This window comes from Pteronotus mesoamericanus, unplaced genomic scaffold, assembly GCF_021234165.1.
Source record: "Pteronotus mesoamericanus isolate MK-2021 breed Mesoamerican mustached bat unplaced genomic scaffold, CSHL_Meso_final contig_169, whole genome shotgun sequence".
NCBI lineage: Eukaryota > Metazoa > Chordata > Mammalia > Chiroptera > Mormoopidae > Pteronotus > Pteronotus mesoamericanus.
In genome coordinates this window covers 27,963,853-29,072,166 of record NW_026555068.1, presented here as the reverse complement: position 1 = coordinate 29,072,166, position 1,108,314 = coordinate 27,963,853, and the positions used below count along the sequence as shown (strand labels likewise).

At 57.2% G+C, this 1,108,314-nt stretch overlaps 5 protein-coding genes and 1 long non-coding RNA gene across 8 annotated transcripts; 5 read left to right on the top strand and 1 right to left on the bottom strand.

Annotated features, from left to right (window-relative positions):
* The first annotated feature begins 2,156 nt into the window (after nucleotides 1-2,156).
* Nucleotides 2,157-11,552, top strand: CLN8 (CLN8 transmembrane ER and ERGIC protein). 3 transcript variants are annotated; one of them, XM_054565837.1, is made up of 3 exons: nucleotides 2,157-2,207; nucleotides 9,229-9,898; nucleotides 11,040-11,552. In XM_054565837.1, the coding sequence occupies exons 2-3, from the start codon at nucleotides 9,356-9,358 to the stop codon at nucleotides 11,337-11,339; spliced, it is 843 nt and encodes a 280-aa protein (XP_054421812.1). In that variant the 5' UTR covers nucleotides 2,157-2,207; nucleotides 9,229-9,355; the 3' UTR covers nucleotides 11,340-11,552. The 3 variants fall into 3 exon arrangements, with proteins under 3 accessions (XP_054421812.1, XP_054421810.1, XP_054421811.1); XM_054565835.1 differs by lacking the exon at nucleotides 2,157-2,207 and adding an exon at nucleotides 5,796-5,862; XM_054565836.1 differs by lacking the exon at nucleotides 2,157-2,207 and adding an exon at nucleotides 6,712-6,808.
* A 14,621-nt stretch (nucleotides 11,553-26,173) lies between these two features.
* On the top strand, nucleotides 26,174-68,264 carry ARHGEF10 (Rho guanine nucleotide exchange factor 10). The gene is made up of 28 exons (XM_054565853.1): nucleotides 26,174-26,288; nucleotides 30,013-30,080; nucleotides 32,733-32,885; nucleotides 33,390-33,680; nucleotides 34,811-34,877; nucleotides 35,681-35,757; nucleotides 37,304-37,360; nucleotides 40,581-40,750; nucleotides 44,805-44,919; nucleotides 45,504-45,610; nucleotides 47,131-47,208; nucleotides 47,799-47,978; nucleotides 48,364-48,480; nucleotides 49,127-49,219; nucleotides 50,125-50,295; nucleotides 51,479-51,624; nucleotides 53,292-53,452; nucleotides 56,157-56,272; nucleotides 56,490-56,617; nucleotides 56,738-56,838; nucleotides 57,918-58,039; nucleotides 58,600-58,686; nucleotides 59,750-59,937; nucleotides 60,339-60,496; nucleotides 61,019-61,161; nucleotides 65,223-65,397; nucleotides 67,146-67,268; nucleotides 67,786-68,264. The coding sequence occupies exons 1-28, from the start codon at nucleotides 26,212-26,214 to the stop codon at nucleotides 68,262-68,264; spliced, it is 3,948 nt and encodes a 1,315-aa protein (XP_054421828.1). The 5' UTR covers nucleotides 26,174-26,211.
* Nucleotides 68,265-86,312: 18,048 nt separating this feature from the next.
* On the top strand, nucleotides 86,313-88,259 carry KBTBD11 (kelch repeat and BTB domain containing 11). Its single transcript, XM_054565833.1, has one exon. The coding sequence runs from the start codon at nucleotides 86,313-86,315 to the stop codon at nucleotides 88,257-88,259; it is 1,947 nt and encodes a 648-aa protein (XP_054421808.1).
* A 17,337-nt stretch (nucleotides 88,260-105,596) lies between these two features.
* MYOM2 (myomesin 2) lies at nucleotides 105,597-151,695 on the top strand. Its single transcript, XM_054566208.1, has 37 exons — nucleotides 105,597-105,656; nucleotides 110,190-110,314; nucleotides 111,559-111,753; nucleotides 112,438-112,576; nucleotides 112,728-112,891; nucleotides 113,608-113,700; nucleotides 117,869-117,957; nucleotides 118,056-118,106; nucleotides 118,774-118,938; nucleotides 121,913-122,074; nucleotides 122,870-123,011; nucleotides 124,657-124,856; nucleotides 125,447-125,500; nucleotides 128,540-128,673; nucleotides 129,677-129,860; nucleotides 130,648-130,822; nucleotides 131,503-131,624; nucleotides 133,279-133,466; nucleotides 134,793-134,919; nucleotides 135,343-135,521; nucleotides 136,519-136,633; nucleotides 137,497-137,653; nucleotides 137,740-137,846; nucleotides 139,666-139,710; nucleotides 140,181-140,317; nucleotides 141,530-141,674; nucleotides 141,795-141,854; nucleotides 143,569-143,636; nucleotides 145,248-145,361; nucleotides 145,578-145,665; nucleotides 146,188-146,226; nucleotides 146,638-146,743; nucleotides 147,689-147,852; nucleotides 148,056-148,092; nucleotides 149,378-149,400; nucleotides 150,023-150,078; nucleotides 151,149-151,695. The coding sequence occupies exons 2-37, from the start codon at nucleotides 110,208-110,210 to the stop codon at nucleotides 151,479-151,481; spliced, it is 4,464 nt and encodes a 1,487-aa protein (XP_054422183.1). The 5' UTR covers nucleotides 105,597-105,656; nucleotides 110,190-110,207; the 3' UTR covers nucleotides 151,482-151,695.
* A 166,343-nt stretch (nucleotides 151,696-318,038) lies between these two features.
* Nucleotides 318,039-321,079, top strand: LOC129064717 (uncharacterized). Its single transcript, XR_008528515.1, has 3 exons — nucleotides 318,039-318,111; nucleotides 318,527-318,696; nucleotides 320,768-321,079. It is a non-coding gene; the product is annotated as an uncharacterized LOC129064717 (long non-coding RNA).
* Nucleotides 321,080-335,039: 13,960 nt separating this feature from the next.
* On the bottom strand, nucleotides 335,040-1,055,721 carry CSMD1 (CUB and Sushi multiple domains 1). Its single transcript, XM_054565852.1, has 70 exons — nucleotides 1,055,703-1,055,721; nucleotides 1,055,236-1,055,452; nucleotides 944,140-944,252; nucleotides 763,146-763,340; nucleotides 749,430-749,637; nucleotides 638,065-638,177; nucleotides 611,394-611,471; nucleotides 564,405-564,492; nucleotides 551,429-551,553; nucleotides 544,511-544,632; nucleotides 526,810-526,913; nucleotides 515,636-515,748; nucleotides 495,783-495,965; nucleotides 495,214-495,540; nucleotides 493,671-493,865; nucleotides 491,728-491,866; nucleotides 489,229-489,416; nucleotides 488,472-488,660; nucleotides 487,385-487,501; nucleotides 485,615-485,830; nucleotides 481,082-481,270; nucleotides 477,773-477,942; nucleotides 475,381-475,537; nucleotides 460,955-461,146; nucleotides 460,459-460,585; nucleotides 453,062-453,264; nucleotides 449,277-449,468; nucleotides 445,792-445,930; nucleotides 443,090-443,277; nucleotides 439,087-439,281; nucleotides 436,362-436,478; nucleotides 433,827-433,940; nucleotides 432,364-432,459; nucleotides 428,270-428,473; nucleotides 427,243-427,367; nucleotides 426,816-426,912; nucleotides 423,781-423,885; nucleotides 417,665-417,783; nucleotides 413,860-413,929; nucleotides 412,652-412,768; nucleotides 406,618-406,827; nucleotides 399,144-399,332; nucleotides 395,700-395,877; nucleotides 394,044-394,189; nucleotides 393,223-393,303; nucleotides 392,217-392,330; nucleotides 390,530-390,718; nucleotides 386,161-386,307; nucleotides 384,925-385,113; nucleotides 376,225-376,410; nucleotides 375,425-375,619; nucleotides 371,074-371,247; nucleotides 365,226-365,399; nucleotides 363,798-363,971; nucleotides 363,058-363,246; nucleotides 360,306-360,479; nucleotides 359,053-359,235; nucleotides 357,747-357,923; nucleotides 357,014-357,193; nucleotides 353,629-353,802; nucleotides 353,206-353,379; nucleotides 351,700-351,773; nucleotides 349,149-349,260; nucleotides 346,872-347,051; nucleotides 345,672-345,716; nucleotides 342,628-342,789; nucleotides 341,147-341,259; nucleotides 340,435-340,522; nucleotides 336,256-336,388; nucleotides 335,040-335,199 (listed from the first exon to the last, which is right to left on the bottom strand). Exons 1-70 carry the CDS (start codon nucleotides 1,055,719-1,055,721, stop codon nucleotides 335,040-335,042), a joined length of 10,629 nt encoding a protein of 3,542 aa, XP_054421827.1.
* Nucleotides 1,055,722-1,108,314: the final 52,593 nt, after the last annotated feature.

The window sequence follows — 1,108,314 nt, the reverse complement described above, 5'->3', positions numbered from 1 at the left end:
GCTTCCAATTTTATGCGGATTTCCCTTCCTTCCCTCTCTTCCATCTGCTCTCTTTGCAGCTTTCAAGAAAGCAAACGGCACCCGCTGGTGCGGCTCCGTGGACTGAGCGCCGGGCTGCGAACCGCAGGGTCGCCGGTTCGATTCCCCGTCAGGGCTCAGCCCTGGGGTGCGGGCCAGGCCCCCGGCAGGGGGCGCGTGAGAGGCGACTGCACACGCATGTTTCTCTCCCTCTCCTTCTCTCTCGCTTTCTCTCTCTGTAAAAATAAATAACTAAAAAACAAATAAGAAAGAAAGAACGCAAACAACATTGTTAAGGACAGTGCGTCCCCTGCATTGTCCAGACTGGAGCCTTCTCACGCGTGACCTCTGACCGCTGAGCAGGTGGCCCGAATGGGTCATGGGAGGTCATGACAAGGAACTGCTGCCAACCTGATGCTGTTGCAGCGCAGAGACAAAGCCGTGACGGGGCTGGGCGCGCCGACCCGGGGCCCACGAGCCACGCCAGCCCCGGGGCCAGGCACCCCTCCCCGGAGTCGGCACCGAGGCAAATCCCGGGCCCGGGCTCCTGGAAAACCTCATCCTTACAGTGTGCGCTTTCTCTTCCCGTTTTTGCTTCCTCCCAGCCAAACCCACTCCCCAGATGAACTGAAATTGCAGGAAAAGGAGGCGAGGGAGGCAGACGGGCGGGAGACAACCAGCAGCCCTGATTCACTGGAGGGCGTGGGAAGACCCGGTCCCGTCTGCTGCGACGTCCCAGGAAGCGCTTTCTGCCCGACCCCACCCCACCCCACCCCACAGCCCCCACCCCAACAATAAAACGAGAAGAGGCTGGGCCCACAGCGCCCTGGGGCTGCGGCTTCCACGGCTTCTGCTGGGACAGACTTAGCAGCTTGGAGGCCACTGTCCCTGCCCAGAGCCCTCCCGTCCCCGGCTCACCCTGGAGAGACCTGTGGGGCGAGCCGGGCCCCCTCCTGCTCCCCGGCACGGGGGCCCCTCGGGGCCGCGCCTGTCGCAGCAGCTGCAGAGGCAGCCCCGGGCGAGGGCCGCCGTACGGGCCGGGGCAGGACGCGGCCGGTCACCCAGCCTCACCCTCTGGAGCTCCCCCGCCTCCTGGGCACAGGACCAAGGTCTGGCGGGCAACGGCGGGGGCCGGGCCCCACAGGCCTTCCCAGGTCAGGGCTCCAGGCCCTCCCACGCCTTCCTGCCACACAGCAGCGGACCGTGGGCGAGGCCTGCGTCCCTCAGCCGACTGCGGGGGCGGGGCGCAGGCCTGCTGATGTCACCCTGGCGAGGTCGTCCCCCACCTCAGAACACGAGGCCCGGAAGCGTCCGGCCTCCGCAGGGAGCACCTCCTGAGGAAGCGGCAAAGGGGGCTCTCCCCGCGCCTCCCGATGTGCCTCGGAGTCAGGCCGTGCCGACGAACGCCTTCCGCCCGCGGGCACGATGTTTTCTACAACAGGCAGCGACCGCCCGGGGACCCGCCTCGGCCTCTTTCCTTGGCGTTTGCGCACACGCGCGCCGAGCGCTTTGTTTTCTTTAAGCGGATTGTGTGCTCGCGAGCGCACGGCTCCCAGCTGCTGGGAGGTCGGACACCCACTGCTTTCCCCGTCTCATATCTGCCGGTCGGACGAGCACAAAGCCTCAGCGCCCGTGAGCGGGAATCAAGGGACGCGTTTGCGCTCCTGGCCCTGGAATGCGGCTCTCAACCTGCAGGCAGCGCGCAGGGGAGTCCCCGCTGCCGGTGGCCTTTCCGCTGGCCCGGACCTGCCTGTTCGTCACGCCTGGTGGCCCCATTTACCGGGGCAGGTTTGCCCCTGGGTGTTAGCAGGGCCCCATTCCTCAGCCCCACGTCGGGTATGACGGGACGTCCGCGCCCGTGGGCGTCCTGTGGGACGGGGTCACGCCTTCCCCGTGGTGAGTGACTCAGAGCGTGCTGGCCGTGCCCTCCGCGCCGGCCGAGCGCTGGTTAGAGCCGCCTGGGTCCGTGGGGCCTGAGCCGACGGCGGGGAGGGCTGCCCACGGCGGCCGGCTGCCGGGTGCGGCGTCTTGGCCCCTTGGGGCTGGCACTGTCTCGGCCCAGCCGCTCTGAGGGGAGGGACAAGGAGGCCTGGAGGTTCCTCATCAGCTGATCTGTGGTTTCACATCCTCGCCTCTGAGTCGGAGCTCCTGCTGTTGCCCAGGACGAACGTGGGAAAGAAAACTCTCCGGTAGGTAAGCTTCCTCGGCGATTCCGCCACCTGTCGCTTCGGGCTCCCCTCCGGGACTTGCCCACCCTGCGCCGTTCGACCCGACGTTTCGCAACACGTTCGTTTTGCTTTACGTGCCTGTACGTTTGATTTAGGAACCACGTTCTGGTTGCTCTGTTTTGCGCTGGGTGGGGGGCGAGGCGCCTCCTGGAGCCGTGCCTGGGCTGAGCGGTGAGTCCGGGCGCCGCCCTGCGGGGATGAATCAGGCACCTCTCAGAGTTGCCCTGCAGGTCCCGCCTTCCCGGCTGCATGGCCCGGCCGGACGGCGGGGGCCGCGGGGGCGGGGGCGGAACTGGACCGGCCTGTCCGGGGGGTCAGCCTCCGGAGCACAGCCTCTCCGCGGAGCTGCAGACAGTAACCAGAGCGGCAGGCCTCTCAGCCCCTGCTCGACTCAGCCCCTCTGTTGTGGGCGCGGCAGGTGGCTGCCAGCTGGGTGGCTCCCCCGGCCCCGCCCCCACCAGCTGTGGGGCCTGCCTGGCCCAGCAGCGCCCCCCCCCCCGCCGCCCCCGCCTCCCCCATGGGGCTGGGTTCTGTGACCCTGCAGCTAACCCTGATCTTATCAAGGCATTTCTTTTTTTAAAACCTGGTTGTTGAGCTAATGGGGCCAACTGAGAGTCAGGGATTCTTCGAATTCCGAGGTCATTGCAGCCTTTAGTTCCCGGGTCCTGGGGTCGAGCCAGAGAACCCCCGCCCCTCAGCTAAGCTGCTCGATGCTGGGAGAGACTTGGGAGGCCAGTGGCGTCAGTCACATTGTGGCTCAGAGAGGTCCATCGACCCTCGAAAGGTCCCAGCCGGGAGCAAAGCCCCCAGCCCCGGGGAGAAGGAGAGTCAGGACCCCCGTTCGAGCCTCCGCAGCAGCTGGTCCCACCCACAGGCCCCGCGATCTGTGGTTCTGGTGGGCTTTTTGGGGAGAGAAACCGACACCACAGATACTCGTACACACAAGGGCTGCCCTAAGAAGATGTGTTCTTCTGACAAATATTTTTCTTTCTAAAAACCTTTCATCTTGCCGCGGTTGTTAAGGGAAACATCATTCCTGACCCTTGCAGAAGGGCAGCAAGGCAGGTTTGATGGGGGTTGGGGGGGCGAGGGAGGGCCAGGGCCGGCGCAGTGGGCATGGGGCAGGCACAGGCAGAGTAAGGACCAGGAGCCGGTGCGCGGCAGGGCGGCCGCGGCCACAGACGGGAGGAGGCCCAGGGCCAGGGGCCTGCTTGCCAGACGGACTCTGCAGGGCCCTCGACGGGGGTCGGATTTGATCGGATGTCGGGCGGGGGGCGGGGGAGCCCTGCGGGGCCAGGGCCCAGGGTGGGCCCGGAGGCTGAGAGGGGCCGGCCGGGCCAGGGCAAGGCTGCAGGGAGCCCGAGCTCCGACCTGCGGCGGCCGCGGTCCAGGGAGCTTCCTGTTTCTGGCCGTCTGTCCCCGGGTGTGAACTTGGCGGCTGGGGGCCTGCCTCTGGACGCACAGCTGAGGAACCACCCCGCCCCTCCCCTTAGTTCCTACGAGAACGGGGCAGGGGAGGGGGGTGCTCTCGCCCGCCTCTGCCAACGGCTTTTAAACGTCAGGCTTTTTCTCAGTCCAGCCAACGAGGAGCCGACGTCACTGAGATGGTCAGGGAAACACACGACGCCAGACCTGCCCCTCGCCACCCGCTCTGAGGGGCCCTGGCGGCGCCGCGTGGCACGCTCAGCTCAGCTTCCTCCGAGGGGGCGGGCGGCAGGCGGGGAGGCGCGGTGGGTGCCCCGAGGTGCCCGGGAAGCGGGCGGGTGCTGGCGGCCCCTCTGGTGGAGCGAGGGGACGAGGGGCCCCGGGACACCTGGCGCCTGGCTGGGGAGGGGAGCAGGTGAGCTGGCACTGCGTCCCGGGTCCCCTGGGCGTTCATCACCGCGGGCACCTGTGCCTTTTTCCGGGGTTGTTTTTACTACTGTCCTCTCGAGATGGCAGAGGGCAGAGACACAGCCCCGGCTGTTCGGACCTGGGCCGTGGAGGTCGGCGGCTCTCTGGGCGAGCCAGTGCTGGCCCGGCCCGCTCCACGGCTTGTCTGTGGGGCAGGACACCCCCACCCCGCCCGCCCCGAGGAAAGGGGGCCTCGGGGACGGCGCCCTTCAGGTCAGGAGACGCAGGCCTGCGGGGCAGCGGAGCCCGTGGGAAAGGCCGGTGTGCTTCCCGGGGGGAGGGTGCTGGCCTGGCCCCTCGGGGAGGTCTCTGGGGACACCTCCGTGGGCTACTCATCGGTTCTCCAGCTGTGTCCTTTCAGGCCCCGGGCCCCACCGAGCGGTCAGCGCCAGGGCAGGAGGTGACCGGTCAGAGCAGCTGGTCCTGGCGGCACCTGCTGCGTTTCAGGGCCTGGAGCTGAAACAGCTGAGGCCAGAGGTCCCCTCTCAGGGGCAAAGGTCAGGCGAGGACACGAACCGCACAACCGGCCGTGTGGAAGGTCACGGGCCCACGCCACATGACCCGTGACGTGCTGGGGAGGAAAGGGCACGCGGGGCGCGTTCAGGCCCCAGTCTTGCCTGTCGCTGGGCACCTGGGGCTTTTGCCCTGGTGACCTTGCGAGCGAGGCTGCGAGCGGCTCCGCCAGCTTGTGCAGCTGTCTCAGCTCCCCCGCATCCCTCCTGCCAAGGAACTTCCCGAACTCGGTTCACGCAATACTCAGGGTCAGGGCGCGACCTCCAGCAGAGCAGCAGCCGGTCTCCAGCGGGACGCGAGCCTGCTCCCGGCCACCTGCCGCCGCGTCCCAGCGAAGACAAGCCCCGGGTCGCAGGTCCATCCTACGTTTAATTCGAGTCATTGACCTGCTTGAGGCCTCAGGGTGGCCCCGGGGGTGCGGGGGGGGGGTGCACGCAAAGGGCACTTCAGCCCAAAAGCCCCCCCATCTCCCGCGCACCGGTCTGGCTGTGTGCCAGGGGCTTTTCTAAGTGCTGGGAGTGGACAAATGGACAAGGCCAAGTCCGGCTCTCCTGCAGCTTACATTTCAGTCGGAGTCACAGAAAAACAGCCAAAAAGCCAAACAGAGCCCTGAAGCTCCACAGTGCGCCGGCTGCCCGAGGAGGGAGGAGGCTCGGGGTGACATTCCAGGGCCAGGGCCCTGCTCTGGGAGCCTGCACCCCACCCGGGAACGGCCCAGAAGTCTGAGCGCCCCTCCGGGGGTGGCTGCCGCCTGCCTCCACGGAGGTCCTGGCTAGGAGGCCCAGCGACGTGTGACTCCAAAACCAGGCTTTTCTGCGCAGGACAGGACAGGCTCCTGGCTGCCCGCGGCAGCCAGGCTGTGAGTCAAAGCCCCGGGGACAGGCAGCCAGGCGGTGAGTCAAAGCCCCGGGGACAGGACGCGGGGCGCTGGGAAGGAGGCGGGCCTAGGGTGGGGGTGGCACGCACCGCCGCCTGCTCCCCCTCCAGACCTCGTGCGGTGCCGGGTGGGGCCCCTGACCTGTAAGCTCCGCTCACAGTTTATAAAGCTGGTTCACGACCTTATGTCGCAATTATTATTTTTTATTAAGTAAAGTGCACTGCCTGCCAACAGGACGCCCGCCGCCCACGTCACACCATGGGATTCTCTGGGCCGCGCGCGGAGGGCGCACCGCGTCCCGCACCTCAGCGCCTGCGGATCCTGACAAGCCAGGTGGGGCCCGCGCTGCCGGGCGGCGGCTACGGCCTATCGGGGGCCCCAGCTGCCGGGCGGCGGTTGCACCGTATCGGGGCCCAGCTGCCGGGCGGCGGCTGCGGCCGCACGTCCGCGCGTGCCCGAGAAGGCCACGCATCTGCCCGAGTAACGCGCTCTCGGGGCCCCGCCTAGCGCCTTCTCAGGGGCCTTGCGCCCTCAGCTTCGGGGCGAGGCTGCTGCCAAGCGGCCGCGGAGTAGAAACCGGCGCTCGGAGCGCTTGGGCCGTTTGCCTGAGCCCCGGCGTCTCCTGGGAAGTGAAACTCGCGCTTGAGCGCTCAGGCACCCCCAGGGTTTGCGGCCCCCGCTGGCCGCCGGCGTTGACCCGGCTGCAGGCCGAGTCGCTGCGGTCCCCGTGGGGCCGGGACAGCCCTGCGCGCAGCTGGGCCTTGGGCTTCCCCGGGTCCCAGCGCGCGCTCCGCGGGGCTCAGCGAGATGTCACCAGGGGGTCTCCGCGGGGCCGGCTCCAGCCCTGCTGGGACGACAGGCCGAGGTTGCGGGGCGCTGGGGTCAGTGCGCTCCCTGGGCAACTGTGGGGTCCGCTCCGACGACCCCTTCCAGGCAGAGCACAGGGTTCTCGATGATCAGCCCACGGCAGGACTGTGCGTCCCGCGCGCCCCTAGAGAGGCCCCAGCAGGCAGCGCGGCGAGCCGCACAGGAGGCGTCCACCGCCCCGCGCCGGTGGTTTCGCCCGCGGAGCCACCGCTCCCCGCCCCGCGCCAATAGTTCCGGCCGCCGCGCGCAGGTCCCGCCCACCGACGTCGCGCATGCGCGACCGCGTCTGCGGCGGGGTCGTGAAGGCTGCTGTCCTGGAGGGCCTGGCGTGGGCGGGGCAGGGGCCAGGTGACAGATGCCGGTCGGGGACGGTGGTCGTGTGGTCGGCGTCTGCTGGACGAGGCGCGCGCAGGTGGGGACGCAGGGCGGGTTTGCAGTGGGCCAGCCGGGGGCGCGCGCAGTGGGCGCGGGTGCGAGCGGTTTGCGCCCAGGTCCCGTCCGGCGCCCCCTCCCGCCCCGCAAGGCCGTGTGGTCCAGGGGCCGCGACCCCGGAGGACGCCCCTCCCAACTGGAACCGCGCGGCGGCGCGGTCGGGACCGTACGGCCGCCGCGTCTGCAGATGGGCCGCCGCGCGGGCCCGGGACGCAGGTGTCAGGGGGGTCCGGGTTTGGGGGCCGAAGCGGGGTCCGGCGATGTGGGCCGCGGCGGGGTGGCGGGGGAGTTCGGTGGGTCCGGGCTCTGGGAGGTCGGGTCGGGGTTCCGGGCTACAGGACCGGGGCAGGGGGGCGAGGGCTCGGGGGGTTGCCGGCTGGACGGAGGGACGGGAGTGCGGCTGGTCCTCCTGCGCCGGTGGCGGCCGCTGGCCGAGGGGCCCCCGCAGGGGAACAGCGCCCCCTAGAGGCGGTCTCCCGAGCAGCTGCGGCCGGGACGGCGGGAGTCTAGGCGGCCTCGGTACCTTCGCTGCCCAGCACGGATACGGGGACGCTGGGGACACACCTGGGACGAGAGTAAGAAAGTGCCGGGGCCGCCCCCGCCGGGGTCTCTGCCTGCGGGGTCGCTGGCCCGAGGCTTCAGGGAGCAGCCTCGCCCTGGAGGCCTGCAAGGCGGCGTGTGTCCGCGGACGCCTTCCCCTGCCGAAGGTGACAGTTGCCATTTAGGAAAGCAAAGGACCGGGCAGGTGGCGGAATACAGGGACAGAGCTTAGAGCCGGGGCGATCACAGGTGTTTCTGTTCCGTTTAGATGTTGGCTTTTGCTTTCTGACCGTTGTTCCCTGAGCACGTGTTTCTTTGGGGAAGAAACACTGTTAACAGCTGTCCAAGTTTAATCCTCAGGACGCTGGAAATGTGGTTCCCAGGCCGGCAGCGAGGAGAACTGCCCGTTGGTGGAGAGCCCGGCAGGAGCGGAGCGCAGAGGAGCGGTCAGGGGGTGGGAGAGGGCCACTGAGCTGAGGGCGCTGAGGTCCTGGGGGCCGAGGACCCCCTGTGGGCGTCTCCTCCTGGGCGGCGTGACCGCTCGGACCGCCAGGCTGTCTCTGAGCTCACGCCACAGCCAGCCTCGGGGGGAGTTTGCGTAATTTTCTTAGCTGCCTGGATCCCTTGGCACCTGCCTCCTTGGCAGCAGTTTCTCCAGGGCTTCTGCGGGCTTCTTACATTGTTTCTTCACCCGCTGTGGGACCCTCGTGTGTCCCGGGGCGCACGTTTCTCGCCCCCTGCTCCACAGCCGCAGCCTGCCCTGGGCAGTTTCCAGCCCCACTGCTGGGAGACCAGACCCACGCTGGGAGGGCCCCGCTAGGGCGAACCCGGCGCTCTCGGACCCTGGACGGCCCAGCGAGGCTGGAGCGCAGTGTGAGGGGCGGGCTCCTGAGGGCCCTGAGTCCGGCCCGGAGCAGGGAGACGCGGGAGCCGCGGAGCCCAGAGCCGGGGAAGCTCCGTGCGGCTGCACCATCTTCCGCAGCGGGGTGGGGGGCAGACAGGGCGGCCGCCCGGGAAGGCAGCAGCGCCTGCTGAGCTTTGGAATGAAACGTGAAGCCAGTCCACGTCACCAGACTTGTCACACCTGTGGGAATAAGTTGTGCTTTGGTTGTAATGGCAACGAAAATCACACGAGAAGGTAACAGTAACACGCATCGGTCACACACGAGAAAGAAAGGCGACCCGAGGCAGGCAGTGCGGCCGCGGGCGGGGCGGCCACGTTGCTCTGCAGGACGGGCCAGGACAGGACAGCTTCCGTTTTCATGTTGTTGCCGACTGGTGTGTCAGAGCCGATTGCGTGGGGGGTGAGTACGTCCCCAGGGTTTTCCCGGACACGGGTGACCGTTGGGAGCCGGAGAAATGAGCTTCTGAAACAAGGTCCCCGTCAACTGTCCCCGTGGCGCTGGGCTGGGTCGCCTTCCGTGGGCCAATTGAGGGGCCGGTTTCGTGGTTAGAGAGAGAGCGGCCACCCAGACTTCGAGAGCTTGGGTCCGTCCGTCCGTGGTCTGCGGCGGAGCCTGGTTCCGCCAGCAGCTTCGCCCCGCGGGCCGGAGCGCCTGCCTGCAGAGTGCCTGTCCGGCTTGCCTTCCAGCACGACGGTCGCCGGACGGTGGCCCCGGGTGAGGCGCGCGCGCGGACGCCTGCGCTCAGGGGCGGGCAGGGGTGCGCCTGGGGCTGATGGCTTTCCTCCTGTGTGACTGAGGATGTCTGGCTGCGTTTAGGTGTCTGCAAGTATGCGTACGAGTGAAGTTAGTAACTAAAGCCCTTCTGGACCAGGAGGCGCCGTGGACCTGGGTCATGTGCCGCCCCAGCGCCTGTTCAGCCTCCGTCAAGTGAGCTCTCCTTCTGCTCCTTCCTCAGGTCGCAGGCGGGTGCGTGAGGGTCCGAGAGGCCACTGCGCGGACGTCGTTTCCCTGGACGAGACGCCGCGGGGGCCCCCCAAGCCCAGTGGTGGCTGTGGGGCGCCCCTGCCAGCACAGTTAGGACGATGGACCCCGCGCGAGGCCCGGGGGTGCTGGAGGGCATCTTCGACCTGGACTACGCCTCCTGGCAGGTCCGCTCGACCCTGGCGGTCGCCGGCTTCGCCTTCTACCTGGGCGTCTTCGTCGTGTGCCACCAGCTGTCCTCCTCCCTGAACGCCACCTACCGCGCCCTGGCGGCCAAGGAGAAGGTCTTCTGGGACCTGGCGGCCACCCGGGCGGTCTTCGGGGTCCAGGGCACGGCGGCGGGCCTGTGGGCACTGCTGGTGGACCCCGTCCTGCCCGCCGACAAGGCGCACGCCCAGCAGAGCTGGTCCTGGTTCCACGTCACCACGGCCACCGGCTTCTTCTTCTTTGAGAACGCGGCCCTGCACCTGTCCAACCTGCGCTTCCGGACCTTTGACTTGTTCCTGGCCGTCCACCACCTCTTCGCCTTCCTGGGATTCCTCGGGCTAACGGCCAACGTCCACGCTGGCCACTACCTGGCCATGGCCACCTTGCTGCTGGAGATGAGCACGCCCTTCACCTGCGCGTCCTGGATGCTCCTGAAGGTGAGCGGGCGCCACGCTGTGGGCGGCTCCTGCCGCATGGCCGCGGTGGCGGGGGGGCCCCCTCCCAGGCCGCGGGCTCCTCACAGGCCTGGGGCCCTCGGCAGGCGGCCCCGGCCGTGGCGCAGTCGCCGGGAGCGCCGTCCTGGGCACCAGACGTCCCCGCTCACGGCACGTGCCCAGGTTGCGCGTTCGACCCCCAGGCAGGGCACGTGCAGGTGGCAGCCAGGCGATGCTTCTCCCCCACCCCGCCCCGTCCCGTCTCTCTAAAATCAGTACACATACCCTTGGCTGAGGATTAAGAAAATAAATAAAGAGAGGAAGCCACCAGTAGGTGAAGTGGCTGCACACGGCAGCAGCGACAGACCCACTGCGGCTGAATTCCACTGAGTCCACTTGAAACACACGGTCAGGCTCCCAGTCTGAGGGCACGGCAGCAGCAGCAGGTCCTGTGGCTCTGGGGACAGCCCTTGTGAGCCCTAGGAAGCTGCTTTTTCCCTTTTTTCAAATGCTTTTTTAAAAAGCTAAAGTCGTATGTGTGTCTACGTGCCTATCGTTTGAAAACACGATGCTGTTCCGTACTTTCCGTTGAGCCTGAGGCCCGCGGTCGGCCCCACTCAGCCGGCGCCCAGGGCCGTGGGGTGGGCGACAGCATCCAGACCGCGGTCCCCGGGTCTGAGGGCGCCTTGGCTGGCGTCTCCCCGTGGCCCCTCGGTCCCTGGGAACCCCGGCCTCGCGGCGGGGAGGTGGGGGGCACCTTCTCTCCAAGGCGCCTTTGCAGATCTAGCTGCAGCTGTTGGAAACTCAGGTAACTTGAGTTGAGAGTAATTTTAAGGCAAGCTCATTTTGGCTGGTGTCACGGGCTCCGGGGTGAAAGGGCCGGAAAGCACACTCTGGGACACGCCTCTCGCCCTGCGTGTCTGCGTCTGCGGCTTGTCTGCGGCTGAGGCCTGGGGGCTGGGACGGCAAGCCCAGCCGGCCTCCCGGGTCCCGCACAGGGCGCGCGGGGCCACGGGCTGCTCCGAGCAGCAGGCGCAGGGGGGCCGAGGGCCTTCCTCCCGAGCGGGGCCGGGCGCGGAGCTGGGCAGGGGCCACCGGCGCCCGGGAGGTCGCCGTGCTGACGGCCCGTGTTGTGTCCCCGCAGGCCGGCTGGTCCGACTCGCTGTTCTGGAAGGCGAACCAGTGGCTCATGATCCACATGTTCCACTGCCGCATGGTGCTCAGCTACCACATGTGGTGGGTCTGCCTGCGGCACTGGGAGGGGCTGTGCCGCAGCCTGTACCCCCCGCACCTGGCGCTCTTCCTCTGTGGGCTCGGCCTGCTGACCCTCGTCCTCAACCCCTACTGGACCCACAAGAAGACGCAGCAGCTTCTCCACCCGGTGGACTGGAACTTCGCGCCCCCCAGGGCCAACGGCCAGGGGCCCCAGAAGAAGGCGCAGTAGCCGCTCGGGGCGGGGCGCACGGCCCCCCTTCACCGGCAGTGGCGCAGCGGCAGCGAGCGCCGCGAGTCCGGCGCTGGGTCCGAGAGCCTGGCTCGCTGGTGCTCTGCCGTGAGTCTCCCAGCAGCCGCCGCGCACCTTGGGGTCCGGGCCGCTCCCCCTGCCCAGAGCGCCCGTGTCGGTGCCGCCGAGTGAACCCCGGCCGGCCTGCTGCGTGGCCCCCGGCTCGTCCCGCAGGGGGCGGGCAGTCCGGCCCCACGGCCTCGCGGCCTCGCCTGCTGCGGTGCCCGGGGCCCGGCCGCCTGGACGGCGGAGACGCCGCCCGCGGGTGTGGTCAGGCCGGCTGGGTCCGTGCCAGTCAGGCCTTCCGCTGCCGCATCTTGTTCCGGAACCGTCTTCCTGTTGGCTGGAGAGAGCTGCCCTCGGGAAGACGCCCCTGTGAGGGTCACCTGTCGGGATCTCCCAGGCGGGAGGGTTCAGGCCGCTGCAGCAGCGCCCGCCCCGTGGCTGGGGGCGGGGGGAGCCTCATGCGGGAACAGCCACCCTGGAAACCACGGGCCCCGTGGGAACGTGGGGAGGAGACGGGAAGTCTTGGCAAACAGGCCTGTCTCCTCGCGTTGCTCAGTTAACAAACAAGGACGACGCTCACTCACCAGCACTGTCTACATTTCAGAGCCATTTCAACTGGCTTAAGTGGCCAACGGGCACCCGAATCACACCCCCTGCTCGGCCGGTTTCTCTGCGGATTCCAAGGCCAGGGAGGGGGGCAGCTCCCCCCGGGCTGAGGCGCAGGCCCGCCCGCCCGGTGCCGGGCTGTGGCCCTGGTCCCCAGCCCCCGCTTTCCTGGGCTGCCAGGGGCCAGGCCCGGGCGGACTTCACACACCCACCCAGCAATCTTAACTGACGGGTGTACAAACATTGTATTCTTGCCACGAGTGTGCAACTAAAGTCAAAAGTTTGTTTTTATCGAAAGAACCTTTGAAGTGTTCACAGACGCTTGGTGGCGGTGGAACCCCGGGGCCTGCGGCTGTCAGGGAGCCCGGACCCCAAGAGCACCGCCTCGTGCTGAACCCTCCCTGCCCTTGACCGATTACGTAGCCCCTATTTATCGCACCCGAGTCGCAGCTTACACCTTCCTGCCCGGCCGAGTGTGCCCTGGGCCCCCCCCCCCCCTGCGCTTCCGGGCCCTGGGGGCAGGCGGGGGTGGGGAGGGGCCCGGCTGTGCAGCAGGCCGACGTTTAACAAAGTAAAATAAAGTGGCCCGTCCCGAGGCGCCCACAACGGTGTCCGCTCCTGTCTCTCGGTGCTGCCCCCGGCACTGCGCGCGCGCCGTCTCGGACGCGGCTGCGGCGGCCGGTCTCCGCGTGCGCAGGCCCGGAGGCTTGACGTTTTCAGCTACATCGGTCGTCCCCCCCCCCCGCCGCCCCCCACATCGCGTGTCGCAGTGGAGACGCCAGAGCAAGTGGGCCCACGGCGCCCGCGCGCCGCCTGACGCACCTCTGTGCGCGGGCCACTGGCAAGGTGCTGGCATGCGCCCGCCGGGCCGTGGAGGAGGGCTGCCGAGGACAGGAGGCGCCGCCCCGTCCGAGTGGCGCTGTGGCGCCGCAGCCCTGGGCGGAGCTGGGCGCGGGGTGCCATGCGGTCCCTGCAAGGCCTGCCCGGTGACGCCCGTCCTCCAACAGACGCGCCTGCTGCGAGCGCACAGCTAGGCCGGCAGGTCCCTGGCAAAACCAGAAGTGCCGGGTCTCCTGGCAAAGGGGCCGCCTGGCTCCTCGCACCGGTGTGGCAGGCGGTGGACGCTGTGTTGTCCTCCGCTCGGCCCCCGGCCGGGTGTCCTCACTGCTGCGCCCCGTGGCTCTGGTCCAGCTCACGGCCTCCTGCTCGGTCACGACATGGGCGGGTTAGAAGTGCCTGCAGCGGCAGGTGCCCCGCCCCCGCCCCCGCCCCCGCCCCCTCCGGTGTCTCAGGACAGCTCGCGGAGATGGGGCCGGGCCAGCCCCTTGGGGCTAGGAGTCGAGATGCGACTGGGACGGGGCGGGGGGGGGGGACCCCGCCATTCCGACCACGGCAGGGCTCCCGCTAAACCGCCCTGAAGGACCCTCGCCGAGGGCGCAGACCTCGCCTGGGGAGGAGGGGCGCAGTCAGATTGAAGGGCCCGGGAGGCCCGGCTGAGCTGGCCCAGCAGGAACCTCGCCCCCTTTGGACGACGGGAAGGCAGCCCTAACCCGGAGAGGCAGGGCCCGTCCTTGGCGCGGTCAAGGGGCCTGGTCACAGGCAGGCCAGGGAGACACTGTCCCTGCCCCTCCTGACCAAAGAGCGGCGTGTCCCCGACTCCCAGCCCGGCTCCCGGGGGTCGGCCCGTGAAAGGCCGGAGTTTGCTTCCCTTGCCCGATACGGGCGGCGCAGCCCCGTGGTGAGGACACAGTCCCGCCGCAGCGTCCCCAGCACGCGCCGCCCTGTCCGCGCGGCCGAGCGGGGCGCACCCGTGAGGCAGCGAGGAGGGGCTGCTGCCCCCCGCCCCAGGGGCCTTCGCATCCCCGTCCGGGCCCTGGGGGGCCGGCCCTGCTCTGCAGGGTCTGACGTCCTGCCTGCAGACTGGGCAGCCCCCCCGCAGGTGTCTGGCGCTCCTGACCTCGTGCCAGGGGCCCCCTCCCTCGGGCAGCAGGAGGGAAGTCCAGGCACCAGCGCTAAGGGACGCCGCCCGCGGCTTCCGTCCCTGCGGAAACGGAAGGCGCCCTGGAGAGGGGCGTCCTTATGCCTGATGAGCTGCGGGGTGGGGGCCTCAGCCTCAGTTAGGAAGCCGCACGGCTGAAGCACCTGTGAACCGTTTCTGCAGCCAGGCCTCGCGCACCCCACAAACTGTGTCACAGGGCGAGCGTGACCCCGTTTTCTCAGAGCTCAGGAAGCAGACAGTCGTGGGCACAGGTGTCTCAGCATAGAGTCAGCAGCTGCCAGTTCAACTGCAGGAGCAGGGGAGGAAAGTGTGTCCCCAGTAACAAGAACCCCGAAGGCCTTTACGGCCGGGGAGGGGGGCGGGGGGCAGGAACAGCCCTCGGTCCTGAGTCACCAGGCGGCTGCCCCTGCCCTCAGCCCCCCAACCCCTGCCTGTGTTGGTGCCGGGCCCCCTGCTCTGCGCTCGTCTCTTCCTCTGTAACTTGGGGCGACCCCCCGGGGCTGTCCCCTCGGGGCCCCGCAGCCGCCTGCTCTCCACGAGCACTGACAGGCGGCAGGGACAGCGGACATGGCTCGGCCTGTGTCATCCGCGCAGGACCTGCTGGCGATGCAGCTGGAAGGGCACAGGGAGGCCCGCCCTCAGGGGAGACCTCCCCCACCCCCGGCGCACAGGTGAATGTGTCCCAGGACGCAGCCCCTTCCGTCTGCGGGGGCCTGGCCTCCCCGGGTGAGCTAGCGGTCGCAGCGGTTGCTCCAGTTTTGCTCGGGCGCCTCCTCCCTGCAGGTTCGCTTCCCGCCCCCGTGGAACGAGAGGCCTGGCGGGTCACCGGACTCCCCATGTCCGCCCCGCGAGGGCACCTGCGGCCCGGAGACAGCGGCGGGGGTCCGACTCCGTGTGGACAGAGTTTGGTGTCCAGTGGGCGCCCGGCCCCCTGCCCCTCCCCCACGCGACTGCCCAGAAGGAGTTCGGAAAACCAAACAGCTGGGGAGCCGGAACTGTCCTGGGAAGGGGCCACCTGTGTCCGGCCCCAGGACTGAGGGGACGCCCGCGTGTCCGGCCCCAGTGGCTCTGTCTCGGCGGAGCGTCCGGTGCCCGTCCCACTGAGGCGTCAGGCCACAGAGACTCGCGGGGAAGCCTGTCACTCGGGAGGGGCTTCTGTAGCGAGGGCGGCGGGCACTGAACCGGCCGCGCGAGCTCCTGCGGCGCGCGGCTGCTGTCCCCGCTGGCAGCCGGTCCCCCTGCCAGAGAGCCGGCCGGTGAGGGCAGAGCGGGCCCCGCGTCCTCGTTCCCAAGCCCAGCCCAGCCCCGTGCCACCCACGGAAGCGCATGGCGCCATGCACGACGTCAACGCTCCTCCCCGGCCGGGCACTTCGAGACGACAGCCAGCGCCTCGGTGGCTGCGCATCCCGGCCACGGACGCAGCCTCGCCAGTCGGACGCCCCCCCGCGAGGCCGTCCTTCTGTGCCCCGCTCACGTGTCCAAACCGGGATGTCCGGCCTCTGCAGCAAGACCACGAGTGCCGTGTCTTCCCCTTCGCCGGCAGGCGCCGCTCCCACGAACCTGGCCCTCCCCGCGGAGGGTCCTACGGAGCAGGGAGGGAAGCGGCGTTCTGGGGTCGGCCGTGCCACGCGCGGGTGTAACACCACGTTACAAATGCCCTGGGCAGCGCGGAGCCGGAGCACCTCCCCGGCGGCGTCCCCAGGGGATCCTGGGCTCCTCGGGGACGTCCCTGAAACCCCTTGGCTTCGCCTTTGCTGTTCCTGCTTTTTCAGTGTTGCACACGTTCTATGGCTTCCTCTTTACTTAATTTTGTGTTTCTTTCCGAGGTACCTGCCTACGGCCTTTCGAGGTCCCGGTGTTCTGCGGGCGCCACGGGAAAATGGGGACCTGGGGAGCTCCCCAGAACCACCGCTCTCCCCTGCCCTGCTGCTCCTCCTGGCCCACGGCCTTGCCCTGCCTGAAGGGCGGCTTCTGTGAGTGCTGTGGCCCCAGGGTCCCCAGGAGGGCACGGAGCCCTCCGCCACAGGGCCAGTCCCCATTCATTGTCTCCTGTCCTGAGACCGGTCCTTCCGGTCCTTGGGGTGGGGGGGCGTGGCCTGCCCTCCTGGGAGTGGGAGCCCTGGGGCCTTCCGCACCCAGCTTCCCGGGCCACGCAGGGCTGCAGCTCCCGGGCTGGGCTGGTCCTCCTGCGTCTCTTTGTTCTGCAGGGTTTGTTCCTGCTCTACGGAGTAAACACATCATTTCAGCCAGGTCTTGGGAGGGAGTGGACGTAACTTGGCATCCAGTCTCCGTGTTTGACCATAGCTCCTCGGACCCTCCTGTTAGTGTTCCTGCTGCGTTTTATTTCATCAGCAAAAGTGACTTCTCACCTCTAGCATTTGGTGTCCTGTGTATCCCCAGTCTTCCAATAAAATAGGGTTCCTTAGGGGCCGGAAGGACGGGCTCATGAGGGAACTTCTGGCTGTACAAAGTCCAGACAGACCTGGAAACAAGAAATGAAATGAGAAGTATTTTGGGGTTGGGGCCGTAAAGAATTCCCTATAAAAACAGTCAGCGGGCCGGTCCCATCGTGCTCTGGGATGTTCTCGGAATACGAGGTAAGTCGGTGGGTGTGCTGGCAAATAAAATGAAACTCAACCCCCCCCCATCCCAGTGGGGAGATGGGGTCGGCGCCGGCGCCCGGGCGGCCGTGCGTCCTCTGGTGCAGCCACGGCCCGCCCTTTGCCCTGGTCGCACAGCCGGCGGGAGTCGGGGTTTCTGGCCTTTCCTGTGCGTGTATTGTGCTTCACAATAAAATGCCAAAGCAAAGGTAACAGCAGTACGGTGTGATTTCCTTGGGAAACTTTCTGGGGGCGCTTTGTGTCGGCCAATAGAAACTTACGTTTTATTACCGCTGTTTCATACCATAAAAATGCCCCGTGCTGGGCCGTTCAGCAAATGAACAAGTTAGGCAAAGGCTCACGTGCCTCTTCCCCTGACAAGGCTTATTTGTTCCCCTGTGGAAGCAAGCTAGCAAGCCTGACTAGTATTTCCATAAATTAATGAATATTTACATGTCAAAAACAGGCAAGTTTAAAACCATAAAAGGCACAGGTTGAAAAATCGGTTGAGCTCAAGTCTTAAAGGGCAGCCAGTGCGCAGCCTCTTTGTTGGGCATCGGCCCTTCACGCAGGCGACCTCGGTCCCGGGCAGCGTTAGGGACCCCCTGGGACCCCGAGGCCGGATCTCAGGCGCAGGCGCACGTGCTGCTGTTCCAAGCGACCATTGCAGCCTGTCCACGGCCGGCGAGCTCTGCCCTGGGCGGGTCAGGCCTGCGGACGCCCCAGACCCCCGCCCCGGCCCCCCGGGCGCAGAAGCCCCCTGGCGGCGGCGTCTGGAGGAAGAAGCCCGGGGTGGAGGGAGGCTGCAGCGCGGGGCAGAGCCGGGGCGCCCCGGTCCCCAGGCCGGCAGCCCCGCAGCGGCAGACGACGGGGCGCCTCGCCTCGCGCGGGGTCCAGGGGCGAGGACACGGGCCTGGCGTCGGCGGGGGACTGGGGACCGAGCGCCCGGGTCGCCGACGCCGGGGGTGGGGTGTCATTGCCCTCAGTGATTCGGTCCCCGCGGGGCTCGTCGCACTGGCCACCACGCGTAAACACACGCTTTCCCCTGTGACGAGAGCTGTTAAGCTCGCCTCTCGGCGGCCGTCAAACACGTGATGAGGTTTGTCAACTTGGTCGCCCCGCTGTGCGCGGCGGCGCCGTCCCCTCGCCCCGGGCTGGGGCGCTCAGCGGCCTGCGGCCCTTCCCTCTGGGTCCCGGGGAGGCGCGCCGGCGTCACGTGGCGTCACGTGGCCGTCTTCGCGGGACTGGGTGCGGGCTCGGGTGGGAGCCCCCGAGGTTCCCTGTAACGCGCGCCCCAGCCGTGACCGGGGGTGTGCGGAGGGCCCCTCCAGCTGTGGCGCTCGTGGGGGAGGACGGGGCGCGAGCGACCGGGCCGACGTGACGGATGCCACGTCCTGGACGTGCTGCGGAGACCCCTGGGTCCGGGCCGGGCCCCGCCGACCGCGTCCGGCCGCCCGGTTTTGATGGAGAGGGCGGAGGACCCGAGGAGCTCCGACCGGGTCCAGAGAAGGCCGACTGTACCCGAGGAGCGCGCAATGACCGACTGTTGACGAGGAGAGCCGAGCGGTGGCGGAAAGGGCCGAGTGTGGACGGAAAGAACCGAGTGGCGTGGGCGGAAAGAGCCGAAAGTTGACAGGAACAGTCGAGGGTGGACGGGAAGAGCCGAAGGCGGACGGGAAGAGCCGAGGGCCTGCGGGGCAGAGGCTGAGCCAGCCGAGGACCGGGCTGGCGGGGCAGGCAGGGAGGGACCTGTCTGATCCGGGGAGGCGGTGCAGCCGCTGGCCCCGCCCTGGCAACCCCCAGCGTCCTTAGGGATCCGGAACAGCCGCGGGGACCCAGGGGAGGCCCGGCCCCGCCCCGCCGGAGCCCGGCGCGGAGACACGGGCTCAGTGCCCCGCGCAGCCCCGCACTGGCAGCGGCCCGCCCGCGCCGGCCGCCTCCTGGGAAGCGCAGCCCGCGGTTGCTGCGCCGCCAAGGCCGGCGGGGGGCCCTCGCGTGCGGGGCGGCGCGGCGGTCTGTGCCCAGCGCCGTCGGGGCCGCCGGGCAGGCGCACGTCCCCCGGAGCCCGGCCCCCACCGCGCTCGGAGCCGCGGCCGACCTGCGGGGCGGCGTGGGCGCGCAGGGGCGGCCTTCCTGCCGGCGCGGCGAGGTCCCTGGCCGGAGGCGGACGCCCCCTCCGCCATCTCCGGCCTCGGGCAGCGGCCGCTGAGCAGCAGCCCGGGATCCCGCGGCGCTGCCGGAGTGGCACATCAGGGTGCCGCCGGGGACCCGGCAGCAGGCGCCCGGTGATGTGCGTCGGTGGCCGCCTCCCCGGCCAGCCTGGGCGTCAGGGGCCCCGTGAGTGCCGCGCCCTGCGGACCGGCAAGGCCAGCGCCCTGGAGGTTCCAGGTGCAAACGGGATTCCGGGCCCCGCGCAGCGCGGGTTCCGCCCCGCAGGCCGCCGCAGACAGTCGAATGCGCCGAGGCACCGGGACAGACGCGCGGTTCTGACCCTGCAGAGCCGCGGCGACAGCGCTGACCGCCGGCGGCCCCGATGGCCGAGGGGCTCAAGCTCAGGAAGGGCCTGCCCCGCGCCCCGGCAGCTCTGCCGCGGGACAGGGGTGACCACGGGGCCAGGGCACCGAGGCCCCGGGACATGCAGGGTAGGAGGCCGCTCGAGCGACCTGCCAGGCGAGAACTGAGCGGGCGTCAGCATCTTCAAAACGCTGCTGATTTGCGGTACGACGTCGAAATCGTCGCTGTTGGCCTAGATTTGTCCAAACACAGGCGTCATCTGATGACGACTTAAGTCAGGAGAGTTCTCATTTCCCTAACTGAGAGGAAGGGGCTGCTTCGGGGAAGCTGGACGTATGGGATGTTTGCGTTGAATTAAATTTAATCAAAAAATTCTTTTTACCACGCAGAACACTAAATGTTATTCACTTTATATATTTAACAGTTCGAAGGTATTTACCTCTGGCTTTGACTAAAAATGAAACACTACAGGAGTCTGGACGGACTCCTCCTAATGGAGAAAGGTCACGAGGTTGTGTGGGCACCGATGGCGAGTAGCACCCCCCAGAGGCCCGGCTCAGACCCCCTGGTTTCTGAGCACCGCGCGTTCACAGGCCCCCAGCCCTCCCGGGGGGCGGCTGATTCCCTCGGCGGCTGGGAGCTCAGGGACACACCTGTGTGGACTGGCTTGCGAAAGGCCGCGCTGAGGGACACCAGGGACCACCGCGGGGGCAGAGACACGCAGGCCGGCGCCAGGAGTGGCCGCCGGCCGCCTCCGCCCCTGGGACTTGGGGTTCGTCACCTCCCACGTGGAGGTGCCCAGCCGCCCGAACGCCTGCTACTGGGATTTCTTGGGGCTCCCTCACGATCCGTGGTCACCCCATCTCCAGCCCCTTTTGGTGACCAAGCCCTACCCAGGAGCCACCTCATGGGGACAAACATGCTCCTGTCACCCAGGAAGTCCCACGGGGTTCGGAGCTGGTGTCAGGGCCGCAGAGCAGACGGATGTGCTCCGCACGATGGCCCACGCGCACCCCGGAGGGCGGGAAGGACACAGGGCCACCGGGAGGCGGGGCGGGCACGCAGCGCCTCCGCCTGGGCCGAGGACGCGTGTCGCCCGGCTGTGGACACGGCGGGGCCGTGGGGTCAGCCTGGGGCTGAGTGTCTACAGGTAACAGCGGCCGGAGGCAGCGCCGTGCTGAGAGGGCAGGGAAGTTCATGGTCAGCCCAGTGGGAGGGGTCAGGGTCGGAGTAACACCGAGGGGACAAAAGTGGACCAAAGAAAACATGCCCTCACGGGTGGGTCGGCGGCTGACGGCGAGCTCGCCACAGCCAGCGGGGCCTCGGCCTCGTCCCCTGCCCGGCGCCCTCCCTCTGGGCCCACCCGTCCATCTGGCCACCCCCCCCCCCCGGCCCTCCCCGAGCGTCCTCGGAGGATGGCGCGGCCGCAGTCCGCTGCTGGGCCTTGGGGCACCCGCCTCCTCATAGCCCGCGCCCCAGGCGTCCGGCTCTCTGATGGGGAGCCTCGGGCGCACCCACCCACCCACCCACCGCCCGGTGTCCCTGGCACCGCAGTGCCGGCCGTCGGCTGAAGGCACTGAGGACCCCTGTGCTCGCAGGTGCTGAGGGTCAGAGCCGGTTGTGGCAGGAGCAGAAAGAACCTTCTGGACCACCCGCGGGAGCCCTGGGCCTCTGCCCCACCGACGGCCCCCCCAGACCCCGTGCAGCCAGAGGCTTGGTGCCCGCGGAGGACAGGTGGGGGGGACGCGGGAGGGGGGCGGAGGGGCCTGTGTGAGGACAGACAGGCCCCTCCTGGTCACCCTCGTCCTCGGCGCTCAGCGGGGGGGCCCGGCGGGGCCCACACGCCCATCGTTTCTCTTCAGGCCTTTCCTGCTCCCGCTCCTGCCTGCACTTGCGCCGGCCTCCTCGCTGGGGGAGCTGCCTTCCCCTCTGAGCCCCCCGCCCCCACCCACTGGAGAAGGACCAGAGCAAGAAAACAGGTCCATTGTTGCTGGGCGTGCGGGGAACAAAAGGGTCCCTGTGTGGGGCCGGACAATGCCGCCTCCCCAGGCCTGCGGCGTCTGAGCCCTACAGCGCGGCCCCTGGTGGCCCAGGCTCTCCCTCCCCTCTTATCTCTTCGGCTTCCCCTCCTCTGTCCCTGAACTTGTCCCTTTCGCCTGCTCTCCACCGTCCACCCCAGGGGCGTGCACGGGCGTGGGAAGCAGAGATGGGGGGGAGGCGAGCAGGGAGAGGCAGCTGAGAAAGCAGGCCCTGTGTGCGCGGGGCTCGGCCTGGGCTCCTGGCCCGTCTGCTCCCCGGCGACCCCTTCCAGCCCAGCCCGGCCCTGGACTGGTCGATGCCTCCCCGGCCGTCCCTGTGGGGCGGCCTCACAGGCGCCTGGGCTCATAAGGTGCAGGGCCCGTGGTCACCAGCAGCGAGGGCGACGGGCGGGGGCTGGGACCACCCCTGCGCTGGTGTGGGGCGCGCCGCCCCCGGGGCTGACCGCGCCCTGTGCCCGTCTCGCCTGTCCCCAGCTTTGAGTTCCTTTTCCTGGAGACACCTCCCCACCGCTTGCTCCGGCTGGAAGTTTTGCAAATGTGTCCGAAGGCAAGGGCTGCGTGGCCGCTCGTGGGGGCAGAGGCTGCAGGGCCCGCGGGGCGGCCTCCCCAAGCAGAGCAGGGGGCAGGTCCCCACGAGGACGCAGGCGCCTCCCTGGGGAGAATGGGGGCCCCCGGGGGCTGTGCTGGCGTCTGTGTGGACAGCAGTTCCCGGTTCATAGCAGAATCCTGGACGACCAGCGCCTGTCCCCACCTGCGCTGCTGGCCGGCGCCCCCCGGGACCGCCACACCCGTGGGGGGCTGCTTATAGCTGTGGGGTCCTAACACCTGGTTCTGTCTTACACGTGAGCACCCAGACCGGAGTCCCCGTGAATGGAGCCGTGAAGACGGACAGGACCTGGCCCCATGTTGTGCGGGAGACGGAGGCCCGGGTGGGCTCGGACAGGCGCGCGCCGCAGGCCGCTGCTGGTGGCCGTCAGGGACGTGGCGGGGACAGCGCTGCTGCGGTGCAGCTGGCCCCGGGCCGCCCGCACGGACGGAAGGGCACGGCCGGGGGCCTGGTCTGCCCTGTGCCTCTCACCACCGTCCTGGGGGCTGGCACACCCCTCGCCCGCCCAGGACCAGCCTCACGCCCTTCAGCCAGGTCTGCCTGGCTCCAGAAGGGCCTTCGCGCTAACAGGGTTGCTCGCTTTTGGTTTTTGACCTTCATGACGCTACACGCAGACCCGCAGACCCGGTGGGTGGGAAGGAAGCCACCATGCCGTGAACCGTGGGCGGTCGCCTCAGGGTGCGGAAGGAACTCCGTCTTCGGGGGGCGCCTGTGCTTCGCCGGGTGGCTGTCCCCAGTCTGTCGGTTGCCGCCCAGCCTGTCCGGCGAGCGGGGGCGGCTGGCACACAGTGCAGTGGGCAGAGCCGGGGCGCGCACGGGCCCACGGGGAGCCCGCCGCAGGAGGGCGGAGAGTGAGCTGGCCCGGTCGGGGAGGGCATATTCGTTCCCATGTACCCTCGCCGCCGCCCCCGCCCGTGCCCTCCGTCCGGCCCTGTGTCTGGTGTCAGGAGGTCCAGAGACGCTCCCCTTGGGACCGTGACCCAGTGGCACGGGGTGAGGCCCCTTGTGGACGGCCCATGGCGATGGGCACTTGGCCACGGGCGTACCTGTTCACAAACACTTGACCTGCCGCCCCGGGCACGGTGCCAGGCAAGGCAGCGGCCTCCGCACGTTCCCCCTTCACGCCCGCGCCAGCCTGGGGCAGCCGCAAACCGTGTGCCCGCGGGAGCTGGGGCTCAGGGAAGATGGAGCTCGTCCCGGGTCTGCCGGCCAGGCGGTCGGCAGATAAACCCCGCGGTCAAGCCCCACGGCCGGTCGCATCCACCAGCGGACGGGGCGGCCCATTGTGTCGGCGCCTCTGCGGGCCAGGCCCCATCTCTGCTGGCACCGCCGCAGCCCCGGTAACACAGTCCGTGGGCGGCCGCCGGCCTGGGGTCCCCGGGGCCGCGCGACCACCCGGCGGCGCCAAGATGCCCGGCCGGGAACGGACGTGAGGGCCTGCAGGTCGCCTCGGAATTCTGAAGTGTAAGAGGCACGTCCAGGATACATACTAACGGTCACAGCCGAAGGAAAACCAGAAAGTCCCTGAAGGGTCGAACACTGAGCCTAACTCTTCTGACTTTCTCACGGGCCAGAGAGGGAACCCGAAGGGAGATGCGCGCGGGCCCACCGCCGGCAGGACACGCCCGCGCGCCTCTGCGAGGCTCCCGTGGACCACCTGGAGCTGCGTCCGCGCACGTGGGGGCTGGCCCACCGTCCTCCGCGGTGGCCCCAACCTCACGGGCCGCGGCCGCGGGGACGTGGGGAGGCTGCGTCTGCATCTCCCTGTCCCCGCAGGCCCTGAAACACCATGACTTCCTGGTAAAAAACGATGACACAACAGCACCTTAAGTTTTTGAAAACAAACTTGTGAACCATCCATGAGAAACATTGGTTCAAGGTGCTTTCTTTCTTCTGAAAAGGAAAAAAGAGATGCACCCAAACTGCTATTCGGCTGACTGAGCAAGCGCCCTCCCGAGATGCGCGGGGGGCATCTTTGTGTGGCTTTCCCCTTTAAACTCTCCCGTGATCTAGAATCCAGGAATCGGGGACCCGACCTTTTGGGGTCTCTGGGCCACACTGGAAGAAGAGTTGCCTTGGGCCAAACATTAAATGCACAAACACTAACGAACAACGATGAACAACAACAACAAACAAGTCCGGGCATAATTTTCATGCTATTTGCCCGCACAGATAAGCAAGAAAGTGCTCACGTAATAACCCTCATTACGCAGCAGCCCTTTCGATGATCTTTGAAAATTGTTGAGTAGGTCCCAAGTTTGTGATTACTAATATAGAAAATGTACATATCCAAGTAATAAAACTTAGCATAAAACTTGGTAATAAAACCAAGTAATGTTGTAAGTGAATTTACGACTTCGTGCTGGGCTACACTTATAGCCGTCCTGGGCCGCATGCCGTCTGTGGGTTGTGGGGTAGACACCCCTGTATACTAGTCACCTTTTCTAGGTGGTTAGATGGCCGCTCAGGAGCTTGTCTAAGTCACACAGGATCTTACAAGTCTCAGACACCAGAATGGATCCCCAAACAGAGCCCCAATCCCTCGCTGAATCCCGACACAGGAGTATGCGTATTTCCTTCTTATTTCTGCCTCCTTGACCAGGAAACATAACAATTATCATGGTATTCCTTTTTTTTTAAGTTAAACTTTTTATTGATTTATTTTAAAAATATTTTATGTACTTATTTGTAGAAAGAGGGGAAGGGAGGGAGAAAAAGAGGGAGAGAAACATCTATGTGGTTGCCTCTTGCGCGCCCCCCATTGAGGACCTGGCCTGCATGCCAGGCCTGTGCTTTGACTGGGAATCGAACCGGCAACTCTTGGGTTCGCAGGCCGGCGCTCAGTCCGCTGAGCCACACCAGGCGGGCTGTCGTGGTATTCTTGTATGGCACACGCCAGCAAATGCCGCTCACCTCTCTACCTGTTGGCCGGGACCATTATGATAGCTGTCCGCATAGAAGACCTTAGAATAAAATAGTCAAAGAACCCTCGGAATAGAGACTAAAATAATTTTTCTGATGTTTTAAGTCAGTGAGAGGGAAGACCTTTTCAAACCGATCCATGCTCTAGTATCTGCAGCGTGCTATAAGATAGGCCTGAAATAATATTTTAAAGTAGCTCAGCCTATTTCCATAAAATAAGCAAGTGCTAACAACAAACGCTGCTCAAACATTCTCACTTACGTAGTCACTGTTATTTATTTGCTAACCTTTGCAGCCTTTACCGTGTTAGCTGCTTTTTACATTAGTCAAAATTGGCAGGGAAGAACTTCTGAGCTTAGGAGCTTCAAGAGAGCTCAGTGTTGAGGTTCGTTTTGTGACATTTAGCTATTTTGTCCGTGTTCTAGCAGCTGAGGCGGGGGCAGCTCTGACTTTGCGTCACTTGCAGGTTCAGGGTCAGAGATGGGTACGGCCTCTTCGGCACAGCTGCGCGGCTGCCGGGGAACAGGTAGCTTTCTCGAGTTGTCGTTTGGCTTTGTTTTCTTGTTAAACATGCTTTGTCTGACTTCTCTCCGTTTAGCAGTAACTTATAACAATATTATGCTTCCTTTATAGTTATAAACTAAGTAAAGGCTTCCGGGCACGGAAGGGCGGGAGCTCGCGCACCCTGGCCCTGGCCCTGGCCCTCGCTTCTGTGCCGACCCATGCACGCGTCACCCTGTGGCCCATCTGGGCTGGGGGAGGCTGTGCACCGCGGGGTGAGGGGGCCTGTGCACCGCGGGGTGGGGAGGGGCTGGGCGCCGCGGGGTGGGGGGGGCGCGGTGGGGGGTGGGGAGCTGGGAGGTGCGTCGGTGATCCCCGCGACGTCGCCTTCCGGCCCTGCCAAGCCACCGAAAGCCACAGCGGAGGTTCCCGGGGAAGATACCCGGGAAAATGAGCTTCCGGCTGCAGCAAGCTTTAATAATCGCCTCGGAAAAGTGTGAAATCGGTGCATTTCCGAAGGCCCGGCGCTAGGCGGGCCGAGCGCAGCGGACCCTCCCAGGAGCCAGGACCGCCCCGCCGGCTGGGCGGGTCCGGAGGGAAGGGGCGGTGCTGTAGGGCGGTGGGTCCAGCGCCCCCGGCCCACGCTTGCGCGGCCGGGCGGGGCGTTGGGCCGCCGGTCGAGTGGGGGGAGCGGGCGGCCACGTGGCCTCTCAGGAATGCGCGGGCGCGGGGGCGGGGCTCGGCCGAGGAACGGGCAGCTACCTCAGCCAATGGGCTCCTCGTATCGTCCGGGCCTGCCAATCACGATGCGGGGGTGGAGCTGCCTCCCTGTGGGCGGGGCCGGAGCGCATCCCGGGGCGGTGGACGCGGGGCGGGGAGAGGGGAGCTCGGAGGTACGGCGCCGGGGGTCCGGGCGGGGTGAGTGCGGGCCTGGGAGGCGGGGGAGCGGGGGTCTCTGCCAGTTGGTCGCGGGCCCGGGCCTCCCCCGGCCTTAGCGGGGTGCCCTCTGCTCCCACCAATGACAGTGCAGGTAACGGGGCCGCGAGCTGCTCCCCAACTTCAGCTGGTGGCCCCTGTCTCCTGGGCACGGCGCAGGTAAAGGGCCAGGCTCTGGGAGTAGTTCCCCGTTTTCAGCGGCGTGTCCTCGTCCCGCGGGGACCACGGCGCCGGGCCAGGACGCCAGGGACAGTCGGGAAGGTGCAGGAGGACCCCGCGCGCTGGAGGCTGGAGAGAGCGCGACCCCAGGGAGGCGGCGTGAGGACGCGTTGGGGCGGTTGCGTGGGGGAGCGGCCACTTGTAGCTCCCGGGGCGGCGCAGTCCGGGCCGCTCGGGGTGGAGGCGGTCCCTGCGACTCGGACGCCAAGCGCCCCTCCCCGGGACCTGCCGCTGCCGCCCAAGTGCCGGAGGTGTGCGCCCGCTGGCTGGCAGGTGCCCTGGTGCCCGCGCCCGGCCCCGCGCTCTCTGGGGGACCCCGAGTGTCGGACCTAGAAATCCCGGCGAGCGCCTTGGCTTTCCATAGGATGTCAGGGCCCCGCGAACGCAGCAGGCTTGTGCGGTGCGGTGGCTGCGGCTGGAGGTGGGAAGCCCCGTGCGCAGGCCCCCGGTCTCGCCCGGCTGAGCCGCCGCGCAGGCGGAGCCGCGGCCGTGGGTCCGGATTTCCTCCGGCTGCGCGGGCTCAGCTCCGCTCTGTCGGCGCAGGGCCGGGGATAGCTTTCTTACTGTTCACTTACGGCCTAAAGCCTATTTTAAACGTCTCTTTGTAGGAAAGGATTCTTCCTGGGGAAGAAAGTTGAGGTTGACTGTTTGTGTATTTTAAAATATAATTTGCCCCCTGAGCTCCGACAGCGTTTATTTGCTCAGCCCTGGGACCTGACTGAGTGGCTATTATCTGCGGTCAGTACCCAGTGTCCTTGGAGTCAGACGCAGACCTCGGTGAATGACTCCTCCGCAGTAAGGACAGTCACTCCTGGCCGGTGCTGCTTCCTAGCTGACGAGCGCCTCCGGCACAGGAGTTCAGACAGTCAGGGAAGCGGCGGAATTCAGTTTCCCAAAAGAGCCTGTTATCTTACAAAAGTTGAGCCTGACTTTCTAGTTTTACCACATTCACCACCTTGGTATTTTGGGATGCACGCTTCCTCCGTGTTTGTCGCCCCCGTCCCACCCCCTCCCCGCCCCCCGCGCGGGAGTGGGAGGAAAGCTCTTCGGGAATTCTGGATAGAGGCGCCCTGGGGGGTGGGGAGGGCCGCCTGGGCAGAGCTCCCCTCACTTCGGGTCCCTCGCAGGCCTGCTGGAGGCCAGCGCTCGAAAAGGCTCTTCCCCCTGCAAATGTGCTGCCTAAATCAGAGCAAGCGAAAAAGGCAGTGATTTTGTCTGTACCACCCCGTGAACAGGAGTTGGGACAAACGTTGTCGTAAAAATAGAGAAACCCAGTTGTGTGACACATTACTCTTCTGTTCACAAGGATCCCGGGCATGCCACATGAGAAATGCGGTCCGCGAGGCATTGGGCGTGTGGATGTTTAATTCCTATGTCGGCATGTGCACGGGTGGACGCGTGCGTGGCGGGGAGAGGACAGATGGGGAACGCAGGCGTTAAACATTTATGCGGCAGGCGTGCGGCGTTCGGTTCGGCCTCCTGCAAGTGTGATGTGGAAGGGAGGGCGGACGAGGTTCAGGGAGCCTTGCGGGCGAGGGGAGGTCTGGGTCTAGGAGACTGGGCAGGGCCCCAGCAAGGAGGCCGCGGTGTCGTTCTGCAGCGGGGTGGCCCCGGGCCAGACCGGGGGGCGGGGGGGCGTGCCTGTCCTGTGTCACAGGCGGTGGTCGTGGGCCGGCCCTGCCTGCGAACAGGTAAGGCGCCCGGTAAGGCGCCGGGCAGAGCTGGCAAAGGGCCCTCCCCCGGCCCCCAGACCCTCCCACCACACCCCTCCCCCGTGGCCCGCCCCCCTCACCCCCGCTCGCTCGGCCTTCCCTGAGTTGCCAGGGCCTGGACGTTCGCGTTTGCATCTTCGTTTGCTCTTGTGTGTGAATTTTCAAAATGGCCAGTCACAGGCACGGCTGCCGTCCTCCTGGCCCCCTCGGCCTCTAGGAGCCAGGGCTCCCTGGGGCTTGTCACTGTTTTATATTTTCATTAAACGCTGTTTAAGAGGCTTTAAAGTATTGCAAATGCTCTTTTGAAGGTTTAAAACTTTGCTCTCCTGTGAACTGCCTTCTGATGCTAGAAATGGCCTTTGAAAGTGAAATGTTGCCCTGAGGCGAGGGAGCGGGGAGGGGCGGGGGGGTGCGGGAGAAGGCTGCATTCGGGGTACCAGCTCCGTGTGCCCTGCGGGGGGCGCTGCCGGGGGCCCAGTCTCGGCCCCAGCACCTCGGCTCCGTGAGTCACTGAGGAAGTTACGAAGGAAGCAGCGGGGTGAGCTCCCCGCTGACGGCTGTGGCTCTGCTTCCGATCCGGCAGGGGCATGGCGTCCACTGTGGGCACCAGACCCTTACGCTTGGACGTCCTTATTAGTTTTAAAGAAAGTAGCGCGCACGTTCAAACTCCAAAGCCACGTTGAGGCGTGGGTCCTGACCTTCAGCCGCACAGAGAGCTGCGCGGACAGGAGAGGCCGAGGGTGGCGTTTGGGGGCGTGTGCTCCGCACGGTCCCCGTGGGCCACGTTCACCCGGTTTCTCTGACGGGGCGGGGCCGCGGCCTCAGCCAGGCATCGCACCTGCGGAGGCGAGGACCGATGCCCACGCCGCCCTCACGCCTGTGAGAGGGGGCGTCCCCGGGGGCCTTGGGAGGTGTGGTCTGGGCCCAGCACACAGGGCTGCCCGCGGGGCCCGCGGCGCCTTGCTGCAGCCTGAGCGGGTCGGTCACCTGCCGGGCAGAGCAGCCGGGAGGGGCCCTTCTGGGCTCCCTGAGCTCCGGCCGGCCGGGCCGCGCGGGTCCATGGTGAGCGCGGCTCGGAGGCCAGAGTGGCTGCTCCCTGGTGGGGAGCATTCCATGCACCTCCCGCCTCCCCCTGCCTGCAGGTCGGGGCCTGGGCCCCCGCCAGGCCGGGCGGCTGCCAGGGGACACGCCAGGGGAGTGGGGAGTGGGAGGCAGAGTTCAGCCTCCCGTCCAGGAGGGGCAAGCGACTTGCCGGGGTGGTGGGCACCGCCGCGGGCAGCCCAGGACTCCAGAGCCTGCTGCCGAGCGCAGGGGAGGGCGGGGGTCCGCGCCCTCCCACCTGGCCCTGTGTGCCTTTCCCCGCTGCGCCTGTGGCGCCCTGGCCACCGGGGAAGTGGCCTCTGCAGACGTAGCTTCCGGAGCTGGCCCTGCCGGTCTCCTGTCGTTCTGCGAGGGCCAGGCAGGTGGGACGGTGTGGCCCACTGGCGACTCAGGGAGCTGCTGTCTCTGAGCTGGCAGCGGTGGGGGGCCGACCTCCTCCCGAGGGAGCTGGCGCCGCCCCGACGGTCCGGCGCCGCGAAGCGCAGGAAAGAGAAAATAAAGCAGATGCACAGAGGCTGGTTTAAGAGTGGGGGCAGCCAGCCCCGGCGTAACCAGTTCTCCATTCAAAGCCCGGCGTGGTGGTCCGAGGCGGCGGCGGAAGACCCAGGTGTAACGCGTGTTCGCGTGTTCGCCTCTCCTCTCCGCCTGGGTCTGGAGTGAGGCGGAGGAGCCTCGGGCTGTTGGGCTGGGGGGGTCGTGACCCCTGGGGCAGAGGTCAGGAGGCTCTCTGGCGAAGGCCGGCTCAGGGCTCTGTTGGGTTTCGCCCCCGGCTTATTTACGGGAGGGTGGGCAGTGCCCTGCGGCCTCGGGCCGCTCCCCCAGCCGCTCTGACCGCCTGTCTCCTCCCGCAGGGCGGCCGGCGCCCGACCTCAGAGCTGCGGCATGGACCCGCCAGAGCCGCCGGTCCCCGCGCCGGAAGGTAAGTGTCAGGGGATGGTGGCCCTGAGGGCACAGTGGCTGCTCTCCAGGGCCTCCCTGCGCTCCAGTCAGGAGGCTGCTGGGCGTGGGCGGGCGCTGGGCTGGGCGCTGCTCGGCCGGAAGACGGTCTGACCGCAGGCCTTGCCAGGCGGCGCTCTGGCGGCCCTCACTCGGGGGGCGTTGTGGCTGAGCCCTCTCCGCCCCCAGAAGCCCACGTGGAGGGGCTGGGAAGAAGGGCGGCTGGTCCCCGGGAGAGGCTGCCCCCAGGGCGGCCCAGCGCTCCTGCCCGCGGCCTCCCCAGGCCCCTGCGTCTGGGCTCTGCCGCCGTCCGCGCTGTGGGCTCGCTCGGGGGCGCGCCGCCTTCTCTGGTCAGGGCCTCCATCAGGGAGGACGGGGCCGGGGAGGGCGCACAGGAAAGTTCCCTCTGCGGTCCAGGGACCTCCCAGGGCTGAGCCCCCGCCGGGGAGACCGAGGCCGGGCTGTGGCCACGCGCTTGGCGCCTGCAGGCTGCGTCTGACTCCGATCGTTTCCCGGAGGCAGACAGACCGACACTGCTCACCCCCGTCACTCCGTCGACCGGGCAGTGCCCAGGCAGCACCCGTGTCGGCTGCGGCCTCGCCAGGCGGGCTGGCACCCCCCAACCCCGGCGCTGGGTGGGGTCCCCCGCCCGTGCGTGACCGCGGAGGCCGTGGGGAGGCAGTGGACAGCGGCCATCATCTGCTCTGGCTGCTCGTGTCCAGCGCGGCCGTGCAGCCGCCGGTCCCCCGTGGTGTCCCTGCGAGGGGTCCGTGTCCGAGCGGCGTGTCCCCGGCTCCGTTCTGCCCCGTTGGTCTGTGTGTCTGTCTGTGCCAGGACCGCACCCCACCGGACGTGGGTACGTGGACAGGCGGTCACCAAGCGCTGGTGCCTCCGCAGTGAGCCTCAGAGACACAGGTGACGAGGGCGGTGGGGGGGAGCTGAGCCCCAGGGAGTGGCCTCGGCGCGGGCGGCATTGTTGTGGAGGACGTCGCTGTTCAGCACAGGCCGCGGCCACCGCGGTGACACCCAGCGCCAGGAGGAGGCCGGGAGGGAGTTGTGAGCAGCCCCTTGTTGGAGGAGCTGCGGCAGCTGCCGCCTCCGAAGCGCTGCTGCTTCTTGTCGTCTTTGGTTTTAAACAATAAAAGACTAAACACGAAAAGGCCACATCAGAAATAAGAGAAAGGTCCCATCTCGCATAAAACTTGCACATTATAACTTTCGAGGCCCCGGGAACAAAACGCTGTTATCTCTGGACTTAGCCGTGGGTCTGCTTCATTCCCTTCTCACGGGGCTCGTGGGAGGCACGTCCTGCAGGGCTGCTCCCGGGCCGGGGCTCCGCGTGCGGGCCCTGCCGCCGGCCCTCCCGCGTGGCGGCAGGCCCGGGTCGCGTGCGGACGGGCGCTGCAGGACCTGCGGCCGCGGGCGGGCGGGTGGGACGGCTGGAGCAGACCCCGGAGGGAGCTCCCCCGCCCCCGCGCCCCTGCGCCACCCGCTCTGCTACCCCCTCTGCTGACCCCGGGACTGGAGCACACGCCCTCGGCGCTTACATCGCGCGTACGTCGGCTCCGCTCTCCACCGCAGGCCCCGCTTCCTGCCCCTGGACCCCTGGCCGCCCGGACGTGTGGCCCGGAAAGTGCCCCTTTCGCCCTGGTTGTTGGTGGAGGGGCAGGTCCGGGTGGCAGTTTGTGGGGACCCCTTGTCCCAGGATCACCGGGAAGGTGTGTCTCGGGGGACGGAGGCGCCTGCCTCAGCTCCCACTTTGTGCTCTCCGTTTGTTTGCTGTCCGTGTAAAACCCCCACGGAGGCAACCGGGCGAAGCGGGGGGTTTCCCACGGGCTCCGGGGGGCCCCGGGGCGGCTCGCCTCCCAGCCGGGCGGGCGCTGTTCCTTCCGGCCCCCTCGCCCTTCTCCTTCTAAAGAAAACGCCGGCGAGTGTGATTTTTAAGTATGTTTATCTGTAAGAGACAAAAACACAGGTCAACATAGAGGACTTCAACGCCACTTGACAACATTTTAATTCCAGTTACGTTGTTTTCCTTAAAAAAAAAAAAAAAACGTGAGCGGGAACTACTGCTCCGTGGCTCCACCGCCAGACGGGCTCACTGCAGGGCTCTGGTCTGTGCCCCGCCCGGGGGCGGAACCCACAGCCTGAGGCCCTGACCCACGAGCTGAGCTGTTGGTTAAAGGCAGCCGGTCCCCCCGCCCCCGCCCCCGCCCCATGGCATCCCAGGAGAAGGCACCACGTGGGGTGTGCGAGCCCTCCCGCCCTCCCCAGCCGAGCATTCTGGGACAGAATTGCCCCGGGCGGGGACGGGGGGCTTGCAGCCCCAGGGTTCCCCGTTGGTCGGATCCTCGTGTCAGGGGACCAGGCACAGGGCCTGAGCCGCCTGCTCCCCGGTGGAGCAGCGCCCGCGAGCAGCGCCGCGAGCTCGGGGGTCACGGTGTCAGCGTCTTGGGTGTGGGGTCGCCCTCCTCCCGCTGCCTGGCCGGCCGTGAGTTGCAGGTTGGGAGGGGAGCCCAGCCGCTGACCCCCGCGGGCCCGGGGCAGCTTGGCCAGCACGCGTCTCTCTTCAGGAACGTGAAAGTGGCTTTGCTGGTAGTTGCTAACGCTGTGATTTCTTTCTCTTAAACGGCAGAAAATGAAGTAAAATTCGACGCAAACAATAACGAGGAAGAGGAGGAGGGAGAGCAGTTCGATTTTGACAGCGGAGATGAGGTGCCGGAGGCAGACAGGCGGTCGCCGGGCACCCCCGCGGCCAGTCCCGTGGGGCCTGCTGCCCCCAGCGCAGGTGGGCCCGGGGGGCGGGCCAGCCACCCCTCACCTCGCGGGTGACGCCCCCTGGGGAGGGCGTGTCCCCAGCGAGCGCCGAGACCTTCACAGCAGCCAGAGCGGGAGGGCCGTCCTGTGCCCTTGGCTGAGTTTCTTTGTTTCTAGGCTTTTCAGCTGCGCCCATTCACCGCCCTCTCTAGTTTGGAGGGAACAGGTGTCCCGGTTGCTAACACAGGCGGCCTCACCGGCGCGTCCCTGCGCAGGTGAAGTGCTTCCGACCGGCGCTGCCGGAGGTGCATTCAGCGCCGACGCCGCGCCTCCGCTTCCGCGTTGGGGGGGCCTGGCTGCTGCGGCGCTCGCTGCCCGTGGCCGGGCGGGCACTCGGTCCTGGGCGGAACCTCGGGGGCCAGCGGGCCCGCCGTGCGGCGGCCCCGACGTCCCCGTGTCCGTGGACGCGCCGTCCCAGGACCCGCCGGGGCGGGGGTGGCCGCAGCCGCAGGCCTGACACCGTGTTCGCCTGCAGGAGCGGAGGCCGGGGCAGGCGCGGACGCGGGCCAGCCGGGGGACCCGACCACACTGGGGGCCCCGGCGAGGGTCAACCCCTACTCCGTCATCGACATCACGCCCTTCCAGGAAGAGCAGCCCCCGGCCCCCGACGCCGAGGCCGGGCCCGAGGAGAGCGCCGGCCCGCCCGTGCCCAGCGGCTACGCCGTGCCCGTGCCCTGCGGCTACGCCGTGCCCTCCAGCCTGCCCGCGCTCCTGCCCGCCTACTCCAGCCCCGTCGTGGTCCACGCGGCCTCCCTGGACGAGGAAGGTAGGCGCCTCCCCGCCCCCCGCGGGCCCGTCCTCTCCTTGCCACGGTGGCTGCTGAGCCCGGCCGGTCGCTTCGGGGATGGGACTCAGCGGAGGAGGGGCTCGGAGCCTGCTGTTTGGGAAGCTCTGACCTGGGACTCGCCCCGTGCGGGCCTCCCCGCCCCCTAGAGGCCCCCACGTGTGGGGACGTTTACCCCCTTTTGTTCCGAGGAGCCCTTACGGTGCGCGCCCGTGCGTGGCGGGCGCCGTGGGTCGGTCCGCCTGGCTGGAGTCTTCGCTCTCAGGACTGAGGGGCCCAGGAGGTTCTCTGTGTCTCCCCCCAAGGCCTTTCTCCTGAGCCCCGACCGCGCTCCTTGGGCAGACGCCTGACCGTGCAGGGCCTCGAGCCCCCTGTGGGCTAACACTCTAAGCTTCCCGCTGGGCCGCCCGGCCGGTCCCTGCCCCCGAGAACGGGCGCGCCCTCCAGGCTTCCCTCGGCCCGGGCTCCCCCGGGACCAGGCCGAAAGCGGCCAGGAACGGTGCTTAGCGTGAAATAGATCCAACCCGAGGGGGGTTGGGGACGGGCTGGCCAGTGTGGCGGCCAGTCGGCAAGCGGGGGCCTCTGTGCCGCGCTGCCACGGTCACTGGACGTGAGACAGACTCCACGTGTGCAGGGACGTGTGCGTGTCTGGGAATGCGTGTGCGTGTCTGGGAATGCGTGTGCGTGCCTGTGTGTGCACATGTGAGAGCAGGGAAAGGTCTGCTTGTCAAACATCACCCACTCGAGTATTTCTCCCTTGGAATGTTCTGAGGTTGCCATGTGGACACTTTCAAATTATTCACCGTTGCAATTTCCCTTGAAAACTTAGGGAGGGGGTTTTTAGGGGGCGGGGACGATGTTTCTTTCTAACTCCAGCTTGATTTATCTGGCTGCTTCAGAGAACTTTTGGATATTAGTCTTTATCGTAATCCCGGTTGGAAAACATTAAATCTGAAAGCTAAAAAACCTCGACTCTTATCACTTAATCGTCTTTTTGCTAGGATAAGCTTATCATCGGTAAAAAAACAGTGTGAATCATTTTAAAGATGAAAAACAACGTGCTAAGCATTTTTTATCAGGCATCGAGTGATAGAAGTTCTTTTCTTCCTTAGCCGGGACGCCTGAACTTGCAGAAGACAGCCAGTTTAATTCTCTGAGTTCCGAGGACCCCGCGAACAGGTACCGATTAATTAACAGAGACGAGCTGAGCGCCCGATGGTTCCTCCACAGCACTGGGCGTGCTGATGCCCGGGGCCGGGGTGCCGGCCGCCCTGTGTGCCCGGCGCTCTGCCCTCGGCCCAGGCCCCAGCGGGTCCTCCTGAGCCCCGGGGCTGTGTGAGCACTGGTGTCACTATGTGAGGACAAGCGATGGCCCCACGGCCAAACCAAACTGGACACGAGCATCCCAGGCCCCGTCTTGGAGACGCCGTGTGCGCCTGAGCGCGTGAAGGCGCTCAGAACCCCCCGGTGGAAAAAACGTCTTGAGCTTTGTCTGAGCCGGTGTCGCCTGGGAGACCCCAACCTGAGGTGACTGCAGGCCTTCCCGGGGGCCCCTGCCTCTGCCAGTGGTGCTTCCCTGCTCGACGTGCCCGGGACAGTCCCCGCCCCGGGCCGGCTCCTGCTCAGCCCTCGAGGCCCAGCCGAAGTGTTCGTGAAGTTTCCCTCCTGGGCTCCCAGGGCCTGTGCACCGCGGCGCTCTGTCTGATTTCTGTGTGCCCTTGCTGGTTTTCCCATGTCCCTTTCTGCCATGAGACCACAAGTTCTCTGAAGACAAAGGCTGGGTGCTACCGGGTCTCAGACACGCACCTCCCAGTGCGGCGGGTGTGCCTGGCAGAAGGAAACCTTGACCTTGCGGCGCCCCCTCCCCCGTCTGGGAAAACCCGCATCCGGCACGTGTGGGAGCATCTGTGTCCTTTGGGGGCACTCGGCGGCCCAGGGACAGGGCTGGCCGCCGCGGTGACTGACGGTTTGCTTCCCCACAGTGAGGATCAAGCCCCGGCGGAGGACAGCGCCCTCGCCCGCTGGGTGGCAGATCCGGCCAACACCGCGTGGATGGAGAGTAAGCAGCCCGCCCGCGCCCCGCCACGTCCGCTGCCGGTGCCAGGCTCTGCCCGTTGGCCTCGCGCCCCACGCGGGGGTCAGGGCCCCGGCTCGGCCGGCTGGTTCCCCGCGTCTCCCCCAGTGCCCCTCCGCCGGCTGCCGCTTCCAACTGCAGATCCCGGGTTTGCTGAGCAGTTGCAGGTCCGGGGACCCGGCATTTGACCCCGGCCACTTGACCCCCGCCCGCCAGCAGCGGCCGCCCCCGAGACACCAACGAAGCCGCGGTCCTGCGCGCCGCGCGCCTTGTCAGGGGCGTGTGGCCCCCCCACCCCTGCTGCATGTGGCCCAGAAAGCGCAGCTGCTTTTAGCTGGATTTACTTGTTTTTAATTTTTAAAGGGAAAGTGAAGACTGCGTTGCTAATTCTCTCTTAGGAAACGCTGGCTCACTAATTTCTGTGTGTTCTGTATGACTGACGTGCAGTTAGCTGTCTCCTAATGAGCAGACTGTCCCCGGAGACTTCGTCCTGGTTTTAATGGTGACATTGTCACACGGAGAGCTCAGCGTAATTAGCTGACTCTGCTGGGGGGTAGGGGTTAAATCAGGGTCGTTACAGGGTTGAATTATGGTCCTGCTCTTCTCTAGCGATTTTACTTCTCAAGTAAAATTGCTGAATCCCCTCCCTGCTCGTTTCCGGCGCCCGATGACAGTTCCCTGCAGTGACTGTGCCTGCAGGGAGCCCTGTGCGCCCCCCGCCCCGCCCCCCACCCCACGGGGGCACAGGTTCCTGCCGTGGTCGGAGTCTGCGCACCTGAGGGCATCCCCCCGGCAGCGCAGGGGACGGGGGTGACGGTCGCCCGAGGCCGAAGGGGAGCGCCCTGCTTTGGCCACGTTTCCTTCGTGGCTTGGCTGTGGGGCCCGGGTCCTTCCCGGTTCGCGTGGGGGAGGATGTGGGAGCCCGGGGCCTCGGCGGACACGCAGCCGACGCCCAGCCTGTGCCACCGCTCCCGCGGCGGCTGCCGGTGCAGCGCGGCGCGGGCCCCCGCGTCGATCTGAGAAAGCCAGAGCTCCAGGTAGCTCTGTGTGAGGGATTTTGTCCCGAAAGGCGGACGTTTTCATACTCGTGTGTGGCTGCCTTTTGTGTCCGGGACACAAAGCCTCGCAGCCACTGGTCGGTGGATGTCCCTGCTTCACTGAGCCGCGCGGGGGTGTCCCTTGACCTCTTTCACGGCGCATTTTCTGTGTCAGGACACATCAGTGTCGTAAACTCATTGTTTGTGAAAGAGCCACGTAGAGAGATGCGATTGAATGTCAAACAACGGGGCAAGTTGTCCGGGCCCCGTACAACCCCCGTCGGGGATATTTCCCGGCGTCAGAGCCCCTTCCTTCAATCCCAGGGAAACGCCCTGCCCGGAAGGGCCCCTGTGCTTTGTGGAGCTGCCGCCCACTGCCTGGCCGCTGGCTGCTGGCTGGCTGCGGTGTCCCGGGAGACGGTGGCCCTGTAGTGTGTAACGTGGACTCGGCTGGTCTTGGTGGGTTTTGAAAGCTTTCCCTCCTCTCCTTCCAGATCCAGAAGAAGCCGTTTACGATGATGTGCCGAGAGAGAATTCCGACTCGGAGCCAGGTTTGGTCTCGTGGCGGGACAGGGTGTGGGGGGGTGTTGGGACATGCGTGTTCCGCGTGCTTTGCCGCATCTCGCTGATGCCGTGTGCCTTGGGCGCACAGGCGCATGTTTATATTCCCATGCCTGACCGAGGGTCCTTGTCTGGATGACCCTAAAGAAGCAGAGGAGTTGAAAATATGAAAAGTATGACTGAGAAGGTGAGAAACCTGGAGAAGCACCCGTGAAGGTCTAATCAGCGAGAAAACAGAAGGAAGGAGCACTAAGATTTTCTAGAATTAAAGAAAGACAGAATTTCCCAGATTGTGGAAATAGCGAGTGCAGGTTTGGAGCAGGCCGCGCACGGACCGGTCCGTCCCGGGGCCCGTGCCGTGGACGCCGCTGACCCCGTGTCACCCACGGGGGCCCTGGAAGGCCATGCCGGGCAGCACGCAGGGCGCCCACAGAGGAACCGGCGTTGGGAAGGAGGAGCAGACGTCCCGCCGCGCTGGGAGGCGGCAGGATGTGTGCCGCGCGCTGGAGGAAACTTGGGTATTTCCACCCAGATTTCCACACCCAGCCAGAGCACGATTTAAAAAGATGAAGAGGGGAGATTTTCCGCTGACAGACTCTAGGGAAACGGCTACTGTTGTATTTCAAGGAAGAGGGTGCTGAATGCAGCGGGAAGCGAGAAGGGACAGGGAGCAGATGAGATGGCGAGTTGGTGGGCAAGCGGGAGCCGGCGCTGGGACCGCACGGAGCACGCACGCCGCGGCGCGGGACCCAGCCAGGCGGGCGGTGGCGGGTGGTGGCGGGAGGTGGCGGGTGGAGCGGGCGGAGCGGCTGGCCCTGGGGGCCTCGGGGGGTGCGTCTTTCAGGGGGAGGGCGCCGGTGTGACTTTCATGTGATGGGCCAGGGCAGCACTTCAGGGGGCCTCACTGGAAGAACAGAAGTAGATTATTCAGCTTCCGAAGTGGCAGAGCCAACCCCGGTCTGGTAGAGAGGAAACACACAACGAGAGAGCATGGCGAGCAGTATGAAAAAACTATGGCACACAGAGTCCGAATACCGTGGTCCCAAGAGTGGCTGTCCATTGAGTCCAGTTGCCAGTGGGCACAACTCACAGGGTGGATGATGTGGCAAAGCCAGACGTGTGTTACGAATACGTAAGGACACAGGACATTTGCGCATAAGCAGGTGGAAGAGGGAAGATAAGCCAGTTCTAACCAAAATGCAGCCAGTGCGACCGGAACATATGAGGCTAGAAAACGTTACTAGGTCTAGAGGCCTCCACAAGGGAGAAGTGACAGCTCGCCTTCGGGTGCCCCTGCCAATCTGGCCTAAAATGTATAAAGGAAAACGTGACAGGTAGAATCAGAAGTAGAGAAATACGTAATTCGAGTAGGAGATCTTTAGAGAACTGTCTTCACGGTTAGGGGCCTGGACATGAAATTAGGGAACCGCAGAAGAACGTGGCTCTCGGTCGGCCGGCAGGCGTGTGCAGGGCCCTGGGCGGCAGGTGAGGCACAGCTTTTTCAAGCCCACGGGGCCCTTCCGAAACTTAACTGCGTAATGGTTCACCCCAATGCGAATACTAACAGATGCCACAGAATTCGGCTTCAGGCCTCATCCTTGCTGCAAACCCGACCGATTAAACTGAGCCCAAACATTTGAAAATTAAAGGCAGACTACGGCACAACTCGCGGCCAAGGGTGACGTCGGAGGGGAGGCCGGAAAGCGCTTTGACGTGAATGATAACGGAAACGTTGCGTAACAGCTCCCGGAGCAGATTCCGACTGGCACGGGATCAGAGAGGTCGCCGCATCGCTGAGAAGAGAGGATGGACAAATGACCAGCTCGGCCCGCGAAGGCGAGCGGAGCCAGAACACGCGGACGCAGGAAACACAGGCGGCGCGGCCCGAACGCGGGGGCGGGCAGCAGAGGGCGCCCTGGCGAGGGGCCTGCAGGCGCTGTTGGGTGGCGCCTGGCCAGCAGAGGAGCCTGCAGGGCCGTGGAGGTCGAGGGGTCAGCGAGGGGGTCGACCCGCCGGCGGCAACTGCAGGAGTCCGTCAAAACCGGGGCAGCCAAGGCAGGGTTCTGCACGCTTTTTTTTTTTTTGGTAAATTAAAACTCTCAGCAAATGAGACGCTTCCTAACGACTCGAGGTGTGGAATCCGTTGATCGGCGCACCGGCCAGCAGACAGCCCTCCCGGACCCGCCGGCGGCCCCAGACCACAGCCTGCGGGCCCACGCGGCCCCTCCGTGACAGGAAGGCGGAGCCCCATCCCCCACGCCAGGATATCAGCACAGGCTCACAGCCCCGTCTCCGGAAGCCTGGTGCCGATCCCCCCAAACAATGCCAGGAAGCCCCGCGCAGCACCCCCAGCCTCCCCGGGGAGCCCTTCTGAGCCTGAGGGTTCCTCTGTCGGCACCAGCAGGCCCTGCCCCTTGCTGTGTGTTCTGGAGCAGCCGCAGGCCGGGAACCATGACCTGCTCTCGGTGTCCGCCACAACTCGGGCCCGTGTGGTGTCAGGAGCTCGATGGGACACGGCCGAGTAAAGGTCCGGGACCTAACACCTGCTGCGGACTTGGCGCCCGTCGCTGGTGCTGACGTACTCGTCCACTGCCTGCCCGCCCCGGGGAGACAGGCCCTGACCTGCGGGCCTCCTCACGAGTGACCCCTGTGGAGGGCTTTGTCACTGGCGTTGGCCTGCTCTTCGCCGGTGACTGGTGCCGTGAAGCCCTTTCAGTCCAGCAGCAGATTCACAAGTCTGGTTAGGCCTTTTTTTTTTTTTTTTTTTTGCACAAAAGCAAAGTTTATAGTTGTTTGCAATAAGCTGCTCCCTGTTTGTGTTTGAATCCACCTGCTCATCCATCCATTTGCTCATCCACCCACCTGTCCATCCGTCCATCCGTCCATCCAGTGTGCTTGTGCTCCGTACATTTATCTAAATAAAAACCTTCCCGTGTGGAGAGTCCTCCATGGCCCACCGGCTGTGGGGTGCAGCCGCGGTGTCTGCGGGGCACCAGGCCCTTGGGACGCAGGTGGGGCTGGGCCGTCAGAGCTTCGCGAAGCCCTCCCCAGCCCCCGCAGGCCCCCACCTGACGCGCGCCCGGCCTGCCGCTGCCCCCGCTGGTCTGACGGCTCCGCCGCTCCAGCCCGGGCGGTGAACTGGCAGCCGCGCGAACCGCCGCGGGGGCCCTGCTGTCCGTCTCACGGCGGCCCCGCCCACCCCCGCTGCAGGTGAGATGATTTACGACGACGTGGAGAACGGGGACGGGGATGATGGCGGGAACAGCTCCCTGGAGGACGGGTGGAGCTCGAGCGAGTTTGAAAGCTACGAGGAGCAGAGCGACTGCGAGGGCAAGAACGGGGTCCCCAGGCCCTTCCTGCGCGGCAGCCACCGGACGCAGGTGAGCGCGGCGTCGGCCGCAGGCACAGCCCCCGGGGCCGCGACGCGGGGCGTTGCTTCCCGTGGCATTTAAGGAAGCGTGTTTTAAAGGCGTTGGCGTGGAGTTTGAGGAAAGCAGAAGACACGGGTCGGAGGGGAGGTGCCCGGCCTCACACAGCGAGCGCGGTCAGGGCAGGCGGGGGGCCCTCGTCGCTGCGAACGGGCCGCTCGGGTCCCCAGGGAGCTGGCTGTCTCGAGTGTCTTAAAGCGAATAGCCCTTTTCTGAGCGTGGCCGGTCCTTCAAGTGACAGGAAGGCCAGCAGCTACGAGCCGCCTTAACGGGGGCGGGCGGGGGACGCTCCTGAGCTGCAGGTCCTGCGAGGACCCTAGAGGCGGGTGGGGGCTCTGGGTGGGACGGCCGTTGTCACCGAGGCTGGCGGTCTGCACGAGGCCCCGGGCCCTCAGTGGGGACCGGCCGTGCCCCGCACACCGTCGTTGCGGAGTTTGGGTGGTTTTCCGAAGGGCGTGGCGGTGCCCAAGTCCTCGTACCTTCCGGGGAGGGTGGGGGGCAGCCCACGCAGGCGGGCAGGCCAGGCTGGCGCCCCAGGTGCAGCCCGCGACCTAACGCCGCGCCGGCGTGGCAGAATCGGTGCGCGACCTTCGCCCTCCCCGTACCCAGGGCCCAGGCCCGTGTCCTGGGGGAGGCAGCTTCCCAGTGTCTGTGCGCGCAGGCCGTCAGGGGTGGGTGAGCACCGTCCGATTCCGTAAACTTGTTCCACGAACCTCAAGAACAGTCGCGCGTTTGTGGTGGTCGGTCCGACCGCTCAGTGCCATGACACGCCTCTCTCAGGAGCTTAGATGCCTTCTGTCACGAGAGTCGCCTCCGCCGACCCCGAGCCGGGGAGCAGGTGAGTGCAGTCAGTGCTCGACTCCGCGCAGCCGGGCCTGGTGCTCTGGGTTTAAATGGAGATTTGAAAGTAATGCTGTGGGGTCAGTTTCAGCAAGAGGGAGCGTTCAGTGGGTAGCTCAGCGGAGTGGGCCAAACACCCTTCAATTTTGTCTTCAGTCGGCCTGGTCGATTGTAGTTCGAACAAGGCTGGGTCGGAGCCGGCCCCAGGGAGCCCTGTGGGCGTGATTAGCGAGCAGACCCTAACCCTCCTTGCCGTCCCGACGGCCGACCCGCGGGGACCAGGCGCTGTGGGCCGGTGCAGCGGCCTCACCGCGGGAAGCCAGCGTGAGGCCAGCACAAAGCTCGCCGATGACCGGGAGCACATGCTGCCGGGCACCGCCCTGGGAAGGGGTGGGAGAGCCCAGTGTTCAAGGCAGAGGTGCCGTAAGAAGTACCGGGTGTCCTGGCTGAAGAAATCAGATTGTAAAATCTACGAAATAGCACCGGATGGTCTCAGAGAGTCATCTCAGAAATAGCGTCACTTTTTTATCAAAAATTACCTTCCGCACCCTTGACCTGCGTGGGGAGCATCTGCTCTCGCAGCAGAGGGGCCTGTTGCACATCTGGGCCATGGGGGCCCCACAGCCGTGGTCTGTGAGGTTGTCCTTGGTCCCAGCAGCTGCCGAGGATGTCACGTCAGCCGGGGGGCTGTTCGGGGTCCTCGCCGGCTGCCCCCAGTGGTGCCGACCCCGGCGCGGTCCTGAGTTCAAGTTTCGGGCCGTGGTGAGGGCACACAGGAACAGTTTCCTACCTGTTTTACGTAGTCGGTCCTTTTAATTTAATCACAGTGTAAGGGAACGAGGGGCACAGGTTCTTTTCTGTATTTGCACTCGTTGGCCACAGAGAAGTGTCCTGTCTGGCTCCCCCGAAGTCGTGCCTGCCCTTTGCGGCTGGTTTTCTCACTCGTGTTCACTTCCCACAGGAGGTGGGCTGGAAAGGGGGCTCCAGGTGTGGCTCCCAGGAGCCCACGGCCAGGCGCCCGGGGCCGCCAAGGCCCTTGCAGTGTCGGATTGTCGGAAGTGCCCACCGGCGCGTGTTTGTGAGAAGATCGCCCCCGTGTGCTGCAGCTGTCCTACGACCTGGCCCGGTTCAAGGAGCACTGGGAGGGGAAGATGGGAGAGTTGGTGGCCAGCACAGTGGGCACGGGAGAGATTCAGCAGCTAAAGCAGAAGCTGGAGCTGGCGGTAGAGTGGGCCCCCCGCCCCCACCGTTTCGCTGACGACGCCCGTTCAGAGCAGATACCCCGGGAGCCGTGTGGCACTTCTCCTGGACCTAGAGCTCCCAGAGTTGGTCCGGGGGCTCCCGGCGTCACCCCGACACTGCCAGCAGCTTCCTGGCCGTTCTGAGACGCGACTGGCCTTTCCTCCTCTGCTTCTCGCACTCCTGAGCAGAGGAATGTTCCAGAGGCTCCATGCCATGTGGCTTCCCAGTCCATCCAGGGCGGAGTCCAGCTGCCTGCGACCCAGACATGGGAGAGGGAGCCAGAGATGCAGAGGACGCCAGCCGGTGTGTTTGTTCGGGGAGACCCTGTAGTTTTTCATGAGTGCGCCAGCTAAGATAACGTCAGTAGGTTCGTGATTCCCTTTCCGTGAACGTTAACGACAGGTTCTCAGGGCTTTCTCCGCGTTCACTCATCGTGCAGTAAACACTGGGAAATGAGGCCATTTTCCCGGGTCGAAAGCGGGTCTGAGACCGAGTGGGCGTGGTGGCCGGCAGCCCCGGGGGTGCGTTTTAAACAGCCCCTGCCCAGCGACGCGCCCTGTCGTCCGGCCTCTCCTTCGCCTGGCGCTGCGACGTGTGCACGCGGGCGGGGGGTCGCCACCCTGGAGACTGGCTCCGCAGGGGGCCCCGCCCCCGCTGCCTAGGGCCAGAGGGCCTCTGAGCTCCGGCCTCAGGGCAGGAGCGAAGCGCGTGAATCAGGGTCTCCGTCCCTTCTGGTCGGGGGTCCTCAGGCTGCCTGTCCTTGATTCTCCTTGGAGGGAGCGGGATGGGTCAGGATGAGGACGAGGCACGGCCGCCAGGTCTGGGGTCAAGGGGCAGGCGGGGGCGGGGGGCGGCGCGGCGCTGGGGGTCGGGTTGCAGGGCCGCGTCCGTCCTGGTCCGTCGTGGGGCTCTGGGAGTCGGGCCGAAGGGCTGCTGGGATGCAGGCGTCCCGGGGGCCCCGCGGCGTGAGGAGGCCGTGCTGGGGGCCCCGGGGTTGACAGATGTGGGGGTCCCATTGGGAGCTGATTGGTTTCAGTAGGTCGAGCGCCGTCTTGGGGAGCATTTCTGGGGCGGCGCCTGAGGCGAGGACAGTCAAGGGCCTGCCGGGGGGAGCGGCCTGGGGCGCACAGTGTGTGATGTCATGCAGAAGCTGCCCCTCGGGGCGACGGGGAGCGCGCTGCGCCCCCGAACCCGCACGTGACCCACAGGCTCAGGCCGGGGCAGGGCGCGGCGCACCCACCGCGGGGCCTGCCGGGCACCTGGGGGAGCCGGGTCTGCCCGTGACGGAGGCCGCCCGCGCGTCCTCTGGTGCCTCCGGCGTTAGGTGTGTACAGGCCCAGAAGTGGCCCGAGGCCGGCGGCCAGCCTGGGACTGGCTCGCGGGGAAGGCGGTCAGCAAACTCCGCGGCCGTGGGGAGGGGGCCTGGTGACGCAGAAGGCCCCCGAGGATGGTGGCTGTCTGGCCCTGCTCCCCTCCGCTGTCCCTCTGTCTGTCTCCAGCCGCTGAGCTCTGCCCTGGTGCTCCAGTGGGCGCCGGGGCGGGGGCGGGGCAGGGGTGGCAGGTGGCCGCCTGCCCTTTCCCGGATGTGCCGCTTCTCACCTGTGGGCTTCCGTCTCTCCCCTGCACGTCTGCAGAGCTGTCTCTGTGTGTCACTGACTCTGATAAAAAGAAGGACTGAATTGTGAACGTCGCAGGGACTTTTGTAACCCTGTCAGGGGAGGGCTCTGCGGTTAAAGTTTGTTCCCCCTTTAAAAAAAAACAAACAAACAAAAAACCCCAAGACACACGCATGCAGTCAGCAGCCAGGGGGGCTCCCTGACCAAGCGGCCAGGTTCGGGGGGCTTTGCAGGCCGCGCCCCGTGACAGCGTCCTGCGCCCGGGCCGGTGCGGCCTCACCGATAACCTCACGTCCTTGCGCCCCCAGATGCAGAAGCTCGTGAAGGCGGCGAAGGAGGGCACCAGGGACGGGCTGGAGAAGACCAAGGCCGCGGTGAAGAGGGGCCGCTCCTTCATCAGGACCAAGTCCTTCATCTCCCAAGGTCCGCGGCTGTGCCGGCCCCACGCAGGCGGCCCCGCGGGTGGGCAGCTCCGGCCCCTGCACCGGCGGGATCCCGCTCGCCGCTGTGGGGGGGGGGTGCAGCCCTGCGTCCTGGGCTTTTCGGGTTTGCAGGCTTTTCTGGGGAACCGTTAGCTTATGCAGTTGGTCTTGGTCTGAACTTTCTGATTGGGGGAGCGTGTGCCTTTTCAGACGTGCAGTGGGTCAGTTGGGAGATGCAGGATGTCCTGAGGGTCACTGACCGGGAGGGCCGGCCGGCTGGCTTCGCGGCCTTTCTTGGTTCCCGGCTGTGATAGGCAGAGATGACGGAAATTGGAAGCGATCGCCCCTTCTTTCCCATTTAGATGTTCAAATGACACCCCTGCCCTTTGAAGTGAAACTTCAAGTGTTGAAAATTCCAGAAACCGGCCAGTGCGCCGTGCGGGTGGGAAGGGTGTTTTCCCGGGTGGGCAGGAGTCGCGTGTCCGCTGCCGCCCCAGCGGGGGACTCGGAACCCTGCAGCAGGCGCGGCGGCAACGTCGGGGCGCGTGGCCTCCGTGTCAGACCAGAGCACCCCCCGTTGCTCAGATCGCGGCCCTGACCTGGAGGAGGAGCAGAGCCTGTTCATCGACGTGGACTGCCGGCACCCGGAGGCCGTCCTGACCCCGATGCCCGAAGGCCTGTCCCAGCAGCAGGTAGGACAGTGGGCGGGTCCTGGGGCTGCGCCTCGTCCGCGTGCTCCTGCTCGCTGGCTGGCTGGGGACTCCCTGCCGTCCCACCCAGGGCTCCCACACCCGCCCAGCAGGGGAAGGGTTAACCCCGCGAGGGCCTCGGCCCCGGGGCGCACCTCCCTGCAGCGTCACTGGAGAAGCGTCAGCCTCCCCGGGAGCCGTAATGGCACTAGGGCACGTGGCGGGCGGTTGTACCAGGAGACCCTGTGTGCGAAGTTCCTTCGGCTCCATTTCTGTGTTTGTTCTAAACTGCGTTGTGCCCGTTTCAGGCCCTCGACCCAGCTCGTCAGTGTTATCCCAGGACTTGAAACAATAGACGTGATTCCTAGGGCAGACCCCAGACAGTCTCAGCGCAGACCTGGGGTAGCGGCTGGGGGTCTGAGTTCTGGGGAAGGGCTGGCCTCGAGTTGACCTCTGCCAGTGTGGGCAGTGGCTCGGCCCGGGGTCGCTCCCGCCCCGGGCGCACGTCTCTGCCCGCCGCCAGGCAGGGTGGCGCGGGTGCAGGGCTGCCGGGAGAGGCTGGTGTGCTTGGCTGTCGGTGCCCAGCGGACGGAGGCGGAGTCCTGTGTAAAGTGCGCCCCTTTCTTCCGTAGGTGTTCAGGGGGTTGCTTTTGTTCTTACTCTGTGACTTGAGTGAAGAAAACACACATAGCCTGGTCAACGGTGGTTCCTGGGAGGTGCTTCCCCTGCCACTAGGTGGCGCCAGGCCACTGCGAGGGGCGAGGCGGCCGGGGGAGCCCTGCTGGGGCGTGCGTGCGTGTGGTGGAGAGCCAGCCCGATTGTGACGTCATGTTCTAGTTCCCATTTATTGGCACAATTGACTCGCCAAGCCGTTTAGAATTGATCATGGTGCCGCATGTCACTGCTGGCCTCTAAGGGGCCCCTTGCGGCCAGAAATGTGTGCCTCGCGCAGTTCCGCGGGGAACACGGAGCCCAAAAATGACGTCAGCGTGGAGAAGGCCAGCGTCCCAGGCCGCAGCGAGCCCGGCGCCTGGAAGCGACATCAGGAACTCGCTCGCTGTGGGCCCCCCCCCACCCAGAGTGGGGGTTCTGTGCGTGTCAGAGGTCTTCGCAAAAAAACGTGTGCTCCCCCTTCCAAGAGCCTTTGCTTCCCTCCAGTTCTGGAGCAGTGGCTTTATTAGACAAGTGTTTCCTGTAGCACGTTGTTTGAGTGCAGATGGGCCGTTTTTCATGCTTGTGTACACACGAAGCGTGGAGTTCAGCGTGGGGCGCGCACACGGCGGTTAGTCCGGCCTGTCACTGTTGCGTTGGCCAACGCGTCTGTTAGGGGTGCGGTGGATTCTCGTGGCCTGCGGCTGTGGCCGTTTGGAGGCGGGTTTAAGAACGCACAGGGCTGGAGCAGTGGGGACGTGGGCTCTGTGCCTGGGGACACAGCCCAGGGAGCTTCTTGTCAGCAAGCCCCACGCGGGAGCGAGGCGGCCCGGCTGACCGGTGGCCCGGCCGCTGTGTCCAATCCCCGGCAGGTGGTGAGAAGGTGCATCCTGAGCTCCATTGTCGACAGCGAGAAGAGCTACGTGGACGCCCTCACGCGGATCCTGGAGGTACCCGCACGTCGCGCGCGGGCCCCGCGCACATCTGATCGGCCTTTCCTTCCTCTGTGTGTCTGGGCCACGCGTGTAGTTAGACATACGAATCGTAAAATGCTCAAATTTGCAGGATTCTCAAAGGAATTTAAACATTGTGCCTGCATAGTCACATCACACATGAAGTGATATCAGGGAAAAGTCGGCAGGAGAAGTTCAGGCACAGGCAACCCGACGCTGTGGGTGTCCGGGAAGGGGGCTGCTCCCCGCGGGGACCTGGCCACCGGGGGCACTTCCAGAAAGCCTTCCGCGCGGCGGGGCCTGCTCCCTGGGCTGCTGTCCTTGCCGGTCCAAACCGGGGAGGCCCCGTGGCCACTCACAGGCAACCCTTGCTTACCGATGGCTCTTTTATTTTTGCCTTTAAATCTGACACATTTGCTGAAAAAATGTTCTGGAAAACAGAACAGTGGAGTCTGATGAAACGGCCCCCCTCCACGGGCAGGCGCGGCCGATGTGTCCAATCCGAAGTGTAAGCCGGGCGCTGTGGCGAGTGACCCCGGCCGGCACAGCCGGCGCCCCCAGCTCCTGTCTCTGCCCGCCCCCGCCAGCAGTACGAGCGGCCGCTGGCGGAGATGGAGCCGCGGATGCTGAGCGACCGGAAGCTGAAGGTGGTGTTCCACCGCCTGCGGGAGCTGCTGCAGTGCCACCGCCTGTTCCAGATGGCGCTGGCGAGCCGCGTGGCCGAGTGGGACGCCGTGGAGACCATCGGCGACGTCTTCGTGGCTTCGGTGAGGGAGCCACGCCCCCGGCCCCGGGCGTCCCCAGGGAGTCGGCCGCTGTGTGGGCGCTGCCCCGTGGGGCCTGCTGTCCCGGAGGGGCTCGCGGGGAGGGGGGGGGGGCGCAGGCCGGCGGGGATGCGGGGAAGGGAGTCGCGGTCGCCCTTGGCGCGCCCAGGCTGCCGCGGTCTAGCCAGGATGCCTGTCGGGCGCTGGGGTCCCGCAGAGCAAGGTCACCGCCACTCAACGCCTAACGGGGTCGCTCCGGACGTCCCGCGCAGTCGTGCTGAAGCCTGGTGACCTCGGGCAGCGTCGCGGCGACGGAGGCTGCGCTGCGTCGGGAGGGCCCGCGGGGACTCGGCGCCGCTCACCCGTCTCCTTTTCCCCTGCCTTGTAGTTTTCTAAGTCCATGGTGCTGGACGCCTACAGCGAGTACGTGAACAACTTCAGCGCCGCCATGGCCGTCCTCAAGAAAACGTGCACCGCGAAGCCCGCGTTCCTGGAATTTTTGAAGGTGAGCCGCTTTTTTCCTTTCCACGGTGGGTTTGTACGCCATGCTGGAGAAGGAGGGTTCACGCGGCCCGACGTCTCCACGCGGAGTCTCGTTTGTTACAAAGACCTGAGCGCCAGCAGTGCCCTGGGTGGGGGGTCAGCGCTAGGAACAACGGTGAGTTTTCGGGGTACGCAGCTTCAGGGAGGACCTTTATTTGTAGACGCTTAAAGTGGCTGGCCAGCCCGTCCCAAGGTCAAGGCCGGGTCTCAAAGCGAACTGTGCGGCGGGGTGGGGGCAGCAGGCGGAGCTGCCTCCCGGCCCCGCAGCTGCGACCGACCGGGGTCCTGGGCAGCGCTTCCCCTTTTCTTTTCTGGTTTTGGTTCCTGTGGTTGTCGACTCTCAGAAAGGAAGTCAGTCCTTTTGTGGAATTAACCCATAAAAGGACAGACGCTGCCAACAGTCAGAAGTGCCCTTCAAACAAGGCTCAGAAGCCGCCCCAGTCGCTGTGGCCCCGGGGGCGGGGTGGGCCTGAGGGCTCCCGAGGCGGGGACACGTCTGCAGCGGGAGGGCGGGGGGCGCGGGGCCCTGGGCGGCCGGCCGTGGGCGTGGACGGCCAGGGGTTGCCACGCGCCGCCTGGAGGTGAGTGCGGCCCCCCTCTCCCCGCAGCAGGCTCAGGAGTCCAGTCCGGACCGCGTCACGCTCTGCAGCCTGATGACGAGGCCCATCCAGAGGTTCCCGCAGTTCATCCTGCTGCTCCAGGTACCGCGGCCCCGCGCCGGCCGGGTCCCGGGTCAGCCAGTTCTGCTCGTGCGGCCGCCACGCTGGGGCTCGCACGCCCTCCTCAGGCCCGGGAATGGCTGGAAGGGCTCCCGGAGCTCAGGAGGGCACCGGCCTGCACCGGTCGTTACCACGGCTGCCACGCGGGGCCGCCGGCCAGGCGGGCGGGGAGTGGGCCGGGCCTGCAGCTGCGGGTGCTCCCCCCACCCCGATCTCCGCGCCTGCGCGGCCCCGGCCCCAGGCCTTGCCGGGCCCTTCCTGTGGGTCAGTGTGGGGCTCCACCGTGGGGCCGCGTACGGTGTACGGCGCTGGCTGCCGGCGGTCGCCTCGGTCACCCCACCCCCATCGGCTCCCTTCCCTGGACGCCCCCAACCCCCTGGCCGCCTGCCCTTTCCAGAGTCGCTGCATCGGCATGAACTCGGTTGTGCTTGGAAGGGGCCCTCCCCCGTCGCTGAGAAACCAACCCCAACGGGTTCAGGGCTCTGCCCGGAGCTGCCCTGGGGCACAGCCAAGGCCGGGCTTTTACAGGAGAGCCGCTCAGGGCGCCGGGGGCGCGGGGGTGCGGCCACGGGGACCAGGCCCACGGCTGGGGGCGGCTCCCCCTTCAGGCTTCAGAGTCAGTGGGAAGGGCCTGACCTAACGCCTGCCAGCGGGGCCTGGTCCCTCCCGGCCTGGGGACCCCGAGAGCCGTGCCGTTTAAGCAGTTAGCTTTGCTTGTGCAGGAGGAGCCGCTGACGTGTCTGCCGAGTCGTGTTCTACTTAGTTGGTGTCCCTCCCGAGTGTTTTCCAAATTCCTCCCCGAGAGCAGCTGAGCCGTTGTCCCCCTGGGCTGCCGGCCCCTGCCCCGCACGGCGGTCACCGCCCCTCCCGCCCCGTGTCTCTGAAAGGACATGCTGAGGAACACGCCCCCCGGACACCCCGACAGGCTGCCCCTGCAGATGGCGCTGACGGAGCTCGAGACGCTGGCGGAGAAACTGGACGAGAGGAAGAGGGAAGCCGATCAGCGCTGTGAGGCCAGACAGGTCGCGAAAGCCGTCAACGAGCGGCGCCTGAGCAAGGTGGGCGGGCGCGTCCCCTCCACGCTGGGATTGCTTCCCCTGTCACTAACGAGCTACCGCCCACTGCGGCCGCCGCTCACGAGCCTCTGGGACGGGCGGACGGCAGCTCCGTGGCCCAGGCGCCCCCGGGGCCCATGGAGCGTCCGGCAGGTCCCGGCAGCGAGCACGGCTTCCGCTCCACAGCCTGTGCCTTCCCCAGAAGAGGGGTTTGCGGGGCCACCAGGTCTCAGGTGGACCCAGGACCCCCAAAAGGGCTGAGAGCAGCTCTTTCCGCTGAATTGTGCTTCCAAATGCAGGGTTTCCTTTTCGATGCTCATAAGTAAAGCATTATGTGTATTTAAAACTTTTTATTCACTGTGCACGAACTAAGCGAAGCCGCGCAGGAGCCAGGATGAAAGCAGGCCCTTTGCGAAGCTGGGTTCCGGCTGCGCGTTCACAGAGCCATTTCTCGGCGGCCGTAGTCTGGCTGGGTGTCGCTTTCCTGTCCTCCTCCCTGGCCCACGGGAGGAGGTCGATGTGCGTGAGCTGTGTTACGTGGTTACGTGGGTGCTCGCACCGCTTTGGTGTTTGTCAGCAGGGTCCGTTCCCTCCCAGGCAGTGACGTTCAGTAACTTACCGTGAGAGGCTGGTTGTAATGCAGTGACGGTTCCCGTAGGGATGTACGCAGACGCCCGCATCCAGCGGCAGCGCCCGCGGTGCGGCCCGTGCCTCCCCGCCGTCCCCGCGGGTCGGGGAGCCACGCGGCACAGGGCGCCCGGGCCCCGGCGGGCGGGGGGCGCACTCGGGGAGGCCGGGGCGGCCGCCAGCGCGGGCAAGCAGAGGGCTTCCTAGGGGGCCGGCCTGTGCTAATAAGTCGGACGTCTCCGCGGCCCGTCGTTTATCTGACGAGCACGGGGGCGCCTCTCCAGAGAGCCGAGGGTGTTTGGGGCTCCGTGGGGGAGGTTTGCTCCGCCCCCGCCTGCGGTCAGCCTCAGAGGTGCGGCTCAGGGAGTGAGGCCCCCACCCCCCCCCGGTGCTTGGATGCATCGAAACCGTGTCTGGAACGCTTTCGGCTGCGACCGGCCGCTGCCCAAGCTCCCAGTGCTTGCGGGACGGGTGCCGGGAGCCCGGGACACTGCGCGCTTTGCTCGCCCGCGCTCGCGCACGCGAGGGACGCACCGTGGTGGCCGTGTCCTCCCTGCAGCTCCTCAGCAGTGGCAGCCGCTACCTCATCCGATCCGACGACGTGATAGAGACCGTGTACAACGACCGGGGCGAGGTCACCAAGACCAAAGAGCGGCGGCTGCTCATGCTGAACGACGTGCTCATGTGCGTCACGGTCAGTGCCCGGTAAGGACGCGGCTCTGCCCCCGGTCGGCGCCTCGGCTGGGCCCTCGCTCAGCCCAAGTCCCCGGGCGGCAGAGGCGGGAACCGGGCGGCCCCCGCGGGGAAGCGTGCGGGCTCGTTGGGAGCCCCGTCCGCGCCGGTGGGAACTCGGGGCGTCGGGCGATCTCTCCGTGCATGTCAGGGGGCTCCCGATCGCCCCTCAGCCCCCTGCACTCGCTGTGTCCTCGCCCGGGTCTCTCTCCTTGGCTGCTCCCCGGGGGCTGTGCTTCTTAGGGAATCAAATCGCGCGCGTTCCCGTCCGTGGGAACCAGGAAGCGAGCGTGTGCCCTTGGGCAGTCCTTGAACTCGACGCGGTTTTCCATCTGAGCCCCTCTGGCTCGTGGGGCGGCTGTCCCCGGTGAGGGACACTGAGTGAAGTCTGCAGACGTAGGGGGTTGGATAGAAGTGAACCCGAAAGCCTGCTGGGGTGCTGTCCCAGGCGGCGAGGGCCCACTCCGCCTCCAGGAGCGCTGGGCACCGGGCGCTGGGCCGTGGGGAGCGTGCCCCGCGCTCCCGGGGAGAGCTGGCAGGTAGGCGTTCGCCACCGAGAACGCCCTGGCTCACCTGCTCCCACGCGGACCTGACCCGGCCGCCTGCCGTGACGTCCCGTGATGGCGGCCGGCCACCCTGAGCAGCCGGGCCTCTCTTCTGAGAGCTGGGTCCCAGCGCCCCCTTCCCGGGACTTTGTAAAGATGGCCGTCCAGCCTGGGAGGACGCGGGGCCCCCGCAGCCCCCGGCGCGAGGCCCTCTGATCATGCAGGAGGAGGAGCCGTGTCTGCGGGCAGCTCTGTGTCTGAATACAAACACGCACATTCACACGCAGCCTGCGCTGCTGGGGCTCCGTGTCTGCGTGGAGCCGTCGCCTCTCTGCTTCCGCGTGGCCTGGAGTGACCCTGGGGCTGAGCCCGGGGACCTCAGGGTGTGTGATGGCCGGCGCCAGCGGCTCCCAGGGAGCCGGGCACTTGGTGTGAGGGGTGGCACCCGGCGCACTGGCTGTTTCTCCTGCGATTTGAGGGGAATGTGCACACATACCGTGAAGAAACGCAGGGCGTCTTGGTCGTGCAAAGTCGGGTGGGGTAGCCCTCGCCCCAGCGGCCCCGCCTGACCCCCCGACGTGTCTCATGTTGCCCTGCGCGTGTGCTGCACGTGCGACAGAGGCGACAGTGGGGGTTCCCGGGTCGCGGGGCTGTTTTCATTCCACTCCTACGCGCCCCGTACGTATTTTAGTCGTGGAAAGACTTGGTTGCATCGTGAGGGTTGCGCTGGGCAGCAGAGTAAAGGGGAAACCTCGGAGTCGGCCCCGAGACTGGCGCCGGCCGCGCCGGGGGAGTGCGCGGTTGCTGGAGGGTCCCGAACGTGGGGCGTCTGCTCTGACAGCCCCGGCGGCGGCCGGCCTGTGGCCCGCGGCTCTGGGGGGAGGGGCCTCCCAGCACGCCTCCCGCGCTCTCCAGAACAGGCGGTGGACAGACCCCCCCCGGCTCCCTCCTCTAACTGGGGGCCTCCTCGTGCAGCCGGCGGCCGCGTCGCAAGGACAGCGAGAGGCGTGGTGACCGCAGCCACCGGGTCCCCACGGGAGGGGGGTGGGGGACGAGTCCGCGCCCTGACGCCGCGGCCGTGGTTGTCCGTTGCAGCGCCCCGCACGACGGCCACGCGCTCCTCTCGGCCGGCCAGAGGCAGCTGCTGAAGTGGAGTGTGCCGCTGGGCCGCACCGCGGTCGTGGAGTACGGCAGCGCCGAGGGCCCGGCCGAGCACCCGCCCGAGAGCCTGGCCGTGGTGGCCACCGCAAAGCCGCGTAAGTGACGCCGCCGCCGCCGCACTCGCGTGGTGCCCTGGGGCAGGGGGTCCCGTCCAGGTGGAGACCGTGAGGGTGACAGCGCCCGCCAGCCACCCAGCACCGGGGGCTGCCTGTCCCGCCTCGCGAGGCGCCCCGGCTGGGGACAGGCCGGTGCGGGGACAACGAGACGTCCATCCCCGTGTCCCCCCGCGAACGAGGCGTCGGCCCCCCGACCCCGGCCGTCTCCGCGCAGGACCCCGGCGCCCTCCCGGCTGCTGGCCCTGCTCACAGGCGCTGGGGAGCATGGGTGGGGGCCGGGCGCCCAGCGCTGGCTCCGCAGGGGCCCTCGGGCATGAGCGGGGACCCGCCCTGGAGCCTGAACCCAAGGGTGGGGTCTGGGAACCAGCCCCCCGAACCCTGAAACAGCCTGAGGGGCCGTTGTCGCTGTGCCCAGAACCGGCCCGAGCGGAACGTGTGCGGTCGGGCCGAGCAGGTGCCAACGCGTGGGATTTGGCAACTGGTCGCGACGTTCCAGGAGCTGCCTGGTGCTCAGAGAGGGTCTCGAGGCGAGAACACGTGTCCTTCCGTCGTGAGGAGGACGCGCCGGTCCCCGCAGCCCCGGCCTCGTTCCCTGTAGCAGTGGTTGGCGTCTCACGTCGCGGCGCCAGAGGGGCTGGTGTGCGTCTTGGGCGCCTGGGGCCCGGCACTTCCCGGCGAGGGCGGCGGCTCTGGGGTGGGTGGTGCGCAGAGTGGGCGGGCAGCCAGACCTCGCGGCAGGTGGGGCCGCCTCCCGCCCCCACGGCAGGCCAAAGCCACTGGAGGTGCCCAGATCGCTGCACCCTGGCCGTGAAGGGAGGGACAGGGACGCTGGGGACAAGGAAGGCCACTGTCCAGCGACGCACTGCAGAGGTGGAGCGGCTTTCAGTTCGAGGGGGAGCCCGCCCCTCCGGCCAGGCAAGACACGGGCGGACGTTCAGCAGCCTGGCACCGGCCCCTCGCCCCAGGACGCGATCGCCTCCTGGAGTCCGTCCGCCGAGCACGTCCTGTGACTCGGCAGGGCCCTGGGACACGGCTGTTCGCGTCTGCCACCTGGACCCCCGCAGCCGGCAACCTGCATCTTCCCTTCGACGGCAGGGATGTCCGTGGAGACAGGCCAGTGACACAGAACCAGGAGGCACCTGCCAAAGTGGGCGGTGGCCCAAGGACAAGGAACGTCACTCAGGAGCAGGGCGGCTGTGACTCGTGGCTCGAGGCCACTCCGACCAAAGCTTCCGTTTGCACGGTGGCTACGTACAGTAAAGGAAAGGTGAAGTTCTGTGATCGTCGCAAGAGCTTTTCTCCCTCTTCTGTGAAGCTTTGTGAAAACACCTGCGGTGTAGCTGCCGCAGAGCTCGCCCAGGTTGGAAATGAGAGTCAGGCCTGCTGCGTGTCCGTGGCCGCGGAATTGCCTTTAACACGCGGTGCCGGCAAATCGTAGATGGTTCCTACTCTGCAGCTCAGCATGGAGTGTCTTCAGGCACTCGGGGACCTGAAGCACTCATGCTGGGCACGCACGTATCTTTGCGTTTCCTGTGCGCTTTAACTCGTACATACTCCCCGCACCGAGGGCGGGACCGGCCATAGAGCGAAGCACAGGTCCCGGTCACAGTTGTGAGAGTTTTAGGGTGTGCCCGGCTGCGCCCTGGACCACCAGGCGGCTGCAAGCTACTCCGGTTTCTTCGCCGTATGTTTACAATGTAAAATGTGTAGCTGACCACACGTCGCTGCCTTTAGTTTGATGACAAGCAGCTCAGCGAGCCCAGCGCGTGATGAACGGCTTGCGCCACGTGTGGCACTCAGGTCGCAGGCCCCGCCCCGGCCGGCACAGACACGGCCCAGGAAGCGGTGACTCGATTCGGCCTGAGGGGCTGCCCCCCCCCGCCCCGTGCGGCTCTGTGCTCAGGCCCCGCCTGTACCTGCTGCCGGGCCCTGCGGGCGCGGACGCAGGCGGTGCCGTAGCCCCGGGCCAGGGCCGGCCGTCCCCACTGGGGGCTTCGCAGCCCCCAAGTCACCACCGACCTGGCTTCACCGTTGTCCTTTATTTGCTTGAGAGAAGGCCCCGTGGGAGTCGTGATGCCGGGCGAGCCCCGTCGCTGGAAGTTCGGTTCAGGTTGAGCGTCACGTCTAGAGACCTCTTCCTGACAGCCAGGAACCCAGAACGTCCAAACAGCGCTCCCGGTGACAAACGGCGGGCACACCCCGGTCGCGAGGCGTCCTTACACGTAACTCGCCAGCGCCCGTCACCCACGCCGAGGTCACGGAGGACGGAGAACACCCACGGCACCGACCTGCGAGTGGGGGCGTCTCGGGGGAGGACCCGCCGCTGCGGCCGAGGGGCCCCGACCGGACCGGGGCCGGGAAAGCGACCCCGCAGGCCTGCGTGCCGACCGGTGCCCCCGCGCTGACGGGGCTGCTGTGGTTCCTCAGGGTCCAACCCCGGGTGGGGGAGGGGCACACGGGAGGGACTCTGCTGTTTCTGCAACGTTTCTGTGTGTCTATGATTATCTCAAACTAAAAAGTTACCAAAGTTAAAATTTCTAAATGCTCAAAAATACTTACTTTTTAAAACGTGGAGATTCCCCAGAGATTAGTGTCAAGCCGCCGCCTTCCCGGGTGCGCCGGCCTGGGCGCGGCCTCGGCGCGGCCTCGGCCTCAGGCGGGCGCCTCGGTTGCTTGCTCGCAGACAAGGTCTACGTGGGGCCCGGGCAGCTCTACCAGGACCTGCAGAACCTGCTGCACGACCTCAACGTGGTCGGCCAGATCGCGCAGCTCGTCGGGGACCTGAAGGGGCACTACCAGGTAGCTGCCGCCTCCGGCACCGCGTTCCCGTCCTGCCGCGGACCCGTTGCCAGCCCCGCGTGCGGGGTGACACCCGGCCCCGACCGGCTGTGCGTCCTGCCCTGGACGGGTGCGACCGTGCGGCCCGGCCCCCTGGGTTTCCCTCTCCCCCCCTCAGACTCGGGTTTCCCTTGTGACCGCCGCCCCCGCCCCCACGCACTGCCTGTTGGCCCCGCAGAACTTGAACCAGGCCGTGGCCCACGACTGGACGGCGGGGCTGCAGCGGCTCATCCTGCAGAAGGAGGAGGAGATCCGCGCCGCCGACTGCTGCCGGCTGCAGCTGCAGCTGCCGGGCAAGCAGGACAAGTACGTGCCCAGCCTCCCGCACTGCCCAGGAGCGGGGGGTTGGCAGTGGCTGCAGACCGTGGACGGCTTGGGACGGGCGGAGGGGAGGCCCTGTGACCGACGCTCCGTCCCTCCCGGCAGGTCGGGGCGGCCCACCTTCTTCACCGCCGTGTTCAGCACCTTCACGCCGGCCGCCAAGGAGTCCTGGCTGAGCAGCCTGCAGCTGGCCAAGCTCGCCCTCGGTAAGAGCCGCGTGCATCCCGAGGGCAGGCGTCCGTTCCAGCAGGGCGGGGCGTGCTGCCCGGGCCCCGCGGGGACCCTGTGTCGGGAGGGACCGTGTGCCCCAGGGCACGACGTCGTGCTGGGGAGGTGAACTGGCAGGGGGGCCCTCGGCCGCGAGGACGCTTTCAAACGGAGCGCGGTCCCAGCACGGGGGGCCGGCCGGGCGCGTCTGCGAGGACTTAGGGGCGCGGAGGGACGCCGTCCCCGTCGTTGGGGGAAACACCCGCGTCCGCCGGGGCTGTGCCGGCAGGAGAGCCAGGCCCCGTCTCGGCCTCTGCCGCCCGCTCGCCCGGGAGCCGGGACGCGGGTGGGGCTGGCGGAGGCCCCTCCTGCACGATGGGGGCGCTTCGGCGTTCCAGTCCTGCCCCCACGCGCGGCGGCCCTGTCTCTGCAAACACGTGTCCACGTCAGTCACGCTGGCGCGTGTTGATGTGCACTGACGTGCGCACTTCCGTAACGTGTACTCACGGAGCTGGTACTCAGGACGCTCGGTGTGCGTGTGTGCACGTGTGTGCGTGCTCCCAGGTGCGCAGGCTCACATCCCTGACGACAGGCTGCGACCTGAGAACAGAGCTCGGGACAGCAGGGGCCGCGGGAGCCGTGCCCGCGGGGGGCCGCCCGCGCCCCCTTCCTCCCCACGACCGGTTCCAGGCTGGACCGCCAGGGGCAGGCGGCTCGGCAGGCGGGGCGGGGCGGCCGCGCTCTGAGGAGAGCGCGTCGAGCCTGAAAATAAGCCGCGTCCTCTGGGCACGGGCTCCGTGCCCACGGCTGAGGGGCCGCTCGCTGCGGGGGCGACAGCTCACCGTGTTAGAAAGCTGCCCTCCGCGTCTCTGAACTTAAACGTCTCTCTCCATTGCTCTAAAAAATAAGTAAATAAACGATAAAAAGCAGCCCTGGGCGTTCCCGCAGCAGGTCAGGGCTAAACGCCGCCGCTCCCGCGGCCGCCCTGGGGGGAGGGGGGCAGCGCTCCGGCCCCTCCCCGCAGAGCCGAGTCGCCTGCCCGTCGCCGCTGACCCCGCTCCCTCCCCCGCGCGGGCAGAGGAGGATAACCACATGGGCTGGTTCTGCGTCGAAGACGACGGGAACCAGATCAAAAAGGAGAGACACCCGCTCCTCGTGGGACACATGCCGGTGACGGTGGCCAAGCAGCAGGAGTTCAAGGTGACGGGCGGGGGGTCCTCGTCCCGCCGGGCAAGTGAGTGACAGCGGGCGGCGGGGTCCTCCTGCGCCGGGGCCTTTGGCTGGAAACCACGCGGGGTCCGCGGCTCATAGCGCGTGGGGCACGTGCGGGGCGCGTGCCGCCGTGTGCGGCCGTGTGGGGCGGGCCCTGGGCGGAGGCCTCGTGTGGCCTGGAGTGTGTGCTCTCTCCAGGGTGGTGGTCTGTTCGCGGCCTCCAGCGTGGCCTGGGGCGTGCGATGTGCCTATAAGAGACGAGCGAGGCCTCGTTTCTCGCTCTGGTCTGCGGGGGGGTGGGGGGTCCCTCCCGAGGTGGGGGCGGGAGGGGAGGGGGGCTACGCGGCCCGAAGGTGCGCCCCAGAGGCTGAAGCGGCTCCCTCAGGTGTCTGCTCCTAAACGTTTGAGACTCGCACCTTGGCTTTTCCGTTCTGATGTTGGGTGAGCAGGGACCCTAAGGTCAGACCCCGTCACTTGTTTAGCCCATGACATCCTGGGACGCCTCCTAGTCCCAGTGTCACGTGGCCGGTCCCTTCTCGTCCCCTCAGATCGAATGTGCTGCCTACAACCCTGAGCCCAGCCAGGCTCGTGTGGGCCGGCCAGATGCCACCGCCGCGGCCCAGGGCTTCCTGTGGGTGAGTCGCCGTGGCCTGTTTTCCCGCAGCCTCGTGGGTCAGGGTCTGCCCAAGGGGGAGGGGGCAGAGGCCTGGCGATCTGGCGTGGGGTGCTGGCCCGTGTGTCCCGGGTCATGGGTCTGACTGTAACAGTCACCGGCCCCGGTCGGGGTCTGTCGCTGTTGGGGAAGAATCAGAATTCCCAGGGACTCACGTGTTGTTCCTCTAAAAGTTGGCCAGGTTAAATTCAGTGCGTACACAGCCAGTTTACTAGTGTGAGAACAACTTCGATAGTTCCTCAGTTTGGGTGGTTCGAACGCAGGGCCCCCCCACCGCCCCCGCCCTGGCTCCCCAGCTGCCCCCGTCCCAGGCTCTGCTGGCTTTTTACCACGGAGACTGAGCTGCGCAGTGAATGTGTTCCAAACGCTGCACTGCCAGTGGGCATTTCTGGGTGCCGCCAGCCCGGGGACCCCTTCCGTGGTGCGTGCCGAGGTGTCCTTGGCCCCCCTCCCCCAGGACCCCGGCGTCCTGCACGGCGGCAGGGCCGCGGTGGGGCTGGGGCTGGGGCTGCTGGGAGAGGGAGCGGAGAGGGCCTCCTGGGCGGGGTGCGCCTCCCCTCCGGCCACAGGGGAGGCGCAGGCGCGTTGCCCCCAGGGTCCAGGACCGTGAAGGAACGCGTGGTTTTGGTAACTGCGCCTGTAGCAGCGCCCCCTCCTGGCGACCCTGCCTGTCCCCGGAGCAGAGCGGGCGGCGTGTCGTCCCTCCCGGATTGGCTGTCAAAGCAGGGAGTGTCTCTGTAACAGGAAAATCACAGCGAGAATAAGGAGGGTGTCACTCCCTGCAAAACTGGCTGAACGCAGAGCCACCTGGGCGGAGCGACCCCCAACCGGCCGCGCCCCCGGCCCCGGCCTGCGGCCGGCGCTCCCCGCTGCTGCTTCTGTTCCCCAGACCGACGCCCTCCCCCTCGCAGAGAACTCCACCCAAGTGCGGTGGCAGGGCATCGGCGGCCCCGGGTCAGGGGACGGCGCGCCGGGCAGGGAGGCTTCCCACCCTCGGCGTCAGGCGTGCGCCCGTGACCCCGCAGGTCGGCAGCTGCACCAGCCAGATGGGCCAGGTCGCCGTCGTGTCCTTGCGCCCCGGCCGCCCCCGGGTCGCCGAGTGCTTCAACGTGGAGGCGCGCGTCCTGTGCATGGTCCACGTCCCCGCGGGGCCCAGCCCGGCCGGGAGCGCGCGGCGTGTCCCCACGGTCTGCCTGGGGACCGAGGAAGGAAGGTGGGTCGCAGTCCCCAGTGCAGCAGCCCCTTCCGCCTGAGGGGTGTGTGCGGGGGAACGGAGGGGGCAGGGGCCCCCGGGTCCGGGGTGGACGTCGTCGCGGTCTGTGGTGTCACCGAGCCCCGCGGACACAGCCTGCAGGGAGGCTGAGGCGGCGTTCCGGACGCGAGTGTCCAAGTCCGAGGAAGGATGAGTCTCTTTATAACCCAGGGTTTTTCCTTTAAAATGCAAGAAAGAGTCAAAGTGGCAGAGTCTTCAAGAGGCAGCTGGAGTCGGTAGAAGGCCCAGGGGTGCGGGCAGGGCCGGCGGGAAGGCCGCGGATTCGGCAGCAGGCGCCAGCTGTCCCCGCACGCACGCACGCAGGCCCGGCCGCGGTGCTCACGGCTCCGCCTTCCTTCCAGCATCTCTGTCTACAAAAGCAGCCCGAGCGCCAAGAAGGTGCGGCTGCAGCACTTCTTCGCCCCTGACAAGGCCGCGGTCCTGAGCCTGGCCTGCACGCCGCGCCGCCTGTTCGCCGGCCTGGTGGACGGGGCCGTGGCCGTCTACGCGAAGGCGCCAGGTGAGGGCCGCACGGGCGGGGCTGCTCTGCTGCCTCCCGAGGGGAGCCAGGGCTTGGCCTCCTCCCAAGCGTGCGCGGGCCCCACCCCATGGCGGGCCCCACCCGTGTCACCCGCGGCAGGTCTCCCGTCGCCCCCCACCCGGGGTCGGGCGTCAGCAGGTGCTTGGGGCGCACGTGCGGCCTCTGTGGCCCTTCCAGAGCCGCCGCCCGCCGGCTGTCCCGCCCTCATCCAGCCGTCTGTCTGGGCCTCCGCGCCCAGAAGGAGCCGAGGCTCAGGGTGACGCGCCGAGCGTGGGCCGTGCCGAGCGTGGGCGGGCCTGCCGACCAGGGGCCGCACCCTGTCGCCGGGCTGCCGGGGACACGTGCGCGTGCGGAGCTCCGGGCCCCAGAACCGTCCAAGTGCCGGAGTCGCGGGCGATGCTCCGGCCGGCGGTGCTTACGACCACCTGCGTCCTTTGCGTCCGGTCCCCGTGTACGGGTGGCGGCACACGCATGAAGCTGAGAGCGAGGTTTCCGTTGCAGATGGATCCTGGGAGTCCGAGCCTCAGGCGGTGGTGAGGCTGGGTGTGCTGCCGGTCAGGAGCCTGCTGACCACGGAAGACGCTCTGTGGGCGGCGTCTGGGGGCCAGGTGTCCATCATCGGTGTGGAGACGCACACCGTGCAGGTGAGTGGTGGAGAGGCCCGCGTGGGGACGGAGCCCCCAGGGGCCGCCGGGGCTGGCCGTCCCGCCTCCACACGCGGGCCCCTCGGCAGCCCCCGCCTCAGGCTCAGAGGAGGTCCCTTCCAGGTGTGGCTTAGAAAATCGGGGTTATCTAGAAAATCCGACCAACCCTTGTCTAGCCGGTTACGGGGAGAGTGTCGGTTCCCTGTGTACGGTAAAGGCCGTGCCCAACGGGAACGCGGCAGAGCCTTCAGGACGCAGGGACGCAGGGGAAAGGTGGAAGCGCCTTTCAGACCAGGGGGTGAACGGATCCTTCGGCGAAGGGCAGGGAGACGCGGCCCCTTGGGACGAGGGGGCCTGCGTCAGGCCCCAGCTCTGGTGTTCGGAACGTTCCGGGGGACGCGGCGTTGAGACACAAACTCAGAAAAAGCAGCACGGTTTTGGTACCACGTGGGGGGAGACGGGGCGGGCGGCCCGTGCGGCGGGTGCCCCAGCAGGGCGAGCACGTGGCTCGGTGGTTTTAGAACCTTTGTCGCTTGTCGTGTGTGCATAAAAATGTGTGTAAGTTAAAAATCCGTGAGATAGGTGCTGTACGTTGCGTCTGGGACTAAGGGTTACGTTGTGTTTTCAACGTAAGGAGAATTCTTACTGGGCTTTAAAAAGAGAAAGCAAACTACCAACCTGTTCAACAGATACGAGTATGGAAAGGCAGCTCCCAGAGACACGAAGGGCCCACACTCACAGGCGTGCACCCAGACGATCCACTCAGACAGACGGGCGTCTGGGTGTGCGTGCGCCGCCCGCCCCGTAGCCTCATGAGGAACGAACAGTGGCTCACAGAAATGAGGAGCCGATTTCCGGACGGGCCCCGGGAGGGTGCTGGCGTGCGCGGGGCAGGGGCTCCCGGACCGGCCGGTGCGGGGAGGTGCGGGGCTGGTGTCCCGCGGCACCTGTCGGCTCTGAAGCCACACGGCCGTTCCTGGCAGCCCCGCCCCCCCCACCAGGCGTGTTCTCGACAGCTCAGCTCACACGCCCATCGCGACGTCGCCCGCTCTCACAGATAACTGGAAACACCCCCGTGAGCCCCGTGGGGGGCGGTTAACGAGGGGCGTGCTCCCCCCGCCCCCCACGGCTGTGAGAGACGGGAGGGTGCCCTGGGGGCGGGGCGGGGCCGTCACCACGTGACCACAGGGACGGGTGCCGGCTCTGACCAGCCAGCACCCTGCGTGTTAGCGGTTGTGGAGTGTGTGCATGCGTGTGTGTGTGCGCGCCGTTTCTACGGTGCAGAAACTTATGAAAAGACAGACAAAAGCTGCCACTTCTAAACAGGGGAGCGGGGATGGCAGAGGACAATTTTGGTTTTCATTGTCCTTTTGAAATTTTTAGTCGTGTCGTATATTACTTTTATTATTAAAATGGAATTTTTAAAAAAGTACCTAGTAGAGGAAAACGTAGCTTTTAGTAGCTGTTATTTATTAGTGCAATAAATTACCATTTGAATAATTTCAGGCAAGAGCCAGAAAACACATTTTTAGTCTGTAGTTGGGTTTCTTTTCACAGAAAAGAAAACATAATATAATGGTCTTTCTTTAGAACGTTTCTGCAAAGACAGTGCCTCGGTGTTTCCGTAATTCACACCCAACAGCTGCAGGGCGGTTTTCCTCGTGGTCACCAGGGCACGGCCGGGCTGACGGAACGTGACGTCACGGCCTTGTTCCAGTCGCAACGCGACTTCCACGTGCTCCAAGGGCTTCATGAGTGTAAACCTTAAAGCCTCAGAAGGAACAGATTTGGATCTCAACAAAAACCTCCTTCCTGTGCCCTTGGAGCACCCCTGCGAGTCGGCGCGTTTGCGAGGAGCAGCAGGACTCTGCTCTTAAAGGAAATGAACTGGCGCTGGGTCCCCGTTGCGCAGGACAGCCACGGGGGAGAGGCCGGCGCGGTGTCCCGGCCGAGCACCCCCGCAGGTCCCCACCGGGACGTCCTGAGGCTCCGCGTGGGCCAGGAGCAGAGCGGGGCGGGGGCGGCGCAGGAGGCAAGGTGCCAGGCACTGCGGGAGGCAGCAGCTCAGAGGCTGGACCTCGCTCCAGCACAGCGGGTGGCGCGTCACAGCGGGGACGCGGGTGCGGCCGAGCAGCCCTGGGCGGGCCGCGAGGTGCTGGGCCGCGGGCTGAGGGCGGGAGTGAAGCTCCCCACACCCTCGCCTCCCTCAACGCTGCCGGGTCTGCTCTAGGATGCCTTGCGAGGACAGCTGCAAGCCCCTGGACTTCGGGGCGGGGAGGGGTCTTCTTTTTTCTCTCCCAGCTACTTACAGTCTTCTGCCCTGGGCTTATTTAATGCCTTTACAAAAACAAAAAAACCTGAAGTGAAGATGTGGGTGCAGTTCTGTGCGCCAGCCAACGCTGAGGAACAGCACTCGTTCGGATTCCCAGCAGGCGCTGGAACCCGCGTCCGGCGTGCAGCACAAAGGTGTTAGGCATTTTCTAAGCACCTCGAGGGGCTCGAGGAAACGCACAGGCGCGCTGGGGTGGCGGAGTCGGCGTGGGTGCTGTGGGGGTGCTCCGAGCTCAGTCGCTGTGCACGTCAGGGTGGCGCCGCCGAGCGGCACGGGAGGCGAGCAGGTTGGAGAGGGAGGTTCCTGCCCTGCCTGCCAGCTGGCCCCTCTCCGTCCTGGGGCCCTGGAGGGTTTGGCATCAGCCAGGGCTCTTGGTGGGGAGACACTGGCCCCTCCCTCCAGCCCTTGTCTCCTTGGGGCTGTGGGGCTCCGTGGAGGGAAAGCTGTGCCTGTTTCCAGAAGATGGAAATGGAGGCTGGTCCCCAAGAAGCCCGACAAAGGCTGGAGCCTCATCTGTCCCTTGGCGACAGTGGTGTGGGGCGCTCCAAGCTGCCTCCCAAGGCCCTGGGCCCCCTGCCTCCCTGGGCCCCCGTGAGGGGTCTCTCGGGCTCGGGTGGGGATGGTGTCCTGGCTGCGCCGCTCGCTCCCGGGTCTGAGTTGGCCGTGCCGCCCAGGGAGCCGCCGCTCCTCGGCGGGTAAGGGAGGAGTCCCGGCGGCTCCCGTCTGTGCCGGGCAGGCTGCGTTTTGATGAGCCTCCTGCAGTTTGGTCTGTCGACCAAAATTAAAACTCAGGCTGCAACGAAGAATAAAACATTTACTTGAACAAAAGGATCGCACTTGAGAGATGCAGGCTCAGGTCGAACCCCAACATGGCAGCTTAGTGAAGGGGACCCACCCAGTGCGCCCCTCGCCGGTGCAGGTGAGCAGGGATTGGCTGGTTCCGCGTGCCGATGAGGAGGCCAAGTCCATGGGCGCCCCCAGGGCAGCCGTCCCAGGTGCTCCTGGCTGGGCCTGGAGCTTAGGGTCCCAGCCAGTTAGCAAATCAGCGCAGGCTCAGGACGGCGCCGGCTCCTCCCTGTGGTCTCCGACGCAATCGACTGTCTCCGGACGCTCGTTCTAGTCTAACGTTTTTCTGACGACCCACCACCCTCGAGTTTTGCAGGACACGGAAGGTGCTGCAGGGTATTCAGACCCGCATCTCCTGACAGCACGGCGGACTCTGCGGGTACCTGCCCCGCACAGGTGGCAGGCTGGCCTGCGGGCCGGGCCTGGGCTCCTGCAGCGGCCAGAGGGGCCCCGGGTGCTGGGTTCCGGCTCAGGGAGGGTGGGACGCGCAGGCTGCTCAGCGGGAGGGGCTGCCGATCTGCCCAGGCGCTGAGGGGGAGGGGCCTGGGGGGGCTGCACCCGAGCCCAGGGACACAGGTCTGCCTCCCTCGGCCACAGTGGCTGTGTTGCAGGCGCTGCGGTGCGTGCTTGAAGCACAGCTTTCTCGGCCGCGGGGGCTGGAACGCAGCGTGACGTTCCAGACGTTCTCTGATCTGCTGGAGGGGGGTGTGGGGATGGCAGCAGAAGCGAGGTGGGTGGTATGTTCCCGCCCCCGCAAGTGCGGGGTTGGGGGCGTGCGCAGGCCAGCTAGTCGCTCGGATGGCCCAGGCTTCCCGCGGGTCAGAGGGCCCGCCTCGGCGGGCGGCCCGGCGCCCACGCGCCCACGCCTCGCCTCTGCCTGCAGGGCCAGCTGGAGGCCCACCAGGAGGAGGGCATGGTGATCTCGCACATGGCCGTTGCGGGCGTGGGGATCTGGATCGCCTTCACCTCAGGGTCCACGCTGCGCCTGTTTCACACGGAGACGCTCAAACACCTGCAGGACATCAACATAGCCACGCCCATCCACCACATGCTGCCAGGTAACCGGCTGCGCACCGGAGGGTCCTGCGGGTCTGAGGCCAGAGGCTGGACTCGGGGGCGGGGCGTGTGGAGGGGGCGGGACCAGGGGTGGGGCGTGTGGATGGGGCGGGACCAGGGGTGGGGCGTGTGGATGGGGTGGGACCGGGGGGCGGGGCGTGTGGATGGGGCGGGACCGAGGGCGGGGGCGTGTGGAGGGGGCGGGGCCAGGGGCGGGGCGTGTGGATGGGGCGGGACCGAGGGCGGGGCGTATGGGTGGGGCGGGGCCCGAGCTCTGGGCTCAGCACTTCTCAAGGTTTCCTGTGCCCTGTGCTCCCTGCTGGGCTTCAGGGCGGGGGCGCGGTATTTGCCAGGTGACTGTGCGTCGTGCAGACGCAAACCGAAGCGCTGCTTTACAGTCGGATCCAGGGGCGGTCCCAGCGTCGAGCCTTGCAGGCGGGGCCCTGGGGCAGGAGGACGGGAGGCTCCCTGGGTGTGGTGGGTGCCCGGGGGTCCTTGTGGGTCTGCAGCCGCCCACGTGGGCAGCTGCACACGTGGCGACAACACAGAAGGCGACCCGTGAACCTCGCTGGAAGCCCGGGTTCCAGGGGCGCCAGGGAGGGCAGCTCCCCAACCAGGGCCGCGACGCTGTAACCGGCGCCAGCCTAGGGGTGCGGCCCCAGGGCAGGTGGCGCGGGGGCCGCTCCTTCCCCGTGGAGTCTCCTTCTCGAAGATCCCGCCCTCCGGCCGGACGGCATCGGACTGAGCCGCCTCAGCGCACGCGCGTCAGCCTCCTGGTCCCGAGGGGCCGGTGCCAGAGCAGGGACAGCGCCGGCGTCAGGTGTCCCACAGCCCCGGTAGCGCACACCCGGCCCAGCTGCTTCCCGCTTCCTCCGCGGCGCCCAGAGAAGGGCCTCGAAGGGGGCGGAGCCGAGTCCTTGGCTTCCACGAGCCCCTTCAGTGTCCGCCGTGAGCTAACGTGCCCCCCGCCCCCGTCCCCTCGCTCCCGTCCCCTCGCTCCGGGTGACAGAGCCGATGAGACGCCCCCTCTTGGCTTCTAAACGACCAGCGCAGCTTTTCTCAGCGGCGGTTAGAACCGCGCTCGGTGTGGTTCACCGTGGAGCCAGCAAAACCGAGACTCGGTCCCGGCCCAGGCGCAGCGCCCTCCCCGGGGCCCAGCAGCGGGGCGCCCAGCAGTTAACCCCCTGGGAACGGACAGCCGGCCGGCCGTGTCCCTCGCGTCCAGCCCTGGGGCCGGAGCGGTTCCCTGGCTCCCTTGATGGGGGGTCGCTCCGCCGACCCAACCCCGTGGGCGGGCGGGGGTGGGCGGGGTCAGGTCCTGTTTATTGACGCGCAGACAGGCAGGACCTGGTGAGGAGGCGGAGGCCGCCTTCAAGGTGTGTTTCTGAAGGGAAACAGTCGCGTTCCCTCCGCCCGCTGTCTCCTCCGCAAGGGCTCCGTGCCTGGTGTGGGGCGTGCGCCCACGAGGGTGCGTGCGTGTGTGTGCGGGTGTGCACAAGCGTGCACCCCGGGGCTCGAGAGCCGGGCAAGGCCGAGCGGACAGTCCCCCAGGCGGGCGCCTGCTGAGGGGCTGCCCCAGGACGCGCCCCCCACGGAAGTGCCACTGGCCTGGTGCTTCTCGTCCAGGACGAGTCGGAAGGGCCACCGAGGTCCCAGCGGCAGTGGCACCGCTCCCTGGGGGGCGGCCGTCGACGTGAGCTCTCGGGCCTATCTGTCCCAGCTCGCGACCCGCCCCCCGTCTGTCCTGCAGGGCAGCAGCGGCTGTCGGTGACCTGCCTGCTCGTCGGCCACGGCCTGCTGCTGGTCGGCACCAGCCTGGGGCTCGTGGTGGCCCTGCCCGTCCCTCGCCTGCAGGGCATCCCCAAGGTGACAGGTGAGGAGACGCCGCCCCGCCTGCGCCCTCCCGGCTGCAGGGCGTCTGTGTGGCAGGGCCTGAGTCCCGTAGGAAGGCCTGAGTCCCGCGTCACACGCCTTTCCACCGGAAGGCCCCCGCGGAACCCCCATGTCCCAAACGCCCAGGAGGCGAGGCCTCCTGTTCCCACACCAACGGGACTTGTGAATCGAGACCTAGGGAGTTCCGTTTCCTGGGACAAGTGGGAAGGCGTGGGTGCAGAGCCGGCTGTTCCCGTGCTGTGGTGGGCGGCGGGGGTCGGGGGTCGGGGGTCGGGGTGGGCTGAGGGCCCGGCGGGGCGTCCAGGGCAGCCTTGCGAAGGCGCTCTCTGCGTTAACCGAAAACCCACGGGCACACCACCTCGACGCCACTGTCACTTTAACTGTCACTTGAGCACGTCAGGGTTCTCGGGGGGGGGGTTCGGTCATCGGGATGCGAGAAGTGGGGGGCGCACCCCACCCACCGCACCCCACAACAGCGCTGCACCCCACCCCCCCAGGGAGGGGCATGGTCTCCTACCACGCGCACAATGGGCCTGTCAAGTTCCTGGTCGCAGCCACCGCCGCCCCCACGGCAGACGAGGACAAGCCCAGGGACAGCCCGCCCCCCGCCGCGGGCCCCCCAGAGGACGACCGGCAAGAAACAGCTCCCGGCGAGGGGGGCGGGCCCTGCCCGGGCAGCCCCGACGCCGTGTGGCTGGGGGCTTCGCCGGGCCCCGCGATGCACAGGAGCGAGTTGCCCTCGTCCTCCAGGTCCCCGGAGCCCAGGCCCGAGGACAGCGTCTTCGGCGACCTCCTGCGGCAGCCCGGCACCGGGCCAGGCTCAGGGCGGCGAGCCCGGCGGGCGAGGGCCAGCTCTGTGCTCGTGGCCTGCGGCGGCCAGGGCCACCGGCGGGTGGGCAGGAGGGCCCGGCCGCCGCGGCCGGAGGAGCTGGCCTCGTCCATCATGGTGTGGCAGATCCCCCTGCTCTCCGGGTGACGCCCGGGCGCGCGGCCGTGGCTATGCCGGTGGCGGACGGCTCTACCCAGCCTTCGGGGGAGCAACGTGCAATATCGCGACGGTGGCGTTCTCTGCCCGTGCGTCCTCCACGGGCGGAGGACTGAGCTCCGCTCCCCGGGAGGCATGACGCCAGGGACGCCTGCGGGGACGGGTCCGACCGCCGCGGTCCACACGTGGGGGCGCCGCTGCCGCCTCACCCGGCTCCTGTGCTGGGGGGCCCCGCAGGCTAAAGAGCCCCGGGGGCGGAGCCTGTGCAGCACGTGGCGCCGTTAACAACCCTTAACGTAACTCGGATGCGGAGTCGCTGCTTTTATTTATGTTGCATAACTTTTAATTCCAGAGCGGAACTTGCGAGGGTGAAGAAAGCCAGGTCCCAGGGCCCCCACCTCGGTGCGGGGGGGAGAGTCACGTGCTTTCTGATGCGAACCGGGTTCCCCAGAGTGACATCCTGCTCGTTTTGTATGTTTTAACAAAGTAGTATTTTTATATCACATTTTTCTATTAAAAATTAACAGTTAATGTTTTAGTCAACATACTATATTTCATAAGTAATGTTTGCTTCAAACCAAAACACTCAGTGCCGGTCAACACTTGGACTCCAGTGTTGGCGCCGACTGTCCTCCCCTCCAGGGGACCTGTGTCCCCGCCTTCGGGGTCACGTGCCGACGGCCTTGGTCGAAGCTTCGATGATGCTGTTGGCACCTGTTGGCCGGAAACGCTGTCTGTCTGGAGGGGGCTGGCCGTGGGGCACAGGCCCGGCCACCTGCGAGCGTCTCGCTGAGGAGGAGCCCGCGAGTGCAGCCTCCCGGCGTGGACGCCCCCCGCCCCCCGCCCAGGGCAGGTGAAGCGCTAACGCAGGGGTGTGTGCACCAGGAACGCGTTTCTTAGCACTTCACAGGTGACTAAACATGCTAATGTGTGACTCGGCCAAATATTCTCAAGGCGCACGTCATGTTCCACGTGACAGTAACTCCCCAGGCCGCCTTGAACTGTCAGCTGCTATCTTATTTCACAAATAAAGTCTTTTTATTTAAAAACGTAACGTTATGAGCCTCCTTTTCCTGCCACGAAGCACAAAGGGGCAGCGAAGACCTGGAGAGCGAGGGGCGGCGTCCCCCTTGCGGGTTTGGGACTTTTGTTAACAGGGCGGGGACACGCGCCGCGACTTTGAAGTAGGGGCTGAGGAGCTTGAGAGGCTTGTGTCCCGCCCCCCCGCCACCCCCGCCCCCCAACGGCGTGGCCACTCTGAGTGGCTTCACGAGGCGAGGGAGTGGGCATGAAGCAGACAGGCCTTCGGAGTGGGCGGCGCCGCTGTGAGCCCGTGACACCGCAGCCGCCCGCCTGCCCTTGTTCAGGCCACGGGCTCCAGCCTCCACGGGGTGCAGGTGGGGCGCCCACTGCCTCCCCCACCGCCACCCCGCCCCCTCTCCCCCGGGGCGGGTGCCCCTCTGCCCCGTGGCCTCAGCCCTGTTGAAGCAGGTCCTGCCCCTGCAGGGAGCCCGCCCCGGGGCTCCCTCTGTTCCCTCCCCAGCCTCCTGGGCTCCCTGAGCCCACACGCCCCGGGCCCAGCCCCTCGGGGACCCGGCCGGGACTCCATCCGCCGGGCCCTCCCTGTGCTGCTCCAGGGCCCTGACCCAAGTGCAGGGACCGCGCCCGCGAAGGCGGCCTCCACGTGTGGCCTCAGGTGCTCGCCCCGCGGGATGGTTTTCCTTAGGCGTAAAGGGCCCAGAAGCAGAAGCGATCTGCCAGCAGCATCCGCCAGGCACCCGCAGGCGCAGGGCCGGGGGGCTGGGGTGGAGACCGCGGCTGGTGCGCGGCTCTCGGTTTAAAAACGGAGCGAAGGACGTGAGGAAGAGGAGGGAAGGACGGGGCAGCCCCTTAGGGTGGTTGCCCGGAACTACGCTGTTCGCAACTAAGTGTCCATTTAGGTCCCAGGGCACTTCTGGGTCCTGCTCAGAAGCCGCTTCTCCCTCCACGCCCCACCCCCACCCCGCTGGGTTCGCACGCGTGCGCACACAGGCACGTCACACGCACCCACGCACACATGCCCCTCCGGGCTCCCGCCGCTCCCTGCAGGGCTGTCTGAACGATGTTTACTCGGGTGGAAATGGCAGGAGACAGCTGGCGGGGCCTGGCTTGCTCCCTGGGACTCTGCCAGCAAGCGCCAGCAAGCGGGGGAAGAATTAACCCTTGAGCAGCGGGTCAGAGGGCGAACGAGGTGCCACTCCTGTGTCCTTCTAATGAGGATGTGCAGGGCGGGCAGGAGTCGGTCTCGTCGTCTCTGTCACCTGTGAAGCGAGGGCGACTGTGTGTCCCCGCGACCCCTGCCTCTCCAGGCAGTTCCTGCCCGCCGGGAGCCGGCCGCTCGTCGGACTGGGAAGGACGGTGGAGACGTCGGCTTGCTCTGCTAGCACAGCCGCCCTGTGGGGTCGCTGTCCCCACGTCCCCGTGTCCCCGATGAGGACGCGGGCTCGGAGTGCAGGAGCCTTGCCCAAGCCGGCTCTGCCAGGCAGCGGCAGACGCTGGGAGCTGTGGCGTGTGTCCCGTGGTGGCTCTGAGACGGGGCCGCCAGAGCTGCCGTCGATAGGAGGGCTGTGTGTCCCCGGCGGCGCCAGCAAGAGCGCCTGGAGTCGGCCCGTCCGGCAGCGCTGGCCAGAGCCCGACAGCAGCCTGGGGTTGCGGGAAGGAGGGTGGGACGCGGACCCCTTGCTGGCGTGGGGGCCCGGCCAGAGGGGCGTATGGAGCCGCCGGAGCCGCCGCGGACGCCCAGAAAGCACTCTCGGGAATCAGGGACGTGTGCCCAGGGCAGCTTTTCCGCGGGGTCGCTCTGAGCCGCGGGGGTGGCTGAGCTTGGCCGCGTGGTGTGCTGGCTGGAAATGTGGGGCCAGACGGCGCGGCCTCTGCGATCCGGAGCCGTCCTGTGGCTCCGCTTCAGGGACCCTGCGGGGAGGCCTGGCAGGGCCTGCCGCCCTCCGTCCCAGGGTGCTGTGCGGTGGCGGCGGCGCGCGTGCGGGCGGCGGGGCGGGCCCGCGGAGTTGGACAGCGCCCTGCCACCCCCTGCCCGGCTCCTCGGACGCCACGAGTGGGCGCAGAGCCGGGCGGCCGGGGAAGTGAGGGGCGGGCCCCGGGGCGGCAGCCAGGCGGCCCCACACCTGGGCGGGGAGTGAGGCACAGGACCTGCTGCGCGCGGGGTAAGTGACGAGGACTCCTCTAAAAATAGCCTCTTGCTCTTTTCGTTATTTTTGTGTGTTTGGCGCTAACACAGGAGATCCTGCTCTGTCTTCAGCTCAGTCCTTGTCAACGCCGGGGACAGTTCCAACGTCTGGGGACGTTTTTGGTTGCCACTGCTGGGGAGCACCGCGCGCTGCTGGCGCGGGGGCGACAGGCGCCGGCAGCCGTGGGAGGCAGGGTCCCCACTTGTCCCGGGCAGGGGGGGCTCGCCGCGTCCCCCCACCGCAGGGCAGCCCCAGTGCGGCGCCCGCCGGCCTGAGCGCGGGGCCCCGCTGCCGGCCGCGCCCTGGGCTGCCCTCTGGGCCCGTGCGGGTGTCACACCGCCATCCTGACTGGATATAAACTGTCCTGCTTCCGTCACGGAACGGGAACACAGGTGAGAGCGGGGGCCGTGGCCCGCGCGGCGGCGCATCGCCAGTGAGATGCGAGTTCACGCTCGGCCAGGAGGGCGCAGACCGCCCCGGGCCCCGGCTGGCGTGGTCGGCGCGGTGCACCCAGCGCAGCGTTTCCTCGCGAAGACCCTCGGCACACCCCCCACCCCCCGCCGGACAGGCTCTGTCAGACGAGGCTGTGTCTGCCGGCTCCGCGGACCCACGGGCCCGGGGCTGAGCCTCCGCCTCCCCACCCGGGGGCGAGGAACAGCGTGATCGGGGCCCCTCACAGGGTTGGGGGGGGCGGGAGGTGGAAAGAGAATAACGTTCGGGGAGGCCTTTGCGTGGGCCGGGCAGGCTGCTGCGCTTAAACGGGGGCCACGGGGACGCACTGGCCTGTCTCCAGCGGGCGGAGTCCTCCCGGCAAGGCCCCTGCGACCGCCCTGTCGCCGTCTGGCTCCGGTGGATGCCGTCCTGGCTCCGCGCCCGAGCACCACCTGCCTGCAGGGGCCACGCCCAGTGCTCAGAAAAATCAGCCTCTTCTTTTCCGTGTTTTTAAATTTTTTAATTTGTCTAGCCATTCCCTTTTTCCCAAGGAAAGAAGAAAAGAAAACAGTGTCCTGCCCCCCAGCACAGGCGGTTCGAAAGCCCTGCTTCTGTGGAAAAGAGGCACAACCTTTGCAGCAGCTCGTGCGGCCGCGGGGACAGACGGCTGCGGAGGGGCAGGGCCGGGACTCAGACAGCCACCGTGTGTCCTTCCCAGCCTGGGGCCGGGGGGCGGAGGTCAGGTGCCGGCCGCGCGGGGAGCCTCCGTGGGCTCCGGACACGCCTTGGCTCCGTGGGCTGCCGCCGCCTGCCCCCTCCCCGCTGCCCTTGGCTTGCGGCCATGGCTCCGCACCCGGTCTCCGCCTCCATTCTCATGTGGCTTATCTGGGCGTGTCTGCGCCTGGCTGCCTCTTCCTACGAGGACACTGGTTGTACTGAATTAGGGCGGCCAGGGGTCCTCACTTAGTGGATCGTTTCGAGGATTTGCTATTTAGACCCGGCGACACAATAGTTTAAACATTTGAAAATACAGTCGTGCCTCGGTGCTCGCCGGCTTCAGAGCTCGTCACGGCCTGTACTCGTCACGTTCTGATGAGGAAAACATGTCCCCGCGTTCGCGGCCTGCTGGGGACGCGCCGCACTCGCTGGAACTTGTGCGCATCCCGCCGCTGTGGCCCCCGGAGAGAAAACGCTTCATCGATCGTCACTTGCCTACCACGCGTCACGAGTTCCAGAACGAATTAGTGGGTACGGAGGCACCACGGTTGTTTAAAATGATTAACTTTTTATTTTTCTTTCCAAAGAAGGCTCGTTGGGATCAACACTAATAAACTTAGTGGCCACGTGGTAGCTGTGCGTGTGCTCCTGTGACGGGCACGTGCGCGGGGCCTCCCAGGCGCTTCCGTCCACGGGAGGCACGTGCACAGCTAGCGCGTCCACGGAGGACGTGAGGAGGGCCAGGAGGCGGGCGGGCGGTCCTCGCGGCGCCGTCTGTCCCCGGAGAGTCCACGGCCACCGAACCCGCGCGCGGTGCCCCTCAGCCTGGCCCGGGCTTCGGGCGGGCGGGCAGGCCTCTGTCCTCCTCTGCAGACCATGCCACGGGCCTCCCGCCCCGGGCGCCGCCTGGGGCGACATTCAGCAAGGTCGAGAGCCGGAGGCGCTGAGAGCTCTTCCGGCCTGCGGCTCCCGCCCCCGGCTCGTGAGAGGGCGGGCCGACGCGGATGCGAGGGAAGAGCCCCAGGGTGTCCAGGGAGCGGCTCCCAGGAGGCACGTGCACCCCAAGGTCGCGGGGGCCGGGCTGCGGGGAAGGCGGTTCTCCCTCGCCCAGGAAGGCCGGAGTCTTCCGCACGACGCTGAGTGTTGTCCCAGCGCCAGCTCCCAGACAGTCTAATTAATTTTTCATGCCAAGAGACTCAAAGCACTTTGTAGCAACTGGATCCGTTCCTGACAGCTACTGGGGTTTAACTGCTGCTCTTCGGAAGGTAGGGGCTCCTGCGGACCATTAAGGGCTTCGGGGAGGGCGTGCCCAGCCCTCGGTGTGAGGGCCTCCTCGGGGAGGCCCGCCCGGCTCAGACCCGGGGCCTGCGGCCGACCAGCCGCCTCCCCGCTGCGTCCAAGGCCGGGACGGGCACGGGAGACCTGACATCAGCGTGCGGAGGCGGAGACGCCTGCGGCCCGTCCACCACGGGGCCACAACAGGACGCGGCGCGGAGCCTGCCTCGCCCTGCCCGGGACGGGCCCGCGGCTCTGCGTGCAGCGCTCGCCCATCGGCCCCGTGGGGAGGGGGCGCCCACGCCCCCACTCACAGAGAGGGCGGTGGGACACAGGGAGGTTAAGGGCCCCCAGTTCACGAGACCTGCAGAGGGTGACACCAGTGCTGGAGGCCCCATCAGCCGAGTTCCAGAGTGGGCTCCCCCGCCTTCCTGCGGCCTCCAGCGGGCTCAGGCGCCCGGGGCCTGAGCTGGTCCCTGGACGGCAGCCTGGGGGCGGGGGGCATCTCACCAGGACAACGCGGTGAGCGTCAGGGTGTCTCCGGGCCAGGCCTGCCCCCGGAGGTGTTTGGACACGTCTCCCAGCCCACCAGCCTCTCCGTCAGCGGAGACTTGAACTACACTACGACCACTCGTGAAGTACTCTCGACGTAGCTGTGACCGAAGACAGAGGGGCCTCCTCCTTGACGTGGCTCCCCCAGGACAGCGGGTCCCCGTTGTTCCCGTGGGCTAGTCGAACCACACAGCTCCACGGCCCGTGTCGGCGGCCGCGCGCTCCAACGACAAGACCGCTGAGTCCGAAAGCCGACGGGGCTCCCACGCGCCTCGCCTCCCGCTGGCTCAGGCGTTGAAGTCGAGTCATGCAGTTTTTCATCCCGTCAGTAAATATTTATCGAGAGCCTGGTATAGGCCGAGCATCGCAAGCCCCGCGGGGAGGAGAGTTAACGGTGACATTTCCGCGCCTCGCGGGACGTGGGCAGAGAGGTAGAGAGGACACGCCCAGCCAGGCTGCCCCGGAGAGAGGGCAGCCGAGGGGCCCGGGGAGCTGGCTCGCAGAGGTGGGCGGGAGCCAGGGGCGGCCGGAGGCTGTGGGCCCACCCAAAGCTGCTCTCCGAAAGGAAACGGGAGGCACAGCTGGGAAACGGCGTAAAACGCCCCTGCGGACGCCTTCACGTTGCTGGTGTGGGGCGAGCCAGCCGCCCAGAGGCTCCGGAGAAGGTACACAGACACCCCAGGCACGTTGCGGGTACACGGAACAAACTAAACGTGGAGCCCGAGGGGAGGTCTTCCGGCCCCGAAGGCGTGGTTCTGCTAGAGTTAAGCGACAATTGAACAGGCAGGGGCAAGCAGAAGCCGGCTTACGGTGTCGCCTGGAAGACATGCAGGTGCTGATCCCTGATGGATGACTCAGGAGAATGTCACCCACAGCTGTCGGCCCCTCTGGCCCACCCTGCATGCACCCCGATCGCTGGGCAGTTCCTGCCCCCTTGAGGCCAAACCTGGTTGGTGTGAGGGATCCCCCTGGGCCGCTGAATGGAAACGGGTCAGGACACGCGGACTGTCAAACGCAAAACTGAGGGCAAGACAAAATCAAGGCCCCCGGCTCCCCCGCCGGCGGAAATTCCATCCTTGTTCAGGACGCACTGTTTACAATCCGCCGTTGCCACCGGGGGCCCAGCCTCAGGCCTGGGCCCGCGGACGTCTGCGGGGACCGCCCGAGCGGACGGAGGCCGCGTTTCCAGAGCCGGGAACACGTTCCAACGTGCGGGCCGCACTGGCCGGGAGGCGACCGTTTCTTTCTTCGGGAATCTACGAAGACGTGGCAACAGGCTTCTAACCGCTGAACACGCCACCCGCGCGTCATCCCTGGGTTTACAAAACGATAGGAACAGAGCTCCCTTCCTTCGGTTTCCTCGCGCGGAGGAGACAGAGGAGCGAGGCCTGGGACAGGGACCTTCCGTTCTTGCCGCGCGGGGCTCACGCGCTGCATTCAAGCGGGGGCAGGTGCGGGGCCAGCGGTGTGGACGGTGACGCGCCAGCTGCGGGCGCGCTCCCGCCGCAAAGCCCCCTCCCCGCGGGGCCTCGGCGTCCGTCTCGGGCCACCCCCGCCCCCGGCCCCCGGCCCGCGCCGGCGCGCTCCACGCGGAGCCGCCCCCCACGCCCCCGCCCCCGGCGCCGCCGCGCGCTCCTCCCAGCGGCTGGGCCCGGCGGGCGCGGGTGAGTGCGGGGTCCGCGGCGGTCGCTCCCCGGCGGCGTTCGCGAGGGACCGGGAAGGTGCGCGGGCCGCGGGCGCTCGCACAGGTGCCGGGCGGAGGCCTGCGCGCACGCGCAGCGGAGACCCCGGCGAGGCGCCGCGTCCCGGCTCCGGCGAGCGCCAGGGCGGAGGGCGAGCGCCGGGCGGCGAGGTAGGGGTGGCCGCGGGGGGAGGCCGCGGCGAGACGCCCCGGAACGCGGAGGGCTGGGGATCGGGGGCGCAGGGGGGAGTTGGGGTGGCCGGGGGGTCACAGAGCGCTGATGGGGGTGGGGGCCGCCCAGGCGGGGCGGCGGCGGGGGTGGCCGTGCGCGCGTAGGGGGCGGCGAGGGGTGCGTGGACCTCCGTCCTGGGCGACCGCGGGGGCCCCGCAGTGCGCTCCTGCGAGAGGGCGGCGAGGCCCCGCGGCGACCGGCTCCGAGGACGCGGCCGCGGCCACCAGCCGTCCCGCCAACGGTTGCGTGTCGCCGCGCCCGGCCCATCGGAGCACAGCCCGGAGGAGCGGCCCCGCGCTCCGGCCGAGCGTTCGGGGGGCGGCGGCCGGGACCCGCGGCCACCCGGGCCCAGCCTGTGGTCGTCCGTCTCGGGGCTCCGGGCAGCGGGAGCAGGAGGTCCCTCCCGGGCCGGGCGCGGCGCTGGAGTCTGTGCGGAGGCCCGGCACCGCGGCGGCTCCCTGCCCTCGGCCCCCGCGCCCCCCGCGGGCGCCCCGGATTGCTCGGGGCTCCTGCAAACTGCACGCTTTGTTTTCGGGGAGCCTCTGCCCCAGCGGCCGCGTGGATGGCCCGTGGCGAGGCTGTGGCGCGTGTGCATGTGCCTGACGTCACGGCGGGACGGGGAGGGGGACGAAGAGGAGCAGCGCTGAAACAGCCCACGAGTGACCCGCGGGCGTCCGCGCTCCGACTCTGAGCCGAGCGTCAGCGCCTGTCCGCGCGCCCCGCCCACGCGTGAGGTGCGGGGGCGCCTGGGGCGCGGCCCGGGCGGGCTTCCCCGGGGTCCCTCCCTCTGGCGGGACCGTGACTGCTCTGGAGCATCGAATAAGGGGGTTTTAAAAACCAGCCCCCTCTTGGCCTTGGCCGGGAGCTCAGGTGGTTAGAGCGCCGCCCGGGCTCCCCAAGGCCGCGGGTTCAACCTCTGGTCAGGCCGCGCCGGAGCCACCCGGTGATGCATCAGGGAGTGGAAAACAAATCGAAGTTTCTCTGTCTTCCTCCCCCGCCCCCCCCCTCCCTCTCTCGCTCTCAGATCAATAATAAAACAATCGCTCACTCCTCGCTTCCCACACAGCCGCCTTCCGGGGGCCACCCTCCCCCGATCTGTTCTCAGGGAGGATGCACTGGTGGAACACGGGGCCTGACCCAGCGCAGGCAGGAGACCTTCACCCTGTGAATTCCTGCCCCCGCGGCCCCCGCAGCGCTGAGGCGGGAGGGCTCCCTCTGCCCCGTGTCTCCCTAAGGGGCCGCCACTACGCCTCTGACTGGGGTCCCTCATGGGTGCCCGGGGGCCCTGAGCTGTCCCCGCCTGAGCTGAGCGTGTCCTGTTGCCAGGACCCCCACCCCCAGGAGCCCAGGGGCTGCCTGGCCTCGGTGCTTGGCATTCTGCTCAGCGCTGGGCCGGCGCCTCCATGAGACGGGAAGTCTTTTCAGCCTTTGCTGCTAATTGCCGGGCAATTGTTGGAAGGCGCAGAATGGAAACGAGCAGAGGGATTCCGTGCCCAGTACTGAACTCCCAGGCTCGGGAGGAGGGAAGCAGGGTTGCAGGCCGTCCCTCGGAGCCTGGAGCCGGGACGCCCCGGGGTGACGGTGGCCGGCCGGCCCGCCTCCCTGCAGGAGGGCCCTGCCGCGGCCCACTCAGCGCTGGCCTGCTCCTGGGCGGAAGGAGGGTCTGGAGGGGGGTGGCCAGGCCCTGCTCCGTCCCAGCACCTCTCCCCACGGCCCGTGGCTCCCGCCCCCGCCCCCTCCAGTGTAAGAAACAAGGCTGTCAGCAGGAAAGCAGGCGCTGCTTTGAGCCTGAAGAGCACTTTGGGCGGCTTTGTCCCCGTCCGGGAACAGCGAGGCTCCGCGCGGTGAACGCCCCCGTGCTGGATCGCGCTTCGTTGTTTGCTAAATGCCAGCAGCAGCTCGGTGCTCACGGCTGCGCGGGAAGCTGCAGTGACTCAGGCTGCGGCACCGCCGCCTGGCCCACGACCCCACGGCTCCGTGGCCGCGACGCCCAGCCGCGGGCTGCGGTGGGGGCAGATCAGGAGCCAGCCCTGCCCTCCCGAAAGCACCTCTGCCCCCGCGGCCCAGGGCGACGGCTGCCCTTCCCTGGAGGTTGAGGGATTGTTCCCGCTGTGGCCCGGGTCTAGGTTTTGTGAGTGACGTTCCCGTAATGATGCTAAAACCAGGGTCTTGGCGGCTGGCACAGGCTTGTGAAAGCATTAACAGCGAGGAATAACTTTTAGAATAAAACAGGGACTTCGAGGAGCTTACCTTTTGCCCCCAGCCCAGGCTCTGCTGGGGAGGAGGTCGCAGTAAAACACGCGGACGCCCGTGCCTGCCTCTGAGGTTCTGATGGTTAAACGTGAACCCCTCCCCTCACAGGTGCCCACCGGATGCCCAGCTGCCACGGGCAGGTGCGGGCGCAGGGCGGGGGGTACGTGCCCGGAAAAGTGGGGCCAGTCCCAGCCCTTGCAGCTTAGATTCTAATAAGGTGAAGGCCACTGGCGTAGGATCCAGCCAGCGCACGGGTGGTCGGTCGGACGCCGTGATGCGGCCTCGGAGGGTCTGGAGGAGGGCAGGGGAGGAGGGGCACAGCGTGGGGACGGGCCAGAGGCCCCGCCGTGCTGACCGGGCGCCCGCGGGGCAGCGTCGGGACTTGGCCGTGCCATCGTTCGCCTTCCTGAGTAACGGTCGCGTTTCTCTCACGCAGACAGGTAGCTCTATGCTCTGGGGCTTGAAGGGCGACGTAGGACGTGGGTAATTTTGGAGAACCGAGGTCTCTCCCCCGGGGCGACGCAGACGCGCCGGTCCCTGGGCCGGGGACCGCGGCGCCCCCGTCCTTCGCGTCTTCCTCTTCCCCCTGAAGTCTCAGAGCCGCCGGGGCCTCGATCCCCGCCCCGTCACCCGCGTGGGCCTGGGCGTCGCGTCCTCCCCGCGGTCGGGTCCGCGAACAGCAGCCAGAGCGGCGTTTACAGACACAAATCTTAGGGCGACTGCAGGCTGCCGGGGGCTCCGCCTCGTCACGGGGGAACGTCCACGGGAACGTGGCCGCGACGGCCAGGCCCGCTGAGCCGCTGTCCCACTGTCCCCGCCCCTGTGCATGCAGACCGCGCCCCGGGTGGGCGGTCCCGGGGGCGGCCCCTGTCGCGTGGGGTTCGGCGCCCCTGTGGAAGCCACCCCCGCCCCGCCCTCCACAGGAGGCCCCAGCGAGCCCTGCCGGACCCGGGATCTGCCGACGCCCGGACTCGGGACGTCCGGGCTGCGGAGCTGTGGGAACGGAGTGTCGGTGTTGGTGAGGCGCGAGGCCGTGGCGTCCTGTGGAAGCCGCCTGCACCGCCTCGGGCCGGCTTCAAAGAGCGACATTTCCTTTGCCTTCCGGTCTGCAGCCTGGGCAGGGCTGGGCCGGCTGGGGCGGCTCATCCCGGAGCCTCTGAGTGTCGCCGCTGGGCCACCAGGAGCTGGCCTCCCCCGAGGCTCCTCTGGGGCGCGTCTGCAGGGCGATTCGCTTTGTTCCAAGTCCGGCGACGATAACGTTAATCTCATGAAAACAACGCTTTCACGCCCACAGGGGGCCTGGTGTTTGACCACCTCCCCAGGCAGCCTCCTGTTCGGCACCGGACGCGGCGGGCACGGCGCGAGGCTGCCCTGGGTGGGCGGCCCAGGCCGGCAGTTCCTGGAAAGCGTCCCCTCTCCTCCGGGGGGCGACCCCCACCCCGGGCCTTGGCCCTGCCCTCTGAGCCGAGCCTCCTTTTCCAGGGGAAATGCCTGGGTGGCGGCTGAGCTGAGCGGTTTTCTCAGCCTTTTACCAGCCTGGGTTGTTCTGGGGGCCCAAAGGCCTCTTTTCATTTTGTACAGCCTTTGCCTGCCCTTCTGTAGGATTGTCTTTTCTTTCTTTTTAAAAGATTTAATTTATTTATTTTTAGAGAGAGGGGAAGGGAAGAAGAAAGAGAGGGAGAGAAACATCCCTGTGTGGCTGCCTCTTGCACGCCCCCTTCTGGGGACCCGACCTGCAACCCAGGCCTGTGCCCTGACTGGGAATCGAACCGACGACCCTTTGGCTCGCAGGCCGGAACTCAATCCACTGAGCCCCCCCAGACAAGGCTGTAGGGCTGCCTTCAAACTGGGATTTCTGTGGTCTCTCAGGACTCGGGCCAGGGGGCCACAGCCCTGTCCACGCGGCTCCCGGGTCCGAGTTCTGTCTGCACCTTGGACGCGCTCTGTGCCCCTCGCGCACCCGCCTGCAGGCTCCCCCGCCGGAGCGCGGCTGGGCCTTCTGCGCAGCTGCGTCCTGAGGTCCTCGCACAGGGGGGACGGCGCCCGGCTGTCCCCTGGGCGCTGACGCCCGTCTGGTTTGACAGCTTGGGAGGCTGGGAAAGAGAACAGCCTTATTTCGGAACCCAGCGAGGCCTGGCTCCCCTCTTTCTCCTCTGAACGCCCCTTGGAAGCGGAGGGGGTCCTTCCTCAGCTCCTGGGTCTGTTGTTCTGTGGAGCCACCGGGGGAGCGGATCGCCAGGCCCTTCTGGGAGCCTGGGACCGCGCTGGGCCACGGAGGCCGGGCGGCCGGCCCTGCCGGAGATGCGCCCCACGCACGGCGCTCGCCCCGAGTCGCAGGCCCACCTGCCTCCTCCTCTCGGTGTGGTCGCGGCCCCAACCGGGAAACAAACGGCCGAGCCACAGAGCTCCACGCGGCTTCAACAGGGAGACGCCCGTGGTCTGGCGAAGGAGGCGCGAGAGTCAGCCTGTTCAGCAACAGACTTTCACGGCCTGATGTCCAGCGGGGTCACCTTACTCTCGCTCTACTTCCCAGGCCTCCGAATAGCGGGGGACGGCGGTGGCTGAGGGGGCGGCAAGGGGCTGCCAGAGCGCCTGCGTGTGGACCGCGGCGTCTCCGGGGACCTTGGGCGGGAGTCCAGCGGTGGCCCAGGCCCAAGCTCGCCGCAGGAAGCGTCGCCCCAGAACGGCCTCCACTGCAGAGCACACCCCGCTAACTTCGCCGCGCGGGCCCGGCGCAGCGGGCAGGTCTGCGTGGGGCCGCGCGGGTGTGCGGACGCCGGGCCGCCCAGGAGTTCCAGGCGTGCTTCCGGGGCGCGACCGGGGCCTGGACCCGACCGTGCGCCGCGTCCCGCGTGGCCTGGGGGTGGGCAGGGCGTCTCGTGGGAATGTGTGTGTGCATCTGTGCGTGAGTGCGTGCGCGGAGGGCCTCGTGTTAGCACCTAGAAGCGTGGAGCCCCTTCTCCCTTCCCGGCAGCGTCGTCCTTCCGTGAGAACGCGGCATCCACGACGGGAAGGTGCTGGCCGCCGCCCAGTCCTCAGCCCAGGGACCGTCTGCAGGGCCGTTGGGACAGACCTCACTGCCGACGGAGGGACCGTGTGCCTGGGAGACCGAGGGGACGGCAGTCCGGCCGCAGGAACGTCACTGTCTCCGTGGGACGTGCCCTCAGCCGCAGCCCGGCCGGCTCCCTCGTCCCGCCCACCCCCCGGGACCCCCTGTGCCCCCGCAGGCCCGTGTGCCCAGGAGCTGCCGGCTCCTCGTAAATCGGCCCCGAGAAGAGAGCCCCTTGGAAAACAAGACTTGGAAAACACAGTGCGTCCGCTGTGCAATCAGAAATTCCGAGGCTCCCTGCGAGTTTCTAAGACTGGGCAGTTTTTCCTGCATTTACGGTTTTGTTAACCTCACCCTTCGTGGGCTACTGACCGACCGAGGGGTCCGTGTCTTTCTGCTGCTGAGGGAGGTGGTGGGCCAGGCGCAGGCGCGATCTAACGGGTGTCTGGGGACACACAGGAGCAAGCATGCGGGCATCACGCGGGCAACGCCGCAGAGGGGTTCGTTCCTTAGAGGCCACGCGGGCTGCGGGAGTTGGCACGGGCCTTCTAGGTCTCTTAGCAAATATTCTTAAAAAGTAGGCTAGTTACTTGAAAGGAAGATTCTTTTAGCAACGTGTATTATTACCATGGGGCGTATTTAACTTTAAACAATCCGCTAATAAGCACGTTAAATGCGTAAATAGTCTCCACGTCAGGAACTCACCCACGACCTTATGTTTTACATTTCGCATTAATAGTGGGATGGAAAAAAACCTCGCCGTTCCTGGTGCGGTATTTATGAGGTCGAGAAGAAGTCTGTATTCTTCAGGGGGAAATGCTACCGAAATTACATTGGACTAGAACTTGTTGTCCTAGTAAGGTGTGTCCCCGGGACGGTCCGAAGGGAGCCGCTCTGGCCACCCACACCTGCACGTGACACCGTCCCTCGCCCACGGGCTCCCTCTGTCCGTGAGCGGTTGTCGCAGACGCACAGCGCTGCTCGGGGCCGAGCGTCTCCCCCAGGACAGGGGGCCCTCGGCCGGTGGCCTTCGCTTACCTCGGCCCCCTGGACGCGCCCTGCACAGCGCCCTCCCAGGCCGCCGGGCTTGGCGCGAGCGGAGCCTGGCGGGAAGCCCCTCCGGAAGCCCCTCACTCCGTCCGGGGAACTGGGGCCCCGCCTGCGTCCGCCCGGCGGCGCGCGTCTCCGTGGACTGTGGACGCGACGCGGGCTGAGTCCTCCCAGCGGTTTTAAAGCGAAATCAGGGAAGTGGGTCATTCTGGCGTCGGGGGAGGGCCCCGCTATTCGTGCCGCGTTTCTTCAACGCCATCAGGGAAGGGCCATGGCCCCTCTGTCCTGGGAGCAGGAGCATCTACCCTGCAGGGCGGGGGGAGGGACCCCTGTCAGAAAGCAGCCCACCCGTGGCTCTCGTGGAGGCGCAGCTGGGGGGCCCCTCAGCATCGCAGCCGCCGGATGCCCCGGGGTGGACGGTCACCAGCGTTCCCGACCCCAGCTGGCTGCCCGGGCCGGGGACTCCTGCCTGGGTGGGGCAGGGGGGACGCGTCGTGAGCGGGTGAGCAGCGGTCCAGGGTTGGGCCAGCAGGGACACGAGAGACCAGCTGAGTGACCCCCTGCCGGCTTCGGGTCCCCATCACCACGGAGCGGGAGCTCCTGCCCTGTCGCGGCTCCGACAAACCAGGGGGTGGGGGGCAGAAGCAGGTCAACAGTTGTGAGCATGCGAGACTGTGTATTCTTGCATTCGTGGGTATTAATTATTGTAGTACTTTTCCATACAAACAACTGTAAACCTACTTTTGCCCGGCCCTGTGTAGTATTAGCCTGATTCTTTCAGGCGTTAAACTGATGCTGTAGGGCTTTTACTTATTTTTTTTAAAGATTTTATTTATTTTTAGAGAGAGGGGAAGGAGGGAGAAAGAGTGGGGAACATCCGTGTGTGGTTGCCTCTCATGCGCCCCCTACTGGGGACCTGGCCCCCAGCCTAGGCCTGTGCCCTGACTGGGAATCGAACCGGCGACTCTCTCGTTCACAGGCCGGCGCTCAGTCCGCTGAGCCACACCAGCCGGGGCTGATGCCACCGGGCTTTTAAACCAGACACAGCCCCAAGGAGCCTCAGCAGGGCCGCCTCCCGGCCTAGGCGCCTGTCCGCGACGGCCTGCAGACAGCTCAGCTCCCCCCACGCGGCCCTGGCACTGTCTAATGAGTCACAGCAAAGAGAGAATGGGAAGTTCTGGGACCCTTCTCCAGGCCACAAACAAACGAACACACCAAAAAACCCCCAAAACCAACCAAAAAACCCCCTGGGTTTTCTGAGGTCCCAGTTCCTCTGTATTGGACCGAAGCCTTAGAGAGCTGAGCCGAGCACGAGCCGGCGCTGACTGAACGGCAGACGCTCAGGCTCCCGTGTCCCTGGGAGGGGCCAGGGAACTGTGCTTACCCGGCCGCCTCCGGTTTGTCATCACATTCCGGCGCTGCGGGCCCCGCGCTCTGCCCTTTCAGGGGACGCAGCCACCGGGAAGCAGGAGGGAGCTGACAAAGCGTCACAGGGCAGCTGAGTAAACAGCAGCCTGTCCGTTCTGTCAGCACCTGCCCAGCATGCTCCCTCCCTGCGCCGCCCCCCCGCCCCCAGGGGCTGTGCTCTGCCGTCTGCCGGCGCGGCCCTGGGCCCACGCGCAGTGCCTCCCGCATCATGACTGTGCCACGGAGATGCTGTTGCAGCTGCCAGGAGAGACGGAGGGGCGCTGAGCGTTACATTCCCAGCTCCAAGACGCTCAGAGAGCTTTCCGTAGCATCGCAGCAGGCAGAGCGGGGAAGGCGGACGCACGCGCTCGCACGCATGCACGCTTGGCACACGCATCGGGTCACAGGATGAAGTGTGACGAGCCGGGAATCCACAGGTGTCGCAGGAAGGTGGCTGAATGTCATCTCGTTGCTTCTGAGAGGCAAGCATGTCTCGTGGGAGAGCCATGAGCCTGAGCTGCGTGGGGCGCGTCTCTGCCTCCTTCCTCCTCTTGGGGAAGCCGGAGCCCACGGGGCCCCCTCCTGGCTACAGAGTCTCCGAAAAGGCTGGGCCGACTCAGCGAAGATGTTTTCTGACGTTATTTTATAATTCCTCTGCAGGTCCTCACAGCTGCCTTCCTAGTGCTTCTGGGTTTTGGGGGCGGGGGTTGGGTTTTTTTTTTTCTGGTTTTCTTTGGCTTTTTTCCTGCTGCACATGAGCTTTTTGGAGAGTTGCCTCTCAGAGGCTCTCTAGACGCATCATTCCAAGAACGAGCGGCTTCGGAGTTGCAGGCTCCACAGCCGGCTGCCAGGGCGTGCCCTGACCCTGCCTCTGAGTATTTACCTGCCTCCACGTATTTACCTGCCTCCAAATATTTACCTGCCTCCACGTATTTACCTGCCTCCAAATATTTACCTGCCTCCAAGTATTTACCTGCCTCCACGTATTTGTTGTGACCAAATGTGAGGTAAGGGCAGGGAGAGGCTGCAGCAATGGTGCCCCCACGGTAATAAAATGAGGTCACACAGGCCAGCTGTGCTCTCCACCCAAGTGCTTCCTTTTACGCCGAGCACGTTTCTTCAGGTTGACATGGGAGACTTGCTGAGGCCCGCACACTCGGTCATGTCCCGCGGCGGAGCCCCGGGCCCGAATTGAGTTCGCCTGCCCGGATCCCAGCGTCGGGGAGGGGGAGCGAGGGGCACTGTTAAAATCCCTGTGACCCCGTGCCTCTGAGCACCACACCGTCCGGAGGAAAAGCCAGCCCCCCGCCCACCGGGCTGACCTCCGCGACCGCAGGGCTGTGGAGGGAAGTGTGGCCCCGAGGGCGCAGACTGAAACATCCTCTATCTCTCCCACCCGCAGGGGCCAGAGGCGCGTGACGCGGCCGATACGGGAGCACCGGACATCCCAGCAGCGGAAGCGGCGGAGCAAGGCCCCGCCTGAACGAGCCACGGGCGCGTGATTCTGTTTTTCCAAAGCGCACCTGGCAAGGGAGCGAGGGACCCGTCCCGGGTGACCAGACGGCCCGGCGGCACTGCGACCGCTGCTGATGGCGGGACACGAGATGGACCCTGCCCTGCTGACTTGTCCAAACCCTGAATGACAAGTGGGAGTCACAAAGAGGGACAGCGCCCCAGCGTGGCTCTTTACCAAGGAGGGAGTTCAAATCAGGCCTCCGAAGTCTGAGGCCCCTGGCGCAGATCTGCAGGCCCCGGGCGCCAGGGGACGGGCAGGGAAGGAGCGGGGGCGGACAGGCGGAGAGAGCGCGCCCCGGTTTGTCCTGTGCGCCTGACAGCCCCACTCCGCAGAGTGGGGGCCGGACACGGAGCGGGACCCAGGCTCCACGGCTGTGCGGGAGGCAGCTTTGGCCTCCCCACCGGCCTGGGCTGAGCGCTGCGACCTTGGCAGCGCCCAGCCGAGGTTCACTAGGTCTCCTGAGAGCGCACCTGGGGCTGCCACGCCCTCTTCGCGGGAGGGGAGGGTGGGCCAGGGAGCAAACCCCAGAGTGTGGACCCAGAAGTGAAATCTGATCACGCGCCAGAAGAGGCCAGGAGCCGCAGCAGAACCTTCGACCTTGAGCAGCGCCAAGCCATGGTGGGCCCCTGAGGGGAAGGCGCCGCTGCCATGGAGAACCCGGTGGCCCCTTGCATCCTCTTCCCCGGGGATGATCGCGGTCCCGAGCCCAGGGGCGCCTTGGCGCAGGGCGTGTGCGGCCAGGCTGGGGGCGGCGGCGGTGGCGCGCCCGAGGCTCCGGGAGAGGGCAGCCTGCAGCCGCCGGATGCGGCCGCGGGGGAGGGCCCTGTGTCCCCGGCGCAGTCACCCTGCAGTCTCAGCGCGTCCCTGTGCTTCAGCTCCGGGGACGACTCCCCGCCGCAGTCCCGCGCCTCCGCCGCCGAGGGCGCAGCGGCCTCCCCGCCCCCGTGTCGCAGCGGCGAGCGGGTGGTGGAGAGGCAGTGGGAAGTTGGCAGCTCGGGCGCCCTGTCGCCCGAAGACCCCGAGGAGACCGCGTTCCCGGAAGAGCCCGCGTCCCCGGAGGAGCCCGCGTCCTGGGAGGAGCTCGGGGAACCCGCGCCTGTGCCCCCCGGTGTCGGGCCCGCGCACGGGGAGCCCGACCTGGTCATCGAGGTGTCGGGCCGCCGGCTGCGAGCACATAAAGCTGTGCTGGCGGCGCGCAGCGACTACTTCCGTGCACGCGCGTCGCGGGACGTGCTGCGGGTGACGGGCGTGGGCTGGGCGGCGCTGCGGCTGCTGCTGGCCTACGCGTACAGCGGGCGCATGGCGGGCGTGCGCCCCGACAACGTGGCCGAGGTGGTGGCCGGCGCGCGCCGCCTGCAGCTGCCCTGCGCCGCGCAGCGCGCCACCGAGGCCGTGGCGCCGCAGCTGAGCCTCGCCAACTGCCTGGAGGTGCTGAGCGCGGCCAAGCGGCAGCGGCTGACGGAGCTGCGCGACGCCGCCTACCGCTTCATGAGCGACCACTACCTGGAGGTGCTGCGCGAGCCCGCGGTGTTTGGGCGCCTGTCGGGCGCCGAGCGCGACCTCCTGCTGCGCCGCCGCCTGCGCGCCGGACGGGCCCACCTGCTGGCCGCCGCGCTCGGGTCGGCCGGGGAGCGCGCGGGCAGCCGCCCGCAGAGCCCGTCGGGGGACGCGGAGTGCCGCGGGGACGCCGCCGTCTACTGCTGGCGCGAGGAGGCCCGCGAGTGGCACGAGCTGACGCGGCTGCCGGAGGGCGCCCCGGCGCGGGGCTGCGGCCTGTGCGTGCTCTACAACTACCTCTTCGTGGCCGGTGGCGTGGCGCCCGCGGGTCCTGACGGCCGCGCGCGCCCCTCGGACCAGGTCTTCTGCTACAACCCGGCCACGGACCGCTGGAGCACCGTGCGGCCACTGCGCCAGGCGCGCTCTCAGCTGCAGCTGCTGGCCCTGGACGGCCACTTGTACGCCGTGGGCGGCGAGTGCCTGCTCAGCGTGGAGCGCTACGACCCGCGCGCCGACCGCTGGGCCGCCGTGGCCCCGCTGCCCCGGGGCGCCTTCGCCGTGGCGCACGAGGCCACCACCTGCAATGGGGAGATCTACGTGTCCGGGGGCTCGCTCTTCTACCGCCTGCTCAAGTACGACCCGCGGCGCGACGAGTGGCAGGAGTGCCCGTGCAGCAGCAGCCGCGAGCGCTCGGCGGACATGGTGGCGCTGGACGGCTTCATCTACCGTTTCGACCTGTGCGGGGGCCGCGGCGACGCGCAGGCGGCGGGGCCAGCCGGCGGGGTCAGCGTGCTGCGCTACCACTGCCTGGCCAAGCAGTGGAGCCGCTGCGCCGCGCACCTGCGGCCCCCGGGCGCGCCGTCGGGCCTGCAGCCCTTCCGCTGCGCGGCGCTGGGCGGCAGCATCTACTGCGTGAGCCGCGCCGGCACCTGGCGCTTCGTGCCTCCGCGGGACGGCGAGCGCGGCGCGGAGGAGGCTGCGGGCGGCAGCTTCGAGGCCGAGGCGCTGGGCGCCCCGCTGGACGTCCGGGGCGCGCTCTTCCCCTTCGTGCTCAACCTGCCCGAGAATCCAGACAGAGGCGAGGAGGGCGCCGATTAGGGCGAGCCGGGGTCCCCGGGGCGTGCCCGGCCCCGGGGCGGGGAGGGCTTCCTGGCAGAGGAGGATGGGAAGGGCGCCAGGGGAGCGGCCAGAGCGAACCCCGGAGGGTCCGCACTGGGAAGGGGAAGGAGGGAGCGGAGGAGGGGAGGGGACAGTGGCGGGGTGGGCCGCTGGCCCCCGGGTTACTTAAGGTTTTGGAGTTAGGAGCTTGCCGCGGGGTCTCCAGGACTTTTTGCAGCGCTGTTTCGAGCTTTCCTGCTGTGCATTCCTTTTCGCTTCGCTTTGCTCGCGGCAGTCGGTGGCCTAAAGTGTGGGAGCTGCTCAGGCAGGTGACCTTGCAGAAAGGCCCAGGATCCCCGAGGGGCAACGATCGCAACAAGACGCGGGGGGGGGGGGGCAGGCGCGCCCAAGGTGTATCCGGGAGCAGTGTGGGGTACGCAGGGGGCCAGGCGGAGCTCCGCCGCGCCCCTGCGCTTCCCCCGCGATCAGCAGGCCTTCGGGTCGGGGTGGGGGGCAGGTGGGCGGAGGGGAGGTCGTGGACAACCACAGAGTAGGAAGGCGCAGGTGTTTGGCTGCGGGGTTAAGGTGAAGTAACGCTTCAGCTCCTTCTCACAACTAAGCAAAGGGGTTCCTGCCACCATGTGCTCAGGTTTTGCTTGTCTCAACTCCAAATTTATGAGCGTTAGAGGTAAAAACCTTTGGTGACGGATACACTCTCTCGTCCAATAAACAGCGGCCAGATGTTCTCTGCAGGTCCCAGGTGGGGGCGCCCCCACAGGCGCCCCAAGAGGCCCCAGCTCGCTGTCCCACGAGACGGGTGTGGCATTTCAAGGGAAAGCGCGCGAAGCGTCGCCTTCAGCGGCAGAGTGAGGACCTGCGGCTGCTGGGATTTCAAGCCTCTGGTGATGGATGTTTGCGCGAGAGCCGGGCAAGCGCCGAGGAGCGGCCTGCGGGGGGCGCCGGTCTGTTTCAGCCTCTGACGCGCCCGGAAGAGGCCCCGTCGCTTCCACATTGTATAACGGACTCAAAGCGGGAATCCCCGCCCCCCGCCCTGGCCCCAAGAAGGTGAAGCTCGCTGCTGTTGACCTTGCTGAAGCTGTGCACCCTTTGATCCCACCGCCTGTGCTGTGTTCAGCACGTGCTGTGCAATTCCCCTGAGGGGGACGGGTTTTATAGACCATCCTTTTAGGAGCCTGTGGCAGGGTGGCATCTGGGCGGGAGGGCACAGGGCCGGTATTCGTCGTGCAGCTCATGAGGTTAAAACTGCGTTGCCCTAACCCTGGATTCCGAAGCACCGTAGCGGAGCTCACAGGGAGCTCTCTGCTTTGACAGAGCACGAGGGTTAAAGAGCAATGGATTCTTCCTCGGTGGTCATAACATTTCCCCTTTCAAATGGGGGCACGTGGGACTGACTGTCTATTTAGGAGTAACTGTGTGTGGTACACGGGCACCGGGACTGGATTCCGAATCTGGCCAGTTTCTGCTGACGCTAGGAACGGCGCGGCGGCAGTGATGGGCGCGCGACCAGGTGGTGTCATGTGTAGCTTAGTGTCGTTTCCTTGTCGGTGCTGCGACGGGAGCCTCGTCTCCGTAGCTGCCGGGCTGTGGGGGATGGGCTGTGCCCTGCGAGGCGTCTGCGGTTGTGAGGGGTCCCGTGACATGTTTGGAAATGACCCCCTCGAGCCTGATGCCTGGGCCGGAGGGACGGGGTCCCTTACAATTTCCGTGACAGCTCAGGGGACGCGGACGCTCCCTCGTGAACGGAGGAGGTGACTCGGCAAATGAGTTCATCGTCTTAGGAAGGAAACCCGTCTCCTGTTGTCTGACTGCGTCGGCCTGTTATCTCACGAGACCGGAAATTCTGGTGGGAAAAGGACTGAGAGCAAAAGGAAATGAAGCTTGTTCTTTTTAAGTAAATGTATGTTTCACATTGTTGTACGTGTGTCTGTAGAATTTTATTATTTATGCTCAAGTTTTTAAGGGGCATGGGACCAGGCTCAGCTTTTCATTCCTTAACCATCGCACGTAAACAAGTATCACTGTGACTCCTTGGGAAATCATTCCTGTGATGTTACCGTCGCCAGGCACACGCTGGATGTGGGCGGTGGGTGTCCTCGCAGGGGCCGCCCGGGCGCGGGCTGTGCACTGTTTTGTCACTTTGTTGGGAAGAGGAACACCTGTCTAGACACACCGGGCCACCTCGCGGGCAGGGAAAGGATGTGGAATGTTATGTATCGTGTTTCTCAACAGAGCATCGCCTCACACAAACACTGCCCGCCCTGGCGGCCTGAGCGCCAGTGTGTGAGGCTGGGGGGCAGCTGCCGGGGGAGCCCCGAGGGCTGGCACCGGTTCCCCCCCGACGGAGGGGGGGACGCGGGGAGGGCCCGGCCTGAGCGGAAAGATGGTTCACATTCAGTGTAATGTTCTCAGTCCACACCCGACACTGTGTTGAAAAACGGTGCAAAGCTATTCCCGACCTCAGATCTGTTGTCAAACGAAGCTGATGCACGAAGGACACCCCCCCACGACCCTTGTGCGTGGGCACAGGGAGGGCACAGGAGGGCTTGAGCTTCCCGTGTGCTGACCGGCTGGGGCTTTTCTGTTGTCGACCGGGTTCATCTGGGGCCCAAGGGGACAGGCGAAAGCCGCCTCAGTTCCTTTCTGTGTTTATTCCGGGTCCCGGGAGCGGCCCAGCGCTGTGCTGGGACCTTTGCAATTTTGTGTCTGAGTTTCTTCTCCTTTGGGAGAACCGACCCCGGGGGAATCCTTTTGCTACGTAGTCAGAACTGTCGCCTGCATCAGCTTCGCTGCAAACCCGGGAGGAGACTGTCGCCGGCTCCACTCCCGTTCACCGTGCCGTGGCCGTGGTAGCTCTGGGGGCAGCCTGCCCGTTGGCTGCGTGACTTCCTGCGAGAGCTTCTCGCCCGGAATGTGCTCTGGGTTTCCACCTCTCCCTGGAGTCCCGGGGTTGCAGCCTGGTCTGTTCTAGTCCCTCACTGGGGCGGATGTAAACGGAAGTGCTGTTTTGTGTTCGTATTCCAGCTGCCTTCCTCCTTCACAGGCGTTTTATTCTGGCATTAAAAAAATGGGTGTTTTGTTCCCCCCTTTCCTCTGCATTATTGCTGTTCAGGACGAGGCGCGGAGGCGCGGTGCACGCGTGTTTGCCGCGTCTGAAGCTCTGTCGGTGGCTGCGTGCTCCTCACACCCCAACGCCGGCGGTGCCCGGACCCTGCGGCTCGGCCCCCAGCGCCCACCCGGCTGCCAGGCGCTTCCCTCCTGCCGAGGGACTCGCTTCGAAGTGACCTGAAACGGGCGGCGCGCGTGCCCTCCCCACGCCCTCCGGCTCCGAACACCCTGCAGGGTGGCCGCGCACTGGACACAGCGCCATCGAAGGTGCAGCGCGGGCGGCCGGCGCCGTCCACGGGGCATGTCTGTGACACTTCAGGTTCCTCGTCCCGGGCTCAGCGCCCTGCACCGTCTGTCCGTGTCCGCCGAGGTGAATAAATCCTTTGAAAATGCCCGTGGTCCTGAAGTCTGTGTGGTGTGGCTCGTCCTCTCACGGCAGCCTCCCCGCGGCCCGTCCAGGAGCGAGCGGCTCTGTTGCCTGGGGACCCAGGGGACGAGCATTGCCCCCTGGAGCCCGGGAACCCCCTCCGAGGGGCGACTGATGGGCACACTCAGCCCAGGCCGCTGAGCGCGTGCGCAGCGCCAGGCTCCGTTCTAGGTGCCCGGCGGCCGGAGCACCGCTGCCCGGGGGCCCTACCCCTAACCCTGGGGCAGCCCCTCGTAGGCGGAGGGGAAACCTCACCTGCACCACCGAGTGGGGGACCCCACCGGCTCTGTTGGCAGCTGCCGCGTAGGTCCGCCCGCCGCGCTCGCAGTCCGGGGCTCCTTGCGCTGTCCTGGAACAAGCTCCTTGCGCTCAGACGCGGAGCGCTTGGCCAGGCCCTGCGTGGGCCCCACGAGGGGCCGGGCGGACCGCCAGCCCACGGGGAAATGGACAGCGACCCCTCCGTCAAACGTGGAGCCGAAGGTGCCCCCCACTACGATTATGGCATTTTAACAGGATGAAGCCCAGGTTCCAGCGCTGGCCGGCGGGCTCCGTGGCAGCCGCCCTCAGGCCTGTGTGCCCCCCGTTCCCGCCGGCCGCCTCCCGGCCACCGCGGCTGCCGTCGTCCCTCAGGAGGGCACGCGCCGCGCAGCCTGCGCACTGTGACCTGCGCCGGGTGCTCCGCCCCGTCCCCACCGCCCCGCCCCCCCAGTCTCATCCAGTCAGCGCCCCCATCCTGGCCCCTGTCGGCTCACTCAGCGCCTTTGGTTTTCCGCGACGGTTCTGGTTAATTCCCAGTTACATCGCGTCTTTATTACTGTCCAGTACGTCTTGACTTTATATCCTTGTCCGCGTGGAGCACGTCTTTATCTGTTGGCTCGCTGTGGCCTGTTGTCCTCCCTGGAAACTCAGCTCCATGAAGATTTGGGCTTCCTCTTGCCCCCCCTCCCCCAGTCACCCCCACCTCGTGTCCCCAGCTTCCCGGCCCGTGGCTGGAACACGGCGGCACCACGGCGTTTGTGGGCTCTCTGAACCGCGCGCGAGCGCGTGAGCCATCAGCGGGCAAGCACGGGCGGGGGTCCCCAGGCCGAGGGCGGCATCGCCGGGAAGCACCCGCGGAGCGAGCAGACGGCGTGGCCTGACCGCAGGAGGTGGCAGACACCCTGCCACACCGCGCCGCCCGCACGTTTCATCTAAAACGCCCACTCAAGGGCGCGCGAGCGCAGGCAGGGTTCGTCCCTTTAGCCCCCGGGCCCTGCCTTTTGGTAGGAGAATTTGCCCCAAACCCAGCTTCCTCTCACACAGGTGCTCCTGGCTTTCCTTTTTCCTTGTTCCTGTTTCTCCATCCCCACGGGCACACGCCTGCTGCGCTGCCGCACCCCGACCCCGCGCACGCGCGTCCCCGAGGAGCGCAGAGGGCGGACACGCGCAGGCGCAGCCCGCCCTCGGGGACGCCCCCGCACCGTGACGCGGCGCGCCCAGCTCCGCCGCGACCGGGCCGGTCCGGGAGCGGGTTGTCCGGAGACGCTTGGGCTCTGGTTGCCGCCCGTGTTCACAAACCTCTGCGCGCCCGAGGGCGCTGTGCGGAGGTTCCTGCTCAGGGAGACGTGATCACCTTGTACTGCACACATAGTTACAGGGGTGGGAACTCTCTCCGGGGTGATTCTGGGAGAAGCGAAACGTTCTCCGAAAGCTCAAATTATCTGGGCCTGATGGGAAAACACATGTTTTGACGGGAACGGACGTGGAAGCGCCTGGGACGTGGGAGGAGGACCCTGGCCTGTGTTCCTGGACTTAATACAACTGCTCGGCGAGTCAGCTCCATCTTAGGAAGGAGGCGCTTTGAAGACGCGTGGCCTTTGGCTGGGACGTGGGCCGGGGCACCGATTCAGCAGCAAAGGCGCCTCGTCTGCTGGGCGGTCCCCCCGCGAACGCGTGCCCAGCCTGCATCCGGTCCCGGGACGCCGGCCCTGCGGCTTGAGCGGAGGCGGCTGCTGCCTCCTGCAGCTTCGGCAGCGCGTGTGTCCAGGGCTGCAGGCGGGCGATCACCGAGGCCGGAGGGGCAGCGGTGGCTCGGGGCGGGGCGGGGCTGAGCGGGGCCGGGGCGACGCGGGGCGCAGCCAGGCTGAGCCTCTGCGCAGGGGGCGCCCGCCGGGGGCGGAGACCGCGCCCGAGCCCTGCGCGCTGTGTGGTGCAGGGAGCGCGCTTCGCCCTCCTTCCCCTCTGCTCCTGTTCACGCCGTGTGTACACGCCCTGTTTACACATCATGCTTTGCGTTCAGATGGAACATTTCCAAATTTAAGAGTCAACAGGACGCTTCTAGGCGGCAGGGACAGCGTTGGCAGCCGCCCTCCTCCCGGGACAGACCCAGCGCACCTGGGGGACTGCTGCGTCCTCCGGCCGGTCTGTCCCTCTGTCTCACGGCGCTGGCTCAGGTGGAGGACGCGTGTCCGTGGGTGCCACACGTGGTGCACAGGCGGACGGAGCTGGCGGCGGCTGGCGTTTGATCCTCTCCCGGCCTTCTCACCTCCGCCGGGGCCGCGTGTTCGCCGCCGCGCGCTGACGCTGCCAGGAGCCCCGCCTGCGTGATGGAGCCGCGGTCCCGCCCAGCGCCTTGCATCCCCGGGAAAGCAGGTAAGTTGCCGCCTGGCCTGCTAGTGAGGCTCAAAGCTAAATCCTTTTTTTTTTTTTTTTTTGGTACAAATTGGTGGGGACCATTCTGGTGCATCCGAGAGCACTCCCTTCTGCTCCCACAGCACAGCCTGGAAACGCTAAGATTTGAGCAGCCACGTACGATTGGGCTTGTGTGTGCAATCTAGAAAGAAACGGGGTGACTGTACCCGGAACATGGGTGATTTCCGTGTCACTGCCGTGGGCCAGCCGGTCCCACATCTGTGAAGTTAAAAACACTGTTTCCCTGGGAATTGTGGGGTCAAGAGTTCACTTCCTCTCTCAGCTAAATCCCTGCCCAGCAGCGGTTGCTGTTTACCGGTGTTTACTCTTAAAAATGGGACTCTGATCCCAGTGGTAACTTGGTGTGACCCCAGATGGACGAGGTCATCTCTGCTGCCGGAGGCCCAGCTTCCCGTTGGGTTCGTGAGCCAGACCATGCATTGGCCTCTGCGAGCAGCGTCCCCTCCCTGTTGGGAAGGGTCCGGGGAGGAGCCCGAAGCCGAGTGGCCGGCAGCTTGGGGGGAGGCGGGGGGCTCATCCCCCCGAAGGGCAGCCCTGCCCTGGACGCCACTCTCGCGGGGACCCCCAAGCCTGCAGCGAGCGCCCCTGTCCAGCGCGGACACCGCCCAGCGCGCCTGGCCTGCCCTCCCGCGTCTGTCCCCCCTCCCCGCTGTTCTGTCTCCGCGCCCGGCCCGGAAGGTTTGGCCGATGACCTCACTGAGCTCCCAGCTGGGTCTGTGTACAAGGCGCTTTCCCGGCCGCCTTGCTCGGGAGACGCGGAGGAACAGGAGGGACAAGCATCCGTTGTCCCCCGGCGCGTCTGACAGCGACTGTGGGAACCGGGATCGGGCAGACAAAGGCCCTTTCTCTCCCCGCTGACCTCGGGCTGCGGGGCTGAATTCCTCCCTGTTGCCCTGGCGCCCCCGGGCCTGGTGTCGAGGGGAACAGTGGCGAGGCGCACAGTGACCTCTGCTGTCCGGAGAGCGCACTGCAGCGCAGACGGAGGTTCAGGGCCTGAGCCCGCAGTGCGTTTTTCCCAGGAGAAGGGCGGGCCTGGGCGCCGCCTGAGTCACAGAGCCGCTCTCCGGCCCTGCACCCCGAGGAAGGCACACCCCCCGCCCCGCTCGCTCTGTCTCCCCGTGTCTCGTGACTGAGCGTTTCTGTGGCGCACCTCGAATGCCCCTGCGTTTGGGGCGCAGGCGAGAGAACCGCGCGGGTGATGGGGGTGTGTTCCCCTGCGTGTCCAGTTCTGACTGTTCCAGGGCCGGGGTGGGGGCAGTGAGGGGCGGAGGCAGCCCCAGGGGCGCGGTGGGAGGCCGGCCAGCAGGTCGCAGGCCTGGCCCGGAGCTGGGTCAGGGGAGGCTTCCGGCCGGGCAGGGGACGCGCCCCAGGACAGTGCACCCCAGCGTGGGGGCCGCTGCAGGGACGGAGCGGGGCAGGTGTGGGGGCCGGCGCACGGCCCGGGGGCCACCGGCTGGGGGCCGGGCATGTGTTTGGGCAGAGCCTGGGAGGTGGGCAGGGCAGGGAGGCAGACTGTGCAGCCGGGCCCCTCTGGGCGCAGCCTTGGATCCGGACCACCTGGAGGGGCCTTGGCCCGGCCGGCCGGTGGGGGCCGATGAGGGGCAGGGCCCTCAGCGCCCATGAGAGGCCGCGGCCAGGACAGCTGCCCACGCAGGCTGGACCCATCGTCTCCTGGGGGGAGGTGGCGGGTCTGGGGCAGGGAGGGTGTGGGGTGCGGAGGCCCAGGCGAGGGGCGCAGGAGCCCCGCCTTCCGGAAGGAAGCAGATTCTCAGAGGAGGGGACGGGGCGTCCTGGGAGACCAGCTCGCGGACGGGCAGCGAGCGTGCGCCCCCCCCGCCCTCCGCCCGCTCCTCCAACGGCTGCCCGCTGCCACAGGCTCGGCGAGGCCCGGCCGCCCCGGCAGGGCGCCTCTCTCCTCGGGCCCCGCCGCGGGGCAGCCCCCCCAGAGGCGCCCTCCACACACACCAGACGCCGGGGTGTGCCGGCCCTCCGGGCCCCCCAGGTGGGCACAAGGTCACCTGTCCCGGGGCCCAGGCACCGGGAGGACAGAGCGGCCCCGGAGCCTGGGAGGCGGGTGGAGGGTGGCGGGAACCCCGGGGCCCGGCCCCCACCGGCCGCTCTGCCGTGAGAAGCGGGTCGTGTGTCCTCCCTCGTGGGTCCACACGGAGTCTCCATGTGACACTGTGCACCCGCGTGCCCCCCCGGATTTCAGGCGAGTGTGTTAAGAGGACTTCTGTGTCTCTCCTTGCATTTAGGGCAGGTTCAGACGACCCTGAGGCCTGCCCCAGCCCCTGCGTTTTGGGTCGTGAGTCCAGCGGTGGCCCAGGCGGGACCGGCACCAGGACGGCTCTCCTGGCCCTGAAGTGGCCTGACTTCTGTTCTCCCAGATCCACGGGGACCCCCAGACGACACCTCACATCCTGGCCAGTGGGTGCGGCCTGTGCGGCCTGTGCCCAATGCCGCCACCTGCTGGGGATGCGGCACATTACATGTACAGGACCCTGAGGAAGACATCAAACTATTTCACATGGCGTTGGAACTGCTATGAAGTGAATCAGGGCCGCGTGTTATTTTCAAAACCCTTTTATGTGCATTTAACATCACTCGGCCAGCGTACACGCAGTAAATGCCTGTTAGTTAAAGAACTGAAATGCGTTTGTGTTTTCAGAGGTAACGCAGGCTGCGATGCGGGGTGAATCCCACGGCGACACACACACTCTGTCTGTGACGTCACGCACGCCAGGCCCCGTCCGTCCGCGCGAGCCCGCCGGCACGTGTTCAGAGTCACTTCGACAAGCGCACAGAGTGGCTGCTGCGACTGCGGGGCGGGGGCTCCCAGCCTCTGGGGAACCGGGGGCCCCGAGGACGAAAGACCGGCCACAGAGGCCATGCCTGGCACTGGCACCTGGAAAGGATCCGCCCGAGGGGGAGCAGCGTGGCCCGCCCGATGGTCCCCGCGCCCCTGCCCTGCTCTGCCCCCGCGCCGGGCGGGCGCCCGCTGCGGCCCTTTCTGTGCGTGAGCTTCACGGCCAGAGAGTCACGCTTTCAGGGATACGGGTAACATTTTATCAGAGATCGCAGCAGAGGGGCTGGTTCCACCCACGCCTCACTTTAAAAAAAAATAAATGAATTATTTTAGAGCAGGGAAGAGAGGGAGAAAGAGGAGAGAAATGTCCATGTGTGGTCGCCTCTCGCACGCCCCCTGCTGGGGGCCTGGACCGCAACCCGGTCCTGGGCCCCGACTGGGCATCGAACCAGCGGCCCTGGTTCGCAGGCGGCGCTCGGTCCACTGAGCCGCACCCGCCAGGGCCTGCCTTTGTTAATCTGCACTGAGCCATCACCTTTTTCTTTAAAATTTCAAACCAGGTTGAAGAGGAAGAAAGTCAGTGTCCGGTGTGTTTCTGTGGCACCCTTACTCCCGGCGCGCAGTGTTGAGGATGTGCCTCAATTTGCTTACAGTGTTGCCCTGTGTGCCACCTGTGCATAGAGGGACTTTGTGAGCAAATGGTACACAGTAGCAAGCACATCTGTGTAGTTTATACTGCGTTTTCTGCCTCATTTTCAAACGTTTTAGAAGCATTTTCCTCTAAAACACGTCACGTTGCAAGCGTAAGTTCATACTCATTGTGTTCGGCCATGAGGACCCCGTTGAAGTTCAGATTCACTGTCAGAGGCTCGGGGTGTTGCGCGGCTCCCCACGCGCCCCGCGCTGGGGCAGGGAGGCAGGGCGCCCGGCTGGACCGCACGCCCCCGCCGCGGGCTCTGAGCTCTGTTCCGTCGCACGGCAAGCGTCCGAGCCGCGGAGCCGCAGGGCCTGGGATGGGAACGCTGTGCTGACCAGGCAGAAGCGAGGGGCCCGGGCAGCAGCGGAGCCGGGACAAGGCGAGCCCCCCCCGGGGCCCCCGCCCGGGGCCTGGGCTTTCCGTACCTCCCTCAGCTCCCGCCCCAGACTCTTCCCACCCTCCCTTTGCCTGAGGGGAACAGGCTGCTCCTGGAATGAAAAACCCTTTGCGCCTACAACAGAAACCAAAGCAAGCCCGCACCGCCCTGTGTCTCCGACCGTCCGGAGCAGCGGTCAGCAGGCTTTCCGTGCAAAGGGCCCGTCGCAGACACTGCGGGTCTGGGCACCTGCGGGTCTTGATTACCGACTATTTTTAGTTTCCTTGTTGTTCGGTGTTTGCCGCCTGGTAAAAGTGTAAAAGCTGTCTGGCTGCGGGGCTGCTCGGTGGGCGCCCCAGACATGCCTCCCTCGGCTCTGCAACGAGCCTGTTCCGTGTGCAAGCGGTGAATCCAGCGCTTCACCGGCTGTCGCGAAAGTATGAACATTCAGCCAGTGAAACGCTGTTCCCGTGAAGTTCACGAACGCGCGTTTGTGCAGGGCTGGCCTGGTGTGTCCCTGTTCCTTGCTGCTTCCGTGCTCGCCTTTCCCACGGGGCGCGTCCCTCGGCCTGAGCTGCTGGGGGCCGCCGCGCCCAGCTCCTGCCTGCGGGAGCCGCTGTCTCGCCGCCGCCCCGGGACGCACACGCGCTCTGCAGTTTTAGCTGCGCAGGTGTTTCCCTCCAGCACCCCCGGGTGTCGTTCTAGAAGTTTCTGTTCTGCCCGGCTGCTGGGGAGGCAGCTGCTGTTCTCCAGCCCCTTCCGCTGCGGCAGCCCCTGCGCGGTCTCTGCATCTGTCAAGGTTCCTTTTGTGTTTCGTTTCTGCCGTTTCTTCCCTGTCGATTTGGGGCGGACTTTCTATTGGCTCTGCTTGGAATCTGTTCTTATTCTGGGACCTGTGCGCTGGTGTTTCCCATCAGCTCTGAGGAGTCCCCTCATCCCTTCAGAGCCTGCATGTGGTCACTCTAATAAAGTGTGTGTTAAACTGTCTTACCCAGATTTTTATAGCTCTTACAGTTTTTCTCTGTATTCTTAGCATTTTTGTCTCTGGATAATTTATTCTGATGTCTATTTCCGTTCTTAAACGGTGCCAGTCTGCAGTTAAATGTATCCGTTGTGGGTTTGATTTTGGTTATTTAGTTTTTTATTTCTAAAAGCTCCCTTTAGTTATTTTTAAAATCTTATATGTTCCTTCGTATGGTTTTGTAATTATCTTAGGTATCGCCAGGCTTGTCTTGGACTACTTCTCATTTTAACACATTTTTCACTCTAACTGCTTTGCTGAGACACGACTCGCATATTATACGACTCCTCTATGTAACGTCTACCATTCCGTGGTTCTTAGTATATTGACAGGGCTGCGCGACGTCACACAATTTTAGAAACCCTCACCCCCGAAGTGACCGCCGCTGCCCCTTTAAAAAACTCCTTCGTGCCAACACCTCGCCGGGCGTGCGAGGGGGTAGCCCGGCCCAGCCGTCACCGCGTGTGCACACCCGTGCAGACACGCACGTGCACACAGAGACACACACCGCCGGATTTTTGGAAACTCGCTTTTGTTGCCAGAGTTGTTACAAGTAACCAAACTGCGCCACTGTGGTGGGGTAGATACATTTGCCATCACTAGGCTGAGCGGCAGCCCCGTTTGGAGTGAGACAGTTTTTGCCAAAATTGCAAAAGATTATTGGTGGCACAGTTATGTAGAGTTGTTTACAAGTGTTCGCTCTCTCCTGGAACACGCTCTTGAATGTCTCCCCGGAGCCCTTGGTGGTCGTAGAAGATGTTTCCCCCTCGGAGGGGGAGGCCGGTTCTGCGGGTCCCGTGCGCCATCTGGTGGACGGAAGCTGAACTCCCGCTCTGGGAGGAGCCCGGAGCCGGAGGTTCACCTCCAGGGGAGGCTCCGGGGTCCCGCGACCCCGCGACCTCTGAGGCCCCCCGGGGCTCCAGGCGCCGAACGTGTCTGTATCAACCACGTGAGCTTTGGCTGCCGGGGGGTGGAGTCTGGAAGGTCTGCAGTTCAGTGACTGTCGCCCTCCGAACGGCCCGGGCAGGACCTCGGAAAACGCTGCCGGGAACAGGACCCACCCGCGGGCAAGGCAGGCGCAGGGACCTCGCGGTACCAGCGGGAGGCGTGCGTGGGCGTGGAAACTGGCCGGTGCCCTACACCGGGTCATCTGGCCATCGAGCCGGTGACAATGGCTTCGGGGTGCAGCCGGGCCGGTCGGTCCTGGGTGCCCGTGGCCTGGCAGGCGCACTGGGAGCCGGCGGTGGGCCAGGTCCCTGCTCGCCCCCCGGCAGGTGGCGGTGGGGCCGTGGGGAGCAGGTGCCGCGATGGTGCGACCCCGGGCAGCAACCAGACTGGACGGCCCCCCGGGGCCTGAGAAAGGACGGGAGGGTGGGCGGCCCAGAGGCGGGCGGGCGCCGCCCCAGCCGGAGGGGCCGGGGAACGCGCACCCATCTGTGGCGACAGGCGAGTGTGGCCTCGGCCGTGGGTTTCCCTGCAGAGGAAAACCCCTCCTCTGTGTCCCCAGGTCGGCTGAAGCCCCGGCTCCGGTTGGACTTGGGGAGCGGGGCCCCCGTCCGCGGCGTGAGGGCCGGCGCTCTCCACGTCTCGGGGCACCCGGGACCCGCGTCCTGCGCATGGGCGGGGACACCCCCACCGCGCCGGCTCAGACACTGTTCCAGGCAGAGCGAGTGTCCGGCCGGTCGGTTCCTGAGCCCCGCTCCCCACTGTGCCTGCCCCTGGGGGCGAGGATGCCCCGCCCCTGTGAGGGGGAGAGCGGCCGGGCACCGCGGGTTCCACTGCCGCTTCCGGCTGGCCTCCCTGTGCCTCGGAGGCCGCGACCCCGCGCCCGCTGCGAGGCGCTCGCTCGGGGCGGCGTCTCAGCAGACTTGGCCGGCGACACCACCCGTGACTCGCCGGCTGGGGCGCCCAGCGGGGCTTGGCCTGAGTCGTGGGCTGAACGGGACCCGGCCTGCCCTTGCCCTTGCCCTTGCCCTTGCCCTTGCCCTGGCTGCACACCCCACCCCCCGGGGGAACCAGCCCCTCCCTGCAGGGGAAACCCCGCGGCCTGAAGGTAAAGACTCCGCACGTGAGGGAGCTCAAACCCGCTGCACAGCAACCCCCCGTGACCCTGGCCAGCTGTCCCCGCGTCGGGCCTCAGTTTGCTCCTGGGCAGGGTGAACGGAGGGGGCGGGGCAGGGTGAGGCGGTGTCCTGTCCGGCTCTGAGAGGCCTGCGCGGGTGGCCCTCGGCCGACCTCTCTCCCCTGAACGGCCCCCCCGCCCAGCTCGGGGCGCGGCCGAGCTGCTGCCGTCCCGGACAGGATGCCCTGCCCCCCGCCTGCCCCCCCATTTCTGTTTCATCCACCACTCTGTTCTCGTAGGCTCAGGGCTCGTGACGCTGCCTGTAATCTCGAGGCCTCTCAGCGCCGCTAGGACAGAGCCCTGCCGGCACGGCGGCCTGGGCTCCGGTTCCCGTGCCCTGGGTCTGACCCCGAGCCAGCAGCTCCGACCCTGAGCACGAAGGCCCTGTCGCCGGGCCCCGCTGCCCAGGGGTGAAATCGTGGTGCGCTGGGCCTCAGGCGGGGACCCTCGGACCCGCCTCAAGCCCAGGCCCGGGGCCGCGAGGGGCCCTTGTGGGTCACGCAGCTGCTGCCCCGGGGCACGAGCGTGAGGCGGGCTCGGCACCAGAGCCCTCGCCGCAGCCCGGGGCCCAGCCAGGATGTCGCTCTGGGGCCTCGCGAGGCTCTTCAGTGGCATTGCCGAGAGAGGCTGCCTGTTAACTTAGGGCCGTCTCTGTAAATAGAAACCTGTAAATAGCACCTGGGGGACAAACGCCGTCCGCCCACGTGTAATAAAAAGTGCATTTATCGAGCTTTCGCGACATGCCAGGCACTGTTACAGGGCAGGAATGGTCGCCCCGGGCGGCAGGCGTGGCTGGTGGGCGCGTCGTCCTGCACACCCAAAGGCTCGCGGGTTCGAACCCCGGTCGGGGCGCGTGCCGGAGGCCATCCGTCGGTGTTTCTCTCCCTCAAATCAATAAAAGCACATCCTCAGGGGAGGATTAAAACCCAAAGCTGACCGAGGGAGGGCCTCCACACAGCCGAGACTGCGGCGCCCAGGCTGCGCCTGCGCCTCGGCGTTCACGGAGGCTGCCTCTCCGGACTCTCCGGGACCTCCGCTCCGGCCCGTCCGCCGCCCCCGCCTCAGAGGCCCTTCCTGCCAGGGCGTTCGCGTCCCCTCACGGGCCCAGGGGGACCTTGGCAGCCGGGAGGACACCCTTACTGCGGGGCAGGCTCCGGGTCCCCTCCCCGCAGGCAAGTCCGCGGAGGTCATGCCAAGCACGCACATGACACCTGCTGCTGCCAGGTCTCCTAGGACAGGCTGGGATTTTCAAAACATGGAAAAACTCTGGCTCCCTTACAGACGTGTTGAGTCACCTTGTCCCCTTGTCCCCTTGACATTTGGGAGGGAGCATGGCGTTGTCACTGCCCAGGTCCCGGCTCCTGCCGGAGGGGGCTCGGCAGCGCGGCCGCCAGCTGCCTCCGTGCAGGGGCACAGGCCTGCCGAGGGCGCCTTGCGGGCTGCGTGAGCTGTGGGCGGCAGGGCCCGCGGTCTGGCCGGTGCAGCCGGACGCACCCGGGGTGGGGGGGCTGACTGGCCGGGACGAGGGCTTCCGCGTTCAGTGTGTTTGTCTTTATTTTAAGACATAAGTGTCTTTAAGGGGTGCGGTGGGGGGGACCGAGTGGATTTACATTTATTCGGAGGAGACACGGCCGAGGAGGACAGAGAGGCCTGTCCCAGGCCAGGGGCCCCCACAGCTTGGACAGGGTGTCGGCGGCAGGGATGGAGGGGGGCGGGCAGTGGGCACCGGGGGGAAGGAGGGTCGAGTCTCTGGGCCTGAGGGGGTGACCACGGATCGGGGGGGACCGGGGCAGAGGCCCGACCTCACGTTGGACTTGTGAGTGTGGGCTCTGCCTGGCATTCAGCCGCGGGGTGAGGCGGCTGGAGCGAAAGCCCAGCCCGGCCCGGGCGTCTGCCCCCGACAGCCCCGCACAGTGTGACGTCATCCGGGGCCTGGGGACAGCCAGGGAGCGGCGCTGAGCGGCTCTCACCGGGGCGGGGGCGGGGCTGCGGCGGCGTCTCCTCTCACGCCACGGGGCTGGCGGTGCCATCTTCGTTTTGAAAGTTTCCTTCCGTAGGAACAGTTTTTTCGTTTTATTTACTTATTTATTTTTGGATAGTGTTTTCTGGTTTACATTCTTTTCTTTTCTCTTCTTTAATCCTCACCCAAGACATGCTTATTGATTTTAGAGGGAGGAGAAGGAAGGGAGGGGAGAGACAGGAGCACGGACAGGAGCGAGGACCATCAGCTGGCTGCCTCTCGCCCGCACCCTGACCCGTCGACCCCGCAACCCAGGCCTGTGCCCTGCCCGGGCCGCGAACCTACGACCTGCCGGCGTCTGGGACGCCGCCGCAACCCGCTGAGCCGCACTGGCCAGGGCAGGCGCGCCTCCTTTCTGATGAGAAAGCCTCCTGCCGTCCGCGTCTTTGTTCCTTTGGACGCCACGTGGCTTCCTCCTCGTCTCGCTGCTGAGCTCCCCCCGGGTTGGCGGTTTCCAGCGATTCGGTTGCAGCGGGACGGTGCCGTTTCAGTTCCTGTGGCCTGAGTTCCGTGGCTGCCGAGCTCCTGCGTGTGTGTGGGTTCACAGGCCTCACTGGCCTGAGAGAACGCGGGGCAACTTCCACCTGCTGGGCCGCGTCCCGACGGCGCTGGGCCTGCCGGGGGCCGGCTCGGTCCCGGCTGCGCCTGCCGAGTGACGTGCCCGAGCCTCCCGGGGCCCCCGACCCCACGTCCTGGGGGACGGGCCTCCTGTGTCAGGGGACAGAGCGGTCCCCACACCTCACGAGGGTGAGGAGCTGGTGGCCTCTGGGTCCCCTCAGAGGACTCCCCTGCCCGAGAGGCAGATTGTGTTCTCAGGAGAAGCCAGGACCTGGCCTGGAAGACCCAGCCGCTGCTGGACAGCAGACCGGCATCGTCCTCGTCCCTTCCGCATCGTGGGCCTCAGGGAAGGGGGCGGGGCTCCCGTGGGCCGGACGCCGGCGAACGGAAGCCCCGCGTCAGCCGCGGTTTATTTCCTCCCACTCGGCATTTGTAGATTAACCGCCAGGCCCTCTGGGCAGCAGGGGAATTGATGGGACAAAAACCTGTCGCCCGGAGGAAGCACGCGGGGGACACTCAGAGGCGAACGCCGATGCCGTTTCCCTTATAACAGGCGTTTAGTGGCCTCCTTTGCCGCCACTTTGCGGGTCCCTGGCTGTGTTTCTGATAAAGGAGCGATAAGATGTTTTTAAGGCTCTGGGGAACTTCCTATAGATCACTTCCTCTAGTTTTTGCAACAAACTTAACCAGAGAGTTGTTATGGCACAGGTTCTACAGGTGAGGAAACAGCGCCCTCTGGAGGCGACCCGCTGCCTCCCGGTGGTGAGCTGCACAGCGTGGGAGCCCTCTGGGACCGGGGGCCGTCCCCGGGCCCCTCCTCTGGGCCACACGTGCCAGGGTCCAGCCCGCAGCCGTGCCAGCCCCGTGTTATTTATATCTGGACGTGTGCCGTGCAAAATGAGCGATGCCCCTCAGTCATCTGGGGGTTTAGATGCACCGAGGCCGCAACTATAAATAAGATGTCATTTGCCGGCGAGGCCCGGGTCCCCTTTGAGGCAGGCCCGCCGCGCTGAATTCACCCCAGGGCGGAGCCGGGCGAGGGCCTGAGTCGCTTTTGACGTTAGAAACAAACACAGGAGAACGCGCCGCAGAGCCCCCGCCCTTCCCCAGGCCTGCGGTCCCGCGCCCTCACGCAGCCGGCGGCCACGCGGCCCCGGGGCCCGGCTGCTGCAGGAGGCCGTCGGCACGTGTCCGCACGCGAGCCCGGGAGCGCGGGGCTCGCAGGGGCTGGCGGGGAGCCTGAGAACTTCTGTGGAAAAGCCCATGCGCGGGGGCCCCATCAGTGCCCGGGGCCGCTCACGGGCCCCCGCGGAGTAGCCGCCGTCCCCCGGGCAAAGAAAGAGCGCGTCGTGACTTCCACTCTGCGAAGCGGCTTTCCCGGCTGGAATAGGACCGGTTTCCTCCCAAGATAGGCTGTGATTTACGGCGTGCGTGTCCGTTTGGGCGAGAGCCACGGGTCTATATATAGCAGCCCCTTGGCCATAAATGGGACGGGACAGGCTCTGCCCAAGAGCTGGGCTCTGCCGCCCCTTCACTGCTGCCCTGTCCTCTCGGTGAGTGTCCGACTCCCCTTCGCCCAGCCGAGCCGGGGCGGGGGGCGGGGGCGGGGGGCGGCGTGCGGGGCGGCTGCCCCTGGGCTTCCCGCGCGCCCGGCTCTGGGTGCAGAGGGGCCGACCCGCACAGGGCAAGCCAGACCTGGCCTCTGCGTTTCCTCAGTCCCCATGGTCGGGGACGTTGCCGGGACGCTTTCCCGGCCCCCCTGGCCGCGCGGCGCGGGGACCCCGATGCTGGGCGCTCCCCTCCGCGCCCCGGCCCATGACTGGCGCCCGCCGCTTTCTGGGTCTCGCAAGGGCCGGGCCTGTGGCGAGAGTGCGGGCGAGCAGAGGTGGGACGTACCGTCGGGGCGTTTTCTTAAGAAAACGAGGACCTGGGGTCACGAGCCGCAGCCCTGGCCTGTGCAGTCGCGGGGACGGAGAGAGGACGACGCTGCTCGTCAGTGCCCGGGCCCCCCCAGAAGGGGGGGGTCCTCGTGGCTGTTTTCTGCTGACCCGGCAGCCGCCCGGCCAGGCCCCGGAGAGCCGGCCTCCCTGGCACTGCGGGGGCTCTGCCAGAAAGAGGCAGGGGTCCCCCTGCGCACTGGTGGGGGTGGGGAGGCTCCCGCCCCTCCCTCCCGGCCCCGTGCTCCTTCTCACTGAGCCGAGTCGGGCGCGTGGAGCAAAGGTGACCCCCAGGCCTTCGGGGAGCAAGCCTGGGCTGCCTCCGCAGCAATTGCCTGAAGCTGACGGTGATCGGGGGGCCCCTCGCTTCCGGGGCTGCTCCTCACAAAGACAAGGCGCCGCCGTGGGGGCAGCTTCAGGAAGGAACCAGAGGCATAGCTGTTGATCTCTCTTTAATGCCGTCAATTTGGGAGGCCAGCTGGTCGCTGGGACGCTCTCCACCCGGGAAGCCGGGCGCCACCTCGCTCCTTGATCTGGTTGATCTTGTTAAGCCCGAGCGCGGGCCAGGCCCTCGGGAGCCGGGCAGCTGGGGGCCGCGTGGAGCTCGGGGTCCGGCAGCCCCTGGGCTGCGACCGGCCCGGCTCTGACGGTGATTTGGGGGTGGGCCGGTGCGGGGGGCTGCCAGACATCAGGCACCAGGCCCCCGGACCGGCCACAGGGGACGATTCCTAAGACTTGCCTTGTGCTCCGTGTCTTTACTTCTGGTGCTGAGCTCCCCATGGGCACGCGCCCCAGCGAGCCCTGCCCTGGGAGCGGGGGCCTGGTTCCCGGGGGGGCGCTGTGGGGCCCGCCAGCCCTTTCTGTCCCCTAGAAGGGCTTTGATCCAGCGGCTGTGCTGACTGACGTTTTCAGCTGCACCGGCACCGGTTTCTTTGTTAAACAGGAGGGAATGCGTGGCGGTCGAAATGTTTCCGGGCATCGACAGCCTTACAGTCTTCTCAGCCCCATCCGAATAGTCTTCTCAGGGAGGGATTAGGCCTGGGCACGTCACAGACATACCGTGCCCGGAACATGAAGACAGGCTCACGTTGCACTTTGCTGCCGTAAAGCCCAACCGTGTCAGGAGTGGCCGGGGGCGGGGGTGGGGGCGGGGGGGGTGGCCAGCGCCAGCGTCCCAGGGAAACCGGCGACCTGGGCACGTTGTTTTCCTCATGGGCAAGGCCGAGATGCCATGAGCGCGACCACGCACGGTCGAGTTGTGTGAAACAGGTCACAATTGGCTGGAAAACACCCCCACACCCCGGAGTCCGCGCGCTTGGCCTGCCTCTGGCCCCGTCCCCGGGGTCTGAGCGAATCGGCGCCGCCGTGGAGCGTCGCCCCCGATGTTTTCAGGCAGGGCCAGGTCCCCTCAGCGGGGGAGCTGAGTCACCTGGCCGCGGCTGGACCCCAGCCTCCCGGGCCCTGGTTTGCGGGGACGCGCGCCCGGCGCCGTGGGCACGGGAGGCCTGCCGTCCGCGCTCTGCGGGGTGAGCGGGGGCGGACGCGGGTCGGAGAGACGCTCTCCCTGGGGGACCTGAGGGCTTCCGGCTGCTGCTTGGCCCCGCTGCTCCCCTTTCTTTCTGGCGTCGTCCGTGGCTCAGCGAGTTCGGTCCGTTCTCCCCGTGGTCCCTCCCGGCGGGCGGCCTAGTGACTCGAGGGCTGAGGTGCGCCGTGCCGGGTCCGCGGAGGCCGGGAGGGCGGGGCCTAGGAGTGGGTCCGGGCTGCCAGGTCCTGCCGCGGCGGCTGGATTGGGCGCGAGGTTGATCAAAGTGAGTGCCAGCCGGTGGCGTGGAGGACACTTTGGCGTGGGGACAAGGTTGCCGTCCCGGGGCGCTCAGAGGGCCCTCGTCTGGGGGTGCCGCAGTTCTGGGCCCCATGAGCCTGTAGAGCGACCCACGGGGGAGCAGAGTCCTCGAACGGCACGATGGGTGGTCAGGGAGCCGAGGACGGGAGGTGACTGGGGACGGGGTCGTGGGGGGCTCAGCCGCGGGGTCTGGAGGCAGCGTGCGGGCGCCCAGGGCGCCGGACAGGACCCGGGGCCCGGGCAGGGAGCGGGCCGCGGACCACCTCTCCGGGGGGCGCTGGGCCCCAGCGCAGGCCTGTCCCGATCGTGTTCCTCTCTGTCACCTCGGCCGGTTTTGGGCTCTTCCTTCTGCCAGGAAACACAAACAGATGTGACGGTTCCGTGAACCTGGTGGCAGGAGCCGACCCCGATGGTTGGGGGGCTGCACTTCCGCGGTGGGAGGGTCTCCCCCGACAGCACAGGTGCGATGGGTAAATCCCCGAGAGGAAACCGGCCCAAAGGGGCGAAACGCGTCCCCCCACACGGTCTGACTGCAGGTCCGTGAGCCTCGCCAGCGCCGTGGGCGGGTGCGACGTCCGCCCCCTGAAGAAACCTTGGGACCCCACTTCTGGGCCGGTGGGATCCCACAGCCTAAAGTGCCAGAGGCGCTTTTCCCGATCCTTGGAGGGTGAGCTCCAGGACCGCAGGGGCAGGTCGCCACAGCGACGGCAGCTGCCAAGCACGCGCACCTTCGCGGACGCCAGCGGGAGACAGAGGAGCAGTGCCGCCGCCAGGCCTGGTCCCGGGCCGTCGGACGTCCCACCCCGCGTGCCCGACCTTGACCTTGGCGCGGGGCGCCCCACTGCGGAGGCGGTTCTGCGCTCTATTTGTAATCAGCCTCGGGCCAGCAGCGTGCGGCCGCGCCCGGCCCCTCGGTGGGGGTGTGGTGCCGGGTGGGTGGGCTGGCTTTTCAGAGGAAGGGCTGAGATGGGTCGCCGTGGGGCAGGGCGAACGGTCCGGAGGCAGAGGCCGGACGGTCTCTTCTCGGGGGCAGCCCTTCCTCTGTGTCCTGGGGAGACCACCCCCTCTCCGGCCGCCCCCGCCCGGAGCACGGAGTCCGGACTGTCCCTGCCGGCCTGGCCGAGCGCCGAACCTCTGGCTCGGGGGCCTCGCGGCCCAGAGGAGGCTGGTTCTGAGGGCAGCTGGAGCCCGCAGTGCGTTTCGGGAGGTTTCCTAAGGCGCCCCTGGACGTCTGCACCCCAGGGAGTGGGAGGCAGGAGACCGTCCCTCCCAGGGCAGCGCCGGCCGCTGGTCTCCAGCCTGTGCTGCGGGTGGGTCGCGCCCCTCGGGCCCCAGACGTCCGGCTCTAGCTCAGGGCAGGTTATTTTAAGTCGAACACCAGCGGCAAGGCTGGAGCTCAGGTTTGGAGGAGTTCTTTTGCTTTTTATTTGAGACATTAACCATCACAGAGGTGCAGGGATGCAGTCTTTTTAGAGACAGCCAAACAACCTGGTAGGTGGGCGTTTGACTTATTTTGGGGGAATGAAGGCAAGAAGTGGCACATCACATCTGTGCACTATTTTCAACTCCCGGATCCCCTCCCAGACGGAGCCCAACTGCATCTTGTTTTGGGAGAATTTAACCAAAACATGCTCACTCCTCCCACCCCCCCTCACCGCCTGCCCCCAGCCTGTCCTGACCAAGCAGGGCTGCGGGTGGCGAGGGACGTGCGGCTTCGGAGGAAGGGCTGGAAGGCTTCCTGGGGATGGGTTCCTTTCCTCAAGCCCCCTTTTGGGCGCGGGCGACTGCCAGCTCCCAGGGCCGACGCGGGAGGGCGCTGCGCACAGTCGGTCATCCTAGAGGGGTTCCGGCTCACGCGTCCTCAAACCTCTGAGCCCCAGCCTCCGGCCTGTGCTCGTGGGGCGCCCCGCCTGCCGCCCCAGCTCCGCCTGTCCGCAGGGGCCCGCTGACCCCGTCCGGCGGCACACGCCCCTTCTCACGTCCCAGAACCCTGCGTATCTCTTTGCTCTCGAGTCCTAAGTGCGTGTTCGCGTCGCTAATCTGTGCTTGGATTATTTTTGTCCTGGGACACACGAGGCATTCTATAAATGTTCGTTGTGCTCACGATCCAATGGAACGCGGAGCCCGATCGTCTAATTGTAGGGAAGCAAATAAAAAATGGAGCCGGGCCCCGTGTGAGACCGGCCCGCCCTGCCCCGGGCCCTCGCCGAGGGGCGCTGAGCTCCCCATCGCGGCAGCGCACGGAGCCAGGCAGCGCCCGCAGGGCCGCGCCCCGGAGGGGCCTCAGCCCGCTCGTTCCTCTCCAGGCGCAGACGTGCCCCACGATGTCCCTCGTCGCTGTGCCCTTCTACCAAAAGAGACACAGACACTTCGACCAGTCGTATCGCAACACTCAGACCCGGTACCTTCTGAACGAATATGCGGCGAAAAAGTAAGTTGGAATTCACCGACGGGACCCACAGAGCTGCGACAATGGGCGTCCGGCGCTTACGGGCCCCTGAGACCTGGACAGGCCCGTTCGGGGGGTGCGGGATGGCAGTGCCCCTTGATGCCGTCTTCCTGGCCGGAGGGGGCTGCGGGTGCCCTGCTGGGTGGCACACTTTGAGGGGCGTGCTGCCGAGCGCCCTGCTGGACCCTGGGGGCCCCGGTGAATGGCCTCGGAGCCCCGGGTGCCGGCAGAGGGGGTGGGGACTTCTTAGTCAGTGCCCATCCACCTGAGTCTTCTTTGCACAACTGCCAGAGCTGGAGCTTAATTTAAGGAATTCAAGAAGTCACCAAAAAGCGAGGGGGATGGGAAGGGAAGGGAAAGATGTCATTGGGACAGAAACTATGGAATAAGAAAGGAAAGATCGGTGGAGGCTGATTCAATAACAACTTCGCTATGTTAGTGGGAAATGTAGCAAGAAGTGAACTGATTCTCCAAGTCCCGGGATTGGGGTCAAGCCACATCTCCTTCCGGGAGTGTCTCCTCGGGGACCTGCAGCTCAGGCCCGGGACAGCGTGTCCACAGCATTAGCGGCCGGTGAGCCAGTGGAGTGGAGGCGCGAAGATGCTGGTGCCCGTGCGGCGGGCATTTCTATATTTAGAAGTGCCCGGGTCCTCGAGTTGAGTTTCGTTGCCATCCTGGTAACAAAGCCAAACACCCGCAGCCCCTCCCGGCGGCCTCAGAAGCCTGGAATCCCTTCAGATATATATACACTCGTGGCCCCGGGCCAGCGCTGTGGGCAGCGCCAGCTGCCTCGGCGCGGGGGTTGGGGGCGGGGACCAGGGTGCAGGCGCTTGGTGTGCCAGCGCCCCCTGCGGACCGGCCTGCGCTAGGCGGCGCCGGGGTGCAGAGGGACGTGGGCTTTGTGTGCGCACCTATGTGTGGATGTGTGTGCGTGCACACTGTGTGCATGGGCGTGCGTCTGTGCACACGCGTGCACGTGTGCACTCACATGGGTTCATGTACACACGTGAGCCCGCATACGTGCGCCCTGTGTACATGGATGTGCACACAGGTGCACGTGCGGGTGTGTTGCACACATGCACACACGGGAGCCTGCACAGGCGTGTCCTGTGTGCACGGACGGATGTGCACGCCCGCGTGCATGTGACTGCGTGTCTGTTGCGAGGGCGGCCGTGGCGACACGTTCCCAAAGCTTCTAACGTGCCCCACGTTTGAACGCCCGGCAGGCGCACATCGACGCAGGCGTCCTCCCAGCGATCCCTCACGCAGGCGGCGTCCTCCCAGCGATCCCTGACGCAGGCGGCGTCCTCCCAGCGAGCGGCCGGCCAGGCCTCGCTGTCGGCGGGAGGCACCCTCTGCCGGCTCTGCGCCAAGCGGGTCAGCTCTGAGCAGGAGGAGCACGAGCTGGAGAACAGGGGCAGGTACGCGGTGGTCCCCGAAGGCCGCCTGGGGTCACGGTGTCCCGGCGCGTCCCGCCTGGGGTCAGGGGTCAGGGGTCACGGCGTCCCGGCGTACCCCATGGGGGCACAGGTCAGGAGGGGAGCGCAGGCGCCGGGCTGACTTGTTTTTTCACCTTTTTATTTTCCTAGAATGCAGACGTATTTCTGTCTGTTAGTTAAAAAGTCTGATTTCATCTTGGCTGCGCTCAGAAGGGGACGCCTGCCCGGCGACCGCGTGGCTGCTGTTGTGCCGACTGGGCCGCACGGAGCAGCTGCTGCTGCGCGTGCGCGGCGCGGGGCGCGAGCGAGGCGTCCCCTTCTGACCGAGCCCCGGGCCCGCTGGTCGCTGCCGCCCCCACGTGGAGGCACTTCTTGCACAAACACTAGGAGCAGACTACGCCCCCCCCCCCAGGTGTCCGCTCACCCCCCTCGTCCAAAGCGCAGTGTGGGTTCCCGAAGACTTTGATTGTCAAAGGAAGGGCGGAGCTCTCTAACAAAACTTGTCACTTACAAAGCGCGTCCCCGCCCTTCTCCACACCCGCTCGCGGGGCCTCAGCGCAGCTCCCGAGCACCCTCGGAAGGAAGACGCAGGCCAAGAGGGCGCCCGCCCCCAGTGACCGCGCCCTGTCCTGGGGTCGTGACAACAGTGTCCCTTCGTTCCTGCAGGTACCAGTCGCTGCTGGCTTCCTATGCGGAGACCAAGCGGCAGCGCTTCCTCGGGGAGCTGGCCGACCTGGAGGAGAACGTGCACCTGGTGCGCAGCCAGGCCCGGGAGGTGCTGGACAAGTACGCCATCCAGCAGATGGTAGGAGGCCTGGCGGCCCGGACCGGGGGCGGAGGGCCGGGTTGGGGCGTGTCCATCCGCACGACGTCCCGGTGGGCTCACGGCGGAGGCCCGCTTGCCCACGAAGCGCGGCCTCTCTGCCGCGCACGGACCGTCCGGCTTCCTGCGGCAGGTGGAGGACAAGCTGGCCTGGCGGAAGGAGCAGGACACCTTCGTGGAGCGGACGAGGAGGGCCCCCGAGATCCTGGTGCGGCTGCGCTCCCACACGGTCTGGGAGAGGATGCCTGTGAAGCTCTGCTTCACCGTGCAGGGCTACCCCACGCCGGTGGTGCAGTGGTGAGTCCTGGCCCCACGGGACCGCGCTGCCTCGCTTGTGGAGCCACCGGGCTCCCCTGGGGGGTGCAGTGGGCACGCGCATCCCACGGCCGAGCTTGGAACCACGTTTCTAAAACTCGTAGGAAGATAATAAAAAAAACCCCAAAACCTCGCAGCATCCGACGGGAACATGCCCCGGCCCTTGGCCACAGCGCGGGGGCACAGCCAGGTGGCCAGAGGACTTTGACTCTGAGTGACCTGCGTTCAGGGGCTGTTCTCAGCCCCACGGAGACTGTTCGCTGGGGACTGAACTGCAGGCCCTGGGGCCACGGCGTGTCCTCACCAAGCCCTGGGACAGTGCAGGGTCACGTCTCAGAGCCCCCGCGTGGTCCTGGGACACAGCCTGCCGTTCTGGGCGGGCGGGACGAGGCGGCCAGCGGCCCGCAGCCAGGACCAGGGCGGCCGGACCCGTGTGCTCCCGCTGCTGGGCCGGAGCAGCCGACCTCAGCTGTGTGTGCTTCCTGTGGGGGGCGGGCCCTGAGCGCGCTGTCCCGCGCGGGAGCCCTGGCGGTTGGGCCGCAGCCGGAGCTGCGCTCTCCTCACAGGCCGAGGACTGTGGGTGCTGGGGTCCCCTGCTGCCCCCTGCCTGTGACAGAGAGCAGTGCGGGGGTGGGGCAGTGGGGAGGCTGGGCCACAGTCCCCGCCTGCCCCACCCGAACCCACTTCTCCTCCTCCAGGTACAAGGACGGAAACCTGATCTGCCAGGCGGCGGATCCTGGCAAGTACAGGATCGAGAGCAAGTACGGTGTGCACACGCTAGAGATCAACAGGTGAGGGCTGCGTGCGTGCGCTGGGCACCCCCAGGTGAGGGCCATGTGTTGGCTGGGGATCAACAGGCGAGGGCCGTTGGCAGCGCCTGCATCAGCCATTCTGCCTCCCAAAGCTGAGGTTCCACTGAAAGTCAAGGTGGGGCCACGCCCTGGCATGGCGCCCGCCGCTGCCCCGTAACGTTGCTGGTCTGTCTGCGTTAATGTGGGTGGTGCCAGCTTCCCTTCACTGCCTTCGGGGTCAGGCCAGAGGCTCGCAGGTCCAGCCGCCGCTCTGGCCTGTTCTCGGCGCGGTGGGAACCGAGGGGTTGGGAGAGGGTGTGCCCCGCGCGGCGGCCCCTGCGCCTCGGACCAGGCCGAGGCTTCAGCTCAGACCCCTCAGAGAAACGTAACCTGATTTTTTTTTCTCATAAGCAACTGAAGAAACGTAGGAAGTACAGATAGTAAAAGAAGACAAAAACGGCCCACGTTGTGGGCGCTCAGGGTCGGCGTTGGGACGCATGTGCGGCTTGGCTTTTCCCTGACACGGGGCTCACGTGTGTGGACGTACCCAGACGTTGGTTTTTTATTTTTAAAAGTGAGATTCTTTTTTCTGTTGCTCTGTGTACAGTTTTTATTTTTTTTCTAAAAGAGTGTAGGTTATTCAACTTATCTTTATTTTACAAACACATTCCCATTCTCCAAAAATTGGCTACTTAATGCACGATAATTAAAACATACGTGCACACGGTGTAGGAAACAGTGGCTGGGGTGGGGGCCCCGACCTACCCTTGACCTGTGACCCTGGGTCACGGGCAGGAGCTCGTCGTGAACCGTCACCCTTTCATCTGAAAGCCGCGATCCAGGGTCAGGTGGTAAGGGCGTCGCCCCTCCGTCTGCAGGTGGAGTTACTGGGAGGACGAAGTGATGTACGTTTTTGTATCTCTCACAAACACGCCGTTGTTGTGTGTGTGGATGACGGCCAGTCCCTTCCAGGAAAAGACGAGGGGAGGCCAGTGTGAGCGACTCCGGAGGGCACTTGTCCGCGTGAGGTCTGGCGTAGGGTCAGCAGCGTGTGCGGCAGCGACTGCGTCCCCATCAGGCCCCGCTTGGCCCCTGGGGGAAGCCCAGCCTCCCGGCACCCGCTCGCCCACAGCCCCGGCCGCGTCCCCGCGGGCGCCGTTGCTCCTCAGCCGCGTCCCTCCTCCCGCCGCGTGACCTTGCCTCCCCTCAGCCCCCAGGTGCAGCCTCCCAGGGGCCTCGCTGGGTTTCCTGCTGGAACCTGGATCCCACCTGCGGGGTAATCAGGACAGGTGTGCGGAGGCGCCGATGGTGCTGGGCTGGGGTCCCAGGGGACCCCGAGGCTCTTCGGAGGCGCCGGCGCCCTGGCCTGGCGGCCGGACCGGCGCCGTCTGCGGAGAACCAGCGCCTGCCGGCCCTGGGGAGCCGGGGCCCAGGCCGAGACCCTGACTTGGGGTCTTGCGTCAGTCGTAGGTTGGGGGGCGAACCCCAAGCCTCAATCAGGGTGAGTTGTCCAGAGAATCAGCCGGCTCTGGCTGCTGCGGGCCGTGGGCGCGGGGCAGGAGGCTGGGCCACCGGTGGGGCCTGGGGCCACCTGGGGCACCCTGGGCGTGTGCAGGGACGTCCGCTTTCCCTCCGAGGTGAAGGGGGACCGCCCAGCAGGGAAGCGCAAGCTCCGCCTTAGGTTGTGAAGGGTTGGTGTGCCCAGGGGCGGGCAGAGGGCAGCCGGGGGTGGGGGTGGGGGGCCTGTGGGTCTGCCCCCGCCCAGGCGGCTCCCGGGAAGGCTGGCTCTGCACCCAGCCCAGGGCAGAGCCGAGTGGACCGGCCGGTGGGTCGGACACGGGGTGTGTGTGTGGCAGGAGCCGCCCAGACCCTGCCGTCCGGGGCCCCCGTGCGCTGGGTCAGGCGGCTGGGGGCCCAGCTCAGGTGTCTCCTCCCGCCCCGCGGACCCGGGGTCCCTGGCCCCTTGCTGCGTTTTTCAGCGTAGTTCTTTGCCGTTCAACGTCTGTGGTGTGTAGACACCTTCGCAGCCACGCTGCCCGGGAGGCAGTATTTGTCTCCGTTTTGGAGAGTGTTTTCCAAGCTGCCTGGGGCTGTCGGGGTGGGTGGGTCAGTGCCCGTCAGCTGGTGACGTGTCTCCAAGCTGCTGTTCAATACTCGCTTTACCAGGAGCGGCCATTTCTCTTCCTCGGGCTGGGAAGAAGCGGCCTGCGCGCTGGGGTGGGCCGTGGGCCGGGACGGGGTGCGGGCCGGAGCCCGGGCCCCCCGTCGAGCACGGGGGTTGGCACCGTCCGCCAGTATCCCAGGGACTCGGGCAGAGGGAGCCCCTCCACGACGCTCCTAGCTGTGCGGGACCACCCTGCGGGGCCGCCGCCGGGGAGCCCGGGAGCGGCCGCCTCAGCTGTCGGCGCCCACGTGCTGATCCCCGTCACCGGACCCGGCGGCTCCGGAGGGCGGAGTGTGCTGCTCGGGAATGAGCCTCTCCTCCTGTTACGGGGTGACGTGCGTCCCTAGGAATGTCCTCTGGCCCCGGCCGCCGCGTTCCTGAAGCGCTGAGAGCGGCGGGGGCTGCCGCAGGGCCGCGTGCACTTGGGCCGAGCTGCCCGCTGTCCTGCGCCCGCAGGCCTCTCGGGACCCGCGGGGGGCCTCACGCTTCTCCAGAGCGTCAGCGCGGCCGTGGCGTGTCCGCGGGGCGCTGCGGACGGTGTCCCCTGCGCGCTATCGGCCTCGTCCCGCCCCCCCCTTGCCGAAGGACGGCCGGCCTAGCCCTCTTCCTGAGCTTTATTTTTAGACTGTGATACTCAAATTCTAGCTTGAGTGAAATTTTAAGTCCAGCGTCAGCATCCAGCCCGAGGACACGGGGCCAGACTCCCCGGGAGAAAGTCAGAGACACGTGGATGAGCCTGCCACCGTTAAAAGGGACAGAATGTCGGAGGCTTGTCCTGTGGAGCTGGTCTGGGGCTCTTCGCAGGGAGACCCCGGCTGGGAGGGAGTCTGTAAACAAGGCTCTGCCTGCCCCAGGGACGGGAGGGGGGCCCGCGTCACTTGCCTGCGTGGAGTAAAGGCTCGTGGGGCCTGGGGCGGGGGGGAGAGTGCAGGCCGTACAGCGACGCCGTGAGGCACGAGGGCCCAGGTCCTGACCCCGTGTCGCCCTGGGCCAGGGTCCTCACAGGCCGCCCGCGTGCCCCGCTCAGTTGGCCCCAGGGCGCCTTCTGGCTGTCCGCCTCGCAGTGCGGGGCTGGCGTGTGGGCCTGGCGTGTGGGCCCTCCCCTCGTCCACGGAGGTGAGCTTGTCACACGTGTGCCCATCCCAATATACCCCACGCCATGTGAACAGTGACAAAGAGAAACACAGACAGAGTGAGCGAAAAGGGACCGTCCCCAGGAGTCCAGCTTCCCTGTCACACCCGTGGGGCCGGCTGGCCGCAGTCACGCGGCGGGTCTGCAGATTCGGGGGCCGTGGCCTGGTCTGCAAGGCCGGGCCCAGGTGCTAATTGGGAGCGGAGGCGCGGCTCTCCCGGCAGGCGGGCCCTTGTCCCAGCTGGTCCGCCCGCCGGGCCCAGGTGCTAATTGGAGAGCCGGCCGGTGCTGAAGTGTGAGGCCACTCAGCCTGATGTTAACAAGATCCAATTTGCGAGTCAAGTGAAAAGCCAGGGTGAAACCCTCCGGGAGGAGCTGTCCAGGGCCTTGGCTGGGCGGCGGCGGCCCTGCTGCCCAGCTCTGTCCCGCTGTCTGGGCCGTGGGCGAGTCCCCTCCAGCCAGGACAGCAACCCGCAGCGCCAGGCGAGGAGCCTGCGCGGTGCCGTTGGCGTGAGAAGGTGGGGGAGGAGGAGAGGGCTTTGGTCCAGGAGCTGGGCGGGCCTGTTTTAACGAACAGTGCGCAGGCCCCTCACAGCGATTGGCAGAGGTGGGCGTCTCCAGCGGCGTTGTTTCCTGCAGTTGCCAGGGCCGCCGAGGGAGGTGCAGGCCCACTCTGGGGGGCGGCGGTTGGCTGGGCGTGGAGTCGCGGCCGGGAAGAGGCCGGGCGTTGTTCTCAGGCACCTCTCTCCTGAACGATGTACCCGGGCGGTGTGGCTGCTTCCGAGGACGGCGGGCGTCCAAGTCCGGGCCATGGGCTTTGCCAGAGCAGCCCGCCTGCGGGTGCGGGATGTAGTCCGCGTTTTCTCTCCCAGGGCCGACTTTGACGACTCCGCAACCTACTCCGCGGTGGCCACGAACGTCCACGGCCAGGTGTCCACCAATGCGGCCGTGGTGGTGAGAAGTGAGTCCGTGCCCTGGGCGGGGCGGGGCGGGGGGGGGGGCTCGTGCCCGGCCCCGGCCCCGCCGCGCTCACAGCTGCGCTCGCCCGCCGCCCCGCAGGGTTCCGAGGGGAGGAGGAGCCGCTGCACTCCGTGGGACTCCCGATTGCACGTGAGTCGGCGGCTTCCCTTTTTGGGCCGGGACATACAGAGCGATGTAGCATATAATTAAAAAAGTTTCTCTACGGTCATTTTTTTTTAAAAAGTCCAGAGGGCTCTCCCTGGTTTTCCGTCTCCATGTCTGCTGACACTTGGTCCTGAGCGAGGCGGCGTTTAAAACTTTTCTTTCTCACCCGCCACCTTGGCGTGAGGGGGCGACGCTCCAACCGGCTGGGCCCCGCGGCCAGGCCGCCGAGGCGGCGCCTGAGACACGGGTGGCGCTTCCCGTTTGGAATTCGGGGACAAACGGGACTCTCCGTCCTTGACCGGAGTGCAGACGCCTGCTGCTGCGTTCTGTGCTCAGGGACCGTCTTCCTGGTCTCGGGGGGTCCCCTGCTCCTCTGGGAGGGCAGCCGCCTGCGCCGTACGGGTCGTACGGGCCGCGCCTGCCGCGCACGGACACACCCGCGCCGCCGCCTCCTGCTGTCGCTCGCTGGGGCGTCCCCTCCCTCCCCGAGCCCCTCCCCCGGCCCACGGGCCCCGGGTCACCGACGCTCCCCCGTCTCCCCGGTGACCCGCAGTGGCCGTGGGAGGCAGGCCCAGCGTCCCTCTCGGTCCTGGGGGGCCTTGGGCCCGACGGCCGGGGGGCCGGCCTCTGACCGCCCGCTCTCTCCGCCCAGTGCCCTTATCGTCCGTCGTCCCCTACACGCACTTCGACGTCCAGTTTTTGGAGAAATTCGGGGTCACCTTCCGAAGAGAAGGCGAGACGGTCACGCTCAAGTGCACGCTGCTGGTGTCACCGGACCTGAAAAGGGTGCAGCCCCGGGCCGAGTGGTACCGGGACGGTGAGTGCAGGGTCGGCGCCCGGCCCCAAGGGCCAGGGGCTTGGCTGCCTCCGGGCAGTTCGTGTGAATTCGGCTCCTTTCTTTCCGCTGGGGGAGGGGCAGGTGGCAAAGCCAGGAGAGGACAGGCAGCCTGCCCATCGCCTTGACCTTCACCCCGGGAGCCTGGGGAGGTCACCGGGGGTGAAAGGAAAGTGTCACCAGCGATTTCCGTGGCTCCACAGAGGGGGCCTCCATGTGACACGTTTGTCAGAGCGTGTCACGGGCGAGGCTGTGTCCTGAGTGTGGCAACTCCATTGGCTCAGGGACCGTGAGGGTGGGGCCGCCAGCGCCCACTACAGGTGGGAGCGGAGAGGACGTCTGCTCAGGCTCCTCCCCGGGAAGGGGCGGTGCCGGGGCTCGACCCCCGCTGTCCGGCTCAGGTTCAAGCTCCTCACCACGGGCCAGCACAGGTCGTCCTGTGTGCCAGTCGCGCGAGGAAACCTGTCCTCTTGCCAGGCCCTGCCTCCCGAGGCAGCTGGTTTTCTGTGGGTGGGATCCAGGCGGTGCAAATGTTACAAAGTAACACATGCCGTTCCTGCTGCTGAGACGTTTGTGCTCTCGGCGGGGAAAAGATGGAACGTTTCAGGGCAACTCTGTTCAAAGTGTAAGGAATGCCCGGAACTGGCTGTGGTCCTTGGCCAGGTGCAGGCGCTGCTGGGCGCGCCGCTGGGGTCAGCCAGGGGCACGGTCAGCCAGGGGCACAGTCAGCCAGGGGCACGGTCAGCCAGGGGCACAGTCGGGGAGAGAAGGAGAGGCTGCGGGGGCGAGGCGGCGGTCGCTGCGGGCAGGGAGCGTTCTGCGTGCTCAGCACAGGCAGGAAACCCGACCACGCCCGGCACAGAGGCCGCGCGGTTCAGAGAAACGTGGCCAAGAGCAGCGGCCGCTCGGGAGGGGACGGTGGTGGCTGGCAGGGGCACCGAGACCCACGGCCGTCTCCAGGGAGAGGGTACAGTAGTCCTCCCTCGCCTGCTCGGTCTCTTTCTAAAGTTTCACTGGAGCGCGGTCCAAAAATAGTAAATGGAAAATTCCAGAAATAAACAATTCCTAAGTTTTAAGTTGCTCGCCGTGCTGACCAGCGCCCTGCTCCATCCTGCCCGGGGCGTGACCGGTCCCTTTGCCCGCCTGTGAGTCACCGAGCGGCCGTCTCGGCGCTCAGAGCAGCTGTCACGGCTCGTGCCCACGGCTCCCAGTTGTCCGGAGTGACGGCCCCGGAGCCCGGCAGCCGGGGTGCTGTTGAGTCTGACGTGCCGGCGGGAGGCCCGGGCGCTTTTGCTTCCAGGGAGGAGGCGGGTGCGGGGCAAGGTGTGTTTGAGAGAGAGAGAGAGAGAGAGAGACCACGTTCAGGTAATTTCTATCTCAGCAGATGGTTACAATTCTGTTCTGAGCTATTGTGAATCTCTTACGGTGCCTAATTTATTGATATAAGTTAAACTTTCATAGCTGTGTGAGGAGAGAATCAAAAAACCCAGAGCTTACTTACGAAACATTGCGTGTGAGTCCTCGTGTGGCTAAACGTCAGTCACCCTCAGCACCTTCTCCGTTTGATGCAACAAACCCATCAGTACGTTTTTTTCCCTGCTGTTCAAAACAGTTTTGGAACTTGCCGATTCTGATGCCTTTTAGTGCTTCTCCTGTTCTTTCCACCCCACTCCTTCCACATCGGAAAAATGTTTCCCTTTGAGGCCTTTTGTCATCTGGGGAAACAAGCAAACTCACGCAGGGTGAGGTCGGGTGAACGGGGGAGGCTGGGGCCTGGGGTCCTGCTGTTTTTGGCGAAAAGCCGCTGAGCACGCGCCGCGCGGTGGGCTGGTGCTCGCAAACCGCCCGTCGTGGAGCGGGCCAGCGCGCCGAGCCTTCCAAAGGCATGCGCTGAGGCCGGACGCAGCCTCTCACCCCATCGCCAGCGGGCGCCCTGGGATAGGTGGGCTCTCGTCAGCGGGGGGCCCTGCACTACAGGGGGCCCGCCCCCCAGGAGCTAATTCTGGGTTTTTGGGCCCCGCCTCGTATATGCATAGGAAAAACATCGTGTATGGGATTCAGTGCTTTCCAGTTTCAGAAATCCTCGGGGGTCCTGGAGTGTGTCCCCGCGGGGGAGGGCTGGCGGCAGGTGACCCCCGCTGCCCTGTACTCTCCAGGGGGCAGGAAGGGAGGGACAGGGAAGCTTACACCTGAATGTAGGATCCAACATCTACCTGAAGTTCTGAGCCCCTGAGTTACCCCTTCTGCAGACAAAGGACATTGAGTTCAATGTGTTTGCCCCCCCCAAAGCGCCATCAATTTCAGAGCGTCCAGGGACCAGGCAGTGCCTGCGATGTTGGGGACGCGGCCGCGTGACCAGCCTCGGGGAGCAGGAGCGGAGCGCGCGGGCCGGTGCCTGTCCAAACACACTGTGCGGCGCGCGCGGGGGTGCGGCCATGTGGCCCCCCACACCCGTAGCCCCGACGGGGAGCCCGTGCGCTCGCTCCGGTGGGAGACGCCAGGGCCGCTCGCCGTGGCTGGTTCTGCACGTTCAACGCGAGGAGGCTATGCTGGCCCTTTCCCGCCCAGAGGCGCGGGCCCGGCGGCTGGAGGCCCCCGGCCGAGCTGGTGGACGTGCTGCGGGGGCGCTGGGGGCTGCGGTGAGCTCAGGTCACCCGAAGGCCACACACTCGTTGGGAGCAGGGTGTTGTAAGAAAGGGTTGTACGCTGGTTTTATACGTAACGCCGTGGTCCCTGGGAGACCAGGCTGCACGTGACTCGCTCTCCTGCATCGACCTCGGCCGGTGGGGCAGCTGCGCCTTCCTCTGCGGAGCTTCACACATCGTGGCCTCTGTGGGAACCCGCTGTCGGACTCGAGTGGAGCTGGCCTGTGCCCGCACGGTGTGCACACCGGTCCCTAGCGCGTCCCCGAGTGCGCCCCCGACGGCTCCCAAGCCTGCCTCCTGCTCTCTTCCAGACGTGCTGGTGAAGGAGTCCAAGTGGGCGAAGATGTTCTTCGGGGAGGGCCAGGCCTCCCTGTCCTTCAGCCACCTGAACAAGGACGACGAGGGGCTCTACACGCTGCGGATCGTGTCCAGAGGGGGCGTCAGCGAGCACAGCGCCTTCCTGTTCGTCAGAGGTTCGCTGGGTGCGGGGCCGCAGGGCTCCGGGGTGGGGCTGGGCCCGGAGGAGGACCCCGCCGGCCGGACAGGGGAGGCCGGCGCGGGGGTGGGGGCGCGTGTAACGGTCCTCATTACTTTGTGAGCAAAGCGTTTGGCTCCACGTTGAGAAATCCCTAGCTTTTCATGGGCTGAGGAGATGGGAAGGCGAAGCCGTGCTCAGAGTGGGTCTGAGCCGAGGTCCTGGGTCGAAACGGGTTTGAGACGCGGTAACGCAGTGTCCGGGTACTGGCCACACCTGCCGCCGAGATTGAACTTTCAAAACAAAGCCTCACTGCACTGCGGCCGCCTACCAGCGGCGACGTGATCGCGCGGAGGATGGACCCGGACGTGTGCTGACAATGCGCCGGAAAAACAGTTCAAAGTCCTCAAATTCTCGGACAACTCTGAAACAGAAAAGCATCCGAGGTCCATTCCCCAGGTGCCGAAGAGGCCACGCGGTTACGATCGTGCGTTCCGCGCGTTCTTGACGTGGCGTGTGACCGCCTGCCGTCAAGAGCCCGCGAACTGCGGTTTTGGCTCCACTTATGAAAATGCGTGGAGTCGAGCGTGTTGCAGAGGACAGGAGGTTTTGAGTTTTAAAAAAAAGCATGCGTGTTCACATTTCTTGTCATTAGTCCGTCACAGAGAAAGGACAGTCACGTCATCGGACGTGAGGCTCAGGCAGGGTCCCGTCGGGCGGCGGGGGTCTGAGTGGGAGCCAGGGGCCTCCGCTCCGGCGCCTCTAACCCGGGCGTCTGCCCCGCCCCCGGCAGACGCGGACCCGCTGGTCACGGGGGCCCCTGGTGCGCCCATGGACGTGCAGTGCCAGGACGCCAACCGCGATTACGTCATCGTCACTTGGAAGCCGCCCAACACGACCATGGAGAGCCCCGTCATCGGCTATTTCATCGACCGGTGAGTGTCCGCCGGTGCTGGCGCGGCTGCGCCGCGGGAGTTGTCGCCGATGGCGCAGCTGGGTGTTTCTCTAGACCCAGGGTCACCACCCCCCCTTAATGGGCTCCAGGTGCTCGGCACTTGGTTATTAGTGCCGCGACCGTCGGAAGACGTCACCAAACAGGCAGGGCCCCGGGAGCCCCGCCCCGTCCCCCTGGGTGTCTGCCCGGGCCCCCCTCTGGAGGACGAGAGGCTGGACGGGCGGACGCGGCTGGAACGCAGGCGCCCAGCTCTTGTCTGTTAAGTGAGGCTTCCGTGTGGTTTCCGCGTGGAAAGCGTGGGCACAGCAGCGGAGCTGTTCGGTGACATGCAACCGACACGCAGGTCGCGTCGCAGCCCAGGGCGGGGCGTCTTCACGTCCGGCCTCTGCGAGGGGCCGCAGCCGGGCGGGCGCCGGCGGGGCCGGGACTCCCGGTCCTAGCCTGCCGGTCCCTGACAGAAGTGACGGCCCCAGGGAGTGAGTGCAGGAGCGAGACAGCAGGGCCCAGGCTTCTGGGTCTAAGTGGACGGTTCTGGGGGGGAATGTAGCATTTTACGTGTATAAAGTCGCGGAATAAGACGGGTATTTGAAAAAAATACCAATCAGTTGTGTTTTTTTTGTTGTTTTTTTAGCATTCTGGTGATTAAGTTCTTTTTACCCCCCAAAAGCTCCTCTTTCAGCGGAAACAGTCGCGTCTGCACAGCATTTCGATCGGCCCGTGTCAGACCTGCAGGGAGCGCGGGGTCGTTTGGGGTTTAGCTTGAATTAAAAACACAAAAAGCAAATGCTGTTTCTTGTTCCCCTGCGACCTTTGATAATGTTTCCAACTGTCTGGCGCACACGGTCCCCCCGCCTTCTCAGTGCCTCCCCCCCCGCCTCAGAAAGACAGAGACCCAGGGCCCAGGCGGAGGCAGGTTAGCACGTGTGGCCCGAGACTTTCCTTGGACATTCTGGGTAATTAGGAGAAAAGAGAGCTGGTTCTTTTTAAAACGAACCGGAATGTCTCTGCAAGGGTGATTTGCTCTGTCTGCTCTCCTGTCCTGGGAATGCGACGTGACGTCTGGTATCGGAGGGTCTCAGCCTCTGAATTGGAGGTGAACCTTCGGGACATTCCCACGTTCCCGGTCAGGACCTAATGGTTTCAAAAGACTTCCAAATCGCACGTGGGAAGCACCTTAGAAAGAGGCGTTACACCTTTCCTGGCGTAGATGGCCCACCGGCACCTCCGGGACCCACCCCGGGCGCGGGCCTGGGTTTGGACTTGGAGCCGAGGGCGGCCCCCCTTCCCGCCGGGCAGCCGCCGGCCGGGCCGCTGCGGGGCCCCGAGGTTTTGCGATGAGAGTTGTTCGAGAGCTGGTTTCCGGAATGTGTCTGCCGTCCGGAGTCGACGTGAGCCTGTGCATTATACAGGCTCAGGAATCCGCGTTGTGTTTCCTCAGTAGCTGCCTCTTAGCGTGTTCGTACACGGCTCGTGTAAATCGGTGTTTTGGTGGCGCTGGTTCTACCGGTGTGAGGCCGTCTCCTGCTGCGGTCGTTAGACATTACGTTTGCGTAACCGTGCTCCCGCTCGTGGGCACCGCCGGACTTATAACGGCTCTTGTCCTCGGCGCCCGCTTTTGCCTGAAGGTGCGAAGTGGGAACCAGCAACTGGGTGCAGTGCAACGACTCTCCTGTGAAAATCTGCAAGTACCCGGTGACCGGGCTGTTCGAGGGCCGGTCCTACGTGTTCCGCGTGCGCGCCGTCAACAACGCGGGCGTCAGCCGGCCGTCCCGCACCTCGGAGGCCGTGGCCGCGCTCGACCCGCTGGACCTCAGGAGGCTGCAAGGTAGGTCGGGGGATGGCACGCTCCAGCTGCGGCCGGGACACGGGGCCCCGTCCCGGGGCGTGCGCCGCCTTCGTGACCCCCGGCAGCACCCGAGCCTCGAGGGCACCTCGGGGCGGGCGGGGCGGCGAGTCTCAGGGCCCCCATCAGCGCCCCTTGAGGAGCGGGCAGGCCAGGCCGAGACTCGCACCTTCCTGCTGCTCCTCCCTGAAATCCAGTTAAATTGGTGCAGAATCAAGACTTTTCTTAGTCTGTCGATGATATAATTTCAACACACAACGAGAATGAGAGGACACTGAAACCGAGCCGCTCTGTGTGGGAATTTTAATTTCACATAACGCAGGCTCCTGAGCGGGGCTGGACCGTAAGTCAGGTCTTCAGTGGCCTCCTCTTTTCCTCACCTGCGTGGTCTCTTGCTGAGAGGCGCTGAGTACCACGCAGACCATTTCCAGAGCGTCAGCGCCAGGGACGTCAGGGTAGCGGGCGCGTGGGGACCGCCGCTGCCGAGGCGGGCGGACCCCCGCGCCTGGGGGAGGCGCCTCCCGAAGGAGGCCGTCGGGAGTCGCAGGCAGCGTCGCCCTCTCTCTCTGCAGCGGTCCACCTGGAGGGAGAGAAGGAGATCGTGATCTACGAGGAGGACCTCGAAGGTGAGCCGCCCTCCTGCCCCGGGTGCGCGGGTTGCCGAGGGAGGCGGGACAAGCAGCGCCCTTACGGGGAAAGGTCGGGGCGTCGGTCAGGCCGCAAGCAGAGGGCCCGTAGACGTTAAAGAAAAAGAAGCAAGACAGAGGAGGGCGTGCGGATGAGAATGAAGGTGTGGTCGAGCCGTGGGTGCGACGGTCGTCCTGGGGGCTCACGGACGCTTCCCGTGCGGACGGGAGAGGCCGCCCCGCGGTGACTGGCTGGTGTCAGGCTGCCCTCTCGCACTTTCCGTTCCTGGAAGAGGGTTTGGTACTCGCTCAAGCGAGGCGGTTATTTCTAAGAGCTGGAATGGACCGCGTCCTCCCGTCCGGGAGCGCCCTGTCGGGTTGTGTGAGTGCTTCCTAACACTCCGGCCCGGGGGTCCCGCAAGAGCGACTCAGGAAGGAGGGGAGCCCAGCGCGCGTAGTCGGAGACCCAAAGACTTGTATGGCACGTAGCGGTCACTTAGGACGCCGAGCGAAAATTTAAAATAAGACTTAATCAGCTTGGAGACACCACCTGAGGGACTGTGCTCTGGGCTCCTCCTCCAAGTTTATCAGTCCCCCCCCCCGCCCCCCGCCCACGTGTCTCCCACGGAGCCGCGCACGCAGGACACGCGCACTGGTGGGCTTTCCCGTGTGCCCCGCAAAGACACCCAAAATGGTACGTTCTGCCTCTGTAAAGGTTCTTCTCTAGTGTCTCAGGGAGCAGACCTCATTCCCCTAGAAACGCCCTTTAGGGCTCTGGTTAATCCCAGGAGAACTCAGAAACCAGGGTGACGCCCGATAGAAACGTGTCGGAGGAAAAGCCTTTGAGAGCAGTGGACGCGGATGACGTAAGGAACCGGTGGCAGCGCAGATCCCAACGGGTGACAGTGGCTCCCGGTGGCCTCGGAAGGGCAGCAGCTGACCCGCGCCAGCAGCAGGAGGAAGGGGGTTCTCGACACGGTGGAGGAAAAGCTCTCTTTTCACCCCAGTAGCGGGCCGGGGTGCGTGGGCAGAGGGGACCCCCCGAGGGGGCGGGGGGGGGGCGGGACTCTGGAAGCAGCCACCTGGAACGGGAAGGTGTCCGTTGTGCCCAAACGCGGCTTTTTTGGATGAAATCTGCGGTGTGAAAGGTCATTGGCGGGGAAACAGCGTAACGGGACCTCGTCACCTGCCTGACGAGGTCACAAAACAAGCCATTTCCGGGGCGAAAGCTGTCTCTTCGTGCATAGACACAGATGTGCGAGCAGCCAGCTGTCCTTTAAATCCCGAGCAAAGCAATGGCACAGTTCGGAGGCAGGTCTCCCAGCTGAGGACGCGGGCGTTTGGTCTGCAGATGCAGCGAGCTCACGACCAGCTGCCGCCGGTCGCAGGGACCCCTTCCACGTGCTGCCTCGCTCTTTCCTCTGGGCAGGTGGGCTTTCCAGCCCCTGGGCCCGGCCCTCGCTGAGTTGGCTGCTGTGGCGAACAGGCTGTATTTTGTTCGCCTCTGGGAAGGGTTCTGAGGCGTGGCCGTTCACGGAGGCCGATACGCTCTGATGGACTGGAGTCCCTTTGACGGGGCGGCGGCCGCGGGGAGTGCGCCAGCTCAGCTCCCTGGAGCGAGGCTTGGCGAGCAGCGCCGGGGCGTGTCCGTGGTCTAGAGCAAGCCAGGCACGGCGTGAGAGTTCCCGCGGGCAGATGGGGCTTTGGGAAGCTCCTCCGTTTGCTCGCATGGAGTGAGGAGTCCTCGTTGTTAGGAAAGCCTTCCTGGGCCCCGCAGGGCTTTGAGCCCCGCCATTCCTGGGTTCCAAAGCGCACGGTTCGGAAGTGCCTCCCCTTCCACGCGTCTGGCATTCGGCTCAGCGGCCCTGTCTTCACGTTTTAGCTGGAAAACAGTGTTTTAATGGAAAAAAAAAGCATTACTTTCGTTGGTTAGACAATGGCTTCTCTGCTGTTTCAGGGTTTTGCTAATGTCCCCATCCCGTTGACCTTGGGTAGCGTCTGCCCTCAGACGGTGCAGCGGCCGTCAGCACTCTCGCCGTCGGCCGCGTTCCCGGTCACCCTCGCGCCGCCCTGCTGGGAGTGGACGCCCTGTCCTCCTCGTGCGACGGGCTCTGGCAGGGCTGGGGGCACAGCGCTGTCCTGGCCGCCGCCCGCTCCCCTTCTGACCGCGGGCCACCCGTCCGTTCCCGCGGCTCGCGCTGCGGCGTCGCCCAGGCTGAGGCCGACGGCCCGCGTGGCTCCTGCGTCTCCCCGGCGACAGGAGCAGGGTCCCCCTCCTTGCCGTGCCCGGGCCCCGAGGCTTGGTCGCCGCCCTGCACGCAGTAGGCCTCCCGCTCGGCCTGTGCCACACGGGCTGCCCTCGGAGCCCACGTGGCCGCGTCCAGCGTCTCCCGCGGCTGCGTCCGGCATGGTCTGGCCCCTCGGAAGTGAACCCTGATTCCGTTGGGAAGTCCGGCGAGGGCTGCTCTCGGGGAGGCGGCCGACCCGCCCTGTCCGGCCGTCGCCCTGACGCCTGGCGGGACGTGAGAACAGCCTGGCGCCCGGAGAGGAGCAGCCGACGTGTGACCGCGACCGCTGTGTCCCTGCGGCCGGCGAGGCCTGGGCGCGCGGTCCCCGCGGGCTGCCGCCCACGCGGGCAGAGTCGCAGCGCTGCGGGGGGAGGTCCGGCGGGCCAGGGACGGGGTGCGTGGGGGCGGACGTGTGGTGCCGGCTCTGAGGACGGCGGGCGGAGAGGCCGGGGCGGCCCTCAGCAGCGCAGGCCACGCCGCAGGGTGTGCGGGCGGCGCCGCCTCCTGACGAATTCCTGGGGCGTCCGGGGCTGCACGTGGGGTCGGAGGCTCTGCGTCTCCCGGCTCGTCCTCCGCCCGCTTCCAGCCGGAGCCGGGCCCGCGCCCGGTCTGGGCCGAGCTGGGAAGCGGCTCGTATTGGGTGCAGGGGGCCGGCGATCTCCAGCGGGACCCCGCTGCCCCTGGACCAGCTGCCCTGGCCCCCGGGGTGAGTGGGCGGGGCCACGAGCAAGTGGGCGTTCCCTCCCCGCAGGCCCAGGCGAGACGCAGATCCCGGGGCCGCCCACCAACGTGCATGTCTCCGAGCTGAGCAGGACCTACGCCGTCCTCAGCTGGGACCCCCCTGTCCCGCGCGGGAAGGATCCGCTGTCCTACTTCATCGAGAAGGTACTGTGTCACATCCCCTGTGCCCCCGCCGCGCCCCGCCCCGCCCCGCCCCGCCCCGCCCCGCCGCGCCGCACCGCACCCCACACAGGTGCCACTTAGTTTACGGGAAGGAGGCTGCAGGCGCTGGCTGTGCTATGAACGACCAGACAAGTTCATGGCGGCGTCCGGGGGTGTCCTGGCTCTGGCCCTGCCGCCCCCCATCCCCCAACGCCGCACCCCCTGTGAGCAAGCCCGTGTCCGGTCTCCAGGCTCCGAGTCCCCACCACGTGGAGGGCACCGCGCTGACCCTGCGCACTGAAGCGCTGCGGGCTCTGGGACGTGGGGGACGGGTTGACGCACGAGGCGGCGCCGCCTGGCGTGTGGCCCCGTGGGGTCCCCGGGCCGGCCCTGCACCCGCCCCTGCGGCCCGTGCGTGGGCAGCCAGCGCTAGGGCCACAGTTGGGCTCCCAGCCTCGCTTGGCATCGAGGAGCTTGGTGGTGGGTCCCTTGCAGTGTCTCTCCTGCCCCCTCCCTTTCCTCTCTCCTCCAGGTGCATGTAAGGCTACGTTTTTAGATGCGTAACTGTTGCAATGTGTCTTACTAGTCATTTGGATCACTGTTGCATTGTTATCACTATTGTAGCTGCAAAATAGTAACAGTGTTAAACCCAAATGTGAACAGTTGAGTTATGATGGCATTTTATGAATATTTTCCTAAATTATCTTTACAGTTCACCACATTGCACTCTAATGACCACCTACATGTACTCATTCCTTTAAGCGTTCTAGGGTTTAATTATGCCCTTTCGAGGGAAAATTTTATGGGTAAGCATTTTCAACTGTAAATAACTTTTCTCCAAATCGGCGTCCCTTTCCGTGAGGGCTGACGAGGATTCACGGCGGCAGGGTACACGGAGGGAGGGCGGGCGGCGCCCCGGGGCGCGATCCGATCGGCGGGCCGGGGTGCCGCCCGCTGGCCCGCGGCGGGGGGAGCCGCTCGCCCCACGTCCCGCCTCTCCCCGCAGTCCGTGGTCGGCAGTGGCAGCTGGCAGCGGGTCAACACCCAGCTGGCCGTGCGGTCCCCGCGCTACGCTGTCTTCGACTTGGCCGAGGGGAAGTCGTACGTGTTCCGAGTTCTGTCTGCCAATAAGCACGGCCTGAGTGACCCGTCGGAGATCACCTCCCCTGTTCAGGCTCAGGACTCCATCGGTGAGCGGGCGCGGCGAGGGGCTGGGGCTGGGGCTGGGGCTCACGCAGGGCAGGCTCCGTACGCGGTGCCCCAGGGTCACCCCTACTTTACGTCGATAAAGACATTCATGGTGCAGAGCCGTTAGAGTTCAGGGTGCCTTAATGTTTCGTTTTATGAGAGGCGAAGATCCATCTGCCCAGCTTTGGTCGGTTTTCAGAATTTCTCCCAAGTTTCATCTCCTTCTTATTGAAATTGATCCACCTATGAGAGAGATATCTGGACAAGGGTCACTTTAAAACACGCCAGCCCTGAATGCGCTAGAGCTTGTTACCTGCATGGCTGAGGCTCCCTCGCTGAGGGTGTCAAAGGCTAGGTGAGAAAATCTGTGGTCAAATCAGGATTTTAATTGGAATCCTTTATGGAGTCTGACAGATCTGATGCAAACGCGACTTATTTTCTCACAATCGGCAGTTTTCTGTTCCAGAGTAGTTACCACCCCCTTAGCCAAAGCAGGCGTGTCCCTGGAAGCTCTTTCTAGTGGTCCCGGTGGCGCTGTGGGGGTTCTGCGGTTGTCTGTCCTTCTGCCTGCAGTCCAGGGGCCTCGGGAGGACAGAGGGGCTGGCCAGCTCCCCCGGACCCTCTGGTGGCTCGTCCACTCTTGTTTCCCTGTTGCCTCCTCCTCGTCCAAGCTTCACCTCAAGGCCCAAACCTAGGCGGCCCGTCCCGTGGATAAAGGGGCTTGAAGGCCTTCGCGTGTCTTCGAGCTCTCGCGTCGCTGACCGTGTGCACTTGTGCCTCCCCGCACAGTCGCGCCGTCGGCGCCGGGCCGCGTGCTCGCGTCGCGGAACACGAAGACGTCGGTGGTGGTGGAATGGGACAGGCCGAAGCAGGAGGAGGACCTGCTCGGCTACTACGTGGAGTGCTGCGCGGCCGGCTCCAACCTCTGGGAGCCTTGCAACCACAAGCCCATCGGCTACAACAGGTGCGGCCCGCCGCCCGCCCTCCGTGGGGGACGCACATCCCAGGGGTTTGCAAACGAGTGTGTTTCTTGCTCGCACATGATGGGCAGGGGAGGGGGGGCCCGATTTGGGCGTCGGTGAGCTGGTTCCAGGCACGTGGCTGAAGGGGCTTTTCTGCTGATGAAGAAGAGCTCCGTGAGGTCGGCTCTTCTGACCTCGCGGCATTGAAGAGTCGCCTCTGAACGGGAAGTCGAGGCGGCAGCCGTGATGGGCGAGGTGTTTTACTTTCCCGCACGGACGTCCTGAACGTCGCGGTCGTCTTGCTCGCCCAGCGGCCGGTCCTCCCGAGCGGGGGCCTCCCTGGCCCCGCGTCGGTTTCCTCGCCGCGGGCGGCGCGTGCAGCTCGTGGCCGCGGGCGGGCTTTCCCGGGACACACTCGGGCGCGCAGAGGAGGCTGCCGGGCTGTCCTCCGCGCACGGTCGTCCCTCGTGCCTCGGCTGTTTCCCTTCAGACCTTCTTCTTAAAAAACAAAACAGAACTGGGAAAAGCGGTGGCTGGCGCCAGGGGAGCCAGGATTGAGGGGAGCAGGGCTCGATGCTGCTCGCTGTGTGGCCGGCACCCACGGGCTGCCCCGGGGCGAAGCTCTCGCCGCGCCGCCCTGGTGCGCAGCTCTTGCGCGCTCACCGGCACCCCCGCCCCGCAGGTTCGTCGTGCACGGCCTGACCACGGGCGAGCAGTACATCTTCCGGGTGAAGGCCGTGAACGCCGTGGGGACCAGCGAGAACTCGCAGGAGTCCGACCCCATCAAGGTCCAGGCCCCGCTCAGTAAGTGACGCCCGCGCGCCACTTCTGCACGTGCACGTGCTCCGGACGCCGTTCGGAACGTTACAGAGGACAGGGCGGCGTAAACCGTCCCGCCGGGGGTGCGCGGCTCGGTGGGAGCTTCTCCGCCGTTGCTCCTTGTCCCGGGCATGCCAGCGCGGCGGGCGGGGCGGCACACGCCAACCACGGGCCCGTTCCACGTGGGGCCGGTGCTGGAGGGCAGCTTTGCTGCCAGCTCAGTGCCCGCGTTGCCACGGGTGCTGCCGGCCACCGCGCTTTCTCTCCCAAGGAGCTGGAATAAGCGGCCCCAGGGCGCTCGCAGGTCGACGTGACCCCGCGGCCTGGTCCAAGGTCACCCTAAATCCTTGTGCCGTTGCTGGGTCCGAACAGTCCAGGCCCTGGCCTGCAGGGCGGGTCCTGCCATGGTGGCTGCGTGTGCGGTGGCCCCACGGTCGCCGCCCTGGCAACAGGGGTTTCGTGCTGAGCTCCCCACGCGTGTCCCCACAGTCAGGATGCCCTGACACAGGACGTCACACGGGACAGGTGGTGGGTCATAGGATGATCTTTTCACTTCTGAAAAGATGCGTTTTGCTCTTTAGCTATATTTGTCTTCCACCACATTTAACGACATTTTCAGCAATTAACACTTCTCTCCTGAGGATAATGTTTCCAGAATCTCCAGGATACGTCAAGTCTGATTACACTTAGTGGGCAAACAGAAGGGGAAAAAAAAAGGTCATGCTTTTGTTTGAAGGTCATCTCCCTTTTTCCGAGGAGGGACTTCTAAACACTCCGCCCGCTTTTTAAAGTCATTCCCTCGGGGGACTTACTTTTTTGTTCTGTGCCATGAGGCGCCCGGTCGTGGCTCCCCTGCCCCTCGGGGGAGCCGCCCGGCTGTGGGCTGCTCGGGGGCGGGGACGGGACAGCCTGTCCGGGAAAGGTGGCCCCGCGCCCAGCCTGTGTCCTCACCCTCGCAGAACGAAGGGCAGGTTCCCGCAGCCCGGCCCTCGCTGGCCGCGGGGGGGCGGCTGCCGTTCGCCGCGGTCTGAGGAGACGCCCCCGCGAGGCTTTCCTCGGAGCGGGCAGTGGGGGCCACCTGCTGTTTCAAACGTCCAGGCCAGTTTCAAATACTTACCGCGCGGGAGGAGTGGCAACCGAAGGACAGGCAGCGCGTGCTGCCGTGTGTAATGTGCTTTTTTGCCCAAATTTTTGAGGTAAAAATGAGGATGTGCGTTATACACGGGTAGTCCTAATTCTGAATTTACATAAATGTCTTAAATTTTTATTTATGCTTATGCATTAAAAATGTAGCTCCTTTAAAATTCTTTTATAATACAAAAAGTGTCTACATATAAATAAGTTAAAAAATGGAATTAAAAAATTAAAATGCAAGGTATTTTTCCTGAAAGTTCGGGGCAGAAATGTGGGTGCGTATCAAATGCAGGAGCACATTATATGAAGCAAAGTACAGTCCTTAGGAATAGCCTTAAATATCTACGGGTTTTTAAATTTTCCTAAAGAGAGAAAAAGACAGTTAACAAGGAGGCCAAGAAAGGAGCAGGGGTCCGCGGCTCCGGGCCCTGCCCCGTGGCGGCCGCGGGCGGGGCTGGGGCTGGGGCGGGCGCGTGGGGGCGCTGACTGGCCCGTGTCCTCGCAGCCGTCCCGTCTTACCCGTACGGGATCACCCTCCTGCGCTGTGATGGCCAGTCCATGACCCTGGGCTGGAAGGCACCGCGCTTCAGCGGGGGCTCGCCCGTCCTCGGCTACTTCGTGGACCAGCGCGAGGCCCAGCACAGGAACTGGCACGAGGTCAACGCTGCGCCGGTCGGAGAGCGGATCCTGACGGTGGGTGTCCAGGGCCCCCGGGGGCACGGTCCTTCGTTCGGTGTCCCGGGGCTTGGTGACATTAGACGATTCATCCCAGGAACGAAAACGGGTTCACAGAGTTCACAGCCTCGCGCGGCCGCGGGCTCAGGCGGGCGGGTCTCAGGGGCAGCTCTGCGGCCTCCTGAGCAGCAGGGGCAGGCGGTGAGCAAGTGGCTGACAGGCGTGGGCCCGGGGCCGGCGGGACGTGCCCCCGAGTGCTGTCACGGTGGGCGTCTCGTGACAGTGGTGTGGCTGCCGCCTCCCTGAGAGACGCGGGTGTTTCGGGCCTGTGGGTGAGTCCCCTGTGGAAACAGGCCCCGGCGGAGAGTAGAGAGAACATCAGTTTGGGGTCAGAAAGGTTGGAATCAAGTGCAGACGCAGATGCTGAGCAGCCGGGGGCGCTGCCCCTCCCGGCTGCCCGAGCCTCCCGGACACGCGCACCACCTGACCTGCAGGTGAGGAGGGCCGTCCGCCCCGCTTTTCCGCGGTGGACGCGCCGGAGGAATCGGTGAGCGTGGCCCCCCGGGCTCACAGGCCTCCTAGGGGCTGGCGCGTCGCCTGCCCGGAGCCGCTCACGTCGTGAACCGAGGGTTTCGTTGAGGGGCTCTGAGGAGGTCTGATCTCTGCCTGGCAGGAGATTCGGCTTGTCCTGTGTGTGCAGATAACATCTGTATCGATCGTGTATTTTACACACTTGTGCGAGACGTGTGTGGCCAAAACTCCGGCCTCGTGTGGCATCGCTGATGGGCCCGTTGCCCCTGACACAGGGCTGTGCCTGCTGTCCCCTGTCGGGCCCACGGTCCTCGGAGAGGAGCTGCCGGCAGCCGCCCCCTGGGGAGGGGTGGGTGCACATTCCCGTCGCCCCTGGGCAGGCGGCTGGGGGGCTCGGGCTCCAATGCGCCCCCCGCTGGGAGGCGGGCCTGGCGGCCGCGGCCCCACCCCACCCTCGTGGGGCTGACCAGGCTGGGCGGACCTGCCGTGGCCGCTGAGCCGCCTTGTGCCCTGAGGGACCTGGAGCCTGCGCGCTGGGAGAGGTGACAGGGAGCCGCATGCAGGTGCCCTGCGTCCCCTCCCCTGACGTCCGAGGCACAGGCGTCTGCCAGGTAGCATCGCTCTGAGGCTCGGGTCCCCTCTGCCTGGGGGACGCCCCCGTCACCCCCGGGAGCCTTCATGGAGCAGCCGTAGTGCCGGCCGCACGGCAGCTCCTCCGCTGAGGCGGCCGCTGGGCGGACAGGGTCCCCCGCTGCCTCTGGCAGACGCGAGGCAGCTTTTACTTCACATACTGATCCAGACACAATCCAACAGGTGGACGGCCTGACTGAAGGCTCAGCGTATGAGTTCAAAATCGCCGCCACCAACCTGGTGGGCGTGGGGCAGCCCTCGGACCCCAGCGAGCTCTTCAAGTGCGAGGCCTGGACGATGCCGGAACCGGGTGAGAGGCCGCGGCCCCGCAGCCTCAGCGGCGGGCAGGTCCGCCCCGGCCCTGTGTGTGGCGTGGCCTGCCGTGCCAGGCCCCGGGCAGAGCCGAGGGCCGCGTGGTGGCCGGCCAGGTGGGGACAGACAGGCGTCCCGCCCGGGGGAGGGGGCAGAGCGCCCTGCCTTCGCTGCGCACCTTCTCTGCACGACGCCTTCCCGGCGAGCGCCGAGGACTCGAGAGTCGCTCAGGGGAGACCCCGGCCGCCAGGATGCCTGGCGGCGGGGCTGCGGGACGTTGGGCCCGACCGCGTCCCCTGCGCTTGGCCGGCCCCGGCTGCAGGGGGCGTGGCCATGGCCGGGGGTGTCCGCTGCAGAGGCCGTGCCCCGGGCTCACCGCCGCGGCCCCGGCGTGCGCGGCGCTGACCGGCGCTCGTTTCAGGTCCCGCCTACGACCTGACCTTCTGCGAGGTCAGGGACACGTCGCTGGTCCTGCTCTGGAAGGCCCCGGTGTACTCGGGCAGCGGCCCTGTGTCCGGCTACTTCGTGGACTGGAAGGAGGAGGGTTCGGAGGAGTGGACCACGGCCAACGAGGCGGCGACTGCGAGTCGCTACCTGAAGGTGGGCGCTGCTCCGGTCGCAGACCTGCGGGGGGTGCGGGGGGGCCCCCAAAGCTGCGGCTGGCGGGCGGCCGCGGCCGGTGCGCGCACAGGCGTCTTCCTGGTGCGGGCCCCACATTGCGTGTACTTTGCACGGGGTTGCTAACAAAGCCCCGACAGCAGGCATGTACACACGCATACACGCACACACGTGCACCTCTGGTTTTACCTCTGCTGACAGGACCGTGCAGGGAGGTCACTCTGTCCTCCCTCCAAATATTTCTGGTTTTGCCCCTAAAATTACCGGTCCCCGGGGCCTGCCGCGACAGCCGTCCCGAGCCCGTGCCCCTGGCCCGTGCCCCGTGGGGCCCTTCTCTCCGGGCTGTGGGTCCTGTGCTGCGCCCGAGGGACCTGCCCAGCCCCGAGCACGGCCCCCGTCCCCGGCTGCACGGCGACAGGGAGGGACTGGGCAGCCGCGCCCGGGAAACGAGACTGGTCGTCTTTGAAACAAATCGGTCTACTTCTCAGAATCTAACGAGAGGAATTTGTTAGGAATTTATTAAATATGTAGTTTATTTGTGGTTGTCAATGCAGATTACAATACACATTATCAATTTAGGGGTAAGGAGACGTTGATCAACTTTTCATGTGTCCAAACAATGGGACATTATGCACAGTTGGAATTCACTTTTGAAATTACATTTAGCCCCATAGGATTATGTTTAATAATTTTACACGTCAGGTTGGCAACGAGGTGATACGATTTTAATCTGCTTTAAACATGCAAGGAAAAAGGAGGAGGACATACCAAAATTATCGCAGGTCTGTTTATTCCTGCGAAGTCGGGTTCTGAGTGTGAACCTGTTGGTTCTGTAGCTCAGTTTGCACAGTGATTCCAATGAGAGGAAAACGGTTTTGTTGTTGTTTTTTTTTAACCAAAACCTTGTTCCTTATAAATTGTGAAAAACAGCAAAGCGTCTTGATTTATCTACTCCTGTGACTTCCTCCCGCATTTCAAGGTCTGCGACCTGCACCAAGGCCACAGCTACGTCTTCCGTGTGCGGGCCGTCAACGCCAGCGGCGTGGGGGCGCCGTCGGACGCGTCCGAGCCGGTGCTGCTGGAGACCCGGCCCGGTGAGCCGAGGGCGGACGCGGCGCCGGGGTGTGGCCGGGCGGCAGGTGCTCAGGGCGGCCGGACGGGCAGTGAGGTGACAGGTCCCCCCCAGGCCCGGGCTCTGCTGCCCCCGACAGGAGGGCAGCGCAGCGCAGGTCCCTGAGCGCCGCCGGCAGGACCTTCGCTCAGAGCTGCGCAACAGTGCACAGTGCGCGTGGCTTTTCAGCCTGCGGCTGGATTTGGAGCGGAAATTTCAAAGCCCTGGGTGGTTTCTTTGGTGACAGGGACGTCCTTCAGAGGGAGTGGAGGTGTGTTCACGGGATGTGGGGGGCGGGGGGTGGCGTCCGAGCGGCGGGAGCGCGAGCCCCTCGCGGCTCCTCTCCACGGGCACTGGCCGCGTCGCGATCCTCACCGGCGTCTCCACGGCGACCGCAAGCCCCTGGAGGGTGGGGAGGCTGAGGAGGGGCTGCCATCCCGGATTCCTGACCGTGGATCCGCCTCGGGCAGAAGGCAGCTAGAGAGCGGGCACAGACGGGGGGGTGAGGGCGTGACGTCCCCCGGGGTCACCGCGGCCGCCTGTGCCCCAGGCGCAGGGGGGTTGATCCCAGCGAAGGGACGTCGGGGCCGTGACCGGCAGCCCCAAGGTTTCCTCCAGCCGTCCTGGATGCGGAGAGGCACGTGGGACGGACAGGCAGAGGCGCGATGACCTAGACAGACAACACCCAGACCCTCTGCCCCCGGGGCTGCGGGCGGGGGCAGTCGGCTTCCTCACTGAGTCCCGGAACGTGCCCCCTGCGGGCCCGCACCCCCCTCTGCCCCCCGGAGAAGAACCCAGGACAGCGCGTCCCTCTGCCCCGCGCTCACTCGCGCCCTCGCCCCGCAGGCACGAAGGAGGTCAGCGCGGGCGTGGACGAGGAGGGCAACATCTACCTGAGCTTCGACTGCCCAGACATGACAGACGCCTCCCAGTTCACCTGGTGCAAGTCCTACGAGGAGATCGGGGCCGACCCGCGGTTCGCGGTCGAGACCGTCGGGGACCAGTGAGTCGTGTGGGCTGCGGGCGGGCGCGGCCTCTTCGGGAGGCGGACGCCAGGGATCGTTGACGCCCCGGCCTCCTTCCCTTCAGCTCCAAGCTGTACTTCAAGAATCCGGATAAAGGGGACCTGGGGACGTACTCGGTGTCCGTCAGCGACACGGACGGCGTGTCCTCCAGCTTTGTCCTGGACGAGGAAGGTAACGTCCGTGGGTCAGCGGGGGCCGGGACGCTGTCCGGGGTTGGCTCTGAAGCTTCCTCTGCTGAGAGAAGGGGCGCGTGCTCGAGGGAGCGGGGTGGGGGGGCAGGGACGACGCGTAAGCGCAGAGCCTGGGCTCGCCCCTTCCCGGGACACCTTGCGCACGTGCTGCGGCCGCGGCTGCGGCTGGCGGGTGCCGTGGCCAGCGGGTGGTCTGGTGACGGGGGCGTGGCCCGTTAGCAAATAAGCCGTGAGGTTGCGGGGCGGATGCGTGAGAGAACGCGGTGCCCCTCGTTCCTCCCGACGTGGGATAGTCGGGTGACAGCACAGGGAGCTACGTCCAGTGACGTGCGTGAAATGGCGCGGGTGGCCGTCCTCGGGGCCTCGCCCTCCCGTGCAAAGGGAGGACAGCGGAAGGGAGAAAAGCCTCTCTGAGACCCAGGGAGGGGCCCTCAAGGGTCTGTTCGCGGGACTCGGGGCGGCTGGCGCTGCCTGGGCCCTACGTGTCCGCCCCCACTCCCCGCACGTCCGGGGCAGCGTCCCTGTTCTTTACCCGGACAGGCAGCGAGGGGGGGGTGAGCTGCGTCGCACGGCACAGGGCCCTCAAATCCCTTGTGTTTGGGGTCTTTAAAAGCTTCTGAGTCTCCGAGCCCTCGGCTGAGACACGTGGCCTCTGGGACGCCTCAGCCGGAGATGCAAGCTCTCCTTGTCCGTGGGCCCTCGGGGGGTGGCGTGCTGGGCATGGGGTCCCTGGGAAAGTGACCCCAGAGGGCGCCTGGGGGAGGGGACAGGCCAAAGTCCTGGGGAAGAGGGGGAGACAGCTTCTTGGTGGCCTCAGATGCGGGGCGAACTTGGGTCGGCTCGTGCAAGTGTGCCAGGACTCGGCAGGGCGAGAGAGCGGGCGTCCACGGCGGGCTCCCGGGTCCGGCTCGCGGAGCAGCCTCTCTCACCCCAGCATGTGGTCTACGCACAGGTTTTTTTGTCCTCAAATGTCCTTAAGTAATTCTTAAAAGCAGTGCATCCTTTTGCACCATCTGAAAGGGGGCAGATGACGTTTCCCCTATATTTAAAGTAGTTGCGAAGGATGAACGTTGCAGCGTGTTTCACGTCGAATGCAGAGTGTGTTCAGGCCCGACTCTGGAGCTGCAGAGGCGGCTCGTCTGGTTGGAGGGCGTCCCAGCCGTCAGCCTCGGGGGGCCGTCGGTCAGGCCGTGGGCGGACGGGGTGCTCGTCCTGTCAGGAGGAGCCGGCTTCATTTTCCGGTTCAGACAGACATGTGCACACACGGCTTCGTGGCCACAATCTCATTTCCAAGTTGTCACTTTAAGGAGGGAGGGAGGGAGGGAGGGGAGGCAGAAACGGCGGAGCATCTCCTGTTGCTGTAAGGTTGCTCTTGGGACGCCTGAGGGAGGCGCACGCCCCTCCCCCCACGGCGACTGCTGCCTGACGCACCTGGGGGCTGGGTGGGGGGCAGGTGCGGAAGGAGGACGTTGTGGAGGGGGCGGCAGTCGCAGGCCAGCGGCAGGTTCCAGCTGTTCGAGGGGCGAGGCCCCATGGCGCCTGGCGGCCAGGAAGCAGCCCTTCCCCGCGGGGCCCACAGCCCCTCCTGTCCTGACAGCCTCTCAGCCGGTGGGGAGCCTTCCCAGGTCGCTGGCGGCAGGGCCGCAGGCCGCAGGGCCCTGTGCTGCCCCCTCCGGGGAAAGCGTCGTGCGCGCCGCAGCGCAGCCTCGTGACGTCAGCCTCTGTGCGGGGCCTGGCAGTGGTTGGCCGACTTCCGAGTGTCCCGGCGGAAACCAACAGCGCCTTTCTCTTCCTCGCAGAGTTTGAACGTCTGATGGCCCTGAGCAACGAGATCAAAAATCCCAGTAAGTGGGCCCGGGCCTGGGCTTGGGCCTTCGGGGCCGGCGGGGCCAGCGGGGCCGTCTGCGTGGGGCTCGCTCTGCGGCACGGGACACAGCGGCGTTTCCTGCTCCGGCCTCCGGGCTTGGCCCCTCTTCACGTGAAACAAATACTTGCAGCATTTTTCATCATGTGGAGAGCGTTTTGAATTTGGGGCGCAGTGCGGCTGCCGGTCAAAGCGGACCCCCCGTTGCAGACTCACCCCAGACGCACTGAGAAAGCGGGGTGCCGCACCCTCAGCTGCCCCAGTGCGGGCGGCAGACGCGACGGGCTGGCCGGGCTGGCCGGGCTTCAGTTTTTATTTTTGGGTTTCATGATTCAGTTCCCCGGGGTCTCTACCTTCTTGAAAATTTAATGAGCGGCGTGGATGTGACCCAGGGCACCGCCGTCCTTTCGGGGTCCCTGCGTGACGCCCCGAACCCTTTCTTCCCGGCAGCTATCCCTCTGAAGTCGGAGCTGGCTTACGAGGTGTTCGATCACGGCCAGGTTCGCTTCTGGCTGCAGGCGGAGCACCTGTCGCCGGACGCCAGCTACCGGTTCGTCATCAACGACAAGGAGGTCTCTGACAGCGAGGTGCGTGCTTGGGCGTGGGGGCGGCTCGCTCACATGCAGCACTCGTGTGTGTGTGTGTGTGTGTGTGTGTCCGTGTTCGACCTGTAGAAGTTGGGGCATGGAAGCTCGGCCAGATGAGGGGCGGGCGTCTGGCCCTCGCTGTGTTCTGGGGTTTGGTCGGGGTGAGAGAGGAGGTCAGCAGGCTTTAAAAACAGCCCTCGCCTGAGAAGAGGGTACGTTTACGGACTTTAGGGAGAGGGGAGAGGGGAGAGGGAGGGAGGGGAGTGTTCATTCGAGAGAGAAACTTCGGTTGGTTGCCTCCGATACGCGCCTTGACCTGGGGTCAAACCCGTGACCCTGTGGTGTTTGGGACGCTGCCCCACCCCGCTGAGCCACGCAGCCGGAGAGAGAGGGGGGTCTTTTCCATCCGAGCTCCTGCCGTACCTGCCGCTTCTTACTCCCCTTTGAAGAGCAGCCGAGGCCGGTGCCCCCAGCTTGGCGCCCTCTTGCTGCCAGTTGCTGCACTGACCTCCTGTCCCCGTTGCCCAGCTAGAAAAAAGCTGCACGGTCGCCCCCAAGGACGCGCGGCACGCGCGACACATGTGAAATAACAGCAGAGTTTCTACCTGGGAAGGTGGTTTTGTCTTTTCACGGGACGTCAGGGCCTGGGGCCGGGGCCGGGGCTTGGCTCACGTTGGCCGTGAAAGCCGGGCTTGGCTGGACGGCGCCCGAGGCTCCCAGCTCACCCCCGGCAACCCGGAGCCCCGCCTCCCCTCCCGGCGGGTGTCGGTGCTGGTTCTGCCGCTCGGTCTCGATTGTCTGTCGGGCAGAGAAGGGGGACCTGAACGTGCCCTCTGGGAGTTGCCTTGGCGTCGAAACGCCGGGTCAGTCAGAGACATAGGAAGCTGTGGAACGGAGAGAGCACTGCGGCCGCGCGGCACGGCCTGTGAGCGCAGAGGGGCCGCGGCCGGGAGGCGCCGGGGCCGTTGGGGGCGTTTCAGGGGCGGTGGTTTCCGGGGCTCCTCCGAGGGGGCGGCTGAGCTGTCCGCCTGCGCCCGGGCCTGGCGGCCGCGGCGCCGAGCAAGCGGGGAGGCCAGCGCCGCGCCGTCACTGGGGAGGTGTGGCGGGGAGGCGCGAGGCAGGAGGACGGCCGGGGAGCAGCTGGCCCGTGTCCCTCGGGAGCCCCAGGGGACGGACACGGTGAGCCTCACCGTGGGACGTGTCCCCCGCCAGGCGCACAGGATGAAGTGCGACAAGGCCACCGGCATCATCGAGATGGTCATGCAGCAGTTCACCGTCAACGACGAAGGCACCTACACGGTGCAGATCCAGGACGGCAAAGCCAAGAGCCAGTCCTCGCTGGTGCTCATCGGGGACGGTGCGTGCGGCCGGCGCCCCCCGCGGGGTGGGGGCGGGGGTGGGGTTCAAGCACACGCTGTTGTCCGGGGGAAGCAGACATGTCTCATGGGGTTTTTTCTTCCTTCAATGTTGAATTCAGCTTTCAAGGCCGTCCTAGAAGAGGCGGAGTTTCAGAGAAAGGAGTTTCTCAGGAAGCAAGGTAGGTGTCCGACTTGCCCGCCCACCAGGAGCCGGGGGCGACGGTCGCGCAGGATGGGCATGCGTGCCCCGGCGAGCCCCACGGCGCTTCCCTGGGCCCGCGGCCCGGCCCGTCCGGCCTCCGGGTCTGGCCAGGGCGCTTTGCCGTCCTTTGCCCGCTTCCTTCGTCTCCCTGGCCTTGCTGCTGTTTCTGCCTTTAAAACCCCAGAATCTAGTGGTCAGCGTCGCGTTTGCTGCCCCGCACCCCCGTCAAGGACACGGCCGGCGTAGCCAGGCTCTGCGGCCGGCGTGCTGCCTGAGCGACGCACGGGCCTCTCTCGCCCGCGCCTGGGAGATGGGTCCCCAGCACGCGGCCCTGCTAGGCGGCCCTTTGTGTGAAACGCGTACGAGGTCACAGGGCCTGTCCTCCCGCTGGACGGACTCGGTCTCCCTCCACGCCCAGGGGCCGATTTATTTGATTTCTTCCTTTCGCTGGCACAGCCCCGCCCTCCCGGCGTCCCCCCCCAAGTTCAGAGGGGGCGCTCACGTGGCTGCCCCTCCCCCGGCCCCTCCCGCAGGCCGGGCCGGGGGCCACGCTTGGAGCTGGAGCACCTGGGTCTCTCGCTGCATCTGTAACGCCGCCGGTGGGCGGAGCTCAGTGCTCACCCTGCGAACCGGAGAGGGGCCGCCTGTACGCGGCCGGGAGGGCGGGAGCCTGCGCAGACCCGTCCAGGGCTTTGACAGTGACAATGACGGGGACTTTGTCGGAGAGGAGGGGGTGCGCGGGGGGCCACCGATGGGCTGTGAGGCCCTCAGGGGCCGTGGGTGCCATTCCAGCAGCCGCGACCCGGCTGTGTGACTCGGAGCCTGGGGGACCCGTTAACTTGTAAATGTTTTAACTGTTCAATTGCAAACAAGACACTTTAAATACATGTTTTTCTTAAATGAACACTCACTAGATAGAAGGAAACATGGGTCAATTTGGGAGCCTGAAAAGTAACCCGAGGGCTTATTTTTCTGGGGGATTTTTTTTTCCATACAGGATTTCTGTACCTTTAAGAAATTAGAATGGAGATTATAAAATATGACACCAAGACATTCTTTTTACTTTCGTTTCCAGTTATTTTTATTTTAATAGTCTAAAGTATTTTATTTCACTCATTTCTACGTTATGAATTTCTTAACTTTATAGGACCCATTTATGTGAAAGAAACCAAAAAACACTTTAAAACCTGCCTTGTACTTTGGTGTCGAATGAGCTAATGGCGGCGTTGTTGGCGTGTGTGGCACCTCTGCACTCGTCGACCTTGTAAAGACACACGCACGCGAAGCCGCGCTGGGTTCCGAAACCTGACGTGTTTACAGAGCTGCCCGCCCAGGCTGCCTGCCCTTCGCTGCGGTGTCGGCCTCCTGCCTGCAGCCTGCGGGGGCCGCGCCTTGTGGGGAACGCGTGACCCCTTCCCCCGGAGGGCAGCGGTGGGACACTGGTAGGAAAGAGACCGCTCGGCGGCGGGGGCCCTGCCCTGAGCCACGGGCTCCAGGCGCGTCGCGCACACAGGCGTCGGCCCGGTTCACACCGGACGGCTGCTTCTCCCCTGAAATGTGTGCACGCCTACATGCACGTGCACATGTAGATATACATGCATATTCCATGCACACACTTGAAGCACACACGTGTTCATGTATGTAATACATGCAAGTCTTTTTGACTTTGCAACCCTCTCCCCGCCCCCCAGGCCCCCACTTTGCCGAGTATCTGCACTGGGACGTCACGGAGGAATGCGAAGTGCGCCTGGTGTGCAAGGTGAGAGGCGGGGGCTGGGGGAGGGGCGTGACTCCGCTCGCCAGAGTGGCTTCTAGGGCTTTAAACCCGCGTCTTGGAGAAACCAAATAAGTGTGATTGCGATTTGAGTGTTTTGCGATTTAATGCATGTGATGCTGTGCCCCTGCCCTTCCTGTGACCCTGTGAACCCTCTTTCTGCCCGGCTTTCACCGCACGATACTTGGGCAGATGGGCATTTAAAACATGTACGTACGTGACGCCCACAGAGAAGAATCTGTGCGTGGCGATACTCTGGTAACGGCACAGAAGACCATTCCACAAGCCACGTGGAGGGCCGGCTCCTCGGTGGTGAACACCCCGCGGGGGCCTCTCGCCCGGCGCGTGCGCGGGGGTCGGGTCAGGCGTGCGCCCTGGGCGTCTCGGGGCCGAGCTTGTCCCCTGCACACGGGCGCCCCGCCAGGTGCCCACAGGTGAAGGGAGGGGGCGCGGCGTCGCGGAGTCACAGAAGGGACAGGTGGCTCATCAGGGGCGTGAGGCCCCCCCACAGGACGGACAAGTTAACCGAGGACATGCGCTCCGGAGAACGGAAGTGAGGGCCCTTGGGAAGGCGCCTTCCGGGGCCGGGGAGCCAGTGGGCGGAGCTGCGGGCGGGGCCGGCGGAGGCTGGGTCACGCGCACGCGCGGGGAGGCTCTGAACGCGGGCTCGCGGCCTCGCGGCCAGAATTGTCCAGCAGCCGTCCAGCGCCAGCGCAGGCCGCGGCGTTCGGCGGGAGCTCCGGCTGCCAGGCCAGCGGGGCGCCCCGTGTAGGGACGCCCCCACGCTCGCGGGCGGGCTCCCCTGCCTCTGGGGCGCGGAATCCGCCCGTCTGGGGGTCGCGCGCCCCTGCTGTCCCTGACTGCACGCGCGGAGGCACGGGCGGAGCCACACGGAGATCCTCGTCGCGGGGCCTAGGGGTCGTCCTGCGTTTTTGTCCTCTTTGTTGAGTCCACGTGGGATGGGGCTGCCGGATCGTGGGTCCCGCAGAATCCGGTGTGGTCCGTGCCACCCGCTCATACGGAACCGGAATGTCTCCCCCTCTGTCGGACGTGTGCCTCGGGGCACGGGACCTGAAGTGCCCCCGTCTTTGCAGTTCCGTGAAGCTCGGCTTCAAGTTCAGGCTGACGCCAGAGATTCCTGCGGGAAGGGAGCGCTCAGCCCACTGGGCTGGGGTGGAGGCGTCTTTCTCTCTACGCGGACGCACCTGAAATGTCACACGGACGAGAAGGCAACCCCCAAACCCTGTTATGAGCCTCTGAGAATGTTTTATGTTGCCTTTAAATTTTAAAGGGACTTCGCTCACAGCTTTTTTATTACTGACGTTCCAACGCACCGACGGGCCCGCCCGGTTCCATGGGCCGGAACTGCGAGGCGTGCTTCCTCGCGTGGACGTGAGAGCGTAGCTGTCGAAGACGCCGGAACTTCGACACGGGTTCGCGGCTGTCACGGCCGACAGCCTTCCCACGAGCCTCTGTCTGGGCGTGTCTGTGATGAAAATTGATGCTTTTAAAGGGCTGTGATTTAATGTGAGAAGAGGCTGCTTTTCTTATGCGCTGGGCGATTCCCACTCCAGGCGTCCGGTGTCTGTCTTCTAGGTCGCAAACACCAAGAGAGAGACAGTTTTCAAATGGTTCAAGGACGACGCCCTGTATGAGACTGAGAATGTGCCCGACCTGGAGAGGGGCACCTGCGAGCTGCTCATCCCCAAGGTACCGCCCGCCCCGCCCCGCACGCCCCGCCCCGCCCCGCACGCTGCCCCCACGGGCCCGAGCCCACGGTGGCCCCGCGTGGGGCTCACCAGTGCTGCGCCGCCTCCCAGCCCGCGGCCCGCGTGTCCGTGGCCTGCCAGGAAAACATGCGTGCACGCGTCCCAGTTCATACAGTCACAAAGCTTTGACCCACACACGGATCGGGCTTCTTTGTAGTTGTCCAAGAAGGACCACGGCGAATACAAGGCCACCTTGAAAGACGACAGAGGCCAGGACGTGTCTGTCCTCGAGATAGCCGGCAAAGGTAACGCGGCCCCCGCCCCGCCGCGCCGCCGAGGGGTGCGTTTCATGGACAGGAGGGGGCGTGTTGGCGGCGCTGTCCCCTGCGCCCCGGGCTGTAGAGCGCCCTGCTTGTCAGCAGCGACGGCGGAGGAGAACGGGTTCGTGCTCGCGCCGCGCCCGGAGCCTTCCAGCGTTTCAGGAAAGTGTGCGCTCTGAGCCCGGGCTTCTCTGAACGTCGTTCTAGTCTGTCGTCGTCGGCCACGTGTTTCCCACCTCTGACGTGGTCGACGCGCTCGACGCTGCGACGCAGGGATGCAGTGACGGGGGGTTTATGGCGCGTGAAGCGTCCTTGCTCTTCGTGTAAAACGTGAATGGGTTGGAAGGGTTGATCGCACACGTCAGCCTCTTCCGGAGAAAGGCCGCCGTTTTAATGCTTCGTTTTTCAAACGAGCGCCGTGATTTCCTGTGCCCGTTCAATCAAACGCGGAAGTGCTGCGTCCTGACGAGGTGACACGCAGTGACGCTGTGTCTGCTTTCCCCTTAGTGTACGAGGACATGATCTTGGCAATGAGCAGAGTCTGCGGTAAGTGAACGCCTTCGGACTTCCAGCCGCCCCGGGGGGCGGGCGGGCGGGCAGCGGCGCGGGGCTCGAGGGGCCGTCCCGCTGGGGCCTGGGAAGCGGCTCCCTGCCGGCCCAGCGGTGGTTCTGAAGGCTCTTCAGTCTTCCGTCAGCATGTGTGTCAGAGCGTGGCTCCCACGTCGCGCGTCCGGGGCCGCGAACGCGCTGGCCACGTCTCCGCACTCACTGCGCTGACGCGCGACCGAGACGCAGGTCCGGGGGCTGTGACGTGCGGGGTGTCCCCTGAGCCAGAGCCGACGAGGTGCGCGGGCCGGGGCGCTGGTGTCTGTGGAGGCTCCGAGGAGACCCCGCCGGGCGCCCCTTTCCGCCGGCGCGGGGGCGGTCGCAGGGCTGAGGGTGCCCCGTTCCCTGCAGGCGCGTCCGCCTCGCCGCTGAAGGTGCTCTGCACGCCCGAAGGCATCAGGCTGCAGTGTTTCCTGAAGTATTTCACCGAGGAGATGCGCGTGAGCTGGTATCACAAGTGAGTGCCGCGGCCACGGGCGGGGCCCACGCCTGCCGGGCTCTGTCCTCCTGAAAATGGGGGGCGACCCTGGCCGGGGTCGGGGGGCCGGGGGGCGACAGGGTCGGGAACACCCAGCGGGGCCAGAGACCAACTCCTTGGACAAGGGCCAAACAGATACCCGTTCCCCACGGATAACGCGTAGCGCCTGGAACTCGGCTGATGGCTCAGCCAGGACAGGCAGGCCTTAGGACCGCGCTCTGCCGGCCCCTGCCGGCCCCCTGCCGGCCTCGCGGTTGGCGCTTGTGTCCCCAGCTTGGGGCGACCTCTCCGCGAGGTCCCCTGAAACCTCAGGGCGGAGCTGAGTGCCGGAGACGCCAGCCACATCCCCCCGTGTGCGTGTCCTCAGTGGGTCGCATGGAGGGATGGGCTCCCAGGTAGTCGGGGTGGCGGCCCTGCTGGCCCCAGGCCGCTGCGCGCGTCCTCGCTGTGCTGCTCCCTCCGAAGGCCCAGCGATGCCCTCTGAACGAGGAAGGGCCGCCTTGTCCGCCTGCAGGCGTGGGCGGTGCTGCCACCTGCTGGCTGCTGGGCGCACGCGTGTCTCTGCGAGTCTCTGCTTCAGTTCTTTGGGGTTTCTGCCCGGAAGTGCTATTGCTAGATTATATGTTATTAAAAATATTTCTTGACGAAAAGAATGCCATGCGGTGTAGAGTATTTTAAAATCCATTATGGGGTGGCCAACAAGCATGTGTTAAAAAGCAGGATGTCTTTATAAACCGAGTATCGCGTTGGACTTCAGGAGGCCTCCCGTCTGAGCTCCCAATGCAGTTACCTCGTTGCTAAGGCCCAGAAGAGCCTGCGCGGCGGAAGCCGGCGGGTCCGACGAGGCTCCCCGCGCGCCCGGCGCTGCGTGTGTAGCTGCGGTTCCGAGCTCCGACACGTCCCTGTTGCTTTTCGTTTTCCAAGAGACGCTAAGATTTCGTCCAGCGAGCACATGAGGATCGGAGGGAGCGAGGAGATGGCCTGGCTGCAGATCTGCGAGCCCACGGAGAAGGACAAGGGCAAGTACACCTTCGAGATTTTCGACGGCAAAGACAACCACCAGCGCTCCCTGGACCTGTCCGGCCAAGGTCAGAGGCCGCCCCTGCGCCCGGGAGCCGGGCCCCCCGTTGGGGACGCGGGAGGGGGGCCGGGGCTGGGGTTTCCCTGGGAGAAACAGCCGCGACCGTCCCCAGCGCCGTCCGGGTGTCGGGCCTCGTCGGGCAGGTGCGTGCGGCCCTGGTGGGGAGCGGACGTGCCGTCGCTGCCCCTGACCCGGAACGTTCCCTTTCAGCGTTCGACGACGCCTTCACGGAGTTCCAGCAACTCAAGTAAGAGCCGCACGCGGGGTGTCGTTCCAGCTTCGGGGGGGGGGGGTTCCGTCGCCTTGGGAGTCGTGGAGGCTGCGCCTGGGGACGTCTCTGGACGCCTCGGTGACCCAGGGCGTGTCGTGTCCTGGGACCGGGGACAGACGTGGCGACTGAAGCGATTCTGTGGGCAGCAGGGCGGCCTTTCCTCTCGGCTGCGGTGCGTCTGCACGTTCGCGCTCTGGGGTCGCGATAACCCCAGGAGGGTCAAGCGACTGAGGTGATGAATTTCTGAAACAGTTGCAACTGTGGCAACACGTCGCAGAGAGCAGTTTTTTAGAAAGTTACATACTTAGGTTCTGTTTGACTTCATTTTCAAAGAACGTTTTCCGTTTCCCAGCCAAACGGAGAGGAAGGCACAGAGGTTGCCCCTGTGCGCCCCACACCCGCACGCACGGCCCCCGCCCCCGTCAGCGGCCCCACCCGATGGGGCACGTGTCACCACGGACGCGTCAGCGCCACCAGAGTCCGCAGTTCGCATGGGGGTCGCTCCGGGTGCCGGGCGTTCTGCGGGTTTGGACAAATGCCCGACGACGTGTGTCCGTGGTTTCAGCATCTCCCCGGGCAGATTCCCTGGGCTCACACCCTCGGGGCCCCCCCGCAGCCCCTGAGCTGTCACCGCGCCCCTGGCCTCGCCCCCTCCGGGAGGTCTCGGGGCTGGGCTCACAGCCCGCGGCCTCCCAGGGTGGCCCTTTCCCTCGGTCACATGCCTCTCACAGGCGCCTGCGCGTCTTCCGGGGCCCGAGAGCCTGTTCTCCTTAGTGCTGAGTAATGAATAGTCCAGGGTTCAGAGCAGCTTTGAGAAAAAGCTTCGGGTTTCGAGTGTGTGTCTGAAGGTGAGAGCACCCGAAACAGAGCGGTCGTTGGCCCGCGCGACGCCGTTCAATGAGGATCTAAGCGGATGCATCAGAAACCAGCGTTTTGAAAACTCTCTGAAGTTCTCCAGGGCAATGTGGTGAATTTAGGGAAAAAACAAAACAGAACTCTCCAGCCTCTGAGCCTGAACGCTGAACTCCTCTGTGGGGCTTAGTGGCCGAAAGACAGGGTCCCCCCCCTCAGAACGGGCCGTGGGGACGTGGGGGATTCGCAGGAACGCCACCCAGCGAGCGAGGAGGCGGGCGTTTCCTCCCCCCACCCCCAGCCGGTCTCTGCCCTGGGGACACGGGAGCCGGGACACGGGACGCGCTGCCTCCTGCGGTTTTCTCATCACTCTCTCTCTGTTCTCTCCCCTCTGCCCCTGCGATTCCAGGGCGGCCGCGTTTGCGGAGAAGAGTAAGTACCCGGTGGATGTAACGCGCGCCGCCCGTTACTTGGGGTGGGGGGGCCCCTCAGGGCACTCACGGTGCCTGTGGGACACTAACACCACGCGGTCGGCCGGTCCGGCGCCTCCGCACCCACCCCCAGCCCCCGTGGCTGCCCCTCCGGCCGCCCCGGTCCCTCCTGCCCTCGCCCTCCGGTTCTGGGCTGTTGGACCAGGAGGCCGGTCAGGTGCGGCCGCAGGAGACACGGGCGAGGCCGAGATCACAGCGTTTCGGGCGCTTGCGGGTCCTGGCGGCATGCGGGGCGGTGCTGGGGTGCCCCCGGGTGGGGGGTGGCTCCGGACGCGGACGGCCCTGCCCCTCCAGCCGGGGGTGGGGAGACCGCGGACGTCATGACCTGCAGGAGGTAAAAGCAGTGTCTGCCGCCACCCGCCCTCGCTCCCCTCGGCGCCCAGGCCCCACGCCCCCTTCCCTTTCCCGCCGAATCACAGCCGCTGGTTGCCCCTCGGGAGTGGCTCGCACGGCCCCGCCCCCGCCCCGTGCACAGGGGCACAGTGCCCCGCCCACAGCGCTCCCGGGGCCTGCGCTGCGTCCTCCTGGCAGCTGCGCTCAGCGGAGCCCCCGCCCCGTTGCAGATCGCGGGAAGGTGATCGGCGGTTTGCCTGACGTGGTGACCATAATGGAAGGCAAGGTACGGACAGGCTGCGGGACACTGGGGCGGGTGGGCTCGGCGGGCGCTCAGCCCCCAGCGAGGGGCCCGGAGCGTGGGGTGCCACTCACCCCCGGGGACTCGGGCGCCCAGCCGCGCCCGGCTGTCCCGCTGCCTTTGGTAACCCTTGTGTTTGATCTTCTGAACCCGCGACCACACTTGAACGAGCCGGGGACCCACTGCGTGATGCAGGCAGCAGGCAGCAGGCGTGGGACAGCGGGCGCATCCGCCGGGGTCTGTTGTCCCTGGTCCTGGGGCGGGTCAGGGAAATGACTGACCGAGGACAGAGCCCACACCCACAGGACACGGCGTCCCCTTCCAGTGTGAAATTAAAAAGAAGTCTCTCTCCGAGATCCGGGGCCACTTTGGAATAGACCCTGGAAACTGTTACTCGAGTTCTTAACTTGTCCCCTGTCGGTGGGGTTGCTGATACCGAATGCGCACGCCTCGGGGTCTCGCGCGATGTCGTGGGAGGAAGGGCTGAGGGAGCTTGGTTAGCTGAACTGCCGACGTCCGTAGACCTTTGGTTTGGCAGCTGGGGAGGGCCCAGTGCCGAGGCTGATGGGTCGCAGGCTCGTGACACAGACGTCACTGAGAAACCCGCGGTGGCCTGACTTGGTTACGGGCGAGAGCGGGTTGGACTGTGTCCCCAGGGTGCCGCGCTGGCTCGCCCTAAGTCGGTGCGTCCTCTGGGTTTGCTGGCCGCTCCCCACGTCGGACATGAGGGAAACTGAGAAATGGGCTAAAAATACCTGCTGTAAGATGCGGAGTTGATTCCCTTCAGAGTCTCTAACTGGCCTCGGCCGTGGGTTACAGCTGAGAACGAATGGAAGAGTCACCTTGGTTTTGCCGGGAGCCGTGGGGGAGGCCGCCCCGGCTTGCGTCCTGCTCTCTGAGGTCCCTGCGTCTTGCCCGGGGCTTCCGCACGTGAAGACCGTGCTGACTCCGGAGGGATGCGAGGGACCGGCGGGGCCACCGAGCGTGACAGCGGGCCAGCGCTGTGCGGAGCAGCCTGACCTCGGTCTTTCTCACTGTCCCTTCCCCTCCCGCAGACCTTGAACCTGACCTGCACGGTGTTTGGCAACCCCGACCCTGAGGTCGTGTGGTTCAAGAACGACAAGGACATCGAGCTGAACGAGCACTTCTCCGTGAAGGTGGAGCAGGCCAAGTACGTCAGCATGTCCATCAAGGGCGTGACCGCAGAGGACTCGGGCAAGTACAGCATCAACGTCAAGAACAAGTACGGGGGCGAGAAGATCGACGTCACGGTCAGCGTGTACAAGCACGGCGAGAAGATCCCGGACCTGGAGCCGGCCCAGCAGGCGGCGCCCAAGCGCATCCCCCCGGCCGCCGGCTCCGCTGCCTCTGCCCCCGCGGCGCCCTGAGCGCGGCGCCCGCCAGGCGTGGCCGCGGGGGTCCCTGCGCCGCCTGTGGCTTGGGCGTCGGGTCAGTGCGCGCGTGGGTCTGTGAGCGGAAAGGCAGGGGCCCCGCGCAGCGCCCTGTCCTCGGCAGGGTCCTGGTGGGGCCTCCCTGGCCCATGTAACCCGGTCGCTCTGTGTCCTCGTGCTTCCGAACAATAAACCTGTAAGGGCAACTTGCCGTGGTTCTCCTGCGCCGAGTCATTCAAACTGCATGCACTTCCTCAGCTGTTTAACTGCGATCATCACGCAGGCTCACAGCCAGAGGAGCCTGGCGGGCGGGGGTGGGGGGGGGTCCACCCTCTGGACAGGTCCCTCCGAAGCTGGACCCCTGTGGGCTTGGTGATGGGGTGCCGGGCCCGGCCCACGAGGCACCCCCAGAACAGCCGCCCCGGGACGCCGGGCGCCTGAGCAGACGGAGGCCCCCGAGCGACTGTCGGTCGCGGATCCGAAGCCTCTCCAGGAAAACCCAACGTGCAGACGGCGCGCTCTTTTTTAATCCTTTTTTATTTTTTAATCGTGGCTGCCACACAGTGGGACGTTAGTTTCAGGGGCACACCCCAGCGGTCAGATGCCACACAGCTCGCCTCGCGATGGCCCGATATGTCCCGCCCGGCCCGACGCCGGGCAGGCTGGCTGCCGCCAGCCCCCGACCCCGCTGTCCGCCCGGCCCCCCCTCGAGAAAACGGTCCTTGTCCTACACGCTGGGGGGGGGGGTGCTCACCACGCCGTGTTTCCAAGGGGCGTGTCGCGCCCAGGGGCCGCCTCGTGTCCCCAGCTGGACATCGCGGCCTTGACCAGGTGGCGCGGGAAGGGCAGGCGCGCCTTGTGACGCCACACAGCCTTCACGCGCCTTCGACCGCTGCCCGTGGGCCCAGCGGGAGAGCCACAGAACACTGCAGAGTGAACGAGGTGCAGGGAAACGGGGGCAGGGGAGCCCCGTTTTTGTAGAGGAAATAGAGACCGAAGGTGCTTTAAACAAGGGCTCTGCTAACGGATACACCTGCGCAGGTGGGGACACCGCAGGGCATAAGCCTAGGGGAGCGGAGAACGTTGCGGGCGAACACACCCCTGGTGGCTGCGAGTGTCCCGGCCGAGCGGGGTGCGTGTGCATGACAGACGGGGGGACAGTGGGCGTCCGTGGGCGGGGCCCACGCGGCAGAGAGGACGCAAGTGAAAAAATGCAGGGAAAACGCGGCGCCTGTAGTATGGAAAGTTGCAGGTGTGTATGGATATTTGGGGATAAAAAGGTAGAGTTGTCCACGATACACCTTTGACGTGAAGACAAATGTGGTTCGCAATGCATGTAGCATGACTGGCTTTTGTTAAAAGTACATAAAACCCACCCGCGTGCTGAGACCTGGAAAAGCGCTGTTTGTAGGCGCAGGGATCAGCCACGACCCGCCATCCTCATCCGTCCCCCAGGAAAGGGTGAGCAGGATGTGTTTCCGAGTTCAAGGCGCGAACAGAGGAGAGGCGAGGCAGAGGGTTAGCGCGCAAGAAACCAATGCGGCCCCGGGGGCGGCTCCGCGCCGTCGGCCACCCGCACGGCCACGCAGGCTCCGCGACGATCACACGCCTGCCGGGCCCACGCACCTCCCCGCCGTGTTGCTTTCTCCCATGAACAGGCGCCTGCCCCCCAGCCGCACCCGGGGGCTGAGGCGGAGCCGCCCCGCGGAGATTTGCAGGGATGGGCCTGCCGGCCACGCGGGGACGTGACTCACAGGCGGACACGCTGCGGCCGCGCCGACCGCACGCCTGATCCAGAGCCGCAATCTCAGCCGCATGTGAGCAGCACCACACCGGCTGTTTACAGAAACATCCACGGATTGCCCCCCAACAGGGTGTTTTTTATTTATTTTTTTAGCCTTCCCTAAGGTGCCCCTTGTCTTCCTGTTGCGGCTCTTTTTGCGACGAGTGGCCGAAGCAGCACAGTGGGGAGCGAGGCTGGTGGAGAGAACGATCCCTTATTTCCTGAACCCAAGAGGCAGCGGGGTCGAGGCTGCGCTGGGTGCAGGGGCACAGGCTCTTGGCTGCCGCGGACACACAAGCTCCTCCCAGCTCCACGGTGGGGCCTCAGGGCCGGACGCGCGCGGCCGCTCACGCTCCTCCGCTCAGGCCCAGGACGCACACCGGCCCCTCCAGCAGGCGGCCCAGGAGAGACGGAGCCGATCCATCCAGTCCCCTTCCTGCCTCCTCTCCTCGATGCCTTCTGTCACCGCCACGGTGTCAGCAGCTCCCACCCTCTGGACCCCCTGACCTTGTGGCAAGTGGGAACAGGGGCGGCCCCTGCAGAGACGGTGGTCGCGGCCACCCCTTCGCCCCAAACCTCCCTGCGGAGCCGCGGGGTTCGGAGGGATGTCCCGGCTCTGTGTTGTCGTCGATTCCAGTTTGGACCGGGAGGAGGTGGGCGCAGCTCCCGCCGGCCGTGCGCCGCCTCGCGTCCGCTCCTGGCTTCCTCCGGACACGGGGCGGCGTCTGGCACGCTTGGGGCCGATGGCAGCACGTCTGAAACTCAGACTCACTCATTGTGAGGAGGGAATGGGGACCCTCGTCCTTCCTGCTTCCCAGGATTCCAGGCTGCGGCGTCAGACAGACGAGACGTGGCATCAGGCCTGGAACACTCTTCCGCGTGTGCCTGCGGAACAGAGTGCACAAAGGGAAGGCTTTTGTGTGCGGCAGTTGGCGTCCCATCTGCCCTCTGACCAGGGACACTGCGCGTTCTCCGGCCGCGCCTCCCAGCGGAGCGCAGGCCGCGTTTCGGGCTCCCAGGCTTCCTCTGTGCTCTCCCGGCCCTGCGCGCGGGCTGAGGGTCCCCGGGCAGGTCCAGCCGCGCAGCCCGCGGTCGGTCCCTCTCAGCGTGGGCATCCCCATGGCATGAAGGTAGCTATTTGGCTGGTTTAAAACAAGTTGTGCCATGGGGAAAGCGGGGCGCTTGTCTCTGATACATTTCGGGGGGGCGGGGGTTCTGAGGTGGGGAGGGGCAAGCTCCCGGCCCCCGCGTCCCTCGGCGCATCGCTCACGGCGGATGACACAGCCGTGCGGAGGCACCGGGGACGGGAGCGCTGTCTGCGGACGAGCGAGGTGGGCGTCCCGCCCTCCCGGCGGCCGCGACTCCCGGTCGGTCAGGTTCCCGCGCTGTTCACACTGCGTCCCATCCCCAGGCCCTCGCGCTCCGTTTTTCCCCTGAGTGCGGCGGTTTGGAAGCTAAGCGGCTCCGAAGAAGTGGAAATGGAAATAGATTCCTATCAGGAGCTGTTGACAGTTTGGAGTTTGATAGTCTATAAAAACTCGAAAACTCCCCTCTTTTTATTTGGCCCCGAGCTGTAAGTTATTGATCGGGCTGACAAACGCGAGCTGATGGAGTGCAAGAGCGTTCCACCCGTAGCATCTCTTTTGCTTATCCGGTAATAAACAGAGAGGGGAAAAAATAATCGCTGGGTGAGCACACGCACGCCCAACGTGTAATCAATGGAAAAGGTTATAAATCCAGTGACGATTGCACTACGGCCTGGCTGGACTGGGGCTCCTCAGAGGGGACGGCCTTCCTGCCAGGCAGCGACGGATGTCCCTCTCAGTCCCCGTGGTCCCCTGTCAGAGAAGGAGCCAGGTGGGTGCGGCCCTGCCACCAAAGGGCACCTCCCCGCCTGGAGGAGAGCAGCCCCGCCCCGCCCGACGCCGCGGTCTGCGTCCCCGCGGCCCCCGGCACCCCGTCCCCGTGCAGCTGCGGCGGGCGGGGCGCGGGGTCCCCCCAGGATGCACGGCAGGGTCGTCTTGTTCTGGCTGCCGTGGCTGTCGGGAGGAAGAGCAACGTCTCCTCGAGGCCAGGGGTGTGACAGGGCACGTCCGGGGACTTCAGGGTCTCAGGCACCTGGGGGCTGGGCCCCACCCTGGGGGCCAAACGGTGTCCTCAGGCGACTGTGCTCTGTGCCCCGGGCACTGGGCGTCAGGGGGGGCGGGGGCGGGAGGAGAGTCAGGCATTGAACTCGCTCAGGATAGCAGGCAGGTCCACACAGACTCTGAATCCAGGAACGCAGGCCCTCCACGCTCGCCGCCCGCCCTGATATGGGGTCCTGTGGGGGAGGGGAATGGGACCCCAACACATCAGATGGAAAGGGGGCTCCCGCTGCATTGCGGCCGAGAGTGTGTCCCCAGAGCCCCCGCCCCCTCCCGGCTCTCCCCCGAGACGGGACCACCGCCTGCCTTCCGGTCTCTGGAGCTGGGGATTTCCTCACCAGGAGAAGCCGCCGACACCCTCAGCAGCGCCCTTTTCCCCTCTTCCCGTTCGCTCCGAATGGGGCAACGCCGTGCGTCCGAGGTGCCCCGCACCTTCCGAAAACACGGCGGTGACAGGGACCGTGGCCCCGGGGGGAGCGCTTCCGCCCCCGCCCTGTGGGCTCAGACAGCAGGGCCTGCTCTGCCGCGTCTGCCTCCCAGGGCGCGGGGCCCCGGCCCCGACCGGGCACCTCCCTTTTCTGGGCGCAGGGGAGCCGGCAGTGGGGCGTGAGGACCCCCCGCCCCGCCGCACAGTGCGCAGGGGTTGTGCCCTCTGCTGACCGCCCTCTGGCCACGAGCCAGGCAACAGGCGAGAGACGCTCAGACATGTGGCTGGCATGGCTCGGGGGGCGGGACCCCGGAGGACGGGCTCGCGTGTGAGCCGCGGGTCCCTGTCAGCGGCGGGTCCAGGGAAGCGCTGTCCTGGCCTGCGGGCCCTGCCGTGCGCCTCCCTGGGCGCCTGGGCCGAGCCTGGGAGTTGAGTCCGTTTTCCAGACGAGAATGGTGTGTCTCCTCGCTGGAACGAAATGCAGTTTCTGTTGCTTGGCTAAGCGACCCAGAACTTAACCAGATTGAATCGAGGGAGGTTGTGTATTCTCCAAAAAATATTGGAAATTAGAATTGGCTGTCACGTTACCCCGTGAACGAACCCAGAGGACGCGTGACTCCTTGTCACAGACGGGCGCCTGGCAGTTCGTGCCAGCGGCTCGTTAGACTCTCAGCCCCAGTATGTGCAGGTGTGTGCACACATATGTGTGCCTATACGCATATAATTTGAGGGGTGAGCAGGTTAAGAAGTGGGTACGCTTTTCAGGGATGCTCTAAGCTTCATGGATCAGGGGAAGGGACACACGGTCTCCCAGCTCTTCTTGGGAGCGAGAGGAACACGTTTGGAATTCATCTCACTTTAAATTCGATTGCTTAGTGGCTGGAAGAGCTTCACCAGAGTCTAAATATCAAGAGATTCAGGCAGATCAGGAACGGATTTGGTCTCCTTAACTGACTATTAACAAGACTACAAAGAAGTCATTAAGGAGACTCTTCACCTTTCCAACCAAATTAAGGAACTGCTCAAGTTCAGGAACGACAGGACAGGCCTCCATGAGTAGGTAGTTTTCACAGAGAAAATGCTCCATTAGTGCCGGACTTGATTTCTTTAATACAGTGAAGTTTCCACCGGTGCTTCTCATTCTTGCGCCCGCGGTTACTCGGGTGGGCGTTTACAGCGTCAGCTTCGTATCAAACAGCCGTGCGCGCCTGCGTGACGAGGCCTCTGCAACCTCTCTGGCCGCAGGTGCTTCAGCGTCTTGTCCGACGCCGTCTGCCTGGACCGGGATTTACTCCTAGTCCCGGGAGGCACTTTTCCTGCGTCTGTAAACTTCTCATAAAACGCAGTGTCAGGCAGTTCTGTGACGTGGGGGTAGCAGACGTTGCCGCCATCCCATCTTGTGTTAATCCCACCCCGCACACCCGTCTGCGTCTCTCAGAGGCGCGTGCGGGCCACGGGGACAGGAGGGGTGGTGCGCGGGCCGCAGGGGCCCGGCGGAGCCCGAGGGGCAGGAGGGTGCGGGGCCGCGGGGAGGAGCCGCCCCAGTCCGGCCCCGCTCGGAGGATCCCGGCTCCCCTCCCCGGCCGCACCGAACGGGAACCGGAAGCTCGCCCGCGCCGGACACTGTGCGGCAGCAGCCGATTTCATCCTCCGAAGGAGGGTGTCCCGGGTGGAGCAGGGCTCCCCGCATCCCGAGGTTGTGGGCGGGACCATGAAGCCGCAAAGTCTGTTGACGGAAGGCGGTCCACACGGCGCAGTGCCCCTCGGAGGTCGCGATGCTGTCCCTGCACACGCGCCACCCTTTTGCCGTAATGTGGTGTTAACGGCCCTTCTGCCGAGAATCCAAGCTTGAGCGTCCGTCTGGCCACAGAGCCTGCTTGGCATCCTTCACATCCGCTGGGACAGCTCCTTGGCACCTGCTGCCCGCCCCCCCTTGTCACGGTGACAACGGCCAGCATTTGCCTCCTGCTCCTGGCTCCACGTGGGGTCCGTGGGGCGCTCCCTGCGGGCTCCTGTGTGGTGACCCCGGCTTCCCCCGAGTGCGGGAGCTGCCCTCCCACCGCAGCTCACATCCAGAAGGGACAGTCTCGTCCCAACGGTGTCCCCCCTGCTCGGGAGGTGGCAGGGCCAGCCCAGGGCCAAAGGCATAAACACCAGGGTCACGGTCCCTTGGGGGCCACCAAGGGGGCCACCTCACTGCCCTCCTGCTGGCAGCTGGCATTCTTACCCTCGGCTCGGGGGCCAGGGCTCCGTGGGGACTTGGGGGCCCCAGAAGGAGGCCGGGAGGCCCTGAGGCGACTGAGCCGTCCTGGCAACAGGCGTGTGTGTCCTGTGAGCAATGTGAGCGCTGGGGGCTCCCCCGCCAGACCGAACCCCCAGAGGAGACCGCGAGCCCTGGCGAGGTTTCGGTTCATCGCCGCTGGTTAGAAGAGTGGCCCTAACGTGTCCCCACCCTCCCCACGTTCACATGCTGGGACCCTAACCCGGAGTTTGGAGACAGAGCCTTTGTCGACGTAACGAAGCTTGAATGAGATGCTACAGGCGGGCCCCAAAGGACGGGCGTCCTTGTGGCTACGAACGGACGGAAAGAGACGACAGGGACGCACTCAGGACTCAGGGAGAAGGCGTCCCTCGGTCGGCTGGTGTGCGGCGGCGGGGGGGGGCGCCCCGGGAGGAGCCAACCCTGCCGGGACCTCGGTCTTGGACTTCCAGCCGCCAGAACGGTGAGCCGTGGACGTCCTGGGCGGGCTGCCCCGCCCGCGGTCCTTCGCCGCGGCAGCCTGGGCTCCGTGAATGGCGACGCATCGTGGAGACCAGCCTCGTTTTCAAGCCGCGGGGCCTCCGGCTGGGGGCCTGGGGGGCCAGTGCCGCCCGAGGAGACGGGCGTTCGCGCCGGACGCCTCACACGCGGTGCGGCTGTGCTCTCCCGAGCTGGACGGAGGGTCGGATCCCGGAGGGCCTGGCCATTTTGGTGCCATTTTCCCCAGTTTGCTTTTAGTGATCAGCGCACGTGGGGTAGTTGATTTGCGGCTACGAACTGACCTTTTTGTGTGTCACTGGCTTGGAGGAAAGGGGGTGCAGGGGTGCGGGGAAGACAAGAGATGACAAAACACGCCCGTTCCACTTCGAGCCTTGTGAGGAGTCGGGGGCAGAGGGCCCATTTGAACAGCAACGCGGTGTTTCTTATGGAAAGAGATAGGCAAACGCCAGGGCACTCGACACTTACGCTCTGAGGAACGTGGCCCTCACACGGGCCCGTGAAAACGAGGAGTTTAAACACCAGAAGCTGTTTTAACAGATTTTTAAACACATATTTATTCATTAAAAGGGGAGAAAGCATTTGCCTCGGTATCGTCGTTATAACAGAAAAAAAGCATCTGTGAGAGAGAGCGTTTTTTAAAAGGCAGTTTTACAGGAAAACGTAAGTTCTTCTGTTCAAGCCTCTGACGCTTTGGTGAGCGTTGGCATGACAGAACTTACTAATGAAAACAAACTCCTTCCGCGACAGCGCATCCTACTTCGGATGGGCGTCTCCGAAACTGAAAGCCACGATGTGCAGGCTGGTCCCCCGGGCGGGGGCGGGGGCGGGGGGGGGTGCGTTTGCGTTTGCGGCGGCAGCTGCCCCGTCTCCCCGGCTGCCGAACAGGCTGAGCCTCTGAAGATGTTCCCGGGGGCCTTGGGCCTCCCTCTCGGTCAGTTGCATAACTTGAAACAAAAGCGTTCCTGCACGGTTGTTATTAAACATCAGTGGCAGACGTGCAGAAAGTTAGAAACGCTTACATTCCCCTCCAAGAGTCACTCATATTTTCACAATTTTTTGGCCTCAGTAACAACTTGCAGCGGGCACACACGTGTCCCTGCGCACACACACTCACACACACACACTCAGTTCTATGAGTTCTTTCTCGGGAAACTGTGTTACTCTGGCTGGCGTGGCTCAGCGGACGGAGCGCCGGCCTGAGAACTGCAGGGCCGCCGGTTCGATTCCCAGCCGGGGCACGGGCCTGGGCTGCGGGCCGGGTCCCCAGCAGGGGGCGCACGAGAGGCGGGCGGGCGGCGAGGACGACGCGGTGCAGGCAGCACAGCGGCACCAGGCGCCTGCCGGGCCGGCCCTGTGGGGCTCAGACGGGCGGGACAGCCGCGCCCAGTGCTCCCGACCTGCCCACGCGGCGGCCGAACACCCCCTGGGGCTTTTTCCTCGACGTCCCGGGAAACAGACCCCAGCCGAGAGCTCCCGGCACACGGGACCGGGACCGGGAGTAAAAGGGCTGTCGTGTGGCGTCACCCCTTCCCTCAACACACTCACAGACTCAGACTGTCACCCCTCAGATCCGAGGGCTCGGGGGGCCCCCACCAGCCCCTCCCTCCGGGGCCTCCCTCCATTCAGGGGAGCAGACGTGCGGCGGGGGCGTCACTGTGTCCAGGCCCCCGGAGCAGCCCGGCCCAGTCCCTCCGGGCCAGTCGACAGGAAAGCATTTCTCCTGAGAAGCAGGGGGCTGCCTCGTGGGTGGGCACATTCCCGGAAGTGAAATGACAAGAAAACGGGGGAGACTGAAGGGAGGAAAGGAAGAGGCAGGGCCCCCGTTAGCTTCCAGAGAGCAGCCTAATCCATCTCCACCGTCCTGAGGCGAAGTCAATGCGATCGAAGTCACTGAGGGCACGGGAAGGGCAGCCGACTTCAAGGAAGGCGATTCCCGGGCGTGGAGCTGCGTGACAAGGGGACCCCCGTGCCGGGGCGTCCCCGCCGCGGAGGGGTTGGTGGGCCGTGGGCAGCGCCCGGTGCCTGTGCCCAGCAGCGAGCCCGCAGCACTGTGTCCTGGTTGTTTTGCTGAGTAGATTCAGTCGTTTCGGTAATTTCCTGTTACCCGCTGAGCAAGGTGATAGGCGGCCAAGTTGATCTGCGTTTGCACTTCAAAGGCTCGTCTTTGGGAACGTGGAGTATGGGCCACGTTCAGCGCGGTCCCCGCACACAGAGACATGTGGGCGAGGTTGGGCTCAGGACCGCTCACCGCAGGCTGTTGGTGGCCATTTCCCGGGAGCACTTTCCTCTGCAGCTCAGTGAACTTGGGGCCACGTGGTCACTCAGATGAGCCCCCAGCGCGGCTGCCTGTGACCGGCAGCTCGGGCGACGGTGCGTTCCGCGTCCCTGAAGGCGCTGCGGCCACTTTCACGGAGGCCTCCACGGGGAAGGTGTAAAATACATGCCGAAGCACCGCTTGCAGCGGCGGTTTTGAACGTCTCGCTCGCCCGCCCGGTTCCTGTTTTTATTGGGCTCACTAGCGACCGGCATTACAAGGGAAAAGGGGAAGTTCTCAAAGCGCGTAGGCCTTGAGGCCGCTCCTCCCACTGTGAATCAAAAAGGTCAGCCCCGCGTGAAATATTTTAATACTTTCAGCTACCGGGTAACAGGGCGTCCGACGATCCGAGGCGAGTGTTGAACACATTTCGCGCGCGCAGCCAGCAGTGCCCGTGGCACAGCCCTCACGGTCCAAGGGGACGTAGCACAGCGTCGAAAAAACACGCCGCGTCGGATACGCTTGGTGGAGGCGTTGGACGCAGCTGTGAGATCGTGCCTGTCGTTGTCATGACGCGGGGATCAAGGTGCTTCTCGTACCCCACGTGCCCCCTCGTCACCGGTGCGGCCTCGTAAAACAGCCGGTGCCCTGGGCCGAGGAAGTGTGACTCCGCGCCCTTTGGGTCAGGCGCCTCCCGCGGAGGGCCCCGTCCCAGGCCACTGACGGCCAGGAAAGCACAGGAGAGGGTCTGCCTAGAGTGGCCGCGACAGCAGCCGCGCCTCCGGTTCGCTCCAGGTCCCCAGGCGCCTTGGGCCGGTGCTCGGCGCCAGCACCGCGCTCGCGCCCGGAGCGCGCGCGCCCTGCAACCTGCGCGGCAGCGGCGGCGACAGCGGATGCCGCCACTAGGTGGCGCTGTGGGCCCACGTTTCAGGCCCCGCAGCGGCCACCCGGGGCGGGGCTTCGCCTGCAGGGACTTGCTGTTCCCCAGCTTCTTGCTGGAAGGAGGCGCCTTCGCTGGAGCCCGGCACCTCCGGCCAGAGGCTCCCAGGGAGACGCCCGCCTGGTCCTGGGCGGTGGCGCGCTGAGCCCGGCGACGGAAGACGCGCAGATTTGGGTGTTCGGGCAGGAGACGCGCGCAGCCAGTTTGTGCCTCCTGCCTGTTAAAGAACAACAGTGCCCCCCCCCCCCGCCCCGCGCCCCGTCTATGTGTTACACGGGGTCCTCGGGCGAGAACTCGTTCTTTGGTGAGGGTTAAGCAAAATTAAGGGTGTCAGGGGGCGCTGGTGAGGTGTTGCTGGGGAGAGATTCCCGCGCTCACCTGGGGAGCCCGGCGTCGCCCGGCTGCGTTCGCGGGAACAGCCGCCGGGACCTGGGGAAGGTGCGCGGTTTCCGTCTGTGGCCGCGAAGTCCCCAGTCCGAGCCGGGCCTGCCGACCGCACCTGACCGGTCTTTCCCGTTTGTGAGAGCGGAAGCGAGGTGACCCCGCGGCGCTCCGTGCCCGGGGGTCGTTGGCCTGACTCGTCCGCAGATGGGATGGAACAGGGGCCGTGAATTGGACTCGCATTGTCATACGCAGGAAGCTCGGCATCGTAGCTTCTAGAAATGTATTCTGAGCAGCTTGGCTCCTTAAAGGAACACACTCGAGGTCAGCGACCCTGCGCGCCAGGACGCGTTTCCTCCGGCGCCCGCGCGCAGCGCCAGCTTGTGCGCACGCGGAAGCGGCTCTCCCTCCCTCGGGCGGCGGCAGGGCTGGGCTGTCTGTGTGGGCGGGCTGCCCGCGGACCTGGTGCCGCAGGGGAAGCGCGATCCTCCCTCCTGCTCAGGTCCGCCAGGACGTGAGGTCGGGGCTCCCCACCGGGCACCTGGCAACAGCTGCGGTGCTGTGTCACCGGCCACCGGGACGCGGACGCATGGAGGCTCTTCTCTTTGAGAGACACCCGCGCTCCCGCGGGCCTCGCACTGCCGACGTCCAGCCCCGGACGAGCAAGGACCCCTAGCTCCGGCCAGACCAGAGGACCCACACCGTGCAGGCCGGTGAGTTATGGCCACACGGCCAGCGCCGGCGTTAGAGGCACGGTCTCCTTCCTTGGACCCCATGCGAGGTGGGGAGGCCTCCCTGGCCCTGACACAGCAACTGGGTGACAGCGGCTACCGAGGGGGTTGGGACCCCTGTGGCCGCGCCCAAGGCAGGCAGCTCCTGGGGCGCAGGCTGGGGTCCCTGGTGCCCAGGTCCCGCAGCAAGTGCGCGGCTGCTGCCGACCGGGGTTGGCGGGCAGCTGCTGCCCGCGGGGCCCAGCGCTGTCCGTGGAGCGCGGCCCCTCACACCTCCCCTGCTGGGCCGTGGAATCTTCACCCTGTTACCGGATTCTGCCAACGGTGGGGTTCCTTCAGGAACCGCTCCAAGCCCCGGAGGTACGTTAGCAGAGGACGTGGCAGGACCCGCGCCTCCCTGGAAGCTGCCAACGCGACTGCGCTTCTCCCAGGAAGCGCCTGAAATAATAGTAACAGTCAATATGAAGAAGTATCCATTCGTTTACCGTTCACCATGTGTCAGGCACCGTTCGAAGTGCCAGCTGTGCAGTAAATGCTAACAAGCACTGTTGTGTGAAGTCTGCACAGCGTTAAGGCCCAGAAGGGGCAGGGTAATGTGAGGGCCCCGTGAAACGCGGACATGGGGTGCTGGGGAGCACAGGTTCAGCATCTTGGTGGCGGCAGCAGGGTCCCCCTCGGTGAGTGTGGGCGCAGAGGCCGCACGGGCCTCACGCCCGCGAAGCTGCCTCACTGGCAGGAGTTGGGCGGATTTCACAGGAACAAGGAGCCGACGGGCCGGTCGACTTCCCGGAGGTCACACGTCCGAACCTGCGGGCGGGGAGCTGCCGACGCTGGTGAGGACGAGCTCGGCGCCGACGGGCTGCTCCCCCGAGCCCCCCATGGCATGGCCTCCGCGCGTTTTGTAGGAAATCCCCAAGAGCGACCGCGTGCCTTTTGCTCTCCAGGGTGGCCGTGCGGCGCGAACCCTGGCGAGGGCCGTCGGCCCCCAGGTCCGGACACGGCTGTGACGCGAGGTCCGGCGGGGCCCCCGACAGGGAGGGGCTGGCCCGGCAGGGTCCGACCCCGCTCACCGGAGCCTTGCTCTGCACGAGTGTCGTGAGGGGCGCGTTCGGGGTTTCTACGCACTCCTCCGCATTTCTAGCCGACGCGCAATCAAAAGGCAAACCGTGAAAAGAGCCATGAGGAGGCTGGCGGAGCAGAATTCAGGGCCTTTGGGGCCGTTTAAAGGGAGGTGTGGTCAGTGCCCTGTGGCCGGAGCCCCGGAACCTGAAGGGCATCGGTGCTTCTGCTCACCAGGCCGCGACGGTCACTGTGGCAGCTCACGGGGGCACTCACAGCCGGCTCTGTCGTTTCCCGGCGGCCTAGCAGAGCCGCCTGCCGAGAGCAAGAGGCGCCACGTCAGACCCCGTGTCCGGCCGCACGTCTTTTCGGCCCGGTCCCCGCGGCCCCGTTTTCTGCGTCCGGTCCAGCCGAGGCGCCAGGACTCGGGTGTCCTGTGTCTGGCGTGGGGCCAGCTCTGTCCTGCCAGGCGCGTTTCACGCTTGTCTGGCTGTGCGCAATGCTGTAATGGAGCAGTCACGTGGGCCGCGACTTCGGCACGTCGGTAGAGAGAATGATTTCCATCTCCCTCTCTCCATCCCTCTTTTTCTGTGGTGGGGGTTCATGACACATTTCTGAATGAATTATCCTGTAAATGTCCGCCTTCTCTGAATTCTGGGGCAGGCGTGTTTTCTGGGAAACCAATACCCGTGTGGAGAGGAAAAGCATTTTCCTCGGTTTCTCGGCTGAGACCCCCCCCCTTCACCAAGACAGATTGGCGAGGGAAACACAGACAAGATTGTATTCACACGGACCCCTCGTGTATACGCCAGGGAGACCCGGGAGACGGAGGGGCACCCGCTGCCGCCTGCCTCAGCTGGAGAGGAAAGGAAGGTGTGGATGGGGGGGCATGGCGGAGGTGGGGTGCCCCTTACGGGGTGACCGGGGAACGCCTGGGCCACCAGGGTGAGGTTCCTGGGCGGCTGTTAGCCACGCCCCCTCCGCGGCCAGTTTCTCCTGAGTTGGGCTCATCTCTGATACGGAGAGGGAGGCGCCCAGGGGGGTTTCCTTTTTAACTGTGAAGGTTCCTGCAGAAGCGCACCTTCCGCTCTCGTTCTCAGAGGTTCTACGTCTGCTGCACCTCAGCGCGCCGCCTTATGATAACCCTCGCGCCGGAGAGAGGCGCGTTTCCGGAGGGAGTGTTCCGCCCGCCTTGGCGCGTCGGAGACTCCCCGTCTCCGTTTCTCAGACGTGGCAAAGAAACCCTGGCGTTCGGCATGTTCCCAGCAGCCTTGGCGTCAGGAACCGCTGAGGTCCTGTTCCTCCTCTGGCTGCCCCTGCCCTGCGTCCGAGGTCCAGTCCCTGGCGGTGGGGCCGGGGGGAGCTCACACTCTTTCAGGAAATGAGCATCCGTCACGTTCCTTTAAGCCGCCTGTGTGTGCGCCTGGCTGGGCGGGTGTCTGCTCTCGGAGGGAACAGAGCCTGGGTGTTAGGCAGGTTCGGTCCCCAGGCTTGGCCTTGGGGGTCGGAGCGGGTGCGCGGGGCCTGTCTGGTCAAAACCATGGGAGGGGCCACACCCGCGTGCGAACCCTGACAAGGTTAACGCGTTTACACGGAACCACCATGGAAGCACCGCCTTCCTTACTGGAGGCGATTTTTAATGCATCTTTAACGGAAAGGCTGGGGGTGAACAGCAGACCACCTTTACCAGCCCTTCCTCCTCCCGTCCTCTCCAGCCAGGAGTCTGAACGGCTTCGCGATGGGACCTTACGACGCATCAGGACTCCAGCCTGAGCTGTTGTTTGAAAACGGGAAACAGTCCCACCTGAGGGCACTTAGCGAGTTCTGAGCAGACGGGGCAGACACGCGTGGGCCAGCCTGTCAACGCGTTTCCGGGCGACGCAAGGTAACCTGTGGTCTCACATAAAGATAAATCGATACATAGGTGGATAGAGAGCATTCACCGCCGAGGACGGCGGGATAGTGTTATAGGTTGTACACTGCGCACTATTGTCCAGATCGTAGTCAGAAGTTCACGCCGCAGGGACAAAGTCAGAGACAGGACACTGGTTCCCCGGGGGGGGGAAGGCAGCCGGGGAACCGTTCGTGGGGCGCATCACCGGGGAACAGGATGGGCCCCCGGGGGGGCCGGGAGCCGGAGGGCTGGCAGCACCTGCCTGCGCCCACCCGCCCAGGCAGGCCTCGGGCCCCTGAGCCAGGGCGCAACCGGCTCGAGCCGAGAAAGCTGCGCTCGCTCGGGCTCCTGCCTGCCCTCTGATTGTCGCCGGGCGCTGCCTCCGCACACGAACTTTCTCCACCTGGACCCCGGGCCCTCAGCAAGCGCCTGTGCTCCCGTTAGGCCTCCTTTCCGCACCTGACTTTTTTTTTTTTTAAATAACGACGCTCACAGTTTTAGTTACTACACAAACCACGCCTCCAACGCGCGTGAGCTGCGTCTCAGGAAGGAAAGCGCTGCCCGGCTCCGGCCGGAGCGCCCGGCCAGCGTGGACAGGGACGCAGGCAAGGAGAGAGGACGGCAAAATCGGGCGAGGCCGCCTTGTCCGAGGGCCTGGGGGTCCCGGGCCCCGGGGAACCCCCGTGTGCAGTTCGGGGCCTCGCGTGTGCAGGCCGCGCCCGGGGCTGGGGGCCAGGCTGTCGAGGAGGGTCCGGGGCTGCGTTCCTGCTCCCCCCACCCCCTAGGGTTTCGGGGCCGGAGGACCGACCAATGGCACCATCGCACGCGGATTTATTTCAGGTAAGTTTACGCGACGCAGAGGACGTTGGACCCGGCGAAGTGGCAAAACTGCCGTGCGTGCACAGCATGTCGACGCGGGCGGGCGGGCGGCGGGGGGAAAGTGAGGGAACCGCGCGGGGACGCGGGGGACGATGGCCGTCGGTTTGCCCAAGGTCTCCGCGCCGCGACCTCCCGCGCGGAGGACAGACGTGCTGCTTTCCTTGGGGAACAGTCGGGTGTTGTCAGGGCGCCTTTCTTGTGCCTGGTGGTGTTTAAAGGGGCAGAAGCTTAAAATAAGTTCTGTGTCAAAGAGGCACAGCCTGAGCTGATGTGGCCCGGTGTCCTTCCCCGGACATGGCCTGTGCTCGGGCGCAGCGCTGAGCAAGCCGTCGCTTTAGCAGGACGTTCGTGGTCGTGGGCTCCCTCTTCTCTGTGCATCTCTCTGTCCGTCTGTCTGTCTGTCTCTCCCCCAGGAAGGTCATAGGGCCAGGCTTCCCCGGCCGCACCGCGGAAATACGCTCGGAAAAGGAGAGCGAGTCAAACCACTCTGCCGCTTATCTCCCTGGTGGGGACTGGGCTTGTGGCCAGAGAGGCGGGGGACCCAGTGCTGGGGGAGCTCGGGGGCGGGGTGGGGGCAGAGCCCCAGAGAGCCCCGGGGAGGGGGCCGGCCTTGACCTGCCGGAAGGCAGGCCAGTGTGCGGGTGGGCCCGCGGCGCCGCGGCGGGGCCGGGGCCTGGTGCTGTGAGGCCGGCGCACAGGCCCGCAGCGGGTGCGGGGCGCCGTGGGGGGCGAGTGTGGTCCCAGGAGGGAAGGCTCCTTCAAACCAACTGACCAACGAAGACACAAACCCACACCGAAGAGCCAGAACATCCGAAGGGTTTAAGCAAATGAGAAAATGCCAAGTTTCCTGTATCATTACCGCCTGACGTGGTCACTGGCTTTACGTGTCTCAGCAAACTGTTGACTCTGTTTTCTGCTGCCATTCAACCTTCATGTGGAAATCCGGATCCTTCCGGTCGCCGTGCAGCCGCCGTGTGAGGTTGGGAAGTGGTTTGAGGTTGGGGGTGCCGGCGACAGAGCCCGCGGGGTCACCGGGCTGCGACGCAGCGCACGCTTTAACTAGGTCAGGGAAACGCGTCTCTTTTCAAGCCTTGGACGTCGGCGATTGTTAACCTTAACGAAAGGGAAGTTGCTGCAGAGTTTACTTTGAAAGCCAGGCGGACGGCGTCCACAGGGACACCAGCCAGCGATGAGTTACGGCCACTCTCCTGACTTTTGTACCAAAAAACGAGGATTTGAAGATGGAGTTACAAGCTATACTAACAAAAAATGGGGACTGTTGAGGCTGGTTCTGAATTATAACTGAACCAAAAAGCATTTCAAGGCAATGCGTTCTTTTTCCTCCTCCCTCGCCGTTAACACTGGGCTGTATTTTTTCACGTTTGGTGGAAAGAACGCCCAGACTCCCCCGCCGAACACGTCGCGGGAGCCGAGAGCTCATTTCCGGAGCTGATTGAGGGGTCCCAGAAGGCTACCTGAGAAAGGTCTCTGTGGCTTTCAACGTCCTATTTATTTTCCTGAATGACTTTGTATCTGGCTTAGGCAGTTCAGATCCCCGGCGTGGGAGTTTGCGTGCACACGGGGTCTTCTTTGAAACCTCCTCCGCCATGCATATTTCATGATCGGAGTCCTCAGCTCTCAAAACCCGGAGAGAAAAGACAAAACCGTGCCTTTGTGGGGTGCTTATTAAACTAGAGGTAGACAGATTAAAGGCGCTGTCCCTTAATTTGATGAGAAATACTTTTAAAAACAAAACTTGAAATAATTGAAAATGGCATCGAACCAAAAAAAAAAAAGAAAAACCCCACTAAAGGGAAAAGGATTTAATTTTTAACTACGAACTTTTTAATGAGAACATTTTATGAAGAATGACTTTAAAAAACTGTAATTAGAAAAAAATCACCTCATTTTTGGAACACGTGATGGGCCAGCACGTTTTCCTTTCTCCATATTGTAGACTGAGAAACAGGAAATTTTAGAGGCGGCTGGAACGTGGTCTTTTGTTACCTCTGCTGGTGGGATGAGCACTGGCCGTTGTCCAGCAAACCCGAGGGCTCCCGGTCCCAGCCAGTCCTGGCGTGGCCGCCTCGGCCAGGCTGCTGCACTCAGGACGTGCCGGGGGACAGCCTGCAGCCACTGGGCACCTCTGTTACGGCCCTTGACCCGCGCCAGAGGGCCGCCCCTGTCCCGTCCTGCTGGGAATCCCGAGGACCTTGTGGGCATCTTTGGAAACATTCCTGGGTGTCTGTCCACGTGCGATATTCCACGTTCTCTGGGCCCCCGCGGCGAGGGCGCGGTCTGCGGACATGGGCCGGACACCAGCCGGCCTCGCCGCCTGGGCCGGCTCCGGGCTGCAGGATTCCCTCTCGCGCCAGCCTGAGAGCGGCCCAGGGCCCCTCTGCAGAGGAACGGAGGGGCCAGCAAAGTGGGGTGCATGCATCCGGGGGGATGCCAGTCAGTCCTAAGGAGGGAAAAAAAATCCCGAGCCATCGTTACAAAGTAGAAAGATTCACAAAATCAGGCTGTAGAATCCGGGTGCTTTTATTCCGGATACTTCTAATCAACCAAAGCCTGTAGGAGGGATTTTCCATGTGCCTCGTGGCCACACAGCTTTAACGCTTGAGGCGATGGGGCCTCTCACGGGGCAGCTTAGACGGTCCCAAGAGCCCATCGTCCCCAGGCGCTTCCTGCGGAGCTGCAGAGGAGGCTGGGGCCGCCGCCTCCCCAAAGCACCGCCTGAAAGCCGGCCAGAGCTGCGGACATTTCACACGGCCCCCGCCAGCAGGTGCCCGGAAGCTCTGAAGCCCCGGGTCTCAGAAAGCCTGTGGGAACCCCCCCGCCCCCCAGGTTAACGTCTCTTTTGAGGCTTTTATGTTGAACTTTGAGATGGGCAATTTTATTTCTGTGAAACAAAGCTCAGAATCCCTTCGTTGTCAGGTTGGTTAGCGCAGTTTGCCCGTGTATTTAAGAGGCCGACCTCAAGGCGCATTTTAAACCTTCGTTCCTTGGCTAGAAACCCTCTCGAGCCCCCTTCTGCGTCTTCCCGGGCCACGCCGCTGCCCCTCTGCTCAAGGTTTACGGTGTCGTTGGGTGTCCCAGCTTCCGCGGTTTCAATATTCTTACGCTAGTTTTCATTTCCTGCACGAGCAGGCTTAGCAGAGAGCGAGGGAGAAGAGCGCAGGGCGCGGAGCTGTGTTTGGCAGAGACGTCGCCTCCGTGGCGCGTCGTCCTCGCGACCCTCCCCCGCGCTGGGTCTCTTCACGCTTCGCTTTTGGACGAGGGGCGTCCTTTCTCATTCAGCGCGATGAGCCTGCCCTCAGAAGAGGGCTAATTGAGGACGCACTCGAACCCTCCCGTGGAGGCTGGTGCCGGCAGCGAGGCCACCGAATCCCGGGAGCGCCAGCTTCTCACGGCTGCGTTTAGATATTGTTTGAAGAGCCGAGCTACTCCGATGAGTTTCGACGAGTCTCAGAAGAGGTAGCTACACGGCACGTCAGTTCTCCGCCAACTTCCTGCTGTTCAGGCCGATCGTGGCCTCGGAAACCTTCATGTTTGCATCACACAGTTTTTCATAATTTTACAAATGAAATAATCGGCCATTTTTTCCTTTTGCCATTTCGATGTGTCTACTGTTTAATTTTGAATCATTGAAGGTTCAGGATCTTAATGTGTCTTATCTGTATGGAGTAGAAATACATGAATTTGTTGCGTGAGTTCATAAGTGAATGGGTTCATATACCACAGTGGGATCTGGGATTATTTTAAAGGTATAGCAATCGGAGTGACCGTAGAGACACTTTCTTTAGAAGCAGCGGTGACGTAGCAGTGACTTCACGTTACGATTCAGCCGCATCCAGAGCTGTGTTCGGTGTCCACTGCCCGTGCGCCTGGTTTACGCAGCTGAAGGAGAGAGACGTTCGCATGGACCGACGGAACGTCCAGTTCCTGTGAGGGTCGAGGCAGATGCGAGGCTGACGGCGTGGGTCCTCCTCCCAGGGGACAGAAGAACAGGACAGATGTGTGAATGCGTAATTATAGGAACACAGTTACTTGAACGTCAAAAGCGATCAGGGAATGTCTGTTGAAATGAAAAGGAAATGGCATAAAATTACAACAAACACACCTGAAAGTTATGTATTTTATTCAGAGTCACTCCGGCCACGTGGAGGTTCCAACAGACGGACTCTGACCCTCGAGGGGCCTGGTGGGGCTTCGGTGGCCCCCGCGCGGCCGGCCTCTGCCGCCGGTGCCTGGAAACCGGCACCCACGCAGCGGACCCGCGGGGTGTCTTCCGGAGTTTGTCCGGGTTCTGCTGCGGTGCCCTGAAACAGCCACTTCTCATAAACATTGTTGAAAACTATATATGAGAGCTAAGCCGTTTTATGCTAAATTGAATGATGATATCCCCCAAAGCAATAGTTTCAAAATATCACAAATAATGTAGACTGTCAATGTAAATTTGAAATCTGGATGATAAAGAACGGTTTTCTTTGAACAGGATGAATTGGAGTATCAGCTCTCAGCGTTCCCTTCAAATATCACATAGACGGGTCCTTCCCTTCGAGGGCCGATAGCGGTAATCTCTTCCCACCACGAAATGAGAAGCCCAGAAAATGTAACCGGAAAGCCATCTATTAAAATGTGCAAATAAAGATACATACATTTAAAAAAATCTAATATATAATTTCAAAGGAACTAAATCCTATTTCTTTCTAAACATGGTTAAGTAAGGCGTGTTTTATGTATTTCACTGATAGGCAATATAAAGCTAAGCCGGAATCTAATTCCTTTACTTTGGACAAAGAGCTGTGAACTAAGCGGCTGGGGAATAGGACTCCGTTCTTCGCGCTACGAACACAGTGCCAATCAACATTCGGACGCGGAGTTCTGGGGGGCCTGCCTGCCCCGGTTCGCCCCTTCCATCTGGCTCCAGAATCTTTGAAGTTGGTGGAGGATTTCTCTATGTATTCTCAGGAGTTTGGCAAGAAAAAGAAAGCAAGCTGTTCCCTATGCTTCGGGACTCAGAAATAGGAGTAAATTGTGTGATTCGACCACACAGACAGTGAGCTTCAACCCCTGCGAGAGGATGGGTCCTGGGCGGGGATTTCAACCTGGACACGCCCCCCTGAGAGGCAGGCCCCGCCCAGTCCCCTGTTTCCCGGGCTGTGAGGCCTGTGCTTCTGTTTCCCTGTCTGCCTCTCCCCTAGGGCGGCGATCGATCAGCTAGCGCTACCTGTGTCCACCCCAGAGCAGGCCCAGAGCCCAGGCAACGCGAGAACTCCGCCTCCCTGCAAAATGACCTCCCTCAGGCGCTGCACACGTCACCTGACTTGAGGGGCCACGTGGCCACGAGCAGTAAAATCCTGCGTCTCCCCAAGCAGGGATGGCCCGAGAGGAATCGGCTCCGGTGGGAGCAGGCTCCGTGGGCTGACCGGTCGCGTGAGCCTGCTTCGCTGGCTTCAGGCCCGAGGGTTCGTTCAAATGCTGGCCTAGACGTTGCTGCAATGGATTTTTGCGAAGGTGCCTCCCACGTAAACCAGGTGACTTTGAGTAAAGCAGGTCCCTCTTCCCGCATGGCCGGCCTCCTCTGACCTGGCGAGGGCCTCTGGGTGGTGGTGCGGGTCCCGAGGGTGAGCTTCTGCCCCAGCCCCCGATGGGAGCCTCGCTCGGGCCTCCGCCGGGTGCCCCGACAGTTCTGGGTCAAGGCTGGGACAAGGCCGGGACACCCTCTGCTGCCCAAGCAGGAGGGGACAGGCCCGTGGGCAGAAAAAGTGAGTATGTTTCCTAAAGGTACTAGAAGATTCTTTTTGGACAAAGTGGATGGAAAGAGGGGGGAAAAAGAACCCCCCTGCAGCATCGCCATTAGGGATTCCCTCAGAAAACCCCACTCGAGCTGAAAAGCGGGGCTCCCCAGCCAGAGGGGCATCCCTGGGCCCGCGGCGCGTCTCTGTTACACAGAGACTAAGCTCCGAGGGCAGGCAGATGTGCGTGACTCGGAAGACGAGAGGACGGGACAGGGAACAAAGCCGGCAGGTGCACGTGGCGGCGGAGGGCGCGCCCACCGTGAGCACCGAGTGCCGCCGGCAGGGAGGAGAGACGGGAGCGGCGGCGCCGGCAGGGAGCAGCGGCGAGGGACAGGCAGTGGAGGACACGGGGCCCTGGGACTGCCCCACAACAGTGTGGGGGACCCCGGTGCCCGAGCGCGCACGGGAGGGCCTCCTCCGCATGGGCCGAGCGCCACGTGGGGCCGCCAGGGTCGGCGGGTGCGGGGCAGCCGGAGGCCGGCGGCCGGCTGGTTTCGGGTGGCGGTTACCTGCAGGGCCCCGCAGGGTAGCAAAGGAGGCCACCCAAGGGCAAGGGAGCAGACAGGGCCGAGACGACGGGGACCACGGGGACCGCTGAGCCCCTCCGAGCGTCCCCAGGGGATGGCCGAGGGCGTGCGCGCGGGCTCACAGGGACGGCGGTCAGGGGCTGGTAAATACAAAACTGGGTCCCTCTGAAAAAGTAGAGGGCACCCCAGGGCGCGAGCCGCCCGAGAGGACGGCGGGCCGGTTTCCTTCCGGTTCTGGCACTTATTTCAGGCTTTAGTGTTACATTCGTGGACCCGGCCTTCCGCAAGCGCCTTTGCTCCGCAGCCGGGAGCCCAGCCGGGGGCCTTGTGGTTGAGGCGGTCGCGTGGTAGGACGCCTTTCGCTCTTTGGGAGACGTGCAAGGGTGCTTTTCCGCGGCTCCTTTCCCCGGCGTCCGATTTTAAAACGCGGGTCGTCCTCAGAGGTCTTCGGGCTGTCCCTTCCCCTCGACCTCTCCGCGAGGTGAAGCTGCTGGGAAACGCGACACCCCTGTGCTCCCGCGATGCTTCGGAGCACCCGCGTGCCCGCCGCGCTGAAGGGCTTCGACCGAAATCGGGACGATGGGCCGGGCGTTCCCAGCAGCTCCGGGGAAGAGGCCGCGGCGCCTGGGCCGAGGTCGGGGGGAGGCCTGGGCTGCTCGGTAAGCGCTAAGCTGGCCCGCGGCGTGGAAAACAGTCCGCGGGTAATGAATACACAGAGGGCGTGTGAGCCGAGGTGATTTATGCACTGCCTCGGCGATCAATCTTACAGACCTTTGTCTAAGGGACTCGCGGTATTAATCAGAGTCCCAGAAAGATTAAATCCCTCACGCGGTTACAGGATAAAGTGACTAAAATAAGTTGGAATTAAGCGTAAGTGAGAGAGGAATTGGATCACGTTCATTTACCCATAAATACAAGGCCGCTATGACATGATGCTAATGGAATAATTTGCAAAAACATGTTTTATCCTTTAAAAAATTGTTCCCAATATATAAAAGAGGCAGGAAAGGTTGTGCCCAATTTTTTAGGAGGTGAATTATGTTCAGAAAGGTTATAGGACTGGGAAGTAATGAAACTGCGGTCCAGCCCCAGCTTCCGAAGCCGGCTCACCCCAGTCACACGCGCGGTTTCGGTCCGTGTGCCTGCACTTGCGTAACGCGGCCTCTTTGTGGAGACTCATGTGCCGTGCCCGTGTGCCACACGGCATGGATGCCCCCACATGCCCTAGACATGTGTGTGTGGCTCTGTGTGCACAGGAGACACATGATTTTATTTTGGGGAAATACATTATGAATAGTACTCAGCGCGCTCATATTTCACCTTTAAATTCACGTTCAGTTTAAATTTTTCAACATCGACTTGGCGAGAAAAAGAAGGCGGAAGGTGCCGACGTGCACAGAGCCCACAGGGGCTGTGGGTTAGGGCCGCACGGCGCGGAGTCTCGGTTTGCGTCCGCTCCCCTTGTCTTGCCGTCCGCGGGGACGTCTGGAAACTGAGGGCGCCTCTGGGGCGGTTCTCCCTGCGATCATTTACTAAGTGCATCTAATGCTTCTGGCAGTGTCTCCCCATGCCCCTGCAGTAACCGTGGGCCCCAATGCATGTCTCCTGTTCCGAGCATTCAGTCTTACACGACGTCAGCGGGCTCTCGTTCTGGAGGGGGCGCCGGGCAGGGCCGCGGGGCGCTGTGACCGAGGACCTGCCTGAGGGCTCTGTCACCCGTGGGCTAGCAGACAGCGGAGCGGGGGCGGGTACCCCCAGCTGAGGGAGCCCCATCTTCGCGGCTCCGGGCACCCAGGCGCCCCGGGGGTCAGCGCGGGCTGGGCCGTGCCCCACGCGGACGAAGGGGACGAGCCAGCTGGTCGGCTGTGGCGGGCGCGGCCGCCGCCCCCTCCGCTGGTTGCCAATGTGCGAGCGTCCTGGAGCCCAAGCTGCTGCGCCGCTGAGGGGCTTTCTGGGGACAGGAACCGGGAGGGTCGCTACCGCACCCTGGCGGCGACCTGGGCGGGGCAGGCCCCACTGCGCAGGCGAGAGTGACAGCTGCGTGCCCTTCTGAGGGCGATGGCCGGGGTTCGAGGTCTTCGTGGGGACCGGGGCGCGTCCGGGCTGCTCCGTGTCCAGACAGGAGGCGGGGCCCGGGGCCCCACCGTCCCGCACGCGCGCTCCCGCCTTGGGAAGGCCACGCTGTCTCTCCGTTGTTCCCCCTGTTCCAGCACGAAACGGGACGCCATGGGCGTGTGTTCTGAATGAAACGTCCCCAAGGAGTGGATGCACACGCGTCCTCAGGAGACGCTCGTGCGCAAGAACATGGCGCGTGTCTGACAGCCCGTCCTCGGCCGTCCACGGAGGGACGCTGTCTGCGCCCTGGTCGGAGGCGCTTCTCCGCTTTGCCGGGGACCCGTGTCCCCGGGAGCCGCGGCTGCGGGGGCTCACCCCGCGCAGCAGCCGGTCCCCGGAAGGAGCGTGCGCGGGCGGGAGGGGCAGGGTTCAGGGGCCTTCCCGAAATGAAGACAGTGCAGTGGGGGGGGGGTGCGGGGTTTTGGGAGGAACAACGTGCGCAGAACAAAAAGCACACACCGAACGTGAGTTTTTAAAAACACAGCTGTGAGGAGGTTGTTCACCAACAGCTCTCAGTTCTATGGCTTTTCCCCCTTGTTTTCATTTATAGTTACGTGTGAGGTATGAAGGAAACACTGTGTCCTGAAACTCTTACCCATCGGCAGCCCTAGTTTCTCCTATGGTGCAGTGGGAGTTTTTTCTGCGGTTTGTGGCTTTGCTCTCAGGGGCGTGTGGTTTCCAGCTTTTCCCACTGCAGCTTGTCCGCTCATCCTCACGGCCGCGCCGCCCGTAGAGGAAGATGCTTTTGATTTTGATAAAGCTCCGCCGTCGCTTTTTCCTTTCATCGACTGGGCTTTTGGTGTCCAGCCTGAGACCATTGTGCCCAACGCGAGATCCTGACGCTTCCTTTTTTTTGAAGTGCTCAAGTGTGACATTTTACATGTACGTTTGGGGTCCTCTGTGATTTAATTTTGTGTAAGGGCTGAGGCTGGGCTCGCTATTTACACATTCATTCGAGAGATGTCCAGTTGTTCCGGCGTCATTGATGGAAGGCGCTCTCTTCCCTCCGATAATTTCCTGCGTCACTTCGGAGGCCAGGCAGCGGGGCACCTCTGTGTGGATGCGTCTGGCGTCCTCTGCTCCGTCCCACGGGCCTGGCCTGTCCCAGTGCCACCGTTGGGCCATCGTAGCTGCGTCCTCTCCCCTGAAATGCCTTACCTGGGTTCCTCTCCCCTTTTTAAATTCTTTTTCAAAATTGTTTCAGCTACTAGAGTTCCTTCGTGTTGCCATGTATATGATGGGGAAATCTCAGCTAAATTTCTGGCCGGTCCACGGACTGTTAACAGCCCTGAATGACACCGTTTAGCACCTCGTGGAATGGCGTGCGGAGGGACCAGGGCTAAGCAGAGAAGGCTCGCTGTCCACCAGAGGTCTCGCGCCAGGTTCCGCCTGCGAGGTCACGTGGAGAAGGGGCTGCTCATCCCGGCCACCTTGGTGGGGCCACAGGCCGCCCTGGCCATCGGGCTGTGAGCGTGAGGGACTTCGGCCCAGGGCCAGCCCGGCTCACCGGGCACTTCCTGTGCGGCCCTCCATGCGCTCCCCCCCGACGGGCTGGGGTAGGGCGAACCCCATTGTTACGATGTGGGGAACCACGTGCGGAGAGCGCAGAGCGGCACCACGGACCGCGCCCGCGCCCCTGAGTCGCTGCTCGAGGAGCCCCTTGGAGCAGGGTGCTGTCGGCCGGGACTGCCCCCAGCCTCACCGGTAGCAGACCAGTACTTCAGTCACACTTGGGTGTAGGCGTTCACCCGGGGTGGGTGGCTCAGTGAAGGAGCGCTGGCTGGTGACGAAAGGTCGCTGGTTCGACTCCCAGGCGGGGCCCAGGCCGGGGGCGCGCGAGAGGCACCCACACACGGATGTTTCTTTCTATCTCTTTCTCCCTCCCTTCCCCGCTCTCTAAAAATAAAATCTTTTAGAAAGTGTAGACGTTACTCTTTCCATAATGTGCAAATGGGGGACTTCTAAAGTATATGAAAAGTCAAATCTCGCATGAGTTTATAAATAGGCAATACGGTTAATTATTGATTAAGGATCATGAAGGGGACAGCCCGTCCACGCAACGAAGAAACACCGGACAAATCTAACCCTGTGTCCCCGGGCTCGGAGAGCGTCCACGGGTTTTCACAAACTTCTCCCAGTCTGGCTGGATTGAGCAGGACTCCTCTCAGAAGACAGTTTTACGTCCAAAGCCATTATTTCCCTTTCCTTTAAAAAATTGATATGCAGCCAAATTGATACGCAGCCAAACACCGACCGGCCGTGCCCGCAGCCTGCTGGGATTGCGGTCGCTGTCCTGCGTCCCGCCGCGTCCGCCCTCCAAGGTCAGCGGGACCGCGTGCTGCCCGGGGCCCCGCGCTGCCAGGCCTTCGCGGGTCGGCAGTTTCTGCAGCATCGGTGCCTTGGGACTTCCGTGGTACAACCGTTTTTAGGGTCAAAAATTGATTCGTTTGAGAAGGAATTATTAAGCCCTTGACAATAGTGCTTTGTTTAAAAGAAGGGTAATTCCTCATACCTGGCTCCTGAGAAAGTTATCAGCTTCGCACTTTCAAAGACCATTTGGTAAATTGTAAAAAGTTTGGCTGTAATATTTCTATGTCAGGTATGATGAAGTTATTGATCAAAAGTAGAAACTCACTGTAAAAAAGTGGAATGATTTTTCCTCTTTTCTGAAAGAGATGGAAAACACTCCTCTGCGCTTTATGTGCTGGAAGGAGGCGGCGGAAGGGAATTGGCCTCTGCGTCTAGCGGGGCAGGGGTTTAAGGGAGCGGGCCCCCAGCCTCGCACAAACGCCGGCTGTAGATTCTGCGACTTCTGTGTGTGTCGGCTGTTATTTGCAAAGCAGCTGTCAGTGGTGAGGAAGGAGTATGAGGGGTCCCGGGACCGCCCGGAGCCCAGGGCAGACTTACCTGTTTCATCTACGGCCGTGTCGGCTTGGATTTTGAAGGCCCTACGTTCACACTGAAGCTCTCTGGAGCTCACAGGTGGCTGCCGCTGGGCTGGTCGAGTGAGGGAAAGTTTTGGGGGGCGGTCGTTCTCGCCCTCGGCTTATCGGGGGAGGGGGCGCACGTGCTAAATGAGGGGCTTTGCAGAAGTCGGTTCCTACACAAACACGCTGCTCACCCGCAAGCTCCGTCTTAGCCAGAGACCGCGCTCGCAGAGGCCACGGGGGCGCTGAAGGGACGGCAGCTGGGCTCCCAGCTCTCCGCTGTCACGGCACCTCCAAGGTGGCCCGAGGACAGTGAAGGAGACCAGGGAGCGGGTGGAGCCCAGGGCGCGGACCTGCACCCTGGCGCCTGCTGATCGTGTGGAAGGCGCTACTTACCGCCAGTGAGGGGAGGCAGGTGTTTGCATTTCGTCAGGATGAACTCACACCGTAGAGGAACGGCATCCGCCCGTGTGGCGCCGGGCGAATGGGGGTCCACGTGGGAAAATGAACAGTGAAGGCTGGCCCTCACGTCCCCCTTCCTAAGCAGGCTCTGCTTCCTCAGCTACCACGGACCCCAAGCCCTGCCCCCCGAGGGCGAAAGAGGGCCATAAAGATGGGGCGGGAGCCCCCGGCTTCTGGTTTTGTTACAGGTCGATCAGAATGGTTTAGGTTTACTTTGTTCCAAAAAAAGAGTGTTTTATGTGATTCACTTCTAGACGGGAGTTGAGGACTTAGACAAATAACCCCTGCTCCTTCCCTGTTTTCTTTTTATTTGATGAAGTAGGATCTGACATTTCAAGATGCCAACACTGAAATATTCATATAAAGGAACACACATTTCCATATAAAGCAGAAAAATTCAATGCAATTCAAATTTTCTTTGTAATCCTGCGTTTCCTAAGTCAATGTTTGCCAAGAAACCCATTCCATTTCCCCCTCCAGTTTGCTTCGCTCAAGAACGGGTTTTGGGGATGGCCCACTCTCCTTCCGCTGCAGGCCCTGCTTGCTTCTGTCAGAGGCTGGGCGGGCCGCCTGGCCGCGGGGCCTTCCTTTCCAGCCCCGCTGACCTCCGGCCCTGGCGCTTCCCGGGTCTCGGCGACGGTTCCGGGAGGAGGCCTACGAGGCAGGCACGTCCGCAGCAGCCACGAGGACCAGGCCTGCCTTCCCTTCCCTTCCGTTCCCGGGGCGCAGCCAGCTGCGCGCTCCCTGGCTGAGCCCGAGCTCGCGTTTATTATCCGCGGGCGGGACTCGCTGGTGGGGCTGTCCTCACGCCGCCGCCCGCCGTCCCCGCGAACCCTGCCGGTGACGCGCCCATGGAAGGCCAGGGCCCGGCTCGGGGAGGCGGGAGGCTTTGCTCACAATGTCCGCGCTGATGCAAGGACAGGAACTGGCTTGTGGAGGGGAGTAAGTGGGATGAGTCCCATTCACTCCCAGTTTGCAGTGGCGTCTGTGGGCGGGAGGGGCCAAGGCTGAGAACTGGGACAGTTTGTGGACGTACACTGACGAGAACCGCAAGTGTCCCTGAAATGGGTGCCACTTCAGTGTTACTTTAACGTGAGGAAGAGATCCAAAATTGTTAAAAGGTCAAAATTAGAGATCCCGTGGTGTGTTATTTTTGTTATTTTTCTCGGCTTTATGGACATATACTTCATATACAAAATTGTACATACTTCATGTCTGCGTTTTGATGAATTTAGACATAGGCACACCCCCAGGACCTCGCAAAGATCCCCGTGTGTGTCTGTGTGTCTCTGTGTGTGAGAGTGTGTGTACCGGTGTGCCTGCGTGTGCGCGCCCTAAGACCACGCGCCCGAGCCGCGCCCTCGGAGGCTGGGGCAGGCGGGCGCTGCGAGCCAGGGCGTGAGGTCTCTGGAACGCGCTCGTCTTGTGCGGGAGGAGCTTTGTGCCCACCGAACAGCAATTAGTGAAGTGAGAGGCTGGGCTCTTGAGGCCCCGAGGAGCCTTTTTCGCGCCTCTCAGGGCCAGGCGTGCGTGTCCTCTCTTTCACATGCTGAATGTGTTGTTTTGCCAAGTGAGCTGCCTGTGATGGCGGCCCTGGCCTCGCCCGTTCGGGCCCCTGGCGCAGACCAGCAAGGATGGGGCCTGCCCTGACCTTGCCCGCCGGGCCTCCCGGTCCGCGGCTCTGTGCCAGGTGAGGACCCGGCTCCCGGGCACAGATGGTGTCTTCCTGCTGAGCCCTCACGTGGTGGCAGGGAGGGAGCTCCGGGTCACCTCCCAAAGGCCCTGCCTCCCAGTGGGGTCACTTTAGGGGTGGACTTTGAGGAACAGGGACATTTCATCTGCAGCGACCGCCTTGAGTGAGTCAGGTTTCCACCCTTTGAGAACCAAAGCCTGACACCACAGAGCATTCCTGAGAAAAAGGTATCGCACAGCGGAAGACGGACGACTGGTTTCCTCACACCGCCCTGCGCCGACGCTCCCGTGGGCGGCAGCGGGCTTCCCCACGCGTGCGCGGAGGGTCGTCCCGCGCGGAGACGGCACGTCCCCGCCTCTGTCCGTAAACAGGAGTTTGTATGTGTAAGTAACCCAGATGGAAGGAATAAAGACAATTTATGGAACTGGCTAATGAATTTTTACAAGCCTGTAATTAAGGGCATAAATCACAGTGACGCGTCAGAAACTAATTGCTCCCTGAGTCCGGGGCCGCTTCTGCGTGTGTCCTTATTGATCTTCAATTACAGCAGTTTCCACGGCGGCCACACATGGACCCTGGGGCTGTTCGGGGCCCCCACGCACCGACCGGTGCCCGTCGGTCCGCGGAGGGGGGTGGCCCGACCGAGATGAGCTGGGAAACCCCCTTCTGCGCTGTCTCGCTTAAGGGGTTTGCAGGTGACAGAAAAGCCAGCCTCCGTCCCCCAGGAGCAAAGGCTTGAAGAGCGCAGACTCGGCCCCACGACGCCGCAGGGCGGACGCACCTGGTGGGGTTGAAGAGCTGCCGTCACGCAGGCGCACAGGGGAAAAGGGACCTCGTCGGGTCCCCGAGGCCCAGGGCTGGCCTCACGAGCACCAGCGGGGACCGAATTTCGGCGGGAATAAGGAAGGGCTTTCTTTGGGTTCCCGGCTGGGCAGAGCGCGGGCCTGAGCAGGGCAGACCCTTCATCACCGTGGTGCCTGACGGGCGTCTCTGCAGCGCACAGGCTCCCACGCACGCACACACGGGGCGTTGGTTTAAAAGACTCAGGTAGGGCACCCAAGTCACGGGTCCTTACAGGGGCTGCACGCCCGCCCGCAGGGCGTCCTGGAACCGTGTGGGCAAAGAGCCGGGGGCCAGGCGCCCCTCAGCGCGGGCTCAGCCCCTGCTTCCCTGGACTCGGCTCATTTTCCGGGGCCTTAACCTACAACGAAGCCACCCTGTCCTGTGCGCCAACGCTGCACGTTGTTTCGGTGAGAACGTCAGCGCGTGTTGCTAATGGTATTATCTTTATTTTGGGGGGACAGAGCCTCCAGTTTCAGCAGCACATAGTGTTCTCTTCCCTGAGAAGGCACGGCCGCCGGCCGCGTTCCGGCCAGTCCCGTTCACGAGGGACCGACGGGCGGGGCCGCTGTGAGCGCCACGGCTGTGCCGACTCTGCGTGGCGCGGCTCAGCGGCCGGGTGCAAAGGAAAAGGGCCCATCCAACCTGCGGCGGGTGCTCCTCCCTCTCTCAGCTCCATTAGGCAGTTACGTGGGTTTCAGATTTCTTATCACACGTAGGTAGGTAATCTCGCCCACGAGTTCGATAGAGGGTTCAAGAGAAGGCTGGATAAAACAGCTACTGGAAAGACGGAGGCGGGGGTGGGGGACCCCTGAAATCCCTGCGACTGGCATTTGCTTACGGGTGTCAGCGTCCGTGGGCCTCACGCCAGCGTTTTACGTGTGTCGCACCTGGGCACACACGCTGCACGCAGTTAACGAAGGCTCCGTCGTCTCATGGTGTTTGAAAGACAGAATGCAGCCCACTCAGGGTCCAGCGGAGACATGCGTGGACAGGACCTGGGTGGGTCTGCGGAAGCCCCTCCCCGGCACCTGCCACTCCCCCGCCCAGACTGTGCTGCGACCTTCACCCGGCCTCGAACCCGAGGGGCGATGCTGGGCCTCCGTCCGGGTCTGCTCCTCCTGCGTCTCTCCATTTTCTCGTAACCCTACACCCCAGACGTCGCCCCTGCTTTCTGGCCGGCGTGGGGCAGGTGGACCCCCCGTAAAATCTGCTGGAGGCAATAAACACGTGGGGCCCAAAGCACGCAGCCCGGGCCTGCCCGCAGCTCTGTGGCAGGCCCATCAACGAGCAGGTTTCAAATGTGTCTTTGGGTCATAAATTTTTCAGGGAAGATCGACATGTTGAAGACGTAATGTTTTGGAGACTCCTACGCACCCCCGTTCCACTGAAATTTAAAATCCGAACCACGTATTTGTGGAAACAAGACATACTTATCCCCGTGTGAATTAAGGGAAGATACTTGAAGCATCATGTTTATAAAATAACAACTATACCAGCGCTTTTTCTCACCCTCACGTGTGCCGCTCAGACCCCTGAAGTCGGGCTTCGGCGCTGAGACCCTCGCGGGGCCGCTGGGAGACAGAAGGTCCCGGCTCCTGCCGAGGGGCAGGCTCGGATCTGGGCCCTCCCCGTCTGCCGCGCTCGCAGCTGAAGGCTCTGTTCTGTGTTTCCTGACCCTGACTCGTCAGATGACCTTTGCCCTCCGCCTTTTATTAATAAAGGCGACTTCCCTCCGGATCGCCCAGGCTTCCTGTGCGTCCTTGGAGTTCCTCTCACTATCATTTCTGGTGCCCTTGCAAGACGAGTTCGCGAAGCGGTGTTTGCTGTCTCCTAACAGTGCTGACGAGCATCTTTTTTTTTTTGCTTTAAAAAACAGCAGCAACAAAGCATCAGCATCTGTGGAAAGTGGTCTCGGCGACGCTTCACCCATTTTTGCTGAGTTACGATCACAGTGTGGAGACCGCCCCCCACCCCGCGCCCTCGGGAGAACGCGGGAAATGGTTTCCCACCGAAATGCCTCCACGGCTAACTCAGGCTTATGCATTTGCGAGGTGAACATTAACAATAGAAAACCCCCCCAATTTTAACCCCTTCCAGGGACCCCGAGAGTTGTTCCCGCCGATTGTTTACTGCATTCGGCGCCTTCCGACTTCAGAAAACATTCGAGTTGTGCTTGTCCTCATGCGTGGTCGGCCACCGCGTGCACAGAGGCGGTGATGGGGGGGCCCCTTCGCTCCCCCTGTTTTCCTCTCTAGTTGCCTCTCCGGCGTCCGTCGCGGAGGGAGCCGATGAAGACGAGAGGAGAGGCAAACTGGCGTGTGCGAGGCCGGGGGCTGACTCCCACCGGAGCCCTCTCCCTCCATCCTTCGCCCGCACTAGTGTTTCCCGAACGAAGGCTTGGTGGCACGGTCCTTGGTCACGTGTGCACACTGTATGGAGTAGGCGCGGACCACGTTCTGTGACCGGGAAGCCTCGGGCGGTCGGCCGCAGCGGGAAGGGGCTGCCGTTAGAACCGAGGAACCGCCCTGGGATTTCCCCTCCGACTGACTGTTCCCTGGTGGCTGGATGGGCCCGTTTTGCAGACATCGAAAACTGTGTCTGGGAGAGCTCACACGTGCCCCTCGCTACCCCCCTCCCTCCTGCCCCCCGAAAATGAAGAGAGTCGCTCCGGCCTCCCTCCTGCGCCTTCTCGCGGGTGAGAAAGCACTGGCCCCAGGGGCGGTCGGGGCGGGCAGGCCGGGTCCAGGGCCTTCGGGGGCGGTTTGGAGTGCGGGGTGGTAGTGAGCAAGCCCTCATCACAGCGCCGGGCACCCCCACAGGAGCGGGGGCGGCCGCTGGGCCCCGACCGGGACAGTTCTGCTCCCCGACCGTTTCATGAGCCATCCCTCCCGCGACGGAGCAGCTCCAAGGAGCCCCCCGGAGCCCCCCGCCTCCAGGCCGCTCTGGGGCGCCCCAGCGCGGCCTCAGTAAGATCCGCCCGATGTTCCTCTGGCCTTCCCTCCTGATTTCTGTCTCGGGGACCCCAAACCACAAGGCCAGAAACATCTAGAGGACGTATCTCCCTATATGCAGATTATCTAGGCCGATCTGGCTGGTTTGAGTCTTTTTTTTCCTTCTCCTCTCTCTTTCTCTCTCTTTTATCTTACTTTTCTCATCTAAAGATCTGCCTGTCTACCTCCCTGCCAGCCACCCTCATCTAGGTGTCCACCTGTGTCGGTGGAGCTGTTTCGATCTATCTGTGCCGAGGGCTGAGATACAGACAGGTTCCAGTGGACGTCTAGCTCTCAATCTATTGCTATCTAGACCTATTGATACCTAGATTTATCCCCTTTGTATTAAAAAGCTAGTGTGTTGTGTCTTTCCTCTTCCTTTCTGTCTTTTTCAATTTGAAGTTGTCCTTTTAAGCAGAATAACCTGTTTTCGGAAGCCGTGATCTCTGATCTTTATTGTAGTGTGGCGTGTTTTGGTGAGATGCGCCCTCGGGCCCGGTGCCGCGCCGGGAGACGTTGTTCGCGCTCTCCTGTGACGCCGCGATGCCGGCGGGGAAGTCGGGGAAGCGGCAGTTCACGCAGCGGGCGCACGCACACCCTTCCTTGGCATTTCAGTCCCGCAGGGTGGTGGCTGAGCCGGAGTCTGGGACGTCTGGAAACACCACCCCAGGGGCGCCTTGCACGCTGCGATGCATAATTAAAAAAACAATTTGCCAGCACGGGTGACGATGTTGCTCTTTGTTACTTTTATGTAGGTGTAAAATGCACACTGGAGTTAGAATTTTTAGTACAGAACATACTGGAACATGCCTCCTTGAGATTTTTAGGTTGAATACACAATGGCATGATTATTTCTGCACATTTGGGCTTCAATAAAAGCCCTCGAAGAGACACGTCCCCTGCTTTGGTTTCCTTTTCAAATTTGCGTCTGTGTCATTTCGGACACGCGGGACTCCCGGCCGGTCCTGCCCGGCGGCCCCGTCGTGGGGTTTCGCCGGCAGCCGGCACCCTGTGCCGTGCTTTGTGACCCCGCCCGGGACAGCGGGGCCCCCGAAAGGCTTTGCCCCGAGCGGCGGGACGTGCCGAGGCCGCCCTTCCCGGGGCGTCAGGCCGGAGCCGGCGCAGAGGCGGCGAAGGGGGCCTTTCTTGCCGTGAACACGGTGGGAGCCGCCGGCGCTGGCGGGGGCTGCGCGTCCCGGGAACTCGCCCGCGTTGCGAGGCCGGGCGGAGGAGTTTGCTGGAGGAGCCGGCGTTTCTGCAGAGCTTGGTGACTCCCGGGGGTCGGCTCCAGAGGGCCCTCGATGGAGGGGCAGGGCCGCCTTCCGCGTTTGTGACCGTTTCCTTCCCCGCACCGCCCCCCCCGCCCCCCCGCCGGCCGCTTCTCTCCTCCGGCCTCTGTGCCCTTCGGGCGCAGGCTGTGCGTTTCCCCGGGGCCTTTCGGCCTCACACCCTGTCTGACCAGCGTGCTGACCGTGGCCCGTTGGGGAGCGATTGCTGGGAAGGGGGGGCCCTGCCTCTGGTCACAGCTCTGCTCCCTCGGGTCGGCCTCCCCTGGTCCCTGGCGTTACGTCTGTTAAAGGATAATCTGAAGTTATCTATGTAATTATATGTAGTACCATATTGTACTGTATGATTACATATGCTATGTGACATTAGATATGGTGTATGTTTCATACGCACCCCCCCATATATGTGTCTGATAAGCGAGCTCTCGTTCTCGCCTTTGCGGCTCCGCTCACCCCCCCCCCCCCCCCCGGCCCCCGCCCCCGGGAGCCGGACTCAGCCTTCCCACGGCCCGTGCGCCCCACCCCCGCCACTCCCTGGAACTCAAGGCTTCGAGTAAAGGCCCGTCTTAGAGATGCTCCCTACATCCCGCTTTAATGAGTCCAGTCGTTTCTCTTCTTTTTAAAAAAGATTTCATTTATTTATATTTAGACAGAGGGGAAGGGAGGGAGAACGAGAGGGAGAGACACATCCCTGTGTGGTCGCCTCTTGTGCGCCCCCTGCTGGGGACCTGGCCCGCAGCCCAGGCCTGAGCCCGGACTGGGAACTGAACCGGCGACCCTCTGGTTCGCAGGCCAGTGCTCAGTCCGCTGAGCCGCACCCACCGGGGCTCCAGTGGTTCTTCTTATGAAGTGACCTCTGTCAGTGCACAAGCCGGGTCAGCCGTGGACAGTTGACATTGGGTCAGCTGGAAGTGCAGCCCTTCAGAGAGAGACCAGCTCTGTCCCCGTCCCATCAGAAGTCCCAGCGGTGACCCCCGAAGACAGGCCCCGGGCGGGTCGCGAGGCAAGTCCCCGAGACCCTGGGTGCGCCGGCTGGTTGGGTGGCCCCGGGGGCGGGGGCTGGGCCTGGCTTCCTCCTGACCACTGTCCGCGCCGTCCCCCACGCCTGCTGCCCATGCATCTGTGCCGGGTCCCCCCTCGGGGACTGCCCGCCCTGCCCCCAGGGCCCTGTTGGGGCTTCTGGGCCTTCCCAGCTTGGCCGCCCTCCGAGCCCAGCATGCCTTCTCCGCGACGCTGGCCGACGCGCTCCCCGTTTGTTCCGAGCGGCTCTCGGGCCGCTCGCTCTTCCGTCCTCAGCGGACGGAGACCCGTGTGTGTTCATTTGCTCCTTCCCCTTGAGGCCCTGGCCTTGACCTCCCTCAGCGGGGAGCGCGGAGAACAAACACAATCAAATCAGCGCATTTTTGCGGAGTGTTTCCTGCCCCGCATGCCCTCCGGGTGGCCTCGGGGCGGGAAGGGCGCTTGCCAGGGCCCCGTTCCAGGGCCAAAGAGAAAAACGAAGCGATTTTAAGATGCGGAACTTATGCTCATTATTCTGGGACTTAATTAATGTTTGCTTATCAGAGAAGCAAGGTAATCGATACATATTCATTTTGAATATTCCTGCCAGACAAAGCAGAGCTCAATATTAAATTATGTGGAAATTAGGTGGGGGGTAGGCAGAGACAAATGTATTTGAAAAAATAAATTAAAATAAAATTAAAAAAAATTATGTGGAAATTAAACTGTAAATTAAAAAGAGACAAGCCGGCTCTGAGAGGCAGGTACAAAAGGACCAGGTAATCACTTCTATCCAGGAAAATAGACCCGTGAACAGAGTGAATTTCTAAATTAGTTTGCTCATTAAGAAGGCATCATGTATGAAAGCTGGCATTATCTCCTTAATTAGAAGAAAATGATTTTTTGAAGATTTCTAGGCCAACCCACTGTGAAATGTTTGATGAAGTGCAGAATTTCTCTACAAAAAAAAAAAAAAAAGAAGAAGAAGAAGAAAAAGAGGTTTGGCTAATCAGTATTTTGTGGACTCCACTCGCTCTGTTTTGGGGACGTGTTTTCCTGATACCGTGAGAAAGCGTACTCGCACGCCTTCGCCTGACGCGGGAGCGGAGGTTCGGGCTGTTACCTGCCTCCCGTTGCGCCGTGGCGCCAGGACGTGGGCCGCAGGGCGTGGGGCGCCTGGCAACCCTGCGGGTCAGGCCTCCGCGTGCGAAGGAGCGGCGTCGGCCCGGTGAGCGGGGGGTGGGGGGCGTCCACGCGCCCGGCGCCCCGGGCAGGTGCTCCCAGGCCCTGCTCCAGGCCCCGGTCAACCCCTCCACGGAACCCAAACTTAAAAAACCCAGCTCGGTCAAGGGGGTCAGACACACGCCGGCCGCAGGAGGGGTGACGTCACCCAGTGTGGCATGCATGTCGTGCCCCGGGGGAAGGAGCACTCGACACCTGCGGAGCCTGAGTAGCCAACGTCACCCCAGTGACCTGACAAAACCGGAGGCCTGGTCACGAGTCCAGACTGGTTTCTGCAACAATGTGGCTGCTGTTAGTCCAGTTCTTCGAAATGGCCCTGGACGGGCACAGCAGGCACCCCCCCTGGGTTTAGACGAAACGCCTGAAATGTCCTCATTCCGGGGTCCCCAGACGTGTCACTGTGTCACGACTCCGATCCCCCTCAGCACACGCAGAGTAACGGCTCGACTTCCCTCGCCTTGTATTTCGTACACGTGAACATCGACCAGAAGCGATATGGTTTCCTCTGCTGGTAACATCGGTGGGGATTTAAAGGTGAGTGTGAGGTTCACTGCATCCGCACCCCTTCGTTGTCAGGGAGACTGTGAAGCTCGTCGTTATGCGTCAAACGCCTCGCTCTGGGTGGTAGAGCGGCCCTGCCCCCGAGATGCGGGAGACCAGCCCCCAGACCTGGCGCTCCGGGCTGCCCGCGCCGGCTCCGTGGGCCCTGTGCCAGGTCAGGGGGCCGGGTGCGCCCGTCCTGAGCGGTAACACCTCGGTCAACGCGCAGGTCGACGGCTCACGTTCGCGCTGAGGGTGTGGTGTGCAAAGTCGTTCAATATGTTTGGGGCCCCATGGGTACACGTTCGAAAAGTTCCCTCCTGTGGACGTCTGCGCGCCAGCAGGTTGCTGTTCAGAAGTTAAATCCGCAGTAAAGGTCGCGTACGTAACCTTGATCCTCCTCCTTCCTACGAGAACACTGGCTCTTTCTCTGAATCGGCTTCAGCTTCAAATGACGACTTTGGAGGGACCCGCACAGATGACACGGGGTCCGCGAACACGCGACGGGTCCGCATGACACCGGTGGGACCGACTTGCCTCGTTTCGTTTGGCTCTGGATGGAATTCGGCTGCTGGAGAGGCTGAGGCCTCCGGGAGCCCCGAGAACCGCGAGGAAGGCTACCGACGGGGCCCTTTTTCCGGAAGCCGATTAGCCTGGCTTTCCTGGATGTTATCGCAACCTCGTTCCCTAACGCGGGAGTAAATGATCCTCCTCCCACGGTGAATGCAATTAGGAGAAGTATCTGGCCTGTTGAAATTTTTCTAATATTGTGTAATAGATAAGTTCAACATTTCTTCTCTCTGAAGACAGTTTTTTAAAAGCTTCCGCTTGGGACCAAACAAAGGAACAGCTTCTGAGGAAGCCCGAGGATGCGATCTGTCATGGGTTTTCTGAGTTACAAGTGGAAGAAATCTGGGAATTGAAACAAAGCTTTGCCTGGTTTCTCTCCTCTTTTTTTTTTTTTTTTTTAAAATGATACAGGAAATCGCTTTTTGTTTTTAGAGAAAAGTAAGGAAATTTACCCAGGTGGTTAACTCCCCGTTCTCAGAAAACAGCTCTCTTGTTTGCTTTAGGCACCATCTTCTAAGAAGCGCTCCAAGCTCTTGCTGCAGGAGCCTGTGGCTGAGTCTCGAACCCCCGTCCGCGGAGGCCCAGCGGACACAAGGGGGCGGTAGTGGCGTCAAATGTAAAGCCCAGGAAAGCAGTGTTCAAACTCTCCTCGGGCGTTATCTACAAAGTAAACCGAATAATACCTGAGATGCCAGCCTTCTCTCCTCTTAAGTGGCATTCCTAACTTTTCAGAGCGGTTTTGTTAAAGACTGCTGTAGGTCTTTCAAAATCAGACAAGTAGTCGGCCTTGAATTCCAGGAGACTTGCTCTTGGGCGCAGGGGAGCGAGGGCTGGGGGGAAAGGTGGGCTCGCCTCGTATTCATTTCAGGGGACCAGGCATCCAAGCAAAACGTCCGGCGGGCTGTCGGACCGACGACTTGGGAACAAGGCTGGGAGGGAGGAGAGACAGGAGACGTTCGTTTCAAGTCTGGGAAAGCTGCAGCAGCCAGGGCAAGAGACAGACCCGGGGTCCCGGCTTCCCACCGGACAGACCTCAGGCCTCGACGCGACCCCGGCACCGCAGCTACGAGCCAGGAGAAGCCTGAAGACCACGCGGTGCGTTTCCTGTGTTCTCACTTCGCGCCTCTTGCAACAACACAAAATCTCAATGCAAAGAACAGCCCCAGACTGAGTCCAACGTCTGCCAGGCTGGTCGCCGCGTTTTTATTTCCCCCCGGGAGTACCAGCCCATGCCGCTTCCCACTGGGGGGGTTCCTAGGTACGGGCGCTGGCTGCCGGTGGGGCTGTCAGCGGCGCCTCCTCTCCGGGCGGCTCCCAGGGGACCAGCTCGTCCCAGAGCCGCACGGGCAGGTCTGCAGGGCTCGGCCCTGGGCCTCCCTCCGGCGTGTGCGCCCCTCAGGGAGAAACGCTTCTGTCTCTGCACCTGAACTGTGGAAACCCGATGTCCGAGCAAGGCTACAGGGTTTCCCGTTAAAGCACCATAGTTTTTATCAGGAAGCGACTCCTTGACATCCTTCTGACCAGCGGAGGTGTGAGTGCAAACTGCGCTGCGAGGCCTCTCTCCCCTTTAAGGCCTGACCTCCGCAGACTGTAACATTGTGAGGTGCAGACTCGCGGGGACACAGCTCACCCCCCAGCAGTGGCCCAGCCGCAGAGCTGCCCCGTGTCCCTGCCTTCTCACGCCGTGACGCGGCCCGGCCTGGGCGAGTGTCAGGGGCTGCTCCGCCCGGGGAAACGCGGCGGCACAGGTGTCGCTGGGAGGAAGCCGCGTGTGTGTGACCTGAAGCCGCAGACGCCGACGGGCTCCGAGTGCGGCCAGGCCCACGTGGCACAGGCGCCTTCCAGTGACGAAAGGGAAGGCGGGGAGGAGGGGGAGGCCGTTGTTTCAGGGGTTGGGTAACGGGGACAAATAGAATAAAGTTCTCTTCATGAGGGCAAGGCAGGATGCGCGGGTGGGAACAGAAGTGGGGGCGAGGTGGCTGCTAACGAGTCCGTGTTTCTTGGGAGAGGTCGCTGATTCCATTTTCCCCCTCTTTTAGGAAGATCTCATTCTGACATTACAGATCAGGCCTCATACTCAAAGCCTGGCGGGGAGACTCTACGCGTTCCCCAGGAAATTCGAGCATGCGCTCGCTTACTGTCGCAATAATCAAAAATTAAAGAAATTGTTTTGTCGTGAGAACTCAAAATTCAAGAACCAGGCGGGAGCTTCTGAGGTCAGCATTGCTGTAGTCAGGACGTACCGGAAGGTTCTCAGGGGGCTGAATCTTTCTTTTTCTTTCCTCCCTTCCCCGCTTCCTCCTCCTCTTTGCAAAGGGTTCCATCTTACTCATGGCTGAGAAATGGCTGGACATGTAGCGATTCGATAGATGTACCGAGGGCCTCCTTTTGCTGAGGGGTCAGGCGGAGCAGGGGGCTGAGGGTGTATCAAAGAGCCCTCTGAACTACAAGAAAAATGGTAAAACGAAGGCAACCCCTGAGGAGTAGCCTAAGGTGACCCGCTCCCAGGTTGCACCCCGAACTTCAGAGCCGACGGAGAGGCTGCTGTCCCAGGCGGCCTCACCGGAGCCCCGGGGGGGCTGTGCGTCCTCCCGGGGACCCCGGGGAAGATGGAGCTAGAAGTGGGGGGGACCCGAGGGGGTGCATTCCTCGGGAGAGCATCTCTTTTGTTCTTACAGAATCACTATTTGCCCAACATGTTGTGCTGGCCTTTACAATTGACATCTTTTTTTTTTTTTTTTTCCAAATATCCAAATTTAATAGTTGTGATGGTGGTGGTGGTGATACATTTCATTTGTTAAAATGAGGCCAGGATGCTTCGCCTATTAAAGTTTGATGGAATGGTAATTTTCCTGGCTTCTAGGAGCTGTAAATCAAAATCGGTCAAGTCAATTTAAGTATAATTTAGTCAAATAAAACGCGTCGCGGTGGCCTGACAGGGCCCATGAATAATGCATGGTTAATAGCTGTCCGTTGAGGTGGCTTTGAGAGATTTATGAGGGGGCAGAAAGTTCTGCAACAGGTGATTGATGGATCGTCGTGACTCGGCCTTCCCCGAAATCCTGTTTCCGACGCTTCACAGGCCATGGGCCGCAGGGGGACCCTGGGCCTTTGTCTGGCGGCAGGACGGGGCCTGGGGCTCCGAACGCAGGGCTCGCCTCGGGGGCCACGCACGGCGGAAGGCGCCTGCACGGGAGGAGGAAGCGGCGGCCGGCGGCCCAGCCTGGGGCGGGACCCGGCCCCAGCAGAGGCGGAGAAGAGCCCGGACTCGCCGCCGGCGAGAGCCCGGCCGAGGCGCGTGTGGCGTGCGGCCCCTCGTCGATGCTGGTCGCGGCCCACGCGGGCGCGCGCGCGCGAGGTTTTTCTCACTGAAGCCGGGCAAGTCGTCCCGCACGGAGGCAGGCCCGCGAGGCCCGTGGGGGTTTCCCGGGTCGCTGCTGTCCCGTCCGACGCGTGGCCCCGGCCTCGGCGCCCCGCTGACGGATGTCAGGGTCACCGGCGTCGGAAAGTGACTGAGGGTGCAGGGGAGGGGGCTCTTTAGAAATGTCACAAGGGCGTTTTGGGTTTGGGACGGAGACGCGTCCGTAGGAGGGAAAGAGCTCTTGTCCACGGAGCGTCCGGAGGATCGTGGCCGCAAAGGCTCTGAGCCGGGTGGGGCCGAGGGGCGCGAGGGTCCAGAAATCCGCAGGGGAAACGGCAGGAAGGGCACCGGTGTGAACCAGCGGGGACATTCGGCGTCGGCCGGACGGAGGGGCTCGTCTGACTGCGGGCAAGGGTCACGCCCGCTTCCCCTGCGGTCTGCTTGCCTCCGTTCCTTTACGGAGAACTCGGGTCGTTTAAGATATGCCTCCTGCGAGCCAGGGAAGCTCACACAAACCTTTAAATGCATGAATTATTCAGATCACGGGGGTGAAGACTGTATTTAAAATCACCTGTTGCTTGTGGAGATTGTTGTAAATGTGATATATATGTGGACTATTTGTATCGCCCCCCGTGGATTTCTCTCTCCTTTGTTTTTATTTCCAAGGCAGGTGATGGATGGACAGTCCTCACAGAATCGTCCACCTGCTGCCAGCTTTTATGATTATTGGAATTCTGCCTATGGGTTATTGAAATTGTGCCCGACTCATTTTCTGTGCTGTTGCATAATAACTTGCCTTCCCTGAATTCAGTGACAGGGAAAGCGCAAGTGCTGTGGAATTTAAAAGAGTGAAGCTGTAAAATTTGATATTCACTCTCCAGCTCGTGTTCGACAAAATGGTGGCGCCCGCGGGGTGGGGGTCTGCTTAACGACCGAGCGAACGGAGACCCCGCCCCCGGCCCTCCCATCCCGCAATGGCCGGAGCCCACGAAGCCACCGACCGTGCGTGCACCCCTCTGAAGGGAGGGCGTTTCTTTCCCTGGGGTTGGCCAGCCTGGGCAGCAGCCCTGGGCCGGGCCTGACCGCGGCTTTTCCGCACGGACACATTGCCAACCGCTGCTCGACCACGGTCCCGGGTCAAGAAGAAGAGGAGACGTATCGCCCAGATACGTGGAGGAGCCCGCGTGTGCCGACACAGTGACTCATCTGCAGCTGCCTGGCCTCGCCTACCCCGGCCCGTCCCTCCGCGGTGCCCCCACCCCCCCACCGCCTCTGGGACAGGACCTCCGAGTCTGCAGGCCGAGCGGAGCCTTGGTGTCTGTCCTTTGACCGGGACCTCTCCTGCCCTCGGGGGTGGACGCCCTTCCTCCCGGCCCGGCGGCTTCTGCTGGCCGATCAGCTCCGGCTGCCAACTCCCCGTCTCCGGGCGCCTCTGGAGTCCCCACGCCCCGCACGTTCCTGCTCTTTTCTCCAGGACCCCCGGGCCCTGTCTGCCCTCTCTGGCTGGTCAAGAGCCCCGCGTAGTCTTCTTCCGGGCACGTCCATCCAGGACTCAGGAGCAGCTGACACCGGGGACCCTCAGCGTCGCCGTGCGGGTCCGGGAGACAACGGCACCGGGCGCCTGCCCGCGTGGGTCACCTGCACACGTCCGCTCTGCCGATGGGCCCCTGCGTGCAGGACAGAACCCTCAGAGGGTGCCCTGTCATTACCGCATTACGGCGTTACGCCCGTGACGCCCTGGCTCGCCCCGTGCGTTCAGTCCGCGCTTGATTTAAGACGCTTCCATGGTGCCCTCCCACGCAGGAGCAGTAACGGGTGTGTGTTCCTCAGGGAAAAGGGTTCGCATCTAATATAAACATAATTCATTATAACAGGGTTTTTCCATGTTTTTTTCCTCATATTATTTCCTGTCCTAACATATGGGAGTACATACTCTGCGAGAGCCAAGTAAATAAAACAGCAACAATGCACTGTAAGGAAGAACAAAATAATAAAAGAACAAAAGAAGGAAAAAAGGGGTGGAGGAAGGAAGGAAGGAAGGAAGGAAGGAAGGCAATCGAACATTTGGCCTATGTAAGATCCGGTATTCTGTACTTCATTTTGGTTAAAAAACAAATTATTTAAAGGCAAATTTAAGAACTTCTAAAGATCACGGGTCTATTTACACTAAAAGCCTACAGAACAGTCATTTTTGATAAGTCAGAAGTGGGTACCGTGATAATAAAAAACTAACAAGCAAAAATTAAATCATGTGTTTTACTTTATTATTTTTTAATCCTCACCTGAGAATGTATCAGTTTTGGAGAGAGAGAGAGGAAGAGAGAGAGAGACATCGATGGGTTGCCTCCCATAGCGGCCCGTGTGGGGATCGAACCCACAACCCCTCGGTGCTTGGGGGACAACAGTAACCAACGGAGCCACCCGGCCAGGGCTAAACGATGTCCTGTAATGTGTCTGCCTGTGTGTGTTTAAATTACGCATGTGTGCTTCAGTGTGGACTTAAAATACACGTTCTGTGGTCACTAATGAACGTGCCCTACGGGTGGGCGGTGTGACTGTGGTTGGGTGGCCGAGAACTGCAAGGATCATCTTAAACGCGACACCGAGTCGTCAGCGCTCGCTGCCTCCGGGTCCTGTTTCACCGCCGCCCGAGTGATGCCGCTTGTACTGAGACGCACGTCGGAGACGCTTTCTGACCAGACTTGCGGGCCAACAAGAAGGGGTCTCCCCTCCGTAAAGGGTGATCGGCTCGGACCCCCGAAGCGGCAGGAACGGGCGACGTTTCCAAACGTCCCTGACGTTCTGCATCCGTAGGGCTGGGGAGCGACGGCGCGCAGCTTCAAAAACGTATTAATGAACGCTTTTTTTAAAATCCTAAAATAAGACTGTGAACCTTGGTATTCAACCTGGAACCAGCGGTCGCTGCCGCACCCCTGCTCAGCAGGCGGGGGCTGGACCCCGTCCCCCGCGGCCTTTGGACGCTGACCCCTAGTGCGCGGCCGCTCAGGGGAGATTCCGCGGGCCCCGGGGGTGAGGAGACTGTTACGGAGCCCCCGCCCCCCGCCCGCCGCTCGGGCAGGATGTGAACGGGGTCCACGGCGCCGGCGGCTCCCTGACCCACGCCCTGCTCTCCTGCCCTGCGGTCAGCGGCCGCCACTGGAGAAACGTCCCCAGGACGGGGCCGCGGAGGACACCTGCGTGCCCCGGGTCACACCCGAGTGCGGCGTCGGCACCAGGAGCACGCGGCCGCCGGAGCCTCCGGGGACCCGCTCTGAGGGCCCGTGGGCTGCGCTTTGTGCGGGGACAGGGCTCTTCGTCACGCCTCGCACACGTGTGTGTACCTGTGTGTACCTGTTGCTCGCGGTCGGGCCCCGGCAGGACCGCCGAGGGCCCTCTGCCAGGGGGTTTTTCTGGGGAATCGTTATCATTTAGTGTAATGGGCATGATTATTATTCTTTTTTGCTTGCGTGCTCTGCAGGGTAGAACATTTCAGATAACAGTCACTTGTTTCTTCCTGAGGAGGAATGCGAGGTGCGCATTTAAATTAAATGGAGGAGCCAGCCTGGCCATGCGGTGGAGGGGGTCCGGGTCAGTGCATCTTGTGGGCCCCCGGGCCGGGGCCACAGGCGCGGAGAGTAAACGTCGTGTCCGGCTGAGGCGAGCGTGGGAACCGTGGACGCGGCAACGCAGAGGCCCTCCCTGGGAGCGTGGGACCGTCCCCAGTCCCCGAGGACCTGCAGGGAACCCAAGGAGCAGGGAGCAGGCAGCAGAGCCCGGTGGAACGCCCACCCCTCCGGCGCCCCTGCCCGCAAATCGGAGCCCGAGCCTTCTCTGCGGACCCGCGACCCGTCCTCGCCGTCCAGCCGGCCGCCCAGCCTCACCCCTGCGTGCGCCTGGGCAGGGGGCGCGCGCTCTCCGTTTGTCACTTGGTGCCGTGCGTCACGCCTGTCCTGTCATTTTAACACACGGCCTTGCTTTCCTGTTAGGGCGACCCTCCCCCACCCCACTTCTGCCTCCTTCCCACAGGAACCCCCTCGAACTGCTCCGCCCTTTGTCCCCGTTTCTGACTCACTTCCTGGACCGCGGAGGGAAGGGGCCTTTCCAAGGAGGCCGCTCCCAGCGGGTCCTCCTACGAGACAGCGCCGGGTGCGGCTCCGGAGGACGGCACAGAAGGGACTTTCAGGGGAGTCTGCGTAGCCGCGCCCGCGTCCAACAGAGTAAGGTCACAGGCGACCTCGCGTCTGTCGGGAGAGGAGTGGGGTCGTGCGTGTTAAACGCCGCCTCTTCTCAGAGACAATCGCCAGACGTTTCTGGTCAGGAAATACGTCCCTTATGTTTAGGGTCTCCTTGTACGTAGAGAGAGGCCAGAGTAGAGGGCCCGGGCGGTGACCCGGGGTGGGGGCACGCGTCCCTCACCTTTCCTCCCGGGTGGATTCTGGGACCGTGTTACAGCTTCTCCGCGTCTCACTGAGCTCAGGGGACAGCGGACCCTGTTCTCCCTACACTTACGCGCCCGAGTGACGGTTACCGGCCACCACCAACGGCCTCCGACTGCCCCCCGCCCCAGTCCTCCATGGTCGGGTGGGCGTTTTGCCACATTCTGCACCGAATTAGGTCTGCCTGACCTTGGGCTGTTACTGGTATTTTGAAATCACATATAAACTACTTACATTAAAGAATATCTCATAGACAGCTCACAGCCAACTCACGCCTCACAGACGAAGCTCGCGTGCTGGGCTGCCAGCTCCTGACCTCGCGCAGCATTTATACGCGTCTCTTCAACAAGCCCATCCGTGTCCGTGACTCAGCTGTTGAGCAAAACGTGTAAGGAAATGTCTTTAAGATGCTGATGGATGAGGTTAGGGCCGAAACCCAGCTTCTGACCATTTTTTCCTGAGTTACTTTCTTTGTCTCCTCAACAGGACGGGACAGGGAAGGCGCAGAAGCGAGAATGCCCGCTGGCTCCCGGTGGGCAGCGTCCGAAGAGCTGAGCCACGCTGGCGGCCCCCCGCCGCCCCCAAAACCCGTCTCACCGCCTGTGAAAGGCGCGAAGTGGCGTTAAAGGTTCGTCAGGGACCCAGCAGGTGCGGAGAAGGGCAGGTGAGGTCCCTCGGCCCTGAGCGAGCGCTCAGCCCACGCTGGTTTTCTACTTTGCTCTCTTGCCCTAAACGATGTCCCAAGTCATGTAATAAGATACCTTTCAGATAAGGGTTTTCATAATTCAGGGGAAAGTACCGATGCGGATTTGTATCTCTGAACTTCTCTTTGCCTGTTAACGTGGGCTGATCTAATGAATATCTTATACATATTCTAATACAGGAATATTGCAAAATGTCTTTTGAGACACTTGCCCGTAATGCATATTTTAAGTGGAAATGGATTAAGGCTGTTATGGGACTATCAATTTGAGGAATTCACTTGAGCGAGAGAGGATACTGAAAAGTTTAAAAAAGAATTCTAGAAATAGACGATATCGGGGGTGATTTTGTTTCAGAGGAAAAAAAGACGACATGGCACCGAATGAGGAAGAATAGAAAGGTAAATAGTTTTGTGCAAAGGAATTGCTTCTCAACTAATAGCAACGGCGGCCCTGTCAGTTCGGGGCGCGCACAGGCCGCGCCCTGGGCTGAGGCCCGCGCCCCGGGCGCCTGCGGGGCGAACCCGGGGAGGACCGGAGGGGGCGCCGCGAGCTGGCGGAGGCTGTGCGTCTGCGGGCGTCGGGGGGGCCCCCGGCCGGCTGGGCCCCAGGGGGCGATGGGGCAGGAGATCAGCGGCGCCTCGCAGAGCCTGCACTTCCTCCCGGGACAGTTCGCAAAGCCCGGTCCTGAGAGTTCGGTCCAGAAGAACTTGCCGCAATTCCTGCCCGTACGCGCCTCAGGGAAGGTGAAGCCTACCAGGTCCTAACTCACACGGGCCCCCCCGAGAGACGGGTCACGGGCACATTCTATGTGGAGCAGCAAAGGTGGGAAAGGAACATCATACGCTTCGGGGTGTGTTTTAAGCCAGGGCCCCCCACCTCCCTGCTCCCCCGCCCCGTGGACACCCCTCGTTTTACCATCTGAGCTCCGCCGCCTGTCACCCACCCCTCCCCCGCCCTGGTCTGTAGAAAAATTGTCACCCAGAAAACCAGTGCCTGGTGCCAAAAGCTTGGGGACACTGTTTTAAATAATATAAATGGCTTCTTCGAGCTCTCCATCCTCCTAGGGTCCCTGCTTGGGGGGCTGACCCGCAGTTTTGGGTTCCAGAGCGCGTTTGGGATCCGCGATAAAGGCACCTCGTCACACTGGGCCACCAGGAACCGGGGGCACAGTCGGTCAGCGTGGCTCCCGCCGAGCAGGGCTGCGGGGCCAGGGCCGGCCCGGGGCGGGGGAGGCCGCGGCTTCTCCTAGGCGTCCCTCAGGAATGCGTCGGGGCTCCGCAGTGTTCGCGGGGACCACGTAGTGTGTCAGTCATGAACTTCGGTCGCCTGCGTTGCGAAGCCGTCGCGGGGAGCCGTTGCCTCGCAGGAGCGGTGGCGGAGTTTAAGCCCCAGCGACGGCGCTGGCCTGTTGATCACGTTTACATCGCTGGCCGGTGAGGGTGGGCCTCCGACCAGGGCCGCCCGTAACGACGGCGCCGGGACCGGGCGCTCGGGGACACTTCCCTCCCGGTGACTTATTTCTCGTACTGGTGAACACGTTATTCTTCTTTCATGCTGAAATAGAGGTAATTTGGTTCTCAGTAAAGCTATGAAAACGGTTTCAACAGAATGATGACTTTGTTTCATAAAGTGATAATGCGAAAAGGGTCTGTCACCCTGGCTGGGCCGCTCAGTGGGTTACGGCGTCGTCCCCATATGGCTGAGGGTGGAGGGTTTGATCCCCGGTCAGGGCACGTACAGAAGCATCAGCCAGGGAATGCGCAGGGAGGTGGAACAACACATCGGTGCCTCTCTTTCTCTTTCTTCCTCTCTTTCTCTAAAAATCAGTTTTTTTAAAAAAGCGTATGTTAAGGGGTCCCCAGCTCCCCGCCCCCCCTCGCCCCCCTCGGCCCCCCCACAGCGACGTGGGCACAGCACGTGCGGCCAGCTGCCCAGAGAAACGCAGCCCCCGTCCGCGTTCGCCCCGCGGTTCCGGGCCGAGACCGACTGTTCCCAGCGCCGAAGGCAGCGGCTGCCGAACTCACTCTGAGGACGGAGGCCCTGAAAACCGGAGCAGCGTGTCTACTCTCCGGGCCCCGCCCACTTCGCGGTGCAGCGCCACGCCCACCCTGTCGCGCTGGAAATACACCTTCGTTCCTGAGTAAATCTCCGTGGTGCGTGGCCAGGCTGGCGCTGGGCACACCCGGAGCGTCCCGTGCGTGGCTGGGGGGTGGGGGCTTACTAGAGACCTCCCAGTGGGGGAGCTGCCCCCCAGGACAGCGGGGGTCGCCGGCGGGGGCGGGGCAGGCGGTGTGCCGTTGTCTGTCCTGTTCACGAGGACCCCCGGGCTTCCCGTGAGAGCGACCCTGCGGGGTCCTAACTCCAGGTTCCCGGGAGGACGCTTTCTGGCTTTGGGACGGTTGCTTCCGCCGGCGTAGGAAGGGGGCCCGGCTGGCGGGGTCTGGTTGGTCCCCGATTCTTTCTCTCAGGCACCTCCACCCCTGAGCCAGCCACTCGGTCACACCAACTGCGACGGCGGCGATGGGGGGCGGGTGACCAAGTTCGCCCCGGCGCCTTCGCTGCGTGACTGACGGCCCCGCGTGAGTGCGTCACAGGGATCTGCACGGGCCAGCCCGGGCGCCGTGCCTGTGAGCGCAGCGTGTCCTTCTCAGAAAAGTTCGGGGGTGGAGAGCGAAGCCTGACCTCCGGAGTTCAGCTCTGAAATTCTGAGCTGTGGTCTCCCCACGGAACGGCCCCCAGCTCCCGGGACGGGGCCACCTGCCGTGCCCTCGCTCGTTCGGTGACAGCGGCCACCCTCCTGCCCCTCAAGGGGAGTGAGGAAGCTGGAAGCCACAGGGTCAGCTACGGCCTGGCCAGGACAAAATTAAGTGAGACCTGGACATGCCCATGTCACTAAGGGCTGCACAGGCAGAACTTTGAGTGTATGTGACCCCATTTGGGGGCCCTGTTTCTCCCCTGTGTGCCCTGCATGCTGGCGTTGGGGAGCGGAGGTCTCCAAGGCGTGCACTCATTGGGCATCGCGTGTTCTTCAGAGACGCCCCGGCACGCAGCGCTTGCGGCGCATCTCCGACCCGGCAGCCGGGCTTGGCTGGGAGCGGGGGTCCTGGGCGAGGGTCAGCACGTCACAGCTCAGTAGGTGCCGGCCGAGGCGACGATGAATCATTCGCAGCGGCCTCACGAGGACGTCTCCGTCGCGAGGAAAATCTGCAAGGTCTTTCAGTAATTTCAACACCAGCCTCTGGGTGGAATTCTCCTCTGTTGAATTATGAATTCCCAAGCTGCCCTTCCCCCGATATACTCACTTCCGCGTGTTCATGTATGTCAGTAGACGCAGAGATGCCTCCCGCCGATGGCTGCACAAATAACCGCGTTCCACGTTCACACCTGATGGATTTCGGCAAACTCAGAATCCACGGCTGCTGTAAGAATATCTGGGAGATGAGGGTATTAACGTCTGTTAAATTTGCCTGTAACTGAGATTTAATAGAAATCTCTGGGATCAAGTAACTTCTATTTTCAGCGAAAATCCTTCAGGCACAGCATTATGTAATTCAGAGATTAGCTTTATACCCTGAAAAGCACGTAATTTACTGTCTTCGGAAGCACATTGCTGCATAGTCCCACCGGTGCGTCTCTCAGGAGACCCACGCCTCCCCGCAGACGCTGTTTGAAATTCTGCGACGCTTTCCCTCTTCCTTGCTGCTGGAAATAGCTGTGAAGATATCTCTTGGCTTGTATTCCTTACTTTGCTCCAAATGTCTTTCATTTGTCTCTCTCCCAACACACTTTTCCTTTAAACGTGGCTCCAAACTCACTCTCACAACGCCTTCCGCGATCTGCCGTTGCTGTGCGTGCCACGCCCTCCCTGCCGCAGGCTTACGCGGCAGGACGGACCCCACGGATGGCCAGCTCCCCGGACGACTCAGCCCGCGCTCCCTGGCCTTCGCCGCGTTCTCAGCCCCCGCCTTTCTGCCGTCTGGGCACCCCAGTGTTCAACGCAATGTGCAGGCCAACCAAACGCTGCAGCGCCCTCGGCCCACGTAGCGAAGCGACGGGTATGCAGAGAGGGAGCATTCCTGTGTGTCCAGGAGTCCAGCACTGGTCTCCCACGTTCTTGCTGTTGCTGGGCAGTGCTCAGGCCTCCTTGTGGCTCTGTTACCCAGTCGCCTGGCTGACAGCGGCCAGGCCCCCCGGAAGGAGGCAGCGCGGGGGAGCAGTTTGTCACTAGCAGAGTGGAGCCGAGGTAGCTAGGATGGGCAGCTTCCCGGTCCCTCCAGGCATCAGGGGGTAGGTGGGAAGATGCTCCCTCGTCTCCTTGGGGAACAGCCGGCCCTTCCCATCGTTATGGGGGACAGGGGGCGGGGACCAGCAGAAGGACGATCCTCCGCTGAGGCAGGTGCCGTAGGAGGTCGACGGCACCACGAGGGGAGTCGTCGAGCCTGAGAAAGGCGGGGGAAAGGACCCATGGGCATCAGGGCTCACACCTGGGAGGAGGGACTGGTGAGGAGAGGGCCCGGCACAAGGCCGCGAGGACTAGGAAGGAGGCTGGTCGGTGTGAAAGGGCGCTGGCCCCTCCCCAGCCCAAGGACGTGCAGCCAAGGCTCAGGAGGGGCCCGAGGCTGGCGGGAGGCGCCCTCTCCGAAGCAGCCGCGTGGGCCGAAGTGCACCCCGAAGCCAGCCCCCCGGGAGCAGAGTCGGTGCGGGGCTCTGGCGCCTCGGCTGGCGGGTGATGGCCCCCTCCCGGCCGGGGTGTGGCCCTGAGGCCGGACTTCTTCTGTGGCCAGACAGGGCCGGGCCACCTGGTCGTGGACGAGGCACCGGGCACCGGGGCAGCCCTGTTGTCTCTCCAACAGGCCGGGCCGCTGTGCCCCGAGCGCTCCGACGCGTGGGGCCCCGGAAGGCACTCCGCGGCCCCGGGAAAGAGTCCGTCCGGCAGCAGAGCGACCGGATCGGCAGGACGAAGGTGGGCGGCCGACCCCTCGGCTCACAGGACCGCCCCCTCCCCCGAGGGGCTCAAGATCTTAGAGTTTTCTTAACCTTCTTTTTCCAGCATACTTTACTGTAAGAATCCAGAATATAATATATGTAACAGACAGAATACATGCTAGCCAGCTGGGTATGGTATTGGGAGGCTTCTGGCCAGTGGTAGGCTAGTCATAGTTAAGAATTTGGGGGAATCAAGAATTTTTGTGGGGGCAGCACCCCAACTTCTTTGTCTTGTTCCAGAGTCAGTTGTATGTGCGTGATTTTAGGAAACATACTAGGAAAGATACTTGGTATGGATGTGTATTTATTTACGTCTGAACACATAGGTACATACATATATTCACACAGACGCCCAAGCATGTATTCTTGGTTCAACGTCATCTCCACACACATTGGAGAAAGTGCATTTTGCCATTGTGCCTGGAGCTCAAATTGACGTCCAACTCCTTTCTTTGGAAAAGCTCAGCCCTTCCTTATTTTTAAGAATTTAAAAATTCAAAAATGTAATCCATCAGCTTTGTTTACTGTTAATTTATTTCCATGGTAATATTTTGCTAAGAGCAATTTAGCTATGCAAATGTGTGCACACTTTCTGTCTGGAAGTTCCATTTGATTTTAATAAGTCAGTCGACAAAATCATATATTGTCAAATTAAAAGGATTATGAATAAGAAATGGCGCAGTGACTATCTCACGGTGGAGGGGGGGATTTTTATTATTCAATTACTCAGCGACGAATTGAAATGAGCCGGGTAGTGGAAGGATTGGGCCGCCCCCAGGAAACCTCAGACTCCAGTGCAAAACCCTTCCTCTGTGTTTTCTAAGAAGACAATGGAAAACGAGAGGAGAGCCACGCACCAGAACGTTAACAAAAAACAGCCCAGACAATTCACTATTGTTAATGCTCGTTCCTTTTTATTCCAGTTCTATAACACACCTTTGGAACTTTGAGCTACTCACAAAGAATCCTCACCTGCTATTTTAAAAAATAAGCGTTACGCAAGTGCTCAGAAAGCAGGCCGCTACTCCAAAGCCTGAGGAATAGAATTCTCCCAACATTTGCAAAGATTAAGTGAAAACATTTGCAGAAACCCTCCCAGACTCTGGAAGGCACAGCCTGACTATGGATGTGAGAAAGCAGGAAATCTCGGAAACAGGAGGTAAGGATCCTGGGACCACAGGCCCGGTGAGGCCACGGCCAAGGCCGACCACTGACGCCCGTGTTTCCTCCTTCGGCATCTCAGTGCGGTGCCCCCCTGCCCCAGGCCAGGGCCAAGGTCGCGAACTGCACACAGAGCTCGGCCTTATTTTCTGACATTACGATGAGGGGTCAGTTGTAACAGGGAGACTCGGGGACCCCGGCGTGCGCCGGCGTCCGTTCCTTTCAGCGCTGCGCCTGCAGGTCTGATCGGCCGAACGACCGAAAGGTGCCGTGGCTGGCGAACGAGAAGATGGGAACTCGCCTCCGGCCCCCACGGCCTCAGCGTGCGGTGTCTGGAGCTACGTGCAAGGGTGTGGTTTGCGCCTTACGCTCAGGCTGCCCTAAAGGAAAACGGCACTCCTACCTGAGTGAGTGGTAAAGCCCGGTTTCAAAAAATAATGTTAACAAATAGCACACTCGGAAAATACACCAGGAGACTATGAATTGTCTGACAATCTCATGAGTTAACTTCATAGCCTCTTCGTACCTCGTCGGACTAGCCGATGTTGCCGTTTCTGAGTCGTTAGTGTAAAACCCTCCGCAGGCGGCTCCCCCAGGAGCCGGACTTGGGGTCCCCCTGCTGAATAGCAGTCTGCGGATTGTGGGCAGAGGAGATTCGACAGCTGATCCTTGTGTTTCTCCTTCTCCCTTCTCATTCTCCGTTTCTGCAGCATAAGGGGAACTGAGAGCTCGCCTGCCTCTGTCTCTGTGAAACGTGAGTCTGCGCGTCTCCTCTCTCAGAGCCCTGTGACCGGCACCTTCCACATGCATTTAATTACGAAGGACGTCACAGCCCAGCGAAGGAAAGGAGAGCCATGCCGTGGACGTCCAACCGTCGCCCAAGGGGAAACCCCTGAATCCGGACCTGCGGCGTCTGTGGCATTTACGCAGGCCACTCAGGCCCGCCCCGCAGCACACACACCCCTCCTGCGATTGTCAGAAGGCGGAGCCCCCCTGCCTCGGAGCGGGGCGGTGGCCAGGCCGCGTGGCTCACCGGCTCCGGCACCGCAGTCGGCCCGTGCCCAGGAGCAGAGTGATCCCGGCTGGGTCGCGGCCCCGAGCCCTCAGTAAATGGCTCCGGGCGCCGAAGCCGCTGTGCTGATCTACCCACACCACCTGCGCCCAAACAGCGTGGACCATCAGCGCTATTATTCAGGAGACGTGGGCAATAGAAACATAAAGAAGTACAATTACATCATTCACAGCCCCGGCTTCCCCCATACCCCACACCCAGATTTTTCGGCTTTGCATTCTCAGTGCTGTGCGCCTAGTGATGTCTCGTTCTTTCGGATAATCCCAGTGGAATTGCACTTTATGTCTGTTGTACGATGCAACTCAGATCAGCGTAAAGACGCGCGTCGTCACATCGACTCTTGGCTGTCGGCGATCGTGGGGAGCGCGAGACTAACAGGCGGAACGCACACAGGAGGCAGATGCGGGGGACTCAGAAGCCAGACGGTGCAGGGTGAGTCGTGAGCCCCTTCGATGACGAGGGAGAAGGGATGTGTAACGTGATTTGCTCACCCTGGGACTTCCAAACGGATACAGCGTGCGAGGTAAGCTCCAGTCCGCAGTGCGCAGTCACTTAAAAAGCTCGGGGCGTCCTTACCGCTGCGTCATCATCACACACGGTAGGGAGAGCAGGTGCTCCGCCAGAGGCACCGCAGCGGGAAGAAAAGGCAGGAGGGAAAAGAGAAGGGAAAGACGCTAGTCGCGCACCTCCCCCATCCCCGCCTGTCGGCACGCAGGGAGCCCCTTCCCTCGGGGGCCCCCACATGGCCCCCAAGGGCCCCAGAGACCTTCTTGCCAATCATGCTTAACCTTGGAGAAAATTTCATGTTCACGTTGACGTACGGGAAAAGTTTGAAGCTAAGATTTAATAGAAAAGGACCTCGGACGTATTTCCAGCCTGCTCGGGGACATCCTTCATAAAATTTTCTTTCCCACGTCAGTTTGAACGTCCTTCATCCGTACTTTATATTTGAGATTCTTGGGTTTACAGTGCACCTGACACACCAGTAGTGTTTTTTTCTTTTTTTCCAGCTGATACTCTGTAGCAACACCCCCGGGCCGCCCAGCGGGCAGCGTCCCGAGCGACCGAGGACAGTCCCAGAGTGCAGACGCCGGAGACCCGGGCAAAGCCGAGCTCAGAAGCTGCTTGCTTTTCAAAGCTTTGCGTCCGTCGGGGGTTTTGCTGGCACGTCGCAGCAGGCGGAGGCGTGCGGCCTGCGTCTTCCTTGCCTCATTAATTCAGCGGCCCGATGTCATTTCTGTGAAGGCACGAAGGCCTGAGTCCCGCACAGTTTGCAAACAAGGACCTGAGTCCCCCTCGCCCTCAGGGAGCATCGCACGCGTTTGATTCCCTGTCCCGCCTGCCGGTCGTCACTCACTGCGGCCCAGGGGAAGGGGAGGAGGCGGGCGTCAGCGGGCTGGCAGGACCCCCGCAGATGCGGGGCGCAGCCCGCAGCGCTGGAGAGCAAGCGCAGGGCGTGGGAGGCGGGCACGCGGTGCAGGCGCGGCCCGGGGTGGGGCTCCCACGGGGCCGTCACGGAGGCTCGGCCGGGTTCCGGAGCCGCAGAGGGAGAACGGTGGCCGGCTGCTTTCCGAAGACATGCGGTTTGGGGAGTGCGCCTACTTTGCAGATTCTCTGATGAAGCGGCCGTGTTACCCGGATGTGCAGTTTTAAGGTCTGGGTCGCCAAGCGGTGCCTTGGAAGCCGCAGCAGACACGGCCCTGTCCAGGTCACGCTTGCCTTTAAAACGGTCGCTGCATTTCAGCTCGAAGGCAGCCGAAGGCATTTCCTCCGTGAGCACAGGCCGCCTGCTGGTGGCTGAAGCGTGCCCTCCCCCAGGCTGGCGAAGGCCCCTGCCGTCCCCACGCGGATGGCTGCGGGGGCTCAGCCCTCCGTCAGGCCTGCGCAAGGCTCGCGCGCCATGCCCGCGGCGTGGGGGCCACGGGCACGTAGAGCTTTGCGCAGAATGGCCGTGCTTCATCACAGGGCTGGAAACTCACGGATGAAATGACTTGGACTGTCCTCTGGCGTCAACCACAAGGGCCGGTAACGCAGCCTGGGAACACCGGAGCTCAGGGCGTCCTCGTCAGGCGGCGCGGCGGCCCACGGGGTGGGCCTGTGCTTCCCGGACGCTTCGTTTCCTTAGGGTGGCGTTTGTAGCAGCGACGTGACAGGTGACAAAAGCAAGACAGAGGTGACACCTAAGGTAACAGAGCGAGAAGGTTAGAGCTGGGCTCTGTGGGCCCCCCCCCCCAAGCCCTGGGCCTCTGTTTTGAGTCTATCTGACAAACACCCTCAGGGGCAGCAGGTTGAACCTCCAAGAGCCTAATGAGAAGAAGTGAAAATTGATCATTTCCGAGGCCTTCGTCTAGGGCTCTAGAAATGATTTCTCCACCAACATAATGTCGGTTTTTAAAGCCACCATTCTTTTTGTCATAGTTACCTGATAAATAATTCAGTAGCCACCTCTCTGTGGGATCTATAATTGAAAGAAGCTATTGTTCTAGATAAGTGGAAGGAATAATGCGGTGTGTGTGTCTGTGTGTGCCTATGTGTTTAGCCAGAATGATGTAGCCATTTAACTCTGCACATTGAAAAAAAGTTTGGAATTTTTAATAAAAGTCAGCAATGCTTTAATAAGAAATAAAACACAGTCCACTTTAAAATCCTCACGGGCGTCTAAAGGGTTCTGTCCCCGCCCCCGCCGCGGCCCCATCCACGGGGGCGGGTCTTAGAGCCTATGTTCCCAAGAAGCCTTTCGACACCAGCATGCAATTGAACAAGTTGGCACTTTGGTACTGAAAATTCGATGGTAATCCGTATTTTAAGCACTTTTATTTGTAAGTACCTTGTACGTTGAAGAAAGAAATACTTAAATTCTGAGCAGTTGTACTCAAGGATATCATAGGTTATCATTATGTAAAAATCGGTGGTGTTTAGAGAAACAAGATTATGCAGAATAGTTATTGAACCGAGACAGCACACGAGCAAGGAAACGGAGCTCTTACAACTAACTGGGACCTTTGTTTACTTATTGAGTCAAATGGGGGATTCTTTTTCCTTGGAGGACGCTTTAACTTCCTCAGTTAGAGCTCAGTCTACTTTCTGTGAGATCTGAGAGAAAGTGGAACTCTTCAGCTATTTAACTATCGTCTGTCCTATTCCTTGTGGACCATTCAGTGCTTTATTTTGTATCGTAAATGAAATGGCATGACCCACGAAAGAGGAAGCTTGGTTACTGAATATACACTGGATTCCTTGCCGGTCCCAGGGAACATCGTCAAAAAGAATGATTTCGGTGACTTCTGTCTAATTATTGGAATCAAGAAAATCCATAGGGACTGGCCATTTTATTCAGGAGTTTTTAAAGCAACCAGACAACAGAGGAGCTTTCTAGGCTGGACGTTCTAGACGCCCTGGCTCAGGGCTAACCTCGTCCCCGCCACTCAGGGGACCTCCCCGAAGCCGGGGAGGAGCAGTGGCGTCCGGGGCGGTCGGGGCGCTTCTCGCTGAAACCTATATATAAGAAGTGTTTTTTATGGGAGCCTGTTCTTTTGAGTGGCTTTAATAAAATTTGGTGCTCAGTCTATTTTTATTACCATGAGATTTCCCCGCAGCCGAGGTGGTTCTTTTCAATTTCAGTTTCCAGAGGCCCTTGGACCCTCAGGGGCGGCTGCACAGGTGACCAGATGCCCCAAGGGTGAAGGGCCCCTGAAACCAGGGAGACCCGGGGGCCCCCGGGGGCCTGCGTGCACGGGGCGGCCTCGGAGAATCGCCCTCCCGGCGGAGACCGCGGAGAACTGGAGAAATAGTCACTCTTACAAGGAGCATCCATCACAGGCTCCGAGGCACTGAACGGCCATACTCGGCTGCGAAAACACGGTCACATTGAATTTCATCCACCTCGCTGCTTCCAAAAGAGCTCAGGTCGGACCTGCATCGTCCTTTAAAAAGTGACCGTGATTAATGCTTGGTTATAGCTGAGTGACCGGAACCTATGGGATCTGAAGATGTCCTTTTCCGTGATACTCATTTTTTAATTTGAGCTCAGGTGAGGGTGCAATGCCAAGCCGGTTCTCTAAAAGGAGAGACGTGTACACTCTCGCGTGTGTTCTAAGAGACCTAGGACGATGCCTCGTGAACACTCAAATTCCCAGGCAGGGAAGCCGCCTGCCTGCGCCTCCGCCTCCCTGGGGCTTGGCTGCGCTGTGGGACGGTTGGACCCTCGGGTCTGGTCCACGTAACCTCCTAACGCGCCACACCATGCAAGTGGGGTCCAAGGCGCTTGGTTCTCTGGCCAGGGAGGGAGAGGGCATTTTCGGTGTTGTTGGTGATCAGTGTCTCTCCCCCTTCACTTTCTCTCCCCATCTGTAAAGCTATTCCTATGTGGACAGACAGATGTGTACATAGAGATCTTATTGATCTACTGCTCTGTGGATCTATCTACCTACCGACCTACCCACCTACCTTGACAAGTCTAAGGAGTTGCTCCGCGGACTCTGTGACCGTGGGCGCTGGCCAGCTTGGCAGTGCCCGCGGGACTTGAGGCCGCAGCCTGGAGTCCTTCTCTGACGGGCTTGTCTCGCTGAGCAGGGGGCCCTCCCGGGCCGTCTGCACGGCCGCACAGGGTGGGTTTCCACCTCTCGTGGCCGGGCCGTGCTCCACGGCGAGCATGTCCGCAGCCTGTTCGCCCGCTCACCTGCCGACGGACCCTTGGGCACCTTCCAAATCTTGGCCGTTGGAAATAGCACCGAGTGAACTTCCGGGTGCTTACCGCATTTTGCTGTGTATGGTGCGTGCTTTTTTGCCCAAGTTTCTGAGGGAAAAATAAGGATGTGCATTATATGTGGGTAGTACTAATTCTGTATCTACAGAAATGTTTTTAATTATTTATGCTTATGGTTAAAAGTGTAACCCTAGAAAGCAATAATGATATCTGTATGCAAAATCATACCCTGGAATATAATAGGTTCTGTTTCTAAATATGCATAAATAAAAAAATTGAATTAATAAATTAAAATGAAAGATTCTCCCCACCCCCGAAAGTGTAGGCCAAAAATGTGGGTGCGCAATATACATGGAAAATATGGTGCATCCTTGTGAATCAGTGCTTCAGGCTTCTTGGGGTGTATTCCCAGAAGTGCGGTCGCTGGGTCATAAGGCAGGTCCATTTTTAATTCTTTTGCGGAAACCCCGCGCTGCTCTCCACAGCGGCTGCGCCGTCTGCACCCCACCCACGGTGCCCGGGGGCTCCCTTTGTCCGCGTCCTCGCCAGCCCTCTCTGTCTCTCCATTTAAGGATGGTGGCCGTGCTGGCGGGTGTGGCTGCAAAGGGCAGTTCTTTGAGGACCAGTGACACTGAGCATCTTTTCATAGGCCCTTTGGCCCCCTGCGTGTCTTCTTGGGAGAAGTGCCTGTTCAGGTCCTTTGCCCTTTTTTTTAATTGGACTGTTTTGGTGATGAGTTTTGTAAGTTCTTTATAAATTTTGGAAATTAATCCCTTATCAGATATATTGGCAAGTATGTTCTCCCATTCAGTGGGTTGTCTTTTCATTTTGTTGATTGTTTCCTTCGCTGTGCAAACACTTTTTAGTTTGATGTCGTCCCACTTGTTAAATTTTTTTTGTTTTCCTTGCCCGAGGCGATACATCAAAAAAATATCGCTATGATAAATGTCCGAGATTTTACTGCCTATGTTTTCTTCCAGGATTTTTATGGTTTCGCGTCTAACAGTTAAGTCTTTGATCCGTTTTGAGTGTATTCTTCTGTGTGGTGTATGGAGGTGGCCTGGTTCAATTTTTTTTTTCACGTATCTGTTCTATCTTCCCAACACCGTTTATTGAACAGACTATCTTTACCCCATTATATGCTAATAAAATATACGGGCATGAGGAGCGAGTCTGCGTCTTTTTGTCTACTTTGAGAGTTTTATCACAGGAGGCCGGGTTTCTGACATAGATGATTAGGAAGGCGGAGTCGAGTCCTTGTCAGTTCCCATCAGCCTCGCTTCGGGGGCAGAATGACAAACACTGTCCTCGCCTTATGCTCACTCATCCCTTTGTCCTGTAAGTGCTTGGCAACTGTAAACAGTTCCCTAACGGCACGGGCCGCCCTCGTGCAGAAGGGGATGCAGAATACGCGGAGGACCAGGGTCCGTCCGGCGCCAGCCTGTTGGAGTCTGTTCGTGCTCCACAGCCATGATTCGAAACTAAACCGCACACGCGTACTTCCCTCTTCTTCAGAGAAAAGCCAAAGTCTGCCGTTGGGACACATTGAAAAACAGAGCTCTACTGCAAACACTGCCTCCTGTTACGACGACCTAGTGTTTCGTATGGAGATCACTGAGTGTCTGCTGTGACTTACAAGCAAATGCTGCTGAAATGACATGCACCAGACGTCCTACCGTGGCCGCGGTTGTGCATCGCGTGCATCCTTAGAGGGCAACCTGTTAAAACAATGTTTAACCTCTCACCGATCAACTTTTAAACACGAATTAAGCATTTCCCTGCCAATAAATTTGCAGTTCGGTAGTTCTCCGCTGTGTGGGCTCTGACCTTAAAGTGCCAGCCACGGAGAACCTTTAGCCAAACGATTCACGGCAATTAACACAACCAGCACAACGCTCTCTTGAATTTGCAGGGAAGCTTGGAAGTGACGTCTCCTGTTCTCAGAACAAAACAGTCCTCGGCTTCAGCGACGATTTTGACAGCTGCTCCAGCCCCCTAAGGGCTGCCCTGGGATTCCCAAGGCTTCCGAGGCTGCCTACTGCGTTACAACTTGCGCAGTTTTCAAGGAGTGAAATTCTGCCTGGCATCTGGGTAGCGCCGCAGGCTGCGCAGACACGGCAGTTGCCCGGGGTCACGGAGGAGATGCCAGCTGCCCGGCCTGGCCTGCTGACATGCCCCCGCCCGCCCCCGCCACCCGGCACAGCCCCCCGCCCACCTCGGCCTGTCCGCAGCGCGTTTGGCGCCCTCCCCAGATTGGGTGCTTGCGTTGATTTGTTTGTTTGCTTATTTAGTTACTTCAGTCAGTGGCTTTCAAAAGATATCAGCTCTGTCTTGATTTCACACCGTGTTTAACTGTGCCCAGGAGACCGTCTTCGGAAATAACACTTGTGAACGTCAGAGAGAATTTGCCCATTTGGATTCTTCATCTGATCCCAGAGAGTTGCTAATCCCTGAATCACCATCCTGTGAATGCGAAATGAATCCATGTTGATTGGCTGCCAATTTGCCATACGGACCACCTTTTATCAAAGCTAATATTTGCACGATTCGCGTCCCTGGGCCCACCCTCATTGATTCGGGGTTGAGCTCCGTGCATCCGATCAGCAATTCAAAACGGCAGCAAACGATGCAACTAGCATCTCCCGCATTGAGCTGAGTTAAATTTAGGTGTTTTTTTTTTTTTTTTCATGTGTGTGTCTTTAATTCTCTTTCTAGGCTTTCACCTCAAGGAGGGGTGGGCAGAAACGCGTCCCTGCTCTGCCCTCCCAGGACAGCCAAGGCTGCGAACCAGGAGGCCACCCCGCGAAGGCCCCGAGGACCAGAGGAGAGGCGAGGGCCGCCCTGCTCAGGCCTGAGGACACAAGGAACAGCACGGGGCGCGTTTCTGGGTCCTCTGTGCTCGGCTCAGCCCAGGCGCGGCAGCGGCAGGCAGAGAACCCTGGGCCAGTAGCCTCCGCACGCAGCTGACACCGCAGACATGGCCCCCGCCCTCAGGCCACCCTCTGAGCATCCACCATCCGGGGGACCCAACGGGCACCCAGAACCCCGGGGGCGTCACCGCGTGGCTCACGGCCACGGCGCAGAGGCACTTCCGGGGGTCACACGGCGAGCGCGGAGCCCGTTCACCAGGGGGCGCGACGGCTGCGACTCCGCGGCCCCCAGAGCAGGGCCCCGCAGCGCACACAGCAGCGGGCGCGCGGGGCCCGCGAGGTCAGACGCAGGCGTGAGCAGGCGAACCACCACGAGCATCGGGACCGCGAGGTGGGGACGCACGCGCCTGTCTGTCAAAACAGTTGCCTGGCGTGGGGGGCTCAGTGCCCGCTCTCTCCGTCCCCTCTGCGGGCGCGTCTCCTCCAGTTCGCGTGTCTCGTCGGAGGGAGTAGCTTTTCCAGACGGGAAGGGAGGCCCGGTTCTTTGAGCAGCACGTCAGCCGCGGCCCCTGGTGGGGGTCAGACCCAGCACGCGGCCCGGGCTTTGGGAGGAATGCCTGCTCTTCCCGTCGCACCGACGTCCGTGGCGAGGGGACCGCCGAGGGTCGCACGCTCTGCGTGAAAACGTGAACGCCGAGACCTGGGGACGGGGAAGCCGGCTGCTGCGGCGCTGGGGCTCCAAGGGGGCCACCCCTCGCCCAGACGCCTCGGGAGGGGGGGGTCCTGGGGAGACGCCTTCTCTGAACGGGGCCGTGAGCCGCTCGCCGAGGGGGCTTCCTGGGAAGGGCGTCGGATGGCCGGCGACTGGAAGTCTCAACAAAAGGGCCTGGGCAGGAGAGCCCAGCGGGGGAAGGAAGGGCAGGGCGGGCGGTGGGACACGCAGCCCGCGCTCCCCGGGGGACGAGGCGAAGCCCCCGTCACGCCGCGGCCGGAGAGCCAGGGCTGTGAGGTCGCACGGACGTGATGTTTCACGTCGCTGGGGGGCAGGCGGGTCCGGGGCGGGGCGCACCGGGAGATTGTCGCGTATGAGGGCTCTGAGCGAGAAGGGACAGGAACAAAGGCAGAGGCCGCCACACATTTGGAGCAAGCGAGTCCTGTACTAGGAACCGTCCTTTTTCTTCCTTGGACGTTTGCCTGCCGTGCGACTCAGGAGAACCGTGGTTCTAAGAGAGCAAACCAGCAGCTTCTCCTCACGAGCTCGGACAAGCCCAGCGGCTTCCAGGGGCCGGGCCTGCGCCCCGGCCGGGGCGCCCCGGGGGGCCGTCCTGCTCCGCTGCTCTGGCAGGAGGCTCGGTCCGAGGCTTTTACCCGGAACCCTGGGTGACTGATTCTATCCCCTGCACTTTGAAGTGCGACCCTATTATTCCATTTCTTGAAACGAGGATGTAAGTGTGGGTTATTAGAGAAAGGAAAAACTGAATGTGCGAGGCACCACAGATACTTACATCGCATCAGATACTTGGGATACAGACACACACATGAACAATCTACGAGTGTGCGTGGAGGGCCTATCGCATGATCACTCTTTGCCACGTGAGTGTGGAGTGTGCCGGGTTGGCCGCACGGTTTGTGTGGCTCTTCCGTAAAATAAAAGACACATTTTCCATTTTCACCAGTACCCGGCCTCACGTGGCTGTTCCGAATGTGTCGGCTGTCTCCCGCGTGGGAGAATGATGCTTGTTCTCACCTGTTGCCTCGACTTGATCGCTATCTCCTTCAGCTGGTCCACCGGCCACGGGGTATCGTCCAGCGACGAACCTCCGGCTCGCAGCTTCGCAAACAGCCTTTGACATGTTCTATCAGCCACAGCACCTTCTCCACACACTGCACAAATCTCTTTTTTTGCATTTCAGTTCTGTTTTTACCTTCCTTGCAGTAATAAGGCATCATGTGCTGAAAATGTTGCCTATGTTCTTCCACCTTCCATATTAAATTGGTTAAAGTCACCAATTTTGGCAAGTTTTTAAAAAAATGCGCGCTGATACGACAGCTTTCAGTTGTCACAATACAATCCAACGAAGTTGTTTTGAATAAAGTTAAAGACAACGAAGCGTCCCTAGAGCCACGGTGCGGAAAAAGCCGCACCGGCTCCGTGGCCGCCGCATCACCCGCGCGCCGGCCGCGCCTTCCCGGGAGAGCTGTCCCGCGCGGCGGCCTCGGAGCCCCCACGGCAGCGGTGCCCTCCGGCTCCCGCACGACAAAGAAGGAGGCGGGGCGGCTGAACCCAGACAGGTGAGGGGGGGCAGGAGACGGTGCGTGTGGCCGGTCGGCAGTGCCAGGCATACACCGCGCACGCCCACGCGGTGTCACCTGAAGCCACAGGTGTTTCACTCCCTGCTGGCCGGGCGGACGCTCCTCCGGGCGCTCGGGTTAAGTGCTGACAAACACAAGGGCCAAGGCCGAGGCCCTTTCATGTCTCATTCGCGCCATATTGGGGGGCAGGAGGGGAAAAGTGCAAGGCCCCCCAAACTGGGCAGAGTGCGGTGTTAACGTCCAGGCGACGGACACTTGTCCAAAATCACAGTCGTTCAACACGCCCTGCGATACCTTGTTTCGTTTAAAATGACCGTTATGTGGTTAAAAGAAAGCCTACGTGTGTAGATATTTTTAAAGACATGTAATAACAAATTCCCCTGAGTTTATCGCTGGTGACTTGCAAGAGACATTGTGATTCAGTATGAAAACATAAACGTAGCGCCTTAGAAATGCCCAGGAGGGCTGCTTCCTGCGTGCGTGTTTAATGATCATTGGTCTCATTAAGCGGCAGGTGCGCCCCTAGCATCGCGCGTCTTGGGTGACAGCGAGCTACCCGAGTTTTCGGGTCAGAGACGGGCCCTGGCACGTGCTCACGCTGGGTTGGTGTCTGTTTTATCTTACACCACGGCGCACGCGGGGCTGAGGTTCCCGGAGGTCGGGCGGGACGAGGCCACGGCACCAGGACTCTGTCTCTTTAAAAGGAGGGGTGTGCGTGGGCGTGGACGGACGCACAGGCGCCCTCAGGGCTCTCTTCCGCCGGGCGGGGGTGGGGGCGACAGTCCCACGCCCGGACCGCCCCCCGTGGGGCCGCCTCCCAGGGGCCCACCCAGGCGCCTCCGCCCAGCGCGCGGCCCGCCAGCCCCGCGCGTGCGCCCGCGTCTCCGCGGCGCCGCCCCGTGGCCGCCTGTCAGCACGGCTTCCCCGCGGAGTGTCGGGTGCGTGGGCTTCGTGCGCGTCCTGGGGCCGGTGGCGGACCCTCAGCGCCTTTTCTGCCTTCACAGAACAGCGTCTTGTGTCTGACGTTGATCCCGAGATGCTCAGCACCAGGCGCACCTGCCGCTGGATGGGGCGGGGCTGCCGACAGGCCTCCTGCGGGGGTTCCCCGAGAGTAAACGGCAGCGCTGAGGAGGCGCTGCCTCCGCGGGGACGGGGCGGCCCGGACGGGCTCGGCGGGGGTCACCTCCCGCGGCCGGGGCGCCGGGTCCCTGCAGCGTCAGGCTGTAGAAACGGCCTCCCAGCCCCCGCGTGGACAGTGGAAATAAACTGGGTCCCTGTACCGGTCGCCCTTCACTGCACTTGCTGAGCATGGCAGTTTTTATCATTCCAGGGGACATGCCCACCTAAGGGCACAGTCACGACTGAGTAAAAATGACCATTTACAAATGACAGTGTGAAAATAATGTAACTCCAGAAGATTCGGCAGGTCCTTGCCACCATCGATTCTAGAATCTATAAATAAGAATCAAGCTGCAGCAAAAGAGAGAGCGCGTTCAGCAAGCAGCAGCCATTGATACTGAGACAAGAAAGTGCTCTGTGACACTTTGTCCTCTGAAGATCAGAATGCGCCCCTTCGTTAAGTGACCGGGGAAAGGATGAGAAGCAGCGATCGTTTCTCTCCTAGACTCCCCGGTCTCGTTTCCGTCCCTCCTCTCCCACGGCCCAGGCCCCCGGCAGAGCGGGGGCTGGGAGCTGAGCGAGGGCACGGGGGTGCGTGGCTGCCGGACGGTGGCCGGAGGCCCGGCCGACGGGACCAGCTGTGTGGCGAGGCCTCGGCGGCCCTGGGGACGCTGATAACCGAGGACGTGGGGAACAGCAGCGTTTGGCCGTGAGGCTGGGCGGCCTCGCGGTCGCCTGCACAGGGAGGGCCGGAGGAAGGCCTGCGGGGAGGCCGCCTCTGCCGGTTGGGTTCTGGGAAGCAGCTCTCCTCGCCCTTCAGCGTCTTGCGGCCACGGCCGCGCCCCTGCGTTCTAGCAGGGGTGACCCGCACGTACAGCTGACAGTGGCCCCGCAGCCCGTGCGCGGGGCCTGCCCAGGCCCAGCCAACGACAGGGAGTGGCGCGCGGGGGTCCCTCCGGCGACTCCAAAACAGCAGCGTCTTGTCAGCCCCGCTGCCGGGGGCGTGCGGTGAATGCTGCCCCACAGCCCCGCGGGGCAGAAGGAGGAGAGAAAAATGCAGAAGACACTGCTCCTCCGCGTGGACAATGAACATAACAACGTCCGTCAGAGAGAGATGAAGTTTGTGTACTTATATCACATAATAAACCACACAATACACTTACACATAACAGCAGTGTAACGATAGAGCACGCAATATATAACTGTATGTCGCATATTCACGAATGGTACACAGCGTGCACTCTGTACGTTGCATATACCGCGATGCCGAACGTGCCCGCCTCTCCCGGGCGTTTATTAAATGCACCCAAGGACGGGGGGCGTCTCTCGAGCAGACCCCGCCCCAGGGAGGCGAAGGGCGCCGGCCGAGCTGCAGGAAGCCGTTTTATTTCCAAACAGCATGAGTTCCCCTCCTCAGGTTGCAAATGAAGTGCCGTCTAGTCTGTCCGCTTACTCATATTTGTAATTTGTTTCTTTGCTCGGGTGTTGAGGTCTACACAGCATCTCCATTACGGTGCAAGGAGGTTTGTTTTCCTGCGGGAACGGAGGCAGCCGGGGAAACTCGAGGTGCGCCTGGGCCGCCTCAAGCTGGTCTTTCTCCAAGAGGCGGAACGATGTGGCCGCGTCTGCGGCGCGGAGACGGTTCCCGCACAGCGCAGCGAGGGGCACACAGCGGCGCTGGGGAGCGCGGCCCGGGGGGCGGAGCGGACGGCCAGCCCCGCCCCCGCGCCGCAGGAGGCTGCCCGGGGCGCAGGCGCACGGGGGACGCCGCTCGGCCGCCCGGGACCCGGAGGCGCCGCCACCCGCCGCGCCGGCGGCGGCCCTGGAGAGTCTCCTGCGGAGGACAGAGTCAGCAGGACAGGTCAAGAACCACAGGGCTTCGCTCCCGTGCGGGACAGAAGCTGAGAGCCACCAAGGCACAGGCGACACACACACACACGCTCGTGGACACAGGCCGCCGCGGGGCGGTCACCAGATGGAAGGGGGTGGCGGAGCGAAGGGAACAGGGCGTCAAACACACGGTGACGGGAGTCGGTGTCACGTTCGGTGGCAAATCACGCAGGACCCAGCGGCATCGCACGCATGTGCCCCTGAAACCCGGGCCGCCCGAACAGGTTACATTTTAAAAAATACATGGGAAAAAGGGAAAGTCGAACCTGTTCTTCAGGGGTGTTGAGATGAGGGACTGAGGTGCGGAGCGGTCACTTTGTCACCTGCGGCCGCTGGACTCGGGAAACCGGGAGTCCCGCTGGGGTGGGGGCGGGGCGGAGAAGGCGGGGCCTCTTTGGGCGGGGCTTTGGGGCCCCCCCCCCCCCCCCCCGCCCCCCGCCCGCTGTGAGCCTCCCCAGGGCGCCGTGGGCCCGGGCGCGCATCCGCTGGCGCTCCCAGCGTGGCCTCTGGCCGCGGGGTCCTCGCTTGTAGACAAGAAGGAACGAGCTCTTGGGTTCACGCTCCCATTTCCAGGGGGCTCGGATGGGCGGGGAACTGGCGTGAACGGGAATTGCATACGTTTCTTTTCGCCTGTTCTGAGAGGCGGGGGTCACTGCCAGGGTGAGACGTCTAAATGATTGTGACCAGTCAACTCCTGTGATCGGCATTTCAAATCTGACTCCATGGAAACCCAGACGACAGTCGAACGAAGCTCTGTGAGTCATAGTTATCGATACATGCGTGCTGATTAAGCCAGAATAGATTCTTTTCTTTTGAAAGAGAAAGAGCAGTAAACCTGGGAGTCATTGAGTAAAACTCAGCAAAGAGGGGCAGGAAATGTGCTGTTTTCTAATTAAGTGATAACAGGACCGTTGCACTATTTTATGAGGCAATAACCCGGTTCCCAGGTGGACGGGCTCTAAGTTGAAGGCCAAGTTCTGTGTCCTGAGAATAAAGCAGGTATTTCCTCATAAAACAGTCCCTTGGAACCATCGCTGCCGTAAAGCTTTGCGCGGGCAGACCCTTGTGTTCCCCTCCAAGGACCGAATGAAAAGGGGGGGCGTCTCGTGCGCCGCCCGCCCGCCCCCGGCTGCTTCGCAGGTGACGGTGGCTGTGCTGACCGACGGTGCTGGATGCATGGGGACTGAAGGCGGCGGGGGTGGGGGCCGCGGAGTGGCATTCTCCTCACGCCTTATTTTATTTTTATTAGCATATAAAAGCCACACGAGCAGAGGGAGCCTGTGGAATCGGAGTCGCCTTACCAGGGATTAGCAAGATTGAGGGCTTGGTTTTAGGCTAAGCTACGGGGTATTTAGTTGCGGCCAAGCCCAGCGTGATATTTTGTACCAAGGCTTTATAAAATGTCACAAGATGGTCAAGCAGAAAGCAAAAGATGGTGCCTTAAAAGTGCGGCAGGAGACTTGGACTATTTTAACCGATTGCTTAATTTATAAATAGCAAATACAGATGGAAGTTTCCGGTCTTCAGGAAAGGGGCTTGAGGAGGCCCCGAAGAAACGGGAAGCAAGGCTGCGCGCCGCGCTGCAGAAACGGCCCCCCCCCAGGGTGGGGGCGAGGCGGGCTGAGTATAAACAGAATTTTCATTACGCAGGTTGCTGATTAGGGAATACCACATCTAGAGTCGCGGCAAGCACTTGAACTGATAAAGCTATTCCACTTGGAATACTCCGGTTTTCATTATATGCTCAATAATAATGTGATTAAAAAACAAAATTGCATTTAAATTGCGATGTCGCTGACCGTGTTCCTCGTTCCAGGGAGAGGATGGAATCCGCGCGGCTCCTCCGAACCTTAAGGACTCCATCGGGCGCAGCGCCTCACCTAAGAAATTGAGTTTGTGCCTGGAGTAAATGAAATTATTTTGACACATTTATCATAAAAAGGACATAATGGAGCCTGATATGCAAAAGGTTTTGCTCAAGTAGCAGTTTGTGACTCACCGCAAGCCTGCTGGCTGGCACATGGTCGCACTCCACCACGTGGGGCTGACGGGTGAGTCACTGAACGCTGGGGGGGACCGATGTCGCAGCCCCACGTTCGGGAGGGGACACGCCAAAGCCCGCCTGCCCCCACGCTCCTCCGCTGAGCCGCCGTCCCAGCCGGGAAGGTCGGAACGCCCGTCACGGCGTTTCTGTGGGATGGAGTCACGGCCGTTGTCACCAAAACCCCCACCAAGGCGGGCACACTCAAAGCTCAGCGCCCACCCTCACGAACAACCCCGCCTTTCCCAAAGGCGGCCTCCGGCTCTCCCGGCACGTGGCCGGCGCTCGCGGCTAAAGCCACAGAAAAAAGCGAAAACGGAAAACTGACAGGAGTTTAACGGGCACAGGATCGGGCACCACACAGCGTCAAGTCTCCAGGATTGGATTCAATTTGACTGGACTTATTATTAGAAAAATAGAAACAGAGATATAAGAAACAGTGAAATTAAGATACGTGTGTCTCTATGTAACGTGCACTTTTCTCAAAGATATTAAAATGACAAGCTTATTACAGAACTATGATGAGGGTCACAATCATTATTTTTAACTACAAATCTCCCTTTTGGGAGAGTAAGGGGCCCCTATGGTAAAACCAAGGGGTTAAATGTTCCTCTCAGCCGCCGCTGCGGGTCGACGTTGCTCCTGTGGGTCGCAATGAGTCTCTGAACTGGAATCACACATCTCACGCGGCTTTGTCTTAGTTTTATCTATTTACCCTCTTCTCAGAGACTTCCGTTTGCTTCTGTGTGCCCTCTTACAGCTGCCCCCCCCCCACGGCCCCCCCGCCCGCGAGCGTCCCCGCCCCGTGTCCACGTTCCCGGGCCGTGTCTGTGTGTCCTTCGGCTGCTCTGTTCCCTGTGCCGGACTCCGCATCCCCGTGACGTTCTGTGGCTGCCAGTTTGTGCTTCTTCATCCCTCCCCCATCTTCACCCGCCCCCCCGAGCCCCGCCCCTCTGGCCACGGCCAAGACGTCCTCTGGGGCCGCAATTCTGTCCCAGCTCCGCTTGTCCAGCATTTAAACAGGCGCCGCGGCCCTGGTGCCTCCTGACTAGAACCTGCGTGTCCGCGGGCCTTTGTTTTCTTCTCCTTTCACTTGGTTGTATTTACGCTCGTTATTTCCCATGGAGGCGCCCTTGTCCCTCATGGAGTGTCCATCCCCGCGGGGACACGAGAGGACGGCTTCCTCCCTCAGCCCCTGGCCTGAGAGCCTTGCTGCACGACTGCCATCGTCCCGGGGTCCTCCAGGGTCGGCCTGGCGTCCCCGAGTCCCTCCCGGGAGCTGAGCGGCGTCTGCCCCGGAGGCCGCGCGGCGCCTTCGTCCGCAGCAGGGGCTGCGTGCGCGTGGTCGGCTCGGCCAGGCCTCGTCCGGAGAACGGCAGGTCAGCGCCGGCCGTGGACAGCTCCGCCGGGGGCTGTTCCTCCCCAGGCACTTGCGGCCAGTGGGGGCCTGCAGGGCCGGGGCCGTTGGTGTGGACAGGCTGTGCTCACGGCCATTCTAACAACTTCAGGAGCCCCCTGTTTAATGCCCCTGCGCAAAGGCGCCCGCCTTCCCCGCAGGTCGGCCCCGCTGCCCTGCCTGCTCCCCAGCAGGTGCATTTGCATGTCTGCTCTTTCTCTGCCTTCGGCCTCGCGCGCCCACCACCCGCCGTCCTTACAGAGCCGCGAGGCAGTTTTCACGACGTGGCGGAGCCGGGCTTTGCCGACGCGCTTGCGCTTTTCCCGACCTGCCTGCGGACAGGGGCCGTTAACCTGGAGAGCTGGGAGGCTGGTCATCAAATGCTAAGCCGGTCCTGCGTTCCTGGGTCAAACCCCTTTGACTCTGACGTGTATACAGAAAACTTACTTTGGTTACTGCTGGACTCATAAAATGAGTTCCCTCCTCCTCCGCTTTCTGGAAGAGGGTCCCTGGAATTCATGTCCCCCCCCCCTTTAAATACATGACGGAGTTTACTAGCAAAATCACGTTGCCTGTGATTTAGTTTGAGAGCAGTTTCCGTGTACGGAGAGGGGGCACGCAGGTCTTCTGCGTTTCTCTTGCGTCGCCCTGGCTTCCGCGTCACTCAGGGGGACGTGCCCGTGCCCCCTCGCTCGCTCGCTCTGAGTACCGACGGCCACGGGGTCCTTCCGAGCGGCCGCCTGCTCCTCCCCCGAGCGGCGCTGTTGGGGGACGCGGCCCCTTCGCTCCCCATGGCGACGGTTTGCATCTTCTTCCTTTGTTTCTTGGTCAGTCTGGCTAGAGATGTATCATTTCTTATTGCTTTATTAAAAACTTTTGGTTTTATGGATCGATCTCCTGCTTAAACGTCCTTGTCTCTTTCCTGTGGTTCCCTCCACCTTAGTGGTGGCTCCCCCAACTTGCTTCGGATTTAATCGGCCAAGTTTTTCCAAGGCCGTGTCTGTAGGTATTATCTTCAGTATTTTCGAATGGGCTGTACCCCTTTGCGGAGGCCTAGTGCCTGTGATTTTGATGGGATTAAATGCATTCTCAAATAAAACATATTTACGGGCCTGTATTCGTACTGTATTCTCATGCTTTGACGACTTTGCCCAGCCGCGGCAGGGACCTGGTGAGGGCCTGCGACCGACTTAGTTCCGGCTCCCTCCTGTTAGACGCTCTGCATAAACGTCACAAAGCTGCAGGGACATTTAAAATGCTGCCACTTCAGACAGTTTTAAAACTGTATGTTTAACATTGTCCCTTGGTAAATGTCTAATGCGTGTTAGTTTCCAATAAAAGGAAATGCTAGACACAAAGGTAGTAGCCACACGGATGACAAGATCAGGCAAAATGAAAAATGGGCTTTTTAATTACACGATTAATACCTGCCACCACACCAGGGGCAAAATAAACACCGAGAGTCTTCAACACTTGATTACTATGTCAAAAGTATTGTCACAGGTCGAAATAAGGATTGTCTGCGGTGATGGTGGGGGCGTATCACACAGATCCCTGCAAATGTAGGCGAAACGCTAATGAAAGAACAATAAGAATAAAATCTTTAGTAACGCAGGAAACTTTTAGCATCACAGTAACTAAAATCAGTAACTGTCCTTACAGTTACGACTAGCACAACTATACTATCGTGAATATTCTTGGTGTCTGTATTCAGAAGGATATTTTACTTGTGCCGTTGACCAGGGTGAAGTTGGAAGTGATCATTGCGTTCACGCTTGGCACTGTCTCCTTCAATTTATCCACCTGAATGTTATTGACAGGGAAGGCTATTAAATCACTACATTCTGCAGGGAAGCGATAATTGAGTTCCACACAATAGATGTGCCACCTTGCAAACGCCTCGGTCTGACATGAGCGCAGACATGCGCCCAGTGCTGAGCCGAGGACGGCGGCGGCTTTGCCTCGTTTCGGCAGGTGCGCACCCCCTCCCCACCATGACATTTTAATTATTGCCCCAGCTTCCCCTTTTATGGCTGCACAACAGCAGTTTTAGGAGCATTTGTAAAGCATTTAATGCATAAAGAATAGGCTGCTGGTATTTAGCGACACCAACGCAAAAGAAGAACACTCGCCCTTCTCTACAATTCCTTGTGCGAGGAGAAAGCTAATACCAGTGAGGCATCGATACGTCTTCTGAAAAGTTATTGATCAGGGAAATTCTGAAGTTCTTCCCACGGAAAGGACTCTCCATTGCTTCACATAGTTAATATGGGGGCCAAACAGGGGAGGCGGGATGGACAGAGACCTGCGTCTAGTTGGGGTCTGCGGACCAGGAGCCGGGGGCATCGGGGGCCCGTTCGGGCCGTTCTGAGTGGAAGCAGTCGGATTCGAGATGCGGGCATCGGGGCGATGGAGTGGGGCCCTTCCCGGCTGCCCCCCCGCCCCGGCCGCGGCGCGGTCTCCTGCGGCGGCCGAGGGAGGATGAGTAGAATCCGGCGCCCTCCGTGGGGAGGCCGCTTCTGGAAGAGCGGAAACGGGGCCGATCCCTCCCTCTGGGCGTTTGGCCCTGAGCTGGGCGCAGCGGGCCCTGCTGGGAGCGGGGAGGGGCACCGGAGGAAAACACACGCAGCCCCTCTGTCCAGGAAAATGAGAAACCGGGCCGTGGAGGACGCGCGGGCGGAGGGGGTGAAGCCGGGCGGCACAGGCACAGGAGGGACTCCCGCGTGCCCCGCCCATGTCTGTCACTGGCCCCAGGAGAGTGCACGTGTGAGAAAGACTCAAAGCAGGTCAGCGGAAGACAAAAGATCTGCGCTGAGACGAGGCTCCCAAGGAAGGAATCGGGGCACAGGGGAGAAGGAACAAAGGACAGAACCCTCCGCAATGTCTGCGGTGGAGCCCAGGACCCGCCGGCACGCGGAGAGCTCGTAAAATAGGCTGCAGTTCCAGCAGGAAGGGAGTTGGGCCCACGCTTACCTCCCAGGGACCAGACGTGGGACTAGCGGGCGGCGTCATCAGAGAAGCTGTTCCGGCGAAGCCCAGTGAGGGAAACACAATACTGTGCACCTCAGGGAACGCAGGGAGACCTCGGCAAAGGGCAGGCCTGAGAACGCGGAGTATCTGAAGTCTTAAAACAGCGATGGCTGGCGGTAGCGGCTAAAGGTAGAGGCCAGAGAAGGGAATGGTAAGCCTCCAGTTAGTTCCAAGAGTGTCAGGAATTTCCCAGGGGGAGGAAGACAGAAAAAATTATGGATGAAGCCTCGCATACGTGTGGCTGCTGGTGTTCACGAAGTGGCTCCACGAACATGCAGGTGGAGCTGCTGAAGGGGAGCTCTGGCTGTGAGCAGGACTCAGCCTGTTCCTGCTGACGGTGGGGTGGGGCCCCTGGGAAGGGGCCTGACCGCCCCCAGGAGTCCGGCCAGGTCAGGGCCGGCCACGCGGGCGGCGGGGAGCCTCGGACCCGCGTCCGGGGATGGATCCGGCCAGCCCCGGGCCGCGCGGACCTGCACTGTTCCTCCAAAGGCTCCGGGGAGGACTGGCCAGGCAGGTGCTCCGAGCGGCCGCCCCAGGCAGGGTCCGGCGAGGCCCCAGCCTCGGACGCGAAGGCCGGCGACCCCCGGGCACGCTGCTTCCAGCTGCCGGTTCTCTGCTGATATTGGCATGGCGATACAACACGAGGCGCCGCGAGGCGCCTGTAGGTTTGCCTCTCGTCTTGGGCCGCCTTTATATCATATTTGTTTAGATAGTAGACCTATAAGTGAACCAATTAGAATTATTCCAGTTTAAGGACTGTTGCCTCTGTAATTTATGTTTCTATAGATACACAGCACGTGAGTTTGCGGAGAGCAGACAGACAGCGCCGTCCGCCCTGACGTCTGGCCCTCAGTCCGGGCACGAGGGTCCCGTGAGACGATCCTGGGGCAACGCTATCAAAGGGACACAGGGCTGAACGTTTGTTTTAATTAGGCGGTGCGGAAGCAGACCTGCTGAGGCGCCACGCGCCGACACTCGCACTCCGGGCGGGCGCCGACTCCCACCGCGCCCGCCGGGCCCGGGGCCCTGTCTCACTGCGGGGCGGCCCGCCTACTGCGGTGGCACTTTGCCTCGCGCGGTATTTTGTTTGTGTCTCATCCACAACAGTGACATGCCCCTGGAAGCGGCCCATCCCGTGGCCCGAGGAAAAGGCCTCCGGGCGCAGGAGGGAGGAACTGGTGGTCTCTGGAGCCGAAGTCGCGGTGGGGACGCTGAGCCCGGCCGGGGTGGGCAGGCTGCTCCCAGACCCCAAGCTCCGCACCTCTGTGTCCCTCCCCCGGATCAAGGCACGCCCTGTGCTTCCTCAGAGGACCTGGGTGGGCGTCTCAGGGCCCCCCGGCCGGGGGCTGGGCACCAGGAAGCTGCTCACGGAACGGTTTTGCTTTAAAGTATGGATATGACTGTTTTACGTGCCGCTGCATCCGCGTTCAGAATTTCCTTTTACATTAAAAAGAAGATATCCTACCGATCAGTAGATGGCAAACTTGCTACACCTAAGTGCTGGGGTTTGGTCGCCTGTGAGAGGCTGCACTGGCATTTTGTTCCAAAATATTATTTAAAGGTCCTTAAAACCGGGAGCACGTTGCGTTTATTGTGCAATTCCCCCCTCGCCCTGACGGTTGGTTGGAGCATTTACGTTAAAGTTCCTGCCTTCACGATGCACGGCAGGAAAATTGGGTTCTCAGGCGACTTCTCAGGCCGCACGTCTAATTGACAACACGTCTGAGTGTTTTCATTCTTATTAATTAAACCTTCCCCTCATTTCCTTTCAAAGCGTGTTCTCCGACGTTCGTCATACATCACAGTGCCCCCCGCAGCAAACACGCACCCGCGGAGACGGGGTGAAGCGCCACCGTCGCCCCGGGTCCCCTGCCACTCCGAGCAGCGGGGGCCCCTCCCGCGTCTGCGCGCCGTAGCCCGGGTGGAGGGCGGTGCAGGCGTGGGGACTGCAGAAAAGCCGCAAATGGGGATTCGGGGAACGACAGGGGCCTTAACGTCTTAAAGAACAAATGAACATGATTGAGGAAATGAGGCGGCCGCCTGAAGACGTATCCGCTTTAATTGATGGTGGTCGGAAATACACTCGGGGTTGTGTGTTGTTTCGTCTTTCATAAGGATTTCGACGGTTCGAAGGTAGATGTCAGAAGAAAATGTGAGTCCTTCTCGATGGTAAGCAGCAATTTCCTCCAAGGACGTTGGCGGGCCCTCGGCCCTGAGCCTTCTGCCGGGAGCCGGGATCCCGCGGCGCTAGGGCGGCCTGAATGCCGTGCGGGAAGCAGAGAGGCAGCGCACGGTGCAATGCGCAAGGGCTCCTCCGTGTGGCGTGTCAAAGAACTGGTTTGGCGGCAGACAAGGGCCTGGCTCGTCCGCTTCAGAGGCTCCCCAACCCGCAGGAAGGAAGCCGCGAGCTCTTATTCTGTAAGGCCGGCGGTGGGGGTCGGGACTCGGGGTGGGGGTGCTGAGCCCTGCCCGCCCCTGTGGCGGCGAGGTCTCCGGCAGCGATGGTGCAGACTGGCCCCCCGTTCCCCATCCTGCACCTGCTGATCCTCGAGCGCCCAAAGTGGCCTCTTTGTGGTTCGGAATGACATTCCCCTGGGGTTTAGCTTGTATACTGTTGGCAGGAATTTAGAAAGCGGGGCAGCCACCTTGGAAAACAGGATGGCGTTCACACAAAAACCTAAAAATGGACCGACCGTCTGATCCGGCCACCCCGTGTCTGGGTATTTATCTGAAGGCAATGAAATCCGTACCTTGAAATCCGTGCCTGCGCCCCGTGCGTGTGGAAGCGTAACTGACCTCAGCCAGTAGGGAAGCAACGTGGTCCACGGACAGAGAAATGGACAAAGAGAATGCGGATCATACATGAGATGGAGTGTGATTCAGCCTTAAAAAGACTAGGGAATCCCACTGCGCAGGACAGCACGGATGACGCGGGAGGACATTGGGCTGCGTGGACTGAGCCGGGCACAGACGGACAAACACTGCAGCGTCTCAGGGACGCGAGGACCGCGAGCTAGGCCACGTCCCAGGAGCAGAGAGGGCAATGGCGGTGGCCGGGGACCAGGGAGGGGACGCGGGAGACGCTGGGCAACAGACACGAAGTCTGCACTGCGCTGTGCAGGGAGGCTACGCGCGGAGGCCTGCCCTCCCGCGCAGGGCCCGTAGTTCAGGACGCAGACTGTGCCCCCGACGCTCGCTGCGGGTGGGTCTCATGTCGTGCTCTTATAACAACAGAGCAAAGCAAAATCCAACACACAGGGAAGCACTGGGGGCCCCGGCGGGCGCGGCTCTGTGGGCTGAGCGCTGTCTGCGAACCCAAGGGTCCCAGGCTCGGTTCCCAGGCAGGGCCCAGGCCTGGGCTGCGGGCCAGGCCCCCAGCAGGGGGTGCGTGCGAGGTGCCCACACATGGATGTTTCTCTCCTTCTCTCCTTCCCTTCCCCTCTCTCTAAAAATAAATAAATAAACCCCCCCCCCCCCCAAAAAAAAAGGAAGCATGGGAAACGTGTAGACGTGAGGGACGTTCCATGACCTGGATTGCGGGGGTGGGTTTGCAGATATTTGTCTCCATCCAACCATCCAACTGCGTATGCTGACTATGCGCAGACTTTGCGGGTCAATCACGACTCAATAAATCTGCCGAGCAGCTGGCTTCTCCACCCCCACGCCCGGGGCCCGGGCTGTCTGGGCGAACCCGCCGCGCTGGTCACAGCGTCGCAGGCTCTGCGCACTGAATGCCCTTGGAGGCCGGCGGTACTGCGGGCGAGCGCGCCCAGTCGTCCTGAGGGAGCCTGCTGGGGCAGCCTCATGAGCTCGCCCTGGAGATCCCGGGGGTCCGTCTGCCACCGTCCGTGGGCGGAGAGGAATCGTTGAGGGAGCCCAGCTCAAGAAGAGGAAAATCAGACCCCTTCCTCGTCGGACAACGCCGAGAGTTCTCAGCCATCTCGGTCCCACCCAAATAGGTATGAAAAAAAACAACAAATCCAGCGAGTGCCCAGGCAGCGTGCATCCTGGACCAGGGACCTGCAGCTCAGTGTTTCTGGCACTGCGATCTGAGGGGTAAAGGGGACGAGTGGGGCCTTCTGCACTGCAGGGGCCGAAATCACACGTGTCGCTGCAGGTGGGCGGCTCCGCGGCGCGCCCCATAATCTCGCGCCCCACATGTTGGCAGTTCCCAGGACAGAGCGCGTCCGTCGTGTGCCGGGCAGGACGCAGGGCCTCGCCCGTCAGCCCGGCTCCGCTCCCCCGCTGGTGGGCAAGGCAAGCAGTGGCCTAACTCCAGGCATTTCCTCCGGGGCCCGTGGGCACCCCAGCTCGTGGGCACCCCCGTTCCGTCTGTTCTGACTGAAGTGACTGACGAAGGGCATTTGTCGGGCGTGGCCACATGCGTGTTTGTTTCTTTTTGTTATTTTTATAGTCTGACGTCATCCACTTTTGTTTTATGAGAAAGAGGATCCTCTTGGGTGGGAAACGCCCAGCATTGGACTCGGCTCCGCGGCCAGTCAGCCGCGGTCCGTGGGCCGGCGAGGGACACGCTGCGGTCAGGGCAGGTCTGTCCCTGGGCTCTGGGGGAAGGCGCCCTCCATTCACGCCTGTTTTGTTCATTTATTTTTATTTATTGATTCTAAAGGGACAGAGGAAGGGAAAGAGGGAGACACATCGATTTCTCGTTCCACTTATTGATGCATCGTTGCCTGATTTTCCTCCGTGCCCCGACCAGAGATCGAACCCGCGACCTTGGCGCGTGGGACGGCGCCCTAACCAACGGAGCCACCCGCCAGGGCCTCCCCTTAATCTGTTGCCAAACTCAGGCGCACGCCTGAGTTTACCACACACACTGCGCTCTTGAGGTGCTCTTTCCATTTTGTTCAGCCCCCGCCTTAAATGCCAATCCGTCTCCTGACGGGACACTCGTGACCCTGTCCTGAGGTACCAGTGTGGCCTGAAGAAACCTCCTGTTTCCTGTTTTTTAAAAAATTTGAGTAATAAGGACATAACGCAATGTCCCCTGAGCGCGCGCTGCCCGTGCGCGGGCGCAGAGCCCTGCGCGTGTCCTCGCTGCACCTGCCTCCCGGCCCGGTGAGTTCCACACGGGCGTCCCCGCGCCGCGCAGCTGAGGACGCAGACCCAGCGCGGGCCGAGCGCTCCGCCCCGCGGGCCCCGCAGCCTCACTCGGGTGCCGGGCGCCGCCCGGCCGGAGGGGCGGCCTCGGCGGGGGCGGGGCGGGGCCAGGGGGCGCCGCGCGGGGCGGGGGGCGCGCGGGGCTCCCCGGGCCGAGCCTCCCCGCGAAAACGGAGCGTCCAGCCGCCAGTTCTGCGCTCGCTTTTTTATTTTTTTGATCATTTAAAGGCTCATTTAATCCTAATGGTTAAAACCAGTTTCATTTTCTCCCACATGATAAGAGCAGGGAAGGAGAAAATTTTAGCCAGGAAGTGTTATTAATTTGGATATATAAAAATGGAAATATGTATCATCCAGCCTCGTATGTGTGATCTATAAATAGGAAAAAAAAGTCTATTCTCGTTGCTATAGTAACTGGAAAATTTCTGCAATATCTCTATTATTTTTCCCCCCACTGGATTCAGGTGCATGGGCAATTTCTGCTATAATTTTTTAATTGAATTTATCGGGGTGACACTGGGTAATAAGATCGCATGGTTTCGGGGGTACGACCCTCTAACGCATCATCTGCATGTCGTGTTGCGTGTTCACCCCCAAGTCGGGTCTCCTCCCTTCACCAGTTACCCCCTTCACCCCTCCCCTCCCCCGGCCCCTCTGGGTGTCTGTGTCCGAGTGTGTTTCCGAGTCCCTGGGCCTTTGTCAGCCCCGGCCCCGCCGGCAGCCGCCCGTCCCCCGTCCGTCCGTCCTCCGTCTCGCTGAGTCTGTTCCCATCGCGTTTGTTGGTCTGTTTTGCTCATCAGTCTCCACCCAGGACCTGCGGGCCTGTGCTTCCCCGACCGGCTCTCGCCGCTCAGCTCAGAGCTCCGCAGGCCGCCGTCCGGCGTCACGCAGTCCCCTGCGGCGCCCGGGGCCACCTTGCACAGCTCCCCTCGAGGCGTGGGGGGCAGGGGATGCCGTGAGACGTGGCGGGACTCGCAAACCCGCGCAGACGGGTGGCCCCGAGCCGCCTCTCTGACAGTGCAGCAGCAACTCCTTTATGACCACGGGGGGCGGTCCACACGGGCCTCAGGGGGAACGTCGGGGGTGGTAGCAGCGGACTCGGGGTGTGTTTGGATATAAAGCGGCCCCCGGGCCCCCAGCTCCCACTAGCTGACGCCGGGCCTCGGAGGGCGGTCCGCCGGGCAGGGACGGTGCACCCCCAGGACCGCGCCGGGTGACGCTGGGCCATCGCCGAGCGAAGGTGTCTCTGCGGTGTTGCTGGACGCCAGGCCTCCCGGGGGGGGGCCTGTGCATTTTACCCCCCCCCATATTTAAAAGCAAAGGCCGCCTGACGTGTGCCCCAGGGCCCTGCGGACGTCGATCCGGAGGCCGGAAAGTTGCTCTCAACCCGCATTTCGTCCGGGCGACAATTTATTTCCAACCCTTCCCCCTGGTTTTGCGCGTTTCATGGCTGTAATGAAGCGTGTGAGACCGAAAACAGGCCTGAAAAACTGAGTTTCCAAAGGAATTAATTACAAGTCTTAGTACATACGAGGAAAAAAAGCAACTGCTCTTTCCCTCTGCTGTTCCGCCTCTTTTGCAGCTCTGCCTCTTCTGAGCTCTGATTCTTTCCTCCTGACGAACAAAGGCCGGTGGACCGCCTGGGTCAGCTCCAGACGTTTTTGCGCACCGTGTTTACGTGACAAAAACGGAAGCATCGGCCTTTTTCGTGGGAGCGATTTTTTTTCTTCGCGTGTCTGAAATGCTCATCAGCGGCGGGGGGCGCGTGGGCGGGGCGGGAGGGCGTGGCGGGTGCGCGCCCTCGGCAGGGCCTGCCGGCGGGAGACATGGGCCTGCCCGGGCGGTGGGGACAGGTCGCTGGGAAGCCCCAGAGGCCCTGACCTTCACGGGAGGCTCAGAGGGTTTGAAGCAGCCCGGGGCCCAACACGTGCCAACGGTTAAAACCTAACCCTGACCGGCAGGGTAACATACATTTGTGTGTTTAAGGGCAAACATTTCGGGGAATGAAATCTGATGACGTGACCAAGGACGCAGGACGGGGCTGGCTTGTCGGGATCTGTGTTCTTCATCGGGCGGCCGTTACGGGACGGGGTGCTTCCCGACGCTCCTCCCTGTCCACGGAGGAGGAAACCGATTTCCCCTCTGTGAGCGCTGGGCCCTTGGCGGGCGCCGTGCTGACTGCTGCCCAAAGGGGCTCGCACAGCCGCAGCCCCGGCCCCAGCACCCCCTCATGCGCCTCGTCCGGCTTGCAGAGAGCCCCTGACGTAGAAGGTTCTTCATCACAAAGGATAATCTCAGCCCTTTACATCTTTCTGCTCCATAGACACGAATGGTCTCCAAGAGCTTCAGGCGTTTCTTTGCCTCCTGTGGTGCTTTGGGAAGAGCCTCGCATTTCTCCTCACGCATCGCACAGCGGAGCCCTGGGCTCCTGCGGGCCGGACCGCGGGACGCGCCACCCGCACCCTCCACACCTCCGGCGGCAAACGCGGGCGGGGGCCAGGCCCGTGGGGGGCGGACGCCAGAGCTCCGCGCTGCCTTTCCGGGAGAGCGGAACTTCAGAGACGTCGCCACGCTGGAGGCGCCGCGCTTTCCCTAAACCCAGCGGGTTGAAGAAAAGATTCCGTGTTCAATTCCGAGTGTCCGGGCTGCCGACAGCCTTCCCGGGCCGGAGCGAGACACTGCCCGGGCGCCTCTTCGGGCCCCGCGCTGCTCTGAACAAACGCTCTGATTCCCTGTAAACAACCGGACTCAAGGGCTCCCCTTGACTTCGTGCCATAAACAGAAGGAAATTAAGAGAGAAGGAGACACGAGGTAGCCCATCCAAGGCAGAGTGCAAGTTCACGCTCGCACGAGACGTCGCTCAGTGCTTTGGAGTGAACAGCTGCCGTCCGTGGTGGGGAACGCTTGTGGTTTTGGGAGAGAAGCTGACAAATACGGCAGCTGACCTTTGCAAACAGGAAATGTTAAATTAGTGTATGTCGTCAAATTTATGCCAAAGGAAAGCTAAAAGAATTCTAAAACATGTGTTCGAAAGCTAAACCCCCAGAATGTTATTTGTCATTAAGAAGTGACTATGTTTTTGACGTCTGATACAAAACATCTGGCCTTCAGTGATATTTATGTCTGCCTTGAGAGCCACTCATCGATCCGGCAGGATAACCAATAGGCAATCTACTCCTATCATTGACCGCCGCACTCCATAACGCTGAGCGTTTATAGGTTACGTAAACCAGGCTGCGGAAAAACCAAGGGTGATTAGAAATGGGAAGTGTGGAGGCTGGATTTAGAGATGCGGAGGTTTAGGTTTTCCTTCTGATATTTTACCTTCATTTAGTAACTTTCTACTCCGATATAATTTTAAGTGCATCAAAAAGTTACCATAATAGTAAAAGAAAACCATATACCCTTAGGCAGACTCTGATTCACATATTTGCTTCCTTTTCTTGCCCTTTGCTTCCCTTCTCTCTACATCCAAACGTGCGCACACTCTCACACACCTGCGCACATGCACACGTAGGCACACAGAGCCACACGCAGACTCACACACACACACACGCCCCTTCTGTGAACCACTTGGGAAGAACTGGAACGGTTCTTCTTGGGTCACACCTTTCTCGTTGTCCTTAGCTGTGTGTTTTCTGAGAACGTGGGCTTTGTTTTCCACTCCCGAAGGGCCACTGTCCAAATAAGCAAACTGAACTTTGGTACCATGGGGCTTTCGACTCGCGTCTGGCTTGTTTCTGCTCGTCTCAACGAGCGCGTTCGGGGCTGTGCGCGGCCGCTGTCCCCGCGCCTCGGGCTCAGCACGCAGACCGGCAGGCCTCTTCATCTTCCAACCTAGGAAACGTCCTGAGCTTTCCTCGTCTTTGCCAGCGTTTATGATATTTCCAAGGAGTATTGGCAATTATTTTGTGAGGTGTATCTCAATACAGATTTGTCTGAAATTTCTTCAGGTGTAAATACAGGTGGTGTCTTTTTGGCAAGAAACCTCTAAGAGGGCATGGAGTGCTCCTTCCTGCGAGGTGGAGAATAGATAAAGTGACAAGTTTCCCATTTTGATTAATAGATACTTTCTGGAAAGATAGTTTGAAATGATGTAAATGTCCTCATTGTCTTCAAACCTTCACCTGCTAATCTCAGGCTTTCTTGGTGGTTTTCTAAATCCCTCATTCTTCCATATTTATTGGGTGACTTTATCGTTTATTTCTAGCAGAATGGGCTCCTGGGCCCATAGTTCATTGTTTGTCTGTTTTATATCTATTTTATGCAGCGGGATAATCTTGTACTGTTTAAATAATCTTGTTTGTTTTATGCTCACTTCCCCCACACTCAACTGTGGATCTTCCTACTCCAGCTCTGGAACAGCTGCTTCCCCGCGGAGCTCTGGCGTCGGGGGAGGGGACAGCCACACACCCGCCAGGCTGTGGGGCCGGGGCCCCGGGCGGCTCGCCCAACGCCGGCTCCAGGCTGCTTCAGGGCACAGAGGTGGGACGCATAGGCTGCGTGTGCGGGCATGTGCGCCTACTTACTATGTCCATGTCTGCTTGTCGTCTATCTATCTGTCTTCTAATTGCCAATAACAAGATACTTCCGCCCCAGGCTCCAGGGGAAATTTTAGGCTTCCCTGTCTCTCTATCTATTCCACTCCCCCAACAGGAAAAAAAAATTCCTGATTCTCATTATCCTCCGTGTTGATGCTGTTAGATGTATCTTTGTCTCAGTCCTAGAGGACAAAAAGAGAATTTTGGAATTGCTATTCCATAATACTATTGTAGTTCAAGCTGATGCTCATTTTGATAAAATTTATTGACTTTTTCTCTTTCTGGGCTCTGGCCAGAGGTCTGGTGGGTGAAGGCCGTCGCGGCCCTGAGCCCAGGACGATGTAAGGTCCGAGCTCACAGACAGATGGAGCCTGTCCCTTCGCCGTCCTTGGCGGTTTCTGCCAGGTTTCATTTTTCCTCTGCTGAAAGGGTGTCCTTTAACATATTTTGATTCCCTGTCTGTTCATGTCTTTTGTCCATTTTTTAATTGGATTCTTTGTGTTTTTTTACTGCTGACATTGGGAGTTCTTTAAATAGTTCAGATACAATCTGGTGGTTGAAATCGTGGCTTGCAGGCATTTCTCTCAGACTAGAGCCTGCATTTCCATCTTCACATTCTCATTTGTAGAAAAAAATGTTTAATTTGGATAAAGTCTAATATATCAACGTTTCCTTAAAAGGACTGTACTTTTGGCATTAAATGCAAAAATTTGCCAACCCCTAGATTCCAAAGATTTTCTCCTTTTGAAAAAATATACTTTACATGTAAGTATTGGATTTGTTTTGAGTTTGTTTTTCTGCAATGTCTGTGCCTGGTAATTTTTGATTGGATGCCGGGCATTGTACATTTTACCTGGTTGGCTGCTGGACATTTCTGTGTTTTTGAAAGTCCTTTTGAGCTGCGTTCTGGGATCCCATTGTTCCCCATTAATTTTGACCTTTTTGAGTCCCACTTTGACCTTTGCAGGTAGGGCCAGGGAAGAGTATAGAGTGAGATCACTCTTCCCATCTGCTGATAGGAGGCCTCTCTTAGTTCTCTAACCAATGCCCCGAAAAAGTAACGGTTCTGCCCGGGGGTGGGGAAGGTGTTGCCTGGGCCCTGTCCTCTCTCCCCCTCACACCTGGGGCTTTCACTGGCCAGGGCTCAGCTGACTATTGGGGTGGGGGTGTGGGTGGAGCCCCTGTATCTCCAGGGTCCCCTTCAAACCCTGCCCTTTGCAGAACTTCTGAGAACTCTCTCCTTGACTCTCCACTGTGCCCCCCACTGGGGGAGGTGCTGGGCTCCACCAGCGACCCCCCACCCCGCCCCGCCCCCCGCAACCGGCCTGACTGCCCCAGGGGTCGGTGTTACCTGCGTAACTCGCAGTTCTTAGGAAAACGACGTTTTCAAACAGGTCAAAGATCCACCAGGTGTCGTATTTTCCGGTGTCTCCAGCCTCCTCGTGCGCTTCCCGCGACCTGGAGGAGCACAGGCGCTTTCCCCGCGGCCGGCCCGCCTGCCCCGCGGAGCCGGCTCACGTGCCCGATGGAAGAACCGGGCCCGCACGAACCGGACCCGGTCCGCTCTCAGGCCCGTCTCTGCCGCCGGTTCTCGGAGGCCCGGAGGCTGGGAAGCGCCCTTTGGACAGGACCGCGTCTCCTTGGAGACCCGCGCCTGCCTCGCGCCCGTTCCACGCGTGGCCAACGGGCTCCTGACTCGGGCTTTGCCTCCACCTGGTGACGGCGCGCGTTTCACATCCTGCGTCGCCCTTTCCCGCTGCCCTGGGTCTTTCCAGCTAGAGCTGGTGTCCTGGAAGCAGCCTATGTCTTCTTTCTTCTTTCGTTTTTAACCCATTCTTTCTGTTTCATGGGTGCGTTTAAACCTTTCTCACGGAACGTGATTGCTGGTGTGTCCGGGTCGACGTCTGTCTCCTCTGAGGCTGCTTTTGTGGTTGGTTCTTGTTGAACCCTCTCTTCTTCTTCACTCCTTTTCTCGCTTAACTTCAGCATCGGCTTTGAACCCGTCCTCTCCCCGCGAGGGACCGGCTCGTCGCTCGCGCGCCTTGCGCGCACCTGCTTTCTCCGTGGGTTGCCGGGGTTACCACCGCCGCGGGTCTGCAGGCGCCGGGTCTCGCCCCCCGCCCCGCGCCCTTAAAGCGCTTTCCTCCCACGCTCTGCGTCCCCACGGGCGGACGCTGCTGTTCCGGCGCGAGCGGGCTCTCCTGCGGGGCGATCCCAGGCCAGAACTCGCCTGCCTTCGGTGTCGCCCTGACCCTCTCCCTCTGCGCCCGGCGTTTCCTCGGGTGGCTCCAACCCGCAGGCTGGCCCCGCGCATCGGGCCGGGGAGCCCCCGGTGACATCCCTACAGACTCGGGCTGCTGCTCCGGGAGATGAGTTCTCTTTAAAAAAAATTTTTTTTAAACTTTTTTTTCCTAAGAAAGACTATTTCTCAGTCATTTCTGAAAGACGTGTCCTGGGCACAGGATCTGGGGTTGATCGTTTTCACTGGAGTAGGACGTTCACCGTGCGCCCGAGGCATCTCCTGGCTGATGGGGACGCGGACGCAAAATTTGCATAATCCGTGTCCATTTTCTTCTAAGGGTGGCATTTCTGTTTAAAAATTTTATTTAAAAAATCATGTTTATTCTGTTGCAGTGGTCTCAGTTTTTCCCCCTCTGCCCCCCTCCACCCATCCCCCCCCCCCCCCCCCACAGTCAGTTCCCACTCTGGTCCATGTCCACGGGCCACTCCCGCGGGCTCTTTGTCTGGTCCCTCCCCCTTCGTTCCACCCTTCTCCTTCCCCATCCCCTCTGGTCTCTCTCAGGCTGCTCCGTGTTTATTTTGCCTGCCTGTGGTTTATTTTGTTTGTTTATTTTGTTGAATAGATTCCACATATACGTGAGATCACATGGCATTTGTCTTTCACCACCTGCTTATTTCCTTGGGATAATATTCTCCAGTTCCGGCCATGGTGTCACAAAAGGTAGGAGTTCTTTCTTTTTTAAAAAATGCAGATTTATTGTATGTATGTATGTATTTTTAAATGTCAAAATCCATTATAAAATATTAAAAAATTTAAATCCATTATAAAGTCTCAGCAATGAACACATGGCACCAGCACAGCAATAACCAGGTAGATCAATGAACTATAATGAGCTTCCTAGACACAAACGTATACATCTGTCTAACAAGGTAATCTATGATTCATCTGATACTTCAAATCAGTGGGGAAAATAAGGCTTATTCAACAAATAAGGTGCACAGACCACTATTACTTGAAATATAGAGCCCTATTTCATACATTATGCAAGAAATATTCAGGTGAGTTAAAAATCAATATGTAAAATGTAAGGAGTTTTAGAAGATAATACAAACTAATATTTTTCTTACCCTGAAGTAAAATATTCAAGCCCAGAAGGTATAAAGTAAAATATTGACAATATAACTATATTAAACATTTAAGACAATACAGTAATATACACATAAAAAAAGTTAAAGGAAAAGTAATAGATTAGGAAAGTATTTGCAACACATTTAAAAAAGGTTAATTGTTTTTTTTAGGGGAAAAATTCTACAAACATTTATTCAAAAAATGGATAAAGAATACCAAAAAGTCATTTAAAACTTTTTAAAAATAATAAAAATAGGCAAGAAATATACAAAAACAGCTTTAGCATCAACAAATAATAAAGTAACAAAATAACACATCATTATCACAATCAGATTAATAAGTATTAAAAATATTGGTAATAGCAGGAATTGGCGACTGTGAAAGGAACTGGGTATTCATAGACTCTTTTTCTTCATCTTCTTAAATCTGTCCCTTTAGCATATTTAGCAGTGTTGGTTTGGTGGAGGTGTATTCTTTTAGCCTTCTTTTGTCTTGGAAACTCCTTATTCCACCTTCCATTTTAATTGAGGCCTTGCTGGGTAGAGCAGTCTTGGTTGCAGGCCTTTGTTTTTCATGACTTGGAATATTTCTTGCCGTTCCCCCCTGGCTTGGAGTGTTTCTGTTGCGAAGTCAGCTGCTAGCCATATTGGGGCTCCCTTATATGTTACTACCTCTTTCTCCTTTGCTGCCTTTAGGATTCTGTTTGTCTTTGATATTTGCCATTGTAATGATGACGTGTCTTGGAACGGACCTCATTGGGTTCCTCTTGAATGGGACCCTCTGTGCTTCCTGGACTTGTGTGACCTTTTCTCCCCTCAAATTAGGAAATTTTTCCATCATTACTTTTTCAAACAGGTTGTCTAATCCTTCCTCCTCTTCTTCTCCTTCTGGTATCCCTATTATATGGATATTATTATGCTTCAGGTTGTCCTGCATTTCCCTAAATGCCTCTTCATTCTTTTTGAGTCTTTTTTTTATTTTCTTGCTTTTTCTGGGAGACTTTTTCTACCTTGTCCTCCAGCTTGTTGATTCGATCCTTGGCTTCATCTAGCCTGCTTTTGATTCCTTCTACTGTGTTCTTCAATTAAGAAATTGTATTCTTCATTTCCTCTTGTCTCTTATTGATAGTTTCTATGTCCATTTTCATGCTGATGTAGTTCGCAGTGAGTTCCTCGTAGTTTCCCTGTAGTTTTTTGTAATTCTCTCTGAGCTCACAGAGCTCATTGAGCTTCCTTAGAACCATTGTTTGGAACTCAATATTTCATAGTTTACTTGCCTCTATTTCATTTAGTTCTCTTTCTGAGGATTCCTCCTTTCCCTTCGACATGGAAAGGGGGTGTTTCTTTGTCTTCCCATTATTTGTGAGACTCTTCTTTTTTGTTTCTGCTTCTTAAAGTGATCCATCTTAATTTCCTGACTTTGTGGTGTGAAATTCTATGGTAGGAGACCGCTGTTTTTCTTTCTGGCTCTGCCTCTGATAATGTTAGCTGTTGACCCCATCTGACCTTAGGCGGTCTGTTCGAGACTTCCAGGGATCTACTATCTGTGGCTGTCTCCTTCAGCTGTTAATCTAGTCACTCTGCACTCAGCAGTCAGGCTTAAGCAGCACAGAGGGGTCAGAGTCCCTCCTGGGGGAAGGGTTATTGGGTCCTCTCATGCTGCTGCTGCTCAGGGGCATGGTCTCTGCCTGAGCAAGATGGCTGCTGCCACACAAGGGATGAGTCAGCACCGGGATTCCGCCGGCCACTCTCTCAGTTTTCTCCCCAAAACCTCCTTCCCCAGTCTCTCCTCAGGCGTTTCTAGCCCACTCTGCGCCTGCCTTTGCCAGAGCCCAGGGTAAGTGGCTGCAAATAAAAATTTATGTGTTGGTCCTTTAAAAGGCTCTTTGTGTCCCAGCTGCCCGTCTCTGGCAGAGAGCGCCCTGCCGCTTTTCGCAGCTGGCTGTTTTCTCTGTACTTTTTGGGCTCTGGTGTTGTAGGCTGGAGATCTCTGCTTATGGTTAGACCCCTCTCTTCTCAGGGGTTTTCAACTGGCGCTGCTGCTCGTGGGTGCCCAGCCTGTCTTCTTGAGTCTCTACCGCACTCCTTACCAGTCAGGTTGTGCTAAAGCTGATTCTTCTGTCTCCGAGGTTATAAGGCTCCTCTCTCGCTATTGTTTAGTTGTTTATTCCAGGCGATTTCTCCACAATTTAGTTGTAATTCCAGATTGGTCTGGGGAGGAGGTCAGTGTGACTTCCAGTCAGTTCTCTGCCATCTTGGTTCTCCTTAAATGTGGTATTTCTTTGTTCTCCGGCTGTTTTCACGATTTCCATGTCATGTCTGGCTCGTCTTTCAACGATTTCTTTGTTGCTTGCTAGCGGGCTGTTCTCCTAGCCTTCCCCGGCCTCGCCATGCTTCGGTTCAGGGACCTCCACCTTGTGCTGGACAACCGGCGCTGAAGGGACAGGCTGTGTGTCTGGGGGTGGTCACGTCTTCCCTTTGCTGGGCCTGCGGTGTACGATTCACACTATCTACTTCGGTGTGTGCTGGCGTCTGCTATTGTTGCTATGGTTACCCTCAGCCCCTCACAACGTTCAGTCTCCTGGAGCAGCACACGTCAGCCTTGTCCCTCTCACGGCACACGTGCACTGATCCCCAAAATCCTGCGACGCACCAAAAATATATTTTTTTGCAGATCTGACAAGAAATAGGTATCATTTAGATTCATCCTCCCTGGAGGCTATTGTTGTGTTGGCTGTGGTCGTTTTTTAATTTGATGGCCTGAGGGGACAGAGGGCAGGGCCCCTGGCAGAACAGTCAGGTGTCGCGCGCCCGAAGCCGGTCAGTGGCCCAGCGGCTGCCCTCGTGGTCCTGTAGAGACAGCGTGTCCGCGGTGGGCGTCGCCGGCCAGAGCGCGGTCCAGCCAGGCCCTGAGTTTTGTGTGTTCGCTTCATGGGTCCCTTGGAAGCTCTGGTTCCGTCGCGGTGCCTGTCACGCCCTTTCCCTCTTGTCACTTGCGATTCGAGTCTATGCATTGAAAACAAGGGGCTCGGTTCTCCAGCCGGACGTTAGGGAGGCGTCTCCACGCCCCTCCCTTTCTCTCCGATTATTTTAGGAAGCCTGTGAGTGCTTTTCCTGTCGTAGAATATTCCATACGGGTCCGGCAGGAGCAAGGCCCGCTTGGGTGGGGTTGGTTGGGTCACAATACGGGTGTAATGACTTGCAGGTTTGATGTGAATATTTTACCTAAGACGTCACGTGGTGGGGCTTGAGTGTGATACTGTTATGTTACAGCATTGCATGCTTATGATTTTATAATAAAAGATTTTGTAGTGAAAAGGGGCACTATTTGTACTGGACCATATATATATGTAGGGGTGTATATATGTATGTATGTGTGTGTGTGTGTGTGTGTGTAAATTCTTCTGAGCGTCTGTAGGACCTCTGGCAGCACTATGACCCAGGGAGGCCTTCATCAAGGACCCGGGAGCCGTCCCTTCGAAGCAAACTGTCAGCGAGATAAGCCCATGTCCACTGTCTTGGGGGGGCCTCGCCGGGGCCGGCACCCACTCCGAGGTGCAACCCCCTCCTGTCATGGAGACGGGAGCTTTCTCCTGAGTAGAGCCGGGGAGCAACGCTGACAGCGACCAGGGAAGCTCGGGGCCGCCCGGTGCGTCCAGGCCTCTTACCTGTGGAGCAGCCACCACTGCCATTGAGGACAGGTGTGCCTGGCAGGTGTGCTTTGTTCTCAGCCTCATGGGGCACAGGGAGAGGGCCCGCCCCAGAATGGACCACGGTGGCAGCTTTACATGGGATTTCCAGCCTCCAGAACTGCGACGAGCGAGCTTCTGTGGTTTATGAGGCACCAGCGGTGGCCTTTTGTGACAGCGGCCTGAACGGACAGCCCTGTCTGCTTTCTGCCCCCGCGTCAGCCCGGCCGCGCGCGACGCCGCGCTCACAGGCAGCAGCTCGGTCCTCGCTGCACTGCAGTCCCGCCAGGGGAGGCTGACCGTGGCCCACCCTGCGGGCGAGCCCTTCGGGGTCCTTCTACGTCCCACACGCCTTTCAGGCTGTGTTTTGCTGGAGGCCACGTACACTGTGGACCCCCAAGTCTACCGGCAGCTCCCGGCCCCGCCCTGGGCTTCGGGCCTCCGCTCCCGGCCCCCCGCTGCGCTTACGGGCCTGACCTCTGCCTCCAATGTCTTGGACCATTTATATTCTGAACATAGTGGGAAACGGAGAAACAGTGCCTGGGCTGCAATGTTCAAACCTCGAGTGGTGAGATATTAAGTTACACTGAGTTGCTTTAGGCATTCAAGATAAAAAGAGAGAAACACTTAGTACTAGCAATTGTCGTCACATTAGAACTTAGGCTGTTTGGCAACAAAATGTTTTCTTCCCAGGAGGAAAAAATTCAGAAAATGAGTGCAGGATTTGATTTCAAATAATTTTATTTAAACATATCTGGCATTTGATTTTGTGTGCGCCGTCTCCTTTCAATAAATGAACGCATATTTAGAAACCCAACTCTCCTTTTCAAAAGAGCGGCATGAATAATACATTATCACTGTAACATCCAATTAATATCCTGAAGTCACTCAAATTATAATGCTCTGCACTAATGAGAAGATGCCAAGAGGGTAATGGAAAATAAGAACTTATTTATCAAAAACGTACCACTCCAAATGCTGTAGAAATTACAATGAATCTACGTGCAGATGAAAAGCATCCAAAGGGAAACCGAGGTCCTTCGTTGCTCGCCGTCTGGAACGAAGATGATCCACCGATGCACAGCGAAGAGCCAGCTCATCCGCGGCTCTCCGGGCACAGACCTCCGGTCCTGGCAGGTGTGGGGGCGAGAGGTCCAGCACTGCCGAAACCTTGGGGAAGAGTGGTCCCTGGTCCCCACCCAGGGGACATGTGTCATAGAGAGAGAATAGGAGATGGAAATGGCTCAGGTAATGGCGAGGGATTAAAACAAAACCAAACCAAACCCTCAGAAGGACTGCGCTCAGAAAGAACAACGTGTAACCTGTTCTGCCGGTCGTGACCTCGGCGTGGGGGCCTGCGGCGGTGCAGCCGGTGTCGGCTGCGGGGAGGGAAGCCTCGTGCACCCAGCTGCGCTGTGGCTCGGGCTCTGCACCGCTGGGGGCTGGGCCGTGCCAATGCCTGAGCTGCCTCTGCGCCTCTTCCCGGGCGCCCTGGGTCGCGGCTGAAGGCCTCGCGGCTGCTGTCGGACTGGCTTGTCCCAACGGGCCACATGGAAACATCCCAGAAAGTGGGGCTTCGAAGGGCCCCGGGAACGACACTCTGGGGACTTCCCGCATCCGCTTCTGCCGCCGGTCTCTCGGGGCGCTGTCCGTGCGGTGGGGCTTTGCGGTAAATCTGCAGCTTTGACATCGCTCTGGGGCCGTTATGCTCAGCCTTGGCCGAACATCTGGATTCACACACGGCCTTAGGAAAAATATTGGCAGCGGGTCCCCCATCCCACCCTCCAGGGAACCTGATGAGCCAACATCTCCCAAGTATTGCTACGAAGGCGTCTTCCTTGGGAGCAGAGGCTCCCGAGTCTGGCTGAGCGCTGGTGTGATCTGGGAACCCGCGGAAAGCCACCGCAGCCCGGGCTCGCCGTGGGCACGAGAAGGCCAGCGTCGCCGAGCCTGGAGAGCAGGGGGTGCGCCGCAGCGTGCGGGCGGCCGCGCGGGGTGCGGCGGTGCGGTGCAGGGAGGGCTGCGGTGCAAGAGTTCGGCCGTTTCCTCCCAGTTGGGGGGGAGCAGAAACTGTCTTCGGAGGGCAGGCCGAGGACCCCGATGCACAGCGACAGCCTGTCACCGTCCGGGACAGGAGGTGTCACAAGACATGAACAGCTCTGACATTCGGAGAAGCAGCCTGCGCGGACTGGCAGGCGGCTGTTCCAGGGAAGAGCAGCTCTCCCCAGGCGGCAGCGGTGGGTGAAAGCCGACGAGGGTGGTTCACACGCGTGCACACACCCCACAAACACACGCGGGCACACATGCACACACACCACACAGACACAGGCACACACGGCACACACAGCACACACAAACAAGCGGGCACACATGCACACACACCACACACACACACATGCACATGCACCACACAGACACACACGCAAACACAGCACACACACAAACACACGTGGGCACACACAGCACACAGACACACAGGCACACACGGCACACACGCACGCACCACACACAGACACACGCGCTTCCAGCCCGGCCCTCGGAGCCTGGCCGCCAGCCCCAGGGCTGGTGCTCCGCTGGCGGGCGGTGTCTGCCTTGGGCGGCAGGCAGAGAATCTTCCCCGGTTACATCGTAATTTGCTTTTTTCACCTGTTGTTCTTATTTTAGGAAACTGCTGAGCGTGACGGCCATCGTGCAACCATGAAAACCAGCCCTTTCCTCCTGGATTAACGTAATTAATATTTTTACCTTGCGTTAACGTTAAAAATAATTTTCCCATTAAAGTAACTTTCAAAGCCGCCCTGCGCGGAGTAGACAGCAGGCGCGGCGCTGATCCCCGGCGCGGTGCGGCGAGAGACGCAGCCCCGGAATCGGCAGGGGAACCTGCGCTCAGGCCTCCTCCCCTCCCCCGGCTCTTCGCACGGCTACCGCCCCCCACACGCACACACTCACGCGCACACACTTCACCAACTCACGGTCCCAGGGCCTGTCCGTTCCCTGGAGCCGTACGCATGCGTGTGCCAGCCTCGCGCGCGCGCGTCCGCAGGGACCCTTTTCACCGCGTAAAAGACACAAGGAGGCCGTCGGCGCAGAACGGGACCAGAGAACGCCGGGCGGGGGCGGCGTCCCCGGCACCGTCCCCCTGCAACGGCGGTGACGGAAGAAGCGCCGGCGTCAGCGCCTCGTGTTTCCTGCTCCGTGGGGTCCGGGACCACGCGACTCCTCCCCCAGGACCGACAGGGCTGCCCTTCCCCGGCCGGGGGCGGGGCACGGGACGGGGGGCAGCGCGGCTCAGCCCCTGGCGGGTCCGCTCGCGCCCGTCTCTCTCCACGCGCACGCAGAGGGGTTTCCTGTTGGCTGCTCTGTATTTGATGAAGGATTTTTGCCCCCCCACCCCCGCCTGGCCACTGGGGAGCGACCCCTCCCGGCCCGCAGCCCACGCCGCCGCAGCCCTGCACCCCCTCTTGCGGCGCCTTCAGATCTTTTCCTCCTTCTCTTCCAGGAAACAGCCGCCAAGGCGCAGCCTTCCAGCTGCACTCAGCCCGGGAGGAAAGCCGACTGCGCAGCGGCCGCGGAACCCCCGCCTGAGAACCGCTGGCTGCTTTCCTACCTGCGTCCGAAACGCACGGGGACCCGCGCTGGCGCTTCCAGGCGCTCCGGTGGCTACTTTCCCAACTTTGCATTTTACTCGCTTCCAAAAATGGCTTCTGTGGAGGGCGTCTCACCTACTCACCTGGCGGTGCCAAAGCTGAGCTGTGACTTGTTCGTGGAAGTTCGGGCAGATCTTCCAGAACATTCGCCTGGTGGTTGTGGTGGGGGGGTGCCCCCCGGGGCGCAGGGCGAGGGCCTCCACAGCCCGTCACCCTCTGACCGGAGGACGGTCCGCGCTCCCCTGGGCACAGGAAGGACCCCCTGCCTGCTGTCGGCGGCGGTGGACAAACGGGAGAAAACCCGGGAAGAGCGGAGAACGTGCGCCTTTATTAGTTCACTCCCAAGCGGTTAGGGAGTGATACCGGCTATAAACAAGCTGCCCCATGCGCTGGAAGAGGAAACGAGGACCCCCCCTCTGTGTGAGACGAGAACCTCCCCTAAAACAGCCGGAGCTCTCCAGGCGACAACGCTCCGGACTAACATCCTCATGAAAACGCATCCGCCCGTTCCCCAAAGTACTGGCCAGCCGGGTCTCCAGCGCGAGACAAAGAGGACACGTCGCGACCGCCTCTGCCTGCCTCCTGTGAAGCGAGGTTTGCAGGGAAGGGACGATGTCCATGACTCGACACGCTGGGACCTGGCCTGCACGGTCCCCTTGGCGGAGGCTCAGAGTCCCTGGGAAAACCCGGGACAGGGCGCGGAGGCCCGAAGCGCGGTCAAGGCCATCGAGTCCTGCCCCTCAGGCGGCTCAAAAGGTCAGGAAGCGCGCGCCGTGCCCTGCGGTTCGCTTGTGGCGCTAATGGCCACCTTCCCCTGTGATTTTTGCACAGATCAAGTCGGTGGCTCGTGCCGATGACTTAGCTCGAACTTCTTCACATGACGAGCTCTAATTATCCTCGCGGTTGTTGCTCTTGTGCTGTTGCCACGCGTGTTCGATGCTTATTCTGTCGGCGTTCGTGGAGCAGCATTAAGAATGACTGTTTCTTCATTATTCAGGTAGAGAAAATAGTCACGTAACTATGTCAGTATTTTAAAATACAGCTTTTACAAAACAACCCCATTATTAGTTTTTTTTTTTTAAATTCCAATAAAAAATACAAAGTAATTACGCATCACTGGGAATTCAGACAGAGCAGACGCCCCCTCTGTGCCTCCTGAGCAGTGACGCAGAGACGCACCGGCGGCCGAGCGGCGGGTGCAGCGTGGAAGCAGAAGTTTGACTCACACCTCGTACTTCACACAAAAGTCCGGGAAAGAAGGGTTGTTTTTTTTCCTTATTGCTTCAGGGAAACCATTTAATCTGCTATCGCTCAGTCTTTTTGATGTATTTTATGGATCATGGCTTTCGAATTTTTGTCATTCCTTTAAGAGAAGATCCTTCTGGGAAGAAGGTGAAATGCAATATATAATACACTGTGTATCTTCGCTCATTGCCTTGCAAAATAAATAACAGAATTGCACTGAGCTGTTCTTTGGAAAGGCACTACCTGGGACTGTAAATGCAACACACATTGCAGGGTCAGGGAGAATAGTCGCCCGTTTAGTGGCCCCATGTATTTGACCCCTGCGCGCTTCAGTAACTGGCCAGGTCGCAGGCGTACGCCCCCGTCTCCGACGCTGAGTGCGGCGAGCCAGGTGGGGACCGCGAGCGCCCCGCGGGCCCTCTGGCTGGCCGCGCGCAGGGGGAAGGCCGGGGCCAGGGAGGGGGAGGGGTCACAGTCTCGGCGGCACAGCGTCCGGTTATGTGAGATGCGCCGGTCCAGAGGTCTGAGACGGCCTTGGGTCTGCAGATAACAGCACTCTCTTGTCACTTAAAAACCTGGGGTGAGGGGGCAGCGCATGTAAAGTGTTCCTAACACAATATATTTTAATATAAAAAAAGAACGGCGCCCGTTTATCACGTTCGTTACTGCGCCCCTGAGGACGCCCTCCTTGCCCATCAGAGTGGAGCGAGGCGCGGGGCAGACTTCCGAAGCGCCGTCCGCGGGCGGCCTCTGCCCCCTCCGGGCTGGCCGTCACTGCCGGCTGATGGCAGGGCGTCCAAGCTGGCGGGCGCGCCCGGCTCCTTCTCAGTGCAGCGGAGCAGCAAAGCGTCCGCCGCGGCGGCTGCGGCGGGGGGCAGGCGGCGTGCGGGACAGGGGGACTTGGGAGACGGCGGGGCCCCAGCCTCGACCTCAGCGTCCCAGTGCGCCCTGCGCGGGGGCAGCGCTAGACGGAGGGTCTGCGCCACCAACACGGCGAGACTTCAGAGGAAAGGGAAAAACAGAAAAATTGTTTAAATTCATTTTCCTCCATATTGAAAAGGAAGTTGCGACGCTGTGTGAAAATAAGCATGGAAAGGAAACCATGCTAAAACAGCATGTGTTTTTTTTAATAAGTATTTTTTAAAGAGTTTATTTATTTTTAGACAGAGGGGAAGGGAGGGAGGAAGAGAGGGAGAGAAACATCCCTGTGCGGCTGCCTCTCGCGCCCCCCCTGCTGGGGACCCGGCTGGCGACCCAGGCCTGTGCGCCGACTGGGAATGGAACCAGCGACCCTTTGGTTCTTGGGCCGACGTTCCGTCCACGGAGCCCCCCGGCCAGGGCACAACAGTGTGTTTTTATGTGAACACTTAATGTCCAGATCCCAAGGAGGTGGCTCTGTTGTAGGATCGTCCTAACACTTCACGCCCCTACCGGCATTTTTTTGCCAGGTTCTGTGAGAACCTATCCGGAGACCCGAGGCCCGTGCCCACTAGGTCTGAGGCCCCTCCTCTCGCACGGCGACCCCAAGGCTGTGGCCCGAGGCCCCGTCCTCCCCCCCCCCCCGCTTTGTGCGGAACCTCCTTTCCGCGGGCAGCCCCCAGGCCGCTCGCCTGCAGACGCCCCCCGTTTCACGCAGGCCCGGTCCCTCCTCTCGGCGTCTGGGGCGGCGCCGAAGCCCGGATGCTGATGCTCCGGGGGTGCGTAACGGGCGCGACCTCCGTCTTGCGAGTGGATGGAAAGGCGCCGTGTGGCCGCCGCGGCCCCGCCACCGCCGGGCTCCCCGGTGCTCTTGAAAGGACGCGCTGCTGCCGGCTGGGGCGCTCGGCGGCGCAGGGGACACCGTCCCTCACACAGCAGCGTCTAGGCGGCAAAGTGACAGGTCAGGAACCTGGCGTAAAACGATAGTAAAAACCTAGAGAGAGAGAGAGCACATGCTGAGAAGATGGAGTCACGAACCCAGGCTTTGAGGGACGGAAGGGAGGCGCGGGCGGGGGCGGCCCCGGGCTTCTCGCCGCGGTGCAGGCAGGACAGTCGCAAAGCTCTGTGGCAAGGAGAGCCGGACGGTCCGCCTCTCGTATTTTGCTGGATCGTGAAGCGAGGAGTAGCTGCTGCTCCCATGTGTCTCCTCCTTGCGTGGCCTCCGGACTTGGAACCTGCACAGAGGCCTGTCATGCGCAGTAACAGCAGGTGTGGGCCGAGGACGGCGCTGTGCAAACAGGCGCGCACGAGAACACGCGTGTGGGCAGCACAGACACGCGGCTGGGCTCGGGCCCTCCAGCAAATTGGCTATGGATGTGAGCGCACATTGGCCTTTGACCCCGGCTTGCTTGTCCTGCGTGCGGTTGTTTTCTCTGGAAGAGGCCTGGGAATTTATGGCGATGGTGAGAAAGTGCCCACGTGTTCACGTGGACAAACGTCAGGGATGCCGTGCCCCCCGGCCCTTCGGGCGATGCCGCGCGGCAGGGAACGCGGCGCGCGGGGCGGGTGGGGACGCGGGCCGTGGGCGCGCGGTTTTGTGGCCAGCGGCGGGCAGAGCCGGCTGACCACGTGCGGGGACGCGGGGCCGGGAGGGGTGAGGGAACGCGCAGCCCGAGGCCGAACAGAAGCGAGTTCACGAATTTATCCCCCGCGCCCGTCTCCGCTCCCGTGACCGTCCCCCACGGTGCCTGACCGGAGGGTACGAAGCCACCCGCACGCCGGCGCTACCGAATCCCAGCACAAACGATGGGAAAGCGCGCTGCCCACGTTGTTACGCCACCTGAGAGACGACCACCGTCCAACGTGTTGAACGTTCCTTTAACTGTTCCTCCGATGCGCACACGTGTATAGTATGCTTTTTGTGAAGAATGAATCGTACGCACAATGTCGTTTTCTGTTCGCTCCTCTAAAACACGTGCCCGTGGGGGGCAACGGGGGACTCGCTCCTGGCCCCCCGCCCGCGCCCGCCTGCGTCTGGGAGCGGAGCTGCCCGTCAGCCCCCTCACGCGCGGGGCGCAGGCCCTCGCCAGGGCAGGCTGTGAGTCACTGCGTTTCATTAAACCCGGATGGGTATTTATTTGAGTTATTTCCAACGTGCCACGGATATCAACAGTGCCACCTTCTCGTATGTGGTTTTCAAACTCGGGGCAGTATTTCTGGAGGACAAAATGTTGGAGACGGAAATGCTGGGTTATAAACAGATACGTTCAGGAATTCACGAGACATTCCCAAAGTGCTTTCTGAAACGTGGCGCCAATTCACACTCCCAGGACGAAGGTGGGAGAGGGGCCGATTCTGCACAGCTCTCCAGGGAGGCCACTCTCTTTTCATATTGAGAAACGGTAATAGCCCCAGGGTGATATTTTATTGTTGAATGTATCCATTCTGCGAATCTCTGTAAGATTGAAGGTATGTTAATGTTATATGTTAATCAAGCCACATCCTTTTGCGGGGAATTGCCCAATCATATCTTTAGCAACTCATTACAATATTCCAGCTGAAGTTGCATATGTGATTTGTCAACATGAATTGTGGGTGGCAACATGAACCTTCCAGGTGTCTGTCCCCAAAAGACACACGGACAACATTTGATCTGCCAAAACTATGCTCAACAATTATTGGCTGATGTAATAAAAGTGGGACATAACATGTTTTTTCCAACGGCCCCCTAATCCCCTTGCGTGAACTAAGAGACATTTGCCGCTGTTTGTGCCCAGGAGGGTCTCAGCCGCTCGGCAGGAACACCTGCCGTCCATTGTGACACGTCTCCGTGGAGACCACCGGCACGTCCACTCTCCGCGCGCTTCCATCCTGGTCCTGGCATCGCCTGGCGCCGTGGGGACGTGTGGTTAGTCTCTGTGTCTCATTCCAGAGGCGAGCGAACGTCACATGTCCCCAGCACACTCTGCACGTGGCACCGAGAAAAGTGCTCCCCTGAAAATGCAGAGGAAAGGGAACCGAGCCGCACCCTCGCGGAGAAGAATTTGGCAGGTTGAGCGACCTTTGTGTATCTGGAAAAGGCTATTTATGGGTATGAGTTATTGGTCAACGGAATTGTCAAGCTGAAGCCGTTCTTAAGGTCTGCGAATAAACTTTTACAAGAAGAAGCTTTTTTTTTGTAGAAAAAAATACCTGCGTACCTGCATACCCTGATGAACCCACCCTTTTATAGCCAGTGGGTGTCGAAGCGATGCTTGAGTAGATCTGTGCGATGACATTACTTTGTAACTTTTGACGCACTCGAGGTTTGGAGGACCGCGTCCGCGGGAGAGCCTCTGGCTGGCCCGGAGGCCGCAGGTGAGGGACAGGCCGTGACGGTCACGCCTGTCACGCAGCGCCCGGCAGGGACTGCCATCAGTCCATGGTGGCCTTGGGCCCTTTGGCAGGTCTCGTTCCAGGACATCTTTCCACGAGAGGAGCACGCTTGTCTTTCGCTGTTCGCACCTCACGCGCCAGCGACGAGTCACTGTCTTGTGGAACAGCTTCCAGACAAGTGGGTGGAGGAAGGCAAGAGCCTGGTCATTTCAGTCAGAGGCGAGCTGACCACGGGCAGGTGCCTCCGTCCACAAACCAGAGCTACTGCCCACGGCGCGGCCTGCCCGCCCCGCCGCAGCGACACACGCACCGCGCTTCCTGGGCGCGAAGCCGGTCTCTGGGAGGCAGCTTGCCTTCCCTGTCCCCAGGCTGGCAGGGCCCCCGACTTGCCCTGAAGGGAAGACCAGCCCGCGCGTCCTCTCGGCGAGTCGGTTTCAACCGGGACGTGTCAGGGAGGCCGGTGACCTCGAAGGGGCGAGGCTGGTTTGGCACAGCGGGATCGTGGCGGAGTTGGGTGAGCGGACTGGAGGGAGAGTTATGTACGAACAAGAGAGGGAACGAACGGGTGCCGGCTGAACAGGCCATTTCGCAGTCACGGGAGGGTAATAGGCGTTGAAACGCGGGCCTTGCGGGAAAGCCTGCGAAAGCGTGGAGGCAGCTCTACGGCCGCAGAGCGATGTTTAAGAGAAGAGAACAGGCTTTAATGAGAGGAACGACTGAAAACACGGAGCGCGTCGGCGGGTCTTTCCCTGTTCAGCTCTGCGTCTTTGTTTGACCTGTTGCGTGTAACTTTTGCTAATTTGGTATGATCATTTTATGTCAAAAATTAAAAAAAAATTCTGGCATATCAATGAAGAAAATGTGTTGGGTAAATGCTTTTTATTAAGAAAAAGCAGGGATAGAACACTGGGATAATTAAGAACATTTAGCAATTGATTATTGTTAAAATGTGTATCTTAGGAAAGAGCAAACATGTCTTGTTTCTGTCCATTTAACACACATTAAGATTAGAAACATATTAAGTTAAAAGGTTTATATAAGATATTTATTTTTAACTTGCAGAAATGCCTATGGCAAGTAATATATAAATTAACCTTTATGGTCCCGCACATTACTCTTTGGGGTTCAATTGTGTCCCCCTGCTACCAAAAAAATTGGGATCCTAACCTGCAAAAACCTCAAAATGTGACCTTATGGGAAATAGAGTCTTTACAGAGAAAACCGCTTTTAACATGAGGTCAGGAGGATGCACGCTAGTTCATACGACTGCTCTCCTTACCCAAAGGGGCAATTTGAACACACACGTGCCCGGCAGGACTCTGCAGAGACCGCAGGACAGTGGCACCTGAGGACCGGTGGGAGGCTGCCCCCGCGGGAAGCCTGCGGGCGACCTCGGGCCACCGGCAGCAGCGGGAAGGAGCCAGAGCCTCGGGGGGAGGGCGCCCCGCCCGGACGCGGGCGCCGGGCTGCCAGCCTCGGAGCCAGCCGGGACGCGAGCCGTTTCTCGCCGAGCGGCCCAGCTCGCGGGGGCTCGTTCTGGGAGCTGACGAAACTCACGCAGCCGCGTGTTTGACGACCGCGAGCTCCGGTCCAGGAAAACAGCCTCATTAGGGAAATCAGACACGTGTGGAATATCTGGTCGCCGGTTCTTGTGTCGTTCGTTTTCAGAGGACTCGCGGGCGGCCCCCCGCCTTTCGCCGGAGAGTCCCTGACCGCGGAGGCCTTGGCTTGGTGCGGGGCCAGGCGCCCGCCCCCCCGGGACGTCAGCCGTGGTCCCCCGGGGGACAGTGCGGGGGCAGGCCGGCCCGGGTCCGCCCCGGGGCTGTGAAAACCGGGAGGCAGCCGCTCCGTGGCTCCGTGCCGCCCCCCGGCCAGGCTTCCTCCGGGATATGCTCTGCCGGCCGCCCAGCCCCGTCCCCGGCAGCCAGCCTGGTCACTGCACGCAGAAAGCGATGCTCCTCCCGCCCCGGGCCCGCGGGTCCCTGAAGCCCCCTCGGGCTAAACGCTGGGCCGACGGGCTCTCCTGTGGGTCTCGGGCGAGCAGCCCCTTTGGTTCCCACAAGTGACCCTCCGGCTCCGAGTCCTCTTCACCCTCCGCTGTGCCCTCGTGACTCTTCGCGCGGCTGGGCCAGGACCGTGAGCCGCCGGGAGGCCGGGGCGCCCCGCGAGCTCCGGCCTCGGAGACGACAGCCGGCTCTCTGCCCGCAGCCCGCGGGAGGCAGAGCCGCCGGCCACTGCGGAGCCCGGGCGCGCGTGTGAGACGTGACTCTGACAGGTTATGGCGGTGGCTGTGGTTAAGCTTATATGTTGCCCCTTTTAACAATTCATGGTCACTCCCTGTCTTGTACGCGTATCACAACTTCACGATGGTTTGTCGGCATCGCTGACTTTCACAATAATTTCCAAAGAGGTTCAGAACAAAGGTGAAGTTTTGTTTTTGGCCGGTTTTGATGGAATGTGAATCTTAATAATTTTGGGGTTTTTTTTTCATAGCCCCACGACGCCAGTTCCTTCGATTTTTTTAAAGATAGCAGTTACCCCGGTTTTTTGGATGCTAACTGATTTGCATTGTATTCAAATTGAAATCATTACATTAAAAGCAAATGAGATTTTACTCTAAAAAAGATTAAGAAATGTGACAAAGAACACCCTAAAATCCGTCGGGAATGCGAAGAAGCTCTGTCTTTGAACATCTGAATAATTGCCATTGGAGGAATTCTCATGTGATCTTCTGCAGATAAAGAAGCTGAGAAGTGGAAAGATTCATTTATTCAACAACAAAAAAATGCGTAATCAGAGCGTTGTTCTTGGGGCCGCAGAGACAGGACTCGCACACGACGCCTGCCTCCCAGGGACGGACGTTTTCACGGGCCGGCCCCGCACCTCCGCCCCCTGCTGGCCGGTGGGTGTGAGCGTTGTGGACGACGCACTGCATGCGGTCACTCTGTCCTGGCCACACCTTCAGGACAGGTGCTGCCGCCTGTTAGGAAGGTGCAGACTCCAAGGTGAGCCGAGCGAGCCTGGCTGGGGCTGGGGGCCTGGTAAAGCAGGATCCAGACTCAAATCCAGTCCGTCTACACCGCAGATGACGCTTTCCCTGCCCGGCCGGCTGCCTCCGAGGCGTGTCCTTTGTCCCGGGCAACCGGCTCGTTGCCGGCCTCCATAGCACACATTTCTTTCCTTTTCCCAGTTGCGATGGGATTTAATCGGTATGATATGCCAGAAGTCGCCAGGAGAGGACTTGGCCAATAGGAACCTCGCGGGACTCACCTTCACGCCCTGGGATGGACCCGCCCTCCGCGCCCACCTGTCAGGGACGGAGTGGGGGCAGGTGCCGCCCTCGCCGGCTCCCGGGACGGTGGCCCGTGCGCACTGAGCCCGTGCCCACTCAGCAGCACCTCCTCCACCCCCTAAACCCTCGCAGACACAGACAGTGGGCTGTGCCTCTCTGTTTTCATACTTGCCGCCTCAGTTCAGGGGAATTGACTGAAAAATTAAAGCCACGTCTTCCCGGGCTCCTGCCGTGTGACCGAAGGTGCAGACACGGAAGCGCAGGTGCCCTGCGCCCTCCGGGAACGGAGGGTGGTCAGCTGCGGCAGGTGCGAGGGCGGCCGCCCAGGGGGCGGGGGGTGGGCCCTCGGGGCAGAGGGAAGCGAGGCGGGGGTGGGGGGGGCGGCCGGCGCCGGCACGGCCGGGGCAGAAGGGCACCATGGGACACGCTCTGCACCCCGAGGACGGACGGGGGCAGGCGGGGCGGCCGGGCGCCTGGGGGAGCCCTGTCTGTCACACGGAGCCGTGGGCCCCACGTGGGTCCCTCAGGACGCCCGGGCCACCCCCACGCCTTTGGCGGGTCTCCCGGCTGTCACCCTGCGGCTGGCTCCGGGCAGTACGTGCTCAGAGGACAGCGCGATCCCGTAAGAAAGCCTGTGGATCCCTGAAAAGGAGCCCTTCCCCCAACGCAGGACTTCCTTCTCGTCTTCTGCTCCCCGCCTGCCGTCTGGTGTGACGGACGGTGGCCCACGCAAGCCACGCTTGTCCTAACAGCCACGCGAGCTGTTGGCAGTGTTCATAAGCTGTTTTCAAGCCTGCACGATTGTTTTATTTAATAGACAGAGGTGCATCTTTTAAAAAGAAATGTTGAATTTGCTGGTTAACTGGGGATAGAACAGAAGAAGAGAATTAATAAGGAAACGTCACTTGAAAAGCATTCCAGTCGATCAAGGTTGACCTCTTCTGATAAAAGTTCACTAATATTTTCGTGCGGCTTTGCCTTGCTCTTATGAAATTAATGTTGCACAATGGCAACCGAAACAGGAGAGTAGCCGAAGGGAGGTTTTCAGAGCTGAGCGCTCAGCGTTTGGAGAAGCCACCGAACCGCAAGTGCTGGAGACGCTCTTGGCTGAAACCACCCTGTTTCCCATGGTTTCTTACGCCGTGTTTATGTCCAGCCAAGAGGTTTTTATGGCAGAAACCTTGTGACCACGTGGAAATTTGACTTTAAAAAGGCTGAGAAGGGAGAGTATCATGTTAAATGAAGGCAGTTCTCTGCGCACCAGAGGTTTACGGCCCACAGACCGAGACCCAAGTTGACAAGAGTAACTGCCCCTCCGTGCGGTGACCCTCCCGGCTGCCCTTGTTCCTGGTGATCGGCCAGCGGCCCAGTGGTTGGACTCTACAGCCTCACCGTGTTCCTTCTCCCTTCTCTTTAATGTGTTTCTGAATGAAAAAGAAAGACACAAAAACAATACAACTATGACATAAATGTTTTAGAAGATCTTCTCAATTGCTTTTTTAACTTTTTAAAAAAAAGATTTTATTTTATTTTTTTAGAGTGGAGGGGAAGGAGGGAGAGACGCATCTATGTGTGGTTGCCTCTCGTGCACCCCCTACTGGGGACATTCCGTCCAACTTGTCGGGGCAGGAAATCTGGGAAAAATAGCCGCGTGGACCTGGCAAGAGATGGTGGGTTTAAGGCCCGGAGTTCCCCACGGTGACCTCCTGCCTGTCGCCGTGAGAACACGCCCATTCGATGTGGCCTGGGGTTCGAGACCCAGACAGACCGCAGGATTGCCTTTCCGGAGCTTTGGGCCCGGACGCTGCTTCAGTCCCTCTGGCCGCCCCGAGGTCAGAAGGAGGACTCGCATGAGCACGTTCTTGTCCTCCCTTCTCTGCGCCCACCTGTCCCGGATGAAGGGTTTTGGAGGGAAAGTGGCTGCATTCATTTTGATGGCGCTCAGTGCGGTCATTCTGGTCTCTTTTGGTTTTAGCTCAAATACAGGAAATCGCACTTGCAGAGATAAGACGTCGTTCCAAGCTTCATAACCGTTGAACTCGGGAGCAGAAAATGACGCTGCTTTCAGGTTTTATGTACTTCAAATTTCGAATCAGCCCTAAATTTCACCCAAATGTAAATCATGCTATGAAACCCTCTGCTGCAGTGGTACCTCCCGGCCTGCTCCTTTGGTTATTGGTTTGCCTATCCGGTCCTTCTAGAACGTGATCGTCGGGCAGCCAGCGCCCACGTCTACCTCGTAAATCATTGCAGCTCCAGCACCTAACTTAGCGCCGGGAAGACCCTGGGGGCCGCCAATTACAAACACCTGCCTGAGGGGTAGGTACATCTGCCTCCTCTCCGAGGCCGACCCACGAGCGCGCAGACAGCCTGCGAGGGGTGCGCCCCGGGCCCCGCAGGCCCCCACCTGGGTGGGGGATGACTTTCGTTGGTCTCTGTCTCACGAGACGTTGTGTGAAAGCCGGGGCCCGGGCCTGGGGGCACGAGGTCTGCCACAGCCATTCAGCGTCCGGCCTGGCGAGGCGTCCTGTGTGAGCGGCTAAGCCGCGGGCGTGGCGGCCGCCGCCTCTCATGGGGTCACACCCGCCCGAGCCTGGGAGGGAGGGCCGGCCCGGCGGAGGCGAGGTGGCTGGCCGGGGGCGGCGAGATGGGGCAGCGGGCCTGTTGGGGGAGGGCCCTTTGGAGAACGGACTCCTTGAGGGGCTCCACTTCCAGGTGAGCTGTTTGTGTCCTGATTGACCTCCGGGCGCTGCCATGACGGGAAGAAAGGACCTGCTGATGGGCAAGACCTGCTTTCTCCGAGGCCACCAGGGATGGCTGCGTCTCCGTGTCGTTTTCAGAGGACAAGTGCGGCCTGTAGGAGTAGTGGCTCCGAAGTTAGAAACGCTGGACCTCTCACCCCCTACGGCAGGGTCCGCGGTGGGGGACCGGGCCTTGTGGGAGGTGGGGGGTCAGATCCCACTGTGTCATCCGCTGTCTGTCCCATTTACCGTCTAACTCGCGAAGCTCCCCGAACTGCGCCCAACCCAGGGACAAGCAGGCCCAGCCGGGAGTCGGGGTTCCGCTGTCCGAGATCCACGTCTCAGGAGGTGCGGGGACGTGCCGGCCGGCGGCCGGCAGAGGCGTCGGCACTGAGGATGAGGAGCGACAGGCCCACTCTGGAGAGACCCCCCACCGCCCCGATCCGCAGTCCGGGGTCGGGGGCGCGATGCGTCCGCCCGCGTGGGGGCCTCTAGGAAACAGGCGCCTTGACGTGCGGGGTCTGCGGCCCTCAGGGTGGGGGGGGGCGGTGGGGGAGCTGTCCCCTCCTTCGCTTCGAAAGGTTTCCTGAGATCTTCTCCAGATGGGCGACGAAGACCAAACCCAGACAGGACAGAAACAAAACCCTCGGGACTGTGAAGGTGAGTGCGCCACTCCCAAAGCGAAACAGAATCGGATAGGATCTCAAACAGCAACAAAAGTTACAGACAAGAGGGAAAACAAGCTGTTCTGGGTTCTGGTAGCGGTAGGGCTGCCGCCTACAGGGCAGGTGGCCAGCGAAGCCCCAGCCTCGTGTGAGCAGTGAGTCTATTCCGGGTGTAAATCTCCTCGTAGAGTGTGGGGCAAATAAGTGACACATCTCAGCGTAGGGTGCCCTACACAAAGTTGGGGACGTGCTGAGGCGAAGCGAGTTCTTGCTCATTGGAAGCTCCAGTTTATCTGTGCATTTGGTGTTTTTACTGACTACATCTGGCAACGTATAAAATAGGCTTCTCACCTGTAAACTCTGAAACTTTATGAAATGGCACGATTTAGAGGCTTCTGAGTGAGAAGTTCAGACTTAACGGATGTGCGCGGCCGCGACGTCTGTGAGATGAAGAAGTTCTAGTCGTACATGCAAGCAGTGAAGTAACAAAACGTCTAGGGGGAAAAACGTTTAACGAAGAACGATAATGAAACAAAAACGGGATTACTAGTCTGTAAGTGAAAAGGCCGCTTGAGGAAAACGCGGGACTTGGATGGGGTGAGGGACAGGGATGGGAAAAGCTTTTAATACATGCTCTGCTTGCCGGGTCACAGGGCGGGTCCAACAACCGTTATGTTCCCCATTTTCGCTGGGAAGAGACTCTCACCGAGCAGGATGGCAGGCGCCTCGCGCCTGCTCCCCGGTAAAACGGGTATTATCACAAGTGCTGGAAGGTGAAAGGCCGCTACCAGTAACAAGAAAGACTGCAGAATAATCGCCAAAGAAGAAGATGGACTAAGAGACAAACCAAACGTAAGGGCGACTGAGTAAACAAAGAGAACGAAAGACACAGAGCCAGCAAACAGAAAAGAAATAAAGGGAGTAAATGAGACCAGAGCGACCAGAAAGTAAGAAATTTAAGATTAAGAAGCAAAGGCAGGAAGTTAAGGAAAAGCCGTGTGCAGTCGCCGCGCCTGGTGCGGGTCGCTGCGGGGGGAGGGCCTGGGCAGGCCCGGAGGCCGCGACTTAGGTGCCCGTGGCCACCGCGCTGGGCAGGCTGGGAGGCTGAGGGGCAAGACGGGGACTTTGAGGAGAAAAAAAAATACAGTGACGACATTAACTCTTTGAGGTACAGGGGGAGCAGGGGCTCTTTCTTAGACCCGAGGGGGGGCTTGGACACAGACAGACAAACATGTGAGAGAACACAGCCCCGCGCGGCAGAGGCCCTGCTCCGGCAAACGCCGGGCCCGGCTGCCCCGCGGGAGGCGCGCGCCCAGACTCGCGGGGGCCAGGAGGGGGTCGGCCGGGCAGGGCCCGGCTGCGTGCACCCACGGCCCGGACACGTGTGGCCGCACGGGAAGGGGTCGCCTTTGCCCCCTCTCCTTCCCGCGCAGCCTCCCTCAGTCCAGCCCTAAATCTCTCTGTGGGCGTTTCCGTGGACACAACGTAAAATTAATGTATTCGCGGTGGCCAACACGGGAAAACAACCGAGCGACCCTCGGGAAAGGCCTGGGCAAAGAAGACGCGGCGCGGGTGCCCCAGGGAACGCGCGCAGCCGAAAGGAAGAGCAAATGCCGCCGTCTGCGACAACACGGCCGGGCCGCGAGAGTGTCGGGCTCCACGAACTAAGTGGGACAAAGTCGGAGCCGTGTGACTGCACTCGTATGTGGGGTAGAGAACTGAAGGCAGCGAGCGAACAAAGGAAAAACCAACGAAAGTCACAGCCACAGACAACAGCAGGGTGGTGGCCGCGGGAAGGTGGGGGGCGGGACAGGGTACCGGGGTCAGATAGGCGGGCACGGGCCGAGGACACGCAGTGAGACACGCAGATGGCAGGTCATAGAACGGTACCGCGGGAACCGACACGCTTTCTTCAACTGGCGTCTCCCGAACACATTTCATTAAAAATTATTTTCTCACGCATATGTTAGATGTTAGTCTCTGTGACAATATTACCTCTTCCTCTGACAGCCGCGGCCCATCTGCCGCGGTTTTGCTCAAGCCGACGCGCGCGGCTGCTCCGTGAGGGCCTCCCTCCAGCCCTGCAGGCACGATTCACGCGTGGGCCCAGCCGTTTTCTAGGTCGCGTGGGTCTGTGACCTGACTTTACGAGCTTTGCAGCTCTGATAACGTATAAGCTCAGTTTGAACTATTTTAAACGAAAATTGAATTTCTGTCAACTAATTCCTGAGATTTTAATCTGACCTATAAATTGTCAAGTCACAACAAGCATCAGCCATAAAACTACCTAAAAAGAAAATGAAGAAGATGATTTAGTGGCAATACCAGTTAATTTGGCAATTACCTCATGGTGATAGGGAATGATGTATTTTATTAAATTTTATTAGGTGTTTATTATGTCTTGTGGACAGGAGATGATATTTTGCTTTGAGATAAATCACGTTGGAAATTGTATGAAACTGACAGGAAGCTAACCATTTTCACTGTGCTATATTTATTTTTTAAACAGAAAATCAAATCCAATTACTACAAAAGCAAAAGATAGACTTTTTAAGATAGAACTTTTAAATATGATAACCCTTGTATTAATCCAGAGGAACCATATTTTAAGAGGATTTATTACATAAGGTAACTTCAAAGGGCACTAATTAATTCCTAACCTGACTTCCAGTTATATTATAAGCCACGAGAAGGTTTTGTTGTATTTGCAAATACTATTTTCTCTTACATCAGTTGGTTTTGGTGCCATTGTATGACTCATTTTTGCAAAATAAATTTACAGCAATTTAAAAGACAGACAAAGAGGGCCATGTTAAGTCAAATGACCAAGATTTAAGAGACTAAAATGATAACATAAGAGGAAAGGTCAAAAACAGCGTGTAACAGGCAGAAGAAAAATGAGACAGATTCCATGATTTGCTCAGAACGTCTGCTGTGCCGCCCTCTCCCGGGGCCGTCTGTCTGGGAAGAATGTATTTCTTACCCTGAGCTGGATGCATTAGGGCTAACCAATTTCAGTTTGTACGAATGTCTTTGGAAGACCTCATGGAAGGTCAAGTTTAACTATAGGGAAATCAAACCCAGAGGGAAGTTGTATGATATGAGAAGTATTTTTGAGCAAGGAACTAAAGAAATTAGTAAAAATGATTATTAAATTTAAGTGTACGCTTTTTTAGAAGGCAGAAAATGAAGATATTTAGAAAGATTTGCACAATGTTATATGTCAATTGTAGCTTACTAAACCTATAAAAATAAAATAAAACAAGATAAAACTACAATGCCAGAAAAACATTATTTTTGATGACAGCGAGGAGATAAAAAAATTAATTCATTTTGTAGTGTCGTATTGTTGAAGGAAGAGGAGTTAGGTGAAGTATTTATGCTCAAAATACACAAGATGTCATTGAATGAATAGAAATGAATGCATTTATTTTAAAGGACGCTGGAACACAGATGAACGCTGGCCACATATAGGCCACAGTGGAAGTCTTAATATATTCAAAATAATCAACATAGTATAGATAAAATGGCCTGGTTACAATTTAATTAATGTGCAGCTGAAAGCCCCATTGCTTCTAGGAACTCAGACGCGGCTTGGAAACCAGCCCAGGGTTCGCGAGCCGGGTTCTGCTCTGTCTGCTGCTACGAAAATCCTCAGGCCTCCCTCTAGCCAGAGGCCCGCCTGGGGCCGCCGGGAGGGGGTGCGGAGCGCCCTCCATGGACAGGGGCAGGAAGGTCAACCTCTGGGAACCTAAAATTGCTCTACCAGATACAAGTCTATTGTAAAAAGAAGTAATATTATTAAGTATAGGAGGCGTAAACACTAAAAGCGATGAAATGAGGAAGCAGTGGAACAGCACTGAAATGAAGAGCGGTAGCTCCATGGTGGGGAGCTGGCGCTCTCCTGCTGAGTCCCGGGCTGCGCACCGCCCTGCACTTCGTATGGTGGTCCGTATGTGCAGCACACAGTAGGCAGTCAATAAGGGTTTGCTCTTGTCATTGTGCCCCAGGACACGGTTTACTCAAAAGCCACGAAGTTCCGCTGAACTTCATTTTGCTGATACATGAGAGCTTGTTGCCTCATCTAAAAAAAGAAAAAAATTAAGCTTTTTTTTTTTTTTTTTTGTCAAAAAAGGGAACAAAGCAATAGTTTTTGCTGTCATTACTGTTGAAGGACTCCTTCCCGACACACGAGGGAACCCGTCGAAAATGCCCGACATTTCATGTTTAAACTCCCGCGTTTGGTCTGTGAAGCTCTAACAGAACAACAGAATCTCCATTTTTCTCATTCTCTCCATTTTAATGCAAACGTGGGGATTTTTGGCGAGGGACTTGCGCAGAAGGGACGGCGCGGGCGGGCGGCCGGCGTTCCCTCTGCAGGGGCCCCGGCCGAGGACTGGCCTGCGCTCTCAGCGACTCCCTGTCATCGGAGGATGTTCAGGGCGTGGCCCCCCCGTGCTGCCCCCGAACCCCGCAGCCCCCGACTTGTAGAGCATGTTTATGATGAATCTTATTTTATCCTGCCTGTACACTCTCATAAACCTTTTTGTGTCTTGGCATTTTTACATAGGAAATAAATGTACAAATACAAATTAAAAAGGTAAGTTCTGCCATAAAAATAGCTATGAAAAGTAGTAAAATTCTCCAAATGTGAATTTTTTTTCTTATAATAAAAAAATATTCTAGCCCTGGCTGGTGTGGCTCAGTGCACTGAGAGCCGGCCTGCAAACCAAAGGGTCGCCGGTTCGATCCCCAGTCGGGGCACAGGCCTGGGTTGCGGGCCGGGTCCCCAGCAGGGGGCGCACGAGACGTACCCACACGTTGATGTTTCTCTCCCTCTCTTTCTCCCTCCCTTCCCCTCTCTGAAAATAAATAAAATCTTTTAAAAAAAAATCCTTAACTCTTTAAAAAATATTTTACAGTAGTTATTTGACAGACCCTGAATTCCTCACCCCTGTCTTTGAATGCGGGAAAAGCAGAACCAGTGTGAGGTGAAACGGATGGATCATTTTGGGTTCAAACGTGATAATGATTTCTCAATTTCAGGCTGATTTTTCTCCTGTCCGTTCTGCTTATATTGTTCCAGTGTCTTCTCTGCCCCTTGTGGGCTCGAGATGATTAAGCAAATAAGACATTGGATGCAGCAAAGTATAAAATCGGCCTTGACGAAGAAAGGACGGAAAGTATTCAGCTGTTGTTCTGGAATAAGCGGATTGAAAACACGAGCCCCGCGCGGAGCTCCGCGCTTTTAGAAACGCAGAGCCCGCCGCGCACGACCTCGTTTTTAAAGCTGCACGTGGAGGAGGCTGCCGTGCGCGCGCAGCGTGTGCGCGTCGTGGGCGGGGGGGCTGGTGCGTCCACGGCTGCGTCCACGGCTGCGTCCACACCGGCCGGCGCTGGAAGGGGAGACGCCGTTCGCGCCTCGTCACGGCGACATTTGTAGAGAGAAAAACACCTCAATTTTCATGACGGAAAAGAATATTAAATCGTTGGAAATAGTCATTCATGATTCGGAGTGAAATTCGTATCTGTGTGTCTATATATGAGAAAATGGGAGCAAAACAGAGTAACAGTGAAGTGAAATGGATGTGCAATTTTGGGTTCAAATGTGATATGAATTTCTCAATTTCATATTGGTTATGCTCCCTTTCTATAATTACATACACCTCATAATTAAATATACCTATATACCTAATTATGACTAGACCTATACTGAATTATATAAATTAATAATCCATGAACATATGTGGTTCTGGAAATTTATTATGATTTCTTAGGTAATCAATTATTTTATGAAATATTTGATAGATTCCCATTATGAAAAGACCCTGTGCAGGTACCGGAGTTAAAGAAGAAAAAAGGAAAAAAGAAACAGGTGTGTCCATTTAGAAACCGTCTTCAAAAGACATCCCAGCAGGACGTTCGGAAGCGGCTCCTCCCGGGCCTTATTTTGGCTTCCAGCGCCTCCTGCGCCCGGGCGGCCCGGCCGGGAGTTCGGGTGCGCGGCGCGTCCCCGACGTACAGCCGCCGGTGCGTCCGGCCCAGGCCGCCCGGTGGGGAGCGCCAGGCCCGGGCGCGGGACCGGGGGGTGGGGGGGTCGGGCCCGGCCGGCCCTGCCGCCCCGCGGGAAGCCGCGCGGGCCGGAGCCGCCGCCGCTCGTTCCGGCCGGAGGGGCCGCGCTGCGCTCGCGGGTCCCGCGAGGAGAGGGCGCGGGGTCCCGGAGACGCTCCGCCGCGCCGACCTCCCGCCCCAGGTCCCCGTGGGGTGGGAACGAACGCGCCGGCGCGCAGCGGCCGAGGAAGAGCGAGTGCGCGAGGCGCGAGGCCTTCCGCGGCCCCGCGCCCAGCCGGCCCCCAGCGCCGTGGCTCCGACCGTGCGCAGCCCGGGCCGGGTCGGGTCGGGTCTGGCCGGGCCGGGCCGGGGCCTGGGCCTTGAGCCGAGGAAGCAGCGCCACCTCGCGGCGGTCGGCGGGGCTGCAGCCCGGCCGCTCCGGGGCCGCGGCTGGTCCAGGGTCTCACAAGGTCGCCTGTCACAGCAGCCGAGGGTGACCCTGGCTTGTGCCAGCCTCCCTGCGAGGGACGGCTCTCCACCAGGAGGCCCCGCGCCCTGCCCCCAACTCTGCTTGCGCGCTCGGCGCGCCCTTGCCGGGCGCCCATCGTCTGGCCCGGGGCTGGGGCATCGACCTGAAGTCGAATGGAGAGCTGGGTAACTGAGACGATTTTAAATAACTCTGTGACTGGGATACTTCCCTGACACCTTATTCAAACCAGAGAAGTGCAGAAAATTCCTCCACGGGGCGGGGCAAAAAGTATGTTTACACCGTGAGTAGGCGAGACAGAGTCTATTCTTGGGTTGCTGTTTATGAGTTGTATCATTTCCCATACGAACAACCGCGCGCCTGCCTGCTTTCGCCCCAACTCCTGTGCGCGTCCCGGCTCAGGAGGAAAATGAGGGACGGCGCTGTAGAAGGTGTCGCAAAGGAGCATTTCTTCGGAACGCAGTCCCGTCCTCGCTCCTTAGGTGTTTGCTCAAATCGATGAAGTGGCGAAGGTGAAAGGAGGAACCCAACCCAGGGCGCGGCTGGGAGGAAGCTCTGTGACCTGCAAGCAGGGAGGCTGCCACGTGGGGGCGCAGCTCGTGTTAGAAGAGCTCCGACTCCCGGCGTCGCAGGCCAGGCAAGCGGGAGCCGGCTGAGCGGGGCTTAGGAGGGAGGCCCGGGGCACCGGAGGCACCCGGAACCAGGAAACCCGCAGAGGGCCCTGAGGGTGCCGTGGACAGAGGGACGGGCTTACTTCCCATCTCTGGTCAGTCTGCCACTGACCGTGTGACCAGCCATGTGATCTCTTGGGGGTTAGATTTTCTCAGTGATAGACAGGATAGGTATGGCTGAGGCTGCTTAGAAGATACAACAGACCGCCCTGCAGGTGCGGCTCAGTGGACTGAGCACCTGCCGGCGAGCCCAAGGGTCTCCGATTCCATCCCCAGTCGGGGCCCAGGCCTGGGTGGCGGGCCAGGCCCCCAGCAGGGGGCGCGCGAGAGGCGACCACCCTGGAGGTTTCTCGCCTTCTCGTTCCCCCTCCCTTCCCCGCTCTCTAAACGGAAATGAAAGGTGGTGCGCAGCGGCCACTCAGCGAGGAGCTTGCCCCCTCCCGCACCCACCTGGGTCTCACTCGCAGCTAGGAACCGGAGGGAGGGTGGCTGCCTGGCTGTACTTGCGCTCCAGGTGCAAACCTATGTTGCTGCTGTTAAAATATGTGTCACTGTGTTTGTGCAGTTACTTATGTGACGGTCATTCGGTTCTTGTCCGCTAACCCCTGCGTGTCATTGTGAAGTGCTTGATGACGGAGCCCATACCTTTGGCTCCCCGCACAGGCGGTTTCCACAGCCTCTTCCTCCTGCTCCTGCTCCGGGGCAGCCCCCCCGCCCCACACCCCCGAAGCGTGTGCGCCCGCTCGTTATTGAGGCATCGAGTAAAAGCGGCTCCACGCCAGCAAAAAGTATGAAGTCATGTGAAAGCAGTTCCCTGGATTGAGTGAATGTGGCCTCTTAAAGACATTATTTTCCAAAGCATCATGCTTTACAGGAAGTTTATTTTTCATGTAACATTTACGTTAAGTTGTGCTTTGTAAAACCGACCACCTTCTACACCCTAGACCATTCGTCCTGAAAAACAGGATATTTTTGTCCCAGAAACTCAGGCAGGTAGACGCGAAGTGACTCAGAGGCGCGGCAGGCGTCCTCTCGCGTAGAAATCCAGGCTCTCGGTCACCCCGCCAGCGTTTGTGATCTTACCTACACAGAAAGGGACTTTTTAGAATTCAGTTACCCAGGGCGACTCCTAGTGAGATAAGCTGGATTTTTTAAAGTAAGAAATGGAGGTTAAGAGGAATAAAAGAGGGAGAATATCCCAGAATTATTTACTACTTCAGTGGTGCCAGACATAGAAGAGTTCTATTAAAAACCCAGTCATTAACATCACAGGGGCAGCGTTCAAATAAAGAGATTCTGCTCTCGGCTGTTAGGAAACACGGTATTTATTTCTCGGCTCCATGTGAGCACAGCTCTGTCTTCACTTTGAGAGGCGGGTAGGAGGCAGATCAGGGAGACAAACCAAGTCTATATTCCAGTCCATTTTTAGGGCCGGCCTTGGCTGACAGCCGCCATATACACCTGTTAGCTCGACGGCAGCAGGACACAGAAGGGAGGGCTCTGGTCTCCTCGCTGCTGGGTGCCCAGCCCCGGGGACTGTCCCCGTTAGGGTGGAAGGGCCGGTTCCCCAAGGGGACTCAGGCTCGCTTCTGCGGTACCAGGCAGCTCAGGCTCCGCCTCCCTGGATCGATTCCTCTTTGAAACCCTGCGCAGGAGAAAATGAAGAAATTAGACTCCTTGTCTCCCTGGAGTCTGTGATGAACTCCTCAGTGCTCCTAGATTTTTGAAGAGATAAAACAAATCCCCACATCTTTTTTGAGGGTGAAACATCATCCCAAGAGCCAAGTAGCCTTATCCACTGTGGAGAGAACTTCCTGATACTGAGAAACTTTTGTTTCTCTTTTTTGGTGGGGGTGGGGGGGTGGAGTAGACTCACCCTTTGAGAAGTTATTTCCTTCCTGTTCACAGATTTATAATAGGTCGTCCTGGGCCTATTGTCTTGCTTATATAATAAAAATGCTTTCTCCGCATTGAGCCAGCATTTCTCCAGCGGTTGCCCCAACTCCCTTTATTTATCACTGGAGAAACAAATGTTTGCAGAAGGGAGACATTTCTAGCGAGATGAGTTAAAAATACAAAAGGGAAGCCTTTGAAAGCCGATCCCAGGGGGCCTACGTGTCTGAGAAAAGCTCCGCCAAGCCTCTTTCCTGCCTTTCGCGTCGGACCCAGGGAAAACAAGGCTCATTGGCGGGCGGGAACGCTGCGCGGTGCCGAGAGCTGCTTTGGGGGTGGGGATGAGACGCCCCCGGACGGTTCGGGGCGCAGGTACAGAGCCCCACGCGCGGAGCGGAACGTACATCCTCTCACTTAACCAGCCGCCCCGATCCATCTAATAAAACACAAAAGAGAACCCACCACAAGGTGGCACACTTTTAAATGATCCTTAAACTCATTTAGAAGAGGCTACAAGCACCAGGGAGGAGGAGTTTCTCGCCGGTGCCCGGAGAGCGAGGTGGGCGGGCAGTCCGGTGGCAGGGACCCGGTCCGCCTCCGGCCGGGCCAGCACCGGCCCCGGCAGCTCTCCATGGGCTCGATTCCAAGTCGTGGGGCAGGCGAGAGCGCGCCAAGGCCGGGCCAGCGAACGCAGAGCAGAGCAGGCTGGTGCCGGATGCTGCTGGGTGGGCTTTCCCTTGGGGGTCCTCGCGGAGGCTTCCCAGGGGAGGTTGGTTACCTCGCCTTTCAGGAGAGACGGCAGTCGCCTTCCACAGGAACCAAGGAAGGGCTGCGGCTGGAACTCGGCTTCGGCCGCGTCCGGCCAAAACTCTCCTCCTGGGCCTCCGGGGGAGCCGGGTCCCGGGCTCCGGGGCCTCCCCACAGCTGGAAGCCCAAGGACCGCGGGGACCGGCTAGCTCTCCTGGCCCCCTAAGGTCGACTCTGCGGGGTTGGGGGGGTGAGTGAGCGCACACGCGCTGCCCTCGAAGTCAGAGACACGACTGGAGAGAGGACCTCTTACCGCCTGAGCCATTAAACGGTAACATTGGTGAACAGAGAGACGGCAACGCACTTTAATCGCTCAAGAAAACTTTTTAACATTAATACTCTAAATACGGGCTCTTTTGTTTTCGTTTCAATTCCATGCTCACCCCCTGGGCTACTTTCGGCTGACATCCGACCCCCCAGTTTTGAGTGCCTGTCTAGGACTTAGTGGGGAGCCCTGGGGTGGCTCCGCGTTCTCTGGGGGGCCCACTCGGTGCAGTACGTGCACTTTAAGAAGTTGGTTTATGACCAAGACACACCCCTGTGTTGGGTGTAGACCCGCTTTTCGATGAAGGGTGTTGAAGGTGTGTAATTAAGGTTTGTTTGACGAGCTTTGTCGGTGTGGCTGGCTCTCAACACCTCAGGTGTTTTCCTGCGGGTGCTGGGTCTTTAAACCCCGCAAGTTTTCCTTCCCAGCTGAGAAGGTTTACCTGGCACAGGCTGCTCCGGGAACGGACTGGAGTTGCTTCCCGCGCCCACGTTGATGCAGGGGGTCTCCCTGCCATGTGCAGCGCTGTTCTGTCTCCGCCACGCGAGCCCAGTTCCTCCCGCTCAAACGGTCAGGCGCGTGGCCTGGGGCCCGGCGGCCGGACGGCCTCCTGCCCGCGGAGCTGCTGTGGGGGATCGGCCTGCCGCTGAGGCTGCGCCCGTTACTGCCGCGTCACCTCAGCATCAAAAATGTGTCTCATTCTTTCTTCTGCCACCGTCTGCCGCCTTGAAATACGCTTTGTTTCTAATGGTCAATAATCAAAACAAAACAAAGATAAATAAAACTTTTGTTCCGAAACGAGTGTCTGATGTTTCATTTTCCCTAAAACATGTCACCCTGACACCGGCGTCCTGGACTCTATGCGCCGCGTGCATTCATGGTTCCAGCGTCACCGGGCCACACGTGACAGGCAGCACGGAGCCGGCGTGAGGCGTGTGAGGACGTGGTGACGTGAAACGCGTGTGAGCTGTGAACCGGTCACCGTGGCGAGGCGGGCCGACACGCTCTGCGCCTCGCAGGGGCCTGCCCGGCCGTTGTTACGGCGACCGCGGTGCGATCGCTCTGACCACACCTTTGAGTGCGGACACAGCGCTGGTCGCCCTCGTGGCCACGCGGGGCTGTGGCCCCGGAATGCGCCGAGAACTGGGGGCCCGCGCCTTTGATCAACGCCCGCCCCCCACCTCCCCGCCTCTGGCAACTGCCAGGCTTCTGTCTGTTCCTCTGAGCTCAGGTTTTCATTTTCGATTTTCCTTGCATTCCATGAAAATGATCTCACAGAGTGTGTGCATTTGCCTGTCGGACGATGCCGCTCGGCCTCCTGCCCCCAAGCCCCCCCGGGGCTCGCAAACGGCAGGGTCGTCCGCTTTCCGACGGCGGCAGGGCAGTCCGTCCTCAGCGCCTCCTCATCTCCTCGCCGCCAGCGAGCACGCGGGCTGACTCTGCGCCGCGGCTGCTGTGAATAGCCCGGTGGGGACGTGGGGTGCCGGTGGCCCCTGGAGACGGTTATTTCCCACGGGGAGGGGCGCCCCGACCTGCGGGGCAGAGCCCTGCGCTTGGCCCCGACCCCGCTACCGCCCCGCCGCGCGCCGCCTCCTCTGGCTGTGACCTGTGTCCCCTGCCATGGCCTTCACAACACAGCCGTGAGCGCGTGTTCCTCAGAGCTCTGTGGGTCGTTCTGGAAAACTGTCGAGCCTGAGCAGGGAGCCGGGGGAGCCGGGAGCGGCAGCCGGCTGGCCGGTCCGAGCGCCGGTGACCGGCCTCCGAAGCGGGCAGCGGGGCAGAGCCCTGCACCCGTGGCCGGGAGGCCCGCCCCGGGGGCCGCGCCGGGGCCGCAGCGAACGGCAGCCCCAGCCGCCACTGCGGGTCGCGCCATCGACCGGTGAGCAGATGAATTCTGCCAGGGCGGGCGGGACGGAGAGTCTCCGTGACAATGCTATTTATAGAACATATCCAGTGCCGTGACCATAAATGGAGAAGCCTGACGTCTCAGAACCCCAGTGCTCCGCAAACCAGGCTGGGAGGGCGTGAAGGGACAACATAAATACGGACTTGGGGTGAAAAGTAAATCCTTTGATTAGAAACGTAAGACGTAGGAAGGCCGAAGAGCCCCTTGCTGATGTTTCTCCCCTGAGACAAGGGTGGGCGGCAGAGAGCGCGGACGGGCAGAGCGCGGACGGGCAGGCGGCCCACGGCGCCGCGGCGGGCCTGCGAGAGGCGGGCCTGGGCCTTGCTCTCTGGCTCTTCGCGGGACAAGCAGGAGGCGCGCTGACGTATCTGGAGCCATTACTGATATACTGATAGTAATACATTGAAAATTAACCAAAACCAGGACTTCGATTAACTTGACAGTGGCCACGGGAAGTGCCTGTAGCTGGGAGAGGGCCACGCGGCCTTTTGATCTTGTTCCACATCAAACCCCGATGACATCATTTATAGAGGGGCTGAAGCTAGGAGAAAAAAAGTTGATTAACGCCATTTTAAATTCCACATTTAATTATAAAAAAAAAAACAATGAGTCCCCGCACCTCGGAGATCTTCTTGAATGTTGAATGAAAAGTACATTTATTTGTATTTACAAGGCCAGAAACATTTCACTTTCAAAGTAAAAATGCATGATTTAGACAGACGGAAGTAAGGAGAGCATGTCATGCATAGGCATTGTAACATTATCATTCGCAAAGACTCCACAGAAACTGGAAGGCAGTCGCCACTCCGCATTCAGGTGCCGGGTTAGGGGTAAGATAAAATATGCAGCCTCGGGCCCACCGGCGACGCCCGGGCTGTAGAAGCGGAAACCCGGAGGCCCCGAATCCGCGACGCTCGCTCCTCCCAGCCTCGCGAGGCGCAGGCCCTCGCCGGCCGCAGCCGCGCCAACGCCTCTCTCTTCTTTTATTTTAGCCTAAACTCAGACGGAATCCCACGCACTGTATCCTGTATTGATTAGGGATCTTAAAATGATACTCTTGTCATGGTGTTTATACATTTGTTTCACAGCATGTCTTGGAAGAAAGAAACCAGGCAAATGACACTGTGGCGCCGCGGTCACGTTGGCTCCTGGCAGGGCTCGTCCCGGGGTGGGGGGTGGGGGGACCGCAGTGGCTGGGGGGGGCAGGGTAGGTGCACTGAGCATCCCCGCGCCCCATCTCCGCGTCCCCGCGGCCGGCCGGCCGGTCTCCCCACCGGCCGGGCCCTTCTGCACTGAAGAGGTGCTGGAGGGAAGGAGACAAACGTCCCTGATGAACACAACATTTTTAAAACCCCGCAGCCTCCGTGCCGAGGGGACCTCCCCGAGGACGGGATGAGGAGGGAGACTCCCCCGCGCACATCCTGGGGCAGAGGGGCCGCCTCCGCAGCTGGAAGAGCCCGGTGCACCGGCTCCTTCCCAGGCCCCGCTGCCTGCCAGGCGGCGCCGCGCACGCCGAGGAGGACAGGTGGGTGCAGCGGAGCAGAGCTCTGTCAGTCACCACACTCCGGAGACCGCGGGCTGTCGGCGACGGCGCGGCGGAGCGTGGCTGTGGGCCCGGGGCCTCGCGGAGTGTGTGGTAACGGTGACAGCAGGTATGGGGAGGGACCCGCAGCTGAGCCCGCAGCAGCTGGGCCGCTGCGCGCCCGCCCGGCAGCTCCCGGAGCCCACTCGGCCCTGCACCTCTGTTGGCCGGAAGGCAGGACGGTGCCACCACCGGCCGCCACCGGCCCCCACCGGCTCCGGCCACCTGAGCAGAGGCCCTGGGCCCCGTCTCTCCGAGTGCAGGACAGCGGTTTCTTTGTGACCTCGGTCCCCTGCCAGCCCCGGGACGATCCACGGATTGGCAGCGTGCCCAGCTTTTGCTTGTTGAGCGGACAGAGTGAGACCTGAACCTGGAAGCCCCCGGTTGCTTTTGGGTCAAAAATTGTTGCCTGCCAAGTGCTGCTCCCTGAAAATTCGGCTCTGCCTTGTTGCGTATTATGAAATCAGTGGTACGCTTTTTTTTTTTTTAAAAGTCCATTTCAGGATTTTTGTCTGTTCTGGGCTCTCCTTGTCCTTGTTGATTTGCCGTTGACCTGAGACGTCGTTGGAGCGTGGACTTCCAAACGGACAAAATGATGCGAAGTAATGGCTCTTGGTTTTCGTTTTCGATGGCGATGTTGGCAGTTCCCGAGGTTTAGGGGAGGCTTGGCCCCTCGTTAGGAATAATGATATTTTAACGGTTGTCATTTCCTGCTGGCTGCCGGCACCCATGTCACGTCGGGGCTGTAAAAGCCGTTTAGCTGCCTCCGGGGAGCCGCCCTGCGCCGGTGCGGGGTGTCTTAGGCCCTGCTCTCTGGACGCTGAGACCGGACGTGTCCTGGGTCGAGAGTGTCTGCCTTTCTGTTGTTGTTTCCGTGCATTGTCCTTCCCCAAACCACCTCATCATCTTGCGACTCGTCGCCTGCCCTGGAGTTTAACATCTGTTGTTTCAAGCGGGGCACCTGCCGCTGAACATCGTAGGCCACGACTCACACTCGCGCGTACTGTCCGCACCCCGGGCCCCCATGCGGGCGTCCCCGTCCCAGCCCGCGCCCTGCGGGGACCCGGGGGGTCCCCGTGGTGCCCCTGACGCCCTGGGCCCTCACCGCGCGCACAGCAGCGGGGCCCCCGCCGGCACCCGAGCCGCTCAGGCTCCGCACGGCTGGTAAGCGCTTCCCTGGCCCTTTTCCCACGGATTCTCCCAACTCTCCAGGGGGCCCTGGAAAGGACGCGGCGGCCCGGCGCCGCCCCACGCAGCAGGCCCGCTCCCGCTGCGTCTTCCTTACCAGTGTTTTACGGAGCCGGCCCAGGCCCTGAGTCGCGAGCGTCTGAATGCATTTTCTCCATTTTGGTCCCAACCAGCCGCCTGCCTGTGCCGGACAGGCCGGCGTGCCCCACGCGCGAAGGCCACGCTGAGGGGCCGGGGGAGCCGCTGCTCAAGCTCACGGCTGCGGACGGCTGCTCGGCCGGTCCCCGGCGTCCGTCCTGCCCCGCCCGGCTCCCCGCGTGTCAGCCGCAGGCACTGGTTTGCGGCGACCCCCCAGCGCCGCAGGCCTGGCACCTGGGCTGACCCCGCTTCCTGCTGTCGCTCGGGTGAGGGACGCAGGCCCGTGTGCCTCCGCGGGGCACTGCGTCGGACGGCTGCCCAGGCAGGCTCCCCGGCCCCCGCCGCGGGCCGCTGTCCCCGGGCCTCTAAAGGCCTGAGAGACGCCCCGCCCGGGCTGCCCGCCTGCTGGGGGAAAACGCCGCGTCCGACCCTTGTGCTTGGACTGGAGACCGACAGCCATCATCCTGCTGCTGAAAATGCTGGGAAAGATGGGAACACTGGATCATACTTTTAACCGTTTAATTATTGTGCCATTAGTGAGGCAGGACCCCAATGTAGAGCTTTCACGTCGAAAGTAAGCAGGGTTTTTCTGGGACCCGTGAGTCCATGCCTTTGCTGCCGGGCCCGGGCGCCGAGGAGTCAGGAGAAGGCGCCCGAGCTGGGAGCCCCGCCGTCTGCGGGGGTGGGAGGGGCGCTTCTGGGGACCGAGCGTCCCCCGGGAACGTTCACACGGGGAAAGAAAACCACCGTGAGGCTGCACGCTGTCAACCTGAATCTTCGGAAATGTCCACGAAAGCGTAGAAGAGCATTTCCAGACATAGTACTTGCTCCTTAAAACCATCTATTACTCCTTAAAACAGGCTTGAAAGAAAAAGCGGCAGGCACATCGCCCCGCGCCAACGGTGGAATTATCCGGCTTGATTCGGGAGTCCACTAGGTCATTTCGATGGGCTATCGCACAGCAACCGTTTATTGGTAAGTAAAATCGAATTGGGGTTTTCCTTTACATTTCATTGAATTTTTTGTTTCTGTGAGTCATCGAGAACCTAAACTTCAGTTGCTACAGGTATTGACGTGGGCATACAATGTGTCCAATAAATCATAACAGGAAACAATGGATTGCCCCAGAGACTGGTTTCGTGGGCGACTTCCATTTTTCTCTCAGACGTGTTATTTTGAGTTGCCAATAAATTTACTCTACACAAATATATGGTAGTTTTAAACTCCATGAGTTGACATGGATTTTTATCAACCTTTTCAATATTATTTTTGTCACAAATACATTTTAGAAAAACCAACAAAGTACAAAATCTTTTGAGCAGCTATGGTTAAAACAAAAACCGTTTAATCTACTTGCAAGTATATAAAAGTCTGATATATTTATTTTAACCAGTATTTATAGAGAGGAGAGTCTTTTTTGCTTTTATAAGTTAATTCTATTTAGGTCAAAAAATAATTCCTTTGGAATATATAAACTTTAAATATATTTGGAAAAGTTCTGGATTAAATGGTCTATTATTCTGGCATTTTACTTTTAATGTGGTTTTTCTTTATGTGTTTGAGAGGCTCAATTTCTGCAAATATATTTAGGTCGTTGGTGTCTGTCCCCAATCCCCTATTTCAGTATCATTCTGAACCCAAAGAATTCTATAAACAGGCTGCACCTGTGGCCATGACTCTTGCAGAGCAAGGATTTCGGGGCGGGAGGGGGCGTCGGGAGAGGGGTACCCCGCACCACTGCGCGGCCACGGAGCAGCGTTGAGGATCGGGGCTCCGGAGTGGCGGCGGACTCGAACCCCGGGCTGCCGTCTTGGGCCAGGGAGGCGATTCAGCACAGATCCTTCGCGTCCATGTAAATTAGTTTGTACAGGCTACTCAAAGCATGAAAGCAAATGATACTTGGTCCTCCGGGCAGGGAAATATAACAGAATGCAAAGGGCCAGAGGCCGGACACGGGGTCTCAGACGGCACCGCCACCCCCGCGACCGCCGCAAACTAACGAGCCGGCGCGGGGACGAGGCCCGTGGGATGCCTGCGAGGCAGGCGGCCTCCCTTGGGAGGACGGTGAGGGGGCGGGGGAGGTGTGCGGGGGGGGTCGGAGCCACGGCCGGGCTGGGCCCAGGACAGGCGCGCCGCCCCACACACTGTGTGACGCCCAGGCGGGGACAGGGAGGCTGTGCAGCGGCGCCCGGGCACTGGGCAGCGGCCGGTCGGGGGGATCAGGGGCCACCGCGGCCGCCTGCCTGCGAAGGAACCGGCCATCAGCAGGTTCCAAAGGTGGCCACCGGGCCCTCCGCGCAGAAGAGCAGGGGCCACCAGGGCGGCCGCCCCGTCCCAGAGGGACAGGCCGGAGGCCGAGGGTCAGGAACGGCAGGACAGCCGGGGCTCGAGGAGCCGCGCGGAGGCTGGAGACTGGGGGGCGGGGGTTTGAAGGTACTAAGTCTGTCTTTCTGTTCACAGAGCTGGTTTTTAGGTATGAAAAGATATCTTGGTTTGCTTATCCTGTTTTTATCAATAACAAATACTGTAAAAATCTCTGTAAGGGGGGTGCACAATCTTACGTGGTTTGCCAGCTCTTTCTCATTCATTCCTCTCAACAAGCCTATGAGGCAGGTCCTATTTCCAGTTTTCATCTGTGGACTTTAAGACAGAGAGTTAAGATACTTGTCCAGAATCGTGCGGTACATGGTCAAAGGCCCACGTTTATGTTCCCAATGAAAGACACATTTTGTTGAAAGGCAAACCGTAATCTCACTACAGTAAAATCAGATTCTTAATTCTTAGACAGAGATCGTGAGTGTTTCTAATTGAGTGTTTTCCTAAGCGTGGCTTGGAGCCGGAAGCCACATATCTGTATCCGTAATTATTAAATAGAATTTCGAGAAAAAGCTTTGGTTTGGAAATAAAACCCTAACGTGCAAAGTATAGTATACAAATCTATTACGTAAAATAAAAACCGGCTGAATAAATGCTACATTTTAATTAGAATATTTTTAAATAATAGGCAAAAGCAAGAAGCAGCAAGTCAAGGAGACGGGGCAGGCACCACGGTGGCGGGGGACCACCAGGTGTGTGAGGTCTCCCGCGCGGCTGCTGGCGGCCACATCCACGCCCTGGGGGGCCTCCCGCAGGAGCGGGAGCTGCCGGCGGACAGAGGGACAGCCCTTTGTGTTCTAATTAAGCTTTTCATTTTGAGATAATTGCGCGCGCCCACATCCCAAAAGAAAGAACGCGACGGAGCGTGTGTTCTGTACCCGTTTGCCCGCCAGCGGGAACGCCTTGCGAACCTAGAGAACAACGTCCCGGCGCGGCTGTGAGAGCCGCACAGGACAAACGGCACAGCCTCCTGCCCGGCTCTCCGCCCACCTGCCCAGGGCCGAGGCCACCGCACCTGCCTCCGTTTCCCAGATTCGGCTCCTCGGGAATGTTAATAGAAATCAGAAGGCCTGTTCCATTTTGGGATTCGTTGCTTGTTTCTTTGTTTGCTTACTTTGTTTTTCCCCCTTCGTATTGCTAAGCAGCATTTCATGAACTAGATACACCAAAGTTTGCTTAGCCATTTGCCGTTGGTAAAAGCCGAAGTATTCGCACGTGTGTTCGTGAGGGGCGTTGGTCTGCAGGGTCACCGATTGTGCCTTGGGTGAGGCGTCAGGGTGACTTGGCTTCAAAAAATGAAGCAAGCACCGTCCCCGCCTCTTCTGCTCCTTAGGAGAGACGGGTGGAGGGGTTTTCCATTTTTCTGTAAAAGTTTTGTAGCATTTTCCATTGAAATCATCTGGGCCAGCGAGTTTCTTTTATTTATTTACTCTAAGTTACAAATCAAAATGTGAAAGATTCATAGGGCTATTATTTGCAGAAGCCATTCCACATGAGATGAACTGAGGGAACTGGTGTTTTGCAAGAAAGTGGCCCATCTCACCGAGTTCGGCAAATGCACGTGTGCAGTTGATCACGGAATATACTCCATTGGGACCCTTTTGAATTCCTTATAATAGTAGTTTGTTTCTTCTCTCTCTTTGACTTTATGTCTTATTATGGGTTTGTTCCATTTATTGATCTTATCAAAGAACGAACTCTGATTTTTCTCTGTTGTTTTCTGTTACCAGTTTCACTGATTTCCATTTTTTTCTTTATTATTTCCAATTCATGGCTTCTTTGAGTTCATTTTGCGTTTCTTCTAGGGTTTTGAAGTGACGCGATAGATTTGAGACATTCCTACCGACTGCGTGTGGCGTTACAGTTAATACAGTGCATTTTCCTCTCCTGGCTGCTTTCTCTGTGTCCCCAAAGTTTTAATATGTAGCATATTTTTCATTTTAATTTCGTTCAGGGAGTTTTTAAATTTACCTTGCAACTTCCTCTTTGACTTATGGATTGTTGAGATCCTGATAAAAACGCTATTGTCATTTGAATTGTTTTTCACCTATAGAGAAAATACGATTTTTTTCCCCCTCTGGTTGCTTTCAAGACCAGAGAAATTTCAGAAATTTAATTACGATGTCTTGCCATGAGGTTTGTTGGGTTTATCCTGGGCGGGGCTTGCTCATCTCTTGAATCGGTGGGTTTCTGTGTCTGGTCATATTTGGGAAGGTCCGGACATTGTTGTTTCAAGCCCTTGTGACGTCCACCCTCTGTGCCCTCTTCAGAGACTTCAATGACACAGATATTAGACTTTTTAATAGTCTCCCCTGTTCCTAAGGCTCTCTTCTGTTCATATTACGTTTTTAGCCTATTTTCTCTCTGTGGTTCAAACTAGGTTACTTCTATTGTTCCGTGTCCAGCTCCCTGGCTCTCTGCCTGTCCCTTCGGTTCTGATGTCGAACTATCCACTGAGCGTTGAAACTTGGTTATTCCATTTTCCACGTCTAAATTGTCCATCGGTTCATTGTCTTTGCTGAGACTACTTCTTTGCTGGAATTTTCTATTTTTCACGGGTTTCAAGCATTTCTGTGAGTAGCCTGTCGAAGCCTTGTTTTTTCATGAATGCGTTCGATCTTGGCCAGGTAATTGCTACCTCTCGCTCACGGTGACGCCGCCCTGTATCAGCTGCCGCTTTACCCGCGGTGGGAGGCCTTCCCCTTCCTCGCGTAAGGGTTTGAATTGAATCTGGGACACGCTCCAGTCCGGCTGGAAAGCCCTGGGCCTTATCTGAGTCTCCTTCTTCCTGCACCGATGTTTCTTCTGCGGGGGTCTTCGTGGGTCCTCGTGGGTCCAAGGCGCTCCCAGGTGTCTGGCTCGTGGCGTTTCCCACGGAGCACCCCGCTGAGCCTCCCCCGCTCCCCGGCTCTGCCCAGGGTCTTCCTCCTGGATCCAGGGTCCTAGACTCTTAGTGGATGCAGTTATCCCGGGTGGTGGGGTCCGACCCATTGGAGGACCAATAAAGCCTGGAGCCGCGCGGTGTCACGTGGCCATCTGTGTGTGACTTCGGCGCCTCCTGAGGCAGGCGGAGCGCAGCCCACCCTTGCCCCGCCCCTCGCGCTCCCCCTTTGTGAGCCCTCACGCCTGGGGCCGCAGCAATTAATGCGCAAGTGCCACAAGGGACCTTTCTGTGCCGCCGGACCCGAGCGTGTTCCTCACCTCCTGAAGCGGGACGCCCTCGCGCGGCCACAGGTTCGCTTCCGACCAGGGCATGGGCTGCAAGAGCAATCCGCTGATCAGTAAATACAGCTTCTTTCTCCTTTTTTCCCTTTCGAACATTTAAGCATCATGACGTTGAACTGGATTATTCATAATTCTTAAAAACAACATAATGTGTGGGCATGTGTGTTGTCATCTCAAGCGGCAGCGTCGGTGGAGAAGTGCACCCCCCTTTAGCCTTCCCTGCAGCCTGCAAGGGAGCCGTTCGCCTCGGCCTGAGTGCGCGCGCTGCTTGGGGAGGCAGCTCCTCCAGCCGTTTCCCCGTTCGGCTCGGCATGTGCTCTGTGAGTTTCCTTTTCCCTCTTCTTCCCATTAGAAATTTAGCCCTTGGGCAACATAAAGGAAGTAATTACTTTTTGTCAAAACCTGGCAGGACGAGCCCAGGGCTTATGACGCCGACGTCACCGGGCCAGCGTTTCGCTTCCCCCGAGAGCCCTCAGGCCACCGGCCTGGCCAGCGGCCGGCGGCCAGTGGCGCTTCGATTTAATGGGGGCCGTGGGTGCGTGGTTTCATACACGAGACACGTGACTGGGAAACGAGGCACCGTGGGAAGCTGCGTAAATGCTGTCCCTTGTCACCTGTCCATTTAAATGGCGGAGTGTGTCGCCGCGTGGAGGGAGCAGGGCCTCGCGCGTTTGGCCCTTTGTCCCGGGACTGCGGACTCAGCACAGCGGGAGCCCTCGTTGCGTGCGCAAACCGCCTTTTCGCGACGCCCCTTCGGAAGGGCTCAGGCCTCCGGCCGGGGTCCACCGCTGAGCGAGCACCCGGCCTCACCGTTTCGCCGGGCGCCAGGCCTGAAACGCGGCGCGTGTGTGGCAATGGAAACTGGCACAGCAGGGGAGAGGGGCGGCGGGAAGAGGGAGACAGATGTATGGGAACAATGAAAGAAAAGTGAAATAATTCTTTCAAAAGGAAAAAAAGAAAAAAAATTTATATAAATTACATGTGGAAATAATACTTTGGCAATAATGGTGCTAATTAAACTTATTAAAATTTAGAAACGAAGCAACCGCAGCAAACAATTCTGCACCGAGTCTTCCACGATCAGGCTGCGCTACAAGCGGCCGGGCCGCTCGGCGGAAGGGCCTCGGCTCCCAGTGCAGGGGCCCCGGGGCCTCCGCGGCAGGAGGGGCGCGGCCGCAGCGGGCGGCGGGAACAGGCTGGGAGGGGCCGGTCGCGGCGTCGTCCTGATCGGGCCGGCAGACGCGGGGCCTGGACAGAAAGCTTCGGGGGAGGCCGCGTGCCCACGAGGCCGGCGGCCGGCGGGGCGGTTCCCGACTGGACCTGACCCCCCCGGGCACAATGCGGCAGCAGGCAGGGGGAGCCCAGGACACAGGGCTGCGCCTGCCGTTTCCAGGGCGTGGTTCGGGGCCTTTTCCCTGGAAGCAGGCGCTGGAGCCTGTTTCTCTGCTTTTTAATGATTCTATAAGCGTCTGTCACTTACAGCAAAATGCACTTCCTGGTGCGAAGCGCCGCGAGCGCCGACGTTCGGGATCACGGGCCCCGGGAGGCGCCGCCTCTCCCCTGGAGGCCAGGCCGCACCTGAGGCCCGTGAGCGCGGGGAAGGTGCGTGCGTGTGCAGGCGTGGGGACGGTGAGGACCGGGAAGCCAGAGCCGGGGCGGCGGGTTCCCAGACGCAGAAGAACCTCAACAGGGAAGGGGACGGGAGGGGAGGGGAGGGGAGGGAAGAAAAAGGAACATGCAGTTGGTAGCAGAAAGGAGTTAAGTGGTGTAAGTCACAGGAAAGACATGGAAAAGGGAAGGGGACCTAGCCCGTGGGGGGTAGGGACAAAGTGAGGGCGCACTGAGGGGTCCGAGGCGGCTCAGCACGAGCCGACGGTCGTGGGAGGTCGGTGTCCCAGCCTCAGCAGGGCAGGCGGGGACGCGGGCATGACAGCAGGCACAAGACGGGGGTGAACCCAGGGGGGTGGGAGCCCACACCACACAAGCCGGGATGGTCAGCGGGTTCGGTGAGTTGCCGGAGGGAGAAAATAACATTGCTCCCCGAGGCAGCGGCCCCGCGGAGTGGGCAGGGGCGGCCGTTCCTCAGGCGCGCCCCGGGCGGGCCCCGCGCAGCCGGTTTGCAAGGGCCGCGCCGGATGTCATGCAGCCTGAGCGGAGCCCACAGGCCCGGGCGGGCTGGGGACGCTGGCTCCGGAGCCGCTCACCCGGAACGGCAGAGAGTCAGCTGCGGTCCACAGGGAAAGCGCTGAGTGGACAGGAAGAGAAACCGAGGCCCGCCCCGGACAGCGGCGAGTCCTCCACGGCCCTCACAAGGGCCCTTCCCAAAGGGGTGAAGACAGACGCGGCCGCAGCGGGAGGCCCCCGGCGGATCCGTGTCCCAGCGCCGCGGGCGGACGTCGCGTTCCGGCAGTCGGGGCCCTTACGGGAGCGCAGAGCGGTTTCTGGGAGGCGGGGGCGGGGGGGGGGGGGCGGACAGAGCGAGGGAGCCGTGAGGGCACCGGGCGCCGGCGGTGTCTCAGGAGTGTGATCGTGGAGATCAAGGTACCAAAGATGCCTCTTGCTGAGCGGGGGCACGAACGGAGTCCCGTTCACAAAAAGGTTTTCTTTCTTTTTTTCCCCATTCTTTTCTTTCAAAGATGGGATAGAATGCAGTTTGTCTGAAACCTGGCTGAAAGGGCCCGTACAAAGGCAGAGAGAAAAAGGGGAAATCAGGACGAGACGGCACCCTCAGGGGTCGGCCTTGGAACACGCTGCCGCCTGCTGCTGCCGGCGGCTGCGGGCCGCGCTGCGCACGCGCCCGGAGGGGTCCCGCCCGGAGGAAGGGCCCTGCGAGCAAACGCGTCGTCTGCAAGAAGCCCCCAGGGGCTGGCGCAGGGGCGAGGGTCCCGCTGTTTTATTTTTGCAACCTTGGGATCCGGAAGCACGGAATAACGCGTGACATGGCAGCAGTCAGAAATTACGGCGACTCGCCGGTTTTCAACGGAGTGGCCTGCAAAATACAGTTTTAAGATGTCATGAGAATTTCATTACATCTCGTTGGGGACTGAAATAATGAAGAGACTGTCGTGTGTGGGGGGGTTTGTTTGTTTTTTTTTAGTCCCAAACCTCCCAGGTATCCTCCACAGTTCCGAAGGAGACAGAATATGTGTCAGCCGGGGAGTGTAACCGTCAGCGGCGCGCGTGGGCCGGCCTGCGGCGGCCTGATAAGCCGCACAATAGCAGATGCGGGGGAAAGGGGTTCCTGGGAAAGCGGGCCGAGCACAAACAGCCGTCCTCCAGCGCGTCCCGCCCTCCGCTCTCGCCGCCGCCGCCACCGGAGCAGCCCGGGGCCGTCCCAGGGAGCCCCCTCCGACCCCGCCGCCGCAAACACGCCGCCGCCAGAATGCCCCTCAGGAGGGAACCGTGCGGCACAGGTGAGATGACATCACACCCCGCTTAACGGCTGCGCCGGCGCGTCCCCTTTCGCCCTGACGAGCCCCCTGCCGGGTCCGCGGGGCGTCCCGAGCTGCGACCTCCACCTCATCCCTGAGGACGTTGTCCCTTCCCCGCTTGTCACCCTGGGCCACGTGCCTCCCATTTAAGTTCTTGCGCCCCCACCTACCTGGCATCATGTGCTTCACCTGTTTCCTCACCCTGCAGCGGCCCCCACACCACGGGACCCCCATCCCCTCCCGCGGCCTCGGCGCCCCCTTTACTGCCGCGGCCTCTCAGCATCTGGCTGCTCTTCTGCAGGCGTGACGACGATGTGTCCATTTCTGCATATTTTTTCCTCCATCATTTCTGTCGTCCACTCTTCTCTCTCTTGGGCCTGGAAATACGTCTAACACGTTGTAGGCACCCAAGACATGTTGCTGAAGGAAAGAGTGAAAAACTCCCACAAGTGAAACCAACGCTTCAAGTAAAAAGAGGTTTCTTTGCACGAACTTGTACAGGAAAGAATAAAGACAGAGAAGGAGCGTGAAACGCAGCCGCCACGTCTCGGGCACAGCGAGCAGCATCCGGGAGGCTGGTGTGAGTGTGGGGTGTTTTAAAGAAAGTCATCCGAGCCGGCCGATGCCGTGGGGGTGCATCGCACCCCTGACTTGCTCACTCGTGCGGGGTTAAGGGTGGGGGGAGGGGATTCACGCGTGGCGTTTGACGTTCCTCATGTGGCTATGACCTTCGGCTCCGCCCCGCCCGCGACGGCTCCCCTGGGGAACGCCGGGCGCCATTCACGGTCTGCGCTCCATTCGTCTGTATCTGGTGGAGAAACACATGCAACAAAAAGACGTGAGCTCAGACCGTGTGTCTCCTGGAGACCACGTAAGATAACCGTGCGGACAGGTGACCTGTAAAAGCGTTAGCATCTGCCAATCTCATTTCAAATAGATGCTTGGTAAAGTGATTGATCGTATCCTTCATTGATTATCCAGAGGAGTCTGTGATAGAATGGGTCCCTTTGGATTTGATGTGGAGATCAAAGGTCTGGAGAAAAGATCTGGAGAAGAGGTTGCCCCGTGCGACCCCGTCGGCACGCCCAGGGCAGGGGTGGGAAGTGGAGGGGGGCAAGGTCGGGGGGCGGTGCTTCTCATCCCAGACGGGACGGTGGCCCCAGACCCGTCCAACGCCTACTCCGACTCATACGACAAACACTGACCCCAAATGCTCGGCTTGGGCCGCACTTGGAGCGTTTGCTGTGGATCCTGGGTATGGACAGGACCCAGCGACAGTGGCTGAGCCCGAAACCGGGCCGCGCCCTGGCCCTCCCATGGCACGGGTGCAGCAGCCCGGGCCCACGTGGGGAAGGGTCCCTCAGGCGTGTGCGGGCACACAGGCGAACAAGCCGCTGCCCGTGCATAGCGCACGGGTAACCACGAGACCTCAGCAGCTGGGAAGCCGCGGTTTACCGTGCAGCGGGGCCTGCGTGCCGCGGGGAAGACACAGGCCCAGCTCAGGGCTGCGTCAGGACGACCTTGGACCTCTGTGTGTGGGCACTGCCTGTCAGAAGCGTGAGCGACAATAGCAAAGCCATCTCCTTGGTGTGGAGAAAAAAGGGAGCACCAATGTGGGGAAATGCAAGGCCTGTCATTTTTGAAAGTACCACCCAGCCTGGTGGGCGCGGTCCCGGGAGGGGGGTGCAGGCCTCAAGCCTCCAAGTCCAGCCGCTGCAGTGGGGGGAGCCACTGCCCCCGCTGGGCTCGCAAGGTCCCCTCCCCCTGGTCCCCCCGGCCCCGGCGTGTGCTCTTGGCGACAGCCCGCGGTCAGATTCCCGCGCCCTTTTGTATTCGGGAAGATTTTCTGGCTCTGGTGCCGGCTGCCTCCGCTTAGCAGGAGGGGGTGACCCAAACCTCTGCTTCGAAAGTTTCCTCCTCCAAAAGTAACATGTCGGTGCTTTTGCACATTGATTTTACAGCAAAGCTATAAATCCTTGAGATTGAGACGATCAGACGCCTCCTCAATTATTGTTTATTACTTTATTTGCCAGGCCGCTCTAGCACATAGGAATAGAGCGGTGAAAAGTTACATAAAGATGTCCTCGTGGCAGGCTGGTCGGTAACGGGGGGACTCTCCACGTGGGGGGTTTGCGCTCTTGGCTCACTCACGCGTTAAAGGGCTTAAAAGCGAAAGGACCGGTTGTCTACATGTTGGGAACTATTCATGTCCATGGTTCATTATGATTAAATGGAATTTGTCAGATTTAATATTTTTCTAGAATTGGTCCCGAAAATGAAAAGACTATTATTATTAAAGATAAAGAGTAAAAACATAATCAAAATAGTGACTTAGCTTTATCTTGAGAAATCATATATACAGGGTCTGTCCAGGAGGTGTCCAGCCATGTGCTATGACAAACAGAGACATTTACTGAAGAAGACACAAGATACTAGAAACGTTGTACACAGGACAATGACACCTCAGTCCCCTTCAGAGCAGGCACCTTGGGACCTCGCACGGTTCTCCCAGTCGCCATCAGCTGCCCCATTGTGTTTTCCTGATTCTCATCAACGGTCTGAAATCTCTTCCCTTTCAAAAGTGATGTTAGTTTTGGGAAAAGCCAGGAGTTGCAGGGCACCAAATCTGGGCCGTAGTGGGGGGCTGAGTCACCTGGGTGATTTGATGTTTTACCAAAAAACTGCACAAGATGTGATGCCTGAGCGGGCGTGTTGCCGTGATGAAGCTGCCGGTCACCAGCTGCCCGTAGCTGCGGCCTCGGAGTCATCCGAGTAGCTTCCAGGGAGGAATGTTCAAGCTTAATGCAAAATTAGATGCAAATCCGTTGCTCTTTCTGAATGCAACGGCCACACAGTACACGTGCTCACTCAACGGCGTCCACCGCCCCCACTGACTAGCAGAGTGGAGTCCTGATTGTCCCCGCATGCGCGTTCCAGTCCACGCTCCTCGGCTGCCAGGCCACATCAATGTCCCACAAACCGTTCCTGTTGTATTAACAGTGGCTGGACTTTTTCCGGACAGACCTGGTCTTAGCCGCCTTTTAATACTCCTCACTTTCGCTAAGAGGGCGGTGCTCTGAGAGACCGAATGTGGGGCTCTGACCCGCAACCTGCAGCACCCCACCCAGAAACCCGCCCTCCGCCCACAGTCGCCTGCCTGGGTGCCGGCCCGCAGAGGCCAGACGCGCGGGGGGTCAGGCCGCGGCTGCAGCACAAACCCAGGAGGCCCGGCCACAGCCTCTGTGACAACGGACCCAAACGCCCAGGACTGATCAACGACGCCGGCGGCCCTGGCTTCGTCCCTGCTTCCCACCCAGGCCACCGCCGCCATCGCCCCGAAGAGCGGGCGCCTCCCCGCCTGCGAAGCCCCAGCCTCGGCCTGCCTCTGCGCCCCTGCAGGCGAGGACGTGTGGCTCGGCCGGCGGGCGCCGGACGCACAGCCGCGGCTGGGTCTCACCTGGTTGCTGTTGGCCGCGTCCCGCCGCGTCTGCCTCCCTCCTCCGTGTTACCAGGCCCCGGAGGAGGGTGTCTTCTCTCCCCCAGTGGCCAGGCTCCAGGATGGCTCCCATTCCTGCATTGCCACAGGCACGGAACGGGCGGGACACACCCACGCGTCTGCGCTGGGCCCGCGCCCTCTGAGGGGCTGCGCTGGCAGGAGGGAGCCCGGGCTCTGCCCCATCCCTGCCGCCTGCCTCCGGGTCGCGGGCCGAGTCAGCACCGCTGGGCTGTCCCCCTCCCCCTCAGAACCTCGGTCCCCTCGACGGCCCCAAGCCCGGTGGCCCGGACTGTTTGTGGGGCAGGAGGTAACTGACTCTCTGTGTTTGGACGGTTCAAGGGAACAGCTGCCCCGACCTAGCACTGTCGGGGGACGCGATCAGTTGTCCACCATGAGGTTCCCCGGGAACCATCCCGGCTGCTGGGCCGCCGTCGAAGAGATAATCAAAGAAGATCTGAGGGTCCGGGGTCCCCCGTGCGGTGCACACTGGCCTCGCTCAGCTTAGGAGGCGGGGGTCGCATGTCCTGACCATCCCTTTCACAGCCCTGCAAGGATCTGGACGAGAAGAAACCACCGAAGCCGGGCACTAAATTCTCCGTTGAAACAGCGGCACCTGGTGGCAGCACGAGAAAGAGCACCGGCAGGCGGCGGCCACCTGGTGGGGCGCCCATTGGGGGGCAGGTCTGTCTGCAACGAGGAGGGCGGGTCTGGGACCCCCCGAGATTTCAAGGGGGAGATAGAAAAGTTAAAAGATAAATCCACATTCATAAAAGAGTTTTGGGAAAAGTTTATTCCAGACCCTGCATGCAAATTCTCCTCCAAGGAGTGTTTCTCCGATTACTTACTAACACTTCGAAGTTTCTTTCCGAGCAGGACGCTGCGGGCACGCGGTTTCACGAAAACTTACCGGGTTTCAACAGCAAGACCAGAGGCATCCGCCTGGATGTCTTTATCCACAGAACGAGATAGAAATATTTTCAATCTATTTTATAATCAAATTTAACGACAGCGTTTTTATTGGGAGCCCAATAATTACAGTTAATCATCACTTAGAAGCTAAATTAGCCTGGTTTTAACGCTAAGAGAAAAATGTTTCCTGAGCAAATGGATAAGCTCTCAGAGGGAAGAGGTGCAGAAGGCTGAGCACCGATTTTTGCGAGCACTTCCGTTCTGCCCCTTTTCACAGAAGCCCTCTGCACGCTTTAGTGTACCAAAAAAAAAAAAAAAAAAAAAAAAAAAAAGGCATTTACTCCATTTCTAAAACACATTTGGGTTTCCGTTCATTCTCAATATTGGCATGTGACAAAACTTTGAAATTTACCTGGGACAATGAAGAGAAGAAAGAAAACTGAGAAAAATTTTGCAAAGATCGTTTGCACACTTTAACATCTGATCATTGTGACCTCTTTGCCAGGCACAAAAGCTGGAGGCCACCCAGATTTTTATGGTGTGTGCAGCCTATTCGAGGCATAGCACTAACGAATTCCCTGCCACAGGCAAAACACTGGAAAAAGTGATACTTTTTCAAAGCATGGTCCAACGAGTTTTTAAAAAGAAATGGACTAGTTCTGAACCAGACCCTTCCGTATAATTTCATGTCGATTAAAAGTTTGCCATCAGAAATCAGTGGGACGGAAAGGTTCCCCTGAGAAACGGTGTTGGAGAGACGGGCGGCTACATGGAGGGAAAGCAGCCGGTCTCTCCATGAGAAATCAAGGGTGACAGCTGCCTACGCAGAGGAATTAAAGGGTTAAATACTGCCTATCACTCCGTGGGTCGGAGGAGGCGTAAAGCAGTGTCCAGCCTCTCTGGGCCACACATTAAATACCCAATCCTTAACGAAAACTGATAAGCAAAAAGGCTCTAAGTAAATTTACGGTTTTGCGTTGGGACACATTCACCCTGGGCCGCCTGTGGCCGGTGGGTGACAAGTTTCCAGATTGAAGGGCCAAAGGGGGCCTGGTGGGGCAGGCCAGTGCCGCTGGCGTTCAGGGCGGCCGTCCCTCCGCGCGGGGACAGACGGCGCCTTGGCGATGCCTGGCAGCAGCCGGGGCTCTGCCGCAGCAGCCCAGCCTGTACCCGGGCTGGGACCAGCCCACAGCGTCCCCAGGTGCTGCGGAAGGTCCCAGGGCCGCGAAACCCGCTGCCCGAGAGTGAGGCGTCTGCAGGCCAAGCCGCGGCCCCTGGGGGCGCGGCTCCGCCCATCCCCGGGTCCTGCAGAGGAGAAACCGGAGGCCAAAACAGGTGAGACCAGGCGGGGGAGGGCGACACCCTGAGGACGCGCGATGCCGGGAACCCGAAGCCCGGACTTGATAACACCGAGAGCGGGTTGGTGTGTTTCACTGCATTTTGAACACGGCCCCCAGGAAACGGGGCTGGAAGCTCCGCGGCAGAGTCGGCGTCCGGCGCCTCCGCGGCTCGCCCCGCCGGCACGGAGCGGGCAGGCTTGGCTGGGCGTGGCCGGAGCACGCGAGGCCCTGCGCCCAGTGCCCGCCCTGGCGCTCGGCGGGGCGGGGCGGAGCGGCGGCGTCTCCCGTTGCCGCTCCGGCAGGTGGCGCCCGCGTGCTGGAGGCACGTACTTTCCTTCCTTTGACCTGCTGTTTCTTTGGGTGAGACTCGGACGCAATGAAACGCACAGATTCTGTTCCATGGGGCGGGTTTTGGCCAATGGCACAGCGCAGAGAGCCACGCCCAGGACGTTTCTAGGCGCCAAGAGGGTTTCTCGGGCCTGCCTCCACCCAGCGCTCCCTGGAGGCGCCCTCTTCATCCGATCCACGCCGGACCCCCAGCGAGGTCTCCTGGGCGCGGAGCACAGGCTCTGGCCCCGCGGTCCGGTTGCCTGCGTCCTGGGCGCGCGTGCGGCCCTCCCCAGGGCAGGCCCGTGTGACCGGGGCTTCCGCGAACGCTTGTGTTAAGGCCTCGTCTGCAGCGAGTCTTCCCCGGGCAGGGGGGAGCCGGCCTGGGGGGAGCCGAGTGTGTGGCGCTGGAGGAGACGGGCTGTCTCCCGGGTACTTGCCCCCGAGAGCAGCCCGCGGCGCTTCTGTCCCACCGGCTGACCGCGTCCACTCGCTGGTGACAGGAGCCATCGTAGGGAACAGGAGGCGCTGCTTCTCGGTGGGTTTAATTTGCACCTTGTCATGTACTTACCCTGTGTTTGTACATCTTGTGAAGCCTTGTTCAAGTCATACGCTGATTTTCTGTTTACAGGGCTTTAAAAATTCATTTGTTGGGGGGTTTTAGACACACTGGATACAGGTCTTTTTCAGATAAATACGACTTTACAGATACTTTTTCCCCCCTGAGTCTGTGGATTGCCTATCCCTTTCTTAGTGGTAAAGAGCAGAAATTTTAAATGCCACGAAGATCGATTGATTCGTTTTAATAGAGTTGTGTGTATGGGTAAGTGTCCTAGAAATGTTGGCCTCCACCAGTCTTGTGTTTTCCTGGGAGACGTAGGGCTCTTGATGCGTTTAAGGCTCTGGTCCCCTTTAAGTGGTGTTTTATGTACGGAGAGATCAGAGGTCAAGTTTAATTTTTCGCTCCACACCAGCGTCCTGTAGTCCAGCACGAGCTGTTTAAAAGACCTCGCTGGTGTCACTGAATTGCCTTGGCACTTTTGTCAAAACTCGACCGGCCTGACACAGGTGTCCAGCCCCTCGGCTGGGTCCTGCTGGCCTGTGTGGCCCCACAGCAATGCAGTGCCACTGTGTCACTGCTGCAGGACAAGCCCCGCCTTCCTGCTTTTGCCAGGAGTGACGACTCTTCCAGACCCTTGTGTCTCCACGTGGCCCTCGATCACCTTGGCGAATTCTCGGAGGCGTCTGCAGGGATGATGGTCAGAAGCGCTTTCGACCTGTTGGTCAAGCTGGGGAGCCGATGTCTTTTTGAAAGAGATATTAATGCCAAACTATTGATAAGAAACACCCCAGAAGTAGTGTTTTTCTTCATTTATTTAGGCCTTTGAACTTTTTTGAACACTTATTTGGAGTAGTTTCTAGGACATTCAGTTTTACGCTACGGAAAATGGTATTTTTAAAAATGATACTTTCCAAATACTTGCTAGCAGACAGAAATAGAACTAATTTTTATAAACTGACTCCGTGTTCTCTGACCTCACGAAATCCATTTGTGAGTGGCTGCAGTTTATTTTTACTAATTCAAGAGCGATTTCTACATACAGAAACGTGGCTTTTCTGGATAGTGACAATTCTGTTTATTTCCCAGGAAAGGTTTTAGTCTGAACGCCCACTGAGCAGCTGCCCCGTGTGCCCACCTACAAAGGCCGCTGACCATCCTCCCAAATGAACAAAACCCTTGTGGGCGGTGAGCGCATGTCTATGGATTTGTCCCTTGGGAAAAATAAGCACAAACCTCTCCGTTCAAAACAGCAGGGTCCGAACTGTCCTCGGGAACAACCTGCGGTTAATTTTGCCAAACACCGGGTGTCGCTGTTGCAGTTTTATAATAATGAGAAAAGTAATGTAGGGAAGGCAGGGCTTCCTAATCAGTCCTCTTAAAACACCTAAAGAAATGGATTTGCGTTTATGTTTTTCGTTACGTGCAGAGAGGTATCGCCTTCAGAAAGCCCTGTTTCTTCGTTGGACCCACTGTTTTGGAAGAGCAGGCTTGCGCAGGACACCACGCAGGCCACGGGACCTGCGGGGCCCCGGACGGTGGGCGGGAGCGGCCGTGCTCCCCGAGACTGGAAGTCCCGCCCTGGAGAAGGCGAGGCGCCGCTGCCCCGGCCGCGCTCACGTTTCCTGCACCCAGAGCCACCGAGCAGCGGCCCCTCCCTGTGTCCCTGCCTGAACCCCCCGGGGTAACCGCCTGTCCCTGTCGGCGCGCCCCAGCTGAGGCGAGAGGTCGGCGTCACAGGGCTGCGGTGACAGCCGCCGAGCCAGGCGGCCGCTGCACAACTCAGACGCCTTCTCGGGCGTGCGTGGCCGAGCTCCTCCGGGAGGGGTCGGCCCGTCATTGCGTGCCAGGGTGCTGCGCGCTGGCCGCGGGCGGCGCTCAGTTTGCATGCAGCGGAGCCTGTTGGGGAGTCAGCCATGATCGACCGATAGCGACCTGTGAGGTGGATTCGATATTTTAAAATACAGGTTCCATGAAAAGCAATTTTCTAAGCAAGGTTAGGGAAGGCGGTCCACTTCAGCAAGACGTTATCAAGAGAGTCGGCATTTTGATGAGCGTAACTGTTATTAATATTTATTGTGTGCACTACCAGGCTTTTAAAAATAGAACGCCACAGCCTGCGTTTCATGAACACAACTTTGAATTATATGCAATAATTAAGCACAGGTTTCTAATAAAATGTCAAAGGTGCTCAATAACGAGTGCACTGTGTTTTCAAAGCGTAATGTTTTCCCTGGGTCCCCGGTGAACCCCAGTTTCCCTAGAGAACATGAAGGTCCTCGCTCTGGGGAACTATGTATTATTTTTAGGTTAAAAGCAATAAAAGTGTCTTCTCCCTGGCTCGTTGTGCCCTCTGCCAACTGCTGCAAACCCAGGAGGAAAGGAACAATCAAAATTAGATTCCAGTGGGCATATGATTTAACATTTCACACGCATGTTTCTTAAATTCACTTTGGTCAATAATTCTCAGTTATAGGACCCTTTGCGTGTGGTAATAATACGGACGTTTAAATACTCCGACGTTTCTCAGCGACGCTGCTCGTCTGCTCTTCCTCACGCGAGGAGCGCGGCCACGTCCTGCGGAGGGACCCACGCCTGGGTCCTGCGCCCGCCCCCCAGCACCGACCTGCTCCCCACGCAGGCCCGCCCTTAGCGGACGGCATCGCTGTTGAGGGGCGCGCTCTGGGAAATGGGGGAAAGAAGCAACACCCCCAAATCAGGGTGAGAAAGTAAGATAGTATAGTGCTGTACGTGGTAGTACATGGATTTAAATGTTTGGGGGGTGCCCTGGACGGGCTGTCACTGAGATACGTGCGTGGGCTGGCGTCTCTCCTACCTGTCGGGACGTTTCCTCCTGGCATTAGACACCACCGCTCGCTGGCCAGGCACCGCAGCCCTGCATGTCCCTGTCCGCACGCAGCAGGGGCGGCTGACCTCGTCTTACCGCCGGACCTACGTCTGGTTTCTCATTCTTCCCTGGGACCCACCGCCCCATAAACATGTCTTCATAAATCCATCTTTTATGCGCTCGGAAGATGCTGCCTTTTACTGATTTCTGGTCCATGTCACGGCCGCGTGCGGGGACACACGCACATACATGTGGTGGGCCTTTGTTGCCACCATTCCCTCAGGTTCCCTGCTGTGAGCCTCGGGAGAGTCTCGCCAAAAATTGAGAAACGTTCTCAGGCAGAAACGGGGCCAGGGGGCCAGAGGTGAACGGCACGTCAGAAGGTGGAGCTCCGCTCCTGGTGGCAGCAGCGGGGACAGCCGGGGATGGGGACAGGGTTCGACGGCTGGTCGAGTGACGTCGGCCGGCCGGGCAAGCAGTCTCCCAACCCGAGAGACGGCCGTTCCCACCAGTCGGCCCGAACGTCGGCACCTCCGTGAAGCCCTTTCAACCCCCAGTCCGGCAGCTTTAAAATCTGGAGAGCGTGGGGAGGTCGGCCCGAGAGAGGCGGTCATGGTGCTGCTTAAATAACGAGTCGCAGAGGTGCGTCCGTGTGCGATGTGACGCGCTAGAGACCAGCAAACAGCGGTAAGAGTTGTTACTCGTTAGGATTCCGGTTGAGTCGTCGCTCAGATACTTGTGATTTCTGCAGAGAGTGGTTTTTATACACAATCAATTTTTCTGTGTTTTGACAGAATCAATAGCTACCTACTGCTCCATGGGACCCAAACCACCAAGTCTTCAGCGCTCGATGCAGGCCCTCTTGGTTCAAAATACTGGTCTTAATAAATTCCCGCTCTCTACGTTTCCCCCAGAGTAATCAACGCGCCTTGCGGAGCTGGGCTCCGCGCGTGGTCCTCAGGCCGCCCGGAAGGGGCCCCTGGCGGCAACGGGCAGCCACGAGTCCGTGACTCAGCGACGCGGTTCGGGGCCTCAACACTTTACATGCCATGACTTGAGCTTAAAAAAATCGTCCCGTTTAGATGGCTGCAAATCGTCCTTGCAAGTCTTTGGAATATTTCATTCATTGTCCTAGTGCTTCTAAAGTTCTCCCTAAAAGACTGTGCTATTATGTAAGAAAAGACTGTTACATATAATTATATATAATAGAGCCACCCAAAAAGAATGTGTTACTATACACAGTGAGCCTGTACAGAAGCCACGGGCAGTCGCAGCGGGCGGCGTGGTCACCGCGGGAATCGAACACACACCCCCTGTGACGTGAGGGGGCCTCCAGGGCTGCAGGGGGCGCCGCACGGCCCTGCTTCTGAGTTTTCCGGGGGTTAGAGCTGTGACGCGGTGACTTTTTAAACTTCATTCAGAGATGGGACGATGAAAAATGGTTTTAAAAAAACACCCAAAAAACTGGCTAGAAGCACATTAATTCCTTAGTAAATTTTTAAAACTCTTGTCTTATCAAATGTAACCTCGAACTACCCTAAACTAAATAAACCACCAGAGTCTTCCTCACTTAAACAATACTCTTTTCAAAATGCTTTTTGGCATCATCAGCCTGTTGCTTTGAGGATCTGTCCCAGGACAAAAATGCACTGAATGTATGGAACAAAGCCCCGAATTTAGCATTATTTGCAGGGGTCCATTACGAAACGGGTTTTCCCCCCGATAATGAAAACCTCTTGAATATGAAAGACTAGGCATTCCTGCGTCCGCGCTGCGATTGCGTTGTTCAGTGGAACTGCTTCTTCCAGCTATCGGCTTGCGATCGGCCCTTCGCTCTGAACAACCTTCCGATCAGGAGGAGGCCGGCGACAAGAGCAGGCGCGGCCGGGTCCGCGGGACCGGCGGGCCTCAGGCACCCGCCACCTCGGTTCGTCCACACGCCCGGGAGCGCGGCCTCCGAAGGGTGCGCTCTGACCGACGCCCGGAGCGACCGGAGGCCTCGCGGGGACCCAAGCGTCGTCCGGGGGAACGGGGTGCCGTGCGCGGCGCCTTTGCAGGACGAACAGAAATAGGCAGGGCCGACGCCTTGCGTGGGACAGGGCTCCGGCCCCTTCCTGCTTCCCTCAGGAATCGCCACTCGCTTCTGGAGACGCGCCGCTCCTTCCTCCCGTGTTCCCGAGGGCGGCGGGGACCCGGCCGGACTGGGCCGGAGCTCTGGGGCCGTTCGGTCACTCGCGCCCCGGGCACTTCTGTGGCACCGAATGGATAAAACCGGACATTAAAGATACAGTCAAGCGTGTGTCCTGCGCTGGTGATTTTGACAGAGGGCAGTCCACTCACACGCCTCGAAACAAAAACGACATGTAGAGGAAGCTTGGGAGGGATGTGCGGCCTCCAAGTTGCATGTTTTTCTTTCCCTGGCAGCAGCATATAAAAAAGGTTTCTTTACACAACTTCAATACTTAAAAAAAAAATACCCTAAGATATTCAGGATCCTAAAATAATAATTTATGCTGTTGTCATCTTTGGATTCCATTATTGCCTCATTTATTTTTATGAGGTGTTTCAGCTAGTCAGATTAATGTTGAAATCTGACCTTTGAAAGTTCCTGTGCCACTCGTAAACCTCAAGTGGAGAAAACACTTTTTTTTTTCCCTTTACTTTCCAGCTTTGGAGTTGAGTAGAGGATTTCACAACTCCATGAAATGAGGTAGAATAAACCTGTTTCGCCAGGCCCTTCCGATCGCTACGGTGCGCAATTCGGCCGCATAGGCTGCCAGGGCCATCGAGGGAGAGCCCACGTCGCCACTAAGGAGAAGGGGCTCAGACACGCGGGCGCGATCGCGCGGGGTCCCGCTCGCCGACCGGCCGAGCAGCGAGACCGGGAGCTGATTTCCTGAAGCGATAGGCATGTCGGAACCGGCCTCGAAGAAACGGTTTCAGGCAGCGGGGAAGGCGGGAAACACGCCAGGTGAGACGAATGGAGGTCACTTTCACGTCACGGGTGTCGCGACAGAACAAACAGTGATTGTTCCCCAACACGGGGCCCAGTTTCGTTGGAAAAGACCACATCGGCCGCGGTAGAGGAGGCGCCTTCGGAGAGCCAGGCTGGAGGGCGATTGCGGACGCTGCTGGAGACCGAAGAACGTAAGTTCCTCCTTTAGAAAATGGGGCGCCATCCCCTTTATTTAGCAAGAGGTCAGCGTTACGAAAATACGGTAGGAGGGCAACTCTGTTTCCGACTTTCGGAGACATTCAATCCGCGTCCAAGAGAAACTGCAACGGGGAGCGCGCCGCCGGGAACCGGCTGCCTTCACAGGATTTAGTGGCTTTTGAAATAATCTGCTGCTGAGGTGATAAGGGCTGGGGCTACGATGGTGACACTGGAATAAAATAAAAAGGTCATGTTTTAAAATAGTTGGAAAGGAAGTCGGATAAGGCTTGGGAACCCTCTGCCAAAGCGGGGCAGGGGGAGAGTTGCTGCCTGAGCCCGGTGCCACCAGGGAGGAAGGGGACGGAGCCGAGGCCGGGTGACAGGGGCCCCGCTCCGCGTTCTTGCCCTAACGGCAAGGACCTGGCCTGCAGCGCACGCCCGGCCCCCCGCGACTGCTCTCAGGCCCGCGGCAGCGCGCATCTCCCGCGCGCGCCGCCCAGGCCTCTGCCAGGCGCCTGGGAGGCGGACGCCCTCCGACAGGGCTCCGCGGCCGCCTCTAGGGCCGGCCCGGCTGCGATGCCAGCCGCCCAGGGGCTCCCAGCACGGTCCTCGGGCACGGAGTAAACAGAGGCCCCGGCTCTGCGGAGCAGCACGCCGGCGCGAGCCCGGCCCTGGGTCGGCTTGCCGGGCGGCCATCGCCGGGTGCCCGGTGTGGTCAGGCAGGCGTCGCCCGAGCTGTGGGAAGCGGCGCCTTACGGGCAGGGCGGCGGGGAGCACGTGACGGTGCTCAGGGGTCACACCGGCAGGTGTCTGGATCTCCCGACGTCTCCCCTCAAACCTCATGGGGGCTGTTCCCTCTTCGGGACTAATTGTCTGTGTCCCCCTGAGATGCGTGGGCTGGGACCGCAGCTCCCGACGTGATGGCCCTGGGAGGTGGGGCCTTGGGGGTGACTTCAGGGGAGGCGATGGCGGAGGGCCCCCTGCGACCGGGCCTGTGTCCCCGTGAGAAGAGGAGGAGACCCGAGTCCTCTCTTCACCGTGTGAAGGCGGAGCCGGAAGACAGCTGCCCCCGAGCCAGGACGGGGTCTCGCAGACCCGGCCCTGTGGCCCCCCAGCGCAAGCTCCCGCCTCCCAACTGTGAGCGCGAGGCTCTGCCGTTGACGCCACCCCGCCGCTGGGTTTCTGTGACGGCCACCTCGGCTGACAAGGAGAAAATGCCCAGTCTTGGGGTAACATGGTTTAGCCAAGCGCCGGCCACAGTGAACTCCAGCCTCGCCAGGGGCCTGGGCCGAGTGGGGAGCCACCGTGTCCCCGGGCACACTGTCCTCTCAGCCCCGAATTCCTCACAAGATGCTTGTGGGACCCACGGCCCCAACGGTAGCACAAGGCGCGGTTCACGCCCAGCGGCCATCAGGGCTCAGGGGCGCTTGGCGCCGTGAAAAGGTCCCTCCTGCGGTGGGTCCCGGCCCCCCCACGTGCCCCTTGCGACCTTTGTCCTCTCTAGAAACCACTGTACGTGTGGCTTCACGGGCTTTATTTAGCTCTTCTACTCTTTTTGCCGTTAAAATGTTAAAAACGTGGGAGAAAAAGGTTTGAAATAATTAGCACAAAGAAAGCAGTCCCCCCAGGTTGAGCGGGATGTTTGTGAGCTCGATGTCTGAACTTGCGTGTCCAGCTAGAAAAGAATAAATTGAAAAAAAACCAAAATTAGGTATTTAAAAAAACCACTAGTACAAGGATTTCAAAGAAAGATGTATGAAAACCCCTGCTTTCTGAGGATGGTAGATTGTCTTCTCCTCACGTCTGGAGTCCAGCAACCGCTTTCGTTAATTCTTGTGTTTTTTTCTGTGCCAAGCCGGCAAGTGGGAGGTGGAATTAATTTTGTTCAAAACATCGTGCCTGGGATTGCGGGGACGGTTTAAAAACTAACTAATTACGTGTGTGCGTGTGTGTGCATTTGAGCCTTAATCTTTTCAGTGAATTTCTCCACACGCCTTTAAAATATCTGTCATTTTTACAAACGGCCAGTTCAGCCAGTTGCGTGGCGGCCGGTCCCCGCCTGGCCCGCGGCACAGGCCTCCACCGGCGATCGCCCGCAACTGAACCGGGCTGCCGGGCGGGCGCCGGGCGGGCGCAGGGCCGCGCCCCTGAGAGCAGGGGGCGCCCGGCTCCGGGGGCGTGGGCTCTGCCGGCCCGGGGTTTAGCAAGGACAGAACATGACGAGGCGTGTGCTATAAATCTTTACGCCACAGTGAGGAAACAGGAGTTCGGTAGTTCCCGTACGATGTAGATGAACCGGGACGCCGGTTAAGGGACTAGCGGAGCCTTTGCGCCGCAGTTGGTCCCGTGGCCGTTCGGGGTAGACAGAAGAGCCAGGCGCCAACTGTGGAGGAAGGGAAACCTCGGGCGTCTCAGGGAGGGAGCAGGCAGGACGGGGCGCCTGCCGAGGGCGCTGATGGCACCCGGAGACGGGCAGCGTCCCAGCTCAGAGACCCCCTAACAGAAGCCCCCAGGCACTGTCACCATCGGAGGCTGGAAGGCCGACGAGGAGGTGCCAGCGTGGTCCCCGCCGTCCCCCTTCCTGGCTTACCGAGCGATGTGTCTGCACAGGGTGCACCAAGGGCTCGCCTCTGGGCTTGGCTCAGGAGGGCGCCCATCCCTCGTGGGGGCTCCACCCCGGGGCCTGCCCGCGCCCCCGGCCCCGCCTCCCGACCTCCGGACGCCGGCGCCGTGGGGGTCTGTTCCAGCACGTGGGGTTCGGAGAACACGAACATTCAGTGGCTGTAGACAGGGCAGGCCACCTGCATGTAGGCATTTTTACAATTTAAACCCAAAACATAGGAAAAAAAGCATTTTGAACATCTTTCTGTCAGGCAGATCTCTTCTGTAACCTCCGATAACTGGTTCTCGTGAAAATGATGTTCGATAAATGTCTTTCTGCTCAGCCATTGCATAGATTTATATAGGAGTTAGTCCAACAAATGGTAGATTTTATATGAATTATATACTGAATTCCTATACCGTTTTGTTAATAGACGGAACAGAGATGCCGGGGACACATAGAGTCCATGTTATCAGCGGTCAGAGCGACAAGGGTGATTCTATGCCAATAGATCAGTAAGAAAAAAAAAAGATTGATCGAAGTAGTAAATGACTTCCCTGAATGTGACTCAGAGGTGTCCGGTGGGTATGTGCAAACGGTTGCGGTGTGTTTGTGAGTGTCTGCGTGTTCGCAGGTGTGTTTCGGAAGGGGGCGGGACAGAGAGGGAGCCAGAGGGAGAGAAGACACGCAAACCCACCGCAGCCCAGGGAGAAGGGCCCAAGGCCGCTCGGCGGGAGGCGGCCCCAGACTCACGCTGACCTCGCGCACCAAATACCAGTAGGAGGCGTCTCTCACAAGGGCCGTTGCAGTGTTAAGGCGCCCCGAGAGCTGGGGGCGAGGCGCGTCGGTCGGAACGAAAAGCAGGGACAAGGAGCAGCGAGGGTGACCAGAAAGCCACCAGGACGAGGCGGTGACGTCACGTATTTGTAAATGTCGAAGTCCTGAACCTCGGCACGGTTTGGGGGAGTGGGGGAAATTGCCTGTCGTGTTCCTGGACGTTGCAAGGAAAGGTCCCTGCAATTTTATGGACGACTTCTTGGCGCCCAGCCTGCTGCTTGGGTCACGTCCGCGCCCCAGACCCGCGCACGGAGTAAAGGAAGCTTCCGTGAGGCCTGCAGGAGCCGGGCACCTGCCCTCTCTTTAGAAGTTTCCGCTCTGGAAATGTCTTCTTACAGCAGCTCCTCTCCAATCACTGCGTTTTGAAGGAGAAGGCTGTCCCCTTGTAAGGGACCGTGCAGGGGCCGTTGGACACAGGGCTGTTCTTGCACGTTTTCCCTCCTCACTGACTTAGATCGTTGCGCGGGAGACAAGGCGTGGCCGCCCCGGGGCCTGGCCGGTCAGAGTAACATGCCCAGGGGCGCGGCGTGGCCGGGTGGACGCACACGCCCGGAACAGGCCCACCTTCTGCCACAAACGCGCAGGAGGAAGGACGCTCATTTTCTGGGCGAACACAGTGTGGGGACCATAGACCTGCACCCCGCCCCCCCGCCGGCTCTGGCTGCCATGCGGAAACTGATGTGAATGAGAAGAAAACAAGTAAAAAATACAAATAAGGAGAAATTAGAGATGGGGTGGGGGTGGGGAGACAGAGGGAGAGAGAAGATCGTTATCACAGATTTTCAATCAACAAACGGCCCCTGCTCCAGACCCTCCGTTGTCCCAGTTATGGGACCAGCCAGCCCCCTGTCTGCTTTCTCTTGGGTGATTTGCGTTTCTGTCCTGGGCCACCTCTAGGGTCCCCCCTGCCAGGAGACCCTCCTCCAAGGGTTTCTCGCTTCTCGCGTCCTGCGCCGTCCAAAGGGACGCGCTCACCGCTCTTCATTTTGGATTGTCACCTCACGCCTGCTGCTGAGTGGCGAGCTCTGGGAGCTGTCGCCCCGGTGTCCGGAGCAGAGACCGGGCGCGCTGAGGGCCCGTGTCCGGAGGACAGCGTCTCCCTCAGGAGCAAGGCCAAGTCTGGGTGACCAGCGATCGGGATGGTGCAGGGCAGCATCTCAGACCAGCGAGGAGTGCCGTGAGCGGGGGCACGCGGGGCCGCGGGAGGCTGCCAGAAAGCGGGGGTTGGTCCTCGCTGTTGATCTGGGGGAAGCCAACAGAGGCGGCGAGGAAGGCAGGAGAGCCGGCCGGCCGGACGGACGGAGGCAGAGTCGGGGCACTCGTACGTCGCGGTGGGACTGCTGAGTCCTCCGTGTCCTTGCTGGGGCCAAGTGGCAGTTCTGTAAAAATGATGCACAGTGACAAAAAACAGTGGTCGGGGGCAGGGGGGTCTCCTTTAGTTGGTTCTGTCATTCATTTGGAAAGAAACTCCACATCACACGTGTACAGCGACCTGGAGAGATTTGTGTTTTGTGGCTGAGATTCCTAGTGAATTCCTCTTAAAAAAAATTCAGTAAAGGAATTGGGAACAACATTACTTCGTTCAAAGCAAGACTGAGCTGAGTTAACCTGGTTCCTAGCCCTCATCTCTCTTCGGAGATGTTAATTTTTTCAGTCTTTTTTTTTTTAGGGAAAGGCAGGGAGCCTTCAGGTAGATAGGATCTTTTAGAAACACTCATTGAAAAGTGAGTTCATAACAATGCAAATGCTTGAAAGTTCCACGTTTGAAGATGTTCTTTATTGCTGGTATGCGGTTCCAGGAGATAAATGGTCTTAAAAGGTTAAAGGGAGGAAATGGCAGCGACTTTAATCTGCAAATTAGATCAGTAATTTGACTCTTCTCTCTGCCTTCCCTGCTTCCGAGTTCCCCTGAGGGACTGGAACGTCCTAAAGGGATTGCAGATGTAGTTCTGAGAGAAATCAATTGGGTTTATTAGATCCAGATGGGAAACCCGGGAGGCGCTACAGCTGCTGAGGCTGGGGGCAGGGACGGCCGGGTGGGGGCACCCCCAACGCTGGGCGCGGTTGCCACGGTGACGCAGGCCTCTGGGGGACCAGACCGCCCTCCGTCTCCCGTCTCCCGGTGGGAGGATTGGGCCTCAGGCGTTTCACAGAGAAGACAGGAGGAGGGAGAGGCTTGGGGTCCACCCACCTCTCCTTGTGTTGCTTTCTAACTCCTCACCGGTCCGAGGGGGGGCTCTGCCCGTTGTTTTTCCTTCCTGCTGTTGCGTTTGCTTTTCCATTAAATGGGAGTGTAAGGTCCGTCTGCGTGTGTTGTTGTGAGGATTAAATGAGGACCCTTTGGTTCACGAGACAAAAAACAGGGTTGCAGCACCTTGATTCCAGGAAGTTAATCCGTCGGTGGATCTAAGCCGACAGTCCCTGAACGGCTCCCGGCTGACAGGGACGCACCTGGGGGAAAACCCCCGGCGATCCGCTGCGGGAGAGTTTCCTCCCTGGACGCCCTGAGCTCTGTGCGTCGCAGACGTCAGTCCGCGGTGAGAGAGCTGGAGGTCGGGGCAAGCACCGCGGCCCGTAGGCGCAGGAGGGCCGGGTGTCGGCCACCGTGGGCCCCCGGCCCGCCCCTCGGGGGGCAGAGACCCCGCGTCTGAGCGGGAGGAGGGAACCTATTCCCAGGTTACACTGAGCTTTCGGCCCATTGTGGATGCCAACGGAAGGGAGAAGCCTTCGGCTGGCTGTCTCAGGAACGTCTGGGGAAGGCTGGTGGGTGGGCTCGCACCTCGTTCCCATCCTGGGTCTGGGGACACAGCGCAGGACAGGAGGGGGCAGGGCAGCGACCGTGAGCCCCCTGAGCACGTGGGCCGGGCCGTGGGCAGCGCCCCCAAGGAAGGCTTGGGGCAGAGCGGCAGCCGCTCTCCAGCCACGGGGCCGCCGGGCCGGGAGGGAGCCGCCCGCTCCGCTGCGCCCCACCCCTGCACGCTCAGCCGGGACAGCAGCCCCGCGGGTTCAGCGCGTGGTGATCGCGTCCCCACTGAGTCACTGCCGACAGCCCGACCGGCAGCGGCCATTCCTGGGCAACGGGGACGTTTTATTGACTGTGAGCTCCCGTTTCCAGGGTCTATCTACGTGCGGTGAGGGGCGCACTTCCAGAAACGACGGCCCGGGGCCGGTTGGAGAGGGTGCAGGCGGGGACGTGGGTTCCTGTTCGACTTGGGAGGCGGCGGCAGAGCCAGCTTACGAATTAAATGAGACAATGTCACTTTACCAAAATCTTTTTAAAAAGAACGGTTCCCAAAAGTCTTTCAAAAGTGAACCAGGGCCCGTGCAGCCGGGCCGGCGAGGCGTCGGCGAGGGCAGCGCCGCGACCTTCTTCGCTGCGGGTCGGGCGCGGGGCCCGGGTCCTGTTTAGGGAAGTTTGGCGCGGACGCGTCACCAAGGCGAGGCGCCCAGACAGGCGCGCTCCGCGTGGGGACTTACATCGGCGCCGCCTCGGTTCGGCGTCTCAAAAACTGAACAGGTTCCACTGTGAAAAGTGACAAAGCGTTTACATCCCTGAAGGGGTTTGGGTCCCACCCCGCTCATGTCTTCTGTGGCCGCGTTCCCTCCAGATTGTACCTAAATTTTAAGCAAATCAATAGATTTCACAACTTAATAGGGCAAGCATTTCTGAAGCATGGAGTAATAATTTTAAGAAGCAGTTAGTGAAGAGAGAAAGCCTTCGTAATATTTTCTCGGGACAGTGAGACGTTATAGGATAAAGGAATCCTGGCGAGGGAGTGCAGGTCACTAGATCAGGGGATTAGCTATTGTTTGCGAACAGATACGAAGGCCGTGATAAATGATGATTAAGTATGAAAAGTTAATTAAAATGCAAATATTATGCTCTGTTATGTAGTAATAAATAACAAGAAATTTAGGAAAACAAGCAAGGAATTAAACCATGATTATATATTTTAATTAAATATTAATTCACAACAGAATGTTCCTGGGGATGATATAAACATATCTGGGGAGAAGTCAACCCTTGGTGATGAATTGAAAGTTCTACAAATGAATAATCTTTCAAAGTATAGCTGAAAATATCTTCATGTCACCGACTGGGCTCTTGAAATTTAATATTAAGATTAATGAGCCCATCATAACACATAATAATTAACAATAATAATTAAGAATCTCTGTGTTTCGTGTCCATTTGGGGGAACTATGTCTTCATGTTCCTAGTTGACAGACCCTCAGAAGTTGAGTGCTGGGGAGGAGTTGAAGGTTTTCTAGCTTCAGTCGTCAGGGGGTGAGTTGAGTGGCTGGCTAATTAAGGGCCAGCCCCTGACTTGCAGTGAGAGGTTTCCGGAGATTTCTGAGACCTCGGGCTTGCGCCCCCGCAGCCCGGTCCCGGGGTCCCCCCACGTCCCCGCGTCTGCTGCGCTGTGCCGGCGAGCAGATGAGGGAGGGCCGCCTCCCCCAGACCTGAGCGAGCAGGGAGCACAGCCTCGCGGGTGGGCACTGCGACCCGAGGGTTTAGAACATGGAGCTCAGCGCTCCTGTCCCGGGGAGACGCCGGCTCCCCCTGCTGGCCTGCCGTGGCCTCAGGTGGGTGAGCTGCCTGGGGGCCCCCCCCAGGGCCGGCCCCGGGCGCCCACCATGGAGCCACGAGGTCGCTGAGCCGGGCGGGAGGCCAGGCCACCCGCAAGAGGACAGCAGAGAGCAGGCCCAGGGCCGTGTCTCCCTCACCCAGACCCCGGCCCCGCGGCAGGCGCGGGAGGCAGGGATGGCCGAGGCACCGCCGACCAGGGCAAGGTCCAACCAGCCGGGCGGGCACTGCTGTGTGAGGCGAGGGGACAGGCACAGGCAGGGGACAGAGCAGAGCTCGGGAAGGTCCCGTAGGAGCCGGAAGTGGCCTGTCCGGATCCTGTGGCCCCAGAGATGGGCACAGACATGGGGTGGGGGTCCTCAGGAACCAACTTCACAATAGTTCCAACCTGAGGGCCCCTCCTCCCCGGCGTGTTCTGCAGCAGGTGCCTTCAGCCCAGACACAGGTGCTGAGATGTCCCGGTGGGGCCCTTGTGGGTTTCTGCCGGGTTTGCCGGGGAAGCTGGGGACAACCGGGAAGAGCGGAACGTGGTGGCCTCTGTCACAGAGCCAGCGGCGGGGCTGCCCAGGCGTGTGGCGGGCGCCCCCGAGCAGCCGCTGCGCACGAGCCCCGGCGGCAGGCCTTCATGGGGCGCGGTTAGAAACGCGCCGTGGGGCTCAAGGCCGTCGTTCAGAGGGGGCTGCCCCAGGGGAACGGCAGCTGCGGTAGCAGATGCGCATCCGGGCGAAGGAGGCGGAAGGGGCACAAGAAGAGTCGCCATTCCCTGAAGGAGTCGGTCGCTGTGGGTGGCAGAACAATGTTGCCCTGGAAACATGGAGGAAAACTGGGAGAAACAGGCGTGTCAGACATGACAATTGCAGGTCACTGACTACGAGTCCGGCCCCTGTCTCCTGTGCGCCTGAAAGTAACAAAGTATTTCTACATTTTTAATCAATGGGTTATTACCGCTTAAAACGAGGTAGCACTCCCTGCAAAAACTTTGACTGACCGCTGTGCCAAAAGGTGGCTATGAAACCAAAGAAGAGCGATGTGTTTCCCGATATGATTGTCAAACGGAGCCAATTTCAGAGTAACGCCACGATGCATAAGGAGGCTGGGATGATTTATTTTATGCTGTTTTGATGAGTCAGGATGATCAAGTTAAACTTCTTCAGTGAGGACACATAGAATTGAATTTCAAGAGGTCATGTTTTTTTAACAAAATGTGTCTGGACGTTCTCCTTCGTTATTCGGTGTGATTCTATTGACCTCGAGTCTGACCCTTTGGAAGATGAGGCAAATGATAACTGACGTTCTCTGTCTGAATTCAGACAGGCCGGACCCGACCCCCGATCTTGCTCACCAACGGGAATGTGAAACGTGCCGCTGAGTGAGAACAAAATTAAAAATTGGTGCATTCCATCCTTTGACGTTTTTGGCTCTTTGTGGGAAAGGGTATGAAGGTCGTGGGTTTATTGAAAACAAATCGAGCTGATCAGTAAGACTGGGTAAAACACGTCTTTTGGTGGGAACATCATTTGATATGTAAACCATTGACTCCTTTGTCCCATGAGTTCAGAAGATGAATGTAAATTACTTAGAACATTGATTGTTACATAAAAAAATGCAATGATTGTTAAATATTCCTGACATCCTACTATTTTAATTACTGAGAAAAATTTTATATCGGAGATGAGTTTATCTCTTTTCAAAAGCTCTTTTAATAATTAGATAAATGACTCATAGGCACAAGTTGTCCTTTACTCAACGAATATCGATGGGCAGGGATAAAAGATGATAGAGAGACAATAGATCAGAGACAGACAGATAAGAGATGATAGATGAGTAGATAGATGATAGATGCATGGAGAGAAGGGTAAATGGTGGGCAAATAACGTATGCTCGGTGCGGTGTTAATGAAGGGTGTTCGAAGATAGAACCACGCTATTCCCTCCTCTCAAGCCTAGATCAAGGGGGAAATCACACAGAAGATCGTTTCAATGCTCTGCGTCCTCCTGTGCTAGAGCGATGTATGCGGTCAACAAGAGAAACGGCTTAACCGGCCCAGCAGCCCACAGGACGGCGCGGAACCCGTGGGCCAAGAGGCAAAATGCCTGGCGCAGGGACCCAACCCAGGAGGCAGCCCGTCGAGGCGAAAGTCTTGGTCCTGCCTCACTCAGGACCCTGGCGGCGGGCGCGGCCCCGGTGGCTGCCGGTCGGTGAGTCCTCATGCGCGGAGGGGCGGCAGCGCCCGCTGCCTCCGTGCCTCTGGGGAGTCAAGTGGAGCTCCACGTACCACGTGGCAAGGCCTCGCTCGTCCCCTGGGGTGGGCACGGCTGTGCGGCCGCTGCTCCTTCGCACCACCTGCTCCGTGCTGCTCCCTCGGGGGCCGGACTCGCAAACACCCGCAGGACACTGTTTAGAAACCAGGAAGCGGCAGGGGGAGGAGGTACCTCCGAGCAGGCCTGCGGGTGCTCCCCGGGCGGGAAGACGAGGACCCTCCCGGTCAATCGATTTCTGCTCTCGCCGCGTTCTCTCCCTTACGCAACTTTATGTCTTCTTTGTTTGCTGCCCTTTTTCTAGAGCCTTGAGGCGGAAGGTTAGACATTCTACTCCGGCCGTCTTTTTCCTAATATATTTATTGCCCCACATTTTCCTCTGAGCATTAGTTTACTTTTATCCACACCCGCCGATATTTTGAAATTTCATGATGACTTATTTAAAATGTTATTCTTTTCCTAACGTTTGCTTTGAATCCTTCATTAGGGATTATTTTAAAGTGCATTGCTTGCTTGCTGATCTGGGGGTGAGCTTCTGCTTATCATTCTGTTACTGATTTTCAGTTCCTTACACGCTGCTCAAAGAGCAGGGTCCGAATGATTTCAAGTCTTTGAAATCTGAGGATTATTTTATGAACAGACTCCGCCTTCAGGGGGTCCCCACGTTTGCGTAGCCACGCGTCGCCAGGGGAGCGTGCCCTTGCAAACATGATGGAACAAAATCGATTGGTTTTTATTTCCCAGTTGGAAATTTGCATTTTCTAATTCCTAAGTCTTCTGTCCAGTATAAGGATGGGGCCCTTAGTGATTTAATTAAAAATGCTCATTTGCAAATACTCTTTTCTGCTTCGAGGCGTTTTGTGATTATTTTGCACGTGCCACTAGTTGATAGGAAACTTTAAGGCAAAGACCAGTTCTTCTTCCTGTTGGTCTCACGGCACCTCCTTCTCCATAGTCACGTAAGGTCACATGGCGGACACCTGCCCCAGACCGTCAGCTGGTGGTGCATACTGTGTACATGCTGCTCACAGAAAGGGCGTCTTAATTTGGGAGCAAAAAGAGAATTTGAAAGGACTGTAATATTTTCATGGATAGAGAGGAAGAAAAGTAAAAGCAACCCACTTAGGATTTCTGAAACAGAAAATTAATCCCATAAATTATTTTATAATAATGTAAACCAAATGTCCCCAAACCTCACTGTCTGCTGTCCTTATAAGAAAACAAAACAAAGCAGGGAAGTTATTTCCTTTTCTACATTTCTTGAAGACGTCCCAACCACTTCTGTGGAAAATCTGTCCATCTGTTCCTTTCCCACTGAGCCTCAAGGAGAAGGGGTAAAATGAAGGATTTAAAAGGAAAAATAAAAGGGAGCCTCTGCTCGCCCGACTGAACGGCAGCCCTTCCCGCCTTCCCTGCCTGTTCGGAGTGCAAACTGGGTTCAAGGGAAAGGTGGGCAGCGTGCCGGCGCGGCAGGCACGGGCGATGCCGAGGCCACGACGCGGACAGACAGCGCGGGGGTGTCCGGGGACAGGGCCCGCTGACCACCAACGCCCAAGAGGCACCAGCGCGCGTCTCCCTCACGCCGTGTGTCGAAGCCCGAAGCCGCTGTGACTGCAGGGGCAGAGCCTCCCAAGGGACCACTAAGGGAGAACGGGGGTCTTGGGCGGGCCCTGATTCCGTCCAGCCGATGTCCTTATCAGAAGAGGGGGAGCCCCAGGCCGGGATGTGTGGAGGAAAGGCCCCCGGAGGGCACAGCAAGGTCGCAGGCTCGGGGGAGCAGCCGCGGGGGGAGCCAGCCCCTCCGCCCACGCCTGACCGTGGCCTCCAGCCTCTGGCCTCCGGCCTCCAGCCTCCAGCGCTGTGAGGTAGCACATCGATTTTAAGCCCCACAGCCTGCAGGGCGTTGTCTTGGGAGCTCTACGGACGCGAGGGACACCATGAAATGAAAGGGACTGGGAATTATTAGGCATTTCTGAGATGGCTCATTCTGCACATCAGCTGAGTGCGAAACGTTCCGAGACAGGAGTCAACATTCGGACAGGTTTTTTCAGCACCTTAACTCAAAACGGGTTTCCTCTGAAAGCATTCGATGATGGGGCGGGCACAAAAGAGCCGCTGACTTTTGGTAGCTTGAAATACCTATTTCAGTTTTCAGTCAAATAACACATGTGAGCACATGAAATGCCAGGCTTACCCAGACGTGGGAGAGAAGCCCTTCGAGGGAAAAAATTATACCCCTGGTCACGTCATTCTCTCAACGATCTGAAGTCCCTCCCAACCGAATCCGACAGCACGTGTTTCCCAGATTTGAATTCCGCGCCTCCCCAACACGGCCCGTTGGCCCGGCCGCCGCCGTGGAGGCCGGCCCCCCCCCGCCCTGCTCCTCCCTCCGGCTGGACGCCCGCTCCTCGCCTCTGCCCCTGGGGTCCTGTCAGCCCCCATTGGAAAAGGCGCCCGGCCCCCGGGCATCTACCCAGAGGACCCTCTGCCGGGGGGACGCATCCTTCCGTGTCTCCTCCACTCTTACCCTGTCCCTGGGGACAGGCACAGCGCGCCCTCCATAACATTGATTCCTCTGGCTAGAGAGCCAACACCTGTCTGTCGGCCTCTCCTCTGTCCGTCCATCAATCGATCCATTCGAAGGATCCCGGAAGCGGCTGCTGGCCCAGAGACGGGCCATCACGCCCCGCGTGGAGTGCCCACCCCATCGGCCTCCCCGCCCCGACGGTCCCCATCTGGACGAGGCGGTGGGAGCCGGCACCTCTGCACGTGCCAGGGCCCGTCCGTGGCACCGGTGGCCGCCCCGCAGCGTGGACGCGGGAGCTGGGACCGGAGCGGCAGGCACGCCCGCCCCGCTCAGGGCGGGAGGAGAGCCTGCGTCCTAGCGTAGAACCTTCCTGGGGACAGCGGGGGAAGGGCCCCGGACGTGCGCCCTTCGGGCTGTGAGCAAGGGTCCAGCCGGGGAGACAAGGCAAGCATCTCCGAGTGCACAAGCTCTGGGATGTCCCCGTGGCTCCACATCCCACTCCCCTTGAAAGGGGAACACGCCTGTTCAGGGAGGCAAGTTTGCTACCACCCTCGGCATCTCCCGCAGTGGGTCCTTGAGCCAGGTCCCAGCGACATGCGTGCCGAAGGCCCCCGCTCCGCTAAACATCAAAATGTTGACACTGTGAGAGCTGCCGTTACGCCAGTCCCCGGTCTTCCACAGTTCGCAGCACCTCGCCGGGAACACACGAGCACCTTTCTAGTGTAACTTGCATAGGGTGGGGTGGGCAGAACGGAATAGAATAGAATCAATAAGGTAACATTACGCAGTCAGTACTTCGTATTTGCGGGTCCCAAGTCCACGAATTCAACTAACTGGGGATTACAGATATTAAAGAATAATCCCGGAACACGGGGCCCTAAGCGACGCAGTACGATGCCTACTCACACGGCATTTACGTCGCAGCAGGTATGACAGGTGGCATAGAGGGGATCTAAGGTGTGCGGGAGGACGTGGGTGGCTTACATGCGACCACCACACTCCTTTGCCTACGGGACCGGAGCCCCCAGATTTTGGTCCCTGCGGGGGCCCTGGAATCAGCCCCCTGTGGATACCGAGGGACAACTGCGTGAATTTCATTGTGCCAGATGGTATGTACGGGGCAACTTCAAACTTGACAAGTAGAGTCAGCTGCAGAACATTTCATTTCAAACAGCCTCCCTTGGCTTGAGCTGCCAGGTTTAGTTCGTTTTGCCCCGTTCCCGGTCAGCTGCATTTCCCATTCTGTTTCATGCCGTGTATGGGGCCCATTTAACGACTACAAGACCTCAGAACCGTGGCTCAGTCTTTGGGGCTGTAAGCAGACTGTGTCCTAAAGCCGCTTTGAACTTGTCTGAGAAGAATTCAAATAGCTCTGAACAGAGGAAGTTTTAGGAACGCTGCCCAAATGGGATATTCAGATCATCCACCACGCATTTTAAGGAGGTTAGTCTATGAATTTTCAGATGAAAGACTTCACTCAGGGTCTTAGAAATATAAATCGGGGAAAAAGTGAGGGAAGGAGGAGGAAGAACTTTGAGTTAATCCAGTCTCCAGTGGAGATGAAAAGGCCGCGGCGGAGCTGAAAGACCCGTTTCTAGCGAATGTGCTCTGGCTGTCGGTCACGCCTGAACTTGATTTAGTAAGAGGCCACCGGTACTTTCCCTCGGAGAACCTGCCTTTGGTGGCAGTGTGCGGAGCCACAGCTTGTTTGTACACTGCTGACTTCAAAGCCAGCAAGAGAAGAAGCAAATCTATTTCCTAAATACTGTGGAATGTGCTGAACACACCGAGTCCTTCCTTCTTTAGAACTGAAGGCAAATATCTTGGCATGTGGACAATGTGGGGTTAAACACACGGGTCCCTGAGGCCGGCGCGGGCAGGGTCACTGCGGGCCTTTCCAAGGACGAGTTCCAGAAGGTTCCGTGTGGACTGCTTCCGAAGGGGCTGGCGTGACACCTCCCTCGTGATGTGTCCTGAGAGAGCCAGGTCGGAAGCTCTCCTGAAAGCGGACCCTCCTTAACAACAGGAAGGAAAACACTACACTTCTGAACCCCTGGGATTGGATCTTGAGAAATGAGTGTATGCTTTAGATTTTTCCAGAACAAATACGTAATTATTTAATTAGAACAAGGATCAAAACATCAAATAATTAAGGAATGTCAAGCACTGCAGAGAGCTCATTGGAAAGCTTTTAAAGTGACATCACACTCGTCGATGACTAACATGCGTTATTTACTAGACCTCGGCCTTTGTTCTCTTATTTCAGTTCAAGAACCCTAGAGGCATGAGGTATCAGAGACCTTCTACCGTAAGCAGCAGCCTCATTAGACTGGAAATGCTCAGCCCCCAAGTGGCTGATATTTGCTCGAGTGCATGTTGACATTTTGGGTTCCAGTGACAGCCGGTAGACAGGCACCTACCACACGCTTGGGAGGCTGGCCCACCTCTCTGATGGTAGAATAGAGACTCAGCTAATTACCACTGAAAGTCTGGCGACTGCGCCCTGGCGGTTGCGCCCTGGCGGTTGCGCCTCTGGTTCTTAGACATTTGAGAGAATTCAAAGAGCTCTTTCAGTGGGACAATCGTCTCATCTTGAGGAAAACGGGACGTTGGCCATTCCCATCTTTGCCTTCCTCGCTGCCCGAGGCTCGGAAACTGGCGTCAAGAGACGGAGTCTGAGAGCAGATGGTCAGCCTCCTGATCCAACGCCGTTTTCAAGAGCGACTTGTTAATCAGTTTCCGGGGAGCCGGCTCCCCTCAGCAGCGGTGGAGCCCTGTCCCCGAGAACCACGGGAGGGACCTACTCTCCCTCCCAGAACTGCCACGCTCTTGTCTGGAGCCGTGAAGCCCTTTGATTTTCCTGCTTCAGGAAACCAGAGCTTCTGCTGCTGTTTTGCTTTCGTTCTGTTTTAGATTTAAGAGAAGAAGGCCAGAAACTCCATCTTAGCTATTTTCTCTCTTTCTGAGGCACAGTGATGCCCTGAAAAGGAGAACTGAAAACTGGAAATTGTTGTTTTCATTGTTGGCGCCCTTGTGTTCTTCGGGGACCCCGGTGCGACCTCCGGGACTGCCTTCTCCCGTCTCTCCTTCCGGAGGCACGACAGCAGTTCAGCCAAATTGGGTTAAATTTCGACCTAGGAACCTCATTACGCTTCTTTGTTATTGTTCCTATGATAAATTACCTCTATTTTATATCTCGTTTTTCAAACGACACAAAGCTTTTGGAAAACCGCCTATCGTAAATTAGAGATTCTTTATACCACAAATAATGGGAGTTGATTCCCCTGTTCGCAGTGAAAGGTGATTTCGCTCTTGCGGGCCTGGTGCTGCCGCGACGTGGTTCCCCAGGCCGATTTATAACATGTGCTGACAAAGACTTTGTTTTCATGTTTTTGATGCAATACTTACGGAGCTTCGTTCTAAGCAAGCATTGAGTTAGAGATGCTAAAAATCAGGAAGGTAAGGAAGTGACGCTCCTCTCTATAAAGCAACCGGAAACCCAGGCGGAGGGAGTTGGCAACATTCATGAAATCACCCAGCCAGTCCCCCCGGGAAGCGAGGAGGGACCTCAAGGGAAAGGATGGAAGGAGGAGGCCGCCCCTCTCCCCACAGCCCCTCCTGACTCCACAACGAAACCTGGTCTGAGAGAGACCTGCCTGGGAGGGTAAGCGGGGCTGTGTCGCAGACGCTGGGCGCACGACCTCATGCCTTGAGCAGGACGCTTGCAGGACACCAGGGAGGGAAAAATGGAAAGGCCGAGCTCCTTGAGGCGACTCTCCAACCCCGATCGCCGAGTCGGACGGCCGTCCCGGTGAAAACAAACAGCTTCACACGCTGCCTTCACGTGACACAGGCCTGCGCTGTCCCGCATCCAGGCCAAAGTGGGGCCGCCCCATAGTTAGGGGCCGAAGTGCCCGGCTTGCAAAGCCCCGCCCCGGGTGCCTCGGAACGGGCTCTGCGTGCGGACAGGCCCTGCCGGGCGGTTAGGGCGGGACGAGGCCACGAGGGTGGGGCCGCGCGCCGGTGGGACCGGCTTTCTCGGGCAGAGACCCAGGGCTGCGCCCGCGCGGAGGAGAGGCCGGCCGCGCCCGCAGGAGGCCAGGAGGACCGTCCTCCGGAGGACCCCCTGCTGACACCTCGCGCTTGGACTCCAGCCTCCAGCACTGAGACAGGGCGTTGCCGTTCTATAAGCCCCCAGGTCTGTGGTATTTTGTGCGGCGACCCTGGCAGACCCGTATAACCGCGATCCGCCGGAACGCCCACGGCCCCACACGGGCCATGGTGGCCCCTCACAGTCGCCGCCGCCCCGAGCGGCTGCCGTGGTGCTAACAGGCCGCCCCGCCCGGGACCCAGCGTGGCAGCTCCAGCCGAGCCTGGCCTTCTTCGCAGGTGGCTTTCTGCGTCCTTGGCAGGATGTGCGCTGCTCAGGGACTTGCTGCTTCGTTTCCTGCCATTTTGTCTTAGGAAAGGCTCCACGGGAGTCCCCGCTTTCCGAGAAAGGAGGAACCTGGCCGTCAGTTCATTTATGTTTTTTGTATGTGTTCATTCCTTCGTTGCATGTTCGTTCAGACCCTCCACGGCGTGGGCAGCGGCCCCAGGCCCTGCCCTCGGTGGCCGGGAGCCGGGGGACAGGCGCCCTGTCTGTGAGGGGCTCATGGAGGGACCTGCAGAGGGTTTGAGGGAGATTAGCCCGGAGGTTTGCTCACAGCGGCAGCAGGAGGAGGACTCCCGCGACCTAGGAGCAGGGCAGAGCGATCTGCTGGCGAGGGGGCTGCCGGAGGCCGAGGAAAACCCAGAAGGCGAGGTGGGCCCGCCCCAGGACCAGGGACCGGGACTGGGGACTGGGGACCAGGGACCGGGGACCGGGACTCGGGTCCCCCGCAGCTGCGTCTCTGGAAATGCGGGGCCTGGCGCCCCAGCTCCCCCGGAACTGCGCTGTCCTGCCAACTGCGCGTCCGGCTGGCTGGCCCTTCTTCCTCTGAGGAGTGTGATGCCGGTCTTACCATTTCCCAGGCAAATGCGACATGGATACCAGCTTCATACATGCGGGGATGTGCTGGTTTTCCATTTTTAAACATGTATTGCAACGGCCGCTCACATCGCGGGAAGAGCGACGTGATTCCGTCAGGATCCTGAGGCTTCAAGGGCAAATGGGCAAACGGGTGGACGCCTCCCCGCAGGAGGCGCGTGGGCTGCGCAGCGGCCTTTCAGCCGCTGCCTCAGGCCAGGAGAGGCTTCTTGGTGTCCGGTTGCCGTCTTTCTTTTTAAGGAAACTGTAGCCTGGGTCGGGGAGTTTTCCATGTGCGATCGGCCGCCTCCTCCAGGGAAAACGCCCCAGCGGCCCTGTACGGCCCGCGGACCCCGGCCAGCCCGCCGCCGGCGAACCGGGAGCGCTCGCCTCCTCGCCGCAGCCGCCCGCAGCGGCGCGGGGAGAGCCGAGGGCGCAGGGATCCGCGCCGCCCCAGCGGCTGCGCCCAGCCCAGGAACGGGGCCGCGCCCGGCCGAGGGCGGGCCCTGGACCGCTGAGCAGCAGCCGCGACAGAGACCGAGGCAGGTAGCGATGGGAGCCCCCCAGGCCGGGCCCCGCCTCCACGCGCCGACCCGGGAAGGCGGCCGCTCCTCACCGGGAAGCCCGGGCGACCGCAGTGAGAAAGCGGGAGGTCTGGGTCCGCGGCGGCCCAGCTCCCCAGCGGCGGGACGGGGCCGGGGTCACCGGCCTCGAGGCCCAAGGGCAGGGCCTGCGACTCCCGCCTGCGCCACTGCAGGGCTGTGCCTGGTCTCGAGCCTAAGCAACGATCTGAAACCCCCCCTTCCCTGAGCAACGATCTGAAACGCCCCCTTCCCTGGCACCACGGACATTCCAGGGAGCTTGGCGATGCTCCTCTGGTCTGCCGGCAGCAAGGACAAGCCAGGTGCCGAGCGCCCAGCCTTGGAGGGGCTCCTTGCTCGGACCGCCCCTCCTGGGCTAACGGGGGTCTCAGGCAGAGCCTTCTGTGTGCTGATGGAAACCCCAGGGTATCAGCTCACTCATGCAGACCCAGCGCAGCCCTGGGCACGTTGGCCCTTTATGAACAGTGCCCGTGCCGGAGGGAAGGGAACTCGGGGGCCCGATGCGGTCGCCTGCCTGGCGGTCCCTGCCGGCCGGCGCCCTGAGACCCGGCCTTCGGAGGGAAGACTCTGGAGCCCGGACCCCCCCGAACAGTTGAGACGCTAATGCATCGCTTCACCATCGTAGATATTTTAGGATCACAGTTCTTTTTAAAGATCGCTAACTCGTGCACAGGGCTCTAGGACCCTCGCCATTTCCCCGTGTTCCCAAACCACCTCTTCCCGGGGCTCCTTGCGCGAAGGGCCGGGCGCTGTCCTCAGAGCTGCTGACGTGGCCTGGGATGCACGTCCTCAGGGCGTGTGACACCGGCGTCACCACGGAGCTGAATCAGCAGGCAGTCTCGCGTGTTGTGTTGACCTGACCTGCGCCCCGGGCCGCGTGCCCTGGGCTTCGGGAGCCCGGCTCCGAACCGCGGCGGATGGGAATGAACTGGAGACCACGGGTCCCAGGAGCGTGTTGCTTTGCAGGGCCTTTGCCTTGCTCGGGAAGGGGCTTTGTGAGGAGACAGCTCTGCCAGAGCTCGGGGGGAGAAACCCAGAGCAGCGGCAGGGACACAGAAGACGACACGGTGGGGAGCGTTTTCCGTTATTTGTCTGTTCTTTTGCAGTTACGTCTCCTCTGTTTGGTAAAGAGGGGTCCGCCAGCGTCCACGGTCTGACTCGGACGGTGCACACGGGCAAACTCTGCGAACGCGCTTGGCCTTCGAGGACAGCCCGCTGATGCGGGAACCCCGAGGGCGTCCTCTCAACGTTCCGGTCTTCGGGGGTGTGTGTGTGTGTGTGTGTGTGTGTGTGAATCCCTCAATTCGTCCGCAGTGTGTGGTGCTCAGTGGTTACCGTGGAAACAGCCTCACGTGTGAGACCAAACCTGGCCCCTCTGTGCTCGTCCTGGGTGGGGTCACAGCAGCCTCCTCGTCTCGGAGAGGCTCCAGCGCCTTCTCCCACGTGGCCCCCCACGGTTCTGAGGGGCGTTTGCAGCGGAGGCTGGACGCTGGACGGGACCCAGAGCTGGGGCAAGGGGCTCCCGCCGGCCCCGCCCGCCGCCCCCGGACGGCAGCTGACCTGAGCCGCTCTTCTTTCTCAGCCAGAAGCGAGTCCGTGCCTTACACTCCTTCACACCGCCCCCCACACGCACGCGCGTCTGTGTGTGTGTCTGTACATATATGTCAGGTACCAGTCTCTCCTGTCACACTTGAACGCTTTAACTTCATTTAAATTTTCTGATATCGTCGACATTTGACTCCTGGGTTAGGCGGCACCCCCTTTCCTTTTAGATGCGATTTTTATTTTTGGTCAATAGCTTTTCAAAATAAAAGGATGCTAAGATGGATATTTCATCCTGTTATAAAACTTTTGAAATCCATCACGTGAAAAGACCACCGATGCCAATCACAGGGAAGCTGAAGTTAAACGTGCTCGTGATTCGCCGCCTCACACCCCCTGTGACTGCAGAGGAGCGATTTGCATGCGTACATTACTTCTCTCTACAGAAAAGCCCGCTGACGTGCAGTTTAGAATATTAAAAATCCATGGGGAAGATACCAAATCTCTACATATCTAGTGGATAGAGGGCCGCAGGACATGGCTTGTACTGTAAAAAGATTTCCACTTTCCCTGGCTTTGGCGCGCGTACCAAATAGACAAACCACTGATTGAAATGAGAGAATGTCATTATGCTGAGTGGAGTAAGCCCGTCAGGGAAAGGCAAATGCCACGACTTCACTTACAGGTGCAACCTGATGAACAAAACAAACTGACAGACCCAGCGGAGGCACGGACGCAGAGGACTGGCTGGCGGCTGGCGGCTGGCGGGGCGTGGGGGACGGGGCGCAAAAGGGGACCGGATCGCGCGCGGACGAGTCACTCGCAGACACAGACGGCAGCGCCTGCCGCCCAGCGCCGTGGGGGGGCGCGCGGGAGGCGGAAGAGGGTTCAGGGGAGATAAAGGGTGATGGAAGGAGACGTGACTTTGGGGCGCTGGACACACAGTGCAATAGTCCAGAGGATGTGTTATAGGGTTGTACCTCTGAGACCTGTATAATTTTATTATAATCAGGGTCACCGCAATAAAGTCAACAAAGAAATTTAAATTTTAATAAAGATATTTTTAGAAAGTTGAGCTGTATTAGTTCTTTTATGCCAGTATTCAATTCAGAAAAAAAAAAATCACAAACGGAATGATAGTGTATCTTCTACATGTAAGTTGAAATTTTACATGTGGTTACAACTATTCTTAAATCATCCATAGCTAATTGGTCTTAAACTGAAATAGACAATTAAGCATGTTCTGGACTATTAACTAGTTTATATTTTAGGTATTTGCCTAATTAGACATTTCCAAAACTATTCATTTGCACTGGTTAATTTTTCTATGGCATTCTATTGTGAATTTTTTAAACTATCATTTTCTTTGATGTTTACCCTTTTGAAGTTATCATCTGCATAAGGACATAATCCACTATAATCATTGCTGTGGACTTTTTTTTTACCCTGTAGAGAAAATTATACCATACAGAAATAGGAATTTCAATTTCTTGGTGTACAATGAAAGCTTTGACATGTATACACACACACATACATACACACACACACGTAATTTTTAAAGGGAAGATTATAATTTTAGTCTGTTACATATAAATAGAAATATATAATTTAAAATATTTAAGCTTTACATTTTTACTTATAATAAATTTAAAAGAAAAATAGCTATTGGAGCCAGGGTCCTTTTATTCTCAAAATATTTATATTCCTGAAGTTTAGCAAAAGTACACGAAAACATATTAAAACATAGTGGCAATAAAGTGTGATAAGCACATAATAATAAGCATTTGTCTTGGTAAATTTTTCATATTTTTAATGCTACACATTTTATTTTTAGAAAAGCAAACATGTTATGGATGAAGTTTTTGGGGGTGATCTATGTATTGCTCTTTGGCATTCCGCGTGTCTGGATCTTTTTCATCTCATCCAAAAGATCGTTATGCACAGGTGTAGTTTTTTCTCTGTCATAGGACAGGGACAGGGTGTTGTCATGTGAGCCTCACAGAAAGACTATTCCCCTCTGGAGGGACAGTGTGTGGTTTGAGCCACCAACAGGAGGCTCCTGCTGCAGAAAGCTTCCACTGCAACTCCTTACCTTGCTAGACTATCCTCTAGGAATGCAGTGAAAGTGAAGACGTGGTCAGACAACAGAAAAGCAAACGTGTTGCTAACACGTATGCACAGAGCATGACTAATGTAAGTTCTTCAGTCACAAAAGAAATGATGCAAGAAGGAATCTAGGAGCATCTAGGAAGAAGAGTGCACAACAGAAAGACCTAGTATGAGGTCTTTGATGCATGAATACATACTACAGACGTTCTCCTAATGGGTATTATGATCATATCTGATGATTAAAAGAAAAAAAGGTATACAACACCATCCGAGACACAAACAATGGTGTTTAAAAGTGGGGAAGATGCGTAGAGCCCGGGACTGAAAATTTCTAATTTAGGTTTCTTTAATTGCGTATTTCCCAAGTGCAGTTTTTTGTTCTTTTGTTCTATGACGATATTGGTGCTGGATTTGTATGAGCGATGCGTTTTGTGAGTAAGATCCCACCTTGAGCTAAATAATGAAGTCGGTAGGGTACGTGTTTGGCAACTTTCTGCCCCACTGACGTCACTTTCAGGGGGTCAGAACCAGCGCCGTTACTCTCATTATCACTCTAAGCGCCACCCACAATATAACCAACAACTAGAGCGACAGCCTGAGCATTTATCAAGTGCTTAATACCTGACAAGCAAACATTTATTAAAATTAAAACCTTTAGTTCTGAGGAAGACACGGTTAAAGGAATCCAAGGAGAATCCATATCCTGCGAGAAAATTTTTGCAAACTACCTAAAAGACTTCTACCTAAAATAGACAAAGAAGTTTTAAGATTCACCGATAAGAAAGCTATCAGTCCACTCAGAAACGGACAGAAGCTTGAAGAGACACCTTTTCGAAACAGACATATGTGACAAGGATGGAAAAGACGGTGCCAGGGGCCGGGGAGGACGCGAGTCTGGAGCGTCTTGCAGCGCCAGAGCCGAGGGAAGGGGCGCCGGATGGAAATACACACCCGCCCCCGCCCCCGCCCCCGCAGCCGAGAGCACCTCCACTGGCCCAGGCTGCGGAGACGTCGGTCACAGAACAAGGTCGCACAGGATGGGAGCGCAGAGCGCACAGCAAACGTGCGAGCGCACGCGCAGGCGCCGTAAAGCGGGCGCGTCTGCTGTGACCTACGGGGCAGCGGGCGCTCAGAAGGAGCGCAGCGCCCCGCTCCCCGGCGGGTGCGTTTGACGCGGGGGCTCCCGTCCAGGGAGCAGCGCGGCCCAGGCCCGGAAACGGCCCGCGGTGGAGAGACCCGGGAACGCAGCCCAGGCTGGCGATCAAGTCCAGCCTCTTTGGCAACGAGTCGCGCCGAGGGCCGCGGGATCTGCTCCAGTGACTCAGGTCGGCGGGGAGCAGGCGTCGGGGCGGTAGGAGGGGCTTGCTGCCGCAGCTGCGAGCGTCCTAGGACGGGATTGGCTGGGGCGCTGAGGCCCTCGGAGCCAATGGGAGTAGAAAGAGGGCGGGCTCCGGGCTCGGGCTCGCGCTCGGGCTCTGGCTCCGGGGTGGGCTCGCTCTCGGGCTCAGGATCAGGCGGCTGAGGCTCGGGCTGGGGCTCGGGCTGGGGCTGGGGCTCGGGCTCGGGCTCGGGCTCGGGCTCGGGCTCGGGCTCGGGCTCGGGCTGGGCTCGGCTCTCAGCCTCTTCTCCCCCGCGGGGCGCCTGCAGGGTCGCGCTGCAGCGGCCTGCGTTTCCCAGCGGCCGGTATTTTGTACGGGAGAGAGCTCCGGGCACAGCCTGCGGCCGGCAGGGCTGGCCTGACAGCGGGGAGAGGCCTACTCTTTGGGGGTCCAGAGGCGACAGGCTCCGGGGCAGAAGCCTGCCATTCTTCCAACATGGTGTAGCGTTTGTATCTTACGTTGTTCTTGGTTTGTAAACTAACCCTGCAGAAACAAGATAACCACGACTCAGAGGGAGAACCAGGAGGGTTTAAGGCAGAGTTTAGCCTTAATCATGGGCTCCCGTGGTTAAAGCGGTGCCTTGAGAGGCCTCAGTAACCGCTTCTGAACAGGGATCCCGCTCCTGTAGCAGCACACGCTGCCCCGCGTGCTGGTCGGTGACACTGTGACGGTAGGCAGCCTTTGTGTGATGCGACAAAAAACGGCTCTTGGCCTCAGTCGCCTCTATACCCCAAACGCCAGCCCCAGGGGCGTCGTGTCAGGCAGATCGGAGGAGCAGGGCTCCCTGAGAAGGAGGGAAGTCCGCGTCGCTGTGACAGCGAGAGGGACGCCAACAGCCACGCAGCAGCCGCCGCGGGACGGGCGTCCAGGGCGCGACCCCGCCGCAGAAAAGCACGTGGCCTGGAAGGAAGGAAGGAAGCTTCAGCGAAGCACTTCTCCAGCAGTGGCTCATTCGCTGTAACAATGGCACCACTGCACAAGATTCCGCGTGGGGACGCCGCCGGGTGTCACGGTGTAGAAAACTGTGGACCATCGGTTCGTTTTTTAAAATAAATATAAAATTGTAATAAAAAGGCTTATCTTTTTTAAATAAAAAATGTTAAAGCAAAAAAGACAATAGAAAAAGACCAGTAGGGCATTCAGAAATCAAACGATGAGATCTAGGATACAAAAGCAAAGTAGAATCCACGTATTTAAAAAGACCGAAAGGAAGATACAGGGGAGAGAGACAGAGGGAAGGTCTGGGCTGAAAAGATTGTAAAACCGATTTAAAACAAGAAACCATAGATTCAAGACGCGTTAGCATATTTAACAGGGTAAATAAACATGTAAGAATCAATCCTGTCTTGACACACCTACCAGATTCCTTCACAGCCACATCCGGACCAGCGCCGGACCCAGCGCGGGCGCCACGCGTGGACGGAAGGGCCACGGGCCCACCTGGCGGCTCAGGGGGCCCGCGGAGCGGCCTTGCAGACTCAGAGGCCGGAAGCGACCCCCTAGGAGGGTTGAAATGAAAACCTTTCTGACTACACGCAGGTCATGGCAGGTCCTCATGTGCTCGGCCGATATTTGTCCCTGACAAAGGTCAGTCTCGAGCTTGGCTGCGCCTGCCTGTTGCCTTTTTGCACCTACGATCACACAGCTTTGGGGTGTCAAATTCCCTTTGTCAGGACCCCTCAGAGCACAGGCACCGCATTGCGGGGGGAGACCACAAATCCCCTCATTTCATTGTTACCCTGTTAATTGCTGTTACCTCCCTGTACGCCCCCCCCCCCGCCCCCGTGTAAAAGGAGTGTGTGTCCGTCATTTTACTTTTTATGCCATCGCAGCGGTTACCCCGCGTTGCTCCCTCCCGCCTCCCTGGTCCTCATGGACCCCTGAGCCCTCCCCTTTGATTGTCGTGTGTGAATCCGGAGGAGCGTTCTCTCAGCTGGTTGGGGTTTTGCTTCCTGGCAACTCTCGCCAGTTTGGCTCAACTAAACTGAAACGTTCTCTGCAGGTTCGAATGTTTCCTGCGTTCACATGTGGCTGGGTCCGGAGCGGAGTCAAAGCTGTATTTCCAGGCGGGCTGCCAGCACCCACTTTAGATTCAACGACGCAACGAGATCGGACGTGCGAGGAGGGACACGCTGTCCTGGATCCCGTGCAGACTCTTCAGATTATGGGCAGGTATGGTTCTATTAAAAATAAAAACCATATTGACAATGAAGCTGTAAGGCATCCAGTGGTATCCTAATGGGCACGAAGAGTTCATGTAGTTCCTAAAATGCAAATTTACTTCCAGTCGAGTAGGAGAGCGAGCTGTGCGTATTGCCCAGAGAGAAAAAGTAGAATCTACTCAGTTTTTAAATGTCTTGTGGAATATATAGCAAGAGTATCGGGAGACAGAAGGTGGAAGGCAGCGTATGTAAGCACACGTTTAATCGCGGTGTTAATAAGGCGGAGTGACCGATGTGGGTCTGGATCTTAATTTACAGTTCGTTCGGTCCTTCTGAGATCCTGGTTATCTTTAGGAATAAAAGGCACACAGTGTGTGAGACAGGCTTGTTTTTTTGGAGTAAATCATAACAAAAAACATAATAATCCCAATTGGTTCCTGCTGATGGATGGAGCCATTTGGACACCCTGAATGCCATCGGTTAGGGTTTTATGCCTAATGAAATCATGCAGCTAATTAGCGCACAATGAAGTAAAAAGGTCAACTGATGAATAATGGTAATTCTCCAGTTGAATAGCAAAATACCATTTCGAAGGCAATGACTTCTACACAATGTCATTTAAACCACCCAGCTAGAGTCGTGAGTCATTTCTATTCCAGGTCTGGAAATTTTCATTTATTTTTAATTAGCTAACGAGCTTGTAGATTTGCAAGAAAATGAACAGAGAAGTGATTTATTTACACACTGAGGATCCTCAGTTGCTGGGTAACATGGGTAAGCAGCTTAGGCAGTTCACGACAACACAAACACGCCACAGGCAGATCCGCCGCAGGCCTTGCCGCAAACCTGGCGGCGTCTCACTATTCATTCGGCGGTGGGTTTACAAGGACAGACTTGCGTTCTGTGCAGTCATGCAGAGCAGCGCATTCTGTGTCTCTAGGCCTTAACAGTCGAGTCGTGGGATAAAGGAGGGCACTCCCTGCGTTACATTTGAGAGGATCCCACTGTTTGCTGTTTGGGAACGTGCAGGGCCGGCCCGCTGCAGGTCGCAGCAACAAACAGGGTTCTGCCGCGCTCCGCGTCGACCCTCGACGGCCTTCGCTTTTTCCCCCCAACCCGTTGCTCTGGGACGGCCTGTCCAAGGGCCCTAGGACCGTTTTCTGGGCCAGCTCTTCTAGCACACGCTAGCTCGTTAAGTATAACACTGCTTACATTTAAACATTATCGCCCTGCGACAGACAAAATGTAACTGCTTAAACATTATTTCAGATATACAAGTAGTAATATAAAACAAAATGTAATATAAACTTTAAGATACAAAGTGCATAAAATAGAAAGCACAGACTTTCAGAGGTTTCACTGACGACATGCTTCGCTTTTACATGTTAACGTGTCTGCAGTTGAAATACGGGGATAAGACGTACGGCCAGGGCCAGGCGTCCCTCCACTGGTTTTTAAACACGGAAATACAATTTGCCGCGCACCTGCTACCGGCTGGAGCGGCGGCGGAGCCCTGGGTGCAGAGGGAGGACGCGCCCTGAGCTCCGCAGTCCTCGGCGGGAGCGCGGAGCCTCAGCAGCACCGTGAGCGGCAGACCGTCTTTTTCCCTTTTGCTCAGTCCTTCCACCCTCTTACCCCGCCCCTCACCCGCTGCGATCTGCTCTCCATCTGGGAGTCTGTCTTTGTTTTCCTTGTCAGTTGAGTTTGCTCAGTAGACTCCACATGCGAGTGGGATCATATGGTATTTGTCTCTCTCTGTTTGGCTTATTTCCCTTAACATAATGTTCTCCAGGTCCATCCATGCTGTCGCAAAGGGTGAGATATTCTCCTTTTTCACGGCTGAGTAGTATTCCACTGTGGAAATGCCCCAGGCGTTTTATCCACTCATCCACGGACGGGCACGTGGGTGGCTTTCGTGCCTTGGTGGTTGTAGGTAACACTGCAGTGCACACAGGGTGCATCACGCACTTTCACGTTAGTGTTTTGGGTGTCTTTGGGTGCATTCCCGGAAGTGGCATCACTGGGCCAAAAGGCAGGTCCCTTTTTAATTTTTTGACTCATCTCCATCCTCTTTTCCACAGTGGCTGCACCGTCTGCACTCCCACCAACAGCGCGAAAGGGCCCCCTCTCTCCACGTCCTCGCCAGCACCTGTTTGTTGATGTGTTGAAGACGGCCATTCTGACAGGGGGGAGTGAGACCTCATTGCGGTTTTACTTTGCATCCCCTGCTGGTCAGAGACGCTGAGCATCTGTTCATGCATCTACTGGCCCTCTGCGCATCCTCTTTGCGGAAGTGTCTATTCAGGTCCCTTGCCCATTGTTTAATTGGATTGTTTTTTGATGTAGACTTTTGGAAGTTGTTTATAAAGTTTGGATATTAACCTTTTATCAGATGCACTGGTGAGTATGTTCTCCCATTTTGTGGGCTGCCTTTTTATTTTGTTGATGGTTTTCTTTGCTGTGCAAAAAGTTTTTAGTTTGATGTCGTCCCATTTGTTTATTTTTTTAAATTTTGTTTCCCTTGCCTGAGGAGATATGCCAGATAAAATAGTGCTATGAGCAATGTCTGAGATTTTATTACCTGTGTTTTCTTCTAGGATTTTTATGGTTTTGGGTTTAATGTTTAAGTCGTTAATTCATTTTGAATTTATTCTCATGTGTAGCAGAAGAAGGTAGTCTAGTTTCATTTTTCAGCATGTAATGCTTAATTTCACTAGGTATAATGTGTCTATTCAGATTCTCTGATTCTTCCTGATTAAGTTTTGGAAGATAGTGTGTTTCTAGGAATTACCCATTTCATCCAGGGTGTCCAATTTGTTGGCATGTAGTTGTTCATAATATTTTCCTACAATCCTATGTATTTCTTTGCTGTCAGTTGTTATTTCTCCTCTTCCATTTCTGATTTTATTTATTTGGGTCTTCTCCCTTTTTTTTTTTTTTTTTTTTTTTTTTTTAAGGAATCCGGTTAAAGATTTTTCAATCTTGTTTATCTTTTCAAAGAACAGCTTTTGGATTCATTGATTTTTTTTTGTATCATTTTTTTTAAGACTCTGTTTCATTTATTTCTGCTCTGATCTTTATTATTTTCTTCCTTCTACTCACTTTGGGCTTCTTTTGTTGTTCTTTTTCAAGTCCCTTTAAGTGCAAAGTTAGATTGTGCATCCGAGCTTTTTCTCGCTCCTTGAGACGGGCCTGTGATGCTGTGGATTCCCCTCGCAGAGCGCTTCCCCTGGGTCCCACAGATTTCAGCTTGTTGTGTTCTTGTTTTCATTTGTTTCAAGGTGTCTTTTAATGTCTTCCTTGATCTTGTTGTTGACCCCTTCAATGTCTAATAACATGTTAGTTAGCTTCCATGTCTTTGTATATTTTTCAGTTTTTTTCCTTGTGGTTGATTTCTAGTTTCACAGCATTGCGGTCAGAGAAGACGCTTGATATGACTTGAATCTTCTTGAACTTATTGAGACTTGTTTTGTCTCCTAACATGTGGTCTATCCTAGGAACCATTCCATGTGCACTTGAAAAGAATATGTATTCTGCTGCTTTGGGGTGAAATGCTCTGAAGATATCAATCAAATCCATTTGATCTAGTGTGTCGTTTAAGGTCGCTATCTCCTTATTGATTTTCTGGGTGAGTGATCTATCCACTGAAGTCAGTGGGGTGTTAGAATCCCCCACTGTGACTGTATTTCTGCCGATCTCTCCCTTTAAGTCCATCAGGGTTTGCTTGGCATATTTCGGTGGTCCTAGGTTGGGCGCATACATGTTTACTAGGGTTGTACCCTCTGGTTGGATTGTTCCCTTTGTCATTAGGTAGTGTCCTTTGTCTCCTGCTATAGCCTGATTTTAAAGTCTCTTTTGTCAAACGTAAGTATTGCTACCCCAGCTTTCTTCCCTTCCCATATGCACACAATGTCCTTGGCCATCCCTTTGCGTTTAGTCTGAGGTGAGTCTCTCGGAGGCAGCGTATATAGGTCTTGTTTTCTTATCTCTTCAGCTACCTTATGTCTTTCACTTGGAGCATTTAAACCATTTACATTTACAGTGAGTATTTATAGATATGTACTTATTGCCATTTTCTTTTTTAACTATTTCCCTCTGTTGTTTTCTTTTTTTTCTTCTTAAAGCAAGTTCTTTAACATTTGTTGCAGTACTGGGTTGGTTTTTACAAACTCCTTTAGCTTTTTCTTTTCTGGAGAGCTCTCTATTCTCCTTCAATTTTAAATGAGAGCCTTGCTGGGTAAGGAATCCTTGGTTGTAGGGCCTTGCTTTTCATCACCTTGAATATTTCATGCCAATTTCTTCTGGCCTGAAATGTTTCTGTTGAGAAATCAGGCTCCCTTGTAGGTAACAAACTGCTTTTCTCTTGTGGTGGTTAAGATTCTTTTCTTGTTTTGAAGCTTTGCCATTTTAATTACAAGGTGTCTTGGCATGGGCCTCTTTGGTTCCATCTTGTTTGGGGACTCTCTGTTCTTCCTGGACTTGTGTGTCTTTTCCTTTATCAGATAAGGGAAGTTTTCAGTTATTATTTCTTCAAACAGGTTCTCAATCTCTCGCTTACACTCTTTTTCTTCTGGTATTCCTATGATTCAGATGTTGTTATGCTTCATGTTGTCCCAACATTTTCTTAAACTCTCCTAATTTTTAAAAAATTATTTTTTCTATTTGCCGCTCTGATAGGGAGTTTTTTTCTACGTTGTCTTCCAAATCACTGATTCAGTCCTCTGTCTCATCTAACCTACTGTTTATTCCTTTCCCTGTATTATTTATTTCAGATATTGCATTCTTTATTTCTGACTGGTCCTTTTTTATGGTTTCTATGTCTTTTTTTCATGCTATTGAGTATCCTTATAACAATTACTCTAATCTCTCTCTCTCTGATAAATTGCTTGCCTCCTTTTCATTTAGCTTCTCTTCTGGAGAATTCTCTCAGTCTTTCATTTGGTGCCTGTTTCTTTACCTTCCCATTTTGCCTTCCTCTTTGTGTTTGTTTCTGTATATTAGGTGGATCTGCAAAGACTCTGTGAGACCTACGTTGGACGCTGCCTGTGACTGTCCCTGGGCAACCTGTTTGGAGCTATCAGTGATCCACAGCTTGTGGCTCCCTCTGCTGAGCCTGTTCGTGTGGAAACAGAACCAGGCTCAGGGGAGGGTCAGCTAATGTCTCAAAGCTCCCAGAGATCCACCTTTACCTGCAGGCTGTTAGGCTTGATCTCTGAAATCACCTCCAGCTGTACTTCTCAGCAGCCCGGCTTAAGCACCACAGTGCTGGGCAGAGTAATTCCTGTGGGAGGAGCTGTTGCTTCCCTTCAGGCTGATGCCGCTTGGAGGGAGTTGCTCAGCGTGAGAGAGGTGGCTCCTGCAGGGTGGAGGGTGACTCTGCACAAGGATCCTGTTGGCTGACCATTCAGTTCTCTCTCCAGAGCCACCAGCCCCAGGCCCTCCTCATGTGTGTCTAGCCCTCCCTGCCTTCCTTCTGCTGAACCCAGGCTATGTGGGTGCAAAGAGAGTTTTGTGCATTGGCCCTTTAAGAGGGTGTCTGCATCTCTAGCTGTCTGTCCCTGATAGAGTGAAACCCTGCTGTTTTTCCCAGCCTGCTATTATCTGGGGTCCTTTCCTGGTTCTGGTGCTGTAGGCTGGGGGGCCCAGCTTGGGGTTTAGACCACACACTTCTCAGAGGGATCCCCCCGGCCACTGAACTATCCTGTAGGCCTGCAGTTGCTGCCCAGTGGAGCCCGGCCAGCCCTCTCGTGTCTCCTCCACACTCCGTACGCCTCATATTGTGGTGAGGTGGTTTCTTCTGTCTGTCCTTGGTTATAAGACTTCTCTCCAGGTAGCATCCAGTTGGTCGTTGAGGGTGATTTTTCTATAACTTAGTTGTGATTCCAGTTTGGTCCTGGGAGGAGGTTAGGGTCACTTCCGCCTCCTCTGCCACCATCTTGGATCAAGGTAGGCGTTTTGTAAAATAACACAGATGGTCCTGATCTTTTCAGGGAGAACATCTGATGATACCGAGGCCCGAACACTGCGCCCTCCATCGCCGGGTGGCGGGCCCTGGGAAGGCCCCCTGAGGATGCCCCGGCCGACGGAGCACTGAGTGCCGGTCCTCTGTGTCGACACAGAGATCGGAGGTCGCGGCCTCAGGCGCCAGCGGGTGACGGATAGAGAGGGGGCTCACAGACCCGCGGGGGGCGCCCGCAGTCCTCTGACGGTCAACAGCTCCCGCGGCTGCACGGCGGTCGTCTAAAATTTCACCTGTTTCTTTGTTGGCTGGAAATCCCTGTTCATCTGGAGGAACAATTGAACTTTGTTACCTGCCAAACCGAGGTTTTAAAGGAGAAACTGATAAGACAGCTTTTTCTAACCCTCATAAGAATGCTGATTAAACTCTCGCCCCTTGACACTCAACACCGTTCTCTCTTTACAACGCGTTCCGGAGAGGGGCCTCCCTGGGCTCCCCGGTGCCCTGTCCATTTGTCAGCGTCAGCCCGGTGCGCTCGGTCGATTGAGAGACGGGCTTATTTCCCAGCTCGCAATAAATCAAGCTCAGGGCCGCCTCTGGCGGCCCGTGTCTGCGCCACGCACAGGACGTGGTAACTGCGGGCGCTCCCTGGCCGGGACCCGCCATAGAAGCAGCTCGTCCCCTCAGCTGCAGGGTGGCTGCGCCGAGTTGCTGGGTTCCCGGCTGGAACCCTGCCAGCCAGCCTTTCCCTCGGGGACACAGAGGTGGCGTCCGAAGGAGGTGTCCACGGTGCTGAATTTTCTCTTCCCCTGGGAATGTCACGGGGAAACTGCAGCGAGTCGCGGGGAGTGCGACGGCGTCCGAGGGGTACCCGCGCGGGAGATGCCGCCTGCGCACGGCGCCCCCGCGGGCGTTTATTCTGCCGCGAGCACCCGCGCCCGCTGCAGCCAGGGGGCGCTCGTCCTCGCGTCCTGTAGCGTGGTAGCTCCAATGCAGACCCTGAGGAGGGAAACGAGAGGGTCGCCCTGGCTGGGGTGCTCAGTGGGTTGAGGACCGGCCTGCGAAGCCAAGGGTCGCAGATGGGATTCCAGGGCCCAGGCCTGGGGTGCCGGCCGGGTCCCCAGCGCGGGGGGGGCCTGTGAGAGGCAGCCACCCATGGATGTTTCTCTCCCCCTCCAAAAATAAATAAAATCTTTTTTTTTTTTGAAAAGGAAATGGTTCATCCAATTTTTTTACAAAAGCTTTATTAAGGGGTAACTTACATTCTGTTACGTTGACCTACACGTACAGTTGAAGGAGGTTCCGTAAATGTACAGAAGCTGCGCAGCCGTTGCCGCGGTTCAGCGGGAGGAGACCCCTGCGCGCTCGGGGGAGCCATGGGGGGGGGCTCCTGCGTGCGGCGCCCTCTCCTCCCCGGCTGTTCCCAGGCTCCCCGCGCCGCGGCGCCCCGGGCAGAGCGTGTGCGCGGACCCCGGGTCTCATTGCTCCATCCGCAGTCCACGCCCGCACCCTTCCCGGCTGGGGGCTCATAGGGAAAGTGCCGCAAACATGTGCGTGTGGGTCATGTGTGTACACTCCCTTGGGTACGGAATCACAGGTATGTGCATTTTAACTGATTCATAAGCTGTCAGACGTTTCCTAACTGGCCGCGCCACGTTAAGTCCTCACCAGCAACAGACGAATGAGTATTCTGTTTCCTCCCTATTATCCCGACAGGGATACACCTGATTGATTGCAACTCTGAGCCCTTCTACAAGGAAGGACGCAGGCCACCCGCGTGCGTTTCGCGGCGGTGCCTGTGGCCTGGGGAACGGGCCGTGGGCGCGTCTTTGACAGGGAACCACATTTTCAGTGGTTGCAAGAGCATCTGGTGTTTGGGAATGATGATCACTTCACTCCTTTTAAGTAGGTTTTCTAAACTGTATTCTCCCATTTTCATGTGAAGACGTTATTAGAGCAAACCCAGTGACACCTTAAAGAAGGAAATAGAAACGCCCAGAGCCCGCTCCCCGCCCCCCCTCCCCGATCCAACGCGCCTGCCCCTCGGCTGTCCGGGCTGCGCGGCGGTTTTCCGGCCGGAGCACAGATGAGGCCCGACCTCCGCGCCGCCTCCGCCGGCTCCTCCCCGGCCCTGGGGTCGTCTCCACCCGCCACGCTGTCGTGGGTGCACGGTATTTATTTCTCCAATGTCATTGTACATTGTGACTCACAGGTGTTCATTCAGTTGCGCTCTTCAGCCCTTTATCAATATATCCGTAGGCACATTAATTCCCTCCCCCCCCCCCAACGTCTAGGCTTGCGTGTTGTTTTCTTTCAGTTATGCTTCGGGATTGGCTTTCCTCTCTGATGGGAAAGGCCAGGCGCCACCCACGGGCTCTGGCGGTTGGTGCGCGCGCCGGCCTGGCCGGCTGTGCGCACGCGGAGGGAGCGCGGGTCTCCCGCAGCCTCAGGGGCGCGGCGGGTGGGGGGCTGCCGGCGGCTCCCTCGGGCCGGTTCCTGCAGCTGCTTTCCTGCCGCCGCTTCTGTGCGGGCCAAGGGCCCCTCCTCCTCCCTCCCGTGGATGCAAACACGTTCCAGGAGTAGCACGTGACTCTTACCCAGAGAATTGTAACTCCCCACAGAGCTACCTTTTAAATGTAAATAATGCACCCAAGCATAGAGACATACTGGATTAAATTTAAGAAATTTCAATACGCAATTGGATACAATGGATACACGGCTCTGAAGCTCAGGTCTTATTGTTGTGTCTTATTTCAGAGCTGCCACTAGAGCCCGGGTCAAAAACGGAAACGAGAGGCAGAGGCCCCATTTTCCTCCCTGCGGCTGGAAACAAACACACCGGCGCTGGGGCTCCGGGCGTTTCCATGAGCTGCTCACCTGCGCTCGGGGTGCAAGGCACGTGCCCGCACACGCGGCGGTTGGCAAGGGCTTGCGCTGCTGTGATGCTTCGACCCGTCTTCCGAACATCTGCTTGGGTCTTACACGCACACACACACGCACACACACACTCGTCCTCTGAACAAGAGGTAAAGGAAGAGGTGACTCCAGCCTGAATCGTGTCTCTCCGTGCAAGCGCAGGACACACCTGAGCTGCCGCTGCCCTGCCCGAGCAGAACGCTGGCTGCGCCGGAAGCCGGGCAGGCACCGACCGGCCATGTCTACGGGCCACTTTGTTAGCTGACCGAACAGCTGGGGGCGCCTGCAGGGAGGCGCCGGAGACCCACCGGGACGCCCAGCAGCCGAGCGCGTGAGCATCCGCCGCCCTCCCCGCCCCGTGGGAGTCAGGGCACCGGTTCTGTTCAGAGGGGAGGCGGCGGGTCATACATTTATTCGCAAAGGGCAACATTTTAAAGCAGTTCATTTCCCCTTCCCCCTCCCCCATCAAAGCACACACTGAATTTGGGGCATTTCTGACTCCTCCGCAGGAGATGAATTATGATGATAGGGAACACGTTCCCTCTCTGTTTCCCTCTACGTCTGTGGGTGTGGTTTGCCACCCGATTCCAGCCAATGCGGTGAAGATGGGAGTCGGCGAGGGGGCGAGGGGCGTGTGGGCCACGTGCGCTGTGTGGCTTTCCTGACACCAAGGAGCATGGCCGTTCCCGGCCCTCCCCCGCTCCGCAGGCTGGGGCCCGTGCGCCCGGGCGCGGCTGCGAGGGCCGGAGCGGGGCAGCCTCTCTGCAGTCACGCGGGCCCAGGCGAGCCCGCGAGCGCACTTCCCTTTACTTGATAGACAAGCCGTCAATGGAAAACAGGTTTCCCGAGGGGGCCGGAAGCGCCAGGAACAGGTGCAATGGACAGCCTTGGAAACACACCTCACCTGAGTCCTGAGGACGCCCCGCACCCCAGGGCTGCGTTTTCAGGGCTAATGAGCTGCAGGAGGAGCCCTGGGCCAGCAGACTCGGAGAGTCAGTGTTCACGGGGCTTTAATTTTATCCACCTAGAGAGGGGCCGCAGTGAGGTTAGAGCCGTGGCCACCTCACTGCCCCGTGCTGGCTGCCCCGGGAAGTCCTCCGGAAGCCTCTCCCCGCCCGCGCGGCCCTCTGCGCAAACCCAGAACGACGCGTTCGCTGCGCTTGACTGTAACTTCTTATTCACACGCCTGCCCCTCCGCCTGGACTGCGGTTTTCTGGGGGCCTGGGCCCGGCTGATGCACTTTGAGGGCTCTGACTGCAGACCCAGCCTCGGGAGTCAGCCGGCCCTCCACACGCGCCCGGAAAGGCGACGACCTGCCAGAGGCCCAGAGGGCTCTGCCGCAAAGACCTGCGCCAGCCCTGGCGGATGTGGCTCAGTGAACGGAGCGCCGGCCTGTGAGCCCAAGGGTCGCTGGTTCGATTCCCAGGCAGGGCCCAGGCCTGGGCTGTGGGCTAGGTCCCCAGGAGAGGGCGTGTGAGAGGCAACCACACACGGATGTTTCTCTCCCTCTCCAAAAATAAACAAAGGAAATCTTTAAGACCTGCTCCAGGTTAGCGATGGCCAGTCTGGGTGGTTTTCTAGGACAAAGATGCCCTCATAGCCAATAGAATGCAAACCTTAATGAGGATTATTCCTCTGTATTACCGGCTGGACAAAGCTCAGCTTCTAATGGCTATATTTGAAGATCTTTTTGACTTTTTTTTGTTTTGAATAGCATCTTTAATTTTTCAGTATATAGCCTATCATGCAGAAAAATGATCCTAGTTTAGCTAGACTTTCCCAATGGACATGAACTTCTAGGAACAAGGCAGGGGAAACCATGCCGATTTGGGGAAGAAACACTGAGGTCCTGGCACGAGTCCAGGCCCTGCCTCCCTGGGGGGGTGGCGGGGTGGGGGGCTGGCCGTTTATGAACCGTTGCCGCTCTCGCATTCTCCGCCGGCTTCTGAGAGCGGAGATGAAAGAGGGGTCCAGGGTTGGAAACCGGGATCCCCACTCCTCCTCCGTGGGCCACGGAGGCGCGCCTGAGGCCGGCCCGGCAACCCACCGGCCGCGGCGCGCGTTCTTTATTCAGTGCAGTGGCGCGCGCGCTGCCAGGCTGTGAAATTCTAGGCGGTGAGACGCGGGCCTGTCCCTCCGCGGAAACCGGCAGTGAGGCCGTGTCTTACGCGTCCTTCCCGGTCCCCTCTGTCACGCCTTCTGCCGAGCTCCGCGCGGCGCGTGCTCACGTAAACAAGCCTTGGGGGTCGGTTCTCCTCGCACGGCCTTCGTCTTTCCCGAGCCGCCCCGCGCTCCGTGCCGGGAAGCCCCGCGAGCGTTTCCTGTGTCCCCACCAACGGCCCGTCCGCTGTCCCCAGCGCCTGACGGCCGCGCCCCCTCCGAGGACACGGGTGGGCAGCGTCGCCGGCCGTGCTATGGAACGTGGAATTGCTGACTCCAGGGCCTATTTTTCTCAGCTTTATTGAGATGGAAGCGGCCCCTCACATTGTGTGAGTTTAGGGGCCCACCGGGTGATTGGAACACCCCCAGAGCGCAGAACACGGCCGCCGTGGCGACCTCGCTCCTCCGGCGGCCACCCAGTCCCGGCCCCTCGTGTGTGGGGGTGACGTTGGGGACCCGCTCCCCCGCGCCGATCCCCAGCCGGTCCCGCCGAGCCCCCGCGCCCCGCTCCCACACACGGGCCTGCCCGACTCTTTTCATTTTACCCGTCAAGGTAAAATGAGAGAAGACTGACTTTTTCCATTTCTTTGACAGTTAAAAAAAACTGTCACCCTTTGCAGTCTTAGGGAAAGAGCCTCTGTCAGTGCTGCAGGCCTGGCCTCTCCGTGGGCAGGCGCCGCGGAGCCGAGGGCAGCAGGGCCCCCCACGCCGGCCGGGTCCCGGCACCCAGTGCCCCCGCGGCGCGGCAGCTGGAGGCTGCGTCAGCCGCAGAAGCACAGCGGGCGATCGAAGCGGCCTATCGGCCGTTTTGACTAAATCCATGACAACTTGGTAACCTCGCTTTGCTCTGCGTTGCTAATCGAAATGCTTGACTACTGGTTCCCCGGGGCAGAATAAAGAGCGCTGGGACCCACCCGTCTAAGGAGTTCGCGGGGTCCTGAAGAAGCGCCAGGGTTGTGGACCCCCTGCAGGGAACGGGGGGTCTCTGTGGTCCCTTCTCGGGTCCGAGTATCGGGCTCCGTCCCGTTCTTCCTGCCCCCGACAGCAGGGGAATCATAGTCACCCTCAGGGACGCAGAGGACAAGGCCGTTGCCCGGGGCCGGGCGGGGGAGGGGAGCCAAAGCCCCACTCTCCTGGGCTGACCCGGCGCAGGCGCCCCCGACTCGGTAGGCAGGTCCCACCCTCGCCCGGCCTCCCGGTGGGCGGGGGTCCCACCGGGGGAAGCTCAGGCGGCCCGATCTCAGCGCGTGGGGCGAAGGCCATGGATGCTGGCAGGGTCCCCAGTTCCGGCTCCATTACCGTCGCTGGGACCACATCACGGAGGAGTCATTTGGGGGATGTCAGCACCAACGATGGGGGGTGTGCACCCCGAGAGCTCCTCGCTGTGCTCTCTGTTGTTAGCCAAACGAAGCACAAAACGTGCTGACGAAGACAGAAAAATTTCAAGGGCAGGAAAAGAAAACGTTGATGAATCTAATCACGGATTTTTTTTTCCAAAAGGTGAGTTGAAACAAGAGCAAAGGGGCCTGCAGTACCAGCGCTGCCTTGCTGTGTGTTCTGGGGTAAGTGAACACCCTTCTCTGAATTCCTTCTTGGTCACCTGTGGGAGGAAGGCGGGCAAACCTGCTGGGAGGCGGTTGGAAGGCTGCGCGTGGCCGGAGCGGCGTGTGCGCCGCGGTGGGGGGGGCGGGGGGCCTTGACCCGCCGCAGCTGAGCGCGGCTGCCGATCTGCAGAGGCCCCGCCTCTAGGGTGGGCGGTGTCAGCGTTTCGTTACTTTGAAGCAACTGCGGGGCTTATCTTTACTCGTTGCGTTACTTTTCGTGACACGTTGACTCTCAGAACCACGAGGGTATCGCTCCATTGAGCTGCAAGACGTTCCGCTTGCTGGCTCCCCCCACCCGGGACACGCGGCGCGCTTTGCTCTCCGCGCGCCGATGCGGCCCAGGCTGCTCGGGCGGAGCCCTGGACGGGGGTGCGGCTTCTGAGCCCCCCTCGCGGCCGCGGTCTGAACTTTCCCTTCAAAGTGATTGCCTGGGGTCATGTTTTAGTGCCGCGAGTCTGTGGACAGGGTGCCGGCAGGTGTGGCTCCATGGCTTGGGCACCAGCCGTTGAACTGAAGGGTTTGCCGGCTCGATTCCCTGTCCGGGCACCTGCGTGGGCTGTGAGCCAGGCCCCTGGCTGTGGGCGTGGGAGAGGCCCCAGTTGCTGTCCATTCCCTCCCTTCCCCCATCTCTAAAAATAAGTACATAAGATCTTTCGAAGCTTTTTTATCTTAAAAACAAAGGCTGGATTGGGGCTGGGAGGGGCCCGAAGCTCCCCCTTGACTCCAGGGCGAGGCTCAGGGAGGCAGCCGTCTGGTTGGTGCAGTGCGCGCGCCAGCGTCTCCCCACGGCAGCTGCTTACCGACCCGGCGGTGGCCTGCCGGCCTCGGGGCGCGCCTCCCCCAGCCGGACACGGGGACATCCGGTGGCTCCCGCCCCCCCCCGCCCCCCCGCCCCGCCCCCGCCCCGCCCCGCCCCCATGCACGTGGGCCGAGCTCCAACAGATTCACACCGGAAATAGAAATGTAAAATTAAATATTTAATTAGAACTCTGATTTGCTTTAAAGATAGGTGGCGATGCACAGGCTATATTACACTCTTTATAATTTTTTTTTGACAAAAAAAGATACTGTTCATTTTAACAGGCCACAGTAATATTAATACGTGTGTAATGGGGCTGGGACTGAAAGTCAGCGAGAGACGCTACGATGTACATTATTGGGAAAATTACAGTTTTGTATTGTAAAAACATTTATTTTTTTTTAACAATTTACCTACATTAATCAAAAAATTACAGCATATTTAATAATTTTACAAATTCTTCATAAAAAATATATCTCTGTACAAAAAGGTCTTTTGCACCTAACGCGTGTCAGCAGCAAAGGGCGAGATGTCCGGACGGGCGGGGGCCACGGGTCCTGGGCGCAAGGCCAGCCTTCCTTCCCCTTTTTTGTAATAGCTTTTTTTTTTTTTTGTCGCCGTTTACAAAATATTTCACAGAAGAAAAAAATTATTGCAGCTAGCCTGGAGAAAGGCAAGGTGTGTGAGACAGCAGCAGTTTTAAATAGCTTTAAGCACAGAACCCGCGTCGGCGTGGGCACGCCCGCCTGGGGCCTGCGGGCCAGGAGGGTCTTCCGACAAGTTCTGAGGCTGCGCGCGCGCCCTGCGGGGGACCAGCTCGGGGCGACTGTCTAAACAATGAATGGGCTCCAAACCCACTGCCGAGGGGAGCGATGCCTGGGCCGCTCTGCGGCACCCAGCACCCGTGCCCACCCTCCCGGGGGCCCACACGGCACCGGGCGCGCGGCCAGCTCGGGCTCGGGGGCCGCCGCCGGCGCCTGACCCAGACCCAGGCCTGCGCGGGGTGTTGATGGGCCTGCGCACGCAGGCCTCGGGCACAGGGTGAGCCCGTGTCCCGCCCCCCGAGCCCGCCCCCCGGCCCCCCTGCCTGGCTCCGGCCGCCCTCGTCCAGCCCGAGGGGGAGGCTGCAAACGCCAGGTCCCGGAGCCGAGCCCCTGACCTGTGGCCCACTCGGCCGAGGGCAGGTGCAGAGGGCTCGCCCGAGACGATGGACTCCAACGGCCAAGACGCCCTCCTGCCTGAGGACGCGAGCCCCTCCCCAGGGCAGAGCAGGGGCTCCCGGCAGGGCCCGGGGCTGGGAAATGGTGAGCTACTCCCCTGACGGCTGTTTTTTCACTTCTCACGCGTGAAGCCTGCACTTCCGCCTGCGGCAGACAGGCCAGGAGGCCAGACTCCACGCGAAGGGCGAGCGCGGCCCCTTCTGCTGGCGCCGGTCTGCGCTGCGAGGAGGGGGGTTTCTGCGTGTGGAACAGACGCTTAAAACCCACGTTAACGAAAGAATGCCCTTCCCGGGATATTCCTACCCACGGGCGACCAAGGAAGAACACCGCGGTTCTCACTTTGAGTTTGCGACGTAAACAAGCTCGCTGTCGCGTCTCCCAGGTCGCGTTCCGATTGCACCCACATTGGAGGGTCATGTCTACCGTGTTTACACCGCAATTTGTACTCGGCTAATAGTGGATTCGAAACCTGAAACACCACGGAACTTTCCTTCCCACCTGGAAAAGCATGAAACAGAAGACAAACTGATGTAGAAAACACGGCACCGGGAGAGGAGAGTGTGTGGCGCTTCCCTGCCTCCAAGAGACGCCTGGTCCTTTGACCCTGACAGAGCCCAGTGCCTGGGGCTCCGGGGGGGGGCGCGTCCTCAAGGCGACACCGAGGACGCAGCGCCCGGGGGGACAGCGCGGCGGGAGAGACGGCGCCACGAGCTGCCGCCCGCCCGCCCGCCCCTGAAATAAATCACTATTCACACTCGTGGGCGGCAGGTGGAACCGCCCCCCCAGGTGCTGCCGGGACAGCGGCGGATGCGAGGAGGAAACACGTGGGAAATGAAAGGCCTCTTTTGTTTTTCCAATGAGTTCAACACATGTATGCAGCTAAAAGAAGCAATAATAAAATAAATCTCTTTACTACTGTACTTCTTTTAAAACCTGGGCCACGTCTGGGGATTTTTCTCGCTCTCTCACACGCCGACTAGCCGGACGGCAGACGCGCAGCTTGAGGAAGGAGGGGTGTTTATGTACAACGGGTAGTGTGTAGAAACCCTGTGGAAATGGTGTATTTTTTTTTTATCAGAATCTTACTCAGTCGTTCGTAACACACTAGTGCAAAAAAATTGTGCATCAAAAATTCTGCAGTAGAACAGCTGACGGGGAGCCGGCCGGGTGGCGCCGGGCGGGGTCCCGCACGCCTGTCGGGGTCTCGGCAGGGCCAGCGGCTCGCGGGGGGCCTCTACCGGGCAGGTGTCTTCTGCAAGAGAGCATTTTCTTTTCCTTTCCCCAGAGTGTCTGTGTTCATGGGGGTTCAGAGAAGCACACAGGATGCGTTGGGGGGGCCACCCCTTGGTCACCGCGCCCGGGGCCGGGGCCACGGCCGTGGAGGCCGCACCGCAAGGCGCGCCGGTGGCCGGAGGCGGGGCGTCCGAGGCGCTGAGGAGGACGCATCGGCGCGCCCGGCGGGCGGGCTCCCTCGGGGGCCCCGCGGCCCCGCATGGGCCCCGCGGGACGCGGGTCAGGTGTGGCCGGTGCTCAGAAGGCCCCGCGTGCGCCCCGGGCACCCCCGCGGCACGAGTCCGGCACGCGATGGGGAGGTCGCTGCGGCCGAGCTGGGAGGAGGAGGGAGCGGCCCACGGCCCCGAAGGACTCGCTGCTTGCCCGTCGGAGGTATGGCTGTGAGGCGGCCCGGGGCGCGGGCTATACCACGGTGCACACTGTGTTCAGCGTCGTGTCGAAGCGCACGGCCTTGGCTTCCGTGGGCTTTAAGTTTGTGTCGTACATGGGGTTCTCGAACGAGGCCTGTCCGTTGCTGTTCTCGTGGCCGGCGTAGCCGTTGTACTGGACTTTGGGTCTTGTTCTAAGAGGAAGAGGGACGAGACACGGTCAGGGCCGTGCCTCCCAGGACCGGGGGCCGCGCGGGGCCGCGCGCTGCGGCCCAGAGGCGGCGGGGGGCTCACGGCTCGCCCTCTCAGCGCTCGCTCTGGTGAGGGGCTGGTTGAGCTGATCAAGAGAACTGGAAACACTGAAGTGGGTTCCACAATCAAAGAATCACCCGATTCCAACGACCGATCAGGGCAAGCCGGGCAGGGGGCCAGCGCTGGTGTCAGACTCCGGCTGGACGTCCGTCCGCCTTGACCCCACGGCCCTGGGAAGGGCAGTCTCGCCGCAAAGTGAGAGCCAAGGCGCTCCCCCACCCCCGCCACCGAGGGCTCTGGGGACTCAACTAAAACGTAGCTGGCGCGGTTCCTTCACTGCCGTTACTGACATACACTGCGTGTCGGCTGTTTTCTGGGATCCGATTTTGTCTCCCGTAAATGAGTTATAGAAAAGACGCTGTGCTCAGTATTGAACTATTGTATCTGCTCTCCAGTTAAAAGAAAATCTCTCTGTATACCCAACACTATAGAATTCAAGGCTTTTTAGATAGAAAAGAGGTAAAGCTACTTAGTCTGCCCGCACCCCCTTTCAGAAGAAATTACGTAAGAAAAACCAGCCAGGTGGTAAAAACGCAGCTGTCAGTAACCACGCCAGCAAAAGCATCACTTGAGACTGATAGAAACTCCTGTTGCGGTGATTACTCATAGGTTTTCTTACATTGTATCACGTTCATGGAGAACAAGAGAACTAAAAAGCGCGTGTGCGTCAGCAGGGAAGCAGGGAGCGAGGGCCCTCGACATTGGACTTGGAAACGCTCCCGTGGCAGAAGTCGGTAAACAAACTCAGCCACAGGATGGCGTCGCGGAAGCCTGGCTCACGTCTCCCTTAACCTCCCAGGTCAGCGGCCCTCTCTCCTGCCCTCCCTGCTGGGGACCCCGCAGGGCTGGGTCGGACTCGGGGGCGGGGGGCAGACCCGGCAGTCAGCAGAGCAACGCAGCCCCGCGTGGGCACGCGGCCAGCGGCGCGGGCACCGTACCTGTGTTTGTAGAGGTAAAACGCAAACCCTGACAGGATCAGAGCGGAGAAGGGGACGAGGGTGGCCGCCGCGACGGAGCCGCTGCTGGTGCCCGGGGGCCGGCGTGCGGGGTCCTGGTCGGCGCTCGGCGGGTCTGGAAGACAGAGGGGCCGTTAACCGCACCGCAACCCACGCCCGCGTGACCTGCTCGATAAAGGAGAGTAAATGCCACAGGAAGCGGAGCCCGGCTCCTCAGGGCCGAGTGAGGCTCCTCCGGAGGGACGTGACTGTGTGTCTCTGTGGCCGACGCCCGAGCCGGCCCACCCTGGGGACAGCGAGCAGGGTGGGCGGAGCCGCACGCTCCTGGGCGCAGAGGCGGGCGGAGGACCTCGCTGGCCTGACCTCGGCTGGCCACTCTGGTGGCTGCGTTTGCGTGGGGCGCCCCGTGGATGTGGCCCGGGCGGTCGCTGTTGGTTTTTGAAGTTGGGTTCCAGGAAGCACAGACCGTGAACGGGCAAGAGGAGCCTTCTTTCCTTTCTTTCTACAAACCTCAACGCAAGGGAATGATCCTGTGTTTAAAACACTTAAGTAGCTTTTTAAATAGAAATTCTTGACTCTCCACATTAAACGGCACAGACAATCCTGCCCCTGGCTTCCCCGGATGCGCTGCTTGCCCCCTGGACGCCCCCGCACCGGATGCTGACCTTGCAGGGGTGACACGCGCTTGGACCTGCTCCCGGCGGCTGCGGGGGCAACACGGGTGTCCGGGTGGTGGCATCCGCCGAGGCCGGCACAGGTGCAGCCCTCGGTGCCGCCGTGCGCTGCCCCATAGGTTTGTTCCGGTGCCCGCGGGTCGGGGCATCTCAGCCCCCTGAAACAGCGGCTGGCATGCGGGGTGGCAAGGCCAGTAGTCCCGCCGATGCCCAGGCCTGCGGGGGACCGAGGTCCCAGCAGGTGCTCAACGTGCGGGCGCGAGCCCGGCACAGCAGCCCCCGCGTGCCCGTGGAGCCGCCCTGCCTCCTCCAGGCCCCGGCAGTCCCGGGTCTCCCCGCCTCGGCCTCACAAACCTGCGCTCGGCTAAAACTGACGGAAGTGTTCTCGGCAACGAGACCTTCTGGCCACCATAGGTGGACTCCCGATCGATAAAGTCCTGGAAAACCTACACGCCACGTGGGGCTTCGCGTCCTGCATGGAGCGGCGTGGAAGGGGGTGCCGTGGACGGTGCCGCCGGCCCTTCTCAGGGGTTGCGGGGCGGCCTGGGGCTCCGAGCTCCTGGCAGTTGTTTACCTTGTCTTAGTAATTTAAAGGGCAATGCAAGCACACGGTGTTCATTAAAATGGCAGAAAAAGGTATGGAAATAAATAGCAAAAAGGCCCACGGCAGCAGGGCCCCCGAGGCCGCCCCACGCTGTAGGTGGGGGTGTTTCCAGCAACCTTCCAGAAAGTCCTGCTCATACATATGATTGTCTTTTATTGCTTTTCTAAAAAACGGGCATACGATTCACATGTCTTATATGTGGCTTTTTACACTGAGCCGTCTATTCTGGGGGCTCTTCCGCCAGCACCGAGGACTCGGATTTGAGTTGCCGAGTGTACGGCCGGCTACCGCGCCCACGAATTGGGTGGAAGTGGGCCTCGCCAGCCTGCGCGGAAGGCCGCCGGGCCGTTCCTGGCGTTTCTCTGCGAGGGCGCAGCAAGGTCCCTGTGCCGCGGCCGTCAGCCGGGCGCTGACCGCGCAGGACGGTCTGGCAGGACGTGCCGCCGGAGTGTCCGCGTATCTCGCCTGACTGCCCTGCACGCGGCGGCCCGCCTTGGTCCCAGCATCACGTTCCAGGGGCCGTTAAGGAAACATCCGCGCCGCTGCGGACACCGGCCCGCGGCCGCCGCCCCTCCCTCCGTCACTGCGCGGCACACACGTGCTCATTGCTGAAAAACACAGTGTGCGCGCCTGCTGATCTGGCAAAAAATAGATACGATTTTGATTCACTCACACCGGATGGCCAGGGCTGCGTTGGCTGCTGACGGCGTTCCTCTCGGGGGAAAGGGGCGGGGCCCCCGACTGAGTAGTCAGGCCTCTGCGCTTGGAAAACTCCCATGGCCGCGCCGGGGAAGGGGGCGGGTGGTGAAGGTGCTTCTGCTATTGGGCCATAATTACATGCCCTGGATACAGGTTCCTCACCAGGTATGTGGTTTGCCTGCATTTCTCACATTCTTTGCCTCTGTGTGTGTGTGTGTGGGGGGGTCACGCAATTTTAGTGGGGAAACCGGCTTGCCATTCAGGTTCTTCCGCAAGTTTTTGCGTTAAGAGTTGTCTTTCCCACTAACTTAGTTTGGTATCCATTTAATGGTAATCACATTTCTTTCTTTTTCTTTTTTTTTTAGTTTATCTACTGACTGGCGACCTTTTATTGTTATCCACGAAAATAGGGTTTCGCTCTAACTCTTGAGTGAGTGGGTGCTTTTGAATCGTGACCTAAACACGATTCACTTTCTGGTGAGTCAAGTGGGAGGTCTGCGCGCGATTCGGAGTCTTGCGTGGAGCTCCGTTCGTCCTGACAGCAACCTCACCGCCGCGGGAGGCGGAGGCCGCCTGCGAACGCGAGCTGGTGTCCTGTGGGCGAGGACGCCGCCCAGGCAAGCGGCAGCGGCACAGGGGTAGCTCGGGACAGGCGGCCGGAGGCGCGCGGGCTCGGCCCCCCGCGCAGCTCGCTGGGGCTTCCTGGGCGGGGTCCCCGGGCCGAGAACACCCAGCCCCGCGCACGCTGCCCGGGGGGCATCCAGGTCGTGACCGGCCCGGCCCGGCCCGGCCCACAGCAGCACCCGGCCTCTGCCGGCAGCGCTTCGTGTCAGGCCTTCTGCTCAGAGGTGCCGAGTTTGCACTTGGGGGTTGGGGTGCTTTATGACGGCATGTGGTTGTCCACGGGCTGGTGCGTTCCCTTTGGAACCCCTCCCCTTGGGAGAAGCCGCACCAGGGACGCGAGTGCAGCGGTGACTCTCACCGCCCAGCGCCACACCCCCGTCCCTCGGAACGGGGCTGGTCGCCAAGCTTGCGTGGCCGCGTTCCTCTCTGTGGCGCTGACATGTCAATCGTGCGAGCACGTGATGCAGACAGTGGCCGAAGCCACTCAGAAGGGCCGCGCCCACCCCGCTGCCAGCGCGCACGGTTCCGGGTTCCGTCCGGGGCGGCGGCGAGGGCTCGTGGGAGGGAAGGGCTGGGCACAAGCCAAATGCTCGTTCTGTCTCTGCGCCCTCGTCACAACAGAGCTGACCTTTCTACCGGGACTGCGGAGACCGAATGAGATGGCGGTCCCTCCTCTGGGGTCAAAGGCTCCTGATGCGCGCCTCCTGGGGTGACCCAGGCGGAACTCGGGGCCCGTCCACCTGTCCGTCCGCCCGGCTCTGCGAGCTCTGCCTCACGCAGGTGTGAACGCCCTTCTGCATGAACACACAGCCCTCGTTCCTTGCGTGAAACAGGCTAAATGAAGTTACTCTTTTCTAATTAATCAGACACGCTGCATAACGTTATTTACCCAAGCAGCTCCTTTACGACAGGCGTGCAGAATGGACTCTTTCTAACTGCAACTGTTGAAAACAGTGCTGCTCGAGACATACCAGAGTCCGAAAACAAACGTCGTGACACTTGTCTGTTGAAAGTTCTGGGGCTGGAACTGCTGGGTAGAAGGGTGTCGCCAAACTGCGCGCTTCTCCGCGTAGCCCCCCGAGAACCGAGCGCCCAAGTGCCTCTTTCTACCCTCCGCCCCAAAGTCATTTTCCTTAAAGCTTCGGCCTTTTGATAACTAACAGCGACCTATCTTTGGGCGGGTCCATCGTAGATGTTTTTGTTGTTGATGCTCTTCTCATTGCTTTCTGGTGACTCCTAATCACTCTTACATTTTTCTTAGGTGCTACGGTTCCCTTAATTCTTTAATTGCTTTAGTTTTTCTTTCTCCCCCTTATTTCGACTCTCTCTCTCTGTAGTCAGGGTAATAATTCCCCACCTGGCACATGTACTGCATGTTTCCAGCCTTCTGTTGTCATTTTGTTTCTGATTTTTTTCCATTGAGTTATAAAGGCTGTTCATCTCTGCCACTTTCCCGATGTTGTTCCTTCAGGCCTCCCGACCTTCCCACCCTGCTTCTCAGCACCCCCGTCTGAAGGCCAACACGACATTCCCTTTGAAAACAGCCCACGTGCCGTGTACCTTGCCTCTCGAGCTTGAATTTTCCGAAGTCTTTGCCTCGGACGTCGCCCTGAAAGGTGAAGCCTCCCTGCTCCAGTCCGGACGAGACCTGCGGCCACAGAAACGGGGAGTCAGGCCGGGCGCCCTCACCCCCCCTCGTGGGTGCCCTCGTGCTCAGAGGTGATGGGGTGGCATTTCACTCTTTGCCATTCCTTACGGTGGCGCCACACAGTTAAAAGTTCGAACATACACACGCGAACTTCAACTGACATGCACATTCTGACTCATTTTGACCTCAGAAGCGGGTGGTACCGTCACGACACACACAGGTGAACTGTCCTTCGTCAGGGGGACGGGAGTATGAATTCGGGCGCAGACACATGCCTAACGTGCAGAGGCGGCCATTCAAGGGGTGCCTTGTCCCTCCCCGCTGTCCGGGAACGACAGCTCGGGGCCTTCCGAGGGGCCGTCAGCGGCCTTGGGGAGGGTCAGCCTGCCCGGCGCCGTGTTCTTGCCGTGCCCCCGGCGGCGGCGGCCCGTGTGTCCCGGCCCCTCTGTGGCTCCTTTGGGGGCCAGTTTCTCCCACGACAAATGAGGGCACACAACGGCCAGGTCACGTCGCGGAGGGACGGCTGCGCCCCTCCACGCACAGACCCCGCCCCTCCGCCCCCCAGCGCCCCGGCCGCCCGCCCCGCAGGGGCCCGTGGGAGCTCGGCCGCCCCCGGGCACTTACGTAGCCGTCCAGGCCCCAGCGGTCGTTCTCGAGCTTCCCGACGAAGACGCCCGCCGGCCCCCTGGCGCGGACAGCCTTCAGCAGCACGTGGGCTTCCTCCTTCTTGTACACGCCTGCGGAGGGACCAGGTCGTGCCCTGTGTCACCGGGACACGCGGGGCCAGCGGCTCGGGCCCGTGGCCCGTCCGACAGGGACCGTGGCCCCGGGGTCACGCCACCATTGAGAGGGGAATTTATTCCTTTTTAAAATTTTAGCTTCAGCACCTTTTTCCTTACAAATCACCTCTTACTGAAAGTCCTTGTCTGTCTTGAATGGGTATCGTCCACTTCACTGTGGTGAACTATTTCAACACGTTTGTGCCGCAGAAAGAATAAAAGGAATGTGCTTTCAATGATGCTCATTCTTGAAGTCAAGCCTTTTTTAAATTTATGACGCACTCGCTTCCAGGGGTGGGAGCCTAACCCTCACGCAGAGCCGTCGGCCCGCGGGCAGCTGCGCGGAGCGCGGAGCTTCGCCCACGGAGGCGACGGGAGCAGCGTGGGGACCAGAGTGACAGGTGCACTGGGTGGCCTGTAAGATCCTGGGCCCAAAGTGGCCCCGCCGCCCAGCTCCCCACGAAGTCGGAGTGAGTGTTTACCGCTCTCGCCCGGAGACGCGACGGCGGGCACATACGCGGGTGGTGGGGGGGCCTGTTGGCCACGGCAGCTTGGCCGCAGCAGGCGGCAACCGCATGCAAACCAGTGACAGCGAACTGGCCGCCTCTGCTCAGCGGAGACTGGACCGAGGGGCGATTCCGCCGGGAGTTTCCGGAAACACGGCAGTTCGTCCTCTGACTGAACTGACAGGAGCTGACCTCTGCTGCCCCGGCCGCTGGGCGCCCTGCCGAGCGCACAGGAGGGCGGACGCCGGCGTCGGGCCGGCTGACACGGACGCCCGAGGGCCCCGTGTGGGCCACGGTCCACTCTCCCACGCCCGGCGGCCGGGGCGTCTGCCTCTGACTGAGCCCCTCAAGCGCCGGCCCCCGTCTGTGAGCTGCAGGTGGGGGTGAAACGTTTGGCCCACAAATCTACGCTGCTGTGATGTGATTAACTGTGGGGTGACCAAAAAACAAGCAAAACAGAAAAACTTCCAAATGCAGCAAAACCGGGAGCAGACGCATTGAAAAGAAGAGACTATCTAGGGTTAGGTTAGTGTTAGGGTTAGGGTTAAAAAGACAAGACGCCGGTCAGAGACTCCGTTTCAGAGACGTGCATCCAGGACTTGTCTCCCGTCTTTGACTTAACGCGTTACGTGCACAACCTGGAGCGAATCAGCTCGCTGCTCTGTACTGGTGTGTGACCCTCAAAACGAGGCAGCCGCCCGGCCTGGGCGGGGAGGTGGCCGTCCGACGGGCGCGGCCAGCGCCGCGGAGCCCGCTCGGTGGGCGCACGTCCCCGGCCGGCGGCCCGGCCCCCCCGCCCGCCCCCGGCCCCCGGGCCCACCTGTCAGCGTCAGCTCCACCTGCGGCGCGGCGCGGAAGGTGGCGTTCACCTGGCTGCTGGTGGCGTCGAAGCAGTCCACGGTCAGGGTGGCCGGCTGCCGTTTCCCTAGGTACTCATAATGGCCCTGCCACACTGAGTGGGCGGAAAACACGTCGGCCGGGACTGCAGGGGAGGAGACAGAGGCGGACATTAGCCGGCACCGCGCAGGGACGCGCGCGTCTCTCTCAACAGGGAGGCACCAGACACGGAACTGCGGCCGAGGTGAGGGCGACGCATCGCAGGCCCCCGCAGCGTGTGTGAAGGTTGAGGGGCCCAGAGCGGGCTCCCCTGATGGGCAAACACGCGTCTGTCTGTCTGGCACCCTGGGGGAGGGACAGTTCAGATGCCAAGCAGGCCTGTTTAGACCAGCGTTGTGTGCGGACTGGGGACCCCCAACGTGAGGTCAGATGTGATCGTGGGCCTAAGAAACACGAGAACCGGACCCAGAGAGTCCCTGCTGACGTGTCAGTAACGCCCAGCTCTCTCTTCGAAAGACAGAGGCTCAGAGGACCGGCCCGGGACGTGGGTCGGGGACGTGCCTCCCCGCGGGGGCGGGGCGCGCCCACTCACGGAGACAGCGCTGCTTGGTTTTGTGGGGTCTTTACTTGATAAATTGAGCTAAACCCTTTCATCTTTTACTGTTTTTTTCTATTTTTTTTTACACATCCCTGTGTGGTTGCCTCTCACGTGCCCCCTACAGGGGACCCGGCCCACAACCCAGGCCTGAGCCCCGACTGGGAATCGCACCGGCGGCCTCTGGTTCGCAGGCTGGCGCTCCGTCCGCCGAGCCGCGCCGGCCGGGGTTCATCTCTGGCTCGCTTTGTGAGGACGTCCCGCCCCCTGGTAAGAGAGCCAGAAGGAAGGGTGTCCCGTGTCGTGTGTGTATGTGAAGTCAGAAAGAAAAGGCCGAAGTCTTTGAAAACATTAACATTCATCTGGGACAGGAGACTTCACAAAGGTTGCTAAGACCGTCTCTCCTGCTTATATACTTGAAAGTTAAGCCTATTTTTTCCCCACCTCTGCGGGCACGCGTGTCTGCAGCGCCGCCCCGTTCGCGACGCTGGCCGCGAGCGCCCCCGGGGACCCGCGTGAGCTGGGTCAGGGGCTGTGCCGCCCCCGTCGGCCTCCCTGGGAGGGGCCTGCGCGGGATGACGGGACGGGGGCCAGGGCCGGCGGCTTCGGGGAAAACGTGTCGCCTGACCCGAGAGGTAGAATTTTGTTCCTCTCTAAGTAGACTTTGGAGCGGACCCACTTAGAGCCACCAGTGCCGGGGACACAGAGGCATGGCCCCCGCAGGCACGGCTTCGGGTCTGAACGGTCCAGCCGGCCGTTTCCCTGTCTTCCCGGACGGGCTGACCCGCAAGACACACGCTTGCAGCGGGAGAGTCAGTCAGGCAGACAGGACGCCCTGCGCCCGGCCGTTCGGGGTGGACCGCCTTCCTGACGGTAACAGCGTAAGAAATTAAACAGGAATGACGCGGAGACAGCAACGGCGCCGTCCCACGCCCTCGCTCGCTGGGGACCAACACCGGACACGGCCTACCGTCCGCCGGCCTTCACCGGGCCCCCGTGGCCTCTCTTCCTTCGCTAAAACGAGTGGCCTTTAAAATACCATCAGGACGGCTTGGCTGCCCCCGTTCGACTCCCTGTCCTCGGGGGAGCGATGGACGCGCGAGCAGAAGCCCCTCGCAAACCGCGCTCTTGGGGAGGCCCGGGCGCTGGGCAGGGGTGCGGGTGGGGCCCGCGTGGGCCTGGGTGCTGACACGTGGCCGTGAGGAGAGGGCCCCTCAGTCTGGGTCCTTGCCATCGGGCGGGCGCTGGCGGGTGGCAGCAGTGCCACACCCAGGGGGCGGGCGTTCGGATGGGCCACGCGGACAGAGCGCCGGGCGTGACGCGCCCGTCCCTTCAACGAGGGGGAGGTGAGGGGCAGCGACGACAGCACATGCGCCTTCCAAAAAAAAAAAAACAACAAACAAAGTCCCCGACAAACAGGGCGCACTGTTTCGGCACCTGGAACAGAAGGCGAGCAAACAGAAGCGAACAGACACGCCACCACCCGCACCGACGCGTCCTTCCTGGGGGCCACGCTGCGGGCACAGGGTGCGCTGGCTTCGTTCCGTGTTCTATCTGCCAGCAGCAGCTAAAAGGAGCTTTTCTGCTCTGTGGGGTACACGGCAGAAATTCCTTCCATCCTGGTGGGACATTTTGCTGCGTCAAGGGACGTAGCAGCTGCCCTGCGCACACCCTGCCCCCCGACGCTCCGCGGGCTCGACTAAGAGACCGGGTTAGTGCCCGGGTGAGGGACGTCTCGGGCAGTGGCCTCATGTATTTGCAAAGATTTTCTATTTCTGTTAAAAGAAAAGCTTGGCTTAAATTATATTTCGGGGAACACTGTTATTATTCAAATGGTCTTTGGATTTACGCCGCGGATGCGACGTGCCGGTTGGGGCGGAGCAGTGAAGGAGGGCTTCCGCAGGAGGCGGGACTGCGCCTTCTCGGTTTGCTCGGCCGTGCGGTCAGCGAGGACCGCACACGGCCAGTGGCGCCAGGCCACAGCTCGGGAGGCACAGGGCTCCGGGAGCCCAAGAATCGTAGGAAAAATGGGCTCCCCGCTGGAGCTGCTCACCTCAGGGTCAAAGGCCTCACCCCCTTCTGCTCCCCCAGGGAGAGGAAAGGGTCGCAACCCCCTTTATAAGGCTCTCCGTCAGCTACGCCACTTCCTGTCGGCAGCCTGCATCCCGGCCGCCCGCCCCGCGCCCAGCGCCTCTTCACGCAAGTGAGCGGTCGTGCGGAAGGCGTGCCTCCCGGGTACTGTCACCCCCAGGACAAACCGGGGCCGTGGAAGCACTAGGCGGTGGCTGCGCGGCCTTGGCGTTGTCCGTAACTGAAACCCTAACTTGTCCACGGACTAGTGGGGCCAGAAACGAGCGCGTCAAAATTTGTTTCACTGCACAGAGCAAGTCGCTGCGTTTGGTTGTGATCTGTAACTGTTCTGGTATACAAACCTGGGGTTTTAGTAACTGTCTCATTAACTTCTCTCACTCCTTTACCTACAAGTAAAAAGACAAATTATCATTTTCAAAAACATTTTTGAATCAGTTTGAAAAAACGTCAAATCGAAGCAGGTTTCCTCTCTCCAGCCTTCGCGAGCGCACCAAGTGGGTGCACCTCCTGCACAGAGGCCCTGACCCGTCCGCGTCTGCGCGGGACGTTTCCTGGCGACGTGTCGGCGCGGACCTAACCCGCGCGTTTCCGTCTGCTGGGCGACCACAGAGAGCCTTGCAAAGGAGGGTGGTTTCCGTCCACTTTCTGACTCCCACTTAGGATTCGCTCTCCCCGACTAAGAGGTAACACAATGACTAAGATTTCACGACTTCCCTGAGCTCTGCAAGCCCCCGCCCACGCCGACGAGCTGACACCTTAACACTGCATTTACTTGGGTCTGTCCCATTAAACTTAACTCATTTCTTCACTTCTCTAGTTTTTATCCAACTATGGATTATCACCATCGTTTTTAGTCTGTTCAACTTCTATTTCTGATGGGGGGAGGGCGAGGGGAATGGAGGTGCCCAGGGTTCCTAACTCCGGGCCGGAAACAGGCGCCAGGAGGCCGGGCCTGAGGCCCTGGGCTGCACCAGGCGCACGCGCAGCTGTTGGTGGCATCGGGCACGCAGCGGGGACAGTCTCGGGGGGGGGGGGGGGCTGCGAGGCCCGCGGGCGGTGCGTCTGGCCCGGAGGGGCTACGCTCACGGGTACACACGCGTGTCTGTGAGGGGAACACACCACTTCCACGTCCACTGCTTTTGTAATTTAAAAAGTAGAGCCGGTGTCAAGAACATGTCAACTCCTCTTGCACCGCCAAACAGCGTGTGGCCTTAAAAATAACAGTTTAAGATACTGTGCACCAATCCTTGGCGATCTGTCCATTAAAAAATACATTAAAAATGTGTTATTTTTTAAAGTCACACTGCCTCTCTGCAACCACATGGCTTTTCTCTTTGGGTTAAAATGTGATTGGCACCTGGTAACACCTGCACGGCTCCTTCGCCCGTGCCTCCCCAGCGCCGAACACGCACCGCACACACGTGCACACACGGCCCACACACAGGAAGCACAGAGAGACGGGCGGGGCCGCCGCGGCTCCGGAGGCGGCGCTTCCTCTCTGCCCCGCAGGGGGCGTGTCTCCGCGGCCGCCAGCCACTTACTTTTGCAGACGGGCGACTTCCCGGTCCACTTCATGTCGGCCTTGCACGTCCTGTGCTCGGAGCCCCCGGCCAGGAAGAAGCCCGGGTGGCAGGTGTACACGAGCGTGTACCCGAAGGTGGGGAGGTCGACGGCGCGCACGTCCGCGTGGGCCGGCGTCTCGGGCTGTCTGCAGGCGTGCGCTGCAACGGCAGTCATCCGTTAGGGGCCTGGCGCCCGGCGCCCGGGGCTCAGCCCCGTGTCTGCAGGGGTGCGGCGCGGGCCGCCACGCAGCGGCCGGAGCGAAGCAGCCGCCGCCCCGCACGCCGCCGCGGAGGGAGCTGGAGGGCGCTCGGCCCAGCGAACGAAGCCGGGCGGTGACGGACAAGCCCCCTGTGATCCCCCCGCGAGGGGAGCCTACGCCACAGGCCAGGCCAGCGAGCAGGGCAGGGCCAGCGACAGCGGAAGGAAACACAGGCCGGCGGGAACCAGAGGGGAGGGGAGGGAGGGGTCCCGGGGAAGAGAAGGGGGAGGGACGTCGCGAACACACGGGAAGGGCCCCGGCCGGAGCCGGAGCGGGGGCTGGGGGGCGGGGGCTGGGGGGGCGGGGACTGGGGGGGCGGGAGACGAAGACGACTGTGCTTGAACTGCAATAAAAACACTGAAAAAATGAAGAAACAGGGCAACAGCTTGGGAACGGCTACAAAGTCACTTCATATCTTAAAACGGGGACTGGAGCCCCAACCGAATGAGCACCTGTACGACGCCCTCCTCCGCGCCTTCCGGCAGCAGGAGGGGCTGGCCTTGGTCCCTCCCCCCCGCCCGTCCCCCGCTCCGCCCTCGCGCGTGTGGACACGCACGGAAGTGGCTGCAGCTGTGTGTATGCGAAGCGCAGCGCTTTCCTTGTATTATTACTTAATAATTATTGTATTATTTTCCACGTGAATAACTATAAACCTACTTTTGCCCACCCCTGTATATATGTGTATAGAGCTTCCTCTCCACAAATGCGTCTAATTATGCGGAGAAATTTAGAAGTCACAGCTTTGAAATGAACAGGTTATTCTGATATACCAATAGGATCAATAACGTGTTGAATTTCCTAAAAGACCAGTCCTAGAGACGAACCCAGCGCAGACCGGCACATGTTTAGGAACATGCCCTAGTTTTTCCCTCAAGGCAACTAGCCAGTTGGCTCTTGAGTTAAATGAATAATTACTTTTGGTAAAAGTGTGATGTGTGTTCAGTAATTGAACTATTGCAGATTCTTACTTCCTTTCACAATATAATTTAGGAATCCATGAGATTTTACTCTGTAGACCTCAAATAATTTCCCATTATAGAGTTTCTATAACAGTACACGTCTCAAGCCAAGGACTCGGCAGGCCACCGGAAAGTAAGTTTGCAACGTTAACATTGTGAGTGGAACTGTGTGAAGTCTCATAATGTTTTGGACATCAGCCAACTTCGACACACGGAAGGCCTGACCCCGGGAAACCACGCCGCCCACACAGGCGTGCACACACGTGTGTGTGTATGTGACACCCACATGGGTGACCGGAGGAGAGCCTTAGGGCAGAGTTGGCAGCTTTGGAATAAGTGCACATCTGGGAGCACTGATGCATACGCACACAGCCTGCCCCACATGCTGTTAAGGTAACTTCGCCAGCGCCCTCCCGCCCTAACGTTTCCCGGGGGGCGGGGGGCGGGGGGTGCGGGCAGCATCCATCGAACGACCCGCCGACCCGGCACCAGCAGGCGTCCGGACGCCTCGGGCTCAGCCGGGAGGCCAGCGTTGACCCTGCGGAGCCGTGCGCGCGGCAGGTTCACACGGACCTCCTGAGGCCCCGTCCGAGTGTTTCTGCTAACAATCCTCGGACCGCACCGCGCCCGCCTCCCCCTCCCCGCGCCCCCAGCCCCACCAGCCAGGACGGGGAGGCGCCGGAAGGGCCGCAGCTCCCTCCCCGCGGGGCTACTGAACTGCCATCTGCTGTAGTGGCACCGACGCTAGGGCGGGCGTCCCTCGCGCCTCGCGGCCTCACCACCCCTGGCCCAGACCCCTGTCCCCCGCCGCCCCTCCGCCCCGGGGGTTTCCGACCCATGGGGTGTGGGCGGGGGGCTGGGCAGCCCCTTGTCCACCAAGGCCCCAGGAGATGCTGACGCCGCCGGTTCTAGGGAAACGAACTTCGGGAAACCCGGGCTGAGGGGATCAGAAGCACTCACACCGACCGAAACGAGCCTCATCACCGCCCGGCCCCGGGGAGCACGGGGCGCGGCCGCGCCGAGGGGGCCCCACTTACGGATGCACTCGGCCGGGGTCCCGCTCCAGGTCAGGTTGGCGAGGCAGGTGCGCGTGGTGGAGCCTTGGACGTGGTAGCCTTTCCTGCACCTGAAGAACACCGTGCTCCCCACCTGGAAGGGAGACGGGGGGCGGAGCTCAGAGGGGCGCGCAGGGTGCCTCCCACCGTGGGGACCGACAGGCGCGGGTGGACGGCACGGGTGGACTGCGCGGTGCCCGCGGCCCAGGCGGCGCGGGTGTCGCTGGGCCCTCGGGTCCCGTGAGCTGTGGTCTCCCGGAGGCGGCTTCCTTGGGTTTTGAAAGTGCCGTTTTTTCTCTCATTTCTGCCTTGCCGACCTTCAGTTTGTAATGATTTTTGTCTTTTCCATTTCTCCCCGCTACTCCTACTTTAAGCAACAGACATTTACTAGCAAATGTCTGTTGTTGGCACTTCTGGGACCTGGCCGGCTCCTGCTCCGTCTTAGCTTGCTTCACAACGCCGTCTACGCCGGCGGGGGGCGGGCTGCAGGCGTGCGCTCTTCCCTGCTGCCTGACAGGCGTCCCCGCTGAGCCCCGCGAGCCAGCCCGCGTCCTCCCCTCCCTGCGCGCTGCCCCGACCCCCCTGGAGCGTCCCGCGGGAGTGGCTTCTCAGCGGCCCGGCCCCGCTCGCTCCGCGGTTCTCCTGTGCCTGCTGTTTGCCTGCCTCCTGATTTGCCTGCGGGGGCCCGGGGACCCCCGGGGTTAGTAAACGCATTTTCAGAGAGCGAGGGACAGTCATGGGCGGGGAGGCCACGGGCCCCTGGCCTGGGTGAAGCCGCTGCAGGCACTGGCCTAGACCTCGGGGCTCCGTCGGGGCCCGCGCCCCGCGCCCTGGGCTCCGAGGCCCTCTCGCTTGGGCCCTTAGACCCTTGGCTGCTGGGATCGCCCCGGCCGGTCCCCGTCACCCCCGTGGGACTCTGGGAAGGGCTGGGGGTCAGACACACGGAGGCGGCTCCTCCACGGACCAGGGATGAAGGGGGCCAGAAAAAGCAGCCGCTTCTCAGCGCTGGCCCCTCGCGGCGAGGTCGGAACTTCTATTAAAAAGTGCACATCTGCCTGAACTTCGCGTGAGTCACTGAGCTGCGAGTGCAAGGCGGGTGGGGGTGGCCCCCGCTCCCCTGGAAGCCGCCGCAAGCCCAGGGAGACCTCCCGGCCACCCACCGCCGGGGAGGGGGCCGGCAGGAGGGAGACGCGGGGCCCTCGCCGTCCCCGTCCCCAGCGGCGGAACGCGGGGTGCCCGGAGCGGAGCACTCGGAGCAGGATGTGCGCAGCCGCTGCGGGGGGCCCTGCCGCCGCCTGGGGTTTCAGGGTTTACGGGCCCGGCTGCCTGAGCAGGGGGCCGGCCACCTGCGCTGCCTGGCCCGCACCAGGGGACCCGGAGGAGGCCCGGAGCCGCGTTGGCTCCCCTCACAGGAGAGCAGGTGAGAGCGGCTGCAGCCTGGGGCGCTGAGGGGGACCAACATCAGGCGGACCCGCAACACCGAGGCCCCGTGGAGCCGGCCTCCGGGGCGGGGAGGTTGCTCCCACGGCCGTCGCCGTCTCTTTACGCTCTTGGTGAATCTTGCTGTGAGGTCCAACCTGTCCCTCATGTGGGCGTCACGTGACTTTGTCACAGGGGGGTGAAGGCCGTCCCCCTTCCCCTTAGCCTCAGGCGGACTGCAGTGTGCCGTGCGGCACAGCCGTGTCCGGCGTCCTGGCCACGGGCGGCCGTGGGCCGCTGCTGACAGCAACGGCGAACGCACCATTTTCTCGTGTCCCGGCCTCCCCGGCCCTGCACGCCGCATGCCAGGCAGCGCGTCCCTGAGGCCTGAGGCGGCCGTGAGGCCTGATGAAAACGTGCTCGATGGCACCCGGGGACCCGCGGGGGTTTCCTTCGCCCGGGAAGGAGCTCTGTTGGGAGGCGGCGTGTGGGGCCCAGAAACCCAACGGGGGCGTCCTGGGTGGGGGGCGGGGCGGCCGGAGAGAGGGCCTTTCTCAGGTGACAGCAGCGAGCGGATCCCGACACCAGGCAGCCCTGGGCCCCTCCGTCACTGGAGAAGGTTGCAACGGAGCATTTCAAGCTTCGTTACCTTCCATTTTTAGTGATGCCTTTAATGGTTCCTGAAACGTTAATGCACTTTTAATTTAAAAAGTCCGGCGAATGTTTGAAAGTGATGCGGAGTGTGCTGCTCGCCCCTGTAGTCCTAGGAGACCACGGGGAGTAGACACAGCGCAGGGCCCTCTCCGCCCCCAGGGCTGTTCGAGCATCTGCCCATTACTCTGGGTCTCTAAATGGGCTCCTTCTTCACGCAGCCACTGGGGAAGCCTCGCCCTGGTTTGAGAAGGGCCAGGCCAGCTCAGCAGACAAAAAACGCAACATTCGCGAGCTTTCCAATCGCAACCTGCAGGGCAGTCCCCACGGGCGAGGCAGGGGCAGGCTGTCGCCTCCGGCCGCCGGGACGGGGTCAGGCGCGGCGCCCGCCAACGGGAACACGCGCCTGGCATCAGGGACACGTGACACTCACAGAAAACGCCGTGAAGTGAGAACGAGGTACCTCGTATCCTCTCGAGCTGTTCTGGATCCCGAAGGGCGGGGTGCCGGGGTCCGGGCACGTGTTGTGAGCGGGATCTGGAATTCACGATTGGAAAACGAAAACAGAGCGCCGGCTGTGGGGGCGGGAAGGCCGGCCTTTTCCTAAAGGGTCTTACAGAATCGAGGACACTGTGGTTTGACAAACGTGCAAGGTGCTGTCCATGGGAACCGGACATTAAATTGTTAGTTTCGTACTTCGAGATGCCGTTTGGGATGCCCCCCTCCGTGCTTTACCGCGCGCTGAGTCTGTGTGTGTCGTTTTCGGCACCAGAGCGCACCTGCCTTCCTCATGCCCTGGCTGGCGTGTCCCCTCCTGACACGTGCCGCCGGTTGGCTAATGGTCCTCTGCCTCCAATACCCGCCTGTGCTGGCCCTTGGTTTTCTGAGAAGCCCCCGAGTGGCTGTCCCCCTTCGGCATTATTCCATTTTCATAAATTCACTTTCCTCAAAACTGAGGGGCTACATGTAACGCCTCAAAACGGAAGCCTGTGTTAGACTACAGTGACGTTTTCCCCAAGATGCAGGACTTGCGCCATCGAGGGGCACGGAGCTTTGTGATTTGAGTCTCTTTCGCTGCTAGAGGGAAACTTAAAAAAAATTGTTTTCAAGAGACACCAAGCGATTCGGGGAGAGACGTGTCTTTGGGACAGAGGGAGCCCCCAGGCCGCGGCCGCGCAAAGCGGGCGGCGCAGAGCCTGTCCGCAGCCTGGGCAGGCCGGGCGCCTCGCCGGGATTACTTTCTCCAGCAGCGCCTTCATTTCCAGGCCAACGACACGCGGCTTCTCAGAGAACCGCCGGGACGGAATCCCCGGCTGTTTGGCACAGACCCGCAGGACGCCCGCGCTCCAGCCCCGTAGGGCGGCAGACACGAGTGGCCGGGCGCGCGGACTGCGCCCCACGGCGGCCGTGACCGGCTCTGGTGCCTGCGTCGCTAACGTTGCTGACCGGCGGAGTTTCTGTCTGAGCAGAGGCTTGATCTACAAACGAGGGGCCTGGGACATACAGAGAGTCTGTCTGACCTGCAAATTCCGTCCCCTGCTCTAAGGCCATCGGAATGTAAGTGCCCGCACGGCTCTTTCCTCCTCTGCCACCAGCCCAGCTGGTTCTGTGGGGACCGAGGGGCGGGCAGGCGTTAGGGGCGGCAGGGCGGCGGCGGGCCCGTCGGTCCTCCTGGCCGTGGTTGTTCCGCGAAATGGCAACGGCGGCCCCTTTGGTGAAGAGGCCGCGCCCCCAGAGTGTGCGGGCGTCCGACCACGCAGACGGGAGGTGGGGACCCCAAGGCGAGAGAGCAGTGGCTTGGGGCTACAGTTGCCGATTTCTAGCTTGAACCCCATGTTCACATGCACGGTTGGAAGGAGGGACCTCGCCCCGACGCAGGAGCCACCCGCGAGGACACTGCGCCCCCGCCAGCTGGGCGTCTGCACGAAGCGCCCCCCCCGAGCCCCTCCTCCCCGCGCCCCGTTGTTACCGATGCAGGCAGGCTGCACGCCGCTCCACGTGCCGTCCGCCTGGCAGGTCCTGCTCGAAGAGCCCACCAGGACGAAGGGCGGCCGGCACTGGAAGGAGACTTCCGACCTGTAGGTGAAGCTTTGGCCGCTGAGCCGGCCCTCCGCCGGGGTGCCCGGGTCCCCGCAGAACACGGCTGGCGGGACAACAGGGGAGTCAGCGCGGTGGGGCCCTAGGCCAGCCGGCCGGCCTCCCCCTCGGTTCCAGTGCACCTTTGGGTACAGCTCTCAGGACGATGGGGCGGAGCCTGCCCTTGGGGCCCCGAGGTGACATTTCACCGTGGTGGCCCGGCCAGAAGTGACCCAGGGCTGGCTCTTCCCTCCCACGTGACCTCGGGGGCTCCCGAGGCGGAGGTGCCCGGGGAGCAGGCGTGCGGGGCACTTACGCAGGCACTGGGGCGTCTCCCCCTTCCACACGCCGCGGCCCTCGCAGGACAGGATGGCCGGCTGGGACAGCTGGTAGCCGGCGGCGCAGCGGTAGCTGACGCTAGCGCCCCAGTGGACGTCGGCTCCCTCCACGTCCGCGTGCTGGACGCGGGGTGGCGCAGGGCACAGGACCGCTGCTCGCAAAGAACACACGGGGTCAGGCGGTGTGGGCCTCCCGCCACGGCTGCGCTGTGCGCGCGGGCCCGGCCTTCCCACCCGAGCTGCTCGTGACAGCTACACTGCGGCTTCCTAAAGAGGGTCATCGGGGACGGCAGCCATGCGATGTTTCTTTACTATCTAGGCCAGTGATCTTTGACCTTCCCATCTCATGGCAAACGCAAACTAATTACTAAAATTCTGAGGCACACCGAAAAGTATAGTTTTTGCCAATGAGACCAAAAAGAAAAACCAACCCAGGTATAATTTTGATTCATTCATACTGGACGGCTATTGTTGTGCTGGCAGCTGTCTCTCCTTTTTTCCTTTCTTTCTTTCTTTCTTTCTTTCTTTCTTTCTTTCTTTTTTTTTGGACAATCTAAGGGAAAAGAGGTTGGTGCCCCTGACTAGGTATTGCCTGTTCTAAAAATTCTTGCGCTGCATCAGTTGAAAATTGTTGATTTAAATCAAGGACAGAAAAGCAAAGCACAACACCCTGGAGAGGGAAGCAGAATCGGACGTGACATGCTCAGTGCACACAAGGCCAAGAGAGCAAGAAGGACTTTCACTCAACCTGTCTTTCCAGGACGGCTGCCAAGGAAAGTGCGAGTGGGGCTTGGTCACGTGACTTGAGTACAAGCTGGTTATTTATATACACAGTTGGTCCGTGTTGCTCTGCTATCTGTATTTTTTCTTTGTGTAAAGATCATACACAATTTCCAAAGAGAGAGACCATCAATCCATTTGCTGAATAATTAAAACAGACACTTGAATGGTCAAAGAAGATGCCGCAAGAGGCCACTTGCCAGTGTTTCGCGGCCGTCTGGCAGCCCAGCCCGGTGTGTGCTTCACGTGGGGCCGCATGGCAAACGCAGGTGTCCCGGACCGTGTCCCCGCACCCGCCTTCCGCACGGCAGCCGTCAGGCTGAGACGCTCGGGGCGTGGGGCGGCCGGGGGGGCGCTCGGGGGCCCTCGGCCCAAGGGCCTGGGTGGCCCTGTGGCTAACTATTCGTGTGAGGGACATTATAAAGAAAGAAGCCTAAAGGACTATTAGATAAAGTCCCCGGGAGCAGAGCCTTTATTAACAACTGCCATCCGTGCGCTTGCTCGGCCCGGACCCTCCCGGCGCAGCCTTGGGGGCCTCAGCGCAGCTCTTTGGTGCCTGGGGGGAGCAGCTGCCGCGGGGCCGATGGCCGACAGGAGACAGGACTGCAGACGCCGGGACCCTCAGACCCTCGGGGGCAGTAAACGCGCTCCCGTCGGGCGGGGAGGAAGCCCACCACGGTGGGGTGCCCATCGTGGCCCGGCCCCCGGCGAGCTCTGCCTGCGCCAGGCCACCGGCACCGCGCCCCCCGAGGCTGCCTGGGCCCGGACCCCAGGCCCCCCGGGGTGCCCTCCGCTCCTGGTCTCCTCAGGGGGAGGCAGCACACCCCTGTGCCGGCCCAGGGACGGCTCTGAGGCCCACCCCGCCTGCACCCCGCCGCCCCCCGGGCCGGTGCATCGCAAAGCCGGCAGGCGCCCTCCGGCCCAGAGGGGCACGGCCCCGCCCTCGTCCCCATCCCCCGCTCCGGCCGCAGCTGCGGTGGCTGCAGCCTGCCCTGCCCTCCCTGGAAAAGCCGACTGTCCGAGCCGGGACCCTCTGCGTACCGCCTCCGTCTCTGCCGGGAACCTCCGGTCGGCACCCCGGCCCCACAAAGCGTCGCCGCGGCGCCCCTCGCGCCGCGGTTGCCGCGTGACCAGCCCGTCTTTCCAGCCCGGCTCCGGCTCGCACCCCCGTGTCTGCCAGGAGACTTACTGCCTGACCACGGCCGGTTAGCGTGCCCACCAGGAGAAACAAATGCGGGGCTCGAAACCCAGGCCTGGCGGTGCGGGGGCTGCCCTTTGGCCTTTGACTCCTCCAACCCCTTCTCTGCGGTCCTGACCGCCAGCTAAGGCTCTCGGTGGGCCAGCGCTGGTGTCTGGAGAAGTGAGACTAAAGCCTTAAGGAAACCACGCGCAACTCTTCTTGGAATGCAAGCCATCACAAATCAAACGCCCACTGTGCCATCGACGTGCCACCAACCTTCCTGGTGCCTCTCAAGGTCGGGGCGCCAGTCCGGCCCTGAGTGATCCGCGGGGATCACTGCCGCAACTTTTCACGCGCCACACAATCATGTCTCTTTCTGTGGAGGGGCCGCCTCTTTCAGGGAGCCAAACGCTCGCCTGCCAGCCCCCTTTCCAAAGGCAGCCTGCTGTTTCTCTAAGTTTCCTCCCATCTTTCTCCCTCGCCTTCCCCCCCGGCCACTCCCAGAATCCCTCCGCCGGCGTCTGGGAGGCCGGCGCTGCTGCGCCCCAGTTCGTTGGTCAGCCCCGGTTCCCGCTTAATGAGAGCATCTCCGTCCATTAGCCCGGGGACCCTGGTTTGGAAAGTGTTATTTGATGCTTATCTTTGTTCAGGCAGAGTAGGAATGAGTCATTTTGAATTTAAAATCTCTCCCGCAAGGTGAACTACATCAGTGGGTAAAAGCTTTGCATTTTGTTTTATTCATAAGGTGGGGGGGGCGGGGCTGTCTGGTACAGGGAGGCCCTGGGTCGAAATATTTCCACCTCCGGTTTAAAAAGATCTGCGACTCTCCCGGGCCCCAGAGCGGGGGTGCCGTGCAGGGCCCTGTCCTCCCGCCCTTCCCCTTCGCCGCTGCCTGGCCCTCAGCCGGTGCTTTCTGAGCCGATCGCTGGGGGAAGAAGCGAGCTTCTACTTGTCACTTGTTCTAGTTTTGCTTGTCTACTTAGTGCTTCTTGTTGGGTCTCAGGGCTGATGGGCCAATGAATGGCACTGAATGCTGTGTGCGCCCTGAATCCCTCATCGGGGCTGAGCACTGGGGTAAGAATAATTAAAAGCTCATCAAACTCGAAACTGCACCAAGCAGTGCCGGGCACCGGTCTGTCCTGGTGAAACCAGTTCGATTACAGCACCAGCCAACGTGCTGCTTTGCTTCTCCATAGAAGGGCACACACACTTCCGTATGAGAAATGTTTTCTGATTGTCTTGCCAAAAATAAAAATGAAAGAAAATGGAGAATTTAACATTTGCAAGTGAGTCGACAAGAATTCTAGCGCGTAGAAGGGCCGACAGACGCTGCGGAATGAAACTAGAGGCGACTGGGGAACGGTGTCTGCGGGTGAGGGGCACCGGCGTGCAGCGGCACCGACCTTTGCAGACGGGCTTGCTGTGGTCCCACGTGCCGTCCGCGGTGCAGCGGAGCGTGGCCGCCGCTGCGGGCTCCATGATGTAGCCGGGGTTGCACCGGTAGCTCACGGTCTTGTTGAAGGTGAAGTCTGTCCCAAACTGGATGCCGTTGGCTGGGGTCCCTGGATCGCCACAGCTGACAACTGAACGTGGGCAAACAAAGAGAAGCAGAGGAATGCAAAATTGTCACGGAACAAATCACGTGCCTTCTGGTCAAGTGACTCCCCTCAAGTTCTAGGTAAAGCGAGTCATTGTGAATTGCTGGAGCAACGCGGTCGCCGGACAGGTCTGCCGTCGACCAGCGCGTGGAATCTGCTACTTCGATTCCACCAGTGCCTGGCTGCCGTAGGCGCCGGTCCCTGACTGGCAGGGGGTGTGGCTGCACCCCAGGGCTGGGGACCGAGTCTGCCATCAGCCTGGCACCTCTCGCGCTTCCCTGCAGACAGGGGTCGACGGAGAGGACCGACCTGGCCGTTTTGGGCGTCAGCGCCACAGTATGCGGCCCGCCGGCCACGGGAAGCAGTGCCGGCCACTGGAGCCAGAGAGCGGAGGACGGGAATCGGGAAGCGTCCAATGGCCAGCGTCGAGCTACCCGACGCCGGCGCATCCTCCCTAAGTATTCCAAAGGCAACGCCGCGCTTGACGAGAGGCACGAGCTTTTCCCCGCCCCGCCGCTGGCAGGCGGCACCCCCTGACCTGTGCAGTCGGGCGCAGTGCCCGTCCAGGTCCCGTTGGCCGTGCAGTGGCGGGTGGTCAGCCCCGTGGTCCGGTGGCCCTCCCAGCAGGCGTAGACGACCGAGCTGGAGAACAGGATGCCGTCGCTGCTGACGATTGTGCCGTGGGCGGGCGTGCCGGGGTTTCCGCAGGACACGGCTGTGGGGCAGAGACAGGGCACACAGGGAGAGGGACCCCTGTGCAGGGCGCCAAGGCAGCGGCACGACAGGGTCGCTGTGGCTGGCGGCTGGGCGGTCCCAGACTGAGGTGGCGCGGCCCCACCGGGGGGCCTAACCTGTTTTACTTTACGCCATACGCCACCGTTTTCTACGTAGAGGCTTTCACGTTACGTAGATACTATAGTTAGATTACATACAATCAAGTTAGGTTACGCACATATGTGTTATTTTCTAATTCTCTACAGAACATGTAATAAAAGAAAACACAGGTGCAAGGAGAGACGGCATAGAAGGGTAGAAAAAGTGAAGTTAAAACTCGATTTACGCTCCGCGTATGCATATTGTGGGGGCTTATTCCAGTCGATCCATTTATGTCGCAAATATTTCATCCGCATAGAGAGAGTCCTGTAATGGGTGTGACCCCCGCACCCCGAAGGGAGGGAGGCTTGCAGGCAGGCAGATCTCTGACTCTGAGAGCCCGAAGGGTCCGCGTCCAAACCAGGTACTCCCTGGACGCCAGGCAAAGCCCCGCCCCCGCCCGCTGTGCTCAGGTGGCCAGGCCCATGCGTGACCCGGCGTCTGTGGCGTGACTGTGGCGTTTCGCTCGTCACTGGGTGTCCCACCGCTCCCGCTGTGCCTCCCCAGGTAACAGCAAAATACGTTCCCTCCGGAACGTGATGTAGGAAGTCACGCCCGCCTCCCGCGGCACAGGGCTCGGCACACGGAGCGCCCACCGAGGCCTGCGCCTGCCCCAGAAGTCCCTCCGGGGGCTCCGCGCTCCGGTTCGCGGTCCCTCACGCGGCTGCCCTCAGCAGTGACCGCGATGTGTCACGAAATCCCCCAGGTCTGCCCTCAGCAGGCGACCAGGAACCTGCTCCGGCCGCCAGCTCTCAAAGGGCACGGACTGGCATCGCGTGGTCTCGGAACGACTAGGTATCTCCACCTATCCGTCCTGCTTCTTTATGGTTTTCTGATACATTTTGGGGGAAAACAGCCTCACTGTGCGAACAGTCTAAACTTCTAAGGCTTCCGGCCAAGGTCGCCGGGCACTTTGGAGCGAGTCGCACGGTTTCACGCTAAGGCCGCCTCTCGGGTGCGGATCGGCTCACCTTCACACACAGGCTGCAGCCCCGACCAGGACCCGTTGGGTAGGCAGGTGCGCTCCGCGGAGCCCCGCAGCAGGTAGCCCACCTCGCAGGAGAAGCGCAGGAGGCTCTTGGTCTTAAACTCATCGCCAAGCCGAGACCCGTGCGCCGGGGTGCCTGGGTCACCGCAGAACCCGGGGCTGTTTCCTGTGGGCCAGAAACACACAAGGCAGCACCCAGTGCAGTCAGACGTGGTCAGGCCAGAGCTGGGAGTGTCCCGACAGGAAAGCCACCGGAGCGCGCACGGAGCACAGTTCCGGTCGCACGGCACTGCGGTGGCCTCGTGAGCGAGGTGTTACTGTAGCACGGAAGCGGGAGACCTGAGGAAACTGTCCTTGTGTCGCTAAGACATTAGTTCTGTTGAAACGCGGTTGCGGGGAGTGTCGGGGCCCGAGGGGCGAGGGCGCATGGGGGGTGGGGGGCTTGCCCACGGAGCTGCCGTGCAAACAGGGAAGGGCCGTCGGGGTCGGCTGTGGCGGGGACTCAGAAGTCAGTCGGAGAGGGACTGGATTCTCCTGCACTACACCCAGAGCGCTGGTCCCTGCACATTCATTTCCAGGGACGTTTGTCTGAGAAACATTCACGGAAAATTAAGGAGATTCCTTTATTCAAGGAAGGTGAAGGTGATTAGCAGTGACAGAAATGGGGGAGACGTGGAAGGGTTCAGAGGGAACACAGAAGAGGAACAAGGAGCGGACAGGGACGAAGGGAGCCCGAGCCAGCCTGCGTCCCGGCCGGGGCGACGGGGGAACTCCGGCCCTCCCGCGGGTAAAAGGGGACGTGCAGGCGCTCGACAGTGAGGATGAGGACGATGGGCTAGATCGGACGTGCACAGAGAGCAGGCGGACGGCGTGTGGTGATCGTGGGGCTGGGGCGGAGGTCGGAGAGGGCGTGGGGGAGCGGCGACAACACATAAAGTAAAGTAGGGCGTTGGAACTCGTTAAAAAAGGCGATGATAAATATTAAAGGCATAGTTGACCGAAGCTGAACTATTAATAATTTTAAAGTAATTATACCCTTACGCGGTATTTCAAATAATGGCCCGGTTGGGTCGTCAGACACCTGCGCAGGCCTCACGCACCCGCACGACCATCGCTCACCTGCACGATCCTCACTCACCTGCCCGGCCCCTCGCCCGCCTGCCCGGCCCCTCGCCCGCCCGCGCGCCCCTCGCCCGCCTGCCCGGCCCCTCGCCCGCCTGCGCGCCCCTCGCTCACCTGTGCAGTGGGGCAGGGCTCCGCTCCAGTGACTGTCCTCTTGGCACACGCGGGTGCTGTTGCCCAGGAGGGCCCGGGCGCCCTTGCAGGAGTACTGCACCACCGCCCCGTAGGTGAACGCCTCCCCCGTGACGACAGCGTTGGCTGGGACGCCCGGGTGCCCGCAGGATATAGCTGGGGGGACAATGAAATTGTCGCCCACGTCGCCCCCACTGCCGCGCGCGGCACTGGGGAGGCCCCGGAGACGCGCATACGAAGACCACCCGCATGTGCCCCGTATCCCTGCGCTCCCTGCACGCGAGAGACGCCAATTTCCCGGGGACGCTTCCCTCGCCCCGAGTCTCCACGCGTTGCTGGAGGCAAGGAAGAGTCTGTCAATGAAGATCTTTAGAAACCGTAATCAAAGTAGCTTCGCTTAACGTAGACATTCACACTGAGGCTTTTCACGAGAAAGTCGCTCCAGGTAACCTTTCCCACCTGCCCTTACCTGCAACACTTGGAGGGAGCGGCATTATTCAGAATGTTAGACGTTAACACAGCCGCCTCAAGCCTGGGGCCAGTATTCCCTCAGCGGGACGGCAGTCACGTGCCACGCTCTGCGGGGAGTCTGTTTACCAAGCTCGCCCGTGGTCGTCTGACGCCTGGGAAGGCGGCTCCGACCGCTTCTCTTTGAATAGGTAACAGCCTAACGGTTTGTCAGCTAATGAGACTACGCTATTGATTGATTTGTTCCTCCAGGTGTTTGATAAAATAATTTCAGTATTTCCTTTCACTTTCTTACAATTACACCAAACCAGGCCTATACCTTATTCAGAAATTATCCCTCAACAAGCCATATTCTGAGGTCCAGATTAATATGAATAAAAATTTCTCTTTCCCTGTTGACAAAGTCCCAAATTAGGGTTAACGATGGACAAATTTTATGCTACCTGCAGACGGCTCACTGGACTCAAGTTCTCAACAAATCGCCCCAAGGCCGCCGAGGCGCCGTGGAGAGCCACCATGCTTGGTGAGTGGCGGCCGAGGGGGACACGGCCTGACAGCCGGCTGGAGGGGGTCCCTCCCCCTCAACCGCAGTCACCCTCGGAGTGACGCAGCTTGTTCACGGGAGAACGGGACGGCTGCTCACTGGAGAGCCAGGCTTGATCTCGGCAGAGCCTGGGGAGACGCTGACTTGAGCCGAATCGGACACAAGGCTGGCGCGGGACCAGGAAACCCCCCAAGGGAACCAGGGCAGCCAAGCCCAAGACGCGACTTGGCCTCCGCGGAGCGTGTGGGAGCGGACCGTCCGCACAGGCGCCTGTTCCCACGGTCCTGGCAATTCCAACAGTTCTGACAATGTGGGGGTGGGGGCGGGGAGCCAGCCACCCGGGAAAACGTGAGCCAGGGGAGCCTGCTTCCTGGGGACTGGGGGCACACGCAGCCTCAGGCCAGCCAAGGGTGGCGTCGAAGACAGGTTTGGGAGGAGGAGGAAAGAAAATCAATTTCTCCGAAAAATTCCCCTGTGTGAGGGCAAAGAACACCAGGAAGCAGGTGAGATTTGAGGACGATCCTAACAGGTCTATACCGTGCGCTTTCGGTCACACGAGGCCGCGCGCTTCTCTGCTCTTTCTCCGTGGAAGTGGCTGGTGTGGTCACCGCCAGGTCGAGGGACGGGTTTCCACGGGCGGGAAGGGGCTGGGACGGCACCGACTTGCAGGAAGAGACTCTCCAGTCCCAGGCCGTCTCGAAATCGTGCCGCGATGCCACCGCGGCAAGTGGCAGGGGGCCCGCCCCCGTTTCCCTTCCACCCGACTCACAGCGCAGTTACAGGCCGCCACGTCCCGTGCACGGGCGGAGTGAACGCTAAGACAACACGATATTTGCTGTGGGGACCGTTTGGTTTCTGACCGGTTTTTAAAGGGCCAAGGAGAGTAGCCCTTTTTCCGACATTTCAGGCCCTGTTCTAACAAGATGCCGCTCTCTGGGCGCAGGGACAACGGGCCTTTTCAAGTAAAGGAAAGTAAGATAACTATTTAGGTTTAAACAAAAGGTGTTCTTGTCAACCTAGGTAGACAGCGCACCGAGAATAAGGACTTCCGGGGGCTTTCGCGGGGATCCCTGACTGCGCTCGCAACAGCACCCCCTCCTGGGAGCGCTCTGCCTGCCCTGAGTTAGTAACCGTGCGGGCTGAGAGGAAGGAACGATCAAGGCGCCGTCTTTTTTATTGTGGTTACTGTGGACTCAAACGGAAGGGCCCCCGAGGCCCGAATCAGCCCCTCCAAGTGCTCCCCAGTCTGTCAAGGTGGGAGGCCCACGGACGGACCGTCCCCACCAGCGCCTTGGCCGTTTCCGAACCCGGGGCGATGCGGGGGCGATGCGTGGAGCGAGAACACACGGTGCTGGGTGCCGCCCGGCCGCGTGGGCCTCGCCGCCCGCTGCGTTGGGGCAGAGACGCACGGCGTGAGGAGAGCGGAGACGGAGCAGGTCCCGGTGGGGTGTGCTGTCCGGGCCCCTCTCTCCCCGGGGCCCGGGCTGTGAGTGTGCCGGTGTCCCCGCCTTTTGTCCCCCATACAACACTAGCGTGAGTTGTTGTTGGTGATCTGCCAACCTACGTCGCGGTAACTAACACGGCCCGTGATGGGGGCGGGGGAAAGACGGGGTTAAATGTCAACGCCTCGTCGACGCCTCGCTGACGCCCTGAAAAGCATTCGTGCTGCCGTGGTGTTTCGAGGACCCTGCGGCACAAGGGCCCGAAGCAGCCCTCACTTACCCAGGCACTTGGGCAGGGAGCGGTCCCACAGGCCGCTGGCCGTGCAGGTGAGGGCGGACGAGCCCAGCAGGTAGAAGCCCTTCTTGCAGTGGTACAGGACGCTCGTCCCGTAGACGAAGCTCTCCGGGCGCTGCGGCGGCCCCCGGCGGACGGCGTTGTCCACGAAGCCCGGGTCGGAGCAGTTGACCACTGGGGAGGACAGCGCGGCACACGCGCTCAGGCACGGCTGCGCCCCGACGCCCGGGCCGGCGGGGCGGGGGAGGCGCCCTCGTCGTGGTAGGGGGTCGTCCGGGGACACCGCCGCAGCCCACGCCCACCCCGAGACCCCCCACCCCGTGGAGTCCGCTCACTGCTGTGGGCCACCGGGGCTCGAAAACGTCACCCGGGCGACTCCAGCAATTTTAGCCACAGGAGGTGAAGTTCCTTCAACTATTTCCTATACCAGGCTTCTTCGTGGAAAGTCTAAAGTCGGCTTCCTTGGTCAAGCTTTTATGTTAGGAAAATAACCTAGAGCCGGCTGAGGTCCGTCTGTTTAAACACTCCTGCCCCCGTGCGGTCGCTCCGGACAGTCTGGGACGGTAACTAAGTGCCCCCGCCCCGCCTACGCATGGAAAAACAGAGAATCCCGGGTCGCTTCTGACCGAACGTCAGACCCAGAGGAAAGCGCGGTCGCGGGAGACGTGCGTGTTGCTCCCGGGGAAGGCTGTCCACGGCGACGGGGCGCCCCCCGGCTCCCCTACCTTGGCACGCGGGCAGCGGGCTGCTCCACTGGCCGCCGCTCCGGCACTGGGCCTGCGACGCTCCCTGCAGCGCGTAGCCCGGGCGGCAGGTGAAGTTCACCACGTCGTTCAGGTTGAAGGCGCTGCCGTGGGTGAGCCCGTGGGCGGGGTTGCCGGGGTGGCCGCACGTGATGGCTGCGGGGAAGGCGGGCGCGCGTCACCGTCAGCAGGACGGGGCGCCCCCGCGGCCGGGGCGTCGGTCGCAAGCGCGCGGGCGTGTCGGGCAGAGGGACCCGCGGGCGTTCGGCTAATCAGCCGCTGTCGTTGGAAGGAAACATCGGGAGGACGCCGTGGGCTGAGCCACAGGCTTTTGTTCAAATTGTGGAAAATGCACCAGAAAAATGTATTTTTCCATTATACTAATTACTGTGTCTTACGTGCATTGTGACAGAATAACAAGTAATCGTCAAATACAGCAATGAGAAAGGAGATGCTGGAATTTTTGCGTTAATTATCAGTGTTGAATACTTTCCCCTTAGAACACCAGCTGATTCGGTGCAAGTCTCATTTCGAAATAGTATAGGGACTTGGCCGATCATTTGAGTCGTGTCTGCGTAAATTACTGCAACGTCAATTTGAACAGCATGAAATTAGAAAAAAACCACGCAAACTCAAACAGCGTTTTCTTTGACGATCCCTCTCGTGTGAGGTCCTCTGAGGCGTAGACAACTGTCACGTCAAACCCTAAATAACAGCAACACAAAGCCCAAAGGGACCCTTTATGGGCCCTTTAAAAAAAAAGCAAAAAACCAAAACTTTATCATCAGAAAACTGGTGACTTTCTCCGCATTTATCTTGCCAATGTTGTTTCCTCTGAGTAAAGCTCGCGCTCCCGGCTACCGGACCACGCCGGTCACCCCGCGACTGCGACGGCTGCGTTTCCTTTGTTTACTGAAGTGGAGGTTGCAAAAAACGGTCTAAAACAGAACCTGCGACTGGGGTGCAACCCCTTCAGAAAACACTCGTCCACGTTTCCCCGTGAGGTGACGGAGTCCCAGGACCCCGGTTACATATGACGACCTCGTTCTCGGGGAGGAAGCCCGCGCTCCCCCCCATTTGGACGGGTTGATAAAAACACAAACCCACGGGGGGATCGAGGGTGAGGGGCTGCTGTGGGGACCCTGCAAAGCCCGCCCGCGCGTTCGGGCTCAGCTCCCACCCCCGTCTGCCCCGTGGGGACCTCGGGGGAAGGGACGCAGCCGCTGTTGCCCAGGGACCCACCTCCGCTGAGCGACTGCGTCTGGGGGAGGCAGGGAAGCGTCGAACGGCACCCTGCCTGGGAGAGGGCCCCCCTCGCTCGGCTCCGCACGTCCGAGGCGCCTGTGCCCTGGCCCCACGCGGGGGGACGGCCCTAGGGCGGCCGCGCAGGCCGGGGGAGGGGCTACTCACCGACACAGACCGGAGTCTGTCCGGACCACGTGTGGTCCTGCAGGCATATGCGGACGGAGGTGCCCACCAGCCGGAAGCCGGGGCTGCACTGGTACACCACGGTGTCCCTGTAGCTGAAGCCGTCCCCGCTGATGTGGCCGTTCACGACGGGGTCCGGGGACCCGCAGTGGCCCGCTGAAACGCCGGGAGAGCCAGTGAACACACTTGGGAGAATCTGTCTTTTTATAAAAGTGCTACACTCAAAATTTGTGGACCTCCACTGTCAAGTGGGCGGCGGCGCTGGGCGCGCAGCCTAGCGCGTCGCTCCCGTCTGCCTGGGGCGGCCTAGCGCTGCTCTTTCTAACTTGTTTCTTTTTCTGAACAGTGTGGGAAACATCCGTTACTATTTCAGAACTGAAATTGTTGATGGGTTTATTTTCCCACTTATGGTTTTCCCACTTCCTTATTTTTCTTATCAGGATTTTGCTGTTATCTTATTCGATTTCTGCTGTGAGAGATCACTAAATGTGCCATAAAATTTCAAAGGGGGGAAGAGAGGTCAAGCCGTCCGCGTGGCTTCTGTCAGACACGTGCGCTGCGTGACAGCGGGGCCAGCGTCTCGGCGGACGTGGCCGGAAGGAGCTGGAGGCCGAGCCCCGGAGTTGGCGGAGGGCGGGGCCGAGCCCCAGGGCAGGTTCCTCAGAGAGGAGACGAGCGGGAGGGTGAGCAGCAGGTGGCTTCGCTGCTGGGAGGGAAAGGGGCCGCGGGGAAGTAGCCCACGCTGCCAGCTCGGGGGGGGGGGGGGGGGGGGGCGGGGGCTCCGCCTGCTGGCGGGAGGGGCCAGAGATGCGAGGGCGGGGCCGGCGTCGGATGAGCCTCGGCAGCGAAGCGCGACAAGTGGAAGTGGGGACGACGTCCTGAGGAGCGTCCAGTTCTCCTCGAGCGGACGGACGGAGCGTGACAGGGTCCTTCGCTCGGCCAGCCGTCCTGCCGGCTCCTGACCCTGCTGCCAGCAGGGTCACCGGGCACTTCCTGACGAGGTCCAGTGTCAGCAAGAACCCCCACTGCGTCCATTCAGCGGGACGAAACTGTAAAACGCAAGGCCTTTGAAGAACTTCCCGGTGTGGCTCCCGCAGGACTAGGAACACACGGCCCAACAGTGCGCCTCTGAATCACGCCATGGAGCCGCCTTAGCCACGGAAGTAACTGTCGCCGTAACAGAATATTTCCAAAAATTCAGCCCTCGAAGGTCGTTAGAGCGCAGCAAACGCAAACCTGTGCCAAGTAACAGCAGCGCATCCGAATGAACCGAGGCTCACGCTCACGCGGCAACTGTCCCAGGCGGTCACGGGCACCGTGACCACGGCGGGTTAGAGAGGGGACAGGGTGGCAGCGCGTGACCGGGTGCTGAGGAGCCTGCGCGTGCCGGTCTGCGTCCCCGGCGGGCCCGGCGCCCAGCCACACAACGCGGCGCGGCTGGGCGCGCTCTGCGGGCTCAGCGAGCGGCCACGGCGAACGCTCCGGGGGAGGTGGACGGCAGCAAGCGATGAAGGGAGAACGGGGTGGGGGGCCCAGCGCCCCTGCCGGGCTGTGAATGGCCAGGCCCCAGCTACGGCGCCCGTGCGCTCGGTGCCAGCTCCCCGGCGTGGTGAGCGCCACCCAGCACGGAGGGCGGGTGAGAGCCCGTGGGTGCACTCGCAGCACCGGGGAGCCCGGCCGCAGCGCAGGGCGGCCACAGCCCCGGCCAAGGGAGGCGGGGCCTTCCGCCGAACGTCTTGCTGCCCTGAGTGCACTTCGCCTGGCAGTCAGCCGTGGTGGCGCCTGCACGCAGGGCGGCCTGGCTTCCCTCCTCACCCCCCACAAAGGCTCAGGATTCCCAAGAGGGGCCCAGACCGCACAGAGTCCGTTCTGGAGGGTCAGGCACAGAAGCCCCCCATGTGCCCGTCAGCACCGCTCTGCCCTGTTAGCCGGCACCGGCCTCGCACGGCCCGAGGGCTGTCGGCCTGTTCGCGGCCACCTCTGCCGCGGCCACCAAGGCGTCGGCACGGTCTTCCTTGCTGGAAGTCACCGGAGGCCACCGCAGCGCCATAGCGAGAAACGCCCCAAACGGAAGCCGCGTCTCAGGTGGAAGCATTCTGCTGGCAACCCTACAGACTAACGGGACACCCACCGCAACCTGGAAGAAAACGCTCTTGACGAAGTCCTTTGCCAGCTGACGGATGTAGGCCCCATAAAGCTCGGGGTCCACGAGAAACCTGTGCACAAACCGGCCAGGCGGGCCCCTGCCAGCTGCGTGAAGTCTCCCCCGCATATCTGGGCACATCTACCCGTAAAAAACATACAAAAGGAAATACGTCTTCCGTTAAATCTGGAAACTACTGTTCTGCACAGGCGTTTCTGATGCAGAGAAATACATATCACTAATGTCTTCAGCCACATTGGACCATGCACTGAACTAATTTTATTTTTATTTCTTCCCCCACCGCCGGAGCCCCGGCTGAGACGGACAGACCTCAGCCCTGGTCCTCAGGGCTGGCACCTACACGGGGAACCGCATTCTGCCACGGGCTCCCTCTGTCCTTCCCTGACAGCATTACAGACGTTCGAAAACAACCATGAAGCCACTTCCTAACTTTTCTTTCAGCCAAACTGACGATCACAAGTTTTCCAAACAGCCTTCAGCTCCCTATTTACCGGGTTCTTCCCCACAGGTGCTCGCCGATTCCTCAACAGCCCCCGACCTGTCTCACAGAACCGCAGCGTCTCCCAGATGCGCGCTTCCGGGGCACCGAGAGGGGGCGGCGGACCCACTCGCCAGGCCTGGACGCCCCGAGCAGGGCCACCTCCGGGCACATGGCCCCCAGCAAGTCCTCGCGCACGCGCCTTTGAAACTGTTCACCCTCTCACTCCGAGCACAATTCTACATCAGTGCCATCGTGTCTTCCTGTGGCCAGCACCGTGCCCCCTGCAGAGTCTCGAGTCTGTCCCCCGATAGTTCTCCTCACTCAGCTGGCACGCCCGCTTCCAAGGCAGGAGTAAGAGCTTTGGGCAGGTCCAGGCCGAGGGGAGAGACACGCCCGCCTGGGGTTCTCTCTTCCGAACCACAGGACCCAGCAGTGAACCTCATTCGTGTGCGGCCCCTCCCTTAAGCAATTTAAAAAAGACAACACAGAGCCCTTATTACACGCTCCCGACTCTGGGAATTATGGGAAACCCGGGCGGACCCCCTGCTGGAAATTCAGGGACGCCGTTTCTACGGGGTGCCTCTCCGCACCCGCCCGAGAGCGACGCCGAGCGATCAGAGGGGCCCAGACCGGCGCGTTATTTTGTGAAACTGCATCAGCCCTTCATGAACACTCATCCTAAAGTTCTCAGACAAGGGTGGGTTTATCTGCTGTGTGTACACAACATTTGCAAACCCGGCGCCTCTGGCGGCTGGATTTTTTCCTCTTTGCGAGGGAGCCCTTGGCGGACGCCCGTCTGACTCGAGGCCTTTGAACCCCAGCCGCTGGCCAGGGGAGCAGGGGAGGGGGTACAGTCACAGTGTCTGGGCGGAACCCGCCCCCCGACTCTCCGAAGCTCCTGGTGGGGACGCCTCTTCCTCGGGGCTCCAGTTCCTCATACAGAAGCCTATTCTGACCGCGGTGTTGTTCTAATAGTCCCTTTCACAGAAAAGACAAAACGAAGACGCGCGAGCTCTTCTGTGTTGTCCGTTACTGACTATTTCAACGCCGACCCCAGTGAGTGAGGCCGGTTCTCCCAGCTCCACGGCCCAGGCCACTGCACACGGTGCCCGGCTCCCGGCTCCGGCTCTTCGTGCCACGGGTCCTGCACCGTGTTTCATCCTCCCAAACGCGTCCGGGGGCAGCTGCTCTGCCAGCAGAGGGGGTTTGTTGCAGACCGTCCGGTGTGGCCGGCTCTGTTTCTCTGGGTGATTTCCCGTCCCCTCCGCACTGGGGTGATCCGTTTCCCAAAGCCAGAGTTTTGGGGCGGTTTGGTTTTATGTGGGGGCGGGGCATTGCTTTTAGAGTTGAAGCCGGTTTGTATCGGCTGTTTTCCAAAATTTAAAAAATATCCGCACCGGCTGCCTCCATTGCATTTTCCGTCGTTTTCCCTCCGTGGCTCGGCCCTGCCGTCCACCCCGAGCGGCCCCTCATTCCGGGAGAGACGCACCTCATTGCCGTGTTCTCCGCATCAGGAACCGGAACCCCCGTCTCAGTGGAGGCTGTGGAACTCGTTGCTGACTTTTAAAACAGTCGACCTGTTTGTGCTGAGAGCATTGCCCATTTTTTACTCATTGCCCGACAAACACGTGCTTGTTTGCCATTTCTCCTTCTTTCCTAATCTTTTTGTTTTAAACGCCCCGGGCCTCCTTCGACGTCCCCGTCCCTCCGGTGCCGCGTCCGAGTCCTGCAACACCGACCGCGGCCCGTCGCCCTCTGGGCCTCTTTCTCCCTCTTTATTTTCAGCCTAAATTCCTTCCGAGCTCGCCCTGCTCCCACAGCATCTGAGGCGCGCCGCCCCCCATCGGGGCCAGCCCACCGCTTGGTCCGCTCCCTCTCCTGTCGGCTTCCACGCCGAAGCCGCAGTCAGACGCCACCACGCAGGAACTGGCGTCTTCACGACCAGCAAGACGCGCGCGAAGCCCCGACCTGACAGTTACGCAGACCGCAGGCGCCGCCCAGACCCCCGAGGCTGCGGCCTCTGCCTAACCCGCACCCGCAGCCACGGTAAGGACGGGGGGACAAGGGGTTCGCAAACAGCCAGGCGCTGATGGCGTTTAGGTTTTCTTTTTTTCCATCCTTACAATTCAGAGCGGAGACGCGGCTTTCTTAGGTCGCCCGGTCGCCTTTGCAGGGCAGGCTGTGCCGCTGCCGCCAGAGAAGCCCCGCCCCGACCGGGCCGCTGTGAGGAGGGCGCCTCTCGAGGAGGGGACGCTCCCATCCGGGCACGTGGGAACGCGCACAAAATCTCAGACGCACAGGTCGCCCCGACAGGGAGCGCCCACAGAGTCCCAGGACGTGTCCCGCTTCCCACACGCGGTCACACGCACACTCGGCGGGGATGGACGTGTCCACACGCACAGCGGTCCAGAAGCCACGCCTGTGGAAGTCTAAGGGGAGGGGTGTCGCTTCTCGGGTAAGAGTGACAACCGTGTCTTTCTCGGGCGGCTCGTCCCTGGGATTACTACTCTGCCTCCGTCCCCTGCCTCCAAATTCTCCCCAGTCTTTCCTCAAATTCTCCTTAATGGAAAGAACATGACTATTTAAAAATGTCCCGGCCTTGGCTTGGCTCCAAGGGCGGTCCTGGGCCGGGGGGGTGCCCAATGCCCCACTTCTGGCTTCCGCGGCTTTTGTGTGATTAAAACGTTATCGAACTGCTGAGAGTTTGAAGGCAGTTAACCTGTTTCACAAGTTACGCGGAGCCTTGAAAGGAGCATTAGAAATCATCGCACTTCAGGCTATTCATCAACAATTTGTATACATTCACTCAGAAGGTTTCTGCACAGGAAATTTTTCATCTCAATTTTTAACAGTTAGCGTGCAAAAATACTTAACCTTTGGGAAAGAAAACCAAGTCATTGCACACATGTGTTATTTTAACTGATTCGTTGTTCTTACATTGGTTGGTATTAATGTCCTTCTCTCTAACACGTGGGCATAGCTTATAATTATTTCAAAAGCATAAGCTATTTGAGATTCATTTTTGTGTACAGTGATAGCCTCAGCGCCGTATAAAACGGCCTCACGTCACTTGAGGCACCTGGGGACCTTCCCTTGTTGGCCAGCCTACGGGCACCCCCTGCAGACGCCTGCAGAAGGGCGCACGGCCGGGCGGCGGGAGGACCGGACCGGGCGGGGGCGCCTACCCAGGCAGCGCGTCTCGGAGCCGCTCCACAGCCCGTTGGCGAGGCACTCACGGACCGGGGAGCCCACCAGCGTGTAGCCCGTGTTGCAGGTGAAGATGGCCGTGGCTCCGTAGACGGTCAGCGTCCCGATCTTGTTGCCGTTGGGCGGGGAGGACAGGCTTCCGCACGAAATGACTGCAAGACAAGACAGGGCGGAAGCAACTGTTACGCGGGCCTGCAGGCTGCAGGTTACCGTTCTGCTGAAAACGACAGACTCTTCGGTCTTCATCTTCATCAGGAACAGGGGCCAGGACCGGGGGACCAGCCAGCCGGGGGGCTCAGCTTTCCTTCCCTTCCGGCCTCCAGGTGGGAACGGGAACGTTCAGAGCGGATCCAACAGCGCTGGGCCCCTTCCCTGGCTCCTGCTCGCTCCCCCGGAGGAAGCTGACTCCCCCCCCGCACGGGCGATGGGTCTCCGAGCAGGCTCCCACCCAGGCAAGCCCGCGGGCCGCCCGGCCCTCCGCCCCCACTCCGTCCACTCCGGTCCGCATCAGTGACAAGGACCACACCCCCGGGCCGGACACCGACGCGTGCCCAGCACGGACTCAGAGTGGCCTTTCTCGGGGTCAGTGAGCGGGTACAGGGTCCCACCCCAGGAACTGCGCTCAGCTTGCTCATTCTTCCATTGACCTGCATGACCTGTTGGGATCGTGAGCTCCATAAAAAGGCTGATGCGACAGATGATGAACGGAGTCTTTCAAAAAATTAAAAAAAAAGAAGATAAGCCCAGCCCCCGTGTGGCTGGGGACAGGGCAGCTGCATGCCCCCAGGGTGCCCCTGCCGTCCCAGCATGACCACGGGCCGCGCCCACTTTCGTCCCCGCGGTGACTCTTGTCTGGAGGCTGAATTAAATGGTCACTCTCATTGGAGACGCGAGGGGCACCGCCTGACCCCAAACACAGGAGGGTTTGAGCACAGAGGATCGTGGAGCCAGGGGACAGGAGGCGTCACAGAGCCACCACAGCCGACTGCTCGTCAGAGGCAGGCGTGGGTGGGCGTGTGGGAGGGGCCGATTCGAGAGGGGCGCTCGGTCCCGGCCACATGGGTCCCGGCCGCTCGGGGTTGCTGGGGGCAGAGCCAGCAGGGAGCTGACGATTCCTGAGTCGTCACAGTAACGCGGTGAGTGGCGGGAAGACAGAGGTTACGGCGTGGCCCCCGGCCGCAGGCAGCGCAGGCCCTGCCCTCGCTTCGCGATCGCAGCCTGGGATGCTGGCCGGCTGCCGCCGCCTCTGGCCCTCGCTGGTGCACCTGTCAGGTCCGAGCCTCGAGGGGAGGAGGAGCAGCTCCCGTGCGCCCTGCGAGGCTCCTGCAAGGCCCCTGTGATAAGTCACCCCCCACAGGGGCAAAGCAAGCAGAGGTTTAGGAAAGGGGCTGCCTGAACACGTGACACACCTGGGGACGCTGAGTAACCCTCCAGGGTGGCCCAGGGGAGCACGTTAAATGCCGTCTCCAGCTAAAGACAGAGCACGGCATGGGGGCAGGGGGTCCGGGCTGGGGGGCATCGGGCAAAGCTCAGCGGGGGTGTGGTTGTTGGATGCTTGCCTTTCCCGCCGGTGAGTTTTGGAGGTTGTCACGCCCTGATCCCCCCTTCGCTGGTACGGAGTGGGAGACACCTTACACATGGAGATGTCCCTCGTAAATTAGAACGTCTTTTACAGAGTTCCCCGTGAACTTGGAAAAATGTGTATTTTGCTGCTTCCTAGGAGAGTGTTCTATAGATGTCAAGTGGGTCAAATGGGACGATGCTGCCCCCACTCCATGTTCTTGCTGATTCTTTGTCCACTTGCTCCTGTTGAGAGAGCAGCGCTTGATCCGGGATTCCAATCTCACGTTTGTCTATTTTCTTTACCATTCTGTTAGTTTCTATTGACTGCATGTTGAAGCTTCCTCCTTAGGTGTACAGATGGTTAAAACTGTTATTTCTTTCTGATGAACAGCTTCGTTTTCATTGTATTTTTATTTTCATTTACGCCCTTATGGTCTCTCCCACCCCCCTCGCCCCCCACAACCACCACGGCTGCCTGCTTGTTTTTCTTTTTAGCTCGAGCAAACACGCCCTTTGTTACTCTGTTACGACGATGTCCCTTACAAAGGGCCACCCCCACTTGCCCTGCCCCCTGGCTGCGCTGGGTCCCTGGGGAGCACACCAGCTGCACACGCTCCGAGCAGGTCAGCACTCAGTCAGCAAACATCTGTCTCAGGACCTATTCATCAGGCGACCGGATCAAATGTGTGGAGACCTTCACCGATAATGCACGTGAGGGAAAACGTATGCACGCACCGCTTGCGCCAGCCTTTCGAAATAGGCCAATCTCACTGCCAGATGTGACGCCCCGGTTCCATGGGGAAGGGACAGGCAGACGCGCGCAGCCTGGCGTGTGGGCACTGTGCGCAGTGCACATGGGAACCATGGAGAGGTCCGCCCGGAGCCTGTCCTGGTCGGGACGTCGCTGCTGTGGAGACGGCTCCGGGTATATTAGCTTCGGAGATGGCTAAGCCCCACGGGCCGCATCGTGGGTATTTAGTGATATTGCGAACGTGTTTGCTCTCCCAAATGTCAATGCCTTCGACGAGGATTTGGATTTCACAATTTGTTATGAACTTTTCATTAAGCCTTTTTCCAAACAGAGCATGAACTTCACCTTGAACCGTAATATTTAAAGGTCCATCTGGAGCCATTTAGCGCGAGGGGTCCACAGTTCAGACTTCGGGGTGGGGGCGCGCGAGGCCTGGGCCACTTCCCTCACAGGCCCCAGCCGGCCTGCAGCGCAGCGCCGCCAGCCTCTCTCCGAGGGAGGTCACCCAGTGATGGGACCCTCTGCGCCCTGTCCTCTCAGGCTCTGTGGGTGCTACAGGGGAGCTAATGGAGGGGAGTCTACTCCAGCCGCTGGTGGCCGGGGTTCAGCGGCAGAGGTTTCTGGGCAGCGACCCCAGTGACACAGGAAGAAGGGAGCAGCCTAGTCTGGGGGAGCCGCCCAATTAAAAGGGGGGACGCCCACCATGAAAGGGGAAAGAGAAACCGCCTCTGCCGTGCTCCCCGGGAAAGCCTTGCTCCCAGGGCCGCTTCCCTGTTCGAATCTGCAGGGAAGTCTGCTCCTCCCCCACCCAGGGTGCACTCGCGCGGCGCTCGGATGCTCTAACGCTCACGGGGTGCTCCGGTGCTCCGGTGCTGCGATGCTAGGGGCGTGCGTCGGGGGGAAGCCCTCCCTCGAAGTGAAGGCTCGTGAACATGCTCTGGCAGCGTGGGAGCCCCTCTCCAAGTGGCTGTTCTGCGCCTGCCGGGAGGCCCTGGTTCTGGCTGGAACCCAACTGAAGGACGCTGGTCGAAGCAGTCCCGCCTGGGCCCACAGGAAACGGCCTTCGCTCCTCCCCCTCCGCTCTCCCTGTGCCGTCAGCCACTGGGCCCCCAAGTCTGGAGGCTGGGTGTCACGCATCACGGCGGGTGCGTGGGAGGACGGTGCCTGGCGGTGAGGAGACGGAGGGGCTCGCTGATTCCGGATCACCATGCAGAGGGCACGCAGTACGGCTCCAGCGACCAGACGGCCACACCAGGACACAGCTGAGGAGGAGTTGTCGCCGTGGACAAGGCTCTGGAGGGGCTGCTGGTGACACGGGCTGCTGTTGACTCAGCCAGATGGCGATGAGCTCTCAGGGGTCACCGGTCTGTCCTCATGTATCTGCGTTCCTGGTGAACAGCTTAGTACGTGTTTAAGTAACAGTTGTTCTGTTCAACATTGAATTAAAATGATTAGGAAACACAGCGCAGCCTTAATTCTCTGTCCTTTCCCCATTTTTATTCTGCTTTAGCCTTCCTGAGTGGCGTACTTTGGAAACGTGACCCTGGTCTACTTCTTTCTGCGCAATAATTTCCTGTGAACAATCCGCTGAAGACCGTCTACTCGATAGTCGGGATCACGTTGTGCTCGGAACAACTGTCACGTTGTTTCACTTTTCTATTTATTCATATTTATTATGGACCAACTCAAAACCCTGCTTATCTTGTACAGGCAAGAACAACAATCTCCCCTTTGACGAGAGTCGCCATTTGAGAACAATGTCTTCAGCATAAATGCTGCTTCCCAAGACCCTGAGGAGAAGGCTCGAGCTGTCTCTGCAGGCCAGAAGCGCTGTCTTTTAAACATACGCCTGGCCTGGGTCTGGAGATGAAGTTAAAGCTCCTAAAACACAACCACCCACCAGGAAAAGCGCATTCAGCGTGTAACCCAGCAGTCTGATGCATTAGGTGTGTCGCCTAAACGCACAGCCTCCGCTGTAACGGGGGCGGTGCCGCGCAGGCCGCCCGGGCACTCACCTCTGCACCTCGGCCGCTCCGCGGCCCCGCTCCACGTCCCGTCCGCCCGGCACTGCAGCAGCCGGCTGCCCTCCAGGTAGTGCCCGGGACTGCAGCTCAGCACCACCTGAGCCCCGAACTCGTTCAGGGACCCCGAGACCAGCCTCCAGGTGACGTGCTCGGACAGCTGGGTTTCGACGCCAGGGCAGGTCACCGCTGGAAGGGAAGCAGGCTGCGCATCATCATGTTTCCTCGAGGGGACAAATCAGGCCGTTCTGGTCAGTAACGACCTTCCGCCTGCGACCGATCTTGCTGGGAGACACCGGGGCTGCCCCGTTATGGCAGGGTTTCTCGGCAGCGCGGGGTCCCCGGGAGGGTCCCCGTGCGGAGCTCCGTCCGGAGCCTCACCGCACAAGCTTCCGTGAGAACACTAAGAGGCACACTTTACTTCTAAATTCTATGCAAGCAAAAGATCATCGAATCAGACACCTCTGAAAGGGGACAACATCTCATCCTCTCTTAGCAGTCCCCTAGTAGTAGGTGCAAGGTAGACAGAAAAAATAGGTCTTTCGGTATACTACTACTATTAATGGAGTTTAAAACGTGGAGAGCATTTGCAGATATAAAAGTAATCAAAGTCTTGCGCTGGCTGGCGGGACTCCATGGACTGAGCACGAGGCGTGTCGCAATCGGTGGCAGGGTTTGGCATGGGGGACAGGGGCCGGGGCGTCACGACACGCGGGGGCGGGGCTCTCTGCAGCCCGGACCCGCAGGTCTCCCCCGGGGCAAGGCCTTCCCGGGTGCGGGGCACGGGCACTTACGTTTGCAGGCGGGCGGCCGCGCGCCGTCGCTCCACGTCCCGTCTTCCTGACACACCGCGGTGGCGGGGCGGCCCGCTTCCAGCCGAAAGCCGTCGTTGCATGCGAAGGTCACCTTGCTGTCCAGGGTGAACTCGTTCCCCGAGAAGGAGCCGTTTCCTGGGGGCTCTGGGACCCCACAGGACACCGCTGGGCGGGGAGGGCAACAGAAGGTCACTGTGACGAGCCGGTCGGAAACGTGCCTCCTCCCCTCCCTTTCACCCCGTGCACATGCGCACACGGGCGCACGCGGGTGTCGAGGCTCTGCTGCGCAAGCGCACGCACTGCCGAACTCGGAAGGCGCGCAGAGCGCTGGAAGCGCGGTCAGAACCAGACGCCTGTGTGCTCGCTGCCCCGGAAGGCAAGGCCGACAGCTGCCGCGGAATCGCTCGGGCGCCCTTCATCGGATGGGCCGGGGGACGCGCGGCGCGCTCTGCTCCGCCTGCGTTTGGGAAGAAGGACCCAGCGACACCGCTGCAACCACAAACCACCGAGGGCGCCGAGTGCCTGGCTTCCGCAGCCAGCCCCTCAGGGCCCGAGCCGCCTCCTGCTCACCCCTCCCCCGTTTTCCCGGGACCCACTCCCTCAAGTTCCGTTCAAGGCAAACAACATGGCTGAGGCCTTCAAAGCATTTACGGTCATGACATCTCGCATTTTGTCAGTTATCGGTAGGGGGACGGGGCCTGAGGGGCTGGGACACAGGGGGACCCATGGGAGACCCTGAGACCAGGAGGCTGGTCCCAGAGGCCTCGCTCGTCAGCTTTGGCGGGAAGGGCCGGGCGCGACGATGCCGCGCGAGAGGAAGGAAGCCCGCAACCCGCGCAACTGGGGGCGGAAGTCCGGAAAAGCGCACGCTTCTGAGGAGGACCAGCGCCGACCCAGGCTCATCTGGACCGAGGCAGGAGTAAACTCTCGGGTTAAACGACTGCACGTCCCAATAAGGCGTAAAGAGGAGGCCCGGGCAGGAGGTTTCACGCTCGCCATCGCGTGCTGGGCCGGTGCGCCCGCCACAGGGGCTCCGTGGTGACCACGGGAGGAGCCGGTGTGGGCTCGGCCGACACCTCGCGCCCGCAGGCCGCTGTGGGTTTCTCCTTTGGGTCGTCGATGCTTCCCCGGGCCGACCCCCGGGGGCCACACTCACACTCGAGGGCTGGGGAGACGGGTCCGAGAGCTTATGCGAACGTGCGCTCTGACAGGTAAGACAGGGGCGGGGGCTCAGAGAGACGGCCTGACTTGTTCAGGGTGTCCCGGCGGCGGGGAGGCGAACCTGCAGCCACCGAGCGGACCTGTGACCCGCCGTCCCCCACCCCCAGGGTCACCTGTGGCTCAGTCAGCGCTTTTTTTTGGCTCTTTTTCTTCATCAAAGGCTTTAACGATTGGGAAATTAAAAGAAGTATAAGAAAATGTAGTGCTGAATAAGAATCAAAGTCTTGGAAAATCCAGGCTCTACAATTTGTCTTCTCAATTTATGATAAACTGTTTCAATCACCTGAAATACACCGCGCTTTGCCACGTATAATGCCACGTATAATGGCCCAAACTTTTCAGGAAGAAAAACCTTCTCTTTTAATTTTTTAATTCAGTTTTTCACTTATACTCAGAAACAAAACTGATTATTGTATTCCAGGTTACTATTCTGCATATGGATATCGTTGTTTCTTTCCAGGGTTACACTTTTTAACTGCATAAGCATAAATGAATTAAAAACATTCATATAGATGTGGAATTAGTACTACCTACAAATAATGTGCATCTTTATTTTATTTGTCCCTCAAAAATTTGGGCAAAAAAGTGCACATCGGACACGGCAAAATATGGTACGTGCAGACTTTTACTTAAATGCACATGAAACGGGAGCAGCCTTCCTGCCACACACGGAATTCTAGCACGGGCTTCAATGGCAGAGATGAAGTAACAGCGATGATGTGACTCGGGTGCACAGGCTGAGGGTCGCCTCCTGCTGATGTCTAGCATTTGGTCCTCTGCTCACACGCGAGCATATATTTGCAACATACAACAAAAATCTGGGGCAGTTGCGGACCAAAATTCATAGACATATGGACGTCATTTTAGACAAACTGTTTAGCAGGATTAAGAAGCGCTGGCTCTGCCAGGCGCTGCTGTGGGGGCGACGCAGCAGGGTGAGCCCTGGGGACAGGTCCCCCTTCAGCTCCTGAGCACAGCCAACAGCCGTCACGGGGCCATCTCGCAGCATTGCTGGGACCGTGCCACGTCCTCTGCAATGGCGCCGAAACAGCCGTTGGGTCCTGGCCCCGCACGGCAAATTCTCCTCCCTCGCTGGGCGTGTCCAGGGCCAGCGTCCGTGGGATTCTGAGCGGTGGATGAACTGACGCGGCTCCGGCAGGCTAAGCGGGGAGATGGCACCCCACTCGCATGGGCAAAACCCGCCCGGCGAGGCTCACGCCCAGGCGGCCCTCCCGGGACAGCCCTGCACCTGCTTCCGTGACGCCTGGGGGTTCCGTCCGCAGGTGGACCCCGAGGCCCAGCACCGGGGAAGACTCGCGGTGGGTCGTCTTGCCAACAACAAGGGATCTTTTTTGACCTCGAGGGGGGTTTCATCCCCGAGTGTCTTAACAATAAGCTGTGTGGCAGAGCTTCCAAGAGAGCCGCCGACCTGTCCCGACGGAGATTCCGACGTTTCGGATCAGCGAGGAGCGTGGCCCGATTCCCGCAGCCGAGTCGTGAGGGGCGAAGGCCGTTTGCCAGCCCCTAGGGGTGCGTTCGCATATTCACTCATTCCACATCCTTTTTATGATTACTGTGTGGCAGAAACTGTATAGATCCCTTTTTAAAAACACGTCAATTAGCTAAATGTATGCAGCTTTAAATATGGAGAATTTCCTTAGTTTTGCTGTAGCTGAGGGGAATAAAAGTTCTTAGTTTCTTTTTTCTTTTTTTAATTTTTCCTAACGGTACTAACAGCAATCTATTTCCCAGCAACCTAAGCAAAGGCCCACACCCCCGTCCCACGAACTTCTCCTCTGCCCCACGGCGCAGGCTGGAAGGCAGACCCCTGCGTGAGCGCAGGTGCGGGCACGTGCCAGCGGCACGACTTCCGCTGCTCAAGGCAGGCGCCCACCGCTCCGGGGGAGCAGCGCCCACCTCGCAGGCCTGTGCGGCGATGCGCGCAGCTCGGCTCTGTGCTGACCCACAGAAGGCGCCCGGTGAGCGACACCAGTATCCTTATTCTTATTTACATGCACAGGAAGAGCTCCGACTGCTGGGGGGACACACTGTCAGCCACTGCAGAGCCCTGACCGCGCCACCGCCCAGCAACGTGGGCCCAGAAGGGCTGCCCCTGCCCCGGTTCGGGGAGCCAGCCCCGGCCGGGTGGCGCTCGGTCCCCAGGAGCCCACGCCGGCCGCCCCGCCGCCGCTTGTCAGCCATGCCGCTAAGGAACAACGTCCGCGATTTTTTATTTCCAGTGTCCCATGCCAGCAATAAATAGCTGTATAAATAGGCTAGAAATAGGTTTCCAAAAATAATTCTAAAAACATAAAGGCCATGTCGAATGTGAGCATCAGTGGTACTATTTCAGGACCCTTTTTCTTCTGCTTTGTTTTAAAAGTCTCCTGTCTTCTCTGATTTTCCAAAGGCCTTCTCGGAATAATTAGACACTAAGCAACATCTCACTTGACGCTTAGCCAGCGCCCTACAGCCCACGGGCCCTGGGCTGAGGCTGAGACAGGAGTGAGGTAAGAGTGGAGGTCAAGCCCTGGCTGGTGTGGCTCAGTGGATCGAGCGCCGGCCTGCGAACCAAAGGGTCGCCGGTTCGATTCCCAGTCAGGGCACAGGCCTGGGTTGCAGGCCAGGTCCCCAATTGGGGGCGCGTGAGAGGCAGCCGCACATGGATGTTTCTCTGCCTCTGCTACTCCCTCTCTTCCCCTCTCTCTGAAAATAAATAAAAAAATTCTTTAAAAAAGGAGAGTGGAGGTCAAGTGCCGAAACTGTCACTATGCCAAGGGGCCCTCACACATCACACTGTTTTTACCCCTTTTGTGGGGACAGGCGTGACGCCACACGTTGTGAGAAGAGTGCACGCGAGCCTCCGAGCGTCAGAAGCAGCCCTTCGCTCGTCTGGAGGGCGCGGGCGAGGCTGAGCCTCAGGGCGGGCCAGGGGGAGGTTGGAATCTCCAGGGCTTGTCCGCGTGCTCACTCATTCCGCACAGTCCGACAGACAGATGGCGGCTCTGAGACAGGAGACGCGGGGTCAGAGGATTCAGCTAAGAAGCTGCGGCAGCGGCTCTGAGCCTCTGAGTATATTTATCACATCGTAGCTGGAGGAAGAGGAAAAGGCATCTGCTAATTTGAAACAAACAAAGAAGCCGCGTAAGGGCAGGGGACCCAGCAGGTCGGCCTAGAAGTGGCTATCACAGTGGAAGGTCTGACGTCGGGCCACCCGGGATGTCCTGAAGGGCAAATCCTGCCCCAGCGAGGCGTAAACGGGGGTGATCAGTAACCCGACTGCCACAAGAGGATCAGGAGCCATTAGGGTAAAGCCCAGCTTACAATAGGCCTCACTGGATTTGGCATGTTTTGGCTTTATGAACTGTGTGGATTCATGTCCTTATAACTTGGAGCACAGCTAACATAATGCCCATTATGCATATGTACATAGTATACATATACTCACATATACGCTTATATTCTCACATATTCTAATGTGATTTGATACTTTTAAGAACACTTAAATTTCAAGGAGCACTGCCCGACACAGGAGAGCGACCGTTTCACAGAAACGTGTAAGTGTTTACAGAAAAAATCAAGATGCTGTCAGAATTGCCCTTGCTCTTATGTTCACGAGTAAAAGATTTTAAGATTTATGAAACAGTTCAGTTAATTCATTTATGCCAGGAAGCCAAACGTACCCTCCTGACTTTTGATTATGATGCTATCTTTAAAATTAAAACAACAGCAACAGAACAGTTTTCTTCTGAAAGATGCCCGAGTGTCTGCAAGGGTTAGAGACTCACAGGCGGACCCCCAGCCCAGCCCCCAACCCGGGGCGGACCCCCAGCCCCCTCTGATCTACCCCTCACCCCACCTGCCCGCATCCTCTGCGTCAGCAAACGTGGCTTGTGTTCGCAGGGCGCAGACAGCTAAGTCTGCCTTCATGTGCTTATGGGAACTAATTTCTGTGATTCTTCCCTGCCGGCAAATTGCAAGCAAAGCACAAACAACAAGTCGACTTTGGGTTGAAGTCGCAGCACCCCCTCCGCCCCAGGGTCTGAAGGTCACAGCTTTAGAGCAAATAGCGGCTTGGGGGCAGCTGTGCCCTCCGCACGGGGTCAGACAGCCGCGCCCCCCACGCCCCCGCCAGTTCACGGGATCTCTGAGGTCGAACAGAAGCCTCGGTTCTGAGCTGGGCTCCTCTTCAGGGCGAGTAAGATGGGCGTCCCGATAGTGGGGCCGCTGCTTTGCCGGGGCCTGCTCCGTGGCAGGAAATGAAGCCGCTAGGACACCAGATACGCCCGGCTTTATCGGGGAATATAAAAACCAACACGGCCTTTCTGAGAGAAGTAATTTAAAAAGGTCAAGCAATGCGAGGAACACAACCCCAGCTCCTCTGAAGCTGATAAACTACGTCTTGCCTACTGCAGTTTGTCATTCACAGATGATCATCGGGGGCCCTCCCATGTATTTGTGAATCCTGCCCAGAATTTTCCAAATGCCACTTAGAAACCGTCCCGTTTTCTCGGAAGAAGGGCTGCCTGGGGGAGGCGGCCTAGAGGCGTGACTCGGGCCTGGCCGGGCCTGCTCCTCCAGATCCCGGAGAGTTGGGGGTGGACAGGCCATGGGCCCTCTTCCAGAGCCACTGACAGAGAGCGCCAGCGCCGACGTGAAAGGCGACCCTGCTTCCAAGTCTTCCCTTAATCCCCTCAACGACCTTGAGCGCTAGACGCCAAAATGCTGGGCACGGGGCAGGAGGCAAAGTCAGGGAGGCCACGGCGCCCTGGCCCCCGGTGGCTGTTTCTCTATCAAAGTTCTGTGCTCCTGAGGGGCCGCTGGCAAAAAGTCAATGAAAATGAGAGAACAAAGCAGGTTCTGACACGAGATAAATCGTTTTTAAAGGGAAACAATCACTCTCGAAGACATCTTGGAATGTCGTCAACATGCAGAATTTTTTCCTGTTCAGACTATGGACCCAGCGCGACAAGGGGCGTGGGCTTTTCCCAGGTGGCTTAGCACGTGGAGCGACAGGGCCACGCGGGCAGTACCTGGGCCGGAACAGAAGTGACCGCCACACTCCAGGGTCAAGCCTCGCTCTCTCATGAGGAGGCACGTGTTCCATCCTTAGGACACATTTCAAAATATTACTGTAGACAATTTTGAAAAAAGAAAAACCCGACTCAGTTAAAAAATGTACAGATTGTTCTTCTGCACGATGAGAGGGGTGCTGTTCAAATCGTGGCGAAAAATTACAGTATCCGTGCAGGAAGAATCATTGAAATATCACATAGTAAGCTGAAATACTAAATATGTCAAGTAAGTATTAAATATTAAGGCTCCTGATGGCGCGGAGCTATGTGTCTACTTATTTTTAAAATTTATTTATTCAACCTATTTTCAGCTTTCAAGTCTATTTTAAAATAAAAATAACTGAGCTAAGCACGGTAACTTTGCGTTTGGTGGCAGCCTTAGCATGTTCCACCAACGCCTGTGCCAGCGATGGAGCCCCCAGTGAGCGCCGAGGCCCCGAGAGGGCCGACCGCAGGGCTTCCTGGCGGCCCGACCCGGCGCGGCTGCTGTCACACAGCGCATCATGGCGCGGGCGGCAGAGCTATCGGGCTGAAATCTGAAAATGCCCACTGCGCTTCTTTAAAAATTGTAATTGTTGTCATTTGACTTGGCCCTTGGCACTGGGGGCAGGGGGTCCAGACGCAGGCCATTCACCCCCCTTCCCTCACAGCGCCTTCGTGTCCGGGAGTGGAACCGAAACGCAGCGTCGGTCCAGCTTCGCCTCCCCACCGGCTGTCCCAAGGGCCGTGCTCTCTTCCCTAAACACGCCCCTATGTGCCGGAGTTCTCACCGGCTTTCCCCGTGTCTGCGAAGGGCCTCGTTGCTACAACACGCGCTCGGCAGCCACCGCAGAGGCTCCCCAGGAGTCCGCCCCCCGCCCCTGCGCCGCGCTTGCTCCAAAATGTAGATGAGACTGAGCCTGGTTCACTCTTTCACTGGGTGGCGTCCACCGCAGGCGAGAACATGAAGGCCACGGGGCCCTGAACCGTGAGAGGCCCCTGCCTGCACTCGAACGCCGGTTCCACCCCTCCCTCCCCTCGGGTTCCAGCGATCGGGGAGCCACTTCCCCCAACCTTCTGCACCGCTTCCCGTCCCTACGTGTCCCGTCTGGGCCAAAGCCACATTGACTCGTGGTTATCGACTCAGGGACAGACTCCTCCCAGGGGACTGGCAGAGCTTTAGAGCGGGGGCGGCACCCAAGTCAGAGGAGAGCCTGCACTGCCGGGGAAGGTGCTGTGTCTTCCGCTGCTTGCACTGGGCTGCAGGGACCGACCGCGCCCCTCAGCCACCGGTACACACCCGCAACCGCCCGTCGCTGCGCCCTGCGTGCCACGATCGAAATCGCAGATGTGTCGAAGTTCTAGGGTGCACTCTCCATAAACAGAGACGTGGCATTCACTTTGATTTACAGAACACAGAGGCTCCCTGGCTCACAGCAGTTCAATTCAGGATTTTTCAAAGTAAATAAAAAAATAAATAAAAATAAATTTAAAAAATACTTTTTTTTTGTTTCAAAAGAAGGAAAACATCATTCCTAATGAAACACACGTATTGGATGTTTCTGTCCCTCTTACATTCACGAAGACTTCCCGGAGGAAGGACGGAAACAGAGTGGGCCGGGTGGCCGACCGCCCCCCGCGCTTAGGGGTGTCCTGTGCGCGTGACAGGCATCGGCTGCTGCCTCACAGCCACCACCAGAGCATCCGCTGTCTCGTGAGGGCGGAGGAAAAACGGAAACTGACGTGAGGCTCTCTCTATAAATCATTATTAGCTTTCAAAAGCCAATAGCTTTCATTATGGATATAAATCTCAATAAGACAAAACTATGAAAATTTCATGACTTCAAAGCCTCCAATTAAAAATTAAAACACCACCTTTGAAAATCTGATTTTTATGCACATGAAAGATAAAATACAAAAAAAAAGACATAAAATATTGAAATCAGCTTGAACAAGCCCTAGATTTCAAAGACTGAAAGAAACTAAAATACACAGTGTAAGGCTTAAAGCATAAGTTTTCAATCTAACATAAGGAAAATTAGTATTAATAACTGATTTTTTAAATAACTACAACTGTCAAGAAAAGTTATTTATCTAATCTCCAAATTAGAGAACCCGTTTTTTACTTCCAAATGCACCGCAGACACGTATTATAACAACTCCACCAGCACCTCGCGGCTGCCGGGCCGCCTCCCGAGTCCTGGCCGCAGAGCGAGGCCGCGCCCGGCACGGACATCGGGACGCTTGGCGGTCAGCGCAAAGGCCGAGCTGCACGTCTGCGAGCCCACGCGCGAGGCCTGCTCCCCTTTCATCCCCAGCCCCCGCTTCCGGACCTGGCCAAGCGGGATCAAATCATTGGAGGACCGCCCTGCCCCCACGCCGAGGCCGGAGAGCCGCTCCTTACCCTGGCACAGCGGCGCCGGCGCGTCCCACTGGTGCATGCCCATGGGGTTCCGCCGGCAGGTGGCGTTGCTGCTGCCGACGAGCCGGTAGCCGGGCTTGCAGAAGTACTGCACGTGGCTGCCCAGCGCCCCGGCCGTCCGGTTCACGATGCCGCCGTTCCGCAGGGAGCGGGCCAAGCTGCAGTAGGGGGCTGCGGGCACACAACACGCACACGTTACAGACACAGAAACAAACGGAGGATGGGCTCGTCACCGAGGGCTCGGCGCGTCCCTCTGGACGAGGGAGGCGAGCGAGACACCTCTGCTGTGTCCACAGTGAGAAATCGGTGACGGCGGGCGAACCCGGTGCGGAAATGCCTGGGGAGCACGGGGCGCGGCAGGAAGCGCACCCGACTGGTGGCAGCGCAGACGGGCCGTCCCCAAGGGTGCGTGAGGCTTCTCAGGAAACGACTCCCGCTGGCGGCATAAGGTCCGCCGACCACGTGGCTGGGTGGTTACCAAAGGGAACCAGAAATGGACGCCCACACAGAACCCCGCGCGGGGATGTTTATCCACCAGCGGCCTCCCGTGAGAGGAGCTGCTCGGTCGGGGCGCACACGGCCGCCGCCTCGGGGAGCGGCCCCACCTTACCCGGGGCTGCGGGGCCCCGGAGGCGGAGGCGCCCGGGCCCCCTGCTTCGCGATCGAAGCCGAGCCGGGGTTTAGACCGTCTGCGTGCTGCTCCTGTAGGGCAGTGAGAACCTGGGGGACTCAGGTCCTCCTGACAAGCGCACACGGAATCTGAGACACCGTACGTCACAGACGGAGTGCCTGCCTGCCTTGCCACGATGGATGATCCGTAAAAAGACAAAATGTCAGTAGGCAGTGACCGTTACCGCTTATAACACTGATGGCATCGAGAGCATGCCTTCCTGCTTGTTCCCTTAGCTTGTCAACGTATTTTACATTTCATTCATGTAACTTCATCTTTGGGGGAATGAATGCCTTTGCTTTCCATGATATGCAAGTCGGCGAGTTATGGTCTGGCCAACCCATTTTTACATTAGTAATCGATAAATAGTTTATTTTCCCTAAACTCACTTAGAAATGTCCCTTAGAGAATTCCCCATTTTATTCTTTCATGTGAAGTTTATTATTCCTCTTTGAAAATTATGCGTATTATTATACAGGCCTAATTTTTTAATCTAACACGGGTCGTCTGTCAGAAGCACTTCTGTGTGGCAACCCAGCCTCGCTCACCTGTGTAGCGGATCTTGAAGCCCTTTTTGCTGGTCGCGTGGTCCGTGGACCAGCGCAGAAACAGCTGGTTGCCGCTGCTGGTGACGTTCAGCTGCTCCGTGTGGTTCCCGCTCAAGACCACCAGCAGGGGGCTCTGTCCGGAGGGCCCTGCGCGAGACCAGAGAAAGGGACGCTCAGGTGCAGTTTAGCTGTTGATTACACTGGAATCCAAAGGCACGACCTACAGCTATTTTCTCCAAGGGGAAGCAAGAAAATGCCCAGTGAATATAGCAGGGAAGGTGTTCCCTGATGAAAATAACCACCAACCCGAACGATTTCAGGTGTTCACGCTATTAACAGCACAATACTTAGATCAAATGAACCTTATCTATAAGACAGCAGTAACTGAAAAAATAAAAGTAGCTTTTGTCACCAGCAGCATCTACGTTCTTGGGTGGAAATGGAGGGATGGAAACTTCTGCGGGTGCGGGTGAATCCACACGTCGGCACGGTCGCAGGGGAGGGCACTTTGGCAAGAACCAGTCACACTGAAGGGTCAATCCTATGTCTAGAAACTACAGCACACGCGCAACGCTATCATTTATATGGCAAAATGTGTATTCCAGCCTTGGTTTTCATGGCAAAATTTAGACCTTAACTCGTAGCTCGGTGTTTTAGATGAGAAGAGGAGAGCGCCATGAAAAGGCGGGGTATACAGCGTTTAAGTGAATCAGCGCGAGCAGCGTTTCTGAAGGGCAGTTCTTAAGGTGCCCCCGGCAGCTGCCGACACCTGCTCACCGGGAAGGACGACACGGTGGCCGCCGGGCGCACCTCGGACGGTCTGCCCCACGGGTCGCACGTGCGTGCGTGTTCGCACACGGACGGGAGGCCATGATACAGGGCAGGTGGTGGGCAGGGAGGGGAGGGGTGCAGCGGAAGGACAGGCAGGGCCGGCGGCAGTGCGGGCGGCGGGGCCGGGGTGCGGGGGGTCCCCCGAGTCTGCCCGTATTCCTGGCTTCTTTAAAGAAACAGACTAAGGTAAATTGAATAAAATCCTGACATTTGTTGTGTCCAGTGGTGAGTCCATACCTACATTTAAAAAACTGTTTACATTTCTGTATACTGACATTTTCTTTTAAATTTTAGAAACAAAATTTTTTAAAAAGCAAATGGAAGCCGTTGTCCCCTCCGTTACGCTCATCGTGGTCATAATCCGGCGTCATTTCCTGGAGAAGCTGGACATCGAGCTGCCGCCGCCCTTCCAGGGTCCCACCTGCTGTCAGTGACCTTGGCGCCGGGTCTCATGGGCTGCTCGCGACCTTGGCCCTGCTCTGGCCTGGAAGCCTCAGGACCTGCCTTCACACACCGCCCCGCCCCGGAAACATGTCACGAGAGGGAGGCTGTGGCCTCACCGCTACATGTGACACGGTTCTGTCAGGTCAAGCGACACGCGTGCGGGGCTGCACCCTGGCGTTTTACTCCGGCCGCGTGGCTGAGGACGCGCAGCGTCATTCGCCATGAGAGTCCTGGTCAGAGCGGTGCCGGCGATTCATCTCCCAACACCTGTTATGGGCCGGACTGTCTTGTCGCCCCACTGCCCAAATTCACACGGCGGCCCTACGCTCGCCCCCGACCTCAGGACGGGTGTGCTCGGAAACAGGGCCCGAGAAAGGTAACGAAGCGGGGCCGAGTCCTCGGGGTGGGGCCTCGCGGCCCGGCGCGCAGCGCACGCGGACTCACACGGGGCGGCCGCGCCAGGGCGCAGGGGCGGGGGGCGCGCGCACGCCCACGAGGGGCTCGGGGAGCGGCCCTGCCCACCCCGGACCCCGGCCTCTCGCCTCACAACAGGGAGGAATAAATGCCTGTTGTCCAGGGGGCCCGAGCGCCCTCGGCAGCACAACGGAGGGAGCCTGTGGGAGGTGCGGGCGGCGGGTCCGCTCGGGCCGGGCCAGGGCCGGCCGGGGAGACGCTCCTTGGCGTCCAGGCGTCGCGTGGGGCCAGCCTCCCGGAGGGGGCGCCCGCAGTTTGTAACCGAGGGCCCGCAGTGCCTCCCGCGGGCCAGGTTTCTCGGCGGCGCTGTCCGCACGGCCGATGTCTACGCTGAACAAAGGCCGCTGGGCAGTGAGCTCACCGGCTTTATACAGTTCGAAGAGGCCACGGTCGCTGACGGAGCTCGAAGCCGGGTTCCAGGTGCCGGCGATCGGACCCGGCGCCTGTCGTCTGCACCCGCTCCCTTCGCTGCCCTGCACCTGCCGCCCCGACAGACGCCGTCGGCGCCTCCGCACGGGAAACCTCGGCCGTACCGGACACCCTCCTGCACGGAGCTCTCTAGTGGGTTAACTTACATTTTTAATTGAGGACTATCAACTACGGGAGCTGTCGCGAGTGATACGCTCCGAGGCCAAGTTTAAAATCAATCGAGCCAACATTTGGGGGGGCCAATTCATGAACTATAAAAGGGCCCGCGTCTCACAGACACAGAGAGGGAGATGCAGCGGCCGTGACATTTACTGGAGCAAAAACGCCCACGCCGAGAAAACAGTCACACAGAACTCCGACCTTTCATGTTACAGAAGAACCTCAGGGGCGGAAACGAGCCCAGCCACAGATCTGTGAGGACGGCGACGGCTCTGGAATTGCCTCGATTATGCACCGCACAGCGGCTCACAGGGGGCGTCGCCGGCCCTGGCTTTGGGGAGACCAAGCGGCAAGTGCTGAGAGCGGCGGCCCGGGACAGCTCCCCCCTGAGGTCAGGCAAGGCCGAGGCCGCCCGCTGAACTCTAACCCGGCGCGGGTGAGCCCGGCCAGCACTCCCGAGTGCCGAACACTTACTGCCCCGATCGATCGGCGCGCCCCGGCCGGGCTGCTCCCGGTTCCGTTCTCGCACGCCCGGGCGGCCCCAGGGTGGTGCCCCCGGTGCCTCACGGAGGTGGAGCCCCCTGCCCTTGGCCGACTGCTTACTGCTCTTCCTCCTAAAGACTAAGCCAAGGGCGTCCATGCTGAGCGTTTTCAGGGACAGCCGCCCCTCACCCGGGGTGGGGGGGGCATGTGAGGCGCCCGGGGCCTCTGTGGCTGGGACTGAGCCCCCATGTGCACACGCTGGTCAGGGGAGGAGGCACTGGCTGGCTCTGCGGGCACATCTGAAGTGCCAGCGTCACCGCACGCACGCTTGGGGACTGTCACTAAGTAAAATACAGGCGAGGGGAAGACAGCCGCCGAGATGCTGGTGCCGCTGACCCGGCCACCCAGGCGGTTGCCCCGAGACGAGCGGGGTGTGGAGCACATCCCGTGCCACATGGGGGCGCCGGGCGAGGGGGCGACCCGTGCCCCGGGCAGACCGCGTGGGCCGCGCACGGGCCCATCGTGCTGCTCCAGGGGGGGCGGCTCAAAACCTACACATGCTTTTCCCCGCGACTTCCCACCGGCTGCCTTCGGAGCACAGCGGCCTGTGGGTAACCGTGACGGTGCCGGAGGGACCCCGGGCACCCAAAAGCCGCCGGGAAACGGACGTGGTCTCTTTACTCCTCTGTTGCTACGTGTCTAAGTGTGAATTTAATTCCCGACTCAGGGATTCGTCTTGGGAAACACAGAAACTGATCCACATGGCGTCTGTCGTGTGAGCAACATGGCTCGTACAGGCTGCAGTCACGTTAACACACGTAGGACCAATTACGGTAATTATTTATTTTCACCGAATTGATTGTAATTTATCTGAATGCAATGACAGACCTGTCAAAACACGTGAAAACCCTATTATTATGTACAGCTGTAACTTGAGGTTGGACTAATTTTCTGGGGTACGATGAAAAATATTAACATCAGTTTCATTTCAGATTGACGGCTGAACCACACTGCACTTTCGGGCGTAGCACCGTTATGTGGAAAAGTTTATTAGACTTGTATAAAAATGTGTAACACTAATTGTTTAAAAAAATTGTTCCTTAAAGATGCCATAGCATTTACCATCCAAAAATCTCTGTAAGCCATTATATTTATCTCTTTCTGGCAAAATACGAGGTGGAATAAGGTACCTTTACTTCTTCGGTCGTAACTCCCTAAGATATCTTCTACATCAATGTAACTCTTACAGAGAAAAGCCCGACTCCAGACCCGACAGCAGAGAAGCGGAGGCGGGTCCCACAGGCCAGCAGGTTTCCCGCGTGTCCCCAGGGCCCTAACTGCTTAAACGCCGCAACGTTAATGAAGCGTTAACGGTTTACGAGCACTGGATTTCTGAGAGGCGCAGCCCAAGAGGGATCCACCTCCTGTCTGGGGAGATGCCGTTTAACCCCAAGGTATGGTCAAGTTCTCACGTGACCGAGACGTTTTACAGGCGTGGTCCTGCGCTCGCGAGGTCGCCGGCGTGTGGGCAGAGAGGAGGCAGACTCACCGTCGAACACTTCCAGGGTGTCGAACTGCTTCTCACTCTGAAAGTTGTCCACAAAGATGGTGACGTTGTAGCTCGGCTCCACTTTGATGGTCCAGGAGCAGGTCTGGGAGTTGAAGTAGTTGCCCGGGTGGCCCGGGCTGAGGATGACCCCCGAGGACTCCGTGCGGACTTCGTTGGCCGGGCATTGAGCTGAAGAGAAAAGCGAACGTTCTCCTTAACGGAGCGGGGCCGGTGTCGGGGGGACCGTGCCAACCCCGTGCGCCCCGGCAACAGGAGGGAGGGGGCATCCCTGGGAGCTCTGGCTCGCGGCTGACGCGGTTTCCCACCACGAAGGCACTGGGGATGGGCCCCACTTGTGCCCGGTTAGGTCAGTCAAACATAGGAAAAGTATGGAAGAAAGACTGCGATTAAGCGCTTCAGTATTTGGTGGAAGACGTCGGAGTCCTATTTCCTTCTTTAAATAAGGGGATGTCTAGGGACCGGAGCCAGGAGAACGCTCAGTTCCTGAAGCAGGTTGGCTCCCGAATTAAACAGAAGAGAACCAGGCCGTCCTGTGCGGCCATCGCTGGGGGCAGGGGGCACAGGGCCGCTGGGCTGCACCCGCAGAGCAGGCTGTGGGCAGCAGCTGCCGCGAACGCCAGAGAGCAATGCCAGGCGCAGCACCGTGTGCGTGCGACGCACTTTGCTCTGCTCCTGGGTATGCGTGGGTGGGTTTCACTGCAACAGAAACTAGATTAATCGTGGGGGAGGGGGCGCATGAAAAGGCACTTTCTCTGTTTTTTTGACGCAGTTGAATAAATATTTATGCCTTTTCTGATCATCTGAAGCCATCTCAGCTGAGGGTCACCTGTGCTGAGCAACTCAAGACTGTTTTTTGGGATTAAAATGTGCCTGAAAAATGTGAAGATTTGCCTCAGTTAAGTTTCCTATAAAATGGCAAAAGAACAATTTATATCTGACCCTGTACCTGGGGGAAAAAATCCGCAAACAGGTTGTTGTTGCTGACGGAAGGGGGTCCGACGGACGCACTCATTTTTTCCAAGACAATGACACTTGAGAGGGGCATCTTTTAAATGGTATTTTAAAAGTGACCTAAGCATATTCAGATCCATGGAAAGCATGGATTCAGCCTCAAATCTGGTGCTGCTGTTGTATGTTGTCTTTGTGACTGTACATGGTCTATGAATTTTAAAGGTAGGCAACAAATAGAAATGTGCGTTTTACTTTCGTTTCAAGGCTTATACCTTTTACAGAGAAAACCGTGACCTACAGCGAGGGCTGTATGCACTGACGTTCTCGGGGAGATGCACAGCGGTTCGCCTTGAAATGCGCTAAAAATGCCGGCGAGATGAGCCGAGGGCGGAGACCACAGGAGCCGCGTGGCCCCGGATGCACAGCCGCCACGGGGGGAGACCCCGGTCGGTGGCGTCCCGGTTTCAGTTGTGAATATCTCAGCGTTGCCCAGAGCTGGGACACCGCCCGCTGCACCGCCGGGGGGGAGCGAGACCTCGCAGTGGATGCGGCTTTGTTTGCTGGAGCAAACAGGGACGGGGGTCCTGCGGGCTCTGTGAGCGGGCGGTGTTAGCTGCCACGGAGCACAGCCCAGGGGAGGGCCTCTTTCCAGCCCACACAAAGGCACGGAGGCGCCGCCACCTCACCGTTTCCCGCGCAGCTCGGGCGCACGTACCTTCGCACGTCGGCGGGGAGCCCTCGAACCGCAACTGGGCGCGGAGCTTGCAGGTGAGCGTGTCGGCCCCGGAGAGCGTGTACCCGGGGTGGCAGCGGTACCGCACGAAGTCCCCTGGAAGAGGCCGCGGCAACCCCTGGGAGTTAGGCTCCTCTGACCCCGAGCCGCGGCCTGACAGGCGTCGTCGGCAGCACAGGACGCCCGAGCCCGCGCCCGGCCCGCGCCCGGCCCCCATGGGAGGCTGCCCGGGGAAGAGCCGCCGTTCTGGTCCCTCAGTTACAAAAAGGCCGCCTGACACTTAACCAGCATCAAGGGCAGAAGTGACAGGCGTCTCTGCTCCCTCGCCTTCCCCGAGGACGACGGGACATAAGAGGGACACGGACAAGTGGAGCTTCCGCTCGAGAAGCAGAATGGCCTGAGCGCTCGGGGGCGGCCCTGGCCTGCGGGCCCGCGGCCCCTCCGCTCGGCCCGTCGGAGCGTCCGGGGACTGGGGTCCCGGGGTCTGGCCAGGGGCCTGGCGGGGGACACGGCGGGGTGGGGCTCCTGTGCCTGAGACAGAGGTCCCGGGTCCCACGAATGCCCTGCCACGGGGCCTGGTGGGCGGGCAGGGACAGAGGCCACAGATGGGGACGGACGAGGCGCAACAGCTAAACCGCACCCTCGAGCACGTCCACAAGCGGCGCCGCGGCATCGGCGCAGGGCCACGGGTGACGGGGTCCGGGTGACGCCCTAACTGGGCGCACGGAGCTGTTTCCTTGGAGAACGTTATTCAAGAGAAAACAGCCTGAGCTCCAGGGAAAGACGTGCTCCAAGTGACAAAAGCAAACCTCCAATGACAGGAATCAAAAATCATGGACCCTGGAAAGGAAGGAGCATCGACCCGACCAGGGCCTCTGCGCGGCTCCCCAGAGGGGCCGCGGGGCTGCGACAGGCCGCTCGCTCGCTGGGGCCACGGCTCCGCGGGGTGGGCGGGAAAGGAGAGGGAAGGGAAGGAAACGGTCTTTACCGATTTCGAAGTCCTCGTCCTCCGCCAGCATCTCTGCCCGTGGGACTGCGGGGGGAGGCTGGCACTTCTTGAGCTGAAATGCTGAACGGTGTATGAGAAAAAAAAATAAAACAACAACTGCAATTACATTTGCTGAGTAAACAACGTCATTAAGACTGCATTCTTCACGCTGCGCTGACGCTCAGGCCCACAGGCGTGTCTGTTAGTGCATCATGGCTTCATACAACCCTTGAGCGCCCACCGCTCGCAGGATATTGTAACAGCAAGGGGCACCCGAGGCCAAAGAGGAAGGCGGTCAGTGCAATGGTGGGAACAGGGGCTTCCGGCCCCTCGTGCGAGGTGCCGTTCTTTCCGTAAGAGGAACGGCCGCGGGGGCCTGGTGCCACGCCGCGCTCCAGCCTGGCGAGACCTCTGCCCCATGCCCGGGCCTTCCATGGCAGCAGCCCCCGGGGGAGGCGAGGGCCCCTTCCCTTTCTTCCCCGTTATCTAGCGTCCACTCCCAGGACGCTCAGGGGCCCGCCTTCGCCCCCGTGATCGCCCAGGTGGGCGAGGACACCCACAGGCATCGCCGACCGTGCGTCCGAGTCTCACTGACCACACACTTCTCTCGGAGCGAATCCGAGCTTCTGACTACAAGACGTGCCTCAGGAAGGTGCGAAATAACGAAGATGTCGCAAAGCCCACACGGGGCCCAGGAAACGCTGGCGCCCAATGTAAGAAAAGCCTCCCGGGCTCTTTAGCTGGAAACCGGCCCACGTCTGAACCAGAGACAAATCAAGAGAAGTTCTCTGTCCGCCCCCGAGGGGCGAGCGTGCACTGACCGTGGAAGTTGAGGACGAAGAAGCCGCCGTTGGAGAAGTCGCTGTGGAACTTGAGCAGGACTTGGTTGGTGGAGCTGCATGCGGTTTCCAGGGCTGTGTTTCCGCTGAAGACCCCGAGCTGAGGGGCGTTCTGGTCGGGACCGTCCCTGGGAAGACAGGGCCGCTGAGCCGGGGCCCGGCTCGGCCGCCGCGAACAGCCTGCCCCTCTGCGCGCGCCCGCCCACAGCTCGCCTTCCCGGGGGCGTCAGGGACGGGGTCCCACGGTCGCAGGGGCTGCAACGCCCTTTATCCACTTCCTGGCAGAAGTCCCCAGTGCAAACTCTAAACTCAATGGTGTCCCTTTGACTGTGGGTGAGACTTAGGGAGGCCCTGCTGTTGAATTACAATATGTCTAAAAACTGAATACAATACTACCGCCCGCTGGATACCATGTTTAGAAATGCCAACGCGTGCGCGCGCTGTTCCCACGGCGGACCCGGCTCCCGTGAGCACCCGCCCAGCCGGCGCTGACCCGCCTCGGCGCAGCAGGAAGCCCCTGCCTCCACCCCCAAACCCGTCGGTTCATCGGGGCGGAACTGCCGGGGCCTCACGCTGCTGGTCTCTGTGGCTGCTTGTTTAGCTTTCGGAACGGCAGCCTGCCTTGGCCCGCGGCCCACTCCGGGGTCTGCGCCCCTCCCTGCCCGGGTGCGGGGCGTCGCGCTGCCCCCAGGAGCCTCGGCGAGCGCGTCTCCCTCCTGGGTGGGAGGGCTCCGGCGACCAGGGCCCGTGCTCCCAATGCTCCCTGGGGCCCTCGCCTCTGGGACAGGGGCCCTCGGTCCCTCGCGTGACTTGCGAGGTCCTGCGGCGTTGGACCCCGCTTGCCCGGGCGGTCGCCTCCTCCGTCGGAGCTCCCCAGGCTCAGCCCCGCACCCGAGGTGGGCAGGTCACCGGAACCCGTGTGCCGCGGCCTGAGGCCTTCCCGCTCTGCCCCCGCTCCCGCCCACACGCCCACACTCGCCCGCACACGCACGCACACTCGCCCGCACACGCACGCACACTCGCCCGCACACGCACGCACACTCACACTCCCTTCCGCACCGGGATCGCCCCCCGGTGTGCGCGGCCGCTTGTTCGGGAAGCGCTGTCGCGGTGGCGCAGGGCTGCCGGCATTTCCCGTTTCCTCGCCAGCCCTCGCCCCCAGAAGCAAATGCGGGGAGAGCCGTGCCCACAGATGCGCAGGTCTAGCTGGGAGACCTGAAGTGACCCGCGCAGGGCACCCGGCTCACAGGAGGGGCTGGAGCGGCCACCCACCCCCAAGCCTGGCTCAGGGCTCCCGGCGCCCCTGGGCGCGGGGGTGGGGGGCTACGTGTGACCACCCCTTCAACAGCCCTCGAAGTCACCGTCTCCCAACGGCAAAGGGACCTTCTAGCTTTTCTCTGAGAAAAAATAACCCCCCTTCATTACGTAACGTAAATAGCCTTGGGGTGCTCTCCTGTGTTCAGAGGTCTGCCACCCAACAAACCTCAAACACGTTAGGGAAGCCCATCCCCTGCATTTCTAAACTCAGCTGGAAAACTCCCGTGAAGGCGTCTGCCTGGCTGCCTCGTCCCTCCCCCTGCAGCCTGAGGCCTCAGCGACCGCAGCGGCTGGGGGGCGGCCACGAGGCAGCTCTCCTACCAGACAGCGATGTAGTCGTTGACCGCCTCGGTCTGCAGCAGCGTGAAGTTGATGTAGACGCCGTGGCCCGGGGGCACGGTGACCAGCCACAGGCAGTCCTGCAGGATGGGGTACTCGTCCGGGAAGCCGGGGGAGTAGATGGTACCGTTGGGGGCCGTCACGTTGTAGCCGCAAGGAGCTGCAGGGAAGGCGGCGAGAGGTCAAGGCCCAGGCGGCCGGCTCGAGGGCGGGCCCAGCGAAGCGCTTCGAAGGCTCCGAAGCCCCTCGGCCAACGTTTCCCTTGAAAGAAACAATTGTGAAATATTCCCCAGGAACCACTTCATCAAAACAATTCCCCTAATGTCCTAAAACCTTAGGAGAAGCGTGCTTCTAAGCTGTCTGTTTCATTTAACGTGTTTGCCAAACTTGCACCATTCCTTCGGGATAAAGTGGTCCCCCTACAATAAAAAAGGAAAAAATCCTCAGTCAACGTGTCCTGCACTGAGCTGACGATCCACTGGTCTACCCCACGCAAGGGATTATGGGGAAATTATGCATAAATATGGAACTGAATTTTTTTTTAGGTGAGATTTCTGAAGCCTATTTAACATGTCTAAAAGCAGCATTTTCATCTGTTTGCCACGACCGCAGGCGTTAGCGCTGCTTTGCAGATCTGTGTTCCCGGAGAAAGGAGACGGGTGCAGGTAGGCGGCACGCACAGGTCGCCCCCAGGCCTCCCGGTGCTCAGCTGTGGGGAGAAGGGCAGGTCCACATCAGCCCATGTCTATTTTACTTAACAAACTGATACTCACAGCGGCATGGCATTATTACTTTTATTGACGGAAAAACGAAACGGCCACGCATTAGCAGAACAATGTGAGGTGCAGTCTTTAATTCGCAGCGCGCACCACGCACGGACACTGTGGGCACGCAGGCCCGCGCGTCGGACCCACGCCGGCAGGTGGGCCGTGAGCGGGGGTGACCCGCACAGATCTCCTGGGGCTTTTCAGGGCTCGCCACAAAAGGTGCAGAATCGAGGCGGAGTGAATAGGCCAAATATAGGAGAAAAAGGAAAACTCAGTCGCCGTGGAGAGTAACGATGAACCGCAGGCTGCAGTCCCGGCCGAGGTGGCCACAGGGGCACGGGCTGGGGACACAGGTCGGCTCCGGTGAGTCTGGTGTGAATTTGTGAGGAGAGGGGGCCGCGGAGGGCACTGGACAGGCTCCTCAGTGTCATTCTACGTGGGGCCTGGGGTCGGACAAACGTTGACCGATAACCTGGCAGAGCGAAGCACACAGATGCTTATAGCCTGTCACGGGCACGGAGCGCTCTGCAGAGCCTCTGGGGGCCCCTGGGGACATCACGCTGTCCCCCTCCTCCCGTCCGCGCCCCAGGCAATTGCGACCCCGCCTGCGGAGCCCAAAGCTGCTCTTCCAGCTCCCCGCCAGGCCGAGCCAGTCCCGTCCCTCAAAGCTCACTCGGTGTCCCAGCCGCTGGGCGCTTGGGGGAGGCCACTGTCCGCACTGAGCAGTCGGCGCGGTCGGCCTTCGTTGGAAAACGATGTACGTCGCGGCGTACGCGTGGCTGGCTGGCCTTCTCATGTCCATTACGCGACCAGATTGCTTCTGCTTTTGGAAGCTGCTGGTGCAAAAGGCGCTGCCAACACTCTCGCGGCGGCAGGTTGTCCGGGAACCCGCTCCGTCCCGGGGCTCCCGGGCGTGTAAAGCGAGGCGGCCCCTGACCGCGCTCAGACCCCTAAAGGGCCTTACAGGAACATCCACGCGGATATTTCATCCGCACGGGTTAACGAAGTCAACAGAGTATTTTCAATTTTTGAGCTACATTTGTATGTGTAGATGCCTATTTAGTGATCAAACCGAGGCTTCTGTATCATTATAAGTTCCTGGCAAAATTAAGGATGTCTTGAATTTCTCATCACTCTCAGAGATACTCTGTCCACTTTGAAGGCGTTGTACTTGGTGCACATGCAGGAGACGGCATCGCCACTGAACTGCGTCGGAAGAGGCGCGCTTGGCCGGCTGCAGGCCGGAGAGCGGGCTCGCGCCCAGCCGCTCTTTTGTGCTGGAAAGCTGGGCTTGAAAAAGCAATGGAACTAATTAAATACTTAATTCTACTTTTTTATATCAAGCCAAGGAGTCTTCCATTTACATATGAATACACAGGATTTTGGTAAAAATTGCAAAAAAAAGGTTTTAATCTTGAGAAGTCAAATAATTTATACATACAAATATATGAATTTTTAAATGGAAAATGGTATGAAAGGTTTTTTTAAGTGTTTTAATGAAAAAACACCAGGTAGGCAACTGTTACTCTTAGTTTTATAAAATAATTTTAAAATGCTATTTTACATTTGCATTTAATCACACTATTAGTGATTTTTAAATTATTAAATTGCATTAGGCTAAGATAACCTTAAAAATACAGCTGCAGGTCTTTTATAGTTGTTTTTATAATGCTATAGAATGGAAAAATGCAGATGAACGTATGATTTAAAGGGTTCATTGACGCTGTTTTGCTTCTTTTCCTTCTTCAGTAGTAATTAAAATGCAGCCAGACAGGGGTCCCGTCTTTGCTGCTGGACACAAATGTTTAACATTTCAAAGGTCCCCTGAGTTGGTATTTTCATGCAAAGCTGCTGTGTTTACGATGCTGGACCATGAGGTGTGAGGTGACCTTTCTGTTTGCTCTGCATCCCCCAGAAACAAAGCCCTTGATCTGTTTGCTCTCAGGTGATGCTGCAAAGGTCCCCAGCTGTGCCGAGAGGCAGAGAGCAGAGCAGGGGCTGCGGAGCCGTCGCTGTGCCCGGCCGGCTGCAGCCGCCGCGCAAGCCCATCCGCCAGCGCTGCACGGCACTGCGCGTTTCCTCAGAGGGTCCCGCATGACGTCTTCGCTCAGGGGCAGCCTCTACCTCAGAGTCACACAACAGCGAGCGCGCCGCAAGCCCGCGACGAACTGAAACCAGCGTTCCAGGGGCGCAGACGACATGCGGTCACTGCAGGATTTCGGCAATGACCGTGTCCAGGGCAAAACTAAGACACACGCTTCCCGCCTCGCGTCTCACGGCCTGACAGGGCCACCGCTGGGCTGCGTCCCCTCTCGCGCCGCACACGGCCCGTCCCTCCCTGGCAAACACCAGCCTTTGCACCTCAGCCCACCCGCGGAGTCCGCCTGCTTGCGTCCGGCCTTGCCTGACGAACATCTGCACTTACTGCTTTGATACCCTTGCCGTTTCAAAGCAAGGCCTACGGATCCCCCGCGTTTTTTAACTCGCTGGCACAGGACACACCCCCGAACACGGCACAGAGCGACTCTGACGTGGTCAGTTCCCAACGAGTGTTTGTTGAACAAATCAATGAATTCCCGGCTACACGCCCCGTTAACCTTTACTACGCCACCACCCACGAGGAAAGTGACACGGCCCCTGAGCAGAACGGCTGACCTACCGTCACACCTGGGGAAGGGGTGGTTCCAGTTGCGGTTGGTCCCGTGCTGGCAGGTGAGGACCGGCTGGCCGGTGAGGACGTACCCGGGGTGGCACTCGAAGGAGATGGACTGGCCCACGCTGAAGTCCGAGTTGGTCATGTAGCCGTTCTGGAACGGAGGCGGGTCCGGGCAGTTCTGCAGCTCGTAGGCTGGAAGGAACACAGAGGCCGACCGTGAGCGGCCCGCGGGGCCGGCGGGGGGGAGGGCGGGGGCGCGGCGACGCTCCGCTTCCCGGGATGGACGTCCAGGCCTCAGTTTTTGACGACACACTTTCCAAGGTGCCAGTCACCGTGCGACGTAAACCAATAACTATCGTTAGTAGGATCATTGTAACACTTCGTGTCTCACACTTAACGGCGCGAGTTCGGAGATGGCACCCGCCAAAAGTAAGCGTGGCCACGTTCGCCGGGAGAGGAAGCCCGCGCGATGGATTCGGTAAGAGAACGAGGTCGAGATGGTGACCGGGGACAGGGACGCGGCCGCTCCCTTTCCACTCCGGAAACGGGGCACCGGCGCTCGGATCTGAGTGCCTCCCAGCAGGCGCGGCTGTTCTGTTTTGGTTTAATTAACGTCCCCTAGAGAAATTTATCCCATTTTCTTTAGTTTTTTAACTGTAGAGTTGGGGGGATGGGTGGAAAACAATGACGGGATTAGCATGCACAAAATGGCAGCTGCAAAACGGCGGCGAGGCTGTACATCACAGTGCAGGGAACATACTCAGTAACAGTGTCGCAAGGACGCAGAGAGCCGGGGGGGGGGGCCTGGAGCTATGGGGGGGGCACTTTGTAAAGCATGTGACTGTCTAACCACCCTGCTGTGCACCTGAAGTGAATACAAAGTAACACTGGAAGTCAACTGTAATTGAAAAATGCAATTAAAAAGCAACTGTGGAATCATTATGGCAGGAATCAGTATGAGTGTAACCTTTATGTAACACACAGTTTATTGTACTTGGCACGTTCCCCGGAATACACCCCAGGCAGGGTGAAAGGCGAACGCCTGTAGCAGGCCGCGCGACGTCCAGATTCACGCACAAACGAGGACACCTTAACTAGTCTGCCAGTCAGGTGTGACCTCTGGACGCCATCGTCCTACAACTCGGTGAGCCACATGCCAGCCACTTCGGCCACTCGCGCAGGGCGGGCGCGGCCCCAGAGCAGGGACGAGCCCAGGCGGCGCGCGCTCCCTGCGCGGCTTTGCTCTCGCATTACCGGCTGGGGGTTGCCCGCTCCCCTAACAGAGCCACGCGGTGAAGGCCTCACTCAGGCGCGCGGCGCTTGGCTTGCACCGGCCACTGCTCCTGCCGAAGGCAGGCCACGACCCCGGCCTGCTGTCCGTTGACCGGGGACGTGGTGCTGGTGCCATGAAGGCCGGTGGCCGCAGGGGGTGCCTCCCAGTGGGAAACAGGACAGAGGGAACTTCGCTGCACCTGCCAATGGTCTGATCGGCTGGTCGTCACGGGGCAAACGTGCAACTGTGAAATCTGTAAGTAAGGGCTGGAGAATTGTGTGGTCTGTGATTCGTGCCAGGCGATTCCCGCTGTTTAGACTTCATGCTTCTGCACCGGTTCCCCGGAATGAAGGGGCAGCGAGGAGGTCGCCGTGACAAAGGAGAGGGAACACAGCAGCGTCTCCACAAGCCGCCGGGTGTACGAGCGCGCGTGACGTGAGGCAGGTTCGGGGGACGGAGCGGGAGACGGAATGCCCGCGTGAGAAACACGCAGTTCAGTCAGGGCGCGTGGGTCTGTCTGTATCACACACACGTGCATGTACACACAGGTGGACACACACCACATATGCACACATCGTGCACACACATGTACACAAGAACACACAGCAAACACATGCGCACACCACGTGATGCACACACGGCGCACCCCTCCCCGCCCGCCCCTCGCGCTCCCCCCGGGCTGCCCTGGCAAACACACAGCGAGGCCATGCCCTCCTCCAGCCCGCGCCCCCCCACAGCCCCAGGAGCCTGTCCCTGCGGGGCAGGCGGCGGCACTCGGCCGCGGTGCACAGGGCCTCCCGCCGGGCTGCTGAGTGGGACGCGGCCCTACCGGCCGCCCGTGGAGGACAGCGAGCTCCGGGCTGGGCACCGGCCCCCGCAGACGCCCTGCGCCCCGGGCTCCCCCAGGACGAGGGCAGCGGTTGGCTCTGGTGCTCGCCCTGCTCAGAACACGGTGAACTCTGTTTGAGAAATGAGTCCTCAGACACATCGCATGCAACTACTAATAAAAACCTGAAAAAAACTCTCAACAGTGATCGTGGGTTTCCACAGGAGGGCAACCAAATGAAGCCACATTCAATGTCCCTTGTCTTCCTGGGAAGGCCCAGTGCTGCGAGCGCGGCGCCCAGGGCATGGTCGACGGTGCAACCTCCAACATCCGAGGAGACGTGTCTCGCGCACACACGCGTACACACACGCACACGCACGCACACAGGGCCGCACACTGCCTGGGTGCTGGCGCTGAACATGACCTCGAACCCCCTCTTGTCCTTGGCTTCCCTGCCCATAAAAAACCAATCCGGGCCCGGTAGCTTCTAAGCACATAGTTACGCACCCAGGTCCCGGAGCGGCCGTTTCACGTCGGTGACCAGCTTCTGTAACACGGCTAAGGTCCTGGTTCTCATTTGACGGTAGGTCATCTGCCTAAACGCTCATCCCTGGCCCTGTCACCTCCTCGGCGTCGGCGTGCCCTGACGGAGCCGAGGTTGTCGCTCAGCTTTGTGCTTTGACCAGCCAAGGACCGCATGCTTGGTGGCCCCCTGCCACAGGGGCCGCGACGTCGGGGAGAAACGCACGGGACCCATGGGGCTCCCCGAGGCTGCAGGGCTGGGGCGCGGGTGCACAGCCTCCGCTGGCGGTGGGCGTGGGCGCCCTGCATGGTCCAGTTGTGCCTCAGTCTCTTGAGGGACACTGTTCCTCTACTTTCGGCAAACCTGCGTCATCTGCAGAGAGGACGGGGCCGACGTGGAAGGTTTGGACTCCGGTCTCCGGGAGTGTAGACCAGGAGGTGCCCTGCCAGGCACTTGCTCCATCTTGGAAGAGGACGCCGGAGGGAGGAGGGGTTAGCACCACGTTTGGTGACGGCCCTGTGGGCATGTCGTGGGCGCAGACCCACTCCCGCCAGCGAGTGGCGCCGGAGAGTGGTGGGCGGCTGGGCCTCGCTCTTCTGGTTGAGAAGGGGGCTCGGAGTCGTGCCCAAGCAAGGAGAGGGCAGTGCCGCAAGCCCATCAGGGCCCCGTGCGCCTCACGGCCACGTCTGCAGGGACCAGGCACAGGGGATCTTCAGCGGCCGCAGCCCAGGAGGGCGGTTTAACAGCTTCCCCGCCGGGGCCGCCGCCGGGGGCTGTGGCCGCGCCCCCTTCCCTCCGAGACTGGTTCCCCTGCCAAGTCAGCGGCTTCCCTGGGGCACAAGAGCGGTGCCGACTTCACTGTCCTCTGGGGTTTGGTGCTGGTATTTCTTGTTTTCTGTTTTTGCGTTTTGAAAGGTGCTTCCCACAGACAGCAGAGGTGAAGCGGAAGAGAAGAACGCGGGAAAAAAGACGAGGTTTTGGTCTCCTACGGCAGAGCCCGTGAGCCGCCTTTGACTTGTCTGCGTTGAATGATCAGGCTTTGTAACGCAGGAAAGACGAAGAAAGGGGAGAACGGTGGGAGGGAGGCAACTACTCAGTGTTTCCCAAGGTCAAATACAAAAACAGGAAGGCAAAGAAAGCCAGTAAAATTCCCTCTATGCCGCCGTTTCAGAACTACCACAAAGGAGGAAACCTGAGTGCACCAGCGCGAGCTGACACCGCGCAAGCCCGTGAACCCACGGAACCGTGGTCGGCACGTGTCCGTCACACACACGCCTGCCAGCCTTTAGCCGCGTTCGCGTCCCTGGTGAAGTGACAGGCGCCTGGAGGGACAGCGAGGGGGTCACGGGGCTCGGGTCGCACAGCTGTTTCCTCCTCGGGCTCCTAGGTCATTAGTGGGCGCACATCTTCGTATTTCATCTGCTTCCCGGTTCCTGAGTTACAGATACGGTACACGCACTTGGTTTCGTGTAACACGTCCCGGCTCTTCACTGCTCAAGTTCGGAAGTCATTTAACTTCAGCACAGCTCCATCGCCGCGTCACGTCCTCGACCTTTATGTGGCCGTAAATAAAGGGCGAGGATTGGGAATGAGAGGCGCGGCCCAGCATCGCTGAGATGACAGGAGTCTCCGCGTGATTTATGCCTCGTCTTATGCGTGATCCACCATGAGCTCAACTTATAAATCTCAGGCGGGACCTGGGAATTTGGAAGTGACAAGCAATCACCGCTGTGCCATTCTGCCAACGTGCAATTCTGTAAAAGGACACACCGTCTGATGAGGGTCATCCCTGTCAGAAATGACAGCTCCTCACGTCCAAGTTCTCCCTCTTTCTTATTTTGTTTATTTCCGCGTCTCTCCATGAGAGCAAGTTAATTCTCCACACTGAAAATACATGGGTCAGGGTTTTTAGAAATGGGGCACTGAAACCTGGGGCCAGGTGCCCAGGAAATGGAACGTCCGCGCGCCGGCATACGGTGTGGTCTGGGCGAAGGCTCCCCGTCTGGGCGGCCGGAGCGGGGGCCAACGGCACGGCGATCGCCGGTGGTCAAAGCCGGACAGAAGCGAGAGGAAACCCTGGGGACCAGAGGGGCTACCGTCCTCATACCTCGGGGGACTGTCCCCAGGCGAACAGGCCAAATAGCTCCAGACTTCGACTTTGCAGGAGAAAAAAGGAAAGCGGATCTGCGGGTATTTCACAAATTATGTGAAGCCTAATTCCAAATACTGACAAAGTGAAAAATATTAATATTTTGCTAACTGATCACACAGCTTATGATCTTTGGCTTCGAGGATCCCTGTGTGGACCTTTGGGAGGTCTCTTTAGACCGTCATTTTAATGTTGAACTAATCTGTGACTGTGGGACTATGCAGACATGGGCTTAGTAACCCTCTTTGAAAAATATCAAGATAAGTAAAACCAAACAAAAAAAAAACCCCACTTTTTTGACCTATGGAGGCTAGAAATGATGTAATATAAAATATAGTCTCAAAACTACATGGTGAAAAATAATCTTATGAATTTTTAAACACATTTTTATTGTTATTTAAGATATGAGTACTGTTCTTAAATTTGTTAAATTATTTCTTAAAAGTTAATAATTTTGCAATTACAACCAACATACTAGCTTGTACTCGTTTTAGGCGCACAGCACAGCGGTTACACATTGATGTCCCTTACAAAGTGATCGCCCCGTGGAGTTTTTATTTGACTTTCACAATGTCAGTGAGGAAAGAAAAGTCAAATTTTGAATACGGTATTGAAATATTCAAAATGGGGGAGACGTCGCAAAGGTTCTTGGGGCCCACCGAGTAGACCCCCTACGCGGCAGCTGAGGTCTGAGAGGCAGTCATGTATGTTTTTACTGACTTGGCTATCATGATAATGGCAGGTAAACAATAAAGGTTACGCCGGGTGAGCCGAGTACAATGGATAATCATGAGGACGATGTGCATTTTTTAACAGAACCCACTTCAGAGGGTGGGGGGGTGGGCAGCGGTCACAGAACGTGAAAGAGAAGGTGGAGCTCGGGGACACGGATCCAAGCTGAGGGGGCTCCCAGGCAGGGGGTGGGGCAGCGACCAGAGAAAGGAGGGCGGCGGGCGAGGGGGCTCCTGCCGGGCACCTGCGGGCACCGCGCGGTCTCCGCCCCTCCCCCAGGGACCCGCCCTCTGAACTGCGGCCTCTGAGCTCCTGTTGCAAACCCCTCCGTGACCTCCGCGGCAGGTGGGAGGAGCCTGGGCGTGACGGACCCTCTCGGTATGTGACCCCTCAGGTCGCCGTCCCCAGGTTCTAGAATCGCCGCCCGAGAGGAAGGCAGGCGAGCTCTTGCCATGGGACGCGAGTCGCTCTGCCCGCCGGCCCTTGGCGCCCACCTCGGCTCTGGCCCGGTCACCCCCCGCCGGCCGCAGCGGGGCACCCGGCGCCGCCCCACGCGGGCCTGGGCGGTTGTCACATAGCCCCCTCCGCACCCGCCTGCGGGGTGGCCCCCCGCCGGCCGCAGAGGGGGCGCCCTCCAACTTTGCGCAAGCGCCTCGTGACAGCGCGCCTCCCGTGGGGCTTCCACGTCGCGCCAGAGGTCAGCTCGTCCTGCCGCACTGCGACGCCGCTCAAGGCAGGACTGGGTCTCGGGTCAGCCCCGCCTCTCTGCCCGGACTCTGGGGTCTAGGTGTGGCGGGGGGACGGGCAGCCTTCGAGAAACGCGCTCTCACTGCAGCCCGACGGGCCGGTGACGGAGGACGGGTCCGTGACGGGAAGCCCCGTGCTGGCCGCGGAACGCGGGGAGAGCTTCCTCCTGACTCAGAGAAGGAGTCGAAGCTGCTGGGGCTCCAGCCGTCACCCCGTTCGCTGGCATGGAGCGGACTGGGTTTGAGAGGGAGGGCTGGGGGTGACGACAGGCACGGCGTCCACGGGGACACTCTGGCCGCCTCCCCTGTCCCGGTCCTCGCTGGTCCGCCCTGCTCTCCCTCCTGACGCTCGCCCTCCTATCTGGATTTCTATGTCAAGAGACCCACGTCCTGGAAACCTAACTTCATAATTTATAGGAACAGTTTAAGTGCTATTGCCTACAAGTTCAACACAAACTACTCTCTTCCTGATGTGATGAACTATTCGCGCTCTGTTTCCAAGGGCAGCCTGGGAAATAAAAGAAAACAAGCGATCTCGCCACGTTAAAAGAAAAAGGCCCTATTTTTGACATTTCCAACATCATTTCATTTAACAATAGTCAGAAAAGGCCAGCTGAACTATCTTGTAAGAAATGAAAATTTTGAACTTTTTCATGTGTCAAAAACGCTATAATGGCCGATCTAAACTTTTCTTCGTGATCTTGTATTTTGATAGTTTAAAAAAGAATAAAGTTCATTCCCTGAATTTTTTTCTGGCTTAATTGGACCGTGCCTGGAAGAGACTTCATTCTGGGCTGAGGATGGACGTGGGCGCCTGAGGGCCGCAGCCAGGCCCTGTCGGTGCTCAGAGGCCCCTCCGCCGCCCCCCGCAGTCCGGGAGGGGCAAGACCCCCACCTGCCGGGGAGGGCGCCATGGCCGAGGAGAAGACGACATGACAGTGGGGCTACGTGGCCCGGGGGGTATACGGTGTGGCCCCGAGGGGGAGGGGCAGCGGGGGAGCGGTGGCCACCGGGGAGGGGACTGTGCCCTCGCCATCGGGTCTCCCCGCTCCGGCGAGGACAAGAACAACACCACCTCCGCTATCTACTCACTGTCAGAATTTTCCTCTAAAAGAGATTCCAGCCGTCCAAGCTGCTAACCTGTCGGGGAGGCCTGCGTTCCAGCACGATGCCAGCGCCAGCGCCGGCGCACGGAACGGGTGCCGCTGCGCTCGACCTGCCCGCTCACCTTGGTAGGCCAGCTTGAACCCCTGCCGGTTCTGGGAGTGGTCGCTGTAGAAGTGAATGAGGGTCTCGTGCGTGGTGCTGAGCAGCGCGGCCGGCAGGTCGGGGCCGCTGAACTGCCCGACGGTGGGGCTGCTGGGGTGCGGCCCGTTCTGGATCTCCAGGAAGTCGTGGTTCGCCTCCGTAGAAAAATTCAGGAACTGAATATGTGCTCCTGCGGGAAATATACGCACCATTAACGAAAGTTAGTATCAGAACGGGTAAAATCTAGGTTTACCCCAGGCGACTGACGTTTTCCGAGTGTCCCCGAACACTGTCTCTCTCTCGAGGAGGCAAGGCAGCGCGGTGCGGGGGCGGGGGGCCCCGCTGCTGTGGCTCACAGCAGGCCTGGTTCAGTTCCCTGCGACCTGGGCGCCGCGCGGCCTTTACCTACGCAGCGCACGGCCCTCCGTCAGCCTGCTGTGGCGTGGGGACAGGCCGGTGCGATGCTGACAGGCTGGCTGGCTCTCCCGCGCCTGGCGGCGACTCTGTCCAGCTGCTATTCTGATTAACGCCACCGTAAACGCACGGTTTAACTGCAGGCCAAACCTCCCGGAAGGTAAGTTACAGCTTTACCAAGGGAGAAGCCAGTGGAGCCCCCAAAATAAACGCAACGAACTTTACGGGTGGCTTTTAAATGGTCCGACCACGGCGCCAGAGGTTTGTTAGTGGAGCAACTGATTCTTTCGGTTCTGTTTTGCACGCGAAGCAAGTGACTAAGGTTGCAAGCAACCAATCCAAGAGGCCCCACGTGGCTCTCAGAGCCCCGTGTGGCTGGGCACACTGGTGACTGTCCGAAGGGCTGGTGCGTGGATCTGCGTGCTAGACAGACCCTAGCAGATGACTGAAAAGTGAAGCAAAAGCAGACCCATCTGGAGTCACTTGCTGTGGCATGGCGTCATTTTTGACCATTTGTTTGGCTGCTGTCTCTGAAATACTTTAATCACTAAAACAGTGTAGGTGGAGCTCCAGAGGCGTGCGTTTTTACATAAAGCCATGCAATTAATTTTGATTTTTAAGGCCTACACCAGGCATGCCAGGAGCGATTATGGATTTCCCTGCCAACCCATCAGAAAAGCTTTCCTTGTGTTACTTTCCTGCTCCAGGCAGATAAGAAGGGCTTTAATGCCGCTCTTCATCGAACACACTTGTTTCCTGGGCTTGGGAACGCGGGATAGCGGTCCCGCTGCTCAAGTGCAAATGCGGGGAAGTGTCAGGCAAGCGTGGCGACCTGGCTCTCGATGGGACAGGAAGTTACCCTGAGCCAGGGCTCGGGGAAAGGAGGGAGAGACTGGTGCACGGGGCAGCAGGGCGGCGAGAACTGAAGGCGCTCGAGGGGACCGAACGCCGCCCGCAGCGGCCGGCTTCGTCCGCGATGCAGGGACGCTGCGCGGGGACAGCAGGCGGCGGCGGCCCTGTGGTGGGCGCAGCACCCACCCAGCCGGCACGCCCGCGGCCCGCCCACCGCTCACTCTCCTCCCAGGTGCCCCACAGGGCCAGCATTACCCCTGCCGTCGCGCTACAGGCGCGCAAACCGAGCCCCGGAAGGCCCGGCGTCCGTCCCCTGCACGTCCGATGGGCGGGGCCGCCCGCCTCCACGCGCCGCGCGCTGGACAGGAGCAGCCAGCCCGGGACGGGAGCGGAAGAGCCCCAGCCCCTGCGAGGGAGCCGTTCCTGGTAGAGTTGGCCGGCCGAGGTCGGAGAGGAAGGCCGAGAGTGGGATGCTGCCTTCTTCAGGGGAGGGGCGCCCGAGGGCCCTCGAGCAGGTCAACCCAGGGTCAGCGCCGTTTTAGAGCACGGGGTCCATTCGGGCCACACGCACGGCCCCGCCCTGCCCTCGCGTGCACGGCGCAGCCAGGGCGGCGGGCGCTGGCGGGGGGCCTGGGCCGTCCTGACTCGGGGCGCAGCGCGCCACCGACAGGGAACGGCTCTGCACACTTCCCGCTCCCGCAGTTACTTAAAAACATCAACTGTAAGTGCTGGAAGCAGCCTACGTGCCGACAAGTGAGTGAGTGGATCCAAAAACCGCGGTGCGTCCCCCATCGGGACACGACGCAGCAGAGAGGAAGGAGGGGCCCCCCGCGACGGCCCGGACAGACCTGGGGAGCATCGTGCTCAGCGGGATAAGCCACGGGGTCTGAGCTGTAGAAGGGGCCTCATGAGCAAAATAAACGAACGAGCCAAACAGAACCGCAGGCGTGGAAACGGAGCAGCCTGGCAGCGCCCAGCAGGGCGGGGGAGGCGGTAGAAGGAAGGGGAGGGACCAGTTAAGGAACACGTATGCGTGACCCAGGAACAAGGACAACAGGGGGGCTGCCGGGGGTGGGACTGGGCAGAGGAGGGCAGGGGGGAAAGACTGGACGCGTGTAAAAGGACGGGAATAAAATATTTCATTAAAAATAGTAGAGGAAGAAAGGTCAAATAGGTTTCTTCTCTGAAAAGCCAACAGTGAGCTCTCAATTTCCTTCAAATTCCAGCAAATATTTTTGGACAAAAGAAACCCAGAGCAGGACAAGAAAGTGACCGTCTGAGAGACTCGGGGGTGGGGCAAGCAGGGGATCGGGGGAGGACAGGCCGGGGCCCTATCGGCCCCTCAGCTCCCGCCCGTCCCCCACGCCGCGCGGCGGAGACCCTCGGCCGCTTCGGAGGTGACTCGTTGGAAGCTCATTCATTCCTCACCAGGCGGCTGAGTTCAAAGCAGTTTTCTTTTAAAGCCTGGTCCCCAAACCCGATGAAAGAGGCGTTCGTTACCCCTGAATAAATAGCACTAACACACCCTGTGCGCGCGCGGGTGACGACGTCAGGGCCCCTGAGCCCGGGGGTCTGCCGCCTCCTAAATGCCCGTCACGTGTGTCACCGTGAGCCCGAGCACAGACGGGGACACAGAAACAACCAAGAACGGCTCCTGAATCACTGGCGTTTCCGTTTCTGCACAAACGGGGCCAGAAAGACAGGAAGCCCGGGCAGGACCCCAGCGCGTGCGGCGCGGCCCCCGCCCGGAGCGAGTCACACAGCAGGGAGACGGCCCGGCAGGCGCTCCTGCCCACGCGCACACGCAGACTTCAGGCTCCCGGCCGGAGGGCGCCTCCGCACGCCCAGGACGGCGCAGCCGAGGAGCCGGCGGCAGGCGGCGGGCGGACCGAGGGCACCGCCGCGCACACGGCCCGGACCGGCAACGCGCGGGGGGCGGCGAGGGGCGCTGTCCTGCCCTGGGCTTCAGCTAGAAGTGCACACGGAATGAGGGCAGCCGCGGCGGTAGGACCAAAGCCGGCACTGTAAGCAGGACACAGTGTCAGCCACCTAGCAAACCGCCCCCCCAACCACATGTCAGCCCGGCTCTCCTCTGGCTTCCACGGGATTAGGCCACGATCTAATTTCCAGCAAACCCTGTCCAGCTGGACACCGGGAAGCCGAAATGAAGGGACTGAAAGGAGCCTGACCCGGGCTCCTGTCACGGGCACCGGGGCGTGTGCCCTGACGCCGAGGGCAGCAGCCCGCACGCCCACGCCGGGCGGCCCGTGTGGGGCACACTCTCCTCCACTTGTCATCACGCGTGAAAAACGACGTGTCAGGCGCGGGGCATCTGACTCCGGACTGTCGTCACGGGACCGTGACTTCAGGCTGAAACCCTCAGCTCTCAGTTGATGGGATCTGTGAATGTTAATTGCTCTGTGTTGCATCTTTTGTGTATTTAAAGAAAAACAGCCCAAGAGCTGATCGTTTTAGAATCCAGGGAATATTCTGCAGGGTCTTTGTACCCTCCCTGCGCTTCTAGACGGCCCGCGGGAGGCCGCGTAGGTCGGCGAGGGCGCCGTCAGTGCCGCGGGCTGTGCGTACGCACGTGACGGTCACCCAGGAGAAACGAGGCTGCCTTTCTGTGAACGCGGCCTGCAGACGTTTTCCAGGAAACAGAGACGGAAATTCTGGGTTGGCCGGGCTCACACCAAAGCCACACTCGCCAGCGGCCCGACTGGGGGAAATGAAAGGAAACAGCAGGAAATGACTGGAGGCTCTAGTTCAGCGGCCGCAAGCAGCTAACTGCGCACAAGGCCGCCTTCTGCACCCCACGCTCTTGCACACTCTTGGGGCCGGAGGCTGAGCAGGCGGGTGACCGAGAACTTAAGCAGAGATTCGGAGGGGCCGGGGGGTGCTCGGGGTACGCAATGAAGCGAGTGAGTCGCACAGATGAATGAACACACACATCAGACACAGACGCGCAGACACAGAGAGCAGGCAGCCACGGCGGGGGGCAGGGGAGGGTGAAGACGGTGACGGAGCGCAAGACGCGCGAGCTTCCAGCTGCAGTTAAACACGTCACCGGGACATGGCGCGCACACGGGCACACGGTCCGTGGCGCCTGGTCACTGCGCGGCGCCATCGCATTGTGAGGCGCATGATCGTCGAATCACGACACCGCGCTGTGCGTAGACTGTCGTGTGTCCGCTCCACTTCAACGAGAAAAAGAAAGGAGCAAACAGAGCCCGTGAATCTCCGATCCAACCCCTCGGGCCTGAGCCAAAGGATGGGCCCGGCCGTGTCCAGGCCTTAGACCCCCCAGAAGAAAGCGGACCCCACGTCTGGGATGGGCCAAGCTGCTCAGAGGCCTGCTCCCTCCAGCCCAGAGCAGGGTTCCTGCCTCTGCGCTCTGAGAGCCGAGGACTTAGAATGAACAGAACTCACCTAAAAACCGGGAAGCAACAGAGCGCTTCTGTTCCCCTTTTGTGAAATCCCTCCCCCCTGCACCCCCCGCGCCCTCCGGGGGGCCCCAGGGAGCTGGTGGACGGGAACCTCCCACGCCGGGCGCCCTTCCACGCCCGCCCTTCTCTGCGCCACGCTCCGTGTCTGTCCACAGCTCACTCACGTCCCCACGCCGACCCAGGCCTGCGGGCCGCGTGCCCGCGTCCCCTCCCAGCGGCTGGCGCTGGCGCACGGCCCCTGCTTCCCTGCCCCGGAGCAGCTGCTGCATTCTGGGTATAGACGGGGGTCTCGGGCGAAGCTTCGCAAACCTCGCACAAGTACGCTCTTCTGGGGAGCGGTGCGCATTCCTGCTCGTGGTCACCTGTCTTCCACACGTTTCGTTAGCGACAACTGTTCAGCACTGAGGTTCCCGATGCCTCTGTCCTAGGGCCCTGGGAACCCACGGTGACACCGCATCGCCGTGCGCTGCTCACAAGGGGACCCCAGGCGGGAAGACCCCGTCAAGGAACCGGAGTGCACAGGGGCCGCGAGGCAGACAGGAAAAGGCAGGACAGGAAGTGGTACTGTCGCCAAGCCCGGGCGCCGCCCGAGGCCGCAACGAGACCGTCACCGTGAAAAAGCTGAAAGTTCAAGACCAAGTACTGCAAAACGCCCTTCTAGCACACGGAGGTCAACGTAACACATGCATTTAAAAAAATTATAAAATGACCCTTACACGTGCCATGGCCTGAGAAAGCTTTAGGGCTGTTCCAAGTGGACAGGACAGTCGCCGACTCCCGCGGGGAGGGGGCCGAGGCAGGGCTAGCACCTCGCCCGACGGGGGCGCCGCGCTTCGCACTCTGTGGGCCTGCCTATCACCATTCAGCCAACCCCGCCTGCCTTGGAAACAGCCGCGCGGCTCACCCGGTTTTCCCAGTAACTCCCTGTTCTTGATGCCCTTCTGCTCAAGCGTTCCTTGTTTTTAGATTTTCTTTATTTGTAGACAGAGGGGAGGGGGAAAGAGAGGGAGAGAAACCTCCATGTGCGATTGCCTCTCGTGCACCTCCTACCGGGGACCTGGCCCGCGGCCCAGGCCTGAGCCCTGACTGGGAGTCGAACCGGCGACCCTCTGGTTTGCAGGCCGGCGCTCAGTCCACTGAGCTGCCCCAGCCCAGGCTGCCCACGCCTTCCTCCCACCTGCAGGCCACCTCCCATTGCAGACCCTGCCTGTCCACAGAAGGCTCGTGTTTACTCAGCTGGCGTCCTGCGGAGACAGAAGTCAGAGAGCCGGGTTTTCAGGGACCGAACGCGCCCTCGCTCACCATAGCCGACGGGCAGGGAGATCCTCCAGGTGCAGTCCAGGTTGTTGGGGTACGCGCCCGGGAAGCCGGGGCTCAGGATCACGCCGCCCATGCTGGTCCGCGTCCCGCCGCACGTCGCTGCCGAGTGGAGAACCGATCTGATATCAACTCTCATCATCAGTACGATTATTTAAAAAAAAAAATAGGCCTTGAGATTTTCAAGAGCCCGTCAGTAAATTATTATCTCTGTTTGGATTTCTAGTCCTCAATCCCCAGCCTGAATTAACCCTAAGCAGCCAGCTAAAACCCCAACTACAAAAATCTTTGCGTCTCTCAAATCAGCCATTCTGTCTTCATGTTCACAGAAGGCCGCCGGCGAGTCGGCCGGTGGAAACCTTCCCCTGCGCCTTGCGAGGGGCGAGGGCGAGCCGGTGTGGGGGAGACGCCGCATCGCCCCTATCTGTTGGCATGCAAGATGTGCTAAATAAAAGATAAAAACCAACTGTATTTGGCTACGATGGGCTAACTATTCAAATACAGCATTCCCGCTCGCGATACAGAGCTCCGGCAATGCCGTTACGGGATGTAATTAATACCCGTGGTGAGCAGATTTCACTTCACAGGGTGCATGTGAAATTCCCAGATTCCAGGGAAGAGTCTTCATTTCAAATGAGGCAAGAGAGGGTGACGCTCTCTGTCAGAAAAGGCAGGGAGGGAGCAGGGGGCCCCCAGGTCGGGGCCCTGGTTCCCCTTCTCTCCCCGACCCGCCCTGGGAGTTTTGAATCTCCGCACAAACAGCTCCACCTTCGCAGGCGGCGTGGCCGTCGGGACACTCCCTCTTTCCCAAGAGTCTCTCTCTCTCTCTCTCTCTCTCTCTCTCTCTCTCTCTCTCACACACACACACACACACACACACACACGTGCACACCCCATGCACGCACCCCCTGCTGGCCACTGAGAGCACTGCTCCCTCGGGAACGGACAGGCCGTCGTGACCGTGCGCGGCCACGGGCTGTTCCGGGCCGAGACTTCCGTGAGGGAGGAGGCTGGGCTGGTGGAGTGGGGTGGCTGAGTTTTACCTTCTTCTGTGCACACCTCCCTGTGTGTCCCACTCAGGGCAGGTCAGTTGTTTGTCACTGAAAACCCTGAAACCGCCCCCCGCCCCCCGCGAGGGCGCCTGCCGGCGGGCGCCCGTGGCGTCGGACACAGCGGAGCGCGGGCGTCCCTACCGATGCACAGAGGGGGCGGGTAGTTCCAGCGCCGCACGGTCCCGGGCATGCAGGAGATGTGGGGGCGGCCCTGCGGAGAGAGGGGCGAGGCTCACTCACCTGCGCTGAGGGCGCCCGAGGGGCCGGCGCTCGCGGCCGCGTCTCTGTGGCCTTGGGGCGCCCTCTCTGGATGTATCCCAAGGGGGCGCTTTTCCAGGGATTGGGATTGGATTTCTACTACTGAGTCACATATTTTGAACCAAAGTAGGAAAACCGGACCACGCACCCTTCCGTTCCAACCGCCCCGCCGCACCCTCCCCGCAGCCTGCGCTCGCCGGCTCCGCCCGGGGCTCAGGAGGCGTCAGGGCAGCCGCGTGCGGCCTGTCTGGACTTTCCACTGGCAGAAGTTACAGCTTTGGTCAGAGAGGGTGGAAGCGACTAGGAAACAGCAGGTATGGGTTCAGAGGTGGGCGCGTCCCGATGCAATGCCGGCTCGTGGGACGGCAACCTCTCGGCCGCCGGCCGTGCCGGTGCAAACCGCACGGTCGCCGCCGCCGCAGCCCAGCAGAACCTGGCGTGGGCCCTGCCCCATCGCAGAGGAAGGAAACCCGACGTTCACTTCAGCGTCGGACAGGCCCCGCACGGACACATTCACCCTCATCGCTTAGACGTCCGTCCTTCCAACAGGTGGAGTTTTCACTTTCAACCTCCCCAGTCCGTCCCCTCATTCCTCCTGCACGTCAAAGAGCAGAGGGCGGCGAGCGCGGGCCCCTCTACCGCGAGGCCGAGGGTGGCGAGCGCGGGCCCCTCTACCGCGAGGCCGAGGGCGGCGAGCGTGGGCCTCCGCGTGCAGGCGGCGCGTTCTCACTGTTTCCTCCCTGGGACTGGGCGGCCTCGTCTGCCACGTGCACCTACATGTGACTCCCCATCTGCCACGCGGTGCCGGCGTGGAGGCGCCTGGGAAACAAGTCTTCAGTCCACGCTGGGTAACGCAGCCCCGGGGGGTGCATCCAACAGGAATTCGTGCCCCGCGGCAGCGGTTTATGACAGCAGGTGGTTCCCACAGCGTAGCAGCGTCTCAGACTCAGCGCGTCCGCCAGCGAACTGCCCCCCCCTCCGGGCCCCGGGGCCTCAGAGTCCTCAGGGCGTGGGGGCCGCGCTCATCCAGGAGACGGCTCTTGGCGGACGCCTCCGCCGCCCTCGGCGCACTCTCTCCCGGGTCCACGGCGTCCGCGTCAGCGAGGTGCCTTCTCAGTCACGGGCAAAGGTAAACGCAAAGGCCGCTCACGGTATCGACCGGAGGCCGGGGCTGAATCGGTCATTCGTTACCAATCTGGCTCACCTTCTGCTATCGGTTTTGGTACAGACATTTTGTTTTACTGATTCCAGCTGAAAAAACCTTTGATCCTCATCTGAGGACGTGCCTGTTGAATTTGGGGGGGGGAAACGTCAGAGATGAAGAAAGTCATCGCGTGAGAGAAACATCAGTCGGCCTGGGAAATGATCCGCCAACCTTACCGTTTATAGGACAACGCTCCACCCAACCGAGCCGCCCAGGCCAGGGCTCAGCTGGAATTCTCATAAAAATCCAGAACGAGACAGGACCCTGAGGCTTTGCTGACTAACTTAAAATGAAAATGGCCTGTTGTCCGTATTTTTAAGGAACAGGAAAGGAAGTGCCTAGAAGAGGGACATCATGCATCTTTCAGGTATCCGGGATTCACCTTCCCTGTGTCGGGTCCCGGCCCCTTCAGGCCGGGTCGGCGGAGGTGGCACGGACGCACCTCCAGGGACATTCGTGTCTAAACTCTACGAGGGGCGGCGCTTTTCCTGAACCACGCACCCCGCCCGCAGCTGCCGTTCCGAAAACGCGAAGAGGCCAGGAAAACGGTCAGTCAGAGCCAGTGCAGCGGCTCAGGACCCCGCTCTCGCCCGTGTGAACGGCGGCTGCGGCTCGCGCGGCCGCGGCCTGGCCCTGCCGGTCCGGCAGAGCCGACAGCTCGTCTGCGTCCGGAACACGGAGCGAGTCAGCGGCCTGGCGGGCTCCACGGGCGTGTGCGCGCCGGCCGTTCTCACGAAGCGGGGTATTGGACGCCCGGTGCAGGAAAGGCCTCCCCGAAACCAGCCTCCCACCTCCGCCTCCGAGGGCGCCTGCAGAGCCGCAGAGATGAAGACGCTCAGGTCACTGCGGAGAAGCGTCACAAAGGGGCGGAGAGCAGGCCAAGGGCGGTGCCAAGGGGCCGCGTGACGCTCGCCCGGCAGGCCCGGCCTCAAGGCCAGTGGAGCAGGCCTAGAAACGTGCCTCTGTGCGCACAGGCGTGTGCTGTGTCCTCGCAGTCCACATGCAAACCGGAGAAGGGCGCCCGGGTGTGCAGCTGTCCCTTCAGGAGAAACCCTCAGGGCGGGCGTCGCCGAGCCCCCAGCTGTGACGGGAGGGCTCTGCCTCCCAGGCCCAGGAGGCGGCGCCACCGGGCGCCTGGCGGGGGACCTGCGAGGCTGGCCCGACCCGCAGTGGCGCCTCCTCCGTCCGGGGTGGCGCCGCCTGTCGCTGCAGAGTCGCCGCGGTCACGGGGCTCGCTGAGGCCTGCCGCACGGGGTGCAGGCTGCCGGGGCGCAGGGGCCTCTGTGCCCCCGCGGCGTCCGTGCCAACAGCGAGGACGGTTTCCCTGGGCCGGGCCGGGCCGGGCACTTCCCCGGCGCTGTCTCCAAACTCACAGGGGAGGCTGCTTCCCACCGGCGGGCCGGGCCCACCTCTGCCTCTCAGGCCGCGCCTGGCTTCCCCTGGCACCGGCCCCGCGGGCGCTGGAAACAGACTGCGGGTCCGCACAGCAGCACGTGGTGGCTGAGCCACCGCCGGGGGCGTGAGGTTTGCCGCTTCCGCGGCGAGTCACCTTCGTTCCGCAAGACGCTCGCTGCCGCCCACAGCAGAACGTGATGGCGCGCAGAGCGGGGACACTCTGCTGCCGGGCGGCCGCCACGCGGCTCTGGGGCTCCTTCCGTCACTCACGCTGCGGTTTGGCCGGTAAAGGACAGAACTGAAAACCTCCTTGAAATGCTCGTGGCTTCAATGTTGTAATAAACACACAGCACGTAGACAAATACACAAATGAGCAAACAGCCAAAGGTGCTCCGCTGCCCGGATGAACCGACAACTAGAAACATGGTAGGCTTCGGCATTCCTATCGGACTTTGAAATCCAGGTGTCTAGATTATCAATATGTGTTGTTGGCAGGGAGAGCTAAGTAAGAATTATGCTCGGTGGCCAACAAAACTGTTCCGGGAGTCAGCGAATGTATGTTTTAGCCAGAAAACAAGTAACAGAAAAATGACGAATGCTGCTGCATATTACCTTGGAAAAAGTTTACAAAATGTAAAAATGTTACATAAGAAACAAAAAGATGATAAAAACTCGCACTCCCGAGCCCCCGACAGCCATCGCAGCTGTTCCCGGAGTGCCGCTGTGCCCGGCGCCGGGCGCGCCCGGGGGTGGCTTGCTGAGTGGGTGCCCAGGACAGTTCGTAAAGGGGGCTGACCCGTGACTCGGAGCAGATCCAGCAACGGGACTTCAGAGGCACCGAGCCGACACTTTGTCCCTTATATTTTACCTGCGTAGTAGCTACTGGGAGAACGTCCGCTTGGAAATCCAGTAATTAGGAAAATAGAACGCTTGACTTTGAAGGAGCTCTTTCTCATGTGGAAGCTATTTCCACATGCTGAGTAAGGTGGCCAACACCCATGACAGACGTGGCGAGGTTGGTCCACCCGCCGAGGGAGAGCAGCCAGGACCGCGGCGCGGGGAGACCCCAGGGCACGGCGCGGCACCCACCTGCAGCGTGTACCCGGGCGCGCACTGGAAGGCCAGCACGTCGTTCACCATGTGCCGATCCCCCAGCTTGAGCCCGTTGCTGGGTGGCGCTGGCTCCCGGCAGGCGGCGAGTCCCACGGCTGCAGAAAGGCAGACACACGCAGACGTTAGGCAACGCGCGGCCGCGCAGTCCCTCGGGCCCCCTCCGCAGGGCGGGCAGAGCCCCGCCCTCTCCCGTCCGCCCGCCGGGGAGCCTGAGTCGCTTGGCCGCTTGGGAGCTAATTCGGAAATGTTCACCTATGTCCTCTTAATGCGGATGCACTTTTTAAAAAACACTGATTTGATTCTTGGTGTCTTTACATGAAACGTGTTACTTCCAAGTTTCACATAAAACACTGGAAGTTGAATGCAGACACAATTTGAGGAGTCCTTCAAGAATTATGCTCCTTATTAGATGCAAAACCCATGATGTTTCTCTTGTTTATTGTTTCTCAAACACGTTTTAAGTCCTTACGAAGACCAGTAAGTGTGAATCTGGGAATCCTCCACTGAGAAAACCCACGTGAGGCCAACCCTTCCAGAGTCAGGCCCACTCGCCCTCATCTACAGAAGACAAAGCAGTCCTCGTGGACAGTGTGTTCTCAGGCCAACAGGCCCGGTGTTTGCGGACCCTGAAGGCGTAACTGGGCACTTTGCCTGAGGAAATGGCCTTTAGTTAAGGCACTAACCGTACTTTAGGTGTATCATAGAACACTGGAGTTCAGCCTAAAATATCATGTAAGTTATATCTAATTCTTATTTAACACTTATCCACAGAAACCCTTACCCCACCAATGAACGAGGTGCGCAGCATCGGACTTCACTGAAAATACCCGAAGTCAGAGATAAAATGACTAGCAATTTCAAGCCTGGAGACAGCCAGCGTGGGGCACTTCTGAGCGCGGCACAGCCCGTGCCGGCCACGCGGTCCGCTGCCGGCGGCTGGGCTGCGGCGCCTGGACAGGCAGCCCCGCGGGCTCTGGGCCACGGCCGGGCGAGCACACTGCCCACTAGTCTCCGCGCAGGGCCATCGCTTGGACCCGCACGGCTGGCCTCCCGGCTCCTGAGATGAAGGGAAAGGCCAAGGGGGTCTGGGGGCAGGCAAGGTGCCGTCGGCCCGGCGGGCAAGGTAACGCACCGTGTCTCCTCTACCTCCGGTCCCAACACGTGCGTGCGTCCGGCGTGGAGACGCCCGCCCTGCCCTGCTGAGCGCGGCATCGCCATCCAGCCCTGGGGACTCCGACACATTCCAGTTGGAGAGCCACCCATGGGCCTCACTTCCTCCCAAACCCGGGAGATGAAGCAAAGGGCGGGACGTGTCTGAGTTCCCCACAGCCGCGGCGGCGGGCGGCAGGCGGCGGGGACACCTAGGCCTCGGGCGGCCCTGGCCCAGGGCTGGGCGTGGTGGCACTGAAGGCCACGCCTGAGCCCGGAGGGTCCGCCGGGAGGAGCGGCCGAGCTACAGTGCGACCTCGTGTGCAGCTGAAATGCATTCCCCCTCGATGGACTCCCGTTGAAGCGGAGGCAGCGCCATGTGGTGAGTGGCAGTGTTTTTCACTCCTGGCACATTGGGGGCCTTCATAGACCATAAAAATACCGAGTATGAAAGAAATACCATCGCTCGGGCTTCTACCTTAGTTCATTAGAATATGTCCAATTTGTGCCTCTGTCTTTCTAACTTTCTCTAAACTGCGCCTTTTTGTCCCTCTCACATTGGCAAGGTCGGCTTCCGTAATCCCTTATTTTTTTAATTTGACCCTGAAAAAAAGGCACTTTAAATTCTCTTGGTATAGCAGTTCTAAGAATAATTTGGAAGAGTGAAAGCTGGTTCACGGTCAGGGCGCATTAGCATCGGGGGACACGTGACGCTCGCCCCTGGCGTGACGGAGATCCGCGCGCGTCGGCTCCGACAGCCCCGAAACGCACACAGTGAGCGGGCAAGTATTTTGAAAGTAAAATAAGAGAACTGTAACAGGTAACTCAAAATTAAACTCAGTTACGAAATCCCTCTTGCTTTACAAATAATGGGGTTTTCCTTACTTTAGTTACTATGTTACTTTAACTGCATTTATCATATATTAATGTATTTTTATTTTTTCCTTTCTTGAAATGCATGTGTAAATCTAATTCATCCTGTGAAAAAAGAAACTCCCATTTATAGCTGTACCTGCAGGATTATAATAAAAGTTTCTGAATAAATACAAAGCACGCAGAAGTATTTTGATCGGCAGGTGACCGGGTCAGTCCGGCAGCGGTGCTAGTGCAGGCCTCGGCGTTTGAAAGGCGGCAGAGTCGCCTTCCTTCCCGTCCTGGCCCGCGGTCACCGCGCGGTCCCTGTAAGTTAGACGCTAAGGACACAGAGATGCTTGCTCGGTATTTGCAGCAGCACCTCCTAGTCAGGCCACTTAAACAAACAGAATGGAGCAGGCGTTTGCATCCAGAAGTTCAGCTGCCGGGCAGAGAAGGGTCATGTGGGGGCCACACATTTAGGGGGGCGTCACGGGCGGCGGGCGGCACCTGAAATAAGGGCCACGTGTCACGGCCACCGAGACACAAACACGCCTGTCACCTGCGCTCTCAGACCCTCCCACGAGTGTTCAACAAGTCAGCGCGTCCCCACGACAGCAAAGAGCTTCTGTAGAGAGAACTCTGTCCATTAACAGAGCAGCGTTCTGAGGAAAGCGATGCTCTTGGCGCAGTGCGCACGCAGAGTAAACACCTGTTTTCTGTCAACTGTCGGCAGGTCCCGCCCACACAACAAACGGCATTTATGTCCCACCACTGCCCGCCGCTGCCCTTGCGCCCGGCCTCCGGGACGCGGGGCCACGCCCAGCAGCGGGAGCGGGTCCCGGGGGAAAGGCCCCTCAGGGGTTTGGCGCGAGGGCGAGGACGGCCGCTTCCGAAGGCCGTTGCGAGGCGCTTCGCCCACGAATCCGACAGGTTAACGGGAGTGGCCGTTGGGCAGGACGTGGGCCTTTGACGCGTGTGACCGTGACACACAGACACGCCTGCCCCTCCCCCGAGGACGGCGGCCGCGCGGGACACGGCTCTCCGTGACTCCGCATCCCGTGCCCGTACGGGAGACGCGAGACGGCTGCCGAGTGTGTTCAGGTGAAAAATCACTCATGGCTTAAAATAGCAAACCGGGTGAATTTCTACTTAAAATGGGGGCACTGAAAAGGAAGTCTTTGATCTCTTTAAAGAGTTTTCTCCTAAGTGGACAAAGCAGCCTACTGACTAAACCCTCCGAAAACGAGCCAGGGAACCAGCGCGGCGGCCGCGCTCCCCCGAAAGACGGAAGGGGGGGTGGGAGACGCTCGGTGCTTTCTGGGGTCCCGAGGAACGAAGGGCCTGCCTGCGCTTAAAGGACCTGAGAGTGATAACGTGTGATAACCAAGGCGCAGAGGGAGCAACTGCTAATGAAAACAGAGGTCGAAGGCGTGACCGGGGCTGGGGGCGAGGGGGGTCCCCGAGGCGTGGGCACCGGGGAGAGGGAGGCAACTGGAACTGGACAACTACAGAAGGGCTTCTTAAAAGGTAAATATACATATTTTTCTTAGTTTTGTCCACTTTAAAGAATATTGGCTATGTCAGTAAAAGTTGTTCAAGTATTTTGTGAGCTTCATAGCAAGTAAAAATAAAAGGTAGAACAATAATAGCGTAAAAGAAGAAAAGGAGAAATTAGAAGCATACAAGTATAAGGCTGTGCTCATATCCACAAAGTCACGTAGAATCGTTGAAGGTCAGCTGTGCTATGCGAAGGATGTGTGTTGTGGACTCCAGGGAGGCCACTCAAATTTTAAAGTTTTACCCAGTAAGTCCAGGGGACGAGTCACGGAACACGAACAGGACAATTAGTCTCACCCCCACAGGACCCGTCCGTTTGCGCTCACGAGTGATCCCTGCACTGCACCCCGTGAGCTCGGACACCGCTTGTCTGTTGATGCACATGCACCACGCGTCGTGTGTCGCACACACCAAAACGGCGTATTCCTCCTCAGCATAATGTACCGGTATGGGTGTGCGCACACACGAACAGATGCAGATTTCTGTTTCTGAGTTGACGTGCCGTATTTGCCCTGTAGGCTCGAGAAGAGGCGCCGCCCCGCCCCTGGACCCGAGGCCTGGTTCTCTCTTTTCCAGGACAAACGCCATCGCAAGTGTCTACGTGACTCTCAGCCGCGGTTCCCAGGCATTTGCTCGCTCGTTCATTTGGTTTTGTTTGGCTGCTGCTCTGAACGAGGAGCCTGGCGCCGGGCCGGGGGGCGCGCGTTCACTCTGCGGCAGCTCCTCTCTCGCCCAGCAGGGCCCAGCGGGGCAGAGGGAGGCGCCGCGCCTGCCAGGGAGCCGACCTGTGGGCTTGTGACAGACTGCGCAGGCTCCCCGAAGGCCCGCCCCGCACGTGCCGGGCCGGGCCGGGCCCCTTGGGGCCGCTCTGCCTTGGGGCTGCACACCTGTGCAGGTGGGCACCGCGCTGTGTCAACAGGTCACAAATGTTGGACCGTCCTTCGGCGACTGTCCTCGCAGTCCTTACGCTGTTGGATGCCCACCTTAGGAGACAGTTTATATGGTCCATGTTTGAAACCCTGGCACAGAGAATTCAAACCGAGAAATGACCGCCAGAAAACCCACAGGAAAGGCGAAGAACTGCCAGCGGGCAGCTGGCGTCTGAAAGAGCCACGCAAAAAAGGGACAGACGAAGACACAGTGTCACTCACATCTGGCCAAATAAAAATAAACAAAGGCACCGAGTCACCAAGTCATGAAACAAGGCCTTGGACTCTTGAACAAGAGGCACATCGGTGAGAACTCCTTTCTCTTCTCCCTTTTAAGGAAGGACCCCGGCTGGGAATAAAGGGGACGCGGCCGGAGCGGCCGGAGCTGCCAGGCCGCGGGGAAGCGAACACAGCGCTGATCTCAGACTGACTATCGCACCGGCACCTCTTGCCGAAGAAGTGAGTGAAAAGCCAGAGACACAGGATCACTTTGCGAGGAGAAAGTAAGAGGAGCAGTCAATTCTCACACTTCTAAAAATATTAGAGGATTTAGTAACACTCTCATAAATCAGCTTCATGGGTTCCCGTCTGTGTGTGTGCACAGAATGCATCAAAAGAGCAGAGCTTTTTCAGACGCATCCTACATAAATAACACCCACAGTGCCATTTCTACACTGTCCCCGGAGGAGTCCTATTCAAATAAACGGACACAAACCTGCATACAAATGCCTGCAATGAGTAGGGAAATTCACCCGAACGGGGAGCGGCCCCGCGCTTTGTGTCTGGCTCGGAATATTGATCATCAGCTGGAAATCTGGCCTTTCGGAGCCGGGCAAGCCTTCCGCCCAGCAAACTGCGTATCTCGATTCACAGGACCACTTATTACAGCTTAGCCACGGATTTGCTTATTTGCAACTGCTTATTAAAAGAGACGAATACCAACATTAAGCTTTTTTAGTGCTCGAAAGCATGTCCCAAAATAAACCTCGCTCTCCTCGGGAATTCAACTGCCGCTTTCCCAGGGTTGCCTGCATAACCAAACACCGCGCGAGATCGGTGGGTCCGACCCTTGCCATCCATTTATCAGGCTATTAGCTCAGCCGCGCATCCATTATTAAAAGGTTAGCGGCTCCTCCGTGATACCTTCTTCCAATTAAAATGAAAAACGCCCAGATGCAGGCAGTAAAGTGGCTGTTTTGCCGGTCCTCGTCCTGACAGCCTGCGAGACTGCGAATGAAGAGGGTACAGCGCCATAATCTGTTCAGAAATTACAGTTTCCGATGTTTTTTGGATGCACATATTTACTATCGCAGGAAAACCGGTACTTTCGGAAAAGGTTACTTTTTACACTTTTAAATACAAATAACCTGAAATTAGAGCCACTGCTTGATCTAATTATTCCAGAGACTAACATCCACTTTCCCCATTAATTTGTCTCTTATAACCAGTATTTCCCAGAGGAAGGTTCCGTAGGGCCCGGTTTCAGTCAAGTTTTACACGCGGGTGTGGAGCAGCGTTCCGCGGTGTGGAAGGGGAGGGGCTCGTTTCTCCTTTGAGAAACCCCCCAGCGCCGCCCGGGGAGGCGGGCCTGCGGGGACTTACTTTTGTACTCCAGGTGGAAGCCGGCGGCGGCCACGCTGATGTCCGACTGGAAGTGCAGGTAGAGCTGGTTCGACGAGCTGTTCAGCAGGGCGGGCACCGTGGTTCCTGGGGGAGGCGGAGGGGGCGCTCAGCACCGCGCGTGCACCGCGCCTCGGGGTGCCCGGGCTGTGGGGGTCCCGTGCTCGGAGCCCGTCCCTCTCCCCGGGGGCCCCGAGAGCCGCCCCTTCTCTGCCCCACCCCCAGCGGACGCACGTCTCTCTGCGCCCTTCTTCTCTTCCACCCTGCGTGGGGACCCTCACACCGCTCCCTTTCCACGGTACCTCCGTGGGCCTTTTTGTTTCCAACATGAACAAAGAAAGAGACACAGTCTGAACATGCAAGGGCTGGGAAGCGTGGGGGGGTGGTTCCGCACAGACCTGACCGATACATTATGCAGAAGGTTCGCTGGGCGGTTTTCTCCTTCCTACCCCGTGCAGCTCATACTGAGCAACACCCCCGCTGCGGCCTGAGGGGAGTTCAGTAAACGCCCGTGGAAGGAGAGCACGGCCTGCGTTCCTGCACCGGCCAGTCAGCAGGGGCCAGGGACGCGGACGGTCGGGGCAAAGGGGGCTCCAGGGCTGGACGGGGCCGAGCAAGGAAAGCCGCTCACCAACCAGAAGCTCAAGGCTTTTGGGTGGAAGGTCTTCTGATACGAGATAACGATAAGCATGTTTAAATCCCTTTTTTCCTAAAGTGTGTATGGATGCTTGACACTCTACGGTGCTCCAGTCATTGTCCAAATGCGTGTGCCCTTACTAGGATGCAGAGCGTGACAGCGTGGAGAAGTTACTAGAAAAGCTACACTGAAGATAACGCTGATATAGGAATAAATACTCTTAACATAAAACAAGGAAGGGCTTCGATAATCATCCAGCAGAGAAGGAGGCCGCTGAAAAGACGAGACCCTCGGTCGTGCCTCACTCTCCCCCTGGTGGCTCCCGGGTCCTGCGGGAGCTTCAAGGGCACGAGACGCCAGGAAGGGCCGGCCTCCTTCTGGTCACAGGGCTGTCCTGTGACGTGTGCAGAACACGCATCCCGGTGACACCTGACCGAGCCCCCGGTCAGTTAGCGACACTGGAACGTGCGCGCGCATCCGCCCGTCAGGAGCTGCCGCGCTCGCCCGGACCCCGACCCCACGCTGCCCTCGGCCGGTCGCCGGGCCCTGGGTCGCTGTCCCCGCCGCGCCTCTGGGCCGCCAGCGCTGTCAACCGACCTGCTAACTGGGGCCCTGAGTCCCCCGGCACCGGGGTTTGATTTGCTCTCCGTGCGGGCGTCAGGGGGCGCTTTTAGTAAATGGGCCCACGGTCACGGTCAAATTCCTGCAGGTTCCAAGGATCTTAGGGTGCGACTCCAGCCTCCGTGACGTGGCCTGCGGCCCCGGCATGACCTCACCGCGCCTGCACGTCTGGAGCCCCCTCACCACTCTCCTTCGACCTCATTGTCCCGGTTCCAGGTTCCCACTGTCCCGTCCGGGAACACCGCCCCCCTCTGACGCACAGCGGCTTTCTTCCTCCTCGTCGCTCAGGAAGCCTCAGTCCCTTCACAAGCCGAGACGCTCATTCACGCGACAAGCTGGGCTCCCCGGACGGCGGGGACTCTAACCGCCTCGGCGCACGGCCCGCTGCTCTCTGACCTGGCACGACGCCGACCGCTCCCTGATCGGGACGCAGCCTCTGCGGCTCAGACTCCGTGAGACGCTCCAGGGCGCCGCGCGGACCCCTCTGCGCCCAGAGCAGGGGGCGTGGACGCCATTTGTTGTCAGCCTCCACACGCCCCTGGCTGCCGGCCGTCCGGCTGCCGTCTGGACTCCGGAAACGGCGTCTGTCACGCTCCGGCGAAATGGCTTCTCCTCCGGCACATCCGTGCACACAACGTGATCTTTTCACAAATGTGTGACACTTGTAAATTCCATTTCTAGGCGTAGGTCTAAAGTATGTGGCTGTTAACATTTTTTGTAAGTTTGTTGCAGCTCTTGCCTGACGATACGTCTTTATTGATTTGAGCGAGAGCAAGAGGGAAAGAGCGTGCGCTCAGCACACGTCCTGTGCCCGGCGGCCTTACGCCCCGGGCTCTGTCTGCTCGGCGTCTGCCCTCCCGACTCACACTCCCCCAGACACGCGTGACGATGAGGAGGGAGGCGCTTGGAGACCGGCCTGTCCCTCACCCACAGGCCGCCCGCGGCTCCGCCCCGCGGACGCTCCGGCTGCCTCCCCATCCCAACAGCGGCTGCCAAACGGCGGCTTCCCGGCCGTGGCTCCCCCCGGGTCCGTCGGGCTGTTCCGCTCGCGGAGCTCCCTCTGCGGGCACGGCTCCCGCACCAACCACACAGCGCGTCCCTGCGGGTCTTCCCGCCGGAGCCTAGGGGCTGGCACGTCTCCAGGGGGCTCCCGCTCCACTCAGGGGGCCCGGCGTTGGGAGCGGGGCTTAGGAACCCAGAACTGGGTGCTGAGGGCTCCACTGCTGGTGGGGTGGTGCTGTTTACGCTCCTCCAAGGACAGAGGCAGAAAATCTGTCACGTGCAAGCACACACACCCGTAGCCACACACACCTACGCGTTTATTTTCTCTGTGGCTGTCGGGAGGGAAATGAGGAGCTCGCGCGCCCGTCTCTAGCTCACGTGCACGCAGCCAGGTGCACCCTGGCCGCCCCGCCCGCCTTCCCTCACCCCCCTGCCGGGCGGCAGGCTCCTGCGGCAGGCCGCCCTCCGCAGACTCCCCGTGTGCCGGCTCCCGGCTGTGTCCCCAGCCCGCCCACCGCACCGGCCACCACCCTGCCCCTCGTCCCCGTCAGATCCTCAACAACATACTTTTATGTCACTTCCCAGCGGCAGGGTCCAGGGAGGGCGGCCCCCCTCACCGAGGACGGGGCCCCCCTGTCTCGCCAACCCAGGGGACCTGCTGCGCCCACAGCGAGCGGTGGACGGACGCCTCACTGGGGGTCTCGAGGCCATTGGCTCTGTTGGTGCTCAACCACGGGCTCAGGACGGCGCGTCTCACCTGAGAAGCTGCCCAGCCTCGGCGCGGTCGCATCCCCGCCGTCGTAAATCTCCAGCGAGTCCCAGTTCTGCTCGGTGGCGAAGCTGATGACCTGGATCTGCCCGCAACGAGACACAGTTACCGTTTCTCTGCGGCTTAAAGGAGCCAGGGCTCCACGGAGGAGGCCTTCGTGGCGTTCAATGTGGGGAGTGAGAACGCAAACCCGAACACCCAGGAGTTTCCACAAAGGGCTCTTTGGTTCGACTGTATCCTAAAGATCTATTACTTTAATTTCTAATACTGAAATGGGATTAGAGACACTGTGCAGAAATAGTAAGAAAAAAGAAACCGGGTATGGGGTATGTAGTTAATTAAAACCACCGACTCGAAAAAGGGGGGAGAGCGAGCGAGAGCCCCGCCCGCTGCGGACCCGGCGGGAAGGACCCACCTGGATTCCTGAGCCCTCGGTCACTGTGATTCTCCAGACGCAGTTCAGGCTGTTGCCATACGGCTCCGGGTACCCAGGGGATAGGATGGTGCCTCTCCGCTGGGTGAAGTTGCCGCTGCAGGGGACTGGAAGACAGAACCGCGCCCAAGGAGAATGAATTGCCGTGAGGAGCCCCCTGCCCCTGGGGCCAGGCGCTCCTCCACCCTGCGAGCAGATCTTACGGGGAACGGCACAGCGGCTGCGCTGCTTGGGAAGGTGGGTTCTTAGCTAAGGTCAACGGCAGCCTGTTCCCTTTTAAATTAGCAACACTAGTGAGGGTCGTCTGCGGTGCTGCTCAGCTGAGACCTTGTGTCTTTATAAAGAACTCCTGCATGGTCCCCAAGGAGGCGCCGTGCCAAACAAGGGCATCTCTGCGGAGAATTCTGGTTAGGCGAATTCATCCGCCACGTGTCGGGAGCTTCGCGGAATGTTCTTTTCCAAGTGTAGACCTGTATGTGACTCCAGACGATTTTAGTGTGACTTGGGAGCAAATGCAGAGAGGGGAAGAGACGCTTGAAAGGTACAAGCGATTTCAGGGGCCGACCCCGGCCGCGCTGGAGGTCCTCACGCAGGGGCGGCAGGTACACAGCGACGTGCAACGTCACTGCCACGCTGCCTGCGGGAACCTCTTACACTTCGAAACCTCGTCAGCACACACACGAGGCGGGCATTGCACCCATCACTGGTAGAATGATTTCCCCCACATGAAATTACGCTGCATGCTCCGGGCGGGGGCGCGGGGGCCCACTCGGTAAGGATGGGAAGAAAATGTTCCCTGCTTGTTGACTGGATTCGTGGTTTCAGGAAACAACCGGTTTTAGGGTTTACTGGTACTCAAGTATTTCCAATAAAATAGACTGCTCTTTGCACAGGCCTGCAGCAGGATCGGTTTGTGGAGCCTGGATGGGAGCGCGGACAGACGGCTCCCTAACGCCGTGGTGGGAGCGTCAGCCTCGCGCACCTGGGGCCGCCCGCGGGTGCCGCTTACCTACGCAGCTCGGGATGGTGTCGTTCCACTGCGCGAGCGCGTTGGGCACTGCTCGACAGCGCACGGCCGCGGACCCCTGCAGCAGGTAGCCCGGGCTGCACTCGAACCGGACAATCGAACCCGCTGAAAACTCGGAGCCGATTCTCCTTCCGTATCTGGGCTCGGGGACAGAGCCGCACTGGGTGTCGCTGGTCCGGGGAACAGCTGGAGGCAAAGCACACCAGGCCACCACGGGTGTCCTCATCGGCAGAGGCTCAAGGGGCGTCTGCGCCGGGTTTAAGTGGCTACAGAGTTAATATCACCGCCCACTCCTGCCTGGGAGAGGGGCCGCCTCCCACCTCGTTTCAGACAGGGACACGTGGGGGGCGGGGGAGCAGTGCCCGGGAGGAGCCAGTGACCTTCAGGCAGCTAAAGTTAACTTATGGAGCACCCAGTGGTACTGAGATCACTAAGAACTTGAGCTCGTACATCCTCAAGGACCTTAGTGTCTCGGGAGAGAAGCTGCTCTCAATCAAGGGATACGTACAACATGGTCATTGCAAAATAACAACAAAACTGAAAAAGAGAACTACCGTACAACCCAGGAACCCCATTCCGGTTATTTATCCAAAATAACAGAAATGTCCAAGGAGCATGCTCATTGCACCATGATTTATTCACAACAGCCGAGCGACAGAACCACCCAAACGTCCGTCTCCGGCCCCGGGGGCTGCCTCTCGGCCCGGCCACTCCCCACGGGGCGCATGGGAGGCAGGGATGCGAGGGCAATGTTGGGGGCAAGGAAGGCAGCCTGCTTGCGTAGGTGGCCATCCGACACTTAGTGAGAAGGTGCACACTTTTAGAAACATGTCTAACGTCGCAACGGTATGTTTGGAAATGGCAAAAACAGACTAAGCAACAAAAAGGCAAGTTTAATAACATCCAGCTGGTGAGGGTCTCTCAGCCTGGAGAGGTGAGGCCGGCGGGGGCGGCTCTGCCCCCCGCCGCCTGTGGCCCTGGGGCCTCAGAGCTGGGCCACCGTCCTGCTGGCCGCAGGCGGCGGCCAAGCGGGCCATGCATCCGTGACTGACCACAGCGCTGTCAGGACTCTGGGCAAACAGCAGGGGAGACCCACGCCACACTCTCCGCGTTAACGTGGGCGATTCCCTGATGACAGCTGAGTCCGCGCTCGGTTCCTCGACCCCCCGGACACGGGCTGCGACGCCCCGCGCACAGCGCCCGGCGGCCCCGTCCGAAGCGGCCTGTGCTGCCCCGTCAGCAAGCACAGCGCCCCCGCCGGCCCCCACCGGCCCCCGGGCACTCTCTGCCGAGACCCCTGGCTTCTCCACCTGCGCGGCCCCCAGGGACACAGCCGTGAGGGAGACCCACGCGTGTCCCGGGTCCGTGGGGCTTGGGCCGCATGCCTGGGCTGCAGGGCGGAGCGCGCCAGCTGTCAGAGGGCCTTCTGTTCACCAAAAGGGTGAGGGGGGTGGGGTGCGGGGTTGCGGGAAAGGCCCGGTGGCCAGGGGACGGCCCCGGAGAACGGGCTCCGGGCCCGGACGCGGCAGGCGAGCCGCGCGGGACCCGCGCACTCGGCCTTCGCTCTCGGCCGTGGAAACCGGTCTGCGTTTGCCCCTCTGACGCCGTGCCTGTCGTCAGTCACACGCACTCCCCGCCCATGGCAGGACGCGCTCACGGGCTCCCACGCCCCAGCGATGACCCCGTCGCCATGCTGCGCCTCGGAACGCGCTGGCCTCGCGCGTAAACCGGCCTCCCCCGGGGCAGGCGCCTCGCGGGAGTGTCTGGCAAGGATGCAGTTTTACTTGAAGAAGTCAGAAGACGATTTTGATTACACTACCTTTCAATTCGGTATCGAAATATTTTCTATCGGAAGGCAAAAACTGATAGACTTGTCTCCTGTCTAGTAGCTACATTTGAAGAATTACTGAGACGTCGGAGCTGGACGTTGCTCTAAGAGCAGACTGACGATGATATTGTCACAATAAACGATGGCCGCAACGGCGCCCCCTGCAGGCTTCCTGACGCCCTTGGTTTTCCTGGCATCTCTGCTGGCTCCTGGCAACAGCCCCATCTGCTACCAGAGTCGGGGCGGCGTCCTGTGGCCACAGAACTCAAGCGTCTGAGCGGCTTTAAGCTTTAGTAACGGGAAAGGATGAAGCCGTAGTGGAAGGGGAAGGCATGTTCAGGCTGTTTTCATACAATGAGGTTCAAATAACTTCAGGCTCCCATAAACTGCTCGCCTTCAGACAGCAAGGCTCGCGCTAACTCTTCACGAGCGCTGACAAGGTCCCCAGGTGCTCCCAGGCCATTGGTCCCCGTGCCCACGGTCCCAGCTCTTCCCCCTGCAGGGCTGGGCTCTGACACGGAGCCAGCACTCGCACATCGGCTCAGCACAGGGCCAGAGTGCGGGAAGGGCTGCGGAGGAACTTCGCGGACTATTGAGGATGCTACAGAGCCGCTGCGTGTTCCTCAGCGCAAGGGAAGTGTAGTCGTCCGCAAATCCGAATCTTTTATTTCTGTTTCTGGGGTTTAACCATGTTGATGTTATACGTTACGTTAAAGAAAAAAAAGAATATGTAAGATGATGACTTTGAAGTGTACCATTTGACAATAAGATAGACTTTGGGTCATTTGCCTCAGATACGGTGTATCATGATCCGACTGATTTTCTAAACCTTATTTAAAATAAAAACCAAACAAACTCAAAGGACGCCTGTTACCAAGGCTGATGACATCAGGACCTTGAAGTCTGAGATTTCCCAGGATGAAAACTTAAGCCAAGTGGTCCAGTTTCTTCATGTCTCCCCAACTTACTTTGGTTCGTACATCTGATTTTGCAAAAGGCAACACTGAACTTATTTTAAGAAACTCAGGAACTGGCTGCTCTCCAGTCAAGCCCGCTTTCTAAAGACGGGTCTCGTTGTTCGTGTCTTGTCCAAAGGCATCGCGTAGAACAACGCCACTGGTTTCGATTTGTCCTCCTCCAGCAGCTGCTGCGTGAGCCGGGCAGGAGGCGGTGCCTTCCGACCGGACCCCGCAGACCCGCTCACTCCCCGTCCAGATCCCCGGCCGCCGGCAGGTTTCCCAGTGAAAGACGGGAGGGCGCGGGCGCACGGTGTGAGGTCACTAGAAATACCAATGGTAGGACAGGCCGTCACTGTCCACAGCCTCCTGAGCAGCACGGTGCCGCCACGCGGGCGTCCCAGAGTGCGCCTGTTGGAGAGGCAGAGCCGCTGCCAGGCCCCGGCTCTACCCCACGTCGGAGGGAGACACTGCAGAGCAGTGTGACGTCCCGGCCTCCACTGAAGCTGCGGCTGAGGGACGTGACACACCGCCTGGATTGGGAAGGTACAGCTCACCAGGGGCGCGGACGGCCTCGCCCAGGGCCTGCCTGTGCTGTCCCACATGTCGGAGCCAGGGACCTGCCTGCGCCTCTGGAAGGGGGCGCGTGAGCCCGGGACACGCCACTGCCCCGCGTCCGTGGTCGAGCGCGCAAAGTCCCAGCGGACGGTAAATAGGAAAAGGCCTCGTCTCTCAGGAACTTCGAGATGTCGCAGACGTGCGGCATAAGCTCCACATTCAAAAATAAATAGAAGGGGTTGGAATTCCAAAAGATGATAGAACACAAAATAAAATAGGTATTTATAGAGGAATAGGTGCACGGATATTTTACTTGGTTTTGTTAAATTGTCTTTTTGATTAATTCTTGCAACGTGATTTGGAAATGTATAACTTTATTTTATGTGTATTACTTCGAGTTACTAAAATCTGAATGTTTATGAAATACTTTTCTTAATTAAACTGTAATATATTTTAAGTTATTTTGAAAAATGTGAAGTATGATGTAAAAATAATTGAACTGGTGTCTGCTTCCTGCACGTGTCAGATAAATGAGGCGATGTTCTGTCTTTGTAGCGCAGATTTGTGTCAAACTAAAACTTTTAACGTTTCGATCAAACAATTACACTATCAGCCAAGGAACACCCTCAGTTTCTTAGGGACCCAGAAACGCAGGCGGACCCTCTCAGAGCTGGCGGGGCACGCGGGGGGTGGGGGTGGGCGTGGGTGGGGGCCCAGCGGGGCTGCGCCATTACCTTGGTACACGAAGTGGAAGCCGCGGGCGGTCGCGCCGCTGCTGGCGCTGAACCGGAGCAGCACCTGATTTGACGTCGCCAAAGGCAGTGTCTCACCTGTGGAGAAAACCGGAGGTTTACAGGGACGGTCCCCCAGGACACACAGCGCCGCCAGGGGAAGAGGGCGTTTTGGAAAACAATCGCTGACTTGGAATTCGACATGCAGTTTTTGAATTCTTACAGAACCTCACTTTAGGACCCAAGCACATGGCTTCTAGAAAGACTTTAAAGCTCTGCTCTTGCATGTGCATTCTATTATACTATTGTTTTAACCATGACCTCATTTCTGCTTTCTTTTGGGAAAAAAATTGCGGTAATAGGTCTATGAGCTGACAAGGTGGGAAGCAGAAGAACTGGGTGAATCACGATGCAGCATCAACTGTATCAATCATGTGCTAAAATTTTACTTAAAATTAACAAAACGCCTCTAAACCCAAAGTCAATTTAGAAAATTAAAGGATTTAGGAACAGCCCCCTGAAGCACATTTTCACCTTCTGATTACAGTGCAGGGGGCTACGCACGCGTGGTCGCTGCCGGCCCGAGGGGCGTGGGGGCGGCGCGGCCGCGCAGAGGCAGAGCTTTCAACGCGGGTCCACGTTTTAAAGGCGTGTCCTCTGAGCCGCCCGGACGTCGTGTCTCTGGACGTGGCAGAGATGATCAGGACACGGGGCCCAAGGCCTCTGGTCAATGACAGTGAAAACTGGGGCCGCTGGACCTCGAGCTCGGGGGCCGCGGCCTGCGATGCGCACGGAGCTTCCCTGCGCTCTGGGGACGGGCCGGGCGCCACGGGGCGGCCGCAGCCGGGGGTGGGGCCACGAGGGCCGGGCGAGCGCGTGATCGCCCATTGCCCGCGGGACTGCGGCTCGGGCCGGGCAGCGACGACCTGAGCGGTTCATGATGCTTCACGGGGAGCGGCTTGAAAACGCCACGGGAAGGGGAAACGTGGAGTAAAACTCAGCTGTGAAACAACGCTCTGTGTTTCCTGAATCCCCAATATGCTCACATGCAGACATATATGGAGGCACGTGCACATAAACACGTGTGCCATTTACACGGGTGGGCGTAGGGGGTCTACATGTATGTACAGGGTTCAAGTGGTTGAGACCAATGTTAATCCTGTTTCACTCTGGGAAGAAGATACAACTCAGAATAGAACGTGAAATGCACACACTTGTTATTCCTCTTGACACTTTCCACTTGTGCTGAGGTGGGGATTGTATTTTTCATAATCTCAGTGCAAAGATAGAAGCAAGCAGTTTCATATACGGGATAAAAGTGCCTTTGACATTTTATATGGAAGATAAGATTTTACTAAACAAGCCCATTTGAAGATTATTAAATTTCTCCACACACACGACTCGTTCAGAAGGCTCCCTCTAGCCACACAAACACCGTGAAAGCGAGATTCTCCGGGAGCGTTTACCGGAGTGCGAGCCGGACAGCGCGCTGAGGAGCCTGGCCTGCGCGTGGGTCCCGTCGAACAATTCCACCACATCGTTCAGCGCCGTCTGGAAATAGGCAAACTGCCCGAAAACCACTGTGGAAGGAAGCGGGCACAACGCGCTTAGACAAAGAGCAGCGGAGACGCTGCGTGAGGCACACGTTGACTCGTCCCTCCAGCGGGTCCCGCTCCTACAACTCCTGTCCGAACAACTAACTTATTTTTTCGGCTCTCTAAAACTTCTCCGTCGCTAAAACTATTTTATTCTATTCCTTCACCTTTCGGTTCTTAAGGAATGGAATGGGGTTACCGGTTTCCGTGCAGTGTGGACATGAGTGAATTTCCTTTCCTTCTGCCCCCGGACGCCGCCCCACTCCTCTGAGGGCCCGAGCAGCCAGCTCAGGGGCAGGGCGCCGGCTGCTTCGGACGCATGCTCGTGTGGGGAGGGGTGTGGAATTCTTACGCCCGAGCATTTTCCTGCCCAGTCCCTGTGAATTCCTTGCGGGGCATGCGCAGGGCTCAGCCACACAGGTAGAAACTGTTTCCTGTGACTGCACTTGACTTTCAGTTCACCTTCCAGGCCCGTGGAGTCCCAAGAACAGGCCTCGGCCGAGGGAACTGCCGCCATGGGTCTCCCCGCTGCCCTCTTATTGAATGTTTGTGTTCGGCTCAGTACCAGGCAGGGCCTCCGCGGGATTTACGAAGGCCCAGTGTAGCGCCGGCTCAGGGACAGCACCCACCCCTCAGCCTTGCTCAGGCGTCGGCGTTCGGCCACACGTGCGGAGGCGGTGGGTGTGTGTGCCCACCGTGCCTGTCGGGACTCGGGGCACAGAGGGAGGGAGCGGCGGCCCGAGGCGGCGGCCCAACCCTGCAGCTCCTGCGCGTGAGCGAGCGTGTGGGCGTTCAGCCGCCCGCGCGGCCTGTGCCCTGCTGCATGCTCATACTCCGTGCATCTGTAATAGGGTCTGTGCGCCTAGACACATAAAGATTAGAGGCTGCACAGGAACAAGGACGATGTTCCCAGTGGATGAAGCGCTCGAAGAGCAACCATGGTGAGGAGGGAGAAACCGCTGCGGTTTCTGCAAGGTCTTCGCTTGCGCGGTTCCTTCCTTGCCCATCTCGTCTTCTTGGGCCGGACTGGAACCCCGGGGTCCGCTGTGCGGGCGAAGGAGGCAGTGAGCGATGCTCGCCAAGCGGTTTGCATGGGCCGATCTTGGTTTTAAAAAGGGCACCGTGGTGAGGCTTTGGGATGGAAGGGGGAGACGTTTATGGCACCCGAAGACCTGGCCTAGCTGCTACTTCCACCTGGAGCCGGTGTGAGTCACAGTGACACGTCCCTTCCTACCCAGTGACCGCCACCCCATCTCATAGTGCTCGGTGGCATCTCCAGGGCGGGGACCGAATTTTATTCATCTTGATACTCATCACAATTGTTGAACTGATTCATCCCCCAGGAGACAATAAGGAAAAAGGGAAAAAAATAAAAGTTAAGACAGTACAGGTTTTCATCAAAAACGTCCTATACATTTATGTCACTGAGCATTTCAAATTGGAAAATTTGATCAATATTTGGGATGGGGGAGTGCATTTTTCCTGCTGAAAAGTCATAATTGTGCTGTGACTACTCAATAAAATTTTGTAATAAGGTAAAATGTTAGAATATAAATAATAAACAACAGAAGTTCACAGAAATTGTTTGATTTCTCCCTTGAGAAAGTTTCTTGCCCTACAATTGACGTTCTTGTCAGAGAATTGTATTTTTGAAAATGTTTTCCCCCAAATGGATTCTGACTTTAGAACTTTCATCTGCTTTGTTTCTCTGAGGGGTGACGGCTAATCGGAGGGGGAAGAAAAAAGCCAACGCCGCCGGATTTTTGTTTCCTATTGAAGAAAAGAGCCAATCGGTACGACTGTAACGCCCACTGCCCGGTGGGCCCGAGGGAAGGACGCAGCCCACGGGACGCCCTCCGGCTCGGCCAGGCGGGCGGCGACGCCAGCGCCCAGCGCGAGCCCACGAGGGAGGGGCCGCCGGGCCAGCCCCTTCTCCAAACGCAGCCCTGCAGGGACACGGGCTCCGGCCTCAGACCGGAGGCCAAGGTGCGGGGTCCTCCGGGAGCCGGGGTGGAAGGGGCCCGACAGGATGCGGCCTGCTCTTCCGTCTCCGGTCACTCGCGGGTGTGCCCCCGGCCGGGCGACGGGCGGCAGGGCCTCCTGACGGCGCCCCCGACCCACACAGCCCTGCGGCCGGCCCTCCCTGAGCCCCGCCAACAACTGGCCGAAAAAGTGCCTTCTGGCCAAAGGAAGGAGAAAGCCAGCCCTCGTCTCTCGGGTCGCCCTGGGCCGGGGTCCTGGGAGCAGAGGGGCGGTCGCGGCCACCGCGGGACGAGGGTGGAGCTGGGCGCGGGCGGGGGGGGGGCGGCCCGGGGAGCCCACCTCTGTGCGGCTCATCTCCGCTGGTTTAGTACGTCAGGGCCTGGGCGAGAGGTGACAGGGCGGAACGGAGGCGGGGATCCTTACCGAACTCCTCGGGCACCGTGATGGAGTAGAGGCACACCTGGCCGGCGGTGTAGTTCTGGGGGTAGCTGGGCGACAGCACCACCCCCTCGGACCCGGCGTACTGGCCTCCGCACGGGGCTGCAAGGGGAGCGACCGGGGTTAGGCGCCTGCACGGCGGGCGGCCGGGCCGGGGGCGGCGGGGGGGCCGCGGGCCGGGTCCCCCTGACGCCAGCAGAACGGTAACGCCAGGAGGCTGATTCGCTCTGCTGCCCCCAGCGAAAGGAAAAGAGACGCAGGCGCCCACCAGGACGGGACGGAAGGCAGGCACTGCGGCCGGCGGGGGGCATCTCGGTGGAAGGCCTTTCTCAGGCGAGCGGCCATCACCCCAGAAACCGCTCTAACGCGGACACCACCACCAGGACCAACAGGTTCCAGGAGGAAGTGACTGCGTCACCTGGGAGTCTCACAGGCGCACGTGGACGGTGTCAGGCATCGCATAACTTCAGAGACACACAGGTTACCTGTTTCCTACTGCTTTGACGTTAGGGCGGGCGGAAGAGAACAAAGTTTTCTTTATAGTTTTTCTGTCATTGTTTAAACGCTTATTCTCATAGATTCGGTTCCAGAGCAACATGTATAATTACTAAAGTTTCCGGGGTCCCTGTAAAAGTTCGGTTTAAAGTGAAGGGAGCGAAAACCTGGGAGATTGGGGCAGATGCGATGGTGGGGCGTTTATGATACACAGAGATGTGTGTGTGCGTGTGTGTGCGTGTGTGTGCGTGTGTGTGTGTGTCTTTGTTTTCAGTTAACAAATCCAGAAAAGAAGGATTAAAATTTGCATGTTTTTTTAATCCCCTAAAGCACCTAAGACGGCAGCTGGAATTGGCAGTTGTTCGGCATTTCCACCAGAGCAACAGCAGCACCGGCTCAGAAACCGGCCTCCACGACCGCGATGTGAACAGGGAAAGAGCCACGCTGTGCAGAGCCAACCGATGCGCACCATTCCCTCATCGGTTTACGGTTTAGAGCTGTATGTGAGCCTTTGCGTAGATATGTTTACACAGGATATGCATGAGTTTAATATAGGTTAAAACATATAATACTTGTATATTCCCCTTGATGTGTATTGTGTGTATTGTGTGCATATGTGTAAAGAGTAATTTACAAACATACAATGTGATTTTCAGAATTTCAACTGTAGGAAATAACAGTAATAGACCAAGAGGAGTTCAGGTCACTTTTAAATAATTTGAGATGAGTGACGTTGCTCAGGCCCTTCCCCGCCTACGGGACCCCTGGGGCCTGACTAAAGGGCTTTTGCACTTTAGGTACGATCACTGTAAGAGGTGACTTAACGTACGCGTGGGTTTTCTGGGCGTCTTTCACACCCGCACTCGTCGGGGCTGCTTCGCTGACGCCCGCGGGGTGTGTCAGGCGGGCGTCAGCGCCCCCCGTGGTGTGCCCCGGCGGGCGTGTGCGGGTCCCCGTCCTCTGCAGAGCGCTGCAGAGGGCCAGGTGCGTGGCGAGGACAGGCACAGGCCCAACACGCGCGTCGACCGCTGCGACTCTGAAGTCGACCCAGCGAATCCCCCGACGTTCTCCGACCCTCGGCAGAAGGGGGTCACGCGCAGCTGACCGAGGCCTCTCCGCCAGTTCTGACGCCAGCGAAAAACCGCTGGAACGCCGCCCCGCGGGCGGGGCCCCCCCGCTCTGCGCTCGCTCCACGGCCCTCGCTCGGGGGCGGCTGCAGTCTCACTACCAGAGGGTGCAGCGCAGAGGACCAGACGGCTCAGCAGGCTGCAGCCTTCTCACCGAAACGTGCTCTCCCCGTTCCCCGATTTACTAGCTTCCTCCAGAAACACGCACGTCCGGGCTCCTTGCTCTGCGTGGGAAGCCAGGGCCGGCGCCAGCCCACGGGCCTTGGCCACTGAGCAAACCAAGACAGAAGGAACAGGACCCGCGGGGGCAGCCGGCTTCTGCGTTTTGGTTTGCGACCCCCTGGGCTCCCCCCGGGAAAACGGCATCCACCTGTGAGCTAACACCTCCAACGACGCCTGTCCTGGAGTTCACCCTGAGCCGGCGTCTCTGCCCGACTGTGGGGCTCACTGTCTTCTCAGTGGGCAGCGGGGTACGTGTCCTATGTCCCGGCTGGAGGAGATTTGTCTGGGGAGACGCCCAGGAAGCAGCCACCTGGCTTGTGGCCAATGACCCAGAAACGTACGCTCTGCCCCGCGGGGCCCCGCGCCTCCCGCGGGGCCGCTGCGACCTAACTTCCATCGCCGCAGGTGACACGGGTCTGTTCCCAAGGGCGGATCTTACCTTTCTGTAGGTTATTTCATTAATTTAACACCTATATCATGAATTAGAAACTACTGATCCGTGGGGGGAAACACCACCTCACTGTTGCTGTTGCATGTGTGCACGTATGACGTGTGTATGTTTAATGCGTATACACGGACCGAGGAAGGGAGCAACAGCGACAGTGAGCGCGTGCTCGCACCTGGGGCAGCTCCCCGGTGCCCCCACTGTGCGCCAGGTGCGGGGCACACAGCGCGGCAGGGAGGGGCGGGCCATGGGGGGCGGCCGAGGCCCTGGCTAATGGAACGTGCAGGGACGCCCCCCAGGCGCCCCGCTCCGTGCCCGACCCCAGCCACCGACGGGAGGGGGCGGGGCCGCGGGGGCGCCGTCCGCAAACGAGCTCGGGGTCCCACGCGGGGGACGCACAGGGGAGAGGCGGCGCACGCACCGCTGCAGGACGGCAGCGCCCGGTCCCAGGCCGGCTTCCCGTCGGCGCCGATCACGCACGTGATGGACGAGGGGTCCCCGATGGTGTAGCCAGCGTCACACTGGTAGGTCACGGTGGAGCCGAGTTTGAAATCCGTCCCAATTCGGGTCCCGTTCATTATATTTCCAGGGTCAAAACAGGCCTCCCGAGGTTTCTCTGCGGAAAGAATGAAAGTGAGCTTCATGGGGCTGGGCATCTTAGGTCTGTTCCGTTGTCTGGTTGCTTAGTTTTTATTTTTTAGTGCTTAGAATAGGGCCCGGCATATGAGAAATACTCAGATAATATTTATCAACTGGCTGATGACCAGGTTGTTCATTCATGATCAAGCTAAGAATTACATATGCTAGAAATAATTGTCATTACTAATTATCAAACTAACAATTAAATGTCATAGAAAAATAGGAAAAACTCTTAATAAAAGTATACTTCTAATTTTTCAAAATACATTCTCCTACAGAATTGCTATCCAATTACTTTCATTCTTGGTATATTTTTATACATCTATCCTTTTTTTGACAATAGGTTTTCATGCTGAACCAAACACATTGATTTTGGAGAAACCAAAGTTCACTTTGTGACTTTCGTACTGAAATCGCAGTCACGTGGAAGCGCAGCTCGCCTGCGAGGAGACCGGGGCGTCTGGCTTCCTGAGGCGAGTCCCAGCAGACGGACCGGGGACGTAACAAGGGAGGAGGCTCGGGCTCCACGCCCCCGCCCCCCACAACCAAGGCCAAGTGAACATCGGCCTCAGCAGGAAGTGCGTTCACTGACCCACACGCGCTGAGCCCTGCACCTGGATGTGCGAATCCCTGACCCACTGGTCCCAGGTGTGGCAGCTGCTCAGCGACATGGGTGACCGTTCATGTTCTGTTCCAACCTTCTCTCTGCTCTGCATGGGCTGCGCGGGGTCGTGCCCTTCACACCTGAGAGTCTGAGCTCCAGGAAAATTCCGTAACTTTCAGGAAAATACGTACTGCAGAGACCTGTCCACCTGCGGGTCTGCTCGGTAAGACAGTCGCCAAAAACCTGTCTTTTCCCAAATATAAATACAACATCGTCTTTATTTTTCTCTCCAAGTCACGTTGCTATGTAGCTACGTCTAGTTCCCTTTTCGCAGCCTTAGTATGTTAAATGTCCTATTTCAACAGATCTCCCCAGTCATCAACGCATGAAACACGTCTGTGTCTTTACGTTACATGTAATTTCGTCATTTGAATTGCATTTCATTTTTGTTTCTCAAAGTCCTCCATTTCATCAACGTTCCTTGAACATCAGAAGGACATGGAGGTGTATTTCACCATCTTTGCAGGATCAATACAAGAGTTATCTGAAATGTTCCTCTTCACGTTTTGGCTTAAAGTGAATAGACGACTATCAGCAAGCACGTGTGCGCGTGCGTGTGTGGGTGTGGGGTCAGCGATACTGACCCAGGCTTGAGAGTAACTGGAGGAGCTGAATGAGCTTCCGCTCTTTTCCTTTGGGACGGTCGCTCCTGCAGAAAGCCTACGCACGCGCTCGCCTTCGTCGGCGGGGGGGCCTGGTGCTCCTCGCACGTCCAAGTGTGTCTGGGAAGTCGACGTGGGAGACTGGATTTTATTTTTCACGGTGGTCAATGCTGGCCACGTTTGCTGGGAGGGAGGCCGCCCCGGACGGCGGCAGGAAGGAAGGAGCTGGGAGGACCTTACCCCGGACCCCCCTCCGAGGATCGGACAACGCAGAGAGGAAGGGAACGGCCCAGACTCGGGAGGGCCCGCGGGAGGAAAACCAGGCCTGTTTCCTGCCTTTGCCCTTAGTTCCCGTCATATGCGTGACGGGCTGTGTGTCAGCACCAGCCGGCCAGAGTCTCCTTGGCAGGTGCTGGCTCCCCGGCTAGGACTTTCTATTGCTGTTCACTGACGTCCTTTGGTTAAAATGCAATACGTAGGAACATCACATCATGCATCTTTTATATGTTCCATTTTAACCAGAGTATGATAGATACATGCAAATACACAGACATTTATATATTTATGATAGTAATGTATCTGTGTATCATGTAATGTTATAAATTCTATCAATCAATAGGTAATACCATTTATATCCTCTGCCCGTCTGGCGATACGTTCGCATACGATGACTGACACTCCTCTGTGGGCTCTGTGTCCCGGTTCTCCCCTGACACAGTGGAGAGTCCTCGGCAGATGCCGGCATCCGTGGCTGTCCCCTCGTCAGCCTCGCGGCCACTTCGTGTGCACGAGTGATCGCTCTTGAGTCTGATTTTCTGTTGGGTCACATCCCACCCACACCGTCTGCTGCTTCACGGTGCTGAGTGAGGTTTCTGATGGCAAGTGTTTCAAACGCCCGGAACCGAACCGCGCCCGACCCTGCGGGGCCGTTTTCCCGGCTGTAGGTTCACGACACTCGGTCGTTAACCACGGGTACGTCTTTCTCCTAGCCTGTCACCTCTGCTCATGAGATGACGTCGCAACGCGGCGAGTCTGGCTGGCGTCCACGTCCCCGCTGCTCCGCGACACGTCCGGGGATCCGCACGGGGGCCCCGCGGGGTGACTCCGGCGGGTCCCCAGGCCCGCGCTCGGCAGGGCCGCCCGCCGCTCCGCCTGCTCCGCGCTGCGATGGAGGCGGGTCCCGATGCTGCCCCAACCCCGCAGGGGCCTGGCCCTGCCGGATACGAGTCGTCATCACGGGCGTCTCTCCTCGTCTTCCGTGGGGTTTGCTCTGTCGCGGATGCCCCTGGGCACCTCGTAGGCCGCGGGGCGCGGCAGCCCCCGTGTGGACGGCCGCCTGGTCACGAGAGAACCCAGACAGCAGGGCAGCTCCTTCCGCCCACGAGCAGGGCTGGGGACGCACACTCCTTCGCCCCCGGGGGCCCCGGGCACGCGGGTGGCCTGGCCGGCAGAGGTCGCAGCGTGTCCCCTCGTGCGCAGGAAGCGCACCCCTTCTTTTTCTCCCTCTTTGCAGAACAGGCGCTGCTGTGGGGAGACGCTGGTCGGGGGCTCGGGCTCGCGCGGGCGCTGAGCTGTGTCAGCCTCCGACGAGCGCCCGGTTTGCTGCTCGCTCGCCGACGCCAGCGGACCCCTCAGAAAGCGCGGACCCCTCTGCTTGTGGCGGAGCCTCCATTTCCTAGCGTGCCTTTTGACAAAGGTCAGCAAGCTCGTAGCGTTTGCTGTTTGTGAGTGAATTGATTAACTGTCTACCTAAAACCATATAAATAGGTACAAGTCCATTGAAAAGTTAAGAGATGCAACATTTATTTTAAACTAGTAACTCAAGAGTTTAAATAAAAATGCATACTTTTGCTGTTTCTAGTGAAGCGCTCAGCACAGCGAGGTGGTGCGTGGTTAAGTCCCCGTCCTTCCCTCTTTGGAACGTAACCTGCCTTTTCTTTGTTCACATGGGAGACGGATTTGAAAAGGAGACAGTTGTTCCCATGGGCCCGACAGCAAAACGCATAGTCAGGGTGTATTTGTGGGTGTGTGTCTGTCTGGCGTCTCTGGAAGTGCGTGACAGGGTCTCTGGGTCCCAAATGGCCTGGTGCCCGAGGAGGAGCCAGCTGGGCCCTGGCTGGAGACCTCACCCCCGATGCCCGGGGCGCGCCGCCAGAAAAGTGCTGAGGACAATCGAAGCTGGTAGATGTCCCCAACCCTGGCTGTCCCGGAGAAACACGCTAGAAGCTGTCAGCACGCACTCGAGGTCGTCCTCGAACGCAAGACGCTGCTGCACGGGTCAGGCTGTTTACCCGTGGCTGCGAATGCTGGACGCTCTGTCTTCACTGGTGCTCTCTCAGCGAAGGGGGACACGGGGCTGGAACCCTGTCCCCAGGGGAGGGGTCGGACGCCCCCCCAACAGACGGGGGTCGTCAGCATTTCGGGGCGCACGCAGGCGGGCACGACGGCATAAAGCAGCGCTTACAACGCAGGCGCCCCGAGGCGACAAGCCCACCTCCACGCGGGAGCAGGTTGCGTACCTTTAAATTCGATGGCGAAGCCAGACAGGCCCACGGAGGCGTCGCTCCGGAAGGCCAGGAAGAGGCTGTTGCCGCTGCTCTCGATGCGGTCGGGGGCCTGGGCACCCTGGAAGCTGCCGATCAGCGGGCTGTTGGAGTCCGCGCCTTCGTAGACGTGCAGGAAGTCGTAGCTGGGCTCCATGTTGAAGCTGCAAAGACAGAGCGGTCAGGCGCCGGGCACGCGTGCCCCGCCCTCCGGCCCGCGGTGGGCCTGCTCGCTTTTGTGTAGCTTTTAAAAATGACAACAATCCAAAAATTAAATACAATGAAAAAGTCAACATAGTGGTAACTGTAACAGATCTCAATTATCGCACGTGGTCTTCCTATTTTACATGACCATCATATTCAAAACAGGGTCGATTTTAACGACCCCCGTAAGGAAAGGAGTCGAGCGGCGTGGGTGGGACGTCCCTTCTCTGGATTCAGGAGGCTGAGTCACCGCGGGCACTTGGTTTCTGCGTGAAGACTTTTCCTAAAGTTTTAAAGGAAGTTCTTCCGGATTGTTTTTACTTTGAAAACATAATTGGCTGGACTGGCTCAGAAACAGCGGCCAACGTCAGCCGTCTCTACGACGGACAGAGGGCGGGCGAGCGCGTCGCCGTCCCTGGGTGGTCTCGGGTTCTCTTCCCCGTTCTCTCCGTCTCTCACTCGGCCTCTCTCCCCCCTCGAATACTAACATCGTGGGGGTCCCCGGAGAGCCCGACATCGGAGCCCAAGTTCTCAGGGTGGGTATGGCCGCCCGGGTCCCTGCCACGTGCAGTGCGAGGCTGGGGGAGCCCGGGGCTTTACCAGCACCCGCTCTCAGGCGAACGGCTGAGCGGGTTCGGACGTCCCAGGGCGCACTGGGAGCAGCACAGACACACCTGACAGAGGCGTGTGCGGTGCCTTGCGGTGGCCTCCCTGTCCCCGACCGAATCAGGCCCCGTGTGCAGCCCCCGCCTCCCTCCCCCGCTGGGGACAGGAGGGAGGATCAGGCTTTGCTAGGCTCACAGGCAGCTCGTCTGGAAATGCAAGTGGTAAGACGTGGGTGAAAGGCTCCCCGAACCTGCCCCTGCTGTTCTGAAGGAAGCGACATGCGGGGACCATGGGCACCCGGCACTCGGGCCCCCGGCCCCGCTCCCTGACACCCACCTTATGCCAGGCTGTGTTCGCTCCCTGGAGGCCTCCAAATCGGGGGTCCCCTTACTCCCAGGGATGCATCCCAAGACCCCCCGTGCTGCCTGAAGCCAGGCCCAGCTGAACCCTGTGCGCCCCGACTCTCCTGTGTGCTCCTCCCTCGGATAACGTTTACTGGGCCAAGTGGGCGGAGTAAAAGACCGAGAACAACAACTAGCAGTGAATGGGAACGGGCGTCTCCCTCACAGGACGGAGGGCAGGCGGAGGGAGCGCGACGCGGGGACCCGGGGCAGCCACACACACACTGCCCGTGGTGTGGTCCCACGCAGGTGGCTTTTCCGATTCCTAAGACCTGAGCGTGGGATGAAAACGTGGAGATTCCCAGTTCAGCCTCCTTCCGAGACGTGAGTGCCCACAGTGAGGCTGAAAACGTCTGCAGGCACGACTTCGTTCATTCCGGAAGGAGCTGCGCTTTGGACCCCTGGGCCTCCCGGCCAGACTCCCTCTCCTCCGGGAGCCTGAGCCTTGCCCCGACCTCCCACCTCCTGCTCCCGCGGGTTCTGATCGGGGCCCTGCTGGGGCCGTGAAGCCACAGGGCCGCCGCGATCCCCAAACAGGCTCGGCACCGCTCTGGTTTTCCCTACAGCCAAGCGGCGCCAAACGCAGTCACCGCTCGGAAACCTTAGAGCAGTCTGAGTAAATCCAGGCAACGAAGGCGTATGTGACTACCCGAGGCTCCAACTCACAGAGGGTGACAACTTCCCGGGCCCGATCTCCTCGGGTTCAGAGAAGGGAAGCTGCCACAACCCCGGGCCAGGCCTGGGGGCAGATCAGACCCCTGGGCAGCCCGAAGGGCCGCCTCTCGTTTACAACAGCGCCTCCTGCAGCTCAAAATTCAGACGGTAAAGTTGGAGAAGACCTTGGAATTTTAAAGAATGCCACGATGATATATATCAAGTACTAAGTTCTACAGAATGTGTCTTTAAGAACTAGTCGTAATATTTAAAACCTTATGATCTACTCTAGTAAGAGGGAGTTCCCCAATTTCTTTTCTAAGACACATGTCTGGTAACTCGGGTTTTACTGCCACTGAACTGCAGACGCTTCCTCCATCCCAGTGCCGATAGCGACTGTCTCGATGGCCGCAGCGCCGCCTGTGGGGTGTCGAACAAGATGTGCTATGGCAATGAGACAGCTGCCGCTCACGCAGAGAAGCAGGAGGCCGCTGAGGAATTGCAGCACGCACACCCGCGTCGCGTCCCTATTACTACGCTGGGACACTCTGTACCGTCAACCTCCTCGTGTGGACCACCCTGTGTGCGAGACGGAACTCAGAAGCAATGCCGGCCACGTGCGCCCGAGCACAGCCCACGGGGCGTCCCGGGGAGAGGGTGCCGGCTCGGGTGCCGCTCCCCGGGCCGAAGCCGCCCCTCCGACACGGCAGCGGGCTCCCCTGGGTGTGCGATCGGAGGCCCCCTGGGCAGTAAGCCACCCTCGGTCTGACCCCGGCTTCCTGCAAAAAAGGCACATTCCCCGCGAGACGGTACCTTTTGAATATCAGGGCGATGACGAAGTCCGGGTTCACCTTGATGGTCCAGTCGCATTCTTTCCCGGGAGGGTAGGGTTGCGGGTAGTTGGGCGACAAGATGACACCGGCGGGGCCGGTCAGGTTCCCTCCACACGCAGCTGCCACAGAGGGACACAGTTTAGGGGAGGAACGGACACGGGGCCGCGTGAACGGAAGGAGACGGCCCCGGGCGCAGCAGGCCCGCGGCGCGCGGTTGTGACGGTCACGCGGGTGAAACCGTCGGACCCACGGCACGGTGACCAGGTTTTACGTAGCGTCCCTCCCCGTTTTCAGGGAGGATTTTCAAACCGCTGACCAGGGGCACTTGCTGCTGTAGCTCTAAACTCTGCCCCGTTGGAGCGAGCAGATGACCGGATCGCCCGTAGGCCTGTGGGCCGCACTGCGGACACAGGAAACCGCCGACAGGGAAACAAGCCCGCGCCGCCCCGGCAGGGGGACTCCGTGGACGGAGCACCAGCAGCCCCCAAACAGCCCCCCCGCAGCTCGGAGCAGGACGGGGCCACCGAGCGCATTCTGCCAACCCGGGGTATGGCTTTGCTGTGCAGACTCTTGCAGATTCAGACTTGGGGGCAGGGGATCGCGGGTTATTTCAGAACCTGAAAGCTGGGCGGGCCCTCCAGGGAAGCCCTGCTCAGCGGGGGAAGGCTGTGAGGGCCCCTGGCCTGGAGAGCCAGCCTCCTAAGACGCGGCTGAAATCGCCAAGCGAAGGGGCCTCCACGGGGGGGCCCCTTTGGGCGGAGAGAAGAGCAGCAGAGGATCCAAGCAAACGAGGAGACGCGCTCCCGGATGACAAGCGGGTGGAAATATGAGTAACACGCGAGGAGATGAAAGGTGAAGCGATTTTACAAGGGGAGAGAGATTTTATAAACAGGGCGGGGGTGCCCTGTCAACACGGAGCAGGCGAACTGGGAAAGAACGAAGTCGAATGTCCAAAAAAGACATGAGATCAGTAAAAGTCGAACCCGATGAGAAATTTGAAATGCCAATGAAAACACCAAGGAATGATCGCTATCTGCTCCTATCAAGTTAGGAAATTAAGACGTATCCTCTATACGGTTTTTTTCTTGGTCGGGGAAGAAATGCTCACACGCGGCTGATGCTCCAGCAAATTGACGTGGCCTCCCTGAGTTGAGAAACAGGTTTTTAAAGCCCTAGCGATACAGAAGTTTGCAGACACGCATCGCTCATCAATAATTATGGGTGCTTGGCGGCCAGAGCATGACTGCGGAGGTCTCCACCCAGCGCACGCGGCGCCGGTGCCCTGTGGCAGGGGGCACGGGGTCACAGAACGGTCCCTCACGCCGGCGAGGAGAGAGTGCCGCTTACGAAACCCTCAACCAGGACGCGACCCCGTCCAGCAAGCTGCACAGAGATGATGTCGCCACGGCAGAATCAGGAGGTTCCTTCACGCAGGTCCATGTCGGCAGGGCTTGCCCCCGGGGACAGAGGCGGCAGCGCTTTCCTCTTTCTTTTCACTTCAGCGCCTACAACTTCTGCAAGGAACGTGCGTGTTTTAAACGCAGAAAGGGCTAAAGAAAATAGAAAAGCGTCTCCCGTCAGCAGCACAGAATTTACGTTGAGTGCGAAGTCACGTTCCGCTCGGGCGCCGATGGACACGTTTCTTCCAGAGGCCACAGGCCGCGTTCCCGGGGGCAAGGTCCACAGTGCAATGAAAAAATAGTGTCCACTTCTTCCCAAATGTGCCGCCTTCCCGTGAGGTGACACTGACGTGCAGGCCAGTCTGCCTGCTAGCGTAATGGACGTCCAAGTGCCTGCCGGCGACGGCGCTTGCCCTTGACCTGGCATTGGAGACTGCAGGCCTGGCAGCTGCTTTCCGGGCAGAGGACAGGCTCCCTGGTCACCAGCCCAACGAGCTCGCGAGACGGGGACAAACAAGAGGCCGCAGGTCGGCTGGGAAGACGGTCAGTTTCACAATGAAGTGTTTAAGGGAACGTCAACTGAGAAATCATTTTAAAGAGACTAACGGTTAGTGGCCTCGCTCCGGAATGTCCTTCTCCGTGAGCTTCAAGTCCTGCATGGCAGGGATTAAGAAGTGCCTTTCCTCCTCGACAAGCAGGACAGTGGCTTAAAAGGACCGCTGCTTTGAGGGGTGACCGCTCCACCTGAACACAGAGACTCGTAGAAACCCGCCCGGCCTCCCGCTGACTCAGCTGGGAATGGGACGCGACGCGTGTCTGCGTCCGTGAAGGGTGTGAAGAGAAGACGCAGCGCCGGGCGTCCGACCAGCGGGCCCAGCCGCCTCTGGGGAGGCGGAGGGACGGACGCAGCGTGGCCCCACTGCCCGCCAGCGCTCCGCCCCATGGGCCCCGTGGCCGCCCCGCCACAGGCCGGCGCCGCGCGTCTCAGCCCTGGGCTGAGGGCCCGTCTTGGGGCCAGGAGCCCCCCCGCGCTGTGCCCGTGCGGGTCCCGGTCCGTCGCCTCACAAACCCGCTCGGGGTCTCCCCGCGCAGACCGGCCCGCCGGCCGCGAGCCTATTGTCCCGGGGCCACGCTCTCTGCCCACGGGTTAGTCAGGCCTTACCTGCGTCAGACAGTGCAGCGAAGGACACGTGACAGTAAAGTTGCGTGGCGTTTTTTTGTAAAATTAAGACGAAATACTCTACATTGGTATTTAGGGTGAAATATCTGATTGAATGAAGGGACAGTCTACATAAAATTACTATTGTATATAAAAATACGCATTGGCTTAAAACCTTATTTGCGATAGAGTATCTTGGGTTGTTACTCAAATTAAGTCTGTAGCACCGACGGTCATCCTTTTAATAAGGTCAGACTATAAAAATGCTAGTGAATTTCAGAAACAACTTTCTCCTTTTCTCTTCGTTTTGACAAAAAAAGTATAATTTCTAGTTTTCAGAGTTCTATTAAAATGTAGAGCTATTATAGGAAAACCGCCTAAAAGGAGAAAGTGCTCTTTCTTGAATAGATTTTGCATATGGGCAAGTCTGTACATTAAAAATGAGAATAGCAATGGTAGGGTTATGAATTGTTAGCCCCCCGAAAATTTTAAACTACAGTAATTTGATCGCTCATTTTTATAAGATCGGTTAAGGATAGGGAGTGTTAGGGAAATGTCAGTTGCTGTAGAGCAAGGTGACCACTTCCTTTACTTCACCTAATAAAATGAAGTGTAAAGGTTTGCAGTAAGATGTCAAGAAAGACTGAGAGAACCTGAGGGCACGAAAGAACCAACGCCCCAAGCGGCCTGCTGAAGGGACGGTGCATTTGCAGGGTGACGTTAAACGTGCAACAGCCTGCTGCACCCCAAGCAGGAGGCTCCCACGCCCGCGGCACCCCCCCCCCAGGAGGCTCCCACGCCCGCGGCACCCCCCCCAGGAGGCTCCCACGCCCGCGGCACCCCCCCCAGGAGGCTCCCACGCCCGCGGCACCCCCCCCAGGAGGCTCCCACGCCCGCGGCAGGTACCTCTGCAGGTGGGCGGGTCCGGCTGCCAGAAGAAGCGGTTGTTCAGCTGCACACACGTGACCTTCGCCTGTCCCTGGAGCTGGTACCCAGGGTCACACTGGAAGGTGACGGTGTCTCCAGGCTCCCTGCTGTCGCCGTAGCGGGTGCCGTTCTGGGGCACGCCTGGGTCGTTGCAGGTGGACGCCACAGACGCTGCGAGGGCAAGACAAGGACCGGTCACGCGATCGGAACGGGGCCGCCCAGGCTTACGGACGCTGGGCGCGCGGGGCTGGCGTCCTGAGTCGCCCGTCCACGGACGGGCTCACGGCAAGGGCTTATCTTCCCAAAGGCATGGGCACTCAGGCGTCTTGATGACGCTCACTCCAAACAGATTCTAGCGAAGTCTTGTTGAAAATGCCGCTGATTAGGGAACACAGCAAGAACTGCATCAGGCTGAAGTTGTCTGTCTGTCTGTCTGTGTCTCTCTCTCTCTATCTCACACACACACACACACACGCTCCCCTCGGAGTTTTTTGTTAACGTTATTTAATGAAAACAGATGTCACACTTTAAGTGACTTCAGGTGCACCAACCACAAGGAGCTGTGTGTAAAATGAGAGAGAACAAATCCCCGGAAGATCTGAGCCCCCCAAGGTGTCACCGGCAGAGGGGACCAGTGACGCCCGGTTGACGCTGCGACAGAAGCCAGACAGAGGGGACCAGGTCAGTCCCGACCAGGGTGCTGCTGTCCTCGCAGAATTATCAGCACCTTGCATGGTCGCCCGAACTTTAGCAAAAGCCCCGGCCGTGATGCCGTCCTTGTCCGAAAGAGCGCTGGGCCCGAGGTCGGGCTGGGCGAGGCCGCGTCTCCCAACACGCTGGGGAGAGTGGGCGGGCACAGCCCGACGCCGGGGCGCGGGGCTCTGGCCGCACGTGGAGGGCGTGTGGGGTAGCCTGCGCACCTACAACCACGCGGCACGGGCGGCCCCCCCGCCCCCCCGGCGCAGGTCCCATGGTGCAGACACCGTCGCCGGGCTTCGCAGCAGAGTCCCGGACGCCACCACGCTCGCGACGCCCGGGCCCGGGAGCCCTGGCCAACCCCCCGCTGCCGAGGGCCGCGCTCTGCGCGGCTGCGTCAGGCGGGCCCCGCACGCAGACACCCGTTTTCCCTTCACGTCCCTTTCGGCCAGAACCGTGCGCTCTCTCCTCCGCGTCGGCACCGAACAACGGGCAGACGTCCGCTTTTCCTCCGCGGGTGCCCCGGGGGGCGCAGCACCGGGACCCCCGAGGGACCAAGGGACGAGCACGTCGCCCCACGCGCCACCGTGCCTCCCGCCTCAGCGTCTGCAGGCGTTGGGTCGGGGGCATTGCTGCCTGAGTTTTGAGTTTTCCGTGCAGTGGGGTGTGGGGCACCCTGGGGCTCTGTCACGTATCTGGTGAGATGGGAGAAATGAATTTAAGGGAAAACTTGCGAGGCACAAGAAAGAACATTGTGCTCTGGGCTCTACAGAGATTTTTACCCGGACAGCAAGGTGGTGGGCGCGTTCGGGGGACACGGCGTGAAGGGGCCGCACTCTCTGCTTCGCCCCTTGGATGGCGCGTGACCTTACAGTTACTGCTACGGAAAAAGGACCGTGACAAAAAGCGCTTCACAGCTACGGCACACGGTATTTAAGAGCCGCACGTACTGTAAGTGCTGACTTCTCCCTCCTCAGGGCACTGAGATTCCTCATGCAGTCGTTCAGAGATTTTAGTTTTTTAAATATATCTAACGTTAAAATCGAATTAGAAACCTCGACCCTCACCCTTCAAGGATCCTTTTCTAAACACCTCGCGGCATCAGCAGCCGCGATGAAATAGACTCTCAGCCCCGAAAGGCACGGGCGATAAAACTGCGCATCGGCAGGACGGACTCGGGGTGGGGGGCGGGCCACAACCCTCAGCCTTTCCATTAAACGGTCGGCACGCACACCCCCTGCGTACGGGTCATACAGGAGGAGCGGCTTTACAGAAACCTCAGGCGGCCGCGGCAAGGCCAAGTGAGGCCCTCGCGGCCGAGTGACAAACTGATATTCGTCACTTAACGATCATTTCCTGCTTCTCGGTCAGAACTCCGCTCTCCCGCGCCTGGCAGTGTTGGGACTGGGTGACGTTCTGGGAAAGGCAGACCTGTGCCGACTGTCAACGCGTCGGCCGCTTCCGGCTGCCGCGGGGGATGCGGGCCCAGAGGGTCGGAGGGCAGGGGATCCGCCCGGGGGGACGGATCTGTGATGATGGACACACGTCATCGGGCATTTGTCCAAATGCACAGAATGTGCAGCACCCAGAGCGACCCCGATGTCACCTGCAGACTCTGGCGACGCTGACGCGTCAGTGCCGGCTCATCAGCTGTGACAAACGTCCCATCTGCTGGGGCAGCAATGGCGGGGAGGCTGTGTAGGTGGGGCGGGGGGGCTGCGGGAAACCTCTCCACCCTCCTCTCAATCCCGCTCTGAAAAGCCCGCTTGCAAAGGGCCGGGCGTGTGCAGAACGGGTAGGAGGGAAAATGACGACCCCGTGCCCTGCCCTGCTTCCGTTCTCCCCAGCAGGGCCCGGCCGCCTCACGCCTGCTGTCCCCTCCGCCCACGCGGCCAAAGAAAAGGGCGTTTTTATTCCACAAACAGAGCAAAACTAACATGGTCTCAGCAACAAGGGCGTCTTCCCCCCAAGGAGCAAACGTTCCTCAATCTTTTTGCCGGGGACCAGGGACAATTGCGCCCTGCGCAGTGCCGGTCCGTGCGCACACGCTTGGCAGTGGCGCCTGGAGGCGCCGTGGGACGAGAAACCCTCAGACCGTGTCCTCCGTTTTATTAGCCACCTTTTTAAGCATCAAACCGGCCTGAGTTCGTCTTCGTGTGGAAACCCTCACTGCGGCTCTCCGGGAACACGCCAGGAGGGACCGTGCGACGGCATGTTTGAGCCAACCTCACCTGCTTTCCGGTGTTGGCTGACCCCGCCGGCGACCGATCGAATGGCCCCTCCCCGCGGGGCAACCTCGGGTGCGCTCACAGGGCGCCGAGCACAGAGGGTCGCTCCTCCTGCGCCCTCTCTACACGCGGCCTGACAGCCAGGGTGGCGGGCGGGCTCAGGAGGCAACGGCCCAGGGGCTGGGCTCGCCGCCTGCAACCTCGGCCCTCGGGGCGAACAGACGCGGGCTCCTCCGTGCAGAGGAAGCGACCTGGGTGCGTCGTGCCGGCAACATGCAGCCCCCTGGGGCACCTGCCCCGGGTGCCTACGCTCAACCTGGTGTTCAGGGAGGAAGCGACCCGCCCCTGGACTGGGCTTCAGGTTAGCAGATTAACGTGCACCTTTAAAGCAATACGTGTGTGTGTGCATAGATTTCATGTACACAGTAAAGTAATAAAGCTAAGGTGGTCCATTGCCCATCCCCAGCTAAGAAAACAGGATGTCACCCTGGCAGGTGCGGCTCAGTGGACTGAGTGCCACCTGCGAACCAAAGGGTCGCTGGTTGGATTCCCAGGCAGGGCACAGGCCTGGGTTGCAGACCAGGTCCCCGGCAGGGGGCGCGCGAGAGGCAACCACACACGGATGTTTCTCTCCCTCTTTCTCCCTCCCTTCCCCGTTCTCTGAAAATAAATAAAATCTTTAAAAAAGACCTACAAAAAAAGAAAAGAAAGAAAGAAAACACAGTTCCCTAAGACCAAGCGTGCTCCCGATCTGCCCTTCCCAACGGCCGGCTGGGCAGCCACAGCGCCCAGCGTGCGCGGCGCCGGGACACCAGGGACGCGGGGCACAGGCGCACTCACTGGAGAACTGCACGGAGAAGCCCGACTTGCTGATGAAGAAGTCGCTGTCGAACTGCAGCGTGAGCGAGTTGAAGGTGCTGTGGATGTCGCCGGGCAGCGCGGAGCCGCTCCACTCCTGCAGCAGGACCTCGCTCTCCGCGGGCCCGTCCCACACCTTCAGGATGTCGTGGTTGGTCTCCGTGTCAAACACGATGAAGTGGAGGCTGCGGAGAGAGCACAGCATGGAGTCACTCGACCGGCGCCCCGCGCCCCACGGCCACGCCCACGCGCACGTCAGGCACGGCGGCTCGTCGCGCTTGCTCAGCCCCGGGCACAGGGGCCTTTCTGTGACCTGGCCCGGTGGGGGGTGGTCCGCGGCACTGCCCCGAGCGCACCCCATGACGGGGACACCCGCCGCCCCGCAGAGCCGCCTCCGCCCGCGCTGGGCGGGGGCGCCCTACTGAGCCCGGTGTTGTGCCCCTTCCTAAGGACGAAACGATGCCTTTGGAGGCCGTGCGCTCCCCATCATTCAGGGTGTTCCTGCGCGCGCACGGCCAGGTCAAGGGCCACAGGGCTCGCTTTAAGCTCCCGAGGCAGGTTTCTAACGCCGTGCCAGTGTCGTTCTCGGGCCGCCCAGGAGGGGGCAGTGCGCCGCCTGCCGGCATCCGAGCGGTCGGAGCTCCTGCTGCATTTGCTTCTATCAATTTTACCCTCAGGAAAATGCATTATTTGAAATACCAATACAAAGGCTGACGTGTACACGATAAACTCTTCCCTCTACAGAATTTAAAATGCCCCTAACACAAAGGGAGAGATGTGTAATATAAACTTCTTCCTTTATAACATTTGAAACCCTTTTATTAGATTTACAGATATTTTCTGGAACAACGTAAGAACCGCAGTCTGAGGCAGCTCCTGGGCAGGGGAGGCGGGGGGACTCGAGCCCTATTCACGGCCATTCAGATCGATGAGAGAGGGGCTGAAACACCACCGAAACCTGGGTTTCCTGAGTGTGTTGATCGCAGTTTGGTTTTTTTTTTTTTAAATTTACTGATCAGTGCACAAACGTGTGAGGGAGATGAAAACATCAGAGCAGACAGCGCACAAAAAACTGTGCATACGTCTTAATTAGCTATTTTGTGGGTATTACGTATTCAAAAAGATCTCTTCTACCCTGCAGGAAGTATAAAATAGGCAGTTTATTTTGAAATGTTCAACAGAAACTTTTTTCACTATGGAGGAAAGAACAGCACGGAGCACACACCCACCCCAGGGTTATATTCTACCCTCTTTGCTGAGGATCTCGTTCAAGAAGGAAGACCTACAGACGCTGCCGGACTTCCGCTCCCCACTGGGCGACCCGTCCTCCCCAGCCCCCTCACTCCGAGACTGAGGCGGGCCGTTCCATTTACACTTTCATGATGTTCTCACACGGGCGGGCACCCCTTTATCTCCAAATGACACGCAGGGCTATTTTGTGTGTTTAACAATAATCACGTAACGGCTGACATTTTGGTGCATGTGCTTGTCTCACTTTCAAGTTGCTTTTAATGTTCCACATTACGTGAAATTCCTCTAGGCTGAAAACGGTCATTTTGGGGTACTCAGAAACAGAAAAGGGAATAAAAAATGCTACTTGCATCGTTCCCAGGACGCACGCGACAGCCAGGAATAAATCTAGGATGGGCACGTCCTCCGCACAGAAAAGCACAGACAACGCTGAGACAAACTGTGTCAGAGCTTAACAAACGGGGCGACCCACGGTGTCGGGGCTCAGAGAGCTCAGCCGCGCCCACGGCACCTGCCTTCCTGAAATTCGTCTATTGACACCATGGGATTCCCACGGAAAGCCTAGCAATTCCTCTTGCGGAAAGTACCAAGTGTTCATGAAATTCCTAAGGGAATGAGGAGAGTCAAGAACCGGCCTGCAATGCAACGAAAAAGCTCAAAGGTGGGGAATCAGAGTGTGGGGTTCCAAGACCTACTGTTAAGTAATTAAGGAATACACATAGAAGGGTGCTCAGCTCAATGCACAAATGGATTAACAAAACGAAGTTCAGAAACGGACCAAAGCATGTGGAATTATTTATGGCAAAGGTCACACTGAAAAGCAAAGAAACCTGGCTTTTCAACAAATGGACGACTACAGTTTACCACAGACAAAATAAAATTCCTTGAATCTTCCTCATACCATACACACAAATTAATTCCAGATAGACTGGAAACACAGATGAGGAAGTTAAAATAAGTGTTCAATAAAAAAATACAAAACCCAAGATAATATTTTTATAATTTTGGGGAGGCAAGATTTTTTTAAAATCCAGACACAAAAACACTCCCAAAATATTTGATATTATATAATACAAATACTGATAGGAGACCCACGGACTATAAAAGAAAAGTGTGTCAAAATAAATCTGGCTCATGGAAATGAGTCTCCATGCCTCAAAAGACATCATTATGAGTCTAAAATGACTGACCATGGAGTATAAGACTATTTAAGTCATATATTCTTACAGATGTGTTATATATTGTAGGTGTTATATATAATCAACAAAAGATTGCACTCGGATGTGCAAAACTCATGTACAACTCAGAAGTAAGAGGCAGCCCAGTACAGAAAGGCCTAAGTGACCAACTCGCGACGCATCACAGAAGACATTCCCAGGGACAACGGGTCTGCAGAAAGAGCTGGCCTGGCTCCGACAGACCCCGCCGCCCACGGGCACGGCTACTACGCGGGAGACAGCCCCGGCCGCGCGCCGTTGGTCGGCGGAGGCCCGGGAGTCGCCGCCGCCGCGGTGGGCGAGCAGCCGCAGCCTGACCCCGGACGCCTGCGGGGTAGCACCCACCGTGGCCGGGGAAAGGGCTCGCCACCACCCGCAGCTCCAGCGCTGGGTGCACGCCCGAGAGGGACACACACACGCTCACCAAGGGACCCTCGAGGCCAGAGCCGACAGCCCCGGTTGCAGCGACCGCAGAGGGGATCAAAAATTCGCAGGCCCACCCGCACGCGGGACGGAGACGTGAAGTGCGGAGTGTTCACGCAGCGCCATACCCCCCTGTGCCAACGGGAGCGAAGGCTGAGGGCATGGGGACGCAGGGCTAACCTCACCGCCCAGTTCCGTTTATAGGAAGGCCAGATGGGGCCGACGGCCCTGAGGTCGGGGCCGCGGTCACCGGTTACCGCGGAGCGGGCAGGGCGTGAAGGGAGCGCAGGGGGAACCGCGCGACGATACCCGGGCTTCTCCTAAGGTGGGAAATCCCTGGAGGTTGGGGAAGGGGGGATGGGAGGGCGAAACGCGCAGGGAAAATGAAAATCTCCCAGGAGGGGAGGCGGCGCTGAGGGCCGGGGCGGGCCGCGAGGAGCACAGGCCCCCCCGGCTTGGACTTCACTGTGAGTCAAACCTCACCTCCACGGCCAGCGCCCCGCCTTTCCCCCACCCTTGCACCGGTTCCCGTCTTCCTTGCTCGTGTTCCTAAAACGGCGGCTGGGTGTACCCCGGGCCGAGAGGGAGGGGATGCTGCCCCCAGTGTCTGAGCCGAACTGGCCCGGGACGGGCACTCGGACCAAGACACAGGCCAGGGCCCGCGCTGCGCGTCCGTGACAGGGGCCTGGGGACGGAAGGCCCGGGACAAGCAGCCCTCCCCGCGGGCTCCCCCAGCTCATCTGCAATGGCGACCGCGTCGCCACGCGTGGGGTTAGGGGCCGGGTGTCGGCCAGACCACTTCAGCGCGTCCCCCTCACTGTGCTGCGGGGCTGGTTAGGGACCCGGCGGAGGTTCCCGTGGCCACACAGGGACGGCGTCCAGCCGTGGCCCTGGGCAGACTGCCTGCTGCTCCTTTTCCTCTGGTGGCAGGACGTCTCCCCACGGGGACGCCCCCGTTCTCTGTGGGGAGACAGGAGCGTCCCTGCGCAGTTGCCACGGGACAGGTGGGGCCTGGAGGCTTTGGCTCCCGGCCCCCCCACCCCCACCCCCACCCCACCGGGGACGTCAGGGCGGCACATGCGGGGGGCGGCGCCTGGGGGCTGCTGACGACGGCCACCAAGGGGCACCGCGCGCCTGCGCTTTCCCCCGAGCCTGCTCTCACGGGCGTCCGGAAGCCTGGCCCACGTCCACGAAGACACGCCCAGGTCTCCCCGCCGGCAGCACGGCCTCTCCCCAGAGCCCAGCGCGGCCACGTGACACACGGAGGCCCCGCCCCCTCACCTCCTAAGTCCGCGGAAGGGACCCCTCGGACCGGCGCGCGCGCGCCAGTTGGGACACGCCTGGGACGCTGCGGGGCCGCACGAACCCTTCTGCAGGGATTCTCCTCGACTGGCCCCCAAACGCCACGTCCGGGTGACCCACAGGAAGGCCCTCGAAGTCCGTGTTCCGGACAGTGCGCGTGTAGAGGAGCGACCGGAACCCAGGGACGACAGGCACGTGCCACGCAACCGGATGCCCTGGCCCTGTTTTATACCCGTGGCCGGGCGTGCGAGATGTGTGCGTGGGATTCTTAATGTGGCTGAATTTACTGCTCTGGGTTTTTAATTAAATCCAGCTCCGGCAACTTGCTTTATCGCCCAGGTGTGAAAATCACAAACCTCTTCCGGGCCCAAGTGCCCCACAGCAGCTACTTTGGGGTCTTCCATTACCGCGAATGAAAGACCGCGAGCACAGCACATCGAAAATTGCTCTGGGCGTCAGTGAGACCGAAGTCGGCCCAGAGAGAGCGGCCGATGTGCTCGGACTAGCCTGTCACCGTGCAGGGCTCCTGGTGCATATTCGGTTTTCGAGAGAAAATCATTTACAGTAAAAAAAAAAAAATCATAGTATGAATGTATAATAATGAATTTGGTTTATATTAAGAATTTTCAATACTTCGATCCCTGGCCTCCTGATTCCATAAATGACATATTCCTAATTTCCAAGAGCGAGAGTAACGTGTTGGCGCTCTGACCAGTGAGAGAACCGAGACTCGGTAACCTAGGCAACAAGGACCAAAGCCGAGACCGGATCCCACTACGTGCAGCATCCGTGCCATTGTAAGCCTGCGGCTGTACCTGATCGGCGGCTCAGCTGGTCGTTTTCCAAACCAACACACCAAACCACAGCGTCCGGTTCACTAATGAGGAGGTACCACCGGGTCGTTTGGGGATGAAGCTGAGTATCAGCTCAGTAAGTTATCAAAACCATTGCTGCCTTCTTAACTTCCTCACCAGAAAGGACTTCATGCCTTAAGTTAAAAAGATCTGATTACAAATTTGGTAAACTCTCATATTGGAAAGACACGTAACAGAAGAAACACACATCCCGGAACAGGAAGTTGGTGGAGCAGTGTCTTTGTTTCCCAGAACGTTAATGGTTAAGTATCGAAGTCCGTTCAGGGTACAAAAGTTATGCATTTTTATTACCTCAACTCATTATTTATTCATTTCTTTTCTCTTTTCTTGTTAAGGTGCTAATGAAGCACGAGCTTCACTGGCCAAGGCCAGGGGCGCCGGTCTGCGTTTGGAACACCGAGCGCGTGCTGACTCCCGGCCAATACGCCGCCCGGGGCCGAGTGAGAGGCGCACAGCGGCTCCTTCGGGCGAGCGCCCAGTTCCTGCAGAGCCGTCTCCTGAGTCAGAGGGTTCCCAGGATACTTTCAAAGCCAGAAGCCACGTAATGGCTTTTGTCTACTCAGATCAGGCACCCAGGGATTTGAAGTTAAGAACTGGTATTTGATTTCATTTAGTCCCACAGCAAAGAGACTGCATTCGTTTTGGTGAAGAAGACAGGGTCTTAAATTCTATCGTTCAAATACACTTCACTTTTGTCCTCAAGATCAATAAATCGATGATCATTTATCTTCATTAATGATACAAATTAAATTTTGAATGTGATTATAAAATAACACTTTGCATTGTGTATGTGTGTGACTGCACGTGCCTGCATGTATTTTTTGAGCTCCGTCTCTTGCTCCTGGCAGGTCATGAGAATCCTGCTTTGGTCTGAAAGTGAAAACACTGGTGCATGTGTGTCTGACTCAGTGGCAGGCGTCGATGGGACCGGATCAAAAGCAGGAGGGCAGCTGTCAGGGGAGGGGCCACGGCACCGAGGGACAAACACGCGTCTCTGCATGCCACCCTTCCTGTCCTCTCTTGATTAGGTTATAGAGTCACAGCGGGAGGAGTCTGTGTCTGTTTGGCTTGTATCACTAAGTTTGCGGGTTTGCCTGGGAATGAGGATGACAGTCCCAACCCGCCCACGGGCCTCAGAACAAGGCGCCTGGCTCCCCGCTTGCTGCTGCGTCCTGCGTGCACGGAAGGAGCTGGGGCTGGGTGCGCGCAGTCGCCTTGGGCGCAACAGCAAGGCGGGCGTGAGGACCGGAGACGCGGGGGCTTGGGGAAGGGCTGGGGGGAGGGGTGTTCTCTCCACAGAGAACGAAGGCTGTGGAGAGGTTCGAGGCGGATGACCGGGAAGGAGGAACCTTCACGACAGGGAAGGCAGGGCGCAAAGGGATCCTCGGGAGTGTTGCTGAGGACGGCAGCTGTCCCCCCGCCGCCGTCCCCTGGGATCTGTAATGAAAGGACAGCTTATAGGGAAATGGCTTTTTTTGCCTGATGTACTGGGGTTTTTGAAACAGCTTTCCCCAACTGGAACATGAAGGACTTACTTTAAAAACATTACTTTTGTTGGTTTACTTAGTAGGTTTTAAAAACCTCAGTAACAGAGAGCTATCCATTAAAAGAGAAGAGTTTCTCTTAAGATGTCCGCACAGGTTTGTGCGGTTTGTAACGAGGTTCTGTTGCATGTGCACCTTCAGGTCGCGATGCCGGCCTGGCCTGCCCCGCACTTACCTGGGGGCCTGACAAGGAGACCGCGCACCCCTCTCAGCCAGCACGCAGCCCCCATCCGTGGGACTCGGCTCCTCCCCGCCGCGGGGCAGGCTTCTCCAGGCCTCCTGTGTCGTGAACTGGGAGGCCTGCGTTGGCAAAGGGCGCTGTGGCCCATGGAACGGGGGCAGGACTCGGTGTGTCATCTCCTGCCACAGGAACTTGCTCGGCGACCAGCCCGCCGAAGGGACAGAGGCCTGGGGGGACGGCCCCGCCTTCCCAGCCGCCGGCTGCGGCCTGCGCACCTGAGTGAGGCCAGCCGGACCCCCAGCCAACCTCGATGGCCCGCCGAGTCTTGAGCACATATATAACTATTTGAGGCAACTAAGTTTTGGGGCCCAGTTTGTTACGCAGCAAAAGCTAACTGACACATTTCCTTACTTGTTTTTCCTTTGTTCTTACGTGGTCACCAGGCATCGCCAGCCCGTGAGCCCGCAGGAAATTTGCCCGCTGTCCTCCCCCCGGCCACGACGGCGATGGAGAGAGCCCTGTCCCCGCCACCCAAGCGGCAGCCGCGCCGCCTCCTCACATCTCCGCGCCGACCCCGGACACCTACCTGATGGTCTTCCCCGGGTCGGCCTCTACGACCCAGGTGCAGTGCAGGTTGTTGTCATAGGGCGCCGGGTAGCCGGGGGACAGCAGGCGCCCCGAGGTGGCCGCGCGGACCTGCCCGCCACACTCTGCTGCGGGAGACACAGGCACAGGGACGGTCACTTCAGGCGCCACGGGGCCTTAGCCGCCCAGCACGGAACCCACATCGTCTGCGTGGCAAACACTGAAAACATCACAGTCCCCTCTCTGTCGGTCACTTTCCTTTCCTTGCTCCCAAGTGTCACCCAGCGGGAAGGGCACCTCCCTCAAAGGAATCAGTGCCGAGAGTATAAAGCGAGGCAACTCCCGTGTTAGACGTCTAATAATTCTCTGCTTATCGTATCAGGAAAACCTGTCTTTTCTACAAGAAGGACACCCCCACGCAGACCTCAGGAACCGGATGCGTGAAGCCCTGGGGTGGGGGGGGAGGGGAGGGGGCAATCGGGTCGGGCCCCGCTCACCCACGCAGGACGGCAGGGGCTGGTCCCACACGCGCCGGCCGCCGCTCAGGCAGGTCAGGGTGCTGCTGCCGTGCATGGTGTAGCCCGGGTTGCAGCTGAACACGACGGCGGTGTCCGCGAAGTGGCCTTCGTCCCGGAGCCGGTAGCCGTAGCTGGGGACGCCGGGGTCCTCACACTTCACGAGGTCGAAGCCTGCGAGGAGGGGGCAGTGAGTAGTGGTCCCGCAGGGTGTAAGGGAGCGACAGCCACCGCAGAACAAGACCGCGCGGTGGGTACGCGCCCCCGGAAATGGGGAGAGAACAGGCAGCGGTGAATTTAAAACGGGGGACGAAGAGGGGGCCGCGAGCGCATTTCTGTGGTCGCTTTGTGGTGCCGTCTGTGTCCTGAACGGAACCTGCTGCCGAGGAGTCCGCGTTGTCATTGGAGACCCGGCTCGCCAGCCGCCGCGCTGGGCGCTCCAGGGAGCCCGAGGGCGCCCCTGCCTCCACCCCTGCCCCTGGGCGCCCGCCCGCCCGCCCATGCGCGCCCCAGGCCGGCCCGGCGCGCCGTTTCCCCGGAGCCCCCGAGTCTCCAGCTTCTCAAGAAACTGAGCTCGCGGCCGACGGGACAATGACATCGCAACGATGACACCGTCAACCTTGGCTCTTAAACCCAAAAAACGGGGCAGAAATGAATCTGCTTCAGACATGTTGTTAGGGCCCCTGAACAGGTAAGAGGAGACAAAGGTACTTGATCGCAGTCCTCGCCCCACAGAAGCCCACAGTCCCTGTGGAAGGGAAGGTGACAGGGGACACTACACGGTCACCATCGGACTGAGCCGACGGGTGTACGCCTTTGTGAACCGCGCGCGCTCACCGCGCACCTGCTACGTACGCAGCGCACGGTCTCTGCCCACCGGCCGGCGCGGCACTGCTCTTTGCGCCGGAGGGTTCGACTGGCGGGGTCCCTGCGGCACTGCGTGCTCAGGGGGCAGGAGGGGCGGCATCACCCGAGGCCTCGGACCAGGGGGTGGGCTCGGCCGCTCCCGCAAGGGCCGCCTGTGACTTCCGAGGGGCGCGGCGCCGGGCAGGGGCGCGGCGCGGGGCAGGGGCGCGGCTTCCCGGCGCGCGCGGAGATGGGCAGGGGCGCGCGCACGCACACGCTGACCCAGAGGGGCGGCCGGGCTGACGGCTGCGTGAGGTCGGCGGATCCCACCCCCGCCCCCTGTCCCGGCCCGGCAGGAAGAAACACGGACGGGGCCTGACGACGTACAGGGCGGGTAGCGAGACGGAGCCGGGTTTTCATTTTTCTCACGCGCAACGTAACTTAAGACGTAACTTCCTTTCTGAAAAGGTCTGGTCTTTTGTTTGCTTTATTTTGTGTTATTTAGGGATACTGTGTCCAAAAAATAAACCTCAGCGTGCTTTATGTTTTAAACCCTGGAGCCTAACTAATTGCTTAAAATGCCTTGAATATTCCAAGCACCTTAGTAAGTGCTGTTGACTTTTTAAAATTTAGCCACAGGCGTGTGCAGCCCCCAGACGGTTCATGGCCAAGTACGAAGCTGATAAGGACCGAAAACCCTTTATAACGCAGACATGGTAACACTCATAATTTAATAGCAAGAGTAGAGAAAGTAAAACTAGATGGGAGACAGATCTGGTAGTTGGGCAATTAAATGTCAATATCAACACAGCCAATATCTAGAACGAGCCGGCATGTGACAGACTGCCACCCACTGATGTTTCACACAAAAACGAGCAAACTGTTGCACTGCAATTACATCATAATGGAATTGAATAATTTTTAAACACCACGACACACTGCCCACAGCGGTTCTTTTTAAAAAAGAAACTTGAGCCTCCTGCTGCATTGAACTATATGCGTACTTTTAAATGGTAAAATGAAATTCAGGTCCCTCCCATCTTGCTGAGGAGCAGCTGGATCCCTGACCTGGCGGCGCAGGCAAGGGGAGCAGAGGTGACCGCACGTCTGGGCGTCTTTGCAGAACAGTCACGGATTCGCAGCAGAGGTTTCTCAACCCAGCGCTTTCCTTTCCTGTGTCCAAGACTCGCTGACGTTGCGCTTCCATTTACTTGGCGTCGGGCGGGACTGTGCAGATTGACAGCACATTTTCGATCAGTTTTTACTCTGCGGGAGAAACGCAAGCTGTGCCCAGTTTCTCCTGTTGACCCGCAAGCCTCGGGGTCGACCCTTTGCCAGGAGCCCAGGGAAGGGACGGGGCCCGGACTTCAGAGGGCGGTTCCCTGAGGTGGACCGTGCCCGCGGAGGGGACAGCCGAGAGCCGTGACAGCACACGCATGTGCCGTGCAACTCGTCACGCAGTGTCCTCTGTGCTTTCTCTCCGAATCCTGAAAGTCACCTTAGGAACCAGGCAGCTGCGGCCCCAGGCATGACGGGCGGGGGTGGGGCTACAGCCGAGACAGAGGGGCAGCCCGGGGAACGCCCGGCCCCTTTCGGGGCTCGGCAGCCGCGCGGCCTAACGCGCAGGATCACGGGGCGATTCGGGCGCAGAGTGAGGCCCCGCGGCAGCGCCCCTCTGCTCCCCGACCTGGCGCTGTGAGGGCCCCCCGGCTGCGGGGCGCCCCCCGGGCTCGCCATCCGGCTCCCTGGGGCCGACGGGGGCAGCCCGGCAAACCGCAACGGGCACTGTGTGCCTCTGCTCGCTGCTGAGAGAGATTTCACTAGATCTTGCCAAAAAATGTGACACGTTGTGAATGAAAATCATTTTGCACTGTCCTGTGGGAGGCGTAATTCTTCCATACTCCTAAAGCAACTGTTAAACTTTCTTTTTCCCCCCAAAAAGGGTTTCATCACTGGATCAAGAAACGTATTAAACACATCCATGTCCGTGTGCCCATAACCAAATAGTGCCACATGGTCCCTGAGAGGTGGCCTGAATTACCAAGGACCCTGATTCCCTGGACAGCGCACTTTCTTCTCTTTAGTTTATGTTTCTACGCCTTGCAAACAGACAGATACAGGACAGAGGACAGACAGACAGATGTAGACGAGAGACAGATGATAGGTGAACAGATACAGGTACACGATAGATCGACAGGAGGAGAGATCATAGATGTAGATGATACGTGATAAACAGATGTGGATACAGGATGGGTAGGCGGAGAGATGACAGAGGATAGATAAAATCGATAGATGCTAGATAAACAGGGATACAGGATGGACAGATCGGTGGAGAGATGATAGGTGAGGACAGACAGACGGAATAGACAGGTTAGACAGAGACTGCGAGACACAAATGGCCGCACTGGACGAAGTCTACAGGCCCGAGTGGGAGAAGCAGAGCGAGGGACAAATGAAGGGCTGAGCTCATCGTCACAGGCGGCGGGACCGGGGGCAGGCGGGCCCACAGGACGGTGCGGGGGGGGTGGAATTTAGCAGGAACGAAGGGGCAGCTGACAGTCCCGACGCACGGAGCGGCGCTGAGCCCGTCCCTGGTCCACGCCCCCGGCCGCCCGCCCGCGGTCCTCAGCACCGGGCGCTCACCGGTCACCGCGACGGGGAGGCTTCTGGGCCCGCCTGCCCCCCCCCCCCCCCCCGCTGCTGCTGGGGCTCCTGCTTAGAAAGCACACGATTTCTGGAGACTCTTCGAGCTCCGCGTAAGCATCGTCTGTACGAGTGGGAGGGGCTCCCTGTGACGGTGGATCTACTGCCGCTGTTGTTACTTGCACACCGTTGCCACTGTTATTCTACAAGGGACACACACACAGTGACTGCCAGGCCCCCACTGGCCCGTCGCTGAGGGAGGAAACAGGAACACTGATCCTTCTTTCAGGGAATTCCTGCGTGGGGGGGCTGCACTGTCCGCGTCCCTGGGACGCGGGGGCGCCCGCCGCCTTCGCACCGGCTGGCTTCTGCGACCTGCGTGACGCAGGCCGCCCGGGGCGCGCTGCCCGGGACATCGCCGGGACGCGAGCTTCCACAGGCGCCCCGCACCGGGAGGAGTGTTGCAGCAAATCCCAAACCGAGACGGAGGCGACGGTGCCTGCCCAAGCAGGCTGAGCATCCGCCCTGTCCCCAGGAGGCACGTGCTGACGGCCACCAGCTCCTCCCAGGGCTCCCGCAACTGCCAGCGCCGGGACAGCGGCGCCGAACCCCCTTCTGCCAAGGGTTCCCGTGGGACCGCTCGCCACGCCGGCCCGGCCGGCCCTGCACGCGCCCCATGCCCACGTGTGTCCCTGGAAGGCGTCCTGGCACGATCACCGACAGGACCCGTGAAGGCTCGTTCTCCTCACCATCTCGCGACCTCCTGCCACCTGCGCCCCCGCCCCCACACCGGGGCCCGCGGCTGCGCCCCCCCTGCGGCTGCGCCCCCCCTGCGGCTGCGCCCCCGCACCGTGCCCGTCTCTCCGAGCCACCTTCAGCCGCGCCGGCGGAGGCTGCTCGGGAGAGCCCACCTGGGCGCCCGCCGTCCTCCCCGAAACGCTCGTGGACCCCACGTGCTCGATGATGGGGGCGGTGCGTCCACTCTCTCACGTGTTTTACTGGGCGTGCGATGTGCCGCTCAGCCTCAGGCTCGGCCCGTGGGACGGCGCAAGGGCTGCGGACCGCGGCGCGGCGGGGCGCCGCCTGGGCGGGGCCGGCCCTCGGAGGGGAGGCGGCGCAGTCAGTCCTCCCGGCTCTTCGCCGAGGCGCCTCGTAGCCCCGCGTGGTGGTGCGGGCCTTTGATTCCGATCAGCCACGAAGCTTCCCATGATTTCCAAGTGTTATTAAAACACACCAAATTCAGTACTTGCCTACCCGTGTTTTAAAAAATCAGTGAACCGGCTTTCCAAGTCATCAAAACAAATGCATGTCTTTCACATTTTAATACTTTCTGATTTTTAAAGACACTGGAAGGATTTAAAAATAGCATTTGATCAGAATATGCGGTGAGTGAAATTTCAGAACAGATCCCACAAGGTTATTGACCAAACCCAGAACGGAAGCTGCATGGCTTCATCTTCCTCCAAAACAGGTCTCCAAGGAAGGGGTCCCAGCGGAACGATGTGGAAATGGTTAATGATGTATTTACATAATTATTATTTTTATTATGGGGGTTATTATATACAATTCAATACAGAAGTGTTCGGGAACACAAAACAGTGTCGTCTCAGTCCCAGTGAGTTTAGTTGGGTGATAAATTAACCACCAACAAACATTTCCAGCAGCTTTGCAGCCAGGAGCCTGAATAACAGAGCAGATTCCAATTAGAAGCAAAACCGCTTTCTTCCTGCCTTGAATGGCTTGTTTATTTACATTTCCTGTTAGAACCATTTTTATTCCTTTAGGTCTTTTACAGTTTAAAGGATCAGTTAAACTCTTCGACATCCAGAGGGAGAAAGAGACAGCACCCCGGTACAAGCGGTTTCTTAGCACTTCTTTCGATTCTTGTATTATTTATTGCATTACAGATTGGCCATTTCTCTCCTGAACGGGCCCGTTTCTCACGGATCTTACCTCACACGGAAGCACACGGCTGCCTTTAGAAAGTTCCGGAGGAGACAGCCATTCTACGGGCATTATTTTGCTTCTGGAATTTATTACCTGGCCCCTCACCTGCTGTTTCTCTGACCAAGATGCAGAACGTGCCGGGCTCGGCGATGCCCCGGAAGCTGCGGAGGTCTCCGGACAGCCGCCCTCCGGGGCCGAGGGGCCCCCACCAGCCGCAGACGGCAATGCCACCCGGACCCCAGCCTCAGACGACCCCGGGCGCCTCTCCTGCTCGGCCCGCTTGCCCCTGGACGGAGGAGACCGGCGCCCGGGGCCTTCACGGGCAGACGCTGCCTCGGGAGGTCCGGGGAGGTGGGGGGAGTCCTCGTCCCGGCGCACGACAGCGCTTTCTTCACCGGACCCCCACCCCGTCCCCACGGAGCCCGAAGCCAAGAGCGCTCCGACCGGTCATTACGTCCTCACGGTCGTCACGTCGAATTGAATCACACCACGCCCAGTGAGCAAGCTCTGACCTCGGCCGTGCCTGCCCCGCACGCCACACGTCGGAGCGAGAGCGACCACCCAATGCCAGGCGGCCGTGGCCTCAAAACCCTGCCGCCCGAAAACAGGTTTCCGTCCGCCCCACGTGCCCACCCGCCTCCGCCGCCCCGTCCCCGAGTGACAGCCCCTGAGCCCAGGAACCCGCGGCCTCGCTCGGCTCCTGTCTCTCAGGCTCCCTTCTGCGCCCGCATGACCCGGCTGTGTCGGGGGTCAAATGGTACGTGTCCTTTGAATCAGCGCAAGGAAGATTTGCACCCTTTTAACGATTGCAACATGTGCTGAGCCTCCCACTTCCATGGGGTTGTGGAACCGAGCGCGTCTGACACCAACGACTTCTTACGGAACAGACGGGCACTGTGCCGGGCAGCTGGTCCGGCGGTGGAGCCCCAGGAGGGCGCGGCTCGCCCCAGCGGTGATGAGGGTGGCGTGCTTGGCCCTGCGGTTCCCTGCTTGGCGCCTGCCGGTGCGCAGGCTTAGCACGTCGCCCCAGAGCCTGCGCGAGGCCCCACTGACCGCCCCCGACCGCCTCACTGTTTTCTCACAGCCTCCTGCTGGGCTTCAGCAGGAGGGGCTCCCCTCGTACCCGTGCTTCCTGGAAAGCGCGCTCAGCAAAGAGCGAGCGAAGGGACACAGCCTCCGCTCGGAGGATGGCGGAGAGACCCGGCTGGCCTTCGAACGTCCTTACGTCAAAACCCGTGGGGCAGAGAAAAATGATAACTCTAAATCTGACTGGATCGCATGCCCTTTGCCTTTAAAATGCATCATTAAAAATGCCAGAGCGCACCGGAACCCTGGACTCAGAAACAACGCCCCGCAATCCTTCCTGACAACGGCATCGGCCTTGGAGCCGCTCGCCCACCCACGGCGACCCTTTGTGAAAGCAGTCAATGACTTTGACTAATACCATAATTACTGCTTTTTATGTGCCCTGCAGAAGAACAGAATAAAAGTCTGTCATCGTTCTTCCCATAAAATGCCAGATTTTTACAGCGTTGGGTGATCCCATTGGCCAGCCTTCATTTTATTTCACAGTCAAGCTTTCCATTTAATCCTTATAATTAAATTATTTATGTCACACCCTCCGAGGTCCTTTGTCTTCCTCGAAGTGCTGGTGGCCAGCAACAGACTTATCGAGTCTGAAAGGGGAACATAAATAGCACCGTGTGTCAATCAACGAGCAAACTGCCACAGGATGTAAGAAATAATTACGAAGTAAACAAAGCAACGTATCTAAGGAAACCTCAGGGAGAAGAAGGCAGAGCGAGGAGACCCCCCCCTCCCCGGACGTGCTTCTGCAGGGAGTGAGAGCGGGTGGGACCGAAGGTCCTCGCGGGGCAGGCCGCGCATCCTGCCGGGTCCTGGTCCCGCGGGAAGGGCTCCGCCCCGGTGAGGCCGCGAGCCAGGCAGCCAGGGCGACGGGGGGCCCCCAGGGGCGGCGGCGGGACGGCGGGAGGCAGCTAAGCGTCTCCTCGTGCCACTCCCCTTTCTCAGAGCCGCCCTGACAACACGCGGCCCATCCCTCCCCCGAGAAACGACAGGTGATTCACGTCCTGCCTCAGCACCGCGGGTCCCCGAGGACCCGTCCCCGCGCTGCCCTTGGAAGGCTGTCAAGTTTGGCCCCGAGTCCTGTCTCCATGATTTTTACAGTAATTCAATACTTACTCTGATGTTTATCTAAAAGTGTGTGCATAAGAACATAGTTTCCTCCTGCAAACCATGAAGTGTGCCCTCGGACTGGGGACCGGGGACGGTGTTTTGGGGGCATCCCCTGGCATGGCAGGGCCTCCCCCTTTATAGAACGTGCAGCTCGATTCACAGCCGGCACGGAGCTCTGCCTGGGGCCCCCTGGCGGCCCGCCTCTCTGCGGCGCCGGAGTTACCTCCACGGTCTTCTCCCTGGTGATGTTTCTCTCATGGAAAGCTCTTCCGAGCCGGGGAATAGATTCTCTGCCACACGGCTCCATGGGCTTGACTGTCTCGCAGAAGCAGAGGATGAAGGCAATTTTCAGAAATCTTGCAAGAAGGTGTCAGCTTATAAAAATGTGCGGGTGAGTCTTGATAGATCAGCGGAACAGGCTTCCCGTGACGTGGCCACGCAGCGCGCCGCCCTGCACGCGTCATGCCGTGGCCGGTTTGGCTTCCTCTGCCTCTGTTACTCCCTCTGTGCTGCACAATAAATGCTGAGCATGCTGCTTGGTTTTTCTCTTAACACGAACATCTTTCTAAAGCATCGGTTGGAAGCCTATTAGAAATGAGCTATTGCCTTTTTTCTGTTCACATCTGAGTCATCATGCTGGACTTGGTGAAGAATTCGCGGGTGACCCGTCTCAGCGGTCGCCCCCAAACCGAGAGGACTCCAGCCTCGAAGGAGTCAGGTGAGAGGCGCGCCTCCACCTTCTGGGACAGACCCGCTCAGCTGAGCACGCAGGGGCGGCTTTCAGACCGCGACTCCCGCGCTTTGTCCCCGAGCTCCTGGTGCCCTCGCTGTGGTTGCACTTTGCCCCTCCCACGCACCTGCCAGCCTGGGGCAGTTCTGCAGACCCCACCCAGGCCCAGACCCTCGGACGCTCGGCGCCCCCCCCGCCAACCGCTGCAGCCCCTGGGCCCCGGCTTGGGCCCCTCGGGCTCCCCGGCCGCCGCAGTGCCCAGGCTCTGGAAACCACCTCGCCTCGGTCAGCAGGTCAGCGCTGCGCTCCCCGCGCCTGAGCCTCCGGCCCGCAGCCCGACCCAGTCCCCGTGAGCAGCGGCTCTGGGCCACCTCCTCTCCTTCCCCACGACCCCCGCCCCGAGCGGCCCGCCCAGGGGCTGCTGCCCCCCTGCCTAGCCTCCTGCGGACGCACGTTGTTGATATACTTTGGCGCCGCCTTCTGAACGTCGCCGCGGCTGAGGAGCTGCCGGCCCACCCGAGTCGCGCAGGCTCCCACGGTCGCTGGCCCCGAGTGCCACGCAGCCCCGCCCTTCCCTCCCGCGCAGGACGGGCGGCCCGCAGCGGCGTCGGCTTGGAGCCAAGCCTCTCCCGACGGCACGCCCCAGCGTGGGCGCTGGGTCTGCGGTCCCGAAAATGCGCTCTGGCAGGTTCACAGGCACGTGAAGCTGAGTAATGGTAGGAGCAAAAAGACGATAGAGGGCAAAGTTTGTGTGAGGTCAACGGACGGCAATGCCATCGAAAGAGAAAACTTCAGTGTTTCTAATCCACGTTCTCAGCAAACATTGTGAGAACAAGAACCCTCTTGGAATCAAACTGAGAATTTAGATGTGTTTGACGTGTTCTGAATGAAAGACCTCAGACCTGTTAGTCATATCCTTGTAGAGCCGTAAGGTCATGATATGCCTGATTCAAAATAAAATGGCCAGCGTGTTACTATGACAACTTGCGGGGCCGCTGGCCTAACTAGGCAACGAGGCAGAGGGAGCCGCGAGGAAGCAAAGTTCTGGAGGCTTCTAGATTAGTCCAGCGTTCAGCGATCTCGCATCCCTCTGGAAAATCTTATTGTCATTGTCCTAAATAAATATATTTGTATATGTATGATAATACGTATATAAATATACGAGAAATTTAAGCTATATAGAATGTGTGAGATTATATATCTATTTATATATTTAAATCGTACCAGAGTCGCATGTTATCGTGAAGAAACTCCAGCTTATTTGGGGACAAACTCACACGAAGACGACGTGTATTGAGGATAAACTGTAACGCGGTGTGGAGAGCCGAACTCAAACACAGGTGAAGTGTATCAAGGGCCCCGTGGGCCCATAGTGGAATCGGCGCGGTGCGCGGACCCCCACACTGTCACCTGCGGAACCTCCCCACCGTGGGTCACATGTCCACTGAGAGGGCTCTCGCTGGGGCCCCGGGGGCCCCCTGAGCCAGTTATGAGTGAACAGGGACCCGCGATTCTGTTTCCGGTCGGCGGCTCACACTCACACCCGGTCACCGGTGCGTCGGCAAACAGACCGGCCCCCACAGACCCACGTGCTCGTCCGAGGCCCCGTCCGCGGCGACCCCCTCGGGCAGCGGGCATTTGGGCTGAGCTGCCAACGCGGCTTGCTGACCTCTGGGACCTTCAGTGACCAAGGGCGCTGGGTCCGGTCGCCTGTCCTCCCACGCCCTCCCCACAGCCTGCTTCTGAGGGGCCCCCGGGGACGCTCCTATGCTCAAAGGGATTCTGATCTCAATGCAGGGTTGATTCTCAGAATCCTTTTGTGGCAAAAAAAAAATATTTGCTAGACTATTTGAAAAACATCATAATCCATTGCCAACAGGATTTTTCCTGCTATTTGGAGAGATCTGGGATCCTGGGGAAAGCAGGCGGATCTGCTTGTGCTCAGGAAGGTGGGGCCTGGTCTGGCCCCCAGGCCAGCTCCGCGCGCCCGCAGGGCCCCACGGAAGGCACTGGAATAGCAAGGGTGCGACCGGCACTGTTTGGGTTCCTGCTCAGACGTCTGCGCAAAGCGCAGCGGGAATCGGCACGTGCGCACACGGGCCCCAGTCCCCGAGAGCTCACGGGCCACGCGTCCAAGCAGCACGGTCACCGAGCCAGTGGGACGGTGGACCCATCTGCAATGAAAAGCAGTATTTTTGAATGGATGTAAACTTTTTTTCCCAGCAATGGGCGACCTACTCTTCAGAAACCTGTGTTGCACAAATGCCTACTAGTCTCTGCCTTGCAACTTGTCCCAAAACGCCTGGCTTTCCCTCCCTGTCGATGGTGCCAGATGTACAAATGCCCATCAGTACATGGGGCGCCCGCCCAGGAGGGTCCACCGCGCGCTGTGGACAACAGCTCGTGAGCGGCTCTGGCTTCAGTTAGCAGAGCTGGTCTGGGCTCGGCCACTTCCAGGTCTGACGATTTCAGAAAACCACCTAAAGATGGGGGCCCTCGGCTGCTGCCTCATGAACGGGGGTGAAAGGAGTTGTGCCCCAAGGCCCAGGATTGCCCGCAGGGCCCAACTAGAAGGCACGTGAGTGTACGTTGTAAATATCAAAGAATATGCGAAATGTTACTCAGAAGCAGCTCAAAATCTTGAGGATGTTTATTAAACTATGTATTTACTCTCTGTTGACATCTTCTAATCCACTCCTGTGTGCAGACCACTTATGGACCTGAAACGTTTAAATATGACGGCTTCCTTAGGCAATGAAATTAAGGAGCAAGAGGCGATGACAGAGGCTTCAGAAAATAGTTGAAAGTGTCTTTACGTGGTCTTAAGCTTTAATAATCTGCTCGAAACTTTTTACTCGCCATCATCCCCCACCATCTTTTAGGGATGACTGTTTCGTCTGGTATCTAATCACAATGCAGGTGCCCGGGGTTTCTTAAACTTAACGACTTGGTGTTACACCTGAGGATCTGATGTGAAGTTAATGCCATGCTGACGACAGAGCCATCGGCACCGCCGGTTCCATACAGCGACTGCGTGTTTCTGCCTGGCAGCACGCGCTCCCCAGAGAGGCCCGCCGCGAGGCTGGTGCCGGCCTTGTCTGGCTTTCTTTTCTTTTTTTTTTCTTTTTTCTTTTTTTTGGCGAGGCAAAGAGGGAATGTGGGCAGAAAAGAGAATTCCTCTTGTCAAATCGATTGCACTAGGAGCTAAATGCCAATTATCAAATTATCACCAGTATTTCTTCCTCGTATTTTTTAGAAAGTCTGTGCTGTGATTAAAAAAAAAAAAGAAGTCCGTGTAATTAGAAAGTGCCCAAGCACAGATGCAGAGACACACGGCTTCTTGATGTCACTCAGAGAAATGGGAGGGGGCGCGGCCGTCCCAGTGCCAGGCTGGGGGCGGAGCGGAGACTCGGGGTCCCGCGGGCCCGGGGTGTCGCCAGGGGCGGAGGGCGACCTGGGAGCCACTCCACCGGACGAGGGCAGGCGCCCCAGACCATGGCAGCCCGCGGCCCCCGACTCCCACCCAGGTCCGAGCGTGAGCGCCCTGGGCCCCCTGCACTGCTCCCTGGAGAACAGAGCGGGGTCAGAATTCAGGAAACAGCTCAGCGGCCGCTCCCCCACGACAAATCCCATGGCTTGAAATGCCAGCGGGCGCAGATTTGCGTCTGGGCAGCTGGCCCACAGCTGAGACAACACAGAAGCCAGCACGCAGCGCTTACGAGTCACTCCCATTGGAAAGAGCTGGCGGGAAGGCGGGAAGCGGAAACTGGGGTTGGGGACGGGAACATAAAACAGAAGCTCCTCACGGCATGTTTTCCAGGGGACGCGAGGCAGAGCCTAGGGCCCCGGCCTGAAAGCCGCCCGCCTGGAGGACGCGGTCCCGGGAGGAAGTGCACGCGGGCAGGGAGGCGCGGGCCGAGCCCTGTCGGCTCCTGCTGACAGGCCACCGTGAGAGGCCGCCGCGCGAGGGCAGGAGAGAGGCCGCAGGACAGGCCAGCGTGCGCGGGGCCCCCGTCAGTGACGCTGAATGCGGGTCGTCACCTGCACAGCTCTCCCTGTTTCCTCCTCAAGCTTCGGGCGCCTACGACGCCAGGGCGAGGGCGCGGGACGAAGGAAGTGCACAGAACAGAACACGCTGAGGGCGAGCCCGGGTCGGGCGGGAAGACGCCCCGCTCCGCCACGTGCGTTTGGTCTGCCCTCCAGGCCGTCGGCCCCTCCACGGGCTCTCAGAAACCTTCCTGCGTGGAGTGCGATGAAGTACAACGCTGGTAAATGACAATTATTTCCGTTGGTTTTATAATGCCAACTGCTATTTTATTTCGCATACAATTAATGTGCTTTCTATTTGCTGCCTTTTAAATGGTTATTTTCATCCAAGTGGGACATCGGTTTTTCCATGGCGACATCTCCTTTAATTATATTTTTGCCCGAAGAGGAACAATTCCTCAACTGTCATTACCCTGCTAAGCGGGATTTGAGATTCTTACCTTTCCTTTCAGGTACTTGGGTTAGGTCTGTGTCTAGGATCACTGTTACTTTTCCGGGCCTGCATTTGCTTATCCATCAAATAAATTAATCTTGAGGTTCACTAACATGTATTAGTGCTCACAAACCCAAACCATCTAACGCCCAGCATCGCGACGCCGGGTGTCCTAAAGCCTTTTGAACAGCAGGTGGACGAAGAATGGGACTGTCGTGCGCAGTCCAACATCTGGTCCATCGAGTGCTTAATTCCGCCCAGCTGTGCACAGCGCCGGCTGCACCTTCTCACCTCATCTGCTGGGAACCGGACATGCTGAGAACGGCAGCGTGTCGCAGCCTTGACTTTCGAAGGCACAGCTTCCCCTCCTTCAGTTTTTACCCTTTTGTTTCCTTCATGTCCTCCTAAGAGAGCGTTTCCTCCTGACCTACGTCAGGGACGGCGCGGGAGGGCAGGGCCAGACCCGGTTCTGCCGCAGGCGCCCGGTCGCGACAGTCACGCACACGCCGCCCGTGTTCCTCTGTGGGGAGGGCAGGCCTCCCTGAAGGGGCTGTGTCACGTGTGTGCACACGCACATGTGGACGGGGGGGCCCCAACACCCGGAATTTACGTATAAAAAATTGTGTGTTTCTACCCCCACGCTGAAACTTCAGTCCCCTCCAAGCACCCTCCGTTTGGTGCAAGTGACTCTTCGGTTTTGATGCCTGTGAGAGCTTCGGCTGTTTCTGTGTCACCTCCTCCACATCAGCAAAACGTTTTGTTTTGAGGGCTTTTTCCATCCAGGGAAACAAGAAGAAGTTGCTCACGGCGAGATGGGGACAGGGAGGGCAGGGCAGGGGGTCGGGTCACGTTTTCGTTAGGAGCTGTGAACGCTCAGCGCGGCGTGGGCAGGTGCGCGCGTAAACCACCCGTTGCGAAACGGGCAAACGCGCCGAGTCTTCAGACCAAATTCACTGAGGCCGAACGCAGCCTCTCACGCCAACGCCACCTGGTCAGTGACACCCCTGGGCTCAGGGCACACTCCCGTAGTCGGGGAGCCTGTCTTACCATTTTACATCTCAAACAGTGACTGCAGGGTTCTGTGGGTCCCCCCCTTGTAATTCTATATGGACACGCAATTCTATTTCACACACATGTACAGTAGTGTATATTCTAACAGAGTCCAATATGTGTAATGAATAAACAATCCGGCGAAGTCCCGAGGCGCGGTGGGCAGTCAGACGCTATCACTAGCGATAGGCCAGGCGCTCGGCTTCAGTCCTCCGCACGCGAACAGGCGTCTCTGTCCGCACCCAGCACCACCGACGGCTCTGAGCGCAGAGGCCCTGCTGGCACGCGGTGTTGTCTGCTTGGACTCAGCCACCCGTTATACAAACGCCGCACTTCTACATAGGTGCACGTCAAACCATCGCTTCCGGGGGTGTTTCTGAATGCGCCGCCTGGGCAGCGGCGCACAGGGCCCAACTGCTGTCCCCCCACCGGCGGGAGGCCTGACAAAAGCCAGCGCCCAGCAGGGGCCGAGCCAGCCAAGCGGGAGGGGGAGGGCGGCGGCCCCCGGCTACTCACTGGTGTAGACGAGCTGGAAGCCCTGGGCAGTGTCGGAGCCGTTGGTGTCGAACTCCAGCCACAGGTGGTTGGAGGTGCTGTTCAGCGTCAGCCCCATCAGCTCGCTCCGTGTGAAGGTCCCCAGCGGCCGGGAGGCGCCGTCCCTCCCGTCGTAGACCTGGCGAGAAGCCACAGCGTGAGACCCCTGCTCCCACGTGGCGGTCACGCCGCCATGGGCGCCAGGCGCTTCTGAAGACGCCGTTTCCAGAGAGCTGCCCGGCGACCCGCTGACCCGCCCTTCTCCTTCGTCCCCTCTTTCCCGCGAACGCTGAAGACTAAAAACGTCGTTGCTGGTCAGGTCGCTTCACTTCCGTCACTTGGAGGGCTTTTCCTGTGTTTCTATTTAAAATTAAATAGGTATCTCTTTGCACATCCAGGTACCCCCCCCCCATCACCCGCCTGTGGATGCGGAGGGAGGCAGGACAGCGCGGTCCCTGACCTCGTCCCTGCGCTGTCCTGCCAGCGCCGGCCGCCCCGCCCTTCTGAGCGGACCTCCGGGCAGGACAACATGCCCCTCCTTCCACGCTGTGGAGCCGCGGAGCCCGGAGCGCCCGCAGTCCTGGGTTAGCTGTAATAAAGGCCCGTCCCCCCGCACAGTGACACCGGGGAGGGGAGCGTCTTGCTCCAGGGCCCTTCGCAGGGACTCCGCCCAGGTGCGTGTGGGGCCGGGGGTCCACTGAGCACTTGCAAGGCCTGGCCGGCGGGGCCCGGGCTGGGGTGGGCGCGAGGGGAGGCGGGTGGGGGCTCCGGGGACATGTCGGCGTTTCTCCGGGCTCGCCCAGCCCGCGAGGGCGGGGTGCTGGTCCCACGCACTGAGCGGGGCTGTCGAACTGCTTTAGGGCGAGGACACTGTGGGGTGGCCCAGGGCACCCCTTCCACCTGCCAGGGCTCAGGGTTGTGGCGTCCCCGCTCCCCCAACAAATCCCCAGGGACGAATGCGTAGCCGGTTCGGTTAAGGCCCTTGCTGCTTTGAATCCCCTCAGTGGTTCTAGCAGGGAACCCGTGGCTTAGATAAGGATTTTTTGGGGGAAGGAAGCATAAAAATGTTACGTTGTATTAAAAAGCATCCAGTTTTCCTTGTCAGAAAAATCTTAACTCCATACAAGCTGCCTCGACGGGCCGGCTCTGGGGGGACCTGTGCGCGTGCACACTGCCGGCGAGGGCACGCGTGGGCCCCACCCCTGTGCACGTGGGTGCCGAACGGGAGGGCACTCGCGCCGCCCTGCTGGCTGGGTTTTCGTGCCTTCTCTTAGAGCTCGCGGTTTCAAGCGAGTGGGGCTTGCACGGCCCGAGACGCGCCACCGTGGGCGTCCGTGGGGCGCGGGAAGGAAACCCCCCGTGTGTGCAGAGGGCCTGAGGAGAGCGGTGTCCCCCCTTGGGACACCGAGCAGGCCGTCCACCTGCGCGGGTCCAGCCGCAGGCTCCGTTGCCCAAGGCCTCGGCCTTCCCTGCCCTGGGGCTCGGTCTGCAAATGCTTGTCCCCCGTCCCTGGAGGGTCCCCCGTTTCCTGCTATTGTCCCAGGAGAGGTGGGGGCTCCATCAGGAGCTGTACAAGTTGCGGGGCATCTCCCCTCGGAGGTGGGATTTTATAGGCCAGGGCAGCTGGGCAGGGGCTGGTGTGGGACCCGGCGGGCACTTCCAGAGCCGCTGACCCTGCGTCACGGCCCCGGGCACCCCCAGTGCATCCCTGCGCCTCAGGGTTCACGGAGACAATGTCCTGTCCCGTGGGGCTTCTCCACCTGAGCCCCGCTGTGTGGCCCGGAGCGCAGGCTTCCTTGCGTGTTTTACGCAGGAGGAAACCGAGTCTTCAAAAGTGTTCCATGATTTGCCTGAGCTATACCACTAATGAAGTTAGATCCTGGAACACAGGTGAGACACTGTGCTTTGCCACATATAATTGCGCACACACGTTGTTGGCCCCAACTTTCAGGGGAAAAAAATCTTTCGTTTTAATAATTTTTTAATGCAATAGTTTATTTACATTTTGAGATTTGTTCTTTTTGTATTATAAGAGAATTTTAGAATTTATTTGTGAACGAATCATGGTGCAAGAAATTTCAGGCAACAAATAATTCCCCAACGCAAGAGGAGGTGCGAGGGACCGGAGACTTTATGTACCGGTAACTACCCTGTAATGCGCATCCTTATTTTTTCCCTCGAAAATGTGGGCAAAAAAGTAAGCCTTATACGTGGCAAAATACGGAATTTCAAAGTTCGCCTGACACTGCACGGCACCCTCCCAGCTCAGTGAAGAGACTGAAAGACGGGCTGGTGTAGACACGCGTGTGCGCCCACAGGGAGCCGTGCCGGCGATGGACAGACCGCGCCGCCCACGGGAGGGGGTTCTCGTTACCTTCAGCGTGTCCCCTTCGACCAGCTGGAAGCTTCGCGCCTGCAAATGGATCCCCTTCCCCGCCTCTGTTTCTATCTTATAGATACATTCGTGGTTGTTGTCATAGTTCGACGGGAAGTTGGGCGACAGCAACGTCCCTTCGTTGCCCCTGACGCTCGCCCCGCATTCGGCTAAAAGAAACGGGACACGGAAAAGGGAAGAGGATTCAGAATGGAAGGACTGGCCCCCACGGGTAAGAGTTAAAGTCGTGGCAGCCCCTCTTCTCTGGGCGCGAGCTGCGCCCCCCGCGTTTTCCCAGATCGGCGGCTTTCCTTTTAGCGTCTTACCAGCTAAAGACCAGGAAAGGTGCCCCCACCCGCCCCACGGTCACGATTTCCCTGTTTCCTCCCCCCGCTCGGCGGGAGCTGGGTGCCACCGCACCAAGCGTTCCAGAACAACCCGTGAATCTCACGCGCCTGCTGTCTCCCTGGGCCTCACAGGGCCGCCCCTGCCCCATTCCTGCCTCATGGGATGCCCGTTGCCCGTCCTGGCACAGCTGTCACCCTGGCGACGCCGCCCTGCATTTTTGCTGCGGGCGCGGCCTGGGCGTGGGGCCGGAATTCAGGACAGACCTGCGGCGCCACGGGCGCAGGGCGCCCTCTGCCTGCCCCCGGGGGTACTGCACGGTGCCCACGTTGGCATCAACCCCGTCAATCCAGGCAAAGCCGACGCAGGCTCACACCCGAGCCTGGCCGCGCCGGCTCCCTCGCCCGTGGACGTGGCCGGGCCCCCTCCGCTGCGAAGTCCTGGGGGCCCAGCGGACCCGTTCACTGGTGCAGTCGCTCCTTGTGAGTGCGCAGGGCACCCGGGCAGGCGTGCGGCCACGGGCGTGCGGCGCGCTCGTGTGTGAGACGAGGGAGCTCCCTGGGGTTTCCCGTCGAACAGTTTCCCGGCCGCCCTGCACGCCAGGAACCGCGACTTTCAGACTTTCCACCTCGCGAGCGCCGGTTTGCGGACGATGCGCCTGGTCGCTGGACACGGCAGGTCGGCGCCCGCAGCTGGCCAGGGGGCGAGGGAGGGGGCTCGGCGGCAGCTTCCGGGCCCGCAGGTGCCTGGCTCTGCCAGCCTGTGCGTCCGCTCCTGCCACTTCCCTTCTCGCCGACGCCCCGCCTTCCTGTGACAATTGGTGAAATCAGCCCCCACCCGCAGCTGTGGCCACAGCAGCACGGGAAGCGCTGGCTGGGGAGCCGTGACCAGCTCGTCGGGTCTGTGCGCTGGGGCCTCGTCGTGGCCTCACGGGGAGGGGCTGGGAGCAGAGTCGGGGGGCACCGCGGGAGCGCCTGGGTGGCCGGTCCCTGTCCCTGCTCAGGCGAGGACCTCGGGGCAGGCCTTGGCCGGAGCAGGGGGAAGAGGTGGGAGAGGGCCCGTGGAAACGGGGGACGTGGCCAAGGGAAGGGACTGTATGACGGCGGTTCCCACGCGACAGCTGCAGCTGCTGCTGTTTATGAATCTGTGTCACTGCGGTAATACTTTTTGAGAACACACTTTCGTGCAGAAAGCGGTAAACAGTGTGTCCCCGAGCTCGGTGCTGGTCCCTGTCCTCGGGCCGGGGCTCGGGGTCTCTGGGCAGCGCGCGCCCCTCCTCCCGCCCGCGCCCCGGGGGCTCCGGTGCCCGAGGCTGCAGAGCCGCGGCTCCGACTCGGCGCCGCCCTCGGTAAATGCCCTCCTTGGGAAACGCAGCGATGCGTGGGCCGGGGGGGTTATTCTGTCTCTCCTTTTCTTTCCCGAAGAAAGAGGGTGTTTTTAACTTAAAGGCCAAAATAAATGAACAGGCATCAAACCAGCAAAGCAAAAAAGTGTCCCTCTCCGGCTGCCGTGTGGGTGGGGAAGGGGGTTTCCAACGTGTTAAAAACAGCAGACGTGAAGAGGAAGAGGGACGCGTTGGGTTCTGACAACCAGAAGAGGAACCCCAGTCACACATGTTGGGGATTTTTATTCAGAATCGAATTTGATGGCGACCAACAAAGGGAAGGAGGCGGAAGTCAAACCACTGAGCCATTTCCTGTTTGCAAGAAGGAGCCTCGGAGGCACGGCAGCCACGGGGCCAGCAGCCAGCAGGTCGCCCGGAGCGCGAGGGGAGCTCGCGGGGGAGGTTGCAACCGTGAGGCAGGGAGGCAGGGCCGGGGGGCCGGCGCCAGCGTGTGGATGCGGGGAAGGGGAGAATCAGCCTGAAGATGGGCTTCCGCCTCCTTTGACCAGGATCCGGACTCTAGGGCCTTTGAAAAGCGGGTCGGGCTAAGTGGTGCTGAGGACGGGCAGGCTTGCAGCCAACAGCAACAGTAAGGGTGGGGAATTCATTAGCCCCGTGACAGATCCTCCTCTGGGGACTGTTCACTGGTCCCTTGGGGGCCAGCGACAGGGGGCTGTCCCTACACCCCACTTCACGCGGGCTCCCCAGGACTGAAATCCGCACTCGTATCGGAGCTCCTATTTCTCACACTGAGACAAGATACACACCCTAAGTGAAGCGGCAGCCACGATTCACTCGCCGGTATGCACCTGTGACCAGCCCTCCAGGCCCCCGACCCCCCGGACGAGTGTGGCTGCGGCCGCCGTCCCTTTCTGATCTTACGTGAAGGCCGGTCAGTAAATTGGACGCTTCTCTTTCAGGTGTGGGCGGACTGACACAGAGGCGTTCCCGAGTCCCGCACGGACGCCCTGGAAAAGCTCGTTCGGGGTTCAGATTTCCGTCCTGTCCCCGGCAGAGCGGGCCAGAGGCACCGCAAGGCACAGGCTTCACCCTGTCACTGCCCTTGTACTGGGACAGACTCCCTGATGGATTACTTTTTTAAATTTAAGATTGTATTTATTTTTAGAGAGCAGGGAAGGGAGGGAGAAAGAGAGGGAGAGAAACATCCCTGTGTGGTTGCCTCTCGCACGCCCCCTGCTGGGGACCTGGCCTGCAGCCGAGGCCTGTGCCCGGACTGGGAATGGAACCAGCGGCCCTTCGGTCCAACCCACCGAGCCGCCCCAGCCAGGGCGAGGCTCCCTGGGTTCCATCACCACAACAGTCGAAGGTGGTGGTGTTACCGCGTGGCTTCCGGCCGTCGCTTTGTCTCTTTCTTCCCTTTATAAATATGGTTGACGCTTGAGTTTCCCCTCCTTCGGCCATGACGTTTCAGAGCTGAAAGGCGCGGGCCTTCCAGACGGACAAGCACAGCCAGGGGCTGGCGCCCCGCCCAGCGCCCGGGCTCCCCCGCCCGCGCCCCCCATGCCCTGGCCACCCGCCCTGTCCCCGGATGAATGAAATGAAAGCGTGTGACCACCTACCCACACACCTTGGCAGAGGTGCGCTCCACACGCGGCGGCCCCCGCCCAGGCAGGTGAGCGTGGTGGCGCCTTCTAAGCGATACCCTGGGAAGCAGGAAAAGGTCAGCGCGTCCCCGACTCCGAAGTGGAACCCGATTCTCCGGCTGAACGCGGGGACACCCGGGTCGTCGCAGGGCTCGAGGTCGTACTCTGCGCAGGAGAGAGACAGAGAGCAGACGCGTGGGGCCGGGGCAGACACCCCAAGCCTCTCAGCAAGGCCAGAGCGGCTGCGGTGAGCGACGGCTCGAGACGCACGGGCTCGTGCACGGCCCGCGGCAGCTGTTACGTGGGCCACTGTCTTCGTGCCGAGACCTCTCCCCGCAAACGCCGTGGGCTGCAGCACTGCGCACGTACAGTGAAGTGAAGGGACCATGTCCAAACTGGCCCTCCCATTGCATGAGATTATTTACTATTTCTAATGGCGAAGATCAGCTACTGTCCTCCTCTCCAGTGGCGCTGAGTCACTGGGACATGGAGCACAAAGCCCCAGAGACAGCAAAGGCCCCACCCGGGAAGCGTCTGTCCCCACGTCACCTCCGCAACAAGCCGCGGGGAGGAGCTGTGGGATCCCCCGCCGTTTCCCACCTGTGAACCGCGTTCTGCTGAAAGGCGGCGTCAGATACCCTGCCAGCTTCTGGATGGGTGCAGGCTGCTCAGGGACGGTAAGCCACAGTAAGAGGAGCAACTCCCGGGGTCCGGCTGCCAGGGGGTCAAGACCAGGACCGGCTGCCGAGGACAGCGATCCGTGTTTGCCTCGTCCCTGAGCCCGCAGCCCTGGGCGCTGGGTTCGGACACAGCGGCGCCTTGACTGTCCCCGGCCCCTGTCTGCGCGCGGCCGCTGTGTCTCTGTCGGTGGAAGGTTGGGGAGAGAGGGTGTGTCTGCCCGTTCAGCATCCTCCGGCTGCTCCCCGGCAGGTGCCGCCCAGTCGGAGTCACACAGTGTCACTCCGCGGGCCACGCGCCCAGGAGCCACCGCGGGGGCCTGGCGGGACGGCGGGAGCTTTGAAGAGGGTAAACGAGAGGATGGGAATTCTCTTTTGGGGGAGACCGTGCTGTATTTCTAAAAACCATCGGCCCCGCTCTCGGATTCCCAGCTATCATCTTTCCAGCTCTCCTGAACTCTACGGTTTGGTTTCACGGTTCTCAGCGCACATATTACGTCCAACGCACCCGTCTGTCCTGGCACTTTCGAGCCCAGCCCTTCCGGCCTCCACCACTCGCGCACGGAGCCACCGCCTCTCAGCCCCGCGGCCGGGGGGCCTCCTGCCCGGCTCCTCCTCCACCTCGCCCCTCGGGCAGCATCTACGGGGCAGGCCTTTTATGTTCCCTTCGTCCTGCTTTTCATTCCGGTGAAAAAGCCGCTCCGGATCTCTAACAGAGTCAAAAGTCTTTGGCTACCCTGGAAATGGGCCCATTAATTTGCCTTATTGTTAGCATGACCCAACAAGAAAAAAAAAGAGATGGTGTCTTTATACTCGACTCAACACGTATTCCTGGAAAGAGCAACCGAAGCATCATGATGGGATCTCGGAGAAATGCTAAAATAAGGACATCACCGTCCAAGAAGCTCTGCCCTCCTCTTCCGGATGCCGCTCTTCCGCAGGATGGGCCGCAGACGCTCACCTCACATCCTAGTTTCTCATTTCTTTGTAAACCACTGAAAACTCTTGCCGAAAAGATGGCGATCTGACGCTAGTTCGTGCCGCGCCTCTCGTGTTCCATGGACCCACCGCGACCGACGGCCCTTCGCTGGGCGTGTTCGCACAGCCCGGCGTGAGCGCGTGCTGTGCACGGCGTCCGGGCCGGAGGGAAGGCGCTTAGTCAGGAGAACAACGAAAACGCCTTTGGATGAAGAGGAGGCCGGAATGGAAAGGCGCCGAGCTGTCTGAACTCTCCTCTTTCCCAGAGAATGGCCGTGACGTGACGGGAAGCCACCGGAAGCAGGCGTTCAGGACGCCGGACCACAGAGAAGTGTGGGGCGGGCGGGGCGGACGCCGCGGGGACGCAGGGGGGCCGGTCAGCATCCGGCCAGCGCCAGGGACAGCCGCTCGGGCGGCAGCGCCAGGCTCGCCTCCTTGGAAGCACCTGCGGACAGCGGGGCGGGGGGCCGTTTCCCCAGGGTGCCTGTCGGGGTCTGCGGGGACTCCCTGGGAGACGTGGTCCGAGAGGTCGCCCCAGTGGGACCCTCTGAGACGGCCAGGGGCAGCCTGACACCGAAGGGCGCCGACTGCACACAGACACCAGGAAGCCCCCAGGAGCGTACTCGCTCCACGTGCCCTGCTTACTTGAACATTTAAGAAATCGCCTGCATCGTACAAGGGTCCCTGGGGACTATTTGCACCCAGTTTCCAGGCAAAGACCGTTTAGGGGGCGTTATTCCTTTCGCAGACCCAAAGGGCAGGCCCCCTTCGGAACTGCCTCTGCAGCCGAAGGGGCGCTGGACTCAAGACGCCGTCTGAGTTTGCGGGGCAGCGCAGGCGAGGCTGGGTGCGGGGCGGCCTGCACGGCCGCGTCCCTCAGGTCAGGGGCGGACGACGGTTCCACATGTTCAAAAACTGTTCCCCCATTCATTTTACCGTTTAACAGGGTTTTCAAACCTCCCCCAAAGCTATGAAGACCGGAAAGGCGGGTTTTGCTGTCGTTGTTTGCTTGCTCGTTCTTCTGCGAGCTTAGAGACCGGCGAGCCCTGGAGTCACGCTCGCTCCGAGGGGACCAGAAGGCTACCTGCCAGCTCAGTGCTGGGGGCCAGGACCCCGGCGACGCGGGTGGGTGCGAACCGCCGACTCGAGAGAGGCGTCTGTGTGGCGGGGTGTCCAGCCGCGGCCCCGGACGGCTGTGAACGCGGCCCCACACAGAACCGTAAATTTACTTAAAACCTTTCCTTTGTTCGTCAGTTTTCATTAGGGTTTGCATATTTCATGGGCGGCCCAAGACAATGCTTCCTCTCCATGCGCAGCCCAGAGACACGGCGAGGCTGGGGGCCCTGGACGGAGAAGATCGCAGCCCGGCCTCCCTGACGCCTGCTGCCCCTGACCATCCTACAGAAACTCGTGGTGCGCCCGGATGGAAGCAGGGACGGGGGCCACACTCCGCGGTGGCGCTGAGCTCCGCCGGGGGAGGGGGGAAGGGGCTCAGGTGTTCCTGGGAGGCCACTTGAGTCTTCGGGAGGAGGAGCGGCCGGTGTAGCGATTACCACAGGTCTCAGGAGGCTCTCAAGAAACCCAGCCGCCTGAGCCCGCCCGAAAAGCCCCACCCACGCGATGAAATGCCAGGAAGAGTCAACAACGTGAGATGGAAACAAATGGTTTGGTTGGTGCTAATCTCAGCGAGTATAAAATAGTCCAGAACATCCTAGAATCCGTAAGAGATCTTTTGTTAAGGTTCTCTTTCCACTTGTCGATCCCACCTCAGTGAAGCTGCAGAAAAGACAGGCTGTACTCGGGACGTCGTTAGCGACCGTGCAGTGTCCACCGATGAAGCGTCCGTTCCGACGCTGGGGACGTGCGCGGCGCAGGGCCGGCGGGCGGGCGGGGCCGGGAGGCGGGGCGCAGCCAACGCCCCGCCAGGAGCCTGGTCCAGAGCGGGAGCTGCAGTTAGGGCTCCGATGTCCTAACACGGATCCTGTTTGGTGGCGTCAGGAGTCCTGAGGGAATTCGGGGACTGAAGGGGAGGAGCCGCCGCCTGTGAGGAGGGGCCTTGGGGATGGCTGTGCGAAAGGACACCAGACCCTGGCGTTGCTGACGCCCGAGTGACCGGGCACCGCGTCCCCCACCCCGGCCGGGGTGTCACTGAGACACGGCCGTCCTACGCTCTCGGAACACCAAGCCCTTGTGCGATTCAATTTATCTCGTGCTTGTTTGATCCGTTAACGGTCTGTGTTGCTTCATCTGTAAAAAAACATTATGCCATTCACAGAGCCGCGCAAGTGCAATGGCTGAACCCGTGCAGATAAGGCCGGAAGCAGCACAGACCCCCCCACACGCGGCCGACGCCTCACAGCCGAGAAGAGAAAGGCCGCGCAGGGCGGGCTGTCGCTTTGGCGCTGGGCAGCCGCCCGGGGGCAGGGCAGGAGCTCGTCCTCGGCTCTGCGGCTCCGTGTGTTTGTTTCACCCCGACCGCGACGAGCCAGCCCCGGCCTCCGAGGGGCGGGGTGGGGGGCAGAAGCCAAAATGACCGGGCGCGGCGGTCCCGAATGTGCCCCCTGACACGGACCGTCTCCACCGGGGTTCGGAGAAAGCCGACGCCAAGGCGTGAGCGGGACGGCTTTTTAGGAAGAGAGCGTGGTACTAGCGACCTCCTGCTGAGGGTTTGCAAAGTGGCTTTGCTGGGTGGTGTGCAGCCACCTTCCTGCTCCAAGGTGTTCGGCCGCCCCCTCGAGACGACCCCGCTCGTCCTCTGCCGGCCGCTCCCCTGCAGCGCCCGCACCCCCACGCCTGCGCCCATATCCCCGCCCGGCGCTGCCACCGCGGGAAGCAGCAGGCGGGCCCGGCGTACCTGAGAAGGTGATGTTGAAGCCCTCGTAGGAGACGGAGAAGTCCGAGATGAAGCGCAGCTGGGCCGTGAAGTCCCCAAACAAACCCGCCTTGACGCTGTGCGGCAGCACCGAGCCCGTCAGCCGGGCCACGGGCTCCGAGAAGCTGCCGTCCTCCGCGACCAGCAGGTAGTCGTGCGCGCTCTCCAGGTGGAAGGTGTGGAATGTCATCTGCACTCCTGAGAGGGGGCGGTGGGGGGGGAGGTGAGAGCCGGCCGGCAGCGCACGCGGGAGCCGCAGAGGGAGGCCCGCCGCTGCGGGGCGCACCCTTCGGGGCCCGGCGACATCAGTGTTACGTCGAAATGTCATCCCAACCTGGGAATCTCCCCTGGGGTTTGAAATGGAGACCCAGGCAACGGGGAGAAAGGGAGGGGACTTCGGAAAGAAGGAAAAGAGCCGAACAAACAGCCACAAGGAGGAGACGCGGGAGAATGTATAAAAGTGCACATACGTTTAGACGGAGGCGCAGACAGAGATAGAGATGCAGATACCGACGCAGACAGAGGCGCAGACAGAGATGCAGATGCAGATGCAGATGCAGACGGAGGCGCAGACAGAGGCGCAGACAGAGATGCAGGTGGGTGGACAGAGGCAGGGACGCAGAGGCCCCGCGGGGCCGGTGGGGGGCCGCCTGCGGCCGCGGCCACCAGGCCCCTTGGGAGGCAGCGGCACTGAGAGCTGGACGGCCCTCCCGCCGACCCCGCGCCCGCACCCTTTGGGGAGCCCCCGCCGGCCGTCCGGGGCGCACAGCCACCCGCACACCCAGGGAGACGTCCCCGCGGCCCCGCCCCCTGCCTGCTCCCCTGTTCCCTGTGCACACAGGGTGCTGGTTCCCGATTCCCAGAGCCACGCGAAGGAAATGAACTGTGACCAGGTTCATTTTGACACCAACACTTGAACTTAAGAGGACAGAACCGTGGCCGCTCCTGCTCTGTTTCCTCCGCTCTTCACTTCCTTCAAGGCCAAACCCTGGCTGGCCCGCCCTCCCAAGGCCGTAGCCTCACTCGCACGCGGGATAAAAGGCGTCGGTTTAGCATCGAGCCGAGCTCAGGTCTGAGCGGAAAGATAAACTCGGCATGATGTTCCCGCGACCCAAATTCCAAAGCACTTTGTTACGAATGGCAAGTTTAGACATACAAAAAAGTAAGGTCAAATAAAACCTTGACATGTTCCTTAACCGAATGTTCATAAACTTCATTTCTTGCACAAAACGAACGTTTCCCTGGCCTCTGCATCACCTGTCCCTAAAGCGAGTGAATGTAAACTGCTCCGCGAGCCTTCCCCGGACTCTGCGAAGCTGAGAGACTTATCACAGGTGATGATCCTGGCAACGCAGGGTCCACGCCAGCACCAAGAGGCACCCTAGAGCTTCCATGGGAGTCCAAAGTCCCGTTCATTCCCTCTTATCTCCTTTCATTTAACCGACACTCACATATTAAGCAATCTTTGCTGCCTCTTTTTCTTACCGTTATGCCCAATTTCAAGCTTACGTTCACATGCACAGACCCAGGTTATCTGATAACCAGGGAGTAAGACAGTAAATCGACTTCTGCTTGCAGCACTACTCTTTTAAAGACCATTGTTCTTCTAAAATCTTATGAAAGCAAACAGGAACGGATAAACTGCAATACACACGAGGGAAGTCATCATCTTGCTCGTGTGTGAACCCCTCCGCCTCTGTGCACCTGTCTGGTCAGCCACGCAGCGCGTTTGAGCCCGCGCCGCGTCCTTACCTTTTCCGTGGGAGACTTCGATGGTCCACGTGCAGTTGAGGGAGTTGGGGTAGAAGTCCGGAAACCCCGGAGAGAGGACCGTGCCGCTCTTCCCGTGGATGTAGCCTCCGCACAGGGCTTAAATAAGGAGACGGCGTTACTGGACAGTGCCGCTCACAACGGCGGCCCGAATAACACACCCTCGAGCGGCGCGTAGCTGGCCGGCTGCCCTGGCAGAATGGGGGGGAGGGCAGCGGAGCGGCAGGGCCCGGGGCGTGGCCGGGCGGCGGAGGCAGCGGGAGGCGGCCAGGCCCGGCTGGGGTCTGGAGGTACAGCCGGGGGGCCTTCTCGTGACGGCATGTGGGCACCGGGACAGAAAGAAGGACCGGGGTGACCGGGAGCTGTGAAGCCTGAGTGTGAAGTGACTGAGGGTGGAGGAAGAGTCTGGGAGAGGCTGTGTGGACCGTGGCCTAGTCAGCGATGGACGCGTGAAACTCGATGCCGAGTGGACGCCCGCGCAGGAAGGCGGGCGTGGCCCCTGGGCCCCCGGCCTGTGCTCCAGGGGACGGGTCTGAAGGAGGGAGGGCTCGGGGTAGAAGCCGTGCGCGATTGAGTGCGGGTCCCGGGCTAGAGCCTGGGGGTTTCAGCGCCAGCAGCTAAGGTCGGAGGAAACAGGGCGGCTGAGTGGACGCCGAGGGAGTTGTCGGTGGCCGGTCCTGGGCCAGAGGAAAACCGGGGCCGGGGACATGGGATCTGCACGTTTAGCACGTTTACTACCGCGTCTCACACACTGCCTTCCACAGAGGCCACGCGCTGGGCCACGTGCTGGGCCATGCATACGGCGCAGCTCTGTGCGCTGGGGCGTTGGGGGAGACAGCCCGTACTCTTCCCTTCTGCATTGCTAAGCTGACGCTCTACCTATCGGAAAACATTTGCTAGGTATGTTTCAAACGCTGAACGGAGGCTGCTCTGGAAGCTGTAACCTCGTCAAATAGAACCCCCTCCGCGGTATTAAACCACCTCCTGCGACACAGCCACCCTGCCAGCCAGGTGAGCCTCCAGCGCCCCTGCCTTTATCACGAGCGGCCGTGGGGCGGGCGCCACCTACCGTCGCAGCTGGGCAGCGCGCGGTTCCACTGGTGGCTCCTCTCGCAGACCAGGGGCTGGTCGTCGCTGAGCGTGTACCCAGGGTCGCAGCTGAAGGTCACCGTGGACCTGATTCCGAAGTGGCTGCCGTGCCGACGCCCATTCACGGGGATCCCTGGATCAAGGCAAGAGTCTGACTCTAGAGTCACACCTAAAAGCCCAAAAAACGCATCGTGTAAGGACCTCTCTGGTGCGCGGAGCGAGAAGATCTGAGCCGGGAGGCGCGCGAAGCTCCCCGGACGGAGTCAGACCGGGAACGTGACGCAAGCGGGTCCGATGATCTCTCCGTGTAAAAAACACATTTTCTAATGTGTGACCATGTGCTGCCGCAGAGAGATGTGTTGTCATGCTACGTACATGTGCCCATGATCCCTCACATGACAGGGCAGACGCGGATCACGTCTTCCCTTCTCAATTTCTCTGTCCCTCATTGGAAAACCAATAAAGATGCATTAAATGAAGTCTAAGCCTTCTCTCAGTTTCTCTCTCTCTTTCTCACTCTATTGCCCCCCTTTTAATACTTTATGTTCCTGCTGGTTCCCAGGGACATGCAGTGCGGAGCCACCTGCCCGCCGGGAATGAGCCCACTGTCCTGAGCTCAGGGGCGCCCGGTCGGCGCAGGGGGATGGGGCACATCAGGGACAGGGGCACAGGGGACAGGGGGCGCGGGGGCCAGGGCCCAGGAGGACGGGGGGGGGGGGGGCGCGGGCCGGACTCACTCTCGTAGCGGATGAGGAAGCCCACGCTGGCGCGGCTGCTGTCCGTGGAGAAGAGCAGGCGCAGGGAGTTGCCGGTGCTGAGCAGGAACTGTGGCGCCTGCGTGCCGTGGAACTCCCCGATCAGCGGCGACGAGCTGGCCGGCCCGTCCCGCACCTCCAGGGTGTCGTAGTTCACCTCCGTCTGGAACCTGCGTGCGCGGGCGTGTTAACATGGAGGCCCTCCTGCACCGGCCTCGTTCGCTGACTGGGAGCCTGGGGCTGCCCACGGGCAGCCGCTCAGGTGAGGTAGGAGCGGCCCTGTGCCCGCGCACCCGCGGGCACTGCGGGGGCAGGAATTGTCCTTTTTCTAAAAGGAAAGCCCTGCCTCCCCTCGCCCCGTCTGCACTGCCACAGGCACGAGGTGGCGCAGCGGCTGTAAGACGAAACGCCCCCCGCCAGGGCAGCTTTCATTTTAAGGGAACAAGCGGTCAGGGGCGTTCGGGCAGCTCCGCCAGATGCCGCCGGGTGGGCCGTGGGGGGCCGCCCCTGGAGCGGGCGCCGGAAACTGGTACCGTGTCGCATGTCCACTGTGATTGCAAAATAAAAAACGCTTTCAAGAACAGACGGGTGGCGAGATCAATAGCCAGCCATTAGTGAACATCGACCCTTCTCACCACCCGCCGCTGGGCGCGGGCGAACATCCTGAAGCGGGCGGGGCGGGGGGGGCACCGCGGGGAGCCGGCCCCTGAAGGACGAGGCTGACCCAGCTCTCCATGTGCGCTCCCCGCCATGAAAACCAGCCCCGCGCCGCCCAGGCGGAGCGAACCGGTTCAGGACGAGGGGAGACGGAGCCAGCTCTGCCGCTTCCGCCACCAAGAGCTGCTTTGCCGCTGCAGAGCGAGGGCAGCTTCCAGAAAGCGCCTCCCCAGCCTCCCCGGGGGACCTGACGCTCCCCGGGAAGCGGCCCGTGGGATGTCCACATGCGGCCGCGGGCCCTCCGGGCCCTCGGGGCCCACGGAGGTGCCACGCCAGGCCCTGAGTGACTTTCTGACGTGCCCAGCGGGGCTTGCAGGCCTAGCCTGGCTCCGGGGTCGGTCGGGCCCTCGGGGGCTGCTTACGTGGGGTGCCCCGGCTGACTCGGATGAAGGCTGTGCAGCCCGCCTGACACTCGGGCTGCGCACGGGGAAGCGGACTGGGGGTGCGGCCTCGGCTCCCCAGGGGGGACGGCGCTCGGAGGCAGGTGCCCGGCCCCGCCGAGTCCCCGGCCCCAGCGAGGGCGTGTGCCCCGGACCCCGAGTCCTCTCTAAAGGGGATTGGGCGACGCGGGGCCACCTGGCTGCGCTGCAGTGAGCCCAGCCCGGGCGCTGGGGGGCTGGGCGGCCCTACCCTGCACCGTTTAGACGTCCTCTGAAGGCCCTACGGGGTCCCAGCGACCGGGGGTCAAGCGCGCAACGTCTGGGCAAGCGCAGACTGCGTCGCAGCGGGAGCGCCTGCCCGGAGTTCTCACGTCTCTCTGGGACGATGGCTGGGGTGGACAGCGCGCACGGCTAGTGTCCTCCCGGTGGTTACAGTGGCGGGCGAGGGCCCTCTGTCCCACCAAATCGGCACATAAAACGAAGTGCCCCTTTACATCCGAGACATTACCCTGCGGAGGTTCCTATTAGTTACCCCAAGTAAATAGCAACACGGAGCATAATTTCAAATACAAATAATTGCTGAGGGATAATGCAGCTCCTGCTCAAAATGTTCCCTGCCTGGTTATTATTAGTTATTAGAAAGTTAGTGGAAAACAGAAATGACATTAGAAGACTCATCTGCTTTGAGACATCCGGCTACTCTGGGTGTTAAACCCCAGGCCTCACCTGGCCCGGAGGAGGCCGTGGTTGGGGAAATGTCGCTTAAAGATTAAGCTTGAAACACCAAACGCAGTGCCTCCTTAGATTTCAAAACTTGCAGTTTGTTTCAAAACGTTTATGGTTTAGGATGTGCAGATTGATCCGCCGTTGAGACCAACGGTAAAATGGCTCGTTAGGAAAACCGCGGCGAGCACGGCTGTGCCGGGCGCCACTCCAGGGCATCTTGCTCCCAGATCATCAGCAGGCCCTCAGGCTGTCCCTGCAGCCCAGGCGACTGAAGCCAGCTCCGGGGACCAGTGGCCAAGAGCGGAAGAGCAGCCTGCTTTCCTCGCTACCCGAAGCCACGGGAGGGTCTAGAGGACGAGCCACGTTCAGTGGAGCCAGCGGAGCTCATCGCACCTGCAGGCCCCGAACGCCAGGGCCGGCGGCCGCCAGGGCCGGCCAGCGGTAGCCCGGGACCCTCCCTGCTGCGGCCGGCTGGGCCTTAGCGGGTGAAGAGCAAGAGCACAACCTTCCAGGCAAGTGCCTGTTCTGTTTACATACACTCCTTGGGGGACCCAGAGAGAACTGTCGTGTCTCCAAGTTCTCAGAACCATGTGAATGGAGACGTTAGCACGCACGGACCACCGGGCCCCGGTTAAGCAGGAAGGGGCTTTCTCCTTACCTGTCGAAAGTGATTTTGATCGAGTGTCCTGGCTTCGCCTCAATGATCCATTCGCAGTTTAAAGAGTCCTTGTAATACCCTGGCCACCCGGGAGGCATGATGACGCCGCTGGACGCTGTCAGATGTCCGCCGCACGGGGCTGGAAGGGGAGTGGGGTCAGTGAGGCGAGGCCCGCGTGGCGCTGACCCGCGGCCGCGGCCACGGCACCGGGTCTCCCGCGCCCGCGGGCTCCTGTCTGCACGCGCTGAGGCAAAGCTTCCTCCCAAGGACACTCGCCTACTGAGCTTTGATGACGCACGTAATTCTATGCATTTCATATTTAAGGAACTATCCAAAGATGCTGCCTGAGAAAGACACGTACACGCCGGGAACCCGCTGGCCAGGGCTCGGCCTTCCCGGGGCAGCCCGGTTCCCGCGGAGGAGGGGGCCTGCCCCGCAGGGCAGGTGCGACTCGTGCTTCTGGTCTACGTGCTTGTTGCAGAAGGGACACCGCCGAGCGTGGCGGCCGAGGGGGTACCAGGGAACGTGGGGTGCAGACCACCCACAAATGTGATTAACATTCTGGTGTGCACCCCTCCTTTCATTTAAAAAACACCATGTGTGTATGAATGTCCACAGTGTCCTATGGCAACACGTGTGATTCTAGCGCCTGGTCTTCCACGTGGTGACACGGAAGCAGCGCCTCTGAGGGGCGGTCTTTGTTAAGGGCGTACGTTTTCTAGGGTTACGAACGTGGCGGCGTTTCGTTCGCTGCCAGTTAACGCTTCGCCACGGCCCGCGCTTGCTGTGGCCCGCCAGGCTCACAGAGCCGCCAGGCGCTTGACCGAACGTCTTTCCACAGTCGCTTGCCTGAGGGCTTCCAACACGGGTCCCGGAGGGCGGCTTGCGACTCGGAAGGTGAGGGAAGCACGAGGCCCCGGGGCGTACATCTCCTCGCCGAGGCCGCGCTCTGCCGGCCCGCGCGGCGCGGCCGGGCCCCGGGGCCTCCGCGGCTCCTTCCGGGAGACGAAGTCAGCGTTTTCCCTTTGGCTGAACATCTGCGTGCCACGTGACGCACTGCCGGACACATGTCCTCCTCCGTGCGCCCGCCCCGGGGGAGGTGCAACGCCCCGGGTGACCCTGGCGTCCCCTCTGGGACACTGACGGGTCCGTGGGGGTCGTCACCTGTCCCGGGTTTGATGGACGTGGGCAGCAGGGCAGGCTGTGCCTGGGGGGTGGCCTGGGGGACCCCCGTGCCCCCCTCCCTTTCACCACAACTGCCCTAAGTCGGACCCGTGAAACAGCCTGGATGTCTGTGGCGTTTCCCTCCGTGTGCGTGGCCCATTCTGACAGGGAAGCTGTGAGTCTATCTCCTGAGTGAATATATTTTACATGAGTAAATATTAGAGCTAATCAATCTGCTCCTCGTTGTTGGTTTTTAGCGTACAATGAGGAACCAGAGCCACCGTGTCGAGCAGAAAATTAGGCAGCATTTGCGTCAGCTCCCGTAAGGGCAACAAAGCAGCCAACCCAAGCCGCATCGCTCCTGTGGGCCGGATTACGCACCCCCCCCCACGTGCATAGTTTGGAACTCTGACCCCAAACCTCAGAACGTGACATAACCGGGAAAGAAGGCCGTTGCGGAGGCTGTTGTTTAAGACGACATGGCCGTGGGCCCTAGGCCAACACGCCGGTGTCCTCAGACGGGGGACGGGGGACACAGGCGAGCTCCGCGGGGAGAAAGGGACGGAGGTGGCGGCCGGCAGATGGCCCGCGGCCGCGCGGCCTGCGACACGGTCTCCCTCCAGCCACAGAAGGACCGGGCTCCCCGCCCCGGGCCCGGGAGATGGCGCCCTCTGCTGCCTGGGGCCGGTTTGCGCGCGTGGTCCAGGCCGCCCGGGACGGGGGCGCCCCGGCTGCTCGGTTCCGGCCCCGGGGGGCGGGGGCGGGGGCCGGGGACGCACCTTCGCAGCGGGGCGCGGCGGCGCTCCAGACCACGTTGCCGTCCCGCAGCGTGCACGTGATGGACTCCGAGCCCTGGGTCTTGACGAAGCCGTCGTCGCAGTGGAAGGAGACCGAGCTCCCCAGGAGAAAGCGGTCCCCGAAGCGCTGGCCGTTGATGGGGATGCCGGGGTCGTGGCACTCGTTCTGGCCGAAAGCTGGGGGGATGGGCGTGCGCTCAGGCGCTGCTCCCCTGCCCCCAGCAAGGAAGCAGGGCGCCCCATGAAGCTGCTTATTGTCCTAGAGCTCAGCTACCGGGTCATCGATAGGTGAACACATTAAATGAACAGGACAGAGCCCTGCCTGGTGCGTCGCAGTGGACGAGCGCCAGCCTGTGAACCGGGGGGTCGCTGGTTCGATTCCCCGTCGGGGCCCAGGCCTGGGCGGTGGGCCACGTCCCCAGCAGGGGGCGCGCGAGAGACCACCGCACAGGGATGTGTCTCTCCTTCTCCTTCTCCCTCCCTTCCCTGTCTCTAAAAATAAATAAGTAAAATCTTTAAAGAAACAGGATATATATCTATGTATGTGTCTATAGAGAGAGAGATATATAGAGATATAGATATGTTTATAGGTATAGATATATATATATACTGAGAGCGAGCGACGGGAACACAGAGGCAACCAGTATCCGTGGGCGTCGACTGGCCTGCCCTCGCGCCTCCTCGGATCTGGGCTCGGACACGTCCTGGCCAGGCTCCTGGTTCCTGCGTCAGTTTCCTGCCCGGGGGCACTTTCCTCTGATGGCCGGCGGCGCCTGACCATCTTCACTGACAGATCGAGGCCACCCCCAGAGTCACTGTCACCTTAAGGGAAATAATTCCTGGCAGACGCATCGGCAGTCAGTGAATTATAACTCCCATGTGACACTATGATCTCACTTGATTCCCTCAACAACGCATGTAAGTAAATGTTCTTCAACAGAATCTGTTTTGCCAACGAGCAACTGGAGTTAAGGAAAAGCGGGCCGTCCTACCCCGCCTGCGGGCGCGCCGGTGAATCCGGGCCGCGGCTCCCGCACCGCGTTCACTGGTTTGTTTGCTTGGTCCTTGTGTTTGTTTTTGCACAGAGGTGCAGAGGCAGGTGAATGAGTAGGTGGATGGGTAGGTCGGTGGATGGATGGGTGGGCTGGAGGAAGAGAGGGGGAGGGAAGGGAGGGAGGGAGGAAGGAAGGGGGGGGGGGGGGGGGGAGGGGGGAGGGGGGAGGGGGGGGGGGGGGGGGGAGGGGGGGGGGGGGGGGGGGGAGGGGGAGGGAGGAAGGGGGGGAGGGAGGAAGGAGACCAGAAAGGGCCGAGAGGCCCGTGAGAGACCCCGCCCCCCCACAGGAGCGGCGACAGGCTGGCCTGCCCGGAGGCTGCATCTGTGGGGCTACCAGGATAACGACGTGTAACCCTGCTGTCCTCGTCCTGTTAACGGAGGCCGCAGCACCTCTGCGCTTCGGCCGGGACCTCCGCCGCCTGCGCGGGGGGTTGGGGGTCAGGCCGGGCGGGGGCCGGCGGGCGCACTCACTGGTGTAGGTGATGTTGAACCCCCGGCCGGCGGTGGAGTGGTCCGACTGGAACTCCAGGCGGACGACGTGCCCGCTGCTGGCCAGCTGGGGCGGCGCCTCATGGCCCGAGAACGTCCCGAGGACGGTCACCTCAGGCCCGCCGTCGTCCTTGACCGCGAGGAAGTCGAACTGCGGCTCCACGTCGAAGTCGCTGAAGACGAGGTGGACCCTGCTGCCCGGCCCCGCGATGACCAGCCACACGCAGTGCATGTTGTTGCCGTACTCCTCGGGGTAGTTCGGGGACAGGATGGTGCCCGAGGGCGCGGTGAAGTTGAAGAAGCAGGAAACTGCGGAGACGCGGAGAGGCTCCCTGCGCTGCGGGCGTGCGCAGGGCCGGCGCCGGCGCCCCGGCCGGAGGGTCGCGCAGGCTTGGGCAGGCACGCAGCTCCTCTAAACTGCTCATCCCTGGCCACCGCCTGTCATCCCCCCCCCAGCCAAGACTGGGAAGCCCGTCCCAGGCGGCACAAAGCAGGGCCGCACGGAACCCGGCCCAGGCTTGACCGGACGGCAGCCCGGGGCGGACACTCACACACGCAGCTGGGCTTGTTGCCGGACCACTGGTTGTTGCGCTGGCAGGTGATGGCGCGCTCCCCCACCAGCTCGAAGGCCGCCTGGCACTCGAAGGTGAGCGTGTCCCCGTGGAGAAAGCTGCTGCCCGTCCGCCGCCCGTAGGCAGGGATGCCCGGGTCCCCACAGCCGCCCTTTTCAATCTCTGAAAACGGGAAAGACAAACGGGCCGTTAAAAATCCATGGAGAACAGCGTCTAACAGAGGCTGTGGTTTGTGGCTCTGTTCTCTAACAGAGAACAGAGAGGGAGCTCGTGGTTTGTGATGGCCGGTCTCAGCGTTCTTCTCATAAGCAGTTTAGAAAAGGGTTCTCCACTCATCCCACACGAATGACAAAAGCCAGAAGAAGTGCAATTTAAACTTGAGAGAAAGGCACTTAATTCTTTGTCACTTAAGGGATACACGTGGCTACACCAACGTGTTGGCGACACAGGCGTTTCCACGCGCCCGCTGCCTGTCTCCCACAGCCGCCGCCTCGGGGCGCCTGCTGGTCTTGGTTTAACCCATGTCGTTTCCAATGGAACGGCCTGGTGAGGTTGTTCATCCTCTACTGAATATTTACATCAGCACGTCCATTGGCATAGCCTTTCCTTTAATTAGTGTTAAAACTTATGTATGAAACAGAACAAATATATACGGTCTCCAGCTAAAAGACAGGTACGCGGAATCAAAGCTCCTTTCATGAAAGCATGGGGCTTGGGTATGGACACGCCACGCCACCCAGGAAACCACACTTTGCTCTGCCTTAAACGTCACCTACACGGAAGGATTAACGAGACAGTCGTTCATGCAAAGCGTGCTTCTGGAAGGCCAACTGGGCCGGGCCCTGCTCTAGGAAATGCGGTTAGTGGACAAAGACGACAAAATCCATGCACTCTCGGGGGCTACGCTATTTGGAGCCAAGTAATAAATACTTAAAATGTATGTAATTTCAGATAAAGAGGGAGCTTAAAGCCCAACGGAGCAGTTCAAAGGCCAACAGCCCGGGGGAGGGCCAGGAGGACCAGGGAGCCCGGGCCAGGGCAGCCCCCCGGTAAATGCTCGGTAAACGCTCTTCTGGCCGAACGTTCAAACACAGCGCAGTGACTTGCAGACGCGACTGAATAGTACGAGCCTGACAGGAGCCCGCGGTGCAGCCAACGGCAACGAAGAAGCCCCGCGTCGCTGACCCGGGAGTGAGCATGAGTCCCGGCCCGCCCGCCTTGCCGGAGACAGGACTTTGGGTGTGAGGCCCAGCCCCTGACTTCCTGCGAGGAGCTCAGACCACCTGAGAGCGACCAGGTCCCGTGGCTGAACGGGGCCCCGGAACTGCCTAACACCCAGAGCCGGGCACCCGGCAGGGGGACCAGGCGTAACCAAAGGCCCTGAGTCGGACGACCGTGGGATGCGAGCCCGTGGGTCGGCAGCTGTCACGGGAGGCGCTCGGCTTGGAGCGGGGATTCTCGCTGGGCGGTGTGGGGAGACAGCGCAGCGGGGCCTTAGGACGGTAGCTGCTTTAAGGGGGGGCGCGGAGCGGAAGCAGTTTTGGCAAATACAGGACCGGGTCTCCGCCCTCATCCCCAAAAGTTGTCTCTGGGCCCTGCTCCCAAACACATTCATGGGCTGGCACTTAGGCACCTGGCCGTGACAAGCGTGCGCGCACATCCGGGTGTCATCGGCCGCCTCCCCTGTGCGATGGAGCGGGCCGCTCTCGCCTGCTCTTTGGAACACGGGGTGGGGGGCGTGGCCTGGATTTCTGGGTGATTTTCTGGTGAACGCCTGCAGGGAGAACGTTGTTCATGCTTTTGTGAAATATTTTTATGGTGCCCAAAGAGAGAAATTGTCCCCTTCGTGACCACATGGAGGGCCCGGAGGGCATTATGCCAGGTGAACCGAGTCAGGCAGAGACAGCGCCGCTGCGACTCTGCTTCGAAGTGTCGGTCATAAAGCCGACCTCCTAGAAATGGGGACTTAGCCGGCGGCCATGGTGCTGGAGGGCTGGAGGGAAGGGTGCAGGGGGCCCAAGGGCACGGAGGTCCAGTTATCAGGCGAGTGAGTTCTCGGAATCTAGTGGACAGCATGCGGCTACCACCGGCCCCCCTCTTACCACGGGACACGGTCCAAGGCCCTAAGAGGCTGCCCGGAACCTTACGTAGTTCCGAGCCCTGTGTGTGCTGTGTCTTTCTTGTACGCACATTCCTGTAATAAAGCTTAATGGATACATCAGCCACAGTAAGACAGCAACATCAATAATTAGTATACTAATAAAATAGAAACACGACGACGCTGTCCTGTAATAAAATTACGGGAGAGCAATGGGGGAAAATAGGACAACTGTAATTGAACAGCAATGAAAAAATGTTTTAAACAAAGTTACTGGAACGTGCCCTTGCTCGTAACCGATCTGAGAGCGCAGACTGTCGTGAGCGGCTGCAGCGCGGAGAGGTGGGACGAAGGTGCGCGGCCGAGGGGGACAGCGGGGGACAGCGTGAGGGCACCGTGCTCTCAGAGTGGCGCACAATTCAGAAGGCACCAGCTGCTTATTTCTGGAACTTGCCATCTAATCGTACATTTGGAGAGCGGTTGACGACACGTCGCTGAAACCACACAAAACAGAACTTCGGGGGCGGGAGCGGGGGCGGGGGTATAGTCCGCTGCGTGGTCCTGCGCGCTGGGAAGGTCGCGTTTCTCACCCCACGCACGCACGCACGCACGCACACGGCGACGCTGTGAGCTGACGGACTGTTCACCAGCCTTATTTTGGGGAGCGTTTCCTCAAAAGAGACACACGTCACGACATCACGTTGTCCACCTGAAACTCACACAATGTTATACGTCCACGTCCTCTCACTAAAGCTGGAAAAATCATCACCAAATGCATACTGTTTTATGTGGTTTCCCCAGACATCACGGTCCTTTTAATCCCAACAAGGCCGCTGCCCAGGAATAGCACCAACCCACCCTCCTGGACTTGTCCCCCACGGCCGCCCCGGAACAGGGCACCTGCTCGGGACTCAGAGGGTCGGGAGCCACAGAGGGGGGCTGTGCCGGCGCCCCCTCCTCTGTCTCTGGACTCTGGGCGCGTCGGTCTCCGGCGCAGCGCTGGCCCGGTCCACGCCATGTCTCTGAGCCGTGGGGGCTGCGGCTGACCTGCGGTGCCGCCCAGCGAGCTCGGAGCCCAGGCTGCGCCGCACGCTCACTGCGAAAATGGCAAGTCCGTGCCAGGCTCTTACTTAGCAGCTGCAGAGGGGCCGCGTTTGCTTGGCCAGATTCCCTGTTGCCCTGCTGCTCAGCAGCGGCCTGGCCCTGAGCGTGCAGGGCTGATCCTGAGCCTCACACGTAGACCAGTGACGCCACACGTCTCAACAAAGAATACTGGCCCGGGGGCGGCCCGGGGGGACATGCTCCCAAAACAGGGTGAGGACCCTCCAGCGACCCCCGCCCGGGTCGCAGCCACATGCACATGCCTCGACACGGGCGCCCTGCGAGCCTCTGCGGTGGTGGCCGGGGACGAAGGATGTCACCCGCAGACACCGGCGTGGATCAGGGGACCGAGGAGGGACGGGGCCCTTCGGCGTGTGCAGCCCTGTCCAGTCTCAGAGCGCGTTCTCAGCGTGCATCCCACACGGGGAAGACCGAAGGGCCCACCCAGCCACGCAAAGCCCTGCCAAGAAAGGAAAGTCCGGGCGTGCCGGATGCGGTTTTGTTTTTCAGAATTAACGAGTAGAAATTCGGTGAGGAAAAGTAATTTCGTTACGGAACGGCTTTCGGTTATATTATTCTCAAGCTGCGTGTGTGTGAGATGCGGTTTCTTTGGCGCTGGTGCCGTCCTTAATTCTCATGCCTGTTCAGCCCTGGAATCGGCAGCCAGGCCCTGGGGGCGGCCCCTGGGGCGCAGGCGGCCCCCCCCCCCCAACGCGCTGTCCCCGTGCCCTGGGCAGGGGCCCCGCCTGGCTGCTCGCGCCGCGGTTGCGGGAAAGCCCTGCTAGACCGGCAGCCTGCGCAGCCCTCACACCGCGGACGCTGAACACACAGCCTGCCGCCCGGAGGTTTCTTTGGGGAAGGAGTGAAAGGCAAGGACCAAGCTGCTGCTGGGCAGATGTCAAAAAGGAGTGAAATGGTCCCCATCCTGGAATTTCCACTTTAAATAATAACAATATACACATCACTCACGTTTCGGAGTCGCACATACGTTTGATTTCTGACTGAACGCGCACTCGTTCCTGCGCGGGTGGGGGGGGGGGCGCAGGTGGGTGGCCGGAGAGTCTCAGCTCCGGGGATCCCTTTGACACACCTGGGTACCCTGGGGGCCTCAGCTCTGGGGACAGAGCCGCCCTGTGGCGGGCAGGGGAGGTGTATTCAGATGCTAAACAGAGTTAATCCTGCAACCCCTGCTGTTAGGAAAAAAAGGAAACCCTGTTCTCAAGCCAGGCAAACACTCCCTTGTGGTCTCATCTACATAAAACAAGGAGTAGAGGAAAACAGTAATTGTGAGCTCTCCACAGTGTAGCGGTTCCTTCAGGTGAAGGATTTAGCTCTCCTGGTTCCGCCCTGATCTGACCAGGGACCCTCTGCTGGCCGCTCTGGCCCGGGAGCATCTCTTTTCTCTGACACTGGGTCTCTCTGTTCCAGGTGCCGTGGCTGCTGAGCTGGGCCCGGCTTCACCGAACACAACCCCTGCAGGGGACCTCCCTGGGGCCAGCTCACTGTTGGGTCCACAGCCTTGAGCTTGTTGACAGAGCAGGACAGATGCTTTAAGTAGGTTCAGTTCGAAGGAAGAACCAAGGACCTGGGTGTGGATAAAGTTTCCCACAACTTGTTGTTTACTCAGTTTCCCAAAATGCTCATCGATAAGAATCTTTTCAGATGTATCACGTGCACATGTGTGATCTTATACCTGAATCTGTGTTAGAAAACTCTAAGCTATACACCCAGGGAAATGCAGGTGTGAAAGAAAATCCCAGAAGACAGAAGAAAGAAGGTTACACTTTGAAGAACAGAGAAAGACAACAGGGCTCGATCAAGATCTGCTATTTCAGAATCTAGCTGAAAAAAGTAACCCAGAAAAAATAAAGCCTTGAACTCTATTTTTCTCCATTTCTTTGACTCAACTTTTTTTTTTTACTATGTTCCCAGCTAAACTAGTTCTAGAGTACTATCAATTTAAAAATATAATTAAACAGAAAAAATTATTTTCTAGTCCTCTGTTACTATTCATCCCAGTCCCAAACCATGTTTAGATCATCTTAATTAGGGAATGTATTACGCACCATAAAATTCACCATGTCTGAAAGAACGGTTTGATGAACTTTTATTTAACTTGGTGAATTTGACTGAAGCATCCAGTTCCGTCCTGGCCGGGCGGCTCAGCTGGTCAGAGCGCCATCCCGATGTGCCAAGGCTGCGGGTTTGATCCCAGGTCAGGGCACACGCAAGCAGCGGCGAACGTATGCGCAGGTAAGCGGAACAAGTCAGCCTCCCTCTGTCTCTCAAGTCATTAAAAATAATTTAGAGGCTAGAGCTCTGTAGCGAGCAATGAAGTCATGCTCTAGAACCTTCTCGCTCCTCCAAAAGGCCCCTCGTGCTGCTGGTGAGTCCGCACCCCGTCCCTGTCCCCAGCTCCTGGGAACCAGCGATGTGACTCCTGCGACCGCACTCTACGCTCCCCAGGAGTCTCGCGCAAGTGGAATCCCATAGCCCCTGTGCTCGGGTGCGCGGCCTCTTCCACGTGGCACGATGGCTCTGGGATGCCCCCCCGACCCCGGGTGTCGGGGCACCAGCGGCTGTTGCCTGTCTATTGCTGAGCAGCCCCTGTGTGGACGGCCACACCTGGGTTCCCTGAACAGGTAACGGGCGCTGGGATCGGTTCTCACTGGGGGTCCTGCGCGCAAAGCCTCAGGCTCAAGCCTTCCTGGGGGTGCGCTTGCCCTTCCCTCGCGCCCACGGCCAGGGCGACGTTGCTCTGTCTCATTGGAGGCATGTGCTCTGCGCAGGCCTGTCTCCTCACCGTGTGGATAAGGGGTGGCTATCTCTGCTCATCCCGTGGGGCCAGCCCTTTCGTTTAAACCCATAATTCAGGCCACAGAGAGACAACACCTAAATTACTTAACCACGTCTGGATACCTGGAACATCACGGAGCTATCTCGCACGACCAGCGCCCCCTGTGGATGAGAAAGCAGGCTCTCCCGCCGCCTTTTGGAACAGATAGACATTCACCTCCGTCACTGTGCAGAACAGTGAGCGGGGTCCTCAGAAAACTGGAAATGGAACCGCCTCCTGACACAGCGATTCCACTCCCGGGGACGTACCCTCGACTCCTCAAACAGCAGCTCGAAACAATATACGCTCCCCTATGTCTCGTGCAGCACTATCCACAAAGCGAAGCGTTGGAAGCAGCCCGCGTGCCCACCAGGAAGGCACGGATGAGAGGGCGGCAGGCGTGTGCCCGGGGAAACGCGCGCCACTTGGTCACTGGAGGGAAGGACCCTTTGCCCCGGCGTGGATGGCCCGGGAGGGCGCTGCGCCGAGTGTGTCGGTCGGTCGGAGAGAGACAAGCACCGTCGGACTCCGCTCGGATGGGAAGTATAAAGAACAAAATAAAAGAACAAACAAAAATCAAAACAGACTCATAACTACAGAGAAGAGGCCGATGGTTGCCAGGAGGTGGGGTGGGGGAGGGTGGAAAGGGGGCGGGACTGAGAAGCACACATGGGCGGTCACGGAACAGCCACAACGTCGTGAAGTCCGGCACCGGGAACAGAGTCAGTAATAGTGTCATAACTTGACGGTGTCATGGGGGGGCTGGCGATACCAGGGGATCACATTGTACAGTGTATATTGTCTGACCACCATGCCATGCACCTGAAAGGAACACCAAATGATATCGGATGTCAACTGTAGCTGAAAAATAAAATTAAAAATTACAATCCTTATTTAATGTGTTTGTTCTTTAACGATAAATGGGGACATGCATTTTTATCAGCAGAGGAAGCCATCTCGCCTGCAAGTGCAAAACGTACGCACGCCACGGTGTTGGAAAGGGTTGTTGCGTGTGTGTGTGTGAACACCAGCTGTGGCCTAGTTCAGGCTACTTGTGCAGAACTCAATTTCCTCCGATGGAGAACTGGGGACACGGCTGGCTGGCGGGCCACGCTGCCCCGTCCCTGCGCCCGCTGAGGGGGGTCAGCGGGGCTGCCACGGAGTCTGCGTGACCAGGCTGTTCGCACGGCCGCACGGCAGCTCCCCGCCGTGGCGCCTTGGGCGCGCAGGGCGGGGAAAGCAAGGCACCGCCGCGGTGGCGCCTGCAGCTGTTACTCGCGCGCGTGCGCGGCGGGGCGATGAAGGCGGCCCCTAAAGCCTCGGCTGAGCCTCCCAATGCGGGCGGGGCCGCCTCCCTGCTTCCTGCGGAGAAGCAAGCCCTGCGAGTTTTTGCTGCGAAGAGCCAGGGCGAAGCGCGTCCTTTCAGCCGGAACCCAGGGCAGCCTGAGAGCGGCGTTTTGCTCCCGGGGAGGCCCCGCGGCTCCCGAGGATCCTGTCGCGTGGCGGCTACGGTGCCTACGGCTCGGATCGCCCTCTCTAATACCAGCCGTTCTCCTGTCCTGGGGCTTCCACGCAGGGGCTGGCATCGGGCTGGCGTCGGGCTCGCAGTCCCTTGAGGGCGTCCTGTTCGAATCCCTGTCAGCGCGACTGGTCTGACTTGCGTTTAACGGGGCTGTGACTTTTCCAATTGGTTCGTGGAAAGGTGGGCTGGACAGAGGCCGCCTGGTCCCTTGCAGACCAAGGCCCCACCTCCTTCCTTGATGTCACCTGAGGTGGTTTCTGCTCATCAAACGACGGGACAGAAGATGACACCAGGCAAAACGTATTGTTTTTATTCCTTGGCTCTGCCCGCTTGCCGGTGAGACACTCTAATTTTTCTTAAACATGTGTCAGCATTTCGTCATGACGTTAGAAACCACTAACCCCAGAGCCTCCTCTGGGCGTGGCTGTGGACGTGAGCAGGGGCCTCAGGTCGGTGGCCGCTTCCGAGTTACAGGGGACGCGTGTGTCCCGCTCCCCCCGTTAGCACGCCACCCGGCGTCACAGACAACGCCCGGGCCTCCCTGGGCCTGCGGCGCGAAGGCCGCCCTTCCCCACGCCAACGGTACGAAGCCGCTGGTGAGATGGGGGCACTGCTGCGGCCTTGGACGTGAAGGCAGGCAGAACGGTGCCGCTACTGTGAGGGTCCGAGGTCCTACTGCGCGAACGGCCCTGTCTCTTCCTTAGTAGCCTGGAAGTAATCATACAAACTGATAGTGCCAACAGTATGTCACCGCTCAACAATTTCTACAGACTCACTTTTGAAAGATTTACAAGAAAGATGTCCATAATCGAATGGTGAAATATTTCATAAAGATGAAGGAGAGAGGGACTCTTTGGTACGCAGTGACTCTTGATTATGGAGGTTATTTTCCACGTCATGCAAACCTTTCTCCATCAGTATAATTTGTGAGAAAGTATTCATAATTGGATTTATTAGACATGAAACGATTAGTCTAAGGTGGTCCTGCCAGCTAATGATTTTCAGGAAACCTCTGTTCAGTACGTTTATCTCTTTCACAAAGTTTTTTCAGATTTCACGGAAACGTGAAAGTCTTTCATTTACACAGGCTACTAATAAGCTAGTTTAATCAAATTCAGAGATGAAACGAGCTCTTTCAAGACGTCTGCATATCGACTGGTTGCCGTCCGAGCTGATCTGAGTGTCTGTTGCTGAGAGGCTGATAAAACACGCTGGCGGGGACCCTGAGACCTGAAGTAATAACCAGAAGAGTCTTAACATCTAGAAGTGATATCAAGCCTCACTTCACTCAAGAACCTAGCGATTATGCAAATCCAGTTGCCTGGCGCCAGCATCTACGGGTTGTGCGCCTGAATCTCATTAGAGAGCAGTAGTACTCCCCCAGGGCGTGAAAGCGGACCTTACCTACCTTTCTTTTAGTGCCCATGCACCTGAAAAGTCCCGAACGATTTCCATGAGACTGTTTGGGTCCTCCAGATGCCGTTCAAACGTGAGCGGGAGGCTCCATCACCCTTCGAGGGGCAGGGGACGCTGGTGGCCGTGAACACAGGAGCTGACCTGCTCTGCCCGGCGCTGCGTCCCGATGCGGTTTCTCCAACGGCACGAGGTGTCCAGGGCCGCGGCGGCTGGAGCTTCGGCGAACGTCTCCACCGCCCAACAGCTCGCCGGGAGCAAGCCACAGAGCAATGACACCAGAGAGAGCGGGACAAGCTTCCTTCTCACCGCTACTGGGCACACGGGGCAGGGGCTGCATCCGCGAAGATAGCGGACGGTTTAAATGGTGGGGAGCAGAAGCGTTTCCGTCTGCACCCGTTAGGAAGGTCGGACTTAAAGGGCTGGCCTCGCCGCGTGCCGGCCGGGATTTGTGCGCCGGGCAGCCTGGTAAACTGCTGCAGCCCCGGGGGACACCGCCCCGGGGCTCCTCAAAGCGTGACGTAGGTCTTGACATGTGACCTGACCCTTCCACACCTTGGTAGGGACCCAGGACCAATGAAACGGACACGCAAGCCAAGACGTAGGCAGAAAACTTGATAAAAATTTTACTCTCAGTCGCCCCCACTGGGGCAAAGAGGCCCAAGGAAATCTGAAGGGCGTGGAAATGTTCGACTGCATTTGCAGTATAAAATCTGCAGTGGAACCAAGAAGGCCGGGTGCTGTTTCTTTACCCCCTGAAATTTGTCATTTTTATCTTACGTGTTGCGAGTTACTGACAGTGCCGCACTCCACTGCCCCAGAGCACACGCCGCCGCAGCCAGGGCGCCCGACGCAGCCCCCGCCGCCTCATCGTGCGCGTCTACGTCAGCCAACCGGCGTCTGTGTGTGCGCTGCTGCATATCCGCACAGATGAGGGAAGGCTACGTCGGTCATTATTTTATGAGCCACTCTGACTATTGCTCCTCAAAAAAATACAGCAAGGCTAAAAATGAGGAGGAAAGACAAAAGACAGGCAGACAGAAACGCTGCAGCAGCCTGGAAAGCTGGCCGACTTCTCATTCGAAGTGTGGCGCTTGATCTTTGCCCCCGGACTGTGGTTGTCGTGCATCGGGAAGCTAAGACGGAAGGGCGAACTCATTTTCTTGGCTTGATCCCCTCGCGGGGAGGGAGAAAATCAAATGCTCTTGTATGGATCGGTCACAGTATTGGTGGGGGAAACCTCACACAGATGCTGCCTGTTGCTCATGGGGTTGGAAGTGTCCTCGTCTAGGCCCTTCGTCGCCGAGGATGAGATTCGCATCCGGGGCGACAGGTGGGCTCCCCTGTGCCAGCCCCTCCCTGTCACGGCTGGTCTCCACGCAGGAGATTCCCTCTGTGAGGCAGGGTTCGCTTTCACGTAAAACAGACTTTCCAACTACGTGTGCAGCCCCTGCTTTTCTGGAGGCTGAGTTCGACAGGCTGTGCAATTTGTACACAAGGCTAAACACACTTGTTCCAGTGCGACAGTGGAAAGTGAGATGAACCTTCTGCTTCTCAAGCCCTTCGAGGAGATCCCAGGAAAGGGAACGTAGCCGGTGCAGCGAGACGGCCGCCGCGGGTCTGCGGGCACGGTCGCCGCCCTTCCGCACCGGTTACGTTCTCCACGCACAATATTCCACGTAATTACGTGTTATCAATAGCAGTAACGCTTTCCCTTTCTAGTAAGTCAAACAAAAGAAAGGAGCTTCACACAAAGCTGCCACCAGCTCCAGTGAGACGCAGCCGATGAAACCTGGTTCCAAAATAGGGTGATATAAGGAATATGTAAGGAATAGGAGAACGTACTCAACAGAAACGTGGTAGAGGCAGACATGACAATCTACGACGGTTTAGCTGCCATCCGTGATTGGTAATGAACGACTAGGAGGTTTTATCACTTTTAACTAAATTTTGAATTTTGAGATTGGAGGTTCAGCTGAGGCTGTGAGGAGGAATACAGGAAGGTCCCCTGAAGCCGTCACCCAGCCCCCCGTATGGTAACTAACACCTGTCACTCGATTCTGACACTGAAGCAGACGAGCTACAGAGTGTGCCCCTCAGCTCAAGGGCCCTCCTGGCCTGCTCCAGCCTGGCCCCTCCCTGACCCTTGACATCCGCATCTGCTCTCCGGTCTATGGTTTTGTCATGTCACGTGGCATCTCACAACATGCAACCTTTTGGAATTAGCTTCCGACTCGGTCGGCGCCGCTCTCCACAGATGCACCCAGGTGTAGTTGTCAAGAGGTCGTTCTTTTTTATTGCTGAACAGCATTTCACCGCAAGGGTGGGCCCCAGTTTCTGCAATGACTTTTGTGTTTAAGGGCATCGAGGTAGTTTCCATTTTTTACTATTATGAATAGAGTTGCCACAAACCCTCTTGTTCACAGTGCTCTTGGGTTATTATGTTCCTGCGTGAGCGCAAACCTGCTACACAGCGTCCTGGCACGACCGCGCCGTCTGCACCCCACCTGCTGTGTCTGAAGGATCTGGCTTCTCCGCGTCCCTGACAGCACTGGGCATTGCCACGATTTTTTTAAAGTAGAGAAAACAGGCTGTGCTTTTCAGCATACAAGTCCTCCACGTGTGGCTAATTCCGTCGAAGTATCCCATTGCTTTGAGTGATTGTAAGTGACGTCGAACTTTTGATTTTGGTGTTTGCATGTTCATTGCTAGAACCTAGAAGCACAAGGGACTTTTGTAACTCACCTGGAATCCTACCAGTCACAGACCGGCTTACAGGTTCTACGAGTTTTTCTGTAAGTTTTTTGGGACATTCGAGATAGACAAAATATCATCTGAAAATGGAGTCTGTTTTCTTTCTTGCTCCTCGATGCGTAGGGCCGTCTCCCTGTCTGAGACGACAGGAAGCCCCGTGCCGGGCCGGCAGGGAGTACGGGGCGCGGGCGCCTGCCTGGGTATCAGCCTCTGGGGGACGTTCAGACCGGCGCCACTCGGCTCCAGCGGACGCTGGGGGCTGGATCTGCAGGAACCCTTAATCAAATAGAGCAAAGTCCTCTTCCTCCTTTTCCGAGGATTTTCATCATGAGTGGGTGCCATAGCTGGTTGAGAGGCGACCTCCCCTAATATCCATCCAACTCCTCATTCGTGGAAACGGCACATGAACTTGGGAGAAGGGCCAGTGTATCGGTAATTTGGTTAAAGATCTTGAGTCGAGGAGATGACCCCGTGCCACGTGGGTGCGCCCTGAACCCAAGGACAGGGGCCTTTGTAGGAGACGCACAGAGGGGAGGAGGGCCTAACGACACGGCAGACCCGGAAGGACAGGGCCGTGTGACCAGCAGCCTGTCGGGCGCAGACCTGCCCCGGGGGGTCCGAGAGCACGTTCCCAGGGGCCGAGCCTCCAGGTCTGCGGCGACGCCTTCGCTCGGGAATGGAGACAGGTGTGGGTTGACTGTGGTCCAGTGCTGTTTCCGCATCAATTGATATGATGGTTTGCCTTTTCCTTGTGCTATTAATATGATGGATTGCAGTAACCGACTTCCAAACATTGACCCAGTCTTTCATTCTTGGAAAAACTACATCATACATACACACTTATACAGTCTCACACACACACATCCTATTTGCTATATTTCGTTAAGGATTTTTATATGGATATTCATGAAGGACATTGGTCTGTCGTTTCATTCTTTGCAATGTCTTTGTCCCGTGTGACATCAGATTAATGTGGCTCCATCAATTAACTGACAGGTATTCTCTCTTCAATTGTCGGGAAGTGACTGTGCAGAATTGGTGTCAATTTCCTTTAAACGGATTTTATTCTTTTTAATTATTAAAATGGCTCTTTCCCCCTATGAATCAAAATGTTTCGGTTTAAAATTATAATTGCAATGAATTAATTATGCGTTTAGTGACAATTTTACAAAAAAAAACCAAAGGTTGAATTTATGCCCATGATGCTTTATGAGGGAAAAAAACAGTAATTTAGATTAGAAAGAAGCATTTTCTGCACATGAGGGTGGACCCAAAAAACCCCGAAATTATTTATAAAAAGTTGTGCATTTGTTCTTACATGTTTACACCTCAGTCTGATGCAATGAACCTATAGAGGCTTTTTGCCTCCTTCTCCAAAAGTCTTTGAACTCTTCAATTTTGATGCATTTTAGGTCTTCTGCTGTTTTCTGTTTTGCCTCTTCCACATCAGCAAAACGTTCCCCTTTAAGGACCTTTTCATCCAGGGAAACAAAAAAGGAGTCTCTCAAAGCAAGATTGGGTGAATAGGGAGGGTGGGGCGCGGGGGTCATGCTGTTTTGGTCAAAAACTGCTTAACACTCAGTGGTGTGGGCAGGTGCTCTCGTAAATCACACATCATGGAATTGGCAAATACATTGGAAGAGTCTTCAAACAAAACAAAACAAAACAGAAACCGCTGAAGCCACACAGCGGCCTCTCGCAACAGCGCTGGCTGGTGGCCGGGTCCAGGCGGGTTCCCAGAGCACGCAGCTGGCAGGGTCCCGTACTACGGGGCGCCTGCCAGGAGATCATTCGGGGTTATTTTTTGGGTCCCTCTCAAACCTCTAGCTTTAAAAATCTGTGAAAAGGTGAATTCCCAAGGCTGTTATGCCAGATTATTTTTTAAAGCAGACAACTGGACGTGAACTTTCACCAGGTTGGAAGACTGACTGAGTGAACCAAGGCCCATCCGTCAACACTGTGACTCACTGTGCAGCTAGAGAGGGACAGAGACAGAGAGAGGAGAGAGCAAAAGTGACAAGGGGATGGGGCGGAGCCAGAACTGGGGTGATTTTCTTAAATGCCAAGAGAGGCAGGCAGGAAAACACGCATTGCGGCAAACTCTGCCGGCCAACGGGTCCTCTTCCTTCTACAGATAAATTACGAGAATAAAAAACAGAAACAGGACAAGTGAATTAAGATACCCTCCATGTCATGGACCCATGCCCGTCACAGAACAATGGATCTCTAATAGGTTCTGGTGCTGGCAGCCGGCCCCCGCGGTGGAGAAGGGCCGCGCTTGGCCGGAGGGCGGGCCCCCGGGCGGACGCGGACGCGGACGCAGTTTGCCTCCGGCGCTGCAGCGAGGCGCTGGCCTGTGCTGAGGACCCGTCGCATTCTGGACGTTGTCACAAGTGCATGTGCGCAGTGTCCCCTTGCCTGTTCTCACAAAAGCCCTACGAGGGACAGGCAAAGATGCCCACTTCCCCGTTTCCAGAGAGAGCAAGTGAATCGCAGCCTAGGTGGCTCAAACACACAGCTCAGAACATGTGATGTTCACAGCTCTCCCCGCTACACTTTCCTTCTCTTTCTTTCTTCTTCTTTTTTGTTTCTTTTATGAAGCAGCAGCCTAGAGAGGGCGGCTGGCGCACCCGTGCACACAGCCACTGAGGAGACAGCGCAGAGGAGACAGCGTCTGGGGGAGACATGTGCGAGGGCCGGCGTGGACACGCGTGTTCTGTGGGAGGGTGGGAGACGTGGGGCCACGTAACAGGAGGGGGTTTCTGATTTATTTTCAATAAAACCTGCAAGAACCAGAACAAAACAATGTAGACAGCAGGAGGACAAAACTTTGAGGAAAGACCAAAAAAAAAACCCAACAAACCAAATCCAACAACAACGACAATGGCAACAGCGGGATTATATCCTTGAACAAAAGGGTGTAATTCAACTCCGTCTGTTACAGGAAAAGAAAAAGTATGAAACAGACCCATTGGTTCGGCTGGCGGGGAGGTCGCACGCGGAGGGAACAGCGGGACGAGGCGCGTTCCGAGCCCACCGCAGGGAGGGGTGCGGAGCGGAGGGTCTGAAGGGCCGGCTCGGACCCAGACGGAGGATTACATTTCTGACAGGAAAGCGCAGAGTTTGGAAAGATAACAGTGAAGTTGAAATGGGCCGAAAACAAATTTGGGGAGTTCGTGGTAATGGATTTGACACTAAGAAGGAAAGGCCACGGCTTCGGGGAGGAAGGTGGGGCGGGGGGGGGGGCGCCTGTGACGCGCTTCCGAAAGCATTCGTGGCCCCCAGAGAGGGAGGCGGCGCGAGTCAAAGCCGCTTCTAAGTCGCGCCGGCCGGGCTGCGAGGACGCCCGAGTCCTCCTTCCTGGGGAACGCGCCTTCAGGTGAGCTGCGGGTTTGCATCGCCCGTTTGCCAACACTGTGTGGTCGCAGCTTTCAACCGAGGGTCCTTTCCTCGGCTTCAAGGAGCCTTCCTACCTATTTATGGAATTTATCCAGACAAAACCCCAATTGTTGTTATCTCCGCTTCACAGATGATGAAAGAATTGATCAGAAGATGGTTGATTAGCGCATGGCCACCCTGAACTCCAAAAGCAAAATCTGGATTCACCTGCTCTTCGTCGTAACCTCAACTCCGCAGACACGCGGGTGGTTCTGGGAAGGCTGCGTGCTGCGTAGACAGGGGAAAAGCTGTTTAGGGAATCTAGTTAGGAAAAAAAGTCTTGGAAAAAGTAAAAAAAAAGAAGCAGGGAAATAAGCCATTTTTTGAAAAAAAAATGTTTGGTGCATCACACGCACGAACACAACTGCACATGATGGTGTCATCTGGGCCTTGGGATCCCCGCGCCTACCAGCCAGAGCTTGTCAGCCATAGAAGCGCGTGCTCGCTGGGCCCAAGATGCAGCTCTGCAGTCTAGCCGGGGTCCTTGGCAAACCTGCTTCTAATTTTCCAACACGCGGGCACATCCCAGCACCAACTGAGGTGGAAGAGAGAGGAAATAATTAGCACGCGTCTGTCTGCCCAGAAGGACGTGCTAGGAAGGAGTCGCGGATGTAAAGAATTAGAAAAAGCAGTTGGTAAAATGTGAGTTCATGTTCAGGAAGGCAGGAAAGTCTTAACACAATTAAAGCGCGGTGTAACATCCACTGTTGTCTTCTGAGCACCTCATTACTAGAAGGGTTTAGAAAACATCAAAAGAGCAATAGAAGTGATCAAAGCGCCGCAGACACTGATAGAAGATGAGGGAATATCGACGGAGAGAAAAATGATGTGCCAACACGTCTCCATGTCTCTCAAACACAAATTAGCCAGAAACAGCAGCGTGCCCTTCCTCACGGCACGATTTCAATAGAACAAAATGTTTTAATGAAATAAAAATGCTAATTGTACCAGGGAGAGGAATAGCCGAGCCCCAGGGAGAGGAGGGTGCCCCAGGTTCTGCACACGGGCAAAGCGCGGGGCGGCGCTGGCGGCGGCGGTGGAGCACGAGGCGGTAAGGGCGAGGGCGCCTGTCCCTGGCACTCGGGGACCCTCGTCCCACAGCTGGGGAGCAGGGGGCAGGCCGGGAACGGCCAGCGTTGACAGTGTGGAGCTGCAAAGGGCAGAGGTTCCTGCAGGGTCACCGGAGTGTTGAGCATCCAATGCTGTGGCTGCTTTTTGAACAACGTTTGCTCGTTGCTGCCTGGGCTGTATGTTTGGAGGCTGCTCGGGGCTCAGCGATGTCAGGGGTGCCGCCCGCTGGGCAGCCTGGTCCTCGCCTCAGGGACAACAGGCGGCTCCCGATGACCCTGTCTGATATCTCATCCCTCCGCCCAACGTGGTATCTGAAGAAGCAGGTCATCAACGTGTGTGACGGACTCTTAACGGAGCACTGCGTTTGGGACAAAAACGATCACTTAGCTACGAACAGGGAGGCCATCCACACGCAGGGCCACCAATGCCACCCACTCGGGGCTGTTCACACGGGCACCCCGGCCCCGCGCGCTTGTCGCCGACCCTCCTCGGTGCTGGCGGTGGCCGGTGTCGTGGCGAAGCCCTTCTAGAATTGGGACCCACTCTTTTCCTTTCTTTTCCCTGAATAAAGTCAGAACGCACATTTTAGTCTAATGTAGGCAATCTCAAGCTGTATTACAGCATTATAATATTTTAACAAGGATCCTGCGGTGTTACCAAATGCGAGATTGGCTTCCCAAAACAATTCTTTTGATCTGCAGGAATTACTGTTGTAACTTATGATAAGAATTTTAAACTGTGAAGTGGAAAAACTACGCCCTAAGCACATGTCAGCTTTCCGTACGCAGCCAGGCCTCGGTGCCCCTCGGCTCCGGGACGCGTCACGCCTGTACTCGTCGCGACTGGACAAGGAAGAAGAAAGCCTCGCACTTGGCGTTGGCACGGGGTCCGTCGCACCTGCTGGGACGTGTATGAGTCGCGCTGCTGCCTCGCAGAAGAAAACGCTCAGCGTTCGCGGCTCGGTTGCGGCCCTCACTGCAAGTTCCAGGACACATCAGTGACAAGCGCTGACGTACCACTGCCTGTTGTTCTCCTCCCCGTGTATGTGTGAATTGTGTATACGTTACACACACGTGACTGTGCATAGACATTATAGATGCTGTATCCATTACATACTCTAGGTCTGTCCAGTTTGTCCCGCCAGTGGACAGTGTTGCCTTTTGAGGCTGCGCTAGAGCAGTTCATACCGTGCATTTTATCTTTTAGGTGTTCGATCAGATTATCTTGCGTTGCACCGTTTCACGTGTAAGGCTTCACCCCCACGAATCTCGGCCTCCCCCACCGCCTGCTCAGGCCTCTCACGGGCCTCCGTAGCGTGAGCGCCTTTCCTACGCTCCACACAGCGTGCGCACTGCCGACTTTCTCACAGCGGACGGTCAGGTAGCGTGTCCCCCTCTCTCTTCCCGCCTCCGACGTGCGCGCGGGTGCAAGCGCCTGGCCGACGCGCAGGCGCACAGGGACGCTCGCCCAGCACGGCCGGCGCCGCTGGCGTGGGTCTCCCTCGGCCGCGCCGGGGCCATCGGCTGGGCCTGGCTCGTTTCAGCCGTGTCCTGTGCACCCGCACACCCTGCGGTCCCCAAGGAGAGCCCGGCTGTCCCCGCCCTCCTCGCCCAGTCGCACGGCCCCTTCTTTCAGAGGCCAAGTTAACCCCCATATGCTCTGTGGGCTCCTGCAGGGGAGCGCCCCCCACCCGCTCAGGCCGTCCCCCGCAGCGCCCCTTGCTTTGAGGTTGGCAGCCCTTTCCCATCGTCTGTCTCACGCGTTTGACATCAGGGACCCCTCGTCACAGCTCCCAGCTCCTGGGCCCCCGACAGCGCACGCGTGGGCGACAGAGCATGTCTCTGCTCGTTTGCGGCCTCAAACCGAAGGGAAATAGAACCCGACTCTCCAGCCTAATCTCTCATTTCCGCCTTCACGCACACTCATCCGTTACATCAAAGCTTTTAATGAGCTCAGTAATTAAGGAAGGAGCCGGCGTGATGGAAAACCGCTTCCCAAGAGCAGCTGGAGAACGCGCACGCGCACGCGCACAGGGCGGGCAGCGCCGAAGGGCGCGGGGCGTCGGCGCCCCCCCGCCGGGCAGCAGCCACCGACGGCACTGGCTCCGTGAAGACGCATGTGGCCGTCGGAGGCCGGCGGTCAGGGGCGCTGCTGGGACTCCCTGGCCCGGCCGGGCAGCGGCTCCGGGCAACGAGGGACACGCCCGACTCGGAGCTCCGCCCCCGGGACGGCGTGCGCACCTCGGGCAGCGGCCTCAGGCTTGTTCAAGGCAGGGCCGTTGGCTGACCTTTCCTGACACTAACTTACAGAGGACCTCGTCTTTCTTTTGGACAGTCCCCCCCAGTAAAACCGTTGAAATAGCCGCCATTCTAACGCTACGACAGTGATTTGTTAGTTCCTTAGAATTTTGAAACTTTATTTAAGGAAAGGATCTGCAATTTTGAAAATTTACGTAGTTATGCGGAACATATGGTTTAGTCTGGACGCCTCCTGCATATTTTCTTAGACTGCAGTTTATAAGTAGCATTTTCTGTTAGTAGTGGGGGCTGTGTGTGGGGGGCGGGGTAAAATGCACGGCCCTGGTTATCTGATAAAAAGCGCCTCTCAGCCCCTTGCTGTTTCTAGGGTAGTGTAAGACGGGTCCTGAAGCGAGCTCTCGCGCCCACCGCCGGGATCCAGGGTAACAGGCTCTCCCCCGCCTTGTGGAGAATGACTTCAAATTAGCTGTGGCTCAGGATCTTGAATAGGCAGGAGGGTCCAACAGCAGGAATGTCATCGGTTTCCCAAAAGACATTCTGGGAAAACGGTGGGGGGCCTGGGCGGAGCCAAGGGTGACAGGCACAGGCCCACCCTCCGCCGCCTCCACCAGCAGGAGGCGTTTGGGCGTGGCTTGCAAAAGCCTGCCAACGTAGGTCGCTGGGTTCCTTACGCTATTTTTCTACATCTGCTCGCTTTTTTGGAAGTTTCCCTAATGCATTTGTAAAATGCAATCAGTATCCTGAGGTTAAAGACGCCTGCTCCCTAGGAGGCCCTCCCTGGGCCCTCCCGTGCGGGCAACACGGCGGGTGGTTTGTTCAGGAACAGCCCCTGGCCGCCTGCCCACTCCAGCGAGCTGGTCCCCAAGATGACACCTGTCCAGGCGAGTCACCTGCAGGGAGGGCTCGCCCCCGCAGAGCCGCTGCAACTCGGGACCCCCGAGATCCGCCGGCCTCCCCCACGGGCACTCGGCCTGCCTCGCCCTGACATCACGGGGTGCGCCCGGCCTTCCATGCGGACACCATGCAGACGCGAGCCACATCCACCGCGAGCCTCCCCGAGCCGCAGGCCCAGTGGCCGCATCCGGGCCGAGGGAGAAGCTGAGGGACCGACATGTCCCCCGTCCCCGAGCTCCTGGGCTAGACTCGGCTCACGCCTGTGCTGGACGTGAGAACAGCGCACACCATGCGCTTCCAGGAAGCCAGAGGCCCTCCTCTGCACAGGCCCCTGCGACGAGGCCTTCCCTCAAGGACTTGGAAACACCAGTCCCTGCACTGAAACGTCGCCGACCCCGGTGGGCCTGGCACAGGGGCCCGCCCCCGCGGAGGCGCCGGCCGACCTACCTTGGTAGACGGCCTTGAACCCGGGCGAGGCGATGCTGTCGTCCGACTGCAGGTGCAGCCACATCTGGTTGCTCATGCTGACGATCAGGTCGGGCACGCGGGACCCGGTGAGCCTGCGTGGGAGACGGAAGCCGCTCGTTAGGCGCCCGCTGTGTCTGCTCTGGCCCCAGAGGCGGTCTTGCGGCTCAGACGGACAAGCCGCACAGCCAGCGTGAGGCCCTCCTTCAAGGAACCGGTAGCCACGTGACGCCTGTGTCCCAGGAGCCCTCGGTGTCACTGGCGTTTCAGCCATCATTCTAGTCCCCAACTGCAAACTGCTACCTTTTCTTTCAAACCCCGATGTGGGGAGACCAACTGCCCTGTTTGTCTGAGACGGAAGGGCTTCTCCCAGTGTGAGACCTTCAGCGCTAAAACAGGGACGGTTCAGGGACACCGGGAGGCAGGGGTCACCCTCTGTGAAGGACGGTTATATCTCACAGCCGTGTGGCCGCATCGCATCACCCATCAACGTGAAATCACGTCTAAGCTGAGAACTGCTTTGGCTCGTCCACAACATGCTGGGGGGATTCGGTGTAGAATTGTCATGAACCCCGATACACACTCTCTTCTGAAATATGTCACAGGATGGACAGGAGCTCAGGACAAAAAAGACATGAGCTCTCAAGACATGAAAAGGCAGAGAGGAGCCTCAAATGCACGTGACTCGGGGGGAGCCAGTCTGAGAAGGCCGCAGGCTGCGCGCGTCCAGCCCCGGGACGTCCTGGAAGAGGCGAGGCCACGGGGACGGGGATGGATCGGGGTTTTGCAAGGGTGGGGGGAGCCCAGAGGGTTTTCGGGGCAGTGAACCTGCTCCATGTGATACTATAGTGGTGGTTACATGTCGTACGTACATCTAAACCCACAGAAAGGACCGCGCCCAGAGAGACCCTGATGTCGCCCGTGGAGTCTGGCGACGCTGACGTGTCAGGGCAGTTCATCCTTTGCGACACATGTCCCGCCTGGCGGGGAGACCGCTGCAGGGGAGGCTGTGGATGGTGGGGCACAGCAGTGAGTGGGAATCTCTGTGCCTTCCTCCCGATTTTGCTCTGAACCTAAAACGACTCTAAGAAGTGAAGTTTTAGCACGTACACAGGTAACCAAGGTAACCACACACAGAGAGGACATAGAGAAGAACAGCGTGCGCGGCTGACGGAGATTTGGCAAATCTGTCGCACATCCCCTGCGCGTGATAATGCCCAGGTGACACGGAGCGGGAGTCCCGAGGAGGAGGCCATGCGGCCCAGGGGCAGCCTGGGAGGAAGCACGGGACGCGCTGGCTGAACTCAGCGAGTGGACACACCGAGGCAGGGCGAGTGTAAGGGACAGGTCGGCTCAGCCACACGCGGTCTCCGACCGAATCGGGGGCTCTGCGCTCGGCGGAGTAGTTCCGGGCATTGGACCACGCGACCTGCACGGTCACTCCCTCCTCTGTCCCTCTGCCCGCACGCGCCCGTGGGCGGCACAGCATGTCTGTGCCTCGGAAGAAGGCACGGGGCAGCCCGGCAGTGCCACAATCGGAGCGAGCGGAGGCGTGTCCGTGAGCGACGCACAGTTGCTGGACACGGATTATTTTTTGAATGCTTTCTCTTTGATGGAAAGATTGTCCTTTTATGATCGGCTGTTTTATTTGCTGCTTTCATTTGAAAAAAATATTTTTCTTCCCTGTCATACATTTTATTGAAGCATAACATATACAAAAGTGCACAGATACTTAGTTTGAATTATGATTACAAAGCTGTAATATTTAAACCTTACAAGAAATATCTTTTTCTACTCCTTTACTTTCAACTATTCTATCCATGTATGTTATGTGTCTCTTATAAGCATCATATATGTTTTATATTATTTTTAATTACTTTTATTTATATTAGTTTTGCCTAGAGAGTTTTTGCCTTTTATTTAGAACACATCTAATGCAAAATTAAAGGTCATTTCTATTGTTTTCTGTTTTTGACTAGTCGATCACTTTTAACTCCACCTTCTGTCTCCTCACACTCATTCCCGCGTTCCATGCAGCCTGCCTGGGTCTCCAACTCGATGTCTGCTGCCGGCGCCGGGCGATGACCCCGACTTTACCCTAGTGTGCAGGTCCCGCCCCATCTCGCTCGCCTTCCTCTGGAACCCCGGTCGCCTGCGTGGAGTCTGGACCGCACGCTGCTTTTCCCGTTCCGGTTCCAATGGTTTCTGCTAACCCCCTTGCATTGCACACCGTTTGTGTCGAGCTCTTTATTGCAAACGTACTGTTTCTCTGTTCCGCGTGCTGTTGAGGTGCGGTTTTCTAGCACAATATCGGCCATTCGTTGACTTTGGTAAGCACGTGAGTCACCGTCACCTAGAAAAACTGCCGAGGGGCACCTGGGGCGTCTGCATGTCGTCTTCCTCTTTTGTCCGTCCCTCGACTCAGGGCAGTGGGCTTGTTTGTGGACGTTTCAGGCAGGTTTCGATTGAAGGCCTTCGTGCGCAAAACGCCATAGAAGCTGTGGCTTCTGTCATAGTCACCTTCCCCCCGGGAGGACCCCCTTTCCTTCCGGCATGAGGCTGGCCGGGGGACCCCATCTCCGGAAGGACTGAGACGGGCCGGCTGGTTCTCGGGGCCCCCAGTGGACGCCGCCAGCCAGAGACGAGGGCGCGAGGCCCCCCCCGCAAGCCGGCGGCCCCCACTTTGTCTCTCGAGCAGTGGGAGAGCCCCGAGTTCTCTCCCGCGTCTAGGCCAGTAGCAGCAGCACATTGTCCGGCTGGATTCCTTTGCTTCTCAGCCTAGAAACGTGAGGCGCAGGCCAACCCATCAAGGACACCAGATACCAGGCTCCTGTTCCCGTTATTCCCTTTCCTGGACACCTTGGTCCCCCAGGCCTCACTGTTTGGTGGCCCAGGGCAGGGGCACCCACGGCCGGGGTCCCCCGAAGCCACGCTCTCGGGGCTGCAGGCTGGTCTGTGTGGATGCCCAGCACCGGGAATGGGCCAACGCCCCGAGGGACAGTGACCGGGGAAATGTGAGATTCATCTTCGCACGTGTCCCATCTCCCTCGGTAACTGTCTTCCAGGGTCCTGACTGCCTCCTGTCAGTCAGTCCCCTGAGCCTCCAAAGGCCTGTTTTACTGATTGTTACCTTTATATTCGGCTTCAGTAACTATTCTCAGCGAGAAGGCTGGTCTGCAACTGGGTGGGTCAGAAAGTTCAGTTAGCTTTGTCTGTGAAACAGAAGACACGCTTTCACTTTCACCAGCACCTTGATTGCTTCGGACACTTTGAGCGCGCCCGCTGTCTCCTGTGTGGTAGGATGCTGACGGTTCTCAGCTTATGTCTCGACTTGATCGCTGTCAACTTCAACTGGCCCACCCGACCGTGGAGCATCGTCCCACGAGGGATCTCCGGCGCGAAGCTTCGCAAACCACTTTTGACACGTTTGATGAGTCCCAGCACCGTCTCCATACGCTGCACACATTTTTTTTTTTTGGCATGTCAGTTGCATTTTTACCTTCCTTGAAATAATAAAGCATAGTATGCCAAAACGTCGCATGTTTTCTTCCATCTTCAATATTAAAATGGCTATGCAAAAATGTACCAATTTTGGTAAGTTTTTTAAAAATGCACACTGATAGGACAGCTGTCACAATACAATCTACTAAAATTTGGTAGATTTTGGTTTGTTTTGAATGAAGTGAAAGACAAGTGCTACTAGAGCCACATGAAACAAAGCAAAACAAACCAACAAAAACCAAAACACTTTTTGGCCCACTCAAAAAAGTCTTAGGCTCTTAGCCCCTCCCTCTGGCCACGCCGCCTCACCTTTCCTGAAACGCCGCCGCGCGTCCCTGGGGACTCTCTGGCTGCCCCTCACCTGCCTCGTCTACCTGCTCTGGGAGGAATGGCTGACAAACTGTCCCAAAGGCCCTCCCAGTTCTCTTAAAACCCTTCCCACGGGACACATCCGTCCGACAGAAACCCAGGTGAGGCCGCCCAACCCTCCCTGCTCTCCCTCCGCACGTGCGGACGGGCGTCTGGGGAGCGCGGGCTCGTGCCCACGTGCCCACGTGCCCCTCCCCCCGCTGCGTTTCAACAACCGCCGTTTTCCCCCACACGCCTCCTCTTCCCGTGGTCTCAGCAGATAACTTCACTTAGAGAACATGGAAAGGGAAACACGTCAAGTGATCAAAACGCGGAGCGCGTGCCCCTCAAGTCTCCCGAACTCATCCTGAAGCCACTGATCGTGCTGTGATAAAGTGCAGGGGTCCCGGGGGCCCCCGGCTGCCTCTCCCCTCCCCCCGCCCTCCCGCGCCAGGCCGCTCAGCAATGTGGCGGACGGTTGGTCCCTCCTCAGTCCCGCACGCGTGTCTGCTCCGTGCCGCCTCTCTGGCCGGGTGCAGGGCCCACGCTGCCTCCCCGTCTGGACCCCCTTTCCTTCAAAGTTGTAGAAAAGCCCAGTTCCTGGGGAGGGAATCTCCATGCGCTTCCGAGACGCCGGCCGTCAAAGTGACACTTGGACCACCTCCCTGAGGGCAGGGGCTGCGGTTTCCAGTGGCTGTGCCCTGGCGTCGCTGTGGCTCAGCCCCCTGTCCATCCGGCCGCGCCCGACGGGCGGAGCTGGGGCGCGGCCGCCCGCCTGCAAGTCTCCCTCCGTCGCACGTGTCATTGGGATGATGGTGTGACAGTCCCCCATCTATGCTTGCTCCCCGGCTGCTGCCCAGGAAAGGGCCGCGGGGGGCTTGTTCCAACGCATTATTTCAAAATTGATTATTTAACACTTTAAAAAGTTACTTGACTATGAGGTATTTTAAGCGTTAATTTCTTTTTTTAATTTTAGAAATTATATTGGATTTCAAACAAAAGAGCCTCTTTTCCTCTTGGCTGTTCCTTCAGGTTTCCAGAATGATCCTAGTCAGCTGGCTCTCGTAAACGCCGCCTTTAAAACAGGCAGGCAAGTGCTATTGTGACCCTTGGCAGCTGCTTCTCTAGTCGAAAGGTTTTTTCTTCAATGGCTTGCAACAAAAAAATAAAATAGATGCTGGTTTTGGTAAAATACTTAAACGGTCATCATAACGCACATGCTAAATGGCTTTCTTTAGAACGGTTCTTTTCCTCCCAAACTGACTCTACAGTACATGGTGTTTTGATTTAAATGCAAAAATAAAACTATTCTAATGAGCCCCTGGTTAATTTGGCTCATCTGTTAGACGCTACTGTGAAGGTTTCTTTGGGGAAAATGCCGCCCCATGGAACATGCGCAGTGTCCCGCTGCCAGGCCCTGCGGAGCCGCGGCCCCCAGCCTGTCTGCGCCGTTCAGGCCTCCACCGGCCTGAGCCGGGTGATAAATCGCCCTGGCTCCGATGCTGCTCAGCTGCTGGGCTTTTGGCAAAGACGGAAATCACGGCCGAGGGTCCCGTTCTTCCTGGAAAACCAACAGTTCTGGAAGAGTATGGGAGCTCACGCTGGGCTGTTCTTCACTTTCTTGAGCAACATGGTGGTATTTGTTCGTAGGTCACTGCCGAAGCCCAAAGCAGCCCCGTTTAAGACAAGCGTGCCCAGGTGTCCGCGCCAGCGTCTGTCCCCCGCCAGAGTCTCGGCTCCCTGGAGTGAAAGCGCGTGTCTCCTGGTCTTTTTCTGTCTGGACTCTGGCATGTAACATGCAAAACTTTTTGAATAAATGCATAAATGATTAACTTATATTTTCATTTATACATTTATGCAAAAAACTGCATGCATAATTCACGAGAATATTCCCAAAGAATGATGGAAATCTTTGCCCTGTCTTAGCATACGACGGCCTTGGCCTTTGGCATTTGGGTATAACCGGGCCACGAGCATGTCCATTTTTTCAGCTCCATCAGGCCACCTCTCTGGCAACGTCCTCATCGGTGAGATCATTGTATTGCCTTATGTCCAAGACATCACTCGGCCCCACCGACTTCCCGGCAGGCCTCAGCGAGGGCAGGGCCGCCTTGCCTTCAGGGCCGGCGAGCCCCTCGGCTCTGAGCGGCTCTTCGCTTCGGCCCCAGGTACAAGACCCACAGCTTTAGCCGCTCACAGGCGAGGTGCGTTTTCCAGGAAGGGGCGTGTGAACCAAACTGCCTCTTCTCCCGCCTGATGCCTGTGCGGCTCCCGGGCTACGTGCGGCAGTTTGCTCCTTGGCGTTGCCCGTCCGAGTTCTCTAGTGCGAATGCAGCGCACGCGTGTTTCTCTGTTTGCCTGCTGCCGGACGCTTACGCTATTTCCAGTTGTTTCGTTTTTTGTAGGCAATTATGATGAGTACAGTTACCGTGACCATTCACTCAGGGTAAATTTTATTTCTCCAGGATAAACACCCAGGAGTGGAACTGCGCGTCACGTGCTAAATGAATATTTAACTTCGTTTGAAACTACCAACTTGTTTTTCAGGATTACCGTTACATTTTAAATTCCTCGTCGCAGCCTCAAAGCTTGTGGAGAATGTAATTCCGTGCATGCGACCTTCTCAGAAACAGAATGAAGCGACGGAGGGCAGGTCGGCGGCCCGGACTCGGGGTGGGAGAGGGTCTGCGTGCAGCATGGCACAGCCCGGGGGCCCTGACGGGGGGGGCCTCCCCACGACCCTGACCCGACGCGACGGGGTCAGGACCAGGGTGCGAACACGCTGACGAGGGAACGCGCACCCTGGCTGCTTCCTCATCGGCGTTTGGCAGCGCCGGCTGCTCCAGTCCGGCTTGGCCACGGGGCGGCCGTGGCCAGGACCTCGGTGACGCAGCTTGCCCGGCTGCGGGAACGTGGCTGGCCCCGGCCAGCGCCAGGACGCTGACATTAAAGGCCACGCCGGGACCAGCAGGTCCTCAGCCCCTCCCCGCAGCCGTCCCTGACCTCTCTGTTCTGCTTTCCCGCCTGCCCCTCCGGGCCACCCCCCTGCCCGCACTGAGAGGCTGAGACGGGCCTCGAGGGAGAGGGGGCCCACCTGCCAGGGGGCCGGCGCCTGGGTAAAGCCGCTGTCCTTTTCCAACAGCGTCTGTCTCACGCGCCTGGCCTCCCTGCCAGCAGGCAGCCGGGCCTCGGTCCGGGCCACAGGGCGAGGGACCGCTCTGCGTCCGGACTGGGGGGGACTATAGCGACCCAGGCACGAGCACCTGCAGACCTATCCACCGAGTTCGTATGTTTTACTGTACATACAAGAAATAATGACCTGAAGATCAAGAAAGCCCACAAAACTCTGACTCTGAGCAGGTCACGAGGCCGGCAAGCCTGAAGCGGACCTGAGGGGACGCCTCTAACGCGTCGTTGCACTGCCTTCTACCAGCAGCGGGGGAGAGCAAAGCCCCGCACGGAGCCTGTAAAATGCGCAATTCCATTGGAAACTGGGCAACTGAAAAGTAAACGCTACTCCTAAGCTAACAAGAGGCCTAAAGCGGACCTACTGCAAGTGTCACGGACGACGCTAGACTCCGGACTGTGCCAGCGCTTAGCCACGGACAGGTCCCTTGAAGAGCCCGCACGACCAACCGCAGAGCGGCCAGTGCGCGTGTGCACGCGCACACACACCAGTTCCCATGAGTAAAAGCGGGGACGGCTGAGCCAGGACTGGTGAAGGGTGTCCACGCCAGGACCTGGCTGGCTGCGATGTTTCGTCACAGGTTTTCAAAGCGGGAGCACTGGGGGAACGGGACCCAGGGGACGCGGTCCCTTGGCAGTAGCACCGGGGGTTCAGAGAGGACTGAGGCTGCACCGCCTCTCTTTCCCCCGGAAAATGAGAACAATGCCCTTGTCGCCAGACAGTCGCACAGGCGGATCCCGTGAACGGCAGCGCGGTCTCCCCTGCCTCCCCCTTCCCCGCACATCCCCTCTCAGAGGCCACGGCGACCGCCCCAGGGCCCTGCGGGCTTTGCGGTGTTGCGGCGGCGGCGGGAACGGTGTCTTCCCGTTGCCCCGAGTGTCTGACCCCTGACTCCGTCTCCCCTTCGCCCGTTCCCTTTACACGCAGGGTGACCTTTCGAGGGTGAGAGGCGCCCGCTGGGCGGCCAGGCTCGCTGCTCAGCAATCGCGGGCACATTACTGTTTCCGAAACACGCATCCCCCCCCAAAAGAATAGCTGCCTCTGAGGTTAATTTAATGTCAAAAACACACAGTGCAGTTGTAAACGCTCTTGACCGACGACTCAGGGAAAGGAGACCGTGGTTGGCAGCGTGTGAAGAAAGGCATTCATTTCTTGGCTCCTTGGAGAAAACAGCCACAGCGAGTGGGTGTTGGTGACGTACTTGGCAGGTCTGCTGTTCGGGCCCGGAGTAGCTGGAAGGAGCCCCTCCCCGACTCCTGCAGGCGCTGCTCTGGGCGGCGCTTCCCTTGGTCCGTCTGCGGGCAGCTGTCCCCAAAGACAGCTTCACTGGGCCCCAACGTTCTGGGACGTTCGCTTGTCCCAGCCGCCCCAGAAAGAGCAGGCCTCCGAGCCCGGACGTGGCGGTGGTCCGCGGCCTGCTCATTCCCCCTAACAGGGCGGCTGGGACAGGGAGCCTCGGTGCCACGGGGTCTGCAGAGGGGCCTGCTCTGTCCCCTCCCACCGCCGCTCTCCGGGGGGAGTGCATGTGCCAGCCTCTGACTGTCCCCTGCTCACCCCTCCCCCGACGCTGCCGTTCCCCCTGAGTCCCGCGGCTCAGCCTGAGTCTCAGTAAACGCGCCTTCAAAGCGGGAAGCCGGACGATGAGGCATGGCAAGGAGGGCTCGCCATGGACGGCGCTCACCGGGCAAGGCCCCAGCGCCTGAGGCGGCCCCGCGCGGCCGGATGCGGTCCCTCGGGCAGCTGACCCAGCCGCCTGTGGCAGGTAGTCTGCGCCCATCGGCCCAGGCTCCTCCCTCGGTCCCCACGACAGGCAGCCACCGCGCCGGGGACGCCCGCGGGGCGCGAACCCCGTCGGTTGTCAGTGTCCCCTTTGTTGTGATTTTTTTCACCATCTTTTACTAAAAAGACCAGGGTGCCTTTCAGTTTGGGACAATAGCCGGGGGCGGCGGTGACCGTCCCACAGGCGCAGGGTGGCCTCCGGGAGCGGGCCGCGGGCCAAGGGCCGCGGGTCAGCTGCGGTTCTCTGAGCGTTCCCTTCTTTTCCTGTCATTTTGAATACGAAGGAAATGCATCCATTGCTTTTCTTTGTTCTCGCTGCAGCTGATAAAATGCCCAGCCGATCTTTGCTACATACATGACGGTCCCCGAAGGGCAGCTCCGCCGGATTCCGCTGGCTGTTTGGTTCTTCCGCTACGGATCTGAGCGCGAGAGGGCGTTCTAACGGCACTACGTCAACAGAATCCACGGTGGGCTCCTGCTCTCTTAACAGCAAAAGGCGTTAAACATGGGCGTGCGACTTCAGACCTCTAATAGTGACCTTAGGGATTTTCTACGGCATGGCTTTGCCACATTTATATTTTATCGCTTGCCTTTATGGGGAAATTTCTCTCGTTTCTTTCAGCAGTAGCCTTTCTTTAAGGGATGCTGCTTTGCACGTGGGTGACATCTGTCAGGTCTGCAGCACGTCCTGCGTTCTGCCCTGGCCACCGGCGGGAGGAGCTCATTACGCATGTTCAACAGCGAGGCAGGCAGAGCGCTCAGGTGGCCGGGCGCGGCGGGCACGGGCGGGCCCTGTGTGGTCAGCACTGGCCACAGGCCACGCGTCACCGAGGCCACGCGTTACCAGGGCCGCGCCCAGCGGCCGCCTGCATTTTGATAAATAAATGCAGTTCTTAGCTAGTCATTAGGCAACGAAGAAAAACTGCTCGGTGAGGGGGTGGGGGAACGGGGACCTTCAGACACGGTGGTGGAATAGGAAAATGCTGTGAACTTTGGGGACGGTTACTGGAAAAGCATACAATGTAGATGAGGATTCCTTTTACTCCAAAATCCTTCCCTGGAGAGGGGGCGCCTCCCCGCAGACTGGTGACGCCCAGGGCCCCCGCGGCCGGGGCTCTGAGTGTGAACACCCGCCCCCACCGGCCCCGGCGTGTGACCTGGGGCAGGCCTGACCCTGCCGCAGGCCCATCGCCCCACGTGATGAGCGTAGCGTCAGCACCTAACTCACAGGACCCGGGTGAGCACCCGGGAGGACAATGAGCCCGGGCGCGTAGCACAGAGTGCGGTGCAGGAGAAACACTGAGATCAGCTTGATACGTCACTATCACGCCATCGTAAGCCCCGGGCCGGCACATAACTGCCATTATTATTAGCAGTCAAGGAGAGAACATGGGGCATAATCACTGCACCGGCTCATTTATTTTTTTCTAGTAGAATGACACGTTGAAGCACCAGGAGAAGCTTTCTCACCAACAGCGAGGAAGCCTCAGCCGTGTGTGCACATGAATAAGAAGCAGCCGGTGAAAACCCAGCAACGCGACTTGCAGGAACGGGAGGCCCGCGTGGCGTGTGCTCTCCGCGCCGCCACCTGACGGTGTGGGCAACGGGCAGAAGCGAGTGGCCAGCCGCAGTGACACGCCCTCTGTGCCGGGAGCGCCGACCGGCCACGACACCCTGCGCCCTATTTTTCATGTCGGGGGAGCAGGTCTCACAAAGAATGACGGCCGTCCTCACGGCCCCGTGTCTGGAGCGGCGGGCGGCGTCCAGGGACACGGCAGGCGGGCTGGGTCCCAGCAGGCGCAGCCCGGGACTGACTCACGTGTCATCCTTGGCTCGGGGCCCCTGCATCTGAGCTCCCCAGACGGAGAGCGAGGTACCCCAGCCTCACGACCCCCGTGCCCCCCGCGTCCCTGTCAGCTTAGAATGCACTTCCACCCGCTGGGAGGGCTTTGGGGAGACACACAGCTTTGTTCTAGAAAATGCTTGTGCTTTACAAGAGCACTGATGACAGCGTTCCGCAGGGAAGCAGAACCAAAGAAGGTTGAGAAGCTCCTCGCGTCTACCTTCTACCTCCTGTAACTTGGGATTCTGTGCCATGTTGTTGGAGGAAACACAGACACCAGTGGAACGCCACCCTGAACGAGTTTTCCCATGAATCAGCCTCGGAGGCCAGGCACCCACCCCCGGCGGCGCAGGTCGAGGGCTGCGTGGAAGCGGGAAGCCTGCTTCCGGCTCCCGGTGCCCGCGGCGCGCGCACCCCCTCGGCGCGCCCGCCGGAAACCGCGCGCCCGCGCGCCCGCCCGCCCGCCCGCCCGGGCCAGCGAGGGGAAGCCACACTTACACGTACAAGACCGTCCTGGTGTCGCCCACGGCGCCGGCGTCGCCCACTGTCAGCGTGTCGTAGCCGCGCTCTAGCTCGAACTCCTCAAAGGCGAGCTTGATGACCTGCGAGGGGCAGAGAGAGTGACTCAGCATCGGCGGAGGGCACGGGTGGCGGCGGCGGCGCGGTCAGGGTGGGGGTGGGGGTGGGGGGGTGCCCGCGGGGACGTGGCCGCTTCGCTCCTCCGTTCCCTGTGTTTGGGTGATTTCAGGCTGCTTTTCAAAGTGACACTACGGGCACCTGGATACATTTGAGGGCCCTTAGCTATAGAATTTGACGGAACCCAAAGCCGCTATTGCTCCGCAGGTATTTATTATGATCAGCTCTAAAAAATGAAATTAACCCCTGCGACGCCCTAAGTCAAGTCTCGATCACATATTTAACGCTTTTAGTGTTTGGGAACGACAGGAGTATAACTCAGTATAATCAGAAGAAATGAGGAATACAGTCAATGAGATCTATGTTACTATAATAATATAATAATGTTACTATAATAATATAATAATGAAACATATGTTAAGGACCCCGGGAACACCATGAGAGGAATACTTGGAGAGTAGCGTGTGCACGTTTTATATAATTATTTACATTAACATAGGAGAAGGAATTCTGAGACTCGGCAGCTGTCCTGTACGGGTAACTCTGCAAAGCCCTAAGTGCCCCGTTTTTATAAACGCCAGTCTTGGCGCGGTGCCTGGCATGTGGCATCTGGATAACACGGGCTTCTCTCTGTGCATCGATATGTTAATCTCCCACGAGCTTCCTCCCGTAGCGCCAGGACCCTTTTGTCCTGGACGAGGAAATGCTTCCTTCAGTGACTGAGAACCGCGAAGAAGGGGAAAGAGAGGTGGAGATGCCGTGAAGGGAGCCTAGGGATCCGGGTGACAAGACAGGACAGGAGATGACAGTGGCAGAGGAGGGGGGCAGCCACGACGGGTCTGATGCAGAGACCAGCACCACAGATGGAGGAGGAGGAGACAGACAGACGGCGGGTTGACTCGGGTGACAGCCGAGGGTGAGAGGGACAGAGGACAGGGGAAGGCGGGCAGCACCGGGAGGGAGGGAAATGCGAGAGTCAGAGGGGCCGGGCGTAGGGAAACCCGCGTGCTGGAGGTACGGGTCACGGGCCTGTTTCAGAGCGAGTCAGAACCTCTGGCATCTCCCTAAAGGGTGCCCAGTGCCTGTCGGTTGCGCTGGAAGGAGCGGCATCAGCGGCGCGGGGTCGGCCGGACCAGCCTCTGGCTCGCCGTGCGCACCCCTGCCCGGCCGGGCCCCGCAGCTCCACCAGGTGGCGCCGATGAGGGATGCGTTAGTCCTGCTGTTTGAAAGTCTTAGGAAAAGTGGTGACGTAGCCGTTATAATTTTTTAAAGTTACTCTCTGCAGTCGCAGGGTTGGCGTGAATACGCCGTTTCAGCCATCGGAGTCGGAAGGGGGGCCGAGGCGGAGGCCTCTCCCAGGCCAGCGGCAGCCCGGCCCAAGGGTGGCTTTTGTTCAACGTCTCCCCCGCCTCGGGGGTCCGTTTTTAAGCGGCCGCCTCCCTGGCTTGCGTGGCACAGCCCGCGGAGGGGCGCTGAATCACGCGCCGTTGTAGACACGCATCCCCGCCCGGGGTCCGATCAGCGGTGAGGGTCGCAGGCCGGGGGTCTCGCCGGGTCAGCCTGCTTTCCCAGGCGCTGTCAGGCGGCTGCGCTGCACTTCCCTCAAGACAAGGCGCAGGGCGCTGGGTTTCTGTGGGGGGTCGGCCTGGTGGCCTTTGGAGGCAGTTGTCAAGGACTACACTTACCCCGTGGTGCCACTGCCCCCCGGGAAAGAGAAAAGGCCGGCCTTGTTTACAAACAACCGCCTGTAGCAGGCCAGCAATGCGCCGTTCTGCACACGGAGACTAGAAACACACATTGGTCAGGGAACTTGCCGTTCCAGCTCTCAGTTAGCTCGAGCCAGAAACGCATGTGAGCAGCGAGGCTGACAGAATGCGTTTTTAATAAAAGATGCGCACGTGCAAGGGGCCCGGTGGGGTGGCCCGAACGCACAGCGCGACGGCGGCTGCCGTGCCTGTGTGTGGCCTTGGCGCCCGACACGTCCACTCGTAGCCGACGTCCGGTGCAGTCTCACTAGCTGCAGTCACCGGACCGAGCCGCCGATCTTGGGACGTGTTCATCCTACGAAGCCACAGCTGTGTCCTTGGCCGCCCTCTCCCCGACCCGCCCCGGTCACGGCGATTCTACCCTCCACACCTGCGTATTTGACTTTCCAAGTTCCCACGCAGTAGCGAGATCGGGGGAGGGGGGGCCTTTCCCGAGCCGGGGCGAACGCGTGCGGCGCCCCGCACTCCACGCCCTCCCTCCTGTACCCGCGCTGGACCAGGCCCCGATGTGAGTGCGCACCCCCCTCCTCGCCCGCTAGCCTCTCCATGGGCGTTTGGCTGCTTCCGTCCCTCGTCCCCTGTGAACAAAATGCTCCCACACACCTTCAACTGTGAAGAGTTCGCTGACGTCGAGCCAGCAGGGCGGCACCTTTAGGTTTTGGCACACGTGCATGTTCACGCCTGTCGTGAACGGCTCCTGCGGCGGGTCCCGTGGGCAACTCCTCGCATGGCGAGTCTCTGCAGACCAGTCGGCACCCGCGTGGGGCCCGCCAACCCCTGCCCCGCCCGCTCTGCCCGCCTCTTTGGTGAGACCCTGCTTCTCCTTTCTAACAGGCCCTTCTTTCGAAACATTTCGCTAGCCTGCTGTCCAGACCCCCATCTTGGCTGTGTGCGCGAGGCGGGCAGGCCGCAGGCCCGCTCTGGGCGACCCCAGCGCCACCCTCCGGGGTTCCTGGGGGTCTGCCCTGCCCGGGCCGCCGCGCTGCGGCGAGAACCACCAGAAGACCCGGCTCTGGCCTTGAAAACACCTCCACGTCTGCCCAGCGGGGGTGCGGGTTGTCGATAAACACAGAGTCATTATAGGATTTTTAACTTCGGCAGATAAAGACGCCTTAATGACCACAGATAAAACTGGGGAACAAAGGACTAAGTTTTAGAAGTCGGTGATGTAAAGCTCCGCGGCTGTTTGGATAGATACAAAATAATGATAAGAATATAATGTGGAGAGATAAATATTTCTTAGTGATTAAAGATAAAATTGTTTACTGTGTGGGTGTAAGTGGTTCGCGCACTGTTCACCTTCTTCAGTTTTCTTACTAAGGGAGTGAAGAGGGAATTAAATAGAGGGAAAAAATCAGTACATTTGTTCGGCTCCTCTGTCAATACTAAGCGCGGCTGTGACCTTGGTCTCTCGCTCTCTGTAAACAGGCTGCCCTGACTGGCTCCCCTAGAAAATCGATAAAGCAAGCAACCAAATTAAGTATTTTCTCACGATGCCTGTGTCTCCACAGCGCCATCTAGCAGCCAGGATGAGAATGCACCTCCCCGGTGTCCCCAGGGGCAGACAACAGGCGCGGAGCCTGTGACTGTGCAGGAGAGGAAATGCCGCTCTCCTGAAGCAAACGCAAGTGTCAGCCTTGAGCTGTGCTGTGATGGGACACACGAGCCAGTGCGCCGGGCTGTTGGTGGCAGGGTGGAGCCTGCCTTGGCGAGGCTGGCCGTGCAGGCCGGCCGGTGGGGACGGGGAGGGGTGGACGTGGCCACAGTGGGGCGGTGGCTGCAGGACACCCGCGTGCGAATTTGTGTCTGCGGCTCTCAGTGCCCACGGGGCAACTCCTAGTTCCAGCTTCACGCAGAAATGACCCTTCGTCTCTGTCCCGCCTGCACAGGCCCTTCTTCCTGTCACGGGTCCTGTGCTTCTCCGAAGGAGCGCGGTCGCTGAGACCGCGGGTCCCGAAGGAGGAGGAGCGGCGCCGCGGCGCTTCAGCCACGAAGCAGGTGGGGCGGTGAGAACAGGTCGGGCCGACCTGAGAGAGGAAGCCCCTCCAGCGAAAGTCGTCAAAATGCTGCGGGAAGTGTCTGTGGCCTGGCGTGCGCCCAGCGCGGCCATGGGGAGTCACTGCTCCCCAGGGACAGGGTGGCCGCTGAGCCACCATGGGGGGCTCCGCAAGGTGCGCTGTGGGAAGCAAGGGGACAGACCACGGCGGCTCCAGGGGCATTTGAGTCCAGGCACGGAGCAGCCAGCGAGCCATGGGCATCGTCCGGAAAACCACCAAATGCATTCTCAGATGGGGAAGGAGGACAGCAATCCATCACGGTGCGAGGCTGGGGACCGAAGGATCAATACAGTAGCTGGCACGGGACACATCAGAGCATCCTTACGTGGGGTGACGTGCACAATTAATATTTACAGAGTCTTGGAATCTATCAGCTGAAGATACGTGGAGTCCCCTCGCTGGAAGTTTGAAGGACTAAAAGATGAAAGAGGCGCAAGAAAAAAATTATGTGTCTGTAGATAAAAGCAGAGATATTGACATTCATGCGAAAGAAAGAGGAACAAAGGGTGCAGATCAATAATTACAGCAGTAATGGGAGGCATGTTTTGGCCGCTGACTAGTGTTGAGAACAGAGCTTAACCATGGTTCATTATGGACCCGGCTGAACAGAATCTACCAAACACAAAAAACAGGAACACCTCTTCCTATAGAGCTGTTTAAGAAACGCTCCCATAGAAATCCATACACACACCCAGAAGAATAAGTGGATTATACTTGAAGAAATGCAAATCAAGCGTGTTGTGTTTCCTTCTGATGCAATAAGACCCAAGAGACAATGGATCAACAAGACGAGTCTCGGGTAAGAAGAAAAAGGGCATTGCTTTTAACATGCTATTCACTGAAGAGATGAGACTACGTGAGAAGGGAGAGAAAGTCTTTGACAGATTTTTTAATGTAACAGGTATTTTATTAACACGTTCCTTACCTTCACTGTGGCTCAAAAAAGCTTCAACAACAGGATTAATTTTAAAGAATTACCTAAAGGGTATTTTGTGTGCATATGAAAATAACGATCTAAAGAATTTACAAAATGTGGAAAGAAAAGGGTGGAGTTGATCACCATAAAAACGTCTCTACGTTTCTGAACGTGAAACAAACCAAGACCGAGGTGAGCGCAGCCTCGGGGGAGGCGGCTCATCCCGGGCGGGGCCGGGGTGTCGGGGGGGGGGGGGGGGGGCGCCGACAACGCGGAGGTGGTAGGGAGGCAGCTGGGACCCGACGACGGGGCGATGCCCACCCCACGGCCAGCGTCCGAGGGAGCCCCAGGGCCCCGTTCCAGATGGACGCTCGCAACAGAAGCCGGAGACGGGCACCGACCTGCAGCCCTGCCCCCCACTCCGCGGCGTCACGAAGGCGCCGGAGGGGCGGACACTGGCCCCGGGCGTGGTCGCTGGGGGCGCGGTCGCTGGGGGCGCGGTGGGGGCCGTGACCGCTAACCGCCTGCTTTGGGCCGAGCGGAACCGCGCACCAGCTGTTCCGCGTTTCATCCATTTGCGCCTCGTCGGCTCCTCGCCAATCCTGTTTTTCAGTTGCCCCCTTTCTAGAGGGAACCTGCAAGTACCGAGGGCATAAAAATCAGAACCCCCCCCAAAGGTGGTGACCACAGAGTAAGTCAGGCCGCAGACAAAGCCGCGGCGGTGGGAGGGTGAGCGTGAGTCGCGGTGAGAGCCTCCCGCTTACAGCGCAGGAAAGGGCCTCCGTCTAATGCCGCCGCTCCTGCCGGGGGCCACGCAGTGCGCGGGCCTCGCGGGCCGCAGGCCCACGCCCGTCTCCCCCGCTCCTTCCCGGGCGCCGTCCTGTCTGGAGGACCGGCGGCGATGGCTGTCCTCGGCGCTCCCGTGTGGCTCGCCGGCCACGGAAAGGAGGCGCGTCGCCGAGGCCTCTGGGTGCGCGGCTGCCCAGTGGTGCTGCTGGCGGGAGGGGCGGCCTCTCCGAAGCCCGCGTGGCTGCCGGGGCGGGGCAGCCGCGTGGGAGTGCCGTCCCCACCGAGCTCTAAGGCGATTCCCGGGGAGTGACCGAAACCGATGAATGGGGTCATCAGTACAGAGGAGGGCGGGTAGGGGCAGGACTCCTCGTGTCCTTGGCGTGGATTCTGCAGTTTAGTCGACAAGGAACAGGGACATTCGAGGAAGGCACGCGGTGCCCGCTATTTCCATGAGTCTACGCTGTACAGTGAGGAACGTCAACGTTTTCTTTAGGGTGGCCATCGTCAGCAAGGGAGACCAGAGGCTGTGGGCCCCAACTGCCGTGACATGTCCCTGCGCTCCCTGCGTGCGGGGAGGGACAAGGCTGCGGCCGTCCTGGCTGGTTCGCCGCACATGGCAATGTCCGCCACGTCAGTGGAAGTTACGTGCAAATACACTACGAAATAATGGCAAAATCGGACCTCACTCTGACCAAAGAGCAGATCAGGGCAGCCCTAATCAACGCAGGAAGCCCACGCGGCCCCCACGGCGCCGGCGCGGCACGCGACGCCATCAGGAGAAGCCATTTAAGTTCGACCACCCTGGCAGGTTCCACGGCAACGCTCGCGCGGCCCCGGCTGTATTAGGACACAGCGAACCCTCCCGGCGCAGCGCTGCCGAGGGGGCTGACGTCGCCATGGCGGGGCGGCCCGGAGGCGCAGCCCTGGTATGTGGGCAGAGTCCGGCCCCTTCTCTGCTGGGGCCGCCGGACGTGCTCCCCATGCGCGGGCGTCATTGGAGGCAGCCCGTCAGCAGCTGGGCCCTCAGCCGGCCGCGCTACACGGGACAGCCGTCCAGGAGAGTGTCCGAGTCACTCCACCGGCCCACGGAGATGTTCAACTCCAGGGAGCGGGCTGGCCCGGCCTGGCATCAGCTTCTGAGGGCTCGCTGCTGCCTGCTCAGGAATTCTGCGCGGCGGGTTTTAGACCCTCAGCCGCTTGAAATTACCCACTGTGTGAATGTTTAAGCCACAGAACCCCCTTTACACGCGAAACTCACCAGCATCTGGAACAAAGCAGGATAGAGAAACACCAAACTGCTGCCCCTCGCCCCCTCTCCGCTGCCGTTAGCGAACGTGTATGTACGTGTAGATGACATCACACTGGTTATGCTGCTGCAGGGGTCCCAGGCTCCCCTGCGACCCCGGCGCCCCGCGCCCTCAGGCAACCCTGCGCCTTTGTTCCTGTCCGTGGGTCCTGCCTCTAAGCTCTTCGGCTGCTCCATTTCCTACGCTGCACTTCGTATCCCTGCGGCTATTCTGTAACTACCTATTTGTTCTTCTTCATGAATATATAGATTTTTAAATAAAAAAAAAATTCGGGCAACAGCTGGGGACGGCTGCACATTCTCCTGCCGCTTAAAATGCGGGGCCGCACCCCAGCATCACGTGGGGAACAGCCACTTCCTGGAAGACATTTCGGGTGCCATTCAGCGGCGCGTGGAAGATACATTTTTCCACTGACGACAAGCAGGAACAACGGAGCCTTTGTTAAATGGCACCGAGAGTCCACAAGGAACTCGGAAAATGACTAAGCAGTGGGAACCAACACTCTCCACGGAGTGAAAGGCACGGCCCCACGTGGGGATAATTAAGATGAGACAGCACAATACTTCACAATACTTCACACCGTGGAGTTAATGTAGGACATCCAACATGAAAGGGAGAGACGGACGAAACAAATGAGAAACAACTAATCATGCCCCAAAGAACAATTTAAAGAAGTTGTTGGTGTGATTCTCCGGCCCCCCTGCGGGCTGCAAAACTGAACACTCCGTCACACGTTCTGTTTGTTAGAATTAATTATTAGATGGAGCCAGGCGCCATGCAAACGGTAGATAAATCAACCTAATAAATGTCACTTGCGTTTCCAGGCCTCTCAGCCGCAACGCGTGCTGCGGCTGCAGGGACCGGCCCCCGAGCTCTGGCGGATCTCCTCACCGTGCACGTCTATTTTGTTTCAGACGGAGGCCACGGCAGCGCCCTTGAACGCCGAAAGATAAAGCGTCTGAGTGAGTTTTGTGAGGAACCGCCAGGCCGTCTCCCCACTGGCTGCCCCGCCTGTGCGCCCGCCAGCAGCGAGGGCGACTCCACCGCCCGCGTCCCCCCCGGCGTTGGGTGGCGCCCGTGTTTCGGATTTCGGTCACTTGAACAGGCAGCTGGTGGCATCCAACTATGGGCGAGTGAGTCATTTTTGAGCCTGGGTTTCCTGTGTCCCACACGGACACAGCACATGCGCTGCACAGTGCGTCTGGAGCCCCACACTTAGTAGCATTTTCTAGTCTCCTTGGACCGTGAGGAGCCTCCCCAGCCTTGACCTTCCTCAGGTGGGAGGGCGTGGCTGTTGCCAGGGCCTCGCGAGCCCGTGGGAAGCTTCAAAGCCGTGGGCCAGGCTCAAAGGAAAACAGCATTTCAGTGAGAAGGGCAGCGTCTCAAAAGCACTTGGGGAGCAGGCCGAGGACCGGGACACTGCAGTGGGTTCCGTTCCAAGGTGATCGTGGAGACGCCCCCAGCCTGGGCTCGCAGGGCGAGCGGCTGAGCTGCTCCGTGACTGACAGCGGGCCGCGGGGACCCCCTCCCCGGGACCGGAGGTGCCATGCCGTGCTGTGACAGCGGAAACCCTGGCCTCCGTGGATGGCTCGGGGGGCCCCAGGTGCCTCCTGAGTGTCGGCCTCCTTCCCGGCCCGTGACCGCGGCCAACGGGATCCAGCGTCACGGCTCTACTGTCTACTGGCCCATCCAGATTTTTAGCCTCTGCTTGTGGGAAAGCGCCTCTAGCAGGATAGGGTGGGCACAGGGCAGCACCAGGGCTTCTCCCGTGATGCTGGGCGCGTCCGCAGACCCTCTGTCCAAAGGCGCGCTTCCCCCGGGGCCTGCGGCATCGGGCATGCGCCAGTCACCGCAGCACATTATCCTCAACTTCGGGATTCTTCTAACGCTGGTGGAATCCCCGCCCCCCACACACAGATGTAGGGACATGTCACGGAGCTTAAAAAGTCCACCCCAAGTCAGACAGCTTGACAGCCGTAGTACGTCCCGCCTCCAGCAGCCACCGGCGCTGAGGCGTCCGTCCTTTCGGGCTAAAACGATGGCCTGTGCTCTCATTTTAGAAACTGAGAGCGGCAGGTTGGTATTTAACTTCTATGTACAGACAGCGGTCATGTGGAGTGTTTCCGATATGTCTATCAATCATAAGAATAAATAGCGTTTTCTCCCTAAATTCTCGGTAGAGTATAAATTGCCTTAAAATGTGAAGCTATCTCAGTGAAGGTAAATAGAACGGGGCAGTTCTGTAAGAGGGAAAATGTCTGAAATACAATTTTTGTGTGCGTGGACACTCCAAAGCCCTTCTGTGCGAGTCGAGTGGGAGGCGGCTGTCCCCAGTGGCGAGTGCATTTTAAACTCTAAGTGGCTGACCTCCCCCCGACTTTAGATGTGGCAGATACGGATAAATCGCTACAGACTGGGCGCCCTGCCGCTTGCTCTCCGGACCGGGGGTCAGATGTAAACCACCCAGACGGAGCCCCAGGGAGGGGCCGCGGTTCCCGGGCGGGTTGACCTCCGAGGGCTCGGCACCCACACCTGTAAATCTCCTTCCTGGGGCCGGTGGCAGCTCTCAGCGTCTACACAGCCAGTACTAGCTCTTGCTTCCTCCATAAACCAATCCCTGCTCCCTCCGATGTGTCCATGTGCTGAAAACCCACACTTCCCAGCATGGCTCTCCCCTGGGAGGAGGCGAGTAATCCTCCCCAAAAACATGGGGCGGGAGCTGGGGAAGCTTCGCAGACAGCGGCCTGCGGTGGGGGGACCCTCCTGCTCTGCCCCTCTTTGTCCCCCAAGGCAAGGGTCCGTCTGAGAGCCACACGGCCAGAGAGCAGGAGGCGGCCCAGGAGGCGCCCAGGTCTCCCCGAGCCAACGTGTGTATCTGGGGACACCTATCTCCACATTTTTAATCACAGAAAAATTTAGCCCCTTCCTTTTGTGAGCCACTGAGGTCTATTTCTATTACTCAGAGCCGAACACAATGCCAGATTGACGCAGAAAGCGGTCGTGAAACCTTAACGGGAAAAGTCAGGTGAAGTGTCGACATAATGTCCGGTTCTCATTGTTAAAGGTGGAAGGAAGGCGCGGTGCACATGCTGCTCAGCCGTAGAAAGGGTGAAACACCGGCGTTGGCGACGACGGGGACGCGTCTTGAGGACAGCGTGCCGAGGGACGTCTGTCAGGCAGGAAAAGCCAAGAACCATAGGATCGTACTCGCATGTGGGACATACATCTGGCGGAGGGCAGTGAGTGACCAAACAGGAAACGCAAACCAACGCGGGCGCAGGGAGCGCGGCACGGCGGCGGCCAGGGCGACGGGGTGAAGGGGCCGCACGCGGGGGGGCAGAGGAGCTGACTGGGCGCTGGGCGCATGAGGCGACAGGCAGGCAATGGGTCGCAGAAGCGGACACTTGAAACCTGCACGGTCTTATTGACCAGCGTCACCCCAATACGTTGGATTTAAAAATTAAATCCAAAGAAAATAAAGGTGCTCTTGCCCTTTCAAAGATCCCATCTCATAAGCATATTTCACTTATACACACGCATACACGTTCTTGAGGTGACGAAACCTCAGACACGAAACAGATTAGACATCACAGCAGCTCCGGCCCCCGCCCCGAGGCCCCGGCCCCGTGACCTCCGGTTCATGACCACCCGCCGCGCCTCTGGACACGGCCCCGTGCCCCCAGGGGGCAGAACCGCCCCTGCTCGAAAGTCGCTGATGTAGAGGGGAGTTAAGATTGAAAACACAATTCCTCGTCTTGCCAAAGAAGTTGATATCTGAGTTAACTTCCTCAGAGTTAAATCCTCCAGTGGCATGAAGGCCCGGCTGGCGGCACAAACGTGCCAGGAAGTGCTGGTCTCTAACCGTCTATTGTGAAAAGTGAGGCGGGTGCCTCTTCAACAACCAGGTTTCCATCCGCCATGAGGTGTTTCGCTAGAGCTCGTCACACCTTGCTTCTCCGCGTCCGATCTCCACGCGGCGAAAAGCGAGAACGACAGGAGGACAGAGCGCGTGCGGCAGCTGGGGCTGACCCACGGGCAGTCAGGGGCTGCGCCTCTGTTTTTAGGGGCCCTGCCTGCAGCCGGGACGTGTGGGGGGCAGGCGGTCCCTCTCCCTCCGCGCGCCCGCTGCCCCCACGGGATTCATCCGAGAGTGACGGGTCAGTTCCTGCTGATAATTTCAAGATAAAATTTATATCAATCGATTGGTCAAATGTGTCGGCGTCCGGGGGTTCCAGGGCACAGGGGTTGCGCCAGAGACTGAATGATCCATTTGGTTTGGGACCTGCAGGGACTGAAATTGTGGATGCGAGATTATTGAGCTTCTTTCTTCCCCCAACCTGAAAACGGATAGAAAACACCTGCATAGAGTTATGTCTGGAAATGGTTCTCTATTTAAATATAACGATGCTGAGACTAATTAAAGGCTCAGTACATTTATGTATTATAAACGTGCATTTGATTTGCGTGTATCTATGAAGACACGATATATAATAGGAGCCCTAGGCAACTGAGCGTCGGGCGCCTGCGCGACAGGGAACCGCCCCGCCGGCACGTCCCCGGGGCCCCAGATGTCACCCCTCGCGACACGGGGCCCGGAAGAGGCTCGCTCGGGGAAAAGCTGCAACACTTTCATGGAATATCCTCATTTTTTAAGAAACTAGACGTATCATTACTTCCTTCAAATACTAGATCATGCCGTTCAGGTGGTGCCGCCCACACTGGTCCAGGTTCCTCAGCTGAGTCGGACCAAAGCCGAGAGTTTTGCTTCTGAAATGCATCACGCCACACGCCCCTATTGTAATGCAAGAGCTTTTTCGGGACGTTTGGCCCTATTGTACGGTGCCAAATGAGCAGTTTCCAAGTTGCCTGTGAGCTGCTCGCTGACAAGGCCTTTCTGCCGCACCAGTTAGCTCACGGGAGAGGGCCTCCGTCTGAAAGCAGCCGCAGGTTCACCTCGGCGGGGGAAGGGCTCCGGCACGGACGCCCCCGGCAGGAGCCCTGGCCCCGAGCCGCAGAGGCGGGCCAGAGAAGGCGCAGGCGCGCGGGGCTGGGCGGCCGGGCTTTCGAGATCCCCGGCTTCCCGGCGTCTCCCGAACCTCCTGACGCATCAGCAGAGGCGGGACCAGGACTCGCCTCTGTCTGACCCTCTGTTCCTGAGCTGCCCGAAGTCCAGTGCTCACGCTGCAGGAAAACACACCAGTTCCTCTGGGGGTCGTGCCTGGAAACGTCTTGGAACATGATGGGCGGGGGCCGCCCGTGTCCTCCACGGGACACGCCTCGATGGGGGCCGGGAGCCGGTGTGTAGTAACAACTCAATAAACGCGCTGGGCCTCCTTTGGCAGGAAGGGACGTGCAAGTGGGAAGCGTGGGCTGTGGCTGCCACCTAGTGGCCGTGCCCAGAAATGTGGTCGCTGAGTCCCAGAAGGAAGTGTCACCTGCTGAAGGAGTTTGGATCCCGGGCCGCACGGGGGGCCGGGGACCCAGGGTGTCCACTGTTCGCGGGTGGCCTGCGCCTTTGGCATCGGGACCTTCCGTGGAGCGCCGAGAAGCCATCACCCCTCACTGCCTGTGCTCGGGCGCCGCTGGGACACGCGGGCTGGGGAGCTGCCCCACCGAGCAGGGGTCCGGCCGCGGGAGCCCCACTCGGCCTTGTGTGGCAGGCGCCCTGCGTCCCTGTGCGGGGCTGCCTGCCGGTCGGGGTGCCTGTGTGCAGCGGGGGGCATTGGGCGGCTGGGCCGGGCGTCTGCGCTCTCGCCACGCGGTCGGGAGTTCTTCAAACCGCGTCCCCCGGAATGTAACCCAAGGGCTCAAAAACGCAGGGACAGAGCCCTACTGACAACTCCTTTTTGAAAGGCTAGAATGTCACGCGTGTGTTAGACATCACGCCTCTCAGAGGGGGGACGAAGGGCGCTGAATGCCCTCCGGCAGCGCCAATGGCGGCGGTTTCATGCCAGGCAGACTCCAGGCGGACTGGTGACGCTTCCACCTGCGCATGTTGTGTGTCACTCCCTGCGCCATTGAGAACGGGCGCTCTGAACGACTGCTCGTGGCCACTGTGCCTGCGGCAGCTGCTGGGGTCTCGCCTCGTCTCTGCTGTCCCCTCCCTTGTCGCTGTGTCTCACGCTGCCGGCAGGCTCGTCCTGAAACCGCTGCCTCTGTGCGTGTGATTCATGTTTTGGCTTGAAACGCGAGCAGCTCCAAACCACAGGCCTTGGTCCCTATTTCCTGCCGCTGTGGAGCTCCAAGGAGAGGTGACGATGCACGGTAATCTGATTGGAGGCGTCAGGACCAGTGTAGCGGACAGGGGAAGGCGCCGTTGCCACGTGGCGGAGAAGGACACTGGGAAGGGCAGCCGCAGGGTCGAGGCAGAAAGGCACGGGGGCCAACTCAGTGCGTGACACAGTCGCACCTACGGAGCCATGACCCTGGGGAGGGCGCTGGCGGTGGGAGAGCGGGCGGAGGGGAGCATGTGCCGGGGAGGTGACAAGGGCGAAGCCGTGAGTCGATGAGGTACTGATGAGGCTGGAGAAACCGAGGCGGCTGAGGATGCAGGCACGGCGGCCACGTGCGGCGGGGACTTGGCGGGGAGCCGGGCTCCCGGCAGCAGGGCCGGTGACATGGGACAGGAGTCAGCGGGCCTCAGGCAGACCCGTGCCGGCTGCTGGGCCGCCCAGGGGCGAGGATGCTGCGGGGCAGCCTGTGTCCAGCCCCGGCTTCTCCGCCCACGGCTCCGTCTCCCGCGGGTACGGGGGGCTGCTGAACTGGAACTGCTCAAATCCTGCTTCGAAACGCCGTGCGCTGTTATGCATGATATTTAATTCCCCCTTAGTTCAAAATAACTCCAATGCAAATGAATGTCTTTTCTGCATCGATATGAATTTGTTACTTAAAATTATGTAAAGTCTCCAGTGACTAATTTAAAAAGGTAATGCTCCTTCCCCAAAAGAACTCTGATAAGCTGTATTTTCTCACAGGCATTACATTGAAGGCAACTTTTTTCATTTTCTTTTTTTTTAATGTTTAATTGAATTTACGGGGGTGACATTGCTTTGTAAAATTATATAGGTTTCAGGGGACAGTTCTAGAACACACCATCTGTAAGTTGTGCTGTGTGTTCGTCACCCCAAGTCAAGCCCCCCATCCCATGTATCCCCCTTCCCCTCTGATGATCTCCGCACTGTGGTCGGGGTCTTTTTTCTTCGCTTAATCCCTTCCTGTTTCCCACCTGGCCCCCTACCTCGCCCCCCGCCCCGGTAGCTGTCAGCCCGTTCTCCGTGCCCAGGAGTCCGATGCCGTCCACCGCGGCTCGCTCACCTTCTATCGCTTTCTTAGGGACACGATCACAGAGCTCACCAAGAGATTTATCTGAAAAGGTTGGGTCGTTGAAGGTATATAATGAACTATGTTAATAAGTATCTAATTACTGTATTAATTGGCATTGCCTCCACTAGACCTGCGTGGCAAGAGCAATTATAATTGCTTCGAAATCTGCCTCTCCACCAGCTGGAAAATTCTGGAGGAACTGGTTTTGTTTGTTTTGTTTAATGCCCTGCCTACTTAACAGGTTCTCCTAATATATATTATGTTAAAATGCACATCATGTATCCTATATATTAAACCACTAATATATCCGTATTATATATATTATATACACGTATACGAGGAGAACTATCTATGGAGTGAATGGGTGTTCATTTGACAACATTGGAAATTGCGATGTGCGTCCCTAGGAGCCACGCCGAGCTGGCTCCCTGTGGTGATTGTTTGGTGTGAGCGATTTCTCGGGGGTACTTGGCGTAAACTGACGTGCGGCTTGGTCGTAGAAGAGCCGGAGCAGAAACAGGGGCAGAAAGAGGGTAACTCAGCACGAGACCGTCCGCCCTCCCCAGACGCCCTCCGCTCACCTCCAGCTGCCTTTGGGGGTGGGCCTTTCCTATTCTGTGTTCTCTCTTTAATGTTTATGAAGCCCGTGAGACAGACAGCTGAGGCGCACCCCCACTTCTAGAATTCTCTGTCGATGCTTCTAGCAGGAGGCGACCGGCAGCTGTCACATGACTGCCGGGCTCTCCTTTGCTCAGCCTGTAGCGGCCCCGCCCCCCAGGAGCTCCGTGGGGAAACCCCTCCCTTGGACACCCCCTGAAGAGCCGAATCAGGCCCAATGACGCTCAAGGCTGCTGCTTGCTTGGGACGGTGGCCCTGTTCACCGGCGACGCCCCCAGGTGTCCCGGCGGCAGGGGGAGCGCGCCGGCGGGGAGGGTGCACACCAGCCCGGTGCCCCCCGGCCCCTGGGGACGCTTCCCCGCAACAAGGCCGGGCCGGGGCCCCTGCGTCCGCGGGGCACGGGGCGCGTGGGTCCGAGGTGGAGGCTGGTGGGTGTGAGAGCCGGCTCAGGGCCCAGGAACCCCATGCGCACACGCCCGTGAACACGGAGAGATGAGAGAGGAACGTGAAACGCGGAAAACGAGAGATGGGAAACGGATAAACCCACGCGGCGTGCGGCCGTTATTCGGTCTGCCACCTCGCAGCGGGGTCAGGCTCAGACGTCGACCTCGCCACGTCGCAGAACAAAGTGCCGGAGTTTTAACTGGTGCCCGCTTACTGGCAAGTGGACAGGCAGGTGGGTGGCGGATCTGGGGGGAGCCGGGCCCTCTGCTCGGACGTGGCGTCCCTGCCCCCCATCAGCCTGCCTGCTGGCTCCCCAGGGGCTTAGCCATGGACTTTGGATCCCACTGGGTCTGTAGGCAAGCTGGCCAGAGACATTCTAGAACATTCCTTCCGTTTCTAGGAGAGCAGGGCCTCGCTTCACGGACCGGGATACGTGACGCAAGGCAGACGTTATCCTTGCCCTGGATGGTGGGTGCAAGGGGAGGGTCCGCGCCTGGGCCCTCGGCGACGTCCTGAGCCCAGGGTGGCTCCTGGAAGCCCCTGGCTGTGCCCTCCCGTCATGTGACGTGATGTTTCCCTGGTCCCTTCTGGCTTTCAGACAGCTCTCTGTCACCGCCGGCCAAACAGACCCTATCGACACGTGGAAGGTCCTGTCATTCCCCTTCCTCACGGCCCTAATGGGCAGGACGAAGCTAATCAGGGGCTGCCCCGAGGCTCTGGAAAGACACCGGCGTTTCCGGCCGGCAGGAAGAGGAAACGGCTGCGGGATCTTGGACAGCAGGCTGCCCGCCCTGGGTCTCGGCTTCCCTCTGCCCCCTCGCGGGTGAGGCCACCGGGACCACATCGGCTGTATTGACAGAGGGGACTCGATCACTCTAGTTTGCAGAGGCAAGAAAGAGACACTCGGACGTGTCAGTGTATCTTTTGGAGGGTAACCTACTTATGACTACCGATGCGTGATCTGGATGTAAATAAGGCTCGGAAACAGTGGAAGGTGACAACCAAATTCCTGGACAACCCGCTTGAGCCACACTTCCCCGTCGGACACATGTCTGCCTCGCATCCCCGCGTGAGGGCGTTTGCGTTCCAAAGCTCAGCCTGGGGCACCAGCATGTGCAAGATCCCACCCGCCGCTCGCCACAGAGGGGCCGGGCCACCCGCCGCGACCTTCGGAGAGAACGGTGCTGTCCGCCGACCCTCCGTCTCTCTGCCTGGCGTCTCTGCCAGAGTCAGGCGTCGGCTGGGCTTCCGCAGCCCAGGACGCCTGTGAACACCACGTTCGCCTCCCCGTTACGTGCCCTGGACTTCTGCCCTCATTTTGCCCAAACCAAACGTGTTCTCTCTCCCCAAAGAAACTGGCTCCCGAGGCCCTGCGCCTGGTTCAGGGCCGGGAACTCCTTCGCCGCTGTTCACACCCGGAACAGCGCACAGAGCCAGGCAGGGGTGCGCCAGCGACCGCACAAGGGCGGCAGCGGCACCCAGGGCACCCGGGGAGGCCGGGCCATGTGCGCCTGCTGCCCGTCCTGATGCCGCCTTCCTCTGCGCCGGGGACACGGGGTCCCAGTTGGGGCGCGGGATGCCTTCCCGCCTGCCCCTGGCCGCTCCCGCAGCCCCACCTCTGCCCAGGGCTCGGCCCCCATGGCCTGCGCGGCCTTCGGGGCCCCCTTAGGGTGATGCAGGCAGGGACTCGAGTGGCAGGGGGTCACCCCCACCCTTCGCCCACAGAGGGGCCTGCAGGACTCTCCGCTCCCGGGCGGGCCCTGCGGGCGTCCTGAGGTGAGGAGGCGTCTGCAGGGCACCTCGGGCCAGGCTGGGCGGGTGGCCGGTGGGACGCGGCCTTCGCTTTCCCGCCCGCGCCTCGTCTCTGCTTTACGCCGCGTATCCTTGGGACACGCTCACAGGGTTTTCACGGAACCGCAATGAATGTAAGGACGTTAACTTATTCCCTCCCATTAACACAATGAATCTCTTCACCGACATTTCCTTTAACACAAAAACAAAACCGCATCCTCGAGAGCAGGTACTAAAAGCTGTCACCGCGAGAAGAGAACCCGTCTCTGCGTGGGATGCCGGATGTTAGGGAAACTCCCTGCAGCGACCGCCGCCCGGTACGGACACACTCTCGTACACAGACGCCACATCGCCGCCTTGAACTAACAGCGCGACACGTCGATGGTGCCACAATGAAGCTGCGAGGAGAGGCCAGACGTGGCTTCCCCCGTGAGGAGGTGGCCCACGGGGAGCTCTCGCTTTGTCACTGAGTTCTAGACGGGCCAGGCCACCGACAGGGGCGATCGCACGGCGTTGGCTGTCCCGTCCCCACAGCATCCGCCACGCGCCTACCTTGTCGGGGTCGGCGGCGGTGATGACCCACACGCAGTGTGCGTTGTCCTCGTACTGCACCGGGTAGTTGGGAGACGTGATGACGCCGCTGGGCCCTCGCAGGTTGGAGCCGCACGTCCGTGCTGGGGAGACAACAAGGAGGCATTGTTTACTTTTTGAAAAAAAGATTTTATGTATTTATTTTTAGAGAGATGGGAAGGGAGGAAGAAAGAGAGGGAGAAAGAGAGGGAGAGAAACATCCATGTGTGGACCTGGCCCGCAACCCAGGCCGGTGCCCCGACTGGGAACTGAACCAGCGACCCTCTGGTTCGCAGGCCGGTGCACAGTCCACTGAGCCACACCAGCCGGGGCTCTTTCTTCTTATAGAGATATCTCTGCCTTTACAATGCATTTTTTCAAATACATGAAAAAATGTAACTGTTGTTACCAACACTGTTAATCGAGCTGCCGAAAAAACCCGCTGAAATGAAATGTGTGAAAATATTCAGGGCCGGAATGTCTCCCTGCTCTGTTCGCTTGTATAACCTCAACATTAGGGCGCCTCCGGCAGTTAATAATCTCCCGCATAAACACTCGGAGTTTTTGAATAGGTGTAACGACTTTAAATAATGTGATCTAACAACAGGCATTGCATTGAAACCTCCGCCTCAGAAACTGTTGGCGCCTCGCTCCGCCTGTGCCCTTCCAAGCCATCCCCACGCCTCTCTGTCACCTCCCAGCGGGACTCCGACTACGGCCCGTTAGGGGCCACCTTCCAGCACCGAGGCTCCCCCATGGCCCACGGGAGATTCTCAGGGCTTCCTCCATCATTGACACATAATCTCTGTCACGGGCAACGTTCCCTGAGTCACCGTGGCTTCTCCCCGTTGGTCTCTGGACCGACGAGGCAGTTTAAGCCCCGGCCGCTCGGTGCCTGCAGCACAGCCTGACCCCGGGTCCCCCTCTCAGGCCGGGTCCTGGGGCAGGAGGCGCCGCGCCAGCCCCGCACCTGTGGGGGGAGGGACGGCGGGGCCAGCGCACGGGCCGCGTCGCCGCCGACAGCGCCCACCTCCGTCGGCCTCGGGCTCCTGGAGGGCGACCTTTTCACGGCCACCCTATGTTAAGTTTCTGCGAAACTCAATATTTGGGAAGAAGAAGAACTGGAGGAGAACATGCACGCAGCCAGGGGCACAGCCCGAAGCCCTGGGAGGGACCGGCGTTGGGCGCGGGGGGGTGGTTCTGCCCTAAGACCATCTCTGGGACCCTGGGGAGGGAGAAGCCAGTCTCAGCAGGAAGGAAGGGTGGTGGAGAGGGACTTGGGGCGATCCCTCCTGGGCCCGTCTAAAGAAGGGGGTGGTTGGCATTGGTTTATCAACAGTGCACGGCTATGCTGTTTGCCAGCCCCTCCGTGTGATAACTCGATGTGAACGCCTGTCCCGGCCTCTCAGACAATGCTGCCGGGCCGGCGTGGCGACCGGGGCCCGTGGCCTCGCTGCCTCGCCCAGGGCTCCCGGCTCCTGCCCCTTCGCTGGCTCCGCCCGCCCTCATGCCGCTGAGGAAGGGAGCCGTCGCTCCGCTGAGCGACCGAGCCGTTTCACGGGGTCCTCGGAGCTGGGGGCCTCCTCCCCGAAAAGTAGCTTCTGGATGGAGCGTGAGTTCAGTTAGTCAACAAAGTATTTAACTGACCAACATAATAAACTGGAAGTGTACTTGTGCCAATTGAGTTTTTACAGCAAGATTTAAATATGTTCCCATAGTTCGTGAAACAAGGGCATGATTATACGTATTATTTTTAAATAACTGTAGGACTCCTCCCTTTTCAAGATCCTTTTGGAAATTTATAACATCTAGTGTACAGTGATGTCTACTTAAATGCTTAATAATGTTTAATAAATGGCCTTTGGTAATAACTGTGACCTAATGTTCAGCTAACATTTCTCATATTACAGGGAGCTAAATTTGTAAGCTGAAATTTTACTTACATCTTCTACATTTAAAAATGAGATGAGATTCTACAAAATGATAATAGGAAATACAATAAATCAAGAGGGGAAGTATAAAGGACCAGGAAAGTAAGCGATTTTTGAATGCCAATATGTGCCATTTCTCTGTAGTTAATGAATGAATACTCTTACTAAGTACAAAACATATCTGTTTCACTAAATTTGTCTGATGTCATAGGAAACAGTAATTTATCTATTTATGTAAATTCATTTCCAGGAATCTTTACTATTCTAATATAACTACTTAATCAAATCGATTAGATTCGAGTTGACGAAGTTTGAACAAATAGGACACTGGAACTCACATTTGAAGCTTTTTCAGGAAACTCATAATCGTACTGCACAGTCCAGTTCTCGCTCGTTTTTAGAAGGAAGCCATTTTATGGACCACAGGCGTCACATCTGTGTCCACGGCGTCGCTCAGTGGAGCAGGGGGCTGGCCGCCGCAGGAGCTCGCTTCCCTCGGCCGCGCCCGCGTCCCGGCCGCGCTGACGCGGCGACTCCGTGTCTAACCTCAGGGCACCTCCCTTTGAGCGTCTCAGTGTATCCGATCGCTGTGCCAGGGACAGCGGCACCTGCGATTGCTGTCGGCCTCGAAGGGAAGCACGCAAGTCCCGTGTGCTGTACACGGCCCGACACGCCACAGCACATGGGTTAAAGAGAGTCACACTCGCGGCTTACCAGGGGGCGCGCGCGGTGGCCCGCGGGAGGGTCTGCAGAGAGAGGACGCAGCTCCGTCCCCGGCTTCAGCACGCGGACACCTAACGCCCGGAGAGCGTGTGCGGGGGGCAGACGGGGCCCGTGGGGACTGGGGCCAGGACGAGGCTGCGGCGGAGGCTGCGGGGGCGTCTGGGGTGCGTCCCGAGTGAGAGGGAGATGGCCTGCGGGAGCTGAGTCAGGAACTCCCTCGCCGTGCGCCAGGAACCCAGGGAGCACCCCACGGACATTCGTTTGCAGGCCATTTTATGCCACTAGGATTTGAAAGTTGTGTAAAAATAAGAGCTGTATCATTTCCAATAACTTACTGAAAAAAAGAGAGAAAAATATGTTTTTCTCCCTAGTGACTGCCAGTAAAAAGTATAAAACCTTAGGGGTCCAGAAGCAACAACAGAAGTGTTGTTTGTTTCCCCCCCCTTGAATTCATGGAATTAAAAGTTAAAAGCGTGTGCATTTCCTTAAATCTCTGAGATTACAGGTCCATGATAAAGTAATCAGTACATAAAATGTAACCACAAAATTGGCCCTAGGCCTTTAATCTTGTAGAATAAAGAGTCGTCTTTCTGGTATAAACAGTCTTTTCATTATTACTTAAAAAGTCGTTTCAGCATGGACAGAAAACATGGGTCAATGACAAGTTAATAAGTAAAGAATTATTTTTGCTAAAATGACTTGGAACCCTAAGGTAATAATAACTTTATTCTGTGACCTTCAGAGGCTCTAATTGACTTCCATGCACCCACCGTTACAACGAAGAGTCATACTTTTGTGCACTTTCCATTCGGTGAGCAACAAAAATGTTAATTCTGCAGACCAGAGAGTGCTAGCAGTAAAGGAAGTTTTGTATATAAATCCCCCTACATATTGATGGGATGAGATGCCAGCTCCATCATTTTACTTAACAACAATAAAACTATACTTTCAGCTTTTTTCTTTGCGTACTTTAAAAATCTGCTCCCAGTGAAAGCTACGTCACCAGTTTTAAACAGCTCACAACATTCTACCCTGTGAAAACCCTAACAGCTCCTTTCATACCCCTAAATGAGGGAGGCATATTTTCAAACAAATTGGCTGGGGCAATTACGGAGCTGTGACATCCAGTCATCTATTTGGTACCAGGCAGGGAAGGTAGCGTCCTCCTGGCTTATGAGCTAACGGAGACTTGGCCACCGGCGCTGAGTCCGGATGAGAAGGGTTGCTCGGCTCTCCGCAGTTATCAAGCGCCGCCATCGGACGCGCCTTCGGACGGGAGGGCGGCGATGACTCAAGAGCTGGGACCCTTCGCGGAGCCTCAGCCCTTCCCTCGTTCACGGATCTGAGATCTCAGGACGCGGGCGAGGCTCAGACCAGAGGCGTTTCACTGCACGCAACAGATGGCTGCACCCGGGTGTGCGGCCGCAGCGATCGATCTGAGGGCTTCTTAAAGGCTCCGAGGGAGTCAGGCCGACCCCCACGACGGTGCCCTCTTCGTACAATCTATTCATTAACGGCGGGAGCGCAGAGCAGGGCGGGAGCGTGGAGCGGCGCTTGGCCTGTGAGGCCTCGTGGGAGCTCCGTCGGTGTTCCTGCCCTCTGTCGGGGGCGGGGTGCGTCTGACATAGCGTTGAGTTCATGCTATCCACCTCCCCCCACTTCTCAGATCTCTAAAGCTATGATTTTAGAGAAACAGTGCTAACATCTTCATTTTCAGTGGTGTTCAGGTCTCTCTAATGAATGAAGCAGTCACTAACGTGGGCGGAGACCCGGTGTAAAGGCCAGGACGCAGCAGCCTCAGGGCTCCTAAGTGCTGCGATCCCGGAACCTCCCGGAGTTCAACCAAGTCCTGCAGGGAGAGCAGCCGGCGGCACGGGCCGGGCTCCCTGAGCTCAGCCCTTCCTGTCACACCTGCGAGGGCGGTGGTTTTATATTTTTTTGTCTAACATTTTATTACTCCAGATATACTAAGAGATGTATTTCTTGAAAACTTTAAAAACTGTTATGGTTCCGCAGACACAACCAGGTTTGACTACAGCCACGGAGTTTTTGACAGATGTGCCTCCTACGGAAACTTAGGACTTGTTTCCAGCCATCCCTGCGCCTTATTGCAGGAGGTCACACATCGCACAAGAACCTAATAAAGGATTAGCCCATGAAAACGAAGGGGCCCCAGGCTGAAGCAGCAGGTGGCTCCCCAGCTGGGAGGAGACAGGAGCAGGCGAAGACGCCAGACGCTGCTTTTGGGTACAAAGGACTGAGGGGGGTGGTCACAGGGGACACAGGACCCCAACCCAGCCGCCTGCACAGCAAAGACCCCGGGGGAGAGCCTTCCTCTCCCAAAACCCGGTCAGGTAGGACAGGGAGCCCAGCAGAGCAGGAGGCGGAAGATGCACCCCCTGGTCGCCGCGGAGAGCGGGAGTTTGCGGCAGAGCAGGACGGAGCCCATCCTGTGCCGCCGGCCAAGCTCCAAGCTGTCGGTGGGAGGGCAGCGCCCGGGGGTGTGAGGCTGAGTTGGGCGGTGACTCGGGCTGGACACTGGGACGTGTTCTAAGAGGAGACTCACAGCAAGAAAGGGAGATGTTACCGATGACGCAGGAAGAGAAGAATCAAAAAGCACCCGGCCTCCACCCGTGATTCCTGTATGTTACTCTACCTGCTGAAACAGATGTGTATTTACTGGTTTTGTCTAATCTGGTCTTTTAAAATGATGACACATGTGTCTGGATCAGAAGGAAAACATTCAGAATAAAAGTGTATAATTTTCCTTGGGAAACAGAATACCTGTCCCTTGGGTCTCACTTATAACAAGAACATTGTGCTTTACTGCCACTTGGTGGGAGCGTACACTTCCCCGCAGTTCCTTCGAAAACCTAATTGTTATATTGTATTTTCGGATCACACAATATACAAGGCAGCCCAGTGAGGAAAAGCCGCAGGGCCCAGCCATCCACGTTTGCTTCTCTGGGGACAGGGGCTTCCCCAACAGAGACCCCCACGTCGCGGAACACAGCCACCCCCGGCTCTGCGCTCGGAGCCCCTGGGTGCTGCACAGCTGTGTGTTCTCCATCGAACAAGCCACACGTGGCCACAGGTAAGGGGTCCAATGAGGAAAATTCTGCAATACAGTGCTCTCACCTTAGACACAGCCAGCTGGTGATGCATTTGGTAACTACTCCATTCTGTGAGAGTTAACTGACACTGTTTAAAGTAAAAACGTGCGAGTCCATTCACCTGAAGAAGGCGAAGGAATGATAAGATTTCTTACATATGAAACTTTCTATTTCTTTATCAATTTAGTACCACATTTTTCTTATCTCAAAACTACCGATTTGCATAAATTATTTTATGGCTTAAACGCAAAACAAAACCATCTGAGTGTCCCTTCGGAGTTTATCGGCGCTCCCGTGTTGGACTGCACGCGGCTCCCCGCCGGGACCCCCGCGGCCACGGCAGCTCAGGCGGGGCGGCCCGTGCGGCGCGGACAGGATGGCTCAGCGCAGTCACTTCTTTGCGGAGCAGGACGGTGCACCGTTGGGTTCCACTAATGGTGTCCCAGATTCGTGTAAGCTAATTTGTTATCATGAAATATTATGTTGGGATCCTGCTAAGAAACCCTTTGTCACTGAGCTTGCAGCCCAAGGACGAGTGTCCCTCTCCTGGAGGTGATAGCAGCCGCCTCTGCAGGCGCCCGGGCAGGTGACGTTTCCACACACGTGCCAGCCCTGGGCCCAACCGGAGACGGAGCGACTCGGCCCCGCTGCACAGAGAATGCGTGAGTGAGCTCGGAGGGCTCGGCTTGCTCACATCTTTCCTAAATTCCTAAAAACACTTTATTCATTCCCTTTTTAGAGAGAGAGGAAGGGAGGGAGAATGTGAGGGAGAGAGACATCGATGTGAGTGAGAAACACTGATCGGTTTTGTCTCTTATGTGCCCCAACCAGGGACTGAACCCACAACCCAGCCAGGTGCCCTGATGGGGAATCGAACCGGTGACCCTTTGTTTGCGGGGCGATGCCCAACCTATTGAGCCACACCAATGGCGGCTCTTTTCTGAATTTTAAAACCACAAATGCCTCCTCACACATTTCGAGAAAATATTTTTCTTTGACCTGCATCACTGTGACCGAATTCTGTTCTGTCTCGGTCGCTATGCTTTGTGTCTAAATCTTGCTGTGCTTCAGTGAACCACAGGGACCCTGAGGAAGAAGAGAAGCCGGCGGCCGCCCCGGGGCACCGCCCTCACCTCGGCAGATGGGCCGGTGGTCGCTCCAGGCGGCCAGCGTCTCGGTGACCCGCTGGCACGTTATGCTCTTGGATCCCTGCAGCACGTAGCTGTCCTCGCAGGAGAACTGGACGCTGGCACCAACCCTAGGCAATCACAAAACAGAAGACAACCCTGATTAGTCACAGACGACACCTTAAAAACGTCGCCGTGGCGCCGCTACTGGGCCCTGCTGTCCACACGATGGGAAACCTTCACAGACACAGTGCGGCCCAGGGCGAGGGTTCCGTGCACTGCTCTGCCGGCTCCACAGCTCGGCGAGCACACAGGAGCCTCAGCCTGCTCTCTCCCAACCCCGGCCACAGCGAAGGAGCCCCGCGCACAGCAGCCCCAGTGAGACGACGGGAATGGACTGTGCATCTTAAAGACAAAGCAACGCTGGAGTTGCTCATGTGAACAAATGTCTCACAGGGCGAAGGGCTGCAAAGGTCCAGGGTACGAAAAAGTCTCAGCATGAGAAAGACAGACATTTGTAATTCTACTTCTCTAAGTGGGCAAGGCATCGGCTTCATGAAATCGAAGGCTGGGGCGGGGGCTGCCAGGGCGGGCTTGGGGGAGCGACAAGGAGCGAGCGGTGAACAGGCACAGAGTCTACGAGCAGTAGGTTCCACAGATCTGCTGTCAACAACGGTGTGCACTTCAAAATCTCTAAGAAGGTAAACCTCGTTCACGTTAAGTCTTCTTATCATAACAGAATTTAAAAGAAGACGCTGGCCCCAAATAAGAAGAAAAATAAAAGGAAACCCTCAGTGAAGGATTTGCATTGTTATCACAGCATCAGCTGTACTCAGAAGGCGGCCAGGGATGTATTTCAGAAGACCCTTTTACAGGGATGCATCCTTCGCTGTAGAAGAAGCAACCCGCCCAGACTCGCCTTGGCTGAGCCTCGGCCCTGGCCCCCGAGCTGCACCCAGACACCCGAGGCTCCGGGTCTGGAGCGGCGACACCAGGTCGCGGCCGCGTGATGCCTGACAGGTGTCTGAGCTCCGGTGAGAGGCGCCTGGCACGTCCGGCACGCCCGATGCTGCCTCCGAGCCCGGCGTCTGCGGGGGTCGGTCGTGAATTGTCACTGTGGGACAAGCCTGTTGCTATGGCAGGAAGTTCTGCTGGTGACTTCCGTTTGACAAACCCTGAGGTTACTGCTGATGAAAATGGGGGCAAGAGGCACCCTGTGGGGAGACATGGCCCCGGCCACGGGCAAAGTGAATCTGAGTCAAAGAGAGGAAGGTAAGCAAGTGCTTCCCTTTGCCGCTCCTTGAAAAATTCCCTCCCGCAGCCTGAGAATGTGCGTCACGCAGTGAGAGGACACAAACGTTTCCCACGCTCCCCTGCAACCTCCCCCTGCGGGGGGCGGCGGGGTTGGCAAAGTCCTCACATCAGCGGGGAGAGGATCTGAAAACCCCGGACCCCACCAAAGGGCGTATTCATCGGTACCAGCATTCAGGTGCCAACACACACTGTGCCTGCGTACGAGGGTGTAGAGTACGCAGGGTTTTCCAAACGTATCTGTCCAGGAAGCCCTTGTCACCGCGTCTCCATGACAACCAAAACTCTATAGAAATGACTGTGAGAAAAACACCGCACGACTTATTTCTGAAAGTGAGAAGCATAAAAACCAAACTGCACACAGAATCTGTCGTTGTCAGTTGTACCCGTTTTTAGCAGTTTTCCGTTACAGACACGTCTTTTCATAACTTCTGCCTATGCGTTTTTGCTTAAAACCCTGGAGCTGCATTAAATCAATGAAATACACATATATACACACACATATATATATTTACAAACCACCGCTGCCTCCCTGTGTCCTCTCCCTGCACCCTGCCTTTTAACGTCACCAACCCAGGGAGAAGGGGCGCAAGCAAGAGACCCCAAACCAACCCAACAGAGAAACCGCTGATCAGAACAACTTCAAAAGTGAATAAATAGCATTTTCTAGCACAGACAACGTGGAGATTTTCAAGCAGAAATTAACTACAGCTCCGGGACACACACAGACACATTCGCACGTCGGCGGGCGCGGGCCGCCCGTGTGTCGCGCACGGGCTTCCTGGGCAGTAACAACGCTGCTCGCACCCGACCCGGCTGCCCCGCCGCCCTGCCCTCCTCTCCCGCCTCCACCTTTCTCTCCTCCCCTTCCCCCTTCGTGCTTAAAAAAAAATCTTTTAAAACCTATCAACAACGGAACCTAAGGACTAAACAAACTAAGCCAACAACTAGAACAGGAACAGAATCATAGAAATGGAGATCAGAGGGGAGGGGGGTCCACTGGGGGAAAAGGTGCAGGGATTGAGCAGTGTACGTGCTGGGCACACGACAGGCGGGGGAGGTTAGGAACAGGATTGGAAACGGAGAAGCCAAAGGACTGACATGCACGGCCCATGGACATGAACTGGGGGGGCGGTGCTGGAGTAGGGGGTGCAGGGCGGAGGGGGATCAAGGAGAGGAAAAAAACGGGACAGCTCTAACAGCGTAATCAATGGGACGTACTAAGAGTAAAAAATTGTTTACCTCCCGTAAATAGAATGACTGATACCGGTAGTTCCCAGAAGGTGCTCAATAGCTTCCTGACAACTGTATTCAGAATAATAGGAAAATCTTTTTCTACCTTTGAGGGAACAGAAATGGCATCTGACCCAGGAGCGGAAGCAAGAGCCAGTGGCCAGTCCGTTTGGGTCCAGTCCTGACCCGCCCGCGGGCACCCCGGCGCCTTGAACGTGGTGCGCGCTCAACATGTCCACGCGGGAAGAATGGTGACGACAGGTCACCCGCTCGGGGCTGTGTTGGTCGGCCGCCCTGCGCCCCCCACCGAGCCTGCACGCGGGCGGTCCGCCTGGGCAGCCCCAAGTGCGCGAGGGCCACGCGGGTCTCAGGGGCGCTGACGCGGGCCGATGTCCTCCAGCCAACAGCCCTGGACGTGTACAAAACAACTACACGTTGCGACAGGCGTATTAACCGGGAAAAAATAGATTTCACCGTTAGTGAAAGTGCGACCAGCTGCTGCTACCAGGAACTAAAACTCAGGTCGGGTCTTGAACGATCTCTAGAATCCATTTACTTTTTTGAAAGGAATCCGTGTGCTCTCGATGAAAGGCACCCTTGTCGCGGCAGGTCCTGGGGTGCCAGAGTTGCCAGTTCCTTCCGGGAGGGTCAAACGGCCCAGAGCAGCGGCCCCTGCTTGTCCTGCCAAAGACCACGGGCCGTGGCCCCGCCCCTCCTGCTCCGGAGTGCTCCCGGGAGACACAGGACTCCTCCACTGCTCCGCCTCCTCCCGCGTCAGGGCGCGCGCTTGGTTCTGCAGCGCCTCCGTCCGCTGTTTTCCTTGGGAAACCCTGACCTGAGACGCAGGCGCAGAAGCACAGAGGCCCTGGGGCTGGAGGGGGGCCCCCTGGGGAGCCGGCTCCTGGGGGAGCACATGTGGGCCGCCCGCCCTGGTGGCTCTCACAGCCTCCGGCACAGGCTGCCACGCTGTCCCCGCTGTACGGGTGCATGGACAAACCGGTGACACAGGTGTGAACTCAGGTCGCCTCCTCAGGGAACAGCGCGCCGGTGCCGCCCAGGCAGGTGGGGACCAGGATGCGGTGCCGGACACCATCCATCACTCTGCAGTGCGCCTCTGGGACCACGGGCTCCCGCTGCACAGGGCGTGGTGTTGGGAACCTCACGGATCCTCCGATGAGAGAGTCCTAACCCCACTCAGAAAGGACCTTGGATACATCCCTGGATGGTGCCTGTTCACTGACAGCTGTGTTCTCGGTCCATGTGGCTGACCGGCGACAAGACCGCACGCCCTGAATGTCCCCTTGCCGGCGGCAGGTGTGCGCAGCCCGCAGACAGAGCCGCCGTCCCAGAGGCAGCCGTGCAGCTGGGAACCCACGGCCCTTTCGATTTTCACTCATGACGGGCGACCTTTTCCTTTTATAGGGACAATTTTTAGACTCATCTCAAGTCCTCAGGTAATTTAGCACCACGAAAAACGTACTAGGGCGTTGAGGGAGCTCATGCTTAAGGGAAGAAGAGAAACTGCAATTTCGTATAATTCGTAGATGCTGCATGTTTACAGCCGCTCCGCGAAGAGCCGTAAGAGTGATCCAGAGAGAAGGCACGTCCAGGCGTGAGCAATGACGGTGGCTTTGAGCGGGGCTTCGAGGGACCAGCAGCGTCAGATTGCGGCCTGCTCTCTGAAGCTCGGTGTTCAGAAAAACGTGTGAATTTTCCTGTGAAGGGACTTGAATTTAAATCTGCTGAGTGGGTGACAAGTTCATGGGAATCTGCTCTTTACAAAGAGGAGGGACTTCTTTGACAACGTCAAAAAATTACATCCTTGTATCCACCAGCCACGCATTTCTAGAGCGGCCGCAGCAGGTTGCCCTGGAACACAGGGCACGGTCCATGAAGGGACAAGCCTCGCGGGCAGAGCTGTCCTCAGGCCTCTGGCCCCCTGACCATCGCCAGGTGCTGGAGTTCGGTCACCTCCGGGTCTCCCTCTACCGGGATTCGCGAGCCCGGGGACACCCCAAGACGCTGGGCTGGGAGACACTTCACTGGCTGTTCTCCTTCCTCTGCAGCTCAAGTGAGAACCCAGGAGGGGGCCAGACCAGTACCAGGAGCCACTGTGCGTGAGGACCCGGCCCGAGCTTGTCAGGGGGCCAGCGGGCACGGGGCCGGGCTGTTGGCCACTCCCTCGGAGCAGGCGTCCGGCGGGCGCCACAGCAAGTCCACACACCAGGGCCTCCCCCAGACCCATTGGCGAGAGAGCGGGACTCGGGGGCCCCTTGCCGAAGATCCTGCCGTCCACGGGGCCAAACCGCCATTCCTGTTTACTCTGAGGCCTGTCTCGCGCACCCGCGGGGGATCAGTGAGCACTGGCCAACGGGCAGAGGCTGCGGAGCCGACGTTTCCTCCTGGGCCTAACTCTTCGCTGTGCGAACCTTGCAGTCTTCCCATGCGTCCTCTGCTTGCAATGACGGACTAACCACCTGCAACCACAGGGTCAGGCCTGACAAAGAAAACCCCGGACAGGTACCGCAACAGCAACAACGCAGCAGCAGGAGGGTGGCTGAAGCTCCGGACGCTCTCGCCGTTCAGGAGTCTAAGCCCCGTGCAGACGTGTTTCCAAACGCAAGCCACCATGAGCAGCGGCGCCCGCTCTCCCCGACACCAGGCAGCCGGCGGTTGCCGGCCCTGTGCGGATATTGGAGTTACACGGGTGTTTATAAAGCCCTCACCTTGAGACAGCCAGGGTGGCCAAATGTATGGAGAGGGAGAGTAAAACGGTGGCTGTGAGGGGGCGTGGGGAGGGGGTGGGAAGTTCTGACCTTGCGGGACAAGCTTTAGTTTTGGAAAGCGAAAGCGTCCCCGAGACAGATGGTGGGCGAAGGTGCTCAGGCCACAGAACTGTGGCCTTAGAAATGGTTAGGATGGCAAATTTTCCGTCCTGTGTGTGTTACCGCAATTAAGACTTTATCTAACAATCCTAATCCCTGGGCCCTGTTCCGGACCAATTAAATCGGAACCCTCGGGTGCGGAGGGCGTGCCCCCGGGAGCAAGCCAAGCGCCGGGGGAGGGAACGCGGGTCGGCCTGCCCGGAGCGTGAGGGGCCCAGGAGTGCAACCCACCCTTCAGCGTTTTCTTCAGCGCGTTTTGGGCGGGACTATCTGGGGCATGAGAATGAACCATCTGAGGTCCTGGAGATCCTTCCAGGAGCTGGCGGTGTCGGGGAGTCCAGGGCTTGGCCCCCACAAATGCGCGGGTGGACTCCTTGATGGCCGCTGCCCCGATGCTGTCCTTAAAGCTGGCAGCTCTTCGGCTCATCGGTGACGGTCGCAATGCAGGCTTCCCGCGGCCCCCGCAGCAGCCCGCGCCCAGACAGCGTCGTGGACGACCGGTAGGGTCTCGTTCAAAACCAGATGACGGCGGGGTCGTGACTAAGGGACAAGGAAGGAGCTTCAACTCTAGCAGACCCCAGAAGTCCTGTCGCCGGCGTCCACCCGCCCCTGTGCAGACGAGGGCGCCGGAGACGGAGGGACGGGCTGCAGGACCGGAGGACCGCTGCTCTCCCGCAGTCCCTAAACCGAGGAACCGCAGGGCACAGCCAGCTACTAAATTTCCTCAACTCTCTTTTGTGTTTTTTAAACCAACAAATCAACGTATGCTTAAATAACAATGACCTATTCCCCCAGGGCACTGTTTAATGAAGATTATTTGATGAAGAATTAATTTACTACGGCTGATATTGTAAAGGCTGGAAGAGGGAGGGAGAATGTTCCGTGGGGTTTACTTGGGGGGCTCTTTGTGAGACGGCTTCAGGATAAATGAGATCGGCAACATTCGCAGCACCCCCTTCCTCAGCGGGGCATAACGGTGTTGACAAGTGTGAATAAGAAAATATTAAACAGTTCTTAAAAATACAGCGGCACTCCTTGAAAGCGCAGTAACCATTGGCGAATATTTTCCCCAGGCTCCTGCAGTTTCTTCGTAACCGTGCCTGCCTGCAGAAAGCCACGTGCCCTTGTCCTGTGAAGGGCAGGGAAAATGTGCGTCTCTCCCAAAGCTTGTTTCCGCACTTGGCACCAGGGCGCGAGTCAGCGGACTTCGGTGGTGCCACTGCACGTGCAGGGCTGAGGGTGGTCGGCCCCCACCGACCTGCCTCACTGACCGCGGGGCAGAGGGCAGAGGCGACGCAGGTCCCCGAGTCTCCCCCTCCCTCTTATTTTTCCTCCGGTGCAAGCGGCTGTTTGAGAAATCAGCAGGCCCAACGTGCTTCCAGAAATCAGGCGACGCTTGAGCCTCAAACAGCGACAGATAGTTCTTCGTTTTTCAAAGTCCCTGTTCTTCCCATTCTAGTGTCCAAATTCTGCCTAACGAAGTCCCGACTATAGATTTATTTCTAATTTTTACAAAATTAACTTGTTTCATCTCTTTTCTCCCGGCCTCATTGCATATCACTGAGCCGCAGTATCACGGAAGTTTAAGGTGCACGATGGGATGGATGGCGGAATATGCGCCTAGACTGCGAAATGACACCACAGTGATGCCGGCTGTCACCTCGATCACTTCCCAGTCACCTATTTTTCTTGGGGTGGGGGTGACGACTTTTAAGATCCATTCTCTTCGCAACGTTGAAGTATCCGGTACAATACGTTCGCTACGGTCACCATGTGGCAGATTACACCCCCAGAACCTAATTCCTTTCGTTCATGCACTATTTTTTATTTGATGGGAAAAAAGCAGGCTGCACATTTCAACAAGCTCTTAATAATAGTAATAATGGCATCTGCATGTTCGTCTTGCTATGAAGGTTGCGGAGACGCGCAGAAACCGTCTGGCAGGCAGTGGGGGCTCAGCGCCCGGCAGAATTTGAGGGAAACACTCCTTCGTTCTCTTCCTGGGAATAATTAGATTCCTGAGGATCCACCTATCAATCAAAATTCTGTACGCAAATCAGCATTTGTCATTGCCTTATAACAGGAAAATAGGAACACACTCCTTATAGAACAGTAAACATGAATGATTTTACAAATATTTGCTCCTTGGTGCACTCGCTGCAAGCCGAGGCGTGTGCTCACGTGTGGGGAATACAGCAATGAAGAAAACCAAGCCCCTTCCTTCCCGAGCTCCCACTCCCGCGGGGAGAGGGAAGGCCCCCGTGCCTGCGTGCATCAGATGAAAATCGCAGCGCAGACTCACACGGGACTCTGGATGGGGGGCTGTCAGTGTGACAAAGGTTTTTTAAAGAATAGACCTTAGGATTCTGTGACTTGTGACTATATATGCATACATATAATTATGATATGTAAGTTTATGTAACTTAAGTGTAGATGTTATATGCACTTATAAGCATATATGTTATACAGGATAGGGCAAAAGCGAGTTTCCAGTTGTTCCCATGGGAAGTAACACAATTAATAAACAATGCAAGAATAAACTGCGTTTTGTGTACTCACGCCTGTAAACTTTCTTTTGCCCCAATGTATATACTTAGCGTCGGCCTCTGTAACACATCCAACGCCTGCATTGTACGCAAAGGGCCTGCTGCGTCTGCTGTGCGGAGCGGGCGGCGGCTCGTCCCTGCGGGTCCTTCCTTCGCACAGTCAGCCGCCGCCGCCGGCTCCGGTCCCCAGCTACAGCAGCCCCGCCCGCTGCGGCGCACAGGCGGCCCCACGCCAGCACCGGGCTCGCAAGCCCGGGCTCGAGGCTGGGTTTCAGCCAGGCCTTGACTCCTCACGTGGCCTTTGGGACGCCCCCAAACGATCCAGGGGTCCTGCCTCGCAGGTGTGAACATTTAATCGCAATAAGTATCTTACTATTGGACAAACCACTCAGGTCAAGAGGGGCTGTGAGGTCAGTAAGATCCTATTTCAAACCTCAGGAACCGCATCAGCAGCTGCAGTGGCTGAAACGGAGGTAATTGCCTCTGCCCACGCGTACTGTGCGCACCCCGCTAGCCTGGGGGGCGGACGTGTACACAGGCCGCGGTCGGCCCGCGCACCGCGTTGCTGCTGCAGCTCCATCCCCATGTGCTGGCTGCTGACTTTTTCTAGCAATCTCTCCCTAAATCTGTGGCTCTAAGGAATACACTTGGTCTCTTAGAGAAGGTCAGCAGTGAGGAAAACTGTCCCCAAATTTATCTGGCTTCAAACAAGAAAGCTTTGCATTTATATACAATTTTTTAATGGATAATACAGAAGTTAATATTTAGACAGTCTACGGGAAAAAAAGATTTCCAAAGAAACAAGAATAATTGTATAAATGCGTCAGATGAGGAATAGTTTTCCAACTTAATACAGTGAAGTCTTTTCAAATAAAAGCAGCCCCCAATTACGTATAATTACAGCGCTAACTACAAATGAATTTTATCCACTCATCTTGACAATGTTGGTCATTAGTTTGGATTATATGTTAGTCATTTATTTTGATCATAAGAATTTAGACAAAACTGAATTGCCTTTCATTAAAAAGCCTCAAAAAGACTTTAAACAATTAAGACTATCCCTGCTCTGCTTAAAACCCCCGCGTTTGTAGGAGCTGCTTATATGCCAGGCACGTTCACACGTCATTTCGGTTAACGGCCCCCAGGTACCGTCACGCGGCTGCGCCCTTCCGGCCTCAGCATGAACACGTGTGGGGGCCGGGGGTCGAAGCTCCGGTGTCGGCCGTGCTGGTCCACTGCCCACGATCACGACACAGCCCCGAACTCCCAGCGGGGGTGGCAGTGAGTTTAACTTCAGTTGCAATAAAGCAAATATCTGAACAGCACGTTTCTTTCTTCGTTTGTTCTTTCTCCTTATAACTCCGACAATAATTTGTATTCCAGATACAGTCAACGCACGTGTTGAGGGCATACCCTCTTCTCAACGTGCGGCCCATGGACCCCGCGGCGGGGAGACCTTCCCTGGGGGGCGGCGTGTTTCCCCTCCTGCCGCCACCGCACGGACGGTACGCAAGCAACGGCGAGCCAGGCCGGCGCGACCTCGCACAGCCAAGGTCGCCAGCGCCACGCGCCGGCAAGGAAGAAAAGGAAACAGAAGAAGCCAGCCCCGCGTCCACTCCTTGACTGGGCAGGATACTGATGAATTTTAATCAATCTTGCCCCTCGAATAGATGAGGCACCTCTGATGCCCATGAAAACCATGTGTCAACATGCTGGACAGTTTGCTGAATCAACTGGTTTATTTTCACGGAACACCTTTTCATTTGAAGAATTACTGATAAGCTATTACTGTTTAGAACCAGATATTTGTGAGATACGCTAAAAAAAAACAAGCAAATGACTCTTTTTAATAGAGAAAAATAACTGAAAAAATGTACAGCCAATGACAACATTCAAGCTGTGTAATAAAAATTAGAATGTTTGAAAATCTGTGGTCGCCACCAGGGGGTTGCAGCCTCCTGGTGTTCGGAGCGTTTTCTGATAAGCTGCACAGTGATACTAATACGGGCAACGTGGCTGATAGAATATTTTGAAGCATATGAACATCTGAAAGAACTCATAACTCAATAAATCATTATTTGCCAGCGACCCACGCATGACATACAAAACCGCGCATGTGGAGGGCATAATTCAAGATGGAAGCCAGAGCGTCATATTTTAGTTTAAGGAAGCTTATTGTTATTATTTAATATTCCACACTTTGGGTAACATTTAAGGAAGTATCACGTCAATTGTTATGATAGCATTAAAAAAAGAACAAGCATGCTTATTGAGAAAGGTCTTTAAAATATTCATTCCTTTTTCAATAGTATGTGAGGGAAGAATTTTGTTGAAAACTGTTTTAACAAAAAAAATGCCATGCAATAGATTGAGTGCAAAATCAAATATAAGAGTCCACATGTAGTATCACCATACTAACAACCATCATAAGAAAGCTGGGGAGTCTGTGCTAAGACAGGCAAAGCTGACTTCAGAGCAAAGAATATTATAAGAATAAAAACGGTCACTCTATAGTATCAAAGGTAGGAATTTCTTTAAAAGACATAACAATGTTCAATGTGCATGTACCGAATAACATAGCTTCAAAATCCACGAAGCAAGAACCGATAAAACTGCAATGAAAACTGACAAATCCACAATTGTTATAGAAGATTTCCTATACCGCTCCCAATAACAGAATAAGTGGCAAGAAAATCAGTAAGAATATTAAATACTTGAATAACTCTGTCAATTGCTTGACCTAATGGGCATTCAAACTACATCCCACCCAGCCAAGACATAGTATGTGTTCTTTTCCAGGCACATGGAGTTTTTGCCAAGATACAGAATTTCTAGAATTTCTAGGCCAGAAAACAATTATCTATATATTCAAAAGGACTGAAGTAATATAAAATATGTTCTCTGTCCTTGGAAAATCCCTAGATATTTGGAAACTTTTAAATAACTCATGGATCAAAGAAGCAATCCCAAGGAAAATAGAATGTATTGTGAACTGCAAGAAAAGGATAACATAAAACTTATGGAATGCAGTTAAAGCAGTTCTTAGAGTGAAATTTATATCACTAAAAATCCACACTAGAAAAGTAAAAAGGACTTAAATCATAGCTTCAATCTTAAGAGATGACAAAAAGAAGAGCAAATAAATCACACAGTAATGAGGAGAGAGAAAATAATGAAAGACCAGAGTAGAAATCAATGCAACACAAGACAAAGCCAGCAGAGGAGAACCAGTGAAACCACACGTGTGCATGCGCGTGTTGTTGCTGTTGTTTTTATGAGAAGATCAATTCAATGACATTCTCTAGTCAGATGGATCGAGAAAAAGAAAAAAACAGAAATTACCAATACCAGGAATTAGAACTGTAATATCATTAATGATTTAAAGGATGAGGACAGACCATTATGAATAACTTTATGCCAATAAGTTTGACAACTTAGAGCTGAAAAAGTTCTTGAAATGTACAAATTGTCAAAGCTCACTCAACTAGTGACATATAACCTGAGTAGGCCTGTGTGTAGAAATGAAGTTGAATTTGTACTTCAAAAACCTTCTCATGAGAAAATTTCAATTCTGGATGGCTTCCCTGATGAATTTCCCAAAATTTTAAGGAAGAAATATTACTAGTTCTATACAAACTTTCTTGGACTATTCAGAAGAAAGAATATTTCCCAATTAATTTTATGAGACCAGTACTACTCTGATAGCAAAATCAGACTAAGTCACTAGAAGAAAGGCTGGAGGCCGTTATCTTCTATGAACATATAGGCAAACAATCTAAAAAATATCAAATTAAATCCAAAATTATGTAAAAAAATACATTAAAACCAAATAAATTTTACCTTAGGATGCAGTCAGAAAATCTATGTAATTCATATTAACACACTAGATGAACAAAAAGATCACATCAACATACAGAGATAAGCTTTTGACAAAATTTTACATCCATTTCTGATTAAAAACTTCCAACAAACTAAAAATAAAAGGGTATTTTCTCAAGCTGATAAAAAGATTCTATGAAAAATTTAAAACTAATATCACTCTTAAAGATGGCAACTAGGCTGCTTCCCATCTGAGATCAGAAATAAAGCGAGAGCGTCTCACCACTTCTATTCAACCTTGTAATACAGGCCCTCGTTTGGGTCTTCAGACAAGAAAAATAAATACAGACACCCACATAGGAGAGACACAATTAAAACTGCCTTTATTTGCATTTGACAGTGGCATCTAGGGAGGAGGTCCTAGGACATACACATCCTTCTTCCTTCTCTAAAATATCACTATTTTCTATCAATTTTTAGCTCATTTCATGGGCTAACCTCTCAACACATATCTTTTTCTGTTTCTCTCTCCAAAAATGGCAAGCTCCTAAGGAGGAAAAAGTGCATTTCTCATTCCCCTTTTCTTTTTGATTGTGAAGCTCTCTCCTAACACGAGTTTCCATCTGGGGTAACTTGGACAATGTTCATGCATCTTGAGCTTCCTGAAAGGAAAGCCGAAGTCCACAGAAAGGGCAGTACAGCCACGACCGCGTCCGCGACGAAGGAACTGGAAGGCGGCCTCCTGCTCATCGGGCCTCGTCAGATGAGCCAGGACATTTCCTAGGGCGAGACGCGCTGCCCCCCACGTGCACCGCCATGCAAGTTTATGGAACGGGAAAGGGACTAAAGCTGTCGTTGAGTTTTTGCCGGATCTATTTTTTAAACATTAACCGAAATATATTAGACTGTTGGAAGTTAACAAACGAACACGGAAAAAAACCCTGGAGACACGTGTTGATCATGTACATGTCAAGTTAAACGCTTGCTCTCGGGTCATACAGTGAAAGACGCCCTGGAGTCGCTGGAAATTTCCAGCACAAATTCCACGTTCTACAAACGAGATGGCTGCGTAATAATCGGGCAGTCATACCTTTCAATCAAAAGGACACAAGATTTGCACTCGACAAGCTCAAATTTCCTACGGGCTAGAAAGGGACATGCTGCTCAGGCTGTGACACCATCGCCTACCTGAAGTCGGATCCCGCTCTTCTCCCGAACTCGGGGGTCCCAGGGTCTGGACACACGTCAGAGACCACAGCAGCGCCCCCTTGACTCACTGCAACGCAATAGAGAAAAACATCGTCACGATTCTGTGTGGTTGTTGGGGAGATGCACAGAGAATACGTTTATATCAGGCAGGTTTGACCCTTCAGTTATTAAGACTTAAAATGCGCTTTAAGAATTAAGACAGTTTAGTTACATTAGATCACACCTTTATTCTTACCCCTCAGAAACAAAGACTCCTTGTCCCATACAAGGATTTCAATGTTCTTTAGTTTGAACGCTTCTTCTAAGGAAGAGGTCAAAATTTAATTAAAAAAATAAAAACATTTGCTTGTGATGGCAGCTGTACGACAGGATACAATGAACAGCAGGGCAAGGGAAGGAAGCTTCGTGGTGAAGACGCCTAAGTGCGTACAGAACAAAGGCTTCATCCCTTCCCCGTGGAGAAGATGCAGCTGCTAACGACCCACGCGAAGCCCGAGACAAATGCATTTTGGAGGAAGTGGCCTGTCCTCTGTTAAGGCTCAGATGCGGGCCCGTGGGCCAGGCCCTGGCCGGCCTGGGGGTGGCCCTCTGCCTCGCCTGTGCCGGGGCGCGGGGGCGGCGGAAGCCGTGGGGCGCCGAGGCGCCCAGCTGCACTTAAACATGCACACAGCGGGCAGCAGCGGGGCCCCGGGCAGACGCCTGGGGCCCGAGGCGGAAAAGATGCGGGAGGCTCTGCGGGGGATCAAGCTGTTTTAAAGCGACTGGCAGGGGAGGGGAGCAGGCACCCAGAACCAGGCGGACGCGTGCCCAGGACAGCCCGGGGTAGGCCCAGAGCCTCTGTTGCTGGCTGGTCCCCAGCCTCAGGGACGTGCCACTTGGTGGAGGTTCCCCGTGCCGTCCACAGGGGCTGGGAGGGGCCGCTGTGCCTTCCCCACGCCCTGGGTGTAGCCTACACCACAAGGCACACGGAGAAGTAAGAAAACGTGGCCTATCCGAAGGACAGAATTAATCTCCAGAAACAGGCCCTGAAGAGACACAAGCATTGGGCCCACTGCACAAAGATTTGAAGCCACCGTCTTCAAGATGGATCTGCATGCATCACAGCTGAACACTTTTAAAATCTGAGGGAAGATACAGATACATAAATCTGAGGAAGGCAACAAATTCCCAGTCGGAAAACTCAGAGAGACCCACACTTAGATATTAAACTGAAGACAAAGACACAGGACCTTGAAGCCAGAAAGAGAGAAGAAACCCATCATGAACAAAGGGCCCCGGCAGAACATCAGAAGGTTTCTCAGCAGGACCCTTGTAGATCGGAGGGTGGCGGGGTGATAGAAAAGCGCTGTCGGCGGAGAATTCCGTGTCTAACAACATCGTCCTTCAGAAATGAGAGACAAGTTACATTACCACAGAGGGGCAAAAACTAAGTGATTCTGTGTCTGTTATACCCGCCCGACAAGAAACACTGCAGGGCTCTCCGCAGGTCGAAGCGAAGGAACACTGGGTAAGAACTCAAAACCGTGTAGGAGCACAGCGTTCTTGAGAGTAAATACAGAGAGAAATATAAGAAAATACTATTTTGTAAACTTGCTTTGCAACCCCACATTTTTGTTTTCTGCGGGCTTTAAAGACAAATGCATAAAAATCGTTATACATCTATGTTAACAGGAACACGACAAAGATGTAATTTGTAACATCAATAATATAAAGTGGCGGGAAGGCGGCAAAAAAGAGATTTTTTGTGCGTGTAATCTCCATGGCAACCACAAAGAAAAGAACACATCTATAGAATATACACAGAAGGAAACGAGAAGGAGAATTACAAAGTGCGGCCGCAAGAAACCCACGAAGCGCAAAGGAAGTCCGGGACGGCGGAAGTGAGGGACAAAGAGCTGCCAACACGCGCAGGAAGCAAACAAAATGGTGAAAGTCAAGCGCTTTCTCATCTGGCATTCTTTAAACGTACAGGGCAGCTGCTCTCAGCGGGGGCTACATCGTGCCCCTCCAAAATTCAGGCCCTGACACCCTACCCAAAAGCACCCCAGAATTTTGGAGGTAGGCTCTTTGAAGAAGTGATTAAATTGACATGAGGCCATTGGAATGGGTCCTAATGCAACGTGACTGGTGTCCTTACAAGGAGAGGAGACGAGGGCACAGGCACACGCAGCGGAAGACCATGTGAGGCCACAGTGGGGCGCGGGGGGGGGGGGGGGGGGGGGGCGGCCACCTGTGAGCCAAGGAGGGGGGCCTCAGGAGAGCCCGTCCGACCGGCACCTTGCTCTTGAACTTCCAGCCTCCACGGCTGTGAAGAAACGGACTTCTTTTCTTCAATAGCCCAGACTGTGAGAGTTTGGAGCGGCAGCAGTAGCAGACTAATCCACCCCCCAGCCTAAAGGCCTCGAGGGGCAGAATGGGTTTCGAAAAAGAAAAAGAAACAGGATACAACGATACATACCACTGAACGCTGTTTACAAAAGACTCGCGTCCGAGCGCAGGGCACGAAAAGGCGGACAGTGAAGAGGGGCGAGCGCAGAGTGCCGGGGGGGCGGGGGGCGGTGCGGCGGCCGCCAGAAGCTGGGACGAAGGCCAGGAACCGCCGCTCACGGGCGCAGAGGCGCGCTCGGCGCAGACGAAGGCATCCTGCAGGTGGTGGCGCAGGGTTCGCAAGCATGCGAATGCGTTTAGTGCCACGGAGCCAACATTTGAAACGGCGGCCGTGGTCGTTTTGCGTTATGCGCCTCCTCGTCCGAGCTGCGCGTGTTTTCCTACGGGCCGCACCTCTGTACCCACCCGCAACCCCGCCTCCGCCCATCCGACGGCTCTGCAGCGCTTCGCTCCGCCCACGAGACTCCATCGTCCCGTTCGCCCACCGGCGGGCAGCGGCCTGTGCACGTCCCTGAGGACACTCAGGCTCGCGCTTTATGGTCCCTTGGCCCTCGCCGGCAGCCCCTCGCTGACGCGAAGCCCAGCCGCGGGGCTTACACACCCACCTCCACGCCGCTCTTTGCTTCTCAGGCAGGGACCAGGAGCCAGAAGGAATGAGCGACACTGGAGGGGTCCGTCCAAGGCAGATCGAAATCCTCGGGGGTCTTTGAAGGGCGATGTCAGAGCGGCTTATGCGCGAACGAGGCGGGTGGCTGGATGGCGGGGAACGTGCCGAACGAACTAGACAAGACCGAACGGCTCGCAGGCGGCGGCAGAGGACGGGGAGGGGGTGAGGGTCTAAATGCAACAAAAATGCCCACAGAGACAGACAACCATCCGGTGATGGCCGAGGGGCGGGGGTGGGGGACGCGGAAGAGGGGCCGGAGGGACGCGTGGTGACGGCAGAGACGGGACTTGGGGTGGTGAACTCAACACAACATACAGACGACGTGCCGGGAATTGCATGCCTGGAACCTGATTATTTTATTAACCAACATCACCTCAATAAATTCAATAAATTATTTTTAAATGTGGCTGATTTTCTGAGCCCAAGATGGCTTTTAGTGGGATGATGACAGAAAAATCACGGTGACAAACATGTGCCAGTGAACAACAAGCTCCGTGACTCCCAGCTCCACTGGCCCCGCTGCCCCGTCAGCATTGTGAGCAGCTGATTTGCCTGGAGGCCTCAGGAGGTCAACCTGCGCCCAGCGGGAACCCCCCCCCCCCGCCCCGCACAGAGAAAGACGGCACAGAGCGGAAATCGCTGATTTAATATCATTCTGACTCCCATTTTGTTGAGTTATTACATCTTTTCAAAGCTCAGAAGACACGTGCCATAGATGTTAATGATGCATTAAACTCTAGTCAAAACCCGGGAGCTAACACAGCGCTGGAACGACCCGGTGCGCGGGCTCACGGGCTGTCGCTACCGGACACGGGCCGGAGAGGCGCGGTCAGGCCCGGGCCCGGGCAGGGCGGCGGCCACTGCGGGCGGCTTTGGAGTAGAGTTTCAAACGTACACATCATAGTTTGGATTCATATTTAAGGAGCTCCTTCAAAGCAGGCTGACTCACAATACGGAAGCGTGGGCCGGGGGCCGGGGGCCGGGGGGTCCTGCTGTGACCGGCTTGAAGAGAGTCAGCTCTGGTACCTGTTCCGTCCACAGTCAGCAGGCTCGTATTCCTGGACCGAAACGAGAAGCAGTGCCCAGTCTAACCGCATTCCCTCTCGGAGATTTGCAAGAGGTTTTGGTTCAGCGAGGAGGACTCCCGTCCACGTTACTCCCTCCTCAAACTACCGCACCATCATTACCAGTTGATTTAAACCCCAGTTGCCGAGTGTAGTCACATCTTTTGTTTGTTTCTTGTTATCATGGAATTATTTTGATTTAGAATGTCACCTGGGAAATGTCTACACGCACGGCAGAATTTTTGCTACTTTTCTTGGTTTCCACGGAGTGTTTGCCCAGCCTCGCATGCACCGTGGTTGGTTTTGGTCCCAGGATAGCATGCAAGTAGTCACAACCCTACAGAAATAGGGGAAGCAAGACGCGCCGGCATTTGAGTGGTAAATCCTCATTACCGACGTAGCGGTAGGGGCCTAGACAAACAGCCGACGTAGAAACACGTAGGCCTGTCAGAAGCACGCTGCTTCGACCCAGGCGGTTCTGGAGCCTGGGGGAGCGGGTCACGGTGAGACAGGCAGCTGGGTTCAGAACACGCCGCCTTTCTGCGAGACACGGGGCTGGGTTTCCTCGCGTTGGACCGAACACACCGGGCTGCACTCTCTGCTCTCTGCGAACTTCAATTTGCCGGCTTTCGCGACATCAGTCGTTGAACGCCGCGCTCTCCGGATCTTACCCGCGCTCTCCTATTTCCAACTCTGCCGCCATTGGCCTTACATCGAGCTCGCTCTTAATGTACAGCGATGTGCTTTTTTAAAATATATTTTGGCTTCGGAAGAAGTGAGGCAGGCCCCTGCCCCAGGAAGGGGGCCGTCACCGCAGGTCCCTGCCGGTTCACGTGGGCCAAATGTGACAGACAAGGGGACCCAGCGGGGCCCCCGGGTCCCGTGGTTGAAGCTGGCCCTGCGGACGCTAATCGAACAAACAGCAGTTTCTCTGTCCCCCTGCGAAGTGCCTCCCTGCCCTGTGACATCCCAAAGCCCAGCCCCCTGTCTCGGGGGCCGCAGCTGTCCCGCGGGCCTCCGTGGCGCAGGGTGTCCTCGGGCTCCCTGCGCGGGCGCCCCGCACGCAGGCGCCGTCTTCCCGTTGTCACCGCGTGGTGATCTGATCGGCAGCCCAGCCAGGAGGACGTGGGAGGCGGGAGGACACGTCCCCGTCCCGCCCCCGCGCGAACATTATCCTCGCTGGCCCGCCCAGGGCGGCTCCGGTCCAGGGGAACTTAAACACTCTGCGCTCTCGCTGTTCAGCCTCTTCCCCCTTTACATTCCTCCCCGGAATTGCTTTTCTGCCGGAGAGAAAAACAAGTGGGTTTCTTTTGAGGCGATCATAGTAGTAATTATCCTTCCAAGGCTCAGTCACCATGGCGGCAAATGCTTGAAGAGGGAGCGCTTTCTTTGTGTTCCTCCAAATTACCCTGAGCTGTGTGCTATTCAAATAAAATGAGAAATAAGAACATGCTGGTACAAAATCAGCATAACGACCTCCACGAAAACAGCGGCGCTTGGGCTCCCACCAGAGCCCGGAGCCGGGCCCCCTGCTGGGTGTCCGGGCCCACAGCCCCTCGGGGTGGGCGCTGGGCGCACGCTGGCTGCGCGAGGGGCCCCCGCACCGCCCCCGTCCCTGGGCCCCGTCCCACACGGGCAGCATGGCTGCGGCCACCGGGAAGGGGGCTGCCGGAGGCCCGGCGGCCTGGCTCTCGCGCTTCAGTCTCTCTATGCAAATTTAAGGGCCCTGGACGTCGGGTTCATGAATAATTTTGAGGGTCGGCTCCGAGATAACTCACAAGACACCTGATTATTCACGGTCTTCTATCAGTCAAGGCAGCGCGGGACTGGGCCAATTTACAGGGCTTTGCATAGATCGAAAATGTCAGGCCCATAACCTTCAGATATGATTTAAAAAATGGAAAAATCTCAAAGGCTGTGTATAATCGAATTGATTTCAGGAATATACACACATATGTCAGATTGTGTTGTATTTATATTTAAATATCACATATTTAAATATTCTATTTTAAAGATAATACACTCGTGTTTAAATTGTAAAACACTGTCAATTCTTAGATTTAAAAAATAGGAAATATTGAGCAATAAGCACCTATAGAAAGCTTCTTTCTCATAATAGCTTGTAAGTGATTTCAGAATCTTACGTTTAGGTACATTCTAATATAGTAAATATAAATGACATCAATATGTACAATATATTTTATAATGTCACTTATGTATATGTTACATACGTATTTGTGCTATTAAATTACTGTAAAATTTATATTAAATGAATATATTCCACTGAATATTAACAACTATATATTTGCTTATATAAAATAGTTTTAATATTAATACATTTATATTGATTTATATAAATGATTTGTCTATCATATTTTTATAATATACAAGGTGTGTTAGTATTTGTTTAATAATAGAAATGTTTAAACATTCTGGAAAAGGCAAACTTTTGGAGATAGTAAAAAGGGCAGGGTGCCATTTATTATGCATAAAAATGTTGCCTCTGAGTCACTTGGAATTTCTTTAAAAATAGCTAATAAAAGTGACTGGAGCTGGCTGCCCGGGTTGGGGGGAAGGCGGAGCCCCGACGGTCCAGGGCAGCAAGCTCGCTCCGTGTGCCGCTTGGAGGGTGGAGCCGCTATCGCCCGTTTACCCAAACGCAGAGAACGCCCACCGCCGAGCGGGAGCCCCGACGAGGGGGAGGCGCGGAGCCCAGGACAAGCCCCTGGGTGCGCAGCAGACTCAGACGCTCGGGACGGAGAGACGCGGGCACAGTCACCCAACCGAAAAGGGGGCCGGGGGGCGGGGGGCCGGGGGGGGGGGGGCGCGCCTCCCTGCAGCTGAAGAGGAAGTTAAAGCCCAGCGGGAAAGCTCTGAGGGGAAGGTCCAGTGCACGTGAGACAGGTCCCGGTGCCGCGTGCAGGGGGCTGGGGAAGGCCCGACACAGGGGCAGAGAGGGCGGGACCTCAGCAGAGCCCAGGCGCAGGGCGGGGCTCGGACAGGCCGGGAGGCCCGGCTACGGTGAGCACGGGGAGGCTCGCACTGCGTGGGAGAGTCGGGGCAACGTTTTGTGGTTGGTTTGGTCACAGCGGCTGAGGAACGGGCAGGACCCGTTGGAAGCAGGAGACACAGGGCCCTCTCGGTCCCTGGTGGGGACCCAGGAGGAGAGCAGACTGAGCCGAAGCTGAGCCCCTGCTTTCGACCTGCTACCTGGCAGGTGTGCGTAGGCAGCCTCGGGGACACGTCTGTCCTGCGGCTGCACGTGTCCGGGTCGGCAGACGTGACCTGGCACAGAGCCAGGGACTTGCTACCGTACAGGTGACACCTAGAATCACGGGACGCATCGCTGCGGCCTGGAATGAGTCCCCGTCCCACCCTTGACCAACCCCAGGACGCTCCTAGGCTGGCGCTGTCCTCGTGCCGCAAATGCCCTTCCGCCCCATCTGCCTCCTCCCAGGGGAGGCTTCCGGAACATTCTGAGTGATGGAGCCGCCGCTCGCGCCTGGTCTAGCCCAGGGCTCTGCGCTACTTTCTTCGTGGCGCCCTTCCTACAGAAGGAAGCCCTTGGTCACGGGTTTTCCGCTCCTGCTCACCATCCTCTAAAGGGACGAGCGCACAGTGGGAAACGATGCCGACTAGCTGGTGGCGGGCGTGAGGGGCAGCAGAAGGTGGCGGCGCCGCGGCTGGGTGGCCTGCACATTGTGAGGTCAAGGACCGGCAGGTAGAAGCGCAATGCCAGCGAGCGGCGGCAGGCAGAGGGGCAGCGTGGCCTGCCAAGGTAAGAGAAGTCTCCAAGTGTAAAAGGTTGCAAGCAGCTTGCAAAGGTGCTCAGGAGCCAAGTCAATAGATTGAAATTGGTTTGGTGACACCAGGAATCACCGGTGATTTTAGCACGTTGGGTCTGGGCTGAATGATGAGAGGGTGGGGAGCGTGTTTAATTGCTCAGGGAAAACATCCTGGGTACAGCTCTTGGGTAAATAAAGCACATCTCTCAAAGGATTTATCTGGAAGCGAATTGGGATTTTTCTGCCTTCGGCGCTCACAAGTAAACAAGGGGCCTGAAATACTTAATCCACCTTCAAAGCTTGAATTCCCTCCAGCAGCTAAGACAACCGGCTTTATCCGGGCGTCCGCTGCGCCAGCCCGAGACGAGCCTCTGCCCACACCTCCGCCAGGCTGCTCCCTGCTCATGTGGATCTGATAACCTTGGGAAATGATCGTTTACTATTCAGAGCTGGTTATTGTTGTTTTTGTTATAACCCAGAGAAAGTTTAGCAAGCTTTTAAAGTCCTCACTAGAAAAAAAAAAGAATCAAACAGCAGAAAGATATGGGAAGATCAAAAATACTTAGGCGATTTTTGAGAAAAGGCTAGGATTTCTGGTGCTGGCTTTTAAGTGTGTGGTGGAATAGCTGTGTTATTAAGGAAACGTCATGACCGGTCACCGGGCTGGTTGGGGCACCCTGTCCTGTCATCCGTGAGGAGCCCCTCTGTCCCTAACCCCCGGAACGGAGGACACGCCTGGCCCTTCTGACTCCATCTCATCCCCGCTGCCTTGTCCCTGTGGCCTTCGGGCTCAGGTGCCTGCTTAGTCTTGCGGACGCAAGTGCTGATCGTGACAAGAACCCTGCTTGGGGCTTGCGTTTTATAAAGGCAGCCCCTGCCACTTCCTCTTAAGGACTGAGGACGGCGAAGGCGCCTGGACCCTGCACTTTCTTACGACATGTTGGGGAACCAGCGGGGTGCCCCGCTTCCTGGGAGACGTGGCTGGCGCCCTCTTGATGAACGACCCTTCCCTTACTCCCAACGCACGTTTTAAGGTTTGATCTTTTGACGTTTCAAGCACGGGGACTTCTGACCGGTCACATTCCCTCTCCCTATTTGCCTTCACGGAGTCAACAAACCAAAACTAGACTATCCCTGGGGCATTTTCATCTTAATAAGACATGCTTTTTTTAATGCAAAAAGTACCGAAAGCTCCCAGGTACCTCTCAGTTAAATTGCAAGGGTACAATCTCAGCTCACGGCGGGGTCAGCCCAAGGGTGAAAGTGTTGATTCTGAATCCACTGCAATGAACTCCTCTTGAAAAGAGCTCATTCAAAAGGCTGTGACTCTAATGACCGATGTCGGGGACATTTACACCCGGCAATGGCTGCAGTTATGAATGTGGCGGCACCAATGCCACGATCACGTCTCGGCCACTTGCTTGGTCTGGTTCACATCCACCTCTGTTCCCTTCCCTGTTCCTGGGGCAACAACAGTGCCGTCCGATGTCAGTGCTTTGGAGGTGACGTCGCCGTTAGTCCCCCTGCTTCCAGGAGAAGCTCCCAGAGAAGGACCACGACAAAAGGGTGTGAGGGGCTTTAAAAATTATAACGGTCATTTCCAAAGCGCACGTTCCACTTGAAAAAGCACCCACACACACACTGTGAAGAGCAGACGCTTTCAAAGCGGAGAGCGGTCGCGTCTGAGCGTGTGCCCTGCTACCCGGGGCGTTTTGTTTGAATCTGTGCCCTTTGCTCCTTTTATCTAATGGCTGATGACACTGGGTGTCCCCCCCCGCCACCTTTTCCCCTCTCACGGCCCAGCGCTGGAGAAAATACAGACCAACAAATCCTTAAATGTAATCTGTGATGAACACGCCTTTCTCATAAAACGCGAACGAAACACTGTTCAAACTGTCTGTTACAGCAACCGCGAAAGCCACCCCCTGCGGCAAGGACACGCAGTCCGGACGCCCGCACCCCATGTGAGAGGGGCCACCGGCCCTGGCCGGGCGGCCCGGGTGGTTGCGGTGCCGTCCTGATGCGCCCGTGGGGGTTCCGCCCCGGGTCAGGGCACGCGCGGGAGTCGGCCGGCGAACGCGTCCGTGGGGGGAGCACCCAAGTGGCGTTTCCTCTCTCTCTCTCTCCCCCCCGCCTCCCTCCCATTCCCCCTTCCTCTGTCTCCCTAAAATCAATACATGAACAAACAGTGCAGGTGCCTTGAGGACCGCACATTTTCCGTCAGACAGAGAAGCCCGGAGACCAGGTGAGCGGTGGCGGGTGAGTGCTTCTCCCCCGCGGACTGCACGTAAACCTGCCCAGGGAAACGCACGCCTGCTCCCGGGCGGCTGGCGCGGTCCCGCCGAGGCGGGCACAGCGGAGCACAGCGGGGCACGGCGCCTTACGCAGCCACGCACAGACCCGGTGCCCCTTTTACCGCGAGGAGCTGTTCTGCTTTGGAGAAAGTTTACTGAGATTTCCTGATTTAAAAAGTAAGGACAAAAGTACATACTTTCCAAACTGAAGATGTGAAAGTATCATGTGTGTCCCTCTGAAAACATTCCATTGCCCTTAAGTTAAGAGGAAACTGTCAGGAAGAACATCTGCCGCCCTTCCCACTTGCCTGTGCACCTCCGAGTAACCGTCGGACACTACGCCTCCGAGAATCCGCCTGAGGCAGAGCACGTGACCAGCTACCCATTCTACGGTGCCAAGCGGTGGCCTTACAGAAACAGAGGAGCCTGGTCTGTTTATGCAAGACGATTTAAACTACAGAGACCGAATCACTTCAGGAAGGTTCAGTCTGAAACGTGAAAGGGGGCAGGCACGTCCCTTATCTACAACCTCCGTCAGGGGCCTTCCTCCGGCCTCCTTTCCCGGGCAGCGTCGGTCAGCGACCTTCGCCGTCACTGGGTCAGCCATCAACTCCACCTCCATCGACTGCCAATCAGTCGACCAGCCAATAAAGTGGGGTCCTCGCCCGGCTCCGGGGAGGTGACCACTGAGCCCTTGGGGTGTCCTGCCAGGTGAGAGTCCCTGCTGCCCGGGGCCTCGGGCGCGATCATGGCAGCGGCCCTGGGGTGCGCTGGCCCCCGCCAGGCGGGAGCCGGGGCTGAGTCCCGCGGGCGGTCAGCGCTGCGCGGCCCCTCTCGAGACCTGGGCGCCGAGGCCCGCCCAGCTTCCCTGGCTGGCAGCGCTCCGGGCGCCCGTCACCAGCTGTCCCTCGCAGGGACACCGTTGGCACAAGCCCACTGGGCGGGACGGCTAGAAGGCCCGCCCCGGGCCCCTCCCTCCTTTGAATTTAGTCTGTACTTGTTTCATGAAATGAACCGTAACCAGGGCATCACGGCTTCGCTGAGCCACACGAGTCCTTCCAGGGAGCTATTGAACCGGAGACCCGCATCGGCCACCGAGGACCGACGGCGCCAGGTGCCGCAGCTCATCTCCAAGCCTCAGCACGAGGCCCGCGGCGATGGCCCCATCCCCCGCGTCTCTCCGGAACGGAGGGGAGCGTCTTCGGGAGTCTCTCCACGCCAGTTCCTGTGCCCTCTCGGTTGTTCTTGAGGAGTGTCCCTGTGACGCCGGCCGCCAGATGGGAAGGGAGTCTTTGAGGGGAAGGTTCCCTCCCTTCAAAGGGCAGGGGGGGCAGGGACATCCTTGCTGGCCTTGGCCATCGGTGCCCGCGGAGGGGTGAAGCCTGCGGGAACCTTACAGCAATCTCGACGGCCGAGCTCCCTCAGGGAGGGGGCAGAGAGAGACGGGGGGGCCCAAATGAACTGACCTCGAACACAGCTATCGCCTCGATGTCTGGTGCCACGCTTCCCTTGGTGTCTAAGCTAGTTTTTCAGCTCTGCGATGTGTCTGGCTTTGAGCTGTGGGTTTGCAGTGGGCAGCGCCCCAGGTGAAACGGGGTCGCCCCCGTTGCCGGCGGTGAGTTGTTGGGGGCCGTTCACGAGCAAGGCCTGTCTGCGGGGCCTCGCGGGGAACGGGGGTGGCGCCCGGACCCTGCAGCCTCCTTTCTCAGGAACGCGGGGGACCTGAGTTCCGACATCGCCCGCCTTTCGGCTGAAGCACGGCTCGGGGTCTCCCGGAGGTCGCTCCTTTCCCTGAGGTCACGGGTCTCCCGCAGAGGCAGTGCCCGCGGCTGCCGTAACTTCCCGGTCGTCGCCTGGTCTTAGTGCGATGGGTCTGTAGAGGCGTCTCACGGGAAGGCTGCACCCCGCGGCCGGCTTCCGTGTCCCCGCCCTCCAAGCTGCCCTGGAAGCTCTGAGCCCTGGCGACGTGGTGGCGGTGGTGGCAGGAGCCCAGCCAGGGTGGGCTGTGATCACAGAGGAGGCCCCGGTTCCTCCCGTCAGAGAGGCTTCCAGAAAGTGGCAAGACCCCGTAGGGTGTTCAGGAGCAAAAGAAACATGCGAACTCTGGGTCTAGAAAGGGGGTCTCTCTCAAGACCAGAAAGTCAGCAGACCCGGGAAACCCTTGCGGTCGGTGAAAGGAGGTGGCCGTGACCGTCCGCGGGGAGAGGCGGTCAGCCCCGGGCCAGGCCGGCGGGGGAGGGGCCCAGCCCGCGCACACGTCTTATGCCGGTCACTTTTAGAAAGTGTGGGTGCTGTCAGTATGCAGTGCTCAGTCTGGTTCGTCCGTCTGTGTGAAAGGAGAGAGCGCCGGGGCAAGTGCGGGCGGAACACGCTGCGCCAGGGGTAGCCCATCTTCCGAAATGCCCCGCCTTGCCTTCCTGCACCTCAGGCCTCTAGGCGCGCACAGCGGCCTCCGAAGCCATCGCCGCTCCAGCGCCTGGGGACGGCCGAGGGGCGCCTGGGCCCGCCGACGCGGAAGACGCGCAGCCAGGCTGACTCTCGGAAAGTGCGCGTTCCACGCGGGACGGGTCATCACTTCCCTGGAGCGAACGGCCTCTCTCAGGCTTCCACTTGGCCTCTTCCGTGTGACTCATTAATCCCGACGCGGATCCCGGGCAGCGAGCGCGGGCAGTTACCGCCGCTCCGCGGGTGGGGAGACCAGGGGCTGCTGACATAACAACCGAACCCCGAGTCCCCGCGGCCTTCCACTCCCTCCCTCCGTGAGGCCCGCAGACGCTCCGCTGTGCTCCAGCGGCTTGGTTCCCCCGCCGGGACGCCACGGCCACGCTCCGCGCGAGGCAGGCCTCGGTCACCTGGGGAGGCCCTTGTTTTAGTACAAACAAAAGGAGCCTAAAACGGGAGGGAATCTTTCAAATCATGGTTTGCCCTCTGTCATCAAGTGCCTCTTTGTCCCCGTCAGCTGTCACAGGGCTCCTGAGAGAAAATGGGGATCCTCGTCCCCTAAGAAGCCCCTCTCGGTCACAGGGCACCGGCACCCGGAAGCGGCCGGGGCCCAACCGGAAGGCCCGAGGCCGGTTCCCGCCGGTCCTCCCCGCCCAGTGCGGCCCTGCCCCCGCCGTCCGGCCCTGGCAGAGCGCAGGGTGGTCACAGACGTCAGGGCAGGGCACCAGGGCAGCCCGGCCCCCCCAGGTGAGAGGGAGCCTGGACGCTAAGCGCCTTCCTGACAGACAGGACGTGAGGACGGGGCTCCGGAGAGGCGGGCGCCCGAGCGTCGGGCTGACAGCCGTGCTCAGGACCCGGGGCGCAGAGGACGAAGCCCGCGACCCCCCGAAACGGGAGGTCCAAACAAGCACCGCTACCGACAGTCCGAACAATGCGCGTGTGCTGTATCCATAACCCATGTAGGCACTGTGGGTGCATGGAGAACACAGGATATTACCCCTGTCACAGACACACGGTATAGCGCAGCACAGTTTTATATTTAGGTGCATTTTATATTATATTATGCCGCGGGGCGATCCCAAAGCGCCCCTCACACAGGTGGGAGCCGCGTGGGAGTCGCTGTCCGCGGCTGGCTCGGCGAGGGGCCGGGGCAGAGGCAGGACGCAGGGACGCAGGCCACACCTTGCTCCTTGGCCCCCAGGCTCCTCCTCCTGCTGCGAAAGCGAGCGGAGAGGGAGGGTGAAGTCGGGGGTGGGGTGGGGGGAAGCAGAAACCTGGGCGCCAGGGCGGGACTGCGCCATTCCGGGGCTGAGGAGGAACAAAGGGGGAGAGGCAAGAAACTGGAATAAAGCAGGAGAGGTTTCGCCGCGTTTCCCCCGAAACGCTGGGCTCCGGGGGCTCAGTCCCTGCAGGAAATTAGGAGGCGCGGGTTCGCGTGCTCTCGGCGCCGGGGTCCCCGGCTCGCTGTCCACCACGCTTCAGCGGACTCGGGAGGGTCGGCCACTGTCTCCCCGCCTCGACCCGTCCCCTTCTGTCCCAAAGCCACCCACCGGCCTGCGCAGCGAGATCGACCTCCGGAGCCAAGTCCCTCACGCCACCTTGTTGCAGCTGCGCTGGGGTCAACGCCCAGCGAGAGCCCGGGACCTCGGAGGCCCCCGCGGGGCGAGGTCCAAGGCCTTCGTCTCCAGAGGGCACGGCCGCGGGCACAGGTGTGTTCCCTGAGAAGCCGGAAGGAGGGCGTGGCAGAAGGGCCTGTCCTGGCCCAGGAGAAAGCTCTGGGGAGCCAGCCTGGGAGGGGGCCGAGCGTCCGGAGGCTCAGTGCCTCTGATCTCAGAGGGCGGAGGGAAGACAGCAAGCGGCAAGGAGAGGCGGAGGGGCCGGGGTGCAGGTGGCCGCGGGGGCAGAAGCCACGCTGAAGGAAGATCCTGCATTTGCAGAGGAGGCGGGGAGAGGGGAGGCAGCCTCGGGCTGTGCAACCGAACCTGAGAGTCTGGCTTGGGGGGGCGGCCTTCATCAGGCCTTCACTGTGGGGTTAGGGTCAGGGCAAAAACAAACGAAAACGTAAAACATGAACCGAAAGAAAGGCGTTCATTAAAACACCGTCGCTGCAGGAGACTAACTCCGTTGTTTAATGGGTATTTAAGCATGTGTTGGGCAATTTGGGTATGAATACTCCTACCTTCAAAGTATGTCTCCCTTTTGACTTTTGACTTATAAATTCTACATATCAAAATGTATCCTCAAGGAATAATTAAGAGAACTTGTTGAGAAATACTAGCCATAATGACACTTATAACAATTTCAGTATTGTAATATCAAAGACCTCGAAATAGTCTAAACTCCTAACCAAAGAAAACAGAGTCCATGGATTGCGGTTTAGCTACAAATGGAAAACTCTTTGGCCAGCAAAATGTATTTTGAAGAATGTTTGTCCACATAGAAAAGTTTTCACAATATATGAAATGAAAAAGAAACACCCCCCAAAACTGTTATAAAGTATTTTGTCATATTTGAAAAAATGTCACATCCATGCATTAAAAAAACGCTGTATTTCCCAAAGCCAGCTGTAATTTCTTGCATGGCATAGATAGAGATTTTTGTAAATACTTTGTTTCTTATTTGCCTTTTCCACTTTTTCCAAGGCCTGCATTGCTTTCTAACAAGGAATCAAAACCAAAATCTATTCTAATACTAAAAATGAGGCGCCGCATTTGAGACTCAGGGAAGAAGGCCTCTGTCAAGACAACAATGGTTTCCTCTCAGAACGTAAATAAGAGTCTCGCGGTGTAGAAGCTGGGATCCCAGTGCGGGGACCCCTTTCCTCGCTGCGCAGCAGGGCTGCCCCAAACGGCAGGCAGGAGGCCACTGAACAGGAGCGGCTCCTCCGTCTCTGCCAAAGGCGTTCCCCTCGGAGGCCCGGTCCGCCTGCTTTCCACACCCCATTCGCCCGGCGTTGGAACAGAGCGGCCAACCTGGCAGCCTCGCTTCCCGGGGCGGGGCCGGGGGGAGAAGGTTTCCCGCGGGTAGTGGCCGCCGCTCTTGTCTTCTCCTCGCTGACCCGGCGGCCCGGGCACCTCCCGACCTGCCCTCCTGCCTGTCCGCCTCCCAGAGGAGCGCCCACCGCGGGGGCGGGGAGGGAGGGAGGATGGAGCAGGCTCCCCCGCCCTCCATCACCCCACCCCGTCCTCTGTGGCTCCTCCCAGACTCAGGGGCCTGCTGGGCCTTCCTCCCAGCTCTCACAGGGGGGCCAGCGTGCCTGAGGCCCACCCACAGGGGGCGGCGGGGAGCAGACCCTGCTCCCTTGGCTGGGGGTCCCCGCCCAGGCAGGAGGCTCCGAGCCCTGACCCCCACCCCCCACAGCTGGAGGGGGACACAGGGCTCCCGCACTAGAGGGAGTTCGGTTTTCTCTGCTGCTCCACCGTCCCTGCCTCCCGCGGGAGGTAGCTGGGGTGGTGCGCGGACACACATCGTATCTCCTTTGCCTGGTTTACAAAGCGGTGCCAGATAGAGACGCGGGGGAGGGACAGCTCCGCTGGGACCCCACTCCTTCTCCAGGGGCGGGTGGGCGGGTGACAAGCTCATTCGGCTTTTGCGTTTCTATTCCCCTAAAGCGTTCTTTTACTTTCAGAAACTGTATGCGCTGAGAGACAAGAGAGAGGCACCGCTTTTCATGGATGATAGAAGCCAAGCCTTTTTAAAGTAACATTTTGTATTTAGTTGTTACACTGTATAGGGAAATCTTTCTTTAAATGAGGCAACTTATTCCGAGAGAATGAAATCTGCAGAGTTTTCGCTTTCCGGTCACGAGCCTCGCTGTTGGGTGCAAAGAGCGCTCATTTAGAAAATCAGCCGCCAAGTGAGTTCAGGGCCACGCCGCCGAAGGTGGTCACCCTGGGTCTCGGTGAGACCCTCCGTAAGGCAGGGGACCACAGTCTGGGCTCAGGAAGCGTGTGACCCTGGGCGGGGGGCTCCGTGTGGCTCTGAACTTGGGCAGAGGTTAGACTGGTGGTGCTGACCGGGGCCGTTTCGGCCCAGCAGGGACACCGGCACCGCCTGGGGACAGCTCTGAGGGTCGCGACGAGGGCGCTGCTCCTGGCGCGTGGGTGGGGACCGGGGCTGAGAGGGTCCTGCCGTGCACAAGACAGGGCCCTCCGCCCCCGCCCAGCCGCTGTCGGTCCCCATGGAATGGTAGCAGGGGGCAAACATGCCTCCAATTAAGGAGTGGTATTGCTGTCACTACTGTCACCGTGCGGACGTTTTTAATGTAGTATGTTAGCTGTAGAATGAACTTGGATGCACGTGACAGCCCCATCCGTTGAAATTTTGTGGAACGGTCTCTTCCCGGAAACATTTTACAGTGGGAGTGATGAGGGCAAACAGGCCTCCGCGTGTAGAAACGACGCATGTGCGTGCATTTATTTAGCTTTATATATTTCGCTACATATACATCTATTGGTATATTTGCGAATTATATTTATAAGTCCAATATATCAAGTTTATATATTTTATATAAATTTATGTATTTATATATAAATATACTTAAAATTAAATCTACGAGTTATGAGTTAAATATCTCTTCACATATATTTGCACTGTATGTATTTAACTGGTAGAGAAGTGACCTTGCTTTCATTTTGCAATTCCCCGTATTCCTTTCTGTAAAGCGATATAATGAACGTTTATCCCGAAATCTTTCTCTCTGATACAATGGTTATTACAATGTTAACACATCCAGTGGTTATGACAGGGACTTGTTCAAACTAGGGTTCCGGCACCGGAACAGCTGCATCTGGGGGCCGGACGGCTTTTCAAAGCGCAGTCGCCGCCGGGAACGGCCCGCGGAGACAGTTGCGGAAAGCGGCCAGCGATTTCCTCCCCCTTGGGTTCCAGGTACGGGAATCCCTGCGGAACTTCGGTCTGATCCTGGGGAGGCTGTAATGGCGCTTCCCGACACAGGGTCACCCAGAAGCGGCCCCCCGCCCGCGCCGGCCCTGGCACCTCTGGCCCAGGGAGGGCTGCCTGTCAGCTCCCGCTCGGCCTGGGCAGGGCCCCCGCGTTCGCAGCCCCCCGCCCCCCAGGCTGCCCCGGGGGAGCTCATCGCCTGCTGCGGCGAGCTCCCGCGGGGGGACCCTTTCGCCTGCTCTGCTACCTGGTGTTGTCATGTGTCCACACACTGACCGCAGCCAGTGACCTCTCTTCTCACTGAGCCCTGGTTATGTCCCCAGGCCTGTGCTTGGCTTGGGGGGCTCTCTGTCCTTCCCTTTTCGAGACATGGGCTACCCAAGGCCTTGCAGCTAATAGGTGGGAAAACGCCAATGCCCAGCTTTCCCGGGTCCCCGCTGCTGGCCCCTTGTCTCCCCGGTGACTCAGTGGGGAGGTGGTAACATCGGTTTACGGGGCGCCCTTAGGCCTCAGCAGATGTGTGGGCCACGGGGCGCGCACACCATGCTTCCCTCGGTATTCTCTGGGATTCATGCATTTTTTAAGCAACTTGAATCTAGACCTCAAACTTAATCCTGGAGAAACAAAATTTAAAAAAAAAACCCAAAACCTTTTACACTTCTGCGTGCATTTAATTAAATATTAGAGGAAATCTAAACATCTGCTTTTGACGTGCGAACCTGTCGGCGGAGCCCCTGCCAGCGCACTCGGGGGTTCGCACGCAGCGCGAGAGCTGGGAAGGCCGGAGGGTCTGGCGGGAGGCCCTGTCGGTGTGCACCCGACGCCCACGCCCACTGACTGCTAGTTACCGGCGCCTCCCCTACAGCACACGCAGTCTCAAGCTACGTCTGTTGCCCAGTTTTAGGAGATGATCTCAGAGGGCGGACGAGCTGCGGGAGAAGGGACACGCGAGCGTCCAGCGGCGACAGCAAGGCGGCTGGCGTCCTCTTTCTTTACCAGCGTTTACGTCGCGGCAGCGGGACGCGCTGTGACAGGACGGGGGAGAGACGCAGAGGAGGAGCCGGCTGTGCTTCGGGCTCAGCTCAGCTCAGCTCAGCTGGTGGGGCCTGAGCCGAGGAGGCTCCCCGGCCCCTGCCGGGCTCCGGCCACGGCTCCGCTCTGGTCTCTCAGACCGCATACTCCTCGTCACGCTAAATACGTGTGGCGACATGCGTGCTGAGCTGCCGACCGTGGACGTCCGAACACAAACTACCATCACTCCACCAGCACAGCCCAAAGGGCCGGCGCGCCAACGCCAGCCTCACACCGAAAGGGCGTCGATGCCCAGTGCCGAGCCAGCCGCTGTTTCCAGAGCCCGGGCGCCAGCTCTTCCCTCCGCCCGCGGTTCTGAACGCCGGTTACAGCCTCTCCAACCCTGCCACCTCCCCTGGACTCGGGCCTCGCGTGCCTCGCAGACAACCCCCTCCTCCTTCCGAATGTCCGGCGGCCGCCGCCCGCGTCTGACCTCCCGCCCCGACGCCCCCGCTTGCGCCCGCCCCTGGGCTCCCCAGCAACCGGCGTCACCCCCGCCCTCCGACCACAGGTCCTCGGGGCCCGTCCGGGCTCCCTGCGTCCCACGGCTGGCCCGCGGCGAGCCGCCCTCGTCCGCCTCACGACACATCCGTAGCAGGGCCATTTCCCCGCTCGCAGCAGCGCCCGCCCAGCCTCCGAGAGCCTCCTGGCCGGTCCCCTGACGGTCGCCCAGCCCCGCCTGGCCCCTCCCGGGGGTGCCCAACCAAGCCCGCGTGCTCCTCCTACGGCGGCAGCCGGAGCACCTCCCTTTGTGATCCACGTGCCTCAGAGGGGTCCTGGGTTACTGGGAGGAAAAGCCGGGATCCTTCCATCGGTTCGTAACCAGTGTCTTCGGCTCTTCCCCACTCAGCGGGCGTCACCCGGATCTTGGGCCTCCCTGTCACGCCACGTTTCAGCCACTGCCCTTCTTGGTCCCGCTGACGCCGTACGCAGAACACCAGGCCACCCCCGGGCCCCGGCACCCCCTCCCTCCGCTGCGTTGGCCCAGTTCGATTTTACGTCAGGGGCCCTGCGGCCCCTGCCGGGCTGTGCGCAATGAAGCCTCACTTAGCACCCTCCCTGCAGTCTGTGACTTTGAGCAAAAAGACGTGGAACAAAGTGAATTTTACCACAGGCTCGTTGACAGAAACGAGAGTGACGTTTGTACGGCATCTCCCAGAGCTCGTGACGGAAGGGCGTCATTGGAGGAGGGGCTGCCGCACCGACAGGCGTGTCTCCTGCCTCCCCCCCGCCCCCTGGAAGGAACACTGGCCCCCTGAGAACGGGGGTGTGACCCCCGCGCCCCAGAACCGAGAACAGGGCCGGCGAACCTTCCCGGGGGAGCAGGCGGACGCCGCGGAAGACGGGGCCCCCTTTCCTTTCCCTGCTGGAAAGCGGACGAGCGCTCGGCCCTGTGACGGATGCTGTGGTTCAACTAAACCCAGCAGAAGACCCCGGGAAAGGCTCTCTGTCTGGACGCAGCACGCCCCCCGCGGTCGCTCACCGACGGGGGGCCACGCTTTTCCACGCAGATGCTTTGTCCGCTGAAGGCACTGCGCAGATATCTATTACTTCCAAGTGTAACGTTATCTGTCACCTACCTCTCCGACCCGTGTATAGACATATAAGGACATACATTTTCTGTATTTCTAAAGCTTCATCCATTCCTCATCTCATGTGGGAAAATACGAAGGGGTCAAGCCCCAGATCACCTGGCGGACGAGGGGAGGGCGGCTGCCCCCCGCGTAGGGGTCCCCCCGCCTGGCCGCGCCCCGCGCGTCCCGCAGCGGCCGCGACTCCGGGGCCCGCCTGAGGAGTGACGTCTCCGGGCCGCCCGGCCGCAGGTCCGCGGTGTCCCGTGAGGGTCCTGACACGACCAGGTGCCGGGCAGATGCAATTCTGCGCTCATTTGCCTTCCCCGCCCAGCCTTGGCCCGGGCGGCCGCAGGTCGCGTTCAGCACCTGCTCTCATCTGCGCTGACAGCTTCATTTCACCCATGACAGCCTGCGCTTGTCAGGCAAGAAATGGGATGTGAATTTGGGTGGCTGATGGGAAAAGCCATCGTCCCTGCGGGGACGGGCCGAGCCGGGCGAGCGTGGCTGGCGGCCGTCTCCCCTGCGGTGGAGAGGCGGGTGCCCCCCCCCCGCCCACGCGCCCCGTCACGCCCCGCGCCCGGCGCGCCCCCGCGTCCCCCCCGGGGCCTTGCCTCCAGGGCAGCGAGTGTCCCCGGCGCTCGGCCTGCCCGCCGCCCGGCCTGAGGCCTGGTTCAAGATGACATCGCGCGTCGGACGTGGCGCAGAGTAAAGTACGGAGCTTCATGAAATTACACCCCGATGTAAAGGACAGCTTCAGAAGATAAATATTTGGTGTCAAGCTGGAATATTTTTGTCTTAAACCGCGTGGAAATATTGCACGTGTACGTGAAAATAATGGCTGGTGCTCGCCCACCTATGGGTTCAGGGGAAGATGTTACAGAAAACAGGGCGCGTATACAGCATTTTAGAAACACAGGAGAAAACAAAACTCTGACACGGTGACGTGAAGAGAAACTACATTTCTTTAAAAAAGGAATTAGTCTGGGAGAGGTACTAAATCGCTGCATAAACTCAGGGAACCCACGTGTCCTTCCCCATACCAGCCAGCCTCCCTCTGCGGGAGAGGCCCGTGCGGGGAACCTGAGCAGGCCCCCTGCGTCCCGGGGACACAGTGGGGACACAGGCTCATCTGCGGGCGCCCGAGGGCTCCGGCCCGGCGCGGCCCCGGGGCCAGTCTGTACGCAGGAGCCCGGGCCCGGCACCCGCTCCCACCCCGGCCTGGGAGGCGGGAGCTGGTCCCCGCGCCTGGTCCACGTGGGCCGCCCCGCGGGCTCCGCACTTCTCTCAAACTAAAAGCCACAGTGGGGGCAGCGGGGGGATACAGCAAAAGCCTCTTATTTTTCTTTAGTGGAAAAATCAGTTAAAGAGGAAAACTATAAAAAGAAATGCCGACGCTTCTTCCAGGCAGCTCGCTTTCATTCTGAGCATGGAAAGGCGCATTGATTTCCCCAACTCCAGCCCTGGCGCTCTCTCGAGGGCTGGTCCGCACGCAGTTCAGTTTTTTGCAAAACCGACTCATCCGATGTCTTGTGAGGTGATCAGCTTCCGGATGCCACCAAGGGCAGCGGAAGCAGAAGACCCGAAGGCCTCAGGGCGCACGGCCCTTGCCTTCCCTGGAAGGGCTCCTCGCAACTTCCCGCAGCCACGTCGCTGGCGGCAGATGAGTCGGTCATTTTCATTTTAAGCTATTTTTCAACAGACACAAAAACACTCTTTTAAAATCTCGCATGTCATTGGTTTTTATAGTGTTTCATTACGGTTCTTGCTTACGGTGAAGGATGACGCGGAAGGAGCGGGTTGGGCAGAAACGCAGCAGGGGGAGCTGGCGAGGCCGCCCGCACCGGCTGGGGAACCGCCGGGAGGCTTAGCTGGCCACGCGCCTCGGGCAGGGGCGGGGAGGGCCCGTCCGCCCCACACAGACACACGAAACAAAAGCTTCTGTACAGCCACCTCTTCTACGTCACCGCAGCGGCGGAACCTTGCCGTCAGGAAGCTGGCTATCACACTACGAAGCATGGCTTTCCGAAGACGCGGTCCCACACAGAGAGGCAGCCCTGACCCCAGATTTGGCTACTAGAACATGAACTAACCCAGCGTCCAAACTGGCCAAGGCGCTGGCCGGTGACAACACCCCGCGTGGTGGCCGTCGCTGCGCCGTCCCGGCTGCTCCGCTGGGGGCTTCCCCGTATGGCTGCAAGAACCTGAGTGCAAGGAGCAGCCTCGCTGACACCCAGGGGCACCCTGCGCACACCCAGACAGGTAAATACACAACGGCAATATTTTTCCAAAGCAACACCTTTGGAGACTGCTCAGGTAGCCATGTACGTGCGTTTCCGCGGTCATCTTTCATAGACGAAGAGAGAGGCACTTCTGGACACTGGCCGGTCCCTCCCCAGTGTTAACTTGGAAGCCAGGGGTCGCACCTGGCGCCCCGCTGGCTCCGTCACTCGCCCCGCGTCCTCAGGCCATGGGATGCGGCCCCCGAGACTCGCTGTGGGCAGCGGACGCAGCCTGGGGCTTTCTTTAGGCGAAGAGCCTCAATAGCACAACAAAGCGGTTTCAGAAAGAACCACGGTATTCTGGCTCGAAGTTCAGGTCGGCCGCTGGGCCCCATTGCCAACCCGACTCTCTTCTTTTCGTCATTACCCGGTGGCACCCGGAATGCTCCCCGCCGTCCTGCTTAGCGCCTCTCCTTCCTTGACTTTTCTGACAAGGGTTTCCTGTGTCTTACATTCTCATCTTCTTATTCTCCGCTTTCCCGGGCTTCCTTTTCCCCTCCTTTCCTCGGGCTCCCCTGTCTCCGTTCGCTCACCAGGCTCCGGTGAGTCCCCAGGGTCCCGTCCTCGCCCCTCACCTGCCCTCGTCCGCCTCGTCCCACCTGGCGACCCAACCCGCTCCCGCGGCGCCTGAGCCGGGCTCAGCGCGGGTGCCCCTGGCGCACGCGGACCCTCCTCTGCCCGCACCCCTGCCCAGCAGGACAAAGGGCCAGCCGCCTCCACAACGTTGCGCTTGCCACGCACAGCGTCAGAAACTGCCCACACTGCTACTTCCCTTTAAGAAACATGCCGTGTCGTAACCATAGCAATAATATTAAGAGTAAGAGGAAAAAGAACAGCCATACTTTGGCTGAAGGAGATTAATGAGCACAGATACTGCTGGCTCTTTTCTTGTGTATATACCATGAAACGGGTGGCACAAAACCGAATGTGCGACAGGTTTTCTGAGGAGTTTCTTTAGAAGTCCAAATTAATATCTAAGAGAATATCAAAGTGAAATGAAAAGTAAATGCGTAATGCCAAATTATCCCCCTATCAAAGCACTGTGTTCTTAAAAGGTGCCATGAACATATGCTGAATCTATGTATGACATCTTAAAATATTTTGACTAATTTCCCCTACTAATGGTAATAAATTTTAATTTTATAAGCCTGGCCCGCTGTCATGCAATGCACTTAAAAGCATGCTGGCTATAAAAGCACGTTCTTTTTTAAAAGACCGGTTCCCTGAATGCTGTGTGAAATTCACTCGCTCCCTTGAATATTGATTGAGCTCTTAATAAGAACAGGAAGTCTTTAAACCCCAAAGAAAAGGGCTTCAAAGAGCGGCTTTGGGGAGCGTGGCCGAGCGAGGAGGCGGCTCTCCAGCAGGGACGAGCCTGACCGCTCTCCAGGGAGGCCGGCCGCGCAGCCGCGGCGGCAGCCACGGCACCGCCGGGTCCCTGGCCGCGCTGCGGTCCTGCCGCGTGTCAGGCGCGGGGCTGGGCGTGGGCGCCGCTGACGGGAGGCCGGGGCACGTGAGCAGGTGACGGCGACTACATGCTGCTGGCGACATCGGCGTCAGAAAATAAAGGGAGGATTCGGACACTTCAGTCGGTCATGTCGCTCATACCACCACGCCCCCCAGATATTTCTATGTGAGTTTAGTTCTAATGTGATGCTCGTTTAGTTTTAAAAAAAGACACATGTGTGAAATATTGAAGCGGAATGGACTGTTTGTGGATGATGACATTTAAGTGTATAAATGGTGATCAGGCACATAGATTGACTGCAATAACTGCTTTATTTACATAAACTTTATTAATAAGAATTATTAATAAGATTAATTAAATTATTAATACGATTTCTTAATAAGAATCACTTTGATCTTAAAAGTGAATTTTAGTAACGTTTTCATGACACATTTTTGTTATACATACATTTTTTTTTTAACTTAAAGCTTTTCAACAAATTTATGTGGTTTCTTGCCTTAACTTTGAGGACTTCCTACCAATGTTGGGGGGATCGTTTTGAATGCCAGCTGTTTTGATCTTTAAATTAATAATTCCATTCCTGACCTATGAGAGAATGCCTGTTGAAAGCACAGCTTTCAGATGCTCAATCACTTAATGTTAAAAGCACCGGTACGTGCTCTCAAAATGACTTTAGGTCTTCAGAGCCCTGCTGTTCATTTTAACGTGGAACAGCTCCGTTTACGTGAAGTTAGTCCCAACTTCCCAAGGGGTCCTATAACTATTTCAGATGAAGGAGTACGTAGCCCGCAAACCCTGAGAATGAAACGCCCCTACTGCAGGCCGCGGAGGCCTGAGAAGCGCAGCGGCTCCCCGTGGCGGGCACCGCGGGGGCCCCGGGGGAGCATGGCTGGCTGGCTCCTCAGGCGCCTGAGGCGCGGACGGATACTGATGAGGCCTGTGCGAGCGCCGGCCGCCTTTGCTCACCAGGTCTGTGGCTGTTGCTCTCAAAACAGTGACTTGGGGCTCTCCGCTCTGCCCCGGTTGTCTGTCCATTGTCCTGCCTCAGTTTTCACCTGCGATGCAGGTAACCTGCCTGGGTGTTTGTGGTTATTCTCTGATTTCCCTAAACCCCATTTCGTGTGCGAACCTTTGACATGTGGAGCGGGAGCCCCCGGCCAGGCCGTGGCCGTCTGTCAGTCTCTCCTCGGAGACCCGACCTGCCCGTCTTTGCAGAGGAGCAAACCACAACTCCGTCCCTCGGGCCCCCCGGGGGAGACGCAGTGAAGCTGAGAAGACAATCGCTCCGTTTTTATCAGCATTGTGGGCTTTTCAAACAAGCCCACGTCAACGTCAAACGCCATGATGCTAATTCTCTTAATGCTGTTATGAGAAATATCAGCAAATGTCTTGAGTTCCCAATATGCAACAGAGCCAGGGAGTCAACTCATACAGCATGAAATGACGCTCCCAAATGGACTATAACATTTAAGCTTCTTTAGAGACATAAAGACAGATAAATTTAAAACATGACAATAAAGTGTCCTAGTGAAGCATGTCTCGACTGTGTGATCTAAAAGAAGCACCACCATTCCGAACTCGTAAGAACAAAACCTGGTTACACGTGGCTTGGTGTGAACGACGCACCTCTAATCGCTTCGCTTGACTCAGCGCTGGCCGCGCGCCCCCCGGCGCCCCCGGAAACAAGGTGCGTTTGCGACGCAGGTGCCTGACACCTGGCCGCGTGCGCGCGCTCTCGCCAGCACCCCTCCTTGGATAACGGAGATGAGCGTGACAGGGGTTTGGAGCCCGGGCCCGGGGCCAGGCCTCTGAGGGCGAATCCCCCTCCCCCACGCAGGAGCTGTACGGTCTCGACTGTGTCCCGCACCCCGTGTTCCTGTCACCCACCTGTGAAGTGGGGATGGTCACAGCGTCCACCTCACGGCGTCACTGAGAGGAGCGAGCGTGTTAGCGATGAGACCGTGCCCTGCACAGAGCGAGCGACCCATGCACGCGGACCGTCCTCGTCACTGGTGTTGCGTCTCTAGACTCTGGGGCAGACTGGTATTTGTTCACCAGGCGACCAGTAGGCCAGTCTACAGGCACAGAGGTGACTTCTCATATGACACATATTAAAACATCCTATGAGACGTGTGCTATGATAAAAGGAGAGCAGGGGTGAGGGGTCGCGGGGGCCCGTGCGGCTGGACCCAGCGAGGGAGGGGCGGGTGCCGGGGACAAGCTCAGAGGGACGAGCGGAGTGGAGAGCCAGCCCGTCCTGCGTCCCGGCTTTGTTTGGTGGATCTGGGAACAGGAATGGGGTTCTGAGGGGTGTCCCCCGTGGGAGCCCGTAGAATTGCGACGTTATGGGAATGGAACCCAGGATGCATTCGGGGCAGACTTGAAAGCTCAGCGCATAGGGAGCATTTGAGGGTGAAACGGGGGGAGAGGGCCAGCCGATCGCGGGCCCACGGGGGCCACGCAGCCGCCGGTGACCTGCGTCCCCCCAGCGGAGCCCCGGTCCTGAGCACTGCGGGCGACCCTGTGCTTCACGGCCCCTGCTTCTGCCTGAGCCCGGGTGGGCCCCCACAAGTCTCGGCCAGGCCTGGCGGGGAGTGGGGCCGCCGGGGGTGGCGTGTGACCCGGTGCCGCTCACGGTCGGGAGCTGCCTTCCCGAGGGAGCGGAGGGCGTGTCCCTGCGAGACGCCTGCTGGCGAATGAAGAACCGCAGGGCATGCCTGCTGTGTCTCCTGCTGCTCGGCCCCATCGTGCCGCGCGGGTCGGGGGGCCGCGCTGCGAAGTCCCCCGAAGCCAAAGCAGCAGGGGTGGCGAAGGTGAGCAGGGGAAAGGGTGCCTGAAGGTGGGAATCATGCGTGAATTCAACCCCTGCAAGCCCTTTGCTGCTGCTCTTTCCCGTTAACCCAGGCGGCGGCTGCGGAAGCGGAAGGCCGTGGGAATGGCAGAGGCTGGACGCGCGCGTCACGGAGAAGCGGGGAGGGTGTTTCTGCCCGGTGGGGCACTGCGCGTCCTGGTTACATTAGTGGCGGGGGCAAGGTGCGAGGGGGCCCCCCCACCGGGCGGGGAGCATCCCGAGGACGGGGTGGGACACGCAACGCGGGAAGTGCCCGGAGCACGGCCGTGCGCTGCCCGGGGACAGGGGACGCACAGGTCGGCAGCTCGGGACGGGCCCTTTTGCTGACCGCTCTGCAGTGACACGGTATTTTCCTAATTTTGTTTGTTTGTTTTAGGCTACGTACAGCTCAATACAATGCGGATAGGAACAGAGGTGTGTGCAGCCGTGTGGATCCAGGGGCTGCGTTCCCTAATCATGATGGCGAAGGGAATCGTCCCCTGGGCCTGCTCAGGGAAACCGAAGTGGAAGGGGGCAGAGCGCACGCACCTGAGGCGGAACGCTGTCTCCTGTGTTTCCTTGCCTCTGACTTGGCCAGCACCTCGCCGCTTCGCACAGTCAGTGAGCAGCCCTCCAGCGTCAGGCGTTCTCAACCGGGAGGGCGCGGCCGCAGCTTCCCCCGGGCTGGGCAGGGCACGGGCTGCCCGCCGCCGTGGGGCAAAACGCTGACGGAAACCTCCGCCCCTCCATTCATCCAACGGGCCCCTTGTGACCCCCGCTAAACGCGGGTGCTCCCAGCTCCCAGCGGGCGCTCGCGCCTGGAGTACAGGGAACCCGGTGGTCAGGAGGCGCGGGGGACACCCGCCCGCGGAGGGCGGGGGGTCTGCGGCTGGGACAAGGCCGACACCGCAGACGCGGCCCTCGCTCACTCGCGCAGCCCCGGTGAGGCCACGGGTCGGGGAGCGGGCGTTAACCGGCGTCTGCCCCGTGTGAGGGGCCGTGCTCAGGACTCAGTGACAGGTGGGCGGCGGGGACACCGCACGCATCAGCGGCCCCCGTGACAGGCTGCAGCGCCCCCGGGCCCCGCTCTGCATGACCCTTCGGAGAGAACGACACCGGCCGCGGGGGGCCTGCAGGGGGCGACGGCCAGGCGTGGGTGGCTGTCCTCCCCCGCGACATTCGAGGGCGCGGCTTTGCTGATCTGCTGGCTGACTGCCCTGAGCCCTGGGAAGGAGCACGCGCTCGCGCCGGGTTCCTGCGGAACAGGGAGGCTGCCCGGGCACAAAGTCTGGACGCGGCCCGGGACCTGGACGCTGCCTCTGTCACCCTCGCTGGGCACCGCCACCCTGCTCTCTCATCTACGGCTCTGCGGTCGCCTCCCGCCTGGTCTCCTCGCTTCCGCTGCCTTCCGGGAACCGTCTGCCTCCCAGCGGCTGTGCCTGCAATGTTTCTAAAGCCCACGCAAGACGACGCTGGCCCCCCAAAGAAAATGCCTCAAGGACGTGCCCCTTCACGCAGAACACAATCCACGGCCAACGGCCCCGTGCGACCTGCTCCCAGGCCCCCCAAATGGTCTCCCCGCCTCTCCGGCCGAGGTTCCTCTCACTCCCACTGCACTGAGCTGCCTGGCGCTGGGAGAAAGCAAGCCCCGGCGCGCGCTATGTAAGTTCCGGCGGGTCCAACCCTACCTTTCGTTATTCCGGCTCACCCCCTCTCAGCGCCGACGGCCCCGGCCCCGGGCTGCCAGCGCCCCTGCCACATGGACCCAGCGGTTGCTTACTGCATGTGTTCCGTTGCTGACGAGAAATACTTCATTGGATTAGCGCCTGGGTCTACACCTCTCTCTCTCCCTTGAGCAACCAGAGAATCGTCAAGATTTGAGTTCCAGAGGAAAGCCGCCTACATGTGTCCTAGAGGCACACGTCCCTCCCGGGCGTCGCCCACCATACAGGTGGGGGACCTGCTTCCCGAGGACGCCGACGCAGGCCCTGGGCTGTGGGGCCCCGCGCGTACGCCCGGTTCAGCACAGCGACCGGACTCAGCGCCGCGGAGGGGGGGGTGCCTGCCTGTCAGCAGGGGATGGCCGACGCGTCCACATGGATGCCGTACAATGAACACAACAAAACCGCTCTTGAAAAGTGTGACGTTGATCCTGTGCGTCCAGGATTTCTCTCCCAGAAATTTGTCTTTTAAGCTAATTATCCATGCAGCAAAAAGACTTAATAATCAACTGTTTAGGGATATTTTTTGAATAAATATGCTTATTATTTATCTCCATACAAGAAAACACACCCAGTCCAAGGCCATTGCAGAAACAGATAAACACATAACGTAAATAAACACATGAATATAAAACAGAGATAAGCGCCCTGCCCACGGACCCGTCATGGAGGCGGCTGGGGAGGGCGAGTGACCGGCACCGGCCTGGGCCCCAGTGCGGCCGGTGCAGAAGCAATGGCCAGCGCTGCCGCAGGCCGAGCGGCGACAAGGCTCAGCCCCCGAGGGTCTGGAGGAGTCTCCGCTTGCAGCGAATGGGAAGGCCTCTGGCCTCTGCGGAAGCCCCGTGCTTATCAGACCCCCTGGCTTTTCATGTGAAAGGAGATCTTTCACCTGGGACTTTCTGCCAGGGCGGGGACCTTACATACAGCTGCCCCTCGGTGTCCCTGGGGGCTAGTTCTAGGACCCCCGAGATGCTCAAGTCCCCCGTACATAGTGGCACAGTCCCGCCCTGGATCCCGGCGCAGGCGGTTGGAGCATCACCCTGCTACGTCAAAAGGTCCCTGGCTCAGCCCCCAGCGGGGGTGCGTGTGGGAGGCAACCGGTCGGCGTTTCTCCCCATCAACGCCTCTCTCCCTCCCCCTCTGAAATCAACACACGGGCTCTTATCCTTGGAGGAAGATGAGAAAACAGTGGCATGGTGTTGGCATGCAGCCTACACACACGCTCCCACGTACTGGAGGTCGCCTCTAGATGGCTCCCAACACCACTGTGGTGCGAACGCCCTGCACACGGCCGTGACAGCGCGCGTCGGGAATAACGACAAGGAAGAAAACGTCCGCACACGTTCAGTACAGAGTCCGTCGCTGGAGGGCAAACTACGTAGCACACGCCAGCGACAACGTAACGTTTTCCCCACCCAAATGTGTTTTTTCAATAATTCAGTATTTACTTATGTTTTTTCCTTTTTAATTAAAAAAAAATTGCAGTTTCCGTTTACTATTATTGCGTATTCGTTTCAGGGTGTAGCACAGTGGTTGTGGGGCAGGAGCATTTAGTGGTAAGAGAATTTTTGACAAAAGGGTAAAGGGAAACAGAAACAGAAACAGATGGTTAGACGAATGGGGCCAGAGAAGTCAAGCACTTTACAGCCAGCTAGTAAATCGCGAGACCTTATCTTCCTGGACCAAGGTCACTTGCGAGCGAATGGTTTGCATGTCCCCTCTCTGACCAGAGAGCGAGTAGCTTAAATCACCCTGGGCAGGGAGCGGTCACAGAGACCCAATTAGTGCCATTGGTGCCAGCCAGACCCAAGGACGGAGGAAGTCAGGGGAATGAATAACACACAACCAGTTAGAACCCGACCAGTCCAAGGTGGAGCTGACCCGAAAGTGACCCCGGTCCCTCCGTGGACTCCTTTCGGTGCGTTGACATGTTAAAGAACACGCGTGGGAAGCTGATGAATATTCCGCTGAAACCCTCCCCTAGACCTTACCTGTAAGTTCCGCACACAAAAGAGAGATAAAAAGCCTCGAGAGAGAAGACCCAGCGTGGGCTCTCCCAGGAGCACGCCCATGCCTTGTCTTTTTCCGGTGTGAACCTCCTCTGACACCGTAAGAGCCCCCGAGACTGTGACCAGCGGAGCAGCGGGCAGTGGCAGCTCGCCCTGGGCTAACGCCCGACCCTGTCTCCCAGGCCCCCTTTTCTCCGACTTCCCAGCCAGGTGACAGCAGCCCCGCCCTGACCCACCTCTGTCACAGTGGCTCTACTGCTCAGTGAGTCCCCGCCACCTGGCGTGGCTCACTCCTTTCCTGCAAGGCTCCCTGCGGCCAAGGCAGCTCCGCCCAGCCTCTCTCCTGTGGCTTCTTATATCCGAACCCCTTCCTCCGCTTCACTGTCCCCGGCCTGAAGAATGGTGCTCTCGAAACCAGCTGGGCCCGTGGTGTGAAGTCTTTCCCGCACCAAGTCAAGGACCCACGCACTCCCGGCGGGACCGAGACGGGTCTGCTCGGGGCACAGTCCCTTCCCGGTGACGGTTAGACAGCCACCTACCCCCGTCATTGGGGAGCACTGTGTAAAGTTCTAACCCCCCACAGCATCGATCCGGGGTTGGAGAACCTGTGGTTGGTTTGCGGGGACACAGAACCCACAGACATGGAGGGCTGACCACTGTCACTGTGGAAATCCGTCCTTACAGAAACCATGGATCTCCGCATACCTGCCGTGGAAGCTTCTCTGCAGAACCTGGATGCGTATTTTAAAACTAGCAGATTATGCAAAACCCAGTATTGCCATGAAGTGATCTCACTCGCAACCACCTTGCTTTTTCCAGTCCATCTTTTTCTTTCATCGTCCACTATCTTCCTCCAAACACCTTCCCTTATCAGACAGAAGAAAATGGGGATGAATTTGAGCAGCAGGAACATGGGGTCCGCGTGCCCTCCGCCGGGGTCTCCAGGGGCCGGCCGCCCCCCTTTCAAGGCCCCGCGACGACGGAGCCCTCCCATCCGACCCTCTTCCTCAGGCCCCCGCGCCCCGCGCCGCCTCACCGCCGGCCCTTTTCTGAGTGGTGGCCCGTAGTGGCGTGAAACCGTCTGCCCGGAGGGAGCCGAGATGCTGACGCTGTCCTCCCCGCAGCGTCTCCCGCCTGCGCACGCCGGCGTCTCCTAAATCAGGGGCATTCCGGCCCCTGCGACAAGCTTAGTTTAAGTCGAAAGAAAAATGAAGTGTTGGTCAAACACTTCCTTTGGAAATCATGGGTGCGCCTGACCCTCCTTCTGCTGAAAACATGTTCATGCTCTTTTCATTTACACCCGTGATGATTTGGAGAGGGACCCGTCCGTGTTCCACGGGAGGGAACAGGCGCGCACAGAGGCAGGGGGTCCCCAAGGCCCCACGGCGAGGGGTCCGGTCCACACCCAGGCCTTCAGACGTCAGGTTCCCATTTGTCCGGTCACATCACCTGCTTTGCTTGAGCTTCACGTCAAAACATTCTCCAAAAATGTTTAGATGAAAAGTATCTTCACGAGTTTTAAGCTAACAGTACGCTTATTTTCACTTGATGTTGTTTATTGATGTAAAAGTGGGCAGAGTTCGAAGCTGCCCAGCCACGAAAAGGCACGGAAGGATTTAAATGCACGTTGCTCACGGAGAGCAGCCAGTCTGAAGAGGCGGCACACCGTGCGATCCCGGCTCCGCAACGCTCTGGACAACACGTGGGCGTCTGCAAGTAGAACAGCGAGATGCCTGGCATCCGCTTTAAGATACTTTAGGATAGAGTTGCGAGCAGGCGGACAGACGAAGCACAGCGGCTGGCACGTTGGGGTGTTCATGGGGCTTCTGTGCACCACCCTCTCCACCTTTATGTGTCTGTAAAATCACCCACAATAAGAAGGTTGAAATTAAATAAGCCCATGAGTAAGAGATGGTAAAGTTCAGAAGCGGTCTCTCCCTGTGGCTGCTCTGTGTGGAATTTTGCGCCGCGAGCCTGGTACATACGCTGCGTTCTGGGGACCAGCTCCACGCTGCGGCGTAACCTGAAGGACCATGCGCCTCCGTGCACATTGGGGGAGCACGCCCAGCGCGCCCCCCTCCCCGCCCTGCCACTCGTCCAGCCACCACGCTGTCAAGCCCAGAAGCCGCAGCTGCACGCCTCCGCGCTGAGACTCACCACGGTTGAACACGCCCAGGACGATCTGGTCCCCGTCGCGCCCTTCACATGGGCTGCGGCAGCCGAGCCTTCCTGGCGGGGGCGTCAGTGAGGGAGCACAGGGCAGGGCACTGGGAGCAGCCAAGGGCTGATTCTGGGAGATGGACATCCGTCCTCACGTCAATGACACCACCTCAATGTGCTTGTGCTCAGGAAGGGGCCGTCTGCGCCGAGGTCCTCCCAGACACCCCGCGAAGGTAGCTCAGCACGGAGACCTGGAGTCATGCAGCGGCTATGGCAGAGGCGCCGCCTGCTCAGCGGAGGCACCGCAAGCCCATGCAGCTGGCTCACAAAAGCAGAGGCAGCTCCTGCAGCACTTCACATCGACATTTAATTAAAATTAAAATAGTAGCCCTGGCTGGTGTGGCTCAGCGGATTGAGAGCCGGCCTGTGAACTGAAGGGTCGCCGGTTCGATCCCCAGTCGGGGCACAAGCCTGAGGTTGCAGACCAGGTCCCCGGTGGGGGTTGCATGAGAGGCAACCACACATGGATGTTTCTCTCCCTCTCTTTCTCCCTCCCTTCCCCATTTTCTAAAACTAAATAAATAAAATCTTTAAAAAATTAAAATAGTAGAGATGCAAACCAGGATGTTACAACATGTCAAGAATAAGTACAGATCCTTCCTGTGCCTAATATTTTCACACGGGGAAGGGATGGCTACGTGGAGTTCATGTGTTTGGAAACATACACTAAAAATAAACTGAAAACACGGCCGGGAGCTTTGCTGGCTTTTGGTAAAACACTTGGAAGCACTTCATGCCACGGGGGGGTGGGCGGGTCCTCCCCTGGGCCCCTGGGTGCCAACAGTGGCGGAGGGGCGACCGGCAGAGGCAGGCGGGGCCCGGCCCAGGGAGGGCGGGGCTGAGCAGGCGTCACTCAGCCCACGTCCACCACGGTTTCCTGTTAACTGCACCTGATTAAAAGTGGTCTCTTCGGAAACCTCACTGCCCCCATCAAAATACCCTGTCCCTGCCTGGCTTTCCTTTGAGGAGCGGGAGCCAGAGGGAGGGGCAGAGCTGTGGGGGCTGCAGGCTGACCTCGCCCGTGCCGGGCGCACCGAGCCACCTCCCACCTGCGTCCCGCTGCCTGTGATGCGGTGCGGCCTCTAAAAACCAGAGCAGCTGTGCTTCTGTTTTCTAAACTAGGAAGTTTGAGGTCATTCAGTAGGTGATTTAATTATTCAAATACATCTTTTTTTTAATGGATGTCACATTCAAATAAAAAAGTCAGCCTCACTTGTGACTAGTATGTGCGCGCAGTGTGGGTGTGTATGATGTGATGCGTGGTGTGTACGGAGGGTGAGGAGGGGCTTTGCTGGGCACCCCAGGGCCTGCGTGGCTCCCCTGCTGGGCCACGCGTGTGAACGCTGTCTATCAGCTGTCTCAGTGGAGACAAGTCTGGGAACTTCTGCTGTGTGATGAATGGAGTTTACAGTCTACCTGTAGATTTTAGGTGGTATAATTCGATAGGTATAGACACAGTCTTTAAAAATTGGTGCTTTAAAATAAAACGTTTGCGATCCCCCTGGATAAAGTTGAAAGCAGAAACGTCACTCGATTCATTTGTGGCCCGTGTCCCACACTGCGGCTTCTGTCCAGACAGGACCCACGGCAGCGGCTGTCGCGGCTCCGTGCCTGCTGGTGTCGCGTGCTGGGCGAAGTGTTGCATAAACTGTGATAAGCAGGTAAAATGCCCTGTAGGGTGGATATTGTCATCCCTCTTCTAGAAATTAGGGGGTGGAGGCTTCATACTATTTCGTTGGTTAAATATTTCCCCTCGGTTTAAAGACATGTCCGTTGGGCGTGCCCCACGATGAGCGAAGAGCACACAAATTATACGCGGGCAGAGGACGTGCAGCTGTCGCACAGCCTCCCGGTCCCGGCCCCGCCCCCCCCGGGCTCCCCGCTCAGGCCGCCCTGGCTCCCGCCTCCCCCGCTCCATGGCAGGATGCCGTCCCGTCCCCCCGGGCGCGGCGGCTGCCCGGCCCGGTCCTGCTCGGGCTCGGACCTCACGCCAGCGCTGCCCTCGTCACGTGAGCCCCCGGGGAGGGTAACAGCAGCCTCTGGCGCCTTCCGTTTCAGCAGTTTATTAGCGTTGACGTTGTCCTGAACTGTTTCTCCTTTCGCTTGTATGGCCCTCGCGTTTCCTGCGCGGGGACAACGGGCTTCCCCGAGTCCTGCCTCCGAGGCCTCACCCACGGCCGCAGGGGTTCTGCACCCTCACACCCTCCGGGCGCTCGGCGGCCGCCTCCCTGGGGGGAGGCGCTTGGGGGAACATTTCTTTGTGGAGCTTGTCAGCTCAAACATAACTCTTTTTTAAAAATAAAGTTATTGAATTTATTGGGGTGATGTTGGTTAATAAAATTATACCGGTTTCAAGCGTACGACTCTCTAATACATCATCTGTATGTTGCACTGTGTGTTCGCTACCTGACATTTACAATTGAATTAAGGTTTCTGGGTATCAACTTTCCTGAGGGGAAGACGGAGAGTCTGACTTATGCCCGTACCCCTTCTGCCGAAACCCACAGACCTCACTGTGCATGGCAAAAATATTGCTCTGGTCTTCGTAGCTTAATGATAAGACAGATGATCCCATTTTCCATGTGATTAATAGATAGATAGATATATAGATGATAGACAGACAATAGATACTTAAGATAGCGATAGATGACAGATAGACAATAGGTAGATACATGAGCTATAGGGAGATGTCAGAAAGGCAGACGAATGATAGGCGGATGGCACCCAGATGACAGACGATGCATATGCGGAAAGATAGGCTGATAATGAGAGAGAGGACAGATGGATGAGAGCTCCGTGAGAGCCAGACAGATGACAGAGAGATGAGTGACAGGTGCGCAGGTGGAACACGGGTGGGGACGGAGGACAGGCAGGGGGACAGAGAGATGCGATGCGGTGCCTAGATGACAGACGGCAGAGCCACCCCCCGTGAGACCCCGCGCTGAGGTGGGCGCACAGGCCGCGCGGTCAGGAAGCCGCTGCTTCTGTCGAACGTCTGCTGTGGGACGCGCAGGGGGTGCTCCGGCTGCAGCCAAGCACGTGCGGAGGCTCCTTACAAAATAAAGCTTATGTGCTAAAGGAAAACAACACTAAACGGATAAGTATCTCTTTTCCACTGTTGACAGACGTCATGGAAGGGAGGAGGCCAGGCTGGCGGGGCGCACGCTGTGCGACAGGGCTGCGGGGGGCTGAGCCCGCGGGCGTGGGCGCGGAGGGGGCGCCTGAGAGCGCGCTCCTGGGGTCGTGCGTGAAACGGCGCGGAGCCGGCAGCTGCAAGGAGACTCGCTCATTCGTTCGTTCACCGTGTACCCGCTGAGGCCCACGTGCCCGGAGCCCAGTGAGGCAGTGGACGGAACACTAAGATCTTCATCCTTATCCATGAGACCATAAGGGACATACATTTAAATATACAAAAATATACACACACACACACGCGCGCACGCGCATACACACATGCATATTCAGTCATTAGATAATGAAAAGAGATGAAGAGAAAATAAAGGAGGGCGAGCACGCAGGGTGCGTGTGGCCACGCGTGGCCGTGGTGGCTTCACTGGGGCGCCGGGCGACAGCGTCGGAGAAGCGGCGCTTCCGGAAAGCGCGGCGGCCGGCAGGAAGGGCCTTCGGGACACCGCCCCAAACGAGAGTTACGTCACAGGTGCCACGGGACTCGACAGACGTGGAAAGGTGGGCAAAGAGCTCGGTCTGGCTCACGCTGAAGAGCCGCAGGTCAGCAGCTGCACGTCCCGTCCTTCGCCAGCAGTGCTCAGCGCCCGGCAAGAGATGCCGAGGGACAAAGAGAAAAAGGAACTGCGCCCACTGCCCGGTGTGTACGCCAGGCCTGATTCTAACGACGCGCACGCCAATGAACCCTCTGGCTAGAACTGACAGCAATATGACCACCGTGGGCGACGCAAGGCGGGCTTCCCCGCAGAGCAGCCACGGCGGGCGCGTCACAGAGGCCAGCGGGAGCGCAGGCAGGGCATTCGCTCCCCACAGATAACGGAGACTTTTTTTGAGGGACGATAGTACGAGAGTCAAGGTTTCCTATAATGTGGAAGAAACCCTGGAGAAGAGATGTTAGTTTGCTGTTTTCCTTGCTGAAAGGACTGAAAACCAGAAATAAAGTCCTCTCTTCAACTAAAGCACGTTTCAACATGCCATTGCGCTATAGAGAGCATGTAGGTAAAATTAAAATGGGGTAAAACGGTGTGATCCATCCCCGTCACGTCCATCCGAGGAACCCGAGCCGAGGAGCGGGCGCGGCGGTGGCGGGCTCGGAAGGGGAGCCTGCGGCTCCGTCCTGACCGGACCTCACGCGACCGATCGGCAGACCGGGCTTTACTGCGTAACAGACTCCTTTTTATTTCACAGAGACAACTGCTGGGTTCTTAACACCATACAGTCACATAACGAATTTGATATTCTACTTCTTTCCTACCTTTTCACGGACAACGCATGGATCAGCACTTCTGAAAAGTGCCAACATCAGACGCCTACGGAGGTTTGTGCAACATGATCGTGTGCACATTCAAGCTGCAAAGCTGCAAAGCTCGTCTCAGGCGCAGTGTGGACCATTTCTTACGCATTAATTGCTGAACCTGAGTTTTTGCTTAAAGCTATGACTTTCCCAGATACGCAATGGAAGTATCTTGTTTGGATGTCACGAGGTTTACGCTGTCTCATTCGCCTTTCAGACGGACAGTTCACTCTCTGAGGCAAACGGGGTTCCCCTCACGTGTGCTAGCCACGACCGCAGAGGACGGCGCCCACAGACACGCTGCTCCCCCTCGAAGCACGTCGCTCACCCTGCGTGTCTGTCTCACTCGCCTCCCTCGCCTGCCCTGCAGGTCTGCGCCTCTGAGAACTCGGCTTCTTTTCCTTCTCTGGCAGCAACTGCCTCCTACCTTCTCTCCGTCTGCCTTCTCCGCATGAAAACGAGGTAAATGCTTTGAACTCAGGGGACCGGGCCAAATAACTACCATACCAAATAAATCTAATCGCTCGCCTTAATAAAACCACAGGGATTAATCTAATTAGTGTGGTAATTAATGTGGATAGAACACGGGCACTTTGGAGGTCGGACCGTCATCGGCGCACGCGCTCGACGGTCAGCGCGAACGCCACTCCGTTTGCAGCCAAGACGCCAGGGAGAGGGAGGGAGACAGGAGCGTCGTTTCAGCCCTGAAAATGTGCGGCCGGACCAGAAACAGGCGATTAAGAATTTTGGAGGGAAAAAAATGCGATAAGAACTTATAAACTCCGTGTCCTCTTCTCTTTATCCATTGGACTGACTCATTTTCGGAACGTGAATTCCAATGTTCCGAGGTCGGTCCAGCTCAGCGCGGCCCGTGGCAGTGCTTAAGCCGCCAGGGGACCACGGAAGGGGGCGTTTAGGGGGCTTCGCCCTCCTGCGCGGTCACGTCGCCTGCGGCAGGACTCTGCGCCGAGGCAGCCTGCTGGCGACCAGCGGGGGTGGGTTCCAGCGACAGAGCCGTGCGTGGACGCGGGGCCGCCCCGGCCGCTGTCCCTGGGGACGCCATAAATAATTGCGGGCTGAGGTCGCCAGTTCTTCCTGCTTAAACACGAAATTAAAATACCCCTAGAATCTATGGTCTTTCAGATGCAAATCTACCAGGCCAAAAAGAGGTTGCCAAAAAGAGGTTTATACCCTGAAAAAGACCCGCCGAAAGGATGAAAGACAAGCTACCCCCAGGGAGGCAGCATTTGCAACCCCAGGCCCACCGAGGCCCTCGCACCCAGAGCACAGAACACAGCTCCACACGAACAGAGGGAACAATCCGACGGCAAGCGGGCAAGTCCCGAAACTCCCGTTTCTCCGGGGACAGTGCGGACGGCGACCGCCACGCGCACCCGAGCCCCGCATCACTGGTCCCCAAGGAAACGCCGGTCAGGCCAAGGGCCGCCGCCCCCAGGGGCGCTGAGCGCAGGCGCAAGGCGTCTGTGTCGGTCTTATCGCCACGTCCTGAGAATCTACACCCGTTTCAACATAAACAGTTAAAAAGAGAGCTCGGCACCTAACTGAAGTCTCTGAGAGACACGGGCAGGCACACGCCAGGTACTCGCCCCGGAGGGTCGCCTGGATGCAGCTGGGGTGTGAGGTCCCCGCTTCCCCCGTGCCGGCTGCCCCGGACTGCGTCCGCTGCGGGGCGCGCCCCCTGGCTCCCTGGAGAAGGCGGCGTTCCCGGCCAGCGCGTGGCCCCCGGGCCCCCTCTACTTTCCACGCCACCGCGCGCACGGACCCCTCTCCTTAAAGTCAGCCCGAGTTACCAGCGTGGTCGCTGCTGGGCCGCCTCCCCACCTTCGTCTCTGTGTTTCCCACTCAGCGAGGAAACGCCCGCAACCCCGTTTCCGCTTCGTTCCTCCGTAACTCGATGAGCGCCCCAGTCACAGGTCCTAAGGCCAAGGTGTTCGGCTTTCTCCTTACGGTTTGGAAAGAAAACAATGAGGCTGGAGGGCCGCACACTTTTCTGGATTCGCCTTGATGTTCTGGGTACGTGATTTTTAACTCCCTTTCTATCTCTCTTGATATCAGAGCTAATCCAGTTAACGGGCTGACCTGGTTTCCTTGGGTCTAGAATGGAGGGCTTTAATTCCATTCATAAAGAAGCTACTCGTGATTAATCGGCGTGATCTTTCAAGGGTCTGACGGAAGCTGCTCACCGGCGACGTTCGATCAGGGGAGAGGATTTAACTACAGGCAGCAGCGGTGCCCTCAGACGGCTGCCGCGGGTCCGCCTGCCTGTCACCGCCCAGTGCCGCGGCTGCCGCTCCCCAGAGCCTGCGTCTTCCACCCGATCTGACGGGGAGACTTAATTATTTCACAGAATTTGAGGAACAGCCATGCTCTCTGGGGCTTCTGGAAGAGAGAGAAGGAAACGGTAGGACTTACACAGTCCTTTCGGAACCGCGGGTTGTCTTCCACGCACCTTCCCAAATAAAGGAACGTATCCTCTACTTATTTTGCAAAGTGAGTTGTGCTCAGCAGTCGCAGGCGGAAACCATTTGGAAAGTGTCTCCCTGCCTCTGAGGGTGACGCTACGACTTCACCGCCTGTGACCGAATCGCCCTCTATCTTGTCTTGTGTATTTTAATCGATGCTTTTTTCCCCGGTTACTTAAGGGACTATATATGTAAATGGTGTGTTAGCTCATGGAGGAGCCGGCTAGCAGCGCTTCTGGTTGCCGGCGAAGCCGCCTTCCTGGGCGCCGGGACCGCAGCCCCTCCCCGCCCGGATCCCCAGGGCCCGGGCCCAGCCCCTGCGGCGACAGGGCCTGCCCAGGAACTGCGAGCGCAACTCACTCCCCCGAGGTCTGAGGCCCTGTGTGCATCGCGCGGACTCCCGCTGCGGGGGTGGGTCTTTGCTAAGGGAACAAGGATCCGTAACCCTTGCAAAGCTCCCTGTTACTGCGTTTCCTGAGGGACAGAGTGGGTGGAGCAGCTGTCCCTCGTGGTTTCTGCAGGGGTCAGTGGGGCGATTACTTTTCCTACTGTCAAAAGGGCGCCGAGGGGCAGGACCGGGCGCCCAGAGGAGCGGGCCGCCCGCGGCTCCGCGGCCCTCCCGTGAACGGCACTGGCCCGGCCGGCTCAGAGGGCCGCGCAGGGGGCTGTAGCTGCAGGGGGCGCCGGGAAGCCGCCCGCGGCAGCGTCTCCAGCAACCGGGTTGCAAACGTAGGGACTGACGATATGATGAGGAAACAAAACGTGTTTCGTACTTTGTAGGTGGGGAGAGCGAAGGGTGTTCGTTGTAGAGAGGGATTCGCGTGGGGGTTTGCGGAACAGCCAGCTGGCTGGTTACCCGGGACGGTGCCGGCCCGACGGTCGCGCCAGGTGGAAGCTGTTTCCGGAGTCGGCTCCAGAGCTGGGCCCACCGGGCACCCCCCGCGCCTGGTGGGATGGCGGCCTGACCCTGGCAGCCCTTTGGGGAGCCGCCCGGGCATCAGCCCCATTCCCCCACCTCCCTGTCCCCCAGGCCCATGGCCCGTGTCCGGCCCTGAGCCTGAACGCGCACCCCACAGAGCGCGGGACGCAGGGCTGCCGTCAGCCCAGGGACAAGCGGCTCCTCGGCCGCTCTGTGGAGGGGGGCCCGCAGGTTGTTGGGTGCAGCAGCCCCCTGTCCACGGGGCCACACGCCAGGCCCCCGGGGCAGGCCTGAGACCACGGAGAGGGAGGCACCCTGCGTGCACCCGAGTTTTCCCGGGACACATCCTCCCGCGACAGTTTCTCTTCTAACTCAGACGCAGAAAGAGAGGAACAACAACTAATAATAGCAGGACAGTTACACGAGACGCTGTAGCACAGGCTACGTGAACGCACACGCTGTCTCTCTCAAAATATTGTACTGTTCTTACCGACCTTGTCACAGGAAGGCGGCTCTTTCTGGCTTCCTGTCGGGGGACAGAGTCGCCAGCCTCACTGCCTTTCGCTTAGCGGCCATGTTCAGTGAAATTGGGGTCACCTGGGCCCCGTCAGCTAACCCAGCGGCTCCTCCAGGACCAGCAGGCGCAATGCTGCTTCCTGGGAGTGATACCGCGAGATTTCGCCTCATTGCCCAGAGCCGGGCGCAATTTAGAACACGTGAATTGTTTGTTTCTGGAATGTTCCACGTGATGATTTGGGGCCACGCAGGCTGCGGGTAACTGAAACTGTGAACGGAGGGCGCCTCTCCCTCCCGACCCTGGAGCGCCCAGAGTACGCGTCCCTGGGGAGACCTCACTACCCCTCAGCGCCTCGCGTTCACAGAAACTTGGCAGAAGTAACTTGTCCCTCACGGTTTCAATGTTCCCTTCCACGGAGTGGGCACAGGGATTCATTCTGAGGCTACAGCATTTTGCGACTTGGGTGACGTCTCTGTTTGCGCCTCCGTGACTTTGTCTTAACCGCGCCTGGCCGGTAACACAGCGAAATAGCCAGTGACCAGCCCCGGGAGGGGCCTCCCGACGGAGGCGCTGGGACTCGGCCGCGCGCAGGCCCCGCCTTCTGTGTGATCTCGCCTTTTATGGGTCGACCTACTACTGCTTTGAAAGGTCAACAATTTCTGTTTTCACTCGACCCCCAGCAAGGGGTGCCGCCCTCACTCCCCACCCGGTGGGGCGCCCTCTGCCCCCACGGGCACGCCCGCTGACTGAAGCTCCCTCTCGGGGGCGCGGGTAACCCCCTCATCTCCGTGACGGCGGCGCGGCTTCCTCAAGGCCAGGCTGCTCAACGCGAGAATGAGAAGCGGCTATGAAGACCTGACTGAAGGAACGGGGGAGCCTCGCTTTGTCATCTTCCTGCCGCTGCCACGCAACTAGGACAGACGGCCGTCCCACGGGGAAACGCGTACGTGGCGTTATTGTGCACCCGTGTCTGCCAGGGAGGAACCCAGGCAGGCACATCCGTCCTCGTGGACTTTGTACTCTAGTGGGGGCAGTGGAAATAAGAGCGCGTGTGCGCACACGGTCACACAAACACACATGGCGACTATGCACGGGCTGCATGACTATAGGTGCTCTCTGTGGGGCGTTGTAAGTGCCTCAGAGGGAAAGTAAGAAGAGAGGAAGTGGTGGGTGGCGGCCACGTGTGCCACCTCAGTGCAGGGGAGCAGTGAGCGCCTCCTGCAGAAAGGGACACTCGGGGCGTGACCTCGGGGCAGCGGGGCGAGGCCCCCCCGCGCCCGGCAGGTCACTGCGGAGTGCGGGGAGGGAGGGGCAAAGGCGGAGGATCCTGCGTGCCTGTGGTCTTTGAGAAGCAGCTCCTGAACCTGGAAGACAGGGACAGGGACAGGGGCAGGGGCAGGGCTGGGGGTGGGCTGGGGCACGGTCTGTGAGAAGCCTGGACGCGGGCTGTGACGGGAAACCGCCGCAGGGTTTGGAGCAGAAGAATGGCGTGATCGCCTGGCAGTCCTCCTCGGTCCCCGGGTGTGTTGGGAAGGGCGGCGGCGGGAAACCGAGGCCGGGAGGGGAGGCTGGGCTGGTGCAATGTCACCCACGTTTGCTGGCTTGGGGATAAAGAGAAACGGCCCGCGTTTGCGACTGTGTTCCTCGGCAGAGAGGCTCAGAGAACGGCAAGGAACTGGAGACAGAAGATTAACGTCCTTTTTTTTCTATTTTGGCACATTGGGATATAAGTAAACAGAAATTACTACACACCAGTATATTTCCTGTGTCCTTAAGCTCTTCTAAACCTAAGGAAACAAAGGCAGTGAATATAGCAATTACACTGATAAGTGGGAAAATGTAGTACGGCCCAGGGCAGAAGGAAGAAAAATCTTTCATAATGGCGTATTTTAGAAACTGGGTTAACTGGTCACACCACGGTACAAAGATAACTCCAACTTTATACAGCTATGATTGCATCTTTGTGCAAAGTAGTTCAGACATCATTTTGCAGTTTCATTCTAAAAAAAAAAAAAGGAGCTACAAAAGTTTAGAATTTGCCCTTCTGAATAATTATGTCTAACACAACAGAAAAGCCAGGGAAATGGAGCTACTGAAGTCATTATGAAAGACAATGTTCAATCAGTCGCTTTTCATTACCAGGAAGGCCTCTTTGGCAACTTGGAATGAGTATCATTCTATTTTGCTTCAGGTATTTTTTTCAAGGTGGGGAAAAAAAATGGATTGTCCACGGAAACAAAGAGCAATGAAATAAATGGCTTATAGTGAAAAGAAGAAGAATTCTATGGTCATTTATTTCATAATGTTCTGTTGTTATTTTTTCCTAAGGGCGTATAAGATGATGCATTATATTGCTCGATTTTTCTGCAGTGCTTTATTCAGCTTCCATTAAACAAAGACCCTGAATCGCACGCCCCGTCCTGCGCGGATCCAGGCCGTGGTTACTACAAATGGCCAGGACGAGACGGGGCCATCCATCCGCCCGAGAGAGTTACAGCAAATCAACGCTGGCTTTGTGAAACCATCCGTCTTGCACCTGACTTGGGAGAACAATCTCTCGCTGCAGAATAACCCCCAGGGTTCTCCTGTCTCGTCCCCCGACCGAGTTTACTCTCCGGGGTGAGCAGGGCCCTGATGGGTCATGTAGCCCCGTGATTCTCACGTGTCATGGGGCCAACCTTGCCTCCCACCAAGGAGGATGTCGGGAAGAAGAAGAGGAAGAAACTGTGTCTACTGTTTCCATCATTTAAAAACAGAGAGTGGGGGTCGAATAAGCCCTTAGTGCCCAGGGGACCCGGTTGCAGAATGAAGAGGGCGGGGCTACGACCACTTAGCGGGGGCGAGAGGTCTGGGGGGCGGGCGTTTCTAAGTTTATTTCAGGTAAGTGGTCGCGGCGGCACCATGTGCCCCTGTACGTCATGAGCTTTTCAAAGATGCAAGCAATTCGCAAGTCAGAGCACCAGGCGTGGGCAGTCATGCGGGCCCAGTCCCAGCGGACCTGGCCGCCTCTGAGGTGGGGGCCACACAGGGGAGATTCGCACTGAAATCTGGAGAGAAGGGCCCTGTAGGGTCGGCCCCTTCGAGAAGGGCGGGGACCTCTGGTCTTCGAGCCTGGAGCACAGGCTGCTTGGGGGCCCTTGGCAAAGAGGCAGCAGGTGGAATAAATGTTCCGACCTCCCTCCAGTCACCTGCCAGGCTTCTATGGGCAGCACTCAGCTCAGACCTGCAGGAGGACACCTGTCCCATAGCCCACGACGTCAGGCCTCGGTGGAAAAGGCACGGGCGAGCCCTTGTTGGTAGGCACGCGCTTGAACTCTGGAGGAAAGGATGACCACGCGGTCCGTGGTATCACGTGTGCACCCTGCAGAGCCTCATGAGGAGGAAGGAATGACAGAGAACAGAAACAGCTGAGACGCAGGCCAACAGCCAGCGACGAGGGACAGAGGCGAACGGGCCGTCGGACCTGGCGCTGGGCATTTCTCAGGGACATTTTGTTGCATCCCTAGCAACCCCCTGGGGAGGAGGACCACAGGCCAGGGCGGGGGTGCAGCTGGTGCCAGAGTGACTCGTCGGCCAGGGCTGGACCGCGACTGGCCGAGGGGGGTGCGGTCCCCCAGAGAGACCCAGCTCTTGGGGTCAAGCGAAATCGCTAGAGGCTGAAGTTCACTGAACGAGTAGGAGGCCAGTCCCAGAGACCCCCATGTTCAATAGAAATGATGAACTCAAATTGTCAGTGCCCCCAGTATCAGCCTGACCTCACTGAAACCCACGCAGAAGGCGCCAGGATGTACAAGACCCGCAAGTGACTCCCACGTGCGGCCTCCCGGCTCACGGAGATGGTAGGAGAGCCATGAACTGCTCAGCGAGAAGGCGAGTCTGTGGCTTCCTGGGTCAAGGCTCACAGCCCCTGGCGCCTGTCCCGGGCGGGCTCCGGGGGTCCTGCGTTCTGGGCTCACCTGCTCGATTGGCCAACCTATGCCCTATGACCTGAGAAAGCAGGATCAGTGGTCGCAAGGCCTTTGAAGTGTGTGGCTGACCCACTGCTTACACTCTTTGCTTCTTTCTCTTTCTACGCGGAAAGGCCCCAGTGGGCTGGCTTTGCTGAATGCCCACTAAATGCCACCTACCGGAACAGGACTTTACAAATAGCCTGCTTGATCTACGTGACAAAAAGCATTACTATTTTAATTTTATAAATGATGAAGCTTGCCTGGAACTAGATAAATAACCTTACAGCTCCTGAACCCTTGTCTCTCTAGCTCCAGAGCCTCTGTCCTTCTGCCTACGGAACATTTCATTTAGTTTTGCCACACCTTCTGCGTAAGTAACATCGCCATTTATTTTCCCGCTGGTCTTCGACGGCTCCCTGTTTCTTCTGTTCCTTACTTTCTCTAATGATTAATTCCCATGTCTGAAAAAAATTGTTTAATACAGTTGGGAGAAAGCACAGAACACTTTTTAATACCACATGAGTAATTATGTACTTGTGCATTTGCATTCCGAAAAGAACGGAAGAAATGTCTCCTTACGAAAAAGCCCCGTCTAAAAGGCATACTAGCTGGAAAGTTTGATGTCTAATTGATCTGCTACTGGTCCTAATAGTGATCGGATGTAAGGGCCCACCTCGTGTGTGCTTCTACGTTACCGCGGGCCATTTCTGCAGGATTTTTTTTTTACCATAAAACATTAATTCTGCAGTTATTAGAAGAAGTCCTACATCTCCCTTCTCATTGAACATCCTGAATTAAAAGACAACAATAACTAAATATTAAAATGTTTTTTCAAAAACCACTTCCTTCCCTGCCTCGCAGCTGCTTGCTTCCCTCACGCGTCTGGTTTTCTTTGGACGACAGCGGCCGTGACCGACTGCCGAGCCGGAAGCGCAGAGAGAACACTCACGGGCCGGCCCCTGTCCGTGGAGCTCTAGGGCCTGAACCGAAGGCAGAGCTCGGGGAGCCCACCCCGCTGCGGACGGGTGTTCGCCTCCCCTCAGCAGGCGCGTACTGAAATCCTAACCCACAATTTTACGGGATTTGGAGGCAGTGCCTTGGAGAGGTGATGAGTCTGCGAGGGCGGAGCCCTCAGGGTGGGGTCAGGGTCTCAGAAGAAGAGACAGAGAAGATCCTCCCTCCCTCTCCCCCGTCTCCCCCTCCCTCCCACTCTCTCCCCGTCCCCCGCCCCGCGCCCCACCCCCCATCCCCACCGCCCTCTGGAGATACAGCAAGACTACAAGTCGGGGGCAGCTGCTGACGCCAGGAAGGAAGGCTCGCCAGACGCTGAGCCGGCCGACCCTTGATGCTGGGCTTCTAGCCTCCAGGACAACAAGCAATATATTTAAATCTCTGTCTACGGCGCTTGGTTAGAGTGGCCTCGAGAGCCTACAGCACAGCCCGTGTCTGAAGCCTCGTGCCCCCAGTGTCTGGGTCCACCTCCCCATCCTCTCCAAGTGCCAGAGGGCAGGGCCACTGGGCAGAGTCAGTGGCCTGCGGTCGCGGAGACAATGAGCGGGAAGCCACTAAAGGGGGGTACCCAGAAGCCAAGGTGGGTCAACATGCACTGCAACGATCAGACGATTTTTATTATTGTTGTGCGAGAGCAGCCGCCGCGCTGTGGGCAGAGCGTGAAGGTGGCTTGGACCTGCACAGAGGAGGTACGATCAGCACAACCCTCTCCCCAACCACGGGGAGTCAGCGCACGTCCCTCCTCCCAGGAGGTGCTCCTGCGGGTGGAAACAGGGACGTGGCTGGAGCGTGGGCGCACTTGGCCGGGCGGCTTCTCCAGAAGCGCCCCAGGGAGGATTCCGCCCACGCTCCGCCCCCGGCCCACTGCCCCTGGTACGGAAGGAGCGGACTTACAGACAGAGGTCTTGTGGCTGCTGTCCTTGCTGGGCAGCATCTTCACTCCTCGGGACTTCAGCTCAATTGCCTTTTTCACTGGAAGAAACAAAACAAAGCCGTTAGCAGGTGCGAATGAAGGGAAACCACGGAGCAGCGTCTGTCCTCACAGGTGCCCCGCCACGGCCGCCGTCCCACCTGGAAGCAGGCCGCACCCAGGCCGCAAGGACACAGAGAGCACGAAGGGGTGGAGGGGCTGGTGAGCCAGGGCGCCAGGCGGGGGGAACTGCCTGCCTCACAGCTGCAGGGTCGGGGCCCAAAACAGCGCATCCTGTCCACGCGCCGCCCAGGCCAGGGGCCGCCCGCAGGGCGGGGTCTGAGGCTCGTTGTCGCTGTGCTGCGGCTCAGGCCGGCGCCGGCCTCACGTGCAGGGGCCACTGAGTTCCCCAGATTTGCCGTGAAAAGCTTTAGATAAAAATGAAAGTTGCCCGTTCACCTATTCCTATACTCATGGCGTCATGCAGAGTTTCGTGAAGGAGCAGGCACCGACGGAGAGCTGGCGTGCGCGAAGCATGTTCGCAGTGTCGGGGACAAAACGTTCAGCAGAAGAGCACAGGCCCTCCCAGGCCCGTGTAACTGCTGCGCAGCACAGAGAGGGCACAGGGGAGCGTGGTTTCCGAAGGCGTGGCTCTCAGGCTGGAATGAGTTTCTTAATTTTTCTAGGACCTGCATCCCACATTTTAAGAAGTTCTACTCTTCTGGAAAAAGAAAAAGCAGGGGCATGCTTTTGTGGAAAGAAAACAGAAAACGATATTCTAATTTAAATGTTAAAATATTATGTAAATTATAGAAAATACTTAACTTTAACCTTTCTGATTCAAGTATGTCAAACTAGACCTGGAGCAGCTGAGAGCAGGAGGACTGGGGTTCAAATCTTTGCTTAAAATTGGGTGGCTTTGTGGCCTGAGGAAGTCACTTAACTCAGTTTGTTACTTTATCTGGAAGACGGGTCTGATGGATAATGTCCTGGTGTCACCTCAGCCGGGCTGTATAATGCTGAGATATTTGGCCAAACATTTCGGGGGTGTTCCTTTTCTGATGCGATTAGCATGTGCATGGAGAGACCAGTAAAGCGGATTGCCCTCCCCTGGTGGGTGGGCCTCACCGAAGTGGTTGAAGGCTCAATTAGGACAAAAAGCCGGCACTCTCCCAGGTACGAGAGATCCCGCCTGTCTGACCGACCTTGTGCTGGGGCCTCTGTTTGCCCTGGCCTCAGATTCCAACTGGAACAGCCTTTGGGCCGACACCACACCACCCGCCCCCCTGGGGCGCCCCGGCCACCTCCTCCCGGAGGTCTCGGGACTTGTCGGCCTCCATCATTGTGAGAGCATATTTTGTATGACAAATCGTATGCATGATATGTGACCTTCTTGGTCCCGATGCCCTGGGGAGCCCTGGCCGACACAGGGGGCGCACCGACAGCAAATGCGGGCACAAGGCTCCTGGGGGCTGAGGCGTGATGACTACGTCGTCTTCAGCAGAGGACCCTGAACGGGGTGGCTCGGTCCCTGACAGTGTCTGCGGTCACTTTCCTACACAATTGTCTATACATTTTCAGGCTGTGCAAACAGGAGTTGAATGTCTATTCACATCGATCGTCATACAGTGAGGAGTGCGCCCTGGGCCGTGTAGCTCTGACCAGCTTCCTTTTCCGTGGGTGCTTTTATTTACGATTATAGTCCTCCATGGGCGTTTCAGAAAACTTGAGGCAAACCTAAAGTTATCGAGGAGAAAATAGAAGTGCTGTCTGTGTAAACCCATCACCGAGACGTGACCAGTGCTGTCGCTTTTTAGGTCTTTGTCGCCGACCCCATGTGCGTTTATGCACAAACTGACAGGGATGCAGAGGCAGGCACCCCTGTGAGGTTTATGGAATGAAAACAAAACTATAAAAGCATTTTACTAGTCTCTTATGGCTGCTTTAAGCATTTTACCTTGTTATGTGTTCCTCATTACACAGCATATTTTAACAGTGTTTATTGAGGTCATTAAAAGTTTTTAAAAAGATTTCTAATGGACCAGTCATAACATATTTAATTCTGTTACTATTAGACATGTGCTTCTTTCTTCAGCCCTTGCAACTACGTGTCACAGCAAGCAGCTCCCCTGCACCCCCAAATCCTGGTCGGCTTCGCGCACCGTGTCTCGCGACTGGGGCTCCTGGTCTGGACTCGGGCGGAAGCGCTGGGCTGGGTTCAGAAAGCCTGTCCCGTGGCTCCACGGGTGTTCACGTGAGCACGTCGACTGCCGCGCCTGTGCTAACGCCGACTTACGGCACCTGAAGTATTTACTAACTTGGCAGCTTAAAAATGCCATCTCTGTTGCATTTGCATTTAAAATAGCTAATGCAGTTCTTTCATTCTTCGAGATCAATCTTACTTTTCTTGTCTCGCTGTCTATATATTATTTTATGGGGAGTTCAGTTATGACTACAATCATTTCTAACCTAGAAATGTTTTCTTTACGAGGTTATTTTGCCAGCAGCTGCTCTTGTATGTTTACCCAAATTCAGGTATTCTTACACTTATTAGATTTTTATGATGTCCTTGAACACAGACCCTTGAGAAAAACTGACAAGCAAGTTTTAGGAACTCAATTATTACATTTCATTTTTTGTTCTTAAATCAGCCGGTACACCCCGGCCCGCCCTAAGCTTGGCGTCTGAGCGACCTCTTGCCACTGAAAAGCCGCACGTCTGTATTTACTATACGGTGTAATGTGAACAGTTCTACTGCTGATGTCCTTGTTGATTGGTTATCAGAACCTTTCACTGTGATGTCGTCAAGGCCACCATCCAATGGAAAGCAGCTCCCTCCCGTGCGAAGCTGTGTCCCTGGGGGAACAAGTAAGGCTGCGGGGTGGGGGAGAGGCAGATACCCACCCACACTGGCTTTTGGCTTCTTTACCCAACTTAACAGGTAATCGCAGTCGAATGCTTGGTGAAAGAAAGGCCATGAACTGCACAGCATTTGTCTCCCTGGGCCTGACAATCGTTAAATGATATATCTCCCTGTGATTTCAGTTGTCAGAGATAAGGCCGGTCAGGGTTTAACTTGGAGCACATTGGGATTAAAAGATTTTTAACTTAGCTTTGCAGTGATTTACTGGGTTGCTCTGCAGAAGTTATTTCAGGCCATTTCCTCCCAAACAGAGGGGCGGGAGGGACCAGGAGATGCAGAGGGGGGGAGGGAGGGGGCGCGGACCGGGGACACTGGAGACACGGAGGAGAGCGAGGAAAGTGGGCCAACGCCCACCGCTCTTCCCCGCACCGCCGTCCCTGGACAGAGAGGGAGAGGCCACTTGCGGTGGTGACCAGAGCCGTCTCAGGTGACCGCCCTTCCCCACACAGGCCGCGGGTGCTTTTCCTTAACGGACTCTCCTTGTCTGAGCCCCTCCGCCCGAGACAGTGTCCCGCTGTAACTCCCCAGGGCCCGGCCGGCGCGGCTCCCGCAGGGCGTGTGGTGGCTCCGCACACACTGCCGGCTCAGCAAACGGGAGGCTGCTCCGGGGGCCCAGGGAGCCCATCTGCGCCTCGCTCTGGAAATACCCCGAGACGCAGCCCTGGTTGGTTCTTGTCGGGCAGGTACAGGGTTGGGGTTTAAGGGCGCCGGCTCCCCTGTCCACTGCTCTAGGCAGGGCAGGCGGCGCCAGGGAAGGCGTTGGCTTTTGACTCTGCACGGAGTCGCAGTCTTCCCTGTACGACTGGCCCCAGGCGGACTTTGGGAAAATGCGCTCCAGCGTCTTCTTGGGGAAGGCAAGGGGACGGGCACCCGTCTGGCAGGAGGGGTTTCGGGGACGCCCGAGCTGGTCTACAAACAGCGGCGTGTGTGCGCCTCGGCCGAGGCCGCGGGTCACCGCTCACCCAGCACACGCTCTGGCCCTCACACCGGGCGCGGGGGAGCATTCCGCCGTAGCGGCTGCCCCGCTGTGCTCTGCAGCCTGCGTCCTGCGAAATCCACCTGTTGAAATCCCCACCCCCAAGGTGCGATCGGGGGCTGGGGCCTTTGGGCTCAGGTCACGAGGGTGGGGCCCCGGTGTGGAATCGGCGCCCTTGTGGAAGGACCGTGGGGGCTCCCCCACCCTGCGGGGACAGGGCGACAAGGCCGCTGTCTAGGAGGCAAAGAGCTCTCCCCGGATACGACGTCTGCTGGAGACGTGGTCTTGGACGCCCCAGGCTCCGGAACGATGAGAATTAAATGCTTGTTGTTTATACGTTTCCCAGGCAGATGACATTTGTTACAGTGTCTGAGCAAACGAAGACCTACACTGAGGATCATTCCAGTTTGACATTTTCTAACCCAACTTACATGGTTTACTAGGCAAAGCCACACATGCACACAACAGGGACCCCGGAGTGAGGTGTGAGATCTGATCGCCGCCCTGAAACTCGTCAGAGGTGCCTCCGCAGCAGGTTCGCAGCGCCCCTAAACCTCAGCCCCCCGGTCTGTGGAGGCGCCGCCCGCCCCACCGCGCTGTTGTCACAGAGCAGACGAGGCCGCGGCAGACACACGGCGGCAGACGCACGGCGGCACGCGGCCGGCCCACCGTGCGCAGGCGCCTGTCGGGAAAGCGCACCCTCGGGGGCAGCGCTCGGACAGGGCTCACGCTCCCTGGGCCGCGGTGCTGTCTCTCCTTTCCCGAGGTTTTCCGTGAACCTCGCCAGCCTCGCACAGGAAGCTGCGAGGAGAACTCAGCTCCCTGAGCAGGTGCGGTTCCCAGGACACGAGGAACGTGTCCCCTCATCCGAGTGTCCAACTGAGAAATCGGCACGCACTTTACCTCCCTGTAACCCGGTATCTCATACATCAATAAACCGATAAAATAGCCTATCAAGAGATGTATTTCTAGATTAAAAAACATCGTAGTAACAATTAACCCCCCCTAAATAATGTATAGGCTGTGAGAAAATAAGGGTAAGACTTATCTCCAAGAATCACTAAATAAGCACGTTATTTAAATGTGAATAAAAACAACATTTTTGCACTACCATGTTCGTAACTGTCTTCTTTTAGGGGCTAAAGAACCCAGCGCAGGGAAAGGCGCTGTGCTGAGGGCCTCGTGTGCAAGCAGAGAGGAGCCCAGGCCGCGACGGCCAACACCAGCCACGCGCCCACGGGAGGGAGGGGCAGGAGCCGCGGGAAGTGACTGGAATGCCGCCTGCCCCACCTGCCCCTGCCTGTTGGTTCTGCTCGTAGAGGCTGCTCAGGACAGGGCCTCCATGCCAACAGTGTGGGTCGGCTCTTCCACAGGGCACGTGTCCCTTCCGGGCGGCGAGGGCCTGTGGACAGTCAAGTCCACGACCACCGTCGCGTCCGCAGTACAGGGCCGTCGGGCACCAGCCCGCCGTGCGTGCACCCGCTGCCCGCCGGCCCTCGGGGACGCGGCGGGGTTCACTGCAGCAGAGAGCTCACGACACACCCACATCTTTCTTCTCACCAGACAAGAATGAAAGCCTGTTTCTCCTCCCTGACCCACGGGAAGCCCAGAGCGTCCGCGCGGCAGGCCGGGAACCCAGGCCGGGAACCCAGCCCTGGGAGGCAGTCGGCAGGCGCGGGGCTGGGAAGCCTTCCAAGGTGACCGGGCCAGAGCAGCCGCAGGAGCTGGGCCTTTGGAAGCACCGGAGGACGGGGCGCGACCCCCGCAGCTGTTCCCGGGGGCACCTGCTCACCCTCAGCCACGTGGACGCCACCTCCCGGGGAGGCTCTCAGCCTGTCCGCAGCCCTCTTCTCACTTGGGGGCGGCGCGCCCTCGGGCGGCTCGCGTGGGCTCACACCGGCTGGGTGGGGCGGCCGAGGGTCCTGAGCAGCCTCGATGTTAACAACGGCCAGGCCACTCAGGTGACACCGCGGACACCGCAGCGTGAATGGCCCGCCAGGCCAGAGCTCACCCGGCGGTCAGCCCACGTCGGCGAGAGAAACGCATTCGTGGGGCGTCCCTACTCTGAGCCCTCCTGGCATGTGCAGGGTGAACATGTCTCCTCCTTCCCCACATCGAATTTAATTATTCTTAGTTTGTAAGTGCCATTATTTTGCTGTTCGGCCCCAGTGCTTTGGAAAAAGCTTCATTAATTTCACTGAATGGCATATTAAATCAAACTTAATGTGGTCAGAACACATGGAGACGAGATTGTTTCTCTTTACGTGGGAGTGAAAAAATGTCTCCGCGCGTGAAGCGGCAGAGCCGGGTTCGAGGGAGGAACCGCTGGGCCTCCCCCCGGACGCGCTGTGTGAGGGAGCCCGACGGAGGCCAGCGCCGCTGATGCTGGAGACACGCTGGCTCCTCCTCCCCGCTCCTGCCAACACCCAGGCCCCCAAGGACAGCGCGGAGGGGGCGGGGCTCCGGCAGAAGGCGGAACAAACAGCTGTTGTACGGGACCCAGACACAGGCCCCTTCCATTTTGGAAGACAAACCGTTGAAGACAAAAACTTTTCAATACGGTGGCATTGAACTTCCATAAAAGTACGACGAACTGGAAAGTGACTTGAACAGTGTGAGGTCACAATAGCCGAGGAATCAAGCTATTGATCGAGTGGATCATCTTGACTAAATGTGAGACAGTATTGGCCCCAACCTGGGACAGATCTGAAATGATTCTCTTATAAAAAGAGTCTGCTTTCTTATCTTTAAATTTTCCTGTGACCCATGACCCCGCAGCCTCTTGACCATGTCCCCAGAATGCTGCCGTGTGTCACTCACCCTGGAGAAGAGCTTGGCGGGAGAAGCCAGGCGGGGGGCGGGGGGCAGGCGTCAGACCAGGCCGGGGGCCTCTGGGGCAGCTCCTCGCAGACTCCGGGCTGTAAGGCAGTTCTCCTCGGTCAGGCTTTCTAATCAGATTATGATGCAAAATCTGGAATTTTAACCGTGGCCTACGTTCCGGACAGCTGGGTGACAAGTCTGCCGTCCACCGAGCAGTGGAGGGCAAGAGGGGTCAGGATGTGCAGGGATGTCCGGCCTGGGTTCGCGCCTGCTGAGCTGAGACACCTGAGCTGGGACTTGGGCCCCCTGAGACTGGATCAGGAAGGACGACCGGGCTGCAGGTACAAACAGGGGTACAAACCCCCGACCCTACTGGCAGGCTGCAGACACGGGACCCCGATTCTCCAAACATGACGCCTGGGCCTGGGGACCCCGAGACCCCTCAGGGGCCCCATCAGGTCCAAACTGCTTTCACTTTCTGGCAAAGATGCCTGTTGCTTCTGTGAAGCTGTGCACAGGGGCAGCGGCGTGTACGCTGCTGGCCCCCAGGTGGCACCGCGCCACGCCCACGGTCACCGCCTTCTCGCGACAGGCCCACTTAGGACACCAACGGTGAGGCAGGCAGATGGCGGCTCGCCCTCGGCGGCGGCCCTCCCGGGCGCGTCTCGTTGCATTCTATGCGGGGAAGCGGGCGCGGACGCAGGACAGCCAGCCGCTGAGAAGGCAGAGCCGGCCTGGAGTGAGCGGGACATCCTGTGCGGGTCTTCGACGTCAGACACGAACTCACTGTGTTTTCCCGGAGTGGCGTTTTTAATTCAAAGACAGACGGACACCCCGAGACCAGTGTGCTGGTTTTGGCTGAGCATGAAAAATCACCGCACACTTTGCGGCGGAATAGCCGCCGTGTACCCCCTCATCCTTGCACAGGCCAGGGGTCCAGGCGCAGCTCTCGGGGCCCTGGGAGTGATGTGGCTCTCACGCTGAAGGTGGCCACGCTGGCTTCTCCGCCGGGGCCATGGGGGAACCTTCCTCCAGGTGTGCCGGGCGGGACGCAGCTGCGATCGCTGACGGGGGACCCGCCCCCCTGCTGGCTGCTGACCGGGCTGCTCTCTGCTCCCGGAGGCCACTCGCCGGTCCTGCCGGGCGGCCCCACCGAATGCAGGGCAGTGCACAGTCTTCCCCCTGCGGAATGCCCCCCCCGACCCCCCTGAGCCTCAGCAGGTCTGGACGCCGGAGAAGATGTCACCTGTGCCTCCCACTGAGACCCAACAGCAGGGGGACCCAGCCGCACTCTCACTGGGCGGGGGGGGGGGGGGCATCCTGCACGGCTGTGCCCCTCGGACGTCTGTTCCTCCTACAGATGGTCAGATTTTCACAGCGGGGTATTTGGTGACATTTACTCTGATATAAACAATCAGTTATTATTTCATTAAAAATAATGTTTTTGCTGATAACATGTTAGCTTTTAAGCAAATATTAAAATTTTGGAAAACTAACCCTCTGTAATCTTCACACCTTTCAAACACTAAAAGATTTTTCTGATGACACAGGTAGTGATACTAACACTTTTTTTTAAAAGCTATTGTACAAGATCTATTAGATATCGGCACCAGCGAACGTAAATCTGGATATGTCAGTGAGCCGGTAATTTTAAAATGACCCAGCTCTGATGCCACAAAATCATTCAAGGGTAAAAGATCCATTCCAAAGGCAAGATAAGTCAATTGATTTTACTATAATTGAGTGCAAAAATTATTTATAGGGTTCAGACTCCACATTGCAACTCACTATTGCGAAACGGCCACCTATTAAGGTTCGTGTGGGATGAAGGAATATCTGCCATGAGCGCAAAGATCAATAAAATATCTATTTTCTGAATACATCCCTGTGTGAAGCCTGATTTTCTCCACTGACTTCACCCAAAATCACCTCGCATGGCATGTTGAGTATAGAAGCAGATACGAGACTAGCCTCCTCCTCCAAGCCTGCTGTGAAAACACTTCACAGAAACATAAGTCTATTCCTCACACTGTTTTGTCTTTGCTAATGGGAAATGCAATAATTCTTGCTATCCGTGTTAATGTAAGGGCTGACTGCCACTTTACGCGGACGCGCGTGCCGGCGCGGCGCGGGCGTGCAGAGCAGCGGCAGGCCTCGGCGCCCGCGGGGTCGGGGGGGCGGGGGCAAGCAGCCCACCCCCTGCGGGCCGGCCCCCTCTGGGCTCACCCACGCTGTGGGGCTTTCTGTCCCACACACTGACATGGGGGTGATGCCAATGGGATGTTAAAATTTAAGAAAGTCCAAGAACCAGGAACCCTCGTGCACCGTGGGCAGAGATGTCGCGCGGTGTAGCTGTGATAGAAAACGCGAAGGCGGCCCTCGGCGGACCAAGGACAAAGCCACGTTTGATCAAGCAGCCCCGCCTCCAGGTGTATAGCCAAAACCCCACGAAGCAGGATATTGAAAAGGCGTTCGTGACCCATGGTCACAGCGCTGCGGCTCACGAGCCAAGGGGTGGAGGCCATGCTGGAGCCCGCGCACGGAAGAAAGAAGACCCCAAAGGCTGCCCCTCCACCCAGCGGAGCGCTGTCCCGCTTCGAAAAGAAGGGGACTAACGACAGAAGCTGCCACAGGGCTGACGCTGGTGGGGGCCGCGGCGCACGCCTGAGAGGCCCTGCCCAGCACCGCGGTCCCCGCCGGAGGGCACTGCCCCTCCCGCTGTGCAGGCCCGGCCCCGCGCCCCGGGGCCGTTGGCAGAGGTGCCGGGCTGCTCAGAGCCGGAGCTCTTGGCCATAAGCAAAATGACAGACAAGAATGTACTGAACCCACATATATCTACTGCTCATTTGCAGTAATTCTTCGCTCTTCTTTTTACAGGTGCATCTTTACAAACTTCCCTCCCAACCCAATTTGTTTTGAGGCAAATAGCAGTGCATAAATATGTCACAGGCCCATAAACATATCAGTAGGTACCTCTACAGAACCAAGATGCTTCTGAAAACAAATGGCCACGATGCCATTATCACACGTACACACACACACAGCAAGGCCTGAACGCCATCTACTCTCCAGGCAGGATTCAAGGTTCCCCAGTTCTCTCACTGCAATAAATGGTCCAGTTGTCCACTGAGGATCCAAATAAGGTGCAGACATGGTAACTGGCTGGTGTGCCTCTGAAGTGCCCTCTAAAACTGTGCAGTTTCTCTCCCCATTTCTGCCCTTCCCCTTCCACGCTAGAATCAATTCACTGGGCAAAACGAGCTTTGTGCTTTGCAGAGAGTCCGGCTTGTAGGCTTTGCTGGCCAGGTCACTGGGAGGACGTTCTGTGTCTCCCTCTGTCCGTCGAATGCCCTGTACGCGGTCCATCAGGTAAGGCCGTGGTGAGGCTCGGGTGTGACCTTTCTGGCACGGATGCTCCGCAGGGACGTGCGGTGCCCCTCGCGGGAAGCGGGGGGCGGAGGCCGCTGCTGTCCTGTGGCCGAGGCCGCCTTCACCCCCCTGGGTTCCGCGGCGGCAGCGCACTCCTCCCACCCAGGCCGGGCTTACGGAGTGCGTCCCGGTCGTGGTGCAGGTCAGTGTTGCGTCTGGGCTCTCTCTTAGCAACTGTCGGGCCGCGGGCAGGTCACCTGGACCCCCGCCCCTCTTCGGGCTCTACTCTGAAACGGCGCAGCGGCTGCCTCTCAGCCTCCGAAGGCCGCTTCTGTGAAGACTGTGGGGGGCATGCGTTAATTTTTGTCCCATCGAAATACAGAGTCTGCCGCTATGACACATGCCCTTTGAGGGGATACTGACTATTTTAAAAGAGCAAAAGACTCAAGAATCTTCGCCCCTTCCCACTTACTTCCTAAAAGGGTTGAGACAGGACCTGCCCCAGGAAGGGAGGCATCACCACAGGTACCTGCCGTCTACTGGGAACCAGGTGTGACAGCCAAGCGGGGCCCTGGCAAGGCCCCTGGAGCCATGCCCTCTCTGTGCCCGGGCTTGAAGGCGGCCCTGCAGACTCTGATGCACCGGCCACCGGCTTCTCGTCTCCCTGGGAATTGCCCTCCCCCCTTTGGAGACCCAGCCAGACCCCTTTTTCCTTCCCAGCTCCAGGGGGTGTCTGAGGAGCCCTCACTGCCCGGGTGTCCCTGGGCCTGTGTTCTTAGGGAACCCCCCCGGGTATGTAGGTGACACATTTGGTTGTTTTCTCCCATTACCCTGCCTCGTGCCTATCAGATCATTTGAGCAGCCAAAAGGACTGAACAACTGAACGCGGCGGGGCGGACAGTCTCCTCTCCACAGGGTGGCCACGCAGGTGGGGCGCCCTGCATCTGCTTGGGAAAGGGCCTCGGTGGCCCCCGCGCAGGGGCTGGAAAGGGGAAGGAGAACGGGAAGCAGATTCACGGCGCAGGGCCCTGCTCGGGCCACCTGGGCTCAGAGCCGCTGGCGCCCCCGGGAGCCCCCAGGGAGCAGAGCAGAGTGGGCTGGGAGGGGCCACAGGGGGGAGTTACCCACCAGTCCCTTCCCTCTTGGGCCAAGGGGACAGCCCCTTTCCAGCACTTTGAGGCAGCTCTCCACGGGGCGAGCACAGAGCCGGAGGGTTCCCAGGTCAGGAGAGAAGGTGTGGGAGGAGGGGCGCCCTCAGCCAGTGACCACGGCCAGGTCTCAGCAAAGGGCGGAGGTGGGCAGAGGGGACCTGCGTGTGCGTCAACAGCAGCTACTGGGCACATGTGTGGGGCTCTCCGCGGTCCCCGGCGGGTAGAGGAGGCTACGTCCAGCTTGGTGACTATGGTGGTTTGCATAGGAAGGCGGTCGGAACATGCCTCCCCCAAACAGGTCGCTGTGGCATATTGATGCCTGGAGGCGGCAGACACCCGGGAGCCGGTAAAGGCAGGGAGCACTGGGCCTGCACAGCAGCTTCCAGGGTCCCTAAGTGCGTCCCCTGGGCCAGGTCACACGGAGCTGTCTCTGTTTCTTAAGGTCATTGAATGAGGTTTCATTCCTGGGACCAGAAGAATTGAACAACAATAGATGCGACCCGGGAAAGAGGGCCCGGGAGCAGGGAGCCCCTGGCGGAACCCCCGGCAGGCCTGGGGTAAGGCGCACCTGGGCCGTTGCCTTGGGGACGGGGCGGCAAGCTTGGCTGAGCGCTGTTGCCTGGGGCCGCCTGGCAGGCTCAGAGACCAGTGGACGCTGCGCTCTGGGGAGCACTTAAGCCTTTCTGCTGGAGGAGGCCTGAGCACACACTTAACCTTTGGGGACGCCAGCCTCCCGGCCAACACGCTGCGGCAGCTGCCTTCCCAAGGACGCTTTGAGCTGTGCCTCTCCATGAAATTAAAAACCAACAAGCGCTATCTGACCAAGTTATTTCTCAGGGTAGCAATTTAACCAAGAAAACAAAGAGAGCCATGACCCCAATAGTGAGGCATGGAAAGCGTTCCCGGGGAATCTATGCTTCTTGGTGCTTCCCATGAAAGGCGTTGACCTTGCGCTCAGCCACTTGTTCCGGAGGCCGGGTGTTGGCCGCCCGCCCCGCTTCAAGGTCTTTCTCATCCGTCGGCTGGCGTGCGCAGTTCAGTCCTAAATTAAGTGTTTAGAAAGACAGAAAGAAAGCAATGAAGGAAAAAAAAAAACAAAACCCTGAACCTTCAGGGATGAAACCCAAGAAGCCAAAGCTTAACTCGCCACCGTGACTGACGGGGGAGGTCCAGGAGTGGAGGAGCCTTCTCTGCCCGTCGTGCCGACGTTGTTTTGAAGGCTGTGGTAAAAGAGAGACACGTGTGGAGGGGCTTGTGCTTTCACCCGCTGTGCGGCTCCGGTGGCAGAGAAGTTTTAAGAGGTAAAGTCGGTTAGTTGCATGACTGTGCGTCTACATGTGTATGCATGTGCATGTGCCGACACAGGCATATGAAAGCGAGCGAACTCAGAAGTTTATGCACGCTATTGAAAGACGTGAAAACCTGTAGAGGTCGACTTGTGGCCACTGAGTCCCAACGGACTAACTAAATATTTAAAAGCCCAATTATCTGAGATGCCGTTACACTATTAATACCCTACATAAAACATGGCCATGGTGTGTGTATTTGGGTGGGCGCATTTCATGCCGACGTGGGGCTCTCCCCTGGGACATTTTGCCGTGGTTGCCTGGGTCCCCACGTCATGCGTGGGGTCTGCGCATCTGCTTTCTCTCTCCCGGTCACGCTGTACGGTCACAGTGGCTCCCGGACGCCACCGCACAAAGACACCTTGACCTCCGACTGGAAACTCTGGTGCTGCTGCTCAGTTTCAGCGTTTTCTTGAGGAACCCGCCATGGCTGCAAGCTCTGTACCTGCGCCTCCTCACATGTGCGATGCGTGGCAGGCCCAGGACCACGGGGTTCCGCCCTGGTTTCCACTGTGAGAATGCGTCCAGAGCAGCTGCTGCTACTATAACGTCGAGGCAACATTAAGCCATTTTCCCCCTCCTGTTAGGGACGCGGGTCTTGAGTTCCTTGGCTGTGCCCGCAGGAGAACCTCTGTTCCTGCTCTGGGAACAGGGCACGCCCCAGGGGCTGTGATGTGGGGGAGGAGGGGAGCCCTGTTTCCCTTCTTAGAGCAGGCGTCCTGGGTGCGAGTGTGCGGGGAAGGAACGGAGGAGGCCGTCAGCCATGGCCCCGGGCAAGCGTGGCACGTGCACACGGCTGCTCGCTTCTCGGCGTCCCTTCTGTTAACACTCACTGGTCAGACGTCCCATGAGTGCGGCACAGGTTGATTGACATAGGACCCATGGTTCCTTATTTATTTATTTATTTTTGGCCTGATTTGAGTATAAAGTGAGATCAACCACTGGGTCCCCTACTTGCTCATTCGTCGAAAGGAACCGGTCAGCTTTCAAAAGTGCAGACACGGTGAAAATCGAGTCAAGCTCACTGGCCGCGGGATCTGATTCCAGAACGCAGCTGGGAGCTGTGGAGGGCTGAGCCCAGCTCTGAGCAGGGCCCGAGGCCGGTGACACATTGACCGCGGGGGTCTGTGCGGGGCGGGTCCTGAAGCAGCCCCGCGTCAGGGGCAGATTAAGCGGAGCGGGCGGCCCTCGCCCGTGTGCTGCGCGTCCCTGTCTCCTGCAGCCCGGAGCGAAGACAGTGGAGGGAAGAGTGGCTGTTGCTGTTGCCATTTTTTTTTGTTCTATATTTTACAAAACCTGTGGAATCCCTCTCCTATCTGAGCCCCTGCAGTGTCTGTGACCCTGCTGGACAGGCTTCTCCAGGGTGGAGCTGGGGACGGCGACAGTCTGCTGGCCGTGTGCCGGCCGGCTTCACATCCACCGTCACCTGCAGGGGGCACTACTGTAAACAGGCTGTGGTGTGGGACCGAGAGTCCCACGTGTGTGCACAGGACACGTGCACGGGCAGAGCGCAGGCAGCTGGACAGGCTGGCCAGCCGCGCCGGGGCGGTGTGCGTGAATTGCCGCGGGAGGTGGCCACCCGGACGTGCCCTCGCGGGCCCTGGTTCCCAGGCGGGGCTCAGCGCCTGCCACGGTGGAGTGACGGGCTCTGCTTGCACAGAGGCTGCCGTGGGCCAACAGCCTGCAGTACTTTATGCCAAAGACCGGGCGGGTCAAACCGTCTGCGTGGCTTTTCTTCCGTAAGATAAAAGGCTGTTTTCATTTTCACCGAGAGCTGGATTGATTTGGATATTCTGAGTACGTTGGCTGTCCCCGGTGTGGTGTAACATGGGTCGCTCTCAGTCAACACCTGGGTTTGATCATTATCAACTTCAGCTGGTCCACCCGACTACGGAGCATTGTCCGGCGAGAAATCTCCAGCGCAGAACTTCGCAAACCACTGTTAACACGTCCCATCGGTCACAGCCCCTTCCCCGTGCACAGCACAAATCTTTTGTTTGCATTCCAGTTGTGTTTTTACTTTTCTTGAAATAATAGAGAATAATATGTCGAAGATTTCTTCCATCTTCAATATGAAACTGACTACACAGGAATTCACCCATTTGGATGTTTTTTTAAATGCACGCTGATAGGACAGCTGTCACAGTACAATCTAACGAAATTGTTTTGAATGAGGTTAAACACAACTAAGCACTACTGGAGCCATCTTACAGGAAGAAAAACAAACGGACTTTTTGGCCAACCCAGTGATTTCACAACGACAGTAGCCACATACTCTATTTTGACCTCGTATCGGATGGGAGCAGGGACGGTGTGTTGCTCTGTTAACGACTGCGTTTCCTTTCCCTTGTGTGAAGGACACTGGCCGACCGCATCACAAACCACGGCCTCCAGGGAGCAGCCGCCGGCCAGCCTTCCGCTCTCCAGGGGCGGCCAGGCGGCTGGGCGGCCATGAGTTGAGACGTCTGCTCGGCACGGGCCTCATGGTCCACATCTGACCTTCTGAGCCTCATTCCCCTAAGAAAACTTTATTTTTTAACTGGATTCTTTTAGTAACAGAAGTTGGAATTGTTTTAGAATTAAACGAAAGGGCGATGCTACCCCTTGTTCTCCGACGGGGCCGTTTGGTTCTGTCCATTGTGAAACTCCCTGCGTAGATTCCCACGCCCGCTCCCCCCGCTGCGACTGGTCTCTTGCCACGAGGCTCCGACGCAGGGCAATAGGCTTGCTGCCCAGTCAATTCAAAGTGCCACCCAGAAAGACCCTCTCTGTCCCCAAGCTTCCCCTCGCCGCTCCGATGCCCCGCCACTGCTGTCCGGGAGCACGACGGCGGTTTCTTCAGCCCAGGTCTGACCCCCACATTCCGGAAGGGACACTTAGGGAAGGGTCTCGGCCGGCGCTCATGCGCGCTGCTGTGTTTGCCGGTGATCGCTTGCAGTCGGGGAGAAATAGACGCAGCCGTGACGCTTGTCTTCAAAGCCACAGGGACGTCCGCGTGATGGTGCCGCCTTCGCTGCGCCTTGGCCACGTGAGGACCCGTCGGCTCCCACTGGCGTCTGGCGCTCCAGGCAAGGACTGGCAGGGGAGATTTCTGTGAGAAACGACTGCACTGCCTATAAGAGGTCGCAGGGCACGGAAGGACATGGGGACAAGCCGACCGGCGGAAGTGAGTCCGACCGCCTCGCGGGCGCTGACGTGCTTGGGCATTAAGCGGTGGCTGGAGTCTCTTTCCATCATAGACTAGCCTGCACACTGCTTACTTATGAAACACAATTAGCAGATCCATATGAGGAAACATTGGTTCGTCTGTCCTCCAAGTTCAGTACATATAGAAACACACTGGCAAAGCCATGGCTCGTACGTCGCCTAAAACGCAAGGGAGCCCAGAGGAGCGTCAGGCGCTGCAGCTGCTCCGTGTGACGCTGTAGCAACGGACACGCGCCCCAGTGCATCGGTCCAGGCCCGCGGAACACCCAGCACCTGAGTGACCCTCACGTCGGCCGTGGGCCTTCTGTGGTGATGACGCGTCCTGCAGGTTCCCTGAGTGTAGCGAGTGTGCCATCGGGTGGGGGCATTGGTGGGGCGCGGCTGTGTGTGTGTGCGAGGGCGCAGGGGGTGTATGGGACATCTCTGTATCTTCTGCTCAATAAGGCTGCGACCCTAAAACTGCTCTAAAATAACAGAATGTTAGAGGGAGAGAGAGCGGGGGAGCGAGAGAGAACCGTAAGAGGAGAAGTGGGCGCCGCACCGGCAAGTCGCGAAGAACGTCAGGTGCTGTTTCACGTGGAGTGTCTTCCAACATGTCTTATGTGTTTATACCCCAGGCCTGGGCTCTAATACCTGTAACTGTATTGTTTTCATAAAATAGATGTGGTGGCTATCAACACTTTCTTTCTTTTAGCCTTGGGTGGAAATCATACCCGACACCAATGCCTGTAGCTGGTACGTTATTTAAATTTGAATTTTGATCATGACAGTCAGCCCCTCAGCCAAGAGGACTCTTCCAGGCCCTGTCAGGGAAAAATGAGAAAATAGCAAACACCCTCCAGGGGCGCCAGCCGCCCTCAGCAGGGCCTGGGAAAGCAGCCTTCGTCATGAGGCGCTCCCCACAGAATCCGACTGGGGATACAAAAGGGGTGACATGCTGGTCACCAGCCCAATTCCAAGGACAGGTTCATCAAGCGGCACCAGGCTAGACCATCTGCATGAGCCGCAGGGACACCGGGCACGCTGGCATGCAGGATGCCACTTTTATCTGTATCTAAAACAGATGTTGACAAGCGATGCTCATTCCCTGGAAATCTGCCGCATTAATACTCCATATCCTACAAACCTGTAAAGCCTAAGTTACGTCCCTTCCACCCTGGCTAGCAGACATAGGAGCCACCCAGGAGGCACGATCCCAGGGCCCACGGTGGAACGTCAGGCAGGGCGTGAGAACAGGGCACAGGTGGGTGGGGACAGAGCCTGAGACCGAGCAGGTGCTGGGACAGGCCCTCTTTAAACCGACATCGCTGGCCACGGGGTGCAGGGCCAACGCACCCCAAAGACGACAAGACAAAGCTCGTGGGCACGTCACCCTCCTTTTGGAGACATCAAATGTGAAACCACACTCGTCCTGATTCCACGCCATGAAGCGCAAGGCCCCGCGCCGGGGACGGGAAAAGGCCTCTGTTTATCGCAGAGAATCAAAGTTATTTGATGTAGGATTTATTATATGTGTTGTACCTGAGCAATTTTTTAAGTTAATTGTTCTTGGGCATGACTTTACATTTGCAAGGAATAAACAGCCTGTTCATCATTTTAAAAATGTGATTTAATTTCTAGAGGAACAAGGAGACAACATTGATCCTTCCGCTAGAAAAAGTGAAATGTTCCCGGAAGTTCAATGAGTGTTATTTTGTGTTGTTTTCTTTGTACTTCTCAACACCCACCTTTTAAATTCTAGTCAAAATGCAAAATTACTTTTCACATTTCTTGAATACCTGTTGCTGGAAAAAATACATAAACAAGCAAAATAATGAGCTTCCTGCCTAGAAGTAATCAGATTAAAATTAGCTAATGAAATAAGACCTAAAGAGTAATCATCCAAGTGAAAACTTCATTTCACAAGAAACGACTTTGAAAATAGAATTTCCTAGGCAAAGAAAATTGCAAGTCATAGGCGGTTTGAAGAAGGAGCATCAAAAAGACTGAACCGGGCGACGTGTGTTGCTGAGTGTTCCGCTGCGACCCGCACGCATCAGGACAATGGCGGGGGCTCTCATAGCCGGTTCAGACCAGGGGGCGCAGTGTGAAACTATTTTCAGTTGTTTAGCAATGAAGGGCAGACGTTGCATGTGAGGGGCAATTCCGAGAGGTGGGGCCACTCTTACGAGGTGAAGAACGGTTCTTTATGGTTCTTTGGGCAGCAATGGCGTTTTCTCTGAAATCTCGAGAAAAATTAACGGCAGAGCTCTGTCCTGTTCCCCATAAACCCGTAATTAAAATCCGGGACTTTCCTGACGGTCGTGGGAGGAGCCAACGGGATACAAAGGAGCTGCAGAAAATAGAACCACTTACCAAAGCCTCCCTTGTCAGAGTAAGAAAGGCAATGTGACAAAGGTGTTCATTTCACTGAATTTACATTTTATGTAATTTTAGCACTCCACGGCAACCGCTTTTTCAAAGGCCTTAAGTCATCATGCCAATTATTTCAATTGAGCGATTACTTAGCACCAGCTTCTGAGCCATTTTGCCAATTAAGAAAATTGCCATCCAAGTGGAGTTTTCCAAGAAACATTGCAACGGAAAGTTTTAAAAAATGAGTTTATCCTCCCAATACAGACGTGAGTCACCGCGCGCCACTCTGTAAGGGGGTGGGTGTAGCTGGGGAGGCCCCGAGGGTGGGTTTGCTCTCAGGCCCTGGCTTTTGGCTTCAGCCGCGAGCCCTACACGGTGGTCGTGCGGAGCCCACCCACCTCAACACAGCTCGGCGGCTCCTGTTGCAAGTACTGGCTGGCTGGTCCTCCCGCACCACCTCCTACAATGGCAGAGGCTCTGCAACGGCACCTGTCCTGCTGTCCCCTCAGGAGACTTACGCTGGTCGGCGCACTGGACTGGGAGCCACGGGGCGGCCTGTGGAGCAGCGCCCAGGTCCAGAGGCCGCCATTCTGCCAGGTCTCAGTCACTGGGCAACGACGTAGAACCCCACCCTTGGCTTCCTTCCAAGGAAAGAGCTGGAAAGACTCGCCCCGGGCAAAGCCTGGGTGGTAGGAAAGCTGTGCCTGCGTCTGCGGCACAGGGTGGCTTTGGAAACGGCAAGGTTGCGCCATAAAGGGCCTTGGTCTCGCCAGCTGCCCTCCGCGGCCTGTGACAATGGTTTCACCCAGGGCCTCAGCACATGAAGTGGCTTTGCCTCTGTGTTTTCCAGGTCCAGCAGCCAGGCGCATTTCCGCACAGCCGGGCTGGCACTGTCTGAGGACAGCGTTAACTCCTTGTTCAGATCTGCCTTGCTTGGCATCGTCAGCCGGGGTGGGCAGGGAACCCCTCGCCCGATGACAACAAGGAGGTTTCCTAAACTCCTGGGAGGGGGCGCACCCCCCGACTCCTGTTCTCTGCATGGAGAGCCGTCTTCAGAAAACACCAAGTGTCCTTAGCTGTTGCATTTATCTGTGGCAATTACATGCCACCACCTGTCCCCTCTCTGTAGGGTCAGACCCTGCTCAGGCCTCTTCACCAGCCTCTTGTCTCCAAGAACACAGTCCATGTTCCTTACCACGTCAGTCACGTTTCGCCCAAAACATACGTTTCCATCATCTGCAAGTGTCAAATCTCATTCGGCTTTTTCCAGGCCTCTTCCTTTTTCTTTCCCCTCCAGGTGGCCCTTCCGGGCTGCACGGCCCCTTCTTCCCTCGGCTTCCCGCCCATGCGCGGCCCATTGCTGTCCACGCCACACGTCATGCGTTGCCTACGCTACCGAGCACCGCCTGTCAGAAGCGCTGTGTCTCTTGGCCTGCCTTCCCCGCCTGCATCTCTCTCTCTCTATGGCAAGGCTTCTAGAGATGTCTGTAGCTAAAAGCGAGCGCTCTAACTATGTTTTCTATAAATCCACACAGTGCTCAACCTGAAATCCAACTGTGACTCCTAGGATTTCAGGCAAACATGAAGTTCACAAAACTGATTGTGAAATCCAGCACGTATGGAAAGCCCATAACTTTCATTAAATTGCCAGCAGGACCTCTGAGCCAAATAGAGCCACTAATTACAAACTCCTGAAGCAGAGACAGTGAGTTGTCAACCGTTTTTCTACAGCCAATGCTTACAATACGCTGGCTATCGCTGATTCATATATTCTCAAAATGCGAGTTAGTATCATCGGTTGGATGACATATTATGCAAAGCCAGAGTCTCACTGTCCAATTTGAAGAAGCCGACCCTGGGGACTAAGAGGACAAGCCACGTGGCTTGTGCGTTTTCTCGCTTCCTGGCTCCCGTGTGGTCCTGAGGAGCTGTGACGTCCCCGTGCGGGGAGGCCCCAGGCGGCCCGCGGCCACAGCCGCTCTCTGACCTGGCAGCGGCGGCGGGCGGAGAGGAGACGCTTTGCTGCGGTCACCCTTCTCCTCGTAGGTGCGGCCAGCGCGGGCGGGCGGCCTCCGAAACGCTCACCGTCCGCGGCGATGCGTTAGGCCCGCGAGAGGTGAGCAGGCACACTTAGCAAATAAGTAGGGCCCACGGCCCACAGACCTGGCTGCTTCGGCCGCCATGGGAGAGGGAACCCTGAAGAAGGACAACGGCTGGGGGTTCCTAACCCAAGAGCTGGAATAATTCCTTTTATCCCATAAATAAAAAATGTAGGAAGACGATTTACCAAGGGGATAATAACCCTCCTAAGCTTTTATGTTCTTCAAGCGTCAGAACAGAACACCTACCTGTCACGGCCACATATGAATCTACTGTAACTGGTTTCATTCACTGAGCGGCACTGTTGGCTCCAGGTCACCAACGTGCGTCTTGGGCACGTAGAAGCTTGGCGAGAGGAAGGCTTTGGTTTAAGTGGTTTTATAGAAAATGGCTCAGTTTATCATGTATTAATATTTTAAACCCCATTTTAAAAATAAATCAATAAATGAAAATACATTGAATTAAGTCTGGAACGAACTCAAAACACCGTTCGCTCCATGAGGCTGCCTCTGGGTGAGATGTCTAGCTGTTAATTTAACGTCTCCAGTGGCCATAATTGCGTACTTTTCTTAAGACCTATGTTCTGGCTCGACATTGGTGAGAAATCACCTCAAATGTTCAGCCAAAAGATTACTCTGGACACACGAGTGGATTCTCTTTGCTGTGTCTTAGGAGACACCCCACAGCCGCTCAGGATGAATCCTTGCCTTTATGGTTCCTACACGCCCTGGGGGACGCGCGGGAGACACGTCCACGGAAGCGCGCCCGCTTCCCCGCGTGCGGGGAGCAGGGGCAGCCCGCGGGGTCCTCCGGCACAGCCAGCCCCAGGGTGGCTGCAGCGGGTGAGGCTTGGGGGCCAAGGGCGCTCCGTCCAGGGGGAGCCCCGGCGCTGGGCGTCGGTGAGCCGCGTCCCAGCCCCGCAGGCGGCCGGAGGCCCCTCCACCAGCTCAGCTGCGCCCTCCGCCTTGGGGACTGGACACTGCCATGGTCAGGCTCTGGGAGCTGCCCAAATCGCCAGTGTGTGCGAGGACGATGCAAGCACCCCGGGCGCCCTGCGCCTAGACACGCATTCGAGGCGTGCCCTCCCTGGGCGGCACATCCGGGGCAGCCGGCCGGCAGGGCGCTCGGCACTGCCTCAGAAAACTTCCGCGCAGCGCACAGCCTCAGAGGCCGTCAGCCCGTGGGGAGCCTCCCCCACATGCATGCACACAAGGTGCCGCGGGATGCCCCGTGCACCTGCCTTGCTCTTAGCGCCCTGCCCCCTGGTGCGCTGGCGGCCCTGGGACCGCACTCCCAGCTGCGGCCCCGCCGCCCGGCTGTGCCCCACCTCGCAAGCCCCGGGTCTGAGCTGCAGACACCCCTTCAGGGGGGCTGGGGCGCGGTCTCCATCACACCCCGAACGCTCCCCACGGCAGGGAGGGGGGCTGTCCTCGGCCCCCCTCCCCACCCCTCTCTGCCTCCCCAGGGGCGGCGCCTCTGCCTTCAGCCGCCCGTTAGCTACGGACAGACATGGGTTCGCCCCTTCTGTCACTCTGTGTCTTGTGTCCCCACGTGCAGCCTCTGCCCATTGCCGCCCGCGCCTCGCGGGGTCTGCAGGCCCCACGGGCACAGAGCAGAGCGGCTGGGAAAACGGCCGGAGCGGCCAAGGACGCCCAGCTGCCTTCCCGCGCGGCTCTTGGCGCCCAGCGTCGCTCGTACAACACTAAATCAGCGCTGCTCGAAGGAAGGTGCTGCGGTTGGGAGCAGGGGAGCAGCTGACCCGTCGCGGGGGGGCAACGGGGCTGTAATAGTTCCACGTGGGCCCTGCCCCGCACGGGCGGGCGGGCGGCTGCCTGGCTCGTGTGGCCCCCAGCCGAGTCGGACCCTTGGCAGCGCCTGACACCGCGCAGGGGCCTCTGGGTGCTTCAGCCTGGTCCCAGGGGCAAGAAAATTTGTTTCAAACACTTGTCATTGGGGGTGGGGGTGGGGAGTGAATTGTTCTATTTTTTAAAACATCTTTTGAACTGAAATGCAGACCCCCCGCCAGATGCACACCGTCCGCTCCTTCAGCTGCCAACACCCCTGTACATGCTGAGTTTGGCAGACCCCCGAGTTCCGTTCGCACGAGCCCACGAGAGTCATGTGTGTCGCTGTGTGCGGGCCGAGCTTGTCCTTTCCTGGTTTTGTTGAGTGTGTCATGAGCATGGACGTGGCGTGTTCGTGAATGTGGGTTAGGAGGCTCCCGGGCCGGGCCCGAGGCGGGGTCACGGTGGGTGACGAGGGCGCGCCTGCCAAGTGCCACGCACCTCCCTTCCCTGTGCCCGCCCCCCGCAGCTCCCCGGGGCAGGTGGGGTCGTCCTCCCTCTGCAGAGCGAGGCAGCAAGGCGCGCGGGGCGCAGAGGGTACCAGCTAATCGCAAGGTCCTCAGGAAAATGCCGAGGCCGCGGGGCAGCTGCTGGGATGCCCGGGGCTGCCGCCTCCTCCGAACTGTGAGCAGCACAGGCGCGGGCGTCCCGTGCGGCTCTTTGCTTCTTGGAGAATTTCCAGGATGTGTTCAGGGACAGTGCTGTGCGCTTTGGATTTGAGTGGATGTATGTTTACTAATAACCATTTTTCTTGGAGAGGCTTCGAGGCTGAAAGACTTACTGAGAGGCCGTAAGATTGGGTTTTGCTAATTCATTTGGATTGACGAGAACGTCACCTGTCCAGCCCTACCTGAGGGTCCCCTGGGTGGACAGCGGAGGGCGTCGGTGGCCCGGGAGTGCGCCAGAGCACCCTGACCCTACAGGGTTCCCGGGGGCTCTGCGTGCCTGTGCCTGGGGACTTTGGGGAGCCTCTGCAGATTTCCTTCAGTCCTTCCACAGATTAATTGGGCGCCTTCTAGGTCCGCGGCTGTTGCCCGCGCCTTTCTGCTGAGCTGCTGCTCCAAAGGGAGGGCGGGACACCTGCCTCTTGGCCCCGGGATGCAGGCCCCCCATCACCTCCAAGGCGGCGCTCGGGCCGCTGCACTGCCGGCTGCAGACAGGTGAGCGCCAGGCAGCGGGGTGCGCACAGGCTCCACCCGATTGGAGTTCATCTGAAAAGGCGAAGCCCTGGATTTTCCAAAATACATTTCTAAAAGCATGGAAGTCTTCGTTTTCCACAAAGGTCTTCATTTGAAATAAAAGGGAAGATCAATAGTTGTATAGAACCATCACCGAGAAAGAAGGCTGATTATTTGTGTCAACACAGATTTAAATCCATGGTCAGGTTTTCCCTTGATTTATGAGACAGAGCGTTCTCCCCATTAATGGGAAATTTACTACATATGCTTCCAAAGTGATTTATCAGTTACAGAAATCAATATGAAAATGGTGCTTTTATAAATAGCCGGGGGGGGCATATGTAAAAGTGGGGCTCGGCACGCGGACGGCCACTTAATAGCGAAGAGGCTTCCACGGGTCAAGGCTGATTCGGTTCAAAAAAGCCATCTTGTTGACATCGAAAATGTCCAGGTGACAAATGGCATTAACAAGGTGATTGGTTTAATCTTAATTAACGATGGGGGCAACATGGAAAGAATGGGCTCCATTTTCAGCCGATTTAAAAAAAAATAAGGGCCCCCCATGAATCTGCAGTTCCACGAGGGCTCAGTGTGTGCGCAGACATTGCCAGGGCACCAAGGGGCCCCGAGCAGCTGCTGCTGCTTCTGTGCACAGCGCTGTCTTCACAGGGGACGCGTTTTAGGAGCAGCCACGTGGAGCCCGTGTTCCCGTCAAGGAACCTCGGGGCTCCTCGTGGCGAAATTTGTCTGGGCGATGGGAGAGATAAAAGCCCAAGAACAAAGTGCAAGACTCAGGGAATAAACAGTGTGGAGATAAAAGCCGAAAACATCAAGAGAGAGAAGAAAGATATCTTAAGGTGGTGGCTGTTTATTTGACCAAGAGGAGCACCGAGTTAAAAAGGCTGCGGTCTCTGTTTTGAGAAGGCGCAGACCTCGGCGCGGCCGCAGTGCTCCCGGCGGAGGCGGTTCCTGGGGGGAGGCGCCGGGGGCCGCCGAAGAGTTTTCGTCCAATCTCACATAATCTGCAACCACATTTTCTCCAAGCAACATGGATGGAATTTTTATATTCTGAAGAGTAACCACCAATGATAAATGGGACTACAGTGGTGATAAAATGCCAGGAAACATAGAAATGTGTATTTAAAAAAAAAACAAAAGGTTTCCCTTCTCTACCAAACAACCCGAGGTTCAGGTTCTTTGACAGAATTTTTGCAGAGATATTGAAACAGCCTTTGGGAAATACTATGTAAGTCTCCGCCATTATCACTCCTGCTGTTCTTGTTGGTTTTCTAGGATGTTCATCGTCTAGGCTTTTCTTTGTTGCAGTTGTGTGGGTAATAACAACAGTGTCTTCTTTCCCCTCACTTTGCTCGGTTGACATAAAGTGCCGGACCAGCTGGGGCGCCCGGGCGTTCGGTGGGGGTGGGAAGAGCGGGGATCGGTGAGCTCTCCCTGAAGGGTGGGAGCGCGGCCCCCACCGGCTGCCCCGGAACAAACACCAGAGGCCCCCGCGCTGCAAAGTCAGGGCTGCGTCTTGCAGAACCCCGGTCATGGGAGGCGGGCAGGGCCTCCGAGAGGCGGGGGTCTCCCCAGGTGGCCCTGGAGTTGCAGGCCAGGGGGCTCTCGCTGTGCCCGCCCCCCTGCCGCCCTCAGGCGTGCGCTCCGTGCAGCCGGGCGGGTGTGCAGCCCCTTCCCCGGCGGGAGGCCCGCCCCGCGAGCCACAGCGGTCGGGGGCGCCTTCCTGCCTGCAATGCCCGCCGCCTCGGAAGCGTCTCGGGAGGGCTTCGTGGGGATGCTTCTGTCCACACCCCGCTGCTCCCCTTGTGGCTGGTTTCCTGGATGAAGGGTTACAGTGGCGAGCCCCGCCTTCTGTGTTCAGTCTGCTAAGACGCGGTCTTAAGCTCGATGCCTCCCGTGCCACGAGGCCGCTGTGCTAACAGAACGACGTGGCGGGCGGCCTGTGGCCTTGAGCAGAACTGCAGAGCAAGCCTGGGGCCTCCTAATCTGCTGCTGCGGAGCCACAGCAACAGTGCGTTGTGCTTTTGCACCTTTTGATTTATTTGGATTTATGTACAAATTTTTCTACTCACCACTTTAATTTTACACACACACACACACATAAATATTCTTTTTAAAATCAATGGCTGGCACGGTTAAGCTCTTGCAATGCTCCGTCAACCAGCAGGCTTCTGAAACCTAGCAACTTCTAGCACCTCCAGATGCGACACTGTAGTTTGTGCCTTTCTTGCAGTCACCTGTGCAGAGGCCGATGGCTCTGGTCAGGCCCGAGGGGGACACCTAGACATTCTTCTGTGGTCGAGCGCCAATCAAACCACCAGGACCTTTGGGGGCGATCAATCAGTGGCTCAGGAACCACTTTCCAGATGCACCTGCCTGATTGTACGGTCGGTCCGCTGGCGTCCTAACCACTGATCTGCGATTCAGGCCCGTGTGTTGGAACGCTCCGGAAATCTCCCCAGGCGGCCAGCACGACTTCTGTTTGCACCCTGCCTTTCACGGACATTGTTTACAAATCGTCCTTCCCACCTTCTAGTTTGTAGAGCGTCGGCTGCATATAATTTTCTCATTTGGGGTCCTGGCCGCATGCAGCGCATGCCAGAGAACATGGCCTTAACTGACATTCTCAGGTCATGTTTTGGGGACACAAGAGACGTTTGCTTGGGAAACTATCCTGCTTTTTAACACAGTCATACTATTTTTATGTGCAAATGAAAGTGGAGCTGTTTTCAATGGACCCCTTAATAGATGGGATTCGTTTCATGGTATTGACAAGGGTTATTGATGATCAGAAACGTGGAGGGAATGATACAACACTATGCAGGTATAAGTACGAGAAACTAGATGCAGAAAGTTCCAGAACCAACCCTGCATACGACTAAGTACAGACTCTCTATTAGGATTTCTGTTTTGAGGTTCTTTTATATGTAAATCATTAAATCAGGTGACTCGATTTATGTGGTATGAATATGTTTTAGAACAAAAAGTGATATGATGACCTACTCACGCATTTCCATGCAACCTGCATGCCAGGCCGTTCTTAGGGTATGGGTAAAAAATAACCGAGGGTAGAGGAATTAAAATTAATGCTAATTGATACTTACTGATTAAAACTTAGCAGTAATTCCAGCAAAGTGAGAAAACTCTACTACATACATCACAATAATAAAGTTGTATTAATAAGCGGCCAGCTTTTAACTATAGAATTTCTAATGTTAACTGTCCATAAAGAGAGAGGAGGTATTTTCAAGGTTGTATCTCTCATCCCAGTTTTAGCAAGAGAATCCTGACATTCCATAATTGGGAAGGACCAGAGGGCCTTCTGCTCTTTCTTGTTTTCTTTTTCTTAGAAGACGGAGGGTTCTTACCTTGAAACTGAGCATTGAATCCTTTGCGCCGATGGTTACTGTCCGACGTGAAATGGAGCCGTAACCAATTCTTGCTGCTGATAACAGGAGAGGGAAGGTTCGTGCCGGTCAGCCTGGAAAAGGGAACGGAGAACAGATCCCACTCGTGAACCAGGAGAGCAAATGTCCTGCGCCAAACCTGCTTTTAAAATCGACCACGTAGCCCTTAGTCTGAAACGCTTCAAACAGAGCCATCTCTTAGCTGCATTTAACCCTTAGAGCGGTTTGAGGAAGCTCACCCCCCCCCACATGCACGTGTTCTGTTTATCCCTGGTGGAGTGAAGGCCTTCACAAATATCTGACAGTTTGATTCTCCTGCATTAGTGATACATAAATGAGAAAACAGTCTTTTCATTTCTTACGTCTTTCTACCAGAACCTCAAGCATAATGAGTTTTAAAGGTGAAGAATCTGGCAAACGGTGAAGTGCTGCCCTTCACCATGTGGATCCTCGGCAACACTGTTTCACGGGAGGGGGGACGCAAGGACACAGTGTCCATGCTCGACACAGAGCACGTCGCTGCCCGGTGCCTCCTCCACCCCGCAGTTCACGACAGGGACCCTCCCGCTGCCGGGATGTGTTTACGAGATTGGTTATGAAAACTGGTAGAGATTGTAAAAAGTTTAACACTCACTCGAGGATATGTTTGTTGATTTGAGAGAGAGAGAGAGAGAGAGATCGATCTTTGTGAGAGAGAAACATGGATGGGATGCACCCCAACCAGATACCAAACCCCCGACCTAGGTATGTGCCCTGACTGAGAATCGAACCCGCGACCTTTGGCTGTACGGGACGGCGCTCCAACGAACTGGGCCACGTGGCCGGGGAAGAGATTTGAAATGGGGTAAAACTGTGTTTGAGTAAAGGAGTGTCTTAAACACAGTTAAATCTTTCCGACGTCAGACACGCTAGACCTCTGGTCAAGCTGTTTGAAGAAAGATCAGTCCACTTCACGAGGTGTAGTCTCGTCGGCAGAACGTAAAATCCAGCAATTTCCTTCCTACCAGTGGAAGCGGGTCAGTGCCGAGGAGCCGACGTCTCCTCAGGGAGCACAGCGCCCGGCGGGAGAGGCACTGCGATGCCTGCCCCACCAGCCGGCGGCGTGGGCGTCACGGGGCTGGGGTGCCGCGTCCCCGCTGTCCTTGCGCGGGCGGAGTCAGGGCATGGCCGGGTCCTGGTCTCTCTGAACCTCTGTTGTCCCCGTGCAACCTGGGCTTGAAAGCGCATGGAGGCATCGAAGCACAACCGTTTCACAGATGTGCGTGTAAATGTCCCTAAAGCACATTTCTAACGTTACAGGTGGCTATGCGTCTTGTGATTAAGTGGCATCTCTGCTCACAGACTTATTTTCAACATGATGTTTGTGAGTGTAAACGACTGCTAAGCCTCTGAGCCACTGGCCTGCAGCTGAGCCCTGGGGGCCCGCGTGGGCGAGGCCGGATGGGGGGCGTTCCAGGCCCAGGCTCCGCTGCATCCTGGTAGCTGGCAGGCGCATTTCCCTTCCCCGCCACCACTTGAGGAACAGCGTCACACGGAACGTGTCACCGAGCTTTCTGATGTCAGGAGCTCCTGTTGGACTCTCAGGTTGAGGAAAGCAGCAAGCATAGGAAGCGCAAAGCCAGACCTTGGCTGTAAGTCATCGCCACGGCGCCCGTGCCTGTGTTGGACGCAGCCGTCTGCAGGAGGGAGCGGGCTCCCGGAGCTGCGTGCTTGCTGCGATGCGCACGTGCGCGGACCGGCCCCGAGCATCACTCCACCGTTCCCGCGTTTGGTTGGGAAGCACCCTGCCCCCTCTTCTTCCTCGTCAGATTCTGTTACAAAGTCTGTTAGAAATGGGTCACGCACATCTTCGCCTAATACTGGCCATGCCCAAGAGAGGAGTAAGCTCTGGATTCAGCAGCCTGGTCTAGGCAGCTTGCCTGCATTTCCTTTCCTACATTTTTCTCCGTGAAGCCCATGTCACAGCTTCAGCTGCGAAGGGCCTGGGAGAAGCAGTCCAGGCTCTTCCGCCACAGGCTGCCCGGCCGCCCCGCCCCCGCCCACGCTGTGCACAGGCAGCCCCGGGGCCGTGGTGGCTGGCTTTCGATGAGGCTTTACTTATCTACACTGAAATTTGTATTTTTTAACTTTCTGGGTTACATCATATTACTCGTTTCTGATTTTTTTCCTCGACTGCTCACCAGGGTAAAAGCCATCTCGGCTCGCGGGCCAGGTGGCTGTCCCGCTGTGGCGTGAGCGGGGTGATGTGCGAAGCCGCGCGCGAAGGATACGTAGATGGCGGTGTGTAAAGCGGGCTTTCCTAACTGCAGGCTCGCGAAGCGCACCGCCAGGACTGGCGGCCGGTCCTTCATCGCCGACTCCCTGGAAGACAGCCGACTGACTACAAATCCGAGGGTGGCCCTGTGCGTTAACCGAGCACATGGACGTCTCGGGTAAGACTCAGATGTGGAGAGTTAATGGAAGCCCTGGGGACATGCCTCCTGCCAGAGTATACGTCCTGACCCCAGAACCTGGGACAGTATCGCCTCACTAGGTCCCGGCCACTTGGCAGGTGGGAGGAAGTCACAGATCTTGACATGGAGAGATTATCCCGGCTTATCAGATAGACCAATGCAAACAAGAAGATCTTTAAAAGTAGAAGACGGAGGCGGAAGGGAGGTGGAGGGACCTGAGGGAACCTAGAGAAGGAGCCACGCGGCCCATGTCGGGGGAGCTCTCCCGAGGCTGCTGACCCTGCCCACGGAGGAAGGGCTGTGAGCTTGCGAACGCAGGGGCCTCCTGAGGCTGGAAAAGGCCACAGAAGGGGTTCTTGCTGGGACCTCTGCAGAGCCAGCCCTGCCGACTTGCTGGTCTTACCGCACCCAAGCCTGGAAGATTTACAACCAGTGGAGCCGTAGGACAGTAAGTGTGTGCCGGATTGTGATGTCGGGTCTGTGTTCATCTGCTGAGGCAACAACGGGAAAGGATGCAACCTTGTAACACGTAAACCCTACTTTCCATTCTGAAAGAGTCCAGAGGTGAGGACATAGGACAGGCCACCAACCTGTGCTCGTTAACACTCTGAGAGGACCCGGGCCGTCGAATCTGTGCCTGTGATTACGGGCGGGTGACCGCCCCCGTCGTGGGAGGGAGGGCCCCAGGAGCCCTGCACGGCCCCAGCTGCGTCGCGGTGAAGCGCGCTGCGTGTGCTTTTCTAGAAAGCTGCGTGAACGGGCGGCGTGTCCTGGGGCGGCAGCGGAGGCCGGGCAGGCCCACAGCAGAGTGGCTCACAGAGAAGCAGGGACTCGGGGGCCGGCAAAGCTGCATCTGTGCGCCCCCAGCACAGTGGCGTTTCAATCCTGGGCATTTGGATACAGAGCGCGAGGCCCTGGAGAAACCGGGGGGTCCAAGCTATTTGGACTCCCAAGGAAGGGGACGGTGAGGAGAAAGCAGCGCTCCGGGCGGACGAGGGGCGGGGGAGCGTCTGCCTGCGGACGCGAGAGCCGGTCGTTCCTGGGGCTGCTCAGACTAGGCCAGGAAGCCCGTGGGGTGGACGGGGGCGGCCGGCGGTCCCCGCGGGGAGGCCTGCGGGGGCTGGCGGCTCCTGCCTTCCTCTCCCTGCGCCAAGGGCGTCAGGGAATCCCCCAGCGAACTCACTTCCTGTCAAGGGCGCAGCAAGGCCCGGCATCTGCCAACTGGTAAAATGGTTGTAGGACTCGTGAGACACTGACCCTCCATGTGGAGGTGACCTTCTCCGAGCCGAAATAGAACAGGCCAGTCCGTTCCACTTTCCCCAAATAGCTCTCCCATAAATGCCGGGCTTCTGTCTCTGCCACATTCCGACTCCTTTCTGCACTTTCCTCTGCTCAGCCCCCCTCTCCTGATATGTAATTTCGGGGGTGAGCACCTTGTTGGGAAACAGCACAGCACATTCATTTCACTCACGTAGCGGGAAGAACGCAGCCGACATATGGGGGAACGTTTCTAAAACGCACTTGGGAGCGCGGTGTCCCTGAGAGAGCCACGTCCCAGCTCTCCTTGCACGGACATCGAGCCAGGCTTCTCATGTCTTTAGAATGTTGTCATCGGTCAGGGGTGCTCCCCGGAGTTAAACCGCTTTAGCTACAGCGACGAAGAAGCCAGAGGGCATTAATGCCTCCAACACGGGCTGCGTCGCCCAGCCTCCCCGAGGGGTCTAAGGAACAGCCCTACGGCCGCTCCTCAGCGCGGGGACAGTCACCGAGAAGCGTGTTGTTTTCCCTGTGCTGCTGTGGACATGCCACCAACATGGCACTGGGCAGCATCTCCCTTGCCTCTGCTTCGTCAAAGTTAAACAGGCTGCTCCGATCACACAAAGCACTACTGAAACGTCACGTTTCTAGCTGGTTGTTAGTCACATTGCTGGCGGAATCCGCTGTCTTGTGAACGTATGTGGAATTTGACATTGCTATGCTAAGCCTTGTTATGGATGCTGAAGAAAGGAACATGGAAGGAAAGGTAGTTTTTCCCTGGGAAGAAGGGGAAAAGCAGAGGAGAGTTTTGTGTGTGCATGTGTGTGCACACAAATACACACATACACACACACGTGCATGGGTGTATGTACACAACAGTAGTTACATGGTTATATACAAATGTCTCTAGAAATGTATTCTAAAAGTCCGACACATATGCCCCCGGGAAAAACAGCAAAGAAAAGGATGAAAAAAAAAACCCAGCCTATTTGGAAGCACATGTTCACTCTTTTCATCCTTTTACCAACGTGAACGCATCCCATACACTTCCGTTTCCCGTGGCATGGCGCTCACGGTTCGCTCCCGGCAGGGTCTGCCGGTCGCGCTGAAGAACACGCCCCTCACTCGGTCTCCTGTGTGTGTGCGGGATGCGAACATTTAAAATCTACTCTCTCAGCCAATTCCGTGTATAGGATACGGAGCTGATGACTACAGGCACCGTGCTGGACATGGTGTCCCCAGGACTGCCTCATCTGACACCTGGCAGCGCGTCCCGTGGATACGTACAGACACACATATCGCGTTTACATGGACAGATGCACGTATGGCCTTTTCTTTAGCCAAGGAGAGCCTGGCCAGTCCTCCCTGCTTTTCCGGAACCTGTCACGTGTGGACGGGCGGGGTAAGGACAGGAGAGGCCGGGGCCCCTGGCACCTGCTCCCAACGCGCCCGGAGAATGGAGCGGCTTAGTTGCCAGCGATGGAGGCTGGCTGGCGTCCAGGTGGGTGAGCAGAGCGGAGGGAAGTAACCGATGACGTGACTTCTCCTGATTGAGGATTACAGATTTGAACTGGTTTCGGAGCAGTGACTATGTATATGTTTCTTCTGGCCATCTTCTAGTGGACTTTAATATCCACAGAGAGGCTAGTGAGACTGAACCGCGTGGAGGCCATGGTTCTAACCGGTCCTCCCTGTGGCTCTTCCCCGTGAGTCAGTGACCAGATAAACCACAGTCACACAATAGTCTTTCATAATAATGCTTTTGAGAGCAGTTGAAAGATTGTTAAAATAAACCTGTACCAAACCAGATAAAAATATACACTAAATATTATATTTAAAAACATTCTCTAGCACAAAAGAACATCAGAAAGACCCAGCCCAAAGTGACATCTGAACTAACTTTTTCCCACAATTCATTAGGAAATAGTAGATAAGCAAAGCAATAATAATGATGATGACAATGTCTGATATTCTAAATGTTTCCCTGTAGAGATATGTCTAGGTAGATGAGAAGTGGCGTGCCTATTTGCATACGGTTTAAAAGCCTACTTTTTTCTAAGAAAGCATTATTACTCCTTCAACGGGCACACGTATGACTGGGGAATTTCGGGTGCTGCCATCTTGAGTGCATTGCTGATTTGTGCCCTCGCTGATTTAAGAGGCACCCAGGGGAGCTCTTTGCTGTTGTTTCTGAGATCTTGATAAATGTTATAATAACCCACGTTGTGGTGAGTAAATTTTGAACCAGCGGATTCATTTCCTCAGGACCAGTTCTGGGAAGTAAAGGTTATGGGTCAGAAGGGACGCGCCGCTGGACTCCTTGTCTGCGTATCGCCAGCTGCCCTTGACCAGGCGTAAGCCCTGGGCGGCAGGCTCTCAAAGGTCCTCAGCGGGTCCACCGCAGCCTGCACTCGGCTCGGGTCCAGGCGCCCCTCCCGGGCCTCGGGGCCCAGGGCTCACTTCTCCGCCCCATCGCCGTGGCTCTGCCCACGCCCCGTGGCTCCGCTCTGCAGAGGCGCCGAGGCCAGGCGTGCGCTGCCAGCGTGCGCCCCTCCGTGGGAGGCCCCGGGAAACGTCACGGATCTGAGCGTCTCCTCTTTTCCCGGGCACCCAGGAAACACTGGGAGGCGTCCAGGGGCTCCCGCCAGCCGCTGAAAGACCTGGCAGGGAAATGGTCTTGATTTTTTTTTTCCCTGCTGCTACGGACTGATTATCCCCGGCCCTTACGATCTATGTTCCATAACATCGTGGCTTCCCTTCCCTGTGACGGCCGTACCTGCCTTGCCCACCCCCACCGAGGCCGTCCTGAATTGTTAACGCATTTCTGTATTCTTTCCACCATTACACCTTGGGTAGCTTATTCCAGAAAAGGCAAGTCCAGTTATATCTCACTATTTTTTAGTCTCAAAAGGATCTTCTAGGACCACAGCAATCGCCCCCCAATGGCCGGGCGGAACCCCCTCACCGTTGCCAGGGGGTGAGCAGGAACCCCGCCCGCGGGCGCTGGCTCGGGTGGCGTGGGGTGCACAGGACACACCGGGGGGCTGTGAGCACCTTGCAGCTTGTCCCCAAGGGGTGCAGCGTCTGAGCGTCTGGTTTCTCCTGGGAAAGGGGGGCGTGGAATGGGAATCGGTTCACTTATTTTAGTGCAGACAAAATAAGTCCGCTAGTCATATTTTTGGGCGGTTTTATTAGATTTTGGTCTTCTTATTTATTCGCTGGATGGGAGTAGTAGAATCTTAATTGATCGTTCAGTTTCAATAACAGATGATAATGATGATGAGAATGGGAAACAGCAGCTAACCCAGAATAAACATTTTCCAAGTATCAGCCCCGTTATATGCGTTGCCACAGTTAATCATTACATTTGTCCCATACACCACTTATTTTAATTTTACACCATAAATGGCGGGTCTGCGGTGGTGAGGGAGTGGCCGCACAGCCAGCAAGAGCCGGCGCCCGGACTAGACCCGCACCAATTATCTCTGAATATTTTTCCTATGCAGGAACTGCTCTACCCAAACCTTCTTTAACTCTAGCATTTTGGCTGTTTTCCCTGAAGTACAGATTGAGTCATGCCTCTTCTCGTCTAAAAATATTCACTGTCCGTCTCCTTGGAGACCTTGAGAATAAATTTACCCTCCTTAGAATGCTACCGAAGACCTCCCACCCCCTGGCCTCGCCTGACCCCACAGCCTTATTTTTCTCTGTCTCTGGCCCGTCAGTGCGTGGCTGAAATGTCGCCCTCTGCATAAATTCTCGCGGGTGCCCTCTGTCAGCCTCCCACGGCCTCTGCGTTTCAGCCACGGGGGCGGGGGTGGCGCCTGAGGGTCCACAGCACGGCTGTGCCAGGGAGGCATGTCTATCCTCTCCCCAGGGAGCCGAGTGAGACCTCGTGGGAGAAGGTGCTGCCGCCCGCTGCCCACGGCGCCGGGCGTGTGCCCTGCTACAACCTCACGGGACGTGGCGCAGGCTGACCGAGCAGAGGACGCCACGAACACGGGCCAGCGCCAATCCCTCCTCCCCGTCCCGAGCGGCCGGGATGCCGTCGTTTTCTGGTTTCGCTCAGTTAACCTTCAGTTCTGAATCCAGCTGGGATTCTCACCGTCTGTTTTGAACTATGGGACACATAGCTGGGGATTATTGGGGAGAAAAAGTCAGCCTGACCTGCGCTATGGGTCCAAGGAGGACCGTCTCGATTTCTGCCAACCCGGCTGAAATTGTGCTGAGAGGGTCTGTGTGCAGCATTTGTCAGTGCAAGGCGGCGATGCAGGCTCGGCCTGGAAACCAATATGCATCGATCCGCACAGAACTGAAGTCCAAATCGGATGTTGGACGATTTACATAAAGCATTGCAAAGGATGTCAAAAATAAAATTTTCATTAAACATCAGAAGACGTTAAGCAAACGAAAGACACATAAAGCTGGCAGGGGTCCAGGTGGGAGGCCACGCACTGAGGATGCCCCGCACCTTTGTCCCTGAGCCTCCCAGAGGACAGGCCACACTGAGACCGGGGTTCAGGTGCCTGCCTCCGTGCGCACAGCAGCCGGACGCCCCCCCTGCTGCCCACACACAACGGCGTTCCCAGCAGAGCACCGTGAGGCATCACTGGAAACACAGGTTAGGTCGCATCTTTGAACGAACCTGCCTGATGAATACTCGTCTCACGGAGGGTGAAGCCAGAACCCCGAGGTGCTCTGCCAGCGCCCGCACGGCCTCGCTGGCCCCCTCCCGCCTCCTCCTGGGCCCTGCCGCTCACGCGCCCCGCTCTGGCCTCGCAGGCTCCTTGCCAGCGCTGGGACACACCAGGGCCTTTGCGCTCACTGCGTGCCTGCCGGGAACTCCGGATATCCTCAAGGATGGCTCCCCCTTCTCTTTCAGGACACGGGATCCATCTCATGGAAACTGTGCTATCGGTGCCCTGTCCCTGCCAACCTCCTCTCCCTCACTTTCCTCCGAGGAACCTCTCCCCACCGGGTTCCGGGTAGATGGCAGAGAGAGGAATGGACAGATAGGTGGAGAGAGAGAGGTGGGCAGACGGTGAGTAACAGATGGATGCTACATGCACAGATACATACACAGAGACACACACATACACACACGCGTGTATGTGTGCACTAATTATTGTTCAATCTCACTGCAGCGGGAGGCGGCCAGCCTGCCCTATAGAATGAAAGACTCCGCTCTCTTTCTCACTTTGACATACACGGGCAGGCCGTACCTTACGCTTCCGCAGGCTGGCATTTGCATGGGCATCTCTCTCTCATTAGCTCTTCTCTACTGGGGTGTAACAGGCCAACACGGGCTGCCCGAGGTCATTTTGTAGTAAGAGAGGGGCCGGGGGAGAAACATGAAACAGACACAACATGTGAACGGCATCTTCCCTTTGCACCTCGCTTCAACGTGCCTCACCTAACCCGCCTTTGCCTGTGGCCCTTCTGGTCACCGCCCTGCCTCCACCTGCTGCACAGACACCGCCGGGCGTGCACGCCCTCCGCACCGCTCCCTCCGTGAGCGACAGGTGGAAGGTCCCGCACAGCCCCGAATCCGCCCCATCGCGTGCCTCGCCCCCCTTCCTCCCTCCGCCTGCAGCTCCAGTGCGGTGGGGGCTGCTTCTCTCCCGGCGGCGCCCCTTCCTTGGCCCAGGACCTTGGAAACCCCGGGGCAGTGTAATTTCAGGACAAGAGTCTCGGGGAACATGTTTCTCCTGACTGCCATATGCGTGATGATGCCCCGCATGGAGCGCTGGCCGAGAGCCATGCGTGGGCTGGTGCCTGCAGTGCCGGGGGCGGCGTGGAGCCACTGAGGATGCTCATCCAGGGACACAGCTCGGCCTGGCCTCTGCTTCGGGGCACTGTTTGGGGGTCTGTAGACGTGCAGACCCCAGAATATTTGCACGATTGACATCTTTATAACAAAGGGTCACTCCTACTCTCCTCCAAATGTTAAAAGACTCCTTAAGCCTGATTATCAGAGAAATGAAATATTTTCACTGCTTTTTGGGGGGATGTGTGTAACCAGAAATGATGATATACTTGCTAACGTGAAGAAAATCAAGGGTGCCATCTATCTGCTTGACTTTTTAAAGAGCTAAGCATCAGCTTTTCTATGACTTAATGTGTTCATTGTTATAAAATAGCGTGTAGCACAAATTTGAATCACCCACCATAGAGAGGGGACTTCAGAAAACTTATAATGGACTTAACGCGTCTTAAAATAATCGTTTTATGTTATTTACTGATTTCATTCCATGCTTGATGCAAACATACTTTACGAAATGAGCCATGCAAATTGGCAGTGGATTATGCTCAGCTACCCAAACGCAATTATGCTGGCGGACAGTTGGTAGTTCAATAAAATATAGATGGTGATAGGGTTAATATTTTTGGTCGCACAGTGTCATGAGATGAGTTGAAATACAAAGAAATGAGCATAATAAGGTAAACTGATAAAGTATATGCACAACATTGAATTCTCTTGAAACTGTTGAAGGGTTACCCTGAGCCGTCCGCACACTCGTCCCAGAAGCCGGAGCTTTTGATGTGGCCATATGTGGAGATACGTTTAACAGCAAACACGGAAAATGACTGCTCACATGGTTCTTGAATATGTTGAGGGTTTATATTTATCAAAATTTTAAATATCGGAAAACTGAGAAATCTTTATTTTTTACCAAAAGATGAGTGGACACTAAGCCCCTTTTTCCCACCGCAAACAGGCCTCTGGCGCTCCCATACCCCCGCCACTTTTCCGGAAGGCATTCTTTGGACCATTTAAACCCTTTTCCCTCACCCCTGAGTTACGAGGTTCACTCTGCTCTAAAATGGTACCGTCCGGATAAAGAAGCCCAGGCACAAACCAAATGTTGGAAGCTGGTGGCCACCACGCCCTTCCGGTCCCTGTGCGCGCGCACTGGGACTCGCCGCGTCAGCCTGGCCCCTTTCTCGCCCAGAAGCGCCACAGGCAAAGCCAGGCGATCAGTGCGGGCGCCTCAGGTGAGCCCACTGAAACCACAGCAGCCCTTAGAGACGCTCTGGGAGTCGTGGCAAGCCATCGGGGGCTGGCCGGGTCCCCGATGGCCTCTCCCGTGCCTGGCACCGGCTCCGCTGACTGACTGCGGCACGGGGCTTGCAGCCTGGTGGCTGCAGACGACGTCCTGAGGTCCGTCCCCGAAACCATTCCACGGCGTTGGGTTTAATATGGAATCGCACTGGGGACGGAGATCCACGCGTTTCTGTCACCAAGCTCACAAACAGCAGCAAAGTGCGTCTCATCACTCACTGACACGGTCCACACCGGGCGTTTCTGCAGCGGCTGTGGGTGACGCCTGAGCCCTCCCTGTCGCCAGCCATTTCGGGTGACAACAGACAGGATGCAGCCTGGTGTGGAGGGCACGGGCGCATGTCACACGAAGCCCATTTAATCTCTTGGGCGACATTCTTAGCGACAGATCAATCTAAAAGAAAATAATTCCATCAGTTGGCCCTGATGTTATTTTCTGGAAACAATTTCCCCAATAATTTCCGCTGTTTATTGGACACTGCGATTTACAGAATGGGGAAGGTGTTCAGGCAACGCTGCAGCATTTCAATAAGATCGTGGCTTCCTAAATGTAAAGAGGAGGCTTTGCAGACACCTGTCTTCTTGCCCCTAACGTATCCTTGGCGTTTTGCTTGACTGCTTGGAATAAAGCAGTCACTGTTTCATAAGGGGAATTTAAACCCGATCAAAGCCAATCAAAGCCAAGCCACGAGGGGTGATAAACCCATTAGCCGTGCGGCTGCCTCTGCAGAGGGGCCGGGGGAGCAGAGATTGTGGGAGTTCACAGGACAGGCCGGCAGCGCAGGACAGGCGTGCCGACTGCACCGCAGAGCTCCAGGCGGACAACTGGAGCCAAGTCCTGCAACCTATGACCGCCGCTCACGCCAGTGAACTAGAGCGTGTCCTACCAGGAAGATGCACGGGCCCCCCATCTGGCTTCGCATCCCTTATTCGTGCGTTAGGGTGGCAGGCTAGTCCTGTTCGTGCCGGGCATTTAACAGAAAAGGCACAGAATTATGCAAACTCGCATGGCGGCCCGGGCTGTGTCTGCCGGAGCCCGCGGGGTGGCCCAGGGTCAGGGTGTGTGGCTGCCGGGTTGCCTGCCCACGTGCCCTCACTCCCAAGGGGGACGGCGGTCGCAGGCTTTCTCCCGCAGCCTCGCACGCAGCCAGGACTCAGGGGCTAAAGGTGGCCCAGGGTTCTGTGGCCTTCATCCTGCTCTTGACCTCCCTCCGCAGAACTCCCCACGGGCTCCCGTGCCGGCGGGGAGCTCACAGCAGGGGCCGCGGGGACGGTGGGGCGGGGGTGGGGGGGTGGCGGGTGGCCACCGCAGGAACAAGGGCGCATGCTAAAGAGCTCAGGTCTTCATCCTATTTCTCTCGCAAATTCTCGGAACCATTTGTTCCACGGTGTCTTTCCTGCTACGTTTCCTCACCCAAGTTCATGCTCGGATGTTGACAGACACAGGCGATAAGAATTATCACCTTGGACACCAAGTCCGAGTAAGAATGGGTGCGTCATAAGGAGACAGTGAGACACAGAGATGCTTTGGTTTTTAAGGTGCGAATGCCTATCCATAAAGATACCTTTCTGTCCACCTACTAAGCATTTGGTAGGGGACACTGAGACTTAAACAGTAAAACTAGAGAGCTATGGAGCACTTAGGGGCTGTATAGTGTCTTTTTCTCATTTTGCCGTTGAAGGAAAAAAAAAATTTTAAAGCACTTGAAAAAAAAAACCATGGGTTGTAAAAAGAGCCATACACAATTTTATAGGATAAATAGGTTTTATAGGTGTTTGGATCTGGAAGCTGTAGGGAAAACAGCCCCATGTTTGATACTATTTTACTTTCAAAACCAATTTAATAAGCAGAAAACCAGAATCCTCACATGTAAGCAACCCATGAATTTCAATTATTTTTCTAAATGATTTGTAAGTTCATGTGAAAACAAAATCATGATTAATCAAATGGAATGTCAGATTATCAGAAGAGATTTATAACAATTATGATACATTAATACCTATGAATATATGAGAAACAGATTTTCAGGTACTGTAATTAAAGATAGGATTGTTACAACAATCAAAGCTGTACAATTATGTGTATTCCAAGGAGAAATAAAGCAGCTTGGCAATTCCACTTTAATATCGCTCACACATTTTTATAAGCTTTTAGACAACTAGAAATCTCTAGTATATTTATAAGGCAAACACAGGCCTGTATGGGCAAGTTGGGAACTCTTATAATATTATGCAAGCATGGAACCGGAACTTTCTGGCACTTTGAATGTTCTAGAAGATGATTCCGCTGACCTGTACACGGCCGTGGCACCAGAATGCAATAGCGCCACCCCGTTTCCACAGATTGAAGCGCCGCATGCGGCTCTGAGACCGGGGAGGGAGGGGTCATGCGTGGAATTACGGTATCATTGCACCATGAACTGAGAACTGCGATTTTTAGTGCGAGAAAAAAGAGAGTAGGTTTCTGGCTGAAGTCGCAACTTCACACCCTGAGCCGAACAGGGTCTCCACCAGGCTCACGAGAGGGAGTCTCACGTTCCTCCAGCACTTCGCCCTAAAGCGCTCCTCACAGCGTTCCCGGGAGAGCGGGGACGAGGCCGTGCGGAAGGAGACGCACCCCTGGGGCGTGATGCATGCTCAGCGGTCAGGGAGAGTCAGACTGGTCGCTCTCTAACACAGGATTGGCTTAGCCGTCATCCTCCTTGGCAGATTTTAGCCTAGCAATTTTCTATGGAAGAAATAGTAGGGGATTAAGGAACACTACTTAAGATTCCCTGAGCTGGGCACAGCAGCCTCGGCATCCTGCCTGAGGCTCTGGGACCCGCCGGGGCCCCTGGCTGGAGGGCACAACAAAGAGGTGGCTGAGACCCGGCGGAGGGACCTAACTAGCACTTGGAAATGGTCCGCTTTCTGGCTGGGAACCTTAGGATCCGCTGCGAGCTTCATCTCACTCTGGGTGGTCAACCGTTCACTCATTACCTCTCCCTCCAGTCACCCGCTCATCCCAGGCAGCCAAGGGGCCCGCCGGCATCGATTAAAGCCGCCCACAGAGCCTCTGCAGAGCACCGAGGGCACCGCCCTGCATGATACCGCCACGGCGGACACGCATCATCACACGTTTGCCCGAACCTGCAGAGCGCGCAACACCAGGGTGAGCCCGGCGTCAGCTGTGGACTTTGTGTGATGATGACGTGTCCACATAGGTGCGTGGGTTGTAACAAAGGTGGGGGCGCCGGGGCCAGAGGTAGCCGGCGAATCGCTGTACCTCCTGTGCGGTTCTGTTATAAACTTTTAACTACTCTAAAAAATGAAGTCTTAAAAAGAAACTTTAGGAACTGGGAGTTATTTTTTTCATGGAATCAACTAACAGAAGTAGAGGGGCGACACTCAACACCAGCATGCCGCCTTCCACAGCGAGACTCTGGGGCGCTCGGTTATGTGTCCGCCTGGCCCCCCTAAATGACTTTGCTGGCAGGATCTGGGACCCACAGTTTCATCATCGTGTTGGTGTCTTTGTTTTTTGTAGTAACAGCTTGTTGAGTGCTTTGTTTTCATTGAAATCGACTGGCATCTTAGCTCGTTGGACACAATCATTGAGTCAAAGACATTCCCTGAGCAGACACATTGCAAAGCCAAGTATCATGTCGCTCATTTATCTTCTGTCTGCAGTGACATTTCCCGACTAATTGCGCTGTGTCGGTCTGAGGAGACCCGGCAAAATGCTCGCAGCCATTGCCCTGAATTTCAGAGCAAGTTCCCTGCTGCCTCGAATGATTCAGCCAGACAGTTCGCCGGGTGTTTAACTTTCCTTTAATTCCAAAAGAAATGAAAGGGTCTAGTTGGGGTGATATCTGGAATATTAAACCTTTCAAACCTTGGAAGGCAAGCTAGAGAAGTATAATAAAATCGGTGTTAAATTCATAGAAACAGGTGTAATGGAAACTGAGAGAGTTCATTAATGTGCGACCTATAAATTACCAGGGAGACGAAGTTCTACATGTTCTGTGATGTTAATAAGTTTTTAAGCACATTATTTATGTTAAAATTAAATGTAACCATAGGCTAAACTTTTCAGATGTTTTAGTTAGAATTCTACGGCATATTCAGAGGATCCCATGCTTACTCGTTGCATGCAAGACTTGCCTTAGCGGTTCACTGCGTGACAGATTAGGCAAAAGCACGTCTACTCTCCTGTGCTTGCCCCCCTTTCTTCACGGGTCAAAGTTGGCCTTCTCAGCCCACTGCACCCCTGAAGCCTCTCCCTTTATTAGCAGGGCCGCCCACTGACCGGGTCGATGGTCATTTTCACTCCACACTCCCTGATGCCAGCGTAGGGCCTGGCCACCCTCCCACGCCTTCCATCCATGAAGGCTTCTCTCCCTCGGCTTTCACGGTGTTGCAACACCCGTGCGCGGCTGTTCATACGACCGGCAGTTCCTGGGCTGATCTGAGAGGTTTCAGCAGTGGAAAGTTAAGGGCTACAGGACCTGCGCCTTCCAAGGATTCAAAATGCAGCAGGACACCTGTGGTGTGGAGGCTCCGTGCACGTTTGTCGAAGGATCAACCAGGAACGGATGAAGACCGAGCCGAGACCAGATGAGAGTGAGAGGAGCGGCAGGCCAAAGGGAGTATCAGCAACGGAGACGCTGCCGCCTTGAGTCTGCATGGGCTTAACGTGCACCAGCTGGACACGTCGGGAAAGCTGACTTCAGAGAGAACGGTGCAACTTTCTCAATTCACATTAACCACGCGGAGGAAATTTCCATTCCCACAGTGGGAGCCTGACAGGAGCACTCAGTTAGAGCTACAGACACTACATGTTCACACGCAGCACCCCCCGCCCCCGCCAGGATGTGATCTCACCCCATGACTCACAGCGGAACGCAGGATCCGGGGCGCAGCTGCCCCCGCTCCCCTCCCCCTGCGTCTCCGTCTGCACGCATCTGTCGTCACATCGACCCGAGGGCCGGGACCCTTCCCGCCCACGCCCACGTCCTCGGGAAGCCTGAGCGCCTGCTGTCCTTCCCAGCAGCACATGCAGCCTCCACGGCGAGCCGCCTCCCCGCCCCGCTCCTGCCCTCGCTGCGGTCGCTTCTGTCTTTCACGGCTCACCTTTAGGCCCAAGTCCCCGCGCCCGCTGCCGCCTTGCCTGTGTGCTCAGGTCCACCGGTCCTGGAGGCGTGCGTCCCAGCCTCCCACACTCCCTCCTGCCTGCATCACCCCGCCCCTTTGCCGGGAGTGGCCTCCAGGAGTCACGTGTTTACCACCTCACCACCAGGTCCCTCCCTCCGTTTACAAAGTTCTTGTCCCTTCACTCCGGGGGCGCATCCTGGGGCTCTCTTCCTGCCACGCCGGCTGCTCATTCCCCTTCGTTGCTTGTACCCTCTGCGTCACTGGCGGGGCTCCTCTTTGCTCAGTGGGGAGATGCTGGTCCTCGGAGCACCCTTGAGAAAACCAGTTCTAGGGCCCTAACTACCATCGATGTGCCAGGAACCCCCACCGGCTGCTTCCCGCCCAAACGTCTGCTCTGAGCTGCAACAAATGGGCTCGAGACTCACCTCAGCATCTGCACACACACGTGAGGTGCGCACGAACACCTCAGAATCAACATGCCCCAACCCCTCGTGGTCCCTGTGTCACTGCATGCTCGCGTGCACATGCACACACGGCTGCTTCGTAAGGAGAAAGAGAAACACACAGAGCCTACAAAAACAGAGACGTAACGTCAGAAGCAGAACCTTAAGAAGAAGGCGGTTAAGCTCGCTGGGACACCCAGAGCGCCGCCCCAGCGGCCCCGCTCGCTGCGGTTTCCCGGGAGCTGCCCGAGGGCCGAGGTCGGCATCCTGTGCGGTAAACCGCCCGAGCCAAGGTGGTCGGACAGAGGGCCCTGGTCATCTCGAGTTTCTGGAGCACAGCCATGTCCCCAAGGGCCAGCTGGGAGCCCGGGACAAGCAGGACCGGGCCCACGTGCCTGGACATAGCTCCAGACGTAAGCGCGGCCGGGAGTTCGTGGTCACTGTCAATCAAGCTAATAACCGCCTTGTGCAGCTCGTGCGTGGGAAACAATATTTTTCTGTTTCCACTGGAATTCATTTTACCCACGGAAGACAGAGAGTTGATAGAGATGTAGCCTGTTCCGTGCACTTTTCAATAACAACTTAGATTCATAATGGCGTGCTCTGGGGGCAGACTGCACGCTCCCTTCATGCCACGTGGGGTGTGTTTCCACCCACCCAGAGGTTTGCAAAGCACATCCAAATAACAGAGGAGAAAAATAAATTAAGCAATTAGCAATATTGGTCTGTTTTCTAATTACCCATAATAGCTTCATATTAAAATCATCTGTCTTTGCTGGTTTAGAACCTTCATGCTAAAACATCCATAGGAACGCCTACTCCGATTATTTTGAATGCGTCATTCCTCTCTTGCTTCTTGGTGAAATTATGTTGACTTGGCTCACATGTAAAACATGTAATATGTTATGAATAAGACCAGTGAACTTGAATGGCGTGACTTTGGAAGCGCCTTCCATCCCTGGTGGCCTCCGAGCGGCTCCCAGGCGTCCCTGCGGCCCCGGGACCTCACAGCCCACGTGCGGAGGGCGGGTCTGCATGCCGCCGCCTTTTTCGAAGTCAGCGGTGAGCTGGCTGAGCCTCAGGGCCTCGGGCCGACCTCCGACACGCGTGCGTTGCCGCGCAAAGATGGCGGGACTTCATTAAAATGGTTTTAACGGCGCCCTCAGCCCCCTTTCCCCCAGTCTCACTAGTGTGCTCAAAATAAGCCTTAGCGCTCACACAGTTATGGGCCTTCGCTCTCCTTCCTGGGTGAGCACCTGCCCTTGGCTCTCGCGATGCTTCTATGTGAGAGCAAAATGTAGGTAATTATTGGGGGGGAAACCATTCCCAACCTGGAGCGCGGCTCAGTAAGCCACTTGCTTTTCCCACCCGGCCCAAATCCGTGCAGCTCTGATACAGGAAGTTGTCGTAACTGTTCTGCACTTGGCCCGTCAGCTTTTACCCAGTGGGACGTGCACAGTGATTTCATTACAAACGTCATTCCAGGTGGTTGTGGGAATGAGTCATTCTCGCTCAGCCCCCAGGAGCGGACTGGCATCAGCTCCGGAAGCAGGGGCGCCTTCTCCCGACGGCTTCGGTGACTCTGGAAGACTCACCCCGGGCCACCGCTCCCTGGCATTTGGGACAGGGACCCCTGAACTCATGAGAGGAATGTGAAGACACCCAAACTGAATTGTCACCCATCTGCACTGTGACAGATAAATTACCCAGCAGAGGACACCCCTGGGAACGTGTGTGTCAGAGCCATTAGCAGGCAAACACTCAGGAGTGGCTGGCACGTCTGGAGAAAGAGGTGACACTGTGTGGCCACATTCTTGCTTATGTCACAAAACAAAGCACGCGGGGCCTCGTCCCTGGCGCGCCTCGGCGGTGGGCTGTGTGCTCCCCCGGCACCGCCCCTGCCCTGGCGCCAGCTCATCCTCTCCGGGGACTCAGTCTTCTTTCTACCGATGGCCACAAGTTAGGCCAGAGCTTCCCACCCGCGGCCGCCCAGGTGGACCGCCACAGAAGACGTAAAAGGGTCAGGGCAGTTTGAAAACAGGACTCCACACCTACGTTACTTCGGCAGATTGACAGCGATTCCCGTGTGGGGACGCGGTTGAGAGAACATGGCTCTTAGCTCGTCACAGCACCTTATCCGAGCCGCAGCCGGACCCAGCCGCGGACCATCCGACCGCCACCCCCGCCATCTGACCTTCGCTGGGACGTGGCGCCGGCCTCTAGCCCAACACGCCTGCTCTGTGGAGTTCCCCATGCGTGTCCTCAGGTGCTTCCTGACACTCACCTGCGACATGCAGAAGGAAGGCCAGTCCTACCCACATACCGTTCACTAAGAGTGTTCCTCCCTCCCTGGCTTCGCAGAGCGGCGTAAATGTGCTAAGAGGGAGCTTTCCCTCAGGGCAGGTGGGCTGTTGCAGCACATCCACGGGTGATTTCTGACGCGTCCCAATGCTGTTGGTCCTCACGTGTGGACGCTGTTTTCAAGTCCTAGCCAAGAACCAGACTCTCTCCTAATGCCGCTGCGCAAGCCCAGCCCCTCTGGAAGCCATGTTGGTCAGACCGTGGACGCCGCTGGCTGCCGCCGACATGGTGCATTAGCAGAGTCATTTCTTGATGCCCGAGTAGGCCTGGCAGGACCATTTGAACAAAAGTTATTTTGAGCAAAGCTTTTCAAAGCCTCCTCCGGGCTCAGACAGAGAGCCATGGGTGAGGGCCTCCTGAAGGTCAGGCATTTGTCACGGGGGGGAGCAGCCCCTGAAGCCTGGGGGGTTGGGGACGCCCCGCACCGGCTGGGGTCTCCGCCTGTGACCCCACAGAGAGGCGGACCCCTGCCTCTCCCACTCGGCGGTCAGAGTCCCGGCGACGAAGGGACAGCCCTTTTTGAATTTCTACTTTTCCAAGGCACAACGTACATGGCCTCCAACAAATACCTGAACTGAAACTCCGTTTTCTCCTACCTTCCCAGTGAGCTGTGACACTTAAATGAGTGAGCGAGCACTTGGCGCCCCGCACTCTGGCCCCACCCACGCCCATGGCCAAAGCCACAGGTCGGCAGTGAGGTCTACAGCTGTGACTCTCCCAGGGGCCCTGAAGGTCGGGGGCCGCCCGGGCTCTGAGTCCCAGGGACTCCGGGGTCTGACCGGATCTCCCGTGAGGAGGAAAGTGCCCCGTGGCAAGGCGAGGCGAGGCGAGGCGTGGCGAGGCAAGGCGAGGCGAGAACACATGCAGGTTCCTGTCCAGCCCAGGGGAACCCGTGCCCACTGCCCTCCCCGACCCAGCAGCGAACCTCAGCCAGTAACCGCAGGCTGCCCTCAGACCAGAAGGCCTGCACGCTCGCAGGGCTCGCGGGCTCGCGGGCTCGCGGGCGGTGATTACAGCGGCTCTGGAAGAGGGGCCCCACGCTGTCCGTCCACCCGCAGCTGCGGAGGGTCACTTCCGAGGGTCTGGTGAGGCCGAACGGCCACAGGTGGGGTCGGAGACGCCACACACGCGTCGCTCATGGGAGGCATTTGCGGAATCGTCCCCGTCTTCCCTGATACACACCGCAGGGCAGGCCAGGCTCAGCTCAGCGCCCGCGTCTGTGCTGGCAGCCCGGCCCTGCCGCAGCCACGCACTGGTACCGTGCCCGGCGGCGGGCACTTCCTACCCTTGAAGCAAAGACCTGTTCAGTGACCGCACGACACCCGCCTCCACAGGCCACCGACATGCCGCGCCGCACTGGTGCCATGGAACGCGCCCTGAGACCTTTGCCTGCTCGCTCATAGCACACCCAGCGGATATTATAAAGGAGTAAACAGAGAAAAATCTAAATGACTGCATTTAGATAATTCACGTAAGATTAAACTTTGATATTTTTCTAATTATAATTTTTATTAAACCCTAAATGTGTATTTTATAGCATTTCAGGGTTCATTATGGTCCTAAAGGTGCATATAAAACCCATTGACTGAATGCTCTTCTTTTAAAGGCTGAGGCACTATGACGGAACTGAGGATTTTGTTTTTTTGATTTTTTTTTTTACTTTTCCAACACAAACGGTCCGCCTTGCATTTGCTGAATGAGACCCAATCGGCGGTCTCTCGGGATGTGCATTTTCGCCGTTCAGAGTAACACACAGAGTAACTCCTGAGCACAGCAGGGGCCGGGGGACCAGGGTTTGGAGTCAGGGACCTCTGCATTCGAACACCATTTGAGGCAATGGGAAGACTTTTTTAACCTCTTTCAGTAATTTTTCTCATCTATGAAATGAGAATAGTTTCTGTGGAAGAATGTTCAAGGTTAACACAAAATTTGGCGCACATTTGTGGCTCTACTTGCTCAGTCACTTTGACTGCAACGACTGCACAGTACACGTGCCCACTCAGCAGCAGCTACCGCGTCCACTGACCAGTACAGTGAGGTCGCCATTGTTTATATGTGTGCATTGCAGTCCCCCTCCGTGGCTGCCAGGCTACACTGATGTCACGGAAACTGTCCTCATTATATTAACAGTGGCTGGACCTTCCGGACACACCTGGTATATTGGCCCATTTGCAAAGGAGGAAATGCATAGTGAGAGATGATAAATTCTGACATTAAGTCAGCTCCAATGTCAGAGATTGGATCCACCAACCAAGGTGTTTGGACTTGATTTACCAGGAAGAGTCGATGAAAGGGTTCTGACCCAGGGAAGGACATAGTCAAGGTCCACCCCGGGGAGGCCTCTGTTACCAGCCTGGACTCGCGTGTGGAGGAGGAGGTCCCAGGGCTGGCTCTCAACGGGGGCCCTGGTGCAGCAGCGTGGGTGCCCCCGGGGCCTGTCGGTAATGCCCGCCCTCGGCAAACGGTGTCGGCGTCTCCGGGAGCGGGCTCCAGATCGGGCGCCTAGCACGCCCTCCCGGGAGGCTGACCAGGGCTGCGCAGGGCGGCTGCTGGGCTCTGGTGCGGATACAGTGTTACCCACTTTGGGGAAATCGGAGGCCCGGAGGGGCCTCTGGTGGCGGGGCCTGGCCCTGTGCCGGGCCTGCGCAGCCGGCCGGGGTGGCCGAAGCCAAGCCCCTGACCGGAGTCACTGGGAAAGCTCTTCCTCAGGACATCAGCACTATGTGTTACATGGGGTTTTAATCAGTTTGTCAGATATTATTAATCTTCTTTCTGGATCCTTCCCCCAAGTGTACAAAGGAATACAATCTACATGTACTTTTCTGTGGGTAAAAAGAAAGCATTTATGCCATGGAGAAGGGTGCATTGTCTTTCACGTGAGCACACTGGCTATGTATTTACCTACCATTAAACATTACTTAAATGGAAGGACACTTTCTTAATCTCTTACAAATATCAGGGAACTTTCTCCAGCTCCCCACAGAGGCCCAGGTGGGTATAAGCTCTGCAGAAAAGCAAACACAAGGAAGGTCAGGCCCCGGTGCAGATGCCAGCAGAAGGGTGCCATACACATGCAGCTCAGCACGTATTTCATTGACCTAAAAGGTCAGGCATTAGAGGTGCATTTTCAGACGGTTTAATTCCTCGTTCTGCCGCGTGAGCTTCGCACAGGCAGTTCTGGGGTCACCCGCGAGCTTCCCAGAAGGGCCGAACTCAGAACTGCTGTTTTCAATCTGCATTTCGATACCGGCAGGGGGCGCTCCCAGCACCTTCAGTCTCAGCGGCACTCACACAGGCCTGTTGCAGTAAAACGATTAGTGGGGCCCCATTAAATCTTCTCTGTTCCTAGACCTTGTGAGATGCAAGAGAAGGAGCCCCTTCCCAAAGGAACTCAGAGTCTTTAGGGGGAAGGATGATGTTAGTCTACTAATCCATCTCATACTTCAGCCCCTATTATGCATACGATGTTTCCGAATGAGCCAGAATTCTGGTTCTCGGGGAACAGGTATCGGAGCAAAGTGGACAAAATATTTATACAAATATCATAAGGCAGAACTATCCCATTGTTTAGAAGACTTGTAAACAAACTAATGTAGATTTCAGAGTGGAGATACCAGGCCTGCTGGGAAATCTGTTGTAGGGCGAGACATTTAGGCCACATCAGGGAAGGCAGGCTGGAAGGAGGCCAGCTGGGAGGCTGAAGACACGCGGCCCTGGTCCCAAGTTCAACCTCAAAGGAAGGAAGAGCGAGCCAGAGGGGTGTACAGAGGGCAGGCGCTCACCATCCCGCGCAGGTGGATAGAGCCAATGACGGCACCGTGAGCAAGGCCGCCTAGTCCTGGTCGCCGCGGGAGGGGAAAGCAGCGAAGCGAGCGGGCAGCGCACACACCAACCCAGCGGGGGATGGCGAGGCCCGTGGTCAGGAAGGGGGCAAAATCCCGCTGGTTTTCACTTGGGATGTTGTAACTGAGGCATGGCAGCTTCTTGTCATTCAGGTAGTCAGGGCTAACTTCTAGACAGGAAGGCTTTATCACCAGAACGTTGCCCAAACTTCCAAAACACCATGGTGAGCTATGCAGGGAGAAAGGCACTATAACAAAGCAGAATAGCCCACCAGTGGAAAGTCAGAGCGAGGATAAAATGCCAGCAAAAGCTGAGTGGCTCTGCCAGGCAGAAGCACCCCACCTGATATCAACACCGTCTGGGCTTCTGGACAACCCTTCTCTATGTCATCGTCATGGTGATATTTCTTTAGTGTTAATAACCTGGCCTATGAAAGGTTACAGCAACACAGTGATGATGTAATGGTCATGTTGTTCAGCCCTGTAGGCTGAGCAATTAATTCAAGCCGGACAGGGTGTTTTTATCCTGGATGTTCTAAATACGCACCGGCTGGACAAGGCAGCGACTCCGTCCCTGACCAGGGGCAGTGGGGGCTGGGACTGAGTCTCGGGGCCCTGAGTCACCCTGAGGGGCCAGCACACAGCCGCAGGCGCCGGCTGCAGGGGAGCGAAGGCCTCGGACGGCTTCCTGGGATTCCGGCGGGGGCCCCCAGCCCAGTGAAGGCCTGGGGTGAAGGCAAGTGGTTTGAGGGAAGAACGATCGGTGGATGGAAGGACGGACGGAAGGATGGACGGAAGTTTAATATCCAAGACGGGGCCAGGTGTTGTGCTTTGTAAACTAACACTCATGAAACCTTGCCAGGCAGACAGCCTCACTTTCTTTAATGAGAAAATTGTGCCTTAGAGGGATTAAATAATGTGCTACAGGTAACATTTTTTTTCTTCCTCCTTTTTTTTTTGCACATGGTAAAGCCAAGAATCCACCCTGAAACTCCAGGCTGGCTCACCCAGGTCGCAGCGCACAGAGCCTCACCGAGGACAGCTGTTCAACCGGGCGCCACCTCAGGATGCAGCAGAGTCGATCCCTGGCCACCACCGCGCCTGGGGCCTCACCTAGAGGAGCCCGGCGCCGGCCGCCTCGGCGGCCGCACAGCGGCCCCATCACAGGGCTGTGCCCTGCTCGCCGGAAAGCCCATGTGAGCAGAAGCGCAGGCAGCGCTCTGCCCTGCTCCCCGAGGCTGGCTTCTCCGCTTGAGCTCCGGCAACGCTGTGAAACAAGCCCGTCCTCAGAGTGAGACCGAATGGGGCACTAGCGCAGACCCTCGCAGTGGGGCGGTCGGGGCGGGGGGGGGGCTCGGGGCAGACGCCCGCCCCACTGCTGCTGCTGGGAATCGAGAAACTTCGGGGGCGGGAGGTGGGGACCGGGTTCTAGTCTCAGACGGTGTTACTGATGCAGAAAAAGGAGGTCGAGGCCAGGGCGCTCCCTCATTCCGCAGAAGAACGCCATTAATCATTGGAACAAAACTGTCACGGGGCAGGATGTGGCCGGGGGTTCGGCCGCTGTCGCTTGGGGAGCACTCCCCAAAGGGGCTCTTAAGAGTCCCTCCTGTGACCAAAGGGATGACAATAATGGCGGCAGATCAACAAGAGCCATTAAGAATGAAGAAGGGCCACAGTGCAGACCGGGCTGCGGCCTCCCAGGCCGGACCTCCCCGAATCCCCCAGGAGCTCCGATGCGCGGTCGCGGGAGGAAGCCCGCAGAGGCCCGAGGTTGAGCCGGCCGCTCCGCCGCGGTGGCCCCTGGGAAGCGGGAGCAGAGAGCGGGCACCCAGCGCTGCGCCCCACCAGCTCCACGGCCTCCGTGGGGAAGGGCCCCGCCCCCGCCCCCAGGGAGTCATGTCATTAAGGTCTCACACGCTAACACCACAGTCTGAGTAAGGCCTTAGTACGGGGTCAGGTGGCAGGACTTGGGAGTGAGAAGCGGAGTCCCAGGACGGCGGGCGCGGGATCCAGTTGTTCTCAGGTTCAGGGGGCTTCCCCCAGCCCCAGGGCTGGGCCCTCGGGGGACGTTCCTGTGCCGCCTTCAGACCGCAGCTCCAGACAGCGCTCGGGGACAGCTCCTGACGCTGCCCCTCCGTCGCCTGGCCGCGCCCGGCTGGCAGACGCTGGGCTCATCCTCAGCCACCGGTGTCACAGAGGCCACCTTCCTGCCTGGTTCCTCGGTCTTTCATCATAACTTCTGCTGTCGCCACTTTGCCGCCCGGGAACCAGAACTGTCACGGCACCATGTGATGGTGGGGCTCCGCCCGCCTTTCCCAGCCCCTTAGGACAGCGCAAACCTCCAGCCTCTGCCGCCCGTCGGCTCGCAGTGCGACCCCGTCCGTCCAGGGCGCGCTGACCTAGTGGCCATCGGTCCAGCAGGCCACACTCTGGGCGGCCCACGGCTCTTCCTGGGGCCTGCCCAGCGACACCCGCCCCCCACAACCCCCGGAGAGGCTGCATGGAAGGCTCCGTCCCCTGGCGGGTGCAGCCTCCCTTCTCTGCCTCATGCAGGTGACAACCGCCCCTCACTGTCCTTCCCCCGTCCCCCGCCCTGGCCGCACACCTCTGACTGCACTGGGGACCTTTGTGCCCGATGCCCCTCAGCGGGCCAGGTGGCGCTGTCATGAAGAGGAGCCCTGTCCCCCGCCGCAGCGCCCCCCCCCCCCCGCAGCGCCATCGCTGGTTTGCTGGGCACGCACGAGCACTGCGGGGGGTTCGCTCTTCCGTGCCGCCTGCTTTGGTTTTTTTTCACAGGAACGTCTGCGGGGCTGAGGGTCTCAAAGCAAATCAGCAGCTGCAATCGCAGTTCCCCCGACGGTGCCCCCGGGAGCGGGGCCCGTCAGCCGGGGCCCGAGCGATCCGTAAATACGCGGCGGCCCGCTGATGGAATTTCGGATCAGTGGTCAGGTGGCACCGCGGTGCGGGGCACCCGCTTCTCCATTTTTCTGTGCCAGTGGATTCGCAGCAACGCATTCCGGTTGCTCTTCCCGGCACGCCATGCAGCTGCCTGTTCTGAACTGTGCGCAGGAGACAAATGGACAATTACCCAGAGAGTATGGGGATTCAAAACGGTGTACGAGTGCACCTCGGAATAAATAAACAGCGAGCCCTGTGTGGTTTTTACAGCTTCCTGTTTCAGCGCAGGAAGATGTGTGTTCCCTGCCATCACCTGCGGCACAGCCACGCTGCTAGGCCGCCCGCCATTCACGTGTGTTGGTGAAGTGTCACATATATTACAGCTCATCACACTGCCCTCTGATTACCCTAAATGACAGACGGCGCCAGGGCAGGTAATTTATTCCGCACGCAGTAAATAACACCGGATCGCCTGTACTTCTGTTGTTCAGGTGATGGATGTCCTCATGCCTCGGCGGAAATTTCTGCTGAACCAAGTTTCTCTATTTGGTTGACACATAGGAGACTTTCCCCACGTCGATGAGCTTGCAGCTGCGTGGCGGGGGCAGTTGTGAGCTATTTGCCCGGCACTGCGGGGTGCGGGGCGTCAGGGCGTGGCCACACGCGTCTCCATCTATGTTGCTCGTCAGCGCCGTTTCAACGGCGGGCGAGGCGTCCCCAGTCCCAGAGCCGGGGGGAGCTCAGGGCTCCGCCCTCCCTTCCTGGTTTTTAATGTCATGGTGTCCCGTGATGACTGTGCAACTCCAGGCCACCACCCGGACGATCGGACGATCGGCAGGCCGCCGCCCTTGCGTTGCGTGTCAGATGCCACGGGCTGTCAGTAGCACAGCGTTAATATCCTCGGGCTAATGAGAAGGAGACGGAACTGGGCTCACCGCGTAAATGACGCGTCTGGGCCAAAGGAAGAGAGCCGCCCCGCGAGCTGCGTGTGCGGGAGGGGTTTGCTCCAGTCTCCACCGTCTCGTCAGTGTGACAGGCCGGTCAAGGGCCTTGATAACAGCGACACTAACATTCTTTGCGATGGCGTTTTATGCCAGAGCCGTTGTTTGGAGTGACGATGGAATGTGACTTAAAACTCGTCACATCAATTATTGCTTTTAAATTGTTTTATCAGCACACTCTGTGTGCATTGGCTTATATACTTATATACAAGCTACACACTTTCCTAGTTTTACATCCGCACGCCTCTGAGACTGTGATTTCGGTGAGCTTCTCCGCACAGGGCTTTCTGAGGAGCATTTCGTCTTCTGAGGCCACACCGCGTCCACATTTAGGAAACGCCCTCGGAGCCCACGAGCAGTTCAGAAACCCGGCCCGCGTGTCCGCCTGCCCGTGGACACGGCTGTCCTCCGTGTGGGTGATCGCAGCTCCGGGCCCGCTGGGGCCGCCGTCTCCACGTCGAAGGCCGGCTTCCTTGCTGGCCTGCCTTGTTTTGAGAACCTCTGGCCGCCATTTGTCCAGCAGTTCTTGTCTCCTGCAAGCTCAGGCGTCTGCTTTGAGAGTATCGGCTGCCTCCAGGACCCCGTGATGTGGATGCCGCCGGGAATACACACAGCGTCACGGAAAACGTGCGGGGAGTATTCGGGAAACAGTCGAAACCGGCCCGTGGAACTGCCCCACCTGACAGGGAGGGAAACTGGATCCAGGGCGAGGCCAGGCGGCCCGGCCCCGTGGCCGGCCCCGCTCTCCCGGGCTCCGGGTGTTCAGCAGGCTCTGTTACTCACGCCGCTGATGGTGTTTTGGGGGAGGCAGGTTGTGCTCTTAGAGAACCAAAGGTGAAAAGGAGTTAGGTAAGAGGCTGGCAGCATCTTCTCAGTTCGAACTTGATGTCACAGTGACCCGCCCCCACCGGGTCCCCGGCTGTGTGCTTGCCCCCCCGCCGTCTTTCCTTTCTTTCCTCTTTTTCTTTTCTTCCCTTTTTCCTTTTCTCTTCTTCTTCCCTCCCTCCCTCCTTCCTTCTTCCCTCCCTCCCTTCCTTCTCCCTTCCTTCCTCCCTCCCTCATTCCTTCCTTCCCTCCTCTCTCTCTTTTTCAGTAATTTCTAGTTCTAGGGTTTTTAGAACTAGAGAATCCAGATTCTAGAGAACACAGACCCTTTGGATATATTATCAGTAGCATTTTACTGAATTTGCTTTCTGCCCTATGTGTTCAAGGTTTCAGAATCTTTATCTGTCGTTATTCTCACGTGTGAGCCAGTCACCATCTTCAACATGTTTTGATCTATTAGTTCTTAATTCAGTGTTCATTCGGCAAAAGGGGTATATAAATTCCCCCCCCAGCATAATCTCATTCACAAACAGATACATGTTCTGAAATAATTGTGCCAAGGACTGTTGTCAACTGTGAGGAGGCTGTACAATGGGAAGGTTTTCCTCATGTTCTCTGTTAGTTGCCTCTTCAGCATGACTGTAACTCAGTCAAAGGGGCTAAATGGCAGGCACACACCAGGCTGCACAGGGGCGGTGCCGAGCGCATGAGGATGTTCCTAACTTGAGCCTGTCGGACGGGAAGCCGCTCGCCGGCCCCCTTTCTGCAGAGCCAGCTGCACTGTGGCCACGGGCACGGCGCCACACGGGGGCGTGAGAGGGGCCCTCGGGGAAGAGCGGCCTGAGCCCCAAGCTCCGACACTGCTTCCCTGACCGAGATCTGCACAGGGCGCAGGTGGGAACGTCGTTCGGCTGATTCCGAGGCTCTGGGCGCAGCCGGAGACCCCCGTGTCCCGGGCGCTCCCGACACGCGGCCACGGCGCCACCACGGTTCTGAGCGTCAGAATCGAGGCTGCGGTACGTACTCACAGAGGCAAATTATGAATGAGGAAGTACGTGGAAAAAGAAACAAATGCGCAAGTGTGGAACTATATGAAAGTCTTAAACTGCAAATACCGTGTGCAACACACAGTGACGTTGATTATTTAACGTAGGAGCCTTCCCTTTCTGAGAATCTATCAGGACAATCTCTAAAAGTGAGAACTGTAGGTCCTTGTGTACATATTTAATGTGTTTATGTCCCCTTAGGGAAATATATATATACATATTATTTATTTATTTATTTATATTTTTTGCAAGGACAGCTGCACATAAATTGAAAATGGGTTTAATACAGAGATGTTCTACTTTCTGTTTGCTAAGATTTAAATTTCCTGGATTTCTAATATTGCATTAGCAAGGACAAAAGTAAACACTATCCTGCAGTATTCTATTTAATGTGCAGAAGAAGACATTCCCCCTGGGTTGTAAGTCTTCTCCCTGAAAATTTTTCACACACGAGTCTACACCAATGAAATACCGCACACGTTCGCCTCTAAGTCGCAACCCCAGCAGCGCATGGCAGCCACTCTGCACTGTGCTGAGAAGCAATTATGGTTCAGAGAAGAAATTCAATTCAAATTCATTGTAATTTATTTTCTTAACGTAGAGGGAATATTTGGTGGTGTCTCTGAATGTGTGATTTGGAGGCAAAGCCCGCATTTAGGTGGCTTGTCACCGCGGGAGGAGGCCACTGGACGCTGAGTCGAGGCGACCATTTCTTGTGGTTCAGCTGCGCACCGTTCAGCTAGTAAACGCCTCACCCGAGGCCTCCGCCAGCTGGCTTCCGGCCGAATGGCCACTCATGATTGACATGTTGAGTCGCCATCATCATCGTATTGGAAATTAAGTCATCTGTACGGTGCCGATTTGAATGCTGCTAACACGCTGTAATTTTTTAGAGTTTATAAGACAGGCATGAAAATACTGCTCTTTTTTATAAAACCGAAGCGAAACACCGTCAGTGAGTCTAAATCAGGGCGCCTGACCATTTCACAGCCATAATCACCCCTGACTGACATGTGTGAGCAGGAGGGGCGTCCTCAGAAATTCCAGTTAATCAGCAAAATAATTCGTGTAGTTGGGGGCAGGGACAGGGATCGATGCGCTTTTCAATTAGGCTCTGCTCGGCGTTGATGCTGAGCACTTACCCCAACGCCAGCGCGGGGCGTTCATTTCCCTGTAAGCAGCCCAGTACAGACAGCAAATCAATACCAAGTGGAAAAACTGTTTTAGGTGCATATTTTTGAGGAAAATGTCTTTAATTTTTTGAATTAGGTGCCTTGCAAAGCTCTCTGCGGGGCTGTAATGAGAGCCCCAGGTAGAACCAGGCTGTTTTCCTGTCGCCGAGCACACTTCAGTGCGCGCCGGCCGTGGCCAGCGTCAAAGCCATGGGGTGCGTCCCTCCCAGGATGCTGACTGTCCAGGCGCCACCGGTCGGAGCGGAGGCCGGAGCAAAGCTCCCCGCGGGGGCAGGGAGGACGAGAGCAAGACGCACCATGAGCAGAAGACTGGTGTCTGCCCTCGATTTTACGGTATTCCTGAATTTTGTGAGGAATAGGAGGGATTTTCATACCTGTGGCGGTTTTGCCTTTCCTTTATTCTTTGGAACAAGAGAGCAAACTGTCAACTGCTTTCAGAGCCTAAAAGTCAGGCGATTTGGGGGACCCTCCCAGAAAAGAAAGGCACAGGCATGAATATTACATGAGGCGTGAAAGTGTGTATTTTCGTTAGAATAAGACAAGAAAGTCACAACTCACACATGTGAAAAACTGAAAAACACCGCCCTTATCAGAAATATTGGGAAAAATGTCTGAAAACAAATTTCCCACTTATTTTACCCCCAACAGGCCGGCCATGCGTGTTTCCCGGCAGCTCTGCTGCAGACGGGCCGCTCACCTCTCCAGGGGTCCTGTGGTTTTGCAATGTTTCCTGTAGAAAGACTAGGGAGCTCATCCGGGGTCTTCTTAGGCGAATTCTCAGCCAAACTTGTTGCCACAGGATCTCTATTATGGATGAGCCACATCTCAGAGTGACGACCAAGTGGGGCAACGCCCCGTGCGTTGCGAGCACTGTGGCCACGCTTGGGAAAACTTCCACCGGGTGGTCTCAGCCCAGCGTCTGCCTGGGTCCCGACCGCCCTCCGCCGCCTGCCCGCCTGCGCCCGGGGTCTGGGGTTGAGGACGCACTCTCAGCTCTGCACCCTTCCGTCCCAGCTCCTGGTGCCAGAGTTCACAGCCTGAGGTCACAGCACGGCCTTTAGTTGTGCTGCGGTGCCACGTGGTGACTTATGGCAGCTGCACAATAGACTGAACTAACCCATCCTTAGCTCCCCTGTGTTTGGGCCCCAAAGGTCCTCCCCCTCCTGTGTCTGAGGGGCGAGAGAGCAGCGGTCAGCAGGCGTACTCCACGCAGCTCGCTGTGGCCATCCCCCGCCAGGGGGTCCCTGGGCACGCACTGCGAGGGCTTCCTGCAGAGCCCAGGGGCCTGCGTGACTGGCAGGTCCTCCAGCTGCAGTGTCATTTGCTTGGGGGGAAATCGTCCTCTGAGGATCCGTGAAGCTCTGCGCTGAGAGAGGAAACGCGCGAGCCTCCCCCCCGCACACTTTCTTGAAGAGGGAGGTGGAAGACAGTTTCCCTTCTTGGCAACGAGGGCCAGAGGGCGCGGGGCTGGTGCGCTGCGGCTCGCTGCGGGGTGCGCAGGTGTCTGAGGGGAGGCCTGACCTCCGTTCTTGGTTTAAACTTGTGGAATCCAACTGCGTGTTCGAGGCTGTCCGCTGCGTTGTGTATGTTGGGTGGCTGCCTTTCACCTGCTAATGTTATCTTAAATACATGTGTGCATGTGTGTATGAATATACATGTAACATGTGTGCTGTCCTAATGCCAAGGCAGACAGGCTTCTTCTCAGCACGTTCACTGTAAAACCTTTCCTAAACATGGCATATTTTATATTTTTTTGCTGCTCTCATGTTAGTAATATTACCAAGAACCGATATAAAAATAATTGATGACATGCTTTTGGAACTTGGAAAATGTGCACATCTTCCCTCAGAGTTTGGCGTGCTGATAATCGTGGTAAGCACATGCAGAAATAATGCACACAGCCATGGCTAGGCTTTGGCGGCACCTTCTCAGGGGCCCATGGGCGAGGGGAGAAGGCTTATAGGAGCCACTCACGGGCACGCACTGCCTGGCCGGAGCTGTGCGGCAGGAGGTCAGCACGGGCGGGGAGGGGCCGCAGAGGCGCCTGGGCGGAACGGGCAGAGATGTCGCTGGCGCACCTGCTCCCTTCCAGGCGCGCAGCATCCTGGGCGAGCACGTCTGCGCGCCCGACCTCCGAGCCCCCCCAGGGCACAGAGGGGCTCACCCGCCCCCACGGCCCCACGCGCAGGCGCCCCTAGGCCATTGGAGTCACGACCTCGCCAAGACGCGACAGCTCTGCGTCCGGCCCGGCAGCCCCGCCGACGGTTTGCAGAAGCGCCAGCACTTGAGGGGTGTCTGCTGAACTACTGCGTGAGACCCTCCTTTATTTTTATGATTTTCCAAGCACATTCAATATAATGCTCATTCAAAGGTCTGATTTCCTTTGCAAATTGGGCCAATAACAATGTTGCTTGCCTTTTACTAAACGTAAACTTGTATCCTTGGGCAACACAATAGGCTAGTTATCAAAATGCTCCAAGGTAAGGCACAGTATAATCCATATATCAATATATTAGAGAAGTATATTATCAAATCACCTAATTTCCTCTGAAACCCTGAAGCCACACAAAAACACAGGGATACTTTCGTGGTTCAGGGAGCATTTTGGGGACTTCAGTGCCTCCGACCTTTGATGAGATTTAACTTTGAGTGTAAAACAGTCGACAGAGAAATACAAGGTTGAGGGCAGAAGTCTCCTGAATCTTCAGGCCTCCACTTAGGTCTTCCAGGCGCTGAAAGCCAGGCCGCCCTGGGTGACGGCGTGGGTCACGGACCCGCCCCACACGGGCCTGCAGGTGGCGGAGGCTCGCTTCAGAGACGCTGGTCCCCCTTGGTCCCCTTCAGACCTTCCTCTGGGTGGACTGACGGCCTGAACGTGCACACCTTTTGGGTTTCCTAAGATTAGGAGCCTGCCGTTTCATGACTATGTTTTAGGATATGCTATTTATTATTTTGGAAAAACTTAGAAATTATCAAAATTTTTATTAGCCTAAAATTCAGCAGTTTACCTTTCCTTTAACTTCTAAAGCTAAGGACAAGGGTTTGCTAGAAAAACCATCCATTAAAGAAAACCTCCTTCATTTATTAGCATTCAGTTCAATTATTGTTTTACGGCTGTTGTTTTTGTTACTGTTGTTGTTTATAAATTAGTCTTGAAGAAACCTCCAACTTCAACAACAATCTTCTTTGAATTCTCCGGACCTTGCTCTTTGGCTTTCGGGTTGTTAGAAGTCAAATTTCGAACTGGCAGGTTCGCTAACTGGGGATGAGCAGATGGGGCACCAGCCGGTATTTGAAGCCTCTACTGGGATCGGCCTGTGGCTTTACGTCAGTCGTGGCAGCTGAACGGGTTCACGGGCACGTGGGTTCGCAAGAGAGAACTTTCATCCACGCAAAACGCAGTTCATAACATCGGTATCTATATAAAGCTGAACTGCCTAAAGACGCGCTTAATTACGCGACATAAATGTCTTGCCCCGAAGCAGGTTGAAATGCGTCGCATCAGCTGAGCACCATTGTTTGGAGAATAACGTCTTCCTCAGCTTTCCTACACGTGCGCTCGTTTCATCTAGTGAAGCCCGCTCCTCGCTCTGGCGAAGCGGAGGAGGGGGCTCCCTGCTCCGCAGGCCCCGGCCTTGCTTGCACCCCGAGCCTCGTGTGATGGTGCCCCGGGAGGGTGGGGCGACGTGGCTCCTTCAGCGGCGCCAGAGGAGGGGCTCGCGGGTGTCTGCTGCCGGCTGGTTTTTGATGGACCGTTGCAATTATCACAAGATGCGTCTCAGGAGTCACTCACGGGCCGCAGCCTGCAGTCCGCATCCGAACCGCAGCCCCGCCCGGTCGTCCCGCGCAGGGGGTGCCCCCGCACCTTGACAGCACAGAGGTGACAGGGGCCACGGGCTCACACGCCTCCGCTGTTCACTGTCTGTCCCCACACAAAAAATCATCGAGTGGATGGCATTTTAAATTGTCACCCTCACATCAGGCAAATCATTGCCCACGAGAGCTGGGTGTTTAATACTTAGATTTATATTAATGTGACCATGCTGTGGTTTAAATCAATTCTTAAGTTAGGGTTTTATACTTTTATACTGATTTATGGAATAGTAACAAGCCTCACTCATAGAAAAACTTGAGCAAAGGAGCAAATGGGTCTGTTGATAGAGGCTTTGGCCAGGTCAAAAACATTTTTATTCTACACTTTATTATGTCAGAAAGTTAGTTTTAAGCTGTGAATAAGCCTTCTTTCTGTCCGGGCGTGGGGGAGGGGGCTGGTGTGCGCATGTGATCGGTGAACTCCCGCTCGTACTCCTCGGAGCCGGGAAGAAGGGCGAGGAGGTCCGAGGCGAGGACTCGGAGCGCGGCTCGCGGGCGCGCTGGGGAGCGGCGCGGGAGCGGGTCTCAGCAAACCCAGATGCTGGTAATTAACAGCCTGTGTGATCACCTTCGTAGGCGGCATCGCGATCCTTTCCTCTTTCATTCTCTGATGACAGAGGACACTATGCCGAGATACTTTTCAGGAATTTATTTTGATCTTTAGGAACAGTAAAAATGTGTCATACAGCTCTGTGGAAATAATTTACAGTATTCTGCTACTGGATATTGATCTTCTATCGTTCTGTGATTGGCAGCCGCAAGCTTCCCTATTCTCATTTAATGACACAAATGTCACTAAGTGCGCCGATAAATACTGACCGGCCCCTGGAAAGGTTGGGTGGCCCACACCCCAGGCCGATCCTCGTGGCCGGTCAGGGCTTTCTGGGCACACTGGACAGGGCAGGGTCTCCCACCAGGAATCCTTGCTTTCTTGCTTGTGCACGGCACGGACACTGTGCCGTGTCCGCGGAAAACAAGCAGCGGCTGGTCGCGGGAGCAGGACGCAGTCCCGGCTGGGGCGCGCTCCTCCTCTCGCCTCAGGACACATCAAGGTTAGGTTTTACTTAATGGAAGTAAGTGGACACATGCCTGTTGAACATGTGCCTTGGGACGGTGGTGTCGACTCCAGCTGACCGTCTGCAGCTCGGGGAGTCCCGCAGTGTCACGAAATACAGACAGGAAGGGGCAGCGCGGGTGGCGGGCGGGCGGCTGGCTGCTCCTCAGTGTCACCTGCGCTGGGCGGCCGCCTCCTCCACAGCGGCCGTTCGGGCTGAGGTGCAGTGGCCTCGCATTGTGGAGGTTGTATGTGTGTTTCTCTGACCATGAGGTTTTTCTGTTTATTGGGCTGCTCTTTCAATGTTTTCCGCAGCGAAGCATCAGCCCGTCTGCCACGATTCTTCCGGGGCGGGGGCTGTGGGCCTCCGTCCGAGCGGCTTGGGCGGAAGGCCTGTTCCGTGCGCCCTGTAGGCCAGCATTTAACGTTTAATGGGATGCGCCCATGGTGACGCCTTTCACACTGTCTAGGGAAAGGCGTCTTTGGATGAATGGAATTTCTCAAATTGAATAGTGGGATCCAGCCTATTTTTTTTTTTTTATTGTTAATACCGTTTGTGTTTGGAACGAGTCTCCCTGCTCAGAGGTCATGAAGGCGCCCTCTGCTGTTTGGCTCTCGAAGGGGGACCGAGTCTCCGTCGGGGCCCACGATCACCCGCCATCGCAGGGCGTGTGCTTTTGCGACGGGTCCACTCCACTCCTGCGTAGCGTTCGGTTTTGTGAACACTCCCCGACACACCTCCTCTCTGTTCACGGGCGTTCATGTCACTCCTGGCGCCAGGCCTTCCCGGCCAGGCGAGCGGCGTGGGTCTGCCGCTCACCTCTGCCCCGTTCACCGTGGCCGCCTGTCCTTGAACTGCCCCTCACGCCCCAATCGCTCCGCTCCCGCCACAGGTCCTGACAGGAAGCGGCGTTAGGTGCGAGCGTTGCTTTCCTTCGAAACTGGACGCAGCCTCCCCGTGTGCAGGTGACCTCGAGTCAGCTTGTCCGCTTGTGGGGAACAACACAGCAGCGATGCTGGAAACCCAGTCGGTGTTCGGTCAGGACCAGAGCCAGCCCACTGACTGACTGCGGAGGGAGTGCTCTTCACAGCAGTGTGCCTCCTCCTCCTCCTGCTTGGGCGTGGGGTTTAGGGGCGTTACTCTCGGTCTTTAATTTCACTCAAGGTTAAGCTCTCACAGGTCCTTCCTTAGGTTTCCTCATGAGGATTCGAGGTTTTGCTGATATTCTAAGTGGCCTCCTTTTTACAGATTAGTCTCCGTTTTTCCATTGCTAGTATTTAAAAACACAGTTGGCTACTCTTCGTAGCTAAAGCCACACTTGCACCATAATTCTGCATTAACTGGCAACGGGACAGAGCGCGGGGCAACCTTCAGGGAACAGTCCCCACGTATGTACGGGCCTGGAGCTGAGAGTACGTGAAACCTGCAGCGACTTCTTTCCCTTTTGATTTGACAGGAAAGGTTAAGGAGAGACGTGCCCAAGACTTGCAAGGAGCTATCTAACAATACAGTATTTGTTTAGTGGAAGGCAGCTGTCTCTGTATACTGCTACTTAGAAACATTTAATAAAATCAACCTGATCTGTGTCGCTTTGGAAAAGTATGATTTATCTTAACGATAAGGAAATTAAGACAGAAAAAAATATCTGGAGGATGAAAATTCCCATCGAATAAACAGCTGGGTGCTGCAAACTGAACTGCGTTGGTCTCGCCTCAGAGCAGTGATGAGGCGATTTGGAGTGTTGTTCGCTCAGACAGCATTTAATAAAGAACAGGGACACAGTGTTTGGGGAAGAGTTTTAAAAATGTAACCTAATATCAGTACACAGAGCAAGAGAATTTGACTCATAACACATGCCAAGAGTAGGTAATTCATATAAAATTGACTTAAAATTGCATTGTTCCCCTACTGCTTCTTGTGGCTGTTCTCGAATCCAATTTGCTCGGTGCCGGGATGGAATGTATTAGGAGTCACGAATGGGAACTTACGGCAGGGAATTAATCCAAGTGGCACAAAGTGGCAATGTGCTTGTTAGGTTAGCAACTCTATTTAAAAAACATCTTTTTTTTTTTCCACTTTGCAGTAGCCAGTAACTTTCATATAAAATTCAACCTATCTATCGTATAGGCGATTGCATTCGTTGAACAAATACATAAGTTTTTGCCATATACCAAGTATTGTGTCATTAATATAGATATAAAGATGAATGGAACAGTCCCCGCCAAAAGATTAAATGTGCACACAGGCACACACCCCACACACAAAATAAACGACAGAGATCTGGATCGGACTCATGTTCATTCAGCGGGGAATGTGCTGTCTTCCACGTGCAGCATTTCTTTTCTTTGCAATGTGTGAACTGGCCTTTCATGCTTTCCTGTAAACCGTGGGGCGCCTGGAAACACGGGGTCTCTATGCAGAAGGAGGTGTTGTGCTGTGTCGCTTGCGAAGCCAGTGAGTAGCAAGCACTCAGTCAAGTGCCAACGCCTGTGCGATGTTTATGGCGACGGCAGCGAAGGCGGGGGCAGGGGGAGCCCGGTGCTCCCCTGCGGCGGGTCCCACGTCACCCCCCACAAAGCAGAGCTTCCCTGGGAAATCGCCCTCAGCAAGCACATGCGTGGGATTTTGCTGCAAGGCCTTCTGTGTGCAGTATCCTGAGATGGACGTAAGGAATCTGAAATTTTCCCCTTGGGGAGGATTTGACTGCAGAACGCCTTTAGCATATATTGATGAACTCAACACAACATACATGTTAACGTGTATAGGTATATAGGTATGTGCATTTTTCCACATGGAGAAAGTTATACTCTTCATTTATTAGTAACTTATTTCTTAATAAGTAATTATGACCTGCAACTACCTTAACGAGGAATTGATAACAGTTAAAAAACACAATGCTGTTTCGAAAGCCTACATGAGTCAAGACCACAACTCACTGCTGAACGGTCGAGACTCTGAGAGACGCATCCCTACGCCTGGAGACCCGTCAGAAGGTCGGGCTTTGAGGAAAATAATGCAGTGCAGGCGCTGGTGCCTGCATAAGGGAACAGAGCCTTTCACGGAGGTGACTGAGGCACGATTTTAAGGGGCAGAGACGACGTCACATCCCCTGACGCCCTCTCTCTCTGATCCGATGTCACTGCTACCGTTGAAGAATTAGGCTCAGACGTGATTTCCTGTCTGTGGCCTGCACACACTTGATAGAACGTGATCGAGATGACCTGTGGCAGTGAACGCGGTTGCTGACTGAGCTCCAGGTTGGAGGAGACGGGCGAGCGCAGCGGGGAGGAGATGGCCTATGTTCTCCTCAGAGGGCACCTCCCAGGCCTCACGTAGGGCGACGTGGCCCGTTCGGAGCAGGCATCTGCCCGGCTCGTCCCGGGCGGTCCGCCGGCACACGGGTTACAGAGGGGTTTGTAGAGTAGGTATTGGAAGAGCTCACACGATGACCGCCTGTTTCCTGTTTGTATCCTTTCCTCTTCCCCTGTTCTCTTAATGAACCAAGCAGAAGCCGACGAAACACAATTAACTCATGTTTTACTTGGCTCATGTTAAAATTTCCGTCCACCTCTCCCATTGGAAGGCGAGACTGGTGTCCTCTTTGTTGGGACCGCGGTGCTGGCTACCGGTGCTAGGGATGCTTCCCCCCGCACCTCCTGGGCTCTCCCTGCCGACCAGACAGAGCAGACACACGTGCAAGACTCTTTTACGAAAGAGTGCGCAGAATCTTGCAGGCTCTTCTGTAGCCTCCCTCCTGCAAGCAGTGTGTCCAACCTAACACGCGACCCCCCCTTCGCTGCCTGCTATCTGTCTGAAATACCCGGTCTGGAATTCTTTACTTCAACCGCCCACATAGGGGACGTCCGAAGCCCCCGGGGGACCGAGCAGGGCAGGGAAGGAGGGGGTGGGAACCACGGCCACGTGGATGTGTCACCGGACTACCCAGCGCGGATTCATCCTCAGATGGGCGTCACGAATCACAGTCTTTGGTAGAAATTTATCATTGACATTCAGTGGCTATGACAGACGTGCATGAGCTATAATTTAGTTTGAGCTCTAGATTCTGCCCAGGGTCTAGAAAGTAATTTTCTTTTAATGTTTTCCTTATGAATGGTTTAACAGTGTTTGTCCGCGGTTATTAGACAAAACTGACAAAACTGCAGTAATTTCTGTGACTACACACTCTTCGTGATAGTGTTTTTAATTACTTTAATATTTCATGTTCAATCTAAGCATCAGACTGAGTTATTAATAGTGCAACTTGCTAATTGTGTGTCGCACCAGATCTGAAATCACGTTAACTTGCAGGCCCTGGGCGCCGGGCCACGTGCCACAGGAAACAGAAGCTGCGCGGCTTGGAAAATGCGAACCGGAGCAGGCGGCCTTGATTCCGGCCCCCGGCGGAGGGTGAACGGGGCCTCGCCTAGTCCCCCTGGACCTCACTGAGGAGAACGGGGTGTTGAGGCTTCAGGGCATCTAGACGAGAACGCCTCTCATCTACCCGATTAGAACCAAACGGAAGAGCGACTTCAGGACCACTGGACGGAGAGCTCACTGTCAACGCCCCCTCAGGACGCTTGTCGCCGGGACTGGGGTCAGGGGGCAGCCCAGGCTCGCGCGTCCCGACGACAGACATGCTTCTCACCCCCCAGACACAGGGCAGAGCCCGGGCCACGAGCAGAGGGTGGGGGCGCAGCGGGTATGGGGAGTGGGTGCTCAGCGCAGTCCCTTCCTTGCAGCGTCACTTTGCGCCTCCTTCCGTTCGTCGCACAGGGAAGTGGGGGATGGAGTCCCGTAGCGATCGAGTCGCTCCCCTCAGGAGGGAGCTGAGCAAAGCGAGGCTGCGCCCCCCCAAAGTCTCCCGCTGCGGTTATGAGAAGGAAGCAGTGATATTTTAATTCACATTTTAAATAAAAACGCTCACATTTTGCATAAAGCGTGGTATTGGTTAAGGTTGTGTTATGCGTTATGAATTATCTGTTATACTTCTAATAACTCATGATAAACCAGGCATATTAAAAACATATTGCCTCTTTTTGGAATTAATATTTTTCTCAGAATAAACAAAGGAGTGAATTGTTGCTGATAAATGACTCCATAAATTCTGTTAGGACTCACCAATAAAACATAACAATAAAAAAAGAATGGTGTCTTCAAGCATTTAAAAGCAAAATTCCTTATCAACACAAAAACGTAATGCACGCCCGAGGACAACAGTGCACACAAAGACTGAAGTAGCAGTGACACTGGGCTTGGAAATACGTGTCACCGTTTCCCTCCCTCCTTCGAAAGAGTTCAAAAGGAAATCAAATGATATGCGAACAGGTGTCCTTTGAAAAACGGCGGCCCTCCCGGTGCGGTCCCGGCGGGGGCGGAGAGGGGAGCCCGCTCCACTTCCCTCAGACGCCGTAAAGCGACACTTCTGTCATTGGTTTTCCGGCGGCTCACTGCTTATTTCCTTAGAACTAACACAAATATTTTTTAAAGTAACAGAGTAAATGGAGAGAAAAGGACTATATGGCTAAATATCAAAACATAAAGTTAAAACGCAAGACCGAAGGCTACGAAGATGAGGACGAGAACTGAGGCGGCGGGGCCGTAGCGGGGTGCGCTCGCCACTCCACGGCAAAACCGCACGTCCGCCTCCAGGTGCCCCATCCGCCCACAAAGCGCAGCGGGTCTCTGACGTGTGGTGTCCACGTGGAAACCGGGCGATGGACGCAGGCGCCCCGTGAGCACTTCCGACACAGGTTACGCCAGAGAGCTTAACGCATAAAAGCCTGAGAGTAAGGGAAACGGGCAGGTGGCCGAGGCCCGCGGCGCATCCCCATCGTCCCCGCCCGGATCCCCGCCGCGGCCGGTGGCCAGCGAGGGAGGGCTGCTGCGGCCGCCGAGTGAGCGGGGCCCCACCGGGCGGCTGCCGGCCGCCTCAGCCCCCCTGCACCCTGTTTCCGGCCACTAGCACCCAGAGGGTGCAGCCTGCTATGTCCCCGTGACGAGCACAGGAAGGAGATGCAAAGGTAAACAATGGTGGGACAGGTCCCGGGGGAGAGAGGGAGACTGAACGAGCCCGCCCAGCTTGCTGCTTGAGCCGTGGCCCGGAAGGGGACGCAGGTGACTCAGTCTCGCAGAAGGACCTTGGCGAGCAGGGGGCAGAGGGCGCGTGGGGCCCATGAAACTCGCCGGAAGGAACATGCCTTTGCTGCCCGTGGTAACGGTCAGGCTGGCCGTCGGACCGGCCGCTCCTCGGCGAGGCGCGCCTGTGGCTCTCAGCGCCGTGGTCCGTGCTCTCACGCGAGGGAGCTGGTCGTTCACTTATCGGTCCGTCTTACCGCTCTGTCATCCCTCCCCCGCGGGCCAGAACGGCGAGCAACTGCTATCCTAGCTGGCCCTTCAGTGCAATGGGGAAGAGAGATGGGGCCAAAACTAATTTTAAAAGGATGAAATCAAAATGCTTGTCATAATTTGCTAGAAAGAAGGGGAGATTCAATTTAAATGGAAATTAAGCAGCAATTCCACAAATAGTATCAACACAACAGAAAAGGTTGGCGACTCCAACCCTGACAGTCCCAAATGTCCGCGTAGGCCCACGTCCCGCGTGGCACCGTGCCACTGCCACGGGTCTCACGAGAGTGAGGGTTGGCAGAGGAGTCCTGAGCTGGCGCCCTCGGCGAGGTTTCCGGTAGAGCGGGGGCTGCAGCTCGCCCGCACCAGGGCAGAGTAGCTGCTGAGTGCGTGAGCCAGGGAGCGCGCGCGGGCAGGTGTTCCTTGCGTTGACCACACGCACCGGGCCTCCGGCATCGGGGCCCCTGCCCGAGCCGACGGCCCTCACCGCGGCTGAGCCTGCAGCCACCAGCAGAACCCTGCTGGTCTCCCGGTGCTGGACCGGCCGTCCCACAGAAGCGCCCGAGAAGAACTTGACCTGGAGGGCTTCTCCAAGCTCCCTTCCCCGAGCGCTGCTCCCAACACTGGCTTCAGGGTCCAGGGGCAGACAGCAGGGACCACATGACTCTCTCGACAGCCGTGCCCTTCCCAGACAGAAAGGGACTATTTAAAGATTGACACCCTCTGACGGGCACGGGCTCTGCCACACCAGGGCGCACGGAGTGTCACACACATGCGTTCGACCCATGGCAGTGAAGTCGAAGTGGAAACGCTGGCATTCCGTAGGCAGCAACGCCGGCGACGCACCGGCACAGGGAAGCGCGTGCCGCTGCGCGCTCTGCTGGCAGGGCTGGAATGTCGCGCGCCGGCTCGGGCAGGCTTCTTCCCCAGCTCCCCTCGACAACGCACGCCCCAAAACACGCTGCCTGTGGGCCATCGCGAACGATGCGCGGACACTGTGGCTGAAGATCTGCGTTCGAAGAACGGCTTCCTCGTTTAGGCTTGAATTCGTATGCAGTGGTGAAGCAAGGTCCTCGTGTAACATCCTCACTGTGTTCACAGGCACTCGTGTGGAACAGCAGAATCCTTACTGGGAAGAAGGCACACGCATGACATTTTTTTTTAATGCTTTCTTGTTATTTGGGGGAGATTTGTCTCACTCCTGTGGCTGACTGTAAAATTTTCTGTCATTATCCTTTTCATGACATTTCCAGCTTTGGGAGACGCGAGGTGTTAATGTCGTTCTGATGGTCCTTGTAAATATGACTATTTACCCTTTTTATTTTACTGCGCTACGCGTTTCTAGTTGAAACTTAGCAGCAGGGAAAGGGCAGTTGCACCCAAACCAATGGAGATGCTCTGAGAAACTCGGAGGGAAGCCAGGACCAGAGCAACTGACCGGCCACCCTCCCCGCGAGCGCATGGAGCGTGGGGACTGCCGGTTCCACGGACGCTCCGCGGAGCCTGGAGCAGGGCCGATGCCGAGCGAGCCGTGCTCACTGCGTTTTGTTCCTGACGCGAGCAAGTGGATGGCAGCCTGGCATCTCGTTACGGGCGCCAGCTGTCCCCTGCGCTCGTTTGTCCATCCCCTGCCCCCTCCCCCAGCACCTGTCCTTCCCTGGCCACGCAGACCGGCCTCAGCTCCGACAGCAGCGGCTGCGACTCCGGTCTCTGCCCTCGCGGTCCGCTCCCCGCACTGAGCTGGGCGCATGGCCTGAGCGCACCGCCTGCCTCCTGCACCCCACACCCAGGGCCAGCCCTGCAAAGCCCCATCACCTGGACCCACAGAGACCGTGCCCCTGCCTGGCGGGGCGTCCCTGGCGGGGGTCCCTCATGGTCCCTTTGTTACGGATGAGGCCACCGCGGACCAGACAGGATGAGAGGTTTTTGCCGTTTTCCAGGACAGCAGACAGTGCTGGTGTGTCTGAAGCCCAAGCGCCTTGCGTCTCAGCCGGTGGAGGTGCGGGGCAGGGGCTGGCGTGTGGGGTAGAAAGATCACGTCAACTGTGTTCACCAAGGTGACCTGTGTGCCTTGAGCCGGCTGATGCGAAGAGCCAGCGGTCACCCCGCCTGGCCCATGAGACACATGGAGACGTCTCGTGTACACGCACATCCCGCGTCACGCCGGGGGGAAGGCGTCAGCATGCACCGCCACCTGTGCGCCTGGGTCCCTGTGGTCAGCCAGGGACACCGCCCCTCCAGGCCAGGATCGTGTCGGGGGTTGTCCCTGCAAAGTGAGTGACCTCAGAGAGGGCAGGGGCGGCATCCCGTCCGCCTGCAGACAGTGGTGCTGGGCCTTCCTCCCCAAGACGAGGCGACTCGGGATCACAAGGCTCCTTCCCCAAGGCGGGGCGGACGCGTCCCCCGCCCTCTCCCTCCGCTGTCCCTCCTCCCTGTCCCCCGTCCCTTTCTCCCTGCGTTCTCCTGCCTGCGCCCAGCTCCTTCTCCAGGGGGTCCCCACACCCGCCTCCGTCCGCCGCTCTCCCTGTGCCGGCCCGCCCCACCCGCTCTCAGGCGCGGCCACTGATGGGTGTCGGCTTGGGCGCGGAATTCCGGTTTCCCCGAATCGGACACCAACAGAGCAAACCATGCGCTCCCATAGGCAGTGGACGTCTGGGCCATCGTTGGTGCATGTTTACCAATTAGCATGTTTCTGGAAATGGAAAAGGCAACCCATGAACGTTGTTCAAATTTTTAAAAAAATAAATAAAATAAAGAGCTTTAAAAATGAGGTGGAAAATGCAACGCGTTTAACTTAGAAAAAGATTATATTGGAGCATTTTTCACAGTTGCCCTCATTGAGTACTTCTAAAATCTGCAAGCCTGTTTTTTGGTTTTCTTTTTTTCCTGCTCTATGAATTTAGTACCTGCCCACAATGCAGGGGCTGAAATAAAATAAAATAAAAATAAAGTGAAATACAATGGAAGCTCCCAATCTCTGGAGACCTTTCTCATAAAGTTCTCAAGTCCATACGTCAGTTTAACAGTCGCTCTGTTCATTTCTTAAACTAAAGGCAATAGGGAAGATGAAATGGTTTTCATTCTTTGATTGCCTTATTTGCTGCTTTTCAAAAATTTTGAACACTGTATTAAAAATAGAACGATTACAGGACTTTTAAATGGAAGACCTCACAGAAAGTTCCCTCCCGGGGAGGTTCTGGCGTCACGGACGGAAGAGGCTCCTTGACCAGGGACTGACTGTTCTCGTCATTCGGTCGTTCGCTCCACACACAGGAGCGTGTGCGACAGTGTGTCTGTGGGGCTGGAATGTAAACTACACTCACAGGGCGTGGGGTCAACCTGAGGGACTATCCTCCTAAAAGCACCTGCAGTGAGAAAGCACCAAGCCAATGGCCAGAGATTTGGACCTCGGTTCTCATGCTGCCGCTGGTGGAGGTGCTGCCGATTCTCTCTCCTCACTCCCCCGCACCCCCGCCCCCCGCACTGGCCCCCTTGTTTCAAAAGTCACATCGACCCCGGATGGGAAGCACTTTGGACACAGGAGCAAACAACGGGTCGGCTGACTTGCTTCCGCAAGCAGCTAGAGCGCGGCCGGGCAGCCGGGGGCCAGCCGAGCCCGGGGAAAGCATCGCGCACACACGCGGGGCTGGGACCTCGCCGGAGCGGGCGTTGACGGACCCGAGGCGGCGGGTGTGAGCTCCGGGGAAAGGAAGCCATGTGAATTCTGAGGTCACGGTCGTCGCAGGAGGGGGTCGTGGGACACGGCGGGAGAGTGTCCGACGAGAACGTGGAATGTGGAACGGCCGCACAAAGTCTCGCCTGGAGGGGCCGGGCGAGGACAGCGGGACGTGTCCCCAGGGAATGGCCGCCAGGGCGTAAACTGGCCTGAAAGGAAGAGCGGGCCAGCCGCACCTCCAAAGGCGAGGCTGCCTGTCAGGTGGGCAATGGCAGTAACGTGAAAGCTTCAGGAGAAAAACCCACTGTGACAGAGGACAGGTACAGGACCGCGAAGAATTAGGGTAGATTCATGGCCGGGGGGTTAAAAGCTGAAAAAACGATCGTATATCCCAGCTAACCACAAGGGCGTCAGTGGGAAGGGCCCTCGGCTGAGCACGTGGGGACAGGCATGCGGAACGAACGATTGCCCTGGTTTCGGACGTGCCCCCGATGGAAACACCCGCATCCGCGCACGGCCCGCAGGCCGCAGGGCACACGCTGGCCCCCAGGAGCCGGGCGGCCCCGGGGACGCAGGCGAGCCAGGCGCTGCGACTCCCGCCATCACTGCATGAGGGCTCGGCCGGCGTGCAGGCGCCTGCGGCTCCGTAGCTCGCATTTGTCATTAGATTCGCTTGCGAGGACAAGGGGGCTAGGCAGTCCTCATCCGGTGGCCGGCCAATCATTTCTTTGGCGAATGTTCGCAGCGGACAGGGAACGACTCGAGCCCCTGCTCTCCTAAGTGACGGGTCGGGGGACAGGACGCACCCAAGGGGACACAGTCCACACAGGTGCACGGGAGGTCGCCTCGGCTCAGGAGCTGGTGCCCCGTGGGGCCGTTCCCATGGGACACCTGCACAGGACCGAAGCCCAGGGCCTGCCCGCGTTCACAGGCACGGCCACGGCGGCCCGCGCACTGGCCGCCCACCGGCGTGGGCGGGTGACCCTCACCGGGAGGCGTGGAAGGGCTGCGGAGGGGCCGGGCCAAGGGCCGAGGGCCGAGGGGCGTCAGCTGGCAGAGAACGAGGGCCCTTTCCTCTTGCGTAGCACACGTGGGGGAGGCACGCCAACGTCACGCAAGGAGGAAACGCTGTCGCGCGGGGACCCGGGTCCGTGGTCGGAGCACCCCGGTCCCTGCTGCGCCTTCCGGGACTTGCCTTCAGTGAACACACTCACTGCGTGTTGCTCGGACTGAATCAAATAAAAACAAACGGGGAAACAAATCAGCCTGTGTAGAGTTGGTCTCCAGGGCGAACCTAGACTCCATGCAGACGCCGCCGCCCTGGTGGCCGGGCCCTTCGGTCAGGAACGGGGCTGCTAACTCACCAGACCTGAGGGCTGGGCTGCCCGGTGACCGGGCCGCCCCCCATCCATGGGGCAAACCGGGGTTTTCCTGGGACCACGGGCTGTTTCTCCACCAGCTGCAAGGCTCGCTGATCCTGCCTTCACCCCCTTGGGGGACACATTTAGGTCACGATAAGGGCAGCCATGCTACCTGCTTGACAGAAGTGTGGTGACCAGGAAAGGCGTAGGAAAACAACGAGCGCTCTTATTTCGTCCGTGATGAGTAACATGGCTATCACACTGGTCACGACCATCACCATCATGACCTCCCATGGTTAACTACATATGCGGATAGACACGCGTGATTCTAAAAGTGCAGTCAGACCCAGACCGCCAGAGCGACTCATGCCCAGGAAAACCTCGCAGGAAACAATTTCAAGAATGTCCCGTTTTCTTTAAATTAACACCTGCACTCAAATACAAATTGTATTGCTATACTGATATATATATACCCAGTGACTCAGTTGGGCATATCATAGTCTGTAAGTATTTTTCGTATTATAGTACAAAGATAGTTTAAGTACCTTGCACTTGCTGGCTGTGGGACAATTTTTGAGACCCGTGTGTCCCCCATACTCCCCCAGAGCGCGGGGTCTGCGCACTGACGATTAACAGGAGAATGGCCTGGCAGGTGCCCACGGCTGGCAGCCGGCAGCCCGGCAGCCGGCGTCCGCATGCCGATGCTCTGGGTTCTCTGTCAAAGTGTCAGCTGTGCCATGTCATGAACTCGCCCAGTGGCAGTTCGAACATGCGCTGATTCTACGATTCAAATGAGATGCACGTGAAGTCGGGCTTAACGCTTCATCCGTTGCCCAGAGTGACCCAGTCCACGCGCTCAAGGGCGCAGCCCCCAGGTGCCCACGGAGCCTCCTGACGCTGCATGCTGGCCGGGGGCCCCCTGCCCACCCTTGGGTCTGCCAGTTCCCACAAGAGCACAGAGCTCACAGGACGCTGTCAGGGGCCGAGCCGCAGCGATCGCAGGGACAGAGCGCAGGTTCGAAAGGGAAGGGAGAGACGCACAGGCAGCGGCCTGGATCATCCAGGGGAAGCTTCTCCCAGGCTCCAGCGTGGCGCCTCGCACCAGGGCCGCCTGCACAGGCACGGAGGACGGCCCACTCACCCCGGTGGCCTGACTCCAGGTCAGTTGCTCTGTGTCACCCAGAGCCCCACCGTGGCCACCCTGCTCCAAACAGAGATTCCTCCCAGCGGGGACGAAACTGTCCTCCCAGGAACCAAGGGAAAGACCGCAGCATCTTTACTGTACACTTATACATAAAGTATGCTATTATTATGTCAAAGATACTCATAAATACCTTATTAACGGGCCTAAAACGGTACAGAGAAAAGAAGTCACAGAAGCGGCATGAGGGACCACAGGCCCCGCGCATAGCTGCGACGGAGGAGAGCGAGGGTCGGCGGAGGCGGTATGAACGGCCCCGAGGGGCGGAAGGGCCGTGGCCGCTCCCGCTCGGCCCCTGGGAACCAGCTAGGACTCTGGAGGTGGCAGCAGGCGGCTGTGGGGCTGCTGGGCGAGGCGGGCGCAGCCCGAGCTCAGGATGCTTCAAGGGCGACGCCTGCCAACGGCACAGGCGTCCAGAGGGCACAAGCTCTGTGGCGGTCACCACGGTCAGGTCTATGAGGGCCGACCTCACAGTTCCCTGAAGGTACAGCGCAGAACTGTGAGTCGGCCCTCATTTGAGCTTCCACGGCCCGCCCCGGCCGCAGGCAGCCCCCAGTCCATCCGTCTGATACCCAAGCGTCCCCGGTCCCGGGCAGCCCGATGCTCCGGAACGTTCTACTGAAGAGGAACGGGGCCAAAGAGTGACATTCCTCCCCACTGACAGGTGACAGGAGAGGCAGTTCTTCAGGAACTTGGGCATCTTACACAGTCTGCGCAGGGTGTCCCATACAGGGTCACACTGAAAGTGTGGTTTTAGCCCGGGTACCCCAAATGAGGCCTCTGAAGGGCCGTGAACACGGCAATGCGTATAGAGAACAAGGTAATTTTTTTAAACAGGTCTATGGGCATTTAGGAGAAATTAATAATTCAATGGCCCTCTTCAATATAGTCTATTTATACATATTTAAACTTCATTCCATGAACATTTATTCATGATTAAGGAGGCCTTCAGTTCTACCAATGGTTAGAATTCTTATGTAAAGATAAAGCGATGTTTATATTCTGCTGGAACGAAGCAGGAACTCAAACCGATGAAAAAGGTAGGCTGATAATACAGAGCGCATTTTAAATTACTGTTGTAAAATCAAGGCCTGGCATGAAATATTCTAAGCATTCTTCTATGTGAAGAAGCTTTGAAGTTTTTATTCATATTAATGAAATCCTGAGGGTTTGATAAAGTCCACCCTGATTCTGCGGATTACGTTAGAGAAAAACATGGCCTGACTTTTACTTTGAATGATGATTTTAGAGAATGAAGATATTTAGGGTGTTTAAAAAAAAAATCGTTCCACTGGCAAAACTCTGTTTCTATCTCTAATGAAAGAAAGTTAGCTGAGATAGAAGTTATTAAAATTCAATTTGACACTCATAAATGACATGTTCTCAGAGATGAGTATATTCCTTACACTGTATGTATCAAAATAGAACTTATTTCTCCAAAAACACAAATGTGGAACAATTTCAAACAGACAGCCAATATGTCTGAAAATGTGATTTCGGCTGCAGCGCTCTGGCTGGGCACCAAGGCACAGCCGTTTTCAAAGACTGAAGAAATCCGTTTTATTGCAGATACCCTTTCATCTCATGAAAGTGACTGGGTCTTTTATTAGAAAATAAACTATTTTCTCTGGAGTGGGCATTTCAGCATGGGACTGGGGCTGGATTCCTTCCCCCGAACCGTGTCTCCCAACATTTCCGCGGCAGAATCTATGTCGCAAAGTGTGTGCGCAGAGCCATCGGCGCGCGGGTATTCCCGCATCACAGCGGGCGGCCGAACCTACTGCGTTGCCGCCTGGCTTTGCCACCACAGAGTCCCCTCTTCCGCGTGTGACCGCCTGTCCCCGCGGCGGCGCTCACGGCGGCGCCCACGGCGGCACCTGGTCATTCCCCAGGCACGGTCCTGGGGGCAGATCACGGGATCCTGGCCCCGAAGCCAGGGTCCTCCTGGACAGAAGTGGGTGTTCGCCCCAAGTTCCCTGGGCCCCCAGAACGCCCCACGTGCTGTCTCGCCTTTATGGACCTGCTACTCCCCGTATAGGTCGGTCTCTCCAAAGCAGCCGAGCCTGCGCTTTTTAAATAACATTTAAGCTCCCTTCTCATTCCCTGATCAGCAACCGGCTCCCGGCGCTCCGGGCCCTCGGTGCGCGCGCCTCTCCGTCTTCCGCCCGGGGGAGTGGACTGCGCCCCGGCCGGCGTCGGCCCTCGGCGGACGAAGCTCAGGTAACCGTCTGCCCGTCACGCGAGCGCACAACCTGGGGACAGACACTAGGTCTGTGTCGCCAGCTTCTTTTCCTGCACAAAGCCGAGCACCGGGAGCATAAGAGGCTTTCCTGTCCCGGCCAGGCCTTCGTAACAAACCTCTCCCGGGGCAGTGCCGACCGACGGCCAGGCGCCCCCGGCCCCTCCTCACCTCCCGCGCAGCCGCGGTAACGACTGACCCCCCCCCCCCCGCACCGCCAGCCTCAGCAGCGCATGCGCACCGGGGAGAGCGCGGCCACCGTGGGAGCTGTGCTCGGCCCTGGGCAGGTGGAAGGCGGCCGCGCACAGCAGACGTGGGCGCTGGATGGTGCCTAGCAAACGCCGTGCCCCCGCCACCCGCTCCATTAGTCAGGGGCATTTCTCAGGGCACCAGCGAGCAAACGTGCCCCGCCGCGCGCAGCGCCGGGGCAGGGCCCGGAACGCACGCTCCGCCCCAGGGGCCAGCGCCGCGAGCAGGGCAGCCGTCGGCTCCAGGCGGCGAGGTCACGGGCGTTTCCACGCTGCCCTGCTCACAAACGCGGCACTGAGGCGGCCGCGTGGCAGCACAGGACGGTGAGAGGAGGCGGACGTTGGAGAAGTTTATCCAGATCATCAGAGAAGGCGGGAAGGTGTAAACCGGTGTTGGGAAACTGCAGTGAACAGACAAGTCTGCGATTCAGTATCCAGGCAACTGTACGGGCGGCGCAAATGAAAGGCCCAGGGGACGAGGGCGCGTCCCCGAGGGCCGCGGTGCACGCGGCTGGACGTGGAGTCGCGGGGCCCGTGAGGCCCCCAGTAAGAATCCCGCGCGAAGCCCACGCGGGTCCGCGGCCGGCGGGCCGGGGCTCAGGGCCGCGGGGGCCACGGACGTAAGATGTGTGAGGCGGAGTGAGTGGCCACATTATTATGAGGCACACACGGTTGTAATGAGTGAAATTGGGAAAATTAAATTCATGTTCCGAGTGGTAAACGAGCGCGAGAAGGACCGCATCAGTCACCTGCCGTGGCGCCAACCCCAACGGCCTTAATCAGCAGCTGAACTCATTAACGCCCACGGAGGCAGAAGGGCGATTAAAACAAGCTTCTCAACGCGCGAGACTGACCTTCCTAACTCGAGCCCATCTGCGTTAGGACGGAGGTTCCGAGACGTAAACGTTTTATTCTGTACCCTGCATGCCTTTGTTGTTTTTGTTTTGTTTTCCGTATTAGTGCATATGATGGTATTTCCTTCTGGAAAGATCATTTATAAACACACACACACACACACACTCACACACTCTACTTTTTACGTCTGTGCTGTTGGTGTGAAAGACCAGCCCTTAATGAGATCCCAGGGCTGGACACACGCCATTGTCAAACAGAATCATCATTTCAAATGTCCTGCCTTGTAAAACAGTGACCGGGTTCAGTTTTTGAAAATTTATATCATACTAATCCTGTTGTGAATGGTTCCATGAGGAACCTGGTTGTAATGGAAGACTATTGATCCAAAATACTTTAAAAAATCCCCCCATGTTAATTTCTACAAATCATAGTTATAGTGTTAACACCACTACAGCAAAATATATTACATTGAAACACAACCCTATACAATGCTCACTTGTAATTTATTTCAGGAGAAATATCTTAAAATAAGTAATTTCCATTTCCTTGATGTTACACACTACAAGTCTATTTCCTTTGAAAACACTATAATGGAGAAACAGCAGTATATTCCTTCTTTAGGTCTGTACCGTATCTTTTACATCAAGTTCATGATGTAAACTTGTATCCTTTCATAACTCTTGCGATGTCAATTTGGTCGGTCTTTACAGACTGCTAAGTCACACTTCTAGGATGTGCGTGAGCCTGGATTCTAAGTAGCTGACTTTTCCTGGCCAGCCTGGAGGGACACAGACGGAGGGACACAGCGTGGCTAAGGGGGACACACGGGACAGGGAGAGACGTGCGAGGGCAGAGGGGTCCCCCAGCAGCGGAGTGTGCCGAACACAACAGCAACTCTATCATGGGACTTGCCTGTTCGTTCTTGATTCTTGGGTTCGGAACCTGTCATGCAAGGTAACGTGTGCACGTCACATGGTTGCAAGGAAGACCTTGGAATTCATGAGAAGGTGACCTCAGGTGGCAAGTACCCCAAGTCTCTCTTGACTGTGATGGGACACAATCTCCTTCCTTACATTGGCTTTAAAGCTGTTATTCCTCAGAGCTATTTTCAGAAGGGTTCCCAACACTTGAATTTGACTTTAAGTCCTGTGTTCCTGCCAGGTCCCCGGCCACCGATTCACAACTGCACCACAGCTGACCCCCCCGGACGCCCGCTGGACCAGGAGGCGGCCTGCAGACGGTGCACGGGGGGCACCTGACAAGCTCATGGCATCGCAGGTGTGGCCGCCTGACAAAGGGGCCATTCCAGCCTTTGGGTGCTGTTTTACTTCTGTGTTTCATGGGTGACACTTCAGATGCGGGTAAAACCGCCTAGTACCGTGACCAGCATGGCTGCCTGTGGAACGCGAGGCGCGACTCTGCCCTCTGTGTGCCCCTCCTTTGACACCTGGCACAGAGCAGCTCTGGGCCCTGCGCCTCCTGCCGTCTCGTGCACCTCACTCCGTCCCCTTGGGCGTGTGCCCTTCCCCGTTATCCAGGCGCAGATGGAGTTATTCCCCGGGCGCTGCTTTCTTAACCACGTGCGATTCCGTGTTCTCTGAAATTACGCCCCTGGCTTCTGATCGGTGTCTACAGCTTTGCCTCACACTTGACATTTATCTCTGAGCGCACCTGGGCGTCTCCCATGAGGGGACTCACATGGGGCCTTCACTAAGTGGCATTATCTGGGGAGTCTTTTTTTTCCTTTACTTTGGAAGTTTGTGTTTTTTTGTTCTTTACTTGAAATTATAATTGAAAATAAAAATTGAGTCTTGGGCTCTCAGTTTTTAAATGCATAGGGAGGTGTTGACAAGGATTCCAGGAGAAGTTATCATTTTAACCAGCTTTAACCTTTGAGAGACATTTTTTCCCTTTCAAGGGGGGGAAAAAAACCCTGTTGTCATGATTCCAGAAGGCAGAGAACTTTCACCCGGAAATCACTGCGGTCACATGACCTCCTTGCCAATGAAGACCTGTATTTCCACCCGTGGGCAACGACCAGTCAGGCTCGGCTCCTGGCACCGAGGGATTCAACCCTGAGGGCCGCAAGCTGCGCAGAGCGCGCCCCCACCTGCCGATGGGCGGTCTCTTCATGTGCCTTTTTATAGGACATTGGTCTCTAGTTATTACTTTCTTAAAAATCCAATTCTTTCCCAGTGACAATTCTGCTAAAAAATGATAGAGTTACAGGTAGTCACATTACCAAACACATCGTACTCTCTGAGCACAGAAATCGATTCTCTGGCGCTCTCACTATGAATCACAGAGCTGAGTCCTAAAAATCACTTTTTTAATGACTGGCATGAAAGGCGAGGCATGCATGTGCCTACCCACTAGAGCTCCTGGGGATTTCTGCAGGGAGCTGTCATCTCCTTCCACGCGAGGACCTGAGTGGGCCCGCCAAAGCCATCACTGGTTTTCCTTGGTTCATTGAAGATCACCTGTTCATGGCGCCACCCTCAGCCACACCGGGGCTTTGAGCTCTTAGCCAAGGCCGATGCTTGACTGTCTTCTTCCTCCTCTCCTCCTCCTCCTCAGAGAAGAAATAACATTGAACTTTCCTAATTGTTTTAAACAAGAGATTTATTTTTACTCTCAAAGGACGCCTCTCATCTACGTAATAGAGGTGTAATGCAGGGGGCTTTCGACGGCCTTGTTTAACGGATTGGTGCTGAAATTACGCCATTGCCTCGCGGTGACCACAGCTTCTCTCCAGCTTGGGGCACCGGGCAGGGCTTGGGGCGCTTCTGCTCCGGTGGCGTCTCAGTGACTCCCTCGGGGCTCTGCCAGCAGGCGCCGGAGCACGCGGAGCTGTGCAACCGAACTGCCCGCTTTCCCCCCGGCACTGGGTGCCCTCCCCGTGGTTCTCCAGCCACGTGGGCTGTGCTTCCCGAAGTGGCTCTCCAGGGTGGCCCTTGCCACCCTCCTCACAGACGACGGACCTGAGGCTCGCGGACGAAGGATGTCCCTGGGATCCAGCAGCTCGGGCCGCCTGCAGACTCTGCCTGGCTCTGGCCGCTGGGGCTCTATGCAGCAGCCTGCCATTTTAAAAAATATATCTATATTCCGTAATATCTTAGTATATGTGGTGTCGGTTCTGGTTGTTTTTTTAAATTATTCAATTATTTGGTTCCCAACTTGATGAGTTGACACAGAAACACTCATGACTGATACTTATTCTATTTTTTTACTCAAAACTGATCAATCAAAGAGTAATTTAACTTTTGATATAAACATCACTTACAGTTTTTTAACGTTTCACATGTTTGTCTTATCTGGTGTATGTGTCATGTGCATAGCATCTGGGATTAATTTGCCATTTTTATCCTTGGATGGCCATTAAGTCTTAATTACTCTGAATGAAACAAGGACTTTAAATCTTTTTTATTACAATTACACATTGTAGGCATTTGATAAATACATGATGCCTTCAAAGCAGTTCCTCCTTGATAATCTGAAATGGTATAAAAAGGAGACGTCATTAACAAGTAACGGATGGGTTTTCAGTGAAGCAAATGATTTTGTGTTAACTGCAAAAAATGGGCAGATAAACTTTGAAGGAAACTAGAAATTTATAGGGTGGATCATTGAGAGCTGATTTTACTAGGAACTGTTCAATCACGTACAGATTGTTTAATTTAAAAAGAGATGTTGAAATTAAAAAGAAACACCATAGCATTTATCGTCTATAATATGTGAATGACCATCCTTATGTGTGAGTATTGTTTTAGAAATCAAATTGGGTAAACTAATCAGTTGAGTAAACTAATACGATTACTGGTAGATTCTTTCATTCCTTAGAATGTCTTTAGCACATTTAGGACATTTTATATTTTTACCTTTAACATCATGTTTGTGAGCTAGGAGTTGCTGGTATTATAGTCCTATGCAGGGTGGCAGCCGTCTGGTGTATTTTTGAGAACAGACGCCTTTTATCGCTTTTCAAAAGGCGGCTCTAAAACTGAATATTAACTGCTTCTCGTTTTCCCATTTGCATCTTGACATTTTTAAAAATTTGTGCCCGTTTCTTATTATTTTGGTTTAAATTTCGATTTCACTTTGAAATCCAACATAGCTTACAAATGTTCTAAGTAGGAGAACCTACAGCTGCCAAGGTCTTCCCCACGCAGGGTCCACCCAGCAGAAAGTGCGTGGCCCAGGGTCCGCCAGGATCTCAGGTTAGGACCCAGTGCTCCCCTAGAATTGAGGCTAGAAAGCAGTTAACATGGTAAGTGCTCACTGCAGGTTGTCAATAGGTTCTTCGGTGAAGTGCAGTGAGGTGTAACGAAGCCCGTTTTCAGTGCAGCGGTATGGAATGAAGCCGATTTCCCCACAGGTAGCAGATTTAGACACACAGGGGTTCCGGCCCCTGGCTCCTCATGCCCCAGTGAGGGGGAGGTGGTTTAACCTCCGCTTCAAATACGGAATAATGAGGATTATAATAACCCACCAGTCAGACCCGACCAGTCAGAGGGGCTGCAGCATAAGTATGAAACGGCTGTAGTGCTAACATGGTTATCCAAAGCCTATCTTGGGGTGTCCTCAGAGAATGTTCTAGAATAATAAGTCCAACTGTCTCATGGGGAGACTTGGAGTGAGTTTGGCATCTCTGACGAAGACAGTGACAAGCCAGGATGACTCTAGAGAAGACGCCCGGACACGGGTGATACTTAGAATCAGGCCGTCGTGGGATGTTGACCAAAAAAAATCACAAAACAGAAATGGTTTAGACTGTAGAAGATTGGGGCTGAATTGGGCAGTATCAGGCCTGTGTTTTTTCTTATTTCACTTATTCTGTGTTTCATCAAGTAGGAGAACTAGGAACAAGAGGGGTATGAAAGAGTTTTCAGCTCAGTGTAAAACTAATGCTGAGAAAATGGGGAGAAGGACTGTTCTGGAGAAGAGCGGTCCTCGCCGACTCGGAGCCCCGGCCGAGGCAGGACGCGCAGCAGCCGCGTGGTCGGCTCAGCCACGCGGGGGAGGCCGTCCAGGGCCCCGCCCCGAGGAGCGCGCGGCTCCTGCAGGCCGCGGGCGGGCGGGCAGCACACAGTCAGTCCACATTAAGTGCACACTGTTATTTATACAATTCCCTTAAAGCTGAGTGAACTTGTACAGCTGGGCATTACTGCGGCGTTGTAATAAACGGACCCCTAAATTAGACTTGTAGCCCTGTGATATTTTTTAAACTTTAAAAGAATTGGATCTGTACAATCTGTACAACCTTACTCTCTCATCAAATGCCAAGAGATGGTGAATTTGTGAGAAGCGGTTGAATTCACGTGTGTGCTCTGGAAGTTTCTAAGAGCACAGATGCCCCGCGGACCACAAAGGACGACGGGCAGCAGCCGGCAGCCCCGCGTTTGCGGCGCGGCGCGGAAGGAGCCGGGACCCGGCCGGGCCCCGCACCCGATGGAACGCCCCGGCGCTGGGGCAGGGCCCACCGCGAGCGCGTGGGTGACCCCGGCGGCACGGGCGCCTGACGCCCGTTCACTGCGCCGATCATGGATTTTTTTTAATTCGGTTTTGAAGGTAGTTTACAGTCAAACTCACGAGCTATTTAAAACTAAGGAATACAAACGGTGCATTGACATTCTATCGTGTGTGTGTTTCCCGACAGAGGCAAAGACAGTGAGCGCCGTCCCGTCGATACAGCCGCCACGAGGGCGACGGCAGAAACAAACCGCCCGGGACAACCGCTTGCAGCGCCTGGTTCCATGTCGGCCGGGGGACAGCAGCCCTTGTCCCGAAGTCCCCATCTGACCCTCACGCGCCGGGGGACCGAGGGAGCCGAGCTCCGAGCACGCGCACGTGCGCGCGCACACGCACACCTTCCCCGGACGGGGTGGGGGCCTCGGCGGAATTGATGAATTGTACTGAGTCCTGCAGATACAACTCTGCCATCGTGATTGGCATGTGTGTAATTTGTCATTCAATCAATAGTTGGTTGAATGCTTATGGTGTTCATGGGAATAGGGATTCTTGCTATTAAGATAATAAAATAAAGTACAACTATATTTACTTGAATGATCACAACTACTATTCCTCCTCAAAACACATGTGCAGGGCGGCTTTGAAGGACATCCCGTGACGGGGCCGTGAGGTGCCCTTTGGCTTGTCGGTCGCCTGCTTGAGTTTTCATTGTCTTTCTTGAACATCTGTTGTGCTAAGACGTGTTGCCTTTTTTGTTGTTGTTTTTAAGGTTCGAAGTTATGGAGGCACATGGCTGCTTCACGAGGACCCTGGGTGGCTCAGACACGTGGGAGAAACACCACGCAAAGGAGCAAGCTGTTCCTAAGGGTCTTTCTACCAGTGACAAAGCGCTCATCGCATTGTCTGCACGTTAAAATGCCAAAGAAACAGGACCCCTGGCCGCTAGGTCCGGGAAGGACCCTAAAACGCATCTCTTTCAAGGGCTCACCCAACGTTCCACCTCCCAGCGCCGCGGCAGGAGGCGACCGCCCTGGGTGCGGGACGGCCGCCCCCTGTGAAAGGGCTGCTTCCCCGAGTGCCCCGCTGGCCCCCAGGGGCTCCCCCGCGCCGGCCAGCGGACGCACGCCTTCCTTCACAGCGCTCAGGGGTCCCCAGCGCGGCCCCCAGGCCCTCTCGGAACAACCCTGAACTCGCACACAGAGAGCAGCACCCGCGCGTTTGAAAGCTAAAAAGTGCTTTGCCGGCATCAGCACTTCAGGCTTCAGTCCCCGATTTCCGAAAAGAGAGAGGGAGGGGTTTTGAAACGGAGCGATGGCGGTTCCAGATGTTTAACTGGTGCGCTGTGATCTCAGCGTGTGAGATCGTTTCCGGTGTTAAAATGAGGCTCTGCGGTTTAACACACGGACAATGCTGCCTGATGTTCTTCAGTTTTAAAAATAAAATAGATCCATTGGCTCAAAAATGTTTGTTCAAGAATAAGTTATTGCTCCGTGCCATTCCAGCTGCGGAGTGCGAGGGATCGCATGCTGAAGCCCTCGTTGCCATAGAAGTTCAAGTCCAAGGGAGGGTCAGAAAAAAATGGGACAAAGGCATGGAAGCAAGAGAGTGAACGGGGGGGGGGTGTTGCGGGGCCACGGTCAGCAGGAAGCGTCTGCGGGGGTGGGTGTGAGATGTGACCTTGGGGGAGGCCCCCAAGGACCCCCCAAGAAGGGCAAGCAACAGGAGAGGACAGAGCTGTCGCGAAGTGCCAGACGGAGAGTCAAGCTGGCCTGGCCGGAGGGATCACAACAAGCACACGGACGCCAGGCAGCGGCGCGCAGACAACGCCGGGGACGGGAGCGGCGGCACGGAGAGAGGCGGCAGATGCAAGCAAGGACCCGAGCACGTGTTTCTTCTGGAAAATCACCTGTTCCCGCCTCTGATGCGGGGACAGCGCCCCAGAGGGGGCAGGTGCGTGATGTACGGTCCCCCGCGCAGGCGGTCCGTCGTTCCGAACTGCGCACCGGACTCCCACGGGCCTCTGAGTGGGGCCTTGGAATCCACAGGTGGTTTAACTGGATGTGGAGTTTTACATTAGAAACAGGGCCTGGATATTGTTAAAGGTTCTGCAGAGATCCAGAGCGTGAGTTTTTATTTTTTATTTTTTATTTCACCTGTGGAATTAATTCTATGCCAAGTCTAAGTCATACGTTTCAAGTTGTCTTCCTACCGAGACGGGGGGGCATTCGATCTTGGTCATCGCCGATGTCCTCGCTTTCCCCAGCTGCTGGTGGCCCATCCCTTCCTCCGCCTCACCTGGTCACCTGTGCCAGGTCCTGGGCCCCTCAGAGGCGTTTCCCAGAGAGCAGCGATCGTCGCTGGGGCCGCAGGAGCGCACCCTCCGCACGCTCGGCCCGGCCCCAGCGAGGCCTGGGAGCGGCCGAGCCCTCCCAACGCGCCCGCCTGAGTTTCCTCCCCCGTCTGCACAGCCCCTCGGAATCGCTTCTCCATAACCCGCTCGCGCAAGCGCTCGTCCTTCCTGGGTGCGGAGCTGGAGAAATGAGATCCTGAATAAAGTCACTTTTTATTCCCCTCACAAAACAAATATTTTATTTTAAAAAACATCCTCTGTATTTATTATTGATGTGTAACCGACATACGGCATTAAATCAGCTTCAGGTGCCCGACAAGACATTTGTATACGTCGTAAAGTAACCGCCCCATAAGTCTAGGTAACGCGCGTCGCGGCACAGGCGCGGGGGTTGTTTTCCTTGTGACGGGAACCTGGAGACCCTCCCCCGTACCAGCTGCCGGTCGGGGCAGCGGCGCGCTGTTTGCCACAGTCGCCGAGCCGTGCAGGCCGCCGTGACTTAGGCGTGTCACTGCCAGACGGTGGGGCCACGGGCCTCCTCCCGCGTCCCAGCCGCCCCCGCCCTGCGCCCGGCCGCCGCCCGCCTGCCCTCTGTGCCCAGAGCCTGTTTTTACGAGGTTGGTTGTGGTCGTCGTCGTCGTGTTTCTTTTACGTTGCACGCACCCGTGAGGTCGTAGGGGCCCGTCTCCCCGGCCCCCGCCCCGCCCGCCCCGCCCGCTGCTGCCCGCGCTGCGCACGCGCCGCTGCGGCGGGGCGCCGGGGCGGTTCGTGCGCGTCCAGTCCCCGCCCTCGGAGGCGGCGCAGACTCCGCCCGGCGGTGCCGGCACTGCCCACCGTCGGGGGCGGGCCCGGCGCTCTGCTCAGCGAGGGCGCCGCATGCGGCTCATGGGGCGGATGAGTCGGCTGCGAGGCACGCCTGGAGCTTGATGAGGATTCTGGGTTTGTCTTGTGTAGACTCCACACATACGTGAGGTCCTACGGCATCTCTTTCCCTGCCTGCCTTCTCTCGCTGAGCGTAATGGCCTCAGTGTCCAGGCACGTCCCAAAGGTCAGCCTGTCCTTTGTTTCATGGATGAATAAACACTGGGGGTGGCCGCGGTGGGGGGTGGGCAAAGGGGTCAACGGGGTCAAAGGGTGCGAACTTCCACTCGCACAGTAATGAAGTCCTGAGACGCACATACGGCTCAGGGACTGTGGTTAACACTGATGTGCTGGATGTTTGAAAGTTGCTCAGAGTTGATCTTAAAAGTTTTCATTACAAGAAAAAAATTACATCTCTGTGAGTTGATGAAGGTTGTATGTGGCATAATATTGAGTCAGTTCTGACTGCGGGCAACCCTATGTATGTTGTAGAAAAGGTTATTCAAACTCTTCGCAAACTGATGAAAACCAAACGTGTCCCCGCTTAGAGCATATCAAGAAAAAAGAGCTTATTCATGGAAAATAATTATGAAGGTGGGAAAGGTTTTGTTTAAGTGGAAATATGAGGTACCATTTGTAAAAAAAAAATGTGAATAGCAATTTTATAATATAAAATTATAAAATAAAATATAAAATGGAATTGAACAGAATAAATTATTTTAAATGGAATATTATGTTTTTTATATAAAATTTCCCAGATACTTAGGACAATACTCTTCACAGAGAAATTAGAAGTAAGAAATATATAGGAATTAGTGTTTTGATGACAAAATAGAGATAGTAACAACATATATAATAAATATGTACAATACATATATAATAAGATATATAATAAAGCTTGAGTTTCAGTAAACACAAGAACTTGATTAATATTTTCTGATAAACTGCTGTGATTATACACTATCCTAAAAAGTTACAGAGAAGAAATTGACTATCTGATTCTCTCTCTCTAGTGGGAAACTGTTTTTGAAAATATGAGGTTAAATATTAAATTGAAAGTCCTCAACAATTATGGTATTGATTCAGAAACTGGCACTTCAATATAAATATAGAGCATTGTATAAGCTGCCCAGGTATCGACAGTCACTTCCTAAGATGCATAATTATTTCACCGAGGGGATGAGCACTCAAACCCTATCTGTGTGATTTATGCCGCCCGGTTTCCCCTGCTCAGCCCCAGATCCGCGGTTCTGCTTTCGTCTGTAGCAGCACAAATGGATGTCTTCTGTGATCTTTAACGAAGAAGGTGTTTCTAATCGGGGCCAGATGGGAAACGAAAGCCGCGATCCTGCACCGCAGAGCGGCAGCCGCTCCTGTTCAAGTTCCATTTTTATTTCCTCTTGAAACTTAGTCATGAGCCTGTGCTGTTCAAGGTCCTTCCATCTCCATTTCCTTACAAGTACCTGAAATCTTTGGCTCTTTCAAACACCTGATTGCTGTTGCTTTTCATATATCTCCCATGAGAGAATGCTTTCAGTTCAGAGATATAAAACACTAAGACATAGATATACAAGGAACGTGGAGTAAGAGAGAATTGTGGCCTCGTGTCCAGAAGAAGAAACAAAACCCTATCATTTTTTATAAACTGTGACTTACAATTAAACTCATAGACGTACTTTTAAAATGATGCAGTTGAGAAAATGTGAATAAAAGAGGCCAAACAGCGGCTTTGAAGAGGAGAAGTCCAGTCAGCACCTTGAACCAGCCACATCCTTTAGGCTTAAAACAGGGGAAGCTAATGCACAGGGCGCAGAATGGCCAGGCCAGGAGGGCGCATGGCAGGGGGCGGGGACCAGCTGGCCCTTGGGGGCGGGTTAATATAACGACCCCCCACCCCCGCCGGTCCTCTGATGGCAATTTCTAAGCCTCTCATTGCATTGTTCAGCAGTCACGCGAGCCTGCCCTGGACTGCTGCTGAAGGGATGCCACGCCATTTTGGCCGTGGTAGATCCTGCCGAGGCAACACGCCACACATGTCACGGTCTGCTTCCCGTGAGGCAGGGCCACCTAAGAGCAGGATTCTCCCTACGCTTTCCGTTCCTGAAATTCCCCCTCGTTGTGTGAAAACCTAACCCTCAGCGTGCAGTCCCCAGAGAAACCGGCCTCCCTCTGAATTGTGGGAGTGTTTGTGAAACGACGTTTAACTTCATTCTCAGTGGCTCAACCCCCATCGCTGGTGGCCCTCTCCCAATGTCCCCCACCCCCCGGGTCCGATTCCCAGACCAAGCTCCACTCAGAGCCCACGGGACATTTTGTGTGAGTGAGATGCTGCCTGTGTGCTGACTGTTTGGATATCAACTCTCCTACTGAGGGGCTTTAGCAACAAAAACTTTTAGGGAGAAGAAAGGGGCTACTGGTTCAGCTCACACAGCGGCCCTCCAGGAAGGCCCTCCGAGAACCGTCACTGGGTGGTGGCAAAAGGAGAGCTGACCGCCCCGAGGGCCTTGCTGCAATCAGCACGGTCCCAGGAAGTGCGTCTGCTCTCGGGGCCACCCGCTTCACAGCCCTGAAGAGTGTTGAATACCCGCTCCATCGAGCGGGATTGGGAGTTTTCATGATCTTACGCCTCTCCGTGTGCTCTGAGTGTGAATCGCATGCTCTTTGATATGGGCCATGGGAGAGAATTAAACTGTTACTGCATATTGGCGAGCTTCGTAAACTTTACTGGCGCTTCTGGGTGCCCCCAGCCCTCCTCAGCCCCAGGACGCAGCAGCCTCTGGCGCCGCCACGCTCACTTGCGGATAGCTCAGAGCCCAGAGGAGGAAGCTGGCAGAAAAATGCACAGATCAGGGGGGAATTACACAGAAACAGTGATGCAAAGACATAGAGAATGTTTGGGGGGTCTGGTCTAACTTGAAGGCGGGGCCAGAAGGCTATTCTTGGGGGGCTGTGGGCTGGGGCGTCCGTCCCGGGCACATGGCGGCGGGTCCAGCCGCCAGGACAGAGCTCTCCTAGGCGGTCACCGTGCGCACTCTTGCTCTAACCGCCTACCGCCCATCTCCCAGCAGCCCCCTCCCTGGACCTCGAAGCATTCCTGCCCCTCCCACCAGCGGGCTCCACGAGGGGAAGCGCTAAGCTGGGGAACCAGGCGGAAGCACAGATGGGGTCCCCCTGCTTTCAGATTGGGGAAGTCACAGGAAGCGCTCTGAGGAACGCTGCAGGAAGAGGTGGGTGTCTTAGCCTACCATCCCTCCAGCCTAGTCGCTCCCGCAAGCTGCATTTCCCGGGGTGCTTTTAACTCTTCATTCATTCTATGTATTGTCATTCAGCACGTGTTGCTGTCAGTGACTGTCTTAAACACGTAAGGTCATGGCAAGGAAAGGGTTACCAATTCCCGTCCTCATTCGGTCCCGTTTGGATGCAGGCAAGGGGCAGACAGGACAGGCAGCCGGGGGCTCTGCGAGTGCCCGCCTGGACCGAAGCTGTGGCGGGGCCTGCTCCCTCACTCCGGCCATCTGGCTGTGAGTCATGGCCGTAGAAGGCCCCCGCCGTTGCCCCCGCAAAGAGGGGACATTGAGACTCAGTTCTGAGCAGCAGGAAGGACCGGGCGATGCTGAGTCCCCGCAGAGGGAACTCCTAGCGCCCTGAGGGAACGGGCTTGCCCAGCGCGAGAGCAAAAGCCAAGCGCGGTGCGGTGGCTGAGCGGGGGCTGCCGGTGTGGGTGGGAGACGAGACCGACTCGAATGGCGCTTTGTCGCTTTGTCGTCAGAGGCAGGGTGCTCGGTTCTCCCTGGGGTTCAACGGGAGGCTGAGAAGGACATTCGGGAGGGAGGTGAGAGCTCCTCACTTGGGCGGAATCAGCTCTTTTGGGCTGACATGGAGGATGAACTGTGAGAACAAACGTGGGGAGACCTGCAAGGGGGTTCGTGGAAAGAGGGTGGCGCCAGGACTGGGGCTGCGGGGCAGATGCGGAGGCGGTGGCTGGGGAGGGCAGGCCGGGGAGGCGGTGGCTGGGGAGGGCAGGCTGGGGAGGGGCGGAACCTGCAGGGGCACAGTCGCTGAGACGTGTTCCGTGAGCGCGAGCCGGGGAGGCGGGGGGAGGCGGGGAAGACAGCTCAAACGTCACCGGGTCTGGGAAGCCCGGAGAGAGGCCAAGCTCTTCCCTGGGTGCACCAGGGCTTATTTTTATTTATTTATTTTTTATCTTTTGTATTCCAAGTCAGCATCTGCTCGAGTCTGACAATATGTCAATGCGTTTTTTCCAAAACCAAGTAGTTGATGAAAATCCTAACAGATTCTTAATTATAGATGCCGCGTAATTAAGTGGGAGTGGGGACAGGTGTTCACAACTGAAAATAAGCGCATTGAGAAGAGCCGCGAGGACTTACCAGCATTACCATTTATTTTTTCTGAAAGGGAGCGTGTCATTTCTGGTCAAGAATGTCAAGGACTGTACGCTGGTTAAACTCGGGTTGTCTCTGTAAATGCTGAGTGACTTTCAATTAGAACGCTCCCAGGTACTGCCATATGGGCCGTTAGCACGCCGGGTAGGACGCAGTGGAGGCCTTGTGGCACGGAGTTTCGCAAATCGAGGTGGCGTGCATCGCCCGCAAATTCAGAGCTGGGAAGTCTTGCCAAGCGAGATGTCGCTCTGCACGTGCGGGCTCCTGGGTCTGCAGCAATGCCAAGTGGGGCGTGCGAGTTTGTTTGAACCTGCGCGTGCGGCGTTGTTCACTTTGAATGGGCCCATAGGTGGGGCCCAGCAGAGCTGCTGCTCGGCACGTAGCACGCACTGCAGGTGGATGGCAGGCCAGCTTTTAAAGCCGTGTGTCTGTGTCCCTGGCAACAATTCATTGCATGGTCTTTTCCCACTCAAATCTCCGTCATTGTCTGTTGGACAAGTACCAGGAGGCAGACAATGTATTTCTCGACAAATTTCACAACGAAGTCCATAATTTAGGTTTATCTGCCTTTCAAAATGATGGTTTTATCTGAAGAGGTTTTTACAGAAAGAATGACCTCCATATAAATAGTTCATTTCATTGATGTAATTGAAATTTTATCTTAGGCTTTGATCCAGCCGAAACAGGTCAGGAATACGACAGTACCTTGGGGAATTCTAGGCAACACGGATAAATTCAAGTTAAAAATCACACTGGCAAAGGCCAGTGATGTTTTGAGCTGCTAATTAACAGTTTAATAAACTGTGTTTTTTTCCCAGCCAGATATATATTTTATGATTTCTACAACCTAAACAGGCTGTCTTTTAGAATGTTACATCTTTATTCATGATTAATCATTTCTGTTTATAAAGAGGCTTTGATTCCAGTCACCTGTTGGTCAAATATAACTTTGCGAGGGTGTGTGTAGCTCATGTTAGTGGTTGACAGAAGATTCTGGACTCGCTCAGTCTGTTTGGGCTCCTGTGACAAAACTCCATCAGCTGGGGGACAGAAGACACAGACTTGGGTTTCGCCCAGTTCTGGAGGGTGGGGGTCCAAGATCGAGGCAGCAGGGCGGCGGGGTCAACCCGCCCCCCGGGCGCAGGCAGCTGACACCCGCCTGCGTCCCGACATGGTGAGGGGACGGGGGTGCACTCTGGGGTCTCCTTTGTGAGGACACTGACCCCTCTCACGAGGCTCCACCCTCGTGGCTTGTTCACTTCCCCACGCCCACCCCAACACCACACCTCGGAGGCGAGGTCTCCGCACACAAATTCTGGGGGCGCACAGCCGCCCTCGGTCCACGGCAAGGAGAAAAGGCATGTTCGCCCACTGGGAAGAAACACGCAATGGTTTGAAACAAAGAGCGCGCTTACATTTGTGAGCAAGCGGATGCCCGCCCACGCCAGATTTCTTTTGTAATTGGCCCTCTGGTGTGGAGCAAATGCTGTTTAAAAAAATAGGATTACGTTCACAATTGGGTTTTCCTAATATTGCATCTAACTTAGTTTTTTAGATGAAGAGATCACCCAGGACCAAGTTAGAGATTATTCACCCAAACCCAGATGCAAAGAGATGCAGGACCCAGGCGTGGGACGCCCACAGAAGGAGCCACGCGGGGGAGGCTGGGGGGAGCCCCCATTGGGACACTGGCCGACACAACATCTGAAATGGACGCGAAGTGGCTGTGTGAGCCCCGACCTATAATGAGACTGAAAAGGGCTGTCGTCAAAACAGAACCCAGCAGAGTCCGCTGTCAGCAAGGCCTGTCCCCTGTTAGATTGGGCCTTGTCCCTTTGAGTCTTTAATGAGCCACCAGTTTTCTGGGGAAGCTCCTGAGAATATGCATTTCAGGCAAACTTCCAGCGAGAACTATTCTTACAATTCATGTCAACCCCGGAAGCGCACGGCCTCTCCCTCCACAAGCCTGGAAGAGGTGTCTTCGTACAGCTCGTGGCCGGGCTGACCGCATGTATGACGTCGCCTCTCTGGGGGCCGTGTCCAGCGCCACCGGCCCCCAGAGGGCTGTAAGTTAAGTCCTTGCGCCATCACGTTGAAACAAATGTTCTCCAAGCGACTCCCTGCTGGCTGCGGACCTTCCACCGCAGGATCCACGTGGCGTGTAGCTTGTATGTTACAACGGGGGGTGAAAGGGGACACAGGCGATGGGAGGAGTGGGCTTGGAGAACATGTGACACAATTTAGCGATGACGTGTTACGGTGTGTAACCCTGAGACCTATATAATTATATTAACAAATGCCACCCGATGAATTCAGTAAATAAGGGGTGTGTGTGGGTCTCCAGGGGGAAGACAACATGTCGACCTTAAGGAAAACAGAGGACTACAGCGACGGAGAGAGTTATCACGCTGAGGTCTGGCGCCGATATTGGATTAACCTGGCTCAGGATTCCTCGAAAGCAATCCTTGTGTCTGATTCTGCCACTTGACCTTGCTCTCCGATCTTGCCCTGCTGCACGGAGAGCATATCATTACGGAAGTCTGTTTCAAATCAAAACTGTGCTTAAAGCCTCTCACTTTTGTCGCCTGGATTCTGTGTAACCTGGATCGAGCTGGGAATGGTGACGACTTCAGCAGCCTGTAAGGCTCCCTCCTTCCTGAGCTGCCTCAGAGATGCTTTTCTGCCGCCAGCGCCCCTGCCTGGGGGGAGGTGGGGGCTGCGGAGTTCCTGGGGAGCTCACACGCTGCCCTGCCCGCAGACCAGACAGCGGCTGCCGGGCCCCGCCCCGCCCCGCCCTGGCCTCGCCCACGCCCCTTTGCCTCCACTCACGTTCACTGCGCCCTCTGCGACCAGACCAGACCGGGGACAGAATGGCCCCGGGGAGCCTCCGTGTGCGAGGCCTCCCGCAGGACCGCCCGGCCAGGCGGGCTGACGCGCCTGGCCCGACCCAGGCACAGCGGGGCCTCGGGGAAGATGATACCGTCGCAGCGTCTTAGCCCAACACTGCACATTTTTAAAACTTAAAAAAAACTCATCTATACTAAATAATCGTTTAAAAAAAATCAGATCCAACAGGGTTGTTGTTTGTTTCATCCTAGACTAACAGCACGGACGTCTCCAGAATTCCTCTTTTTCTAGAACCTGGGTCAGGATTCCTTTTTCCAGAACCGTTTTCTCCTTGGCTTGCTCAGCGCTTTGGCCCTGAGAGCAACGCTGCTTAAACACACATCGTTTAGAATAAGCCGTAGTATATCCTCTCATTAATTGATTTACTCAAACATCTATTATCTGGCGATATGTTAGCTACTTAATCCATTAATGTGCTCTTTGTTTCATTTGGAGAGCCCCGAAGAACGAGCCGTGACCTTCCACCTCCCTCGCCGCTACATGCGCTCGGGGGCGAGGGGCAGGCTGTGTGCGCTGCTGGGCCGCCCCTTCCCCGACACAGACCGGCGTGACCCGCGCTGCTCTTCGGCCCAGTTCAAAGGCGGGTGCTGCCTGCAGGCCCGTCAGGCAGGCGGGGACTTCCATGAGGAGAGACAGCCCAGGGAGACTAACGATCCAGCCAGAACTTTCTGAAGTTTTTAAGTGTGATGCTATCTCGCTTTAATCAAGCAAACCTATTGGAGGAATAAATGAAATTTCTAGTCCAATGAATCATTTCTCTTTTTCCTCTTTCCATGTACTTTTGATGATAATTCTGTTTAATAAGTATGGAGTAAAGCTGACTTTAATTTCACTGCCACATACTGCGATTCAAAGGCTGGAATTTACCTCCTGAGACTCTTTCACTGACTCACCACTGTAGATCAAAAGAACAATGTGTTTTTATGACCTTCTATAATCTGTGTGTGAGAATCTCCAAGTTCAAAGCCACAGAGGCGGTGCTGGATGAGCCCAGAATATGAAGAAGTCCTGGCTGGCGGTCAGAGGGGGGAGCGTGTAGTCCAGGCGGTTGTTTTAATACATGATTCCTGAATTATCGATCAGTGTGAGACCATTTAGAATCATATTAATTCCTGTATAATTTCAAAGCACTATTCATTTTTCCAAAAACATAGTTTTTTTCCCTTGTTTCATTTCTTTCAGACCACGTTTAAACATGATTATACACGTATATTAGAGTTTCTTTCCTATTTACACAGAAACCCAATGAACTGGCAGATGCCGACAATGTCAATTACGTACACCGTAAACGTAATTAATCTTCGTAAGTTTAAATTTACCATCTGTGGGGATCCTGGCCTTCTCTGACCCCGGCGGCGCAGAAAATGCACACGTCCCTCTGGGAGGTGACACACAGACAGCTCTGTTCATCACCTGTCCCCTGGTCTCAGAGCTGGTCGTCCGTTTTCACACCCCGATGTCACACGGTTCTGGTTCCCGTGAAACCGAGTAAGAGAGTCCAGTGAGGGGCCCTGCTGCCCTCTCCCAACAGAAGCAAGAGCCACCTGCCACCGACCCTGGGAGGCATAGCGAGCAAAATCTCTCTTTTTGAATCATTTTCTGAAAAATGCTTTGCTCAGGTACTGGGGGACTTTTCATGGTTTCCTCAGATTCTTGGCTTGTCCTGGCCGCCGGCCCCAAGTGCGGTCTGGCGAGGACACTGGGGACCGCTGTAACTTATTCCCACGCTCTCCCCTGGGCAGACCATGGTGTTTTCAAACATCATTGTCACTTGACCGCTGGACTCGGAAGTCATGCCTGTTTGGTTTGGCTTTCTGTTGTAAATTCCAGTCGTTCACCCAGTGGGTCTGCCTAGTGTCATGTTTGTTTATTTGTTTGTTTGCTTAGTGTTAGAACTGGTGCGGAATAATCACAGAATCGTGAGGAAATAGACAACAGCGTCAGCATAGTGAACTGGGAATGTGAGCTGTGGCTCCAGGTGCCAGGCAGGGCCACCCCCGGCCACCGACCCCACAGGCAGCAGGGTCCTGCCGTGGCAGGAGCGACACCTTGGACGGGATCGCTTCTTGTTCAGGGGACTCTCGTGGGTCTCCCTGGACGCCTGGCTGTGTCTTCTCTGTCCGCAGCCAAACTCCAGGGGCATCTGCGCAGGGAACTAGGTCCCTCCCCACATGGCGACAGGTGCGCCTTGTGCGGCGGGGCTGCAGAAACTCCCCCCGCTGAACGCCACCGGGCTAAGGGGACACGGTCACCACGCCGGGCCAATCCTGCTGCTCCCTGCAACTGGGAGCGGTGCCTGTATAGAGGGAGAGCTATTGGGGGTGGAGGGCGTCTCCCTGAGAAACCTCCCTCAAGAAACCGCACTGCTTCTCCGCTTTGCTCCCACAGATACTGGACATCCGCCAACAGGACAAACGCGCCAGTCCGGCCAGAGCAGATCAGGCACGTTGTTAAACTGGTCCTTGTCGGCTAATTCGGGGCCTCGTTACACGGATGCTTCAAACCTCTCTGCCACCTTAATGGAAAGACGGTTAATTCAGGGGCTGCCGTTGACCGGCCCTCGATTAATTCCAACGGGCGGGGCTGTGAGGCGCAGCGTGTCCGGAGTCGCCTGGGGCAACCGTGCGTTCCGCCGTCGCTCACCGCGTGGTCGCCTCCGCTTCCGCCGCTCCTCGTCTCGGCCCGTACGTAGGTCGTTCATGAACGTGTTTTCTGTTCGTGTTCTTCATCAAGCATTTATTCCTTCCTCAGCAAGATCTCAAGTCTAGTTCAGCCTGCGCGTCCCTTCTGAACTATTTTCCGCATGCTCATCTCAGCCTCTGCGACAACACGACCCGTGACGGGAAGGGGGCTTTCTGGAATCTGGTCACATCACCCGGAAGCGTTTTAATTAACACTTCAGTGCGACAGCTTCTTAGTGTTCCCTTCGTGTAAGTGTGTTCCCATCCGGCATATGCTCTGCATTCAGAACACAGACTTCCACACGCTCCGCTCATGGCAGCGCAGCTCGGCCCTCGAGGGCCAGCAGGTTTTCGCTGTGCAAGGGCCATAGGCGCAACTCTGGCGACCCCACCCTGTGCTTCCGCACTGACTTTGTGTTTTGTGCTCACGTATTTTCCTTCTTTCTTAAAAATACTTGGAATCACATGGCCACTTCAAAACGACTACATTACCCAAAGTGGTACACAGACATTAGGAATGCAATCCCCATCAAAACCCCAAGGGCGTGTTTTAAAGAAATAGAATAAAAAATCATCAGGTTCGTATGGAGCCACAAAAGACCCCAAATGGCCTAAGCAATCCTCAGAAAAAAGAACAAAACTGTAGAGATCACATCCCCTGACTTCAAATTATACAACAAAGTGGCACTAGTCAAAACAGCATGGCACTGGCAGAAAAACAGGCACGCAGGCCAACGGAACAGAACTGAGAGTCCAGCAATAAACACACATGTATGTGGGCAGATAATTTTCAACAAAGGGGCCAAAAACATACAATGGAGAAAAGGAAACCTCTTCAATAAATGGTGCTTGGAAATTGGAATGACATGTGCAGAAGAAGGGAACTACTTTTTGTTTCCATGTACAAAAAGTAACTCAAAATGGATCAAAGACCCAAAGGTGAGACCTGAAACCGTAAATAGCACAGAAGAAAACAAGCACTAAACTTATGGGACTTGGTCTTAGAGAGGATTTTATGAATTTGACCCAAAAAGCAAGGGAAGTCAAAGCCAAAATGAATGAGTGAGGCTACATCAGCCTGAGAAGGTTCTGTGTTGCAAAGGGAACTGACAGCCAAACAAATGGAAGGATATATTTGCAAAAACGATTCTGATAAGGGGTCATATTCCAAAATATATAAAGAACTCATACAACTCAATAACAACAACAAAACAATGCAATTAAACAATGGGCAGAGGACCTGAAAAGATACTTCTCCCAAGAAGATATACAAATAGCCAACAGATACGTGTAAAGATGCGCAACTTCACTAGCTCCTAGGGAAATGCAAACCCAAACTACAATGAGATACCACCTCAGCCTGTTAGAATGGCAGTTTCCAACAAGGCAGCTAGTAACAAGTTGCAGAGAGGCTGTGGCGCAAAAGGACCCCTCATTCACTGCTGGCAGGGATGCAAACTGGTGCCAGCTTCATGGGAAACAGTTTGGGGACTCCTCAGAAGAGTAAGAGTTGAGTTACTACACGACCCAGCAATCCCTCTCCTGGGTAGCTACCACTTCCTCTCCTGGGTGGGTACCAGAAAAAGTGAAAACTCTTATTTGCAAAGATATATGCACCCCTACGTTCATTGGACAGTTACTCACAGTGGCCAAGACGTGGAAACAGCCGGAGAGGCCTTTGAGAGACGATGGGTGACGCAGACGTGGCGCGCGGACACAATGGAACGCTGCGCGGCCGTTAGAAAAGACGAAATACTGCCGTTCGCGACAACATGGATGAACCTTGAGAGTGTCACGCTAAGGGAAGTAAGTCAGACAGAGAAAGCTAAGGCCCTTATGATGTCACTTACATGTGGGATACAAGACGGACACTTAGAGGCACAGATAACGGTCCGGCGGTTTCCCAAAGGGAAAGGCTGCGGGGGGGACAGGAAGGGGTAAAGGGTTCAGGCGCACGGTGACAGGAGATGACGTGGCGTCGGGCGGTGGGCACACAAGGCAACACACAGATCACGTGTCGCAGAATTGCACACTTAAAACTCATAATTTTATCAACCAATGCCAACCTAATAGATGAAGGGAAAAATTAAAAATAGCCTATGTAATAATATATATAAACCATGAGATGAAATTTTTCTTCATAAATTATTTTACAAATGAATAACATGCTTGAAAGGAAATAAAACAAACAAAACCAGACCACCCCGAGGACAGGAGGGGCCCAGGCTCGCGTTCTGAAAGAGGTCTGACGAGGTCGGGGCACTGTGTGCACACCGACATGGGCGGCGGCCCCACGGGACAGCGCATCCCCTTCCACGGGGGGCTGTGGGCTCAGCACCACCCCCCGCCTCCCCGGGAGGGAATGACGCCTGCCGGAGCTGAGCGGGACCTGGCCGAGCACACCCCGCCTCCTGGCTGCGGTAAGGAAAGGGGTACAGCAGGCACCATGCCTCCCACCCCCTCCCTGCCCCGGCCACGCCAGCCATCAGGCCTCACAGCCAGGAAGGGGCTCAGTTTTCCGGCAATGGGCCCAAAGTCTTTCCTCCAAGAGAACAGCGCCCCTCATGCCATCCCGAGAGGCTGAAGCCTACAGGCCTGTGCACCGCCGCTAGGAGACAGGTGCTGCGGTCCTTTGGTGATGGCAGGGTCCAGGGAGCCACCTCTGTCCTCTCCCCTTGGCCCTGAAGCGCAGCCTGGGAGGGCAGCCTGCGAGGCACGCTGGCACAGGGGGCTTTTGTGCCTTCCTGTCCTGTCTGCCCGCTAACCCGGCCCCCTCCCCAGTCACCGTCTTGGGACTGTCTCATTGCTCAGTCTGAAACCCAGGAGGCCCCCCTCAACCTTCCTGGCAGACCGCTGTGCCCGGGGCAGCCCGCGGGCGCCTGGCCCCCAGCCACAGAGAGGCGCGTGGGTCCGCCCCGCCCGGCGTGCTGTGCCGGTGGCATTTCTTGGGTCTGCGGGCCCGTGTGGCGCAGGCGAGTACACGGAGATGCGTCGCGTTTCCATGAGCTGTGCCTGGCAGCCACTGCCTGGGAGGAAGGCGAGCCCCCAGCGCATGCCCGTGCCTCCGAGGGCAGATGGTCTCCCCTCTGCTCCTTTGCCAGCACGGAGGAGGGGGCGGCCCTGAGGGGCCGTCCTGAGCCCAGAGAGCAGGTGGGGGGCTGGGGTTAGGTTTCGGTGTGACAGACAGGGGCCACGCGGCCAGCACAGTGGTGACTCCACAGAGCGCTTCATCCCATTCAAATCCGGGCGTTCCTCCTGCGGTCCCGTGGGCTCACCTTGGCCATTCGGGGCGCTTCCATGAAACGGAGTCTCAATGACGCAGGCGGCGATTTGAGCGATGCAGATGGGAACAGCCGCCCTGACCCGCCTCTGCTCACCGCACTCTCCTCCATCCGCCCCTGCCGCACACAGGCGTGGAGTCCAGCAAGGACGTGCCGAGTCCAGCTCGTCAGCGAAGGGCGCCGCGGGGCTGCGGGGCAGGTTGCTGGGCTTCGCCAAGGCTCTTCCGTTCCTCGGGGGCTGTGTGGCGGCGCAGCAGGCTCCACGGTCCTTCCGCCCGTCTTCTGACCGTCCTGTCCTGTCCGTCCACCGTGCTACACCACGGGACCCGCGGCCCCTGCCCCTGAGCGCCCGCCGTGCGGCCGGCTGTCCCGCGGCACATTCATGGAGCTCGCTCGGGAGCTGCGGGTCTGCCGCCTGTGACGTGACTTCAGAACCCTCTCCAGGGCTTCAGGATGGGGGTTGTTTTGGAAACACAGAGCCTCATACCACCGTAAACTGCGCCCCCACGTGCCCTGTTCTGAGACAAATCGTAAATTAAACGCCGACTCTCCAGTTGTTGCTCTCAAACTCTTGGGAAGAAAGAGAGTTGAAGACTTCGACAACAGCGGCAACTGCAGGAAGGTCCTGTGAGCAGATGCGCGTCCGCGTGGCGTAGGAACGACCTCTGACGCGAGAGCTGGGCCAGGCGACAGCGGGGGCACAGTCACGGTCCCGGGGCTGCCCCGGGCCAGGGCGCTGAGGCGTCCCCAGCGCGGAAGTCAACTAGCGGCCGATTAGTAACCTGCATTCACAATGGAGAAAACTTACAGATACTACCTTGTAAAGAGAGAAACACATATTTCTGAAGAATCATCCCAAGACGTTTTTGTTGAGTAGATTAAAAAAAGTTGTTTTCATAAGTTTTCTATTTCCCAGTCGACCCTCCAAATTTTTTTTTTAAATCCCATAGTTTGCCAAAATTTGTCTTCAGAGAGGTTCTAATTAACACAGGAACAAAAAAACACAACCCTCATTTCCCTTAGTCAGCTGACTATTCCAGCTTTTGTTGTGCGCCGCGTATCTCTGGGTATATTTCCTGGGGAAGATGTTTTGTGACGCCATCTTTTAATAGGCTTTAAACATATATTCGAAGAGAACGTAGATGATTTCAGAGAGACACTCAGTCTTGAGTGGCGTGGCTGAAGGTGAACAAGTCTTCTATAATCAAGCCATTTCCTCTGACAACTGCTGCCACTTCTGAAGAAAAGGCAATTTCAAACTAGAACTCAGGTTCGGGATGACGTTAAAGCACTTCAGCTGACATGGGAATTGGGCTGCCTATCTTGGTGGAAAAGGGACACAAGCCACAGAGCCTCAAAGACTTACAATTTATTTTCTTCTGTGGGATGACTTGGCAAGACAGGGGCTGCTTTTGGACTTTGCGGCGCCCAGGGGAGGACGGCCGTGCCATCTGTCACTGTACTGGCATCTCAGCAGGGGGCTGACCCACCTTCTGGAAGCCCAGGTGACAGTCTAGGTATCTCAGACAGGGGGCTAAAAATGGATCACCCAAGATGGTTCCTGTCTAATAAAGACCCTAGCACCCATTATAGCTGGAGGAGGAAAGCCCAGGCTTAATTACACAGAGCTGCGGGGCGGGGGGGGGGGCACACACCCCCGTGTTTACTCAAAACGCAACTGACACGTAGTTACGTTATTTAAACATAAAGTCATTGAGGCTTTGTAAGCCTGTTATTAAAATGTGCAATTAACCAATTAACATATCATTAGTATCTATTTAAGCTCTGCACTAATAACATTGCATTCATGTTTCAAAGACAACTTGACATTTCTGGCTTAATGATCTTTCATTACACATATGAAAAAAATAATAATGAGGAAACATTCTCTGCTAAACACAGGATTGGATTACTCCAAAGGGCTTGTTGTATTGCTGGCTTAATCACTTTCTATTACTTTTCTTTTGTCAGGGACAACACTGAATATTTTGCTTGGCTGCCAGGCTGTGTGCGTTGCTCGAATTCAGTTGAAGAGAAACTGCGACACCACGGAACGTGGGCTGGGGAGTTCCTGGGCATTGTCACCAGTGTCTGCAGGGCAGACCGTCCCAGGGGTCGGCACAAGGCTGTGGGAGAAGGCAGCGCCTTTCTTGGGGGTCACCCCGTCCCGGGGAGTCCACTCCCAGCAGGGCCTGTGCGGGGCCGGGGGCCGGGGGGCGTGAGCCTGCGGACTGAGGACTCGCGCTGCCTGTGCCACAGACTCTCTAGTCCTCCGCCCAGCGTCCCGCATCTGGTGTCTAGTAAGGACTTTAAGTGACTGTAAGGGGCCGTTTGATCACGTTCTCTCTGGTCATCAGATTAAATATCTAACTACTACTGGAGTAAATCAGGCTCAGTAACAATTACCATTAACCTGCTGGCAGATTAAGTTCTTTCTAGTAGTTAGATCTAGTTAGATAAAATAACTATTGCATCTCCTGTTTAAAAGTTAAAGCAATCAGGTTTTTGCTAGGTACTTAACCTTATAATTAAGCTTCAATGTCCCGCCTCTGAATGGCAATGGTAACATTACCTTCCTCCCTGGGCTGCTTGGGAGAGTAAATCAGATTATTAAAGTGCGAGGAGACTGTCTGACTCACATCTGAAGTGGCCTCAGGCACCACGGCCGCGGCTGTCCCCGTCGGCAGGCAGGCACGGAGTGGCTCTGCCTGCGAGCACCGTTCTGCGGGGGCGGGGGTGTCCCCGTGGCATGGGCAGGAAGGTGCTGTCCCTGTCCCTCAGAGTGGGCAGCTATGGGGGCAGGTCTCCTTCAGTGCCAGGGCTTTGGTGGGACGTTTTAGAGTTTCACACAATGTTTTGTTACTTCATGGCCTCAGGGACACATTGGTTAGAATTTTTATTTTCAAACTTGACTATAGAAAAACTCTTATCCAAAGAATTAAGGTGATTGGTAAGACAGAGAGGATGAAACAGGGCTCTCTCACCCACGTTAAAACCATCCGAAGGTACCCCAGGATTTGAAACAGCAAAACAGCAGAACAAAACAACCCCCAAGCACTGTTTGTTACGTAAACTTAACTCTTCTTCTGTGATTGATTAGATTAGGTAGCGTTCTTTTGCTTTAAGTATTAGAACTTAAAGAGACAGAGGAGACCACCAAGCCAAGTGACTATTTTTTCTCAATTCACATTCATATCTAATGAACTAATTTCTGTGCGATGAAGCTGCTGACACCCTCCCCGCCCCCCCGACCCCGCTCCCTTGCCACCGCCCGAGCCACACCCCTGCCCGGAATCTGAGGACAGGGAGAGCAGGCGGCCCCCACAGCAGACCCCCGGGGACGGCGTCTGCCCGGAGGAGCAGCTGCAACACACAGAGGAAGTGGGTCGCCCAGGACGTCGAATGCGCTTGGGTGCCGACCCTCACCCAGCAAAGGAGCCCACCCACAAATCCTGTGGAGACAAGGTTCAAACAGCAGCCCAAAGACTTGAGATTCTCAGATACAAAGTCGGTAGGAAAAGAGGTGCAGACAACGTCACTGTGGAGCCATCAGACACCCAGCTTCCCCCGTCACCCGGCACCCCAGGACCGTGGCCCGGGGGAAGGCTTCTCTCGCCCGGAAACGGATTCAGAAGGTCGCCTGCTGCGTCCTACGGACAAACAAGGGATCCTCCGTGCCGTGCCAGGGAGCGTGTTCTGATGCTCACGGGCATCGCGCTGGTTTTGGGGGAGCCGGGCGGGGGGTCAGGGGCATTGCGCCCATTTTGGGGGAGCCGGGACGTGGGACGCGGCGGGTGAGCCCTGTGCTGTGACCGCGATGGAGGCAGGCGTGGCTCCGACCGTTTTCTTAATCCTAAATATTCTTACTTTCTGTGTTAGGTTATGCGGGTGGCACCGGTTAACAGCATCACGCAGGTTTCCGGTGCGTGATTCCCGGACGCACCCCCTGCATGTTGCTCTGCGCGCTCACCGCCTGAGGGCGGGTCTCCCTCCAAGGATTCGACCCCCTTCCCCTCTGGGAACAACCCTTCTGTTGTCTGTCTATGAATTTCTTGGGTTTTTCATTTGGTTCTTTCTGTTTTATGTCCCACATGATTGAGATTTAAACTTTTCTGGGTTTTGTTTTCCTCAGCATTGCAAGAGGAAAAGACACAAACGGCATGCTAGAAAATATCGCCATTTCCTTCTGTTTCTGAGTCTTTGGGGGGCCGCCCACAATTCCTGTTTCCCTGGGTCATAACCAATCCTCCGTTTAAAGGCCACGTCTTCTAAGTGCAGGCGCAGATTCTCAGGAGGGCCCTTCATTTAACAGGAAGGAGACGGCCACGTCTTCTGCTGCAGCGAAGGGAGCACAGCTTTGAACTGTCAAGCATGTGCATGTGCTTGACCTCATGGGATGTCTTTTAATTAAAAGAAAGAAAATCTTCGAGAGCTGGATTTTATGGAGTTTTGAAGGGTCACAGTTATAGTAGTAAAATGACAAAATTGTAATTGCTTTATTATTGAGGGCTTAAAATGATACAAATAATGCGGGCCTCCGTCCTGCAGGAAGCCTGCACGTCACTCCCTGACGTGGCAGGTAGCCGCTGACTCGCGGAACACACTCCCCGCCGGGCCTTGCGAGCGGCTTCCTGCCGATGCCGCGCAGACAAGCGGGTGCTCGTAGAAGGCTGTCGACTTTAATTAAAAAGTGCATTTAAAATATAGCAATATGAAAGCTCTTTGAAAATGCGACATTAAGCTTATTAATAAAATACATCAACAAACCCACATGCAATATATATAATATAATGAGAGCTATTATAAAAAATGACACCGGTTTTTTATTTAAGTGAGAGGCATGGTAGAAGTCTTGTTACATAGATTTCCCCAGTTGATCTTATGTCTCCACAAGGCACATCTGAGGGTTTACAAGGCGGCACCGGGGTTAGCACACTTCAGCCTTCGATGGCCGTCCTCAGTTTTGGGCTGCGGCAGCATCAAACAGTATTTTAATGTAGCCTTTTCCCAGCAGCCTTCCTGCGATGTAACTACTTGCTCTAAATTTCACCCACATGAAGCGCACACATCAGTGGCCACGTGGCGTGTGCAGGTGAATGGACTTCGACATGGACACAGCGCTGTGCACCCTCCCCCACAGCCTGTTTGAGGGGATTTGCCTCGCCCCCAGATCGGATCTGAACCCGTCGCCCATCCCTTCCACCCCCTCTTCTCCTCCGAGGCTCTGGTATTGGGTGAGGCCACACGGCTCGGGGTCTCTTGCGACCGGCCCCTCTCACTCAGCGAGAGAGTTTTAGATCCGCCAAGGTCCTGGCCGGAGTGCGCGCCCCTCCCTTTGCATCGGCAGGTAATTTTCCCTTTGGATCCGCAGGCCATACTGTTTTAGCAGGTCACTGGGGACAGACACTGGGTTTGTCTCCCATTTGGTGTGTTAGGAATGATGCTGTCCTAGTATTTGTGTCCCAGCTTTCTTTTGTGTGGACACATGTCTTCAGTTCTCAAGTAGAAAACCCAGAAGTGACCTTGTTGAATCCCATGGTAACACCGTTTTTAACCACGGGAGGGACTGCAAACCCACTTTCCAAAGCATCTGCCCCATTTTCCTGTCTGACCAGTGAAGGACGATGAGGGTCCAAGCTCCCTACGTCCTGGCCGCCCCCTGTCTGTCATCGGCCTGACCACAGTCCTAACCGTGGGAGTGAGGTGCTGCCTCGTTGTGGTTTTAAATTCTTTTGCTAATAACTAATGATGTTGAGCATCTCTGCATATGCTTATCTACCATTTATATATTTTCTTAGGAAAACTGCTCACATCCTTTGCTCAATGTGTAATTGCATGGTTTTTGTTGTCGAGCTGGAAGAAACTCTATTCCGGATGTCAGACCCTTATGAGGTACATCATTTGCAAATATTTTCTCCCATCCTGTGGACTGTCTTTTCCTGCTCCTGGTGGTATTGTGTGTGAGCACCGTTTACGTCAATTTTAAAGATAACTATTCTGTGGCACCGCAGCCACTGACAGTGGACAGGGTCAGTCTTTTTTAGATCGATTCTTTAGATCTGTATTATCTTTAAATGTATTTTAGCTGTTTACTCAAATTTTGTTTTGCATCGTCCCTTATTAAAGTACAATACTGTGTTGATAAGGGATGGATTTTTTAATAACAAATGCACTGATTCATAACAAACATTCACAGAATTTGTAATGTTCTTCATTCCGTATTAGCTCACGTGAACTGAGTGATTAACTATGGGAAGTTATTTAGTCATTACTGTTACAGTTTCCAGAGAGACGCCTTGAAAATAACTTAAAGCTGCACAAGGACACCAGTAAGAGACAGATAAGCATGTCCCCCCGCCCAGCACCGTGGTCACCAGAGCTACTGCGGTGACAGACCCTCGGTGACACCGAGGCGGTCTCATACAGGACGTGTTTCTGAGGGTGGGGAGGTGGCTGGGAAGCTGTAGAGAGAGGGGTGTCATGCGGGGACTTGAGAGATGGAGGCGCCGGCATCCAATTAGACAGGAGCCTGCGGAGCCAGCTGCCCCGGTGGCCGGTGCGGGCAGTGGGCGGGGTCAGGAGTGGAGTTATTACGGAGGCGACGGCAAGACTCTGAACGTGGGTAAGTGAGAAAAGCATTGGCCTCTGAACAACAGAAAATGACACGGTTTAAATGGCAGCCGTGGACCCTCAGGCTGGGTGAAGCAGGTTGGCATGAAAAGTCTAAAAATACAGAACAGCCCGGGAGGCTGCTGCAGCCACTGGAGACAGACGGCAGCCACCGCCTGGGGGCGGCCTCGGGCCACGGAGGTGGAGAGAAATGTCACCCCGAGGGCGTGCCCCCAGCCCTCCGGCCGCCAGCAGAGCGATGGGCGAGGAGGCCCTTGCAGGCACCCCGTTTCGGGCGCTGCCTTCCACGTTCACCTCCGTCCTCGAACTTCATGCGACAGAGGGCGGGTGAGCCGCACCTGCTGTGCCAGGGGTGGTGCAGGGCCTTCCTCCTGAGGGGCAGCCCCCCGTCCGAGGGCCCCGGGGTGAGGCTCCGAGGGTGCAGCCTCAGGCAGTTCAGAAGGCCTCCGAGGGAACGTCGGGGGAGGTCTGAAATTTCGCCCTGTGATTCAGATCAGCTAAGCAGGGGGCCGCCGCCCCGTGTGCCAAAGCCGGCCGTGAGAGCTCTGGGAGGAAGCCGGAGAGGGCACCGACTTCACAGCCAGAACCTGCGCGCGGGTCCCCGCCCCCCAGGCACGGGCTGTGTCCGTCGGAGAAAAGCGGTGACAGCGTGTGAGTTCCCCTTCGCACAGTCAAGTGGCGGCAGGTAACTGACCCCGGCTGTCACGTGTGCGAGGACAGCCTTGGAGAGGCAGCCAGAGCTGACAGGAAGGGCGCGCGGTCTAGCGTCACTCGTCTGGGAGAAAGGTGGATGTGACAGAACCGACATAAGTGGAAATTTGCAAAAATGCCCAGGCTTTTCAAGGAAAACGTGAGGCGTGAGGCTCTCGTCTTGTTCGTGCTTTGTTTTTGGTCACCGACAGCCACGCTGCTGCTCAGCAGTGCGGCTGGCCTGCTGTCTCCCGCCCCGGGAGGCCGCCCCGGGGGAGGGCATGGGGCTCCGGTTTGTTTCTCTGAAGGCTGTGCACCTGGGCGGCTTAGAAAATCCGGAGTAAACAAAGGAGTTAGGAATCAGAGAAGAGCCAGCCAGTGGCAGGCTTCAAAATGATAAACCAGAACGATTATACATGACAAACTAGAGGTTAACTTCCAAATTACCCGTTCCGTGTCTGCAGAAAGAGCTTTGGGGTGAGTCGCTCAACAACGCACTGGGTGAGGGCCACGCACACCCGCCCCGGGCTGGGCGCCCTGCGCCACGCGCCAGGGAGCAACGGCCTCTCCCCCCAGGACCTTTCCATAGATCTGCTTTTATCAAATTTGATTTTTCACATCTCAGTTGACACTCTCCTGTGAAATTTTGACTACGCTTAAATTTGGGGACATAAATCATGGTCATTCATTATAGCTACTTCAGAGTATGCACTTTGGAGAGAGTTGTAGGCCTATAAAAGCCATTTCTTTCCCTTTAAAAAAAACACATTTAAATACTCCTGAAGTATAAGTAACATTTTAGAAGGACGCGCTTGCCACAAGCCCCACATTCCCGAGTTGCACCGCCTGCCGGGAGGCCAGGCGCAGGAAGCGGGTTTCTCTCCAAGTTGCGTGGGCAGCGACCGCGGTGCTCAGTGCAGCCCCTCAACCCTGAGGGCACGGGTCTCCCATCGTTGGACCCGAACGGCGTTCGGACCACCTTCCCTGGGGGTTAAAATGGCAGGCGCTCTCCAGGCGCCAACCCCCCCACCCCCAGCCACACTGCCACTGCGGGCCTAGGGCGGGGCTGCAAACAAACAGGTCCTCCCCTTGCTAAGTGGCCGCGGGCGGACTTGGCTTCTTAAAGGCAAAGGACTGTGGAATGGATGACACCCTCTCGCCGCATGAAGCGCCCAGGCGTCTCCTGCTGCTCCTCACCACCGAGCACATCTCCAGGGGGTGACTGCCGGAATAAGCTGTCCTAGCCTGTGTCACCTTTCCTTGGCTCTGTCACTAAAGCCGAAACACTTAGGGCCGCGTCCCCCCAGATAATTTTAGCTAAACATCTCTATCTCCCCAAGCATCACCCACTTGGATTCATCTAAGATGCTGCCCAGGCCGAGAGTGTCACTGTAAGGTCTGCCGGCCATGACTCGGTTTTCTAAAAGTGTTCCAAGGAAAGGCGCAGGGCATCGGGGCAGATGGGGGACGAGCCTCTGCCGTCCCTTTGGCTCCCACTGGAGCGCGACCCCGGGCCTTCTGGGGGGACCCGCCTTTAAACCGGCGTCTCCGGCGCCGGCCGCTCGTTGCGCTGTGGCTCCTTGAACACTGACGGATGCGCAGGCTCAACTCCATTCTCCTGAATTAGATCGAGCGAGTGTAATGAACTTCTTTTAGCGGAAGGTCAAGAGCAGCAATGCAATTAGTTGGTTTAATCCTCTGTCTCAAGTGTCAGAAACACTAAAGAAAAAGATACTGCAGGACATCGTGGACAGCTGGTTTTTTCCCTTTTAGCCGAGAACAGCCGCGGGAGAGGGTGAAGGCTTCGTTAGAAGGGATTAATCTGGGCCCGCAGGGGAGCGACCGGGGCGGCAGAAGAGGGGCGACCGCTCAGGGACAGGAAGTGGACAGGTGGGTTCTAGGTGGGCCAGGTGGCTGGCTTGGCTGACCCTGAGCGCCGGGACCGAGGAGATACGGCCGGGCACCGGCCCGTGGGAGAGGCGTGGAGGCCACAGCCGCGGGTGCAAAAGCCATGTGTTATCAGCTGGAGACGCTGCAGACCTGGCGCCCGAGGCGGGGCAGCAAGGGGCCGGGAGTCTTGTGGCCCCGCCCTAATGTCCTCGACAGACAGCGGGGTCCTGGGTAGGAGGCCCCCTGGGAACGACCTGTGGAACCGCGTCTGTGAGCTGAGGCACTGGTACCGTTTGGGCCGGTCCATGGAGGGGACTCTGACTCCGGCAGGCGTGCATGCGGTGTTAGCGCTTCTGTCCTTTTACAGCGAAGGACAAATACGGGACCTGAACACCCCCAGGAAGTGACAGCCGGCTTAGAATGTTCCAGACGTTCTACTGCTCAGGGAGGTGCGCACAGCGTCTTAAAGGGTGCGCCGTCCCGTGTGCGGTACCCCGGGCGGAGGAGCGCAGCCCGGCTGCCCTGCGGCGGCTGTGCCCCGGGCTTGGGGCGCGCAGTTCCAAGGGATGGTCTGCGCCCGCGGAGGGAGGCGGGCAGGGCCAGCCTGGTGCGGGGCCGCGAGTGCAGTCGGGTAAGGTGCTACCCTTAGTAAATCAATCCCGCTCCACAGTTTAACTCCAAGTCCCCGCAGGGTGATATACAGTGTGGGGTGATTAGCCGTTCCCGGAACATGCACATTGACGTTCCCTATGTCGTCAAGGACCCCCAAAGCGCCTGGCCAACGAACGTGTGCGAGCGTCACTCACTGGGGATGGACTCCAATATTAGCGGCTGAAAAGTGAAACATAATGAACCGCAAAGAGCAGCCGCAGCCGCGACAAAGACTGCAGCTTAGCGCTCAGTGCGGGTCGAAGGCAGTTCGTGCTCTGTGGTCTATCAGCTTCTTTAAATTTTATTTTTATTTTTAATTAAACTTACTGGGGGGGGCATTGGTTGGTAAGATTATACAGATTTCAAATACAGTTCTCTGATACATCGCCTGCAAACTGCATGCCGCGCCCTCCGCCCGAAGTCAAATCCTCCACTTCGTGTCTCCTTTACATGGTTAATAACTTACATGCTATAATAATTCATTATTATCATGATTCTAGGAAATCGAAACACGCTTTTGAATTTCTTATTCCAATGAGAACACACCCTTATCTAGTTAAAAAAAAAACCCTAAATCTTAAAAAAAAAAGTGTATGTATGTTTTTTTACTTTGTTTTCTGAGACCCTGAAATTTTACAAATATTTAATACACATAGAGCAGGAGAAATATTTTATTAAAATAATTGTGATAAAAGTGCCCAGTTGACAAGAAAAGGAGAAGGAACAGCACTGATTTTCTCCTGCCCACGGGCGGACGTGAGCGGGGCACCGCCCGGAGCGATGACGGATTCACCCGAGACGCTCCTCTACGTGAGGCTTCACGGACGTCCCTCCTCCCGAAGAGCCTCTTGAGCAGGAAAAGAGAGGCAATGATTTAAACTGCGTGTTTTATTGACTGACCTAAAACACTCTGCTTTACTCACTTGTACCATGTTTATTCACACACTGAAGTTAGCATTCAACCCCTTGATCTCTTTATAGTATTTCCACAGCATCTTGGCTTAGTCCTTCCTAAAATGAGACCCCACAGGGAGAGGCCACGGAGGCTGAGTGAGGGAGAGCAGGACCGTGCTCCTCAGCGGCATCTCTACCTGCTGGCCCCCCCGGCCCCCGTGTGGTTCCCCCCAGAGAGACAAGTCCTGGGGCCTTTGCGCTACCAGGATGTGAGCCACGCATGCACAGTGCGGCATGCGACGCGTCAGGAAACGAGGCGAGAGTGCTGGGCCCTTAGAAGGTTTTGCTGTTAGTAATTGACTTCTGGCATGTCCAGTAGCCAAGAGATTTTGGCACAACGGTAATTAGTTCTGAAAATGGCCGGCGTCCGCCTCGCGTTTATTCGCGTGCATTGGGATGCTAAACAAGCCCCCGGGCATGGAGCAGGGAGGTCGGGTGTGTTCAGGTGTTACACTTTTTATATCCGTTTTATTTTTATGATGGAGTCCTTGCGTTCAGAGCCAATTAGCTCGACAGGGACGTGCTGCTGAGCTCTGACCCCGTTTGCCTCACTGACCGAAGCCCAGCGCGCACCTCTGCCAGGCCACCCGCTGGGGGCTGGTTAAAGACGAGGAGGAGAATGAGGCGTGGAGGGGCCGCCTCCAGGCAGACAGCCACCCGACTTGGGGGCCGACCTGCGGCCCGAGCACGCGCCCCTCCACGGCGAGGGTGTCCCTTAGGGAAGGTTTTGAAGATGAAAAACCCAGACTAAAATGATCACTGCCCTCCCAGTGAATGTGGCCTCATGACCCTACACAGGCCACAGGGCCCTGCAAGGCCGGACTCTCCCCCTATGAGGGTCCAAGGGGCCCGGCGAGGGAGAGGCGAGCCTTCAGCCCTCGCAGGAGAATCAGTCCTCCCTTCGCCACCGACGTACCCTGCACGCACGGTCCGGGGAGCGCGCGCCGCTGGGCGGCTGCTGAGAATTACATACGTAGGGGAGAAAGAGACAAATACTCAGCTGTGCACCAATTCTCCTCCTGCGCTCAGTGGAGTCAGTGATGAACAAAATGAGAGACTGATTATTGTTTCTTTCCAATTTTTTTTTTTTTTACACAACTGAAGGAAAGCTAATGACCCCGAGCTACACCAGGGCTGCCGTCGTGAGCTTATCACGGAGACAACAAGTCGTCACACTGGGGTTGTGCTGGGGACCGAGGGAATCACCCCGTGCACCTTCCCAGGCTGGTGTTCAGTGAGTGACTTGTCTGGGAAAATAATGTTCAGGCAGCGGAGAGGATCAGTGTTTAGCACAAACACCCCCGGCGCCCCCACCGGAGCTCAGCGGGGCGCACGGCACGGGGTGAGGATCGGGTCAGGCTCCTGGGCTTGGGCTCCCTCCCTTCTCGTGGTGCTGACTTTGCAGCCGACATTTCAGACCGCGCCCCTCTGCACACGTTCTATGTGTCAGAAGTAAGAATTTAAAAAGCAAGAATACGACCCTTATTTTTCTCTCAGAGAGTTCTGAGTATAAAAGCGCCAGCAGCTTCTTAACTGTCAAAGCTTGTAGGGTAACAGAATTATTATGTGCGTGGCTGTCAGAGGTGGTATACTTTATATTTTAGTATACTCCAGAGCAGCGTAAAACATTAGTTAAACAGTTGCGACTGGTTGGTTAACGTGATAGCTTTTATATATGCAACAGTGACAGAAATTTTACCTATACAATACTTCTGTTTTCTTAAAACAACGGGAAGGCATTAGTAATTAAGCTGTGGTATATTCTTATGTAGTGAGAGCCTCACATAGAATATAACGTGAATTACGCCTTCACTGGGAACTTTACCACCTGTGGCTTCAGGGCTGTGGAACTGCTACATGTCAGTTCAGAGGACTCATCAGACACCGTTTCAGGCTGACTCTGCTGTATCGCAGTCCCAGTATCGACGCTGTCAACGCTGAAACCCGGCGCCTAACTTCTATAAAACGGTTGATATAGATGCTTCTCTATTGGACTCCCAAATATGTGGGAAATTCTGTGAGATACCATGTAACATGTTTGGAAACTAAATCCTGAGACGTTATCTGGAAACGAATGCTCATCCCCGGTGCGCCTGGCATTGCCTTTCTGTTTCGTGGGACAGAGTCGCTGCCCAGTTGAGGGGCGCGGGCTTACCAAGTTGCACTAAATGGAAAATGAGAACTCCAGGACGCCTCACTTTGTCGGGGACCACTCTGCCCGGTGGCGGAGACTGCAGCCCCGCGCAAGCAAGGCCTTGAGAGGGGCCTGTCAGCCTTGGCCGGAGCCGGGAACGCGGGGGCAGGCCCGAGCCCACGCCAGCCCCGAGGATTCCCGTGGGAAACCGGGCCTGAGAAATGCACGGTGCCCTTTGGAGCTGCGTCTGCTTTGCACTGCCCTGTTGATATAAACCGGATGTGTAAGCTCCCAGCAGAGGAGTGAATTCCTGAACCCGGGAGCCATGCTTCCATGACCTGATGTCAGCAAGTCTAACAGACCCTGACCTGAGGCAAATCTCTGTGTTCCTTCCACTGCCATCTATAAACCCTATCTGTTTTCTGTAACGCTAGCCTTTAGGCACTGATTGATAAACTTTTCACGCACGCTGTACACCCTGCGCAGACCGATTCCAATACAAGCCACTTCAAGGAAGGGTTCGGCGCCTTTGCCACTAGAGGGGATCGCCACCCCCTTTCCCGCCAGACAGACTGCGTCTGGGACGACTCATTTCTTCGTCCACGACGGGGAGAGCTCCGCGGACAAGGTTCCTCTCATAACTTCCCTTCCTGGCGCAAGAAAAAAATATTTACACGCTCACTTTCCTTATATCATTCACATTTCGGGGCGAAGCATACACATTTGTATAAAATTTAGTGTCAAGTAATGTGGTCAAAACGGAGTCTGTTCAATGTGACGGGCGGAGAGCCGGCTGTGATGTGGGCTTTGAAAGAACGGAGGGGCTCGTGGGCTGCGCAGGAGCTCGCGGGCGCAGCGGGGCTGGGGTGCAGGGGCGTGGCCGGTTTGCTTGGCAGAAACGGAGAGCCCGTGCTGGGAAGTTGTTAGAGATGGTCGACGTTACTGGCGGGTCTTTCTGTGGAAGTCGGCGTGGGCCCCGCGCTCCGCACCCCGGGGCCGGGAGGAGCCGGTTGTCACCCCCTTGCCACTCCGCTTTCTGTCGCTACTCAGGGTGGCGGGAGCTAAGAAGGTTTTCTTTCTAGTCCACGGCGCTAGCCGTTATTCTACAGTAATTAAAGACCTCAACATACACTATTTTTCTCACCTCAACGATCTTTATGGAGTTTCAACATAGAGTGCCTTCATTAACAGGACATGTCGGATAAATCTAAATATTTTCATTAGCCAGAGAGCCACCTAATATATCTTTCTTTTCACACTAAATTAAATTCTCCAGAGGAGAAGTGAATTATGAAATGTGGCAACTGTAGATCTATAATATGTGTTCAATATCCTCCCACCCTCTAAGGCAGTCATATTTTTGCAGCTTAAAAACATTTGTGGCAGGGGCGGGAGGCTCTGCGATGTGCAGCGTGGACCTTTGCATTAATGGTGAAATTATTTTTATTCGGGTGTAGGAAACATTGCGCCAACAGTCTACCAGAATAAATTAGCCTCCTAAGACACAGGCATTGTGGAGCTTATTGATTTCCTGAAACAGTTTTTCTCATTTGGAGAATGAAATAATCCAACATAGTCTGGGAGTGATGGGCCCCGTGCACCGCTCCAGCAGAGGGGTGCGCTTCTAATTTGAAAAAAAAAAAATGACCTTAAAAAAGCTCTTTAAATCTTTGTTTTAAACATGAAACCAGAGATAGGTAGGTTTATAAATAACATCTAAAGGTAGGTAAGTGGTACTCAATCACTATTATAAAATAATCGTATTTGACAAGTTATGTTTTTATTGTGTTTCAACTATGAAAAAAATCTCCTGAGTACGATTTTTTAAAAACTTGTACCACCAATCACTTAATGGAGAATAAAACCAATATAATTTCACATACAGGAGAAAAACACTCAAAATATTAATAATGGTCATTTAAATTTTAGTATTTTTGAAAATCTTTATTTTTCTTTCTAATCAATTATGTTAGCAGTTTTACGAGAAAAAGATCTATTTTGAAAAGTAGGAAAAGTGCATTTTAAAACACAGTATCCCGTATGTTCGGTAAAATTTCACTTTTGTGCCCAAGTGTGTATGCAGAGGTGGGGACGGGGCAGAGGGTTGTGTGCACGTGACGGGGACCAGGGCCACACACACATCGCGACACCGCCCATCGGTGTGCGATTTTCACTGTGCTCTTTGTATTTCCTGTTGTCTTGGGAACTTTTATAATATATCTCTGTTACTTTCATAATAAAATATCATTAATATACTCTTAAAAAACACTATATATGTTAATTAAATCTGTCTTGGTAAATTAAGAAGTCTCCAAATATTCGTTTAATTAGATTCTATGAAAATGTTTTATTTCAACTGTAGTTTTATATTGTATAATGAATATTAATAACTACTATTTTTAAGTAACATGATTGTTCAAAGGTTTTGAAATTCTAAGTATTTCTGCATCACACTGTGAATGTTGCTGCATCTGCTGAAACACTGAATTTCTTCTCTCAGATGCGTGTTTGACGTACCCGGTTGAAAAAAGCTGCGATTTGAATGTGCAGGACCTCAGTGCGCTCTTTCTTCTCGCAGGGCGTTTCCATGGTGTTTTAGGAGCGACCCAGTTCTATTAATGAAAAGTGTTTAGCAACTCATGAAGAAAAGACTTAACGGGGAAAAAAGGAAAAAGAAACGTCATGCCCTTATAAAGAGCAAGCCCACATAGATTTTGACTACAAACTTAGCGAGACTTTTCCCCACCGCTCTAGGCAGGGTTTTGTGATGCAGCTGAACCTGTGCACAGCGGGGTGGGTGTCCACTGTTCTCTGGTTCCCGTCGTTCTTTTCCTCGTAAACACAGAAAAGCGCAAGTGTCACCCGGCCCCTTAGCGAAGAGGCGGGCTCTTTCAGACAGCGAAACAGCCACTGAATGGCTGAGAGCCGGATGCCACCAAACGTTCTCACACGTGTCACTTGCTGAGTCGTCGCTGTAAAGCGTTCTAACCAAAGCTTCCTTGCCATGTAATGAGACACAGAAAGTCCCACGTGACATCATCCATAGTATGTGCAAGGAGGTCTGACCTCTTGAGAGCTTTTATATAACCCTAAACCAGAGACCCTCTTGGCGTCTCTGGACCATCCTGGAAGAAGAGCCGTCTTGGGCCACACATTAAATACACAAACAGCACTGAAAACCAATGAGCAAAACAAGCTTTTAACTAAATTTATGATTTTGGGTTGGGCCCCGTTCAGAGCCACCCGGGCCCCATGTGGCCCGTGGGCCATGGGTTGGACGCCGCCGGAAGAGGGGATTTTGTCTCACCGGTCTCAGGCCAGCCTCTTCGAGGTATGACTTCAACGTGTGTCAATATAAATCTTACTCATTTGGCCCTTGCGTTGGCAAAACAGCAGTGGGGTCACCACACTGCATTGGCCTGTTGTGGCGGCAACAACAGTGCGTCCAACGTAAGGCCGGTGCGCCCCGCGGGGAAACCTCCCTGCGGTCTTACCAGGTTGTCACGTGCACGCGCGGGCCACAGCAGGCACCGAGCGACGGCCCTCTGGCCACACAGTCCTCGCTCACTGCTAAACTCGCGGGATGTCACACGTGTACTGCCAGCCTCGGCAGGCCTGTAGGAAGGCCATGGGGACGGGGCAGCACGCGCAGCCGACGTGCTGCGTGGAGCGCTAACGGGAGGCCGGCTGCGGTTAGGCCGGCCAGATCCGCCTCGCACTGGGGGCGACGGCCCCCGCCCCACCGTTGGACCGTCCCGGACACAGTGTTCAGTGCATGGTGCTGCGGCCCTCGGGGCTGAAGGGTGAGGGTCCCTCACGGGGCACCGTGGTCACGGCGTCTGCACCCAGATAGTGAAACTGTCTAACTGGGCTGCGCTGGGACGTGGGCATCCGGGGCATGTGCCACGGGCTGTTCTCGCCGAGCCGTGCTCCTCCAACGTGGCCGCCGGGGAGTCTGCAGCACCTCCTGCAAAGGCTCCCGGCCGCCCCTGGGGCAGGCCCCTCCTGGGGGCCCTGTCCCCCCGCCCACATCTCCTTCGAGGCTGCTGCACTTTCTGGATTCTGAGTGAGGATGACTAGAAGCCAGCGGTGCTAAAGATTCACAAACAAGCTTACAAACTTACATCTTGTGAGTTTTGGTTTAAATTATCTACTGAACATTTTGAGGGATGCACGTATTTGCTCCTATTTAAAGTACATGGAAGGCAATCTATTTTTTTCTGAGACAGACAGAACCGAAAGCTCTTTGGGATTCCAGCAACGCAGCATCAAAGGCAAAGCAGCCAGCAGCACGCTGGGCCCTGTGGGCGGCGCCTGCTCCTTCCTCGTCGCAGGCCAGCTGGGGATGGCGCCCCACGACACTAACAACGGGCTCCGGTACGCCCCCAAATGTCCCCTCTCCATGTCGGTGACGTTTGTGCTGCTCAGCACTGACAGTTCGTGACATACGTAAATCCTTCACTCGCAGCAGCTTGAATGACGTTAGCATCCGATGCGAAACAGACCGTTGTTCCCTTAGAATGTTAACTTCCCTCGTGTTGCTCTGAAAAAGGCTCCTTCATCGACGCCGAGGAAAGCAGAGGCCCTCTCAGCCTCTGTCTGCCTGCCGCTCACTCTCCCTCCTTCAGTCGTGCACAGCCGGACTCTCAAACGCTCTCCCGACGCGTGTCCCTCGTCTGTCCCTCTGCCCCTGTTTCTCAGCGTCTCTCTGTGCGTCATGTTCTCCGTCTCCCTCTCGCTCACGCTCCGTCTCTCAGCCTGTGTCTCCCGGTTCCCCCTCCGCCTCCCTCTCCGACTCTCCCTCCGTTTTTCTCTCTGCATCAGGCTCTCTCACGCTCCCTCCCAAAACCTCTCTCAGCCTCGCGACAGGGTTTCCCCATCACTCCCTGTCTCCCCCCTCACCTCGGACCCAGACCTCTCACCTCCACCTGTCTTTCCTGTTTCTCTCTCTTTCAGGTTTATATTTAATAAAAGATGTGGTATATTATCGTATTAAACTATTAATGCAACACGCGCGTCTTCCTAGGTAACATGCAATAATTATAGTATGTGCCTATCACAATAGTTTCTAACCTAAGTCAGATTAAAACTTAATATTTTTTAGAGTAATACTGCATAAAACTCCTCTATTTAAACAGATGTAAATGGAAGCTTGCCATTTTAGTTTAAGAAATAAAGTGTAAGTGTTAACTTACTCCTGGAAAAATTTCTAACTCACTCTAACCTTAATTCCCTCTCTCTTGGAAAAGAAGTTTGTTGAATTTCAAAGCCATTTAGTCAAACAGGATGACTTGAACATTAACATGATATACAAAGAAGCTTCATGCTTTGCATAAATTATTTTTCATTATTAGCACAGCATGAGATGTTTGCTTGAATAACTTTATTGTCAACAGTACAAAAAGAACCTGTTTCAGCAAGGAAGTTGTGCATAAATTTACAGAACAGGGTGACAACTAATTTTCATCTTCACAAATAAACATTAAAGTCATTTTTTAAAAGGCTATGTAATTCCGAGTAATTTCCTAAATTACACTGTTGGCTAGTATTGCCCCTTGGAGGCTTGGCGCCCTGATACGAACCTTCCCAGAGCCAACCGGTGGCTCTCGGAAAGCTGCCATCGTCCCCTACAACACGCCTGCCGTGACGCGTTCGAGGCACAGCGTTGGACAGCGCAGGCCCACGGGCGTGGGGACGGTGCCGAAGAGCTCCTGGGGCCGTCTCTGGCCTGCGGCCGGGGGTTCGCGGGAGCGGAAGGCGCCCGAGGGTGCGGGGGGACGGTGGGCATGGATGCAGAGTCCAAGGGCGGACATGGACTCTTGGCTGATGGGCATTAGCACCTCTGACCCCTGCATTGGTCGGGAATCAACGATAGTTTCCAAAAACTGTTTAGGTTATCTCTGAAACGTGAGGTTTTCCTGTATTTTTATTTTACAAGCTAATTCTTAAAGAAAGAAAATTTTCAGAAATCTGAAAAATACCCTGGGTTGTTCACAAAAGACGAACCTACGCAATCATTGCGTGTTAAGAACGTGGCAGGATTCCAAACTGAGTCAAAGGTGGCCGTTCACTGGTAGGATTTCTACCTTTTAAACAGGTGTGGTTATGTCTTACGCCTGTTTTAACACAGTCAGAAAAGTCGTCTTCTACAGATACGCCTCCGCACCGCGTTTTCGTGTCCGGTCCTTGCGGACCCTCGGGGCCATCCCTTCTCTTACAAAGCGGAGCTAATTTCCCTCTGATACGGTCGGTGTCAACGTCACGTGGGATGATCTGCGTAAAGTGGGTGCATGGCAACATCTGGCCACCGAGTGGCTACCGGGCCGCGGTCGTCACTGTCGCGTTTCCCCTTGCGTCCGCCACGTGGGCCCCTCGGTTGCTTTGGGCTTCCCCCCTCCCGGCATTTCCCCTCTGATCTCCCCTTCCCCCTCTTCTCTCCGACGCCTCTGCTCTCTGTTCCCGTCCTCAAACGTGAACGAGATGGCTGCCGCCTTCTCCCCGGGGCCCCGGTTTGTACCAGCGCCCGACAGCCTCGCTGCTCCCCAGCTGGGCCCCGAGGCCCCGTCATTGCTTCCGAGCCTTGTTTCTCACCCCAGGCCCTCGCCATGAGAGGAGCGATGGAGGAGCCACCGGGCCCAGGCAGAGGTGCCGCTGGCGCACGTGGAGACGGAGGAAGGGAAGCCGGTGGACGCCCTGGGCATGCGCCCCAGGTGGCGGCGGCCGCTCTGTGCCCGGATCCCACGGCTTAGCCGCCGTGATTCCTGCCACGCCCTCGCTCACAGGCAGTTCTCTCTCCGGGTCTTGCCCACCGTGGTCCTATGTCGACAAAGACTCCAGCTCCAGCGGGAGGAGAACATGGCACGTTCCCACCACGGAGTCAGCAAATCGATCGCTTTCCTAATACCTGTGCCTATGTGTACACAATACCACGGCATCACGCTGCTCACTTTAAATACGTTACAATGTATTTATCAGTTATACCTCGGCCGGGCTGAGAAGCAGTAACGCACATAAAATGGAGTGGCCGAGACTGGAGCGGACGCTCGGGCGCTGGCAGGGGACTTGGCCCCCCGTCCCCAGGCCCCTCCCCGCCAGGTGCCCCAGGCGCCTGGAATGGGGGACCATTCGCCAAAGCCGCAGCTCACACCGTGCCTTCGCCGCGTCAGGCTGGCGGTCACCCAAGGCCCTTGTCTGTCAGCGCACATCGAGGTACTTTGTCAAAGGCGCTTTACCTGGGAAACCGCTGCGAGGTGGAAATGATGGCAAGAGCGTGATGCCCGCCCCCCCTGCACGGGACGCGTGGTCCCCAGCGGATTTCTGAGACCGCGAGCAGCGCCGCGCCCTGCACACGCCATGTATTTTCTACACACTCTCCCCTTTTCACTTAAAGGAAGCGCTTTGCGGCTCCTTGTTGGCATGTCCCTCTCTCGCGCTTTGGGGACATGGCTCAGCAAAACCTGGGTGACTCAGCACGAGCCCTGTGATGCCAAGACGGTCGACCTGAGCACCCAGGCAGCTGCAAAGTGATGAAGGGGCAGCGGACGCACGACAAAGGGCGGAGTCCGTCCCTGGCGGGAAGGAGCTGGGTGGCGCGGGGCTTCGCCACGCCGCTCGCGAGGATTTATCACTCGTGCCTCGTTCATTTCTGGAATTCTCTCTCCAACGCTTTCGGACCACCCCCGACCACGGGCAAGTGAAGCCACGACCAGAGTAGCCGCAGATGAAGGGACGCTGCATCCGCCGCGCTGCGGCCTGACAGAGCGTGACTGGGACAGTGCGGGGGCTCGCGGGGACGAGCAGAGTCAAGGGACAGGTGCTCTGACCCTGTGAAGTGACCGCTGGGGGTCACAAATAATCCTTTGCTTGTCGTGACTACATAGGATATTATGTGGAATGACACCGCCGTGTAATGTAACGGGACCAGCCTATTAACTGTATATTCATATGTACACTCGTAAGTGTGCATGTGTTGGTTTACACGTACACACACGCACACAGGCGGACCTCGCCCTGCTGTGCTGCACTCCGCCGCACTCCCCAGGCACTGTGCTTTTATACACTTGGGAGATTTCTGGAAACCCTGCCTTGAGCAGCCCTAACAGGGCCGTTCTTTCAACAGTGGCCACTCACTTCCTTTCTCGGTGTCATGCTTTTAAGCAATGAATTATTTTTAAATTAAGACGTAATGTACTATTGCACACTTCATAGACTATAGTGTCGTGCAAACCTAACTTTTACATGTCCTGGGAACCAAACAGTTCCTGTGACCCCCCCCTTATGGTGACAGAGGCTGTACCACGGTGTCTGGAACTGAATTCACAGTATCTCCGAGATCTGCCTGGAATTACAGGACAAGTATTTGTATTTCCAGTAAAGTGGTAGCATTTTTCACATGAAAATCCCTGGGGATCGTTAGAAATCTCTCTTTCTCCCTGGAAGCATTGCGGATGTGTCTGCCTGCAATGCTGAACATATTCCACTTTTAAGTGACAGCAAAAACGCACCAGGTGAATGCCAAAAGAACCTCCCACCTCTTGCTTCCAAATGTGCTCTGCGCCTTGCCCCACAGAGGCTTTGCCACCTGCCTGCAACCGGCCTGCCCGGCCTCTGATACAGGGCCAAGCGCTGTGTGCGGCCCCCACCCGCCTTTCCCGCGGGTCTGAGCCACGAGAGGAACGTGAGCGGCGGGAACAGAGGTGGCCCCGCGCGGGCCAGTGTGCGGCGGCTGCTCAGTGAACACAGCGACTTCCCGCGCAACGGAAACCACTCCACCCTCAGCTTCTGGAAATTCACCTGTTCCCATCCACAGGGAAGACCTCAAAATTGCCGTCAGAGCAGCTGGGCAGTATGGCATTTCACAGCAGAGCCGCGACGGTGACAGAGGGGGAGGGGCGTTTTTGTGATGCTGAATCCTGGGAGTCGGGAGAGAAGGACAGACGGCCTGAGGGAAGGCGAACCGAACCACTCTGGGGGTGGGCGCGGGTGCGGGCGGGCGGCTGGCCAGGTCTCAGTGTCTCCAACTGAGGCCGGGGGCGATGGGAAAGAACAGGCTTGGGGGGAACAAGAGACAAAACACCACGACGGAGCTTTGGGTGCCAGGCCGAGGGGCCCTTGACAAGCGTCGCTGCCGAGGGACTGGGCTGAGCTCCCCGCGTGGCGGCTGCAGGTGACCCCAGGCCTCGGCTCAGGACGTGGGAGCCCAGGAGGCCACCGGGTCTGGGCCGGGGAGCCGGGGACGCAAGGCGCCCTGCCCTGGCGTGTCCCCGAAGTGTGTTCAACTGCCAGCATGTGAGCACCTGTTTCAGAGACCGATTTTTCGGCAAAGTACTGTCCCCTTCCCCAGGCCAACTCGAACAGAACCAGGACCGAAGTGACCGTCCGCAGGGGGCTGTTCCTCAGGAGCCTTCTCTGAGGGGACAGGGGTCCCCGGGGAGCTGACAGTGATCGCCAGACAGGGGAGTAGGGACAGCGGGCACGGAAACACACGTGAAGTCAGTGGGGGCCACAGGGCAGACGGGCGGAAACTGAACTTGAACGCCGTTAATGAACGCGCCCAGCACAGACCCTTCGCTGGCGCCAAGAGCCATGGGCTCCATGAGCACCTCCGTTGCGGTGCCCGCGAGCATCCCTCAGGCGCTGGGGTGGCCATCAGGGCTGACACGCCCAGGGCCGACACGGCCAACCCCTGGGGGCCAGGGCGAGAGGGCAGGACAGCCACACACGACCTGGCAGCGCCACCCTGGGCAGAAGGAGCGACTCACCACGCCCGCCCTGGTCCCGCACCGTTGCCCTTTGAAGAATCACTTAAGCTACGCAACACACCCCCTTTCCCTCTTCCCAGGTTTAAACTGGATGTGCTGATGTGCTCTCCTCTCACACGTCCCTGCAGCGTCTTTAAGGTGAGGTGTCAGCTTGATACGTCATCGGCTTCGCCTGGCGTCCGTTGCGCAGAACGGATTCCGGCCTCAGACTGTGCACCCAGGGACGGAGCCCTGGGGGGCGGCCAGTGCCCCGTCTGTGGGGACACGTTGCTCCTCGGGCCCGTTCTCTGGCTGGGGCTCCCTGTCTCAGCCCGTTCGAGCCTCAAGACATTTTTCTTTAAAAATATGATAAGGTTGGTGACAGCTTCTTGTCCCTCCCTTAAATACGAACTCACACCTCAGACTCCTGTCCAGTGTGTGTCCTCAGGACGCATGTGACAACTGGCCTGCAGTGCACAGCGGCCCCTCGGGTCCCTGTGTGCTCTGTCAGGGCCGCCTGTGTTGGAGGCGACAGTGCAGGAGGTGACAATGCGAGAGGTGGCTGTGCCAAAGGTGACCGTGTCGGAAGTGATGGTGTTGAGGGGACCGCCGCTTACTCTCTAAAAAGGTATCAGTAGGCGACTGGGCCTTCGAAGGAGCTGGGGGACCCCTCGGCCCCACATTCCTGCTCGAGTCGGAGCTGCGTTGGTGGCTCTGGCACCGGCGGGTGCTACTGATCCAGTGAGTGGTGATTTTGACAGTAAAATAACCGTCTGAGGTTGCTGCAAAATAATCACATGTATTATATTATTTTAATTTACTGAATCAGAAATCAGCCACCCGGGGACAGGAGGACTTTTAAACGAAGTGTTCGTCTACGAGGGAATTTCTGCAAAGCTGTCGAAATAGAATGCAGGGATCTGTGCAATTTTGAAAACTCATTTTACTGAAACCATCTCACCCACGTTTTTGTCCCTCGGGGGAAGCCGCGGGCGAGCACTTGATCGAGCTCCTTGACAAAAACGCAGCGTTGTGTTTGCTGTGGTGTCCCCACCGTGTCCCCGCCCTGCAGAGCGGCCCGCGTCCGCGGCGCCTCTGAATTCAGACCCACTTCTCCTCGTGGGAAGCCCTCAAGGGTCTGAAAAGGCTCTGCAATGACGGCTTCTGGTGACATGTAAGAGTCAGAGAGAAGCCTGTCAGGTTGTGTGTGGGCTTTCGTCTAAAAGAAGTGCGTGCACAGAGCACCTCCAAAGGCCCTCAGTGAGGACGAGCGGCGTCGCTGGGCCCCCACCCCTGGAAACGCGGCCGTGGCCGCAGAGGCCCAGCAGCCAGGACCGAGGAGCCAGGGCCCTGAGAAGGTTCCACGGCGGCTCCGCGGGCACGCAAAGGGGACTGGGCCCCTGGCATGGGGCCCCAACAGCTAGAAGACGTGTAGGTTATGGTCAGTCCGTTTTTTCTCCCTGTTATACAGTGTAATTTGGGGACCATTTTCGATGTTTATGGGCACGAACTGAAAACCAAAGCTCTGTGTCGCCCAGCGATGTGAGCGACATCGGACCTCTCTTGTTCTAACCACCACGTGGAATCCCCTCGCTCCCCCAGAAACATCCCACTATAGATCACGCGGATGGGCCACAGCGGGACGGGTGTCAGGGCCCGAAGGTCAACGGGGGCTTGTCACCCACAGGTGGGGCAGCGAGGGTGCCCCCCTGGGGCGCGGCCGGTCCCTCGTCAGACGGGAGCTGCTCGCCCTGGGGGCTCCCAGTGAGGGCTGCAGCGCGCGGGACCCCCCCACCCGCTTCCCCGCAGGGCCCGGCGGTGCCGATTTAGGACTTGGCCCCGATAGGTAGCGCCCCCCCCAACAACATTATGTGCAAACTGAAGAAAAGAGGGCGCCTTAGGCCAAACAGTCAAAAATATTCCTGTATAACCTACTTCCAAAAAATGCTTTCTCATTCATTATATTTTTCATTCAAGAACGTATTGTCCTGTATACCGTTTCTATGGTTGCCCTTTGCTATTTAAGTAACAACACAGTATTGTATTTTTGTTAGTTGCAACGTGAGTGAATGGGTCAGGCTCCCAGAAGTTATTTGCAGCATGTTCTTCAGTCATTCAATTAAAAATGTAATGAGAACAAAAGTGGGAGATTTATTTAATATGAATTGATAGACATCTACACCTCATGTGCTAGACTTTTTTTGCCTGGAACTAATAAAAACCTAATAGAGAAAACTCAAGTATAGAAGAGAAACTCGATAGCAATAATGCTGAGGTTAAGATTTTAAATAAAAAAAAATGACGTGCTTATTTTTTAATCACGTACTGGTTTTGTGAATACTTTAAATATGATTTTTTAAAAATTATTTTTTTAAAAAATATTTTATTTATTTATTTTTAGAGAGGGGAAGGGAGGGAGACAAGGAGGGAGGGAAACATCAGTGTATGGTTGCCTCTCATGCGCCCCCTGCTGGGGACCTGGACTACAACCCAGGCCTGTGCCCTGCCTGGGAATCAAACCAGCGACTCTGGTTCGCAGGCCGGTGCTCAACCCACTGAGCCACGCCCGCCAGGGCTGATTTTAAGAAAGTTATTCACATTTATCCTTCTAGGTTACTCTTCCCTGTCCGAGTAAACTCCTACCTTTCCTTCATGTGGCCAGTGTTTCCTGAAGGACTAACCAGAGGCTGTTTGTCACTCGGCAGCATGACTGGCATGCGGGGCGGGGGGTGAGGCCGCTTTCCTCCTGTTGAGTAAAGCGTCTGTTCCCAGGGTCTAGGAAAGCGACTAGTGCGCAGCAGTTCATAAGCGTTCGTTGAACGGAGTCCAAGCACACCACTGCAAGCCCGCTGGGTCTCATCGGTCTCTCAGGCGGGAGCGGCGGCGGCACCCCGCAGCCTTGCACTCTGACCCCCGCCCTGACCGCCCTGGTTAGATACGCCCGGGCTGTCTAAGGACCGGGCCCCTACGGTTTTAGGACTTTCTGGCGACCAACTCCTTTGATCCCCACAGGAACCCCATGAGACCAGCCCCCTCACTGGTGGTGTTTTATGGAGGATGATAATGAGGCCCCAGAGCCTCAAGGATCGTGTTCACGTTCGTGTGCCCAGGGAGGGGCCTCTGTGAGTGACACCACGGTGTGAGGGCACGTCCTGGGGCCCTCCCCGTAGGGCTCAGAGGACTGGGGAAGGGACTCGGGAGAGGGGCCTCTGTGTCAACGGCCCCTTGTCCCCCCAGGGACCCCCTGGCGCGGGGAGCGGTGAGGTGGTCTTGTCGCGTGTGAGCCGCTGAAGACACGCTCTTCCGAAGGCAGCCAGTCCCTCACTGCCACACGACTGGACTTTCTATGCCCCACATGTTTGCCAAGCAACACTGTTCTCGTATTTATAACATCACGATGAGTGCTTCTGCCTGTAGGCAGTGTTTCAGTGCTTGGGGCTCATTCCTTAGGGTAACTCCTAGGACGAAGACTTGGGCCAGGGCGGCCTGTGCCATTCTGGCGCTCGCCAAGTTACGCTCTAAATAGAGTATCTTTAGGTGAAGGGCTTCCCTTTTTTCCCTCCGCTGACTACAACAGTGAGTTTTACAATTTCATACCCCTTCCTGCTGCTAATTAGCATTTTATTTCATCCTGAAGATGCCCCTTCCCATTTCCTGGAAGGCCGGGCTGGCGGTGCTGGCCCTTCAGCTCGCGTCTGGAGGACACACCGACAGCTCTCGGGGCCTGATGTGGCTCGTTCCAACGGGGCGGCTTTTATTTCCTCTGGTTTCACCTGTTGTCTCCAAAACCTCCTGCTCTCCCTGACCCTGGGGTTCTGTTCCACCAGGCTGCTGTCATCTTTACGACCATCTTCTGGCTTCATCCTATTCCACCTGCGGCTTTTCCGTCTTTTGCATGGACTTGTTTTTTGTGTGCTTATGGAGTGAAGACTCCATGAAGGCAAGGACATCGCAGGCAGCCCAGCAGGGCGGGTGCCCGTTAAGGTGGCGTGGATGAGTCCGTGAACTTGGCCGGCGTAGGTGAGCTCCTCAGACAGAGAAGGAAACGAAACCAATTCCAGCTGCACGGAACACTGTGCGGGCGCAGCAGAGCTGGGGTCTGGCCGGTGCCAGAGACCTCACTCCTTCCACCATGACAAGAACTCTTTATAGTCTTATGCTGTTGTCTAGAGATACTTTTACTTCCAGGGACTAGATTTATATGGGTTTTAAAAAAAATATGTATTTATTTTTAGAAAGAGGGGAATGGAGGGAGGAAGAGAGGGACAGAAATCTCCATGTGGGGTTACCCCTCACGCGCCCCCTGCTGGGGACTTGACCCACAGCCCAGGCATGTGTCCTGACTGGGAATTGAACCAGCGGCCCTTCGGTTCACAGGCCGGCGCTCAATCCACTGAGCTGCACCAGACAGGGTGGGACTACATTTATGTTAAAGCCAGATATTATCAGGAAAGAGCAACTGCCAAGTATACGGATTCCGTTTCTGGTTATACCTGCACAATAAATACTAAAGTTTTATTAACTGATAGTTTGGCCATAATTACCTACTCTGTGCGTTCTATACTGATTTTATACCCAAAACTGAAGCTGACTGCCAATGGATTGAGGCCCCATGGGCCTGCTGATGAAATCCCGCCCCCAAGGGAAGCAACACACAGAAAAGCGTGACTCGCGCCCACAGTGTTTACAGAGATGATCCGCTTCGGAGGCTCGTTTCCCAAAGCGGGGCAGGGGGCACGGTGGCCACCGCTGCCGCCCACACTGGGGGCCCTGCTTCCCGCTCGGCGGGGGCGGCCCCTCTGCAGCCCCGCGCAGACTGGGCTCTTCAACACGAGCTGACGTCCCGCGACCCGCAGCGGCATCGCCGACGTCCCCTGCTGTCCGCTAACAGCAGGACAATCGCGCTGGTTGGGCAGTGTTCACCCAGCACCCAGGCCGAACACCCAGGGCTGACCTGTGCTCAGCGCAGGGCGAAAGGAGGCCTGCAGGTGTGAGCATAGAAAAAGGAGCTTGTTCTCGCATTGTTATGTATTCACTACCGCGTTATTTTCCATGCCAACGACTGCAGACATGCATGGCTCAACCTTCTATATGATCATACTCTACCCAGGAGAGCAAGTCATTCCCACCAGACGATCCAACAAGACTGTGGAATCCTGAAGAAAAAAAGTTCCTGTCTTTCTGGATATCCTGACCTGCCCAGAACCACCACCTCGAGGAGAATATGCAACATAACTACGTCTCACCAAAGGCAGAAATGTATGAAGGTGTGCGTGCGTGTGCACGCGTGTGCGCGCACACTCCTCCCTCTCTGAGCAGTTCGGGGTGGCGCGGACCTACGGAATCACACCGAGGGACGCCCGCAGGTGAGTTGCTGTCGGATTCCGCATCCCTCTGTTCAGAAGAGCACGTCGTTTCGTTTTTCTGGGACCAGGCAGAGAGTCCCAGGGCAAATTTCATTTTCAAACTTAGCAGGAAAAAACAAAATCTTTGCCATGCAAGAGAAGTTTCAAAACTGCTCTTTTTTGCTAATGAGAGTGTAGTAAATGGCCAACTTTCTCTTTGTGCCATAGATTCCTGGAAATTAAAAATTAAATATTCATTTTGGTCTCTGCAATTCCATTCATGTCCATTTACAGTTAATTAATTAATCTGTTCCTCCTGCCTTTGGCTGCCGTTTCCTTACATCATCCTGTATGAGCTCTGTTCCAGCAGGCCGCTGCAAGTAATTTGGGAATGCAGGCCGTGAATAAATAGAACGACCGCGAGGGCGGCGAGGCACCTGTGGACGCCCTCCCGGCCCAGCCACGGGACGCGCGGGCGGACGCCTGCCCTGTGTTCGCTGTGTGCTATAGCCCCACTCCCCCCGAACATGTCACCCCTGAGCAGGCTGTGAATTTGAATTTTTACACCTCGAATAACAGGTCCCTGAGAACCTCCTGGGGGTGGAACCGAGTGAACGGCAAGTCTGAGCCCAAGAAAAGCATCCTGTCTAGCGAAGAAGCAGCCTGTCCACGGCACAACTGACGGCACGACTGTCGCCGCCGGCAGGACAGCCCCGCACTGCGTTCCCCCCGGGGCCCGGCCGCCGCACCACGGGCCGTTGCTGGCCAGGGGAAGCCCCGGCGCCCCGGAAGCGTGCAGGCCCCGTGAGGCCGACCAACTGCACGTTTCTCTCCTGCCTGGGTCTTTTTCTCCCAAGCACATAATTTTACCTCTTATTTATAAAATATTCATAATTCACAGATTTATTCAACTCATATTCTTTCTACACATACACTTGGAATCTACCTACCTCCCAATAAAGACATTATTGAAAGAAACCTGTGAACGCATCTGAAATTTTAAATATTTCCGTCTGCTCCACAGTGCAGCTTGCAACACACACGGGCGATTCGGCGAAGGGTCACACAATGCAGAGCCTTCTTGGCGCTAACGCAGGGACTGGGCGTATGGGCGGGGATGGAATTTGGGTGCAGAGTGCCCCCTGCCTCGCTCACACGCCTCCTGCCCCGCCGGACGCTAACCACCGCTGGGTGGGCATCCGGGGTCGGTGCAAGGGGCTGCGCCCAGCGGACTGCAAGGGGGCCCCGTGTGCCCTTACTTTCCAGGGGAAGATCCCCCGCCCCCCGGCCCCTCCTGGAGGCAGTCGCTCCGTCCTGAGACCCAGCCTGCCTGCCAGGCCCTCCCAGGGTGCCCGTTCGCTCTAATGAAAGGAACACAGGCGGGAACAACGAGCGGAGTGGGAATTGGTGTCCTAACATGCACTTGATTGCCAGCCACCGGCGCCCCCCGCCTTTCAAATGCCTCCTGGAAGCGTGTGCTGCACCACAGCGTGGGGCGGAGAGAAAAAGCGGCTGTGCCGCGTCTCCCCGGGGCCCGAAGTCCCAACAGGCGTGCCCGGCGGCCTGTGCGTGCGACGGTGAAGTGAGATGCTTCTCCTCCACCCTCTGGGACGCAGGCCTGGCCCTGTTCAAACGTGGGTGCTCTGCTCACGCATGGGAGCCACCCGGTCTGTCTCGCATTTTAGGCTGGAAATTTAGGGCACCCCTTGGCTGGGAGCGGATGGCAAGCCGCTCTCACTCACGCTGCGCGGTGCGCTCGAGGGGCCGGCAGGCGTATATAGATGGTGCTACACGGGGAGAAAGAACAGGTGGCAGGTAGGCACAGCTGAGGGGCCACAGAGGCGGGGGCAGGAGGCCTGGGGGGCACATCCCCCTCGCCTTCCAGACGTGGGGTGTGGACTGAAGGTGTCCCCGAAGCCCCTGCCGCGCCCAGTGCCGCACAGACCAGCAGGAGGAGGTGAAGGCGGCAGAGACCAAGGGAGGTAAGGCTGGTGAGCCGCAGCCCCGGGGATTAGCGTCCTTGTAAGAGGCAGACTCGAGCCCCCCTACCACGTGAGCACGCGGAGAAGGCGGCCGTCGCAAGCCAGGAAGAGGGACTCATTGGAACACACGGGCCACCACCTGGGTTTTGGATGCCCATCCCCAGAACTGTGAGAAATCCATTTCTACAGATTTGAAGCCACCCAGCCGATGGCACTTTGTCACAGCAGCCCGAGCAGAATGGCGTGGTGTGGAAAGTGTCTGAGTATTAGGGGCTGTTTGAATAAACCCAGTAAACCTGAGGGCGTCCTCCAAAAGAACCGTTTGCCTCGCTGAGGTCCCTGCCGTCTCGGCCGGCCCGGCCCGAGGGAGAGCAGCAGTGCCCGGGAGCCGGCCTCTGCGGCCATGGAAACGCCGGCCTCGGGACCACCGGGACCCCCGGGACCCCGGGGCTCATCGCGACAGCAGCTGCTGTTCCCACGTGGCTCCTTCTCTTTGTCTTCTCCTTTCTACATTTTGAGTATAAATGGATTTTATCATCTGGCGCTCGTCAGCGTTCAGAGCATCTCCTAACATGGGGTTTGAGGTCGGCCTTTCCGAGGGGCCTGGGCTGTGCATCGCCGGCCGGCCGGTGACCTGCGTGGGGCGCGGTCGCGGGGCGCGGTGGCGGGGCACGGGAGCTGGCCTGCCTGAACACGCGCCAGCGCGGCCTCGCCCGGACCAGGGGCACCATGCGCCAGGTGGAGGCTGTGGTCCCAGGTTCACCGCGGGGTTTTCCTTGTGCTGCGTCCCCAGCCCTCCGGCCGGGAGACCCCCACGGAGGACCCCTCCTCTAAAGCACTTCTGGCTGGACGTTCCGTCAGCCGGGTCTGCCGGCTCTTGGCGGCACCGCTTGGTGTCGTGGGCTCTCTTTGGCTTTTCTGTTTCACCTTGTGACGGAAGGGTCTCCTCCTTCCACTATTTTACTTTGTCGGTTACCCCCCAAGGACACCTTGCCTCTGCTCAGTTATTTCAGTGCTATCCTGCCGTTTCTTTTCAACTACAAATTGGCTAGGGTTTCTGCCCATCCTTTTCAACATTTGGGGAGTGTCTTCTACTCTCCCTGACCTTTTCCTCCAAAGGGCCTCATGACAAGGACTGGGAGCCCAGGCGGCTCCGCCGCCCCTCGCGCAGCAGGGGGCGCTGATCGGAGCTGGGGAGACACCCCTCAGCGCTGCTGCCCCAAGGCCACCGCCCCCGCGCTGCCTGGACAGCGGCCACCTTCCCGGCAAGCCCTTCACAGCGCCCTTGGCTGCCGGGCAGGGGAGCTCGGCGGAGGGCACAGGGCGCTGCGATGCCATCCCGCAGTGCGGCGCGCAGCAACGGTGAGGGCGTTCGGAGTCACAGCACACGCGAGGTCACAGTGCCGGGGGCCGTCGAGGCACGCGAGGAAAACTATGAAGACAAGTGTGATATTTTGATTTTTCCCTCAAAGAAAAATGACAGCGAGAGTTGGATTCGAACAAACTGCCGCTCTTTCTTCACAAAACCAACGCGCTTCTTTAGGTCCAGAGCTCAGCGTCTACATCACGCAGAGTCACACACACACACACGCACACACACGTGTGTGCTGGTGGGGGCACACAAAGCGGAAGGGAGGGAATGAGAGAGAAACAAGCACAGCGAGAAGCAGAAAGGAAGGGGAAGCTTGAATCAAAGCACAGAACAGCAACGCCTTATTTCAGGCTCTAGTCCCATTCCTGTTAAGCCAGTCAGAACAGCACCAACTCGTCTGCAGGGAGGATTGGGGGGGAGGGGCATTTGGGCCCAGAAACCAGAGTCGCCCCCAGTGCCTGCTCAGAGCGGTCGCTCGCAGTCGCGCTCCAACCTGACGGCCACTCTGCGAAGGGACTCACCGTGAAAAATCACCCCCCACCCGGCCCTGGCTCCTCCAGACTCCGGGATCCCACGTGACGGCTGGAAGGAGGACCTCCTCGGCCCCTCTCACGGCCGGCGGTAAACGAGGAGGGACCCAGGGAAAGCGGCCGCGTTACAAATCACTGCCCCATTGCTCCGGGAGGGTTTGCCCGGCTGCGCACGGGCCCGGTCGCTGAGAATAAATAATTGTGTAAGCAGACGTACCTCTTCCCATTAATTAGGGTTGCATATTACACTCCCTTTTCTCTTTTAATAAAGCACATAAATGCACGCCCCGCTTCTTGCCCGGTCTTCACACACACGCGCGCGGAGGGAAGTCGTCCCCGAAGCACCGCCCGCTGCAAAGCTCACAGGAAACGCGCGCGCCCCGCCTCCCCGGCCTGCTCGCCTGCTGCGCCAGGCCAGCTGCCCGCGTTGCGCGGCCGCCTTCCGGGATGGGGAGCTCGTCACTCAGCTCATCTTAGACTCCCAAAGCTCCACACGCCGGAGGCCGCGCCGCGGCCTCCGAGAACGGGGCGGTTTCCTCCCCACCGAGCTTCTGTCCCGGGCCTGTCTGGCCAGCAACCAGTTTTTATTTTCTCTCTCCCAATTCATCGCGCTCTCTCATCTCTCGCGTCTCCTCCTGTTTTGCGCGGAAGGGCTAGAGGCCGTTCCCTTCTGACTCGCTCCGGCCTGGCGGTTTCCCTGCTGTGCCCCTCACTCGGGTGAAGGCGCACCCCGCTCCTCGCTGTCTCTCGGGTCCCGATCCTTTGCCAGTCTCCTTGTACAAGAGCCCACCCTGACTCCGGAGTCCCAACGCGGAGGCGACTGGCCGGGCGGAGCAGGGCCCTCGGCCGACTGCAGAACCCGCCGCAGAACGACCCGAGGCCTCCCCGCTTCAGGCGACGGGCGCGCGGCGGAGGGGGAGGGAGAGGGGCACGCCCTCCCGCCCCAGCGGGGAGCCCCCGGGGTCCCCGCACCGGTCCCCACGTCCCTGCGTGGTCGGTTAACGCACTTCCAGGTTCTGATTCAAATGGTGACCCCTACTCATGCCCCAGGGCCCCCAGCCCTGCTTTCCTGCCTCGAGTCCCGGACATTTGAATTTTTAACAAGTTCTTAGTTGAAGGTGACATTGTAATATCATACGAGTTGGGCACTAAAATATCCGGGGTGTCACGTTGTAAAGTCTGTGACTGTCTAACCATTATGCTGTATCTCTGAAGATAAGACCATATAAACAGCAGTTGAAAAAGAAAAGAAAATGAAAGAAAAGAAGAGAAATATCACTGCAGAGCTGGTAGCCCGTCCGGATGGAGGTCCCGGCTCCAACGGCACCCTCCCCGCCCCGCCCCCCGCCCCCAACTCTCCCGCGATCGCCCGCTCTGTCCGCGCCGCGCCTGACGCCCTGACCCGTGTGATTGCTTATTATTTCTCATTTCTCCTGTCCCGGTCCACCCAACATACCAATATCGTCTTAATTTCCCAAAGCGCCGTTTCCCTTAGACTGACAGATACTGGGATCACAATGGGCACTTTTCTTGAGGAACAGTAAGGCTTCCGTAAAAAATGCTTATTCCTTATTGTCCTGTTGCCACGGCGATGACTTTCTCTCCTGCTCTGCAGTAGCTGCTGCTCTCCCACGCCCGTGCTCTTTACTTTGTACACCCCCACCCGTCACCGAAAACGCCCAGAAACCTTCCCTGCAGACGCTTTGCCGCCCAGCGTCCCCGGCAAACCCAGCTCTTCCGTGAAACAGGCCTTGGCTCCCACCCTGAGCGACCACGTCTCTCCCTCAAACTCCGACAGCATCTTTATACTCTGGTGCTGAGTCTGCCACGGGTCACACCCGGCGGATGGAGGCTAAGCTAATGGACACAGTTCATCGGGTGTCTCTGCAGCAGGTACAGTGGCGGGTTTCTGACCTGCTTTAATTGCCATCCAGCACAATAGCTATCGTTACCCTCGTTGCATAGCCAGGAAACAGAAATTCCACAGATCTGAATAACTAACCCAGATCATCCAGGTATCGACGGGAAACAGTCGTCAGCTGTCACCGCTCTGGGTCCAAGGCGAGCTCTCTGTCACTGATCCAAGCTGGGCAGTGAAGGGTCACAAGTACTTTGGTGACCAGAGATTAGATTCTCCAGAGAGAGGGCCGCAGCCGAAGAGACAGCGAGCGGGGATCCCGTAGCCCTCAGCTACGGTGGGGAACAGGGTGTGGGCCCTGGGGGGCTCAGACCCGCGGTTGCGCCCGGGGTGGGGTCTGCGGCCAGAGCCCCTGGTGGCCAGTCCCCCACTGGAAAGAAAGGCCTCATGGTCCAACAGCTTCGATGCATCGCACATCCGCTGCCTGGTCTTGAGTCGGACCGAGCAGGACGGCATCAAACACACTGAGAAATCTGTGCCGCAGGAACCTGCCCAGCTCTTCACCGCGGCTCTCCAGGAGGAGGCCAAACCACTCTCCTTCCCGCCCAGCTGCCCGCAGACCGCACTGTTGCTGCCGGAGGCTGCAAGACGCCACCCAGAGCCGCGCGCTCTCTGCCCTGCTCTGGCCCCTCCGCGCGGCGCTGAGCTGGTGGGGCTCCGGAGACAGGAACAAGTGTGCGCGGAGAGAGGCCCTGTCTTTGACGTGAAGCCCGGATGTGGAACCCAGTGATGGGCCGGCCTTTCTGATCAGCGGCTCGTTAAAAAATTATACCATTTTCAACAGATGTACAGAGCACGTATTAAACTAAGCGATAGCATATTTGCACCCTCATGTTCATGAAAGCACTATTCACAACCCCAAGATGTGGGAAAAACCAAAGTGTTCGCCAGTGGATGGACAAAGAGAGTGTGAAAGATGTGTGTGCACGCACACACACACACACAACGGAACAGTATTCAGGCGTAAGAGGGAATCCCTACCTTTGGCGGAAACGTGGGCGAACCTCGAGTGCGTGACGCAAAGCGCGGTGAGCCAGACAGAGGCAGGCGCTGCGCCAGGGGGGCGGGGTGGGGGGGTGCGGTTTGCCGCTGCGAGTGCGTGAAACGCAGAGTCTATTCTTGTATCACTGCTTGTTCATTCTCGTATTATATTGCATAGAAATAACTGCAAACCTACTTTTGCCCCGCCCTGTGTGTATGGCTTAAGTGGGGAATCTGTATTAAATTCTTGGAAGATGTCACACTCATGGAGCCGGAGAGACCGGAACGCGGGGGAAGGGGAGACGCTGGTCGGAAGGAGCGGACCGCCCGCCCGGCCCGAGGCGAGCGAGCCCCAAGGCCCTAACGGGCAGGCGGTGCCTGGAGCGAACACTGCTCTGCGCTGGGAAGTGGATTGGCCACTTTAATCCTCTTTCTCTCAACTACTCTTGCCGCCCACAGACCCTGCAGCCCCCAAAAGTCAGTCTGGTCCGCAGACCAGCAGCGCCCACCCCCGCAAGCCTGGGAGCCGTTAGACACGCAGAACCTCAGGCCCACCCTGATCCACGGACCCACCACCCGCACCCAAAGAAGGTGGCCCAGGGGACCCCTATGCACAGGACATTTGAGAAGCTCTCGGTCTCGGGAGAGGCTGTGTGCCTAGAAGACGCTGCTGAGAGGACACACGTGTGTTTCAGCCAGACCCTGCCGCTTCCTCGGGGTGGTTCGAGGACCACCCGGAAGTGCAGCTGAACACCTCCTCCGCCCGGTTTCCAGCAGACCCAGGAACATCACCTGGCCCAGTGTGGCCAGGCGAGCATGTCTGGGTGGGTCCCGCTCCGCCGCCGGCCGCCGTGGGGTGGACACAGTCTCTCACGCTCGCCCTTCTCGCCTGGGCGAGTGCAGGGAATGGGAGGAGCGGCCCTTGTTCACATCCGCCCTGTGTCCCCCAAATACACAGCACACATTGCCATTCAGGACAGTTTTCAAAACTACATTCTCCAAAGAAGCTTTTAGGAAAAGTGTCATGATTAAAGGAGGGGTTTAGGGAAAGGGTGGAAATTACGTGCGTCACGTCCTTAGGCCTCGAGCCAATGTCCGGAGGTCAGGGAAAGCGGAGGGGGGCGGCCGGACGCAGACAGACCCAGCAGGCACCACACGTGGACACGCATGCGTGGATCCGTGTGCACTCATAGACGCCTGCACACAGAGGACCTTTATTTCTTTTTATGTTGCGCTTGCTTCCATAAAAGTGTGCACACACTTACACGCCTCTGCAAGCGTGCCCGCGAAAAGCGGTGCATTTACTCCGTTCCGACTGGGGAGGAAGACCTAGAAAGGAGCAGGCCAGTGCTGCCCTGGGCAGGGGGGACACGCGTGCCCGCTGCCGCTGCCTCCCTGACAGGACGGCCCGGACGTGGGGCAGCAGGAGGGTACGTGGCTGAGGCCAGGGCAGGAAAGGGCGACTGGAGGCAGTCCCAGGCTGGGCGCGGGGTCCCCTGGACCGACTCCTGGCACAGACCCAGCGCCAGCAGCACAGCTGGGAGAATTCCGACCGGGGCCGTGAACCGGTCCGTCGCCGTGACCCGTGTTAAACTCTTGGTGTCCCTGATGATGCAGTGCGGTCCCAGATGCTAGGTGCCAGGGGCCGCTGGGTTCAGGGTGCCCAGAGACCCCCGAGCCTGCTTTGTGAATTCTCTGTGACATGGTTTCCACGGCAATGGTTAGACACAAAACGAGGGGCGGGGGAGGCCCTTCCTTTCCTCTCACCTCGGGCAGGTGGGTGGGAGGAGGGGCTTCAGGGAATCCATCACAGGGCGCTACAGTGCTCCTCATTAGAAATGAAACAGGTGCCAAGTCAATTACCGATTAAGTGACAAGCTGCATAAACACTGGAGGTGCTAATTGACCCTTCAAGGCCTCTTTGATGCTCAATGGGCCTCCCCGATTTCCTTGAAGCTCTGCTGCGGCGTCAGCAAGAAGGTGGGTCTGACAGGGAAATGGCATCTCCTTGACCAGGACCCAGCCGGGCGCAGTCCCACGCAGATGCCGGCCCCTCAGCGCAGCCTGGTACAGGCCAGAAGGCGCGGGCAGAGCCGTGCGGGCATGCGAGGGACCGCGGGGGCCTCAGGGGAGGCACAGCGGCAGGCGCTCTCCGGGAGGACAAGGCAGCCCCCTGGCAGGGCCCGAGGCTGAGTCACAAAGGTTCTCCCAGACCCAAGCGGCCGAGTGCACTGCGGGCCCGTCTGCGGGCGCCTGCACATCCCTGCTCCCCCCTTCTGCACCCCACATGCGTTCCCTGTCTCCGGAGGGAAGCGAGACAATTCCCACTGAGAGGACACGATGGTGAAAGACAGCGACGCCCCTGAGCTATGTCCTCTCACAACAACGTGTTCTGGACCCGCTGAACCTCCACGTCTTAATTTAGAAACCATAGTGGCGCTGCTCTGGAATGAAATCAACGTTCCTTCTCTGTGCGATTTCCCAAGCGACGAGTCAGGTGCCCCGCCGACAAGCACTTCAGAAGAAAAGTCGCGTGGCTGCCCTCGCAGCGCCTGGGGCTTGGCAGGGCCCGGAACGTCGCGATTCCTGGGGCGCGCTGCGCGGAGCCGCCGGAGCGGCAGCGCTCTGTCGGGGGAGGGTTCTGACGGGCCGTCGGCGGGGCGGCAGGGCCGGGCTGGGAGAACGCTCGGGCCTTCTCTGATGCGCCCCCGTCGGTCGGGCCCCGCGTGCAAGCCCCGGCACATGGAACGTCGGACACTTTCGGCACCTGACGTCATTCACCACATTTAAACCGCCTCCACTGTAACCATGGCAGCCTCCCGTGAAACACAGCTGAGCTGGTAATTTCACTCCAAATGAAATAAAAATAGGGCTAATCCTATTATTGTTCCTAACGGCTTTCCAAGTAGCTTCTTCTCCGAGTGCCCTTGCTTGTGTGGTCTGTCTTTTCAAACAGGCCTCTGGCATCTGACCAGCCAGGTGATCACTCAGCGCCAGCGATCCCTAGAATTTCTCACAGGTACGGCCTTTTCACCGTTAATCACACACTTCCTGAGAATCAGGCACCGCGTATTTTGCTTCACATTGACTTTCTGAGAGCCAGAACAGCGGGATCTAAAAGCCGAGGACATTGAACAAACATTTAGCATAAGCACAGTAGAACGAATGCAAGGAGATAGTTTATCCATTAATAGGAATCCTCTGCTTTGAGTCTTGAGTCTTGGGAAATAAAATAAAATTTCATTTAATAGCGGTTTAAACCAGGGTGGCTGATTTTTGATGCGCCTTAGGTTGGTATTCCATCCTTTCGGCTTCGCGCTGAAGTGCATGCGGAATCTGCAGAAGCAGCCCCGACCCCGTTTCCTGTCCCCCATGGGTGCGCGCAGGGCCAGCCCTCCCTCTGCTCCGCCGAGACCCGAACGCGCGCGCGTCCCCGCCGGCCCGCAGGGCAACACCTGACACAGGTAACTGATGCAGGACTGGAAGTGCTGAGAAATTAAATAATTCAAATGACAAAAACAGTTCAACCTACAACACGTGTCTTAAACCAAGACACACGCCAAGCCTTTTGCCACCTGGTCTTCGAATCCCCCGCTCCCAGTTGCACCAGGAGACGCAGCCGAAGCCACCAACACCACACGCCTGAGTCAAGTGCAACTAAGGGGACCCGGTTTTCCTGACTCTGCTGCCGGCCGCGTTGTCCAACCTCACGCGTGTGTTTGCTGAGTCTGTGTGGTTTGCCTGTGACCCTCCGAGTGACTCTGTGACGTGGTGCCATAGGTCCAGGGAGAACAAGAATCGTTTGGCCCTGCACCTGCAGCGCAGGTGATCAGCGATCGCTAACGCCCAAGCCCACAGAGATCTGATCGCTTTGCATTGGCTCTGGACCAAATCCAACACTTACCTTGCTTAGCCGTCTTTGGTGACTTTGCAAGAGTCCAGAGTCGGGGCATAGTCAGTTCCAGCGACACGCTCAGGGCATGGAGAGCTTTCCCAGCCCCAGGTGCCCACACAAAGACATCTTAGGAACTTTGGAGTCAGTCCCACAAAGTACTGACGGCTTTTTAGTAGCCAGCACAGAAAGGCAAGGCAAAGAAAGAATGCCCGTGCCTGCCAACAACCCCCAGTGAAGGCCTCCGAGCAAGTGTCGCGCGGGAACTGGGGACGCGTGCTGCTCGCCCGCACTTACCATATGGAAGGCGCCTCCGTCCCGCTGATCTCTAGGAAGTCGTAGCCCTCCTCCAGCTGAAAGTCGGTGAAGACCAGCGCAATGGTGTCCCCAGGCTCGGCCAGGATGGTCCACGTGCAGTCGGCGTTGTTCTCGTACTCTGAGGGGAAGTGGGGGCTGGAAATGCTGCTGCTCGTCCCCCGCAGGGTCCCCCCGCAGGCGCCCTCTGCTGCAAGGGACAGAGGAAAAGGTGGTCTCACACACAAGTGCATCGACAGAGGGTCAGCCTGGAATGGGGACAGACACTGCCCAACTGAAAGCTGAGGCTCTGTCTGACTGGGGGGCGTTACATATTTGTAGACTTAGGTCCATGGAAAGTCCCACATTGACAGCATATCAGTCACCGAATTGCCATCCTAGGGAGGTGTGACCTTGTGGTTTTCTAAAATCTGGACTGTGTGGTCGCTGTGCACCTCTCATCCGTAGATGGACTATCAGTCTTTCCAAGGACCGTCTTGGGGTCTTGGGAGACAGAGGTCAGTGGGCAACACTTTAAAACCTAAACACACGTGGCCGTCTTCCCTTAACGCTTCGACCCAAGTGCATTTGAAAAAACAGTGCTCTCAAAAGAAGTTATCTTCATCTTTGTTTTCTAGAGTTTGGAATGTGTATTTGGTTTTCAACTTCAGATAAGTTAATATCATAAGATATAATCATAACAGAGACACTTTGGTTTGTAAAAAGTTTCCAACTAGGATATAGTTGCATGAAAACTTAAATGAGAATATGTTGGAAAAAGACCAAGTAGGAAGTCAAAAAAGATGAAATACATATAATATAAATAAGCATTGTAGTAAGTAGTGGATAAAAGGAAGGAAGGAAGGAAGGAAGGAAGGAAGGAATTATATTTATAAACATTTCATTTTACAAATACTCATCTACTCTCCATATACCATTGACTATGTACATAACATTTGGTAACAGATGATGATATTTTGTTTCTCACCAAAAAAGCGCCCAACAAACATAAATGGAAGAATACTGAACTTTCCTAAAGCAACTGCAAGGATCTTGATGAAGCCGGAGGCTTCGTCAGTGATGAAATGACGCCACCAATTTCCAGGGGAGCAACGCAGACACCCACAGCCTCGAGACAGCCGCTCAGACCTCCGCTCCCGCTCCTCTCCTGGAGAAGCGTGCGTGGCGGAGGCCCCGGGGGTCCGAGGAGGTCGCTGTGTCTCGCTGTGCAGAGCTCTCCCATGAAAAAGACGACCAGGAGGAAGCCGTTTCCTCTTTAACACTGTCGTGGACAGAGGACTCTGAGGTTGTGGCTTCTCACCCTTGGCGCAGAACAACCCTCTGTCCTGGGAGGCTGCCACCCAATGTGCCTAGCGAGCATTTGCAACGTTGCTCCAGTGACTTCCTGAGCTAGGATATGGCGCTGATAACATACAGGATGTACAGTTAGATACAGTCTCTTCCCAGCATTAAAAACTGTATGGGAAAGAGTCCAGGAAAGGAGAACATGCGTCCACACACAACACCCAGTTTCTCCCAGACCCGGCCCCCCAGGGCCGTGCGGAGCGTCGGCACCAGCGAACACTCGGCAGGCAGGCTGCCTGCGTTTCAGTCTGAACTCACCCACCCTCCTGTAACAAGGTCTCCCCGTCTCTGGGCCTCACTCTGGCCGTTTGTAACAGGAGAGGGTAGCGGCATCTGCGCGGAGGGTTGGTGTGAAGGTGAAGTTAATTAATGACCGTGTTATGCATAGAGCCAGGCAGACAAATGCTATTTCATCAAAATAGTTGGGCGTATTTTCACCAGCTTGGCGTACGAGGATTGCACAATGCTCATTGGTTGAATTAAGCTGCTTTTATGCACTTCATCGTAAGTTCTACAAGCTTCCACCAGGAGCGAAGCGGCCGTCAGAGGGAGGAGCAAGTCACCGAGAGCGGGGTGGGGCCAGGCCTCCTCTCCACCAGGGCCTGGGTGTGCCTGGGGACAAGCGCCGCCCTCCCCCGCCCCCACGGCTGCCGCTCTTGGAGACTCACCACCACCGTGTTGTGCCGGGGCCATCGGAAGAGCCTCCCTCTCCCCGTGGACTTGCGGCCCTGGAAGGGGCACTGGTCTCCTAGGTCACCCTGTCCCCTCAAAGACCTGCCCATCTCCTGCGGCCGACCCGTGCTGCTCCGGAGCCCTGGAAACGCTGCCGCGGGTCCTCTGAAACTCCAGGTCACCTCCAGCAAAACGCCCTGTGCCCCAGGCACTTCCCGCCTTTCTGTCTCTGTGGGAACTGGTGCCTCCCGAAGGCTTTGGATCATCAGGCTCCTCCAGGGTCCACATTTTGGTTCCATGAGCCAAGTGCCCGTGGTCCTGCAGCAGGACCACGTGTCCACGCCCATACTTCTCATCGCTTCTTCCGGATTTCCGCATTTTGTTGTGTGTAATGCGCACTTTTCTGCCCAAATTTTTGAGGGCAAAAAAAGGATGCGCATTATACACAGGTATAATGATTACACACCACGGGTACGAGAATGGGTATAATAATCCTGTGTATAATGCACACAGAAATGCCAGTGCACGTTATACATGGCAAAACACTTCTATTCCGTCCTCCCTAACGCATCCCTGCTCCAGACCTCTTGTCCTCAGAATCTGGTACCTCCCTCCTTGCAGCCATCGCGAGTCTCCAGGCGGCCGCACGGCGCGTGACGCTTTGCTGCCGGCTCACGGCCTGGTTTCCCCTCTCCCCACTTGCCCGAGTTCTCACGAGCCTTGGCCTTTTGGGCTCTCCAGCTACTCGCTCCCCACCTTCCGATGCCCTGACGCCACTTTTGCCACCCTTTCTGCCGCTGTCCTTTAGCTTTCCACGGCCCGGAAGTGGATGTTTCCCGTGGCCGCGGGTTCGACGCCCCCGTGCCAGGCCCTTATTTCTGGTGGCCCCGGGCCGCTTTCTTGAACGCCCTCACGCAGTGGTGTTGTGACCCCCCCGGGGCCTAGAGCCCTCCAGTCTGGCTGCATCTTCCCGTCCCCTCTCCCCGCCCCGCAGGCCCTCCTGTGTCCCTTGCCGTCCTGAGGTGTCAGGGCCATCATCGGAACCACTGCCTTGTGTGTGCCTCAACCCCAGGGCCCATGCCTTAGTTTTGAATGTGAACAGAGTCCACGTTCGCCCCCGTGAGGGTAAGTGTGGCTGGAGGAAAACCCAAAGCGAAAGGAGGCCAGCAGGTCTGGTTTTAAATGACTGTCCCCAGACGAGGGTGTGGCTGCTTTACTTCGCTCATCTGCTCAGCCCCCTCCCCGGGGATGACCACTTCGTAGCTTCTTCCTCAACCTCCCTGCATCTGCTACCACGTTCACTCCCGGGGTGATTTTGCAGCCTATTTCACTAAAAGAAAAAAAGAAAAAGCTAAGAGGTTTTATAACGATCACCGCCCTATCTGGTCGCCTGTCCGCACTTGAGCCGATACCGAGCCCTTGCTGTGCGCTGTGGGCACCCCTATCCTGCCGACGCCCAGGCCGAGGGCTTGCGCTCTTCCCGATCAGACACTGGGCCGAAGCATCACTGCTCGCTCCTCTCTTGGAAGGGCCCGTTTCTCTTCTTCTTGCAGAATTGTTCTCAGCATACAAACTCGTTATAATTTTGCCCATACAAATTTTTTAAAAAAACAACAACTCTACAGTTATTATATTCCTTGCCTCTGTATACTTACTGGTAGCAGTACATCTTAAGGGCGGAATTCAAAGCGCAGAAGAAAGCTTGTCTACCTGCCAAGCCCACACCGCCTGCAGCCTGACTTCCTGAAACCCCCTTCCGGCAGCCTGCCTCGGGAGGGCCGCCCGTGGCCGCGAATTCAGCACCCCTGTCCCCGTCTCTGTCCCCTCTGGAGCCCACTCGAGTCGGGCTCTCGGCTCGCAGGCCCCGCGGCCCCTCCCAGGGGAGCTCGCAGCCTCCCCGTTACGCACGCGCTCCGCAACCCTTGACAGCTGTCCATCTCCTCTTCCTTAAACACTGTTCTCACTAGACTTTCCAAGCTTTTTGAAACCTCGAAATAACAGCCAATCTGTAAGAAGCTGCAAATGCAGCAGCGTGGTCCCGGGCGCTCGCCCGCGGTTTCCGCCTTCCTGGGCAGGACCTGCCCAGCATCCGGATGCGCGTCGCAGGGCCCGGTGCCGCCCACGCTGCCCGCTGCCCACCGGCGCCTCTGCCCGCTGCTCTCGCCGCCTCCTCGCTGCCTTGGCCTCCCCTTCTCGTGCTCCCCGTGGCTCCTTCCATCTCCAGGCCTGCGGGAAGTGCCTGGGAGCCCGACCTTGGACCTTCATTCCCTCACCCCGTTTCTGTTGCGCGGACGTAAGCACCCGTGCAGGCTGATACTTTCCAAATGTCTAGTTCGGTTCCAGCTCCCTGCAAATCTCAGCTCTCTGTGCCCCACCGCCTGTAGGACCCAACCTGGGGACGTCCGTCTAAGTGGCATTCCAGACGCAACAGCCCCCAGTCCATGCCTCGGTCTCTCCTTTCCAAACCTGGCATTGTCACTCTTCTCAATTTCAACAAACGTCCACTCCACTCCTCCAGCAGCTGAGGAAAACATCGTGGCTCGTCGGTGACTCCTCCACCCCTCTCACATCCCACAGCGACGGAGAAATGACAGCCCAGTGGCCCTCTTTACGCCACGCCTGGATCCGGTCACTTCTCGGAACCTCACAGCCGCCCTCGTTCCCCAGGCACCGTCCCCTCTCGTCCTGGCGCCTGCCCTGCCGTCCTGGCGGGGCTCCCACCCGGCCCTCCCCTCCCCCGCCCCGTCATCTTTCCTCCAGGGGACGCTGTTCCATTTCAGGGGCAACGATGCCGCTTCTCTTCTCAAAACCCTCCAGCGGCCTCCCCTTGGCTCGAGATGGAAGCGCAAGGCCAGGTCACGGCCCACGGGCCCTGCCGGGTCTTCTGACCCGTCTCCTGACCTCCTCTGCGACCCCTGGCCACCGTCGGCCCCGCCCGTGCCATGGCCCCATCTCAGGACCGGGGCCCCGGCCGTCCCTTTGATCAGGGCCGCGCTCCCGCTGTCCTTGGACGGCTTGCTTCAGGGGCCACGTAACCCTGCGTTGCCGAGGACAGGTCTCCCAGGACGTGGGGCTTCCGGTGCCAAGAGCAGGCCCGTCCTGAGACGTCAGGCAGCTGGTCACTCAGCTCTTCATCAGATACGATTTCCTTAACGAAAGCGACTCCGAGTGCAGTTGGAACAAACATGTTCCAATTGGATGTGACACATCTGACTGGTCTTCACTCGCTTCTTCATTTCTGTTGTCTGTCTCCATCCATTAAGCTATTATTTCCACGCCAGTTGGTATTTTCTTGTTTCCTTCACTTTGTGGCCCCCATATGAGAACTAACAGAGCCCCATGGCAGCATACGGACCGCACGCAGCCCCACATCCGGCTCTGGGTGGAACCTCACCGGCACACGGTCACCTCGGTCTGCTCTGGCTCCGCCCGCAGAGGCTCCCGCTCCCCGACAATTCACTCGGCGGTGGAGGCAGGCGGCGTGCGGCTAGGAAAGCACGGAGCCCTCGCTAAGGGGCCCTTGGCAGTGCTGTTTACTGACCTCACTGGTACGCGTGTGCGATGCCTCTTAGGTCCCTGATAAATGCTTCCTTCCAAAACCAACGTGTGAGCACAAGTACTAAGCGGGCGTATTCCCCTGGAAACCAAGGGGCAATTAAAGCAACTTTAGGGTGTCGTTTTAATGCTAACTCCTCACAAATTAGAAGGAAATACATCAAAACCGAGCGTAATTGTGCTGAAATGCCTTGCAGCCTGGAGTTTGCAGAGCACAAATAACTCTCCTAGAATTCCATTCTTAGAAAATAATTAAATAGGAGAGGAAAACAATGCTCCACGTACAGAGACACTAATTATAGCATTATCTGCAGAAGCAAGCATTGGAAACATTCAGTATGTTAAATTATGGGGAAAGAAATACTATTAATTTGTATAATTTCGAGGATACGGAGAATCAAGTGCTGTAAGCTAAAAGTGAAACACTGCGGATGTAGCACCAACAAAGAGGACAAACGAGGGCATGTGTCTCTCTGACTTCAGCCAGGGCTGGTCCCCGGTCTCTGCTCTCGCTCCACGGCCGCCTGTCTGTGACTAAGGGTCAGCAGGGACAGCCGGCAGCGATTCTGAGCCCCTGGAGCATCTCGCATAACCGGTGCCAGGCCTGAGACACTCGGAGGAGTATTAGCTCAATTTAGCAGCTGCAGAACTGGAGGCTTTGCCAGAAAATAGCGTGTCCCAGGTGACCCAGCCAGGATGACGTGAATCCGGGGCACGTGTGACAGAGTCCTGGATGCTCAGCACGCCCTCTGCCGCCTGTCACAGCGAGCACCGGTGACCTGCACGGAAGGATTTCGGCACTAGATACCCCCGGCTCTGCAACCGGATGTGGTTCCTAAGTGGAATATGGTCACGGGAAAATACTGTGGGCTGATCCCCAGACTGAAAATGGCGCAGAAGCGCTTCGGGTGGCGCTAAACTTGTTACAGGATCGTGTTTAACGAGCCGGTGTAAAGAAGCGCCAAACGGAAAGCCTGCGGTGCAGTCAAGATGCAAAACGCGAGAGCCAGGGTGACGACGGTGCCCGGTTTTAACGGTCCTTTTTTCCAGTTTTGCTAAGATTTACATTACAGTTGTTTATTGCACAGCGTGCAAGAAAAGTACTTAAACTAAATTGTCTGAAGCTATTTCAACTTAATTGAGAGCCAGGTTCCTCATACGAAGATAGTCCTCGTCGATCTGACGTTGTGCGGCGTGGTCCTGATGTGACAGCTCGCTGAGGATTCGCTGTGCGGTGCCCTTCTGCCGTGTAGCCCGTGGGGACACAGCTGTCTGCCGTGTCGCAGAATGCACGCGCCCCCGTGCAGCACGGCTTCTCGCCCTTCTCCCTCTGGCGCTGCCGCCTCCCAGGCTCACTCTCCCGCTCCTTGCCGGCAGCAGAGCATCTGCAATTAGAAAACTTTAAACGGCGTGTCGTAAAGCATCGGCAAGTGACATACTGTCAGTTCCTGCCACATGATGTCAGGCTGATCAGCCAAGGGAATTTGCAGCTTTAGACAGCTGTGGCTGCAACTCGAGCACACACATTTTGTTTACATGTTTCCTTACAGGTGTGACTGAGACCGGCTGAGTCTATTTTGTGGCTCTTTCCCTCTTTGCTAACTGTCATTGATTCTTCTAAGAATACATGACTGTCTTGAAATGGATAAAATCAGTCCACTCTTTAAAAAATAAAAAAGCCAAACATCTGGCACATTCTACATTCTATAAAACTGTAACATGGTAGCGGCGATGTGTTTTCACACATTCAGGTGAGTCTTTCCGTGCAGGCGGCCAGACAGGCACGAGGTTGGGGCTTTGGTGGCTGCGGAGACAGCCCTTGCCTGGAGGAGCCAGGCACCCGGCACACGGGCAGCTTTAGCTTGATTTCTCCAGGGCTGACTTGGCTTGGGACGACTCAGCTTCAGCAAGCTGCCTTTAGCCCAAACGGTCCTCTTTGGACTCAACGCTCCCTGGGACTAAATGCATGGGTGGAGTTTTTCATTCGAAATCCACGAGGCCACCATGTCCACGTAGCCGCCAGAATGTGGTTCTCCTCGGTGCTCGGTGGAAGCCATGTGCATCCGCAGAAAATGCCGAGACAGTTGTCCCTTTTCCCTCCTGGTGTCTTATGGACTTTCTTTGTCCTTCCACTTAATCCTCCCTTGAACACTGAGAGTAACGTCTTCCCAAATGTTTGCTTTTCCTGTGCAGAACACTGTGTACACATGGGGCACGGGGCCGCGGGGCCGGGCCACAGGGCCAGTCGTCACCTGCCGGCCTGGTGCTGTGTGACCGGCTTCCCACTGTAGATGTGAGAGTTCACAGAAGGAAAGGCCGAGAAAGGCAGGGGGCCTGTCCGGCCCAGTGACGTAGCCCCTGACCGCCTGGCCCCAGGACTCTCTGGACTTTGGGAAGTTCTGGGGGGTTGGAGGGAAGAAGTCCCATCTGGATATGGCAGAGATTTGGGCACTTCAGATCTATTTTTCCTTCTTAGGTCTTATCACAAAACAACACCTGGACGTTGAACCCCACGTCATAAATAAAAACAAAACCCACCCCCAGCACCGCAGGCCCGCGGCGCGGGTCGCTGGGGGAGGGAGGGGGCGCGGGGCTCAGGTCTCTCCGCGCTGAGCCAGCGCTGTGGGCCGGGCCGTGTCTGCGCCACACTGCGCTGCGCTGCCGCTCGGCGGGCACGCCCGCTTTCCGAGGGCAGAGAGAAGGCGAATGGCTTCGTGGCTGTTCAAGCCGATCGCGTGTTTCTCTATCTGTAGCATTGCAGAGTGGGCATTTCAATGGGACGTTCCTGACCCCTTTAACATTATGAAATGTTTTAGTCACATGTATGCACTACTTAAACAGATTTCAGTAAAAGTAGGATGATACGATCAAAAGTCCAGCTGCCTGAGCATGTTGTCTGAGCCATAGGTCTGCAACAGGCTGGCAAATGTGGGCTTAATTTCTCCCCCTTATTACAAGGACACTCCTGCTTCCTGTGCACACGTGTCACGGCGATTCGAGGGCCCGGTAGGACTCGGCGTTTAAGGGCTTCAGACTATTCACACAGGGACGTCATGGACGTGTGCCTTCTGACGCCCTTCTGCGGCGGTTCATACCAGCCGTGCACGCCACGCCAACCCAGGCTCAGGTGAGAAGGGCAGAATATGTAGAAGCAAAGCTACTCAGGGGGGTTTATAACTGGGGGTGTCCGGGAGCTGGGGTCTCAGCTCCGCCGTCACTGTTTGGAATTATTTCCGAAGCCTCGTTCGTGAGCGAAGAGCGCTGCTCCACTGAGGAAAGCAGGACCCATGGGAGGCGACATCTTCAGGGAAGAGAGCAGGTCCCCGGCCGGGGGACTCCCAGGTGCTGCCTTTCCAGGCCCCGTGACGGCTCCTGCCCCAACAGCTGTGTGTTTCCCGCGCAATCGCGCAGGTAGAACGTGGCAGCGGGCAGGAGGTCACACTCAGACACCCGGTGCGGCGATCCGGGATCAGAGAGTCGGCGCGAAGTGGGCTCTGAAGGGAGGCGATGGGCGAGAAATGTCCCCGCCCCATGCGCTGCTGCCAGGGAAGGACGGCTTCGTGGGGGTTTCTTTGGGCCGGGCAGCAGGTTTCCCATAAAGGAGTGTTTTCCTAACACAGACCCTCCCTCCTTCCTTCCCACCTTCTTGTTCCATCGCACCACTAATCCAGAGACAGTGGCCCGCTGTCCGCATTTTCCATTCGACAGGAACACTTCCTCCTCTGGGCTTGGGGCTCGGTGGCCCTGCAGCATCCTGGACTCAAGTGATTAATGAAAGATCCTGGCCCCTAACATTACAGTCTTTGCGATTTAATAACAAAGTTGGGGAAACACAGAGCAAAGGAAGCAGGCACCTCAGTCCTGACCGAGAGCCTCTGTCCGTGAACCTGCCCAGCCCCTTCCTCCCCTTCATTTCTCTCCTCGGAGCGCACGCCATGCTGCATGTGCAGAAACAGGAAATCCGTGCAAAGGCTGCAGTGTCAACGGGCACGAGACACAGCAGTGAAGCAGGAGGATGCGGACGCCAAGGTGAGAGGGCAGGATAAGAGAGGAGATGGAGCAAAATCTAGCGCGCACCCTCACGAGCGGTCAGGTCGATGCGGTCGCCCATTCAAGGACGCGCGTGCTGCGTGGAGCTGGCTGCCCACCCAGGTGATTGTGTGGTGACGACACTGAACACGGAATTACATCCAGTTTCTTTAAAAAGCATCACACCTGCAGAAACGACACACGCACCTCAGCGTCACTGTGCAGGTTGACATGGCCCTGCAGATCGGGCGTAAATCATTTAACACCAGCAAAACATCCTCGTAAAGGAGAGAGCGGCGTTCCTGTCAGGGACACTGTTGAGAGAAACCTCACGCGGTCCCTGGAACTAAGTCACTAGAATGTGGAAGAAGCAGAAAATGTACTCCTTTCATTTTTATAAAATATCTAAGCCTACATTGCTGAAATTCCAGGATGTCTCTTGTAAACAGGCCACATCTACGCATTTGTAAGAATTAGGTCGATGGTTTTGTTTTTATGATCCAGTTATCCAAATCAGTGACACACAGCGATACAGCCTTCAACGCTGCTCCATGAAATAATTCTAATTTAACGTCCTTTGAAACCTTATGAGCCCAAGCATTAGATGAAGCCACATTCAAGCGTACATTTCATAACCTGTAATAGAGAAGAAAAATGCCAGGACAAAAGCATCTTGGCACAGGTGGGATTTAACAAATTGGTGGCAGCCTAGGAGAGATGGTGAGCGTGCTGTTATATATGCTTTGGATTTACGGGGTTTGTAACAGTGGGATGAGGAAGGACCGATCCGTCAGGAAGAGAACTCCCGCGGGGAGTCTGCGCAGAAAAGGAGCTGTGAGAGCCCCGGCGGGGCAGCTCCGCGGGGCAGCGCGCCACCCGACACCCCAAGGCCGCAGGCGCCGCCCCAGTCCGGACACGCACAAGGGCCAACCAATGACGCACAAATAAGTGGAACAACAGTCGATGCCTCTCACTGTCTGTCTGTCTGTCTCACTCTCTAAAAACAGTAAATAACAATTAGAAAAAAAGAGTTAAGAGGAGAAGCTGCCCTCGTTGCTGCTGATACTTGTTTTTGCACTTCCAAGTCTGACTCGTCTGTGACGCGCCGCGTCTTCTGTGATTCCGTGGTTCCGTCACGCCTGCGATCACGCCTGCGAGGGGCCCCAGTTGACAGGAGGGGCAGCCGCAGGCTGGGCTCAGCTCCACGCAGCGGGAAGCGGGGACGCAGGGATGACGCTTTTGTGACTGCACGTGCCCCCTGCAAGGTTACCCACCAGTCCAGGGAACACCAAGTCCTTGGGCTACCATATAAAATAGCAACAACAGCAATGATTTAAACCAAAGGACCTTTTTCTTAAGGAAAACTTTAAAAAGGGTTGCCATGGTGAGCAACGGCTGAAATTTGGCATTAAGTGTGAAACTGACAAATGTGTAAGATTCACGGCTCCAAGGCGCAGGGGGCAACGGTGTTCACAGGAAACTGAGCCAGAGTTCGGAATCAGGCACCCTGGCGCGTGGGTAAAGAACTCCTTGGGAAAAACAAGACAAAACAAAACGCCTGCCGAGCAGTGTTTGCTCAGGTCTGCAGTGTCGGTGTGGGTGTTGACACCACGCCAGCAGGGGGCGCGCAGGACGCGGAGGGGGCGGGGCTTCAGGAGAGCCTGCCACTCCGCCCGTGAAGGAGCCGAGGCCCTGGGCCGGGCGTTTCCACGCGTTTCCATGCCGGCAGGGGAAACGTGCCAGTCTGGCCGCCCATCCTGGAGCACGGCCGTGGTCACGGGGGAGTGTGAGCACTCAGGTCGAGGCGCGGCGCTGACGTGCTCTGGGGGGGAAGGCAAGGCGCGATGAAGGTGTCGGGGACAGTGAATCCGGCCTGGGATGGGAGGGGGCGCTGAGAGCCCCGAGGCGGAGCTCATGCAGCCCCACCCGAGGGGGTGCGCGAGAAGGGAGCTAGTGACCACGTCGAACCAGGGGTGGGAATGGGCGTGAGCCAGAGTGAAAGCAGCTGTCGCACGGGCCACCAGGGAACGCGGGCGGGAATGGCGGGGGCGGGAATGGCGCGGGCGGGGGGCGGCGGTGCCGGCAGGGCGTCCGCCCCGCGGGGACTTTCCACAGCGCCCGCTGGTTGGGATTAGTTAATCTACAGAAAGGCAAGGAAAGCGGGGCGGGATTACGGGGACATAATTGAAGTGTGGGTCATGGGGGCAGCGCTTTTCGCTACGAGGCACATGGAAAGTAATTAATAGCAGCACGGGAAAATGGGAGCTCTGACAGGCCCTGGGGACGGGCGCAGGGAACGATCACTTTGCAGGGGATAAAGGGCCTTGGGAACAGACAGCATGCGCAGCAGGAGTTTCTCCAGGACGCAGGGCTGGTCTGAACGTGGTACATGTAGACGCTACAGTCCACGGGCGGAACAGCTTGCGCAAGCCCCCGGCCCCGAGCTAAACCTCAGGTTCCTCCCTCGTGGAATGAACCCCGAACGGAATCCCTTCTTGCGAGGACTGAGCGTGTCCATGCAGTGCCTGGCCCGGGAGAAGCCACCAACACATGGCAGCCAGCAGCGGTAGGAGTCACGGCGGTGACGTGCCGTGGCTGAAATAACCATCATCGGGGAGGCCTCACGGGACTGCAACATTTAACCTGAGAAGCTAGAAAAGTCTTCATTAAACAGCACGGGCTAATCCACACACACATGGGTGGAGCAATCCACTGTTACGCAGTTACTTACAGCCACGGCTACGGATTTGCCCGGTTCCAGGCACGGATTAAAAGTCCCAACGTGGAGAAGCGTCTGTTCTGCGTTCTGCCTACTCTTTGTTTGCTCCTTTGGGGTTAAGTCGTGTGAGCTCTTTATAAATTTTGGATATTAACTCCTTATCATTGGTGAAAATCTCCTATTCTTAAGTTGTCTTTTCATTTTGTTGATGTTTCCTTTGCTGTACAATTTGTTTTTAATTTGCTATAATCTCATTTGTTTATTTTTCATGTGTTTCCCTTGCCCAAGGATATATATAAAAAATGTATTGCTATGAGACAGGTCTGAGATTTTACTTCTTAGGTTTTCTTCTAGGAATCATGTAGCTTCGAGCCTTACATTGAAGTCCTTAATCCATTTTGAGTTTATTGTGTATGGTGTGAGAAGGTGGTCTACCAGGGGGCCACTCTATAAGGTACATGATTTTCTAACCCATTTGCTGTACATCTAAAACTAATACAGAATAATACTGAATATCAACTGTGGTGAAAAAAATTAAGATATAGGAAAAATCAGACGTGAAGTTGAATCTTCATTCTACCTCTGGAAACTTTAAGTATTAAAAATTTATTTATCCCTTAAATAAGCCTCAACAGTCACTGTTTCAGTGGGTTGCTGTGAGAATTAAATAACATGATTCAAGCAAAGCACTTAGCACATTTTCGGGCATTACATGAAGACCTTAAACGTTAGCAATGCTTTTATTTTTGAAACTGTATGATGACTTTTTCTCAGTCAAGCCAAAAACTAAGAATCAAAGCATGCCCTTTCCTAGAGATTATTAAGCAGTAACATTAATGCCACAGAAAGGCTAAAAATCATGGGGCGTTGGGGACAGTAATTCTAACCTTATGCCAAAGCACGAGGCCGAGCACTTGGAGTAACAGCACGTTCCTTTGTGACTGCTTTGCTTCAAAAGCCAAACAACATTGAAAGAGTCCTTAAAATGTGAAATTTAATTATCAGGGGTATTTGTCATTTTGAATGAGAAAGGGAAGAAAAAGGAACTATCAAGTTAAGATGGCCATAGAGCTGTATATTAAAGCTTGGAACAGTACAACAGGAGGTGGTGCGTAATGGAGAAGTTCACGGAGTTGGCAAAAGAGAGCGAAGCCAAATTTGGGTACTGAAGGACCACATCTAAACTCGTTACTGACTTTACAGGGCGCAGCCATGGCTGCTTCGGTGCCACGGACTATGTCCTTTGGGAAGAGGACGAGCTGATCCGGCAGACCCCGCAGGACGCGTCCTGGGTCATCACCGGCAACCGCGCAAGGCCAGCCCCCGGCCAGGCACCTGGAGCAGGTGTGTGTTCCCAGGCACCTCCCGGCCGCACCTACCTCTGCAGAACGGGGCCGGGAAGTCCCAGGACGCGCCGTTCCCCGGGCTGACGATGCAGGTCAGGATCGCGTGGCCTTCTAAGACGTAGCCGGAGAGGCAGCTGTACCGGATTTTGTCGCCGATGTTGAATCTCGTCCCGTGGAGGACCCCTTTCAGGATTTCCCCTGGGTTTCCGCAGGTGTGGCTGGGCAAAACTGTTGGGAAAGGAGGAGAAAGAAAGGTAAAAAACACTGTTCTCTGAAGGGCACTCTACAGCACAAAACATGCACCGCCTTTGAAGTGTTAAAACTAACAAATCTAGCACAAAAATAGTTTAATCTAGCCTAAAAATTGAACAGAGAAATGTATTCGTGTTTTATGGCAGCGATTTAGGACTTTTTATGAACATTTTTTAGAGTGTCAGTTAATGCATTTTGACGAGAGGGGAGCACAGTTCTGTAGAGATTCAGCGCCCTGCGGGCTTCTAGGTTATCCCCGAATGACGAGAGTCTGCGGCCCCGCGCAGCCCGCGCCGTACAACAGAGTGCGGCGCAGACGACCTGCACAAGCGACACGCATTGACCAATGTTCAGGCCGCACTGACTCCGGACCGGCACAGCCTGGCGCACCCCACCAATCCATGTGTAATCGGTGTTCGATGCATAAGCAGTAGGAAGAATAAAGGAAGGATCACTCACTCATCTATCGGATTTTAATAAAAGTGTCCCCCTAGTTCATTCTAAGCCACCCGTAGGGTCCTGTGCCTGCACAGCGTCTGGTTCTCAGCAGAGTTCTGACCTTCCGCCCGAGCAGTGAAACACTACGTCCGCTCGCGTCTCGCTGAGACGGCCTTGAATCTCGCCTCTCCTGAGCGCCTCCTGCTTTGTGTGGATGCTGTCCTCTGCCTGATTTAATGGCCTTGGAACCTCACTGACACGATACCACCCCCACTCAGAAAACATCATTTTCAACTTAATTGATGCATCATTGAGCTGAACAGACAAAGGTGACGATCACTGGCTTTTGTCCCTATGTTCCTGGTTTAAATTCAGCACGTCGTCAGTCAGTTGGCTGCTATCTACCACGTAACAGTCAAACAAACTAAAGCTCCTAGAGTTTAAAAAAGGAATGACTTCCAAACAAAAGTATTCCTAAGTGAATAAAATTAAACTATTTTATATCTCTATCCAGTTATTTATATGGGTACTGAGTATACTTGATCCATATATATAATATAGTACAATTTTTGTTTTGTTTATGTATTGAGAAAGAGACCTATCCCAGTGAATGAGAGGGAAGCCCAGTATTTCTAAAATCATTTTATAATGGCATTAAACACGTACAAAGCAAGCTACGAGCAACACACAGAACAAAACAGTACTGCCATTTAGATGCTAAATATAATTGACACATTTATGAAATCTCTATTCACATCGTCAAAACGTATTCACTCTTAGTTTTAAAAAATGTCTGAAAACAGTCAACAAAAACCTGTTTGAGACACAATAGAAAATAGTTGAGTTTGTTTTACAATCATCTTTGCTTCTTTATAAAAGAGAACTTCTTCGTTTAAGACCTCATTCACTGTTTCTAAGTCAGTAAGGGAACTTCTTTGTTCAATACCACATTCCCTATTTCTAAGCCACTAAGTCTTTAAAAAATGTTGTTTATAAACGTTTTAAGTGTTTTCACGTCTCACGGCCTATGCTTTCCCAAGCAGAGAGCTCCAGCCCCACCCAGGGAGCACCTGCGTTTAGGGCCCAGCGTGCGCTTCTGAACTTCGGTCGGGGACGCACGGCTCCTGCGTTCCGGTCGTGCACGGGAGAGACGGGGAGAGACCGGCGGGCGAGGCTGTGTGGCGTGAGGCCGCCGGTGTTCTCCCTTGTCCAGGAGCATTTAGAATGAACCAACCCTTCCCTTTGGCAAGAGCCTCTGTCCTTTCTCATTGACTGTCAGTAACACTTCTTATGAGAGAGCACCCCTTACTGTACTGCGGGTCCGGATAAGACAACTGTCGGTGTAAATCTATAAAGTATCTTAAAACCTGCTCTTCGTGATCACGACAAATAATTGCTTTCATAACTGGATAAACAAATGAGCCATCCTGGAAACCGAGTGCAGCCTGTGGAACTTTTCTATCCATTTCCCTACTGGCGTACGCAAAGCTCATCATAACACACACACACGACAAAATACGAAACAGATCTCAAGGTGCAGCGGGGGAGGGGCGCGGACTGACACCGCACTGTTTTACCTCCAGCCCATGTAATACATTGAAACAAGAATGCAGGAGACACGGGTGGTAAAACCTAACGGACTACGCAGCGACACTGCCAGGGAGTGAGCAGCTGTGCTAACATCAACGTTTTTGAGAAGAAAATATCATTTCTGAAAACGAGGCTCTCCCCGAATAGGATACTCCTTTTGGGGAAAACCAAAAGGATCCATGCCTTGAAAGCTTTAAGCCTTGAACAGAGTTACGTGTAATATTTGGGAACACAGACAACTGAAGCATTCAAAAAGCAAAATAATTTCTGCCATTCTACATGGTCAAGCTAGGAAAGCTCTGTTTGATAGGAAGTAACGTTGATTTAAAGTCAACGCTCGCCACCGTGAAACTGGCAGTGACTGGGAGGTCTCCCTGCACCGGCCGTTGGCGGCGTATCTCAGAGTGTCGCTGACGACCCGGAGCCCGGCTCCGGCGGCGGGGCGGGCTCACACCCGCAACGGCCGTCAGCGGCCGCATGGGGGCTCGCAGCCCAGCGGGCCTGCGCAGGTTTGGCGGCGGTCTCCGCGTCTGGGGCCGGCACAGCGCCCCCTTCCTCTGCAGACCACTGCCTGGCTTCTCAGACCGGGGGGTCCCCTTTTAGGTTCTGTCAACAGGCTGGCCTTTGCCTGACCATCCTGACCATCCTGACCATCTTGACAATTATATCAGAATCTGAAAAACGCCGCCCCAACCCTTAGTGCTGTTTGAACGGCCTCGCTCCCAGTGGACGGTGGCACTGGACGGGAAGACCTGGGCCCAAGCCCCCTCTTTTACCCTCATTTGCTCCGTTTAGGTACTAAAAGCGTGTCCTCATCGGAGTTTACTCGCCACACTGTGGTGTGAGGGCTGAAGGGGACGACGGCACAGGTATCCCAACATCCGCTCTGTGTCACTCTGGCCTCCGGGGGCACTGAGGCCAGCGGCCTCGGGTCCACACCTTGACCTGCTCGCGGCGGGCGGCACCTGTTTCGTTGTTGGCTCTACACCTTCCTCCAGAAGAAAGGCTGGCCCTCAGCAGGGCCTTGCCAAACGCAAGTCAGCTAACGGTCGTGACAGAGATTAGAGGCAACTCCGTCCTGTATCCTGCGCACGGTGTATGTACGACGACTCAGATCGACCCAGTTAACTGCTCGGTGGGAACAGGGAAAAACAACAAAGTTTCTCAAGTAACAGTGGGACAAAATCACATTTCGGAAACAATGAACCAGGAACAAATTAGAGCTTTAAGTCACATTTCTTCCACATTTGGCTAAAAATGTAAATAGGCCTCAGAGGCTTAAAAAGAATGTATGAACTTTAAAAGCAAAATAATTTAGCAAATGGATTAAAGTGATTAAAAATTAATTTATAAAGTTCAAAACCACTGGTTGTTAGCAGAAAGATAAATTTATGATTTAGGCCATGAAGGTTTTTATTTTCATCCAGTTTTTTTTTTAGAAAAAAATTAAAATTTTAATGTAATCGATATCAACAAATAGAAATAATTGAGAATAAGTTAAAATATTTATTTTCAGTTGCAAAAAACAAAACGTCAACAATACACGTTATAAAAAAGCAAGAACAATTTTATTTTAAAAATTATCAAAATACCCTACCCTGTGAAAAACATGAAAACGATGGTAAGTCCAGGCAAAGCCTGAAGTCTTAGACGTGTGAGCACTACCAACACGTGAGACTCCAGTGGCTGGGAAAAGTAATTTAAAATGAATAAATTCACCCCCATTGTCATTTCTGCCAGTTTCATCTCAAGTAATTTTAACCCGTCTCCCTGCAGACAGTGAACATCCCTTTGTGTCTCCCTCAGTAATGAGCACACGTTAGGTACTTAGCAAATACTCAGCACTGACTCCAGCTCTACTTTTAATCCCCTCTCTTCCTTCCCTGAAGTCATTTGCACTCTTTCCCAAGAAGCTCCAAGAAGGGAATTCTTCCCGGGCCGGGGGTTCTGCGCCAGGACAGGCGCCTGCTCATGTGAAAGGGTATCCGGAAAGGACCGCGGTGGCCGGCTTCCATGCGACCTCGGGGGCCAGGCCCGGGCGCCAGGGCCCGACTGCAGGCTGCCATTCTAATTACTTGCACGCAGCTCCCAGCCCGACACTCGGATTTGGCAAGTGCAGACGGTCACTGCTCTGTGACCGAATCAGGCTACGCCATCAAACCCTCCCCTCAGCTGCTGAAATGATGAAATGGCTGTCCCATCGCATCCCTTTCCGGGGGAAAGGGAAAACACGGGACCAAAATGCAATGCGGAGTAAATATTCGTTAGGATACGGGACCAAAGGTGAGCGAACAGAAGCCTGAATTTCCCCAGGGCAGCGCAGCATCATCTTCACGGCCGGGGCGGGAAATCCGGGTCCCCGGGTGGGGGTCACACTCCTTGTTTACACTCGAAAGTCCCTTCAGGGTCTCACAGCTGCTTAAGGAAAGGACACTTCACAGGCCCACATGGTGCTGGTCACTTGAGCCCTGTCTGTCCACGGGGACTTGCCCTGCATTCTCCCCCCAACCCCGCGATCCTTGGGAGCACGTAGAGAAATCTGAGTAGGTGACTCTCAGGGGCACTGTACAGATCGGCCTTTCAAATGCTGAAACCCAACGTCGATTCTCGGACGGACTCTGAGAACAGCCAGTGGGCGCAGGGCGGCGCTGAGACAGCAGGTCCCTGGCAAAGCGGTGGCGGTTCCTCAGTGGGCGCCGCTGCCCAGGGCCATCCATCCCGGGGGGGGCGGCTACTCTTGCCACCGGGCGGGGAAATGGTGAAGCGCAACGCTGCCTGAAGGGCCACCGAAGGGCCGCAAGAGGGTCTGCGCTGGGAATGTATTTAAACGTGAAATGCAACGGGCTTTGGCCAAATGCAGGTGGGAGGGCAATTTTCACACGAGAGTCGAATGGCGGCTAGCGCTTAGGGAAGGACACAGGGCACGGCGGGCTCTGCGGGTCCGGCGCGGGCCACGCTCCCTTGCTCCCGCGCCACAAACAGACCACGCGGTGTTGGGCAGGTTCCCTAAGCTCAGAGTCTATGTCCTGCAAAGGGAGCTGAAGAACGAAATCCTCAGCTGGGTTGCTGTGGGGCAGAAAGGAGACAATGCAGGCTGAACGGCGAGCAGGACACGTGGGACAGAATGCGCACTCATATACTTCGGCGAATTTCACTTTCTTGCCCCAGTTCCAAAGCACCATGAAAACTATCAGGAAATCATGCAAGTTTGAAAGGGTAAAGGGATTCTAATATATGTCAATTTCAGGAAAAAATAAAATTAAAGCCAGTGTTGGTATCAGTAGCGTCGCTACCATTGGAATGGTTATTAAGTTGGAAAGCAGAGGGGGCGGCCAGCTCAGTTCATGTTGTAGCCGCACCAACTCCACTGCCTTTGTCCTGCCCTCTTGTGAGAACAATTAGCGATGCACATCACGCCGTAAGTCAGCCATGTAAGTGGTTTGTGCATATTAACGCAATATGAAGTAAGTGGTGATATGATCTCCTTTTTATAGGGGAGGAAATCGTGACACAAAGAGGTTAGGCGATGTCCCCAAGGCCTCACAGCCGGCAGACACCGGTGGCAGCACTTGGCGCGGTAAATCAGCACGCCGGGTCCTCGGCTTGACAGGAAAAATTTTGATGGAAATCTTGTCCACATGAAAAGAAATAATCATAGAATGCCATCAAACTTCCAGTTTTCTCAATAGAGCTTTGACAGAGGGATTTGGGAGGACTATGTTATCTTGTGTAAATCTGAGGGTGAAATCATCATGTGGCTTTTAAAAAACTACACTTCAAACCCTCCAGGTAATCTGCGGGGCGGGAGGGAGGCAGCAGGAGAGACCGAGTAACGAAGTTACCATCAGCAAAATAAGCAAACGAACAAACAAACAAGCAACAAACAGTTGGCAAGTGGATCAGAATCTACAGCCCAGATATTCAAAAGATTTGAACGGCCACGGAGGACAATGCAAGCCTCGAGAAGGGACAACACACAAACGCCATTAGCAAAATGATTTCCACAGCAGAGCGACTTCGGGGCGGGGGAGCCCCTGCAGCGGCAGCCGGGGGCGCCCCGCGGTCTCTCGCGCTCCCTCCTCCCGCCGACCCTCCTGTGGACTTGGACCTGTGAGTCAGTGGCCGCCTGGCGGTGGCGGCGCGGGCCCGCGGGGGGCGGCTGGCCTGCGCCAGCACAGACGCCGCAGGCGGCAATCCAGGCACGAGCTGACGGCAAAGCCGCGACAAAAACAGGCGGCGGGCGGGCGGTGGGAGGCCGTGCCAAGGGGAAGAGCGGCTTTGGGAAGAACCGAGAGACGGTGCCCCAGGGGGGAGAGAGCGCGCCAACATGGCCGTGACCGTCCCCAATGCAACGGGACGCACTTCGTCGGAAACGTGAGTTCCTGTGGGCGCTCTAGAGTGAACGAGACAAGAGCTAAGGATCAGAAGAGCTGCTGAGACTCTGCTGGCGGAATGCGCATCTGTGGAGGGAATGTAAAATATCGCACAAGAAATCAAGAGCCCAGACTCACATCTTCTGGAATATCTGAATTTAATGGGGGGAGGGGGAGGGCGGTAATCATTCAATAATATAGGGAAAAAAATGGCTACAACGTTAAGAGCAAGACCAAATAGAGAGCCCAAAAGGCAAACCGAGAGAAAACACAGAAGAGTGGGCGATAGCAAAAGCCGGCAGCTCGGTGCAAGCGGAGTCACACAGGAAGGGCAGGCGGCAAGGAAGGGCCGAGGAGAACTGCCCAGGCCTCGAGGGGCCAGCAGAAAGGAAGCTGTGTGTGCCCCTAGGACCCCGGGCAAAGGTCCTCCGGCCACATGGGAGACCGGGGCCCTGCTGTCCGTGGCAGACCCGCCGGCGTGCGATGTTTTATGGCCGCCTCTCTTCTTTCTTTTCAAAAGCGCACTTTCTACTCAACAAACTGATGTTACCGGATGGGACATGCCTCGGTATTTATAAAAAGGTAACGTAAAACCATTTTTAAAATCTGAAGAGGATGTTGAAATAATAGGACTTACTGAATGAGAGCAGGGACGCTGGGGACAACAGAGAAGCGCTCAGGCCCCGGCCCTGAGACCACCCACTGCCGGCTCTACGCCTCATGGCCTAAGACATGACCTTCACGCAACAAGGACAATGCCGTCCACGCCGAAGGTCAAAGAGTGCATTAAATGCCACCAGGGGAAGTTAGGAAACTGAATTCAGTTGATTCTAGGAAACAATGCTAAACTCTTTCTCGGGTCCTCAGCCCGAGCCCCCGGGGCTGGCCCTTGCTGTGCTTGCAGGACAAACTTGCCTGTGCGGGACATGTTCTGGAAGAAATCTTCAGACATCATTGTCCACAAAAATCCGGCTTAATCCCTCAGCAAGGGATTCAAATTAAAAAGAAAAAAGAAAAAAGAAAAAAGAAAACCCCCGGTTTAAGGTGAACCCCGTGGCCCGGACCTGCCAGGCAAAGGCCCGGACAGGAGGCCCGGCCGCGGGGGAGAAGCTGGGCACAGACTAGATTAGAGGCAGCAGGAGAGACACCAAAGCCTTGCTTCTTCCAGCTGCGCCCAGGGAAGGAGATCCTTGCTGCGCTGGGCGGGCACGGGAACGTCAGCCGCGCGTGGCAGGACGCGTTCCAAGGACGCTGCTGTGGAATCTGTGCCCACCCGTCCGAGCTGACCTCTGCACGGTGGCCACAGCTGCAGTCCCGCGCGGAGTGGCAGAGGCGATGGGCCGGCCAGGCCTGCGGGCGCCGGGCTCCAGCGGCAGCGCTGGGCACCGCGCACTGGCCGCGGGCGCTTTCTCAGATGAAGCAAACCCGAGAGCATCCGCGCCCGTGGTGGTGAGGTGGGTCGAGGGCGGGCGGCCTTTGGGAAGCGAGGACAGCAGCAGTGGCTCTGTGAGGAGGTAACCCAGGGCTCGAGCCGCCTCCGCGAGGCCCAAAGGCTGAAGTCGATGGCAGCTCACAAGAGGCTGCTCAGCTCAGAGGCTCAGCTGGGCACACGGGGCGGTGGTCCCCAGACACCCCAAGGGACGGCTTGCTGGCTCTGCACCCAGCTTCCCTTTCATGCCCTGGGCACTGCTCACCAGATTTTTTTTTCAATTAGGATATTTAGCCCTGCCTGGTGTGGCTCAGTGGGTTGAGCACTGGCCTGTGAATGGAAAGGTCACAGGTTCGATTCCCAGTCAGGGCACAGACCTGGGTTGCGGGCCAGGCCCCCGGTCACGGGCATGTGAGAGCCACCTGATAGATGGTTCTTTCGTATGTTTTTCTCCCTCTCTTTCTCACTTGGTTCCCCTCTCTCTAAAAGTTAATAAATAAAGTCTTTAGAAAGAATTAGGATATTTAGCCTGGACGCAGGTATACCCACATATACACATACTCACACATGTGTGTATGTCTTATAAATTGTATAGAAAAATACACATATGAGTAGTTCAAATCAAGACTCCTGTATGGAGAAGTGTATCCCATTCAGCATAATGGTTCTTTAAGTTTATATAGATGTATAACCGACTGTAACTTTAAAATCACTTCTAATTGGAAGGCATATTTGTGCAGAAAATGATAAAAGTAGTCTCACAATTTGTAAAAGCCACGTGGCATCATCTTTCTCTTAATTCATGGGTCCGTGGCTGCCACTCAGTCTGTCTTGATCTAGTTTTTCTTCTCTGGGCTGGTGGTTACCCTCTAAAAATAGTCTTGAATTAAAGTTACGGCCACAAGCAGTTTAAGTTTACCGGGTGTGGGTCTATTACTAATTTATGATTTTCATATTCAGTTGAACCTAAAAGCTTTTTCCGTGATTGAATTCACATAAATAGCTCAAGCTTTATTAAAAAGAGAGTCCTTTATAAATGGTACAACATGCTACTCGGTCATGTACTAGCAAAGGAGATAATTTGTAGGCCTGGGCTTGCTCTGCTTCCCAAAGACTTACTGTTGGTTTTAAACAAATACATTGTAACGAGGAACCAGTATGTGCACAAAATTGATTTATAAGGTGAAGGCTATTTCTGTTTTGTTCGAAAATCTCTTTCTGTGTGTGTGTGTGTGTGTGTACACATATACATGTATATTTAAACTTCTCGATTCTCACACTGGGGAGGAGGTGCACAGCTCTATTTTTAGAGCGCTTTCTGCCCGCTTCACTGAATTCTGATTAGGCCCAGCAGAGAAGGTGGCAAAGCGGAGGGAACAGGGGTCAAGTCCGAGAGGGAGCCGCTTGCCAGCCCCCCCGTGTCTCACTAAGGCCCCCCGCTGCCTCCTCATTCGAGAACCGCCTGGAGTCCCCGCTCACGTGAGAGCAGCCCGCATCTGTCCTGTGACCTCCTCGCAGGACACGTGCAGCTTGCACGCTGCCTGCTCCTCGGTGGCAATGGACCCGTGGTTCATTCTGTCGCTGACGCCAGTCAGAGGCAACCTGACCAGTGGCGCCGCGCACCTGGGATGGAGGTGAGGAGGCCGGAGAGGCGCAGACTGGCACACGCGGCACAAGGCGTGGTCCTCAGCCCGAGCCCCCGGGGCTGGTCCTTCCTGTGCTTGCAGGACAAACTTGCCTGCGCGGGACACATTCTGGAAGAAATCTTCAGACATCATTGTCCACAAAAATCTGGCTTAATTTTCTCAGCGTTTCCCTGACAGCCTCTTTCTGCCTCCTGATCCCCCTGGGCCGCCACGGTACAGTGCTTGTCATCTCTGTCGGTGCCCCCTGAGCGGGACAGTTTCCCGGGCGCCCCGGCTTTGGAAGACATTGGCGGCTTTGCGTGCTCCCAGGCAGGTGTTTGGTAGGCTTCCCTCGGGGGGGATTTGTCTGATGTTTTCCTCCTGATGGAACAAGGCCACGGGTTGTTGGGGGGAGACCGCAGCCATGAAGGGCTGTTCTCGGCACCTTGCAGAGAGGCGGCGCGGCCCTGGCCGGGGAAAGCTCTGGTGGCGAGGACCCAGGGCACGCCTGTCAGCTCCCCCGGTGCAGGGACCCTTCTTCCTTCTTTCCGCCCTGTTCCCTTTGGAAGGAAGGAAGCCACAATGGGCAGCGGCGGGTAAGAGATACGTGGGGGAGTCCCCTCTGGCGTCTTCCGTGCCCCTTTGATGTGTCTCCATCACTGTGTTCGCCTTCTTCTCTTTCCTTTTCTCTTTCCCTCCCTCCCTCCCTCCCCTGGGCACTTCTCCACTTTCAGGACTAGGAGGTGCTCCCTGCGTGCGCTGTGTGTATTCCCTGTCCCACCCTGGAACCAGCTACTCCTCCCAGGGGCCTTCGTTCCTCCTATTGGGTGACAGCGTTAGCAACCAAGACCCAGGAGCTGAGTGCGCCCACTGCTCCCGGGCGTCCTCGCTGCCTAGGAGCCGCAGGCGCGGCCTCCTCTGCCGGCTCGCTGCCGCCTCCCGCGGGTCGGGGCCGGGTGGGGCGGCTCTCAGCGTGGCGCCCTCAGCTCCGGCTCTCTTCCTGCACCCACGCCGGCGGCCTGGGTGCGGCGGCCCGGCCAGGCCTGGCCCCGGGGGAGGGGAGGACAAACAACTTAGCAGCCGGCAGCCAGGGCGCGGCGCCTCGGCAGGACTCCATGCCCCGAGGCTCGCAGATGCTGCGTGTTTCTGCAGTTATACGGGAGGACGCTGCCTCCCCAGCCCTGTCTCTCCACCCCTGCGGTAGCACCTTGAATTGCTGCCACGCCGTCTTCCTACCCCACGGTGACAGTTCCGTCCGCGTTGCTATCGCGACCCTGCTGCCTGCACACCTGACCGTGCATCTCCTGCGCAGCCTTGGGGGCACTTTCCGCAACACAAGCCCGGTCTGACACGTCCCTGGCGAAGACACCCCAGTGTCCTGTTATCGCATCTGGAACACACCCCAGACTCTTCACGGGGGACGGTGGTGACCGCGTGGTCTACCCCCGACACCTCCCTGAATGTCACCCCTGAGCCTCGGCCACACAGGCTGCCTCCAGACGACACAGAGCACCCCTCATCCGCCACCACCTCATCATCTCAGCTCGGGTAACACCGGTCTGAATGCTCCCCGAGGCCGGGACATGACTCCGCCTATAGTTCACACTTCGGGGCCACTGCCTCGCTTTCCAGATGCCCCTCCGGCTCGGCTGCCCCGAAAGCACTCCCTGCCTCGCAGCACCTTCGGCCCCAGCATGGGGTGGCTTCTTTCGGGCGCTGTTACTATTTTAAGTCCTGTTGTGGGCTGGCTCCTGGCCGCCCCCCACGGGACTCAGCCGGAGGCCGGCAGGAGGCGCGGGTCTGAGCCAGCCTCCTGCCCACGAAGCCTGCATCGGAGCGCCCTGCAGCGCGGAGACCCCGCCACCCGCGTCCTGAGTGGAGACCCACTGCGGCTGCATGAGCGGGCGCGCACGGGGCCTCCTCCAAACACCTCGCTTTCCAGGCTGTGCTGGGTTTGGGAGGAAAATGTAAGTCAGCCACGAGGGCTCTGCTGTGACACGGGAGAGCTGCTGACACTTTGCTGCTGACTGAAGAAGCAGCAGCTGAGTCTTGAGGACAGAACTACCAAGGAGGGGGCGTCCGAGGAGGAGCACGGGCTTCCGCGGGGATGAAGGAAACTCAAGGACGTCACTGGGGGCACCTGGACTGTGCCTCACATCCCATGTGGGGGGCGGGGTCCCCAAGGCAAGAGGAGGCGCTCTGCCTGGGCATCGCTGCGGCCACATTGTCGGGGTCTCAAGCGAGGAAGTTGGGAAATACCCATCCGTCCATACAAAGTGCAAGCAAAACTCACAGCATTGCGCCACTCACATTACTCCCTTTACCGGGGACCACGGCGGGCCCTGTCATCCAGAAGGGGTGTGGGGGACAATGACAGGCATCAGAGAGTCACCGGTCATGCATCCTTCAGTGAGGTAACGAGACGGGAAGAAATAAAAACCACCGGCTCCCTTTTGGTGTGTCTAACATTTGCGATAACAAAACAAAACATAAGCTTCTCACTGAAGTGTGGAGGAAAGAGATAAGACAAGCGTCGATTGAAAAGGAAAGCAGAAATGAAAATTAATTCCACAATACCCGCTGCCAATGTCACGTGTGATTGGTTGATTGTGTTACCTTCGTCGCTTTGTTGTGTGACTACGAACACACAGCACGGGCTTGAGGAGGCGCGTCGCCACGCTCCCTGCCTTGTCCCTCGTATGAGGACGTCCTCCGTCCCAGCTCCCCCGCTGAGGATCTGACACGGGGACCAGAGTGGAGCCGTGCTACGCTCCACAAGGGCAGAAGGCTGACTGTACAGGCAGATGTGTTCTTAGAACACGATGAGAAATGCTTCCAGAAAAAGAAAAGAAGAAATTCAGAAACGACGAAATCCGTTTTACAGGACTCTTCCCATCCTTAAGGCTTAGACTGCTCCCTGAAAGTAGGTAAGACACCAAAGGCGTTGCAAAGGGATTGGAGCAACATGCAAGAAACGAAGAGGGGCCAGAGGGGCCGCCTGAAGGGAAGGAAGCAGCGGGGGAAGGCGCCGCCCTGAGGTTGGCCCCGGCCTGCTCCCCACGCAGAGCCCTCCCGGCCCCGGCCACGTCGGCATAGCCTGAGCACTCCGTTCCGCTGTCCAGTGACCTCAGCCTGTGCGCCTCACCAGACACAGCGTCCCCGGCCGGACTCGGCTGTCTAGGCACCCGGGATCGGAGAGGGACGCACCTGTTTTGTCGTCGGTCACCTGCTGCCCAGTCCAGGTTGCTGTGAACTGCCCTTCAGTTCAGACGGAGCGCACACTGCATGTGAGGAGGTCTCTTTTTTCAGGACTTGACTCCTGAGTAGACTGGTAAAGCTACTTAATGAACAGATGAGATACCCATTCGTGAGCAATGGAGATGCTTTGTCACCTTCACCCCTGTAGCTGGGGGCGCAGAGCCCGCCCTGGTCCTGCCTGGGGGCACCACGTGCAGAGGGAGGAAGGCGTGCACAGGGAGGACCCAGGCGGGGCGCTGGGCGGGAGACCTGGGCCACAGAACCGCCTTCCCCGAGCAGCGCTGAGGCCGCCCGCAGTCGGCAGGGCTCAGTGCCCTGAGGACAGGAGGACCCGGCGCGCCAAAGACCGGGCAGAGGGAGGCAGCCCAGGCCCCAGGAGCACTGGGCCCGGGCTCAGGGTCCCCGAGTGATGGCGCTTGACTATTGACAGCCCCCCACAAACATGGCCGGCCACAGAGAGCCACCGATAATCAAACACAGATAACCACTGATAGTCACCTATAAACTCATAACCATGGAAACCTCAGACAACCACTGAAAACTACCCATAAACACGGATAAACACAGATCCCCACTGATAAACACCAATAGTCACTGATAATCACCCATGAAGACTCCTAACTATCCTGGATAACCACTGATAACCACCCGTAGACATTGATAACCGTGAAGAGCCACTGACGACTGCCACCGATAGCCACCAATAGCCACCGACAGCCACAGGTAAACATGGCGAACGCCGACGCGCACCCACAGGCACCCATCATGACGGCACGGGCCACTTCAGCCAGAGCAAGGCTCCTCCTTGGGCACCTCGGAGGAGCGTGCGCCGGGGGCGGGGCAGAGGGCAACTTTGATTTGATAAGGGTTTTCTCTCAAGCCAGGAGTGGGCATGGGAGCCAACCCGCCCTAAAAAATGTTCTACAACATCCTGAAAAGTCAGACACCGATGACAACGCCTACATGACCCACCGTTCTGAGCAGGGGACGGGCTGAAGCCACCTGCTGTGCTGACGTGAACGTTACTGGACGTTTTCTCTGTCATTTCACGTCATGCCTCCTGGACGTGACCCCCGAGTTCCAGAAGGAGCGTGTTCTGTGTTCAGGTGTCGCAGTTGCGTGCAGAGTGGAATTTCTGCGCAAGGGCGGTGCTAGCATCGCCCCACAGGCGACCCTTCGGCGCTGCACACGGGACCCCAGCCACATCCACGAGGCCGCCTGTGTGAGCGCTGTGCCCCCGGATGCTCTCGGTCACGGCCCACGCCCGCTGGGCTCCCAGACCCGTCTCCTCAGGCGCATGCATGGGGCCGATGTCGGCATGAGGTGACAATGCATGTTCGTGTTTCTACCCGGCACAGAGGAGCCACATTATTGACCTTGGTGACAACTGGCGACCTCACTACAAAGCCATTAACAACATTCCACAAGATAAAACCAAGTCGTGCATAGTGATACACATATTAAGAGAGATCGTGTTCACGAGATAATTTTTAAAAAATCTATGTGGAGCCAATATATGTTGATTAAAATTCAAATAATATCAAACTAAAGAACCATATAGATACCGAGTCTATATTGGTATCTATAGGCACACATTGCACACATGATGTGCTATGTAAGTATCTGATAAACAAAAACAAAGTAAGGTTGTTGCACGTGCCGCATTCTCACTATCAAACAAAATCCTCTTTGAGGAGCAGCCATTCATTTAACAAGCCTTCATCGCACTCACAACGCGCCGCACGCTCTTCTGGACCCCCCGAGCCCGGCAGCGGCGGCCCTCCCGGGCTCCCGCCCGGCCAGCGAGGGCCCGCACAGCACAAAGCCGCGCCCGTGAAGACATGGCTCGGCCGGCGACATGTGCTACGTGCCCACTATTTTAAACTACACATCATATTTATTTCATTCCGTAGAGACAGGAGCCTTTCAGGAAGTGGCTTATCTGACAGCTTCATGTTTAGTAGAAACAAATCAGAAAGAGCAGCGTCCGGTCATACCAGCGTGTCTTGAGTAAGAAAACACGAAATGATGCACCCTGATGTAGGGGAGAAACCATCTTCGCCCAGACGTCTTCATGGCCTAATACAACTGTAAAGAATTACACAGTGCGAGCAAGAGTTCGAAGGCGGAAGAACCAGAAGCACCGCATTTCTGAAGGGACGTCAGCCGATGCGGGCTCCACGCAGGGGACGCCAGGCGCTCGGACAGCAGCTGCCGGGGCTGGGACGACTGTCCCGCGCTGACCGTCAAGCTCAGGATGCGGCCGCCTGAGCAGGGGAGGGCAGCGGGCAGGCAGTGCTGAGTCCGGGAGTGGCTGCGCTGACCCCACACCCCGCCTTCCTGCCGGGTCCCGCGGGGCCTCCTCCCCTGTTTCTGTCCCCAGGCCCCCACAGCTGGGTCGGCCTTCCCGGAACGACACTGAACAGGGGAAGATGTGTCTTTTCAGGGACGCGCTGCCCGGTCTGCACTGAGCTGGGGGAGCAGAGCCATCGATCAAAGAGCGCAGAGTGCAAAGCGCCAGGAAGTAGGTGCCCCGTGGATGGAGCCTTCTTCCCCACGGGCGCGTGCCTGCGCGACTGCTGCTGCTTTGGAGGGTGGCTCCGCAGCCCAGGCCTCTGCGGTCTCCTGCACCCACCGCGTCTCTCGGCCATGGCCCCCCAGCCCGTCTGTAAGGATCTGGCTCCACTCTGGACTCAGAGAAGCGGGTGCCCCTGCTGGGAACACGCCCGGCCTGCCTCGGACCTGGCTGCGGTCCTGGTGGCCCCCAGGCCCTGCGTGGTGGCTGCGCACCGGGCTCTGTGCAGGCGCCTCCGCCCCGCTGCTGGGAGCAGGGCCGACAGGGCACTCCTTTCCGCTCCGGCTCCCAGGCCGAAGGCAACACAGCCACACATGTCTGCTCAGTTTGCATCAAGTCCACGTAAAGGACTCAGTAGAAACAAACAAACAAAAAAACAAGAACAAACAAACAACCGTCTAGAATGACGATGAAAATACATAAGAAAAAACAGTGATGGGAATAGTTCAAAATACAAAAGCAGTGAAGATGGTTCAACGCTGCTCCCTGGTTTAAGCATGTTAAGTTCCAAGATTTTTTTCTTTTTGAATTCCACCATCCTGGTACTATTTACATAAGCCACTCCGGTGACAGGAATCATTCAGAACAGCTTAGAGGGGGGCAACAGCCCGGAACACACAAACAGCGCCAGAGCAGCGGCTCTTCCTGGGGACCATTCTCCACGGCTGATCGAACTTCAACCAGAACGTGGCTCGTGTCCGCCAACTCCATGCGTGGCTGGGAAGAGCTTACGGCCCTGCAGCATTCAACGGTTTTTGTCCGGCAACACCGCCAGAGGCGACCTGAACCTATGCCGCAGAGGCCGCTGCTTTGGTTTCCCTGAACGTGCGCTATCTGCACGGACAGCCTAGCCTCGCTGCGAACCGCGCCTGTACGGGCTTTATTTAAGTCACTTGGCGGCAGCTCCTGTTTCCCCGGCCAGCAGCGGGGCTGCACGAGGTGGGCCGCGTGCGGGGACAGCCCCGCGCCGCTGCTTCCGGCTCGGGTGCTCCGTGCAGCAAGGTGCGGGGGCGGCCCTCGTTGCCGCAGTGAAGAGCCTGCATTCGATCAAAGCGGGGTTGGTTAAGCGCTTGTCTCCCTATGGCTCCAGAAGGAAGCAAACTTGAACTCCTGGTTTTGCACCCCGAGTGTCGGGATGACCCCTCTCCGCCGTCCTGTGTTTGTCTAGAGAAAGGCCCGCACACCCGGGAGTGTCCGATGAGCTGCCGTAGGAAGGGAGCCTCTGGGGACGAAGCCAGGGCGTCACAGACAGCGGCCCTGCGAGTGGACCCGCACGCAGGCCGCTGAGATCCACAGCGCCCGCCCCCAGCCGAGGACAGGCAAGCCTGGAGCTGCCCCCAACCACCAAACGCGGCAGATGGGGGAGTAAGGCAAACAGGGATCAGGGGAAAGACGGGGCTTGCTTCAGGGGTTATCTGCTCCGCAACCTATTTTTAGATATGGAACCCTCCTTCTTTCCTTCCCTGCCTTAGGTACACAGAGAAAGATGAAGGGGCACACAGATGACCGAGAGCCGGGCAGAACTGGCAATTCCTGACGGTGCCTGGGAAGCAGGGAGGAGCCAGGGGACTCTGCCTTCCTTGACCTTGGTGGCTCCCATGAGGGCATCATCTCTCTCTGCGTGAGGTCCCTCCCTGGCTACCCTGCGGTCGAGTCAGAAGCAGATCCAGCAGGGCAATGGGAAAAATCGGTTCGCTCACCAAGACACAGCTGGACTCGCTCTGGGCTTCGCGCCTCTGCGCCTTGCCCAGTGACCCCATTTCTCCACGTGCACGCGACCTCTCCTGCAAAACCGCTTCCACCGCCAACCTGGAGTAAACGCCCGCCCCCTTCATGGACGGCTGCCTCCACACCTGCGCGGCGCCCCTTCTCTCCCTCAAGACCCAGTCCACCCGAGACCCTGACGGTTTTCCGTTTTCTGCCTCGTATGGTCATAGCGTGTGGGTACTTCTAAATGTCGCCGAGGACAGGAGTCTGCACACTCCCCGCAACTTCCCAGAGCACCGCAGAGCACCTTGTCGAGTAAATGATTTGAGCATTAATGGACCCGCCGACTACCCAGCCAACATACTGGATGTAGTCCGAAAGCCATCTACCTGAAATTTTACCATTAAACATTCATTACATGAGGTGGTAATTGTCTTTTTTAATGTAATTACGCCCAGAAGGGAAATTTACTGTATTAGTAACCATTAACAACTCTTCGTGAATGAGCTTATTGTTCATCAAACCAAGGACATTTCTGTTCTTCCCAATCTGAAAACACGTAATGGTGGATGCTGATTGGAGGCAAGGAGAAGATGGAGACGTGGTCTGAAATTTGAGCAATGAGAAAAGAGCAAAGGAAAAAATAAACGCTCTGTCCACGCACCAAGAGGCAGAGCGCAACAGAAACACGAGGCCGCCCTTGGTTGCAGTTAACAGCAGGGGCCTCTGAGGGCATGTGGGACAATAATAGCATCATATTTTAAAACCAATGATAAATGCTATTTGCATTTTATAAATACCCAGAGGCACAAAATAGAATTCAACGTATCCCGAAGTTCCTGCATATTTGAGAAAGAAGAAAACACGAGCTGTTAATTTTGCTTTCGTTTAATGAAATGCAATTATTATGGGCCTAGGTATTTGAAATCCAGATATAAAATAATAGATGAAGATTACAAAGGCCCATTTCCCAGCTGCGTCTCCATGGATTCGTGTCACGTGACACTGAAGAGAAAGCAAGAATGTAGGGTTTAAATGAGGTGCTTTTCTTAGACTTTGCATTCACATTACTATCATTTTTTCCTATGGGAAGGACAATGTTCAAAAAAGGGAATTATGAGAAGTAGAATCCCAGCCAGAAAGACTCTTTTCAACTCACTGTACACTAAATTTTACTTAAGTATGATTTCAAGTTAGGTTTAATTTAGGGAGTTTGCAAGTGATTATTGAATTAAAGTAGACTTTGACAGAAAAATAGTATTTTTTAAACTAATGAATACTTCCCAAAGTTAATATTGTTATAAAAGTTTACATTTATTTTTCTTCATATCAAAAAAAGATTGTTTTCAATTTCAAGTGATCAAATTTATTGAATGTATTTTAGGCTATTTTATTGAAGAAATTTACCTACGAGTAAAGCCATGAATAATTTTCAACAATAGCATTATCATTTATTAATTAATGTATCCATTTATTTGCTCATTCAAAATGAACCAATGGGGTGAAAAAAAAAATCAAGCTCCCCTAACTCCTTATGCAGAACACACGCCTTTCCGATGCGGCTGGAAACTCAAGTCAATGAGGAAAGGAGCCAAGAGGCGACCCGGCGCTGTGCGCACCCAGAGACAGGGCGCAGTAGAAACACAGACACACATCAACCACCCTCGGTCGCAGCGGATTCAACATAGGGCCTCACAGGATGCAAGGGACTGTGACAGCATCATATTTAAAAACATGTGACAGGTGCCATTTATAGTCCATAAATACCCTGAGGTATGAAACGTAAGTGAATGTATCTTAAAGTTCCTTCACATTTGAGAAACTAGACAACACGCAATTTTTTTAAATCCTCACCTGAGGATGTATTTATTGATCTTAGGGAGACAGGGCGGGGGGAGAGAGAGAGAGAAACATTGATCAGCTGTCTCCAGTACGCGCCCCCCCTGGGGACTGAACACGCAGCCGAAGTGTGTGCCCTGACAGGGAATCGCGCCCACAACCCTTCTGTGCGTGGGACGACACTGCAACCAACTGAGCCAGCCAGCCAGGGCTCCACAACGTGTGATTCTGATGAAGCCACATGCCATTGTGTAGATCACTGATTACGTGGGCATTTTCCTACAAATAAAATAGGGTTGCTACAAATGGACACGGGGTGATCCATCCTCTTGGAGAGGCGGAGGGGGGTTTGCAGAAAGACGGAGATCATTTTCTTCAGCGAAGGGCAGCAGGAGGGCAGCAAAGGTCTTCCCAGCAGACGACAGGCAGGAGGCCGTGGCGGGAAGACTCTGTGAAACTCCCGTGTTCTGTGCGGGGAGGGACGCGCAACGGAGCTGGGCGGCCATGTGGAGGGGGCCACCGTCAGGCCTGGGCTCCGGTCCTAAAGATGCCCTTTGTCAATCCTGGGGGGCGGACGGTCTTCTGTATGGGGGACCCGAGGTGGGGAAGGGCTGGAAGGCAGGCCGTGCAGGAGAGCGAATGTGTATTTTGGAAAGAAGCCTTTCAGGACGGCAGGTCAGAATACGAAGCACCATTACAGAACCTAAACAGGTTTTGTGTTTCAAAAGATCAAAACACGGAACTTAAAATGCATCCTCCAGGAACTGTCTGAGTTCTCCAATTAAGTGCTTGCAATGGTTTTAGTAAACACACAGTTGAGATAAGCGCATATTGGCAGAATGATTAGCAGCATGAAAAGATAAAAAACAAGACAGAAGAGATAAGAACCAGCCCATTTCAAAATACAGCCTAAATTACGCAGTGTAGAAAGAAACCCGCCTGGCCGGCAGCCTGTGGTTGCTCCCTGGGAAAGTGTGTGCCCCGCCCGGGTTAGAGGGCACCGCCCTGGGAGAGCAGTGGGGTGAACCACAGTGACCGAGGTGGGCACGGCACTTCCCTGAAAGCCGCATGCAGGACAATGTGCACAGTAAACCCACAAATGGTTATTGTGCTGTCGAGAGCCAGTTCTACAAGGTTTACAGAGTTGATTCCCCTCTTCCCCCCAAGGCTAAAGGTTTCAGAAAGATACCCGTGGATTTCCACGTATTCCACCACCGGTGCCTGTCCCTTGTGGACAGTTGACTTCTCCCTAAAAGCACCCCATTCGGGGTTGTCATGGGCTCCCTGAGGACTGGCTCAGGGAAAGCAGGGCACAGCTGCCCGGGACGCGGCCTGTGAACCTGTGAACGCTCCCTGTGCCTGGCGGCCCCGCCTGCTCGGGCAGGGACAGCCTGTCAAACCCTGGCCCCTGGGGGCGTGGATCTACAATTTTGGTAAAGTTACTCAGATTCTTAGAAGGAAAACACACCTACGCAGATCCCAACCTCCATTAGAAGGTCATGATTTGCTGATCGCTTGTGAATACGGAAGTGAAAAAAAATTTAATGCTGATCCCCAGGGGGTAAAACCACAGAAGATTTCCACCTTATACTTTTATCTGTCTTCTGAGTGTTCTCTCATGAACATGCCTATTAAAAAAAAAAAAAAAGAAATACGATTTTTTTTTCCACAAGCCATTTCTAAGTGAGGTCATGTGTAAACGTCCCTGGCACCATGATGACTTCTGCGTATGTATACAGACATCGTGATGCTGGCTAATGATTGGTAACTGCTTCTCATTGTCTGTCCCTCCCCAGCGCCCAGCAGTGGCCTTGTGGGGGGCACCCTGCGCCGAGGACGTGGTCTCACTCAGGCTCTGCAGACACTGGCCCTGCCTGTGCTTTGCGGCACCCTTCTCTGCTGTTGCCGTGGGACTCATTCCACTGTGTTGCCATGTTTGGCTTATTTGTGTTTCTCTACACTGAACTCTACTCTCCGTGAGGTTGGGGACACCGTTTCCTTCCTCTTCGTGTTCCTAATTCCCATGACAGACTCTCACACACGAGCAAGGGCTCAGCAAATACTTGTCAAATCAGAAGAGAGTTGAGGACATCTGGAACCTCCTGAAGTCTAAAGTGACGGTTTGCCACCACCTTGTGCAGAAGTGCATGTTTTGTTTTCTTTTTATCCCCAGTTTCTGTTTCTCTCTTCTTCATTTCCTGCCTTCTTTTGGTATTTTTTAATCGATTTTTTTAGAATTCCTTGTTAATTCATTTATTGCTCTTTTAACTGTGTTCACTTACTTTATTACCTCAGTTTTGCTCAAGGAATTACAATGAATACCTTTGGTTTTACAACTTTGTGGATTTAATGCCATGCCGCTTCATTCCACCTGTGGAAAGAATGCAGGTGTGGGGGCCATTAACCCCACCTCTTCTCCCTTTGCCTGGCTACCCTCTGCGTTACAACTGCACGTGTGCCCAGTCCCCAGGCAACAGATGTAGTCCTTGATGCTTTAAAATGTCTCTGGTACATTAAAGAAATTAAGAGAAAAATCTTTTTCTCTTAACTAAAGGATTTACCAATTATGTTACTTTTCATTCTTTACTGAAGATTCCAGTTCTGCCTCATGTTGTTTCCCTTAAGCCGAGATGTTCCACTTCAGCATTTTTGTACTGCACGTCTGCGCTGACAAATCCACTTAGATGTTCTTATTTTCTTTTTCCGTGGCCCCCTTCTTAAGGGGTGTTTTCACATGACATAGGAATCTTGTTGACAATTACTCCTTGCTTGTCTCTTCTTCACTTTGCTCTCTGCCCTTTGAGGACACTGTTGCACATGGATGTCTCCACTGACCTGTGACATGTTGTTTTCCCCTGGCTGCCCTCCACTTTCTTACACTCTTGTTTTCAGCAGTTTGACTTTGCTGTACCTGCTATGGTTCTTTTCAGTTATCCTTCTTCAGTTCACTGAGCATGATGAATTTCCAATTTTTTTTCCGAGTCTGGACAATTTCAGTCATGATTATTACAAAGATAGTTTCTGCTTCCATCTCTCTCCACTTCTGGAATTGTGATGAAACTTGTGTTAGCATTCTCATATTGTTTCCCAGGACCCTGATGCTCTGTTCATGGTTTTTGGGCTTTGTTTGTTTGTTTGTTTTTGTCAATCTTCTTTTTCTCACATTAGGTCATTTCTGTTGTCTAACTTAAACTTGATGGACTCTCCTGTCATTTCTACCCTGTTAAGCCCCTCAGTAAATTTGTGTAGTTTTTATTTCAGATATTGTATTTTTCAAAGCTTGAATTTTCATTTAGTTCTTATTCTATGGTCTCTATTTCTCTGCTGAGATTTTGAACTTTTTTCCATCACCAGTTTTGTTTCCTCTACTCCTCTAATCTGGTTATAACAGCTGCTTAAAACCTTTTACTGCTAATTCCACCTTCTGGCTCATATTAAGCTTCATTTACATAGTTTGTCTTTCTTTTTAGTAGTTCTCTTTTTAAAATTGGCTTAAAACTGGCCCCTTTTTCTTAAAACTTAATATTTTGGGTAAGTTTTTATTATCTCTGGAATTGTGAATGTTCCCTTTTTTTCCCTCCCCCCGGAAACCCTGGATTCTATTATATTCTCCTGAAAATTATTGATGCATTTTTCTATTTGTTTTCTTTTGATTTTTTTTTCTTTTTAGTAGGCAATTAACTCAGTGGGACTCCTACTGAATAACGTGCCTCTCGTGTGGCAAGTCCAATCTCAGGTCAGTTCTTAATCTCAGGCTGTCCTGTTGGGAACCTGCGGCTCATGTATCTTGGGCGGAACTAGAACCGCAGTTTGGCCCCCTGTTCTGGGTCGCTCATCTCCGGGATCCCCCTTTCTCTGCAAGGACTGTGGGCACCCCACAGCCTGTTTCCGGGTCTGCAGTTCAGAAGGAATGAGCGGTTCACGCCAGAGTTTCCCTCACCCAGCACGGCCTCCACGTAACTGGGGACCAAAGCCACAGAGAGGGGACGCCGCACCACAGGCCGCTGTCCCTGTCAGCACGTTCCACCTCAGCATCTCCAAAATCTGCCTGCTTTTTCTAATCTCCAGGGTGTCATGATTTTTTAAATTTATTTTTACAGCTCATCCATAGCTGTTGTTACAGTAGGGCTGGTTCAGGTTGGAGTTTCTTTGAAGTATCCTGAATTTCATTTTTAGGAAAAATATTTTTGCTTTGCTCTCAGGATGTATTTGTTGATACCTGGCACAAATGCTGTTTTTGAAGAATGGTGGCTTTATTTTTAAATTTGTATTCTGTGTGTCAATCATGTTCCGTAATTATACCATTTTAATTCTTAATTACTTTGGGAAATACCATAGGTTTTATCATTTCAAATGTGTAGAGAAGAGCCCTGCCTGGTGTCGCTCAGTGAACTGAGCTCCGGCCTGTGAACCAGAGGGTCGCCAGTTCGATTCCCAGTCAGGGCACATGCCTGGGTTGCAAGCCAGGTCCCCAGTAGGGGGCGTGCGAGAGGCGACCATACATGGATGTTTCTCTTGCTTTCTCCCTCCCTTCCCTCTCTCTAAAAATAAATAAAATCTTTAAAAATGTGCAGAGAAGAAAACTGAACTATAATCCATACAATTTCTGAAAACTGCACACAGGCCTGAAGTTGTTAGAAGTCAAGGCCTGTGTTTGCTATCTTGTACGCAAACACGTGGGTGTATGGAGCTGTGTGTGCTTTGGTGGCTACGCTTCCCTGAGATGGGGCAGGGTGGCCTCACTGCTGGCATCTCCGGGAACAAGTGGGACAGGGCACACAAGGTGGCTGGAGTGTTCACCAGCCCCCGGGGGTCCTCGTGAGCTTGTTCTGGTCACAGAGATCCTGCAGTGACGCACATTCACAGAGTGTGAACCCCACTGGGTGACAGACAGCCTGAAAGTCCTGTTATTTGCCACTATAATTTACAAGCTTTAAAATAAGCCCAAATGCTTTAATAGTGGAACAAAATCAAATCAATAGAATCTTGGCTAAATTGTCACTTGTTACATCCTGTTAATTTTATCTGCGACATTTAGCACCGCCTTCAATTACACAGCGTGCTGCTCTATAAAAATCCCAAATGCATTATCACCTGTAAGTGTAGTATAGAAATAAAGCTAATATCCACTCGCTTTTGCTTTAATGTTTATCACTGGTGCCTTCTTTCCAGTTATTGTCACCATTTGGGGAGTTGGCGCAACATGAGGAACATTTCAGTCCTTTCAATTCCAGAAAAAGTTGAGATTGAACACTGCAAAGAAAACTCGTGACGATTACTTTAATTAAAAATAATGTAACAGGAACATTAAATGATGAGACTATAAAATTGGCCAAAATGAGACCTGGCAGAGGGCAGGACATCTGGCTGAAGCGGCACAGAACGGAGCGCTTGTGGGATGGCCCGGGCCGAGCTGCGCCGAGCAAGGCCAGACTCAGCGAGGCTGAAACACAGCGAATGCAGGAGGAGCTAGGGAACAAGTGGGGAACGACCTGTCGTTCTGTGAGGCTGTCTCACTGAAGCCTATTCTCCCCCATTTCTGGCCCCGGCCCATCCTGCCTTCTTCCAGAAGCCCCGCCTCGAGGCTTGGACGCGGCGGCCCCTGAGCCGCCTGAGTGCCAACCCCACAGCACGAGGGACGCAAAAGTCAGCTTTTCAGCCATTGAGTACATGGTGAAGAGGAAATGGATGGGATTTTAATAGATTTATTCTAAGAACAGATTCTGTGAAGCATAGTTCTGTTTAGGTTATTATTAACTTGTTAATGTGCAAATACTGATTTATATATATACTGCCCTATTTTCCATTTTAGTGATATATAAACTTGAAAATGAACCCCAATAAAAACATTTGCTACATGATTTATATTACTATTAATTGGTTTAAAAATACTTGGTTATTAATAGTTTGTATGCTAAAACTTTCAAGTTCAGTCATGTAGTCAACATGAAATCTAGATCAATACAAATATTTGAAGTACTCTTAATATGTAAGAAATGTTTTTGATAGTGTTTGATAACTCACCATGGTAAAATGTTTAATGATGGCTTTGCAAAGATTTAAAGACATAAAAGAAAGATGCATTTATAGTTTCTACTCTTGCATATTTAATTGTGTTATAGCATAAATGGGTACTGGAACAATTCTATAATGTCATTTATGAAGTCTGCCTAGATGAATTTTAACTTAATCATGTCAGCCATAGATGTATATAATGTACACCTTCCATGGTTCTATTGGTTTATGTCATTATGTCAGATTATAAAATAATTGCACCACTTTTTTGGCCCACTTAAAGCAAAAACATACGTCCTTATGCAGAAAGCTATGACACCGAGTCCTGCAAACTAAGAAAAGGAAGAAAGCAGTGGACAAAATGCAGCACCTGAACAGAAAATTCTGTACTCAGCCAGGAAACCACAGCTAAATGTTTTGTGACTGGCCATCAAAACTTCAAATGTTTTGCACAAGATTGTTTACCTTGGTAAAAGCTACTTGTCCAAAAACCCGTTGATGTCCCATTACACAAATCTAAAATTGGGTACTTTATAAAACGTGGTATTTGAAGACAGGGTGCATAAATATTCCTGGGGAAGCTACGAGAGCTGAGTAAATTCCTCAACTAGAAATCATTTAATCATTTCAAAGGACTCTTCTACCTGCGAGAAGGACCCAGTCTTGATATACTATCAGCCCCTCCCGGCTCAGATTCTGTAGAAAGAGAGACCTTGAGGTCTCAGCTCATTTAACGGCACTGATTTAAGAAAGACCGTTGTCTGAGAGTCATTCTCCGCCAGGATTGTGTGGCGAACCCCCTGACTCTTTTCTTGGGAGATTTGTCTGTGCTTCCCCTTTTCCCTGCTAGCTGGGATTCATCACACTTTTTAATCATGTATATTTTTATGTGGCAACTGGCACTTTTCTTTCCTCATAGACTACAAACTCTCCAGGAGGAGACAAACAAAGCTTGCTTTTCCCTCGTTACCATGATCACAGTACAGATGTTGAGCAAATCCCCCCGGAACTGGGAGCTGACAGGGGCTTCGGCGTTACTAGACACACATTCATCCGTAAACTCCGAGGAACGAAGAGGGAAGACAAGACAAGCAGGGATACCACGCTGCTGAGCTGAAAATCTTTTCTGTAGCCCATTGCGGAAGTGTGCATGGTACTTCACTCTGATATTTATAGTTTAAATATTTAGAATAATCTACCAAGAAGAAAGTGCTATGATAACTCCACAAAATAAAGACTGAATAAACATGAATGTGGGGGTATGGGCTACAGATATGGAAGCCCTTAGTAGCTGAAGTATCTTCTTATGTTTTGCTAAAAAACAACAACAAAAAAACTGATCGAAAGTGGAATCTGTATTATTGCTAATACTAAAATAAGTTTCATAGCTGCTAACAGTTACTAATGTAACTGTTTATTATTTGAGCAAAAGTCTGTTATGGATAAAAGCAAGTAACTCCAGAATTACATAGGAATCGACAGCTCAGGGCCTCACGTGTCCCCGTGGCGAGAACAGGTGAACCGTCAGACAGCGCTTCGCTCTTCCTACCAGCCCCCGTTCCAGAGCGAAGTTAACCCGTTATCATAGCGCACCTCACACCGAACTGGGACTTCAGCTCAGCTCGGGAGGCACCGGAGAGCCCCAGGGCCGCTTTACAGAAGTAAAATGGCCGGTGTGGAAGGGGCTCCCTCCACCCCGTTTTCCCGGGAGCTCGTGGGGGTCACAGCCTTTCACTCCCAGGATGAGGTGGCGAAGCAGCCCCCCTGCGCCACGCAGCCCCCTCCCTGCTGCCTCTAGTTCACGCACTGAAATGCGGATTATTTATTTCCCCGTGTATATAATGCGAAGACAACAAGAGCATTCTCCCGCTCTGAACTGAGTAATGGTTTCTTCTTTGCCACGGGTGGGGCTCTTCTAGGACCAAAAATATTATGGAGAAACAGGCCCCGATTTCTCTGGTTTACTGAAGGCTGCTGTTAGGCACTGTCTGCATCCGTCCACAGTCCTTGCTGAAAGCCACTCCCGTGTGACAGTGTGAGGAGGGGGGCCTTGGGAGGCACTGGAATCAGACGGGGTGGGGGAGGGTTGGGGTCGTGAGCGCGGAGCCCCGCGAGGGGTCGGCGCCCTCCCCGGAGCCGTGGGGGCCCGCGCCGGCCTCTGCTCCCCGGCTCCCCCGCAGGCACGTGAGGGGCGTCCGCAGCGAGGAAGAGGGCCCGCCGGCCCCGACCGAGCTGGCACCTGACCGTGCACCGCCAGCCTCTGGGTCTGCGGGTGCGAATGCCCGTCCTGTACAAGCCGCCACCCCATCCGCTGTTTTTGTTAGTGACTCAGGCGGACGAAGATGCTGCAGTTTTAATAATGGCCAAGTATGAGCTTCTGAAACTAATTGTTAGAAAGATAAATCTGAAGTATTTTTTGCAGTGTCAAAAAGAAACCCCCCAAACACGAATAGCGAAAACAGTGATGGAGAGAGGGGTCACCCGCCCCCATGGGATCACCTGTAGGGGTCCCTGACGCCCGCCCGCTCCAGGCCCCGCGGGCCCCGCCCCCTCCCACCCCCTCGCCCAGGAGGCCCCGCCCCCGCCCGCCCCCTTGCCCAGGAGGCCCCGCTCGGCCCCAGGCTCTCGGCCTCGGTCGGGCCCATTTGGCGGTGAGAGGCCGCCGCCTGCTCTGGCTTCGCAGCGTACACACACTGAGAGCGCCGGCTGGCTCCGGGGCTCTCTGTCCAGGGAGGTCCCCCTGCCACCCAGCAGTGTCCCCGGGTGAGGACGGTGTTGGGGACGCGTGCCCAGGCCACCCGCGGGCAGACGGCCGCTCAGGGTCTTCTCGCCTGGGCGGCCGAGGGCCCTCCCTCTCTGGGCCACTGGGTCGAAGGAGGCCGTTTGCGTTTTCAGCCACCACCTCGTTTTAGTGTGAGCCTGGGGACCCCCAGGAAGCGGGCCACCGTGTCCAGCCTCACACAGTGGGTGGCAGCCGCTCCCCAGGGGAAGGCCCCGAGCTGGGCCGGAGCGCTCAGCGTCCCCGTCTGCGCCGTTGGCGCACGGGGGACGTTGTCCCGTGTGGAGGCTGCTGAGCACCTGCCACGCGTAGCTGCCGATATGGACGGTATTTTCACCAGAGGCGACGCTCAGCGGTTCCTGATTCTTCAACAACAGAGGCCGCTGAGCGTGCAACGGGGCCAGCGCTACTTATCACTGCTTAGCAATGGACGCGTCGCGACAACCACCTCCCCGCGGTTTAGTTCACCTCCCGGCCGCCCATCAAAGTCCCCAGGTCAAAACAAAACGGACATCCCGCGTGGCCGCCGCTCACCTCTGCCGCGGGACTGCTGGCGCCTCGGGGCTGCGGTGCGCCTGCCCCTCCGCGCCCTCGGCACCCGAGCCACGGGCTGTAATTCTTGCTTCTCAGAATAGTCTCAGGCGCGCTCGTCCTTCTCCGCGCCCGGTGCCGCGAGGCTCCCCCGAGCCCTTTCCCGCTCACTCCGAACGTCCGCCTCATCCTGCCCCACGCGCGTCCTCGGCCTCATACATGGGACTGAGCCCGCTGCGCCTCCCGCGCGCTCTGGCCGGCCGCCGACCCCAGCGGGGAGCGCCGTCTCCCGGGAGACCCCGCGCCGTCACAGCGCCGCCCCGCGGCGCGCCACCGGCACACGTGTCCCTGCCCTCAGGCCCCCCTTTCTTCTCTCCGTGGGATAAAACGGCGCTACTTCCAGAAATGCTACCCGCCGGCAGGGAGCGGGAAAACGCGTCTGCGATACGCGACTGCAGGCCGGGAAGAGCAGTGTTCAGATGAATGACATGGAAAATGCCGTAAAGGCTTTAAAATCGGCTTAGGCGCTTCCCAGGGCAACTCAGTTTAATATTTTCAATCTTTGGTTAGTTGCGTTTTTACTTCAATTTAGTAATTTTTTCCTACACATTTCAGTTTACTATGTAATTGAACCATAAATTAATAGCCCATATGCAATTTTGTCATGATAAAGTGACAAATTTTTAACACAAAATCTTGTATGTATGTAAAATACAGTAGTTTTAGTTGTCCCATATTTCGCAAGTGATTCTAACGATACTTTTGAAAAGTAAATTGCAGTCCTTCCTGCTTGGAGATAATATTCTTAAATGATTGGCATTTGCCGCGTTGCTTTGGAGCAAGATACTTAGATTTTAGGCATCTGAAAATCTCACCAGCGTGACTTGCGCTTCTCCCGGGAGGAGAGGGCGACAGTTCCATGGCATCAGGCGCCCCATTTCGGGGGCTGACCCCTCAGGGGTCGGCCCGGCACTCCCCTCGCCCAGGGTCAGTCATAACCGTGCGGCGTCGGAGGCCATTCAGTGCGGCAGCCGCATCTTAAAAAGGGTGACTGGCCACGCGTTAACGTCAGGGGACACCGCACGCTGCAGGGCACGGCCGCCCGGTGGCGGGACGCACGGAACGCATGCGCGCAGTGAGGTACGGGCCTTGGCGAGTCCTGCCCGCGCGCAGACGCGGAGTGTGAACGGACCGCGCCCGCCTCGGCTGGGCCAGAGCCTGTTTCCGGGGTGGGCGGTGCCAGGCGCTCCGGCTGCGGGCGGGGCGCGGGCACCACGGGCAGCCCCGCCCCTCGGCCGGCCTTCTGCGCAGGCAAAGCAGCCCCGTAGCTGCTGAGCAGCGGAGCCGTCTGCCAGCCTGAGGCCCACGCGCCGCAGCGGTGCATTGGTGTATTTTACTTTAAATGAAACACCCCTCATTAGGGGAAGCGTGAAAGAGCTCCTCGCGTGTTATTAGCCGAGTGGACCCGCGGAGGCGGTCGCTGCCGCTGGCACACGAGCCTCCGTTGCCGTCTTCCTGGGATGCCCTTGCTCGCTTTCCCAGCACAAATACTACGATGGTATTTGTAGTATAACGACGGAGAGAAGCTGACGCAATTAAAACCCTGTGCTCTCCTTTTCTCCGTTCAGACGCGGGTGGCCACGTCAGGAGGGTCAAGGGTGGCCGGGCCCAGGGCAGAGGCTTTTGCTTTACTTTCTGGCCGTACAGTTATCAGGCCGGCGAGTTGGGACGTAACGTTACAGAGAGGATTTGGGAGGCGATTAGGTCAGGCGTGGGGTTAGCGCTGATGAAGATTCCCGAAAAGAAATCTCTCTCTCTACCACGTGGAGACACATCAAAGAAGTGGCTTGTCTACACCCCAAAGACGGTCCCCACCCAGCCCGGCGGCGTTAGCACCTCAAGGGCAGACCATGAGAAAGAAGTTATCTTATCCGTGAAGGCAGCGAAGCAGCGCCGCTGAGCCTGCGTGACGGCAGCCCGGCAGGGCCGAGCCGGCGGCCGAGGTACGGAGCAGTTGGAAAGCCCTTGTCACAGGCACGCAGGAAGGGAGCGATGACTCAAGCTCCAACCACCGTCCACGCACAGCCTGACTCTCCCACGAACGGGCGTTCTCGGAAAGGGTGCAAATGGACTGTCACTTATGACATACGCTCGTGGACAGGCATCGCAGAAGAGAAACCAACCACGTTTTCTCGGGAACTGAAGGCAAGTTTCTCTAAGCAGGTCCTGGAATATTAGGTTGAACACTGAAGAAGAAATGGACACTTACAATGAAGAACAGGGAAGAAGGTATTTAAGGCCGAGGGAGCACTGTCTTTCCAATCCAAGTCTCGTGGGAAATCAGGGCGTGACCAAGGCAAGAGGAACAATGTCACTATGCGAAGGTTCCCTCGTGACGTGTAAAGTCTGTCCATTCCCCAGGACGGCTCCCCATCACGGGTCCTTTTTGGGGTCCTGGGGGTCACATCTCCCCTGCAGCTCAGCCTGTACCCCTCCTTCCTCTCTGTTCACCCTGCACTTCACTTAGCGACACATGCTGTGGGCCACTTCCCTTAGGAAGTGACCATCTAGAAGGTGAACTTCTTTATCGCAAAGAGTTATTGTGTCTAGTCCCTCAGCTGGTTCAGGAGGAACTGAGGGCTAAGCCAGTGCTTGCTCTCTGCAGGTGTGATGAATTCTGCGCGCTGCAAACGACTGGCCACCATCCCGCTCCGGGGGCAGCCGCTCTGCGCTTCCACGCAGTCATGGCGGAGTTTGGCTTAAGAAACTGCTCTGGCCCTGACCTTGAGCGAGGCAGGTTCAGCTCAGTTCAATAAACAATTATTGAACGTCGCCGGCCCCGGGAGAGTCACTTCTCCAGCAGCAGCTTGGATGCTGCTCAAAGGACACTGCACATATTTAAGTTTTCCCCTCCAGTGTTTACGTAATACCCACGACAGTCAATAATCCAGCGACTGTGGACGTGGTGTGCCTTCCTGTAGTACAGATAACACTCCCCCCAAAGCGGTGGCCCCAGGCACGGAATTTGCTGGTCGCACACCTGTGGGAGGCTTGCACCTACCTGCAGGAGGTCAGGCTCGCCGCGGCGGAGCGGGAGCACAGAACTTGCCCACCACAGAGGTGAAGCGATGCGTCTGCATACTGCGAACACATCAGCCATCGTCTGTGGCCTTTTTTTAGGTAAATGAATGTCTGCTGTCGCCGCACTCTCCCCTGGATGGCGACTGTAAGACTAGATGGCCTTGTCTGTTAGTGACGTGTCCTTAAAAAAAATGTTAACAATAGGAGAAACCACTAGCATTGAGAGAAAAACCTATTGTTTTTCGGTGTATTTGTTATATTTGAAGAACATGGAAATTGTTATCCATAGGTGTGTCTGCAGGAAGGTAAATGGAAGGTGGGCGTGTTCCTTTCCCGAAACTCCCCTTTCTCAAGCCATGAGTTACTGGCCAAGGGTCACAGGGTCAGGAGGTTACAAGTCTTCTCTTGACCCTTTCTTATTTCACCTGCTAAATTGTAAGACTGCTGATGCTCTGGCTCCGAGAGAAAATGATTGGTTTTTAGGCACCTTCTTGTGTGCTCAGCGGGGTTTGAAAGAGGTACGTGCACCAACATGTCCTATGTGGCGCAGAGGACTTGATCACGGGGTCGTGGCAAAGTGTGTCCGCCACCAGCAGAGGCTGCCCTAGAACTGGCCGCCCCGACTACTTCAGAAACACTCACAGATACTCAGAGATTTCATGGAACTACATTAGCCCCTCTTCTTGTTTCTGCATCGGAAATGGACTTTCCATGAACGATGTGCAAAGATTAACGCACTAATGCGCCAATAGCACCAAGTGCAGATACAGAACCACACAGGCGACGATGTTCATGTGACGAGAGGTTGGCAAGGAGGAAAGCCCTGTCAAGTAACAATGTCGTTGATAAGGCTAAGGCTGACATGGACGTGCAGAACCACGCCGCGTGGTGCTGAGCTCGCGGACATCACAGGATGCTCTGGCCATCAGCTGAAGGATACACATCACTGAAGGGCAAAGGAAACACCCACAGAAACTGACAGCCTCCAAGGCAGCTAACGACACCATCCTGCGTGCTTGAAAAATTCACGCACCTCAAGCTGCGTCTTCAGACCACAAAACTAAGGGCACAGGGAAGGTTCCAGAGACGATGAGTGTGTTTGTTCACTGTGTTGATTGTGGCAGTGGTTTCAGGGTGGATGCCTAGGTCCAAACTCATCAAATTATACACAGTTGTTATGAGCAGGGGTTTTTTTATTAAAAAAAAATGAATGAATGAATTATAAAAAGTATGGTCTACAAAACTCAAATTATTATAAAATTAAAATATATCAAAATTTCTGGAATTCAGTCAAAGGAATGTTTTGAGGGCAATGGTAGCTTTAAATACTTTATCATAAAAAAAGAAAAGGGCAGGACAACTGTAACCGATCAACAATAAATAAAAAATATATATCAAAAAAAGAGAAGTTTTCTGTCGAGCTACTGAGAAACAACCTGTATTACAATGGCGTGATATATCACGCTATTTCTGTAAAGGAAGCCCTTTGTCCACTGGATTCCGCAACGTGCTGTTTCATACATAGAAATGCATTGTAACGGAAAAACGCGAAGCCACTGTATTAAATTGCTTGAAACCGGGATGCTGCTTCAGTTTATGAGGAAAATACGTCTAGAAGAGCCTACTGATCTTCATCCTCCGACAGCTGCAGTGCAGGGTTTGATCAGACTTGAGCTGAACTCCCTCCGAGTGAGACTTGGGGACACTCACCAGCGGAGTCTCCAGCTCCTGAATGCAAGTCCTCCTCACTACGTGAGGGACAGTTTGCCTTTACAGATGATAGAACATGCCCTTTGGAAAGATATTTGATAGTGTCTAAAGTAAAATGCGATAAAACAAGCAAAACGAAATGCATATAATCAATTAAGATTCTACCTCAGAAAATTAAAAAAAAAACAAACCCTAAAATAAGGAGAGGAAAAAAAATAATAAATATAAGTTCAGAAATAAAACACATTTTATAAAGATAATTAATATAGAAGATTAGCAGAGCTAAAGGGTGTTTTGGGGGAAAGCAATACAACTGATAGTACAGCTAGACTGGCCGACAAAGGACTGACAAGAATTGACACCATGAGCAGTCAGAGAGCTAACGCATTAAAGCCAGAAAGCAACGGAACACGGTAAAGAGTGAGGAGGCGCCGTGAACTACTGTTTGCCAAAGCAATCATGACAAGTCCAATGAAATAAATAAAATCTTAGGAAAGCACAGCCTTCTAAAATCGACAAAGGTTGAAACAAAGATCTGAGTAGATACATATCTATGATAGCAATTTAATTTGTGTTATTGAAAACCTTTCTGCAAAGAAAACAATAGGCCCAGATGGTTTCACTGACAAATTCTGTCAAATAGTTAAGAATAAAAGAACTCCAATCTCATCCAAAATATTTTAGAAAATCGAGCAAGGGCAAATATTTCTAACTTAGTGTTGCGAGGCTAACATAATTTTGATAATAAAACCAGTCAAAGACATTGCCAACAAAATTAAAAGAAAGAAGAAAACCCTCCCAATTATATAGCATTTTGCCTTATGAACATAGAAGCAAAAAGACTCTAAAAATTAGCAAATCAAATGCATTAATAAGTTAAAAAGTGAATAGTATTTGTTTTTGAACTACAAATGTGCTTTGTGTTTTTTTGTTTTTATAATCTTTGCTATTTTTCATAAGTGAAAAATAGAAAGTAATGAAAAGAGAAGATATTTGAAAATTTTGTTGGAGCCTTTCCCCCGACTCTCCAGTCTTGCCCTGTGGAAGAACAACCCCAATCACAGATGAATAAGTGAAAGGAAAAAAGCAAGAAATTAGAAAACCTTGAACATGCATGAGAACAAAATAGCCAAAAATTATTGAAGTTTACAAAGAAGTAAAACACTGCATGGTAGACCATGAAGAACAAAGATAAAAATCGATAAATTATCAATGGAAGATTTTTAAATGTTTAAGTCCCTTGGTGCTTATCCAGTTTTTACCTCAACCCTTTAAGTGATTTTTTTTTTTGACTTATCATCTTAGATGGTTTTCATGAAACCCGCACGGTTCACCCTTGTGTTCTCCGACCTTGTCATGTGGGGTGACAAGGACATCGGGGAGCCCCCTCCTGAGGATGCCTGAGGCCAGGTAAGTAACAGGGGACTTCCAGCAGTTTGCCGGGTCCTCTCTTGGGGACACAGGCACAGCATCAGCAAGACCAGCGGCCCTCGCACCTGTCAAGTGACCGAGTGACAATGACAGCCAGGGCGGCCAGCCCATGCCGCCTTGCAGACCCTGCACCACCACCCCATCACGCTGTGCTGACCAACAACCCCTGTGCTCGGCGCAGCTGTCCCTCGCTGCCATGAGGGTAGAGAATAAAAAACATGTGGTCCACTTGGAAATTTTAGCAACGCTTCTAGGAAGAAGGAAAACTGAATGGAATCTCGAAGTCTGAACCAAAAAAAAAAAAAGCAACAGTGAAGAAACTCCAACTTCTTTCTCAGTACACAGTTTGACAATTGAGAGAATGGCTTGGAATGGCTGAAATCACATTTGTGAATATTTTGAAATGCCTTGGACACGTCCACTTTCTTCTTAAAGTAACTTGTATCCAATTTATTCTTTGTCACCCCAGGGAGCCCACTGGCCACTGACACAGGTGACAACGCAGATGGATCACAAGTGGGGGACGCAGGGGACGCGGAGAGAAACCGCCATAGGCAGCTCAGGTCCAGCGCAGCGCTTCCGCGGAGCCCCCCATCTCAGCAGTGTTCTGGAAGCACCAGAACCACGGGCACAGAGGCGGGTCTGGCTTGTCTAGAGTTAATGGGGACAGGCCGGTGCCTGGTTGTCACAGGAGTGGTCTGTCTTGACTGTCCCCACCCCAGCTGGAGTTTCCTGCTCCCGTTCTGCCCAATATTACCCCCGGGTAAGGGGGTACGGATCGCTCTGCATGCGTTCTTACACCTGCATGTGCATCTCTATCTCAAAATAAAAACTTTAATTAAATAAACGAAACAAAGACTAATGAAACTTTTGTTCAGTTTCTCCACAAAATCAGGAGCCAGCATCTGCTCCCAACATGTGTCAGGAAACGTCGTTTTCCTTAATTGATCTCATTTATCCTTAATAACGACCCGATGAGGTGGGCACGATACTACCTTTCAGTTGCAGGTGAAAATGACTACAGATGGCTCAGTGGCTTCTTTGAGGAGTGAACCCGGCCACGCGCGCCCAGCCCCCGGCCTCCACGCGTGGCAAACGAAAGCCCCCTCCCCCCACAGAGCGGTACTTGCTTGGCGCGCTCACACACCAGAGCGTCCCCTCGGCAGGGCCTGCCTCTCCAAGGCGTAGCGCTAAGGTTTGAAGGCAGAAGGAGTTCACACAGACCCCTCTCTGGCCCCTGGAAGTCGCAGCTTCCGGGGGTCACTGCCCCTCGGGGTTCCTGCTGGCTGCACTTTGACGTCGGATTTGGACTCATGCTGCCCCTGACGGGTCATCCACAAATTTGTCAAGCTCTTAGGAAGTGGCCCTCGGGTTAGATTCAAAAATCCTACCTCAGCGCCGTTTAATCTGGAGCCAAGCGTGATGTGGACTCTTGGCTGTTCCGAACCCACCAGGGGACAGCTCCCTCCGCCTTCGTCCTGCCGCAAATATGTACCAAACACCCGAACGCCCCCAGCGCCCGGGACTTCCTCACTGTGCAGCGGTACTGACTCTGTGGTCAACGAACTTAGGGTCCTCTTCCGGCTCAAATGCTGAACCTGTACCACCGAGTTCTTAATCTAAAATCAAAATTTTCTGTTCATCCTTGTCAAATTTCATTACAGTCCCCACAGCAAAAGAGAGGAACGTGGGAGTCCATGTGTCCGCAAGCAGAGTTAGGGTGCAGGTCTTTCAAACCAAACCTACCACTTGCTCTCAGTTTCTGCTCCCTCCCCAGGAAGCGACCTTGGCTGACCCCCAAGGGCTGCATTGTCAGAAACCCCTGTCCCCAGAGCAGCCTGCAGCCTGCCAGGTGATAGGGGCTGGGGCAGAACTCTCCCTGGTGCCTGCGGAGGCCGCATCTCCACATGCACCCGGTGGCTGCGCTGGCTCCCAGCTGCCGGTGGACGTGCTGAGATTCCACGGAACCACAGCAAAGCTCGGCTTCTGGCTGGCAGCTGCCTCCACTGCTGCGGGGGTTCCGGAAGCGCTGGCACCCCGACCTGCCCGTCATCCTCCGAGGGTGGGTCTGCTTCTCCAGCACAACCTCGCACACGTGGCTTCTCGCGTCCTGAGCAGGGGGTCCCGCCTCCCACTGAGGGAGAAAGTGGGAGCTCCCCGGTCTTCCCGCTCCTTCTGACCCAAATCCACCGCTTCCCTCTCCGCTGCCCAGAAAGCGGGGAGTGTCCTTCTCTGGCCTCACTGCCTCCCCCTCTGTCGCATCCGCTACCCGACACCTTCCCTCCCGTGTCTGCTCACCTGTCCCTGTTTTTTCCTTCCACGGCTTCTGTCACTCCCTTATTCTTTGACCGCCCCTTGTGTGTATTTCAGTATCTTCCCTCGCCTCACATTTTTGCTCCTTCTCCTCCTCTTCCTCCTTCCTCCTCTTCTCCTCCTTCTCTCCCATAATCCCCCATCTTTAACGTCATCTTCCTCCTCATCTCTCCTTTCGCCCCGGGTACCTGCGAAGGCGTCTCTCCAGCCCGAAGGAGCTGGGCCTCTCTGATCCCGCCCCCCACACCCGCCTCGCTGCCCCTCTTCCACGCGTCGCCAACGGGTTGGAAGAAATGCCTGTCTCCATTCTCCCGCCCTTCAGCGCCTGGTTCAGTTCCTGGCCGTCCCCCCTGCAGCCCCACCCTCCCCCGGGACCGCTGCCACCGCCGTGAGGCCAGGCCACATCGAATCTGGCGGAGAGCGCCCGCTGTCCCCTCCCCTACAACGCCCCCCCCGGGAGCCCTGGGCCACAGGCCACGGCCACCTCTGCCATGGCTGCTCTGGCTCCGCAACCACACGCCGCGCGTGGCTCTGCCCAGACAGGGCCCCTCCTGCCCCGCCTCATCTCACGTTCACTTGAGAACCCTGTCTCCCGGAGGGCTCTCCTGCCTTTCACGGCAGAGCCAGGCCTGCAGCCCCCAGTCCCTCTGCTGCCACCCCCAGACCTGCCTGGGGTCCGGACGAGGATGAAGACCACATGGCCAGGCCGCCAGAGCCTCCGATGGGCAACAGGTCCCGGGCGGGGTCCCCCAAGCTCTCCTCCCGGCGCCCCCAGGCCCTGGCAGGGAACCGCCTCACTGCGCGGCCTGGCCACCGCGGTCAGCGTGGTCCGCCGTCTACGTGTAAACTCCGCGGGCCGGTCTGTGCGTCCGGGACGTCTTCTCTAGGCCGTGGCGGGGTGCGCGCCCAATCGTGTGTGTCTCCCAGAAGGTCACCGAACGGCCTGAAGCAGGAAGGGAGCCGGGGAGCAGCCTGGGGCGCTGGGGAGACGCCTTTCCTGAGCTCCTGTGAGCCAGGGCGCTCAGCTGGCTTCACAGCCCTCATGTCCCTGCCGGTCCCGTTTGGACGTCCTCCTCTCCGACCCCGGTTTTAACGCGCGTGCAACAGACCGCGTTGCCCCGCGACAGCGGCCGCACAGCCGCGTGGGCAGCAAACTCACCGAGCACGGTTTACCGTCGGCCTTTCGTTGCGGCCCCGCTCTCCCAACGGTTACTCCGGCCGAGTTTGCACGTTAGTATCAGAGACTGAGGGTAAAGCGCTTCGCCCTGTGCCTGGCGCTTAACGTGGCGAGCGCGCTCGGGAGAGGGAGCGGTGCGTGATCACGGCGACTATTCCTGACACGGCGTCACGCACTGACCCGGGGCACTGTCACCGGTCACCACACCATGCCTGCCCGTGCCGACAGCGTGATAGGCTGCTGAGTGCCAGATACACGGCGCCCCTAACGCTGACCTCCTTTATCAGCTCCGCGGGGGGGCAGTGGCAGGCGACACTGATTTATAGCAGAAAATGGACACTGTCCTACTATAAGCAAAGCTGCACTGAATCTGCATGCCCCTGTTGCTTCTTTCGGGGCTTCCTTCCGAGACTTGAGGGGCCACACACAGAGCAGGCCTGGGTCCCTGGGGGGAGCCTCCCTGCGGGCTGAGTACACCTTGCAATCAGGGGAACTTAAAGCAACTAGGTAACACTGCTTATTAAAAAAAAAGTGAACATGAGTCATTAGCTACTATGCATGAAAAATAAATTGCGGTCCGATTTCCCCCTTCCCCTCCTTAATTAACACCCAGTTCTTGATTGGATGGGTTTGTTTTCTAAGAACGAAAACGGGAGGGCTTTGAAATAGAAAACGGTGCGCAGAAAGGCTGGCAGGAACTCGCGTTGCACCGCGAAAGCCTCAGGAACCTCCTCGGCTCCGACACTTCCCTCTGTGATGGGAGCCAAGACACGTCAGGCCGGAGGCCGCACTTCCAGTCGAGTCTCGAGTGGCCAGGCCCGCACGGCAGGTCCCTGAGGCGGGCGGCTCTTAGGGGTGCTGGGGTGGCGGGGCCACTGCCCTCCTCCTCTGAGACCTTCCTCCCAGAGCCGCTAGTAGAGTTCTAAAAAGACGTTTTCTTCAAAAAGTTAACCAAACCGACAGGGACCAGGCGGGAGGGGCAAGGGGGAGGGAAGATAATGGGGGAAGAAGGGGAAGGGTCAAGTCCAGGAACAGGTACAAAGGACCCTGGTCAAGGACATTGGGGGGGTTGCCTCTGTGAGCGGGGGTTGGACGGGGCAGGGGAGAGAACGGGGGAAAGAGGGGCAAGTGTAACTGAACACCAGGAAAGCAGCAAAAATAAAATAAAAATCAAACCACCAAGTATTTAAAAGCGCACGATAGTGGGTTATAATGCATCGCGCTCTGCTGGATGGTTAGAGGACTCACTCCCTAAGCGGACGCAAAGCAGGGACGGCTGGGGGAGGAACGCGGCCGCTGCACCGCCGACGGCTGCCGCTCTGGCTGCCGCTCAGGAGGAGGGGCTCCGACGCGGGCGCGGTTGGACGAAGGCAAAACCTGAAGGAGGGTTTAACACGCTCACAAGGCGTTTCTGATTCGGCGAATGTCTTCTTGGAAAAAAAAAATCCATCACTAAATTCCGAAAAGTGTTCATGGAGGAAGAGCTCATAATCATAAAACAAATTAATTTTTAATGCTTGTCTACATTTTTTTTTTGCAGTTTTGCTTCTTATTGCCAAACATAGCGCAGAACAAAGAGAGGGAGGCTTTGCAGGCCCTGCCCGTGCGCAGCGCCCGGGGATGACTAGGCCCGAAGGCGTCCCTGCGAGTTCCGCGTGTGGGCCACCGCCGGTCCCGCCATCGGTGCCTGCGCTCACGACGCTCAGGGCGGCGAGGGCACAGTGACAAAAGCGGGCCCCGCGCCCACTTCTTCTCGCGGGACACTCGCTGACATCCGGCAACACTTAGGAGAACTGACAGCCACTCAAGAGTTGCTTCTGGCGCGAGGCGGCGAAGGCTCCCCGCTGGACCCTTCGGCCTGCGGTTGCGCCGTGGGCAAAAACGCCGGCGCGGGGCAGTAAATAGAGTCACAACCAACCCGAATGTGGGCCTGGAAATGCCATAGGTTTCAAACGTCCCCCCAAGCGCAGGACTGCATTTAAAGACGCCACCCAGGAAGAGGGTTTCTGTGAACTCTGGCAGACTGTCCGCGCATCTAAAAACAGCTGAGCTACTTTCAGTAACAACGCTCAGCAGGTTCCTGGGGGCGGGGGGCCCGGGCGCGGTCATTGCCGCCATACGTGGAGGCTGACCGTCGACAGGCTTCCCGTTGCTCTGCGAGAGGGACCTCTGCCCCGGGAGAGCACCCTGTTTTACCAAAGAGGACGGTTCCAAACGCCATCCCGAGTTAGCAGACACTTCCCAAGAGCTCTCCAAAGTCATTCCAAGGAGAGGGGCAGAACCCTGCAGAAAAGCCCGCGAGGCTGTCCCCGTTAGTGGGCACCTCCAGAGGCCAGGACCCCTGGCTCGCTCCTCCGGCCCCTCCCTGCAGCCCCCGCGGCGCCACCCGGTCATTCCAGGGGAGAGAACCAGACCGCGGAGTTTTCTCCACCTCTGACCTTTGGTAAAACGATAATCAGACCCACTTCTTTACGTTCCGTAAGTACATTAAATAAATGAGTAGAAGGATTGTGGAAAATTATTTTTTTAATGTGATTATCTTTCTCCATACTGCTCCTGATTAGCATAAAAATCTTAATTATGAGAAGAACGGGTTGGGTACAGACCGTATTAAATCATTTTTTAAAGCCCGAAAAGAATTCCCTTGGTCCTTTTTCTAGGGACTTTTCCTTTAATCCAGTTTCTAAAAATAAACTTGACAACCGTCGTGGGTGCCCATAGTATCCTTCAGGCAAACCCCTAGTCTTTTCATTCTATTACCAGGAGGTCCTGTCCTTAAACAAAAAATCAGTCTTTTACCCTTGTTTTGATGGAAGCCCTTTGGAGGATGGGTGATCTTTCTAAGTAAACTTTACATAATTATTCTGACTTTCCAAAATTTGGTTCTCTCTCTCCCCGCATTTTCCTGCCACCCGTCTCTCCTTCTCCTCCCTCTTTCGGGGCCGGGAGGGATGTGGGGAGCGGACGAGACGGACTCACGGGAAAGGCCACTTGGAGGCGCTGTGACCAGAGTCCCGTTTATGTCACTTGCCCGATGAGCAGAGCAGTTTGAACAAGTTCCCCTTTGAATATTGTAACCAAGTAATTACCACAAACGCCCTTGTCCCCAAAGTCCCCAGCCGTCAATGATGCCAGGCTGGTGGCAGGTCCCATGCTTACCTTAACAAACAGAGCATTTTAAATTTCGCAGTATGTAAATATGTAGAGTGCAATTTACATATATTTGCATAATAGGTTACTAATTAAATTAAGCCATATTTACATAAAAGTGATTATTTATCCTACACAATATAAATTAATCAGCTTTTAATTTCCCTGCGGTAAATACAAATGTAATAGTGAAAGTTAAGTTTCATATTTAACATGATGCTTAGAAAGGTAAATTAATTATTGGAAGCCAACAAATGCATTCAAGTTTCATGGAATCCCCTTGAATTTGAATTGAGGAATTAAATAGAAATGGCACCGATTTCCATGTTAGCTAAGGTTTCAGAGGATCACGTGGGAACATTCTTTATGCTACCGGAGCTGACCCTTTCACAGTACAGGGCCCAGACTGCAGAACACGCCCGTGGGCAGACCCAGGTGTGCTGCCGAGGGAGGCAAGGCCCAGGCTCCCGCCCGCGAGCACGGAGCCGCCCGGGGAGGGCGGCGAGCTGGCCGCCTGCGGCAGAGCTGCCCGGGGCGGCGGCGGTGGCCCTGGGGTGTGCGGGGCATCCCGGGGGTGGGCACGTGGCGTCCGCAAAGGGTGGACTGTTTTCTGTCAGGACAAGCCTGGCTTTCAGTCCACGCTGCCCTGCCGGCCACTTTCACTGGGGCAAGGCGACACTTTGGAGTCAGGGGGACGCAGGGGAGGTGGCGGTGACGAGGAGGGAGGGGCTCTGCAGCCTCCCGTAAGTAGCCCCGGCTCCTTGGCTGTGATCCGCCTTCTGGTGACCGGTGACACGGCCCGCAGAGGGGGTGTGATGGGTTTGAGACCCCCGCAGAGGGGACAGGGACAGGCGGGCTGATGGATGTGCTGTGGGAGGGGCCGGGAGAGGGATCAGTGTGACGCCTGGATGTGGGTGAAGGGCAGGGGGGTTTGGGAGGACGCAGGACGGTGGCAGTCGGTGCAGGACAGCCGATCTCGGATGCGGGGTCGGGGAGGCGGGCTCCTCGGAGGCGGGCAGGGCAGGCGAGAGCCTCCTTCCCGCGGCGGAGGCAGAGTGAGCGAGAGGCTGACCTAACGCTGCCCGCGAGCCCTGGGCGGACACGCGGGGCGCAGGGGGTCCACGGAAAGGACCAGCGTGGAGAGCACTGGGGAACATGCCTTAGGGAAGCAACTCACCCAGGGGCACCCAGCAGTCCCAAAAGTTTTCGCTTAGGTCAGTCGTATCCATAATCGCAGAGAAAAAGCCTCCATGTTGAAAGTAATTTACATGCAAGAGCCAATATATCAATCCAAAGGACAGACATGAACCATCTGGTGATTATTTTTCCATCCTCCATCTTTTTCTTAATTAAGTGAGTGAATTAAAATACTAAATCTGTTATTCATAAACTGATACTCCCTAATTACCACATAAGGAAGCGAGGCCATAATTAATCACGCTCTTTGGTATTTACGCAAAGGAGCTGAACACCGATGTCCACGCAGGAACCTGCACGCGATGTGTGCAGCCGCTGTGCTCACGGCGCCCCGCCTGCAGGCGGCCAGCACACCCTTCTGCAGGTGACGGGGCGAGCAAACCGCCAGAGATGCAGGCAGCCGTGTGGGTCCGCGGAAAGGAAACGATCCACGGAGCCACGGAACGACACGGCGGGACGCGAGTGCACATGGCTGAGGGAGAGAGCCAGTGGGAAGGCTGCGCGCGGGGTCGTTCCAACGCTGCGTCTTGCCGGGAGACACAGAGCCGCGGGGACAGCGGCAGATCGGGGGTTGCCAGGGGTGGGGTGGGAGCGGAACGAACAGGTGGCGCCCAGACAAAGTTGGGGTCCGAGCCCACACACTCTGACACTACAGGAATGGACACAGGCCATTATGTACCTCAAATCTGCGGAATGGGTAACGGGAAGAGCGAACCCTAACGTAAGCTACAGATTTGGGGCTATGGTGACGTCTACGCATAGGTCCGTCCGTGGTAACAAACGTCCCCCTCCAGTGGGAGGGGTTGACGATGCGGGAGGCTGTGCACGTGGGAGGCAGGGGCTATTTGGAAAATGTCTGACCCTTCCTCTCAATTTTGCTGTCAAGCTAAAACTGATATAAAAACTAAAGTCTATCAAATATGCAAAAAGATAAAGAACGAAGCTGCGCCTTCCGCTCCGGGGCCCGACGCTGGGATAGTCCACTCACTCATTTCTTCCCACTGTGCTCATTACCGTATCTCAGCACATAGTATATGCTCAATAAATAACAGCTAATTGAATACATGAGCTCTCACGGGGAATGGTTAGCACATTAAACATTCCCTTTCTGTGCACAGAACTTGGGACCAGAGACCTGGATTGCGGTCTGAGCTTATTTTTTAAAATCAAGGGATGCCGGCCCACTTATTTATACTTGCCTCGTTTACATAATGAGACAAGGACTGATGCCCACTTTGTGGCCACATGAATTAGCACAGCGCAATGGAAGGGCGTACGCGTGACTGCTAGACATAGCGGTTCGTACTAGGAGCGGCTGTAACAGCGCGTGCTGACTAAAAATGATGTAAATTCCCTTGTAATAATTATTACTCCTGGTGAGTCCAATTCAAAGCCATAGGCAGAGTAAATTAGAAGAATATTCAGTGTAATATGATCCCAGTAACACACACGTGGATTAACTTATTTTAGAGAGAAGCAGATCCTAAATACAAGGAGTTTGGGCAAGCAAGCACATTCAACACAAGACTAAGATTCAGGAAAAAAAAAAAAAATCAAAGGCGTTATCAACTTCCAGGCAGATACAAACCTTGGTTTCCGCATAGCCAGGAATCTGGTGTTCAGGCCACGTGCAAGGCCCGTGCACTGATAGTACAATGCGCTAGGACAATGGTGTGCCACTTTGTCCCTGCCCACGGGAGTTCATCAATTGAAATGTTGAAAGAAAGAAGCATAATTTGAAGGTAAACTTTAATTGCAGCTTAAACATGGGAAGTTCTTTTTGAGACGACGTGTAAGTCAGAGGGAACCGCATGCCATCAAGCAATGATTCCTAGAAGGCCGGTCATTTTCGTCCCGGACACATGGTGCCCACTGGGAGTTGTCGTTAAATAAGAGGCCTCAACAACAAAGGCAGAATTAAGATTCCCTTAACTAATCAGATTTCAAATACAACGCTTACAAATTGGAACGATGTGTTTTGCAGCTTCAGAATGAAGCTAATTTCGACACAATTCCATGCACGTCCTTTGAATAGAATTTAATTATATTAAAATAAAGACAATGCGTTTCAGATGGAATGGCATTTCAGAACAAATGCAAGAAATTCTGAGACAACAAAGCTTCCTCTACAGAATCATCCCAAGAAATGGCGTAGCTCACAATACTCTGAATCTTAATCCCTTTTTCTACAAAACTTAGTTATTCATAAACTGGTTTAACCCTCAGTCAGGGTCACATGCTGTGACATGCGGGACACGCCTCACGTCTTGTCATGCCATGAAATCTCTGGATTCTGTGCTTGGTTTGCCGGCAGGTGCTCCTCTGTGAAGTCAGTCCCCCAAAGACGTGGCCCCCAAGTCCGCGGATCGGGGCTTGAAGCCGGAGAGTCCAATGCCCTCCACAAAAGGGGCAGAGAAGCGAAGGTCGTGACATGCCCGTGCGCGCTACGGTCACGATCAGTCTCCCTCCTCGAAGCCCGTCCCCTAACTCTGTCCATTCAGTCACCCTTGCCCTCAGCGTCCTCCATTTTCAGACACTGGCACACCAGCGGCCATCGCGAACAGGACAAGCGCGTCACGACAAGCAGGCCCTTCCGATTTCGAAGGCGGTTACCAAGGCCGTTCATTCACACCCTACACGCCATTCGGAGCCAACCAGGAGGCAGAGCCTGTCCCAGGAGCTGGTCTGATACAGAAAGACGTTCCAGCTGCTTTAGAGTTTTCGGTGAGATAGCAACTCACGTGGACTTTACGTAATGCGTTGTACAGGTCACGGTCCACACCGAGAGCCGGGCAACAGCGGTAAAGAGGGTCTGTGCCCGGGGATCTCAGAGCAGGGGCCGAGTGGAGGGGACGGGCGTTTGTGCGATGACATCTGTAAGTGCAAAGTAAGAACCAGGTCATGGGGCCCACGTGGGGGGGCTGAGTCACACTGATGTGGGGTCCTGTGGGAGGTGTTGAAGGAGAGGCCCCCAACCCCTGTGTTGGTGGTGAATGAAGCCTCCCAAGTCATGGAGGCAGAGAGAAGCTGTGTTCACAAACAGAACAGTATCAGCAGAGATCAGGGCGCAGGTGACAGGTGTCTTCCTGTGCCTCTCGGCCTGATCACGTCACCTGTCTGTCCCCCGTGTCTCTGATCCTCCTGGGTCCCTTCAACCCTCAGCTCAGCACGTCTCCTTGACCCAAACACACACACCCACACGCACGCACGCATCTCAGAAGCGTCCCCTCTTCTTGCTTCCCTCCCGGCTCTGCGCCGCTCCCTTCTCGCTACAACCTCTACCAAGTCCCGGAAGGAGCGAGGCTCCTTCCTCCGCCCTTCGACCCCCGATTCCCTCCCTAAACCCCAGCTTCCGCTCGGGGTTCCCGTGACGCCCATTTCTCTATCCCAGACCTAAACCCTCCCCTGTGCCGCGAGCCTTCACTGCGGTCCTCCGTAATCTGCGGCGCCGGGGCACCTTTGTTAACGAATGTAAGTACTTTCTAGGATAGCGTATGGCATATGTCGATCGGTCAATCAATCCATCAATTCGTCTGTCTTGAAAACCTTTCCCAAACATTTTTCAAAATCCTTCCCTGGGTTTTGAATACACCGCTGCATCTTATTAGTAAAAACACAGATTAAAAACACCAGAACCCCCCTGTTATTTCCTTGCCAGACCTATTCGGTCTCTTCGCCCCTGAAAGTGGAAGCTCTTGCGGAGTAACCCCTCGGCCTCCTCCCATCACAAGACTCCCTGAGCGGCGTTTCGAAGGCCCGCTGTGGCCACCGCCTACTGCAGGGTCGCTCTTCTCGTCCACCTCTCGGGTCCCCCCGGCCCTTGGCGACCCGGCTCGGCACGGTCCCCGTCCTGAGGCCTGCCCGACAAAACCCCTGCGGAAGGACAGTCCTCCCTTCGGGTCCCTGAAGCCCTTGTGGAACCGGCTCACCCATTTGTTCTCATCTGGCTGCCCCTCCTTTACAGGACAGAACGTGGTGCGGGCACGCACGAGACCCACCCTCTTAGGAGACGCTCGAGTGGGTCGCGCAGGGTCCTTGACCGCAGGCTCTGCCAGGCTGCGCCGGCAGCCAGAGCCGGAGCACCTCCTGCGCGCCGCGCCCGTTGCGCGGTGACCCGCCCCCGCCACGCAGCCAGCGCTCCACCGCACCGCTCGGCGCTGTGAACGAGGGCGCCCGCAGCGCCTCCGCTGCGTGGGAGCAGGCGGTGCCGGTCCTCCCGGCCCTGGCTCCATCCTGCGCTGCGATGCGCCCTCGGTCCAGCCAATGCTGCACCTTGGCAATGGTGCTGTGTCATACACTCGCGTGTTTGGGGCGCGGGGAGATCTCGTGTGAAGTGTTTTTACCACCGTGAAAACGAAAACAAAGCAAACAAAATAAACTAAAATAAAAAAGCTGAGTAAGTTTAGAGGGATTTGTTTCGGTCCATGGCCAACATTACTCATAAAGCGTCTTGTACTAAATAAACAAACAAGGAACAACCACCAAACCCCGTGTGATACAGGGGGTGTGCAGTTGGGAGCGGGGGGCCAGGTTCACCCAGATCTTCCCCGCACTGGATTTCTATCTCCGGGAAAAGCGCCTCTTGTCCACGCCTTGGAGTAAAGGCAGACACAGCGATAGCGCTTCGGTCAGCGGAGAGGGCTCCCGAAGATCACGCATGCGGGTCCCTGGCACACGGATGGGCCTTGCAGGGCATGTGACAAGTTGCAAACCTTGCATCTTCTTGGTAACTTGAGAGTTTTGACTGAAGGGCACGTTCATTAGAGGAAAACCTCGTGACGCCTCTATTTTCGAGTCACTCTGCCGTCCTTTACCCGCTGCCCTCCACGCATCCACTCAGCTCTGCGGCCCTTACAGGAGGCAGCAAATGCACGGGCCCCTGGGCCACTGAGCCTTCCCTGCGTGACTTCGCCTTCTGGGCACAGTCTTACCAACCGTGAAATGGATTAGAAATGGCAGTCTCCTGGCTGTGTTGGGGGATCCAACGAGTATGTAAAGAGATTAGCATGGCCTGGCAGGCAATAAAAGCTCAACATACACCGTTTCACCGATGATGATGGCAATGAAGATAATCATGATTTTGATGATAGAAAAGAGTGCCTGAAACGGTCATTCAGGCTGCTCGATTGTTCTTTTCTCACAAACAAAACCTCACATTGCCGTCCCGCAGAGATGTAACAGACTGCATAAATAAAGTCGCTGCATCTTGAATGCAAAGCGTGGTGCCAGGAAGAAAAAAGAAAAAAAAAAAAAGCCAGCACAAACGTGAGCTGTAAAACCGAGAGCCTCGGAGACTGAAAACGCGTCTAGGAAGCCTCCTTCACACCAGAAAGTCCGCACACTGAGAACAAGCACAAGGACCCAGGCCTCTGAGGAAGGAAATGGGACGCGCATCCTGCAGTTCCCGTCAGCACAGTCCTGACGCCAGAACAGGTCGCTGGCTCTGGGGAGGCCGTTGGCCCCCAGCACAGTCTGGGCTGCCGGGGACACAGACGCGGACGCCAGGAGCGCGGAGGGCTGGGCCGGGGCTGGAGCGGGGGCAACACGCCACCGTTCTGGGACCCCTGGCTCCCAGCACGCACTCTATTTCAACGGGCGCGGTGGACAACACAGACACCCGCCGGCACCCCCTCTATAAGGCAGCCTTTCCCCATCGGCGGCGCCCCTTGCGTCTCTCTCGTCATTCCCGCTGTGCGCAGCCCATCTCTCTGGTGACCTCGCCGGCGCCGCCTCGGTCTGCCCCCGGGCCCCGCTGCCGCTGGGGTTCGCCCGGTGGGCGCCCACGGGGGTCTCTACTGCTGTGACGCTGAGGGAGCACCGGGCGCAGACACACGGCCCAGGAAACGGGCTCACAGGGAAACGGGCACGTGGCCTGTCAGCTCCCTGGCATTACACAAGCGTGTTAGAAAACCTCCCAGCCCGGGGAGGGGGAGACCTTCCACGGGGCCCTGGGTCTGGTAAATAAACATCTTTCGCAACGTGACTTCAAATATATAAAAGTGACAGGAACCTGTGACGGAGTCATGCAGGCCCAGCCCAGAGGGGAAGGGGCCCGCGGGAAGGACGGCTGAGAACGGGCTCGGGCCGTGGCCCCCCGGCCCCGCGGTCACGGGGAGCGAGGGGAGCGAGGGCCATTGCTCTCGTGGCCGCGGGGCTGGACGTTAGGCTGTCGCTGCCCGGCTGTCCGTCCTTCCGTCCATGGCCACCGCGTCCCTCAGGGCCCCGCCCTCAGCACGTCCAGCGCGGCTGGGGGCGGGCCCTGGGCAGCCGTGTCCCCGAGCCTCGGGCCCGGGCTCCAGGGACGGCTGTTCTCGACAGTGCAGAACTTCCGGGCAAGGCCTCCGATCTCAGAGGGTCCCACCCACGCCGGGTTTTTCCTAAGTCGATAAAAATGCGCTTAAAGGCAGACAGGCGAACAAGCACCAGGATCACATAGGTGGCCTCTTGGTTTTCTTTCTCTACCAAAGGAGTTGCTTCCTTTTGAACTTAGAACTCATTATTCCGTGTCCTTCTCTAATCTTTTATTTCTAGGTATGTGACAGTTTATACATTATATGCACGATTAGCAAAATTACAGCCTTAGCTTTTTTAAATTCATTTAAAGATGTGTGTGATTTCTGTTGCAGCTGGTTTTCCGGCCACAGAATCTTGCCATCGGTACTTCTGTGAGGGCGACCCCCGGAGCCTGTCTTCGCTGGTTCTGTCACGACGCATTTCAGGATGTGCCGGTTGATTTCAGGCAGGCTGGCGACTTCTATCCGCCGACCGTCACAGAGGAACCCCCTCCCCGTTAGCAGTGGCCCATTTACGTACCGTTTCGAAACCGTTTCATATAAACTCCACAGGCTAAGCCATCATTTTCATGAATGGCGTGTTTTATGGTTTTACTGGGCACATTATATAACGGCCTCTCTGAAGAAAACCCCAGTTTTGAGCCAAGTAACACCCTCTTGAGAATCCGGCTTCGCTCCGCTCCACTCGTAGCCCTGCCTGCCGCTGCCGCGTCTCGGTGGGAGCGTTGGCGGTGGTCCCTCCTCTGCGTCGTCAGCAGCCTCACCCCGCCTTCCCTCCGTGTCAGCGTCTGTCCACGGTCGCCAGTTCTTGAAGCTCTTATGATTAAAATCTCTGGACAGCATTGCCATTAAACGTTTGTTTCTGTTTTTTACCCTCCTCTGGTATTTTTCACAATTCCCCCAAGCACACAGCAGTGTGAAAAGCCACTACGCTCTTCTTGTCTATTATTTTTAAAGTGTCATATAACTTGAGAGAAGCTGACCTCTGTGTTCCTGGATGAATGGACGGAACCTCACAGGTTTTAATAAAACTACTAAAAAAAAACCCATAAAAGAAAGAAAGAAAAGAGTGGACTAGGAAAACAAGGGGAAGGGCGGGGCAGTGACGCCTGCTGTCACCGTGGAGATCTCTCCGGGCAGCACGGGTCACAAAAGGGTGATAACAAATCAAGAAAACAATTTTGGGAGTAATGCTCCATAGAAAAGTCCAAGGACTGCATGAAATCAGAGCTGTGTTAAGTGATGTGGTTAAGAAAAAACGGACCCAGCCTATGCTAACCAACCCTGGGGTTTTCCAGCGGTTGCCTAGAACAATTTCCCTCCAGCAATGCCAGAGAGAAGTATCTGAGAATAATAAGATTTAAATATGCAAATGCACAGTTTCTTCGGACCGCTTAACCAACGAACGCAATTCAGGGTCCAGAGGGGCTACGAGTGAAAGAAAAGGGAATAAGACAAAATTGGGCGACCCAACACACTTCTAATTGACTGATCTATCACTGCCCCCAGACTTGTGGCTTTTTGTACCTGTAATTTCAGTCCACAGAAATGACGATTTCACTGTGCCCTGCGGGCGCACTCTCACCGGCAGGTGTGGGCGACCTGGGGCTCTCACGGGCTCTTCCTCTTCAGCCTCATTGCCCCCCCCCCTGCACCTGGAAGTCTTAGCTTGTTGCCGATCCACCGCTTCTCCCAAGCTCCTAGCTGATGCTTGTGATTTGTGTCTATTTTTAAACATTTTCCTAGTCACAAAGCTCTTTGTAAATTATATGGAAGCTTTATACTTTATCCCTAAAGAAATATATATAAAATTATATAAAATTTTGGTTAAAGATTTCTTGGGGTTCACTCTCCCTTCACCCCATCCCCCCCACCAAAGTGCTTAAATGTTTCGCATCTACGTTAATTTGGCTTCCTTAGCAACAACACTCAAGACATTTATATTCTTAGAGAGTCCTGACATTTTATCGACTGACTTTGTTATGCTAAAAAACTGCAACGTGAGCCAATTCGGATAGGACTGGCCCAGGGCTGCTGCCCCTGGCTGAGGCGGTGTCTGGCCTGCCTAAAGGCTCGCTGAGACGTGTTAGGGTCCCAGGCCTCACGGTGGGCTGGGATGACACGTCCTCAACTTGAAGTCCCTTGAAGCAGTCCGGCGGGGCTCTGGCATTCCACCCATTTTGTAACGTGTTGCTGTCACGGACGTCAGTAAGATCCTTCAAAGGTTCTTTCGAACCTCTTTGCTTTGCTCTGGTATGGACTGGACATGGTAACAATTCCAGAGAGATTTATTTGGCCTTATTTCTTCATGAGCTGGGTTCTTTTTAGCATATGCTGGTGAAAACACTTGAACAGAAGGTTCTGATGGCTAAGAAAGCCTTGATTTCTGAGAAAACAAGCCTTGACTTCGATGCCTCCATATTTAAGCCAACATGGCATTGTAGATAAGAGTGCAGGCGTCTCTAGTCTGACGTGTGGTTTTTGTTGTGCTGTTTCATGTGCACCATGTTTTCACCTACACCGTGTCTCCCCGTGGGTGCGCAGAGCCCGACAGCGAGCAGAAGCGCCCAGCGAGAAGGCGGTGGCAGGGGGATGCGCACGTCGAGGACGGGAGCGCCTGCCCGCGGGGCGGGGGTCCGCGCGGTTCTGTCCGCCGGCGGGCGCGCTCCAGTCCGGGCTAAACGGCAGCGAGCCCCAGGCTGCCTCCCGTGGACGCCAAGCGGCCGGTGCAGCTGCGGCGCGTCACGCAGGTTCTCTTTTTAATTTGAGTTTAATTTGAGTAAAAACTACACTTAGCTCTGAAGAAAAAGAACTTTGATTCTTTTGAAATACTCTTGCTTCCCAAAGAATTTAAACTGTTAAGAGGGTCTGCAATTGCAAAACTATGAACTACGCTGCCTGGCTTTACATTAAAAAATATTCAATGTAAATGACCCTTAAAGAGTCATTGAATATGCCAATGTATATCGATCTATTAGAACAATGATTATTAATCATTAAGGACCATCTAAAATGTATGAGTTTCTACTTTATTGTGCGTCTAAATGGTCCTGTTATGTGCATAAAAATGGCAGACAAGAATAAAATTTTAAATACAGGATATCGGGAATACTTGTTACGTAGTTTTACTCATTCCGTCATTTTCCTAAAAGTTAGACGTGAGCAAATGTGGGCGACTCCCCGGTATCGCCCCTGGTCCTGTCCCACTGGCTTGCGAGGCAGGTCGCGCCGGCCGCACGCCCTGTTGCCTGGGGTCTGGTTAGTTGGGGATCCCCCGGCCACAGCACTGCCTCGGTGGTCGCGCTCTGCCGGCTGTTCGTTCCTAAGCCGAGCGGGAGCGGGAGGCGTTGCCCCGGGTTTAGTGCCTGCGACCCGGCCGGCCGCGCGCCCGAGTTCCTGCACCGAGCGAGCGTCCACGCCAACACGACGAGGTCCCGAACAGCCGCTCCGCTGCGGAAATGAGGCCGCGCAGGCCCCGCTCGGGGCTGAGCGGAAGCAGCGCCACCCGCCGGGCTGCGCGCAGCGCGTCTCGGGCTGACGCGCGCCACGCCCAGCTCAGGGGAGGCCGCGAACCGTGGGACGCGTGGCTGCGGGCAGGCGAGGCTGCCTGACGCTACACAAGGGGTGTCGTAGAAGTGGCACTTCCTGGGGAAGGAGGAGACTCCGGGGGGTTGCGACCCTGTCCCATCAAAGCCACGTTACGTCGTCGGCGCTGCCTGGTGCGGCTCAGTGGACTGAGGGCTGCATGTAAAAGGGTCGCGGGAGAGCCTCCCAGGCGGGGCCCAGGCCTGGTCGTGGGCCGGGTTCCCAGCAGGGGGCGCGCGAGAAGCAACCGCACAGGGTGCGTCCCTCTCCCTCTCCCCCTCCCTTCCCTGCTCTATAAATAAACACAATCTTTTTTAAAAATAAGCCACATAATTTCAGCGTCTGCCACCACTGTCACAGGGGCCGCCGGGAACAGGCAACAGACACGCGGTGCAAAGAAAGAAAGAAGGACAAATCCGGACGAGACTGACAGCTGTAAACCCTCTGCGGAGACCGGTCTATTCCAACCCTCGCGCGGCCCGGACCCTGTGGCGGGAACCGTAACGTTTTAATTAGCGAGGACTCGCCGCTGACGCGCCAGTGCTGGGGAACGCCAACCGGGGCCTGGAAGTTTGTGTATTCAATTATCAGAAGCCTCGACGCAGCGGTAACGCTACTGAGGCTGGAAAGCAGGAAGACGACGCGCGAGCGCACCGCACAGACAGCGGGAGAAGGGACGTGGGACCCGCCGCGGCCGAGCCCCCGCCTCGCGCCCTCCGGAGGGGTGCGCGCCCGGGAACAGGCGGCGCCCGGCGCGGGTGCTGCCGCCTCGAGGGCGTATGCCATTTGTAACGATGCCACAGGCACGATTCCAGGTGGACACCCGGAGCAGACGCATCCCGATTAGTAACCTCGGAGATTCTGACCGGAAAGGAGGAGGAGGAGGAGGAAGAGGAGGAGAAGGCCAGGCCTGGCGACCGTCGCCTCGGAGCTCTGCTCTGCGACGCTCGGCTGCGCGTCGTGTATTTCATTAGATTCGTCTCTCTCTGTCAATAGAGCCTGTTTTTAACATTGAAAAATGTACTCTGAGTAAATCAGTGCATTTTAATGGCTTTAGAAATTCCAAGACATTTTTTCCCCTTGGATGAATAATATTGGAAATGTGAACTTCTAACACTTAAAGGGGGGAAATCGTACTTTAATTTCTATGGTTTTACTTCATTTTAAAAAGGCAGTATTTTTGATCATTAGAATGTAATATTTGTGCTATCATGTTCTGTATTTATTTACAAATGCTGGACACAGACACAGAAATGAAATATAACAACAGGAAATTAAAGTTTCGGTGAGAAACTAGAGTACTTTGGGCATTCTTAACATTTGAAAAATTACACACAACTGGATTGTATGCGAACCTTCAAAGTAAAGATTTTAGTATCTCTGGGAGAGAGCTTTCTTTCCTATTTATCAAAAAATAGCAAATATAAAAGCATTCCTGGACCTCTAACACGTGTTTCCTCCTACACAGTGTTGCGGAGCAAGGTGGACAACCTACACACTCCGGCGCACAGAGAAACTGAGAGCGAAGGGGAAGACCGGTTCGCCGGATGCTGAGTGGTCACTGTTGCCGGGAAACGGGCCCGTGGGGACCGGGGACGCGGGAGGGCAGTGAGCCTGGCAGGAAAGATCAGGCCAGCCCACGGGGCCGGGCGGGGGGCCGGGGTCACTGCCCGTGGGCCCACCAGGTCTGCGAATTCCTGTTGTGTTGGCTTTAAAGATTATGATTCCACGTACATCCTCCCTTCGGCTGGGCATTTCAAGTCACCCCACTTTTCGACACTGTGCTTATGTTCATACACGCCTCTGTGAGTTCTAGAACCTTCTAGAGGCTTTACTGATGCTAAGTATATGAAGCATTATTTATCTACATGCCAGCTAAGAAGTTTTTACATGCACCGTGCCATGGAACCCCCGCTAACTTTACAAAACAGGTGGTGTCATGATTGTCGTTGTTGTTCACTTTCCCCATTTTACAGATCGAGAAACCGGGTCCCTGTCAGGAAGTGATGGGGGCAGGGCCTGAATCCAGGCCACACAGCTCCCATGCCTGGTCGTTGAAACACCCTCCTGTCATGCAAAGCCCTGCGCTGCCAACAGCTGCCCCGCTGAGGGGGAAGGGCCGGGCGGCGGCGCTGCGCTGGGCGGTCCCCGCTGGCCGCTGTCGCGGGAGAACGGCCGCCCTCGTCTGCTGGCTGACGCCCGCTCCTCCCGAGCTGCGCCGCGTTCCCTCCTGCGTGAGGGGCTGCGCTCGGAGGCAGGAAGGCCGGGATCTCTGCGGTCATGCAAACTCTCCTTTCAATACTTTTCAACACTGGTGTGGTCCTCAGACGTGCCTGGGGTCTCTTTTCCAAAGACCCTCTGTCCTACCTTCACCAAAATAAACCTCCAGCTTTTCCTAAGATGAGCGAGGCCCAGTCGTCGGGCCGCTTGGGGTGGCCGAAGGGTCCTCACTCCTGGTGAAAGCTTTCTTCTGTCAGCTCCTGCTCAGGCCCACCTTCCGGGCGTCTAGTTCTGCTGCTTTCCGAGCCTTTTGCGACTCCCTGGGGCAAACCAGTTTGCCTCTCGGCTTTCTCAGCTGTAGGAACAGGACCCCGAGTTCCTGAATCTTAGACCTAAATCAATTGCTGCGGACTTCGCCTTCTAACCTGTGACACTGTCTCACTCTCCTCCCTCTCCCCGTCCATTTGTCCTTGCGGACGTGTGACTTAAACACATAATCCCTTCAGGGTCACAACTGTGGTTGTCCTGGGATGGCGGGGGAGAGGGGTGGGTTGGTGGAGATAAAAGGAGAATATTATCTGCCAGTTCAAGCCCGGGCATTTTATGGGGCTATTTTTTCCCTTCTATCAGATCTGCCTATGTTTGCAAAGACGCATTGTCTCCGTAACCTTTTACACTTCTTTGTAAACAACGGCAGATTTGATCATAATGTAGATAGAGCTGTATAAATATTACATGTAATACCACCCCAGGACTCGATCTCTATCAACAGGCAGATGCACGCACGCAGGCTCTCCTCGCGACATCCACACGTGCCTCCCGGGGGGGCGCATACACTGGGGAAGCGGCACGTCACAGCCTCGCAGCGGGGCGCCCCACCGCGGGCCCTGCGTCTGGGGGACCGCCGCAGGGTTGCCGCTTCCTGCTGGCGCAGCTAAAATCAGCCCAGGGTCGCGCGAGCCGGGCTCCGTGACACCTACCGACACGCGTCGCCTGCTGGACTACGGGACTCAGATTAAGACGCAAAGGAGGAGACAAATGGCCTGTTTTGTATTTCCTGTAAAGTAAGCCTGTTCTTCATGCTTATCCTCTAGTATGGTGTCTGAAAATGATGTCTATTTATGGAAACTATTATTTAACAAAGCAAAAGGCCATTGATTAATTTTCACTCTTAACAAGAAACGGGTAGTTTAATCCATTTTATTATGTATTCCTCCATTACTGGATATAATTTAAAAATGTAAAGATGGCAATAAATAAGCCCCTCTGTGCTCTCGCATATGTTATCAATGGCTTATAACTGATGGCGGCGGCGGCGTCTCTCCTAAGCCAAGTAAACGCCTCAGGGTCACAATTCGCAACAAGCCGCTGGGCATCTCAAAGAGGCTGGGACCTTCCGCAGCCTCGCGTGGCCTGTTTTCAATCAAAATATTAACAGAGAAGACTGTCGATGCCGTGTGACTGGTTCAGAAGGGCACGCGACGCAGCAGGTGTGAGCATAAGGAAGCAACTGATACATAGGTAGACACAGATGATAGAGCAACACAGAAGACAGACGATAGAGATGATAGATATAGATAGATGATAGATATAAATACAGATTTAGACATAAAATCCATATACACGACTAACATATACAGAACGCTGGCAGCTGTAGGACTCTATCTCTAGAAAAGTACGCCTGAGCCACGAACACTTCAGAACACGGCGAATGTCAAGCACCGGCCCTGACTGGCCTGACCGGGCAAAGGGGAAGCCGCGCTGTGGGGGGTGTAAAGGGACTTAACGTTTAATGGCGACACTCCACCGTTATTCTGAAACTGTATAACTTTTGAATAAACCGTCCCTTTCCTTTTCACCAAAAAAAAAAAAAAAAAGACCTTGTATTAAGATAGGGTCCCGGCAGACCTGGCTTTGCTCCCGCGTCCGCCCCCCGCCCCCCGCCAGGGAGAAACAAACGGCGCCCGGCCTGCCGGCGGAGCGGGCCCTCCCTGAGCTCAGCGGAGTCCGTCCTGCGGCCGAGGGAAGGCCCCCCGGGGGCGCGCTCCTGGCGGGGACTTACGGAAATGTCCTCTTTACTGCACTGAGGTTTGGGGCACCGCCTGAACCGGCGCGGGGGATGGCCGCCCCGCTGTCCCTCCCCCGCTGGCCCTCGTCACTGAGAGGGGCCGTGGGTCAGCGGCAACACCTGTGCTGCGCTGTGCCAAGCAGGGGCTGACGGGACCGTGAAGGTCTCCAGGGAAGGGAGGAATAGATGCGCAAAATCTTGTCACATCGCAGCACATTGGAGGCAAGACCAATAGTGCGGAATAGCACAGGCTCTGTTTTAGAACATAGAATAAGTCTTTCATCATCGGATTGACGCATCTATCAGCCTTAGGGCCAGGGTGACGTGCTGAGTTTCATAGGAAATCTTTCCAAAGTAGCTCTCCAGGGAGACGAGGCCAAAGCTCGACCTTCCCACTTCCCAGCCGTGCGTGACCAAGTCACCTCACTTCCAAGCTTCCGGGCTGCTCATGCATAAAAGAAGGGACAGAACACCCTGTCATCCTTTTAAGAAGATTTAAATAAGATTATCCATTCATAAAGAATAATTGCTAATATTATAATAAAGTTTACTATGCTTATCATCACTGTTACTATCACCGTTAGAGTATCCAACCTGATCTTATGGCCTAATTAACTTACAAACTAATTACGTGCATATTAGTTTCACTTTTTTTCATATACTTTACAGTCACCTCTGTTGTGGGGTGAACTGTGCTCCTGCCCCGAGTCACAGGTTGAAGTCCTCCCCGTCGGTACCGAGAAAGGTGACCGTTTTGAAACGGATTTTTTAAAGGTAATTAAGTTAAAAACAAGTCTTCAGTGTGCGCCCTGAGCCAGCACGATGGGCGCCCGTAAACTCAGAGGGGCTTTGGACACAGATGTGCCTTGATGCAGACGCAAGGTCTCGGAGGACTCAGCAAGAAGACAGCCACTGGAAGGCCAAGGAGAGTGGCCTCAGAGGGCCGCCCGCCCACCTCCGCCTAAGACTCTGGCCTCTAGAGCCACGGGGGGGGGGGGCACAGTCCTGCTGGTCGCACACCTCCTGGCAGGGAAGCCTCCACACCTGCCGCACGGCTCCCTGATTCTGCCTCTACAACACAGCTCGGGACTTGCAGTGCCAGCTGCCCCGAGTGACCCTGCCCCACCGGCCCCTCTCCCGTCCCCACGAGCCTCCTCGCCGCGTGGCCTTTGCGCCCCTGGACGCCCTCTGAGCCGCTCCCCACCGGCGGTCAGAGCTGCCTGTTCAGCCTGCGTTTCCCCTGGGAACCAGGCTGCTCAAACCCACGAGAGCTCCCACCTCCCGAGGACAAGTTCCTCAGGTGACTCAGCCACCTTTGAACGGCCTGGCTGCTGCGTATCCTCGTCTTCCTCCTCAGCGCCTGCCTCCCACGTTCAGCTCCAGGTGCTGCACCCGGCCCTGCGGTAGGCGCTTGCTCGAGGGACCTGCTGTCGACGGCAGCCGTTTCTCTGCTATCCGCACAGGGCCTTCACGCAGGATCCCCCCGAAACAGCGCTTTTGTAGGGAAGACTTGCATACGTGTTTCTGAGTCACACAAAATACTGTCACGTAAAGGCACAATGGTGCTAAACGTTCGACCAGAAGCGGCGGGAAGCGTGTTCGCAGTACAGCGCCTGCCCAGCCGGCCCTGCTGAGAACTGCGTGCCCTGCCCCCACGCCAAGGGAACGCTTCTCTTCAAAGCCTGGGTCTTACTTACCAACTAGGAGAGGTTACGAGTTAGAAATTAAGAAATCGAAGGAAGGAAGGAAGGGAGGGAGGGAGGGGAAGGAGGAACGAAAAAGGGAAGAAGGATGGGGAATCATCAGGAGCAAAATAAATACACCTTAAGCCAAAATTTTCAAAAATACAAAACCATGAATTCAGAGAAGGCTGAGGAAAAAAAGTTAACAAGCTCTGGAAATTATAAATAGTTTTTACAGTATTATTGACTGACTTCCTATACTGTTCATTAGACTTTTCAAGCTCATGGTTCTAAATCAATTCTTTTGAAAGTTATGAGCCTTTTCACTAAATATTCAATGCACATCTTTTAAATTCTTGGTCAAAGTTAAGGCAGAATTTTAAATGGCACCTTGTGGAAACTGCGACCTATCTCAGCAGAATACAATACAAACTTTCCACAGGCCCCTCAGAAAGAGACCCTCCAACCCCACTGTTTTCTTAGAAGAGATATGATATGTGCAAAAAAAATACGTGAATGCAGAAACTGGTCAAAAAGATACAGATGTGCTTTGGACAGTACTTGTTAAATTACAGCTTGGAAAAAATCCGAGGTGAAGATCATGTTTTTAGCTTCCAGATTTTTACCAGTACCTCGATACGGTAGTTACTATAAAATCTTCATCACCGAGGAGAAAGGACGCTGTCTACCTGTAGGAATCTGGCTGGAGAGTCATTTGAAACAAATGACCTAAGCCTGGTCCCTGGCAAGTGTCTACTTTAAACCGGGTCTCTGTCCAGGAGCTGACCTGGTAAGCAGATGCTACGGTTATAAGAGTATCCATGGAAACGAGAGTAAACCTGGTCTTAAATGACTCTCAGCAAAATAACGTAGAACGCCTTAAATTTACAGCATTTCAGAAGATGTCACTTGCAGGGATGTAGGCCAAATCCACTCTTTCCACGGAGACTGGGAGACAGCACTCTCCTGGGCACCCCCCGACCCCCAGGAACGCTCAGCGGGGCTTTTGAGATGCCCTTGCGGTCACTCCAGTCGCTACGTGGACACGCAAAGTCTTTGCGGTTTACCCGCACCCGTTTGCAGTCATTTTTCAGATCTCCAAGGAAGCCTCGCACCCGAATGCTGGCTCGCCACTGGCTTTGGTCCGGGGTCAGGTGCGTGAAGAGAGATGACAGAGCAGCGTGCAGGGCGGCCGCCTCCCCGCCGTGCCGGCCGGACGGGAGGTGTGACCAGCTGTCAGGCTTTCCAGCGAGCCCGGAGTTAAAGGGGCGCTGACGACGACCATCAACCGGGCCATCCCCACACCCGGCTGTGGCGGCAACAGTTGTCCTTCTGGGCTTTGACGCGCCCCACCGTGACGCGCCTCCGCGTGACGCACGGTTGTCCACTTATTTTGAAAAAATGACACAGGAAATGGCGCATCATCGCAGATGCCGAACAGCTTGTACCTTCCCCCTCCCTAACAGCACTAGGCCGATCTCGTCTGGGCGGGACACTCTGCGTTCACACTGGGGGTGCCTCGTCCCCACCCAGCCGCGAGGAGGTGTGAGGGGCACAGGGGCCAACCCGAGTGGCGGGCACGCGTGCTGCCGGCCCCGGGCCGCCCTGCCGCGCCGGCTTGGACACGTCGAGGAGAGAATCGCGGGGCCCTTCTGCTCGGTGGGTCTGCGAAGGACAGCAAGAGATCCAAAGTGATTCAATGAGTATAGTAATGAAACTGAGCACGTCGTCAAAATAAGATCGTAAAAAAGTAATTATTAGGAAAAATATAATTATTTCCCTCTGAAATGCTTTAGGGTCATGCTTCGTACTTCAGCTGTCCTGGCTTCTCTCCGATGGACGCGAGATTGGAGGACCGTGGTTCTGGTTAAATTGCGGGGCAGAAAAATAACTAAAATGCAAATACGATGAAATCACATTTGACAAGTTGCCTCAATTTAACTTTATTCTGATGACAAAGTGATTACTTATAGATCAATAAGGTTATTGGTCACACTGCTAAGATACTAAAATGCACGGTTTTGTACTTTATATGAAAGTATTATTTTATATGTTTTTCCAATGATAATCTAAGCTCTATGATCAAAATACCTTTCTTCTCCACATGGTGCAACAAAGATTTAATTTTGCAAGGTCACCTTTGACGTCTTACATTAGGGACCGATGTTCCAACTTGGAGTGACGGGCGTGTCTTTTGCTCCCGGCTCTGCTTTGAGCCGATGCCAACGGCAGGTGTCGGCAGCACAGGCGGCAGAGGTGGTGGCCGGGCGGACTGGCGGCAACGTGCAGCCAGGGACCAGCCCCCCCGGGGCCCCCTCTCTGTGCCGTGGCCTCCAGTCCCGGGGGCTGCGCCCCACAGATGTGTTCTGTTAAAAACACGGAGCACAGAAGGAAGAGATGTCTCCGTGAGCTTCCACGCTGTTGCATGAACACGTGCCAACTCTTAAAAAGCATATTTTGGGGAAATCGGTGCTATTTAAACTAAGAAAGAATTCCCCTGGAACAGATCAGAGACTCCCAAGAAGTTAAAAAGAACACCTTTACGCTTGGTCGTTTAAAGGATGCTTTCTATTTCGTCCAAACACAAATCTATCTGCACCTACTCCTGTGTCTACTGCCCCCGGCACGTCGGAAGAGCTGTGTGTGTTTGCTGCTACGTACGAACTTGAAAATGTTACTAGGAAGGCAATGAAACCTTTCCCTCGGTCGCCAAGGTAGGGCCTGCCACGGGGATCGAAGAGCACCTTGGAAGTTTCTGCGCCCAGCACCGAGGGTCCCGAAACGAGTGAGTCGCGGCCGCGACCGCTGCCCGGGGGGAGCGGGGGGTCCGGGGAGGACAGCGCCCGGCCCCCACGCCGCCCTCGGAGGGGAAGGACAGCGAGGGGCGTTGGAGGCAGCGGGACCGGCACAGGAAAGCAGAGGAGCAGAGAGGCGCGGTGGGGGAAGCGCAGCGGAGGGAGCTGGCCGGGAAGGCCCGGGGGCCCTGAGGTGACAGGAGTGTGAGCTCTGCGGGGCGGGCCCGGGGTGTCTGAGTGCCGCGCTTCGCGCCCTGGGACTTTAAAGAGGGAAAGGAAGGACTCCGACTTGGACTCGACCTGCGTGGCTGGCCGGCCGCCCGCCTCCAAGCCCCGGCGGAAGGGCCGGCCCGGCCCAGGACCCCGTCCCCCTCGGGGTGGGGGTGAGAAGGACCCTGGCAGGGGGATGAGACACAATTAGGCTGAAAGGGGTGGGGCAGGGCGTTGAATGATCCCCCCCGACCTCCATTTGCCTGGCAGAACAGAAGGGGCGCCGGACTGTGCAGGTGGAGAGGATGGACCCATGGCGAGGCGTGAGCGGGCGGGGAGCCCGGGGCGGTGGGCGGTCAGGAGTGGCTGCGGCCAGGGAGGGGCAGAGGCGTGGGTCCTGCTACAGAACTGCGGGCCTTCCGGCCACCGCCGGCCCGTATCATAGCGGACACTGTGTGAATTAGGGCGGACGGAGCAAAGTGTGCACGTGGCCGAGAGTGCAAGTTTTCCCAGATACAAGCGAGGAAATACCGAGTGTGGCTCAGGGGGTCAGGGTGACGAGGCGTCCGTCCAGGGGAGCAACCAAGTAGGTCCTGGTGTGGGAACCAAGTCAGGCTGAGAAGGGGCGGGGCCCGGAAGCGACGCCCCCGGAGGTCGGGGGGCAGGAGCGAAGGCCGAGAGGCGCCAGGAGGAAGGGCGGCGGGTGTCCCTCCGGGAGGCCGGAGCGGGGAGCCACCTAGGACGGCCGCCTGTGCCCCGCACGGGGCGGGGGACAGGTGGAAGCTCACCACGGCGCTCAGGCAGGCCTAGGCTGCGTGACTGATCAGAGAGGCCATTGCACTCGGTTGGCATTTTGTTATTATTTCCAGTTCACCTGCTTTCTTTTTTTAAAAAAATTCTGCTTGTCAAGAGATCAGAGAGAAAGAAATCGAGGCTAGCGAATGCTGCCAGCCAGCACTCAAGGCACAGGGCGACTGGCCGGCGTCACTGCCCCCGCTCTGAGGGCCTGCCCCGCCTCAGGGCCCCGGCCCAGCGGGAGATCTGTCCTCCCCGCCTCCACCATCCCCGGTCCTGGCGGGGCGGGGCGGCCCTGCCGTGGGGTTGTCACGTACAGGGACAGTTGGGGAAAGGCGGCTTCCCCAGAGTCCCTGTGGCTTCACTGACAGAGGACAGACCTGCTCTCATGTCTTTATTTTATTCCACGACTGTTTACCTGTGGAGTACGTGCCAAAGTAATGTGTGTGAATGGAAGAAAAAAAGACGGGGAGAGAAAGTGAGGGGAAGGCGGGGGCTGGGCAGAAGGAGGGAAAGGGAACGGCAGAGGGAGGCGCCAAAGGGGGAGGGCGGGCTGCAGGGGAGGGGTCCCCAGGGAGGCAGCTCCGCTCCCGAGACACCGGGCAAAACCCGGGCTCCGGGGAGGACTCCCTTCCAGGGTCCCAGAGACTCAGACCCTCTCCGCTCCGGGCGCCTTCACTCCCAGCTGCTGCCCCCCGACTACCCCACCCCCGCCTGCTGCGGCGGGGGCTGCCTTGTCTGTTTCCTGTTGGGTCCCCGACCCGGGGCCTCGGGCGCTTGCATGGGACCTGAGGCCTGTCCTCCGGGGCACTGACTGATTGTTAGCAAAGACGTAACAGCAAAAGAATGAAAAACACCCGTATCTCAATACCTAGGACCAAATTAACAGCTTTAAAAAGAAAAAGATTTATGTTGTACTTCTTACAGAAACTGCCTTTCATTTATTTAGTGCCAACGAATTACCCGTTGTCTCCCGGAATTAAGACACCGGGCATCTTTAGGCTTTACAGATAGCACGTCGCTCTGTCTCCTTCAATACAGGGCCAAGGGGCGACGGGACATGATCGCGCAGTTTTCACACTTGTTTCCAGATTGGTTACTAATCGATCGGGGTTGGGGTGCCTCACCTTGACGAGAGGCTAAAGAGCGAGAGAAGTCCCCGGACTCCAGGGGTCTCCAAGGAGCAGGCACCCCGCAGACCAAAAGGTGAAAACAGACGGAAACAAAATGCCTCTTGTACGAAGGTGGACGCTTACTCAGCTCACACCCTCCGAGAACAGTAAGAAGCCACAGGAGGAAGCCCCACGCTCCTGCCACGCCCCACCCCGCACGGCCAAGGGAGCCTCCACAAACCCCGGCCGTTCGCCTCCACCGCCCCCCGCCCCCGTTGCTGCCGACGTTCCCACAGACGCGCAGACTTCAGGGCCTGAGCAACCCCAGGAAAGCGTGGGGCTGGACTTGCGGCTCCACTCTGTTTTGACCTTATTCCAAATGCTCTTTCAAATCTCTCAATTCTCTAACCTTCTTCAGAGATGGCTTAAAAGTAAGTTGACAGGCGATTCTGATTTTGCAGCTCTCCTGTGAAAAACGCACGGAGCGGTCCCCCCCGAGCCACCGAGGGCGCGCACGAGGGAGGTGCGGTCCCAACTCTCCTTCGCAGAAACACCGTCAGCGCTCCTCCCGATGGAAGCCACTGTGCAGTGACAGGGAGCGCCAACCGGGCCACAAAGATGAGAAAGTAAGGGGAGCTCTCCAGAGAGGGTGGTGCTGGGTGCACCGCCCACAAAATGGCCCGTATTAATTCGCTTATGCACTGGGAAGTTAAACTTTTCTCCACAGGGACGTCGGCTGAGCTGCAGTCCAGGAAACAAGAGCCACTCCCCTCTAGACCGCCTCCTGAGCACTAGCACCGTTTGCCAGCACAGCCACCCAGGTACACGTGCGAGAAAGGACGGTGACAAACGCTGCGCGGGGGACTTGAGGTGACTACTCAATTAAAACAATTATTTTTTCACAACTCACCGTGTTCCCATGAAGCTTGAGTTACTAGTGAGGCAGGGATTTTATGCATCCGAAGCCAGTTGTAGGCCCCAAAGAGCTTGCTCCCTCGGCTGCCCCTCGACGTTCCACCCCGGGGGCTCTGGGATCCGCCCGCCGGCCAGCGCCAGAGGCTCGGAGGGCAACTTTCTCTGGGCCTGTACTGCCTCCTGCCAGGACAAAATGGGCTTTTCTCCACCCCTCTGAGGTTGATCCACTTTGCCATTTGCTCGGTTCACAGGCCAGTGCAAACAAGCTCTTCGAGATGGATTCTAAGCTTAGCAACATTTTCAGACAGTAAAATACCGTTTTCATTACAGGTAGAAAAGGATGCTTTTTCCCAAGAGCCGCCTTAGTGGCGCTCGTGCTGCCATGAGCCCCAGATGCAGGGCGGCCCTGTGACCGGTCTGGCTCCAGCTCCGGCTCCCCCGCGTTTGCTGGCGCGTGGAGACCTCGCAGTGGCCAGGCCTGCTGTGTAGACGGCACTGACCGCGCCGACTGCCTGACTGATGTGAGCAAAGCCTGAGCGAAGCTTGTATTTATCGCAAAATGTCTAACATGGGAGGGGGACTTATTTGAAAAGTGTCTGTGCTGATCTGGGCTCCATCATTTGTTAATATGAGTAGTAGCTGAAGAAGCATAAAAACGAATAAGGGAAATGCTTTTGAGGTCGGACGCTGAAGTATTTGCATCAGAGACAGAAAAAGGCAGAGGCAGAAGCATGTTTAAAGGGATCCAAAAGGAGTTCTCCAACCAAGGCTACGCGTTAGATTCTACCTCAGCTACGGACAGGAGGGGTCATTCCAGCAAGTTCTCTGAGACCCTCCACCCTCTCAGGGGGCGACCGGGAGAGAAAGGCCCCGGAAGAGGCGGGTGAGGACGGTGCAGCGCAGGGCTGGGCCGGGACGCTGCGTGACCGGGAGGCGGGACCGGGGCTCGGCCCCGCTCTTCCCGCCGGTCTCTGGAGACTCTCCTTCAGGCCCAGCCCCACTTTCGAGCCCCAGTTCCAGCTTTTGTTCAGAATGCGTCATGACCTGTTAACAAGAACTAACCGCGCCCTTTTAGCGACAGACAAGGTCGCTTAGGGAGACACCAGGCAGAAATCGAGAATCCTGGGTAAGTGGGGTTTATCCTCAGAGGTGAAATGTGGGTGACAGTGAAGCCGGTTAAACCAGCGGAGAATTTGGAACCAGGCCTGCAGTAGGCGCAGGCGGCACAGCCACGCGGTTTGGGGACAGCCAGACAGGACCTTCAGAGGGCAGGTGTGAGCCGCAGCTGGGCGGACGTCCGGCCTCGCCGGAGCCATGTCACCCAGCAAAGGGGGCGCTGCCGCTGAGTGTGCTGAGCGTCTTTGGACACGGCTGTCGGAGCCACAGACCTCGGTGATAGCTCCGCATCCTGCATTGCGGACGTCTGTCCAGCTTCCCGTGGGCCTGTCTCTCCTCTCACACCACCTGTCCCCTCAGGGACCGCATCTCCTCGGGGGACGCCATCCGGATGAGCGTGGGCAAGCGGGGACATATGGAATTCTAAACACTGTGGGAATCGACGGTGCTCAGCGAAGAAACAACCTGCTTCTACTCACAGCTGCAGGATTCCAGTTGGAAGGACGGAGTGCGGGATGGTCCAAGATGGGGACGTTTAAACCAACCTGTGGGATAAACTCAGGTGCGTTCAGCAGACGCTGGCTCATTGCCTCCAAGACCCGAAAGTCCAGGGGGCCCTCTGCCGGGCGACGGTCCAGACACACGAGCGGACAGGGCCTGTGGGGACAGCCCCGACGGGACACCGCGCGCCTGGAGCTCCGCTGAGCTGTGAGGGGCACGGCGCCGGCAACGCAGCCCGCGCCGCGAAGCTGCACGTCACCCACACTCAGGAGTGTGTTCAGTCTGCCCCCCATCGTCAGCGCCCCGAGGGGCCCCTGATGTAAAGGGTGAAAGGGACCCTGTCTGCTGACTCCCCCCACCCCCAGCACAATGCACAGGCTTTTCCCAGAGGAAATACAATGGAGCCGGAGGGGCGGGCAGAGAGACACAGCCGCAGAGGGGCGGGCGGTTTTGGGCGGGCGGTTTTGGATGCGCGGCGCCTGCCGGGGCGCCCGTTGAGTGAGTGCTTGCTTGTTGGGGTGAGGCCTTATCCCAAACCCCGGGTCTGTTTAGGACAAAGTCGGTGACCCGCTGGAAATTAAGCGGGCAGCCCTAGAGCGGTCCTGGCCGCCCGCCCGCAGCAGCTTTCTGCGGGGGCGCCCTGACCCCAGCGCGTGATGCGCAGGAGCACCCGCCGCGCCCAGGGCTTAGTGGGCACGGCCCAGTCCGTCCCCACAGAGGCCACGGGAGACTCGCTGTCCCCTGTGACCATGGATGAGGAAACCGGCCCTGCCTCAGGAACTCTCCCAAGGGTGTCCTTTCGCGATTGGCAACGGGGCCCAAAGCCCAGGTCAGGCCGGGGGTGACGGGGGTGACGCGGTGGGGAGCTCGGGCCGAGGTGGCGGATCTGAACCCCGGGGACCCGCTCGGCCCGCGCTCGGACCCACGGGGACCCCACGCTCCAGCCCGTGTGAGCCTGGGCCCCGCAGCTCCCCACCACACCCCCCGCCCCCGCTGCAGACCCCCGGCTTCGTTTTCAAATTAGAAGCTCCCTCTGCCTGGCGGGGACCTGGGTTGGGAAATGAAAATATGATTAACAATTATTTTCTGCCAGGTAAGAGGAGGAAAATACCAGTCCTAATTGCAACGCTTCAAAGGCTAAAAAGTAAATAAGTAAAGCATATGCTGTGGCTCTTAATGAATGTTTTATCTTTGTGATATCAGTCATTTTGCAAATAAAGACAAGATTTGACTTGCTAAGACTCTTCACTAGATCATTTATAATACGCATTCCAACCAAGAGGAGGGGTTTTCAGCTAATTTCTAACCGAGGGAGGGCGACTTTGTCAAGTCGCAACACACGTTCCTTTGTGCCAGCTTTCATCCATCACCCGGCGCTCTGCGCCAAACTGTGTCTTAAGAGCCACAAATGGTAACAGACAAGGCTGCAAATTAAATGAGATCTTTTAAAACAGGGCAAAACTGCAGGTGCCGTCCCCGAAGCCTCTGCGTCCCCGACACCGCAGGGGAGCGCAGGCGCGGGGGTGCCTGGGGGCTCTGGAACCGTGTGCTCTATCCCCCAAACCCCGACGGCGGCTGATTGTCATCGAAGGAGCCTAATGAGGTTGGGGACCCAGTGGCCCAGTTACGGGGATGAGCTCCGAGGACCCGGCGCGGGCAGAGGTGGAGCGGGCTGGGCTGCGCGGATTTATCAGAGCGCGGGGTCTGCGCCCGAGGGTAAGACACCGGCACCCACACGCAGGCCCCGGAGGAGGGGCCCTGGGTGGGGAGAGGGGGCCTGGGCCTCTTGCCTGTCCCAGGGCTCCACGGCCTCTGTGCAGCGACAGCGGGCCTTTGTTTTCACTGGCCTTTGAGTTACAGCTAAGAAGTTGCAGGGCGCTGGCAACGCTCGCTCTCCCCGGTGAAGGCCCTGAATGGCCCCGCGGAGTCCAGGCTCCGCAGCCACGGCACCGCCAGGCGGACACAAAGGCCGGCGGTCAGGACGTCCAGTCTGTGAGCAAGGCGGCACGGACTTCGGGACGGGGATGGGAGTGGCGTTCGCGCTCGCTCTTCCCTCGAGCGTCTGCAGGCGGCTCACCACACAGCCCTGGGCGCGCACCTTGTCGTCACTGGCAGGTTCAAAAGGCTCTGCACTGTTTTAATAACCTCACTCGAATTGTTTATCTTCTCTCTAGGCAATAAAAAGTACTGTCACTTGACTTCTTAATTTCAGAGTTAAGAAATGACTTCCACCAATGCTTCCAAAGGCATTCAGTTAGGACAAGGGTTAGAAACATTAGGGATTGTAAATCACTTTTTTTTTTAAAGGATTTACTCATTTACTTTTGGAGAGAGGAGATGGGAGGGAGAAAGAAGAGGAGAAACATCCATGTGTGGTTGCTTTTGCACACCCCCTACAGGGGACCTGGCCCGCAACCCAGGCCTGTGCCCTGACTGGGAATCGAACTGGTGACCCTTTGGTTTGCAGGCTGGTGCTCAGTCCATTGAGCTACCCCAGCCAGGGCAGGGCTGAGAATCATTTTTGCTGGTAAGCGATACCATGTAGCACCTGCAGGTCTGCAGGAGGACGTTTCATCCTGTGTGCTGATCTTTCTGCACTTTGCTGTGCGGCTGGACAATGGTGTCGCACTTTGGGTGGGAAATGGGGACAGTGTAGAACCTCGCAGAGACCCCCGGCCTGGTCCAAGCGGCCAGGACCAAGTGCGCAGCCCTGGCGGCTGGGGTGTGGGTGCTGGTCCCGCTTGCGTCTCCTCGAACTTGAAACAGAGGGCATGTTTCCTATGTCCCAGAACTTTGTGAGGATTATGGGGTTTTTAAAATGAATTCTGCTGTGTTAATTTTTGAACTTTTAAGATTATGATTTCATTAAAACTAAATTTTAAGAAAATAAAATTTGTAGCATAGATTTGGAACAAACTTTTTCTAAAGTCAAGTTTCATCAGAAATAACAGGACATATACTCTGATTCTTAGATATTAGTAGCTTTAGAAAACAACCATTCAACAAATAACACAAATGAAAGCGCAATTAAAATCCTACATTTTCAAAAACAGGGCCAACTTTGAAATTTCGGAGGTATGTTAGGTCGACCCAATGACAGAAAACTGTTGAAATTCAGGGAAAGAGTGTAGAATAAAGGACATGTTTATGCCCGGAAATGAGCGACATCCATGTGTCTCCACGGGCCTGAACTCGCCCTGGGAGGAAAGCGCTCGCCTCCGCGGGTTCGGCCCCATCCAGATGGGTTGAAACCTGCCTGGTCCTCGTTCCGCGGGAGACTGCGCCCCCTTTCCCCAGCGGGGCCACGTCCGGCTCCCCGTGCCCCTGCAAGGTGGCCGAGCGCACATCCCCATGGACGCGCCTGCGCACAGCGCTCAGCCCCTGAACAGTCCCCTTACGGGGGCTGGGCCGACGGGGACCTATGAAAAGGGACCTCCCGGGCGATCCGCGTCGCTCCCTGGGCAGGCCAGGGTGGGCAGCGATGCCCCAGGGGCACGCGGCTTCCTTAGCGAAGGCGGACTCCGCCTCCCGCAGGCCGAGCGCTGTGCGCACCTGGGCGAGGCACCAGGGCGGCCCGCCCCGCCCGCCCGCCGGGGTCCCACATCCGTGACTCTCCTACGGGGCCGCCCGCCTGGCCCTGTCCCTCCTCCCGCCACCCTCCGTACCTCAGAAATCCTCCCTCATCCCGACGGCGGGAAAGAAGCCCGGGCGGCTTTTCTCAGGGGCCCTTCTCTCGCCTGCTGCGATCCTGCGTCCAGGCGAACCCCCGTTTGGCTCAGATGAGTTCCTGTAAACATCCTCTGCAGAGCTGGGCATTTCTTACACCGACAGGGAGTTGTGATTATTTTCTGCAGCCTGAGGCCGAACTACACCAGCCTGACTTTAATAGAAGGATTATTTTTACCACGGCTGTTAGGGCAGCCTCAACACTGGGAAAGGAAGATCAGGACCTCTAGTCTCGAACGCTGTCTTAAACAGAAGTCCTAAGACAGACCAAGCCGCAATGGTGTTCCGCCGAGGAAACGGTGGACTGCTTGATGCCGCTGCGTGAATTCTCAAGTGCGTTTATGAGAGGAACCGTTATGGGCAAAGAGCAAGGCAAAGTCTTTGCCATCCCTTGCAAAGCAACACTCCTTTTTCTTTTTTCTTCCCATTTATAGGGAATCACAGCCCGGCTTGGAAACTGAGTGCCCCGGCTCCAAGGAACGTCCATAACGTGGCAGGTGACCGTGGTCCCGTAGGACAAGCCTGAGAAGTGGCCCATGGGACTCACACCTCTCCCCCCCGCCCCCCGGCTTCGTTCTACCAACCACCCCGGGAGGCGGACTCTAATGACACCCACAGCCGGGAACGAGCCGCGGACACTGAACTTTCCGGAACGTGGCGGGTAAGTGACAGAATCAGGACTCACACCCAGGTCTCCCAGGCGGGAGCGTGCAGGCTGTGAGCCGCAAATTGGAAGGAATCTTAGAGGTAACCTTGTCATCCTTCCTTAACTTTGGGGAAGAGGAAATTGGAAGTGAAAAAACGTTAAATGGCTTGCTCAAGGTCATGCGGCTGTGCAGCTTGAAGGAAAGGAACGAATTCAGCGCAACGTCCTCGTCCGCAGGGCGCCCCTCCCCCTCCGCCTGCGCCCGGCTAGGCTCCGCCACCCCCGCCGGGGCTCGCACCTAACTCCAAAGCCGCGGCGATCCTAACAGGCCCCTTCCAGCTAAACCACGGCGACACACATCGCTGCGAGGTCGCAGATGGAATCTCCGGGGTGCGATGAGAAAACGCTGCGCACATCACTTTTTTTTTTTACTGATGCGGATACTATCAAGCAAGTAAATGACAGACAGTTTTGAGCTGTGTCACACTGAGACATTTTGTTTCTACCTGTTTCTTAGGAGGTGTATCGCTGTATTTTACCCATGGAATTTAATCCTTTGACCTTTATTTTAGAAGATTTCATGATGCTTCACCGAGTCAAGACTTCATCAGATCGTATCCCTGGCATTTAAATACGCAGGGACTGCGGCTCAGGAGGTGCACGTGGAATGGCGCACCCTGATTCCCCACTACTTGCCTGCGTGCAACTTTGCTCAACTAAGCAATTTTCTTCAATGTCGACCTTGATGAACAAGCAAGCGTTACGGCATCATTCAACCACTAAAGTAATACACGGTTAAATGGATCTAAACAAACCAAGTCCACGAAGACATCGTAATTAGTTTCAGGGCCTGCTCTGAGTAAATTTTCTTTCCAAAATTCCCTAAGTCTTGTTAATTGTTACTTTGTCAGTAGTCCTCTAAGAAACATCCCTCAGTAAATTGTAGGAGCCTCACCAACAATATGGTTTGCTTAATAAAACTTATCCGAGTTAGGGTATGTGCATTCCTACAAATAAAATTTCATTCCTCATTTCTCTTAAATAAATTTTGATCTGCAAATATTTTCAGTGCTATCCTCAAAGGCAGTCTTTGAGAATATAGTACAGCTGATAAGACATTAATAAGTGTAGTGAAAGGGGAATTCAAGACTTAAAAAAATTTTAAACCAGTTTGATTCTCAAAATCTAACACAACTGCCGTTAAGAGAGTAAAGGAGGTCAAATACTTGGTGACGGAGGGAGCCGAGGCTTCGGGGGTGAGCGCACAGCACAGAGCACAGACCTCCATCTTAAGGTTGGACGTCTGAAATGTATACAATGTTACTGACCAACGTTACCCACATAAATTCAGTAAAATAGATATAAACCAAAAACAAAACAGAACAAAATATATTAAGTAACCTATGAAAAAGGTTACTTATATTTTCTTAGGTTACTTATATTCTTATAAAAGGTTACTTACATTCTTATCTTTTCTGTCACCAGTTAAGCTTTATAGTTTAAATATTTAACACTATTGTATGACTTTACAGAGTTAATATTGCATTTTTAGAAGACAATATGTTAAGAAAGTGTCAAAATATTTGCTGTTTGAGAGCAGGTAGAGAAACAGAAGTTGTGAGCAAAATGAGAACAAATGATAGGGACAGAACATCCAAAAACATATTAACTCACAGGAGTCGCAAAGCACGTGCCGGGGACAGGGACGGGGCCGCGGGCAGGCTGGTGGCTTCTGCAGGGGCAGCCCCGGCACCCCTCCCAGGCAGGAAGGGGTCTCCGTGCTGGTCCCCTGAGGCCCTGAGCTCCACGGTGCCCCAGGCCACAGGCACACACACGCGGACAGGGGCACAGACAGTGGCAGAGGGTCACCAAACCTGTGAACCGCCAGTGCGAGCTGTCCCTCAGGTGGCCCATTTAATACCGATCAGTGAAACAAACGCACAGTCCTGTTGGTCCGTGGATCTTTATGCCCATTTCTCTACCTTATTCATTTGCATAGATTTTACTACCTGGAGACCAAATCTTTTGCTAATTAGACACCTAACGATGATGTCGCAGAGCAGCGATGTCTACTGAAAACACGTGAGCCCCGCGCACTATTTTAAATGCGTAGTTGTCGCACTGAAAAGTAAACGCAGAAAAGTTAACTTTAATAATACATTTGAAATAACCTAATATGCCCAGAATGTTACCATTTCAATGTCACAATATAAACAATTTATTAATGATATACTTTACATTCATTTTTTCATGATAGGTCTTTACACTTACACACGTAACATGGACGTGTTAACACATCGCATTCGGACGCTAAATCTTCCACAACTGAAGCGACATGCAATCCTCCTAAAATGACAAACCATGGCTGGATGGCAAAATATTTTACAGTGCGTTTCTTTTTACATTTAAATGTGTCTAAATTAAAATGCAGTAGAATTTAAACTTTAGTTCCTCCGTTGCCCCGGGCGCCGCGCGGCTAGGACACTGCGCAGCCCCGTAGGAAGCAAGCGCCTCCGCTCACCGGCCGGCGGGTGTGCGCGCAGCGGGCCGTGTCCCAGCGGGAAGGCGGGCAGGCACCGGAAACGCAGAGGAGGGGGCAGGGACCGCGCGGGGAGGGGCGGCGCGGGGGCGGCGCCCGGCAGGAGGTCACACCTGCGCCCAGGTGCTGCATGGGCTTCATTTGCCCTCCTCTCATCATCAGGCAAAGGGGGAGGGGCATTTTTCCAGAGGACCTCTGTCTGGAATTCCTAAACCTATGGTTTTTGGAAAAGATCTTCGAATGGGAGAGAATTCGGTCTTCCTTGCAGCTTGGAAACCTTAGTTCTATAAATCACTTCCTAGCTCTACTTCATACCTTGTGAGTTTCTGTAGAAAACAGCCTGCGGTGTAAGTCAGAGGTTCCTCAAAGCCTTTGACTCGTTGCCAGGTAACTGCAATTTAGACAAGATACTATCTTCAAACATCACAGGTCAAAGGTTAATGTTCCACAGAGGCTGGAATGAAAAAAATTGGTGACCAAGAGGCTCTGTTAAGAAAAGCAAGCCTGTAACATTTTCTAAGACTTATCTAAATATCTCCGCCTTGCAGAAAAGCTTGTTTTCTACAGAAATCGCCAGCAAATGCTCCACTATGTAAAGATACGTAAGCGGAAGAGGAGGCGTTCTGTCCGGCCTGGGGTCGCTGACCTCTTCGGAAGATGCAGACTGGCTAAGTGAAGATGTCAGCTTATATGACCACCTGAGAGTGAGGGATACGTGGGACTCTAAGTGCCGATCATCACGGGGAGTTTTGACTTTTTAAAAGACATCCGTAATGGACTGCAAAGCCCTGTACTTTCAGCAGTTATGTGGCAGAAGTGGCACCAAGTGCCTGCCAGGTAAGGCTGGCTGAAAATCAGCCGTGGCCCGAGGGCCCGGCAGAATGGCGAGGGGGACAAGCGGCGTCGCAGACGTACGAGGGCCACGTTCAAGCCCCACCAGAGAGGCCCCCCCGCCCCCCCCCCGGGGAACGCCACTCCCACCATTATTAAAAACGCTGTCGGCATCCCCTCTCCAAACAGAAGGCTAAACAGAAAGACCCTCGGACCTCGCTTCTTCCTCCAGCTGGGACTCACTTCTCTTTGCTTCACAACGAAACCCTCATCCTCTTCCCTTTCCTCCTGGTCACCCCTCCGGGCTCTGTCCTCTCCCGTGCGAGGGCTGCTCTGGGCCAGGGCACAGACACCTTCCATATCGGCCGTCCGAGGACCGAGGACCTAGGCCCACCCTTATGGCCTTTGTCCTGATTGGTCACCTTCTCCCTCAAGGAGCTTCTCCCGCGACAGTCACCAAAACCTCCGTGTCCCTAAAAGCCAAGGGGCCTCCTGTCCCCACAGGAGAGAGGATGCCTCTGCCTCCTTTCCTGAGCTGCTCCCGGGTCCAGGCTCAGTTCTGACGTTTGCATTTTGCTGATTTCAAAGGAAACCAGTCCTATCCTACTTCAGGAAGTTCCTACATTCAAACGACTTACGGTAAACAAAACTTACGTCCAACCTGAGAACATCACGTTTCTCTAAACCATGAATTAAATGTTAAAATAAATCTCTTTTAGAAGATCTGCAGACTCTTCCCCATCTTCGGGAGGAGAGTCGGAGGGGCTGCTGAGTCGATGTGATTTGGACGCTCCCAGCTAAGAGGAGCAGGGAGCCAGGACACGCCGTGGCGGCTCAGGGCCCATCCCGACACTGCGCCTTCCGGCCGCGTCTGGGTGGGAAATACTTGTCCTAAAACACGCCTTTAGGAGGAGAGGGCAGGGAGAGGCACTGGTGTTCTGGTTAAGCAAACGCGTAGGTCTGCATTTTTCCGAGTGGACGGATCAACATTCGGGGCAGGGGCGGTGCGGGAACGGAGTTCCAAGCGGCCCTGGTGTGGAAGGAGACGGAGAGAGGCCAGGGTTTTCCCTTCCTTGCCACCCGGCTGGGGCGCCGCCGGCCTCTGCACATCGTTCTCCCCAAGGTGCATCCAAGCCACTTTTCTCACCCGTGTGTTTGCTGTCTCAACAAGCGACGTTAGGAAATGTCCAGGTGCCAGGGTGACAGACGAGGACCCGAGAGGTCACGTCGATGCTCCTCAGCGTGCCAGGCGACCCTTCACGCGTTGGACGCGGCCTGCCTTCCTGTTCTCCCCTCCTACCACGCCTGTCCACTCTGGCCCCTGGATCCCGCCGGTGCCCCTGCCCTTCCTGCGCACGGAACCGAGGTGCCCGCAGCTCCGTGCAGCGGCTGTGGCTCCGGCGGGCCCCAGGGCCGGCGCTGCTCCTGCGCACGCAGGGCTCCGGACTTGCCCAGTCCCTGGCGTCCAGGGAACGTTGGAACGCGGGCCCTGGCCCAGGACGTCTTCCAGGTGCAGTGTGATGGTAGTAAAAAACAAACAAAACCGAAAACCAACCCCCTGCCGTCCGAGAGCTCGGCTCCCTCCGCTGCCCTGCGGTAGGTCACGTGACGACGCGGCCACAGACTCTGTCTGATTTGTGCGGTGATCGCTTTGATCCCTTTGAGCATAATGACTTAGCCTCGCTCCTGAATCAGGAGATCAATAAGAACAGATCCACGTCTGATCGACGTGCCACCCCCAGCGACTGCAGTGGCCACGTGCCCGTGTCCATACACCCGGGACCCGGAGTGATGCGTCGCCAGCAAGCACGTGATCACGTAAGGAAACTCCCACCAGAGTTCACGGAACCACGCCCCCAAGTCGCCGATTCTTCCGGATGCGGATAAATTGGTAGACTATTTACAGCCAAGTTGGTTTGTTTATCTTGGTGTTTACATGCGGAGCTTCTGAAATTTCCATCTCTTTATGTTATCTTGTGTTTTCCCCTCTCACAATCCAATTTGCTTGAGTAACTTCATTCATAAGACAAATCAACTAAATCTCGGTTTATTAAAAAATGCATATTATGCGTGATTCTCTCATTACTTTCATCAATACTTGAATGCAATGGTCTGCATGTTTTTCCATAAATTATAGCCCATGCAATACATTAGACTTTGTGGTCTTTTCTGCATAATATGATAATCAGCCTCCTGCATTTGAACATCATAGTTTAACACCACCAAAGAAGTAGACAATATTTAATATCTCCTCTCAAGAGCTGGTTCATCAAGGATAGTTTATCATGCGGATCATTTTAGTAGGTGAGCAGCCACCTAAGATATAAAAAGATGAGAATAAAAGATGTGCATGTGCCTTTTAATAAGAAAAATGCCGCTCTACCCTGGCCAGGTATCTGAGGGGTTAAAGCATCGTCCTGATACACCAAGGATGCAGGTTCAATCCCCAGTCACGTGCCAACCGAGCACGTCCCCTCTCAGTTCTAGGAGTTCGGGTTGCAGTCAAAGCGACAGACCCCGGCAAGGCCCTGAGGGACTTGAGCTGCAGGCACTTGTTGAAGACGGTCAGGAAGGCTTGCGTGAGAAGAGAGTGGGGGGAGCACCCGTGACAGCCACGGGACCCCGCAGCGGGGCCCTGCCGTGGGGGCATCGGGTTCTGCTCCGCAGGCTGCCTGGGAGGTGGAAATTCACAGCGGAGGAGCAGGGCCGCCGCAGATGGGAAACGCCTGAGCGGAAACATCAGTGCGGGGTGGGGGGCGGGGAGGCCCCGGCTAAATCCAGAGAGCAGGGCTGTGCTGACGGCAGGCCTGGCGGCCAGGCCTCGCCGGGGTCCGAGGCAAATAGAGGGCCCCTCAGAGGTCGGGGTCGGTCAGACACCAAGGGCAGGGGCTCTGAGCAGGGGTTCCGCGGAAGCAGGATTCCACAAGCGAGGGCGCAGCTGACCTCGCAGAGAGTTCCGGAGCCTGGCTGGAGGCTGGGCGAGCAGAGTGTCTTTGTCGCACCCAGCTGAGCCATGATTAGAGTCCTGAGCTGCAGACACTAGGAGGTCCTGTGGGTCTGCTACTCCCAGCCAGCGGCTACGTTTCAGGAAAGCTGTTACACAGAGTAAATCCCGCCCGTCTCAACGGCTGGGTGCGCCGCGAGAACCGCAGCGGAGGCGGGGGCTGGCCAGTGCAGCAACCCGGGGGCGCGGGACTTGGCCGAGCACAGCACGGACAACCGGCTCAGTTCACACGTCGCGGCGGCAGCCGGTCACTCCTTAGTAGAAGGATGCCCCGTGCAATACTTAGGACACACTTATTCATACGCACCCCTCCCCCCCAATTATTTGCTGTTTATCAGAAATTTAAGTGAGAAATCTCTATTGTATCTGGGAACCTCAACAAATACTCAGGGCTTGGAGCAGCGTCCCTCATCAGTGAAATAAGGAGGCTGGAATGATCCCCTAAAAATAGCCGTCTCGGGCCTGCTGCTCAGGGGGCCTTACATTTGGGTGTCTCAGATCCACACGGTGACGGTGTCGCTCAGTTCTCGCTGATGAGACGCAAACAGTTCTTATGACAAGTGGTAAATAATGCCCCGTGAGGCTTTTGCCCGCTGGCATCTTATTTCCTCTGAAGCTAAAAGATTAAAAAGAAAGAAAGAAGGAAGGAAAGAACGAAAACGTCTCCCTAGTCACACAGGTGATTTAAAGCAAATCGAAATGTGATTGCTGGCAGTGTGCATGACATTTAATTAAAATGTATGTTTTAAGACACTACTACATTAATCTTAAAGTATGTAAATTGCACATAATTTTTTTAAAGATGATGCTGGCAGAAGGGACACTTTAATTTATGTGGACTTTGACTCTGAGGACCAGAAAGAAGGCAGCCGAACCCTGCGGGGGCGTCCCTGCCCTGGCGGGGGGGGGCGCACTGGGTGCAGCTCCCGCCGCGGGACCCTCTGCGTCCAGACGAGGGCGCTGCTCCGCCTTCATCCACCCGCGCCCGCGCCAGCCACGCGGCAGCCACCCTGCTACCTGAGACGCTTGTTTGCAAATACAGGTTTTGAAGTAAAGCAGGAGAGACTTCATTTTGGAAGAGGGTCTTGGCATTAATTATTGTTAAACCTTGTCAGGGCAGTTTTTTTGTTTGTGTTATGCAAAAAACTTGAGGTTGTTTTTTGTAATTCAGGAAGAATTAGGCGGAAATTTTGACTCAAATGTGCTCTGCTCTACAGATCACTGTGAACTCCAGGTTTTATGGGTAAGATCGCTGTCTTTCATCCTACAAAGAAAATGAAACTCTTAAAAACATAGTTTTTCAACTCTCTAGCCCTTATCAACAAGAGAAATATACATTATAATTGATGAATGATGTAAATAACATATAAAAGGGAAAAATGCACGCTCTCATTAGGAGGGAAGATGAGGGGCCGGGGGCAGGGGACCCGGGCAGGAGGAGGAAACAGGACACGTCCCCATGCCTGTGACTCCCTCTGTGGGAAGGCAGCGTCCTTGCGCCCCGGCCCATCCCGCGGCCAGAGCGGAGCCACGCGCAACCGTGCGCGCCTGCTCCCCTGCGCATTCCGATCCTCCTGCCGCGCGCTGAGGGTGGGCAGCCAGACGGACCCGCGGGGTCGGGGACAGAAGGGACCTTGGCTCGGGGTCAGCTGCCGGCCTGGCAGCTCTTATTTGTTACAACAACCCGTACAAGGACCTAATAAGAGAATGTATGAGGTCAGCACTGCCGTTCACCAGAACCGCCCGGCAGGCCCGCGCGTGGCCTGTGCGGACGAGCGGCCGACGCCTGCGCCCCAGGGACCGACCGCCGTGCCACGCTCCGCCCGCCCCCGCCCGCGGCAGGGCCTCCTCCTTAGGAGTCCTCCCAACGACGACGATGATGATTATCGATGATGACGGCAAAGCCCACGCGGCTTCTCACTGCAGCCAGGCCCCTGAGAGCTGTGGGGATCTGCAGGGAAATCTATAGGGGCGCGCGCCTGTGCAAGCTCCCCACTGCGGGGAGGGCTGCTGCCCTCAGGGACATTTCTGTTAGAGCCGCCTTAACGGCGAGGTCGCCACCCAATGTCCGCCGAGGACGCTGGCATCAGCCACGGCTTGGGCTGGCGCGGGGTGAAGAGCTTTGAGAGACTGCGGCCCCTCGCCCGCCCCCGCCCCCGCCCCCGCCCCGGGCCAGGGAGAAGCAGCCGCAGGCAGACAGGCTCACGGGGCCTCGCCGCCGCCGCCGCTCCGACTCTCCCTTGTCACAGGATACGTTAGAACGGAACAACCGCTTCAAAGTAATTTCTTATTCGTCTCCTAATTACTGCTTTTAACATTAAGAAAAATATCCTGATAAATCATTAAAATTAAACTGGCACCCAAAGGAAAAATTACTCATGTTGCCAGATATTAAGGTAGAACCAATTAAAAGAGCACAGCTTGTTAAAATATTAAAGTTTAGTTGGTACATGATATACAGTCCTGAATCGATTCTACAGTGTTAAGTCCGACTGTTTCAGGGAACACGTTCTTGCTTTTCTCTAAACAAAACCTAAGAGGCGCCGCGAGATTCAGAACGGGCCATCCGTAATTCTTGCGGTCCGGATCTGGCTGTTGGCTTGGGCAAGTGATGTTCTCTGTGCCTCAGTTTCCCCACCTGTAAAACACAGCTCCCTCCCAGAGGCGTTGTGACATTTAATGACATGATCCTCACCGCATGGGTTCCTTAATTGGAGCCAGACGCACAGAGACCACTGCGTGAGCGCAGTAAGTAAAATCATGCAATTAGACATGCAAACTAAAACTTTACGATGCATCCAGAAGTAGCAGCTTTACTAACTGGAAGGCGCGAGATCATCTCGCCCACGTTCACAGTGACAGAACAGAAGCGCAAGGCGGTGACACAAGGACAGCAGTCTGGCTTAACCAGCCTGCAAACGGTGCCTTCATAACCAGAAACCGTGTTCGCGACAACTTGTGAACAAACATGGACAGAGAAGTAACTAAACGCCCTAAATGCAGTGGCAGTTACCCACTGAAACAGGACGGAGCACACGGGAAGCTCTGTGCTCAATTTGTGTCCAGTGCGGTGCCTGGCGGGGGGTGCAGGTGTGGGTGCGGGTGGAACCCGTCCCTGAGGTGCGCGTCCTGCCTAAACTGCACCGAAAAAGTTGCTCGAACTTCAACCACGAGTCACTGCTCTCGGCCGTGGAAGCTTTACACGCCGAGAGAAAACCTCAGGTACACTGAGCGGAAAGGAAAAACCGTGGGAAACCTTCTGCAGGCTGATTTCAGCTCCGTGCGCCTGGGCAAGTGCGCCGGCCCCCACGGGACAGGGAGGAGGCGCTTCATTTTGAGGGCCGTTCAGTTCACGTGGAATTCAAGGTTGAACTGAACCTTGAACCAAGGTTCCCTCAAATGACTGGGGGCGTGAATCAGCAAAAGCCACTCCGAGCTTCCAGACCTCAGCAACATCCAAACTGGACAAAGATTCGAAGGGGAGCCAAGGGAAAGAACAGGGGGCCAATTTGGCTTCTCAATCCACCTGCGCATTGGGCTCAACTCCTCGCAGGCCGCGTGGCCCTGGGGGTTCCGGGGGCGGGGGCACGTGCGCTCACCCGCCCTGTGCCCCGCCCGGAGCCTCCTTCCGGGCCCCTGCCTGGAGGGGCGTGGACGGGCTGCTCTGCCGGTCGGTCGGGATGCTCTCCTCCCGCCACGGTACCGGTGTTGAGCGTCTGGCAAACCAAAGGCGACCACATCTCTGGAACGCGAGGCTGACCTTCGGATAGTTTTACCTTCTGCTGCTACTCTGAGTGCTGGGCAGGACCCATGGGCCGGTCTTCAACCCCATGATGCTGAACGTTAAGTCCAACAACTGCACGTTGATGTGTTTTAACATCTGACGCCACTTACTGAATGTCACCCAAGGGTCGGCATGGGAAGGGGAGAGTGAGCGTAGAAATTATAATTAAGGCATAAATACGACTCACACGGAGTTACTCATATAGAACGAACTCACACGCTTGGTAAGACCGCCCCCACACCCCCTCCCCCCACGCTGACGTTACTCATGCTGGCTCTGGCCAGGAAATGATGGGCACACCCGACTCTGGAAAATACTTAACGAACGGAGGCACAGGCCTTACCCGGAGCAGGGCCTGTCTGTCCCCTGCTTACAGGGACCATGTTAGCATCACATTTTCACAATCATTGAAACGACCCTGAAAGCACAGGACAGTCCTTCTTTTCGTTTCCTCTCCCACACCGACTGTTCTCCCTCCCCAGGCAGGGGGCGCGTGGAGGATCCGGGAGTTGTCGGTCAGGTCAGTCCTGTGGATGAACCACGCATACCTGTGGTTCAGTAAAGTGTGGACTTTTTGAGTAAGAAGAGCGGAACTCATTTTTCAGGTTGAGAAAACCTGAAAAACCATTTTTCAGGAGGCTGTGTGAGGCAGCCTGCAGCCGCTGATCAAACAGAGCGGGCCTTTCCGCACTCGGATGCGTGGGTCCCGTCCCCTCGACCTGTGTGGCTGCCCTCCCAGCCGGGCCCCGGGCCCCCTGGGAGTGCAGGGTCCCACGCATTTCAAGACGGCTCATTTTCTTGGCGATCTGTGCGTTTTGTGCGCATTTCGAAAAGTGATTCTGAGAAAGAGCTCACAGCCTGCACTGGAATGGCAGCGTTCAAGGCCCAGAGGCGTGAGAACGGCATTTCTAAACAGACGCCCACGACGGGATCACCTGCTTCTCCTCCTTTTCTTCTAATTAAAACTGTTTTTACCTTTCTTCTCTTTTGGGGTTTTGGACGAGTGCGCACGGATCGACTTACACAGGGGCCTGTCCATCGCCTCCTGTAATCCCTTCTCAAATGAACAAAGTTGACTTTCAACCCTCGTTTCTAGTCAGCTCTGTTCCCCCCCCCCCAAATTTTGGGGATGACCATGGGGTGACAGAGCATGCAATTCGCTTGGGTTCACGGGCAGGCCAAAGGGGTGTGCACCCCAGCTCTGACGCACGGATTCGCAATGTGGGCTCGGGACAGGTATCTGGCTTCCCAGAAGGCGCCGGCTCTCCTCCGCCAAGCCCTGCCCCCCGCCACGGCGTGAGATTTCATGGACGAGGGGCCTGCTAAACCGCTCGGCGGGTGCCCGGCAGGGAGGAGAAATGCGCCCCAGCATCACCATCGCACTTGAGGTGGTGTTGGCTCTAACGTGTGAAAACGCTACATTCACACAGTCCCTGCGTCAGTCGGTGACCTGGGAGCAGTTCCCGGAGAGCTTTCAGTCTGAGATCTGCATCTGGGGTGGATTTCCAAAATGTGCTGATGATTTAGTGTGGAAGGACATCATCTTAGACGCAGACAGAAATAAATACTGGGCTGTTTCAGCTGTCAGGTCATATGACTCTGTTGCATATCATCTTCCAGAGAAATATCAAATTAAAAAGGCAAATAAAAATATGTACTGAAGCGTCAGTTGCCATTCAAATACCAACTATCTCCTCTGTTGCGCCCTCCCCGCCCCACAATATGCTGCCGAGGACAGACGCGCCGAGGAGCCTTAGGTCCGCCCAGAGCCTCGAGCTGTGCTTCGACTAAAACAGGAATGCAGCCTGTGTTCAGTGCACGAGGCAGCAGAGAGCCAGTCCAGACTAAGTGCTGTTCATCCGACGCCATTTCTTAGGATCAGGTCCTCAGATCCTCTTAAAATATTCCCACTAATTCAAGACTCAAGTATGACACTGTGTTTCCATGGAAAACTGGATGACTTTTTGGTATGTTTCACTAGAGAACAAAAGAAAGAAAATAAAGAAAGAGAGAGAGAAAGATCGATTGTGTCTTACTGTAACAAAATTTTAATTACTCAGCACAAGATAAAACATCAATTTTATGACCAATGTATGGTTACTGTAATTCTCAAGCAATATGAAAAATAATAAGCTGAATGAAAAAATGGTGACTCCTAAAATTTCAGGGGCTCTGCGTATCTGGAAAATCATCTTGATTCGCTGTGAAACCTGAAAAAATAATTAAGGCCGTGCACCTACCGATTATCATCATCGTAATTTGTCTGGTAATAATTTATCTTGAGTTATACCATCTCAATGAGGTTTGCCTCCACTGTTGTTATAGGAGATTGGGATTTCAAATATTCATCTTTTTCTTTTAAAATTTGTATTTATTGATTTTAGAGAGAGACGGGGAGAGAGGGAGAAAGAGAAAGAACAATTTATTATTCCACTTTGTTACGCACTCATTGGTCGCTTCTTGTACGCGTCCTGGCTGGGGATCCAACCCACAACCTTGACACTTCAGGACAACGCTCTAAGCACCTGAGCCACCCAGCCAGGGCTCAAATGCTCCTCTTTAACTACTAGAACAAAATGAACTTAATACTATCCACGGGAATCCACTGATTGCTCAGGACCTAAGACCTCGTGATAAACTCAGAGAGAGAAGAATTTAAGTTCTACCTCCTGCCTTCTGTGTGGCTGACCTTGAGGCAGGGCCTAAAGAGCAGATGAGTCTTTACACATAAATAATAGAGCATCCTTCACAACCCGAATGGTTGATGTGGGGATTCAGTGATGCTGCTTATGCAGAGTAAGGAGCCTGGTATCTGATGCAAAAGAAACATTGGTCTGTGTGCTCGTTTTTCTTGTGAGTTAAACAGACAAACAAACAAAATAACCAACAACGATAGAATAATTTGAAATACAAAGTAAAAATGAGCCCGTATTAGCCACTGACCATTCATTTCATTTCTCTAATTTTCTCAAATGTGACCCAAATGGATATAAAAAAAATTGAAGGGCAAAGAAAAATAACGTTTAAAACCGGAGCATCTATGTGCAACAGGGAGAATCCCCACAGGGTGGTTTGTGCGCGTAACTTCCTTTGCAGCTAATGTGCAGGTCTGTGAGCGCGTCATGCAGAGGGACCCTCCTCCGTGACACCCACGTCCCATGTGGGAATTAGGGGAAGATTACACAGCCCCTCGCCTTGCTCAGTAGCATTTATTTGTGCCGACCATAACAATTCTGAAACAGACAGAAGGTCTTTCTCTACGTCCAGGTGACTGTGCGGAGAAGCGGAGGCCTAGGGATGTCCAGCTCCCGCTGCGGGTGGCCCTCCGCGTTGCCTCTCCAGGTCCGCGCGAGGGAGTTCGTCCCCCGGAGAAAACGGCTTCCGCGGGGCATTTCCAGGCCCGGTGGGCTGGCCAGCTGTGCTGACCGGCCCTCGCTCCCACGACGACCGGCCCAACGACAGGAGACGCGGCTGGGGTCACTCTTTCAGCTGAATGTGCTTCAGAAACGGAGCATCTGCCTGTTTGCCTTGCAAGGGCCCAGGGATAATGCGGCATTTTACTGGCTTCCTCTGTCTTGCTGTGTATTGGTTTTAATTTTTGCATTTCATTCTTAAGCTCTTTTCACCAGGATGAAAAGACGCAGAGGTCACGGCAATGGACAACATGCTGTGCCGAGTGGGATTTTGCTAGGCCTTCAAAAGCAAACTGTTTTCATACTTCAATGGAAAACGTTTTTTGGGGGTTTTTTTTTGGGGTCAGCATACAGCCTTCACCACGTCACTGGTGCAGTCGCTCAGAGACAGTTGTCTGCCTCTTCCCCACAGAGGGTGGTGGCGAGAGACCTAAAGCAGAGGACGGCCCTGCCCTCACCGAGCCTCCGGGGCACAGCGGGGGCGGGACCAAACCAAGGCGATGGTTCATGAGCATTTAATTCACGTGTGACAAGTGATAGAAAGGGGAGGCAGATAACGATGAAAGAGAAAACGAAGGCGGGGGCCTACATATCAGAAAGTGCCACTGAAGGAGGGGCCGCAGCTAAAGACAGTAAGCCGGGCGGGCAGAGCGCCGCGGACGCCTGGGGGCAGGGCGCAGCCCGGGCGGGCACAGGACTGGGCTCTGCGCCCCTGTGTGGCATCGCAGGCGGGCACAGTGACGCTCTGGCACACGCCGCGCCGACCCCGGCCGTGCTAGTGACCCGGCCGGCGGCCTCCCCAGGCGTGGGCGCGGAGAGCTGGGTTTCCCGCGTGGGCCCGAGGTCATCGCAGGGCGCTTAGGTTGAGAGCGTCCCCAGCTGCGGCCCCGGGAGGCCCCGGGAGCGAAAAACAAGAATGACAGCAACAGCGGCGGTGCCAGGGCGAGCTCGCTGGCTCCGGGGACAGAGACGGGGCCTGGGCCGGCGAAGGCGGCAGCGTCCAAGCGGGAAAGGCCACGGCTCTCCGCGTTTCCTTCAGAAAACGACTCAGACCTCAGCGCCTTGACCTCGGCTCAGCGAGCCCTCGTCGGACTTCTAACCTGCACAACCGTAAGGAGGCAAATCTTGGCCCGTGAGTTTTAAACCACGCTGCGTGCAGTAAGTTTTTGCAGCCGCCAAGGAAAAGGAATGCGCGCTTCTTCCCACGGCGAGGAGGACGTGCGTGCAAGGAGCAGAGCGATGAACAGCCCATCATGTGTGAACCCGAGGATCTCCCGTTAGGAAAGAGCAGGGCCCGCGCGGCAGTTCCGGGGGCGGAGCCGCGGTCAATGGGGGAGGGGAGAGGGGCCACACACGCTGAGCTCCGCCCTCGGTCTCCGTGAAGCCGCCGGCGGGTGGGGGCGGGGCAGGCAGACGCGTGCACGCGCACACGCGGGCTAAGATCGTACTGCGGGACGAGTTACAATTAAAAAGGAAAGGAGCTGTTAGTCTCTAACTCCTAACTACAATTTGTTGACTTAAATATTTGGTAAAGAAACTTCTTCGTTTAAAAAAAAAATTCTCATTTCCCATTTCTGTTTGGTTAAACCCTAAGTGAAATACTATTTATAATAATTTTTTTTCCTGCTCATTTGCGGTTTGAATAGCCCCTTTCAAAGGATACTGTTTATTCTCACTTACTAAAACATTTTCGATTCAAGATGAAAAATTCAGGTAAACGGCATTAGGTCAAAGCGATAAACCTCATTTTAGCTTTGGCAGAGGCCTCAACCCTTTTAATGAGTTTAAGATCATCAAACGCATAGTCTTGAAATGTTGCTTATGGGCCGGATTGTTTGCTTATAAATGCAGCGTAACTACCCAAACAACCCAGCCGAAGCAACTATTTTTAATCCATTTTGTGGATGAAGAAGCAGAATCCCTTAGGGTCAGTGCAGCTGAATTTGCCGGTCACTGTCATATAGATAGATATTCCGGCCACACGGAACAAGGGCGCCGCCTTACACCGCATACCCAAAGCAGCTCGAAATGGACCAGAGACTCGAACAGGAGACTTGAGACCAGAAACCTCCTAAAAGATAAGGAGGCAGGAACTTCCCTGACATTTCTTTTAGCAATAGTTTTTGGACCAGCCCCCTCAGGCAAGGGCAACAAAAACGAAAATAAACAGATGAGACGGCATCCAAGTAAAGTGCATTTGCGCAGCAGACCATGAACAACATGAAAAGGCAAACTATTAAACGGTTGAAAATGTTTGCAAACCATAGAGCTGATAAGGGGTTACTATCCAAACTGTTTAAGGAACTTACACAATTTAACATAGAAAAAAGAAACCACCCAACTAAAAAGCGGCAGAGGACTAGAATAGACAGTTTACAAAGAATACGCATACCGGTGACCAGCAGGCACCTGGGACCTCTCACCTGGCATCGTGGCAAGTACCAAAGGACAGAAAACGCCAGGGAGTGTCGGCGAGGCTGAGGGGAAGCGGGCGCCGCCGCCACGCCAAGGAGCTGGGCGCTGCCTCAAACCCACGAACCGAACTGCCCGGGAACCAGCAGTCCCACTCCCGCCTATTTATCCGAAGAAACCAGAAACACTGATTCAAAAAGATACATTCACCCTAGGTTCCCCGAAGCATCGCTTGCAGCGGCGAAGAAATGGAGCCGCGTGATGTTGCTCAGCCGTAAAGAGAATGAAGATTTGACATAGGCGTCGACGTGGAAGGACCCGTGGGTCGCCCACTGCGTGACTCGGGCGGAGGCACGGGGACGCCGCGGGGTGGAGCTTGCGTGGGACGCCTGGAAAACGAAACAAGGTGGACACAGGCGCAGAGACACAGAAAAACGGCTGGCTCCCCGCGGCGGGCGCGGCGGGTGGAGAAGTGGGGACTTCAGCCACGGCACAGGCGCGTCGCGGGAGGCCGCGCCCAGCACAGGGAAAGGACGAGAAGGGCTGCTCGATGCTCTGGGCAGGTGAACTGAAAATCCCTCATCAACAGCCATGAAGCACTGCCCTCAATGCCACCCGTGTCCAAGACGGCCCCGCCGAACCTTCTCGCAGGCCCCCTTTCCCGAGACTTACGTAAGTCGCCGCTTCCTGTTTCCCAGGCCCGATCCCTCCGCGGTCTACTGACGGCGTTGGCATCCCTGGTCTTCAAAGAGCAGGCCGCGCAGGGCCGGTCCCCAGCCGGGGGATCGGAGGTGAACGAGCCGGAGGAAGGGTGCAGGCGTGAGGAGGGAGGGGTTTCTAGCCGCTTTTCCCTGCCGTTAGTCACAACACACGTACAAATGTCCAGAAACACTAAGATGTCAAAATATGTTTAAGGAAATGCCATTTAAAAAAATGAGAGTCGGTTATTTGTAAGTTGTACAAGTGTTTATGAGTTTTGAGTAATACCTTTTATGAGTCTCGGCGCAAAATCATTTGATTACAATATTTTCCAAAGTTACAAAAACTAAATATTTTATGCTTTAGATTCTAGCAGTTTACTGTCTCCTCTGAAAAGAGAGAAGAAACAGTATTTTATGTTAATGTGGACCAAGCCATAAATTTACCAAAATAGCGCACTTTAAAAATGGTTTACTGGATATTAACATATACAGTATCCCTTTTTCAAATATGTGTTTCTATTTTTTCACATTTGGAAGAGGCATATTATTCACCTCAAGTGTGTAAAGCATTTTCTAATTTTCTTAATGATCTTAGGATAGTTGGTCAAAATAATATACCTATATAGTGACAGACAAAATTACAAAATAAGATACATGCAAATAGAAGTTCTGTAATGAACAAACGCAACTAGCATCGCTGTTCTTTCAAGTGGCCGAGTCCAACCGCACACCCACCGCGGGCCTCAGTGAGTCACCACGGATCCCAGCCGCCGCCCGGGCAGTTTCCTGACTGGCGGTCAAACACAGCAGCGATTTGGATTTTTTCACACATCCAAGGGATAGTTTTAAAAGGGAATCATGTTTTCTCTTTGATCAACTTTTATGCAGTTGTTTTAGAAATTGAACTCTATCTAGAAGTTAATTTCATTCCATGTCTTAATCTAAGACTGTTGTCTAGCCGTTAATGCATCTTAAATTGAAAATTATTAAACATTTTTATTATGAACTAGAGATTTTTATGTAGTGCTACAAAAATTATTAAACATTCACATCTTGAAATCAAATAAAACTTTTTTTACAATGAATGTATTAATAAGTAAAAATCAATCAAGAAAATGTAACATTTCATAATCTTTTAGAATAATAAACCACTGAAACTGATAATGCTAAAGGCTAAAGTAATTATGTTGAAATAAATGCAATCTCAGGCCTAAAGAGGTTGTGTATAAATTGATTCATATTTGAGACACAGGTCAGAATGGGGCAAGAACATTATTATGTTCATACTAATTAGTCTAATTTTTCCATCCCTAGAAATTTATCTTTAGATTTTTATTATAGCATGAAATGTTTCCATGGAGAAAAAAGAATAAAACCTAAAATCCAAACCATAGGAAAACAGTTAACCATATGTTAGTACTTCAGGGAAACTGAGTTTTTTTCCACACTGAAAAAACAGATTTCTGATATATTGACCGTGGTGTCAGAATATGAGTGTCTATAAACATTATGGTCTCAATGATGTAAAATATTTAAATATATGGGTGGAGAGTTTAAGGAATAGAAATAGATACAGCAATCAAGCACAGAAATAACTTCTTCCTTTTAAAAATAAGTGCCGCTGTTATAACTGCTTTTACAGTCAAATGCACAGAGGACGAGAAGAAAGAGGAGATGGGAAAGAGGAAAAACACAAAAATGAACTAGGCCTTATTTGAATCATTTCCAGAAAAGCGCTTCCCACAAGAAATTGAGTTGCTGGCCTGTTATAATTACCTTGTTATTAAAACTCTATTATGCATGTTTTCAGAATTTTCTAGGGCTATAGAAAGCTGATAATTGATGTTTCTATTCATTGGCCTTCTGAGGTTTATTAATCTAAGATGAACTGTAAGAGTAGATTATATTTTAACGTCAGCATCAGATTGATTGGACTCATTCTATTTTTTTCCTTACTGAAAATAATCTTAAGAAAATGAATGCCGAGTAATAAAATTCCGGCTCTGAGCAGCAGAATGAGAAAAACCCAATTCTGCAGAAGATCACGATGAGTCAAGAAACGACTAAAAATATGCCAGAGCTAAGGAAAGCGAAAGCTGGGAAGACGGAGAAATTAGGCCTATGGAAAAGTCACATCATGGAAATGGGGAAAAGGGCGTCTAGAAAACTCCCCTGTTGCATGCGTGTTTATTTGACATGAAGGCTGCAAAACGCCAGAAGCATGAAGCATCCGTTCGCAGTCCCAGAAAGGGCGGGACGCTCCTAGATTCCTTGGCCGAAGCGCCCTGTGCCTGCCCGATGGGAACTCAGCCTTCCGCGGTCCTCGGCCGAGGGCGGCACAGCCCGCCTGGGAAGCCTGCTCTGTTCCCGGCTGTCAACTGCGACGGCCTCCACCACGGACCCCTTGCCCTTGGATTTCCCCCCTCTTTTCGATCTTGCCCTCTAATGGCTCACACCATAGTCACCTGCTTAGGTTTCCTTTAAAAAATGTCTTCCCTTGGAGGCCAGAGTCCTTCCCAGGCATGGCTTTGTGCCTCAGGCTCTGGGAAGAACGGCTGCCTGAATTCCCAAAAGGCACAGGGTCTCCCCGTCGTCCCACGCTTGGCTCGTCCGGGTCCCCAGCTGCAAGGCCCGCCCCCGCTCCGTCGCGCCCACCGAGAGCGCTGACTGCGAACGCGGTCCCACTACGTGGTGCGGGGACCCCGTGTCCTTCGCGGCGTTGGGATGGCCTGTGAGCTCCTCCTCTGTCATTCTGGGGACATCCAGCGCCGCCCCCGGCCCGGCCGCTGTGCCCCATCACCGCCGTCGAGGCTGGCCCGCCCGGCGCCGCTTCATCGTGGGACGGACGGACCGAGGTCTGCTCTTTGTTCTTTTGTTTCATGTTTTTATTCACAACTTCCTGCGGCATGTTCGCACCTGGCTTCCGGCATTCAGACCCAAGCCCGGCTTATTCTTCTGTTACAGGCTCTGATGGCTCTTAGGCATCTCAGGCATTTTAAACAGAAAGGCAGTTTTTAACTTTTAACGGTGAACAAATTAATTAGCAAGATTTTCCTTCTGTCACTGCCTGTTGTAAATACCAGTTTACAGTCCGAGTTTATATATGTACAAATAAGAAGCCAAGGACATATCTGGTCAATTTTCCAAAAGATTTAGTGTAAAGCAAATCAGTAGGAAACTAAATAATATCCTATGAATTTTTTCGGTTGCCTGGAACAAAATGTTCATCTGAATAAAGCCGCTTCCCACATTGCTTTGCTGGCCGTCTCCTTCCTTCATCTGGGACGGTAAAGCAGTGGGCAGCAGCTCTGCGGAGCGCGCAGGGGTCGAGACCTTCCCGACCGCACCCACCGGGAAACAGCAGGAGCTCCGCTCCGGGCCAGGCCTCCAGACCCGGCCACCGTGGCGGCACGGGCGCGTGGGGCGCGGTTCTCGTGCTGGGGCGCCGTTCCCCGCGAGCGGCAAGCAGTGCTCCCCGCCCCCGACACCCCTTCCTGCGAGGCGGGCCGACTTCCGGGGGAACGGCCTCCGGGGCTACCTCGCCCCGCCCCCCGCCCCCGGACCGCCCCGGAGGGAGGCGTCTCCGCAGCAGATTAATGCTGCCATCCAGCCCGAGACCTTACTACCTAATACTGTCAAACTGCTTAAAACTACAAATACATTTCCTGCTTTAAGAAATGCATATCCACAAATAATTACTACTTAGATCCTGAAAATCTGCTTGCTTTAATTTATTCACCAACTGTGGGTTCCAATTACTGAAGTTACAGAAAAAACTGCATATTTCATCGCTGATGTAAATTAAGTACATAATGCTTTTCTTTTAATTGAAGGAAAATCCGAAAATTTCATACCATTTTTTTCCCTCCTGTCTTTGACCCACTATCATTACATTACACTTTCTAATTCATTTAACTGTCTTTACTCCCTGCGTGTCTTTGTAGTATTGAAATAATGCATGTAGTCATTTTCCCTAAATTAAGGTCACGGTATTACTGTCACCAAATCACCGAACACAGAGCAGCTCATGGCAGTAAGAAGGCATTGGACCTTTTTGAAAATGTGACTTCATGTTTGGATGTACTCGTTTTTACTTCTATCTTTTGAGCATTTTTGAGCACTCAAAGGAAAGTTTAGCTAAATTGCGTAGAAAGGAGCTCTGTTAAATTGGCAAAAAATAATCCACAAATTGCTTCCGAAGACCAGCATTCCTCCTATTACCTTAAATTCTCCAAAAAGGGCAGCACCCTTACTTTGAAAGGAAGGTTTTCGGCAAATTGAACATTAAGCAAACTGACTTTGCAAGTGGAGAGCTGACCAAGAGCTTCCCATGTGGGCGCCCCCTGCGCAAGCCACTTCCTCGCTGCTCTCGAGTTTCGGGGCTTCAGACGGTCCGTGTTCAGGGGGCGCTGGGGGTCGAAGCCCCCAGCTCGCTGTCACGGTCAAAAATCTTACCAACAGGAAACATTCTCTCCACACCAAGAATACACTATGTGAAACAAAGAGGAGTAAACTCCATCCTCATTTTTAGGGAGATTTTGCAGTATATCTTCTGCTTCAAAATCGCAGCTGTAAAACAATAAATTGATAGATTCCTGTTCCATGATAAGAAATCGTGGGTGCTGTCTAATGAATATACAGGACGTGTTCTTATAGAGTATGTAGATGAACAGGTCTTTTATTTCACTCAAAATCCTTCAGTTACGTCGTTACCTCCCCCCGTTAACATATTTTCCGTTTTCATGCCTCAGGAAACGTCTACCTGAGACCATCCAAGCACACATTCCTGCAGATAATTAAATACTTTCTGTAAAATTTCAATGAATTAAAACACTGTAACACAGAGAATCTCACAAAGATAGGAAAGCTATACTTTTCATGTTACGGCTTTAACGTTCCTGGATTTCTAGAAAATGGTAAACATGGACTTGGCGCCTGCTGTCCTTTCAGACTGAGAGATGGAAGCGGCCTCAGGGCGTAGGCAGACCGGGGAGGCCAGAAGTTCCGTATTTCACGGAATGTGATGTTTTCTATAAAAACTAAACCCAGTGCCTGGCACGGTCAGTAGCACCATCCTCTAAACAGTAACACCCCCAACACTGCGGTCCCTCATTAAAGGAGCACAGAAAGGAACGTAAGAGCAGAAGAAACCACCCGGTTTGATACCACAGCGCAGACGTATAGTAAGCGTTGTGGAAATCACCCCATTCACCCTCACGTCTCACAGGCTGGTGGAGACGCACGCTCGCCGCGGGCGGCCCGGGCAGGAGCGGGGCCCTTCTCCACGGTCCCCAGCAGCGTTTTGTCCTCCCGCCCAGGGTTTGGCCGCGCGGGCCCCCCACCGCCAGTCCTGGTTTCCCTCGCCCCGAACCCTGTGTTGCTGATGGAAGACTCAGCCTAAGGTCATGTGATTAGCTCTTCGGTGTCTAAAAGGGAAGAGATTCTCCCTGCAGTTGGGCACAGGTGCCCCCCAAAATGTCACGCGGAAACCCTCTCGCTGGAGTACACACCGAAGGGGGGACCCAGGTCAGAGTCCAGATCTCATTTCACGCTCGGGCCTGAGGTCTGTGAACCGGCCGTGGCGCTCGGTCCCGTCGGCCACGGACACAGGTCTGCGGGGCCTGCCTGTCGGCTCCGCCTGCCGGAGGCCACACGCTCCCCCGGGTGCTCCCGGAAAGCTTCCCGGGGGCCTGGGCGAAGCAGCTCTCTGCGTGGAACTGAAATGCTCAGGTCCACGTCTCAGACCACAGGACGGGCCATGGCGACAACTTGTCACATGTCAGGATGCACGTCAGGACTCTAATGACCAGACACCAAGGAAGCATGTGGAATAAAACCAAGTGTGGCGTTAATATAGAAACGATATGCACAGCGCCTAGAAAAAAGACACGTTTGCCTCCCCTCTTACAATTGGAGAGAGAAATAAAATGTCAGCTTTCTCTGTTCTTAACGAATTTTGAAACTTGAAGGAGAACCGTTGCTTGGCAACAGAGACGGACACAGACCCGGGCTGTGCCTGGAGCGGGCGCTGGGGCCTCCGTGTGGGTTCGGAGGGGCGGGCGGCAGGCTTGTCACGCTGAGGTGGCCTGTCCCGACGGCCCCAGGGAACACCTCGCCTTCCCATCTGGGCTTCCGTGCAAAACGGGACAGGCGGCAGGTGAGCCGTGCAGGAGAACTGAGGAGGGAGGGTCCATGGAGGCTCCGTGGGGTGGAGGAGAGGAGGGAGGGACGGCCCGGGGCCGGGGCCGGGGCCGCTCCGGAGGCTGGAGGCAGTTGGCTCAGCGCGGAGCCAGACACGCCAGATGGATGGTGCTTCTGCTGGTCGCCGTGCGATTTCCCCGATAAATTAGAGCTTGGCGCTGGTGACTGTAACGGGACAGCCCCGTCTCTGAATTACATGGAACGGGGAACACAACCAAGGGTCGTTTCCTTGGGCTGAATTCTCAGCCTGGTCGCCCAGCCGAATGTCGAAACTCCGTGTTTCGCCGGGTCGTTTCTAACCGTTTCGTTGGAGTTTCCAGTCTCGGTTCCCCGACGACCGTGCGGCAGGCGCGCATGCCTGCGCCGCGCCGGTTCCTGCCCCCACGGGACTCTGAATCCCCTCTTCTTACAACAGCAGTTCCCAAGAAGTAGCTTTTGCTTTATGTTCCTAAACCGCTATCCAGATTTGCTTCCCTTTCAGTCAAGGAAAACTGTCACACTCTCCGGAGTGGCCCACGCTCCTGGGCGCTTCGTCCCCATCGACGAGGCCACCCACGTACAACCGAAGCCCTGCGGGGACACCCGTGTAGGGCCCCGGCTCGGGGACGCCTGGGCGTGCGTCCCTTCCTGGAGAGGTGTCGCGCAGTGACAGTAACTACTTCCAACGCAGTTCAGGTGACTCTCATCTGCGTCCTCCTCCAGCCCCGTAGAGACAGGGCTGCCAGGTGTCCTCGTCCCTCTCGGCCACCCTCCCGCTCCCACCGCCTTCCCCTCGCCTCCGGCGCGGGCTCAGGAGCCGAAGCTGCGTGGAAGCAGACAGGCAGGCAGCAGGAGAGGGGCCCTGGGCGCCCGACGCCACGCGGCCGGTCACAGAGCCAGCCCCTCCTGTCCCCTGTCCCTGTCCTCTGTGATGTGCACACTTGCAGCTGTGTGTGGCTGTGAAGGCCTGGAGCGGGGCCCCTCCCCCACCCAGAGAAGCTTCCGGAGCCCGTAGATTAACCTCTCCGCCCCGGCAAGAACCGCAAAGTTCCGGTCTCACGGACGTTTCTCTCCGTCCACCGACGGGCGCTCAGAGCGCGTGCGTTTTCCACCCCAACCCCCACCTACACGTGGCCGGGCACTTGGGAGGGACACTGCTGTTTCCGAGAAGGGCTTCAGCGCTGTCTGTCGCCCATCCGGAAAATGGGTTCGGCGGCTGTGAAGGGGGATGGGAAAAGGGGTCCGCGCCAAAGAAAGGGACCGATGGGCCTCCCGGTCAGCCAGGTCCCGGCACGGCCGCAAAGGGACATGGCACGCGGCGCCACAGCACGCAGTCCCCACAGGGCAGCTCGCGGGTCGGCGTCAGGGAGGCGTGGCCGGCCGGGCCTGTGCCCTCTGACCCCGCCCCCGCACCGCGGCAGGAGGAGGGCCCGTGGCGGGGACGCGCACGGGAGCCGGGGCGCGGGCCCGGCGCCCCCTCGGTGGGCTCGCGGACCAGCCACCCCAGCGTCCTTTTCTTCTGTCTGGAAGATGGGCGACTGGGATTTGTCCCCGCGTCTGACACACAGGAACGGCCCGGGCTGGGGGCCCGGGGAAAGGGCGCCTTCTCTCCTTGTGGGCGGCGGAAACGTGCACTTAAAGGTGCCCCGGGCCCCGTGGGGACACGGGGATCCTCCTCAGGGAACCGCAAGCACGCGCCCCTGCAGGCGCCCTCCTCTCCCGTCAGGGCGCTGTGCGACCCACACCACTCGGGCACTTCGGGGAGCCTTTCTAGCAAATTCTTTCCACCCCAATTATAGTCCCCAGTCGATTCTTTGAACACGAGGTGCCTCCCTAGCGAAAGCAACCAGCTGTCCACACATGCTATTCTTACGACAAATCGCAACGTGAAAGTTACACTTCTCGCCATGTTTCGGTGCGCGGTTCAGTGGCCCTGAGCGCATTTACGTCCTTGACCCTGTGTCCAGATGCCAATGCGACCTCACGGAGCTGCACTTACAGAAGCTGAGTAAATGTCTCAGAGTGTGTTCCCAGCCCAAGATGAGGAGCCTCGCTAAGGCCTGTTACCCCCCCCTCCGGGGCAAGGGGTTCCTCCCTCCCTCCTCCCTCCCTCCCACCCCTCCCGCCTCCTCCTGTTCTGCCCTGATCTGCCACCTGCCCAAGGAGAGCCCTTCTCACCCTCAGGTGCAGGATGCAGCCCACGGCCCCGGCTGGGCCGACCCCCGGCTCTGCTGCTGCGACTCTGTCCTGCATAACGGCCATCACAACGCGATCAAGTCGGTGCTTACTCGTGCATTGTTCCACCTTCTTTCCTTAAAAGAATGTAACCTCTAAGAGTGCAGGGCTTTGTGTCTCCCCTGCGTTCTGTCCCTGGCAAAGGAAACAGGAGGGCTTATGGTGACAATCAATGAACAGTTGTTGACTGAATGAGCACCTTACACTTTCATAACAAGAAACTTAAAAATGCTACAAATCTACATTATAGGAATAATGAAGTTCCTAATATAGTCATGCCATTCTCTTACGCTATTCAGCCTTCAATACATTAGAACAGCACACGTGTGTGAGTGCACTTCCTCTGTTAGATTATAAATGGCATGAGAATAGAGATCCCTCTGCTTTTCCAAAAATCGGTTGCAGCTGCTTGGAAGCCTGGCCAGGTCCTGAGAGGGCGGGTCAGGACGGGAGGGGCGCGCCCACCTGGAGGGTGTTGCGGGGGGGAGTCACTCCGGGGAGGGGGAGGGGGCGGTGAGGCTGCGGCTGACCTGAGTCCCCCGCGCCTTGGCCCCTGGGGAACACAGCCCCTTCCTCCCGCTGCCTTCCCTCCTTCTGTCTGGGGGGGATTCCAGGGGAGCGTGGAGGCGACACAGGCCATGGAAGTTCACAAGGCTGCTTTGTGGCAGGGGTTCTGGCAGCCCAGCCCAATCTGCTTATTCAGAAGGGAGAAGGGGAAGGAGGGGAGCAGCGCCGGCACCACAGCCGGAGCCGGGAGGTGTGGCAGAGGCTATTACAGCCCATTGTCCCGCGGGCTGCGCACCGACAGTCCTGACTTCAGTCAGAAACCCATCTACCGCCTGGGGCCGGGATACAGAGGCGCGCGTGTCAATAGGAGGAGCAGCAACATTCATGTGGAAAACATATCATTTTCACATTTTTCTTTTCCTTCTGGAAGGAAGGCTGCTGACAGGAAGACAGGCCCACCTCGGACACTGATGGGAGAGGGCCGGCCCCCAGCCCTCCCGCCTAGTCCCCAGCGACGCTGGCAAGAGAGGAAATGGGCTCCCTTAGCAGCTCTGCCGCAGTGCGCAGGCAGGGCCTGCGGGAGAGGAGCTCCGGCAGGTCGCCCCCGACCTGCCTTCACGGGGGTCCGCTGGCTCCTTGCCCTTTCACTGCCCGCAAAGGACCGGGACCTGGGGGGCGTTTTCAGGCAGAAGCCGTCGGGGGCGGGGCTGCTGCTTGACCCCTGTCGGCACGGGGTCTTTGGGTGATGGGATGATGGGGAAAATCCCAGGTTCAGGTAACAGCTAATAAGCCTCGTAGTTACCGCACGTGACAAGCTACTGTCTCAGGAACTGCAGGTGCAGCCCCTCACTCCAGGGGACCACGAGCAGTTAACTTTTGCGCCCAGAAGAGACAATGAGCAACCAAGGGGCATCCGAGCCCTTCTGTTCCAGGGAGAGATGTCGCGCCGCCCAGGACACAGATAAAGAAAAATCTCCCAGGACATAAGGACCCAGGACCTAGATAAAGAAAATCACCCAGGACGCAGGGCACAGGACCAAGATAAAGAAAATGACGAGTGAGCGGAGGGAAGGGTGCTGGGGAAGTTGCCGGACTGCCGTTTTATGTGATGAACTTCCTTCCTGAACTCCAGCCCCTCGCCTACACTGACGAGGTCCGCATGTTGACAAGGCCCCCGCGCACACCCTCCCGCCCAGGCGGCCAGGTGTCTGTGGCCCCGGCTCTGCTCTCGAGACGATCTCCCCACTGGCGAGCTTCCCGCCCTGGCCCCCAGGCCGGGGCCGCTGACCCCCAGGCCGGAACCTGCCAGGCCAGGTGTCTGCGCCCTGACTGCGTCCCAGCCTTCCCCCGAGGACAAGGGCACGAGAAGGACGCAGCCCCGGCGGCGCGGCATCTCCGGGAAAGGCTGGCGCACTCCACGCGTGGCACCGCCTCAGGCGCCAGGGTCTGAGGACGTGGAGCACGTGAGGAGGAAGCCATGGGCGGTGTCATAGTAAAAACATGCAGGAGGGAAGCAGAAAGGCGGGGCCTTTAATTCCCGTCACACGGAAAGCGGGGCAGCGATGGACACGGGTTTACATGGAGTCACACAGCGCGAAGAGTGCGCAGGGGCACCCTTCTCATCTCAGGTTCAAGGGGAACGACACAGGCGTATCAACGCCCGGGGGATCCCACCAGGGCCGGCACCGCGAATCCCACGCGCCTCTTTGAACCTGAAGGGGTTTTAAGTGGCAGACTCCCACTGCGTTGCTTACTTTATCACAGCGCCAATCTATTTCTAGAAATTTCCATTTTCATTTCAGTTACTGCAAGGGCACTTCTTTAAACCTAAAGTGTTTGGCTCGTTAAAGAGAAAGAGGGGGAGCCTACTTTGCTAATCAGAACTCACTGCCAAGGAATTCAATGTGAGCAGTGAGAGAAATTCTCAATTTTTTCCTCTTTGGGGTATTATAAGTAGATAACCTAAAGATCCTAAATGTCTAATTGACATAAGATCTATGTATGCATATGAAAATTTAATACATATAAAAGCTTGACTTTTCCAACTTGTTGCCACTATTGTTTAAAAGCAGATAAACTTTACAATAAAAGCCTAGTATGAAAGCCCAGGAGAAAACTGCACATAGTATATTTAAAATATAAAATCTCCCTTCTTTGCATTAGAAAATTCGTATTACAAGTATTTTCCCATCTGCCTGGAATGAATTGTGACAATCGGATTTCCAATACGTACTTCATAAAGAAATGGAGAGGGGAAACTGAGGCAGAGACGGCAGAGAGAGGGAGCAGGGGACGGATGAGGGGCGGGGTCAAAGGGAAGGAGAGGGAGACTCCTGGCTCCCAAGCACCCCCGCGGCCACCCTGGCTGCACCTGGCGATGGTTAAGGACGGGCGGAGCCAGTTAGGTGGCAGCCACCACAATCACCAGAAAGCCACAGTCACTTTCAGAAAGTCTTTGTGTTTCCCGAGGCCTCAGGCCGCACAGCGGGCACCTCTGCCTGGGAGAAACCAGTGGGTCAGCGCTGTGGCTCAAGGGAACGGAGAACAAGCATCGCCTCAGAGCGTCTTCAGGGCCAGCGTCAGGCCCCGAGGACACACAGTCCCTCTGGGGACGCGGGTGGCCCGGGCCAGCCTGTGAGTCCAGGCAGAATTGGGAGCAGCCGCCCCGGCTGCTAAGAAAACAGAGTGCAGCCACGTTGGAAGGCAGGTCGGCCTGTTCTTACAAACCTTAACATACTTTTACGAGAAAGCCCGGAAATAGCACCTCTTGGCATTTATCCAAAGGCACTGAAAACACGTTCACACAAAAACCTCCACAGAGAGCTTCCGAGCGGCTTCCCTCAACGGCCGCGGCTCAGAAGCGACCAGGGTGCCCTTGCGCAGGTGACGGGCGAAGAGCCTGCAGTCCATCGGGACAGCGGGGAGTGACTCGGCCCTAGAAAGACATGTGCTCGGGCCAGGCCATGGCGCGGGGAACCCTTCCGTGCATGTCCCCGAGTGCAGCAGACACTCAGAGAAGGCTGCGCGCTGTGGGGCCTGAACCAGCTCCATGGCGTCCCGGACAAGGCAGGACCATGGAGACGCGAAAAGGCCAGGGCTGCCGGGGTTGGAGCGGGTGGGCCCGACCCAGCGACACAGAGATGGTTTTCGGGGCAGTGAGGTGCCTCTGCCTGGCGCCCGAAGATGGTTTGTGGATTGTAACAAACGTGCTCCGTCCCGGGCGGGGGGGGGGGGGGAGGGAGGCGGGGGGGGGCTGTGCGCACGCATGGAGGGGAGGAGGCGCTTGGGAACTCGCTGCGCCTCCCCCTTCAGCTTTGCCGTGAAGTATGAACTGCTCTAAAAAATGGTTCTAATTTAAAAATAAATGATCTTTTTAAAAAGCAGAAGAAAGCGCAGGGTTGCCTGGCAGGCAGGAGGAGGAGGGAGGAAGAGAGGAAGGGAGGGAGGGAGAGAGGAACGGAGGGAGGGAGGGAGGGAGGGAGGAAGGAAGGAAGGAAGGAAGTTAGGAAGTTAGTTTTGTAACATGAACTTACATATGCAGCCGCAGTGGCAGGAAGCCAACTGAGATTCAAGATGGCAGCCACATGTCCCTTGGCCACACGGGCGCAACGTGGCTCCTATTCGGGCCCGCAGGGCCCAGTATCCTGGGTGAAGGAATAACTACTTGGGAGAATCCCGTATGCCTCGTAAAATGTCAACCCTCAAAACTGTAGACTGGAAAACCGATTCCTTTTAAAAATCCACACATGATTTATAATTCACGGATGGATTCACCACGATGGTAAAACAGCCCCTTCCGCACCTGTTAGATGCCACTCCAATGATCATTTCTAATTTTAGGTCTCGGTAAACATTTCCTTTCCAACACAGCCCCTTTCTTGAGCAAATTGAAGGAAAGTTTGGAAAGGGAATGGGGTAAATAAATGCGTGTACCTATGCTAGGAATCAAAGGTCCCTTTTCTCTGTTAAAAGACGTCGTGGCAGCGGGAGGACGTGTCTGAGAGTGCGCGGGTGCGCTTCTGCCGTGTGCGGACGCCCTCGCCCCCGGCCCAAGGCCCAAGGCCTGCCCCGCTGCCCTCAGGGCCTCGTCGCGACTCAGCTCTCTCTCGCCTGTTCCTGCCCGAACGTCGGTGGCTGAACCGATTAGACACTGAGAGTTCTTAAATCACAGCTGGTGGCAAGCGTATTTTTAGCTATTGGACACAAATTCAAGCCAGTAATACGCAGGTGCTTGTGAAAAGCTGTGCTCGCCATTTCCCTGCCAATTTTCTGAAGGCTACCTCTAAATCAATTTTAAAAAGAAAAGGACAGAACGATGGCGTAAAAGGCCAACAGAGAAGAGAGTATGTAGTAGGAAAAAAAGAGCCGATGGGTTTCCAATCAATGAAACATGTAACTGCTGTGGGCTGTGTCATGTGGGGATGTGGGATGCTTATTTTTTAAGTTATGTTAAATGTATCGGTTTACAAGCATGTTTTTGGTTTACAACCATATTTTTTACAATATACCCTACTTATCTAATGCACATATTGCAAGCATTTAGCAGGATTGTTTAAGCGTTTCGGGGTGTTCCTATCAGGCTCTCGCAGTGGCGAAGACCCCAAAGGCTGCTTGATCCCCGCAGCCCTGGTGCTCAGAGGGGCCTTGCGCCCACCCCCAGGGCAGAGCGGGCGGCTACAGCACACAGCCCAGAAGTCCCCGGCACAGGCATCGGGGGACCGTTCCAAAGTCAGCTCTTTACCCCGACCCACACGTAGGCAGGCGGATTTTACTTCTCTAGCCAGCAAGGCACCTTTCTCATACACGCCGATGTTCTGGGATTGGCAGAGAACGTGGACCGTGGGCGGTTAGATGCATGTATGCCTGTACCTGGTGGGACTTTGAAACTACAATTGTGCATGCGATTGGCAGGGGGAGCTGCGGAGGGGGAGGGGATGAGGAGGGAGGGAGGAGGGCGGGAGAGGTTGCACCCAGGTAAGCAGGCAGGGAGCAACTGCCGACACCTGGAGCCCCCTTTAACGAGGGCGTGTGACAGCGGCTGGGTGGAGCTTTTCCCACGCCCGGTCTGAGGACGATGACATCACCGCCTCCTGGGAGAAAGGGCCTCCGTGGGGCGACCTAGCATGGAGCCCGATGTTGAACAGAGACTGACTCCCTGTTTCCTAAAATGACAAATCCATTAGGAAGGGTTCCACCCTCCCGGGGTGCCTTCCCCTTCTCCCTGGCCCCAGCTCGCCCCCTTTCCGCAACGGACAGGGCTGCAGGACACCCTAACACTGGGGCCCTCCGCGCCCGGGACAAAGCTGGCCGTTCTCTCGGCCCGGGCGGGGCCCCCGCTCTTCCCCTGCCAGTGGCTTTGTCAGCCGACGTTGTAGTTCTGTGTGTGTGTGTGAATACATATGCACGTCTCCTTCACTGGTTCTTTGAGCCATAGACTGGAAGTTGCATTCCTTTGTATTCTCAGCACCTACATAGCTGAGACGTCATAGTCAACATCTAATAAACGTTGGTTGAACGAATGAAAGTTTTTACTATGCACTGAACGCCAGGGAGGCTCGGGAATACAGAGGAAGGAGGGGAAGGATATTTAATCTTGGTAAACACACAGTTTCGGATAATTCAAAGCAGTGGAATGAGATGAGGAGAAATATCTACCGGGAAATAGGAGTTTAAAAGTGGAACTAAGAAAAGTTCTGTAGAAGAGGATACAGGCTACGGCTGGAGGGGACTAGAGACAGAACACGGTGAGTAGAACTAGAATCGGAATCAGCGCGGGGTGCTGCGGGCCGGAGGCAGGAGGTGGGTGCATGGCCACGCTCATGGGGCAGGCGCGCTGTTGTCCGGAGCAGCCTCTGGTTCTGCAGGGCAACTCCTCCTCCTCCGCGACTCTACGCTGCACGTGAATTTTGTGATTCGTAAAATGACGTGCGTGAAAGCTGAAAAACGACGGGCGTATGGAAATGTCGCCTCTGTGTGCTAGACAAAGCCCCATCCCCACCCCACCCTCCTCACCAGCACCGGCCCTGAACCCAGCCGGCGCGGGTCTCCTGGGGGTCCTCACCCTCTCCCCCGGGGCCCGTCCTGGTCCTACACAGCCGGCCCGCCTGCGCATCCCTTGCTCTCACCGCGGAGGGAGGAATTTGGCCCTCGGCGGCCTCCGTTCAGCCAGACTGCGCATTCGCCGCCAGCGCCAGGACGCCCGCGAGGAGCATTGGCGGACCCTCGGGGCCGCGTCTCCCGAAACGTCCCCTGCCCCGGGGCAGGCAGGGCTGGCGGAGCCGCGGGGGGTGGTGGTTCATTTGCACAGGCACTTTCTTTCCCCCTGGTAGTTGTTATTTTAATTTTTATTCCTGTGAATGGGCTCTTTATCACACCTTAATTATCAAAGACCTCTCATTTGGTTAAGTCCAAAGAGAACAGAGCTATTGGGACACACAATCATTGTTCTTCCGCCTGGAGCCCGAATGCGAGCAATAAAATAAGTAGGGCACAGTATGCAGCAAGTACAAATTGACCATTTTCCACTTAATTTGAAGTAATGACATTAAAATTAGTCGATGCAGATTTGCTCATTATGGAAAGTCCCACGTTTAAGTTTAACCTGGGTGAGGCCATCCATCACTGCTCCTTGGGTCTTCCAGACGGGGTCCTCTTCACTCGGTGAGCTTTGTGTGGAATCGGTTATATCTCACTTTATCACAGTGAGATCACGCCGCGTCGTTTCCCTTGGACTTTGCAATTATTGTGAACAAAGACGTTAAGGGTAAGGTAACTGAACAGTCTTAGACGCTGTAAGTTATTGATACAGCTTATAATGTATATCCTTAGCACAGACTGAAACCTAAGTTTCTTTAAAATAAATTACACATACTGAAATAAAGCTGGAGTGCGTTCCAAGGCCCGCATCGCCCTGGCTGACGTGGCGCTCACCTTGCTGGCCGCGCGTCCAGGTGGCGCTCCAACCCGCCCACCAACAGCGACCCACCCGCAGGGGGCAGCAGCGGTTCCGCGCACCCCGCGACCCTGCGCGTCAGGAAATAAACACACATGCCGAGAGGGGAGAGGCTACATCAGGAGCGTTGCACGGAAAGGAAAGGATGCTACCGCTTAGGTGCAAAGAGGATTTATAGTCCCAGGACTCTTAGGCACGTTTAGATGGTGTCTGGACTGCCTTACTTTTCTACAAAGTGCTTTCTGGGCAACAAGAATCGACCCTAGCTACGTGGAGGCTACTGTGTTTCTTACGCAAGTTTTGTCCTATCTCCAAGACGCCTTTACTGGAACGGCTGCTGACGTCGAGCTCCGCTGGGGACCTGCTGTGCAGCCCTGCTCTGCGTCTGGCTGCGTGGACGCTGGGGGCTGAAATGCGCACACTGGCAGGCGGACCGGAGTCCAGATCCCTCGCTCCTGGGTGCAGCCTGGGCGTCCATCTCCCTCAGCTGCTCAGCCCCCTGCATCGCCATTCCGTCCTCTGAAAACCAGAGAACTGTGCGGACTGAGAGAGGTGACACGCGGGAATGTCTCCACCTGGCGCGGCCACACGGGCGTGCCTGGCCCGAGCAAAAAGAGGAATGAGAAGGAACCAGTGCGTCTGTTGGATATAAACCCCCACTTCCTTCCCTCTGTAGGCCAAGTGGGAAGGGGGTTACCGTCCCTTCGGAGAGAAGGGTGAGACCAGCGGGCGTCACACTCGGGCACCGTGACGGGGGAGGAGCCCCGGGCCGGCAGGGCCTCGCCGAGAGCCGGGTTCCAGGCGAGGACACGGGCGGAGGGACCAGGGCAGAGCTCGCAGCAGGAGCGGAGAGGTCAGCACCTTAGGCAACAGGCTTGTGAGGGAAAGGCAGACGGGACCCAAGGCCACGGGCACGGCAGGGGCGCAGTCCAGGCTGGAAGAGGCAGGCCCGCGCGGGTCCGCAGGACGCGCCTCCCCACCCCCACGCACGCTGCCCTCCGGTCACAGGCAGCAGGTGTCCGTCTGGAGGAGGGATGTCACGGGCAATGACGCAAGTTCTTGGGACTGGGCCACCGAGGAAATCTGCCCGTGTCATCATTTTAAAATGGATCGTCTCTTGGAACTTTTTAATACCATGTTCTCCATACTCTATGTGAGTCATCGTCGCTGCATTTGTAACTTAAGGGCAAACTACTCAAAGTGTGACCTTGCGTTATAAATTATGGCACCACGTTTTTAAGCATGAGAAGTTTTATTGAAAGAGGCTAATATCATTCTGCCATGTATTTTAATTTTATTGTACTGGTCTTATTGCACCTTCAGTTATGGCTTATTATTTCACAATACAATTTTAAATGATAACTATTTTTAACCATCCATTCAAGGGTTGAGTAATTTTCTCTTTTAGAAAATTAAATATTACCATTTTTCTTCATCATCTGTATAATCATGGATTTGTACTTTTTCTTCTCTTTAAATTAATTAAGAATTCCTTCTTTGTTTTAAGAATGCATATATTTCTGGCAATTTTAATAATTCTAAGCTCTTTTGGAATATAGTTATGCATAAAGTGCTTTCAATTACATTTTTTAAAACTAGGGATTAGAGGCTTATAAAAATGTTCCTGGCGGATAAAAACACTCGGTGAAACGTCGGGCTCCTTGTTTAAGGAGGCGCCGTGTGGCGGGGGGCGCGGTCACAGGTGTGCACCTGGCGCTGACCCTCTCACGTGGGACTCTGCACGTTCCTCTCTGTCCCAGGTTGTACCCCCAGATACTCGATTGCATTTATGATGTTCTGTAGCGGTGCCCTATCCCGGCTTCACCACTTTTTTAAAAAAGTCACATGAAATTTCTGAAGGTTGTACATCTCCACCCAGTGTAATAAAATAATTATTGGTCCAGGTTTCCAGCTGACACTAAAGTTTCATAGGTCCAGTTCCTAGACTAACAGGCAGCCCCCTGAGTCTGAGAATTCCTACTGTTTAAAGCTGTATGCTTTTCAAGCTGAGCATTTTCTCCGGAAAACTGGGTCCTTCGAGTACTGGGAGAGGCGCCTGTGGAGCTTCTATAGCCTCTCTTTCCTGCCCCGGCACGTAAGAGGCATTTCTGCCGTGGCCGGCCTTCGCCGAAGCGGGGCAGCCAAGGCCTTACCACTGAGGCCAGTTAACGGCCTGGGAGCGGGCGTCATTTTCCAGGACATCCAGAACTCCCTTAGGCTACTAGGAACGCCTCATGAACTTGAGTAAGTCACCGTCCTTCCTGAGCCGCATCGACCCCCTCGAGATCATACCAAGCAAACAAACAAGCAGACCGCCGCGCAGGTGGGCGAGGCGCAGCGACCGCGTGCAAGGCCCGGCCGGACGGAGTCCCGGGTACACACTCGCGGGCTGGGTCAGAAGCCTGGGACAGGGCAAGGCGGGCAGCTGCCTGGGCGCCGAGCCTCGCTCGGAACTGCCGGCGCGTGAACACGGAAGTTGTCCCTGGTGCGCCCTTAGCCAGGCGTCAGGAAAGGGAATCAACTACTCTGAACGGCCGTCCGCCAGCTCCTTTTCGTGGGCTTCGGGGGAGACGTGTCTTTCAGACTCCCTGGCAGCCGAAGGGGCTTCTTATCCAGGGTGACAGAGCATTTAGAGCTCTTAGGTGTCAAGTGAAAAACCGGTCTCTAACTTAGTGTCATCATAACTATGATCATGAATAAATAAATATTGTAGCCCGTTTCAAAAATTGTATTTGTTTCTTTACGAATTACATACATGTACTTCTATATTATAGGCAACATAAAAATAATAATTATTTAAAATAATACGATAAAAAAGTAATGTTTTAGGGGGAAAAATAAAAAAAACAAGCCCTTCTCTCAGCGTTTGAATGACTGACCCAGCCCCGGGCATCAAGGGCAGACGCGTTAGACTCAGAACAGAGTCAGTGAGTCATGCAATTTGGTGGACTATTCTCAATGCAGCTTCGAACTCCTGATGTGCTAACGACTTCTGGAAGCCCACACCTTTTACACACCACTTCGGCCAGCATCAAAGCCAGCTATCTCTACATCTCCAGAATCTCTCCACAGACAGAGATCTCCAGGCAAATCCAGAATGAACCTGGAGGTGATAAACCGCACCCCCCGCCCCAGCCCAGGGGGCGGAGAACCCCCGAGTTGATTCTTCACGGTCTCTGTCCCCAGGGAAGGCCTTAGTCTTTCCTCACCCACCCACTCAGCGTTTCCGGCTGGCAGGGATAACACAGGGCTCATTAGAGCAATCACTCTAATTTAAGCTACTCCAAACACCCAAAATCCAGTGTAACGCAATACACTGAGAGCTTTTAACACTGCATTTTATGAATAGAGTACAAACAGATTCCTACAAAAGGGACAAAAAATTTAACACCATAAGAAAGCTTTGTAAAGTTCTTATTCTACTCAAAAAAACACCTAGGTCTTAGGAACAATTTATTTGGGGAAAATAACACAATTTTTTAATATAATGGACAACCAAGTTGAAAATATGTATTGATAACTGATTAGCAAGAAGCCAAATACAAAAAAAATATATAATTATGATGAAGAATTCACTAAAGTTAAAAATAAATAATTTTCATCCTCATAATCCTCCTTGAGAAAAGCAATTTTAAACAAACATACCATGATTATACATTGTTCCCACTAAGAACCTAAAATGACCTGAACTCCATCTGAACCCTTTTATTCATCATTTTATGAACTCATGTGGTATCATTTACAAAAAATTCGTAGAAACCAATTTTTCTTATAAATCAGATGACTAATTTGCAGATCATTTACATATTAACACATAGACTCCCAACAAAACTTGAACTAATATATCAAACTATGTTATGTTTATTCCAATATTAAAAATATGTCAACGTTTGGAAATATTTTAATTCAGTGTGTTAATAAGGAGGATAAAAAAATAAAATCACTAAGTAGTCATCAAAGACATTTAGTAAAACTTAATGTCCGTTCTTGGTCAGAATCAACAAATGCAGGGATATAAGGAAATAATGCTGCACGTGAATTTTACAAAACAGAAGTCAGTGTTGCAGTTAACGGCGAAACGGGAGGCCCTCCCAGGAGAGGCCCCGCATGAGGCACCTGCTTCCATAAACGTGGTTTGACTTCTTGTTTTTCTGAAAGTGCTTTCTAATGCAATTAGATGAGAAAATGCAGTAAGTATTTCATCAAGGGTTTCAAATAAGTATTTAAAACAAAAAAAAAAGCCTAAAATAGTTATCGATTCCATAAGACAGAAGAGCTACTGAGCAATTACTCACTAGAAATGAGTTTGGCAAAGTTGCCAGTAAGAAAATAAATTATATTTTAACATATATTAGCCAAAACCATTTAGAAAATATAACGCAAAAAAAAAAAAAATCCTTGTAATAGCAGTAAGAATTCAAAAGTAGCCATTAGGATTTCAAACAAAGCCTTGAGAATAAACTTGAGACCTAGAAGACCTACGCGGAGAGAAGGACAAACGCCGCCTACGGAGGAGGAGGAAAGGGGTAAAATAACGAACCGAGACAGCGAAGGGTCTAAAACCTGCCATGCCCTCGGCGCCATCACGTCGACCCTGCGGCCTTCCACCGAATTTTCCCAGCAAGTACTCACAGCTAACCCTGCATTTCTGCGTGCTCGCCATCTTGGCTTTAGTTCCAGCCACAGCCCCTGGCCCCGGGCCCTTATTGTCCTACCTGCCTTAGGTCCTCACGCCAGCTCCTGGGGACCTTGCAGACTTGTAGGAGCCGCCGCGAGGAGGGTCACCGCGCCTGTCTTTAATTGGACGGGGGCGGTAAACTTACTGAGCACCGTAGCTGTCTGAGAGGTAAAGTGTGTCCCAGTTTCCCTTCAATGACTCATAACAGGTGTAACACACATCGCTAGAGTTTTGCAAACAGGCAACATTCGTTGAGGCTATTCTATGCCTCCACGTGAAATATTAAAATACAGGAACATCTTTAGCATTCCAATGCCCGGAATGAAAAGGAGGCACCCATTCGTGCTCGATGTGCATTCACACTCAGCGCCCAGCGTGCCTTCTGGAGCTGGGCCAGGGTGGGGGCGCTGGGAGGTGCTGAGTGACAGGGCCCGCGGGGCGAGGTTGCTCTTGAAGCCCTGCTCCGAGGTCCAGCCTCTCGGCAGCCCGAACAGAGAAACGCGCTCCCGGAGAGAAGCTCTAAATCCAGGAGCAACGGCCCTCCCACTTGGGGTCACAGCAAGTCCCCATCTTTTTTACAAAACTATAACATGGGTGCCTAAAGGGACTGTCGCCGCATTAGACAAGAATAACAGGAAGGCGAGCGAGACATGTCACGCACAGGCGACCCGAGTTCCTGGATTGGAACGAACTGATGACGAAGGCCATGTGGAAAACAACTGTGACCCGAAGTAAATATTAATTAGAGTCTCCTCGGCTCCTGTGTTCCTCCCGGGTCAACACACCCTGCCACGTCCCCTGAGGGAAAGCCGTCGCTGTTCTAGCAGCGGACGACCCTGGCCGGCCTGCGGCGGGTCTCCAGCCCCGCGCGGCGGTCCTGGCGCGGGTGTTTGGGAACACGTGATGCTGTTTAGAGAAACGTGTAGTTTCAAAGTAATTTTTAATTTTTATTTCATTTGCCTGAGAGACTGGAGGCAATTAGGCGAATTTGAAAAGCCTATTTTTTAGAAGAGTAGTTACGTGAACGCCCACGTTCGCAGAAAGCCCCAACAGAATCTCCAAGTCACAAATACACGCCAGGAAAAGCAGTTCATGAGTGTGAAGCTGAACTTTTCCAAGTAGAGTAATCAAATGTCTGCACTTATTTCGGTCGCCAAAAAAGCAAACGTCTGTAAAGCACGGCGTTTGATAGGAGGAGACTGAGGACCAGCCGCTCGGAGCCTGACAGCTACTCTCAATGACCGGGGGCTTCCCGGAAACAGCCCCCGGTCCCCGGAGACATTACTGCACGGCCTGGCCAGCAGGATCCTTGCTGTTTGAAAAGTAGATATTAGATTTCCATTTTATGAATGTATTCAATGTATTTACAAAAGGAACGTTTTCTTAACGAATTCCCTGATTCCACAATCAGACAACTTAGTGTATTGTCCCCAGGAAGTCGCTCCACGTGGATCGCACTTGGGACCGCGTTCCTTAGGCAGCGCCGCCTTTCATGCTGAGAGGGGAGTTTGTCTATTTCTTAAAAACAAACAAACAATAACAAAAAGCCAGTCCCGGTCACGCACCTGGTGGTTTTGTCCCTTCCCCAGCCTGTGGCAAGTGGCCCCCCGGAGCGGTTTACCGCGCTCCCCTGGAAGGTGCTCTGTCGCACTGTGTCTCTCGGGTGTGTTCTTGCTTGGTGCAAAACCAAATGTTTTCTTAAAAGGAAAAAAAGAAGGCTTATTGATTAAGTTTGAGTTTACCCACTAACCAGGTGAGACTTAAATCCTAATATTTATATTCTAGTAACAATACTGCAAATGGCGTTTTCGTAAAAAATTGGCCAGATCCAAGCCGCGGGCGTGTGATGACCCACCAAGTGTCTAGAGAGGCAAGAATGCCCACCCGTGCTTCCCTGGGGCGACCGGTCAACAACATGGCATCATCGCGGGGTTCCCAGCACAGAATTCTGTCCCAGAGGGAGGACGGCAACAGGCCAGTCCTCCCTGGAAGGGACGCCCTGGGACCCACGTTGGAGACAGTCCAAGCTGACCTACTCGGGGCAGCAAACGCTGCCGACAGCAGGGCGTGGGGCTCGGGGCAGGCTGGGCAGAGCAAAGCCTGGTGAGATCTCGGGGCCCGTGCCCCTCGGCCTGGACCTCCCGGGGCAGGTGGGTGACCTCTCATGGCCAGCGAGGGACCATTCAGAACTGCCTGAGGTCAGCAACCTGATCACATTACTACTGAAGAGGAGTGGATGCGGTGGCGAGCTGAGTATTCTGAACGTTTCAGAGTGGGCCCGTGTAAGAGGGAGCCTCTGAGGCCCTGGGTCCTCCCGAGAGCAGGACCTAAACGTCCCTGTGAGAGGTGGTCTGGGCGCCAGGAGGGCAGAAGGTGCCCTCCCCAATAGGGATGGGGGCCGGGGGGCTCAGGAGCCTTGTGACTTCCGGCTCGCCACCCGAGCTCCTCCGCCCCAGGGAGCTCTCCCCAGCCGGCTTCCTCGTCTAAAAGGCACAGAAGCTGCCTGCCTCAGGCTCCTCCGGGAGCCACCGATTTGGGTGAACTCGCTGTATGTACACAACTTGTTTTCCTCCTGTCAATCCGCCTGTGTTGACGTAATTACTAGACCAGCCGAGAGCCTAGACGGCAAGGGGGACACTTCCCTCTCCCTCCGCATTTCAGAGGGATGTTTCCGGGTGCTGGTGTTTGTAGGGTGGGGGGCCGACTACTAGGGTGGAGAGACCAAGGGGTCGGACAGGGCGAGGGGCTGAAGCCTCAGGCGCTTGCAGTGACCCTTGCCACGCGTTTCCCTCCCCTTTTTCTTAGGAATAGTCCCCGTCTTCTGTACTCAGTATAGCGGCCCTTTGTAAGCGCTGCACAGGCGATAAGCAGTACCCTCAAACCCACGGGCCAGCGTCTGTTTGCACGGCCTCCTGTGGGTGTGTCCCTCCCACTGCCCGCCTTTGTCTCTGGGCCCTTGGCCGCGGCTCCCCTGCCCAGGGCGCCTCCCTGCCTGTCCGGCCCCCATACTGGTCAGGCCCCTCAGGGCCGCGGTGGGGCCTCTCCGGCTTCCCTGACCTTCTGTCCCTGCCGCCCCAGCTGGGGGCGGGCAGCCAGGCCCACGCCTCCCGCTGCACCATGTGCCCACCATCGGAGCCTGGCGGGCGGGTGGGCTCCCTACGGCGGCCGCTGCCTGCCAACGCGGCCGTTCCCACCGCTGCCTCTTACAGTAAACACATCGGGTTCTAGTTTCTGCCTGGGACAGGAAAACAGGACACCCCGGCTGAGCCAGCCTCCCCCAGAGGGTGGGGCCTCAGGGGTCTCGGCAACCGCCCTGCGTCCAGGTCCCGGGTGCGGGAGAGCCCCTTCTCCGGACTCCACTGCTGGGACGCAAGGTCCAGTCTGCGGGAACGAGGCTCCCGGGAGAGGGGTGCTCGACCCTGTGGCCAGGCCCTTGCTCTCCACTGAGGTCCAGCTTTAAGCTCCGCTTTCGGGAGGGGCCTGAGAGGAGGAGGAGGTGCCCCAGAAGCGGACAGGGGAGCAGCAAGGGAGGCCGAGCGCGTGCGCCGGCCGCAGGTGCGCCCAGCCGGCTTGCGTTTCACGTCTCCGCGGACACAGGCTGCGCGCGTCGCGTGGGCCGTTTCGGGCACCAGGACTGCGGATGGTTGGTTGGCTGGCGTGGGCCTTACTGACTTCGGCTTCGCCCCGGAGGGGATCGCGGGACACGGTGCGCCCTGTCTGAGCCCCAGAGCTGCGGACGCTCTCAGGGGACTCGTCGGGCTCCGCTTCCTGAAGAGGGCGGATTGGCTCGTTAGGACTCAGTAGTTCGTTAAAGAAAAGTCAACATCAAAAAAACAAGCTGCTCTTGGAAAAGGTCGGAAAATAATAAAACTTAAACCCCTTTGATAACACCTTTGAAAGTTTGTACAAGATTTTTGCAATTCAATGGAAGAAAAATCACTAGAACTCAATAAATTGTGCAAAGAACAAAACTAACTCAGAATCAGTAGAGCCAAAATGAACCTAGATGTTACCATTATGAGATTTGAAAAGAAAAAAAAATAGCAAAGGAAAAAATCTCACAAGTCTGAAAATTATCTCTTTTGTAGAAAAAAGAACAAAGAAAAGATTCTAAAAATACCTCAATTTCAATCTATAAATAACATTAATGGCACTGTGCAACTAAACCACAGGTCTGCGTGTTAACACATGTGCAGACACGGAAACCTGAAGAGGCCCCTGGGCTGCCCAGCTCACAGGCCCCCGACGGCGCGCAGCCCACGCCGGCCGTGGAGAGGCCGGACGGGCACCACCGAACCGCAGCGGTGGGGTGCTGACCTATGCACTCACTTCTCCATCAGTTTTGAAACAATCAGTGAGCACCTTCCAAGGACCACGCGTGTTCTTGCTGCTTTGGGTCCAGAGGAAGGACATGAATAAGCCACGTGGTTGGGTTGGCTCAGAAGTGTCTTCTCGGGGCAAAGAGCTGGACCCCTCTACTCACCCCGGAAAAAGTACAGAAATGGCTGGGAAGTAGAGGTTCAGACAACCTACCCAGCACCCACTGTGGACAGGCGTGTAAGCGCCCGCAAGCCTTCTCCTTGGTGAAGAGGACATGTCTGAATGTCTCAGGACGCACCAGGTGGAAGTGCCGCCTCGGTGAGATCGGGGCAGAAACGCAAAACACACGGTGTCGGCCTCTGAGTTGTTTCAGTCCTAGGGTTAGTAGACAAATAGAGGAGAATCTAGCACTAATACAGGTAAATTATTGGGAAAGTGTTGTTCAATTTTTAAAACGTTGAAGGAATAAAGGGGAATAAATTTTCACACAGTGCCTTGGCTGAAACGTGAAAGCAATATTCTTACAAGAACGTGAAAATTGATAATGAATCATTATTATTATTATTATTATTATTATTATTACCCTTCCGGTGACAACCTTAGATGCGATTCCCAGGGAGAAGTCACGCTTTTCTCAGCACAGAATACGCACGTCTCTCCCCGTCGCTGAGGCTGTGCACAACGACACACACGGAGTCCTGCTGTGTCCCCGCTACAAGCAGTGCATTGTGTTGTATAGCGGGAAGAAAGCCGACTAGAGTCAGGCTTCCATGAGGACATGAGCACCGACCCAAGTAATACAGAATTATTTTACTTATTGATTTTTGAGACAGAGAGAAGAAGACAGCGAGGGAGACATCGGTTTGTTGTTCCACTTATCTACGCATTCATTGGCCGACTCTTGCATGCGCCCTGAGCAAGGATCAAACCGACAACTCCGGCACACTGAGGTGATGCTCTCACCCACTGAGCTACCTGGCCGGGGCCAGGATTATTATATTTTAAAAATAATGCATAGAAACCATATGCATCTCAAACCATTAGATTCAAATTGGTAATGTTGGTGATTTACTTAGAGCGTGTCTTTGTGATGTCAAGATAGGTGATTGTGTTTCAACTAAATGAGGTCAGAAATAAACATACCCCTTATAATACTTCAAAACTAGTGCAGATTCATATAAAATTTATCCGGGTGAAATCAAGCTTGTAACCTCTAATTCTGCAATAAACCCTCGGAGACGAAGTGAGCGTGGGACGAGAGGGCCGTGACCCCAGCTCACCCCCGCGCGTCCCCGCTCACACCCATGGGCGTGAGGAGCCCGTCCACACAGAGGGAGACGGGCGGTGGGCGGAGACATGCTGCCGGAGAAAAGCCCCTCAGAAGCGGAATTCCTACGTATTCAGAAACCGAACGAGAGGTGTTTTGCGAGAAATAAAATCAGTAGCCAAGACTGTTTTTCATTTCACACCGAGGACCAGCACATGCGTAGCGCAGCTGGGCTCTAAATATCACCCATCCCTTAAAATAACTGGCGGTCACAGTGCTGCCGCCGTGTGACCGGCCAGGAGAGCGTGCACGGAAGAAGTGCACGGGCGCGCCAAGAGTAACGAGATGACAGAAAAAAACTACCGTCCTCTCTTTCTTTATCTCTTAAAAGAAAGATTTGAATAATACATTGTACGAAGAACAGAACCTTGAAAATAGGGCAGTCGTTCACAATGGAAGAGCAGTTTGTAAAAATGCAACTATGATATTTGTGTTAGTCCACAAATATATACGTCTATTACCCATTAATTTTCTGATATTTTCTGATATTCTATTTCTGATATTTTTTCCCATTAATATCAGAAGCCGTGAAATGACACTGTTGCCTGGCTTGCTATTTAGGGATAATAAAGAACGGGGTCGGTTTCTGGATTCGAAATAATCCACGAGATAAGCTGTCTTCGCCTTCTTTATCTTTAATAGGCGAGTTATACTAATTGCCTCAGTTATCTTGAAAATTATGCAGCAAATAAGAAATTAAACTCAATTACCAGATAAGTGGCACATTTTCAAGGTAAGTATTTGCCATTCGCTGTTTTCCTGCATTTGACCCCGCGATCCCAGTGAACCACGGTAGGGCGCGCGACGTGGCCATCCACCGGAGCGCGTGGGGTGAGGGCGCAGGTAGGAGGCGGGGCCTGGCCCGCTGCGGTACCCGCCCCCCACCCGCGGCCAGGTGAGGAGACCTCTGTGAGCTCCAGTGTGCTCACGAACGAAGGGGAGCTGGGTCACCCCCTCGTCAAAGGTGGCTGTGAAGATGAAGCGCTATAGCTCACGCAGGCGCTCCGCCGCGCGCCCGTGCCGGCAAGCGCTGACTGCTGCCACTGTCCTGGTTCTGCCATCACTGAAGGCCCTCCCGTGGCACTCGGGTTTGTAGAATGGCACTTCGCGCTGCCGGAGGTGACCGCACACGCTTCCCATTATACCCTCGACTTGTCCCGTTAAAAGCAATTAGGGAAAGCAAGTCTAAAATTGTGACTCTATTCTAGCGTGCACTTTATTGATATGTCGAACATATTAAATAGGACTTCCTTCATCACTGTATTTGTTGCTCTAATACAAACTGATCTATATTCTGCGAAGTTAAATTAGGTGCCAAAATAGAAAGAGGCGAGAATATTTTCAAGTGCACAGCCCTGAAATAATCACCGCGGCATCAGCGCTGTCCTGGCCCTGTCGTTCTTGTAGCTCCTACCCCACGCACGTGTCACGGAATACCACCTAGCTGGCGTGTGTGGGAACGACGAGTGTCCTTTTTTACATGTTTTCAGTCTTTTAAACAGAGATCAGGAAGTCAGAATTGCAAGCATTCATAATGCATTCAAAGTCTTCTGGTGCCCAGAACTGCAAATGTGCTATTGATTGATTGTAAGCACATGGCATGAGCAGATCTTCCAAGCAAATAACCGTTCCTCCAATACGTGACCGTTTAGTGCAGAGGCGCGAGTAACAGGCCTGTGTCCCCGGGCGCGTCTCCCGTTCGGGGCGCCTCTCGCCCAGCGTGGAACAGGAGTCACTGCGTCTTCCTCTTCGGAACTGACCTGAAGTCTAAGCCCGTGTTCCTCATCGGTGCATTGAGCGCAACACCCACACGCAACGTCTCACCACTTGCGCGGCTGCGCCGCCCCCGGACCCGGGCCTGCGGATGGTCGGGAGTTGGCTCGCTTGGAGAGCCCTGCCGCCCTCCGCAGCCCCCGGGCGGCCTCACTGCGCCAACTGCCCTGCCAAGGTCACCTCCCCAGCGGGACGACCTGGAAGGCTGGCTCGCAGGCTTCCCACGAGGACTGCTGCCCCTGGTGGCAGGGTCGGGGGCGCCGCGCATTCCCTCCGGGAGGGCGCCCACTGCTGGGCGGGGCGCGCGGCGCGGGTCCTGTGTGGTCGGTTGGGGGTGTGGCCCTGGGGCCCCCAATGCTGCCGATGCAAACCTTCCTAAAGCAAGGAGAGCAGTGAGGTGAGACAGGTAAATGAAAGTCCGAGGCCTCGCCAAGCTAACAGGGTGTTCAGCAGAAGCGGGGACGGTAGGGCATAGCTATATATTCTTCTTGGGTTTTTTCTCCAGTTTGAAGTTAAAGCCTTGTCTGGTTTACTTTTTACTGATGCTGTGGATCAGTAAACATGGAAGGAATGAAAGAATTATAACCCTTCCTTTATATTTTATTAAAAAATAGAATGAGAAAGACCAGAAGATGTAGGCTTGTGTGTTGTGCTTTTGGTAAAAGAAATTCTGTGCCAGGGCCTGGTTGGTGTGGTTCAGCGGGCTGAGCGCCGTCCTGCAAAGCAGAGGGCCGCTGGTTCGATTCCCAGGCAGGGCCCAGGCCTGAGCTGCGGGTCAGGTCCCCAGGAGGGGGCCTGCGGGAGGCAGCCGCACATGGATGTTTCTCTCCCTTTCTCCCTCCCTTCCCCCTCTCTAAAAATAGATAAATAAATTTTTTTATAAAAATTCTATGCCAATATGAAAGGAATCATCTGTCTGCTTTAAGTGAAGGATGTCAGAGTGTACACACACACGGATCTACACGCGCGATGACATGTCCTGTAGTCAGCACTGAAACGCCCGTGGAGAAGGGCACCCTAAGGCGACACCTGCGCTAGCCCCAAAATTGCTGTGAGGCACTGACCTTCCAGGCCCTCGGAGTGTTCGAGCCCCCTGAGCGTCCGAGCTCCGTGGCGCCTCACGCCTTGGTGGGTGCGCGGAAACGCCACACAGGAGACCTTCTGACAGTGCCAGGGGGAGGGAACCTGGTCAACGTTTTGGTCTCAATTTGCAAAGCTTTTTCTAAGATAATATTCCATCTGCTTGGATTCATGGCTGAAGAGTATGAAGAGCATGAAGATTTATGGTTTGGATGTACTCGGTAGAAAATACTTTAGCTGCAAAACCAAGAACGCTGAAATGCTATGTAACCTCTGACATTTTCAAAGATCTATACTGATGAAATCAGACATTTTTTTCTACAAAGCATCAAATATAACTTGGAAAATGCAAATTAACTTCATGCATAAAAATAGAGGATTATTTAAATGACAATTCACACAAAATTCAAACTTTAGTTGGTAAAAACGATTTTATAAACCTGTAATAAGAAAATGATCGATATAATTTTAAGTAAAAATAGTAAGACAAAATCTTCATGTACAGTTTGAAATCAATTTTCAAAAATAAACAGGGAGTCCTGGCTGGGTGGCCCAGGTGGTTGGAGCACCGTCCTGTGCACCAAAAGGTTGCGGGTTCGACCCTCCGTTCCGTCATGGTGTGTACGGGGGAGGCAACCTTCTCTCACACTGATGTTTTCTATCTCCCTTCCTCTCTCTATACAATCAATAATTAAAAATATCCTTGGGGAAGGTTAAAAATACAACTAAATAAATGAATCAATAAGGACATGTATATATTTTGTGTCTGTGTATGCAGGAAAAATTCAACTTCAAAGAAAATAGCCTTTCAAAAAATAGCAGTACTTTTCTCTGGGTACTAAAATCTCTGTTAAAAAAATAACAATACATTGTACTTTCCTAATCAGAAAGTAGTTTCATTTAAAACATTAACACCCCTAATGAGTTAAGACTAGGGAACGGAGTATCAGAATTCACCCAGAGTAGTCTGTGGGCATTTTCATCTAATGACAAATGAAAGTGAAAACTGAGTTTTAAGAAACATAAATCCTAGATAGATTTAGACGGTAAAGACAGTTCAAAATATTACCAAGATGCTGTCAGAAAACCCATTTTGTACCATGGTATATGGGAATACTGGAGATATTTAAAAATTGAAAGATGCAAGGAAAATAAGACCAGCAACACTGAAAGGAAAAGAAACCAACAGAGACAAGAGGGAAGGGGGGGCGGGGGGAAAGGAAGGGAAGGGGAAAGTCAAGGAACATATAGCAAGGACTCACGGACAAAACCAAAGGGGAAGAGCTGAGGGAGGGAAGGAGAGAGGGAGGGAGGGGGTCAGGGAAAGTGGTGGGGGGGAGGCAGAGACAAATGTATTTGAAAAAATAAATTAATTAATTTAAAAAAAAATAAAGTTAAAAGTCCTGAAAAAAAAATGTTTCCTCTATAAACACAACTATAAAAAGTTCGTTTAATTTAAAATTATGTCTGTGTCCGACCGCTCTCTATCTGCATAGGCCTGGACTAGCGTCTCCAAAATGCTATTCAACAGTGTCCTGAGTGGACTGCATATGACCCAGGAACCCTTCTTCTGGGTATCTACCGAAAAATACGAAGACATTTATTCGCAAAGATATTTGTACCCCTGTGTTCACTGCAGCGTTATTCACGGCGGCCAAGGCACGGAGACAACTGAGTGTCCTTCAACAGAGGACTGGATAAAGGAGATGTGGTGCATCTACACAATGGAACACTACTCAGCCCTGAGAAAAGATGCAATACTGCCATTTATGACGACATGGGTCGACCTTGGGACTATCAGGCGCATCATGCTAAGTGAAATAAGCTGGATGAAAAAGTGAAGAACCATATGATTTCACTCATATGTGGGACATGAAACTGAAAGCAACACATGAACAAAGAAGAAAAACAAACACAAACGCCTAGACGCCGACAACAGTGTGGTGGTTATGAGAGGGGCTGGGGGCGGGGGAGGCAGAAGAGGGAAGGAGGGTCAAGTAAGTGGTGATGGAAGGAGATTTGACTTTGGGGGCTGGGCACGCAGTGCAGTACACAGACCATGGATCATAGAAATGCACACCTGAAACCTATATGATCTTATTGGCCGATAAATTTAATTTAAAAAATAATAAAAAGGAAGAAAATAATCCGAAGAAATGGGATCACTAGACGGATGAGCATGACGACGCGACAATGGGGAGAGGGCGCCCCCTGGTGGGCGTGTAAACGGGGGGTCCTTCCGCACCTGCCGGCCGCCCTGGCCAGCGCCCCTCCCCCACCAGGATGCTCTTCCGTCCGTTTCAACCATTCGGTCCGCGCGCCTCAGGCTGAACGTGCCCTTTCAACAGGCATATTCTTACTTTCTCCTTTTCCCGCGGTATCCATTCCTATCCAGATAATTCTGCTGAAATTACAGACCAGGAGCCTCAAGGCCACCAGCTGCCAGGACGAGACGCTTGTCATTAGGCGGTCAGGGCACTTGAGCCACCTCATTCCCAGCTTCCGCAGAACGCGCTTACTTGTAGTACACATTCATTTAAACACAAGTGAGTCCAAGGAAAGCTTATATTTAAAGTGCCACCATGAATAATTACCCCTTTACCATTACAAACTTTATAACAATTTAAAGTTTGCACTTCTATATTCCTTGACGGTTCTATTTCTCTTTCTGTTCATATAAGTTCCCCAAAGGATTCAATGTGTTCTTGAATTTCAGACAGCATTTCATAATTCACATATATTCCAGTGCTAATAGGCCCTGAGTTTGATAAGTGTTCAGTGATGTGTAATGATTAAAATTCAGTTTTATTTTCAACAAGTGGAGCTTAAAGTTTCAAGAGTGTTAAAAGACAGTGAAAATGTCTAATAAGCTACGACATGGCTAACAGGTGACTCAAAAATCGCTAAGTAAATTGATTCACTCAATTATAAAATATGAATGCACATTGGCTCACGAAATGGAATTAAATGTGATGCAACCATATATATGTGTATATATATATGTAAAATCTTATTTTTTGAAAAATAAAAGCAGTAGATTGGTCATAGATGTGTAACAAAAGGTGATGTTAAGTAATTATGGCTATTTTTAGAAAAAGATTAAATAAAATCTTGAATGTGGAATTGCAAAATGATTTGTTCATTTAACTTGGATAGAGCAGCTTCTGATGAACCTTGAACTGCCGACCCCCGGGGGCCTCCCGTAAACCCACGCGGCAACCCGCGCGGTTGTCCTCGGGCCTGGAGGTTACACGCTGGCCGAAGGAACGCGGCGTGGCGACCACAGAGCAGGCTTCCGTCCATTGGCTCTCGGCTACTTAGGGGGTGAAGGATTGCAAGTCACATCCTTAAACGCAGCCTAATGGGGCAGAGGAGAGTCCCCGTAAACTGCTGCGCCGGAAGAGACACCACTCGCTGCCTGATGCGCGTTCTGTTCAGTGTTAAAGCTCTGCTCCCTGCGAAGTGAGACGATACGCAACGTCACCGCTTACCGACAGTCGCGGAAGCTAAGTCGGGGACAGGCTCCTTCCCGTAGGCGCCTCTCTACTGTCCTTCGTCTGCACCTCATGGTACCCTCTTCACAAGTCGGCCTCCGGGCCGCCCAGCTTCTGAGCGCCACCGCGCAGGCACGCGGAGGACGTGTGCCGTGACGAAGCTCGCTCTTCCCCTCTCCCGCCGCAGGACACCCGAAGGCAGGGGCGCCCGCGCGCACGACGCCACCAGGGCACAGGCCCTGCGTCTAAACGCTCCCGGAGGGTGCGCACAACGGCAGGCGCTTCCAACAGATCCCAGAGGAGCGCGCAGCACGGGGAGCCAAATGCCGTGCTGGGCGCGGATCGCACTGACACGGACACGCTGGGATTCTCGGCGCTGTCGCCCTTAGAACTGCGGGGCTCGGGGCCTTTCCAGCACCCCTTCCTAGGCAGGGTCCGCGGGTTTACCCCCGCACGTCAGTGCGGGCCCTGAGCACGGCGTGGGCTCGCTCTCCCGCAACGCTTCCTGCGCCCGGGGGCCGCCAGCCCTCACGAAGGCAGACTATGCACGGGGAGGGCGAACAGGCCGATCCAGACCTGGGGCCTTGTTCAAGTGTCCTAACACTGCCCACAGGATCACCGGGCATCTCCGGACGTTTTATTTTTATTTACATTTTATTCTATTTGTCATTCACAGCAGACGGTTATGCAGCACTTCTTGAAAAAAAAAAATTCTTGCCTGAGCTCGAGAAGGAGGCCAGGAGGGCCAGGCCATGGGTTTTGAGGATGAAAAGACTGAGTTTTTCCGGCAACAACCTGCTGTCGGTAAAGATGAACCAGGCGGATGCCAACGGCATCAGCAGCCGGTGACTCCGAGCCAGGCCTTTATTAAGCCACGACACAAATCACAAGAGAAGCACATCAGCGCGGACCACGTACCGCGAGCCGCGACTCTCCCCCGCACTCAGGCCGGGGCGCCCTCTCCTCCCTCCGGCCGCGCCGTGGCTGCCGGAGAGCGGAGCGTTGCCGGGATGTAACACGGTTCCCGCGCGCTCTGCGTTCTCCTTGTTTTGGCATGACTTCCACTCGAAAATTCTCCTTTATTATTTTGAAAATGATTAAAAGAACTTAGGGTGATATTTCTTAAAAACAAAGTAGACAAGGATTACTTTCTTTGTGGAATATATTTAGCTTCACATGTTGCATACTTAATCCTATCACATTTTTTCATGATTTAGTGTGTAATACAAGTCTTTTGAGGAGGTGGGCATATGTATATGTTCCACAAAAAAAGGCTTCCAGTAAGTGATTATTTAGTAGAGGTGACACAATTTCTCTGCCGCTTCCAAGAATCTGAAATAAAATCTATCTTTACAATAAGTGGGAACATAAACCAATTTCAGCACTTGCATTTCTGATACATCAATACTTCATTAAACTCTACACATCTTAGTGGAAAAATAAAAATATACAAGACAATGATTTACGGTTGTTAAGCCTGTACGCGACTACACTTAAAGCTTCAGACCGGCGTGGTGTGGGACAGGCGGGCTTTTCTGGAAGGCAGACGCACACCTGACATTAATTTTGGAGATAGCTTTCTGGGCTTTGCATGAAACAGGTCACAAATGGCTGAGACAGTCTACACAAGCCTCACGCTGATGCAGGGCGAGCTGCCAATGTAAATATAATTTTCCTACAGCCACAAGAAAAAAATCTAAAAAGTGATGGCATTAATATTAATGATATTTAACACACTATACGCCGAATATTATCATTTCAAATGACAGTCGATATGCTACACTGTTTTACATTTCCTTTTTGTACTGGGTGCACACTTACAGCACATCTAAATTTTCATGGAAATATTCAGATTTCAAAAAATTTGCAATTGGTGAGGCAGATCCGCATACCCAAGTTTTTCCAAACACCATTAAAAAGTGACAATGATGGAATCAAGTGCCGGCTTTTTAAGTTTTAAACTGATTAAAATGCAATTAAATGAAACATTCCATCCCCCCGTTTCCCGAGCTGCATTTTAAATGCTCAGCAGCCCTCCGGGCGGGCGGTCAGCCTGCGGGTCAGCGCAGGGACCGGGAGGCCCTTGCTGGCCCCTGGGTGGTGTGGACCGGGGCGGGGGGGCGCGGGTTTCAGGTGACCAGCATGCAATCCACCTGCAGAAAGGAGAGCGGGCGAGACTTGGCTACTCAAGGGCCACCCCAGGGAGTCACAGCCACCTCTCAGCAGCAAGGTCGAGAAGGAAGGGGGGGGTCGATCGACGGAGAGGAGGGGCGCTGAGAGCAGCCTGCAGCGCAGGGAGCTGGCGGGCCCGCGGCGCCCCCCGCAGTCTAGCGCAGGGCGACAGCGAGAGCGCCTCACCGCCAGGGTCGCGGGGTTCGAGTCTCCGCGGGGAGGCGGCCCGCAGAAGAGCAGGTCGCCCTGGGAGGCTTTGGGGTTCAGCCTGCATTTCCCTAAACGATCACATTAAAGCTCATAGAAACGGCTTCTTAAAATGATTCATTAGACAAATGTGAGTGTTTACTTTCTGCAGCATTTTTTTAACCTGAAAAGTAGTCTCAGCAAGAAGCGTGAGCTTGTAATTTGTATGTGGACTTTCTCACTTGATATGCATTTCTGTATAATAACACCCACCTGTAAAATATATATAGTACATATATATGGAATGCCTATGAATTAACTTCAAATGTGATAACATTAACGTTCCTACTTTGTCTTAAAAACACTTCCTGGAGAGATGAAGCAATAACCGTATTAAAGCCTAATTTAATCTCACTAGATTGTAACATGTCGGTTGGCTGCCGCCGCTCCTACACACCGCTAACATGCGTGCATCCTGGTCTGCAAGTGACAAAGCGAGGACTTGCGCACGGGCAGCAACCCGTGGAGGGGACAGCAGCTGGAGGACAGGGCGCGCAAGGCCAGGCCCCGCCTCCCGCTGCAGCCGCAAGGGGCAGGCCGCTCTCCTCGGAACGGGAGAAGCCTTTAAAAACCGTGTTCCAATGCTGCTTTCAAGTAGGTTTTTTGAAATTATTTGCTGGGATCAACAGAGCCCGAGCAACGGTTTGTTTCTGAAGCAGGAGTAGAAGAGTGAGACCTCAGAGGTGCCCGGGAATGCAAACGTCATCTGTTTGCCCTCATCCCGCGGGAGTGGGCGCAGGGCTCGGGGGATCCCGGCTGCGGGGCGAGGGCCCGCTCTGAGCCCGGCCACCGGCGGCGGCGGCAGCAATGCTCCCCGCCCCCCGCCCTCATCTTGGCCGAGGAAGCCTGTGGGCGCCCCAGGAATGACTCCTTTTCCAGCACGTTCCTAATTCCAGGGGGCAAAGCGCTGCCATTTTTGCTGTTTTATGTCGTTTGAGACAGTAATCTCACTACGTCGAGTTTTGTGTCAGTGAAGAAACAATGCGTGTTTTTTTTCACAGAGCGCCATAAAATACCATTAAATGGGTTGGTCTTGGCTGGTTACAGTCCGAGAGAAGGAGGGGGACATTCGTCGTGGGCAAGTGCTCATCGTTTCAGTGCCGCGCGTTTGGAGAGCCCCTGAGCAGCCGGCTGAAGGAAGGTGAGGGCACGGATCAGCTCACTCACAGCCTGAGCAAAGGAAGCGCCTGTGGTTCCCTGGGAGAGTCTGCGGAAACGGCAGTGGTTTGAGAGCTCTGCGTGCGCAGCGCACTTCATACCGGAGTCCTGTGTGTCGGTTCCCTGCAACGTCACTCGGAGCCCGGCAGGCATCTCCGTTTTCTGAAGACCACAGAATAAGTCCACAGTCATCCTTCCCGTGGATCTGTGAGCTTCCTGAGGTCCCTGGGTGCCGTTCAGACATCTCCCGCGCGGACCGTAGCCTCAGACGGCGCGAACCCCGCTGCTCCTCCTGAAAGGGACGCCTTCTCTCTTGTAGTTTCCCTTGAACGACTTTCCATTTTCTAAGTGCTTGACGGGGAAACGGGCTCCTTCTGAATGGCAATATCCTGTTTTGAGCAGACTGGTAAAGTTGCTACCAGTAATTAGGGATGAAAACACTAACTTGCAGGCTTAGTGAAAGTATGCGGAGAGTCTTCTAAAAGCATTGTTACTGAAATTATTCCTAAACAATGACTTCTTTCTAAATTTACTTTTAAGGCAAACCGTTGGCAACCTGTTCAGATGGAGAATTTTAATGCAAATTCTCCACCCTGAACTGCACCTGATCTTCTTGATTTCCTCACAGCCTGAGTTTTTTATTCTTTTTATTCTTTTAAGATTTTATTTATTTACTTTTAGAGACAGGGGAAGGGATGGAGAGAAACATTGATGAGCGAGCTATCAGTTGCCTCTCGCGCGCCCTCCACTGGGGACCCGGCCTGCAGCCCAGGCCTGTGCCCTGACTGGGAACCGAACCGGCCACCTTTTGGCGCACGGGCCGGCGCTCCGTCCACTGAGCTGCACCAGCTGGGGCGTGAGTTCTTCATTCTTGTCGTGTGCAAATGCCGGCTTCTGGCCTCCTAACAGTGCAGGTATATCACAAACTGAATTAATTCCAGGCACAGAATCTTTTCATCTGGGAACTGCTTTCCAAATGCAAACCAACATTTGCCTCTTCCCTCCCAGTGTGTGTAAATATATTTTACTGGCTTTCCTACCTAAGAACAACGTTTTTTCTAGAATGACAGGTGCCCTACTTAGATCAACATCTTCAACATACAGATCAGGAGGCGGAGGCCTGGGGAGAACACGTGACTTTCTCGGAGACACAGAGCAAGCCGGCAACAAACACACATGGACACATCTCAGTTTGTGTGCGCTTCTCTGAGGTTTTCAAGAAGCATTTTAATTTAAAGCATTATCCCAGGCGTATTTTGTCAGATTAAAATTCCAGACAAGAATGAAAAAGGAGGACAAAAAGAAAACATCCATTTCAGCCACCTGCAAAATCCTACTCTCTGCAGAGACACTGCGGGCAGCTTGGCACCCTGACTTCCAGGCCTTACTCCGCGAGTTTATATACATTTCCCATTACGGGTCTGCAGCAAATCTCGATGCACCGTTAGCAAGGGCACCGCTTTCTTTAACGAGACACGGGGGCTGTGAGAAGAGAGACAGCCAGGAGTGCTGCTGAGCTACCACACGTGGCTTTTGTATGGTGTGTCCACCCACGAAAAGGACACACATCCTGCTTAAACGCACTTGTCATTTGCAAGCCCGGCATTCACAGGGCAGGTGGCGCAAAACCCGGGACTTCCCCCGTTGGGTGAAAAGTGAGGTCGGAGCCGCGGTTCTCCAAGAGCCCCCGGGACGCGCCCAGCAGTGCAGAGGGCTGACAGCACTTCTCGGGAGACACTGAGACACTGTCCCGTCCTCTCCACGGGGGCACTGGTGCCCACGGTGCAAAGGCAGCCGCAGGTCGGACGCCCGGCTCCTCTGCTCGTACCAGGACGTGGGAGCAAAGGGGAGGGCGCGCCAGGACCCCTCACCGCTCGCCCCGGTGCGACCCCACCTCGTCAGCGCAGCGCGGGGCAAAATCGGGTGTGTGCCCGGGCCCTGGGCTGGTGCCGGAGGGGCCTGCGCTTGTCTCTGGGGACAGCGCCCTCGGGGGGCATGAGCAGCTCCTTGGTGGGGGAGGCGTGTGAGCAGGAAGGACGAACAAAGTGGGTTCCTTGGGTCTGGGTATCTGACAGGTGTTTTCTTGAAAAGGGACCTGCTCTTTCCAGGAAGAGGACGGGTGACACTGGCAGGTCCGGGGCGGAGCCTGAGGGCAGACGCTGCCGCCGGCTGCCGGCCTGTTTCCCTGGTGACCCCGAGGGCTGCCCAGGCCCAGAGGCTGTCCGCCAGGGAGGCGGTGGCAGGCCTGCGGCTCTGTGGCCGCACGTCGCAGCAGACGGGAGGCAGGCCACTCTCTGAGCCGCTATTTCTCAAATGACCAGGGCCCCCGGGAGCAGGGCGCTGTGGGGATAAAAGGCCGATTCAAGGTACAAGACAGACCAATAGCTTTGAATGTATTGATATTGTTCTGGTATCGTGACAAGTCAGCTGCAGGAGCAGATCTGGGAATCCAGCAGCCTCTGCGGCGCTGGGCCAGGTGCCAGAGATTTGGAACAATGAAAACCAGTCCATTTTTCTCCTAGTTCTGTGACTGTCATTGTTTTAGAAAACATGGTTATTATTTTTAAGAAAAAACATTATTTATGTTAACGTGCCGTGAGTTGGTGATTTTGCTTCAAAATGAATTAGTACACATTTTAAAGTTTGCTTGGCTTTAACCTCTAATGGGGTAAATGTTGACCAAGCTCCCCAACATGAAAGCTCTTTGGAGTCATCAATAATGTCTCAAACAATCATGTTACTTTGCGATAATTTTAAGTGTATAGAAAAGTTGCAACGGTCCTACGGGGGTTATGTACGCCCCTCCCCGGGTGTCCCCCAGAGTCCCCATCTCGCGGCCAAGGTGTGCTCGTCCAGGGCGAGCGGCCGCCAGCGGCACGCGGCCATTGTTGGCCCGACCCCAGACTTCGCTTGCATCTCGGCGGTTTTCCTCCGCGGTCCGGCGCCCGTGCCGGGGCTGAATCCTGGGTCGCTGTTGCATGCAGCCACCGAGCACTTGTCCCGGCGGTCAGAGGCCCCGAGAATGACTTTGGGGGACCGCTGTCGAGGGGAGTGGCTCCGACGCCGACGGCGACACGTGCCCTCCTGCCACCTGCTTGTTCTCGCCACAAAACCCCGGGTTTTCCCCCACTTTCACCTCCTTCCGTGCAGGCAGCGGCCGGAACAGATCCTGGGTTGTGAGACGCGTCTGTCCCGGGGGTCCTGGGCTCGGTCTCTGGCTTCATCCCTCAGGGGGCCTGTGACGGTGGGCGCGCAGCCGGGCTTCCTGTGCTCGGCCCTGCACTGCTGAAGTGGGAAACGCAACCGCAGAGCCCCCGGCCCGTGGAGAGCGGTAAATCCCACATGTGGGGTGGTGGCTCTACAGAGGCGGTGCCTGAAGAAGAACAAAAGATACAGCCCCACCTCTCAGGCTCCAGGAAGAACGGCCCCGCGGGGGATGAAAACACTGCGCTGCCGTGGAAAACAGAACCAGTTCCTTTTTGTAAAGTAGCAATGCAAGAGCCCTACGAAGGAACTGAAGAGATTGGTTCCAATGCTGGGGACATGCACTCGGCGACACATGAACAATTAGCACCTGGCACGCGCAGGCCCTCGGTGTTTGTGACGGAAAGGACAGGCGAGCGTGAGGAGCGCACGCCCCGGGCGCACGTGGGTAACCGGGGGACCCGGCGCATCCAGCCTGGCGCTGAGGCGCCCCTCCTCGCTGGGCTCCGCACTCACCACGGAGGCCCGCAGGGCTCGCCGCCGAGGCTTCGCACCAGGGCTCCTCCTCCGGGAGCCACCTCTGCGGGGGCGGGGGACCCAGAGGAAGAAAACGGAGGCCCCCACACGGTGCCACCAAAGAAAATGTGTGCGCATGAGTGTGTCTGCGTCTCCCTGCAAACGCGTACGTGCTTGTGCCTGTGGACGATGTTTGTAAGAAGAAAAGCATGAGCTTTGCCCTCAGGTACACAGATGCCAAGAGTCAGAGACAGGCACGGGTCGCCCCACGGCAGTGCCCTGGGGTGTCCAGGCGGAGCACACGGGTCCGGAGAGGGGCCGAGTGCCCAGGTGAGAAAGCTCCTAACTTGCTGTTCGAGCTCGGATACTGCATTGTGTGTGGGGGGGGGGGAATCAAGCAAATAAATTGATTTCTGAAATTCCAGAAAGCATCCTTTATAGCCCATAAAAGAGAGGCACAGAAAATGTTTCCCTGAGCATAGTGAAAATAGAAGCAGAGATTAAGGAAGACGGTTAATGACTCTTCAGTCTCCCACATTTTTGATGGTGCGCCAAGGGCAGGTGGGAACCGTGTTTGGGAACATTTTCTTCGGCAGAATTATATTCACAATTATAACCCGGGTTTAAGGAGCGACTTCAACGAGCCAGTGATGAGCACAGGATGCAGGCGATGCTCATTAACTTTATCTACGTATCTACAGTTCCACTTAGGCCTCTCTTCTGTAAGTTCGGTGTTACTCGTAGCAGAGAATTGTAGTTTGTAATTAAAAAGGAAGATCGTAAAGCAAAGTGGAAATACCCATCCGAGCCCCATGGCCTCCGGCGCGCCTCCCCGTCCGCTCGGCCCCCGGAGGCTCGGCTCTCACTGGCCGCCAGTCCGCCTTCGCGGCCCGGCGACAGGGATGACCTTTCACCCCTCTGCAGCCTGGGCTCAGTGTGCCCGTCACAATGTCAGAATAAGAGCTTATTTGTATCTTGATCTAAAACGCGATGAAAATGACAAGGGAATTTCATATTGCGTTGTATGTGATAAAAACCCACCTCCTAACTGTTGCTACAAAGGGGATCTATGTATCTTAATTAACATGGTTTGGAGATTATCTAAATTCTGGTTATGTTGCTCTGAAATATGCTATTAGGGTCTTGAGTTTAAAAAAGGAACTTTAAAATACTCAGAAAGATGTTTATACTAAGCTGTGAAGAAGCGAACGATTAAAGGGATACATATGGATTAAAAGTCAAAGAAATTTAAAACTGAGGATTAGGAAGTACACGCCGGCGGTTCCGGGAAAGCCACGGGGACGTCGAGACGGCACAGGGGACACGCAGGCAGGGGCACAGGCACAGCTGCGCGCGGCGCCCGACGGGCGCTGGCTGAGGGCCCCGGGGTAAGTCACCCCGGCGTCTCACACTCCAGGCCTGGAATCAATATATTGTATGTCAACTGTGATGGGAAATTAAATAAAGAATTAACAACTGAGGGTGAGGGACAGGGTATTTTCCCTGCTGCTGTATAATGTTAACTATAAACCAAAATATAAATGTGTTCTTAAAACCCTAAAAACCCGCCGTGACACAGACAGACCCTCTACCTCGCAGCGGACGTCGGGCGGGAGGGCGGGGTTTCCCTGTTTCCCACTCATTTCCATAGGCTGCATTTTAACCATTTTTTAAAATAAAGTGTCATACACATTCTATTTACAAAACAACATGGCTTCAATGTAGAAATTTAATGAAAGGTAAATGCAATGTTTTACTTCTTTGCTCATTTTTCATATGATATTTTTCTGAAATGGCAATATTTCTATTTTAAGGTGAACAAAGTCTTTATATATTGGGTCATGAAATTCATGAACCTTGCCTAGTTAATCACAGGGTGAGATAAAGGTGAAAAACTGTTAGATTACTACCTTTAAGTAATATAACAAAATGAAGGAATATTGACTTCTTACACTTTATATGTCCTTTGCCAAGTAATTTTGAGATTATTGAAAATTTGGACATCATTTCAAAGTTACTTTGGTTATTTGGAATGAAAAGTTTGCAGCGAGCTCGACGTTGCCTCTCTGGTGCTCATCCCGAGCAGCGACGCGACTTGGCGACGAGACTTGGCGCCGTGGGCGGGACAGGTGCGGGCAGCCGCGTCCAGCAGGACCGCCCCGCCCCGGGCGGACGCTGCCTTTCTCGCCAGCCCGCGTGAGCGCCGACCGGCGGGCGCGCGGTCCGGGGCAGGTGCGCAGACCCGCGGGGCGTGGGAGCCGGTGGGCTTCATCCTGCCAGCAGGGCCCAGGTGTGCGCGTGGACTCCTTTCCACGGTTTTTCAAGGAAGTTTGGATGGAATTGTTTCCAATGATTCCTGAGCACAGGGACGGATTTCTATAGAGGGAAGCGTTCATTGAAAAAGAAGTCTTCGTGTATTTAGTCCGCGTTACAGACCTAAGGTCCTGCTTCGGAGCCTCTTCATCGCTGTTCAGATGGGACTTGAAATGCTCTTTTCAATAGTTCTAATGATGACACCCTAGTATGTCAGGATGAAACCGGCCTGCGCGAAGCTGGATGCTGAGCTGCGCCCTTTATCACCCCCACAAAAGTGGCGGCACCGCCGGGGTGCGCCGGAAGAACGTTAAAGGGAAGACAGGTACAACAGGGAGGTCAGCGGCCCCGGGGGAGCAGAGGGAAGCTCCAGCGGGCTCCTCCAGGGGGCTGTTCCCACCTGCGACAACTGCTTCAGGGCGGTCGTGGGCTCAGAGCAAACTGGGGGCGACGGAACAGAGGTTCCCCAGGTGCCCGCCGCCCCCCGACCCCCACAGCCCCACCACCATCCCGTGCGGCGCATGGGCCATTTGTCACCACTGACCAACCCGCACTGACACGCCATCGTTCCCCGAGCCCACGGGGACACCGGGGTCACTTCTGCGTTGCACGGGTGGTGGGTTGGGACAAATGCACGATGGCACGTGTCCCTCATTATGGCATCTCGCGGGGTGGCTTCCCTGCCCTAAAACGCACTGGGCTCCACCGGTTCACCCCCACCCCCACGGCAGCCGCGGCCTGTCGCCGCCCCACGGCCGCGCCCCTTCCAGGCTGTCCCAGGGCTGCGCTCGCAGCCTGCGGCCCGTCAGGCCGGCTCTCTCGCTGGCACGCGTGGCAGGCCCCTCCACGCCTTCCCGGGGCCCGAGGGCCTGTTTCTCCTCAGTGACAACACCCCGCCGTCGGGGTGGGCTGAGGTTTATCCGCCGCCCACGACGGCGTCCTGGTGGGTGACTGTCTCCAGATAATTCATTTATGGACTCTGCAAACATATATGGGCAGGTTTAAGGAAAATGAGCAAAGGGCCCAGGGAACACAGCTGAGTAGAGGAGGTGACACTCTACTTCCTTTAGGGCCAGAGGGGGCGGCGGGGTGGCGGCCCCCTAACAGGTGTGCTCAGCGAGAGCCGTGCCTGCAGCCAGGCTGCACCTGGCCCGCACCTGTGCTCACAGGAGGGAAGGGGCCCCGCCCGCACCTCCCGTCACTGGCGCGGTCCAGCCGGGACGCGGGTGCTCACGGACACCATCCTGAAGGCCACCCCCAAGGTTGCCGAGGCCGCAGCGAAGGCGGGAGGGAAGGAGCAGAGGATGGAATCGGCCCGCTCCCCGACAAACACGTTTGGCTGAAATTACTTACGGGGAAATCACTAATTCATTATTAATAAACCAAACCTAAATATATTGAGCAACGGCTAAACTCCTACATTATTAACCAAAAAGCTTTTAAAATGAATTAATTATACAAATCCTTAGACATTATTATTTATATGTCTAAGGATTCTTTTTTCCTGCTGTAATTTACAAGAACACAATCTGAAAAGGATAGATTTGTTATTTTCCAAATTAGGGATGATAAGAGTTTGCCAAGCACTAAGCAATGCTGCAATATTGTGTTTTGATTATGAGGTACATTTTTAAATATATCACCAATAAATAAATTATAATAATCACATATTACTCAGAATTCTGTCCTACATTTTAAAAGAGGTCTTTTCTGTATATCCACACGTAAAGTTTGTATTAGATATTAGTTCTGCCAATATGCAACTTAGGCAACGTGAGCAAAATAAACATGGATTCTGAGCCATCTTTACGCTCAGGATCCGGAACTTTTCTGCCCCTTTAGGACTCAGTGTGATTCCTGGGGACACGAAGAGCTTTGGAGAGGAGGCGCGTGATAAAGGGATGTCCTCTTGCCTCTCCTGGGTCGGTTCCCAGAGCCCTGAACGCACTCTTCCAATGTCGACGCCTCGGGAACTGAACAGTGTGCACAGGACGTCCTTTGAGAACAATTAGGACTCTGGTCCTTCCCAAATGGCTGTGACAGATTTCCTGGCCCTGCCGCCAGGAGGCCGGGCTTTGAGGTCCCGCCCCCAGGAGTCCCCTGGCAATGACCTCGGCCTTCTGGATGCCACCTGCCCGCCCGGAACAGAGAGCTGCCACGGAGTCAGCACCCGCCCTCTGGGGATGCTAACATGTGAGCGAGGCCGTCACCTCAGGCCGATGAGACACCGGGGCCCACGCCACGCGTGGTCAGACAGAGGTCTGCGTGCTCCGTGCCCTCGTGGCAAACGCTGGCCTCGCTGCTGTTTCGGAGCAAACCTCCCGCCACACAGACAGCGCCCCAACGGGAGGGCGGGGCCCACTCGGCTCCCTCCCGGCCGCGGTAAGAGCCAGGACGCTTACGGAGGACACTTTGTGACGGGCAAGGGTCTGAACCCTCGCTCTGCCCGGCCTCGGGGCCTCGCTTCACGAATGCTTAGCTAGTGCTGTCGCCTCCCTTTTGCATTGAGGGAAAAAATAATAACTTGTCCAAGTTCACCCCGTTAGGGAAAAAGTAAAACTGGGGACCACACCAGAGGGGCTTCTCAGAGTGACGCAGCGGGAACTCACATGCCTAGTCCTCAGAGTATTAAGATTGTAAATTATTTTAGTAAGACCCTCTGTTTTAGCTTCATTTTCATAGAAACAAAGGAGCGGGTATTTTTCCTACTATAACCATATAACTGTATAAAGTTGTTTATCTGGAATTGGCACTGGTAAGAGAGAAACCTGGAAAAACACACTGAATCATCAACGGTGACTCAGCAAGTCCTAGCGACCCCAGAAGACGCTCCTGCCCTTCTCTCCTTTGCCGTTCGCGAGCTGTCAGACACCTGTGCCGGGGAAACCCACGCGATTCCCGCGTCTCTCGGGCGGAGCGCCGGGGTGTTTCCCCAGCCTCGCTTTGGCCTCTCGGCTCCTCCGAACCTGGTCCAAAGGCGCTGCCCTGCCCCGCCAGCCGCCTCCTGCCTCTGGGGTCCCAACCCGCAGAGCAGCTGGGAGCCTCGCCGGCGGCTGCACGCTGCCCCCGACCTCTGACCCCGGCTGCCCTCCTGACTGGGCACAGCGACCTCCTGAAATCGTACAAAGGAAATGGGTTTACCACCACCCTCAAAACACCCCTCGAATGCTGTGCTTTGTTCTTTTTCTCTTCGCACGAAATCAACCACGTCTCAGGGCCACCCCGTTCTTTCCTCCCCACCTCGGGGTCTCAGGCCAGCCCCGCCCCCCACGGGGCGTCCCTTGGGCCCCTTGAACAGGGACCAGGATGGAGGATTTACAGCCCCAAGTGCCAGAAGCTGCCATGGCAGGAAGTCGTGGGCGCCCGAATAGGCACAGGCCGCACGCTCAGGTGCGGCCTGCAGCAAGCCGCCCCGGGGGTTCCGGAAGGCCACCCGTTTCCTCATACACGTACTAATGGAGACAGACGAAGGGCTGCCGGCAGAGCACGAAACCACGCGGCACTTGGATTCATGGCCAAAGGTGAAATATTTAGACATTTTACATCTCTTCTCCAAAAGAGATTTGTTATTGCTGCTAAGAGTTATTCGCTCTTTATTATACAGAGGATACATGCATTGCTATGTACAAAAGGCAGGTAAATTGAATTCCTTTATTAGGATTCACTTATTTAGCAAATATCTGTAATTTCACTAATATGTGTCAGACCTCAGGCTGGGAGCCTGGATGACAAGGACAGATGAGGGCTGGTTCTTGTCTCAAGGGCTTACGCCCTAGTGGGTGTGTTTTGACGGTTCTAAAGATTTCCAAATCATAGCTTTCTGCTGGCAGAAAAGGAATACAAACCACCATTAATGTATTCATTCGGAAATATTTATGGAAGGCTTGCTTTGTAACCGATCTGTTCCAGACTCAAGATTTTTTTAAAAAATTGCCGATGTCACGAACCTCACAGTCTAGAGCACGGAAACAGACAATGATAGGCACACAGGGCACTGGAACACGGAGTCCCGCGTGCAGGCGGGAGTGCGGAGGGGAGGGGTGCGGCTGGAGAGGGGGAAGGGGTGGCGAAGGCGGGCTCCACAGGCGGAGAGGGAGGAGGCTGGCTGGGGGTGCTCCGGGGTGTCGCGGGCCACAGTGATAATTAGCGAAATGATGTAAAATAGCCACAGACATATTCTAAGGTGCAGGGACCATTAAGTGTACAGCTGAACATTTACCGAGCCCACAGGAGAGCAAAGCCCTGTAACTTCGTGTGATATTAACAAAGCTTCTTTGAACCTGAATCCCAAGGGAAGATGAGATGCCGCCGCGAGTGCCTCTGACGTGTCCCGTTCAGCCTCACCGCGGGCGGGCGCGGTGAAAGGGCACGCCGGACGCGGCCTCCACAAGCCGACCTGCCTGGTCACAGTGAGTGGGCGTCACGTTCAGACGCTTTGTACTTCTTGGGCCATTGAAGCCTGTCAGGGAGCCCGTGGCGTTCGGTGACGCCCGTCCGTGGGAGCTGAGACGGAATGTGTCGGGTCACGTCACAAGAGCTCTCGGGGCCTGGCCACTGCCCCTCCAGTTCCGGTGCGACACTCAAGCCGCTGTAGACGCCCTGGGTGCTGGGACGTCACTCGGTCAGCCTGGCATCGCTGGGGACCCGCGAGCTGCGGGGGTGAGTGCGCTTCAGGGGGGCTCCGGCTTCATCGCGTCACATCGAAGCCGGCGTCTCGGGGGGCATGCCGCACGCTGCTGAGCGTCTTGCGTCGTTTTATGAGTGATGTTCACTGGCTGTCAAAAACATGTATCTGATCAGAAGACCGTGCTAGCAAAGGAAGGCGAGGAGTCTGGTGCCTACGGACCCAGAGAACGCCTTCCCCTCCGTCGGGCATGGAGCTGTCCAGCTCCAAGGTCGAAAGACACAGCCGGTCAGCGCTCACGAGCTGCCATCTCCGCTGGGCTGGGCCACGTGCGTCAGGCGTTTCAAACGCTCGTCTCACTGAACCGCTCAATCCCTCGCGGGGCATCCAACGCAGCCCCGGGAACTCCCACGCCGAGTGGGCAGCCGGCCGGCGGACCAGTGGGTCCTGTCGCCACCAGGCCAGGGCCGGCGAGAGGCCCAGCAGTGAAGTGGCCAGCGAACCATTCAGACCAATGGGCAGGGTTTTTTTCCAGAAAAAAAAAGAAAAAAACCCAGCTACTTCTGTTGATAGATGCGAATGTTTCCAGAGCCTCACCGCTGCGTATCGTCAGATGCACTCAAAATTCAAGAAAATGACGTATGGGGACTTTTTACAATAGATAGATAGATAGATAGGCAGGCAGGCAGGCAGGCAGAATAAAAGGAAGCAGGCGTGAAATATTATGTCATGTCGAACAGTTTTGAGTGATTTAAAGAGAATTAAAGGGCACTGTGAGTCCCCAGGACGTGGAAGTTCCTCTGTAGCTGGCACCAGACCCGGATGCCACGGGCTTACTCACAGGCACATTAGCACAGGCACCATTTCTTCTGGATTTGTGGTTTCTACTCTTAGGAAATATTTATTTATTTGCAGGCAATACTGATAACATTTGCTTATTCGTGGTTAGGCACTGAGAAAACATTTTTGGAAACGACAGCAAAAATTAGCATCTTATCACAGAGGCCAAAAATCCTTAAGTAATTTACTGATAATTTAAAAAAAAAAAAATCACCCAGTAAGTAAGGAGCCACCGCTGGGCTGCGATGCTGACCCGTATTGGTTTCTAGCACCTTCCACAGCCTCAGTGCTCCTACTGGTCACCAGACACCCTGTGAGAGGAGCGTGCTTCCCCGCTCAGCCTTCCCTGCATCTACGGGGACCGTGTGTCCCCCTCCGGACCTTGTGCCATGGAGAGACTTCTCCTGGGTGGGCTGGGATTGGTGTCCTGCTGCAAGGCAAGGAGACGCCCAGCGGGCATGTCTCTGTGTCTGCCCGCTCTTGCCTCCCTGTCCTTCCGCTGTCCTGAGCTGACAGATGTCTGAAACGGCGCACGAGGGAGCAGGGACGGGGCGGGAGAGAGCCCGGGAGCGCTGTGCGCCTCCGTGGACCGCCTGGCCTGCTGGCTCCAACGCCAGGCATGCAGGCTGCGGTGGAAGCTCTGGTCTGAACTTTGCAACAGGCAAGAGAGGGGCGTGAACCAACTCAGATGCGGGAGACAATCCAGTTGGCTGGGGACCAGCTTTAAACCTGCCTCACCCAGTTAGGAAGGGCCGTGCGTGCCAAGTTCTAAGCGTTTTTCTTTATTCATGGACATCACATACACTTTAGGATATACCATCCAAGCTATTGATTTCAACATGTTAAACTTATTTCTTAAGCACGTCCTGATCACCTTGGTAAGCTTGTGCAGTGAAGAGCAGCATTATTGTCAGCCTGGTTCCATGGAAGATGGCGTTCCAAACTTGCGGACTTCCTGCTAGCAGATGGCCGAGTCCTGATCCAAACTTAGGTTTCATTCTTGTAATTTCAGGGGCTTTGCATGAATATTACGTTCCCTTCCTATCCCATTTCCTCTTTATATATAGAAATAGATCCCTCTAATTGTCATTCACACCCAAACCGTGCATCTGTCAGCTGGAAAGCCTCTCCAATGTGAAGCTAATAAACATTTCTACAAGGAGATTCCATTAGACCATCTGACAAATACTGCACCAACGAATAACAGACATTGCAGTTCAGTAGCATCTTTACCCACAACTTAGTTGTGATTATCCTTAGGGAAACCACGTGACTCTTTGTCTTCAGACTCTATTTCACCTCATCCCATCAACGATTTAACAGCAACACTGGAAGGAAAAGAAATCAACAGAGACAAGAGGGAAGGGGGGGGCAGGGAAAGGGAAGGGAAGGGGAAAGTCAAGGAACATATAGCAAGGACTCACGGACAAAACCAAAGGGGAAGAGCTGAGGGAGGGAAGGTGGGAGGGGGCAAGGGAAAGAGGTGGGGGGAAGGCAGAGACAAATGTATTTAAAAAGTAAATAAATTATTTAAAAAAAAGAAAGAAAGAAAAAGAAAAAAAATCAGATGATTAATATTATTCCTATTATTTTAATGTTGCAATTGAATAATAATTAAAGTTATTTTTGTTTTTAAAGACATGTTATTAAAGAATATTAATTTTTTGAAAAAAAAAAAAAAAGAAAGCCTCTTACGCCCTCGAAGGCGCGCCTTATATTAACGTTCAGTGAAACGGAGGGGGCCGCCCCTTCCCACAGGGGGCTGTTTTCTAACCGATTCCTGGGTGACGTTGGCAGTGGCCCTGTGAGGATCGGGGCGTGGCCACTGGGCCTGGCGTCCGGGGCCGGGGGTGGCCCTGGGGGCTCTGTGGCTTCTGCATAAAATAACAGTGAAAAAGGGATGTCCTATAGATGTGCACTAGAACCTACTTTGAAAAAGAGGTTTTTTTAGTCCCGAGTATAGCAAGTACTTTTATAAATTCACTTGCAAAAATGTAAGGACAGATCTCATCTAAATGTTAGGGCGTAGAGAAATTGGCCACTTCCATTCCTGGGAGCTGAGCCGAAGCCACGCCCAGAGTTGGCAGGTGAGGCAGACCGGGCGGGGCAGCGACAGCGGGCGGGGCCGGGGGCGGGGGTGGAAACGGAACTTGAGTCCCAGGACCCTGCTGTGATCACAGTGTGTGATTAGCATGCTATCAGCTTAAGTGAAAGACACACGTATTAAACTCAAAGTCAGGCGAGCCAGAGCCACGGGGTAGTTACAACCACTGCAAGGCTAGTGCGCTGCTACAGGCTGCGTTTTCCCTGCGAACAGCACGGACCTGGAGAACACATCATGGTACCAGCGACCGCCCCGCAGAGAACAGAGAGGGCAAGGGGGAAGAACTGGCCTTTCAGCACAGAGTCTGTGTAACTGCTGAGGACACGAAATGACTCCCTCAGGCCAAGAGAGAGGGCACTTATGCAAACAGCGCTCCTGCAAAGGAAGAGCCATCTCGGCGTGTACGGGCATCAAGTGCACTCTGAAAATTGAGGCGGCCCAATATGTTAACTTCTGCATCACACACACACCACACGGGATCCCAGAACCAGCGAGTGAGTGCTCAGCACTGCGACTTGGCCATCACGCCCCGCGTGTTCCCTGCCAGTCTCTTCTTACGTGTTTATTTGCAGATACTCTGAACCGTTCCCAGAATGCTTACCATTGTATAGGCTTTTCCACTGAGCAGCAGGTAGATTAATGTTTACACTGCTGCCTCACAGCCCCAGATATTGCCTTGCGGTCCCATACGCGCACTTTCAGTGGTTTTACCATAATGATGTCCCCACCCACACCACCAGACCTTCGTGTCGCTTACACTTCTCTGTGATCGGGACACATGGGAACGACACATGCTTTTGGCTGTTAAATATTCTCACATATTGAAGATGTTTATATTTTTCAGTATTTAAGTACTGTTCGTCCGGGGGATTCTCCAAGAAACCTCAGCTGGGTTTAAAGCACCCCAAAGCTGCCTGGGGGAAGAGCTGACGCGCTCTCCGCCAGGGCACCGGCGGGCCGGGGGAAAGCCAACAGCCGAGGGGGCCTCGCAGCCTGTAGCTGACCAGCGACCTCGCTGAGCCAGGGCTGGGGTTCCCGGGAACAGGGCCACCGAGGACAAGTCCTGTTGGAAGCGTGTCCCCAAATGGCAAGGCCCTTGGGTGGGAGAGAAGAGGGACACATCACTGGAGGTCCCCGTGGTTAGAACCTCAACAGTGACGGGGGGCTCTGTGCAGACACCAGGGTGACGGGCCCTCCTCTGAGGCCGCGCTCTGCAGCCTGGCCTTCTCGGTAAGGACAGCGCAGGAGGGAAAGGATGCGCGGCTGCGTGGACGGACGCACGGGGCTCACAGGCGGCATGCGGGGCGCGGCCGTGAGGTGCTGCCACTGCTCCGTGCGTCGGAAGGCGGCTCCTTCCGGCCTCTCGTGGGGGTGTGCGGTACGTTTTGCGTGTGTGCCTCGGGTGTGTGTACGGGGCCTGTGGCTTGCAGGGCGGGCACGTGCGCCTGTGTGGGCTGTCGTGGGGACGGTCTGATGACAGCGGAGGAGGTTTGAAAATGCTTTCTTCTCAGGGAAGTTCGAAGGTCGGTGTGGAAACTAGACCAGGTGCCTCAGCGCATCCGAGACCTCCCGGAAGGGGGCGGAGACGACCCGTCTTTGCGGTGCCCGCTCATGCTCTTCCCGGGGGCGGCCCTGAGGGCAAAGAGGACCTTTTGTCAAATGGGATTTCTGTTTCCCAAACTTTGTCTTCAGTAGGGTTAACAAAATGCCGGCACGTTTCGGGGGACGGGGGAGTGTGTGTGTGTGTGTGTGTGTGTGTGTGTGTTGGAGTGTGTGTGTGTGTGTGTGTGTGTGTGTGTGTGTGTTGGAAAGTTTACTTGGAAAGTCCCCAGAGAAACGAAGGCAGCACATGACACCGGCTGTCCGAAGGTGGTGATCGCAGGAAGGTCACAAAACTGTAGCCGACAAATGAGGGTTTAAGCTGTTGGGTTTCCCTCCTGTGCAGAGCAATTATATTGCGCAGCAAATTTATGCCGTGATCACATTAGAGCTGGAAAAGCCATGCGGAGCCAGCCCATCAGAACACGCCACAGGCCATTCCCTCCTCGTTTGCGTTTTGAAAGCATGTCGTGCGCGTTCCCCGGGATGTCTTGCACCCTCGGACACGTGCCAAAGGAACCCCCAAAACTGAAGGAGTCCGTGCGCAGCCGCAGTTGATTCCTGGTTGGTGCTACTCTTCATGCCTTCGCTTCCTTTTCTCTGTGTCATTTTATAAGACCAGCCCTTTCCAGCCGACTTTCCCCCAGGCCGGGGAGCCCTCGCACACACAGGCGATTCAACGCTCCTCAGGACACCCGGGGGGTTCCCAGGGGTTTTGTTCAGTGCTCAGCGTCTAGTTCAGTGCGAGACCCACAATCTTAATTATTTCACCCAAATACTAATAATTCAGCTTCTTGGGTATGGTAATTGCTTATCTATTTAGCATATTACTTTATCAGGTGAGATGGGTAATCCCTTAAATAAAGGTTAATGTTCCTTTTGGTTTGGCTTGTTTAGGAAAGGCACTCATGTGGCTCAGAATATAAAAAGGTGGTAAATTAGGGACCGGTGGTTGATGTTAAAATATGGACAGCTACAAATAATAATGAAAATCCTTGTAATATTGCGTGCAACACCTAAATTTAAATTTATAGCTGAGACGAAGTAGAAATATTAACTATATTTCTTGTTTTCAAATCTCTACGCTAAAATATGAACCATGTAATCTCACACAAAAAGAATAGGTCACATGCTCACATGTTCCCACTCCCACCCACGAGCCGCCCTGTCCGCTACTGTGAAATCCCCCAGCAGGGCCCCTCGCAGCGGAGCCTCTCGGGACGGCGCCCCCGCCTGCAGAAACGGGACTGGCTCCGAGCGCTCCGCTTTTTCTGGCATTTTAGGGTATTGCTCTAGGGATTAGGGCTTATGCAACGTGTGCAACACGCCTCTTCAGAGCCGACTGGGGTCAGGGTTTTGCCACCTTAAATGCCGTGCAGAAATCTTGTTCCCATACAGATTCCTTGGCTCTAACAACCTTCTCAATATAATTGTCAGATTTCTTCTGCATCTGTAGCGCCACAGCAAATGGTCTTAAATTTGTTTCAACCGTAAAACGTGATTTAGGAGACTTATGAGAGGCATGACAACCTTCTGTATTTACCCCACTTCTACCCATTCGGATGTTCTTCTTTCCTCTTGAGATGTCCAGCCTTCTTCTGTGACAGTTTCTTCCTCCTGCTTCCCTCTGCCAGAGAATGTACACACGTCCCCTTCTCTCCTGAACAGATTGTGGCCAATGGAGACTTGGCTGGTGACAGCGTTTCTCCGTCAGCGTGGGGGCGGCGTGGCGGGACTCCGCCATCAGCTCGGGTGACAAATCGCTGTCGTGAACTGCTGCTCCTCCAGCGAACCAGTGTCTCTCTGACTGATTCCAAGATTGTCCCTTTACCTTTTCTATTCACATAGCCAATGAGGCTATTTTGATGTGATGTTTGAGGGTTTATCCTACTTGGACTTCCCTCAATTTCTGGAATCTGGAGGCTTGTGTTTTTCATCAAATTCATGAATGTTTCAGTCATCTCTTTGAGCGCTTTTTCAGTGTCTCTGTCTCTCTGTCATGCACCCCTTCTCTGATGATACAAATGTTAACTCCTGTCATCGCCCCCCGGGCCTCTGAGACTCTGTGGATAACGTTAAGCTATACCAGGGCTCGGGGACCCTGGCAACAGTGGGAAGGTAAGAAGTCCCCCACCCTTTTGTGTCTATAAATGGCTTATGACCAAGAACCGCCCTCCTCAGATGAGCTGGACAGGGCTCGGCAAGTCTTGGATCGCCTACGACCAGGCTGCAGGCAGACCCTCCAAATTCTCATCCTCGTTCTCATCAACGGTGAGATTAACTGGGTGTCCCCACTGACCACTCAGAACAAAGTGTAGGTGGACCTGGCGCTGACCTCTCCTTCCACCGGCTGCACGTACCCTGGCCCGGCACCCGCCCGAGTCTACAGCCGCTCCTTGCTGTACATTTACATGGATATTCTTTATATGCACATATATTTCTTTTTCAAAAAAGTGAGGTTAGTGGGGGGGAAAGATGATTAAAGTCAAAACGCTCAGCTGCGTGGTGCAGCGCAACATGTCAGATGACACCGTGGGTGTGACCTGTGCCACGAGCAATGGTGAGAGGAGTGTGCCAACTGCAGGGACAAGGAGGAACAGCCTGACCTGGAGGTGGGCGATGGGCGTCAGAGGGAGAGAATGACGCCCTCACGTCCGTTTCTGGAGCAGAACCTAGAAATGAACGTGGTCCCAGGACGGCCGTGGAGCTAATGGGCAAAGGCAACTTTCTCACAGCCCCTCAGACGGGGAGGGAGCTGGAACTGGCTATTAATTTCTAACCCAATGGATGGGCAATTTTTTTTTTTTCCATCTGGGGAATAATAACAGGAAAAGGTTAACAGCCTTGAAAGGACCGCTTTGCCAAATTTCCCACCACTTTTCTCTGGTGCCCTGAGCAGGGACTGAGAGGGAGTCGCTCAGGATGTGCTGCGGGACATTCAAGGTCCGGTCCGATGTGTCCACGGCCGACCTCGCTGCCGCCGGGCACAGCTGCACTGTGTGTGTGAGGAGCACCCGGGGGCGGACATGGGGGCGGCGCCAGGGACAGCCCACTGCCCCTTTACAAATGGCGGCCACGCGGGACCCCAGAGAGGGCTCCGAGGTCTCACATGCAGGAATGGCAGGAAGATCCGAGGAACGCGTACGTCACATCAGGGCGTGTTTATCACAGGAGGGACCGTGAGGTTTGGCGTTATCTTGCAGACATTTGCCACGGGCTGGCCGATCTTTTCACACTTTGCCACACTGAATCCGGCCTAACCCAGGGGACATGCGATGAGGTCGTTTTAGAGAAGGGGACCGGCATTCAAACCATGTCTCACCTGAACTCGGGGGGATGTGACCCGAGGGGCAGAAGTGCCCTTTCCAGTGGCTCTGTCCTCGTCAAAGCCAGTGTGCCCTTCCAGGGTTGACAATCTCTGCTACTTTTTTGGTAGGAGAAGAAAAATGGATCTTTTCACTAAGAAATGAGGATTTCCTTGAGTAGACAGAGCCCTCAGAGATGCCTCGGTGCAGAAAACATGTCACAGAGTCTATGTTCAAGTACTGAACTGTTTGATAGCCTATAATTGTTCCAGTGACGAGACCCCACAGGAGAGCCCAAAGCGGCTGCTGAGGACGATGGCGCTTCCAGTGAGAAGAGCCAGGTGGCCGGCCACCAGCCCCAGACAGCGCGGAGCGGGAGCCGTGGGCCACCCCCTGCCCCGGACGGGCTGCCCTCCCACTCTCTCTGAGACTCACTCTTTCCGTTCGGTTCTCACAGGAAAAGACTTTGGCCCAGATTTCCTGACTCCCTGCGCTCCGTCTTTACACTCCCAGTCCCTCCAAAAACAGCCGAGCGGTGGCGAGGAGTGACCTGCAGCCTCTCCCGTTCTGTTTCGCCTTCTCACCCTCCAGGTGACCCGGAGGAGCCCGCGCCCGATCTGCAGCCGGCGGCCCCGGTGAGCCCCGTCACTGAGAGGCGCGGGGCCTCCGCGCGGGGCCAGACCTCGGGGGTCTCCCTCGAATTTCTAAACAGGATGGTCTCTTAGGGCCGAGGCCTCACCTTCAGTCTCTGCAGAAGGGCCCGTTTCTGGTCAGAGAAGAACGGGGGGCTGAGAAAGAAGAACCGACTGCCCCTGCCTGAGGGTGATCGGTGACCAGTTCCGATGAAGCCCCCGCCCCCGCGATCAGTCAACGCTGGCATCTCCCATGCACACAGAGCAGCTCCCTGTCTGCGGCTTTGCTCTCCATGGCTGTAGCCGCCTGCGGTCAACCACGGTCCAAAAGCATTCCAGGGAAAATTCCAGAAATAAACGATTCGCACGTTTCAAGTCGTGTGCCATTCAGAGCAGCGCTGACAGGTCGCGCCGTCCCGGGACGAGCAGGCGGAAGCAGCCCGAGCACCCACAGACGGGCGGCGGGCAAGCACACGCGAGGCCGGCAGCCCGTGGGGCGGCGCGCGGCCGCCAACGGCTGGGTGTGTGACAGACGCTAGGTCACGGGTAACCCTGGGGACATGATGCGGAGGGGAAGGAGCCGGTCCCACAGGGACGAGCTGCATGAATCCACTCCCGTGAGGCCTCCAGGACAGTCCGGCCCCGGGGGCAGCGAGCGGGATGGGATGGTGGGCACGAGGGGCCGCGCTGGGCGGCGGGCACTTGGGGTTTAAAGGAGACGGAGCCTCAGCTTTACAAGAGGGAAGGTTCTGGAGGCGGACGGTGCTGATGGCTGCGCGACGGTGTCAGTATCATTACAGCCACTGGACTGCACTTTGGAAAATGGCCGAGATGGCAAAGCTAAGTTACTGGCATTTTGCCACAGTATAAAAATTGGGAAAATATTTAAATGATCAAAACCTAGGGGGAAAAATCCCACTGGGAATGCAATGACTTAATTTCCATAATAAATAATGATGCAGAAACCTCCACGATTTGGCCTGTTTTCTTGCGAGATGATTGGTCACGGGTCAGTTTACTGCACCAACAGTCACGACCCTCTGGCTGGGCCCCACGTTGTCTTCCGGGTCTGGTGGCCGTCCCGGACACCTGCTGGGGAGCCGGACAGGCACCGGGCCCTTCCCCTTGTCACTTCCGTCCCGACTCGGTCCCCGCCTCACCTTGACCAGACCTCCCTCCACAGAGGGGCCCGCTGTCCTGCGCAGGAGGAACTGTCCTCGTGGCCTGAAACACCTTAATCACAGCAACTAAGTCTTCCTTCCTCCTCGGCGGCCTTCTCCGCCATCAAGGCCAGAGTTCACCTTAGTTCTCAGAGTCGCCCACGACATTGCAGGCTTGCCCCTCACTCACCCCCACACACACCTAGATCAATAGGCCGTTCAGTTTCAAAATGCTTCCCCCCTGCAGCCTCCCGCCTCCAATCCGGGCAGACGGCGCAGGGCTGGGCTTCCCCCCCTGTGCCGCCTCGCGGTGGCCGAGAGGCAGAGCCCGCAGTTTGAATCGATGAATTCAGCTGTGCTGTTCCCCTTAAGTTGCCTGTAGATTCCTCAAACTGAGAATTGTTATGAAAATAAAGTGTTTAGGCACCTGTCAATCTCAACTCCTCAGCTGACGTGCAGCGGACTGTTCCGGAAGCCTTTCCCCAGAGGCGCACCCGTGTTTTCCGTGGGACTCCAGCGAGGCCGTGGCGGTGGAGGGGGCGGCGCCCAGGCCTGGGCGGGGCCCGGGGGTCCTGGCAGACAGGCCACCCTGACCACACCCCTCACTGGCAGCACAGACAAGGAGCCACAAGTGACTGAAAAGGCAAAACAGGGCCTGTCCACTCTGCAGCCTGACACCAAATGGCCCCGTCACTGAGCCAACAGGCCACTGCGCTCCGGCCTCTTGCCGAGTTCCCACCCGTGACCTTCCAGGCTTCTCAGCTGTGACAGGGCATCGTTCCCACCGACAGAGGCTCCGAGCTTTACAGGAGACAATTCAGATAAGTCATTGGCTTCAGTAAAGACCAATTAAGTTATTTGCTGCCATATACACACTTCCATGTTTAATTGGGGTCTGTAATTAGTTTGAGTGACTATCGTTTTCATTCCACTGCGTGGTAGTAAAGAATGAAAACAATGTAGGCACTAGCGCCAGATGCGACGTCAGAAACCTCCACAACCTTCACACACATACACACACATAAAATTACACTTCTCATATGTTTCAACACTGAATAAAAGTCGTTGCAATATTCTATAGTGGAATAAATGTGATACTTGAATGCAATAGTTGGGTAGAGTTATACATATATTCATCATGCTCTTGGTATGTTCCGCGACTCTCTTACAGAGGACACACACACACACACACACACACACACACACACACACAAACAAACACCTTACATTTGCAAATCACACTGAACCGCGGCTCTCTGTCGCGTGTCACGCAGGCCGCTCGCAGGGCCTCGCATGGGGCGCGCTGGTGTCTCCAACGTCTGTCCCCTTCTTCCGGCCTGTCCTGTCCTCACAGCGAGAGTCCGGGTCTGAGAAGGCGTCTGACAAACTGGCGACAGGAACAACGGGCGGAAGCGCAGCGCCAGCGGAACAGGCTTCCCGGGGCTGCACCGGTGTCCCACCCTCAGGCTTCCCCGCTCCTAACCCACGGCCAAGCGCCAAGCCTCCCGAAACCGAGCGGCATCAGATCAACGGTCTTTTGACACCGTCGCATCTCGCGCCGTTTTAGTGCCGGGTTCCCTGCGCTGACAGCTGAGACGCGACGGAAGAGGAGAAAGGAGACGCTTGTCCAAGCAGAGGTCTTGTCACACCGCGGGGGCTCCAAAAGCGATCCTGGGTGTTTGTCCGAAGGAACCCTGAACACTGATTTGATAGAACATAAGCACCCCGATATTCACTGCAGCTTAATTTACAGTCGCCAAGACATGGATGCAGCCCAAGTACCCACCTGTAGATAAAACAACTATGGGACGTTTACACAGTGGAATACTACTCAGCCCTACAAAAGGAGAAAACCTTACCCGTTGCAAGAGCGTGGATGGACGCGGAGAACATTATGCTGAGAGAAATGCGCCCGTCAGACAAGGACAAGCACCGTGTGATCTTACTCATATGAGGACTCTACTGAGCACACTGAACTGACAAGGAAAACAGAGACAGACTCACAGATGGAGAGCGGAGGGCAGCTAGTGGGGGGGATGGTCCAGCAAGAAAGAGAAAAGACTCACCGACTCGGACAACAGGGCGGGGGAGGCGGTGGGTGGAGGGGGGGGCGGAATAAGGGCATGAATGGTAATGGAAAAAAAACAATAAAAATAAACTATTAAAAATGCTCTGAGATTGTGTGAGGGGGAAAAAGTGAACTCAATTAACGCGGCGCCTCCGAGCCCCGAACCTGCCCGGAGCCCCCTGAGTGGGTGTCGGAGGCTGGGCCCCGGCGCCCGCCACGGGCTCACCCCCCGCAGCGATGCACTCGACCCCGACGCTGTCAGCTGCGGGGATGAGTTTCCCAGCCGGGCTTTATCTCCCTCCAGGAGACCTGCAAGAGCGCCACGGGCAATAATCCATAGGAAATAATTTAGTCGTGGTCGTGCCTCGAGACAAAAGTAGAGAGTGGATAACTACTTCAAACCCTTTCAGTTCTTCCCATTTTGTGATTTAAATTCACAAGCGACCCTGGCAGACTCATCAGCTGGTCAAATAATGAATCTATTTTTTATCTTGTCCTGCCCTGTGCTAATCTGAGAGCAGGCTCTCTCGCATGCAAATGAGAGCGATGAGAGCCCGCTGGCTGCATCAGCTGCACCGCACCACGCGGGCCGCGGGCGCTGCGGGAGCGAGCAAAGGCCAAGTGTAAACAGACAGGATTTCACTCAGAGCCCTGCATTTCTAAGGGCTGAAGACTGGGTCTTTGGGAACTTCGGTCGTTTAATGGGAGAGCCGAGACAGCTTGGCAATCTTGGACAAGGATTAGCTGCCCCTTAGGAAACTGTGTATCAGAATCTTCACTGAGGCACATGCGGATGGTGGAAGGCCCAGGGTTCAGCAGGTGACAGAGCAAAAGGAGAGGCAGAGGCGTGAGGCGCTGGGAGTGTGAAGAACGGGGGCGAATTCACGTGGTGGGGCAGTGAAGTCTCACATTTTCTGATCAGCGTATCCCCGAGTCTTCCAGAATGTGCAGGACCCGAGCTTCGAGAGGCCGCAGCGTGATGAGAAGCAGGTCTGCACGCACCTGCAAGGTCCCCGGAGAGAAGGGCGTCAGCCACACGGGGAGCAGAGGCGGCCTGCGTCCTCGGGGTGAGCAGGGTTCCTCCCGAGGCACTTCACTCAGAGACAGAGAAGTTGTCATAGTAACATCTTCCTAGCTTCTCACTAACACTGTGATGGCTTCTTTGTGATTGTCAGGTTTGAAAATAAATTCTCCCTTTGTCACAAGACACTGGCATTCGGTTTACAGAGTTCCCCTCCGTATACGTCCAGTGGACTCTTGGATGGGACTCGGCGTCCAAGTCCACTTGGCTCGGTGGCTGAGGAGTGCCAAAGAGCGACATGCAGAACCCCGCGTGGCTCGTCTGGCCCCAGAACCACTCACCTTTGGACGATTTTGCCATCGATTCATTCCACAGACATTAAGTAACGTTCAGCCATGGCCCTGGGGACTCAGCCGGGAAGGTCCACAGTGCTGGCGGAAGGCGTGCCGCTTTATCCCGCGGAGCGCGAGGTCCTCACTGCTTAAAAGGTGAACAGCAAGCTCAGGGCCTCAGTCTCCACCCACAGCTTTTCCAGAACCCGGGGAGCCTGTCTCCCTCCTTGCCGCCCATTTCGGAGTCTGGACAGCAATGCCACAGCAGCCAGAGCAGGTGGCCTCAGGCAGGAGTGACACGAGGGGCGGAGCCAGGGAAGGGGGGGGGCTCCCAACGGCCGTGTGGCCGGGCATCGGCGGGCCTTTACCCAGAGCGGTGGTTACGTGGAAGAGGAGCACCCTGAAAGGGGGGTGTGAACAAAAGCTCAGAGGTCGGCTCTCCCTGCATCAACGCTTGCTGAGCCACCGGGGGCAGCCCTGCCCCCGGGGCTGCTACTCAGTGCGAGAGCTGTTACTTACAAAAGCAAACAAAAAACTCGGTTATTCCACTCCCGCTTCTGAAGCCTCAGTGACTCGGTTTCTAAGGCGGCTGCCGTGACTGGGACGGCCATGAGCCGACGCGGCCCGCAGTCCAGGGGGGCCCAGCGGGAGGGACGCCCGGGGCCTGGGAGGGCCTAGTCTGTGTTTGCAGGTTTATTTCAAGCTGACAGATTTCAAGATGGCCATAATCATCCTGTTATTTTGGAAATTATACATGCAACTTTACAGTGCATTCTTAAAGCTATGTGAAAGGTAAAACTTGGGGGGAAATGTGTGAGAATGCAGACACCTCATCTCCAATACACTGTTGCCTGGGTAACAGGCCTAGCTAAACATTCTGAATAGGTGGGCGTTGATCATCTATAGTTGGGGAGTGAAGTCTGCAGCGAAGGCAAGTTTCCATGGTGCCAGCAACCGCATCCTTGGTTTCCTAGTATTTTCTTTTAGAACAAAGTCGTATGTTGCATGGGCATATTTCAGGCTCAAATATATTAGCCTGTTAACCCTTTTACCAGGTGAAGGTCTTTCACATTCAATTGGGAAGTGGCTATTCACTTACTGCAGGAAATTGTTTAGTGTTGAAGGCCTCGAACTCAAAATACAGGGGGAAATGACTGAATGAAAGGACAGATTTTTCAGGTTAGGAGGTAACATCCGCTGTGACCAAGGCAAAAACTTAGCTCCGGAGACAGCAAGGAGGTTCCTCAAGAAATTAAAAATGGAGCTACCGCATGGTCCAGCCGTTCTACTTCTGGGCATTTATCAAAAGAAAACAAAAACATTAATTCGAAAAGAGGTGAGCACCCCTACGCTCACTGCAACGTTAGTGACAGCAGCCAGGTACGGAAGCAGCCCAAGCGCCCAGCGGGAGAGGATGGATCGAGGCGACGCGGCCATACACACAGTGGAATGCTACTCAGCCATAAAACAAGAATAAAATCGCACCACGTGCAACAACACGAATGGACCCAGAGGGTGTCCTGCTAAGTAAGATCAGTCAGACAAAGACAAGTATCACATGATCTCACTTAGGTGAAATCTAAAAATAAAAAAAATCAAAACAAATGAATAAACAAAATAGAAACACACCCTCAGATACAGAGGACAAGCTGATGTTGCCAAAGGGGAGGGTGGGGGAGGGGGAGCTTTTTAAGAAGATGCTCTGTTCCCTCTACCAAGCAGGGACCAGGTGGAAACAGTGCGGGATGGAACCTCTGACCCCGTGAAGCACGAGCTACTTCTGTGGAGCTAATTCCGTTTGCGTTTTAAGGGACATGTTTGTAATGGTGTTTTGGAAATAAAGTTATGGGGAAAGGATTACAGAATTTAATGTGCAGCTGTGGAATAAACCAGAAGAAAACCTCGCCCGCTCCGAGACAGGGTGTCTCGTTTTTCCCACCGAGGGGTCCGCGAGTGGTTTGAAATAGGCGGTGTCTCACGTCCACTCTCACGCTGCCATTTTAAGGTTAAGGTTAAGTGAAAGTCAACTACTTTTGTTTTTACTTGTCTTTGTGGAAAGTGATTATTGATTTTCCTTCATACATAAACTCGATAGTGATTTTATAACAACACTGCTCGTTTCCTAATGATAATAATAAATGAGCACCACATAGTTTAAATTTAATGGGAGGGAAAGCAGATCTAATCCTGGGCCCACAACCAGCCATGTGAGGACCAGCGGAGTACGCACGTGTGTGCAGGCATCCACGTCTGTGTGCATGTGGGTGCATGCATGTACTTGCCGTGACAATAGGGCTGCATCATATTATTTAAAATAGGGCTGCATCACATTATTTAAAAGATAGTTATGAGCCATATTTCTAATTGCCCCTGAACTATGTGTGCTGATTTCGTTCACGTGTGATTTTGAAACATCCTTCTCTGATGATTAGGGATGAAATGATCTTCATCCAGGCTGTGAACTCATATTGTCTGATATACAGAAAACAACATAGTCCTCCTCAGAGAAACACAGGGAGGCGGCCGGGCCATCTCCACACGTGGGATGCGCAAGGCGATGTCTTGCAAATTGTTTATTTGCGATATCTTTCCAGTGAGACACGTGTAGGCCTGAGATGTAATTTTTGAAAATAAAATTTTCATATAAGATCTACATAACTCTATTGAATACTAAGACTAGGAAAATCTTTTAGTGTCAGGTAAAACTTCAGTGAGGGATTGGGCTTCAGTTAGCATGTGACCCAAGGAAAAGAAAACCTAATGTTTCCCAAAAACATTATCAAATACACTGTAAAATAACAAGTGTGAAACGGGAAAAAAAAGAGGTTCAAGAAACCACGCCTTGACTATTAGCTTGCATTCATTACAAGGTACAATTAAACAATACTAACAAAGTCTTAAAAAGAAAAGAAAAAGAACTCACAGTGCTTCTGGCACTTGAGGAAATTATTCTTAGGCCACCATAAAGTTTCATAAATCATAGCTCTACTGCTCTGAAAAAATCAGTTTACCTCCCTAATTTGCACTCACAAAGCCTTTATAAGTTCTCTAAGTTTCAGCCTCACTGGGGATGACAACATTCACAGACCGCGGCGCACAGTGGGCGTGCGTGGGCGTGGGCGCGGGCGCGGACGCGGCTGGGCGGGCCCGAGGTCCACTGTCCCCGTCCGGCCCGGTGTGCTGGCTGCTCCCGACAGGACCCTTGAGCAGCAGTGTGTCCGGGTGCTTTTCTGTGTTGTTTGCTTGCCTTTCCATGTCTGCACTAAAAAGCACAGGACCTGAATTTATTGTGAAAGTCGAGGATGCCACTGTGAGCAGAGGATAGAGTAGGGGCTCAATAAATATCCTTTTCTGATCCCTGGTTTGCTATCTTCTCCTCCCCTCCCCCCGCCATAAAATCAGAGTAAAATCAAAGGAACAAGGAGTTACAGAATGGTTGACACTTTCAAAAGGAAAACCAGTTTTGTGACATGGTTTTGTAACCAATTTTTCTTCACTGAGTATTTTAGTCTTTTCATGTGAAAGAAAGCCATCGCATATGTATTTTCAATTGCAATAGACATGTATCTATGGGCTTTGAAGTCAAATTTTAAAATGAAAAGGAACTGTTTTGCCAGTAGATGTTACAATGTGAGGTCTCTCTCCCTAAGGCAACGCACTGGCATTGAGGCTCCTTAACTCCACGCCTCAGAGCCGTTGCAAAAATAAATTTAAATACTTTACATATAAAGCATTGTTCCTAAAACTATTAGAAGAGATGCGGTCATATACTTTAAACTAAGCATCTAAAAACTGCACCGAGTATCTCTGCAGCGACCTCTGAACATTGCGGCTATTGCAAATGTTTGCTTCCCCTCGTGCAGAACGCAGGAAATTCCATTTCCTCTGTGGAGCAGGGGACTCACCGCGGGTCACAAGGCCAGATCAGCCTCTTTACTTCAGTTTTTCTACAGGACAAATAATAGGTGAGACGCAGTTTCAAACAGACTAGAGGCACAACTAGATCTTTCAGGTTGACCCAAGTCAATGCTTCTCAATCTTTTTTTTTTTTAACTCCTTCTCACCGCGTTAAGGAGTCTTTTTAGACACTTTTTCCTGATCACCCCCATGAAATCGTGACACCGCACAAAGACAGCGTGACTGTGCGTGTCCCGTGCGCACCTGCGCGTTCAGCGGTTTCCCATCTTCACTGACGTAGGATGGCTACGTATCCGTGTGTACGTTTAAGACGCGCAGCGTGTCGGTTTGACCCACGCACGCGCTGGGACGTGACCTCCCCCGCGGCATGTCATCGCCACGTCTTTCCCCGTGATGAGGGCGTTCGGCTCCGGCTTTATGAGTTTGGCTTTCTGGACGCCCCCTGTAAGGGACGACGCACGGTGTTTGTCCTCCGGGGTACGGCGCTGGGCCTGACGCCCTCGGGGTCCAAGGCCCTGGCGGAAACGGCGCCCGCCGCTCATTTTTACGGCCCGCGGGCGCCCCGTCGCGCACGCGCCGCCCTCTCCGCGGCCCGTCCCTCTGCCGACGGACGCGTGCGCCGCTCCCGTGACGTCAGCCGTTGCGAACGCCGCCGCCGCACACGCGGGAGGGCGCGCGCCTCTCCCCGGTCCTGCGCTCCCGTCCTTCGGCTAAACATTCGGAAGCGGAATCTCTGGCTCGGAAGGTAGTTCTGGGATGAAGTGGCTCTAGCTCCCTGGATGATCGCATTTCAAAGGATGGCTCCCCAGTCCTTCAGAAAGGCTGTGCTGGGCTACAAAGCTAGCAAGAGGCATTTAAAAAGATTTACATCTCAAAGGGGCAGAGAAAGGATTCACAATGACAAGATTTATTCAGACTGGGGAGCACAGAAAGCCCTCCTGGTCATGTTCAGTCCCTTAAAATAACCGGAGCCCTTACGGAGGAAAAGCGCATTGTCCTTTATAGCTCCCCTTACTAGCGTACCTGCTACCATTACCCTAATTGATATAAGGAGATATCATTTGCATTTCATGATTTTTTTCCCTAAAGTAGCACATTTCAGTACTGCAATCTCCGTTTTGCTTTTGAGGTGGTTCTGCGATTCTTTTTCCCGGCTATAAAAAAAGTCAGGATAATAATGTAGCCTGTTGGGAAGACGGCACAGGGGCTCGGCCCGGGACCGCAGAAGCACCCGGGGGCCGGGAGGAAAGCCAGGCAGGATGACCCGGGAATGCCGCCGCCCCCCACTCCTCGCCCCGACCCCCGGCCGCCACAACCCCCCGCCCTCCCCACGCCGGCGTCCCTGCGGACGTGGAACCCACTGCCCCACGCGGGCGGGTGATCAAGGCTCCCCCGCAAATGACTGCCCACAGCGGCGGTAACAAGCCAACGCAGTTACCAGGCGGCGCAGCTGGAACAGGCGGCTGCCGGCCCCCGAGACGACGAGTTCCGAACGTGTGTCCTCCTGCAGCCCAGCCGCTCGCCTTTCTCGCTGGCCGCCGCCCCGTGCCTGAGCGCAGGCCCTGCCGAGCCGGTCTGGGCATTTCTCGGCGGTTTCCTCAGGATTTCTGCCTTGGGGGCCCCCAGAACCCCAAATGCCAGTACCAAGAGAGGGCCGCTCGATAAAGTACCAAGTGTGGAAACTGAATCAAGGCCCCAACACAGACGTGCAAGGGGGTGTACAATGTTCAAGTTTTACTTGAGAACACCTTGGCTCCAACAGAACTCCGATGGTATTTTATTAGACTGACTCTCAGCTGGGAGGACGGTTTTGCATTTTGCAGTGGCCGCGGGAAGTTCACAGAACTCAGACACTGTTCGTGGTTTTAGAAAGAAAATGAATGGATACACAGGCTGTTCATATCTGATTTCTCATTCAGTAATTTTGCTCAAAATACATACTTTGTGCCTTGTATGTAAATAAAAAGAAATGAATATTTTAATGCTTTATCTCGTAAGCAGTCTGGACTTAATTTGACTTCCTTCAAGAAAAGCTATACATCCCCATGCATTTAGGATTATAACCAACTCTTGAAAATTTCCCAGCTAATCGCAAGGCTGAGATAATCAAAGCTGTACGTCTTTTCTCCCCAAGTTTCTCTACCTTGGGTTTTCTTTGTAAAATTCAACTCCGCGTGGCTGGAGTCTGGGGAGGGAGAAACAGGGCAACTCTCGCGTGGGCGGCTTCGGACTCCCCACTGCAGCGGCCCAGGGAGATCGGCACCGCCTGGCGCTCCCAGTGAATTCTCTGCGGGATCCGTCGCCGGTCACCTTGCCTCCCAGGTGAGAGGCATCAGGCGGTCACGCTCGTTTTCCTGTCACTGGTTTACGCTGAGCGCAGGGCAGGGGCCCTGCGGGGAACCCCGGCGACTGCGGCCTCCGATGGCCCCCGCCCCGCGCTGGCGGCGCAGCCTGCGCTGGGGGCGGGGGGGCGGGGGGCCTCGCTTCCGGCCGGATGTGCGCGGCGGTCCTCCTCGTCCTCAGAACCGCCACACGCATCTTTGTTCTTCTGGATTCTATCAGATAAAGGTGCCTACAAATCTACGCACGTGGTAGTTTCCATTTGGCATTCAAGTCCTTTCCCTTTAGCGTTTTACATGGTGAATTCTAAATAACCTTTGGCTTTATTTTGTTTTCAACATATTTTTACTCTGTTGAATGAATTAAGTTTTGGGTTGTGGGGGAGAAAATTGGAGCAGAACACACGCAGGGGAAAGGCCACACACGCAAGACTCACATGTTTAGATGTGAGATCCTTCCTTTTACAAGCAAGGGCGCATCACAAATTGTTTAAACAGTGCAGTTTTTCATCCATAGGCTGAATATTTTTTATTTTTAACCCTTCATAAAAAAAGCATCTTCTTGGTCAAATGAGATTATTTTCTTTCTTACACCTTAAAGTTAATGGAATCACAACTCTGATTTTCCAAATCATACGTTTGTGTGTGTGCGTTTTTCAAAGGCCTACGCGTCTCTACTTGTGCACCAGGCTTCCGCTGCTTCTGCGCCCTCGCTGGTGCCCCGCGGGCGACCCGCAGCGATGCTTGTGGTGGGGATTCCCGCACGCGAGGCCTTGCGCCGAGGTGGGCGTGGGAAGCCACGTGGTGGGACGCAGCGCGGGCGTGGGCCAGGCAATGCCTGGGCCCGAGGGGAGCCTGGCTGCCTCCAGGCCGGGCCGCTTCCCACTGCAGCTGCCTCCTGCGTTTCCACCGCCCCTCGGTGACTCTGCCAGCCCAGGGTGCTGGTGGCGGCCCCCGCCACACACGGGGGCAAGAGCACACCCGGCTGCCCGCTGCCAGCCTCGTCCTCCGATGCAAGGAACCAGAGGCGGCCGGTCCGAGGACCGGGCAGCACACCTACGGGATGAGCCCGGAGTATTTTTAGTGCGAGAGGGCCGGGAAGCATCCAAAAGCAACTAAGCAGCGGCAGCAACAACCACCCACGGCAACAGGTAAACCAAGCACCTCGGTGGCCCAAACTGAGTGGCCCAACGCCAACGTCTCACGCTGGAACAGAGAAAAAGGGAATAGTGGACTGTAGTACAAAGTATAAAATAAGCATTCTTGAGAGCACACAGATGTAAATAAGCAAATCGGGAGATACACCAATTTCCGGTTCAGAAGAATACAGGGTAATTTTTGTAGGCACGCCGCCCTCCGGGAGGTGGGTCGGTACGCACCCCAGGGTGCGGGCTGTGCCCAAGACTTGCTCTGAGAGTGCGGCACAGAAGGACGACGCGGAAGAGGGGACCCGAACCCCCCTCCGCCATGTGACCCGGGCCCACAGCCCCAGCGCTGCGACCCACCGGCAGGGGGGGCTCTGACACCACGAAATCAGCTCTCCCTTCCCGCGGCTTTTCCCCTGGAACCCCAGACCCCAGACTCATCACGACAAAAGCATCAGATGAACCGTCATGGAGGGACAGTCTGCAAGATCCCCAACCTGCGCCCCTAAAAGCTGTCAGCCGCCAGGGAACAAGGCACGTATGGGAAACTGCCACAGTCAGGAGGCGCCCAGGGGACACGGCCACAAGGTAGCAGGGCGTCCTGGACGGGGCCTGGGAAAGACGCCGCCGCGGGGAGACGTGAGGGGGAGGGGGGCACGTAGTAACTGTGCGCTGGTGTTGGCTTAGTAATTGCTCCTGTGAGGAGGTAATGGAGGAAGATGAAGATGGCGCACACAAAATCTCTGCGCTATTTTTTCTTTTCTTTTTTAAAGATTGCATTTATGTTTTAGAGAGAGGGCAAGGGAGGGAGAAAGAGAGAGAGAAACATCGATGTGTGAGACAAACATCCAAACATCAGTCGGCTGTCTCCCACGCGCCCCTGACCGGGGACCTGGCCCACAACCCAGGCTGTGCCCTGACTGGGAATCCAACCGGCGACCGCTTGCTTCACAGGCCAACCGTCAGCCCACTGAGCCGCACCAGCCAGAAAGAAATCCCGGCACTGTCTTTGCAATTCTCAGTAAAACAAAGTTCGGGTTTGGTAAGTGTCCCCTCCTCTGCTCCTTTTGGGCCCCCCGTAAACTAAGGATGGGGCTAGACAGGCAGAGGTACCCCAGCACCAGCCCGTGTACCATGGAAATCCAACACTGTTCTAAAAGGTGCTGACTGAAGATAAAAACCTCCAGAACGACTACATAGCCTGCTCTCTTCTATTAAGTACTATTATAATTTAATTTCAGCTTGTTTGATTTTCCTACGTACAAGAGTGATTCATGAATACGGCAAGTATTTCTTTTTTAAACATATTACAGAGCTATGAAAGTTTAATAAGACATTGCACTCCAATTAAGTTAGAAGGAAGCACTCCTAGTCTCTCCCCTGCAGGGAGGGGAGAGGTTGGCAGGGTTTGGGGAGGGCCCTTGTCCTCTTTGATGGCTTTGCCAGAGGCAGGAGACCTGGAGGCCGGGCTTGCTAAAGGGCATGCTATTTACATACGCATGCAAATGTTTTCTTCCTGCTTTACATCAGAAGCTGTTAATGAGGCATTAAAACTCTCCATTTCTATGTTTATTTAGAAGACTTTGATATCTTTTCTGAATAGACTTGATAAATACTGTTTAAGGCAAAAGCCTATATACATGATGAAAACCCCAAAAGCATTCTCGGTAAAGAGACATGACCAAACTGAATTTAAGCGTTAACAGTACAGCCACTCGTCACGTGCACGGTACACATGATGGAAACCAAGCTTTGGCCGGTTCAGCGTTCCCTGATCCCTCCCTCCGGGTCCCTGGCAGCTAGAGCACAGGGCTAGACACAGCGGAGGGACCCCAACACCAGCTCTGTTGTAATGCGCAAGGCAACAGTCTTCTCTCATTGAGGAGGAAAAAGGAAGCAAAACGGGAGACTTGCCAAGAGATCGGAGTCGGAGATTAGCACCGTCTTGACTGTTAAGACTCCAGGTATGATGGGCGTCAGGAGAACAAAGGGAAGGGCCCTTCTGGGCTGCAGAGGAGCGGCTGGACCGCTCTCCTCTGCCCGCTGATCCTCCTGCCCTCGTGTCTCTAACTTGCCTGCCTCCTGCATTTTGACGTAGAGGCATTTCCTTTTTCCTTTGCAGTTGCATGTGTTTGAAATGGGATTTTAATGCACAGAATTGGCTACATGTCTTTTGGAAGGGCCCAGGGCGCAAAAAGGGGAATTAATCAGAGACTAGTAATTACAGACAGCAGCTGCTGCCCCCGGCACTTCCAGACGCTGAGGGGAAGGGTCCTGGGTGTTGGGGGCTAGGAACCCAGGGAGGGGACCCGGTCAGAGCCGGAGCCTGGAAAGGGTACATACACCACAGAGACCGTGCCAGGGGTGGCGGGCACAGCGCACCTCCACTCTGCTCTTAATGGCTTTGTTCCCCTTTCCCGAACTCTTTCCTCTTTCCCCTCCTTTCCTCACTGCATCTAAACTACTTCGCATCTATTCTGGTCTGCTGAGGAAAGTGAGAGGCTGAGCTACCCGCTCCTGCCAGCCCCCACTGAGGGGTCCACAGGAGTCTGCCTTCAACGTCCTTGAAGATCCGCGTGGACACAGGAAGGCTGACCTGTGAGCAGAGGTGCGTCAGGAGCCGCTGGGACAGGCCAGTGAAATTCTGTCTCCGTTCTGTTAGCTGTAAGGCTAAGGGCACAGTGGAATCGTTTAGAGGGCGAGCTAGATATGGACAGGTCGCTCCACTAAGCTTTTTTTTGTAAATGCCTCCCCCGTTCACTGAATGTATTGGGGCGACACTGGCCGAGAGAACGACACAGGCTGCAGGGGCACACGGGCACCACACGGCCCCCACCCGAGGGCAGCCCCCCCCCTTCCCCGCCTTCCCGCTCCTCCGCCCTTCGGCGCTTCTGCTAGGTTTTGAAAACTTCCATCTGTTACACAGTTGTGAGTTATAATATGTCGTAGGCCGTCCCTAACAACTACCAGGCTATCAGGAAAAAAGTATAGTTTAGCACCTACTAAAATCAAAGTTTTATAAAATTGTCTGTCTACATGAATGGATATTTTGGCCCCGATGAGTACATCTCTATAATTGTGGTTAGTGCCTGAACGAAATAACCAAATTATCATGCATTCCTTTGTATAATAGTTAAAAAGAAGAGCACTTAATGGCTCTCACAATATGGATAATGGCAAATGCTGATAGAATTGTAGCTCTCAGCAACACTTAAATACCTTTGTAATTCCCTTGTCCTTATCCTCTCTCAGCTCCCAGAAAGCCAAACTCTTACTCTGCCTCCCATTACTCGCCCTGCGGGGAGGCGGCCAGGAAATGTGGGAGCCCCCGTGGGAGCCGCCCATGTGCCTGTCACTGGGCATGGACCCCCCGGCACCTTGCGATTCCAGTCGGCTTCCAAAAGGGCCGCCGGGTTATGGATTGACTGGTGAGATTTTATTTTTACATTTTCCTCTGCTCATGGTTAACATTTGTAAATAGACTGTTTGTTCCCAAACCTCTATGCTACGTAAGCCGTACACAATTTAGCTGCTATAAATTACTTAGTGCTGATTTAAGTATTACATATTTAATTAACATAAAGCAAAGTAAAAGCATGAGAAATTAGTTGCATAATTTGCCTACAAGCTGATCTAAAACATAAGCTTAAACATTGTGTGATTGGGAGGAATTCCTGGGAAAATTATTCCCTCTCTCCCTCTCGTCCTGGGAAGCGAAAGGTCTCCAGTTGGATTCCTGGTCAGGGCACATGCCTGGGACCAGTTTGGTCCCCTGTCAGGGCGAGTATGAGAGGCAACCGATCAATGTTTCCCTCCCTTCCCCTCTCTCCTAAAATAACGTCTTTTTAAAAATGCTAAGAAAAAACCTTGAAGACAAGTAGGATAAGTACATAGTAATAAAGTATATCTCCCTCTAGCCAGTCAACAATTTCAAGGTTAAACCAGTCACGTTCCGGCAGACACACTTCCTATGCCGCCAGTCATGACCGCTAACATCACACGTGAAAAGACCACGAGGTCACGTCGCCTGTGAGTGGCACTAAAAAGGGATCACCGCGTTCCGGAATTCTGCCCCCAAACGCGTCATTCAACCGGATCCTGAGACAATACCAGTCAGACCCAAACTGAGAGACAGAGCACAAAAGAGCGGTAACCTTCAAAATCGTCAAGGTCACGACCCAAGGGAAGACCGAGAAGCCTCCACAGGGGGGAGCCCGTGGAGACACCATGGTGTCACGGAATGCGGAGTCCAGGGTGGAATTCTGGGAAGGCAATGTGACAGTGGAAAACCTGGTGGAATCTCGAGTTTTAGTTCATAATGCTGTGCCGGCGCAGTGTCTCCACTTCGCTGGCTGCCTCTGGTCATGTAAGGAACTGTGGAAGGAGTCGGTAAACACTGCACAGAACGGCTCCGACGGAAGCTACGCTAACAGCTTGATGCTGAGCCCTGGGACGTAGGACCTACTGAGTGTGGGCCTTTGCTGGGGCCCGGGAAGGAGCACCAGGAACCAGGGGTGGCGGGGGACGCTGGTGAGCCCCGATCTCCGACCAGGAGAGCAGGTCCAGGCCCTCGAGACAAACAGTGACCACCCCGTGTAAGGTACCCCCTGCCCTCGGGGAGCGGGGCCCCCCCGCAGTGTTTCAACGCGTCCGCGGGGCAGCCTGGCGGGCCCAGCGCAGTGACCGCGACCAGCAGGTGGCGCTGCTTCGCCGGGAGGGAAGGGCCCCTGCGGAGGCGCACACAGTTGCAAGGGCGTCCGCTCTAATGAGCGTTGCAAAGAGAACGAGGAAAGGGAATCTGGGGACCCAGAGCACAAAGTAACTATCTGTGAAGCCATGTTGATAGAAACGAATGATTGAAAAATGAGTGGGAGGGAAGAGAGGCGCCGCCTACGCCGAAGCACTCAGGACCTCACAGGGGCCGTCCCCGGGGACGTCACTCCCCACACCCGCAGCAGCTGCCTTCCGGGGACCGCAGCCGGGCCAGGGGACCTCAGCCGGGCCAGGTCCACAGCGACAGCGGCGAGTCTGCAGGTCGAACGCCCTCCGACGGGACGCGCTCAGGAGGGCACATTCCCTCTGGGATCTCCCCGCAAACACGGAGCCCCAGCGCACCCGTGAGAATGTCAGACACGTTGCAGTGGAGACACAGGCCACGAAACACCCGGCCAGTCCTCCAAACCCGGACGCCACCAACACCAAGGGCAGTGTGAGCAGGGCGCCGTCGGCCGGAGGGGCCCGCGGGGGCCTGACGTGCTGTGCGGCCTGGGGCCGGAGGCGGCGCGCGGAGGGCGGTCCGTGCGGCGGGCAGGAGCGGGCCTGGCGGCACGGACGCACCCTCGTCGGCCCAGGGACCGGGAGCGGCGCCGACCCCGCCAGGGGCGCCAGCGAGGACACGCGGGCCCGGCGCCTGCGGATGCTCTGCGTTATCCTCGCGGCACTTGTGGAAGGAAAACCCAGCGCTGGGAAGCCACGCTTGCTTAGAATGTTACTGTATGTTTAATGCATTTAGTTAATATAGTAACGTAATTATTTTATGGCACTTTGAGTTAACTAATAGATTGATATACTGTGATTTTATCGCTATAGTAGTAAGTAAACATTAATATTACATTAATAAAGTGCGCATGGAGTATTTTTACGCACGTACTCCGACAACCACACAACTGCTGTGACTGAGGTGCACGGAACGAGGACTGTGAGCAGCAGTGGGCCCTCTGGGTTGTGCACTCTCAGTGGCTGCCAGGTCTGAGTGCACTTTTAGCGCTGCTTCCTCCTCGCTGCGATCCTGGTAAAACGGGAGCCCGGAGCCCCGTCCCGGGTGCTGGGGCTGTGCCCCCACCTCTGCTGCTGGGCGGGGGGCTGCTGGGCTCCTGTCCCTGAGGGGGACAGGCTGCCTCGTGGCTGTGGTGGGGGGGGCACTGAGACCAGGCCGAGGTGGAAACCCCAGGACCGTGTCCGTCAACGAAGCTCCCTAGAGGAGAAGCCGGGGTGTCCCGTCCCTTCACCGTTAGGCCCGTGACACAGACACAGTGGTGCCGCCGCCGTAAGGCAGGCTGGGGAAGGCACGTGTGTGGAGACTCCACCGCAAATCTTCTGCCTAGAAAGATGCAACCCGGCCGCTCACCTCGCCTCCCTTCACCCCCGCCCCCTATCAGTCCCTGCAGGGCCATGTCCCGCAGCCGCGTCCGTGGGAGGCAGGACATGCGGGCGCTTGGGCCGCCGACACTGGGTGTGGAGGTCGGGGCCGGCCGGGACCCTGAGTTTATGTGGTCGGTCCTCTCCTGGGGCGCGTTAGGCCCGCCTTCCCGGCTCCGGCCTCGCCAGCGCCCCACACTGCCCTGCCCTCCCTGGAAGGGCGGCTTTGGCGTGTCTGACCCTGTCACATCCTTGGTACGCGGTGCAGGGACCTCTCGTGGTCGCCGTGTGAGAGGAGAGAGGAGGAAGTGTGCGTGCAAATATTTCACTGCGGGGACACCGCAGGACGACGGGTCTGCTCCCCAAGGGCCCTCAACAGAGAGCGGCGGAAAGGAGGCGGGGCTTGAATTTCTGACCCCAGGGCCAGCACGCATGCTTCTCTCTCCCCGACAAGTGGCGTCATCTTTAATGTGAGTTCAGGACGTCAGGACCACACCTGTGAAAGGGAAGGACGTGCTTTAGGTGTCATACCACTGTATCCCATCCCTGGGAACAGCGACAACTTCCCTTCAAACAGAAACTCAACTCTGTCAAACAGACATTGCCAGAGACAGACGGCTATTTACTGAGTTGGGAGCATCAGGGCGCACTGAGTTCTTCATCTGGAAGGCGCGGCAGAGGCCCCCTGGCCGGAGCGGGCCGACCTCGTCCTCCCAGCGGCCCCCCCCTTCCCTCCGCCCCCAGGCCGCCCAGGCCCGCTGCTCGCGGCCGGCGCGGGAGCGGCGCTGCGGGAGCACAGCGGACAGCGCTGGCCGCGAACGCTCCTTGCTAGGCGGGGTGCGAAAACTCAGATAGCCCTCTCAGCCTTGAAGGGAATTTATGCTTCCGCTTTTAAGTGCAGAAAGATAAATCTCACTGTCCGCTTTTAGCATTCATGATGTAAATTAAAACGGATCGGAATTCACTGTTTTTCCTTATCGTTTGGCACTGTTAGGGCCCTTTGCTTCCTGTGCATAAAGGAAGGCCCCTAAGTGTCCAGGGCCTCAGAATGGACCTCGGCAAACCCTCGGGGCTCCCCCACACACCTCCCTGCGGGGGGCTTGAGGCTCAGAGAGGATACGCATGTTGTTCAAGACTGTGCCATTAATAAATGGTTCCGTCTCTGCTCGTTGGGTCAGCCAAACCGCCTACACGGGGCCGTGTACAAAGGAACGGAGAGGTTCCCAGCGTCCGTGTGCCCGTCCGCGGCTGCAGGGAGACCCGGGGAACATTCTGGACCCCAGTGAAGCATAGCTCTGGAGTAGCGGCTGCTCCACGGTTAGCGGATGCCACCGTCTGCTGTCGTGTGTTCCCAAGTGATTACACTTGACAGTCTGATGGCTCCTTTGTTTCCTAGTATGTCGTTTTGGTACCAGATGACACGCAGGTCATATAATTCCAAGTGGGCATTGGTACGTTAACGGTCATTGTGGAAAAGGTTTCCGAAGGCCAGGGAAGTCCATACGCCTTTCCAAGGGAAAGCGAATGTTGGGGGTAGGCGTGGGGGAAACCACGGCATCAAAGAACAGCTTACAGTGCGAGCTCTCCTTTTCTTACTCACGGGGCGTGTGGCTCAGGATGCCCCCACGGGAGTGACATTGCAGGTGTCCACACTGCGTTTTCAGGCAGTCTACCCAGACACCGTGAGCTCAACAGCGGTTCCTAATGTCACATGAACTAGAGCAATGCGGTCCCAGGACACCCAAAAGCGTGGTCCTGGCACCCAGCGTCCCGGCACCCAGAACAGCAATGAACCCCCGCTCCTAATGGGTGGCCCCTGAACAAGGCGTCTCTCAGAGGTGTTTGCGGCGTGGCAGGGCTGTGAGCCGGCCCCGCGTTTCAGTGTTCACAGAAGGACCCTCCAAAGCTGGAAGGCTGCAGTGTGGGAACTCCAGCGAGGGCCGTACCCCCTGGGAAACCCAGCGTGGGCGCAGAAAGCGAAATCCCTCTCAGACAAATCCCTCTCTTTCCAAATGTCAACTGTGTTCATGCCAAATGTTTGCAGAAGTGGAACCTGGAAATAGCAGCACTGCCACGGACAGAGTTCCTGACGGCAGGCGCCTTCCTGAGCGTATCTCAGACGCTCGTCTAACGGTTCATCAGTATCACAGTGCGAAGGGAAACGCACTTTCGGGAAACAGCGCCCCACGGCACCCCGCGTCCGCGGCCTTGCCCCTGGGACCGAGGGGCACGCCGCGCTGGTGGACGGGCCGCCCACCGCAAACGCAGACGGAGCGGCGCCCCGCCCCCCGCCCCCGAACCCCGCCTTCAGCTTCCGGCGCGCCGAGCTGCCCACGTGGAAGGCAGGCTCCCCTCAGGAACAGGGCGCCCCATTCTCGGGTGGCTTCTGCGGCAGCGGAGCACACCCCTCCCTCCGGAAGCGCAGGCGCCCGTCTCTGGACACAACCACCTTCCCTTTCAGCCCATCCGTCCCTTTCGTTTCCCCACCTTCCGAGGCCACAGCGGCTCGCCTGGTTCTGGTCCCCCGGCCGACACCCAGGAGCCCTCTCTGCCCCCCATTCTCTGGGACACATCACGCTGCTGGCTGCTCTCCAGCCTCAGCGAGAACCTTGATTTCCCCCAGGAGTCTGGCGCGCTCCCAGCATGGGCTCCCCTCCCGCTAACCGGCGCCCACTAACTACGCGGCTCCCCACTGCCCGCACCTCCGTCCAGTCCGCCTGTCCCTGCATCGCTGACGCAGCCTCTCCGCCCCACGACCGCGCACCTGGGCAGCAGAATCCAAAGGCAGGGCCCGGAGGGGCAGTCGGGCTCCCCACAGAGCCGCACGGCGCGGGGTGCCCAGTTCGCATCTGCTGGGGGGCGTCGGAGACCGCGGCGGCGCCGAGCCTCCTGGGGACACGCCGACAGCGTCTGAGGTCTGCGTGTCAGACAAGGCACCGCAGGAATCACGACAGAACCGTTTTGACTAGAAACGGTCCTTGACAGGTAAAGTTCAACACCTCAGGTTCCCATTCAATGCTGAAGAGGCGGTATGGTCTTGGTTTTCAGCGCACAGATGGCGGGCCAGTTGGGAGGGCAGCGCTGAGGAAGGCGTCCAGGGCGGTGAGAACAGCCGGGATGGGGCAGAACCGAAGTCCTCAGGGCTCTTGGCAGTTAGGAAAAAGGCAAGATGGAGTCAAGTTGTGAATGCAGGGTGACTAAAGGGGCGGTCGTATTATTAACGGTAAAAGGCATCTTCCAGGCGTGCGGTGTGGCTCACAGAAAAACAGCGCGTGCAGAGTCACGCGGGATGGTGTGGTGTGCCGTGCGTGAGCGGAGGGGCCGCAACAGGCTTCCTGTGAAAGGGACCGCGAGGACGCTGACGGGATCGCTGGATTTGAAAAACAAACGGACTGGGCGACATTAAAGATGCCCTTGCTGGGCTAGGCCTGCGCCGGAGACGGGTGCAAAACAGACGGCAGGGAGGGTTCCTGACTGGGGGCGCGCACTCACAGCGCCGCCTGGGAGGCCGGCGGTGTCAGGGCTCAGGGCGGCGCTCACTTCCTCGAAACGCTTTGAGGAGTGTAGGTTTCAATTCTTGGTTGTCCACGCTGTGCGAGCAGGTCAGTGTGCAGCTTGGTGACTGCAATGTGTGACACGGATTCTTTAAAAAACGTGTAATGAGTGGTGTGTTAGCCTATCTTCAATGGTACATGTTTTCCCCATGGCTTTTGCTACATAATAATTTAAAACAGTTAATTTAGGATACAAAGCTAAATGTCAAGATGTGCTTGATTTACATAACGAGAAAACGGCGCCTCCTTTAGTACCCCGTTTGCACAGCCGCTTACTAAGAATCGTTTCCACATGAGTTCACCTTTTACAACACGCAGGAGAGGCTATAAATACAAGTTGGTAAAAAAAAAAAAAAAGGAATGTTTAGTAGTATTTTTCAAGGATTTAATATGAAACACTATTCACAATGACTAAAAATAAAAACTACGTCAATTAAAATATTTCCCCATGAGGCGCCTCTGAGGCAACAGAGCATTAATTCAGCCCAACCGGGTACGTTTATTCGACATATCTGAGAGGGCGCCCGAGAGATACAAGAATGACAGAGAAGAGCTTTGAGTACGGACTTCAAAAACTGCCGGTTTCTTTTCATAGTCACCAGTGACCGCTGCCCACAGGAGCGCTCTCCGGGTCTCACTCCGAACCCCACCCGCCAGGGCTGGATAAGGCGCGACGCGCGGCCGCGCAGGCCTGCCCGCGGGTCGTGTCCGGTCACGGAGGGGTCCGGAACCTGCGACGAGACGGTGAACTCACGGGCGCCACGCCCCCGTCTTCCCAGGCCCAGCGGCCGGGCCGTGCCCCGCGGAGCCTTCGGCGGGAGAAGCCGTGCGCCTGTGAGTTAGGGACCTGCCCTGCGGGTGGCGACCCCGTCCGCCCTGGGTGTCTGGACGCCGCGGTGCTGGAGCCCGGCTTTGATGTGGGACCCGTTTGCGACTTTGACGGCAGCGGCCCCTCCCCATCTTTCCTGGTCATGCAGTTTGTTCAAAGGCCCCGCCCATTCTGACACCCGCCGTCACTGGAGCGTCTGGTGGCCTCTGCCACGCCCCCGCTGAGGGAGCAGGCTCCTCATTACACGGCCCTGTTGGTCCTTGGCGTTTGTCTCTCATCCCGCATCACGCAAGGGCTCCACGCATCGTGCGAACTCACACAACGGGCCAGCGGTCTTCCGCAACCCCGGTTCTCGTCTCCTCTTTCCATCCTTCTCCCGAAACTGGTTTCAGGAGAAAATTTAAAATGTTGTCCCCACGGCGGCACTAACACTTGCATCTGAGTGTTGGGTGAGCAGCCACGTGTGGAACAGACACAGCAACATGGACATGGGATCAGCACCGTGTCCGGGCGCCAAGAAAATTCACTATGACACACGAGTGCGCTGTGGGAGTGTGTGTGACACATGCCGACACGAAAAACACCGCAATTTAGCTGTGTGTGTGCATGTGCGCGTGCGTGTGTGTGAGAGAGAGAATGGGTGTAACTTCACAGTAGATACAAACATTAACTTAGAAAATCGCAGCATAAAGGGAAAAAAGCTTGTCATTAGCCAGTATAGCTAAAAAGCATTAAAATAATGGTGTGAACGACCCTCGACGCAAAGGGAGGGCGATCGCAAGGCACCCCCCGCGTCCTCCCAGCCCGGCCACGGGGAGGGGGCGCATCCCCGGTGGCGCCGTCCCTCAGGTCGTACTCCTGGCCGCCTTCCGGAAATTGAACGTCTCACCGTGGGTTTCCCGCGGATCGTATCGGACGGGCCAGGGACCTGCCTGTGGCTCACGTCTGCCTTCCACAGTCTCCATTTGCATTGAATAGCTGAGTTTTGACTTCTACAGCAACAATAAACACTGGGTTTAAGAATCATTTAGTGCTAAGTTAGAACAGCATTTATGTTGTGTTTACTCTGCACAGAGAATTCAAATCGTCATAAAAACTGAGCATGAATGGCTTTAGCACTAATTTATTATATTCTAAGCATAAATGTAAGCCTATTCTAACACAAATTATTTGCCCATAAAACAGAAAATCTAAAAATATAACATGTTCAATGAAAAGAAAAATAATTTCGTTAGTACAAGCAAACATTAGGGACACTGGTAAAAAAGGGATCTCACCAGACTAAAACCTCAGGTGTGTGGGTCACGCTTCCGGTTTCCGCTGGCCTGCTCTGCAAACCTGTGCAAAGGCCCTGCTTGTCTAAGACGCACTTTTGTTTTTTTTTGCAATGAACCAGAAACGAACTATATCCCTCATCCTAAAATTATGCTAGGAATTGTGTCGATATGAAGAAACAGATATTAACGTGTTTTCAAATTCTTAACTGAATCCAAATATGAAAATGCAAACATTTTAGAATACATAGTAAATAGATGCATGGAACAGTCCTTCATGGGGAAATGGTCATTTCCCCATGATTAGAAGGACGGCAGGTGAAAATGTGTGGACTTGGAAGGAGTCATGGCTCCCTGGTTTTAGGAATTAAAAAAAGAGACGATCACCTTGGACGTTGCAGCCCCGGGCCCCGCCGGAGCCGGCTTCCACGCGCGGTCCGCGTCGGAGCTTCCTGGCAGCCCCATGCACATCCTCACACCACGCATGCAGCCCTGAGCCTGTGTGCTCATGCACACACACGCACACACACATACGCGAGAGCCAGGCTTCCTGCTTGTCCCAGGAAACCCTACGGTCTGTGATGAGCTGCTGCAGTGAGCGCCATGGCCCTCGGTCTGCTTCCAGGCAGGGCGCGGGCCGGCTGCGCCGGTGGCCACCTTGGCCGCGGCTGGAGGAGGCGGGTGGCCGGCCCGGATCCAGGCTGACCTGCAGCCTGAGGCTTGACCTTCCGTGCCAGTGTGGACGGAACCAGAGACTGTTATGCCCCGTGAAACAAGCCAGGCGGTGACAGGCAAACCCCATGTGACCTCGCCTATTGAGAGGAACCGAATGAACACAATAAACTAACGAGCAAAAGAGAACCAGAGGCGTGGAAACAGGGAGCAGCCTGGCAGCGCCCAGAGGGGCGGGGGAGGGGGATACGGGTAGAAAGAAGGGGAGGGACTAGTTAAAACGCATGCAGGCGGGACCAGGGACAGGGGACAACGGGGCAGGGACTGACTGTGGGCGCGGGGCAGGCGGAGGAGGGGGGGGGAAGCGGGAACAACCGCAATAGAAAAACAATAAAATATTTTACAAAAGAAAAAAAGTTTAATCTAAACTGTCTTTTATGCTGGTTCAGACTAATTTGCCTTTTATTTCAGATTTCTTAATGGGGGCTTTGTTCTGAGAGTAACTCTCTGATACAGAGCTTGCAAATTTCTGTCTTTTTAAAAATGTCTTGATGAGCAAATGCTTTGACAAGATCACTAGGCCATTTGATGCACAGTTTTTATTTGACAGCGGGGGAAGGACCAGGTGGGTGGACCAGGCACCTCACAGTGAGCTGATGGGCGCTGAAAACAAAACCCGACTTTATTTTCAGTAATATCTTAAGGTTCGTGTTTCAAAAGTATTTAAGCAGGAGGTAAGACCCACCGACACAATGTGCTTTATTCAAAGGAGGGTGCGGTGGCCTCTCAGTCACCCAGAAGGCTGGTTTCCCATGAACTGACCACGTGTAGCTTGGAAAAGAGAAAAAAGGAAATGATAATGATCGTAATCGGCTGGAGTCATGTCATCGGATTTGAGACTCAATATACGTTTTGTTTCTCAATTCTCCCAGAGTAGCAATGGTTGTAAATGTTGGCACTGGCCACCCGCACGCTGTGTGAGTGCAAGCAGGCCGCTTCGCCGCAGCTCCTTGCGTGGAATGACGAATTTCCTACCCGTCACTGTCGGCATTTCAAAGGGCGACGTGAGGTGCGTCAAACACCTATTAGACTAGTGAACAAATTACAAATGTCATGACACCATCTCCCTGGATTCAGGCTGTTCTGTACAAAACATCTGTTCTTTTTGTTCATGATCAAAAATAATAACGTGGCTAAGTACCACGTGGTTCCATTCCTGTGTAAAAAACGTGGCCCCTCTCCTGAGTGGGCCCCATGATGCGAGGCGTGACTGCGTGGCTTGCATGGAAGCGCCCAGATAGTGAGTATGCCAGCAGACGCACAGCGATGCTTCCGGTGCACACGGGATGCACGGGCGGCCCCGCACGCGGGCCCTGGGCCGGAGCAGCGCCCACGCCCGAGGCCCCCGGCAGCTGGTCGCACTCCCCACAGACAGGTGTGCGCTTGGCTTCTGTGGGGCCTGAGCCATGTCCACGCTCGGGAGCGCTCTGCTTCCTACTGAGCCTGTGCCCCGCTCACCCGGCCCGGGCAGGCGTGGCCGGGACTGGGGACAGCGGGTTCTGCCTGGAGGGTTCTGGAAGAACCACGGCCGGAATCGGAGCCAGCGATTTTATTTTTGGTCTATTAGTGAAATGGCACTGCTAATTCATTTCACAGCAGAACCGAGCAGCTGTCAGATGGCAGGCAGCTCAGAAGGGCCCCGTTACAGCCGAGTTCTGCTGAGTCGGCTTTTCCACGGACTCCGCTTGGGACTGTAAAGGGCTCCGTGTCCCTTCCAGACAGAGCCGGTGACTCTCCGGGGCGTCTGTCCTTGGGGGTGCGGCTGGCAGCAACACGAGCTGCCCACAGCGGGGCCTCCAGGGCCTCGTCCCCCCGCTCAGACGGCCCAAGGCAGGGCGTGTAAGTGACAGGTATTCTACGGAAATTATTTCTGACGTGCAACTTTTTTTCCTCCAAACCACATAAAAATTGTATCTCGGCAGCCACGTCTTTGCCATAAACACCTTGCTGCCCGCCCGCCCGTGCTCTGGGCTCTGATGGGATGGAGACAGGGGCTTTAGTTCGGTGGCACCGCAGTTCAAACGAGAAGTTTAAGGAGTCCCTTTGGGGTTGAGGTCGAAGAGCAAGGGCACCTGGGATGGGCCTGGGGCAGGCAGTGCCCGCTAACTCGCCATGTTGGGCCCCCAAATGCAAAGGCTGACATTCGAAGCAAACTCTGTGTGCAAGCCACGCTGCTGACTGTGCTGACTGCCAGCTTAGAGACGATTTGGTTTCCAGGCACGCCCGAGTCACCGGTGTCGGACGTGAGTGACAACGAGGTTGCCTTCTGAGGGACGGCAGAGCAGTCGGCCCCTCTGCACCCGCGTGCCTTTCCGGCTGCGTGTTGGGAAGACACTTAAACAGCGAAGCGGGGCTGACACAGAAGGCGAGGCTGCCAGGCCTCGGGGCAGGGCCGCTGCCTCTGTAAGTAAAGTTTTATTGGAACACAGCCCGTTCGTTCACCTGAGCACCGTTCAGGACCGTTCCCACGCTGAGGGAGCACAGACCAGAGATACTGCAGAGCCGAAAGGAGTCACCACCTGGCCCTTTACAGGAAAAGCTGGGCCTTCCCCGCAGCCACATCATGTCCGGATCTCAGCTCTCCTCTGCCCCACGTGGCAGCGTGGCTAACGCCGCAAGACCGCCCGGCCGCTCGGGGTGGCACTGCCCAAGTTCAGTGCCTCCTTCCCAAGTTTTAAGGGTGCTGTGAAAGTTGATGTATAATGAAATCTTTTTTTTTTTTTTCTACTGTGAAGTGTTAACGGGATTCTCTGGTTTAACAGGCTCAGATGGCACCATATATTGAGGCTGTTGAAAACGTAAAGAAGTGAATTAAATGTGGCTCAAACAGCGCCGAAAGCGTGCTATAAAACGTTACCGCATGGAATGTTGTGATGTGATGTGGTGTGTCATTCACTGCTTACACTGAGAGCGCAAATTGTTTGTGCTTATTTTATACAGTAGTTCACAAATGAAATGATGCCTCGTTTAATTTCCTGGGAACTCTGGTGACGAATGCACCGTATAGGCGTTCATTGTAACCGCCCGTCAGCCAGGTCCGCGGACCTGCGGGCTCACAGTAACGCAGCAGTAACCGTCACCGCCGCGCTCGGATTAAAAGCCGGAGCTGCTCCCAGGATCCAGGCCTCTGCGCTTTCCTTCCAAGGAGAGTCCAGCACACGTGTAAAGTACGACACACCTGTCAGAGCTGTGGCGTGTGGGGGGCTATGAGCGAGCACAACGGTCTCACACAGCGAAACCTGGGACGCGGGGTGCGGAAGCCCCGCTCTTCTGAGTCGGATGCCATTCCCGCATACAAGTGCTCGTGAGGCACCTCTGTGCCCGCCGGCGGGAGGCTGGAGGAAATCGCGGGGTCCCACACGCCCCAGCGGCCTGCTCCCCACCCTGCTCTCCGTCCCCAGGCTGGCTTCCCAGCCCGTTTGTCTAACACTGAGAAACACAGTTTAGAAAAACACATGTCTGGTTGGAAACAAAATTGAATCTTAGAAGACACACAGGAGTAAAATGACTGTTGGAGCTCCACTGGGTGTGTGCAAATTCACGTGGCAAATTCGTATACGGCAGGCTCCTCTCCTTTCGTTAAATGGTGTTTCCTGCCGCCGAGGACACGACAGACGTGCGAGGTCACACTCCGGGAGAACCAATGGCAGGGGCTCTGGGAGGAAGCTGGTTAAACAAACCAGGAGGCCGCCCAACAAGGCAGGCATGGCAGCTGCATGGACTCTCCGTTGTTGATATTTAGAGAAAAGATTTGGGAGAATGCAAATAATGCACAAATATTGATTTTCTCTCCTTGAAAGTTCAATGTCGCTTCCGAATCTCATTATTCCGATTATTGCTCAGGCACAAGGAGACGTGTCTCATAGTTAGGTTTGCATTATATTCTGATTAGCACTAAAGAATAAGAAGGGAAGTAGCAATTAGAATGGTAAGAAGTGACTGGTTATAGAAAAGGCAAACTCATAGTGCAGCTCTGTACGATGTCTTTTCAGGTTAATCAATAAAATCAAGAACTCATCTCGTTGGAACTGAGAATAAATCCATAATCGACCATCTCCCAGAACAGGAGCCCTACAGACTTGGCCTCATACCTACTATTCCAAAGAGACTGTAAAGTGCTATTTTCTGGCTATATGTGTGTGTATATACAAAATATATATTTTGTTGATTATGCTATTACAGTTGTCCCATTTTTTTCTCCCCTTTATTTTCTGCTGCTCTGCACGCTCCTCCCCCTCCCTTAGTTCACGTCCATGGGTCGTGCAGGCAAGTTCTTTGGCTTCTCCATTTCCTATACTATTCTTAACCTCCCCCTGCCTATTTTGTACCTAACATTTATGCTGCTTATTCCCTGTACCTTTCCCCCATTCTTCCCCTCCCCCTCCCCTCTGATCTCCATTTATGTGATTTTATTCCTGTTTTAGTTGTTTGCTTAGTTTTTGTTTTCTTTTAGGTTCAGTTGTTGACAGTTGTGAGTTTGTTATCATTTTACTGTTCATAGTTTTTGATCTTCTTTTTCCCAGATAAGTCCCTTTAGCATTTCATATAATAAGGCCTTGGTGATGACGAACTCCTTTAATTTGACCTTATCTGGGAAGCACTTTATCTGCCCTTCCATTCTACAGGATAGCTTTGCTGGATAGAGTAACCTTGGATGTAGGTCCTTGCCTTTCATGACTTCGAATATGTCTTTCCAGCCCCTTCTTGCCTGCAAGGTTTCTTTCAAGAAATCAGCTGAGTCTCACGGGAATGCCTAGCCCAGCAAGTGGCACTGTTCCCTATCGGCCCCTCCCCCACCCACAGCCCCACAACGCAGGGACCTGGGCTGCCCCACCCCGGTGAGTACCTAAGGCTCCGCCCCTTCCAACATAACAGGTGCGCTGAGACAAGGGGATACGGCCCAAATGAAAGAACAGATCAAAGCTCCAAAAACAGAACTAAGCGATGAAGAGAGAGCCAACCTATCGGATGTAGAGGTCAAAACACTGGTACTCAGGATGCTCACAGAGATGGTTGAGTACGATCGCAAGATGGAGGAAAAAATGAAGGCTGTACAAAGTGAAATAAAGAAAAATATACAGGGAACCAACAGTAAAGGGAAGGTAACCAGGTCTCAAATCAAGGATTTGGAGCAGAAGGAAGAGATGAACATTCAACTAGAACTGAATGAAGAAACAAGAATTCAAAAAAAAAAAAATGAGGAGGCTTAGGAACCTCTGGGACGACTTTAAATGTTCCAACATCCGAATCACAGGGGTGCCAGAAGGGGAAGAGGAAGAACAAAGAACTGACAACTTCTTTCAAAAAATAATGAAGAACTTCCCCAGTCTGGCCAAGGAAAGAGACGTGCAGGAGACCCAGGAAGCTCAGAGTCCCCAAGAAAATGGACCCGAGGCGGTCCACCCCAAGGGGCCCTGCAGTTAAGTTATCCAGGATCGAAGACAAGGAGAGACTCTGAAAAGCAGCAAGAGGAGAGGAGAGGGTGACCTACCCACGAGCTCCCTCAAAGCTGTATTCTGGCTACATGTAAAGAAAACAATGAAAAGGAAAGAAAAAAACTCTTCTTAATAAGTTTTGAAACTTTGTAGACTAACAAGCTCTTTGAAAATATGCTCCGATTTAGCAACGCAGATGCCTGTCTGACCTTTAATGATCCACTGACCTTTGGTGGCAAGAGTATCAGAAAAGGCAATGCATGTACTTGCAAATTTAATTTTAAAATATTTAAGTGCAAAGTTAGGAATGAAAATGAACTCTGACTCTCCTGCAGACTGATTTGAGAACTCTTCAGATAACCAAACATCTGTATCTCTTTTTGTCATTTTCATCTGTGTCTCTTTTTATCACTTGGCGTTGATTCCACCGTTTCAGAGGGAAGCAGTTGCCAAGAGCTCACTCGGAGCGTCTGGCTGCGGACTGATTGCATTTCATGCGCTGCACACATCGCTCGCAAGCGCCTGAAGAGGGGAGGCGTCTCTCTTATTCTCTCCAAAACTAAAACGATTTTGATTTATCTGTCAAATTGTGATACATTTTCGTCCTGATTTAAATCTGCAATGTTCGCGTGCAGCGTTCTCGGGTCCTTCCCATTCCAGTCCCCGCGATGCCTGCGACCCTGCCTCTTCCCCCAAGGCCAACCCCCCTCGCCCCTCACGGCCCCCTCCCGCCTCAGACAACCCATCTGCAGCCGGAAGCAAGCGCGCGGGATGCGGTTCCGCTTCTCCTCAGTGAGCTCTGCCCTGTATTCTTGTTATTTTAGAATAAAGAATGAACAAATCAAAAACGAAACAGCAGAAAACATGCCTACCTGCGCGAGTTCAGATTCGAGAAAAATAAAAAGTCACGCCAACCACAATGTGCAGCTTGCTGGCTTGTTAGAAAGCATGAAGTTCTATTCACATGTTGTGAGCAGGGATAATCTTTTTTTTTTTTTGGCATTTTCACTTGGGAAAACACAGACTCATCATGAATTGGTGACTTTTTTAATGACATAAGAAAATGAAGCGGCCCAAAGCACAGAGAAGGAACATCAAGTTCCACATCATCTTTAGAAATTTCTTTCTTTATGATGTTCATTATTAGATTTTTTTAATGCTCATTGCAACAAGCTAAACACTGCAATTATACAGAGAAACATCAAGCAATCTCTCTTTCTAATCGTTCCAATTCCTCCCAAAAGTAGCACATGTGAACAGTTGAGGTATCCCCTACACTTTTCTGAATGCTCATATAATTTATGTATGTGTGTTATACAGATACATGCACACACACGTGTGCATCTACACCCTTATGCAAGCACCACTTTAAAAGTAGCTCCGCCACACGAAGATCATGCTCCACGTGTGTGCACCGGTGTGCGGCCTCAGCAGAGGCTGCACTCGGCCAGTCTCAGCCCAAGCGGAGCTTCCCGCTCTCACACACTCGCCGTGAGCTGCTCCTCTGAGTCGGAAACACGGCTTCCAGCTCACAGGGCTTGGTTCGCTCTCCGGGGAGAAGGTGCACCAAGTAAGTTCACAGGAGCGAGGCGTAAAATCGAAATATCAAATTAGTAAATTCCAATTCACAGAGACGAGACCGTTTCCACTGAGAGGCTGTCCTCCCCCACCTACCTGAGGCCCACACGTGGGGCCCCGCTGGGCCTGGGGGTTGTCTGTTAAAACATGAAATCTAAACGGCAAAAATAAGAAATCGGGTAAGCAATGGAAATCGGACAGGACACGTGGTGCTCACGTGAGCAGAGCTAAGACCATCAACCGATGGCAGCCATGTGGACATTTTCAGGGCTCTGACGCTCTACGGAACTTGATGAAGTCCGTGAAACACCCACCCCCCCCCCATAAAAACACACACACACACACACGAAATCATGCGTGTGACTTCATGGCTTCACAGAAACTGAGCCTGAAGTCGGGTGCGCAAAGCGCGGGCCAGGCCGCGGGGAGAGGCTCCATGAGTCTGCACCCCCCAGGGCCGCCGGCCGCCCAGCCTCGGGACCCCAGTCTCCGGGGGCAGGCTCAGCTGGCCGCGCAGGCTCCGGGGGCTCGGACTCGGCCTTTGACTCTGTCATCAGCTGTGCCACGGTCACGGGTCACATAGATGCCTTGCTGGGTGTTCTGAGCCCATTTCTTTACAGGGGCGGAGGATTCTCTCCACTCCAGCCCTTCGTTCGATGCCTTAAAGTTGGCCTCCCAGAAAGTGACCACATTTCTCCTCTGTCTGGGCCTTTTGGGGATGTCAGTATGAGTGTTACTAACAGCGATAATTATTGGGTTGGCCTAAAAGTTCATTTTTTCCCCATACGATGGCTCTAGCAGTGCTTAGTTGTCTTTACCTTCATTTGAAATAATTCTGTTTGATTGTATTGTGGCAGCTGTCATATCAGCATGCATTTAAAACACATCACAATTGGTGAATTTTTGTGCAGCCATTTTAATGTTGAAGAGGGAAGAAAACGTGCAACTTTTTTGGCACATTATGTTTTATTCCTTAAAGAAAGGTAAAAACACAGCTGAAATGAAAAAAAAATGTGTGCGGTGTGTGGAGAAGGTGCTGTGACTGATCAAACGTGTCAAAAGTGGTTTGCGAAGTTTCTTGGTCCTATTGACATTTTGGCCAAATGACTCTTTGCTGTGGGGCCGTCTGAGGCGCTGGAAGACACTGAGCAGCGCCCTGACCGCTGCCCACTGGAAGCCCACGGCGGGAGGCGGCCGACACGCTTGAAATAGCCAAATCAATAGTTATTGGTGAAAATGAAAAATATGTCCTTGGTTTTATGGAAGAAACGAAATGAACTTTTTTATCCAACCCAATATTTTCAAGAGCCATTTTGGAACCTTTGATTATGGGCACCCACGCACCCAGGGCTGAAAATCTGCAAGTTGAGGACGACAGAGATGCCAGGCTCTGACCACGAAGCCCGGTGAGGGGCTGGCATGAGGACCACCAGCTCTGCCTGCGGCACAAGAGGAAGCGTGTCCTCACCGAGGTGCGTCCGCCCCGAGGCTCACCAGCCAGGACCACCGCTGTGGCCAGGAGAAAGGAGTTCTGGACGACCCCCGCCTTGTCTCGGCTTCCCAAAGCGTTATGAGTGCAAACGCGTGCCAGCGCGTTCTCTGAGGGACAGCTGCCCGCTGCTCCCTCCCGGCCGCTGTCCTCGGGGAGGCAGCGTCTCTCCGCCAGGTGGGTGACTCCCGCGCCCCGCGCTAATCCAGGCTCAGTTTGGATCATCACCTCAAGGGAGAAGTAAAGCAGCGCTGACATTCTACATAAAGCTCTGAGAGGCAAGGGTAATAATCTAGCTGGTCCTTTTAGGTCCGGATCCACGGGTGTTAAAGGAGAGAAAACCCTGCTCGTGAGAGAGAGGTGCCAGAGGGGAAAGCCGGGCTCGCCCAGCGAACGACAGCCGCCCTCCTGGGAGCCCCCCGGCCCGCGCCCGCGGCTGAGGCCACTGCCGCGTGAGCCCCAGCCAAGGCCCGGCCACGGGCGTGGGTCGTGCTGCCCCCGCGCGGTGTGAAATGCGAGCCATTGGCTTACACAAGAAAATGGGTGACGAGTGGAATTCATTCATTTTAGGTCTTTACAGGTTTAACTGAATGACGTGTAAGGAGCCTATTATTTTTGCGGAGGGGCAGTGTATGCGTATTGTGGATTACATAACCTCCTTGTTTTGAACTAACTCCAGTGCTTTTTTAGAGACTTCTGGGTGAGAGGGAGCGTTAACCGAGAGAAAAGCCGGCTTCGCACTGGTTAGCTGTGCTGCCCATCACCAGTTTTCCTTTCAGGTTTTCCGGGAAGGAAACACTAGCTATGGCGTGAAAGCAAGTGGGGGTTGAGTGCAGATTTTTTTACTCAAAAAATACTTTTGAATAGTTGCTTTGTGCCAAACACCAAGGATTCGCTGTTTTCCTGGAGCTGGTCACTGCGCCCCAGGGTCCAGGGAAGGCGACCGCGGCGAGGGCGCGCCTGCCAGGAAAGGCTGGCGCAACCGCTCGTGCCCTGTGTGTACATGCTGCTGCCTGTGTGTTCACACACGGGCCCGCGTGCGTGCATTTATCTGTGTATGTAAGAAGCTACACAGGGATCGGTTAGGGACCGCAGCTTCGGGGAGAAAGGACCGGCTTGGGCTTACTTTCCCCTTCCCTGCTTCCTACCTCGGAGCTCCTGGCAAACTGCATTTCTGCAGGTCGCTCCCTCGCCTTCTCTGTCTGACACTATTAGGTGATTTTACTTCACTGAGAGGCATCTTGTGAGGATCTCACAGCAGAATGTAAACAAGGTTTGCTATCTTCTGGGCACATCTATCGGTCTCTCTGCCTGTCTGTCTTTGTATCCATCACCCACAAAGATAGACACACCTCAGTGAGCAGAATGTAGTGCCATGGTTGAAGGAGTGAATGATTTTAAGATGGAAAAAAACACTTGAGAGGGAAAGCGGTTGCGAAAGGGCCCCTTCAGCCAGGAGAGCCCCCCAGCCGTCTTCTGGGGGGGTGGGGGCGTTGTTTTCCTCCCTCCAGAGGACGAGCTGCTGGGAGCCCGTGCAAGTCCCCGCGCCAGCGGGTGCTGATAATCGAGGACTGTCTCCTCCCGCTCACGACGCCTCCAGTGTACGCAGCGTGGGGGTTTTTCCCCATTAAAATAGACTTTAACGCTCTCAGATCTTACAGGTTTCACGCATAAAGTTTAAGGCCGGTACAGTCAAAGCTGGCACCCGGGAAGCCGAGACAAGTGCTGCGAGGGTAAGGGTAGTGTTTCCTCATCGAAATGTTTGACTCTCCATTTGCGGTTAAAACGTCTTCCTTTCTTCAAAAATGTTTTCTCCCTTTCTAACTATCACGTCAGCCAGCATTTTTAAAGACATTTTAAAGAGAATAGATTTCTCTGTTTCTTATCAGCTTTGTCTTAAACAATAACCTAATTAACCGTCCTCCTGCCTTGCTAAGCCATTATTGTAAAAGTGAGTGTTTGGTCAAAATATGCATGTGATTTTCATTCCAATTTCTTTATAAAACCTGCCGTCCTGTGGATAAAGCCTTGGATGAGTGTTCAAAGACAGTCCCGCTCCCCACCCATGGCCCTGCCCGGCACTGCTGAGGAATGGTCTCTACAAGGAGGATTGATCCTGCTGGATATACATTGGACTTATTATCTGACGCACAGAGCTGGTGCTCTCTGTCCACATGCGAAGTCTATTACGTATAAAAAAATACTTCACACACAATACTGTACGATAAAAATCCAATCAGTGTCAAAGCAAACTTATTTCACCTGAAAAAGTGTAAACGGTCAGCCTAAATTATGGTAAATAATTCCTGTTATCAAAATTCTAAAAATATAATCAGGTCTTAAATTATTACAGGTCAATGTATAAAAAATTACCAAATGGTTTCTGAAACATTTGAAATGATGTTCAGGACGAAAATGATGATGCGCGTCAACAAAACAGACACCCTTGAAAGTGGGTCAGGCTGCAGAACCACAGCAGCTGGAACCTGACATCAGAGAGTTTTCATCATCCACTCACTGGCATTTCTAACACGTAGTTCACTTTTTCACTAATAAGAAAATTGATTAGGAAGCGGAGTGCCTCTCCTTTTAAAAGTGAAAAAAAGAAAGAGAGCGAGTGAAGGGTCCTTTGGGGCTCAACCTCCAGAGAAACACACGTCACCGAGTCTCTCCATTCTCTTTGCTCTGGAGTCTACGGAGAGCCATGCCTGGTCATGGGTGTTTGTTATGACAATATTTTTCATGTGTTGACATGTCATGCCAATTCTCTTGACATATATGATTTTTTTAATATAATAAACTTGATAAACAAAAATACTTTTTTTAGTAATTTAGATCTTGATGAAAGAAGGCCAACAAATAGAAATACAGGAATAAATGCTACTTATGTGTATAGCACTTCAATATTGGACAAATACAGGAATTTTGCTAGTACTCTACCTTATTGAAGGTTATGTGTACTCCCAATATTTTCTTTTATAAACTTACCAAAGAAAATTATGCAAATTCTTTGGTTTACTATGGAGAACAATGTTTAATGATGGAGCTTGTATGTAAACTAAGATAAAACACCCCATTAAGTTTGTAACTTCAATTTCATTATTCTTGTGCTGATTTCACCAACAATTTATAAACTTACTTAGTAAGACCCTGAAGGGCTCCATATTCAGTAAGTCAGTGTGAAATTTATACATCTTCTCATTTGATTTCCAGGGTTAAATTCAATGAATACATTTGCTAGAATATGTTATTGTTTCCATACTTACTTATTATGTGGAATTTCCACGAGTGAATAATAATTAATATAAATATCAACAACTCCAAAGTACTGCCAGCAATCTAAAACGTTCAATATCCAGGTTAAGCTTGTTTCCAAGGTTACATACAGTGTTTAGACAGATTTTAAGTTTGCAAAGTTTTCTCCAAGTCAAGCCAATAAATTGAAAGGAAAAAATGAAATATCAATCTGATAATATTAAATAAATTCTAATTTTAACTGGAAGAAAATAATACTAGATTGAGGAGTAAAGTAAACTGTATGTGTTTTAAATGTTGATGCAGTATTTTCTATGTAAGCTGAGTTTCCTCCAGATGCGTGGGGCAGAATAGCAACATTTCACTGTATCATTTAGCTTATATTGGTCACCTGATGGGCGGTCCTGTCCAAATACCCTTGATGGGAAAGACGGGAACCTGGGTCATCAAAAGGACTCAGTGTTTTGGTTCCAAAAGAACTGCAGATATTTTTCTGACAATTATCATTGGTTCTGCTGTATATTGTGTTTAATGAGTGTATTTGCACATTTCATACATAGTGTCTGTCACAGTGTCTCTCTTTTTCCAGGGACACTGCCTTGGTACGTTAGAGTTGCATCTAAATGCACACCGGGGGCTGATAGTACACATGCGTCGGTGAGAGCTTATGACGAAAGCTTATGCCCTTCTGATGAATTCTCAAGTCGTAGTCTTCTGTGTAGACTATAATTATGTTTTTCTCCAATAGTACAAATTTATTTTCTCAGGAGACCTTTAAGCTAATTGAGAAACATATTAATACTGATATTAAATACTGTATACAATTTTGATTTTGCCGATGAAGCACTTTTTTGATTAGGTTTTTTTCCCTTTCGAAACAAAGGCTTTCATTTACTTGTAAATAAACTATGTTGAATGTTGCCATTTAATATAAATTTTAAAATAAAAGCATTTCCAAATACCAACTTTTTAAAAACAACACCTTTAATGTATGTTCCTGTTCACTTTCCCAGTCATTTCCCTAATATTTCTTGAGAAACTGATAAATATCTTTTCCACAGAGATGATCTCCCCAGTTGCCTTAGGTTAGGTTGTCACGATGCCCGACAATACGACAACGGCGAGAAAGGCCCGAGAGAATCGCTCGTGCGGCGACCACTCAGCAGCGGCGCCTGTGCGCCCTTATCTTAGGAACTTCAGCGAAACACCAGGTCCAGGTGCCGGCTTTGCTGGGGGAAGGGGAGGAAGGGCCAGGCTCGCCAAATGCGGCAGCCTCGCAGCCCTCCGCTGCACACGCCACGCCTGACAATCAGACAAGCCACGTGTCGTCGCTGGTGACTGGGGTCGGCTGCCCCGGAAACCCCCTTCTGTTTGTCAAAGTGAAACTGCACGAAGTTAAGGGGCATAGGAAGTGGCAGACACAAGAAAAGGGAAAGAGAAGAGCACCTACTAATCTTAAAGGAGCCTGTTCCTATCCAAACATTAGGTTCTCCCCACAGTCAGCGATGGACTTAAAGATGATGAATCCTTTTGGGCCACTGACACTGGTCCCCACATGCACCCCGTGGCCTTGCAGCAACCGGAGTCAGAGCGGTTGACCGTCCTAAGGATCACTCCCGCACAACTTGACATAAAAGGATAGGCTGGCTGGTCTAAGCATGCTCAGTGAGGAAAGCCTGCCTGATGCTTTCTGCAGTTGCTGGGCATCCGGGGCGGCACACAAAGCGCCCGGAGGCTTAGCTTTCCGCCAAAGAGCTTGCCCACAAGCGCGGGTCCTGGGAACGAGGGCCTGCATCTGCCACTGACCCGGGGGGCGACCAAAGTCAAAGGCCGGTGTCGTCCACAGGGACGGGCCTAAGCCCCCACCCGGCCTTTCATCAACTCCTTTATAAACTCCGGAATCGCCGAGTTTATTTACGCCAACAATAGCAGACTTCCTGTCACGCAGGAAAGAGACTTTACGACAGCTGCGTGAAACAAGACTAAAATAGGAACGCCTCAGAAGCTGCGCTCAAGACAGCACCAATGCGACCCCTCACTCTGAGCGCTTGATGCGTCATCTGCATCACTTTCTCTATCAGAGGTGGGACGGCCTTTTGTCTTTCTTACAATTTTTGCTCAAAAGTAGTTCAAAACTGGTAGCACAACCCAAAAGCTACATCCTAGACCCAAACCCAAAAACCCAAAAACAACCGAAACGCAGCCCTGAGGCCTTGCAGTGACTGGACAGTAAAATCAATAATTTTATCAAAGGTGAACAGTTTCACCTTTGAACACAAAAGCTATTTAACAGAATTCCCTTCCTTAAGAACCGTCAGTATCATTCCCTAACACGATTTTTAAGAAAACTCATCTGAATTAAGAATAAATTCTTCACGGAGCGGGAGTGCCGTCAACTAGTACTGAAAATCTTCCAGACTTCCCTGCTACGTGCCCAGAGAAAACTCACTTTTCCAATAAAAACAGAGTTCTATCAATAAAGGAAACTTGTAAACACACACTTTGTGCGACAACGGTCGGCACTCATAGCAGACAGCGTTCTCTGGTCATCAGAGCACAGCACAAGGCTCAGCGCCGGCGCCAGGACGCCGCCCTGCAGCCGCCGCTGATGCGCACACGCCCCTCGGCAGCCCAGACCGGCGGCCGGCGCGGCGGCGCGTGCAGAGCGCCGCGCGGGTCCTACCTTCGTAGAGCGCTCGGAAGCCCTGCGCGCTCACGGCGAAGTCGGTGGTGAACCACAGGGTGAGGATGGAGCCCGTGCTGACGATGGAGGAGGGCAGCTGAAATCCCGACAGCCTGAAGTGCAAAAAAAACACACGGACACAGTTAGAAAGCAGGAATGTGCTACTGAAGCTAATTAGATGAACACCTTTGATACCCCTTTGCATGGTGGTTCATTTACTTGAGATATGCCATTGGACAGTTACATGGTCCGTACACAAGGTGTTGCTAGGCAACTAAGCATCTTCGATCCCCAGAGTTTATTCACTTAAACAAGTTTTGCAACTGTTCTTTCTTGAAGGAACGGTACAATGCACCATTGTCTTAAAGAGCGGACGCGGAGCTGAAGACGGCGGGCCGTCTCCTCGCGCGCGCTGCACGGACCAAGGGCGACAGTTCGAGCCGCTGACCTGCCTCCCGGGTCACGAGGCGGTGGGCTGCCGCTGCTCACGGTTCTGCGCTTGTTCTTAGTCTCGCCCCAAAGAATCAGCGTTTCTCTTGAAAACATGCAAGTCACAGAGTAAGAACCAAAAATCAATTGCGACCTTGAGCAGAGGTCAAGTAAATCAATTTTAATGTTTGGACTTCGTGACACATACTTTGAATTTTAAGATGTTTTTCCACGTACCACTAAGTTTGGATCTGTTTACAAATTTTAATGATGGTAAAGTCTGATCTCTGAATGAGTAAACTAGTATAATAACATGCATAATACTTCACCAACTAACAGCTTTTGAAAAGGTCAAAGAGATGCTTTATCAATTTCTATTTTACCCAAAGTTTGCTAATTAGGTAGTTTGTCTACAGACGTGTGGTGTAATTTAGTCTGCACATGAGCCCTGATGCCGGAATGTGTCAGCCCAAATGCTCGCCCCCCCAGGGGCTCCGGCCCACCGGGGTCCGCGGCACTGAACTTAATCACAGCCTCTGTAGGCTGCGGCACCAAAATAGAAACTAATAAGGAAAAATGAAAGAACAATCACCAATCACTAAGCAGCACACTTCTAAATCACCCATGCATCAAAGAGAAAGTCTCAAGGGAAATAAAAATATATATACACACATTGAACTAAATAAAATTAAAAATACAAGATGTTGAAATTTTGACTCAGCTAAGCAGTGCTGAGAGAAAAATTAATGGCGCTAAAAATACATCAGAAAAGAAGAAAATTTCATATGACTAATCCAAGCCCCATTTCAGGAACTTAGAAGAGAAAGAATAAAATCAATCTAAAGCCAACAGAAAGCAAGAAATAAAAGGTAAGTGCAAAAATCAATAAAAATTGAAAGCAGAGAAACAACAGGGAAAAACAATTTTCTAAACAAGAGCTAATTCTTTGAAAAAGATTGACAATATTAACAAACATCTTGCAAGACAAAATAACGAAGGGCTGGGAGACGCTACAGACAGCTGATATCAGGCCAAAAATAGCAAATATTACTAGAGGGCCACAGACATAAAGTAAATACAAGTGTGCTACAAAGCCACACATGCCCATTTGTCAACTGAACCCCAAGGGGCCACTTCCTTTAAAGGCGCACAGCCACAAGTTACACAGCATGAAACCGAAAACTTAAAGGGCCCTGTAGCCTTCCGCGACCCCCACAGAAATCTCCAGGCCCAGGCGTCTCATAGGAGAATTCTACCGCCATAGACGGAGAGGTGATGTCCCCTCGACGTCACATGACGGGACCCCCGTGGGGGCGTTGGGAGGCGAGGAGGTCACGAGGGGAGGCCTCAGGAGTGGAACGGGTCCCCCTGATGAAGAGAGCGTCCTTCTGCCACAGGAGGGCCCGCCAGGGAGATGCCACCTGCGAAAGCGGAGGAGGCCGTGCCAGGCACCGTGCCGCTGCTCCCTCTGTCTGGGATGCCCCCGTGCTAGGGGCTGGGGGCGGCGCATCCCCGCTGTCTGCAGCCCCCCGGTCTGTGGCGCTCCGCTGAGCGCTCTAAGACACCCACCCCGGGGCACTGAGACGCGCGTCGGCCGAACATTTCAATCACGGACTCCAGCTCCAGGCAGCTTCTTCCAAGGAGGTAGGAGTGGGTGGAGCCTTCCCTCGCGTGTTCTGCGGTACCCGGGTTACCCTGGGCTGTGAACGGAATCGCTGCCCTGGATTCACCCGGGAAGCCCTGACCCCCAGTGTCACTGCGTTGGGACACGGGGCGTTGGGAGGGCTGAGAAGGCGAAAGAAGGTCCTCAGGGTGGCACCCTGGTCCGTTGCGCTTGGTGGCCCTGCAGGAAGAGGAGGAGGAAGAGTCCCCTCCCTTGCGCCCTCCCCCACACGCACCGAGAGGAGGTCCTGGGGCCCACAGACACAGGGGCCTGCCCGCCAGGGAAAGTCCTCAGCAGAGCTTGACCCGTCACACCCTGGGACCACATGTCCGGCCTCCGGGACTGGGAGAAAATAAATTTCCGTTGTTTAAGCCCCTGGTCTACGGTGTTTTATTGCAGCGGACCAGGCTGACTAAGACATCTGATACTCAAACCAGGCAAGAACAGGGCCTAAAAAAATAAACCAATATCCTTAATAAGTACAGATGCAAAAATCCTTAACAAAATAAAGAAAATAGACACAAACAATATATAACCAGAGCTAGTCAAAATGACCGAGGTTGGTTATTCCAGGGATGAAAAAAATGGTTCACTATTTGAAAAAATCAATGTCATGGCCATAATAACAGGCTAAAGAATAAACTCACAAGGCTGTAATAATCTATGTAGAAAAAAAGTATTTGACAAATGTAAATATTCAGTCATGAAAAACACCTTTCAGTGAACTGTAAGTGGAGGAAATCCCCCCAACTGGACAGCGAGCACCTATAAAAAGCCCACAGCTGACCTTCCGCTGGGCGGTGACGCGGCCCCCGGGACTGAGAACAAGGCGCGGCGCGGTCTCCCCACTTTTCCTCGGCGCTGGGCGGCGCGATCCAGTGGGTGCAACAGGATATGCAGGCAGCGTATGCAGACCAGGAGGGGTGATGTAAAACGGCCCGTGTTGGCAGGTGACACAATTACCGGCATAAATTATGTCAACGGATCTATAAGCAAACTCCCGGAGCTGGGACGCGAAAGCAGCGCGAGCGCAGGAAGCGCACGGAGCGCGCGGAGCGTGAAGGGCGCGAGGGCGCTTCCGCCGTGCGTGCTCGCAGGGGGCGCATGGGCACCCACACCAAGGACGCCGGGCCGCTTATCCTCGGTGCAGAAGTGAAATAGAGCGCTTAGAGGCACCGGCACACGAACAAAACTGCATCCTGAAAGGATGCTAAAGAAAGCAATCAGTGCACTACTAAATAGACTTGAAGACTCAACATTGTGAATGTGTCATTTTCCTCAAATTTACACACAAGTTTAACAATTTTCTTTAAAATCCCAGAAATTTTTTGGCAGATAGAGTCTCCCAAAATGTATATGAAAAGTGAAAAAAAAAAAAGCTTAAATAATTTAAAAAACATAAACTACCTGGAATCAGTCTATCCAATTTTAAAGGCTTATTTTATAGCTACAGTCATGATATCACATGACGTTTTAGCGGCAGAGGGATAGACCGCATATCAATGGGTCAGAACTGAGAACCCAGAACCCAGAAGCAGACCCGAACAAACGTGTCCAGCTGTGGACGCGGCACAAAGGCAGCCTTTCCGCAAACAGCTCAGAAACTGCTGGAAGCTGGCAAAAGCCAACAAAAAATGAGTCCAGCTCTGAGTCAAACCCATAATAATTAACTCCACAATAGATCACAGACAGAAATATACAATGTGAACGCGAACTTTCAGAGAAAAAGCAGAGGGGGACCTCCTTAGTGTGTAAGGCCAAAGAGTCTCTAGACCAAACAGCCAAAGCCCAGTCAATTCAACCAAAAAATGGATACACCAGATTTCATAAAAACTGTGAGACTTTGCTCCGCGGAAGACCCAGTGAAGAGGACGTAAAGGCATGCTAGAGACTGTGGAAAATATGTGAAAGCCACATATCTGACAAAGGACAAGGGTCTAGGATACATGAAGAACTCTAAACGCTCCACAGTAAAAGACCAAACGACCCAATCAGAAAACAGGCCAAAGACAGAGTCATTTCAACTAACAGGACATATAGATAGCAAGTTAGCCTAAGAAAATGTGGCCAATGTCACTCGCCAATAAATGCAAATTGAAGCCACAAGAGACATGGCTACACACATATGCAGAATAACTAAAAAAAAAAAAAAAAACAACAAAAACCAACAACAAAAAACAGCGGCAACACCCAGTGCTGGCAAGAATGTGGCGAGGACAGTGGGCCCGGCCAGCCCGGAACACAGCTGGACAGTCGGCTCCTTAACAAGCCGAATACGCAACGACCGTACGGCCACACAGAACCGGGGTGTGAATGTGCGTTAATGGCTTCATTCCTAATAATAATAAAAAACGAGAAAGAACTTGCACGTCTGTAAGGGGTGAAAGGTTCACACACTGCGGTGCGCCTGTGCCACGCAGTACACCTGCTCAGCCCCGGGAGCGCGGGGAGAGCGATGTGCCACTCCCGGGCGGATCTCCGGGGAATGAGGCATCGTGGCCTCCAAGGGAATGTGCCGAACAACCTGGTTTTCTTAACATTCTTGAAATGGCAAAATGGTTGCGAAGGGGAACAGGTATTATTTTGTGCCCAGGAGTTAAGGAGGGGGCGGGCACAGGAGGGAGGTGGGCGTGGCTACGGAAGGACCAGGTGAGGGGGTCCTCGTGGCGACAGAAAACAGTCTGCATCCCCTCTGTTCCAACATCAATATCCTGGTGGTGTCTCTGTGCAACAGTTTTGCAAGATGCCACCTTTGGGGAGACTGTGCTAACAGTACCCAGGTACTTTCCAATTTTTACAACTCGGTGTGAATCTGTAATTATCACAAATTAAAATGTTTAATAAAGCAGACTGGAGAGGCTGGGACTCAGCATCACTCAAGGTAACATTACAGAGATTAAAACAACCAAATTAGCAAAAAACCGAAAAACAGTATTTAATAACAAAACATTCTCTCAGGGTCCATAATTAAGTCAAACAAAAATTGTTGACGTGTATTTTATTTAGCAATAGTCTGTTTTGAAGCTTCAAATATTTATTAGTGTATGTTTATGTATCTAATAATGTGACAGCACTTTTAACACAAATTCATCCTTTTTAAAAAAATCAAGGTGTTTCATAAAGAACAGCGATTAAGAAGAGAGAGGTTGTAGGAGAAGTTCTAAGCCACGTCGAGTCAGAGCGAGGGGCGTTTGTCTCAGCAGGCAGAGCGCAGGCGAGGTCTGCAGCCAGGCCTGCGGGACGGCCTCCCTCGCGTCTGCGGGGAATGCGTGGAGTGTAGCCCCAGGCGAGCAGGGGCGGGGATGAGCTGGCCTCACAGGCCCTGAAGGAGCTGGGGGAGCCGCCCTGGGTCGGCGTCCACAGCGCCGCCCAGCCTGCGAATGGGAGGGCCCCACGCATGCCTGTGGGGCGCACTCTGGCCTCTGCAGAGGGGCGCCGGGGGCCCTTCCTAGTGCATCTCTTACGTTCTTCCCCGGGGACCCCAGGACACACTTTATTGTCCTCTATCTTTCTTTGAGGAAAATCTATTCTTACGAACTGGTTCATTTTTAATACCCAATAGATCATGGTGCCGTTCAAATTCCTCTCTGAGTGTCAACTAGACGACAATTTAGAGCCAAGCATCTGGCTTTTCCTACGCGACGTGTGGATCTGTAGCGCAGCCTCGGATGCCACACGGTTGTACCCCCTGACCTTGCTGCCGTCCACGGGCCTTAGAAGCTTTGTGAGCCACTTTGTCTCCGGGCAGAGCTGACCGAGTGCCAGCAGAGTGGGAAGGTCATGAGGACAAGAAAGAAAGAGGATAAAGCCGGCTTCCGGCCCCCGTTCCTCCCCACGGAGCCGAACGTCGCTGGCACACGACCCCTCACATGCTGTTGGACTGAGAAAGCTAGTATTTCAGAGGCGTGAACGCACTTGAACCGCTTGGAGGTGACTGGAGTGAAGGTCCAGCCTCAGATACATGTGCCCCTGTTTACCATCTACGTTCTCCAATAACTCTGCCAAAAAGCCTAAGCTGGCATTCCCACGCAGCCTGGCGACTTGAGTGGCCGCTGACCCCGAAGGCACAGCTGGACGAGCGGCCCGTTTCACCGTAAAGTGTGTCTCTGTACCCAGCACCCCGGCCATGGCCTCCCTGTTCTACCCTGTTCCCAATATTAGGGTGTCACCTGGCGCCCTCACTGAATTGCTGGCGGGAGGAAGAAGGGGCTGTTAGGAAAGGCAACGAAGTCCGGGAACCACGGGAACAAGCCGCAGTTCCGCGTGTCTGGCCTGCCTCGCCTGTCTTTTCCTGGTGGCATCCCTGCGGTCCCGTGGCCTCACGTGGCCTGTCTTCTCTGCCAGAGGAGGCCATCCAGGCAGACCGAGGGCAGGCCTGTCATGGAGAGTGGTCGTCAGCAAAAGCAGAGCCGGTGTGGGAGCAATGCCACGGTCTCGGGACTGGGCCGTCCGGCAGAAACGGGAGTTTCAGAATGAAGCAGGCTGGCTCCTCCCTGTATCTCAAAAGATTGTGGGGACGGATTGCGCTGAGAGACCGCCCTGAAGTGCTGTGCGCTGCGCTCTCTCCTGAGACGCTCCAACACCTGATGTCCATGCAATGAGCGTGATATTAGAAATGGGAATGCAGACGGAAAACTAATAAAGAATTCCGTGACCAGCTAAGCAGACCCCAAAGGCTGGAGTGAGTGCAGTTTATTTCATACAAATGAATGAGGAAGATCTCATTCCACTAAACGGAGTGCCCTCTTATTCACTGTGCACGTTGCATAATCTACAGCCTTTGTGATTTTAAAATGTCAAACATCGTTAAAACTGCAGTTTAGTTAAAATGTCAAGTGTATATTTTAAGTAAATTGGGGAAAAAAATCGCTAAGTTAAATCTTATTCCAGTGCACTAATTGCTTTAAAGAAAACTGCTGTAAAGCCAAATATTGCCAAACTCATGTTACTACTCAGTACTTAATAACATCGCATTTCATACCTTATACTAACGTCGGTATCCTAACATTATAGCTTATAAAATGGCTTGGCCTAGCATTATGAGTTAGATTAAAATCATACCCTCAGAGTTAGCAATAATGTTAAATTATCCAATCTTTTACTATCACATTAATTTCCTCAGTGAGCCGCTGCCCTGGGCTGTGTGCGTGCCTGCAAGTCTAAGAAACGGAGACGCGCCAGGCAATCCATTGTGCTACTATTAGCGGAGGTGCGCAGGAGCCCGTTGCTGTGTGTGCGCAAGTACCAGTCCCATCGGTAGCACCTGGGATGGTTTCCAGGCCGTGGAATGAAGCCTTGGGCTTCCTGTTTTCCAAAACTATTTAGGACGTAGCCAGTATTACTGCTGTAAGAATCTTTGTCTTTCTAGTTCCTTTATTTGAGCTTGAATTTTTTTATTTTCTGATTAATTTTTTTATTGTTCAAAGGCGTTTGTCTCCACCTTCCTGCCGCCACTCTCCCCTGCCCCTCTCTGGCTTTGTCCATGGGTCCTTTACGCGTGTTCCTGGACTTGACCCTTCCTTTTCATATGGGATAATCAGAATTAATGTTTCATTCATCCCAAGTATTTACTGCACATCGGTTAAAGGTATTAATGACGAAGACATTTTACGCATTCAAGAAATTCAGTTTAAAGAGGAAGCCAGGGAAATGGTTAGGAAGATTCTGGAAGGAAGTCCGTGAGCCTCATTCCCACAGGAGTTTCCTGGAAGCCTCTCTACCTCGCGCCGTCGGCTCTGACGGTGGGGACAGTGCCAGGCTGTGAGACACGCGGAGTTCCTGATAACCGTAGACTATTTCCACAGAAGACGGATTTCTGGATCCCCTCCGTTGTCCCCTCACTTCCTGGTGTGTATTTGAGGAGAGGGAATGGAGGGGCGGTATCTGGGAATAAAATCTCTATGACTCAGAGTGGTAGGCCAGCCCCCAAGTTAAAAAGGTGCGCCCTGAACTCCCGCAGACAGAAGGAACGCCCTACAGAAAGGACGCCCACCCGGTGACTGTGCGTGTAAGAAGACCCCCCAGTATTCTGCCCCAGGAAGGAGGCGGGCCCACCACCACTGTGCACAGAGCGCATGGCGCAGCTCCCTGCGTGGAGACGGGAGGACAGAAGCAGCGTCTGAGTGGCCCGAGGGTCCTTCCCCGGCAGGAATGGTGTGAAGAGAGCAGCCACGAAGGCGCAGGCGCCTGGAGACGCTCAGCCCGCTGTCTGCGGCCTGCATTCCCGACACCCTCTGCCCCGCCACCTCCCGGCCGGCCTTTTACACGTGCCTCGGCTCCCACCTCCGCCAGGCACGGCCGTGGGGAGGGCTCCGGGCCACTGGCGGCAGGGGCGCAGGTGCAGCCGTCCCCACGCTCTCAGAGCTCACCTGGCCGCACCTGAGAACCCAGAGAACCCAGGCGCTGGGCTGGGCGTCAACCTGCCCACACCAGTTCTCCAAGTCTGTCCTGTACAACCCCCGCTTAGGCTGTCCCCGAAGCCCGGGGAGGGTCTGACCTTCCATTGCAGAGCGGGCAGGGCTAGTCCGACACCTCTTTGCTGGCAAGGGGAACTGCCAGTATTCACACCCGGCTCCCCGACTCCCAAGTTGGCGTTTTTCCTACCGTGAGTCATTGGAGAAAATACTAGCGCTGCGCTTATTCATTTAGATTCTGCTAATTTACAAAACGCCTACGTCATAGACATTCAGACAGATGTTCGAGGAGGTCTGCACTAAAAATTTTAATAAGAATTTTGCTTTGCCACCTTATTTTCTAGACAGGGCTCCCCTAAGATTTTAGGGACCTGTCTTTTTGCCCACACGGTCCCAGCTTCAGCGTCTGAGACAGCGCGGGGTCCCCAGAGCCCGGGCCCTTCCTGCGTCACCCTGTGTTCCTTCAGGGACACGCTGAGGGATGGCCGGTGTGGTCCCATCGCTCACTCACAGACGGCAGGGGACCAGGCCAGCCTGCGCCTGCCCAGGAGGAGCACACTGAGTGCCTGGCGCTCCCCCTCGCTGCGCAAAAAGGCATTCGGGGACCCCGCAGAGCAGCGTGGGGCGGCATCACACGCCTTTATTCTACACCCACATGGCTCTGCCCAGCAGCTGCTATTTACCTGCGACTCCCAGAGGCCGGGCCTCCTCGCAAGCCCCCCCTGGCTTAGCTCTCAGCGGAGGTGCCCTACGAGTAGCTGCAACTCTCTGTCCACAAATGAGACCGTCCGCGTCATCTGCCCTCCTTCACAAGGCATTGTGAGGATCAAAGAGGCTGGCTTCCTATTCCAGGCCTCATTCCTGAAATGAAATTAATGGATGCATTATCTGAATCTATAGTCTCTTAAAGGCATTAAAACAGCAAATGCTTGTTCCAGCACAGTTCGAGTCGGCATAAGCAGCAACGTGGGCTTGAAAGTTCCCCCATGTGAAGGAATAGAGCCCGGGCACTCCATCAGCTCTAGAACCTGATGCCCGTTTCGGTCTCGGTGCTAAATCACCAATGCCACCCTCCTTAGTGATCTTGGCTCCCCCAGGCCTTCCTGACGCCGCCCTCATGGCGTCGGACTGGGAATGGGTCACGCTAATTACTCAGCCAAACAATCGAGTCTTCATTCATGTCCCCTTCTTTCTGCTTTGCTAAGGACTTTTTAATCACATTTGAGAGGTACTACAATTATATCATTTTTCCTAAAGGAAAATTTAAAAATAACCTTTTATTGGGACTGAGTTTAACGAAGAACCGATGGGAAATGTTTTCCAAACTACAAAAATTATAAAAATAATATTAGTATACAACTTCATGGATTACTAAATTATTTTAATAAGTTCATTATTTAAAATTTTTAATAATTCAGAAATAATTCCTTTCATCTAATTTCTTTCTAACGCTCTTTTAAGTTTTCTATTTTCTTACATTTGGATACGGGCATACCTCAGTTACTGCACCACTTCACTTTACTGCCTGCCCCCAAATGCTGTGCTTTTTACAAACTGCAGGCAAGACCTACCACCAGCCAAAGGGTTGCGAGACGCTGCGCTGCGCTACTCTGTTAGGGGGGGCCGGACCCAAACCCGAAGCATCTCCCAGGTCTGCTTGTACTGATCCAGTCCGAGACTGTCAGTCATGTGCAGGTCTACCTATATATGCACCAGTTTCAAGGGTATACCTGAAGTTCCTGTATATTTAATATTTAAAAGAGTACATCTTTCTTCTCTATATTTTTAATTGTAAAGAAATATGTATTTCTGCCCTGGCTGGTGTGGCTCAGTAGATTGAGCACCAGCCTGCGAACCAAAGGGTCGCTGTTTTGATTCCCAGTCAGGGCACAGGCCTGGGTTGCAGGCCAGATCCCCAGTAGGGGGCACGCAAGAGGCAATCGCACATGGATGTTTCTCTTCCTTTCTTTCTCGCTCCCCTTCTCTCTAAAAATAAAAAAATAAAACCTTTTAAAAAAGAAATATGTGTTTCTGTATTTATCTATTTCAGGGTAAAGAAAAGGTAGTGTCTGTAAGGCAAGCTAGAACAGGAGTTACGTCAAAACGCACATCACAAAGACCATCCTCCAAAAGGCCGGCTGCAGCTTTAATTCCAAGGTCCTGACTGTGAAGCAAAAGGAGCAACAAAGCATCTTTGTCACTGACGGAAAAGCCCAGAGCCCCAAGTCCTGACTTGGACCAGAGCTGTGAACCCCAGCGGCAGGGATGGAAAGAACTTAGAGAACGTCGTCTTTTAGAGGTAATAAAACCATACAATAAGATCGTACGAAAAAACGCAAAATGATTAGCAAACTTATTAGTGAGCGACAACATGTGCTTGGAAGTTTCCATAAATGAATTAATATACAGTGAATTAATATGCAGTCACTTCAGCAAACCTCACCATTTCTACCCATTTTTATTTTTACAAGACTTAAAAATTTTAATGTAAAAATAAGATGTCTAAAGTAGCTGCTCACCAGTCCCAAACACAGTTTGAATGAGGATATTGGAAAAAAGACACTCCTTCTTTAAGAAGTACATTGTTTACGTGTATGTTTTGTGTATAACGTGCATACATACGGCCGCATGAGTCCTTATCGATGCTGGTGCACATTCACGTGTACAATTCAGGGAGGAGTGCACCAGATGCACTAGTCAGCCGTGGGCTCTGAAGAGGGGAAGGTAGTAGCAAGGCACACTGGGAAAAATATTTGTATTGCATTCGTTTCTGGCCACTTTTGAAAAATTTCATCATGTAAATGTATTACTTTAAAAACTAAATATTTAAAAATATGCACTGAAATATGTATCTAGTTTAACCTCTAATATGTACAATATTTTTTAAAAAACTTTCTGACCACGTGACAACTCAGAACATAAGCTACCTTTACGATTAGTTCCTTATAATGAAATCGATGATGCCAGACGCCTTGCCATTGATTACACACGAGCCCCTTTGCAAGAGGGAGGATGCAGCTTAGCGTGATGAAAAACTCTTTTAATTTAACTGTCTAAACGTTGATGAGAACATAAAACTATTCCAATCTCTATGTGGTTTATGCAAGCAATTTCTATGTAATGCTCTTGATAATGTTGTTAACGTTCTTCATTACCTACATATTTAATTTTGTCTCTCAAACAAGTCACAATTTGCTCTAAAATAAACTATTTACAAGAGTTATTAAAATACTAATTAAAACATCCAAGACATAGTAGAGGAAAACAGCATTTTATTCCGAGACTGCACCGCAGCCGGGCTCACGGGCTCGTTCTGAGCCTCTCGCCGGTCTGGCCAAGGGCAGCGTTCGCTCAAACCCGGGAGAGCGAGTCGCTAACCAAAGCGTGAACGGAAAACCGGGGTGAGCACTCTGAGTCACGGCCGACTCTTTCATCAGGGTTAGAAAATGTCTTTGTGAGTCTAATCTTCAGCCTTCTGACATCACCCGCCACTGCACAGACAAACTCAGCAGCACAGTAAGTCCTTGACAAAAGAGTAAAAGCCGCGGCGAGTTCGCCCTGAGCCGCCTGCACGGACCCTCCCTGGAGGCAGCTCTGGAAAACCATCTTGTCTGCAACCTGACAAGAGCCTGAGCGACGGAGGCGCGCGCCTCCCTCCCTCCGCACGCCGCCCCTTGGTCTGCGGCGCCCGCTCAGCGAAGGCCCTGCAGAAAAGGGCCTTTCTCGCCCTGTGCGGCCTCCTACGCAGAACTGTTGGCCAGTTCCACATACAGTTTTGAAAAAACATGTGTTGCTTGTTCCCTTTTTATTTTTGTAACAGTACCACAAAGTCTTAAAGGGTCAGAAAACTAACACGTTCAGAGCAGAAGGTGGAAGTGCTTCAAAACCCACCCCAGAGCCACACCACGCAAGGGCCCCCTACTGACCCTGTGCCAGCAGCATCACGGGCCTCCTGCACACGCGAGCACGCAGCGCGCTGGGGTGGACACGTGTGCTCACGCGCTTCTGCCCATGGTCCGCATGGACCGAGGAGACCAGCTCCAACCAATGTGCCTCCGGACATTTTACTTTGTTTCACTTGCAGATCTTCTCCAAAATAACTAGAAAAGTAGACTGTACCCTCTTATTTTCTATCGACCCTTGAATATTTTTATAACTGGGTTGATTTTCCCTTATCAAGGTCACTACAAGGCAGTTCCTTAAAAATTGTATTTTCTGATACCGGACTAAGTGAATATGATGTGTTTGTACATAATCCAAACATAGTAGCTCCTTGAATTTAATTCCTGAAACTGAAATACATATGTTGCTTTTCTTTCAGTGAGTTGAACTGAGATGATAAAGTGATACAGTTGTTAGTATTGAATGAATCTGAAAAGCGCATGCTGGCTCTCCCTCACAGCGACGGACGTGCAGCGACAGGAAGACCTCTGAAGAGCTATCACTCTACAAATCTTCCCATCCTTCGAAAGCCACAATTTTTTAAGTTTCAATTCCAATTTGGAGTCTGAGATTACTTGAAAATTCTCGGGTAGAAGTGGCCCTGACTTGCTGCATATAAAGGACGGTGAGAGAGGCGGCTGGTGCGGCAACGCTGTCCCAACCCGGAAGCGCAGGGTGCTCAGGCGGCGGCCTTTCTTGGGGGCATCGCTGGGCGCATGAGAGGGCTTCGCCGTGGCCTTGTATCAGACACGTGGACGAGGCCGGTGAGCATTCAGTCATTAGCCTAGATCTTTTGCTCTGTTCAGAGGCTTTGCATTTACTAGAAAGTAAAGTCCATTTAATTTAGCTAAAGTCTACTATCAACAGGCACCCGCCCTAGCTTTCATTCAAATGGTGAATTTCATTTTATAGTGAAGGCACCAAACAGTCTTCCAAGAAAACCGTGGCAATGATCTCTCATGGTTCCTCCGCACCGGAGCGGGCGGCGCAGCCAGGGGCCGACCTTCCTGCCTTGTGCAGAGGTTTCCCTGCTTGCGCCATCTGTCAGGACCGGAAGGAGGGAGAGCACAGCAGAAGCCAGTCACACGGGGCCGAACGGAGGAAGAATTCACGCTTGGGGACACCGAGTGCGGCTCTGGGGACCAGGGGGACCTAGAGGCAGGGCGGCTCAGCCCTCCCGCAGCCAAAGGAAGAGCAGCCGTATCCCTCTGTGGGCAGACATCTAAGCTGGCATCTCATGTGTCAAACTGAGCCACTGGGGCCTTTCCCACTTTAAGGGACTCTGTGTACCTTACTACAGACCAAAGAAGGCTTCCCCTTCGGGGTTATTTCGTATTACCTAGCTGTCCAGACAACAGCGTGTAGGAAACATTTTTGCTTTTTTTAAGGTCAGATACATACGATTGCAATAATAACGCTCTAATCGTGCAAACCTCTCCTCCAGATCCCTGGCACGTCCCCCTCCATGCACCTTCTACATTAAAGCCCCGGCGTCGCTCAGCTGAGGGCCGGCGCGGCCGCGGAGCAGCTCACTCGCCCAGCCCGCTCTGCGCATCGCGTCCGGCCTCGCGCGCCCCCTGACCGCCGCTTGCCCCCCGAGTGAGAAAGATGACATGCGTCGCTGCTGGCGTTCGCGCAGCTCGTTCCAGCTCAACTCCGCCTGCAGGCTTCCCTCATCGCTGACAGGCCGACGAGCCTGCGGTGGCCTTTGGAGGCTGCCAGCCCCGGATGACAGAAGGCTGCACGAACCAAACGCTAGGGCAACGTAAAGGATAATTTCTCCCTCTACCGATAGGTCTCCAATTTTCTTATTTACTCTGTAAACACACACAAGCCTACATACCCCATTCTGTATAATTTTAAAACTCACTGATAAATTACCGGTTTCCCTTTTTCTCCTCTGGATCCTAAGCTATAAATTGATTTTACTCAATGTTATTTCTCTGTGTACATTTAGTTTAATTTATGGTTCTGAACTAAAAAGGGTTGCAGTGGGGATATTGTAAACGTTTTCTAAAGAGGTTGAATACTTTATAAAGGACTTACAAAAAAGGGGGAAAAAAAGGCCACAAGCTGATGAGGTCTATTCAGACCCTGCAAAAAAGTGTGTGCTTTCACAATGGAGTTTTCTTTCCATTTCCTCAGAATTATAAAGAAAAAATATGCTTTTTTCAAGCTGTGGTTGTAATTATTGGAAGGAAACTCAGAAATGTTTCACCAGAAAGCGACAGGGAGACCCTAGAATGGGCCTGCGCCCCTGCACCTCCCGCTGCCGCCTGCCGCCGCGTCTCTCAGAGGGTCTCTAGCCCGTGTAGGAGACGAGGGTGCTGTGGGCACATCGCTCAGAAGGGCGCACCCGTTCACGAGCTCCTCCGTTCGCATGGGCGGTTCAGTCAGTCAACCATCATCACGTGCCCCGTGAACCGAGCCGCTAGTCCCGTTCTCCCCGCAGGCCTCCTCCCCGAGTCACGGGGCCGTGGATAAGGTGGCCCCTCGTCTGATCATGAGGCCATTCTCATAACAGGTGTGACCCGTGGCCATGGCGGTGGCCAGAATGCCTCTCTCTCAGAGCCACCTGCATACGTCCTGGGGACAGTCAGAACGAGAGGCTTGGGAGGAGAGGGAGAGGGAGGGAGGAAGAAGAGGACGGGATGGAGAGGGGGCGGGGGCGCGAGGGAAGGCAGGGGGAGGCGGAGGGAGAAGAACAGGAGGGGGCAAGCAGTGGGAAGCAGCTATGTTTGCACCTTCTGCATAACGTATCTTTCAAGCTTTTCCGTCCCACATTCCCTGTCTTAGTAAATGACTTCATCGTCACCCGGCTCTTTATTTAGCAACCTCAGCCTCCAGGGAAGCTGCAGACCCCGGCACCGCCACCCCCAGCAGACGGGAGGGGGCCGCTGCCGTGCCTCCGCTCCCCCATTCACGGCCACGTTCCCTGGGCCTGGCCCCCACCCCTGCGTCTCCCCTGCACAGCCTTGGCCCCCTGCCCCGGGACCACCTGCGTCTCCAGGGAGCCCCAGGCTCCTGCCTCTCCTCTCCAAGCTGCCCCATGCCAGCGCCTCCCAGTCAGCTGCCTCGCACACGCTGCCCGGCGCGCCCCAGAATGGCTGCTCGCGCAGGAGGGAGTGGGACCGTACAGCCGCGCCTGTGCCAGCGGTGAGCGGGGGCCAAGATGAGGGGAAACTAGAGTCCGTGTAGAGAGCACAGAGTCGAGCAGAGAGCAGGGCCCGGTGAGGAAGCTGGAGCGAGCGCGGCCCTTCCATTGGCCGTATTTGGGAGGCCTACAAACAGAGCCTCCATGCGGGGAAGGCCCGGGAGCAGCCGAAGGAGCAGCGTCTGCTGGGAGGTTCAGGAAGGACCCGCACAGCCTGTGGGAACCGAATGGGCGCTAGCGACCTTGGAGCAAGGGGGTCAGACCAATGGTGGGGGTTCGAGGGGACCAAGAACAGCGCGGCTGAGGTACAGGTGCAATATGGTCGTTTGTCCGGTGGACGCCTAGAATGAACATTGGTCATGGGACGCAGACTTCCGTGTGGGTGATTCAAAACAGTCCTTTTTCAGGCAGTTATATGTCCTGAGCAAAGGTAGAGACCTGCTCGCCTATGCGCACAGCCCGCCTGTCACCTGCGTCCCCCCGCCAGACGGTGCCTTGGTTCCAACCGATGAAGCTGCCTCCGCTCGCCAGGGTCACTGAAGCGCACAGCTTCTGTCAGGGTTCACGGTGGGTGTGGGGCACTGAGTAACTAGGTAAAGACACGTGTCCACCAGCAGAGCGACACCAAGTACTACCACTGCCTTCAGAGGCTCCCGGGCTCCGCCCGACCGGCCCAGTCTCCCTCCCGCACCCGGGCCAGCCCCCACCTCTCACTGTCTCTGCCCTTCCGCCCCCTCCCGGGCGTCACAGCCCGGGACTCGCACGGTGCGTAGCCTTTTCAGGCTGGCGCGCTCACTTGGCAACATGTATTTTAGTTTCTCCCGTGTCTTTTCCTGGCGTACTAGCGCATCTACTTTCTTTCTTTCCTTCTTCTTGCCTCATTTTTTTAGTCCTAACTATTCCACAGTTCGAGAGGCCACAGTGTGTTTATTCATGCGCCTACAGGAGGTCGCCTTGGTGGTTTGCAAGTTCTATGGCAAATACAGATAAACCTGCCACAGATCCTCGCGGGCAGCGGCCTGTATGGATATACTTCTTCAGCTCCTCTGAGTGAGTAAACACCACGGGGCCCGCTTGCCGGATCTCAGGCGGCAATAGGCTCAGTTTTGTGAGAAATCACACAGCTGCCCCTGTGGGGGCTGCACCGTTGACTCCCCCACCAGCCAGGAAGGAGGGCCCTGTCACCCGCATCTTCGCCGGCACCGGCTTCTGGTCCTTCCAACAGGTGTGCAGACACTCAATGTTTGGCTTCCAGTGTCCGCACACCAAACATTCCTCCAATCAGGCTGGGAGAATACAAAAATACAAATGTGAAATCAGGGCGAGAAAAGGATCGGTGTGAGCGTTCCAGAAGAAATTCTAAAACAAGGCGTTTCAGCCGGGCCCGCAGGTGACAGCCAATGTTTCTGGCGAGCAAGTCAAACGGGGAAACAGGGAACGAGATCAGTTCCGGGGGGCTCTGCTTGGCCACGGGCGTTTAGGCCGCGTCTCCAAGGAGCAGGGGCCACAGGCAGAAGCGTCTGTTTGGCACAGAGGAGACAAAGTCATTGACTCATCCAGAAGTCCTGCCCTCACAGCAATGAGAACACGGGACAGGAGAGAGATGTGACACACACATGCGTGACAAAGGCTCCGGGCGGCAGCGAGGGCTCTGAAGCTACGAGGACTCAGGGGCGGAGTGAAGACTAAGGGAGGGAAAGGGAGGCATTTTTAGCACCTGGGCAAGAGGGGCCCCGTCAGAGGGGGCAGCGCAACAACTTTATGAGAAACTGAGTTCGTTGGCAAGTGTAGGATACGAGTTCTTCCAAACACCTCTTTCTGGACTAAATAACCAACCTTGTAAGAACAGGGTGCCGATGACACGGATGCTGTCCTCAGAAGGACCCTGAGAGGCACCGCAGAGGATGCCAATGGAGTGCATTGAAGGTTGTTTTTTGGGGGTTTTTTTGGTTATATAATTCACTTTTCTGTACTTTCCCTTCCCTGCCTCCACGGTTTAATCTCTCCACAGCAGGGTGATGCCTATCGGCAGCTGTGTTACTTGACTTTCTTTAACAAATGCTGTCCTGCAGGAGCCTGTCCTCCCGCGAGGGAGTCGGGGACGTGAGGCGCTACCTGCCCTGCTGACCCTCTTTAGCGCCTTGGGACAGCGAAGGGCTTCCAACAGACTCCGCACTATGCCCTCTGCTGCAGGGCGGTCTCCATGCCCCGCCCCGCGGACTCGAGATGCTGTGTGCGGGCCGTCCCCCTGCCCCCCTGCCCCCCTGCCCCCTCGGGGCCGGCCTGGGCCGCGGCGTCTGATCATCCCTGGGACCAGCAGAGCTGCCCCGGGTTCAGTTTGGGACAGGCTGCTTCTAATGGATGACCTGCCTGCCACCTGCACTTGGGTAAATCGTTTTCCCAGTTTCCACAGAAATGGCTAGAAACCCCTTCTACTGCGGGGTCAGAGTCGGGTCTGTGTGTAAGCGGGGCGTCTCCCAGGTCATTTTGGGGCATCGGGTTGCTCCATGGAAACCACTGGCATAAAGTCCATTCAACTCCAACAGGCATCGCCCATCCTTACTAAGCTGGAGTGTTGGGCTCCGGACCACGGCTTTGCTTTGAGATCATCATCTCGGTAACTATAAAATCCAGTCCTTCAGGTCCTTCCATTGCTTTCCATTGGTTGGAAAGCACTGAGCTTCAGGCCCTGGCTGCGTGGCCCAGCTGGTCACAGCGTCACCCAGCACGTCAAGGTGGCGGGTTGGATCCCCGCACAGGGCACGTTCAAGAACCAACTGGTGAATGCACAACTAAGTGACGCAACAAACCGCTGTTTTTTTCCTTCCCTCTCTCTCATCAATATATTTAAAAAATTTAAAAGATATTGAACATCAGAAAACTGATAATACTATTCACCTACCTCTTTGAGAAGATACACAAAAATGAAAAAGTTTTGAGAGGCAAATGATGCATCATATGAACTTTCTGCATTCACACGCATGTGCGCACACGCATGCACGTGTGTGTTTGCTCATCTTTCAAAACATATCATCTGACAACAAAAGTCACATGAGTTTTTTGGATTAATAATAAAAAAAAAAAATCCCTGAGTCCTAAGCATTGGGGTGGAGTTGGGGGAAGAGAGTCCAAGTCAGTCTGTGAAGAGAGTGGAGACAAGGAGGTGCAAACGGTGAAGACGTGAGAAGCAAAGGCAGTTCTGCAGGCGCCTCTCCGCTGTAACTAAACAGCGTGCGTTTTCAACATACACTTTCTGTCTGGGGTCGCACGGAGGGTTTCTCACACTCCCCCGAAGAGTAGCATTTGGAGATAAGCTTACATCAGACTGCTCGTTTGCAGGGCAAGCCCTTCTCTCCTGGGTGGAAGGGGCGGGGGACGCGATTCCGAATCCCCGGCACATTGGTCCCCACAGCTCCCAGGGCGCTGTCAAGCGTGGAGAGAGAGTGGGTTCCCAGCCTCAGACACACTTCAAACGGGAATAGCATCCACTGGGAATCGGCTGTCCCTGCTTCCCGGGGACTGAGGGGTGTCCTGGTGCAGGACTCAGAGCTGAAAGCAGGAGCGTTCCAGCCAAAACGGGACAGGGGGTCCCTGCTGCAGGCGCAAGAACACCTGGCCCGACGCCTAGCTAAACGCAACGCCCAGCCTGGCTCAGCCTTCTCACAGGACGCTCCCACAGTGAGCGCAGCCAGACGCAGAACTCGGCCACACAAGTCCCTTCAACTGGTGGAACCATGGATTTAAAAACCCAGGGATCCCCTCAGCCCAAACACTGTCTTGCCTCCAGCCGCTCGGGGCCACTCCCGGGGCTACCATGCGGGCTTCGCGGACCCATCCAGCCCGAACCAGGAGGCGTCTCCGCGTCCCTGGGCTCAGTGCAGGGAGCCCCCTTTACCGAGCCGGCCAACGAGGCCGCAGCCCGTGCCGGGGCCTTGCCCTCCCTCAGCAGGTCTGGCCCGTCACGGGTCTCTCGCGGGCCCTTCTCAAACACGCACTGCCCAGCGCGACGAGGTGCCGGCCAGGAGCGGAGAGTGCGCCTCGCTCTGAAAAGGGCGGGCCCGCGCTTGGTAAGACTCTGAAGCCTGGGGCTGCTCGTTCAGAAAGGCCGCTAAAAGGCCAGCGCGGCGAGCGCCAGGGGCGGCGGGACTCGCGGTGCACACGCCACCGGCAGCGCCGGCCGGGCCGAGGCAGGTTACAGTGGCCCGTGTGGAGAACAAGACAGCTATTTATGTGTAACAGCCCAGGGATAAGTTCTCTGTTTCATGCATTCGCAACTGCAGGCCTCCCGTTGCCCCACCCTGTCCGTAAGAAAGGCTACAGTTCTATCAGAAAGTCAGGCACGTCAGGGCGCTGGAACACTTGGTTAAAACATTTTACCCGTCTCTAACCAAACAGATAGGCACCAAGGTAAAAGATGAACTCATTGTACAGTCTTTGTATTCTTCGCTTGTGAATAAAATAAGACGAATAATAATACTCGCCTTCTTCCATCAAGAGGCAATTATTGCAAGAAGGCAAAGGGATCGGCCAAGGAACGGGTGGGCGTGGCCCAGACACAGGCGGCAGCGAGCGAGGGCTGGGGGCGGGGCGGGGGAGCGGCTGCGCTCGCCTCTGCTGCACACAGCGCTATCGTCCCCACGTGTTCACTGAGTGGCTGGAGACATTAATTTTCTTTAACAGCTTTAAAACGCTGGAGGCGCACAGGCTATCTGCCCACAGCAATGGGTAAAAGGATGAGAAAAACATGTCTTTTAAGTCTCTGGAAATTGTTCTCTAACATGGAACAGAAGAAGAAAACCTGGCTTAGAGCTGGCTTAGCCCTGGCTGGTGCGGCTTCGTGGACTGAGCGCCAGCTTGCGAACCAAAGGGTCACCAGCTCGATCCCCAGTCAGGGCACGTGCCTGGGTTGTGGGCCAGGTCCCCAGTGGGGGGCGCCCGAAAGGCAACCACATAGTGATGTTTCTCTCCTTATCTCCCTTCCCCTCTCTCCAAAAATAAACAAAATCTTAAAAGAAAAGGAAAAGCTGACTTATTTGCAGAAATAGACAAGATGGCCCTAAAATTTGTATACATATACAACGAACCTAGAACAGCCAAAATATTTTTCATGAAAAAAAATGATGCTCGCCTCTCTATTTTAATACGTCTAAAAAGCTTAAGTAATCACGATGAGGCTGCACTGGCCTAAGAAGAGGCGTATTTATCAAGTAGATGTAGCGCTTAAGAGCAGACCCTGAAGGGAGCAGCCCACCGGTTCTGACAAGGCACCAGGACTGCAGAGCGGGGACAGAGCGGCCTTTTGGACAAACGTCCAGAGGCGGCTGGGCATCCACGGCAGAAAGGGCGAAGCAGGCCCCCTCCGCACATCAGAGGGACAAAGAGTGAGGAGTCACAGGCTTTAGGGCCTGATAAATCAGAGGCTTATGTGTAAGGAATAAAGCCGCCTACCTCTTTGAGAAAAATACACAAGTAAATCCTTGTAACCTCGAATTAATTGTCTTCATAGATATAACATCAAAAGCATAACAACAAAGAGAAAAAATTAATTGGACCTCTTCAGAATTAAAGACTTTGTGTTTCAAAGAATACCATCAAAAATAAAAACACACCCCACAAAACTGAAGAACTTTTTTTTTACAAACCTTATGATTTGAGAGCAGACTTATACCTCAAATACATAAAGACCACTTATAATGCAATAATAAAAGAACAAGTAACTCAATTAAGGAAATATGGCAAAATACGTGAACAGGCAGGGCTCCAAAGAAAGCAGACGGTCGGCCCAGAAGCGCAGGGAAAGGGCTCGCTTCCATCAGCCGTCAAGGAAGGGGCAGGCAGCCCCCATGAGATGCCAGTCCACAGCCACTGGAAGAGTTACGATCAAGCGGAGAGAGACTAGGACGTGCGGGCGAGGACGGGGAGAAACGGGAACGCGCATGCAGAGCTGGCGGCCGTGTGAAACGCTGAGACCGTGGGCCAGGCGCCCTAGAAGTCCTTCAAAACGTTACGCCGGGGTCCGGCAGGTCCGTCCCCAGATACGCGCCCCACGGGGGAGCTCTGTCCCACGACACATGCACACAATGTGCACAGCAGCATGCGCACAGTCGCAAAACGTGGCAACGACCCAGACGCCCACCAACAGAGGAGTGAATGGGGCCTGTATCCTTACAACGGAACATGATGCAGGGAGACACAAAACGGACTACTGGCTCACGGTGTGGCACGGATGAGCCTTGAAAACGCTCCGCTAGTGAGAGAAGCCCGTGTCGGAAGAGCACGTCCCACGCGATTGCACCGACACGCACTGTCCCCAGCGGGCAGACCCAGGGACGGCGAGAGGGCAGCGCTGGGCGGGGGCCGAGGGGCTGTGCTCGCGAGCGGCGTGACCGCCGGCGGGCGCTGCGGGGAAGGCCGCGCTCCAGAATGGGCTGTGCTGATGGGTCACGCCTCTGCCGCGGGACTGAAGGACACCGGTCGGCACACTTTACACCGGGGAGTTGGATGGCACGGACGATGCTGCGGTACAGAGGGTCCTGACGGGAAAGCAGCCCCACGCGGGAGAACAGGGAGCAGAGGACGCGGGGACCCCACGGGGACAGCCGCCCGTTGCCTATCTCTGGACTGAAAGATGCTTGCTAGTTAAGTGTGAGAACGACAACGAATGAAACACACCTTCAAGAATCCAGGGTGAGAACGAAGAAAGAAAAATGGCCGGAAGACTGACAAAGGACCCCCGGGTTTGGTGTTCCAAAGGAAAACTCCCCAACGGGGAGCTCGGCGCTCCACCCCGCGGCCCGCGCCCTGCCGCCTCCTGTCTCCGTGCAGCCCTGAGGAGCCGTGGAAGCTCCCCGGAAATCGCGAGCGCGCGGGGCCGGGGGGCGGGCACCCTGGGAGGGGGCGCCGTGGGCTGGCAGCCCCAGGTGGGTGCCCGACGGAGCTTCGGGCGGCTGGCAGAGCCAGCAGGGGCTTGGGGGCGTGGGTTGGCCAGCAGCAGGAGCCTGCCAGGCCCTAGGGACTCCATCGTCCTGTCTGAGATGACAGGTCACAGGCCATCCTGGCTGGGCACACTGACCAAGAGTGCGACCAGGACCTAAGCAGGTCCCAAAGATCTAGCAACGTGAGACAGACCTCAGCGGGGTTCAGGACCAAACGACTTAACCAGACATGCTCCCTCCCACGACGTCAGCTTATCCCAAGAGTTCTCTGTCTCTCTCTCTCTCTCCCTGGCCAGAGGCCACCTTGGAAAAGGGAAAAGAAAGTGAAGGAGAGAAACCCTAAACAGGCTGGGGTTGACTCAAGAGGGTGAATTCCCAGAATGCAGCAGTTTTCCCTAGGGGAGACTCACAGTGAATTTTCAGGCTTCAGCCTAAAAACCGCCCCCAGACCACGCCCAGCGCCTGGCAGCCGAAGGACTAGGAGGTTCCGAGAAAGTGGGGGGCCCCTGCAGACAGCGCCCACTGCACTGTGAAGCTCAGCACGTGCCTCCTCTACCGGGCGTCTACCTCCTCTAAGCCCTCGGCCCTACCCCCGACCCTACTACAGACCCGTGTACGAGGTAGCGCCTACATTTCCCGAACTTGGTGCCACACAAGCAGAGCTCCTCCGGTTTACCTAACGTCACGAGCAGCCCTGGGGTAGAGTCTCCTTTGCTGTGCAAGGGGAGCTCTGTGCGTTCGATGCAGCACCGCACAGCCAGGCCGTCCTGCGTTAAGGCCGGGAGATGGGGTGAGCTCCCGGCTGACAGGCACGGGGCGTGGGGGCGTTGGAGTGCACGCGACGGCTGGGCGGGGTCCTGGCCCAGTGACACCGGCTCCTCGCTGGGCCGTGGCCACAAACGTGCAGGTCAGGGGTGAGATGACGACGTTTACCAGTCCAGCGAGAGTAAAATTGTCAAGCCTCACACACGAGAGAGAGAAAATGGGCTGCATTGTGTTTAACCACTCTGTTGTCCAGGAGGAGGACTGGGAAGAAAGGATGTGAATGTTTGGGGAAACTGCAGTTTGTCCAAGGGCAACTGTTGCTCATTCTGCCCAGCCTGCGGTGCTGCAGGCCAACCGACACGGCGCTGCCACCCACAGACACCCCTTGGGGCATCGGAGCTGCCGAACGGGGAAACCGAGGCTCCTGGGGGACGACGGGCAGACGAGACGCGGCGACCTTGAAACAGAGCGTGGGAAAGGGAGAGAGGCCAGGCAGCGTTCGGGCGAGAAAATCTGTGGAGACACTCGGAATGGCAAATTGTTTTTATGACCAGTTGATATCAAAAGGCAGACAGGCTGTGGGCAGGGGTGAACCCCATCTCCAGATTCAGCAGGAGCGCAGTTTTTAAAAGACGGGAGGAATCCAGAGGCCTCTTGCCAGTTTTGTAGCCGGAGGACGTGTTTCTCCGAGGCCTGGCGGCCCTTCTTTCGAAATACAATCTTCAAGGGGTCTCTGTGGGAAGGCGTGAACCCAGGGACGTTTTGGTCAAGAATGAATCGGACCACGCAGGCCACGGGGTCCCCGAAGATGGCAGTGGAGCTGAAGCCTATCGCCAGTGACATCTCCGTCATTAATTATCGTAACCGCACGACCCGAGCCCCACGCGTCTGCGGCGGCGCTCGCGCACACACACCGCTGCAGGGCCGCCGAAGAAAGGACGGCGCGCTCGGCTACGCAGGGCACTGCGCGCCCGGCAGTACCAACGACAGCGCTGGCGGACGCCTGCGCTACGCTGTCCTCTTCCTCGTCGCCTGAGAGGGCGCGCCTCCGACCGCCGAGAAAGGCGGCTGTACAGCCGCGCGCGGTCCCTTTGCTGGGAGCTGCGCCCACCTGCGCTCTCGATCGCGTTTTCTCTCCTGCTTCGTGTTCCTCCCGCGAGTCTGCCCAGGGACAGGCCAGCGGCCTGGGCGGGGGGCGCGCTGGGCGAGCCGGGTGCGCACGCGCGTCGGCGAGGCCTGACAGCCGTGCCCGCGCCCGACGACGCTGCCCCCGACGGTGTCCAGTCCGCGCGCGGCGCACGGCCGAGTGCTGGTCTCTTTTACTGCAACGGTCTTAAAGTCTATTTTTGTTTAACTTTGGTATAATTACAGTTTTCAGACTGGATCGCATAAAACCAAGACAGAAATAATGTAAACCTAGTTTTTTCTGTCCACGTTTCCTATAGGAACTCAAAAAATTGCATTTCTGGAAGTATTAATGTTAGGAATACTTGCAGATTATCACATAAATGTAAACTGCAGGGTAGAAAAGGTAGGCCACTACCACACAATTACCTTTTGCTTTATTACTATATGATCGTATTACAATGTGCAAAATATACTACTTCCCAAGCTATCGGCAGGCGGGCAGCGTCTTCCCAGTGTTCAGCATTCTCTCTCTTTAAAGGGAATCCAAACAACGGGCTGCGTCTTGACAGGTTTACGGTTTGTTACTCCAGGCAGCCGCCTTTGGCCCTCTTGCCGCCCTGACAGCCGCCTATGCTGGTGTTGCTTTAACCCACAAGGCGCGGGGCTTTTAGAAGTGCGCGTGAGAGTAGAGTGACGTGGGTAAGCAGACACAGCAAACATTACAGAGCGCAGGCAGATGACATGTATTAAAAACGATAGGCCATTTTCTAGTGTTAGTATCAGAAATTGCCCTTCTACCGTGATAATCTGACATGCAATAAACAGTTGCACAAACTTTATACTAACAAATATATCTCACTAGTCATATCATATTTAACATCACATATTAAATGATATCATGTGCTAAGTTAGTGTCATATGTTAAATTGTGGTCATGAAATGACGATTAATTCAAAGAAATTAAAATATGTAGAAAAATAACTAGCCATTCAAAGGGTAAATCCAAAGAGCACATTTTGGAGAGTAAAAATATTATTTTAATATTACTTCAGTAATGAGAGGTTCTGAGGTTATTTTTTAAATTCCAATGAAATTTTACGAGGTCTTTTTACAACAGAGAAACTAAAATTTCATGTAATTTCCGCCTTCCCTTAGCTGTTAGGAAACGTTCGGCTGTGAGTGATATCTCAACATCCCTTCACTAGCCTCGAAAGGCAACAAAAAGTCTTTCTCTTGGCAGAAGAATGAAAAGGAGAAGGTGATTAGCTTTGATTTCTTTTCACACTTCTACTTATTCTTGCCCCAGATTCTTTAGTCAAAAAAAAAAAAATTGAAAATTTCACCCCTCATTCTGTAAACAATGTTGGAAGTCCTTGTCACTTCCCTCACACCGGCGCGGAGCTCCCGGACTCAGTTCCAGCTAATAATCGACTTCAATTCGCGGTCACTTAAACCAATTCATGGCAAGGAAGTAAGGAGTCGCCGGACAGATTATTTAATTGACCTGTCAATGAACGTCCGCTTCCTGCGCCTGGATCAGAGCAGCGGCCCCTCCCTCTCTCTTCCCGCACCCCGCACGGCTTCTCAAGATTCCCAGTGGAGCTGCTGGCGGGTCACTGGCCGGGCCCGCAGGGACAGAGCCCTGCCTGGCAGCAGACGGCTTCTTTCTCGGCTCGCACCCTGAACCTGCGGAGCAACTGCCTATTTAAAACCTCTTCTCCCTTTTTCTCCTTCCCCAGCCAGTTCAGAGACAACTCTTTTCTGTTTTTGGAAATAACCTGTCACATCACATTTCTTGTCCATAGTAAGCAAACCAGGTGCAAAGTAAAACATGGTAGATTTGGGAAAACTTGTACTTTTTAAATATCTCAAGCCCAGTGATTTTCTTTCTTTCTTTCCTTCTCTCTCTCTCTTTCCCTTCCTCCCTTTCTTCCTTCCTTCCTTCCTTTCTCCCTCTCTCTCTCTCTCTCTTCCTTCCTTTTTTTCATCTATCTATCTTAGTATGTATTTTATGCATTTGTGGATGTTCCCATCTCAAAGAAAGCTATGTTTACATACTTTGGAAAAAGTACCAGAGAAAAAATAGAGAAAAGGAGGAGCCACCCGGGAAGCAGGAGATAGAGCTGACTGAGCACCGACTGAGCGCTTGAACTGCGTACGAGGGTGCTCGGCCGGACGCGAGGGCGCACAGCTGTGGGCACAGGCTTCGGCCACGGGAGCCCGGTGAGAACTCTGCCTCCCTCTGGGCCCTGCCCTGGCCTCCGGCCTCTGCTCCGCGCCCTGCTCTGTGATGCCAAGGATGCTCGAAAACAACAATCCACGGTGCCCACCTGGCGAGGGCGCCCCTCGGCCTGGCAGCCCCCCCGGGCCTGTGTGCCCCGGCTCCTCCCAGGCCCCCGGGAGCGTGGAGGCCCCGCAGGGTACCTGGGGAGACCCGGGGAAGGACAAGACAGGCAGGCTTCCTGCAGGGGACCTGAGACGGGTCCTCCCCGGTATTAATGGGGCCACGCGTCTCGTTTAAGGCATTACCAAGTTCCAGAAAAGCATTCACAAATCATTAAAGAACAGGAGACCATCTGAGTCTTCAGCGCAGCAGGCGGGGCCTACTTGGATCCTGCGCCAGCTGAAATTCAAACCCGGTGCTTTAAGATCTGGGGGGCAGATAGGTGTCCTCTGAGTAAGAGGCATTCTCTCTCCTCTTAGGGGAATGCACTCACCCCCCCACCCCCAGCTGAATCCTAACTCTCTTACTCACTCGTGCGGCCACAAATGACTCCTCAAGACTAAATTGGAAGAAGAAAAAAAGGCGGTTCATAGACTTCTAAAGCAGAACGCATATGCTTCCTCTGCAGCCGCCCAATCCCTTCCTTGTATAATTTGCGGCAACGGCACTGGCGGAACTTGGAGACGACCCCCCGTCCCGTAGGGAGAGCCCTCCCCAAGGCCTGTGCTGTTTCCTAACCACGTTAGCCTGTCCTGTGCTTCTCTCGTAATGAATAATCAATCCTTATTGAGTCATGCTCAGCCCAATGGGTAATTCAATTATCAATTGAGCTAGTTATAAACCGGGACAGTGTAAGGGACTTGGGGCGCGTTGGCTGACAGGAAGTGGATGCTTGGACCCACCAGGTGTGTCCTGCAACCCAAGGGGAAGGAGCTGGGCGTCGGCTGGGTGGCAGTCTCGGGCGCAGGCTCTGCCAGGGAAGGAAGCCGGACACAGGAAGCCGGGCTCTGCCGCTGGCGCGTCACAGCTGCTTCTCCAGGGAGCCCAGGCGGCCAGACCTGGGGGCGGGTGGGTGGAGGGCCCTGCTGCCCCGCAAACCCGATCGGAAGGGGCCAGGGACCTGTCCATGGTCCCCAGGGAGGACAGGGGCCGCCGACCCAGAGCGACCTGGGAAGGAGGGGCAGACAGAGCCTCGCCCGGTGTGTGGGGCAGAGGGGTTAGAAAGGGGGAACGCTGTGCCCGGCGACGTGAGGCAGTGACCGTGAGAAAGCAAGCAGGCGGGGTCCCACTCCCGCTGTGTTGGCAGGTTAGGCGCGCGATCCGCGCTGGCCATCATGGCGTTGGCCACATGGAGAGCCAGGAGCCAGGGCAGACCACGCAGGTGAGCAGCCTGGCCCGACCCCGACCTGCTCTGGCACAAACCTCCCCACCCCCCGCCAGGGCAAATCCACCTGCCCGCTGCCTGCCGGGGCCTGGGAGCCACCAGTGGCCCTGTTCCTGGGCCCGCAAACCTAACCCATTCGGCCCGACTTCCCGCTGCGCCCGAGCCGCCAGCCCGAGGCGAGCGCTGGCCAGCAGCCGGGCCTGCGCGAGTCACTGCCGCCTCACAGAGGATGCACAGAAGTGCAGTCAGGACGTCCCTTCAGATACAGGGAACTGTGACCCTGCCTCCTTCCCCCAGCGGGGTTGAACCCAAGTCCTCAGAGCGACTCACGGCGACCGCGGGATCTGGCCCTTGGTTTTCCTCGCCTCAGCCTCTCTCTCCCCCGGGCCCTCCCACCACAGCCTCCAGACTCCTCTGTCTGGTACCCCCGGCCCCCGCCCGCTGCCTCCACGTGCACGAGCCAGGGCGCCCTCAGCTCCCGCCGGCCTGGGCCATGCCGGCTTCTCCGAACAGCGTGGCCTCGCCTGGCTGCCAGAGTTTCGGTTGGCCTTTTCTCTCTGTGGAATCGTTACCTTAGAATAATCCCCCCAAAGAGCGCAAGCGCTGCGCTCCGGACGCTCAGCCTTGCGGGAGGCCCTCGGTGGGCCCTCCCTGAAATGTTGAATGACTAACAGGACGCATGCATGGGACTGGCGAGTTACACCAAAGGAACTGAAGGCCACCTGGGCCCCAAGACTACCTCCCGGAGCATTGAGAGCGTATGTAGAACCAGGCGTGGTGAACGTGGAGAGCTCACGTTGGCCTGCACGTAACGCCCCAGAGCCTGCTCTGCCATCTGTTAGCCGTCTCGATAACGAGACTGCTCGCTCTGACGAACTGTGGAGAACAACAGGATAGAAGGGTAAGGGTCAGAACAGAAGGTAAAAGGAGAGAACACCTGGAGGGGACTAAGCGGACGCAGGTAACCTAGCCCGCCGCCCGGGGCCCCCCCGAGCCGACCTGGCGCTGCTCTGAGCGGGCGGGGGCTCCAGGACAAACCCCGCCACTGACCTGAGCATTTTCCAATACTGTCCGTTGTAGATGAACCGTAACGACGCAAAGGATCCTGCTCCACACACACACACACAGATGTCTGCGTGATTCCTCTCGTTCTCTTTCCCAATGAGCCACTTTTGTATATACTTGTGATTTAGTTCAACGTTATATCCTGCTTATATACAGTTGGTTCTTCGAATTCTCATTTGAATAACTTAGAACATCTTGTCCATTGATTAATAAGCTAAACAAAATCTTTGACACCTTCCTTTTATGTGTGTATGAAATGTATGAACATATATTATTTTTAAAATTGCCTTTTAACAGAACTGAAGTCCTCTCGCGCGACAGACCTTCACATTATTTAACCCCAACACCTGCCCACAGAGACAGAGCCTACAAGACAGTCTTCTGTCCCTGAGCCCACAAAAGCGCTGTCCTACTTCAGTCAGTGCGGAACAATGCGTTTTACCAAGAAGTCACCATGTCACTGAATAGCTCGCAGAGGCAGCTGCGGTGGCTGAGGGGAAGCGTGCCTCCCAGACACATGCAGGCCAGGCTGCGAGCCCCTGTTTTCGGAAGGTCCCCAGACAGGCTGACCATGTCAACAGCCATGGACACGGTTCCCAGGAGGCACGCGCGGAGGCAGGAGACGTGGCCGAGGGGCTGGAGCACTGCCCGGCCGCCCAGTTCCTTGGGCAGAGAGCTCAGAGCGGGTCTCCTGGGGAGGGTCTGCTCAGAAGCAGGTCACAGCAAGGGTCCAGGGAAGGGCTGACCCAGGGCTGGACACCCGATTGCCCAGAAGTGACGGAAGGCCCCGGAAACGTGCCCTGGTGCTGGGGGTCCCGGGCCCCAGAGGAAACACCGCCTGCCTCGGAAGCGGCATCGCCGTCTGGGTGGGAGAGGAGGAACCGTTGGCAGAATCAGGACAAACGTCAGGAGCGCAGGGGACAGAGGCTGCCCCGAGGGGAATGTGAGGCGGTGCCTGCGAGGAGGGCGCAGAGCGCGGCGTGGGAGCCGTCCCCCCGGGCCGGCGCGTTGCTGCTCCCAGCATCGGTGTCCGTGCAAGTTCCTCAGGCCCATTGACTGGACGCTCCGTGTAGCACTTACCCGGGAGACCCGTCCTGTGTAGTCAGAGGGAAGTGGTGTTGAAAGACCCTCGCCTACGTATGCCCTCAGCGCTGACCGACTGCGGGGAAGCGTCGCCCTTGCCCGAGGCTGACTGTCCGGCCTTAGGTAGTATTTCTCTCTTGTTCCTGGAAAATCTCAAGTGATTTAAGACGGAATAAAGCACCTCGCGTTCCATTATGTTTTTGCATAGGCTAAGATGCTGTCTTCTTTAATAATTAAAAGCTGCCTAATTCACGTTACCCGGCAATCTGCGTGGGAAGAAGGCAGAGGCGCGTGGGCCGGGTCCGCTTGGCGCCCTCCGGGCCTGGGGGCAGCCCCGCGGCCCCGTTCCGCCGACATCACTCCCGTTGCGTCCTTCACGGTGAAGGCGCTACAGGCCTTCCAGGCACCGGCACGAAATGATCGAATAAAATGAAAAGGGTTCCCAGGGCCCCAATGTATATTTTAAGAATATCAGAATTTTTAAATTAAGGAAAAAAATTCATATTATTCAGTAAATTTAATCTTAGATGCTCATTAAGGCAACTGAAATACCCTTTTTTCTTAACATGAGGACAGACCTTTAAACACAGTTAATTCCACTTTAGAAAAACTGGTGTCGATTTTTATAATAACGTGATGACGTATATCATGGCTTTCTGTTCATCCCACTGCTTGTAACAGTGACTTCTCACTTACTGTCGGAGACGTGTGCTTTGGGAGGCACACGTGATACGCAGCGTTAAGAAGGAACATTCAACTCCAGGTCTGGGGTTCGGCTTACGATGAACTTACTTTGCTCTTGATCGCCCAGTGTTGAAAAGCACGGTCACAACGCTGCAGCGCGACTTTTCCAAGTTTGGAATCATTAACAAAACTTTCCGTCAGTCATAGTGAAGGCTTGTCACAGACACGGACAACAGCGGAATCCCAAGGGGCAGGTGACAGCAGACGTCTGCGGGGCAGCCGAGTCCCCTTTCTGAAGAGCCGGGCGAAGAGAAACCAGACCCAGGGACAGGGCGCTCATCCGGCCCGGAGGGCGCCGCCTCCACGCTGCCCTGCGGGCCTCTCACAGCTGCTCCGGGTTTCCACCGTCTGCCCGGTGCCTCGCGAGCGCGTCGGTGCCTCAGCAAACACCTGCAGGAAGCGATGATGCGCAGGAGAAGCAGGACCCAGACCCTCGGGGCTGCCCCGCCGCCCCCGGGATGGAGGCGCGCCTCACCAGACCTCGGGGCGCCTGCCCCTTGTGGGGACAGGTCGCTCCGGCCTCTGAGAAAATCTGGGTCCTCCCAAGAATGTCTGCGGCGTCCCCGGGGTCCTGAAGCGCCCCGACGCCCCTCAGGCCCATCGCGAGGGGCGCCTTCCCCGGATGAGGAAGCCGGGCCTTCGTGCAGCCCCTTAGGCGCCTGGGCTCCCCGCCCAGGGGGCGCTGTGGCGTCCCTGTGTCCCCGCACTCCAAACCTTCTCAGGGGACGGGGGCACGGGTGACACGGTCTCGCTCTGCTGAAACGGCGACAGGCGGGGCAGGTGCCCTCTTGACGCCGGACACTGGCCTAGTCGCTGGACAGGAGCAGCTGACTGTCGGCGCCCCTCTCACTGCCCCGCTTCGGACGCGAGGAAACTCCGGCGCAAAGACGAGCGTGCGCCACGCGACCACGCGCGGGGCTGGCTCTGGAGGCCGCGCCGGAGCCGCCGCGCCCGAGCGGGGGAGCCGTGTCCGGAGGGGCGCAGCCGCCTGCAGGGGTGCTCCCCGGCGGCCACGCCTGTCCGCAGCGGTTACCCCGCGCGCAGCTGCCCGTGGCGGGGGTCTCAGTCTGCCACTTCCCTCCATTGTCACGACACCATTGTCACGAAAATTTCCCAGTGCAGCGCTGTTTCAGCGTTTCAGAGCATAACGGCATAAAAAATAATGGCAATAATAATGCTTAGAAGAATCGGGTAAAAAATGTCTTAGTAAATGAAGAATTTTAATTCATGTTGTATTTTCTAAAGTTAGTTAATTACATATGGAGGTAAAACAACCACCATTAAAATTAATTCTTTAATGTAACAAACTTCTAGCTACTAAAACATTAATGCAAAAGATATAATCATAAAAACCTGCGTAACAAGGAGCTCAAAACTGATCATTGTTTACATCACAAATATTGAAATGAAATTATTGATTCATTTTCAAGAGAGGCACAAGGTGGAGATAAGATGTCTAAAACAATGACATATGATTAACAGGCTAAAGGACATGCTTAATCCATTTCTTATCTGAAAACAAACTGATTTGGGTTGTCAGGGAGAAAAAGAGAGAAAGGATCACACAGTTCCAGGAGATGATCTTGAAGAAAATAAATAATAGATAATTGCTTTAGCATTTAAATTTTCAATAATCCAGTCCCATGGTTTGTGAGAATGTCCAAAACCTTCAGAGAATGTCAAAAATATCAGCGAGACATTTATAACCACGAGAGCGAACAGAAATAGCTGAAGTGCTCTGCTCGGTCCCGGGAGCCTGTGGCACACCTGGCCTGGCCCTGCGCCGCCCCCGCTGGCTCCGCGTCCGCCGCGCGCCCACCCACTCCCGGTGGCCCCACGCACCCCCGGGCGGCCCCCCGCCGCCTTCCCGTGGGTTCTGGGTGGAGGATGCGGGCTGGGGGTGCGGGCGAGGGCCCGGGGTCCCACCGGTGAGCCGGGGTCCGCAGCCGGCACCACGGCGCCTCCCGAAGGGACTGGGCAGGGACCAAGGCCGCGAAAGCAGCGCTGCGGCCTGTTCGCCCGCTTGTTCGCCCTAATTCCACGCAAACGTGGGCGTGTCCTTCTGACCCGTTAGGGTTTATGTCTAAATTCTGCAGAATTTTGAAACATGTAACACTTGGTAAGAAAAATAAAGAATATTTTTAATAACTAGCATAATGACTCTTACTTATAGAATAGTCTCTATTTTACTAAACATCTAAACAATCACAGCCAAAAATCATCAAGAGGATTTAAAGTTTTCTCTCTCTTCCTCTTTCCCTCCCCGGCTTCCTGGCCATTTCCGTCTCCTTTGCTCACAGATAACCTCCGTGAGGAACGAAACAGAACAAAGGTTCCTAAACAAGGCGTCACTGTCTCCTCACCACCCCCTCCCTTAGGAGCGGCAGCGAGGACTCGGCCGTATCACCCATTCACGCCATGGCTCGCCCTGCGAGCAAGGTGCCAGCGGCTGAGAAAGGGACCGGAGAGGAAAAACAAGGTCTCCCTCGTGCAGCTCTGTCCGGACAGGCCCTCGAAGGACCCTGATGGCAGAGCCCCCCACTCCCACGTGTCTGCTAATTTCCACACAGACAGGTGATCCACATCGGGGTATTTCCAAATAGGGCTTATGCACAGACTAGACCTTGTTCCTTTAGCTTCGTTCTCTTCTACCGAGGAGAGACGGCCTCTAACGGCCTGAACAGCCCGGAGGTCGGTTTTTAATCCCTTAAGCAGCCGGTATCAGTTACACGCCCTGGTCTCTGAGAAAGCAATTCCCCGAGCCCTCAAACTGCTGTGGAAGAACAAAACATCTCCGCACACTGAGCCAATGCTAAGACTTGGAAATTGACTATATTTAGCCCCAGTTAATATTTTTGCCAACCAAACGTCTCGAACAATCTGTCCGTGTGTGAGTTTTTCCCGCGGGAGCCCGGCCCATTGGTGCCTCCTTCCTTGGGCCCCCGGGCCGGGTGGAAGCCCCGGCCGGCCGGCCACGCCCCACTGCCGGCTTCGGTTAAACGGCGTCTATCGTCCTTGTAACCAGACTGCTCTGCTCCCCACGCCTCCCCTTCCGGGATGGACGCCCTGGGAAAGCTCAACGCGCCGCCCAGGCTGCCAGGGTGGAACCTGGGCGCTTCTGCGCGGCCCGGGTCAGTTACATCAATCGCTGTCAGGGTGTCGATAAATTAGCGATTTTAAAAACCAAGCCCCTGGTCCCTGTCCCAAGCACTGCGCTAGCTTTACACTTCCAGACCTGGAGATTTATGAGGGTATGCGTGTTCATATGTATGCATATCCTCCGCACACATCTGCTGGTGATAAAAGAAAAATTCTGAAATGTGGTAAAATAGGGGCACGCATGTAAAATCCCTGTCAGGGTAATATTTCTCTCTGACCAGACACTAAGAAGCTGACTTCCTGCCTGCCGAAAATTCCTTTCCAGGTTTTTTATTTGCTTTTTGTAGGCACAGGATTCGCCACCCTGGTACTGACAGAGGTGGGAAATGCTCCTTCTGCATTCCCTGGTCACCAAGCACAGCCCTGGTTCGGCCCAGGAATGACACCTAACAGGGGGCGCAAGCGTTCCACGCCGTCCGCGGGCACTCGGACACGCCTGTGCAGCGACGAAGGACGGCGCTGTGACGGGGTCCGTGTCTGGTGGCTCGGGTCTGACCCCCACTCACCCCCAGGGGTCACACACACACGCAGATTATATTCTGGCAGGAAACAATTATATACGTGTACAAATGTTCTTCTTTCACACCGATTTTAATTTTATAAAACTGCTCACGCTTTTGCGTCCTTATACGAGTTCCCTTTAAAGCCCTGTTTGGGGGACAGCAGGACGAAAGCCCACCGAGGCCCCTCGCCGGTCACTCTTTCCGGGGCCGGCGACTGCGGCTCAGACCCTGCGAAGCTGAGGGGAGAACGCAGTGCCAGGCAAGCAGTCCACAGCGACCTGCAGGCGGGGAAGACCGTCCCCCGGTACCACGAGCCGAGCACCGGGCGGTCCTAGAGCTTCCAGGCCAGTGAAAAGGCGCGGCCCAAGCCTCCGCGGGCACCGCTGAGAATCTGTGAATCGTGCTTCCGGCTTGCGGCCTGCCTCCGGGGCGGGGTGTTTAATTACGGCTGGTGCAGGGGCGGGGCCCGCCCGGAGGCTCGGAAAGAGATGCTACTCCGGCTTTTCCCTCTGTTGCTCCTCTGTCAGTGGTGGAGGCCCCTCAGAAAACGCCACAGAGGGGAATTTTAATGCATTTCGTTTTTTCTCATTAAGTTGGACATATTTTTTTTTTTTTGGGTCATTTTAGCCTCAGGGAAGATCACATCAGGAACTATATGATAAAGGTATAATAAGGATAGAAAGATGTGTGTTTCCGAAGTAAAGTCGAACTAAAGCAAAACCATGATTTTGTTCTAGAAAGGTTTTTAGTGATTAAATCAATTTTTGAAATTGTTTTAAAGGACCTGCTCAAAGAATATAAAAATAACTATACTCACCTGACCTCCTTACTTCTCTAAAAAGATGCACGCCCTCACCATACTTACGAAAGCAGTTAACTTATGCAGGACGGAGACAGCAAGGCAGAGCACACACCTCCATCTGTTATAAGTCCAGACCCTTCAGGCTGGGGGTGCCTCAGTGGGAAAACGCCAAGGAAATGAAGAGCAGGAAGCCCTGGGGACCGAAAGGCCTGCTCGCGGACCTCTCCACAGTACAGCTCGGACGCAGTTAGCACTTGCGTTGCACTTCGCACATGCTAAGCACTGCCTGCCCTCGCTACACAGACAGAGCTACGCGTTTACTCTTTATAATAACTGTTCTCGGGGGTTATCTCCCCTATTTCACAGAAGGCTGGGGTTCAGTGTCCGATCCGAATACACACAGCAACGGGGGGTGGGGCGGACATTCCCAGCAGAGGATTTCCCTGAGGGTTGGCGTCCGGAAGCCGCGCCTCGAACCAGCGGGCAGCCAGGGGCCCACTCCTGCCTCCGACGGAGAACCCGCAGGATGAGGCCGTCCCGCGGGGGGAGTGTGAGCCCTGGGCCTGCTCCGCCTCTCACGTCTCTAGCGGGCCCGCCTGCCCTGCCCTTCGGGGCAGCCGGAAGCTCTGGGGGGCCCCGTGGTGCCTGAAATAAGCCGGATGCAGGGAGGCAGAGCTGGTGCGCCCCCACCTGCAGGCAGAACCCACAATAGTACAACTCATCGAAACAGACGGAGCAGGGGCTGCCAGGGCGGGCCTGGGGCTCTCGCTGGGGGGCTGACGGATGCTGGGCACGTTAGCTCACTTCTCTGTGCCCCTATTTCCTTTGAGGTGGGTTCGGAGAGACATTATCCCTCCTTTTAGAGAACTGTAGCGCCATGAGGCAACAGCCACCATGTGCGTGAAATAGCTGCTCTGGCCGTAACTTATCACAGGAGCCATTTCAGAGGCGACTCGCAGAGGAAGACGCCCCAGAGCTGCACCGTCAATGACGGGCATAAGCGTGCAGCGCAGGTACGTTGACACGGGAGCGCGGGGACCTGCTGCAGCTCGGCCTGGAGAGCTGGTCCGGGGAAGGTTCCCGGAGGCCACCCCGTGTGTCACGGAATGTGCCTTTCTCTGGAAGGAGTCACGTCTAGATGCCCCTGCCTAGGCTTTTCTCAGTTACATGGTTTACTCATTTCAGCCTAAACTCTACAACATAATTAACCTGTGTCCCTTCTAGGGTAGGAGCAGCAAACTGCCTGTGGAGACGATTGTTAAATGGCCACAGAATGTGTCTGGTGAACCACTGTGGCCGCTCCACTTCCTGGCTCTTTTCAACTGCAAAACAGTATTTAACCAAAAGGGGGCAACAGACATCCGCAGGCACCTCATAAAAGACGACATACAGGTGGCAAATGCACATACGGAAAGGTGCTCAGCAACATATGTCATCAGGGAGTGAGATACAGTGGCAGACCCGTTAGCATGTCGGAAACACAAGACAGGGGCAGCATGCAATGCGGGCGAGGACGTGCAGCAGCGGGGACTGCCGCCCCCTGCTGGTGGGAATGCAGGGGGCGCTGCCGCTTTGCGGGTCAGTCTAGAGGTTTCCCATCGAGCGGAACAGAATCTAACGATAGGGTCTGGCGATCGCTCTCCTGGGTCTGCACCCCAATCAGTGGCAAATGATGTGCTTACAAAATCTGCACCAAAATACCGACAGCAGCTTTGCCCCCAATGGCCCACAGCGGGCGGCGGCCATGGAAAGGGGGTAGAGGCGCGGGAAGTCCAGGCCGCAAGGGGGTGACCCGCCCGCTGAAAGAAGTGGGCTCTCAAGCCACAGAAAGATGCGGGGGAAGCTTAAGTGCACTCTCCTAGATGAGCAGGGAGGGTGCGGTTCCCGCTGTGTGACATCTGGGAAAAGGCAGTGCTGTAGAAAGATGAGTTCCAGTCTTACTTCACATCGCAAATGTGTGAGCTTGGATTTCCCCAGAGACACGGCGAGCCGATGCCCTTTCTTTTTTAACTGAACCTGAGAATTTTAATAGTGAGCATTTCAGTAATTCCCCACACAATTTGCTTCTATTTCCTTTTTGCAAAAGGAAAATAATTAATCATTTTAGTAGAAGGACTAAATACTTTTATTTAACGTTACCCACTAAGCACTTTGCTTTTGAGGTTCTGCTTAACCCAAAACAAGACACTTGACAGGTAAGGAGATTTTTGAGAATAAGACACAGGCAGATGCGGGGAACCGCTGCTAGACGCCTGCGCCCTGCAGGTCTGCCTGGCGCTCCTGGCTCCTTCTGTGGGCCCTGACCCTTGCTCAGAGCACACAGCGCCTCAGCCCAAAGCCTGCTGCTGGCACTTGCTCTGTTACAGAGAACGCGTCTGAGAACACGTCTCCTCCAGTACGGGGCTGTGCTATCAATTAGAAGACACTGCCACCGACAGTGAAGATTCTTATTAAAAATTGATTTTAGTCTAGTCAAGGCGTAACACACAGCCACAATCTTAAGATCAAAGTTGTGTCAGAATAAAGGCCAAAAGGAGAGAGATCAATATCAAGTATTTTGGTTCTGAGATTAACTTGCTACGGAAGCACACAGAACCGTCTATATATAGCAGAAGCTAGGCTGGTGCTGTGACAAGAATGTAGATTTGTTTTTAAGGGCAACGCTAATATTTCTTGGCTCTAGGCAGTAATAATTACACACCTTCATTCGATGTGCAGAGATACAATAAACAAAAAGTGTTTAAAATTGCTTTGACAAGTAACTACCACTATATATTTTGAAAGTTAGCCCAGAATCTTGAAAGTGTGTCTGAGTGTGCACGTGTGTGCGCGCGCATGTGCGCGTGGGCGTGTGATCACCCGAAGGGCAGTCTGCCTGATGGCGCGCGGTACCCGCTGGGAGCTCCTTGCCGAGCCCTAACCACGATTCAAACAGGACTCACCGTGTTGCAAAGAGCGCGTGCCCTGGGCTGAGGGGCGCCACCGGACGGGGGTGCTCAGACCAGCACACGTTTCATCCGCAGCTACTGCCCTGTTTCCTGAACCTCATATACGGGCGCAATGACCAAGAAATGCCAAGAACAGACATTACAAGCTGACCTCACTTTTTAAGTTATTTTGGTAGGTTAAACAATAAGTCTACTCGGTTCTGTGTGTCCCCTTTAAGTCTAACGTTACCCTCAGCTGGTGCAGATGAAAAAGGAGCTTTCAGAGCCTATGGGAGCAGAAATGTGACCGTCGCCCTGGGGCGTGTCCGGGCAGCCAGGCCCCGCGGGGCGGCAGAAAGGCGGGGAGTCGGGGGAGGGGCGAGCTGGGGGTAGGGTCTGGGGGTCGCACGTCGTTTCTGAGGAGAATGGTCTCCTCAGCCGCGTGTGTGTGTGTCGAGGCACCAGCTCTCACTTCCTAACCCAATATAGACTTCAGTGTCCATTAAACCAATAGGAAGGAAAGCGTCATTTCTTCTAGTCCTGTAACCTTCCCGTAGCCAAACATGTAGGTTTGGAGCTATATCCACGCCCGGGATAAACTGCCCAATTAAATTTCAGACTTTCCAATGTCAAATACAAAAAGCTTTTATTTTTAATAGGCACATGTCAATTTCCCTAAGATTAGTTTATGGCATATAATAGTTTAAAAGACTATTAGTACTTTCATTTGAAGACAGTTCTATTCAGATTTTATCAAAAGAAATTATTCCTCTCTACCAGGCATTAGTGGAGATTTATCTGGGCTATGGTTTAAAAATATTACAAGTTGGTAAAACTTCAGAAATTGCATTAAAATACAGTTTTTAAAAGAAAGTGTACTTTATTCACAGTCACGTTACTTGGACTCCTCATCATTCTTACTGTATAAAAAAAAATAAATTTGTTGACTCCCAATCAGCTGGGTTAAATGTGCGGCAACGCTGCAAGCATTGTCTTACTGATTACCTATTCTCTACGGCGAAGATTTCTTTTTATAATTTTGAGGAAACAGAATACATTTAAGAAAGAAAGACAAAGTAGGTAACAATTTTGCCAGAAATAGGGAAGGAAAAGCTTAACATTCCCATTGTTAAGTATGAATTGAAAGGAAAAAATACGCATGCAGGTATGTATACATGGAAAGGTGGAAAGGAAACAGAAAAAGTGGGGAGGGCAAAGGGTCAGGATTGGAGAGAGGGAAGAGTAAAGTGAGCAAGAAGCCGCCGCCAAGGGGGCAGGGAGGTGGAGGCCGCTGGGACGGCCGCCGGCAGCACACAGCGGGCTGGCTATTTAGCCGTGCCCGTAAACCACACACCAAAGAGAGGAAGCACGCATATCCATCGATTGGCCAGCCAGCGACACCTCTATATATATACATGGCCTCAAACTCCATGGGAATTCTCTGGAAATTTTAATGAGAGGGTAAAACTTCAAATCATGCATCAATGCCATGAAAATTTGACAAATACAAAGTGATTTTTCTGAAAAGTAGAGGAGAAAACAGACAATCGAGTAAACACCGGCCACATGTCCGCTGTCCCGCCCGGAGTTGGCACCACACCCGCAGGTCTGTGCGTGAGTCAAGCGCCCACCGGGGCCGACAGGGCCGCGCCTGCGTGTCCAGGAGCCCCCGCGCCCCCACTGGGAGGGGTGCCCTCGGGCTCCACCTCCTCTATCCCGCTCCACCCTCCGCTCCCCTGGCTCGCGGACGCGCCCCTGCCGTCTGCCTGCGCCTTCCAGGGGCTTCCTTCCCTTGGTGCGTGTCTCTGACTTCACGGCTCTCCCCGAAGGACCCCAGACACAGGATTCGGGACCATCCAGCAGGACCTCACCTCAGCCACACCTGTGGAGGTTCTAGTTTCACGTGAGGTCCCATGGGAAGTCCTGCGGGTTGGGACATCCACGTGTCTTTTTATGGAGACACATTCCAACCCACAACACGGCTGTGACCAGCCGTGGGGACCAGGAGGGCAGACCCGCCCCTCCACCCGGCAGAGGGCGTAGGGTCCTAACAGCACCGTGGGCAGGGGCTTCTGGCTTCCGGGGGTGACAGGACCCATTTCTAGTGTTTTGAGCCACCCGGTTTGCGGTACTTTGTCACGGCAGCTCTCTGAAATTAATACTGTTTATCCACCCACCCTCCCGCCCTCCCTCCCGCTGTGAGAGCCGCAGGAGACCAGCGAGCACAGGGGGGCCAGGCCGCCGGGTGCCACGCGCCAGGGGTCAGAAGGGCGAAGCGGACAGTCGGGAAGTCAGCGACGGTCCAGAATGTAATAAGGGGGCTTCGGGGCGGGGGAAGTGAGATACAAAGGTAAATAAAATGTGCGGCCTGAAAAAGGTCAGCTCCCTCCCACACGGGAGGTGCCCTCCCTGGGCCGTTATTAAATCCGGACCGAGTGCGTTCACCTTTCCGACGCATTTCCTCAGGAGCCGCCCCCGCTGCTGTTTGCAGAACGCCGCGTCCTGTGCCAGCCGGAGCCCACCTTTGGTGCTCAGGGCTCCCCTGAGGCAGCGAGGAGAGGGCCAGACCGGCGCGCAGGGGCCGCGGCCTTGTGGCCTCTCCCCAAGCTCTTGCACAAACGTTAACACCCCGACGGAAGGGGGCAGCCACGTCACCTCTCTCCGATTTCTGCCTCCCACCCGGGCTCTTGCGTCGCAGAGGCAGGCGCACCCCACGTGCGAAGGAGGACGGCCCCTCGACACGTGCCAGAGCACGAGGGCCAGGCCCCGGCCGAGCGAGGCGCACGCGGTCCTCGCCGATGCCCCAGCTCGAGCGGACACGGCTCGCGGTCCCACTTCCGCGCCGTCAATCCCATTCTGGCACACGTGACTTAAGTCAGAGGAAGAGAAGGCCGCCCGGTGGGGTCGGCCTGCATTCGCTCCGCAGCTTTAGCAGCAGAGAGGACTTGGGGCTTGGGGCTCACTCTGCTGGTTTTAGTTTGGGGGGTCGGGGTGTTGCTGCCCGTGCACAGCAGCAGCGTGAGGGTCGGGGGGGCTGACGGTGAGGAATGGGTGGCTCTCAGAAGACCGCACGGTCCTGCCCGCTCTGCCCAGGGACCGGGGCGGCCCCCGACAGGAGCGGGGATGGTGCTCAGTTCAGGCGCCACCTCCGGAAGGAAACCAAGCAAACAAGGGGACACAGGGCAGTGCGAGAAGGCCAGCCAGGGACAGGTGGAACCTCGTCCCTGGGGCCTGCCCGTCAGGTGGCACGTCCGGGGGAGGCGGAAGCCCGAAAGGCCTGCGCTGCTCTGAGCCTGAAGTCCCCCACCGCGCCCCGTCCCTCCAGCAGCCGCTCTGCGGAGCCCCTCCCGGGCCCTGCCACTCTGACAAGGGACAGGCACTTGCGTTCACCCTCCAGCTGACAGGGATGGAGACGCTCCTGCGCCCGTGAAGCTGGGAGACCCCTTGAAAGTGCTCCCCGCGTGCTGACACTGAGCCGAGACGGGGCTTTTGGTGGGTGCTCAAGGCTACAGAAATGAGCCCACGGAAGATGGACAGCACGCGGCACGCCTTTGCCAGGCTGGTTCTGTGAATCCAAGGGCCAGGGCTGAGAGGCCGGAGGAAGCCGCCCACAGCTCGCAAAGCTACAGCATCCGGTGAGGCAGGAGAGCCGGAAAAGCAGAGCCACAGAAAACAGGAAGATGACTGTCCCTGCCTCTCTCCTCCTCCTGTAGGAAGTGCACATGGAGCAGCAGCGCGCCGCGCGCCGCCTGGCTTTGCCTGGGCTCTGTCTGTTCCGACTCCTCTTTTGCAGACCCCCCAGAACACGCGGGGCCCCACCTTGGCCGACCGCCGGCCTCCCCGGACCCCAGGCCCGCTTCCTCTCAGCTCCACGCCACCGTGACCTTGGATCTCTCAACTTCTTTCAAACACAAAGCGAGGAATTAGGAAAATGTTTTCCGCTCCCTGACAGAGTAAGTCTATTTATACAGCTCCTGGCTTCGGGCTACACCATAAAAGCCCTTAACACACACTGCTGATGATCGTATTTTACAGGGAACATTAATGCTTTTCAACTTATGCATAACCTTCCCAGACCCAGTCGTACTTAGCGAAGTTCTCGCCTGCCCTGGCTCTTCCTTCTCCTCCGCCCACTTACACGCGTAAATCCAGCTGGTTCTGCAGCCCACAGCTCTCTGGGGGATCTGGGGTGAAAGACGGACGCGTGGAGGTGGCGGCTGCTGCGCTTGGGCGCACGTGGGCGTGCGGGAGAAAGGGCACCCACGCCCCAGTGCGGAGGCCACTGTGCTCCGGTCGGACGGAAGGCGGGGAGGAAGGGGAGGGCGAGCTAAAAAGACGAGCTCTGCCGGCGCCAAGGCCCGGGGACAGGCACGCGAGGAGGACGGCCGTCCGGAATCACTGATACGGAGCGATTTGTTTTCCTTGGTCCAGTCGCAGGAGGGCGCGGGACCCCACAGCCAGGTGCCTGAACTGTGCCCTCGAGTCCCCCCACCCCCGCGCCCACGCACCTGGAACAGAGCCTCAGACTTCACGGGGGCACAGGGCCAGGTACACACCCAAAGGGCCGGCAGCCGTCTCACACTCACACGCAGTCATGACAGAAGTCCTGCAGGCCAGGCTCGGCGTCGCCTGCGACGTGGGCCTGTGACGCGCGACCCCCGGGCACACCCCTATCCCGGCCCGGGAAGTGGGAGCGCAGGCCCCCTCGCCCGCGGTTTCGCGGTCTGCCCTTCAGTCACCTGCAGGCAACCCGGATCTGAAGACATTAAAAGGAAGGTTCAAAAAAACATAACTTTTAAATCGCACACCAGTCTGAAAGGGCGATTAAACAGCCTGCCCGCCGCCCCCCCGCCCAGGCCGGGACACAGGCCTCGTCCAGCTTCTCCCAGCTCCGCACGCGTCCTGCCGGGCGCCGGAGGCATCTGTCGTCAGAGAGAGGGGCCGCAGGCACAACACTTGCCTTACAGCGCACTGTTAGAATTTTCTATTTTACTCTTAGTGCTGCTCATCTCTAGCGTGCTTCATTTATCAACTGAGCTTTCTCATAGATCTCATGCATCGGAAACCGCGGGGTCTGGCGCTCCCCGCGGGGGCCTAGGAGCGCAGCCTCCCGTGATACGGGGCTGGCCGCATCCATCTGCTCCCCCCTCGGGGACAGAGCAGGGGACCGATGAGCGGAGGGGCAGCGGCACTGCAGTCCCGACCCGGGCCTGGACCGCTGACCGTTCGCTGGCGTGACTCTTGTTTAGACTCCTTGTGTCAACCACTTGTTTTCCGAGGTCATTGGTGAATGAGGCTGATTGAGCTCTACTTTATCTAAACATATACATATAGAGACGTACACATTTATTTCTATCCTGTTAAGTAAAATTTTGCATATTATGCACATGCTGCACATGCTATACACTTCTCTATAATGGTGGTGGCGTTAATACACTTTCATTTGTGTAAGAAGGGATGTGGAGAAATGTTTGGAGTCTTCTGCAATGTGTAGAAAAATGGTTCAGGTTTAAAGTGGAAAATTTAAAGTATGAAGTAATGTTATGATAAAAACGGTTGTGCTTTTCTGACTCTGTCTGGGTGAAGGAAGATAATGTTTACTGACTCCCTATCTTGCTGTCCCAAGCGCCTGGCTAAGCTGTCTGAACGCACAGCCTCTAATCCCCCGAAGAATCCCCGAGGCTGGTCCAACTTCATTTTACAGTCGAGGGAACTGCCCGACAAACCCCGGCCTCCGATTCCCCGGTGCCGACTCCAGGGGAGGCTCTGAGTGATCGCTCAGATTTTACATCCAAGGGCGAGTTTTCTTCCATGTCTGAGGAAGAAACCCTAGGAATCGAAACAATACATGTAAAGAATAAAATTTGTTTGGGGGCTCGGCATTGCATTAACACGGCCTTCGGTTCCTCGCAAGCTGTATAGCTCAATTATCCTCAGATAACAGGAAAAAAAAAGGCTTGAAATGTTTTCCCATCTTAGTCACCGAAATATCTAATAACAGCATACTAAGAATATGACACTACAATGCAGGTGCTGAAAGGGATGCAGGAGCCGTAGAAAACTGACTCATTTCTGTTTAGATTTAAACAAGGTCAAAGGAACAAAAGTGGGTGTTAGCAAAGAGCCAGACAGGGCTGGGTGGAGGAGGCATGGGGGGGCCGTCGCAGGGGCAGCGGGTCCTGCCTGAGCCGGGGCCCTGCTGGGCTGGGGGCGCGCTGGCCGGCTGGGTGCGGGGGGCTGCGTGGAAGGCCGGGGACTCTGCCTCGGGAGAGGAGTGCACGGGCAGGCGCAGCCCAGGAGATGGCCGGGAGGCGTGTCTGCGGCGAGGGGCCGCGTGGCCCTCAATCTCTGCCACGGCGCCCACGCCTCTGACCGGAACGGCGCCCCTGCGCCGGGTGAGTGGGCAGGGACAGCCTGCGAAGAACCACAGTGCACGGTGCTTTCGACAGGGCAGCCGCACACGGCGGGGCGCCCCACGGCAAGGACAGGGGGCATTCTGCTCCCGGCTGACTCACAAATCTACGTTTGCAACGTTATTACTTCCAACTTACTCGCGAATAAATTGAGAAAAAGGAAAGTCATTTATGTGAACATGACATGCTTGTATCTCTAGAAAACCCAAGCGATCACCTCCAAAGCACTGTTAAAAACAATAAATAACTTTGCAAAACGGGCCAGTATTTGATAAAAATGTAAATATCAAAATAACTGGTATCAAAGCTGCCAGCCTGAGAAACAACCGTCGCTGCGACAGAGGTAACAACGGCACGTTAGTCTCTGCCGGAGGACCGGAGGCCCGGCCTCAGTTTCCCATGGGCGCAAAGCCGGGGGGTGGGGTGGGGCGTGGTGGGGGGCCAGCCCCGCCAGCGGCCGCGTGACCCCACAGCGGCACTGGCTCGTTGCTTTGTTAACAGCCCTCGTGGCTCTGGGGTGGCTTTTACCGGAAGCTCCCTGAGAGTGACTGCTCTTGTCGTAGCCGTTGGTGCGGCGAGAGGTCTGTCAACCTCCTTTCCAATTTGACCTCAAAAATAACCTCGGGCTGCCAGCCCGACGGAGAACAGTACAGAGGGTCCTCGGGAAATTGCGAACGCACAGCCCAGCCATCGCGCTTCCGGACAAAGGACAGAAGCCAGGAGCGCGCAGGGACAGCTGTGCTCTCGGGTCCACGGCGGCTGTATCTGCAAGAACCGATCCACGGAAACAACCTCCACGCCCGTCAACACGCGAACGGACGGGACGCGATCAGCACGCGCAAGGAATCCCCGCTCGGCCCTAGGGAAGGAGAAACCCGCGCTCCGCGAGACAGCACGCGGGGGGGGGGGTGCGGGGGGGGGGGGGGGGGGGTCAACGGGCCGTCAGGAAGGACAAGCGCTACGCGAGGCCGGTTACACAAGCCCCGCAACGGTCCGGCCCACGGAGCCGGGCCGGGGGCACACCCGCCCGCAGCGAGGGAGGGATGGGCGAGGGCTGCCGCCCTGGGCGGCGCGGCGCCCCCGCGGTGCTGGGCTGAGCTCCGGGGCCCGACAGAGCGGCGGCGGCCCCGCGGGCGAAGGCGCTGAGGCTGGGCGGGCAGACGCTTGTTTGGGGCAGAGCTTCGGCTCTGCGCTCTCTCCGCAGGGAGAGACAGATGGGCCTCCCAGGAGCAGCTCGCGGAGGCCGAGAGGGAGCCCTCGGCGGCCCGGTGCAGGGCTGAGGGCTGGGGGCGGGGGAAGGCGGGGAAGGGGAGGGATTGAGGAGCACAGATTGGCGGTCACAGGACCGTCACGCAGTGTGAAGCCGGGCACTGGGAACAGAGTCAATGACGGCGTAATACCCGCGTGCGGGCTCACGTGGGCACTGGACTCATTGTACATTACGCCATTGTCTGTCCACTATGCCGTGCACCTGAAACACGTAAAAATTAATATTGAATGTCACCTGCAAGTGAAAATTAAAAAATAAAAATAAAACAAACTAAAAGCAAAACAAACACACAAAAAGCTCAAAAAGCCTGGACAAAATTTAATGATAAAAGTTTTTTACCTTGTTCTGTGGTTTTTACTTTTATTTAGTTAAATGAGTGCGCTTTTAATCTGTGGAAAACAGTTCTCTATTATTTCCTTATAAAATAATAACAAAAATAAATGTTTTATTTTAAAAAGAGAAAATCATTAGCAAATTAAAGGAGAAACAGAAAACTCTGAAAATAAGTAATGAGTTTTACTCTTGGCACCGAAAATCTGCTGTTGATAAATTTCTAAGATATGGTAAATAAAAGTGTTAAAAAATAACTACAACTTTTAAAACATAAAAAAAAATAACTCTATTTAAATAGTCAGAGTTGTTATCTCTTTTAAGAGCTGATATCTTTTATTGAATTGTGCAATCATTTAGTTTTTTGAGCCCTCAAAGTCTTCCTATAAAATACAAAGTTGCTGCAGTGGATCGATCACTTGCTGCCTTAGCTCTGAGGTCCAAGCTAGTAGTTGGTTTCTGTGTGTTGTGACCCAGACCTGGGGTCTGTACCTGCTGCCACGCTTTGCCATGTGGCTTCTCGGGGCCTTACCTTCCTTGTCTGCAAACCGAGGTCTTTGAACCAACTCTAAGGCTGTGCTTCTGCAACCTGGAAGGTTTTCTTCCACCCGTCTATGAGCTGCAACTTCAAGAAGAGCAACTCCTTGTCTGATAAAATGTGCAAAGTCTGAGTCACCAAGTGAGAGATGCTGCTGAAATTTCTGAGTAAGAATCAAAACACATTTCCACCCATCGTGTTAAGCAATGCAGGCCGTGATGTTTAATAGCCCACGCCGATCACTGCACAGGTCTTTTAGGAGCTGCCAAGGGCCCAGGAATCGTATCAGCAACTGACGCCTCTGGGACACCTCGACTGGGAAACTGAATCCTGTTTGGGGACTCAGAGGGTGTGCGCTGTCCACTGAAACCCACCGTGACGGAGGGCGCAGCGTGGGCGCCTTTTCCGCGAGGCGAGGTCTAATCCAGGGAGGCTGTGCATTCAATACAAGTGACGCGTGCCACGTTTCACCCCGGCCGCACAGGGATGCTCGCGGGCCCTGCTGTCTGTTTGCACTGGGGGTGGGCGGAGGGGACCAAGGGACAGGACGCAGGTGCCTGAATGGGGCCGGGAGGATGGGCCTTGCTCTCACCTAAACACAGTGCAGGACGCACGCCCCCTGCTGAGCGCGACCCTGCCGTTCCAGCAACCCCGCCATGCGAGCCTCGCGCCTGGCCTGGCTGCTGCCGAGTAGCACGGTCAGCTTTCCCCTTGCCTGCAGGACATATCGGTCTCTTAGCCGAACTATGGCTCGGTGACTATAAACACTCTACGTAAACATCCATAAAAGGGGTAACCACACATCTTTTTAATTACCAAAGTCACGTCTAATGTTTGTAAGAATGATAACCCGATAAAATAAGTAATAAGGGCACATTCAAGGTCTTTTAGGGAGTTTTTCTGTCCTTAAATTGTATGGAATTAACTGATCAAACACCTTTTGGTCCTAACCAAAATGGAACCAGTTAGGAAACTCCACAGTGCTCTTCGAAGGTGGTCTCATGTATTCTTGCTGTTTTTTTAATGAGGAAATAAGCATACATTAAACAACTCTTATTTTGGCACTATGATTTTTATCTTATACTTTAATAAATTACATAAACTTTCATATTAATCCAATTTCTGCAAGTTTTCTGAAAGCATCGCCGTTTATTAACTCTCTGACGCAAACGTCCTTACTGGCAGACAGCCGTGTGAAAGCTAATCAGCGTATCACTGATTCTCAGGAAACCTGCCCCTTCAAACACTAGCCCCACACGGGCATCATTCAAGAATCATTGTCTAATCAACCCCACATACTTGCTTCCCAAGGTGTCTCTCAGAAGATATCGGGGCTCATACGGAACTTGCTCCGGCGGTTTGTCCTGCAAACCGAGCAGGCGCCAGGGATGGCCCCGCTCTGGCCAATGACGACAAAACCAGCATCAGCCTCGTTTCTCCCCCTCAGGAAGCTCATAGCAGAGCTAGAGAAAAACAAGCAAATATTCAGTTCCCACGGCAGGAGATCTGCATTGTCACAGTGGCTTAGACACGGGATCGCTGGAGAGAACCTCCATTTCCAACGGAAACAAGTGAGAGAGCTGCGCAAAGGCGGAGATGCGTGTCATGTCGAGGGGGGCAGGGCGACGAGAGACAGCTCAACGTCGGCCGGGTGGACGAGGAGCAGGGGCCTGTTCGAGCCGAGACGCACAGACCCTTTATCCCCAGACATCACGAGGGTTGTCAACGTGCGTGGCAACAGGACGGAATTTTCAGATGTCGACGTTTGTCTTAGTGACCAGCGTGTCGGAAATGGAGGGAGAGCTGAAGACATCAGCCTGCCTTAATCTATGTCTTGGACACTTGGACACGTCAGTGGAAGATACTGGGTGTCATGTGGAAGGGAGAGCACAGGACCAGCAGAAAGGCACGCACAGGCGTGACGGAGCGAGGACCTGCGGACACAGGGCTGAGCTGCTCTCGAGCACACAGAGGACCCTGGCTGTGCACGAAAGGCCATCTGGAGGCCGAGAGCTGTCAGGAGGAGTGGAAAGCAAAACAAAACACTCAAACCAAAAAACCCCAACAAAACCCTCCAACTGCAGATGCAGGATACAGCAGAAGACAAGCAAATTTCCTGCGTGCTGTCCCGAGGAGGTGTCGTTTCCATAATCTCTCTGATAAGCGCTGAAACGCAGTTCATGGAGCAGACATTTCTTTCCCATCAGCTGCGGCTGTCTCTTCGCTAAACGCTCTGGGGCGAAGGAAGGCGGAGGGACTAGAATGCCCGGCCTCCGAGGAGGCCGCGGGGTTGTGCGGGGGCGCCGTTCCCACTCTGTTCACCTGCCCGTGTCCCTGGTTCTGATACACAACCGCACGTAGAATGCTTGGCTGCGCTTCCAAGTCAAAAGAACACAGCTCAATGCCAACGAAATAAGTAAAAAGTTTTATTCTAGAATGTAATTCTGTAATATTTTCTTTCTCTTTTAACAAGACGATCCGGGCCCTGTAAATTTGCAAGCTGGTCTCAACTACACATTGAAGAGATGGGGGGCCGAGAGGCAGACGATCGTTTCTTTCATGAACAAGTGGGTCAGAGGTTGGGAGAGGCCCCTGCTCCCCATCCCAAAAGAACGATCCTTATTCACGTGACAGCTGACGCTGGGTCTGAGTGGTTTTGTAGCTGTTTCAAAGAGGGATCAGATATATTTAAATGTAAAGATGTGAAACACTCATAAATTATTTCAGTGGGATGTCAAAACAGTGAGTCATCATATGCCAACTATATAAATATATTAACTTTCAGTTTCAGAGTTTTTAGGAATGCAGAGCTTTCTGGAGGCTTTCAGAAGCATCTCTGTCTTAAAGAAAATACCCAGGTGCCAGGAGGGGCCTCATGGAGCAGACCCCACAGGACGGCCTAGAGGTCGCCTGTAGGCAGGCCCGGGACTTCACGTGGCCTCCTGTGGCCCAGGGCGAGCCAGATGACGCAGCACGGAGGCCGCCGGGTCCTCCTCTGCAGTCCCCTGGCCGGACCCCCGTAAGCCAGCGAAACGAGACTGCCACGCCCTCCCCTTCCACAGACACTTCGCAGGAGGGACCGGCCTGCTTAGCGGAGAGGCTGGTGGGAGGCGGGGGAGGGTGGGGGTCCTGCATGTGGCAGGATTGGAGGGGGGAGAAGACAAGGCTGTGGAGTTGCAATTGAGAAGTGGCACCAGGAGAGGGCGCTCAGCAGCAGGAGGGGACAGTGGGCTGAGCCGCAGAGGAGGAGGAGGAAACCGGCACGGGGAAGGCGCTGGAGCAGAGCAATGCACCGCCTTGTGTAGGAGAATCGACAGGATGGAAGAAATACAGTGACGCCAGACCCCCGGGGTTCTGCCGAGCTGGGGGCGGTGTCTGCCAACTGCCTGCACCCAGAGAGTGTCACAGTGATGAGAGGGAGGCTGGTTGGTGGAGCCAGGACGAGGGACCAAGGCTGACCCCCCAGCCCCACCCCCAGCGGGACACACTCCCCAGTCCTTTGTGAGGGGACTGCGCCCCGACACGGTGAGCAGTGAGGTCAGGTGTTAGAACAGAAGCGGCATCTAAACTGACTTCTGCGAATGTGTCCCCCAGGTCTCTGTGTCCGCCGTCCCTCCTCGGAGCAGGGAGACCGGAGGCAGGAATCCAGACCAGCCTCTGGGCCCTGGGCTGGGGCCGCCTGGGGCCGTCCGCCACTCGTGGCTAAGAACCGCCAGGGCAACACCACAGAGAGGGCGCAGGCTGGCGGGCCGAGCGGCGCCTCCGGGACACCCCGCCCTTCGCTGTCGGGGCGGGTCCTCCGATCGCTGCCGCGGGCCTTGCGCAGGGCCCTGGCGTGGGTCGCCGGCTCACGCGGCCCCGTCTGAGCAGCAGCCAAGGGCTGCGCCTGTGACGGCCTCCGGTCACCCTTCCCTCTGACCGGCCGCAAACCCCTCACGCTGCCTACGCGAAGTCTGGGGTCGGTGCGTGCTGGTGCCTCACGGCCAACAAGGCGCCTTTCATTTGGGTAAACTCGTGCGCATTTGTTGTTGATCTGCCCGGGGTGTATTTATTAAATACCTTTGCTTTGGTTATTTCAGCAAGATGTAGCAAAGTTCTTCCCTTTACAGTAGCTCTATGGTGAATACAAATGTAACGTTTTTATACGAACTGCAATCTCATGGCACAGAGTGATTCATTCGGCCTCCTATTGCTTTTCCTGATGAAAAATGAAAACCGAAGAAAAGCGAAACAGAGTATATCTGATACAGTCAGAGGCTCTGAACACTAATTATTCACCTCTCTCTTTTTGTGGAATTTTATTGTGAATGCAGAAATTCAAATTATGACTTCCAGAAGACTGCAAAAATAAAATCGAGAAAAACATCGAAAGGCCATAGGGTTTGCTAAATGAAATCATTCCTCTGAGAAAAGATCTGTCAGAATGGCGATCATAACCAAATCAACAAACGCCAGGTGCTGGCGAGGGTGTGGGGAAAGGGGGCGCTAGCATTCTGCTCGGGGGGACGCAGACGGTGCGGGAAACAGGATGGGATCCCCTCAGAAACCGAACTTGGAACCGCCTTTAGACCCGGCTATTCCGCCGCTGGGGTTACACCCTAAGAATCCCGAAACACCAATTCCAAAGAACCTCTGCCCCCCAATGTTCATCGAAGGACGATTTACAATAGCCACGTTCTCGAATAGTCTCAGTGCCCATCCGCAAAGGAGCGGATCAAACCCTGCGGACCTTTACGCAGCGGGACACTGCGCAGCACAAAGGAGCTCCTCCCCTTGGCGACAGCGCGGAGGGAACGAGAGAGCTCTGTGCTCAGGGACGTAAGCCAGGCGGTGAAAGACGAGCGCCGTGTGAGCGCCCCTGTAGGAGGAGTCTAATGAACAGAATCGACTAGCGAATAAAATAGAACCACAGACACGGAAACGTGGAGCAGCCTGACACCGCGCCGAGGGGCGGGGGAGCGGGAGGGCAGTGGGAGAAGGGGGGCCTAGACGAAGAACACGTCTGTGCGGGCGGCCGTGCACACGCACAGCAGGGAGGGGACCGAGCGGGGGCGGGGCGGGGCGGGTGGAGGAGGGCAGCGCACGGGAAACGGGGCCACCTGTAACAGGACAACAACAAAGACGATTTAAAAAAGACGCAAAATAAAACGTTACTGAGAACGAAGAAAGAAAACGCCTGCTGTGCGGAGCGCAGTGACGGAGCATCGGCAGAAGGCCTGCCCGCCAACCGGAACGGCCCGCGGCAGCGCGGTTTTAGGCAAACGCAGGCACCGAGACAGCCCGCCCTCCCCACGCCGCGCGAAAGCAGCGCTGGGCCCCGAGCTCAGGAGGGACGAGCTTCCTTCCTGTCGGCGGGCGCGGCCGTGGGCTCGGCAGAGAGTCCCCGAGCACGGCCCTCCCCGCACGGTGCGCGGTCACGGCGCGGCGAACCGCACCGAGAGGCGGCCGCGTTCCCGTGGGTGCAGAGGCAACGCCCCTCCAGCCAGGAGGGGGCGAGCCAAGTGCTCACCACCTGCTGATTTCTATCTCCCTTCCCTCCTTTGTTCTCAAGCGTTTCCAGCTTACAGAGCGGGTCCAAACACATGTAATACTTAACATGAATGAGCTCCTAAACACCTAAGGGGCCAACATGTTATTCAAACTGAATAAATTGGTATGAATAGGCTTTAAAAATAAAACGTAGTCACTGTACAAATACCTATCCTTAAATGACAGCTTTATATAACACAGAAAGCGTCTCAATGCTTCAATGAATTTCTTATCAACGTAGATTTAACCTACACATAAAAATCTAGTTCTGAAGTGATTATAAAAATACATATATGTTAGCTGTTAAGTAAAAAGCACATATATTGCGTAATTCATAAAATTTGTTTTGAGTGGGGGGCTTATTTGCATCCTAAATTATGCCTGTCACCTGCAAGTTTTCATGTATTTTGAGTTGTTATTGTAAAATTCCAATGCTACATGTTATGTATTTTTTTAATGGACACATAACCTAAGAAAGGAAAATGCTGCAGAGCTCACTGAAAATCTCATTAGAATGTGTAGACATCTAAAAACATACGAGTCTAGTGAAAAATTCTTATTTACAGCCATATGTCTTTGCAGGAACTGGAAGTCGCCTCAAGGCAAGAAGCCGGAGTGTGGCACCAAAGGCGCCCCGTGGGCAAACACGCCCTTCCCTCCTCTCTCCCCCTGGCCCGCAGCAGCCGCTGGCCAGGGAGGGGCGGGTGGCGGGCGAGAGGCAGCAGCGCCGACACCTTCACCTCCAAGGGGACGCTTCACCAGGCAGCTTGGGATTCTCCAAACACATACGAGAAACTACCTCGCATTGTCGTCTCTTGAGAGGAAAGCAAATAAAAGATGTATTTGAGGAAAGAGAAAAGATGAATCTCATGAGCTGAAAACGCCACCAACAGTTTCACACCCAAACAGAACTCCACGAACCGCAGAAGGGCCTAAAGGGCGGGAAAGCTCTCACCCCCAGAGCTCATTACGTAAGTTGCCCTAAGTCCGGAACAAGAGTTGAAGAAGGCTCCTACCTTAGAGTTCACACTGCTCAATTCCTGAGTGAAGGAGCTCCTCACTTTGTCTTTTGCCAAACTGTAATCCATTCTTGTTTTGGTTTCGGTTTGGTCCCCTGCAGGGAGCCACTGCCATCCTCTGGGCCCCGGGAGCCTGCGGCGCCCTCTGCCTGGCCCGGCCGCCCTCGCGCCGCCTCCCTCGCCCAGAGCCCGGTTCCAACCGCTGCTGCGGTGGGTGTTTGGTGACCTTACGTGCTAAGCTGTCCCGCCTGGGCCGTCCGCGCTCCCCCATTAGCGGTGAGCCCCTGAATGCCGGGGTGACCAGTGCACGCTCGGCGCCTGCCTGAGAGAGCGTGTCAGCCCGGGAAGCCCCTGCTGGGCGAGGCGCGCCCGACGGGGATGGGCCGGCTCAGGTCAGGGGAAGGCGCTAGGAACCGAAGCAATGGAACCGAGCAACGCCAGAGCACGGGAACGGGAACGGGCACGCAGACAACCACCCACGCCTGACAGACTGGGCCTGCTGACAGGAGGCGCCTTGCGAGCGCGGGGAGGAGCGGCCCGCGCTGGCTGGGCCGCCAGGCGCATGGCAGACGGTCCGTCGGGCGCACGCGAGGGTTGGGTCTCGGGTCGGACAGCCCCAGGCCGACGCGCCTTCCCTCGCACCTCTGTGTTCCGCGGGGCGCTTTCTGTCCCCAAAAGGGTGCCAGGGAGATAGTACAGGGAGGCCTTGGGATGAGTTAGAACACGCTCGGCCCCTCGGCACTCACAACTTTCTCTCACATGAGTTCAAACTGAACCCCACTTGCTCACGAGGCCGCGGCTTTTTGTCTTCACCTGCATCTGCGAGAGCGGAACTGGCAGAGCTCAAACCACTCAGCTCCGCTCGGGTTCCGGCCACCTCGGTGCCCAGAGACAATGGTCCGCTTTCCTATTTTACCCAGGCGTTTGGCATTTTTCAGGGGAGTCTTGCAAAATAATACCCCCGAAATTTAAGTTCCACGCCCCTCTCCCTGAGAGGATTTACTGCAGGTAGTGGCCAAAGAGTTTGGCTTGTCACTCTGCAGTCTAGGGGGAGATAGTCCCTCGGACGCCTTTGACTGGCCATCAGTGAACGCAGCCGTCCATGTGGGCACGGCCTCCGACTACAGAGGGCAGGCGGGGGCGACATTTCAGTCCCCCCACCCCAGGGCAGCACGCTGCGGCGGGGAGTCAGGGAAGGGCGGCCGACCGCCGGCGGTGGCCGGGCGGGAGCCGAAGCAATGCCACCGTGAGCGTGCTGCAGGCTCCAAAATAAGCCCTGGAGGGCCACAGAGGGCCCACCGAGGGGACACCAAAGGCGGCGGCGGCGGCGCATCCTAGGTGGCCTGAACAACAGCTCGCTGCGTCTGCTCCTTGCCGGCTCCGCCGCTCCCGGCTTTGTTCATCTGGTGCGGCTCAGGGAAAGACACAGCGTTTCCTCGCTTGCTTCCTCCAAAACATGCGTCTTGTCTGTTCCTTAGGGCGAGTCTTCTAACACACACGCCGCGTCGTGAGTGGAGTTTTTGGAAGTAGAGTTTAAGGGCCACGTAAGGACATGATTTAATAGGTGGAGGGTGGCGGATGGACAGACGGAGGACTGAGACCTAAATCTGTCATCCAGCTCTCTCCGAATGGCATCCGTGAGGGCTTCTGCTCTGAGCTGACGGGAGGAGTGGGACGCTCCAGGAAACCCCATGAGCTGCCCCCCCCCCCCGACTTCGGGAAGAAGGACCTCCCGTCCGGGGCCTGCGCCAGGCGGGCCGGCTCAGGCGGTCACCCTGACAGGGGGCCTGGTGTCTGAAGAGCAGGTAGTAACTCGCGAGATGCTGCGTAAGAGCTGCAGAGCACCGCCTGTCGAGGCGAGTCCAGCTTCCCCGTTCCCTGCATGCACTGTTTAGTTCTGCGGCTGGTTTTATTTACCCTTTTGATTTTATACTTAATCGAATACAGAGCTATAGGGAACGATATAGACACAGGCACAGGACGGGCACAGGCAGTGCACGCCCCTCCCCCGTCACAGACAGCTAGGCTCAGCCCTGGTGCAGGATTCCCGCCCTGTCTGCTTCAATGAGCAAGTCTCGAGTATCGTGATACGGTAGATGTGCTTCCCGTATCTCTTACAGCAGAGGGCCGGGAACAGTGGCCCTCTCCTCGCTGGGAGCACGCCCACCGTGGAGCCCGAACAGGGGGCCCTCTCTGCTGCAGGGAGCCGCCCTGCTCACCTCACGCCGTCGTGGACGCAGCCGAGGCTCCTGGCTCTGAGGGGCGGGGGCATTCGGAGTTTGCGCAGGTTATTTCTCGGCTCGTTCATGTGTTGCTCTCTACTTATGTTTCTATAAGGGGGGCCAGGAGGGAAAGCCGTGAGCAGATACCAGTTTTACGTCCACCAGGGCACATCTGGGTGTGAACCCCCGGGAGTTTGCCCTGCCAGAGCGCGACGACTCTGTCATTTGGAAGGAGTTGCCACGCCTGCTCTCGCGGAGCCGGGCTGCTGTCATTGCCACCCCCCGCCCCCGGCATCCGAGCCGGCCCGTGTTTCTGGAACCACCAGCAGAGCACAAGGCCCAGCTCCGGGGCGTCGGCAGACAGCTCCGTGAGAGGTCGGCTGTCGTCTCAGTTTGCATTTCTCTTCGGACAGCATATAATTTTCGGTAAACTCCTTAAATATCAGGAGTGGATTATTTAAACCAGCCTTGGCAAAGGAAGACGGTTCAATGAAAGTAAAGAGATACGGCATTTTTAATTGTGCCCTTATTTGTAGGGATCGTTTCATTATACTGGGGGTCCTCTTGTACTTTTCAAAAGTAAAACTTCATTATGTAAGCACAATCATCCAAGGAAAAATGTATTTACTGAGAGATATTTGATTTAAAGGCAACTTAGTATAAATGCAACATGTATCTATGAACACAAAGTATACTGTATAGGATACCTTTATAAATGATATTGTTGATATGGTCTAATAAGCGTTTAAAGCAAATAACATTGAGTTCATAAACTTTGTCCTATTTCCGGAGGACAATGCAATATATTTTATAGTTTTTGTTTCTGTTTTTATTTTATTACTCCTGTTACTGTGATTACTAACGATAGTCCCTATGATTTAGTAGGTGGTTAACATCTGCACTTCCAGAACTACTGCCTGGGAACCCAGAAAAGCGTTTAGTTCCCCCGATAACCAACCCCCTCCGCAGACTCTGCCAAGGGTCTTCCGGCCCGGGCCGCCCTGGGACCGCCCTCTGGTGCTGCCCCCGGAGCGGCCGAAGCCAGACTCGGACTGGCCTCGCTGCTGCTGTCCCTCGAGGGCCCAGTCAGCTTTCGACAAAAGCACTGGCCACCAAGCGAAGCCACGGGCACCTGGGGAAGAGGTCGGTGGGCGCAGACCCGCAGGCCGGCCGTGCCCCCTCTCGCGGCTGCGGCCGCCCCAGCGAGGCGGCGATTCCAGCTGAGCTGAGCCGCTGCGGCGCACGGGCCCCTCGCGTGGAACCCGGGATGCTTAGTTCCTCCTTAGCTGTTCCCTCTGCGAGGAGAGCCTGACGTTCCCGCGCGCGCCCTGACAGCCAGCCTGCCCCATGCCCATGCCCGCGCCCATGCCCGCCCATGCCCGCGCTGCGCCCTGCTCGCGCCTTCCCACTGGAACCACATGCCGAGCATGAACACACAACAGCTGCCAACTGCCTCCTACTTCCTATGATGCGGAAGAGGGCTTTTGCTACATAGCAATACCCCTTAAATAAAATGACCCAGAACCCGGTGTGCAGCCGTCAGTGGAGGTAGCTGAGGGCTCTGGTGCCCCTTTGAGTGGTGGCTCCGTTGTTTTGGTCTTCGCCTTATTATTTAGGACTTCGGTTTGCCCAGTGTCCTCAGCCTTCTCTGCCGCTCTAGCTCTGACCTCCATTCCCGACCCTCCCCCTACAAGTCTGTGTGTGCCGCAACCGCTCGGGGCTCTGACGGTCTCTGGGGGCCTCGAACAAAGACAGGGTAACAGCTACCCCAGCCTGATGCCAACCCCAGGCTTCCACACGCAACGTGCGTCCTAGCGATTCAGCTTCCCATCCATATTTTACAGAGAAAGCTAAGAGCTCCGGGTAGGGCGGGGGGTGGAGGGGCTGAGCAAAAAAGGAAGAAAAAAGAACCGTGGGCACGGACAACAGCGCGGTGATTGGGGGGTTGGGGGGAGGGGGAAGACGTTATCGGGGGGGTCAATGGAAAAAAATAAAGTAGCTGAAAATTTCAAAAAAAGATAAGGTAGTAAAGGCTTCAAAAAGTGCCTTCCTTCAGGTGACTTAGCTGGCAGGACAGTAGAATGACTTTCTAATGCGTATCTGTCAATTACCAGAGTTGCCCTTTATGTTTAAAAATAGTATTGGGACCTGGAAATTCACGTTGAATATAGGAAGTTTACTTGCTCAGATTGGGAAAATAAAGCTAACAGCTCTGGCTTCAGTTCTAAGGCCGGCTACAGCACCAGAAAGCCTGACCCCTGCTGAGATGTCCTTGTCCTTTGTGACCAGCCAGGGTTCAGGGGCCAGAGAAACGTTGGGCTGTTTTTTTTCCCTTTTTAGAAACGTTACACTACGGCATTTGGCTCAGTGTCGTCTTCGAAGAGAAATGAAATGTGGGTTTTCTGTAAGCGTGCAATGTGAGTTATCTTGCCATATTTTTGCATCTGAAAGTCGCCGGTGTCGTAAGCTGCCTGACGTTAAATATTGCACTGGGTTCTTGCACCCGTATCTGGGGCAGGCGGTGCGCATGCACGGGATGTTAAATACATCTTGAGATATTTTTGGACGAAAGGCGTCCAAATCCCCGTCACTAAGCCGGGGGATCGGCAGTGGAGTTCTTGGAGTGTGCCCACAGAAAAAATCGTTTCATTTGGGGTGAATGACATTTTTAATCAGCCTCCAAAAACTCATCTTCAGAACTGTGTGAAAAATACAAGCAAATAACTTCCCCTTCACTTTTCTGCCAATAAAATTTCAATTTCAGTAGCTTTTGGAGTGAGTGAACAGGATATTTAGCAAACCTCATTTTCCTAACATTACACTGGCTTATTGTATAAAAGAGATTTAAGAAAGGTAAGCCAACAAATCTAAGGTGTGTAGTAAATATAAATGATTAAATCATTGAGGCTGTTGCTTATTAAGACAGTTATGGGGGGGAAAACCCTCCCTGTCTCCCTGAATTATTGAGATATTAGGAGAAAGAGTTTTTATCTTTGGACATTTAATGGATATGTGGGGGGGCTTTCAGCCTGGGTTGTTTCCCATACAAGCTCAGGGTTGTGCGTATCAGACTGAAAACGGCTATGACTCTCAGGATGGCCAGCTTGTGCCTCAGGCGTGGGCTCCAGAGAGCGGCCCAGGTCTCCGCCCCTTACTCCTTGGCTCCGTATCCACGTTACGGCTTTAAGTCTTCAAAGCTGTCACGTCGTCTGACGAGTGCCCTTCAAACCCGTCCCCATGAAAACCCAGCTCTTGTCCGTCCAGGCCACCCTGGGACGCCCAGTCACGTCTCTCCCCCGACTGTCTCCCTGGCCAAATGGTGCCACGCCTTCTCCACTCTTCGGAAATGTTCCCTTGGTCTTTCTGAGCCCACATTTGCTTCTCGCTTTCAGACTCCGGGGTCCTTTCACCACATCCTCACACACCGAGACCTTACCTCTCGTTAAGACCCACGGGCAGTGAAAATCCTCCATCGGGCCCCACTCCCACCTGCAAGAGCTCCGCCCCGGGACCCGAAATCCCCGGCGTCCGCACCCCAAGGGGCGCGCGCCTTGCATCTTACGGTTCCGTGGAGGACGTGCGCACCAGCGCCTGCCTGGCTGCAGGGAGACTGCGGGGGGCGAGGACCCACGGCCCAGCTCCCCTTGCGTCCTCCTCAGCCCCTGACATGCAGTCACTCAATCGAGACATGTTGCATAAATGCATAGACGTTGTAAAAGCCTTCACGATGACCAGAATCCCCACGTTGCCAAGCTTCTTAGGTAAAGTATTATTTTTCTCCTGGTAAAAGTAACATAAGAATTTGAGTTTCATACATAAAACTATGTTATGGGCTGAGTTGTGGCCTCCCAAATTCACAGGGTGAAGCCCCAACTCCGAGGACCTCAAAATCAGACTGTATTGGGAGGTAAGACCTTTAAAGAGGTGAAGGAGTTTAAAGGAAGCCCTTTGGCAAGCGCTGATGCAGTCTGATCGGTGCTCTTACAAGGTTAGAGGACGCGGGGCCACACAGAGCAGATGGGAGTGCTCGCGCCGAGAACCGACCCCGAGCAGCTGCGGCGGTCGGGGGGGCAGCCATCACGAGTCAGAGAAGCTTCAGGACACACCTGCCCGGCCGACACCTGGAGCTTAGACTTCCAGCCTCTAGAACAGTGAGGAAACACACTTCGACTCTCTAAGCCGTCCCTTCTGAGGCACTTTCTTACAGCGGCCCTAACACGCTGATGTGCTTTACATCTCTAAACCCAATGAGAAAAATACGTATTAGTTCACACGTGGGGAGCTGTTCCTCGCAACCTCGCAATTGGTCTGCACCCTGTATGTCCTGGGGTGGCACTTACCCAAATCTCGTGCGGTGACGCCATCACCGGTCTGATAGTTCAGCGGCTCCAAATATTTCTGCGAATAAACAAAGCACTTCCCCAGCCAGGCGGAAGGCGGTTTTTCACTCAGACTTTTCTCGGTCTCAGATTTGAAAAAAAAACAGTGCTGACACTGAACAAAGGCTCCGCAAACACACACGCACACACAATCCACTGCATCATTTTAAGTGTCATTCTGTAGAAGTGACAAATAAGCCAGTTTCTCTTTCAAAGACATTAATCTGGAGGATGGAAATATATCTGAAAACATCTCGAGTGCGTTTCCAGAATCACTGTCTTCGTGCCACATGAACACAGAAACCTCGTGAGCGGCTGGGAAGGGAGGCGAGGCTGCTGAACTCAAGTTGGGGCAACAAGTGTGAGAGGAAGTGACCCGCTTTGAACTCTACTCCACGCCGGACGACGCGGGACATTCGGGTGGCACAGACAGGGCGATCCGACCCCAGGGCCACAGGGCTCTCAGAGCTCGCGGCCCGGGGCCAGGGTGGGCGGGCACAGGCAGTGGCAGGGAAGGGCGAGAGGCGCTACAACAAAAGCAGCGTGAGGCTGCAGGTGCGCCAAGGCCGGACGCAAACAGCAACATCAGAAGACCCCAGGCGGCTCCCCAGGTTCCTGAATCGATCTGCGCCCACCGCCACTGCTGCCGATGCGGATCCATCCCGTCACTCGCTGGAACTAGGGGTCGGCCCGTCACCTCACTTTGCCCTGCGGCCCAGCGAGGTCGCTATCAGGACTATTCCTGGGGACAGACACTGAGACCACGGCAAAGGGAGGTGAGGACTCGCCCGAAAGGCAGGGACACCAGCGGCCGGACCCCGCGTTGCCCCGTGCGCTCTCCTGCCTTCAACGCGAGCAGGCTCGTGTCTGAAGCCCGTAGGCACAGTCCCCGCACATGGGGACACCGATCACTCAGGGAAGGTCCTGGGGATCTGGCACTCAGATCCGTTGAATGCTTTGCATCGCACACTCTTTCCACACACCGGTTACCACGCACCACGGCTACCGGGAGGGCCGAGACTGACGGGGTTGATTCTCAGCGGCCGAACGCGGCAGCAGCGGTGTCCCACTCGGGGCCGCGAATCGGAAACGAGCGTCTGGCTGCGAATCTAGGGACCCAGCAGGTCCCAGCTGGGCCACTAAATCACAACTGGGGTGCGTTTTAGAATAAGCTGGTGACGCGGTCCCATTCTCTGTTCCCAGTCTGGAGTGGCCGACCATCTGGCTGTGACGTCCTGTGTGTGTTGTAGTGACAGTGACATTGGGCGGCCCTCGCAGCCACCAGGCCTGCGGCGCATGTTGCGGAGCCCTTATTCCTTCCTTGTGTATGTTACGTCGGTCCCCCTGCGCTGCCGAGGGGCTTTAGAGGGGTCAGGCAGACACGTGATGGGGAAAACGCCTGTCCTATCCTCTGTGCGACAAATATCCGCATCGTTCTCAGTAAATCCGGACAAAACCACGTAGCCGGCTACGTAAGGGCGGGACTGAGGCCAGCCTTGCTCCACCTGCTCTTGTGACACGGGTGGTGGCGAGCCGGGCACGGACACGTGTGCGAGGACCACAGCTGGCAGGCCTCCCTGCGTCACACCGGGACACTGTGGTCCCCGGGCACGAGGCTTGTGCTGGCAGCGAGCGCTCTCCGGTGTCTCACCCACAGAAACCCACGCTCTTTCCTGCGTAACAAACTCGCTAGTTGGTACAGAAATGCAAACCCCAGTCAAGTCAGGCCACGGACACGTGGCTGTACATGGTCACTCTCCAAGACAGACTATTTCTACACTTTAAACAAAGTTTGTTTTTCCTTCCAGAACAGTAACTGTTAAAAATGTCTCAGTTTGGTGAACAATGGCACAGAAAACGCCCTGCAGTGTTAATGAAGGAAAAGTAGGAGCTGAATACATCACCCAACCACTTCCTCAAAGCTTCTCCCTGAGAGAGAACTCTTGAAGAGTTCTTTCAGAGCGGCGCATTTCTGGACTGAAGTATAAAAGGGTGGTGTCGTTGTGGTCCAGTGTAGCGTGTATCATTATCGATGCTATTTTTCAGTGAAACTTTTTCTCTCTGCGCAAAGACGCGAGGATAAATAAGTCATTACGTATCAGCAGTGCTTTATGTCGTAGATGACAACTGGGGACCATTAGAAATAAATGAGCAAGTGTTTCTCTCAGAAATAATTCAGTGGACGGTCATGCGAAAAATAAAACACAAGGTAAATATTTGGCAGCAAGAAGTAGTTTCTAAATATTTCAGAACTAGAACATGATCATAGTACCAAATATTAGCAAACGAAGAAACAACAGGACCGTGAGCATTTCTAAAATCCCGACGCAACTACAGCGCGGCCGCGCATTGTCCTGGCGGTTTCCCGGCACACCCGACTGCCTGCAGTTGCGATCAGCGTCCTTGCAAACTGTAACCCACTTTTTTTCCTTGCAATTTGGCAAAAAAAAAATTGTCCTCAATTTTTGCTAATATATATTACATGGCGATTAACTGATGGTGTTTAAAATTGGCTTATAGATTTTAGGGCATTAGAGCAGAAAAATCATGTCTGTCGATCCTTGAAAAAAAACAGTTATGCAAATATCTAGTTAGAAATGAAAGAATGCACCTTAATTGCGCCCGGCAGAACGTCTCCCTGCAGCCTCTGTCTAACCCGAGGCCAGGACGCGTCCGACACGCCCTTTTGAGCGCGCTCGTGGCACAGGCTCGCGTGACAGAGCGAACCGAGTTTGAGGGAGCGCACGGAGCCGCTGCGCCCCCGCAGGCTCCGGCCCGGACGGGCTGCCTGTTCCGCGTCCGTGCTTTACCGCTTCCGCAGTTGGGGAAGCGACATGACAGAAGCAGCAGCAAGGAGTCAGAAATACCTCATGGGTCTTGAACGTGCTGCTTTTAAATTCAGAAAAAAAAAAGAATTCAAAAGTTTAACATTATAATCTGTCCTTAAGGAATGAGCGGCATGTGTAATGCGTCAACTCAATGTGTAGGCCTCATACCCCCATGTATGTGGATGCACACCCATTAAAACTCTATCTGGATACACGTGCGTGTAATGTGCATACGAACCTGCGTTGTGGCCTGAGAGTCTGGCGTGCGCTTTAACGTCAGACTGACTTTCGCTTCAGTCTTACTCGCAAGTGACAGCTGTTGAACCCCGGTGACCGGGCTTGGGTTTTATTAGCTGTCGGACCAGAGGGAATTTAGAGGGGCGGCCAGCGCTGTGGGGTGCCCAGCGGCACCGCTGCTGCGTTCTCACTCCCAGTCCCCAGCGGCCGCAGAGCGCTGACTAAGCCCGTGCTCTTCAGTCGCGCCCTTCTGCCCCGCATGCGGGCGTTCACTCACCGACACGTCAGTGCACACGCGGGTCAGCCAGGGCGCTCAGCGACAGAGGCACCTGGAAGGCGGGAGGAGGACATTTGGCGCCGGGCCCTCCGGGTGTTTTCCGCGTGAGCAGGAGGGAAACCGTGTGGAGGAGGCCGCAGAGATGAGGCGCTGCGGGTCGGCGGCGTGGCGCTACAGGCAGTTTCAGGGGACGGGCAGTGGGCGCGCGGCCCGGCCCAGGACAGGACCCCCGCCGGGCTTCCTTGCTCCGCCCCGAGGCACACTCCACACTCTGTTTCCTCCAGTAAAATCCGTGCCGACAGACGGGAAGGGCCTCGCGGCCGCAGCCGCCCCCTGAGGAGGCGCCCGCCCCCAGAACCAGCCGCCAGGGCCGGACCCGCTCCCGGCAGCGATGTGCGTCCTCGGGTTCACGGACGCGCCCCGCAGCCTCCTGGGCCGCGCTGTGTGCCGCTCCCGGGGAGCGCGTTGCCTCAGGCGCCCCCCTACTTGACTCAAGCTTCTCCCGCTCTTCTCTCCGTCACGTGACACATGCACTTCCGCCCCTTTTCAAAAAGGTGAAGTCTCCCAGGTGGCCCGCACCCACTTCTGCGGGCCCCTCCCCGCCCCCGTTTCCCTCCCTCGGCGCCCCCTCCTCTGTTACCAGCGTCCGCGCCTCCTTTCCTGCTGACACCGCCGAGCTCGCGCAGGACTTCCTGGAAGCAGCGCGAACACATGTGCGCCCCCACCCACAGCCGCACCCCCGCAGAGACGCCCGGCCCGGGAGGCGGCGCCCGCTTGCTGCCCCGCTCAGCACCCGCATTTCCCGTGAGACGTCGCACGCGAGCCCCACGCCCACTCCCAGTCTCCGTTGGGGCCTGTGCGTTTGCACAGGTCATGGTCACCGGAAACTCAGCACGTGGCCCCTCGCCCATCTCAGAATGGCTCCCTCAAAGCTGCCACGCCCACTCGTCCCCATCCCAGGCCACGAAGCTGCGGGCGGGACAGCCGGCCCTGCCTGTTGCCTCTGGGCCGCACCCCGGCTCCGTTGTCCCTCTTCCCAGGCGACACGACTGACAGCCCCGGGCAAGCCTTCCTCCGACGCGTCGGCCTCCGTGCCCCTCCACCAGCCACCGCGCTGTCCCTCCGGCAACCGACACGTGAAAACATCGCCCTCCGGTGACCTGTGTGTTCTGACGGCCCGGACGACATCCAGCTCCTTAGCATAACGCGAAAAGAGCCTTCCGCGCGCCCCGCCGCGCCCCGCGGGCTCGCGGCCGCTGCTCGCTCCTGCTCCTCTGCCGTCGCTGCTGGAGCCGCTTCCAGCCTCTGCAATAAGTGCCAGTCTCTCAAGTGACGCCGGTCTCACTCATTGTTGTTTCTCCAGGGTTAAAACAAAAAGATTCGTGGATGTATTCTACTCCAGGAGAGTTTGTAAAATGAAGGACTGAGTTCTGTTTAAGAAATGGCATAAAAAAGGCATCTTCCCCGGAGCAGAAGCCCTAAGCAGATGATTCGAATAAAAGAGATTTTGAAAGTAAGCCACTGACGCGTCGGGATGCAGCCTTCTAGGAAAGGGAGGGCTGGCACGCGGAGGAGGGACGGAAACACGCGCGCTGTGTGTCGCGGAGGTGTCGTCACCGCGCGGGGCACTGGGCTGGCACTCCTGCAGGGGCCTCAGCCGTGACAGGGCAAAGGCTTGGGAAGAAATTTTGGTTGAGGCCTGGGAAACAAGGGACGAGCAATTACATTTATCAGGTAAGTGCACTCCCGAGCTATCCATTGTCCGCTGCCGAAAACGCGTGGGTCGCGGCCAAGCCGTGCCACTCACTAAACAAAAGGCCCGGTTTAAAGAAAGAACTGGAACTGTCCTCGGTTTGTGTTGCTTGGACAACGGACGACGGTGTGTTGGGAAGAACGGAACCTCGAGGACTGCAGGCCGCTGAGAGGGCGAGCGCTGGGCCTGACATCGCCCTGTCCGGAAGCGGCGCTCCATCAATCCTGCACGCCGGCTGGGAGAGCGAACCCTCTCCGGAAACCGCTGGGGGAGACGCCCTTTTCTGTTCGTTCCTGTATGTATCTCGCCTTAATTTTAATAATGGCACCATAAGAGACAAACTCTCTCTCCTTTTCCCCTGTTCACTGAATATTTATGTTGTTCATTGAGATGCAGTCTATTATCTTGTTATGCTATAACATTTCCAACTTTCGTATAAATACAACATCAATCTAATTGCGTTGATATAAAGGAAGAGATGAGCCCATGGAGTGGAAGAGCACGAGGAAAATGAATGCCTTTCCTTTCACGCTGAACTCAAAGCGCAAGCCTGTCTGGTTAAATATATAATATAATTAAATGTGATTAGATTACTAATAGATGCAAATGGCTTTTTTCCCACTGAATGATTTAAAAAATCATTGCAATTAGGTACCTGATTTCCCGTCTACCTATCGACAAAGCACTTCCCTGTTTCCCTGATCCCCGATTGTGAGTGTCATTTGAGGCCCGATGTGAAGGCAGGTGCGCTCCCAGGTGTGCCCGCCCTGGCAGTGCCCGCGGGGCCGCAGCCGCCAGGGAAGGAGCGCCTGCCGCCTGAGAACACCGCGCAGTTCCCGGGGCGGCGGGAACGTGTCCCGGCCCAGACGTGACCCCTCGCCTCAACCCCGCAGGAAGCTCTAGGACACCATTCCACCTTGTGTTCCCAGGTTTGTAATGAGCGGTTGAGTCCGTTTTGTTCCTTTCCACTCTACTAGCTGCCTTAAGTTTCGAAAGACTCTTCGAAACGTGCCCTGACTTTGTGGCTTAATAAAAATAAATGGACATTCGAGAAATTAAATAGGTCCCCAATGCCTTCCTCACACCGCGTGAGTCAGGAGGAGACGCTGAGTTGGCTGGAAATGCGAAAACCGCCCTGTTGGTAGCCATGGACCGCCATCGGTCAGACCATCTTTCCGGATTCCCCACCCTCTGCCCTCCCCCCAAATAAAAAAAGGAAGACCGAACGTCCTTTTGGGGGAGAGGGAAGGGGTAGGAGAAGGGAGAAACCATTCCAACAATAAGAAACACGAGCTCTTAGTCCTATCTGGCCGGCGGGGCGGGGGCGCGGGGTGGGGGCGGGGGGTGGGGGGGGCAATCTATCTCAACAAAACCAACAGGGGGCGCTATTCCAGCCGGAGCTTCTCCCAGCCTGGCCCCCACTGCTCCCGCCACACTGGCTCCCAGGGACCGCACTTCAACGGCTGCCCCACCCACGGGTGCGTGGGTCCAGCACCCCCGCCCGAGCAGACAGCCAGCTCTGCGCCTCGGCTTCTGCGGCAGGCGGCACCAGCGCTTTGAAGGCCTCCGGGGAGACAGGAACCCAGAGTGAAGGGGCGGCGGCGAGGGCGGCATCCGAGCGGCGCGTCCGTCGATGGGCACGGGAGCGGCGCGGAGGGCTGGCCGAGGCCTTGTTTACGTCCATCCCTTAGCCGCAGAGCAGCTCCACGCTTGGACAGGCTGTGGGCCGCCTGGCTGGCTGCGGGCTTTTTCTAGCTCTTCTTTTCGGCTCGGACGCTGAACAGAAAAGGTGCAGGCGGAGCCGCACCAGTGCGGCGGGGCGCGGGCAGGGGTTGGGGGATCCTGCAGCCGGTGCAGCCTGTGCCCGCCCATCGGTCGGGGTGCCCGGAGCCCAAGCCTCCTCGCGCTAAAAGTCTCCCCGGGAGGGATCACTGAGCCAGGACTTGGGGCCACCCCTCTCTGGGACCCTTCCATTCTTCTCGATCAAGTGCGGCCCTTGTCAAGAGGGTTCAGTCAGCGACGGAGGGGGCTGGGTTTTCGGGAGCCTCTCCCCTCCCAGCGGCCCGCACTCCCGGGTCAGACGACGCCGGGACACTCGCCCTCGGCTCGCCAATGGTAACACCTACTCTCAGACGGGGAAAGAAACAGAGATGCCCGTTAGCTCCCCGTATAATTCCCACCAGACTTATGGGGAGTACAAGACGTACCTAAAAGGCTAATTTTATTTAAAGGACTTTACAGGAGTATATTTGTTGTGTAATATATGAGACAAAGTTTTAAAACTTTAAAAAGGAAAACCTGTTCTTAGTATATAAAGCAAGTCCCCTTCTAGAGCATCCTTTTTGAACTTCACAATGTTTCCATTAGAGTCAATGGATTAAAAATACACTGTAATTAAAATAGTCTGTCTATTGTACTGGGGGATGTTCAACTCCAAGAACGGAAAAGAGAACACATTCAGTCTGCATTAGTATGTTATCTATAAAACTAATTTTTATTCATTCTTTTGAATTTGGGGCATTTTATCACACATACTTTTTTTTTTAAGTCACAGCAAAGTTATGATTTCTCCTGGGAAATCAAACTCATTTTGCCATACACTTCTCTCAAAAGGAATCTTAGCCACCTTCAAAAATGACAATGGTAGAATAGTTTCTAATAACTTGTTTAAAAATAATATTGGAGGTCAGGAAAAAGGTCAGGAATGATTTTATAACCATTCAAAACCCACTGAGAGCAGGTCAGAGGGCCGGGGAGCCCATGGCGGCAGAGGTGGGGGGCGCACACCGTCCTGGCTCCCGCCCAGCCCCCGAGGTGAGACAGCGGGGCGCCCTGAGTGACCGGGCTGTGTCACAGCCTTGTGTCTCCTCTGTACATTGGAGCGTGACCCCGGCTCGTCCCGGGGAAGAACACACGAGCAGTGTCTGGTGCATCAGCCTTGTTCATTTTTTTCCCCAAAAAGCATCTAACAATGTTAACGGTGAAATGCAAACAAGCAACATGCTGTCACTGAGTTTATTTAATGTGATTACGAAGGCAAACAGACAGACATTTGTTTTCTGCTGCTTACGTAAGCCGGTGCGCATGGATACTCTCTGTAACTGGGCTGGACATGCAGCGTTTTTTTTTTTTTTTTCATTTAACTTCCATGACCCCGTTTTTAAGTCACTGGCGTGCCGTGATGCGCACACACGAACGAGCGGACGCTGCGGTGGCGCGGTTTCTGTCCTGCTCCGGCCGCGGGGGGAGGTCAGTTCGGTTCTTTCCCGGTCACCGCGACTGGCTGGAGCTTAGGGGGGTGTTCGGGGCCTTGGCTTCAGACCTGACAGGGGACAGACGCCACTCGACACTGTCTCCTAACTTCTGAGGCCTTTCATTTGAAAGGCCTCAGAAGTTAGGCAGGTACCAGGTTGTCTGTATGCATATCCAGGAGAGTCAACAGGCTTTAATTGTTACAAAGTTTAAGAAAACCCAATATATGCCTCAAAATGCCAAGATATGGCAGCGAACCACCTGAGATCCATTTTGAAACGAGATGGCATATATTTTTAAAAGGCGCATAGAGCTAATCCATGGCAGAAATAGTCCCAGTGTGGAAATGCGGTGTGTTTGTCTCAACATGAAATGAAGTCAGAAAATGACGACACTGCGATGCCCGGCCATTCGGGGGCGGGGGGAGGGTGGCCCAGGCTTGGGGAAGGAAGGGAGGGCAGCTGGGCTGGGGGTGGGGGGTCTGGTTATAACTGTCTTTGCAAATTATTTTACCTAACACCACTGGGTCTTACTATTTAAACATGGCTCAAGAATTTCTTTATTTAAAGATTTTGTTTATTTATTTTTAGAGAGAGTGGGAAGGATGGAGAAACAGAGGGAGAGAAATATCCATGTGTGATTGATTCTCATGGGCCCCCACTGGGGACCTGGCCTGCAACCCAGGCCTGTGCCCTGACTGGGGATCGAACTGGCAACCCCTTGGTTCACAGGCCGGCGCTCAGTCCACTGAGCCACACCAGCCAGGGCAATGATTTCTTTAAAAATATCGACTGGCCTAAAAGCCCCCCTCAAAAAAAGCGATCTGGGGATATGTCAAACTTGAAGCTAACTCTAGTGAAAGCAAGACAAGAAAACCATAGAAAAAGCCTGATTTTCCCAAATCAAACCCTGTATGTATTCTTCAAGCAACTAACAGGCACCTCATGGTCAACTTATTGGGAAAAAAGCTTACAGAAGTTAACCATACTTCCAAGTAAATAGTTTTAAACAAATCCTCGCATCACGGTCCCGCGCGGAGGGCGCTAGGCCTGCGTAGGAACTTATCCGTACAGTTGCCTTTTAGTCATTTCACAGCTCACTGAGTGACCGGCGTGATGGGCGGATACAAGAACAGATTATTTCATTAATGACAATAAGTTTTGTGTCATTTCACAGAGCTTGTAAAACCGAACAGTATTTATTAAAGAAAGCAAGCAAGAACAAGGTCAACATCTATTTGGAAGAGACCTACGTCATCCCCAACATTAGACACAGTGGTGTTGGAAGTGGAGAGGGGGGAGGGTCCTTACCCTCCCCGCGTCCCCGTTCCTGGGAGGGGACACAAGTGGTCCCCGCTTACTTTATCTTCCACCAACGCTGACAAGCCACAGGGAGACTGTGACCATACCCCTTTAATTTTCAACCAAGTGTCTGAATTCATCACTAACTGCAGCTCAACACCCTGCAGGAGGGCCCGCAGCAGCTAACGGCCGGCCTGTGTCCCGCTGCTGTCCCTGTGAACAGTGATGGCGCCTACGGGCAGCCAGCGGCTGCGCAACACGGTGGAGCTGGGTGGATCACGCTGTTAAGGGTGTGGGTTGCCTACACGGCACTGACTTTGACTTATTGCTGGTCATAAAATTGCCCTGCACCAGGAAAGGGGAAGATGCGGGACTGCACAGGCCAATCAGCCACTGCTGACCCTCCGGACGCTATACAGACGTGCTCCGTAAGAGGTTCTGTTCTATTAATTTTTAACGTGTTCAACTACTCAGGCACTCATCTTTCCAGCTGGGAGTCCCCGAGCACAGGGACCCCAACTGAGCTCCGGGTGCCCAGTTCTTCCATGAGCTTGTTCCAGAAGGGGCCCTTACACGAGTGCTAGTCTGTGAAAGATGAACACTTGCTCAGTGACGAGGACGTCCACGGGCGAAAGCCTGCTAGCGTTCAGCACTCTCGGCGTGTCTTCCCTCTGTTCACGGGCACGTTAACGGGAGAGAACTGAGAAACTGCGGGTGTCTGACCAGCTCCACTCTCTGACAGTTCAGAGCTGGGGGAAGCACCCTCCTTTCAAAGCCAACCAAGGCGTGGCCGCCCTCCTGAGCATGCGGAGAACCGTGGCGGATGCACGGCCTCCGCGTGGTGCCACCGCCATCAAAGCAAAGCAGAAGCACCCGAAACGGTTGGTGTCTAAGGGCCTCTCGGTCCCAAACGCAACCTGCAAGGTTCTTCTCTGTGGTACAACGACGCAGACACTTCCAGAACATCACGTTGACACCTATTACACATAAACAATCCTTAGTGACAGCTACAATATCAGTGGAATGGAAGTGTGCTCCAGTGCTATGCGTCATTGGCAACCACCAGGAAGGTGGCCTTGGGGACACAGGTCCTTTAAAGTCCACCTGTACTTTATTGTAAGGTAGGGTGTGGCCAGGATGCACTAAAAACTGAGAGGCACAGCCTGTTCTTTCATTCAGCAAGTATTTATGAGCAACTGCCCTTTTGTGTTTCACCCGTGAAGCGGCCACCAGGGCCTTTCAAATGCAGGCACCACACGATCCCTCACTGCCTCACCGCATCAGCTCCCAGATCTCTTCGCCTCCGTCTGCCTTATTGCATGTATTTTATGTGTTTTGAGTCAAATTTCTGTTATGATTAAAGACTTTCTCAAGAATGAAAGGATGATTATTTAGATTTATGCATGCATAAATCTCAAAGGCTCTCAGCTAGGTTTCCTAATTCAATGGACACAGTGAGTGTGGACCTGTCTCCATGGTGACAGATGCCCGATCATGGGTGTTTATTTCTTTAAGATCGCTTTGATTATGATGGACGTGGCAACAAGAATTACAGGATGATTTGCATTTCATATCTAACAGTCACAAAATATATGTAATGTCTAATTTTTCTTTGTTTCCTTCTGTACTTAATTGCTTTTTATTTCTTTGACTTAATTTTTTAAAATGTCTCAAAGTCAAATATATGAAGAAAGAGGAAAAAAAATTCACTCAATACTCTTAAGCTCTCCAAATTGGCTGGCTTTTTGGCTGTCCTCTTGGGGGATCCTGTAATTTATTACGATAATGAGACCTCCGCGTTTTAGTGTTTATTTCAGCATCGCCTTTAAGCTTGCGTGCGGTTCCTTCACTCTCCTGCCGGCGCGGGCCTTCTCTCTCCGCGGTAGGCTTCAGTTCTGGGCCCGGACGCACGCTGCTCAGCTACCCATCCGAGCCCTCCAGGACTCATGGGGGCCCCGGGCACCCTGCCCTCCTCATGCGCCGGCTGCCAAGTTGGCCCGCATGGCGGCCACAGCCCGTCCAAGCTCCGACGCGGCGTGCCGACCGAGCCTTCTGTCCCCGCAGGCGGGAACTGCGGCTCCTCTTTCTGGGCGGCCTGAGGCTCATTAGTCACGCCCTGATGGGCCTCACCGCCTCCCGCCCATCTCCCCTGAACTCAGGCAGGACAAACTGCGGCTTTGACATGTTCGTATGGCCCCGCCGTGCAGCCGGCCCGCGGGCCTCTTCGCTGCTCTTCCGCTTGCCTGCACTTGGTTTCACGGGCTCATGGAGAATAAAGGGCAGGTCTTCCTCAGGCTCCGTTCTCTGACCTTGCAAATTCTTGGCTCATGGCAGACCCCGAATAAGCACGTGACGAAGAGTGTGGAGTAAGTTTTTCAAGCTGCAGGAGGCAAGCCTAAGTCCAGCCCCGTGTTAGGGGGCCAGAGAACGCTGGGCGGATCTGGTCTCTGTGAATGCGGAATGTTCAGGGACCGCGTGTTGGTGAACCAAGGGCTTGGCTTTAAAGCTGACTGTTAATCAATGACAAGGCGTTTGCAAACGCCCACAGTTTAACTCAGGTACTTCCAGCGTTTCTCCTTCTATGTTCAAAGTTTCTTACATTGGTAATAAGGTGAATAAAAGTATTTTAATGGGAGTAAGCAGCGTTTGCTCTCCAATGCAAATTAAAGAACTGTAACCCTTTCCACAAGCATTCAGGAGAGTTTTTAATGTCCTGCTTCTGCTATAAAATCTGCCGTTGTAAGCAGAATGGAGATGTGATAGAAAGCATGTTGTACTAAGTCCTTGCTTTTAAATTATCGTGTGAAAGCTACTTTGTGGAAAAATATTAAATCAAAACATTTAATTACATGATCCACCTAAATAGTGTGCTCTCATTGATTCTGCAGAAAAGATATATTTACACGTTTGCCATGTGCAAGGCACTGTGTAGATTCCCTTCCGATGGTTTACAAAGAACCGGGAGGACGGCACATGTGGGAAGACCTCTAATCAACCAATGAAAACAAAGCGTAAGAATAAAACATGCAGAGAGAGAGAGAGAGTTCTAGAAGGAAGGCACAATGCTGTTCTGCAGGTGAAGCTTCAAGAAGGTGGGAACAGTCACATCTGCGTTTCAAGGCCACATCGCCGCAGGAAGCTGCCTGGGGAGCCCGCGCCCAGACCCGCCCGAGTCCCGGCCGGGGCTGGGGCAGCGCCTGTCCCGCTCCAGGGCCTGGCGCTCATTCAAAAGCGTCCCAAGGGCACAATTTGTATTACTTTGTATACATTTGCTAACGGTAAGTGTATAACTCTGGCTGCATGGCTCTATTTCATGTCTTTTATGTATGTATTTGTAAAACGAATAACACTGGACATGTTATTTTTAAATTGTGACTGTTGCGTCCTTGGGAGCTGGCACACTTCCCGCAGCAGTACCTCGGCCCAGTGTGTGTGCGGGGCTGGGGGGCGCGTGTGCAAAGACAGGGACGTTGGATAAGCTCAATCCTTCATTTCTTTCTCAAAATTTACCGCTTACATGGAGCTTACTATGTGCCAGGCGCTGCTTTGGCTCCTAAGGTGACCCTGCGCGGTGGGCCCTATGTCACCTGCTTTACAGGTGAGGAAACCAAGGCAGGGGGAGGGATGGGGACCCGCTGCCATGGCACACGGGCTCTCTGGCAAGACCGGCTCCCAGGCGCTGGGTCAGGTCTTGGAGCCGGGCTCCCATGCCCTCCCCGCACCGAAGGGAGGGCTCCGCACTCGAGGGCAGGCAACTAGAGAAACAGAGAGCGCAGACAATCGGAAGTTGAGGGTGATCGTCAGAAAGACATGGGCTATTGCCGGAAACAGCAAACAACATTTCTCCAGAAGGAGACGGGAAAAGACGGAGCAGAGGCAATATCAAAAGAGACAGCGGCAGATAATTTATCATAATTGATTAAAGACATCAAGCCACAGGAGTGAAAAGGTAGGGTACTGACAGGGAAAATCCAATTTCTGAGTACAATCTCAAAATCGGTCACAGGAAACAGGGCCAACGGAGCAACAGTGAAGCCAATGGCCGACTTCTCCACAGAACAAGGGGAGGGAGAGGCCAAAGAGTGTTTGTAAAGAATCGTAAAGAAGTGACTGCCAACCCCTTTGGAGGTTGCCCACCCCTTTGAAATTACCTTTAAAAAATGAAGACATTTTCACATCCACAAAAACAGAAAGTCTTCAGGGGACCAACCCTTCAGGGAGAAGGGAAACAATGCCAGGGGAAGGTGCGGAGGCACAGAAAGGAAGGAGGGACGATGAAGACGCAGATGGGTAAATACGAACGGGTCTTTACCCGTGTAATGGCAAAGTTCACACTTGTGGGATTAAACATAGGGACAAACAATTAAAACTGAACTCAACAAACTTTTCAAGAATAGCTGCATCATGGCTTTGCACCCATTCCCATTCCGCGTACAAACGCAGACTCGCTGTGCGCGGGGTCCGCGCCGCGGCGGGAGGCCCGCGCTGCACTGGCGTCGGTCTCCAGGGCCCTCTTCCCGCGGTCTCTCATCAAAGTGCGTGACGGCTGGAAAGTACAGGCGTAGGACGTTAGGCTCTCTAAATGGCCTCTATTCTTCATATTTCATGAACGATTCTTAAATAAAACCAGGTGAATGACAGAGAGAGGTTGTTATAGAAGTCATGAAACGTGCACCCCATCTTCTCACGCCGACACCCTGCCTTTAGCCATATGCTCAGTCAGGATCCCACACAGGACCGCGGGATTTACCGATTTAAGGATCAAAGTCCCACCCGCCTCTTTTGTAGAAGACGGCGCAAGAGCTTAGCCGTCCCTCAGGAGCGTTTCAGGGACACAGCAGTTAGTGTCTTATTTCGCACGTTCTTCCCTCCCACACGTCTAGATGGAGACGCCTCTTCCCTGGCGATGGAGGTTGCCCACACGTCCCCGAAACCCCGTTCTAAAATTGCCCGGCTCTCCCACTGGACAGCCCACACTGAGCCCTGCAGCCCGTGCCGGTGGCAGACGCCCCTGGGAGGCCTGGGTTCCCGGCACCCCTCACGTGCGTCTCCATGGCGATGGCGGGGTGCGGGCAGCCGTCCCAGCCTCCACAGCCCCCGCTCACAACCTCTGTGCCACAGTGTAGACAAGTGCATCGTGTACCGTTACGGCAAAAACAGATGCAAAATCTATGGTCCCTGCCCTGTCCTTAATTGGTAAATATTTTTAAAAGAGAAACTGGAATTCGTCACTGCTCTCAAAGAGCAAAGACAAAGCAACCAGGAAAATGGAAATAGCTTAATCGTAAGAATTGGAAAGAAGGAAATGTCTCTATAATTAGAAGTGAATATATTTAGTGTATTTCTAAATGGATGGATGTCTTCCCCTCTGAGTAGGCTATGTCGATAAAAGTGTTTACTCATTTTTCTTATGCACGTTTTTCCCCCGGCCTAAATTCAAAGGATTAACCATAACATCTCATTCTGAGGTTCTTAGAAAAGATCAATGACAGTGAGAAAGAGAACCTTTATTTTTTCCAATATTAAACATTAAAGGGACTAATTAAAGGTGATAAACTATCTGCTCTTTAGTGCCTGAGGAAGGACCAGAGCAGAGCAAGTTACTGGTCAATCCTCAGGTTATGAGTGTGTAACTGGACATCGATGTTGACTTTGTCACATGGGACTTTTACACCATTAATTGTTAGCTCGTTACTTATAACGTAATAAACAGGTTCACCGTGCCTATCAGGTGGCAGGCGTGCTCATGCTGACAAGACCAGGCATAAATAACGTGACATTTTAAAGACTGCGACCAAATATATGACTCCTGAATGGCAATTATGATGGCGAAGAGGAAAAAAATGTAGTTGCTCACATGGGAAAAAAGATGCACCTCCAGTGTCAGAGGGTACTAGGAACTAGTTAACAGCTCGCGGAATGCGGTGTAGGCATGACTTCAGAACGGGGCAGGAGCCTGGGGGCGCCAGGTCACCTCCTTGGCACCACCTACGTCCCTGGCTGCGGTCCGCCCTCCCCACGTTGCCGGATGTGCGGTCCCTGGTTAAACGAAGGCTCGAGATCCTTGCTCTTCTGAACCTCCCAGCATCTGTAAGTGCGCGTCCAGCGTTTTATGTTGTGCTCGTTGGAACCGCCTCTTCGTGAACGTGCGATTGCTGCAAGGTATGCAGGCGCCCCTACAATCAAGCACACGCTCTTTCTTCTTGCAATGCAAGTGCGTCTCGCTGCCGATTATTGTTTGTGCCGTTTTCCTTTCGAGATGAGAGCAAGATGACTAACCTGCGCTGTGTCTTGCCAAGGGCGTGCTCCCGGGCCCTTCCCAGGCGGCAGGTGCGGGCACTGCTGCAGATCGGCTGGCCGCGTCCCTGCTAAGTGCGTGCTGGGATCCTAACCCTCAGCTGGACGCTCTTTGGAGGTGTAGCCTTTGGGAGGTGGTTATGGAAAGACCCCAGAGTGCTCCATCGCCCCCCGACCATGGGGGGACCCGGCAGAGCAGCAGCCATCGAGAAAGCTGGCTCTCAGCAGGCGCTGAGCGTGTGGGGGCCACGGTCTTGGACTTCCCAGCCCCCGGGGCCAAGGGAAACACGTGCCTGTTGTTGACGAGCCTCCAGCCCACGGTGCTTGGTGCTTGTTTCTGCCGCCTGTGCACACGGCAACAGCAGCCGTGGGGACAGAGACCTTCTGGGAGACTGAGGGCGCAGCTGGGTTCCTTGCAGCAAAACCGAGTCATGCCCGGAAGACAGTAAAATCTAACATCTGACTCCTTGGCCATCACTTCAACACACTGAAAGCGCTTTAGACGCATTACCTTTATGCTATTGGACCACAGTTGCTCGAAAACGATTCTTAAGGTTGTTCTCATATGCAGAGTAGCAACACATGTTGTTCTTTTACCGGCTGCAGTAATTAACCCTGGATGGTTGTTCCGTCATAGCAGCAAAGGCAGTGCATTTGCTTTCGTTAGAGTACTTTGAAAGTATTGCATTAAAACAGTGCTCGTTTTTTAAAAAAGTGTCCTATATTTGACTAAGTTTATAAAAGTCAGAAAGGAGTGCTAAATTTTAGTTACTGTTTCTAATGTTTCAAAATATAAACAATATGACCTTTATAATCTAATGATATAGCTTATTTTCTAACATTTAATCCACTGTCATTTTATGAAAATGAAAATCTTCTACCTTGTGCACATTAATGTTTTAATTGACTCCCTAATTGCACGTTAACATTTATTTAGATATTCGGAACAAGCATTTCTATGGAAGGTTGACTACAGTCCTCCTCGTATGTGTGTTTTCTCAAGCTTTTTTATAAATGTAAAATTCAGAAGTTTATTTAGAAAATTTTACTTGGTTTATAGGCTGGAGGGGTTTTTAAAATCCTTGGGCATCGTAAGTAATTCACCCAGGCCCGGCCTTGGCCTCCCTACACTTGCTGGGACAGGAGGGGCCGGGCCTCGGGGCGAGGGGAGGCAGGGCGCACGCCCTCGGGGAACACGGAAGGCGAAGGGCCCGGGCCTGCTCTGCCAGGGCTGCTGGGAGCGAGGCGGGGAGAGTTTCTGCAGAAGCATGAGCACCGATAGGATTTTCCGACTTATTCCCCTCCTTTTAACATGTACGCAGCAAATTAACTAAACGCTGCTACGGTATGGCTGAAGTTTTGCTATTGTCATGATAACAGGAATTAGCATAATAATTTTGGTGCTAATTATGCATCTTTGGCATACTGTTTCATCTCAATAGAAATACCCTTAAGCATAGCAAAATGGTTATTTAATGGAAGTGCAAAATAAAAGAGAATGCTTTTAGAGTCTCCGGTTAATTTTCAATTATAAATAGCTTGTGAAGTGACTATTTGTAGCAATTGAAGTTTATATATAATCACACTTCATAATGGAACACAAAATAACAAACAGCAAAAGCGCTTCCTGAGCCTTTGTGGTCAGGCTTCTTTAAGCTCTGGAAAGACCTTCCTTGAAAAGGCCGACGGCGGCCACGTGCAGGTGCCGAGCACCGGCTGCGCCCCGGCTCCCTGACGCACAGGACGCTTCGTTTCGCCCCGACAGAATGCATCTGCCACGGCTGCCCCCCAAGGGCGGCCGGCTCCTCGGCTGCAAACGACAGACCCAAAGTCCAAGCCAAAGCGCCAGCAGGGCCCCGCGCGGTGACAGCAGGTTTGCCGCTCGCAGCCTCTTTCCGGTGGCCTGCCTGCGACCGGCAGCGTCCCGTGGCCCATACACGCATCCCCCCGCCACGCCGGCCTCACGTGGCCACCCTCCCTCTGTGCCCCTGGGTCCCTTTCCTAAGGACCGCGGTCCTACTGGCCGACGGCACCGCCGCACTGCCTCACTTTAACATGATTCCTTCTACAAGGCCTGTTTCCAGATAAGATCACCTAAGATTCCGAGACACTGGGTGCTCGGACTTCAATATAGGCTTTTTTAGGGGGAATGGAATTCAACCCTAAGAGATAGTAAGAAGCAAATATATATCTGCCTGTTCTTTCAACTGCAAAACCTGTGCTGCGCTCTGCTGCCCATGACGCACCCTCATTGTAACACCTGCGTGTGCACGCGCCTTCCAGCTGAGCGTGGAGGCCCTTGGACGCCCGTCCGCGTGGCCGCCCTCCCCCCGGCTCGGAGGGCGCCGAGGTGGCCTTGGTCACGACGGCCCCCCCTCGCAGCCGGCCGGCGTCCGGGGCGCCGCCTCCCGGGACTGCGTATTGGGCAGGACAGAATGGGTTATTTGACAAGACATGTCAGTCGGTCCAGCATACACAGGAATTTGGATGTTGAGATTATATATCACAACTCAGCACTTGGCTTTGTTTGAACCAAATGCCGAAGAAAGGACAGGACGTGAACACACTTGGCTGGCTGTCCTGCGCTGCACTGTTGGAACCGTTCGGCAAAGCTCAGGGCGGGGAACCTCGGCGTGGCGCCTCCACCGCGCTAACTGCGCTGGCGTCCGCAGCGCCCAGGGAGCCTGAGAGCGCTCATTTAGCTTCCACAGCAACGGGTGTTATTAATTAACTGCTGAAACAGGCCAGCGTGTCGGTACCGAGAGCAGCACTCACTTGGCTTCAGTTAGTTGTGACTGTAGCTCAGAGACAGAAGGTACTGTGAGAAATAAAAATGACAAGACTGTCCAAAGGCAAGTCCCACTGTAAAGGGTAATCGTACTGTTTGGACAATTACTCCCATAACGTTTTCATCTCTTTATCCTTGCATTCGTTTAGTTCTCTGTTCATCTTTCCAACCATCCATCCTTCCTTCCGTCCACCGCCCGCCCCCGCCCGCTAGACCCCCCCGCCATGCGCTGGCAGCCGTGGGGGGCCTTGGCAGGACCGTCCTGACCCTGGGGCTTCCTTCTCGATGCTTCTCAGGCAGCAGAGCCCTTCCCCGCCTGCGGCTGCCATAGCCTCTCCTGCAGGTGCGGGAGGGGAGCCTCCTCTCTGCCGCTTCCTCACCTTGGCGGCTCTTCCCACGTAGAACCGCCCACCGGCAGCCGCTCCCACCTCCCTCTCGCCCTGAGCACCTGCCCTGTCCTCTCCTGCAGGTCTGGACCAGCCTGCGCAGGTCCTGGCTCTCAGCCCTTGACCCTGCCTGTCGAACGCTCCCACGCGGGGCCCGCCGCTCCCAGGGCTCTGCTGCAGCGCCTCCCGTTCCGGCAGCTGCGCCCACGCACCACACCCCCTAACCCGCCACAGCCCACCCGGCCGACGGCAGGTCGTCCCTGTGCTGCTCCGGCCGAGCCCAGCCCCTCCGTGCAGGTTCGCAGCGGCGGCCATGAGCGGAGTCATGGGCTCGGCCAGGGCGTGTTGAGGGCTCGGTAATTCTGGAGCGAGGCACGGCTGCAGGGCTTGGTGGGAGGGAGGACAGGCAGAGAGGAAAAGCACAACGCGGGGTCTGACTAATTGCGGGGGCGGCGTGGAGTCTGGTTTGCAGGACAAGGTTTAGAAAAGATGCCAAAAGGAAAGGTCTCGGGGAGACCCTCTGGAGAAGTGATTTCTGGAAGGAATCCTGAGAGAAGCTCCTGTCCATAGCTGAACAAATATAGAGGACCCTCCCCCCTTTATTTAGTTATAACACTTAACACTTTATGTGTAACACATAAAACATTGTTTCTTAACAGTAATCATTTTCTCATCAAAATACTGACCTGCCTGTAAAATCTTACAGCAATTAAAAATTCTCTGAAATGGATACTTTCTTCCTGAGTCCACATGGCATTCTGTTGGTCAACTCTCCGTGATTATTGTTATTTCCTCTTTATAATACTGATTCCTGCTGTTTTGTGACCAGGCCCCGCTGCAGTTCTTTCACAGAAAGCTCTTTCTGAAAGACATACTGAGCGCGAACCGGGACCCACTCGGCCCGGTCGCTCCGGCCCTTGGGGGTTAGGACAAGCAGCTCCCCTCCAGGGGGCCCCCGCTGTCGGAAGAGGTGCCGGCTCCATCGAATGGCGTGGCAGGCGCACGGAGTCCCCAGACAGCGCTGGCGCAGCATCCAGTGGCCTCTGCCTCCTCACCCGTGGCCCACCCAGATGCGTGGCCCCTTTCTAGGTCCCCAGCAGGCAGCACAGACAGCCCTCCCAGCTGGCAGGGCACGGGGGCCCCGGGCACGGCCCGCAGCAGGGGGCAGGGGCCGGCCACCGCCCTGACCGAAGCTCTACCCGGCCCCCCAAAGCCTGCTTCTCCTGTTCTCATGGAAACCGTGGCTTCTAATTGATTTTCATCTCATTTACATTATTTGTCTTCTAAAAATATACTGAAGCATTTTCTGAGTTCCTTCCTTTTGCTTCTACTTGAAGGAGAACATCCCTCCCCCCCAAAAAAAAAAAAAAAATCCATGCAACAAAGAGTGAAATAAAATAGAGAAATGGCCGAAAGTATCATCTGGATCCAAATCATGCACTTTCTGTGTGTTCAGGGCGCCGCACCCTCACGGTCAGAGCGCCTCTGGCTGTAAGAGCCTCACCGACGTCTCCACGCCACCGCGCCGCGGTCGTTCGCGCACAGCTCGCGGGCTGCCGCTTTTCCTGGGTGTCGGGAGCCACGCTGCTGGCTCGCCCCGTAAGGCGGTCGTGGTGCCCCGCTACCCGGGCTACAAAGACAGGCCCCAGGTCCCCTCAGCAGCTCACGGTCGCCTGAGAGGGACACGCAGATCCCGTCACGTGTGCAGAGGAGGGCGTCTCCCAAAGTCACAGGTGCTCTTCGAGCCCAGCCAGTTTCATCTCTGATCATTTTTATTTCATTGATGAAAGATTTTATCTATTTTTAGAGAGGGGAGGGAGGGAGAAAGAGAGGGAGGGAAACCCTGGAGTGAGAGAGAAGCATCAATCAGTCGTTCCCCACACGCACGCCGGCAGGGGACTGAGCCCGCAGCCCAGGCAGGCGCCGCGGCCGGGCCTGGAACCGGCGGCCTCTTGCCTCGCAGGCCGACGCCCGACCCCGTGAGCCTCGCGGGTTAAAGCACCTCTGATCGCTTCTAATAACACAGTTCATTTATTGTTGTAACATTATATAATGTCCAGGGTGGGTAAAATGAGGTTTACAGTTGTCTGCACAGAAAATAATACAATAACAATACACACAGGAGTAAACTGTTTTGCGTACCCACCGCTGTAAACCGACTTTGCCCCATTCTGTGTATGTACGTGAAATTACACCAGGAGGTCTTAATTAAACCGTTCTGTCTTTAATAAATTTTATGTACCAAAAAAATAAATAAACAAACTAGGAAAAAAAGGCCTCCCTGGCTTTCCCCGTATCACCCCACCCGTCCGATCCCCGTCCCGAAGCACGTTGGGTGACACGGCTCTTGTCCATGGGGCTGTCGGAGCCGGATTATTGTCACAGTCTAGGCACCAGGGCTCCCCCGCTGAATCTCCCCCCACGCCCTGTGCCCCAACCGTGACGCCTGGCATGTGCCGTTTGAGCGGCGATCACGCCCGGAGCCCTGGCACTACGGAGAGCTGGAAGCAGCGCTGGGGTTCAGCGGCCCGTTCGCGGTCATCAGCCACCGCAGGCACCTGCCACCCGGCGATGTCAGCAGGCAGATGTCCCCGCCACCAGCCAGGCGGTGAGCTTGGAGCTGTGCTGGAGGGGCGGCTGCGTTATGGCCGTGGACCACACGCTCAACTCCAGTTGCCGTGTATCTGCCAGGAAAGCTCCAGGGGAACGTCACAGTTGAGGAAGGTTATACAAGATCTGCTTTAACTCTATTTCTTGCCACGTGAAATGATCTCAAATAAAAATTAACTCGGCCACGAATCCAGCCACCTTGTCTACTGTGCCTTCCACAGGCCAACAGCCAGCGCCGAGGTCGGCCACACACTGACCCGTAGTTTGGACGGCTGAAAAAAACAGGACTCTGTGCAGAATATTTAGTATAGGGCGGCTCTTCCATAGGAAGAATGCCGCTCGTCTGAGCTTATTGGAACAAGGAACAGCTATTATCGCTCCTTGTAGAAGAAGATGCCTTGTTTTCCAGATTTGGAGATCTTCAAATCAGCAATAATGCCAGTGGACTGTAACCCGAATTTTACACCAATTGATTAGCCTTCCAAGAAGATTATAAATCTGCCAGATCTATTCTAAACTACTTTTTACATTTCTTACAGCTTTTACTTGTATCTAGGGACTCCATGAAAGAGGCCCGCATTCTCAGCGAACCTGGTGCTGCGGTTCAGACGGAGGCACACGCCGGTAGACAGCCGTCTGCACTCGAGCCCTGGTATGGGCCTGCAGGGGGCGTGGCACCAGCGCTGGGCGGCGCCGCTGGCGCAGGGCGGCGTTCGGGGTCCGCCCGGGCCTCCGTCAGGGGACACGCTGGGCACAGATCCAGCGGGTCCCCGCTCCCCAGGAGAGCAGGGGTCCCAGCGAGGACGGCCCGGGGCCCTGGGGAACCCCAACACTCACGGTTGACACAGACGTCCCATCACCATGTAGTGTAAGGTTGGAAGCTCAGATTTTAGTGAAAACACTGATCGCTTTACACTAGAGCCTATAAAGTAATAAATGCGTAATGTCTTTACAAATCTCATCGAGAAACTCTGTCCACGAAGACAACATGGATTCTCCTTAATCAGGGTTCTGTACATTCCATTTCTCCGTGTGTGTATCTGGTTACTTGTGGGAACGTCCTGACCGCCGGCCGGCCCCTCAGTGACCACGAGAGCCCAGGCCCCAGGCCCCCCAAGGCGCGTCCGCGGGGCTGGATGATGGGCCACCAATCCCCGGCAGTGATCGCTGTTCCTGTTCACGGCGCAGGCGCTGGGGGCAAAGCGCTTGTAACACAGCATCTCTCAGACAACCCCCGAGGAGACCAGGGCGTGCTGGCTTTAGGGAACGAGTCCCGTGTCTTTAGGTCCCACCTACACGGGCTCCCGGCCACCCCCTCGCGCCCCTGGAGGGAGGTGCTCACAAGCGAGCGCTGGAGGCGGACGTGGGGGTGGGGCCCGTGGAGCGGAGGTCCCTGGGCCCATGGGTGGGTTGTCCCCTGAGCCTGGGGAGGGGCTGCGGTTTCGGGTGCCCCTGGCTCAGCTGGGGCCGTGGGGCTGAGGACGGCCCGCAGGGTGGGGGCGGGTCGACCCCACTCCACAGCTGGCCGTGCAAACCTTCCCAGTGACGTGCTGCCCCTGCGCCCTGCCTTCTGCCAGCCGGACTGACCGCCGGGATTACCGGAAGCTCTACCTACGTGACATGGAAATGGGAATAGATACAGATTTAATTACAGCTGCAGCTTCCACACGCGACTCTAAATGTACAGCCGTCGACATCGACACGAAAGGACGGCCATCGATGGGCATGTTCCTTTTTCCCCGAAGGGAAATCCAGCTGAGCACCCATGTCTTTTCTAAATCCTGTTACCAGGTCGAACACTCCAAACAGATATCTCACCGATTTCAGTGTGCGTGTTCCAACTAAGCACGTGGATTATAACTATTTCCTAATGTGCTTTTCATCCTAAAGAAGTTAATTCTATGGTTTGAATTAAACATCAATTGGCATTTGTCAAATTAAACACCAAACATTACCATAAACTAAATGAGAAGCTGACAAAACCATTTCACAAAGATGGGGGGCTGACATTTTTTCCTATTCATTGAAAAGATAAAGGTGTAGACTTATCTGCTCTTTATGGGAATTCATACATTTTCTTCTATTCATAGAAAAATGAAAGTGGAAACTTATCTGTTCTTTATGGAAATTCATGCATAATTTAGTAGTGGCCTCAAATTTTAGGGAACAAAATTTCCCCCAGATTAACCAGTTTACATGTCTGAAAAGAACAGTCGATCTTGCTTTTAAGCAAAATATCTCCTTGTTACCACAGATAACTTACTTGTAAGGAGTTTCTCCTAATAAGAAAAAAAAAATAATGCAACATGCAAATCCTTCCCAAGGCAATTTCCCTGTTAAGTAGATGAAAGCACGAGGACAACACAGGGAGAAGAGAAATATCGCAAGTTGGGGGCGCCCCGGGGGTCCCACCAAACTTGGCGTCGGAGCCTTTCTCTTAGAAGCGTGGGTGCCGCCGGTTAAGGTGCCCCGCGGGCGCCCTGCGTGGCCGCCCTCGGGCCCCGCCCGCGGTGCACGCACCGAAGTTCAAGGGCGCCCAGCCTCTGGGTTCGAGACTCCCGTGGCGCCAAGAGGACCCGCGAGCCGGCCAGCGTGTCCCTGTCCCTAGCGGCTGCACTGCTCCCCGTGGCCCCGCTGGGCTCTCGGCGCCATTGTCTCGCGTGTCCTGGCCCCGGCTAATCGGTGGGACAGGTGTGACATCGCAGACGAGGGAAAGGAGGGGCAGGGCACGAAGGGGCCTCGCGGGGCCGTCAGCTGACACGCTGGAGGGCTGCTGCTGAGCGCAGGGTCGCTGCTCTGTCGCTGAGCTCGCGTCCCTGGAAGACAGAGGGCGAGTGCCCTCCCACCGCTTCTCCATGCTCCTCCGGTGAAAGGACAAGAACCTGCGCTGCTGGGGGCTCGTGGCGCCCCTGAGGGCTGACCAGAGACGCGTGCGCCCCCGGTTCCCCCTGCAGGAGGGACGCCCCGGGTCTTCCCACGTGTGAGCGAAACCCACGAGGCGGCACATGGGGCGTCTCCACCAACGCCTTGTCTCTCCACCTTTGCCCGGAAGGCGGCAGGCCCTGGGCAAGAGGGGCTGGTTCCAGTCTGGGCGGGGCCTCCTCCCCGGGTCTGGAGGACCAGCTCGGCGGAGGGAGACAGGGTCGCCCCGCTCTGAACAGCGTAGGAGCAAGACAGGTCGCTGGGGCAGCGGATTCCCCGGGGGAAGGGCAGGGCCTCCCCAGAGCCTGCAACTCCTCTCCCCAGAAGTTATCTTCACCTTCACCGTGACCTTGGCGGGCAGGCTTCCGGAGGACACCGGAGCAGAGAGACAGATAAAGGGTGGAGCGGCAAGAGACCAACTGCTCTTGCCGAGATAAGAGCCTCAGGAACGCGCCGCTGCGCCCCGTTCAGGCTCCAAGGGTGCGCCGCTGGCCGCAAACTCCCTTCTTCACCGCACCCACTGGCGGGAGCTGCTGCGGGGCGCCGCTGCGCCGGGGGAGATTCTCATCAGGGAGGGAGAAAGGAGGCCCCAAAGAGCTCTCCTGTCGAGCACAGAATAGATAAAGCAGCGGAAATGGACTATTGATCTCTGGTTTCAGAGAGCAAACACAGGAACAGGTTGTTGCCCTATTTGCAAGGTGCACGGAGGAGACCTTAATTAATACAGCAAGAAATGTCTGGACTATGAAGCAGCCCTTAGGCATGTGCTAATGACATTCTAAATATTTAGGGACCTATTTGATATGACAGTTATTGGGACAGGGTAGAAATAAACTTCACAAGGAAAGGAACTTGCATGAAACTCCGGAAAATTGGAAGATCTACTTTATTTTCATGTGAATGCTTCTTGATTTGAAATGCTTTGTTTTAACATATTTATTGCTCTTGTAACCCACCAAGCAGTGGCCAGCACTTAGAGCAGCTGCAGAAAACTAGAATAAGCATTTTCTAGCTGTTCCCCAGAACCACCGTTTTGATATAAAGTCATTAACTGTATCCTGTATTAATGGAGAATGACAAGGAGGATCACCTTTTATGCTCATTATTGCGAGGGTTATAAAGATTGATGGCTGAGAAAGCAGCATCAGGATACTGGAAATAGTTAATGATTTAATGAAGTATTTTAATAGTTAAACGTTGTTGATTCTAAAGTTGAAATTCTAAAGAATTAACTAAATGTATAATTCTAATTCTAAGCAACTAATGAAGGCTTAACAATTTACATATAAGAGCAATTTGAGCTCAAATTTTTTTACGGAAACATTGCTACCTTTATGAATTAACACAAATATCAATTCTAATAGCATTCATGAAATTAAACAGATGTGAATCCCAGTCGCGTGCTCTGAAATATGGACGGGCGTCCGGCGTGGAGGAAGCCCTCCCATTGGGGCCTGTGACCCGCCCTGCATTTCTCATGTCTCTTTCCCTTTTCTTTTTACATTTCCATCAATTATTTTTTGTATTCATTTTTATTTTTAAAATTCTAATGCATCAACTTTTCAAACACATATTAAAACTTTACGTGTGAGGCAAATCTCCATTCAAAATGTATTTAGAGTTTACTTGTTTGGTCCCTAGAAATACTGCACAGAAATATAAACAAGCAGAACCCAAGTTCGTAAGGAACTCAGTGGGTAAGGAAAAAATAGTTAAGTGACCTCACAATTTAGCGTTAAAAATCATTTAGTCCAAAATGTAAAAAATAAAATGAAAATTGTCACTTCAGTCAAAATCACCTCCAACTGTTTTTGGTATTGAATATTGTCATGTTTCTGGGTTTCTGAATATTGGGTAGGATGCGGATCAGGAAGGCTCTCCTTCAGGAGGTAAGGGTGGCTCTGGGTGCCAGTGACGTTGGTCTGAAACACGGTGATTTCTACGTTTGACAGATAACACACATTTTAAATACCTGTGGGAGAGCAAATTTAATTACAAGACCTGCTTTTGAGAATTTTGGACGTTACTGGATTTCCAAAGTGACTAGATGCCCTACAATAAAACTATTGTGGATTTATATCTGTTTCTAAATAATTTACAAAGCATATTTTATAATATATTAACTATACAATTTATTTTATAGTTTTATATTTTATATATTTTATAGAAATCAGGAGGCCACATACCCATTTACAGTCAGTTGCTAACTTTGGGTCATGGGTCTCTAAGTGACTTTTATTTTTTTCTTTATACTTCGGTTTATATTCCAAATTCAGTTTTACAGCAGTAAATAGATTCTGAAGGCCTCAGATGACCAGAGAAACAGGCGTGAGCACTTTGCTCTTAAGGCTGCAGGTTCTGTGTCACGCATGCCTTCACCAGAAACGCACGCACAGGCCAAGGCACGAGAAACACAGGTGTCTCCGTTCCACAGAGGGACCTGCATCAAAGGCCCGTGGTGCGCACGGCCTTCGCCTTAGAGGCTGCAGGCTAACCCCTCCAGGGAGGCGGACGGCACGCAAGGCCACGTGTTCCCACCCGAGTTCTCAACGGCGTCCTATTTGTTTGTGAGCGAAACTACAGCTGCGTGTCTCAGAAGGGCCAGTAATCAAGAACAATCTGTTCGTCGTCCTTCCAAAGCGTGACTCTGGCTCGGGTTGATGACAATCCGTGAGTTTAACAGGAGCATTTATGCACAGGACGCTGTTCTCAGCTAGCTGTGTGAGGCTCCTGATCAGTAATTAGTTACATCTTTCATTTCAGCCAACGATATGGTATAAACGGAATATTCTTGAGAGCAAAAGGTAACGATGCAAGATTTACCGGTGACTGTGCTCGGGCTCGCGGCCATGCCTACGCCTGCCGGGCTCTCTGCCAAACACGCGATTTGTCCTTGAGGCGCTGTGCCAGGAGCGAGCAAGGGTCCCCGTGGTGCTGTCCGGGACACGCAAGCAGCAACTGGTGCCACGTTCTGTGGCTGCCCCCGAAGTCCTGCCCCTCCTGCTCCGCCAGCGTGGGCCTTGACAATACTGCGCACGTACACAGATATGTGTAAATACATACACGTGTACATTTAATGACTGAAATAAGTGTCCTCCTATCACTGGCCTCAGAATTTCCAACACCCAGAGTGACAGCTCTTCCAAGCTCTGAACTGAAGACTGATTGTCGCGGGCAGGTCAACTTCAGCGCAACCGGCCCAGTGAGTAATGTCACCCAACAGAGCTCACTTTAAAAAAAAAATAAAAAGGGAAAAAGAGCTCTTCTCACAGGGTTGGCTCTCTGTAACCAACGACCCCACCCAGAACCCCTCAGGCCCAGAGCTGGGGTCTCGGGGTGAGCTCTGTTAGACGTCCTCACAAATTAAGAAAAATGAGATGAAGGCCACCATGAGAACCTATGGCATCTGCTCTCAGTCGAGAGCATCCGCCATCACGAGCTGCTCCGTGTTGCCGGCGTATTTGCGTTACTGAGCCAGTCCCAGCACCAGGAGAAGCAGCCCCACCAGCCAGGCGCTGGCCGGAGAGGGACAGAGGGCCGAGGTGGGTGGCTCTGCGGCTCCCACGCCCGCACTTGTGCTGAACAGACGAGGCTGAAAGCCAAGGACGGGCTGAGCCCCGCGCATCCAGCCCTGCTGACCAGAATGGGAAGGCGAGCCTGGACGGAGCGAGCCCACGGGGGCCGCCGCGGGGGCCTGGCTGTGGTCACCACCTCCCCTCGGGCCCTACGACAAACCCTCCTCTGTCACCGGGGAGTCCGGGCGGTGAAACCGGGGCTGAGTAGCAGCAACAGAAGAATCACCAATACGCACAGGCTGACGACTCCTTCGCCGAAGGGGGCGAAAGGGCCTGGAGAAGCATCCGTGAAGTCCGGCCGTGAGACTTCCTGCCATCGCGGACACCTCAGAAGTGTTCCTTGCCATTTATTAATCCGTTTTGTCCCTCTGCAGTCGCTAGCATGCAGAAAGGGATGGCTCCCACACTGGGCGGTCAGGGACTTTGCGGCCCGGGAGCGAGGTCACGCCGCTGTCCCACACCTGCCCCTGACCGATGACAGCCTGAGGCGGGGAAGCTCCCGTGCTTTGATTGCCGCATCACAGCACAGCCAAGGCAGGCTGCACCAGCAACTTCCGGAATTTTCCAAGATCAAACCTGAAAGGGGGAACCACGCCTGTGACCAGGACACATGCCAGGACTCCAAGCCAGAGGGCAAACCAGGGCTCTACGAATGCACATCCAGACACCGAGCCCACGGAAACGGGGGCTGTCTATTCGGGAGGCCCCAGCGGGAGGGAGGGAGGCGGGCGGGGGCCCCACCGGCCCTCGCCGCGGGGCTTGCTCACTCGGCTTGTGGAAGAGGGGCCTGGGATTAAGTCCCAAAGCCCAGGGCAGCGAGCTTTCACTTGGCACCGCACTAACCTCGGCGTGCCTTGCGGGTCGTAGAGTTAGAAGGAGAAAATGCGCTTCCTGGAGAGATTAACAGTGAGTCCCCCCAACCAGCTGTGTCTTAGGAACAGGGTCTGTTTGACGCGATGTCCTCACGGAGGGGAGGCAACAGCGACAAAGAGAAAGGGGACAGGCTTGGCTCTGCGGCGGGTGGCGTTCCGCGCCCGGCTCCTAGGGCTCCTGGTAGTGACGGTCGCTTGGTCCCCGCTGCCATCGCAATGTCGCCCGATGCCACTTCTGTGCATGGCTGAGGGCAAGGCCGGCGGGCTGTCCTGCCGACATCAGCACCGCTCTCAAAGGACCAGGCAGGATGGGGGCCGTGAAGGTGCAGAGCAGGGACAGCACCCACAACGTGCTTTGCTCGCGTGGACGACTTCTGGTGTGACCTTGTACTATTGATCTGGTCTGTTCTCCGGTTTCATGCGCAGGAGCACTGATAACATTGGGAACAGTCCTAAAGGAACCAATGTCACCTTGCCCCCCAAAATAGAAAATTACTTTCATAAATCCAGAAAGAACATGCTTCCATTAAAAAGGAACTCACAGCAGCCCCTCACATCCTGAACTTCCTTCCCAGTCGGTCCACACTGCCTCACCCCGCATTTTATGTGCAAGCAGAAAGATCTTCTTGCACATAAAATGCATACGTTTTGGAAACTTGCTAAGATGCAAGTTAAATTTTTGTGATGAGACACCCTTTACAGCAACTCAATGGTGATGTCTAAAATTAGAATATTTACACTTCGACAATGTCTTCATTCACTTACACATTTATTCATTCCCTTGACCAATGCTGGCAGGCGGCCTCCTGGGTCTCAACGGCTCTGTCGCCCTGGGAATGGGAAGTAGCGATAAGAGAAGACAGGCCCCTGCGTGGGGAAGCCCCACTCCCCGCGGCCGCCAAGGGGAAAAGGCGGCGGCGCGCCACGCAGCCAGTGCACGGTCGTTCGGGTCGTGCCGAGGACGAGGGGCAGAAGAAAGCGCAGGACAGGAAACTATCTTTGAGGGCACGTCAGTGTGCCGGGGGGCAGGGTGTGCGGGGCGGCGGGAAAGGCGCTGCGGATGAGGGGACAGGAGGCTGGAACTGCAGCGAGAGTGAGGGGTCCCGGCCCTTCCTGAGGACGGGCGCTCCAGGTCAAGGCCCGTGGAGCAGACGGCGTGCTCAGCGGATTCTAGAGGGGGCGCAGCAGGGGAAAAGACCCTGCGAGACCCCGTGGGGCAGGTAAGGAGGGCGGCTTCGCCTCCAGAGGGGCCAGAGAGCCTCCGGAGCGTTTCGAGCAGAGGCCACGGGGTGACTTCGGCGTGAAAGGGCCTCGGAGAGCCTCTGAGCGCCAGGGCTGAGGGCAGAGGCGGTCGCCGAGGCCCTGTGAGCCCGCTGGGGGCTTCCACGTGGTGTGCAGGGCAGGAGATGGGCCGCTTGCTCAGTCTGTTCAGGCTGCTGCGGCAAAATGCCACCGACGACCAGGCACCCGGGCAACGGTTGTATTTTCCAGCCCTGCAGGCTGGGGCCTGAGGTGGCATCGGACTGGGAAGTGCCCCCCGGTTCCCAGGGCGCCACCCTGTGGCTGTGTCCCCACACGGAGAAAGGCACCGGGCACCCTGGGGTCTGCCCACGAGGGCACGGACCCTCAGCGCCAGGGTCCCAGCGTCATGGCCTAATCGCCGCCCGAGGGCTCGCTCCCTGATGTCGCCATTGTTGTGGGTTAGGCTTTCAGCACACGACTCCGGGGCTGGGGACCCACACGCAGACCATAACAAAGGTAGGGCTGGCACGACTTCCTGATACATTGAACATGAGACGTGAGAGAGACAAGTCAAGAAACTCGAGTCCTTGCGTGGGGCGGTCAGCGTTGGATCTCCGTGATGTACACCGGCCCCGCAATCAAAAGCGGCTCGTCGCCATCTTCGAGGTGAGGGACACCAGTGAGAATTCACGTTGTTAATACCTGATTTTCTCTACAAGCTGCTCAGTCGGTGTCAACTGTCACGGACAAGGCAGAGTCCTCAAGCCTCACTTGCAGAACAATGGACAGAACCCTTCCGGCATTTACAAAGCCAGGCGCGGGGCAATGCGTGCTCCCGTGCGTGTGAGTGTATTTCCCTCCCACGGCTGCTTTCAGGGGCCTGGGAAACACCTGTCCCAAGTGCAACATGTATGATAACGACTCAGCGATACACGGTGGCAGACACGGTTCCTATGCATTTGGGAACTAGTTCACATTCATTTGTTTGAATTCACCATTTCAAAATGCACTCAAAATTAAATCCTCTGAATCTTTTTTTGGTTGAACCCGGGAAAGCACTGCCATGTTTTCCCTTGTGGAGGTGTTACCAGGGACGCGGCATCTGGAGATGACAAAGAACTCGAAAACGGAGGGTTGAGGTCGACTTTGACACATCCCACTCCCAGATCTGCGCTTCAGCTTCTAGACTCTTAAAATGAGATGCTAACTCTGGGAGCCCCCAGGACCCCTGGTTCTGGGATTCCACCGTAGTCAGTAATTGATTAGCATCTTAATTCAATGACTTAGTAAATCGACATTACCTATGCGCTGTATTTTGCAAAACACTAGGTATGCAAAAGTGAACAGAATACTAAGCATTGACCTATTATCAAAACAACATTTAAAATTCCTTTCTGAATAGGCCAGTAAGTTCCAAAGATTGTGTGCTGCACGTCTCACAAGAAACGTTGCCAGTACTGGAATGGTTAAAACCAGGAAACATACAGTAAAGGGCGCGGACCAGCGCAGCACCCGAAGACAGCAAGACAGGTGGGCACGGAACAGGGCCCGGGGCTGGTGCCAGCGGTGGCAAAGACGCACGAGCAATGGGGGGTGGGGCTTTTACCATCTAAAACAAAAGGAGCCATCTCACTTAAAAATCATCAGTACCCATTCATATGAAGCACATTAAACGCCTCTGCAGCTTTGCAAACACCGTGGGAACACCCGCCGCCACGTGCCCGTCCCACCGAGCAGACGTCAAATCGTCCTTCCCCCGAATTCTTTCCCAGAAGGACACTGTTGTTTCCTCGTTGTTTTATTTTTCAGGAAAAGTGCCCTATTTCAATGCCTAGAGATTACCAATCCCTTTTTCCTTCTACTTTCTACTGGTCCATTTACAACTGGAACATAAGCCAGACTGGAGAATCTCCCGATAGACGTCGTCACAGCTAAATTCTTTACAAGGATCAATGGTACATGCCCGCCCCGAACCCATGAAATGGCAAAGTCCGTCTACCACTCCACCCCAGGTACGGGGCACCGCTCTCAGCATGTCCCGTGCACGGATCCATTAGTGCTCCGCTCAGCCCTCTGCAGAAAGCATCCGGCACACGCTCGTTTTACGGGCGAGGAGAAACGCCCAGGACGCGGCGTCTTCCCTGGGACAGGAGCTGGAACCCGGGCCCGAGCGCTCCGCCGCCGCGCTGTGCACACGCACAGCCTCGTCTCCTCACTTCCTCGCTGACTCTCACATCCCCTCCGTGTGGGAAACGCACGGAGACAGAGCTACACGTCACTAAACCGACGAGCCCCAAATATAGATCAACCGCTACGTCCATCCAATCAATGACTTCGTTTCTCAGTCATTCAAAAATTAACCTCTATAGTTACAACAACTTCCAAAATGGTTCCTCTTGACTCCACTCCCGATGATACAGGTTACACCACCGAGCAGCACTTCTGTTTTATTTCATGAGAATTCGGGAGAAGCAGCTGCGCGCGTGGCTAAGAAACCTTACGTGACTTCATTTTTAAGTCATTTAAATGTATTTAATTGCCCATGAAGAGTAATAAAAATGAACTTCTATGTCAAAATTACATGAAATGAAATTTTGCATTTTTTAAGCTAACGCCTGGAAGCTTCCCTTTGAAAACAGCAATAAAATGCTTCCTTGAAAGGTACGTAGGCCTTGATTTCATCTCATTACAAAAGTCCAGGTCAGCGCAGGGGCCATGAGAGGTGGCCGGTGTGTCCTTCTGTCCCCGTGAGGTGTGCACTGTTAACATTTGGCTGTGTGTCCTGCCAGACTTCTGCCTGTGAACCCATGCACATGTCCATACGGACATACAGACACAGTCAAAACGTGACTTTTAACTATGAAGAAAAGGGTGCTGTAGGTATAATGTGCTAATTTACTTTTCCTTAACAAGGAGCTGTGAAAATCACTTCATGTTCATAACTAAGACGTTTTTCATTCTTCTAGGAAGACAACACCTCCCTTGGCCCACGGACACCGTAACACCTGGTTTGTTCACAATTCATTAATATTTTAAGCAGCACTGAAGGAAGCGTCGCTGAACAGTTCCTCTGTTCCCAGTGGTGCGGAGGCAACGGCATACGCTCACTAAGAAGGGTCGAACCCGTTGCCAAGGCACCTCCTGAAACATTTCCATCCCCCCACGCCCGTGCATGAGGATCACCTGCCCTTTCACCTTCCGTCCGTGTAAATCATTTTATTAAGAGAAAAGGGTTTTTGATATTCGCTTAAGGCGCATTTCCGTCAAAAGTGAAGGGCTTATATTTTACATTATTCGTAATGTGATAGTCCCTCATTCGTCTGTACTCTCTTCAAAATGTAGTGAACGTCCTCAATAGCTCCCTTTTGCTTCCTACAAATATCCTAATTTAATTCCAGTTAAAAATGGTGACCCCTCCGCTGGCTCAGAGAACTTCACCGGCTGAATTTGCAGCGTAACTGTCAACTGAAACCAGTTAGCGTTTCACATTTGCAACAAATTACTTGTGACTGTGGTCCCGAATTCGGCATAATTCGCCTTTCTTCTCCTGCACGCTCAGTTCTGAAATAGTAACATTTTAATAATTTAACGTGAATGGAAAGAAGGCCGCGTGTCCCCCAAGGCCACCGGTGGCCCAGGAGGAGGCGGGCAGGGCACAAGGACCCTCCTGCTGGGCACCGCCCTGTCCCCAGGTCGGATGCCTCGTGTCCCGCCAGCAGCAGGGACCGTGGGCCCGCCCACAGCGAGCCGCCTGCCCACGCCCTGCCCACGCCCGCGGCTTCGGGTCTCCCTGCGCCGATAGCACCCGGGCGCCCCTCGGGGCGGCCACAGCCACGCATGCCGCCCCCCCACCGCTGACCCCATGCCCACCCACCATCTGGTGCTCAGGATGCCAGCGCCGGGCTGTGTGAACAAGGGGCATGTGTGCGCAGAGCGTGTGCAGAGCGTGCGCGCCGTTCCACACCGCAGGCCTCGGCTGACAACCCGGCGGAGCCGGGAGGTCCCAGGTGGCGCCTCAGGCCTGAGCCTGTGCTCGTGTCCGGGCCCGCGGGTGGCTGCCGGCCCTTCTGCCGGGCCGGGCGCAGCAGGCTGGGGTGTGGGTCCGCCCCCGACACTGGGACTGCAGGTGCCTTGACCGTGGACTTCCAACCCCTACACCTGTGACAAGTCTGGCGTGTGGGCCACCCGGTGTCGGGCACTTCGCTGCGGCTGCCGAAAGGGACCACACGACGAGCACGTGCGTCTTCCTGACCTCGACGCAATTTAAGAGTCTAAACGACCTCATAGACACACCGACTCGGGGCCCCCGGGGACGCAGCTCGGGGGGGCCCGCGTGGGATGGGAACGCGTTTCGCGCCATAGGCGCAGTGCCGAGGCGCGGCAGAGAGCAGAAGGTGCCGCTTCCGAAGCGCTCTGATGGCACCAACGGGCTCCCGAACAGCAGCCTCCCACGTGGGCCGCCGCCGTCAGCGTCCAGGCCGGTCGCACAGCCGGGGACACGGGGGACCTCGCTGCCCTTCACCCACGAGGACGAGAACCGCGCCGCTTCTGGCAAACAAGGCCGCTGGGGAGAAGCGAGGCGGCCGGTGCACCCGGCCGCACACACGGCGGGTCGTTCACGAGAAAGCGATGTGGCAGGTGCGGCCCCCGGTCGCGTGCGGTCACAGCTATGGAGAGACCCCAGCAACCTAGAACCCCGAGTGTTCCAGCCGTGTCCCTGACAGCGCGCTGGCTGCTTTCTGGTGACAGTGGTTGAAAGGATCTTATACAACTGCATCGCATGAATTCATAGTCCGATAGGTTGTATTTTGCACCTTTATAAACCTAGACTGAGAATCTAGCCTCACATATTTTCAAATAGGTTGTGATGTACAAATGCGTGCTTATATTTATCTTTATAGTCATACTTACACTTATACTTACATATCACTCTTTGGTCAATACTCCCTAAAGCCATCCTGGAATGGAAGAAACGGAACCCGACCCCACGCCCTGGAGAGCTCTTGCCCCCAGCGCGGGCCTCCGAGCCCCACAGCGCAGCAGGTGTCCTGCGAAGGGCCCCCTCTGTTGCGCCCACAACAGCAGGAGGGACGCTGACCCTCCCGCGTATCCCCGCCCCGCAGCTCCCGAGGGGGTCCCCGCCTCCGGGAAGGAACCGGGAAGCTGCCCGTGCCGTTCCCCCACCACCTCCGACCGTCTCAGGGCTGATGGCCGCGGGCCGTGACAGCCACCCATGTTCCAAGTAGCTCGAGCACTCTGGCTCTTTAATTTTTATGCAAAAACCTCATTATTTTGAGGTGGTCACAAAGCAGCCTTTCATGCGCACTGTGTGTAGGGAAGACCCTGAACCACGTGCAGGGAAAGATGTTCTCGTTGCCACGGGACAGCCGCAGGCTGTTTCGGACAGACTGGCGTCCCCACAGGCTATGCTCAGTAGGCTCTGGTTACAACCTCTATGGTGTAAGAAACAGGGCCGAGCAGCGAAAACCCGGGGGCCCTCGAACACCACCTGCAAAATTGGTCACAGGTCAATGCATGTGAACTAAATGAAAAAAAGAAAAAAACTACAGCACTGATCTTCTAAAATATTTCTAATCTGCCGGCCTCTTACGCTATAAGCCTACCCTGGGTCAGTTTGCCTTTGAACAGCGTTTACAGTTGACAAAAGCCACTCAGACTCTGCGCAGCTGCCAAGGTTCCAAGCAAGCTCGCCGGGGTGTGATGTGTCACAAACTGCCGAGGGCCACGGGGTCCCCTGAGGGCTTCTGTCCCCTGAGGCAGAACGAAGAACTGGAGGCCGCCACAGGTCTCTTCTCTGTGACCAACCAGGAGCAAACTCGTATTTTGTTTCTAGCAGGCGCAGCACACAGTATCGGTGGGGGGAGAGGGAAGGAATGCAACGGTTTCCTACAGGATTTACCTATTTCCCTCTCTGCTCAGGTACGCCTCCCTTAGCGGGACACCAAACAGATAGAAAATGATCATTAACCTTGTTGGGTTGTGACAGCCTCCTCTTCTGGATTTACTGCACAGGAAGGAAACCACACGTTTCCCCTTTCTTCTTCTCTGGGGAGCAAAGGCAGAATGTCTAAACTGCCAGTTTCAGACAGAGACATATGGGACTAGCGATGTGTTGCGTGTTGTTGAATGCGTGAACCAGTAAAGTCACCGCCGCGCAGCGCGGTCCGCGCGACGGGTCTGTTCACTCAGGGGCCGGCGACGCCAGCGTCCGGGCTGCTCTCCAGCGCTGAGTGAGCGCCTGCTCTCCCCGCGCAAGGGTGAGCGAGGCTCCCACAGACGGTAGCGGGTTCGGGGACAGCAGCGGGTGCGGTGCCGGCTGCAGCCCGCGGCCCTGCCCACCGCAAGCCGCGGCTCCGCCTCCAGCCCGAGCGCCGCTCTACGCGGCCCCGCCGCCGCCCGCGGCATCCACGCGCTCGTGAGTCATCCAGACGCACCCGCCCCTACCTCCGGCCCTGTCCCTGCCTGCGCTCCGTGTTCTCGTCACAGGGGGCTCCGCAGGGGTTAGGTGACAAAGACCCGTACGGCGAACAGGCCGGGGACGGCGGCTCCCCTGCTTGGGCGGCACGGCTTCCTCCGCGCCGTCCTCAGGCGGGAGCCCTGGAGAGCCAGACGCGCTCTCACACCCTGGGCCCCACAGCGCTCTGAGCGGCCCACCAGGCGCAGAACACCTTCTGTCGGGCATTAGAGAACTTCACCGTAAAACAAAGTTCTTTGCTTCATTGGTTGGGGGCAAGTAATACTAATAGCATCACTATTAGTAAGCTAATAAGGTAAACATGTTAAAGAACAACAATAGATTTACATTTATATACTGGGAAATTTGCAGCGATGGCTGAAAGAGGCATAATTATGCATAGGTTCCTACACACTTATTCTCCTCTACACGTTTTATTAAATTGTAATGACTATGGGTGAATTTATAAAATAGGAAGTGTTGCTAATTACTGGATTATGTTTTTAGTTACGGGAATACGAGTTTTCCCTTTTGTAAGAGCGGGTCTCCGCAGTTCTCTGTCAGTTGCGTTGGGTGTTCAGAAAGTAACTTTAGATACTGCCCAGGAATGTTTAAAAAACCAACTACTAAAATAAATATACGTACTAATGACAAATACTCTATATAAACATCTCTTCTGTTTCAAGAACTATAGAATATATCTACAAGTACATACCATATATATATATACACATATAACACAAATATTTATATTTATTAATAGGCTTTAAAAAAAGCAACCTGCATGAAGTCTAGAATGCAGTGTGTGGCACGGGTGGTCCCGTCTGCGCCATCACGGCTCGGGCCTGGGAAAGCTGATGGAAGACACAAGCACGTCGCAGCGAACACCCAAGGGTGAAAGCCACGCGGAGCGTGTCCTCCGGAGACAGCGGCGCCAGACGAGGCAGGGCTGCAGCAGGGCTGCTGGGAACCCCGCACAGTCAAGGCCAAACAGCATTCTTCTTAGTATTTCCGACGTCAAAGATAAAATCGTAAGACAAAATAAAAAATATGTCATGTTAAATTAACACAAGACACATGGCACACAGATAAAATAGTGCCCGGAGGGAAGCTTTAGGCTTTAACTATTGATCTTGTAAAAGAAGCAAGAGCTAACTCAGTGAGCGACCTTACATCCTGCCTTAACTTGGCAGGAAAAAAGAACAGAATCAACCAGAATGAACAGGAGGAGGAGAATGAGGAAAAAATGAGTAAAATAAAAAATAGATAATTGGGAATATAACAAAGCCAAAGTTTCGTCTTTGAAAAATCAAGAAAATCCACACACCCTTAACTAGAAAGAAAAAAAAAGAAGAGAATACAATTCACCAATATTAAAATGAGAAATGATTTATCACTACAGACTCTATGGACCTTAAGGGGATTTAAATATTACTATTAATAACTTTTTACTAACACATTTGATGGAAGAGATTAAGTGGGTAACTATCTTGAAAAATACAATTTACCAAAATTGACACCAGAAGAAATAGAAAATCTAAATAGCACTAAATTGAGAGAAGATGTTTCTCTGTTGAAATTTGTCAAAAATAAGTGAAATTACACAAACTTTTTAAGCAAGTGAGAAGGGAACACTGCTCTCTCCCATGTTCTGAGATCGTCCCAACTCTTAGAGCAAAATCCGGAAAATGTTACAGAAAAACCACACACCAAAATCACTCATGTGCATACACAGAGATTCTTAATAAACAGAACAAGTTCCACCCAATGATATATAAAATGCTATCTTATGATCAAGTAGGCTTTATCTTTGAAAACAAGTTTGGATCAACACTGAAAATGCTAAAGAACGCAACTGACCATATTAATAGGAAAAATAAAAGACACCACAATTTAAATGGATGCAGAAAAACCATTTCACAGAATTAGACATATTTATAATAAAACCTTCAGCAAACTAGTAACAGTAGAGACTCTCTCACACTGATAAAGGACATTTATGAAAAATGTAAAATCAATGTATCAGCCATTATCCAATCAGGAGACAGAAATCATACCCATACTGTGAACAGGGAAAAGTTAATATAAAGACTAATTTCCAGGAAGGGTTTCTTGCAAAATATTTTGGCTGATTATTATTTTGTGTTAGTAGGTATAAAACTATGAATTTTTTAGTATTACATATTTTTATTTCATATAACCCTGAATAAATCTGAGTCTTTAATAATTACCATCTAAACTCTTAAAGAGTTCAGGGTCTTACCTTACAGCATCTTTCTTTTTTTAAAAGATTTTTATTTATTTATTTTTAGAGAGTGGGGATGGGAGGGATAGAGGGAGAGAAACATCCCTGTGCAGTTGCCTCTCGCACGCCCCCTGCTGGGGACCCGACTTGCAACCCAGGCCTGTGCCCTGCCTGGGAATCGAACCTGCAACCGTTGGGGTCGCAGGCCGGTGCTCAATCCACTGAGCCGCACCAGCCGGGCCAGACTCTTTTTTATTTTGAGATCTTAAAACAGCAACAGCAGCGAAAAAACTGGAAGAGAAGTTATAAAATATAGAGAAATCTTAACATAGCAGAGTAGCAGAATTTGAGGGCAGCCACTACCTTTGAGGCGCAGGCAGAGCCCAAGGGGCGGGGGCAAGTGACAGAGAGGCTGTCCCGCCACGTCGAGGTCCCCACCCGCCGGCGAAGGGCGCTGAGGGTCACAGCCCGGAAGTCACGCAGGGACGGATCCGCCTGCGCGTGGTGGACCTTCCTGGCAAACCACCCCCGGGCCACCGGCTGCTCGCGGAGAGGATGCTCCGGAGGTCCCACGGGTGCCGAGGACCACGAGGCGGGGCAGCAGGGGCGGAGCCCGAGGGCGGGGCGGAGCCGAGGGGCGACAGGGGCGCCTGGGCAAGGGGACATCACCCGAGCGGTCAGTGCCTCCCCGTGCCCCGAGCCAAGGCAGTGACGCCCCCGCGCCGCCTCCGCAGCGCCGTCCAGGGGTGGGGTCATTCCCACGAGGCCGCAGAGAGAACCCGAGGCCCCCCCTTTGCAGGAAGGGCGGTTTGCAAAATCCCCAGGGGGTCGGCAAAACAGCCGCGAGGGCTAATCGTTGACTTTAGAAAAGTCTCCAGAGACTTTGTCGACATAAAAAGGATCCATTGTACTTTTATACATTACCAATAAACAATTAAACATGGAATTTGAAAAGCAGTGGTTTTGAGAAGAGTAACTAAACACTAAAGGTTGTAAGGAATATATGTAATTTAACAGTTTTCTGAGAGAAATTAAAGAAGACCAAAGTAAATGGAAAGATATTTTATAGTCATATATTAGAAAACTTTATCGTTAACATGGTAATTTTTCCCAAATTGATAGACTCAAAGCTATCCTGGTGAAAATCAGATTTTTGTAGACATGGACAAGCTGGCTCTAAAGTATTCAAAATGCCAAGGACCTAGACTAACCAACACAGACACACAAAAGAACCAAGTGCGAGGAGCTACTCTCTGTGATTTCAGAACTTGCAAACTTTCCCAAAGAGATAAAGAGCATTTATGAAAAATGTATTGATAAAACCAAGTGTCAGCTGAGATCCAGTCAGGAGACAGGAACCAAAATAGCCATTTGAATAGGGGAAACTCAACATAAAGACTAATTTGAAAGCAGCATTCTTTGCAAAAAAAAAATTTTTGGGTAAGTATTATTTTGTGTCAGTAGGCAGAAACATATGAATCTACTTTCATATTTACGCATTTTTATTTCTTACTACCTTGAATCCTGAATAGGTTTGAGTCTGTAGCTACTGCCATAATCAATTCGGCAAGAAGACAAACAGGTCGATGCAACAGGGGAGAACACAGACACAGTTCTTCGCGTGCGCCTGAAATTGGTTTTTGACAACAGAGCCAAGTCAGCTCAATGAGGAAAAGAACCTCTTTTCAACAGCTGTGGTCAGACCACCAGAATTTTAAAAGCATGAGCATCGACACTCACCTTACACAAAAAATCAGCTTCGTAAGAATTACAGCATTGTCAAAAAATGATTCAAAGACAAATGGATATCCATATGCAAAAAGATAAATGTATAACCTTAATTCTCATTATGTAAAACATATTAACTTAAAATGGAACAGAGACCTACAATGAAGAGTTAGACCATTCAACTTTGAGAAGAACAAATAGAGCAAAATATTGGTGATATCAGAGTCTGTGAACATTTCTAATATTTTGCAGAAAATCATAAAACATAAAAAATACTGACAATTGACAAATATTGACAAAAAAAAATTGGCACTTCCAAAGGAAGCTATTTGAATAACCAAAAAGCACACGGAATGATACTAACATCATTGATCATCAGGGCAATGCAAATTTAAATCAAAATAAGGTAACACTCATTACTTTACACCCATTAGAAGGTCCAAAATTTGCTGAGAGGCGGGAGGCGGAGCGTGAAACCCGTGCCTGCGGAACCCCTCTTTGTCCTGCATGAAGACATGCGGAGGCACCGTGGGCCAGTCCCTTCGCGCCCCAGAGTTCCAGTGCAGCGGACCCCCACAGCGGGTCTGCACCCTAACTCGGCAAACCACCTAACAGTCACACAACGGGCCCCTTGGAAGAGACTGACAGCTCAGAAACCCACCGTTGCCACGTGAGGCCGCGCCGCTGCAACGCGAGCGAAGGGCGGAGGTCCGCTCCGGGGGACAGACGGTACCGAATCGCTCCGCTTCCAGGCCGAGCGAACAGCCCTGGGGCGTCTCAGGCCGCTTTCGGGCCAGCTGTTTCGGGGACGCCTTGGCGCTGAAATCTCCGACACACGGCGCTGACGGGCGGGGAGGGGGGCGGGGGGGCAAGTGCTGAGCGACCTTTCAGGGCAGAGGGGCTGAGCTGCCGCCAGCCCTGTGCGCTCCCTGCGGCCTGCCCGAGGGTTCGTTGTTGTTTTTTAATACTTTTAAAATCAGAAATGAGCGTGCGTCCGGCCTGCAGAGGCTCTGCGTGGGCCTGCCGTCCACGGCCCCGCCCCGTCCTCTTCCCCCAGACCGGAGTCCTGGTGCCCCAAACTCCGCTTGCCCCGGGTCCCCAGGACAACACAGACCACGTCACCCTCCGCTGCCCGGTCCCTCAACAACTCAAGGACAGGAGGCCCGCGGCCTGTGGTCCCCAGGGGCCACAAGACACGCAGCAGTGAGGGCGTGGGCAGGACTCCGCTCCCGAGGCCCTGGGGGCCAGCTTGCTTCCGCGGCACCCACCACTGGCCCCACACCGCGGCCACGCGCCCCAGCCGCAGCAGAGGGGACGGATCCGCGTGGCTTTGCAATGGCACGGCACGGCCTTCCCAGCACATCCTCGGTCTGAGAGCAAACCTGGCTCTCACGCCGGAACCCGAGGTGAGCGGGCAGACCGGGAAGAAGCTGCGAGCTGCTCCCTGCCCGCCCCGCGGGGCCGGCCTCGACTTAGGGGCCCACGGGCCCCTCCCGGGGACACCTCTCCGCAGAAAGAGCCGGCCAGCTCCGAGCGCGGCACCTGGGGGTGGGGGACACCGAGCCAGCACCGGCCACACACGCAAGTGCACACGCACCCACAGCCGCGCCTGGCAGTCGCGTGCATCCTCAGGGCCAGCGGTCACTCCTGCCACGGCGAGGTGTCTCGAATGTGTCCAAGAAGGTGCACTGCCCGCTCCCCAGGGACGGGACAGGGGGCCTTTCCCCTGGAGAACAGCCACTGGGCTCTCCTGTCTTTGGACCCAATGGCCAGCACACTGCGGCGGGGCCGCTGGCCCTTCGGTTGGGAACGGTCTCTCTGCGGAGCCCCAGGGGACGCCCCTGGGGCCGGCCCTGTCCCCATGCTTGGAGTGTGGGGTTCCCAGGAAGGCACGCAGGACGCCCCTGGAGCCTGCAGGGGCTCGGGGTGAGGAACTGGTCCCTGTGGAGGGGCAGGGACAGGAAGGGCCAGGTCCGCTGAGTGTCCTGGCTCTGCAGAGAGCTGCCACCCACCGGCCACGGCTTCCCACAGACCCACGGGGATGCCGGTGCCAGAGAGGGCGACAGGTGGCCCGCACAGCATCCTGCCGGCCAAGGGACGTCACTTCCAGCAGTAACAACTGGAAAGGGCTGTGGGGCAGCGGGAAACTCCGGCCAGAGGCCAGGCCCGGCTGCCGCAACGGCAACCGTGGGTGGGCTGCGGTAGCACCCGGCACACCTGGTCTCACTAACAGCCGCCGGAGGCCAGCGGGGGCCCAGCCGGTGCGCCTGGTCTGGGGGTCCGGGCGAGGCAAGGGCAGGGCTCCAAGCGGGGCTGGCGCCTACCCGCTCGGCCTTCCCCTGGGAGGCTGCCGTCCAGGCACTGGGCGCTCTTTCTAAGATGAAACGTGTCCGTGGAAGATGGCGGCTGCGGTTACTAAGGTCATAAATTAACAGCTCAGTGGATGAGTTTACCATCACGACGTTCTTTTTGGTGTAAGTCACTCCCTCTTTACCCAGCTGAGACCATGGGCGGACGGGAAGGTGCACGGGCAGGTCTGGAGAGAGAAGGGCTTCTGAGAGGGAAGGCCGGAGGGCGAGGCACCGCGAGAGGGCGCTCACAGCGTGCGGGTGCGGCCCTGCCGCAGGGCCCGCCGGGCTGCCGCTCCTGCCCCGGGTGCCTCGCCCCCTCGCGGCCCCCCTGGGGCAAGCCCCTCCGGTCCCCGGTCCCCCACCCGCGCTCTGCCCTGGCAGGGCGCCGATGGCCTTGCTCAGACGGCACCGTGCCTTTGGCCTGGCATTGCGAAGGGAAATACACATGTGTCTGCCGTTTAAAACAGGCGTTGGACACGGAAGGAAGGAACCGCTAACGCGTAGTCCGTAGAGAATAACATGCCCAGTCCATCACCATCTACTTAAAAGATGCTCGTACTCTGCCCCCCTGAATCACGACATGCATTTCTGACACGGAAGCGCAGAGTGTCATGCGGCGAGAAGGGCGAAGTCCCAAAGTCAAGTCTAGCTGGCCCTGCGAAGGCCCCCGCGGGAACGGCGCCCGTTGGAGGGAGCGAACCTGGCCCCGTGACGCCACCTCCCGGCAGGACAGGCTGACGTCCGCAGGCGTCACCACAGCGGGCCCACCTGCCCACCCCGCCCCTGTGAATGGCGCGCCACTTTGTCCCCACGCCACTGCCACTGGTCACAGGGAGGATGTGCCCACCGCTGGTAGATTAAAACATAAATAAATAAAGCACTATGCGCACCAAGTATTTGCTTTTTAGAGATATTGACTCTAAAAAAGGCTTCCCAACGCTGGCAGAGAAAGTGCAAACGCCATTAAACCCGAGCGACAGAAGAGATCGTGATGGATGTCTGCGCCGCAGACAAGACGCACGCGGGACCTTGCCGGTGGCTCAGTCTGGGCGCGGAAACACTGGTCACCTGAGCCAGGGAAGGGCCTTGGAGGGTGCACGGCAGCCCGCGAAGAGCTCAGGAGCTGTCTCCTCCAGGAGGACATTTTTAGAAACCCCCAGGAGGCCCCAGAGTTAACTCTGCTCAGTCTTCTTCTTCCTCGGGCTGGAAGGCCCCAGGTGCAGGACGCGCCCACCTGCATTCGCCCTGCCCCCTCCCCACTCCCCGACTCAGGCGGGCACACGCCCTGTCCGCGGGCACGCTTCCCCTGCAGCAGGGGGCAAGCCGGCGGGTTTATTTTTATTCTCTGCGAGTGATTTCTGAAGGAAAAGGGGCGGATGCTGCTTGTAAAGTGCACGGGACCAAGTAGTGGTCAGGCAGCGGGGGCGCCCCACCCCCGGCTTTGGCTGGAAGCTTTGGGGCGGATCGATCAACACAGCCTCCAGTGCGTGAGTCCTGCTGAGAACAGGGGTCTGGGAGAGAACGGTCCGATCTTCGAGAGGCCACCGTCAAGAGCGGGACTCCTGGCGCGAGGCCAAGGACACCCAGTTACGGTCAGCAACCTCGGGGGCAAGACTTGGAGGGCAGGCGTTGGACCCTCGCAGGGTCCTTCCCCCAGACACTCGTGTGGAGGCCCTGCCCGCCCGCCGCACTCTCCAGGGGCGCCTCCCAGAAAAAAATGGTCGGGAGGCTTTGTGAGCTCCGGCCCGCCTGTGCCTGGCCTGAGAGCAGGCCTCTGTGCGGTGCTGCAGTGGGTACTTGGGGTTTGGTCCCCCCCCCCCCGCCCCAGCGAGCGGTGGGGAGGGCAGCCTAGGGAAAGGGGCCGTGTTCCTGCTCCTGGGAGCCTTATCTGGAAGTTTTCTAAACTTAAAGGGGTTGCGCTGCAGTACTCTTAATTGCTTGTACAATATTTATACTACTATCAGCTGGTCACACGCACGAACTCATAAAATGTCTAAACATCACAATCATGCCAGAATAACAGGAACATTTTAAGTGTTTGGGCTAAGACGTTGAAATGAACCGTCCAGTCTTGACTGCCATAGAAAATACTGGAACATGAAGAGAGAGTGTTAGACTTCAATACATGTTACGACCTGCTTGTCGTATTTCAAAGACAGCCCTGTTTACCTCCTTAAATGTTTTACGACGTTAGCTCCAGGATTCCTAATTACTAGTAGTTTCATCATTTTGTTAATAAATACAAGTTTTATGAAAAGAATGTACATAGTTGGTCCTTAGTCAAAGCTGAATATAAAAATCATCGAGGGGGAGAATGTATCTGTCTCTATCTCTTGGGCAGCATCTGTAACTATCTCTACGTTTCCATCCAGTTACCAACGCCGGGGCTTCAGTCCCATCCTTGAACCTCTCATTTCATTGGCCTCCTCCTCCATCTCGCCGACTGTGGAGAGCCAACCCAGAAACAGTGAACTCGGCCTTACGCAACAGCTCCTGACCTTGCCTATGAACTGTTAACTTAAAACATGTATTACGAGACTTGAAATATGTATCAAAGAAAATTGTTTTTTGATTTCACCGTCTTACAGTACACATGTGGGACAGGGAACGTGGCTGACAGACTCGCAGCATGCGGACACGAGGGAAGGTGACAATTCGAGACGAGAGGACCCACCGCTGCCCCGTCCCCACCGCGCCTCCCAGGTGTGCCCGCTGAGGGGCGAGGCCTGCTCGTCCGACGCCTGAGCCCTGGGCGGCTCTGGGTGGCCCCGGCGGAGACGGCCCCTTGGGGCAGTGAGCTCTGCTCCCCGACCCGGGCTCCGGGGCCAGCATGCGGGGCCCTCCCTCGGCACGGCCTGGGCCGGTTGTGCTGGTCGTTCCTCCCCACCCCTGACCCCGCAGCTGGGGGAAGGCGGTGAGGCGTCAAGATGCGTGCTTCCTGCTAGCAAGAGACGCCAGTCCCTGCAAAAGCTGTAGACTCACCTCACCTTACGTTTCCCCGCATCTTCACTGGGGCAGTAGCCGCCAGTCAAGCTACAACTAGAAAGATGCTCTGATCGTATCTAAATCTTGATCTGTGCGTGCCCTCCCCCCGCCTCCTTGGACCAGTAATGGGGGAAGGCAGAATTCGGGCATTGCTGGCTCTCTAGTCAAATGGCTCCCAAATGCAACTGAAACCCTTTCCGAGGCCTTCAAAGTTCTCAAACTATAAACATCACCAGCTACCAGTTAGCAATGCATAGGCTTTTTAGTTAAGTGTTAATGCATTCACACACATTCTTATGGCTTATAAAAAACATTTGGAATAAAACTGGTTTTCAGCACTACTTACTCATGACGCCCGGATTTCAACGGCCCTGCCACACTCATCTCTTATGTCGTCATCACTGTCACTGCACAAGATTAGGGGTGATCTTGTGACAGAGGTGCAGGGAGGCACGGTGCCTGCGGACGTGTCCCTGGGCCCGCGTCCCACGCCATCGCGGGATAACGTCTCCTGATTCTCCACGTTTGCATGGCGCAACTTCCATTCATAGATCCACTTTTATTACATTTTGGGGGTCATAATGAGACCCCTTTGGAAAGCTGGGCATTACAACGTGATCGCCGTTGGGGAGTAACGCCCGCTGCCATCCTTTTCCGAGTCTGAGCCGAGGACACGCTCCTCCGCCTTTAGAGAACGTCGACTGGGCAGCAGTCGCCGGGCTGGACAAGTAACTCAGGCTCATCCGGAGCGGAGAGTCACATTATGTTGTGCTGGGTCCCACACAGGGGACAGGGACGAATGGCCCTGGATCGAGGATATTTTAAATCAAAATCACCCCACGCGGATTCAGGGACGATCTCACAGTCCACGTGCCTGTCGTCACCAGAGAAGACACGCTCAGGGCACAGCCCTCGGCCTCAGAGGGTGCGTGTCCTGCTTTGCCCACGGGAACACAGGGGAGGCCGACCCCATCAGGGGCCCGCTCCGGAGGTGGGGTGGGTTTGACGGGCACGCGGTCAGAGCCCACGAGGCAGAGGGCAGGACGGGGCGCAGAGGCGAGCAGCGCCTCCTCTTGCCAGGTCGGGTGGAGGGAGAGCCTGCAGCCGCTCCGCTGAGAAACGGACTCTCCATGTTGGCACCTTTCCCACTCTCAGAGGCTGAAACCCTCCCCCTCGATGTGACGGGGGTTGAGGGCGGGGCCTCAGGAGGTGGTCAGACCACCGGGGCGCGGGCCTTGTTAATGGGATGGCCGGCCTCAGAGGGTCATGTGAAGACACAGTGAGAAGATGTCCTCTTGGCCTCCCCACCTCCAGGACTAGGGAGAAACAAGTGTCTGGTGTTTATAAGCCCCCGGACTATGGAGTTCGGGCAGAGCAGCTGAAATGAGCTGAGACACAGCGGGGAGAAATGGAAGAGATGGAAGGGCAGCATGTGGTTTGCAGTCCAGTTGCGGTTCCTTGAGTATCAGGGTGATGGTTACTCGGAGTGTTTGTCCTACTGTCCAAACAGAACGGAGACAGGACAGGCGCAAGTGTTTCCGGATCCGAGAGGGGCGAGCCTAGGGCAGGGAGGGCAGCGAGTCGGGGCCCCGGTCAAGCCACACGCAGTGGCCAACCTGCCGCGGAACAGGGCCGTGTCCTGCGAGGTTAGCACAGGTTGCGGCGGAGGAAGGGAGGATGCAAGATCAAAAGTGAAGGGTGTTATCACCGCAAGGTCGGCCTCCGTTTGCGAAGCAGGAGGAGACGCAGAGTCAGCAAAGGCCAGAGGCTGGATCACCGCCGTGTGCAGCAGCTCACGACCGCGAGTGGCTTTAATTCTTGGCGACTCAACAGATTTCTATTCCTAATCGGGAGTCGCATCATTTTTCTTGTGCTTAAGAGAAGTCTTAATTTACCTCTCAAAACCTACATGTTAAAATGTAATTCACTGATGGAGGCAAAAATCACTTATGTTTGTGTATTTTTAATATAATGATCCAAGATGATAACATAAATTATGCATTATTTTTTTCCTTTAAAGATTTTTTAATAGGCTTAATAATATATTCCTCAATAGAGATCAAGTTACAATGTGAACATCAATACTTCTAGCCTTCAAATTCTAGGTTTTGTTATTTTGGGGATTAAATCTAAACCTTACATTATTTAGAAAACTATTTCTTATTGTAGCTAAACTTCTTTATAATAAATGCTCAAGTTGTTTCAAAAAACAGCTATTAGTTGTTTGGCTGGTGCACCTTGGCCGCTGGAAACGCGCCCGCCCAGCAGAGAGGCGGCAGGAGTCCACGGGCGTCGCCAGCCGCCGCCTCCACCCTCTGCGCCTGCGACGCAGGCCTGAACCCCGGCCGAGGGGTCCTAGGTGTGAACGCCAGGCCTCCTGGGAGGGCCATGAGTTAATTGTGCGGGGGAAGTCAACGACTGCGCCGAGATGTAACGGGAAACAAATAACAGTGACTCTCCCCTTAACGAGAACTCCCTGCTAATTCTCGCTCCTCTGCCCCTTGTCAGCCGGGGCCGAGGTGTCGCGGTCGCCTCCTGCGCTCGCGCCAGCGACACTCCTGCCCCATTTCCCATCGTTATTCACCCCGTCTCTGATGAGGAGCGGCCCAGGGCACCGCGCGGCCCTGGAGGCCCCGCCTGCGTGGCCTCGGGCCTAGGCCAGCGGCGCCTGTGTCCGGGGCGGCCCCGCGCAGCCCAGACCGGCCGTGCCGCGAGGTGTTCTGAGCGCAGAGACAGGGAGAGCGACAGAGGGTGGCGGGGCGACGAGAGCGTCTTCCTTGCCTTGCGGGGGTCCAACCTGTGGGCGCCCCGGCCACACTGGACAGAGAAGAGCTGTCTTGGGCCACACGTGACATACATGGCGACACATAATCACAAAAAATATCTCGTAAGTTTTAAATAAATTTAGGATTTCGTGTAGGGCCGCAGTCACAGCCCTCCTGGGCTGCATGTGGCCCGTGGACCGCAGGTTGGACACCTGCTTAAGGACAAGGAATGGGCAGAGAGAGGCATACTGGCTCTCCATCCCAAACGAAAAATGAGAGTCTCGCGCTCCCATCAGCCGCTCTTGCTCTCTCTGGTATAGATATCGAAGTGAATAAAAAGCGCGATGGCATACGTGACACTCACCGACACCCACAGAGCCCTCTGAGGGACAGGTGTCAATTCGCAGACAACTCCCTGGCCCGCAGAGAACACGCGTCCAGTTGCAGGGCCCCGGCCTCGACGAGCCGAGGGCGGACGCCACCACAACACCGAGACGGCCGGGGGCCCCTTCTCTGCGTCCTGTGGTCCTCCCTTCAGAAAGCGACCCGCACATCGCCCTAAGGAGCGAGGGGGGCGGTGCCTTGTTTAAAAACAGGCAGTCCCTCCCACTAATACATAAGAGAAGCTTCCCTTAGAACAGGGGAGAATTACAGGAAATGAAACTGAGAAGAGTTTTTTAAGAGGCCATATTTACTCGGCCATTTTTCAAACTGGAAAGAGGTAGAGTTCCTTTTAACACGGGGTCACGCTCTTTGACATGTCCATAAACTGCATTCTCTTTTTTGTCGTAACTCTTTTCAGCTGCTAATACACGTCTTTTTATTATCACAACATACCACAATTCCCTAGTAGCCTCATTTATTTGAAATAAAAGCAAATAAATAGGTGGATAAATAAATATTGAGAGGAGCCACAAAGAGGACAAGAACTCTTGCCTCAGATGAGCAGGGACCGTATGCGTAGGCACTGTGCACAGCATCTGAATGCAGGGCCCCGCCCGTCAGACAAGGGGACAAGGGTCGCCTGGCGTGTCCAGGGGGCAGCTGCGCGCACCGCGCGGCAGAAGGAAGCGCACTGGAGGGGGCACTGAGAGCAGACGACAGGCATCGCAGGTGGTCGCGGACGGTGTGTGACACTTGAAAACGCATGAACAACATGCGAATAAAGTACGCGTGGGATGTATTGATACTGAGCATTTACTATCTCAGACAAACAGTAGGTGCATATGTATATAATAAGTAAACGCACAGCTATAATTACGCGGTTCTGTAGTCGGAGAGCTTCCTCCGTCCCCACAGTCAAGAATAAAACTTGGGGTCTGCGCGTCAGCGCCAACCTCAGCATCAACACCGTTTCCTTTTTCCGAGCGGCTTCTCCTGCCCACTGTCAGTCTTCCTACAGGACACCATCTAGTCCAAAGCTCAAGGTCTAATTAATGTTAAATCACAAAGCCGGCGCAGAAAGCCTCATTTGCATGTATGCATATATTTAAATATGTTCACCAGGTTAGCTAAGAAAGGCCAATTTCTTTGAAAAGCCATTCCTCTTTGTTTTGCAAAACAAATAACAAAAAAAAAAATGGAATAGTTGTACAGGTGCAGTTTTCCATGTTGACTAATAAAAAATGGAACTTAAAATCAACCAGAACATATTTTTCTTTCTTCATGGTAAAAATCATAGCTCAATAGAGAAAACGAAGGGGATGGAATGGATTATGTACTGAGTGAAACAACAATTCGTGCAAGATTGCAGCGTCTTTCATGTTTTCACCCACCTCCTGTGTTCTTTTTATTGAGTGTTTTCTCTGACAATATAAAGGCTCCTTTTGTTTTTTCCTGAATTGTACTCTGAGTACTCAATTGGACACATTTGTTTTTATGCCTTTTCTCCCAAATCCACAGTTGCTTAAAAACAATGGGGTCTGATAATGTTACTTCAACTGCCTGGATGCCGCCCTTCTACCGACCCTGAGCAACCTGATGCTCACAAGTGAAGTCAGTGACTGCTTTCACCAAGAAGTTATGCTTTCAACCGGTGAAGAATCTGCACGCAGATCCACAGTCTTGTCTTTCACAGAAACTGTAGGAAATTTCCGTTTCTTACAATTAAATCCAAAATATGAAACCCCGTCTCAGGACCCAAGGCCGACAGCCCCCGAGCCCCGAGCGCGGAGAGCGCCGCTTTACCTCACTTTCAGGTTCCCCTGCCGCAGCTGCCCGTCGTAGACAGACAGGATGTCGAAGTCCTCCTCCAGGGCGAAGGCGTGGAAGGACAGCTGGATGCGGTTGCGCTCTCCGGTGAGGATGATCCACGTGCAGTTGGCGTAGTTGGGGTAGCCGTGCGGGAACCCGGGGCTCTCGATGGTGCCGTTGGGGCCCTGGACCAGGCCTCCGCAGTTCTGGCCTGGAAGCGAGCACATGAGAATCAGACAAAAATCAGCGTGTTGTTTCGGCTGTTGTTCACCTGTGATTTTTGAAAAGTTTTCCAACCAGTTTGTCCAATTTTTACCATCGCTTATTTTGTGAGGCTCCGCGGTGGGGCAACCGCGAGGTCACAGTTGTGAGCGTGCCAAACCGTTTATCCTTGTACCGCTGTTTATTGACCACTGTGCTGTTTTCCATAGGAACAACGGTAACCCTCCCTCTCTCCCCACCTGGTACCGAGTGATACATTGCGACAGTCTTCTCCAGCACTAGGAGATAGAGAATCACAAAACAACGCCAAGGGGATAAAGAAGGAGCAGGGACGACACTTGGGAAGCTGCACCGGGACGCGGCCCTCTTGGCAAATCGCGGCCCCGGGTCCCTGCTGCTGAAGGGACGGCGTCCGGGAGATCAGTACGAGAGGCGCGCGCTGGAGACAAACCCGAAAACCCCTCCCTCCCAACCCCGCCACCCGCCGCCTCCCGGCCTCCACCCCGCACCCACCGACTCCCAACACCTGCCTCTGCCCGGCCCCGTCCCACGTGTCCCCCTGGAGGGAGGCCCTCAGGGACGCTCTAATCCGGCCCGGCTCTGCCGGGACCCGTTCTGTCCCACTGCTGCGCTGCACGGGGGGCCTGCGTCCACCGGACGGACAGAGAGGCGTGGGGACCGGAACCGAGGCCGGCGGGGCGTGTGCGCTGCCCGTGTGAACTGCCCTCGTGAACGCACGTGGACTGTGTGAACCGTAAATGCCACCACCATGCGGGGGCGGGGGGTGCAGAAATGACCCCCGTCGGATGCTTCCGACGGCAGCCCGCCCGCGGGAGCCGCCCGCTGTCTGCGGGGTGTGCGGCCCCCTCCCCGGTCACTCCCCACCCACCGGTTTACATGAGTCTGAATGTTCTGGTTAGTTTTTATATTTTTAACTTCAAAATTATTAAATGCACTGGGGCGACACCGGTTAATAAAATCATACAGGCCTCAGGCACACAATTCGGGCACACATCACCGGCCCGGTGCCCTGCGCGCCGCCGCCCCCAGGCAGGTGTCCTGCCGTCGCGCCTCGCCCTCGCCCTCCTCCCCGCCCCCGCTCCCACGGGCAGGCATCACGTCTGTCTGTCTGTCTGTGAGGGGTCTTTTTCACCCACCCCGCCCAACCCCTCTGACAGCTGTTAGTCTGTCTTCCATCTAGGAGTCTGTTTCCACTTTGATAATTTTGCTCCTTAGATTCTTCACATCAGTAAAATAATATGGCATTTGTCTTTCTCATCACTTAGCATAATGTTCTCCAGGCCCATCCTTGCTGTTGCCAAGAGGTAAGACTTCCTTCATTTTACAGACGTGTAGTGTTTCATTGTGTGACTGTACCACAGCTTTTTCATTTACTCAGCTACCGACGGGGACTTGGGCTGCTCCCAGATCGTGGCGACTGTAAATAACACCACCACCAACATGGGGGGCATATATTCCTTCGAATCAGTGTTTTGGGTTTTCTTTGTGGTTAATATCCAAAATTTATAAAGAATTCATTCAACTCAACAACAACAACAAACAATCCCATTAAAAAATGGGCAAAGGATCTGAGTTTAAATGTTGTGACGATAATGATGAGAATAGTAAGTTTGGGAGGAACCCAGGGACACGCATGTAGTGCGTGTGCTTGAATACGCGCATTATCCCAGGTTTATTATTGGACTGCAAATATGAAATTATTTCCAGCCACGTTTTACACTTAAAGATATTTCACAAGAGTAGCTCTCAATGAGTTCAAGTTGTTTAGAGTAACGTTATCAAGTGTTTGTAGGAGTGTGCTAAATCTTCATAAAGAAGATTTAATGAAAGGGATTTATGAGTTTAAAAACCAAAGACGAGTAACAATCCCATTTTCCCCTAAATTTAAATCCGACAATAACCTTGTAACAAGTGGACATTAAAGCTGTGGGATTTTGAAAGGTCTTTAAAGAAAATAGCTTTCCTGGTTTATCTAGCAATTCTCAGTTCACCGTAAATCAAAAAGTGAAGCCTTGATTATAAATTGGAGGAAAAGGTAAACAAGTTCAGCCGAAAACGCGTCGGGGGAGAGTGCTCGCTGCCGGAGGCCCTCCGCTGTGCGGCAGACGGGCAGACGGTGAAAGGGTCTCCAAGGAATGTTTGCGGACCGGGCAGTGTAGCGCGTTTTGCAGAATGAGCGACTTCTGATCAGCAGGTGGACTTTTCCACAGTCCCTGTTAGAAACTCTCGAACTTCTCGAAAGTTCTCTGACCAGTGACTCTCTGGCGTGGCTGCACATGGCAGCCAACCGAGGAGTTTTGAAAGAAACGATTCCTAAGGAACATTCTGAGGTGGGTGGTCTGAGCCAAAGACATCCAAGACGGCACTGAAGAAGAACACAACGGGAGATTTCTGCTACTTAATATCACGCGTTACTTCAAGGCGACAGTAACCCAGACAACGTTAGCTGGCGCAACCCTAGACAGAGCCAGCAGAACAGAACAGAGAGCCCCAGACAAACCGCCCCACCCCGGGCAACGGTGGTCTTCTCAATAGATGGCGCTGCCAGCCAATAGCCAGATGGAAAATATATCACAATACGTCAGAGCGTGTACAGACATCCTTCCAGGTGAATGCAGACCTTCGCGTACAACGCGAAACAGCGACACTTCCAGAACGAAACGACAGAAACGACATCGCCATCACTGTACGGTAAGCAAGGGCTTCTCGAATAGAACACACAGGGTAATAGTCGTAAAAGTAAAGGGCTACGAGGGACCCCAAACAACAGGACGCATTTACAATGCGTGTGTCCAACAAACGGCACGTTCGCACTATGAGGAAGAAACCTTGCAAATCGGTACGGAGAAGGCAAGGCGCTGGCCGACAGCGGTCCCAGGCGGCTGGGGACACGGAGTCGAAGTTGTTCCCCGGCTGGAAGGAGCCCGGTGGGTCATGCAGGGAGATGACCCCACGACTCTGGCCCCCCGGTCCCCGGGCCGGGGCCCAGCGGACCCCCCTGTCCTGGAGCTGGAAGGAAATAGCAGCTTCTGCTAAAAGGAGAGAAAAACAACCCTGATTCCTTTGGTCTTTCTTTTTAGAACCAACAATCCCACCTCATAACTCTTGTTCACTCCATGGAACTTCTGGTCCCATCAAGAAAAGGCAAATGTTCTGCAATTTAGTCGGTACCTCCAGCCTCATGAAAATATCTCGATTTCAATAAAAAAGAAGCCATTTGAAAATAATCACTCGTATGACGGCATGGACTAGCGCTCCTCAGGGTCAGCGGCACTGGCTAAAGTCTGCGCCCAGGGTGAACCAAGGGACACCTCCTACCAACGACGGCCCCGAGCGGAGGACCTCAGCTGCTCGGGGGCCACGGACGGTCCCGCTTCCCAACAGCCTCGCACAAATAAAGGTCGACGCCACTTACAATTACATTAAAAGAGCCTCCAAATGGAAACCCGAGCTGTAAAGTGCTTATAATCGAGGACTGTGAATACCATGCCACCCACAGTCTCCGTGGGAACCAGCACTTAACCCAGGCGCCCCAGGAGTCGTCTGCCCGAAAGAACGGCTGCTTCTGTGGCAACGAGGACTCCCAACTGAAGAAGATAAGGCCACGGGTGACGGTGTGGAGGTCACAGACGGCACCTGTGCACCGTCACGTTCCACACGCGCTTCCACAAAAGGGCGGAGCGTGGCGCTTGGCCCCCGCCCCCTGCAGCCAATGCCAAGGCGGCCCGTTGTTCCTCGAACGTCCCCAGCAAAGGCCCGAGCCGGCCCTCCTCGCGGGACTTCCCGCCTCCGGACTCAGCCTCTCGTGGGCGCTGGCCCAGCACGGGGTCCTCTCAGGTGGTTTACAAACGCCGTCCTTTTGGACGGTTTACATCTACGCTTGATTTCAACACTGGCCTTACACAGCGCTTCAGAGAAGCAGATCGCTTTAACGGGAAACAATTTTAAGGAGCCGACTCTTGAATGCTGCGATTATAATCACGCGTTAACACGCTGCTCCACAGGAGCTGGCGGGAAGGGCGTCCGTACGTTACATTTCCTGATTTTCATCTTTCAGTGAAGGTTGTTATTGTTATGGGGCTGCAAACATAATTATTACTGAAAAAAAAAGTCTAACGGTCCTTCTACAAGGGCCGACGGTGGCTGTCGCCTCGGAGCATCAACGCCACGGGGGGAACGGGGAGCAGCAGCCTGCAGGGCCCGGCGCAAACGACGCCCCTCTTTAATCACCAAGTCAGCCCGAGCACGCGCTCTCCCCAGGCCGCCCGCTCGCACCCCGCATCCCGCGGGTGGCCCGGCCGCCCGTCCCTGCGCCCCGCTGCGCTCCCTCGTGGCCATGCCGCGAAAACACTGATCTACTGATCTGCTCCCTGTGGCCCTGCCTCTGGAACGAATACGCCACCCTTCTAAGAGCGAGGGCCAGTTCTGCCCGATTTTTGTCCTCCTCGCTCCTCAAATAGTGCCCAACACGTGACATTTAATTGCCAGAGCCCGCGGGGGCAGTAGGGCGTGGGTGGGGGAGGTAGCGATGCTGATGGTTTGCATTAAATCTAGGCGCACACACGTGTGGAAAGAACCCATGAGAACACCAAGCCGTGGTCCTGGGAGGAGGCTGAGTCGGGCTGCGCTCCCGGGTGACCCCGCGCGCTCAGGGCGTGGGGCTGTCATTCCGGCCCCAAGGGAAGCGGGCGGGTGGGCTCAGCCCCGACATTCAGCAGCCTGCTCGCCAGCAGCTCCTCAGAGGAACTGACGTGCCCGCTGCTGCGTCCGAGCAGAGCTCGCTCCCAGGCGTCCGGAGCCCCTCACCCTCTCTGCCTGTGCCCGGGCAGGGGCTGTGATTCAGGGGGCCGGGCTGCGGGGAGGCGGGTCTGTGCCCACGGGGCAGGGATGCTGCTGTCCTTCCTTCATAGGAGCACCCAGGGAGGGGACTTTGTGAATCCCAGCACCGCAACACTGCCACCAACTGCGAAGGGCTTGCGTGGTGGCAGTGAAGCCATTCGGCGTCTGCCCACCCTCGACAGGCAAACCAGGGGAATGCGGCGCTTGGCGCTGGGGTCACACCTAACAGAGAGGTGATCACTAGCCAGCATGGGCCGTGGGGGACTGACCAGTCACCGGATCAGGCCGGCCTCGGCGGGGAAGGAGGACGGGCCGTCTGGGCGAGCGGAAGCGCAGCCGCAGAAGGGGCGGGAGAGGGAAGGGGGCGGCGCCGCCCCCACCTGCTGAGCCGGCTGCGCAGTGTCCCCGGGCCCGCGCAGCCATCGTCCCGGGCCTTCCTGTGCAGCTGGGGTCCAGTCGTCAGCGGGAAACAAAACTTGGCGCAAACACCAGCGGGTCACAGACACGTGGACAGCGTCGACTCTGTCCCCCGAGTCCAGCAGCGGACACACTTCCACGTCAAGCCCCCCCGGCCGCCCGGCCCGGCTCCTCCGTGTCGCAGTCCCCTGCTTGGTGAACAGCCCCGGCCGGCTCTCACCACCTTCGGGGACGACCTCACTCTCCCACTTTCTGCCGAGCGTAGCACGATGTCCTACCGCTATCACCTGAGCAGGACACTCGTGTTCAAGCCCTTCTTTGAGAGTTAAACCCACACCCCTGGTCCGCAGGGCGTGTGTTTATCAGGGCGCCTGGTTTGATTCGCTGAACGAAACAAAGAGATGTGTGAAGGGGCTCCTGTATCAGAAAGCACTCAGCCCGTGTGGCTGCGTGGCTGGGGCATCAGGCCAGGCTGACAGTCCCTGTACTGTCTACGTAACTGCGTGCTTTCCCTCGAGCGCCTGGTCCAGCTCCCTGAGGCACAGAGGGGAGACCGCACTGCAGAACCTCAGAGTCTCAGGTTTCCCTGAGACACAGAGGAAAGCCAGGAGGAGCCCGAGTCGGAAAGGACTTGAACTGTAGGTGGTTTTGACGTCCTATTTCAGTTAAAGTCACAGCAGAGGGCACTAGGGGAGGCACGGGGAAGAAGTGATGAATTCTATTCCCAGTAATAAAGAATTAAGAGATTGCATTAACAAGAGTCCTCAAAAGAAGATACAAGAAAATAAGAAATACAAAAAAATAAAACCAATCTCATTTCTATTTGGAGACCAGGGAAAACTGGGAAGCACAGTTTGGCATTGCTTGTCGCTCTAACCCATTCGGATCAGTGAGGTTTTGGCTACAAACGTGAGGCTTCCTTCCTGGCTCCCCGCCATCCCTCTCTGCTTTGGGGGCGGTGGGGGTTACCACTGAGTGGGCTTGCCCCCCGCCCCAGCCCGCAAGGGAAAAGCTGGTCTTCCCAGCGCAGACTCAGCCCGGGGGAGCGGGCAGCCCGCGGCCCCCACACTGACAAGCTCTGGAGGGCTTTCTATGAGACAGAGAGCCCCGTGTCCTCACCCAGATCAGGCCGGTTGATAAAACTCCCCAAAGCAGGCGAACTGGCGATGATGCCATCTGACAGCTTTGAAGCTTAAGTGGCTTTTCTGCCCCGTAAAAATGTGGCAGGGAGAGAGCTCATCCGATCCACCGCCAGGAAAACGCTGCCACTGAGGGGCCGTCACTGACGCACAGGGAAACGAAAAGCTTCGCTCTCAGTAGATCATGAAGCGGTTGATGGTTACTTCCATGCAACAGCAAGAACACAGGAAATGTAGTACGGTTTTCCTATTACTGAATAGTATGTTATTGTGGTTTAATTCACAATAGTAACTTGTTATTTCCTTCCCTAGGCAAGTTCTAAAATCTGCGTTTCAGAGGAAGCCGAGAGAGGCAGGAGCGTTCCTAGGGCAGACCTCGGACACGGGTGGTCGCGATCGTTTCCGTGTTTCAGAACAGAAGCTTCTCTTCGTGATTTACCACAAGCATCACAACAGACCCAGAGAGCAACTCGGCGACGTCAAGGCCGCCGCAGGGGTCCCGGTCGCGAAATGACACGTGGGGAGCAGGGCTGCCCCAGGCCGAAAATGGTCACAACACAAACGGCGAAAAGGAAATTCCGGGGGGAAATCCGCTTTCAGACACGTTTCTTCAGAACCCCAAAGCATGCTAAGTGTCATTCTGGATTTGCATTCAAGCATTCGCAAATAACGGGTATTTGCCACGCTTTTAGGATCCTAAAGAAAACTCACGTTCTTCGCATCGCTATTCATACAAAACATCTCAGCGGCCGCTCGTCTCCAAAGTATGTCATGGAGGGCATTTCAGGGTTGAGCTGGGTCACGCTGTGACGAGGATTAAGAGACACACTCAGCGAACCTGCGGAGCCTGCCTTCGATGGTGCCTGTAGTGCGTGTATATTTAAGTAATTTTTTAAAAAAATAACCCGTTTAACTTACCATATTTAAAGGTTAAAGTAGGGAAATCACATAAATCATGAAACCCTATCAATGAATGGGAAAAAAACTCATTTTATGTAACTCAATAAATATTCAGGATAAAACCACCCAGGAAACCAGGAATCAAGGGGGAAGTTCTTCACATTGATAAAGAGCTTCTCTAAAAAATGTGTAGCTATAATTACACTTAATGGTGGAAGACCGTTTCCTAAGATTTTCCTAAGATCGGAATGAAGAAGGTACATCCACACCCACCGCCCTTACGCAACATCCTGACAGACGTGGTCAACCAGTGGAAGGAGGCGGAAAAAGAGTCAGAAAGGTAGAAAATGAAGATGGGAAAGTGTCCGTATTTATAGGTGACATGGCTGTGTATGTAGAAAAACCCAAGGAATTACCCACAACAACAAGACTCCTGGCAATAATATGTATGTTTAGCAAGGCTGCAACATGGAAAAAAATAAAGTCAGTTCCATTCAAAATCATTCAAAAGAACTGGGTGGGAACCCAAGAAAACACACAGGACGTGGTGAAACGAAGGAAATGTGAGCCACCGGAGACGCTCCATGCTGGAACACACAGCGGAGGAGAAGTGGCAATTCTCCCAAAACGAACACAGAGGTCTCACAAAGCCGCTCAGAAAACCCCGGCCTGCCCGACGTTCCCAGGCCCCGGCCGTCGAAGGCGGACAGGAGCGGGCAAAGCGGCGAGAACGCCTAGAGGCGCCAAGGCGCGTTCACACAGATGCCCGCACACAGACGCTCCCAGCCGCTCTCCGTGAAACGGAAGCCCCGAGGGACCCGCAAGCAGCACCGGGCCCACCCCTCGCACGCACAGCACGCGGCGGCAGGCACGGGCAGGCGCCGACTCGCCGGCGGCCGCCGGGGAGAATTCCCAGACAACCGCGCTGAACGGGAAAACCGGAAGAGGCGGCACGGCCGTGACCCGACGCACGTGGCGTCCTTGAGATTAAAATGGAAACCACGGAGGAGAGGAGGACGCGGCGACGGCTGCCCTGAGGGAGGCGGGGGCGGGGGCCGCAGGGACGCGGGAGCAGGCGGTCTTCGCGGGGACGGGAACGGCCTGCACCCGGATTGCAGCGCCCCCGCGGCGACGCGGTGCCTGGCTTTGGACGCCGGCACCATTGGCGGAAGCTGCGTAAAGATAGGGGAGAAATGGCTGCATCGATTTTATACCTGCGTGTGAATCTAAATCTATTTCAGGATAAAAGAATTTAATGAGGCGAGGGTATATAAACTCAGGCGGATTTCTTCCTCACAAGAATATTAAGTCCTGGTAATCCTAAATCTGAAAAACCCCCAACGCATTAGAATCGAGAACCTTTGCACGGAGGCGAAGAGAGAGTGCGCGTTGCAGGAGGCGTGGACCCATGTCTCCTAACAAGGCTGGTTGCACCCACGCGCAGCGCTGCCGCGCGGGATCGCCCTCACTTTCCTCTGGTTGCTAAGCGCGCGCGTCGTTCACGAGCAGTCGCCGCGCTCGGACTTTGCAGAAGGGCAATCCGGGGGCGGAGACGCAGCCCGCGCGGGGCGCTCGTCCTGAGCTCCCCAACACGCTGCCGGGACAGGCGCGAATGGCAAGGGAAACACCATCCGTCCGACAAGCCCACAAATAGTGTCTCATAGCTTGGCGTTCTGTCGAAGTCACACTGGAATAATTGTTTTGATAATTGATAGCAAATTGAATAAACTTTCTCACTTGGTAGACAAGTAAGGCGTTTCTAAAAATAAGAGCCTGCATTACTCAGAGGAAATGAGGAAAGACACAGGGGACAATGTTTAGGAACGTGCCTTGTTCTGGAAATTGCTGAGGGAAAGGATTAGGTTTTACAGAGAGACCACGTCGGCCCACTTTTCCCTTTAACAACACTCGTTTCTTTCTGTTTTCCCAGGGGAGCACTCTGTCCCCGCCCCCCGGGCCGTCCCCTCGTGAAAAGCCCATCTGTGCGGCCGCGCTTTCGCAGGCGCCCCCGTGAATGCTAATGCGACGATGCCATTCACGCCCCGCAGTGTCCCTCGGGACGGGCCTGTTTCCCACGTCGCGCTCTCCGAACACAAGCTGCCTTTCAGCGGCCACTCCTCTCCGCGCGGCTTCCAGCAGCGCGGCCGCCCCGCACTGCCGGGCTCCCGCAGCGCCTCCGCACACCTGCTGCACGTTCCCAGGGGGCGCACGAGGCCCTGCCACCCGCGCCCACCCCGGGGCCCCCGGCTCGCTCTGGGCCCCTCATTTGGGCGCTGGGATGAGGGGCGACAGAAGGCACTCCCCAGGGAGAGAGCAAAGGAGCAAGAAAGAAGGTGCCCATCAGGAACGTCCCTCAATGTTATTTCCTGTCCCACATGGAGAAGGCATTTTCTTTCTCTTTTTCTTTTCCCGGAGTATCTGGGCTTCAGCGCAGGACCGACTGCAGTGGCCGCGGACAGTGGAGGCAGCCCAGCTGCCAGCTCCAGGGCAGGGGGCGGGGCGGGGGGGCATGTGGCCAAAGGCCGCTGGGCCGACTCCCACGGGAGACCCCATGGGACCCTCGGCACCTGCCCTCGCTGAGCGAGCCGTGACCACATCCCCCGCCTTATTTCTGCTTCTCGCTCTTTATGATCTACTACTGGGTTGACCAAAGAGTCCATCGGGCATTATCTGTGAAATAAAAGACGTTTTTCATTTTCCCCAATAACTCGATTGATTTGGGTAGTTTGCTCACGTGGGCTCTCTCCCACGTGGTGTAACATTGACTGTTCTCAGTGAACGTCTGGATTTGATCGCTGTCAACGTCACCTGTTCCACTCGACCGTGGAGCATCGTCCAGCGAGGAATCTCCAGCACAAAACTTCACAAACCACTTCTGATACATTCAATCGGTCACAGCACCTACTCCATACATGGCACAAATCTTATTTATTTTATTTCTTTTTGCATTTCAGTTGTGTTTTTACGTTTCTTGAGATAATAAAGCATACTATGCTGAAAATGGGTATTTTCTTCCATCATCAACATTAAAATGGCTACACAATAATTGACCAGTTTTGATAAGTTTTTTTAAAGAAGTGCGCGCTGATGTAACAGGTTTCACAATACAATCTAATCAAATTATTTCAAGTGAAGGCAAAGACAACTAAACGCTACTAGAGCCATCGTATGGACTAAAACAAATTTTTCAGCCAACCCAATGTATACATACATACAGTACAACTCAGTTAGAGCAAGGAGCAAATTCCTAGACAACACCCCTCATTTGCTCGCGGGGGTTAGCACGATTTTTCATTGTAGGTGGGGAGGGATACCGCGTTGTCAGTTCACTCTGTCTTTCCCTAACCCTAACGAGGCTGGATGCAGTTTCATGCGCTCATTTTTCATCTGTGTGTTGTCTCCAGTGAAACACCTCTTCATGCGTTTCCCCGTATTCTCATGATGTTTTTAATGCCGAGGAAAGCCCTCCGGTTTAAGGTGAAGGAGCAGAACAACCATTTCTGGAAGGCGCAGGTGCGCTTCCCTCCTCCGTGGGGATCTCCGCAGGCTGCCCTGCGACAGTGACAGCCGGGGTCACGCCCAGCGCATGGAGGGTCCCAGCGCCGGGGCTTCAGAGCCGCACAGACCCCTTGCCTGGGTCAGACAAACAAGCCAGCAAAACCACCCTGCGACGCTGCTGAGAATCTGCGGCCTCCTCCAACGTGACCCTCGAGGGGACACTGGCGGGCCCCTCCAGAGGAGCCCCCGGGCTGGGGTTGGGCAGGGGCTCCCAGGCATGGATGTGGCCATGCCCAGTCCTGCGGGGCCCGGCTGTCCCCTGGTCCTGCGGCAGGGCCACCCCACACTGCCGGGGATTCACGCCGCAGTCATACGCACCACGAGGACGAGGAGAGAGACGCCCCCCATTGCCTGGGCGCCCTTGTCATCTTGGCATCACCACGAGGGCATTTAAAAGTCGTTGGGTCAGTCTTTCCAGTGTCCCCCGCCCCCCCGCCCCCGTGTGTCAGCGCCTGTCTCTGGCTCTTGGCGGCGGCCTCTCTGCATCTGCCGTATTTTGCAAACCGTAATGCACCGGTTTCGCCCGCATTTTCGAGGGAAAATTGAGGATGCGCATGGAACACGGGTAGTACTGATTCTGTATCTCTAGAAAAGTTTTTGATTTTCATTTGTGCTTATGCATTGACAGCGCGATTTCAGAAAGCGGTAACGGTATTCATATGCAAAATAAGACCCTGCAATGTGACGATCGGCTTCGTTTCTCAACAGAAATAAATAAATAACTGAATTTAAAAATGAAAATGAAAGATTTGTTTTCCCTGAAAGTTTGGGCCAAAAACTTGGGTGCGTGCCGTACGCGGGAGAGCGTTATACACGGCAAAACGGCGTGTCCTCCCTCTGGTTCTCTCTGCTGTTTCGTCACATTCTCTGTGTTTTTCTTTCCTCACGTCACTAAAGTTGCTTATTTTATTCTTCTCTTCTAATGTACCTATTATTTCTGAAATTGAGTTAGCTTTATCTCAAATCCATTTCCTTCGATTCCTCATCTTCCTTTCAGCCTCGTTCCCGGGACGGTTTGTGCCAGCAGCTCAGAAGCCTACAACAGACACAATATATGTATTTGTGGAAACTCTCTTACTTGTAAACAAACTTTTAAAAATTTAGGGTATGAAGCTGTCAACTACTTTTTGACTTGAAAATGTCTCCTGTTTCTTTTATTAGACTATCTTTATAGAGTTGTTTTTTTATTTTCTTATCTTCTTAGGGTTGGAAGTGCGGATGCTGCAGTATTTTTCCAAAGACGGAATGGTTCAAACAGAAATATTTGGAAGGACATTCAAGAAGAAGTGTGTATAAGAAGCCAAGCCACAGAATCTCACTGGGCTCCCCCTGCTTCCAGAAGTGATAGAAGAGACAGAAGCCAAAGGCCCCCATGCCCCTTCATCCTTGACAGGCCTGCGTTTAAGGATTTATAAATATCAGAGGTGCTCAGCAGGAGGTGCGTTAAAATTTGTGAAGCACTGATCCAGTGTAGATGAATTTGTTTTCCGGAACTCTCTTGAAGGAAGCCCCGTCTCAGTGGGGAGGCTGGCTTGAGGCATCTGCGGCCGCAGGTCGGAGACAGACGGACCTAGTTGTCCCCCAAACGGTCACACCGATAGGAAAGGCCGAGCCTGCAGGGGGCCGTCTGTCGTCCTGACGTCCTGACGTGCCAGGGTTTGACAGGTGACAGCCCCTCCCCACGCCCGCCGCTTGGGAAGCACGTCCTCCCCTCCGATCCCCACAGTCGCCCTGGTCACCGTGGGGGGCAGGTCAGGATGCGCCTGCCCCCGCCCCCGCCCTGCACCAAGCAGTAACCGCGGGCGGGGCTCTGGCAAACAGACACACCTGTACCTTCCACCGCCCGCACACAGGGGCCCCGCCCTGAGCGACACCTGCGGGCTTTGAGGAGCCAGGGCCGCAGACGCGTTCACGGCCCCTGTGCCCCTTCAGGTTGCGCCCCGCTCTCTCCGCTCGCTGAGGCTCAGGCAACCAGCCAAGCGCCGCCGCGGAGGCCCGTGTCCTCCTGCCCTCCTGCCCCAGGACGCCGCCCCGCCCTCGACGTGCCCTCCCTCCCACCCGCCCCCACGGGCGTCCGGGCTCCGCGGTGGCTGCGCCCGGGCCCTGGTGCCCCCTCCGCCTGCGCCCGTCACCTGGCTGCCGCCCCGCCAGGCTTGCGTCCCGCACGGGTCCCCGGGCTGCCAGTCGGCCTGCGTTGTCACTAGCCAAGCTCGGGACGCCCTCGGAGCTGCCTGGCGGCTCCAGGTCGGCGTCCCGGCTCCTCCTCTGTGCTCTCCCGGTCTGAGCCACAGTCCCGGGGTGACCTGCCTGCGAGCCTCCCCCTGCCCCCAGCCCACCCTCCCTTCCCTCAGGTTGCTGTTCTCTAACCGCTAGGAGCTCCCTCTGTGTATTTAAGCCCCTTGTTCACTGCTCTTCCTTCCTGGGTCTCTGTCCCTCTCTGTCCCTCTCTGTCCCTCTCTCCGCCTCACCCTGTCTCTCTCTGACTCTTCCCCACTCCCTCCTTCCCACGCCCCACACGTTTCTGAGGGACGGTCCCTTTTGTAATCAGACCCAAACGAGCAGACTTCCTCAGATGCTTTCACAGGGCCTGCCTAGTTCGTCTTTGTAACATTTATCGTGGTTGCAATTCCACATTTCTCCCTGTGACCATTAATCCACGTCTCTCTCCAACTAGACTGTAAACTTCAGGAGTTCTAATTTTAATCGCCGTTGTGTTCCTGAACTCCGCTAGGCTTCTTCGCAGGTGCTCCTTCGATTCTCGTGGGGAAGCAAGAGAAGGAGGGAAAGAAGGGACAAGGGATGGAGGGAGGAAGAGAGGGGGAAATGCAAGGAAAGGAGGAGGAAGGATAGAAGGAAAAGAGGGAGAAAGGAAAGACAAGAAAGAGACTCTAAAACGATAGATATATTAAAACATCTCAATGTGGCGAAGGAACGATGAGATTAGTGAAACTATAGTCCGGTTCCCTGGGTGCACAGCACTAGAGACAAAAAAGTGAGAGAGACACAATCCTCCCATCTTTCGGCAGTCGGTGACGATGGTCATAAACGGCTGGAACGTGCATGGCCATAGCATGGCAACGGCGGCAGCAACAGTCCGCACACGTACGCGCACACGTAAATAAACTGTTTGATCAAGTGGGATGGAGTCACCGTATCTAGGGGGAAGAGATGTTTTTTAGTAGCTTAAGAACTATCATATTTTATTATTGCTTATAAAGCCAGATAACTTTGCATGACAGTTTGTATGCTATCGTAGAATTCATGATCAGTGAATTTTAGAAAGAGTCCTTTTTCTTTCTGACAATATGGCCAAAAACTAAAGAAGTAAATTAAATGTAGAGTTCACCGTTGCAGAAATGGGCTATCTATGTATTTATTTTAGAAGAGGATAATGTGGCAGCCTTTCAGCGTAAGGCATTTGAAGCAGAGACGCTCGTTGGGGAAACCCATTCATTGTTAACAATACATGTTAACTGGGAATAATAACAAGAGCAAGATCATCACTCTTCTTAGCCCGTTCTTACCAGTTACTTGTGATGCATATGTGACAAGGGTCCGGTTTGCTCCAGGTGTGTCCCCAGTCCTAGCCCTGTATGTCCAATCCTGTCATTAGAGACAGTCAAGACCAGTGACGCTCAGTGAATGAATGGTATGTACCTGGGTGGCCTCGACCAACCGGCAAAGGTGACGCAGATCAGACGGCTCCAATCCCCCCCAGACCTAGGACAGACCAGGTGCTGCCCAGGGGACCTCATGTCCACGCCCCCTCGCAGGGGCCCCGAGGCCACGCGCCCCCCACATCTGTGATGTACAGCCAGCACAGAGGCCGTAGAGAGCGGCAGCAGGCGGCAGGGTGCCATCGGGCTGGGCCAGAGCGGCGGGACAGGCCGCATGCCGGCAGCGGGGCGGTGACCCCCTTACACGCCCAGCGCTTTCGGGCCGCCTCTAGCGCTCCGCCACCCGGGTAAACGCTGAAACAGCGAGCCGCTCCTGAGCGTTGTTGCAATTCAAAATGTAAAAGATGTCCTGCTTGCTAACCACGCAAAGTAATTCAGCCCTGCGTATTTTTAGGCCGTCCCTCTCCCCTCCCACATGCAGCCAGCACTGTTCTCGAAGCTCCTCGTGACGGCAGCCCCGGACTCTAAGTGTGGAGCAGGGAAGACGCTCTCCACGCTGAGCCCACCGCGGTGAGTCCTGCTAAGCCCCTGTCTCCCTCAGCGGCAATTCTTCCACAAGGACGCGTCTCACTGAGGAGCCCAGAGGGGCCGGCGAGGTAGCTGTCCAGGAGGGTGCCGACGTTCGGGAGACGCTCGCTGGATCCGAAACGCTCGGATTTCTGTAACTAACCGATTTCTTGAAATGAAGCCGTATAGATAAGTCACGTGTGCATAAATTATATAAAATGTCTATGAAGCCGAAATGCTCATTTATTGATTTCAAAAGTGGATGGCCATTTCTCAAATTAATTACTAGTTATTTTACATATAAAATGTGGATTTAAAAATCACATTTCTCTAATGTTACGTATAATAGCTTATAAGCTGTTCGGAGAGTCTCAACTCTTCTAATGTTGACCACAGAGGCGAACGCTGTGAGTAAAACGGCACGCCATTAGAACGGCAGAGCTATTTCTGTAATCCCATGGAGCCGCACAGCATTCGGCAGGGGGCGCCCGCAAGCCCGCCGGGCGGCACCCGAGCCCGCGCCTGCTCAGCCTCGTCCAGACCCCTGCGCTCGCCGGCGGCAGCTGCGGCCCTGGGCGCGGAGTCCGGCCCGAAGAGTAGGTGTCCCGGAGGAGGCTGCTTCCCCAAACCAGCCTGGAGAGTGACGTGAGTTGGAGAGCGTTGGGCGACTTAGTGCAACCTCGGACCCCCGCCCCCGCTCCCTCCCGACAGGGACGCCCCCGCTCCCGCCCCAGGAGCCCCCGGTGCGGGCTCCTATCATCCCGCAGTCACCCCGGCGCTCCGGCCAGCGCGCCCCGTCGCCGCGTGGGTGGCGAGGACCAGGGGCCAGCAGGTGTCCAGGTCCTTTTTAAAGTGGGTCCAGGAACACGCCCACGTAATCACAGGTTTTTGTTTTGTTTTGTTTTAAACTCAGAAACATGACCTTGTGTTGTGACTACGTAATCAGAAATAACGAGAGGCTCCCCTGGAAACATCTTCGACAGGGGCAGGAACTGCCCCTGAGACTCCCCGAAACAGGGCCCGCCCCGCCAGCGAGCTGGCTGCCAGGGAAGGACGGCAACGCGATGCCCGCGGAGTCCAGGTGGCACGTCTCTCCGCTCCGCTTTCGCTCTGACTTGATGCTCCCAGCCTTGGTGAGAGGCGCCGCAGGGCTTGGCTTAGGAGCAGCTGAGGCCGCCCCAATGGTCTGCTGGCGCGCAGGTGTCCTCGCCGCCTCCCCTGCGGTTAGGTCCCCCTCGCCGCCCTCGGAGCCCAGCCTCGGCTCCCCCAGGCCGTGGGCTTGGTGCAGGGAGCCCCCCATGCCACCCACAGGCCAGCTGAGGGCGCGCCAGCCACGCGTCCAAGGCGGCGCACTCTGACTGTGCACCTGGGTGTCCGTGTGCGGGGTGAGGGGCCCGAGCTGGTCTCCTGCGGGGAGCCCACTGCCCAGTCCCCCGGCCAAGGAGGAAAGTTCCCTCCCCCCGTGGCTGCGTGTGCAGCACCCTGCGGTTCTGGGAGCTCCCGGCAGCCCTCTCTCCATCCTGGGCAAAGCGGGCGACACCCTCTGTCGACACGGAGGGCGGAGCGGAAGGGACTCCAGAGAAACCGAGCCATGGCTCGGAGGCCACCAAGAACCTCGGGCTCCAGCCACACCTGGGCCCCGGCTGCCCCGCAGGCTGACGGGCTGCCTTTGTGGTTCACGCCCATTTCCCGTGCACCCTCTGATCCTTGCTATTGCGCACCCCACGAGTGGCAGGGTCGCCTGAGATGACGATGTCACCTGCCTGAGCCTGCAGAGCAACCCTGCTTGACTGCTCCCCCCTCCTCCTCCCCAAACCGAGTACCCGAGCTTTAAGGCAGAGTACCAGACAAGTGGGACCGTGCTGTGAGAAAAGCCACATCCTTGGGACAGACAGAGCAGCACTCACTTACCCAGGTGACTCCAAGAAGGCCACAGAAGCCCTGTACGTGGGGGACGAGGAGCTCGCAGCTCAGATTGGCATCAAGGCTCCGCACGGCCCAGGCCACGCGGCCGCCACCCTACCCCCGCCCGCCCCGCTCCTCGGCGGCGGCTCCACCGGGGCCCGGCCTGGCAACGCGCCCTCCGGGACCGGCGCATTGGCGACAAGTCCGAGCGCTGCGAGTTATGTGTTTATATATTTATGACCTCAGTGACACATCTGGTACTTCCCAAATTAGAACCGTTTCTTTTGTGTCCTTGTTTGTGCACTTATTATCTGGAAAATGCTGAGAGCAGATGAGATGGCACCTGAACACACGCGCGCGGTCAAGCCCCGTACAGATGTCCAACGGTGTTTTCAATGTCGGGCGTTAGGGTGTGATAGGTCGTCACTGTGTGGCTTTTTGTTCTGACAAAAAGCTACCTGAGTTTGGTGGGAGTGGTTCAGTCCATGCTGGGTTCTTGGGAGACATGGTTTAATGGTTCAATAAAGGCATTTAAATGAATAATGTGTATAATGATTTCTTACTATGCCAAATATGTTAAAATACTCTATTTAAAGTGTAATAAATATTAAATGCCTATTTCATTAATATTTCTAATAACTTTGGGAAGTTTTCAGAGAAAATGCCTCCCATTTCTCCTAGAAAATTGAGTATAGTTTAGTATATGCAGATCTTCACACATACCACCCCTGGGCCCTCTGGGCTCTCATCAGATACAAAATGGTCACGTTGTTCAGTTCGTCTGAGGGGGGCCAAGTTAGAAATTAACAGAAGTCTTAAATCCATTTGTAGGGCTGGCATGTAACCAAAAAGCAACCCTTGACAATTCTCATTTCCAATTACTAATAAGTTTCAGCAACTTTGGCTTATTTTAAGGATAATATGCTCATGAAAAAATTTAGTGTTTCTAAAAGTAGTCTAATAATCTCGATTTCCTTCTCAGGCAACTCATCAAAATAGTAAAAGACAAATTCAAAGTCATCCAGGTCCATGTAATATTTTCGCATCGCAAAACAGCAAACTCCAAAGCAGATGGAGGGGCTCATTGGGGTCCTGCCGGCCGTCAGGGGCCTTTGGCGGCGCCTTTGGAGCCAGCGCTGTCGCCGGGTCCTGCTCAGAGTGAAGCCCTCGCCTCTGAGGTTTAAGGCGTTGAGTGAAGGCTGGGGGACCCGGCTGTCCCCCCCCCCCGGGTCTGCTGCCTCCACCCCGGGAGAGGCGGAGCCCAGGCCGAGAGGGGCCAGCTGCTCCCAGTGGAGACGGAGCAGGAGAGCGAGGTCCGCCACGGAGCCCCCCCGGCCTCCCCAGCCCCGCGCAGAGGGGCTGAGCGAGCCCTTCTAGGGGAGTCGAGGGAGCGACCGCCGGCCTCCGCAGGCAGGTCAGCTTCCCCGTGGCCCGCGGGAGCCCCCTGGGTTCCGCGCAAGGAGCTCACACGTGCTTCCAGTGTGTGCACTTCTCTGGGTGCCGAGCTTACTGAAATCTTACAGAAGGACAACAAAAACAAGAACAAGTGGAGATCTGCTTCCTGGACCGCGAGCCTATGCATTTGGGGTCATTAATCTTATTCAGAAGCTCTAAAGAAATGATTAGCAATGTGAGTGGAATAGCGTGCACAAGGGAATTTTTACAGACAGGGTTATTCATTATAGGAAAATCTGAGGAAATACTCAGTATTACTGCCTGGATATTGGCTAAATAAATTATTAAACCTCAACAGGATAGCATTTTATAAGTTTTAAAGTAATTTTTTAAAAAAACATTTAAAATCGGGGAACATTTGCATAAGTGAAAAAGCAAAATATAAACTTTTTCATGAGCACACAGGCACAGGGAAATAAAGCAATACAATGCACTTAAATACCAGCAAGTTATTTCTGAGGAAGAACATTGCAAGAACAATTTGTTTTCTTCTTAATAGTTTGAAGATCTTTCTATAAAAAGTGTGTATTGATTTTTAGTGAAAAAATGGGAGAGATGGCTCGGTAAAAATAGGTTTTCTGTTTGTCTCACGACATACGCCCTCTCTCCTTTCCCGCATCTAGTTTTTATGTTTCCAAAGCGTACAGCTGGCCCCTTGCTCTTAGAGTTGGATGTACGTATTTTTTTACCGTTAAGTAGAATGTGGTTAATTACTCAGTTCACATGTAACGCGTCTTCCCTGAGGGTCAGGTGGGTTGGCAGTGGTTTCTGTATGACGGCGCCACCTGCCTGGAGAGCAACCACAAACCCAGGCCTTGCCGTGGGCTCACTCGGTGCCTGGTCCTGGGTAAACCGTATTGCATTGGAAGGCTTTGGTGTAAATTAAGGGTAATTTTTACCAGCGTTGAAGGGCTGCTAAGGCAAAAGGGAAAGAGTGTGTGTAAAGTATCTTCAACATTAGTTCCTGCCTTCCTAAGAAGAGGGACAGCGTAAAATGATCTTGAACCATAAATAATCATAAATTGCCAGTAAGCTGACATTGCATTTTCAGTCCTTGAAAACATTAAGTGGAAAAAAAAAAGATCAGTTGTTCATCCATGTTAAAGGATACAACAGACCCAAAGTTGTTTTTATCGTACATTAATCACTCAGCAATTGATGAAATTGAGTAGTAATAATGCCTTTTAAATTTTATCAGTTACCTCCAATTGCTGGGGGGAAAAAAGACTATTTCCCCCTAGAGGGGGAGCTTGCAGAACCAGGACAGACAGGAAGCCAAGGGAACTTCGGGACTCAGTAGGCGGCGGTGGCTTCAAACACGTGTCCCCACACGTTCATCTAGCGGCCGCCGCATCGCTGCCTTCAAACAGCAGTGACAACACACACCTATCACAGGGACGGCAGCCATTCACAGTGCATGCTGTGAGCGAGCTTAGTGGGCGAGAAAGGGCACAGGGAATCTCAAACAATTAAAAGCAATTAATAAAGTAACGGGCCGCAGGCAAAGAGCGCATATGCACACCATGAAAACAACACGCACCACGAACATTATGTAATGGCCATCTGGTCAAGGATATTTTTTGAGAGAAGATGATAAAACCAGCTACGTTTTAAATTTAGTAAAAGGAAGTGAAATGCCAACAAAAACTCTAAAATCCATTTCGGAGCACTGCGTTTCACGTGTGCTGGGGAGAATGACGCGTATCCACAGGTTTGCAGAGGGGCTGGCGGCGCTCTGGGCGGCGGCGCTCGGACTCCCGAAGCCGGAGCCGCTGGCGGGGTTTGAGCGCCCCATCTCTACAGGGCCACGCTGTCTGTAGTAAGAAGGAAGGCCGTAAAGACTGCGTATTTCACGGCCGTAACTTCTCAATCTAACATCACTACGTTGTGTCCCAGAGGGAGCCGATGAGCAGCTTCATCGTGCCGGCCATGCCCGAGCAGCCTCGCCCGCCTTTTCGCTGGGCGCTTTACGCCAGAACAATCCACCGGGCAGCAAGCTCTGCCTGCCTTGCGCCCTCGGAGACAGGCAGGCAACGCCATGTTTCTCCCTCCGCGCCCACAGCCTCCGTAGAGCCTTCCCGACGGACGCGGCGTTTCCCCTTTCGACGGGTATGGGAGTTGTCGAGCTCTTTCTTTTCAGGGGCGAGTTACAATGGCCGTGCCCTCAAGCGCTACCTGCGTCCTAGCCGCTCCGGGCCCAATGCCGCTGGGGAGGCAGGAGGAACGGGGCGCGGGCACACGCCTGGGGGCTACAGCCTGAGCCCAGAGGAGAGGGAGGGGGAGCCGTCCAACCCTGGGACGAGGGAGGAGCACCAGGAGGCAGGGACACCTGTGTCCTCTCCTAGATGGCACCTGAGGAGGTGGCAGTCCCTGCGTGGGACCGGCACGTGGCCCACTGCTGGAGCGCCATGCACTCGTGAACAGGGCCTCCTGTGACTGAGCTGCAGGTGGCCCAGCCCCTGCGAAGGCCGGCCCCGGGCTCTGTAAGAGCATCTGCGAGGGCAGGTGCGGGGCAGCAGGAAGGAGCACGTGACGACCAAAGAGGCAGCGGCCGTCGGCGGACGATGGAGAACCAAGGACAGGCCTGCCGAGGAGCCCGGGCCACGCCCCGGCCCCATGAGACACCCCACAACCAAACGCAGGGCGGGGGGACCCTACTAAAGACTCGCCATGCACGTGCTGTCGGTTGGGCGGTGGCGGAGGTGATGGCAAAGCCAGAATGAACCGGACTCAACTGGGTTGAGTGACAGGCTGTATCCTGTGACTGTCATAGAAGACAGACCCATTCACCCTGAAAGGAAACAGCCTTCACACAAATTTTATGATTTACACCAATACCAGCTCCAACTAGTCGATTCAGAAGCAAACTGTGGAGGACACAGCAGACGACCAGGGTTCTGGCGCCATCCCTGGGTTACCTGGGAAAACACCTGCCCACACTTCAAACGTGCCGTGGGAGAGACGAACGAGGAGGCGCTGCACCTGCAACTACTTCCTCTGCACGTCCCCAAGCAGCCACTCGAAGGTGGGCGTGCGGGGGCTGAGAGGACTGGGCCGCCCTTTCCGCTTTCCCGGGGCCCGGTTGTGAGTCGCCTCCTTCTCTGTCCACATCGGGCTCGTCTGCGATCTCTGCCTCTGTCCTCTTGTCCTCCTCTCTGCATGGAGGTCTTTAGTGCGCACACGCACACACGCACGCACACACCCCTTGGTCCGGAGGCCTTGTGGCGGGGGGCCCCCTGGACACCTGTAGGTCTTCGCTGGGCGGACTGATGTTTCACATCCCGATAATTCACTTCTGCTCATCCAAAGGTTTTTCTTTTGTTTTTTTGTTTTCTTTTTGTTTGTTTTCTGGGTTTTTTGTTTTGTTTTGTTTTTTACTTCTGCTTGGTTTCCTCCGGCGTGCCCTTCAAAATCTGGTCCCATTATGGGAAGATATGTAATTGATTACTAAACATCCTGAGGTTTTGTTCACTTGGTCCCCCAGTTCTGCGGTCCCTGCAAAAACCTCATAGAACCTGAGGGACTGTCCCGTTCTCTCCAAGGTCTCTAGAAGTGCGCTCTGGGTTTACTAGAAGAGTCTTTGTTCTTTGGAGCTGAAATATCAGTCCTTGTATCTTAATTCTCAGCCCTCGATGCAAATCCCCAGACGCACGTGGGTCTAACGGAGCGCGTGTCTCTCAGGGAGGGCGCGTGAGCGTGGCCTTGGACTGGGGGCCACGGACAGTCCGGGACGCTGTCCGTGGGCACAATGACGGGACGTGGCTCGGAGCCTGGTCTAGTGACAGGGCCCCACAATGCCATCCCCAGGAGGGGCCCTCACCCGGGTCCCCTGTCCCCAGCAGGGGTACGCACAGGCACCTGATCGACTGAATTTCATTCAGATACCAAGGAAAATCCTCCAAAATGGTTCTTCATTAAATGGTCTCCAGCTAAACAGCAGTCAAAACGTGAACCTTCCCTACATTCTGTTCAACAGGACACCCGGTTGACGGCGAAGGTGGCCGGGGGAGGCGGGGGGCTCACTAGCAACAATGCTTCCTATTTACACGGTTCTTTTCAAGTGAGATCCCTGCATCCTGTTACAAGTATCACCTCCTACCTCACACAGCCAGTCAATCAGGGGCTGGGGAGGGACTCGGGACCCAGAACTTCCTGTCACTGCTGAGACCGGTTTCCTCTCAGCCCCACAGGGGTCCGGTGTGACACGGGACAGGAACTCCAGTTTGGTAGGAGTCCTTTGACTTAAACAGTGCTTAACTGCGCGCGCACGCGCGCACACACACACACACACACACACAGAGCAGTGGCGCCCATTCAAGCATTCATGTTCCAAGTTTTCAAGAAATAGCTCTTTTCTCACTCTGACGTCAATGACCAATGGTAAATTACAGGACTAAATTATCTGCGCACACGCATGCACTATTGTGGTGTCCAGAAAATAACTCCTTTTGAGGCAGCCAGAGAATGCGTTGAGTGGGTATTGATAAATCTGCCCTAAACTCGGTATAATTTATTAACCTCATTATTCCTGGATTCAGCAAATGTACGCAGCAGGTTCTAAATCTGTAAATTTCAGTGTGTGTATATGTATGTGTGTGTGTGTGTGTGTGTGTGTGTGTGTGTATGCTTTCTTCTGATGCCTAACTGTTGGGCTATTTTGCACATATTACCCTGATGATAACAGAATCCATAAAACCATGATTTACGGGTTTCTCAACTTTGGACGAACACAGCAGCACATTTGGGCATTTCTGGTTTAAGATTTAAAATCAACACTATTCATTTCCCTGGACAATTTTTTTTTTAAATTTCAATAGCCATATTGCCAGTTTTACCTTGTCCACATATTTCATAAGAAACTAGAAAGCATGTTTTACTAAATATAAATTATAATAGAAAAGGTTTGGTTAAAAAAGGGTTTTCTTTCTGAGATGCTTCCCAGGCATTTTCTTGGGCAATATTTAAAGCCCCATCTGCATTATAATGAATATTCATGGACAGTATATTTTTTGAAAAGCTGAAGGACACATTTAGGAAGATCCTTTGTAGTTCAGGAAACAAAAAGGTGTAAGAGAAATAACGGAGCCAAGGTAACAAAACAAAGCCAGCCTGGCTTTTGACAGCTGCCTTTCTTGGGCACCGTGGCCACCGGACACTCACGGGCCTCCCCGCCGCGGGGACCCGCGCCTCACGCCGGCCCCCTGCTCGCCCGCTCGCGGTTTCAGGCTGGTCCCCCAGGGAGGCGTCCGTGGGGCCCCAGCAGGGCCTTCCACGGCCCCTCGGGCACCTGAGTCCTCGCACACGTCCAAGACTGGAAGGGAAGCCTCCGCTCGCGGAGTAGCTACAAACGCCATCGCCTCCCCCCGTCCAGGACGCGGGTTTGGCGGCCGCATTAAACACGATGCAAAGGAGCTGAAGATAAACACGCACAGGGTAGGGGTCCCGCGGGCAGAGGACCGGGAGGCGCAGTGAGCGACGCAGAGAGGACAGCGGGCCTCCCCGGCCGCCGCTCCGTTTCAGAGGGTGGCCCGCGCGGCGCCCCCGCCCTGCCCTGCCCCCGACGGGGGGCCGCTGTGACACTTTCCCTTGGCTTTGCAGCCCTTCGGCGCTGTCGAATTTCTCGTCCAGTACGGAAAGCGGAAATGCTGACAGAGACACCCCTCGCCCATTCCTGAAAAGGCCCTTCAGCACTTTCTGAGCCAATGAAAGGGAAAAGCAACGTGAACATCCACACAGCCATTCCCACTGTCTCTCCTTCTGAGCACACTGGACCGAGGAGCGGCGCTGGCGCGTTCAGAACATTAGGTGATAAGAGACCACAGGGTCGCAGAATTTGAGGAAAGCCAGAGTCTTTATTTTAAAATTTGTATCGGCTAATACATGAGGATTCGTGTCTGGCATCTTCTGGGACACGTTGCCTATGTTACGAGAGTGAGCACCAGTGGCCGGGCAAACTCAACCAAGCGGTTCCCTGCCAGCAGATGCGCACGCGGCGCTCAGTCAGCTCAGCGGCTGCGACTTGACTTTATGAACGGAATAATCAGACGGCTCTTTTTATACAGATCTGAAAACCTGAAATTACTGTTACAGTGAATTGTGAAACACGCGCTTCTAAAATCGCACCTGTATGTGTTTAGACACTCTCTTTCCATCCTTATGATCGGGCGGAAGGACATGAGGTTGTTTCCCTGGGGAAGCCAGGGATCGAAGAATGTTACCAAAAGAAAGTACAAATCAGCAACACACTCCTAGTGACGCAGGGCCAAGCAGAAGTTAATTCTGCTGTTTCACCCCCATTTCATTAGGTCGACCCACACTGAGGTATTGGGATTGAGCCTGGGATGGGAGCTCTGAGTCTTTGACCTTTAAATCGTTGCTCGGGCGGACCCACCACAGACGCAGCTGAAGAGTCCTCCGCTTTCTCACGCATGTTCCTATAGATCGGCAGAAGACGTGAGCTCAGGTTGGGGGACCCTCTCTCCTCACTCCCTGTCATCCGATTATGGCAAAAGCCACCACTGCCATCTTCTGCCATCTCCTAAGTCCACCTGCGGGGCCTACTGCCCACCAGGGCGCAGCCGCGCCACCCGGAACCCAGCCACTCGAGTCACACGGCCTGCCCGCCTGCCCTGGGCCGCCGTCCAGCCCCCGCTCTCACCTGTCGACACCCTTTGTCTCCCTAGAAACCAGCAGCCTCTGCCTCAATCCTTGGGGGGAGGGCCGTCAAGCTGACTGACCTCATCCAAGCCCCGGAAGCTGCTCCCGAAAGTCAAGGTTTAGTACATGTACATGTTAATGAGGCTTAAACTCCGTAACGAACTTGGTTTAATAAGCTGCCAATTAACACTCTAAAACGAAGAAAGGATGTGATGAACCCCTGAATCTTTATCCATCCACCGCCTGCCCTGGGAGGCCATCCCGCTCAACACAAGACGAACCTCATAGCTGGTCAACAAAAGAAGTAGAGTCACAGATGCAGGTTTTCAAGAATCATTCTTCATAGACACTCATACAGCCATGTGTCTTATGCTAATCACTAAAAATTAGTTAACGTAGAATTTCTAGTCTATTTTGAAGAATAAAAGAAAAAGTATCACGTTGAGGAGCTCAGGAAGGGAGAATGAAAGGGTCACGAGGAAGAACGAAGTGTTGAAAAGTCAGTCTCAGGTTCTGCTTCCCACACACAAGCCCGCGCTGCTTCTCTGACCAGCCTTCCAAGCCATGGAACTGTGCCTTGGAGCCCATGGCTTCGCAGGGGACATGGGAGTTGAGGGAGTTCCCAAGAGGAAAAAATATCAGAAAAGGCCGTGGACGAGGAGGGTGCGGATCGCGGGAAGAGCCTGCCCGGGGCTCCCGGGCAGGGCAGGTGCCCCGAGGCCCACGCGGGCCGGTCAGGCCAGCAGACACGCTGTTCCCAGCTGCCCCATTTGCCTGAGACTGCCCCCACTTCCAAGCCGAAAGCCCTCTGCCACGGGCCACGAGGATGACCTCACAGCCCCCCGACATCCTGTGGACTCTGGAACCAGCTCCCTTGGCCACCCTGGTCCCCAGGCTCCCACCGCAGCCACCCTGAGCCGCTTGCCCACGCAGGCTCCGGGCTAGAAGAGGCGCCACAGGGCCTCCCCGGCTGACCGCCTGCCCGCGCACTCCCCAGGGCCCCGCCGAGCCCCCCGGATGGGCCGCCCTGCCGGGCGCCGCCTTCCTGCCCCTGTGGCTCCCCGGACAGAGGGCTTCGCTGGGACGCCGTGGGGACGTCTGTCCCGCACACACCCGTGCTGGGTGCCCATGACCTCCCCACAAGGATTTCCTTCTGTGTTTTCTCAGAAGGGCCTACTTTCCACCGGAAGCTTCTGGGGTCGGGCCGCATGGGCTGAGCCCCTGGTGAGCCTTTGCTCATGCTCATGCAGGGGTCTGTGACCTGGACCCTGGGGTGGTCCAGGTCACCGTGACCTGCAAGAGCAGCTCCTGGCTCCAGCAAGGCCACCGGCCAGGCGGGGGCAGGGAGGGGAGGGAAGAGGCAACGCCCGGGCAGCGCGCGGGCCTCGAGGGGCAGGCGCGGGGCTTCCGCGAGCCCAGGGAGAGGGAGGCGTTGGCCCGGCCTCCTCAGGGCCCGCTCGGCCCGGCCGCGCCGCCCCGCCCCGCCCCGCCCCGCCCCTAACGGCCCGTCGGCCGTTCTCTCCTGACTCCGCGGGGGCGTCAGCCTCCCGCTGGCCCGCTCCTTTGCCTCCTTTGCCATTGCCTTTGATACCGGGGATGTTTCTAATCTTCAGCGCGCCCAGACCCCAAGACATCTTTGGCGAGAGTGGAACTGGGGTCAGGGAGCGCGAGCTCCTTCCCTTCCTGTGGAAGCCTCTCCGGCGGGCCACCCTTCCCGGTCCCACCCGCTCCCTGAGCTTCTGTCTTCCAAACCCTCCGCTGTCTGCCCTTCCTTCCCACACTAATAAAAGGGTTTGTCACTATTGGCAAGGGTTACCAAGGACTCTTTATTGCCTGTGCCATCGCACAAGTACAGTGTTCGGGGCCGGCCTCTCGGTCCCGGTTTCCGCTCCCAGAGATTCTGTGCCACGCGGCGTCCCCCAGGCGGACGCCAGGAAGCCTTCCCCACGGCACCCCGGTGCCCCCGATTCCGAGCTCGCGTGTCTCCCAGCTGTCGGGACACCACGACACTGACGCAGCCTATAACGAGCCTCTTGTTCACGTCGCCATCTTTGCCACCTTGTACCCTCTTCTAGGGACCGTCCCGTGTCACCCAGCTGGCCTCTTCGTCAAGCCCAAACACGGGTCTTCACTTGGACCCCCAAGGCATGTCCAGGGCTCATCTTTTCACACTGAGCCCATTTCCTCTTGTTTCTCTCCGTCACCACGGCCCTGCCGCTTGTGTGGAGAGAGTATCTCCGTGAGGTCTGATGGTGCTTTCTGGCTGACACGCCAGCCCCGGGGCTGTTTTGTCCTGCCTCGTGGCAGCGGTTGACGTGGGCTGGGCGGAGGCTGCCCGTGAGGAAGAACCGCCTCGCTCACCCCCGCTGTTGGTTTGCGCAGCTGAGGCACATGCGAATTATCTGATTTGTAAGTTTTAATGACTCAGGAACAGTCAGTGATATCTGTTCACAGCTTATGTTGACCTAATATTTTTATTTATCTGATCGCTTCAAATATTTTTGCCTGGATCTTTTATTTTTAAAATGATCATCAAGTCATCATCTAGGCTGGCAGCCTCCGAGTCTTTTGAGTATAAACCCCCCTTCGCATGTGTCAGATCTGAGGACAGTTCGGGAGGCTATCGATGGAAGCAGGCTCGTGGTTAAGGACTTGGGTTCTAGAGGCCAGCGCCTGTGTTTGATCACGGTCGTTACTGACGAGCCACGCGACCTTGGGCGCGGCAATGAGGCTCCACCTCCAAAACAGAGAGTGTAATAGTACCCACGAGGCTCAACAAAGAGGAGTGCACGTGCAGTTCTTGGTACGTGGCCGTCCCTCCATGCATTACAAATACCGATGCATACAGGTATAGTGTGTGGAGTTATTTTCAGTCCAGGGAGATGATAAATGCAAGATACACAGAAGGATTTGATAGTTCCAGAGAAAATCAAGAACACGCTGTGCATCCCTTTAGGGGAGCATTTGGTAAGAAGAGGGACTGTCAAAGACAGAGGTCATCGCTCAGCCCGCCCGCTCTAAACGGACGCCTGGCTGCGGCCGACGATCTCAACCGAGGCTGTCCCCCGACGGCCCTGTGCCCGTGGCCTCTAACTCGGAGTCCCCTGGCCTGCGCGTGGGCAGAAGGAGAGGGCGGTGCTGTCAGGGAAACGGACCCCCGCAGGGAAACGGGTCTGCTCGTCTGGGCCCAAACCTTACACAGTTAGGGACGCGCAGGGTACGTGCAGAGGAGGGAGCGCAACGCTCTTCCTCGTGACCCTCACTTACGGTCCACACAGTGCTCCTCACCACCTCCCCTTTCCTCGGCGTTCCTTCTGTTGTTCTCTCATCCTTCCCAACTGGGAAGTTAAACCACAGAGGCGGGGGCTCTCCTGTGCTGCGCGACCGAAGGAGGGACCCCGTCCCCGAGCCTGTGGCGGTCCAGAAACACCCCAAAGTGCATTCCACAAAAATCACAAAATGGCACCACCAACAGAGCCCAAAACTGGTCAGTCAGATGATCAATCTACCAAAAAGCCTTGAAGTGAGTGGATAAGCACTGGGTTCTGACAAACAGTCCTGACGCTGCGGCCACCGCACCTCCCCCCTCCCCCGCCCACACACACTGACTGGGCCGGTCTGAGCCGACCAGCTGGCTTAGCTCTCAGCGCCGTCAGGTTCGTGACAGAAGCGGACCCAGTGACATAAACCAAGCCGGCTCCAGGAGAGACGCTTTGCCGCGTGTAGTTACTCACATGGGGAACGTTTATCAAAACAATTAAGTTATCCAAGTGACCATGGACTAGGGCGCAGCCAGTGAGTTCAAACTATGAGACCAAAGGCAGTTTAACAGGGACAGACAGCAGTGGCTGGTGGCATTACTTCCCTGGCGGTTTTAATGACTGGACAGGAGCGCCCTGCAATGTGTGGACTACGTCACAGCTCACAGTGCAACAGGGAAGCAGGAGCCACGTGGCAGGACAATCTGTGACAGATAAAGAGCAGACAGGCCGACGCGCTACAAGCAGCAAATCACTCAGCCTTCATTTCATAATTAGTAAATTGCTTAATATTTTGCAACTTCTTATGTAAGATGTAACAGAACATTCCTAATTTAAGAATAATTTAGACAGCCAATCACACTAAAAGTCTGGCCCGCACCAAGGTAAACAGAGACGTTTAAATCGAAGCATTCATCACCATCTATAATTTGTACTGAACATTTAAAGGGCGTATGGAAGAAACAACATTATGAAATTGGAATGCTTTGGTCAAAATGTTTAAAAGCTCCAAAAAGGTTAGATAAAAACTCCTTTCCAAACGCATAGTCATTTTTGGTTTCAATATTTTGTTTGGTTGTCTTTTCAAGAGAATGCCACCCCATATACCGCACCTCCTTGACATCTGCTTATTCACCTAAGTTAACACAAAGTCAGATTCTTCATCAGCATTAAAAACTCATTTTCAGTTCGAGGAGCTGGGCTGAGCCTGGGACAAATGTTCTTTCAAAGGGGCCTCCGATGGGACATTGAGCTCGAGCGCATAAGGGTTTGTGAACCGATATATGGCACCATTTTCCAAGTACTTGCGTACCCCAAATTTAATACGATTTTTTTAGGCAGGGGTGGTGTTTGCCTATTTTTTATACTTTGTCATAAATCTAGCCTTTGCACACATGTAATGACGGCAGGGCACAGCTTGAGGCTTCCGCTTTCGGGTAGGGTGCGTGGTGCCCGTGTGTGGAGTGTGCGGGACGTGTGGCGCGGAGCAGCATTCGCGGTTCCGCCTGTGTGCGCTGCTTCCTGTGTGTGTGGCACGTGCGGTGTGCATGCGTGGCCTCTGTGGCGTGCGCGGTGCGCGGTGATCGAGCCGGGACTGGCGGGTGAGTGGGCGCCCCTTCCTGGCTCCGAGCTCCGCGCCACCTGCTTCCCGAGGAGCAGCCTGCCGCGACAGCCCCGGGCCCGATGCTCTGCCCACACGCCGCGTGAGGCCCACGCGCGGAGAAGCCCACGCGCCCTCTCTGCACCTGCAGCAAGGGGATGAGAGACGGGCCCAACAGACCCCGCCGCACCGGCACGGGCGGCCTCCGCCCACGCAGAAGGCGGCATTGGCCTGGCCCCCTGGCGGGAGTTGGGGGCCCGGGCGGAGCCTCCGCGCTCCCCTGGCGCATGAGCGCCTCGCAGGGCCCGGCGGTGGCGGCGCCCGGGCCGGGGAGCCCCCGTTGGAGGGGCGCGCCGCCGGCTCTCCGCACAACTGCCCCGGCCCCGCCGGCCGGGTTGCCCCCGCCCGTGCCCCTCCCGGGCGGCGCGCACTGCGAGGCCCGGCGAAGCGCCGCCTCCTGAGAAGTCTCACCTGGATCCACCGTCCTGCCGCCTCGGGGTCGCCCGCCCAGCACCGCGCACGCGCCGTCCCCGCAACCACGTGTCTTCCCAGACACGCTCCTCCTTCCCGATGGAACGGGCGAGAGTTTACACCGAGGCGGGCTCGTTACCCCTTTCCCCCAATATCCTCGGACTGTTTAGGAAACCATAGCGCCCGAGCCACTTCTAATACGTGCTGCACACACAGACCCTCCACGTGAAGTCATTAAGTGCCACTCAGCGCCTGGAATGGCAGTCCTGTGACTCCTCACACAGCGGCTTTGCGCTTGATGAAGAATTCGAATATACTTTTCAAGAAATGGAAATAAGACATAATGTGTCTCTAATATCACCAAAGTTGCTGTCATAGAAATAAATGCGCTTATTAAACATATAACTTAATGAAAACAGTGGATTTTATTTGAATGTGATGTATTTAAAACTTGACAGAATCATATTAAAAATTAGAAAACTTATGCTCGTGGAAATGATTGGTTATTTAGAAACTGACCAAAACACGTTTACAAACGGTGTCACATCCACATCTACTGCAATTCTCTCACTTTAAGCTTAGACTGAAAAATAAGTGCATGTAACTCAATGCCTAGGCCAGAAGAAGTGTCTTCTCGGGTCGCCCTCCCTCTGAATTCCTCGGAAAGCGGAGAAAAGACAGAGCTTGCAAGCACGTCCTTCTGGTTTGAATGCAAAACTTTACTTGACTTCCTGTAGTAAAAAGAAGCAGCAAACTCTGACTTGTGATTCTTTTGTTTTGATTTTCTTATCCTTTTATGTTTCGGCACCTGTTGAATGTCTAGACTCAAAGTGACAACGCGAACATTTCTACTCATCGCTCTTCTCAAGTTCAACTCTTATTTTCATAAAAGAAAGTGAAACCGTGCAGTAAGTCGAAGATTTGGGTGCCAGTATTAAAAAAAAAAAAAAAAAACCCCAACCAACCAACCAAAGCCTTGCTGTCAGGACCTTGGGGCTTATCTGGCGCGACATGCAAACGCCGCCAGGCCGGCACTTGGGACACCTAGGAAAAGCGTCGCGTCCAGAGGCGTCCCGTCCCCGAGGCCCAGGAAGCAGGCGGCGCCTCGGGGTCCCCGGTCCAGCCACCGCACTCGGAGCAGCCGCCGCCCGGACCGGGCGGGGAGGAAACACAAGGCCCACCTTTCCGACGGGGGACAGGGAGCGTTCCCGGGGGACAGCACCGGGCGTCCCGGGCGGGTGGGGACACGGCGACCCGCCCCGTCCCCTCGGGCCGGGCGCTCCAAGCCCCGCGCACAGCCGCCACCTGCCCGCCGGCCCGAGGGCGCTTTACAAGGAAGCGCGCGGCCCGCGCCCCGTGGCCGCTGAGCGGTTGTCCCGATGAGGGAGACGCGGAGGACCGGCCCGCGCAGGGTGATGCATGTCGCCGCTACGGGGCCGAAATTTCCAAAATCTCAGAAGCAGAATAATGAGCAAGTAAAGAAATGAGAGGCGGCATCTCTGCTTTCCAAGCAAAAAGGCTGAGATGCATATTTGGTGAATGTTACAAATTGAGGCGAACTTCATAAGGGACTTACTTCATACAGATCACTGTCATGGAACACAGATAAACACAGATTATAAAAATTTTTAAAAAGTACTCGTTATTAACCCGCATATTAAGTCCACGTTGCCCTTACAAGGTTTCACTTTATGAAGTAGGTTCGCTTTAGGACGCTTCATTGTTCAATAACCACATGCACATTTATTAAATTAAAATAATTAAAAGAAGCATATTGTATTAAAAGCGTGTCTAAAAGAGAACCAAGACACTGCAAATGAGAAAAGCCCAAGCGTGATGTGCGAGCAGTTTTAGTGCCCGAAGCAACTGGCTGCACTGGCGGCGCTGAGCGGTGAGCTCTGTTCTTCGAAGGAAACGCGAACGCAGCGGGGCCGCGTCTGCGCCGCGTCCGCGTGTCCATGCGACAGCCTGGAAACGGGCCGTTCTACTGTCCGTAACGGCGAATGAACCCCGGTGCGTGAGGTTAACAAAGGCGGCGACCACCGAGGCGGGGAGGACCTGCCCGGAAGTGCCCGGAAGCGCGACCGGCTGGACAGGCCGCGGCGGGGTGCGCAGGCCTCGGGGGCCACAGCGGCCCCCCGGCTGGGGCCTGGGGCCAGGTGGGCGCTGAGCGCCCCGCGTGGTCAGAGCTGCGCCTTCCTGGCGACGGGCGGGTCATGGGCGAAACGCCTTGGAAGCACAGCGACCGCCACCGCCAGGCCGGTGGGGCACTTGCCCCCGCGATCCCCGCCGGGCAAGGCCGCGCTCCCTGTGGCGGCTGCTCCTCGGACTCGGCCGAGGAAGAGCCGACTCCTCCCCGCCTCGGTGCCTCCGCGCGCCGCCTAGCACGCGCCGCCCCCGCCATCCACGTTGTCGAAACCGCCACGTCCCAGCGCGGGGCCCGGAGGCCGGCCCGCCGGAGCCCTACCTGGGTGCTCAGCGCGGCGTCGGAGAAGCGCCGCAGGGCAGGGCAGGGCTCTCACCCGGGCGATGGCGCCGGGCCGCAGTGGCGCCCGGGCCCGAGCCGGGGCGGGGGCGGCGCACGTGGCCAGGAACCTGGGGCCACACGCCTCCCTTTCCGGTCGCCCTTGTCCCTCAAAAAAAATAAAATAAACACCAAAAATGTGGACGGTAGTGATGATTCAGAAGATGTTTTTTTTTTCTAAGTACATCTTATTATTGGCTTCTTGCAACAAGTTTTAGTAAACTTGGGGTGAAGACTCAGTTAAAACCGATCATCTCATCTTCTCCTCTGGGTGAAGAACCTACCACGAATCCGTGGACACCGCCGATCTTCAGGCCCAGTGGCCACGGGCCCTGTGACTGGCTTCCGAGGCCGCGGATGTGAGGTGACCCTTCCAAGACCCACTTTCTAACAGAGGGCCACTTGCAACGCAACCTTGAGGAAGGTGACACCGTGCGGACTGGAATAGAGTGATCCAGATTCAGGTATGAAAAATAAAACTACCTACGGGCCCGGAATACCACTGAACGTTCACGAACTATGATTCAAGTGATAGATGTAGCATCAGCGCACGGTGCCATCCCAAGGTAGACCTCCTATCCAGTCCACAGCAAATTCAGAATCACACATACAGGCTTCCAGGGAACACGGTTAGTGACCACTGTTCCACCGTATTTCTTAAGCCAACCACGCCAAATCCTTTAATTGAGAATTTCTTGTCCATTCTGAGGGATGAAAGAAAGAGGATCATTTCCAGGAGAAAAATGATGGGGAACAAGTCGAATCATAATTCAGGGAGTCATTCGTCAGTGGAAGAGATTCCATTTTAGAACTATAATCAGTGGCAGTATTAAAATGAGTTTATTATTGCCCATAGAAAGTATCTTGAAAGTTAATTCTCCATTTCCATCATAGATTGCATAGTTTTAAAAACATTTTAAAATACAAAATTTACCCTAGTATCTCAAACTTTGCTTTTTAAATATGTGCTTCCAAAAATAAATGCTTATTTGAAATTCTGGGGGGAAAAATCTGGTGATATTTTCATTTCTGATGCTCCCATATTGTGATTATCTGAGTCACTGCCTACCGTTTACAATTTGCATCGGAGTGACGTGCCACGTTTAATAGTATCAACTGGATAATAAAATCTGGCAGGGAAAAACCTTGGACACATCCATTGAAAGGGGGTCAAAATTTCTTGGCGGAATTCAGAGCTTCACAGCCCTGTGTACAGGATGCAACCCCAGGCCCGGCGCGGCGGGGGTGGGCCGGCGGGGGCGGTGGAGTTGCCGCGGGGCCAGGCGCTGCTGCTGGGCCGCCGGGCTCCGCTCCGCTCCTGCGGGGACCCGCGCTGCTCCGCGGAGAAGGGGTGATGGTGGCAAAGCACGTGGGTCACAGGGGGTTCCCTCCTCAGCCTGCGGTTGACCAGCCTGTGCTGCCGACACCACCGTATGCAGGATTCGCACTAGACTACCTGCACTACACCGAAGTTATTAACATTGATATCTCTCTTTATTAATTCAGGAGCGAATTAGAAATCAAGTAGAATCACATGAGGCAGTGTTAACTATTTGGTAGTCAGGCAGCATCTTAGTCATTTCAGGCCGGCGGTGTCTATGTATTTCCAAAGAAGTAAATCTTCAGGATAAGGAACAGCTGCCTTAGACCCCCCATATCCCTGATTTAAAAGATGGCCTCCAAAAATTTCAAGGTAACCCTCGAAGTCAACAGAGACAAGCAGGAGAAGGTGTAAGGGTAAGAAGCGGTCTGACCGCGTGCCTGGGTGTTCCGGCCCCGATGTCTAGCGCCACCTTCTCCGCAACCCTCAGAGCACGCACGACCCACTGCGAATCTCGTATGTTAGTGGTGCCTCGTCACGTCCTTTACACACTTCCCCTTGTAGTGCCTGTATTGCCTCCAAGCCTACCTCGGTGACACGGGTTTTTACTTATGTTCTAGTCCATTCAGCATCTAGTGTCTTACTCTATTCTGCAGTAATCAGCTATTACTTACCGCGTGAATTAACACTTTTCTGAATATGCACTCAAAGTTTCCCACCCGATAATTGGCCCTTGATTACAGCCCTTGCTGCAATCAGCGAGCGTCTTGTTCACTTATTTACTTATTTCATTTTTATGTGGTGTCTCGTACTTTCAATCTAAAAGTATTTGATTGAAAAAAATATATCTCATTCATAAGATTCCATTTTTCTTTGCTTGCTGTTGAATGTACTGGGGCGACACTGGCTCACAGAACCATCCAGGTTTCAGGTACACAAATCACAGCACATCCTTTGTGCGCCTGCTGTGTGTTCGCCGCCCAGGTCGCGCCTCCGTCCGTCACCGTGCGTCCCCCGTACCCTGCCCTACGCCCCCTCCCCTCTGGCTATCACCACACTGTCGTCTGTGTCTATGAGGCCTTTCCCGCCTTTCTTGTTCTGTTCGGCTCGAGCCCTCAGACCTCCCCACCCCCGGGACCCCCAGCACAGCCAGCCCGCTCTCTCCTCCGCGCCCTTCTGTTTGGCTTCCTAGCTCCTTTTGTTCATTGGATTCCACCCAGTAGCCAGTCAGAAAAAGACAAGTACCACATGATTTCAGGCAAATTCATGTTTTGTTTTGAAAACTATGCAATCCACAGTCTATTAAAACTAATACTTCAAAGCATGAATGGAGATAAGAACTGCTGAGCTCCCCCTGGGAGAGCGCCTCGCCCTGGGGGAAACCTGGCTCCGCGCGCCGGCTGCCTCCGCATCACCGGGGGCTCTGGGAAGCCTCGCGGCGCCCGGACCCATGGCCGGAGCGGCCGCTCGCGGGCGGCTGGCCACCCGGCGCAGGGGTGCTGCTCCAGTTCGAGGGGCCCCGCTGAGCCTCTGCGTGTGTGTGCATGTGCTGTCTGTTCAGTCACATGTCTTTGGGCAGGGGTCCAATGTCGGTTTGGATATTTGGATAGTGGTGATTGATTGAAGCCTTCACAATGGACTTCCGTTTACATTTCTGTCTTGTTACTTTCATTTACCACTCATCTTCCCTATGGAACAGCAAGGAAAAAAACAAATCCTTTTCACATGTGATAACCCTTCAAATTCTTACATTTCACACTGAATTGAACTGAACTATAAACGAATGTGAGTATGTAAACGGATTAAGTCATCGCCTGCCACGTTTCAATCAGTCTAGATATTCAGTAAGTGTCTCGTCAGTACAAAATAGGATGAGAGGAGCGAAGACACAAACAATTCCAAATCACTGCCCTGCTGGAACCGGCAGCGACGTGAGAGCTGGAAAGCGAAAGGAGCGGGTGGTGCCGAGGGGGACGGGGACGGGGACAGCGAGGGGGCCTGTGCGGCGGCCTCAGGAGAAGCGCCTGGGAAGGGACACGCCGGGTCGTGGCTCAGAAGATGGGTCCAGCCGGCCAGGGTGAACACGCGGAGGGAAGACTTATGTTAGGAAGGGCAGCCCCTTGAAATTATACAAGGAAAGTCCCGGAAGCTTCCAGCATCACGAGGCGACGAGAGGAGAGGCTCGCCCAGCCGCAGCCTGGCAGGGGCAGGGCTGAGCAGTAAGGAACACGCTGCGGGGACTGCGTCCTGGCGTGTGAGGGACGTCACCAACAGGCTGGTTTCTGGGCGGACCGCGCTCGGATTTGAAATTCAGACAGATTGTGCCAGCAGCTCCGTGAAAAATAAGTTCCACGCAGAGTACGACCAGGGAGCGGCGGCAGGGCGTGGGTTAGAACGATAATGAAGTGACAGCGCCCACGGGGCCAACACGCACGGTCACCGGCCACAGCCGTGAGGCTCTGTGCAGGTGCCCCGACTTTAGCTCTTCCCACAACCCTCGGAGGTAAGAGCATCAAGTCTGTATTTTAAATCTGAGGAAACTGAGGGCCGGAGAGGCTCAAGTAAATGTTTCCAAGATGAGAAAATGGAGCGGGGCCATGGCTTAAAGAAGATCTGGCTTCCCAAGCCACACTTCCAATCCTTGCAAGAGACAAAGCCCACGCTGGCTGCCCCGGGCACCGGTGACCTGGCAGGGAGGGGGCGTGGCAGGGCTGGGCTTCCTGGGGCCGAGGAGGGTGGGGTGGCCAGGAGCCAGCGGGCAGTCACGTGACGGGCGGCTGAGCAGCACATGCCCAGGCGGTTCCAGCTGGGGGCGGGGGGCAGGGATAACACAGGGAAAGCTTTTTTTAAAAACAGTTCTGTTTTTAACAGCTATATTGAGATATTGCGTACACAGTATATAACTTGCCCATTCAAAGCGCACAGCTCCAGGGCTTTCGGGGTATTCTCGGCGCCGCGCCCGCCGTCCTCACCAGTCCCAGAGTGTGGCCCTCGCACACCTCCCATCTCCCGCCTCCAACCTCCCCAGCCCTCGGCTCCCGTGGCCCTCGGCCGCCTCTCTGCCGCTCACGGCCACTTTGTGTAAATGGAATCATCTACTGTGCGACCTGTTGTCACCCGTCTCTCTGGCAGCATATCTAGGAAGACGCTGCCTAACCCCAGGTCACAGAGATTTACTCCGAAGGACAGGTTTGGATCTGCTGCTTCCTCCCCTTCCGAGTCTGGACTACTGTTGTTAAAGCACATATTTCCTCTCCCGCCCATGCACCATGTGCTCCGTGGTCCCTGAGACCTGTCCCGTCTATATCTGCCCCCAGAGCCCAGCACAGGCCTGGCACAGAGCGGCGCGTGCCGTCCTGAGGGGCCCGCAGGTGGGATCGGCAAGGAGGGGATGGAGGCCCGCCTACCAGGTCACCGTGTGCCACTCACCGGGCCAGCCTCCTCGGAGCTGGAGCGGGAGGACCCGGCTGCCGCCCTGTCGGGCTCTCTCTTTGGGTGACTTGCACTTCGTGGGTCCTCAGAAAGCATCCACTGGACGGTTAACTCCCAGTGTGGAACGTTAGTGCAGAAACCCCCTTAGCGAGATGGGTTATGTTGAAGTGTGAGAAACAGGCTTCTCCCATCTCGTGTGATGGATGAACTGTGTCCCCCCCCAAATTCATATGTTGAGGTCCCAACACTCAGTATGAAAGTCCAGGGTCCGGCACAAATAGAGCCCCTTTTCTATTACGTAAAAACCCTTTATTACAAAATCACAAGCATGCAATTCTGTAACATAACACTCTCACACTCAAGCGCCCCGTACAACATTTTAGGTGGAGCGTCCACATGGCCGAGAGTGATTCACGGACCCTGCCGATCACTCTCAAGCAGGCGTGACTTCGGCTGGACCCTGTACGTGACTATTGGGAGAAAGGACTGTAAAGAGATAATTCAGTTAAGATGAGATCATGAGGTGGGGCCCTCGCCCAGCAGGACAGGTGCCCTTGCGAGAGAGGGATTCGGGCACAGATGCGGACAGAGAGGACACGAGGCGGAGGCACGGAGGGAAGGCGCCATCGACACACAGAGGCGCGGGTTCTCAGACGGAATCGGCCTCGCTGGCACCGGCCGCAGAGTCCTGGCTTCCCGAACGGGAGAACGCGCCTTTCTGCTGCGTGGGCCCCCGCCCGTGGCGCTTTCTCACGGCCGCCCAGGGGAACTAGCGCCCCCACCCCCACAGCCGACAGACTCGGCCTGGAAGGAATGCCTTCTTACTCTGACCACGCGAACGCTCTGAACAGAATGGAGCGAGGTCGCATGTAGGGACAGCCAGGGGCACAGTCACCGGGAGGCCTCCCGAGGTGGCAGCAACCGGGAGGCAGCTCGGGTCTGCAGGCTGGACGGCCACGGAGCCAGACGCGCTCACCGGCTGCCCATAGGCGGTAGAGGGAGTGTTGAAACGTGGGGGGCGTATCTGGGCTGCAGACCCTCTCGGACGTGGCCGCGTGGAGCTGCGGTGCCTCCGTCAATTCTCGAGTCCATCAGAGCGGCCCCGGCCGTGACCAGGAGGTGGGAGAACTCGGTCCGTGGGATGTGGGGGGGTTCGCCTCAGCCCCCGGGTGCAAGGAGAAGGCAGCGGGCCCCCCTGTGAGCGTGCAGCCTGAATCTGCAGGGCTTTCTGGAAGCAGAGACCCCCGGGTGGGAGATGAGTGTCGGGACCGAGACCCATGAGGGCCCCGAGGCCCAGCGAGGCCCGTCGTGGCTGCCAGCCGGGCCCTGCCAGGGCGGGGTGGGGCGCTGGTGGCGGGGGGAGACGCTCTCCGCGCTGGCCCCGAGCAGCGGAGAGAGCCAGACGGAAATTAAAAATGGGCGCACTTGGAATGGCCACAGCCTTGGAAGACTCGAAACCGTAAGAATAAACAAAGCCACCTAAGAAAATGCCAGATTAATTTAGTAAGTCTACCAATAAAAATGTAGTTGATGAAATAGAAATATCATTGGGTCGTTGGGATAGGCAACTAAGCCGACTAGAATAGGGATTGGAGAAAACTCGAGAAAAGCACACAAAATACATCCTTGAAAGGCTATAAATAAGATAGAAAATATTTATTTAAAGCATGTTAGACGACGTGGAGGCTAAAATGAGAAATTTCGGAACAGGTCTGATAAGAGTGCGAGGGGAAAATCTAGGGAGAGGCAATATTTAATGACAAAATGGCAAAAAAAATGTTTCTAACCATGAAATGGCCCAGGCCCTGCACGTGGACCTGAACGACGGCGAGTGCGGGCCGGGCGGCTGCCGGCGCCGGGCGCACTGGCCTCGGACTGAGCGGGAGGCGGTCAGGACGCGGCGCCTACACGCGCGCGGCGCCGGGCGAGGAGTCTTCGGGGAGCGGGCGGAAGTCCGCTCCGTTCGCGCACTGACGGCCCTTTTATGCGCCGGGTTCCGAAAGTCAAAGATGAAGTAAAACGTGCAAATCACTCTGCAAAGGAGGTCGGCGGCATAACTGCGCTCATGAAACAAGATTCGCTTAAGGCCTTTTCTGTTTCCCCCACGCGCCGAGGCCAGAGCGAGCCGTGGTTTCCACTACCACCGAGGGGGAGCGCCCTTGCGCGTTGCCACTTGCTCCTCGGTGAGAGGCGGCTGGGTCCCCGCCGTCCTGCTCGGGCGAAGACGTGAATAGTGCTTTGCATGGGGGGAAGCAAAACTGACTTCCAGAGAAGCTATTTTTGAGACAACCATTCTAAAATAGTTAGCAGAGAAAAAATATGATAGCTTTTCAACCAAGAAAAAAAGTGAAAAAGAAGTTAGTGCTAAATTTGAAATTGAAAATATTACTAAACATTTTCATTGTAGGAAAGGTCAGTAATACATCTATGACGGCTGAAGGTAGTATTTTTTTTATTCTGGTAAAGGCTTTGAGCCTAGAAACATTTTAAAAGAGTTCTTCTAGAATTTTCTTCAAAATCCCGCCCCCCAGCCTCGCTGCCCAGGACTGCACTCAGCCTGAGCTCGGGCCTTGGCCCTCGGCAACTGTTTCCCCTCCCGGGGCTCATCCCTGGGAGCAAATCACACAGGCGGTTAGTCAGGCGCCCACTGCAGCCCCGGCCGGGGCTTGGTGCACTCCGTGTCCTCTCCCTGGAGGGGACAATTTCAGCCCGCGTCAGTGACATAAAATATGTGACTTACTAAGGGGCTACAGAGGACACTTTCCTATTAGAAATTCTAGAGAATGCATGTTAAGAGCCATAAAAGAGAAATTACTGACTGCCCAGAAGCCGTTTAACGGGCTGGCCATCACCGAAGTCGCCGGCACGGACCGCTGCGTCTCCTCCATTTCGCTCTCTGGGCTTGGCCCTCCGCGGGTCCACTAGTCCTTGAGCTCCACTCACGGTTGCCAGCACCACCTCATCCCTCAGAGCCGGCCGAGGACACCGCATGCGTGCGTGCATGAGTAGAAGGGCCAGCGCTGTGTGGCGGTCACTTCCCACCCCGCCTTCCCAGTATTCAAGGGCTTCCAACAGAACCGGACACGAGGGGAACCGCCCTAGATATTTCCAAATGAGAATGTGAATGGAGCGACACAAAGGCTACGTCAACTCTTGCTTTGAAGTGTTAATTCACTTTTTTTGCCACGTCAAACCTGAAGCGGCCTGTTGCTGGGTGTTGGCGGTAGGTGCACGTCTGCCTGATCAGAGGGGCGAGAGAAAACAGAAGTGAACAGGCGGAACAGGCTTTGGAACGCCAAACCACTCAGAACATGCAATTACTTATTTTTGATAAGAAGATATACAGAATTGCTACCTCTAATTCAGCAATTAGTAAAATCTCACAAATGTGTATAACGGCTGACAAGCTACGCTTTCCTCTGTTTCAACTTGTAATGTCCAAAACGCTCCACTTCTCTCGGTCCTTTGGGGCCACCGACTCCTGCGCCTGCGCTGAGGTGCGCGGGTGACGGGCCTCCCCAGGCGCTTGTTTCGGAGAGGTCTGACGCGGGTACAGACCAACGGGTATCGACATGCAGGATGAGGGCACTGCGTTCTCAGAGACCGCACCTGACCGACACGCAAGGCCCGGGAAGACAGTTCCCCCCCACACAAGGATGAGTCCACAGACATCATCAGCGCAGTGATACTGCGCTGCCTGGGCCACGTGGTGCGATGTGAGGGACACTGAAAAGTTCGGCCAAGGTGGGTCCCAGCTGCACCTCAAACGCCCAATGTTAAAGGCACTCATTTGAGTTCAGAAAGTCACCAGTAAGACCTCTATTAAAAAGCACGTGTGTTCCCTGGGTGGGGGAGCACATTAAGTTATCAGCCATTATCACTTTAGTCTAAATTAGTTTCAGATGTATTAGCTAATCACTGCAAGCACAGCCCGGAAAGCGGGCTGGCAGGCGGGGCTGGTTCCGGTTGGTCTGCAGAGGCCTGGGGGACTCAAAGAACCATCCGCTGGGTCTCCCAGCGGCTTTCCATCTTTTTGTTATTCGGTAGTTGTTGTCTGTAAAATTTTCACCAAAAAAAAAAAAAAACACCCCAAAATGGACCTTGTCAAAACCGAGGCCAGGGCCGGGAGCACCAAGTGCCCACCTGCTCCACGGCCTCCCGCGTGGTTCCTGCAGCGCCTCCAGAAGCAATGCTCTGAGGAGCGCGGTTTGAAGATGACCGTATGAAGGTATGTACACGAGTGGCCACGCACTCCCTTGCCCTCTTTGCCCCACACACGGAAGGGGAGCAGAAGCCGCAAGTGTGGGTGGAGGGGGACTTGGGCCCCGCCTCCGACAGGGGCCCCAGGTCTCCTGCGGTGAGCCCCCCGCACCGCGTCCCAAGGGCCCCGCATCTGCTCACCACCCCCTCCTGGGGCTCAGCAAACACACACACGCCCTGCACGGACGAGGGAGCCCTTTTCCTCTGCAGGACTGCCCTTGGCCTTCATCCCAAGCCCCGCCAAGTGGAGAAGGTGATGTTTCCAAACGCCTCAGGTCTCCGTGCAGGGTCGTGGCCCCCGGGTGCCCTAGAAGCCGTTCTGAGAAGCGGGGAGGCCACAGGAGCCCCAAGCAGGGCCTTCGGCGTCACCCTGACTAGTCTGATGTCTCAATGAAGTATACCTTCCTCAGTCAACGCGAAAAGGATGTGTGTCCTTAGGCAGCAGGAACTGTGACCCTCAGAACCAGGAGGAATTAGTCTCTCCTACAGTGGGTAGCCAATCAGTGAGTAATACATTTCTGAGCTCAAGGGTCTTTGGAAAGAAATCAAGGTCATTCTCAGGCATCCCAGGTGTGGAGTGGGGAGGAGAAGAGGCACGTGAGTGAGCGCCGCCGGGACACGCACAGGAGCGTAGGGGAGAAAACGCGCAGAATGGGAGGCAAAAGTGGGTCCAGAAGGGAAATGAAAATCCTACGTCAAAGTCCTTGGATGCTGAAGTTTATCAATTTTTTATATTCTTACAGCAATGAATAGCAGAGCAAGGAGTAACATAGAGTCTCCTGAAGACCTGGTCTATTCCGCATTTGAGGAAACCACTTTAAATTCACACTCAGCCTGCACAGCTAGAGCACTGCTCAAGGGGAGGTGATTCTGTCGCTGGAGGAGAACCGACTAGAAGGTGGGGTCTCCGTAAGTGGGCATGGAAGTCAGTCCAGCTAGATATTCGGTGCCTTTTTCAGAAATCTCTTAGCAACTCATACATTTTAAAAACCAAATCTCATGTGTGTGTGCAGATTGGAATTCATTCTCTAAGAAAGAGGAAGAAAAATTGGCATCTAGATTGTAAAAATGAGATTCAGTAGGTCAAAAAAATTACATTTAAGTAACTCTAATTTAATGAACATGAAGACTTAGGGGATATGAGCAAGGCTGCCCGAGAAAGGCCTTCTGTTTAATTCTGCACATCGTAAAAATCAGTAAGAGAAAGACAACTCACCCTCCCACCTCTCTGCCTCAAGGTGCAATTTTCATCAAAAGAGGGGGCACACCCTTCAGGGGGAAGACACGCTGGTGGCGAGAAATAAAGAGGAGATGCCCCAACCGGGCCGGGCGGAGACAGCGCCGGGAACCGGACACAGGCACGAGCGTGTGGGCGGCGCGACGCGGGAGAGGGCGCCTCCCCGGTGGCGATGGGAAGGCACGCGGGGCGGGGGTGGGGGGGAGCTGGGAGGCTGGTTACATGATTCGGCTTGATTCCGGGGGCGCCGGGCGATCTAAGGTTGACACAGAGGCGGCGTTTCTGGAGGAAGCAGTCGGCCTCCTGAGAGGGGCGTCTTCAGCTCGAGAAAGGCCAGCCGTCCACCTGGAAGGCCTGTCCGCGGGCTCCTCCCGCTGCGGGCCGCGCTCCGCACCGGTAGGTCCAGGAGCGCCCACACCTCTTTACTCGCTGCTTAACAATAAATACACCTGCTAACTATTGGTGCGGAACAGCATGGGAGAAAGGACAGGGAAACAGTGACGTTCAGGAGTCCATCAAATGAACGAAAGATGTATGGGCCTCCTCCTTCCATTGTGAAAATTCCATAAACATCGCTGCTGAAACTCATCCGAGTTTGCGTGGATGGACACCTCTTTACCGCGACCAAAAGCACCGAGCCGCCTCCAAACCCAGCCTCGTGCTCTGAAATCTTAGAGGCCTCACTGCTGCAACAGCCGTCAGTTCAGGACGTCTCCAGTATCACTCACTGTTTTATGAAAATTACTAGTCAAGGCAAATATAGGCAAAAATAAATAAAATTTACAAACCATGAAAATGAGAGAGATATGTGTTTGCTTAGGATATGATTATATACTGAAAAGGCAAATAAAACCTATTTTTAAAAAACAGTTACTATCAACTAAGAAAAAGTTAACAAGCAAAACCGAATTAAATTATTTTAAAAGAATCTTAGCTTTCACATAAAAAAACAACCCGTTAGAAGGTTTCATGGAAAAACAGAATCCATTTACAACAGATGTAAAAACTAAAGAAGAAATACACAAGGCCAAACTTAAGAACATTTTTAAACGCTCCCTAAGGACACCAAGATGTAAATGAACGAAGAGACATTTTTTGGGAACTTTATAAAAGAACAAGGATATTCACCAATATTGATATTGGAAATGCTTTCCAGAAGAGTTGTTATGAGAAAAAAAAACCCATAAAGTTTATCTCACGTTACCATTAGTGACAAAGAAGGCGCTTAGGAGAAAGGACTCGTGGGCATGGCAACAGCGTGGAGGCGGCCGGGGCGGGGCGGGGGGGATGGGGCTGCGTGGGGTGGGGCTGCGTGGGAACGGAACGGGACAACGCCATAAAGACCTCACACCAGAGAGCAGCCCTGGGCTGGGCGCGGGGACGCGGCGGACACAGGGGCGCTGCGGGCAGCCCGTCCCCGGAGAAGGCGGGAGGGGGTGCGTGACCCCCCTACACACCTTTTTGAAATGAAAACGTTATATTGTGTGCATGTTACTGCCATGACCGAAGAAATAAATCCACGAATTTTAATACAAGTGGTGCCTTTGCCGTGTTACTTCCTCCTCCTCCTCCCGCCTCCCTCGCCCCGCCTCCGCCAGGACGCCCTAATTCACTGCGCGTATTCTCAGGAGGCGGATGCGCTTACTGTTTCACGTCTTCTGAACCCGGGTCTTCCGTTTCCTTCAAATGTGTTTAAATGTGTCCTAAAAAAAACTACCAGCCAACTTCCGTAATGATTTTCAAGGGTTATGGAAACTTTTCCAAGATATTCTAGAGTTCGGGGATGCTTTTGCTTTTAGGGGGGTAAGGCAAAGAAAACCTTGGTTCCTTTTCTTATTTTATTCAAAAGTTAACTTCCCACTTACTTTGTACTCCCAGCTGAAAATAAACTGATTTATGAATTTTAGTGAAAGCTAGGGAATGTTAAATTACTTAAACCAATCCCCATGTGCATTTGTTATTTTGAAAGGATAAATCACTACTTTCCAGCCAGACCTTGAAGTGTTGCCTTTCACTTTTGTAAATAAAATTTTATCTCATTACAGGAGTTCAAAGCATGGAAAAGGCCCCCACTCCGTGAACATGCCTCACACATATGTGCTCCGCCCCGGCGCCGGCTGCACCCGCTGCAGGCAGCTACCAGTGCCGCCACTTACAGCGGCGCTCTCCTATATTTTACCTGGAAAGTAGTAAGCCATTCTTATCGAGTGTAAATGCTTATTTATAGATCATTAAAACTTTTAAAGAAAGAACTCCTGGCGTGAGCCTTCTTATAAAATGAAAAAAAAAATCTTTACAGTGAAAAGTACTGCATCTTAGTTTATGGTTTTGGGTTTTTGTATTTTGGGTTCTCAAAGGCAAAACCTATTTCACCAGAATAGCACAGTGCCATATATTATCTTAAAGAGAATAGGAGAGATGACACTAAATGCAAAGCTAGCAGCTGTTTGTTCTTACTTGAAGTATGACATTGAACGGATCTCCTTTAGAATTTATAAACCGACCTTTCTGAACAATCAATTTGACTGGTATTTTGTGACCTAGCACTTTATTAGAAATTCACAAGGGGCCGTGCAGGGCAGCAGAAAGCACCCAGAGCCAAGCAGGAGGCCATGCCTTCCGTGACCTCGACACACAACGTGACCGTGACCAGGCAGGCTGACCTCCGCACATCCAGTAACCTGGCCCCCTGCGCAACAGGGAAACCATTTTTCTCTGAACTGAATCTAAGTATACAGTTAGATCTTGGAACTTACAGGCTCACCTCTGCACCGTGCTATAATAAACCTTGGAAGAGCAACATGAGGTTCACTTGGGGAGTTTGAAAAAGATGGGAAACTCATAAAGGCAACTCAAACATACAGGCCTGTTGCACAAATCTTATCAAATTGTACTATGGAAATCTATATAATTTGTCCCCATAAATGTAAACAACTCAAGCATAGGATGGTGTTTCCATTACCCATGTATCTCTGTGTCTAGGGTCATGTTCAACACATTGAATGAAGAAATAGATAAATTTGGTTTCATCACTGTGTGACACAAAGTTTGGATCATTTGAGAGTAACAGGAACATGCCATTTTTATTTTATTGCTCAGGGGTGAGAATATCAAGGGAACAAGTGACATACAATGGAAACCAGTACGTCTCTATTTTGATTTGCTTGGACTTTGAACCACCTTGAAATATATAGGGTTTTTGATGGACAGAAGATCATTTAGTATATTAATATGTTTACAGATTTTAATTTTATTCAAAGAAAAGTAGCTAAATATAGTAGCCCTCACAGTGCTGTTCACTTCTAGACTTAGTTAAAAACGGCATCCTCTCTTTTAGAGGCAGGGACGATGCCTCTTGTCCCTCCCACAGTCCTGGGTCACCATTAGGACGTGTTCGGACTGGGGCTCCTTCAGCGCGATGCCCTGACTTGGGGGGAATTTTCCAAATGACAGGTAATACTTAGAAGTTTGTCCTCCTTTCTGGAAGAAGCCAGGACTCAGGGTGCACCAGCCCAAAGGAATGTGAATAATAGTCTCAGTATCTCGTTGCTGTTCTCATTGGAAAGAAATCTTTTTAATTTGAATATGATAAATTGGCTTATTTCATGGAACAAAAAAAAAAAAAAAACACCAAAAAACAAAAAACTGGCTTGCAGTCTGCAGTCAGGAAAATAGCACCCACGGAGCTCCACGGCCTGACTACCTCGGGAACGCTCCGTTCTTCGACCTGTTAGCCACCGGTAACCACCACCAGCCCGGTACCGCCGTAGCAATCCCCGCCAAGGGAAATAAAGAGGTAAAGGGTTTGTCCTTTGTTCAACACAATGACCTGGTATATTCTGCTTTGTGTGCTGAGCCGATCCTCGCAGACGCAGCTCAGGGGCCTTCCAGCTCAGAGCACACGGATCATGTCTCTTCACTTCGGGCGCCACGGGAGAGCCAGGGAGCCACAGCAGCCTGGTTTCCGGCACAACAATATTGATCTCCTCTCAACAATGGACAGAGGTCAGCTTTCTCCCTGACACATATACCTAACACCATTAAAACCTACTCGAGTGCATTAGTGGAAATGGAATCTATTACCTGGTCTCATGAGAAACCCGCTAGGAAGTAATTTTGTAGACGGCTGCTTTCAAAGACATCTCAGGCCGTTTTCATGCGGTGCTTTAACCTCATCCTCACTGGCTAACTGGGGGCGATCCGGTTACAGTGTCTACAGTATGCAGGACCGAGTGCAGAGACAGGATAGATCCCCAAACAGGAAGACGGGCTGAGCTTGTGAAGGCTCGTTGCCATTTCTGAGAAGTGTGGTGTTTTGGAGCAGGAAAGTATGTGAAATATGCTTTATCCTATGACTCAACACACTAAAGATGATACTTCGCAAACTGTCCATTCCGTATTTGTAGGACCTGTGCCCTTGTACAGTGGGATATATTTTATTTAGTCTTAAATAAATGCTTAATAGTAAACATTTAAGAAAAAAGGGATTTTAAAAGCAAGTAATAATAGATTTCGCAGTTTGCTTAGCTAATACTGAAATGTCTGTCTGCTTTTACCACCTTTTTATAATTCAAATGAAAATGCCCAGCAAATATACATATTTTAAAACCATCAAACCAATTTTGATCATTCTTGTAAGAATCTAAGACCTGAGTGTAAAATATGCTATTGAATCCCCCAAAGTGGTGTGTGCCTCACCTCTGGCCCCGTGAGGTGTCAGAGGGTGTCCCCTGCCTTCCCAAGCAAACCTTCGAAGGCACGGAGACTGTTCCTGGTCACACGGCTGTCTCGGGGCCCCGGTCGCTGTCCGGCAAGGGACCGCGGAGCGGGGTCGCCGGGCTCAGGGAACGTGGAGGTCGCGCTCCGCACAGACTCTTGCAGCAGGTCTCAGATGTGCAGCAGTGAATCAATTTTATCGGACTTCCGATGGGGAAAAGTCTATCTGCACTTAAGCGAGACGCCACTCTTTAGCATTTTCCTATAAGATTTCCTCTTGGGAAAAATAAAAGAAAAGATGCATGCTTCAGGAATCATTTCATGATTTTTATGAAAATTACCATCATCTCCCACGAAATATTTGACTCTGCAGTTGTAAAAATAGAAATTTCAGGTTGGAAAATCAATACCAATATATGAGTCATTTTTAAAGAGCTAAGTCCAAATTACATGTAAGCATATTTATCATCAAGACCAAGAAAAGTGCTGATTATGTGAAAAGCTAATAATGATCTTTGAAATACAGGAATGTTTCCTATTTTATGCCACCTGAGGTCTACTTTAATGAAAAATGAAACTGGAATAGGTAAATAATAGGTTCGCATGTAGGGGCCATGACACCTACGTGTGCTGAGACCCTCCCTGGGATCTTGCTATGTGGCCGGGAAAGTCTATCACAGAACCCAGAATCAGCACTCGCTCACGGGAGGCGACTTGGAAAAAATAAAAATAAATATAAGTTTCACACAAAGATTTAGTGGCCTGTATTTTTAGTTAACATTATTGAACGCTATTCTAAAAGGAGCTGTCTAGATACGATTAATTAATGATCAGGGTTTTTCCATTCTCAGCACATGGTTTAAGTTAAGATAGAGAGTAAGTGAAGCCGTGTGGTGTGAAGGAGGTTACGTAGGCCGGGCGGAAAAAGTTGACGTATGTAACTTGAAACCTGACAATAGTATACTTTATTTTTAAAACTCCAAATATAATATGAGTGGAAAAATAATTCTGCAGATTAAACTATAAGATGATTACTGCTGTAGAAATGATTAGCGCCTACAACTGAAGTCCATAAAATGATGGATGAGAGACAAGTGTTGGAAGAACATGTTTGCATATGTGCACTTGCTATTTTAAGCATGAACAAGGGAGTCTGTGGGTGTGGCTACTTGCATTTCTGACTTTTCGAATTAAATGCGTATCTGTGAAGTACTCTCCATCTTAAAAAGGTAACATGAAAGACATACAGATTGAGAGTGAAAACCAGAGAATAACGATTAGAAGACTAAGTTAAAGAGTCGTCGCAGCTGCTGAGGGTGGTGAGCACCTGTTCTCACGGCCCAGGTAGCCCCCCGCGTGGCCGAGGCTGCGTGGCCCGCGGCTCTACCCCACCCGCTCTCCCTGGCCCCCGCAGCTGTCCGTTACAGCACGTCCTAGGAAGTCCAAGCAAAGCTCATAAAGACGATGGCAGTGGTCGTTATTTATTTATTTATTTATTTATTTATTTATTTATTTATTTATTGCCTATGAACCTACAGGAACATAAGCCAAGTACAGTATTTACTGTTGCTGTTATTTTAAAAAGTAGACCAGAAAAATAATAACTATGTGAGCTCATACACTGGGTGCAATGCACAAGAAGTTCCCATTTGACATTTCCCTTTTCAGTATGTTTCTGGTAGTAGCTAATGAGCCAAACGCCTTACATCCCAGAAGCAACGTGGTGCGCTGCTGAGACGCCCACTGCTCTGAGGAGGCCTCCTGAAGCGGACGCAGCGGATGGGTTTAGGTTTCATGTTCTTGGAACATTCCAGACTTACTTTTGGTATTGAAGGAAAAAAATCTGCCTTTATCCAAAATAATTCAGCAACAATGTGTCCTGGGTTATGTAATATGGTTTTTAGAAATGTGTCATACAGACTTGGCATTGAGTTTAATTCCATGTCATTGATTGGAACTGAGTGGCATTTTCTACCTGCTGCTAAGGGAGTTTCCCACCCGCCTCTCTGGGCTCTGGGAGCAGAATGGCGTGCCTGTCCAGGGGGTTCGTCCCACTCCCCATGAAAGGAAACCGGCCCGCGGCCCCGAGGAGCGCTGGCCACTGAGCATACACTTCGGCCTCCGGGACCAGTCATGGAGCTTTCTTCAGGAGATACTTTTGGCTGCTGGTTTGTTTCATGTATTATGGGTTCGAGGCACCGGCCAGGGACTCACAGTGCATTGAATGCACACACAGCGCACAGAAGAGCGAGGGTGGGGACGCGTGAGACAGCAGGGTGTCCTGTGGCCCGGCCACCGGCCTCCACATCCGTAAACACTGGACGTTCTGACATTAAAGCTGGAGGTTTGCAGCGGGAGCTGCCTCACTCACATCCGATTCAGAAGAGCTCGTTTGTGTTTCTCCTGTTTTTTTCCGACTTCTTTGACCTTTTGTAGAGAGAGAAGTAAAGTGGTAGTGTGTTCTAAAAAATAGCTTTTCATATTTTTTCCGAGATGACCCAAAGCTTTCTGTCCAGCCTCCTGAGAACAGGGCTCGGCTGCAGCCTGGTCTCCAGCCCCCGGTCTCCAGCCCCCCGGGGCTCGGCACGCCCTGCACCTCCGCCGCCTGTTCAAGGGAGGCCTGGCGGGGCCGGCAGAGCTCTAACGGGGTCGGAGCAGTGCTACCCAGAAGGGCAGGGCTACTTCCACCTCTGACAGGCAAGGCATGGGGTGCCTGTCATCCACGTCTGCCCAAAACGGAAACTCCGGACCGTCACGATTCCCTGGTGCCTCGGCATCAGCCCCCACCCCTGCTGCTCCCACCGCCCGTGGCTCCGACGTGCTCTCCTTGGCCCATGGGATGCGCACTTCGGCGGGGAACCGGTGGGACCGCGTTCCCTTGTCTCAGCCCTGCCGTGTGTTTATGGTGACAGAACCAGAACAGTGGACCTGCGAGTGCCAAGCCATGAGGACCTTGTGGAAATGCTGAGTTTCGAGCCCTTTATATTGTCAATATAAATGTGTGGAACAAGTAGCTTTTTATCTATTTCTCCTGAGGACTGGGCACGTGTGTTTCGAAGAAATAGAGTAATAGTATAGAGATGGAAAACAAGTTCCCCCCGTGAGGCACCCTGGCATTCCAGCCGAGAGGCAAACGCACTTCCAAGAGGGGAGACCTGGGTTAACACCAGAGCTTTCCGGGCGCTGCCTCGGGTGAGGGGGCTGGCCCCGGGGCAGCCGACCGCCCTTCCGCCGGGTGTGCTTCCCCACAGCCCCTTGGGCCACGGGCCAGGGTTCTCGCTCGCCCGGAAAGTGGCTGATGTGCGGTCAGCAGCCCAGTCCTAGGTCACCCAAACACTTTGGTTCCCACGTTTCCCCCGTCCCATCAGTCAAGTCCATGTTTGTGATTACGTAATTTAATTGAGTGCCGTAGAAACCCAGGGACTAAGAATGTGAAAGAAAACTTTCACGCAAACAATAATTCTCTACTTTGAAAGCTTTGGAAATCATCCTAAGTGCATCTTACCTATAAATCATTCCCTGGCATAGGAGTAAGATAACTCTAAAAGTTCGAGGGAATAATAAAAACGCAGAAGACTTGACCCTGTAATCACGAAATGGAGCAAGGCCCTGTGGGTGTGGTTTTGGCAAAAAACAAGGCCGATCTCCAATATACAGACGTGTTCTTTATGCCAGGTTTTCCGACCCTAACCGCACCCCAAGTCCCGCTGCCTACTGGACCTCTGTCTGCGTGAAGGTCCCCAGAATCTGCAGGCTCAAGGCCACATCCCTGGGCCCTTCTTTCTTTCCTCTCTTTCCTTAATTTCAGCTAATGCCCCACCTTCCCTCCCCCAAGTGCCCAAATTGGGTATGTTTATATGTATTTGGTAAATGATCCTGCATCCAAAGAGAGAGGAATAAAAGTTCTTGTACATGTTTGCTTTGGGTTAAAATAAGACATTGCTATTGGATACAGGCCTGTGATTCTCTCTTTCAAAATACATGTTTGCCTCACTCACTCAGCCCTCGTCTATCACGTGAGAGAGGTCTACGCCCTCTCTGTTCTGGGGGCGCCGTGTGCAGGCTGTGAGCCCCGAGGCCAAACGCCATTTCCGCCTTGCGAGCAGCTGAGTTGCAGCACGGAGCCCAGGCGGGCACATGGAAGTGCTCACTGAATCTTCAGGGGCTGCCCAGATGGATGACTCCCAGCCAGCAGCTCGGTCACAGCGCCCCGCGCCCCGGTACAGCCCTCCCCGCTCTGCCGTACCCACCCACCCACCCTCCGCACTCCAAGCCCCAGCTCAGACATGTCTGGTTTGGAGAATCATAACCAGTTACAATGTAAGTGTCTTGCCGGGTACAGACCTTCCAGGTGGCGGCCGGGCCCAGGACATGACCACGGAGGGCCTTGCCGAGGGCCTGGGCAACCATCGGCCGCGGAGGGAGCACCGGCCCAGGGCGGGGGGTGCTCAGCCCCCCACAACTGCCACGCGGGGGCCAGGATGCAGAGGAGAGCTCAGCCGTGAGAACTCGGCGAGGCTGTCGTGCAGGACAAGAATGAGGGGGCACGGGGGGCTGGTGACAAAACTGTTCAAGAAGAGGGGTAACAACTTAATCAAACTACGCCAGGAAGGAGGGACGAGCAGCGCCGAGCGCGGAGCGCTGTCTGGAAATGTGGTCGCTGGTGACCCCCTTGGAGGCGGCATTCATGGGAATGCCGGGGACAGGGGCGCAGGGAGGGGGCGGGCGGGGCGGGGCGGGGGGCGCCAGAACTGCCCCTCCCTCCCGGTGCTGCAACAGGCGCGCAGAGCAGGGACGGATGGCGGCCGAGGGGAGGAGTCCGCCCGGGGAAGTTTACATTAAAATGGGGGAAACCCACGTGTTCTAGAGCTGCTGAGAGCGATCTGTTCGGAAAATGTGCTGATACTACAGCAAAAACATAAACTACCTTAATCTCCGAGCCGGTGAGCAAGGTG

What these genes read in the sequence shown, in the direction of transcription:
- CLN8 (XM_054565837.1), top strand. Translation starts at nt 9,356, where the DNA reads ATGGACCCCGCGCGAGGCCCGGGGGTGCTGGAGGGCATCTTCGACCTG. An exon ending in CGTCCTGGATGCTCCTGAAG is followed by an intron (nt 9,899 to 11,039) that starts GTGAGCGGGCGC and finishes GTGTCCCCGCAG; the next exon opens with GCCGGCTGGTCCGACTCGCT.
- ARHGEF10 (XM_054565853.1), top strand. Translation starts at nt 26,212, where the DNA reads ATGACAGTGCAGGTAACGGGGCCGCGAGCTGCTCCCCAACTTCAGCTG. An exon ending in GGCCTCCCTGGACGAGGAAG is followed by an intron (nt 33,681 to 34,810) that starts GTAGGCGCCTCC and finishes TTTCTTCCTTAG; the next exon opens with CCGGGACGCCTGAACTTGCA. An exon ending in TGGAGACGCACACCGTGCAG is followed by an intron (nt 61,162 to 65,222) that starts GTGAGTGGTGGA and finishes CTCTGCCTGCAG; the next exon opens with GGCCAGCTGGAGGCCCACCA.
- KBTBD11 (XM_054565833.1), top strand. Translation starts at nt 86,313, where the DNA reads ATGGAGAACCCGGTGGCCCCTTGCATCCTCTTCCCCGGGGATGATCGC.
- MYOM2 (XM_054566208.1), top strand. Translation starts at nt 110,208, where the DNA reads ATGTCCCTCGTCGCTGTGCCCTTCTACCAAAAGAGACACAGACACTTC. An exon ending in AACGAATATGCGGCGAAAAA is followed by an intron (nt 110,315 to 111,558) that starts GTAAGTTGGAAT and finishes AACGCCCGGCAG; the next exon opens with GCGCACATCGACGCAGGCGT. An exon ending in CGCGTGAGCTGGTATCACAA is followed by an intron (nt 146,744 to 147,688) that starts GTGAGTGCCGCG and finishes TCGTTTTCCAAG; the next exon opens with AGACGCTAAGATTTCGTCCA.
- CSMD1 (XM_054565852.1), bottom strand. An exon ending in ACCAGGACGGTCTTGTACGT is followed by an intron (nt 515,749 to 526,809) that starts GTAAGTGTGGCT and finishes TCTCCCACGCAG; the next exon opens with GCTCACCGGGTCCCGCGTGC. An exon ending in CTTCCAGCTCGTCTACACCA is followed by an intron (nt 461,147 to 475,380) that starts GTGAGTAGCCGG and finishes CCCTCCTCGCAG; the next exon opens with GCTTCGACCTCGTGAAGTGT.